The 1,153,433-nt window shown below is 37.0% G+C and overlaps 1 protein-coding gene and 1 pseudogene across 7 annotated transcripts; one reads left to right on the top strand and one right to left on the bottom strand.

Moving 5' to 3' along the window:
- Nucleotides 1-350,990: 350,990 nt before the first annotated feature.
- Nucleotides 350,991-353,105, top strand: LOC102279672 (polyadenylate-binding protein 4 pseudogene; annotated as a pseudogene).
- A 127,320-nt stretch (nucleotides 353,106-480,425) lies between these two features.
- Nucleotides 480,426-953,389, bottom strand: PCDH7 (protocadherin 7). Of its 7 annotated transcripts, none has more exons than XM_070372248.1 (4): nucleotides 947,750-953,381; nucleotides 727,501-727,717; nucleotides 699,053-699,148; nucleotides 484,816-484,952 (listed from the first exon to the last, which is right to left on the bottom strand). In XM_070372248.1, the coding sequence occupies exons 1-3, from the start codon at nucleotides 950,933-950,935 to the stop codon at nucleotides 699,060-699,062; spliced, it is 3,492 nt and encodes a 1,163-aa protein (XP_070228349.1). In that variant the 5' UTR covers nucleotides 950,936-953,381; the 3' UTR covers nucleotides 484,816-484,952; nucleotides 699,053-699,059. The 7 variants fall into 7 exon arrangements, with proteins under 7 accessions (XP_070228346.1, XP_070228345.1, XP_070228349.1 ...); XM_070372249.1 differs by having other exon boundaries at nucleotides 727,525-727,717; nucleotides 947,750-953,380; XM_070372245.1 differs by lacking the exon at nucleotides 699,053-699,148 and having other exon boundaries at nucleotides 480,426-484,952; nucleotides 727,525-727,717; nucleotides 947,750-953,389.
- Nucleotides 953,390-1,153,433: the final 200,044 nt, after the last annotated feature.

Below are 1,153,433 nucleotides of genomic sequence, written 5' to 3'. Positions count from 1 at the left end.
TTAGGAAATTAAAGGATTTATATTTCATATGAAATCCAATAATATTTTAGAAGCATTTTTGTAACTTTCTAAGTGAGAAAAATTATTTTAAATATTCAAGAACAAGCAGCTATGATCATCTTTTAGGGCCATTAACTTTTTCTTCCTATAGTATTAAATGTACTTTATCCTTTTATTAATACATCCTAAATGCTACGACCAAGAAAAGAAATTTGATGATAAATAAGCTCCAGGCTAAGCACTTGACACTATCATTTAATGTTTTGCTTGAATTGAAGCACTCCTAGCTATTCACATAGTAAATCCTTATCCTTTACAGAACAGTTCAAGTTTAATCCTTATTCCATTTCTTCTGGGTTTTAAAACATCCCATGAATGCCTTAGTAGATTTTGCATATTTGTTTTGGGGGTTTTAATAATTTGAAAGAAATCATGTATTTTCTATTTCAGTTTATGTATTTGAATATCTGCCAGTATTAAAAATCTCATGCTGATATACACAAGCAGAAAAAGATGCACTGGGTAGGGATTTGAATGCATTGTATAATATATTATAATTTTGTACTATATATTGTCAAGTTTACATATTTATACACATATATAAGCAGAATAAGACAAACTGGAAATAGCAAATTATCTAATATTGCATATATAGGTTGCTGTGTGTACATGAACATACTAATATGTGCATATTACCACTTTTGTATTTATACATATAGTATATATTTATATGTATTATAATTATATACAGTATTTATATCATGTGTTCAGCTCTTTTTACAAATGTCTTTTACTTTTAATTTTATATTACATTAGAAATGAAATAAACCATTGATTTTATATTTTCCTATTGAGTATCATATTTATACATCCATTCAGTCCATGCATCCATCCATACAATTATACATAAAATATACCATTCAGATAAGAATATATACAAGATTTGATCTATCTTCAATAGAAATAGTGGAACTTAATTTCAATAAAAATGAGAATTAATGCTCTGAATAATTATAATACATATATATGGGTCATAATTTCTTTTAAAATTTGACCTTGTCTTCAGTTTCGTTCTTTCATAAGATGAACTTTCTTTCAAGTCCTTCCTACAGTGTTTTGATATATACTCCATCAAAAATAAAACAATCACAAATATCAAATCACCAGTTGTGCACCCAAATTAATATAGTGCTATGTCAATTATATGTATAAACATGTGTTAGTTTCTCAGTCATGTCCAACTCTTGAGACTCCAGAGACTGTAACCTGCCAGGCTCCTCTGTTCATGGAATTCTCTAGGTAAGAATACTGGAGTGGGATGCAATTCCCTTTTCAAGGGAGATCTTCCCAACTCAAGAATCAAACCTGGGTTCAATCAATTATATCAAAATAAGAAGAGAAATAGAATATCAAATTATTTTTTTTCAAATGACCATGGCAATTATCATTGACAAAGATCAAAAAGATTTTCATGATCCATATAACCACGATGGTGTGATCACTAGACTAGAAGCAGACATCCTGGAATGCAAAGTCAAGTAGGCCTTGGAAGCATCACTACGAACAAAGCTAGTGAAGGTGATAGAATTCCAGTTGAGCCATTTCAAATCCTAAAAGATGATGCTGTGAAAATTCTGCACTCAATATGCCAGCAAATCTGGAAACCTCAGCAGTGGCCACAGAACTGGAAAGGGTCAGTTTTCACTCCAATCCCAAAGAAAGGCAATGCCAAAGAATGCTCAAACTACCACAAAATTGCACTTACCTCACACACTAGCAAAGCAATGCTCAAAACTCTCCAAGCCAGGCTTCAACAGTACATGAACTGAGACCTTCCAGATTTTCAAGCTGGATTTAGAAAAGGCAGAGGAACCAGAGATCAAATTGCCAACACCTGTTGGATCATTGAGAAAGCAAAGGAGTTCGACAAAAACATCTACTTCTGCTTTATTGACTACATCAAATCTTTGACTGTGTGGATCACAACAAACTGTGGAAAATTCTTAAAGACATGGGAATAACCAGACCACCTGACTTGCCTCCTGAGAAATCTGTGTGTAAGTTAAGTAGCAACAATTAGAATCAGATGTGGAACAACAGACAGATTCCAAATTGGGAAAGGAGTACATCAAGGCTGTATGTTGTCACTCTGCTTATTTAACTTATATGCAGAGTACATCATGAGAAATACTGGGCTGGATGAAGCACAAGCTACAATCAAGAATGCCAGGAGTAATATCAATAACCTCAGATACACAGATGACACCAGCCTTATGGCAGAAAGCAAAGACCTAAAGAGCCTCTAGTTGAAAGGGAAAGAGAAGATTGAAAAAAAGTTGGCTCAAAACTCAACATTCAGAAAACTAACATATTGGGCTCCAAAATCACTACAGATGGTGACTGCAGCCATGACATTAAAAGACACTTGCTCTTGGAAAAAAAGTTATGACCAACCTAGACAGCATATTAAAAAGCAGAGACATTACTTGGCTGACAAATGTCCATCTAGTCAAAGCTATGGTTTTTCTGGTAGTCATGTATGCATGTGAGAGTTGGACTATAAAGAAAGCTGAGCATTGAAAAATTGATGCTTTTGAACTGTGGTGTTGGAAAAGACTCTTGAGAGTCCCTTAGACTGCAAAGAGATTCAACCAATCCATCCTAAAGGAAATCAATCCTGAATATTCATTGGAAGAACTGATGCTAAAGCTGAAACTCCAATAGTTTGGCTACCTAATGCAAAGACCTGCCTCATTTGAAAAGACCCTGATGCTGGGAAAGATTGAAGGCAGGAGAAGAAAGGGATGACAGAGCATGAGATGGTTGGATGGCATCACCAACTCAATAGACATGAGTTTGAGTAAACCCTGGGAGCTGGTGATGGACAGGGAGGCCTTGCATGCTGCATTCCATGGGGTTGCAAAGAGTTGGACACAACTGAGCGACTGAACTGAACTGAACTGAACATTATGGCATCTGCTCCCATCATTTCATGGCAAAGAGATGGGGAAATAGTGGAAACAGTGAGAGACTTTATTTTTGGGCCCCTAGATCACTGCAGATGGTGAATGCAGCCGTGAAATAAAAAGATGTTTGCTCCTTGTAAGAAAAGCCATGACCAACCTAGACAACATATTAAAACACAGAGACGTTACTTTGCCGACAAAAGTCCATTAGTCAAAGCTATGGTTTTTCCAGTAGTTATGAATGCACGTGAGAGTTGGACTATAAAGAAAGCTGAGCACCGAAGAATTGATGCTTTGAACTGTGGTGTTAGAGAAGACTCTTGAGAGTCCCTTGGACTGCAAGGAGATCAAAACAGTCCATCCTAAAGGAAATCCTGAATATTCATTGGAAAGACTGTTGCTGAAGCGGAAACTCCAACACTTTAGCGATCTGATGCGAAGAACTGAGTCATTGGAAAAGACTGTGACGCTGGGAAAGATTGAAGGCGGGAGGAGAAGGGCACGGCAGAGAATGAGATGTTTGGATGGCATCACTGTTGCCATGGACGTGAGTTTGAGTAGGCTCCAGGTGTTGGTGATGGACAGGGAAGTCTGGCTTGTTGCAGTTCATGGGGTCACAAAGAGTCGGATAGGACTGAGCGACTGAACTGAACTGAACTGATGGAAATTATGATCATGTCTGAATTTTAGCAACACTGGCGTATGTTTTTTTGTGTGTTTTCTACAATATTGACACATATACATAACAAAAGATAAAGCATCATTGAGTGATTGTATTGACAGATGTGGTAGGTAAAATAATGATTCCCCTTCAATGATTCTTAGATCCTGAAATCTGTGAATACATTTTATTACATGGGAAAGATTTGAATTAATAAATGAAATTAAGGTGTATCCTTAGCTAACTTTGAAATGGAGAGGGAGTCCTGGAATATCCAGATCAGATCAGATCAGATCAGTCACTCAGTTGTGTCCGACTCTTTGCGACCCCATGAATCCCAGCACGCCAGGCCGCCCTGTCCATCACCAACTCCAGCAGTTCACCCAACTCACGTCCATCAAGTCCGTGATGCCATCCAGCCATCTCATCCTCTGTCGTCCCCTTCTCCTCCTGCCCCCAATCCCTCCCAGCATCAGAGTCTTTTCCAATGAGTCAACTCTTCGCATGAGGTGGCCAAAGTACTGGAGTTTCAGCTTTAGCATCATTCCTTCCAAAGAAATCCCAGGGCTGATCTCCTTCAGAATGGACTGGTTGGATCTCCTTGCAGTCCAAGGGACTCTCAAGAGTCTTCTCCCACACCACAGTACAAAAGCATCAATTCTTCAGCGCTCAGTCTTCTTCACAGTCCAACTCTCACATCCATACATGACCACAGGAAAAACCATAGCCTTGACTAGATGGACCTTTGTTGGCAAAGTAATGTCTCTGCTTTTGAATTTGCTATCTAGGTTGGTCATAACTTTCCTTGGAAGGAGTAAGCATCTTTTAATTTCATGGCTGCAGTCACCATCTGCAGTGATTTTGGAGCCCAGAAAAATAACGTCTGACACGGTTTCCACTGTTTCCCCATCTATTTCCCATGAAGTGGTGGGACCGGATGCCATGATCTTCATTTTCTGAATGTTGAGCTTTAAGCCAACTTTTTCACTCTCCACTTTCACTTTCATCCAGAGGCTTTTGAGTTCCTCTTCACTTTCTGCCATAAGAGTAGTGTCATGTGCGTATCTGAGGTTATTGATATTTCTCCCGGCAATCTTGATTCCAGCTTGTGTTTCTTCCAGTCCAGCGTTTCTCATGATGTACTCTGCATATAAGTTAAATAAACAGGGTGACAATATACAGCCTTGACATACTCCTTTTCCTATTTGGAACCAGTCTTTTGTTCCATGTCCAGTTCTAACTGTTGCTTCCTGACCTGCATATAAATTTCTCAAGAGGCAGATCAGGTGTTCTGGTATTCCCATCACTTGAAGAATTTTCCACAGTTTATTGTGATCCACACAGTCAAAGCCTTTGGCATAGTCAATAAAGCAGAAATAGATGTTTTTCTGGAACTCTCTTGCTTTTTCCATGATCCAGCAGATGTTGGCAATTTGATCTCTGGTTCCTTTGCCTTTTCTAAAACCAGCTTGAACATCAGGAAGTTCACAGTTCACATATTGCTGAAGTCTGGCTTGGAGAATTTTGAGCATTACTTTACTAGTGTGTGAGATGAGGGCAATTGTGCAGTAGTTTGAGCATTCTTTGGCATTGCCTTTCTTTGGGATTGGAATGAAAACTGACCTTTTCCAGTCCTGTGGCCATTGCTGAGCTTTCCAAATTTGCTGGCATATTGAGTGCAGCACTTTCACAGCATCATCTTTCAGGATTTGGAATAGCTCAACTGGAATTCCATCACCTCCACTAGCTTTGTTCATAGTGATGCTTTCTAAGGCCCACTTGACTTCACATTCCAGGATGTCTGGCTCTAGGTCAGTGATCACACCATTGTGATTATCTGGGTCATGAAGATCTTTTTTGTACAGTTCTTCTGTGTATTCTTGCCATCTCGTCTTAATATCTTCTGCTTCTGTTAGGTCCACACCATTTCTGTCCTTTATCAAACCCATCTTTGCATGAAATGTTCCTTTGGTATCTCTGATTTTCTTGAAGAGATCCCTAGTCTTTCCCATTCTGTTGTTTTCCTTTCTTTCTTTGCATTGATTGCTGAAGAAGGCTTTCTTATCTCTTCTTGCTATTCTTTGGAACTCTGCATTCAGATATTTATATCTTTCCTTTTCTCCTTTGCTTTTCACTTCTCTTCTTTTCACAGCTATTTGTAAGGCCTCCCCAGAGAGCCATTTTGCTTTTTTGCATTTCTTTTCCATGGGGATGGTCTTGATCCCTGTCTCCTGTACAATGTCATGAACCTCATTCCATGGTTCATCAGGCACTCTATCTATCAGATCTAGTCCTTTAAATCTATTTCTCACTTCCACTGTATAATCATAAGGAATTTGATTTAGATCATACCTGAATGGTCTAGTGGTTTTCCCTACTTTCTTCGATTTAAGTCTGAATTTGGCAATAAGGAGTTCATGGTCTGAGCCACAGTCAGCTCCTGGTCTTTTTTTTGTGACTGTATAGAGCTTCTCCATCTTTGGCTGCAAAAATATAATCAATCTGATTTCGATGTTGACCATCTGGTGATGTCCATGTACAGAGTCTTCTCTTGTGTTGTTGGAAGAGGGTGTTTGTTATGACCAGTGCATTTTCTTGGCAAAACTCTATTAGTCTTTGCCCTGCTTCATTCCGTATTTCAAGGCCAAATTTGCCTGTTACTCCAGGTGTTTCTTGACTTCCTGGAACTTTTGCATTCCAGTCCCCTATAATGAAAATGACATCTTTTTTGGGTGTTAGTTCTAAAAGGTCTGATAGGTCTTCATAGAACCGTTCAACTTCAGCTTCTTGAGTGTTACTGGTTGGGGTATAGACTTGGATTACTGTGATATTGAACGGTTTGCCTTGGAAACGAACAGAGATCATTCTGTTGTTTTTGAGATCGCATCCAAGTACTGCATTTTGGACTCTTTTGTTGACCATGATGGCCACTCCATTTCTTCTGAGGGATTCCTGCCCACAGTAGTAGATACAGTGGTCATCTGAGTTAAATTCACCCATTCCAGTCCATTTCAGTTTGCTGATTCCTAGAATGTCGACATTCACTCTTGCCATCTCTTGTTTGACCACTTCCAATTTGCCTTGATTCATGGACCTGACACTCCAGGTTCCTATGCAATATTGCTCTTTATAGCATCGGACCTTGCTTTTATCACCAGTCACATCCACAGCTGGGTATTGTTTTTGCTTTGGCTCCATCCCTTCATTCTTTCTGGAGTTATTTCTCCACTGATCTCCAGTATCATATTGGGCACCTACTGACCTGGGGAGTTTCTCTTTCAGTATCCTATCATTTTGCTTTTTCATACTGTTCATGGGGTTCTCAAGGCAAGAATACTGAAGTGGTTTGCCATTCCCTTCTCCAGTGGACCACATTCTGTCAGATCTCTCCACCATGACCCGCCCATCTTGGGTTGCCCCACAGGCATGGCTTAGTTTCATTAAGTTAGACAAGGCTGTGGTCCTAGTATGATTAGATTGACTAGTTTTCTGTGAGTATGGTTTCAGTGTGTTTGCCCTCTGATGCCCTCTTGCAACACCTACCATCTTACTTGGGTTTCTCTTACCTTGGGCGTGGGGTATCTCTTCATGGCTGCTCCAGCAAAGTGCAGCCATTGCTCCTTACCTTGGACGAGGGATATCTCCTCATTGCCGCCCTTCCTGACCTTCAACGTGGGATAGCTCCTCCAGGCCCTCCTGCACCCGCCCTGGAATATCCTGGTGGTCCCAATGTAATCATGAGCATCCTCATAAGTAAGAAGAGTGCCAGAAGTCAGAGAATCTGCCTCTAGTGGCTAAAAAAAGGGTGAGGGCAAGAACTCTCTCTTTGAGCACCGAGAAAGGAGGGAAGCTCTGCTGATATCTTAATTTTAGCCCAGCAATACTTAATTTGGACTTCTTACCTCCAGAACTGTAAGATAATACACTTCAATTGTTTAAACTCACTAAATTTGTGGTGATTTGGTACAGAAGCAAAGGGCTACAAATGTAACAGGCATTTTTCTCAGCTGAGTAGCCTTAAAACTTTATTGTGCTTGGGAGAAGTAGACCCAGAAAATCATAAGCCTTGTGCAAAGTTTCATCACTTATGTTTATGTGAAAAATGTCCAGGAAGACTTTAAATGATAAGAAATTGTAACATTAAAATTTTACTCTATTAGAAGTGTGATGCCCCAACTTGCATTAAAAATGATGATTTATCAGTAATTTATTTTACCTAATAGTAAATAATGACTCAACTGGCATTGTGTTCTAAATATATCACAGAGAGAAAGTTGTTTCATGTCCACATTTTCTATTTGAGCTCTTTGTGAAAAGTGAAAATGTTAATCACTCTGTCCTGTCTGACTCTTTTGCAATCCCATGGTCTATAGTCCACTAAGCCCCTCTGTCCATGGGGTTCTCAAGGTAAGAACACTCTAGTGGATAGCCATTCTCTTCTCCAGGGGATTTCCTTAACCTAGAGACTAAACTCAGGTCTCCAGCATTGCAGGCAGATTCTTTACCATCTGAGCCACTAGGGAAGCCCATTTGAGAAATTTGAGCTCTATAATAGTATTTAATTCACAAATTTATATTTCTTTATTGGGTTATATGTTCTCAAGTTGTAAAAAATATTCTCATAGGTTTTTTTTTCTTGACTCCCAGGGGTAATTTCCTTGTGCATCTTCTAATGATGGGAAAGGCAGCAGTTGGGAATAGACAGGATATATTAAATATATAGATTTATTTAGCATTCACTATCACATCATGTAATAGTGCATAAAATAAAGTGCTTAATATATATTTGATTGCAGGATTCAACCTTAATTTTCTAAGAGGAAAATATGGTATGGTTCTGTTTTTTTTTGAGTAGCATTAAACATTTGGTATAATTCACTGGTAAACTGGTGGCAGGTATTACAGGGAGGAGTTTTATAGGAAGCTTTCTATTGAAATGTATGAGTGCAGATAAGTGTATTTACACCTGGCAAGAATACAGTTTGATGAATTGTCAGAAACTAAAACACCCATATAACCTGCTCACTGCTCAACATACAGAAACTAACACCCCCAAAGCCCCCATCTGCTTCTCTTCCTCTGGGCTTTACCCTCAAACAAATATAATCACCTTCCTGCCATCTAATGCCATAGGTTGATGTTGCCAGTTCCAGTTGTTCCTGAAGCTGGCTTGGCCTTTTTTGTGTCTGTTTCTCTCATTTTCATCATTCTGGTAGATGTGAAGTGGTATTACATTGCGTGTTTCACATTTATTTATTTTGTAATGAAGCACACGTTTAAAAACATTTCATATGTTTGAGTATGTATAGTGTTTGAAAGAGCCTTTTGCCTGTTTGTAAATTCTTTTTTCTTAATCAGTTGTAAGATTCTGTTAAATATTCTGAGCCTTTTATTTATTATATATGTTTAGAATTATCCTGTCCCAAACAGTGGCTTTCCTTTTTACTGTCTTCATTTTTTTAATAAATATTTTTTTTCCTTCAGGTTAGTGGGTTTTTTAAAAATATTCAGGTTAAGCAAAGTTTTCTTATAAATGTTTTAAATATTCTTCTGTTTCCTTCTAAACATATAGTTGTTTCATAAGCAACTGACAAAGATTTTCCTATATAAATGTTGTAACTATATTCTTCTGTTTTGTTCTAAATATATAGCTGTTTCATAAGCACTTGACAAAGAATTAATCTCTGAAATATGCATACAGCTCATGCAGCTCAATATAGAAAAACAAATAACCCAATCAGAAATTGGGCAGAAAACCTAAATAGATATTTCTCCAAAGAAGACCTACAGATGGCCAACAAATAAATTAAAAGTTGCTCAACATGATTAGTTATTAGAGAAATGCAAAACAAAACTACAGTAAGATCACAACTACTATGAGGTATCACCCCACACCTGTCAGAATGGCCATCATTAAAAAGATCTACAAACAACAAATGCTCCAGAGGATGTGGAGTAACCTTCTTGCACTGCAGGTGGGAATGTAAATTGATAGAGCCATTATGGAGAACAGTATGGAGTTTCCTTTAAAAACTAAAAATAGAACTACTATATGACCCAGCAATGCTACTACTTAGCATATACCCAGAGAAAACCATAATTCAAAACTACACATGAATCCCAATGCTCAATACAGCACTATTACAGTAGCCAAGCCAGTCAGTTCAATTGCTTAGTTGTGTCCAACTCTTTGTGACCCCATGGACTGCAGCATGCCATGTTTCTCTGTCTATCACCAACTCCCGGAGCTTTCTCAAACTCATGTCCATTGAGTCAGTGATGCCATCCAATCACCTCATCCTCTTTTATCCCCTTCTCCTCCTGCCTTCAATCTTACCCAGCATCAGGGTCTTTTCCAATAAGTCAGTTCTTTGCATCAGGTATCCAAAGTATTGGAGTTTCAGCTTCAGCATCAGTCCTTCCAGTGAACATTCAGGACTGATTCCTTTAAGATTTAGCCAAGATGTAGAAGCAACCTAAATGTCCATCAACACAGGAATGTATAGAGAAGATGTAGTATGCATGTTCAGTGTAATGTTACTCAGCTATAAAAAGAATGAAATTAGATCATTTGTAGAGATGTGGATGGACCTAGAGACTGTCATATGGGGTAAAGTAAGTCAAAGAGAAAAACAAATACTGTATATAAATGCATATATCTGGAAGCTAGAAAATGATATAGATGATTTTATTTAGAAAACAAAAATAGAGACACAGAGATAGAGAAGAAACATACGGATACCAAGGATGGAAAAAAGAGATGGGATGAATTGAGAGATTGACATATATACATTATTGATACTATGTATGATTTCCCAGGTGGCTCAGTGGTAAAGAATTTGCCTGCCAATGCAGGAGACTCAGGCTTTATCTCTGGGTCAGGAAGATCCCCTGGAGTAGGAAATGGCAATCCACTCCAATATTCTTGTCTGGAAAGTTCCATGGGACAAAGGAGCCTGACAGGCTACTGTCCCTGGGGTCTCAGTCAGTCAGGTATGACTCAAAGCTCTGTGGTGACTTAAATGGGAAGAAAATCCAAAAATGAGGGGATATATGTATATGTAAAGGTGCCTGCAGCCATGAAATTAAAAGACGCTTACTCCTTGGAAGGAAAGTTATGACCAACCTAGACAGCATATTCAAAAGCAGAGACATTACTTTACCAACAAAGGTCCATCTAGTCAAGGCTATGGTTTTTCCTGTGGTCATGTATGGATGTGAGAGTTGGACTGTGAAGAAGGCTGAGCGCCGAAGAATCTATGCTTTTGAACTGTGGTGTTGGAGAAGACTCCTGAGAATCCCTTGGACTGCAAGGAGATCCAACCAGTCCATTCTAAAGGAGATCAGCCCTGGGATTTCTTTGGAAGGAATGATGCTAAAGCTGAAACTCCAGTACTTTGGCCACCTCACGCGAAGAGTTGACTCATTGGAAAAGACTCTGATGCTGGGAGGGATTAGAGGCAGGAGGAGAAGGGGACGACAGAGGATGAGATGGCTGGGTGGCATCACCGACTCGATGGATGTGAGTTTGGGTGAACTCCAGGAGTTGGTGATGGACAGGGATGCCTGGTGTGCTGCGATTCATGGGGTTGCAAAGAGTCGGACACGACTGACTGACTGAACTGAACTGACTGAAAGCTGATTCACTTTGTTGTAAAGTAGAAACCAACACAACATTGCAAAGTATTTCTACCCCAATAATAATTAATTAAAAAACAAAAAAAAAAATAGTTGTTTCAAGGACATAGACTATTTGGGGAAGCGGTGGTCATTATGCTACCCCAATGGATATTTATGCATATTTATGAGTATGACTTTCCTAGTGGCTCAGAGGGTAAAGCATCTGCCTGAAATGCTGGAGACCTGGGTTCAATCCCTGGGTGGGGAAGATCTCCTGGAGAAGGCAATGGCAAACCACTCCAGTATTCTTGCCTGGAAAATCCCACAGACGGAGGAGCCTGGTAAGCTACAGTCCATGGGGTCACAAAGAGTCGGACAAGACTGAGAGACTTCACTTTCACTTTCATGAGTATAACAAAATAATGAAATAATTATATATAGAGTGTAAGATATGTATGGACATGAATATCAAAAATAATTACTAAATGAGTTGAAGCAACAGGAAAGAGCACTTTATTTTGCACTTTTGTGGTTAAAATCCTTTGGAAATATTTTCCTTTTATGCACAATAAATTTTTAAGCATTAAATGGGCCCCAGGAACCAGTTTTTATTGTTAAAGTGCAGACCAGTTAAAAATGTCATGGATTTTTATTTATTAAATTGCATACCATTGAGACACATAAAATAAAACTGGTAAAAATATTAAGCAAACTTACATACCCTTCTCAGTCTTTAGCCAATTAAGCTCACATAATCTCCCAAATACAATATTTATGTCACAGCTTCACTTTTTTAAAAAGTGGAACAGTAAAATCTCATAAAGTTTTTTGAATTTATATTAATTAGGTTAAAAACTCAATTACATCTTAAGCAAAGAAATTAAAAATAGTGCCGGTGACTTCAAATTAAGCACAATGGATTGGATGTGATTTTTAATCTATATTTCTTCCAGAAAACAAGAGTTTTACAAAAACTTAAAATTCACAGCAAAAAACAGAAAAAGTCAATCAAGCAACCAGAGATGTTATCTCAAGATAACAAAAGTGAACAGGACAGTAAGTCTTTTATCAAAAGAAAAGAAAAACCAAGATGATATCAAAGTGTCTTTAGGACCAATGGGCATAAAAATTAACTTTTGCTGCTTTTTCCTGGAAAGATGAAGGGAGGGACAAATTTTATTGTCTGATAAGGCAAAAGTGAGAGGTGAAACTGTAAAAGTAAGATTATTGTATTGGACCAGGAAAACTCATAAATCTCCATCTATTCAGTAAGGACAAAATCTACCTCCTACCACACAGCAGGGGGTGCATGTTCCCTATATGAAACTGAACTAGAGTTTATAGCACACAGAGACACAAGACAATAGGCCTAACGGCTGAGAGCACCCATATCAGAATCAGGGTGGGCATTTTTGTGTAAGAATTCAAATAGTTAATCCTTTAGGTTTTGAAGTTCTGTGGTTGGTTGCAATAAATTGTGAAGTTGTAGCATGATGGCTCAGATGGGAAAGAATCTGCCTGCCGTGTGAGAAGACCCAGGTTCAATCCCTAGGTAGGGAAGATCCCATGGGGAAGGGAATTGCAATCCACTCCAGTATTCTTGCCTGGAGAATTCCATAGACAGAGCAGCCTGGTGGGCTACAGTCCATAGGATTGCAAAAGTTGGGCACAACTGAGCAACTAATACAACACAGCATGATGAAAGTTATAGATGTTATGTAAATAAGTAGGCATTGTTGTGTTTTAATAAAGTTCTATAATAACAGGCTAGATTTGGCCCACAGGCAGTAGTTTGCTGACCTTTGAATCAACTTCAAGTCCATACATTTAAGAGTAATATTGCTAGCAATCTTTCCCAATTAGATATTCAAATGTATATTAACCAGACATAGAAATATGTTTACTATCCAAGTTACAACTAGAAAATTCCTCTCTGAAGGTACTAACTATCCAAGAGAGGAGAAGTACTTACAACTGCTGCTTGTGGCATCGCAGACAGACCATTCCATCTCTCCTGATCAATCTGAAGTGAAGTCCTACCATGTAAACATTGCATTTAGAGCCTCTAACAAGCTTTATAGTACCTTGCTCCAGTGTTCTTGCCTGGACAATCCCAGGGATGGGGGAGGCTGGTGGGCTGCCGTCTATGGGGTTGCACAGAGTTGGACATGACTGAAGCGACATAGCAGCAGCAGCAGCTCTTGAGTAATGTTGCTGAGAAAAAACTCATTAGATATTTGAGAAATCTCTAATATGAAAAACAAAAGAAAATAAGAGTAAGGAATTTAGAGGCAAAAATAAATAATAGTTTAAAATTTCGATGCACTTAATTATCAATAAATATCAATATTTATATTCTCTGAAAGAGAAATAAAAATTTATTCAGTAAACAAACAGATATACAACTGGAATCACTGATCCTTTCCAGTGACAAATATTTGACACCTACTATGCTCAAGACTCAGTTTAGGTATTTGAGATACAGCAAAAAACAAAATGTAAAAATTTATCTAATTATGTAATTGATATTTTGATAGGGGAGATAGAAAATAAACATAGTAACAAATGTGACAATAAATGTCAGAAATGATATGAAGAAAATATAAAACAGGATAAGTCAAATCAGTTATGGTCTTAAATAGCTTGGTCAGAGTAGCCTCATTGGTAAGGCAATGTTTGAAAAGTGGTTGAGTCCGGTGTTAGACATTGAGAAGTGAGCCCTTTGGATATCTTGAAAGACTGATTTAGGTAGAGTGAGCACCCAGTGCAACTTCTAAAGGTAAGGCTAGGTCCAAAATATCCTCACAATAACACAATTTTGCCATTTTTAGTTTTGACATTTACACTGATGGTGCAAAGTGATGTCAGAACTGTGGTTACAAGAGGTGGGGCTTAGGGAGAAAGGGAACTGGATGAAAGGTGGACAAAGGTACAAACTTCCAGTTATGACATAAATAAGTACTAGTCATATAATGAACAACATGGTCAATATAGTTAATACCTTTCAATGTCACATATGAAAGTTGAATTCTGATCAGGAGGAAACAATATTTTTTTACCTTGTATACTTTTTTGGATTTGTTTTTTATTTTGTATTTATATGAGATGACAGATGCTCATTTCTTGTGGTAATCATTTCATGATACATGTAAGTTAAGTCTTTATACTGTATAGTTTAAATTTACACAGCACTGTACATCAATTATTTCTCAATGGAGCAAAGAAAAAAAATGGACAATCTTTAACACACATTATCCTAAGAAGTTTACTAGTCAGAGTCCTTCATTTTTGTTTTCAATAGAATTTTTTGCTGACTATACAAGCTAGGTTAGGGGAGATACTTATGAGCTCACATAGCACCCAGCACTTCTCTTATACTTCCACTTCAGATCAGATCAGTTGCTCAGTTGTGTCCGACTCTTTGTGACCCCATGAATTGCAGCACGCCAGGCCTCCCTGTCCATCACCAACTCCCGGAATTCACCGAGACTCACGTCCATCGAGTCCGTGATGCCATCCAGCCATCTCATCCTCTGTCGTCCCCTTCTCCTCCTGCCCCCAATCCCTCCCAGCATCAGAGTCTTTTCCAATGAGTCAACTCTTCTCATTAGGAGGCCAAAGTACTGGAGTTTCAGCTTTAGCATCATCCCTTCCAAAGAAATCCCAGGGCTGATCTCCTTCAAAATGGACTGGTTGGATCTCCTTGCAGTCCAAGGGATTCTCAGGAGTCTTCTCCAACACCACAGTTCAAAAGCATCAATTCTTCAGCACTCAGCCTTCTTCACAGTCCAACTCTCACATCCATACATGACCACAAGAAAAACCATAGCCTTGACTAGACGAACCTTTGTTGGCAAAGTAATGTCTCTGCTTTTGAATATGCTATCTAGGTTGGTCGTAACTTTCCTTCCAAGGAGTAAGCGTCTTTTAATTTCATGGCTGCAGTCACCATCTGCAGTGATTTTTGAGCCCCACCAAAATGAAGTCTGACACTGTTTCCACTGTTTCCCCATCTATTTCCCGTGAAGTGATGGGACCAGATGCCATGATCTTCGATTTTTGAATGTTGAGCTTTAAGCCAACTTTTTCACTCTCCACTTTCACTTTCATCCAGAGGCTTTTGAGTTCCTCATCACTTTCTGCCATAAGGGTGGTGTCATCTGCATATCTGAGGTTATTGATATTTCTCCTGGCAATCTTGATTCCAGCTTGTGCTTCTTCCAGCCTGTGTTTCTCATGTAGTACTCTCATATAAGTTAAATAAGCAGGGTGACAATATACAGCTTTGACTGTATATTGACTGTATATTCACTCCTTTTCCTATTTGGAACCAGTCTGTTGTTCCATGTCCAGTTCTAACTGTTGCTTCCTGACCTGCATACAGATTTCTCAAGAGGCAGATCAGGTGGTCTGGTATTTCCATCTCTTTCAGAATTTTCCACAGTTTATTGTGATCCACACAGTCAAAGGCTTTGGCATAGTCAATAAAGCAGAAACAGATGCTTTCTGGAACTCTCTTGCTTTTTCCATGATCCAGAGGATGTTGGCAATTTGATCTCTGGTTCTTCTGCCTTTTCTAAAACCAGCTTGAACATCAGGAAGTTTACAGTTTGCATATTGCTGAAGCCTGGCTTGGAGAATTTTGAGCATTACTTTACTAGCGTGTGAGATGAGTGCAATTGTGCGGTAGTTTGAGCACTTTTTGGCATTGCCTTTCTTTGGGATTGGAATGAAAACTGATCTTTTCCAGTCCTGTGGCCACTGCTGAGCTTTCCAAATATGCTGGCATATTGAGTGCAGCACTTGCACAGCATCATCTTTCAGGATTTGAAATAGCTCAACTGGAATTCCATCACCCCCACTAGCTTTGTTCATAGTGATGCTTTCTAAGGCCCACTTGACTTCACATTCCAGGATGTCTGGCTCTAGGTCAGTGATCACACCATCCTGATTATCTGGGTCGTGAAGATCTTTTTTGTACAGTTCTTCTGTGTATTCTTGCCATCTCTTCTTAATATCTTCTGATTCTGTTAGGTCCATACCATTTCTGTCCTTTATCGAGCTCATCTTTGCATGAAATGTTCCTTTGGTATCTCTGATTTTCTTGAAGAGATCTCTAGTCTTTCCCATTCTGTTGTTTTCCTCTATTTCTTTGCATTGGTCGCTGAGGAAGGCTTTCTTATCTCTTCTTGCTATTCTTTGGAACTCTGCATTCAGATGTTTATATCTTTCCTTTTCTCCTTTGCTTTTTGCTTGTCTTTTTTTCACAGCTATTTGTAAGGCCTTCCCAGACAGCCATCTTGCTTTTTTTCTTTTCTTTTCCATGGGGATGGTCTTTATCCCTGTCTCCTGTACAATATCACGAACCTCATTCCATAGTTCATCAGGCACTCTATCTATCAGATCTAGGCCCTTAAATCTATTTCTCACTTCCACTGTATAATCATAAGGGATTTGATTTAGGTCATACCTGAATGGTCTAGTGGTTTTCCCTACTTTCTTCAATTTAAGTCTGAATTTGGCAATAAGGAGTTCATGATCTGAGCCACAGTCAGCTCCTGGTCTTGTTTTTGCTGACTGTATAGAGCTTCACCATCTTTGGCTGCAAAGAATATAATCAATCTGATTTCGGTGTTGACCATATTGTGATGTCCATGTATAGAGTCTTCTCTTGTCTTGTTGGAAGAGGATGTTTGTTATGACCAGTGCATTTTCTTGGCAAAACTCTATTAGTCTTTGCCCTGTAAATTTGTTAAGTGGGTCCATATCCTAATTTGACTGTAACTTCTATAAAGACAGCACACCTGCCTTTGTCATCACAGTATCCCCAGTACTTAACTAGCATTGCTAATAACCTATTTTAGCATGATGTATTGGAATTAACCTGCTTTTCTTTTTTAAAATCTCACATTTCAATGATGTAGTAACATGCATTGCCTCAGAAGTGAAAAAAAAAAAAAAAGTAAGGCAAATATATGTATCACTCAGCTCTGATTTACAAATGTTTATATGTTAAATTATCATAAAACATAAACATGATATCCAATGTTCTTTTGGTTCTCAAAATGAGTGAGAGTGTTTGTCATTCAGTCATGTCTGACTCTTTGCAATCCCATGGACTGTAACCTGCCAGGCTCCTCTGTCCATGGGATTTTCCAGGCAAGAATACTGGAATGGGTTGCCATTCCCTTCTTCATGGAATCTTCTTGACCCTGGCTCTCCTGCATTGCAAGAAGATTCTTAATAGTGAGGCAATTGAGAGAGAATATTTTGTCTTAAAATGAAATTCTAGAGATCATAATTTCTTTATCATAAGCTAAACCTGAGAAGCCTAAGAGTTAGAGTTTATACACATGACCTACTAGATTAGAAATAATGTGGCAATTAAATTAGAGCTGTTCTGAAAGTAAGGACAAAACAAATCTCTGCTGGGGCTGGAGGCTTGGAAAGGATTAGTAAAACAGAATACAGTTTAGATTCCAGTGTACACACCGAACTCTTATCTGTCTCTCAAACACCAAACCCAGGCATAGTATGGGGCATGGAATCTCTTGAAGTCAATAGTTAGGTTTGGGATCTGAAAAATTTGGGGACTTTTGGGCTACTGATCATATAGAACTCTTGATGCATACATCCTCAGTCATGTCCCAATCTTTGCAGCCCTAAGGACTGCCAAGCTCTTCTGTCCATGGAGTTTTCCAGGCAAGAATATTGGAGTGGGCTGCCATGCTCTCCTCCAGGGGGTCTTCCAACTCAGGGATCAAACTGGAGTCACTTACAGCTCCTGCACTGGCAGGCAGATTCTTTACCACTGTGCCACCAGGGAAGCCCCATATGGATACATAAATGCAGAAAATGCTAGGCCAGTGTAGCTGAAGTAGAGTAGAAATGGCAATGAGAGTCCGATATAGACACCCTACCCTTCAAATCTTCCTCAGCTTACATGGGCAGAGATAATATCCCCAAATTTCTGGGATCCAAGGCTCCAAGAGAGCTAAATACTCACCTAGATGCCATGAAATTGCTGTGGGAATTTTGGGTTCCATGGTAGTAGCTACAAGGAGATTAGGAACCAAGTCTGGGGCAGAGTCATCTAGAGAGATAATTGTGTTATTTCCAGAAGAGTCACAATGCCTTGCCTGTTCCAGACAATTAGATAAAACACTAGCTTTCATAATGAAGAACAAAAGCCAATTCTCAACATCAAGTAGTGAAAGCTTGACCTTTACGTAGGCCAATGAGGACAGAAGTACTCAACCACAAACGTTCCTCAATTCAGAACTATAAAAAGAGGTATACTGGAGCTGGCACAAACCAGCTTATTAGAGCTCATCATGGGTACCTCTTTCCAACTCTGCATTCAGTAATGGTACATTGGAAGCTCAAAACTGGCCACCAGGAAAGCATTTATACCATGAACTTGGAAACCCAGCCAATCGGGGCCTTTTCCCCACTTTCCTCTCAAGAATCAGGTATTAAATGTTTTCCAGCATGCTGCAAATGACACATAAGCCTATTGTGCATTCAGATTATCCTGGGAAGAAAGAAAATAAATGGAATAGATCATCAGATGCCACTAAGTGGTGCCTGTGTGTGTGCTGTTTCTTCAGTTGTATCTGCCTCTTTGTGAACCCGTGGACTGTGTAAACTGCGAGGCTCCTCTGTTCATGAGAATCTCTAGGCATGAATATTGGAGTGGGTTGCCCTGCACTCCTCCAGGGAATCTTCCAGACCCAAGGATCAAATTCACGTTTCTTATGTCTCCTGCATTGTCACATGGGTTCTTTACTACTAGCATCACTAAGTTGTAGTGAAATTTTAATAAGCAGCTACTCAAAAATTCCCAAATGGAAGGGCTAGAACTTTATGTAAATTTTGTTGTAAGTAATCCATTAATATCAACAAAAATGCCAGGTTTTACCCAACAATTCCATTTTGTTGGGACTGTTTTCAGGAAACATATGAAAACATATATAAGGAGAGTACTCATTAAAACATTACTTAAAATGTTGGAAATGATTTCAACATTCAGAAATATAAGATTAATTCAATAATTTATAGTTATGAAAAAAATACTAGATGTCATTAAATGACATTGGGCATATCCATTGATTTAACTATCTGTTGACAATGTATTTTAGTGAAATTGATGATATGAAACTTCAAATGTTTTACATATCACATTCCAGAAGGATATTCATGAAAGTATTTATAGTGCTTATCTTTGGTATTATTAATCTTGGAGCATTTCGATTTTTTTCTCTTCTTGGGTTTCTACATTTTAGATTGTTATCTACCTCAAGAATGCATTTCTTGAATAAATTATTGAGAGTATTAAAAGAAGTGGTGGTAAAGCACAAAATTTTTTTCATAGATGACTGAAATTGGCTTAAAGATAAAGGTTTAAAGGTTTCAAAAGAGAAGATTTAAGTTTGAATATTGAATCAGGGATTTGAAACTGAAAGTATTAATCTCCTATTTATAAAATAGGAGATTAATACTTCTGCATCAGTTATTTTAAACTTTAATCTTCTGATGTATCAGAAATATTATCTTAGTGTATTCTTAAGAGACAGAGATAGTTGGTCAAAATGCTAAGGTCAAAGTTTAAAGTAAATTTACTTATGCTATTTTTACTCTGGATAACAGAAAGGACAGGATGGTTTTATTCCCCAGGTGGTAAGCAGCAGCAAATGATTTTTGCTTTCTACAGGTCTTTTTCCCTTTTTTTAACTGTCAGGGCACAAACACGTTAACTTCACATAAATGGAGAGTACCTGCTGTGGAAAACATCTCTTTTGACTTAAAAAGGAGCATTAAAGCCTCTGTCACTTCAGTGAAATGATGATTAAAAGAGCAAATGTGAAGTACTTATATATCCAGGTTATAGCAGTTACAAGTTAGAAAAGTTTAAATTTTGTTGTTTTTTTTTTTCTGTGGAGCAATGGTTATTTGTGACCAGTCACATCAGTTCTGGTCAGAATAGTCAGTTCTTCTGGCTAGCCAGCAAATAAAATACATAAAGATTTTTCCTTCATTAGGTCAGCTTCCAGGAAATGCTGATGGAAGAATGAAAGGCCATCTTTTACCCTTTAAGAGCAAACTTCTAGGAATTTCCATTAGCACACTGTCAGAATTTGGCTATCTCTTTTCATGCATAATTTTCTAATTTCAGCATTTAAGAAAACACTAATACAGATGCTCTTTCTTCAATATTTTAATTCATGGTTGTCTGTCAAGATTTGTAAGCTCCATAAAGTTTCCTTCTCTTTAACCAGGTACAGTCAATGAAAGAAGATAGCAAATGTTTGGAATATAACTTTGGTTTTGATCATACAAACACATCTAAAATAAAGTTTCCCAATTTGCAGCCACTGACATTTTTTACAGTCACATGTAGGAAGTTTTCCTGTGTATTGTAGGATGGTTTGCAGTGTCCTGGCTACTGAAGTATACCCGCTAGATTTGTTTGTTTAAAAGGTTATAGTAGCACCCTGTCCCCAGGTGTGACAATCAAAAAATGTTTGCAAATATTGCTGTGTCCTCCAAGAGGCAAAATATCCTCTGATTGTCAGCTATTAATCTAGAAAACTTAGAAAATTTAATTCACAAAAATTAATATACTGTATGTTTTTGAATTATATCATTCAATTTGATTATGTTGATATCATATCAATAAATTTGTCATAACTAAAAATAATTTTTTGTTTAAAGATATCAGTTCATAATCAGGAATTAATCTATTAAATCTGCAGGTGGGTATCAGTTACTAAAGGTTGATTTTCTAACTAAATAGCTGGTAAAGGACAAGAAGAAATCTCATAGCTGTCAGTTTTAAATGAGTCACACCATTGCAAATCTCATTGTTTGTCCTTATGTATGACATATTGCTGTGATGCTGTGTTTTACAAAACCAGTTATAGGCATGTATGCCAGGAGAAAGGTGGCACCAGTGCCCTTGAAACAGGACTGAACTAAAACAGAGGCCTCTATATGCACTGTGTTCTCTAGTTTGCCCTCAACACAACTGAGAAGTCCAAATTTTACTTCCCATATGTAAAGCATCTTACAGAAAGTAAGCATGAAAAGACTTAGAGACTTCACTGGTGGTCCAGTGGTTAAGACCACTTTTTCTACTGCATGGGGCATGGATTCTACCTCTGGTGGAGGAACTAAGATTCCCACATGCCTGGTGGTACATGGTACAACCGAAAAAAAAAAAAAGAATGAAAAGACTTAGTGTGGTAGCTCAGATGGTAAAGAATCTACCTGCAGTGCAGGAGACTTGAATTCAGTCCCTGGGTCAGCAAGATCACCCAGAGAAGGAAATGCAACCCACTTCAGTATTCTTGCCTGGAAATCTCATGGACATAGGAGCCTGGTGGGCTATAGCCGATGGAGTCTCAAAGAGACATAACTGAGTAACTAACACTTTAAAAACACTCAATAATTGTTAAATGTTAAGAATTAGATTTGTGGTGATATAGGAAGACCATGAATTTCAGAGAAAGAAATACTTTGGTTAAATCTTTCTGAACACCTACTAGTTGTGTAGTTTTGGGCAAGTTTTTTGTTTCAGCTTGTATGTTTCCAACTTTTCTTCCACCAGTAAAATGGACTTAATGATAGAGAGCTTATAGGATTATTGTGAGAATAAATTTTAAAATTCAAATCATCCAGCATAATTAAATATAATATATATTCAAAAAATGTCAGATGATGGAGTAAATACATAATAAAATAATTCTCAAGAACATAGAAATTTATAAACAATACATATTTTTCCTTATATTCTATTCCAAAAATTTGTTTCAGAAAGAAAAATAGGATATAAAAAGAAGAAAAAAAAATATTCAGTGACATCCCCCACTCCGCTTGTTTTAAGATGTTGGTAAGCATAGTACTTCAGTGCAGCTGGTATTTTATGTACCAAGGAATTTCAAATATCTTTCAGAAGAAAGCCACCTATATTCATGTCATGTTCAAAATATTAAACCAGTTCCAAGTTGGCAAGGATAAAAAAGAAAACATTCAGTAAATTTCAGTCATTTGCCTCCCAAACACTTCACTGAACTTCTTAAATGCTGTGCATGTAATACATTCTAACTGCTAATAGGGTTCATAGAAGAACTTTAATTTTCCCACTTACTTTGTATTGCAGCTTGCATTTTAAGGTTTTCACATGTGATTGGAAACCGTTTGAATTATCCTGAATGAAAAGTTCTGTACTGGGCGGTCAGAGAGTGATTTTTGCCTTCCTCTAACATAATCCTTCCTGTAACATAATTCCACAATAAACTGTGGAAAATTCTGAAAGAGATGGGAATACCAGACCACCTGACTGGCCTCATGAGAAATCTGTATGCAGGTCAGGAAGCAACAGTTAGAACTGGACATGGAACAACACACTGGCTCCAAATAGGAAAAGGAGTACATCAAGGCTGTATACTGTCACCCTGCTTATTTAATTTATAGGCAGAGTAAGAAATGCTGGGCTGGAGGAAGCACGAGCTGGAATCAAGATTGCCAAGAGAAATATCAATAACCTCAGATATACAGATGACACCACCCTTATGGCAAAAAGTGAAGAAGAACTAAAGAGCCTCTTGATGAAAGTGAAAGAGGAGAGTGAAAAAGTTAGCTTAAAGCTCAACATTCAGAAAACTAAGATCATGGCATCTGGCCCCATCACTTGGAGCAAATAGATGGGGAAAGAATGTCAGACTTTATTTTGGGGGGCTCCAAAACCACTGCAGATGGTGACTGTAGTCATGAAATAAAAACACGCTTACTCCTTGGAAGAAAAGTTATGACCAACTTAGACAGCATATTAAAAAGCAGAGACACTACTTTGCCAACAAAGGTCCGTCTAGTCAAGGCTATGGTTTTTCCTGTGGTCATGTATGGATGTGAGAGTTGGAGTGTGAAGAAAGCTGAGTGCTGAAGAATGCTTTTGATGCTTTTGAACTGTGGTGTTGGAGAAGACTCTTGAGAGTCCCTTGGACTGCAAGGAGATCCAACCAGTCCATCCTAAAGGAAATAAATCCAGAATATTCATTGGAAGGACTGATGTTGAAGCTAAAACTCCAATACTTTGGCCACCTGATGCAAAGAGCTGACTCATTTGAAAAGATCCTGATGCTGAGAAAGATTGAAGGCAGGATAAGTGGACAACAGAGGATGATATGGTTGGATGGCATCACCAACTCAAGAGACATGAGCTTGAGTAAACCCTGGGAGTTGGTGACAGACAGGGAGACCTGGCATGCTGCAGTCCATGGGGTCCCAAAGAGTTGGACATGACTGAGCAACTGAATTGAACTGAACATAATCCTATAGAAGTAATAATTTATTATGATATACACTCAACTATAAGATTACCAACCTCAGCAAGTCTTAACAATTTGTGGATCAAGCATTTGTAAAGTAGCTTCTAAATAACACTGTAATAGAAAACAAAATTATAAAAACACAGGGCAGAACTTCCACATGCTACCAGTTTCCTGCAAGGGAAAAAGAAACAAGAAATTGCTCTCTGGTGTGATAAAAGCTACAGTGCACATAAGCAGCCATGAAACCTGTCAAAGGACGGAACAATGACTTCATCTTCCTTCAGGTAGGCTGTCCTATCTTTTAGCTGATTAGGATAGCCTATCTGAAGATTCCCTGGTGGCTCAGCAGTAAAGAATCCACCTGCCAATGCAGGAGACAAATGCAGGTTCGATACTTGGGTTGGGAAGATCTCCTGGAGCAGGAAATGGCAATCCACTCCAGTATTTTTACCTGAGAAATTCCATGGACAGAGAAGCATGATGCGCTAAAGTCTGGTGTGGTAGCAAAGAGTCAGACATGACTTAGCCACTAAACAACAACAAAACAACAAGGTTATCCAAGTCAACCAAAAGAGTTGCTCTTCTGGAGTAGAATACATCAGTATTTATTAGTTCATTAGGTTTTTGAAAGGATTTGAGAGGGAAACAACAGAACATCAAAGTTCTCAAATTTGTACTTTAAAATTGTGTGTGTGTGTATGCGCTCAGTCATGTCCAACTCTTTGTGACTCTGTGGACTATGGCCCACAAGTCTCCTCTGTCCAAGGAATTCTCCAGGCAAGAATACTGAAGTAGGTTGCCATTTCCTACTCCAGGGGATCTTCCCAACCCAGGGATCAAATCCGCATCTCCAGCATTGATAGGTAGATTCTTTACAACTAGCGCAAACTAGGAAGCCCCTAGAATTACTTGGAGATCTCAAACTCCTGATATGCAGGCCCAAACTCCAGATCCATTAAGTTAAAATCTCTAGATCTGGAACCTAGGAAGCAAAAGTTTAATCATCCTCAGGTAATTTAAATGGGCAGCAAAATTTTGAGCTTCATTGATCTATAAAGACAACCGCTAATCTAAAAGGAGCAGAGGGAATCTGTGTATCTTGGTGTGTCCTGAAGAGAGTCTGTGTTTTCACTTATCACTGAATTCAACTATTAATTAAGTGACTAAGACAAAACTAGGTTAATGCTGACCTTTATTATTGATTTTTACAAAATCAAGCCTATGTATTTGCCAGAGGGAAAAAAATGCATGATTCACATAATGCTGTTAGATTTGTCTCAAGGAATGTTTTTATGCATACTGAGTTCAGTTCAGTTTGGCCTCTCAGTCATGTCTGACTCTTAAGGTTTAATGCACATAGTTGTCAAGAATGTCCTATGAGATTAACGAAATTAGGTCTACAAATTAATAGGTAAAGGTATGAAAATCTATTTTGATAGAAAGTTTCATGATGGTTTTTATTATTTTTCTGATTTTCTACTAAACCAATATAACTTGGAGAAAGTTGTGTTGAGAAAAACCTGAGAATTTCTGATAAAAGCCAGTATGTGACTATTAAGTACACCCTCTCTTTATGATGTCTTAAATCCTTGAGCAAGATTAGCTTAAATGTATTCCTAGGTGCATTTATTGTTTGGGGGCAAAGATACAATATACATTTCATAATAAGAGGAAGTTATCTTTTGTGATGAATTTTTCACAGAAAAGATCTATGCAAGGTGAATTTACAATAAAATAATTTTCTACAATAAAGGAACAGAGCTTTTCATTTACATAAGTAACAAAATTTTTTAAAAAAGAAAAAAACTGTATCCCTCTCACCACTAAGAAGCAGTTTCAGAGCTTCAGTTTCTTCCTCTTCAGTCTACTGAAGTAGACTGTCTACTGGTAGACTACAGTATTCTACCAGTCTAATTTTTGTCCAGTTGAAGGACCATGGACTTTAGTGTCAAGCACCAGTCTTTCATATTCATTTAAATCATCTTAAATTGATTTGGCTTAATCAATAAAAAACTCTTTTTACCCTTTACTCAGTTTTCATAGACTCTTTTTTTTTTTTTTTTTTAAACCAGTCTATGCACTTGATAAAAGCTTCAGGGAATGTAACTCAACCCTTATCTACCTTGTCTCCTGACTCACTCTTCATGTTTTCCTAGGATTGTGACTTTCTCTGTTTTTTTCTGTATTTGTCACACTTTAAATGTAGACAGGTCCAGGGTTTCCACTTAGACTTTTTAATCTTCACACATACCCCTTCCTTTTCCTCTCTCATTTAGATTAGCTCTCAGGAAATCTCTACTCTCACCTACTATGGTTGTGTGTGGCTAGTCTGTTTCCTGGGTTCTAATCTCATTATCCTGCTGCACAGCACTAGGAAGTACTCACAGCATTTCCTGTCAGTGCTTTATTTTGATAGATAATCAGAAATTTTAAACTCAGTTGTAAAACTTCATGGTACTCTGAAATAGTTTCAGTAAAAATTAATTGAGCATAGCCTCACCATATAGGAACTTTAGTATATCACTTTATATTTGCATAGACAGGTAGTGGGTTTGTTCGTTTGTTTGTTTGTTTTTAATTTTCCACTTAAAGCATCTTTGTTTGTCACAACACATGGTGGCTAGAGGAAATATTTTGATTCCTATTTTATGAATGAAGAGACTGTGAAAATCTTTAGAAAATTTCCCCAGTCTTTTGAATTGCATGATGATGAGTTTCTACTATTTTATCTTGCCTTTCCTATCCTAAAATAAACTACTCAAATTAACAAATAATGATTGTATGGTTTTGGTCTTTTAACATTGTTAACAATACTGTATGTTTTAACTACCAAACTAAAAATACAGACCCATATAAGCAAGTACAGACATAATCGTGACTTGTATAAAGGTCATATTTTATTTTAAATAGTTTATTTTCTTAATTTTTAAATGCTTATAATGTAATGATTTTATTCACTTGAACTCATTTTTATTTTCCTTATCAATTACCCCACTAATTCATGTATTCTTTGAAGACAGGGACAAAATTTTGAAAATATTATTCTGATTCCTCACTTGGTCTGTACAATACAATGGTGTGGACTGTATTTTCTACCCCCCAACCCTCACCCGCACCAAAATTCATGCTGAGACCCTAATCCCCAATGTACATATATTTGGAAATAGATTCTATCAGAAGGTAATGCAGGTTAATACAGATCGTGGGGTGGGCCCCTTATCAATAAGACTGGTGTCTTTATAAGTAGAAAAAGAGATACCAGGGCTCACTTCTTCTGGGTTGTAATAAAAAGGCAGATAACCCTCTGCAAACAAGGAAGAGTATTCTCTTCAGGAACCAAATCCACCAGTACCTTCATCTTGGATTTCCCAGCCTCCCTAACTGTGAGAAAATATATTTCTGTTCACACCATCCAGTCTATGGTTTTTGTTATGTCAGCCAAGAAGACTAAGACATTCAACAAACTGACAATGTTCTTTTTTAACTGGAGAATTATTATCAATGTGAAGAAGGAAAGAAAGGAAAAGACTGTAGTCAACAAAATATTCCTGTCTTATGTTTTTAAAATGTGTATTGGAGTTGAACTGATAGCGTAAATGCTATCTGTAGCTAGATTTTCTAAAACTAGTTTTGCCCACTGGATCAATGACATTTAACTTAAATGTAAAGATTATATATAAGCATATGATTTGAATGTGGCATTTGAGAGAAATCTAATGAAAAAAAAGTGGGTTGTTATAAGACTTGCAGTTACCAAAATGATAAGAAAGAAGAAAACTATTATAGCATTTCTCAGAAATATATTTAAAAACTAATATGGATTCCAAGAGGACAAAGCCATCGATAGTATACTATTAACTACATATGTTTCAAAAATTTTAAAGGAAAATAGATCAAAGAGATCAAGATTGTGTATGGTAGTATTCCAAGATTTGTGAAATGGATAACAAGGAGTACTGTGTGTTTTAGAGAGAGAGGGGACACAGAGAAGTTCCTTTTCTCCACCTGATCATGGTTAGACTAGAATACAAAACCATTACTTTAATCTTTACCTAAATCAGACAACCTACTATATCTGTTCTATAACTTCAAATATATTCATTTCCATATATTTCTAAATGGCCTTTAAAATATGTTTATGAAGATTAATTATATATTTAAGAGAATTCATAATGTGTTTTCAAGTGAAAGAAACAAGGATAAAATAAGTATTAGTATATACATCAAGAAAGTAGAATTTTAATAATATAACTTTTTACTTAGTCCCTTTTTTGGGATGCATATCAATCTTCTCCCCTACACAAATGTTTCATAATGAGCATCTCAATTTGCTAGCTAATGAGCCCCTTTGATCTTATTTGGGAAACTGCAAATTCTCTGTCCTTTACTATTTAGGACTTAAGGCAAAAATTGTCTCAAAACTGCTAATGCAAGAAGTATATTTGTAGCCTCAAATGTTTTATATGAAAATTCTGAAAAGAGATAGTCTTGGACTTAGAGAAAAATATTATATCAAAATATTCTGTTTTGACTTTTAAAGATTTCAATTGCCTTTAATATCAAAGGCATTCTTGTAAATTTTTGAAAGCCCCTCATTGCAATTTCACTTACCTAAAACTTCACTTTTTAAGTTTGATCTTTCTGGAAAATCAAACCAAAGATTGCCACTTTACTAGCTAGTGGACTTCCCTGGTATTTCAAATGGTAAAGAACCTGCCTGTAGTACAGGAAATCCATGTTCGATCCCTGGGTTGGGAACATCCCCTGGATTAGGAAATGTCAACTCATGCCAGTATTCTAGCCTGGACAATCCCATGGACAGAAGAGTCTGGCAGGCTACAGTCCATGGGGTCTCAAAGAGTCAGACACAAGTTAGGCAACTTGGCAAGCATGCACATACTAGCTAGTAATAAAAAATTTTAATGAAATTGGATATGACTTAAAATGTTGCCATAGAGAATCAAAAATGAATGTTTATTTTTTAAATTTCATTCTTTATATGAGGAAGGTTTTTTTCTAACAAATTTTTTCCTGACGTAGTGGGTTCAGTGGTGCCCTTCATCCACCCCACAGATAAGCCATATCCTAGAAATTGTGAATGTAAACTTAATTGGAAAAAGAGCCTTTATACTAATAATCTCTGTGACTAATAATCTCTGGCTGATATCATAGTAGGTGATATCATAGTTAATTATCAGAGTTGGCCTTAAATCAAATGACAAATACCCTTATAAGAGATACCCAGGGTAAAGACTCTAGAGAAGTCCATTTGGAGATGGAGACAGACATAGGGGAGGTACAGTTTCAAGCCAAGGAGTGCCTAGGGCCACCAGAAGTTGAAAGAAGTAAAAGATTCTCCTTTAGGTCCTTTGGAGGGAGCATGGTCATTCCAAACCATGATCTTTGGACTTCTGATCTTCAAAACAGTGTGGGAATAAATGTCTGTTTTGTTATTTTTTTAAAGCCACCATATTTGTGATAATATTTACAGAAGCCCAAGGTGGCTCAGATGATAAAGAAACTTCCTGCAATGCAGGAGACTTAGGTTCAATCCCTGGGTCAGGAAAATCCCCTGCAGAAGGGAATGGCTACCCACTCTAGTAAAGAGTTGGACATGACTGAGTGACTAATACAGTAGGAAACAAATATGCTTGATGTGTTCCCTATTTTGATAATTTGATTCTTTATATTACTGGTCTAAAACAAAGCTAGAAAATGTTACAATGAGGATTTCAAGTCCTATTGGTTCCCATTTCATATATTCTTTTGGTCAAAATTCTGTTCAAAGAGTAGAAAAATAAGTTATATCTTTGATTATAGATCCCTAGATATTTGCAAGCAAAAAACCTTGCAAATGATAGAATGTAGTCACTTAATGTTGTGCAGAAAATTAAGTTGAGAAACCCAATGACCTGCTACAGTTCACAGACCTACATTGAATGTCAGCTTTTGTCTGAACCCATTTGCAATGTGAGCAAATCTGATGTGTATGACAAATATGATGATGTGACATCACAGCTGATGTCACAGATTGCTGCTTTCAGTCTTCCAGGGCTGCCATAGCAAAACATCACAGGCTGAGTAGCTTAAACACTAGACATTTATTTTCTCACAGTTTTGGAGACTGGAAGTTCATGATCATGCTGAGAGTTCTCTTCCTGGTTTGTAGATAGTGACTTTCTAACTCTCCTCTGTGTTTGCCCAGAAAAAGAAAATGTGCTCTACTTTCTCTTACAAGGGCATCAATCCTACTGCATTAGGGCCCCCTCTTATGATTTAATTTAACCTTTAATTACCTCCTTTAGATGTTATATCCAAATATAGGACCTACAGGATCACATTGGGGATTAGTGTATCAAGATATTAATTGGGGGGGGGGTGGATTTCAGTTTATAACACCCTTGTTACTGTACTTGGGTAAGAGTATGTCATAGTACTTCTTTAACTTCGAAAGTGGGAGAACTGAAACAATTGGATATCAGTTCTGACTCCTTTATCAAAATCTTTTGGATGGATCTGACATGAAATCTAAGTCATGTTTATAGAAGACCTAATTATTTTTATATCTATTCATAGCAATCATCTTTAAGAAAGATATAAAAACAAAGGAAACTCCAAAATTTTTAGTTGTTGCTATAATTTTCAGTCCAAATGATAACTTTTGTTCTATATAACTGCATCTATAAGATATTCATATAAGAATTTCAGAGTAGATATGAAAGGAAAAGAAACTAAAGGAAATTGAGAAAGTGAGAACATTTTTAGCTCATCTAAGAACTAGTTCCTCTTGATGTTTTTACTGCTGTTCTCACCTTAATTTTTTCTCTTTTTGTCTCTTTTTGAATAGTGCTCAGTCTTCTGAAAACTCTTCCTGATTGAGAATTTTTATATAGGCAGGGAAGGTCAGTAATGGATATTTTCACACTTTAGGCAGAAAAAAACAAAAAAGAATCTTCAAAGTTTGTAATAAACAGAGCAATCTTTAGGGATCAAAACAGTCTCTTAGATTCAATGCCAGGTGTCTTTCCCAATCTTAGCTTCACAACTTCCCCAGTCACATCAGCTACTCCTTTTGAGCAGGGAGTCACTCTTCCTGCTGCCAGAGTGTCTAGGAAAAAAAAAAAAAAGGTACAGCTGCTGCAGGCATATACTGTACCTGGCAATTTCACAAAATGAATATGAGGGTGATGTGTAGTGTCCATAAGGTATTAACTTATTTTTTTTTCCTCTCCACTCCTTTGTCTATTTTTCTGTTTGAATATCTTATATTTCCTTTTCTCCCTCAATATATTTTCTCTGAGCCCTTTTCCTTTCTTGTCACTCAGATAAGTGTGCTAGAATCAGAATTGGAGAGTCCCAAGTCAACACCTTTGGTATTTTGGCAGACAAGGAACCACTGATAATAAAACTCAAATAAAGTACCCTATTCCCTATTGTAAGAAATTTTAACAAGCATCAGTACCTGAGATGAGCTGCTTCAATTGTTGTGATGTGAAGTAGAAGATGATCAGGCCATCTTAGGTAGAATGGAAGCAAGAGGAATCATACTTCTGAACTCACTGAAATTTTTTATTTAATCACTTTACTCAGTGGAAGTTTACACAAGGTACTTGCAGTTTCATATGGAGACAAGGTTTACTGACCTGAAGTTTGAAAACCCAGACTTGATTTGAGTCACCATGAGCTCAATTAAATATCTGTGTATCTTATAAAGATGTAATCACTCTTGTTTTTTAGATACTATCTTAGGCACACATAACTATTAGCTGGTGGCTCAGATGGCAAAGAATCTCCTGCAATGCAGGAGACCTGGATTCCATCCCTGGGTTGGGAAGATCCCCTGGAGAAGGAAAAGGCTATCCACTCCAGTATTCTGGCCTGAAGAATTCCATCAACTGTATAGTCTGTGGGGTTGCAAAGAGTTAGACATGACTGAGTGACTTTCACTCACTTCACAGATGGTAAGGAATCTGCCTGCAATGCAAAAAATCTGGGTTCAATCTCTGTGTCAGAAAGATCCCCCAAGGAAGGGAATGGCTACCCACTCCAGTATTCTTGCCTGGAGAATTCCATGGACAGAGGAGACTGGCGGGCTACAGTTCTTGGGACCACATAGAATTAGACACAACTGAGTGACTCACACACACACACACACACACACACACAAACACAGAAGAATTAGACACTTTTACCACTGATTCTGAACCACATTTGGAAGAACTCAGCTATCACATCTCTTGGAACAATTCACCTTTTGAAGTCTGGGGTGCAAACCAGTGGATCAAATTTAAGTCCATCAGTTAAGGCGAGATACCGTGTTCACTTTCAGTGGATTATTTGGCAGCAATTGTAAGGAATTCTTTGTGTTCTCAACTTTGTCAAGGAGGAAAACCCATAGAGAGAAAGTGTGTAGATTAAGATAGTGTTTGCATGTGGTTTGTACAGTGTTACATTAAAACAGGTGATTGCACACTTACAGTTATTTTAGCTATATAGGCCTAAAATAGGTAATAGTTTGCTTAACCCTCCAAATTATTTCTTTAAAATAGTTCTATTTGATTTAGTTGTATACTAGTTTTAACACTTATTTTAGTTACTAAGGGCTTCCTTTGTGACTCAGCTGGGAAAGAATTCGCCTGCAATGTGGGAGACCTCTGTTTGATCCCTGGGTTGGGAAGATCCCCTGGAGAAGGGAAAGGCTTGCCACTCCAGTAATCTTGCCTGGAGAATTCCATGGACTGTATAGTCCATGGGGTTGCAAAGAGTTGGACACAACTGAGCAACTTTCACTTCACTCACAAATGATGGGAAATTAGAAAGGATTCATAGTCATACTGATAAAAAAAAAAGTTAACTAGAAAAAGTTTAAAAAGTTAAAAAGTTGAGTTCATTTTATTGGATTTTCTTCCAAATATAAATATTCATCCTGAAAAGCAAAATAATACATGCATGGAAAGAAACTAAGTTTTATTTTTCCTAAGTCTCCCCATTGAAGTGACCTTAAAAACATATGTAAGAATATGACCTTAAAAAGTTCATCTATGGAAGATGGCAGAATAGGATGGGGAGACCACTTTATCCCCCACAAGTTCATCAAAAGATCATTTGAATGCTGAGCAAGTTCCACAAAACAACTTCTGAATGCTGGCAGAGGACATCAGGCACCCAGAATGTCAGCCCATTCTCTTCAAAAGGAGGTAGGGAAAAATATAAAAGATAAAAAGAGAGACAGAAGAATTAGGGACAGAGACCCATCCCGGGTAGGGAATCGTGAAAGAGGAGAAGTTTCCAAAGACCAGGAAACCCTCTCACTGGCGGGTCTGTGGAGAGTTTTGGAATCTCAGAAGGCAACATAAATGGGAGGAAAAAAAAAGAACCCACAGATTACACGCCTAGCGGCGACTCCCAGCAGAAAGGTAACCCAGAGGCTTGTATCCACCAGCAGTGAGCAGGGGCTGAACAGGGAGGCCTGGGTTGCATGCATAGGGTGGGGACTGGGCCTGAATGCCCTGAGGATAATCTGAGGGAGCTAACCTGAGATAGCAACCAAAACTGTGAGATAGCCAGAGAGAAAAAAAAGAGAGAACGTTCCTGAGAAAAGCTCTGAGGCACAGCCTGGCCTGTGAGAGGTCACAGAATAAAGGACTGAGCAAATACCAGAGGAGAGCTAGCCAGCTATGGACTGCCCGCCCCCCAGCAACATCCTGCACCAGAGGGAGAGATGCAGGCAGGCTACAGCCAGAGCCAGAAGGCGAGGGGCAATCTCAGCCCCAGGGACAGCATCCTCTACCAAACTGTGAGCAGGCTCCCAGTTACTAGTGAAGTCTTCTTGGGATCCTGGATGGTTGACATCTGCAAGGAGGGTCACAGTCAGAGATCAGCTCCCCAGAGGAGACACACAGCACACCTGAGACTGTGCTCCCAATGTGCACCCAGGAAACCAAGCAGCTGGGACTGGGGAGGTGATAAGGTGCACTCCCCAGCTGGGAGAGTGTTCGCCAAGCACCTGGTCGCCTGAGCTGCTTGGAACTGGGAAGGGCACAAAACAGGCCCAAGTGAGTCTGTGCCTTTGTGGAGTACCCAAGAACCTGAACCTGCGGGGCTTAGACCTAGGAACTGCACGCAACCCAGGGCCTGCTTTAGACAGTTCCCCTGCAGAGCAACCTGGAGCCTGAGCAGTGTAGACCAGGAAAGCACACATGCCATGAACGAGGGCAAACCCAGTAATGCCCAGACACTGGGAACACTCCCCACACATGCCGGTGATATTTGTTTGTAGTTCCTCCCTTCCCACAGCACAAATGAACAAGTGAGCCTAAATAAGTGGCCACCTTTGACCCCTTGTGTCAGAGTGGAAATTAGACACTGAAGAGATTTGCAAACAGAGGAAGCCAAAATAAACAAAGAGGGAACTGCTCTAGAAGTGACAGGTACAACAGATTAAAACCCTGTAGTTAGCATTGACTACATTGGAAGGGGCCTATGGACCTTGAGAAGAAGTACAAGCTAGAACAAAATACTATCTGAAACTGAACTGACCCCACACTGCCCTCAGCAGCTCCTGAGAAATTCCTAGATATATTTTGCTATTATTATTATTTTTAATTTTTAAGTTCTTTATTACTCCTTGAATTTTCATTTTTATAACCTACTATTACTTTGCAAAAAAAAAAAAAAGACCCTATTTTTAAAGCCAATTTCATATATATATATATATATTTTATAATTTTGTGATGTTATTTTGTTTTTTTAATATTGTATTTTTGAGAGTATAACCTCTACTCTAGATTTATAAACTTTGCTTTTTGGTTTTTGTTATCAATTTTGTACCTTTAAGAATCCAATCTTCAGTACCCATTTTTATTTAGAAGTGTGATTACTGGCTTGATTGCTCTCTCCCCCTTTTGAATATCCCTTTTTGGCCCCCACGTCACCTATATCTCCTCCCTCCCCCTTCTCTTCTCTACCCAAATCTGTGAATCTTTATGGGCTTTCTGGGCTGTGGAGAAAACTTAGGGAACTGATTATTGGCTAGATATGTCTCTCTCCTTTTGACTCCCTCTCTTCTCCTCCTGGTCATCTTTATCTCCTTCTTCCCTCTTCTCTTCTCTATGTAACTCTGTGAACTTCTCTGAGTGTTCCAGACTGTGGAGAGCACATAGGGAATTGATTAATGGCCAGACAGCTCTCTCCCCTTTTAATCCCCCCTCTTCTCCTCCCGGTCACCTCTATCTCCTTCCTCCCTCTTCTCTTCTCCATCTAACTCTGTGAACCTCTCTGGGTGTCCCTCAATGTGGATAATCTTTTCACCATTAATGCAGCTGTTTTATCATCAGTGCTGTATGGATGGAGAAGTTTTGAGACTACTCTAAGATTAAGACTGAAAGCCAGATGCAGGAGGCTTAAATACAAAACTTGAGAAATCCAGAAAACTCCTGACTCCAGGGAACATTAATTGACAAAAGCTCATCCAAAACCCTCCATACCTACACTGAAACCAAGCTCGGCCCAAGAGCCGACAAGTTTCAGAGCAAGACATATCAAACTAGTTCTCCAACAATGCAGGAACATAACCCTGAGCATGATAATACAGGTGGGCAAAAGTCACACCAAACCCATAGGCACCTCAAAACTCACTACTGGACACTTCATTGCACTCCAGAGAGAAGAGATCCAGCTCCACCCACCAGAACACCAACATAAGCTTCCCTAACCTGGAAACTCTGACAAGCCACTCATCCAACCCCACCCACAGGGAGGAACCTCCACAATAAAGAGGAATCACAAACCACCAGCATACAGAATGGCCACCTGAAACACAGCAATCTAAACAAGATGAAAAGGCAGATAAGTATTCAGCAGGTAAAAGAACATGATAAATGCCCAACAAACCAAACAAAAGAGCAGGAGATAGGGAGTCTACCTGGAAAAGAGTTCAGAATAATGATAGTAGAAATGATCCAAAATCTTGACAATAAAATGGAGTTACAGATAAATAGCCTGGAGACAAGGATGGTGAAGATGCAAGAAATGTTTAACAAGGACCTAGAAGAAATACAAAAGATTCAATTGATAATGAATAATGCAATAACTGAGATTAAAAAAAACACTCTGGAGGGAATCAACAGTAGAATAACTGAGGCAGAAAACTGGATAAGTGAGGTGGAAGATAGAATGGTAGAAATAAATGAAGCAGAGAGAAAAAAAAATGAATTAAAAGAAATGAGGACAACCTCAGAGACCTCTGGGACAATGTCAAATGCTCCAATGTTCGAATCATAGGAGTTCCAGAAGAAGACAAAAAGAAAGGCCATGAGAAAATACTTAAGGAAATAATAGTTGAAAACTTCCCTAAAATGGGAAAAGAAATAGCCACCCAAGTCCAAGAAACCCAAAGAGTCCCAAACAGGATAAACCCAAGGCAAAATACCCCAAGACACATATTAATCAAATTAACAAAGATCAAACATAAGGAACAAATATTAAAAGCAGCAAGGGAAAAACAGCAAACAACATACAAGAGGATTCCCATAAGGATAACAGCTGATCTTTCAATAGAAGCTCTTCAGGCCAGAGGGAATGGCATGCTTTAAGTACGGTTAAAGTGATGAAAGAGAAAAACTTACAACCCAGATCACTGTACCCAGCGAGGATCTCATTCAAATATGAAGGTGAAATCAAAAGCTTTACAGACAAGCAAAAGCTGAGAGAATCCAGCACCACCAAACCAGCTCTTCAACAAATGCTAAAGGATATTCTCTAGATAGGAAACACAGAAAATGTTTATAAACTAGAATCCAAAACAACAAAGTACCATACTTATCAATCAATAATTACATCAAATGTAAATGGGTTGAATGCCCCAAACAAAAGACAAAGACTGGCTGAATGGATACAAAAACAAGACCCCTATAAATGCTGTCTACAAGAGACCCACATCAAAACTAGGAACACATACAGACTGAAAGTGAAGGGCTGGGAAAAGATATTTCACACAAATGGAGACCAAAAGAAAGCAGGGGTAGCAATACTCACACAGAAAAAATAGACTTTGAAATAAAGGCCGTTAAAAGAGACAAAGAAGGACACTACATAATGATCAAAGGATCAATCCAAGAAGAAGATATGACAATTATAGATATATATGTGCACCCAACATAGAAGCACCACAATATGAAAGGGAAATGCTAACAAGTATGAAAGGAGAAATTAACAGTAACAAAATAATAGTGGGAGACTTTAGTACCCCATGCACACCTATGGATAGATCAACTAAACAGAAAATTAGCAAGGAAACACAAACTTTAAATGATACAATGGACCAGTTAGATATATTTGATATCTATAGGACATTTCACCTCCCAAAAATAAATTTCACCTTTTTCTCAAGTGCACATGGAACATTCTCCAGGATAGATCACATCCTGGGCCATAAATCTAGCACAGGTAAATTAAAAAAAAAGAAAGAAAGAAATCCCAGCAACTTTTCTGATCACAATGTGGTAAGATTAGATATCAACTACAGGAAAAAACTACTAAAAATACAAACATATGGAGGATAAACAACACACTTCTGAATAACCAACAAATCACAGAAGAAATCAAAAAAGAAATCAAAATATGCATAGAAACGAATGAAAATGAAAACACACAACCCAAAACCTATGGGATTCTTAAAAGCAGTGCTAAGGAGAAGGTTCATAGCAATACAAGCTTACTGCAAGAAACAAGAGAAAAATCAAATAAATCACCTAACTCTACACATAAAGCAACTAGAAAAAGAAGAAATGAAGAACCCCAGGGTTAGTAGAAGGAAAGAAATCATAAAAAATAGGGCAGAAATAAATGAAAAAGAAGCAAAGGAGACCATAGCAAAAATCAACAAAGCTAAAAGCTGGTTCTTTGAGAAGATAAATAAAATAGACAAAACATTAGCCAGACCCATCAAGAAAAAAAGGGAGAAGAATCAAATGAACAAAAACAGAAATGAAACTGGAGAAATCACAACAGACAACACAGAAATACAAAGGATCATAAGAGACTACTATTAACAACTATATGCCAATAAAATGACAACTTGGAAGAAATGGACAAATTCTTAGAAAAGTATAACTTTCCAAAACTGAACCAGGAAGAAATAGAAAATCTTAACAGACCCATCACAAGCACAGAAATCAAAACTGTAATCAGAAATCTTCCAACAAACAAAAGCCCAGGACCAGACGGCTTCACAGCTGAATTCTACCAAAAATTTAGAGAAGAGCTAACACCTATCCTACTCAAACTCTTCCAGCAAATTGAAGAGGAAGGTAAACTTCCAAACTCATTCTATGAGGCCACCATCACCCTAATACCAAAACCAGACAAAGATGCCACAAAAAGAGAAAACTACAGGCCAATATCACTGATGAACATAGATGCAAAACTCCTTAACAAAATTCTAGCAAACAGAATCCAACAACATATTTAAAAGATCATGCATCATGAACAAGTGGGCTTTATACCAGGAATGCAAGAATTCTCTAATATCCACAAATCAATCAATGTAATACACCACATTAACAAATTGAAAAATAAAAGTCATATGATTATCTCAATAGATGCAGAGAAAGCCTTTGACAAATTCCACATCCACTTATGATAAAAACCTTCCAGAAAGCAGGCATAGAAGAAACATACCTCAACATAATAAAAGTCATATATGATAAACCCACAGCAAGCATTATCCTCAACGGTGAAAATTGAAAGCATTTCCTCTAAAGTCAGGAATAAGACAAGGCTGCTCACTTTCACCATTACTATTCAACATAGTTTTGGAAGTTTTAGCCACAGCAATCAGAGCAGAAAAATAAAAGGAATCCAGATTGGAAAAGAAGAAATAAAATGCTCACTGTTTGCAGATGACATGATCCTCTAAATAGAAAACCCTAAAGACTCCACTAGAAAAGTACTAAAGCTAATCAATGAATACAGTAAAGGTGCAGTATATAAAATTAACACAGAGAAATCCCTTGCATTCCTATACACTAACAATGAGAGAACAGAAAGAGAAATTAAGGAAACAATTCCATTCACCATTGCAATAAAAAGAATAAAATACTTAGGAATAAATCTACCTAAAGAAACAAAAGACCTATATATAGAAAACTATAAAACACTGATGAAAGAAATCAAAGAAAACACAAATAGATGGAGAAATATACCATGTTCATGGATCAGAAGAATCAGTATAGTGAAAATGAGTATACTACCCAAAACAGTCTATAGATTCAATGCAATCCTTATCAAGGTGCCAACGGTATTTTTCAGAGAACTAGAACAAATAATTTCACAATTTTATGGAAATACATAAAAACCTCGAATAGCCAAAGACGTCTTGAGAAAGAAGAATGGAACTGGAGGAATCAACCTGCCTGACTTCAGACTATACTACAAAGCCACAGTCATCAAGACAGTATGGTACTGGCACAAAGACAGAAATATAGATCAGTGGAGCAAAATAGAAAGCCCAGAGATAAATCCACGCATCTATGGTACCTTATCTTTGACAAAGGAGGCAAGAATATACAATGGAGAAAAGATAATCTCTTTAACAAGTGGTGCTGGGAAAACTGGTCAACCACTTGTAAAAGAATGAAACTAGAACACTATCTAGCACCACACGCAAAAATAAACTCAAAATGAATTAAAGATCTAAACATAAAACCAGAAACTCTAAAACTCCTAGAGGAAAACATAGGCAAAACAATCTCAGACATAAATCACAGCAGGATTCTCTATGACCCACCTCCCAGAGTAATGGAAATAAAAGCAAAAATAAACAAATGAGATCTAATTAAACTTAAAAGCTTCTGCACAACAAATGAAACTATAAGCAAGGTGAAAAGACAGCCTTCAGAAAGGGAAAAATAATAGCAAATGAAGCAACTGACAAAGAATTAATCTCAAAAATATGCAAGCAGCTCCTTCAGCTCAATTCCGGAAAAATAAATGACCCAATCAAAAAATGGGCCAAAGAACTAAATAGACATTTCTCCAAAGAAGACATACAGATGGCTAAAAAACACATGAAAAGATGCTCAACATCACTCATTATCAGAGAAATGCAAATCAAAACCACAATGAGGATCCATCTCATGCCTGTCAGAATGACTGCTATTCAAAAGTCTACAAACAATAAATGCTGGAGAGGGTGTGGAGAAAAGGGAACCCTCTTACACTGTTGGTGAGAATGCAAACTAGTACAGCCAAATGTGGAGAACAGTGTGGAGATTCCTTAAAAAACTGGAAATAGAACTGCCATATGACACATCAATCCCATTCCTGGGCATACACACCAAGGAAACCAGAATTGAAAGAGACACGTGTACCCCAATGTTCATTGCAGCACTATTTACAATAGCCTGGACATGGAAGCAACCTAGATGTCCATCTGCAGATGAATGGATAAGAAAGCAGTGGTACATATACACAATGGAGTATTACTCAGCCATTAAAAAGAATACACTTGAATCAGTTCTAATGAGGTGGATGAAACTGGAGCCTGTTATACAAAGTGAAGTAAGTTAGAAAGAAAAATACCAATACAGTGTACTAATGGCGTGCTGCGATTCATGGGGTCGCAAAGAGTCAGACAGGACTGAGTGACTGAACTGAACTGAACTGAATGCATATATATGGAATTTAGAAAGATGGTAACAATGACCCTATATGCGAGATAGCAAAAGAGACACAGATGTAAAAAATAGACTTTTGGACTCTGTGGGAGAAGGTGAGGGTGGGATGACTTGAGAGAATAGCACTGAAACATGTATATTACCATATGTGAAACAGATCACCAGTCCAAGTTCGATACATGAGACAGGGTGCTCAGGCCTGGTGCACTGGGATGACCCAGAGGGATGGGATGGGGAGGGAAGTGGGAGGGGGGTTCAGGATGGGGAGCACATGTACACCCATTGCTGATTCATGTCAATGTATGGCAAAAACCATTACAATATTGTAAATTAATTAGACTCCAATTAAAATAAATAAATAAAAATAGTATTTTTAAAAAGTTCATCTATGAAAATGGTGAAATTAATTATATATGCTCAATGTCTCTCAGATCTTTAGAAATAATGGATCAACTTTTAGATTTTGAAAGAAAAAAAAAAAAAGCCTAATTCATTAGGATATACTTAATAGGAAATCATACTTTCTTTGTCATGGTAATATAGTCTCTGTTTGATAATTTAATATATTTTAAGTTGTCAATGAAAATAATGAAACACTAACAGAAACTAGGTTATTGAGTTATATTGTATAAATATGATCACTGACAATAATATACACTATTATATATGCTAGATCAGATCAGATCAGATCAGTCGCTCAGTCGTGTCTGACTCTTTGCGACCCCATGAATCTCAGCAAGCCAGACCTCCCTGTCCATCACCAACTCCAGCAGTTCACTCAGACTCACGTCCATCGAGTCAGTGATGCCATCCAACCATCTCATCCTCTGCCATCCCCTTCTCCTTTTGCTCTCAATCCCTCCCAGCATCAGAGTCTTTTCCAATGAGTCAACTCTTCACACGAGGTGGCCAAAGTACTGGAGTTTCAGCTTTAGCATCATTCCTTCCAAAGAAATCCCAGGGCTGATCTCTTTCAGAATGGACTGGTTGGATCTCCTTGCAGTCCAAGGGACTCTCAAGAGTCTTCTCCAACACCACAGTTCAAAAGCATCAATTCTTTGGCGCTCAGCCTTCTTCACAGTCCAATTCTCACATTCATACATAGCCTTGACTAGACGAAACTTTGTTGCCAAAGTAATGTCTCTGCTTTTGAATATGCTATCTAGGTTGGTCATAACTTTCCTTCCAAGGAGTAAGCGTCTTTTAATTTCATGGCTCAGTCACCATCTGTAAGGCAAAAGATAAGAAAAAAACTCCTTCGCTCATTCCATCTTCGAATATCAAGATAGGCCTTTCTGAAAAACAAAGAAGTTCATTTCTTCTTTGATCAAGACATAAGATTCTCAGAGGGGTATATGTGTGAGAGACATTCAATGACTTAAATGCTTTGTTTCTTCTATAAGCTCACTCATTCATAAAATTTATTATTTGCATTACTCTTAATACTTGTTGAGAGGTAATCAACATATATTTGTCTTTGAAAGGATCCTACATATTTATTTAAGCTAAGACAGATTTGAAACTTTTCAGGTGAGTTTTTGTTTGGGGTAGGCTTTCTCCCCTGTCTATATTTTTTTATTTTAAATCTTAAGTGATATACTTCAGGCCTTAGGCATGACAGGCAATGAGATATGAAGGACCAACAGAAAAGTGTTCAAAAGCTCCTGTGTTAGCTAACAGTCTTCCAAATGTATTGCTATGGTCCACAGAGAAGGTTTGTACTTTCTCTGCACAGTTTGTCTGCACAGTTCCCCTCCTCCCTCTCCCTTAAATCTCATTAATTTTCTCCCAGGCCATTCCCACTAGGTCTAGGATCTCATGAATGCCTCTGCCTTAGGATGATTACTCCTGATGTTCTTTCTTCTAAAAGCAATATTTGTTCCAGATATCTGAATGACTAACCTCTTCTTTTCCTTCAAATTAGTGTTTGTATGTGGGCTTCTCCATGGGGGTCTGCATTGACCACCATATTTAATTCCAAACAAAGGTCCTTAAAGAGATGGGAGTAACAGACCACCTTACCTGCGTCCTGAGAAATCTGTATTCAGGTCAAGAAGCAACATTTAGAACCAGACATAGAACAACGGACTGGTTCAAAATTGGGAAAGGAGTATGTCAAGGCTGTATATTGTTACCCTGCTTACTTATATGCAAAGTACATCATGCAAAATGCTAGGCTGGATGAAGCACAAGAAGGAATCAAGATTGCTGGGAGAAATATCAATAAACTCAGATATGAAGATGACATCACCCTTATGGTAGAAAGTGAAGAGGAACTAAAGAGCCTCTTAAAGGTGAAAGAGGAGAGTCAAAAACCTGGCTTAAAGCTCAACATTCACAAAACTAAGATCATGGCATCCGGTCCCATCACTTCATGGCAAATATATGGGGAAACAATGGAAACAGTGTCAGACTTTATATTCTTGGGCTCCAAAATCAGTGCAGATGGTGAATACAGCCATGAAATTAAAAGACACTCACTCCTTGGAAGAAAGTTGACAAATCTAGAAAATGTATTAAAAAGCATAGACATTACTTGTCAACAAAGGTCCATGTAGTCAAAGGTATGGTTTTTCCAGTAGACATGCATGGATGTGAGAGTTGAACTATAAAGAAAGCTGAGCACCGAAGAACTGATGCTTTTGAACTGTGGTGTTGGAGAAAACTCATGAGAGTCCCTTGAACTGCAAGAAGATCAAACCAGTCAATTCTAAAGGAAATCAGTCCTTGAATATTCATTGGAAGGACTGATGATGAAACTGAAGCTCCAATACTTTGGCCACCTATGATGCCAAGATCCAACACATTAGAAAAGACCCTGATGTTGGAAAGATTAAGGGCAGGAGAAGGGAGTGACAGAGGATGAGACAGTTGGATGGCATCACTGATTCATTAAACATGAGTTTGAGCAAACTACAGGAGATTGGGAAGGACAAGGAAACCTGGTGTGCTGCAGTCCATGGGGGTCACAGAGTCAGACACGACTTAGTGACTGAATAACAATAAACCCCATAGGCAATATATACATATATACTCCTGATATACTCCTGTTTCTTTTATTGTCCTATCACTTAACCCCTTATGCTACCTATGAAAGTGAAAGTGAAGTTGCTTCAGTCGTGTCTGACTCTTTGCCACCCAATGGACTGTAGCCTACCAGGCTTCTCTGTCCATGGGATTTTCCAGGCAAGGATACTGGAGTAGGTTGCCATTTCCTTCTCCAGGAGATCTTCCCAAGCCAGGGATCGAACCGGAGTCTCTCACATTGCAGGCAGACTCTTTATCATCTGAGCCATGAGGGAATACTACCTACAAGATAGATATATATCTTCATTGGTTATTAATATCCCCTTGTTTGACTATAAGCTCTAAGGAGGCAGGGGTTTATATCTTTTCCCTCATTGTGTCCCAAGAGCATGATATGTGAACAATAGATTTTAAATACATATTTGTTAATGTGATGGATATACTTTATTAAACACAAATATATTTAATAAATACTTGAATCATTTTAATTCTCAGTGCTTGCATAGCAGTCATATAGTAAGCAATAAAAAGTGGTATATATTATAATTAGCCATTATGCAAATTAACAGTTTAACTTACTACATTAGCATAGGTACCAAAGGAAAAAAAAGCTTTAGAGATTTTATCTCTTTTAAGTGGATGTGAGACTAAACATAGAAAATAATTTGATATGTTCTTGTGCTTCTCAAATCAAACAGGACATCTATATCTTTAGTTTGGAAACACCTTCTGGATTAGCATTTGGTTTTCTCTCTTCTTAATTTCTCTTCAATCCTACATGCTGTTCTCTGCTGCTATCTTACCAAGAATTTTGTTTTTGCAAATCAACATTCTAACAGCTTACCTAAGTTTTGTGCCATTGTACCTGGGTTCTGATAACCATTTATTCTTCTGAGTAAGAGCTGTAAGGATAGGGAAAATATCTTTACCCTGTTATGCAAAATCCATAATTCCACACTAACTGGAAGTTGGCATAAAAAATCACACTTTCCAACCTGTACATCTAAAATTTGCACAAGACTTTGAACAATTGACCTTTCCTGGTTAATTACAATTAAAAAACATTTACCAATCTTCCCAAACAAGTAGGTTTATTTCTCTGACTCTCAATAATTAGGAAACTCTGGAAAATTTAGTATTTATTAGAAAATTTAGCAGCACCAACTCACTAATTTAATGTAACCTTATTCACTTCCAGGTTGTAAAACAGTGTCAGAGAAAGCTATATGAGATTAAGTAATTTGTTTTGCTATCATTTATTCATCTAACAAGTATATTTTTTTAATCCAGATTTACCACTGAGTGCTGGAGTGAACAAATTTCATCTCCTTATGTATTAGAAATAAATTTTCTAATGACTCTACAAAGGGCAAATGAACGCATCATAAAGTAACTCCCTTATGAATGTTTCATTTTGCAGCAAATCCCATAATAGAATCTAAATGATCTCAGGTTGTTTGCCTAATCCTTTAGTCTAGCTCTATTCCCTTGGTACATAGACAAAATGGATAATTTTACTTATAACATTTTCTGCTAATTGTTTGCTTCCCTCTTGCCCTTTTTGGTGCTTGAAAGTATAGTCATGAGAGGAAAAAAAGAAAGAAACTTTATTTGTACATACACATAGTGTGTATTTTTTATTACAAACCCTTGTGCTTTGCAAACTAACATTATTAACACCTTAAAACTATTGATTTGAAATGTCAGGGAATCAAGAAATACCTGCCATGCATACTTGATATGCTGAAGCTATGAAGCTTTCCAAAGTTATACTTGTCTAAATTAGCAATCCCGTCCACAATTCAGATCTAATTTGAATTGTTATGAGCAGCCTTAATTGCACTACTTTCTATATCCAACTATTGAGTGACTCTTGCTTTCATTACCCACCTCTAGCTGCTGAGAGTAAATTAAGTACTCAACCTAGGGTGATTTGCTCTATTAAGACAAAATGGTGACATACTGATTAAATTTAAACTGTCAGATTATATTTCATTTATTTCACTTTCTGGGGAGTATAGCCAGTTCTCTTTTTCCCATATATTTTCATTGAAACTTTTGTCTTTAAAACCTAGAAATCACTATACTAAATATGAATTCTGAGCTATTGAAACAGAATTTAAATAGAAGAATATAATTTTTCTATAGAGGACTTGCCATCATATAAGCCTAGTAATTGGTTAAAAATTCATAAGGATGCAGGAATTGGATGTATGCCCCTACATTTGTGGAATTGAGTATATATTTAAATGTCAACACTTTATTTTTTTCAGCAGCTCTCATGCTTTTTAATCTTCTTTGAGATTCTTACACCATACTACCCCTCGTTGCCTGAATAGCAAAAATAAGAGTTCTTTTCATTTGTTACCTTTGCGGGGAAAATATCCCCACCTTTAAAAGTTAAGGGCTAAATGTGGTATGCAGAAAATCCTAAGATATTAAGAAGTCCAATATAACCCAGGATAGAGATTTATCAATATTAATTTTCTTATGTCTAAAGATAAATTTCAGTTGCACTCTTCATCATTTCATTGTCACTTCTCAAGATTACCCAATAATATTATGAAAAGAAAAATGATTTTATAACCATAAGGAATTAAAACTCTTAAAAGGATGTTAAAATGTATTATGATACTTCCTCCAGGTGGTTTGTACAGGGGAAATATAATTTTTATAAGCTGTTGTAAGTGTAAAAATTATTTGGAAAAAGTATGTACAAATATGAAATATTGAACAAAGTGATTTTCTCCAAAGGATTTCTTTAGTATTGAAGGCAAATTGTGAAGGCTTATAGTACCGTGCGTGCCTTAGCAAGGAGATGACAAATCTAGGTATTTTGGCAGAGAGCAGTAATAGTTTCAGAGATTGTTGATGAGAGTTCAATTCAGTTCAGTTCAGTTCAGTCACTCAGTCGTGTCCGACTCTTTGCAACCCTATGAATCCCAGCAGGCCAGGCCTCCCTGTCCATCGCCAACTCCTGGAGTTCACTAAACCTAATGGCCGTCGACTCAGTGATGCGATCCAGCCATCTCATCTTCTGTCATCCCCTTTCCTCCTGCCCCCAATCCCTTCCAGCATCAGAGTTTTTTCCAATGAGTCAACTCTTTGTGTGAGGTGGCCAAAGTACTGGAGTTTCAGCTTTAGCATCATTCCTTCCAAAGAAATCCCAGGGCTGATCTCCTTCAGAATGGACTGGTTGGATCTCCATGCAGTCCAAAGGACTCTCAAGAGTCTTCTCCAACACCACAGTTCAAAAGCATCAATTATTCGGTGTCGGCTTTCTTCACAGTCCAACTCTCACATCCATACATGACCACAGGAAAAACCATAGCCTTGACTAGATGAACCTTTGTAAGCAAAGTAATGTCTCTGCTTTTGAATATGCTATCTAGGTTGGTCATAACTTTCCTTCCAAGGAGTAAGCGTCTTTTAATTTCATGGCTGCAGTCACCATCTGCAGTGATTTTGAAGCCCCCAAAAAATAAGTTGTAACACTGTTTTCCCATCTCTTTCCCATGAGTGATGGGACCAGACGCCATGATCTTCGTTTTCTGAATGTTGAGTTTTAAGCCAACTTTTTCACTCTCCTCTTTCACTTTCATCCAGAGGCTTTTAGTTCCTCTTCACTTCCTGCCATAAGGGTGGTGTCATCTGCATATCTGAGGTTATTGATATTTCTCCTGGCAATCTTAATTCCAGCTTGTGCTTCTTCCAGCCCAGCATCTGTCATGATGTACTCTGCATAGAAGGTAAATAAGCAGGGTGACAATATACAGCCTTGACGTACTCCTTTTCCTCTTTGGAACTAGTCTGTTGTTCCATGTCCAGTTCTAACTGTTGTTTCCTGACCTGCATACAAATTTCTCAAGAGCCAGGTCAGGTGGTCTGGTATTCCCATCTCTTTCAGAATTTTTCAGTTTATTGTGATCCACACAGTCAAAGGCTTTGGCATAGTCAATAAAGCAGAAATAGATGTTTTTCTGGAACTCTCTTGCTTTTTCCATGATCCAGCAGATGTTGGCAATTTGGTCTCTGGTTCCTCTGCCTTTTCTAAAACCAGCTTGAACATCTGGAAGTTCACGGTTCACATATTGCTGAAGCCTGGCTTGGAGAATTTTGAGCATTACTTTACTAGCGTGTGAGATGAGTGCAATTGTGTGCTAGTTTGAGTATTTTTTGGCATTGCCTTTCTTTGGGATTGGAATGAAAACTGACCTTTTCCAGTCCTGTGGCCACTGCTGAGTTTTCCAAATTTGCTGGCATATTGAGTGCAGCACTTTCACGGCATCATCTTTCAGGATTTGAAATAGCTCCACTGGAATTCCATCACCTCCACTAGCTTTGTTCGTAGTGATGCTTTCCAAGGCCCACTTAACTTCACATTCCAGGATGTCTGGCTCCAGGTCAGTGATCACATCATCGTGATTATCTGGGTCATGAAGATCTTTTTTGTACAGTTCTTCTGTGTATTCTTGCCATCTCTTCTTAATATCTTCTGCTTCTATTAGGTCCATACAATTTCTGTCCTTTATCGAACCCATCTTTGCATGAAATGTTCCCTTGGTATCTCTAATTTTCTTGAAGAGATCCCTAGTCTTTCCCATTCTGTTGTTTTCCTCTATTTATTTGCATTGATCACTGAGGAAGGCTTTCTTATCTCTTCTTGCTATTCTTTGGAACTCTGCATTCAGATGCTTGTAATCTTCCTTTTCTCCTTTGCTTTTTGCTTCTCTTCTTTTCACAGCTATTTGTAAGGCCTCCCCAGACAGCCATTTTGCTTTTTTGCATTTTTTCCCCTCCATGGGTATGCTCTTGATCCCTGTCTCCTGTACAATGTCACGAACCTCATTCCATAGTTCATCAAGCACTCTATCTATCAGATCTAGTCCCTTAAATCTAATTCTCACTTCCACTGTATAATCATAAGGGATTTGATTTTGGTCATACCTGAGTGGTCTAGTTGTTTTCCCTACTTTCTTCAACTTAAGTCTGAATTTGGCAATAAGGAGTTCATGATCTGAGCCACAGTCAACTCCTGGTCTTGTTTTTGTTGACTGTATAGAGCTTCTCCATCTTTGGCTGCAAAGAATAGAATCAATCTGATTTCAGTGTTGACCGTCTGGTGATGTCCATGTGCAGAGTCTTCTCTTGTGTTGTTGGAAGAAGGTGTTTGCTATGACCAGTGTATTTTCTTGGCAAAACTCTATCACTCTTTGCCCGGCTTCATTTCGTATTCCAAGTCCAAATATGCCTGTTTTCCAGGTGTTTCTTGACTTCCTACTTTAGCATTCCAGTCCCCTATAATGAAAAGGCCATCTTTTTTGGGTGTTAGTTCTAAAAGGTCTTGCAGGTCTTCATAGAACCATTCAACTTCAGCTTCTTCAGCGTTACTGGTTGAGGCATAGACTTGGATTACTGTGATATTGAATGGTTTGCCTTGGAAACGAACAGAGATCATTCTGTCGTTTTTGAGATCGCATCCAAGTACTGCATTACAGACTCTTTTGTTGACCATGATGGCTACTCCATTTCTTCTGAGGGATTCCTGCCCGCAGTAGTAGATATAATGGTCATCTGAGTTAAATTCACCCATTCCAGTCCATTTTAGTTCGCTGATTCCTAGAATGTCGGCGTTCACTCTTGCCAGCTCCTGTTTGACTACTTCCAATTTGCCTTGATTCATGGACCTAACATTCCAGGTTCCTACGCAATCTTGCTCTTACAGCATTGGACATTGCTTCTATCATCAGACACATCCACAGCTGGGTATTCTTTTTGCTTTGGCTCCATCCCTTCATTCTTTCTGGAGTTATTTCTCCACTGATCTCCAGTAGCATATTGGGCACCTACTGACCTGAGGAGTTCCTCTTTCAGTATCCTATCATTTTTCCTTTTCATACTGTTCATGGGGTTCTCAAGGCAAGAATACTGAAGTGGTTTGCCATTCCCTTCTCCAGTGGACCACATTCTGTCAGACCTCTCCACCATGACCCGCCCATCTTGGGTGGCCCCACGGGCATGGCTTAGTTTCATTGAGTTACCCAAGCTGTGGTCCTAGTGTGATTAGATTTACTAGTTTTCTGTGAGTATGGTTTCAGTGTGTCTGCCCTCTGATGCCTTCTTGCAACACCTACCGTCTTACTTGGGTTTCTCTTACCTTGGGCGTGGGGTATCTCTTCATGGATGCTCCAGCAAAGCACAGCCACTGCTCCTTACCTTGGATGGGGGGTATCTACTCACCACCACCCATTCTGACCTTGAACGTGGAATAGCTCTACATTCAATAGACTTTACAAAAATAAAGTCTGTCGATGAGAGTTAAGAATAATAAAATAATTCTCCTAATGAAATTTAGACAGCAGAAGTGAAATATTCTGTCTGTTGAGACTTTTCAAATCAGTTCAGTTTAGTCGCTCAGTCATGTCTGACTCTTTGCAACCCCATGGACCACAGCACACCAGGCCTCCCTGTCCATCACCAACTCCTGGGGCTTACTCAAACTCATGTCCAATGAGTCGCTGATGCCATCCAACCATCTCATAATCTGTTGTCCCCTTCTCCTCCTCCCTTCAATCTTTCCAAGCATCAGGGTCTTTTCAAATGACTCAGTTCTTCGCATCAGGTGGCCAAACTATTAGAGTTTCAGTTTCAGCATCAGTCCTTCCAATGAATATTCAGGACTGATTTCATTTAGGATTGACTGGTTGGATCTCTTTGCAGTCCAAGGGACTCTCAAGAGTCTTCTCCAACACCACAGTTCAAAAGGATCAATCCTTCAGTGCTCAGCTTTCTTTATAGTCCAACTCTCACATCCATACATGACTACTGGAAAAACCATAGCTTTGACTAGATGGACCTTTGTCGGCAAAGTAATGTCTTTGTTTTTTAAAATGCTTTCTAGTTTGCTCATAGCTTTTTTTCCAAGGAGCAAGCATCTTTTAATTTCATGGCTGCAGTCACCATCTGCAGTGATTTTGGAGCCCCAAAAAATAAAGTCTGACACTGTTTCCACTGTTTCCCCATCTATTTCCCATGAAGTGATGGGACCAGATGCCATGATCTTTGTTTTCTGAATGTTGAGCTTTAAGCTAACTTTTTCACTCTCCTCTTTCACGTTCATCAAGAGACTTTTGAGTTCCTCTTCACTTTCTGCCATAAGGGTGGTGTCATCTGCATATCTGAGGTTATTGATATTTCTCCCAGCAATCTTGATTCCAGCTTGTGTTTCTTCCAGTCCAGCATTTCTCATGATGTACTCTGCATATAAGTTAAATAAGCAGGATGACAATATACAACCTTGACGTACTCCTTTTCCTCTTTGGAACCAGTCTGTTGTTCCATGTCCAGTTCTAACTGTTGCTTCCTGACCTGCATATAGGTTTCTCAAGAGTCAGGTCAGGTGGTCAGGTATTCCCTTCTCTTGAAGAATTTTCCAAAGTTTATTGGGATCCACACAGTCAAAGGCATTGGCATAGTCAATAAAGCAGAAATAGATGTTTTTCTGGAACTCTCTTGCTTTTTCCATGACCCAGCGGATGTTGGCAATTTGATCTCTGGTTCCTCTGCATGTTCAAAAACCAGCTTGAATATCTGGAAGTTCATGGTTCATGTATTGCTGAAGCGTGGCTTGGAAAATTTTGAGCATTACTTTACTAGCGTGTGAGATGAGTGCAATTGTGTGGTAGTTTGAGCATTCTTTGGCATTGGCTTTCTTTGGGATTGGAATGAAAACTGACCTTTTCCAGTCCTGTGGCCACTGCTGAGTTTTCCAAATTTGCTGGCATATTGAGTGCAGCACTTTTATAGCATCATCTTAAGTATAGGGAATTATTTATTAAAAATTGACAAAATGGTGTCAAAATCAAATGGTCAAGGATCTTAAGGTAACAATGCTATTAATGTATATTTTTATACTTGACAGTAGGTTAATCAGTCTTTGTAAGAGAATTTATCAAATTTTAATCTGTAAATCATAGTATTGAGAACCCTTTAAATTTTTTCAGTGTTCATATGTGCACAACTCAATGCCAAAAATCACATTCACTATGACATAAGGTTTTATTCTGACTTTTTACTTTCAGTTTTGGTTTATTTAAGAGAATAGTTTTTACTATTTTACATTTTTTGCCCATTTAATGATATTTTCTTTTCTTGAAAACATGTCTATTTACATCAGAAAATTCTGTGGACATGAGCAGTTGGTTCTTAGTCATTTAAATAGGGGTATATAGAATTTGTAGGAAAGAGTAACCAAACTTAGACACAATTATATTTAACTCCTAGCCAGTTTACATGGCATATTAGAAATGTTCCATCTGTTATATGACAATGATTTTAAGTTCTAGCTTAAAGATATAATGTTTAAGAGATTTAGTTTTCAATTTAAGTGGCATAGAGGTAAGTGAGATAATCAGAATTCATACTTTTTCAAAAGGATTTGTATATAAGTTGACTATATGTTAATATATGTAGGCATTTGTTTATTCAATGTTTATCCCTGGGTACATCAGGGAATTAGTAGCTAAGGTTTATTGGCATGTGCCAGATTAACTTATGCTTTACTTAGAAAGTAGTCTTTCCCTTAATGTTTAAGACTGTAACACAGACAAGTACAGAATTTTTGTCATTCTAAGACTTTTTATCTGAGATCAACTCTTAATACATTTTTAACACATCTATCACTTGTCATATTTATCTTTTGTTTCTGTTTGTGACACTTCAAGTCTACTCTCTTAGCACAATACAGTGTAGTTAATTAGAGTCACCATGTTACACTTTAGATAATACCGTATTCATTTTATTGATGAAAGAGTTTCTGCTTTCATCAGTCTCTTCATATTTTCTACAGCTCCAGTCATGGACAAACACTTTGTTTACTTTTTGATGCTAGGAATTTGACTTTTTAATTTGGATTTCACGTATAAGAGATATCACTCAGTATTTGATTTTCTATCTTGCTTATTTCACTTAGCATAATGCCCTAAAGATCCATCCATGTTGTTGAAATGGAAAGGATTTCCTTCTTTTCCCTGGCTGAATAATATTCCATAACCACAACTTCTTTATTCATTCATCAGTTGATGAACACTGAGACTGTTTTCATACCCTTGCTATTGTGAATAAGGCTGTAATGAATGTGGGAATGAAGGTACCTCTTCAACATTCTCTTTTCATTTCCTTTGGATATATACTCCAAAGTGGGAATCTTGGATCATGTTGTTCTGATTTTTAATATTTTGAAGAACCTCTATATTGCTTTCCATAGCAACAGTACCAAGTTAAATTTCCAGCAGTAGTGCACAAAAGTTCTCTTTTCTTCACATCCTCATCAACGATTGTCATTCCTTGCCTTTTTTTATAGCCATTCTAAAGGATATGAGGTCACTCATCATTGTTTTGACTTGCATTTACCTGATAACTAATAATGTTGGGTCCCTTTTATGTACCTGAAGGCCATTTATATTTCTTCTTTGGAAAAAATATCTATTCAGACCATCTGCCCATTGTTAAATGGATGGTTTGTTTGGTTTTGTTTTATTCCTATTGAGTTCTGTGAGTTATTTTACTATTTTGGATATTAACTCCTCATCAGATACAATTTGCAAGCACTTATCATCTTTTGTTCAGTAAGTTTACTTTTCATTTTACTGATAGTTTCTTTGTTTTGCAGAACTTTTTAACTTGATGCCATCCCAACTGTTTATATTTTGCCTCTATTTCCTTTCCTTGTGCTGTCAAATCCAAGAAAAAATCATCACCAACAATGATGTCAAGGAGATTACTGCATGTTACTTTTAGGAGTATTATGATTTCAGGTCTTAAATTTAAGGTTTTAATCCATTTTGAGTTGGGTTTTGTGTGTGGTGCAAAATAAGGGTTTGATTTTATTTTTTAAATGTGGCTGTGCATTTTTACAAACATTTGTTGGAGAAACTGTCTTTTCTCCAGTGTATATACTTGACTCTTTGGGCTTCCCTGGTGGCTCAGTTGGTAAAAAAAAAAATCTGCCTGCAATATGGAGGACCTGAATTCAACCCCTGGGTCAAGAAGATCCCCTGGAGAAGGGAATGGCATCCCGCTGTAGTATTCTTGCCTAGAGAATTCCATGGAGAGAAAAGCCTGGCAAGCCACGATTCATGGGGTTGCAAAGGGTTGGACATGACTGAGCGACTAATCCTCTCCCTTGTCTGTAAATTAACTGACCATATATTATATATGAATTTATTTCTGGCATCTCTATTCTGTTTCACTGGTCTATGTCAGTTTTTATGCTAATGTCACACTGTTTTAATAACAATACCTTTGTAATATAGTTTGACATCAAGAAATGTCTTATCTCCAGCTTTGTTCTTTACCAAGATTTTTATTGCTATTTGGGGTCATTTCTGGTTCCACACAAATATCTATTTCTGTAAAAAAAATACTATTGAAATTTTGATAGAGATTGTATTGAATATACAGATTGCTTTGGGTGGTAGGAACATTTCAACAATATTCTTTTAATCTAATATTCCTTTAACATGGAATGTCTTTTAACTTATTTGTAGACACTTCAATTTCTTTCATCAGCATCTTAGTTTTCAGTGTACAGATACTTCAATTTCTCAGTTAAATTTATTCCTAAGTATTCTTTCTTGATGAAACTATATATGGGATATTTCATTAATATCCTTCTTACAGCTTGATTAAAGTGTATAGAAATGCAACTGAAAACATACACATACACACACACACAAGAAATGTGGCTGATTTATTTTTACCTTATATTTTGCAACCTTATTGAATTCATCTACTCTAACAGTTTTGGGGTGGAGAGTTTAAGTGTTTTCTACATATAACAACACCATATTATCTGCAAATAGGAACAATTTATTTTCTTTTTCATATTTTGATGCCTTTTGTTTCTTTTTCTTGCCTAATTTCTCTGTTGATAATTTTAATTACTGTGGTGAATAAAAGTGGTGAATAAAAGTGGTGAGATTGAACATCTTAGTCTTGTTCCTGATTTTTCAATCTTTTACTGTTGATTATGATTCAAGAGTAGGCTATGGGTTTCCTTGGTGGCTTAGTTAGTAAAGAATCTGCCTGCAATGCAGAAGACCCAGGTCTGACCCTGAATAGGGAAAATCACCTGGAGAAGGGAAAGGAAACCCACTTGAATGTTCTTGACTGGAGAATTCCATGGACAGAGGAGCCTGGCGGCCCCCAGTCCATGAGGTTGCAAAGAGTTGGTCATGACTGAGTCACTTTCACTTTTTCACCTGTCATGTAAGACCTTTATTTTAATGAAGTTTGTTTTCTTTATGCCCAGTTTGTTGAGAATTGTATTCTTCATTTTTATCCTTCATTTTTTAATGCATCAGACTTTATTTTTCTGGGCTCCAAAATCACTGCTACTAGATAGAGACTCACACTGAGAAGGAATTACTAGAGAAGTCCAAGACAATTGTGGAGATAAAACAAGAACAGGAGAGGAATTTTTATTCATTGGCATATATACCACTATATATATAAAAAAAAAGTCTCTCATTCAGTCATGCCTGACTCTTTGCAACCCCATGGACTGTAGCCTGCCAAGCTCCTCCTCTGTCTCCTCTTCTTGCTTGATCCTAGGCAAGAATACTTAAAGGACAGGGTTACCATTTCCTTCTCCAATATACAACTATAACAAATATTAAACACAGCACTACTTCAAGGCAAAGTAACAAAAATCTTCACACTAAAGGTGTGTATAATGCAGTTTCTGTTACCTGATACATCATGTTTGGTATCAACAAAAAGTTATCCAAAAAGTTAGTTTAGGCATACCAAAAGGCAAGGAAAAACACATTTTGAAGAGACAAAGGACTAAGTATTCAACACAAGATCCCAATATGATATAGATGTTGGAATTCCAACAGGGAATTGTAAGCAGTTAATATTAATATGTTAAGAGAGCTAGTGGAAAATGATCTGTGTCAATAAATCATATCTACATGAGGAAAGTGTTACTCAGTCTGATCCGACTCTTTGCAACCCCATGGACTATAGCCCACCAGGCTCCTCCCACCAGGCTCCTCTGTCCATGAGATTTTCTAGGCAAGAATACTGGAGTAGGTTGCCATTTCCTTCTCCAAGTGATCTTCCCAACTCAGGGATTGAACCCAGATCTCTCCATTGCAGGCAGATTCTTTACCTTCTGAGCCACCAACCAAGGTTAATGAGGAAAGGAAGATCACCAAAAAAAGAATATGTAAAGTAAATATAATTTGAAATATTCTCATTGTTAACCTGAGAATGGATCACATTAATATAACAACATATTAATGATTGTAGCATACAGATAAATTAAATGAATTATTAGCAACCTCAGAAGGAACAGGAGGAAATTGGGAAAATTATTATAAGATACCTACATTATATACTAAGTGATATGGTCTACTTATTTGAAATTAGACTTAGATTAGTTAAAAACCTATATTGCCAAATCTAGGACAATAGCTAAACATTTATTTTTAAGTAAGTGTAACTGATATGCTAAGGAAAGAGATAAAATGGTATAATTAACATATAACAGCTGTAGATGTACAGCACAATGATTTCATATATGTATATACTGTGAAATAATTACCACAATAAGTCTAGTTAGATCCATCACCATACAAAGTTACAAACTTTTTTCTTGTGTTCAGGATTTTTAAGAATTTCATTTGATACAGCAATTCCACTTCTGTGTATTTATCTGAAGAAAACAGAAACACTAATTAGAAAACATATCCATACCCCCAGGTTCATTTCAGCATTATTTACAATAGCTAAGATATGTAAATAATCTGTCCATTTATGGATGAATGATTAAAGAAAATTATATATATATATATATATACACACACACACATATATATACATACAAAATGGAAAGTTATTCAGCTATAAAGAATAAAATCTTGCACATTTCCAATATACAATGAAATACTAAGTACAGTCATTATATTGTGCGTTGCCTTCCTATGACTTATAACTGAAAATTTGTGTATTTTTGCTCCCTTCATCTATTTTGCCAATTTCCCACCCCTTGTCTCTTGCAACCACTATCTGTTCTGAGTTCAGTTTTTAATTTTTTTTTTTTTAATTTTTACTATTCCACATACAAGTGAGATTATATGATATTGTCTTTCTGTCTGACTTATTTTACTTATCATAATGTCCTAAATGTCCAACTATGTAGTCACAAATGGCAAAATTTCATTTATTCATTCATTCATTACAAAATCAGGTAAGTTTGGTTAGGTCCTATTTGTTTATTTTTTATGTTACTTCTATTGCCTTGGGAGACTGACCTAAGAAAACATTGGTACGATTTATGTCAGAGAATGTTTTGCCTATGCTCTCTTCTAACAGTTTTATGGTATTTTTATTAAATGTAAGTCTTTAAGCCACTTTGAGTTTATTTTGGTGTATGATGTGAAGATGTCTTCTATCTTCATTGATCCACATGAGGCTGTCCAGTTTTCTCAATACAAAGTGTTTTCTTTCGTTCTTTTTTTTTTTTTTTAATCTCACTCATAGCACCAAAAACTCATCCTGGAATAAAGTAGAGAAGAAAATACTATAGAATTTGTCCTCTTAACCCATTCTGCAGTTCTGCATTTCTAAGCTTCTTTTGCCTAGAGCTTATGTCCTGGATAGTCACATTGCTAGTAGTCTTTACTGATTAAAACATTTAGGCATTTTATCCTATCAAAATAAATAATCTGTTTATGCAAATGACTGTGTGGAAGCATGAAAAAGATTCTCACTCATCCTAGGGCCAAAAGAAGTGATGACAGAATATGCATTCAAAAGATCTGACCTATGTTTTTAAATGCTTTCATGTTTCTACATCTTAAGAAACAGACAAACCCAAATGAGGTTAATAGGACCACTAGGATTTGTGATCATGTTTGCAAAATAACCCTGTAAAATTCTTCAGGCCAATATTTAACAAATAATCCTATTGTATTACTAAATTTTCAGAACCATACTGTAACATATCTTTATTATATATTTCCTATATAATTACAAAGTTACATGGCAACCAAGTTGACTTCAACAAAAAAAAAACCTTAGTATTTTAATTATGCATAGCCAATTTTTATATGCAATAGTTTGGATTGGCTGCTGTCAGTACGATTCATTTCTTTAAGTAACCAAATTAGCTTCAGCTTTTTTTATTCTTCATATCAACATATTGTTTAAAAGAAGTAAATAAACTTATATCTTGATCTGAACTTTAATCAAGGCTACAAATTATCAATAAACTAAGCCAACAAACTGTAGTGTTAGTCCTCTTCTCTCTCTTCACTCCTTCCTTTCACTCTAATCTATATTTGCAAATGCCAACAGATAGCACACATCAATTATTTATGAAGGCCATGCTGCTTATATAATCAGTCCAATTAGATCTTTTCCCATGAGTAAATGCCTTCAAATAACAACATCCTGCATTAAAAAAAAAAATCAATGCATGAATCAACAAATAATCATTGAATATCTAATAGAGTTGGTTATAAATATATAAGGTTGTTTTCCTTCTGATCTGAAAAGAACATGTAATTGCTGAGAAGCCAGTCCTACACTTATGGGCTGTAACTTAGGGCTACAGAACTGATCAGTAGGAAATATCACTAGCTATGCTTGTGTTTCAAAGATGAGTGCATATCTCTATCACTGTTTAATAGTGTTCAAATCTGTTAATACATGCAGTCTGGTGAAATGAGGTAGCCAAAAATGCACTGAATAGGAAAATAGTTTCCCTGGATATGTCTGTCCCTGAAACATGATCTATGGAATTCATTTGGTCATACCTTCAGTTAGAATTTTATATATCAAATAGAAAATCCAAAGGAGGCCTGTGTAATTCTTTAAGTTATGCCTCTCATGGAGTTTTTCAGGGCTCATTTACTATGACTCAAGCAACTTTCATTACTCAAGTCTTTACAACTATTTTTTTCTTTCAACTTTCTAGTCATTTCATACTTGCACATATCTATTTTTCCCAGTCTCTAATTTGAAAAATCATTCTTCTCTGTGTATGTGGAGTGCCTGTATTCTGTTGCTGCCTACATCCTACACCTTTAACTGTCCATCTTCAGAGGCAGATGTTTCAGTTGACATCTCCAGCATCCTTTCCTCCTTGAGCATCAGTCCTAATTTTTGTTTGGTTATCCACTTATCTACGAAGTGAAGATACTTAGTTCATGTGGTCAAATTGAGAGTCTTCCTCCCTGAACTATTTTTCATGCATGAGCCCCTGACTCACAGCAAACCTCTATACCCAGCTGCTGGTTCAGGACTGGGCATGCTATACAAGCCTTTCAAATCAGAATTACACTCAGGAATTTTATAGACTTTATTGAAAAATTGCATTTACCTTCATGATAACTTTCTGTTTGGAGAGACAACTGCCAACCCCCTCCTACCATAGGATGTATGTTTAAAGCCAGCTGAGGATACAGCTCCACGTCTTCCCAGATGTGAAACAAAGCATAATAAATGTTGGTATTTCTGAGAAATGAGGTAAAACAATTTTATCCTTAACCTTAAATCCAGTCATTAATGAAAGCCTCCCTAATCTCAGACTGTTACTACATGTGCCAATAAAATATCTTTTAACTCAAGTTATTTTAGGTTTTACTTTACTTCTCTTCAAATTAAAGATCTATAATAGACTATTTAAATTCAGATTTCAAAAATCCTCAACTTTAAAATGATAAATTGAATCCTATGTACTGCATAAGGATTTGAGAAAATATTTGTACATTTATTTTTTATAAAATAGTGAAGCACTATAGAAAAGCATTCCTAGGAGAACCACCAAGAGGAAGTATGGCAAAGTTTTCTCTGCTACAATAGGCTTTAGCTCATAGGCTTCCCAGGTGGTACAGTGGTAAAGAATCCACCCATCCATACAGGAGATGTAGGAGATGCAGTTTGGGACGATCCCCAGGAGAAGGAAATGTCAACCGACTCCAGTATTCTTGCCTGGGAAATCCTATGGGCAGAGGAGCCTGGCAGAATGCATTCCATAGGGTAGCAAAGAGTTGGACACAACTTACTGACTGCACACACATGATTTGGTCATCTCTTTTCCTGGAGCAAACTTGCCGCCTGAGACAAACTTCAATGATAATAATGCAAAGGCAGGTATGATATTAGAGAATCCAGTGAGAGAGACTGAGGAATTCTCTATGAGTCAGTTCTCCAGGGTAGATGAAAACTTGTGATGAATGGAAGGAATATCCCAAAAAACAGGAGGGGGGAAATCCATAACAAGAACAGGTAAAATAAAAAATTGATTTAACACTGGTTAAAGACATTAATACAGGAACGATAGAGAAAATACTCAACTGCATTAAAAGTTATGAGTTTGTTCTCATAGAGTTAATCTCTTATATCTCAGAGACACTCTCATGTGGTCATGGCTGTTAGCCTGTTTGATGATGAATCACAAGGTTTCTATTCATGAGGCATTCACAGTCTTAAGTAGAAACAAGATACATAAATAAACTCTACTAAAATAGAAGTGTGTAGTGTTCACAAGCGTACTTGAGTATCTATATGGACATAAGTCTTCAGGGCTGCAGGCCTCCACATGGCCTGAAGGAGTGTTTTCTTATGTCTTTAAAAAGTTTCACATCCATAAATATGCCCCCATGCTTGCTGAACACACATTTATGACAAGAGTTTTACTTATCTTAATTCATATTAAATTGGAAATTTAAAGGAGGCTTGAAACACCAAAAATCTCCATCTTGCACCCATTTAGGAGAATGGGATATTGCCCTTTCCCAGATGCTGATCATTCAAATACATGTATATACCTTTTTCAGAGATAAGAAATCAAAAAGAGGGGGAGCAACCCTATGGTAATTGAGACAATGTGTAATTCTAGAAAATGGCTGATTATTAATAACTTGACTATATAATTATGGTTATTAGTTTTGTGATATCAGTTTTTTTCTTCTCATCCTGAAGGAGGAAAGGAACAGGCTGAGCTGACTCCATCTTGAAAAAGAAGGAAACTCCATCTTACATTCCCAGTGAACTTTGGACTATGTGCCTGGTAGCCATGGAAATAACATACCTATGGCCGAACAGGCCTCCTGGACTGATAAACACCAGATTCCATATCAAGATTTACCCTTGCCAGAAAGAATGGAATGATCCCCTATGTAGTCAATCACCTTTGTGATCTCTATGGCACCCATTTGTGTAGGCTACAATGTATAACCAGCTGACCCTTCTGATTATGAATCATGGCTGTAACCTGATTGCATCTCCCTTTAACATTTTCCAGGCTATGTTTAAAGAATTTGGGAATGGGAGCTTGAGCACGTACACTTAAGTTATGTAAGGTTTTCACAAAAGTTAGTTGGGGTCCCTGGCTAAAGAGGAAGCTCTGCCTCGGACCCACCAGTGTAATAAACTGCACTCCACTATCCACACTGTCCTTCTGAGTGAGTTTGCTTCCCAGAACATTTGGCTATAACATTTGGTGCATTGGCAGGGGAACTCCTCACTTTGAGGAGACAAGTCCTGCTTGGGGCTACTCTGAGGCCTTTCAGAGCAGGGAAGGCATCTCCCTCTACTGGAAAGGTTCCATTCCTCGATGCCCAGAACTTTCACGTTGATGGATATTGGATGGCAGCAGGTAGGAGGTTTCTACCCAACAGGGTGGAGGAGGGGGCCTGACCAACCCCCTGGAAGGGAATAGGGAGCACTCAGACTGGACTGTCACAAAGAGGTGGTATTCACATTGTTCTGGGATAGATTGCTACTGGACATACGTGAGAAAGTTTTGGGGAAAGCAGGCCTATGAATGTCACAGAGGAGGTGGTGTCCGTGTTGCCTGGGGGTAAACTATTATTGGGCAATCGCAAAGGTGATTCTAGGGGAAGAAACTTGGTCTTTGCATGCCTGTAGTTTGCCCTCACCAAGGAGGTGTCCTATCTGCTGTGAAACTCTTGATCCCCTCAAAACTGCCAGGCTAGAAGGAGGGGGATACATAAATGAGTAAGAATTGGCTTTTCCAGAGACAGCCTGGGACGTGGGATATTTAACCCATCTGTCTTTTCATCCGCACCTGATCAAGCCCACCAAGGCAGAACAGACCTTAAAAGTCAAGGGAGAAGCAATCTTGGACCATGTGGTTTTCTGGTTCAGTCATGCTGACCGGCAGATTAAGACACACCGATCCCCCTTCTCCCTCTGGGATCTGGTAGGTAAGGCTCTTCTCGCTCCAATTAGGAAGGAGATGGAATGGCAATTTAAGTGTTTCATTGAGTGGAAATATCAGAAGTACATAGGGTACCAAGAACTTTGTAGACAGAATGAAAAGGAAAGAAAGAAGAAGGTTCAAGAAGGTAAGCAAGATGGGGGAAAGTGAATCTAAGGCAACTGTACTGGAGTGCATGATTAAAAATCTTAAGAAGGGATTTGGAGGAGACTGTGGAGTGAAGATGATGCCTAACCCCCTCCACATACTCTGTGAGGTCTAATGGCCCTCTGTGGGCATAGGATGGGCACCAGAAAGTACCATGAACTTAAAAATAGTGGAAGCAATCTATACGGTAGTCATAGGAGAGCTGGAACATCCAGATCAATTTCCATATATTGACTCATGGCTAGGGTTAGCTTAAGACCCCCTTCCTTGGGTGAGATTCTATATAAAGAAAGGGAAAAGAACATTATTAATGGCACAAAAGTTGACTAATGATAAAAAAAAAAAAAAGAAATTCTGCAGGATTTGGATGGGGACGACCTGCTCCCTCCCCCATACTGGATGATAATGCACCCACTGTACAATGTTCCACCAGGACCGGAGGCCGCCTTAATGCCAGATCCAGGGCCAGGTGAAGTTCCTGCAGCAGCCACTGCTCCTCCACTGACTCTCCCGGAGATCCTAGAACTGCCGTTTCAGCAGGCTCCAATCCCAGAGATGGAGACCTCTGGTCAATGCTTTCAGGATTCAGCCACAGCTGGATCTCCCAGACTGTACCCGCCCCTTCTGGTGAGTACAGATGAAAAGGGGAAAGGAAGCACAGGAATTAGACAGAAGCTATGTCCTGCTAAGGAATAGGAGGAAAAAACCCCACTGCAGATGCCCCTCAGAGAGGCACAACAGCCCCCAGTTCAGGACGCAGATGGACACTACCACCAGCCTCCTGTAGCCTATTATTACCAACCATTTTCCTCTACGGATATATTAAACTGGCAGAGACACACTCCACCATACTTGGGGAGCCACAAGCCATGATTAGGATAATAGAGACTACTTTTTGAACCCACCGCCCTACATAGGATGACATAATCCAACTACTAGTCTCCCTTTTCAGCACTGAGGAAAGACATAAGATCCTAACTGAGGCCAGGAAATGGTTAAGAGAAATGGAACCTGAGGGTACCGCAAACCGGCAGTGGTGAGCAGAACTAGCCACCCCCAGTGAGAGGCCCAATTGGGACTATTTCACAGAGGAAGGGAGGAGCCACCTGGAGAGATATCAGGCAGCTATTTTACAAGGCCTCAAGCTGCTGCTGCTGCTGCTAAGTCACTTCAGTTGTGTCCGACTCTGTGCGACCCCATAGACGGCAGCCCACCAGGCTCCCCCTTCCCTGGGATTCTCCAGGCAAGAACACTGGAGTGGGTTGCCATTTCCTTCTCCAATACATGAAAGTGAAAAGTGAAAGTGAAGTTGCTCAGTCGTGTCCGACTCTTAGCGACCCCATGGACCTCAGCCCACCAGGCTCCTCCATCCATGGGATTTTCCAGGCAAGAGTACTGGAGTGGGGTGCCATTGCCTTCTCCGACAAGGCCTCAAGAGGGGGGCTTGAAAACCTATGAATGTGACAAAACCCTCTGAAGTGATTCAAAGGGAGACCGAATCACCCTCTGAGTTCTACAAAAGACTGTGCAAGGCCTATAGACTTTGTACACGAATTGATTCAGAGACTGCTGGATCTCAGATGGTGATTAATGCAGATTTTGTGTCTCAAGCCTACCCCGATATCAGACGCAAGCTTCAAAAGGTAGACAGGGTATTGGCCATGACTAGCTCACAAATAATTGAGATCACTGATAAGGTATTCAGGAATAGTGACATGGAGACAAAAAGGGAAGTCTAGAAAAGGCGGAGAGAAGATAAGAGGGCTGACCAGAGGGTCACAGTACTGGCCGTAGCCCTGGGAAGGTCCCTCCCTAGATCTTCCCAGCCCCTCCGAACGGGAGCCTGCCTCACAACAGGCCTTTTCCAAGAAGGACCAGGGCTGCCCTACCACCAAATCAATGCGCCTGATACCAGGGCTTCCACCACTGGAAAAATTAATGCCCTGAAATAGCAGGGCAAAGGATTTCGCATCAGCCGTTATAGGGCTTTTTTGAGATGGGTGCCACCGCTTCAGTCACCACTGACATTTCCGCTCCAGTGTCCACCATAAAGTCCATAATTTCGTCCCCCACTTTTAATTTTACCATGGGCTCTTGGGGACCTTGTGTCTTTGAGCCCCGTCACTGAATAGGGTTAGGGTTAGGGTTAGGGCAACGTGCCTGAGAGGAGGCACGACGCTATTAGACCAGTCTAGAAAAGAGGTCATTTTGAGAATCCTACAACCAAGAACCAGACGACAGGTCCAAGAGTTCTTGGATGCCACTGGGTTTTGTAGGATTTGGATTCTGGGCTATTCCCAGATGGCCCAGCCATTATATGAACTCCTAACTGGACCAGAAGGAGATTCACTAAATTGAACTGAGAGACAGCAACAGGACTTAGAGGAACTAAAGCTGGCAATTATGTCAGCACCTGCCTTGGGCCTGCCAGACCTTGCTAAGACATTTACTCTTTATGTAACTGAAAAGGACACGGTGGCTATGGGAGTGTTGACCCAGACTATGGGCATAAGGGACAGACCCGTGGCTTATTTCTTGAAACGGCTAGACAATATCGCCGCCCGGTGGCCAGGATGCTTATGGGCAGTTGCTGCAGTTCCCTTACTGGTCCAGGAGGCAACCAAGCTGACTTTGGGCCAAGGCTTGATCATAAAAGTCCCTCATGAGGTCAACACTCTCCTGCAAGGGGACCCCCATAAATGGCTGTCAACATCCCAGATTACTCAATACTGAGGACTGTTATGTGAGAACTCCTGTATTACTATCTAACCTTGTCAGGCCCTGAATCTGGTCACTCTTCTTCCTGTGGGAGAAGGTGATCCCTCACATGATTGCAAGGACATCCTAGAAGTTTTTGCCAGCAAACCTGGCTTGAGAGACTAGCCAATCTCAGACCCAGACTGGATCCTGTACACTGATGGCACTAGCCTGCTGAAACAAGGACAACGACTGTCAGGATATGCAGTAGTCATGGAAGAAACCATTGTTAAGGCTAGCTTTCTGCCATCACACTGGTCTACTCACCCGGCTGAACTATATGCTCTAATCCGGGCCCTCCAGCTGTCAAAAGGTAAGAAGACAAACATTTACACAGACTCCAGGTATGCTTTTGATACTTTCATGTACATAGGGCTTTATATAAAGAGAGAGGTCTTCTGACAGCCAAGGGAAAAGACATTGAAAACAAGGAAGAAATCTTGACTCTATTAGATGCTGTATGGGAACCTGAAAAGGTAGCGGTAATGCACTGTTGAAGTCACCAAAAGGAAGATGCCCCACAAGCACTGGGAAACTGATTAGCAGATAAAGCCACAAAATATGTAGCTGAGAAATTTGGGGCTGCTGGTGGGGGATCTATCAGAACCTTTGTACTCTCAAAAATGTCTGAGTTAATTTTGACTCTCCCATGGTATATCCCAGCCCAAGACTAGCTGGCTGAAACAGAAAGGCCCACCAAAAATAAAAAAGGTTGGTGGGAACTGATGGATGACAGGTTACTGGTACCTGAGGCATTAGCCCCCACACTGGTGTCTCAGGTTCACCAGGCAACTCACTTGGGACATGACAAAATGGAAAAATTAATTCAAAAATATTTTTTTTTTTTTACTTGACAATTAATAATTTTATTTATTTATTTATTTTTTACTTTTATTTTTAAACTTTACAATATTGTATTAGTTTTGCCAAATATCAAAATGAATCCGCCACAGGTATACCCGCGTTCCCCATCCTGAACCCTCCTCCCTCCTCCCTCCCCTACCCTCCCTCTGGGTCGTCCCAGTGCACCAGCCCCAAGCATCCAGTACCGTGCATCGAACCTGGACTGGCGACTCGTTTCATACATGATATTATACATGTTTCAATGCTATTCTCCCAAATCTCCCCACCCTCTCCCTCTCCCACAGAGTCCATAAGACTGATCTATACATCGGTGTCTCTTCCACGACTTTATTCTTTATGTAGAATGGAATCCTGGAACTGCTCTTCTTGCTCACAGGTCAGTCCTGCCCCCGGGCATAAAGAAAAACCTCCAGGAATACAGTTAAAAGGCACTCTACCCTTTGAACATTTAGAAGTGGACTTTTCTGAGATGAAACCCTGCCAACACTATCGTTATTTACCGGTCATGGTATGTACCTTCTCAGGATGGGTGGAGGCCTTCCCCACCTGAATGGAAAAAGCAAATGAAGTGGCTCAGTGTCTGCGTTGAGAAATAGTCCCCACATTCGGGTTCCCAACAAGTATAGGATCAGACAACAGCCGTGCATTTGTAGCTGACTTAATTCAACAGGTATGTAAAGCTCTAAAATCAAGTGGATATTACATAAGGCATATCAGTTCAGTTCAGTCGCTCAGTCGTGTCTGACTGTTTGTGACCCCATGAATCGCAGCGCTCCAGGCCTCCCTGTCCATCACCAACTCCCAGAGTCCACCCAAACCCATGTCCATCGTATCGGTGATGCCATCCAACCGTCTGATCCTCTATCGTCCCCTTCTCCTCTTGCCTTCAGTCTTTCCCAGCATCAGGGTCTTTTCAAATGAGTCAACTCTCTGCATCAAGTGGCCAAAGTATTGGAGTTTCAGCTTCAACATCAGTCCTTCCAATGAACACCCAGGACTGATCTCCTTTAGGATGGACTGGTTGGATCTCCTTGCAGTCCAAAATAGGCCCCAAAGTTCCGGAATGGTGGCAAAAACCAACCGAACTCTTAAAAAGACACATTCAAAATGGATTATAGAAACTGACTGTTCATGGATAGACATGCTTCTGGCAGCCTTACTCAAATCAAGGGTAACCCCACATTCCCATGGTTATTCTCCTTATGAAATTGTCTATGGGAGATCCCCTCCCATAGTAAGATAGATGTCAGCAAATATGCCACAGGTAAGGGGGGATGGGATTTCACAGCAGATGGAACAACTGGGTAAGGTAATAAATCAGGTAACTAAGTTCATACAAGAAAGAGTGCCTTTCCCCCTTGGGGGAACAGATTCACAAGTTTATGCCCAATGATCAGGTGTCGGTCAGAGACTGGAAACACAACTCCTTGGCCCCACATTGGAAGGGTCTATATACTATTGTTCTAACCACACCTACAGCAGTTAAAGTTGCAGGTGTCGCTCCCTGGATCCACCACACATGGGTGAAAAGAGCATATACCATGCAGACCCAGAGGACACCAAATGGACTACACAAAAGCACCCCACTGATCCCTGTGAAACCAAGATCATTTTAAAGAAAAAGAATAGATGAAGCTCTACAACCAACTGCTGCTTCAAGAACTTGCCAGTATTCTATTGAGACTAGCTAGAGTTTCAACATAAGACAATGTTTTCATTTCATGGGCACATTCCTATGCTGACTTCCATAAAAAAATCTAACTGCTGGGTGTGTGGACTCATGCTCATGTCTGTCATGGATGGATTCCTGTGGTGGGTATCACCTCTACAGAGCGGTGATATGCCTAGCTTATGTGATTTTTTGCATCAGGCAAAACAACAAAAGTCGAGTATAGAAACTGTAATCACAGCAGCCACCCCTCATTGGTGCGATAAAAAGGCCGACGATCTGACAAATGGCCATGGGACACATTTTAATTATACTGTTAGATCAGAAAATGCATATCAATATTATGTGACTGCCAATAAGTCCAAACAATCAGAAATTGACTGATATTTTGACCTATTTTACCAGATATGGGGTGAATATATGTGGATTACTCCAGAAAAGGGACAACTTGTTAGGATAGCTGTAATTTGCTGGGAACAAGATGTACACACTATTAGATATAATAACTGAATGATAGATAAAAAGAATTTAAAACCAATGGGCTTTCTTCGAACAGAACAGCACTATAAGACATAAAGTTACTTAAGATCCCAGTCAATCCACCAATGACCCAGGACAGACTGGGGATTCAACCCCAGAATCAGGTGGATTGCTCCTCATGGCATGCATTGGTTATGTGGGACTAACTTATGGCCTTGGCGGCCCCCAGGATAGATAGGGAAGTGTATTTCAGGTCTGGCCTTTGCCCATAGAAACATCAGGTCAACAATACAAGAGCCTTTAAATTTACCCTCCCTATGAGCCAGATGGTCACAATCAGTTTTCCATCAGTATGATTATTTGGCTGCTATATTTGTGTTCCCTCATTGGGCAGGCACTATGGACATAATGATTAGAGTTGAAGCTCTAACTAATTTCATCCAAAGAGGCCCTAAATGACAGCCTAAGAGCTATTCAAGCACTAAATACTGAACAAATACAAATGAGAATAGCAGTAATTCAAAGCAGAATGGCTTTAGACATACTTAGCCACTCGAGGAGTGACCTGTGCTATAATCAAAGCTGAATGTTGTGTATATATCCCTGATTATTCTGGCAATATATCAGTGGCTGTAGATGGCATGGTAGATCAAGTAAAATCTATGTATGATGATAATCTTCCTTTTTGGACTTCTGTTCTATCATGGGTAAAGGGTGATTGGTGGAAAACTACATTAACCATTGTTACAGTTCTATTGATTCTGTTATGTGGACCTTGTATTCTCCAATGTGTTGTTAACTTGTATCACAGAGGCTGACTTCATTTACCCAAATACATACCAGGAAACCTAAAATGCAGTACATCCCAATGAGTGATGTTCAGACTGGAAGTTGAGAGCACCAAGAGAGGGGAATGAAGGAGGAAAGGAACAGGCCAAGCTGACTCCATCTTGAAAAAGAAGGAAACTCCATTTTACATTCCCAGTGAACTCTGGACTATACGCCTGCTTGCATTTTCAGTGAACTTTGGACTATGTGCCTGGTAGCCATGGAAATAACATACCTATGGCCGAACAGGCCTCCTGGACTGATAAACACCAGATTCCATACCAAGATTTCCCATCACCAGAAAGAATGGAATAATCCGCTATGTAGTCAATCACCTTTGTAATCTTTATGGCACCCATTGGTGTAGGCTACAATGTATAACCAGCTGACCCTTCTGATTTTGAATCATGGCTGTAACCTGATTATATTTCCCTTTAACATTTTCCAGGCTAGGTTTAAAGAATTTGGGGATGGGGGCTTGAACATGTACAGTTAAGGTATATAAGGGTTTCACAAAAGTTGGTTGGAGTCCCTGGCTAAAGAGGAAGCTCTATCTCGGACCTGCAAGTGTAATAAACTGCACTCCACTATCTGTGCTGTCCTGAGTGAGTTTGCTTCCTGGAGTGTTTGGCTATAAGGATCCCATGTTTTTATTTTTAAATTTTTTAATTAATTTTTATTATAGTTACTTTACAAGGTTGTGTCAGTTTCTACTGTACAGCAAAGTGAATCAGCTATATGTATACATACATCCCCTCCTGCTTTTGGATTTCCTTCCCATTTATGTCACTACAGAGCACTGAGCAGAGTTCCCTGAGCTAAACAGTAGGTTCTTATTAGTTATCTGTTTTACACATAGTATCAATAATGTGTATTTGTTAATCCTTATCTCCCGGTTCATCCCTTCATCCCCTCATATCAGCTATTTTTGCCTTCCCCTGGTAGAATACTGGAAGATATCTTTTTTCTGTTTTATTTACTAATGTCTGCCAAATGCCTAGAATAATGCCTGGATATGCAAGAATTCAGTAGCAGGGGGGCGGAATAGCAAAAAAACACATTATTGAATAAATTAATTCATTGAGGGTAGAACCGTGGCAAACATTAAAGAAGCGTTTGTGTGTATATGTGCATATGTCACACACACACACCCTTAACCAAGGGGAAGTTATGGTTGTTTTGTATTTTTCAAATGAAAAAAACTGTGAAAGAAAAATGTTACTTGCCATATCAGTAAGCAAATGGTGTTGCAAGTATCAAGCCATGGCAGCCATCCCCACTGAGGCACCCTGAGGGAATTCAGGATAAGAAAGAACATGTTACTAGCCCTAGACAGCCAAGTCCATATCAAAGGAATGATTTCAATGAGCCCAGACTCTTGCATCTTCCCATAAGTAGAAAAACACTAAATTCATTAACTTTAGATGTCTGATTTTCTTTAATAGTAATCTTTTGAATTTCAAACTACCTGATATTTGTTGCAAAAGATTTCTGTATATCCTGGCTTCTTCTTTACCTCGTAGAAGCAGTTCCTCCAGAGCTGTCTGAGAGGATGTAGCCTAGGTTTAAGCCCTTATTTTGTCCACCAAATCAAACACAGTTATCAACTTTTAGGTTGTGCTTTTTTTTTTTTTCATTTACAGAAGTAAAGCTGGTTGACAGTTTTGAAGACTAAAGAAAAATTTAAACTTTTTCTTCATATTACTTAAGACTATGTAATTAAACTGTCTTTGGAATGCCTGTTAAATTTTAATGAGTACTTTCTTGTGGGAGTACAATTGCATTTATTTTTAATTAAAATCAAATTGATATACAATGTCATATTAGTTTCAGGTGTACCTCATAGTGATGCCATATTTATATACATTTGAAATGATCTTCATAATATCTAGTACCATCTGTTGTCATACAGAGTAATTACAATATTATTGACTGTACTTCCTATCACTTAGTTATTTTATAACTGGAAGTGGTATTTCTTAATCTCTTAATATTTCACGCATTTTGCATAATCTCCCAATCTCCCCTTCCTTCTGGCAAACACGTTTTTTCTATCTGTAAGTCTGTTTCTGTTTTGTTCTTTTTTTTTTTTTTTTAAGATTTCACAGGTAAATAAGATTGTGTGGTATCTCTTTATTTCACATAGCATAATACCCTCAAGATCTCTGCATGCTGCAAATGGAAAGATCGCCTTCTTTTATTGTTGACTAGTATTCCATTGTATATGTATGTATATATCAGTTCAGTTCAATTGCTCAGTTGTGTCCAACTCTTTGTGACCCCATGGACTGTGGCATGCCAGGCTTCCCTGTCCATCACCATCTCCTAGAGCTTGCTCAAATTCATGTCCATTGTGTTGGTGATACCATCCAACTATCTCATCTTCTGTCATCCCCTTCTCCTCCTGCCTTCAATCTTTCACAGGAACAGGGTCTTTTCCAATGAGTCAGCTCTTCCAATCAGGTGGCCAAAGTTTTGGAGTTTGAGCTTCAGCATCAGTCCTTCCAATGAATATTCAGGACTGATTTCCTTTAAGATGGATTGGTTGGATCTCCTTGCAGTCCAAGGGACCCTCAAGAGTCTTCTCCAACACAAAATTCAAAAGCAGCAATTCTTTGGCTTTCTTTATAGTCCAAGTCTCACATCCATATATGACTACTGGGAAAACCATATCTTTGATTAGAAGGATATTTGTCAGAAAAGTAATCTCTCTACTTTTTAATATGCTGTCTAGGTTGGTCATTTTCTTTATCCATTCCTCAATTCCTCACTGGACACAGGTTGCTTGCATACCTTGGCTATATTTAATAATGTTGTGGTGATCATTGGGGTGTAGATATATTTTCAATTAGTGTTTTCATTTTCTTTAGATGAAAACCCAGAAGGGCAATTGCTAGATTTTATATTAGTTCTATTTTTAATTTTCCAAGGAAAGTTCACAATCTTTCCTATAGTGACTATACCAATTTACATTCCCACCAATAGTATAATGAGTGTTTCCTTTTCTTCACATCACCAGCACATACTATTTTTGCCCTTTTTGATAATCACCTTTCTACAGTTAAGAGATGATGGTTTATTGTGGATTTAATTTGCATTTCCCTGATAATTACTTACTTTTACATTTTGCTTGCCCCCCTTCTCTAATCCCTGCCAACTTGATCTTTGTATAGTTCATGATCACACCATTACAAACTAAGAACCAAGAAAATATGCTTCATTTTGTTCACTTGATGATGGAAAAATTTACACTCTTTAGAATTCCAGACTTTTCCTAATTTAATTCCAACTTTATATTAAAATACATCAATTTTAGCCTTAAAGAAAAGTTCCAAAAATGGACTGCATATTTCCCTGTATATATCTTGTACATTTTGGTCTTTGTCTCTTGATATCACACCATCATCCACTCCAGATCTATTTTCATTGCATTTGACTAAGGAATTGTTATAAATGCCTATTTTAAGGATGTTCGCTTAGAGTTAGAATGTCATACATAAAAATTTAATGCAAAGTTCCTGTTCTCAAATGTTGATTTTTTTGTTGTTGGTCTCTTTGAGAAAAGACTACAAAAAAAAAAAAAAAAATTCTCTCCTTATACTGTTAAGATATGTACAGGCTTGCTAAGTCACTTTAGTTGTGTTGCAACATTATCCATGCTCTTCTGTCCTGGGATTCTCCAGGTAAAATACTGGAGTGGACTGCCATGCTCTCCTCCAGGGGATCTTCCCGACACAGGGATTGAAACTACATCTTTTACATCTCCTGCATTAGCAGGCAAATTCTTTACCAGTAGTGCCACCTGTATAAATAAGCCTTAGCAGCAGAATGCTAGGCAATTCATTAGTCACAGGGCCTCTCTTAGTGTGATTTAAGAAGTAATGAATATCTACAACCAACATGAATTAAGTATTTTATATATATATATATATATTATTTTATATGTTATATATTATATATATATATATATATAATTTTTGCATTTAATAGTAGACTTTCAACAGAACTAGGCTGGACTAATCATATTTCAGAAGACTTGCATGGACTTCTCTGTTTGCCACTGACAACAGGAAAACCAAGAATGAAACTAATCCAGTGTAAAGATTTCCTCTTGCTTAAATGTATCTACAAAAATTTAGCAAGAAGTTTTGCTAAATAAATAAATAAAGTTAATAACATCTATTAATCAATCAATATTTGGAATGATAATGATAATACCTATCATTTATTGAGCACTTATATACCCAGTACCTTTTTATTTGATCTCATTTAATCCTTGCAACATCCATCTGGGTTAAGTTCTAGTTTTACCCATACTTTTAAAATGAGGAATTTTAAGAAGACTAAATAGCAAGAAACATGCACTATGTAAGTATGGTGTGATAGCTATTATACTAGTTGTGTGGCACAATAAATATGCTGTGTGTTAATCACTCAGTCACGTCTGACTCTTTGTGACCCCATGGAATGTAGTCTGCCAGGCTCCTCTGTCTATGGGGATTCTCCAGGCAAGAATACTGGTGTGGGTTGCCATACCCTCCTCAAGGGGTTCTTCCCCAACCAGGGATCAAACTCAGGTCTCCTACATTGCACGCAGATTCTTTATCATCTGAACCACCTGGGAAGCTCCAACAATGAACATGATCTCATCCAAACTTAAGAACAACTCCATGAGGTGAGTTCAACTTTTACTTCCTTTTGTCAGTGAAGAAACACACACACACACACACACACACATAGATACACAACTCAGGAACTTGTCCAAAGTCACATCCTAGTAGTAGAGGAAGACTCAAATCCAGTTGTCTCTCACTCTAGAAACTCAATTATTAACTGCTTTATAATGCCTTTCACTCATTTTTTACTAGGGTGTGCCAAGCAGACTTAGGTGTCAAGTAGAACTGATATTATATCCTATCTCTGACATAAAGCAACTGTCATTTTAACCTTATTGAAATTCAGGTTCTTCTGCAAAATTAAAAGTCTAGTTTATAGGGTTGTTTGATATTTAAATGACATTAATATACAAAACTTTTAGTACAGGGTTTGGTACTTAGCAAATACTTATAAATGGTAGTTTCCATTATTTTTAGGTATTAGACCCACCATTTTCTTAATATATGTAAGGCAAATATTAAAATATGCTTAACACTAGTGCAAAATTTAATATCTATATTATAGAAGACCATAAAATTTTAGAAAGTTAATAAATTATAAATCTTACATCTATATAGTGTTTAAGAATGCACACTGTACAATATAGGTGAGTATCAGACAATGTATTTTTCTACTTGAACATAATTAATTTCTCTTGCATTAGTTAAAGCAGAGAGTTTGCTCTTCCTCTACCAAATGGGAAAAACAGAGGTCATGAATGATTAGTCATTTTGGGCTTTGAGTAGTGATTGAGCTGGAACTCTTCCAATCATTATTCAATACATACCCACAATCATCATTATATCATGTATATATAACAGAATAGATATCAGTCTACTGGTTTTGTATATAATTGAAATTCAAAGTCCAAAATTATTTAACATACTTCTGTATTAATACTGCATTAGGAAAATGTATTAACATATTTAACTTATATGCAGAGTACATCATGTGAGTTAGCTGGTTGGATGAATCACAAGTGGGATCAAGATTGCCAGAAGAAATATCAGTAACCTCAGATATTCAGATAGCACCACTCTAATGGCAGAAAAGGAAGAGTAGCTAAAGAGCCTCTTTTGAAAATGAAAGAGGAGAGTGAAAAACCTGGCTTCAAATTCAACATTCAAAAAACTAAGATCATGGCATCTGGTCCCATCACTTCATGGCAAATAGATGGGGAAACAATGGAAACAATGACAGACTTTATTTATTGGCTCCAAAATCACTGTGGACACTGACTGCAGCCATGAAATTAAAAGAGGCTTGCTTCTTGGAAGAAAAGTTATGACAAACCTAGACAGCATATTAAATAGCAGAGACATTACTTTGCCAACAAAGATCTCGATAATCAAACTATGGTTTTTCCAGTAGTCATGTATGGATGACAGAGTTGGGTCACAAAGAAGGCTGAACAACTAAGAATTGATGGTTTTGAACTGTGGTGTTGGAGAAGACTCTTGAGAGTCTCTCGGGCAGCAAGAAGATCAAACCAATCAATACTAAAGAAAATCAACCCTGAATATTCATTGGAATGACTGATGCTGAGCTCCAATACTTTGGCCACTTGACATGAAGAGCTGACTCATCGGAAAAGATCTTGAAGCAGGGAATGACTGAGGGCAGGAGAAGGGGACATCTGAGGTTGGGTGGAATCATTGATGAAATGCACATGAGTTTGAGCAAAGTACAGAAGATAGTGAAGGACAGTGAAGACTAGTGTGCTTCAGTTCATGAGGTTGCAAAGAGTCGGACACTACTCAGTGACTGAACAACAGCAATGAAAAGTTAACTTGTATACAAATATCAGTTCTCATCAAGAAGCAAACTGTAGAACCAATATAATTTTATGTATGTACATCCTAAAAACCATATTCAGTGCTGCTTATAGTAAATCTGGCATGAAAGAAGCAAAAAACTATAAATGATCTAAAATAGGAGAGGTCTTTGGTAAGTATTACAGAAAGTTGATTATCTTCCACTTATTTAAGTCAGTGTAATTGCAAGGGAATACTTGAATCGGAAAAATACTTCTTAGATAGCATAAGTATGTTTAACTTAAGCTATTAGTTTTTGTATGTGTTGATGGGAATGTAAAATGGTACTACTCCTTTGGGAAACAGTTGGCAATTTCTTACAAAACATACTCTTACTATATGATCCAGCAATCCTGCTTCTTTCTTTTACCCCAAGAAGTGGAAAACATAGATCCACAGAAAAACCTACACATACATGTTGAGAGCAGCTTTATTTAGAATTGTCAAAATTTGGAAACAACTAAGATGTCCTTTGTGTTTCCCTGGTGTTTCAGACGGTATAGAATCTGCCTGCAATGCGGAAAACTTGGGTTCAGTCCTTGGATCAGGAAGATCCCCTGGAGAAGGTAATGGTTACCCTCTCCAGTATTCTTGCCTGGAGAATACCCATAGACAGAGGAGCCTGCTGGATTACAGTCATGGGTTCGCAAAGAGTCAGACAAGACTGAGCAATAAACATACACATACAAGATGTCCTTCCGAGTGTGTGTGGGTGTGTATAAGTCGCTTCAGCCCTGTCCAACTCTTTGCAACCTCATGCACTGTAGCCTGCTAGACTCCTCTATCCATGGCATTCTCCGGGTAAGAATATGGAGTGGGTTGCCATGCCCTTCTCCAGGGGATCTTCCCAACCAAGGGATCTAACCTGTGTCTCTTACCTTCCTGCATTGGTAGGCAAGTTCCTTACCACTAGTGCCACCTGGGAAGCCCTGAACCTGTGGGCCACAGCTATTGAGCCTGGGCTGTAGAGCCTGTGCTCCACAAGAGAAGCCACTGCAATGAAAAGCCCGTGCACCACAACTAAAGAGTAGCCCATGTGTTCTCAAAGAGTCATACAAGACTGAGTGAGTGACATACACACACAAGATGTCCTTCAGTAGGTGAATACATAAATGAACTGTATAAAAACCACACAATGGAATAGTATTCAGCACTAAAAGGCAATGAGTGAACTGTCAAGACATAAAAAAATATGGAAGAATCTTAAATGCATATTGTGAAGTGGAAGAAGCCAATCTGAAAAGACTACATACTGTATGATTTGAAGTATATGACATTTCAGAAAAGATAAATCTAGAGAGACAAATATCAGTGATTGTAAGGGACAAGGCTAGGTAAGGGGGAGAGATGAATAGATGAACCACAGAGGCTTTTTATAACAGTGAAAATTCTATTTGATATCACAATGATGGACATATGTCACTATGTGCTGTGTTAGTCACTCAGTCATGTCCGGCTGTTTGCGACCCATGGACTGTAACCTGCCAGGTCCCTCTGTCCATGGTATTCTCCAGGCAAAAATACTGGAGTGGTTTGCCATGCCCTCCTCCAGGGGATCTTCTCAACCCAGGGATTGAACCCAGGTCTCCTTCATTGTAGGCAGATTCTTTACCATCTGAGACACCAGGGAAGCCCAAGAATATTGCAGTGGATAGCCTATCCCTTTTCCAGGGGAAGATCTCCTGGATCTAACTGGAGTTTCATGCACTGCAGGCAGATTCTTTGTCAGCTGAGCTACCAGGGAAGCCCATATGTCACTATATATCTGTCCAAATCCACAGAATATACAACACCAAAGGTGAACTGCAATGTAAATTATGGACTTTGGATCATAATGGCTTGTCAATGTAGACTCATCCTTGGTTTAAAAAAAAAAAAAAGTACCATTCTGGTGAAAAATGATGATGGGAGAGACTGTGCATTGTGACAACAGATAGCATATGAAAAAGTTGTGTACCTTTCTCTCAGCTTTGTTGTAAACCTTAAACTGCTCTAAAAATTAAGTTTATTTAAAAACTCTGCATTCTTGAAAATACACTGTTATACAAGTTTTAAATGGTACCATCTGCAGCCATAAAATTAAAAGACGCTTACTTACTCTTTGGTAGGAAAGTTATGACCAACCTAGATAGCATATTCAAAAGTAGAGACATTACTTTGCCAACAAAGGTCCATCTAGTCAAGGCTATGGTTTTTCCAGTGGTCATGTATGGATGTGAGAGTTGGACTGTGAAGAAAGCTGAGTGCCGAAGAATTGATGATTTTGAACTGTGGTGCTAGAGAAGACTCTTGAAAATCCCTTGGACTGCAAGGAGATCCAATCAGTCCATCCTAAAGGAGACCAGGCCTGGGTGTTCATTGGAAGGACTGATGCTGAGGCTGAAACTCCAATACTTTGGCCACCTCATGCGAAGAGCTGACTCATTGGAAAAGACTGTGATGCTGGGAGGGATTGGGGGCAGGAGGAGAAGGGGACGACAGAGGATGAGGTGGCTGGATGGCATCACTGACTCAATGCACATGAGTTTGGGTGAACTCTGGGAGATGATGATGGACAGGGAGGCCTGGTGTGCTGCGATTCATGGGGTCACAAAGATCGGACATGACTGAGTGACTGAACTGAACTGAACTGAACTGAAGTAGGATTGCATGTCATAATTTTGTATCATTTTGACTTTATCTAAGTATGAATGAGATGACAAAGTTTGTAAGGTACACATGAAAAAATCAGCAATAAGAAAAATTACAACAGCAATTGACATGGCATGGAATCCTGAATAAGGAAGACAGAAAAGCTATGATATAGTTAATGGATTAGTAGGAAACTAGTTGGTAAAAAAAAAAAAAAAGACGTCTCTGAGGTTAAAATGAAGATATATTTAAAAGACTGAGAACTAGAAAAGTATGAGATCAGACAATTAAATTTTGTAATCTAAAATATTAACAGGATATTTCTGAATTATGACAAGGTTTTAGGTTGTTGCCAAGAGGTATCTGAAGATATGTGTGGCATGAGTCAATGATGCTGAGGAGTAGGAACAATGATAAAATATGTAGATTAAATATCAATCAACAAAGATAGTTATTTCCTAGGATAAAGGTGGGACTTTACTATATCCATAAGCCTAGTCACTTCATCTTCACTGAGTAATGGTGATAATAAAGAATGAAAGACAGTATTATGACCAGATGATGTGAATTCAACAGTTTTACTCAAGAATGAAAGATTAAGTGTTTGGAATAATAACTATCATAAGAAAACCATCTATATTCCTGTTCTTGATAGCCTCATTCCTGTCATCAATGTGTGATGGCTAGAAGGTTATCAACACGAATTTGAAGGGATCACAGGGGATGGCATTGATTTTGCAGAGACTAGTTTGTTTCAGAAAAGGAAAGAATGAACAAAATAATATTCATTATTGTTGATTTATAGTGACATAAGATAAAAAGTTAAAGAAAAAAAAGCACAAATTTGGCAGCAGAGAGGACAGAAGTGGGTGCCTAAGTTAGTAGAATTATAGGTACAATTTCAAAGAGAACAGGTTGCTAAACAGATTTAGCTTCTCAAGGTAGTGAATGATGACAGAGATTAGAAGTGTTGGAATTGGCTGATAGCAAGATATTTGCCAGAATTGTGTGCAAATATCTATCCAAGCTGGCTACAACACAACCAGAAATATTTGGATGTGTTTGAGATTAATGTTTTGTATTTGTTATCCAGTTGCTCACACTTCTATGTAAATGTTTTAGTGGAAAAAAAAAAGATGGAGAATCTCCTATTAACTTCTCTCCCAAGGATAAAGGTGTCTATTTCAAAGAGGAAAAGTGACCATGCAACAAAGATGATTTCCTTTAAATGTATATATGTGTGTGTATATATACATACCTATGTGTATGTATATGTATCATTTGTCTGTAAGAGATTCTTTTTAAAAGTCTAAATATTTTTCAGGAGGAAACATATTTTTCTTATTTTCATACTGTTATATCTGTTTTAAAACTGATTTCCCTACTATTCCTGTAAATCACCCAGAAACAGCTTATATTTGTATGACTCTAAGCTACATATGTTTCTCATTATTGAATAGTACCCCTTATCTGACTTTTTCTGATAAGGGTAAATTGAATTGATGTGAGAGAAACATACTTCTTGCTGGAAATATTCATTATTCATAGACAGCACTCCAGAATCATCCACCAAGCAAATGATGAAAAAAATTCTGAATTCTACACAAGGCAGTTTTGGGGAAAACAGAAGTCACAGTTTCACAGGATCATTGATAAGCAAAGTATTAGCAGTTTTAAAGGATGGATATTTTTCTTAGTTTTCCAATGTTGTTTCATTAGTTCTCATAGTCATCCTTTGATTAGGTCACTGAAAGTTAGAGTGGGACAGACATGTGCTTTTCAGGCATATAGCCTTGACTCTTGGACTCTGTCATTGATTGGCACTTATTGGTGATACAGGGCTACCTTACAACAGAGCCTGGACTGTTAATTCCTGCACAATACTGTCCTTCATAGCACCAAGTCAAATGGCTGGAATGAGGAGTAAATAAAATATTTACCTCTCCTGTCCTCTCCCTTCATTTTACTGTAGAGGACAATAAAGTCATTTTTTCTGGAGTCTTATAACTATCAGATGATAAAACTGATATTAAAAACTTAACAAAAACAAAACCCACTGTGGCAACTTCACACTCAGCATTCTTTCCAATATAACGTAGTTCCTTATCTTTGAAAACATGTTTAAAGTAAAATTATTTTACTTGAGAAAATAAAAAGAAACATGATGAGGGCTATCATCATTCAGGTTTTAGTCCTGAAAAAAAGTTTAAGAGTGGAAGAAATTGGCCACTGAGAATGGTATTGTGCTTACAATTTCATAGCAATCATATGTAGATTGAAAAATACCAGTCAATGTTTTCCCTTGCTTACAATTTCATTATTTTAAAATAGTATCCAGGAGTCAAGACAGCTGGGTTTTTTTAATATAAATTTATTTATTTTAATTAGAGGCTAATTACTTTACAATATTGTACTGGTTTTGCCATACATCAACATGAATCCGCCACAGGTATACACGTGTTCCACATCGTGAACCCCCCTCCCTCCTCCCTCCCCGTACCATCCCTCTGGGTCATTCCAGTGAAACAGCCCCAAGAATTCTGTATCATGCATTGAACCTGGACTGGCAATTCGTTTCAATGCCATTCTCCCAAATCATCCCACCCTCTCCCTCTCCCACAGAGTCCAAAAGACTGTTCTATACATCTGTGTCTTTTTTGCTATCTCACATACAGGGTTATCGTTACCATCTTTCTAAATTCCATATATATGCATTAGTATACTGTATTGGTGTTTTTCTTTCTGGCTTACTTCACTCTGTATAATAGGCTCCAGCTGTTTTTGATGTTGCTAAGATTTAAAAATCATCTGTTGAAATAATTATACATTAATTTATTCATGTACTGATTTACTTAAAGAAAAATACAAAAATATTTTTATTTTTAATAAAGATTAGATATATTTAAAATATATAACATGATTTGATACACAAATTTATACTGATGTGATTACTAGTCAAGCTAATTAACATATAAAATCCTATCATTATATGGCGGTAATCTTTTCAGTGCACTAGGTTACAGGCATATGTTCATGAAGATGAGGATTTATCTTTTTAAGGACTAATCATTTAATGGTTCTGCAATGGTTTATCCCCAATTAGATACAGTCTTTTCTCTCCATAAGAAGGATACAAATACCACCTAGTTCTATTTACTTTAGAGATAACAAAGTATAAAGAATCTTTCTTTTGAAATTTTGAACTGATGGGTTCATTTTCACCTGTATATTTGTCAATTTTGTGTCTTATTAAAAAACGTATACTATAAAGTTATATGACTTTTAACATGTAATTTGTGAAATGCTGCTTGCATGTGCCCACCCAAATTTCATGAAGTCTATCTGAAAATTTAATTTGCTTTGACACCATTTCAAGACTCATTAATAAGGAGCTCTCATGAATATGGAGATGGTACATCAGAGCCTGTAGCAGCTCTGCACTGTTTATGGGAGTTTTACCACACATTCCTTCATCAGCAGTGAATATCTATTAATTTGTTCTTAGTCTCCAACCTGGTCTCTTATGTGCTGAACATTAGCTATTCAAAATGCAGTTCATTAGGTATATTATTTTTGGTTCCTGAAAGTATATATGTGCATTCATATACAAATGCATAAATAGGAAAATAATATGCATCAAAATAGTAATAATGCTTTTCTTTGCAAAAGAAAATTAGAAAAGAAAACTTCTTTATTTCTATATATATATATTTTTTTTTTACAAATTTAAAAGATTTACTTATGTATTGATAGTTAAAAAATGTGACAAGAATTTAGAAATCTGAGACATTATCATTCAAATTTACAAGGATCAATACTTACATAGTTACAGTAATAATGCCATTTCTTTTGCTTTTCAATTGACAGGTACTCATAAAAGTATTTAGAGAGGTAGTATTATCACTGTTTTATAGAAAAGAATCCACCCTTATCTTGATTGCTTTATATAAATAAGTGATAAGATTGTGTCCACACATTCCAACCATAAAACTAGTACATTTCTCATTATAACAAAAAAAAAAGAAACTGAACGCTGACCACTTTAGGATTAAGAATAAATATCTAAGAGCTAAGAGGGAAGAGAAACTTATTAGAGAAGGATAATTTGGCAGAGAAGGATAATTTGGCAGATTGAGACTCAGCCTACTCACTCTTCAACACAGCCAAGATCTGGGTAGTTGGGAATTCAGAAGGACTGTCTTTCTGTACAAGATCAAGGCACCATGAAAAGCAAAACTATGGACAGTATGATCATGAGATAGATGGGGATGTAGGGAAATGTAGAAAATAAAAATTTATTAAATAAATGCCTAAATCATATCCACTATGCTTTTAATACATATATTTGTAAATAAATAGAATATAAAAGTAATTAAAAATGAAGAGACCCACTCTAGATAATTGGAAGGCACGGATTTCCTCAACAATGTATTTATTGCCTAATTTATGAAGAGCCAACTCATTAGAAAATACACTGCTGCTGGGAAAGATTGAGCAGCTGAACAACAACAAAATTTATGATGAAAATAGCTAGATTTTATTGTATTCTTGGTAAAGGCTTGTCAGTATGGTAAGAACTTAGTCACACTGTTATGCTAAGAACTTTGGCCACAGTGTTTAATTTAAATCTAGCAGAGGACCACTGTGCCCATCTGCTTCCTAGAGAGTAAGTCTCTCCTGGTCCTCAGATCTCCCATATTGGTTGAGATCTTGAATTTTTACTTGGTGGGGGTATAGCAGGTACCTGATCCCTCTCAGTAAGGTACTGGGGAGGAGTGGAGTGGGAAGACACTGGGAAATACCCATCCAGGGTCTAGATACTGGTGGGGCTTGGTTGGAATATACCTAAAGAACTGGAATCCATTAAGGACACCCAAGGGCTCCACTGAAACATACTGAGAAAATACTTACCCATGGGAAAGCACCAGTAGGGGCATTCTTGGTTTTACTGAGAAATATCCAGGGTTCAGTTGAAACACATCAAGATGGCTCCATTGTAGAAAGACATAAAGAATGGAGCTCATACTTACAAGTACCTAGTTAACTCAATTCAGTTCAGTTCAGTCGTGTCCAACTCTTTGCAACCCCGTGGACTGCAGCACATCAGGTTTTCAGGTCCATCACCAACTCCTGGAGCTTGCTCAAACTCATGTCCATCGAGTCAGTGATGCCATCCAACCATCTCATCCTCTGTCCTCCCCTTCTCCTCCTGCATTCAATCGTTCCCAGCATCAGGATCTTTTCCAATGAGTCAGTTCTTCACATCAGGTGCCCAAGGTATTGGAGTTTCAGTCCTTCCAATGATATTCAGGACTGATTTCCTTTAGGATTGACTGGTTTGATATAGCTAATTGGAGAAATTAAATCTCACCCTAAATATTAAAGGGGCTCTCTAATGTGTAAGCTTCCCTGTTGGCTCAGACTGTAAAGCGTCTGTCTACAATGTGGGAAACCCGGGTTCGATCCCTGGGTTGGGAAGATCTCCTGGAGAAGGAAATGGCAACCCACTCCAGGACTATTGCCTGGAAAATCCCATGGACAGAGGAGCCTAGTAGGCTACAGTCCATGGGGTCGCAAAGAGTCGGACACGACTGAGCGAGTTCACTTCACTTCACAATGTGTAAGCAGTTAAAAATTAAAGCTGGCTTGGTAAAACCTTAAACAAGGCCTTCTAAGGGGAAGCTCAGATTTCTTTGTGTCTTTGAGATGTAAATTTCCTATCTGATTTTTCTAGGCTGTTCTATTGTGTGTTTATTTGTTTATATGGGGCTTATAAGAAGTCTTTTTTCCTTCTTAATTGGTGGCCAAAGGATGGATCCTTTTAAAATTAGAGAAATTAACAAATTATTAAATCTAGAGTGCTTTCATTGTAAACAAGAGTTTTGTTCTACCTATGAAACAAAAGTCAAATTAACCTAAGAACTTTTTGAATTAAAAAAAAAAAGTTTAGGAAGCTTCATTGAGGCCTTCTCAATGGGTCTTACAGATGCTAATAAGAGCAATTAAGAATAACAACAAAAACTTAACAAAAACAAACAAACGAAAAAAGGTCTAGCTATTATTTCAATGAGGTAATTTTTTTTTCTTTAAAAAAAAGGAGTTACTCCAAATGAATTTACAAAAACTCTTTGGAGGGTTATTTAGAAAGGAATAAATAAAATAGACATTTATGTGGTTAAAAAAAGATTTGATGTTCTCTCTTGAGAGTCCATTGGACTGCAAGGAGATCCAACCAGTCCATTCTGAAGGAGATCAGCCCTGGGATTTCTTTGGAAGGAATGATGCTAAAACTAAAACCCCAGTACTTTGGCCACCTCATGCGAAGAGTTGACTCATTGGAAAAGACTCTGATGCTGGGAGGGATTGGGGGCAGGAGGAGAAGGGGATGACAGAGGATTGGATGGCTGGATGGCATCACTGACTCAATGGATGTGAGTCTGAGTGAACTCTGGGAGTTGGTGATGGACAGGGAGGCCTGGCGTGCTGCGATTCATGGGGTTGCAAAGAGTCGGACACAACTGAGCGACTGAACTGAACTGAACTGAGTGACTAACACTTTAAATACCTCAACAACTCACTGAAGTAGATATTATTGTCCCATTTTTGGATGACAAAACCAAAACTCAGGAAGTTAAGTAACTTGTCCAAAGTAAGTCATTGAGGTAGTGGCAGAGTCAAAACTTGACACTGCATTGACTGCCTTCTAAGTCGAAGGGATTATTTCTTTTAGTAACTTTTAGCATAAGGACCCTAATATTCAGGAAATTTGAATTTCAGTGACTTCATGGTTACAAAGTCTCACTATTCAGTTAGAAGTGTGCTTTAGAAGTGCTTATTCTTATCACTGTATATATAATCTTTGTAAATGTCATCTGTGTATATGCTAATAAAGCAAGTTACATAAAATCATGGTATGACTTTGCAATTCAATCTAGATGAAAACTTTAATTAGAAAGTCATATAAAAGTTTCCTCTTACTAATTATCCAAAATTTGCTCCCTCACAACCATCTGCTATTCATACTTCTGTTACATGGAAGTCAGACATCTTGGTTTGTGAAAATTCAGTCACCGCTATGATAGTATCAGTGTTACCACATCAACAGGTATAGTAGGACCATGATTTTTTTTTTTAATGAGCCATAATACCTTAGTCATAGTTATAATTATAGATACCTAATAACTTCAGCTAATAGTTAAAAGGTCTACAAAATGAATTTTCTATTTTCTTTTCCTTTTTCAAACTCCATAGCCTTCTGACATCATCTTATTTAAAAGAGCTTTTATGTTATGTATAGTATGAAATAAAAGCAGCTTGAAATTAAAATACACATGTATTTTTGAGCATTATGACTTCAAATTTATGAATGTATTATTGTTACTACACTTATAGAAGTTGCTAATCTTTACACTTGAAAATTATACTTAATAATATAAAAAATACTGCTTATCTGTCTGGCTATTTTCTTCTCCGGTGATCAGCCTAGTTGGCAATTTTGAATTTTCAGTTATAGAGAATTTTACAAATTAAAGATACCCTCACTACTTCCTATTGATCCAATTTCTTTATATTAAGCAAGGGAGGAGACAATGTACAATTTCTCATTTGACAAGACTCTACTAAAGAAGAAAATAATAACGTATTTTAGTATACCAAGAAACAGAACAGGGGGCAGGAAGGATAAATGGAGGGATCAGAATTGACATATACCCACTGTATACACTATGTATATATAAAAAAGATAACTAATAAGAACCTTCTGTATAGCACAGGGAATTCTACTCCATGTTCTATAATGACCTATATAGGAAAACAGAATCTGAAAAACAAAAGAAGTAGAACACATTGTAGTTTTAATACTTTTCTCAATTTATTTGACAAATATTTATTGGATAACTACTATGCATAAAGAACTGTTCTGGGCACTAAGATTATAGCAGCGAACACTACCCAAGTGGCTCAGTGGTAAAGAGTCCTCCTGCAATGCAGGAGATGTAGGAGACATCAATTCCATCCCTGGATTGAGAAGATCTCCTGGAGAAGGGCATGGCAACCCACTCCAGTATTCTTGCCTGGAAAATCCCATGGACGAGGAGTCTGGTGGGCTACAGTCCATACTGTTGCAGAGTTGGACACAATTGAAACGATGGAACACACACAGAAAAAAATACCTACCCTGATGATATGTTTATATTTTTGAGGGAGAGATGGAGAAAAAGAAGACAAATGTCAAGGAGCAACAAGTGCTAAGGAGGAAAAGAATAAGGGAAGAGGAGGAAGAAAGGAGAGAGAGGGAGGGATGCATTTGAGATTGCTAGTTAAAGAACAGTGGTAAGGGAAGGCACTATTTATGAAGTGACATTTGAGCACAGATCTGAAGGAGGTGAAAGGATAAGCCAAGAAGCTCTGGGGGAAGATTCCAAGACAAAAACCAGTTAAACTGTCAGTGTGGCTGACAAGGAGTAAGTAAAGGATTTGTGGGAGATGATGTCAAATACCTGAGAAGATCAACAAGGAGGTAAGGGCTGGAAGCACATTCTAGAGACTTTGGTTTTTAATCTGTTTGATATAGTGACATATCAGAGGATTCCAAAGAGGTGACTAGCATGGTGTAACATTTTAAAAGAAACAGCTGGCTCCTGTCTGATGAATTGACGGCAGAGGGCAGATAAAAGGCAGTAGTGCTAAATCAGTTCTGAGCCAACTGCAAAATACCAGGCAACAGATATAAGCTACCCTGGAATGTAATTTGATCATTATACGTGTTAATCTTGACACCTGGAAACAAGTAGTGGACAGACCCTGGATATATTTCCATGACAGAAACAAAAGTCTTGTCTAGCAGGTTAGATGTGGTGAGAGGGACAAAAAGAAACAAAGAGTGCCTCCAAGTATGGTGAAAATACATGTTGAGAAAAATAAGACTGCAGAGAATTAGTTTTGATTCTAGAAATCAAAGTGTGAGCTGCCTATGAGCTATGTAGGTGAAGATGTTGAGTAAGCCATTGGATATAGAAACCTGAATGTTAGTACCATATCCTGGGTTGAAGATACAAATTTGGAAATTAACAGTATATAAATCAAATGTAATGCAGTAAGACTAGATGAAATCACCAAGGGAATCAGTAAAAACTGTGATCAGGAAAAAAAACAGAAGAGTTAGTAAAGGATAATATGAAAAGAAACTTAAAAGAATATATTTTCCTTAAAGCCAAATGAAAATAAGTGATCCAAGACTCTTGGCTGAGTGAAGATGAGAACTGAAAACTGTTCATTGAGCAATGAAAAAGTTATTGATGATTTTGACCTGAGCTATTTTGCTAGAGTTTCAGGGCAGGAAATTTAATTGCAGTGAGTTCAAAACAAAATAAAAGAGAAGGGTAGGAGATAATCTGTATAAACACTCACTTCATATAATGATGTTAGATGGAGAGGGATGTGAATATAGAGGGCATTTTGTTTGTAGAATATGTGTGTGTTAACAAGATTGATCCAATAGATGAGGGAAAAAATAATCATGGAGCTGGCATTTTAGAAGAACTTATCTTTTTTAATAGTAATAGAAGAAAAGATAGAATAATTAAGTCCAGGTATAGCTACACTAGTATATATGATGATGCTGTGGGCTTGTATAAATCTCTCTTGATTGGTTGTATTTTCTGGGGGAAAGAGGAAGATTTTCTGAGCATGATAATGAAAGGAAACATCAGGGAGTTTTAAGTGAGGAAAAGATATAAAAGAATTCTCTCAGAGAGTGGAAGAATAAGTGCTTAAAAAAATTAACCTAATTATTGGGTAGGATTTGAGGCCAACTAAGATCACCCCACTCCAGTACTCTTGCCTGGAAAATCCCATGGACTGAGGAGCCTGGTGGGCTGCAGTCCATGGGGTCGCTAAGAGTCAGACATGACTGAGCAACTTCACTTTCACTTTTCACTTTCATGCAATGGAGAAGGAAATGGCAATCCATTCCAGTGTTCTTGCCTGGAGAATCCCAGGGATGGGGGAGCCTGGTGGGCTGCCGTCTATGGGGTCGTACAGAGTCAGACACGACTGAAGTGACTTAGCAGCAGCAGAACCAAGATCATTAGTACTTATATGCAGAGCACATCATGAGAAACACTGACCTGGAAGAAGCACAAACTGGAATCAAGATTGCCAGGAGAAATATCAATAACCTCAGATATGCAGAGGACACCACCCTTATGGCAGAAAGTGAAGAGGAACTAAAAAGTCTCTTGATGAAAGTGAAAAAAGAGAGTGAAAAAGTTGCCTTAAAGCTCAACATTCAGGAAATGAAGATCATGGCATCTGGTCCCACCACTTCAAGGAAAATAGATGGGGAAACAGTGTCAGACTTTATTTCTTTGGGCTTCAAAATCACTGTAGATGGTGACTGCAGCCATAAAATTAAAAGATGGTTACTCCGGGGAAGGAAGTTATGACCAACCTAGATAGTATATTAAAAAGCAGAGACAGTACTTTGCCAACAAATGTCTGTCTCAGTTCAGTTCAGTTCAGTCACTCAGTCATGTCCGACTCTTTGCGACCCCATGAATCGCAGCCAGGCCTCCCTGTCCATCACCAACTCCCAGAGTTCACTCAAACTCACAGCCACCGAGTCAGTGATGCCATTCAGCCATCTCATCCTCTGTCGTCCCCTTCTCCTCCTGCCCACAATCCCTCCCAGCATCAGAGTCTTTTCCAATGAGTCAAGTCTTCACATGAGGTGGCCAAAGTACTGGAGTTTCAGTTTTAGCATCATTCCTTCCAAAGAAATCCCAGGGCTGATCTCCTTCAGAATGGACTGGTTGGATCTCCTTGCAGTCCAAGGGACTCTCAAGATTCTTCACCAACATCACAGTTCAAAGGCATCAATTCTTTGGCGTTCAGCTTTCTTCACAGTCCAATTCTCACATCCATACATGACCACAGGAAAAACCATAGCCTTGACTAGATGGACCTTAGTTGGCAAAGTAATGTCTCTGCTTTTCAATATGCTATCTAGGTTGGCCATAACTTTTCTTCCAAGGAGTAAGCGTCTTTTAATTTCATGGCTGCAGTCACCATCTACAGTGATTCTGGAGCCCAAAAATTTAAGACTTTTGGTCTGTCTAGTCAAGGCTATTTCAAGTGGTCATGTATGAATGTGAGAGTTGGACTGTGAAGAAAGCTGAGCACCGAAGAATTGATACTTTTGAACTGTGGTGCTGGAGAAGACTCTTGAGAGTCCCTTGCACTGCAAAGAGATCCAACCAGTCTATCCTAAAGGAGACCAGTCCTGGGTGTTCATTGGAAGGACTGATGCTGAGGCTGAAACTCCAGTACTTTGGCCACCTCATGCGAAGAGTTGACTCATTGGAAAAGACTCTGATGCTGGGAGGGATTGGGGGCAAGAGGAGAAGGGGACGACAGAGGATGAGATGGCTGGATAGCATCACTGACTCAATGCACATGAGTTTGTGTGAATTCTGGGAGTTGGTGATGGACAGGGAGGCCTGGTGTGCTGCGATTCATGGGTTCACAAAGAGTCGGTCATGACTAAGTGACTGAACTGAACTGAACTGAAGATCATTAGTTATAATTTTAATATGAAACTATTAACCTTACCTGTATAATTTGTATACACTTGAAAAGTAAAAGTAAAAAAAAATATATATATAAATGAGTTATATCTTGATATTATGACAATTGAATGTCAGGCATTCAAATCAGCTCACTCACTAAAAAGTTCCATGTATGCACCCAAATTTCACATTCATTTAATGTGCTTCAAAACAATCACATGCAACAAGAGGAACCACCACAATAAAACAAAACAAAAAAAAAACAATCACATTTTGAGTTTTACTTGCAAGAAATAAGCACCTCTGTAACAAACTCCAGTTTGGAATTATCTTATGTGTTCTGTGTAATGGAAGCCAAATATTTTTGATACTTTGCCTCTATAATAACATTTTAATAGTAACTTCAATAGATGAATATTTACTTATGTTATCTATGTATTATATATTAAGATATAAATGTGTAATTTATTATACTTTATAACAAAACTATGAATTTAAAGGTAAGATATAGTTAATTTATTTCATACCTATTTTATCGCATATATTAATAACACTGAATTTTTCACTATAAGATACTGTTACTATATTAATGATAAATGTAGTCATTTCATTATTTTTAAAAATTTCCAATATAATCAGTACAAGAAAATATTGCATAGCACAGGGAATATAGCCAATATTTTATTATAAACTTAAGTGTAGCATAAAATATAGAACATATTGAATCATTATGCTGTACAGGAGACAGGGATCAAGACCATCCCCAAGAAAAAAAAATGCAAAAAACAAAGTGGCTGTCTAAGAGGGCTTACAAATAGCTGTGAAAAGAAGAAAAATGAAAAGCAAATGAGAAAAGGAAAGATATACCCACTTGAATGCAAAATTCCAAAGAATAGCAAGAGAGATAAGACAGCCTTGTTCAGTGATCAGTGAAAAGAAATAGAAGATAACAATAGAATGGGAAAGATCTGAGATCTCTTCAAGAAAATTAGAAATACCAAGGGAATATTTCATGCAAATATGGGCTCAATAAAGGACAGAAATGGTATGGACTTAACAGCAGCCGAAGATATTAAGAAGAGGTGGCAAGAATACACAGAAGAACTATACAAAAAGATCTTCATGACCCAGATAATCACAATGTTGTGATCACTCACCTAGAGCCAGACATCATGGAATGTAAAGTCAAGTGGGCCTTAGGAAGCATCACTACAAAGAAAGCTAGGAGGTGCTGAAATTCCAGTTGAGCTATCTCAAATCCTAACAGACGATGCTGTGAAAGTGCTGCATTCAATATGCCAGCAATTTAGAAAATTCAGCAGTGACCATAGGACTGGAAAAGGTCAGTATTCATTCCAATCCCAAAGAGCAGCAATGCAAAAGCAGGCTCAATATACCACACAATTGCACTGATCTCACACCCTAATAGAAGAAGGCAATGGCAACCACTCCAGTACTCTTGCCTGGAAAATCCCATGGATGGAGGAGCCTAGTATGCTGCAATCCATGTGGTTGCGAAGAGTCGGACACTACTGAGCGACTTCACTTTCACTTTTCACTTTCATGTATTGGAGAAGGAAATGGCAACCCACTGCATTGTTCTTGCCTGGAGAGTTCCAGGGATGGTGGAGCCTGGTGGGCTGCCATCTATGTGGTCATACAGAATTGGATGAGACTGAAGTGACTTAGCAGCAGCAGCAGCAGCACATGCTAGTAAACTAATGCTAATTCCCCAAGCCAGGCTTCAGCAATACATGATGTGAACCTTAAAATTCCAAATGTTCAAACTGGTTTTAAAAAGGCAGAGGAACCAGAGGTCAAATTGCCAACATTTGTTGAATCATTGAAAAACCAAGAAAGTTCCAGAAAAACATCTATTTCTGCTTTATTGACTATGCCAAAGCCTTGACTTTGTGGATCACAATAAACTGTGGAAAATTCTGAAAGAGATGGGAATACCAGACCACTTGACCTGCCTCTTGAGAAATCTGTATGCAGGTCAAGAAGCAACGGTTAGAACTGGACATGGAACAACAAACTGATTCCGAATATGAAAATGAGTATGTCAAGGCTGTATATTGTTACCCTGCTTATTAACTTATATGCTAAGTACATCAGGAGAAACGCTGGGCTGGATGAAGCACAAGCTGGAATCAAGATTGCCGGGAGAAATATCAATTACCTCAGATATGCAGATGACACCACCCTTATGGCAGAAAGTGAAGAGGAACTAAAAAGCCTCTTGATGAAAGTGAAAGTGGAGAGTGAAAAAGTTTGCTTAAAGCTCAACGTTCAGAAAACGAAGATCACGGCATCTGGTCCCATGGCAAATAGATGGGGAAACAGTTTAAACAGTGGCAGACTTTATTTTTGGGGGCTTCAAGATCACTGCAGATGGTGACTGCAGCTGTGAAATTAAAAGACACTTACTCCTTGGAAGGAAAGTTATGACCAACCTAAATACCATATTAACAAGCAGACATTACTTTACCAACAAAGGTCTGACTAGTCAAGGCTATGGTTTTTCTGCTTGTTGTCTATGGATGTGAGAATTGGACTATAAAGAAAGCTGAGTGCTGAAGAATTGATGCTTTTGAACTGTGGTGATGGAGGAGACTCTTGAGAGTCCCTTGGACTGCAAGAAGGTCCAGCCAGTCCATCCTAAAAGGGATCAGTCCTGAGTGTTCACTGGAAGGACTGATGTTGAAGCTGAAACTCCAGTACTTTGGCCACCTCATGCGAAGAGCTGACTCATTTGAAAAGACTCTGATGCTCGGAAAGATTGAAACCATGAGGAGAAAGGGATGACAGAGGATAAGATGGTTGGATGGCATCACTGCCTCAATGGACTTGAGTTTGGGTAAACTCCAGGAGTTGGTGATGGACAGGGAGGCCTGGCATGCTGCAGTCCATGGGGTCACAAAGCGTTGGACACAACTGAGTGACTGAACTGTACTGGTGTTGTATACCTGAAATTATAATATTGTAAATCAATTATACTTCAATTAAAAAACATACAATCATAAGACAATTCAGAATTCTAAGTTAATTATGTTTTCTTTTATATTTGATGACACTGGCTCTCAGAGCTGGAAAAGATATCTCAGAACATTAAATATTTATAAATGGTAGAATCTCAAATAATTCTTTTTGATTACATAAATACATCTATTAATATTAGAATATTTAAAATTTAAATATTACAAAATGTAGTCTTTTTAAATTGTGTGAACAGGATATAAAATTGACCACCTTGATCAGTTTTCAGTGTTTAATTCAAAAGTGTAAAGTCCATTCAAATTGCTGTGCAATCAATCTACAGAAATCCTTTATATCTTGCAAAGCTGAAACTTTGTTCCTATTAAGCAATTCCCAATTTTCCCTCCCTCATCCCCTGGCAACGATCATTTTATTTTGTGTCTCTGATTTGACTGATCCAGAACCTCAGATAAATATTTTTCTTTTTGCAACCAGTTTGTTTCACTGAGCATATGTCCTCAAGAATCATCCTTGTTATGGCATGTGTCACAATTCTCATCTTTTTAAGGCTGAATAATATTCCATTGCATGTATTTACCTCACTTTGCTCACCCATCCATTCCTTGATGGACCCTTGGTTTACTTCCAATCTTTTGACTATTGTGCATCTTTTGACATACTGCTGCTCTGACCTTGAGAATACAAATATTTGAGAGCTTGGGTTCAATTCTTTTTGGTATATATCAAAAGTAGAACTACTGGATCATATGGTAATTCTACTTTTAATTTTTTGAGGAACTGCCATACTATTTTCCATAACAGGTGCACCATTTTACATTCCAACCAACAGTGCTCAGGGCACTTAGTTTTCCACATCCTTCTTAACACTGTTTTTTTTTTTTTTTTTAATGATAAATAATCTCTCTAATTGTTGTGTGGTGGCATCTCACTGTGGCTTTTGTTTTCATTTCCTTAATAATCATAGATATTAGCAATTTTTCATGTTCTTATTACTTATTTACATATCTCCTTTGAAGAAACTTCTATTGAAGTCTTTTGCTCATTTTGATCAGTTTTTTAGTTGTTGTTGAGCTGTCAGAGTTCTTTATGTATTCTGAATATTAACCACTTATTAAACATATAGTTTGAAAATTTGTTCTCTCATTCTATAGGTTGACTGTGTCCTTTGATGCATGTGTTTTACTTTTAATGTAGTTTATTTTTACTTTTGTTGACACAAAATTTCTCCATTCTCCATTTCAATTATTTGAAATTTTTACTTAAAATTCAGCTAATACTTTTTAACATTCTTAATATCCATTTGTTAGTTTTTCATGCTATAGTTTACCCTTAAACAACATGAGTTTAAACTGCACTTGTCCACTTATACCCAGATTTTATTCACTGAGTAAGTACTGTGATACTACATAATCTGAGGTTGGTTTAATCTGTCGATATAGAGCCACTGATATGGAGGGCAGACCATTAAGTTACACTGGGGAGTTTCTAATGCACAGAGGGTTGGAGTCCCAACTTCCTCAATCATCAACCAAATTTTGATTCTGCTACATTTTAATATTTTTATCAAGTGCATTCAAACTCAATGACTATCTTAATTGGAAAATTTTTTAAACAGGTTAGAAATCTCTTTTTGTGTTTTACTGGGCAAAGAAGAGTTTTTACAGATGATAATATTTATGGAGCAAAATTATATAATGATAGAAATATTTCTAAATACTTGTTTTCAAAAATATTTTCTCCATGACATTTATCTTATTTTATTTTTTTTTCAAAAACAGACCTTACTTAAAAGCTTACCTTTACTTCAAAGGAATCTAGTGAATTCCTCTAATTTGAGACATGTTCAAAACATCTGTATTTTTATCCAACTGTTAGTTTTTGACATTGCGAAGAAAACAGTTGATTTATCAGTGATATTTGGATTGTTTTTGTTATACCATTAGGCTCGGAATTGACACCACAATTTGGTTCAGCATTTAACAGTCCAGATAATCCAGTCACTACTACACTGGTTTATGCTTTTCTCAAGTTATAAAAATTACCAAAATGCCACCTGAGTAAAATATTTTTAAAAATAATGTGTGTAATTACATATCAAAATATTAATACAATATATTCAATAAGTTTTCTAGTTGGATTTTTAAAAAATAATAGATTAGGTAATTTTGACAGACTTGTCCACCTCTTAGATAATATTAAAATTTGGCTCAGACGGTAAAGCGTCTGTCTACAATGCGGGAGACCCAGGTTCGAGCCCTGGGTTGGGAAGATACCCTAGAGAAGGGAATGGCAACTCACTCCAGTACTATTGCCTGGAAAATCCCATGGACAGAGGAGCCTGGTAGGCTACAGTCTATGGGGTCACAAAGAGTCGGACACGACTGAGCAACTTCACTTTAATCAATTTTGATGTTTGTCAATTTTTTATCACAAATTTGAAAACTTTAAGAAAATTGTAGAAACAGTTTTTCACAGACAAATTCCATGTATATGCAAATAGATTTAATCTTTTAAGTAAATAAAAATCAGTTATATCAGAATATATGTTTGATTTTTAGGATTTAAAGGGACTAGTTTTGCTAAAGCAACTGTTAAATGGATAAAATAGAGGATGATTTTGGTTTTTATCTTTAGACTCTTATTCAGATTGGGTTAAATTGAATTCTGTAGGTTGATGCCTATCTCTGGAAATAGTCTCCCCTTATTGCACTATAATATTTTGTGAAAATATATTATTGATAGTAGGTTCTATGAGCCAAGGGAGTTGAGTCACCGCACAGATTTCTTAGTATAGAAAACCATTCCGAAATCACATGAAAAAGATAAATTACTGGTACAACAATTTAAAAATAAACTTTTATCTTGAAATGTTTTTAGGTTCACAAAAACTTTAAAGATGGCACAAATAGTCTCCATATTCCGGCACTATTTCCTCAAAGGTTATCATCTTATATAACTGTGGTAAACTTGCCCTAGTATTTCCATTAACTAGAATGTAGATTTGATCTAGGCTTCAGTAGTTTTGCTACTAATGTAGTTTCTATTCCACTATTCAATCCAGTACACCACATTGCATTTAGTCATCACATCTCCCTAGACTTTTCCACTCTGTGATAGTATCTTTTTGAGTTTTATGGTTTCTTTGTAAAACATACTTAAAATTAAACTAACTAGAATTCTCTAATCTGGGGATGCCTCTTACTGGTGAATTAATAACTTAAGTTTTATAAAGCAATTGAACCTTGTCAAATCAACATACTCCTTTGCACAAGGCAGAAGTAAAACTAGAATTCAAAAAGCGTGTACAAGTATATAGACTTCAAACCTGATATTCAAAACCACTGATGAGAAATAATTATACTCAGAAACATACATATAGCTAATTCACTTCATTGTACAATAGAAACTAACACAACATTGTGAAGAAAATATATACCAATTAAAAAAAAAAAAAAAGCATGCTAAAGCCAACAAATAAAAAGTCTGAGAGGGGAAGTGAGAGGGGAGATTCTAATTTTAAGATAGATTTCAATAAGGACTTTATTTTCCTCCTCAGAAATTAAACTTAGAAATGCCAAAAAGGATAACTTTGCTTTAACTTTGCTTCAGAAAGAAAAAAGTCCTGCAGATTTTTTTACAAGGAATTGTTATTTAGACCTCAGATAAAAATAAATAATTACAGATAAATAAACTGTGTTTTTCCTTGTCAGTGTATTACTTATTTTGAAAGAAGCAATCAATGACAATAGTTCTCATTTATAAACTTTGTTTTGAAGTGGTATTTGAAGTCAAGCTACAGAAATGTGGAACTGAAAGAATTTTAAGTGCCACCAAATTTGTTTACTATACAGATGAGGAAACTGAGGCACCAGAAGTCTTAGTGACATTGCTAAGACCACAAAAGTGCTTAATGAGGACACATCAGCAAATATCCAGTTTTCCTGACTCATAAGCAAAGAAGTAATGCTGTTTTCCTGTCTATTGAATAGACTAGGCTAATGGCAGGATGTGAGAACACAGAGCTAGTGATAGAAATTGTCCAAGTTGTTACAAATAATATTGCAGAATGTGTGAAGACTAAAGAACCAGCTGAATACAAAATGAAATTACATCTGCAGAGAATAGGTAGCAATTTTTGAGAGTCGAATAATAGATGAAGAAATGAGGCTTATCTTGGGTAAAGCAAACTACAAGATACAAATACTCAGGGTACATTTTTCTTCAGAATTTGAAATTGTTGTTAAATGTGACTTAGGCAGTTATGAAACAATTTTTGCCTGAACTGTGAGAAATATGGTTTACAGCTTCATATGTTAGTAGAATGCTACTGAAAAACTTCTAGTCTATTCATGTTAGTCAGTCTTAGTAAACTTAATAGGTTGATATTTAGATTGAGGGACCCCTTGAGAAAATTAGAGAACTGATAAAATAAGTATTTTTCATGACTGACATCATACAATTGTGACCTGGTCTCATAATGTGAAGCAGAAGATTTTTCTGAAGCTAATTCAGTCATGCTTGCCACCAAATGCCTGGATTGGAAAGATGAAAGTTAAATACTTCCAATTATTTTGAAGTCAGTCTAATGAGGGAGAAATGCTAAGGAGGAAATATACACTCAACCAAACACTACAATTAATTCAGGTGCAAGAGAAGGTAAAGAAAATGGATTCATTTGACTATCCATAAGGGACTGTCCACTATCCAACTTGGAGCTATCCATAAGGAAGTTGGCATCCCAAATCAGTCCAGAAAGAAGTTAAACTTCATATATTCTTCATCTAATTACAAGGGCATTTCAGGCTAAGGACAAAACTCCCAAGAAGATACCAAAAAATACTTGTCCATGCAAATCAGTAGTTTTTTGGGAGGGGAGAAAACATGGTATGATTCAGAAATAACTTAACACTCTTCATTTCTTACCCTAAAAACATGAATATTCTCGGTATTTTTTTAAGAATAACTGTATGAAATTAAACATTGTTATCATAGTTTCTTCATAATGTCTCAGGAAAAAAGATATTTATGAGTATGATTTCAGCTGGACTTGGAGGACTTCTTCAATGTACTTTTCCTTTTCACCAAGGATGATCATTTGTGTGTATATTTTCACCATGTTATGCCCTATTAATGTTCACTAAATAATATATAGTTTTTGCATTATTCAAAAATTATAGGTAAATGGTACTATATTGTAAATATCCTTTTAATAACTTGATGTTTTCACATCACATGCCTACAATTTCATGAGGCTGATACATGTAGCTCTAAATTTGATTTCACAAAATTTTTATCACTTTATTTTATATATTACCTTGTTTAAGGAATTCAGATTATGTTAAATTTTTCTATTAAAAACACTGGATATTTTTCTATGTGTTGCTTCATACTCATAAATACTTAGAGTTTAGTAAATTTCATGGGTAAGAAGTCATACTTCATTCTCTTTATTTTTAACTTCTTTTTAATCATAAATTTAGACATATTTCCATGTTTATCCTCTACTAGGTATCCTCTTATATGAATACTTTGTTCATGTCTCTTATTTATATATTGCCATTAGTGTTTGTATTGATTTACAAGTTTTCCCTAAGTTTTATTCCTGTTCCAATTTCTATTGCTCTATGGTAAACCACTCTAAAACTCAGTAACTGAAAACAACAATTGATTTCTCTGGGTCACATAGGTAACTGGACTAAGCTAGAGAGTCCTTTGTTCCCTAAGCTATAGTTGAAGTTATGCAGCTGCATTCAGCTGAGAGTTTGACTAGATGAAAACTTAGGGAAAAGTTGGGTCCTTCAGAAAAAGATGATGAGATAACATGGATGTCAAGACCTATGAAATTTCTGAGATTTTACCCTACTTGGAAACTAAAAGTTTGCCTATGAGTTTTCAAGTTCTATAATACTGTGTAAGTAGATTTTAATTAATTTCCTTCCATGTAGTTAGAAAAGAAATATCCTAAATTATATCAAACTTTTTCCAAGAAGGTAAATGAATGGAAAGGAAGGAAGGGAAACAGGAAGGAGAGGGAGAAAAGAAAGAAAAGAGAAGAAAAGAAAGGTAGGAGGGGAAAAAAGAAGAGGAAGAGAGGAAGAAAGGAAAGAGAACAAAATTAAAAATAATAATAATAGATTGAAAGTTGTCATAATGAATCAGGATTGATAGTTTATTGATATACAAAAACTCATACCTTATTCAGCTTTCATCAGATTTCCCCTAATGTCTCTCTTCTGTCCTACAGTATAATTAAAACCATTACATTTACTCATATGTCTCTAAGCATTCCTCATGACTGGGACGTTTTCTCAGATTTTCCTTGTTCTTGGTCACATTGATATTTTTGAGTATTATTGGATAGGTTTTTTTTTTTTTTTGTCTTTCATTTGGGATTTGTGTGTCCGGGAGGAGCAACCCCACGCCCGGGGCCAGGGGCGGCGGCCGGGAGGACCAACCCCACGTCCAAGGAGCCGTGCTGTGCAGGCACAGGAGGGACTAGAGGAGCTATGCCACGTTGAAGGTCAGAAAAGGAGGTGGTGAGGAGATACCCCTTGTCCAAGGTAAGGAGCAGCGGCTACACTTTGCTGGAGTAGCCGTGAAGAGATACCCCACACCCAAGGTAAGAGAAACCCAAGTAAGACAGTAGGTGTTGCAAGAGGGCATCAGAGGGCAGACACAATGAAACCATACTCACAGAAAACTAGTCAATCTAATCACACTAGGACCACAGCCTTGTCTAACTCAATGAAACTAAGCCATGCCTGTGGGGCAAACCAAGATGGACGGGTCATGGTGGAGAGATCTGACAGAATGTGGTCCACTGGAGAAGGGAATGGCAAACCACTTCAGTATTCTTGCCTTGAGAACCCCATGAACAGTATGAAAAGGCAAAATGATAGGATACTGAAAGAGGAACTCACCAGGTTAGTAGGTGCCCTATATGCTACTGGAGATCAGTGGAGAAATAACTCCAGAAAGAATGAAGGGATGGAGCCAAGGAAAAAAAACCCAGCTGTGGATGTGACTGGTGATACAAGCAAGGTCTGATGCTGTAAAGAGAAATATTGCATGGGAACCTGAAATGTCAGGTCCATGAATCAAGGAAAATTGGAAGTGGTCAAACAAGAGATGGCAAGAGTGAATATTGACATTCTAGGAATCAGTGAATGGGTGAATTTAACTCAGATGACCATTACATCTACTACTGCGGGGAGGAATCCCTCAGAAGAAATGGAGTAGCCATCATGGTCAACAAAAGAGTCTTAAATGCAGTACTTGGATGCAATCTCAAAAATGACAGAATGATCTCTGTTTGTTTCCAAGGCAAACCATTCAATATCACAGTAATCCAAGTCTATGCCCCAACCGGTAATGCTGAAGAAGCTGAAGTTGAACGGTTCTATGAAGACCTACAAGACCTTTTAGAACTAACAACCAAAAAAGATGTCCTTTTCATTATAGGGGACTGGAATGCAGAAGTAGGAAGTCAAGAAACTCCTGGAGTAACAGGCAAATTTGGCCTTGGAATACGGAATGAAGCAGGGCAAAGACTAATACAGTTTTGCCAAGAAAATACACTGATCATAACAAACACCCTCTTCCAACAACACAAGAGAAGACTCTACACATGGACATCACCAGATGGTCAACACCGAAATCAGATTGATTGTATTCTTTGCAGCCAAAGATGGAGAAGCTCTATAAAGTCAGCAAAAACAAGACCAGGAGCTGACTGTGGCTCAGATAATGAACTCCTTATTGCCAAATTCAGACTTAAATTGAAGAAAGTAGGGAAAACCACTAGACCGTTCAGGTATGACCTAAATCAAATCCCTTATGATTATACTGTGGAAGTGAGAAATAGATTCAAGGGACTAGATCTGATAGATAGAGTGCCTGATGAACTATGGAATGAGGTTCATGACATTGTACAGGAGACAGGGATCAAGACTATCCCCATGGAAAAGAAATGCAAAAAAGCAAAATGGCTGTCTGGGGAGGCCTTACAAATAGCTGTGAAAAGAAGAGAAGCGAAAAGCAAAGGAGAAAAGGAAGATTACAAGCGTCTGAATGCAGAGTTCCAAAGAATAGCAAGAAGAGATGAGAAAGGCTTCTTCAGCGATCAATGCAAAGAATTAGAGGAAAACAACAGAATGGGAAAGACTAGAGATCTCTTCAAGAAAATTAGAGATACAAAGGGAACATTTTATGCAAAGATGAGCTCGATAAAGGACAGAAACTGTATGGACCTAACAGAAGCAGAAGATATTAAGACGAGATGGCAAGAATACACAGAAGAACTGTACAAAAAAGATCTTCACGACCCAGATAATCACAATGGTGTGATCACTGACCTAGAGCCAGACATCCTGGAATGTGAAGTCAAGTAGGCCTCAGAAAGCATCACTATGAACAAAGCTAGTGGAGGTGATGGAATTCCAGTTGAGCTATTTCAAATCCTGAAAGATGATGCTGTGAAAGTGCTGCACTCAGTATGCCAGCAAATGTGGAAAACTCAGCAGTGGCCACAGGACTGGAAAAGGTCAGTTTTCATTCCAATCCCAAAGAAAGGCAATGCCAAAGAATGCTCAAACTACTGCACAATTGCACTCATCTCACACGCTAGTAAAGTAATGCTCCAAATTCTCCAAGCCAGGCTTCAGCAATACGTGAACCGTGAACTTCCTGATGTTCAAGCTGGTTTTAGAAAAGGCAGAAGAACCAGAGATCAAACTGCCAAAATCTGCTGGATCATGGAAAAAGCAAGAGAGTTCCAGAAAAACATCTATTTCTGCTTTATTGACTATGCCAAAGGCTTTGACTCTGTGGATCATAGTGAACTGTGGAAAATTCTGAAAGAGATGGGAATACCAGACCACCTGATCTGGCTCTTGAGAAATTTGTATGCAGGTCAGGAAGTAACAGTTAGAACTGGACATGGAACAACAGACTGGTTCCAAATAGGAAAAGGAGTACGTCAAGGCTGTATATTGTCACCCTGCTCATGTAACTTCTATGCAGAATACATCATGAGAAATGCTGGACTGGAAGAAACACAAGCTGGAATCAAGATTGCCGGGAGAAATATTAATAACCTCAGATATGCACATGATACCACCCTTATGGCAGAAAGTGAAGAGAAACTAAAAAGCCTCTTGATGAAAGTGAAAGTGGAGAGTGAAAAAGTTGGCTTAAAGCTCAACATTCAGAAAACAAAGATCATGGCATCTGGTCCCACCGCTTCATGGGAAATAGATGGGAAAACAGTGGAAACAGCATCAGACTTTATTTTTTTTGGACTCCAAAATCACTGCAGATGGTGACTGCAACCGTGAAATTAAAAGACGCTTACTCCTCGGAAGGAAAGTTATGACCAAACTAGATAGCATATTGAAAAGCAGAGACATTACTTTGACTAGACAAAGGTTTGTCTAGTCAAGGCTATGGTTTTTCCTGTGGTCATGTATGGATGTGAGAGTTGGACTGTGAAGAAGGCTGAGCACCAAAGAATTGATGCTTTTGAACTGTGGTGTTGGAGAAGACTCCTGAGAATCCCTTGGACTGCAAGGAGATCCAACCAGTCCATTCTAAAGGAGATCAGCCCTGGGATTTCTTTGGAAGGAATGATGCTAAAGCTGAAACTCCAGTACTTTGGCCACCTCATGCGAAGAGTTGACTCATTGGAAAAGACTCTGATGCTGGGAGGGATTGGGGGCAGGAGGAGAAGGGGACGACAGAGGATGGGATGGCTGGATGGCATCACTGACTCGATGGCTGTGAGTCTGGGTGAACTCCGGGAGTTTGTGATGGACAGGGAGGCCTGTTGTGATGCGATTATGGGGTTGCAAAGAGTCGGACACGACTGAGCCACTGAACTGAACTGATGTTTTAATTAATCAGGATTATACTGGGATAATGTGTTTTTTGAGAGGAAGATCACAGAAGTCATTCTCATCATATATTAAGGATACATACAATTAACTTGACTCATGGTTGATGCTGGGCTTCCCCTATAGCTCAGCTGATAAAGAATTTGCCTGCAGTAAGAGAGACCTGGGTTCAATCCCTGGGTTGGAAAGATCCCCTGGAGAATGGAAAGGCTACCCACTCCACTCTACTCTACTCTGCTCTCTGGCCTAGAGAATTTCATGGACTGTATAGTCCATTGGGTCACAAAGAGTCAGACATGACTATGCGACTTTCACTTTCCCTTTCCACTGGATGCTGGGAGTTCCCAGGTGGCACTAGTGATGAAAAAACCCTCCTGCCATTGCAGGAGACATGAGAAATGAAGGTTGGATCCCTGAGTTGGGAAGATCCCCTCACAAAGGATACAGGCAACCCCCTCCAGTAATTTTGTCTAGAGAATCCTACAGACAAAGGAGCCTGGCAGGCTACAGTCTATAGGATCCCATAGAGTTGGACACAACTGAAGCAATTTGGCATGCACTTGTTCTTGATGTTAACCTTGATCGACCTGGTTTGAGCTAGCATTTGTCAGATTTTTCCAATGTAAAATTACTCTTTCTTTTTCTCCTTTTCCATACTGTATTCTTTGGAAGAAAACAACTATCTGCAGGTTGTATTTAAGGAGTTGAGAATTATGTTCCAATTCTTTAAGAATAGCATATGTACAGAAATTATTCGGAATTCTTCTATACCAGAGATTTGTCTATTCTCATTTATTTATTCAATAATGTGTTTATGCGGAGAAGGCAATGGAAACCCACTCCAGTACTCTTGCCTGGAAAATCCCATGGACGGAGGAGCCTGGTAGGCTGCAGTCCACGGGGTCGCTAAGAGTTGGACAGGACTGAGGGACTTCACTTTCACTTTTCACTTTCACGCATTGGAGAAGGAAATGGCAACAGTCCACTGTTCTTGCCTGGAGAATCCCAGGGACGGGGGAGCCTGGTGGGCTGCCGTCTATAGGGTCGCACAGAGTCAGACATGACTGAAGCGACTTAGCAGCAGCAGCAGCAGCAGCAGCAATGTGTTTATGTCAGTATAGATTCAAAAATGTTTATTCTTTGGGTTATAATCCAGTACTTCTTTGTTTTCTTGCTCAAATTGTTCCAGTTTTAGCTATTGGGAGCATTCTCGTTTGGCTTTTTATCCCTTTGACATATTGTATCATTGGAGGCTGTGGAAATCTGTGAGGTGGAGGGAGCTTCATTTCTGCTACTACAAGATGTTACAGTCTCCTACTGTATAGTTTTTGATTCATTCCTGGAATCAGCTAATTCTTCAAGGAATCCTGGTTTCTTTTGTTGGATAATAGTATTAAAAACCAAGCTCTGGATGCTAGGTTTACTCATTGTTACTGAGGTATAGTTTAATCACTCACTTGATGTATACATATATATTTCTATATATGAAAATTATATCTATATTAATCTAAACGTAAGTTCTTACTAATGTCTCTAGCTCTAACCCTGATATTACAATATTCTAACCTCCTATTTCTTGTTTTTCTTTTTTTATTTGCTACACAGCTTGTGGGATGTTAGTTCCACATTCAGGGATCAAACCAATATTCCCTGAAGTGGAAGAATAGAGTCTTAACCACTGAACCATGAAGGAAACCCTTTCTTTCCTATCTTTCACCTCCCCCTACAACAGATGAAAATCTGGCTCCCATTATTCACCATCCACTTACACACTTACACGCTTTTTCAGTTTCAATCTACAATTATAAAAGTATCAGAAATGTTAACCTCTGTCTCCTTGGGACACAAATTTATCAAATAGGATATAGTGATTATTTATAATTCTGTTAGTCCTTAGTCTTATACACTCCACTCATTTCCAAAGTTACTTAGCACCTTCCACCAGCCTCATCCCTTTCAGTGAGAAGGTTTCATTACTTTTTAAATATATGTGGTTTCTTTTGTCACATCTGCATTTTAAACTGGGATTCTCTGACTTCTCAAGTTTGCTTTAATTTGCATACATTAAGGTTTACTTTTTGTATGGTGAAGTTCTATGGATTTTGAAAGATATTTAATACTTTGAATATACCATTCTATCATACACAACCACTTCAACATTTTGGAAACAGTCTGTGCTTCATCTATTCAGTCTCCTCCATCCATCTTCTGCTGTAAACTTCCATCATCTCTGATTTGCATACCATTGCTATAATTTGCCTTTTCCACAATATTATATATTTGGAGTTGTAAAGTCCATAGCATTTTCAGACAGTTTCTAGTCTTCTCTTGATAATCCACACTTAAGATTCATCCATGTCTTTTTCTAGATTGATAACTCAATTATATTTGTTGCTGAAGAATATAGCACTGTATTTGTGTACCGTGGTTTATCATTTACCTATTGAAAGATGTCATGGTTTGTTTCAGTTTTTGATGATTTTGAATAACGTTATTTTCAAAATTTATGTGCAGGTTTTTGTGTGGAAATAAGTTTTCAAAAATATGAGTAAAATCTTGGATCACAGCTGCTGGATATTTTGTTTAGTAAGGAACTGCAAAATTGCCTTCCAAAGTGGCTGTATAATTTCATAACTCTACCAGCAATTACTAAATATCTGTTGCTCCTACTCAAGGGTTATTTATATTTCCAGATTTCAGATTATCACCATTCTAATAGTTGTATAGTCATTTTCATTGCCTTATTAATTTGCAATTACCTAATATCAAATGATATTAAGCCTTTTTTCATATGATTATATAACATCTGTATATCTTTGGTAAGGTGTTTGTTCATATTTTTGCCCATTTCTTAATTGACTTGTTTTATTTTTGTTCTGTTGAATTTCTGTTGTATATTTTGAATACATATTTTTATTACATAGGTGTTTTTCAAATAATTTCTCCCAGTCTTTATTTAATTTGTCTTTTGAGCCTCTTAACATCTTTTAAAAAGCAGAAACTTCTAATTTTGATAAACTCAAACTTATCAATTCTGGCAGATCTAGACTATGACTCTCTGGATTTGCTGTTTCTCCAGATTTCTGGCAGCTTTCCTGGTGGCTCAGAAGGCAAAGAATCTGCCTGCAGTGCAAGATGGCAGTTTATTCTGTAAACTCAGTGCTTTAATGGATGCAAGAAATGGTGTTGCTCTTCAGTTTACACAGAATTTTCTTGTTTAAAAAAAACAATTGAAGGAATTCCCCTGTGGTCCAGTGGTTGGGACTTGGCACTTCACTGCACCAGGTTCAACCCCTGGATGGGAAGCTAAGATCGCACAAGCAATGCAGAGCAGCCAAAAAAAAAAAAAAAGAGAGAGAGAGAGAAGAGGATTGCTGACATCCAAGTTCTTCACAAGTTGAAGCTAAAAGTGGAAACAAATTTTATGCATTTGTATTTAAAATTCAAAACAAGGTAATTTTTAAAGCATCTTTTTCTGGTAGGAGATTGTGATGAATTAGGGAGAGGGTAAAATGTTTTAAAATATAAAGTTCTAATAATAACTCTAATATTCTTAGGGAAAAGTGAGATTATCTGATATGATCTGTGTTTTTAAAGTGGTGGTAAAAAACCTAAATTAACGAGAATGCTTGGAAACTGTCTCTGTAGACAGTCTGAACTTCTTTCTGTTAGCCTTAAGAGCATGCCTTTATTTCATACTGTGTGTTTACTTGCCCAAAGATGTATGATGAAAATTCTTATATACTTTTTACTCATATTTTTCTTCTTGTACATGTATTGATGTACACAAATTGTTACTTATTTCCACTCATAGATATTTGTCTTCACAAAGAAACTTAAAACTGAAGCCATTCCATAAAATTAACATTCTTGGTTAATCTCTAAGAATAATCAAGTTTCACCTGAAGAATTACAAGTTAATTTATCTACTCAATATGAACACTTTCTGTATACCAGCAAGCATCTGATAAAACTATAAGGAGGTTCATGGGATTTAATATTACAAATAACATAATTATGCCACTTTTTCCTTCTAAGCAAATGAATATCTAGTGATCAAAAGTAGAACAAATATTTGACTGTCATAAAAGGGGTGTTATTAGTAATAATAGAAAAATCATTCTGCAAATATTTTACAATTATATACAGTTCAAACGATCATAAAACGTTTTAGACAAATGCGGACAATTCTGGATAGTGAAACGTGCTACCTTCTAATAATTATGCTGGTACAACAGGCATAACCTGAAAGTGAGCCATGTACATTGGGATATGTTGTCATTCTATGTAGAGTACCATGATGTTTTCATTTTAACTCTGTAATTAGTCATTTTAAATTTTATTTTTGCAGCACATTTTTTTGTGTATCTTACCTACTGATTGCTATTTACCAGTTTAATTTTCATATTAAGAGAAGAAACAAGCTTCTGTTTTTCAGGTACCAATCGTAGGCACATGACGGGCCACCATTGGATACCTGAATGGCTCTCTGTCTCTCTCTTGCTCTGTGGTTTCCTAACCTGATATAATTTAAAACTTTTTATACACTTTTATTTTTCCTTCTTTTTTTAATCTGCTTAAGAATTAGAATTTTTCTAAGATGGTCTGTGTTATTGATATTAGGGGTAAAGGTAACATTTATTGCAACAATTATTTGATAACATACATTGTAATTGTCAGGATTGGGCCAGACTCTGGGTATGTATCAGAGAAGGCAATGGCACCCCACTCCAGTACTCTTGCCTGGAAAATCCCATGGACGGAGGAGCCTGGTAGGCTGCAGTCCATGGGGTCGCTAAGAGTCGGATACGACTGAATGACTTCACTTCACTTTCTGGGTATGTATCATTGTCCAGCACATGCATGGTGTCCACTCTCACTGAAGAGAATTCACTAATGTACATCTTTGGAGTGGTTTATTAATAATACTATTAAATAAATAGTCTTCTCTCTTGAAATTTTCTTTATCAAAGTCATATTTTTTTCAAATAGTCACATGCTATTCTACAAAATATCATTGTAAAATAGCAGTCTTAAAACAATGTCTGGCACATATTAGGAACTCTGCAAATAATTATTCAGTGATGGAATGAGTGAATAAAATTCAGTAAGTCTTAGATATTTCTGTATGTCTATTTCATATGATAAGTGAACTGTAACTGAACTAAGTAAATAATTCTAGCCACCTGGTTATAATTGGAAAATAGCCTGAGCTTCAACTAAGTTTTATGTCTTTTGTCCTTTTTCACCCTCAGTAAACAAGGTTGTGTGGAGAAAAATAACGTAAAGTTAGAAATTACATGGATATGGTCTGAATATGAATTAATTAGAACATGGTATTCTATTTGTTTGATTCTATTTGTTCAGTGGTCTGAATGAATAGAATACCACTCACAATAGAGATGCCAACAGCACTTGTCTTCTATATTAAAGTGTAAGAAACCCCAGTTAATAAAGTTCCATATTTCATGAACTGCAGATGTCAACTATAAGCTGCATCATATGTTACGAACATTAAGAAAGAAAAAGTGCTGATGTGTAAACCATAAGTTACTTTTCTTTTTCAGTTTTATTCTTATCAAAAGTTATTTTAGAATTACTGAGACAGTTCTTTCAATTGTGCATAATTCTTGTTTTTATACACAATGGAAAATATGAGCAAAGTAAGTTGGTTCATATGTTCATAAATCTTCTGTGTGTCCAAAGGTGATTTTTCTGAATTTATTTTTGATTCCTAATAATCACTGAATCACAACATATAACACTGGTCACTGTGTTGTCAAGATATTGATGAGACAGCATGTCATAAGAAAGTTCCATAATTTACTTCCAAATCACAGGTGCCTATTCTATACATTTTTAATGCTGGTGCATTTTTGCACCAGCTGGTGCATAATGCTGGTCCTACTGAGGAATTTAAGGTTTTCTTACCACAGCCAGGGCTCTCATTCCTTTCTCAAACAATCTTTAAATCTTTCACCAATGTAAAATACATCTCAGTTTCAGAGATATCTAAATGTGTTTATGTAAATGAATGTGTTTCCTTTATATTCATAAATATATATTTATGTAAGTGATATCATATATATACACATATGCATGTATATATTTTATATCTTACTGCGATGAAATGTATACAGTAAAAAAATAAAATAGTATGAATTTCTTCAGTTACTATTAGTGGGAATAATGCAGAAAGTTTTACCGCAGTGTACAGTATTGAATGATTAGTTTCAGAAGGACAAGTTCTATTGTTTAATTGCAAATTCATGTGCTTATTTAATGTAATCTTTAGATGGGAAAATTTTAAATTTTCCTAAAATACACTGAAAAGTATACCATATTTTAGATTATCCAGAGGAAAGCTTAAGTATTGTGTTACTTGTTTAGTTGTGTGCCATAATAAAACTGATTTTAATATAAGCTTATTGCAAAGAGAAGAAAAAGGTCCCATTTTGTAGCATTGGTTTTCTATTTCCTATCTACTTGGCCACATGAAATTTGGGTGCCTGTAAAGGCAGGATAATAACTAATCCTCTTTGCTATTTAGCATCACTTAATCCTTTTTGGTACTTATCCTATTAACATTTTTTCTCTTGTATTTAAATGCCAGTGCAGAGCACTCAAATTACTTGCATTTATTTCCATGCTTCTGAATTTCCCAGTTAGAGAAAGTACCTTCAGAAACGTTTGATTAAATATATGCATTTATCTGAGTCTATATTCATTTTCAAGTGCTTTTTCTAGTTTAATGATTTTGCCTTGGTTATTTTCAGCTACCAGTTTATATTTACCATTATTTTGTAGCTGTAGAATTCACCTGCAATGTAATATAAGCTATTTGACTGAGCTCCCCAAAAAATTTTATAAAACTTTTGCATATTTTTAGATTTTAGTTAAAACCCTACTCTAAGTATGTGAATTCTTAAAGTACATTACTAGGCATTACTTATATTAAAGGATATAAACCATTAAATCTTACCTTTTGAAAAACTGTATTAGTCAGATCAAGCTAAGCTATGCTGCATTAACTAGCATTCACAAAATCACAATGGTTTTGAAAAATATAAGCTTATTTCTCACTCATAATTTATGCTCATTGTGGGTTGGCAGGAGAGTCTGTTTCAGCTGGACTTGCACTTCAACATAGAGGAGTTGGGGTGTAGCAAGTCATATCTGTCTTTTAAGGTTTTAGTCTCAAAATATCACATTTAATTTCCTTCTTGTTTCCTTCTCCTAAGGAAATCATGGGGATAGCAAATCATTTCAAGGTGGTTAAGGAAGTGCAGTTTTGCTATGTGTCAGGAAGAGAAGAGGGGATATTTGTAATTAGCCCTAACAACTTCTAACATTCACTTTAATTCACCTTTCCTTTAAAGGAACACAGAGTAACTTCATAATAAAAATCAAGATGCTGAGGTGCTAGTGTATCTAACTTTCTTTTGAAAAGGAAATGAAGAGTAGAGAATGGTTGGTATTATAATTATTTTAGTTTATATATAAGAAAGAAATGATTATATGTATATGCATTGAATATCTATATATTTACACATATGTGTGTATGTTGTTGTTGTTCAGCTGCTAAGTCGTATCTGACTCTTTGTGACTTCATGGACTGCAGCGTGCCAGTCTTTCCTGTCCTTCACTATCTGCTGGAGTTGCCTCAAACTCATGTCCATTGATTAGGTGATATTATCTAACCACCTCACCCTCTGTCACCTCCTTCTCCTCCTGCCCTCAATCTTTCCCAGTATCAGGGAGAGTCTTTTCCAGTGAGTCAGCTCTTCATATCAGGTGGCCAAAGCTTCAGCCTCAGCATCAGTCTTTTCAATGAATATTCAGGTTTATGAATATATAGAGAGTAGTCCCATAGTGCATTTGTATGTTATGTAATTGAATACTTCAACAAACTTAGTGTATAAGTATCTTTATTCTCCTACTCTATTTTAATTGAGGAAGAAACTTAGAATATTTAAGTAAACTTTTCTAAATTACATGGTTAATATGTAATTATGCTGAAATTTATTTGCATTAATTCCTGGTTTTCTAACATCATGCTGTCTATTAGGAAAAGTATCATTTAGGTAAATGAGGAGACATTTGGTTTTGACTTTTAGAATTATTGTTTTCTCCTATTATCTACCTTTATGTGAGACTCAAACATAAAATTTTACAAGTTGGGTATTTTTCTGGTAGAGTGAAATAAAAAATTTGACAAATAACCTCTATATAAAGTAATCACAAAACTGGATACAATTGTCAAAAATAAACTCAGGGCTCTGGAAATGGACAAAAGGTATACAGCAAACTAATAAGTATTTATTCATGTAAATCTATTGAAGTTGAGGACAAATCTACTGATTACATGGAAAAAAAAGAAAAGTTATGAAAGGGCTTCCTAGGTTGCTCAGTGGTAAAGAATCAGCCTGCCAATGCAGGAGACAACGGTTCCATCCCTGGGTTGGGAAGATCCCCAGGGGGAAGAAATTGGCAACCCACTCCAGTGTTCTTGCCTGGGATACCATGGACAGAGGAGCCTGGCAGGTTACAGTGCATGGGGTTGCAAAAAGCCAAACATGAATTAGCAACTGAACAAAAACAGTACAGAGGAGAAATTTCAGATGGAGTTAGTGATTGGAATAATTACACAAACCAAACAATACCAAAGAATTTGGGACAGCCAAATTCCAAGGTGTCAACACCTTGCTTTCAAAATTCTGGTATCCAGACACTGAGTCAATTAAATTCTGTTGTTCTAAGCCACCATGTTTATAATTATTTATCCCAGGACTCTAAGAAAATTAAGAAAAATATCAATATTTTTTAAAAGTCAATTGTATCTATAATTTAGAAATAAATAATCCAAAACTAAAATTAAGCATCCAATTCCATATATAAAGGACAAAAAAAATTTAAGAAAATATATTAAAAGCAGTACATGACTTATAAAATTAAAACTATAAAACATTTCTGAGAAAAATAAAGATATAGACAAACTGAGAGACATACCATGCTCATTCAGAAAACTAAGATCATGGCATCTGGTCCTATCACTTCATGGCAAATAGATGGGGAAACGGTGGAAACAGTGACAGACCTTATTTTTTGAAATTAAAAGATGCTAGCTCCTTGAAAGAAAAGCTATGACCAACCTAGACAGCTTATTAAAAAGCAGAGACATTACTTTGCCAACAAAGGTCCGTCTAGTCAAAGCTTTGGTTTTTCCAGTAGTCATGTATGGATGTGAGAGTTGGACTATAAAGAAAGCTGAGCACTGGAAAATTGATGCTTTTGAACTGTGATGTTGGAGAAGACTCTTGAGAGTCCCTTGGACTGCAAGGAGATCCAACAAGTCCATCCTAAAGGAAATCAGTCCTGAATATTCATTGGAAGGACTGATGCTGAAGCTGAAACTCCAATACTTTGGCCACCTTACGCAAAGAACTGTCTCATTTGAAAAGACCCTAATGCTGGGAAAGATTGAAGGTGGGAGGAGAAGGGGATGACACAGGATGAGATGGTTGGATGGCATCACTGACTCAATGAACATGAGTTTGAGTAAATTCCATGAGTTGGGATGGACAGGGAGGTGTGGCATGCTGCAGTCCGTGGTGTCACAAAGAGTCAGACGTGACTAAGCGACTGAACTAAATTGGACCATGCTCATGGGACAAGAAGATTCAAAATGGCAGTTCTCTCTAAGTTGATATATCTATCTCTGTCAAAGTTAGTTTTTTTTTTTTTTCCTCCTAAAAATTGACAAGTGAATACTAAAATATATACGAAAGTCAAAGGATCAGACATAACCAAAATAATTTTGGAAAACTAAAATTTATATGACTGTACTATCACTTTAAAAAATATTAGAAGTCTATAACAATAAAAGGAGAAGGCAATGGCCACCCACTCTAGTACTCTTGCCTGGAAAATCCCATGGAATGAAGAGCCTGGTAGGCTGCAGTCCATGGGGTCGCAAAGAGTCAGACACGACTGAAGCAACTTAGCAGCAGTAGCAGCAACATAACAATAAAAACAATATGGTCTTGGTGTAAGAGTTGTCATATAGATTATATAAATCTATGTAATAAAATCCAGAGTCCAGATATGAAGCTTTTTTGTATCTTCAGTTTACTTTTTTAAATCTTTTTATTTTATATTGGATGCATCTTCAATTTATTTCTGACAAAGATGCTGAGGCAATTATTTTTGATAAAGGGCAATTTAATACCTCACATTATATACATAAGTTAAGTTATTTAGTTAACAGACTTGTTTCCAGGTTATGTGAAAAACACTTAAAAACTCAGTAATAAGATGACAACATAATTAAAAAATTAATAACAAATTCAAATAGATATTTTGCCAAGAGAAATCACCAAAGAAATTATACAAATGGCAAATAAGCACATAAAAAATGTTTAAAGTCATTATTCATTAGGAAAATGAAAATTAGATACATGGTAACATACCACCACAAGCCTACTAGAGTAGTTATAGTTTGATAGACAACAAGTGTTGGCAAGGGTGTTGAGAAACGAACCTTCACACATTGCTGGTGGGAATGTAAAATGGTTGTATTGGTTTATTACAAATGTAGCAAATTACCAAAAATAGATTGACAACACATACTTATTATTTTTCAGTTCTTTATGTCAGAAGTTCAATATGGGTTTCACTAGGCTTAGACTAATGTTTTGGCAGGCCTGGGTTTCTTTCATGGACTCTTAGGGAGAATATATTTCCTTGCTCATTCAAGGAAATGTTGGCAAAATTCAGTCCCAAGCCATTGTAGCACTGAGGCCTTTGTTTTCTGTTGGCTGTCGGCTGGGGCAGGGCAGGATTGAGGGTGGGGGATTGGGATGGGGAGGTAGGAATCCTAACCTCTAGAAGTCTCTTCAATTCTTGCACATAGTTCTCCTCAACCCTATATCTCAAAACCAGCAAAAAAGCATTGAAACCTCATGTTGCCATATCTCTACTTCCTGCTTCTGCCTCTTTCCTTCCATTCATGAGGATCCTTGTTAACGCTGGGCACACATGGATAAGCCCAGGTATTTTTCCCTTACTACCTTAATTTCCTTTTCCCAAGTGATACAGCTTAGTCACAGGTTCCAGAGATTAGAACACAGACATCTTTGGGAAGTAGATATTCTTTTGCTTACCACAATGGTACACCCACATAGGAAAGAAGTGTCTTAAAAACAGTTAAACTTCATATGTGACATGGAAATTTTCCAACTAGGATTCTATCTGAAAGATGAACATATAACATCACAGAAAAGCCATTAACTAAATGTTCTTAGCAGTGTTGTCCATAATAACTCAACACTGAAAACAATCAAAAGTTCAACTGGTGAATGAACAAACAAAATGTAGTAAATCCATGCAATGGAATACTGTTCATTAAGGGAAAGAAGCAAACCTGATACATGATGCAACAAGAAATGAAGCTCAAACACATTATCATAGTTAAAACTCCAGACATACAAGGCTATAGATTGTACTATTAACAATAAATTCATAGAAATGTTAAAAACTTTAGAGACTAAAATCATATCAAGGGTTGCCTGATTCTTAGGGCAGAGGGGATTGCCTAAAAGTGAGCATGAAGAAATTTTTTGAATAATAATGTTAAAAAGCTACATTATGATGAATGCCACAAAACTGTGTGGACTTACTAAGAATCATTGAATTCTACACATACAATGGGTAGATTTTGTGGGTGTAAATTATGCTTTAGTATAGGTGCTACCATTCTTCTTTTATAAATTCATATTTCACAAGTAAGCTGCTGCTGCTGCTTCTGCTAAGTCGCTTCAGTCATGTCCGACTCTGTGTGACCCCACAGACGGCAACCCTACAGGGTTCCCCATCTCTGGGATTCTCCAGGCAAGAACATTGGAGTGTGTTGCCATTTCCTTCTCCCACAAGTAAACTAGCATTGTTTAAAGAACACTCCCATTATTAGCTAATTCATTATTTATTTCTAAAATTTTGAAATTTAACATTGCCACCTCCAAAATATCTATCACCTCCCTCAGAGCACTCCCAAGGACAGTGAAATACCATTGCCCACGATAAAAAAATTCTTCATTCATGGCCCAACCCATCCCAAGCATATTTCACTGATAGCATCCAAACCTTGAACCTTAACCACGGAGAACTGAAGTCAAGAGCAAGTTTATCTCTGTTCCACTGAGCATAATTACTGAGCTAGGAATTTTAAAATTGGGTTACTCAATCTTACCCAACATTGTTATCAGAATCAAATGGACCAATGGATGAAAAATGGCCAACACAGTGTCTGGCATATTCTACGTATTTAACAAATTTTAAGCAGTCTTCCCTTTCCTACAAGAGAACTTCACTATTTATGTTTCATTCAGTCATTTCAGTTTTCAGCAAATATGAAAAAGAGTTCTCCATGAATGTGTTGGATCTGTAGTTTATTCCATGGGTGTACAATATTTATCTATCTCAGTCTCTAAGCAAACATCATACAGTCCCAGAACAGTGGAGAACCTGTGTGATAAAAACAGAGATGGTACATCCTCCAAACCAGGGCAAACACAGTTGAATTAACTATTAAGTGACAAATAGATATGGACAAGAAGAAATGAGCAAGAAGAAAATCATGATTATAGCAAGCTACTAGAATTAATGATATAGCAAATCTAATATTCATTTTTATAGAATACTTTACTATTCCAATTTTATAAAATAAATGCAAAGAAATGTAAACCTAAGAGGATTGAGTGAATTGGAGTAGCTCACCAGGTTAGTGGGGCTTCCCTGGTGTCTCAGACCATAAACAATCCACTTACAATGTGGGATACCTGGGTTCAATCCCTGGATTAGGAAGATCTGCTGGAGGAGGGCATGGCAACTCATTCCAGTATTCTTGCCTGGAGAATCCCCATGGACAGAGGAGCCAAGTAGGCTTCAGTCCTTGGGGTCACAAAGAGTCAGACATGGGTCAGCGACTAAGCACAGCACACTAGGTTAGTGATAAGGTAATACATGGGCTTCCTGGGTGGCCCTAGAGATTAAGAACCCACCTGCCAATGCAGGAGACACAAGAGACGAAGGTTTGATCCCTAGGTTGGGAAGATCCCATGGAGGAGGGCACAGCAACCCATTCCAGTATTCTTGTCTGGAAAATCCTATGGACAGAGGAGCCTAGTGGGCTACAGTCCATGGGGTTGCAAAGAACCAAACATGGCTAAAGTGACAGACAGCATGCACAGAGAGCCCAGAGTTAGAAAACTTTTATGTTTTTCCTATGTGCCGTGTTCTGGATGGAGAATATTGTGAAAACTACAAGTGAAGATAACAAAATTTAGCTCTGTTCAGGACTGTAGCCTCTGACTTCATACTTTTCATGTAAAAGCTCAGCAGAGTATCATTGCAGCTCTGGGAAGGCAATCACTAATTAAATAAAGCCCTGCCCATCTGAGATGGATATGGCTGAAATACCAAGCTGTAAACTTTCCCTGTCTGTGCCTTAGCTCTTTAAGTGCCAATGAATCTGAAAATCACAAACTTCAGTTGTTCTTTTTATTTTTTATTTTTCCTTTCCTGAGGCTCGGCTGCACTAAGTGGAAACTGAGGCCAGAAGAGAGAACACAAGTCTCAGAGTCAAAACACATGTCCTGTATTTCTTGTAACATCTGCAAGGGTTTTTCAGAAATAGAAAACTAAAAATATGAATACTATATATAGTACTTTAAAATTGTACATAGTGTTTACTGTATTCTTGGCATTTAAATTTAACATTCACAATCCAAAATGCAGGTATTAACCACCCCCTCCATTTTACAACTAGTGAAATTGATATGATGAAAATTAAGTAATTTGACCAGTATCAAGATCACACAGTAAAGACAGGAGCCTAAATTCATTCCCAGACTGGATTCCCTTCTCTGAACCATTTTACATATTACCTCCATATATATATATGCATACATACACTTGAGTTTCCCCAGGTGGTTCAGTGGTAAAGAATCTGCCTGCCAAGTAGGAGATGCTGGGGATGTGGATTTGATCTCGCATCCCCAGCATCTTATCCAGGATCAGGAAGATCATCTGGAGGAGGAAAAGGCAACCCACTCCATTATTCTTACCTGGGAAATCCCATGGACAGAGGAACCTGAGTGAAAGAATTTATATTTTTCTCAATATTAAAAAGTTATTGCCATACTATTGATTTAAGGTATGCAAATTTTGTTGATTCATAATTTTCAGTGTGCACACATTTTGCTCTTATCTGTGGCTTTATTTTCCAAACCCATAATTAGGAGTTAATAATAGGATCCCCTCTACATAGATTAGTGTCACCCAAATGCTTCTGATGATGAATTGGTTGAATAATCTTTTATAGCTATCTTTCATTTTATTTCACTAAGCAAAAAAAAAAAAAAGTTTCTGCATTATTTCCAGCAACAGAAGGTTTAAAACTCAGATTTTTTTCTAAGGCATCTAGTAACAAACCTGCAGAGCAAGCAAAAACTATTGAACTGCCATTCTTATTCTTGTTTATCTTCATAAACGAGAATAAAATTCTAGGCTGAGTTTTAATTAAGATCTCTTAAGTGGCCCTTGTTCCAGCTCTGTCCTTAATATCTATTGGACCAAAAGTTTTCAAAAAGATATTTTTCACTTTTATGTATCAGTTCAGTTCAGTCTCTCAGTCATGTCCGACTCTGCCACCCCATGAATTGCAGCATGCTAGGCCTTCCTGTCCATCACCAACTCCCGGAGTCCACCCAAACCCACGTCCATTGAGTTGGTGATGCCATCCATCTCATCCTCTGTTGTCCCCTTTTCCTCCTGCCCCCAATCCCTCCCAGCATCAGAGTCTTTTCCAATGAGTCAACTCTTCACATAAGGTGGCCAAAGTACTGGAGTTTCAGCTTTAGCATCATTCCTTCCAAAGAACACCCAGGACTGATCTCCTGGATCTCCTTGCAGTCCATGGGACTCTCAAGAGTCTTCTCCAACACCACAGTTCAAAAGCATCAATTCTTTGGCGCTCAGCTTTCTTCACAGTCCAACTCTCACATCCATACATGACTACTGGAAAAACCATAGCCTTGACTAGACAGACCTTTGTTGGCAAAGTAGTGTCTCTGCTTTTGAATATGCTATCTAGGTTGGTCATAAGTTTCCTTCCAAGGAGTAAGCGTCTTTTGATTTCATGGCTGCAATCATCATCTGCAGTGATTTTGGAGCCCCCAAAAATAGTTTGACACTTTTTCCACTGTTTCCCCATCTATTTGCCATAAAGTGATGGGACCAGATGCCATGATCTTAGTTTTCTGAATGTTGAGCTTTAAGCCAGCTTTTTGTATGTATCAAATGACACAATTTTTTTGATGATCTAACACTATAAATTTTATATTTTCCATTTTTCTAAGAAAAAAGGAGTCTGTCCATATTATGTATTGTGATGAAATGTGAAAATGCTTGTCGTTCAATCATGTTCCACTCTTTGTCACCCCATTGACTGTAGCCCATAAGGCTCATCTGTCCATGGAATTCTCCAGCTAGAACACTGGAATGGGTTGCCATTTCCTTCTCCAGGGTATCTTCCCAACCCAGGAATCAAATCCAGGGATTGAACCCAGGTGTCCTGCATTACAAGCAGGTTATTTACACCAGTCCCACCTGGGAAGCCCTATGTATTGAAAAGCATATTTAATAAAAAAAATATACTTTAAAAAATTGCTCAAGGCTAAGTGTTATGTGGCAGAAGTCTTTCACATAACAATAACATGGTAGAGCTGAATGAGGGTTCCCATTCACTTCTTTTACTCATAAAATAAAAATCTGTCACTAATGACTAATGACATATATACTTTAGACATGAAGTAACTCTTAAATTCATAGATATATTGACAAATTATTCTAGTAGAATATGAAATATGAAAGACATTTTAGCATAATTTTATGTTTTCAGTAAAACTGTTATAACTTGTTTCAAAGTTTTAAGACAACTTGCAACTGAAGTTTTAAGTATAATCATGAGATTGTTTCCAAGTGACAACATTTATATTGTATGTGTGGCAGATAAAAATTATTGCTGAGTATCAAGTACATATGAGCCTAGAGAGAAAAATAAAGCTGGAAGAAAAATTGTAATGTTGGTTTGATAATATAGCCTACTACTATAAAACCATAAATTGGACAAGTATTTTTAGTTCCACCAAAGTTCTTTACATTCTTATGTTTCTTTTGTGGTATTTTCCATCTTTAATCCCTGAACACATAGCTTACTCTTACAGTAATCTATGAGCTCTCCATAAAGGCCTAATTCTCCAGTATAATTTAGAATTGTCTATATCTGTAGAGAAGCCATAACTGTGCAAGTCTAAATTTTAAAATATTCTCTGTAACAAACATCTGCTAATGCAAATATCTGTTATGAAAATGCCTAGCAGTAGACAAAAGCCATTAGAAACACATTTTTTCTAATTTTCCTGCTAACATTTATGACTCCAGTAAAAATGGAAAATTTGATAAATTTTGAAAATTTTGAGCTTACTGAATGAGGTACTGTAGCATGTGATTCTCCAGAACAAACAAGGCAAAGTATGCAGAAGGAAGGAAGACATTAAAGACGGCCACCATTTGGTTAATAAATGTAAAGAACTGTCTTTCATATGCTCCATAGGCCAGGCGAAAATTTTTAAAAATCCAATCTAGGAGAAAAAGTATAATTTCACAGTCGCTTAGTAATTTGATAGCTTTCATCTTCAAGCTTCTTAATCTTAGGAAACTCTTACGGGTCCCTGGTAGCTCAGATGGTAAACAATCTGCCTGCAATGACGATCCCTGGGTTAGGAAGATCCCCTGGAAAAGGGAATGGCAACCCACTCCAATATTTTTCCCTGGAGAATTCCACTGAGCAGAGGAGCCTGGTGGGCTTACAAAAGTCAGACATGACTAAGTGACAAACACTTTCATTTTCATGTAATGGAAATAGTGGCCTCTAATTTTTGTTTAGATTAAGTGCACTAACTTGCATACCCCAGAGGTCAGCACTAGCACAAGGCACACACTGGTTGGCACTGGCTTATCTGATCTTTTTTCTAATGAATCACACCTCTCTATAGTAATGTCCACTCCCTCCTACTAATTCCACAGGATTATCATGGGATCTTCCACTAAGCACAATATTATCTTACCCATTGTCCACAGTTGACTAGTCCTGGAGTAAGTGCCTGAGTCAACCTGACCAAAGAAAGTTTTCCCAGTAATCACTAGACTCCAGAGTCTCAACATTCTTTGCATTGCCACGGATATTGTAAAATGTAATATTTAGGAGCTGTCACCAACTATATTTAATTACATGTGAAAAAAACATAAACTGATCTTCATAGAGAAAAAGATGAAGGAAAAATATTTGCATTCTAAAGTCCAACCTTGACTTCCAGGTGTTTAATTGTTAACTCCTTCTTTTGATTTCAAGAAATACCCTGGTTTTATTCCCATAAAACTCATCTTTTCCTTGAATTATTTCCGTTTGTGTATTTTATCAAATTCAACCTTTCAGTTTCAGTTCAGCCGCTCAGTCACATCTGACTCTTTGTGACCCCATGGACTGTAGCAAGCCAGGCTTCCCTGTCCATCACGAACTCCCAGAGCTTGCTCAAACTCATGTCCATAGAGTCAGTGATGCCATCCAACCATCTCATCATCTGTTGTCCCCTTCTTCTCCTGCCTTCAATCTTTTCCAGCATCAGGGTCTTTTCCAATGAGTCAGTTCTTCAAAACAGGTGGCCAAAGTATTAGAGTTTCAGCTTCAGTATCAGCCCTTCCAATGAATATTCAGAGTTTATTTCCTTTAGGAATGACTGGTTTGATCTCCTTGCAGTCCAAGGGACTCTCAAGAGACTTCTCCAATACCACAGTTCAAAAGCATCAATTCTTTGCAGTCCAACTCTCATATCCATACATGACTCCTGGAAAAACCATAGCTTTGACTAGACAGACTTTTGTTGGCAAAGTGATATCTCTGCTTTTTAATATGCTGTCTAGGTTGGTCATATCTTTTCTCCTAAGGAGCAAGCATCTTTTAATTTCAAGGTTGCAGTGACCATCTGCAGTGATTTTGGAGCCCAAGAAGTTAAATCCTATCACTGTTTCCACTGTTTCCCCATCTGTTTGCCATGAAGTGATGGGACTGGATATCATGATCTTAGTTTTCTGAATGTTGAGTTATAATTCAACTTTTTCACTCTCTTCTTTCACTTTCATCAAGAGGCTCTTTGGTTCCTCTTTGCTTTCTGCCGTAAGAGTGGTATCATCTGCGTATCTGAGGTTATTGATATTTCTCCCATGATGTGCTCTGCATAATTTAAATAAGCAGGGTGACAATGTACATCCTTCAAGTATTCCTTTCCCAATTTGGAACCAGTTCATTGTTCCATATCCTGTTCTAGCTGTTGCTTCTTGATCTGCATACAGATTTCTCAGGGGGCAGGTAAAGTGGTCTGGTATTCCCATCTCTTTAAGAATTTTCCAGTTTCCCCTAGTTTTGTTTGTAGTGATGCTTCCTAAGGCCCACTTGACTTTGAATTCCAGGATGTCTGGCTCTAGGTTAGCAATTATATAATCATGGTTATATGGGTCATTAAGATCTTTTTTGTTCAACCTAAATTTCCCCAATTTGTGATGAGCTATTTAGAATTGGGAGTAAATACAATAGAGGGTTTATTTTTCTAACTGAGAAATAGCAGAATTAAAAATACTTTCTAAATATGTGTTTATCCACAGGGAAATAAAGACAGCAAATGTGAAACAAAAGGAGAGGGTTATTATGCAAAAAGCAAGGGAGTGGTACTGGAAATACTTAAAATCATCCTTCCTGTGATAGTTCTTATCTCATGACTATACATGAGTCTTCCTATCTCTAATTTGAGAGGCTGAGTAAAAGAAAGTTGTGAGAAAGATACATAGGTTATAATAAATAGGATATGAAAACTAAAATACAGGAAAATGCTATCTATGCTTTCTAGCTGTGTATAAGCTAAGGAGGATATCAGTCAAAACTCTAAGACTTGTATTTCACAATATGCATCAATAATTGTTACTTGTGGAATCCAAGAATGTTATCTAAACAGGAATGATTTAACCTTCTCTGAGCTATACTAATGCAGCCAGTTTAGGCTCATCTAGAATTTTCTCAAATAAAATTTGAGTCAATTGTATGTGATTGAAATTACAGATTTTCATTTCCTATGAAATCATAAGTAATGTAGAATAGTATCAGTTCTGAGCTTATTCAGAATTAATCATTTTTAAGATCCCTCAGAGATGTTTCACATATGCTTCTTAATATATGTTAGACTGACTTTAAGACAGTACAGGGCAATAGGATACTGGAAAGCTGGAGAAGACATGCTCTGTTATAGAAAAAGCCACATCCAAATGCATGGGCTTCCCACGGGTTAGACATCACAAAATCAGTCAGGCTCCAATCACATTGCTTATTATCTTAGGTCAGATTTCCCAGTAGCAGAGCCTTGGGCAAGATTCTTGTTTCAGTTCAGTTCAGTCGCTCAGTCGTTTGCAATTCTTTGCGACCCCATGAATCACAGCATGCCAGGCAGCCCTGTCCATCACCAACTCCCGGAGTTTATACAAACTCTTGTCCATCTAGTCAGTGATGCCATCCAGCCATCTCATCCTCTGTTGTCCCCTTCTCCTCCTGCCCCCAATCTCTCCCAGCATCAGGTTCTTTTCTAATAAGTCAACTCTTCGCATGAGGTGGCCAAAGTATTGGAGTTTCAGCTTTAGCATCAGTCCTTCCAATGAACACCCAGGACTGATCTCCTTTAGGATGGACTGGTTGGATCTCCTTGCAGTCCAAGGGACTCTCAAGAGTCTTCTCCAACACCACAGTTCAAAAGCATCAATTCTTTGGCGCTCAGCTTTCTTCACAGTTCAACTCTCATATCCATACATGACCTCTGGAAAAACCATAGTCTTGACTAGACAGACCTTTGTTGGCAAAGTAATGTCTCTGCTTTTTAATATGCTATCTAGGTTGGTCATAACAGAAGCAGAAGATATTAAGAAGAGGTGACAAGAATACACAGAAGAACTGTACAAAAAAGATCTTCATGACCCAGATAATCATGATAGTGTGATCACTCACCTAGAGCCAGACATCCTGGAATGTGAAGTCAAGTGGGCCTTAGAAAGTATCATTAAAACAAAGCTAGTGGAGGTGATGGAATTCCAGTTGAGCTATTTCAAATCCTGAAAGATGATGCTGTGAAAGTGCTGCACTCAATATACCAGCAAATTTGGAAAACTCAGCAGTGACCACAGGACTGGAAAAGGTCACTTTTCATTCCAATCCCAAAGAAAGGCAATGCCAAAGATTCTGGTTTAGTGGATGTATTTCAGGTGGTTTTTTGTTTTTTTTTCAGGAAAAGAAGAGTGGAAGAAACAGGATAGTGTACTGGATTTAAAAATAAGAAGCAACATGATCCTAGTTGAAGACTCAGTTCGATCTGACCCAGGCAAAGCTCTGAAGCACAAAAGGGCCACAGGATTGAGTGGGCTTCCCTTGTAGCTCAGTCAGTAAAGAATCTGCCTGCAATGCAGAAGACCTAGGTTCATTTCCTGGGCCAGGAAGATCCTCTGGAGAGGGAAATAGCAACCCACTCTGATATTCTTGCTTGGAGAATCCCATGGACAGAGGAGCCTGGCAGGTTACAGTCCATGGGGTCACAAGAATCAGATACAACTTAGCAACTAAACCACCACCACTAACAACAGAAGGAGTTGACTCTTTAGACCTCACTGATGTTAGTCATTGGCTGAGATCTGTCCCCACCACTTGGCAGAGAGGAACATGGGAAAAGATGGTTCAGACAGTTCTGATCTGGCCAAGGAAATTTTGACATATGAAGGTATCACTGTGGGTTTTTAATTGTTAACCTTTTCAGGAGCTGAAGGTGAGTGCATCAGCTCTCTGGTAATTGGGTGTGGTTGGAACATCAAACATGTACTATATTTTCTCTGCCTGAAAATGCTGGCAGGTTTCCTCCAGCAATGAGAGATTGGGAGTGGATCTCTGCAAGTGGTTACTTAAGGCAGGGAAGCAAGACTAGCGACTTGGCAAGCAGAGAGTCTCCTTGACTTTAGGGGAGTTAGAGTATGATTGACTGTTATATAATTATAGAGAACACCATTCAGTGTTAGTCAGGAGAAGCAACAATAATTAGTGGAAAGGATTTCAATGGCAACCTACTATCCTGGAGAGCTTTGTCATGTCCCCTCTTCCAGTGCCCTACTTCATCATTGAAGGAGCTAAGATCCACGTGAAAAAATCAAGGAGGCTGACCGGCTACAAAGTCAGGGAAGAGGAAGTCCACAGGTGCTGAATCTCAAGCCTGGTGGAAAAATGGAGAATTCATCAGATGCAGTAAGAGGAATTTTAACTGCACGAACATTTAATAATAGAATTCCACTAAAAAGTTAAAATTTCAACTAACATCAGAGGGTAATCTACTTTCAGAGAGTTAGGATTGCTCATACAAATCCTATGTCTCCCCTCCAAGTGAATTTAGAGCCAGCCATGTCACAATCTGTGTCCATAAATTTGAGGGAAGCAGATTTATCTGTGTATCTATGGTCCCATTAGACCACAAGTAAGCTTGGAGTGAGGGAAATCGATTTTATGAAGACCAGTAAATGTAGTTTAGAAAGACTGGTAAGTGCTTCAAAATGCTGTTAATCTTTCCCACCCCCTCTTGGTAGTGCTCTAAAGAAACATATAGAAAGACACAAGTCATAAAATGAAATACTACTATGCTGCTAAAAATGTTCTTCCAAAACTATTCTTGACAGTATGGAGAAAGTATGTTTATATCTATATATCACCTCTCTAGCAACCAGTCCAGTGCCTGGAACTCAAAGGAAGAAATGCAATTCATTTTTGTAAATAAATATATTAATTTTTTTGTTTGTTTTACTTTTTTTCTTGTTGTCATTTCACTGAGTTTTGCATCTATCATGAAATGTAGATGGAGGGCTGTTTTTAAAGTAAGCAAAGATTGGACAGTAGCTGCAGTAATGTATCTATTAGAAAAACATTCATTCTCTTGTTAAACATACTAGATAGTGAACTGCCTAAGTAAAAAATTTCCATATTTACATTTACTGAGTTACACCTTTCAGTGAAATTTGGAAAGCACTCTATTGTGTCATAACATTAAATTCTTACAAGAATCTCATGAAATTAATTTCTTAGACCCATTTCAGAGTTGAGGAAGCTGAGTTTCAGAGAAGTTATGTATCATGCTTAATGTGATCAACTTGTAAATGATAGAAACAGGATTTAATCTCAGGTCCATCTGTTAAGCAGATAAAATCCTTAGAAATCTCTGCTTTTTGGGTAAGCATAAAAATCACACACTTCCACACATTAACTTCCCTGAAGAAACTTCTTGGTTAGTATGAATTCTTAAAATTTCATCTAAGCATTTAAAACATATTTTTTACATTTCCTTTCTGTATTCTTCATTATAAAAATAATAGTTTTTCAATTATTCAAATATAAATACACCATTTCCTACTTGAGTTTCAGATATATAACTTTTCCACTGGAAAGATGAAAAATACATTAAGCAAATCTTCAAGCTTCTTGGTAATATTAGATGGGTGGATGGATAAAAGGAAATATGTAATTATTCAGAGTGCCTGGAAAAGAATCGTAAGTATGTGCTATTTAATAAAATTTAGGATGAAGTTTATGACACCCACTACAAACAATTAAAGTTTTTTTTTTTTTTGACATAAATTGTCTCTTATGAACATTCCAGACACTCTAGTTATTTGATATACTTTCTACAGCTGTAACTACAAGACTAGAAACATAACTGCCAGTGGGTAATACAACTGGGCTTACTCAGTTTGTTATTCATATAAAGATATTTTCTGAAAACACAGAATGTCTCTTCATATTTCTCTTAATGTCTAGGAAAAAAAAAACCCAGTTATTTCTTTGGGAAGAGAAAAAGACATATATGAACATTGTCCTTTCATTATCTACCCATTAGTCCACTGAATTTGTATATTTTCATCACTAATCACTCCTGAATGATATGGAAAAAAATCAAGTGGGAAATGTATAACATATATCTGATTTTGCTAACTGCTACTGCTAAGTCGCTTCAGTTGTGGCCGACTCTGTGCAATCCCACAGACGGCGGCCCACCAGGCTCCCCCGTCCCTGGGATTCTCCAGGCAAGACCACTGGAGTGGGTTGCCATTTCCTTCTCCAGATTTTGCTAACTAGCTAATGCTATCTCTGTTCCACAGAATAATTGTTTTGGAAATACATCATCATTGTTTAAAAATGTGACAGATATTTGAGCAGAGTGTAAAATCACCAGGAAGTGCCCTCCTACATCAAAGATAATCAGAGCCAGATATCAGTTCAAGTGGTGGAAACAAGATTTATTCAGTTAACTATTAACAATAAATATAGAGCTTAGTAAGAATCATTCCAATTTGTGCAGAGGTGACTGAACGTTTTAAAGGGATGATGAAGGGGTGGAGAGGGAAAATAATGGAGCCTAGGTAGAGTTAGGGAAGTAAAAATGACGAAAAGTGAGAACGGAGGCATGTGGGAAAGACATCTAGCCTTCAGTTCAGTCACTCAGTCTTGTCCGACGCTTTGCAAACCCATGAACCGCAGCATGCCAGGCCTCCCTGTCCATCACCAACTCCCAGGGGTTACCCAAAACCAGGTCCATTGAGTCAGTGATGCCATCCAACCATCTTATCCTCTGTTGTCCCCTTCTTATACTGCCCCCAATCCCTCCCAGCATCAGGGTCTTTTCCAATGAGTCAACTCTTCACATGAGGTGGCCAAAGTATTGGAGTTTCAGCTTTAGCATCAGTCCTTCCAAAGAACACCCAGGACTAATCTCTTTTAGAATGGACTGGTTGGATCTTCTTGCAGTCCAAGGGACTCTCAAGAGTCTTCTCTAACACCACAGTTCAAAAGCATCAATTCTTCAGTGCTCAGCTTTCTTTATAGTCCAACTCTCACATCCGTACATGACCACTGGAAAAACCATAGCCTTGACCAGACACACCTTTGTTGACAAAGTAATGTCTCTGCTTTTTAATATGTTGTCTATGATGGTCATAACTTTCCTTCCAAGGAGTAAGCATCTATTAATTTCATGGCTGCAGTCACCATCTGTAGTGATTTTAGAGCGCAGAAATATAAAGTCTTTCACTGTTTCCACTGTTTCCCCAGCTATTTGCCATGAATTGATGGGACCGGATGCCATGATCTTAGTTTTCCAAATGTTGAGCTTTAAGCCAACTTTTTTACTCTCCTGTTTCACTTTCATCAAGAGGCTCTTTCGTTCTTCAGTTTCTTCCAATATCTGAGGTTATTGATATTTCTCCTGGCAATCTTGATTCCAGCTTATGCTTCCTCCAGCCTAACGTTTCTCATGATGTACTCTGCATAGAAGTTAAATAAGCAGGGTGACAATATACAGCCTTGATGTACTCCTTTTCCTATTTGGAACCAGTCTGTTTTTCCATGTCCAGTTCTAACTGTTGCTTCCTGACCTGCATATAGGTTTCTCAAGAGGCAGGTCAGGTGGTCTGGTATTCCCATCTCTTTCAGAATTTTCCACAGTTTATTGTGATCCACACAGTCAAAGGCTTTGGCATAGGCAATAACATCTAGGCTTACTCACTGGCATTTAACAAAGTTAGGCTCCCACTCCACCACCTATCCTCAGGTGTTGACTAGAAGAAACAGTAAATTCTTTTTTTTTAATTGGTTGGAGTATAATTGCTTTACAATGTTGTGTTAGGTTCTGCTGTACAAAGAAGTGAATCAGCTATATGTATACATATATTTCTTCCCTCTTGAACTTTCCTCCCATCCTCCACTTCATCCCACCCATCTAGGTCATCAGCACCAAACTGAGCTCTCTGTGCTAAACATCACAGTTCCCACCAGCTATACATTTTACATATGGTAGTCTCTGTATGTCAATCCTAATCTCCCAATTCATGCCACCCTCCACTTCCCCACTTTGGTCCATATGTTCCTTCTCTACGTCTGCATTTCTATTCCTGGCCTGCAAACAGGTTCATCTGGATCATTTTTAAAGAAGTTAATTACTTTAGTAATCTTTTCTTGGGGAGTTATCTTGGGGAGGTTCAGGTCTTCCCAGGGATGTGGCTTTGAGCTGTTAAAAACTATGTCAGTATTTTTTTCAGTTCTTTATTGACCCAGGTTGAAGACTGTATGGAAGATGGCTCAGAGGAGCCTGGCTAGAGCTTGGTCAATGAGAGATTCATTGTCATGACACTGTCCTCTCTCACTCACGATGGCCTGCTGCTGTTTCTCAAACATGCCGAGTCCATCAGTTCAGTTCAGTAGTTCAGTCGTGTCCGACTCTTTGTGATCCCATGAATTGCAGCATGCCAGGCCTCCCTGTCCATCATCAACTTCCGGAGTTTACACAAACTCATGTCCATTGAGTCGGTGATGCCATCCAGCCATCTCATCCTGTTGTCCCTTTCTCCGCCTGCCCCCAATCCCTCCCAGCATCAGAGTCTTTTCCAATGAGTCAGTTCTTCACATGAGGTGGCCAAAGTAGTGGAGTTTCAGCTTTAACATGAATCCTTCCAAAGAATACCCAAGACTGATCTCCTTTAGAGTGGACTGGTTGGATCTCCTTGCAGTCCAAAGGACTCTCAAAAGTCTTCTCCAACACCACAGTTCAAAAGCATCAATTCTTCAGTGCTCAGCCTTCTTCACAGTCCAACTCTCACATCCATACATGACCACTGGAAAAACCATAGCCTTGACTAGATGGAACTTTGTTGACAAAGTAATGTCTCTGCCTTTCAATATGCTGTCTAGGTTGGTCATAACTTTCCTTCCAAGGAGTAAGTGACTTTTACTTTCATGGCTGCAATCACCATCTGCAGCGATTTTGGAGCCCCCAAAAATAAAGTCTGACACTGTTTCCACCGTTTCCCCATCTATTTCCCATGAAGTGATAGGACCAGATGCCATGATCTTAGTTTTCCGAATGTTGAGCTTTAAGCCAACTTTTTCACTCTCCTCTTTCACTTTCATCAAGAGGCTTTTTAGTTCCTCTTCACTTTCTGCCATAAGGGTGGTTTCATCTGCATATCTGAGGTTATTGATATTTCTCCCAGCAATGTTGATTTCAGCTTGTGCTTCTTCCAGCCCAGTGTTTCTCATGATGTACTCTGCATAGAAGTTAAATAAGCAGGGTGACTATATACAGCCTTGATGTGCTCCTTTTCCTATTTGGAACCAGTCTGTTGTTCCATGTCCAGTTCTAACCGTTGCTTCCTGACCTGCTTATAGGTTTCTCAAGAGGCAGGTCAGGTGGTCTGGTATTCCCATCTCTTTCAGAATTTTCCACAGTTTATTGTGATCCACACAGTCAAAGGCTTTGGCATAGTCAATAAAGCAGAAATAGATGTGTTTCTGGAACCCTTTTCCTTTTTCCATGATCTAGTGGATGTTGGCAATTTGATCTCTGGTTCCTCTGCCTTTTCGAAAATCAGCTTGAACATCTGGAAGTTCATGGCTCACATATTGCTGAAGCCTGGCTTGGAGAATTTTGAGCATTACTTTACTAATGTGTGAGATGAGTGCAATTGTACAGTAGTTTGAGCATTCTTTGGCATTGCCTTTCTTTGGGATTGGAATGAAAACTGACGTTTTCCAGTCCTGTGGCCACTGCTGAGTTTTCAAAATTTGCTGGCATGTTGAGTGCAGCACTTTCATAGCATCACCTTCGAAGATTTGAAATAGCTCAACTGGAATTCCATCACCTCCAATAACTTTGTTTTAGTGATGCTTTCTAAGGCCCGCTTGACTTCACATTCCAGTATGTCTGGCTCTAGGTGAGCGATCACACCATCAATATCTAGACGAAGAAATGGGGCACTGTATGGAACTAGTAGAAGAAAAATGGGATAATTTTATTTTTCCAAATGAACTGAGTCCTATGAAAATCAATGGATTACATTACAATACTGTAAGTTTACATATGCCTGAAATAAAATCCAAATGAATGTAGAATTGGCAAACTAAGAATGTTTAAAATTGATGGCAAAACAGAGGCAGCCAGATTTTCTCACTTAATATATTTGCTTTAAAGCATCAGCTAAGACAGAGAGCAAGGAAAATATGAAAGAGCCTGACACTATAGCCAGAGCATGGAGATCAGCTTGGATTTCTACTCAGATAGGAAGGAGAGTTCAGAGAAGGCAATGGCACCCCACTCCAGTACTCTTGCCTGGAGAATCCCAGGGATGGCAGGGCCTGGTGGGCTGCCATCTGTGGGGTCACACAGAGTCGGACACGACTGAAGCAACTTAGCAGCAGCAGCAGGAAAGAGAGTTAATTTTCCTGAAGACCCAGAGAAACAAGGAGGAAACATAGCAATGCAATGGCCTCTGTTTTGGTCTCCTTGTCTACATTTTTCCATTGTTACAGTTTATGTGCTTTCATAGTGGGTAAAAGTCTTGTGCATAACCTTAGGTAAAACTTTTAACCTCAGTGTGCTTCTACTTCCTCATTCATGTAATGAGTGTAATGAATTTACCTACTTCATTGGATTGTTGTGAAACTTTTTTTAAAATCATAGGGTTGTTTTTCTGGTCTCATATAGACAAAGCACTTAGAATGGTATCCGGTATCATTTTAAGTTGATTATTGCTATTATTCTCAATTTTTATAACTTAGCAAAGCATTTCAGCCATGCATGATTGTGTGTGTGTGTGTGTGTGTTTGTGTGTGTTCCCAGCTCTTTGCGAGTGCATGTACTCAAACCTGCCAGGCTCCTCAGTCCATGTAATTTTCCATTCAAGAATACTGGAGCTGGTTGCCATTTCCTTCTCCAAGGTATCTTACAGAGTACCTAGTACTAGTTTCCCCTGAATTTTCCTTATTTTATATATCTGAAAATTCAGGGAAAGCAACAATTTATATCACTTCCATATTAAACTTTCTCAATCTCTCCATCTCTAAAATTTAAGGAAATGAGAAAGAAAAAAGAAAATGAAACCAAATGAAGCTGAGGAGACAGTGTTGTTTTTTTCTAAAGTAAAATGTGCTCTATAGAGTATGAAAACAGAAATAAGCAAGTATATAGCACGTGAAAAAGACATACACAGAGAATATTCTTATTTAAAGGTGACCTTCCTGGAAATAACATCATATTTTACAGTTACATTTCAACCTCAAACTCATCAGGAGCATCTAAAAGTAGAATACACAAATATTTAGAGGTTTGCAGAGTTCTAAGTGACATACTCATTGCCAAAAATATGACAACATTTAAGAAAATATTTCCTTTACCCAGTACATTCCAAGTCCACTTTTGAAAGATGAAGGGGCCACAATCAATTCTAAATTGATTACAATTAAAAGAAAACATGCTAAATATATACATGGATGTCTGGAGACATATCTAGGTGCTTTTGTTAAAAATACCTCATGACATGAGGTTGGGGCTTCTCAGGTGGCACTAGCGGCAAAGAACCTGGTTACCAATGCAGGAGACATAAGAGGTGTGGGTTTGACCCCTGGGTTGGAAAGATCTCCTCGAGAAGGGTATGACAACCACTCCAGCATTCTTGCCTGGAGAACGCCATGCACAGAAGAGTCTGGCAGGCTATACAATCCGTATGGTCTCAAAGAGTCCACATGACTGAAGCAAATTTAGCACACATGAGGTAAGCTCTGGTTTTTCCAGTAGTCATGTATGGATGTGAGAGTGGACTATAAAGACAGCTGAGCACCGAAGAATTGATGCTTTTGAACTGTGGTGTTGGAAAAGACTTTTGAGAGTTCTTTGGACTGCAAGGAGATCCAACCAGTCCATCCTAAAGGAATTCAGTCCTGAGTATTCATTTGAAGGACTGATGCTGAAACTGAAACTCCAGTAGTTTGGCCACCTGATTCGAAGAACTGTCTCATTTGAAAAGACCCTGATGCTGGGAAAGATTGAAGGAGGGAAGAGAAGGGCACAACAGAGGATGAGATGGTTGAAAGGCATCACTGACTCAATGGACATGAATTTGAGTAAACTCAGGGAGTTGGTGATGGATAGGGAGGCCTGGCGTGCTGCAGTCCATGGGGTTGCAAAGAGTCGGACACAACTGAATGACTAAACTGAACTGAACTGAAGGGAACTAAAGGATGACTTAGTAAGTGAGTTGTTACTATTACTTCCTGGGAAATATATGCATATGGAATTTCACAATTATATTTACTCTAAGGCAATTTTAGGCTTCCCTGGCAGCTCAGACAGTAAAGAATCTGTTTGTAATGCAGGAGACCTGGGTTTGGTCCTTGGGTGGGGAAAATCCCCTGGAGAAGGAAATGACAACCTACTCCAGTATTCTTGCCTGAAGAATCCCCATGGTAGAGGAGCCCAGAGGGCTATAGTCCATGGGGTCACAAAGAGTCAGACATGACTTGGTGACTAACACTTTCTAAAAGCAGTTTTAGCAACCTGCTATCCTCACAATTACTCCAATTATTTGTAACTGGAGTAATTAAACTAGTTCCAAAGATGAAAGCAAAAATATAAGATAGAAAATAACAGTTTCTCAAAATGCAAGAAGTAAACTTTGGAAGTGGTTCAGAAATTTTTAGGCTAGCAAGTCTAGGAGAGAGATACTGGGTCATTGAGAAAATCATATCTATAGGGACAAACAGGAACCATATTACTGAAAGGGAAGTAACCTTTACGTATCAAATGGCCTTTATTTGATCCTGTAAGTGAAAGCGAAAGTCGCTTAGTCCTGTCTGACTCTTTGAGATCCCAGGACTATACAGTCCTTGGAATTCTCTATGCCAGAATACTGGAGTGGGTAGCCTTTCCCTTCTCCAGGGGATCTTCCCAACCCAGGAATCAAAATCAGGTCTCCCACATTGCAGGCAGATTCTTTACCAGCTGAGTCATCAGGAAAGCCCTTATTTGATCCTGATTATACCTTTCCTTGGGCTTTCCTGGTGGCTCAGTGGTAAGGAATCCATCTGCAATACAGGAGCTGCAGGAGACATGAGTTTGATTCCTAGTAGAGGAGGGCATAGCAACCCACTCTAGTATTCTTGCCTGGAGAAACCCATGGACAGAGGAACTTGGCAGGCTCAGTCCATAGGATCACAAAGACATGACTGAAGTGACTTATTACGCATGCCCGCCTTCTCTTATGGAACTTATTTAATTTTACTGGCTATAGAATTCATGTTTGGTGCTTTTCCCTGCAAATTTAAATACTTCAGTACATACTTGTGCTTATGGCATTTGAAAAGAAACCAGTTATAATTCTTATCGTTTTTCTTCTATAAGTAAGGCCTTTTGTAGTCTGGCTTCTTTCAGAATTTTCTTTGTTTTGGTATCTGTCATTCACTTCGGAAAATTTTCTGCCATTATCACTTCAATTTGTTCTCTCTTCTGCCTTTGCTATTCCAATTTTGTGCATTTTTCGTGTGAAATTTTCTCACCGTTCTTTCTTATTCTGTTTTTTTTTAAATTATTATTCTTTTTTTTCTTTCCATTACAATTAACCTATCATTAAACTTACTGATTCTCTCCTCAGCAACACCATACACACTGACAAGTCCATCAAAGGTATTCTTCATTTTTCTTACGGTATTTTTGATTTCTAGCATTTTCCATACCTCTGCTTATAATACCCGTTTATTCTTGCATGCATGTTACTTTTTGCAATAGTTCCGTTAACACATTCATCATTATTATTTTAAATTCTCTATGTGATAACTCCAACATGTGCTGTATCTGGGTTTGGTTATGATGATTCCTTTTTTCTTTCATACTTTGTTTTTTATGCTTTTTCCATGCCTTGTAATTATTTTGCTAAAAGATAGACATATATTAGGAAATAGGAACTGAGGTATTTAGATCTTTTTTGGTGAGATTTCATGACAGTCTGACTAGGAGTTGAGGAGAATTTGGTATTTGCTATAGCTATAGGTTCAGAGGATTCACATTCCTTTAATGTTCCTGTTTTGTGGATATTGCTTACTTTGGGTTTCCCTAAGTACTCTTCAGAGAAGGCAATGGCACCCCACTCCAGTACTTTGGCCTGGAAAATCCCATGGATGGAGGAGCCTGGTAGGTTGCAGTCCATGGGTTCACTAGAGTCAGACACGACTGAGCGACTTCCCTTTCACTTTTCACTTTCATGCATTGGAGAAGGAAATGGCAACCCACTCCAGTGTTCTTGCCTGGAGAATCCCAGGAATGGGGGACCCTGGTGGGCTGCCATCTATGGGGTCGCACAGAGTCGGACACGACTGAAGCAACTTAGCAGCAGCAGCAGCAGCAAGTACTCTTACTCAGAGGGAGTCTATACTTTGCAGCCTTACCAAATATAACTTGCTGTTATTAAAGTACTGTTGATGTGGCAGTAAGGTATGGGGGGTATGGAGAGAGCTCCGTTCTATCACTGGATAACATCTCAGTCGTTCACTGACCCAGTGTCCTTGGGCTCTGACCTCTACAAGTATTTATAGCTTTTTCCTCCTTTTCCTTATTCTCTTCCCTGGGTGTAGATTCCTAAGCATTCCCAATCGATATCCTTGAAGTTTTTACCTGTTGACTATGTCTTATTGTTGCTGTTTTTTGTTTTTGTTTTGAGGGGTGGTTTCTTTTTAAATGAGACAGGAAATCTGGAGGTGATTGAAGTGAGAGGACTTCACTTCCCACAGTGGGAATAAAGTCTAGGCAAAGTCTATTTCTTTGGAAAGGGTTTCCTGTAATTGAGAAGATTTGGGGCAAAGTTCATGATGATCTAAATCAAATCCCTTACGATTATACAGTGCGAGTGAGAAAGAGATTTAAGGAACTAGATCTAATAGACAGAGTGCCCGATGAATCATGGATGGAGGTTCCTGACATTGACAGGAGACAGGGATCAAGACCATTCCCAAGAAAAAGAAATGCAGAAAAGCAAAATGGTTGTCTGAGGAGGCCTTACAAATAGCTGTGAAAAGAAGAGAAGTGAAAAGCAAAGGAGAAAAAGAAAGATGCAAAGACATACCCATATGAATGCAGAATTCCAAAGATTAGCAAGAAGAAATAAGAAAGACTTCAGTTATCAATGCACAGAAATAGAGAAAACAATAGAATGGGAAAGACTAGAGATCTCTTCAAGAAAATTAGAGATACCAAGGGAACATGTCATGCAAAGATGGGCTCAATAAAGGACAGAAATAAAGGACCTAACAGAAGCAGAAGATATTAAGAAGAGGTGGCAAGAATACAAAGAAGAACTGTACAAAAAAAGATATTCAAAACCCAGATAATTATGACAGTGTGATCACTCACCTAGAGCCAGACATCCTGGAATGTGAAGTCAAGTGGGCCTTAGGAAGCAAGACTACAAAAAAAGCTAGTTGGAGGTGATGGAATTCCAGCTGAGCTATTTCAAATCCTAAAATATGATGTTGTGAAAGTGCTATACTCAATATGCCAGCAAATTTGGAAAACTCAGCAGCGGCCACAGGATGGGAAAAGATCAGTTTTCATTTCAATCCCAAAGAAAGGCAATGCCAAAGAATGCTCAAACTACCATGCAATTGCACTCATTTCACATGCCAATAAAGTAATGCTCAAAATTCTCCTATCCAGGCTTCAACAGTACGTGGACTGTGAACTTCCAGATGTTTAAGCTGGATTTAGAAAAGGAATCAGAGATCAAATTCTAACATCTGTTGGATCATCGAAAAAGCAAGAGAGTTCCAGAAAAATATCTATTTCTGCTTTACTGACTATGCCAAAGCTTTTGACTGTGTGGATCACAACAAACTGCAAAATTCTAAAAGAGATGGGAATACCAGACCACCTGACCTGCCTCTTTAGAAATCTCTAAGCAGGTCATGAAGCAACAGTTAGAACTGGACATGGAATAACAGACTAATTCCAAATAGGAAAAGTACATCAAGCCTGCATATTGTCACCCTGCTTATTTAACTTAAATGCAGAGTACATCATGAGAAATGCTGGGCTGGGTGAAGCACAAGCTGGAATCAAGATTGCCAGAAGAAATATCAATAACCTGAGATATGCAGATGACACCACTCTTATGGCAGAAAGTGAAGAACTAAAGAGCCTCTTGATGAAAGTGAAAGAGGAGAGTGAAAAAGTTGGCTTAAAACTCAACATTCAGAAAACAAAGATCCTGGCATCTGGTCCCATCAGTTCATGGCAAATAGATGGGGAAACAGTAGAAACAGTGAGAAACTTTACTTTGGGGGGTTCAAAAACCACTGCAGATGGTGAGTGCAGCCATGAAATTAAAAGATGCTTGCTCATTGCAGGAAAAGTTATGACCAATCTAAACAGCATATTGGAAAACAGAGATTTTACTTTGCTGACAAAGGTCCGTCTAGTCAAGGCTATGGTTTTCCCCTAGTCATGTATGGATGTGAGAATTGAATTATAAAGAAAGCTGAGAGCCAAAAATTGATGCTTTTGAACTGTGGTGTTGGAGAAGACTCTTGAGAGTCCCTTGGACTTCAAGGAGATCCAATCGGTCAATTCTAAAATAAATCAGTCCTGAATATTCACTGGAAGGACTGATGCTGAAGCTGAAACTCCAATACTTTGTCCACCTGATGCGAAGAACTGACTCATTTGAAAAGACCTTGATGCTGAGAAAGATTGAAGGTGGGAGGAAAAGGGAACGCCAGAGGATGAGTTGGTTGGATGGCATCACCAACTCGATGGACATGAGTTTGAGTAAACTCCAGGAGTTTGTGATGGACAGGGAGGCCTTGCATGCTGCATTCCACGGAGTCACAAAGAGTCAGACAGGACTCAGCAACTGAACTGAGCTGAACACAATAATCACTCTTCTTTTTTCTGCTAGAGGCATAGTGGAATCTTTCTCAGATATTCTTATAAGAATATGATGTGGTTCCTGGAAGTAAAACACATACAAGTAAGACTGCAGCTTCCAACATTTTCTCATTTTCTAGCCCATCCACACTAAGCCTGCAGCAATAAGGCATAATTATCATTTAAGAATTTTGACTAGGATAGGTCTCTTGTAACTTCCGATCCAGGTTAGCTGATTCAGGCTCTCTCAGTGGATGGGTCAGTGGCTCCAGATTCAAGGTGGCAGTTTACCTTGCAACCTTGGTTCTCTAATGGATACAAGAAAAATCAGCGATTTTCTGTCCAACTCTTTTGTTGCTGTTTTAATTAAAGGAATTACAACTTCCAAGCTTTTTATGTGTTGGAGCTTAAAATGGCAAAATAATAATTTTTTTAATGCCAAATATTATTAAACCTACTGTGGGTCATTCACTTGGCATTATTTATGGCAGCAAAAATATCTTCCCCCCACCCCACCACTGAATAAGTTCAAACATAACACAGAGGACTATACATTTAATAACAATACCTCCTATAAACATAAATGATAAGGTGGAGATTTCTCCAGAAAAACAGCAAATGTTTAAATACTTCCTTAAAAAGGATAATACTTTATTTTTAAAGTAATTTAGTTTTCTTCAAAAGTATGGAGATATATTTATTCACATAGCATCAACTTATAGAAGTCCCTGCACCTAAGGAATATTTAGTCTGATCATTTCTACAATAATTATACTTATATTTAAGATAAGGAAAGGACAATTCAATTTTAGCTTTTAGGACATTAACTGATTTATTCAAAGGTCTAAATAGGAATGTTCCCTTGAAAAGTAATGAATCGACTCAGTGCGTTCCATACACCATATTTTACTTTTTATAGCTAAGGAGTCCTTGATATTTTTTTAGGGTTGCCAATAGATTTTTTTATGTGTGTGTGCCTCTACTGCAGAAAGTAGCCAAAAATATATGATACTTGACACTTCAGCCATTTGTTTATTTTATATATGTGTGTGTGTGTATGTCATATTCTTTGTAATTGTCTTTCAAGATTTAAAAGGATTTCTAAAATGTTTCAGTAACATAAATAAAAAAGGTCAGATAATATGTGAGTTCAAATGAAAATAACTTGGGAAAACTGCTCACAGACTTACTTCTCTTTAGCTTTCTAAATGTATCTATCCTGCTGAAGAGAGACTATCAATAGGGGAAGGAAAATGCAGGCTATTGTGTAGGTGTCTGAATTGTGTGCACTGACCTAAACCAAAATTGTTAACATAATTCAGAGCCATAAGTTCTGGTAGATGACTGCATGGCTGAAAAATGCACACTATGTAGAATACAGGGAGACGTATTTATTCTCAACTGACTAGTTAATGCGGCTGTGTCCTGTCTGTCCTCTCTAAGGCCGTGTTGAAATTTTGAAGGGGTCATTCCTTTATAACAACACGATACATCTTTTGGAATATATGACTCGGTATTATACTAGGTTATCCAAGTTTAGCTTATACTTACTGTTACATGAGAGAGAACAAATCAAGATAGAATGCATCATGGGCTAAGTTGACTGATAAAGATATATGCATTTTAAACTTTATGTAACTGAGAAAAATGAAGAGCTAAAAAGGTAAAATGATCTAGTTACAAAACTGAACGTAAAGATTGATTAAATGAAGTGCTCACACAACAAAGCATATTTAAGATTAAAATGTATCATCTTATGATTATATCTAATATCACTCAACACATTTGGAGAGCTGATCATTTATACAGGAATCTGATGAAAAGTGAGATCTAGATCAATCAGCCAGTGAAACATACCTGACTTTATACTCAGTGGCAGGGAAATTTTGTAGGTTACTCAAGTGCTGCAAAAACTCTAATTTTCAATGTCATTTGGTCTCCTTGCTCACATTTAAATTTGATTTACAGTGTGAAAGAAATGGCACATACCCTTGTCGCTGTATAAAGGTCACTTTAAGAAATAAGTATTTTTAAGCCAGATCTTTTCCCCTTCTTTTCCAAATTGCAATTTAAAAGGGGAAGTTTTTTGGTTTTTGGTTTTTGTTTTTTTTTTTTGGTGGGGGGTGGGGGATGCCCTGGCCTACTAACTTGAGGACTAGTTAGGGTTGGGGAGAAGGAAGGCTATAAAAAGAGAAATGGTTTAAAATGCCTACTGACTCCTTTAAACTGTAGCCAGCAGTTAGAAATGGAAACAAAACTGGAAGATAATTGAGATAAATCACATCCTGAAGCCTTTTAATATTTTTGCCCTAGGATTTAGAACTTGTGAATTTAATTTTTTAAAAGCTTTCCTATGATGCCTGACATTTAGACAATTGTTTAAGAGAAGAAAACAACTGTGACAGTAAAAGATTAGCTGAACTGTACTCTAGACATGGAGGAATGCAAATGAGCATATGCAATTGTAAAGCAGTGCACATCAAAAACGCTGTGGAGACAAATAAGCAGACTGAGTGACTTTCAAACTAAGAAACTAGGTCAAAAATCAGATAAAGCGTGTATCTGTAACAGCAGCATTTCTTATCTGAATTGTTTAAGTTTTAATATTGAATTTTAGCGTGTTTACTTTTGCTTAGCCATACGTGGTTCAAAGTTGCTTTACAAGTTAACTTTTTTCCCCTAAAATACTTAAAGCAAAATAATAGCACAAGTAAGCAGCAGTTTCCAAGGTCACAACTCAGTCCGACATTATTCACACTAGATGCTAATTACAGGTCATTTGCTCATTTGAGAGTCTTCGCTTTGGATCTTAAAAGACTGTTTTGAGATGTCAAAAGCAGACTTTCTCCCATCCCCTGGGAGGAAGATCAACAAGAAGCATTGTTCATCATCTCTAACTTTAGCTCATAATAAATTCCTGTCAAAATACTTAGCAAAGAGTTAGGTTGAGGAATCTGAAGTCTTACAAAAATAAATGACTTTATGAAGACACAAAAGTAAGACAGAGTGAGGATAATCTGTGAGGAGTTACTATTTCAAATATGTATCTAAAATTAGATATATATTTACATACGAGCTTATATTTAGATATTATTAAACAAGTTAGAAGTAACCTCAGATGTTCAACACCTATCACAAATGCTGAAGATGTTATACACACCTTTCATAACAGATTTTTCCAGAAAAAAATCTGAATTTAAATAACATCTTTCATTTTCTCATATCATTATGTCCTTGTCCTTTTACATGCAATTGACCTATACAAGCGTTTTTTTTTTTTTTTTTTTTAATACCCAACCATCCCAAGCTCACCAGTGTTGTCTTATTTGCCCAGTGGACACATTGTTCTTGGATCTGAAATCATCTCATTTCAGTCTCTCTGTCTTGCAAACTTGCTGTTGACTCGGGCCTTTTGTGATTAAAAAAAAAAAAAATGTATTTTGGACTCCACTGTATTTTCCTAAACTAAGATCTCCTTTGAAATTACTTCTGCATCTTTATATTTGACCAGAACTAGTACTTACAGATCTGAACATGAGATATTAGCTCTTGCAGACCCTCTTTTGAGATTACCTGCATCAGCATTCCCCTTTTGAACTCCAGTCTTTGCCTCCTGCTCTGTCACCCACACATCTACATGCACCAGTTAAGGAAATGAATAGAACATAATTCACATGTTCATAGATATCACATTATCTTGAATTTTTATATGAAAAATATAATCTTTCATTCTTTGAGGATTTTGTCAGCCATCAAAATACACCCCTTAAATCTCCTTCTGGCATCAGTGTAATTGACATCCCCATCACTTTCAAACTGAGACTTTGTTTCTTCAAGCTCTTCGCAGCCCAGTGGGCCCATTCTTGCAGTGTGAGGCAGCACTGACACAAGTACACACTCATCTCTGCCTCCATGAATCTTGAACCTCTTGGAACTTTACTGTAGTTCAAAATTCTTAATACTCAGTTTACCTTCTTTGCTTTTCTTCTTCAGAGATGTCAGGTTTGTTTCAAACCAGAATGCTCACCTGGCTTCTTCCCCAGTATTTTGCCCAACCAATCTTTTCCATATTTAATCCATACGGTGTTTGCTTCTTAAAAGACCCAAACTGACAAAAGAATATCAAATATGTAGTCTCTTTTCCAAGGATCATGCTCAGAAATGAATTTTAATGTAAAGTAGTGAACAATTTCATGGCTACTTAAGTTGAAAACATTTGGAATAAAATATCAATTCTGTAGAGTACTAGTTGTGTAATTTTAGACTACCATTTCAAGTGTGAATTTTCTATTTTGTAAAATAAAAAATATCAACAGCTATCTCATATGGGGTTACTGTGCAGGGGAGGATTTCATCATATAGCGAATATCTATTAAGTGGTAAAATTATAAGTAATAAGTGAAAAATCAGAAATCTTCAGGAAATTCATTTTGAATACTTAAAGGAATGAGGGCTGAAATGGAATTTTTATATTTCTCTCCAGTACTAGGCAAAAGTCAATTTGAATAGAGAAGATTGACACTTGACAAGATCTCATAGAATTTCCTCTACAAAGCTAACATTTTACAGAAAACTTTGGATGGCTGAAGTTCTAACCTGCTCTCAGGGATTTCATCTCTCACTGTTTAATAGGAAAAAATGATAATCTTAGCGGAATTATCAGTAGGATCCCTAAGAACCATGGAATCTTAAATTTGGAAATTTAAACTTGAATAATGTTTGTGGCTTGCGCTTGAATTATAGAAATGATCTCCCTATTTCTAAATTACCCCATTCAGGGTATTTAAGGAAATTTGTGCTGTGTCCTAAGTTTAGGACAAATAACCCAACTAAAATCAAAGAAAATAAGCATATGGAAATTCAAAATCTTTATAATGTTTAAATATAGTGAAAACAGAATCAAAAGAGAATACAGGTATTTGAGAAAGATGTTGATTTGTAACACTCTCTACTACATGAAAGCAAGTAAAACCTCTAGACCTTTCAGGTATGAAATAAATCAAATCCCTTAGGATCATACACTGGAAGTGACAAATAGATTCAAGGGATTAGATCTAACAGACAGTGCCTGAAAAACTATGGATGGAGGTTCCTGACACTGTACAAGAGGCGGTGATCAAGAATATCCCCAAGAAAAAGAAATGCAAAAAGGCAAAATGGTTGTCTGAAGAGGCCTTACAAATAGATGAGAAAAGAGAAGCAAAAGGCAAAGAGGAAATGAAAGATAAACCCATTTGAATGCAGAGTTCCAAAGATTAGCAAAGAGAGATAAGACAGCCTTCCTCAGTGATCAGTGCAAAGAAATAGAGGAAAACAATAGAATGGGAAAGACTAGAGATCTCTTCAAGAAAATTAGACATACCAAGGAAACATTTCATGCAAACATGAACAAAATAAAGGACAGAAATGGTATGGACTTAACAGCAGCTGAAGATATTAAGAAGAGGTGGCAAAAATACACAGAACTATACAAAAAAGATCTTCATGACCCATATAACCGTAATGCCGTGATCACTCACCTAGAGCCAGACATCCTGGAATGTGAAGTCAGGTGGGCCTTAGGAAGCATCACTATAAACAAAGCTAGTGTAGGTGATGGAATTCCAATTGAGCTATGTCAAATCCTAAAAGATGATGCTGTGAAAGTACTGCATTCAATATACCAGCAAATTTGGAAAACTCAGCAGTGGCCACAGGACTGAAAAAGATCAGTTTTCATTCCAATCCCAAAGAAAGACAATGTCAAAGAATGTTCAAATTACTGCCATGCTAGCAAAAAAGTGAAGTCACTCAGTCATGTCCTACTCTTTGCAAGCCCATGAATTGTAGCCTACCAGGTTCCTCAGTCCTTAGGATTTTCTATGCAAGAGTACTGGAGTGAGTTGTCATTTCTTTCTCCAAAGGATCTTCCCAACCCGAGGATCAAACCCAGGTCTCCCACATTGCAGGCAGATGCTTTACCATCTCAGCCACCAGGAGAGTCCCAAACTAAGGTTCAAAATTCTCCAATAGTACCTGAAGTGTGAACTTCCAGATGTTCAAGCTGTATTTAGAAAAGGCAGAGGAATCAGAGATCAAATTGCCAACACCCACTGGATCATCGAGAAAGCAAGAAAGTTCCAGAAAAACATCTACTTCTGTTTTATTGACTACACCAATGTCTTTTACTGTGTGGATCACAACAAACTGTGGAAAATTCTGAAAGAGATGGAAATATCAGACCACCTGACCTGCCTCCTGAGAAATCTGTATGCAGGTCAGGAAGCAACAGTTAGAACAGGACGTGGAACAACAGACTGGTTTCAAATCAGGAAAGGAGTATGTCAAAGCTGTGTATTGTCTCCCTGCTTAGTTAACTTACATGCAGAGTACATCATGCAAAATGCAGGGCTGGATGAAGCACAATCTGGAATCAAGATTGTCAGGAGAAATATCAGTAACCTCAGATATGCAAAGGACACCACTAGTATAGCAGAAAGCGAAGAACTAAAGAACCTCTTGATGAAAGTGAAAGAGGAGAGTGAAAAAGTTGGCTTAAAGCTTAACATTCAGAAAACTAAGATCATGGCATTTGGTCCCATCACTTCATGGCAAATAGATGGGGAAACAATGGAAACAGTGACAGACTTCATTCTTGGGGGCTCCAAAATCACTGCAGACAGTGATTGCAGCCATGAAATTAAAAGACGCTCACACCTTTGAAGAATAGTTATGACCAACCTAGACAGCATATTTAAGCAGAGACATTACTTTGCTAGACAAAGGTCTGTCTAGTCAATACTGTTTTTTCCAGTAGTCATGTATGAATGTGAGACTTGGACTATAAAGAAAGCTGAGCACTGAAGAATCCTTTTGAACTGTGGTGTTGGAAAAGACTCTTGAGAGTCCCTTGGACTGTAAAGCGATCCAACCAGTCTATCCTAAAATAAATCAGTCCTGAATATTCATTGGAAAGACTGATGTTGAAGCTGAAACTCCAATACTTTGGCCACCTGATGTGAAGAACCCACTCATTGGAAAAGACCCTGATGCTGGGAAAGATTGAAGGCAGGAGGAGAAGGGGACAACAGAGGATGAGGTGGTTGGATGGCATCACCGACTCAATGGACATGAGTTTGAGCATGCTCCAGGAGATTGTGAGGGACAGGGAGGCTTGGCATGCTGCAGTCCGTGGGGTTGCAAAGAGTCGTACGTGACTGAGCTGAACTGCTATGTGAAAGAAATAATAGTGCTGCATTTTATAGTTTATTAAAAGAGAACTTTTGTATATACAGAGTTTTAAAATGTGATGTACAGAAAATGAACGTATTTATTTCAAATTTTTGTCTTATATGTTAAAAATGAAATATATTAAACATGAAATGTCCTTTTGATTTAAGAACACTGTGACATGGACAACGGAAGAGAGGTTTTGAGGTCAAGTCTGTCATTTCATATAATGTAACTTTCTTAAAGATCAGATGGTAATGCAGGTCAGTGATAAGAAAATAATGGATCCTGTACATTCAGACAGTAAGTTAACACTTTAAGAACCAATTTGTCTTAAAAGAATCAGACATTTTCCTTATTTTGATTAAGCAGTTAAAAACCAAGATGTGACCTCCTAGAGGTCACAGATAGACTGGTCCTATCTAAGGTGGTAATTCACAATGCATTAAATACTAAAAGGAAAGTGGCTACATAGAAAAAAAATTTTTAACAGATATATCTGGTAATTGTATTCTGAGGAATTATGTACAAACAGGGATGTCATGTGAGCAAGAGTGTATTATTTTAATAGATTTAATAAGTGTAAATTTTACTGGCATTTTGGCTAAAATCAGTATTAATGGAGCATGAACTTACTGAAAAATTGAGCAATAGCAAAGTAGCTATCTTGTGTATGTACACACAACAAACTGGTGAGTTTTATAAAATAAACAGAGAAAAACATACTAGATTCTTTAAAAATTTATTTATATATTTATTTTTGTCTGTGCTGGGTCTTTGCTGTTGATGCAGGCTTTCTCTAGCTGTGGCAGCAGGGCCTACTTGCTACCAATGGCTTATCTTATTGTGGAGCAGAGCTCTAGAGCAGGGGCTTCAGTGGTTGTAGCTTGCTGGCTTAGCTGCCCCGCAGCATTTGGGATCTCTCTGGACCAAGATCAAACTGTGCCCCGCATATTGGCAGACAGATTCTTAACCAAAGGATCACCAGGAAAAACCCTATCCTATCTTTTTTTCATTTAAAATTTTTAGAAAGTGATGATCAAAAAGTACATTTACAAAAGCGACTCTGCATGAGACACTGTATCTAAGAATAATATTGTCAATTTAGGAAGATTTTTTCCCCCAAAATTGGGGATTGGCACTTTTTTTTTCCTGTAGAGGGCTAGACTGTTAATAATTTAGGCTTTACAGGCCACTTGTCTCTGGCCCATACTATTTTGTTTCCTTTTTTATTTCTTTAAAAAAAACCCTTAATATTTTTAAATTTTCTTAGTTAGAGGTGGATCATAAAGACCAACAACCAGATTTGGCCATAAGGCTGTCATTTGCTTGCCCTTGATGTGTGTTCTTGAAATAAAGATGTCCACATCCTAGACAGAGTACATGTAGTGGGTGAGATGGAAAAAATGAACTCTATTGCTGGGATAATGAGTTCAAAAGAACAGAACTCATTTACCAGGTCTTCTTAAAGAAGAGAATTCACTTTCTTAAAGAGAAATGAAATTCCTGTAAATGAGAATTACCTGATTGGACTATCATATGGAAATGCAGTCATTGCTGTACATTCAATTACACATCCTAGCTGATACATTTGATTCTAGATTTTTGTTCTTTTCTTGGCCTCCTTGCCATTTCTCTTTTATAGATAAAAATAGCTTATGAAGGAAAAAATGTTAAAGAATTGGTAGTTATGATGTGATTTTTATTTTTTATTTTCCATAGAGAATTTGATATGGCTTAAATTGAACATAGAAAAAATGTCTATACTAAAGTGCAATTAAAAGACCACTTTGAGATCTTTTAACGTAGAATTATTTACATTATATCTATAGAAAAGAAGGCAAAAGATTTAATTGCTTTTAGCATTTCTACCCCACAAATCCAATGAAAGATTTCAAAAGAGCACAAAAGAACATATTTTTGTGGCATTCCAAAATATCCTTATTTAGGGTGTTAATTATAATCAGAACACACCTTGCAGCGTTTCATCTGGAGAGTAGTATATTTCACTTCTGACCTTGTAGTCTTCTGTGATGTCCTTATGCAGAATTCACATTTCAACAACAAAGGAGAAGTCCTCTAAGGATGTTAAGAGCTTCCTGTGGATGCATGTCATGTCGTAGTACTTTTTGATCATTCTGGATAAGACATTTTAGTTAAGATGCTCCACTTAAACAGATGTCATTCTAATCCCCAAGTGTCTACAGTTTTCAAACAATTAAGGAAGAAAAAGACAGGAAAAAAAAAAGGAAGATCAATGACACAAAAAAGTAAAAAAGAGGAATTCAATTAAAACTTACAAAAGAGAAGAGAAAGCAAAAAGAACGATGGGTTTTAGAATGCATAAAATTAACATCAACTATGTAGAAATAAAATAAAAATGAAAGACACAAGAAAAAAAGGGAAAAAGCAATTAAAATTTTTCATTTAGTTGAAGACTTTAAGCAAACCATGAATTCTATAGTTTCTTCTAATTTGAGAGTAGCAACACAGTTGAATTAAACCTATATGTTCAACAAATACATTTGAGTTTTTTTGACATTTTAGCTGCTTTTGTGTTGCACTGACATCCTCAAGCTTGTAGGGCTTCCCAGGTGGCTCAGTGGTAAAGAATTTGTTTCCCAATGTAGGAGACACTAGAGATGGATGTTTGATCCTTGGGTTGGGAAGATCCCATGGAGTAGGAAATGGCAACCCACTCCAGTATTCTTACCTGGAAAATTCCACGAACAGAGGAGCCTGCCCTTAGTCCATGGGGTTGCATGGCTGAGAACACACACAAAAACACCAAGTTTGTGAAATAAAATAGGACCATCTAGAATTGACCTAGAAGGTTGACTGCAAATTTCATGATTAGTGGCAACTACAGTTGGCTATGGCAGAATAAAGTGAAAACTTTTCTATCTGCTGGGTAAAATAATATTAAAAATAATAAGGTACACAATAGCAACAATTTTTTTCACCAAAAAGGTAAATTTCTTCACATATTTCCTCTCAGTAGAAAAAAAAAAATTGACAAACAAGATCTTTGTTTAATAATTTCAAAAATTAGTTGATTCAAAATGTTATAAATAGTGATTACTTTTCCTTTGCTTTAGATGAGCTATGTTTTATCTTAAAGGACTTTAAAATTTATGAAGAAATATCAATCAGGCCTATATAAGAAACTCATGGAATAGATATTTTTAATACTTTCATGTCTTCCAAAGAAAGATTTCAGGGAAAAAAACATTTCTGTCATGACAAAAGAAACCCCAAGTATATGAGACTCAAGTTTTCCTTAGTGCTTCCCTCTATTTCTTAATGCATATGGAAAATATTTATATTCACTGAAAAGAAGCAGACTCCATGAAAATCATCACAAGTGTAGTGGTTAAAATTGTTCCATATATATGTGCAAGTATTTTGAACCAACACCAGTTTATGGAACTGTTGAAAGAAATAGAAGATAACGATGGTGTGTATTTTGGCAAGACTTACTGATTGGGGGAAAGTTTCATAAAGATTCACCATATTGTTAACTCCAACTCAAGATTTTCTTGAAAAGAAAAAAAAAGTCTTGTTAAATATTCAACAATGAAAAGCAATTTAAAAATGGCACTGTGCTTTACATTTTCTCATCAGTATCAAATGAATATAAATATGCTGAATGCGAAGGGAGATTACATTTTTTCATGTTGCTGAAGATCTTTGTTACCTAGAGAGACAAGTATGACAATTTATGATGAAATCTCAACTTTTCATACAATAGCAAAGATTTTACATAATTTTCTGACACGAATGAATAAAAAAAAATTTCAATTTTAACCAACAGCATTATATAAGTGGCCTTCAAAACTGTAAGAAAAATTAGTGGAGTATTCTGTTGATATATTCAGAGTTGCTTTTTAATTTAAACAGTATTGCTTTGAATTCAATGTTAATAAAAGAAGTTTCCTAGGGAAAAAAAGTTATTATATAACTACTTAAGTAAAATTTTTGAATGACTGTTTTTGCTTCAAATCAATTATTCATAAAAAAATAAATCAATTTTATGAAATAAATGAAAATATTAAAGGAAAATTATTTTAATCTATTTTTTATTGGATAAGTATCTATTTGGAAGAATTTGGATGTCCAACTTTGTATATTCAACTGAAAATTTCATGGACTCTAAATATTTATATTTTGATATTTTTAAGTATAAAATACACTGGTTTTTAGACAGTCCAAAAATAAGACTACACAATGTCAGTATTTTATAATCGTTTATTTTGAAATAATGTTTAGGATATATCAGATTATATACTGTATCTTAATTAAATTGAATTCATTTGCTTTTTACTTATAAAAATAATTATAAAATATAAAATTATATACATGACCCACCTTTTCTTTCTATCAGCACCAATCTAGAGCAGATGTCTGGCTCTAGGTGAGTGATCATACCATCATGATTATCTTGGTCGTGAAAATCTTTTTTGTACAGTTCTTCTGTGTATTCTTGTCACCTCTTCTTAATATCTTCTGCTTCTGTTAGGTCCATACCATTTCTGTCCTTTATTGAACCCATTTTTGCATGAAATATTCCTTTGGTATCTCTAATTTTTTTGAACAGATCTCCAGTCTTTCCCATTCTATTGTTTTCCTCTATTTCTTTGCACTGATTGCTGAGGAAGGCTTTCTTATCTCTTCTTGCTATTCTTTGGAACTCTGCATTCAGATGCTTATATCTTTCCTTTTCTCCTTTGCTTTTTGCTTCTCTTCTTTTCACAGCTATTTGTAAGGCCTCCCCAGAGAGCCATTTTGCTTTTTTGCATTTTTTTCCATGGGGATGGTCTTGATCCCTATCTCCTATACAGTGTCACGAACCTCATTCCATAGTTCATCAGGCACTATATCTATCAGATCTAGTCCCTTAAATCCATTTCTCACTTCCACTGTATAATCCTGAAAGATGATGCTGTGAAAGTGCTGCACTCAATATGCCAGCAAATTTGGAAAACTCAGCAGTGGCCACAGGACTGGAAAAGGTCAGTTTTCATTCCAATCCCAAAGAAAGGCAATGCCAAAGAATGCTCAAACTACCGCACAATTGCACTCATCTCACAGGCTAGTAAAGTGATGCTCAAAATTCTCCAAGCCAGGCTTCAGCAATATGTGAACCGTGAACTTCCTGATGTTCAAGCTGGTTTTAGAAAAGGCAGAGAAACCAGAGATCAAATTGCCAACATCCACTGGATCATGGAAAAAGCAAGAGAGTTCCAGAAACACATCTATTTCTGCTTTATTGACTATGCCAAAGCCTTTGACTGTGTGGATCACAATAAACTGTGGAAAATTCTGAAAGAGATGGGAATACCAGACCACCTGACCTTCCTCTTGAGAAATCTGTATGCAGATCAGGAAGCAACAGTTAGAACCGGACACGGAACAACAGACTGGTTCCAAATAGGAAAAGGAGCACATCAAGGCTCTATATTGCCACACTGCTTATTTAACTTATATGCAGAGTACATCATGAGAAACGCTGGGCTGGAAGAAGCACAAGCTGGAATCAAGATTGCCGGGAGAAATATCAATAACCTCAGATATGCAGATGATACCACCCCTATGGCAGAAAGTGAAGAGGAACTAAAAAGCCTCTTGATGAAAGTGAAAGAGGAGAGTGAAAAAGTTGGCTTAAAGCTCAACATTCGGAAAACTAAGATCATGGCATCTGGTCCCATCACTTCATGGGAAATAGATGGGGAAACGGTGGAAACAGTGTCAGACTTTATTTTTTGGGGCTCTAAAATCATTGCAGATGATGATTGCAGCCATGCAATTAAAGGACGCTTACTCCTTGGAAGGAAAGTTATGACCAACCTAGATAGCATATTGAAAAGCAGAGACATTACTTTGCCAACAAAGGTTCGTCTAGTCAAGGCTATGTTTTTGTTTTTTTTTTCCCCCAGTTGTCATGTATAGATATGAGAGTTGGACTGTGAAGAAAGTTGAGCACCAAAGAATTGATGCTTTTGAACTGTGGTGTTGGAGAAGACTCCTGAGAGTCCCTTGGACTGCAAGGAGATCCAACCAGTCCATTCTGAAGGAGATCAGCCCTGGGATTTCTTTGGAAGGAATGATGCTAAAGCTGAAACTCCAGTACTTTGGTCACCTCATGTGAAGAGTTGACTCATTGGAAAAGACTCTGATGCTAGGAGGGGTTGGGGGCAGGAGGAGAAGGGGACGACAGAGGATGAGATGGCTGGATGGCATCACTGACTCGATGGATGTGAGCCTGAGTGAACTCCGGGAGTTGGTGATGGACAGAGAGGCCTGGTATGCTGTGATTCATGGGGTTGGAGAGTCGGACACGACTGAGCGACTGAACTGACCTGAACTGAACTGAAATGAGAGCAGATAAGATCAGTACAAAACGTAGGCCACTGTCTTGGCAGCCTACAGTACTACTCAAAGATTAAAAACAGAAACAAAAATGTTCAAATATTTTCTCACTATTTAATGATTTATTTTAGCTTATAGAGTATCAAAGGTGTCTGTTCACAGGTGTGTGAACAGACTTGTTTCATTTGCTTTGTTACTTACTTGTTTGCTTTCTTAGGTAGCGAGCAAAATGCAAGTTTTAAAACGAAGGTTTAAGTCTTGACTTTTTCACCTAAAATTGTTCTATGCTGAAAATATTATTTCTGTGAGTAGCTTTATGCAGTGAATAATATCTACCCTATAGGGTACTTCCAGATCTACCAAAGGGGAAAAGTTAAAAATTTGTAGCTAAATGTTGATTTCCCTATAAGATCCATAATTATTTTAATGTGCAGTGCAATTTTCTTCCTAAATAGATATATAACTCATAAACCATCTGCTAGCCAAGACTACAAAATAAATAGTCATACACTCTCCCCATCTTTACCAGGAAAGGGAAATTAAGTAATGTATTTTTAACAATAAAATTAAACATATATGGAAATAAAATATGATTAATCATAATTTTATCCATGAATTTTTAGAAGAAAAAAAATCAAAATATGCTATTAAAAGAGATATAGTAAAAATCTCTAGTACTTAGAAATTATACAAGAAAATTCTAGATAAAACATGGGTCAAATAAGAAATCTCCAAGGAAATTTAAAAATCTTTTGATCTAAGTGAAAATGAAAGACAACTTGTTAAAGTTCATAGGATATAAGTGAAAACAGTGCCTGTAGGGAAATATACAGCATTAAATATGAGAAAAGAGACTAAAATTACTAAAGTTACTAAATAATCAAAGTAAATCAAAAGTGAAAGTAAAAGTGAAGTCACTCAGTTGTGTCTGACTCTTTGTGACCCCATGGACTGTAGCCTACCACGCTCCTAAGCCCATGGGATTTTCCAGGCGAAGTAATCAAGATAATCTAAATAATTTACATAATAAATCTACTAAATAATCTACAGTAATCTAAGCTTCCTTAAGAAATTTGTAAAAGAAGAACAAATTAAATCCAAAGTAAACGAAAGAAAATAAGTAATAAAAATTTGAGCAGACATTAATGAAATTAAAATTAGGAAATTAATTTTAAAAATGAAATCCTGGCTTTGTGAATAGATTTCTAAAATAAGTGTTTCTAGTCCGGTTAATGAAGGGAAAAAAAAAAAGAGGAGGAGGGGGAAGATGATGCAAGTTAATATAAAAAGAAAATTGAAGACATCATTACAGATCCCATAGACAATGAAAAGCTGAAAAAAAAAAAAAAAATATATATATATATATGTACACTATGAAAAACTTTATGCTCACAAATTTGATAACCTAGATGAAGTGGATTAATTCCTTGAAAGATAGTCTGCTGAAACTCAAACAAGAAAAAATATACAGTTATCATAAGCCTGTGTCTATTAAAGGAATTCAGCCAATCATTAACCTTAATATGTGAGTGAACCCTAATATATGCTATGAACTTTGCATGATACTGCTGTGTCGAGGTAGAATTGTAGATAGTAACAAGTATGCCATTTTAATGTGGGATGTTACTAGTTGGGAAGACTTTATATGTGGCAGACAATAGTATATTGGAACTCTATATGTTTTGCTCAATTTTGCTGTGAATCTAAAACTGCTCTAAAAACTAAAATGTACTTAAAAAGAAAACATAAATGAATTTGTTCTAAAACTGCATCAATCTGTAATTAACCTAGAAATTGTTCTACTATATTTCAGAGTGCCTGTTAACAGGCCTAAAATTATAGACTGAATTGAAGTATATAAGACAGCCTGGTAAAAGGTCAGAGGCAAAATTAAATACTTAGGAACTGGAGTATGAAACAAAAGAAGTGTCATTGTGTAAATGTATTTATCATTTCCAAGGTAAATGTACCTACTATTCACAAGATATTTTAGTGGTTTTCAAGTTCACTTCAGTTCAGTCGCTCATTCATGTCCAACTCTTTGAGACCTCATGAACCGTGGCACACCAGGCCTCCCTTTGCATCACCAACTCCCAGAGTCCACTCAAACCCATGTGCATTGAGTCGGTGATGCCATCCAACTATCTCATCCTCTGTTGTCCCCTTCTCCTCCTGCCCTCAATCTTTCCAAGCATCAGGGTCTTTTCCAATGAGTCAGCTCTTTGCATCAGGTGGCCAAAGTATTGCAGTTTCAGCTTCAACATCAGTCCTTCCAATGAACACCCAGGATTGAGCTCCTTTATAATGGACTGGTTGGATCTCCTTGCAGTCCAAGGGACTCTCAAGAATCTTCTCCAACACCACAGTTCAAAAGCATCAATTCTTCAGTGCTCAGCTTTCTTTATAGTACAACTCTCACGTCCATACATGACCACTGGAAAAACAATAGCCTTGACTAGACGGACCTCTGTTGGCAAAGTAATGTCTCTGCTCTTTAATATGATGTCTAGGTTGGTCATAACTTTCCTTCTAAGGAGTAAGCATCTTTTAATTTCATGGCTGAAATCACCAACTGCAGTGATTTTGGAGCCCAGAAAAATAAAGTCTTACACTGTTTCCACCGTTTCCCCATCTATTTGCCATGAAGTGATGGGACCAGAAGCCATAATCTTAGTTTTCCAAATGTTGAGCTTTAAGCCAACTTTTTCACTCTCCTCTTTCACTTTCATCAAGAGGCTCTTTAGTTCTTCTTCACTTTCTTCCATAAGGGTGGTGTCATCTTTATATCTGAGGTTATTGATATTTCTCCCAGGAATCTGGATTCCAGTTTGTGGTTCATCCAGCCCAGAGTTTCTCATGATGTACTCTACATATAAGTTAAATAAGCAGGGTGGCAATATACAGCCTTGACATACTCCTTTTCCTATTTGGAACCAGTCTGTTTTTCTATGTCCAGTTCTAACTGTTGCTTCCTGACCTGCATACAGATTTCTCAAAAGGCAGATCAGGTGGTCTGGTATTCCCATCTCTTTCAGAATTTTTCAGTTTATTGTGATCCACACAGTCAAAGGCTATGACATAGTCAATCAAGCAGAAATAGATGTTTTTCTGGACTCCCTTGCTTTTTTGATGATCCAGTGGATGTTGGCAATTTGATCTCTGGTTCCTCTGCCTTTTCTAAAACCAGCTTGAACATCTGGAAGTTCACGGTTCACATATTGCTGAAGCCTGGCTTGGAAAGTTTCGAGCATTACTTTACTAGCACGTGAGATGAGTGTAATTGTGAGGTAGTTTGAGCATTCTTTGGCATTGCCTTTCTCTGGGATTGGAATGAAAACTCACTTTTCCAGTCCTATGACCATGCTGAGTTTTTCAAATTTGCTAGCATACTGAGTGTAGCACTTTCATAGCATCACCTTTCAGGATTTGAAATAGCTCAACTGGAATTCCATCACCTCCACTAGCTTTGTTCATAGTGATCTTCCAACAACACAAGAGAAGACTCTACACATGAACTTCACCAGATGGTTGACACCAAAATAAGACTGATTATATTCTTTGCAGCCAAAGATGAAGAAGCTCTATACAGTCAACAAAAACAAGACTGGGAGCTGACTGTGTCTCAGATCATGAACTCCTTATTGCCAAATTCAGACTGAAATTGAAGAAAGTAGGGGAAAACCACTAGACCATTCAGGTATGACCTAAATCAAATCCCTTATGACTATACAGTGGAAATGAGAAATAGATTTAAGGGACTAGATCTGATAGACAGAGTGCCTGGTGAACTATGGATGGAGGTTTGTGACATTGTACAGGAGACAGGAATCAAGATCATCCCCAGGAAAAAGAAATGTGAAAAACACTATGCTGTCCGAGGAGGCCTTACAAATAGCTGTGAAAAGAAGGGAATCAAAAATCTAAGGGGAAAAGGAAAGATATACCCATTTGAATGCCGAGTTCCAAAGAATAGCAAGGAGAGATAAGAAAGCCTTCCTCAGCAATCGATGCAAAGAAATAGAGGAGAACAATAGAATGGGAAAGACTAGAGATCTCTTCAAGAAAATTAGAGATACCAAGGGAACATTTTATGCAAATATGGGCTCAATAAAGGACAGAAATGGTAAGGACCTAACAGAAACAGAAGATATTAAGAAGAGGTGGCAAGAATACACAGAAGAACTGTACAAAAAAGATCTTCATGACCAAGATAATCACAATGGTGTGATCACTGACCTACAGCCAGACATCCTGGAATGTGAAGTCAAGTGGGCCTTAGGAAACATCACTATGAACAAAGCTAATGGTTTCCAAAGAATTATCTAAATCTAGCTCATTATTTTAAAATAACCAAAAGAATGATGCAAAAACCAAACAAATTGCATCTTGCATCCTGCTGTATGTGGAAGTGGAAAATTAAAAACACAACCAAAATGCTCTTAAGGACTTCATTCCCTGAGAGTACCGATGTCCCTGATAAGAAACCATCTAAAATTTTAAAATCCAGAAAGTAATTTTTCTTGACAAAAGATATTTAATAAAAAATAATCTGCTAAATCAATGCAAATCCCTAGGATATGAAATCAAAATTACATTCTATACATTCCAAATTGACAGTCATCTCCCAGTAGACTTGAATCATAAATTTGAACACATCACCTGTGCCACAATTGACCTTGTATTCTGATCTGTCAGCTTTAAGATCAAGGGTTACCAGGGATATTTGCTTTTCTAATAGGTGAGTCAGTTGTTTCTCCATACATATAGGCATATCACAGAGACCGTCATACCACTGTCACTGTCTTTACACAAGACATACTTGTTAGTGAGACTTAGTAATCTGGAGCAGTGAGGATTAATTAGAAGTAAAACAGACACTTAAAACTTGGGTTCCAGTCCTTACTGAGTCAGTTCTGTTTTTGTTGTTATTGAGTCACTGAGTCCTATCTGACTCTTTGCGATCCCATGGATTGCAGCACTCCAGGCCTCCCTGTCCTTCATCATCTCCCAGAGTTTGCTCAAACTCATATCCATGGAGTTGGTGATGCTATCCAACCACCTCTTCCTCTGTTTCCTCCTCCTCATCCTGCTGTCAATCTTTGTCAGCATCAGTCTTTTCCAATGGGTTGGCTCTTCGCATCAGATGGCCAAAGTATTGGAGATTCAACTTCAGCATCAATCAATAAGCAAGGCTGATTTCCTTTAGGATTGACTAGTTTGATCTCCTTCCAGTCCAAGGGACTCTCAAGAGTCTTCTTGAGCACCACAATTCACCAAAATTCAAAAGCATCAATTCTTCCATGCTCAGCCTTCTTTTTGGTCCAGCTCTCACATTTGTACATGATTACTGGAAAAACCATGGCTTTGACTAGAAGGACCTTTGTCAGCAAACTTATGTCTTTGCTGTTTAATACACTGTCCAGGTTTGTCACAGCTTTCCTTCCAAGGAATAAGCATCTTTTAATTTCATGGCTGCAGTCATCATCCACAGTGATTTTGGAGTCCAAGAAAAGAATCTTCCACTGTTTCCACTTTTTTCCCCATCAATTTGCCATGAGGTGATGGGACTGGATGCCGTGATATTAGTTTTTTGGTTTTAACCCAGCTTTTTCACTCTCCTCCTTCATGCTCATCAAAAGGCTCCTTAGTTCTTTTTCACATTCTGCCATAAGGGTGGTATCATCTGTATATCTGAGGTTGTTGATATTTCTCCTGGGAATCTTGATTCCAGCTTGTGAGTCATCCAGCCCAACTTTGCATATAAATTAAACAAGCAGGGTGAAAATATAAAGCCTTGACGTACTCCTTTCCCAATTTAGAACTGGTCCATTGTTCCATGTCCAGTTCTAACTGTTGCTTCTTGGCCTGCATACAGGTTTCTCAGGAGGCAGATGAGGTGGTCTGGTAATCCCATTTCTTTAAAAAATTTCCACAGTGGGATCCACATAGTCAAAGGCTTTAGTATAGTCAGTGAAACAGAAGCATATGTTTTTCTGGAATTCTTTTGTTTTTTCTATGATCCAACACATGTTGGCAATTTGGTCTCTGGTTCCTCTGCTTTTTCTAAATCCAGCTTGTACATCTGGAAGTTCTCAGTTCATGCACTGTTGAAGCCTAGCTTGAAAGATTTTGAGCATTATCTTGCTAGCATGTGAAATGATTGCAATTGTACAACAGTTTGAGTATTTTTTGGCATTGCCCTTCTTTGGGATTGGAATGAAAACTGACCTTTTCCAGTCCTTTGACCACTGTTGAGTTTCCAAATTTGCTGGCATATTGAGTGCAGCACTTCCACAGCATCATCTTTTAGGTTTAAAAATAACTCAGCTGGAATTTCAGTTCTGTTTGAACTTAACCAATTATTTATTGACAGTTGTGAGGAATACACGATGTATTATGTCCTTAGCAATTTTTAGAATACTATTAGTTTCTATTCTAAATATTGAAGTGCATCTTCTTGTGGAATTTAAAGTTGGCTTGCAGTCATCATTGTGATTCTGAACTTGAATGACAGGCTGTATAAAAAGAAAGAACCTCTTTGGTTACAATTGAGTTAAATATTAGCAAATTCTTTACAGGCAGGGACATATTAGACAAGCTTTATTCTCCTCTTGGCCTTTATAAAAACAAAGAACAAAGCTAAACCCTACAGTCATTTTGGTGCTCTCTTAAATAAGATATACTATATATATCTTAAGTATGTGTGTGTGTGTCTGTATGTGTGTGTATGTGTGTGTTAAGTCACTTTGGTCGTGTTCTACTCTTTGCGACCCTATGGACTGTAACCCACCAGGCACCTCTGTCCATGGGATTATCCAGGCAAGAATGCTAGAGTGGATTGCCATGCCCTTCTCCAGGGGATCTTTCTGACTCAGGGATTGAATCCACGTCTTTTACATCTCCTGCTTTGGCAGGTGTGTTCTTTACCACTAGCGCCTCCTGGGATATAGTAATATAAATAAAAATGTATAATAAACAAATATATATATATATATACATATATATGGATGCATATACCCACACAGTAGAGAAAAGCATACTATTTCAGTTCAAATGAAATATCCTAACATCAAATAAAATATAATGTTCATTGAGTATTTACTAAGTTTCAGACACTGAAATAATCTCCTTAGACTGGTTGCCTCATAATTTTTACAAATAACTATCATCAACCCTACTTTCAAAATGAAGGAACTGAAGGCTCAGAATGTTTAAATAACTGGCACAAATCTCTTCAACTCAGATTACTGTTTTGGTACACTCTTCAACTAGATATTTACCTTGTCCTTTATTTTTTAACTTTCTAATGTAGCCTTGGCTTTCATGACATAGTGATAAAGACATAGTTCAAAGAACTTTTGCCAGCTAATTTCCTCCACTCTCTTGTTTGAGAAGAGGCCCAGAAGACTTTCCTCCTTGAGGGAGGAAATGATGTCATCAGTTCAGTTCAGTTCAGTCGCTCAGTCGTGTCTTGACTGTTTGCAACCCCATGAATTGCAGCATGCCAGGCGTCCCTGTCCATCACCAACTCCCAGAGTTTATGTCCACCGAGTCAGTGATGCCATCCAGCCATCTCATCCTCTGTCGTCCCCTTCTCCTCTTGCCCCCAATCCCTCCCAGCATCAGAGTCTTTTCCAGTGAGTCAACTCTTCGCATGAGGTGGCCAAAGTACTGGAGTTTCAGCTTTAGCATCATTCCTTCCAAAGAAATCCCAAGGCTGATCTCTTTTAGAATGGACTGGTTGGATCTCCTTGCAGTCCAAGGGACTCTCAAGAGTCTTCTCCAACACCACAGCTCAAAAGCATCAATTCTTCGCTGCTCAGCTTTCTTTATAGTCCAACTCTCACATTCATACATGACCACTGGAAAAACTATAGCCTTGACTAGATGGACCTTTATTGGCGAAGTATTGTCTCTGCTTTTGAATATGCTCTCTAGGTTGGTCATAACTTTCCTTCCAAGGAGTAAACATCTTTTAATTTCATGGCTGCAGTCACCATCTGCAGTGATTTTGGAGCCCCAAAATATAAAGTCTGACACTATTTCCACTGTTTCCCCATCTATTTCCCATGAAGTGATGGGACCAGATGGCATGATCTTAGTTTTCTGAATGTTGAGCTTTAAGCCAACTTTTTCATTCTTCTCTTTCACTTTCATCAAGAGGCTTTTGAGTTCCTCTTCACTTTCTGCCATAAGAGTGGTGTCATCTGCATATCTGAGGTTATTGATATTTCTCCCAGCAATCTTGATTCCAGCTTGTGCTTCATCCAGCCCAGTGTTTCTCATGATGTGCTCTGCATAGAGGTTAAATAAGCAGTGTGGCAATATAGAGCCTTGATGTACTCCTTTTCCTATTTGGAACCAGTCTGTTATTCCATGTCCAGTTCTAACTGTTGCTTCCTGACCTGCATACAGGTTTCTCAAGAGGCAGATCAGGTGGTCTGGTATTCCCATCTGTTTCAGGATGATGTCATACCACACCTCATTTTATGATGCAAACACTATGTAATGCTATCATATTTTTAGCAGTAAACATAACATACCTGCACAAATAAATACCTCTCTGACAAAGGTGAGATATTCTTAAATCCTTTATTTTGTGGAAGCTATGACACAAGATAAATAATTATAATAGATTTTTATAAATCTATTATAATTATTAAATAACTAATATAGATTATAATAGATTTGAGAAGCAAAGTATTCCTTAGGAGTAATTTTGGTACAAAATAAGCTTAAGCACAGGGAGCAACTCAAATATTTTTGGCATTGAACTACCCATGACTCAAAGAATAAACTAGGTCTAAAGCTTTAATTGCAACATAAATTATTTTTATATTAAAATGCACAGTGATGTTGAAAATTAAATATAATCTTGAATAGTATTTTTATTTAAAAGAAAACTCACATATTTATGTGACCTAAACATTGCATTTTCAAGTATATCTTCTTTCATAACATATATATCTGACAAACTATTTCTTACACTGTAGGGAAGTAACAGAAAATTTGGTAAGGATTTTTATAATAAAATATAGGACTCTTGTCATATCTACATCTGACTTACTGACATTTTTCTCTCACTGCATCACTCAGAACATTTTTTTTAATTGCATGTATCTTCAACTCTTAAAATGTAGAATTCCCTTTCATGTTATTTCTCTGTTAAGGTCATATTTAGAAGAAGAAAAAAAATCACGACTTTCCTCATATTTTTTTTTCCCAGTGCAAATCCTGCTGTCCATGTTGCTTTTAATCCTAAATTCTCCAATGACAATAAACTTGTTGGAAAAAAATCCCCATTCTAAGTTTTGTGGAACATCCTTGTTGGGTTTAATGATTTAATGTCAATTTAATTGTCCTGTGGGACTTCCCTGATGGCTCAGACAGTAAAGAATACATCTGCAAAGCAGGAGCCCTGGGTTTGATCCCTGGGTCAGGAAGATCCCTTGGTGAAGGAAATTGCAACCCTCTCCAGTATCCTTGCCTGGAGAATTCCATAGACAGAAAAGCCTGGTGGGCTACAGCCCACAGAGTTGCAAAGAGTAGGACAGGACTGAGGGACTAACATTTTCACTTTCAATTGCCCTGTAAAATATAGGCAGAGATAAAATGTAAATGTAATGGACCAACTTTAGGTTCCAAGTCAGGAAATTCTAATTCTTTGTCTCCATTTGGCTATAAGAAAGAAAATAATGCAAAGTTGGAAATGAATGTCCAATAGTCAAGTTTCTCTTGTAAACTTGAATGGCTGTTTGCCATGAAGCATGTGGAGACTCTGGGAAGAGTTTGCTGCTCCCTTGGGAGCCCAAGAGTTTTCATTAACATTAGAAATGTTATTACACTTTTAGATAGTAAATTATCAGTTTTATCCATTAATTTTTTTATTGCTTGAAATTTAAATTTTCAATAACAATTTGAATTCCATCTGCTAGATAGTGCAAAAGGGACAAAAAGTTACATACAGATAGATAAGTAATTTGATCTGTTTTGTATGACTTTTTTCCCCAAATGATCAAACAGCCCCTCATATTCAGAATCAGGAGAAATCATTATTAGGTCATCAGTTTTGCATTGTAGAACATTATGTTAATAAATAATACTAATAAAATTAAAATCTATGTGGTCTATCACACACAAAGGACATAATTTCAATGTATCTTATAACACAAAATACAAATTTTCTAACTTTGTTCAACTGAATTTGCAAACCTAATGTTGTATTAACTTTTACTTAAGCTAATTCTTACCTCTTTTCCCATTTGTATTTAAAACAGCTCTTAGTGTTGAAATTCTATCCCTACTTAAGCAAGTCTCTTCCAATAAAATGACTTCCTTGAATTGGATTATTTGCCATACAGTACTCTATTTTCTCTTCCTAAATATTTGATACACATTATCTGGAACCAATTAACACATTGATCATTTCAATGTTTATTAAAATCCTCTTCGTGACTTTTAAAGAAAAAACATGGTTGTATTTACAAACATTATATAGTGCATTAATCTAGGACATCATGCAGAGATAAAAAGACATTGAAGGCATAATTCCTTGGTTGCATAAAACAGAGTTTTGTTAGCAGCTTGGTGAAATATTCTCAGAATGCTGTTATAAATATAATAACAATTTTCTGGTAGAGAAGTCAAGACAGTGTAGGGAACTGGTAAGGAGTTATGGGTGAAATTCTCACAGGGTACTATCAAAACCCTAAAGAAAGGGCTTAAATGCACTGGCCCGCAGCAAGCAGCTGCAATTGATTTAGCAAGTAATAATACAGAACAGAAGGAAGAAAAGAACAGGGGAACACAGAGGACTCCTGTCCTGGCTTCCGAGTTTTTCTCAAGGCCAAGGACCTAATTCTGCCCAACTTTTGAGATTGTTTTTCTTTTTGTTGAGTGCTCAGTTGCCCAGTAGTGTTTGACTTTTATGACCTCATGGACTGTAGCCTGCCAGGCTTCTCAGTCCATGGGAATTTTAGGCAAAACTACTGGAGTGGGTTGCCCTTCCCTCCTCTAGGGGATCTTTCTGACCCAGGGATCAAGCTCGTGTCTCCTGTGTCTCACATTGGCAGGGGTATTATTTTACCACTGAGCCACCTGGGGATCCTGGGAATTTCTTTTTAAAAATTATCATTTTCCTTTTTAACTACTAAAGGTGTGTCAGTTTTATCTGACGGTGGATTGCAGCTCTCTCAAAAGGGCCTGAAATTTGTCTTGTGTAATTGAAAACTCCAAATTTACCTCTCCTTTTCTCATACTTTGAGAAAAGATTTTCATCCTCTGCTTCACCTTCCCAAGGATGAAGGTGCTCAAGTCAACCATTTTATTCAGTAGCTTCTGCATGGATCTAGACAGTGACAGAACTAGAAAGAAGCCATGATATGTGGTGTATTTAACGTTGTTACCTTTGCTCTTGGAGACCGTTAAAACTGGTGTATCTGACAACACACAGCATTATTTTATAGCTCCATATGTTAATTATGATTTCATGCAGTCGTTTAAGCAGAACCTTCCTGGGCTGCCTGAAATGTAGCAGGATTGTTTCAGGATCAGCAGAGTCACAGTTCTTCAGGTTCAGACAGCTCTGGTGACCTCTTCAAACGCCTCAAGAAGATTAGGCTGTCACATCTTGTCAGGTGGTCTACACTTTCAGCGGTTTATCTTTTTAAAAGATTTAAAGTGCTCTCATGGCTGTAGAATTTCTTCATTCATGTCTTTCAGCCATAATGTTCACTTTTCCCCTCTACACAGTTGACCCTTAAACAACGTGGGGGTAGGGCCACTGACCCCACACTGTCAAAAATCCATGTACTGCTATCTCTGCCTCAAAAACAGAGTGATTGATAAATGACTCACCCAGTGGTATGAAAGTAGTTTGGATAGAATTAGGACTTAAACCCTAGTTGTTTTTTATGGGGTTTTGTTATTGCTTTGTTTGTTTACTTGTTTTATTTTTGCTTTTCAATCTCCAGCTCTTTTTTTCTTTTTAAAAATGTATTTATTTTTATTGATGTACAGTTGATTTACAGCATCGCGTTAGTTTCAGGTGTACAAAACAGTGATTCACTTATACATACATTTATATACCCAAGTTCTTTTGATGCCACATATTTTGATTTCTAATAAAACATAAACGTTCCCACATAATTAATTTAAAGATCCATAAAACAAAATGTACATACTATAAATATTGAAAAAAATCAGTGTGTAAATGGACTCATGCTATTCAGACCTGAATTGTTCCAGGGTCAAGTCCATGGCCTTGTCTCTATCCAAATTTCACTGCTTATAGATCTCCCCCTGTGGCATTTTAGATACCACTTGTCAGACTTTTGCTTCAGACAAATTTTTCCATCTGCTAACTGCACCTTCTATCTAATCCAGCAAAATTATGATTAGCATTCAAAGTTCAACCCATATGCCATCTCAGAAAAAAAAAATAAACTATTAGGAACCTACAACTTATTCTAATCGTGTTAGGTATGTCATAGATATTAGATTTCTTTTCTTTTTTTCTTTTTTCTTTTTTCTTTTATCAGTTAAAAGAGGCAATGTATCACAGTGTTGGGATATGGAGTTCAATCACACACATTCAAATATAAGCTGTTAAACTTAGTAGCCACATGATCTTGAATAAAATGACTTCTGCACTTCAGTTTTCTCATCTGTAAAATTAGAGTTATATAATAATTTTTGACATAAGTGTTCTTTAATCTTAGAAATTACTATTAATGTTATTAATATATACTGATTCTCATATTACTTCATATAATAATGACACATTAATCATACAAACTCTAACAAGCATTCTATTATCTTAATTTTCGTATCTCTACAACATTCACTGTATTTCCTTGTATGCACTGGTCCCTCAAGAAACACATTTTAAAGTCAGTCCATTGTGAAACAGACTCAAATAATTTAATTTCAACTCTTTGGGATTCTGTGTATCACCCAATATATTTTTATCATAGTGTTAGTCACTCAGCCATGTCCAGCTCTTTGCAATCATGGACTGTAGCCTTCCAGGCTCTTCTGTCTATGGAATTCTCTAGGCAAGATTACTGGAGGGGTTGCCAGGCCCTTCTCCAGGGGATCTTCCTGACTCAGGGATTGAAGCCAGGTCTCTCACATTGCATGCAAATTCTTTACCATCTGAGCCACCAGGGAAGTCCCCCTCTTTTTTTTTTTTTGTCATTAGTAGCCAATAAGTGGGGCTTCCCAGGTGTCTCGGTGGTAAAGAATCCCCTGCCAATGCAAGGAACGTGGGTCCGATTCCTGGATTGGGAAGATCCCCTGGAGTAGGACATGGCAACCCACACTAGTATTCTCGCCTGGAAAATCCATGGACAGAGGAGCCTGGCGGGTTGTACCCCATGGAGTTGAAAAGAGTTGGACATGACTTAGTGACTGAACAACAACAAGCCAATAAATGTTGTTTAAATGAATGACTAAAAAAAGTCTTAACCAATAAAGAAAACTTGCTATACAATATCTTTTATGTGTTTAAGTTTATGCCTCCCTGATCCCAGCATATCTGTCTTGCAAAAATGTAATACACAGATACAAATATAATGGTATTCAGTGTCAAATTGGACCAGTGTTTGGAAAGGTAAATAAATAGACGTCAGTGATGTCAAGGAAAATTCTTCTTATTGACTCATTAAAATTGGTGGAATTGGACAAAGGAGAAAATTGGGGGGATGTATATGGGTAAACTTTAAATTAAAATGCATCTAAGCAATAAGCATGAAAAGATATATTTTAATAAGTTAACAGTGACAGCTGTTTGCATTTGTGTTTAAATGCATGGTCACTGTATTTTATATATATTATATAGTATATAAATATATCTGTAAATATTATATAATAGGTGATACAATATGTGTAAATAACATATATACAGATGTATGTAATATATTCAATTATTTGAGAGACATTTCAAAATGCCTCACTGTCTCCACCTATAGCCTTGCAAAGTCAGTTTTCTTGTTCCAGTTTTACAAGTGAGGAAATTATAGTCAAGGAGATGAAGTCAAGGTCACAAGATAGTAAGCAGCAACAGCATTGGGTGTTGAAAGAGAGTTTGAGTAGCAATCAAAGCTCACATGGTTTTTAACCACATAATGTTTAGAAATGACTTATAGGAAGTGCTTTGGCTCATCAGAATGATTTAGGCCAAGAAAATTTAGAGAACATATTGCCTGTGATACTCTCATTCATTTGAAGAAACCATTTTATAGCAGAGCTTTCAAATAATAGTGAAATAGAGAAGTAGCTATAGTTGATCCTTCGAGGATAGAAAATACCACCCAAAGGCTCTTTTATCAAAGTGAGGGTTTGGGATTTGAAACCTCATAAATTGTACTAAAAATTTTTTATTGCTCAGATGAGTTAAAGGTTATTCTGTTTTGAGACCCTCTTAATAGCTTTACCTGTTCTTAGCAAGTAGTAATGATTACTGTTTAAGAATGCATTAACTACATGTACTGAATAATTATTGCAACACACCAGGAGCTTCTACAACTAACATTTAAGACACTGGCTCAGGTTATTCTAGTATACACTTTAGCACTGTATTTAAAGAATTTATAAATTCAGAAAGCAGGCGAGGTGAAGGAGAGCAGAGAATGGCAAGGAGACGGACAAGGAGGAAAAGATAAACAGGAAGAACATGAGGATAAGCAGGAAGGGTTGGGAGTTGGATGAGACAGGTGGGCACAGGTAAAATGAAGACAAAGGATGGGAAAAAAAGAGAGATGAGAAAGGTTCTAAACCTCTTAATACATTGAAGAAAACAAAATCACTGTGAGAACTTTTAAAGGAATTTGGGGGTCATGGAGGCACTCCTATTACTGAAGTAATTAAAGCGAAAGCAGCCATTTCACATGTTAGGAATATTGTAATTATCAGACCAAGTGATTTTCTCTCAGAATTCTGTTATACTTGCATATTTTTATTAGTAGAGTCTGATTGTGAGCCGCAGAGACCTTTTTGAGATTACCTTGGAGTGTGTTGTAAGGAAGCATTAGGAAGAAAGTGTCTCAGTTGTAGCATAATATTCTTTCAGGGTATGAAAAGAGAATCTGAGATAAGAGTGATGTGTTATGTTATAATCCCAGAATCAAGAATTTTCCAGTCCCTTCTTTTATCTCTTGCTATATCTGTATCTTCAAGTTTTAATTTTTCTTTCCTTTTTTGTTTCTTTCTATATTTCTCACAATTTATACTGTTCCTACATACTGTCCGTTCTTTTCTTTCTTCAGCATCATTTGAACCTTGTGTCTTGCCTTATTTATCTAATACTCATGTATTCCAAGGAAAATCCTACAGTGCACAATATCCACATAAGGTAGAGTTTCCACACCTGGGTATGAAGTCAAAGAGTTAGCACTAAAATAATACTGAAGATAATTGTATCTTTTTCTGATGGCTGAAAAGACACTTCAAGGTGTTGAAGTATCCCAGAGTTATCTTTAAGTGTATTTTTTTGTTTGTTTGTTTTAATTTTATTTTATTTTTAAACTTTACATAGTTGTATTAGTTTTGCCAAATATCAAAATGAATCCGCCACAGGTATACATGTGTTCCCCATCCCGAACCCTCCTCCCTCCTCCCTCCCCATACCATCCCTCTGGGCCGTCCAGTGCACCAGCCCCAAGCATCCAGCATCGTGCATTGAACCTGGACTGGCAACTCGTTTCCTACATGATATTTTACATGTTTCAATGCCATTCTCCCAAATCTTCCCACCCTCTCCCTCTCCCACAGAGTCCATAAGACTGTTCTATACATCAGTGTCTCTTTTGCTGTCTCGTATACAGAGTTATTGTTACCATCTTTCTAAATTCCATATATATGTGTTAGTATACTGTATTTATGTTTTTCCTTCTGGCTTACTTCACTCTGTATAATAGGCTCCAGTTTCATCCACCTCATTAGAACTGATTCAAATGTATTCTTTTTAATGGCTGAGTAATACTCCATTGTGTATATGTACCACAGCTTTCTTATCCATTCATCTGCTGATGGACATCTAGGTTGCTTCCATGTCCTGGCTATTATAAACAGTGCTGCGATGAACATTGGGGTACACGTGTCTCTTTCCCTTCTGGTTTCCTCAGTGTGTATGCCTAGCAGTGGGATTGCTGGATCATAAGGCAGTTCTATTTCCAGTTTTTTAGGAATCTCCACACTGTTCTCCATAGTGGCTGTACTAGTTTGCATTCCCACCAACAGTGTAAGAGGGTTCCTTTTCTCCACACCCTTTCCAGCATTTATTATTTGTAGACTTTGGATCGCAGACATTCTGACTGGTGTGAAATGGTACCTCATAGTGGTTTTGATTTGCATTTCTCTGATAATGAGTGATGTTGAGCATCTTTTCATGTGTTTGTTAGCCATCTGTATGTCTTCTTTGGAGAAATGTCTATTTAGTTCTTTGGCCCATTTTTTGATTGGGTCGTTTATTTTTCTGGAGTTGAGCTGTAGGAGTTGCTTGTATGTTTTTGAGATTAGTTGTTTGTCGGTTGCTTCATTTGCTATTATTTTCTCCCATTCTGAAGGCTGTCTTTTCACCTTGCTAATAGTTTCCTTTGATGTGCAGAAGCTTTTAAGGTTAATTAAGTCCCATTTGTTTATTTTTGCTTTTATTTCCAATATTCTGGGAGGTGGGTCATAGAGGATCCTGCTCTGATGTATGTCAGAGAGTGTTTTGCCTATGTTCTCCTCTAGGAGTTTTATAGTTTCTGGTCTTACGTTTAGATCTTTAATCCATTTTGAGTTTATTTTTGTGTATGGTGTTAGAAAGTGGTCCAGTTTCATTCTTTTACAAGTGGTTGACCAGATTTCCCAGCACCACTTGTTAAAGAGATTGTCTTTAATCCATTGTATATTCTTGCCTCCTTTGTCAAAGATAAGGTGTCCATATGTGCGTGGATTTATCTCTGGGCTTTCTATTTTATTCCATTGATCAATATTTCTGTCTTTGTGCCAGTACCATACTGTCTTGATAACTGTGGCTTTGTAGTAGAGCCTGAAGTCAGGTAGGTTGATTCCTCCAGTTCCATTCTTCTTTCTCAAGATCGCTTTGGCTATTTGAGGTTTTTTGTATTTCCATACAAATTGTGAAATTATTTGTTCTAGCTCTGTGAAGAATACTGTTGGTAGCTTGATAGGGATTGCATTGAATCTATAAATTGCTTTGGGTAGTATACTCATTTTCACTATATTGATTCTTCCAATCCATGAACATGGTATATTTCTCTATCTATTAGTGTCCTCTTTGATTTCTTTCACCAGTGTTTTATAGTTTTCTATATATAGGTCTTTAGTTTCTTTTAGGTAGATATATTCCTAAGTATTTTATTCTTTCCGTTGCAATGGTGAATGGAATTGTTTCCTTAATTTCTCTTTCTGTTTTCTCATTATTAGTGTATAGGAATGCAAGGGATTTCTGTGTGTTGATTTTATATCCTGCAACTTTACTATAGTCATTGATTATTTCTAGTAATTTTCTGGTGGAATCTTTAGGGTTTTCTATGTAGAGGATCATGTCATCTGCAAATAGTGAGAGTTTTACTTCTTCTTTTCCAATTTGGATTCCTTTTATTTCTTTTTCTGCTCTGATCGCTGTGGCCAAAACTTCCAAAACTATGTTGAATAGTAATGGTGAAAGTGGGCACCCTTGTCTTGTTCCTGACTTTAGAGGAAATGCTTTCAATTTTTCATCAACAAAATTAGAAACGAAAATGGAGAGATCACAACAGACAACACAGAAATACAAAGGATCATAAGAGACTACTATCAACAATTATATGCCAATAAAATGGACAATGTGGAAGAAATGGACAAATTCTTTAAGTGTATTAATTATCTTTCCTATTTATAATTTCTTTCTTTTTCATAAAAGTCAAGTGGGAAAATAGTGAGCTGAGCTTTCGAGTAACTCAGAACTCAGATAAATGAAAATGTACTGTAATTGTGTATATTGTATTTGAAGAAAGAATCATTTCCTCAGACATAAGATTAGAGTAAATGACCTCTAACTTCCTGTTTAACTCCAGTTCTAAGACTTTTATGATCTATACAAATACGATTCAGAGTCTCCCAACACTTTTTGATGATTGTTTCCCTGTAGTCACATTTATGACTTGGATTTTTTTCCTGCATTAAATACTTATTTTAATAAAGAACTTGAAAACATGATTTCAGTATTTTTTATTCATATTATAGTCTGAAGAACTTTAAAAAAAAAAAAAAAAAAAACCTGGTGAGTCCCTGAGGACTCTAAATCCCCAGGAGAATATATTAATTCTGATCTCCTTCCCTATTTTAATAACCAACAGAGTTTCAAGCTATTGTGCATAATATTGGTATTATTTATTTTTTTCTGCTCCGATTTTTAGCTTTTTTGAGGAGTGATTTCAGGCCACTTGCTAATTGTTATTATCAAATACATTTTAAATTCACAATTTCATTTAATTTAAAGAGTTTATTCACATGATTTGGACACTTATCCAGTCTTAAAAAAATATATATATATATATATATTATATATTGCTACCTAAGATGTACCTGGCACTATTCCAGGCCCTCAAGTTAGTAGAAAATACAAAAATTACTGTCTCTTAATGGTTCATGACATCCTGGAGAGTTTAAAAATAAATTAATATTTTTATTTGGAACTATTAGTTTTCAGAGATTATTTTATATTTTGTTTGTTGGTTGGTTTGGTTTGATTTTCACATTTTGAGTAAAGTATTATATAAGCAATATGGATTGTTTACTGGAATAAAGATTGAAATATGTCACCTATTTACCTAAAAACCACTGAATATTAGACTCTTTAAATCTATAAGTAAGCTCAAGGATGGGCAAAATAGGTAATGCACAGAATTTTATGCTGTTTTCAATTTTAATATTTTTGCAAAGTATACAGGGAGTAGTGTAGAAAGAGTTTTTCATAGCAATTTTCAGATTAACTGAAAGATGACAAATAACTGATAAGCAATGAAACCAGTACAAATAAACAATTCTCCCTGGCCATTATGAAGTGGGGGAGAAAAAAAAAAAAAAAATCCCTTTTTGTTGTCTCTCTGGGATAATCTAAATATGCGATGTGAGTTTATAGGTAATTGATTTCATTTGAGAGCTAAGACTTTTATAATTCACTTGTGGCTTTGGTTTTGGCTATATTAGAAGGCTTTCTCATTGCTTACATAAAGAACTTCATACTCCACCAATGGTGGGTCAAACTGCATTTATCCTGGCTGCATATTAAATATTGAAGAATTGTGCCTTTGCCTTAAATAACCCTCAACCTAAAACACATGTAATTAGATTTTTCTAAAGCATATCTTTTCTCACATGGTAATACACCTAATAAACTATGCATAAACTCCACTACGAGGGGCAAAGCTGCTACTTAACTTGAGGAGGGCCAAGACAAAATCCATACTATAGGTATAATATTAAACAACAGAGTTTTTCTGTAAATAATGACATAAAATATTTTTCAAAGACAAAGTTAACAGAGTGTCTCTTGTATCATCTTTGCATATTATTATTAAATTTAGACAACTCAAATAAGACCTAAATATTGGCATGAATTTTTTCCCTGTGGTGATAACAGTGTGAGTTTCCTGGAATAGGGATTATCTTTCTTGTGTTACATCTGCAGATTATCTATTACCTTGAAAATTATATAAAGTGAATTCAGGGAACCAATGCAGGAAATTAAGCATGCTAATCCCCGCTGCAGTTTTAAAGAAATTAAGAAAACAAAGTTTTTTAAAATATATACAATTATGTTTTTATGTCACTATTAATAGATCATGTTTTTTCATGACCTAATATTCTGACAGGCTGATGAATAAGATTAATCAGTATGAGGATAATGACCACAATCCATCAACATTTTGTTCACAGTTGCTTTTCAAACTTATATCAGTTCACCAGTTGGAACAGATGTTTGTGATTCTTGTTAATTACTGTACATTCACACTACTCAGATTCTTACATATGGTTTGGATGCATTCAGAGTTTTATTTTAAATAATGTCAAATCAAAAAATTAACTACTAGCAGTGATTTCAAATCATTACCACATAAAGGCCAAGATTTCTCAGTCAAGTCAACCAAATTTTTTCCTGTCCCATCTGCTAATTGATGGGTGATCATTTGATTGATGGGATAACCTTAACCTAAAGAATATTTCTTTATTAATATTTGCATTTGAATTTTCTCAAGGCTCAAAAAAGAGGATCCTGAAAATTTTAAAGGTAAATATTCCACGAATTGCAAATCAAAACTACCTTTGTTTTATATGGAATTTATTTTCCAATCTGGAATGTTAGGCTTGGAACTTGAGCTTCCAGAGTTAAAATTTTCACATGTACTACCTTATAGGAGTCTTAATCTAAAAAAAAGTCTAAGTAGTCAGTAATCATGCTGGCATTACTGGCTTTACTGATCTGACAAGTGACGATTGATAAGTTGAATAAAGAATGCTGTGTTAAATATGTTACTATTCAGGGGGGCTGTGAAAGATCAAAGTAGAGATGAAGGTAAGTAAGCAAAGGCCAAAATTCATCAATCAGATGATCAATTAGTCAATCTTGTTTGGAAATATAGCTTTGAGAATTATAAACATGTAAAGAACAATTAAAGTATTGGAATGGATAAAATGTTGTTGTTGTTTTGTTGCTAAGTTGTGTCCGACTCTTTTGCAATCCCTTGGACTATAGTCTGCCAGATTCCTCTGTCCATGTGATTTCTCAGGCAAGAATACTAGAGTGGATTGTCATTTCCTTCCCAGTGTTCATCCCATCCCAGGGATTGGACTCACATCTCCTGCATTAGCAGGTGGATTCTTTACCACTGAGTCATCTGGAAAGCCCTATGGATAAGATATTGAAGGTTACATTGAGGGCTACATTTACAGATCGCAGATTTATGCTGCACAAGTCCTGAATATTCATTGGAAGGATTGATGCTGAAGCTGAAACTCCAATAATTTGGCCACCTGATTCGAAAAACTGACTCATTGGAAAAGACCCTGATGTTGGGAAAGATTGAAGACAGGAAGAGAAGGGGATGACAGAGGATGAGATGGTTGGATGTCATCACCAGCTCAATGGACATAAGTTTGAACAAGCTCTGGGAGCTGATGATGGACAGGGAAGCCTGGTGTGTTGCAGTTCATTGGGTCACAAACAGTCAGACACGACTGAGTGACTGAACTGAACTGAACTGAACTGAGTGTTTCTTTGGTAGTTCTCCATTATCTCCAGTCAAAAAACTAAAGAGCTGGATGGAGCCAGAGTAGAATTTTTCCCATGTGATTTCTGCAAAAATAATGCAAGGAATCAATAGTAATGAGGTAATGATCTTTTTAGAAAACATTGTGAAGATGGAACAGTTGTTAAAAGAACAATAGAAGAGTCAAGGGATACGATGTCAATGAATTCATAGACAAAGTATTTCAAGAGTTATTTGGGTAAAAAGGTATAAATTTTTGACATGATGGTGCTATTGTGATCTGTGAAATATAAACTCTAGAAGTGATTCACTAAAGGGTGAAGACAAGGACCAGACAGAATTAGTTGATCATGCTCCTGTGTTCCCATAGTGGTCTGTATTTAAATCTACTAAAAATCCCAATACATTATGTAATAGTTAGTTCTGAGCTTTTCTTTCTGACTCCAGTGGGAGTCACTTCAGGGTAGGGAAAAATAGTCCTATCTATTTCTTGGACCAGGAGAATTTCTGGTATACAATAGATGCCCAAAATGTGTTTGAATGGAATTAGTGAACAAACAACTCATATTTAATGCTGCAGTATGAGTGTGGGTGCATGTATGCATGTGTGAACACACTCCACTTTTAATAGTGTACTATTGAATATAGCTGAATTTACTTTCTGTAAATGTGGACCAGTGTATTCATTCTTTGATGCAGTCAGCATATGCTTTATAAACCTAGATGAAAAGCTAGCTCTTGGAACTTTGGGCTTTTAACAGAAATTTCTGACAAACTTACACACATTCTTCTCTACATAAAATTGGATAGTTATTGTATTAAAGTTTTCCTTCTTTTATTATTCTCATGCATGATAGATAGACAAGTGCTTTTTAACTGTAAATTTTATATGTGATCCTCTGAGCCCATGCACTTTTCTATCAAGAAAAAATAAAAAAGACTCTTATTCTTAGTTCTGATCCTTTCATTGAGATAAAAGTATGTTTTATCCCTTGATTTTAACATATTCCCCTGTCAACAGTATTGGACTTTACTCACATCACCAGTCACATCCACAACTGGGTGTTGTTTTTGCTTTGACTCTGTCTCTTCATTCTTTCTGGAGTTATTTCTCCACTGATCTCCAGTAGCATATTGGGCACCTACTAACCTGGGGAGTTCATCTTTCAGTGTCCTATCTTTTCTTTTTGCCTTTTCATACTGTTCATGAGGTTCTCAAGGCAGGAATACTGAAGTGGTTTGCCATTCCCTTCTCCAGTGGACCACATTTTGTCAGAACTCTCCACCATGACCCATCCATCTTGGGTGGGCCTACACAGCATGACTCATAGTTTCATTGAGTTAGACAAGGCTGTTGTCCATGTGATCATATTGGTTAGTTTTCTGTGACTGTGGTTTTCAGTTTGTCTGCCCTCTGATGGAGAAGGGTAAGAGACTTATGAAAGCTTCATGATGGGACAGACTGAGGGGGAAACTGGGTCTTGTTCTGATGGGCAGAGCCATGTTCAGTGAATCATTAATCCAATTGTCTGTGAATAGGTGGGGCTGTGTTCCTTCCCTGTTATTTACCTGGGGCCGAACTATGGTTGACTCGCTCCATGTCTGTGGCTCCAAATCTTTGTTGTGATGAGACAAAGAACTGAGGAACATACACTCATGTGACATCTATGGTGCCGTGACTTGGATTTAACCTGGCTGAAACAATCTCCGTGCAGAAGAGGCCAAGCACAGCAGGAGCCCAACTTAGCAAAGCTCCCATGCTAGAAGTGGAAGGTGAAGAAACCCAACGCAGGGGAAGACCCATTGTGCTGGAAACCGGGACAGTGAAAAACAAACTCAGCAGAAAGCTCACATGGCCCAGTCTCAGATTCCAGAAGACCTCCGGTTAAGGTAAGAGGTCCTCGCTCTTATGGCTGGAGGGACCTTTACAATCTCTCATTTCTTGTTTCCTCGAACCTCCTGCGAACAGGTGGGCGGCATGGGGCACAACTGAGGGACTCTGGAGAGGCTACTCCTCAGCATGTCCCAAAGGCGCTATCTGCTGAGCCCCAGTAGCTGTTACCGAAGCCGGTGGGGGTTCTTCTGTCCTTTCTCTTCTCTGTGCCAAGGATCAGACTGATGAAACTGTGAGCACCGGTCAGATATTTAGCAAATTTTCCAGCGGGCTATGAAGGGGATTCCTTGGCACATTTTTCCCACTGCTTTTTCCTCCTGTCCTTCAGCTCTCTCCAGAGACTCAAGCCCAGCCAAAACTAATGAAACTCAGGCTCTGATGTCTCATTGCAAAAATTCATTGAGAGACAAAGCGATAAGAGGTGGATTTGTTAAGATCCAGAGAGAAGCCACTCTTCAGGGTGTGAACCATTGCTGAGGGCAAGGGCTGGGGCCATGGTATTAGGCCTGGATAGGTTTTGTGAGGGGGTGGAATTCATATGCTAATGAGTGAGAGGATCATCCCAGCCATTGGGGAACCACCCACTCCTCCCTCTTTTGACCTTGTGCCTTGGAGCTGTCTTGCCACCTCTGGGTGTGTCTGTTGGCTTATAGATTGGGGATTAAGGTTTACTTGACTCATCTTGGACCCAATTGATTTTAATTGGTTTACATTATACCCTTGTCCTCGGAGAAGGCAATGGCAACCCACTCCAGTACTTTTGCCTGGAAAATCCCATGGACGGAGGAGCCTGGTGGGCTGCAGTCCATGGGGCCGCAAAGAGTCGACTTTTCACTTTCATGCATTGGAGAAGGAAACGGCAACCCACTCCAGTGTTCTTGCCTGGAGAATCCCAGGGACGGGGGAGCCTGGTGGGCTGCCGTCCATGGGGTCGCAGAGAGTCAGACATGACTGAAGTGACTTAGCAGCAAACTATGGTGGATGTAATGAAGATAATAGCTACCTCCTTCAAAAGGTCCCATGCATTCACGGCTATACTCAGTGCCCCCAGCCCTGCAGCAGGCCACTGCCAACCCATTCCTCCACTGCAGACTCCTGGACACTTCTGGGCAAGTCTGGATCAGTCTCTTGTGGGGTCATTGCTCCTTTCTTCTGGGTCCTGGTGTGCACAAGGTTCTGTTTGTGCCTGCGAAGAGTGTGTTTCACAGTCCTGTGTAAGTTCTGGTGGTTCTGTGGTGGGGTTAATGGAGACCTCCTCCATGAGGGCTTCTGCCATAACCAGGTCTGCTGCACCCAGAGCCTCTGGCCCTGTGGCAGTCCAATGCTGACCCATACCTCACAGGAGACACTCAAACACAGTTCTTTCTCAGTCTCTATGGGGTCTCTGGGTCCTGCTGTGCACAAGGTTTCTTTGAGCCTTCTGAGCATTTCTGGTGGAAATGGGGTTTGATTCTAAATGCGATTTAGCCCCTCCTACTGTCTTGCTGGAGCTTCTCCTTTGTTCTTAGACATGGGGTATCTCCTCACAGCTCCGCTCCAGTGCCTACCATCCTGCAGGACCTTCTCTGCCCTTGGATGTGGAGCAAGGAGAGATAAGAAAGGCTTCCTCAGAGATCAATGCAAAGAAATAGAGGAAAACAATAGAATGAGAAAGTCCAGAGATCTCTTCAAGAAAATTAGAGATACCAAGGGAATATTTCATGCAAAGATGGGCACAATAAAGGACGAAAATGGTATGGACCTAACAGAAGAAGATATTAAGAAGAGGTGACAAGAATACACAGAAGAACTATACCAAAAAAGATCTTCACAACCCAAATAGTCACAATGGTGTAATTACCAACTTAGAGCCATACATCCTAGAATGCAAAGCCAAGTGGGCTTAGGAAGTATCACTACGAACAAAGCTAGTGGAGGTGATGGATTCCAGTTGAGCTATTTCAAATCCTAACAGATGATGCTGTGAAAGTGCTATACTCAATATACCAGCAAATTTGGAAAACTCAGCAGTGGCCACAGGACTGGAAAAGTTCAGTTCTCATTCCAATCCCAAAGAAGGGCAAAGCCAAGGAATGCTCGAACTACCAAACAATTGCACTCATCTCACACACTACTAAAGTAATGCTCAAAATTCTCCAAGCCAGGCTTCAACAGTACATGAACCGTGAAATTCCAGATATTCAAGCTGGTTTTAGAAAAGGCGAAGAAACAAGAGATCAAATTTCCAACATCTGTTGGATCATCAAAAAAGCAAGAGAGTTTCAGAAAAACATCTACTTCTGCTTTATTGATTATGCCAAAGCTTTAGACTGTGTGGATCACAACAAATTGTGGAAAATTCTGAAAGAGATGGGAATACCAGACCACCTGACCTGCCTCTTGAGAAACCTGTATGCAGGTCAGAAAGCAACAGTTAGAACTGGACATGGAACAACAGACTGGTTCCAAATAGGAAAAAGAGTACGTCAAGGCTGTATATTGTCACCCTGCTTATTTAACTTATATGCAGAGGACATCATGAGAAATGCTGGGCTCCATGAAGCACAAGCTGGAATCAAGATTGCCAAAAGAAATGTCAACAACCTCAGATATGCAGATGACACCACCCTTATGGCAGAAAGTGAAGAGGAACTAAAGAGCCTCTTGATGAAAGTGAAAGTGGAGAGTGAAAAAGTTGGCTTAAAACTCAACATTCAGAAAACTAAGATCATGGCCTCTGGTCCAATCACTTCATGACAAATAGATGTGGAAACAGTGGAAACAGTGACAGACTTCATTTTTTTGAGCTTCTAAATCACTGCAGATCATGATTGCAGCCATGAAATTAAAAGATCCTTACTCCTTGGAAGAAAAGCTATGACCAACCTAGACAGCATATTAAAAAGCAGAGACATTACTTTGCCAACAAAGGTCCATCTAGTCAAAGCTATGGTTTTTCCAGTAGTCATGTATAGATGTGAGTGTTGGAGTATAAAGAAAGCTGAGTGCCAAAAAGTTGATGCTTTTGAACTGTGGTGTTGGAGAAGACTCTTGAGAGTCCCTTGGACTGCAAGGAGATCCAACCAGTCCATCTTAAAGAAAACCAGTCCTGAATATTTGTTGGAAGGACTGTTGCTGAAGCTGAAACTCCAATACTTTGGCCACCTTATGCAAAGAACTGACTCATTTGAAAATACCCTGATGCTGGGAAAGGCTGAAGATGGGATTAGAAGGGGATGACAGAGGATGAGTTGATTGGATGGCATCACTGACTCGATGGACATGAGTTTGAGTAAACTCTGGGAGTTGGTGATGGGAAGGGAAGCCTGGTGTGCTACAGTCTATGGGGTCACAAACAGTCAGACACGACTGAGTGACTGAACTGAACTGACTGTCAATAGCACCCATAAAGTATTTCCAGAATAAGCTTATTATTCATTATAATTTAATAAAAACAGTTTTGAATGTGGCAATTTTTATTTTAGATATATAAGCTGCAATCTATTTTATCTATGGGAAATATCTAAGGGAGTGAAATACAAGCGCAAAATAGGATAAGATTTTATTTCTCTACATTTCTGTTTTAATCAGCCAAGCCCTGCTATTTCTATTTTAAACATTTTATTTTTATTGTAATATAGTTGATTTACAACATTGCGTTACTCTAAGGTACACAGCAGAGTGATTCAATTATATATGTACATATATATGTATATATATATATATATATAATATTATTCTGTTTTAGACTCTTTTTCTCATATAGGTTATCACAGACTATTGGGTAGAAGCACTGCTATTTCCAAAATATATAAAGTGACAATGTTTGAAAATTTTTTTTTTTATATTTCATAAGAGATTTCATTCAGCAGTAAAAGTTTAGTGAAAACTATTTTAATAAGTATCATCCTCAGATATAAGTTAGTTGTCTTATATAATATAACAGATTAAGTATCCAGAAACTTCTTTAAGTTACATTGTTACATAAACTAAAGACTAATTTTAAGATTTCATTACTTTTTCTAAGACACAAACCATCTGATTGAAAATGAAGAATTCGGTCAAATCAACTGTCTGTTGTCTACATGTAAACACAGGTAAATACCTGACTTCACTGTTAGGAGCAAAAACTTTGTTATTTTGTAGATAGCTGATATCTTAGGGTTAAATGATGATCACATATTAGCATGAATTTTTAAAGAATAATTGATAAGAATAGTGTTATTTGAATGCTCCTACATAGAAGAAGGGTTCTAGAATTATTCATTTCACTATGTATATTTTCTATTGATATTATTGAGTGACAGTTGTAACTAACTGTGAATATACAGGTTTTATTTATGATGCTTGTGTTAGAGTGTATGCATGGGTCAACAAATATATTTATTGTATTTATAGAATATATAGTAGTGTGTTAGTCCCTCAGTCATGTCCAACTGTTTGCAATCCCGTGGACTGTAGCCCATAGGCTCCTCTGTCCATAGAATTCTCCAGGCAAGAATACTGAAGAGGATTGCCATTCCTGTCTCAAGGGGATCTCCTGGACCCAGGGATCAAAGCTGGGCCTTTGTATTGCAGATGGATTCTTTACCATCTGAGCCACCAGAGAAGCCTTATAGAATATACAGACAAGCATAATTTGAATTCTAAATAGACTATTTTTTGTATTAAATGCAGGTTAGTAATCAAAAGTTGTCAAAGTAGTACTGAGGGGAATTATTGAGTGGTACTGATTGTAGCTGGTAAATAAGAAACTCGGTGTGTGTTTGTGTGTGTGTATGTGTGTTAGGGGAATCTGTGGCTTACTGGAGTGTTTATATTCATGTTTCTTTCTAAAATCAAAAATACAATATATATAGTCATAATTCATGGAATAATGCAAAATGGATAACCTGGCCTCAGAAGTGCACTATTACACCAATTTGTTAAATGTCTATACATCTGGCAATGAGTATAATTTCAGTATTGTCTGTACATTAAATATGTACCATTATCTGGTTCTCTTTACTTTTATTAATAGACTTCTTATGATACCCTCTCCCAGCTATCAAAATGATCTAGTAGAAAGTGAAAACTTTTGATTGATTCAGGAACTATGTTAAGGTATTACTGAAATACATAACACATTACCTTACTTTTTATGGATTCCGCTTTTCCTTTAACCACCCACCACATACACAAACACAAACCCTTTAAATCATTGCTTATATCTATCTGTCTATGTTCCTTATTCTACCTGTGTCCATCTCTTTTTGTCTCTCTCTTTTTTTTTTGTCTTCTCTCTCTTGCTGTCTCTCTCATGCTTACCACTATTCATTTATCTCTATTCATAATTTAGAAGACTAAAACTGATAATACCAGGAAAAGGAGAATTTATGAGTCTCCTACACAAGAGGGTCTGCCATAGAAGTTCACTCAATAATGTCTAATGCCAAGTAAGTATCCCTCTCTCCAGATCTGTATTATATGTGATACTTTTCATTATCCATATTTTCCAGTTAGGTATTACTGGGAGCGTTCTCATGTGTCCAGAGTTGGAGCAATTGTCATGGACTTTGCCTTTCTCTTGTTTATCACTTTCAATATTGAGATTGTTTCAAGTTTTGTTACACTTGAGAGAGTAGACTTTAGCAGTTGTGGAAAGAAAGAATCAGGTAATACTGCCATGGTTTGATTTGTGATAACCTACAGTATAACTTTTGGATTCTCTGGGGTAATTGAAAGACATTTTCCAAAGAGGCAGCAGAGACTCCAGTGAGAGAATACCACTGCATAGCACTTCCACTGCATCAAAGACAGTTTCTGGAATGCAGGAAATTCTTCTTGTATTCAGCAACCTTCTTTTTATCATCATCAGTGTACAATTTCAAATTGGATAAATCCAAGCCAAAACCTTTGCATCTTTCTTATATTTACCTCTCTAATTCTCATAGAACAAAATGACACAATTTCCCCCCTTAGCTGATACTATTTCTTCCTCAGTTAATACTATATGCCAGCTTTATAGGAAGATAAAAGAAAAAGAAAATTATCACACCCAACTGTGTTCTCTCTTTCAAAATGAGCATGTTCCAACACTTGAATTCTTTCCTTTTTTATTTCAACATTTTTAAAAGCCAAAAAAAAAAAAAGAATCACAATAAAAAGGCTTCCCTAGTGGCTCAGTGGTAAGGAATCAGCTTGGCCAAAGCAGGAGATGCAGGTTTGATCCCTGAGTTGGAAGATTCCCTGGAGAAGGAAATGGCAACCCACTCCAAAAGTCTCACCTGGGAAATACCATGAACAGAGGAGCTTGGTGGGCTACAGTCCATGGGGTTGCAGAGTCGGACACAACCTAGTGGCTAAACAACAACAATGACACACAAACACACACAGAGAGACAGAAAAAAGAAAATAGTGAATATTAAAAAACAATGAAATTTCAAAAAACTGTGAGGGCAATATAATGAGTTTATTTTTACTAGAGATAGAATTGTCTTTATTTTGACACATGCATCTCTCATGTCAAACAAGGCTAAACCAAGTTTTACAAAGTCTTAGATCAAGCTGACAGCTTATTTGCTGAACCTGTGTCTGAAATGGATCACAATGTAAATAGACCATTTGGCCTGGCAGAGAGAAGCAGCGGAGTAGCCAAGATGCTCTGAAGAAATCCTTGCCACTTCAAGTGCTACCCTTGCCACTGAAGTTTTTCATATGAAAATAACATAATCACTGTAACAGTAAAAAAAAAAAAATGAATGCTATTACTAGTAAATCTGGATTGAGTTCTTCTGAAAGCAAGGAAAACATTTATATAGTGTGCCCATATTCCAATAACAATGTATTTGGATTCTGATAAATATGTCAATTTTAGTTTACTTCTCAAAATGATGCATACAATTGGACTTAACAGTATTAATAGTAAGGTTTTTGTTTGGTTATCATTATATTTTATGGGATACAAGCAGTGCTAGATAATTAGTTTAAAATCATTCAACAACACAAATATTCTTCTAAATATGATGCATAATAGACCTCATTCAGCAAAGATTACAGTGCAGCTAGATCATTATTTCTGACATTCAGCAGTCAACCTCCAACATCATTGTAGAAGATGCTTTTCACAGTAGCTAAACACTTAAAAATAACAATTGTGATATCAGAGCTTTCATGAATAACACATGAAGCTGGAATTTACATTTTTTATTAGTAAAACTGCCTGTTTTCTTCTGAACATTGTTTATTTGAGTAAATAATACCAATCCATGGCTTTTATATTATTCCTGTACAATTGGAAAGTTTCAGTAATTTACTATTCAGAGGGTGGATCTGAAATTTTAAAGGTCCAGCTTACCATCAGACAGCAGGCTCCCTTCTCCAAACTAACTGTTAAAAATGGAAAGAACAAAAGGAAAGTTCCTGTATGTCACTATATTTCACAGATACATCTGATAGCATGGACTGTACAAACAACCCATTGAGAAATGCCTGGTCTCTCTACTTTAGCATTGTACAAACTGATCCATCAGCAACCAGTAAAAAGTATTTTCCCATGGCATTGACTAGCTCTGTGTGTAATTGGAGAAATTCATGAATATTTGTAAGCATAAATGAACAACAAAAAGCCACAATACTTCAACAGTAACCTGAAATTTCACAATATTTTCTAGGGTGTTTGCTTGCTTGCTTACATTCTTTCAGAAACATTCACAATGGCTCTGGTTGGTCTTGAAACCAATAGTCATTTCAAGCCTGTTTCTTTTGTAGTTTTTGCCTTTCTTGATGCTTTTTGGTAAAAATTGATTTCCTACTCCAAAGACCACTCCCTAAGTAAAAATAATTAAATGAGGCCTTGTAACTATATTAGATATACATGACTGAAGAAATCCATCTTTCTCTACCACAGTTGCCCTTAAGTTCTGAGCCACCCATTGGTGCTTATCACATCTGTGCTTGGAAGCAGTTAATGGCATACCTCTACTGCAAGATAGGGTTTTAGCTCCTTCATGAGTGTGTGAGCATTCTGAGTTGCTTCAATTGTGTGGGACTTTTTGTGACCCTATGAACTGTACTCTCCAGGCTCTACTGTCCATGGGATTCTCCAGGCAAGAATACTGGAACGGGTTGCCATGCCTTCCTCCAGGGGATCTTCTCAACCCAGGGACAGAAACCGAATCTCCTGCGTCTCCTGCAGGTGGATTCTTTACCTACTGAGCCACCTGGGAAGTTCCCTAGTCTGTCACATAAAACTCTTCCACTTGTTTCCAGATTCCGGGGCTTTAAATACCAGTTCTTCTACGTATTAACTAGATGACTGTGCAAGTAAACTAACTCATTATACTTCTGCTTTATTATCTGTATGGTGGAAGTGAAAATCAAACATAGATCTTAGGGCTGTTATTGGGAATATAACAGAAGTCAGTTCAGTTCAGTTCGGTTGCTCAGTCATGTCTGACTCTTTGTGACCCCATGGACTGCAGCACGCCAGGCCTCCCTATTCATCACCAACTCCTGGAGTTTATATAAACTCATGTCCAGTGAGTCGGTGATGCCATCCAGCCATCTCATCCTCTGTCGTCCCCTTCTCCTCCTGCCTTCAATCTTTCCCAACATCAGGGTTTTTTCCAATGAGTCAGCTCTTCGCATCAGGCAGCCAAAATACTGGAATTTCAGCTTCAACGCCAGTCCTTCCAATGAACACCCAGAACTGATCTCCTTCAGAATGGACTGGTTGGATTTCTTTGCAGTCCAAGGGACTCTCAAGAGTCTTCTCCAATGCCACAGTTCAAAAGCATCAATTCTTCGGCACTCAGCTTTCTTTATAGTCCACATCTCATATCCATACATGACTACTGGAAAAACCATAGCCTTGACTAGACAGACCTTTGCTGACAAAGTAATGTCTCTGCTTTTTAATATGCTATCTAGGTTGTTCATAGCTTTTCTTCAAAGGAGTAAGCATCTTTTAATTTCATGGCTGCAATCACCATCTGCAGTGATTTTGGAGCCCACAAAAATAGTCAACAACTGTTTCCACTGTTTCCCCAACTATTTGCCATGAAGTGATGGGACTGGATGTATTGATATGTAAATATTTGATTTATGTCCTTATATATAGAGTTACATAATGATACTACATTATCTTTTAAGAACATCTACAGCTAAACATTTGTCCTTATCATTTGTATTAAGCACAAACAAAATTATAATTTTATATACATAAGGAGAGGTCGGAATACAAATGCATATATGCATTTAACTATATGTAGTTGGGCTATTTTATCTTTCAGGAACATCATGGCCTAAAATGTGTGTGTCATGTCAACATTTTCCTTTAGTAACAAATATTGCTGAATTTCAATAAGGTCTGAAGCTTTTTTAATCTGCACTATTCCAAAAGGCATCCCCTTATGGAAGCCTGATTTTGTTCCTCTCTCCTAATTATAAGTTATATAAGGGCAAGATCAGATCTCATTTACATTTATGCATTTTTGCCCAGAACAGAAAGTCACACAAAATTTTTAAGTGGTCATTGAATAAATTTTGCATAGGGCCATTATTTCTTTATATTGAAGAGCACTTAGACTATTCCATTGGCTATATATATATATATATATATATATATATATATATATGGTATGTAAAAAGTAAACTTTTATGAATAAATAGATATATATTAATCTTCTGAGAAGTAATGGAAAGGGCATTGTTATAGTACAAAAACCTAGATTTCTTTGAAAATATATCTGATTCATCAGGATAAGACTTGTTTACAAAAAACTTGGATAAAATACGTTAATAGGTAGTTCTTACCAATTGACACTTCTGAAGTTAAGAACTTTATCTCTAAGAGTAAGGGGAAACTGATTGCATCATAGTGAATAACTAAATGCAATATTAAGTGAATTTTCACGGATTTGAATCACAGTCATCACACTCAAGAGGGAAATTATTGACCTAAGAGCTTCTCTATTTCAAATCCTGAAAGATGATGCTGTGAAAGTGCTGCACTCAGTATGCCGGCAAATTTGGAAAACTCAGCCAGTGGCCACAGGACTGGAAAAGGTCAGTTTTCATTCCAATCCCAAAGAAAAGCAATGCCAAAGAATGCTCAAACTACCACACAATTGCACTCATCTCACACGCTAGCAAAGTAATGCTCAAAATTCTCCAAGCCAGGCTTCAGCAATATGTGAACCGTGAACTTCCAGATGTTCAAGCTGGTTTTAGAAAAGGCAGAGGAACCAGAGATCAAATTGCCAACATCCACTGGATCATCAAAAAAGCAAGAGAGTTCCAGAAAAATATCTATTTCTGCTTTATTGACTATGCCAAAGCCATTGACTGTGTGGCTCACAATAAACTGTGGAACATTCTGAAAGAGATGGGAATACCAGGTCACCTGACCTCCCTCTTAAGAAATTTGTATGCAGGTCAGGAAACATCAGTTAGAACTAGACATGGAACAACAGACTGGTTCCAAATACGAAAAGGAGTACATCAAGGCTGTATATTGTCACCCTGCTTATTTAACTTATATGCAGAGTACATCATGAGAAACACTGGGCTGCCAGAAGCACAAGCTAGAATCAAGATTGCCAGGAGAAATATCAATAACCTCAGATATGCAGATAACACTACCCTTATGGCAGAAAGTGAAGAGGAACTAAAAAGCCTCTTGGTGAAAGTGAAAGTGGAGAGTGATCATGGCATCTGATCCCATCACTTCATGGCAAATAGATAAGGAAACAGTGGAAACAGTTGCTGACTTTATTTTTTGGGGGTTCCAAAATCACTGCAGATGGTGATTGCAGCCATGAAATTAAAAGACACTTACTCCTATTAGAAGGAAAGTTGTGACCAACCTAGATAGCATATTCAAAAGCAGAGACATTACTTTGCCAACAAAGGTCTGTCTAGTCAAGGGTATGGTTTTTCCTGTGGTCACGTATGGATGTGAGAGTTGGACTGTGAAGAAAGCTGAGCACAAAAGAAATTGATGCTTTTGAACTGTGGTGTTGGAGAAGACTCTTGAGAGTCCCTTGGACTGCAAGGAGATCCAACCAGTCCACTCTGAAGGAGATCAGCCCTGGGATTTCTTTGGAAGGAATGATACTAAAGCTGAAACTCCAGTACTTTGGCCACCTCATGCTAAGAGTTGACTCATTGGAAAAAACTCTGATGCTGGGAGGGATTGGGGGCAGGAGGAGAAGAGGACAACAGAGGATGAGATGGCTGGATGGCATCACTGACTCGATGGATGTGAGTCTGAGTGAACTCCGGGAGTTGGTGATGAACAGGGAGGCCTGGAGTGCTACGATATATGAGGTCACAAAGAGTTGGACACGACTGAGCGACTGAACTGAACTGAACCGAACTGAACTGAAGAGCTTCTCATTATGCAAGATTATATAAACTAAAAAAGGAAACCAGAGATTACTAGCATGTGTATGAATTCAACATTTTAACATTTTGAGAAGATGCAAAAAACATCATGAAAAAAATCAGAAAGAAAATGAATGTATTCACAACAATCTTGTGCAGATAGAAATTGCATGGGTAATCAATAGCCAAGCTTTGCACTCTCTTCAAACTAACCTTCAGTTAGTCAGTTCAGTCACTCAGTTGGTATTCCACTCTTTGCGACCTCATGGAGAGCAGCACTCCAGGCTTCCCTGTCAATCACCGACGGCCAGAGTTTACTCAAACTCATGTCCATTGAGTCGGTGATGCCATTCAACCATCTCATTCTCTGTCGTCCCCTTCTCCTCCCGCCTTCAATCTCTCCCAGCATGAGAGTCTTTCAAATGAGGTACTTCTTTGTATCAGGTGGCCAAAATATTGGAGTTTCAGCTTCAGCATCAGTCCTGAATACTCAGGACTGATTTCCTTTAGGATGGACTTGTTAGATCACCTTGCAGTCCAAGGGACTCTCAAGAGTCTTCTCCAACACCACAGTCCAAAAGCATGAATTCTTTGGCTCTCAGCTTTCTTTGTAGTCCAACTCTCACATCCATACATGACTGGTAGAAAAACGATAGCCTTGACTAGGCAGACCTTTGCTGACAAAGTAATGTCTCTGCTTTTTAATATGCTGTCTAGGTTGTTCATAACTTTTCTTGCAATGAGCAAGCGTTTTTTTTTTTAATTTCATGGCTGCAGTCACCATCTGCAGTGATTTTGGAGTCCAAATAAAGTCTGTCATTGTTTCTATGTTTTACTATCTATTTGTCATGAAGTGAAGGGACCAAATGCCATGATCTTAGTTTTCTGAATGTTCAGCTTTAAGCCAAGTTTTTCATTCTCCTCTTTCACCTTCATCAAGAGGCTTTTTAGTTCCTCTTCACTTTCTGCCATAAGGGTGGTGTCATCTTCATATCTGAGGTTGTTGACATTTCTTCTGGCAATTTTGCTTCCAGCTTGTGCTTCTTGCAGCCCAGCGTTTCTCATGATGTACTCTGCATATAAGTTAAATAAGCAGGGTGAATATAGACAGCCTTGATGTACTCCTTTCCTGATTATTTGGAAACAGTCTGTTGTTCCATGTCCAGTTCTAACTGTTGCTTCCTGACCTGCATACAGATTTCTCAAGAGGCAGGTTAGGTGGTCTGGTATTCCCATCTCTTGAAGAATTTTCCACAATTTGTTGTGATCCACACAGTCAAACGCATATTCAATAAAGCAGAAATAGATGTTTTCTGGAGCTCTTTTGCTTTTTTGACGACCCAACAGATGTTGGCAATTGGATCTCTGGTTCCTTTGCCTTTTCTAAATCCTTCTTGAACATCTGGAAGTTCACAGTTCACATACTGTTGAAGCCTGACTTGGAGAATTTTGAGCATTACTTTACTAGCATGTGAGATGAGTGCAATTTTGGTAGTTAGCGCATGCTTTGGCATTGCCTTTCTTTGGGATTGGAATGAAAACTGACCTTTTCCAGTCCTATGGCCACTGCTGAGTTTTCCAAATTTGCTGGCATATTGAGTTCAGCACTTTCACAGCATCATCTTTCAGGATTTGAAATAGCTCAACTGGAATTCCATCACCTCCACTAGCTTTGTTTTAGTGATGCTTCCTAAGGCCCATGTGACTTCACATTCCAGGATGTCCGGTTCTAGGTGAGTAGTCACACCATTGTGATTATCTGGGTCATGAAGATCTTTTCTTTATAGTTCTTCTGTGTATTCTTGCCACCTCTTCCTAATATCTTCTGCATCTGTCAGATCCATAAAATTTCTGTCCTTTATTGTGTCCATCTTTGCATGAAATGCTCCCTTGGTATCTCTAATTTTCTTGAAGAGATCTGTAGTCTTTCACATTCTATTGTTTTCCTCTATTTCTTTGCACTGATCACGGAGGAAGCCTTTCTTCTCTCTCCTTATTCTTTGAAATTCTGCATTCAAATGGGTATATCTTTCCTTTTTTCCTTTGCTTTTAGCTTCTTTTCTTTTCTCAGCTATTTGTAAGACCTCCTCAGACAACCATTTTGCCTTTTTGCATTTCTTTTTCTTGAGATGGTCTTGATCCCTGCCTCCTGTACAATGTCAGGAACCTCCATCCATATTCTTTAGGTACTCTATCAGATCTAATCCCTTTAACCTATTTGTCACTTCTACTCTATAGTCATAGGGATTTGATTTAGGTCATACCTGAATGATCTAATGGTTGTCCTTACTTTCTTCAATTTAAGCCTGAATTTGGCAATAAGGAGTTTAGGATCTCAGCCACAGTCAGCTCCCAGTCTTGTTTTTGCTGACTGTATAGAGCTTCTCCATCTTTGGCTGCAAAGAATATAATCAGTCTGATTTTGGTATTGACCACCTGGTGATGTCCATGTGTAGAGTCATCTCTTGTGTTGTTGGAAGAGGGTGTTTGCTATGACCAGTGTGTTCTCTTGGCAAAACTCTGTTATTCTTTGCCCTGTTTCATTCTGTACTCCAAGGTCAAATTTGCCTGTTACTCCACTTATTTCTTGACTTCCTACTTTTTCATTCCAGTCCCCTATAATAAAAAGGATATCTTTTTTGGGTGTTAGTTCTAGAAGGTCTCATACGTCTTCATAGAACCGTTCAACTTCAGCCTCTTCAGCATATTGGTCGGGGCATAGACTTAAATTACTGTGATACTGAATGGTTTGCCATGGAAATGAACAGAGATCATTCTGTTATTTTTGAGATTGCATCCAAGTACTGCATTTCAGACTCTTTTGTTTACTATGATGGCTATTCCGTTTCTTCTAAGGGATTCTTGCCCACAATAGCAGATGTAAGGGTCATCTGAGTTAAATTCACCCATTTCAGTTTGCTGATTCCTAAAACATCAATGTTCACTCTTGCCATCTCCTGTTTAACTACATCCAGTTTGCCTTAATTCATGGACCTAACATTCCAGGTTCCTTTGCAATATTGCTCTTTACAGCATCAGACTTTACTTTCCTCACCAGTCACATCCACAACTAGGTGTTGGTTTTGCTTTGGCTCTGTCTTCATCCTTTCTGGAGTTATTTCTCCACTGATCTCCAGTAGCATATTGGGCACCTACTGGGGAGTTCATCTCTCAGTGTCCTATCTTTTTGCCTTTTCATACTGTTCATGGGGTTCTCAAGGCAAGAATACTGAAATGGTTTGCCATCCCCTTCTCCAGTGGACCACATTTTGTCAGAACTCTCCACCATGAACCATCTTTTGGGGGGCCCTACAAGGCATGGCTCATAGTTTCACTGAGTTAGACAAGGCTGTGGTCTTGTGATCAGACTGATTAGTTTTCTGTGATTGTGGTTTTCAGTCTGTCTGCCCTCTGATGGAGAAGGATAAGAGGCTTAAGAAAGCTTCTTGATGGGACAGACTGACTGAGGGGGAAACTGGGTCTTGTTCTGATGGATGGGGCCATGCTCAGGAAATCTTTAATCCAATTTTCTGTTGATGAGTGGGGCTGTGTTCTCTCCCTGTTATTTCTATAACATTAAATGTATAACAAATAAATTTCAAATGAACTGCTTCTGAACTTTTTTTTAAATTTTATTTTATTTTTAAACTTTACAATATTGTATTAGTTTTGCCAAATATCGAAATGAATCCGCCACAGGTATACCCGCGTTCCCCATGCTAAACCCTCCTCCCTCCTAGTGTCAAATGAATGCTCATGTTTTCTCTTTGGTCTTCAGCAATATTTTCCATTTTCACAAAGGCAAACCAGTTAATGAATGCAGGATCACTTTTATACAAAAAGGAAATATTTAAAATTATTTCCATATTTTATGAAAACATGTTATGTCACCATCAATTAAGTTTTCTGATTAAAATGACAATCTTTGATTATTGAAAATTGCTATTATTAAAATTGAGCAGAAAATTCACTATTCTATATTGTCATTTTAACTTAATCACAGTCACATTTTCATACAAGAGAAATAAAGAAATCTTAAAGATATATTTACTTTCCTTTTCTCTCTTTTTAATTAAACATTCTCAGCTCATTGCATAGAGGGAAAAACGATTAAATAATTAACTTTTTATTCTTTGGAGATCCCTGTGCATTTTAATTTACATGTTGATTATGTAGCCAGGAAAAGTCTCCCATGCTAAATTTGATTAAGCAAGGCAGAAAGTGTCTTAAAATGAATAGATAGTTGAAACAGAATGTGTTTTATCTAATTGCATTAATGAACTACCCTGATGAGGCTTGTTTAAAGCAAAAGGCACCCCTGACCTTTTAATTAACTGTAAAACAGGATACTTCTAATATCGAAGAGTTTTACTCCATTTTTATGGTTTTTTAAACCAAACACTTAAACCACTTAAATTCTTTAGAAAATAATGGAATGGGTGAAAAAGTAGGCATTCCTTGTCTCAGATGTGAGACAATTGCTCCCTGCTCATGGCAAAACTCTCATTTGAAGCCACCAGTGCTTTTGAATTATCTCCTTTGTATCCCAGACAGACAAAAATAGACATTTTGGGAGGGATCCATGAGAAAGTAAATTATATAAACCATAATATTGTCTGTAAGGACTATGACTTATGTACCAAAACAAAAAAAAATCTGATGATAAATTGTAATAGTACAATCCAACATGAGTGGAATTTATGTAACACTGTTTTCAAAGAGGACACTGATTGGCTGTAGAAATAAACCCCTCTCATGTGGGAAGTGTATTCTCTGTCCATACAATGTATAGCATTCCCATGATACTGCAATATTTAAATTTTACTCATGTAACCATCTGGTAGTCTGAAAGAATAGTGTAGCTATTTAACAACTATTTAATTTACTTGGGCCAAAGTCATTGTGGAACTCTTCATTGCTAGGTTGTCTCTCAAATGTATGGGTATTTGTGTTTGTGTGTGTTGAATGATATATATTTAAAGAAAAGTGAGTCTTTCAGATAGAGAAATTTTGGCAAGAATTCAAGCCATGCTACTTCCATTATATTGAGAGGGCTTTACCTGCCGTAAATTACACTGTGTGTAAAAAAATAACTTTGTATAATTTTAACTACAGAAAACAACCCTGGGCACCAGTAAAGCTGACTTCTGTGAAATGAATGATAAAGTAATCATTGTTCTAAAGCCTCAGTGTTCAAAAGAACAATAGCTAAAATATATTTTTATAAACTAATATAAAATTGTCATTAAAGTACAAAACATCAGAAAAGGAAAACAATACTTTAGGCTAATATTTGATATAATTTTGACACTGAGAAAAATATCCCAGTCTCATTATGAGTGTGGAAAACCAAGATATGTTTATACATTTAACTGTTAGAAAACAAAGTCAAAGGTTAGCAATAATAATCTTTGATTTATGGGATTGCAAAATGATTTTTTTTAATTTTATATACATTTTCTGAAATTTCCATTTTAAAATCAATACATCATCTTGATAAAATATTAATCAAACATAAAGTGAATTGCTAAAAGATTACATTTAGTTCTATAAATTATAGTTAGTTATATAATTTTTTTTATAAATTTTAACAATGTATTATTTGGTCCATTTCTTATGTCTATGAATGTTGAATTTTTGTAAATTAAGGATTTTGTAAATTAAGTATTCTATGGTTGCTTCATTTCTTACAGTTCTTTGTCTTCCTACTTCTGATTCTAAATATCTGTAAAATATGTATTTACATATACATAACAAGTAGTTGAGAAACCTATATGCAGGTCAGGAAGCAACAGTTAGAACTGGACATGGAACAACAGACTGGTTCCAAATAGGAAAAGGAGTATGTCAAGGCTGTATATTGTCACCCTGCTTATTTAACTTACGTGCAGAGTACATCATGATAAACGCTGGGCTGGATGAAGCACAAGATGGAATCAAGATTGTCTGGAGAAATATCAATAACCTCAAATATGCAGATGACACCAACCTTATGGCAGAAAGTGAAGAGGAACTAAAAAGCCTCTTAATGAAGGTGAAAGAGGAAAGTGAAAAAGTAGGCTTAAAGCTCAACATTCAGAAAACGAAGATCATGGCATCTTGTCCCATTATTTCATGGCAAATAGATGGGGAAACAGTGTCAGACTTTATTTTTTGGGGCTCCAAAATCGCTGCAGATGGTGATTGCAGCCATGAAATTAAAATACACTTACTCCTTGGAAGGAAAGTTAAGACCAACCTAGATAGCATACTGAAAAGTAGAGACATTACTTTGCCGACAAAGGTCTGTCTAGTCAAGGTTATGGTTTTTCCAGTGGTCTTGTATGGATGTGAGAGTTGGACTGTGAAGAAGGCTGAGCACCAAAAAATTGATGCTTTTGAACTGTGGTGTTGGAGAAGTCTCTTGAAAGTTCCTTGGACTGCAAGGAGATCCAATCAGTCCATTCTGAAGGAGATCAGCCTTGGGATTTCTTTGGAAGGAATGATGCTAAAGCTGAAACTCCAGTACTTTGGCCAGCTCATGTGAAGACTTGACTCATTGGAAAAGACTCTGATGCTGGGAGGGATTGGGGTCAGGAGGAGAAGGGCACGACAGAGGATGAGATGGCTGGATGGCATCACTGACTCGATGGACATGAGTTTGAGTCAACTCCAAGAGTTGGTGATGGACAGGGAGGCCTGGCGTGCTGCAATTCATGGGGCCGCAAAGAGTTGGACATGACTGAGCGACTGAACTGAACTGAACAAGTAGTTGGGAGAGCAATTAAGTTTTTGTCTAAAAAGTATATTTACAAAACGATCACCTGTGTATTCTACCCAGCAACTGAAATTTCTCTTCCATGCTATTTGTGGGGATTTATTCAAAAGTCTTTTTCATTGAATATTTACATTGTTTTTGTTGTTGTTGTTCAGTTGTGTCTGACCTTTCCATCCCCATGGATGTCATGCTAGGATTCCCTGTCCTTCACTATCTCCTGGACTTTGCTTAAACTCATGTTCACTGAGTTGGTGATGTCATCCAACCACCTCATCCTCTGTCATCCCCTTTGCCTCCTGGCTTCAATCTTTCCCAGCATCAGAATCTTTTCCAGTGAGTCAGCTATTCACATAAAGTGGCCAAGTATTGAAGCTTCAGTTTCAGCATTAGCCCTTCCAATGAGTATTCAGGGTTGATTTCCTTTAGGATTGACTGGTTTGATCTCCTTGCAGCCCAAGAGACTCTCAAGAATCTTCTCCAGTACCACAAATTCAAAAGCATCAGTTCTTCAGCACTCAGCCTTCTTAATGTTCCAACTCTCATATTAATACATTACTTCTGGAAAAACCATAGCTTTGATTATATGGATCTTTGTTGGCAAACTGATGTCTTTACTTTTTAATCTGCTGTCTAGACTTGTCATAGCTTATTATCCAAGGAACAAGTGTCTTTTAATTTTATGGCTGCAATCACCATCTGCAGTGATTTTGGAGCCCAAGAAAATAGAATGTGTCACTGCTTCCTCTTTTCCCCATCTATTTGCCTTGAAGTGGTGAGACTGGATGCCGTGATCATGTTGAGTTTTAAGCCAGATTTTTCACTCTCTTCTTTCACCCTCATCAAGAGGCTCTTCATTTCTTTTTCACTTTCTGCCATTAGAGTAACATCATCTGCATATCTGAGGCTGTTGATATTTCTCCCAGAAATCTTGATTCCAGCTTGTGCTTCATCCAGCCCAGCATTTCATGTGATGTACTCTGGATATAAGCTAAATAAGTAGGGTGACAACATGCAGCCTTGTTGTACTCCTTTCCCAATTTTGAACCAGTCCACAGGGCAGACAGTAAAGAATCTGCCTGCATTGTCGGAGACCTGGGTTCGATCCCTGGTTTGGGAAGATACCCTGGAGGAGGGTATAGCAACCCACTCCAGTTTTCTTGCCTGGAGAATCCTCATGCACAGAGGAGCCTGGTGGACTAGAGTCCAAGGGGTCTCAAAGAGTTGGACACACCTGAGCAGCTAAGCACACATTGTTCCATGCCCAGTTCTAGCTATGTCTTCTTAACCTGCACACAGGTTTCTTAGGAGGCAGATAAGGTGATCTAGTATTCCCATTTCTTTAAGAATTTTTCAGTTTGTTGGGATCCACACAGTCAAAGACTTTAGCATAATCAATGAAGCAGAAGTAGATGGGTTTTTTTTTTTTAATTCCCTTTCTTTTTCTATGATCCAACAGATATTGGCAATTTGATCTCTGGTTCCCGTGCCTTTTCTAAATTCAGCTTGTACATCTGGAAATCCTCAGGTCACATAGTATTGAAACCTAGCTTGAAGGATTTTTATCATTAACTTGCTAGCATGTAAAATGAGCACAATTGTACAGTAGTTTGAATATTCTTTAGCATGGCCTTTCTTTGGGATTGAAATGAAAATTGACCTCTTCCAGTCCTATGGCCAATGCTGAGTTTTCCAAATTTGCTGACATAGTTAGTGAGTGCAGCACTTTAACAGAATCATCTTTTAGGATTTGAAATAGATTAGCTGGAATTCCATCATCTCCACTAGCTCTGTTCATAGTAATGCTTCATTATTACATTGCTTTTACTGAATAAATATTGTTACTGCAGGACCAATTACTATATAATTGGGTGCACATCATTTCTCATGGATCTAATTTTATAATTCCTATGCTACTCATGTAAAATTTTATAGTATAAGTTAATTCTTTCATTCCTCAAATAGTTATTGAACACTTACTACATGACAAATTCTGTCTCAATTCCCTAATGTTCTGAAATCAAACAATATTACAATTTGCTTCATATTCAGGTTACACAAATTCTTTCACTTCTGTTTTACCCAGAATTTTAATTGTCTTTTATCAGTGTTAAAATAAATTGTGTATTCTTGCTTCCTCATTTTTAATACTTTATAATTTATTCTCATTATAATTTGATCTTGATACTTTAGTGAGACAAAAATTTATAATACGTGACAGTAATTGTTCTCTTCATTGCCTCAGTCACTACTGCTCGCCTGACATAGAGTCTGCTGTATTTTAGGTCCTCGACAAATATTTTTATAATGGATAAATAGAAAATGTAATGATACGGTTAGTATTTGTCCTTCTTTTTGGCTTTCCATGACCTCAAAATTGGGGCTATGGAGACCGAGTATCTTATAAACTTTTTGGTTTTATAAGTTCAAAAATGATTGTGTCCAGTTACATACCAAATGAATTTATTTCTGAAAGAAGCTGAAGCAGAAATGTATTTATTTTTTCAATTATTTATCAGGTTTTTGTTTATTATAAAAATAAATCTTTGTATTCAATCTTCACCTGGCTTTAATATGAGTGAGATAAATTTAGATACAGATATAAAAAGAAAGAAAGAAAGAAAATATTATGATACTGAGAAATATCATCTTATTCAAAAAATTTAGTTATTTCTCTCAGTTCCATGTTTTACTTGAAGAGTTTATTTTTGTAACTATTAAATGGACTATTTCCATTTAGTTAATACTTAAGTAAACAAGATTTATTCTACAACAAATCTAGACTCCTCGATATTCCTTGAATATATTTCCTGAAAATGAAAAAAACCTTACTCCCTCCCATTCCTTCTCACCTCAAATCAAAAGCCTTAAAGATACTATTTAGATGTAGCCTGAGATGGTGGAGGAATAGGACAGGGAGACCACTTTCTTCCCCACAAATTCATCAAAAGAACATTTGAATGCTGAGTAAATTCCACAAAACAACTTCTGAATGCTGGTAGAGGACATCAGGCACCCAGAAAAGCAGCCCATTGTCTCTGAAAGGAGATAGGAAAAAATATAAAAGATAAAAAGAGAGACAAAAAGAGGTAGGGACAGAGCTCCATCCTGGGAAGGGAGTCTTAAAAAAGAGAGAAGTTTCCAAACACCAAGAAACACTCTCACTGCCGAGTCTGTGGCGAGCCTTGGAACCACAGAGGGCAACATAACCGGGAGGACAAATAAATAAATAATTAAAACCCACAGATTACGGCCCAGTGGTAACTCCCCTAGGGAGAAGCAGCGCAGATGCCTGCATTCACCACTAGCAAGTGGGAGAGGCGCTGGCTGCATTGCTTACAGTTAGGACCTGGCCTGAATGCCCTGAGGGCAATCTGAGAGACCTAACTTGGGATAGCAAACCAGACTGTGGGATAGCTACCACGCGAAAAGCCCTAACCCAAGACACCGCCAGGCCCACTCACAGAACAGAGGACTGAGCAGAGCTAGCCGGCTGCAGACCGGCCCATCCCCCTCCCGTGATGGGCAGATGAGGACAGCCAGAGCTGGAAGGGCAATCGCAGCCACAGAGAATTATCTACCAAACTGCAAAGAGGCTTCATTGCTAACCAAGACTTCTTGGGATTCTGGATGGTCAACATCTGCCTGAGAAGGTGCGCCAGTTGTACACCCAGAAAATCGAGCGGCAGGGATGAGGGAGGTGACAAGTTGCAGCGATTGTGCTCACCAAACACCTGGTCACCTGAGCTACTCGGACCTGGGAAGAGCACAAAATGCAGGCCCAACGGAGTCTTCACCTCTGAGGACTACCTGAGTACCTGAACCTAAATGGCTTAGACCTGGGAAGTGCATACAACCCAGGGCCGGCCACAGACAGTTCCTGGCAGAGCAACCTAGAGCCTAAGCAGTGTAGACAGGGAAAGCACACACGCCGTGAGTGGGGGCAAACCCAGTGTGGCCAAGACACTGTGAGCACATTGCCAGTATTATTTGTTTGCAGCATCCCTCCTTCCCCACAGCACGACTGAACAAGTGAGCCTAAAAAAGTGTACACCACCTCCCCCTTGCGTCAGGGCAGAAATTAGATACTGAAGAGACCAGCAAAGAGAAGAAGCTAAAACAGAGGGAACCTCCTTGGAAGTGACAGGTGCAATAGATTAAAACCCTGTAGTTAGTATCAACTACACAAACACCCTCTTCCAACAACACAAGAGAAGACTCTACACATGGACATCACCAGATGGTCAACACCAAAATCAGATTGATTATATTCTTTGCAGCCAAAGATGGAGAAGCTCTATAAAGTCAACAAAAACAAGACCGGGAGCTGACTGTGGCTCATTCATGAACTCCTTATTGCCAAATTCAGACTTAAATTGAAGAAAGTAAGGGAAACCACTAGACCATTCAGGTATGATCTAAATCAAATCCCTTATGATTACACAGTGGAAGTGAGAAATAGATTTAAGGAAATAGATCTGAGAGACAGAGTGCATGATGAACTATGGAATGAGGTTTGTGACATTGTACAGGAGACAGGGATCAAGACCATCCCCGTGGAAAAGAAATGCAAAAAAGAAAAATGACTGTCTTGGGAGGCCTTACAAATAGCTGTGAAAAGAAGAGAAGCAAAAAGCAAAGGAGAAAAGGAAAGATATAAGCATCTGAATGAAGAGTTCCAAAGAATAACAAGAGATAAGAAAGCCTTCCTCAGCGATCAATGCAAAGAAATAGAGGAAAACAACAGAATGGGAAAGACTAGAGATCTCTTCAAGAAAATTAGAGATACCAAGGGAACATTTCATGCAAAAGATGGGCTCGAAAAGGACAGAAATAGTATGGACCTAACAGAAGCAGAAGATATTAAGAAGAGGTGGCGAGAATACACAGAAGAACTGTACAAAAAAGATCTTCACGACCCAGATAATCACAACGGTGTGATCACTGACCTAGAGCCAGACACCCTGGAATGTGAAGTGGGCCTTAGAAAGCATCACTATGAACAAAGCTAGTGGAGGTGATGGAAATCCAGTTGAGCTACTAACAAAGCTAGTGGAGGTGATGGAATTCCAGTTGAGCTATTTCAAATCCTGAGAGATGATGCTGTAAAAGTGCTGCACTCAATATGCCAGTAAATTTGGAAAACTCAGCAGTGGCCACAGGACTGGAAAAGGTCAGTTTTCATTCCAATCCCAAAGAAAGGCAATGCCAAAGAATGCTCAAACTACCGCACAATTGCACTCATCTCACATGCTAGTAAAGTAATGCTCAAAATTCTCCAAGCCAGGCTTCAGCAATATGTGAACTGTGAACTTCCTGATGTTCAAGCTGGTTTTAGAAAAGGCAGAGGAACCAGAGGTCAAATTGCCAACATCTGCTGGATCATCAAAAAAGAAAGAGAGTTTCAGAAAAACATCTATTTCTGCTTTATTGACTATGCCATAGCCTTTGACTGTGTGGATCACAATAAACTGTGGAAAATTCTGAAAGAGATGGGAATGGCAGACCACCTGATCTGCCTCTTGAGAAATCTGTATGCAGGTCAGGAAGCAACAGTTAGAACTGGACATGGAACAACAGACTGGTTCCAAATAGGAAAAGGAGTATATCAAGGTTGTATATTGTCACCCTGCTTATTTAACTTATATGCAGAGTACATCATGAGAAACCCTGGACTGGAAGAAACACAAGCTGGAATCAAGATTGCCGGGAGAAATATCAATAACCTCAGATATGCAGATGACACCATCCTTATGGCAGAAAGTGAAGAGGAACTAAAAAGCCTCTTGATGAAAGTGAAAGAGGAGAATGAAAAAGTTGGCTTAAAGCTCAACATTCAGAAAACGAACATCATGGCATCTGGTCCTATCACTTCATGGGAAATAGATGGGGAAACAGTGTTAGACTTTATTTTTGGGGAGCTCCAAAATCACTGCAGATGGTGATTGCAGCCATGAAATTAAAAGACGCTTACACCTTGGAAGGGAAGTTATGACCAACCTAGATAGCATATTCAAAAGCAGAGATATCACTTTGCCGACAAAGGTTCGTCTAGTCAAGGCTATGGTTTTTCCAGTGGTCATGTATGGATGTGAGAGTTGGACTGTGAAGAAGGCTGAGCACAGAAGAATTGATGGTTTTGAACTGTGGTGTTGGAGAAGACTCTTGAGAGTCCCTTGGACTGCAAGGAGTTCCAGCCAGTCCATTCTGAAGGAGATCAGCCCTGGGATTTCTTTGGAAGGCATGATACTAAAGCTGAAACTCCAGTACTTTGGCCACCTCATGTGAAGAGTTGACTCATTGGAAAATACTCTGATGCTGGGAGAGATTGGGGGCAGGAGGAGAAGGGGACAACAGAGGATGAGATGGCTGGATGGCATCACTGACTGATGGACATGAGTCTGAGTGAACTCCGGGAGTTGGTGATGGACAGGGAGGCCTGGCGTACTGTGATTCATGGGGTCACAAAGAGTCGGACACGATTGAGTGACTGTTCTGATCTGATCTGATACTTCTTTAATTTTCATTTTTATAACCTACTATTACTTTGCAAAGAAAAAAGAGAGAACCTATTTTTTAACGCAAACTTATATATATATGTTTTATAATTTTTGTGACTTTTTTTTTTTTCCTTTAATGTTGTATTTTTGAAAATCCAACCTCTACTCTAGATTTTTAATCTTTGCTTTTTGGTATTTGTTATCAATTTTGTACATTTAAGAACCCAATCTTCAGTACCCATTATTACTTGTGAGTGAGATTACTGACTTGACTGTTCTCTCTCCCTTTGGACTCTCCTTTTTCTCCACCAGGTCGCCTCTATCTCCTCCCTCCCCCATCTCTTCTGTACCCAACTCTGTGAATCTCTTTGTGTATTTTGGACTGTAGAGAATACTTAGGGAACTGATTACTGGCTGGACCTGACTATCTCCTTTTGATTTGCCCCTTTATCCTTCTGGCCACCTCTGTCTCCTTCCTCCCTCTTCTCTTCTCTGTGTAACTCCGTGAACATCTCTGAGCAGTCCAGACTGTGGAGAGAACATAAGGAAGTGATTACTGGCTAGCTTGCTCTCTCCTTTTTTGGTTCCACCTCATCTCCTCCTGGTCACCTCTATCCCCTTCTTCCCTCTTCTCTTCTCCATGTAACTCTGTGAACCTCTCTGGGTGTCCCTCACTGTGGAGAAAATTTTTATCTTTAGCCTTAATGTTTTATCATTAGTGCTGTATAGATGGAGAAGTCTTGAGGCTACTGTAAAAATGAGACTGAAAACCAGAAGCAGGAGGTTTAAGTCCAAATCCTGAGAATACCAGAGAACTCCTGACTCCAGGAACATTAATCGACAGAAGCTCATCAAATGCCTCCCTACCTACACTGAAACCAAGCACCACCCAAGGGCCAACAAGTTCCAGAGCAAGACATACCACACAAATTCTCCAGCAACACAGGAACATAGCCCTGAGCTTCAATATACAGGCTGCCCAAAGTCACTCCAAACCCACTGACATCTCATAACTCAGTAGTGGACACTTCATTGCACTCCAGAGAGAAGAAATACAGCTCCACCCACCAGAACACGGACACAAGCTTCCCTAACCAGGAAACCTTGACAAGCCACTCGTCCAACCCCACCCACAGCAAGGAAACTCCACAATAAAGAGAACTCCACAAACTGCCAGAATACAGAAAGGCCACCCCAAACACAGCAATATAAACAAGATGAAGAGACAGAGGAATACCCAGCAGGTAAAGGAACAGGATAAATGTCCACCAAACCAAACAAAAGAGGAAGAGATGGGGAATCTACCTGACAAAGAATTCCAAATAATGATAGTGAAAATGATCCAAAATCTTGAAAACAAGATGGAATCACAGATAAATAGCCTGGAGACAAGGATTGAGAAGATGAAAGAAAGGTTTAACAAAGACCTAGAAGAAATAAAAAAAGAGTCAATACATGCAATAATGATAGTAAGTCAATAATGCAATAAATGATATCAAAAACACTCTGGAGGGAACAAATAGTAGAATAAGAGAGGCAGAAGATAGGATTGGTGAGGTAGAAGATAGAATGGTAGAAATAAATGAATCAGAGAGGAAAAAAGAAAAACAAATTTAAAGAAATGAGGACAATCTCAGAGACCTCTGGGACAATGTTAAACGCCCCAACATTCGAATCATAGGAGTCCCAGAAGAAGAAGGCAAAAAGAAAGACCATGAGAAAATACTTGAGGAGATAATAGTTGGAAACTTCCCTAAAATATGGAAGGAAATAATCACCCAAGTCCAAGAAACCCAGAGTTTCAAACAGGATAAACCCAACGCAAAACACCTCAAGACACATATTAATCAAATTAACAAAGATCAAACACAAAGAACAAATATTAAAAGCAGCAAGGGAAAAACAACAAATAACACACAAGAGAATTCCCATAAAGATAACAGCTGATCTTTCAATAGAATCTCTTTAGGCCAGGAGGAAATGACAGAACATACTTAAAGTGATGAAAGAAAATAACCTACAGCCCAGATTACTGTACCCAGCAAGGATCCCATTCAAATATGAAGGAGAAATCAAAAGCTTTACAGACAAGTAAGAGCTGAGAGAATTCAGCACCACCAAACCAGCTCTCCAACAAATGCTAAAGGATCTTCTCTAGATAGGAAACACAAAAAGGGTGTATAAACTCAAACCTAAAACAATAAAGTAAATGGCAACGGGATCATACTTAGCAATAATTACCTTAAACGTAAATGGGTTGAATGCCCCAACCAAAAGACAAAGACTGGCTGAATGGATACAAAAATATGACCCTTATATATGTTGTCTACAAGAGACCCACCTCAAACAAGGCACACATACAGACCGAAAGTGAAGGGCTGGAAAAAGATATTCCACGCAAATAGAGACCAAAAGAAAGCAGTAGTAGCGCCTCAGCCACACTGGGTCTGCCCCCCCTCACTGCGCGTGTAGCCTCCCTGCCCACACTGCTCGGGCTCTAGGTTGTTCCGCCGGGAACAATCCAAGGCTGGCCCTGGGTTGCATGTACCTCCCAGGTCCAAGCCGCTCTCAGGTTCAGGCACTCGGATAGTCCTCAGAGGCGCAGACTCAGTTGGGCCTGAGTACTGTGCTCTTCCCAGGTCCGAGCAGCTCAAGTGATGAGGTGTTTGGCGAGCGCCAATGCTGCGACTTATCGCCTCCCCGCCACTCGGTTATCTGGGCGCAAGACCGGCGCACCTTCTTAGGCAGATGTTAACCGTCCAGACCCCCAAGAAGTTTTAGTTAGCAAAGAAGCCTGCTTACAGTTTTATAGATAATGTCTCTCTGGGGCTGCGATTGCCCCCTTCCGGCTCTGGCTGCCTATCACGGGGAAGGTCTGCAAATCTCTGTTCAATTCTTTGTTCCGTGCACGGGCCTGGCGGTCTTAGGTTGGGGCTGGCTTTTCGCGTAGTAGATATCCCACAGTCTGGTTTGTTAGCCCAACTGCCTTATGATCCAGCAATCCCACTGCTGGGCATACACACTGAGGAAACCAGAAGGGAAAGAGACACGTGTACCCCAATGTTCATCGCAGCACTGTTTATAATAGCCAGGACATGGAAGCAACCTAGATGTCCATCAGCAGATGAATGGATAAGAAAGCTGTGGTACATATACACAATGGAGTATTACTCAGCCATTAAAAAGAATACATTTGAATCAGTTCTAATGAGGTGGATGAAACTGGAGACTATTATACAGAGTGAAGTAAGCCAGAAGGAAAAACATAAATACAGTATACTAACGCATGTATATGGAATTTAGAAAGATGGTAACGATAACCCTGTGTAAGACAGCAAAAGAGACACTGATGTATAGAACAGTCTTATGGACTCTGTGGGAGAGGGTGGGAAGATTTGGGAGAATGTCATTGAAACATGTGAAATGTCATGTATGAAACGAGATGCCAGTCCAGGTTCAGTGCACGATGCTGGATGCTTGGGGCTGGTGCGCTGGGAAGGCCCAGGGGATGGTATGGGAGGTTGGGAGGGAGGAGGGTTCAGGATGGGGAGCATGTGTTTTTTTAAAAAATAAAAAAAAAAAAAAAAAAAAAAAAAAAGAAAGCAGTAGTAGCAATACTCATATCAGATAAAATAGACTTTAAAACAAAGGCTGAGAAAAGAGACAAAGAAGGACACGACATAATCATCAAAGGATCAATCGAAGAAGAAGATATAACACTTATAAATATATATGCACCCTAAATAGGAGCACTGCAATGTGTAATACAAACGCTAACAAGTATGAAAGGGGAAATTAACAATAACACAATAATAGTGGGAGACTTTAAACCCCATTCACACCTATGGATAGATCAACTAAGCAGAAAATTAACAAGGAAACAGAAACTTTAAATGATACAGTAGACCAGTTAGACCTAATTGATATCTATAGAACATTTCACCCCAAAGCAATGAATTTTACCTTTTTCTCAAGTGCCCACGGAACCTTCTCCAGGATAGATCACATCCTGGGCCATAAATCTAGCCTTCGTAAATTCAAAAAAAATGAAATCATACCAAACATCTTTTCTGACCACAATGCAGTAAGATTAGATCTCAATTACAGGAGAAAAACTATTAAAAATTCCAACATATGGAGGCTGAACAACACGCTGCTGAATAACCAACAAATCACAGAATAAATCAAAAAAGAAATCAAAATATGCATAGAAATGAATGAAAATGAAAACACAACAACCCAAAACCTGTGGGACACTGTAAAAGCAGTGCTAAGGGGAAGGTTCATAGCAATACAGGCATACCTCAAGAAACAAGAAAAAAATCAAATAAATAACCTAACTCTACAGCTAAAACAACTAGAAAAGGAAGAAATGAAGAACTCCAGGGGTAGTATAAGGAAAGAAATCTTAAAAATTAGGGCAGAAATAAATGCAAAAGAAACAAAAGAGACCACAGCAAAAATCAACAAAGCCAAAAGCTGGTTCTTTGAGAGGATAAATAAACTGACAAACCATTAGCCAGACTCATCAAGAAACAAAGGGAGAAAACTCAAATCAATAAAATTAGAAATGAAAATGGAGAGATCACAAGAGACAACACAGAAATACAAAGGATCATAAGAGACTCGGAGAAGGCAATGGCACCCCACTCCAGTACTCTTGCTTGGAAAATCCCATGGACGGAGGAGCCTATTAGGTTGCAATCCATGGGGTTGCTAAGAGTGGGACACGACTGAGGGACTTTACTTTTACTTTTCACTTTCGTGCATTGGAGAAGGAAATGGCAACCCACTCCAGTGTTCTTGCCTGGAGAATCTCAGGGACGGGGGAGCCTGGTGGGTTACTGTCTATGGGGTCGCACAGAGTCAGACACGACTGAAGTGACTTAGCATAGCATAGCATAAGAGACTGCTATCAGCAATTATATGCCAATAAAATGGACAACTCGGAAGAAATGGACAAAATCTTCAAAAAGTACAACTTTCCAAAACTGAACCAGGAACAAATAGAAAATCTTAACAGACCCATCACAAGCATGGAAATTGAAACTGTAATCAGAAATCTTCCAGCAAACAAAAGCCCAGGTCCAGATGCTTCACAGCTGAATTCTACCAAAAATTTAGAGAAGAGCTAACACCTATCCTACTCAAACTCTTCCAGAAAATTGCAGAGGAAGGTAAACTTCCAAACTTGTTCTATGAGGCCACCACCACCCTAATACCAAAACCTGACAAAGATGCCACAAAAAAAGAAAACTACAGGCCAATATCACTGATGAACATAGATTCAAAAATCCTTAACAAAATACTAGCAATCAGAATCCAACAACACATTAGAAAGATCATACATCATAACCAAGTGGACTTTATCCCAGGGATGCAAGGATTCTTCAATATCCACAAATCAATCAACGTAATACACCACATTAACAAATTGAAAAATAAAAACCATATGATTATCTCAATAGATGCAGAGAAAGCCTTTGACAACATTCAACATCCATTTATGATAAAAACTCTCCAGAAAGCAGGAATAGAAGGAACATACCTCAACATAATAAAAGCTATATATGACAAACCCACAGCAAACATTATCCTCAATGGTGAAAAATTGAAAGCATTTCCTCTAAAGTCAGGAACAAGACAAAGGTGGTCACTTTCACCACTACTATTCAACATAGTTTTGGAAGTTTTGGCCACAGCAATCAGAGCAGAAAAAGAAATAAAAGGAATCCAAATTGCAAAAGAAGAAGTAAAACTCTCACTGTTTGCAGATGACATGATCCTCTACATAGAAAACCCTAAAGACTCCACCAGAAAATTACTAGAGCTAATCAATTAATATAGTAGAGTGTCAGGATATAAAATCAACACACAGAAATCCCTTGCATTCTTATACACTAATAATGAGAAAATAGAAAGAGGACTTAAGGAGACAATTCCATTCACCATTGCAACGAAAAGAATAAAATACTTAGGAAAGTACCTAAAGAAACAAAAGACCTATATATAGAAAACTATAAAACACTGGTGAAAGAAATCAAAGAGGACACTAATAGATGGAGAAATATACCATGTTCGTGGATCGGAAGAATTGATACAGTGAAAATGAATATACTACCTAGAGGAATCTATAGATTCAATGCAATCCCTATCAAGCTACCAACAGTATTTTTCACACAGCTAGAACAAATAATTTCACAATTTTTATGGAAATACAAAAAACCTCGAATAGCCAAAGCTATCTTGAGAAAGAAGAATGGAACTGGAGGAATCAACCTGCCTGACTTCAGTCTCTACTACAAAGCCACAGTCATCAAGACAGTATGGTACTGGCACAAAGACAGAAATATAGATCAGTGGAACAAAATAGAAAGCCCAGAGATAAATCCATGCACATATGGACACCTTATCTTTGACAAAGGAGGCAAGAGTATACAATGGATTAAAGACAATCTCTTTAACAAGTGGTGCTGGGAAAACTAGTCAACCACTTGTAAAAGAATCAAACTAGAACACTTTCTCAGAGAAGGCAATGGCACCCCACTCCAGTACTCTTGCCTGGCAAATTCCATGGACAGAGGAGCCTGGTAGGCTGCAGTCTATGGGGTCGCTAAGAGTCGGACATGACGGAGCGACTTCTGTTTCACTTTTCACTTTCATGCATTGGAGAAGGAAATGGCAACCCACTCCAGTGTTCTTGCCTGGAGAATCCCAGGGACGGCGGAGCCTGGTGGGCTGCTGTCTATGGGGTCACACAGAGTCGGGCATGACTGAAGTGACTTAGCAACAGTAGCAGCAGAACACTTTCTAACACCATACACAAAAGTAAACTCAAAATGGATTAAAGATCTAAATGTAAGCCCAGAAACTATAAAACTCCTAGAGGAAAACATAGGCAAAACACTCTCCAACATAAATCACAGCAGGATCCTCTATAACCCACCTCCCAGAATATTGGAAATAAAATCAGAAATAAACAAATGGAACCTAATTAAAATTAAAGGCTTCCGCACAATAAAGGAAACTATAGGCAAGGTGAAAAGACAGCCTTCAGAAAGGGAGAAAATAATAGCAAGTGAAAAAACTGACAAAGAATTAATCTCAAAAATAATTAATCTCAAGCAACACCTGAAGCTCAATTCCAGAAAAATAAACGACCCAATAAAAAAAAAGGGCCAAGAACTAAACAGACATTTCTCCAAAGAAGACATACAGATGGCTAACAAACACATGAAAAGATGCTCAACATCACCCATTATCAGAGAAATGCAAATCAAAACCACAATGAGGTACCATTTCACGCCAGTCCAAAAGTCTACAAGCAATAAATGCTGGAGAGGGTGTGGAGAAAAATGAACCCTCTTACACTGCTGGTGGGAATGCAAACTAGTACAGCCACTATGGAGAACAGTGTGGAGATTCCTTAAAAAACTGGAAATAGAACTGCCTTATGACCCAGCAATCCCACTGCTGGGCATACACACTGAGGAAACCAAAATTGAAAGAGACACGTGTACCCCAATGTTCATCACAGCACTGTTTATAATAGCCAGGACATGGAAGCAACCTAGATGTACATCATCAGACGAATGGATAAGAAAGCAGTGGTACATATACACAATGGAGTATTACTCAGCCATTAAAAAGAATACATTTGAATCAGTTCTAATGAGGTGGATGAAACTAGAGCCTATTATACAGAGTGAAGTAAGCCAGAAAGAAAAACACCAAAACAGTATACTAATGCATATATATGGAATTTAGAAAGACGGTAACGATAACCCTGTATACGAGACAGCAAAAGAGACACAGATGTACAGAACAGTCTTTTGGACTCTGTGGGAGAGGGAGAGGGTGGGATGATTTGGGAGAATGGCATTGAAACACGTATAATATCATATGTGAAATGAATTGCCAGTCGAGGTTTGGCGCATGATATAGGATGCTCAGGGCTGGTGCACTGGGACGACCCAGAGGGATGGAATGGGGAGGGAGGTGGAAGAGGGGTTCAGGATGGGGAACACATGTACACCCGAGGCAGATTCATGTTGATGTATGACAAAACCAATACAATATTGTAAAGTAAAAAAAAAAAAAAGATACTATTTAGTCAGTTATACACAAGAATAAGATTCAAATATTGAGATATATGTAGTAAAATCAACAGTTCCTGGTAATCAAATGACTTCTGAGAGCATTAAAAATAATCCTGCTAATACATAATTGGATTTATATTAATTTAGCTTTCACTGAATGGACAGTGAGTCTGTGCATTTGAGTATATTTTCAGACTTCTAGTTATTGCACTCATTTGACTTAGGATTTCATAACAATTCTCTTTGGAGTACACTTTTGATAGTCTACACAATTTTAAATTTCCCAATTCTTAGGTTCTACATCTTTTGGTTTGTTATCCTCCCTACAGGTTGGTTAAAAACTCATAGAATCAGTATTTGTATTAAGACATCTGCCTATTTGGGGCTCCCCTGATAGCTCTGATGGAAAAGAATGTGCCTGCAATGCAGGAGACCTGGGTTGGATTCCTGGGTTGGGAAGATTCCCTGGAGAATGGAATGACTACCCACTCCAGCATTCTTGCCTGGATAATTCCATGGACAGAAGCTACAGTCCATGGGATTACAAAGAGTTGGACATGCCTGAGTAACTAACACTTTCACTTCTTCATTTACCTATTCACCTGAATAATGGTAATACTAAATGGAAACAAAAGGTTAGGGTCCTTAGAACGTGATGTCTTAAATAAGTGAATAGTACTACTGATGGACTGCCACCACTCTTCCTTCTGCTTCCCCAACCAAGGTGAAAATCTAAGATGTTTTCATTCTATTATACAATTTACTTTATTACTTGCTTTTGTAGAAACAATTTACTTAGGATGGACTTTTAGAGAGACAGGTCAAGCAATGAAGTACCCAAGGAAGAGGGAAAGTGTTCCCCATGAACATACTAGCAGCAAAACCCTGTTTCTCTGAAACAAATTAAAGATGTTAAGCAGAGGTTAAACTATTATCATAAAGTGTTAGCTGCTCAGTCGTGTCCGACTCTGCAACCCCAGGGACTGTAGCCCACTAGCTTCCTCTGTACATGGGATTCTCCAGGCAAGAATTTGGAAGTGAGTTGCCATTTCAAAGTGAGTTGCCATTCCCTTATCCTGGTGATCTTCCAGGGATCAAACCAGGGTCTCCTGTATTGCAGCAGATTATCTTACTTTATTATCTTACTTTAGCAGTTAGAATTACATATTTTTCTCCAGAGCCAATAATCACTAAAACTGGGACTTGAAGTCAAGATTGTCTTACTTTAAACTCTGTGTATTTCTCAGTATTTTATGACCTTCCGTTAAACTAAAGAACACCTTAAAGATGACCACTTTTCAGCAGGCTGAAGAACGTTTGCAACTTTCAGGACATCATTTTTAAAAGTGTCCTATTAAGGTGTTCGGGCATTTAATAAGCATCTGCTGCTCATTAATTTTAATAAATTGGGATTCTCTGTACCTAGGTGTCTTTTAACTTGCAGGGAAACTTTACTCCTCAGTGGTTCATTCCTAGCCAACAGTTGATATCAAATTAAACAAGTAACTACTGCCTGCCAGACATTCAGTGTGCCCTAAACTCTTATCTATCCAGATATTCAGAATCATCACATCTAAATATTATTATAATAACTTGGTGTTTTATTAAATATTAACAGAAATGTCAATTTCCATGAAAAATAAAGGAATAAAATTTTATGTAACATTCTGAATAATATGTATAAATTCATGATTCTCAGCATCATTCAACATCAGGGACAAGTATTGTACTCAAGACAGCAATCAGAGTAAAGGAAAGGATATGAGAATCAGAAAAGAGAATGCCAAAAATATGACTAAAAGAAAACTCATTTTGCTTTTTGGAAAAAGGAAAAACACTGAGTCCAAAAGAATCCATGTACATATTGCAAACAGGAAATTTTGTTTGAGTAATATATGTGTGAAGCTGTTTAGTGAAGTGAAGTTGCTCAGTCGTGTCCGACTCTTTGTGACCCTGTGGACTGTAGCCCACCAGGCTCCTCTGTCCATGGGATTCTCCAGGCAAGAATACTGGAGTGGGTTGCCATTTCCTTCTCCAGGGGATCTTCCCAACCCAGGGATTGAACCTAGGTGTCCTGCATGGCAGGCAGATGCTTTCTCCTCTGAGCCACCAGGGAAGCCCCGTGAAGCTGTTTATGTAGGTAAAATTAAAGAGTCATTTGGATATGCAGGCTCCATTTTATGCTAGGTATGCTAGTGCTTACTTCATGGACTTGTAAACTTGAAAGAGAATGCATAGAAAGCACTTATCACACTACCTGGCTTATATTAAACAGCTGATAAATGGTAGCTCTTATGATTTTTTATTGTGATCATTATTTTGGAAGCCCAGGATGAATGCTTTGGATGTATATGCATTAATGAACTAATCCTCTAAATTTATAGTAACAATGCATGGGCAGTTATCTAGACAATTCAGTTCAGAATGTCTACTGGGGGACTAGGGTTATTTGGTTTGGCTGTAACATATTGAGATAATTAGTTGAATAACTGACAAATGCCTCTTTTCTTTTTTACCAGCCAGCAGCCTGGAATAGATTTGTAATAGTTGAATCAGTGGCTACCCTGTCTATCATACTAATTGAAAAAAAAACAGGTATATATGGCTTCCTGAAAATCAATTAGAGACCCCATAATGTGTTTTATTACCTAGAAAGGAAATAGAAATAGTGTAAATGTAATCATGCATTACAAGTGTTAATTCTATAGAATGATATCCGTACAGGAAGGTCAGAAGCTTCAAACTGTGTATATTCTGAAAATCCAAGGACATGGTGAAGAGGTGTCACTTTTTTGGTGATGATTTTTGAACGTGTTGCTGATGAGAACAGCATGGCAGCAAGGTTATTTCGATCACACAGTTACTTTTCTCAGTGAAAATTATACAATTGACATTAAGGCTTGTAAATTAGTCTTTCATGAAATTAATGTGATTATATCAGTTCCTCAGGACCTAGTGATTCTTAGTGAATTGGGTTTTTCTCTCTTGTAGCTAGGAAGCTGAGACAGAGATTCAAAGTCAACTGTCTGGTGATTGCCCATCCCCCACCATCCATTTGGAAAACCATGAGAAATCAAACCTCTTACTGCTTTCTCTGACTGGCTCCCTTCCTGAAGACTGTAGGCCTGCCAATCACCAAGAAAGTAGAAGTGAGTGGGAGCATCGTAGGTCAGCAGGTTTAGAATGTTTCATTTTTGCTGTTATCATGGAGAGAACAAGTTGGGCAATTGACCAACTCCCTGCTGAAAAGATAGCTCTCACCCTATGGAGAGAATCAGGGAGGCAAAAGAGCCTGTAGCCAAGTAAATTGCCTGCAAAGTGGCTCCAGCCGTTTGAGGCTAGAGTGTAACATTCCTGGGTAATAGAACAGGGGCTTTTGGTCTGGTAAATTACTTAAATGTTACAGAAACAGAAACCTGGATTATTTCAAGCTTGTGTAATTTTTAATGAATCTTGTACATTATTCATCCCTTTTTGTTCTTCCTATGTATCAAGCAAAATTTCTTTTGAAAAATGCAAGCTTGCCTTGATGTCTTATGGGTGGGGAAAGAAAAATAACATGTTTTCACAAACAGACTCAAATTCTAACATTTTTAAGGGAAAGTCATGTAACCAACCCAGGGGCCAAAAGAGGATCATGATAGAAGTATTGCATGTGAATGAACCTCAATACGGTATCATTTAAGGGGATAGAGTTAGGAGTTAGTAATTCTTTTTCATTCAGCCAACCCTTCCCACCAAGAAGAATTTAAAGGAACTGACTTTAGTCTAGTCAAAAGAGACTTGTGCAATTATGAGCTGGTCTGCCTCTCTACTAGAGTTTAACTATAGCAGTGTTTGTGCTGTGTGTGTGTAACATGCACCTATGCACCTATGTTTGTATCAATAATTTTCAGAAATTGTGAGTATTCCTCAATATATGACAATTGCCAACCAAAATGTTGTGTTCAAATGCCACTTTTGCTTCTCTGGGTTACAGCTTTCATCAGCAAAATGAGAATAATAACAGAATATAACTAACAAGTTAGCAAAGAATATTCAAGAATTTATTTCTTAAGACCTTAAAACAGGGTTGGCACAAGTAAATGAACAAGAGCTATTAACTATTATTATTATTACTTGTGAATCCATTTAGTTACCTGGGAGTTTTATTTAATTGTTAAATTTAGGCAAATTTATTTATTAATATAAACCTAAAAATACCAGGATGTTGTATAAATCCTTGTCTTAAAGGTGAACATTATTTCATGTAAATATAGAATTATCAGTTTCAGTAACTTCAATCTAATCTTAAAACTGACAACAATTATAAAACCAGGAAAACAAGAGGTGGGGCAGGAGACAAGGAGAAACTGAGAGAGTTTTAAGGTACAGGGGAACTTAGTGAAGAATTGTGGGGCCAGTAACTGAGAAGAAATACTAAAATATTGAGCTTTGCATTTGAAACAACTTAATTTTCCTCCCTCTCCTAATCTAGAAGTAGAGAAGGTAATCATAATTGTTGAAGTTTTTACAGGGTTAGAGTAATAAAACATTAAGCTTAACATCTACCAAGGAGAGGAGGGAGCTGATAAACCCTCCACAGTTTGGAAGAAGATTATAAAGGGATTACCATAGCGATAAGTGTGAACAAGCAGTAGCCAGCTCTTCTAGGGAAAGAAGCCCATCTTCAGGTCATTTCAGGGGTTGAAAATGAACTGAATTTTCCAAAGACACCTACCTCATCTAGAAGATCAAATTGTAAACATCTCTGAAGAATCTACGATTATCTAAGTATTCTTACCTTTCTCTTCAAATATAATCTCCAAAAAACAAAAGAAGCAGGCATGCAATAAGACAAGACACTGTTATTGAAAACTCAGAGTCACAAATGACAACTAGAATAGATACATAAAGGTGTCAGAAATTGGAGTTATCAGAAATATATTTTTAACTAACCATGCTAAATATTTTTAAGGAAATAAAATATATGCTCAAAAATTTAAATAGAAAAGTACTGAAAAAGCGGAAATTGTAGAACTAGAACTTAATGATTGGATTTCAAAATGGATTTTATGGCTTTTGAAGAGAGAATCATTGAATTGAGACATAGGTCAAAAGAAAATACCTACAATGTAGCATAGAATGAAAAATGATACACAGAGAAACAAAAGAGAGTATAACAAATCTAAAGAATAGTGAGAAGTTCTAGTATACTTACAATTGAAATTTCAGAATGAGAGGAGAGAAAGCATCACCCAAAAGCAATATTTAAAGATTTAGTGAATATTCCAAAATTGGCATTTAAGCCATTTATTGAGGAAACAGCGAATATCAATCTGAATAAAACAAATACACAAGAAAACAGTAGAAACACAACTAGACCTATAATATAAAGCTGATTTTAAAACACACAGACACACAAAGGAAGAAATACTTAAAACAGCCAGATGAAAAAGATATTATTTTCAAAGGAAATCAATTAAATGAAAAACAGTATCTTTCCATAGAAATCATGAAAACTAAGAGTTTTTGCCTTCTGGAAAACAATTTTCAACATATAACTCTATACATAAAGTATCCTTCAAAAATGAATATTAAATAAGTACATTTTAAAACAGACAAAATAGGAAACTTGTCACCACAGACAGTGTTAAATGTAAAGATAAATAAAGACAAAAAGTAAAATAAAAAAATCACACCAACTAAAGAAATGACAAAAAATCTGGTGTATATATACTAATGTCAAACAAATTTAAATTTCAGGTACCTCTTCCAGTCCATTGACCACAAGAATACCAGTCACAATCCATAGGAAATTCATTATGTACAATGAATTAAATTATCTCCTATATATTTAGACATTTTGTGTGCTTTTTATGCATTTTATGCTAATATAATCCTAAAAAGACCCAAAAGATACAAAAAAAAACACAAAATTAGATAACTTATGAAAATCTGACCCATAAGTATAGATATATGGAAGAAATTAATAGCATGGTGAACTAAAAAAAAAAAATCTTTAAAAATATGTCTTTTAAACAAGAGCAAGTAGGGCAAAAAGCACACACCCAGACCCACTGGAGCAGCACTACTTAGGGGAAATTCATGGTGAAAGGAGTAATGCCTTGATTAGCCCACCTGATATGACTAGAATACTATAGAATTATGACATGGCAAAGAATCCACCAGCCCAATCCTCTCAGTAGATGAAAGCACTAATCCTTCCTGTGGCAGGATAAATCAATGCCTTGTGTTATAACTGTAGGATGTAGCTTCAAAACAGAAATTAATTGTTGTGAAGCACCGGCCTACAATCCAAAAGTGAGGATTGCCATCTTGCAAATGACTGGGATTGGTTACATTAAACTCTGGACCAAAATGTCCTTTGTTTACTTTTGCAGAAAGCCAATCATTTTGATAAGAATTCTGTTTGCTAATGATAATGATAATATCTGATTAATTTGATAACCATGTAGGAAAAGGGGTAAAGATAATTGGTCAAAGAGAAAATGATTATTAAGAAGTCCTTCTTAGGGAAACCAGAACTATGCTATAAAATTATGTCTTTAAGGCTGATTATTTGGCCTTAGCAAGAGCAATTTACTTGGCTTATACAGTTAATTATTCCATAAACAAATGAAAATAGTAAGAGAAACCTGTTATAAGATAAAGTCTTTCAAGGATACATGATTAACACCTAAGGCACTTTCACAAACAAAAACTCTTCAAGGAATTGCTGTGTTTTGTTGAAAAATGCCATGATACAAGTTTGAATAAATAAATTAATAGATAAAATCCAGGAAACAACCTGTATTTATTTTTTTTAAATTAATACCAAAACATGGGAATATAAACTGAATTGGTCAAAGACAAATAGTAAAATGATTTTTGAAGCCCATGGCTGAATAGCATATATATTGGAATATTATTCAGCCATGCTGCTGCTGCTGCTGCTGCTAAGTCGCTTCAGTCATGTCCGACTCTGTGCAACCCCATAGACATTAGCCTGCCATGAGAAGGAAGGAAATCCTATCTTTTATAACCACATGGATGGAGTTTGAAAGCATTACGTTAAATGAAGTAAGCTAGTTAGAGAAAGACAAATACTGTATGGTATCATTTATAAATGGAATCAAACGTTATAGAAATAGAGAGTAGAAATGTGGTTGCTAGAGGCTGAGGAGTAGGTTGGTAAAAGGGCACAAAATTTCAGCTATAAAATGAATAATGTATAGTGTGCTATCATTGTTTATACTGTATAGTGTTATTAAAATTTGGTAAGAGACTAGAATTTAAATGTTCTTACAAAAATAAAAATAAAAGATAAATATATAAAGTGATGGATGTGTTAATTAACTAGACATGCTCTAACCAACTGAGCTAACCTGTCAATTGGCAAACTCATTTAGGGAAATATAATCCTTTTATAAGGGGTGTGTGTGTAAGTCACTCAGTCATGTCCAATTCTATGCAACCCCATGGACTGTATAGCCTACCAGGCTCTTCTGTCTATGGAATTCTCCAGGAAAGAATATTGCAATGGGTTGTCATTTCATCCTCCAGGGGATCTTCCCAAACCAGGGATCAAACTTGTGTCTCCTGAATTGCAGGAAGATTCTTTACCATCTGACCCACCAGGGAATCCCTTTATAAAGCATATGATATATCAAATCACCATGACATACACTTTAAATATCTTATAATTTTATATGTTCATTAAGGCAGAGGAACCAGAGATCAAATTGCCAACATCCGCTGGATCATCGAAAAAGCAAGAGAGTTCCAGAAAAACATCTATTTCTGCGACTATGCCAAAGCCTTTGAGTGTGTGGATCACAATAAACTGTGGAAAATTCTGAAAGAGATGGGAATACCAGACCACCTGACCTGCCTCTTGAGAAACCTATATGCAGGTCAGGAAGCAACAGTTAGAACTCGACTTGGAACAACAGACTGGTTCCAAAGAGGAAAAGGAGTACGTCAAGGCTATATATTGTCACCCTGCTTATTTAACTTCTATGCAGAGTACATCATGAGAAACGTTGGACTGGAAGAAGCACAAGCTGGAATCAAGATTGCCAGCAGAAATATCAATAACCTCAGATATGCAGATGACACCACCCTTATGGCAGAAAGTGAAGAGGAACTAAAAAGCCTCTTGATGAAAGTGAAAGTGGAGAGTGAAAAAGTTGGCTTAAAGCTCAACATTCAGAAAACAAAGATCATGGCATCTGGTCCCACCACTTCATGGGAAATAGATGGGGAAACAGTGGAAACAGTGTCAGACTTTATTTTTTTGGGCTCCAAAATCACTGCAGATGGTGACTGCAGCCATGAAATTAAAAGACGCTTACTCCTTGGAAGGAAAGTTATGACCAACCTAGATAGCATATTCAAAAGCAGAGACATTACTTTGCCAACAAAGGTCAGTGTAGTCAAGGCTACGGTTTTTCCTGTGGTCATGAATGGATGTGAGAGTTGGACTGTGAAGAAGGCTGAGTGCTGACAAATTGATGCTTTTGAACTGTGGTGTTGGAGAAGACTCTTGAGAGTCCCTTGGACTGCAAGGAGATCCAACCAGTCCATTCTGAAGGAGATCAGCCCTGGGATTTCTTTGGAAGGAATGATGCTAAAGCTGAAACTCCAGTACTTTGGCCACCTCATGTGAAGAGTTGACTCATTGGAAAAGACTCTGATGCTGGGAGGGATTGGGGGCAGGAGGAGAAGGTGACATCAGAGGATGAGATGGCTGGATGGCATCACTGACTTGATGGATGTGAGTCTGAGTGAACTCCGCGAGGTGATGATGGACAGGGAGGCCTGGCGTGCTGTGATTCATGGGGTCGCAAAGAGTCAGACGCAACTGAGCGACTGAACTAAACTGAACTGATACATCAATAAAGCTGAATTTTTTTAAGTATATAGTAACATAATTATGTACAGATTTGAATAACTTGATACTTTCAAAAGAGTCAATATTAAGAACAAGTGGGTCATCTGGCCCTTGCTGATTTCTGCAAAATTTAGTGTTTATTTTGCAAATTTATCTTTATTAGAATTTGTTTTTCTTAGTACTGAGTTATGCATCCATATCAATAAAGAAGGAAGAAAATGTATATTATGTGGTTTATTCAAATATTAATCTATATTCAAGTACTCATTTATTAATATAGAAAGTTTATATGAAGTCCAAGATGTCCCAGTGTTTTCTCTTTCCAGATCCAGAGTAATTACCTGGTGAGCTATGTGTGAATCATATTATTCTATCTTTTTTAATATCTATTTTCATTTATTTGTCTGTGCTAAGTATTAGTTGTGGCATGTGGGATCTCTTCTGCTGCTGCATTGCTCAGTCATGTTCCACTCTGTGCGACCCCATAGACAGCAGCCCACCAGGCTCTCCTGTCCCTGGGATTCTCCAGGCAAGAACTCTGGAGTGGGTTGCCATTTCTTTCTCTGGGATTTCTAGTTGCAGAATATGAACTCAGTTGTGGCATGCGGGATTTAGTTCCTTCACCAGAGATAGAACACAGACCCCCTGCACTGGGAGTGCAGGACCACTAGGAAAGTCCCTATTCTATCTTATTAAAATTATTTTTTAATTCAGTTCAGATACCAAGAACAGCATATGCGTTTCTGAGTCTTAAGGCACTGTCCCCAGTTCAAATAAAACTGTATCTTGTTCTACATTCAGTCTTGAATAACTAAGTTCAAATCCTCTCTTTCTTTCTCATTTCTCTTCTTTTTTTTTCCCTCCTTTCACTGAACCACTGAATATTAAGGTTATTACTCTTTATCTGTGTTCCTTATAAACATCTAGCTTATAATTATTTCAATTTCTGTTTCTCCTCCACTCATTTAATCTAAACCCTAGAGCCATTTTTTATAAATGCAATTTTATTGTTAGCTCAAGTTTGTGGTGGGCATCTCTGGTGACTCAGACTGCAAGGTGTTTCTTGATGGCATGCTGTGATCCTGTAGTAGTTAGTACTCTGCGCTGTGGCCATAGCAACCTCAATTCCAACTCAAGTCAGGGCAAGAGCTGCATTGCTCATAAGCACCTCATCGATTTTGTGCCTCCCTGGTGGCCCATACCCCTGGAGGAGGTCATGGCAACCCACTCCAGTTTTCTTGGCTGGAGAATCTCATGGAGAGAGAAGCCTGGCAGGCTACAGTCTATAGCGCTGCACAGAGTCAAACACAACTGAGTGACTAACACTTTCACTTCACCAAGTTTATAGTGGTGTGAATACTAGTTGCACTGCATAAGAATTGGCAAACACAGCCATATTTTCAAATACTCAAAAACTCTATATTCTAATTTATGTTCTCCAGAGAAACAGAATCAGTAATGTATATATGTGTACACGTATATATAAAGAGAGAGATTTGATTTATTTTACGGAATTGGCTAACATTATTGTGAAAGGAGGTCCAAAATCTGCAGTGTAGGTCCATGGGCTACCTGAAGAGCCAAGGAAGAAATGACATTTGAATCCAAGTGTGGTCTGCTGGCAGAATTCCTGCTTGCTTAGGGGAGGTAAGTCTGCATTTTACTGAGACTTTCAATAAGATTCACCCACATTATGGAAGGTATCTTGCTTTACTCAAAGTCCAACTATATAAATGTTGACCTCATTCAAAACACACTTCCATAGAAATATCCAGAATAATGTTTAGCCATATATCTGGGCACCATAGCCCAGCCAAGTTGACACATAAAATTAACCATCACAAGGATGGACGTTTCATCTGTAAGTAAAATAGTGTACTGTGTGAGAGTTTGTTTCCCTCTTACATAACAGTTGTTACTTATCGTAAAGATAAACTTGTGAAATTATCTTTATATATAATATATTCTTATCTCAAAGACAGAAACTAAATCTTCTTTTGGATTTTGGCATTAGAATAATAACATTAAGTCTGAGAAAATTATGTATATATGTATATATACTGGAGAAGGAAATGGAAACCCACTTCTGTATTCTTACCTGGAGAATCCCATGGACAGTGGAGTCTGGCAGGCTATAGTCCATGGGGTCACACACAGCTGGACACAACTGAGTGACTATGCATGTGTATATATACACACATGCATATATTGGCTTCCCAGGTGGTACTAGCAGTAAAGAACTTGTCTGCCAATGCAGAAGACATAAGAGACATGGGTTTGATCCCTGGGTTGGGAAGATCTCCTGGAGGAGGGGATGGCAACCTACTCCAGTATTCTTGCTTGGAGAATCCCATGCACAGAGGAGTCTGGCAGGCTGCCATCCATAGGGTCACAAAGAGGGACATGACTGAAGTGACTGAGCACATATGCACATACATATATCTGACAGATGCATAAATGAGAGAAAATTGATTGAAAATGAAAATAGTTGAGTGATGCTGCTTAGCACTATATCCCAGTTTCTATTCTTCTTAGTCAGTTGAGATGGAATGACATAGGAACTACGTCAGGTCCTTGACACTTACTGGTTCTGAAGGGACCAGGGATGCTGCTGTTGGAGTGTCTTGTATGCTCTGTTGGAACATACTGTAATCCTCAGTGCACATTAACCGTGACATCTGACTTCAGGTGCAAGCCACGGATTTGGATGCCTATTCATTAACAGTCTGAAAATACCTGAAGTCCTCTGACTGTCAGATGCAGACATTTCATGAATGACAGGATTTTTGCACACATTTTACTACTGCAGCCACAAAAAAAAAAGAAGATACTTTTTTTTTTTTAAAGAAAAATCATTGAAACCTCTCCTTGTCAGAGTCGAACATGGATGAAGGTTCCAAGATACTAATTATAACTGAATAGTTAGCTTAAATTTGCTGAAGGCTCTGGTCTGACTCATCTTTCCACCTTCTACTTCATGCTGCTGGAGTGAATGTCAACCTCTCAATTGGCTAAGATTTGCATTCCCCAAGAAGGCTTACAAGGGCTTCCAGCTCATGTGAGAACACACTGATGATTTTTGTAAGATAATGTCACTGATAAAATAGCCCTCTTGCCTGTGTTGAGCAACTTGGCAGACTCTTTTACAGAACAAAAGTGGACCCTTGCTGTGTTTTGTCTATCATATTGTGGACTGTGCAATCCCCATTGCTTCAAGGAATGATTTGCTTAAGGATTCTTTTGATTCCACTGGATGGCCAATTACACACATGACTTTCTGCTCTCAGGTAGATATTATTTCAGATTTTTAAATTATTGCTTGCCTGGAGAATTCTTCAGGAAAGCTTTTGGTTTTCCCTTAAAAGAAGTGTTTTGTTTTTGTTTTTACAAATTTCTCAACATGCTTACAAATCAATGTTCTAAACACTTTCAGCTCCAAGTACTCAAAGAGTAGGATTTAACAGTCTAAATTTTATCCATCATATAGAATAGTTTTGTTTAGGTTTTGTATATTGTAATTGATCTAGTTGTATTTTTAATATTCTGTAGTTTCCAATTGCTATCTGTGTAGTTTGGGGATTTCTCAATAATAAGCTTAAATTTATGGTCTTCTAATTTAAATTTAGTCCCCATCACCATCGTGAAAATATGGATACATAATTTAGCATCCTCAAAGAGATACCACTTCAAAGAGTTGAGTATCATTGTTAAGTCATTCCCTAAAGATTAACATTTGTAGGCTAGAATCTTCCTTAAACTTTTTCTTATTAGGTCAATTTGTTTATACTATTGGTTTTCAAAACATGTTAAAGGAACCCAAGGTGTTCAAACAAGATTATCCGCACAGCTTCAACCAACACTTTAGACTTTTTCACATATATAGGGGTACATGATAAGAGTATCACTTTACTTAAACAAAGATTATACAGGAAAAAAATAAAGGAAGAAGAAAACCTTGCACACCAAATTGTCTCAGTTTCTGTGCTGCTCAGTCATTCTTTTATCTACTTATTCAGAGTACTGTCAGAACATAATAAAATAAATATTTAGAGAAGAGTTTGAAGCAACAGGGGATTTTGTAGGTGACAGACAATGAAAACCAGAGGACATGTGGGAAGCTTTAGATATCAGGGAGTGTTATGGAATTAAAAAAATTACTAAGGCCTAAGTGTCCAAGTCATGAGAGATAGATAACCTCAGATCCTGGGCTTATAGGAATTACTAAAATACACGGGGATAAATGGCATGTTTGGATTAATCCTAGTGGATTCAACTCAGATTACAGCAAGAGTCAATGAGTCTGAGGAAGAAGGTCTCTAAGTCTTGGCAGAAACATGAAAATCCCTGATTCCCTGCCCTCCTCCTGTTAGTGGCTAATGATGCTTCCAATACCCAGAACTTTGCCTCTCCCCACTTTCTGACTTCTATATCTATATTGGAGGTTTGGAGGATAATTTAGCCTGGAGGCACATAAACCAAGGAGATTTCAGGGTTGCCTTTTTCACTCAGAGAGCTTGTGGAGTTCTGAAGGTATCACCTACCTTCTGGAGTCATTTCCTCTGCAAAGGAAACATGGAAGCAAGGGAAAAGTTTATCTTATCCAGAAATTGGAGTTTTGGGGCTAAACAAAATGAAGAGGAACTGTTTTAATATGCAAGTAATTTAGGAAAGCCCAGAGAAAAAATGTGAAGTAGTATAAAAAAAAAATTGTGTGGTACTCTACAAGAGATATGTTAATCCATGTTGCTAAAACATGATCCAATGGGGGAGGAAATGGCAAACCACTCTGGTATTCTTACTATGAGAACCCCATGAACATGAACAGGATGAAAAGACGAAAAGATATGACACCGGTAGATGAGATCCCCTTAGGTGGGTAGGTGTCCAGCATGCTACTGGGGAAAAGGGAAAACAATTACTAATATCTCCAGAAAGAATGAACTGGTTGGGCCAAAGCAGGAAATGACCCTCAGTTGTGGACGTGTCTAGTGGTGAAAGTAAAGTCTGATGCTAAAGAACAATATTGCTTAGAAACCTGGAATGTTAGGACCACAAATGAAGGACAAAGTGGATGTGGTCAAGCAGGAGATGGCAAGAGTGAACATCGACATTTTTAAGAATCAGTGAATTAAAATGGATGTAAATGAGCAAATTTTATTCAGATGACCAGTATATCTACTACTATACACAAGCATCCCTTAGAAGAAATGGAGTTGTGCTCAGTCAACAAAAGAGTCTGAAACGAAGTACTTGGATGCAGTCTCAAAAACAACAGAATGATCTTGGTTCATTTCCAAGGCAAAATATCCAATATCACAGTAATCCAAGTCTATGCCCCAATCACTGATACAGAAGAAGCTGAAGTTGACCAGTTCAATGAAGAACTACAAGACTTTCTAGAACTAACACCAAAAGATGTCCTTTTCATCATAGAGAAATGGAATGAAAAAATAGGAATTCAAGAGATGCCTGGAATAACAGGCAAGTTTGGCCTAGGAGTATATCATGAGAAATGCTGGGCTGGAAGAAGCACAAGCTGGAATCAAGATTGCTGGGAGAAATATCAATAACCTCAGATATGCAGATGACACCACCCTTATGGCAGAAAGTGAAGAAGAACTAAAAAGTCTCTTGATGAAAGTGAAAGAGGAGAGTGAAAATGTTGGCTTAAAGCTCAACATTCAGAAAACAAAGATCATGGCATCTGGTCCCACCACTTCATGGGAAATAGATGGGGAAACAGTGGATCAGTGTCAGACTTTATTTTTGAGGGGCTCCAAAATCACTGCAGATGGTGATTGCAGCCATGAAATTAAAAGACGCTTATTCCTTGGAAGGAAAGTTATGACCAACCTAGACAGTATATTGAAAAGAAGAGATATTACTTTGCCAACAAAGGTCCATCTAGTCAAGGCCATGGTTTGTCCAGTGGTCATGTGTGGATGTGAGAGTTAGACTGTGAAGAAAGCTGAACACCGAAGAATTGATGCTTTTGAACTGTGGTGTTGGAGAAGACTTTTGAGAGTCCCTTGGACTGCAAGGAGATCCAACCAGTCCATCATAAAGCAGATAAGTCCTGGGTGTTCATTGGAAGGAATGATGCTGAGGCTGAAACTCCAATACTTTGGCCACCTCATGTGAAGAGTTGATTCATTGGAAAAGACCCTGATGCTGGGAGGTATTGGGGGTAGGAGGAGAAGGGGATGACAGAGGATGAGATGGCTGGATGGCATCACCAACTCGATGGACATGAGTGAACTCTGGGTGTTGGTGATGGACAGGGATGCCTGGTGTGCTGTGATTCATGGGGTCACAAAGAGTCGGACACGACTGAGTGACTGAACTGAACTGAACTGAACTTGGCCTAGGAGTATAAAATGAGGATGGGAAAAGGCTCAGTCTTGTCAGGAGAAAAAACTAGTCATAAAAAACACCCTTTTCCACCACCACAAGAGACAACTCTACACATGGGCATCACAAAATCATCAATACTAGAATCAGATTGATTATATTCTTTGTAGCCGAAGATGGAGAAGCTCTATACAGTCAGCAAAAATAAGACCTCAAGCTGACTGTAGCTCAGATCATCAGTACCTTATAGCAAAATGCAGGCTGTAGAATGCAGGGAAAACCAATAGGCCATTCAGATATGACCTAAATCAAATCCCATATGATTATACAATGGAGGTGAACAATAGATTCAAGGGATTAAATCTGGTAGACAGAGTGCCTGAGCAACTATGGACTTCATAACATTGTACAGGAAGCAGTGTCTAAAACCATCCTAAAGGAAAAAAAAAATGCAAGAAGGCAAATTTGTCTGGTTGTCTAAGGACAACTTTCCTCAGCTTCACAAATAGCTGAGGAAAGAAGATAAGGAAAAATAAGGAAGAATGGGAAAGCATACCCAACAGAATTCAGAGTTCCAGAGAATAGCAATGAGAGATAAGAAGGCCTTTTCCAGTGAAAATGCAAAGAAGTAGAGGGAAACAATAGAATGGGAAAGATTAGAGATTTCTTCAAGAAAATTGGAGGTATCAAGGGAATATTAATGCAAGGATGGGCACTATAAAGGACAGAAACAGTAAGTACCTAACAGAGGCAGAAAAGATTAAGAGGTGGCAAGGATAAATGAACTATACAAAAAAGACCTTAATGACCAGGATAACTATGATGGTGTGGTTACTCATCTAGAGCCAGCACCCCGGAGCGTGAAGTCAAGTGGGCCTTAGGAAGCATTATGATGAAAAAAGCTAATCGAGGTGATAGAATTCCAGCTGAGCTACTTAAAATCCTAAAAGATGATCCTATTAAAATATTACATTCAATATGTCCACAAATTTGGAATACTCAACAGTGGTCACAGGATTGGAAAAGGTGAGTTTTCATTCCAATGCCAAAGAAGCACTGTGCCAAAGAATGTTCAAACCACCAAATAATTGCATGCTAATAAGGTTATACTCAAAATCCTTCAATATAAGCTTCAGCAATACATGAACCAAGAATTTTCAGATTTACAACCTAGATTTAGAAAAAGGCAGAGGAACCAGAGATCAAATTGCCAAATCTCACTGGATCATAGATAAAACAAGAAAATTCCAATAAAACATCAACTTTTGTTTCGTTGACTACCCTAAAGCCTTCGACTGTGTGGATCACAACAAGCTGTGGAAAGTTCTTAAAGAGATGGGAATACCAGACCACCTCATCTGTCTCTTGATGAATCTGTACACATGTCAAGAAACAACAGTTAGAATCTTACATGGAACAAATGACTGTTTCAAAATTGGGAAAACAGTATGACAAGGCTGTATATTGTCACTTTGATTATTTAATTTATATGCAGAGCACATCATGCAAAATGCTTGGCTGGATAACTCACTGGAATAAATAAAGCTGGAATAAAGATTGCTGAGAGAAATAGCAACAGTCTCAGATATGCAGATGATACCACTCTAATGGCAGAAAGTGAAAAGGAAGTAAAAAGTGTCTTGATGAGTGTGAAAGAGGAGAGTGAAAAAGATGGCTTACTAAAGGGTCATGGCATCCAGTCCCATCACTTCATGGCAAATAGAAGAGGAAAAAGTCAAAACAGTGACAGATTTTATTTTCTTGGGCTCCAAAATCACTGTGGAACATGACTGTATCCATGAAATTAAAAGATACTTGCTCCTTGGACAAAAAACTATGACAAACCTAGACAGTGTTTTAAAAAGCAAAGATATCACTTTGTCTACAAAAATTCATATAGTTGAGGCTATGGTTTTTCCAGTTGTCATGAAAGGATATGAGAGTTGGCACATAAAAAAGGCTGAGCGCAGAAGAATTGATGCATTCAAATTGTGGTGCTGGAGAAGACTCATGAGAGTCCCTTGGACTACAGGGAGATAAACCAGTCAGTCCTAAAGGAAATCAACCCTAAATATTCATGGGAAGGGCTGATGCTGAAGCTGAAGCTCCCATACAAAGAGCTGACTCATTGGAAAAGACCCTGATGCTGGATATGATTGAAGGCAAAAGGAGAAGAGGATGGCAGAGGATGAGACAGTTAGATAGCATCACTGGCTCAATGACATGAATTTGAGCAGAATTCATAAAGACAGTGAAGACCAGGAAGCCTGGCATGCTGCAGTCCATATGGTAGCAGAGAGTCAGACACGACTTAGCTACTGAACAACTAATTATAATTATTACTATTTGGTTTTATACCATTACTAGGCATCAGAATGACAGAATGCTCCATATAAACTATACTTAAATATGTTGTAGATATAGTAGGCTTAGAGTCCCAGTTAGCCTGACATTAGAGAATGTAAAACTAATATTAGCTGAGCCAGTGAGTAAACAGTTGCCAATGAAAGTACATAATCAATTCATCTATGAATCTATTATCAAGGTGTGTCTCAATTTTATTTTTCAGTTAAGTTCATGTATCAGAAAATATATTATACACATAGTTTCAAATAGTGTCTTGGCTAGATTAGATAAAATACTTAGTATATGAATCACTGTATAAGTTACTTTTGATTATTTTCCCATATTTCTCTAACACATGAGCCCAGCTAAATAAAAGCTAACTGGACAAGATCCAAATATGAGACTATCAATATAAAGCTAAATGTGAGGCAATTCAAATCCCAACATGTGGTATCTTACTCACAGTGCCATGTTGCCATAGTAAGTCCTAAATTAGTCATGGAGTCATATTTCTGAGAGAATCTAAAGTCATCTTGATATATTAATTACTTTCATAGATAAGATTTTCATAAATGAAAGGCATACAATTAAGTCATTTAGAAAGGTCATATGCTGCTGCTGCTAGGTCGCTTCAGTCGTGTCCAACTCTGTGCGACCCCATAGACGGCAGCCCACCAGACCCTGCCGTCCCTGGGATTCTCCAGGCAAGAACACTGGAGTGGGTTGCCATTTCCTTCTCCAATGCATGAAAGTGAAAAGTGAAAGTGAAGTCGCTCAGTCGTGTCCGACTCTTAGCGACCCCATGGACTGCAAACTACCAGGCTCCTCCGTCCTGGGATTTTCCAGGCAGAAAGGTCATATAGCAAGAACTGAAAGAACTTCTAAAGAGAATTTGATATGTTTTCCCATAATTATGCTCATGTGATGTGTTGGATATTAAATCAACAATTGTCTAAATTACCTTAAAATCTCCTTAATGGGAAGGCATTTGAACAGCCACTAGTTGAAACCCAAATATCTGGTTTACAATCATAGAGGTAGCAAGTGTACATCAAAATTTGCAGATAACTTTTCATTTATGTAAGAATCTGGTATGTGCCTTTAAAGAGAGAATGTCTTGATTCAGTGTCTTCTCTGCAACCTTCTTTAGTGGACCTGACAGATGTGTGCTGCCTCAGTTTTCCTTCCCATATCCATTTTCCTGTTTTGGCTACCTACAATCCAGGTTCTTTGATTATTCACATTCTCCCACTACCTTCTTCTTTTGAAACTATTTTTCCTTCCCTATTGCTTTTTATTTTTGTTTTCTCACTAAACATTTGGAAATTCCTTCAGCATTATCTGTACCTTGATTTATGATAGCTTTTAGGTTCTCATAAAATTTCTGGAACTTTGTAATAGATTTCTAATTTGTCATCTCTAAATCTAGACTTAACCTACATGCCACACTCTCCAAACAGACATATTTTTAAAACTCAAGTCAAACTAGTTCAGTTCTCCAGACAGTCTTTAGTGATTCCCATTTTCCAGAGTCCATTTCTCACATTTTATCATAGCACACAAAACCCCCAACCAATAGGCTTACTTCTTCCTGAGCTTTATCCCCAGACAGAGTTCTCCTGGCAATGTGTTATTTATTGTGTTGTGTATAAGCCTTTGGGACTAGTTCAATACAGAATAATTACTCATAGCATTGTCCCCATGAGAAAATTGACCAAATGTTCTAAAAAGGTGATCTGCAAATCACTTCTACTAAAATTTATTTGTAGTAGTATTTTTAAACTCTAATTTATATCACTACATATTTTGTGTTTAAGAATTCTAACATATTTTATAGCCTCTGTGTACATAATCAGAATTTTTTCCCTAATCAAAAAAAAAACCTTTTGAAAATTATATATTAATATTTTGTATTAATGTGAAAATAATTATGAGAATTAAAATTATATCCATCAAAATTTATATTCCAGCAGCAGTTGTGAAATTTAAGAAGTTTACTTTTCTTTATCATGCTTGGTGTACTTGTAAAGTTTTTCAAAGTAGAGATATAGTTGGCCTTCTATATCTGAGGATTCCACATTTGAAGATTCCACCGACCAAGGATCAGAAAAAAAAAATCCAGAAAGTTCCAAAAACAAAACTTGAATTTGCCACACACCAGCAACTATTTACATAGCATTTACATTGTATTTACAACTATTTACATACCCTTTACATTGCATTAAGTATTATAAGTAAGCTAGAGATGACTTAAAGTTTGTAGAGAATGTGTGTAAGTTATATGCAAATATTAATACTACATCAGTTTATAGATGGACTTGAGCAGCAAAGAATTTTGATATCCACAGAGATCCTGGAATCAATTCCCCACAGTTACCAAGGGACAACTGTTAAGTACTTCCACAGCTCTCTTAACAAGTTGACCAGGAAAAAATAAAAGGTAAGTCATTTCAGAATTTTTGAACACTGACACTGATAGGGAAAGCAATTATAACACGTTTGCTGCCCTAGAGTTAAAAAAAAAAAAAAAAAACATATAAAATTAAAAAACACAAAATTGAACACAAATTTAGCTTAGAAGGTAGATTAACATTTAAAGACTTAAATACCACTCTATTTATAATCTTAGTGTTAAAATAGCATTGAAACCTGCTCCAGAATTTAGCCTCCCCATTTGTAAAATGGAATAACATAAATTTGCTATTTAGAATAAGAACTGGAGGAAGTGCTTAAGACAACAAAAGTCCCATATTAAATGAACATATGAAGCCAAGTACAAAGTTATATAAAACTTTTCAAATAAAATGCTAACTTAAATATGTCATTGTATGAGACGCATTTGGGAAGGCTTACCTAGATCATATTCAAAATATGATAAAATGTGGCTTACACAAAGAGGATAAAGAAAATTCTCCCCAAATTCCTGTATTATAGACAACAGCTTGGACTGTTCTTATTTGTTACAGACCCACTCAGACCTCACCAAATAAATCTCACTTAATAGCACAGTTTGATAATAGTTCTGACAAAGAAAACTGCATCAGCAACTTACTGGCTGCCAAAGAAAACTGCACTATTATGAACTATTGGTCAACTTGTTAAGCTCTCAAAAATAAAACAATTAATTGATCTCATATTTCTATTTCTATTTTAATGATAAAATTAACCATTTAATTGACCCTTTTTTTTTTTTTTTTTAATAGAACATTTGTATAACAGCTTCAGCTTAAGCCTTGGAAATTTCTTACATGTGAGTACTGGCTTCCTTTTCAGCAAGCAGGCAGAAGATTATCCCACCATATCTGGATTCATTTAAACATCAGCCAGTCCAGATCCCTGAGTTCCAATTCAGGTTCATTTGTTCAGCAAATATTCACAGATAGCTGCTATGAGCCAGGCAAGATGCTAGGCACTGAGACACAAAAAGGCTATCAGCAGTTCCCTAGAACATTCATTTTATAAACTATCTTACAACAATACATTTTAATGATTAATTTATTTTAAGAAATATATGTTCTACCACACCCCAAATATTCAGAATGTATTTTTAAATTTTTGAAAGCATTTCAAAATATTGTTAAAAAACAAAACCACACCTATTAGAATGATGAACATCTCAAACACTGAATGTATGAACTGATAGTTCAAACTAGATAGTTCAAACTAGATTTGAACTGATAGTTCACCAAATGCTGAACTAGCATTCATTACTGGTGGAAACGCAAAGTGGTACAGTCATTTTGGCAGACTATTGGGCAGTTTCTTATAAAACTAAACAGAGTCTTACCATACAATCCAACTATCCCTTTTCTTGACATTTGTCCAAATGAGTTGAAAACTTATGTCCACACAAAAACCTGCACACGCATATTTATAGCAGCTTTATTCATTAGTGCCAAAACTTGGAAACAACCAAGATATGTTTCAGGAGATGAATAGATAAATGTACCATGGTACATCCAGACAATAAAACATGTTTCAAAGGGCTGAAAAGAAATGAGCTATCAAATTATAAAAAGAAATGGAGTCAAAAGTGCATATTACTAAGTGGAAGAAGCCAATATGAAAAGGCTATATACTGTATGATTTCAACTATATAACATTCTATAAAAGACAAAGTTACTAAGACAGTTAAAAAAAAAATAGTGGTTTCCAGGAGTTAGTGGGGGATGGTGAAATAAAGAGAACACAGAGGACCTTTTAGGGCGGTGACACTACTCTGTATGAACAATAATGGTAGACATATGTCATTATACATTTATCAAAACCTACAGAATATGCAACACCAAGAGTGAACCCTAATGTTACCTAGGGACTTTGGGTGATATGTCAGTGTAGGTTCATCTGTTACAACAAATATACCACCAGGGAATGGGGGAGATGTTGAGAGTGGAAGAGGTGGTGCTATGTGGGGGTAGGAGGTACATGGCAAATCTCTGTACCCTCTACTCAATTTTGCTGTGAACCTAAAGCTGATGTAAAAAAATAAAATAAAATAAAATCTATATTACAAAAAAACCTTTTATCTCACTTTATGTGGTTTGTATGACAAGAAATTATTAATATTTTTTTATGGAACTAATAGCCTTAATAACACATTTCAGTAACACTTAGTTCATATGATACAAAAATGAATCACAATTTGTTAAGGTAATTAAAACTCTCAGAAATTTTGGTTTCCAAAACAACCCACAGATAGACAAAAATATGATAGCCAGTCAATTTGGTAAGCTGATTAAATCCACTAAAGTATTTCATCTTGTATTCTCTGTAGATAAATTACTAATTATCTCTTGACTCATTTAAAAAAAACATGCAATTTTAACTGACAGTATTTTTATTTATAGTCAAGAGTTACATCAATATAATGATAATCTGCATTAATTCACTTATACAACAAATTTTTTAAGAGCTGAATCTAGGTTGGCAAGCTTTCTCTGTAAAGGCAAAAAAGTAAATATATTGAGATTTAAAGGCTACATGGTCTCTGTCACAACTACTCATTTCTGCCATTGCAGTTCAAGAAGAAATCAAAGGCAAACATAAATGAGAGGCTGTGGTTTGTGCCAATAAAACTTTATTAATAAAAACAAGTGGCAGGCCAAATTAGCCACCTAGGATTTTACTCTGGACTCCTGATCTCGATGATAGGAATAAAAATTTTAAAGTTTCTGTGTTTGGGAATTTAGAGTCTCATGAAGAAAAATATATGTGTGTTTCACTGTTTTGGCTACTGTGTTACAGAACTGTAAAAGAGGTAGAGTTAATCAAAGGAAGAAAATGTACAAGCAAAACATTTTTCTCATGCTTCCTGGGTGAAGAGTGGCTTATCATAGTACAGGTTGCGATTTTGTTAAATATTTGGCTGCTCAAAAGATCTGTCTTTTTTTTGCATGTTATTCTGGAACGTATGAGGCTACAGATGATATTCATTAAGAACTCACCCACTCACCTCCTACTTTCTTTAACAATTTATGTTAGAGATATATTAGAAGACATGATGAAAGAATGTGTGGGAGAGTCTGTAATTATACTCAGCTAAGGACACACACCACAGAAAGGCAAAGCCCTTTATTGAAAAGTAGCAAAACTGCAAAACTGAACAACCAACAGCGAAGCCTAGAAATGGGATGACAGTAACAGGGAGGAGCAGCAGACATACTCTGCTGAATGAGTTATAGGATGTCTAACCCGAAGATTCTAAGTTGAGGAGATAATGAGGTCTTCACTTCTGAGATTTGGCCTTGCTAATATTCTTGGAGGCCATTGCCTGTACATTTCCTGGGGACAATAGTTCAAAGACCCTAGAGTCAGATGAACTTTAAAAGTAAATTACATACCTGGCTGAAGATGTGAACTGGGAGTCATGTCTTTCAACAAACATTTATGGAGTGTTACTGTGATGATTTATTTTGTGTATCAACATGACTGGGCTGAACGATACTCAGGTAGCTAGTAAAAATCTTTTATAGGCGTGTCTGTGAGAGCATTTCTAGAAAAGATGAGCATTTGAATAGGCAGATTGAGTAAACAATATTGCCCTTACCAATGTTAGTGAGCAACATAGAGTTTGTTGAGGGCTCAACAGAACAAAAAAGAGTAAATTTGCTCTTTTTTTGCTTGAGTTGGAACATCCATCTTCTCCTGCCCTTGAAGATCAGTCCTCCTGATTCTTGGGGCTTTGGGTTTGGACTGGCACTATACCGCTGGCTTCCTAGGCACCCAGCTTTCAGACAGCTAGGCATGGGACTTCTCAGCCTCCATAATTATGTGGCTCAGTCTCTCATAATAAATCTCTTTGTATTCATCTGTATATATCTTACTGGTTCCATTTCTTTGAAGAATTCTGACTAATATAACTGGCTATGTTTACATTTCAGTGAGCATTCCTGTGGGGGATTTAAGAGAAGGTAAATAATTTAATTTCTGAAATCTTTAATCTTGGGATATAAGATATGAATAGATGAGGTAGATGAGCTAGCTAGCTAGATACATAAACAGGTATTGTTGCTATTTAGTTGTGTATGACTCTTTGTGATCCCAGGCTCCTCTGTCCAAGGGATTTCCCAAGCGAAAGCACTGGAGAGGGTTGTCATTTTCCTCTCCAGGGCATCTTCCTGACTCAAGGACTGAACCCTCAGCTTCTGCTTGACAGGTGGAGTCTTTACCTGAGTCACCTGGGAAGCCCCATGTCACAATGGCTGACATTATACACATGCTGATAAAGTTATGCTTGAAAGTGGAAGTGAAAGTGAAAGTCTTTCAGTCGTGTCCGACTCTTTGTGACCCCATGGACTGTATTGTCCGTGGAATTCTCCAGGCCAGAATACTGGAGTGGGTAGCCTTTCCCTTCTCCAGGGGATCTTCCCATCCCAGGGATGAAACTCAGGTCTCCCACATTGCAGGTGGATATGCTTAAAATCCTTCAAACTAGGCTTTGGTAGTACATGAACTTAGAATTTCCAGATGTACAAGCTGGATTTAGAAAACAAAGAGGAGCTAGACATTGAATTGTCAATGTTTATTGAATCATAGAGAAAGCAAGAGAATTCCAGAAAAAAATCTACATCTACCTCATTAGCTACATGAAAGCCTTTGATTGTGTGAATCACAACAAACTGGAAAATTCTTAAAGAGATGGGAATACCTGACCACCTTACTTGTCTCCTTAGAAACCTGTGTGCAAGTCAAGAAACAACAGTTAGAACTGGACATGGAAAAAATGGCTGGTTCAAAATTGAGAAAGGAGCACAACAGGCTTATATATTGTCACCCTGCTTATTTAATTTACATGCAAAGTACATCATGAGAAATGATGGGCTGGATGAAGTACAAGATAGAATCAAGATTTCTGGGAGAAATATCAACAACCTCAGATATGCAGATGATACCACCATAACGGCAGAAAGTAAGGAGGAACTAAAGAGTCTTTTGCTGAGGGTGAAAGAAGAGACTGAAAAAACTGACTTAAACTTAACATTCAAAAAACTAAGATCATGGCATCTGGTCCCATCACTTCATGGCAAATAGAAGGGGGAAAAGTGGAAGCAGTGACAGATTTTGTTTTCTTGGGCTGCAAAATCACTGCGGACAGTGACTACAGCCATGAAATTAAGACACTTGCTACTTGGAAGGAAAGATATGACAAACCTTTACAGTGTATTAAAAAGCCAAGACATAGCCTTGCAAATAAAGGTCAGTATAGTCAAAGCTATGGATTTTCCAGTAGTCATGTACAGATGAGAGAGTTGCCCTATAAAGAAGGTAGTTTAGTCCCTAAATCAAATCTCACACTTAGTGACCCTGTGGATTGTAGTCTGCCAGGCTCCTCTGTCCATGGGATTTCCCATGCAGGAATACTGGAGAGTGTTGACAGTTCCTTCTCCAGGAGATCTTCTTGACCCAGGGATTGAACCAAGGTATCCTGCACTGCAGGTGGATTCTTTACCAACTGAGCTGTCAGGGAAGCCCAAGAAGACTGAGCACCGAAGAATAATGCTTCCAAATTGTGGTGTTAGAGAAGACTCTTGAGAATCACTTGGACTGCAAGGAGATCAACCTAGTCAATCCTAATGGAAATTAACCCTGAAAATTCATTGGAAGGACTGATGCTGAAGCTGAAGCTTCAATATTTTGGCTAACTGATGCAAAGTACCAACTCATTGAAAAAGACCCTGATGTGTCTCAGACAGTAAAGAATCCACCTGCAGTGCGGGAGACCTGGGTTCAATCCCTGGGTTGGGAAGATCCCCTGGAGGAGGGCATGACAACCTACTCCAGTATTCTTGCCCAGAGAATCACCATAGACTGAAGAGCCTGGCTGGTTATAGTCCATGGAGTTGCAAAGAGCCGGACACAATTGAGCGACTAAGCACAGATGTGGAGAAGGCAATGGCACCCCACTCCAGTACTCTTGCCTGGAAAATCCCATGGACTGAGGAGCCTGGTGGGCTACAGTCCATGGGGTCTCTACAAGTCAGGCACGACTGAGTGACTTCACTTTCACTTTTCACTTTCATGCATTGGAGGAGGAAATGGAAACCCACTCCAGAAATCTTGCCTGGAGAATCCCAGGGACGAGGGAGCCTGGTGGGCTGCCGTCTGTGGGGTCGCACAGAGTCAGACACAACTGAAGTGACTTAGCAGCAGCAGCAGCAGCCGCAGCAGCAAGCACAGATGATGCTTAGAATGATTGAGGGCGTGAGGAGAAGCGGGCAGCAAAGGATGAGATGGTTGGATGGCATGATTGACTCAGTGGATGTGAGTTTGAGCAAACTCCAGTAGATAATGAAGAACAGAAACGCCTGGCATGCTGCAGTTTCAGAGAATTGGACACAACTTAGCAGTTGAACAACAAAAGTAAAAGTAAGCAGTTAAAAAACATAACCCACAAAGCCCATCTTCTAGAAACTGTTTTTCAAAAATAATGGCACAGTTATACAAATTAAAGAGAAGAGAAAAATTAAGTATCACTTTATTCTATTTTCTGAAACCTCAATTGGCAATTAAGTTTGAAAAGGAGAATATTTACCAACTATTGCAGTTCAGTTGAGAATTAAGGAACAGAAATGAGAAAATACATCATCATTCTGAGTTCAGGAATTTCCTGTTCTCATATTTTCCTAACTTATTTATTATGTCAACCCAATAAACCCCCAAATTTCACTTTTTGCTCATTCTAAATCCAAGCACATTGAATGCCTTACCACTTTTACCACCATCTAGTGGTATGTCCAGGTGATTGCAAGTAAACTCTGAATAGAATGTTCATAGTTCCTCTTCCCATTCATGACAGAATGACTGATACAAGATCTTAGTACATTGTTAAAAAAGACATAGTAATAAACCTTATAAGAGATTTTGAAAGTGTTAGGTTGATGCAAATGTAATTGCAATTTCGGACTGTGAGTTTTAATCATTATTACTAGGCTCAAACACATCTTTATTATTCAAAATAAAACCATTGCAATCAACACGTTTTTGCCAATGAGAAATGTTTGTTTATTCCTATAGTGTAAAAATCCATGAGTCGATTCAACAAGCTATTGGAAAGCATTTCTGCCTCCTGCTGGTTGTGAAAGAGTTTTCCCTGCAAAAATTGTTGAGGTGCTTAAAGAAGTGGTAGTCGGTTGGTAAGAGATCGGGTGAACATGGCAGATGAGGCAAAATTTTGTAGCCCAATTCGTTCAACTTTTGAAGCGCTGGTTGTGTGGCGTGTGGTCAGGCACTGTCGTGGAGAATTGGGCCCTTTCTGTTGATCAGTCCTGGCTGCAGGTGTTGCAGTTTTCAGTGCATTTAATTGATGTACTGAGCATACTTCTCAGATGTAATGATTTCACCGGGATTCAGAAAGCTGTAGTGAATCAGACCAGCAGCAGACCACCAAACAGCGACCATTATCTTTTTTGGGTGAAAGTTTGGCTTTGGAGCTTCTTAAGTCCAACCACTAAGCTGGTCATCACTGTTTGTTGTATACAATCCACTTTTCATTGCATGTCATAATCCAGTCAAGAAATGGTTCACTGTTGCTGCATAAAATAAGAGAAGACAGCACTTCAAAATGATAGCATTTTTTTATTTTGGGTCCTCTCATGAGACATCCTCTTATCAAGCTTGTTCACCCTTCCAGTTTGCATCAAATGCCAAATGACCGTAGAATGGTTGATGTTGAGTTCTTTGGCAACTTCTTATGTAATTGTTAGAGGATCAGCTTCTATGATTGTTCTCAGTTGGTCGTTGTCAACTTCCTATGACTGGCCACTATGCTTCTCATCTTCAAGGCTCTCATCCCCTTTGTAAGACTTCTTGAACCACCACTGCATTTTATGTTTATTAGCAGTTCCTGACCCAAATGTGTGGTTGATGTTGCAAGTTGTCTCCACTGCTTTACGACCCATTTTGAACTCGAATAAGAAAATCATTCGAATTTGCTCTTTGTCTAACATCATTTCCGTAGTATAAAGTAAATATAAAATAAATAGCAAGTAATGTCATTAGCAAAAAAAAAAAAAAAAAAGAAATATGCATTCAAATGATATATAACATAATTACATTTATTTAAGAATGTATTCCAATATCAAATGGCAAATTCCAACAATTACTTTTGCACCAAACTTCTAAAAATTTTGGGAGATATTTAATTTCTTTAATGCTGATAATTTATATTCTCAAACACCTTTTGAAATAAGGGTACCTATAAAATTGCTTTTTATTTGTTTAGTCTTAAACACAGAAAAACTCTTTCTCTAGAAGTAGATAAAGAGAGTGTTCTCGCTCTATCTATGGCCAGACTGTGAAGAGACAGAACACAGATGGACTATAAGCAAAACAAACTGATGGCAAAGCTGGAGCTTAGAACTAGATTATAAAACAGTTAATAAAAATCAATGCCTTTTGCTAACTGGACTAAGTCAACAGTGATCTATAGTTTTTATGAGAAATCTATAGTCAACCTGATCAGATAGAATGTCCATAGGATAATCCGTAACTTATATGGCCATTGATACTATAAAGTTTTAAAAGAAAAAAAAATTTTAATGAATACAGTCAGAAAAAAAAGAGAGCACATTTTTTTCTTTTTGAGACAGAAAGCTTTAATCTTCATCTGAAGAAGTAGTGATGATAATAAAGTGCTTCAGGAAACACTACAAGAATGAGACAATATTATGTTACCATCTCTCTTCTAGCAAAACAGAGTTAAGACCACAGTTATTAGGGTTTCTTGTGCACAGTAATACCAAGTATATGTTCATTGATAGAACTATGTTGCCCACGAGAAAGTACTTATTAAGATGGAAAGCAGGATTATAAATTAATTATTTAATGTGTGTGCAAAACACAAATACCTAATATGGAAGCTGTAGAAAACACTTTAGATGTTATTTAATCCAGCTCTCTCATTTTGCAAATTAAAAAAAAAAAATTGAGGGAATTAAATTATATACAACTTCTTCAGTTCTCAACATTTGACCCAGATCAAATGTATGAAGCTTTGCAAACCTAATGTGAATTAACTACTGTTCTGTTCATGTCCCTATTAGTCACTATATAGTCTTTACCAGTGTTTTGTTATAGTTGATTTTCAAAATAATCCAGATGTTGGTCATATCTTCATGTTACTTCATCTGTTCCACCTGTCTTTGTAACCATTTGTACCTAGATATATTTTGGCAATACTTTGTATTGCCAAGTGAATTTATTCACACAAACAAAAATATTAGTGAGAAATAGTCACTTTATCCATTCAATTAACAAATATGTACTACAAACCAAACATTGTGGGCTTCCCTGTTGCCTCAGATGGTAAAGAATCTGCCTGCAATGTGGGAGACCCAGGTTCAATCCCTAGATCTGGAAGATCCCCTGGATATTGGAATGGCTACCTACTCCAATATTTTTGCCTGGAGAATTCCATGGACAGAGGAGCCTGGTAGGCTACAGTACATGGAGTTGCAAAAAGTCAGACATGACTAAATGACTATTCTTTCTTTCTCTGCCAAGCACTATGCTAGGTTCTGGAGATAAATAATCACCAAAAAAAGAAAGTCATAAACTTTCTGCTGATGAAGGTTATAATGGAAGAGAAAGACAGAATAACCAAGAAATAAAATCCATAAATAAAATATTACTTCAATGGAGAATGTGGACAGGAAATGCAAGGAATGATTCCCAACAAATGAAGATTTAGCTAGGATCGAAGGAAAAAGTCTTTTAATTAACTATTAAAAGAGTTAATTTTAAGAAAGAGGTGATATACTTGCAATGCTACGCTAAGTCACTTCAGTCGTATCCAACTCTGTGCGACCCCATAGACGGCAGCCCACCAGGCTTCCCCATCCCTGGGATTCTCCAGGCAAGAACACTGGAGTGGGTTGCCATTTCCTTCTCCAATGCATGAAAGTGAAAAGTGAAAGTGAAGTTGCTCAGTCGTGTCCGACTCTTAGCGACCCCATGGATTGCAGCCTACCAGGCTACTCCATCCATGGGATTTTCCAGGCAAGAGTACTGGAGTGGGGTGCCATTGCCTTCTCTGATACATGCAAAGAAAACAAATAACTCGAATGGAGAACTAAAAGTAGACTTACAGAGACCAAGAATAGATAATTGTGTACTATGCTTATAATGGAATATTATATAGTAACCAACACAAATGATCTACAGCTATATGCAGGAATATGAATGAACTGTAGCAATATATTACTCTGTGGAAAAATTGTTTCCATATATTTTTATTTGTGTCTTTTTACCATTATTTTAAAATGTGAAAATTATAATTAGCTTACTGGCTGCACAAAAACAGGCCTCAGGTGAGTTTTGGACAGCAGGCAAAATCTACACATGCACACAGACACATACACTTAGTTTCACAGTAGTAGTTGCCTCAGGCTGAGAGAGTTGAGAGAACAGTGGAATTGGGAAAGAGCACATAAGTAGAAATAAGATATGTTAGTGTTCTAGGTCTCAAGTTGAATGATGGATTAGAACAAGCTTATCATATTAAAGATTAAAAAGGATAAAAATAGAGAGCCATTTGCAGGCCAAAATTGATAATATATTAAAAAACATATGCTATGAAAAGTTCGATTGTGTTCATTTAAGATCCAACATCCAAAAATAATGGGGGTGGTGAAGAGAGAGGGAAGGAAAGAGAGAGAGAGTGAGAAAGGGAATAATTTAAGATATAGAGAAGCAATATGGTGCTAGTTGAGACTGGCCATTTCCTAGAGGTCAGTTCATGAATCATGAATTGGTTATATGGGTCTTATTAATCTATTATTTATTCATTTATTTAAAAGTAAAGTTTGTTTTAATTTTATTTTTCAGATTTGTTTTAAATTCTATTTGGGGGAGAGGGAGAAAAAGTATGTCATGACCAAGTTTTCTTTTCTTTAAGATCACTTTCACCATGCTTTGGAGAATTCTTTGGAAGGACCCTTCAGAGGATATGTACCCACCTTTTAGGAAAGTAAAAAGAGTCTAAGGTAGAGTTTGTAACATTGGAGATTGTATAATAGTTGTAGAAATGTTGAGAATTAAGCTGATTTTCAAATATGTAAAAAATAATAGATAACATTTAAAATTGAATTGGATGTGGCCTTTGCAGGCTAAGAAGTATTTCAAAGATCTAGTTCATGACACCTGCAAAATTAGATACTTGGTAATGCCATTCTTTGAGACAGAAAATAGTATAAGAAAACTTGGTTTAGGCAGTAGTTCATTTATACACCAATTTATTCAACATTTACTTAATATTGATTTGTGAAACACTGTTGTTCTAGGTAATAAACTGCTAATGTAAACCAAATCTACAAGTTCCCTACTCCCATAGAGCTCCTATTTTAGTGAGAGAAGCCAGATCATAAAGAAGTGTGCAAACAAATAGATAAGGTAGTGTAAGCTATATGTTTTACAGAGTAAATGAAACAACATAATGAAATAGACAGTGATGGGGGAGGCAATGAAGCCATTATAAAAAGGGGATTCACAGATTGCTCTGAGAATGACTCTTAGCAGAGACTATAAGAGTAATGCCATGAGTTTGGTTTTACATAACATTCTGCTTGAGGTACCTTTGAGATTTCCAAGCAGAGATGAGACTGATCCAGTAAAGGAGAAAGAAAAGCAGTCACATAAAAGGAGATCTATAACATCTATAGAGAAGACAGAGGAGGTACTAACCTTTCACGTCTCATAATATCTATGCCTAATTTGTATACATTTTTTTCCTTTATGTCTGCTCTCCCAAGGTAGTGTGGCGGGACTTAGAATTATAGATACAGATCACTCAGCTCAATTTGGATTTCAGCTAAGATTGTATATATACCCTTGCACCATTTGGGACATCATTGTACAAAAAGATTTTATTGGATATCCTATATTTTCTCTAGCTGTATTCCAAGAAGCACTCAGCTTTCTTAGCTTCTTCCTTCCTCCTCTCTTCCCTCCTCCTTTCTCTCTCATCTTTTTCTTCATCTTCCCTTCCCTTCCTCTTTACCCGCCTTTCTCTTTTCCAGATTTTCTACAGGGGGCCTTAAAATCCTCACTCCTTCACTGTACAGAGCAACTCAGTTGTGCCCCTTCTTTCCTTTTCTAGTACATATATACTCCTTATCAGAACGTGGATTCAGACAAGAGCCAGCCAAGGACAGATCCTGCCTGGATGTCAAGTTGGAGTTTAAAACACTTCTTTACATATGTACAGGCACAGATTCCAACAAATCGTCAGTAAACAGAACACAGGAACTCTATCTTTCTCATCAATATTTTCTATATGTGACTGTGTGTGCATGCTAGTCACTCAGTTGTGCCCGACTCTTTGCAACTCCATGAACTGTAGCCTGCCAGGCTTTTCTGTTCATGGAATTCTCAAGGCAAGAATACGTGGGTTACCATTCCCTTCTCCAATATGTGACTACACGAGGCAAATGAAAATATTTTTTAAATAAGAGAATGTTTGCTGAAATTTATGGAACATATTACTAGAAATATTTATGTAGATGCCTCAGTTTTCTCATCTTTAAATTGCAAGGGTTTAATAATAATAGAAATGACAATAATAACACTAACTAATGTGTATGACCTAATTACTCCTTTCAAGGCATCCTATTAAGCATTTAATATACATTAACTTAAAAGTTCCTTTCAGCTTTAACAATGTGAGATCTATTGGTCTCAGCATGACCTCAGATATGACAGAATCTAATGGAAGAGAGTTAGAGATACATTAAGGTTATTGGATGCTAATAATAACATGATGCAATTAAATACTAATATCTAAATAATGCCAGACAAAAAGAGATTTTAAAACATCATGATCATCATAAAGACAAGCATTATGCGAAAAGATTTTAGCAATTTGCAGTTTTATCATTTAATTCCCAAACTGGTTGAGGACAGCTTCTATGATGGCAATTTGTCTCTGTGAGTCATTCACACACCTAACATTTCAGGTGGTCTGACTACAAGATGCATGTTTGGTTGAGTGAAACCCAAGCTACACAGATGTGGGGGAAATCTGTTATTAATGGTGTTAGTGAGAAACATCATTTAGAATTTTAAAGCACATTTCTTCTGTGCAGTTCATTGCCCTTTACAAATATTTCATTAAGCTCTATTACCCTGCTGTCAGAGAGAGGTGACCTAGTTGCAAATAGTCCAATAAACAGCTATTGAGGGGCTATTCAGACTGGAAAAGAATACTGCAATACATAGTATAGGCAGTCAAACAAGAAGGAAGAAATAAAAATATCAATTTATATTAAAAAGACTGTGATAAAATCTCTATCGACATTGGAGTAATTTAAAACCATATGAAGGTAATCTCTTTTTGGCTGCCCCTTAAGATAATCAAGTGCAGAGTGGAACCACAAGCACCTACAGCAGAATGTGATGGGTGTACCTGAAGAGCCAAGCAAATCAATCATTTGATCTAAAAAGTTCATCTTACCCACAACTACCTTCCAAAAGAATTTTAGTATGTGAAGCCCATTCCTCCCAGGAATGCCTTATGGAATGACATTTCTGTAAGTCTATCTGATAAGCTCTTGCTGCATACAATTCACCCCAAGATTTAGTAGCTTACTATGTTAAGCGCTGGAGAAGGAAATGGCAACCCACTCCAGTGTTCTTGCCTGGAGAATCCCAGAGACGGCAGAGCCTGGTGGGCTGCCATCTATGGGGTCACACAGAGTCGGACACGACTGAAGCAACTTAGCAGCAGCAGCAGCATGTCAAGCGCAAACGGGCTGATAGTTTGCAGGTTCACTGGGTGGATCTTCTGACAGAGTTTAGATCATATGTTCAGTGGAGTTCATGCGTGCATCTGTAGTCAACTGATGATTGCCTGGCATTTCTTGTGTGGCTTATTCAGGTGTCTAGGTCAAGGCCGTGATGGTAAAGCCTGCTTCATGCAGTCTCCCTTCTTCAGGATGTTAGCTTGCCATTGTTCACTTGAGGCAGCAGGGTCCATAGAGAGAAGAGTGTAGGAGTCCTTGTGAGGCCCAGGCTTGGAACAGGTGCAGTATCATTTCTCCCTCATTGCATTGTGCAGGCAGGTCCCATATCCTGCCCAGACTCAATTTTGGAGGAAAGACACTCTATTTTTTTGATAGAAGGAACCGCAATACCCATATTGTAAAACCCTATGTAAAGAATTAATTTACCGCCATTTAAAAAATCTACCCAGTTTTATAGTACACATGTGTCACTTTTTTGGCAACCATTTTTAATTACAAGGGGCTTCCCTAGTGGCAGATGGTAAAGAATCTGCCTGCAATACAGGAGACCCGGGATCAATACCTGACTTAGGAAGATCCTCCGGAGAAGAGAATGGCTACTTACTCCAGTATTCTTGCCTGGAGAACTCTATGAGATAGAGGAGGCTGGTGGGCTACAGTCTATGGGGTCACAAAGAGTGGGACCCAATTGAGTGGCTAACAGTTTAATCACAAGTCCTTTGGGGAATTTATCACTTTAAGGGTTCTACTTTTAGGAGAGAAAAAAAAGTCAGAACTTGAGAACTTGCCTTCCCAGCTTTTCAATTCATTCATGGGACTGACTGCTGCTGCTGCTGCTGCTGTTGCTGCTGCTCCTAAGTCGCTTCAGTCATGTCCAACTCTTAGCGACCCCATGGACTGCAGCCCACCAGGCTCCTGTGTCCATGGGATTTTCCAGGCAAGAGTACTGGAGTGGGGTGCCATGGACTGACTGACATGATTTTATTATGTGATGTAGACTTAATGAATCAGAAACAGCTCTGTGAAATTATTTACTCAAAGAAAAGAGTGTGTGTGTTAGTTACTCAGTCAGGTCCAACTCTTTGTGACCCCAGGGACAGTAGCCCTCCAGTCTCCTCCATCCATGGAATTCTCCAGGCAAGAATACTTAAGTGGGTTGCCATTCCTTTCTCCAGGGTATGTTCCTGACCCAGGGATGAAACCTGGGTTTCCTGTATTGCAGGCAGATTCTTTGCCATATGAGCCACAATGGAAGCTCCAAAGAAAACAAAGCACTATGAATAATTCATTTTCTAGTGAAAGCTGGTAGAGCACAGCACAGAGACAGTTGGCAGTGCTCCATCAGTGGTCTCCCATGTTATCTGCATGGTCTCTGCCTGTGTCCCTTACTGTAGGATCTCTGAAGTGTGCCCGAGGTCAGGCATAGGTCCTAGCTATTAGATCTAATCTAAGCTAGATTTCCTGGCCCTCTCTGAGAGTTGGAAAATTACTCATATACTTAAATAAAGTCCTTAAATTAGCCTGAGTGATTTCTGTGAATTAAAGCTAATTGTCCCAATTGATATAGAAGGGACATTTCTTATTACTAAAATGGAAATAATAATATGCCTGGAGAAACAGATTCATAGTTTGCACATAATAAATGATAACATCTATCATATCATGTTTTCTGAATATTTTCACAAAACAAATTCTGTGTCTTTTCTTAATATCTAATATATCACCAAAAAACACTGGTGAATTTTATTTTATACTTAAACATAAGGCTCATAATTAATTTCTCTTAATAGTCAAAATAGTTTAACTTATGTTTTCCTTGACAGAAAACAATAACAAAACTGAACAACATAGCAGAAAGATCTTTGAAAAGGAGAATAGAAGGTGAAGATCTGAGTTCACTCAAATCACATACAAGATATATGTAAGTCTCTCATCTACTAGGCTCCTTTTCTAGTCACACAGTTGGGAAAGTTTGCTTCTAGAATTATTCTGATAACCATATGAAATATTATAAGTATAAAGACTTTGAATCTGTAAAGCACTATGTAAACACAAGGTATTACTACCTTTTTTTTTTCTCTAAAAAAAAAGAATATCTCAGCCTCCCACATGTGGTATAAACAAACACTTAATATATGCTTAATATATTCTCAAAATTTATCTATACTCTGAGCCTCCTCTAACATCTGTTTATATGTGTCCTCAATCCAGATTTAATTTAGATCGGTCTTTTCATATTTTGGATTGAAAACTTTGATGGTAAAACCCTGCAAAGTAAATGTAGTTTACAGCACCAAAGGAAAGTTGTCTTCTAAGCCTTATTTCAGAAGAAATATCGTTTTTGTTTCCAGTGCCCAATACACTGACCAACCCAAAGTAGGTCATAATTTAAAGTGATAATGACTACTACCAATAGCAAGACTGAAAAATATAGTAAGTTTACTCTAGAATACAAAGTCTTATAAACTAATAACTTCATGTTTCTAGTACACTGTATGTTCTTTAAGTATATGCAAGGACTTTTCTCTTTAAAATTTTGACCTAAATCTTTCTTCTATATACAATATGATCCTTTTGTTCCTTCCTCAGAGGATTTGTGCAGACAACTTTATAGTTTACAATTTCTATTTCCAACATTTAAAAATTATTATTTTCTTTTAGATACTACATGGAAAAAAATTCACCTAAGCCATGAACAAAAGCAGTAGTATTTATACAAAATTGACAACCAAAAGAGCAATGAAATTATGTAGTATAGCAAAAATTGAATTAAAAAAAATGATTACAAAAGGAATACAATCAATTATAAAAAAACATGTAAGCATAATATAATGTTAAAAGCCATAAAAAAGAAATATAAATATAATGGTAAGCAATTCATCAAAAGTGACACCTTGAATTAAGTAAAAGACAAGTGAAATTTTAGTTAAACTTCATTTTCTATTTGTTTCATTGAAAGTGTAGTTAAATTCTCAAAAAAATAGTAAACTTCCTATTTATTTCTTGCTTTTTTTAAAGAATATTCATAATTTCTTAATTTTTCCCCTAACATTTTTGTCCATGAAATGTAAAAGTTCTTGTTTCTGTTTCATTTAAAAAATTGTCCTTTCCAAATTTTAAATATATCTTTAATCAGATGATACCCATCTCTGCACCAGTACTTAAAATCCTTCAGTGGCCTCTCATATGTGTTAAAAAGATATCCAACTGTGTGAGGATGTCAGGTGCTTTTCTGAGATCAACTTGCCTACGGTTATCTTCATAATCTGCCGTTCTCTTTGTTCATCAACTTCACTAATAACAATTATCTTACTTCAGCTCCACTGCATTCGCCAGGACCTACCTAACATGACCTGCTTCTTGTGTACATCTCTAATATAATTTCATTCTGTTCTCCACCCTACTCAGTATATTCCAGTCACTCTGACCTCCGTTCTATTTCTTGGCCATATGAAGACTTGCCTCTCAGTGCCTGAGGCTTATTATACTTTCTGCTTGAAATCATCTTTGCCCCTTTCTTTACAAATTCCAAACCACAGCTCAAATGTCACATGTTCAGAGAGCTTTTTCTTTATCATTCTATCTCAATCACATTTCCTGTCAGTTCCTATTGTATAATGATAATTTACCTATAAGTACGACTGATTTGTTTGCTTATTTATTTGTTTTGTTATCTATCTCTCCTGAAGAAGTAAGTTTCTTGAGAGCAGGGAATATGTTGTGATTATGATTGCTATATTCCCCTAGTCTACACCAGTGCCAGCACAATCATTATTTCTTGAAGAAACTAATGAATCTGTGCTATAGTTTTCAGTTTTCTTTGTTCTGAGAACAAGTCAATTCAGTTAAACCATTGTAGCTCATTTCAAGAGGTGGTGATGCAGGTGGGCTCTGGAATCTTGGCCTATGCTGCAAGCAATCAGGTATTTAATAAGATGCATGTGTGCATACTTAGTCGCTCAGTCGTGTCTGACTCTTTGTGACCCTTTGGGCTGTAGCCCACCAGGCTCTTCTGTGCATTGGATTTTTCAGACAAAAATACTGGAGTGGATTGCCATTTCCTCCCCCAAGGGATCTTCCAACCCCAGGCTTGAACCCATATCGCCTACATTGCAAATGGATTCTTGACCAGCTGAGACATCAAGGAAGACCAAGAGGCACTTCTATGGAAACAAAAGAAAAACAAAGGCTACTTAATGTTTGAACTAAATTATAAACTCATTTTTCAGCCCACAGGGCAGTCAGTTAAGAAAATTTCTAGATGTCAGGGTTGAAACATGTTTTGTAGTTTGAACTGTCTCTGATGATGTCTTCAGGAGTTAGTTAATTTTCTGAGTGGCTAATACTAGAAATAGGCCTGAGAATCATCTAAATATGAGCTGATAAGGCATTTTCTTTGAAGTTTATATTAAGTTGTCTACCTTCAGTTTGTGCTTGTGTGTGTAGGTAAGTAGGTAGGTCTTTAGGAAAAAGACAGTTTTAGTTTGAGAATTTCTGAATTCCAGAGGGATCAGCTAGTGAGAAAAAGATAAATGTTTCAGTTCTGCTTACAAAAGTATAACTTAGCAAATTTCTGTAAGTCCTAGAAAAAAAAAATATTTCCTTGTGTTTGCAAAAATACAAGATTAAAAATATTTTAAACAAAGAAGTCATAAAAATATAATCATTTTCATCAATTAATTCAATCCCATGTAATTCTTATTTGCCTGTGTCCAGTTTTTCCATTTGTTCTATTGACCTTGCCTGATGACTGAGGGTGTTAGAGACGGGGAAATTTCAAGAACTTTGCAAGGTTTTTTTAAGACTAGTATGATTTACTGAGTGAAGTGGGGTGTCTTGATCACTGGAGATCATGGAAGTTAAACTCCAAAGTTTTTTGTTTTGTTTTGTTTTGCCATTGTAAGTACATCAACCTGACAGCAAGGAAAGGCTTCAACCCATCAAACAGAAAATGTTTTGCCAGCAGGTGGGAAAAACCAAGTGGCCATGCTGGGTTTCCCAAAGCTCTATTTCTTTAACTTACAGCTAATATTGACCCATCTTAATTTATCTGACTTAAATTAAGCTATTACATTTTATAATAACAGCAGGATGGCAAAAGTATGGAAAAGAGAAGTCAGGGTTTTTTGTTTTTGTTTTGTTTGTCTTTGTTTTTTCAGTAATGGAATGGATTTTATTCTCATGGCATAATCTTTATAGATTCACGCCTTTGCATGAATGTCAGTTAGGCATTTCCCTGATACTTAGGTTCAGGCCTTCTGGTGTGAGATAACATTTATGCCAAGATTTATAAAACTTCCAAGAGATTCATACAATTTCTAGAACACTTATATCTATATAGACACAACATGAAGAAGGTATATTACTTCTTATTTGCTGATGCTTCCTATGTAATTTAACATGTCAAATATGCCTAATTTATTGTTTCTCTTTTTATAAGAAAAGAAAATATCTCAAAATTAGTTCTAGAACAACCAAAAAAAAAAAAAAAACTTTTGAATTTGATTTTGGGTAAGTTTGTAAAAAATATCAGAAAGGTTTTAAAACACTTGATCAAATAGGGCTCTGTAACACAATGCTAAAATTTATCTATTTAACCTAAATAGGACTTCCCTGATAGCTCAGTTGGTAAAAAATGTGCCTGTAATGCAGGAGACCCCAGTTCGATTCCTTGGTCAGGAAGATCAGCTGGAAAAGGGATAGGCTACCCACTCCAGTATTCTTGGGCTTCCCTTGTGGCTCAGCTGGTAAAGAATCCACTGCAATGATGGAGACATGGGTTCAATCCCTGGATTAGGAAGATCCCCTGGAGAAGGGAAATTCTACCCACTCCAGTATTCTGGCCTGAAGAATTCCATGGACTGTATAGTCCACAGGGTCACAAAGAGTCAGAAACGACTGTGACTTTTACTTTAACCTAAATAATTATTAAAGATGTCATAGGCAAATATAGAAAGTTATGTAGTTTTGACGGCTTCCCAGTTAGCTGTTTGATAAAGAATCCTCCTGCCAATGTAGGAGATGCAGATTTGATCCCTGGGTCAGGAATATCCCCAGAGGAGAAAATGGCAACCCACTCCAGTATTCTAGTCTGGAGAATCCCATGGACAGAGGTGTCTGGCAGGCTATAGTCCATGGTGTCGTGAAGAGTTGGACATGACTGAGTGCACACACACACACACACATATACACATAATTTTGAGAAAAAGTTAGCTCTTAATGCTGAGGATTAGGTTCACTGAAGTAATCAAAGACCTGATAGATTATAGGTGATTATTTTGACAAGTCATAAAATTTTTGTTTTTGTTATATTTTTGAGGCAGAATACAAATAAAAATTTTTCATAGCCTTTTATTATCAAAAGCAGACCAATAGAAAAAGAGTTGTTCTTTTAACAGAGGGAAAAGCAAATTTTAATTTTGTACCTGTTATTTTTAATATTAAAATAATATTTTAGTATTAAGAATAATATTTTTAATATTAAACCTCATTTACTTAATCAAATTCATTCTAATATTATCCAGTCCTGACCACAAATAAAATTTATTTCTAAAGATTCCTTCTTTTGCAAACATTTTACAACTTTATATATCCATTTTAGCTTGCCCTTTGTTTTCTTTCTCATTTAGAAACAGCCAACTTTAGAACAAAATTATTTTCTTTTTTTTAACAACAATGTCTCCATAACTTGTACATTTTCTTACCCCCAAACACATCCTATTTCTATTATTATATCTAGTAGCTTTAACCATATATATTAATTAGAATTCTTAATCCTTTGAAACCTTAATTTTTTAGTGAAAATGAAGAAGCAAACAATCATGAACTGTATTAACATTTTGTGGCTTGGTGAAATTATAAATACATTTTACAATTTCTAGAAATATATCTTACTTCATAGTATAATCTTTTAGTAAAGCATAAAATATGTGTATGAACAGACCCCAAACATACTTAGTATCTCTGTATTAAGAGATCAAAAATACATAAACCAGCATTTGTTTAGCAACTAATGTCTAGTATGTTATCTTATTTGGAAATGATTTAGATATTCAATGAATTTCCATCATTCAAATCAACTTAGCAAAATTCTAAGGGTATAAATCATCAAAGAAATTTAGGAAACAATTTAAGTAGACATATCATAAAATAATTATTGTTAAAATGTTAACCTAAAAAAAAACATCTCATTTACATCTATTTAATTCATTTGTTCTTAACAATCATACTTGAATTACTCATGAAAATTTCATGAGATATTAAAGCAGTTAGTTATTATCTTAATTTTTTTCCTTTGCTGACAAATTTGCAATCGAGACATTAGCCTGATTAGCAAACCCAGATAGAAAAACAAGTTATTTATTAATTAAATAAACATGCTTAAAGTTGCTCAGCCGTGTCTGACTCTGTGACCCCATGAATTGTAGACTACCAGGCTCCTCTGTCCATGGGATTCTCCAGGTAAGGATCACATGAATTTGAAAAATATTTGGCTTAGATTTTATTATATTTTTGAGAACCTTTATATAATTTATCATTTGCTTAAGCCAATTAAATAGAGATCTTTTAAAAATTAATATTTTGCTATATTACTTGTGGTTGAAAATAATATATTTATAACTTAGACATGTAAACAAACATAATCAGAGATATCATAGTTTTCATTTCAAAATTTTAGTCATGAATCAGTTACAATACAAAGATCACTAGTTTATGAATAACAATTAAATAAGTAAGATTACTCACTCAGATGACTAAAAATATTTGGTTATTTGTGGAGAAGATTTTTAAGATCTATATTTGCCTTTGACAAGTAATTTTAAGGAGGCTACTTAGACAAGAGAGTCCGTTTAGTAGCAGTTTGTTCTTACCCTCATTTTGCTTGTTTGTTTCAGGTTCTACTAACTGAGTAGATTACTCAATCTGGGCTTTATCTCAGGTGTTTACTTATAGGAAGGCCTGGGGAACTGCTGAGAAGATGGGCCAGTTTTTACCTTCATCTGGTGGGCTTAGTTTATGGGTTTTTTTTGTTTTTTTTTTTAAAGGAGCTGTCAGAACAGGGTGTCAAGAGTTCCTCTGGGCTCTGGGGTGTCAACTGATGGAGGAGGAGGAGAAGTAAGTCAGTTACATAAAAGGGAAGTTCAAATAAGGCAAATAAAGGGATGGAGGAGAAGGTGCAGAATTTGGAAGGGGGATAGAAGAAGGGTAAGAAAGTTCATCTGATTTTTCAAGTTTAGAGACACTCTGAGTCATCTTTTCATTTACAGCATGAAGGGAGGCAATTTTCTCATTGTTATCTTTGGAGGCCTCTAGATGCCAGTTGAAATGTTTCCTACTTATTTTGTCTGGTCAAGATATTTTTCAGTCAAGCACAAAGATAGACTAATTTGGGAATTTGGAAAGTTCCTCAATTTGGCCAGTGTAATTTTAAATCATCCCAGGTAAATAGACTCATTTACATAGGTTGTTACAGGGTAAGGGTCCACAGGTGTTAAGCATAAAACTGACGATGGTTCTTGGAGGGGTTTATCTTTCTTTGAATTGTTTCTATAAGAGCTTCCTATTATTTTGAATACTCATCAGAAAAGTTTTTTTGTTTTGTTTTTTTTTACTGTGAAACCCAAATCTGGAGAAAGATTCCTCCTTACTCCCCCAAAGAGAGGGAAACTAGTGTTGATACTTAGAAATACCCAAATAGAATCCTTAATCAAATGGGATCCAGTAGTCCTCACTTCATAGCCTCCAAGCCGTTGAAGAGACAACTGCATGCAATGGGTTAGTGTGTGCATGTTAAGTCACTTCATTTATGTCTGATTCTTTGACCCCATGGCGTATAGCCTGCCAGGCTTCTCTGTCCATGGGATTCTCCAGGCAAGAATACTGGAATGTGTTGCCATTCCCTCCTCCAGGGTATCTTCCCACCCAGGGATAAAACTTGGTCTCCTGTGTCTCCTCCATTGGTTGATGAGTTCTTTACCACAAGCACCACTTGGAAAGTGGTGTAGGAAAGTACCTGTAGGTACTGTAGACTGAATCTAAAGGAGTTCCAGACTGCTGAGGGTGGCTGGTCCAAATTCTGCTAACTATGACAGTTATGTTAACTAAAATTTCAGAAATGGAGACCTGATTGAAATAAAAAAGTGTTTATCTGGGGTTTGTTAGGACAGTAGCCCAGAAGACACAAATTAAAGAAGCACTTGAATTGTATTCCACTCAACTACAAAATGGGCTTCCCAGGTGGTGCTAGTGGTAAAGAATCTGCCTGTCACTACAGGAGATACAGGAGACATGGTTGGATCTCTGGGTTGGGAAGATCTCCTGGAGAAGGGCATGGCAACTCGCTTGAGTCAGACATGACTGAAGCGAATGAGCAAGCACACAGGCACAGCTACAAAAGAGAAGGAGCTTATAAAGGCAAGAACCTCAAGATCACAGTTAGTTACATGAGTTGTTCATTAATAACTATAATTGGAGCTGGCCAGAAGTGAAGGTGCTTGTTAAGCCAGGATTGGTTGCAATCTAAAATTATTGCATAGTTACAAGGTTACCACCAAGGTCTCAGCTAGCTGATATTTCTTTTTAAATGGCTGATAGTATGCTTGAATTTGGTACAGTTCACAGAAAGTTCAATTTAGTGGTGTAGGGACATGTCTGAGAACATATCCTCAATGGGCACTCAAATCCATTTTGTAGGGTTGAGCAAACAAAATAGGTTACTCCATTATGACTTTCAATATGTTATGAGGCACTATCCTTTTATGACTTAATATTCTCTCTCCCTTCCTAAAAATTTTGTATTTTCTCTAAGACCTTTGACCTATTAAATCACCTCACAAAGATTTTTATAAGATGTTATTTGATTAGTTATTTGATTAAAAAACATTTCATAAAGAATATGTTATTGTTTTTCTATTTTCAAATTTTTACTAAAGAGCATTTATCTTGTCATATATACTATCTTGATGCAATGATTATTACTTTTATTTTCCAATAACTAACCTCATTCCCAAATTCTTCTACACTCTCCATTACAATGTAGAAGCCCAAGAACTACATTTCCCAGAAACACTTGCACGCAGTTATGAATTAAATTCCACTAGTGAGAAGAATTTATATGTGATTTATAAGCAAAAGAGTAGCAAAGGTTAATATTGTTCCTATAGCAACCATAAGCATCTCATGATTTTCAGCAGTAGATTTTTCTGTAGCTCCTGTCTCATCTGAAAAATCACCCACCTGGTTCTGCAGACAACCTATATTAACCATTGTGTGTTTTGACATTTCTTGCTTTTGTAAATTTTAGAAGTAGCTCTGACCTTCATGTGTCCAAATTTTTCAATGTATATGTGTCTGTTAGTTTCTTTATAAATCCTTCTCTTTAAAATATCTATAGGGAATTTTATTCTCCTGACCCAGCCTAAGCTAGTAATTGGTGAAAATTGATCCCTTATAAATAGATTTTAAAATATTCCAATTCTGTATTCAAGCTTGCAAAAATAGTTGACTTGATAATTCTACGTCCTGCCATTTTTGTGTGAGGATACCAAAATATTCCCAACTAGATATAGAAATATAAAATTTGAATCATTGATATAGAAATTGGAGGAAGACTTGTTGTTCACTCACTAAGTTGTGTCCAACATTTTGCAACCTCCTGGGCTGCAGCACTTTAGGCTTCCCTGTCTTTCACTATCTCCCAGAATTTCCTTAAACTCATGCCCACTGAGTCCATGAGGCCATCCAACCATCTCATCCTCTGTCCTTGCCCCCTTTCCTTGCCCTCATCTTTCCCAGCAGGGTCTGTCCCAATTAGTGGACTCTTCATATCAGGTGGCCAAAGTATTGGAGCTTCAGCTTTAGCATCAGTCCATCCAATGAATATTCAGGGTTAATGTCCTTTAGGATTGACAGGATTGTTTCTGTGCAGTCCGAGGGACTCTGAAAAATCTTCTCCAGCACCACAATTTGAAAACATCAGTTCTTCAATGCTCAGTCTTCTTTATGATCCAACTCTCACATCCATACACGACTACTGGAAAAACCATAGTTTTCTAGGGGGACCTTTGTCAGCAAAGTGTGAGGAGTCTCTGCTTTTTAATATGCTGTGTAGGTTTGTCAAAGCTTTCCTTACAAGGAGCAAGCATCTTTTAATTCCATTTCTGCAGTCACTATTCACAGTGATTTTGGAGCCCCAAAAAATAAAATCTGTCACTGTTTCTAATTTTCCCCTATCTATTTGGCATGAAATGATAGGACTGGATGCCATGATCTTCCTTTTTTGAATGTTGAGTTTTTTTTTTTTTGAATGTTGAGTTTTAAGCCAGCTTTTTCATTCTCCTCTTTTACTTTCATCAAGAGGCTCTATAGTTCCTCTTCACTTTCTGCCATAAGGGTGGTGTCATCTGCATTTCTGAGGTTGTTGATATTTCTCTTGGTGATCTGGATTCCACCTTGTGATTCCTCTAGCCTAGCATTTCACATGATTTACTCTCTGTATAAGTTAAGTAAGCAGCAAGACAATATACAGCCTTGTCATATTCTTTTCCCAATTTTGAGTCAATCCATTGTTCCATGTCCAGTTCTAACTGTTGCTTATTAACCTGCATACAGGTTTCTTAGGAGGCGAGTAAGATGGTCTGATATTCCTATCTCTTTAAGAAGTTTCCAGTTTGTTGTGATCCACACAGTCAAAGGCTTTATTGTAGCAATGAAGCAGAAGCAGATTTTTTTTGGGGGGAGAGGAGGGAAACTCCCTTACTTTTTCTATGATCCAATGAATGTTGGCCATTTGATCTTGGGTTCCTATGCCTTTTCTAAATCCAGCTTGTATGTCTGGAAGTTCTTAGTTCATGTACTGCTGAAGACTAACTTGAAGAGTTTTGAACATTACTTGGTCAGCATGTGAAATGAGCACAATTGGATGGTAGTTTGAACATTCTTTGACATTTCCTTTCTTTGGGATTGGCATTAAAACTTACCTTTTCCAGTCTTGCTGAGTTTTCCAAATTTGCTGGCATATTGAGTGCAGCACTTTAACAATATCATCTTTTAGGATTTGAAATAGCTTAGCTGGAATTCCATCATCTCCACTAGATTTATTTGTAGTAATGCTTCCTAAGGCCCACTTGATTTCACACTCCAGGATGTCTAGCTCTAGGTGAGTTACCATATTATCATGGTTATCTGGGTCATTAAGATCTTTTTTGTATAGTTCTGTGAATTCTTGCCACCTTTTCTTAATCCCTACTGCCTCTGTTAGTTTCTTGCCATTTCTGTCCTTTACTGTGCCCATTTTTGCATGAATTAGTCCCTTGGTATCTCCAATTTTCTCAAAGAGCTCTCTAGTCTTTCCCATTCTAGTCTTTCCCTCTACTGTTTTGCCTTGCTCAGTTAAGAAGGATTTCTTTTGTCTCCTTGTTATTCTTTAGAACTCTTCATTCAGTTGAGCATATTTTTGCCTTTCACTTCTCTTCTCTTCTTAGCTATTTTGTAAGGCCTCCTCAGACTACCTCTTTGCCTTCTTGAATTTCTTTTACTTTGGTTTGGTTTTGGTCACTGTCTCCTATACACTGCTATGAATCTCATGGTGCCAAACCAAAAGAGATAGTTGTAGCTCAGAATATAAGTGGGAAAAACACAAAGAAGAAGATAAGATGGTGGAAAACTGGTCCTACTTAGTTCCTAACGTTAGCCAAATTTCATTTTCTTCTATCAGCCTGATAGATATCACAGTTACACTGTGGTCCAAATAGATTATGCAATACATTAACCTGGAAAAGGAAGGCTATGTGAACATGGCCAAGCCTAGAATGCTATGAAATAAAATCAGCTAAGTCAGTAGCCAAATGGGCCATGTGGAGTAGATTTTCAGTTCAGTTCAGTTCAGTTCAGTCGTTCAGTCGTGTCTGACTCTTTGCCACCCCATGAATCACAGCACACCAGGCCTCCCTGTCCATCACCAACTCCCGGAGTTCACCCAGACTGACATCCATCGAGTCAGTGATGCCATCCAGCCATCTCATCCTCTGTCGTCCCCTTTTCCTCCTGCCCCCAATCCCTCCCAGCATCAGAGTCCTTTCCAATGAGTCAACTCTTCGCATGAGGTGGCCAAAGTACTGGAGTTTCAGCCTTAGCATCATTCCTTCCAAAGAAATCCCAGGGCTGATCTCCTTCAGAGTGGACTGGTTGGATCTCCTTGCAGTCCAAGGGACTCTCAAGAGTCTTCTCCAACACCACAGTTCAAAAGCATCAATTCTTCGGCACTCAGCCTTCTTCACAGTCCAACTCTCACATCCATACATGACCACAGGAAAAACCATAGCCTTGACTAGATGAACCTTTGTTGGCAAAGTAATGTCTCTGCTTTTCAATATGCTATCTAGGTTGGTCATAACTTTCCTTCCAAGGAGTAAGCGTCTTTTAATTTCATGGCTGTAGTCACCATCTGCAGTGATTTTGGAGCCCAAAAAAATAAAGTCTAACACTGTTTCCACTGTTTCCCCATCTATTTCCCATGAAGTGATGGAACCAGATGCCATGATCTTCGTTTTCTGAATGTTGAGCTTTAAGCCAACTTTTTTCACTCTCCACTTTCACTTTCATCAAGAGGCTTTTGAGTTCCTCTTCACTTTCTGCCATAAGGGTGGTGTCATCTGCATATCTGAGGTTATTGATATTTCTGCCGGCAATCTTGATTCCAGCTTGTGCTTCTTCCAGTCCTGCGTTTCTCATGATGTACTCTGCATATAAGTTAAATAAGCAGGGTGACAATATACAGCCTTGACATACTCCTTTTCCTCTTTGGAACCAGTCTGTTGTTCCATGTCCAGTTCTAACTGTTGCTTCCTGACCTGCATACAGTTTTCTCAAGAGGCAGATCAGGTGATCCGGTATTCCCATCTCTTTCAGAATTGTCCACAGTTTATTGTGATCCACACAGTCAAAGGCTTTGGCATAGTCAAGAAAGCAGAAATAGATGTTTTTCTGGAACTCTCTTGCTTTTTCCATGATCTAGCGGATGTTGGCAATTTGATCTCTGGTTCCTCTGCCTCTCCTAAAACCAGCTTTTGCATAATTTTGGCTAATTTGCTTTTAAATATTAATATAAAGAGGAGCCAATATAGCTGATTCAAATTAGAAGCTAACCCATGCCAAAGAGTTCATGAAATCTACTCTCATAATTGTTGATTTAAAATTTATGTGGCCTGTGTTATAATTACTCAAATTCAGGATCTTTATGACTGATTAGAAGTATATTCATAATACAGGATATCATATTTTGCAGGTTTTTTATTTATATACTTTTATCTATCCTACTAGTGCATAGTCTCAGTGAAAGCAAAGTATTTCTTAGTTGGTTGTTTATTTGTTTTCATCTCCTATATCTTCTTCTTCTAGAATAGTGCAGTATTTGCTGACTGAATGAAAAAATGAATTAGAGAATATAGCTTCTTATAATCTAAATAAGTTCTAAAGGGAATGTGCTTAGAGCTAATAGAAGTATTGACATTTCGACAGTAAAAGGCTATCAGGTTTTCTTTAAATTATCTCCCCATGGAAATATTAACTTCAACAGCTATCAGACATTTTAGTCTCAAAATTCATTTGCATTCATGAACATTGCTTAAAAAAGGCAAAAAGACTTTAGATTATATAGGTTGTCACTACCAATATCACTATATTAAAAGTTACCAATGAAATATTTTAATATATATTTAGTAATATTAACAATACTGATGGGCTTATTACAGAAACATAACTAGAATATTTAATGAAAAATAACCAATTTTTAAAAATAAATAATAAATTAGCAAGAATAATATTGTTTTTCAGTCTTGCAAATCTCTTTAATATCTAGATTAATAGAAAACAGCTGAATTTTCATATCTACATCTCCATTTGATCTATTGTAATATGTTATTTTGTTTGAAGTCTGTGAAGAAAATTCAAGCTCATACAAATATACACTGGTGTTTAGTTGCCTTTTAGAAAATTGTTGATATTCTTTTTTATACTATACTAAAATTTGTGAAACAGTGGCTATTTTACAGACAGTTGCAGAGTAGAACCTGAAACTAAGTTAATAAATTTCCATGTTACATTATAACCCCATGGACCCACCATAACCTATGAAAATGTATTTTAACCTTGCATGATTTTATGACATTATGCATTGGTCATGTGAAAGGCACTGGTTCACTGAACTATTAAACTACTACAAAGGTTTACATATCTAATTTTATAATATCAAAAAGTCACATTTATAAATAACAACTCCAATCTCATCAGAAATGTTCTTAAGTATTAAGAAGCTGTGAAACTCATGTGGGTATATTCAAGTTTTACAAAAGTCTAATTTTCACTTTGAACACTCAAATAGTAAAATTGGCAAAAACTGCTATAACTCATTTTCCATGAAGTGACAGTTTAACATCCATCATTTAATTTTGAGAAAATACGCATTAAATACTTATTTCTATGAAAATTCTATGTCAATAAATCATTTTTTAAATTACAAATGGTATTTCATTTTAAAAAAGGAACTAATTCAGCTTCCAATTCAGACAATTGCCAGTGATTTTTCTGGGAACAGGTTTATATGTTTCTCCTATGCCATTACCACACTGTCTTGATTACTATAGCTTTGCAGTATGTTTTTGAGATTTGGCACTGTAAGTACTTCAACTTTATTGTTTTTTAAAGATTGTTGTCTCTATTTTAGGTGTATTCAATTTACATATAAAATTTTAGTATCAGCTTCTCAGTTTCTAAAACAGCTTAGCAGAATTTTTTGTAGGAATTGAATTGAATTTGCAGGTCAGTTAGGGAGTATTAGGTCCTTCAATCCAAGAAAGTTGGATATATTTCCATTCATTTATATCTTCTTATCTTTAAATGTTATTTAGTACTTTTCAGTACATGTGTTGCACTCCTTTTGTTAAATTTGTTTCTAAATATTTAGTTATTTTTGACAATATTGTAACTTGAAGTTTTCTTAATTTTCAGATTGTTTATTGGTAGTGTGAAATGCTTAGAGATGAGCACATATCCTTCTATTCTGCCATCTTGAACCAATCTCTGCAATCGCTTTTTATATGTTGATCTTTTTTTTGCAGATGCACATTATCAGGTTAAGGAATTTCCCATTTCTTCTGAGTTTAAGTATTTTTAACATTAAAAGATACAAATTGTCAAATGCTTTTATGCATGTGTTAACATGACGGGTGGTGCTGGTGGTAAAGAATCTGCCTGCCAATGCAAGACAACTAAGAGATGCAGGTTTGATCCCTGGGTTAGGAAGATCCCCTGGAGGCTGTCATTGTTGTTCAGTCATTCAGTCATGTTTGACTCTTTGTGACCCCATGGTGTGCAGCACATCTGGTTTCCCTGTCCTTCACAGTCTCCTGGGGCTTGCTCAAATGTCCATTGAGTTGGTGATGCAATCCCAACCATCTTGTCCTCTGTCATCCTCTTCTCCTCCTGCCTTCAATTTTTCACAGCATCAGGGTCTTTTCTAATAAGTTGGCTCATTGCATCATGGGGCCAAAGTAATGGAGCGTCAGCTTCAGCATCAGTCCTTCCAATGAATATTCAGAGTTGAGTTTCCTTTAGGATTGACTGATTTGATCTCCTTGCAGGCCAAGGCACTCTCAGGAGTCTTCTTCAACACCACAGTTCAAAATCTTGGCAACTCACTCTAGTATTCTTGCCTAGGAAATCCCATGGATAGAGGAATCTGGTGGGCTTCAGCCCATGGGGTTGCAAATGGTCAGACATTGACTGAGCATCTGAACATATATAGTATGACTGAGTGTATTTTGTCCTTTATTGTATTGTTATAGTACATTACAATGATTAGTTTTCATGTGCTCAACCAACATTGAATTAATGTCATTAATCTTATATGGTGTGCAATCCTTTTTATATGTTAGTGTTTTTTTTTTTCTTTTTTGGTAGTATTTTTTTTTTTAAAGAATATTGGAAACTTTTGTATTTGTATTCAAAGGGATATTGGCTTATAGTTTTTTCTTATGAATTTTTAAATATGGTTTTTCTGTGAAGTTAAAACTGACCTCATAGAATGATTGGGGAATTGTTTCCTCAAGTTCTATATTTTGGAGGAGTTTGTGGAAGATAAGTATTAACTCTTCTTTAAATGTTTGGTACAGTTCAACAGTGAGTCCATCTGCTCCTGAACCTTTCTACGTGGCTACTTTTCTGATTAAGTCAATCTCTTTATTTGTTATGGAAATTTTCAGTTTATCCATTTCACATAGAATTAGTTGCAATAGTTTCTATTTTGTAGCAATTTGTCCATTTTTTAAAGTTTATTCAATATGATCATAATCTTCTGGTATATATCTTTATTTCTGTCAGGTCAGTAGTAATGGTTCTTATTTCATTTCTGATTTTCATAATTTAAGTTCTCTTTTTTGTAATTAGTGTAGCTAAATATTAGTCAATTTTGTTGATCTTTTTCAAAACCCAAATTTATTTGTTTTGAATTTCCACTATTGGTTTTCTATTTGCTATTTAATATATTTCTGCTGTATGTTCTTCACTAGCTTTTAGGTTTAGTTTAGTCTGTAGGTTCTAATTTCTTAAGGTGAAATTGATTTGAGAAAAAAAAATGTAGTCATTTGTAGTTATAAATTTCATACTGAGAACTAACTTTCATGCAGCTCATAAATTTCAGTATGTTGTACCTTCATTTTCATACTCTGTCTTTGCTTTCAACAATTTGATTACAAAGTATCAAGGTCTAGATCTTTTGAGTTTAAACTATTTGATGTATGATAAGGTTCTTAGATCTGTTACCTAATTTTTAATTAAATTTAAGAAGATTTTATTTGTTTTTGAAATATTTTTCCACTACTTTCTCTTTCTTCTCTACTTTTAGACTCACATTATGAACATGTTAATATATTTGATGATGTACTCAGATATCTGAGAATCTTTTCACTTTTTGCCTCTTTTTCCTCTGTTCCTCAGACTGAATAATCTAATTGAAATCTCAAATTTACAGATATTTTCTTCTGCCTGCTCAAACCTATTATTGACACACTGTGTTGAATTTTTGATTTTAGTTATTATACTATATTTTCAACTTTAAAATTTATATGTCAATAGTATCTATACCACTTTAATATTCTCTTTTGGTGAGATGGCATTCTTATACTTTTCTTTACATCTTTGGACATGGTTTCCTTTAGTTCTCATAACATATTTTTAAAAGTTAATTGGAAATCTATCTACTAAGTCCAACATGCAGGCTTCTTCAGAGATAATTTCTATCATTAGCTTTGTGTGTGTGTGTGTGTGTGTGTGTGTGTGTGTGTGTGTGTATGGGTCATGCTTTCCTGTTTCTTTGCATGCCTCATCATATTTTTGTTGCAAACTGGACATTTTAGATAATATAATGTGACAACTCTGAAAATTAGTTTTTCTCACTTCTCCAGGGTGGTGGTTATTGTTGTTTGTGGTTGCTTTTGTTCTTTCTTTTTTTCTTAATACTCTGGAACTAATTATTTTATTTAACGTCTATATTCTTTATTGTGTGTGTCTACTGAAGTCTTTGGTTAGCCTAGAGTTCTTCTAATTTTTCATCAAAAGAACATATATTTTCTTAATAAGTCTCCGAGTTTGGCTGATAAAACTTTCTGTACATGTTTGGGCATGCCTTCAAGAGGCAGTTGACACTTAGTCTTTACTTTATGCTTCCTCAGAGCTTCAAGGTCAGCCAGAATTGAAAGCTTAAAACCTTCTTAAAATATTTCTGAGCATGTGTGTCCTGATAGAGTACCAAGGCATCCTATGGACATCTCATTCCCTAGCTTTTCATTTCAAGCATTTTGGCTATCTCATTGTTGGCTCCAACTATTATCCACTGTCTCAGACAACTTTGTAGGGTAAACAATGATCTCTAAATTATCATTTTCAGTATACAACTCTAAAGAAACCATTTCTCATATGGGCTTCAATTCAGTTAACATAAAGACATCCCCAGAAGTAGTATCTTCTAGGGAATCTCTAGACAACAATGATTCTCTGGGAACAACATTTTGAGGAGCTTCAACCCTTTTATCCTTCTGCTGGACACAAGGATACTAGATTTCAAAATAATTGAAAGCTATTTGTTAAGCGTTTACAGGATTAGTGGTTCAAACTACTGAAAAGCTAGAATGGGAGAGAAGTTAAGAACAGTTCAAGTTAAAATGCCAAAACCTCATTATTCATACTGAGACTTAACTTAAAAAAAAATAACTAAACTCTCCTCAATCCTCTTGCAAACCTTTGGTTAATTTCTATTGACCTAGAAAAGTTGATTCAAACAATTTTTTGCCAGTGTCATCCTTGCTTTTATGAGGACAGAAGTTTTAGAGTTCCTTAAATTCTCCAAGCCAGGCTTCAGCAATACATGAACCGTGAACTTCCTAATGTTCAAGCTGGTTTTAGAAAAGGCAGAGAAACCAGAGATCAAATTGCCAACATCCGCTGGATCATGGAAAAAGCAAGAGAGTTCCAGAAAAACATCTATTTCTGCTTTATTGACTATGCCAAAGCCTTTGACTGTGTGGATCACAATAAACTGTGGAAAATTCTGAAAGAGATGGGAATACCAGACCACCTGATCTGCCTCTTGAGAAATCTGTATGCAGGTCAAGAAGCAACTAATACAATTATGTAAAGTTTAAAAATAAAAGAAAAAAAGAAGCAACAGTTAGAACTGGACATGGAACAACAGACTGGTTCCAAAGAGGAAAAGGAGTACGTCAAGGCTGTATATTGTCACCCTGCTTATTTAACCTATATGCAGAGTACATCATGAGAAATACTGGACTGGAAGAAGCACAAGCTGGAATCAAGATTGCCAGCAGAAATATCAATAACCTCAGATATGCAGATGACACCACCTAACGGTGGCAGAAAGTGAAGAGGAACTCAAAAGCCTCTTGATGAAAGTGAAAGTGGAGAGTGAAAAAGTTGGCTTAAAGCTCAACATTCAGAAAACGAAGATCATGGCCTCTGGTTCCATCACTTCATGGGAAATAGATGGGGAAACAGTGTCAGACTTTATTTTTCTGGGCTCCAAAATCACTACAGATGGTGACTGCAACCATGAAATTAAAAGACGCTTACTCCTTGGAAGGAAAGTTATGACCAACCTAGATAGCATATTGAAAAGCAGAGACATTACTTTGCCAACAAAGGTTCATCTAGTCAAGGCTATGGTTTTTCCTGTGGTCATGTATGGATGTGAGAGTTGGACTGTGAAGAAGGCTGAGTGCCAAAGAATTGATGCTTTTGAACTGTGGTGTTGGAGAAGACTCTTGAGAGTCCCTTGGACTGCAAAGAGATTCAACCAGTCCATTCTGAAGAAGATCAGCCCTGGGATTTCTTTGGAAGGAATGATGCTAAGGCTGAAACTCTAGTACTTTGGCCACCTCATGCAAAGTGTTGACTCATTGGAAAAGACTCTGATGCTGGGAGGGATTGGGGGCAGGAGGAGAAGGTGATGACAGAGGATGAGATGGCTGGATGGCATCACTGACTTGATGGACATGAGTCTGAGTGAACTCCGGGAGTTGGTGATGGACAGGGAGGCCTGGCGTTCTGCTATTCATGGGGTGGCAAAGAGTCAGACACGACTGAGCAACTGAACTGAAACTGAACTGAACTGAATCTGTTTATTTTTTTGACATAAGTCCATCTAGCCACTGATTTCTTTAAGGCATTTTCTTAGGTTACCAGCCAGTTGTGCCCACATTATAGTCACTTTCAACAAAAGAAAAGCCCTGGTATATTGCTTCTTTACCCATTCAGCATAGAGATTTTGCTGCCAAAAATTCTTATGATCAATTTTCAACCCCTATCGTGAAAGATCATTAAGAGAGTAAATGTTCATCACAAAATTATGTGTAATTTGATTCTTCTTTATTCCATAAATATATATAAATCTAATTATTTCCATTAAGATAGCTAGAAATTTGTTTGGAGGCATTTGTTTGGACACTGAAGCCTATACTTCTGCTTGAGGGGCAATAACAAATTTCACTTAGTATCTACAATGGTCTCCTCATGTGTGACACAAGACTATTCTATTTCTTTTTTTTTTTTTTATTCTGACTATTTCTTATATTTGCTGTTGGTTTTAAAAGAGTGAAAGTGTTAGTAACTCAGTCAAGGCCAACTCTTTGTGACCGCATGGACCGTAGCAAGGCTCTTCTATCCATGGAATTCTCCAGACAAGAATACTGGAGTAGGTACCTATTCCCTTCTCCAGGGGATCTTCCTGGTTCAGAGATCAAACCTGGGTCTCCTGCATTACAGGTGGATTCTTTATGTTCTGAGCTATTTGTTGTTGCTTTAAATAGGATTAAATCATCCATATAAACCATATAACTCATATATAAATTCCAAACTCAATTAATCTTATAGATTATTGTTATATTTCCTAAATTGTTCCAGTTCTCTTCTGTCTTGTTTCCACACTTAATCTATTTTTTGACTAAGTGTTCTCTTCTGGCCAGTTATTTGAAAAAGAAAACACTTTCAAAAATACATCACATTAATAACTTGGTTTTCCTACTGTCCTGGAGATTAGTAATTTTCCTTCTGCTCTACTCATTTGTGTCATTTATGCCACAAATGGAGAGTAAAATTACTCTGCAAAGTGTAGCTGAATGGTAACCTATTTCCATTATTGTAAATTTCACCTATGTTTGATATGGTATGCACAAAAACAGAGAGAAAATGGGAGTGTTTTTCAATCTAATCTTTTTCACTTAGAACCATTAAGGGAGGTAAAGAGTTATATTCTGTATCAGAACCGATTGCATTTATATTCTTTTATTTCTAAAGTAGATTTCCATCTTTGAAATTGGAAACAGTTTTCTAACTTAAAGTAGGTAATTACACACTCCATTAAACAAGTAATTAACAGATTACAATTTGAAAAAAAGAAAAACTTGAAAATGAGCAATTCTGATTCTGAATGTGAAGAGTTGTGTTATAATTAGCATAATATCTTTAGAAATAGGTTAACAAGTACACAATAAAAGGAAAAAAAGAAGCAATGTTTCCTCCATACAGATCACACACAACAAATAGCCATTCATGAGTTAAACATCAGTATGCTTTTAAGAAATCTTGGTCTTAGAATTGTTATTGTAATTCTCTAAAAATTCAAAATGATACGAATTTGTTGTATGAAATGTTTGTTACCCTAAGAGACTGTGACTCTTCAGCATCAATGTTTTAAATTGTCTTTCAACAATAATTCCCTGAGGCAAGTGGCCAGTGCTAGCAAGCTCAACATGTGTAATTCAAATTGGTAACATGAAAATGCGAAAAAGACAGGCTCGGTGTTGTTTGTGTGCTGTTCATTTTCACTGCAAGGTTAAAAATGTGCATAAGGGGAATTCAAAGAAAACATGCACACTAAGTCTCCATTATCCTCCCTTCCAAGAAAAAGCAAGAAAAAGAATACATTCTAAACTGGAAGACAGGGTCACTCTTCTTGCTAATCAGATCTTTATGAAAAAAAAAAAAGAAGGTAAATAACTGAAAGTTTCCAAAAGTACTGACAAAATAAAAATTTAAGCAATAATTAGCCTTTCAGTAAGATAAGTTTTATTCATGCAAAATTCTGGGTTGTGTCCCATCGAATCAGCTGTGGCAGGGGAAAAAGTGGAGAATTCTTCAACTTTGGGGTCTTTTAATGAAACTACATATAAGCTCTTTCTAATCTTCTTGAAAATCAAGAAAGGGGCAGAAATGTGTCACAAAATATAGAGCCTGTGCTCCTGATTAAGACTGATAATGATTTATTTTCTAAAATTTGAATTGGCCTTGTGAGTAAAAATAATTCATAGAGCATTTTGAAAAAAAAATGTCCATCCTTTGTTTGGTTAAAAACCATATGCTCTTTTCATTCTATATTGAAAATAAACATAAGAAACTTGGTTTCTGCCTGCAATCTTATTAAAACAGACATTTAGTAAGTTCTTATCTGCCAAAATGAAGATAGTACTGAGAATGTCAAAGAGCTATTGACTTTTAAATCATCATTTCTATGTGGCAGTAAAAAGAAATTTTTCATACATATTTCTATTGCTTTTGACTTGGTGCATTAGTTTTCATAGTGAAAAAAAAATACTGGTTTGAATTGAGATAGCAAGTGTTCTCTAAATAAGAATTAATATCAGGTCAGAATTACTTTGTTAAGATGGACAAATTTTCCAGTTGCCTATTTATAACCATACTTCTTCCTGTGCCAATCACTTTGTAAACTTTTTTTGTGTGTGTATGATCCTGTGCTATCCTTAATTCTTACTTATGGTATGTCAAAGTATACGTAGTTTTTCTCTGGAAATTTTCAATGGATACTTCCATAAAAGTCGATAACTTATGCTGGTGCCAAGTTCAGCTTTTACAGCCCATCCATTGTCAGTCTGGGTAATAGACTTGTATGAAACAGGCTTATCAACATGAGTGATTACTCATGATTCACTTTGGCTTGTTTTGAAAGTAGATATGCAGAGGATGGTCAGCAGAAGGGCACATTTAAACCTGAGTTTTCTGCCTGTTAAGAATGACTTCTTTTGTAAATCACATTGAATTTCTTAACAATAGATAATGTATCATCATAAATGTCTTTTGTGTGGAAAATCGAGAATTTATTCACAAGAAATCACTGTTTAAGCACTATGCTTCATGCCCTAAGAAATGTGCTTAAAATTGAAAACAGAATTAGAAATATACCAGACCCTTAGCTCTTGGACATAACTCAACAAAGGCAACTACTTTTATAAAGATCAAGAATACATTGAAAGCTATATTAATTTTACTCAGCAATTCTAAGTGAAAACTTCCTGAATGTAGTTAGATTTCTCAAAGGATTTTTCCTTTCTCATTTCAAACATCAATTTAAGAAAGCACATGAGTTTTGTCTGTTATTTTGACATAGGAAAGTACCCAGTATCTTACCATCACACTTTATATCTTAACCAAATACTTAGGTTCTGATGATGATTTTGACTTCTATGTACCCTCTGAAGCTGATTGTTGCTAGAGATTAGTGGTAAGATTTACCAAGTTTATTATAGCTCAGAGTGTACCCTGTTCACACAAAGATATCTGTTCTGCTGGATTACTAGTGGGTAGGGGTTTTTATACTACCTTAAGACATCTTCAACCATCTGTACTCAGTCAGTGAGGGCTTACACAATGCATAGAAAGATGTTCTGGAAGCCTCGTGTCTGCAAGATCCTTCACATACACATGCTCTTTGGGGCTAGTACTTATAGTGATTGTGAATAATAAGTTTTATGTGTCAACTTGGCTAGGTTATGGGATCCAGTTATTGGTCTAACACTAGTCTAGCTGCTGTTGCAAAGATATTTTGTAGATGTGGTTAACATCTATAATTTGAGTTTAAAAGGGTGACACTCCATAATGTGGGTGAGCCTCATCTAATCAATTGAAGACTTTAAGAGCAAAGTTGCAATTTCCCAGGCTTCCCTGATACCTTAGTTCGTAAAGAATCCACCTGCAATGTGGAAGACCTGGGTTCAATCCCTGGGTTGAGAAGATCCCCTGGAGATGGGAAAGGCTACCCACTCCAGTATCCTGGCCTGGAGAATTCCAAGGACTGTATAGTCCATGGGGTTGAAAAGAGTCAGACATGACTGAGCAACTTTCACTTCACTTCACGTCACTTGAGATTTCCCAAAGGAAACAGAATTTTCCCTCAAGACTGTAAATCTTGTCTGAGTTTTCAGTCTTCTGAATTGCCCTATGGACTTTAAACTTAAGACTGCAGCATCACCTCTTATCTGTTTTCAACAGGCAATCATGTGAGTCAAGTCCTTAAAATACAATTATTAATGTAAAATACACATAATTCATTGGTCCTTTTTTTCTGAGGAAACCTGACTAATACAGAACTTTTCCAAGGTATAATTCTTCTATAAATAAGGTCAAAGCTAACTGGTGTACAAGGTCCAAAATATTGGCTGATTTGGTAATACCAATATTAATTTTCTGTGAAAAAATTCTTCCTGAATAACTAGACCCAGCTGAGTATAAATAGAAGTATCCTAATTGATATTTGTTATTATTCACCAGAGTATTCATCAGCCCCAAAAGTGAAAGAATGTTATTTGTTGTTAGAAAAATGTTGAGAGTACTTCTTCTATGTTTAATACTACGCTAAATTCTGACATGGATGTGAAAGATAATTTCAAATTCATTGTGTGCTTCCTCTAGTGGGAGAAAGAGATGGTGGGAAACTGGGAAAGATGTCGGGAATGACATTTCAGGTAGAGGGAAACTGATGTGCTGAAATATTTTGAAGAGAATAAGAAAATGAGCTTTACAGCCATGAAAATATATGCACATTGAGAGTATATGACACGTGTGTGGGATATTGCTGAGGAACTCAGCGTGGACAGCAGACCAATGTTTTAAACTTCCCAGTCCTATTTTTCAATATATGATGTATTTCTGGGAATGAAACCAGGGAAGTTTATGGAAATCAGATGACCTTATTTTTAAACTGACTAACATTTAGTACAATTCACTCAAAAATATGATAGCTTTTATTTTTAGCAGTGTTGACCTTATAAAATGAGTTCTGGGGATACATAACATCTGGCACATACTGATTATTCATTGCACACTCCTCCCTTTGTGTCACTTCCATCAGCTACTCTTTAAACTGTCATATGTCTATCACTTATCACCATGTTTGATACATAGTAAACACCAGAATGGGCTTCCCAGGTGGCACTAGTGGTAAAGAACCCACTTGCCAATACAGGAGAGAGATTTGGGTTCAGTCCCTGGGTTGGGAAAATCCCCACTCCAGGATTCTTGCCTGGAGAATCCCATGGACCGAGGAACCTGGTGGGCTACAATCCATAGGGTCGCGCAGAGTTGGACACAACTGTAGGGACTTAGCACAGCACAAAGACCAGAATACTGGCAATTAGCTTTCAAAATGCATATGCAGTCTGCACCTTTTCAAACACCAAGCCCTTAAGTGCCTCTTTTGCTAATGTTCAGTCTTTAATAAACATAATGTCATAGCCCTAACTAGTTATGTAATAAAATATATGGCCAGATTTCTGGTATAAATAAAAACTAAATTTATGAATATAGAAAACCCTTTGAGAGTGGGTAAGCATTGGGTAATTAGAAGACCTGGGTTTTAGAGCTACCAATGATACTAAATATCAGAAAAAGTACTTAACATTTTTGAGTTGTAATTTCACTGTCCTAAAATTGAAATAAATAATTCATGAAGTCCTTTTTGGCTTTAATATTCCAGGCTTATGGATATTTATACTCTGTGAGTCGTAGGGAGGTAAATCCCACCAAAAGAAATAATAGCAGATACTGTTAAATCACTGATATCCAAGCAATGAATGTGATGAGACTTAATTATCTTGGGATTGTAGTGTCAGTGAAGAGAAACTAATGTGTGATCAGATTTGGGAGCACTTAGCTGCTTGGGTATCTAAATTTCCTCAGTTAGAAAGCCAGAATCATTTCTTTTTTGTCCTTCTGAATGTCTTACAAATCAGAGTGCCAGTGAAGTCTGCAAAGCCAATCTATCTTTGAGACAAATGCTTGAGATATGAGATACTGCCTGAGAGTTTATTTAGAGGAAAGGAGGTGAAATAATCTTGAATGACTGGGGTCACTATCTTCCCATAACCGATGATCAGATAAATGGTAGATATTGTAGCAAAGAGAGATTGACCACTTGGTTTGTACATATTTCTCTTCTTTCAGATATTGAAATATATTTCTTCATATTCATTTTTAGCTCTAACTCCTTCTCTGGGTAGTATTCTCTTCCCAAGGAAAGTTGAGTAATTTAAGTGTTATCTTTTTATTGAAGCACCAAGATGATGGTTGCAGTGCCAAGAAGTGGCTGCGCTCTGCAGTGTCACTTTTATTGTCACAGTCTGTGCTGACACTGGATGCCAAATGTGGCATGTAGTTTGAGTGTGTAGGTGGACTAATGAAATCTGTCCAGTAACCAAACCAAATGTAACAATAGTCACTTGTTTTTTAGTCTCCAAACCTTGGAACAAGTGTTTCTAAGAACTGGAAATCTTTCTAAGTTTCTAAGGAAATTCTGTTAGGTTCTTGAACAGATATATATATATATATATATTTAAAAACTATATATATACATATAGTCTTTCCAAAGAATACAACACCCCCAAAATGGCATGAGAATTACAAATAAAATTCACTTTTAAAGCTTTGCACATAGTTTTACAACAATAGCTGTGGATTTACTACACTAACCGCAATGCTGATAATTTCTTTGCAGATTAATAAAGTCTCTAACAAATGAGGATCAAAAATTCATGAACCTACAATTTGATCCAGAAAACTGATCTTTCTCACAAAAGATTCTGTGCATCTGATGACAAACTTTAGAGTAAACCTATATAAACTTAATTATCCAGAATTTTTATCTATTTGATAGATGCTATACCAGAGTTTTGGAGAAGGCAATGGCACCCCACTCCAGTACTCTTGCCTGGAAAATCCCATGGATGGAGGAGCCTGGTAGGCTACAGTCCATGGGGTCACTAGGAGTCAGACACGACTGAGCGACTTCACTTTGACTTTTCACTTTCATGCATTGGAGAAGGAAATGGCAACCCACTCCAGTGTTCTTGCCTGGAGAATCCCAGGGATGGGGCAGCCTGGTGGGCTGCCATCTATGGGGTCGCACAGAGTCGGACACAACTAAAGCGGCTTAGCAGCAGCAGCAGCAACAGCATACCAGAGTTTCCTCAAGGACACTCAGCCATATCTTCCAGTGGATTAAAAGTCAAGAAAGATTTACTCTTCTGTATCTCATTCAGACTTTTTTTGTTGAAGTTAGTATTCCTCAAAATTAAGTCATTTACATGAAATCTCTATTTTTCTGCTCTGTTTACCAGTTTACTATTATTACTTAGTATTTGGTATTATTTTTGCCCCAAAATATCTTTCAAAAAGTCTAAGATCATGGCATCTGGCCCCATTGCTTCATGGAAAATAGAAGGGAAAGGGTAGAAGCAGTGATAGATTTCCTCTTCTTGGGCTCTAAAATCATGGCTGATGGTGACTGCAGCTATGAAATCAGAAGATATTGCTTCTCGGCAGGAAAGCTATGACAAACCTAGACAGTGTGTTGAAAAGCAGAGATATTACTCTGCCAACAAAGGTCTGTATAGTCAAGGCTATGGTCTTCCCAGTGGTTATCTACTGTTGTGAGAGTTGGACTATAAAGATGCAGAGTACCAAATAATTGATGCCTTTGAACTGTGGTGCTGGAGAAGAGTCCTGAAAGTCCCTTGGACAGCAAGGAGATTAAATCAGTAAATCTTAAGGGAAATCAAACCTAAATACTCCTTGGAAGGATTGATGCTGAAGCTGAAGCTCTAGTATTTTGGGTTTCTGATGCAAACAGCTGACTCATTATAATGGATATGAATTTGGGCAGACTTCGGGAGATGGTAAAGGACAGGGAGGCCTGGTGAGCTGCAGTCCATGAGGTCACAAAGAGTTGGACACAACTGGGTGACTGAACAACAGCAACAATATTATATATGCTTTATCACTATTGTAATAATTAATACCATTATAGCAAAATATTATTAAATGTTAAAAATTTTAAGTCAACAAAAAATAGCCATCAATGTAATCAATAAAACAGTCACATGATTTTCAAAAATTTCAAATTTTTTTCAAAAAGTTGAATGGAAATACCTATCATTGTTCAGCAATCAAGTTTTGGACCCTTAAACTAAATTAAACATTAAAATGAAGCATAATTTAACAGGACAAACTCATTGGTTTTTATATTGACCAATCTCAAGCACCTAAATTGAAACATACACATTCAGAAACTAGGAAAAATTATTTTGTTACTTTTTGGGATAAATTCTGAAATTTAGAATTCATTGTTAATCAAAATAAGATGAGCATCTTTGAACAACAAATTTTTGTTTCAAGAAAACATCTGAGATGTTCTTCAAATTCTATTCTGAAGGTGTCAGGTAATCTGATAATGTTTGCATTGTGTGTGTGCTAAATTGCTTCAGTCATTTCATAGCAATACAAATGTGATGTTCAATTTAGGCTATCAATGAAGACCATTTACTTTTGTTCTCCATCTACAGCATCATTATAATATTCAAAATGCTTTTCAACAAGTACTTCAAATGAATTTATAACTAATACATACTAACACATCAAATAATCTAACATACCATTATCAAGGCTTGATGGTTGATACTTCACTTTTGCTATCAATGAATTCAATCTTTCTTGCATATATAACACTGACATAAATGGATTTTGTAAGAATAAGACTGTCCTGTTAGGCTGATAGACCTATAAAATATTCTAATAGGAGAAAGCAGTCCCTATTAGTGAATACACTGTCACATATTCAACGTTTTAACCTTAAAGAATACACTAATGTTGTCTTTTTGCCTCAACAGAAAAGGGACAGTTTCAACATAAAAAATAAAACAAATTTTAGTTAAAAAAATCTTTAATTTGTTGTAATTTGTTGATTCTAGACAAATATTAGAAAACATTTCAAGAGTTCAGTGGCCTCTCTTTTCAATGTTTGATATATTTCTTTCTACAACTTTATGTATGCCTCTTAAGTCTTCTACACTTCTGGGGTGGTGTGGGGTGGAGGATAAGAGTGGAAAACATAGGACATTACTTCCTGTGACACAATTTGATTACATGGAACAAGTTCATATTTTGTACCGTGACTCTTATTGCTTATCCCAATAAATTGCTTTCAGACTATGTCATGAACTTACTAATAAGTTTTAAAACCTCTATCCCAGTCGTGTTATTTGGCCAAGACTGGTAGAACTAAAGCTCTCCATGGTCTCAGTGTTTAGCTCCAAATGTTAACTAAAATCACAACACCAGAGGACTTACCCATGTACAATGAAATAAAACAGATTTCATTACAGTCATGATAATATTTGGTGCCTTACATGCTTAGCCAAATCTGTAATTTTGCAATGAACTCTATAATTTGACAGAAGCGTCCAACCAGTTCCTTTGCTTGTCCCTGCTTATTATTTAAGCCATTTTGTCAGTGGATATGACAAATTTATTTAGAGATTATTCCAGCAAATATAAGCTTTACATGTAAATAAAACATGATAAATGAGTATTCTAAAGTATTAGCATTTTTATCCAATTAGAGTGTTAACAAGTCTCTAAAATGCTTGAACATCTTTCTACATTATTTAATTCTTTGAAAGTTTTACAATGCTGCTTGTGGTCAGATAATGTCATAGAATTTGGGGATATCTCCAAACTTAAAGGAATTAATTTGTTGTTTAGATTTCAATAATTTAAATTTCATATATTTTTCATGATATTTTCAATAATTCCACTGGAACTGTTACTTCTACAACACAAACAAAAAATTAAGGTTATAAGTGATTGTGTCTCTTAAGATATATACAGATTTTATCACAGTCAAACCAAATAATATAATAGTAATACCAGAGGTAGAGCAGTAATAGCTATAATTTAATATCAATACTATGTGGTTGATACTATTTAAACACTTTAATCATATCAACTATTTGAATCCCCATATTGCATTCAAAAAGTGAAGATCATGACATCCAGTCCCATCACTTCATTGTGAATAGATGGGGGAAAAGTGGAAACAGTGTCAGATTTCATTTTCTTTGGCTCCAAAATCAATGCAGATGGTGACTACAGCCATGAAATTAAAAGACGCTTGCTCCTTGGAAGAAAAGCTACGACAAACCCGCACAGCATATTTAAAAGCAGAGGTATCATTTTGCCAACAAATATCCACATAGTCAAAGCTATGGTTTTTCCAGTAGTCATGTATGATGTGAAAGTTGGACCATAAAGAAGACTGAGTGCCGAAGAATTAATTCTTTCTAACTGTGGTGCTAAAAGACTCTTAAGAATCCCTTGGACAGCAAGGAGATCAAACCAGTCAATCTAAAAGGAAATCAACCCTGAATATTCACTGGAAGGACTGATACTAAACTTGAAGCTGCAATACTTTGGCCACTTGATGCGAAGAGCCAATTTATTGGAAAAGACCCTGATGCTTGGAAAGACTGAGGGCAAGAAGAGAAGGAGACAGCCGGGAATGAGATGGTTAAATGGCATCACTGACTCAACTCAGGGAGTTTGACCTGTTGGTTGGTCATAACTTTTCTTCCAAGGAATAAGTGTCTTTTAATTTCATGGCTGCAGTCACCATCTACAGTGATTTCGGAGCTCCAAAAAATAAAGTCTTTCACTGTTTCCCCATCTATTTCCCATGAAGTGATGGGACCAGATGCCATGATCTTAGTTTTCTGAATGTTGAGCTTTAAGCCAATTTTTTCACTCTCCTTTTTCACTTTCATCAAGAGGCACTTTAGTTCTTCTTCGCTTTCTGCCATAAATGTGGTGTCATCTGCATATCTGAGGTTATTGATATTTCTCCCGGCAATCTTGATTCCAGCTTGTGCTTCTTCCAGCCCAGCATTTCTCATGATGTACTCTCCATATAAGTTAAATAAGAAGGGTGACAATATACAGCCTTGACATACTCCTTTTTTTATTTGGAACAATCTGTTGTTCCATGTCCAGTTCTAACGGTTGCTTCCTGACATGCATACAGATTTCTCAAGCGGCAGGTCAGGTGGGTTGATATTACTGTCTCTTTAAGAATTTTCCACACAGATCCACACAGTCAAAATTCTCCAAGCCAGGCTTTAGCAATACATGAATCATAAACTTCCAGATGTTCAAGCTGGTTTTAGAAAAGGCAGAACCAGAGATCAAATTGCCAACATCCATTGGATCATGTAAAAAGCAAGAGAGTTCCAGAAAAATATCTATTTCTGCTTTATTAACTATGCCAAAGCCTTTGACTCTATGGGTCACAGTAAACTGTGGAAAATTCTGAAAGAGATGAGAATACCAGACCACCTGACCTGCCTCTTGAGAAAGGTTTCTCAATGCAGGTCAGGAAGCAAGAGTTAGAACTGGATATGGAACAACAGACTGGTTCCATATAGGAAAAGGAGTACATCGAGGCTGTATATTGTCACACTGCTTATTTAACTTCTATGCAGAGTACATCATGAAAAACACTGTACTGAAAGAACACAAGCTGAAATCAAGATTGCTGGGAGAAATATCAATAACCTCAGATATGCAGATGACACCACCCTTATGGCAGAAAGTGAAGAGGAACTCAAAAGCCTCTTGATGAAAGTGAAAGAAGAGAGTGAAAAAAGTTGGCTTAAAGCTCAGCATTCAGAAAACGAAGATCATGGCATCTGGTCCCATTATTTCATTGGAAATAGATTAGGAAACAGTGGAAATAGTGTCAGACTTTCCTTTTGGGGGGCTCCAAAATCGCTGCAGATGGTGATTGCAGCCATGAAATTAAAAGACGCTTAATCCTTGGAAGGAAAGTTATGGCCAACCTGGATAGCATATTCAAAAGCAGAGACATTACTTTGCCAACAAAGTCCCGTCTAGTCAAGGCTGTGGTTTTTCCTGTGGTCATGTATGGATGTGAGAGTTGGACTGTGAAGAAGGCTGAGAGCCAAAGAATTGATGCTTTTGAACTGTGGTGTTGGAGAAGACTCTTGAGAGTCCTTTGGACTGCAAGGAGATCCAACCAGTCCTTCCTAAATGAGATCAGTCCTCGGTGTTCATTGGAAGGACTGATACTGAAGCTGGAAGTCCTATACTTTGCCCACCTCATGTGAAGAATTGACCCATTGGAAAAGCCCCTAATGCTGGGAGGGATTGGGGGCAGGAGGAGAAGAGTATGACAGAGGATGAGATGGCTGGATGGCATCACCAACTCGATGGACATGAGTTTGAGTAAACTCTGGGAGTTGCAGATAGATAGGGAGGCCTGGTGTGCTGTGATTCATGGGATCGCAAAGAGTCGGAAATGACTGAGCAACTGTACTGAACTAAAATGACATAGTCAAAGGCTTTGGCATAGTCAGTAAAGCAGAAGTAGATGTTTTTTCTGAGACTTTCTTGCTTTTTTGGTCCAACAGATGTTGGCAATTTGATCTCTGGTTCCTCTGCCTTTTCTAAAACCAGTTTGAGCATCTGGAAGTTCATGGTTTATATATTGTTGAAGCCTGGCTTGGAGAATTTTGAGCATCATTTTGCTAGTGTGTGAGAAAAGTGCAATTGTGTGGTAGTTGGGGCATTCTTTGGCTTTGCCTTTCTTTGGGATATAATAAAAACTGACATTTTCCAATCCTGTGGCCACTGCTGAGTTTTCCAAATTTGCAGGTATATTGAGTGGACCACTTCCACAAGATCATCTTTTAGGATTTGAAATAGCTCAACTGGAATTCCATCACCTCCAGTAGATTTGTTCATAGTGATGCTTCCTAAGGCCCACTGGACTTTGCATTCCAGGATGTCTGGCTCTAGGTGAGTGGTCACACCATCTGGCTCGTGAAGATTGTTTCCGTATAGTTCTTCTGTGTATCCTTGCCACCTCTTCTTAATATCGGAGAATGCACTGGTGACCCACTCCAGTACTCTTGCCTGGAAAATCCCATGGACAGAGGAGCCTGGTAGGCTGCAATCCATGGGATTGCTAAGAGTTGGACACGACTGAGTGACTTCACTTTGACTTTTCACTTTCATGCATTGGAGAAGGAAATGGCAACCCACTCCAGTGTTCTTGCCTGGAGAATCCCAAGGACAGGGGAGCCTGGTGGACTGCCGTCTATGGGATCACACAGGGTTGGACACAACTGATGTGAATTAGCAGCAGCAGCAGCTTTTTAATATCTTCTGCTTCTGTTAGGTCCGTACCATTTCTGTCCTTTATTTTGCCCATCTTTGCATGAAAAGTTCCCTTGGTATATCTAATTTTCCTGAAGAGATCTCTAGTCTTTCCCATTCTATTGCTTTCCTCTATTTCTTTCTACTGATCACTGAGGAATGTTTTCTTCTCTCTCCTTGCTATTCTTCGGAACTCTGCATTCAAATGGGTATATCTTTCCTTTCCTCCCTTGCGTTTAGCTTCTCTTCCTTTCACAACTATTTGTAAGTCCTTCTCAGACAGCCATTTTGCCTTTGTGCATTTCTTTTTCTTGTTGATGGTCTTAATCCCTGCCTCCTGTACAATGTCACGAACCTCCATCCATTGTTCTTCAGGCATTCTGTCTATCAGATCTAATCCCTTGAATCTATTTCTACTTCCACTATGTAATCACAAGGGATTTGATTTAGGTCATACCTGAATGGTCTAGTGGTTTCTGGTTTCCCTACTTTCTTCAATTTAAATCTGAATTTGGCAATAAGGAGGTAGGATATGAGCCACAGTCAGCTCCCAGTCTTGTTTTTGCTGACTGTATAGAGCTTCTCCATCTTTGGCTGCAAAGAATATAATCAATCTGATTTAGGTATTGACCATCTGGTGATGTTCAGGCATAGAGTCTTTTCTTGTGTTGTTGGAAGAGGGTGTTTGCTATGATTAGTGAATTCTCTTTGCAAAACTCTATTAGCCTTTACCCTGCTTCATTCTGTACTCGAAGGCCTTGCATTAAACCAGGGTGGTTTCTGTTCAGTTTAGTTCATTCACTCAGTTATGTCTGACTCTTTGTGACCCAATGGACTGCAGCACACCAGACCTCTTTGTCCATTACCAACTCCCAAAGTTTACTCAAACTCATGTCCATGGAGTCGGTGATGCCATCCAACCATCTCATCCTCTGTTGTCCCCTTTTCCTCCAGCCTTCAATCTTTCCCAGCATCAGAGTCTTCTCAAATGAGTCAGCACTTTGCATCAGGTGGCCAAAATATTGGAGTTTCAGCTTCAGCATCGGTCCTTCCAATGAACACTGTGGACTGATCTCCTTTAGGATGGATTGGTTGGATCTCCTTGCAGTCCAAGGGACTCTCAAGAGTCTTCTCCAACACCACAGTTCAAAAGCATCAATTCTTCAGTGCTCAGCTTTCTTTATAGTCCAACTCTTACATCCATACATGACAAATGGAAAAACCATAGGCTTGACTAGACTGACCTTTGTTGGCAAAGCAATGTCTCTGCTTTTCCATATACTGTCTATGTGGTCATAACTTTCCTTCCAAGGGGTAAGCTTTTGCATTAAACCAAGGTGGTTAAATATAGAAGAAATCAACACAAGTGGCTGAGTGCAAAGAATTGATGCTTTTGAACTGTGGCGTTGGAGAAGACTCTTGAGAGTCCCTTGGACTGCAAGGAGATCCAAACAGTCCATTATGAAGGAGATCAGCTCTGGGATTTCTTTGGAAGGAATGATGCTAAAGCTGAAACTCCAGTACTTTGGCCACCTCATGCGAAGAGTTGACTCATTGGAAAAGACTCTGATGCTGGGAGGGATTGGAGGCAAGAGAAGAAGGGGACAACAGAGGATGAGATGGCTGGATGGCATCACTGACTCGATGGATGTGGGTCTCAGTGAACTCCAGGAGTTGGTGATGGACAGGGAGGCCTGGCGTGCTGTGATTCATGGAGTCACAAAGAGTCGGACACAACTGAGCAACTGATCTGATCTGATATACTATATAGTTAAACTAAAACAGAAAACAGAACCAAATCCAAATCATACTTATTTTATCTTTATATAACTAGTAGGCTTAATATTAACTTCTTGAAATGGAGTTCCAATACTGTGGTGAAAAAAAAAAGATAACATCCATGTCAATCAGTACATGAAAACCCATCCCACCAAATTATATCATCCTATTATCCATACTTATAAACCATAATGATGAAAAATTCTCTTTTAAAGACTTAAGACTTTCCAGACTTTCTGAGCTCTGCATCTGTAACTTACCTGGTCATGGTAAAGTAGATTGCTTTGCTGTGTCACTACTTTACTTTTGTTAATCCTAAAGCAGCAAAGTGAAAAAAAGTGAATGTGAAAGTCACTCAGTTGTGTCCAACTCTTTGCGACCCCCTGGACTTAGTCCATGGAATTCTCCAGGCCAGCATACTAGAATGAGTAGCCTTTCCCTTGTCCAGGGGATCCTCCCAATGCAGGGATGGAACCCAGGTCTCCCACTTTGCAGGTGGATTCTTTACCAGCTGAGCTACAAGAGAAGCCCATAAAGCAGCAAAACATTCTTCAAATCTTAAATTTGTTTTGTAAACAGAGACAGAGCTTACTCTTGCCAGGGGGGAAAATGGGGGAAAGAGATAGTTAGGGAGTTTGAGATCAGCAGTGCAGCTGGTGGCTCAGACAGCAAAGAATCTGCCTGCAATGCAGAAGACCTGGGTTCAATGCCTGGGTCAGGAAGCTCCCCTGAAGAAGGGAATTCTACACACTCCATTATTCTTGCCTGGAGAATTCCATGAACAGAGAAGCTTGGGGAGCTATAGTCCATGGTTTCACAAAGAGTCGGACATGACTGAGCAACCAACACTTGGGATAGGCAAGTACATTCTGCTATATTAAAATGGATAGGCAACAAGGTCTTAATGTATAGCACAGGGAACTCTGCTTAATGTTGTATGGCCACCTGGATGGGAGGGCAGTTTGGGGGAGAATGGATAAATGTATGTATATGGCTGATCCCCTTCATTATCCATCTAAAACTACCACAACGTTGTGCTCCACAGTAGGCGAAGCCACAACAATGAGAACCCTCCACACGGCAACTAAAGAGTAGCCCCCTCTCGCCACAGCGAGTGAAAAAGCCCAAGCAGCAATGAAGACCTAGCACAGCCAAAAATAAGTTTAAAAGTTCTTTTCCTTTTTAAAATCCACAAATAAAAATATATGACTATTGCAGCTGTTAGCCCTAAGACTGATGACTGCACATAAAAGAATGCAGCAAATGAAGATTTTATTGTCCCCTCTCTGACTTTCTAAAATGACACAGAAGCTTACATGTTCTGGGCACCATTCCCAGAAGTATAGCATTCTCTCCAAAAATCCACAGATGCTCTTCTGGGAACGAGGTGGCGGCATTGGCAACACAAATGAGCTGACAGTGTGCTACCATTCCTGGAAGCACTGCCTTCTGGAGACGCGATTTTCAAGAAAAAACACCAAACTGAATTGTGTTCTGTTCTTCACATATCCTATATATTTTTGAAACTCAGAGATTAATATTATATGGGAGGGAAAAGCCAGTTTGTGGTTGTTTGGAGAAATAAGTAATATATTTTTTAAAGCTGAAGATATGGTGATTTGAGTTATGAAAGACGAGTTTCTAAGGCACTGTATGAAGAAAAATTGGAACTCATCACTTAACAACCACAAACAGACCAATTCATTATGCTTTGTCTGAGAATACCACACTATAAAATGCTTACTTTTAAAATAAGACAGTTGCTGACAATACAGATGTTTTGCATTATCATAATTACTTGAATTTTATAGTGACTTTATCTTAGATTCATAGGCTGATAATTTTTTAAAGTGACCTTAGTAATCATCAACTAAACTCTCCATTTTATAGCTCCTAAGAGATTAAGTGACTTACTCAGGATGAGCCAGCCTTGACACAAATGGAGCTCTTCTGAATTTAAAGGTAATATTTTACCTTTAACAATCTCCAAAGAGTTTCAAATTTATTATCTGATTTGAGAAGTCTAGAAAACCTATGAAGGTATTACTATGCTCATTTGGAAATAAACAAATGGCAGTCCAAGCAATTTAACCAAATTGCCTTAAAAACATAGTTAGCAAGGTTTCAAAGTCTAAAACCATCGACCTTTTTTGCAATATAACATGTTACAATATATAATAAGTATTCACTTTAAAAATGACTAATTGTAGGCATAGGTTGGGGCATTGATTGATTGGCTGTGAGGGACAAAAAGGACGTGCACCTGAGCAGAGTGAGGGAAAATATTGTGGGTGCCTGCTTAGGCAGCTCATTGAAAATAGCTTGGACCTCCATCTGCAGCCAACGTGAACCCAGGTCTCGCATGGGCCCACACCTTGTTTCAGCACTACTCTATTCTAAGCCGATGATCCCAATGCTGGAAGAGGAAAAAGACACACTTAAGTGGAACAGAACCAACTCAGGCTTGACACTCAGAGCTTCTACTCCAGCAACTTAGGATTGGATTTCCCTCTGCCTACATAGTCCAGTTATCGCCACTGAGCAGATGGTAACTCCCACCTCACACTCAGCATCATCTCTGGCCCCACCATCTCCAGCTCCAGCCTATACCAAGGTGATGGCTTGTTGAAGACCAGGATAGACTTTTTCCCCCAAAGATCTATAGATGGCCAGTAGATACATGAGAAGATACTCAACATCTATAATTATTACAGAAATTCAAATCAAAATCACAATGAGATAATCATTTCACACCTGTAAGAATGATATTATTTGAAAAGTCTATAAATAACAAACGTTAGAGAGGATGTGGAGAAAAATGAACCCTTATACACTGCTAGTGGGAGTGCAAGTTCCTGCAGCCACTATGGAAAATAGTATGGAGGTTCCTCAAAAAACTAAAAATAGAACTATCATGCATGTATGTGCTAAGACACTTCAGTCATGTCCAACTTGTGCAACCCTGTGGACTGCAGCTTGCTGGGTTCCTCTGTCCATTAGATTCTCCAGACAAGAATACTGGAGAGGGTTGCCATGCCCTCCTCCAGGGGATCTAACATGTGTCTTTTATGTCTGCCTGCATTGTCAGGCAGGTTTTCTACCACTAGCACCACCTGGAAAGCCCCAGAGCTACTATATGATCTAGTAGTTCCAATCCTGCTTATATATCCAAGAAAAACAAAAACTCTAATTAAAAAAAAAAAATCTCCCCCAGGGTTCATAGGATAACTATCTACAATAGTCAGATATTGATGCAACCCAAGTTTCTATCAGTGGATGATTGGACAAAGAAAAAATGATGTATATACACAATGAAATATTGCTCAGCCATTAAAAAAAAAAGAATGAAATGCTGCCATTTGCAGCAACATGAATGAATATAGAGAATATTATGCTTAGTGAAATAGTAAGACAAATATTGTATGATGTAATTTACATGTGAACTAAAAAATTAAAGCAAATATATATAGCAAAACAGACTCAGGTATAGAGAACACACTAGTGGTTACGAGTAGGGAGACAGAAGTGGGGAGGGATAAAATAAGCTTATGGGATTAAGATACATACTACTATATATAAAATAGATAAGCAATAAGGATATATTGTACAGCATATTAAATTATAGCTGTTATTTTACAACAATTTTAATGGAGTATTATTTGTAAAATACTGGATTACTATGCTAGACATCTGAAGTTAATATAATATTATAAATCAACTCTTCTTCATGTTCGATCCCTGGGTTGGAGATCCCCGGGAGAAGGGAATGGCTACCCACTCCAGTCCCGTATTCTTGCCTGGAGAATTCCATGGACAGGACAGGCTGGCTACAGTCCATGTGGTCACAAAGATTTGTACACAGCTGAGCAACTAATACTTTCACTTTTCACTTCATTCAATCAACTGACATACTTGGCAAAGAATAAAGTTTTTTTGATCCACAAAGTTTTCACTTGTAGATGAATAAGAAATAAATGCATTATTCTGCCATACAAAAGTCAGTTAAGTGTCCTCTGACTTTTCTTATTGGTGGAATCATTCATGATGCAAAGAATACAATATATCACAGTATCACAGATAATTTGGTTCTTGAGGCTTCAGTGTTTTATGTTTATACATCATTCTCCCCTAAATGGGATCAGAGTGATCAGACAAGGATTATAGAACCAGGTATTTCCTAGGGTTGCAGTAAATGCTTTGTGAGAATGAATGGTTCTAGCTGTATAATAATAACAAAGCACCATTGCACTTCAGGAATTAGATCAAAATCAGACACAAGGAGCAAAGAGAAACAGGATTGTAATTTAAACTGTTTATCCCTTTACAGAGCAGTGCTCTGTCTTTAAGTTCATACTTTTTCTGATCATTTTTTCTCTGTTAATAATATTCATTGAATATCACACCATAAGATGATAAAATAATATGGCTACTCAAGTTAATTGTTTTTTCCCTATATTTGGCTCAATATGAGTTACTTGTTGAGAGGGAATACTTTTGGCAATTTTCTAGGATTTGTTCATTTTCTATTTCAGCATTTTATTCTATTTTATTCAATACTTACAACATATTTATTAAAAGATGAAAGAGAAACTAAGACTTTTACAAATCAATCATTTCATTTTGCCAAGATTAAAAAATGTAGAGACACAAAATGGTGCTGGTTACGTCAGTTAAAACCAAGCACAGTGGCTTTTGATTGATGAACAATCTAAAAAGCAAAGCAAACGTATATTAGAAGTATTCCTGCAGGTTCAATTGCCTTGTGTGTGTGCTCCGTCGCTTAGTCACACCCGACTCTTTGAGACCCACCAGGCTACACTGTCTATGGTATTTTTCAGGTAAGAACACTGAAGTGGGTTGTCATGTCCTTCTCTAGGGTATCTTCACAAGCCAGATATCAAACCCTAGTCTCCTGCATATCCTGCATTGTAGGCAGATTCTTTAACCACTGAGTCATCGGTGAAGCCATCAATTGCCTTACTTGGGACACGTAAGTTTGCTTGTTATACATAAGTATACTGTTTGGACAGTATACTCAGGATTGACAGAGCACTTATTCTATCTACTAATCTGTCATGCTACTGAATTTTATCCTGGAATAATGCTGGTAAAAATGTTTCCTTTCTTCTCATGATTATATTTGGCAGATCTATTGCTCTGTGCATTTTCAGGTAGCAGTCACTCAAATAAAATGATCTAAACAATTCCAAATATTGATTTCTTGCAAAAGTCTTCCTGCTGTCTCAGGAAAAAAAAAATACAAGAAAAAAATCTTATACATAACCTAATGTTCTCTCTGTGCTTTTTTGTGTATCCTGGTCCAGCATATTGGTCATTTTCCCCCAGGGAAACAGTGACACAAGTGCTTGAATAAAGAACATTTTCAAAATAACTATAATTTTTAATTAGGTGAAAAGTTAATAAATAATGCAAAGGGAAATAAAATAACATGGAAGAATCAGAGGTGCCAAGCATTTTAATCATGTTCTATTACATGAGTAATAACACTACTAACCCTATGAAAGAAAGTTTAGTCAATCTACGTTAAGCAAGCCAGAAAAAAAAAATCCTTAATGATACTAAAATGCATGGAGGAATGGAAATTGCACACAGTAAAAGTTCTATTCATTAATTTTTCAATTATCCGGTCAACTCACATTATTGAGTACCTGCTTTGTACCAAGTGCTATTATAGAAACTAAAATATGTATCAGTAAATAAAGTTTATAACCTAGTGGTAAAAGACAGAAGTAGTTAAGTTCACAAATAAATACATTCTTTATCAGATAATATAAAACACAATGGAGAAATAAAAGTAGATTAAGTGGAAGGAGGATAATCAGGGGGAGATTCTAGAGAGAGAGAGAGAACAGGAAATTCCCATGTTCTGAGATGGAAAATTATAAGTTTTATCTTATGAAACGTAATCCTTTTATCATGCTGCTAAGTTTGGTTTGATAGTACTTTGGTAATAATTTTTACACTAGTATTTCTAGGAAACATTTGGCCTATGTCTTTATTTTGTCTTGTTTTTCCTGTAGTGCCTTTGTCTGGTTTCAGTATCAGGATAATACTGGTTTCATAGAATGAGCTAGGAGTTTCGTCCTCTTCAATTTTTGGAAGAGTTTGAGAAGTAATTGAAGCCATTTGATTAAAGGCTTTTCTTTGGTGGGAAGATTTCTTGCTGACTCAATGTTCTTACTAATTGTAGATCTATTTATATTTGTTTTAAACTTATATTCATGATTTAATATTTGTAGTTTTGTGCTTCTAGGAATTTGTGCATTTCATCTAGGTCATGATATTCATTAGTGGACAGTCATTCACTTATTATAAGTTCACTCTTATAATCCCCTTTATTCCTATAGAATTGATAATAATGTCCACAATTTCATTTCTTATTTTATTTTTTAAACTTTTTATTGGAGTATAGTAGATTTACAATGTTGTTTTAGTTTCAGGTGTACAACAAAAGGAATCAGTCATACATGTACATATTTTTGTTTTCTTTTTTTAAAATTTATTTATTTATTTTAATTGGAGGCTAAATACTTTACAATATTGTAGTGGTTTTTGCCATATATCGACATGAGTCAGCCACGGGAGCACATGTGTTCCCCATCCTGAACCTCCTCCCACTTCCCTCCCCAGCCCATCCCCCAGGGTCATCCCAGTGAACCAGCCCTGAGCACCCTGTCTTATGCATCAAACCTGGACCAGCAATCCACTTCATATATGAAAATATACACGTTTCAACACTACCCTCTCAAATCATCCCACCCTTGCCTTCTCCCACAGAATCCAAAACTGTTCTTTACATCTGTGTCTCTTTTGCTGACTCACATATAGGGTCATCATTACCATCTTTATAAATTCCATATATATGCATTAGTATACTGTATTGGTGTTTTTCTTTCTGACTTACTTCACTCTGTATAAAAGGCTCAAGTTTCATGCACCTCATTAGAACTGATTCAAGTGCATTCTATTTAATGGCTGAATAATATTCCATTGTATTTATGTACCACAGCTTTCTTACCCATTCATCTGCTGATGGGTATCTAGGTTGCTTCCATGTCCTGGCTATTATAAACAGTGCTGCAATGAACATTGGGGTACACGTGTCTCTTTCAATTCTGGTTTCCTCAGTGTGTATACCGAACAGTAGGATTGCTGGGTCATATGGCAGTTCTATTTGAAGATTTTTAAGGAATCTCCACAGTGTTCTCCATAGTGGCTGCACTAGTTTGCATTCCCACCAAGAGTGTAAGAGGGTTCCTTTTTCTCTGCACCCTCTCCAGCATTTATTGTTTGTAGACTTTGTGATAGCAGCCATTCTGACTGGTACCTCATTGTAGTTTTGATTTGGATTTCTCTGAAAATGAGTGATGTTGATTATTTTTTCATGTGTTTGTTAGCCATCTGTATTTTCTTCTTTGGAGAAATATCTGTTTAGTTCTTTGGCCCATTTTTTTAATTGGGTCATTTATTTTTCCGGAATTCAGCTGCAGGAGCTGCTTGTATATTATTCAGATTAATTCTTTGTTAGTTGCTTCATTTGCTATTATTTTCTCCCATTCTGAAGGCTGTCTTTTCACCTTGCTTATAGGTTCCTTCATTGTGCAAAAACTTTTAAGTTTAATTAGGTCCCATTTGTTTATTTTTGATTTTATTTCCATTACTTTGGGAGGTGGGTCATAGAGGATCCTGCTGTGATGTATGTCATACAGTGTATTGCTTATGTTTTCCACTAGGAGTTTTATAGTTTCTGGTCTTACATTTAGATCTTTAATCCATTTTGAGTTTATTTTTGTGTATAGTGTTAGAAAGTGTTCTAGTTTCATTCTTTTACAAATGGTTGACCAGTTTTCCCAGCACCACTTGTTAAAGAGATTGTCTTTTCTCCATTGTATATTCTTGCCTCCTTGTCAAAGATAAGGTGTCCACAGTTGCATGGGTTTATCTCTGGGCTTTCTATTTTGTTCCATTGATCTATATTTCTGTCCTTGTGCCAGTACCATACTGTCTTGATGACTGTAGATTCGTAGTATAGTCTGAAGTCAGGCAATTTGATTCCTCCAGTTTCATTCTTCTTTCTCAAGATTGCTTTGGCTATTTGAGGTTGGTTTGTTTGTTTGTATTTCCACACAAATAGTCAAATTATTTGTTTTAGTTCTGTGAAAAATACCATTAGTAGCTTCATAGGGATTTCATTGAATCTATAGATTGCTTTGGGTAGTATATGCATTTTCACTATATTGACTTTTCCAATCCGTGAGCATGGTATATTTCTCCATCTATTAGTGTCCTCTTTGATTTCTTTCATCAGTGTTTTATAGTTTTCTATATATAGGTCTTTGTTTATTTAGGTAGATTTATTCCTAAGTATTTTATTCTTTTTTTTTTATTCATTTCATCTTGACTTTGCTCTTCCTTTTGACTTAAATTTTTGTTTTGTTTTGTTTTTAATTTTTTGACTCATGAAAAAAAAAAAAAACCCAAAAAATGGGCCAAAGAAACTCCAAAGAGGCAAATGGGAAGGAAGAGAAAGCAACAGGTCATTTGCTTTCTGCTGAGCTTGCATCTAGTCAAGGCTATGGTTTTTCCAGCAGTCATGTATGGATGTGAGAGTTGGACTATAAAGAAAGCTGAGCACTGAAGAATTGATACTTTTGAATTGTGGTGTTGGAGAAGACTCTTGAGAGTCCCTTGGACTGCAAGGAGATCCAACCAGTCCATCCTAAAGGAGATCAGTCCTGGGTGTTCATTGGAAGGACTGATGCTGAGGCTGAAACTCCAAAACTTCGGCCACCTGATGCAAAGAGCTGACTCATTGAAAAAGACCCTGATGCTGGAAAAGATTGAGGGTGGGAGTAGAAGGGGAAGACAGAGGATGAGATGGTTAGATGGCATCACCGACTCAATGGACATGAGTTTGGGTAAACTCTGGGAGTTGGTGATGAACAGGGAGGCCTGGGGTCACAAAGAGTCAGACACAACTGAGCAACTGAACTGAACTGAGTTTTTTTTCCTTTTGTTGAAATGGTGAATGGAATTGTTTCCTTAATTTCTCTTTCTGTTTTCTCATTAGTGTATAGGAATGCAAGGGATTTCTGTGGGTTAATTTTATATCCTGCAACTTTACTGTATTCATTGATTAGCTCTAGTAATTTTCTGGTGGAGTCTTTAGGGTTTTCTATATAGAGGATCATGTCATCTGCAAACACTGAGAGTTTTACTTCTTATTTTCCAGTCTAGATTCTGTTTATTTCTTTTTCTTCTCTGATTGCTGAGGCTAAAACTTCCAAATCTATGTTGAATAGTAGTGGTGAGAGTGGGCACCCTTGTCTTGTTCCTGACTTTAGGGGAAATGCTTTTAATTTTTCACCATTGAAGATAATATTTGCTGTGAGTTTATCATATATGGCTTTTATTATGTTGAGGTATGTTCCTTCTATGCCTGCTTTCTGGAGGGTTTTTACCATAAATGGATGTTGAATTTTGTCAAAGGCTTTCTCTGTGTCTATTGAGATAATCATGGTTTTTATCTTTCAATTTGTTAATGTGGTGTATCACACTGATTGATTTGTGGATATTGAAGAATACTTGCATCCCTGGGATAAAGCCCACTTGGTCATGATGTATGATCTTTTAAATATGTTGTTGAATTCTCTTTGCTAGTATTTTGTTAAGGATTTTTGCATCTATGTTCATCAGTGATATTGGCCTGTAGTTTTCTTTTTTGTGGCATCTTTATCAGGTTTTGGTATTAGGGTGATGGTGGCCTCATAGAATGAGTTTGGAAGTTTACCTTCCTCTGCAACTATCTGGAAGAGTTTGAGTAGGATAGGTATTAGCTCTTCTCTAAATTTTTGATAGAATTCAGCTGTGAAGCCATCTGGTCCTGGGCTTTTGTTTGCTGGAAGATTTCTGATTACAGTTTCAATTCCCGTGCTTGCGATGAGTCTGTTAAGATTTTCCATTTCTTCCTGGTTCAGTTTTGGAAAGTTATAGTTTTTTAAGAATTTGTCCATTTCTTCCAAGTTGTCCATTTTTTTTTTTTTTGCATATAGTTGCTGATAGTAGTCTCTTATCATCCTTTGTATTTCTGTGTTGTCTGTTGTGATTTCTCCATTTTCATTTCTAATTTTGTTAATTTGACTCTTCTCCATTTTTTTCTTGATGAATCTTGCTAATGCTTTGTCTATTTTATTTATCTTCTCAAAGAACCAGCTTTTAGCTTTGTTGATTTTTGCTATGGTCTCCTTTGCTTCTTTTTAATTTTTTTCTGCCCTAATTTTTATGATTTCTTTCCTTCTACTAACCCTGGGGTTCTTCATTTCTTCCTTTTCTAGTTGCTTTATGTGTAGAGTTAGGTTATTTATTTGACTTTTGTTTCTTAAGGTAAGCTTGTATTGCTATGAACCTTCCCCTTAGCACTGCTTTTACTGAGTCCCATTGGTTTGGGGTTGTTGTGTTTTCATTTACATTCATTTCTATGCATACTTTGATCTCTTTTTTTTTAAATATCTTCTGTGGTTTCTTGGTTATTTAGAAGTGTGTTGTTTATCCTCCATATGCTTGTATTTTTAGTGTGTGCGTGTGTGTGTGTGTGTGTTTCCTGTAGTTGACATCTAATCTTACAGCACTGTGATCAGAAAAGATGCTTGGAATGATTTCAATTTTTTTGAATTTACCAAGGCTAGATTTATTGCCCAAGATGTGATCTATCCTGGAGAAGGTTCCATGTGCACTTGAGAAAAAGGTGAAATTCATTGTTTTGGGGTGAAATGTCCTATAGATATCAATTAAGTCTAGCTGGCCCATTGTATCACTTAAAGTTTGTGTTTCCTTGTTAATTTTCTGTTTAGTTGATCTATCCATAGGTGTGAGTGGGGTATTAAAGTCTCCAAGTATTATTGTATTACTGTTAAATTCCCCTTTCATAATTGTTAGCATTTGCCTTACATATTGTTGTGCTCCTATGTTGGATTCATTTAATTTTTTAATTGTTATATCTTCTTCTTGGATTGATCCTTTGATCATTATGTAGTGTGCTTCTTTGTCACTTTTCATGGCCTTTATTTCAAAGTCTATGTTATGAGTATTGCTACTTCTTCTTTTTTTGGTCTCCATTTGAGCGAAATAACTGTTTCCAGCCTACATTTTCAGTCTTTATGTGTCCCTTGTTGTGAGATGTTTCTCTTGTAAGCAGCATATATAGGAGTCTTGTTTTTGTATCCATTAAGCCAGTCTTTGTCTTTTGGTTGGGGCATTCAACCCATTTACATTTAAGGTAATTATTGATAAGTATGATCCTGTTGCTATTTACTTTGTTGTTTTGGGTTCGAGTTTATAAACCTTTTCTTTGTTTCCTGTCTAGAGAAGATCCTTTAGCATTTGATGAAGAGATGGTTTGGTGGTACTGAATTCTCTAAGCTTTTGCTTGTCTGTAAAGCTTTTGATTTCTCCTTCATATATGTTTTTTATTTTATTTTATTTTATTTTTAAACTTTACAATATTATATTGGTTCTGCCATATATTGAAATGAATCTGCCACAGGCATACATGTGTTCCCCATCCTGAACCCTCCTCCCTCCTCCCTCCCCATACCATCCCTCTGGGTTGTCCCAGTGCACCAGCCCCAAGCATCCTGTATCGTGCATCGAATCTGGACTGGCGACTCGTTTCATATATGATATTATACATATTTCAATGCCATTCTCCCAAATCATCTCACCCTCTCCCTCTCCCACAGAGTCCAAAAGACTATTCTATACATCAGTGTCTCTTTTGCTGTCTCGTATACAGGGTTATTGTTACCATCTTTCTAAATTCCATATATATGTGTTAGTATACTGTATTGGTGTTTTTCTTTCTGGCTTACTTCGTTCTGTATAATAGGTTCCAGTTTCATCCACCTCATTAGAACTGATTCAAATGTATTCTTTTTAATGGCTGAGTAATACTCCATTGTGTATATGTACCACTGCTTTCTTATCCATTCATCTGCTGATGGACATCTAGGTTGCCTCCATGTCCTGGCTATTACAAACAGTGCTGTGATGAACATTGGGGTACACGTGTCTCTTTCAGTTCTGGTTTCCTCAGTGTGTATGCCCAGCAGTGGGATTGCTGGATCATAAGGCAGTTCTATTTCCAGATATTTAAGGAATTTCCACACTGTTCTCCATAGTGGCTGTACTAGTTTGCATTCCCACCAACAGTGTAAGAGGGTTCCCTTTTCTCCACATCCTCTCCAGCATTTATTACTTGTAGACTTTTGGATCGCAGCCATTCTGACTGGTGTGAAATGGTACCTCATAGTGGTTTTGATTTGCATTTCTCTGATAATGAGTGATGTTGAGCATCTTTTCATGTGTTTGTTAGCCATCTGTATGTCTTCTTTGGAGAAATGTCTATTTAGTTCTTTGGCCCATTTTTTGATTGGGTCGTTTATTTTTCTGGAGTTGAGCTGTAGGAGTTGCTTGTATATTTTTGAGATTAGTTGTTTGTCAGTTGCTTCATTTGCTATTCTCTTCTCCCATTCTGAAGGCTGTCTTTTCACTTTGCTTATAGTTTCCTTTGTTGTGCAGAAGCTTTTAAGTTTAATTAGGTCCCATTTGTTTATTTTTGCTTTTATTTCCAATATTCTGGGACGTGGGTCATAGAGGATCCTGCTGTGATGTATATCGGAGAGTGTTTTGCCTATGTTCTCCTCTAGGAGTTTTATAGTTTCTGGTCTTACGTTTAGATCTTTAATCCATTTTGAGTTTATTTTTGTGTATGGTGTTAGAAAGTGTTCTAGTTTCATTCTTTTACAAGTGATTGACCAGTTTTCCCAGCACCACTTGTTAAAGAGATTGTCTTTAATCCATTGTATATTCTTGCCTCCTTTGTCAAAGATAAGGTGTCCATATGTGCGTGGATTTATCTCTGGGCTTTCTATTTTGTTCCATTGATCTACATTTCTGTCTTTGTGCCAGTACCATACTGTCTTGATGACTGTGGCTTTGTAGTAGAGCCTGAAGTCAGGCAGGTTGATTCCTCCAGTTCCATTCTTCTTTCTCAAGATAGCTTTGGCTATTCAAGGTTTTTTGTATTTCCATACAAATTGTGAAATTATTTGTTCTAGCTCTGTGAAGAGTACCGTTTGTAGCTTGATAAGGATTGCATTGAATCTATAAATTGCTTTGGGTAGTATACTCATTTTCACTATATTGATTCTTCCAATCCATGAACATGGTATATTTCTCCATCTATTAGTGTCCTCTTTGATTTCTTTCACCAGTGTTTTATAGTTTTCTATATATAGGTCTTTAGTTTCTTTAGGTAGATATATTCCTAAGTATTTTATTCTTTCCGTTGCAATGGTGAATGGAATTGTTTCCTTAATTTCTCTTTCTGTTTTCTCATTATTAGTGTATAGGAATGCAAGGGATTTCTGTGTGTTGATTTTATATCCTACAAATTTACTATAATCATTGATTAGTTCTAGTAATTTTCTGGTGGAGTCTTTAGGGTTTTCTATGTAGAGGATCATGTCATCTGCAAACAGTGAGAGTTTTACTTCTTCTTTTCCAATTTGGATTCCTTTTATTTCTTTTTCTGTTCTGATTGCTGTGGCAAAAACTTCCACAACTATGTTGAATAGTAATGGTGAAAGTGGGCACCCTTGTCTTGTTCCTGACTTTAGGGAAATGCTTTCAATTTTTCACCATTGAGGATAATGTTTGCTGTGGGTTTGTCATATATAGCTTTTATTATGTTGAGGTATGTTCCTTCTATTCCTGCTTTCTGGAGAGTTTTTATCATAAATGGATGTTGAATGTTGTCAAAGGCTTTCTCTGCATCTATTGAGATAATCATATGGTTTTTATTTTTCAATTTGTTAATGTGGTGTATTACATTGATTGATTTGCGGATATTGAAGAATCCTTGCATCCCTGGGATAAAGCCCACTTGGTCATGGTGTATGATCTTTTTAATGTCTTGTTGGATTCTGATTGCTAGAATTTTGTTAAGGATTTTTGCATCTATGTTCATCAGTGATATTGGCCTATAGTTTTCTTTTTTTGTGGCATCTTTGTCAGGTTTTGGTATTAGGGTGATGATGGCCTCATAGAATGAGTTTGAAAGTTTACCTTCCTCTGCAAATTTCTGGAAGAGTTTGAGCAGGATAGGTGTTAGCTTTTCTCTAAATTTTTTGTAGAATTCAGCTGTGAAGCCGTCTGGACCTGGGCTTTTGTTTGCTGGAAGATTTCTGATTACAGTTTCAATTTCCGTGCTTGTGATGGGTCTGTTAAGATTTTCTATTTCTTCCTGGTTCAGTTTTGGAAAGCTGTACTTTTCTAAGAATTTGTCCATTTCTTCCACGTTGTCCATTTTATTGGCATATAATTGCTGATAGTAGTCTCTTATGATCCTTTGTATTTCTGTGTTGTCTGTTGTGATCTCTCCATTTTCATTTCTAATTTTATTGATTTGAGTGTTCTCCCTTTGTTTCTTGATGAGTCTGGCTAATGTTTTGTCAATTTCATTTATCCTTTTGAAGAACCAGCTTTTGGCTTTGTTGATTTTTGCTGTGGTCTCTTTTGTTTCTTTTGCATTTATTTCTGCCCTAATTTTTAAGATTTCTTTCCTTCTGCTGACCCTGGGGTTCTTCATTTCTTCCTTTTCTAGTTGCTTTAGGTGTAGAGTTAGGTTATTTATTTGACTTTTTTCTTGTTTCTTGAGTTATGCCTGTATTGCTATGAACTTTCCCCTTAGGACTGCTTTTACTGTGTCCCACAGGTTTTGGGTTGTTGTGTTTTCATTTTCATTTGTTTTTATGCAAATTTTGATTTCTTTTTTCATTTCTTCTGTGATTTGTTGGTTATTCAGTAGCGTGTTGTTCAGCCACCATATGTTGGAATTTTTAATAGTTTTTCTCCTGTAATTGAGATCTAATCTTACTGCACTGTGGCCAGAAAAGATGCTTGGAATGATTTCAATTTTTTTGAATTTACCAAGACTAGATTTATGGCCCAGGATGTGATCTATCCTGGAGAAGGTTCCATGTGCACTTGAGAAAAAGGTGAAATTCATTGTTTTGGGATGAAATGTCCTATAGATATCAATTAGGTCTAACTAGTCTATTGTATCATTTAAAGTTTGTGTTTCCTTGTTAATTTTCTGTTTAGTTGATCTATCCATAGGTGTGAGTGGGGTATTAAAGTCTCCCACTATTATTGTGTTATTGTTAATTTCTCCTTTCATACTTGTTAGCATTTGTCTTACATATTGCGGTGCTCCCGTGTTGGGTGCATATATATTTATAATTGTTATATCTTCTTCTTTGATTGATCCTTTGATCATTATGTAGTGACCATCTTTGTCTCTTTTCACAGACTTTGTTTTAAAGTCTATTTTGTCTGATATGAGTATTGCTACTCCTGCTTTCTTTTGGTCCCTATTTGCATGGAAAATCTTTTTCCAGCCCTTCACTTTCAGTCTGTATGTGTCCCCTGTTTTGAGGTGAGTCTCTTGTAAACAGCATATGTAGGGGTCTTGTTTTTGTATCCATTCAGCCAGTCTTTGTCTTTGGTTGGGGAATTCAACTCATTTACATTTAAGGTAATTATTGATAAGTATGATCCCGTTGCCATTTACTTTATTGTTTTAGGTTCGAATTTATACACTGTTTTTGTGTTTCCTGTCTAGAGAATATCCTTTAGTATTTGTTGGAGAGCTGGTTTGGTGGTGCTGAATTCTCTCAGCTTTTGCTTGTCTGTAAAGCTTTTGATTTCTCCTTCATATTTGAATGAGATCCTTGCTGGGTACAATAATCTGGGCTGTAGGTTATTTTCTTTCATCGCTTTAAGTATTTCTTGCCATTCCCTCCTGGCTTGGAGAGTTTCTATTGAAAGATCAGCTGTTATCCTTATGGGAATTCCCTTGTGTGTTATTTGTTGTTTTTCCCTTGCTGCTTTTAATATTTATTCTTTGTGTTTGATCTTTGTTAATTTGATTAATATGTGTCTTGGGGTGTTTCACCTTGGGTTTATCCTGTTCGGGACTCTCTGGGTTTCTTGGACTTGAGTGATTATTTCCTTCCCCATTTTAGGGAAGTTTTCAACTATTATCTCCTCAAGTATTTTCTCATGGTCTTTCTTTTTGTCTTCTTCTTCTGGGACCCCTATGATTTGAATATTGTAGCATTTATATTGTCCTGGAGGTCTCTGAGATTGTCCTCATTTCTTTAAATTCGTTTTTCTTTTTTCCTCTCTGATTCATTTATTTCTACCATTCTATCTTCTAATTCACTAATCCTATCTTCTGCCTCTGTTATTCTATTATTTGTTGCCTCCAGAGTGTTTTTGATTTCGTTTATTGCATTATTCATTAAATATTGACTCTTTTTTATTTCTTCTAGGTCCTTGTTAAACCTTTCTTGCATCTTCTCAGTCCTTGTCTCCAGGCTATTAATCTGTGATTCCATTTTGATTTCAAGATTTTGGATCCATTTCACTCTCATTATTTGGAATTCTTTATCAGGTAGATTCCCTATCTCTTCCTCTTTTGTTTGGTTTGGTGGGCATTTATCCTGTTCCTTTACCTGCTGGGTATTCCTCTGTCTCTTCATCTTGTTTAAATTGCTGAGTTTGGGGTGTCCTTTCTGTATTCTGGCAGTTTGTGGAGTTATCTTTATTGTGGCGTTTCCTTGCTGTGTGTGGGTTTGTACAGGTGGCTTGTCAAGGTCTCTTGGTTAGGGAAGCTTGTGTCGGTGTTCTGCTGGGTGGAGCTGTATTTCTTCTCTCTGGAGTGCAATGAAGTGTCCAGTAATGAGTTATGAGATGTCTATGGTTTTGGGGTGACTTTGGGCAGCATATATCTTGGAGCTCAGGGCTGTGTTCCTGTGTTGCTGGAGAATTTGCTTGGTATGTCTTGCCCTGGAACTTGTTGGCCCTTGTGTGGTGCTTGGTTTCAGTGTAGGTATGGAGGCATTTGATGAGCTTCTGTCAATTAATGTTCCCTGGAGTCAAGAGTTCCCTGGAGTCAGGGTTTGGACTTAAGCCTCCTGCTTCCAGTTATCGGTCTTATTTTTACAGTAGTTTCAAAACTTCTCCTTCTATACAGCACCATTTATAAAACATCTGCATTAAAGATGAAAAGTTTCTCCACCGTGAGGGCCACCCAGAGAGGTTCACAGTGTTACATGGAGATGAGAAGAGGGAAGAGGGAGTTAGAGCTGACCCGAATGAGATGAGGTGGAATCAATAGAGCAGAGAGTGGGCTAGCCAGTAATCACTTCCTTATGTGCACTCCACAATTGGACCACTCAGGATGTTCACGGAATTATACAGAGAAAAGAAGGAGGAGGAAGGAGACAGAGGTGGCCAGGAGGATAAAAGGGGGAATGAAAAGGAGGGAGACAGATCCAGCCAGTAATCAGTTCCCTAAGTGTTCTCCACCGTCTGGAACACACAGAAATTCACAGAATTGCATAGAGTAGAGAGGGGTTAGGGAGGAGACACAAGTGACCTGGTGGAGAAAAAGGAGAGTCCAAAGAGGGAGAGAGCAGTCAAGCCAGTAATCTCGCTCCCTAATGAAAAATGGGTACTGAAGATTGGGTTCTTAAAGGTACAAAATTGGTAACAAATACATAAAAGCAAAAATTAAAAATCTAGAGTAGAGTTTGGAATTTCAAAAATACAATGTTAAAGAAAAGAAGAAGGAAAAGAAAGAGAAAAAAAAAAAAAAACAAAGTCGCAAAAATTATAAAGAAAATATAGGTACAAAATTGATAACAAATACCAAAAAGCAAAAGTTAAAAATCTAGAGTAGAGTCTGGAATTTCAAAAATACAATGTTAAAAAAAAGAAGAAGGAAAAGAAAGAGAGATGAAAAAAAACAAACAAAAACAAAGGAAGTTGCAAAAATTATAAAGAAAATATCGGTAAAAAATTGATAACAAATAACAAAAAGCAAAAGTTAAAAACCTAGAGTCTGGAATTTCAAAAATACAATGTTAAACAAAAAAAGAAGAAAAAGAAAGAGAGAAAAAACAAACAAAAACAAACCAAGTCGCAAAAAATTATAAAGAAAATATAGGTACAAAATTGATAACAAATACCAAAAAGCATAAATTAAAAATCTAGAGTAGAGTTTGGAGTTTCAGATATACAATATCATATAAAAGAAGAAGAGAAAGAGAGAAAAAAAAAAAAAAAAAAAAAGAAAAAAGAAGTCACAGAAATTAAAAATATATATATATATAGGTATAAAATTGATAACAAATACCAAAAAGCTAAAATTAAAAATCTAGAGTAGAGTTTGAAATTTCAGATATACAATGTTATATAAAAGAAGAAGAGAAAGAGAGAGAAAAAAAAAAAAAAAAAAAAAAGTCACAGAAATTAAAAAAAAAAAAATATATATATATATATAGGTATAAAATTGATAACAAATACCAAAAAGCTAAAATTAAAAATATAGAGTAGAGTTTGGAATTTCAAAAATACAATGTTAAAGAAAAGAAGAAGAAAAAAATCAAGGTCACAAAAATTATAAAAAATTTATATATGAAGTTTGTTTTTTAAAAAAAAATAGGGTCTTTTTTTTTTTGCAAAGTAATAGGTTATAAAAGTAAAAATTAAAGGAATAATAGAGGACTTAAAAATTTTTTTTTAGTTAAAAAAAAGAAAGAAAGTATGATCATAAAATTAGTAAAAATATATCTAGGACTTTCTCTGGTTTTGTTTTGGGTATTGTGGGGTCAGTTCATTTTTGGCTAGTTCCTTGGTCCGACTTATATTTCTCAAGATCTATAGGCCCCTTCCTATGTATTCAGTTCTAACCACAGGGTTTTAATCTATTGCCTGTAGCTTCCAAGGCAGTTCCCTCTGTTATAGCTTCTGTTTGCTGATCTCTTCAGTGTCTGGTTTCTGCCCTGACACAAAGGGGACAGTGGTGGACACTTTTTTTTTTTTTTTTTTAGTTTCACTTGTTCAGTCGCGCTGTGGGGAGGGAGGGAGGGATGCTGCAAACAAATAACACTGGCATGTGCTCACAGTGCCTCAGCCACACTGGGCCTGCCTCTGCTCACGGCGCGTGTAGCCTCCCTGCCCATGCTGCTCAGGCTCTAGGTTGCTCTGCCAGGAACCATCCGTGGCCAGCCCTGGGCTGCTTGCACCTCCCAGGTCTAAGCCGCTCAGGTTCAGGCACTCGGGTATTCCTCAGAGGCGCAGACTCGGTTGGGCCAGCATTTTGTGCCCTTCCTAGGTCCGAGCAGCTCAGGTGATGAGGTGTTTGGCGAGCATGATTGCTGCAACTTATCGCCTCCCCGCCACTCGGTTATCTAGGTGTACAACTGGCACACCTTCTCAGGTGGATGTTGACTGGCCAGACCCCCAAGAAGTTTTAGTTAACGAAGAAGCCTGTTTACAGTTTTGTAGATAATGTCTCTCTGGGGCTGTGATTGCCCCCTTCCAGCTCTGGCTGCCTGTCACCAGAGGGGGACGGTCTGCAGCCGGCTATCTCTGTACAGTCCTTTGTTCCGTGCATGGGCCTGGTGGTGTCTTAGGTTAAGGCTGGCTTTTCACGTGGTAGATATCCCACAGTCTGGTTTGCTAGCCGAAATTATTTCGCTCAGATAGCGCTCGGGGTATTCAGGCCAGATCCTTATTCTAAGCGATGCAGCCCACGCCACGCCTCCCTGCCCAGCCCCCGCTTGCTAATGGCGGATGCAGGCTGCTTCTCCACTGGGGGAGTTACCGTAGGGCTCGTAATCTGCGGGTTTTAATTGTTTATTTATTTTCCCTCCCTGTTATGTTGCCCTCTGTGCTTCCAAGGCTTGGCACAGATTTGGCAGTGAGAAGGTTTCCTGGTGTTTGGAAACTTCTCTCTTTTTAAGACTCCCTTCCCAGGACGGAGCTCCATCCCTCCCTCTTTTGTCTCTTTTTTTGTCTTCTATATTTTTTCCTACCTCCTTTTGAAGACATGGGTTGCTTTTCTGGGTGCCTGATGTCCTCTGCCAGCATTCAGAAGTTGTTTTGTGGAATTTACTCAGCGTTTAAATGTTCTTTTGATGAATTTGTGGGGGAGAAAGTGTTCTCCCCGTCCTACTCCTCCACCATCTTAGCTCCTCCCCCCTACTTCATATTTGAATGAGATCCTTGCTGGGTACAGTAATCTGGGTTGCAGGTTTTTCTCTTTCATCACTTTAAGTACGTTCTGCCATTCCCTTCTGGCCTGAGGAGTTTCTATTGAAAGGTCAACTGTTATCCTTATGGGAATCCCCTTGTGTGTTATTTGTTGTTTTTCCCTTGCTGCTTTTAATATTTGTTCTTTGTGTTTGATCTTTGTTAATTTGATTAATATGTGTCTTGGAGTGATTCACCTTGGGTTTATCCTGTTTGGGATTCTCTGGATTTCTTGAACTTGGGTGACTATTTCCTTCCCCATTTTAGGGAAGTTTTCAAATATTATCTCCTCAAATGTTTTCTCATGGCCTGTCTTTTTGTCTTCTTCTTCTGGAACTCCTATGATTCAAATGTTGGGGCATTTGACATTGTCCCAGAGGTCTCTGAGGTTGTCTTCATTTCTTTTGATTCATTTTTTTTTCTATCTGCTTCATTTATTTCCACCATTCTATATTCCACCTCACTTATCCTATCTTCTGCCTCAGTTATTCTACTTTTGCTTCCCTCCAGAGTGTTTTTGATCTGTTATTGCATTATTCATTATTGATTGACTCTCTTTTTTTAATTTCTTCTAGGTCCTTGTTAAACATTTCTTGCATCTTCACCATCCTTGTCTCCAGGCTATTTATCTGTAACTCCATTTTGTTTTCAAGATTTTGAATCATTTTTATTATCATTATTCTGAATTCTTTTTCAGATAGACTCCCTTCTCCTCCTTTTTTGTTTGGTTTAGTAAGCATTTATCATTTTCCTTTACCTGTTGAATATTTCTCTGCCTTTTCCTCTTGTTTAGATTGCTGTGTTTCAGGTGGCCATTCTGTATGCTGGAAGTTTGTGATTCCTCTTTATTGTGGAGGTTCCTCCCTGTGGGTGAGGTTGGACGAGTGGCTTGTCAAGGTTTCCTGGTTAGGGAAGCTTGTGTTGGTGTTCTGGTGGGTGGAGCTGGATCTCTTCTCTCTGGAGTGCAATGAAGTGTCCAGTAGTGAGTTTTGAGGTGTCTGTGGGTTTGGTGTGACTTTGAGAAGCCTGTATAGTAATGCTCAGGGCTATGTCCCTGTGTTGCTGGAGAATTAGCGTGGTATGTCTTGGTCTGGAACTTGTTGGCTCTTGGGTGGAGCTTGGTTTCAGTGTAGGTATGAAGAGTTTTGGATGAGCTCTTGTTGATTAATGTTCCCTGGAGTCAGGAGTTTTCTGGTATTATCAAGTTTTGTATTTAAGCCTCCTGCCTCTGGTTTTCAGTCTTATTCTTACAGTAGCCTCAAGACTTCTCCATCCATACCACACCAATGATAAAACATCTAGGTTAATGGGGCAAAGATTCTCCACAGTGAGGGACACCCGGAGAGGTTTGCAGACTTACATGGAGAAGAGAAGAGGGAAGAGGGAGATAGAGGTGACCAGGAAGAGAAGAGGGGGAATCAAAAGGGAAGAGAGCACTCTAGCCAGTAATCAATTCCCTTTGTGCTCCCCACATCCTGGAACACCCAGAGAGGTCCACAGAGTTTCACAGAGAAGAGGGAGGAAGGAGATAGAGGTGACCAAGAGGAGAAGAGAGGGAGTCAAAAGGAGAGAGACAGTTCTAGCTAGTAATCAGTTCCCTAAGTGTTTTCCACAGCCAAGAACATCCAGAGATTCACAGCATTGGGTAGAGAAGAGAAGGGGGAGGGAGGAGATAGAGGTGACCTGTGGGAGAAAAAGGAGAGTCAAAAGGTGGAGAGAGCAATCAAGCCAGTAATCATGTTCCTAAGTAAAAATGGGTACTGAAGATTGGATTCTTAAAGGTACAAAATTGATAATAAATACCAAAAAGTAAAGATTAAGAATCTAGAATAGAGGTTAGACTCTCAAAAACACAATATTAAAAAAAAATTACAAAAATTATAAAAAAATATATAAAATTTACTTTAAAAATAGGATCTCTTTTGCAATGTAATAATAGGTTATAAAAATGAAAATTAAAGTAGTAATAAAGGCCTTAAAAATTGAAAAAATTTAAATAAAAAAATGATAATAGTAAAATATATGTAGGCATTTTTCTGGAGATGATGAGGGCAGTGTGGGGTCAGTTCAGTTTCAGATAGTTCCTTGTTCCAGCTTATATGTCTTCTCGAGGGTTATAAGCCCCTTCCAATGTAGTCAGTGCTAACTATAGGGTTTTAATTCGTCGACACCTGTCACTTCCAAGCGGTTCCCTCCGTTTATTTTGGCTTCTGTTTGCAAGTCTCTTCAGTGTCTAATTTCTGCCCTGACACAAAGGGGCAGAGGTGGTCACTTATTTAGGCTCACTTGTTCAGTTGTGCTGTGGGGAGGAAGGAACACTGCAAACAAATATCACTGGCATGTGTGGGGAGTGCTCACAGTGTCTGGGCCACACTGGGTTTGCCCCCGCTCAAGGCGTGTGTGCTTTCCAGGTCTACACTGCTCAAGCTCCAGGTTGCTCTGTAAGGGAACTGTCTAAAGTGGGCCCTGGGTTGCGTGCACTTCCCAGGTCTAAGTGGCTCAGATTCAGGTTCTTAGGTACTCCCCAAATGCACAGACTTGGTTGGGCCTGCATGTTGTGCCCTTCCCAGGTCTGAGAATCTCAGGCGACCAGGCGCTTAGCAAGCGCACTATCCCCAGGTGGAGTGGTGCATCTTATCGCCTCCCCAGTCGCAGCCACTTGGTTTCCTGGATGCGCAGCAGGAGTGCCATCTAGGTGTTTTGTGTGTCTGTCTCCTCTGGGGAGTTGATCTCTGGCTGTGACCCTCCTGGTGAATGTCAACTGTTCAGGATCCCAGGAAGACTTGGTTAGTAACTGGGAGCCTGCTCGAAGTTTGGTAGAGGATGCTATCTCTGGGGTAGAGAGTGCTGCTCATTGGCTCTGGCTGTTGCCCGCCTGCCTCTCTGCCTCCAGAGGGGGATCGGCCAGTCTGAAACCGGCTAGCTCTCCTCTAGTATTTGCTCAGCCCTTTGTTCTGTGAGAGGGCCCAGCAGTGCCTTGCTGCTGCTGCTGCTAAGTCACTTCAGTCGTGTCCTACTCTGTGCGACCCCATAGACGGCAGCCCACCAGGCTCCCCCGTCCCTGGGATTCTCCAGGCAAGAACACTGGAGTGGGTTGCCATTTCCTTCTCCAATGCATGAAAGTGAAAAGTGAAAGTGAAGTCACTCAGCTGTGTCCAACTCCCATTGACCCCATGGACTGCAGCCCACCAGGCTCCTCCATCCATGGGATTTTTCCAGGCAAAGATAGAGCTTTTCACAGCAAAGTTCTCTCTCTCTTTTTTCTTTCTGCTATCCCACAGTTTGGGTTGCTATCTCAGGTTAGCTCCCTCAAATTGTCCTCAGGGCATTCAGGCCCTGTCCTTACCCTAAGCAATGCAGCCTGAGCCTCCCAATTCAGCCCATGCTTGCTGGTGGCAGACGTGAGCATCTGGGCTACTTCTCTGCTGGGAGTTCTGGTTAGGCATGTAATCTGTCGGTTTTATTTATTTACTTTTTCCTCCTGGTTATGTTGCCCTCTGAGATTTCAAAACTCCCCACAGACCTGCCAGTGAGAGAGTTTCCTGGTGTTTGGAAACTTCTCCTCCTTCATGACTCCCTCCCCAGGATGAGTCTCAGTCCCTAACTCTTTTGCCTCTCTTTTTATCTTTTATCTTTTGTCCTAACTCCTTTCAAAGACATGTGCTGCCTTTCTGGGTGCCTAGTGTCCTCCACCAGGGTTCAGAAGTTGTTTCGTGGAATTTTCTCAGTGTTCAAATGATCTTTCAATGAATTTTTAAGGGAGAAAGTGGTATCCCCATCCTATTCTTCCACCATTCTTAGGACCACCTCAGTTATACATGTACATATATCCACTCTTTTTATATTATTTTCCCATATAAGCCATTATAGAAAATTAAGTTGAGTTTCCTATGCTATATGGTAGGTCCTTATTACTTATCTATTATGGGATTGCAAAGAGTCAGACACAACTGAGCAACTGAACAGCAACAATATATAGTAGCTTGTATATGTCAATCTCAATTTGTCCCTCCCCCTTTTTATCCTGTGCTAACCATAAGTTTGTTTTCTACATCTGTAAGTTTATTTCTGTTTTGTAGATAAGTTCAGTCTTACAAATTTTAAAGATTCTACATTTAACTGATAGCATATGATACTTATCTTTCTCTGTCTGACTTTACTCAGTAAGACAATCTCTAGGCCCATCCGTGTTGCTGCAAATAGCACTATTTAACTCTTCATGGCTGAGTAATATTCTAATATATATATATATATATATATATATATATATATACACACACATCTTCTTTATGTATTTCTCTGTTGATAGACATTTAGGTTGCTTCCATGTTCTGGGTATTGTAAATAGTGTTGGAATGAACATCAGGATGTATGCATCCTTTCAAATTTGGTTTTCTCTAGATGTATACCTAAGAATGGCATTGCTGGATCATATGGTAGTTTTATTTTTAGTTTTGTAAGGAACTTTTGTACTATTCTCCATAGTAGCTGTACAAATATTACCCTGAGACATGCTAAAATTTAGAACCAGGAAGATCAAAGGAAATCAGCAAAAGGACTGAGATGCAGCTGTCAAATTGCCAATGATATGAAAAAAGAATAAAAGGATAGTGATATCTTAGAAACAATGCCAGGGGGAAGAGTGGTTCAGGAATGGGAGAAAGCTCAATTACATACAATCATATCAAGTATATGAAATCTATATTCATATCTATCATTTATTGCCTAGAAACTGAGTGAGAGCTTAATGTGAAGTCAAAAGAGTGTTTTACTTAAAATGAGTAATTCAGCAAGATTTCTGCCTGATGGAGATGATCAAAGAGAAGGGGAGAATTGACAACAAATATGAAGCAATGACTTTGAGTGGTAACAGTGGCTGGGATTTAGTGTTCAAGGGGAAGAACAATATATAGAAGGACAGAGAGTTCAGTCATAGTAACAGAGTCAGTGAGCTCTGCAGCTTTAAATGTGTAACTATGATTGTAAGAGTGTGTAGAATTTACCTTTTTAGCATTTTTTTCTTAATAATATAAAAAATACTGCGTGGTTGAGCCTGGGGATGAGATAGAAGTTCCTATACATTTGAGAAGACTGTAGAGATGTGAGTTGGTCCTCTGGAATGGTAAGGAAGTGTGGAGACTAAGAAAATGTAGTAGGATGGCTGGACAGATATAGAGATTCCCCAAAACTGACCTTAAAAAACACTAAGACCATAATGCAAGGTAGATACATTTGGTGACTGTATTATGCAGCATGATGCAGACCTGAAGTAGGTGGAGGCTTAAAATAAGCTAGTGAGGATAACAAAGTAAGAGAAAGGAAATGTGACTGTTATAATAATGCATCAAGGTATTCAGATGAATAAGAAAGATCATGTTTACATTAGTTTTCCTTTACTGTTGTATCAAATAACATGAGTTTATTATCTTATAGTTCTGGTAGTCAAAAGTCTGACCCAGGTTTAACTGAGCTCAAATCAGAGTCAGAGTGGCTGAAGTCCTCTCTAAGAGGCTCATAGAAAGAAAACATTTCTTTGTGACTTTTTAGCTTTTAGAGTTTTCTCAGATTCCTTAACTTTTGAACCTTTTTTTTTTTGCCATTTGTGAGTCCAGTGATGGCCAGTCTCTCTCTTGTTTCATAATTGACACTTTATTCTATTTTCCTCTTCCATTTAAAAAACCCTTCTATTTACATTCAGCCCACTTGGATATCCAGAATAATCTCATCATTTTAAGATCTTTAATGTAATTGCAACTGCAAAGTTCTTTTGCCATATAAGATATCATATTCACAGGTTTCAGGAATTAGGATATGGGCTTTATTCTGTCTTTCACAATAAGGAGAGAAAAATATATGAAAGACAAGTAGAAGGAATTAGTTTTAGTTCCCAGCAACTTTTGAAGATGGTTAGAGTATGCTCATTAGAAGGAATGATCTGGTATGACCGAGGCTGCCTTGCTCTACAATATCTTTTTTCTGTTATTCTTTCTGGGCAAAGAGTTGGATACACATTCAAGCCTCCCTTAAAGCTAGATGTAGTCATATAACTGAACTCTGGCCAGTGGAATGTGAGTAAAATTGATATATATCACTTTCAATCCTGGCCTGCAAAGTTATCTCATGTGTGGTCTTCCATTTTTTTCTGTAATGTCTGAAAAATAGAAAAACAAACAAACAAACAAACACAACTAGGGTGGTGCAAACATAATTATGGTTTCAGACTATGAATTTAAATCATTATAACTAGGCTCAAACACATCTTTATTAATTAAAATAGGAACCATTACAATCAACACATTTTTGCCAACCAGAAATGCTTGCTTATTCTTGTAACGTAAAAATCCATACTTCAGGATTCAACAAACTCTTGGAAAGACTTTTCTGCCTCCTGCTGGTTGTAGAAGCATTTTCCCTGTGAAACAACAGAAATATACTTACTCACAGTCTAGTATTCTTGCCTGGAGAATTCCATGGACAGAGGGCCTAGCAGGCTAAAGTCCATGGGACAGCAAAGACTTGGGCATGACTGAGCGATTGTCACTCACAGAGACTATTCACAGTCTATAGACTGAAAATTGGGCATCAGAGTGCCAGTGTGATAGGGTTATGATGAGAGCTCTCTTCCAGGTTTCCTGATGGCCAACTTCTGGCTATATTGTCACATGGCAGAGACAGAGAGAAAGTTCTCTTCCTCCTCCTCTAAGGCCATAGGTTTTTGGTTTTTTTTTAAGGCCATAGGTTTTATCAATTCTTATAACCTCAGTTACAGTAAATACCTTCTAAAAGTCCTATCTCCAAATATAGTCATATTTAGTGTTAGGGCTTCAACGTATGAGTTGTGGTTCAGAACACACTTCAGTCCATTGTACCATGTTACCAAGATTGGGACATACATGCAATTAGTGAATAAATAAATATTCATTGACTTTAGTTTTGATTCATTCAACTGATATCTGGTCAAATCAGACCCAGGGAAAATCAGATAAGATATAATTTACTTCAACTCACTAATTCTGATGATCAATGAAAAAGAATTAGAGATAAAATCAGATCAGATCAGTCACTTAGTCATGTCTGACTCTATGTGACCCCATGAATCACACCACACCAGGCCTCCCTGTCCATCAACTCCCGGAGCTCACTCAGACTCACTCATCGAGTCAGTGATGCCATCCATCCATCTCATCCTCTGTCGTCCCCTTCTCTTCTTGCCCCCAAACCTTCCCAGCACCAGAGTCTTTTCCAGTGAGTCAACTCTTCACATGAGGTGGCCAAAAAACTGGAGTTTCAGCTTTAGCATCATTACTTCCAAAGAAATCCCAGGGCTGATCTCCTTCAGAATGGACTGGTTGGATCTCTTTGCAGTCCAAGGGACTCTCAAGAGTCTTCTCCAACACCACAGTTCAAAAGCATCAATTCTTTGGCACTCAGCCTTCTTCACAGTCCAACTCTCACATCCATACATGACCACAGGAAAAACCATAGCTTTGACTAGATGAACCTTTGTTGGCAAAGTAATGTCTCTGCTTTTGAATATGCTATCTAGGTTGGTCATAACTTTCCTTCCAAGGAGTAAGCGTCTTTTAATTTCATGGCTGCAGTCACCATCTGCAGTGATTTTGGAGCCCAGAAAAATAAAGTCTGACACTGTTTCCACTGTTTCCCCATCTATTTCCCATGAAGTGATGGGACCAGATGCCATGATCTTGGTTTTCTGAATGTTGAGCTTTAAGCCAACTTTTTCACTCTCCACTTTCACTTTCATCAAGAGGCTTTCGAGTTCCTCTTCACTTTCTGCCATAAGGGTGGTGTCATCTGCATATCTGAGGTTATTGATATTTCTTCCGGCAATCTTGATTCCAGCTTGTGTTTCTTCCAGTCCAGGGTTTCTCATGACGTACTCTGCATATAAGTTAAATAAGCAGGGTGACAATATACAGCCTTGACGTACTCCTTTGCCTATTTGGAACCAGTCTGTTGTTCCATGTCCAGTTCTAACTGTTGCTTCCTGACCTGCATACAGATTTCTCAAGAGGCAGATCAGGTGGTCTGGTATTCCCATCTCAGAATTGTCCACAGTTTATTGTGATCCACACAGTCAAAGGCTTTAGCATAGTCAATAAAGCAGAAATAGATGTTTTTCTGGAACTCTCTTGCTTTTCCATGATCCAGCAGACGTTGGCAATTTGATCTCTGGTTCCTCTGCCTTTTCTAAAACCAGCTTGAACATCTGGAAGTTCACGGTTTACATATTGCTGAAGCCTGGCTTGGAGAATTTTGAGCATTACTTTACTAGCGTGTGAGATGAGTGCAATTGTACAGTAGTTAGAGCATTCTTTGGCATTGCCTTTCTTTGGGATTGGAATGAAAACTGACCTTTTCCAGTCCTGTGGCCACTGCTGAGTTTTCCAAATTTGCTGGCATATTGAGTGCAGCACTTTCACAGCATCATCTTTCAGGATTTGGAATAGCTCAACTGGAATTCCATCACCTCCACTAGCTTTGTTCATAGTGATGCTTTCTAAGGCCCACTTGACTTCACATTCCAGGATGTCTGGCTCTAGGTCAGTGATCACACCATCGTGATTATCTTGGTCATGCAGATCTTTTTTGTACAGTTCTTCTGTGTATTCTTGCCATCTCTTCTTAATATCTTCTGCTTCTGTTAGGTCCATACCATTTCTGTCCTTTATCGAGCCCACCTTTGCATGAAATGTTCCCTTGGTAGCTCTGATTTTCTTGAAGAGATCTCTAGTCTTTCCCATTCTGTTGTTTTCCTCTATTTCTTTGCATTGATCTCTGAAGAAGGCTTTCTTATCTCTTCTTGCTATTCTTTGGAACTCTGCATTCAGATATTTATATCCTTCCTTTTCTCCTTTGCTTTTCGCTTCTCTTCTTTTCACAGGTATTTGTAAGGCCTCCCCAGACAGCCATTTTGCTTTTTTGCATTTCTTTTCCATGGGGATGGTCTTGATCCCTGTCTCCTGTACAATGTCACGAATCATATAAATAAAAGCTTTAAAATCAAAAGCCAAATGATTACCAACACTCATTTTGACTGAAAGGCTTTGACTTGACTAAGAACTTGAAAATTTCAATGGCTTCAAAATTTTCATATAAATTATCTTCAGTAAAAAACATTGGTTAGAATGAAAAATCATGATCAAGTTAGCTTTACACATAATGTCTCTAGCATATACTCAATAGCTTAAAACTTCTATATTCTAAGCAATACAAAATTCTTGCCATGACTATGGTGGATAATATATGTTGAAATTAGAGCCTGAGTAATTCTCAAAATTCTTCTTTTAACCTCATTACTAAGTAATGACATAGTTTGATATTACAGTGGAAATCACACTGTATATTCTTCACCCATATCAATATTTTGGCCTATAAAATATATTTATTCCAAAATGACTCCCCAGTAGCTCAGTGGTAAAGAATCTGTTTTCAATGCAGGAGACACAGATTCAATGCCTGGGTCGGGAATATCCCCTGGAGGAGGAAATGGCTACCCATTCCAATATTCTTGCCTGATCAATCCCATGGACAGAGGATCCTGGCAGGCTACAGTCCAAAGTGTTACAAAGAGTTGGACATGACTGAGCATATGCACACATTATGATGAAGCCACAATGAAGGAATTCTAAACTCATTAACTTATGAAGGGATGGCATTAGTTCTCACTTTGCCAAATCAAGAAGAACCAAATAAATTTGAAATGTTACTATTGAGAAAGATTGACCATTGCTTTGACCTACTTTGATAATTCAGATACTCTTATGCAAATGCTCCTGTAAAACTGTGGAAAAGATGATGAATACATTGTAAAAATAAGGGGAAAAAATCTCAAGAAAATTAACATTTTTAGCTATTAGATACAGTCATTAGCAATATTCAAAAATATTCTGACAGCTTTCACTACAATTTCCTTTCCTTTTGTTTAAAACAACTACTCTAAAGAAATGCATTCAGCTAGGTTATAATTAACATGGCTGTCAAAAGATATTATATATCATCCACTGCTTACCATCCTGAGGTAGACAAAGAGTAGCAGTACTATTGTTCTCTGTCTAATCAGGTCAAACCAGTGGCAACTTTAATTAGAGTTATTGTCAAGCCACTGTCTAAATTCTCAACAGTAAACTATGTCATATGTTTGCTCCTGCATCTTTTATTTTAACCTTATTGAAGGAGGGGTAAGTTTTTTATTTATAAATTGGCAGGACCTTTATTATATGTGTCCTGAAAACACCCCTTCTTGTATTTAACAACCAATGACTAGCATCTGACCTACTGGTTCTACCAGGATGTTAAAAGTCTAATGAGTTTATTTTCATAATATATCAAACAATTTGATTTAATAGCAAAAAAGTCAGGAGAAATGGAACTCAATATTTGTGGAGGAAAGTTTTCCTATATAAATTACCATGTTCTAGGGAACATGCAATTTATAAAAATGCCAAATAATTGGTTATAAAAATGATTTGAACTTATTACTGAAAGCTTCAAGTTTGTAGGAATACTTGTCATTTAGCTGTGAAACATAAACTCTGTTCTGATTCCTCTATTTTGGGGGAAAGTATGGTACATGATTTTCAACAAGAAGGATATTTCATGCACAATAAATGTTCTTTTAATTGAGAAAATTACAGATAATTCCGTATTATTTTTAGATAGATTGACCTCTCAAGTTTTATACATTCATTATCCCTGTACAATTTCTGCTTACGAGAAAGATTCAGAGTAAAATAAGAAGCTTATCTTAATACAGATAAATCCAGTTCATGAAAATAAATATAAATTATTTTGTCCTTTGTAGCATATGCATTGTTTAAAAATAAAGAGCATTTGACTTTTTTTTCTTTGACTGCTAATTTATTCATTTTAGTTATGTTAATTTTCTGGGAAATTATGTTCACCTCTTTAAGGAAACATTTCTTGTTGTATTCTGACTTTCAGGTCATGGCATATGCAGCTTAAGATAATAAGACTAGCAATTACTTTTCTATTTTGACACACCATTCTAAGAACATTGTGCTGCATTTAATGAAGTAGGCCATTGCTGCCTTTAGGATGTATTCAGGCAGTCCTTGACTTAGGTGGCTTAGCTGTCCATTACACATAAATAAGCAGCTAAGAATGACCAGTGGCCTCTGGAAAATCTGCTTCCCTTCCCAAAAGCCTCCTTTTCATTATTTCTTCTTATTCTTTCCATTGTCTTTCCACAAGACAATGCCTGGAATGACCTGCCTCTTCTCTTCCAATGTGCACTCTCTCCAGGGGTTTCTATTCTGACCTCTTCACTAGATTTGTAGGGTACATTCATGACCATGGGCCTGGGCTGGCTGTTGGAGGCAAGAAAAAATAAGACAGGAGAGAAGCTGCATCCCCATCAATTTTCTACTGCTGTCCTTCAGTGCCACCTGAGACCTCATGCCTCTTAGGAACACCATTTTAGCTCCTCAGTACATCCTGTTGATAATAAATATTCATCTTCTTAGGCCTGTGACAAATCTTTTATATATATATATATATGATATATATATCATCAGATATATATATATATATGATATATATATATATATCAGATCAGATCAGTCGCTCAGTCATGTCCGACTCTTTGCGACCCCATGAATCGCAGCACGCCAGGCCTCCCTGTCCATCACAAACTCCTGGAGTTCACTGAGACTCACGTCCATTGAATCAGCGATGCCATCCAGCCATCTCATCCTCTGTCGTCCCCTTCTCCTCCTGCCCCCAATCCCTCCCAGCATCAGAGTCTTTTCCAATGAGTCAACTTTTCGCATGAGGTGGCCAAAAAACTGGAGTTTCAGCTTTAGCATCATTCCTTCCAAAGAAATCCCAGGGCTGATCTCCTTCAGAATGGACTGGTTGGATCTCCTTGCAGTCCAAGGGGCTCTCAAGAGTCTTCTCCAACACCACAGTTTAAAAGCATCAATTCCTCAGTGCTCAGCCTTCTTCACAGTCCAACTCTCACATCCATACAGGACCACAGGAAAAACCATAGCCCTGACTAGACGAACCTTTGTTGGCAAAGTAATGTCTCTGCTTTTGAATATGCTATCTAGGTTGGTCATAACTTTCCTTCCAAGGAGTAAGCGTCTTTTAATTTCATGGCTGCAGTCACCATCTGCAGTGATTTTGGAGCCCAGAAAAATAAAGTCTGACACTGTTTCCCCATCTATTTCCCATGAAGTGATGGGACCAGATGCCATGATCTTCGTTTTCTGAATGTTGAGCTTTAAGCCAACTTTTTCACTCTCCACTTTCACTTTCATCAAGAGGCTTTTGAGTTCCTCTTCACTTTCTGCCATAAGGGTGTGTCATCTGCATATCTGAGGTTATTGATATTTCTTCCGGCAATCTTGATTCCAGCTTGTGTTTCTTCCAGTCCAGCGTTTCTCATGATGTACTCTGCATATAAGTTAAATAAGCAGGGTGACAATATACAGCCTTGACGTACTCCTTTTCCTATTTGGAACCAGTCTGTTGTTCCATGTCCAGTTCTAACTGTTGCTTCCTGACCTGCATATAGATTTCTCAAAAGGCAGGTCAGGTGGGCTGGTATTCCATCTCTTTCAGAATTTTCCACAGTTTATTGTGATCCACACAGTCAAAGGTTTTGACATAATCAATAAAGCAGAAATAGATGTGTTTCTGGAACTCTTTTGCTTTTTCTATGATCCAGCGGATATTGGCAATTTGATCTCTGGTTCCTCTGCCTTTTCTAAAACCAGCCTGAACATCTGGAAGTTCATGGTTCACGTATTGCTGAAGCCTGGCTTGGAGAATTTTGACATTACTTTACTAGCATGTGAGATGAGTGCAATTGTGTGGTAGTCTGAGCATTCTTTGGCATTGCCTTTCTTTGGGATTGGAATGAAAACTGACCTTTTCCAGTCCTGTGGCCACTGCTGAGTTTTCCAAATTTGCTGGCATATTGAGTGCAGCACTTTCACAGCATCATCTTTCAGGATTTGGAATAGCTCCACTCGAATTCCATCACCTCCACTAGCTTTGTTCATAGTGATGCTTTCTAAGGCCCACTTGACTTCACATTCCAGGATGTCTGGCTCTAGGTGAGTGATCACACCCCTGTGATTATCTGGGTCGTGAAGATCTTTTTTGTACAGTTCTTCTGTGTATTTTTGCCACCTCTTCTTAATATCTTCTGCTTCCGTTAGGACCATACCATTTCTGTCCTTTATCGAGCCCATCTTTGCATGAAATGTTCCTTTGGTATCTCTAATTTTCTTGAAGAGATCTCTAGTCTTCCCCATTCTGTTGTTTTCCTCTATTTCTTTGCATTGATCTCTGAAGAAGGCTTTCTTATCTCTTCTTGCTATTCTTTGGAACTCTGCATTCAGATGCTTGTATCTTTCCTTTTCTCCTTTGCTTTTTGCTTCTCTTCTTTTCACAGCTATTTGTAAGGCCTCCCCAGACAGCCATTTTGCTTTTTTGCATTTCTTTTCCACGGGGATGGTCTTGATCTCTGTCTCCTGTACAATGTCACGAACTTCATTCCATAGTTCATCAGGCACTCTATCTATCAGATCTAGGCCCTTAAATCTATTTCTCACTTCCACTGTATGATCATAAGGGATTTGATTTAGGTCATACCTGAATGGTCTAGTGGTTTTCCTACTTTCTTCAATTTAAGTCTGAATTTAGCAATAAGGAGTTCATGATCTGAGCCACACCTGGTCTTGTTTTTGCTGACTGTATAGAGCTTCTCCATCTTTGGCTGCAAAGAATATAATCAATCTGAATTTGGTGTTGACCATCTGGTGATGTCCATGTGTAGAGTCTTCTCTCATGTTGTTGGAAGAGGGTGTTTGTTATGGCCATTGGATTTTCTTGGCAAAACTCTATTAATCTTTGCCCTGCTTCATTCCATATTCCAAGGCCAAATTTACCTGTTACTCCAGGTATTTCTTGAGAGGTCTAAACAGAGGGAAGAAAAGGACAGGAAACTGACTGATTTCAGTTTGTGGGAGTTTGGGCAGGATGGAAGAGTAGAGGACTAGGTCCTAGAAATTTTCACAGGAAGAAATCTAAGCAGGTTGTCTGTTTCAGCCAATTCATAACACACCAGGAAAAAAAAAAAAAAAAAAGTAGGCCACTTCACCTGTAATATATATCTCAAAGCCTAATCAATAAATACGACTCTTTCCATTTAAAATTCCATGGCGATATATCTTTTTAATAAGTACTGGAAAAAAATTTTAAAACCTCTGTCATCAGGGAGCTGTCATGTGAAGCATAAGGTACATTCCAGGAAGAGAGGAGAACATCCCATTTAAGTGTGATAGGCTGAAGTCCTTCGATGGCACCTGCTTGCAAGTACAATGGCACAGTTCTGGCTGTGGGGGCTTATTGACTTGTGCTTTTCTGAATGGTTGGTGGCAACAGTTCTTAGAAATGGAAACTTTGAAAGACACTAAAATGATTTATTTCTGCAGTGAGTCCAGTACAAATAGCATCATTTCTCCTGGAAAGGTAAATTAAGCAGAGCAGTTTGGTTCTCAACAGCTCTCATAAACTTTCTTTGGCACAATTTTATTAGTATCAAAAGCCTTCAGCGGCCTCAGGAACTCATCTTCACTGAGCAATTTATGAGTTCTCTCCCTTGTCTTTTCATCCTTCCATAGGAACTCTCAAACATTCAAGTTGCTACCCACAGCTCACCCACCACTCTCTATTTTAATAGAGAGATGAGAGAAAAAAAAAGACAGGAGTATTTTTGACTCTTTCTCCTTTGCATTAAATAAGCAGCAGGGCTCAATTTCACCTGACTCCTTTGTTACAGGAATTGGGCTCCATCACTCTTCTTGTTTCTGTGGCTGAATCTTTGTCCTTCTGAAGCCTCACCACAGTCTCTGCCCACACAAGGGGCTCCTGCTTTATGATACTATTTGTTTGAAACCTTGAATGAAGCCCCAGTATTCATTCACATAATGACTCATTAAACACTTCAACTAAGGCATTGTCCATGGTGCTTGAGATATAACCGTGAACATGACAGGGTTCCTGCCTTCGAGGGGCTTGCAGTCCCATCTAGAAGGACAATAATTGTACAATTATTTGAATTCTTTGAAAAGGGCGACAAGAGAGAATAGAGATGTTGCAAGACTTGTAGATTTCATCCCACATGCTCTTCACTTTTACTCTACGAAATTATATTTCATAATGAAGAAGTCTTTTCTTTATGGGGAATGAACTTCAAAAACAGAGCCTCAGAATGAATTGATTATATCTGAATTATACCATTATTAGTGGGACACTGATAATACTTGGTATATGGTGGCATCAAAACCCTTAAAGTTTTTATCTGTGATTAATTGGAATTAAATTAAGGTAAAAAATTAGGCATCAGGATACATGGAACTGTATCACTTGAAATCATGGGTCATTTTAAGGAGTTTGAAGCAGACTGGCTTATTTTAACTGAAGTGGAAACTTCGTAAAAGAAAAGTTATAAGCTAAGGTCATATCCAGTCCCATCACTTCATGACAAATAGATGGAGAAACAGTGGCTGACTTTATTTTGGGGGGCTCCAAAATCACTGCAGATGGTGATTGCAGCCATGAAATTAAAAAAAAAAAAAAAAAAAAACTTTCCTTGGAAGAAAAGTTATGACCAACCTAGACAGCATATTAAAAAACAGAGACATTACTTTGTCAACAAAGGTCCGTCTAGTCAAGGTTTTTCCAGCAGTTATGTATGGATGTGAGAGTTGGACTATAAAGAAAGCTGAACACTGAAGAATTGATGCTTTTGAACTATAGTGTTGGGGAAGACTCTTGAGAGTCCCTTGGACTGCAAGAAGATCCAACCAGTCCATCCTAATGGAGATCATTCCTGGGTTTTCATTGGAAGGACAGATGTTGAAGCTGAAGCTCCAATACTTTGGCCACCTGATACGAAGAGCTGACTCATTGGAAAAGACCCTGTTGCTGGGAAAGATCGAGGGCAGGAGGAGAAGGGGACGACAGAGGATGAGATGGCTGGATGGCATCACCAACTCTATGGACATGGGTTTGGGTGAACTCTGGGAGTTGGTGAGGGACAGGGAGGCCTGGCATGCTGTGGTTCATGGCATTGCAAAGAATCGGACATGACTGAGCAACTGAACTGATCTGAAGGTCATCATACTGCCAACTTAGACAAAGTATGAAATACTACTCTTGCAGATGTACAAATTTTAAGAATATCATCACTTTCAGATGTTGGCTATAAAGAAAATCATAGCAGGATCTAACTCTAAGGTCTCAGAGCACTAAAGGGGCTGCCTTTAGAATGCCAAGTGACCATGAGATTGAAAGAGTCCATGATGATCTGAGAAGTATGAAATCCACAAAATCTATGGTTAAGTGAGCACAGCGGAGATTCACAGCACTACAATAAAATTATATATTTGGGATTAGGTTGGAACAGGTATAGAAGGGGAAAGTACATTAAATAAACAGTAAAAAAAAGATAATTTGTCAACCATTTCTACTACCCTGAAGACTCCTTCAATGCATACCTACAGCTAGTGTATGTAAAGGATCCTTTCAACCAAATGGCAGAGGAAAGAACTTGGGCCCAGTTTACAGGCTACCCTGGGTTAAAGTTTGGTGCTAGTCAAGAATGGACAACTGATGTATCAGAAGCCCACTTGCTGGTGATTTCAAAGTATTTGGTGATAGATTACAGTGATCACTGCTTCAGTTGTGTACTTATTGTCTAATGTGTAGAGGAGGAGAAGTAACATGAGGTAGTCATTCTGTGCTGGCACACTGGATTCATGAAAATGAACTTTTGCATTCATGTGTATGAAATAAGGAGCTTCCCTCATGGCTCAGCAGTAAAGAATCCACCTGTAATGCAGGAAACACAGATTCAATCCCTGGGTTGGGAAAAATCCCCTGGAGGAGGGCATGGCAACCCACTCCAGTATTCTTGCCTGGAAAATCCCATGGACAGAGGAGCCTGGTGGGCTGCAGTCCATGGGACCACAAAGAGTCAGACACAACTGAAGCGATTTAGCATGCACATGTGCATATGCATAAACCCAACAACAAGGGCTGATTTTTTTTTTAACTCGTGGAAGTTACAGATTTCTGTAACAGAGATTAACACAAAGCCCTCTATCATTTTTTTCTTGAGAAAAATAGGCAGCCATTTGGTGATTATATCAAACACTTTGCACTTTGAAGGAGACAGAGTTTTGTCCTTACTGGAATTAACACTTATTCCATTTGTGTGTTTACCTTTCTTACCCACAATACTCATACCAGGAAAATATCTAGAGTCTCAGAAGTATTTTCCACCAATTGAAAGGAGACCATGAACCAACAAGTTGTAGTTGACTGGAATATAAGTTACGTTGCCTATATACAGTCACTGAGTCTTGATGTCTTAGTAGCTTATTTGCCTCTGCCTATATGATCTTACTTTGTGCTTATAACTTTGAATTGGGCAATCACTCCATCTTGTTCGAGGCCTACATAATGCTGCTGCTGCTCCTGCTAAGTCGCTTCAGTCGTGTCCGACTTTGTGCGACCCCATAGATGGCAGCCCACCAGGCTCCCCTGTCCCTGGGATTCTCCAGGCAAGAACACTGGAGTGGGTTGCCATTTCCTTCTCCAATGCATGAAAGTGAAAAGTAAAAGTGAAGTCACTCAGTCACGTCCGACTCTTAGCTACCCCATGGACTGCAGCCTACCAGGCTCCTCCGTCCATGGGATTTTCCAGGCAAGAGTACTGGAGTGGGGTGCCATTGCCTTCTCCCTACATAATACTAGTATCCAGTATAATTCCATCTTCTTGACTCGCACTTGTGTTTTGAACGTTTGCCATTCTAATATTACTTCATAAGAACTAGCTTGTGAGTTTATTTTAGCCCTGTGATCTTTTACTCTATGTTACTACAAGCTAATAGTTTATATATTTCAAATAATGTTATAAATATACTAAATATTCTGCTTCCATTTTGAAAACAAAATGATCTTTCATCATCTGTGAAATGGAGATAGTGTTTATTGCTCTAGAGATTAAATGAGATAATACATATGATGTTATCAGAAGCATGCTTGGCATATAGTAAGGTCTTGTAAATATTTGTAAAAATTATTCTTCATATATGCATTGTTCATAAGGAACTCAAAAATGAATATATATATATATATATATATATATAACAGAAAAAAAGTAAATGAATAATAACAAAATTCAACTTTGATTTATTCACTGAGAATGAGATACAATAATGACTAGATAGATGATAAATATAGGTAGATGATAGATAGATAGGGTACTTCCCATGTGGCACTAATGTTAAAGAACCTGCCTGCCGATGTAGGAGACTCAGGAGATGTGGGTTCAATCCCTGGGTTGTGAAGATCCCCTGGAAGAGGGCATGGCAACCTTCTCCAGTATTCTTGCCTGGAGATTCCCATGGAGAGGAACCTGGTGGGCTATGGTCCATAGAGTCACCAAGAGTTGGACACAACTGAAGTGATTTAGCATGCACACATGCACAGATAGATAGATGGATAAACAGATAGATAAGTGCATGTCTGGCTTTATATTGAACTATTATGAACTTTTAATTTAGAACTTCTTAACTGCTGCTAATATATATATATATATATATATTTTTTTTTTTTTGATTGAGTACCTCATGGAAATGAATCACAATGCAGCTGAACATGTGGTAAGATGTCAGCAGCAGTATGATTCCTAATCAGATGAAATAACTTCTGGTTTTCCTGCCAAGAAGAGCCCTTACTTTTTTAAGAACACCACTTAATCATCAGGGTACAGGTTATAGATCACTCTTCTTCCATGCAAGTAGTAGACTTACAAGTTGGAAAAGGAACTGCTGTATACATGTTTTATGGCTTAACATTATCATATACCAAAGGACATATTTTGGTTTTAACTCTTTCTAATTGATAGGTTCATGCAGAAAGGTATTAAATCTTTTAATATCCTAGAGTATTCTTAAATTTTTCATACTTTCAAGTTTTTGCATATATTATTCCCTCTTCCTATAATATTTTAAACTGTTTTTTCAAGACTCAGCTCAAATGTCACTTCCCTGTGAATATAAATTCAAATTAAGAAGTAAAATTTAAAGTCTTTGAAAAAATCTTGCACAACCTGCCCTTAACTCCAACTTCTGATCTTTCTGTCCCTCAGCCCTTCATATCATCATATCTTTACCCAAATATCTCCTCAGAGAGTCCTTTCCCAGATGCTATTAGCATTAGTTTCCTGTAACTGCTGTAACAAATTACCGCAAACTAGGTGGATTAAAACAATAAAAATGTGTTGTTCCCTCACAATTCTGGAGGCCCCAAAAATCCATAGTGTCACTGGACCAAAATCAAGGTTTGGCAGGATTACATTCCTGCTGGAGTCTCTAGGGGGAATCCAAGCCTTGCTTTTACAACCTTCTGGTGGCTGCCAGCATTCTTTGGTTTGTAGCCACAAACATCCAATCTTCAAAATTTTATCTCTCTCAACTTCACATTCCCTTCTTCTTGCTTTTACTTGGATATTTTAAACACATTTAGACAATGGCACCCCACTCCAGTACTCTTGCCTGGAAAATCCCATGGATGGAGGAGCCTGGTAGGCTGCAGTCCATGGGGTCGAGAAGAGTCTGACAGGACTGAGCTTTTCACTTTCATGCATTGGAGAAGGCAATGGCAACCCACTCCAGTGTTCTTGCCTGGAGAATCCCAGGGACGAGGGAGCCTGGTGGGCTGATGTCTATGGGGTCACACAGAGTTGGACACGACTGAAGTGACTTAGCAGCAGCAGACCTTATCCAGAATAATCTTGCTATCTCAAGATCTTTGATCATATTTACAAAGTCTAACTTTTATAAGTCCCATTGATTAAGACTTAATATCTAAGTGGATGATAACTCAGACTGCTACACCATTAAAAGAAAAAAAATTAACCTGGATTACCACCAGTGCTTGCTGACAGTCCATATGTCTTTTCATCACTTTATTCTCCTCCAAAGAAATTATAACTAGCCAATATATCTTATATTTTCATTATTTATCTTGTTTTTCTATCTCATTAGAGTGTCAGCTCTGTGAAACAGGAATTTTTGTCTATTTTTAAACCATTATGGAAGAATAATTTTCACTTAATAGCTCCTCAAAAAATATTTTGTTGAAGAATGAAGGACACAAAGAAGGAATAAATACATGAATAATTGTTACAAAGTTTACAGCTTATTTTTAATTACAGAACATTAAATCAGATTCTATAAGTGAATGTTGTAATAGTAAATTTTCACACCTAGAATTGTTCCAAAAAACACCTATACAACTATTTTCTGGGAATATTCTCAGGGAAATTGTATATTCAATAATGGTTTAGATAAGATATATATGCCTTCCGAATCTAACTGAGATTATTTGAAACTTTTGTACAATGTTAAGGCATTTAATATTCTTAAGATCACATAAGACTTCTTTATGCATCTACTTGTTATCACTCTTACTTGAAAAGTGAGTGATATTCTTTGATTCCAGATTCTCTAACTCCTCGTATAAAGTTAGCTATTTTTCTGTCTTCAGTAATATTCAGTGTGGAAAGAAAGAGAGAAAGAGAGAATAAGAGATGATATTCTATGGATTAACATTTATTATTAAATGATACCAACCACATCAGGTGTCTGCACTGGGGTTGATGGTGAAAGAAGAGCCAGGATGGCCCAGTGCTAGGTGTTAGAGCCCAAGCAGAGTGAGGAATGCAACCATTCAAGAGAGATGCCTGGTGTTGGATATCAGAATTGAACAACAGGGACACTGAATACAAGGTACCAGAGTCTGAGAATAAGCAGGATTGTGAGTAAAGTATTTATTTAGAGTGGGAGTGCTCAAGTAAGGGTGGCATAGCTTGAGTTAAATGAAAAGGGCATCTAGGTGGGGAGGAAGCCAGTATGGATATCAGAGTCCAAGTAGGATAAAGAGAGATTCTTTGAAGTATAGTTTCGTGACACAGATTGCTAGAACACAGACGCAGGAAGGAGGATGTCAACACTTGGTCTTGCTGTGGGTTGCCAAAGTCCAAGGATAAAAAGGTTTTTCAAACAACATAGGAACAGCACAGATATATTAGGCACATCTATGTTAATGCTGTTATAGATCAGTTATTAGGGTCATTGTATAAATTACACAGAAATATAAAAATATATATTTTAACGTCACTAGGAAATTTTATAACGCATCTCTTATATGGGATTATAGTAATGCAGGATAATAGTTTTCTCTCCAGTTGATTATGAAACATGAATGATGGAGTTTTAGACTAGTTTTAAGCATTCAATGTTTCTAAAATATGTCTAAGTCACCAGTCAGCTATTTGGTAAGATGATACAAAGATCAGTTTAATTTCATACACTAACAATGAACAATCCCAAGTGAAATAGTTTTAAATTCCATTTACAATAGCATCAAAAAAGGTACAAGACTTGTGAATTAAACACTACAAAAAATTATTGAAAGGAATTACAGAAGATAAATAGATGAAATCACATCCTGTAGTCATCAGCTAGAAGACTTAACCCCTATCAAAATTGCAGGTTGTTGCTTTTTTTTTTTTTGAAATTGAGAAGTTGATATTCTAATTCATGTAGAAACATAAGGAACTCAGAATAATTGAAACAATTTTGAAAAAATTTGCTTAAAAGAACAAAGTTAAAAGTACATTTCCTGAGTTCAAAACTTACTATAGAGCTAACATAATGAAAGCACTGTAGTAGTGTATGAGGATAAAAGTGAAAGTCGCTCAGTTGTGCCCAACTCTTTGCAACCTCATGGACTACACAGTCCATGGAATTCTCCAGGCCAGAATACTTGTGGCTCAGCTGGTAAAGAATCCATCTGCAATGCAGAGAACCTGGGTTGAATTGCTGAGTTGGGAAGATACCCTGGAGAAGTACAGTATTCTGGCCCGGAGAATTCCACAGACTGTGTAGTCCACGCAGTCGCAAAGTCGGAAAGGACTGAGCAACTTTCACTTTCAAGTGGGTAAACTTTCCCTTCTCCAGGAGATCTTCCCAACCCAGAGGATGGAACCCAGGTCTCCCACATTGCAGGTGGATTCTTTACCAGCTGAGCCATCAGGGAAGCCCAGTGAATGAAGATAACATATTTGCAAATCATACATTTGCTTATCTAGTACCAAGATATATAGTGTCTAGTATCCCAAATGTATTACAACTCAATAATAAAAAGACAACTGACCCCATTAAAGAATAGGTTGTTGTTGTTAAGTCTCCAAGTAGCCTCTGACTCTTTTGCAAACCTATGGATTGTAGCCCACCAGGCTCCTAGTCTCCTGTGTCTCCTGCATTACAGGCAGATTCTTTACCATTGAGCCACCTTGGAAACCCATTAAAGAATGGGAAAATGATCTAAATGCATATTTCTCCAAACAAGTTATCCAGACAGCCAATATATACATGAAAATATGCTTAGCATTATTAGTCATTACTGGAATGCAAATCAAAATTAAAAAGTGATACTTTACACCCACTAGGATGACTAAAATAAAAAAAAAAAGATATGAAATCAAATGTGTTTATGAGGAAGTAGAAAATTTGGACATCCTCATACATTTCCTGCTACTTTGTAAAATAACCTGGCAGTTTCTCAAAATGTGAAACATACACCCACTTCATGACCCTACAGTTCTACTGATATACAGTTCAGTTTCACTGTAGAAACAAAATAAATCATCTACCTTCAAAGAGTAACCATAGCAACAAAAGAAAACTCTGAAACAGTCCTATAATATTTCTAAAAGACAAATCTAGATTTTACTTGGATGTGCCACAAAGAAGCATAATAACTTTCCCCTATCAGGTAACTGTCATTGCATTTCATATTTTAATTTTACAAAGGAAAATGGAAATGGTTATTTCCCTGATAAAGACATTGTGGCAGAATTATATTAAAGCAAGATAATTTAAAAAAATATAACAAATCGAGCATGCTTCCTGTAAGAAGAGTCAGTTTTGGTGCCATTACATAAAAAAAGAACACTGTCACAACTTTTTTATTCTCTTGATTACAAGTCAGCCATCCTTATTAGTAATCACCTTTATAGCACAACCGACTGGATTTTAACAAAATTGCAGGAACCAAAAACCATTCCTTGAGTCAGAGGTAATGAGCAGATTTGTGTGCTAATTCCTGAACAATGATTTTGGTTTTCTAGCCTTTCTGCAAGAAACTGCCATCTTTCACCATTTTTTTTTTCCAGCTTTTGTTTCTCTGCAGCCGTCACAGAATACAGAGTTTGACCATCTGGGGTCCCCACATAGAACAGTGTGAAGCATGACATACCTGCTTGAAACATATTTATCTCCTGGTTTAGGAATGATAATAAGAAAAATATGTAACACAGGATGTTATCTTTGTCTCCCCCAAAAAGGTATGTTGATGTCCCAATCGGCAGGACCTCAGAATGTGACCCTATTTGGAGACAATTTTTTTACAGAAGTCAAGTTAAAGTGGGGTCATAGGATGGGCTGTAATCCAGTATAACTGGTGTCCTTCTAAAAGGGAGAACAGAGACAAACATATGAGGGAAGATGATGGGAACAATCAGAGAGAGAATGCCATCTACAAGCCAAGAAATGTCCGAGGCCACCAAAAGCTAGGAGAAAGAGCTAAAATCCATTCTCTCTCACAGCCCTTAGAAGGAGCCAACTCTGCTGACACCTAGATTTCAGACTTCTAGTTTTCAGAATTGTGAGACAATACATTTCTACTGTTTCTGTCACCCAGTTTATGATATTTTATTATGGCAGCCCCAGGAAACTAATAGGCAGGCTAAGTTTAATTCACTGTATGACACATGAGCTTTACTTCAGGATTAGTTCACTTTTGAAAATACTTTACTATAATTCCCATCATCATCTATGGTTTTACATAAGACTGCATTTCTATATTTGCCATGTACATTGACTTCCCCTATACACTGCTAAATTTTCTCATTCTTCATAAAACAATGAAGGAAACTGACTATATACCCCTTTGAAGAGGAATATCTCTTTTTTTCCATTAAAAATAATTAACAAGAGTATTGACTCTAAACAGCTCATGTGGTGGTAGACAGCCTTTAAGACAGCACCCAATGGTCCCTATCTTATAGCATCCATGTTTTTATTTAACCTCCTATTTGAATACAGGCTAGATTAAGTGACTTGCATCAAAAGAAGATAATACAGAAGGAGTGGTGGGACAATGCATTGAAGTTTAGATCACAAAAATCGTGATGTCCATTTTTGACGCTGTCATGCTTTCTCTTTTTGGATTACTCACACTGGGAGAAGCTACCATGTTGTAAAGAACACTATTCAGAGGCTTCTGCATGATGGGGAAGATCTGAGATCTTAGTTTAATAATCCAGGAGGAACTGAACCCTGAAAGCAACATCTGCCTGACAGCAGATGTTTCATCTCATCAAGTTCTGAGATAACACTGCAGCCCTGGGTAACACCCTGCCAACAACCCCATAGGAGACCTTGAACCCCACAGAGATGCCCCACTAAGTGGTACCCATATTTCTGACCCACAGATTAAATAATAAGTGGTTACCATTTCAGTTTCTAAATTTGGGGGTGGATTTTTTACACAGAAATATATAAAAATACAAAGCTATAATTGTTAAACATCTTTCATCTTTGATGAGATCATTATATTTAGATTACTGTATTACTTTTAAGATTTTATGGAAATAAGTGATGATAATTCTGAGAGTAAAAAAAGTATTAAAGACGACTAAGTCTCTAAAACGTTAAAGTTTTAGTCTGTGTTTTCACAATTGCTTCTATTAAATGAGATTTGATTTAGAAACACATTTGCAAAGCTTCACATAAATGTAAAGAATTTAGAATAATCTACAATCATATTTTACTTTCTAACACATACCTTGATTTGATTTCTCTCAGATACTGATATATCAAGTTATTGATTTCTGTTGCTGATATCATTGTGAATGGAATTGTATTACTACCAAATACATGCTATTAAGATGTTGATAATGTTTTATTTGGTCAAAGGACTCTATATTGCTATTAGTAAGAAGATTAGAAAATTCATAAGGAAATTATTGAGGACAAAGAAATGTGGCCCTGGTCAATGAAAGACATGTCCAAAAAAAAGAAGAATTGCTGCTCTTGTATACTTTTCTGGGGGAGGGATAACAGATTTTCATGGATAGCAGATGAAATAAATGTCATATAATTCAATCAAAATACCATAATGAATGTGTTACTTTTCTATTATCGTTGTAACAAATTACCACAAATTTAGTGGCTTAAAACAGCACCAATATACTATCTTAAAGTTCTGTAGTCAGGAATGTAACATGGTCTAACAGGACAAAAATCAAGGTTTAGGTAGAATGTATTTCTTTCTGGAGACTTTAGAAGTGAAGTGAAGTCACTCAGTTGTGTTCGACTCTTTGCTACCCCGTGGAGTATATCCCACCAGGCTCCTCTGTCCATGGGATTTTCCAGGCAAGAATAATGGAGTGGGTTGCCATTTCCTTCTCCAGGGGATCTTCCCAACCCAGGGATAGAACCCAGGTCTCCCGCATTGCAGGCAGATGCTTTAACCTCTGAGTCACCAGGGAAGCTCAAGACTTTAGGGGGACACTCAATTTCTGTGCTCTTTCCAGCCTCTAAAATCTGCCTGCATTTCTTGGTTTTCAGCCTTCTTTCTTCATCTTCAAAGCCGGCAAGAGTATAGGTCCAGTGGTTCCCACATCACCTCTAATCCATTTTCTGTTGTTGCATCTATGTCTGACGACAACAGGCAAAATTTACTGCTTTCTAATTACTCATGTAATGAAAATGGGCTCACAAGGATAATCCAGGGTAATTTTGCCGTTTTAAGATCTGTAACCTTAATCACATCTGTGAAGTCTCTTTGTTGTGTCGGTGACATATCCACATGTTCCAAGACATAGAGTCCTTATTCTGTCTAGTAGGCTATAATAGTAGATTTGGCTAATAAATGATATGTTAAAAAGTATAAAATTGTATTTATTCTGAAATTTCACATCAATGTATATACTCAATAATGTAAAGAAATATGAAAAGATTTAGACATGTTTACATTTCAAAAAATAAAATTTAATGTCATATCAAATTTAATAATGTGTTCTATTTCAAAAATTTTAATATCACATAAAAAGATTTCATTTTAAATGAAAGTACAATACTTTAAGAAGTTCTAATAAAATACAATCTATTTCCCAGCAGTCTTAGTAGATTTAAAAAAAATAAACATTGCTATTATAAACCATTTTAGACATAGCTGATAGCTAAAGTTTCTTTTTCTCTCTTCACTAGAAATCACAAAGATAATCATATTCATCAACATTTTTAAAAATCTGTACTTTTAATAAGAATAACTGATTTCCTTTTCAAGAAAATTTAAAAAAGAATTAGAAACATGTTAAAAAACATATCATTAAATATTATACTGTAGAAATGGATATTAAAATACAAATCATAAAAAATAAGGGTGTATGAAAAGTTAACAGCTTATTGTCCATTTTTCAAGTAATACTTTGCAGCCCATTAATATCATAGCAGTGTAAGTTTAAGACAGATCTGCCAATATCCTCTGTGCAATATTCATACTGTCTTTGGTTTATTGTAGTTCCACATATAAAAAATATAAGTTGAGCCACAAGCAAATATTAGTTTTTCTGTAGAAAATGACTGGTGTCAGAGGTAACACCAAACCCTTAGCTATATCAGCCTTAGAAGGCACAGCTCTAATTACATCAAGGCTGCTTATAAACTATCACTTTTCTCTTTTAGTGATATTTCAGTTCAGTTCAGTTGCTCATTCGTGTCCGACTCTTCGCGACCCCATGAATCGCAGCACACCAGGCCTCCCTGTCCATCACCAACTCCCGGAGTTCACCCAAACTCATGTCCATCAAGTCGATGATGCCATCCAGCCATCTCATCCTCTGTCGTCCCCTTCTCCTCCTGCCCCCAATCCCTCCCAGCATCAGAGTCTTTCCCAATGAGTCAACTCTTCACATGAGGTGGCCAAAGTACTGGAGTTTCAGCTTTAGCATCAGTCCTTCCAATGAACACCCAACTGATCTCCTTTAGGATGGACTAGTTGGATCTCCTTGCAGTCCAAGGGACTCTCAAGAGTCTTCTCCAACACCACAGTTCAAAAGCATCAATTCTTCAGCACTCAGCTTTCTTCACAATTCAACTTTCACATCCATTCATGACCACTGGAAAGCCATAGCCTTGACTAGATGGACCTTTGTTGGCAAAATAATGTCTCTGCTTTTGAATATGCTATCTAGGTTAGTGATATTTAGTAATATATAAACTATCAATGATATTTTTTGTTTTGCTCCAAATAAATGGAAATACTTACGGGATATATTTTGAAAAATGTTTGAATTTAAACTGTATTTTCCCACCAAAAATATTTCACTGTAATTTTAATCAAGACAACATAAACCCCAAACCAATCCATATCATTATGAAAAACATCACAATAAAATTTTAATTTTATTTTTTGTTTGTGAAAATATATATTTGTGTTATTTTAATCAATTTATTACTAATAGTAACTTTTTACTATTATATTTATTATATGCAGAAGGAAAGAAAATAACACTTGGAGAAAATGGTAACTACTATTAAAATAAATTTAATTATATATATATATTGCAGGAAGCAGAAAAGGAACATTAATAAAAGATTTTTAAACACAAAGTTAAGACTAAATATGTGTGGAAAATGGAAGGAAAACCTTTTAATAAAGAAGATAGAGAGGTAACACTTCTAAATTTTAAGGGAGAATTTTTTTATATTTCTGAGAGGAGAGAAAAGGAATCAAATTAGGGTGCCATTTTTAAGAATGATGTAACATTTTACTTGAAATGTCATTATTGACAAATTCTAGAAATTGCATAATTTCAAACTCTTTAAACATGTGATTTAAAAATATGTATGACAAGTTCAAAATGCTCAAGGAAGTTAGACAGTTTTTGAAATTTTTCAAAAAATTCGTACTCATCAGTGTAAGTCAGATTCAGTTTTGAGTCATTAGTTACAGACACCAACTCTAATATTATGTTTTCCAGCAAAGTCTCTATATCTTATTCTGCAGCTGCAAATCAGTTGAAATCATGTCTCTATTAACCATCAATAACATTAAGATTTATTGATCCCAATTTTTATTTTTATTTTTTGATGAGCTCTAACTCTTTGTAAATATAGAAATTACATGAACTTTATTTTTTTCTAGAGGTCTTTGAAAGAATAATGATCACTTATTTTTAATAGAATAAAATTAAATTAAATCTACCTTGCAATTACCATAAGGATTCATTACACCCTGTATAAATCTGATAAATTATGGGATCTTAGTGATATTATTCCTATATGTTGAACCATTTTTGTATTTATTGTCTTATTTGCTATTTAAACTGTTAATCATTATTGTTATTATTTAATCATTCAGTTCAGTTCAGTTCAGTTGCTCAGTCGTGTCCGACTCTTTGCGACCCCATTAATCGAAGAACGCCAGGCCTCCCTGTCCATCACCAACTCCCGGAGTTCACCCAGACTCACGTTCATCGAGTCAGTGATGCCATCCAGCCATTTCATCCTCTGTTGTCCCCTTCTCCTCCTGCCCCCAATCCCTCCCAGCATCAGAGTCTTTTCCAATGAGTCAACTCTTCGCATGAGGTGGCCAAAGTACTGGAGTTTCAGCTTGAGCATCATTCCTTCCAAAGAAATCCCAGGGCTGATCTCCTTCAGAATGAACTGGTTGGATCTCCTTGCAGTCCAAGGGACTCTCAAGAGTCTTCTCCAACACCACAGTTCAAAAGCATCAATTCTTCAGTGCTCAGCCTTCTTCACAGTCCAACTCTCACATCCATACATGACCACAGGAAAAACCATAGCCTTGACTAGACGAACCATTGTTGGCAAAGTAATGTCTCTGCTTTTGAATATGCTATCTAGGTTGGTCATAACTTTCCTTCCAAGGAGTAAGCGTCTTTTAATTTTATGGCTGCAGTCACCATCTGCAGTGATTTTGGAGCCCAACTAAACAAAGTCTGACACTGTTTCCACTGTTTCCCCATCTATTTCCCATGAAGTGACGGGACCGGATGCCATGATCTTCCTTTTCTGAATGTTGAGCTTTAAGCCAACTTTTTCACTCTCCACTTTCACTTATATCAAGAGGCTTTTGAGTTCCTCTTCACTTTCTGCCATAAGAGTGGTGTCATCTGCATATCTGAGGTTATTGATGTTTCTCCCGGTAATCTTGATTCCAGCTTGTATTTCTTCCAGTCCAGTGTTTCTCATGATGTACTCTGCATATAAGTTAAATAAGCAGGGTGACAATATACAGCCTTGACGTACTTCTTTTCCTATTTGGAACCAGTCTGTTGTTCCATGTCCAGTTCTAACTGTAGCTTCCTGACCTGCATACAAATTTCTCAAGAGGCAGGTCAGGTGGTCTGGCATTCCCATCTCTTGAAGAATTTTCCACAGTGTATTGTGATCCACACAGTCAAATCCTTTGACATAGTCAATAAAGCAGAAATAGATGTTTTTCTGGAACTCTTACTTTTTCCATGATCCAGGAGATGTTGGCAATTTGATCTCTGGTTCCTCTGCCTTTTCTAAAACCAGCTTGAACATCAAGAAGTTCATGGTTCACATATTGCTGAAGCCTGGCTTGGAGAATTTTGAGCATTACTTTACTAGTGTGTGAGATGAGTGCAATTATGCAGTAGTTTGAGCATTCTTTGGTATTGCCTTTCTTTGGGATTGGAATGAAAACTGACCTTTTCCAGTCCTGTGGCCACTGCTGAGTTTTCCACATTTGCTGGCATATTGAGTGCAGCACTTTCACAGCATCATCTTTCAGGATTTGGAATAGCTCAATTGGAATTCCATCACCTCCACTAGCTTTGTTTGTAGTGGTGTTTTCTAAGGCCAACCTGGCTTCACATTCCAGAATGTCTGGCTATAGGTGAGTGATCACACCATCATGATTATCTGGGTCATAATGCTCTTTTTTGTACAGTTCTTCTGTGTATTCTCGCCACCTCTTCTTAATATCTTCTGCTTCTGTTAGGTCCATACCATTTCTGTCCTTTATCGAGCTCATCTTTGCATGAAATGTTCCATTGGTGTCTTTAATTTTCTTGAATAGATCTCTAGTTGTTTTCTGTTGTTTTCCTCTATTTCTTTGCATTGATCGCTGAGGAAGGCTTTCTTATGTCTTTTTGCTAGTCTTTGGAACTCTGCATTCAGATGCTTATAGCTTTCCTTTTCTCCTTTGCTTTTTGCTTCTCTTCTTTTCACAGCTATTTGTAAGGCCTCCCCAGACAGCCATTTTGCTTTTTTGCATTTCTTTTCCATGGGAATGGTCGTGATTCCTGTCTCCTGTACAACGTCACGAACCTCATTCCATAGTTCATCAGGCACTCTGTCAGATCTAGGCCCTTAAATCTATTTCTCACTTCCACTGTATAATCATAAGGGATTTGATTTAGGTCATACCTGAACGGTCTAGTGGTTTTCCCTACTTTCTTCAATTTAAGTCTGAATTTGGCAATAAGGAGTTCATGATCTGAGCCGCAGTCAGCTCCTGGTCTTGTTTTTGTTGACTGTATAGAGCTTCTCCATCTTTGGCTGCAAAGGATATAATCAGTCTGATTTCAGTGTTGACCATCTGGTGATGTCCATGTATAGAGTCTTCTCCTGTGTTTTTGGAAGAGGGTGTTTGTTATGACCAGTGCATTTTCTTGGCAAAACTCTATTAGTCTTTGCCCTGCTTCATTCCTTATTCCAAGGCCAAATTTGCCTGTTACTCCAGGTGTTTCTTGACTTCCTACTTTTGCATTCCAGTCCCCTATAGTGAAAAGGACATCTTTTTGGGGTGTTAGTTCTAAAAGGTCTTGTAGGTCTTCATAGAACCGTTCAACTTCAGCTTCTTCAGCATTACTGGTTGGGGCATAGACTTGGATTATTGTGATATTGAATGGTTTGCCTTGGAAACGAACAGAGATCATTCTGTTGTTTTTGAGGTTGCATCCAAGTACTGCATTTCAAACTCTTTGGTTGACAATGATGGCTACTCCATTTCTTCTGAGGGATTCCTGCTCATAAATTAGTCCCACTTGTGTTAACATAGATTTATAATACAGTAAGAAAACAGAATGATTCTGTTTCTTGGAAGAATCACACAATAATGAAATAAATTATCACCAATTCAACATTTTTTAGTGTTGTTGCAGGCTAAAGTATTGCAACTGATTTCAAGAAACCATAAAAATTTACTGGAAGCCTCACATATTTATGGTCTGTTTCTCAATTTTCTTTGAACACAATTAAAATTCACAATTTGATATTTTCTGTTCTTAAAGTCAAAGAAAAGTACAATTATCAGTAGAAGACATTTTACAGTAATTAGCTTAATCTTAAAATGAATACAAAAGGCATTACTATCTGTAGACTCTAAGGATGGTGAAATCGATTATTTAAGTGAAATTTCAGACTAAATCCCTTTCAACAATGATAACCTGTATGATTTTTTCAAACTCAACAATTGACGTGTGAAAACAGATATAAAAACAAACAGAAAATATGTAATTCTTTTTAGGTAGTCATTCAACAAGAAAAACTTCATCATGTGGTATTTTGCCTGGACCATCCCATTTTGTTAAAAGAGGACAACACTCCTTGAACTTCTTGATGAAACTTTAATGAACATTTTATGATGAAAATACGATGTTTTTTTCCCATTCTTTTATGATATTTGTGCCAAAATTTACTTGATAGAGTTTGTAAGTGGGCAGGCACTGAAATTATGTGAATGTACAAACAGAAAATCAGAAAATAATTTTAAAATGAAATAATTAAATGATTATGTCACTTAAGTACTACTTATAAATCTATAAATTAAAATATTTTACAATTATGGAACAAAGATGGCATGCTCTATACAACAAAATTATGAGCTATCCAATGTTTCAAAATATTTCTCAAGTATGAAGGTGTATATGTCAAGGTGTGATATTTATTGTCTTGATTTAATAACTTTTAAAAGTTAAGACATATGCTAGTGTGCTCTCATTTGTACTTTGAGATTCATAAATGTTAGGTGAAAACTTGGTTGAAAGGATTGTAATACATAAATTAAAAATATTTAATTTGTTACCATTAGCTTCTTGATGGTGGCTCAAATGGTAAAGAATCTGCCTGCAATGCAGGAGACCCAGGTTCGATCCCTGAATCAGAAAGATCCCCTGGGGAAGGGCATGGCAACCTACTCCAGTTTTATTGTCTGGAGTGTTCCATGGACAGAGGAGCCTGGCAGGCTACATTCCATGGGATCGCAAAGATTCAAACACGAATGAGCAACTGACACTTCGTTGACCTGTGTTTTAACATATCTATCTCCTTCTCACCAGGGCTTCCCTGGTAGCTCAGATGGTAAAGAATCTGCCTGCAATGTGGGAGACCTGGGTTCAATCCCTGGGTTGGGAAGATCCCCTGGAGAAGGACATGGCAACCCACTCCAGTATCCTTGCCTGGAGAGCCCCATGGACGGAGGAGCCTGGTAGGCTGCAATCCATGGGGTCGAAAAGAGTCTAACAGGACTGATCAACTTCACTTTCACTTTCACCTCCTTCTCAGAGAATATCTCTGAAAAACACTTTGTCAGAGACAACCACAGTCTTCCTCCTTGTCCATTTCTACGGAGCAATGGGTATATACTTACTTAAGTAACTATGAAGAAAGCTGACCACCAAAGAATTGATGCTTTTGAACTGTGGTGTTGGAGAAGACTCCTGAGAGTCCCTTGGACTGCAAGGAGATCCAACCGGTCCATTCTAAAGGAGATCAGCCCTGGGTGTTCTTTGGAAGGAATGATGCTAAAGCTGAAACTCCAGTACTTTGGCCACCTCATGCAGTTGGTGATGGACAGGGAGGCCTGGAGTGCTGCGATTCATGGGGTCGCAAAGAGTCGGACACGACTGAGCAACTGAACTGAACTGAACTGAAGTAACATAGGCTCTTGAAACTATGATTTAGCAAAGAAAAAAGAACTATTCCTTTTCCAAAACGAAGTTGCTAGACATCAGTGAACCAAAAAAATTCACTTTAGAACTTCTCTGATGCATTAAAAAAAATAATGACGATAATATATTTTCAGAGAGTAGAGACCAAGACTAAGAATCAAGATTCTTAAGGATCTTCCTCCCTGCAGTGATATGTCCGACCTTGGAACATGTCATTTCAATTCTGTAAGACTGAATTTATATTCCTGTTTTTTAAAAAAAATAAATGCTGATAAAAGTAATATATGCTTATTCTGGCAAATTTTGAAAATGAATAATGGTATAAAAAGAAAATATAAATCACTTACCCAGAGATAACTGCTATTAATATTTTGATATATTCCTTCCATTCTTTCCTTCTAATGAACGTGCCTGTTTATACCCTTTCCTTCCACTTAAACTTGTGAGCCTTTTCACATCTCTCAAATATTCTTTTAGAGTCCCATTTTTATTATATGAATAAATATGCCAACACATATTCTGTAATGTATTTATCTTTTCTCATATTTTGGGCATTTAGATGGCTTCTAATTTTTTTACTATTATATATAATAGTCAGATGGAAATCTCTATACATAAATCACTGAGTTTATGACTACTTACTTAGGCTATATTCTGTAAAAAAGGCATTAGAGGGTCATAAAATGTGACCTTTCTGACAAGCTTTTGATAGGAATTCCCACATTGCTTAAGCCTCAGTTTATTGGTAAAATGAAAAGCTTGTGTTACATGATTTCAAAGGTGCATCTCTCAGTTGTAAAACTGTATGACTGTGTCTTTTAGCCAGCTTACAATGGACTTCACATTAAGAAGTCTATAATTTATTCATCATGTAATGTTTTCTGGCACTTAATACCTCAAAAACAACATTGCATCACTGTTTTCTATATATTTTTAGGCAGAGGGCTTGGAGTTTGACTTGTTAGTCTCCCAAAATCTTACTTTGAGACAAGGATTCATGTGTAAATGGTTTATTAGGGAGATATTTAGAAGAAAAAGTGGCTTAGTGATAAAGAACCTGCCTATGATTCAGGAAGCCCAGGTTAGATCCCTGGGTTGGGAAGACTCCCTGGAGAAAGAAATGGCAACCCACTCCAGTATTTTTGCCTAGGAAAGCCCTTGAACAGAGGAGCATGAGGGACTGTAGTTCAGACACGAGTAAGTGACTGAACAACAATAACGACAACGGAAGAAGTAAGCTGGGGAATAGGGAGAAGCCAAGCAAAGGTGGCCCTGAAGGAAGTTCCAGGCTCTGTCTACCGCACTGTTTGCCAGACATCTCCATTAATTGTGCTTGATTCATTACTTTCCCTTTTTTCTTCAATTTCAGGTTTGTTCAGGTTCTGGCTACACTAAATCTTGTTCCACTTCTGCTAATATGCTGAACTCTCTCCTGCCCCGGGTTCTTGGCATACACTAGGCTCTCTCTCTGTGACTCCTCCGCCCTTTGCAAGACTAAACTCCTCATATCTCAGAACTCAGCATCATTGCTACTTCTTCCTGTTTTATTTAACATCCCTCTGTAGTAGATACCCAGTGTCATGTGGTCTTTTGTGTGTTTACCTCATGACACTGATCACATTTCAATAACTTATTTGCCTACTTACCTCCTTTTGTTTGGGGTTTTAACTTTTTATTTAGAAATAAAATAAAATCTATTAAAAGGTCATAAGAAACAGCCACGTTGGAGACAGTTTGCCAGTTTTTTATAAAACTAAACATACTCTTATCATATCAAGATCTTTGATATTTACCTCAGGAGTTGAAAATTTGTTTGTACAAAAACAGCATACAAATGTTCATAGTGGCTTTATTCAAGTCACCAAAACTTGGAGGAAATCAAGATGTTTTTCAAAAAGTGAATGATGAGCAAGTTATGGCATATTCAGACAATGGAGTATTATTCTAAAAGGAAATGAGCTATCAAGCCATGAAAAACCTTAAATGCATATAACTAAGGAGCAGTAGTTATATGGAGTAACCTTAAATGCATATAACTAAGTGTAAATTTGAAAAGGCTACAAACTATATGATTCCAATTATATGACATTGTGGGGGGAAAAAAAAAAACTGTGAAGACAGCAAAAATGATTGCCAGAAACTTGGAGGAATGATGGCATATATAGAGAAGAAGAGAAAAATTTTAGATCAATGAATCTATTCTTTATGAGAGTATTATGATAGATACATGTCATGTGTCTTTGTGTGTGTTAGTCACTCAGTCATGTCAAATACATGTCATGTATTGGTCAAAACTCATGGAAAACAACACCAAAATCAAATGTAACATAAAGTAAATTTACCATAAAATCTGGATTTTGAATAATACCAATATGTCTATATAGATTCATCATTGTAAAAAATTCACCCCTCTGATGAGTGATGTTGATATTGAAGGTTCTGCCCCCTGTGTGGCAGGAAGTATATGGAAATTCTCTATACTCTCTGCCCAGTTTTGCTGTGAACCTAAAACTGATCCAGAAAATAAACTCTATTAAAAAAAAAGCATTAGAATAGGAAAAAGAATTTTTACGTATCATTTAATCAGATTTCTCAATTGTAAGATTTTATCACATTTTATCTTATCATTTTCCCATCTATATTTAGGTGCATATGTGCTAGGTTGCTTCAGTCATGTCTGACTCTTTGTGACCCTATGGACCATAGCCTGCCAGGCTCCCCTGTCCATAGCATTCTCCAGGCAAGAATACTGGAGTGGGTTGCCATGCCCTCCTCCGGGGTTTTTCCTGACCCAGGGATCAAACCCACACCTTTAACGTCTCCTGCATTGGCAGGCAGGTTCTTTATGATTAGTGCCACCTGGAAAGCTTCTTATCTGTAATTATACCTAATATTTTCCTGAACCATTTGAGGGTCACTTGCTAAAATGATTCTCCATTATCCCTTCATAACTGAATGATTATTCCATAAAATGACACCTTCCTGATTAACAATGGAAGAATAAAATCAGGAAATTAACAAAGATATATTAACAATCAAATTCAGAGCTTATTCATGCTGCTGCTGCTGCTAATTTGCTTCAGTCGTGTCCAACTCTGTGCGACCCCATAGACGGCAGCCCACCAGGCTCCCCCGTCCCTGGGACTCTCCAGGCAAGAACACTGGAGTGGGTTGCCATTTCCTTCTCCGATGCAGGAAAGTGATAAGTGAAAGTGAAGTCGCTCAGTCGTTTTATTGACCCCGTGGACTACAGCCTACCAGGCTACTCCATCCATGGGATTTTCCAGGCAAGAGTCCTAGAGTGGGGTGCCATTGCCTTCTCCGGAGCTTATTCATACTTATCTGTTTTTTTCCCCTTAGGTCCAAGAGCTAATTCAACATCACATGTTGCACCTGGATGAGATATCTCTTTAGTTTTATTCAATTTTTTCCACTCTTTCCTTCTCATTTGTTATCTTCACATTTTAAAAATGTACAGGTCAACCACTTTGAACAATGTCCCTCAATTCAGGTTGAAGTGATGTTTCCTCAGAGTTATGTTCAGATCATGCCTTTGATCAGGAAAATCACTGAGGTGCTACTGAGTTCTTTTCAGTGTATCACATAGACACATGACACTAATTTGTCCTGTACTTGATGATATTAACTTTTCTTTCCAGAGGCAGATAGTATCTATAAAGTCTCTCCACTATAAAGTTAATAATTGTTTTGTACTTAATAACTAATAAGTAATTGATAACTATTTTGTGAGGAAAAAACATATTTTTCTTCATAAAAATTTTACTCCCTTGGTTTAGCACTCACTTTTACTTGCCTGAAGCAATTATTGCTGTGATCATTTCCAAATAGCAATTCCCTAATTTTGCCATAAGTTGTATTTATTCATTGGTTTTCCACCATTAAGGATAGCTTTCCCTTCTCCTTTTAAACATTTGTTTATACTTTACTCCATTTTAAATATATATTGGTGTGACTTTAGAGATTCTTGTTTTATTCAGAGAGTTATCTTTTGTTACTATTTTACTTTATTTTGATGCTTGCTGCTGCTGCTGTTGCTGCTGCTGCTAAGTCACTTCAGTCGTGTCCGACTGTGTGCGACCCCATAGACGGCAGCCCACCAGGCTCCCTCGTCCCTGAGATTCTCCAGGCAAGAACACTGGAGAGGGTTGCCATTTCCTTCTTCAATGCATGAAAGTGAAAAGTGAAAGTGAAGTCGCTCAGATGCTTAAAGGGTCTCAAATTTGGTCAGCAGCATTCTCCTCAAGCTCATTTTTGTCTTTTCAATGTAATTTTTGTGAGAGCAATTCCTTAGCTTCTGCTACTCTCCCTCTCTAGTTCTGGTACAGCTGGTTCTCCAAAGAGTCTTGGTTTATTTTAGTAGAGTGTGTGTGTGTTTGCTCATTTATGTGCCCAATTCATGTCCAGCTCATTCATGTCCAACCCCATGGACTGTAGTGAACCAGGCTTCTCTGCCTATGGAACTTTCCAAGCAAGAATACTAGACCATATTGCCTTTTCCTACTGCAGGGATCAGACTTGCATCTTTTGTGTCTCCTACAGGCAGATTCTTTATCACTGTGCCAAATGGGAGAACATAATTTAAAAATAAGAGAGCTAGATGCCAACAGTGATCATTGCTATAGAGGGCTTACTTTTTTTTTAATTGACATTTGGTTGATATATAATGTTATGTTAATTTCTGGTGTACAGCATAGTGACTCAGTTACACACACATATATATTTATTACATACATCTATATATTACATACATATATATATTCTTTTCATATCCTTTTCCATTATGTTATTACAGGATATTGACTATAGTCCTTATACTATACATTAGGACTTTGTTACAGAGGTTTCATTGCTTCTAAATTCTTCAAGTTGACAGAGGAAGGAAATATATATCTTAAATGAATACCTCTGCACGCACACACACATATATCTACATATTTACATCTGTATAGCTCTTGATAGATCCGTCTAAAACCATGATTTCTTTTGGATATCTTCAATTCAAATTCAAGAATACATGGTTTATTTTTGCCTCTGTTTTTGTCTCCCACAATTGTGTAACTCCTCTTCCTTTACATAAGAAGCCTGACTTTATCTTCAGTCATTTTACATATTTACTCAAAACTTCCCTACCATATAACAAATTTCCTAATCACATACAGCTCCACCAGCCAAATACTCAGCTCCAACAGGGATGGGAGGGGGAGGAAAAAAAGATTTTCCCACTCCTTAACTTTTTCCACTCCTTAAAATATAACCTTAACCAAGTTCATAGTAATTGATTAAATCAAAGAGTAAACACTTTTACATATGTTAAAAAAAAGTCCATTAATACTTTGATGATTTTATCTAATATAATTATATTTTTATAATAATTTTATGCAATAACCTAGTTTCTAGCTTCATAACAGGAACTTAAGAAATATTTATTAAACAGTTAATAGGATTAAAATTCTGACTTGTATGCCTGTCATATATTTTTGCCACTTGTCTTACTTGTTTTCATCATTTCCTATAAAGAATCAACAATTTGCTTAATATTCCAATAATTTTATTAGAAGCAATGAATGTTTTTAAAGCATTTCATGGGTTATGAAGATGTCCTGACTATTGTGAAATAGAGCATCTCCTGAAACAATGAGGGGAAAAAATCTGGAGAGAATTATGGAATAGTCTAGAAAAAAATAAATAGATAAATAGCCAAGATAAGCAATTGCTACCATATGCTGGGCATTGATTCTATGTTAGTGCTAGTTGCTCAGTAGTATCCGACCCTTTGTGATCCCATGGACTATAGCTCACCAGGCTCTTCTGTCCATGGAATTCTCCAGGCAAGAGTACTAGTGTGGGTAGCCATGCCCTTCTCTGGGGGAACTTCCCAACTCAGAGATAGAACTCGGATCTTCTACATTACAGGCAGATTTTTTACCCTCTGAGCCACCACACTGAAGATTCTATATTGGTTCCATAATAAGTAGGAAACTGAAAGTTTAGTTGTACATCCTCTGTACAGTAACTATTATTATGATTAAAGATGAAAAAACACAGGGAGAGATCTAATAATTTGTGCAAGGTCACCCAGCAACTGAAGGACTGAAGCAGAATTCAAATGCAGGCGCTTCTAACTCCAAAAACTGTCCATTTAGCATTCTCTTTGAAATAATAAGGATCAAATTATCAAACACTATTTTTTAAGGCTGTGACAGGCAATATCTTGTTTGCAACTTCTTTGGGGCTCAGATATTGACCATAATACAAAACTTTTGCTTCTTCAGGCTTGCAATTGGAAAATACCCTGGGCCAGCCTCATAGAGAAAAACATAATTCAGGTTATAAATTTAAACATGGATGGAAGCTCATTTGGAAAGGCAGACATAAAAGAAAGTAAAAAGAAAAGGGGTTATGCATTTGTAACTTAAAGGTGCGAAGAGTTAAATGCTCTTGGCCCAGTCCTAATCATGGCTTACTCTTCTCATTTAAACTTGACACTTCAAGCATACAATTATTATAAAAATTGAAAATCAAATGGGTATGGCTTTCATTTATTTATGTTATGAGAGAGAGAGTCTAAAAAAGTATAAGAACTAGGATCCATCCAAACTGGACTCCTTTATGTTCAGATGGACCAAGCCATTTCCAGCTTCAAGGCCTGAGCATATATCTTACATCAAGTCCTCTGTTTCTGTATGATCATCTTTATATCATTTGGGTTCCAGAAATAAACATTTCCACATCTGGGCCTTCTCTTCAAAACCTATCAAAAGACAATCTCTAACTCCCAGTCCCTGTTAATGAAAGTGTGATATTAGACATTGCATTGGCTTATTTAAAGTGATTTGCTTTTAATTTTTTACTACCTTGTTTATCACCTATAACCATAGGTTCTATTATATGCTTTGAAATTTTATGTTTTGTCTATCAGCACTTAGCATGATATCTGGGATATACAGCTGGGTACATAGCTGAAGATATAAAATAGGTATATAAATATGATAATAATTAATTATTGAGTTAATAAGGTCTGTTTAATAGTCTGTCCTTATAAAGCTTCCAAAAGTTGAAATATTAAATTAAGACTACTAGGTATGTTCTTTGTATAAATGCAAAATAGATTATTTTAGACCTGTTGACTAGGTATCATTTTTGGCATAACTAAAATCATGCCATCCGGTCCTATCACTTCATGGCAAATAGACGGAGAAACAGTGACAGGTTTTGTTTGGGGGGGCTCCAAAATCACTGCAGGTGGTGACTGCAGCCATGAAATTAAAAGACGCTCGCTCCTTGGAAGAAAAACTATGACCAACCTAGAAAGCATATTCAAAAGCAGAGACATTACTTTGCCAAGAAAAGTCCATCTAGTCAAAGCTATGGTTTTTCCAGTAGTCATGTATGGATGTGAGAGTTGGACTATAAAGAAAGCTGAGTGCTGAAGAATTGATGCTTTTGAACTGTGGTGTTGAAGATCCAACCAGTCCATCCTAAAGTAAACCAACCCTGAATATTCATTGGAAGGACTGAATGATGCTTAAGCTGAAACTCCAATACTTTGGCCACCTGATGTGAAGAACTGACTGGAAAAGTCCCTGATGCTTGGAAAAATTGAAGGCAGGAGGAAAAAGGGACAACAAAGAATGAGATGACTGGGTGGCATCACCAATTCTATGGACATGAGTTTGAGCAAGCTCCTGGAGTTGGTGATGGACAGGGAAGCATGGTATGCTGCAATCCATGGGGTTGCAGAGTCGGACATAGCTGAGTGACTGAAGTGAACTGAACAATCAGTGGAAAATACCTAATCAGAATTTTAAATATTAACTTCTGAATTGATGTTATAAAACACTGCATCTGAAGAGTAAGTTGTTTTTGTTTTTTGGCATATATGTCAGTTTTTTTAGTATTTTAACTAAAGATGATTTAAGAAAATTATAGGCTAAAAGAAAATAAACCCATCCTAGGGCATGCCCTATGTAATATCCTGGTTACAAAGGCTATGACTTCAACTGACAACTTTGTGTTATTAGTCTGAGAAATGTCATAACGAGACAATACATGCAGGGGCTTATTGTTATCATGATTCTTAAATATGAACGCCAAAATAACTGTGGTATAATTAGCTGTTGGTAACTTGTTAAAACTGCAAGTCTGTAGCTCTAAAACATAGTCAAGAGTAAATGGTGTACTACTATAAAATCCCATGATTTGGGTAAAAGTTCTATGGATTTGGGTAAAAGTTCTATGGAATCCAGTAATCTATTTATCTAACCCATTTAAAATTTAACATTTAGGGAATAATGACAATCATAATATGTCCTAATATTAAAAAAATTATTTTTCTCAAAATTCTATTTTAAAATATTCTAGTATTTATTTTCTTCTCAAAATTCTATAACACTTTCCTGATTTTTTCACAAATTGAAAAGCTACTAAGAATTATGGAAAATGTGAATAATGTATACTATAAACAAACTTTCTATAGAAAATACTGTGGTATCTATATAATCTAAATTTTTTTGACCATGTAACCCAAATAGACTTTGTTGTAACTGTTCTGTACTTACTTTAGGATATAATTTATCACATATTTCATTAAAAATATTTCAATAATTGTCTTTGACATAAGCATTTTTTATAGATTGTTATTTCCCTCTGAAAATCTGATTGTATCGATCAATCAGGCTGATTTCAGCTACAAGTAATAGGAAAACCATAACTTACCTCCTTTAAATATTAATTGCATTTATTATCTCACATTAGAAGAAGCTCACAGCTAAGTTAATTAAGCAGGTTACTAACATTATAAACTAGGTTCTTTCTATTATGCCAACCTCATATGTTAACTTAATCTAAACATGTGTTCCATTCATGATATCAAAATGGTTGACATGGACCATGAGCCTGCTGTACTCAACATTTCATATCATATTTATACAAGTCATCCAGCAGAGCCCCTAAATGCACATGCAACTAAGTTTGATTCCATATTCACTCATAAACCAGTCACTGGCAAGAGAAATATAATTACTTGATTAGAATAGATTCATCAGAATTGACCCCTTAAAGGACAATGTCATAATCCAGTGAAGGTAGATTATTGAAAAAATTCAGGTTCTATAAACAAAAGCTAATAGAGACTGCTATTGGACTGGCAACAAACTACTTCAGTGACTCTTAAGTGAATACGTACAATAACAAAATGAAATTTGATAAATCCCACTTTCAAAAAATAACTGAGGTAATTTGCTCTAAGTTAGTGACAGGGTTACTACAATAAGATTTCACTGCTTTCCAGCCTTCAGTTTTCTCTCTTTAATTTGTGTCACTAGGTTTCTCCAGCTGGCAACCGTATTTTAAGCTGCACTCCAGAGAAGTCAAGAATTGCCTTCAGTCTTCATTAACATGCAGTATGCATTTGAGTAGTTTTATTATTTGTATATTTTGCTGATATTTATACTCAGTTCATTATGAACTTTTGTAGGTGAGAATTTATGATTTACAATATTTACTCTGGCTCTGTAATGGTTTTATTATGCAGGCACGGTTAAGATAATAAAAATAGAGCACCAACTCACCTTGAGAGCCTCTTGCTGTGGCTAAAGTTTTTATTAAATTTTCTGTGGCCATGGTAGTTAGCGCCAATGACAAAATTCCCCCATGGAACGAGATTCTGGGGGTTTGCTCATGGCAGATGAGATGATACAATTCCCCTTTTCCCATTGTTGGATGTAGTGCTTTCTGAAACCAAGTCTGAAACATGAAAGATAATTTTTGCTGAATGTCATACATTAGCACATTTGTCCAGCTACAATGAGAAACCCTTTAACAATGAAGACATGTTTTATTCCAATGACATTTCAGGAAATGAAATTTAAATTTGCTGACAGTAAGCTGTACTTTTTGGGAGTTGGCTTCTTCCAAATTTTCTTGCCTCATATAAAAAAGGTCAACTGTGGATAAAACTGGAGAGCAGTCATTTATCATATTTCTCACTCTGCAAATCTTCTAAGGGTTAATGGCATTGAAAGCTTTTGACTTAAATCTTTGTCCCCTTTTTCATTCTCAGTGTTTCAGTGCTGTGTTACTGTCTCTAATCACAAAGAGAAATCTCTTTGAAAGAGCATATTTACTGCAATGTCTTTTGTATTCCTTTTCATATATTTGCAGACCAATTTCATACAAGCATACAGAACCTGAAACAAGACTTCATGGAGATATGCTCCTGAAATGCTACATATATTTTTAAGACATTTTGTAGATTACATTTTGAAAGTTGTACATATCCTGAAACTCCCAATAGAGATCTCCCTCCTTATTACTTCATCCATATTGTCTGAATTTTGATCATTCTAACTACTTTAAATGGTATTTCATCTTTTTTTATGAAATATCGAAATATGAAAAAGAGCATATCTTTCCCTCCATTCAGCTTTTTGACAATGGCTAATAGTAGTTTAGTTGATTTTCAGTTTAGTTCTGCAGCCGTTTATTGAGTTTGTACTCAGAGCATGACGTAGTGTTAAATAATGTGAGAAATACTAAAATGAGTGATGATGAGAAGCATATGTTCCAAAAGGGAGATAAAAAACAGACACATGATTTACTTAAGTCTACAAAGGCAGCTGTTAATAAGTGACATACGTGGTCTATGAGTTGAAGATTTTCATCTATACCGCTCACTGTTAGTCACTCAGTCATAGCTGACTCTGCAGCCTGTCAGGGTCCTTGGTCCATGGAATTCTCCAGGAAAGTATACTGGTATGGTAGCCATTCCTTTCTCCAGGAAATCGTCCCAATCCAGGAGTCGAACCTCAGTGTCCTGCATTGTAAGCAGATTCTTTACCATTTGAGCCACCAGGGAAGCCCTACCACTTACTAGATGGAAAATTACATGAAACATTTTGCTACTGTTTAATGGATCAAATCATTGGTTTCATTAGCATTGGAGAAGGAGTCTAGCAAGTTGTCCCTAGAGCCAGGAAAAGAGAAAGGTGATAGTTCCCTTTGGGAATTAAATTTTGGTAGCACTAGTGGTAAAGAGCCTGTCTGCCATTGCAGGGGCATAAGGGATGTTGGAAAGATCCCTTGGAGGAGGAAATGACAGCCTATTCCAGTATTCTTGCCTGGAGAATCCCATGGACAGAGGAGCCTGGTGAGCTACAAACCATAGGGTCACAAAGAGTTGGACATGACTGAAGCGACTTAACACACATAAACCCAAGGGAAGAAATAGATTCCCTGGACAGTATGAGTCTGTTGAAAATGCTAATATGTAAGTGAAGGATTTATTTTATCAAAAAGGGAAACCATAGAAAGAGTCAGAGACACTTAAATTCAGTGGTTAATTCCACCATTGGCTGAGTGGATGTATTAGATGCATTAGCCATGGGAATTTGAATATTTCTCATTCTGATATCCAGTTTATCACAAGGATAGAGCTGAATATAAATCACAGGAGCCCATAAGTATCATTTCCCACTTATTGACAAAATAGCAAATACCATCAGATAGCTATGGCCAGCTAGCTTAACCTGATGCTTTTAAACATTCAACATGACCAATTGCCCTTATTTTGAGGTTTTGTTCAGTGTGTAGTTTTCAATTCCCATAAAATTCACTTTTTCATCCTCTTTTCTTTATGTTTCTTATTTCTATGTTCTTGAATTACACAGAAAATCCAAAATATTTTTTTTTTTACTGATTATGTGGTCGTTTCCCATTCGCATTAGGTAACAAAAATATTCTGATCCATGTGGTAGCATTTTCTTTCTGGTGTCTCTCCCAGTCTCAGTAGGTTTTTAGTTAAGTGTGATTCAACCTCTTGGGGCCAAATTTCCCCTGCTTACTGGCTAAATTCTGTCTGGATTTTTAAGGAGTCCAGCAGTGTTTTCTAGGATCAATGTTGAGGACCAGTGCAGTGATTACCGTTTGCAAATGCACTTTCCTCTCTACTGATATCCCCAATTGTCAAGCTACTAAATTTCTGGTTATTTGATTCCAACAGTTTTTGCTTGCATCAGTTACAAAAGGGCATCCATTCAGTTCAGTCGCTCAGTCATGTCCGACTCTTTGTGACCCCATGAATCGCAGCATGCCAGGCCTCCCTGTCCATCACCAACTCCTGGAGTTCACTCAAACTCATGTCCATCGAGTCAGTGATGCCATCCAGCCATCTCATCCTCTGTCGTCCCCTTCTCCTCCTGCCCCCAATCCCTCCCAGCATCAGAGTCTTTTCCAATGAGTCAATTCTTCTCATGAGGTGGCCAAAGTACTGGAGTTTCAGCCTCAGCATCATTCCTTCCAAAGAACACCCAAGGCTGATCTCCTTTAGAATGGACTAGTTGGATATCCTTGCAGTCCAAGGGACTCTCAGGAGTCTTCTCCAACACCACAGTTCAAAAACATCAATTCTTCAGTGCTCAGCTTTCTTCACAGTCCAACTACAACATCCATACATGACCACAGGAAAAACCATAGCCTTGACTAGATGGACCTTTGTTGGCAAAGTAATGTCTCTGCTTTTGAATATGCTATCTAGGTTGGTCATAACTTTTCTTCCAAGGAGTAAGCGTCTTTTAATTTCCTGGCTGCAATCACCATCTGCAGTGATTTTGGAGCCCAACAAAATAAAATCTGACACTGTTTCCACTGTTTCCGCATCTATTTTCCATGAAGTGATGGGACCGGATGCCATGATCTTGGTTTTCTGAAGGTTGAGCTTTAAGCCAACCTTTTCACTCTCCTCTTTCACTTTCATCAAGAGGCTTTTTTGTTCCTCTTCACTTTCTGTCATAAGGGTGGTGTCATCTGCATATGTGAGGTTATTGATATTTCTCCAGGCAATCTTGATGCCAGCTTGTGCTTCTTCTAGCCCAGTATTTCTCATGATGTACTCTGCATAGAAGTTAAATAAGCAAGGTGACAATATACAGCCTTGATGTACTCCTTTTCCTATTTGGAACCAGTCTGTTGTTCCATGTCCAGTTCTAACTGTTGCTTCCTGACCTGCATATAGGTTTCTCAAGAGGCAGGTCAGGTGGTCTGGTATTCCCATCTTTTTCAGAATTTTCCACAGTTTATTGTGATCCACACAGTCAAAGGCTTTGGTATAGTCAATAAAGCAGAAATAGATGCTTTTCTGGAACTCTCTTGTTTTTTCCACGATCCAGCGGATGTTGGCAATTTGATCTCTGGTTCCTCTGCCTTTTCTAAAACCAGCCTGAACATCTGGAATTTCACAGTTCATGTATCACTGAAGCCTGGCTTGGAGAATTTTGAGCATTACTTTACTCGCATGTGAGATGAGTGCAATTGTGCAGTACTTTGAGCATTCTTCGGCATTACCTTTCTTTGGGATTGGAATGAAAACTGACCTTTTCCAGTTCTGTGGCCACTGCTGAGTTTTCCAAATTTGTTGGCATATTGAGTGCAGCACTTTAACAGCATCATCTTTCAGGATTTTAAATTATTCAACTGAAATTCCATCACCTCCATTAGCTTTGTTCGTAGTGATGCTTGGCATATTTCATTGCTAAACACAGTCTAGCAAGTAAGTGTCCTAGTTACATCAATGAAAACATTAAAGAAAGAAAATGTTTTCAGTGTGCTCCTGGTATAAATATCTATAAGGTCTATCCTATTAGGATATCTGCATACCTTCGTTTGTTGCAACATATTTACGTATCAATCATTGAGCAGGCAATGGCAACCCACTCCAGTACTCTTGCCTGGAAAATCCCATGGACTGAGGAGCCTGGTAGGCTGAAGTCCATGGGGTTGCTAAGAGTCAGACAGGACTGAACAGCGTCACTTTCACTTTTCACTTTCATGCATTGGAGAAGGAAATGGCAACCACTCCAGTGTTCTTGCCTGGAGAATCCCAGGGACGGGGCAGCCTGGTGGGCTGCCATCAATGGGGTCGCACAGAGTCAGACACAACTGAAGCGACTGAGCAGCAGCAGCCCCATTCCAGATGTATACATAATTTTTATATTAAAATTACTGAGAATTTGATTAACTGGAAGCCAAGGGAATTTAAGGGAAATTATTTGTAGGAGACAATCTTAAAGAAATGTAAGGATAAAAACAAGACTTAAGGCTATTTTCCGCAGGGTCAAGGCAATATTCTCAAGTAGTTTGAATTATTCTTTCTATCATTAATGAAGGAGAAAACATTGGATGTTATCATGGACATTAAAAACGGAATGATGTCTCTTAGATTAGTGAAACTGTAATGACAGAAGAGTGAGGTCTTAATGCAATAAGATTAGTGGCCTTATCATGAAAAAGGACACCAAAGATATCTCTCTCTCGACCTTTCTGCATACCCACCCAGAGAAAAGGCCATGTAAGGACACTGAGAGAGCATCTGCAATTCAAGGAGAGAGGTCTCACCAGAAGCTGTTCTGCTAGCATTTGGAGCTTGGGCTTCCAGAAGTGTGAGAAAATAAATTTCTATAAGAAAATAAATAAACCACGCAGTCTGTGCTATTTTGTTATAGGAGCTTAACTTCATTAATAACTTCCAGGGAAACTGATGGGTGAAAAATCTTCTAATGTTTAGTAGAGTCATAATCTTTTAAGTTGAGGTAAATTTATAATATTGTGTTCTTGAACAGGAAATAAGTGGTGGCCATGCTAGGTTTCTGAATGAACACTCTTTATAAATATTATAACTATAAACAATTATGAAGACATTCTCCTAAAATAATTACTCCTCCAATTCATCATAATTTAAAATCAGTAGGAATTTAAATCTCACTATAACCTTCATTATCATTACCTAGAATTTATTATTTAATGGCAACATGATTCTGAAAATCACTGTCTCAGAAATATGTAATTCTCTAGCTAAGTATCTTGGCTAATTTTTATGTTCATTGTCACTATCTGAAATTGTCATGTTTTAATCTCCTTGGTATCTGTTTGCCTTACTAGAATGAAGGAATAAGAGTAAAATATTTTTCTGTCTGCTTCTCTGCTATATACCAGAAAATCAGACTCATTGTAACACACAGCAGGAACTTTATTAAAGAATTGAATTAATTTATATAAAAATGAATCAATATTTGAGTCCATGAAAATATTTTTCAAGTCTCTTTTATATATATATACATTATATATATATATATATATATATATATATATATATATAATGTTTACAATGATGTGTTTCTTTAAAAGATACTTCACTCCTCCTCACTGTTATCAGAAATAAGTTTCAAATGAGACAGGATGACTTCCACATTCTGGAAACCAATTAATGCACAGACCTAACTAGATTGCAACAGGTCACCAGTGAAAGTCCAAATCTTAAGGAGCAGAAATAACAGAATCAAGTGAATCTGGCAGACAGGTGGCAGTCAAAACAAAGGGACGTCAAAACGTAGCAGAAAAAATAGGTAAAAAAATGACTGAACACTAGGTATTTTCCAAATACTTACAAGATCTTTTGCACATGTAAGGAATACTATTTGTACATTTTAAACTATGAACTTTTTTTTCTATGTCTACTGTCCTATGACTACCATCTACTAGAGTATTGTCATTTATTACTCTATATTGAGAACAGATACAGCCTGGAAAAAAATGTTACATTAAATTCTAAGCGAATTTTTGCTCTTAATGTGTTAGATTCTACAGTGTTTCAGATATATGTATATATACATGTATATATGTATACATATATACTCATATATATGTATGTGTGTGTGTGTGTGTCTCTGTGTGTGTGGTTGTGGTTGTTGTTGTTATTGTTCAGTTGTTAAGTCACATCTGACTCTGTGATTCCTTGAACTGCAGCATGCTAACCTTCCCTATCCTTCACTATTTCCTGGAGTTTGTTCAAACTCATATCCATTGAGTTGGTGATACCATCCAACCGTTTCATCCTCTGTCACCCACTTCTCCTCCTGCCTTCAATCTTTCCCAGCATCAGGGTCTCTTTAAATGAGTTAGCTCTTTACATCAGGTAGCCAAAGTATTGGAACTTCAACTTCAGCATCAGTCCTTCCAATGAATATTCAGGATTGATTTCTTTTGGGATTGACTGGTTTGATCTCCTTGCAGTCCAAGGGACTCTCAAGAGTCTTCTTCAGCACCACAATTCAAAAGCATCTATATGTGTTTTTTTTCAGATTCTTTCCCATTAAATATTATTACAAAGTATTCAGTATAGCTTCACTGCATGTTTTTTTTTTTTTTTTTCTTAACTCACAGAAAGTGAAATAGCTTAGAACTAAAGCACCTTTTGCACTCAGTATGCCAGCAAATTTGGAAAACTCAGCAGTGGCCACAGAACTGGAAAAGGTCAGTTTTCATTCCAATCCCAAAGAAAGGCAATGCCAAAGAATGCTCAAACTACTGCACAATTGCACTCATCTCACATGCGAGTAAAGTAATGCTCAAAATTCTCCAAGCCAGGCTGCAGCAATATGTGAACCGTGAACTTCCAGATGTTCAAGCTGGTTTTAGAAAATGCAGAGGAACCAGAGATCAAATTGCCAACATCTGCTGGATCATAGAAAAAGCAAGAGAGTTCCAGAAAAGCATCTATTTCTGCTTTATTGACTATACCAAAGCCTTTGACTGTGTGGATCACAATAAACTGTGGAAAATTCTGAAAGAGATGGGAATACCAGACCACCTGACCTGCCTCTTGAGAAATCTGTATGCAGGTCAGGAAGCAACAGTTAGAACTGGACATGGAACAACAGACTGGTTCCAAATAGGAAAAGGAGTACATCAAGGCTGTATATTGTCACTCTGTTTATTTAACTTATATGCAGAGTACATCATGAGAAACGCAGGACTGGAAGAAGCACAAGCTGGAATCAAGATTGCCGGAAGAAATATCAGTAACCTCAGATATGCAGATGACACCACCCTTATGGCAGAAAGTGAAGAGGAACTCAAAAGCCTCTTGATGAAAGTGAAAGTGGAGAGGGAAAAAGTTGGCTTAAAGCTCAACATTCAGAAAACAAAGATCATGGCATCTGGTCCCATCACTTCATGGGAAATAGATGGGGAAACAGTGGAAACAGTGTCAGACTTTATTTTTCTGGGCTCCAAAATCACTGCAGATGGTGACTGCAGCCATGAAATTAAAAGACGCTTACTCCTTGGAAGAAAAGTTATGACCAACCTAGATAGCATATTCAAAAGCAGAGACATTACTTTGCCAACAAAGGTTCGTCTAGTCAAGGCTATGTTTTTTCCTGTGGTCATGTATGGATGTGAGAGTTGGACTGTGAAAAAGGCTGAGCACTGAAAAATCGATGCTTTTGAACTGTGGTGTTGGAGAAGACTCTTGAGAGTCCCTTGGACTGCAAGGAGATCCAATCAGTCCATTCTGAAGGAGATCAGCCCTGGGATTTCTTTGGAAGGAATGATGCTAAAACTGAAACTCCAGTACTTTGGCCACCTCATGCGAAGAGTTGACTCATTGGAAAAGACTCTGATGCTAGGAGGGATTGGGGGCAAGAGGTGAAGGGGACGACAGAGGATGAGATGGCTGGATGGCATCACTGACTTGATGGCCACGAGTCTGAGTGAACTCCGGGAGTTGGTGATGGAGAGGGAGGCCCAGCGTGCTGGGATTCATGGGGTTGCAAAGAGTCAGACATGACTGAGCGACTGATCTGATCTGATCTAAAGCACCTTTTGATTTATAAGGATTTGATATTTGAAGAAATCTGGATTAGTTTGTGTCTAATAAATCAAGAGTGAAATTAAAGAGAGAGCACTGAGGCTTTGCTGAAAGCCCTGAAGTGGAGAATGCAGCATACAGCAACACTCTCCTATCTAACAAGAAAAAGAACACATATACTTCTAACTTAAGGGGAGAATCACAGAAGAGCTGAAAAGTGAAGAGGAATATGGGGAGGAAGACCATTATGAGAGTTGTTTGGAGCTTCCTTGTTGACCTCACAGGGCCACCATTGTGCAGGGATGACTAGAGAACCCCAGGGAGCTGGCTGAACTCCAGAGCAGAAGAACTTCTTGTGTGAATTCTGCACTTAAAGTTACTCATCAGCAGATTTGTCCATGACACTCTAGACACAAGAAGCTTCCTCGCAATATGCACCACTGAATTGAATTTTCACTCCAAATTTGCTTTGAATGGTGTCCCAAATCTAAGCCTTCAGATATAAGTTAATATCTAACAGGAAAAATTTATGTACACCGTTCTGCATGCAAATACTTTACACTCACACACTAGGGCACACATTAATATGTGTCTTGTGATATCCCCATGGTACTTCAACAAATTGACTAAGAATAGAGCTATGTGACTGAGCTTCCCTGGTGGCTCAATGTTTAAGAATCTGCCTGCCAATGCAAGAGACACAGGAGACATGGGTTCAATCCTGGGTTGGAGGATCCCCTGGAGGTGGAAATGGCAACCAATTCCAGTATTTTTGCCTGGGAAATTTCATGGAAAAATCCAAAATAGGTAAATCCCATAATCAGAGGTCAAGTTAGGAAGCTGAGACATTTATTGCCAACACAATGAGGGAGAGTTGCATGAAAAACAGGTGAACAGGGATTAGAGGTGAATACACAATAGCTGTCATTGTGTATTCAGTCATCCCAGCAGGCTCAAGGAAGAAAGAGGTAACAGGATACAGAATAGCCTCCTATCTCTCAAACTTTTGAAGTTATACCAATTTTTTCCCCAAATCCATAGTCATCCTGAGAGCACGAGCAGTAGAAGAAAGAAAAGAATGAGGAAAAAAATGGAGAGAGTTTAAATGGGAAGACAGTCCTGATATAGAGTTTAAATTTGAATTGATTTCGTTTACATATTGGCTAAGACTAAACATCTAAAAGAAGCTAGATTTTTAACTTGAAAAGCTATATTATATTTTTAGATTGAATATTATTGGACTTCAAGGTGGTTAGCAGTGCAATTAAATGAGGCAGTAGGGACAACCAAATTGGAGAAAAGATACATCTTGATGGACTTTTGATATCCTGATCCTTTTAGGATGTTTATTTTATCTGATAGATATTTTATGTGATGGAATTTGGGATAATAGCTCAGTTCTTATACAACTTAGTTTTATTAATTAAGTTACTTAAATTTATCCATACATTTTTATTTATTTTTCTGTAAAAAAGGGAGATATGATTATAGAAATAGTATCCAAATAATATCAAGGATGAATAAATGAGACTTTGTAAGCAAAGCACTTAGAACCCCAAAGGTGCTCTTTTTTAAAAGCTATTTCCTGGATTTCCCTGGTGGTCCCATGGTTAAGAATCTTCCTGCCAATACAAGAGACACAGGTTTAACTCCTGGTTGAGGAAGATTCCACATGCCACAAAGCAACTAAGCCCAGGAGCAACAACTTCTGAGCCCATGTGCCTTAAGCTCACTGGAGAAACCACCGCAATGAGAAACCTGCACGCTGCAACTAGAGAAAGCATGAGTGCAGCCATGATGACCCAGCACAGACAAAACTAGAATAAAATAAAGAGGTAATAAAATCTTCTTCCTTCCACCCAATTTGCAGTGTATGCTATGTTCTAAATGATAGCTTTCTAATACATCCCTCAGACATGTCCTCAAATATGCTAGGCTAGGTGTTCACATACTTGCCAAATCACATGCAAGTTTTCTGAACAAGTGGGGACCATGGAAATTTCTGGGAGATAAACTCTCCTTTATAGAGAAGCAACATTGAGCTAAAAGCTATAAGAACCACCTCAAAATGGATTTTAGTATAAGATTGATATCACAGCCCATTAACTCACAAGGACAAGTTGATTGAGTTAGGAAGTGGCTTATTTGATTTATAAACAATACAGTAATTTGAAAACAGATGCTTTATGCATTTTGTTCTATTTCAGTTATTTGTAAGATTAGATTTTATTTCAAGTTAAACTTAGCAAATGCCATTGTTTGTGATAGCATCAAGCTCCAGCCTATTAAAATATATCTGTTCTACGCACCACACACTGGGACCTTCTGTCTTCATTCTGGGGGAGATTAATGCTGTGGCAGTGGGATGCAAAGGTTACACACCTTCTTGTTTTACATCCAGAAATAGTGATAAAACATGTATAGAAACCCCACTGGCAAAGAAACATGGTTTTAATCACTGTCTACATTTTTTTGCTTGCATATTCCTCCCTCTTGCTGAACATCAAAGTGCCTCTTTAGTCACAACAAAACAACTCCTGCAGGTGTTCATTTCTTCCCTGATGCTTTTTATCTCTCCTTGCTTCCCTGATTGCTCAGACTGTAAAGAATCTGCCTGCAACACAGGAGACCAGCGTTTCATCCCTGGTTGGGAAGATCCCCTGGAGAATGGCTACCCACGCAGTATTCTTGTCTGATGAATTCCATGGACAGATGAACCTGGCAGGCTACAGTCAAAGGTGTCAGAAAGAGTTGGAAATGACTGAGCAACTAACACTTTCATTTTTCACTTTCAGGGACTGTGGGCACCAATGTTTCTTCACCACAAGCTATGTTGCAAAAGAAAAAGAAAATCCCCCTATGATGACAAAAAAATTATTTAAATGAACCCTCATTGGGGTAAAAACTCACTTCTAGGTTATAATATATGTGAAAGTAAAAGTCATTTAGTCACATCTGACTCTTTGCAATGTCATGACTGTACAGTCATGGAATTCTCCAGGCCAGAATACTGGAATGGGTAGTTTTTCCCTTCTCCAAGGGATCTTCCCAACCCAGGATTCGAACCAAAGTCTCTTGTATTACAGGCAGATTCTTTACCAGCTGTGCCATAAGGGAAGCCTAAGAATGCTGGAGTGGGTAGCCTATCCCCTTCTTGAGGGGATCTTCCCAACCCAGGAATTAAACTAGGGTCTCCTGCATTGCAGGCAGATTCTTTACCAACTGAGCTATCATTTAGTATGTCACATATTTCTTTGGCTAAAATTTTGGCAAATGCATGTGCATGATAATTTGAGAATCTTAGTAGAGATAGTTCCATAAGGAACAACAGGACAGATTTAATACTCTTTTTGTAGTTTGCTAATAATAAGTGTAGGTTTCCCAGGTAGCACTAGTGGTAAAGAATCCACCTGAAATGCAGGAGAGACAGGAGATGTGGGTTCAATCCCTGGGTCCAGGAGATCCCCTGGAGGAAGAAATGGCACCCCACTCCAGTATTCTTACCTGGAAAATTTCATAGGCAAGAGGAACCTGGCAGGCTACTGTTCATGGGGCTGTTGGGGGAATGTGTAAATTCCTCAGTTCTCTCTCACTGCAGCAAAAATTTGAAATGGCAGACCAGTGTTACAGCTATGTTACAGCTCAGTTTTAAACAGCAAACCAGTATTTCAGCTCAGTTTTATTTGGCAAGCAAAGGAAAATACATCCTCGAGGCATGAAGGCAGGCCAACATGAAAGAAGAGATGATAAGAGGGGGTCAATTTTGGCTCCTCTTTTCATATATTGTTTTTCCTCCCCCTGAACTTGCCCTATATAAATTGGGCTAGCCAGGGGGACTGTTTGTTTCACCTGAGATTCCCACTCCGGTCCTCAGACCACCCTTTATTCCATTTTTGCAGGCTTCTCCCTTCTTTGTCTTTTAGCCATTGATGTTTTCAACTTCTTTTTCCTAGTCTAACAGGGCCACACAGTGTTGGATACTTCTGAGCACACAGATGTAGATGTAGAATAATAAATGTACTAGTAGTTATCCAGTGCTTCCTCTATTAAATATGCCTATAATATACTATACTATATAAACTATAGCATCATTTCTAGGGATTTACATTATCTTCTTGACAAAAGCAGTTAAAGAAATAACTGTGCTGTGCTTAGTCATTCAGTTGTGTACAACTCTTTGCCACCCCATGGACTGTATAGCCTTCCAGGCTCCTTTGTCCATTGGAATTCTCCAGGCAAGACTACTGGGATGGTTTGCCATGCCCTCCTCCATGGGATCTTCTCAACCCAGGGATCTAACCCAGGTCTCCCACATTACAGGCAGATTCTTTGCCATCTGAGCTACCAGGAAAATCCATTTAATATGAGCCTAATTTCTTCTAGTTAATAGGAAATTAAGCAAATGGCAATTTTTGATAGTCAAGTGATATGTCATGCTTTCACATAATAAAAATCATAGTTCATCAATTTTTTTCTTGTCCAAACTCTGTTAATATTACTACTATTGTTTGGGTTTTTTATTCTCCTTTAGACCCTTCAGGAAATGTGCTTAAATCTCTTTTTATAAGAAAAATAGTCTCCCAAAGAATATGTAAGATAGATTATACATCTGTAAAACATATGTTGTGATAGTTATTTTTGGTATTATCTTTCTTCTTAATGGAAGAATCATGATGATTCATTCGTTGGTTCATTCACTTTACATTCATTCACTTAGCATAGAAAATGTTTAACTATCAAAAAGACAACAGTATCATTTTCCTTCAATTATTTTTTTGACAGGGAGAAGTAGATAATTGGAAAAATATGAAAAAAAAGAGTTTTATGAAAACTATTATAAACACGTGGTAGTTATAATAATGTTGCTCCCGACAGTTCTTTTCAATTCCCTTTTCTTTGGAAACTTGGAAAATTTCCTCCATGCCATTTTACAGTAAGGGTGGATTTTTCAATCATGGTGCTCCATTCTTCCTGGACAAAAACTGGGCACATTTCTCATTCCAGACCAATCTTAACAGTCCTGAAATATTGATCAATATTGTTTCAGAAGGGATACTTAAGACAAGTGGGATCCAGAAAAGTCTTTTGGAGGGTTAAATAAAATATCAAAACAAAGATTATTTATTTATGTGTATGTATGTGTTCTCCTAAAATATTTATGATTACAAAGAAGGAATATAATTAATGTAAATTTATTAGCAATCATTTTCTACAAGAACTTTTTATTATCACAGAGGCGATATTCACCAGGAAACAGAACCTAGTAAGAATGAAAAAAAGAGCTCTCAGCCCCAGGTAATTGCAGCCTCCACCACTTTCGGGCCTAGTAGCCTGAAGCAAAATAAATAAATAAAAAGGTCATGGGTGACCTGTGCTCAGACGTCACCGAGGCCATGATGTATGAAAAGTTCAGTCCTGCGGGGCCTGTGCTGTCCATCTGGGCCTGCCGCTATACGATCACCCGCCGCTCCCTGGGTTATGCCTACGTCAACTTCCAGCAGCCGGCCGACGCTGAGAGGGCCTTGGACACCATGAACTTTTATGTAATTAAGGGAAAGCCGATCCGAATCATGTGGTCTCAGAGGGATCCGTCTCTGAGAAAATCTGGTGTGGGAAACGTCTTCATCAAGAACCTGGACAACTCTATAGATGACAAGGCACTTTATGATACTTTTTCTGCTTTTGGGAACATTATGTCCTGCAAGGTGGTGTGTGATGAAAACGGTTCTAAGGGTTATGCCTTTATCCACTTTGAGACCCAGGAGGCTGCCGACAAGGCCATTGAGAAGATGAACGGCATGCTCCTCAACGACCGCAAAATTTGTGGGCAGATTCAAGTCTCGAAAAGAGCGGGAAGCTGAACTTGGAGCCAAAGCCAAGGAACTCAGCAATGTTTACATCAAAAACTTCGGGGAAAAGGTTGATGATGAGAATCTGAAAGAGCTATTTAGCCAGTTTAGTAAGACCCTAAGTGTCAAGGTGATGAGAGATCCCAGTGGGAAATCCAAAGGCTTTGGCTTTGTGAGTTATGAAAAACACGAGGATGCCAATAAGGCTGTGGAAGAGATGAATGGAAAAGAAATCACTGGGAAGGTCATTTTCGTTGGCTGTGCACAAAAGAAAGTGGAGTGGCAGGCCGAGTTAAAGCGAAAATTTGAACAGCTGAAGCAGGGGAGGATTAGTCGCTATCAGGGGGTGAATCTCTACATTTAAAACTTGGATGAAACCATCGACGACAAGAAGTTAAGGAAAGAGTTTTCTCCTTTTGGATCAATCGCCAGTGCTAAGGTGATGCTGGAGGATGGGAGAAGCAAAGGATTTGGCTTTGTCTGCTTCTCGTCCCCTGAAGAGGCAACCAAAGCAGTCACAGAGATGAATGGATGCATCGTGGGCTCCAAGCCACTGTATGTCGCTCTGGCCCAGAGAAAGGAGGAGAGAAAGGCTCACCTGACCAACCAGTATATGCAGCAGGTGGCTGGGATGAGGGCACTGCCCACCAATGCCATCTTAAATCAGTTCCTGCCTGCAGCTGGGGGCTACTTTGTGCCAGCAGTTCCACAGACTCAGGGAAGACCTCTGTATTACACACCTAACCAGTTAGCACAGATGAGGTCTAATCCACACTTGCAGCAAGGTGGGAGACCTCAAGGCTTCCAAGGAATGCCAAGTGCTATACACCAGTCTGGGCCTCGTCCAGCTCTTCACCATCTGGCTCCAACTGGTAATGCTCCAGCCTCTGGCGGCCTCCCTACTACCACTCAGAGAGTCAGGTCTGAGTGCCCTGACCGCTTGGCTATGGACTTTGGTGGGGCTGGTGCCGCCCAGCAAGGGCTGACTAAAAGCTGCCAGTCTGGAGGTGTTCCTACAGCTGTGCAGAACTTAGCGCCTCGTGCTGCTGTTGCTGCCACTGCTCCTTGGGCTGTTGCACCTTACAAATATGCCTCCAGCATCCGCAGTCCTCACCCTGCCATCCAGCCCCTGCAGGCACCCCCGCCTGCAGTCCATGTTCAGGGGCAGGAGTCGCTGACTGCCTCCATGCTGGCCACAGCAACCCACCCCCGCTCAGGAACAGAAGCAGATGCTGGGTTAACATCTGTTCCCACTTATCCAGACGATGCACTCGAACCTGGCTGGGAAGATAACTGGGATGCTGCTGGAGATCAACAGCTCGGAGTTGCTGCACATGCTGGAGTCTCCCGAGTCTCTCTGCTCCAAGGTGGAGAAGGCTGTGGCGGTCCTTCAGGCTTATCATGCCAAGAAAGAAGCTGCTCAGAAGGTGGACGCTGTTGCTGCTGCTACCTCTTAGACAAGGATGAACCGATTCAAAAGCCAAATAAACTCTCATGGAATTCAGCTCAAGGTTTGAAGACTTCCTAGCTTGTCCTATGGACCTCAACACCAAGAACCCCATTTGCAAATTTATTAGCTCATTTTGTATCAAAAGGTCAATTATGAAGCACCTAGAATTTTTCAATTTAAAGAATGTATTCTCTGGGTTCTGCTATGGCCCAGACAGTGTTAACTTTCTTTTTTTTTTTTCTATTGTGAGTTTTAATTTTTTTTTCCCCCCAAGAAATTGGTTTTATTTGATGTACCCAAGTCTTAAGTTTCTCAATAAAGAAAAAAATCTCCATTAAAAAAAAAAAAAGAATGAAAAAAAGAGAATGGAAACACTAATGAATGAGAAAGAGAGAGAGAAAGAGAGATAACTATTGGCATAATTTGAGCTCCTGGAATCAAATGTAACTAAAGCCAGATTTCTCCACCTACTTCCTAATTACTGGAATCAGCAAATTCCTTTTAAATAATAATAGTACTGCTGTTGCTAAGTCGCTTCAGTCATGTCCGACTCTGTGCAACCCCATAGACGGCAACCCACCAGGCTCCCCCGTCCCTGGGATTCTCCAGGCAAGAACACTGGAGTGGGTTGCCATTTCCTTCTCCAATGCATGAAAGTGAGAAGTGAAAGTGAAGTCGCTCAGTCGTGTCCGACTCTTAGCGACCCCATGGACTGCAGCCTACCAGACTCCTCCATCCATGAGATTTTCCAGGCAAGAGTACTGGAGTGGGTTGCCATATTGAATATTATTGTAGCCGAATGTGAGCAGTAATCTTTCCCTGCTGTCTCAGATGTTTGTATCCAGCCTAAATGTAGAGGACAATGCTTTCAGTTCCAAATCCTCAGGTGAGGTTCTCATCTATTTTACAGACTCCCTAAAAGATCCTCTAACTAATTCAGCCTGCTATCACCCTTTACCCAGAGGATATTTGAAAGAAGAAAAACAGTAAATCTAATTGTCCCATATTTTCCTGTGGCTGAAATAGCACCAAACTTAACCCTATTGTTCAGACAAAAATCCAAAAGTTTTCCTTAGTTTCTCACTTTCCTTAACCTTTACTTCAAATCCTTTGGATCCAATGGCCATACCTTTAAAATATATCTGTAATCAAACTAGTTGTTACCTTTTTTACTTGACAACCAGTCATTAACACCATTATCTCCTTCTCATAAAGAGGAAAAGTTAAATTTTTACATAGCCTCCTACTCCTTTTGCCTCTGTAACTCAGCTTGCTCCTTGCAAAATCTGGATCACATAGGCCATGAATCACACAGTCTCAGAAAGTGGGGACTCACAATACTAGGAACTGGAACTTATCTCACTAACCCTTGTCCTGCTGTTTGCAATCACCCAGCCCTGCAAACTGATTTAATCATGCCTGTATGTGCATAAAAACTCTCTAACCCCTTTGTTGCAGCTCAGAGCTTGGAGTGTCAACTCCTCTGGCCCTGCTGTAATAAACCTGAGTTCTCCAACTCTCTAAGTGTAGTGCTTGGTTTCTCAAGTACTGGTTTCTGCAACATTTCTGGAGGCTTCAGTGAGATTCCAACCATGCCAGCCCCCTGAGTCAATGGACTGGTGGCTCAGTTGGGCTAGAGTGAAGGAACCCTGAGACAAACAAGGAGGTGTTCCACCTGATAGTATTCTGGGTTCTCTTTCAGACTGGTGTTCTGACTTTCTGGATGGCCGAGCCCTGACCAGATTCATTGGAGGGATGGACCAACTCACGAGGAATGGCCACAGGTAAGGTCCTGGGGCCAGTCCCCAGTCAAGTCCTACCCCAACAGGAAGAAGAGGAGACTGATCACCTCCTTGAAGCTCCTAGGAAGGGGGCAACAGTTAAGGAAACCTGGGGGTTTGGGAGGAGGGATGCATTATGATAGCCTATAAATGATTGTCACTGTGTGATTGATGACTGAACACAGTGAGAGAAATTTTTCTTTTTGGAAACTGCACAAAAAAAAATTCTTTTTGCATATGCAGTTAAAAACAACTAGCTTGTTAAAAGGGCTGCTTAAGGAAAAGCTTGAAGTTAACCCTTTCCATGTCCTTGAAATACACAGCCAACTTTGCCTGAGACTTCAGCCTTGGGCAAATTAGAACTTCAAGCAAGAAAAAGAAAAAGGGTGTTAAAGAGATATTTTAAATCTCAAGCAGAAAACAATAAGATCTCTGTCTGTCTGGATTTATGTATACCTCAATGTTACGTCTTTTGCTTTTTTTCTGATAATATTGTTGAAGTTGTGAATGAGTTCTAATTTAATTGGCCTAAAGAAAAGTAAGTGCTTACAAATCAAACAGTTCTAAATACAAGAAAAATTAACCTAAATAAATTTCAGATTCATGTAAACTGGGAAATATTCTATATTAAATACCTAGTATTAATGTCTGCTAATCTAATAAAGAAGTAGGATGTATATTTTTAATAAAGAAGATATAAAAAATAAAATTACATTTTATAAAGGGAAAAAAAAGTAGGTCTGACTTACAAGTGGCTGTTACAGAAAGTGATTAAAACTTTGTGGAAAGTGGACACCGAAAAAAGTTTTGTTCCTGGTTAGGGCTCGGCGGCTGCGATGGACCACACAGAAGCGTGGCTGAGAGGAGCTACCCCTCGCCTAAGGTCGGAGGCAGTGGCCAAGAGGAGCTACCCCATGCCCGAGGTCAGGGGCTGCGGCTGGGAGGAGCTACCCAATGCCAGAGGTCAGGGGCTTCGGAAAGAGGAGCAACCCCAAGTCCAAGGAGCGGTGGCTGCGCAGGCGCAGAAGGGCCGAGAGGAGCTACTCCACAGTCAAGGTCAGGAGGGACGGCTGTGAGGAGATACCCCTCGTCCAAGGTAAGAAGCAGCGGCTGCACTTTGCTGGAGCAGCCGTGAAGAGATACCCCACGTCCAAGGTAAAAGAAACCCAAGTAAGACAGTAGGTGTTGCAAGAGGCATCAGAGGGCAGACACACAAACCATACTCACAGAAAACTAGTCAATCTAATCACACAGACCACAGCCATGTGTAACTCAATGAAATTCAGCCATGTCGTGTTGGGGCCACCCAAGATGGGTGGGTCAAAGTGGAGAGGTCTGACAGAATGTGGTCCACTGGAGAAGGGAATGGCAAACCACTTCAGTATTCTTGCCTTGAGAACCCCATGAACAGCATGAAAAGGCAAAATGATAGGATACTGAAAGAGGAACTCCCCAGGTCAGTAGGTGCCCAATATGCTACTGGAGATCAGTGGAGAAATAACTCCAGAAAGAATGAAGGGATGGAGCCAAAGCAAAAACAGTACCCAGTTGTGGATGTGACTGGTGATAGAAGCAAGGTCTGATACCGTAAAGACCAATATTGCATAGGAACCTGGAATGTTAGGTCCATGAATCAAGGCAATTTGGAAGTGCTCAGACAGGAGATGGCAAGAATGAACGTCAATATTCTAGGAATCAGTGAACTAAAATGGACTGGAATGGGTGAATTTGAATCAGATGACCATTATATATACTACTGTGGGCAGGAATCCCTCAGAAGAAATGGAGTGGCCATCATGGTCAAAAAAAGATTCCAAAATGTAGTACTTAGATGCAATCTCAAAAACGACAGAATGATCTCTGTTCATTTCCAAGGCAAACCATTCAATATCACAGTAATCCAAGTCTATGCCCCAAACAGAAATGCTGAAGAAACTGAAGTTGAATGGTTCTATGAAGACCTACAAGGCCTTTTAGAACTAACAACCAAAAAAAGATGGCCTTTTCATTATAGGGGACTGGAATGCAAAAGTAGGAAGTCAAGAAACACCTGGGGTAACAAGCAAATTTGGCCTTGGAAGACAGAATGAAGCAGGGCAAAGGCTAATAAAGTTTTGCCAAGAAAATGCACTGGTCATAGCAAACACTCTCTTCCAACAACACGAGAGAAGACTCTACACATGGACATCACCAGTTGGTCAACACTGAAATCAGATTGATTATATTCTTTTTTTTTTTTCTAATTTTATTTTATTTTTAAACTTTACATAATTGTATTAGTTTTGCCAAATATCAAAATGAATCCGCCACAGGTATACATGTGTTCCCCATCCCGAACCCTCCTCCCTCCTCCCTCCCCATACCATCCCTCTGGGCCGTCCCAGTGCACCAGCCCCAAGCATCCAGCATCGTGCATCGAACCTGGACTGGCAGCTCGTTTCCTACATGATATTTTACATGTTTCATTGCCATTATATTCTTTGCAGCCAAAAAAGGAGAAGTTCTATGCAGTCAGCAAAACAAGACCGGGAGCTGACTGTGGCTCAGATCATGAACTCCTTATTGCCAAATTCAGACTTGAAGAATGTAGGGAAAACCACTAGACCATTCAGGTATGACCTAAATGAAATTTCTGATGATTATACAGTGGAAGTGAGAGATAGATTTAAGGGACTATATCTGATAGATAGAGTGCCTGATACTATGGATGGAGGTTTGTGACATTGTACAAGAGAAAGGGAGCAAGACCATCCCCATGGAAAAGAAGTGCAAAAAAGCAAAATGGCTGTCTGGGGAGGCCTTACAAATAGCTGTGAAAAGAAGAGAAGCAAAAAGCAAAGGAGAAAAGGAAAGATATTCCTATCTGAATGCAGAGATCCAAAGAATAGCAAGGAGACATAAGAAAGCCTTCCTCGGTGATCAGTGCAAAGAAACAGAGGAAAACAACAAAATGGGAAAGACTAGAGATCTCGTCAAGAAAATTAGAGATACCAAGGGAACATTTCATGCAAAGATGGGCTCGATAAAGGACAGAAATGGTATGGACCTAACAGAAGCAGAAGACATTAAGAAGAGGTGGCAAAAATACACAGAAGAACTGTACAAAAAAGATCTTCACGACCCAGATAATCACGATGGTGTGATCACTGACCTAGAGCCAGACATCCTGGAATGTGAAGTCAAGTGGGCCTTAGAAAGCATAACTACAAACAAAGCTAGTGGAGGTGATGTAATTCGAGTGGAGCTATTTCAAATCCTGAAAGATGATGCTGTGGAAGTGTTGTACTCAATATGCCAGAAAATTTGGAAAACTCAGCAGTGGCCACAGGACTGAAAAAGGTCAGTTTTCATTCCAATCCCAAAGAAAGGCAATGCCAAAGAATGCTCAGACTACTGCACAATTGCATTCATCTCATATGCTAGTAAAGTAATGCTCAAAATTCTCCAAGCCAGGCTTCAGCAGTATGTGAACCAGGAACTTCCAGATGTTCAAGGTGGTTTTAGAAAAGGCAGAGGAACCAGAGATCAAATTGCCAACATCCACTGGATCATCGAAAAAGCAAGAGAGTTGCAGAAACACATCTATTTCTGCTTTATTGACTATGCCAAAGCCTTTGACTGTGTGGATCACAATAAACTGTGGAAAATTCTGAAAGAAATGGGAATACCAGACCACCTGACCTGCCTCTTGAGAAACCGATATGCAGGTCAGGAAGCAACAGTTAGAACTGAACATGAAACAACAGACTGGTTCCAAATAGGAAAAGGAGTATGTCAAGGCTGTATATTGTCACCCTGCTTATTTAACTTCTATGTAGAGTACATCATGAGAAACACTGGGCTGGAAGAAGCACAAGCTGGAATCAAGATTGCCAGGAGAAATATCAATAACCTCAGATATGCAGGTGATGACACCCTTTTGACAGAAAAAGAAGAGGAAGTAAAAAGCCTCTTGATGAAAGTGAAAGTGGGGAGTGAAAAAGTTGGCTTAAAGCTCAACATTCAGAAAACGAAGATCATGGCATCTGGCCCCATCACTTCATGGGAAATAGATGGGGAAGCAGTGGAAACAGTGTCAGACTTTATTTTTGGGGGCTCAAGATCACTGCAGATGGTGACTGCAGCCATGAAATTAAAGGACGCTTACTCCTTGGAAGGAAAGTTATGACCAACCTAGATAGCATATTGAAAAGCAGAGACATTACTTTGCCAACAAAGGTCCGTCTAGTCAAGGCTATGGTTTTCCCAGTGGTCATGTATGGATGTGAGAGTTGGACTGTGAAGAAAGCTGAGTGCTGAAGAATTGATGCTTTTGAACTGTGGTGTTGAAGAAGACTCTTGAGAGCCCCTTGGACTGCAAGGAGGTCCAACCAGTCCATCCTAAAGGAAATCAGTCCTGGGTGTTCTTTGGAAAGACTGATGCTAAAGCTGAAACTCCAGTACTTTGGCCACCTCATGCAAAGAGTTGACTCATTGGAAATGACTCTGATGCTGGGAGGGATTGGGGGCAGGAGGAGAAGGGGACAACAGAGCATGAGATGGCTGGATGGCATCACCGACTCGATGGACATGAGTTTGGGTTAATCCGGGAGTTGGTGATGGACAGGGAGGCCTGGCATGTTGCAATTCATGGGGTCACAAAGAGTCAGACACGACTGAGCAATTGAAATGAACTGAACTGAATTGAACTGAATTGAGGACTGACTAAGTTTTAAATAAATTTAATTAAGTTTACCTAAATGAGTTCTAAGTAAACTGGTACAAAAACTTAAATTTGGCCTTTCTCTCTGCTAAAAGCATATGATTTTTTCAGATGTTGAACTGTTTTTAACTATTGATTTAAGTTTCTTTACCTCTTAATTGATCTGTTCAATATTTACTTTTGAAATCTTTTGTTACCTTTGGCTAAGTAAATAAGTATTATTTCACAGTGACTTATATGATCCTACCTGACTGAGTGTTATAAACCCTTTTGATATTTATCAACAAAAATTCCTAAATAACTTGACTTCTAACTAACTTTTGGATGCTTCAGAGGCCCCTGAGACATTCCAAAGAGCTATTAAGCTACCTGGGTTCATTGGATGTGTTAAATTACATGGGAAGTACTGTTGAAGGGGTGATAAATCTTTTCAGATTTCACTGTATGGCTGATGTTACTAATATAGATATCCTAAAATTATGTGAAATTCATACTGATATGCCCTGATAAAAGATGGTCAAATATAATTCTAGTTATCATATTAAAGTGTTATGACCAGGTTTCTTTGTCAATTGCAATAGAATTAGATTTTAACATGCCTTCTATGGTTTTACTCTCATGCCTTTAGAAGAATTCTGCTAGTTCTTCAAAATTTATGGAAAAGACTTTCTAAGATTAAGCAGAAAAACAAATTTTGTTTCTAACAGTAAGCTGGTACCAGAGAGGAATTTTGTCTTCTCTCTGTTTAGAGAACAAAGTTTTCTTAGAATGCAGCTTTTGATAACAGATTATGAATTTCTTTGCCTCTAAGTAATTTACATTGGTTTTTAAGATCTTTTTGTTACTTTGGTAAAGTAGATAAACATTATTTAATATTCTGGTACATGTAGACAAAGCTCATTCTGCTTCTACAAAAAAATAACTCTTCACAAAAAAGAGTTATTTTCACAAAAAAATAACTCTTGCTACCCTGATGTTCTTAAAACATGGCAAAAGTCTACTCCTAAATCAAGAAATTAAAATGGATAAACAACAGCTGAAAATCAAAGAGCCAGGGCTATGGGAAACCCAAGACAGCCACTTGGCTTTTCCTGGCTCCCTGATAGATCTCATTTTTATTTGATGGGTTAAAACCTTTTCTGGCTACAGTGTTAATGCCCTGACAATGAGTTCTCAAAAAAAAAAAAAAAAAGAAATACTTATATTTCACTGAATATTAAGTTATAGTTTTGTTAATTAGGGTCTCTGCTTACTAAGACTCACTTCTGAAATAGTTCTTGTTATGTTATATTGCTAAAACGTTTAATTAAATTATTAAAAAGGACACTCTAAGATTGTTTCTAAAGCTTATCTCAGTAACCAGTCTTTGGATAAAGGTCAGATGCTCCATGATGCACAACCAGGAGATTAGCACTTGGCCATAATTATTTAACTGAGTCAGATGACCTGGGGTATATTAGACTATACCCAGTGAAAGTTCTTGACTTAAATTCTTGCTTGTGACCTTAAAAATAACTGCCAGCTATATTATTTTCTCTGTAGCTTGTTTCAGAAGATTATTTCTTACATTACCAAATGTGTGACTGAGCCTGTGATAAAATGCTGATATGCAGTTCCATATGAGATCAATAATTGTAATAATGTAGCTCTAGATATAGGAAGAAGCAACAAAAGGAAGTATTTTCCTAGACCAAGAGGCTAATAAGGTAGGTATGGTCCAGAGACCTTTGCTACTTACAAAGCCTGGTCTAGTGACAACCCATTGAGTGGCTTGTCAATGGAATCTTTCTTAGACCTGGGAATGAGCCTTCCTAGCACCGTGGGACACAATGACCATGAAATGCTCCCAAAACATGGTCAAATATGTGGCTATGAAGGGGCCCTGCAGACTGAATGTTGGCCCTTGCCATCTGCCTCTACAAAGACTAAATCATGACCACTACAAGATGCTGACCTTCAATACCCCCTTGAAAAGAGTTCATGGTGGAGACAAAAAATAAGGTACTCTGTGCTCTGGGAAAAAACAAACAAACAAAAAAAACTCAGGTCTTCAGGTAGTCAGATGTTTTCAGGTGAAGATTTTTATGAGTCCAAATTCTTGCATCTTCTCATACCTAGAAGAACACTAATATAAAGAATCAGTATCTGAACCTGGTTCTCTTGGTTAGCCCCTCAGCAGCTTTCCTACATTTAATCTTTGGGCCATATATCTTTACCTTTCTTGTTAAGTTTGTTTCTTCAAATAGTAGTACGACAAGAATATCCCCTATCCAACACCCAGACAATGCTAAAACAAGCTGCTTTATCATTCTGTGGACTCTCATCTCCCTCTGTAAATACACCCTGAGGTCCTCAAGCTATTCTCCCTTTGAGATTTTATATGGGAGACAACTCCCAGTGGGGGAAAAAAAAAAGGTCAAAGGAGACCACCAACAACTAGCTGGCCTGGAGATGTCCCAGCACCTTCAGGCCCTGGAAAAGTCTTCAACTGTATCACCCGAGAAACCTTAGAAAGGACACCATTCCTTTGGGCAATTGGGTTCATCCCTATCAGCCAGGAGATGAAGTATAGGTTAATGATTGGGAAAAAAAAAAAAAAACTTCAGCTAGTTTGGACAGGCCCTCACATAGTTGTCCTGGCAAACCTTATTGCTGTTAGAGTTATAGCTGTCATCCCTTGGATCCACCACACCAGAGTCAAGAAGGCAGAGACTTTCTGTGTTGAGGACACCTGGAAAGCAGTTTGGACCCCACAAACCTCAAGTTCTGGTTTCAAAGACAACAGCCATCATCCACAAAGGACTCAGCCCTGCTGTAGTCACTCCAGAAGCTACTAGTCAACACATGGCAGAAGCTTGAGGATTCTTAAGCCTTGCTCCAGCTATACTCTGGCAGCTGGTTGGTCAATGCACGTTGGAAGCTTGAGGATCTGGCTATCAAAACATCAATGGATTTCATTTTCAACCCTGGCCTCTATCCCTAATCAGTATTATTGCTGTGCTCTTCATTACAGGACCAACTAGACTCCCTGGCTGAGGTGGTTTTACAGAATAGGACAGGGCTAGACCTACTGACAGCTAAAAAGGTAGGACTCTGCCTCTTCCTAAATGAAGAATGCTGCTTTTATGTAAACCAGTCAGAAATAGGGAAATGGCCCAACAGCTAAGGGAACAAATAATAAAAAGGAGAGAGAAACTAGCTAATTCCTGGGGTAATTGGAACAGTATCTAGAGCTGGGCGTCATGGCTTCTCCCTTTAACAGATCCTCTCTTCATGCTCTTTGTGGCATTCTTGTTTGGCCCTTGTATTCTCAATGTTCATGACCTCTAGAATTGAATCCATAAAGTTACAAATGGTAATAGTTTAATATAGTCCCCTTAACGATGGGGAGCTCTAAATGTCCTACCAGAACATGAGATGATGCTTTCTACAGTGAGTGATAGGAGCATCAAGAGAGGGGAATGAAGAGGAAAAGTTAACATTTTACATAACCTCCTGCTCCTCCTGCCTCTGTAACTCAGTTTGCTCTTTGCAAAGTCTGGATCACATAGGCTATATCGTCTCAGAAAGTGGGGACTCACAATACTGGGAACTGGAACCTATCTCATGAACCCTTGTCCTGCTATTTGCAATCACCCAGAACCCTGAAAACCCATTTAATCATGCCTGTCTGTGCATAAAAACTCTGTAACCCCTTTGTTCAGGGCTCAGAGCTTAGAGTGTTAACTCCTCTGGGCCCACCAACATAATAAACCTGAATTCTCCAGCTCTCCGAGTGTGGTGCTTGGTTTCTCGAGTACTGGTTTTTGCAACACTTAGACAACTGAAAATGGCATCAGTTGTACTGTTTCCATTACTGTCATCATCACCCCTACATCCCACCCCATCAATCTGTTTTGCATACATTAATGAGAGTAATCTTTTAGAGTTATATGGTTTTATTCCTCTGCCTACATCTCCCAAAGGACTTCAACTTACATCACATAAAATCCAGTCTCCTTAGTCTACACATCCTTATAATCTGACTATCTCTAGCATTAACCTCTAAATCTGTCCCCCCTTATTTATTATCCTGGAGCACAGGTCTTCTGGTATGCAAAAAATTTTATGCAGAATTTCATGTCCACCCAGAACTTCAGAATATGGGAATCAGGTCTTTGCAAACACAATTAAGGTAAGGATAAAACAGAAATCATTCTGGATTATGCTGAGCCAGTGGAGTGTCAATATGACAGAGTAAAGGATACACAGAGACATAAAGAAGATGGAAGCAGAGATTGGATTGATGTGTCTCAAAGCCAAGGAATATCAAGACTTACTGAACATCACTCGAAAGTGGGAGAGAGGCTTGGGATGGTTTCTCCCTTAGGGCTTCTAGAAGTAACTAACCCTGCTGATACTATAATCTCAAAATTTTGACTTGCTAAACTGTAAGAGAAAACATTTTTACTGTTTTAAGCAACTCCATTTGTAACACTTTATTACAAAAGCTCTTGAGAACCAGTGCTCATGGGATTGACTGGTTAATAATAGAGGTGTCATTGTTCTAGAATGTCTGTTTGAGAAACTAGTATCCTCAACCTCAGCTTCAAGACGGCAGCAGAGGTAGCAGTATTCCTGGAAGACCAGTAGTCAAGGGGACGTTTTTGGAAATTCAGCCTAGAATTTAATTTACCAGGCCTTTCAATATTTGTTCTAAGCTATCCTTTGTATTAAATTCCCTTGTATTAAATCCCTTTCTTTATACATAAGTCTGACTATTGTTGTTTTTTCTTTTAATTTTCAATTGATACTGAATGATATACTCCTCAACCTCCTGATTCCAATTATGAGAATACATTTCTATGGTGTAAGCCACTTTAAGGCAGATCTTTTGTTTCTCACAAGTCAAAAGCATCCTTGAATTAGACATAATATAACATTATAATAGGATGAAGGTAAGAAGATGAGTTTGCTAAAAGGATAATAAATTGATATTTTCTTCTTTAAAACTGGTAGACAATATTAGTTGAACTTAAGAAATGTTGAGTAGGTGCTTTGTAGTCTGAGAAGGGAGAAATAGAAAATTATTACCTTGGAAAATAAACATGAATTTGTTAAAAATATAGTGGATTGCCTGACAATGTTGAGTGTTCTCTTTCACATTCAAACTGCTTGGAACAATTTACATAACTGTGAGACTTTCTCCAGTAATTACTTATCTACTTGAAAGCAAATATGATACAACACATAATTCTATTTAATCAAGGTATTGGTTTACCTAGAAAGAATTACAGAGGGGAAGAGACGCAGGGAAGCTAGGATGAATGGAAAGGAGGGATTGGATGAGAGGGTAATGGACAGTGAAAAAATAATGGGATATACTGAGGGTGCTGAAAAAGAATTGAAGACTATTGCAAGAAGTGAGATTAGAGGAAATGAGTTAAAAAGAAAGTTAAAAAAGGTGATGGTGAGAAAATGAGATGTTTGAAATAAAGAATATTTGTTAGTAACATTAAGATTGTAAACATAGATGAGAATGGTTGAAAGGAGTTAGTAAAATATAAATTAAAGTGAGGAGGTTAAGTAAATGAAAATCCAGAATGATGGATGCATTATGGAAGTTGTAGACACCAAGAGTGATTACTAATAGGGAGGGCACAGAGAGTGAGCTAACTAATAAAACCTTTGGTAAATTAGGGGTATTGATCACAAGGACATTGGGTGGAAGCATAAAACAGTCTGAAAGTATGCATTTCAGAGGTAGCTGGGTTTTTTGTTTTGATTTGGTGGATGACTACAATGAAGAGCCAGGAGCACAGGACACCATATGGCTGGCAAAACAGAACCAGTGCCGGAAGAAAAGCCCTGCCCTTGGAGATTCTTCATGTTTCTGTGACAACAGCAAGAATCTGAGGAGAATTTTCAGAAAGGAGGGTATTGCCACAAGGACAACAAAACCTTCTCAGATAATGGAATTTGTGAGAGGGGCGTCTGCAGTTATCTCATAGACAGTGTGAGAAAACAGGAGGAAAACTGAACCACCACCCTTCAGATTGGAGGGAGTCAAGGTTTGACTAAGATTCCACCACAGAAACTACCCACTCAGGTCCCACATAGAGTTGTCCCCACTGGATACTCTCCTCCTCTCTGCTGGCCTCTTGACTCCACCAGAGCCATGGTAAACTAACCAACATTGACTTTGAGTCACTCAAATGTCCTGTTGGGAATATCTGAACAGGTGTTTTTGCTGTAATTACCTTGCAGAGACTGTTACATATTCCACATCTTTTATTTTTGTCTTTTTCTCCTGGACACAGTATTTCCCAGACTACCCAAGTAAGGTGCGGCCCTGCTCCTGAATCCAGGGCTAATGGAATAGGGAGGTGATTTGTACCATTTCTGGTTATAGTTCATAAATTTTCTACATGACCTTGCAACATCGTGCTTCTCCCCCCCTATTTATTAAGTGTCAGTGCACTAGACAGACTGAGAAGCCACATGTTAAGAATGACAGAGCTTCTGTCATACTGTCTTTGAAGGATTTTACGTCATGGAGGCCCGAATCAACAAGTAACTTTTCATCCACACTAAGTGGTTTTACAAGTCATGCTGGCATCTCTTCCCTGAAGTGGATACCAGAAATGCTAATACAAGTTCCCACTAATTTGCCTCCTCACAGGACTATGTACTGAGGGCTAACTCCTATAAGGAGGCTTCTCAGGTGGTGCCGTGGTAAAGAATCCACCTGCCAATGCAGGAGACATAAGAGGTTTGATCGCAAGGTCAGGAAGACCCCCTGGAGTAGGAAATGGCAACCCTCTCCAGTAGTCTTACCTGGATAATTCCATGGACAGACGAACCTAGCAGGCTACAGTCCATGGGGTCACAAAGAGTTGGACACGACTGAGTAATTGATCATACACACACACACACACACACAGCTACACACACGCACTACAAGAGTGAATGAGTGAAAGCTGCTCAGTCATGTCCGACTCTTTATGATGCCATGGACTATACATACAGTCCATGGAATTCTCCAGGCCAGAATACTGGAGTGGGTAGCATTTCCCTTCTCGAGGAGATCTTCCCAACCGAGAGACTGAACCCAGGTCTCCCACATAGCAGGTGGATTCTTTACCAGCTGAACCACAAGGGAAGCCTGACTAGCTACACGATATTGACTACCAACAAGACACCCTGTTTATTGTTTTATGTCTTTTTCTCTCATTCATGTTTTCTAAAGCACTATTTTCAGATAAAATGATTTTTAAAATGACGAGGAGTAGGTAGTGATAGCTTACAGGGAATGGTGTCAGATTCATGATTTTCAAAGAAGATTTAGTTTTGGGACCAGGGACCAGGCTTTATCACTCAAGAGCTTTTGTGTAACAGAGTTTTATTAAAGTGAAAAAGGGACAGAGAAAGCTTCTGACATAGACATCAGAAGGGAAACAGAGAATGCCCCCATCACTACTGTTACCAAGAGAGTTATATACTTTTTTAATTAGTTATTACAGTAAATCAAAAGAATATCTCAAGGTTGTAAAAATTTTACCAGACCCACTTCCACAATTTACATTTTAGGATAACAGGATTAGAACTTAACAATAGAAAGATCCTAGCAAATTCACTCCTATAATATACATTCTAAGATATCAAGATAAGTCAGAAGGTTTCCAGGAAGGTTTTCAGGAAGATGTCCTTTCCATTATAGGGGACTGGAATGTAAAAGTAGGAAGTCAAGAAATATCTGGAGTAACAGGTAAATTTGGCCTTGGAATACAGAATGAAGCAGGGCAAAGGCTAATAAGAGTTTTGCCAAAAGAGCAAACTGGTCATAGCAAACACCATCTTCCAACAACACAAGAGAAGACTCTACACATGGACATCAAAATGGTATGTCAATACCATGGTGATCAATAATGAAATCATATTGATTATATTCTTTGTAGCAAAAGATGGAGAAACTCTATACAGTCAGCAAAAACAAGACTGGAAGCAGAGTGTGGCTCAGATCATGAACTCCTTATTGCCAAATTCAGACTTAAATTGAAGAAAGTAGGGAAAGCCACTAGACCATTCAGGTATAACCTGAATCAAATCCCTTACGAGTATAAAGTGGAAGTGAGAAATAGATTCAAGGGATTAGATCTGATAGACAGAGTACCTGAAGAATTATGGACAGAGGTTCATGACATTGTACAGGAGGCAGGGATCAAGACCATCCCCAAGAAAAAGTACCAGAAAAAGGCAAAATGGTTGTCTGAGAAGACCTTACAAATAGCTGTGAAAAGAAGAGAAGCAAAAGGCAAAGGAGAAAGAGAAAGATATCCCCATTTGAATGCAGAGTTCCAAAGAATAGCAAGGAGAGACAGGAAAGCCTTCCTCAGGGATCAATGCAAAGAAATAGAGGAAAACAATAGAATGGGAAAGACTAGAGATCTCTTCAAGAAAATTAGAGATACCAAGAGAACTTTCATGGAAAGATAAGGACAGAATGATATGAACAATAAAGGACAGAAATGATATGAACCTAACAGAAGCAAAAGATATTAAGAAGAGGTGTCAAGAATACACAGAAGAACTATACAAAAAAGATCTTCACGACCCAGATAATCACAATGATATGATCACTCACCCAGAGCCAGACATCCTGGAATGGAAGTCGAGTGGGCTTTAGGAAGCATCACTATAAACAAAGCTAGTGGAGGTGATGGAATTCCAGTGGAGCTGTTTCAAATCCTGAAAGATGATGCTGTGAAAGTGCTGCACTCAATATGCCAGAAAATTTGGAAAACTCAGCAGTGGCCACAGGACTGCAAAAGGTCAGTTTTCATTCCAATCCCAAAAAAAGGCAATGCGAAAGAATGCTCAAACTACCACACAATTGCACTCATCTCACATAGCAGCAAAATGATGCTCAAAATTCTCCAAACCAAGCTTCAACAATACATGAGCTGTGAACTTCCAGATGTTCAATCTGGTTTTAGAAAAGGCAGAGGAACCAGAGATCAAATTGCCAATGTCCACTGGATCATCGAAAAAGCAAGATAATTCCAGAAAAACATCTATTTCTGCTTTATTGACTATGCCAAAGCCTTTGACTGTGTGGATCACAATAAACTGTGGACAATTCTAAAAGACATGGGAATACCGGACCACCTGACCTGCCTCTTGAGAAATCTGTATGCAGGTCAGGAGGCAACAGTTAGAACTGGACATGGAACAACAGACTGGTTCTAAATAGGAAAAGAAGTATGTCAAGGCTATATATTGTCACCTTGCTTATTTAACTTATATGCAGAGTACATCATGAGAACCACTGAGCTAGATGAAGCATAAACTGGAATCAAGATTGCCAGGAGAAATATCAATAACCTCAGATATGCAGATGACATCACCCTTATGGCAGAAAGTGAAGAAGGACTAAAGAGCCTTTTGATGAAAGTTAAAGAGGAGAGTGAAAAAGTTGGCTTAAAATTCAACATTCAGAAAACTAAGGTCATGGCCTCTGGTCCCATCACTACATGGCAAATAGATGGGGAAGCAGTGGAAACAGTGTCAGACTTTATTTTTTTGGACTCCAAAGTCAGTGCAGATGATGATTGTAGCCATGAAATTAAAAGACGCTTACTCCTTGGAAGAAAAGTTATGACCAACCTAGACAGCATATTAAAAAGCAGAGACATTACTTTGCCGACAAAGGTCCATCTAGTCAAAGCTATGGTTTATCCAATAGTCATGTATGGATGTGAGAGTTGGACTATAAAGAAAGCTAAGTGCCAAAGAACTGATGCTTTTGAACTGTGGTGTTGGAGAAGACTCTTGAGAGTCTTTTGGACTGCAGGTAGATCCAAACAGTCCAATCCAAAGGTGATCAGTCCTAAATATTCATTGGAAGGACTAACTGATGCTGAAACTGATACTTCAGTACTTTGGCCACCTGATGCAAAGATCTGACTCATTTGAAAAGACCCTTATGCTGGGAAAGATTGAAGGTAGGAGGAGAAGGGGACAACAGAGGATGACATTGTTGGATAACATCACTGACTCAATGGACATGAGTTTGAGTAGACTCTGTGAGTTGGTGATGGACAGGAAGGCCTGGCTTGCTGTGGTCCATGGAGTCACAAAGAGTTGGACCCAACTGAGTGACTGAACTAAACTGAACTGAACTTTCAGGAAGAGGAAACTGTCCTCAAGCAGGATACATTGTTGTTATATAATCCTTAGTACAGAGTTTGAACTGAGTTGTTGGTTAGGTAATCATCAGTTTAGAAAAAAGTGTTTTATGTGACTAAGGCTAAGGAACAGAGAAGGCAATGGCACCCCACTCCAGTACTCTTGCCTGGAAAATCCCATGGACAGAGGAGCCTGGTAGGCTGCAGTCCATGGGGTCGCTAGGAGTCAGACACGACTGAGCGACTTCACTTTCACTTTTCATGCACTGGAGAAGGAAATGGCAACCCACTCCAGTGTTCTTGCCTGGAGAATCCCAGGGACAGGGGAGCCTGGTGGGCTGCCATCTATGGGGTCGCACAGAGTCGGACACGACTGAAGCGGCTTAGCAGCAGCAGCAGCAGCAGCAGCAGCAGCAGCAGCAGCAGCGAGGCTAAGGAATGTAAAGGAAAAAAGTTTGTACTTTACTCCTCCTTGAGAATTCCAGTCCCGTATCTCCACTTCCAGAGTGCCAGACTCCTTTCTCCTCTCAGAGGCCCCAGACTTCTTATCAACCTGCCTAGGAATTGACTCTCTCAGTGGCAAACTTATGTCTTTTTGTAAGTCTTTGACCTCTGATAGAGGTGTCTGGTGTAGTTTGGCATTTTAATAAATGGAATTTTCTTAAGAGCATCAAGGAAAGCTCAAATTTAGAATTTTCCTTTTAAATGCATTTCTCAAGGAAAAACAACATACAAAAGTAATGATAAATGAAAAATACCACAGCAGCTCTATTAAGTGAATAGTACCTCTTTCCACATACAGGTCTTTTTGATAAAACTTTTAATAGGTCCAAAGTCTCTCATTTCTTTGTCAACAATGTGGAAGGAGAAAGAAGAATAATACTATAACTATGCACTTGAATGTTTAATGCAATATAGCTCCAACCACTGCTAAATGTGGCTTATTTACAGTCCCGAATTCTTTCCAAATATCAATAAATCCCTCTTGGATTGTCACAAGCAAGACAGAAGCGTAGGCAAAAGAAAGTCTTTCTCTCTCTTCTAAAATATAATAAACTTTTTAAAAGAGTTCCATTTTCAATGCTCACTCTTTAAAATTAACCTCTCTTTTAAAACTCCTTCCTTTTAACTTAAGCTCTTTCTAGTTGTCCCGACTTGCTTATTATTACTATGACCTGTAGCCCCTTGACTTACTCCTTAGAAGATACAGCCAATATTTCTCAATGTGTGATTAGAGCACTATTTCTCAATATGTGATTCAGAGCACCTGTGTCAGAATCACCTGGGGGATCCATTACAATGCAGAAACCTGGTTGCACTTCATTCTCACTGAATTAGCAAATCTACCAAGGGGCCAGGGAAATCTTTATCAAACACAACAGGGCTAGATTCATACCTAGTATGAGACATGAGAATGTGAGGTCCCGGCCATTTCAGGCTATAAGCAGCATGGTACCTCGCCCTGCCTCTAGAGTATACAGAAGATTGTGTCCACCATACCTCAAAACCCCACAAATCATGCTAATTGCCAGCTCTGGGAAGTCCTCATTTTCTGTATTCAATATTCTCTCCTAAGTCACCTGGTATTGCTAGAAATTTGCAGAAATTCTGTTAATCTAATAGATGGCAAATACTTGCTTTCTAAACTTGGTTAGTTTGTGTGACCTATTGATTACTTACTAACTGCCTCTCAGAATCCCCCAAAAAGACTCTCCCAAACTTTCACCATCCTCATCTCAAATCTTCATGCCCATCCTTCATGTTCTTATTCTCATCACACAAAATTGGTTACTGATAGAACTGTGTGAGAGCATTGGCCTTCCTCTGCCACTCAGCTATCTCTGCTGTAAGCCCTCTTTCTGTCAACTCACAAATCTGAGAAACAAATTTCAATCTTCTTGCCAAAGCCAGCACTTCTACCTTTATCCTTGGATATCCTTCCCTTTTGATAGATGCCTCAGCTCCTTTTACAGGTCCCTTCCCCATCTTTCATGGCATGTTGTATCCATTCCCTAGAGAAATTGTTGTTGCCATTCCTTATAAGCATGTCTACCTTCCGCTAGCATACTGTGCTCCTTTCATCACCAAATATTGTTGTAGAATATTATGTCCTCACACCTAATTCCTCTTTCCTCACTTACCTTTAGAAATTTGCAGTATTTTTCTCCACACTTCATCTGAGGGAAATTGTTCTCAAGGAACCAGTGGTTTCCTGTGATATTCAGTAGTGGTTCTTTGCTTTCAAACTCTTTGTAGAATTTGATGATGCTACAGCCCCTTCCTTCTTTCAACTTTTTAGTCCTTTGGTTCCATGGCACAGGACACATTTCTAGTCCTTCTCTGTCATCTCTATTTCTTCTTTACTACACTCCTCCTCATCTTAAATGTAAATACTTCTCACAGTTCTGTCCTCAGCTCCCAGGCTGTCACTGAGGGAAGATGTTGACACAAAAAGGGAATCAAAATTCTCATGTGTTAGGCGTTTTGCTGGGAATGAGCCCAGGATGCTGTGTGCTCAGAGCAGAATCGTGTTCCCAAGACTTTGGAGAGTTCTTCTGCTGAACTTGAATGATGAACAGAAACTATGGAAGGATTTCCAGGAGAGCAAACCAAAGGAAAGACAGCAACATATAAGAGGATGGGTTCAATGTCTGTAAAATTTTTTGGTTAACTTTTACTCTTTTAAAGCCCTAGATTACATGTTCTTCAATCTTTTGTAAAAATGAGCTTCTCTTAAAAAAAAAAAAAAAAATGAAGGAGGAGGAGAAACGGGGGAGGAAGAGAGAAAAATTGCAAAACCAATCCTGACGCCTTCTTTGAATGGCGTGGATGTTGTTTGAAGTAAATCAAAGTTCTTACATATATTTTCGTTACTTTTTATTATGCTTAGGAAATTTTTAAAATTAATTTGTATTGGAGTATAGTTACTTTACAATGTTCTGTTAATTTTTATTGTCCAGCAAAGTGAATCAGTTTTCCATATACGGATATTCCCTCTTGGTTGGATTTCCTTCCCATTTAGCTCACCACAGAGCACTGAGTAGTTCTCATTGCTCTACAGAAGGTTCTCATTAGTTCTCTGTTTTGTACATAGTAGTGTATATATGTCAATCTCCATCTTCCAATTCATCCCATTCCCCCTTTCCATTACTTTTTATATGGAATCAAACCTAACAAAATAGCAATTTCTCTCTTCTTTTCTTACATAGAAGAGATATTAAAAGGTTTAAATGCCATTTATCAAGGTAAACCAACATATTTTCCTCCTCATGGCATGAGAACTTATGAAAAATAAATTTCCAACAACATCCTCTGAGGGATTATTAGGTAGGTGTTTATTTGCTGTTGAAATGACAAGCCGCAAATCTCTGATCCCCTTATTCTTTTTCATCTGAGGTGGAATAAACGGAACACATCACCACTGATGGAAAAATGTTTTGGCGGACTCTTCTTTCTCATCTCTCTGTTAGCATTTTAATACCATTCAGACTGAGTTCAAGAGGGTCACTTTTTAATAAATGTAGGAACATGTAAAGGCTTTTATAAATAAAACTAAGCCATTCTGCCTTTTGATAGCTTGCTTATGTGTTACAAATTTTTTTTTCCTTCCTATACCAATCACATCGTTTCCTTTTATTTTTCTCAGTCCCAACCTCACAACATAATAATGGATCAAGCTTATTCCATACCATGTAATACCTTGCACTATTTAAGTATTTGTTTAAAAAAGCATCACCTTAAAATAGAGCAGAGGGAGAGGAAAGTACAAAAGACCAATTCTGTCCCTTAATATCATTAATGGAAAGATTTATGGTCACTAAAAGTGGTGTATTGCCAACAATAGCTCTGGTGAAGCCACATCTGTTTATCCTAATGTGTAAGGAGCAGGATATGTGACAAGGAATGAGAATATGCCATTTGATTTGCAGCTATTACCTGACTACGAAGACAAAGAGTAAGTGCATAAATAAAGACAAATCATTATTATAGTGCAGCAATCAGATCTCACTGCAAACAGCTGAAGCCCGAGTTTTGGCAAACTGATGTGTCCTGCTCCATAGTAAATGATGTTTTAAAACATTCTTTTAATGTCAGGATTTCTCATTCTCAAATAAAATTGCTTTAAAAAAACTTCTGGAGATGGCTTTTAAATGTAATTTTTAGTGTGAATTTCCTTTTATCATTTTATAAAATAGAATCATATAATAATGTCTTCTCTCTCAAGGAATTTTTTACTTTTATGTCCAAATAATTTATTGGTCTTTAATATAGCAGTGTATTTTAAATTCTCTCCATCTTGACAAACAAATAATACATTTCAGGGTGGTGGAAGGCTTCCAAATGTTGATTGAGATGAAAGAGAGTCCCTTTGAAGTTTAAAATTGGTTTTAATAGAAGATCTGATGATTTTAAGAAACAGTATGGAGTTTTAGGAAAATTATAAGATTATAAATACAACACAGGTTTGGAGATAAATTCGAATTCTGAGAATCAACAATTGTCAAAGCCAACATTTGCTATTCTCACTTAATTTCATGAAGGAATTAGCCAAGACATATAAACATGTCTTTCTTAATGGTAGAGTGCTCTAGAAGTGATCCAGATAGAGAAATTGGAAAATAATGCCTTTATATCACTCAGTTTATTCATATGCAATCATTTGCATTCCTCAAATAACTGTTAAATATTTAGACTGGAAAAATAATTCTAGGCATTTTAGTTAGACAGTAAAATTAAAATATAGAGAAAACAAGTCCGTTATGAAATTATTTTCATTAGTCCTTACCCAGAATGACAGTGGATAGCTCATATTCAGACACCAAACTGTCACTTTTTAAATAGTTGCCATGCTCCAGGCACTATGTTAGATGATATATTGGCTACTTGGATGAATGTAGAAGTGTTAGTTGCTCAGTCATGTCCAACTCTTCACTCCATGGACTGTAGCCTGCCAGGCCCCTCTGCCCATGGGATTCTCAAGGCAAGACTACTGGAATGGGTTGCCATTCTCTTCTCTAGGAGATCTTCCTGAACCAGGGACTGAACCCAGGTCTCCTGCACTGAAAGCAGATTCTTTACCATCTGAGCCACCAGGGATACCCAGACATGGCTACTGTGCAAAGAAGATCATTTATCCAGAAAAGAAAAATAAAAATTCAAACAAGTCACTTTAATTAAGCAATGGACATAATGTCAATGGGCCATCCTGCTTGGGAGCAGAATAGACAGCATTTAATTCTGCCCAGAAAAGGTAAAGGAATTCCAGGCCTTACAGGATGAGTAATTGTTAAGCCATTCAAGAGAGGAGAGAGAATTCAAATCAGAGATCATATCCAGAATGAAGGTGCAAGAATGCTGCTGCTGCTAAGTCGCTTCAGTCATATCCGACTCTGTGCAATCCCATAGAAGGCAGCCCACCAGGCTGCCCCATCGCTGGGATTCTCCAGGCAAGAATAGTGGAGTGGGTTGCCATTTCCTTCTCCAGTGGATGAAAATAAAAAGTGAAAGTGAAGTTGCTCAGTCGTTTCCTACTATAGCGACCCCATGGACTGTAGCCTACCAGGCTCCTCCATCCATGGGATTTTCCAGGCAAGAGTACTGGAGTGTGGTGCCTTCTCCGACAAGAATGATACTGAATGGCATTTTCAATACAGTGTAAGAGTATTTGAAAGACAGGGAATGAGGCAGGAGGCAGATGGCCCCTCCTCCTCCACCCCTAGAATAAAGCAACTGGAGATGCATTCCCTGTGGACGGAAACTCCAAGAGGAGAATGCATGTGTGTTAAGTCACTTCAGACATGCACAACTCTTTGTGAGGCTTTCCAGGTGTCTCAGTGGGTAAAGAATCTAACTGTAATGCAGGAGACACAGGATATGCAGGTTTGATTCCTGGATTGGGAAGATCCCCTAGAAGAGGGCATGGCAACCCACTCCAGTATTCTTGCTTATAGAATCTTGCTTGAGAATCCCATGGACAGAGGAGCATGGCAGGCTTCAGTCCATACAGTTGCAAACAGTTGGACATGACTGAAGCAACTGAGTATGTACACACACACACAGAATGTAGTCCACCAGTCTTCATCCAAGGAATTCTCCAGGCAAGAATATTGAAGTGGGTTGCCATGCCATCCTCAAAGAGATCTTCCCAACATAGGGATCGAACTCACATCTCTCACATCTTCTGCATTGGCAGGCAGGTTCTCTACCACTAGCATCAAAGCAGGCCAAAAAAAGGAGGAGGATGGGCAAACCGGCCAGACCGCATATTTCTCATCCTCAAAGTCAGGAGACCTTCCTGACCACATACACAGAAAGGCTCCTTCTAAAAATGATGCTGAACCTGAAGCTCCAATATTTTGGCCACCTGATGTGAAAAGCTGACTCATTGGAAGATACCCTGATGCTGGGAAAGACTGAAGGCGGAAGGAAAAGGGGATGACAGAGGATGAGATGGTTGGATGGCATCAGTGACTCGATGGACATGAGTTTGAGCAAATTCCAGGAGATGGTGAAAGACAGGGAAGACGTGTGCTGCGGTCCATGGGGTCGCAAAGAGTTGGACACAACTGTGTGATTGAACAACAACAAAAAGAAAAAAAATTATAAAGAACCTATTTAAACTGTACACACATCATTCCCATAAATTTTCAAACTCTGTAGCACTATATTTCCTACTCTATGGAGAAATTTGAAATTCAAGGAAACCAAGTAACTTGCTCAAGTTTCATGGTTTTAATGGTACCTGAGTTTGAATCAAATAGTGGCTGCTTCCACTGAACATCTGTGCGGTTGCTATCTTTCTACCTGCCACTGTTTGGTTGAGTCTTATGGCTGCAGAGATCAGGAGCTGGGGTTAGGGGGTACTTCACAGAGGAGGTTCCAAGGAAATGAAGTTTTAAAGTTGAGTAAGAACTGAAAATACAAATATATATATATATATATATATATATATATATATATAATCAAAATGAAGGGGAGTTTGCTAGGGAAAATAAATATCCAGTGCAAAGTTAAGCCAAAAAAAATAAGACACACAGGGAACAGAAAGCCCAGTTTTGAGGGTAATGTTCATAGATGCTTTTGAGGAAATGGAGGGAGAAGGAAAGGAGGTCAGCACATGCCCAACCTAGTAGGGCTTTATGTGTCATCCTGTGGTATGATTTTTCCTTCTCCAAGCCATGGGCCACCATTAAAATTTTTTGAGCTGGAGAATGATACAGCTGATCCTTGTCTAATGCAGGTTTGAACTACATGGATTTTTTACTTTGGCAGGGTTTGTTCCCTGAGCCCCCTCATTCTTCAAGGGTCAACTGTGATCAGAATGAATTTTTTTTTTGGCCACACCAGGCAATATGTGAGATCTTAGTTCCCTGACCAGGGATCAAATTCACGCCCTCTGCATTGAAAGCAGGGAGTCTTAGCCACTGGACCACCAGGGACCTCCCAGATTTGGATTTTTAAGAGCTAACTCTGGTGACAGTATAGAAAGAACAAGGCTGTAGATGGGCAGATCTATTAGGAGCAATGTGATGAGTGAAAGAACCAGCAAGGGATTTTGAAGAAAAGAGTGGTTGTACAGAAATATTTGGATCTAAAGGTTTCTTAATTTTTCCAAAGGTCAACACCATCCCCAGGACCTTCATGATCTCTGGCACCCTCCTGTTACCTTATAAGAGTAGTCATTGTATTTATTCTAGCTAGAACTTTCTTTCTGAACACAGAATAATTTATTTCCTTTAAAAATTTTTTCTTTAATTATATCAACTTACTTATATCACTTTTTACTATTTAACATGATACTGCTTTCAATTTGCATTTTATTAACAGCAAAAACATTTTCTAAGCTATTCCTCAATTGAGAAGTTTCTTCCTAAAGTTATAAGTTAATGGTACTGAATTTTGTATTATGGTAATTAAAGAAAACAAAACAAGTGAAGGGTGCCTTGTATTCTTGAATGATCTCACAGTTGAACTTGGAAATTTTTGCCAAAAATACTGTATTCAGATGTGCATCAAACAGTTTTAATATCATGCTGTGTCTCAATAGTGGATCATAATGTCTGCAGTTGCATTAATGATCTTATAAATCCTCTAATGATATAAATTGCATCATTTTATTTCATTTTAACTTTAGTGTTAAATGTTCAGGAATTCAATGTAAACATTTCAACTTTCTAAAATTTTATGACTTTATTTGACATTTATTTATTTATATTATACCAGAAAACTCAAAATATAGAAGTGTCCAGGCCACTTTTTCAAAATCTAAGAGACTTTCTCAACATGTTCATTCAATATCCAGGTATAAAATACCATATGATATTTCTAAATCTATAGCCATTCATTTTTTTTAAATCATATTTAGTGTGGGCCAATCTGTGTTTCATCACTGAGGATAGGTAGATATGTCTCATGATGAAATCGATTGGGGTGATCTCCAATATATAATGGGGCTTCCCGGGTAGCTTAGCTGGTAAAGAATCTACTGCAATACAGGAGACCCCAGTTAGATTCCTGGGTTGGGAAGATCCCTTGGAAAAGGGATAAGTTACCCACTCCAGTACTCTTGGGCTTCCCTTGTGGCTCAGAGAATACAGAATCCTCTTGCAATATAGGAGACCTGAGTTCAATCCTTGGTTGAAAAGATCCCCTGGAGGAAGGCATGGCAACCCACTCTAGTATTCTTGCCTGGAGAATCCCATGGACAAAAGAGCCTGGCAGGCTATAGTGCATAGGGCAGCAAAGAGTCGTACACAATTGAGCAACTAAGCACAGAACAGCACATGATAAACAATGGATTTCAAAAATCGAAATACAATAAAATGGATTAGAAAATAAAACGGTGTCTGAGTGAGTGAGTGAAAGTTGCTTACTCATGTCCCACTCTTTGCGATCCCATGGACTATATAGTCCATGGAATTCTCCAGGCCAGAATACTGGAGTGGGTAGCCTTTTCCTTCTCCAGGTGATCTTCTCAAACCAGGGATCAAACCCAGGTCTCCCACATTGCAGGAGGATTCTCTACCAGCTAAGCCACAGGGAAGCCCAAAGAGTAAATATAATATTTACCCACAGAGTAAATATAATATTATCTTTGAATAATTTAGTTTCAACTATATATGTGAGGGGAGGAGGGGATATATTCGTTTGAACAGTAAAATATACCCTTTCCTGAACATCAGAATCTTAAGAAGAGTTTGTAGAGCTCTTATCTAAGTTAGTGAATTCATTGATATATCTATACATACATATATGTGTGTATATATATATACATATATATATATAAAACTGGACATGGAAAAACAGAGTGGTTCCAAATAGGGAAAGGAGTATGTCAAGGCTGTATATTGTCACCCTGCTTATTTAACTTATACGCAGAATACATCATGAGAAACTCTGGGCTGGAAAAAGCACAAGCTGCAATCAAGATTGCCAGGAGAAATATCAATAACCTCAGATATGCAGATGACACCACCCTTATGGCAGAAAGTGAAAAGGAACTAAAAAGCCTCTTGATTAAAGTGAAAAAGTTGCCTTAAAGCTCAACATTCAGAAAACTAAGATCATGGCATCTGGTCCCATCACTTCATGGGAAATAGATGGGATAACAGTGGAAACAGTGTCAGACGTTATTTTGTTGGGCTCCAAAATCACTGCAGATGGTGATTGCAGCCATGAAATTAAAAGCCACTTAATCCTTGGAAGGAAAGTTATGACCAACCTAGATAGCATATTGAAAAGCAGAGACATTACTTTGCCAACAAAGGTCTGTCTAGTCAAGGCTATGGTTTTTCTATTGGTCACATATGGATGTGAGAATTGGACTGTGAAGAAAGCTGAGCACCAAAGAATTGATGCTTTTGTGTTTTTTTTTTTTTTTTTTTTTTAATTTTATTTTATTTTTAAACTTTACATAATTGTATTAGTTTTGCCAAATATCAAAATGAATCCACCACAGGTATACATGTGTTCCCCATCCTGAACCCTCCTCCCTCCTCCCTCCCCATACCATCCCTCTGGGTCGTCCCAGTGCACTAGCCCCAAGCATCCAGTATCGTGCATTCAACCTGGACTGGCAACTCGTTTCTTACATGATGTTTTACATGTTTCAATGTCATTCTCCCAAATCTTCCCACCCTCTCCCTCTCCCACAGAGTCCATAAGACTGTTGTATACATCAGTGTCTCTTTTGCTGTCTTGTACACCGGGTTATTGTTACCATCTTTCTAAATTCCATATATATGCGTTAGTATACTGTATTTATGTTTTTCCTTCTGGCTTACTTCACTCTGTATAATAGGCTCCAGTTTCATCCACCTCATTAGAACTGATTCAAATGTATTCTTTTTAATGGCTGAGTAATACTCCATTGTGTATATGTACCACAGCTTTCTTATCCATCCATCTGCTGATGGGCATCTAGGTTGCTTCCATGTCCTGGCTATTATAAACAGTGCTGCGATGAACACTGGGGTACACGTGTCTGTTTCCCTTCTGGTTTCCTCAGTGTGTATGCCCAACAGTGGGATTGCTGGATCATAAGGCAGTTCTATTTCCAGTTTTTTAAGGAATCTCCACACTGTTCTCCTTTTGAACTGTGGTGTTGGAGAAGACTCTTGAGAGTCCCTTGAACTGCAAGGAGATCCAACCAGTCCATTCTAAAGGAGATCAGTCCTGGGTGTTCATTGGAAGGACTGATGCTAAAGCTGAAACTCCAATACTTTGGGCACCTCATGTGAAGAGTTGACTCATTGGAAAGGACTCTGATGCTGGGAGGGATTGGGGGCAGGAGGAGAAGGGGACGACAGAGGATGAGATGGCTGGATGGCATCTCCGACTCGATGAACATGAGTTTGGGTAAACTCTGGGAGTTGGTGATGGACAGAGAGCCTGGCATGCTATGATTCATGGGGTCCCAAAGAGTCGGACACGACTGAGCGACTGAACTGAACTGATATATATATATATATATATATATATATATATATATATATATATACACACACACACATATAAAAGTATATATAATTTTATCCTCAAAAGAGCTTGGAACTTAGTAGAGAAAAGACATGTAAACATAAATTATAGTGTAGTGCAATGTATGAAGATGTGGCACAAAGTGCAGAAGAAGCATAGGATTTGATTCAATCTCTTTGTGCTAGGAAAGAGCCTGGTTTTGTTTTTCCTTTTCTTCCCCCGTCCCTTCCTCCCTCCGCCTCTTCCCTCTCCTTCCCCTTCTTCTATTAAAAAAGAAAGGCCATCTTGCCCTAAATTTTGGAAAAATAAGCTGCCTACCCTTTATTCCTTGAGAGGATCCTCACACATTTCAGCCTGCATTCCACTAAGGGCAATATTTTAAAAGAATTATCTTTCCCAGGAATGCAACCCCGACAGATAAAAGTTCAGAAGGCAGATATCTCATACACACAATGAGAGCCTTCCTCCTCCAAGCTGATAATTGTTTCTGGCCAAATATCTTTAGCTCTACCACATCTAGAGTTTCCACTACTCCCTTTGTTATCTAGATCTTCACAAATTCCAGGGTTTCAAGGTGTTTCTGAATTATTATTTAAATAGTTCATGTACTTCAATTATTTCTTAGTTAATGCAAACATAGACTCCTTTTTCTGTATTCATTACTAGGTTTAGCATTTAATGAAAAATTGATCAAGAAAAGAAACAATTCCTGCCATCAAGGGATTTACTCCCTAGTAGCCAATAATACTGTAAGTACATACTATTATGCATAAATATATAATTATGTAGAAGGCTAAAAGAATATTTCTGGGAAGATCAAACTTAAATTTGGGGTGGAATTCACATAGGCTCTTACCAAAACCATCATCTTTGACTGAAATTGAAGGATGCATAGGAGCAAATAGAAAGGTGGATGATGGAGGGAATAGTGAAGAGGAAGGTATAACTGGTGGATTTTAGGACCTGCAAAACTGGCCATGGTAGGAACCAGGAAGAGACTAAGGAGAAAAACAATGCAATGTATACCTGGAGATGAAGGGACACGGGGGCTAGGCTGGATGGGACCTTTTGTATATATTCAAGATTTGGGAGTTTTGTTCTGAGCAATGGGAAGTCACTGAAGTGTTTTGAATAACCAGATTTGTGGAAACAAATGCAAAATATGAGATGCACTTGACATCTTTTCTTTATAGTGACTCATTGCAGAGACATTATTTGGCTTTTGGCAGCTATGCCTAGTCATATATTTATAGGTTCTTAGTTAAAAAAAAATGCACAAAACTTCATGCACACATAAATTTTCTGAAGACATCATTTAAAGAGATTATTTGATGCCTCCCATAAACAGTAATAGCATACTTTGTAGTAAAGTAAATGGTGTTCAATTGAGAGTACTGTATTTGGTTCATTTCTTTGTACTCATTGGCTCACTGATATTATCACAAGATGATATATTGAACATGTCTTCCTTATCACTCTTACTGTTTGTTTTTTCTTACTCAAGGTGATTTCTAAATACCAAAGTGTACAGCCAAAGAAAACAACTTCATTTCATTACCAACTCACATTTACTTTTTCTCCTTTCCTCAAAAGTGATTTCCCTAAAATTCTCCACAAAATAAATTTTAGTTTTCAACCCTCAACTAATATAAATAAATACTAGTTTTATCAAAACGAATGGAAATATGGAAAGCCCACTGAAATAAGACTATTTTAATTATTCTAATTTTAAAATTAACACCTACCAAGTATACTTATCTCTGAAAGGTAGTTTGAGAAAAAAGGAGAGACAAAGGAGAAAAGAATGAAAGGTTGAATGGTACCCAAACTTGAGAGGAACAAATTTTCACAAAACAAAATTTAAATCATAAATCAGAGTTGTAAAGATAACTGCAGTTATATAGTTTAACTTCCTTCAAAACAATCTCTAATTTTTTGGAGACTGGGTTTGGGAATAGAGACAAAAACAAAAACTCACAGACATGCAGTCATAATTCTGCTGGAAGAAACATGTTTTATTACTTTGTTTTCATTTTAAGACATTTATACAAATTTCACAAGAAAAATATTATCTTTGATTTCAAATTCTCATTTATAAAAGAATAAAAACATTCTTCCACTAAACCACCAGCTCACTGTATTATGTATAGCTGTGTTGTAAAGGAATGTGAAGTGAAAACATGTTTATGCAGGCTAAGTTTAGGTTGCCCTTTATGGATCTAAATTTCAGATATGTGGGTGCTCCATTTGTGAGTCGTAGTGAAAGCTCCAATATTACAATGTCTACAGAAAAGGAATTTGGCTCCTCTAGGGCTCTCCCACAATGGCATCTTTAAACCCAAGTTGACATTTAGCAGAAACAACTAAAAGGCTGGAAAAGACTATCCTCTGAAACTGTTCTCATAAATAAACGTTAAGTATGTGGATATTGTAATGCTGAAATCCATATTAAGCTCTATTATAGAAAAATGACCTGATCTTGATATTTACCAGATTAAAAATGTGCTCTAAAGCTAATGAAAAGCATCATAGCATAGTGACATTTGCTTTCTCTTGCCTTCTCTATTTCTTCTTCTGGCACGGTGAAAAAACCTTGTTTCTTCATGGTCCTCACTTACCTGAAGGAATCTTTTCTCCTCCCTGTAAAGTGAACTGGAGGTAAAGATTTTTTTCCTTAAAAAAAAAAAAACATATATGTGTATATATACAAACATATGTACACACATACATGTGCATATGTACACACATACATGGGATTCCCTGGTGGCTCAGTGGGTAAAGAATCCTTCTGTGATGCCGGAGACCCAGGTTCGATCCCTGGGTTGGGAAGATCCCCTGGATGAGGGCATGGCAACCCAGTCCAGTACTGTTGCCTAGAGAATCCCATGGACAGAGGAGCCTGGCTGGCTGCAGAACATAGGGTTACAAAGTCAGACAGGAATGAAGTGAATAAGTAGCATATATACATGTTGACTTTTTAATTTGTTTCTATTCAAAACCTTTCTAAAGGTACTCATAAAGTTCTAAAAAGAATACTGTAGTGAGAGTCCAGAGATGCCTGACTATGTCATAAGCTGGGTGTCCTCAGTGGGTCAGCCATAAAGAATTTGCCTGCAATGCAGAAGACCCAGGTCCAGTCCTTGGGTTGGGAAGATCTCCTGGAGAAGGAAATGGCAACCCACTCCAGTATTCTTGCCTTGGAAATCCCATAGACAGAGGAGCCTCATGGGCTACTCTCCATGGTGTTTCAAAAGAATCAGGACACCGCTTAAACAAACAACTAAACAAAAACATGTCACAAGCCGAGTCCATGACACTGACTTCACCAAGCCATTTAATTAAAATGCAGCCAGGTAGTGTTAGTCCTGAGTTGGGTCTTGCTTCCCTGAAATTGACTATTGAACTCCACAGTGAAAAATAAAAGACGTTCAGTTTTCCACACACCAACTGCAAACAGAACAACTATTAGAGTTTATACATTCCCTGTAATTGTGTCATTCCTCTTGATATAAGCAAGAGGAACACATGAAGACATAAGGAGATTTGGGGGAGGAGAGAAAGCTGACCAGCCTTCTCTGATGGCTTAAAGAAACCTCCAGCAATACAGGAGACCAGAATTCGATCCCAGGGTCAGGAAGATCCCCTGCAGAAGGGAATGGCTACCCACTCCAGTCTTCTTGCCTGGGAAATCCCTTGGACAGAGCAGCCTGACGGGTAATGGTCCATGGGATCACAAGAAGTTGGACACAACTGAGTGACTAAGCACACACAACATGAAAGCTTACCAAAGTAAGCACAGACAGGTCATCCTGTGTCCTTATATTCCTTTAGAAGAGGCAAGATTCTTTCTTTCTACAAAGTCTTGGATCAAGGACTCAGGGAAAATTAAGTTTACAGAACTGCAAACATTTTTCCCTCTACTAGTGGGGGAGGAGTGATCATATTCCATCCGGTATTGAGCAGTAGAGGAAAGCATCCTAGAATAATGTTAGGGACAGTGAGAGCAGAACAGTCCAGATCATGTCATTGTAAGTGAGCAGTCCCTAAGTGACATACAAACTGAATCCTGCATGAGACCACAGGTCTAGGGATTTATGTGGAGGATAACACAACTGGTGGCCACAACTTTGTCTTGAATGAACACAGCAGGGGAGCAACATGATGGTGACATGGAGGAATGTGATGTAATGCCACTAACCAAAGCAAACTCATGAATTTTAAGACTCCAACATTTATTGAGATTTTGTATTGTGATTCATTCAGTACTTAGTACATTTAATCTTTGTACACATACACACACACACACATAGACAAACCCACCTATTGAAACTGAATTGTTACCAGTTATTTACAGATAGATGGAGTGAGGCAAAGAGAAATGACATAACTTGTCTATGGTCACACTGCCAGTACCTGCTAGAGGTGGGGTCTAACCTAGGCAGCATCTCTCCTGAAACATGGTTAAACTGTGCTAGGTAATGCCAATGTTCTTCTTCACTTGAAACCATCCACACAGCTAGACTGCAGTGAAAGGAACATAGGAGGACCATTTTCAGTTGGTTAATTTTGAATTTTCCCAATGAGCAGAATAAATGCTTAGAAATAAAAGTCTGCTTTAATACCCGATGCTATTTTAAAAGATATAGAATTAGGATAAGATGCTGTCATACTTTGCCAATAACTTGCAGAGAAATATAGATTTAATAGAGCACAAGTATTGGTGTTCGTGGGGAAAAATGAAGCCATTTCATATTTCTACTTTCCTAAATTGATACTCCTCAATAATCTGGTTATAAACAGCTGTCTCACTTATAAAATGAGGCAGCTTTGAACACAAATTTTGCAGTGAGCAAACTGGGTTTGAAATAGGGATGTTTGCACTTCTCTCTTAAATAATTCAGGTTCCTCATGGTAAAATGAATATAATAAAACCTAGTCATCAATATTGTCATAAGAAGTAAATGAGACAGGGAACATAGATTATGCTACTTAAATGATAAGGCCCCATTTCAGTGGCATAACAGACTAGAACATTATTTCCTATTTATACAAAATTCTTAGATATTCAGGTTTAGTGAGTGGCTCTCCATCATCAGAGAACTAGACTGACCATAGCTAAGTCAGTAAGAGAACAAAAAGAGAGAGAAAGGAAAAGAAGAATTGCACATGGCAGGTTTTGTTAGCAAGGCCCACAATGGTGAATTACATCTGTTAAGTTCATAGTCACATGACTGTACTCACCGCCAGGAAATACTAAGAGATATAATCTGTGTGCTTAAGAATGAAAAAAGGAGGCTGTGGATAGATGACAGTTTTTGTCACATGTACATAAAATGCTTAGCAGACTGCCTGACACAAATTGCATTTAATTTAGCTGTTGCTGCTATCTCTCAAAGCCCTAATGGGTTTAAGTTCTAAGAAGTAAAATGGAAAATTATTTTAATTAAGCCACAGATAGCAACATTTCTTGTAAACAGGACACTGTGAGCACTGTGATAAATTTTACTCAAAGATAAGTACACAAACATTGAAGGGAAAGATGATAATTATTTCCAGAAAAATATTAGTTTTAACATTATATAATTCCTTCCTCCAAGAACTGGTGAAAATAGATATTAAAATTTGAAAACAAGAGAGAAACCAGAAAAAAAAAAACTTTCATGAGGAAAACAAAATTGTTAAGTAACAAGGACCTGCAATAACAACAACAAGGACTTGGCATTACAATATTATACTATCTTATAATAACCTATAATCGAAAATAATTTTTAATATATGTAAATATCTGTATCTATATTATATATGTATATATAACTGAATCAGTCTGCTATACACCTGAAACTAACACAACATTGCAAGTTAACTGTACTTAAATTAAAAAATGGTTTAAAACATAACATCCACTCTACAAATCTCTTGTAAATTTCTGCTAAATAGCAGATCTATAATGGCATAATATCAACATACATCTTTTCCTCTTAAGTGGTAACTTTTCCACAGTTCTATTTCTGGTCTCTTCAGGCTGCGATCTCTAAGGTGCTTACACTGACCTACATCCATTAACTCTCCAGTTTTTGATCTTATATGAAAGACCTAACATCATCCAAGTAAATGTTTAAAGGAATCAAGGGAAATTTATTTATAGTATTTGATAGGTAACAGAGTAACGGGATAGACCTCATTATGCTCAAGACTGGGTTACTGGGGAAGAAACAAAGGGAAAAAATCAATACAAAAAAGATAGCTGAGGTAACATAATAGGAGGAAAAGAACATAGTTGCTTGGGAGAGAGAAATTTTCTGTAGTATCTCCTTAGAGATTCCCATGAAGTTAAACAAAACATACACTTTATGAAGCTGGAGATAAAAGGTTGGCTGATGATATACAGACTGCAACGGAAGGTTAGCTGTCAGATTTAGGAAAGAAACTTAAGGAAACAAATGATGCTTTAGCAAAATGTAAATGATAGAAGAAGCAAGATTTGAAAGAAAATATCCAAATGTAGATATGAATTCCTCTGGCTCTAGCTATGCGATGATTTTTCCCCTTTGTGCGACAGGGAAAATGAGTATCATAAATATTTTTCTGTAGCAAGCTAAGCTTAAAGTTTCTATACCATATCTCACAAGGCGGGAGCTTCAACCTTTGATGACCACTATATCTAGAATAAAATGACGTTTTACATCATGATCTTAGGCCTCCACGTGCGCGCAGACAGACAGACACACACAGTGACTGTCATCTGAAGCAATACTATGTGTAATGCTGTCTGGTATTTTCTCTTTTCTTCTAATTCATTTTAAATAATGCTGATTGAGTTTCATCAATTTGATCTGACAACCTAATGAATCCTGACAATTGCTAAAAGTGTCTATGAATTTCCACTGAAAAAGAATGAATACTGATTCCAAGCTTGACGTTTCTTTTTGTTTTATACTTCTATGTGTACCTAATCTACTTAGGAGCAGCCCCATATCTTTCTTTAAGCTCTGAGAGGATTCCCCTGAGCAATGCTTAATGGGAATTTACCTAGAAAATGTTATTAAGGAGACAGGGGGATGTGAGTAGATTCTACATCATCTCAATCTGTATGCTCTTCAAACCCAGGGAACTCAATAACGGGAGAGGACTAATTAAAGTGGGAGACCAAAAGCTCCTCTTGAGATTCAGCTGAAGGCTAGTGGCAGCCCCTTCTCCTTTTGTCCCTAACAAGAGTGAACATCACCAGCTCAGGTCTCAGACATTTTAACAATTACACTTTCTTAGGCAGAGTGCTGAAAACAGTGCACTGTAATCTCATCCAGTACATTTTAAACTGCAGGATACCTCTACATACTGAATCTTGAAATGGATGTATTATGTCATGACAGCATTTTATAAAAAAAGATTAAAGCGAATAGAACAAGAATATCTAATAGCTTTGCAGATTTTATATGCTAATTCAAATTTTTTCCATTTATGTAGAAATATGTCTGTCTAAACATATATATCTGTTTGTACATGATATAAATTATCTTGCTTATAGTAAAAGGCACTGTAAACTGCTTTAAGTTATTTCATCACTGCATTTAGGGGTAGTAAAAGGACATGTGAAAACTGTTTTCTTTGTGTTGGGGCTATAAAATTTCATTTTTTTAGTATCAAGACCAAAAAGAAATAAAAGTAGAATAAGTGAGTCTAACCATTCTGAATCATCTTCTCAAAAATGGCAGCAAAACAAGACTATAGCCATGATAACTATATTGCAAAAAAATTCAATTAGATTTATTAGAAAAATAATATATAGCACTTCCAAAATATATAACAACACTACTATGAATTTTAAAATCAGAGAATTAAAAATACAGAAAACTAATAACATACATAAAATATAAAATATATGAGTAATTATTATTGTTGTGTGAACAAAAATTGGAATAAAAATAATATTTTTAAAGTTATTTTTGAAGTTCAAGTGAAGGAAGACAAGCATTTAGCTGTTTTGAAGGACCTTATTACAAGCCAAAAGAAATCAATACTGACCATCAACTAGACTGCCTTACTACTACTACTAAGTCACTTCAGTCATGTCCGACTCTGTGTGACCCCATAGACGGCAGCCCACCAGGCCCTGCCGTCCCTGGGATTCTCCAGGCAAGAACACTGGAGTGGGTTGCCATTTCCTCCTCCAATGCATGAAAGTGAAAAGTGAAAGTGAAATTACTCAGTCATATCCGACTCTTAGCGACCCCATGGACTGCAGCCTACCAGGTTCCTCCGTCCATGGGATTTTCCAGGCAAGAGTACTTATGACCCAGCAATCCCACTGCTGGGCATACACACTGAGGAAACCAGAATTGAAAGAGACACGTGTACCCCATTGTTCATTGTAGCACTGTTTTATAATAGCCAGGACATGGAAGCAACCTAGATGTCCATCAGCAGATGAATGGATAAGAAAGCTGTGGTACATATACACAATGGAGTATTACTCGGCCATTAAAAAGAATGCATTTGAATCAGCTCTAATGAGGTGGATGAAACTGGAGCCTATTATACAGAGTAAAGTAAGCCAGAAAGAAAAACACCAATACAGTATACTAATGCATATATATGGAATTTAGAAAGATGGTAACAATAACCCTGTATGCGAGACAGCAAAAGAGACACAGATGTATAGAACAGTTTTTTGGACTTAGTGGGAGAGGGCGAGGGTGGGATGATTTGGGAGAATGGCATTGAAACATGCATAATATCATATATGAAATGAGTCGCCAGTCCAGGTTCAATGCACGATACTGGATGCTTGGGGCTGGTGCGCTGGGACAACCCAGAGGGATCATAAGGGGAAGGAGGAGGGAGGGGGGTTCAGGATGGGGAGCACGTGTATACCTGTGGTGGACTCATGTTGATATATGGCAAAACCAATACAATATTGTAAAGTAATTAACCTCCAATTAAAATAAATAAATTTATATTTAAAAAAAACCTTAAAGAATTTTTGAAACTGCTGTTTACATGGGAAAAGAAAATAGGTCAAATGACAAAGAAATGGAATTTTACCAGTATTTCTATTGAAACCAGAATCTAAAATGCAAAATATGCTTTTTAAATAATTAGAAAAAAATAAACTCATTGAAAGAAAAATAATGGTCCTATGCAAAAACATGGGAAACAATGGAAAAATATAGTCATAAATGTGCAATGCTGGCATAAATAAAATAAATCATTTATTATGCTATGTATAGGTACATCGGAGAAGGCAATGGCACCCCACTCCAGTACTTTTGCCTGGAAAATCCCACGGACGGAGGAGCCTGGTAGGCTGCAGTCCATGGGGTCGCTAAGGGTCGAACACGACTGAGCGACTTCACTTTCACTTTTCACTTTCATGCATTGGAGAAGGAAATGGCAACCCACTCCAGTGTTCTTGCCTGGAGAATCCCAGGAATGGGGGAGCCTGGTGGGCTGCTGTCTATGGGATCGCACAGAGTCGGACACGACTGAAGTGACTTAGCAGTAGCATAGGTACATAGGCTATCTGTCAGTCACATCTGACTCCTGTGACCCTATGGACTGTAGCCTACCAGGCTCCTCTGCTCATGGGTTTTCCCAGGCAAGAATACTGGAGTTGATTGTCATTTCCTTCTCCAACACTATGTATAAATGAGTTAAAATTTCCCATTAAAAAAAATCTAAAAGTCATTCACAGAAAAACTTAAAACAAATGAATAAAATGGTTCAAAGTGAAGATTCAGAAGGGTAAAATCAGAGAGTTACAATGCAAAGCAGAAAGCAGAGCTATTGATATTTATTACATAAAAAATTAAGGTGAGAAAACTCATCATTACATAATAAGGGGACAATTTCCAATTCACAGTTTTGGAAACTGGAAGACATAATTTTCAGTTCATACTTAACCTGAAATCTGTGCTCCTGGAAAACAGCAATGATCATTGCTAATTATTAGAGAAATGAAAATCAAAACCACAGTGAGGTATCACCTGTGTCCAAATAGCCATAATCAAAATATCTATGAATAATAAGTGTTGGAGAGCATGTGAAGAAAAAGGAACCCTTCTACACTGTTGTTGGGAATGTAAATTGGTGGGACCACTACAGAGAACAGTATGGAAGTTCCTTTAAAAACTAAAAATAGAGCCAGCATATGATCTGGTGGTCCCACTCCTGGGTATATATCCAGAGAAAACTATAGTTCAAAAAGATCACGAACCCCAGTGTTTACTGTAGCATTATTTACAATGGCTAAGGCACAGGAAAGGCTTCCCTGGTGGCTCAGACAGTAAAGAATCCGCCTGCAATACAAAAGACTGGGGTTTGATCCCTGGGTTGGGAAGATCCCTTGGAGAAGTTAACGGCTACCCACTCCAATATACTTGCCTGGTATATTCCGTTGGCAGAGGAGCGTGGTGGGCTACAGTTCATGGTGTCACAGAGTCAGACACGACTGAGTGACTAACACTTTCACTTTCTTTCAATACATGGAAGCAACCTAGATGTCCATTGATGGATGAATGAATAAATATATGGTAATATATAAACAATGGAATATTACTCAGCCATAAAAAGAATATTATCATTTGCAGCAGTATGGATGAACCTAGAGATTATCATACTAAGTGAAGTAAGCCAAAGACAAATATCATATGATATTTGCTTACATGTTGTCACTTAGTCATATCCAACTCTGCAACCCTTTGGACTGTAGTCTGCCTAAGGGGCTCCCTGTTGATGGGATTCTTCAGGCAAGAATACTGGAGGAAGTTAACATGCCCTGCTTCAGTGATATTGCTTATACATGGAATCTAAAAAAAAAGATATGAATAAACTGATTTATAAAATGAAAACAAACTCACAGATATAGAAAACAAATTTACAGTTGCCAAAGGGAAAAGGTTCGGGGGAGGGATAAATTAGAAATTTGGTATTAACTTATACACACTGCTGTATATAAAATAGGACCTCTTGTATAGCACAGGAAACTGTGTAATACCTATAAAGAAAATAATCTTAAAAAGAATGTATATATATATGTATAAATGAATCACTTTAGTGTACAACTGAAACTAATACAACATTGTAAATCAACTATACTTCAATAAAAAAAAAGAAGATAGAATTTCTCCCAAAATTTATATTTTAGGAAACTGCTTACTGTACAGAACCATCCTTCCCCATGTGACTTACAGATGACCCAATTGTTTGCCTACAATAAGGCCAAATGCAGACCTAAATTCCCATTCTTTGATTCATAAATGATTAGCTGAACTGTTTGTCCCTACTGGCCAATCTGGACAAAATACTCAACAACTTGACTTACTTAGTCTGGTATCTCCCCTCCCCACCAGCCCTAGGAACAGGGCATGTCTTTTAACATTGAAATAATTTCTCTTTAACAGTCCCTCCAGAAATCAGCTGATGTTAGGAAAAACATTTCCCAATCAACTGACTGATGATGTTCACCTGACTTTTTCACTCCTCTTCATTCCATTCTTTCTAGCCTTATTTATTCCGCCTTATAAAATGAGTACTTTCTCCATGTTTCTATGAGTTCAAAGATTTTTTTAAAGATTCCTCATGTAAGGGATATAATGCAGTATTTATCTTTTTCTATCTGGTTTATTTCACTTAACATAATGCATTCAAGTTCCATCCAAGTTGTTGAAAATAGCAGGATTTCCTTCTCATGGCTGAGTAACATTCTACTGTATGCATGTATAGTATATATTGCATTTTCTTTATCCATTCACCCATTAGTAGACACTTAGATTGTTACCATATCTTGACTTTTGTGAATAATGTTGCAATGAACATTGGAATACAAATATTTAAGTTGTTTTCATTTACTTTAGATATACACCTGGAAGTGGAATTGCTGGATCATACAGTAGTTCTCTTTTTAGTTTATTGAGAAACCTCCATACTGTTTTCCATAGTAGCCACCTTTTTCCTGCTTCTTTGATAGTATTTGTCATCTCTTGTTTTTTAACAATAGCAATTCCAAAAAATGCGAGACGATATCCAATTGTGGTTTTGATTTGCATTTTCCTGATAATGTATGATGTTGAGCACATTTTACTATATCTCTTGGCCATTTGTAAATCTTCTTTGGAAAAATGGGTATTCAGTTCCTCTTGCCAATTTTTTTTTTTTTTCACCATTGAGTTGTCTGAATTCTTCATATGTTCAGCTTGTTGTTGTCTAGTCTAGTCGCTAAATCATGTCAGAATCATTTGCAACCCCATGGACTGTAGCCAGCCAGACTCCTCTGTCCATGGGATTTTCTAGGTAAGAATACTGGAGTGGGTTGCCATTTCCTTCTCCAGGGTTCTTCGATCCAACCCAGGGATTAAACCCACATCTTCTGCATTGGCAAGCAGATTCTTAACCACTGAGTCACCTCAAAAGCCTCATGTGTTCAGTTATAACGTGATTACAACTTGAAGATGTGATGTATAACCTGGTGACTATAGTTGATGCTGTTGTATTATATAATTGAAATTTGCTGAGAGTAAAACTAATTTGCATGCTCAGTCACTTCTGACTCTTTGTGACCCTATGGACTGTAGCCCTCCAGGCTCTTGTGTCCATGGGAATCTCCAGGCAAGAATACTACAGTGGGTTGCCATGCCCTCCTCCAGGCAATCTTTCCAACTTGGGGATAGAACTCCTGTCCTGCGACTCCTGTATTGCAGACAAATTCTTTACCACTGAGCCACTGAGGCAATGAGCCACTGAGGCAATATATATATATGTGTGTGTGTGTGTATATATACATATATATACACTCAGAGAGAAAAAGATAAAAATAAACATATTTATAACAACATAGCGAGAGAGACTAGAACTTTCATGTCCATGTGAAAAAGATGAATTTTTCTATAATTCCTTTTAAAACTGCACCTGCAAATAAGGGAGGGGGGGGGAGGTATTTTTAACTTTATTTTCTTTTAAAATAAATTCAATTTTCACTAAAAAAGCCTAAATGACCTAGAAGTAAGTTGCATACACATATTCACGGGTTATATAAAGTTTTTCTTTGTACTACACAAAGATAGGAAATTCAAGAAAAGATGAATATATCTGGTACGTGAAAATATGTAGGTGTATATGCATGCCTATATATACATACCATATATTTTTATATATATATATATATATATAAAAAATATCTAAGTCAATTTGGGCTGCTGTAACAAATCACCATTTACTAGGTGGCTTAAACAACAAGTATTTACTTATTTTTCATATTTCTGGGAGGCTGGAAGTCCATGACCATGGTGTCAGCATGACTGCACAACTGTGTGATTGTGTTCTGGAGAGAGTCCTCTTCAGAGTGGTCCAAAGCTGACTTCTCCCTGTTTTCTCGCATGGTGGAAAAAGAGCGAGCTATCTCTCTGGCCCCTTCTTATGACATTAGTCCCATTCATGAGAGCTCCACCCTCATAACCTAAAGAGTTAGTAGCTCAGTCATATATGACTTTTTGTGACACTATAGCCCACCAGACTTCTCTGTCCATGGAATTCTCCAGGCAAGAATACTGGAGTGGGTTGCCATTTCTTTTCTCTAGGGGATCTTCCCGACCCAGAGAACAAACCCAGGTCTTCCACATTCAGACAGATTCTTTACTGTTTGAGTCACCAGTGACGTGAAGTCACTCAGTTGTGTCTGACTCTTTGCAACCCCGTGGATGATACAGCCCATGGAATTCTCTAGGCCAGAATACTGGAGTGGGTAGCTATTCCCTTCTCCAGGGGATCTTCCCAACCCAGGGATCAAACCCAGGTCTCCCACATTGCAGGCAGATTCTTTACTAGTGGAGCTTCAGAAGCCCAAGAATACTGGAATGGGTAGCCTATTCATTCTCCAGGGGATCTTCCCAACCCAGGAATTGAACCAGAGTCTCCTGCATTACAGGCAGATTATTTACCAGCTGAGCTACCAATAATCCTTCTGAGGAGAGTGTCTTGCAAATTTCAGGGAGTCCAAGAACTCTGTATGTGTGCTAAGTCACTTCAGTCATGTCCGACTCTTTGGCTCCTCTGTCCATGGGGATTCTCTAAGCAAGAACACTGGAGTGGGGTGCCACGCTCTCCTCCAAGGGATCTTTCCAACCCAGGGATCAAACCCACATCACTTATGTCTCCTGCATTGGCATCTTTACCATGAATGCCACCTGGGAAGCCTCATAACCTAATTACCTTTCAAAGACCTCACCTACAAAATATCGTCACATTAGGGATTAGATTTCAATTTAGGAATTTGGCAGGGGCAAGGGGATGAGCAACTCAAATATTCATTCAGTCTGCAACTATATACAAAATATAAATACACAAACATTTACACTGAATGTTTATACATGTGTGTATATATATAATACATATTTATATACACACGTGAAAATAAATTTGATCAAAACTCTCTGAAAATACTTTGAAACCCATGTTTTGGCCAAGTGCTAAAGCTTTAATTGGTCCTTATATGTGTAAATTGTGTATGACACCACTCCAAGGGACAAAATTTGCATTTGTAGTGCTTGTAGATTTGTTGATGTAGATGCTGTAGATTTGTAAATTGGACAGTTTGCTGGCAGATTGCAGACAGTGAGGTGTCCTAAAGAGGGGCTGTTTCTAATTCATACAGTGTGCTATTTGGGGGAATGATTGTTGATCCTGCCAGAGGAGAGAACACACTTCAATTTTTATTATGCACTGCAGTTTTATATTCAGGTTTACATCATTTGTCAGTTGAAATTATGCAAACAATATAATGTGCTTCTGTTCAAGTGAATATTTGCAAACATCAGGCTCGGCTGTTTCCTGAATCAAGTCTCCAGCAATAGCAAGGCTACATCCCAGCCTTTAAGCATCTCAGACAGTTGCCTGCTATTTAACAGTTTAAATTATTTTTCATTTAAAAGGAAATATATATATATATATATATATATGTATATAAATTGAAATAAAAATAAAGCTCCATCTGATGAAATTGAATTCAATACCACTGTTACTAAAGTAATGAAAACAAAAATGAGATGCTATTTTATTACTATCAAAATGAAAAGTTAAAAGTAATGAAAATCCTAGTACTTTCATAAAGATAAGCAATTGCTAATGTTTTCTTCAATAAAAAAAATTTTAAAAAGAAATCTGGCAAAAGTACTTTATGTTATGACATCATTTCAGAAACATTGAAATGTGAAGTTAGTGTAAATCTTAGAATAAAGAGAATATCGCTGACTACTGAAAAATTTCCCTCATAGCTCAGTTGGTAAGGAATCTGCCTGCAATGCAGGAGACACGGGTTCGATTCCTGAGTTGGGAAGATCCGCTGGAGAAGGGATAGGCTACCCACTCCAGCATTCTTGGGCTTCCCTTGTGTCTCAGCTGATAAAGAATCCGCCTTCAGTGCAGGAGACCTGGATTCGATCCCTGGATTGGGAAGATCCCCTGGAGAGGGGAAAGGCTACCCCCTCCAGTATTCTGGCCTGGAGAATTCCATGGACTGTATAGTCCATGGGGTCGCAAAGAGTCAGACACGACTGAGCAACTTTCACTTTCAGTGAAAAAATAAAAGAATGTGTTCAGTACCTTTCAAAAAAAACCTTAACATCATTAATACTTGTATAAATTGATTTTTATCCTGAACCAAATTTTTAAAAATATTATCATTTGCTTCTAGGAATTCATCATAAGGAAATATTCAGGGGTGCAAATAAAGATGTATATACAATTTCAATATACTATTATTTTTAATAGCAAATGGTATATAAATCTCATGGTTAAAAGTGAAAACATTAAAGTGGAATTTTAAAATGCATTTTCAAGCTTAATAGGGAGGTAAGAATATGTAAATATGATCATTATTACAAGTTAATTAATATATATATTTAAATAGAATAGATTGTATAAAATATAGTTTTACTATATTTACTATATATATATATATATATATATATATATATATAATATAACTATATATAATATCTAGGAGCTGGATCAGGAAGATCCAGGTCAGAGAAGGAAATGGCAACCCACCCAGTATTCTTTTTTTTTTTTTTAACAACAGAGAAATCCCACACAGTGAGAATTTTTATTGATGAAAAGTTGATGGGAGAATCACAGAAATCTTCATAAAGTGCAGACCAGCCAAAGACTGTCTCCATTTTCATTTTCTCTTTAGGAGCTTCAGCAGAGAGATCAGGAATTATGGCCCCCTGTTTTCTTGACCATAAGGAAGTTTTTGTTTCATGTTTATTAATACAGATTTTTATATGGAATTATATAATATTTATTACTTTTGTCTGAGATAATATTTCCTAAAATAAATACCATTAGGTCAGTTCAATACATTTGATTTTTCTACACAGCCTATTAAATCTATTTCTAACCTATCCATTTTCATTTAAATTGAGCTACAATTGGCTCTGTGAGAGAAGGTGTGGGTGGGATGATTTGAGAGAATACCACTCCAGTATTCTTGCCTGGAGAATCCCATGGACAGAGGAGCCTGGCAGGCTATAGTCAGTCCACAGGGTCTCAAAGACTTGGACACAACTGATCGACTAGCACACACATATGTAATACCTACATAGTATAACTATATATCATGTAAGTCTCAAAGAGTCAGACATGACCTAGCAACTGAACAACAAATGTAGTATATGGTAGACCTAAAATGTTGTTTATGTTATGATTATACCATGCATATTATATTATCATGTGAAATATATTTCATATTATCTTAATATATTACATAATACATTTTATATCATATATTATATATATAATGCATAGTTTACTATATTTGACTATAAGTTTACCAAATAGAGTATGATTTAATGTTATATATTTTATATAATATATTAAATACATTTGTATATTTAGCTTCTGCTATGGATTGAAGATTTGTGTCTTCCCCAAATTCATAGATTGACACCCTAATCTTCAATGTGACTGTATTTAAAGATAGAGCCTTTAAGGAGATAATTAACATTAAATGAGGTCATAAGAATAGGGCCCTGATCCTATAGGTTTACTGTCCTTATAAAAAGCAATATCAGAAAACTTGCTCTTGCTCCAGGTGTCTGCACACAGAGGTAAGGCCATGTCAGTGCACAATGAGAAGTCTGACATCTGCAAACCAGGAAGTAAGCTCTCACCAGAAACCAAATCTGTCAGCACCTTGATCTTGAATTCCGGAGGCTCTGGAAGTGTAAGAAACAGATTTCTGTTCTTTAAGTCACCTAGTCTGTGGTATTTTATTATGGCAGTGTGAGCTAAGAGCTTCTTTCAGATTTTCAAATTTGCTACATTTCAAATTCTTATAATGCTTTTGGTTGTTTTAAGTAGAACTCCCCAACCCTTGGAGAAGGAAATGGCAACCCACTCCAGTATTCTTGCCTGGAGCATCCCAGGGACGGCAGAACCTGGTGGGCTGCCATCTATGGGGTCGTACAGAGTCAGACACGACTGAAGCGACTTAGCAGCAGCAGCAGCAGCCCCAACCCTTATTGTATGTTGGCAGCAGCTTCAGAATATGAAATAAAAGTAGGTAGAACAATAAAGCCATTGATTCTCTCAAGTCAACCAAGGAGTCAATTTAATGTAGTTCCAGTCTTGGTCCAGTGGCTCAGTGATATCATGAAGGCCCTCATCCCTGCTCATCTTTCCCATTTCAATTTTCAGAAGATTACTCAGCCTTAAAGTAGGAAGATGATCTCTATGATCCAGTCCTTATTAGATATCACTCAAGATAGGAAGAAAAGAGATAGGTGAAATAATTGGGTTTCCATGGCCACAAACTGAGTCTTTTCCTCTCCTACAAGAAGGCAATTATTAGCAACAGGGTATGGGATCAGCAAGCTTCCCAGGTGGCACTATTGGTAAAGAACCCACCTGCCAATGCAAGAGACCTACGAAACCCAGGTTCAATCCCAGGGTTGGGAAGATCCCCTGGAGGAGGGCATGGCACCCCACTCCACTTGCTTGGAGAATCTCTTGGACAGAGAAGCCTGGTCAGCTACAGTCCATAGGGTGGCAAAGAGTTGGACATGACTGAAGCTACTTAACACACATGCATGCATGGGAGAGGCATGACTGTTTGACTAATAAACATTTATACCTTGGGTTTTGGTCCCAATGTATATCTCTAAAAATTATATCCTATTGCTAAAGAATAAAATTACAGTTTAAGGGATATCATTATTTGAGGTGTAATCTAATATTGTATCACATTTAACTCTAGCCCACTTTGGGGGTGGCTGTCAACAAAATAGCATCAGCATTTCAACAACCATGACTTAGACTTATTCTTAAATGAGCGTTAAAACCAAGAGAAGTTTTCTTTGTATTGTTGCAATTTCAAAATTCTATAGAATATTCCATAAAAGGCTAGTTCCTGTTCCCATCCCTGTAACAAGGGACCTGCCAACTTGTCATGGGTGCTGTGGTCCCAATTTTCTCTTCAGGATAGAGGCATATATTCCCCAGCTTCCAGTATTGTTTGTTCAAAATGATAGTCATATGAGACTAAACTTTTTCTCATGATTTGTCTACAAGTTCCCATTACTAAATTATTAAAGAAGTAAGAATATCCTTTTGCTCCCTTATGAGTTTAAAAAAATAATAATATTTCCCAGCTGGCATGATGTTACTTTGCTAAGACAAAGAAATTTGGTATCATATAGTTTGGCTTTATTCATGTAAACTGTCACTCTACACATTCATAACTGTCTTTCATACCTCTACTTGATTTGTGGAAATCAGGGACTGAGGTCCAGATAAGACAAAATCTAGCATAACCAAAAGAAAACAGCCATGGAAAATGTGATGGCAAAATAATAGTCCTTCAAAGATGTGCATAATCCCTGGAACCTGTGAATATGTGACTTCCCATGGCAAAGAGGTGGTAGATAAAATAAAGGTTGCTAAATCATCTGACCTTAAAATAGGGAGAATATCTTGATTATATGGGGCTTCCCAGGTGGCCCAGTGGGTAAAGAATCTGCCTGCAATGCAGGAGACACAGGTTTGATTCCTGACACATGTTTGAATTGGATATGACAGAAGTGACAGAGCACACATACACCTGATTATATGTACAAACTCAATGTAATCAGAATGGCCATTTAAAATAGAAGAGAAAGGCCAATGAAGTCATCAGAGCAATACAGTGTAAAGATTTCAAAGCACTCTTGCTGACTTTAAGATGGAGAAAGGATTCTAGGATGCAAGGAATATGGCCAGTTTCTAGAAACTGGAACGTGCAAGAGGTCTCTCCTCTAGACCCTCCAGAAAGGAACGTGGTCCTGCTGACACCTTGATTTCAGCTCTGTGACACTTCCAACCTCTAGAACTATTAGATAATAAATTTACGTTGTCTGCAATCTCTATGTTTGTGGCAATTTTTTATGAGAGCAATAGCAAACTGATGCAGAAGACTGAAATCAACTGGGTTAGGGATTGAACCCACAAGAACGCAAGGGCACAAGAATACATAGAAGTTTGGGGAGGAGCATGGAGATTGTCCAGAGATTGGAACTGGGAAAACAAAGTCAACTACATACATACCTCAAAAGACAGGCTAACCTTACCTTAACTTTAACTCAAGATTAAGCTCTAAAAGAAGTCCTTGCTTCCCCTTCTGTTATGACTGTTACTATTGTCACCGCTGGCGCACTGGCTGACTTTGGATATTTATATTTGCACTTACCCAATTCTGGGTTTGGATTCGTGATTCTATGTTCACCCTACCCTCTAAAACCAATCATAAGGCTGTAATTTCTCTTTGACCGTGTATTCCACAAAGACCACAGCCCAGCTCATCTTCTAAAGCTGCAGTTCTCAAACCAAAGTTGCTAAAAACAGAGCTATCCAAGGACTGGCCTGGGGATCAGTGAGGCCATATAATCTCTAAAAATAATCTTCAGGAAATACAGTTTTACTCAAAGAACTTACATAATTTTTTATACTAAAACTGGGTGAGCAAAACTACAGACCTAGCTTTCTGGCTTAGCCAGTCTAATCATATTTTTTTTTTTCTTTCATGAATAAAACAATATTTATATGCAATTAGGTATTGGAATATTGGCTATTTTTGTGCTCTCCTGTGATACAGTGGCTTTAATACTATAGCCCTGGTTCAGTCAGTATGAACTTATTAAAATGAATTAGGGAAATTAGAAATCATTTTAAATTATTAAGCTTTAAAATAGACATGTTGTCACCTTTCAAATGGAGGAATCAATGTTTGCAATGAATCTCTTAGCACTACACCAATTGTGGTTGGGCTTCCCAGGTGGCATAGTTGGTAAAGAATTGGACTACTAATGCAGGAGACACAAGAGATGTGGGTACTATACCTGCGTCAGGAAGATCCCCTAGAAGAGAAAATGGCAACCCACTCCAGTATTCTTGCCTGGGAAATCCCATGGACAAAGAAGCCTGGTGGACTACAGTCCATGGTGTCTCAAAGAGTTGGACACAACCATATACTTAACTATGGTTAGTAAATTTGTAGAAGTGGTAGTTTACCTAAATAGCATAATTTAGATGTTTACTTAATATATTTACTTTATTATCAAGAAGATGCATCTTAGTTTATTTCAATAGACATATTTTACAATTTCTTGAGTTTTGTCATCAAGAGATCTTACAATATTTATTCTACTACTCTTAGAAATTTTTCTTGAGATTATCACATATAGAAGCCTTAATTTATCTAACGGTGAAGAAGCCACAGGAAGCAACCATCAGACAGCAAGCAACAACTGCAACATACATGAATAAGGCCATCTTAGATTACTGAGCCCCAGTAAATTTGCCAGATCCACAGTTGCTTGAATGAACCTAAGTAAAACCATGCCTTGCTTTTCTGAGCCCAAGTGAAGGCGACCTTCAGAATCTTGACCAAAAAGTTACTATTTTTGCTTTCAAGTTTGGGGCTTGTTTTATTACACAGCAATTAGCCTCTGGTACAGTATGTTTATTACTAGGCATTCCTTCAAAATCATGGAACATCCAAAGCTTATGAGAATACACTAAAATAAATCAATTGACCTTTTTAGCATTTGGCCTGAAACCTCCTAGAGCCATATGTTCATTAGAATACTTTTTTACCTTCCATATTACTAGGATGATCACATTAACTTTTTTCTCACAACTATGGAATATGGATCACCAGTTTTTCATCCTCAATTAGCATTTTTCTCACTATTTTTCAAGTGTCCAGGAATAATTCATTTGCCGTTTCTCCAGCCTTGCCATTTTTCCAGCCTATCTTCACCATCCTACCTCAAAGCCAATATGTTTGGGACTTTTGTTATGGCACTATCCTACATCTAGGTACTAATATCTGTACTAGTAATTTATCAACACTTAATAAAACTACCCAAACTTGATAGATGAAAACAAACTAATTTTCTCTATATTGTGTTAGCAATGTTGGCTAGACCTAGATAGATGGTTCTTCTGCTTGTCTTGCCTGTATTCCCACATGCAGCTACAGTTATCTGACAATTGTCTGGGCTCAGTGCTCTTGTATCTTCACTTATGACTGGCAGCCTGGGCTGGGCGGAGACCAATGTGCCTCTATAGGAAAAGTCTGGCTCCATTCCACATAACTTTTCGTGACTTAATAGGCTAGACTGGACTTTTTTACATAATACTGTTAGGACTGCCTTCAAGGAAGATAAAGCAGAAGCCGGAAGCCACTCAAACCCGTGTTTATTCTGCCATAAATTAAGAGTCAATCAAAGCTCATCAAAAGACCATCAGATGTGAAGGATGGTATAGTGTGTTGAATGACAGCCTTTCAAAAGATACATCTATGTCTGTATAATCAGATTATGAATGTGATAGTGTTTGGGAAAAGGGTCTTTGCAGATGCAATTAAATTAAAAGATCTTGTGATGAGACCATCTTAGATATCTTCAGGCAAACCCCAAACCCATTGATGAGGATCCATATTTAGGACAGTAGAAGAGAAGACAGACTGAGAAGGGAAGAGACCATATGAGAACAGAGGCACAGATCAGAGTGACGCAGCCACAGATGAATGCTGGTAGCCACCAGAAGCTGGAAGACACAAGGAAAGATTCTCCTCCATAGTCTTCAGAGTATGACCCTGCTGACACCTTAATTTCAGATTTCTGGCAGCTAGAACAATGAGAGAATAAATTTTTATTGTTTTAAGTTTCCAAATTTATGGTAATTTGTTACCATGACCAGAGAATATAGAATATAGCCTGCAATTCCTGATGGGAGCTATGAATAACAAAGTCACTTTGCTAAGGGGTTGATATGGGAATTTGGAGAAGGAAATGAAATTCACTCCAGTATTCTTGCCTGGGAAATCCCATGGTCAGAGGAGCCTGGCAGGCTACAGTCCATGGGGTTTCAAGAGATACCATCAGACGTGGGAATCACAGACACTTGAAAACAATCTACCATATGCATGAAATCATTGCTCTTGCTGCAACATTTGAAAGTTGTTTTCATTAAAAATGAAAAATTGAATGAAAATAAGGATTTTATTCAATTAAAATAAGGGAACCCTTGCCTAGAAACAATATTTACAAGTTCAAATCAACAAGCTAATTTTTTAAAAGCTAAAATTGTCTTATTTATCAGTTTCATGAACTTCTAGGAAGAGCTTATGTAACAGTAGAAAGTTTGGTTAATTTTTTTTACTTTTAATAGAAGAATTAGTTTTGCATCAGAAAAAAAGCATTACTGAAAAAAGATGACTTTATTTTGAAAAGCTAATGATGCATTTAAATAGTATACTTGAGCTGTAGATTGAAAGATAGTTTCTTAGTTCATAGTAGTTATTATATTTACGTTTTGCTTATATTTACAATAGTCTCTACAGAACAATTAATTTGCAAATTTTCTATGAAAAAAAAAGATGTGGAAGATATTTTAACAAGATATGTGAATTTCCTTAGCAGGCAAAATTGACAATTAAAAAATAATAATAAATGCTGGAATCAAAGCCAGATGGAGCTGAAACTGTAGAGCTAAAGAATGTGAGTGGCATCTCCAAAGAAAATTTTTGTAAACCCAGATTATTATCTGCATTAATCACCAGTGATGTCTCAAATGCATCATCTCTTAATTATCACAAAAGAGTCAATGGAATGATAAAATAGGAAGTTTTGTGCAAAGAAAAATTAGCAGTTTTAATTCTTGTGTTTGAAACAAATGTATAATAAAGTAGAAATAATATTTGGAAAGGCACCTTGCTATACCCTGTCAGCACATGGAAAGCGTTGATAGTTTTTGAACCCAGAATTTAATTCTTGTTGCTGATCTTGTTTGTTCCTTATGAAAAGGAAAAATAAATAAATAAATAAGAAGACACAAAGGACTTTAAAGTTCAATTAATGAAATGAGTTCAGTCTTCTTATGAGCAATACCTCACTCCGTTCAGTAGCTTTGTGGGCATGTTTCCAAGGTTAAATACACCTAGGCAGCAACTTCAAGGCAAAAATTAGAAATTTGCCTATGGTTTAAAGCAAAACTAAAGAATAAGGCACCAAAACTACAAAAACAATAAAGTGTAGGAAGTGGATAAGGAGAAATGATTATGGGGATTGTGGTCTGATTGGAATTCAATTCATTTGCATGTGGTTTAAATTGCAATTTCAATGGAAAGATAAAGAATAGTATTGCCAATTATTATTCTTCACTGAAAAACAAAACATTTTGGTAATCATTCACCTGAAGGCCTCAAATACTGAGTGAATTAAAACCTTGTTCAGTTCAGTCCAGAGCAAACAACTTTGTGTTTCCTTCCCCATTCTCCCACCACCCCCTAAAATAAAATTTCCACTAATGTTTTTATTTATCAGTTAGTTTCTTAGACAACACAACTTGGTTATTACCTGATCATAATGATTAAAAAAATTATTGTTATTACTTGTAATTATTTATTCATGTAAATGTATCAAAGCACTATGAAAACATAGCAATGAAAAAACTTGTGAGAATGATGTAACCTATTATAATCCCAGGCCATTTCTTTTAACTAATATATTCAATGTAACAAACAGATGGTTTTCCATTTACTATTAAGATAAGTAGGAAACTAAATCCTATCATTTGTTGATAACTTAAAATATTGTATATAAAACAAATATTATATATTTTTATGGATAACTTCAAACAAAGCCATCTGGCTTGAAATATTCATATAAAATATTATGCCCCTAGATTCCCAATGCTTGAGTCCACCTATTCCCCAGCTATTAGGTTTGAGAAGTTTGAAGCACACTGCTTCAATACATGTTTGTCAACACAGCTATATTGTGTCTTTTTCAGACACTGTTTTGGGGGCACAATTCTGTCCTCAACTATTCTATGGATAATTAACAATGTACTATAAAGTTATTTAGGATGCTGTATTTATCAGCCCCACACATTTGGGAGGAAAAAAGTTATCATTAGTGTAACATGATGCTAGAACGAGTTTCATTATTTCTTAAATTCTTCTAACTTTTCTTTAAACATTTGTTCTGACAACTTACTCATCTGCTTACTCAATGTTGCCACTACACATATGTGCAATGGAGTTAAAAACTCCCCATCTGGGAGCATCAAAAACTGGTATATCTATAAATGAAAACAATCTCACACACTTATTTCTCCATCCATACACATACACACACACACACACACACACACACACACACATACACACTTACCTTTGGAAAGCATTTGCAGATCAAAATTAATTTACAGTTAAAGCTGATGGTGTTATTTAAAGTTCACTGATACACTATGCACAAGCTGGAATCAAGATTGCCGGGAGAAATATCAATAACTTCAGATATGCAGATGACACCACCATTATGGCAGAAAGTGAGAGGAACTAAAAAGCCTCTTGATGAAAGTGAAAGTGGAGAGTGAAAAAGTTGGCTTAAAGCTCAATATTCAGAAAACGAAGATCATGGCATCCGGTCCCATCACTTCATGGGAAATAGATGGGGAAACAGTGGAAACAGTGTGAGACTTAATTTTTTTGGGCTCCAAAATCACTGCAGATGGTGACTGCAGCCATGAAATTAAAAGACTCTTACTACTTGGAAGAAAAGTTATGACCAACCTAGATAACATATTCAAAAGCAGAGACATTACTTTGCCAACAAAGATCCGTCTAGTCAAGGCTATGGTTTTTCCAGTGGTCATGTATGGATGTGAGAGTTGGACTGTGAAGAAAGCTGAGCGCCAAAGAATTGATGCTTTTGAACTGTGATGTTGGAGAAGACTCTTGAGAGTCCCTTGGATTGCAAGGAGATCCAACCAGTCCATTCTGAAGGAGATCAGCCCTGGGATTTCTTTGGAACGAATGATGCTCAAGCTGAAACTCCAGTACTCTGGCCACCTCATGTGAAGAGTTGACTCATTGGAAAAGACTGTGATGCTGGGAGGGATTGGGGACAGGAGGAGAAGGGGACGACAGAGGATGAGATGGCTGGATGGCATCACTGACTCGATGGATGTGAGTCTGAGTGAACTCCGGGAGTTTGTGATGGACAGAGAGGCCTGGCATGCTGCGATTCATGGGGTTGCAAAGAGTCAGACACAACTGAGTGACTGAACTGAATTGAACTGAACTGATGACACTATGAAATTCAATCTTTCTCCAGATTTCACGTGAGAACTTCTTTTACTAGAAGTTCTTTTCCTTTACTTAAAACTCCTTGAATTTGAGGCTTAACATTTATCATTTAACATAATGTCCTTTCTAAATTTTCATTAACTTTGAGAATGCCACTATCATACTTTTTACACAGTTCATAACTTTACCTAGATTATAAGTGTTTTTAGTGTCTTTTATATCTTCAACAGACTCATGCTAAAATAAATGGTAACTTAGTCCTTTGTGTGCTATTAAATTCCCCATATGTACATTGGAAGGATTTTATTTGCTGCATTTTGATAAATAAAGCCACAGTATACACCATACATCAGTTTAGTCTTTAGCATTTTCCATTTAGTATTTCTAGAAATGTCGCAACTTTATAATATAAAGAGGCAAGACTCAGTTGGAAATGTTAAAACTATTTTTATTGAAGAGATGATCAATTTTTGGTGGCATTGTTAGAAATTGCCAAAAAGTTTGTTTTTAAATCAACATATAACAAGTTCAACATATAATAGGCGATTTTCCAAATACATTATCCTGAAGAGCACTACATAATCAGAGGTATGCCTATCCCAGCTTCTGTCTTCTAAAAGTACACCAAAATGAATAGAAAAATTGTTATATGCAGTAAAATTCAATTTATTAGAATTGTTATCTTGTTAACACACTACTTCTGTGGCTTGCTTCTTGCTTCACATTATTCTAGATAAACTATTTCTAGCCTTATCAATTTCTTTATTCTTTTGAAGAAACTGAAGGTAAATGATATAAAATTGAAGTCACCCAACATGATTTTAGCATATCCAGATTGCATAACTAAGGTAAACATGAAATTTAACATAAGTGGATAAAATTAACTTTGTTACTTGCTTATTATTGTCTCCCATAGTTTCCAAACTGGCTGTATGAATAATTAGGATTTATCTATTTTTAGATAATTGACATTATAATGTGAAGGATCCTTTGATTCTTGTAGATATGGTTCCATATTAATGGCATATTTGTTTCATGTTTTGACATGGTGCAAGCACCAAGGCATCTCCTTGCAAGAGATTTTGTTATACTTTTGTAAAAATAAATCATATTAATAAACTGAAAGGAATTTTGGCACTTTGACATGATGTATTCATTGTATAAGTTTTCAGTATTTTCTTGAAAAATAAGTGTAAAGCCTTATTAAGTGAGCTGCTGTAGGATAAAAAGAGTCACAAAGTTTATTTTGCTTATATTTTTTAATTCAAAACAGACAATTCTGTAAGTTTGCTCAGTCATTAAGTAACAGAGACATCAGAAGATGAAGTGGCTGGCTGGCATCACCGATGCAGTGGACATAAACTTGGGCAAACTCCAGGAGAGGTGAGGGACAGGTAGGCCTGGCATGCTGTGGTTCATGGGGTTGCGAAGAGTCGGACATGATTGGGTGACTGAATAGCAAGAACATCAGTAACGTTTGGTGTGTGACTTCCATAGTTCAAGCCCTCTTCAGGAGATTAAGGATCATAGTACAGCAAACCAAAATTACTATTCTAATGGATTTTACACTTGTGTGTGTTGAGGAAAGAGTATTAGACAGAAAAATTAGATATGTGAATAATTTGATAATGTTTCAGTTGTTGATATAAAATACAGTATGGTAAGGGAGATAGTGGTACTTGGGTGAGTGTTTCTAATTGAAAGAGGATGTCAGGGAAGGGAGACCTGTGTGATAAGGTGACATTTCAGTAGAGATAAAAAGCAAGAGAATGAGCCCTGCAGATAATCCTGTCAAAAGAGCATACCAGGCACAGCTGGTACAGTAAGGCAAAGGCAAGAACTAGATCTTGCTTATTCTTGTCAAAGAATAGTAAGAGGACAATGAGCCTAGGTTGTTTTATGTTTTTATCACCAAAGTTTAAATTTAAGGGTAATAATATTGATAAAACACAAGAATATTTTATAATTAATCAAGTATTTTCATACTTCTTAACTTATATTGTATGATTTATAAAATGTAGGTTAAGCATTTATAATGTGTTGATTAGCACTATATGCCTGCAGTATGACTGAGAATTGTTATCTCATTACGAAGGAAGAAATCAAAGTCCAAAGATATTAAGGGCCCTACCTCCATTAACAAATGCTGAGTGAACAAGCTGGAACTGTAATCAAATCTCCTCATTCCTGGCCCATTTTCTCCCTGTTATTTTATATTTTACATCAAAAGTTAGAATAGAGAGAGCCTGATTATTCTCTGAAATACTCAGCCCGACTTAAGAATCTAGAAACAGAACCTCTATGTGAAAGCACATACCTTGAATCAACCATAATGCCCATCTATTTAAGTCTTCTGGGCTTCCCTGATGGCTCAGTGGTAAAGAATCCACCTGCAATGCAGGAGACACATATAGGAGATGCAGTTTCAATCGCTGGTTTAGGAAGATCCCCTGGAGAAGGAAATGGTAACCCACTCCAGTATTCTTGCCAAGGAAATCACATCAACAGATGAGTCTGGCAGGCTACAGTTCTTGCAGTCTTAAAAGAATTGGACATACTTAGTGACTAAACAACAACAATCTCTCTTTGGAAATATGAGAGGGAGGGAGTGGTACAAAATTAAAAGTATAGTGCCTGTTATACCAATGCTTTCATTTTTTTTTTCAAATCAACTTCTTTTGGGTTCTACACTAATACATTAATATATTATATTATTCTTTAGAATTCAGGTATTAGAAATAAATCTGTTCTATTTTCTCACTACTACCACTGCTATTCTACATATCTCCCCATTCCTCTACTTCTAGACCTTCTCCTTGAGATCTCCCTGAGATCTTTCAACATTTACGCACATATCCATCTGCCCACAGAACAATATTCACTATCTTGGTTTGTGACAGATAGATAGATGATAGATACATAGATAGACATTATATATATAATGTTTGTATAATATAAAGGACATCACTTACATATTTTCTTCAACTTCTTGTTTTTACTCTTTATTTTTTGAAAATACTTTATGCTTCTACCCCACATCCAAGTTTGGGGCACTGGCCGAGAGGAGCTACCCTACACTGAAGGTCAGGGATGGCAGCCGAGAAGAGCTATCCCATTTCCAAGGTAACGAGCAGTGGCTGTGCTTTGCTGGAGCAGCCATGAAGAGATACCCCATGTCCAAGGTAAGAGAAACCCAAGTAAGATGGTAGGCACTGAGAGAGGGCATAAGAGGGCAGACAGACTGACCACAGTCACAGACAACTAGCCAATCTGATCACAATGACCACAGCCTTGTCTAACTCAATGAAATTAAGCCATGCCATGTGGGGCCACCCAAGATGGATGGGTCATGGTGGATAGGTCTGACAGAATGTGGTCCACTGGAGAAGGAAATGGCAAATGACTTCAGTATTCTTGCCTTGAGAACCCCATGAACAATATGAAAAGGCAAAAAGATAGGGCACTGAAAGATGAACTACCCAGGTCAGGAGGTACTCAATATGCTACTGGAGATAAGGGGAAAAAAACTCCAGAAAGAATGAAGGCATGGAGCCAAAGCAAAATCAACACCCAGTTGTGGATGGGACTGGTGATAAAAGCAAAGGCTGATGCTGTAAGAGCAATATCGCATGGGAACCTGGAATGTTAGGTCCATGAATCAAGGCAAATTGGAAGTGGTCAAACAGGAGATGGCAAGAGTGAACATCAACATTCTAGGAATCAGTGAACTAAGATGGGCTCGAATGTGTGAATTTAACTCAGATGACCATTATATCTACTACTGTGGGCAAGAATCCATTAGAAGAAATGGAGTAGCCATCATAGTAAACAAAAGAGTGAGAAATGCAGTTGAGTTCAGTTCAAATCAGTCGCTCAGTCATGTCCGACTCTTTGCGACCCCATGAATTGCAGCATGCCAGGCCTCTCTGTCCATCACCAACTCCCGGAGTTCACCCAGATTCACATCCATCGAGTCAGTGATGCCATCCAGCCATCTCATCCTCTGTCGTCCCCATCTCCTCCTGCCCACAATCTCACCCAGCATCAGAGTCTTTTTCAATGAGTCAACCCTTTGCATGAGGTGGTCAAAGTACTGGAGTTTCAGCTTTAGCATCATTCCTTCCAAAGAAATCCCAGGGCTGATCTCCTTCAGAATGGACTGGTTGGATCTCCTTGCAGTCCAAGGGACTCTCAAGAGTCTTCTCCAACACCACAGCTCAAAAGCATCAATTCTTTGGCACTCAGCTTTCTTCACAGTCCAACTCTCACATCCATACATGACCACTGGAAAAACCATAGCCTTGACTAGATGGACCTTTGTTGGCAAAGTAATGTCTCTGCTTTTGAATATGCTATCTAGGTTGGTCATAACTTTCCTTCCAAGGAGTAAGTGTCTTTTGATTTCATGGCTGCAGTCACCATCTGCAGTGATTTTGGAGCCCCCAAAAATAAAGTCTGACATTGTTTCCACTGTTTCCCCATCTATTTCCCATGAAGAGATGGGACAAGATGCCACGATCTTTGTTTTCTGAATGTTGAGTTTTAAGCCAACCTTTTCACTCCCCTCTTTCACCTTCATCAAGAGGCTTTTTAGTTCCTCTTCACTTTCTGTCATAAAGGTGGTGTCATCAGCATATCTGAGGTTACTGATATTTCTCCTGGAAATCTTGATTCCAGCTTGTGCTTCTTCCAGCCCAGCATTTCTCATAATGTACTCTGCATAGAAGTTAAATAAGCAGGGTGACATTATACAGCCTTGACGTACTACTTTTCCTTTTTGGAACCAGTCTGTTGTTCCATGTCCAGTTCTAACTGTTGCCTCCTGACCTGCATACAGATTTCTCAAGAGGCAGGTCAGGTGGTCTGGTATTCCCATCTCTTTCAGAATCTTCCACAGTTTATTGTTATCTACACAGTCAAAGGCTTTGGCATAGTCAATAAAGCAGAAAAAGATGTTTTGCTGGAACTCTCTTGCTTTTTTGATGATCCAGCAGATGTTGGCAATTTAATCTCTGGTTCCTCTGCCTTTTCTAAAACCAGCTTGAACATCTAGAAGTTCACGGTTCACAAATTGCTGAAGCCTGGCTTGGAGAATTTTGAGCATTACTTTATTAGCATGTGAGATGAGTACAATTGTGCGGTAGTTTGAGTATTCTTTGGCATTGCTTTTCTTTGGGATTGGAATGAAAACTGACCTTTTCCAGTCCTGTGGCCACTGCTGAGTTTTCCACATTTGCTGGCATATTGAGTGCAGCACTTTCACAGCATCATCTTTCAGGACTTGAAATAGCTCAACTGGAATTCCATCACCTCCACTAGCTTTGTTCGTAATGATGCTTTCTAAGGCCCACTTGACTTCACATTCCAGGATGTCTGACTCTAGGTTAGTGATCACACCATCGTGATTATCTGGGTCGTGAAGATCTTTTTTGTACAGTTCTTCTGTGTATTCTTGCTATATCTTCTTAATATCTTCTGCTTCTGTTAGGTCCATACCATTTCTGTCCTTTATCAAGCCCATCTTTGCATGAAATGTTCCCTTGGTATCTCTAATTTTCTTGAAGAGATCTCTAGTCTTTCCCATTCTGTTGTTTTCCTCTATTTCTTTGCATTGATCGCTGAGGAAGGCTTTCTTATCTCTTCTCACTATTCTTTGGAACTCTGCATTCAGATAGGAATATCTTTTCTTTTCTCCTTTGCTTTTCACTTCTCTTCTTTTCACAGCTATTTGTAAGGCCTCCCCAGACAGCCATTTTGCTTTTTTGCATTTCTTTTCCACCGGGATGGTCTTGATCCCTGTCTCCTGTACAATGTCATGAACCTCATTCCATAGTTCATCAGGCACTCTATCTATCAAATCTAGGCCCTTAAATCTATTTCTCACTTCCACTGTATAATCATAAGGGATTTGATTTAGGTCATACCTGAACGGTCTAGTGGTTTTCCCTACTTTCTTCAATTTAAGTCTGAATTTGGCAATAAGGAGTTCATGATCTGAGCCACAGTCAGCTCCTGGTCTTGTTTTTGCTGACTGTATAGAGCTTCTCCATCTTTGGCTGCAAAGAATATAATCAATCTGATTTTGGTGTTGACCATCTGGTGATGTCCATGTGTAGAGTCTTCTCTTGTGTTGTTGGAAGAGGGTGATTGTTATGACCAGTGCATTTTCTCTATTAGTCTTTGCCCTGCTTCATTCCATATTCCAAGGCCAAATTTGCCTGTTACTCCAGGTGTTTCTTGACTTCCTACCTTTGCATTCCAGTCCCCTATAATGAAAAAGACATCTTTTTTGGGTGTTAGTTCTAAAAGGTCATGTAGGTCTGCATAGAACCGTTCAACTTCAGCTTCTTCAGCATTACTGGTTGGGGCATAGACTTGGATTACTGTGATATTTAATGGTTTGCCTTGGAAACGAACAGAGATCATTCTGTCATTTTTGAGATTGCATCCAAGTACTGCATTTCAAACTCTATTGTTGACCATGATGGCTACTCCATTTCTTCTGAGGGATTCCTGCCCGCAGTAGTAGATATAATGGTCATCTGAGTTAAATTCACCCAAAAATGCAGTACTTGGATGCAATCTCAAAAACGACAGAATGATCTCTGTTCATTTCCAAGGCAAACCATTCAGTATCATGGTAATCAAAGTCTATTCCCCAACCAGTAACGCTGAAGAAGCTGAAGTTGAACTGTTCTATGAAGACCTACAAGACCTTCTATAACTACACCCCCCAGAGAGATATCCTTTTCATTATAGGGGGCTGGGAGGCAACAGTAGGAAGTCAAGAAACACCTGGAGTAACAGGCAAATTTGGCTTTGGAGTACAGAATGAAGCAGGGCAAAGGCTAATAGAGTTATGCCAAGAGAACGCACTGGTCATAGCAAACACCCTCGTCCAACAACACAAGAGAAGACTCTACACATGGACATCACCAGTAGTCAACACTGAAATAAGATTGATTATATTCTTTGGAGTCAAAGATGGAGAAGCTCTATACAGTCAGCAAAAACAAGACCAGGAGCTGACTTTCGCTCAGACCATGAACTCCTTATTGCCAAATTCAGACTTAAATTGAAGAAAGTAGGGAAAACCACTAGACCATTCAGGTATGACCTGAAACAAATCCCTTATGACTATACAGTGGAAGTGACAAATAGATTTAAAGGACTAGATCTGATACACAGAGTGCTCAATGAACTATGGGCGGAGGTTCATGACATTGTACAGGACACAGGAATCAAGACCATCCCCAAGAAAAGAAATGCAAAAAAACAAAATTGCTGTCGGGGAAGGCCTTACAAATAGGTGTGAAAAGAAGAGAAGCAGAAAGCAAAGGAAAAAAGGAAAGATATACCCAAATGAATGCAGAGTTCCAAAGAATAGCAAGGAGAGATAAGAAAGCCTTCTTCAGCATCAGTTCAAAGAAATAGAGGAACAAAATAGAATGGGAAAGACTAGAGATCTCTTCAAGAAAGTTAGAGATACCGATGGAGCACTTTATGCAAGGTGGGATCAATAAAGGACAGAAATGGTAGGGACCTAGGAGAAGCAGAAGATATTAAGAAGAGGTGGCAAGAATACACAGAAGATCTATACAAAAAAAACTTTTCAACATAGATAATCAACATGGTGTGATTGCTCTTCTAGAGCCAGACATCCGAGAATGTGAAGTGAAGTGGGCCTTAGGAAGCATCACTACGAACAAAGCTAGTGGAGGTGATGGAATTCCAGTTGAGCTATTTCAAATCCTGAAAGATGATACTGTGAAAGTGCTGCACTCAATATGCCAGCAAATTTGGAAAACTCAGCAGTGGCCACAGGACTGGAAAACGTCAGTTTTCATTCCAATCCCAAAGAAAGGCAATGCCAAAGAATGCTCAAACTACCACACAATTGCACTCATCTCACACGCTAGTAAAGTAATGCTCAAAATTCTCCAAGCCAGGCTTCAGCAACACGTGAACTGTGACCTTCCAGATGTTCAAGCTGGTTTTAGAAAAGGCAGAGGAACCAGAACCAAATTGCCAACATCTCCTGGATCATCGCAAAAGTAAGAGTTCCAGAGAAACATCTATTTCTGCTTTATTGACTATGCCAAAGCCTTTGACTGTGGATCAAAATAAACTGCAGAAAATTCTGAAAGAGATGAGAATACCAGACCACCTGATCTGCCTCTTGAGAAACCTGCATGCAGGTCAGGAAGCAACAGTTAGAACTGGACATGAAACAACAGAGTGGTTCCAAATAGGAAAGGAATATGTCAAGGCTGTATATTGCCACCCAGCTTATTTAAATAATGTGCACAGTACATCATGAGAAATGCTGGGCTAGAAGAAGCACAATCTGGAATCAAGATTGCCGGGAGAAATATCAGTAACCTCAGATATGCACATAACACCACTCTTATGGCAGAAAGTGAAGAAGAACTAAAGAGTCTCTTGATGAAAGTGAAAGAGGAGAGTGAAATAGTTGGCTTAAAGCTCAACATTCAGAAAACTAAGATCATGGAATCTGGTCCCCTCACTTCATGACAAATAGATGGGGAAACAGTGTCTGAGTTTATTTTTCTGGGCACCAAAATCACTGCAGATGGTGATTGCAGCCATGAATTTAAAAGATACTTACTCTTTGGAAGAAAAGTTATGACCAACTTAGACAGCATATTAAAAAGCAGAGACATCTCTTTGTCAACAAAGGTCCGTCTAGTCAAGGCTATGGTTTTTCCAATGGTCATGTATGGATGTGAGAGTTTGCCTATAAAGAAAGCTGAGCACTGAAGAATTGATGCTTTTGTGCTGTGGTGTTGGAGAAGACTCTTGAGAGTCCCTTGGACTGCAAGGAGATCCATCCAGTCCATTCTAAAGCAGATCAGTCCTGGGTGTTCATTGGAAGGACTGATGTTGAAGCTGAATTTCCAATACTTTGGCCACCAAATGCGAAGAGCTGACTCCTTTAAAAAGACCCTGATGATGGGAAAGATTGAGGGCAGGAGGATAAGGGGATGACAGAGGGTGAGATGGTTGCATAGTTTGGGTGGACTCCAGGAGTTGGTGATGGACAGAGAAGACTGGAGTTGCAGTTCATGGGGTCGCAAAGAGTCGGAGAAGACTTAGCGATGAATTGAACTATACTTCTACAGCCTGATATACATCATTTTTAAAAAATGCTGCATAGTATTTCCACAATAAGGATGACTACATTAAGTGTATTGAGTCATTCTCTGAAAGAAAAATATTAGGAAATTTCAAGGTCTTCCTTTTAGTAAGAATCAGAGAATTATTCTCCTTGTAACTCTGAAAAATTTCCTTATTAGTGAGCTAAGCATTAGCAGTTCCTTTACCAGCTGGACCCTTAGTCTCCCTAATTATGTCTCAAGGGTTTAATAATCAGGCAGGCAGAGGAAAATAAGTTTCATACTTATTCCAAAAAAAAAAAAAATCAAGAAAGGAATTTTACATTGCTTTATGAATTCAAGGCAAGTGATCTCTTAAACCAAGGTTTTTTTTTGGGGGGGGGGGTCGGGATTGGTAACGAATATAATAATGAAAAACATAGCTTAACCCAAGATGTTTACTAAAGAAAAGAAATTTCTAATAGTATATGAAAGGGTCAAGGTGATAATTTAAAACACAAATGAACTCAGAAGATATAAAAAAAATAAGCAATCAGACAGTTGTGCTTTCCGATAATCAATTAATCACAGAGAAATAATAATTCACCTTTTATTGAAGAACTTCCTATTGATTTAAGTAACTCAATATGTGAGTATTAAACTAGAGACTCAGATATTTAGATAAACAAAATGTTTTGGTTTTAAGTGTGGATACTGAAGACGTATAACCAAGGAGAATAACTAAATTTAATATTGTCCAAGATACTTTATAGAAGGTAGATCTGAATCTGATTGCTGGGACAATTTTTTACAATTTAGAATGGTGACTGACAGAAATCTAAGACCATGGTTATCTCCTGCTAAAGTCATTCATGATCCTGCACCAGAGAGCACCACACACAAAACATGAAATGAAGAAGAAACCAATCAATAAGGTAAAGCATTCATTGAGCTTTTTTATTTCAAGAGAGAGATGAAACCATTGTGACAATAGTCCTATCTTGGAAAAATAGAACAGAAGCCTATAATGGGACGTGAGATTTGCACAGGTTGAGATGTAACAGAATAATCTTAAGAATTTCTAATTCCTAGCTGAATTTATGGCTCCAGAGAGTGGTTTAAAGACATAGAATCTTTCAGCCAGTTGAATGAAATGAAATATAAAGGATGAAATACAATTTTAAAGGAAAGTTAAAAGAGAGACAGAGAAAGAGAACAAAATTATTCAGGGCAGCAAAACAATGCCCTGGAGAAATTATAGACAAAATATTTTAAATAAAATGTAATATCTCCACTTTTGCACCGTAAGTGTGGTGGGCAACCTGTAATTCGAGGAGACTTTAAATCACAGTTCAGTTCAGTTCAGTTCAGTCACTCAGTTGTGTCCGGCTCTTTGCAACCCCATGAATTGCAACACGCCAGGGTTCCCTGTCCATCACCAACTCCCAGAGTTCACTCAAACCCATGCCCATCGAGTCAGTGATGCCATGCAGCCATCTCTCCTCCTGCCCCCAATCCCTCCCAGCATCAGGGTCTTTTCCAATGAGTCAACTCTTTGCACAGATGGCCAAAGTACTGGAGTTTCAGCTTTAGCATCATTCCTTCCAAAGAACACCCAGGACTGACCTCCTTTAGAATGGACTGGTTGGATCTCCTTGCAGTCCAAGGGACTCTCAAGAGTCTTCTCCAACACCACAGCTCAAAAGCATCAATTCTTCAGTGCTCAGCTTTCTTTATAGTCCAACTCTCACATCCATACATGACCATTGGAAAAATCATAGCCTTGACTAGATGAACCTTTGTTGGCAAAGTAATGTCGCTGCTTTTTAATATGCTATCTAGGTTGGTCATAACTTTCCTTCCAAGGAGTAAGCATCTTTTTTAACTTCATGGCTGCAGTCACCATCTGCAGTGATTTTGGAGCCCAGAAAAATAAAGTCTGACACTGTTTCCACTGTTTCCCCATCTATTTCCCATGAAGTGATGGGACCAGATGCCATGATCTTCGTTTTCTGAATATTGAGCTTTAAGCCAACTTTTTCACTCCCCTCTTTCACTTTCATCAAGAGGCGTTTTTGTTCCTCTTCACTTTCTGCCATAAGGGTGGTGTCATCTGCATATCTGAGGTTACTGATATTTCTCCTGGAAATCTTGATTCCAGCTTGTGCTTCCTCCAGCCCAGCGTTTCTCATGATGTACTCTGCATATAAGTTAAACAAACAGGGTGGCAATATACAGCCTTGATGTACTCCTTTTCCTATTTGGAACCAGTCTGTTGTTCCATGTCCAGTTCTAACTGTTGCTTCCTGATCTGCATACAGGTTTCTCAAGAGGCAGGTCAGGTGGTCTGGTATTCCCATCTCTTTCAGAATCTTCCACAGTTTATTGTGATCTACAAGGTCAAAGGCTTTGGCATAATCAATAAAGCAGAAATATATGTTTTTCTGGAACTCTCTTGCTTTTTTGATGATCCAGCAGATGTTGGCAATTAGATCTCTGGTTCCTCTGCCTTTTCTAAAACCAGCTTGAACATCTGGAAGTTCACAGTTCAAGTATTGCTGAATCCCAGCTTGGAGAATTTTGAGCATTACTTTACTGGCATGTGAGATGAGTGCAATTGTGCAGTAGTTTGAGCATTCTTTGGCATTGCTTTTCTTTGGGATTGAAATGAAAACTGACCTTTTCTAGTCCTGTGGCCACTGCTGAGTTTTCCAAATTTGCTGGCATACTGAGTGCAGCACTTTCACAGCATCATCTTTCAGGACTTGAAATAGCTCAATTGGAATTTCATCACCTCCACTAGCTTTGTTCGTAGTGATGCTTTCTAAGGCCCACTTGACTCTCAAATAAGCTTGCCTTCGTGTGTAAATGAAAGTGAAAGTCACTAAGTTGTTTCTGACTCTTTTCATCCCCATGGGCTGTAGCCCAGAGGCTCCTCTGTGCATGGAATTCTCCAGGCAAGAATACTGGAGTAGGTAGAAATTCCCTTCTCCGGCGAATCTCTCTGTACCAGGGATTGAACCCTGGTCACCTGCATTGCCGACAGATTCTTTACTGTCTGAACCCCCAAGGAAGCCCCAAGAGTAATGACTATTCAGAAAATCAGCAAACCCTGAAGATGGTAGACTAGTTTTTCAAAGAACGATCTTCCTGGAGTTAGAATTCGAGGTTTGTTTATAAAAGAGGAGGGAGAGGTCCTGGTTTAGTCAGACTCCAGAGGGGAATGTGTTATTTCCTTCCTGCAGCCATTCACAGATTCACAGGTGGGACTGGTCAGGATGTTTCCTGTGAGCTATACAAAGGTATTTTAGGTTAATGGCCATTACTTCGGAGATAGGATTCCTAGAGATGGGCCATTATGTATACTTTAAGCTTACAGGCAGCATACTTTTGGTGAGTAACTTGTTCTTCCCTATTACATACACATTTTACATGGTATAATATAGTTGACATTACATTATAGGTAATAAACCTGTACTGTGTTAGATTAAAAGAATAATGGCAACATTGTTTGAACACTTACAATGTATTAGGTAATACAATAGGCATCGTGAATAGATTTACTCATTTAATCATCACAACCACCACACGAGGAGATATTGTTATGCCCTTTAATAAATGAGAAAATTGTAGCTTAGAGAAAACAAGAAAGAAAGCCAGAAAAAAATGATATGGACATATGGTCAAAGGTCCAGGAAAACTGAAATAAAAATTTTGGCTATTTCTTCAAGGCTGTACATTCCACCAAGAATTCCAAGGTGATTGTCCCACTACCAAATGGTTCATAAAATCTATCACTAAATAGAAATAAAATGAATTAGTTCTAGAAAGACTTTCATTTAAAGTCATTTACTGAAAAGTAAGCCAACTATTTCTGGAAAGAACTACTAGAAATTAAATATCTAGATTATAAAAGGAGTAACCAATGATTGTTAACAATATTTGTCAAAACATATTGATGAGGATCATTGTGTTTTGTCAAAAGCTTATGTTGCTTTTTCCTGATGAGCACTTAGCTGAGTACTTCATATTTTTCTGGTAATATATTTTATGCTTAATTCAAAGGAAGAAGGATCTAAACCAGAGATTTAAGAGTTTCTTGAAATGGTGGCATGTTGCAATCTGATATTTAGGTTATATGTACAACTAGACTTTTTAAAATTAGGGCTACAAGGTATTGCTTTATATTTAGAAGAAAAAAAAATATTTACTTGAAATATTTCCCATGATTCCTCCCTGATAATCATTTCCCTAGATTTCCTTTTCCTTTAACATTTTTTTGTGAAGAAAAGATATAGTTGCACTTTCCCTAAGAAGGTTAAATTACATCAATGACATATGTTTCACGTTAAACTTTTCTTCCCTTTTGTGAATAATGCAAACGTTAGTTAAAACCATAAATTCTAAATAGATGTTTAGTAATATTTTTGTCAGCAAATTATTCTAAATACACTACTAGTTTCGAGACACATTCCTCTAAGGGTCTGTGCAATTTGAAGAAATCTTGAAGTATTGGAATTCTGCAATCATAAGACATTAAAAAAATAGAACTGGTGATTAGGAAAATTGGCTATTTCATTATGGTGTAAAAATATTTCTATTATTTAGGGTTCACTTTCACAAGGTTCTTTTTTTTTCCTATTATTCCCTTACTTTAACTACCATAACTTTGTCATGTGCTCTGCTCTTTTTAATTCTTAAAATTTGCTGCTAAAGCAAATTGGAATTGTTTGATTAAGGCACCTACCTATATTATTGTCTAATCATTAAGACACAAATTATTTTAATTTTCTGAATATTTTTCTTTGTAACCAAAGTAATTATTGACTAAAAAGAAAATAGCTTAGAAATGCATTCTCACACTTGATTGAACAAACATTGCTAAATTATTTTCTACTTGCCCCATACAACTTTCCTTGTTCTTTGTTTTCTTTTTCCCTTAAAGCAATTCAGTAAAGAAGCATTTTATGAATGAAACAAGAGAGAAAGGAGCTTTTTTCCTCACTATAGATATTATGTTAATTATAACTGAGCCCACCCAAATGTACAATACTTGTACATTGTCCAATTAGTAATCATTAATGTATTATATGTATCTCTTTTTCTGGTTACATATGACCCTTGTCATGAATTAGCCTCTAAATATTTTTCATTATTCTATTCTACAATGTAGAATCAGTTGGGATTCAAGATTTTCCCCCATTCAATGTCTCCCTCTCTTGGCTTTCATGAGCTACATTAATCAAAGAAATAGTTCTCTTATCTTAAGCAACAAATCTCAGGGAATAATTCTGGTATTTTTCTATGATACCTCATAAAGTGTTCCGACAGGCAGTAAATTCTCAAAAAGTTACAAAATAACAGACAGTTTCCCTGATTCATATTCAGTCACAAGGGTGTAATTTTCCATTTACCTGTTTTGTTATATAGTACACATATTGGAAACTCAGTTTTGTTTAATGTGATGTAAACTGGTTTTCTAGGAAGTATCTTCACTCAGATAACTCTACAATCTTATTTGTCTGCCTAGACAAACTAATCTGATTGTAATCATGTTATTTATCTTTTAATTTCTTTTGAAGCTGATGTACATCAGAAGTGGCATTCAGCTGGGACTCACATAGGTAAAATCGACTTTATCAGGTTTAAGTGTTTCAGGGCCTGGGCACATGTTTTTATATATGCAATCTTAAAGCACCCTGGGTGAGAGTCCAGCAGAGAAACTGCAGGCATAAACTCAATGGTAAAATATCACAAGACTCGAATAATGCAAACATGGTCGTAAGTAGGGTCCTGGTGATTCTGATCCCCATTTATCTTTTTCGAGTGAATCAGCCATAAATACTTGTCAGAAATGCACAATATTTTATTAAAGAGCAAGAGAAACTATTGTTATTCAAACAATGCCCAGCTGGCATCTTCCTCCTGAATTGAATCCACCTACAATATCAAAAACAAATATTAGGGAAAACAACAAAAATATCTTTCATTTCTAAACTAGATTCATGAGAAAAATTGATGAGAGTATCAATTAATGGCAAAGTCATTTAAAATGAGGCACATGAACTGAAAATTTTACTTTGATACCCACTACTTGAACAGGAAAAACTAGAAACCGTAAAAAGGTAATAATAATTTTGTTTAATTCATGATCTTGCACAAACTATTTGAGCTGAGAAAGAGCCAAGTAAGCTTCAGCTTCAGGATACTGAATTATATAATTTCCCAAAGTCCCTTCTTCAGAAATTTATTGCTGAGAGCATTTACCATGGTGAGGGGGGTCCAGGTAGGATGGTGGGTGAATGCCCAGCCATGCAATTAGAAAGCAAATCAGAACCATGATGAAAATCATCCAGTGTTTGTAATCACAGCAGATGGCTGAACTTCTGGAGAATGATCAATCACAGCATTGTTTGTAGTCACTGAAAGTTGGAAATAACTAAATGCCCGTCATTAGAGAAACAGATGAATAGAATGTAGAATACTAATGGAACAATTAACAGTAACGTATTAAATATATAATGAGACTGAGAGGTGCACACACATGTGCACATACACGGAGAAAGTGAAAGATACTTAAATAGAATAACTGAAAAATCAAGTCCCGTTATCATCTGTATTTTTTTAGTCTCACACTCCAAAGTAAAATTGTTACAAATAAAAATATATCTGTGTAAAACACACACTAGAACTGTATACACTGCCCTCCTGATGATGTTTTTTTTTTTTCCTCTGGAAACATGGGCAAGGATTGTTTTAAAGGAAATAAGATTATAACTATTATTATTCTTGTGCTTTTCTGTTATTTGTACATGTATTTAAGCAACAAAAAGGAAAGAAAGAAATACATGATACCAAGAGAACCAGATATTTTGTATAAGGACTTCTGGAGCATTACTGTATAGAGCTAACATGCATATGTATTACTGGGGAAATCACTTGCTGTAGATGATTGCATTACTCAGGACTCTTGGTTACAAATAACAAAAACCATGTTTAAGTAATTAAATAAGGACGCCATTAGACTGAGGTGGCTCCAAAGCACTGCTGGTCTCTATAAGCAAAACAAAAACCAAGCCAGGGTCAATGCACTTGAATTTGACAAAGTGAAATTTGAGAAGAGACAATCACAGTTAACTAGCCTTCCTAAATAAAGCAACTACTTAAGTTATAACCAATCTTTTTTTTTTTTTTTTCTTTTGTTTCTGCATATAAGCCTTTCCCCTACCTTCTCCTGTCAGTGGAATCATTCCTAACCACTTGCATTTTGGCACTGCCCTGCTGAAATTGACATATACTTGAATAAACTGAAATTTTGAATGGGTCTCATTGATCTTTAGTATCCATTAATGACAACTTAAATATGTGGAAAATATCTTTAAAATCCAAGCACATCGTACAGGTAGGCTCAGGACAGAGTTGGGTCATTAGAAGTGTCTTAAAATTCAGGTGACCTAAGAACTTGCTTAATTTTGCCTTTTCCTTTTTTCTCCCCTCATTTTTCTCTTTCTCCCTGTAGACTAGGTTCCTTCATCTCTCCACACTAGACATCTCTCAGTCCCAGCTCCAGTTTCTTTGTGAACAAAATTTATGCAAACTGGGTCTTTTATTCACTTCTTGTTCAATTAAATTGCATCTCAAATAAGAAAATAAGGAGATGGAGAACAGGAGTCACCGTTTGAAAAAGAATGAAAGAAAATGTAACTCTCCTGGTAAATATATATTGAAGGACAGAGGAGCAGTTTTAAAGTAGTGGATTCTGAGAGTCCCTTGGACTGCAAAGAGATCAAGCCAATCAATCCTAAAGGAAATCAACCCTGAGTATTCACTGGAAGGACTGATACTGAAGCTGAAGTTCCAATACTTTGGCCACCTGATGTAAAAAGCCGACTCTTTGGAAAAGATCCTGATGCTGGGAAAGATTGAAGGCAGGAGGAGAAGGGGATGACAGAGGATGAGATGGTTGGCATTATGGACTCAATGGACATGCGTTTGAGCACGCTCCAGATGGTGAAGGTCAGGGGATGTGGCATGTCACAGTTCATGGGGTTACAGAGAGTCAGACAGGACTGAGAAACTGAACAACAGTACCACATTTAATGATTTTACACATGCCATTGTTTCAGTTTTAAATAGGCATGTAGGTCTTGACACCTATTCTGTCATTACCCCTTTAAGACTCTATATAAAATTTTAAAATAGAATTTAAAATTAGTTAAATTTTAGTTAGTATCTACTCTAATATTCAATTGTTAATTGACTATTATGTTCACATAATTCATATATTTTATAAATATAAGAATATTGCTCATAAAGTTTAGTTCATTAAAGGATTATATATCTTACCCTTATTAAAACAGACAGAACTGTTTAGTGTAGTGATTTTGAGTATCCCAAATGATATTTTTTTATTTAAAATATGTGCTTGAGTTAATTTAATAATGGAGAATGCCTGTATGCTCAGTTTCTCATAGGTGTCTCTCTTTGAGACCCTGGCAGACTGTAGCCTGCCAGACTTCTCTGTCCATGAGATTTCCCAGGCAAGAATATCGAAGTGGGTTATCATTTCCTATTTCAGGGGATCTTCCCAACCCAGGCATCAAACCTGCATTGACAGGTGGATTGTTCACCACTGAGCCACCTGGAAAGCCCACAGTAGAGGATAATGAATAGCAAACTCAGTCATTTGAGAACTTGTTTTCATTCTATTTAGAGCGATTCCTTCATTGACTAGCCATTTTGTGCTTGACTGAGATGAAGGATCACTTAACCACCCCAGAAAGGCATTACAAAATTTGTGTAACTTATAGAATCATTAAATTCCATGTACATTATCTTTTGTATCAATGCTCAGTTGCTCGGTCATATCTGACTTTTAGTGACCTTATGGACTGCAGCTCACCAGGCTCCTCTGTCCATGGGATTTCCTAGGCAAGAATACTAGAATAGGTTGCTATTTCCTACTCCACATTATCTTTTACTTTGAGGTATTTTGATTAATATAAACTAAAAAGGCCTCAGTGGAAACATACAAAAAAGTTAATAGTTCATCAAAAAACTGAAAACATAACATACTACAATTAATTCACATTAAAGTTTCATTTTTGAATTTTTTGAACATGTATTTATGTTTAAAAATATAGCTACCTCATACTAACATGCGGAGAAGGCAATGGCACCCCACTTCAGTACTCTTGCCTGGAAAATCCCATGGATGGAGAAGTCTGGTGGGCTGCAGTCCATGGGGTCGCTAAGAGTCGGACAAGACTCAGCGACTTCCCTTTCACTTTTCACTTTCATGCATTGGAGAAGGAAATGGCAACCCACTCCAGTGTTCTTGCCTGGAGAATCCCAGGGACGGGGGAGCCTGGTGGGCTGCCGTCTCTGGGGTCGCACAGAGTCGGACACAACTGAGCAACTTAGCAGCAGCAGTAGCAGCATACTAACATGAGTTTGAGCAAGCTCTGCAAGTTTGTGATAGACAGGGAAGTCAGGCACACTGCAGTCCATGGGGTCTCAAAGAGTCAGACACAACTGAGTGCCTGAACTGAATTGAACATATGTCTTCTGCTTCTCTGAGCAGTCTCAAAGGTGCCAGACAAGAATACAAGAACTCATGAAGCTCACTTAGTCATTCCAATTTATTATTTGTTATTATTTTTTCCTTTTTGGGTTTTCACTTTTGGCTACTGAAGGTATAACTCATCTTATTCTTGTAACTGCTTAACCTCAGAAAGCATTTCCAAGACCTAAAATTACAAATATAAGTAAACATTTTCCAAGTAGGAAGGAAGAATAAATGAAAGATAGTGTGTATTGCTGGATTGTTATAGATCTGGGCATATTTAAAGATAGATAGAGAAATGTGGATATAGACAGTGAAATGAAACTCTCAGAAGGAGATAAGAACAGGAACAAGGTGGAGCAATACTTTAAAAGATGAAGGTTAAGAATTTTCTAAATTTAATGAAAATATTTTAACCTATGCATGTTGTAACTAAGATGGTCAGCGAACCTCACAAAGAATACATACAACAAAATCTATACCTAGGCACACATAGTTAAGTGGCTATAAAGTAAAAATGAATCGAAAATTTCATCACTGGTCAAAGGTGAAAAAGCACATAACATTTAGAATAATACTGAGAGTTAAGGCAGACAGTTCATTAGAAACAAGTTAAGATCAGAGGAAAATGATACAGAATTACTGAAATGCTTAAAGAAAATACCAAGCAAGAATTCTATATCCAGTGAAAATATCCTCCAAAAATGAAAATAAAATAAGGACATTTTTCAGACAGAAGCAGAAAATATATGCTTCTAGCAGAAGTTTACTGCAGGAGATGACAAAACTAGTTCTTCATGCTGAAGGAAGGTAGAAAATGACCAAAATAAAAAAACAGAACTCTGGATGTTAGAAAGAAATAACCAAGGGTATTCATATGTATAAATAAGCAGATTTTTGTTGTGCTTATTTTTATAGATATATGTGTATGCATATATTCATAAACATATGTGTTGGTACACACATATGTTTGTGTGTGGCTATAGAAATACAGTATGAACATTACTGTAAAATAATTTTAAAATATAGAAATAATAAAATAACACAACTAAAGAGAGAAAAATATAAAACCACAATCCTGGTTGGATATATAATATTCTTAATGGAAACTGATATTTTTTAATAGAAAAAAATAGTATGGCATGGAAGATTTGAGTAGAATTATCCACTAACTTATTTGTTATGGAAAGGTTGCTATGCTCAACAACAACAAAACTCATATTTTTTTCAAGTGCATATTGAGCATTCACCAAGATTGAGCATACACTAAGCCAAAGAACAAAACTCAGTAAATTTCAAAGGACCAAAATATACAACATGTATATAAATCAATGATGAAATACTATTTCATTTCCATTGGAATATCTAAAATTTAAAAGTCTGACAGTACCAAATAGTGTCAAGAATGTAGAACACCACAAAGTTTCATCCTTGCTGACAGAGGATTGTCAAATGGCAAACTGTGGAGCATTGTTGTGATGTCATCAGTGTCTGCCAAAGTCAAAGAGATATCTCCCTTAAATCAGCACCAGAGAACAAATAAATATTTTGCATTGTAATCATATCATGAGACACCACTAGTAACAAACATTTGGTTGAATGAAAGAAGTCAAAAGTAATTGGCTTCTCAGAGAATAGGAATTGATTGTTAGAAACATAGGAAAACTTTTGGGGATGATGGGAATGTTTTGTATCTCGTTTTGCATAGTGATTATGTTACTGCATAAATTCAAAAACTCATTCAAATGAATGTTTAAAACCTGTGAATTTTATTTTATGTAAATTACACCTCAAAGGAAAACTACAACAGCAAAGAAAAAGTGAAATTACATATAATCCAATCAAGAAGTATTTACTGAGTGAGCAAGAGCAAGGTCTCCTGGTGATGGAGGTGTTGTCTATGGCAGCAACAAAAATTCTTAAGCTCTTCTCAAGTAACTGATATTTTAACTACAGTGAAAGAGAATACACACAAGTTAAATAATACTGTTAAATACCAATATAAGTGATAGTACAATACATTCTATTGTTAACTTTAAGTTGAAGTCTTGCCTTTATCTTCAGGATAGAGAATAAGAGCACTTTGAGAAATTAAAAAGACTTCTTGTTAGTATTATGTTTGAGTCTGGCATTTCCATATTAGTTAAGATTTTGTTGAAGGTAACAAAATAAAGATGGTACAGTTGTGACCTCTTAAATTTTGCTACATTTTTTGGAAACATGGGTGAATTAGTTTCCAATCATTGCTGTAAAAAATTATCACATAGTGTCTTAAAGCAAAACAAGCATATTATAACGATGGAGGTCAGCAGTCCCTAATGGGTTTCACTGGGCTAAAATAAAAATGTAGAAAGTCAGCATTCCTTCTGAGGGTGCTAGATAATAAAGTATCTTTTCTAGTTTCCGGAGCTGTCTGGCATATGACAAAAGTTATGAACATTCCCATTCAAAAAGTAAGAAAATAAGAAGGGAAAAAAGGAAATCACCAGTACAAATTTCGAAATCCAGCCTGGAAAATCCTACTTTGTTTCAGAGGTCTGGAAATAATCCTCTTGTGATTCTGGGTCTATGAATCCACATTTATTTGAGTATCTATAAAACTGGACTTTACTGTAGCTCAAACAATAAAGAATCTGCCTGCAGTTCAGGAGACCCAGGTTCAATCCCCGGGTCAAGAAGAGAAGATCCTCTGGAGAAGGGAATGACAATCCACTCCAGTATTCTTGCCTGGAGAATCCCATAGACAGAGAAGCCTGGCAGGCTACAATTCATGGGGTCACAAAGAATCTTAACTTCTGTAAAATTGTGTGTGGGGGTGGTCTTATATCTGTCAAGTCCCTTTTACCATGAAAGGCATATATTCTCAAATTTCAAGAATTAGGATGTGAGCATCTTTTGGAGACTATTTTTTTCTGTCTACTCTATTGGGTTTAAAAAAAATCCTATGATTTTCATTAGCAGAATTTCTTCACTTGATTATAAATAGTGTAAACATATTGATTGTCCATATTATAAACCTGAGATACACTCTTAAAAAAGAAGAAGAGGAAGTTTTTTTTTTTCCATTACAGCAGGGAAAATCATTTTTCACCCTAGAATGAATTATCCCATTGACCACAGCAGTGACTATTTGAATATTAAGGTTTTCTTGATCCTGAAATGATATTCCACTCCCCACAGAAAATCCTTAAAATATCACTCCTTCAAATCTTTCAGAGAGCAAAGTTTATTGGACAGATGTTTTAGTTACCTATTGCTGTGTAATAACTTACATTAAAATTTAATTACTTTAGACAAAAATAAACATACATTATTTCACGGTTTTCGTGGATTAGGAATTTGGGGATAGTTTTAGCTGGCTGGTTCTAGCATGGAGTGTCTCATGAATTTATGGTTAAGATGTTAAGGGCTGCAGTTATCTGCAAACTTGAGTATGCATGGAGGATCCACCTCCATGATTTCTTACTCATGGCTGGCAAGTGGATTCTTCCTCTTGGTAGGAGGCTAGGGTTTCTTGCCACAGTTCATATCAATAGTGCTGCTTGACATGGTAGCTGGCTTCCTCCTAAGTGAATGATCTAGGAGAATAAGGTAGAAGTATAAATTTATTTAACCATTATAGATTCTACTGGTCACACAGAGCAATCCTGATACAATTTGCTGCAGATGACACAAGGGAATGAATATCAGAAAGCAAGTTTTCTTGGGGACCATTTTGGACATGGCTGGGCTGCCCCATAAGCAGTACAAAATTTACAAGGAAATGTATCAGACAGAATCTCAGCTTTGAATCAAGTCCCCACAGGCAGTGAGGGGAAAACATACATGATCAACAAAGGATTTGAAATCAGTATTAAAAAATAATTTTGTTCTCTCGCCTCACTTATTCTTATATTTGCCTTTGGAGAAGAAGACTAAGATGAAGTATTCAGAAGACTTCATGAACAATAGAATATTGTTGATATGTAAAACATAAACATGGAAATATATCTAAATCACTGAAAATATTTGTTCCATATCTAGTATATGAGAACTTGATACAGCATTTATCAACTGGGTGTTTACAGAATTAATCTTGCAAAAGTAGGCACAGCTTCTAAAGATTCATTTCAACACATTTTCCAAAAATGCATTGTTTGAAGGGGGATTTAGTCAGTATTTCAAATTTTACTTTCACTTTCAAATATCCCCTTGGCTCTAAAATTTTCATTATGAAACAATTGTAATTGAAAGGAAAAGAAGTCATTTAATCTTTTCTCTAAGCAAAACTGTTAAGGTAGTATTCAAACTTAGTGGATAATTATTTGGACTTGTGTTCCACATCTTGTCTTTTGCTGGTGCTAACAGTGACCTGCTGCTGCTGCTACTAAGTCGCTTCAGTCGTGTCCGACTCTGTGCAACCCCATAGACGGCAGCCCACCAAGCTCCCCCATCCCTGGGATTCTCCAGGCAAGAACACTGGAGTGGGTTGCCATTTCCTTCTGACAAATGCATGAAACTGAAAAGTGAAAAGTGAAGTCGCTGAGTCTCGTCCGACTCTTAGCGACCCCATGGACTGTGGCCCACCAGGCTCCTCCGTCCATGGGATTTTCCAGGCAAGAGTGCTGGAGTGGGGTGCCATTGCCTTCTCCAACAGTGACCTAGGCTAAGGCTAAAGTTGCTCCTGTATTGTAACAAATATGTTTATTTAGCATTTTTGGAAAGATCAAGTAAAAGTAGGTTGAGAATGAGGACCAGAATATGGTTGAGTAAATAAAAACTCTATGTTCTGCTTCATCTAAAAGTGTTATGGTCTGATTTTTGCAATATTCCTTTAGAGAAAAAGTCAAAATAACAAGACAATTACTGGCCTTAGTCAGAAGATAAAAACATTATAATCCTTTGTATACTCATTCAAAAAATATATATGCAGGACTTATTTTTTCTAATATGAGGCTGGACATTATAGAGAAAAGATACTAGACAAAACAACATCCTTAACCTCAAGAAACTATGCGAAGTGCCTTGACACTTGTTGTTTTGGAGACATCAGTTAGTGACCTTCTTGCTCTCTAGATTCCCCTTAGGAAAGCCTGAGCAAAAAGGAGACAGAAGAGAATGAAAATATCAACTTTATTTAAGGTTACCCAAAATGTAGATGTGTCAGTAAAGGTGGGAGAGGACAGCACTGGGATGTATCACCAGAGTGTGGTGGACACCATCCTCTACTCTTCCAACTTACTTCTCTCAGCTTCAGCGCCCCTCCAATAATTTACCACTGATTTCCCCCCATTTGCCCATATTTAGGTTAAATCTGACAAAACAGATGCTTATCCAGTACAACAGCAAACACTGTTTATCCTTAGGGATTAATATGCATTTTATCTCCCTGTCTGAATGTCTTAAGATAAACCTAGTACTACAAGCAGTTTCTCCCACAGTGACAGGCTCGTAGTCACCCTAAATACTCCTGGGATGCATCAACCATCTGACACCTAAGGTCTCTATCATTCACATATCTCAGGCCCTGAGTCCTGCCAGTGATGCACGTGGTGTGATTTTGCAGTCACTGAAATTTACAGTCAAACTCAAACAGATGAATAGGAAGATTTTAGGAGGAGCCCAACACCTCATCTGGTATGACTACATCAATATATATCTAGTTAGAAAAAGAAAGAAAATTACAGCACAAAAGCTCCAGAAAATCCTTTGCAGTGTATATTAAAAAGTTGCTTTGAAAGTTAGAAACATGAAATGGGACTGAATTAAACTGATATGATTTCATTTCACTAATGAGCAAATATTTAAACAACTTTATTAGCCATCTAGATAGCTGCCAATATATAAACTCCTTCAATAAAGAATTTCTATCCCCTCATTTTTATTAGAGTCATGTTTTTTACATAGCTGTTCTCTTGCAGGTCTTCAGTTTAAAAATATGAATGCATTAATATAAAAAGTTCAGAGATAAAAACCTTAAAATATTTTAGGTTATGCCATAGTCATATGAATTAATTAGATTAATATACAATTGTTGAAACCCAGATGAATATGTAGGAAGAAAGTGATATAGATAAAGGGAAGCTGAAATATTTTAATGATTTGAAGAATATTATTATGCACTAACTCTGTTTTTAATAATGCAGAGAACTAACAGACTCAGGTAATAATACCCTCACAGCAAGATTCTCTTTGTTTTTATTATTGCCCACTATTAACCAAAACATAGCCTTGATAGTAAGTACATACACCAGAATACTATCAAAGCTATGTTTGGCGCTAGTCGTAAAGAATGCAGGAGACAAAAGAGACTAGGGTTTGTTCCCTGGGTCAAGAAGATCCCCTGGAGGAGAGCGTGGCAACCTACCCCAGTATGCTTGCCTGGAGAATCCCAGGGACAGAGGAACCTGGTAGGCTACAGTCCCTGAGGTTACAAAAAGTCAGACATGACTGAAGCAACTTAGCACACAAGCACAAACACTAGAATGTATTTATTTTTAAAATCAGTTGTCTTTCATTCTGTATTTTGTGATCAATGCCTATGGAAAGAACAGGTGGCATGTATGCTTAACACTTCTGAAAAGTCATAATAAAAGATGTCAAAGATTAAGAAGTAAGTATTAAAATGCAGTCCTGATTTTCAGTCCTAGTGGGTAAACCATTTGGGGTCAAATGTAATAGTCACCATGAAGAGAAGCTACATCGTGGTTTCACTGTTAGCACTGACTAAATATTATTGCTCTGCTATTTCAACGGCAAACTGCAGCCCTTTGGAGCCAGCAGGCTCTCCTCAAGGACTTGCTGATGTGTAGCAAAAATATTTTAGTGTGAAAAAACTACTCCCTAGTGCATTTGTTTGCAAACTGCTGAATTTCTAGATAACTCTATATTCGAGGACTATTTTTGATAGTGCAGATACGGTGCTGAGATGCCTCTAAAAGAATCAACACTTCTTTTTTATTTTCTTTTTTACTCACAGCATGACAAACCCAGTAGAAACACAAATCTGCTTGGGTAGCAATTTTTTATTTCGTACAGTAATTTGTTGCGTTGAACCCAGACCTCCCTGCTTCATGCTTGCAAAACAGTAAAAAGCAGTCAAGTGAAATGCAAATTAATATAAAACTCAAATACTCTGTTTAACAGCTTTCAAGTTAGTAGACTCAATTGCCAAAAGAATGTAAAGCAAAGCTTTAACACTGCTGTTAATTATGCTTTTCTTGCCAGAAACACTTTAGCCATTACCTAGAAACTGTAAAGAATTGTTTTATTTCATCCAGAAATTTCTTTGCAATTTAATTACTGTTTATTTGTTTTATCTTCATCTGCTTTAAGAAAATGAAATCTAGCAACTAAGCAAATACTTTTCTTAATGTTTCTAATTAGATGTACACTAAACTGAAGTCCACTTAATTACCTTGAAAAATTCTAAAGTAAGAGTAAATTTATTTTTCAACTGTTGTAATTTATATAGATTAAGTAAACTTTTAATTTTGTGTTGTCTACCACTGGGAATATGATTTTTCATATCTAATTCTATTTGTTCTAATAAATTTCTAACACACCAAAATTTAAGTATGTTTAGGAAAATGAAATTAATATAGATAATTGAGACCATTATATAATCTTGTGTTTACACTATAGCTATGCATTAGGAAAAAAAATTTATAATTTTTTTGGATGGGTGCTATATTTCATATTATGCTCTACTGCAGAAAAGACAAGCAAGACATTGTGCTCCTTTTTGTGGAATTCAGGATCTGGTGAGGTGATCAGTTCAGTTCAGTTACTCAGTCATGTCCGACTCTTCGCGACCCCATGAATCGCAGCACACCAGGCCTCCCTGTCTATCACCAACTCCCGGAGTTCACCCAGACTCACGTCCATCGAGTCAGTGATGCCATCCAGCCATCTCATCCTCTGTCGTCCCCTTCTCCTCCTGCCCCCAATCCCTCCCAGCATCAGAGTCTTTTCCAATGAGTCAACTCTTTGCATGAGGTGGCCAAAGTACTGGAGTTTCAGCTTTAGCATCATTCCTTCCAAAGAAATCCCAGGGCTGACCTCCTTCAGAATGGACTGGTTGGTGAGGTGATACACACTCTTAAATAAAAAAATAGTAAGTATTTTGAGTGTCTTTTTAAATAAAATCAACATATTTTGTTCTATTATCAGGCACTTACCCATATGCATTGTGACTTTTTTTTTTTAATTCCTCTGGATAACTGGCCCAAATAAGTCAGGTGTCTGGTGAATGAGATTTTCTTCCTTTATTTTTCTATCACATTAGGTGCAGCATTAATTGCCCAATTCATTACCATTTCCACCACCTTCTATGTCGTCTAGAAGGCCAATATATCTCTTTGGTCACCAAAGCCATTTAAGTTTGAGACACTGAAATGGCAGTGCCTTTAGTATATCACATAAACCACCATGTTGACTGTCTAAACTTGACTAGATTTTTAGCCCAAATATTCACCTACAATTGGATAACTGACAAATCTCCACTCTACTTTTCAAAATCAGAACACATGCCATCTTTTATATGCTAAAGTCACATTCCTGACCTACCATCTGGCTTAAGAATTTTTCCTATTGGTAAGAATAGATTTTTCACTGATCCACATACACCATGTCCATTTTGTAATAAAGAGCATGCATTCTGTAGACAGCTGGCCAAAGTTAGTGGCATGCTGTGTGGTTGTGGAACAGGGCACAGTTAACTGGCCCACATGGGGACTGGACTTTGGCCTCATTAGTTATATACAGTAATCAGTTGAACTCAGTAGTCACTAACAGCTCTATTGAAAACCAACAATATGCTCAGCCATCCAGAGTGAATATGCTCTTTCTTTAAATGTGTCAGACCAAAGAATCTCTATTTTAAATTTCCTCTTTCATTTTCTCTTATTTCCATTGAAAGAAGGTCTCACTACTTACATTTTCTTCTATTTTTCTCTAATGTTTTTCTCCTTCAGTTTCCTTTCTGATGGTCATGTTTCTCTGGGTCCTTCCCTATTTCAACCACTCACGTTATACTTAAGCAATTAGTGGTCTATCCTAATATGCACTGATGTTACACAGCTTCCAAGAGTGGGTCTTCAGTAATATCAATCACTTCATGGGGCCTGAGAAGAGAGATAGACATTGAAATCGAACTTTTCTTACCAGACAATATTAATACAATTATCTCCCTAAATTAACTAGATCCTTCAGGCATTGTTAGGATGGGATGGTTATGGTAAGAAATACCAATGATTTCTATATTCACATAAACACTTAGTTTTAGGCTCATGGACATTTCAAGTTGGAAAAATTATTCAGTTCAGTTCAATTCAGTCACTCAGTCGTGTCTGACTGTTTGCAACTCCATGGACTGCAGCATGCCGGGATTTCCTGTCCATCACCAACTCCTGGAGCTTGCTCAAACTCATGTCCATCCAGTCGGCGATGCCATCCAACCACCTCATCCTTTGTTGTCCCCTTCATCTCTTGCCTTCCTTCAATCTTTCCCAGCATCAGGGTCTTTTCCAATTAGTCAGTTCTTCGCATCAGGTGGCCAAAGTATTGGAGTTTCAGCTTTAGCATCAGTCCTTCCCATGAATATTCAGGACTGATTTCCTTTAGGATTGACTGGTTTGACCTCCTTGCAGTTCAAGGGTCTCTCAAGCTTCTTCTCCAACAACAGAGTTTGAAAGCATCAATTCTTCAGCACTCAGCTTTATTTATGGTCCAACTCTCACATCCATACATGACTACTGGAAAAACCATAGCTTTGACTAGACGGACCTTTGTTGGCAAAATAATGTCTCTGCTTTTTAATATGCTGTCTAGGTTGGTTATAGCTTTTCTTCCAAGGAACAAGCGTCTTTTAATTTCATGGCTGCAGTCACCATCTGCAGTAATTTTGGAGCCCAAGAAAATAAAGTCTCTCACTGTTTCCACTGTTACTCCACCTACTTGCCATGAAGTAATGGGACCGGATGCCATGATCTTAGTTTTTTGTATGTTGCATTTTAAGCCAGTGTTTCATTCTCCTCTCTCACTTTCATCAACAAGCCTTTTAGTTCTTCTTCACTTTCTGCCATAAAGGTGGTAACATCTGCGTATCTGGTTGTTGATATTTCTCCAGGTAATCTTGATTCCAGCTTGTGCTTCATCGAGCCCAACAGTTCTCATAATGTACTCTGCATAGTATTAGTTTTATATTCACATAAACACTTAGTTTTAGACTCATGGACATTTCAAGCTGGAAAAATTCTTAGAGCATGTCTAATCCACTGAAATCTAAAAAGACCAAATAATTCTTCAGCAGTAGAAAAGCTGCTAATGATAGAGTTTTTCATTAGTTAAAGTATATAAAGTATAACAAAGAGACCAACGTGGAATTAACTGCATTTCCCTTATCAAAAGGATGAAAAAACCAACAGCTATTACGGTACAAGTAATAGTAGAATTCTACTATTCTGCTACAGTATAATGCTAATGTCTTTATCACAAGTTAGGAGTCTTTATAGAAAAACAGACTTTCAACTTGAATAACATTTTATTATTGAAAACTTATTATGCTATTGGCTTCCCTGGTGGCTCAGATGGTAAAGTGTCTTGTCTACAATGCGGGAGACCGGGTTCGATCCCCTGGAGAAGGAAATGGCAATCCTCTCCAGGACTATTGCCTGGAAAATCCCATGGACAGAGGAGCCTGGTAGGCTACAGGCCATGGGGTCGCAAAGAGTCGGACACGACTGAGCGACTTCACTTTCCTTCTTTCTATTATGCTCTAAAAATTTCATATCAGAAAATTATCTCTGTGGTCACCTTGGATAGTCTTTCCTCCTGTATTTGTAATCTCTTTGTGCTACCATTTATATGGGAAAAAGTTAAAGTTTTAATGTATACATAGTGTAAATAGTATAATAAAGATATAATAAATATACAAAATTCAATGTTTGGACCTAATGAAGAAAATTAGATAGAGGTAAAGACACCATTAACGTATCAAGTTACATTATTATGACATTTGAACTGAGGCAAAGGAATTTCTACATTTTTGCAAAACTAACTTATAGTACCAAGTAGTATATGTAGAGACATGTAAAATCAAAGAAACTTTACATGTCTCACTGGACTAATTCTACTGCCTTTAATATTTGAAGCAATTTAGTTGCTAAAATAAATTTGTAAGTAAGTGGTTGACTGAATCAATGAGTGAATCAACCAAGAGAAACTTTGAGTGTGTCATAATTATAGTGATCTATATGGCACCCCACTCCAGTACTCTTGCCTGGAAAATCCCATGGATGGAGGAGCTTGGTGGGCTGCAGTCCATGGGGTCACTGAGGGTCGGACACGACTGAGCAACTTACTTTCACTTTTCACTTTCATGCATTGGAGAAGGAAATGGCAACCCACTCCAGTGTTCTTGCCTGGAGAATCCCAGGGGTGGGGGAGCCTGGTGGGCTGCCATCTATGGGGTCACACAGAGTCAGACACAACTGAAGTGACTTAGCAGCATACAGATAAAATACTTTAAAACTGCTTGTTGAATTAATAAGTTCCCTTTGAGATAGTTACCTACTGACTTTCTCTCTTAAATTGTTAAAAACAACTTGCATTCTCTCTGGCTTTGCATTAATAATTTGGTAATTAGAATGTGTGAATCTATACTAAACCCAAAGGTTAGCTGATCTTTTTTGCCTATGTATTTAAATGCCCTTATTTTTCATATCAGGTGGCACTAATAGTAAAGAATGCACCTGCCAACACAGGAGATGTAAGAGATGCTGGTTTGGCCCCTAGGTTGGGAAGATCTCCTAGAGTAGGAAATGGAAGCCTGTATTCTTGTCTGGAAAATTCCATGGACAAAGGAGCTAATGGAGCTGAAGAGTTGGACATGACTAAGTGACTGAGCACACATACACACAATTTTTCACATCAGAACCTTAGAGAGGGAGTGGTATAAATGTCCTTCTATACTTATCAACAAAATGTCCTAAGACACTTGCTATCTATACACCCAGAAGTATCAGCTGACTCCAATAACATTTGTCCTCTGGCTACTACTTGTATAACATAATGCAGTGCATTTGCTATATTTTTTTTTCAAATCTCTAAAAGCCATCTCCTTCTAGTTCTTTCTTGTTTTTTTTTTTTTTTTTTTTTTTAATCCATGAACTTCCTATCATCTCTCTCCCTGGCTTATAAAAACTTATCCCAAAGATTTCCCAATGATATGTTGTGGGAGTTCTTTTAAGAGGTTCTCATTTTCTTTCTTGGCTTTAGGGTGGGAATTAAAAAAAGGAAAAAAGACTACTGGAGACAGTGGGATGTATAGTACCACTGGCCTGATTATCAAGTCTAGTACTGTTCTTTGTTTCCTTTTCTCTTTGAAAAGCTCTGGCCTAGAGCCACAACCCATTCTTTTGCTTATGCCTCCAACTCGGCTGCAGATCAGCTGACTAGCTGGCACTGCACCCTCTGGAGCAGGAATTCTTCCCTTTATAGGTTTAACTGTCATTGCCCAGGCATTTCATGCAGTATGGTTGCTTCTCTGCTTCCTACAAATACCATCTACTTTTAGAAGAACTGTATCTATTGTTTTCAAACTGTTGACCACTTTAAAATATTGTACACAAATATTTCAAAATATAAAACACATGCCATGTAATCTAGTAGGAGCACTAAGGATGCATTAAAATATATAACAGATTTTATTGTAAAATTTCCAAATCAAATAACTTACTTCGTGTCTTTTACAAATTCAATTTCAAGAGAATTTCAAGTCTGATTGTAATAAAATGCCTCTTCATTAGTGTTTCATTTCTTTTTAGCTATATCTGGTGACATCAGTACTTTTCTATATCTTGAGTTTATATTTCAAAGCAAATTTAGAACTATGGGGTTATTTTGCTTTCTATTTTGTTAATTCACTGCAAATCTCAAACATGTAAGTAAAGAATAAACTACAAAGTGATACATTTCCATATCTCTGTTCCTGGACATATATTGAAAGCATACAAACAGAAATTGGTTTTATTAGGAGGGCATGCATAATTGCATTAGCATTTTCCATGTAAACCAATTTTTATGATTCTATATAAAATTTCTCTGAAGCCAAATTAGCCAAAATAGAACCAATCAAATTTAATAAACCAAATTTAAGAGCATATACACTCACAAATTTGCAAAATTAATGAAACTGCTTTTTTATGCAATTAAAAACCAAAGAAATAGAAGGAGAAAAATACATAAGATACCAGTTAGAATAAACAAAAGAGTTTATTAGAAAACAGTACAACTTCCTTCTAATATCTGAAGAGCTGTACTGTGGAGATGGCTTACACTTTTAAGGACCAAAGTGTAGACATAATATTATTAGATTTTAAAAAACACAGAAAACTTGACTACATTTTATTATGGGAGTTTTTGATAAGAGTTATTAAGTAGGTAATCAAGTGCCTTATGAGGTTGTGAAGATCCTATCAGGTAAGTTCCATTTTGAGACATACCAACAAAATGTCATCTCATTGAGGGTTGTACTGAACCAAACTTTAGCCACACAGGGTCTCCTTCATGGATCACAGCCGTGTCTGGAAAAGGGGCTTGTGTAACTCAATGAAGCTAGGAGCCATGTGTGCAGGGCCACCAAAGATGGATGAGTCATAGTGAAGAGTTCTGACAAACTGTGGTCCACTGGAGGAGGAAATGACAACCCACTCGAGTATTCTTGCCTGAAGAACCCTATGGACTGTATGAAAAGGCAAACAGATATGACACCAGAAGATGAGCCCCAGGTTAGAAGGTGTCCAATATGCTACTGAGGAAGAGTGGAGGGCAAATACTAGTAGCTCTGGTGAGATTGAAGCAGCTGGGCCAGAGCTGGAATGAGGCTCAGCTGTGGATGTGTTCAGTGGTGAAAGTAATGTCCCACACTATAAAGAACAATGTTGACTAGGAGTTTGGAATGCTAGATCCATGAATCAAGGTAAACTGGATGTAGTCAAGCAAGAGTTGGCCAGAGTGAACACTGATATCTTAGGAATCTGTGAACTAAAGTGGATGGGAATGCATGTGTGCAAGCATGCTAAGCCTCTTCAGTCATGTCCAACTCTTTGCAACCCTATAGACTGTACTCTGTTAGGCTCCTCTCTCCAAGGGATTATCCAGGCAAGAATACTGGAGTGGGTTGCATGCCCTCCTCCAGGGGATCTTCCCAACCCCAGGATCTTCCCAGCCCATGGATTGAACCCAGCATCTCTTATGTCTCCTGCATTGGCAAGTGGGTTCTTTACCACTAGTGCCACCTGGGAAACCTGGATGAGAATGGGGGAATTTAATTCAGATGACCGTTGCAATTACTACTGTCAGCAAGAAACCCTTGAAAGAAATGGAGTAGCTCTCATAGTCAACAACAACAACAAAAAAATCTGAAATGCAGTACTTCAATGCAATCTCGAAAACGACAGAGTGATCTCAGTCTGTTTCCAAAGCAAACCATTCAACATCATAGTAATCGAAGTTCATGCTCCAAACACTGATGCCAAAGAAGCTGAAGTTGACCAGGTCAATGAAGACCTATAGCACCTTCTAGAACTAACACACACACACACACACACATACACAAAGATGATATTTTCACCATAGGAATGAAAGCAAAAGTAGGACATCAAGAGATACCTGGAATAATAGGTAAATTTGGCCTTGGAGTACAAAATGAAGCAGGGCAAAAACTAACAGTGTTTTGTCAAGAGAACATGCTGGTCATAACAAACACCCTTTTCCAATAATCCAAGACACAACTCTACACATGGACATCACTAGATGATCAATCCAAAATTAGATTGATTACTTTCTTTGCAGCCAAAAAGGGAGCTCTATACAGTCAGTTAAAAAACAAAAACAAAAAAAAACCTGGACTGTAGCTCAGATCAGGAGCTCCTTTTTGAAAAATTCAGACTTAAATTGAAGAAAGTAAGGAAAATTACTAGACCATTCATGTATGACTTAAATCTCTTATGATTATACAGTGGAAATGACAAATACATTCAAGGGATTAGATTTGGTAGACAGACTGTTTGAAGAACTATAGGCAGAAGTTTATTATATTACATAGGAGGAAGTGACCAAAACCATTCCAAAGGAAAATAAATCCAAGACAAAGTGGTTGCCTGTGGAGGCTTTACAAATACCTGAGGAGAGAAGAGAAGTGAAAAGCAAGGGAGAAGGGGAAAGGTATATCCAACTGAATGGAAAGATCCAGAGAATAGCAAGGAGAAATAAGAAGTCCTTCTTAAATGAACAATACAAAGAAATAGAGGAAAACAATAGAATGGGAAAGACCAGAGATCTCTTTAATGAAATTGGAGATACTAAGGGAACATTTCATGCAAAGATGGGCACGATGAAGGACAGAAATGGCCAAGAATTAACAGAAGCAGAGATTAAGAAGAGGTAGAAAGAATACAAAGAAGAACTATACAAAAAAGGTCATAATGACCTGGATGACCACAGTGGTATAGTCACTCACCTAGAGCCAGACATCATGTAGTGTGAAATCAACTAGACCTTAGAAAGCATTATTAGGAACAAAGCGAGTAGATGTGACAGAATTCCAATTGAGCTATTTAAAATCCTAAAAGATGATGCTGTTAAAGTGCTGCTCTCAAGACACCAGAGAATTTGGAAAACTCAGCAGTGGCCACAGGACTGGAAAAAGTCAGTTTTCATTCCAGTCTCAAAGGAGGGAAATGCCAAAGAACCTTCAAACTACCCCACAAGTGCACTTATTTAACATGCTGGCAAGTTAGTGCTCAAATCCTTCAACCTAGGCTTCAACAGTAGGTGAACTGAGAACTTCCAGATGTACAAGCTGAATTTATAAAAGGTAGAAGACCCAGAGATCAAATTGCCAATATCAGTTGGATCATAGATAAAGCAAGAGAATTCCAGAAAAAACATCTACTTCTTATTCATTGACTATGCCGAGGCCTTTGACTATGTGGATGACAACAAACTGTGGAAAATTCTTAAAGAGATAGGAATACCCGGCCACCATACCTGTCTCCTGAGTAACCTGTATGTGGATCAAGAAGTAACAACCAGAGACGGAACAACAGACTTTTTCAAAATTGGGAAAGGAGTACATCAAGGCTGTTTATTGTCACCCTGCCTATTTAGCTTATATGCAGTGCAAAATGCCAGGCTGGATGAATCACAAGCTGGGATCAAGATTGCCAGGAGAAACAGCAACAACCTCAGATATGCAGATGATATCACCATAATGGCAGAAATCAAAGGGGAACTGAAGAGACTCTTGATGGGGTGAAAGGAGGGTGAAAAAGCTAGCTTGAAACTCAACATTCAAAAAACTAAAATCATGACATCTGGTCCCATCACTTCATGGCAAATAGAAGGGGAAAAGTAGAAGCAGTGAAAAAATAGAAAAATAGAAGGAGAAAAGTAGAAGCAGTGAAAATTTTCATTTTCTTGGGCTCCAAAATCACAATGGAAGGTGACTGCAGCCATGAATTTAAAAGATGTTTGCTCCATGGAAGGAAAAATATGACAAACATAGACAGCCAGTTAAAAAGCAGAGATATCACTTTGCCAATTAAGGTCTGTCTAGTCAAAGCTGTGGTTTTCCTAGGAGTCATGTATGGATGTGAGAGTTGGATGAACATCAAGGAATTGGTGCTTTCACATTTTGGTTTTGGAGAAGACCTTTGAAATCTCTTGGACTGCAAGGAGATCAAACCAGTCAACCCTAAAGGAAACCAACTGTGTGCTCATTGGAAGGACTGTTGCTGACATTGAAGCTTCACTACTTTGGTCACCTGATTTGAGGAACTGACTCATTAGAAAAGACCATGATGCTGGGAAAGATTGAAGGCAAAAGCAAAAGAGGGTGGTAGAGGATGAGCTGGATTTCTGTCCATGAGGTTTTGCTGACAAGGATACTGGAGTGGATTGGCATTTCCTCTCCCAGGTTATCTTCCCAACTCAGGGATTAAATCCACATCCCCTAGGTCTCCTGTATTTCTGGTGAATTTTTTACCTGCTGAGCCATCCAGCAAGCCCTAATCTTTCTATATTAGTCCATAAAGAGCTTTCCTATTCATTTTAATAGCCACATAGTATTCCATTCTGTGGAACATTACAGTGTATATAGTCATATTTTGATAAACATTTCATCTATTTTTCATTATTTCTTAGGACAAATATTATTGAGTAAATAACACTTTTTCACATATTATTTCCACATTGCAAGGGTACTTGTACAATATAATCCCTGAAACAGAATTATTTAATCAAAGTGGATTTGTGTTTGCAGTTTTGATTAATTTTGCTAAAGTGACCTGTGGGTTTCCCAGGTGGTACTAGTTGTATAGAACTCATCTGCCAGTGCAGGAGATGTAAGAAACTTGGGTTCAGTCCCTGGGTCAGGATGATCCCCTGGAAGCAGGCATGGCAACCCACTCCAGTATTCTTGCCTGAAGAATCCCAGGGACAGAAGAGTCAGGCAGGCTACAGTCCATGAGGTCAAAAAGAGTCAGACACAACTGAAGCAATGTAGCACACACAGCACACAAAGTGACCTGTGCAGAGACTATATCAAATTATTCTCTTACACTGATTGTATAAAAGTTACCTTTTAGTTTATGTGTTATGGTGATGACTTTTTAAAATTTTTGTCAATGTAGAATGTAAAAAAGGTATCTCAGGGTGATTTAGTTTGGATTCTTGCACGGTTAAAATTGTTTTCAGTAGTCTTCATTCTAGAAAGACCGTACGGCTAGATAGATAATCTTGGTTCACATTTTTCCTCTTTAAGTATTACAGATATTGTTTCCCTGTCTTCACTGATTAAATTTAGCTGTAGGGAAATTCAAAGGTTTTAACTTTCCCTTGTAAGAGCTTCTGCCTTTAAATTCCTGTATTTTTTATGTTGCACCTTGGTGTTGACTATGCCAGGTCAACTTTTCCTCACTAATGACAACATTAAATTTTTATCTATATATATTTTAACAATGTAATTTTTGTCTCCTTTTCTTTTTCTTGAAATGTGTCATGAGTTTCATCTCCAGATACACTTTTGTACTTCAAATACAGTTATAATTAAATAATATATTTTCTGATTTTCTTCTTTAGGTACCAAACTCATTCTTATGTTGGACCTCCTTCATGCATCTTCTATAATTACTACTCTCCTTTCCTATATTTATTTATGCTTTTCTCATTTTTATTCCTTTTCCTTACACTGTAATTCTCCCTTATGCTCCTAAACCCTTTTTTATTTCATTTTTATAATGATATTGTTTATTTGTTCTCCTTCATTCTGTTACCATTTTTATTTTTTCTTATTATTCTAGTATCACTTTCTTGAGATTTTGCATCTCTGTTGCTTGTTTTTCCTTCAAATAGGTGATTGCTTCATTTCTTCTTAAAAATTCTTGGTTAAACTTTAGTCTATAATTTTCATACACTTTCTCAAAACAACACATTTGGGTGCAATTGCTTTACCTTTTTAAAAATTCTTCATCCTTTTTCCAACTTCTTATATTTGTTTTAATGTTATCCTTGCTACTTTCCTTACTACCCTTTATTAAGTGACTAACCTTTTTCAGAAGAATCCCATGGAATGTATAGAAAGCAGGACATCAAGATCACCTTTCTGGTGACAAAATAAAGCTTCATTCCTTTGGTTTATAAAGGCACCAACTTTCAAATACAACTTTGTTAAATTCTGAATGGCTCTGACTTTCCCTACTGTTTTCTGCCAAGGAGGGCTTCTCTTGCTATCCCTCTTTACCCCAAAATCACCCATAAGGGGTTTCCCAGGTGGCACTGGTAAAGAATCTGCCTGCTAATGCAGGAGACTCAAGAGATGCAAGTTCAATCCACGGGTTGAGAAGATCCTGGGAGGAGGTAATAGCAACCCTCTATAGTATTCTTGCCTGGAAAATTCCATGGACCAAGGAGCTTGGAGGGCTATAGTCCATGGGGTTGCAAAGAATTGAACACTACTGAGTGACTAAGCACGCATATGCACCCACACACCATTCATAAGAGACTCAGTTTTTACCCTTTATAATCATGCCCTCATCTTCAGGAAACATGTTTTTCTGGTCTTTTTGAGATCTGCTACCACTTGGCCTTTTTTCCACTTTTTTTTTTTTAAGTTTGCTTCCTCCAGTTCAGTTTTCTTTCCCCATTTTATATATTTTTAATGGAACTTATTCTTTTTTTTTAATCCCTGAATTGTCTTTCGTCAACTTTAGTTCAAAATCGAAACTTTTTCTTTTGAATTGTTGGAAGGAAAGGAGCTAGATAAAAGTTTACACAGCTCTGCTCTTTCCAGAAGTCCCTACATTGATGTTTTCATTTAAAAAATAAATAGTAAAGTAGGGAATATTGGAATGGGAGAGAAATGGATTTTATCTTTTGGGTCTCATTTCTTCAAAACGATAGCAATAATCCAGATATCAAACTATTATTGTATTAATTTGTGTTATGATCAGATATAGAAAAACATTATTCTTGAGGAATTAAAACTTATTTGAAAGATAAAGATTATGAAAAGCCTATGGTTTTTATTAACAGCAATAGTTTTCTTTACTACTGCCTGATGGACAGATGCTATGAAAGCCAAATATTAGCAAGTTTAATTTTTGATACTGGAGAAAACTCTTGAGAGTCTCTTAGACAGCAAGGAGATCAAACCAGTCAGTCCTAAAGGAAATCAAATCTGAATATTCATTGGAAGGACTGATGCTGAAGCTGAAGCTCCAACACTTTGGCCAGTTGATGTGAATAGCAAACTCAATGGAAAAGACCCTGATGCTAGGTAAGGTTGAGGGCAGGAGGAGAAAGGGGTAACAGAAGATAAGATAGTTGGATGACATCACTGACTCTTTGGACATGAGTTTGAGCAATCCCTGGAAGACAATGGAAGACAGGAAAGCCTAGTGTGCTGTGGTTCATGGGCTCACAAAGATTCAGACAAAACTTAGAGAATTAGCAACTGAAAAACAACTGATAAAACAAAAAAAATAAAAAACAAATGGAGAGCAATCTTGAAAGTTCCCTGAGCAGACAAAACCAATTTAGTCATAGAAGCAAAACTTAGTTTAGCCTATTTTGCAAGACTAACCTGATTTGGGTCATTTCTCATCTACACCTCTGGAAATTGTGAGCAAAGTTTTACTGTTTCCCAAGGTTACTGCAGCCATGAAATTAAAAGACACTTACTCCTTGGAAAGAAAGTTATGTCCAACCTAGATAGCATATTCAAAAGCAGAGACATCACTTTGCCAACAAAGGTCCATCTAGTCAAGGCTATGGTTTTTCCCGTGGTCATGTATGGATGTGAGAGTTGGACTGTGAAGAAGGCTGAGTGCCAAAGAATTGATGCTTTTGAACTGTGGTGCTGGAGAAGACTCTTGAGAGTCCCTTGGACTGCAAGGAGATCCAACCAGTCCATTCTAAAGGAGATTGGTCCTGGGTGTTCTTTGCAAGGAATGATGCTAAAGCTGAAACTCCAGTACTTTGGCCACCCCATGTGAAGAGTTGACTCATTGGAAAAGACTCTGATGCTGGGAGGGATTGGGGGCAGAAGGAGAAGGGGATGACAGGATGAGATGGCTGGATGGCATCACCGACTCAATGGACATGAGTTTGGGTAAAGTCCGGGAGTTGGTGATGGACAGAGAGACCTGGCGTGCTGCAGTTCATGGGGTCGCAAAGGGTCAGACACGACTAAGCAACTAAACTGAACTGAACTGAAGGTTGATATGAGGTAACCACTGACCAATTTTCTATCATTTAAGTAAGATTTAATATTATGATCAATCTCTGGGAAGAATGAACAGTCACTTCCTTCTCACCATATAAACTGCTTTATAACAAATACATTAATATCTCTGAGCCTCATTTATATTTTGGTTTGAGTGCTCCTAGGTTATAAACTGGTTTTATTTTGATATGTGCATTTTTATTAATTACTTCTTCAGTGTGTAAAACACTACTAAACAGAAACCTCAGTTAAATAATGTCAGGAGAACAGAAGGGGGAACATTTGCACCTGACAATAAGAGCAGAATCCAACAGGAAATATCCCTCTTCTTGGAAAGGAAGCAGCCGATGAAACTGTAGCCCTCCGACTTCATTTTCCTCTCTATAAAAGCATTCTTCACCTGCCATGTAGGTACTTGCATGTGACTCATCAAGGTTGTATAAACTGAAATTCTTTCTGAATCCAAACAAACCCATCTTTGTTGGGGAGATATTTGGCAGTCTATTTCTTTTAGATTAACAATTGATTCAGTGTTTTTGTTCCTATTATTTCTAAACTTTTGACACTAGATTTTTTTTACTTTATTTTTAATCAAAGGATAATTGCTTTACAATATTGGTTTGATTTCTGCCATCCATCAACATGATTAACAATACTTTTTAACTTGATTGCAGTGTAGTTTGAAAACCCATACAATTTGAGATTACATTTTCAACAGAACTCCACCATTCCTTCTTTTTTCTGTTTCAATAATTGCACCTGCAATCAACCAATTTCCTGCTCAAGAGGTTAGTTATTAATACCTGTGTTTTTGCACGTGCAATTATGGTGAACTTTTGCAATTAATATGTATGTCTTTATTCATATCCAACTTGCTAGGCTAGACTTACCAGATAGTTTTGTTTTTGTTTTTTTTCCCACCTAAGGTCTTCAAAAAATTTTTCATGTGCTTCCAAGGTGAATCTGGAGGCAAACAATAATTGAGGTGAAATTGATTTAGTGAAAAAGTTGAGTTCTTTTTATTGTAAAATAATGATGACATTTTCCAAAAGGGCAATCCTTAGAAATACAACAAACTTAGAGATCATTTTAAAAGGGTTACATACAATTATTATCTACTAAAAATACTGTTTTAAGAACAATAAGCTATTTCCTAAATCTTATAAACATCTTATAAATTATGTCTATTTTTGTCTTTATGTGTGTCATAGAAAGCAAAAGTTTACATTGAATACATGTCCTTTATGCAGCCTAAATGTTCACCTCCATAAGAGAGATTAGTAATTGGGGCTCCTGGACCCTTGAGATTTTTATCTTTTGCCAAATGATGTCTAAGTTCAAGTCCTGATAATTTGAAATGAAGTCAAATAGACAAACCACTTAACCTGAGATGAAAATTAATGGTTAGAAATGAATTAACTCCTTAAATATTTAATTATTTACAGATATAAAAGTCTGTGGTCAGGATAGAAGGCAATCTTTTGACACACTATTGCTCAGCAGGGTCTTTTATGACTAAATCTTTAATTTATTTTCAGGAAATATTTGTAAGTAAGTAAATTATTAAAAATAATAAGTCAAATGGTAACTCTAGCTTATTCTTAGAATTACTTGAATCTAATGGTCTCTATTCTACTGCATTTTTTTTAAGTGTTGTTAGTAATTGCTGAAATTCCACTAGCATAAACCTGAGAAGAAGCATTAGCTTTTGAGATCTTGATAACCTAAAGGTAATAAACTAACCAAAACTGACCAAATGTATTGTCAACAGTGAGGCCAGACAGATTTGTTTTTACATTTCCTGTGTCTGTTACTCTTTTATGAAGATAAACTTGCAAAAAGACAGAAGGGTAGATAGATTTATTACATGTTTTTTCTATTATCCTTCCTGTTTTGGGATTTGCCAGGTCTATGGCCCTTGACCAAAAATTGTGCTTTCTGAATCATACTTAGGTAGTTTGCTATTGTTCAAATTGAAGGAGCTCATAAGAAATTTCCCCTGAGAAATGCTGCAATGTGTTTTCTGTAAAGAAGTTAGTGGAACCAGATTCACTGGGTTATACATTGTTCTTTTTATCAGAACCCTGGGGAAAATGCCTCTGGATTCTTCCAGATTAGTTGGGTTTCCTGTGAGTCTGGAGTTCATTTCTGTCTTATAGATACTATGAATATTTTAAGCTGATTGATTTTCCTCTTCTTATTGGCTGCCAAGAAATTTAAAACTAGCATTATGACCAACTTTTAAGAAGACATTAGCATGTTTGACATGCATTTTATGTATTCTCCATCTTGCTTCCTTGCAAGTATTCTCTCTTTAATCCTCATGTTCCAGATTTATGAGATATGGAATGATATACCAGCTACCTCAAAAATCAGTTATATTCTCTAATAGAACTTCAGGTTCAGTTTGATCTGAACATTTGATCAAACATGAATTAACTGATTATTAGCACTGTAAACATTTTTTAACATTTTTAGAGCCAAAAGAAAAAATGGGAAATTAGTGAGAAGAGAGATGACAGCTGCTTTGTGAACTTCATGCTTCCTCCTGTAGAGTACTATTGTGTGTGTGTATGTGTTTATGTATGTGTACTCCTATGTGACAGGAACAAAGGTTGCTCACACACCACTCCACCACCTTGCTAACAGAGCCATGATTTTCTCAAGGCCTCAAGAAGAGATCCCTTGATTTCAGATAAAGTGGGCCTAAAATTCTTGTTTAGAGAATGGTCATTTTCCATTTCTCATGAAAAAGAGAATTCTGCCAAGGGTCTTTGGGCAAAAATAATTTTACAAGCAGGAAAGCAACATGAGAAATTGTCTTAATGCTCTGGTTATATCCCTCTTTTAGAATGAGATCTTGATATCTGGAGTTATAGTAGTCTTATTGTAGCCATTAGTCAGCAAACCTAAAACTAAGGAGCCAAAATTCTGAGGATCATAGAGAAGAAATATGGAAAAATCCTGAGTTCTTTGTGGTACACTGAATAGCTGAACTCACACTACCAACTTTTCATGTCTAAACTGTTATGTAGAGGAAAAAATATTTATGATATTTATAATTTTTTAATGTTACTTGCCAACAAAGGTCCATCTAGTCAAGGCTATGGTTTTTCCAGGAGTCATGTATGTGAGAGTTGGACTGGCAAGAAAGCTGAGCGCCGAAGAATTGATGCTTTTGAACTGTGGTATTGGAGAAAACTCTTGAGAGTCCCTTGGACTGCAAGGAGGTCCAACCAGTCCATTCTGAAGGAGATCAGTCCTGGGTGTTCTTTGGAAGGAATGATGCTAAAGCTGAAACTCCAGTACTTTGGCCATCTCATGCGAAGAGTTGACCTATTGGAAAAGACTCTGATGCTGGGAGGGATTGAGAGCAGGAGGAGAAGGGGACGACAAAAGATGAGATGGCTGGATGGCATCACCGACTCAGTGGACGTGAGTTTGAGTGAATTCCGGGAGATGGTGATGGACAGGGAGGCCTGGTGTGCTGCAATTCATGGGATCACAAAGAGTTGGACAAGACTGAGCGACTGAACTGAACTGAATGTTTCTAGCAATTGGATGTGTTCCTTATGATACAGTCTTACCAAAGTTATAAAGTTTAGAAAATTTTTGATAGTGATTGATAAGAGAAAGAAGAATTCTCTCTCCTATAGTTAGAATATTGAAGTTTATTATCATTTCTTATATGATGACTAGTCTCACAACTTTCTCTGCTTTTATTGGTATCCATTACAAAAAAATATGATTGTCAAGGAAATAAAATCAAAAGATATTTCCAAATTCTTAAATGTTACATATATATATGTGTGTGTGTATATATATATATATATATATGTAAATATGTTTATATTTATAATTTTTAGCAGTTAATAATGAACCTCACTGGTTATCCTTCCAAAATAGATATTATCAACACTGGTTTCTTTTCAGTTTTGAGATAGATTTATCCAGTTTAAATTGATTTGAAATAAACAGTGGGAGGTCATTTTTCATTGAACACATGCTAGATGTGTTTTCCAAGGACAGTTCAGTGTTTTTTCCAAAGGAAAACCTGGTCCTTGTTACAATACTTTTGATTAGAAATGGACAATAAGCATAGACATAGACATAAGTAAAAGAAAACATATAGAAGATTTCAGAACCTCTCCACAGGAATGAAAAGGAAAGTAAATTCAAGGAAGTCAGTAACATTACAAACAGTGAAAGCTATTAGTGAAAAGGGTATGAAATAAAGCGCAGAACTGTGAACAAGAATGTGACATTAAACAATGAAACAGAAGAAAAAAACAAATACATGATGGATCATAGTTAGTATTTAGAAAGTATTTATCATTTGCCTAACATGATGCCAAGAAGCTAGCATACAGAGTTTTATTTAAGACTTGTAACCACCCTACTAAGTTTATTAATTATCCCCATTTTACAAGTAAGAAAACTGAGCTCTGGAGAGATTCACTAACTGACTCACAGTTACACAGCTAACAATTAAAGCAAAGATTGACTCGTGTCTTAGCGTAATTGTAAAGTCTATACCCCTAAACAGCCATATTATGGTGTTTTCCAGTAATAAACTAGGAGAGCAGTGAGTATTCCTATACAGACCACATCTGCATTTTTGTCTAGCATACATTTGTATATTCATCTATGCCCAAAATTCTATTTTCCCACTAATGCTTCAGAGATTTTAGAACTAAAGTCAAATGTTATAATTTGAGTATTCATGTAATACAAATTTTTACCATTGTACATATCAGCCAAACTGTTTTCAGCCACCATTTTCATTTCTGCTCCTCAATTAATGTTAATCACAGTGATTATGCTAATCTAGGTTGATACAGTATACAAGAAATAACAAGGAGAACCATTTTAGACTAAACAGCCAAAACAAGCTCCACAGTAGAAACAAATACTTGAATTGTAAATAATTTGAATCAGGTCATATGCTGAATAAATAGCAAACATTTTAAATATTGAAGAGCAAGCAGAATTTTCTGTTTATAATGTTACATCATAGTATGTATCTTTTGATGTTTATATGTTCACATTATTTCTGCCCTTTGTGTACTTTTTATATTATTGTAAAACAATATATCAATCTAAAATATAACAATAGTTTTCTCTAAATAAATACTTAAGTTGATTTCTAACAACAGTACTTTTTCTCCATTATGTAATGTAACACAGGATGAAGGTGAATTGCATGTACACAACCTTTGGAGAGCTAAAAAAGTGACTATCAGTGCTTGGTCAATGGATATAAACTTGAACAAACTCCAGGAGATAGTGAAGGACTGAGGAGCCTGGCATGCTGCAGTCTATAGGGTTGCAAAGAGTCTGACATGATTTAGTGACCGAACAACATCTGTGCTTGGGAGCAAAAGGCAAAGGCAGTTGTGAAAAAAATGGGAGCCTGTAGAAAATACGCTCGCTTACATACCCTTAGATAATATTCTTATATGATATTATCTAATTTAGAATGAGTTGGAAAAACATAATGGAAGTTCTACAATTAAAAAACATGATGATATATTACAGTCTATATTGTTCAATCTGTTCCCACACTGTTGTCAGGTCTCATAATCAACCCAATGGGAACATGACATCTACCCAGATAGGAATTTCAAACTGATACTGTTGTTGTTTTTTTGCAAAATTATGCAGGGTAGAGAATAAACACATGCCATTTTATTTTTAAAAGTTAATATTATGTACAGCATGAACTTTTGCATTGATTTTGATTTGCTTAATAACTTGCTTTATAATACTATTTATGTGATGATTAAGTATTTTAGACATCTTAGACTTTATGCCTGCAATAAATGCCTTACTCACCTCAACTAATCCCAGGCCTATGCTGTATGAATCTATTCTAATTTTATATGATCAGATTCATAGAAAAGTCCAGGCATGCCCAATGATCATTCTCTGCAAATCTGATTCTCAAGGACACCTTGCCATATGTCTTTTGGAGAGTTGCAGATAAAGAAATAATGACAAGCAATAACCTGAACTGAAGTTTTTCTTTAAAAACAGAATAGGACTAAGAGGAGGAAGATAATTATCCTATCTCCATGCCCTTGGAAACAACATACAAGTAAAGGAGTAAAGCTATTTTTACAGTCGTCTTTTGTCTTTATTTAAAAACAAGGCTTGGCTTCTTACAAAAAAAAATTGCCATTGCCTTCTCCATTTGTAAGAAGCTAAGCCTTGTTTTTAAGTAAAGATTTGGGCACTAGAGGGTAAAAATTTAAGAAAACGTGTTAGAACTATTAGTTCCAAATGTGTGTTGTTTTTGCAAAATGGTCATCATATTTACTTATTAGTTCCAGTGACATTCCCATTAGCAATTTGAAATTCATTCCCATGTCTTGCTCTCAGAGCTAGATTAGGAGCCTCAGGAATGAAACAGTTTTGTAAATCTAGAGGCAGAGCACATTTTGTCTTAAAATAATTTTGCCAATTTAAGTGCCTAACACTTGCATGAGATGAATGTTGACTACTACTAGAAACCAAGTCTACTCGTTAAGAATGGCCATATGCCAAGATTAATTGAATTTAAATGATTTGAACAAGCTTCAAAGGATATTCCAAAAGAAGAAATTAGAAAATATATGAATATAAATGAATTCTGAAATAAGAGAATGGGTGCCAGCTTTTAAGAAACTAGTTCACACTTGTCTATCAATGCCCAAATAGGTTTGCAAAAAATTAAGTTGACTAGCATATCGTCATATCTTAGATGTTATGTTATTGGCATCTGATGTCCTTCAATAGTCTACACATTGTTAGTTATTCTGGTTTTCTACAGTAAACCATAGAGTTAAAAATCATCAACCAAGGAAAAGACATTCATATATTCTTATACAGTCAGTAATGCCCTTGAAGATTCCCAGACATTTTGTTCTCATTAAGTTCAAGTTAGCAGGCAGTTGAAGGTATAACTTTCATCCCTGGAGTAAATTGTGACTTCTTTAAGTTGAGCACTGGGTGAAGTAGTTGGATTGTACTTAGGAGCATGCTGCCAAGAATGCATATCTCTAAATACTAGAAACCCACTCAGTATGGTGATCAGTTCACACTGTGTAACATACATGGGAACCAAGGCCAAGTAATGGAAAAACATCTTTACATTCTAGTTTTTCATGGTAATTCTGGAACATTCGTTTCTTGAGTAGAATATTGGGTAAAATAACTTTACCATTTTAAAGGATATTTTTCTCTATTTTTTACATGATATGTGAATTAATTTTTGCCAGTAAAATGCAGCTGTGATGCATCCTCACTGTATTTAATTGAAGACTTTTTTTTTGAAGTTGTTTTATAATGGATGAGCTAGACCCCATTAAAATTTAAAACGTCTATTCTGGAAAAGACAATGTCAAGAGAATAAGTAGGTGAGCTACAGACTGGGAGAAAATATTTGCAAAAGACACATTTGATAAAGGACTCATTTATATGAAGGACTCAAAATTCAACAGCAAGAAAACAAACAACTTGACTAAAAATAAATGAACTGAAAACCTTAACAGATACCTCACCAAGAAAGACATCCACATGACAAATAAGCATTTGAAAAGATGCTCAACATTTTATAATACCATCAAAGAAATGCAAATTAAAATATCAAGATGTCACTACATACCTATTAGAATGGCTACAAACTGGAACAATAATAACACCAAATGCTGGTGAGGATTTGGGGCAACAGGAATTCTTATTCATTGCTGATGAGAAGGCAAAATGGTACAGCCTTACTGAAAGAAAATTTGGCAGTTTTTTACACAACTAAATATACTCTTACCATACAACCCAGCAATCATACTCCATGGTATTTACCCAAAGGAGTTGAAAACCTATATACAAATAAAACCTGCACCCACATGTTTACAGTTTCTTTATCCATAAATGCCAAAACTTGCAATCAACAAAGCTATCCTTTAGTAGGTGAACAACTAACTGTAGCACAATTAGAGAATGGAATATTCTTCAGTGTTACAAAGAAATGAGCTATCAAACCATGAAAAGACATGGAGGAAATTTATGTGCACATTACTAAGTGAAAGAAGCCAGATTGAAAAAGTTGCACATTGTATGCATGTCCATCTTTTTACTGTATGTGTCCATCTATATGACATTCTGGTCGAAAATTCTTCAAAAGATGGGAATACCAGACCACCTGCTCTGCCTCTTGATAAATTTGTACGCAGGTCAGGAAGCAACAGTTAGAACTGGACATGGAACAACAGACTGGTTCCAAAGAGGAAAAGGAGTTCGTCAAGACTGTAAATTGTCACCCTGTTTATTTAACTTATATGCAGAGTACATCATGAGAAACGCTGGACTGGAAGAAACACAAGCTGGAATCAAGATTGCTGGGAGAAATATCAATAACCTCAGATATGCAGATGACACCACCCTTATGGCAGAAAGTGAAGAGGAACTCAAAAGCCTCTTGATGAAAGTGAAAGTGGAGCATGAAAAAGTTGGCTTAAAGCTCAACATTCAGAAAAAGAAGATCATGGCATCTGGTCCCATCACTTCATGGGAAATAGATGGGGAAACAGTGGAAACAGTGTCAGACTTTATTTTTTTGGGCTCCAAAATCACTGCAGATGGTGACTGCAGCCATGAAATTAAAAGACGCTTACTCCTTGGAAGGAAAGTTATGACCAACCTAGATAGCATATTCAAAAGCAGAGACATTACTTTGCCAACAAAAGTTCGTCTAGTCAAGGCTATGGTTTTTCCTGTGGTCATGTATGGATGTGAGAGTTGGACTGTGAAGAAGGCTGAGCACTGAAGAATGGATGCTTTTGAACTGTGGTGTTGAAGAAGACTCTTGAGAGTCCCTTGGACTGCAAGGAGATCCAAGCAGTCCATCCTAAAGGAGATCAGCCCTGGGATTTCTTTGGAAGGAATGATGCTAAAGCTGAAACTCCAGTACTTTGGCCACCTCATGCGAAGAGTTGACTCATTGGAAAAGACTCTGATGCTGGGAGGGATTGGGGACAGGAGGAGAAGGGGACGACAGAGGATGAGATAGCTGGATGGCATCACTAACTCAATGGACGTGAGTCTGAGTGAACTCAGGGAGATGGTGATGGACAGGGAGGCCTGGCGTGCCGCGATTCACGGGGTCGCAAAGAGTCAGACACGACTGAGTGACCTGATCTGATCTGATACAGAAAAAAAAAAAAAAAAAATCAGTGGTTTCTAAGGATTATGGTGGGTAGAGGGATAAATAGGCAGAGCAAAGAGGATTTTTTAGGACAGTGAAAATATTCTGTATGATACCACATAACATTATACATTTATTCAAACACATGGAATGTGCAACAGGAAGAGTGAAACCCAAGGTAAACCATGAACTTCAGATGATTATCATGTGTCAGTGTAGGTTCATCAATTGTAACAAATGTACCACTCTACAAAATACAAAGATTTTTTAAGCCATGAAGAACTTGGAGATGAGACGGTGTTTGTTATCTTGACGATGGTGATGTCAGTGTCAGTTTGTTAGTCTCTCAGTCATGTCCAACTCTCTGTGACCTCACAGGCTGTAGCTCGCCAGGGTCTTCTGTCCATGGTATTGTCCAGGCAAGAATACTGGAGTGGGTTGTCATTTCCTCCTACAGGGGATCTTCCCAATCCTGGGGTTAAATTCTCATCTCCTGTGTCTCCTGCATTACAGGCAGATTCTTTACCACCAGCCCCTGAAAATCCCTGATTATGGTGATGGGCAAAGCTTATTAAGCTCCACACTTTAAATATATCAAATTAAAGACAACAATATAATTATGATTCGGCATTTCTTGGGCTGTCAATGTTTGGATGAGTGATAAAATAAAGTCATAGATAATTCACTGCAAAAAAAAAAAAAAGTAGACAAAGAACTGTGCCTTCAAAAAGTTCCAGTTCTGACTACTCTGACAATTGTGACATTGTTTGCCAGTTATGTTTAACAATAAAAGATATAGCACAATATTCAAGGTTGAGGGACATTGCCAACTTTTCAGTCAATTAGCACTGGGCTAGGCTCCTCAGTCCCTGGGATTTAATCAGTAAGAATACTGAAGTAGTCGCCATTTCCTTCTGCAAGGGATCCTCCCCACCCAGGGATCAAACCCATGTCTCCTGCATTGGCAGGTGGATTCTTTACCACTCAGCCACCTGGGAAACCCCATCTGTAAATGCTTTTGCTCCTAAATGCCTAGAATGGCTTCTATGAGCAGCCAAACTCTGACTCATCAGTTTCATCAGTACAGGCTAAGTCTGTACCCGAGGCTTTGACCAATGCACCAGGCAGATGATTCAAACTGAGTCAATCAGAATTCCTTTTTTTGGCATTTAGAACTGGTAACAGGAGACACCAGCTGGGGTTTGAGAGAGAAATTTTGAATTCTAGAAAGCTCTTAATTTCCTGTTATGGTACCTGCACTGCTTCCTATGAGCTCCAAAAAACCACACCTATGTCCTTAGAACATATCCTCCCTTGTGACAACTTGGCTCAAATTTGTTTTTACTACTTGGAACAAAACTTTCTAATTTATGTAAACAAGTATATTTATGTATTTGTTTTTATTGGAGTATAGTTGATTTATAAAGTTGTGGTAGTAGCAGTGATTCAGTTATACATACACATATATTCATCTTTTTTACTCTTGTCAAAGTTAAAAGTTTTATTTTTTTATTTTTACAGTAGGTCCTTATTGGTTATCTATTTTAAATATAGGAGTGTGTACATGTGAATCCCAAACTCCCAATTATCATACTAAGTGAAATAAGCCAGAGAAAGATACATGTACGATATCCCTTACATGCAGAGTCTAATAACAATGATAATACAAATGAACTTATCTACAAAACAAAAATAGACTCAGAGACTTAAAGAATGAACTTACGGTCAGGAGGGAAGGGTGGGGGAAGGAACAGATAGGCATTGATTCAGTATTTACTCATTCTTTTTATATTCTTTTCTCATATAGGGTATCACAGAATACTGAGTAGAGTTCCTTGTGCTATACAGTAGGTCCTTGTTGGTTATCTGTCTTATAGACGGTAGTGTGCATCATGAACACCTAATTTTAAATTGATAATACTTATCAAGTAAGTGGATACTTCCAAAATAAGAAAGATACTTAAGTGGTTAAAAACACGTGACTGCCCATATACAAGCTCTCAGCAATACCCAGATATATCCGGGATTAAGAGTACATTCCAGTCCAAAACCCCTTGGAGTGCACAGCTCCTTCTCTGACCCACTCTGAGTTAGAGATAACAAGTCTAGTTTCTTGGGGTAGTAGATTTGCCAGGTGATATTTTATAAAACTCAAGATTATTGGTCAGTTTATATGCATTTCTCGAACTTTTTTTTCCCCTTCATTCTATGTCTAATATAATAAATCAAAAGAATACCTTTCTCCATGAGCAGAGTTGGGAGAATGTCTTTTATTAAATTCCAATCCTGAGTGAACTAAGAAAAAACTTTAGATCAAAATTAAAAGCTGAATAGATTTCATGAGGGAAAATATATACAAGGAAAAGCTTTGTTATTTGCTATTTTATCAACTGGATATCTCAAAAATGCTGCATTCCTGACATGCTCCATGCATGTCTGGTCTCTGAAAAAATCAGAGAGATTGACAGCAGGGTTAAGATATTATGATGGATGCCTGATAAAAAGGAAAAATAAAAATGATGTATGGTTGCTTAATTTAAGTAACTAAAATTAGAGGGGATAATAAAATCCTATTGGAAATGCCACACAGATGAGGCAGAGCACTTCAAAAGTCCAGTGGAAAGGGTTCTTTTTCTTGTTCAGTCCTAAGTTGTGTCTGATTCTTTTTGACCCCGTGAACTGCAGCACATTAGGCTTCCTTGTCCTTGACTGTCTCCTGAAGCTTGCTCAAACTCACGTCCACTGAGTCACTGACATCCAGCCATCTCATTCTGTCATCCCCTTCATTCAGTCTTTCCTGGCATCAGGGTTTTTTCCAATGAGTCGGCTCTTTGCATCAAGTGGCCAAAGTATGTAGCTTCAGTACCAGTACTTCCAATGAATATTCATAGTTGGTTTCCATTAGGATTGACTGGTTTGATCTCCTTGCAGTTCAAGGGACTCTCAAGAGTCCTTTCCAGCACCACAGTTGGAAAACATCAATTCTTGGGTGCTCAGCCTTCTTTATGGTCCAACCATAGCTTTGACTATATGGATGTTTCTGAACAAACTGATGACTCTGTTTTTTAATACACTGCCTAGGTTTGTCATAGCTTTTCTTCCAAGAAGCAAGTGTCTTTTAATTCTGTGACTACAGTCACTGTTTGCAGTGACTTTGGAGCCCAAGAAAATAAAATCTGCCATTGTTTCCACTTTCTTCCTATCTATTTGCCATGGAATGATGGGACCAGATGCTATGATCTTCCTTTTTTGAACGTTGAGTTTTAAGCCAGCTTTCTCACTCTCCTCTTTCATCCTCATCAAGAGGCTCTTTAGCTCCTCTTCAATTTCTGCCATTAGAATAATATCATTTGAATACCTGAGGTGGTTGATATTTCTCCTGGAAATCCTGATTGCAGCTTGTGATTCATCCAGCCTGGCATTTTGCATGATGTACTCAGTATATAAGATAAAATTACAGATTTAAATTGAAGAAAGTAGGTAAAACCACTAGACCATTCAGGTATGAGCTTAATAAAATCCCTTATGATTATACAGTGGAAGTGATAAATAGATTCAAGGTATTAAATCTGGTAGACAGAATGCCTGAAGAACTCTGGATGGAAATTCATAACACTGTACAGGAGCCAGTGACCAAAACCATCCCAAAGGAAAAGAAATGCAAGAAGGCAAAGTGGTTGTCTGATAAAGCCTTACAAATAGCTGAGAAAAGAAGAGAAATGAAAGGCAAGGGGGAAAGAGAAAGATACACAACTGAATGCAGAGTTCCAAAGAATAGCAAGGAGAGATAAGAAAGCCTTCTTAAGAGAATAATGCAAAGAAATAAAGGGAAAAAATAGAATGGAAAAGACTAAAGATCTCATCAAGGAAACTGGAGATATCAAGGGAACATTTCATGCAAAGATGGGCACAATAATGGACAGAAATGGCAAGGACCTAACAGAAGCAGAAAAGATTAAGAAGAGGTGGCAAGAATACAAAGAACTATACAGAAAATGTCTACTGACCTGGATAACCACAATGGTGATTATCACTCACCTAGAGTGATATCACTCACCTTGGTGGTTATCACTCACCTAGAGTAAGACATCCTGTGGTTCATAGTCAAGTGGACCTTAGGAAGCATTACTAGGAACAAAGCTAGTGCAGGTGATGGAATTCCAGCTGAACTATTTCTGTGCCACACTCAATATGCCAACAAATTTGGAAAACTCAGCAGTGGCCACACATCTTGAAAAGGTCAATTTTCAGTCCAATTACAAAGAAGGGCAATGCCAAAGAATGTTCAAACTACCACAAAATTACACTCATTTCACATCCTAGCAAGATAATGCTCAAAATTCTTTAAGCTAGGTTTCAACAGTATGTGAACTAAGAGCTTAATACGTACAAGCTGGACTTGGAAAAGGCAGAAGAGCCAGAGATTGAATTGCCAACATACATTGGATCATAGATAAAGCAAGAGAGTTCCAGGAAAACATCTGCTTCTTTTCCCTGACTACACTAAAGCATTTGACTGTGTGGATCACAACACACTGTGGAAAATTCTGAAAGAGATGGGAATACCAGACCACCTGACCTGCCTCCTGAAAAATCTGTATGCAGGTCAAGAAGCAACAGTTAGAACTGGACATGAAACAACAGACTGGTTCAAAATTGGGAAAGGAGTATTTCAAGGCTGTACATTGTCATCCTGCTTATTTAACTTCTGTGCAGGGAACATCATGTGAAATGGCAGGCTGGATGAAGAAAATGATGGAATGAAGACTATCAGGAGAAATAACAGTAACCTCAGATAGGCAGATGATACCACACTTATGACAGAAAGCAAAGAGGAACTAAAGAGCTTGTTGATGAAATTGAAAGAGGAGAGTGATAAAGCCAGCTTAAAACTCAACATTCAAGAAGTGAAGATTATGGCCTCTGGTCCCATCACTTTGGCGAATAGACGGGGAAAAACTGGAAGCAGTGACAACTTTATTTTCTTGGGTCCAAAATCACTGCAGATGGTGACTGCAGCCATGAAATTAAAAGATGCTTGTGCCTTGGAAGAAAAGCTATGACAAACCTCAGCAGCATATTAAAAAACAGAGATATTACTTTGCCAAAAAAGGTCTGTATAGTCAAAGCTATGGTTTTTCCAGTAGTCATGTATGGATGAGAGAGTTGGACCATAAAGAAAGAAAGCTGAGTGCTGAAGAATTGATGCTTTCAAACTGTGATGTTGGAGAAGACTCTTGAGAGTCCCTTGGACTGCTAGGAGATCAAACCAGTCAACCTTAAAGGAAATCAACCCTGAATATTCATTTGAAGGACTGATGTTGAAGCTGAAATGCCAATACGCTGGCCACCTGTTGCAAAGAGCCAACTCATTGGAAAAGACCCTGATGCTGGGAAAGATTGAAGGCAGGAGGAGGATGACAGAGGACAAGATGGTTGGGTGATATCACTGACTCAAAGGACATGAGTTTGAGCAAGCCCCAGGAGGTGGTGAAGGACAGGGAATCCTGGCATGCTGCAGTCCATCGGGCCACAAGTAGTCAGACATGACTGAGTGACTGGATAGCAACCAGGGCTTCAGCAGTCCATGAACTGCGAACTTCCAGATGTTCAAGTTGGATTTAGAAAAGGTAGAAGAACCAGAGATCAAACTACCAACATACACTGGATTACAGAAAAAAAAGGGGAATTCCAGAAAAATATCTACTTCTCTTTCATTGAATGCATGAAAGCTTTTGACAGTATTGATTACAACAAACTGTGGAAAATTCTTAATTCTTAATCTGGGACTACCAGACCACCTTATCTGTCTTCTGAGAAACCTGTATGCAAGTCAAGGAACAACAGTTAGTAATGACGTGGAACAACTGAGTGGTTCAAAATTGGGAAACGAAAGGGTAAGAATTTTTAATACATAGGATGATTATAAATGTAACAACTCATAAGCCTTTGTCAAAAGGAGAATGATGAGGAAATGTTTAAAGAAATCATTTCTTATCAGGGCAAAGGTCTGGTGAATTAAGTGCTGGCTCACCTGGAATACTCAGAGATTCTAGTCATTGGTTTGAAACACAGGATCAATCAACTGGACTTTGTGGTGACATCATCTCAAGAGTGGCATAATCAAGGGAGGAAAGAACAATGTGATTTCACCAAGTCTTGAAGGGGAAGAGGTTTGGATTTCAAAGTCCAGTTATGTCTTCAGCTTACTTTCTGTGAAGTAACTGGGAGCAGTAGGAAAAGAATTATTATTTTATGAACTTTTAAACCTCTCTGTTAATTTTGTTATTGCCTATATTTTTCTCATGGGAAGAATATCAGACACCTCTTCAAAGAAAAAGGTCTGCATAGCTGTGTGGGTTAATAAAGAATGAGGGAGGCTGTATCCCACAACAAGGGAAGTGAATTGAAAAGTCAAAGAACATAGTGTACATGGAAGCATAGTATACATGGAAGGTGGGAAGAGGGAAGAGCCGAGTGAATCCCTACAAGTTATCTCTGCAACTTGCTGGAAAAAAGAAGCAACAATGATGACCAGAAGGATCCACACATAGTAAAGAATACCAGTGTGTCGTTTGTGTGTGTGTTTGTGTTTGCATGTGTGCACACGTGTGTGACCACACAGACTGTAGCTCACCAGACTCCTCTGTCCAAGGAATTTCCCAGGAAAGAATACTGGAGTGGGGTTGCCATTTTCTTTTCCAGTGGATCTTCCTGATCCAAGGATTGAACCTGTGTCTCCTGCATTGACAGGCAGATTCTTTACCACTGAGCTACCAGGGAAGCCTTAAATTACTTAATATAAGAAAGCTATTATGGGCACACAGGATAATTCTTTATGTGAATTAGATATCCACATTCACAGAAGAATAAAGAAAAAGGACATATTCTCTGCTGACTTTGCAGCCTAGTTAAAATTTGTTTCAATTTAAGGGCCTCCATGAAACACAAAAGCTATGTTTTTCAGCTCCGTATGGACTTACTGCACTTCATGAAATATTTGGCTTGGTTCAGTGTCTGAATCCAAAAATACCTCCTTATGTTATTATGGCTGCTGGTATCTCTAACAAAATTAGCTGAGCTGTGGAGATAAGAATGTTCTCGTGTTTCACACATGGCATGCACACCCATAAATGTGTAGACATGGGGGAATAAAGGGAGGAAGCAGACACATACAGATCTTTCCTAACATGGAGCACAAAAGTAAATTTGATCATAGATATTCTGTAATTGAACAGTGGGGCCCAGGCAGAGGATCATATGGAAATTTACCCAATGCTGGTAGAACTGATTTATCCTTGCAGAGGCTAAAAAATACAAATCAAAAAAATTTTTAAATACTTAGGCTAAGTGTATTAATATACTTAAGATTTTTTTGACCATTAAAAATCAGACATTTTGCTTTGCATAATATCATTAATTCTATGAGAAAATAGGGTTTGGCAACTCAATTTTGAGGGCATTGGCATTGAGAGAGGATGTAGTAAAGACTTTATGTAAAGCAAAATGGTTTAATTTGATCTTATACTGATTTCATGTCGTCAGAGATCCCTCTAATTAAATCCAGTTGCCTCAGTTATTAATGAGGACTTGTGTACTCTTAAAAATAATGCTACAGAACATAAACAGTCCCTAAAAGCACATATGTTTAGTTTATTTACCACTCAAAGGACTACCAGAAAAATGCAGCAAACTGTGGTTTTACCTGAGCAAGGAGCTCAGAAAAGTGTGCAGAGGACATTGGGAAACTTTTATCCCCCTTTTTTTTTCAGTAAATACATATTTTTCAAATACAAGAGAGATGAAAACAACACATTTAATTTAGGAATTTGAACTAAATGCCTCTATTTGCATGTATAATATATTAATATATTGGACCATTTAAGGTGGCAAATTATTTGGGGACATTAAGATATGTATTGATGAATACACTGAATTTATCATTTCATCCTAGCAAAATAATTCTTGTTTTTTATTTTATTTTTAAACTTTACATTATTGTATTGGTTTTGCCAAATATCGAAATGAATCCACCACAGGTATACATGTGTTCCCCATCCTGAACCCTCCTCCCTTCTCCCTCCCCATACCATCCCTCTGGGTCCAAAATAATTCTTAAATCCCTGTGTGCGAGCCTACTAAGTGGCTTCAGTCATGATTACCTCTTTGCAACACTATGTACTGTAGCCCACCAGGCTACTCCGTCCATGGGATTTCCCAGGCAAGAATAGTGGAGCAGGTTGTCATGCCCTCCTCCAGGGAATCTTCCCAACCCAGGGATCAAATCTGTATCTCTTAAGTCACCTGCATTGGCAGGTGGAATTCACTGGTGGCATAGAAAGACAGTAAAGAATCTGCCTGCAATATGGGAGACCTAGGTTTATCCCTGGGTCAGTAAGATACCCCGGAGAAGAAGAGAATGGCACCCCACTTCAGTATGTTTTCCTGGAGAAACCCATTGACAGAGGAGCCTGGTGAGCCACAGTCCATGGAGTTGCAAAGGGTTGGACACGACTGAGCAACTAACACTTTCACTTTCTTTACCACTAGCACCACCTGGTAAGTATGTTAATCTATGAATTTCTGGATCAATTCTTAACTTATTGCATAATTTTCCACAAAGACTACTTTGTAGAATTGCCCTCTAAGGACAGGTTGCATATCAATGTTTAAGAGTAACAAGACATCAGATTCTATAACATCTGTAAGTCTGATAAATATCCAAAGAGGGGCTATTCTGCCCAGGTACATTACTGAAACAAGAAAATAAAAGAACAATCACTTATAGGAGACTAAATTTAGTAAAGCAGATACTTGCATACAATCACCGAAATGGGTTGTGCTATCTATTTTAAACAAAATACGTAGACTGTACTATAGGGACTTGGATGAAAGAGCAATTAATTCTGTACCATCAAGGACAGTCTCAGAGAGCTGTCCCTTGAACCAGGCATAAAGAGAAGAAAGATGCTTTCTAAACCTGGTATAAAAAACATAATGTTTACCCCTAGAGGATACCTAGGGATTTTTTGGCCTCTCCAAATCATACCCTTCTTCATTCCTGATATACATGGAAACTTAAAAAAATAACCATTTTAAAATTGAGATATAATTGCCATATAACATTGTATATGTTTAAAGTGTATAATGTGTTGATGTGACTCATTTATGCATTACAATATGACTGCCACCATGGAAGAGAACTTCAGCCATGCATCAAAGAGGAGATGTCAAGAGTCTGAAATCTATCCTAATTTACTTAGGTTTTACATGGCTTTAGGGCCCCATTTGCTTTTATTTGAACGCACTCAGTCATTCAGAAACACACTTTTCCCAAGAATAGAATTGTCTAAAGACACTAATCACAAAAAGATAAAATAGAATTGTCCAAAGACACAAAGTCACAAAAAGATAATATGAAAAACTGTTGTTGCTAAGCCCTAACAGTTTTGTGACCCCATGGACTGTAGCCTGCCAGGCTCCTCTCTCCATGGAATTTCCCAGGCAAGAATACTGGAGTGGGTTGCCATTTTCTTCTCCAGGGGATATTCTTCCCCAGGGATCGAACCTGTGTCTCCTGCAATGGCAGGTGAATTCTTTACCACTGAGCCACCAGGCAAGCCCAATGTGAAAAATGCTCTCAAAAAAAAAAAAAAGTTGATTTTCAAGATGCATTCAATAACAATTCTTAAAAAATGAATAGAAATATAGATAATTTAAGTGAGTCCTTAAAAAATATATGTAAATATGGAAGTTAAGCATGTCTTTAAATGCATGGTAAAAGTTATTAAAGATAGTACTTTAACCTTAGCTCCATGTTATGCATCTCAGATTAGCCACACAAAAAGGAATGATGGAGACAGTCTCAGATGATTCAAAATGACTCCCCTTGACTACTGTTATAAAGAGCAAAAAGATGCTTTTGTATATTAAGTGTGAGCAATAGTCAATCACTGAGAGAGCTGAGGCTGAGACAATGGAAATGAAAGAAAACAAATAGAAGAGAAAGAGAGAGAAATGGTTGTAGCAAAGATGATAAACTGAGGATAACGTTTAATGAGGACTCATTTGACAACAGGTGCCTTTTTACACTCTGCGTGACTCTTCCAACAACCAAAATGTAGAGTCTCCAAAGTGTGGATGAGAAAAACGAGTTTCCAATAGATTAAATAATGGATCTCGGGGCCCCACAAATGAGTAGAACAGCTGGACTTCACAATCATCACAGCCCCATTTAGAAGCTAGTGTTTGCTGTACCTGCACTATCATTCAGGGTTTAAGTTCTATGTGAGAAACAGAATGGCGAGCAGTGTTAGAGCAAATATTAGTCGGTGGAGTGCAGTGAAAACCATGTGGGAAACCGTTTGATTTGTATATTCACAAACATTCTGAAAAAGGCAAGGTATACAGTGTCCAATTTTTATGGTTAAAGATCCTTTCTCCTACCGTCATGCTCTAATTTTCAAGTTAAATAATACATAGTGATATGAAAAAGAGAGTGACAGATATATTCCAGTGGAATGACAGGATGCTCTCCCTCATTTCATCTCATAGAAAGCATGCAAACACACTTATACTTTTTTTGTACTGAGTTTAAAAAGCAAGTGAACAAAGTAGACTCTAATTCAGGGCACTGGCATTAACCTACTAACTTTTTTTTTTTCTTTTTGTCCTGTTGGAAAACTGCATCACACTTAACAAGTTGTGGTTTAACTTCATTACTTTCATGCACTTCATTAGCTTAGAGACATTTAAGATGAAATAATCTATGCATATATTATAGTCCGATGGAAAAGATCTCAATTTCTTGAGTTGAAAATATATTCAAAAGATTTTACTGCCCTTATATTTAATGAAGAAGAAATTAAATTACTTTTATTTTCTGGGGGAAAAAAATCTCAGATGGTGTATCTGGATATCTAATTAAAACACTTATGTACCTTGCCTAATTAAAACTAGACACTTATTCAGAATAACAGGACATCTAACATATCTATTTAAAAATAACTCAGAAGAAATGCATAGATTCTAGGAGAAGCAGAGTAACTGAACTCTGCTTATGCATTAACTTTCATTTCCCTCTACCCACTTCCTTTTCACAGGAAAACCTCCTGTAAAACAAGCCCTGTTCTGATCAAACTTTTAAAAATCTTCCAATGGTGGCAAACATAAAGGCAAAACATCTAAAGTTAAGAGTTTAATTTTTTTCTTTTTCAGCCTCAAGTGTTATGACCACAACCTAGAAATGCATTAGTCATGCTTGGATTAGAAGATGACTTTTTTTAAAGAACTTGAATGATCTCATGAATGCAAAATGAACCCAAAGAGTGTGTCTATTCTCCATTAGCTTAAATGTCTTTAATCATAGAAAGGGCTTCTATCTTAGAAGACAGAAACTATTTGTAAAAATCCTAGACAAATCTTGGATGAGGATCTGGGGCATGCCGTAATATTCCTAAATGTTTGAATGAATAGAATATGACAATGGAATTTTGGCTGGAATAGGGAAGAATTCAAACTTGGTTTGAAGACTCTACACAAGAACATTCCCAGAACCTGGATGAAAATTCATTATGTTGCAATCGATCTGCTGTTTTTGTTGCCTTTATAAACTCTTAGATATGATCCATGATATACCTTCAAGTTTTAAATATTAAGAGCTACAATTTGAGAGCCAACCAAAAGAGAAAGAGAATGGTGTATTTAATTGTAATAATTTTGTATGTCCTAATTTGAACAAGTTTGGTGCTGGAAAAGACACTTGAGAGTCCCTTGGAAAGCAAGGAGATCAAACCAGTCAATCCTAAAGGAAATCAACCCTGAATATTCATTGGAAGGACTGATGCTGAAGCAGAAGCTTCAATACTTTGGCCACCTGATGAGAAGAGCTGACTCATTGGAACTGATGCCAGGAGCGATTGAAGGGAGGAGAAGAAGGTGGCAACAGAGTATGAGGTGGTTGAATGGCATCACTGACTCAGTGGACATGACTTTGAGCAAGCTCTGGGAGATAGTGTAGGACAGGGAAGCCTGGAATGCTGCATTCCATGGCTTGTAATAGTCAGACATGACTTAGTGACTGAACAACAATAGATTTTTGTGAGATAATTTCTTTTTCTGCAAGATAATTTGAACAACTTTAGAATGGAGAGGTAATTTTGGTGAATTCATCCTTTCTAAAGCAGGCTAAAACATCTGAACATGTTCATAGTGAAAATTAGAAGACTGTTCATCTGAGGAATTTTCCATTAGAGAGCAGGGAAAACTAGTTAAAAGATTGTCTTCTTTCCTCCCATTTTCTCCTTCCCTCCCTCTCTGCTTCCGCCTTTCTTTTCACGCTCTCTTCTTCCTTCCTTTGTCACCTGATATTGGGCATCAACTATGTGCCATGAACTGGGTTAATTAAATGCTGAGTCATGTAGATATGCTACCTGACCTCTGGGAACTTAGAATCTGTTGTAGTTACTTATGTTGAAGTAAGGTCTTTATAAGTCTAAAGTTGACCACCTAAGACATATTTCTAAGATTTGAATAATCATATTGATTGACTTAGATTTATGTCTTGTAAATCCTATACCTTGAATTTTTATTAATCTCACTTTTGAACTTTGAGTTTTATGAATTATAATCAAACATACATAGAAGTTATAATTCACAGAAATTCAGCAGTCTTATGTAGGCCAAAAACTGTGCTCATAACACCTCCAGAATTATTTAAGTTCCCTCGCAAGGATATTGTACCATAAAGCTGTGTACTCTGTCCACTTGGGACCACCTCTGAAGTCAGCTTTTCCCTGGCACCTGAAGCCCACTAGATTATTCAAAAGAGTGAGATGCCTCTGATTTATAGGTAATATTTTTTTAAGGAGATATTCATTCAGAGCACAGGAAGTCTCTCTTGCTGCTGAGAAGCATGTGCAAATTATCGACTATCCTGTGTCTGAAGGGCTGAAGTGAATGGGACTTTACTTGTCAATGAGTTGGTAGCACATAGTGGTGAAGGGCAGACTCTAGATACCAATGGCCTAGGTTTGAATTGGCAATTCACTATTAGGTGACCTTGGTCAACTTTCTGTATCTCAGATTTCTCACCTGACAGTGGCATAATTACAAGCAACTTTCTCATAAGGTTTTTTCAAAGGTTAAATAAGTTAATACTAATAAAGCTCTTGGAATAGTATCAGATATATAGTAAGCCATGTGGATGTGTTTGTGTGTGTATGTACATACATACTAGATTACTTTATGCTAATTTGAAAATGAGCTGTCACTGACATGAACAAAGAAACCCAGAAATAATCAAATAATCACAGGTTTGAAACTTCCTTTTCACTTATTACAGACAGATATACCTCCTGGATGAATGGAAACATCAAGAAAAGCAAGCTGAAAAAAATTTTTTAAAAAGTATGTAGCGCTAGGCCAAATAACCTGGAACAAGTGAAAATGTTAGTTGCTCAGTCGCATTCAACTCTGCAACCCCATGAGCTGCAACCCCATGACAGAGGTAGCCCACCAGGCTCCTCTGTCCATGGAATTCTCCAGGCAAGAATACTAGAGTGGGTAGCCATTGTCTTCTCCAGAGGATCTTCCCGACCCAGAGATCGAACCCAGGTTCCCTGCATTGCAGGCAGATTCTTTACCATCTGAGCAATCAGGGAAGCCCAGAACAAGAAAGAAGCCATACAGAAATTACACTGGAAATGTCCTTTAAAACTCTCTCTCAGATTATTTCTTGTACTAGCTGTGGATGACAGTGCTCACAATGCATATCTCCCTGAAAAACACATCTTGAGGGTAATAATTGCTTCTGTTTTTTTGTTTGTTTGTTTTTTCCCAAATACAGATCAGAGGCATTATTCTGTCACCTAGTAGCCCTAGTTAGCTCTGAAAGTGAAAGTTAGTCTCACAGTTGTCTCCAACTCTTCACAGTCCCATGGACTGTAGCCTGCCCATCTCCTCTGTCCATGGAATTCTCCAGACAAGAGTACTGGAGTGGGTTGCCATTTCCTTCTCCAGGGGAGTTAGCTCAAGATAGGGGAAATCTTTCCAGATGTAATATTCTTACTGACCAGGCTTAAGACATAGAAGCAGTTAAGCAAAATTCACAAAGAATTTCAAGAAGAACTTCGTTGGTTATTTTAGTAGAGAAGATGGCACCATTCTCTACCGAGCTTAGAGATGTGAGTAACATTACTTTTAAACCTAAATTCACTAAAGATGTAAGAAGTGGTCAGACTTCAAGAGAACAGAGAGATATGTTATCTTTTTACATGTCTGTAAGAAGAGTTTTTTCCCCTCAACAACTTGCTAAGATTTCAAATTATTTTCAAAGAGTAGTATATTTTCCTATAAGTTACTTATGGATTTCAATACTAGAGAGTCACATCTGTATTGTCTTTTTTTTTTAAGACAATGGTAAATAGCTAAGGTAATCCAAAGTCAGCAAAATATTCTTCTGACTTTAACTGTCATGTTTGTTGCCTAAACAGTTTAAGGTCTGCTGCCTTTTATTTATTTCAATTTACTACATAAAGAAGGATGACCACCAAAGAACTGATGCTTTCAAATTGTTATGCTGGAGAAGACTCTTGAGAGTCCCTTGGACAGCAAGGACATCAAACCAGTCAATCCTAAAGGAAATCAACTCTGAGTATTCATTGTAAGGACTGATGCTGAAGTTGAAGCTCCAATACTTTTGGCCCTCTGACGGGAAGAACCAATTCATTGGAAAAGACCCTAATGCTGGGAAAGACTGAGGGCAGGAGGAGTAGCAGGTGACAGAGGATGAGATGGTTGGGTGGCATCATTGACAAACGGACATGAGTTTGAGCAAGCTCCAAGAGATGTTGAAGGGAAGCCTGGCATGTTGCCGTCGATGGGGCTGTACAGTCAGACACAACTTAGCATATGGAGTCTTCTTCTCGTTTAAAAACTCTTAGTATCTTCATCAAATAAGAAAAGACAGCAAATATTTAAGAAAGAAACGTTTACTCTCAATATAACTATCTTGTAGCTCCAACTGACTCAAAGGAGTTGCGTACAGAACGAAGAAATGGCTTTTTAAATAGGTACTAAATGACTCTGAATATACTTGGCTTACTGTGTTTAATAAGTACCATTTAAATTACTGGACCCAGAACTCTCTACTGCATTTTATCTTGGTGAAAAAATAAAATAAAATATATCGGGAAACTGTTATCTACAGAAAATTAAGACCAGTACAGATAGATGTTTTAATTCAAGCATCATTTGTAGCAATTGATTTATTTTAATTCCAATGGCAGTATGTAATTTCCCATTAAAATAAAAGCCTTCTTCAAAACTATTTGTAGAAAATGTGATATGAGTCATTCTGGAGTCTAAATTCTCGTGCAAATTCACAATCTCTCAATTATTTAGTATTTTAACTTTTTTTTCTTTCAATTGCTAAAGTGACTAGAACATTCAAGACTAAGATATGCATGTACTGCTGAAATGCATATTGTGTTGTGTTTCTTTTTAACCTGTTTCAGCAATGAAAGGAGAAACGAAGGGAAAAGGAAGAAATAGAAGGGGGAAAGAGAGAAAAAAGAAAGGAAGGGAAGGGGAGAGGAAGATAAAGAGAGGAATCAAGGGAAGGAGGAAAGAAAGAAGGGCAAGAAAAGAAATAGTATAGAGACTTAGGATGAGTAGGGAGATACAGAAAAGGAAACACAGACTGAAATAGAGATACCTTTCTAACAATTTCTTAAATGTATGTATATAAAATTGACTCCAGTTCAGAACATTAATAATCTACTGTATTCACTTTCTCTTAAATGGTTTAGGAAAATATGTATTTTAAAATTCTACATTATGTACACCATGTACGATACTGTAGAGCAGGTATTTCTCAATACTGTCCTGGAATTTGGCCTGATTAAAGAGAAAATGACCTGTAGAAGAGTGGTTTTCAACTAAGGGTAATTCTCTCATTCTGGGAAGAAGACATATTTGGTAATGACTGGAGACATCTTAAAATTGTAATCACCAAGGAGGAGGTACTACTGGCACCTAGCAGCTAGAAGTCGGGGATGTTCCCAAACACCCTAGTGTGTGATTTATCTGAGCTACAATGTTTACAGTGTCACTGCTGAGAAATTCTGCTCTAGAAAGAAACTCTCGTCCTGTCCTCACAGTGTGTGTTGTGCTAATTAGGGGAATTCACTGCACAAAACACAGCTATTAAAGCAGTTTTGAAAGTCTGCATTGGAAGATGATGGGGGATGATATTAAGCACATGGAAGTATGGACCTTGAGGTCATTCTGATAGGGTGTGGGATTCCCAGTTCTTTCAGTTAATAGCCAAGCAGTGTATTTTAAATTGATTGAGATTCAATTTCTCCATCTGAAAATGGAGATAATAAAAACTCACTTATGTACTAAGATATGGTGATGGGATAATATTAAATTCAGAACCTGGAACATGGGTAGTTGACAAATAATGGTGGCTTTTAATATTGTTATTTTTATTGTTATCATTCTGAAAGCATAAAATTAAACTCACATTAAGAAACTTGTAAGCCTTCAGTAACTTTCCTCCTATCTCTATAAATGAACTGAAATTATCCTCAGTTATGATACAGTATGGGCTTCCCAGGTGGTGCTAGTGGTAAAGAACCAGCCTGCCGATGCTGCAGATATGAGACATGTGTTTGATCCCTGAGTCAAGAAGATCTCCTGGAGTAGGAAATGGTAACCCATTCCAGTATTCTTACCTGGAAAATTCCATGGACAGAGGAGCCTGGTGGGCTACAGTCCAGGGATTGCAAACAGTTAGACATGACTGAGCATGTATGGAGGCATAATACAATCTATGAAATGTAACTGTAAATTAAAAATGTATTTTTCATTATAAGTACAGGATCCTTCCATTATCTCACGTCTTTATAGTTCTTTATAAGTTTATTGATTTCTATCCCACTATTTTACCAAGACATGCTTTTCTGTATTATGAACTTCTTAGTCATTCCCTAGGTTTAAAAATACATGTTACAGCTAAGCATGCAGATAGCTATTTGCCTTCAGTTGAAAAATTGACAGTATTAATGTATATGATATGTGTATATTTGTGTGTGTGTATATATATATATATAAATTGAGATGCTGCATAAAAACGTTAAAAAGAGCAGGCAGAGGATGTGTCTGTGTATTGTACTAACAGATTATTACATAAAAAACTCAGAACATATTAATCAGTAATGGGTCTAAGGGGGCTTAAAATGAAGAACATTTAGACATATATTAATATACATTATTCTCAAAGCAACACTAGGGATGAATGCTATTTCTTGTATATTCCAGATTTTAAAACACATATTCAAAGTTTTGCCAAAGTGTGTATCATAAATAGTGAAGCTAATTTCAAAGAAAAGCATTATGACCCACTTTTTTGGCTTTTTGCCTTATTATAAATCACAGTCCTTTTTCATGAACAATGAATAAAGATACCTATAATCAGCAATCAGTCACTCAAAATTAGTGCATTAGTGAATATTGAGACTGTTGAAATATGCTGAATGATTTAGCAGAAAATGTGCTTAATTACTTCCAAGAATATTGTTCCATAACTACATGTAATGTCACTCTTGAAATTCTTTAGAATCAGGACATGATTTTCCCTACTAAAAAGAGACCTCAAAAGCAAAGATGATATTATAGTAAGTATTTTACCAATTTGGGGAGCTTGAAATTTTTAACAGTCTTGGAAGTCTTGGGGAGACACTATTCTCACTAGTATTTATATAACAAGAAATCTCCAGAAGATGCTTAGAAATCTGTAGGTTATCTCTGTGTCCATCTCCAAACCCATTTTTATCTAACAGCCTTAGCTTTACAACAAAATCTATGGGATGGGGATGTAAATAAATGCAAGAAGCAAACGTTCTACCAGGGAAAGAAAAGAAAAAAATAATCCCCTGTGATCAATAATCCCCTGTGAGTTATTTTAATTAAAAAAGAAAAGCAAACTTCTTTGGATTCAAGAAAGAAAATGAGCAAATGCCTGTGTCTTATCCACAAATCAATTTACTTTTCTGCTGTGAGAAGGAGCGAGATGTGTAGCAAGAAGTCGAGGATTCTGTGAAGTTCTCTCCTATAGGAAATGAGAAATGAAGAAATTATATTTATCTCCCAAATTAGTTTCAAGGAATTGGATGATTTTTGAGCTGAAACAATCAGAGAAAGTGCTGGAGAATCTAAGGCTGTGCCAGGCTTTCTACAGTGGGCAGGATTTGGGGGTACACATTTGGGGATGGGTGAGAATGACCTAGAGCCTGAAATCTCCCAGGCAAATTCAGAAACAGTGAAGATGCTTACTAGGGCACTGAGTGGTCACGAAGAGATTAAGGAAGATTCAACTGAAAAGGTATAAAGATAAAACTGAATGAATAAAACACTGATAATATACATCCATTTTCCTGTATTGATTTTTTCCTCAATGAATACTGTTAAGCACATATTGCAGGTATTAAGACTAAAATATTTGATAAAATGTAAGTAGTAGGTAAACTGTGGAAAATTCTGAAAGAAATGGGAATACCAGACCACCTGACCTGCCTCTTGAAAAATCTGTATGCAGGTCAGGAAGCAACAGTTAGAAGTGGACATGGAAAAACAGACTGGTTCCAAATTGAGAAAGGAGTGTGTCAAGGCTGTATATTGTCCTCCTGCTCTTATTTAACTTATATGTAGAGTATATAATCAGAAATGCTGGGCTGGATGAAGCACAAGCTGGGATCAAGATTGCCAGAAGAAATGTCAATAATCTCAGATATGCAGATGACACCACACTTACAGCAGAAAGCCAATAAGAGCTAAAGAGCCTCTTGATGAAAAGTGAAAGAGGAGAGTGAAAAAGTTGGCTTAAAGCTCAACATTCAGAAAACTAAGATCATGGCGTCTGGTCCCATCACTTCATGGCAAATAGATGGGGAAACAATGGAAAGAGTTAGAGACTTTATTTCTGAAGGGCTCCAAAATCACTGCAGATGGTGATTGCAGCCATGAAATTAAAAGATGCTTATTCCTTGGAAGGAAAGTTATGACCAACCTAGACAGCATATTCAAAAGCAGAGACATTACTTTGCCAACAAAGGTCTGTCTAGTCAAGTCTAGCTATGGTTTTCCCAGTGGTCATGCATGGATGTGAGAGTTGGACTGTGAAGAAAGCTGAATGCCAAAGAATTGATGCTTTTGAACTGTGGTGTTGGAGAAGACTCTTGAGAGTCCCTTGGACTGCAAGGAGATCCAACCAGTCCATTCTGAAGGAGATCAGCCCTGGGATTTCTTTGGAGGGAATGATGCTGAAGCTGAAACTCCAGTACTTTGGCCACCTCATGCAAAGAGTTGACTCATTGGAAAAGACTCTGATGCTGAGAGGGATTGGGGGCAGGAGGAGAAGGGGATGACAGAGGATGAGATGGCTGGATGGCATCACTGACTGGATGGACGTGAGTTTGAGTGAACTCCGGGAGTTGGTGATGGACAGGCAGGCCTGGCATGCTGCGATTCATGGGGTTGCAAAGAGTTAGACATGACTGAGCGACTGAACTGAACTGAATGAAAGCAAGAAATCAAATGATATTTCTGAGTTAATTTCTGGTAAACAGCTCTAATCCACTACCCTGAAAAATTATTTTTTATTTGTAATTCAGGTTGAAATTCTATTTACATATCTTTCTACCCTTCATGAAGAGTTAAAGTATAAATTGGTGCCTTCATCTCCACTGAAGCACTAGAGCAATGCATGATTCTTCTCAGTGTTGGGTCTGATTACAATAGGGTGAAGATTATTTTTCCACCTGTGACACTGTCATTATAATCGTCTGACTTCTATTTCTAGTCAAATGGGAGTGTTTTTCTGATGACTTAGAGGCTTTAAACCTGAGGATAACAAAACACTGGCTGTGAAACACATATAAATCCTAAACAGAGAAAAATCAAATCACCAGTTATACTGTTTGTTTTCATCTAATAAAAAAATGAGCCTGGAGTATTCCAAGCAATTTACGGAGAGAAGTCGATAGGCGGTACACTAAACATCTCACTATGCGTCCTAGTATTTGACATAGCAGGAGCAAAGCGCAAGTATTACAAAAAAGACAGTTCACTGAAGGATGAATTTCTTTGGATTAGGGCTATATTGCTTGTCCTGTTCACCTTCTCTTTGTCAATAACACCTATAGCTTTGAAGCATTTCCCAGTATGCTAGCATTCTCATTTGCTGTTTTTATTTCTTAAACCATCTGTAGACTGGCACTACTCATTGCTATGACTGAAATTTATCTTTTATTTTCTTCAGTTACATTCACAGATTACTTGAATCAGTGAGAATATCTATTGTTTCTAGGCCAGGCATAGGTTTTTATAGTAGTTAGTTCAATAGCTTCGTTTCGGGAGGTTTAACAAAATCAGCTAGTGCTGACGATTGCACAGTAAAAGTTTTTCTACAATAATTCCCAGATTGAAGCTTCAGGGATAGTCATATTAGAAAATATACATTGATATAATACAGTTTACAAGTTGAAGCACTCTGTACTCTCTTTGTTGATCTAACCTTAGACAATAGGTTCATTGTAGTACTGAGTTTTTCTTTGCGGTTATACATTCATTTCCTCAAAATGTAAACTTCATGTTTAATTTACAGGTTTTGCAGTAAATTAGTTCATATTTAGGATTTATATAAGATTATTTCCTTTGCACTATCTCAGTAACAACAATTGCTGAAGTTATTTATCATATTTATCATATTTACTTTGCCGAGAGAGGAAATAGCTAATGTCAAATGTCTCACAAGAATGATAATCTAAGATTTTTTTTAAAAGCAGTTTTCTTGGAGGTAGTAACAGATGAAAAGTATTTAATGTTTTAAAATTAAATTGCTTCTCTTATTATTCTTTTCATTCAACTGGACATAACTTTAAGATACTTTGAAATGTTCACTTGTTTATATTGTTCATATAAAATATATTCATGTATATAATTTGGAAAACATAAAAAAGAACTAAAAAAAGCACCTCACTCCAAAAATGCCTGTACATTCATTACATTATTCCTTATTTTTATATTATATCTATCATGTTCTAAATATAAAACTTCAAAAAAAAATAAAACTTCATATTATTTGTTACTCAACACAAATAAACTGCACAAACAAAATAATCAGCCCTGTCCAAGGCATTTAAAAGGAAATATGTTTAAAGCTTTTGATCTGATGAAATCCAAAGCAAATCTCCCACCTTTAAACCAAACTGATAACTTCCAGGACTCTTTGTTTTTTTTTTTTTTTCTGAAGTGGACAATGATGATCCCCTCATTGAGAAGGTTAATGAGATATTTTCCTGATGCCTGAGGATGTCTTGCACATCAACCTGTGTCTCTTAAGGAGTCTACCTATTGTGATCTAAGGATGAGACTTTTATGTAGCTGGTCAATGAGAAGAAATGATCCTGAAAACCAGGGTAATCACATAGTCTAATACCTGAGAGTGATTATTAGTGAGTTTGCAGGATAAAGCCATATACTAGCACAGTCCAGGTCAAACAGAGGAATTCTGAAGTAAGGTGAAGAAGAGGAATTTTAGTAATGAATTCTAAAATTAACCTCAATTGCAGCATTTTGGAGTATATCAGGGTGTGTGTGTGTGTATTCAGTCTGGTGCGACTCTTTGAAACCCCATGGGCCCACCTTGAATTTTCCAGGCAAGAATACTGAAGAGGGTTACCATTTCCTTTTCCAGGATGAACAAAGTAATTCATTGATCAAATCCAGCCCCCTTCTTTTGTATGTCTCCTCACCTAAGAATGGTATTTATGCATTTAAATGGCTGAAAAAAATCTAGGCTTTTTTTCTCTCCTCTCCTATAAATACCCACACAATATCCTTGATTTTTATTCTTGAATTGCAAAGTCTAAAATATTTGCTATCTTGCCCTTTATAGAAATTTGTGTATGCTGGTCTTCTAGTCCAATCATTCATATTGTTTAAGATTTTGCTTCTTATCCAAATCTCCGATTTTGTTTTTTTTCACAACTGAACTAAAATATGGACCTCTGTAAAGAGGAAAAAATTCCCTTTGGACTCTAGAGAATATAATTGGTCAATGGCTAAATACTGATTTGCAAAGTAAATATTTTATTTCATTAAATTTAGGTTCAACTGAAAATTATCACTGAAAACTGCTGAAAGATTACTTTGATCATCATATTAATAAAACTTTAAAATTTAAAAATTCTCATGGAATACCTGCATCTCTAAAACTCAGGGAGCCAAAAATTTCAGTTTAAGAAATATCATTTTAGTATATTCCAGCTGTACTGCAGGGTCTGGAAAAGCATTCAAGTAAGTGTTTCTCTCTTAAAGGCAGGTTTTAAAACTGTAAGTAAATTTCTTAGTCATCTACTAACTTCATTTCTAGTATTTTTCTAGTATTTTTTGCCATTACTTCCTTTTCATAAATGTATTATAAAATGGTTTAAATACATGGTCAATTTTTTATAACAAGCCATAAAACTAATAAAAATATTCCATGTACTACTGCATAAAACACACTTAAAAAAAACTTCATTGTCCTATCAATTTAATAGTTATTTTACTAAGTCTGGGAAGTTGTAATGTACTTTCAATTAAATTGCCAAAATAAAACATCTTGCTTTTCTTTAGATTGATCATTCAGACATTCATTTCAATGGATTATTTTTTTTTAATTAAGCACTTTGATTAGCATTTTTATTTTTCAAAGCCCATTCTAACTTCCAAGATTATATCTGCATTTCTCTGTCAACCTCATGCATCTATCATATGGCTCTTTGGGTAAGACATTATTTGAATCATAACTTTCAATAGAAAAAATAAAACTGAATATCACAGGTGAGCTATAATTCTTGTCTAGCATCATCTGAGGATGTTTGAGGGTAAATTTTACATTTATGACCAGTTGAGCATCTTCTACATCTTCCCACAGGAGGTCAGTAAAAAAGACAAAATTATTTCTTTGTTACACATTAAATTCAACCAATGAATAAAATTTATATTTAACAGTAGCAAGACAGGAAAAAATGAAGTTAGGGCTAAAGGAGAGCATAAATTTTTAACTTTTCACATTTACATTCATATCCTTTCCTCACTCCCTGCAGCTTAGGAAATTTATATATCTTGGTTAATCACTTTTTTCCACACAGTTTATAAACAAGTATTAAAGTAGAGATAAAGATGAAAGAAAATAAACAAATGTAAGTTCAGTCCCTATTCACTCTGCCTCCTAAGAACTCAAATAGTGACCCTGTAAATTTCCATTAGAATAAAGCTGATTGTGTTGCAAATGTTCTTGGCTAGTTACCTAACGTTCCTCCACCTCCAGGGAAAACTAGGTTTGTTTTTGAAAGAGGAAAACCACAGAATAAATAAACTTCTGAGACTATGACAAAGGGCTTTGAGATGAGGACACAAAAAGGTGAAATGTAGAAAAGAAAGGTACAAAACAAAAATTCAATGAACAGATTTCTTTGTGAAATCAGCTAATTGAAGCAAAAGTAAATTTGGGAATTCTATGATTATCTGATTGATTTTGACAGTGCTGATTATTGGTTGTGATCATTCATTTCTCAGACCTAGAATGACTATCCATCGAAGGTCCACTGAAACTTCATTGCCTCATAGATTAGGCCAGGGGTATTCAGCATAAAAGTTAGGCTATGATATTTTCAAGATTTATAGTTTGCTGCCAGAAATTCCATACAAGTTACATTACTGCCAGGGTAGGTTGTCTGATGTCAAGTGATGAAAACTACTTACCAATCAGAGTAATTGGTGCCCCGCCCCCATCCCAGATGGTAAAGAATCTGCCTACAATGCAGAATATCCAGATTTGATCCCCGGGTCAGTTGTGAAGATTCTCTTGAGAAGGGAATGGCAGCCCACTCTAGTATTCTTGCCTGCTAATTCCCTGGACAGAGGAGCCTGACAAGTTACAGTCTATGGGTCTCAAAGAGTCAAACACAACTGAGTGACTATCACTTTCACTTTTTCACCCCATTCTCACTTTACCAAATGCCTATTTTTTCAGGTAAACTGGGAGAGTTCCTTTTCTTTGTCATTTGCTAAATTATGGAATATGTTTTCATTAGTACATAATCTAGTGGAGGGAAAACGTTAACTCTGGCAGAATTTTGTGTTCAATTTGCTTTTAATCTAAAAATAATTTAATACAAGTAAAATCTTTCATACATGACTGTTCTAATAGATCATTTGGGTTATGTCGCAGGTATTATGCAAATAAACTTATTAAAATGTTTATAAACCATAATATGTGTTATGTATGTGACATATTGTTGCACTGTCAAGCATCTAAGTAACCAGATGGAACTCTTTAAGGAATCAGAGGTGATGGAATAATCACACTTAAGTCAGAAGCAATACACACAACTTTTGTTGGCCTGCTTTATGTCTATCTTCTTTCTAAAATGTATCACTGTATTTTTACATGTTCATGATAAAAAAAAAATTAACCCAATAATGCAATCTTGGGGTAAAGAGTAATATATATTTGTCAAATCTAAATTAAGAATTTTAAAGAAAAATAGTGGTTTTATGTTCTATTGATTTATGTACTGATGTTTGGGTCTCACCATTAGGTGATCACAAAACAAATTAACACATTTATCATTTGCTCACCTTATTACAACCTGCATCAGACTTGCTAACCATAGTTCATCCTTAATTCCTTCTTTAGAGAAGGAAGGCTGCCAGGCAAAATCAGTGTACTAAGATATCTTTGGTTTAAGAATGAATGTGTCATTCCACATAAAGTACTTGGAATTTTCAACCAAAAGAGAGGAAAAAACTGGTAGAGAAACTTGAAGGCAAACATCTTCAGAATTTTTATTTTTTTCACATCTGTAAGTTTTAGGAGTTGGGAGATGTGGCAAACATTCCTTTCAATCTATTAGTTTATTTAGAAAGTATTTTCTTTTTCTTTTAAAAAATATGTACTTATTTAGCTGCATCCTGTCTTGGTTTTAGCACATGGTCTTAGTTTCCCCATGGAACATGGGATCTTAAGTTTCCTGACCAGGAATCAAACCTGTGTCCCCTGCATTGTAAGGCAGATTCTTAACCACTGGACCACCAGGGAAGTCATTTTTTTCCCCTTTTTAAGTCTTTGAGTTAGACTGGAAAAAGCTGCTTATTTGAATATATACCAATTTAATGAAGAAGATAAACACTATAGTTAGAGTTATAATCTGACAACAGAGAGTAAGTGCAACAGTTTAAAATAAGATAGTAAATGATCGAAAAAATATAAAAAGTAAAGAAAATTCACCTACAGAAAAATAAGTAAGGTAAAAATTCTATTGTTTGCTTCATGTTTCTCTATATCTCACATGATTAAAGGGTTTTTTTTTAGTCTTTTTTTGTATACATCTTTACTGTAGATTAAAAAAAAAATTCCTTACCATAGATATATTTTGACATAGAATTAAGTTTATCTGAAATGTGAAATTTCTCTAGATAGCACCTGAAAAAAGTCAATTTTTACATTAACGATGAGAAATTCTTCCACTGTAGACATAAGGTTTCAAAGACATCAAGGTAACTGTCTCAGGAATTACTTTGATGAAACTTAAAAATCCAAGTTCTATTTTATTACAAGGCAAAATAATAAACAGTTATGCCCAGTGCCCTCCAGATCAACAATTAGTGCAGCATTATCTTCCTCACTTAATCTTAATTTAGCAGAAATCAAACCATTTAAAATCCAACTGGTATATGCATCCATTCACTTCTCCTCCAATCAAAACTGAATGGACCTGTCAACAGAGAAGCACACTTACAAGTGTGAAACCATTTGACCATGTTATATTTTAATTTGCAGAGACAAAAAAGACAAGCAATTTATTTACATAAAACTGTACAAAAGCAAATTAAATTATGTAAAGTATTTCATAAATAGTTGGACGAGTGTTTAATACATTTCGCCATGTTTAGCATAGTTGCGTGCATAGTGATTCATAAGAAACGATGATAAATTGTCCTCTGCTTCACTATCAACATCCAAGTAGCAGAACAATAGTCAATGATCAACATTACAAACAGATCGTACCACACTGAATGCAAGTGCTTTAAAATGTAGGAAAATTGTCTGAAAGTAAACCCTAGGTAGCTGAAAAAATGATGCCTTCCTCCAGATGTTATATCTACCTCTGCCAGGTCACAACTAACAACTTTACAATATTTATGATTATCTTCACTGTTTTGTTTTGCTTTTCCCCCTTAAGAACTCGTCTTATATTTACTGCTGATACAATATACCTAAAACTGTTGAGGTCTTCGTGTTTCTCATGTCTGTTTTAGGATAGCTGTTTGATTCTTGGCAGTTTCTTCTGGTGTCTCTGTTTTATTTTCCTATAAGACAGCTTCCTAGGGTAACCTTTCAGCCAGACATCTTCAGTACCATCTTAGTTTTTCTTCCCATAAAAATAGTGCCTCTCTTGTTTTCTGAAACACAGGCAGCAGGCCAGTCAGAAACCATAATGATATCTGGAGGTTCAGAATGAACCTCAGAGGTTCAGATTTTAGACTGAAGCTAAAGATGTTTTAATACACATAAATTGATATAGTTACTCAATTTATAAATGTGTCCTAATGTATAATGCATGCAAAGTTCACTTGACCTTCTTGGGTACAGAAAAGAAATATGGTTTATATAGTGCACAACCAAAATGAAACAGCAGCTAAAAGAAAAATAACAACAAAAGAAGAAAGAATATAAATGGTAAATCAGTATTTTACTTGCAAAATGGACTGATTTCATCCCTGATAATCTCTTTCTGTATTACTATTACAATAAACGCATTAGCCTTCTAGACCAAATTAAGCAGCCCATATAAATTTTGTTTTATGAATGAATGATATTTAAGACTGGTCCACTATCTGAGTTTGTCAGAAGGCAAATTTTTAATATATTATTTATTATTTTCAGAAAATAAGCATGGATAAATATATAGGATCAAAAAAGTTGGGAATAGCCCATTTCCCCTCATTGTCCAAACCCAACAACCGTTTTTTTACCATAACAACAGGTATAAAAGGCACAGTTGCTTATTTTGCATTCACTCATTTATTATTTTTTTGTTTCTTTTTATAGATTTTTTTCAAAAGCACTCTATATATGGAGTGGCACCAGATTTAACCTATTCAAAATAAAAGTCATACAAACACAAAATAGATTTCTGTGTCATGCCAGCTCATTATAATAATAAACATGTTATGATAGCTAATTCTACTAGAATTACTGTGAATACTTACAGTACACTGAATTTTATTCTTTCACACCCATTTTAGTTCTAAAGAGGCTCACGAGTTAAATGATGATGACATGGCTATCTTGTATGTGGTGCAAATGTCATTGGGGAATGTGGATCCAATTAATCCAAAGGTCCCATATGACCCGTATTAGCTTTATAGACAACAGAAGGGTTTTAAGATAGAGTGAAATGAGCTATCTAATGTTTCAAGTGTATCATGAAAGGGAAAAAATGCATTAAAAAAAGTCTGTTGCACACCTGTGTTATGCAATTGAATATTTCCTTTGTAACGTGCAAGAAAAAATATGTATACATTTCATAAGTATCTTTAGAAGTATTTTGTCTTAATAGGTACTTACAGATTATACAAGGCAGAACTGCTTTAATGCAGTTTCCTAACAAAGTACTAGAATTGCATCTTTCCATAATGTAAATAATAATCAACCATAAACATTTTCAGTTATTGATATTTTAGTCCAATGATTTTTTCTTCAATTACATATCTTCTTTCATCCTATTATACATAAACTAACATCAAAATGAAAACTCCATTTAAGAAAGAGCATAAGGAAATGACCCCAAAGAGTACCCCACCAAACAGAGAAGTGATTTTCAAAGATAAACATTTTGATGATCTATAGTGAATTAACAACCTGTATACCAGGTTGCTTTACTTTGTAGTCTAAGAAATACTGCAAAGCATGAAACTACCCAGAGCTACATTGTTTCTAGTTTGCTAAAGAGCCATCAAGGCTATACCTTAACTAGGTTACAAACATTCAGTAACCGGAATGTTTGCTCTCTTCACCTGTTATCCCCTAGCCTGTCCCTGGATTGTCACTTTTTCTGAATGCCCCAGCTTAGTTTCCCATTGTATTAAATTCTCTGGAGAGGAAGTGACCTTAGAATCTGCATATTCTGTTTCTTTATATTACATTGAAGGAAAAAAAAAAGACTGCATATTTTTGAACTTTGAGATGTATATACCATGAGACATGTCACTGCCCAGAACTCATTTCTTTCATGTTCAGTCTGGATTAGTTAAAGAGATATGTTAAACAATGCTCAAAATCACATTAGTGACAAAGTCAACTAGGGGTGTCACCTTGTTTCAAACTTGTGAGTCTCGAGATAGTGCTATATTGCACAGAATGCAAAATTAATGCACTTTTTTTACTCGAAAGTGGACACTGAACATGTGAAAAAATGCAGTTGGTTATTTCAAATGTGGATGAGACCAGTAAGTACAACCTGATTCTCAAATGATGATAGGAAACTTAACTAAGACTGTTATGCCAATGTATCTTTCTCTTCCTACCTACCCATAAATATGATATTAAAAAGTAGAATCTTCCCTGATAATATTTTCAAAACTAAACTTTAACCTCAACTAATTGCCTATTATAGTATCAAACATATGTCTCATTGGCTTTTCCGTTTCTGAACTTTCAAAGAAAATTCATGCTTTCTGGGTACAGAGAAAATGTAAGATAAACTGGCTTTTGAGGGTTTCCTCTGTGTGCCTGGGTTCAGTGACTTCTGTTGCTTAATGGATTTCCACATCAAGACCAAATCTACTCCATAATTTCCCTGATCTGCCTTATGATCTTTGGCCTTTTAATGATACAATTGTTCCTGTTAGTTGATAATAGTGGTGCCGTTCCAAAAACATATATAGTTTTTAAAAGTTATAACTAGTGTAATTCATGTGATCAAAGTAGCATGTATACTAAGAATATTCAGTAAATGTATGGAACTGACGTTGATGCTCCCAACTTGAGAAAAACAACCTATGCCAATTTGGGACTGCTGTCTCTGACTGGGTATTGTTTATTTTTTCAGGCTTTGTTAGAATGTTAAAGCTGTGATCGTCTCCTAAACGCTTCTTCTGGAGTTCTCCTCTATAAGAACTGTACCATTAGAGGGACTCTATCATGTTTGAAGGATTGCCTTCCATGGTTACTCATCATATTCGGATCATATGTCTGAAATACATTTCACCTGATCTGCTTTTTCTGATCAACCGGATGACATTCAAACTGAATCAAAGTGACTAAAATCATGTTTCAGCTTAGGGATAATGAGAGTGTGTGTGTTCTGCTAATCAGGCTTGTTACCATGAAAGAAACTTGCAACCATCTTTTTTTGTTTGCTTGTTTTTCTGGTTTTTGGAGTGGGGTGGGGAAGAGAGAAAGAGGCTTTGGGGAATCAGTGAGGGGGTTAGACATGCAAGTAACAAGGATGGTTTCTACATTGTACATTTCAATCAGGCTGAACAGTGTCACTCACTAAAGGCCTGATCTGGAGGCAGAAGTGGCAGGCAAAGCTTTGTCTCTTTGGTAGCCCCCTCTTTTTGATTACAAGGTTTCATTTTGTAAGGTTTTCACCCCTTATTCTCCTTCTCATACATGAAAAGAACTTTGCTGTTGCTTCTGTATAGCCTACAGGTAAACTTCTCTTCTAGTGAGAGTATTGACAGGAGATGGCTTGTATTCCCCCGTTTTTGTAAGGGGAATATCCTCAGTGTTGGCATCCTCATTTTTGCTGAAACTAGCCGCACTGAAGGTCTCATAGGATGAGGTCAACTTTTTGTTCAGGAGGTTTCTGTTGCGGTCGCCCATGATGGCGGCCTCACCATTAGCCAGCTTTTCCTGGCTTCCTCGTTCATCAACAGGCATGAAAGTGGAGAGTTTGGGCTGGCTCTTCTTCCTCTCTGGAGAAGTGCGGACAGGCATCCAGCACGAGTCGGAATGGCCGTACTCATCACACTCACGGGTACACTTCCCAGTCAGGGCTACATCTGGAAGAGGTCTTGAATCTGAAATTTAAGGAGAAGGAGCCTTTAAATCAGGTCATTTCTCAACAGCCTTTTCCGACCTATATGAAACTGGATGGGGGGGAGGGGTAGTTATGTATAATATTATATTACATATAAATTTCCCTTACCACATTCCCTTTTTCAACACTCTGCAGTTCATTATTCCAAAGAACTGTTTTTATTTCATATCCATTAAAAATAAGGTTTTGCAAAAACTTCAAATATTATAGAAAGAGAGTAGAGGACAAACGGATAAATTTAAGCGTGTGTTGAACAGACAACAGGTATATGAATTTGTTACAGGACAGGTACGTGTGCATATTCTCATACAGAAATAAAGTATGCAAGTATATTTGTATGGGAGTAAATTTTTCCATAGTCATAACTTATTAAATCCAAAAATATAATTTTCTGTATTTATAAATTATCCCAGAAAGCATGTACTTTTGCCAATTGAATTGCTTTGCTTCCTGTTTATACATTATTCATAGAATGCAAATATGCAAAACCTTATATTTAAAATATATTATAAAACATCAGGGTGACTCAGAAGTAGAACCTAAATTGACAGTACCTTGTGTGGTTAAAAAGTAAAAAAAAAAACCAAGTACCAGTGGGTTCAAGTGTGAGCATACTAGTAGAATCAGCACTTACCCAACCCGAGCCCACACCCCACCTCTCCTCCCACCTTGTTAATGACCTTGTTAATGTGCTGTAGGATAGTCCCTTGAGTGTTCACATAGGAATATACCTGTCAGTGTGTTTGCTGAATGGAAATACTACGTGAAATGCAATGTACTGGGTAAATTGAATCAAACTCCTACTAAAGTTTTGATGAAATGACACATATTCCTAATTAAAGATTGTTGCCTAATGCCATGGGAAATATCTTCTATTTCTATAAAGCTGTTATATCATTGCATATGTCTGTCTTTGGAGAATTGTTATATATTTTCTTACTATTACAAATACTTTTTAACAGATTTGTTTTTGTTTGAGAAAGAGAGTGAGAGAGAGAAAAACCTGCTTCACCTCAACAGATTCTAAGAAAACAACCTCTAGGGTTTTATTTAATATATTTGATAGTTTCTTTTACTGCCAAACAAAAGAACATAATATGACTGTGCTCCAATGTATGTTGTTCAGTATCATTTTATTACAAGGCTTGGGACTTAAAAGACTGACAAATTTTAACCTCTGAAAATATATTCACAACAAAGGAAATCCGTGACATTTGTATATGCATCCTGGGTAGACTGGTTTAAAATAAAAGAGGGGGTTATTTAACTTATTCCCAATATATTTAAACCTACTGCTTTTGTCTCCACACATCAATTCCTGTAGTATAAAATGATATTCTCATTTGGTTATCATTGGTATTAGGTTATTTTACAAGTTTCACATCATTGAAACTCCTAAATCAAGTCAGTCCAATATTGCATGCCATTTTTTTCACTTTAGTAATGGGTGACTAACTGAAATATTGATATTTGTCAGCTTAATGATTTTTGAACCACTGTGACCTGAGATTTTTATGCTATGGGCTCAGAGTTCAGCAAGAAAATGCCATTGTTCTTCACAGGAAATCCAGAATTGCTTTTTTCTTTTCCAAAGGCAAAATGCAAAGATAATTATTTATTGCAGTTGCAAATGCTGCTCTTTGATTTTAAGTGGACAGTTCCTATTAATTTTATCATCAAAAGAAAAAGCACAGTCCTATTTTTGTGTATGTGCTAAACTCCCTCTGTGTCTCTCAAACACAAATTTCATATGCAGTTAAAAAAAATCAACATTTTGACAAATTTTTTGAATGGTTTTTGTAATCCGGTTAGTTTAAATGAGCAAACTGAGTTATTTGGAATATTTCCTGTCTTGGGATACTTTATTTGAAGCTGACCTAAATGCTTTGAATAGGGAAAAAATCTTATAAAAATGCAAAGTGTGAGATCAGATTTACTTTTTACTCTAAACATTCCTTTTCTTCTTCACTGCCTTAATGAGTTCAAGTTTTTCTTTTTCTCCTATGAGAGTGCCTACCAAGGACACAAGACAGTAATCAGAAATTTAGCTGTTGAAGTAGGAAAAGGTCTTCATAAATGTGTTTGTCATTCCCTGCAGAGATGATACAGAACTGTCTCTAAACATCTCTGCGTTTACTTAAGTATGACAATTTACTTGGACAATGACTTGCACAGGTCGCTGCTTTTGGGGATTAATTTGTGTTTCCAGTCTGAAATTCATAGCACCTTGTGTATCCTTTGTTGGAGATGCACTTAGAGATAGCTCACAAAAATATCTTAACACTCTAACACGTCTTCCTACCTGTTATACTTAATTTGTGTACGTTGAATTCCCTGTAGCTCATAAAAATTATATTCATTTAAATTAACTCAATTTCTAGTCAACTAGAAATTAGATGCTCTTCAGTTCATTCCCATCAGTCTTTACTTCATAGTCTGGTTTATTTACTGCTAAAACTGATTTCCTCTTTTTGCTTTTAAGGAAGGGTAGCTTATCTCCTGTGCCATAAGCCACATGTGGGCTGCCACATCTTTATCCCAGAAGGATGACTTTTAATAAGGATCTCCTGTCATTTCCAAAGTCAAACACTTGATTGGGGACCACAGTGGAAGTTTGACAAGCCTAATTGGCTGAGACATGTTGCAGTGTTTGTCATCAAATTTAGAAAATAATCAAGAAAGGCTATAAGAGATTCATCACAAGCAATCAAAACTTCTAATCTTGATGACTCAAATCCTCAAAAGAAATGCCAATGATTAACAAATGCAATTTATATTATGATGTAATTTATTAAGGGAAGGCATGAGTAGAATAGTATTTTTTCTGTATTTCCTTATTTTATTTATGCAAGTAGATATTATATATATTTTTAAAAGACAAGAGTTACATCGGGTCTTACAGAATTACTAAAACACACTTTTTTCCCTTTTCTTAAAAGATATACTCCTAAAATGTCCTCTTTTTGTGGGATTGTAGAGGCAGATCTTCCATAAATAGCAATCCTCCTTAGTGTTTCACTGAAGGAGGTGTTTTCTTATATCTAAGAACATTATTGCACACTTCAGTTTAGCGCTCTTCCCTTTCATTTTGACCTGAGTGAAGATGGAAAATAGTTAACCATGACTCTTTTTACATGGTACTGATTACATTAATTAAAAAAAGCAAAATATTCTATATCGAAATATGGTATCCTCTATCAGCATTTTCCATAAGTGAGTTCCTTAGAGGTCCCCCCTTTACGTGCCCTTAATCATATTAAATCCTGACATGACTGAAAGTCGAACTGGTATTCATTAGGTCGTGTTGCTTTAGCATCATTTGCAGAGCTTTCCACTTTCAGCTAGCTATGTTGTTTACTAGAAACATTACATATAATAACTTTGGAAAGTTAAAATCTGTTCTTAGACATAAAGTTAATTATCCCCTCAAAAGTACAGAGTTTTCAGCTATCATAATATCAAACAATGTATAACACAAAAAAATTCCCTGAACTTCTTCCCTCTTACTTATCACCTCAACCCAACAGCAAGGAGGACGGAAGTAGTGAAGGGATCAGACTATGGGAGAGCTGAAGCCAAAGAGCAAGTGTTTTGACCTCCACTTTAGTGTTTCTCATAACACCATACTGCTCCTTCTTAAAATGTAACAGCAGAGTTATTTAGAGGTCAATTACTGCTACCCATAGCCATAAGAAAAAGTTACAGTCTCCTAAGAAAGAGGAAAAAAAAAATCTGAGCAGCACAAGAAAGAGATGTCATGAAGACAAAAATTTTATAAATACTTTAAAAATAATTCAACTTTTTTAAAGACTATACATTTCCTAATGTGAAGGAAATTATAACTAATTTAAGAAATCAAGTTTTTTCACTACAAAGAAATGTACTTCATCTTACTAGGCAGGGCAGATGAATAGGTGGTGAGAAGATATTGCTATACAATGACCTCAGCAAGAAGTGACAGATAATATGTAGCATCATTAGAAATACAAAGGAAAGTCCAGATTTAAGGAGGCATTTAATGTTTCCAGAAGCTGTCCTATGCAATTCAGGAACTTTTAGAGGAATCAATATTACAGGAGAGCAGTGGAATTGTTAAGGCTTTTAGAGACAACTTTGTACCAGTAAAGATTTGGATAGACTCAGTTATCCATTTTGCCAGAATCCTAATCACCCACTCCTATTCCAGGCCCTTGTCTTGGGCTGAACACATAAAGATATTTCCATTTCCTAAAAGACAGACAGGCACATTTTCCTTTTTCCTTTTTTAAGGATTTATTTTTCTGTTCCATGTCTTGACTTCCTGTTATCTAAAGACTTCCTTTTCTAGAGACATACCTGATTCTGGTGGAATTTGGTGGACCATGCACAGGTTTTACAAAAAGATGAACAGCAGCAAAAAAGGCAGATCAATTTTGTTATTTTCCAACTAATATTTTAATATTAACTTTATTTTATTTAATTCAAATGAAAGTATCATTTCATTTTTTATTCCAATGATTCAATTAAGTACTTTATTTTAAAATAGCTGTCAGAAAATGATTTATTCTTGCATTATATAATAGATCTGGGAACAAATAACTACATAAACCTTTTATTGGAACATTATTATTATAGTCAGTGAAGTTTAGGAATGAGGTTATGAGATCAAAAGAGTGCATACTGAGTTAGACTTGGCTTTCTATATAAATGATCTGAAGATCAGGGCTTCCCAAGTGGCGTTAGTGGTAAAGAACTCATCGGCCAGTGCAGGGGACATAAGAGATGAGGATTCTATCCTTGGATCAGGAAGATTGCCCTGGAGGAGGGCATGGCAACCCACTCCAGTATTCTTGCCTGGAGAATCCCATGGACATAAAAGTCTGGGGGGCTACAGTCCATAAGGTAACAAATAGCCATGATGAAGCAACTTAGAATGTACACTCAACTAAAGATCTTTGCCTTTTCTCTGTTTGGGGCATTTAGGAAGGTTAGAAAGGTGAGCACATTAAGAGATTATGGAGAAGGCAGAAATCATTGCCTTGGACAAGCAGTAGATGATCTTCTGAATATTCCAGAAGTTTCTGGAAGAAGGGGAAATGTATAGTTACGCAAGTGTCACCCAGATCTACTACTCAGTTCAGTTCAGTTCAGTCCCTCAGTCATGTCCGACTCTTTGAGACCCCATGAATTGCAGCACACCATGCCTCCCTATCAGGCCTCCCTGTCCATCACCAACTCCCAGAGTTCACTCAAACTCACGTCCATCGAGTCAGTGATGCCATCCAGCCATCTCATCCTCTGTCGTCCCCTTCTCCTCCTGCCCCCAATCCCTCCAAGCATCGGAGTCTTTTCCAGTGAGTCAACTCTTTGCATGAGGTGGCCAAAGTACTGGAGTTTCAGGTTTAGCATCATTCCTTCCAAAGAAATCCCAGGACTGACCTCCTTTAGAATGGACTGGTTGGATCTTCTTGCAGTCCAAGGGACTCTCAAGAGTCTTCTCCAGCACCACAGTTCAAAGGCATCAATTCTTTGGCACTGAGCTTTCTTCACAGTCCAACTCTCACATCCATACATGACCACTGGAAAAACCATAGCCTTGACTGGATGGACCTTTGTTGGCAAAGTAATGTCTCTGCTTTTCAATATGCTATCTAGGTTGGTCATAACCTTTCTTCCAAGGAGTAAGTGTCTTTTAATTTCATGGCTGCAGTCACCATCTTCAGTGGTTTTGGAGCCCCAAAAAATAAAGTCTGACACTGTTTCCACTGTTTCCCCATCTATTTCCCATGAAGTGATGGGACCGGATGCCATGATCTTCGTTTTCTGAATGTTGAGCTTTAAGCCAACTTTTTCATTCTCCACTTTCACTTTCATCAAGAGGCTTTTGAGTTCCTCTTCACTTTCTGCCATAAGGATGGTGTCATCTGCATATCTGAGGTTATTGATATTTCTCCCGGCAATCTTGATTCCAGCTTGTGCTTCTTCCAGCCCAGCGTTTCTCATGCTGTACTCTGCATAGAAGTTAAATAAGCAGGGTGACAATATACAGCCTTGACGAACTCCTTTTCCTATTAGGAACCAGTCTGTTGTTCCATGTCCAGTTCTAACTGGTGCTTCCTGACCTGCATACAGATTTCTCAAGAGGCAGGTCAGGTGGTCTGGTATTCCCATCTCTTGAAGAGTTTATTGTGATTAACACAGTCAAAGGCTTTGGCATAATCAATAAAGAAGAAATAGATGTTTTTCTGGAATTCTCTTGCTTTTTTGATGATCCAGCAGATGTTGGCAATTTGATCTCTGGTTCCTCTGCCTCTTCTAAAACCAGCTTGAACATCAGGAAGTTCACGGTTCACATATTGCTGAAGCCTGGCTTGGAGAATTTTGAGCATTACTTTACTAGCATGTGAGATGAGTGCAACTGTGTGGTAGTTTGAGCATTCTTTGGCATTGCCTTTCTTTGGGATTGGAATGAAAACTGACCTTTTCCAGTCCTGTGGCCACTGCTGAGTTTTCCAAATTTGCTAGCATATTGCGTGCAGCACTTTCACAGCATCATCTTTCAGGATTTGAAATAGCTCAACTGGAATTCTATCATCTCCACTAGCTTTGTTCATAGTGATGCTTTCTAAGGCCCACTTGACTTCACATTCCAGGATGTCTGGCTCTAGGTCAGTGATCACACCATTGTGATTATCTGGGTCGTGAAGATCTTTTTTGTACAGTCCTGTGTATTCTTGCTACCTCTTTTTAATATCTTCTGCTTCTGTTAGGTCCATACCATTTCTGTCCCTTATCGAGCCCATCTTTGCATGAAATGTTCCCTTGGTATCTCTAATTTTCTTGAAGCGATCTCTAGTCTTTCCCATTCTGTTGTTTTCCTCTATTTTTTGCCTTGGTCGCTGAGGAAGGCTTTCTTATCTCTTCTTGCTGTTCTTTGGAACTCTGCATTCAGATGCTTGCTGTTGCTGCTGCTAAGTCGCTTCAGTCGTGTCCGACTCTGTGCAACCCCATAGATGGCAGCCCACCAGGCTCCCCCGTCCCTGGGATTCTCCAGGCAAGAACACTGGAGTGGGTTGCCATTTCCTTCTCCAATGCATGAAAGGGAAAAGTGAAAGTGAAGTCGCTCAGTCAAGTCCGACTCTTCTCGACTCCATGGTCTGCAGCCTACCAGGCTCCTCCGTCCATGGGATTTTTTAGGCAAGAGTACTGGAGTGGGGTGCCATTGCCTTTTTCCTTTTATCCCTTGTTTTTTGCTTCTCTTCTTTTCACAGCTATTTGTAAAGCCTCCTCAGACAGCCCTTTTGCTTTTTTGCATTTCTCTTCCATGGGGATGGTCTTGATCCCTGTCTCCTGTACAATGTCATGAACCTCCATCCATACTTATTCAGGCACTCTATCTACCAGATATAGTCCCTTAAATCTATCTCTCACTTCCACTGTATAATCATCAGGAATTTGATTTAGGTCATACCTTAATGGTCTAGTGGTTTTCCCTACTTTCTTCAATTTAAGTCTGAATTTGGCAATAAGGAGTTCATGGTCTGAGCCACAGTCAGCTCCTGGTCTTGTTTTTGTTGACTGTACAGAGCTTCTCCATCTGTGGCTGCAAAGGATATAATCAATCTGATTTCGGTGTTGACCATCTGGTGATGTCCATGTGTAGAGTCTTGTCTTGTGTTGTTGGAAGAGGGTGCTTGCTATGACCAGTGCATTTTCTTGGCAAAACTCTATTTGTCTTTGCCCCCTGCTTCATTCCATATTCCAAGGCCAAATTTGCCTGTTACTCCAGGTGTTTCTTGACTTCCTATTTTTGCATTCCAGTCCCCTATAATGAAAAGGACATCTCTTTTGGGTGTTAGTTCTAAAAGGTCTTGTACATCTTCATAGAACCGTTCAACTTCAGCTTCTTCAGCGTTACTGGTTGGGGCATAGACTTGGATTATTGTGATATTGAATGGTTTGTCTTGGACCGAACAGAGACCATTCTGTCATTTTTGAGATTGCATCCAAGTACTGAATTTCGGACTCTTTTGTTAACCATGATTGCTACTCCATTTCTTCTAAGGGATTCCTGTCTGCAGTAGTAGATATAATAGTCATCTGAGTTAAATTCACCCATTGCAGTCCATTTTAGTTTGCTGATTCCGAGAATGTTGATGTTCACTCTTGCCATCTCTTGTTTGACCACTTCCAATTTGCCTTGATTCGTGGACCTGACATTCCAGGTTCGTATGCAATATTGCTCTTTATAGCATCGGACCTTGCTTCTATCACCAGTCACATCCACAACTGGGTATTGTTTTTGCTTTGGCTCCATCTCTTCATTTTTTCTGGAGTTATTTCTCCTCTGATCTCCAGTAGCATATTGGGCACCTACTGACCTGGGGAGTTCCTCTTCAGTATCCTATCATTGCCTTTTCATAGTGTTCATGAACTCTATGAACAGTATGATCTACTACTAGGTGGTTAAAATTTCTACACTGTGTTATAATTTATCATGAAATCACTTGATTCTATTGAATTATAAGAAGAGATAAGTGTCATCTATCCAACCAGCCCTTACTTCAGTCTCATCTATATCTTTCTTGAGTGCTTCTTTCAAGGGACAATGGAACTTGTGAAAAAACAGGAGGCTGTTTTGAGTGTCATTCTGGGTCTATCATGTGTAAGCTGTGTGACTTTGGATATAATTTCTCTGAGGCTCAAGTTCCTCATTTGTGAAGTAATAATATCTACTCCACCATTTTTATGGGGATAAATGAATGAATGTATATTAAGTTTATAATATGGTGTCTGATGCTGTATATATTTTAGGTAAATAGTAGGTCACAGCCCCTGGAGAGATGTAAAAACATAGTTTTTTTTTTTTTTTTTTTCTTCTTCTTCTCTCTCTCTGCAGTCTTCCCTGAATGAAATGGGTATTAAGGAAATAGGCACCACAACGAGGATCCCTGAATTCAAATCCTAACTTTATCACTTAGTACATATGTAACTTTAAACAAGTTACTTGGTTCATGTAAATTTCCTAATCTTTATAAAATACATAAGAATGAATTAACAGGATAATTATGAAGATTAAATGTATTAACACAGGTAAACTTAATAGTAAGAATTCGTGACATACAATGGGCCCTCAAAAAAATTACATATTTCAAGTGCACAATTCCTTACCCACAATTCAGTTCTCAAAATAGCTTTGAAAACCAAAGCTTTTATTCCCCATATATTTACAATAAACCTGACTTTCAATACCATGTTATTTTTCATCTTTATTTATCTCACATAGTGTGAATATGTGTTTTGAAGGAGAAATAGTGTTTAATTAAAGGCACTATCTCAGACTCTTAGATCTTCAAAATAATAGGAAAGTGAAAGTTTGTTCAGTTATGTCCAACATTTTGTGACCCCATGGATTGTAGCCTTCCAGGCTCCTCTGTCCATGGAATTCTCCAGGCAAGAATATTTGAGTGGGTTGCCATGCCCTCCTCCAGGGGATCTTCCCAACCTAGGGATTGAACCAAGGTCTCCTGCATTGCAGATGGATTCTTTACCAGCTACATTACCAGGGAAGCCCCCCAAATAATATAGATGCATAATATTACCTTTTCTAGTATATAAATGATTCTTATTTTTAAGATATATTTGTTCTCAAGGGTTTCAGATAACTTACTGTGGATCTAGTAGCAATCATCAGTCAAAAGGACATGTATTTGGAGTTATTTTTTCAGTAGGACTCATGGATTTATGCCAATAGAGTCTGCAGTATACCGGAACTACCACCCACTGAGGAAAGTACACTGGTGACAGGTTACTCCATATCAGATACTCCCCTTAACACTTCTTTATTAAGACTTGGCTGGAGATTTATTCAGGGTATGTCATAGTTGCTCAAAACTGAACAGCAAATTCTCTGTTAGTTGCAGTTATCTTTACAACATAAACAGATCAACCCCACAATTGCTCATTTTCATTTGAAAGAGACTTGCCTTTGAGATATTGGGTTGCTATTTTGCTTTGCCTGCGTGGACCACAACATAAAAAAGAGAGAGTGAGTTCCATGATAACATTTTAACATGTTAAAAATTAGTAATAAGCTAACCTCAGACTAAGAGTTTGAAAATCTAGAAAAGACAACAAAAAGCAGGGAAAATACTTCACCTTCAATGCACCTTTCAGAGATCAAAATTTATGAAACGAAAGCATTCAAGTTTTGTGGATTTTATGATGTATGTATATGCTTGTTTTAAGTCACAAAATAAGGCCAGACATTCCTCTCATCTTCCTATGCACAGCCCTTTGGAGTGTGATATCACTACTACTGTCAGGATGCTGTTTCTGCAGCCCTTGAAGCTGAGCTAGCTTTGACGACTAGAGAGACACTGCACAATTTCCAGGACAGGTCTCAAGAGTCCTTACAGCTTCTGCTTTTGACCTTGGAAGACTGTCATCTCCATCCTGACAGAAAGCATGATCTAGCCTTTTTGAAGATGAAAGACTTTTTGAGAGAGAGAGAGAGAGAGAAACAGCTATTTCAGTTGGTCCAGCAGAGCCTACCCCCAGCCAACCCCCTAGACGATGGTAGCCTCATGAGTGATCCAGACAAAACTTGCAGAAGAATCAATAGTCAAACCACAGAAACATGGAATGCAATCACTGTTGTTTGAAGCTCCTAATTTATGTTTGTTTTTGTTTGTTTAGAGGGTGAGGAGAATTCCTTGATGCGACAACAGATCTCTGAGGTCATGATCATGGATATACTGTATTATCTGTGATTAAAAAAAAAGAAAAACAGCCTGAGATATAGAAACAATATGTTCTACTTTTGTGTTTTCTGATCATGGGCAAAAAACTGACCAATATTATAGAAAGAATAAACATTTTCAAGGATGTAAGTACATTTAATTTGAAGTTCAAACAAAGGGCTCCCATAAAAATCTGGAAATTTTGTTCCTGTGATTATAGGATTTTACTGGATTTTTCACCTAAGATTGCTCTAGTTCAGGCTGGCATGCCAAGACAATATTAAAATGTTTAAACAAGTTTGAAAGCATCAGCAACTTTTCTCTGGACCTTAGGCTAAACTCAGTTAAATGGCAATTGCATGTATCTCAAGAAGCATTTACTGCCCTAAGGCTTAGACCAATGTCATTCTGAATGTGGTATTATCATATACAGTGGAGACTGCAGGCCAGATTTCAAGCAGTCCTGCTGAATCAACTCAAACATGATTCTGCTGGTTGGCACATGAAAACTGCACTACAGCAGAAAAATTTATGGTGACTGCTGGAGAGTGATCTATTTACGCACTTCAAAGATGGGGCTTCACTTCGATTTCACTCTTCACAAATGCAAAATTTGAGGTGAGGTAGTGGAGGTTAAGGGAATATTGAGGGAAGAGAGTGAAAGGAAAAGAAGGAAGTGCTGGAAAATGCGGAGATGCTCTAATATTAATTAGAAGAGTTTATAAAACCCAAAAAAGATTGAGGATATTTATTACACAAGTTAACAATTGATTATCCCACTGAAAAAAGATGGAATTCTGGTTGTTCAGGCCATTCATGTTTGCTTTTCCACTGCATCAATCAAAGTTTTCATGATTTTTTTTTCTAGTCTCTTGGGTTTCTTTAAGTTAGAAATTATTTGCTTTGGGTGTCACAGTCTAGTAATCTAATGAAAAGTAGAAGCATTGCCTCCCTCCATAAACTCAGATATGTGCCCCTAAGATTTGCATAAAAATTTGAGTGGAGTTCAAGATACCAGTTAGGGCTGCAGCATCTTTATGGATGAAATTTTTACATTTATACTTTTTTCCTTTGAGTTTAAATCAATGATTAAGAAATATTTAACAAATAATAATCTATCCTTGAAATTTAGATATTTTACATGTGGTAAATAAATTGGCCTTCAGTGACAGGAAGATTTAAAACAAACAAATAAAAAAAACAAATTCTGCAACACATGTATAGAAGTGAGGAAAACAATTTAGGTTTGGTTATGTTAATATTGCAGGTAAGTCATTTAAATGCCTCTATCTAAAACCCCCCAATAATTTATAAAGCTTTGTGTTGACAGCAGATTAATACTTGTGGGTAGATTCTACTGGTTGCTGATCAAGTTGCCAATCAACTTGAAATGTATTTTCTTTGCTAGACCCTACATCCAATATTTGTACCAGTGTCTTGAATTGTGAGCATCTGGATCTTCACTCACCATGAGAAGGGAGATGAATTAATGAATTCTTGTCATGCAGGAATTATATACAAAACAATAATGATCCAGATGAGTTTTTTAATTAATAAAATGTGTTAGCCACTGCACAGTAGTTTTATGGTAAAGTGAAAAGTGGGTACTTCTAAAAGAATTGAAAGTATCTATTTAGAATCACTTTCCAGTAATGACCTTAAATCTTTAATGTCTTCAATATTGATTATAAAATTGTAAAATATATATCCTACAATAAATGTTAACTTTTGGAATGGATATTTAATCTAAAAATAATATATAAAGTTTCTATTAACTATAAGAATATTATACTTAGATGGTAGTCTTAAAGGCAGTGCCCATTTTATCTTTACTTCTCCATTTAACATATGATATCAATATTTCATTTTTTATAGCTGAGTAATATTCCATTGTATATATGTGACAGAAGTCACAATATCTGTTCATTTTCTCCTTCAGTGTAGTGATCCTGTGAAACTATATAATTATTGTAATAATATGACCATTTAAAAATACATTCTCAAGTTATTTGCATGGAATTACCTATCAAAAGGTATCATAATCATACAGTGGCTTATCTATTGAAAACACTCCTGCAATAAGAAGTTGAGAAGTAACAGAATTCCATTAGTTATTGTGATTGAGGAGAAAGACAAAGAGTTCCTCCTTTGTGTTCTTTGCTGAGGAAGGTTTCACAAAAGTCTTGAGTTCAGAAGTACTTTAGAGAGGTGAGGTTCTGAAAGCTTTTAATAGGAGCTGAAACACCATTTATGAGGAGAGTTTTAAAACTATTAGAATGCTGGCTCCTTACTCTCATCAATAAGTTTATCAATTAAAACTAAAATTGGCCATCCCATTTAGGACCAAAAGAGTGTTGAAGAGCTTGAGAGCTTAGAGCAGGTAAATCAAAGGGAAAAAAAAGGAAATGATTTCTGATGACTGGCAAACAGGACTCAGTGAGCAGCTCAAGTGGGGGAAATCAATGAAGCAACACTGGATCAGTTTGCTTCATTGATTTTTGCTGCTCATTGAAATGTTTTTCTTTATTTACTTCCGATTTCTTCAGAGAGTGGCGAAGCCTCACTGCTGATCCTCCCTTGGAGCCTGTGATGGGAGGATGAGCAAGCTTTGGAGATCCTCTCATGCTTGCATTATACCTTTTCATACCACATGAATTCAGAATCACTTCTAACGCCCCCTGTGATGCTGCAAATGCCATCCTGCGCCCACAACCTTACTATGGTAGGCAGAAAGATGCTTCCCTCCCAAAACATCTACATCTTAGTCCCCAGAATCTGTGAGCCTGTTAGATGACAGGACAGAGGAGAATTAAGGTGGCAGGAGGTATTAAGTTTCCTAATAAACTCTCCTTAAAATAGGGATATTATAAGGAGGCAGGTTATAAAACAAATGATGTGAGCACATACTAATAACTGAAAAGGTAAGGAAACAGACTGTCTCCTCGGGCTTCCAGAAAGGGAGGCAGCACTGCAGAGACTTTGATTTTAGCCCCCAGAGACCCAGGTCAGACTTTTCAGGTACAGAACTGTAAGAGGATATACTTTTGTTGTTTCAAGGCACTATGCTTTTAGTAACTTGTTACAGTTGCAATAGGCAACAGAAACATACTCCCACCACTTGTCCCAGGAAGGTCAGGGGAAGGTCAGGGGAAGATCAGGGTAGATTGAAGCATTTGGTCCTTTCTACACATACTTATCCATTGGAGAGAATGGAGTAGAAAAACTTTGATTTTTGAGTCATATTTACTCTGTTCAGGAATTTTTTTATACTTTTAAAAATTTGGCTATACCTTCGTATCTAATTGTCTAAATTATTTGTATCTGACCAATCAGCAAAGTCCAACAAAGTACTAACAGCTCATCTTTCTGAATGATACCATTTTCTTCCTAGTTCCTCAGCAAGAGCTGTCTCTGGGATTATTAAGGCTTTCTCTCTTCGGGTAGTGGGATTCCCAAGAAGAGAAAAGAAAAAGAATTTGGCATAACATAAAGGAAGTTGAACCAGGTACCAGGGTACAATCTTAATGAGGTCTCTGTCAAATTATTATGATGCTTTTGTGATTTCCTGATATTTATTACTTGTGTCATGTTTGTCTCTTTGTTAAGTCTGTTCCCTCTTAGTAATTAGTAGGAGAGCTTCTAATAAAGAAGCACCTTTATGATTATTTTAAGAACAATAAGTAGAATAAATCTCTCCTTAGTTTAAAACTCTCTTCTAAAAATTTCGTATAAGTTTCAAACTTTGTATTTCTACATAGAAATTCCTTCAAGATCTGAACCCTGCCTACTCTTAACCCTGATCTCTTTCTAGTCTTACATGTTCCCTTTTACCACTTCAACAGACCTACTGTAGTTGTCATTTCTAGAAAGTCCCTTGCTGGTTCCATGTCTTCATGGCACTAATGTGCTGCCTCTTCTGCTATTCCTTGGCTTGTTATCTGTCTCCCACAAATCCTTCAAAATCTAGTTTAAACATGTCAACTTTGAGATTTCACCTAACCAGGCTGTCTAATTCTGACTTCTCTTGACCTCTCTAGTCTTCATTATATGTCTCTCCCTTGTAGTTGTTTAGTTGCTAAGTTGTGTCCGACTCTTTTGTGACCTCATGGCCTGTAGCCTGTCAAGTTTCTCTCTCTCTGTCCATGGGATTTCCCAGGCAAAAATACTGGAGTGGGTTGTTGTTTCCTTTTCCAGATCCCCTTTTCCAGGGGATCTTCTCAACCCAGAAATCAAAACCAAGACTTCTGCATTGGCAGACAGATTCTTTACCACTGAGCCACCAGGGAATCCCATGTCTCTCTCTACCATAGCATTTAATATATGGCACTGAAATCTGCTACCCATTCATGTGACTTTTTCTGTAAAAGGTTACTCCCTGTGGCTAGAATTCACTTCACAAGTTACTAAACGGTGTACTTGGGATGCTAGCACCAAGCTGGTAATATAATCAAGATGTGCTTTTTGAATGATGGATGAAAAACATTGTGGGGAAACAGATTGCATGTCGTCTCTGATGATTCTGTCTAACTCCACAATGGCCACAGGTAAAAGGAGGTAAAAAGAGGATAAGGACATATGCCAATCACAAACACTATGCAACTGGCCAAGCATAGAAGGTGAAGTAGATTCTATTTGTTTGCTATGTACAGATCTGAATAAACTTCTCCACCTGCTCACTGTCCTTACCCCCTTTCACAGCCTGTCCTATAATTTCTCTGGCTGAGATTTATTTTCCAGTAGAACAATGCAATTGATTGAAATAGCCCATGGATATATTTTACAGAACAAAATGCAGTCCTCAGCCTGGGGCAGGCTAGTGGGGTCACTAGAAGCTGTAGTGGGTGCAAAGTAAAGTCTAACGAGAAAAGCTTATACTTAGTAGTCACAAGACTACACATATGAACTAATTTGTTAAGCTTCTTTGCTCACAAGTGGTAGCTATTTTATAGTTACTATAATGTTTTCAGGACCTCTGGTTGGCAGTTATACGAATCTTTCAATAATAAACTTGGGAAATGAAATTTATTTTTGGCTTATACACAGCTTGTATCATAGAAGAGAAATTTCAAAGCATGAAGGAGAGGTATTTTATGTGATGGAAAATGAAAAGAAGAAAGCTCTCTTCTCATTCTTGTAATGTGGGTGTATTTTAATAGCAACTATTGTAGGCAATGTGCCAACCTATTTCAGTTCAACAAATTTTATTTGCCTTTTCATAGCGACCTTATGGGTACATGTTAAGCGAGTAGGATCATGGGCAGTTTGCTGCTGCTGCTGCTGCTAAGTCGCTTCAGTCGTGTCCGACTCTGTGCGACCCCATAGACGGCAGCCCACCAGGCTCCCCCGTCCCTGGGATTCTCCAGGCAAGAACACTGGAGTGGGTTGCCATTTCCTTCTCCAATGCAGGAAAGTGAAGAGTGAAAGTGAAGTCACTCAGTCGTGTCTGACTCTTAGTGACCCCATGGACTGCAGCCCACCAGGCTCCTCCGTCCATGGGATTTTCCAGGCAAAAGTACTGGAGTGGGTGCCATTGCCTTCTCCGCATGGGCAGTTTAGATCAGTGCTTTTCGAACAGAGAATCAAGATCACCTGGTTGGTGGCTGAAGCTACTTATGAGATTATAACTTGCTTATACTATGTTCACATTATTTTGCAAATATTTAATTGTATATTTTTCAATAAGGGTATGTATATTTATATATATGTACTTGGTCCTCATATAAAGTAGACATTTTTTTCTGGCCCACATTGAATCTATAATTTAAATAATACCACATGGAAATCAGTATATTTCTGGCTATTTCTGAGGAAGTTATATATTCTGTGATATCTAACACAAAACATAACTTTAATATGCACACAATGTCAAGTTAATTTTAAGTTGTACTTTTAGCTGTCATTTCAAATTGTACTTTAGAGACTACAGTGCTATCCTTATTAAAAAGGAATTCAGATAACTTAAAGAATGAGTTAGTCACATCCTCAAGAATCACTTCAGGAAGTCTACTGTAAATACAGTCTCTTATTTTGAGACATTCTGAATTTACAGTTAATTCCCTAGATTCCAATTTCCTAGGATTATATGTAATTGTGATGAGCCTTCTCATAATCCAGTTAAATCCTCTGATAGACTTTATTTCAATCAGCAAAATGGCAACAGACCCTTTAAAAAAAGGAGGACTTAATGTGACTTCTTAAAAGTCATGTAGACATTAAGATGTAGGACACATTTAAGCTGTCTAATTGTGCCACTGGTCTAATGCCTAAGTATTAATCTGTCACAATGTCAAATTACATACATTAAGGTTTCTTTTTTTTTTTTTTAAGTAAAATGTGTCTGCGCTTAACAAACTCAGAGTGAAAAAAAAATTCAGGACTGCAATTAGAATGTCATCTCTTCTGCAGATGACATGAGAAATGCATGAATCAGAGCTTAACAGTCAACATAATTTCACAGATAATCATTGCAAAATTATGGTAATGCAACAATGCAGAGTACAGTGAGATTAGCAGACAGTGATGATCAACTATTTATCTCTACCACCTGCCAAGCATGCTTTTTATTTAAGTTTTTTTTTTTTTTTTTTTTCTGCCAATGTTTTCAGTTTGGTATTTGCCAGTAGTGGGCATTGCATAGGAAAAGAGGTTTCATGGTGTAAACAAATTTTTCCAGGTGTTCAATGAATTAGCTTCACTGGCTCTTAGACAAAGAAGACTGGTTGGATGGAATTAACTTTAGCAAGCTTTTTGTTTTGCCCTGAGTCTTGTACAATTCAAATGTGTCAATCCTGTAACAACAACAAAAAAAAATTAAGAAAAAAAAGGATAAAACTACAAATATTGCAATGAAAATCATCACTAAGACATATGCTTTGGGAATTTCCTTTAAATGACATACTTAAAATTTACTTGTACTATATTAATCATTGGATTGTACCCCGTGAGTACTTCAGTGAATCATTTGGTGAGAATGTTGCTAATTTGTCAATATTCTCTCTCTGCAAATCAGCCAAGGACTAGTGGAATCAGGACTTGTTATGGCAGGACAGGGGAACTCAGAGGAATTTCCACTATGCAGAGAAAATAACAGATGAACTTTCCTTCACAAAGCTGGCATGAAGGTTTCAGGTTCAGGGCAGGTAGATACCACTATTATGGTAACATAACCTGAAAAAGTATATTCATTCACTCAGGAAACGTTGATATATCAGGCACTATTCTAAAACATATATTAGCTCATTCAATTCTCACAGAAATCTTGTGAGACAAGTTGTATACTGACCCTATTTTACAGATGAGGAAAGTAAGGCATAAAGAAGTTAAATGAGTTTTTCACAAATTTGCATCTAGAGAATGAAAGAATGAAGTTGCAAACTCAGACATTCTGACTTTAATGTTGTGCTCTTAACTGCTATACATACTCCCTTTCAATTAATAACACGTTAACATACTGTAAACCCGTGTCATAAGCTTGAAAAGAATTATCTATCTCTAAGTAGAATGAAAGCAGAAAGCATTTTCCTATCCATAGGAGAAGAAAGCTGGAGAAACAATATCTTCAGGTATACTAAGAATCTCAATAGACTTAGCTTGAAATAAGGGGAACATTTTTAGTTTGGACAGACAGAAAGGTGAAAACTCAAGAAGCATGTGCGTAGAGATTCCAGGACCAAAATGATATTGGGAAATGACTGTTTTTCTTGGCTCTTTCTCTCACAGCTATACCTCAGTTGGTCTCTGAATGGATGAAGAATTTTGTATTTAAGTCAAAATAGGGAGTCTAAATTACTATGTTGGTAAAAAGCCTCAAACTTATCCTATTATTAAAGCCATATTCAGCTAAGAAAAGGTTGCATCTTCACAATATTGGTCTATTTGTAGTTCTACATGGTAAAAAGACACCTCAATTATGAGGTTTGGGATCACCGTCATCCCAGAGACAGAAAAGCCGAGTTTGGAAACCACAGCATGCTGGGCTGAACTTCTGAGAATGGGAGATGCCAAGCCACTCCTTGGTGAGGTGAATGTGAGAAATGGAAATAAATGCTTTAAGAATAGAAGAAAGAAGTATGATGGTTATTTCTAGCAAACAAAGCATCAAAGAGATTATGTAAGACATATTAATCACAATTGGGTTGGTTAAATTGGGAAAGAAAACCTGACTGTACTGATTTCTTAAGAGAAAATGAACACAAAGAGATATTTGAGGCATACTTATTTAACCCTATATTAATCAGGTAATTGACATACATATTTTTAGATGACTTGAGAATATATAGGTGCAATCCATGAGGCTGAGATTTAACCTGTAGGGATGAGGAAAATGTATGTATATTAAAAGAGAATGAGGTAAAAGTGGTGCCTTCAAGTATACTTAATACACGTCACTTTTTCATAACAGTTTCTTGGAGCCCAAACCAAGGAACCATGCACAGTGCAAACTTTTACTTTCACTGTGTGAAAATCTTTACTTTCATTCCTACACTAGTGGGAATCAATGAATCAGTGTGATTAACACCCTGGGATCTAAGCAAAGGAAGTCTGGTTGAGTTCACATTCTGCCACCTATCAGCAAAGTAACCCCGGGCAAGTTACTTAATGGCATCTATCTCATGGGTTGTTCTGAGGATTAAATGAGACAAGCATGTTGAGTGCTTTGCATAAGGATCTACATATAGAAACACTTTGTATATTTTTCTACTGCTATCATTACTGTTGTTCTAACTTCTATTCTATGTGTCTTTTCCACACATATATTTAGATGGGAAAATACTGACTCCAAATTATCAAAAAATATATATTTTTATAAATGTCCTCTTTCCTTGGTATAATTAAAGATGTCAAAAGTTTACATTTTTAGAATATTTGCCAATTATACAGAAATATATAAAATATTTCACATATGTGCACTAAGTCACTTCAGCCATGTCCAGCTCTGTATAACCCTATAGACTGGAGCCTGCCAGGATCCTCTGTCCATGGGATTCTCCAGGCAAGAATACTGGAGTGGTTTGCAGTGCCCAACTCCAGAGGATCTTCCTGACCCAGGGACCAAACCCTAATCTCTTGTGTCTTCTGCACTGGCAAGCAGGTTCTTTACCAATAGCACTGCCTAGGAAGCCCTCTTTCACATATGAAAGATTAAAATTCATGTTTTTGCATTATCAGTTAGAGTGCCAAAAAATATCTTTTAAATAAAAGCCCCAAAATAGTTTGTGAAAAAAGACATCGTTTAAGTTTCTTTTTAAATTATTTAAATCAATAAATGTCAAGAATGCATATTACTGGAAACTGAGAAGAAGAAATACAGAGTAATTTTAAAGAGTACGTGTACATAAGTTAGTGATTTTTCTGACAAGTAGCATTATATTTTATAATTACCAGCTTTTAAATGTTAATTGAAACAATCTATTGTTACTTTCAAGAATACAATATTAAAGGCTGTAAATAATAATTAGTACTCTGTCATCTACTTAACTAGGTATAGTCTCTCATTTCTCCCAAAGAAACAATTTTTACATAATTATTATTTTTCTCACTTTAAAGTCACATTTTTATTGCTTAAATTCTAATTTGCTGCTTTAAAAAAATATGAGGCCATGAAAAGATGGTAAAATTGGGAAAGTTAAAGAGATTATGTGCCTTTAACACAGTATAATCTTTAAATTATTACTTGGGTGGACTTTACAAGTGTATCAGCATTTAAAAGAAAAAAAGAAGAGTTTAAAGAATCTTTAAACAGATCAGAAAGTATAAAAGGTGCAGAATCTCAGTTAATGTGAATTAAATTATCTTCAAAAGAGGGGGAAAAAGTTAAGAAACAGCTTTCTGTTCTGCATGTTAACTAGCCTAAATAATGCAGAGCTTAAGTGCAAAAGCAAGAGAATTTAAAAGGGAAAACAAATATCTTGAGACGACTTGTCTTTTAAAGTAACTGTCAAGGAGAACTTGCCTCTCTGAATAAAAGCTAGCAGTGACTTAAGGGATTCATTTCTCCTTTAGGCTGTATTAAGAAATGTCATTTAACTATTTAAAATGTTGTCCAGTCAAAATAAGGACTAATTATCTGCTCATGATATGCCTATATGGCTTCCAAAGAACACACAGGGATTTGGCATGATTAAATGCATTTAAAAATTGCAGTCAGGTTGAGGATTCAGAACGAAGATGATCTGAGAAGTATGACTAGTTATACATTATTCATGAATATGGGAAACTAGTAAAATAAAACATGCTTGTGCTTATGGTGTGTCCAGATAGTTAGGGCTAAATATTCCAAAATAGTCAGCATCAGACCTGACTCCTTCTTTGCATTAAAAAACTTCTGGGTAAATAGTGATTCAGATGTAATAATGATGATGTTGAATATTTAACCCTGTGTGTGTTAGTCGCTCAGTCATGTCCGACTCTTTGTGACCCCATGGACTGTAGCCTGCCAGGTTCCTCTATCCATGGAATTCTCCAGGCAAGAATATTGGAGTGGGTTGCCATTGAATCTGTCTGCCAATGCAAGAGACACCGGTTCGATCACCTGAAAGAGGAAATGGCAACCGCTCCAGTATTCTTGCCTGGAAAATTCTATGGACAGAAATTTCCTGGAGGGCTATATAGTTCCTGGTGTTGCAAAGAGTCGGACATGACTCAGCAGCTGAGTGCACACATACATACACACTACCAACCAAGAAGAAGCATTTTAAAATTTTTCCTGCTGGGAAAGACAATTAAACCAGCTATCTTGTGGATAAGTGAAGAGATCCACATTTCTTTAGCTACAAATTAGACCTATAAAGGATCACCAAGCCACTATCATCGCGCTAGATTTGACTGTTTCAAACAATAAAAAGTTTTAAGTAACTGAAAATAAATAATTTTTGGTGCGTGATATGTCTTACCTCCTCCCTGTTAATTGTTCTAAAATGTTCAGTGTGATTCCTATTTGGAGTTTGGGAATGTTTTTCTCAATATGGAAAACTAACAACTACAATTTCTCAACTAGTAATCATGTTTTCCTGACTGTACTTCAAGAAATATAGGGACATAAGAAGTCTGTAGAAATGAAATATCTTAAATAGCTAAGCATCCATAGAATACTACAATGCTGTTTAGTGCAAACCTAGCATATCAGCACTAAATAAATAAGTTGCTCTTTAATTAACTATTCTTGAATTTTTAAGTTATCATTTACATGATAGTCCTTCTGGTTTGTTCCTCTACACTGAAGAAAACTGTCCATAGCAATTGGTATGTTCACTTTTCCTTCCTTTCTTGTGCTTTTCTGTTATATTAAAAATAAATAGCCTGCTAATTCATATCTATTGCTTCCTCTTCTCAAATTTGTCTTAAATCAACATTCTATTCAACTTAAATTGAGTTTGGTTGAAAATGTACTTTTTTTTTTTTTTTCCTTGCAGCACTCGGACATGGAACTAAGGACGGAATTTGCACAAGTTGTAATAGCCCAGAGACATCTTTTTGTCTAAATATGGAATAATGGACATGCTCAGTCACTCAGGTGTGTCTGACTCTTTGCAACCCCATGTATTGTAGCCTGATAGGCTCCTCTGTCCACGGGATTTTCCAGGCAAGAATATTGGAGTGGGTTGCCATTTCCTCCTCCAGAGGATCTTCCTAAACCAGGCATGGAACCTGCATCTCCTGCATTGCAAGGGGATTCTTTACCACTGTGCCACCTGGGAAGCCCTGGGAATAGTGACCATGTGCAATTACACTCAGCACAGCATGTTCATTAAGATTAATAGCTAAGCTGTCACTCTGAATGGATTGAATCTATCAATATAAAGTGATAAGGACAGCTTTGGGTACACACAAAGCTATATAAGGGCAAGAATAATCACCATCTAGAGACTAGGTCATCTTTTCTACTGAGAAGATAAAGAGGCAAGTGTTGTGCCCATTCCCAGAGGGCTAAAATTATGAAACAGTTGTCAAGTGATTTGCCTAAAAAAAGAAATTTAGAAAGTGAAAATGGTATAAAGAATTTGGCTAAGCTGGGGATTCTGTAGTAGATGGTCACGTTCTAATCCAACCACTCATTGTATAAACTTGTTGCAAGCTAATTAACTTTGTTTAAGCACTGCTTCCCTAAACATTTCTAGGAATGTTGTGAAGAACAACACAACTCTGTACCACTTCACATTACTAGACATGTACACACAACATGTTTTTAATAAACATGTTTAAGAAAGAACAGAATGAAGGGAATAAGGAAGCAGGCCAGGATCTTCATTTTATCATCTATTTTTTTCCATTATGCCTACCTAGTCTTCAGTGAACATGTGGTAAATGTAACATAGAGATGGGAAAATATACAAAGAAAGAAAAGGAATAGAAGAAAACTTTAACTAAGAAAAATAGTGGGAAAGTCAGGGAAAACAAATGAATTAAAAGAAAAAGAATGAAAGAATACATAGGGGGAAGGAGAGAAGTAGGGAGCAAAGAACAGTGAAAGGCAGGGGAAAGGGGATGGCAACAAGGAAAAAGGGAAAGGAGAAAATATTAGGAGGAAATTAAGGAAGAAAGAAATGAAAATAAAGAAAAAAAAAGGAAAACAAAATAGAGAAAGATAGTCTCTCAGCTTGATGTGTGACCTATGGAATAATTTATATTTATCACTAACTTTATATAGATTCTCAGCTTTGCTTTAAGATATAGTGTGTAGATTAATTACAAACATTGACTCTCAAGGGTTACGGATTTATGACAGATTGATCTAGGTTAAATCCATTAGAAGCTGTGTTGTAGCCGGTAGTCCCCTTCTTTGTTATGTGTATGGGAAGGCAGTAATGTAAGCCTAAAACATAATTTAAAAAATGATTCTACAGGATATTAGCCCATCAGCATGAAAAATAACAGAGAATGAGTGAATTGATCAATCATTTCCTATCATAAAGAAAGAAAATATATAAAAGTCTTTGAAATGAATCTAAAATCAGCACATAGTAGACAAGTTAATGAAAAACCATGGGCGAAGTAAGAAACAAAAAACTGCATTAGGACAAAAAAAAGTGCAGATCCATGATACAGAAAGCTTACACATTTTACAGCATCTGCCTTTCATTTCAAAAAGTTTTTAGCTGTAGGCTCTAGTGATTAAAAAAGGGGTAAGACAAGAGGAGCTGTTAAATACATAATGAAATTTACAATTTTTCCTTTTATTTCTTTCAGTTAGATTTTGAAGTATCAAATCTCATCTAGTGTTTGCCGGATGTCTTAACTAGTCTCTTTATTGTGTTAGAACATAAGCACTTTAAGCTTCTTCTAACTTTAGTGTTTTAAGTGTTTTAAATAAAAAATATCACTAGTGGTCAGAAGGTCTTCCTGTGGTCCCTTTTTAGCTTTTGTTCATTTGCACCGTCAGTACCCAAATTACAGCTTTCCGTTGAGGGCAGGACATCCAAAAACAGGTTTTAAATTAGATATTAGTCAGGTTGACATTCTCTTTTTTTTTTTTTTTTTTAGGAGTTTCTAAACACTAAGCATGTTTTGGACTAAAATTTTTTTTAACTGAAAATATGATGAATTAGCTTCTCAGAAAGGAAGAACTTCCAAATAACTTGGCTAGGCAGAGGCATATATTTTAGAACAACAGTAAAAAAGTGTTATTTGAGAATGGTTTAACATTCCTAAAGAAGAACAGCTAATGACCTAAAATTAGTAGAGGTTTTAGAGTGTTCCCAGTGGCTGATTTCAGTTCCCTTTCAAAGTAAATCTGAGCATTATAATGACGGCAGAACTTTCATCAATTTCCACAAGCTTTGGTACTATCTTACCATGGTGGATGTGGATTTAAAAGGGAATGGTGAGTTTTTATAAGACTTTGGAGAGGGTAGTCTCATTTACAGAACATTTACAAAACACTCAGTGATTTACTCAAGAAATAGTTACTTGCCTCCTCCTATCAAGTCATTGTGGGAATTACACTACTAATTTAAACATGGATTCTGTCTTAAGATCCAGAGAATCTAGGAAAAGAAGACAGTGTATAAAGAAAGTTAATCCAGTTAGAAAGCAATGACTTTCATATGAGAAGTAAAATAAATTATGTGAACTGTTGATTTTTTTGTATTTAGAAACTATCTATTGGGAATTTTTGAATCATCGTAGATCAAAATTTGTTAAAATTATGACTGTCTGTTTGGGGTCTAGTATTTCACTAACATGTCTGGCATTGTCTAAAACATTTAGGAAATAAATAAACTCTATATATTCCATTTTATACAGAATGCTTGGTAATCACTGGGTATGTAGATATCAATTTCTTCTTCAGAGTGAATCAATTGCATATCAGAAAAGTCAAATGGCTAGTTGAAGGAATCCTCCTTTTAATAAATAAATTTTAGTTTTTTCACTGACCTTGTCATAAAAAATGTCTATGTTGGTCCACAATAGTCCCCACCCACATTCAAAACACACATTATTAATAATATCTCCACTCAGCCTACCCAACAGTAAGGCTGACCTCTACTTCCAAGTCCTTCCAAATATCATTACTCAGTATTGGATGAAAGACAAAACTATTTTTTCACCCTTGAATATGGTGAAAGAGATATTTTTTCTTGTAAATTTCAGCCAATTATCTCCATCTGTCATTTTATTCTATGGGGAAACAGAGCCTCATCCAAGTTGGAAATCTTGCATTTTTAGCAGTATCATAATGATGCTAATATACTAGTAAGAAAAAAATTTTGATTTGAGAAATATCCTTCCTAGAATATAACTTGGCACATTTAGATACATGATGAATAATTGTGGAATAAATGAATTAATGAATAATAAAATATTAACTACATCTCAGCATTATGATACTTAATGCTCAGTTGAATGCATCAAATATATACAGGAGTTTTGAATATTACCTGTTGAAAAGCTCAGTGCCTTTAACAGAACTAAAGGAAATAAACAGCTCTAACATACATCACTCACCACTGGTCTGAGCTGGAATCTACGGTAGTAGGAAGAAGAGGATAGCCTAGGTAAATCGGTTAACTAACCTTTTACTCAAGACAGATTCCAAAGTGCCTTAACTCTCCCTTTGTTGCTTAAAATTGCAAAACACAATCCAGCAAACATGATAATAAAATTCACAGAATTTCAGTCAGAATGTTCTAATTCAGTTAGCGTTGGGGTTCACCCTTTGCTTGATTTACATATTTTACAATTGTAGTAAGGCTCACTGTTTTTTGTTTTGTTTTGCTTTTATTTTTTTTTATCCTATTCAGCCTCCTTTATTCATTTAGCATTTTAAACTATATGGACAGAAAAGAGTAAGGGGCAAGAATTTTCTACAGATGACAAAGTCATCATGACCTGAAAGGAATTTTTCAAGTAGCCCCATAAACCACTTGTGCAAATCATAGTGTCAATACTGCTGAAAATGCCACATAAGAGGTCAAGACACAAATTCTATCCACCTCAGTTCTCCCAGATGAGAAGTGATAGTATCAGTGCTTGTGTGCTAAGTCACTTCAGTCGTGTCCGCCTCTTTGTGACCCTATGGACTGTAGCCCTCCAGGCTCTTCTGGCCATGGGCTTCTCCAGGCAAGAATACTGCAGTGGGTTGCCATGCTCTTCTCCAGGGGATTTTCCTGACCAGATATCGAACCCATGTCTCTTGCATCTCCTGCATTGGCAGGCAGGTTCTTTATCACTAGCACTACCTGACAAGCCTGACGTCAGTACGGGGGAGTAAAGCCTTGGACAAATGCTGGTGGGCTTTCATGAGGTTACAAGTTTGTATTAAACTCAAAATGCTCATAAAAATAGCATTTGTTTACAGACTATAACAGAAAAGTGTGTAAACAGTGTTTATGGACCTTTTCATAATCAAATTCACTTTAAACCAAAGATATCTCATGCTTTTCCAGAGAATTACTATTCTAAGGGTATCAGATATGATGATGCTTATAGAGACTCAACAAAAATGAACAAACATTTCAAGATATTTTGAGTACAAGACAGACTTTTCCAGGGTCAGGGGTGCTTTCTTAGGGAGGAAGGCTCAGTCCTCTTAAGATAATTGTTTTCCCTTCCTCTGACCAGGCCTGATCTTGTAGATATGATTTAAAACTACACAGATAGGATTTTTTTTATATATATATTCTATAGCTCCCAGGAATAAGAGAATGAAGAATTGTCACAACATTATCTTTTATTCTAGGTTCTTTGTAAATAATATTATTTGGGGAAGAGAGAAAAAGAGAGAAGCATTAAACCATACCTAAGGCATCTGGATACAATGGAGATTTTTCTTATCCATTTTGCAAGAAAAGAGTATACGTGAATTCAATAGCGATAACAGACTGAATTCTCTGAGCTGGCAAAATGTATATTTTAAAGTGATTTTCTGTTGTGTGAGATCCAATTACTTTTGTTAAACTGCTTTAAAATTCAATATCACTTTCTCCTGTCCATGATTATTAGAAGGAAGGAAAGTGCAGAATATGCATTTTTAAAGAATACTTCTCCTAGTTTTGTGAGTTATCATAAAGAATTCATTACATTGTATTGATAGTATTACAGTAAAATTTAAGGAAAACAAAGAGTCCTACAGTTTTCTGTATAATGAATGAATATAACTTATACAATATACACATATGATAAGCTTTTAAAAATAAAATTTGTTAGATGATCAAGCTAGTCACAGAAAATTAACAAATGAGCTGAAAATAAAGAATTCATACTAAATAGCTGCAAATAATTCACATGGAAACTGTGAAGTTATCATATCAATCATCTTACCAAACTGCTTTTTTTCTTTCCCAATTGAATATATTAAGTGGAATAAAAAATATCCACAGCAATAACACAACAAAAATTCAGAGGAATGATAATACTGAGCACCCTTTAAAAAATTATTACATACAAAAAATCATCAAATTATCCTGTTTGTTCATAAGCTTCTCTGTGTTCTTTGTTCAACAGATGCAATTCTGTTAAGTTCGAGCCAAACATGACAACTTAATTTGTGATGTGCTATTTACTTTGTTCTATATTATGCTGTGTATGTTGTTTCTTTTATTTGTAGATTTTCAGTAAGTGAAAGTGGGGGAGGGAAAGAAAGAGGTCAGAACTGACAGCAAAACTGAATCAGTGCATCCCATGCCAATGAAGTAATGAAAACCCGCACTGTTCCTACAGCGGCAATAATGAATATAAATAGAGAAAGGACGTTGAATAGCTACTGGGAGAAAAAGACTGAAGCATCCATTTTAAGAAAGAACCTTTTTCTGCCATCACAGATAGCTTTGTGGACTGGCTAAATTAGGATGCCATATAACAATTTCATGCTTTAAGAGAAGTCTTTGAAAGACAGCTCTCACATATTTTATTTAAGGGATCTGATTTAATAATAGGAGTTGTGCTTGTTGTAACAGTTGTAATGCCCAAGTCTCTCTCTCCCCACTCCCTCCCTCCTTTTTATCCCTCTCTCTCTCCCTCTCTCACAAAAGGAAAGTATTTTGAATACAGATTTGAAAGACTAATAGGATTATGATCATTTTACCTGGAAGGCAGTATCTCAAGGATTCTGGATGTTTTGAATAATATCAATACATCCATTTATTATGTAGCCACAGATGCCACACAAATATATAATAACCCATCAATTAAATGTCAGAAGTAGTAGTATAGCTGTAATTACATAAGGTGATTTCTTTGATTAGACAAGTTTCTAACTTAAAAATAAAGACAGAATGATATGAAAACCGTTTAAAGATAGGCTTATGTACTTACGATGCTTAACTTTTAAATTTATGAAAGTCTATAAATTGACAATGCTTTAAGGGTATGGCAGATTATCACTGAGTTATTTTGTGATTTGCAAAATTTCTCATAACCACATGGTCAAAATTCAATTTGCAAAATATCCTGTTTTATTTCTGGGAATATGTTAAACATAATTCTTGAAACTACACAGAATAAAGTAAATGTATGATTGTATTTAAGTAAAGTCTTGTGTTGGCTTATGCAGTATGATACTATAAATGGATAATTTACAGAACAAGCCATAAAATTGCTTAATTTTAGCTCTCCTATGTCACAAAAGTCAGAGTTAATTTACCAGTGTAGAGAGGAGGAAATAATATGCAATATGTTCTTCTAGATAAGGATTTATTCTGGTTAAGTTTTTAAGACATAAAACATAAATAGTTTATTATGTTAAAACACACAAAAAAATATTTAATAATATAATTATTCCACGGTTGTCTCTCAATAGAAAGTCAAATGAATGAGTTCTTCAACTTGTCATTTGACCTTGCTGATATACATTTCATTCCTTTTGAAGAAGGAATTTGCATACATATATATACACACACATACATGCATAGGGAGTTACCACGTGCTGTGCTGTGCTAAGCTACTTCAGTCATGTCTGATTCTTTGCGACCCCATGGACTGTAGCTCACCAGGCTTCTCTGTCCATGAGATTCTCCAGGCAAGAATACTGGAGTGGGTTGCCCTGTCCTCCTCTAGGGGGTCTTCCGTACCCGGGGTTGAACCTCTGTCTTGCATTAGCAGGTGGGTTCTTTACCACTAGCGCCACCTGGGAAGCCCTTAGGAAGTTCATAAATGCTAGGCAAGAGATATTCTAGCAAAATACTAGACGAAAAAAGCAGTCATAATTTGTACAGATTTGATCTATGACAATTCAAAATTTTCAATAGATGAATTCTAGGTACAGACAAAAGAAGGTCAATTTTAATATTAAATAGTACTTTTGCTTGCAATGCTAGACTTGTTTGCTTAAAAAATAACAATAAGGATAAAAAGGGAGCGTAAAGGAAAACCTGAAAAAATGAATCAGCTTTCATCTAAACAGGATCTGAATAATTATCTTGAAATTCATGTAGTGTAAAGAATAGCAGTCCTAGACAGTAAATCTATTATCCCAAATAGCATAATTATCTCCTCTATACTAAATACTCTGTGCTCTTTTCAAAAGGATGGGCAGAGGGACTAATTCTCTGTAGTTATGCAAATCCCGCCTAGAAAGAACACTATCAATAATAACCATAGGTCAGTTTATTTCAAGACAATATACCAGGTGCCTTCATTGTCAAAATACCTGCATTATAATTCCATTCCAGTTGCTGTTTTTAATTATGAGGTTCTTCTCAACAGGAAACAACCCCACAGAGAACTGAAACAATTTATTTTAAATACTGTAAACAACAAAGAGGCTTTGCTTCATGGATTTGCGATTTCTCTTCATCCTGAGAACTCACAGCATGTTACGCCAACTGAACATACACTATTGATAAAGATAGATTCTCATTCTAAAATGTTTTGCCTCATGAAAGGCTTTAAGTAGAGATTCAAGTGGCTTTGATACTTTATAGTAATTCTAAATATTGTATTTTCTTTGCTCTCCTAGTAATAACACTTATGGAAATGCAACTCATTGTACAAATCAAATACACCAGTTCTACATAAAGTCCAAGAAAAACATTTAAATAAGACAGCTCTGGACACTAGACTTCAAAACTATATATATATAATTTTTAGAATAATGACATGTCTATAGGGTTCTGGTATCACATTCTAGCAATTAAACCTTGTCTATTTAACGACACACAAAATCACTGAACCTGATCAGTTTAGTCAAGTGAGGGAATGTTTCCGTTGCTCAAGCATGTTAGTAAATAAAAAGGCAGACAAATGGGATTCAAAGAAACTTCAAGAAAAATAGACATCTCAGTTACCTAACGTCTGTCCCCACACTAAACTCCCAGAATTTATAACATTTATAGAATGCTTATAAAATGCTTATATACCTGGAGAATCCCATGGACAGAGGAGCTTGGCAGGCTACAGTCCTTGGGGACTCAAAGAGTCTGACATGGCTGAATGACTTTCACTTTCACTATTATATGCCAGCCATGGCTCTAAATGCTTATTTATTAACCCATTTAATTTGTTTCCCTCACTTTTTGATATACTAATTTTGATGAGCCCCATAAAGGTTAAGTCACTTATCCACATCTCTGTGCATGTCAATGCCCTCATTTGAATTTGAACTCAGTCTATCTCCTGAGTTCCATGGCATCCTAAGAGTAAAGTTGAAGCCAAAAGCTAGAGTATAAAATAAAAATATATAAAAACTATAACCCTTTATGAGAATGATTCAACACAGGGGAAACTCTGAACTAATTACTATAAGGCACATTAGGGTTGGGAGATACCTCATTTTCCACTACTTGTTCTTAGGATGTCCACAATACAGAATCACTTATTGTCATCAGAATATATGATGCTTGAACTTCTGTGCCTCTGAGTGGAGTTGCTGCTATTCTTGTTTATTTTATCATGAATGGAGATGTCCACATATGAAACTTGGGAATAAATATACATATTATTTATATTTAAGGTAGCAAATTACTAAAAATATTGAACTTCTTCTTAAATATTATTCTCTATTGCAAATCACAAAATGTGCTTTAGGCCACATATAAGGAACATATAAGAAGGGGACAACAGAGGATGAGATGCTTGGATGGCATCACTGATGCTATGGACATGAGTTTGAGCAAACTCCAGGAGATGCTGAAGGACACGGAAGCCTGGCATGCTGCAGTCCATGGGTTCGCAAAGAGTCAGACATGACTTAACGACTGAACAACAAGGGACATGGAGAAATTTTTAACTTGTGAGAATAATTCAGTTTTCAAGAATAAGTATGAACCATATATTTTAGAATTAAACCTTTATGAAATCACAAATATCCTGATCTCAACCAGAGTAGACCTCAAGGAGATTCTATTGTATCGGTAATGTGAATCTCAATATGAATTTCTATTGATAAAAACAGACTTAAATAATTCTAAACAGGTCATGACAACATTTCCTACGTGAATATTAACTTGACCCTTAGATGATATAGATTGCTTTTGGTGTTCTGAGTCTTAAGATTTGTTCTCTGATATCCAAAGTCATGAACTGCTTGGTAAAAACAAAAGATTTCACTCAGCAATATCTTTTGTGGTATACATGAGATGACAGACTCATTTTCAATCTTTCAGCTTAATCAGCACAACTCATTTTATGTCTAATGGAACTTCACATCTTTTAGTTTCCATAATGAACAAATAAAATATTTGCAGATGCTTTTCAGGAAAAAAGGACAAAACGTAAGGGTTGCCTGCAAGTCATTAACATAATTCAAAATTGTAAGAAAGATCAGACATTTGATTAGTCTTTTTTCTCTTTCTATTAAACAGCTTAGTCAAATAAACATATTCCATAGCTCATTGGAAAAGACCCTGAAGCTGGGAAAGATTGAAGGCAAAAGGAGAAGGGGGTGGTAGAGGGTGAGATGGTTAGTTAGTATCACCAACTCAGTGGACAAAATTGGAGCAAACTCCATGGGAGATAGTGGAGGACAGAGGAGTCTGGTGTGCTACAGTGCGTGAGGTTGCAAAGAGCTGGACTCGACTTAGTGACTGAACAACAACAACATAGTCTATATCTCTTATTCAATTCTCAGGCATAGTAAACTTTAATGCCAGTAGAGAGTCACTAATTGAACTTAGTCTTGGCCACACGTTAAGTATGTGGCATCAGTTTTCTTGGCAGGAAAATACTATATAATCAATAACAAATCATTGGTTTCATGGTGGTTATTTGCATGAGGAGGCACATCCATTATCAAGGATGGTGAGTGTTTTAACTTTGCAGCGAGTGTCTGTACTGGAATCATAGCTCCAGCAATAAGATATATGAACTCAGGAAAATTTTAATACTCTTTGCCTGAGTTTCCTTAGCTGCAAACTAGGCTAAAAGTAGTTTAGCCCATATCTTGCATTGTTGCTGTGAATATTTAATGCAATGAATAATACATAAAATAAACTTAGAGGGGACTCATGCAACAAAGCATGTTTTGAGTATTCAGTAAATGCTCTGATGGTGATTATACTATCTATATTTTCTGGTGAACAACATTGAGCCTTCAGCTACACCACACATTCCCTTTGGCACCAGTCAGTTCACACTAAAGCTAAAAATATCAGAAAGCTGTCATCAGTCTAAGGTAAGATTATTATGAAATCTGCCTAATTTATAGAAAAATAAAAGAATAATTTATGAATCTATCACTTATATTATCAGTATCAAATGAAACACTGCCTGTATTAATGGTAAACCGGGGCAGAGTGCTCATATTGGGTATTCAGTAACACAATTTTGGGATAGCAAACCATGCCTTTTGTAGTTTCAAACAGGAGACTATCTGTGTGGTTAAAATTTCAAATAAGTCCTTCAAATTGTTATACTTGTGAGAAGCCCATGGCAAGGAACATATTTTTGTCCTATTCTTTGTATATTAAAATTTAAATAAATATGAAGATGAACAGTATGTGAACCATGAACTTCCAGATGTTCAAGCTGGTTTTAAAAAAGGCAGAGGAACCAGAGATCAAATTGCCAACATCCACTGGATCACCAAAAAAGCAAGAGAGTTCCAGAAAAACATATATTTCTGCTTTATTGACTATGTCAAAGCCTTTGTGTGGATCACCACAAACTGTGGAAAATTCTTAAGGAGATGGGAATACCACACCACCTGACCTGTCTCTTGAGAAATCTGTATGCAGGTCAGGCAGCAACAGTCATAAATGGACATGGAACAAAAGACTGGTTCCAAATAGGGAAAGGAGTACGTCAAGGCTGTATATTGTCACCCTGCTTACTTAATTTATATGCAGAGTACATTAGGAGAAATGGTGGGCTGGATGAAGCACAAACTGGAATCAAGATTGCCGGGAGAAATATCAATAACCTCAGATATGCAGATGATACCACCCTTATGGCAGAAAGCGAAGAAGAACTAAAGAGACTATGATGAAAGAGAAAGAGGAGAGTGAAAAATTTGGCTTAAAACTCAACATTCAGAAAACTAAGATTATGGCATCTGGTCCCATCACTTCATGGCAAATAGATAGGGAAACAGTAGAAACAGTGACAGACTTTATTTTTTAGGCCCCAAAATCACTGCAGATGGTGACCTCAGCCATGAAATTAATAGACACTTGCTCCTTGGAAGAAAAGTTATGACCAGCTTAGACAGCATATTAAAAAGCAGAGATATTGCTTTGCCAACAAAGGTCCGTCTAGTCAAAGCTATGGTTTTTCCAGGAGTCGTGTATGGATGTGAGAGTTGGACTATAAAGAAAGCTGAGCACTGAAGAATTGATGCTTTTGAACTGTGGTGTTGTAGAAGACTCTTGAAAGTCCCTTGGACTGCAAGGATATCCAACCAGGCCATCCTAAAGGAAATCAGTCCTGAATATTCATTGGAAGGACTGATGCTGAAGCTGAAACTCCAATATTTTGGCCACCTAATGTGAAGAACTGACTCATTAGAAAAGACCCTGATGATGGGGAAGATTGAAGGTGGGAGCAGAAGGTGATGACAGAGGATGAGATCGTTGGATGGCATCACCAACTCAATGGACATGAGTTTGAGTAAACTCCAGGAGTTGGTGATGGACAGGGAGGCATGGCGCACTGCAGTCTATGGGGTCGCAAAGAGTTGGACGGGACTGAGCGATTGAACTGAACTGAATTGAACTGAAATGTGCAGATAAGAGTTAGCCTAAGTTCATTATGGTATTTGAACTTCTGAATAAATTAATCTCCCTCATGGAGCAACTTAACAAATTTGATCCTATTATATCTATCAGTTTGTTTTATGGCTCAATTGTTTTGGTTTCTTCTTTTTCTTTGTTTGTGCTGTTCTGTTTTATATGGGAAAAGACTGAGGATGACAGTTTCACAGCAGTAAAAACTGTTACAGATATTCCAAAATTAGAGTTATCAGTGATTCTTTAGTGTGACTTTCATAGAAATTTCCTAAAATGCTCACAATTTTCTCCCCTTTCCTGTACCATTTCCTGCCTATTTTGCCATTTAACTTCACAGCTTCTCCCATCATGTGAAAGAGTGTACCTTCTCAGCCTAAATCAGGCCTGGCCTTGGGACTTGTTTTGGACAGTGGAATGAGGTGGAAGCAACACTGCAACACTTCCAGTGTTTGGGTACTCCTAGCTTTTGTTTTGTTTTGGCCTAGCCATGAGAAAAAATATAACCTTTTGGGGTAGAGTCACCCTGTTGCTCCAGCATAGGACTAGTGAGAGAGTCTAGCCAAGCAAAGCAACCCCCAGACAACCCACAGTAGACCAGAGGGGCAGAGAGAGCCCCACCAGGAAGAGTTCACCATGGTCCACATAGAAGAAGCACCCAATCACGAATAAATGCATATTGTCTTAAGTCACTAAGTTTTGGAGTCTCCTCTGAACAGCTTCTTTTTTTTCATTATATGACTAATGCATTTAATTCTCATTGGGAGAAAAGTGAATGAATCAATCAATATTTGCTAATACATTATATCTATAATTTATCTCCAAGTTAATTTGTGCCAGGAATATTCCAAATATTTTACATAAATTGTCTCCATTCTTTTCCTCACCAATAAAAATAGCAATGGTGAGCCTTACTTTCTGGTGTGAGCTAGGTGTCTATGGAATCACAAAAACAGAGTTTGTCTCTTCTTGTGGAATTCTCGTTGAGAATGAATGTCCATGTTTCCATGTGTCACAAATACTGAATCACTGAATTAGTGGCTAACTTAATTACAAGGATAATTAGATTGCTTTGAGTCCTTTCCCCCTCTCTTTCTCATATAATTAGACAGTGTATTTTTTGCTGGATGCCTTATGTTACAGTTTACAATAATCTTAGATCTATTTTTAGACTGTTGGTATATAGTGGCTGAATTCTGCAAATTTCTCATTAGTAACTTTTTCAGATGTCTCTGTGCTGTGTTTTGCTCAGTCTCACAGTCATGTCTTGACTCTTTGTGACTCCATGGACTATAGCCCTCCAGGCTTCTCTGTCAATGCGGATTCTCCAGGCAAGAATACTGGAGTGGCTTGCCATGCCCTCTTCCAGGGAATCTTCCCAACCCAGGGATCGAACCCATGTCTCCCACATTGCAGGCAGATTCTTTACTGCCTGAGCCACCAGGGAAGCCCAGGTGTCTCTACTGTCATAAATTTCATATTTAAAAAAGAAGAGTTCAGGTTTTAATAGTGCGATGTATACAAACAGAGTGAACATTTACCAATTCCATACTATAAACATGGCCTGGGTCTATTTCAGCCTTGGAGATTAAGTCGTTTCAAGATAAGCTTTTCTTCAGGCTGTCATTGGTGATACACATTTCCTATTCTGCAATTTTTTATAAATATAACAAGCTAAATAGAAGCAAGTATATTAAGGTTTTAATTTAAGGTGGTTCATTTTGCTGGCATAAAATTATTCACTTTTTGCTCATTGCATAAGGGAATTTAATCACAGCTACAAACAAAAAATATCTGCTAATCATATTCTTTCATGCAAAGGTATTTTACATATATTTAATTATCAATGTCTATAAAATTACAGTGAGAAAGGTCATTTTGGACCCATTATAAGGATTGTAAATTCCTTATTCAAGTTAACATAGGAAAAAAATTAGAAGTCCTTACTTTCATTGACTTCAAACAGTATTATTTCCCCACTAAATTATAAACTCCTTTTATTTCTCCCAACTAAGAACTGCTAACACTTTTAGATATATATTGATATGGAATCTATTCCCCAAAAGCCCAAAATAAAACTGAAGTAAAGAAAAAGATTAGAAACTCTAGTCTCAGATGCCTAGCTCAGTGGTACCTGACTCAAAGGAATATTATACTGACATCTCTTATCATTTTGACTGATGTCCTGCTTCTATCTCAGAAGAAAAGAACATTTTCCTTCCCCGTCATCTGTACAAACTAAAGCAGGCAGGAGATTGCTTTTGACTCATTCTAATTATCAAAACTACTTTCTCACTCTCATTACACATCTCTGGTCTCTCCACTGAACTATGGTGCTTCAGCGATTTTGTATGCCAGTTAATGGGCCTTCTATCACACACATTTGTATCACCCTTCCCCTTTTCATTGTGAAAATAAAAAAAATGCAAATGTGAAATGCATTTCTATTGCCATTTAGCCTTCAATTTACATTCTATCACCCATGTATTCACATCATTACTTGTATACTTTAGTGCTCAGTTATAACAAAAATTGTCTGGGTAATTTTATCAGATATATGCACACTGCTTTGGGAATGTGTGAACATTGCAGATAAGGTTAAGTTTTACAACAAGGGGTATTATGGAAAAACAATTTGAAAACTAAAAATGACAAAAGAAAATGTAGAAAATAAGTAAAGGATATTAGGTTTTCATACTATGATTAATTATATTAATAAAATAATTACCCCAAAGTTAGTAGAGATTACAAATATCAATTGGATGAAGAAGTTAAAAGGTTAGTGTTTAGAAAACCATACTGGATTAATAAGAGAAGCTAGAATGGCATCCTTATTAAACTTTTTAATGTACTGACTAAAATCATGAGTGAAACCCATGCTTTTTAATAAATCACACTAGATGCCACTTCCAGAAAGTGAACACTATTCTAAATGACTCATATTTCTGACCTGAAAGGACAAGTCTACATAAGATCCTTTTAAAATAAGTGTGGCCATTTTACCCACTATCTTTTTTCTATTGCAAATAATTTTATGCTAACTGATGTGAAATAAATAGTCAAATACTGGCTTTCTGGGGCCAGGAAGTATGGTTAATAATGTTAAATAGAAACTATCATGGCATTTATGTTTCAGCCCAAAGGCAGATCCACTTTTAGCACAGAATCCAATCAGGAAGTGGTTCATCCATCTAAAAGAGCAGAGTATTAAACCTCCTTTTCATCTCCAGAGGACACAGGGAAATCTCACTTCATCAGACTGAGAGAGAGCCATGTACATAGCAAGAGAAGCTTTGTTCTATGCGTGACATGTATCTGGTGGCCAGCACACTGCAGAGACCAAGGGAAGAAAAGCAAATTCTTCATAGAAGCACATATAAAGATTCTGTATATTCAGAGGGTTGTTTTTTTTTTTTAACAAATGCCAGTATAAAGTTTGAACATTTCTGCAAATAACATTAAGGATTCAACTCAAGAAAGCCATTTCCCAGCATAGACACAAGGTCAGGGAAGGTGGAAAAAGAGAAGAAATGGGAAAAACCTCAGGAAGAAAAGGAATAAAAATTGGACTGAAACATACATGATTACCTTAAACATACCCTGCTAAGTATTTGTTTTAACTAGTTTCAGTCTTAAAGAACATACAATTAAAATAATGCTCCTACTACATAACATTTAAAATTTTAAAAATTATGCATCCCATGTTTGCACTCAAATCCATAGAATGAGCTCTATTAATTTTTTGTAATATGACAGCTCCAAGTTTAACACACACACACACACACACACACACCCTACAGGCAGTGTTATCAAAAATATTCTGGACTATTGAATATTACTTCTTCATTGCAGTAAAGTTCTATTCCTCAGAGTAACCAGCACAAGTTTCTAGAACAGGCATTACCAGAGAATATAGCCTTAGTAGGAATATTCCAGTCAGGGGTTTTCTCACATTTTACTTAAATTCTAATACACAGTTGATGGGTTTCTAAATGTTATTTTGATGTTTCCCTGATTTATATCCAGGCAGAATTTAAGTCATGTCTGATTCTTTGCGACCCCATGGAGTATACAGTCCTTGGAATTTTCCAGGCCAGAATACTAGAGTGATTAGTCAGTTTCCCTCTCCAGGGGTTTTTCCCAACCTAGGGATCAAACCCAAATCTCCTGCATTGCAGGCAGATTCTTTACCAGCTGAGCCACCAGGGAAGCCCAAGAATACTGGAGTGGGTAGCTTATCCCTTCTCCAGTAGATTTTCCCGACCCCAGGAATTGAACCAGGGTCTCCCATATTACAGGTGGATTCTTTACCAGTTGAGCTGCCAGGGAAGCCCTAACACAGACAAGAAACCCTTTTTTTATGTGGACCATTTCTAAAGTCTTTTTGTTAGAACATTGCTTGTGTTGTCTGTTTTTTTGGCCATGAGGCATGTGGGACCTTACCTCCCTGACCAGGGATCGAACCCTCATCCCCTGCATTGGAAGGTGAAGTCTTAACGACTGGACTGCCAGGGGAGTCTCTAAGAGACAACCTTGATTTTGTGAATCCTCTACATACATTATTTTTAAAATAATACTATTATTATAGTTGTTCATGAGCCAGATTTAACATATAACTTCTTTGTTGTAAAGCTCATAAAATAATTGTAATGAAACTGGGTTAATAGCTTTATATTTAAAACATCTTCTGTTTATGAAAAGTGAAAGAAAGTGAGTGTCACTCAGTCACGCCTGATTCTTTGCAAACTCATGGACTATACAGTTCATGGAATTCTCCAGGCCAGAATAGTGGTGTGGGTAGCCTTTCCCTCCTCCAGGGGATCTTCCCAACCCAGGGATTGAACCCAGTTCTCCTACATTGCAGGCAGATTCTTTACCAGCTGAGCCACAAAGAAATAAGTGAATTATGGCAATTAGAGCAAAAATAGTTCCATTCAAAACTAAGTTTTAGACTGGACTCTTTTCACAAGAAACTTCATTCCCATCCTATATTACATATGAAAGCAAGTACCATGCTCTGGGTCAAAATGAATCTCTTTTCCACTTACTGCAAATGAAATGCTATCTTTGAAATATCATATACAAATTGTCATGCATTTCTTAAGGTATACTCGTGCTTTCACATTAAATAGTTTGTCCCAACCTCTCACCATCTGTCCCAGCCAAATTTCACCAACATAGCTTCGCACACAACTCTGACTTTCCTTTAGGTTGGCATACTCCTTGTTTGAGCTGGCACTAATCGATCAATACGCTCATACTTCAGCTGTTCAAGCAGCAGCTAACCAGGCAGCCACAACAAACACAATCCTGGCAGCTCCTAATGTGTGTCTCTGCCTGCAATTCAGATGCTGTTTGCAAAGAGTTTACATGTAGACCACGTAGCTCAAAACGCTCAGTGCTAGGATTTTAAACAGAAAGCTTATTAGGCACGCAGTCCTGCAAATTAAATCATTACAAGTTGTTGCTCAAAATAGTTTAGGAAGACAGAGAGCATGGTTATGTATTTTTATACACAAAACATAACATTTTCTCGGACAAGGCCACTGCTAGAGCAAATGATAACATTCTGGCAAGAAGCACTGAGCACTGATTCAATAAAGTACCATTTTATTTACCTATAAAAACAAACTGATTTCTTCCCAATTTAAATCACAGAGGTAGAGAGCACAGAAGGGGTATGTATGAGACAAGTAATTTTTTTTTAATTGTTATAGATGTATTTGGTGGGAAGTATAACTTGGTAATATTAGAGATGAATGAATCTACTTAAGATCTCACACAAATTTGTTTTGTAGAAACTCTTTGAACAGATTCAACATTAAAATCACTGTTCTGGGTGCTATAATGGTAGAAAAATAAATAGAATTTGGTGTCTGCACTGTAAGAACTTACAGTATATGAGATAACACAAATACTGAGAAACTGTAAATGCACAAAGTCTTGTACTATAGAAGCCTATATCTGAGGGAAGATCATTTAATCTAGATTGGGAAATGATTGCGTTTTGCCTACCAAGGAATAGTGTAGGGGTTAGTAGAGCACTCCATTGACAGGACAGCAAAAGTGAATGTCATGCTTGGAGGCATGACATGATATCAGGTAATGCAGGTTCCTAAACTGATTCAGAATGGATAGTCCAGATTATATGAGGGGATAGGTTAGAAAAGGAGGTAGGAAAGGTTCTTTAGTGCTATGTCAATCCTATCTCAAATACTTATTTGTTTCTAAATAATATGTGGTATGATGAGATATGGGCTTCCCTGGTGGCTCACGGGTAAAGAATCCACCTGCCAATGCAGGAGACGTGGGTTTGATCCCTGGGTTGGGGAGATCCCCTGGAAAAGAATATGGCAATCCACTCCAGTAATCTTGCATGGGAAATCCTATGTACAATCCTGGCAGGAGACAGGCCATGGGGTGGCAATGAGCCAGACATGATTTAGCAATAGAACAATAACAACAATAATGAGATATATTTTGAGAGAAGCATTATTACTTTGTAGAGATTGGACTGGAACAGATTAAATATTCTGGTAATCCCAGTAAACTAGCACTGGCAACATCGTTGGACAAAAGCAGAGAAACTGGAGAAACATTTTAAAGACAGCAATTTGAAATATAGGGAGAAACGTAGAATAAAGAATCAAAGACGACTAAATCAAACATACTTTTAAAAGTAAGTGAATAGTAAAATATTATTGCTGCTTATTTGATACAGAGCTGAAAGGACTATACAAAGTTATCTCCAAATTAAATAAATAAGTAAAATATCCTTCAACATCATCTAAACTTTCTAATTATAGAAACATTGCCAGGAAATACAAGAAAACAGATGTATAAAATAATTTGATATCTCTCAAGCAATATAATTCTCAAGTGATTAAGGATTCTGGTCTGAAAATTAACAATATGGTTTCTAAAGAGAACTTTATTATAGCTAATATTAAATATTCAACCATGAAGATAGTATTATGGACATTATTGCTTTCTCTCTGCCACATGGGAATAGTAATGAAAGCATTAATTTAAAAAAACTTATTCCCAAACATTTATAACCCTTCAGTGATTATGCATTATACCAACTAAATCATATTTCTTTACATAGTTCTATGAAATATACAATGGAAAAGGTAGTTATTACCCAATGTGAATAATCTAGATCTTATGGTGACTCTAAATTATGGTCTCCAAAAGTAGATTATTATTATCACTTATAATATATACAATTCAGTGAAGGCACAGGAAAGGTGAAAATCACCTGTTTTTATTACCTATCAGATACACTTACAGGGATCCCCTAGCATGATCCTTGACTGTCATCTTGACATCCCTTTCATGATCTTTTTCACTTTTGTTTTCAAATACTTTTCCTTATTGTCCCACTTTCAGAGGAAATCTTCAACATTATAAACACTGATGCCCCCAGAAACGCTGCCTCTTTCTGTTAATCTCAATAGCCCTAGAGAGGATAGCAAAATAAGACATTTCATTTCTACGTTTTCACTTGACTTGGCTTAGACTGATACCAGGTGACATTATACTTTGGGTTGTGGATGTTGTTTGGGGAAGAAGAGAGTAAAATAAAAGATAAAATTATCATTTCAAAAGTGGCTACATTTTGGGGCTACCTTATCTACCAGCTTTCATTTAAAGTAACAACTCTAAGAATGATTGCCTACTGCTGGAATTCTCAATATCTTATTTCATTTTAAATAATTCTCTGCTACTGGCAGATATGAAAACATTAATAGGGCTTGAAAAATGCTCCACAGGGGTAATATTTAAGTCATTAGGGTCAGAGCCATGTGAAGTTTTTCATGCATAAAGAGATGAGTTCGTTATGGCAAAGTATTCCTACCATGTCTTTTCATTTGTAATATAGAATTATGCTTGGTTCGTCCATATTTTACTGTGAGACTGTACAGATTGCAACATACACACACAGGGACCATCTCATATATCTTTGAATCATTCAATATGCTTGGTGGTGCCTTGCATTTATAAAAAGTATGCTCAATGCATTTATGTAATATGCTCAGTTTTTTAACATTTCAGTTGAAGGGGAGATTTAAAGGTCAATGCTTACTCTAAGATAAGACATTTCATACTTAGAAATAACACCCCACCATGCAGGACTTTCAACACACATATTGTTAGGAACGTAAAGGATAACAAAGAATAGATTTTTCAGGACACTTGAATATATATAAGGTTTAAGGCACTTGAATTTGACAGACTTGACAATTGTTAATTGCTTTTTCCCAAAGTATGATTACTGTAAAGAAGAAAAAAAAACCTGTGTTTAGTTACATCACACATACACACCTATACACACAGTCTCCCCCACCTCCAAATCTTCTCACCTAAATGCATGAATATCTGAATTATTTACACATGTAATTTCAAGTGATGCCTAGAAAAAGTTCCCTAAAAACATCTTTTTTAAAAAAGAAATAAAAATTCCACTTTAGATATAGCAGTTCAAAACCCAGTACATAATTAAATACATATGATGGATCTTACTGAGTACTTAATGCATGGAAAATTTCCTTCGACAATTCAAATTTAAACTCACTTTAGTTCTTATAAATCTTGCAAGAGTATAATCGACCTAACTTTTTTTTTCAAAACAGCTAATACATTACTTTCATTTCTATTTGGATTTTCATATAAATGAGAATACAGAATGAGAAAAAAAATGCTACCTAGTAATAATCAACAGAGAAGCAGCTTGGGAAAACCAAGTGCATTTTTTTTTTCTCCTGTGCAGTCTTTTGTATAAGTTTTTGGTGATTTTGAATATGATTCATTACAACCAACATAGTAAATAGGGTAAAATTAATTTTTGAGTCACAAATGTTCTGATAGAAATCAGCAGAGAGAAAGCTCCAGGCAGAAATTAACAATTTTTCTCTGGAGATTATGAAACCAATTTTCCACATGCCAAAGATATTAGTAAATGCATGTGCAGAGCTATCTAGATAAAAGAACATTTTTCTATAACTTTAAGGACAATTTCTATCAGACCACAGTTCTATTTTCCTGACTCATCCACAGATAACCGGCCCAGAAAATTGGACTGGAGTCAAAGAAGCACTGAAGAGGGAACCAGGTGTTCTGGAATCCAGTTCTGTTTCTGCTCCATAAGATTGAATTAGCTCTGGTTAATTTTTCTATGAATCAATCTTCTCTAAAAGAGAGGATAAAACTAGATGATCCCTAAAATAGCAAGAAACTCAAAAATTCTGCTTCTGGCTTCCAATGCTAGCCATTTGAGAAAGGACAAGTATCTTGCCTAACCTGTTTTCTATCAAAATTTCTCCAGTTGTCATACTTCAGACACCAAGAGCAAGCATACCATACACTCATGTAATAAAAACCACGTGATAGCACATTTCTTCTGGGACCGATTTTCTCAACTCAGTCTTACTAAAGGTCTTTGCCTACAGAAATATTTAGCCTTTTATTTACATTTTTGTTTGACACTGATTTAAATCACCCCCATTACTTTTCTTCAAGCCCCTTTCAGCCCCATTGATCTCCTTACAACATTTCTATATATCAGCTAATCTACTCCTCTCTAACTAATCTATTTATCAATATCTACCACTCTTTGAACCCTCAGTTGCAATTTTTATCTTCTTGGATCTTTCCTGAACTAATGAAACTGGAACTATTAATCGAATAAGTGTCAAGCTACAATTTGTAAGAATTTGTATGCATTTGTGTATGATGCTTGTTGGAGTTTTATGGCACAAGTGCAGAAGAATGGACACTTTTGAACTGTGCTGTTGGGAAAGACTCTTGAGAGTCCCTTGGACTGCAAGGAAATCCAACCAGTCCATCCTAAAGGAGATCAGTCCTGGGTGTTCATTGGAAGGACTGATGTTGAAGCTGAAACTCCCAATACTTTGGCCACCTGATGCGAAGAGCTGACTCATCGGAAAAGACCCTGATGCTGGGAAAGATTGAAGAGAAGGGGACAACAGAGGATGAGATGGTTGGATGGCATCACCGACTTCATGGACATGGGTTTGGGTGGATTCCAGTAGTCGGTGATGGACAGGGAGATCTGGCGTGCTGTGGTTCACGGGGTCACAAAGAGTCGGACACGACTGAGCAACTGAACTGAACTGAAGACAGAGAAGCAAGAATGAGAACCATACTCAGGCATGTGTTCAGACCTCCCTTCCATCCTTCACCCCTTCCTTCCTGGTCCACTCTTTACCGTGGCTTTACCATGGCATAGGCATGGTGCTAAACACTGGTAATGTAAGGAAGATCAATCATATTCCCTTCTTGCAAGAAGGAACAGGAACATATAGATATGAAAGACAAGGCATTACTACAAAAGCTAATAGAAACACATGTCAAGTAATCTTTTCATATTTTGGTTTGTTGGTCAGTCTGGTTTAGAGGCAAGGACTGAGAAATGTAAGGGATGTACCTACTCCACCTGCCAACTGTTTGGTCTTCAAGAAGTTTCTTTTCTTCTCAGAGGCTTAACTTTCCCACATGTGAAATGAGGAAAATAATATTTTCTTCTTCCTCTTGTAATAAGAATTAAGCAGATACATAACCCAGTCCCTGACACAGCAAGCAATAAGCAACTGCACATGATATATTTTTAAAGATATCAGTATGTGTACCACACAATTGTGTGTATCTTGAGACAAAGCCTCTCATCCATTATCAAAAGCATTCCCTACTGTGTATCTTGCATGTAGCAGATAATATTTGTAAATTCAAATACACTATAATAAATATACGTCTGCCCAGGTTTCCATAACATTTTTCTGAGTGTATGATTTGTCCATCAGAGCAAAACAGTTTTAGGCACATTCCTTCTGCAGATACATGCTGCTTGTTTAAAGGAAATCCACATTACTTAGACAACAGATTAAACCACACTCAGACCAACAACATAGGGTAATCGTGACTCCACCTTTGCTCCCTTTTGGGCTGTAGAACCAACGCAACATCCACAGTTTGTAAAGTACACCAGTGTTTCCCAGGCTCTGTCAATAACAGATAAAATTATATTCTCTCCCCTTGTGTTATGGACCAAGTTGTAGTACCCTCTAATTCCGATGTTAAAGCCCTAAGCCCCACTATTTGGAAATGTGGCCTTTAAAGAGGTAATTAAAGTTAGATGAGTCAACAGGGCTGTTGTCCGTATAAGAAGAGAGAGATGAGGAATGTGCATGCAAAGAGAAATGGCCATACAAGAGCACAGTCAGAAGGAGGATATCCACAAGCCAGAGAAGAAGGTATCATGGAAAACCAAACATTTCAACCTCTTGGTCTTGGACCTCTAGTCTCCTGAACTGTGAGAAACCAATGCCTATTGTTGAAGACCCAAAGGTTTTTGTTATGGCAGTCCCAGCAAACAAATACACCCCGCGTTACAATACTGGTCAAGTGTAAATCCAGGGAGTACATTCTATTTTAGAGGCAGCAGGAACTAGTAGAAACAAAGTTAACTTTCTGATAAATGAAGCAAGGGAGACAATCAAAATTCATATTTACTCTTTGCTATTACTATCTCCTGGCTTCCCAGGTGGTACTAGTGGTAAAGAACCTACCTGCCAATGTAGGGGACATAAGAGACATGGGTTCTATCCCTGGATCAGGATGATCCCCTGGAGGAGGGCATGGTAGCCCACTCTAGTATTCTTGCCTGGGCATTCCCGTGGACAGAGGAGATTGGCAGGCTACAGTCCATAGGGTTGCAAGGAGGCGTACATGACTGAAGCAACTTAACATGCATGCACACACTATTTATCAGTTAAATGACTTTGAAATGATCTTAAAGTGACCAAACTGTTATGAACCCACATGGTCTGGTAGCCAACCCTGTGCTATAATCTCAATACTGTTCTTCCTATGTTTCTAGCAGTGGTTAATTTTGGGACTCTGCAACAATTAGCCAGCCTCTTGGAGTCCTTGCAAAAGAAGTGTAATAATATTTACATTGCAAAGTTATAAGGAAGACCAGAAGTACTGTGTATAAACTGGTAAACACCAGGTGCTCAATATATGATAATTATTATCACATAGTATTTTCTAAACACTAATTCAAATTGTACTAGAAATAACTTTCCTAAAAATAGCCTTGATTAAGCCTGTGTTATTCCAGTGGTCAGCTGTAAGAACTAGAAACCAAAATACCCTCAGAGATGATAATACAGTTTAAATATGGGAAAAGAAAAGCTAACTGGTGTCCCTGGCGTGCCTTTGTGGGCAGTGACATCACTTTGTAGGGGAATTGGCAGCTGTGGGACATAAATCCAAGATTCTGATCCATTTTTCCTCTTTCTGGGTGAAAAAACAAGCCTACATTTGTCTAAATAGAAGTACATGAAGAATTTTGGATTCCCTGATACTCCCAAATATATTGTTTTAGGATAATCCATGGCTTGAAAGATCTTTCCTAGAAAATTACATATTTAGGTTAAGAATCATCTTAAAACATATAATTTTCCTCATGAGGATAAAATAGCAGCAGCTTACATTCAGCATGTCAGATCTTTGATAACTTTGCTTTCATTTAAAAGAAGTATTTTTAAGACAAGAGCAAGTACTTAATGGGACTTCCCTAGTGGCTACTCAGTGAAGAATCCACCTGCAATGCAGGAGACACGGGTTCAAACTGTGAGTCAGGAAGATCCCCTGGAGAAGGAAATGGCAACCTACTTCAGTATTCTTGCCTGGAAAATCCCACGGACAGAGGAGCCTGGCGGGTTACAGTCCATGGTGTTGCAAAAGAGTCAGACAGGACTTAGTGACTAAACAAGTGCTTAATAATTAACATCTGAATAGGGAAAAATGTACATATACATATAAAGGCCTAGCCTGCCTTTAAAGTAGGCCAGCTCTTTTTGCATTGTACTTTCACAATACTTATTGGATTTATCAGGTATATAACAAATTGAATATAAAATCATTAAGCCTCACTAGAGAAATTAAAGAAAAAAAATCCATGACACATTTTGGGGGAAAACTATAGCCCCATGTAAATAGTCAGTTCGTGTGTGTTTCTTGAGAAAACAAGTTTTTTTTAAGATAGAAATATATCATCATGTCATATTCTAAATAAATAACAGACACATGACATCCATTTGTCATAGTTTAGTGGATGTCTAGATGAGACAACCTCGGGAAAATTTATTTCATCTGAAAGAGAAGTTACATAATAGTGGTGAACCATTCTTTCTTTCTCCACACACAGAGCCTAATGGAAAAGCACATATATACACATAGAAAGAAAAACCCATTGACAGTAAACACATAAAAACTCAAAAGAATATTTTTTATCATCACTCTCAAGGTGATCATTATGGATTTTAGAGAAAATATACTTATGGGATTTTTATTTTTTGTTTATTGATCTCTCCTAGGACATAAACTCAATAACAAATTTTGTGACCGAGAGAGCAAGGATGACAGAATCTACTACCCATCTGGATTGCTCTTTACCTCATACTGATAAATGTCTAAGGTTTGAACGTGTCCTCAGTTATATTTTACTTTGGGAAAAGGTTTTCCTTGTCCATATATCACTTTATGCCTGGGGGTGTGAGATTTGATTATTCTTATACCATCACTTTTATAGCCATGAAATTATCTATTTGTTTTTAAACTCTAGACATCAATTTAACATAACATCTTGAGGCTATATATCCCACAGGTTGATTATATGCTACAAAAGGAAATTCTAAATTTGCTACCCTTTAATTTAATTGAGAATGTCTACTTTTACCCAGCATTTTGGAGCAAGGTGAAAAGGAGGTTCTTTTCTAGGTCCTTTATATCAGTTCAGTTCAGTCACTCAGTCATGTCTGACTCTTTGCAACTCTATGGACTGCAGCACACCAGGCTTTCCTGTCCATCATCAACTCCCAGAGCTAACTAAAACTCATGTACATCGAGTCCTTTCTAAATCCTTCAAATACTTCCCAATTTTTCCCCTTCCAGATCCAGTGATCCAAATTTCTATTTTCATGTAAGCTTAATTGTATCCTTTTTTATATTGGAAAGGTGACTCAAATTTTGGAAAAAATATAAAATATATTTTCTTAAGTATTTAAGCAAAATACATTATAAAGACTAGAAATAATTCTGCCAAATTTCTCACAACAAGCAAATAATTTTAAATAATGAAATATTGAGAATATTTGGGGGCCTAGAGGATATCTTTTGCACACATAGTTTGGTATGTTTTAATATGTATGTTTTAGAATATTCTATGGAGGAGAAGGGGACAACAGAGGATGAGATGGCTGGATGGCATCACTGACTCGATGGACGTTGAGTCTGGGTGAACTCCGGGAGTTGGTGATGGACAGGGAGGCCTGGCGTGCTGTGATTCATGGGGTCGCAAAGAGTCGAAAAAGACTGAGTGACTGAACTGAACTGAACTGATGCATTGCTTGTGATGTTATATAATATTTTAGTACTTATTAAATGCCTGAAATGTTAGGCAGTTTATTTCAAGCAACAATTTTCTATTTACCCCAGATCACAGAGTGCTCAGTTGCTCAGTAGTGACTGACTCTTCTGAGACCCCATGGACTGTAGCCTGCCTGGCTCCTCTGTCCATGGGATTTCCCAGGCAAGAATACTGGAGTAGGTTGCCATTTCCTTCTCCAGGGACTCTTCCAGACCCAGGGATTGAACCTGTGTTTCTTGCATCTCCTGTGTTGGCAGGCAGATTCTTTAAGGCTGAGCTATCTGGGAAACCCACCCTAGGTCAGTAGCACTAAGGAAAATGAATGATCTGATGATCCGAGCACTAAGGCAAGACTACCTCAGGCTTAATTAGGTAAGAATTTATACTGTCCTGCTTAATGTTAACAAAAGAACGATACATTGATAAAAGATCTATATGTTATAGAATGAAACAACTATTCTGTAATAATTATCAGAAGAAGCAGAGCTAAGTTACAATTTTAGTATATGTGCTGCTGAATCGAGCACTGGAGCTAGGTTACAAATGACCAGAAAATTTCCTAAATTAATAGTGTATAGGGATTCTTAAATCTTTTTTCAAAAACATATTATCTCCCATGCAGAAAACTTCAGTTGATTGCTTTACTTCCAAGCCTCAGTCTACCAGTACTTGGTGCTCTGTTGGGACCAGGAGCTTTTCTTTTATTAAAAAAGAAATATACTGAAATCATTTTTTGAAAAATAAATGTGAATAATTTCTCAAAATGCTTCATTGCAAACAGAGACCCAGACAAAAGATACCAACAGAAATTATTTTAGAAGACAGAACAAGTACAGGTGTCTGGTAAGAAACAAGGCTTCCTTGTAGGGCACACAAAGAACTGCTCTAGGTTCAGTTAGTCGATTCTCAGTAGGAATAGAAAAGTTATAAAATCCCCTGCATGTACCCCTGTTGAATGGCTCCACTGCCTTTGGCTCCCTATCCTTAATCATCCTCAGGTTCAATACACAAGGGTAAAGGTGAGGATAGCAGAGAGGGACTCACTAGACCAAAGAAATGTAATTTAAACTAGGTACAAAATCTACCAGGGGACCAGTCCTTACAACCACAATTAATAGCCTGAAATAAAAAGAAAGAAAATGGCACCAGCAATATTCAAAGCTAAGGTATCAACCATAAAAATACCCTGCCTAGTAGATCTATAATTCAGCTCTCTATTACATCCTTGGCTCTTATACAGGTAAAGATTTCTGTTTGTTTGTTTTCTGAAAATATACACTCCACTACGATATTTTATTTTTCACCTATAGCTACACCTTTACTAGTTTGATGATTTGTTTGGCTATCAATATTTAAGCCCAAGGATCTTGTCTTTTCATATAACAAAAGAATCATATGGCAAGTTGACATTTGATGCTAACTCTGAAGAACTGCCCCCAAGGCACAACACTTTTTGGTAATATTGATCATAAAAAAATGAACTTGAAAGTATTAAGGATTTAAAGGAAAATGTGCATTTGCTGCAGGCAATGTTTGGAGAAGCAGCCCTTGGCTGAACCATCCAGGTTTCATTGTTGCTGTTGATGTGTTCCCTATCAGTGGTGTTTGGACCCAGGGCAGGATTTTCTCTAATGCTCTCCCCAGTTCCATTTGCCTCTAACAGATGCTATGAAACTGCTCCCAGTACCTCTGCTGGATGTGCCTTGCTGCTTTACTTCTGTTTACCAGAAATACTTTCTCTTATCTCAGTATGACCCATGTGCGATTCTGCAGTATAAACTAAAACATTTCTTAACAAGAAAATACATGTTTCTCCTTACAATCCATTGTGAAGGTTTTTAAGTCTTGAAGACACGTTTTGCCCATTTTGTAGCTTTTCATTGATTTGTTTTAATATGTATTTATATAATAGCGGATGAAGCAATGGTCCTACAGCTATCTCTATTTTTAACACAAAATCTAAATGGATTGGTTTAGCTTTATATCAGGAACCCAGGGATATTTCTGTTCTAGAGATTATTGCATGGATTCAAATGTTGGGTTCTGCAGATTGAATTAGTTTTGATGATTTTACTGAAAGATTTCCTAGACGGTGGAACTGTCACCTCATTTTCTCTTTAGCAATGGTAACTGGCAAATGGTTTTAACCTATATTATTTTACTCAGTTCTTCTTAGGACTCTCAACAGGCAGGTATTATAATCACGATTTGGAGAATGTGAAAATTGTTCAAAAGGAAGTTACAGAATATCCCCAAAGACAGTGACCAGTACCTTGAATTCACATCTTTTCAACAAAGTGCCCAGGGTAAACTGGAAAGGAAGAATTGGAATCTGAAGATCATTTTAGCTTCTAGCTATTCATTGATGATAGACTCAAATGACGCATAAAGATTTCTAAATAGTTTCTGTACAATCTTGTAGCATTTTGTTTATAATAGGATTTTCCATATATTATGTCATTTAATATTCACAATAACCATAAAGGAAAGAAGGAACTCTGGCTCATGTTGCTGCCTTTCAGTGTCTCAGAAGATCACAGTTATAGGAGGACCTTGGTTACAGGAGTAAACAAACATGAGTCACAATGTACTGGATACATCTGCAGTGATGCTTTAAGGAAAAAAAACTTATGTTTGAGTTTTAAGTTTACCAATTTGTCTTCCAACTGATGTATAGGCAGAAATGTATCTCTACTTTGTGATTTCATTTCTATAACTTCCAAAGGGAGTGGTAGAAGAAAAATACACTTCCCACGTTGCTCAGGAGAATCTCAGCTCCACACAATATTCCACTATCTCAAGAGATAAGCTCAGAGATACCTCTTTTTAAGGAGTGGAAAGAAACCTGGAAGTCATTTTCTTACCAAATTTCATAGAACATCTTTTTTAACAAGAGTGGTACAAAAAATAGAACTTACCTTTTGACTATTACTCAAAGCAAGTGATGATGACATTGACATTCCCTTAAATTATAATTAAATGAAAATGGTAAAAGTAACTCCTGCTATTTTTTTAGTTGTCGCAAAGCTCTTACTGTAAGAGGTTTAAGATAAGTCCTTATTGTTTATAACAAAAGAACATCCTATCTTGTTTGAAAATCAGGTAATATCTGTGAAAAATAAGAATACCGCATCCAAGTGCCTGCCACTGAATGACAGATTCCCTTTCCTACATTATTCTTTGGAGGACAGATGCAGAAGCTAACACTTGAAAGAAAGATGGGACAACCTAGTTTAGGCATTGAAATGGTGATGGACATGCATAAACACACACACACACACACACACACACACACTTGTACAAAGAAAAACCTATAAAGAAAAAATTAGGTGGTGAAGCAGGATTAGTCTCTAATGGAAAGTGGAAGTTGCTTCCATATATTTTCATTTATTTTGATCACAGAAATAGAAAAAAATGAGCATTAAGTGGGAGTCTGTTTGGAACATTATCACTGCAGATGGCTAGACAACTTGAGAGGCATTAAAAGGTCAGTAGAACTGGAATTAAGGAGTGTTTTTTGTTGTTGTTGTTGGTTCCGCACCCCCCCCCCCCGCCCCCCGCTCCGGATCTGTAGTGAACTTTGAATAATCAGAGGCTCTTAAATCTTGTCTAAGGGTTGCCTGGATTAATTAGAATTCCTGGAAATGTACACAGAATTCCTTGCAAAACTGTTTTTGGCAAGTGTGTAATCTTCCATTGAAAGGGTCTTAAACCATCACTGTATTTACAAAGCACCTTAAAACTCAAGTTATTTAAGAACCACTGGGCTAGTTGGCATGCAAAAGCCCTATCAATAGTAATGTTTTATGATTTTAATACAACAAATAGCTTCAGTGGAATGCAATCAACCTCTTTTGTGAACAGAAATGTTTCCACTGATGATAGATTCAGTTCAGTTCAGTCGCTCAGTCCTGTCGGACTCTTTCCGACCCCATGAATCGCAGCAGCCAGGCCTCCCTGTCCATCACCAACTCCTGGAGTTCACTCAGACTCATGTCCATCGAGTCAGTGATGCCGTCCAGCCATCTCATCCTCTGCTGTCCCCTTCTCCTCCTGCCCCCAACCCCTCTCAGCATCAGAGTCTTTTCCAATGAGTCAACTCTGCATGAGGTGGCCAAAGTATTGGAGTTTCAGCTTTAGCATCAGCCCTTCCAAGCTTTGACTTCCCTGGTGCCTCAGACGGTAAAGCGTCTGTCTACAATGAGGGAGACCGGAGTTCGATCCCTGGGTTGGGAAGATTCCCTGGAGAAGGAAATGGCAATCCACTCCAGTACTATTGCCTGGAAAATTCCATGGACAGAGAAGCCTGGTAGGCACAGTTCATGGGGTCTCAAAGAGTCGGACACGACTGAGCGAATTCACTTTCACTTTCCAATGAACACCCAGGACTGATCTCCTTTAGAATGGACTGGTTGGATCTCCTTGCAGTCCAAGGGACTCTTCAAGAGTCTTCTCCAACACCACAGTTCAAAAGCATCAATTCTTTGGCGCTCAGCTTTCTTCACAGTCCAACTCTCACATCCATACATGACCACTGGAAAAACTATATCCTTGACTAGATGGACCTTTGTTGCCAAAGTAATGTCTCTGCTTTTAAATATGCTGATAGTTTGCTGCTGCTGCCGTTAAGTCATGTCCGACTCTGTGCGACCTCATAGACGGCAGCCCACCAGGCTCCCCCGTCCCTGGGATTCTCCAGGCAAGAACACTGGAGTGGGTTGCCATTTCCTTCTCCAATGCATAAAAGTGAAAAGTTAAAGTGAAGTCACTCAGTCGTGTCTGACTCCTAGCGACCCCATGGACTGCAGCCTACCAGGCTCCTCTGTCCATGGGATTTTCCAGGCAAGGGTACTGGAGTGGGGTGCCATTGCCTTCTCCAGCTGATAGTTTAGAACCTATCTGTTAGGTTGGATCCTATTTGGATCACTAGGTATGATCTGAAACATACCATTTTTGTAGCTTTTTCTAATTCATCTTTTTCTTTCTTTAATGTCTATCCTTACAAAACTCTTTGAATTTCATTTATTATATAATCCTTATATCTAACACAGATAAAGATTTGGCATTTTCCTTTTTATATTTATTTGGAAAAGGATAATCTCATTTCTTAGAGATAAAGAAATATGTATATTTTAGAGTATGTATCTATGAAAAATATTTGTACATTACTTTCCTTATTTAAAGAGAAACCTTATTTCATAACAACATTGTACCAAACACTTCTCAGAACATGAAATTAGGCAGTTTCTTATAGTGTTAAGTATGCAGAAATTTAAACACGTGCACGGGGAAAGAATAGTAACTCCATCAGGCGAGAGATTACTAAGCGACCACCGGAATGGAAATCATAGTACTTCAAATTGAGCCTGATTATAATTTCACAATTCAACCATTATAAATACTTGTAATTTTTCATTTCCTTTAATCACACAAGCATTTAGCTCCACTCTTTAATTATATATATCCAGAAACTCACTTTCTGTGTTTCTAAGTTATGAAATTCTTCATGAGTTGAGTGAAAACTTTATACACAAATTTGTAAGTGGAATGAGAATCATATTTTACATATAATTATATTCTGGTTGAGCAAACCTTCCTTACAATAATTGTGAAAACCAATGAGCGTTAAACTTGGATATGAAGTTATCTTTTTTATCCAACTCATTTTTACTTTATCTTTTTCACTTTAATATTTACTACTATGATTTCATTCAAAATATAGAACATAAATTAATTACTGACTAATAAAATTTGAAAAATCAGTGTGAATCCACATGTTAAATAGGATAACAAAAAGTGAATAACTTTTTATTTATTTTATTTTTAAACTTTACATAATTGTATTAGTTTTGCCAAATATCAAAATGAATCCACCACAGGTATACATGTGTTCCCCATCCTGAAAGTGATTAACTGTTTAAAAATCATCTATTTTAATATCCTTAATCTCATAATTGAAGTCCCTTTCTAAATTTAAAAATATCTTCCTTAATCATTTTTACATTTTGTTGTAGCAATCCACAAATAATTGAAATCCATAAACATCTATAAAGCAGATTTTAAAATATCAGCAAGCTCAGCAGACTACCTTCAGATTTTGGTAACAAAATGTAATAACATAGCCTGTCTAGAAATTTTTTTTCTGGAGAATAAGAATTTAAAAAAATGAACTAAAACTAGAAATGAAAGTTGAAAATTACTAATCAGAATATCACTGAAAATATTCTTTATATTAAGAGATAATCTGTAATAATGCTACATGTCAGGTTTGTTTTATAAAAGTTTTTTGACTGAACAAGTTTTGTATTCATAAACATTCTGATATCTATTTAAAGGAATATTTTGGGGAAGCAAAAAAAAAAAAAAAAAGGATCTAGATAGATCCTTCCATAGATATTCTGTAAGGAGAAAAGGGGTTATATTTTATTTAAACATTGATCAGTGAATTCAAAACAGAAAATAGTAAAGAATGAGTATAAAAATAGCATGCTGCTGCTGCTAAGTCGCTTCAGTCGTGTCCGACTCTGTGCGACCCCAGAGACAGCAGCCCACCAGGCTTCCCCGTCCCTGGGATTCTCCAGGCAAGAACACTGGAGTGGGTTGCCATTTCCTTCTCCAGTGCATGAAAGTGAAAAGTGAAAGTGAAGTCGCTCAGTCGTGTCCGACTCTAGCGACCCCATGGACTGTAGCCCACCAGGCTCCTCCATCCATGGGATTTTCCAGGCAAAAGTACTGGAGTGGGATGCCATTGCCTTCTCCGTAAAAATAGTATACTTCTCATCAATTTGTTGATCTCAAAGATTGAAAAACAATCTTCTCATGTGTAAAGTAGGTGTTCAGTTCTAGAGGGAAAAAAAAATCTTTTTTGGCACCCTTAGAGTAATATACATCTACTTTACTGTAACTGCAAATAGTCTTATTGTTTGAATTACAGTTTTAGTAATTGTTAGCATTTATATGAAATACAGATTTCAGGAATTCCTTTTCTCCCCCATGAAGTCTTTCAGAACAATGCATACATTTCACGTTTGCACACATCGAGGTCTCTTCTCGTTAGGTATGTCTGGCATAAGTGCAATGACCTGAATAAACTCTAAACTGGCAGGTTACTCCTGAGGCCACTTCTCAGCCTGCTGACTTGGCTATTAGCCACTGAAATCAAAGGAGAGGAAGGGGTGATGACTCGTGGTTTGCATATGTACTGGACATCTGAGTCAGGTGTTTCTTAATCACATCTTGAGGGGTAATTATTAGGTCAAATTACGGTTTGACAAGCAGCTCTAAAATCCTACTAAGTTATCTGAGGCCTGAAAAGGAAAATTAGCTCACTTTACTCAACAGAAATGTATGAAAGCTAAAATGTGGAGCTCATTAACATGGCCATTTTTTAGGATCTTTATTTATTGTAAGACTCTGATAGTTGATGGTTCTCTGAGTATAATGTTACTTCTCCATTAGCTAAAATTGCTATTCAGAGAGCATCATTAAGTAGAATTATGGGGGAAAATGAAAACTTTTATAGGAAGCTTTTATAAATTGCTTTAAAGAGATCCTCAAGTCAGAAAACATCTCTAAATATGTCACTATTCTAAATTGAATCTTAATATTTCTAAACTGGGAGTTGAAAAGTATAAAAACACAATTATGATTCAAGCCATTCTTGATATTTTACACACTGCATTTAATACAGCACCTATCAGCCTAGAGCTTTATTTACAATCTTACTCAACTTCATACATAAGGGATGCCAAGAACATGAAAAAAATAAGAAAGATTTTTCTTGGCATTTTATGTTTTGGTGAAGTAGCCAAAAAATCCTTAAGTTGTTAAAATAGCAGGGTAGCCTTTAAGAGGCATTTTTTTTTCTGTATTTATTACAAATTCTTTTTCTGTTCCTGAGATACATCATGTTATATGCCGTAGAAACCATAACATTTTACAGTTTAAACTACAGAAACGATGTTTTGAAGACATTGGCCAGTTATTCTTACAGGTATAACTTTGCCAACGTTGCCAACAACACAATGTCACTGCAGTGTGGCCATTTTCAGCATGAGAGGTGATGAATGACTAGGAACTCATTTATCTAAAGCAAACAAGTAGTGCTCTTGGCTGTTTTCTGACTGAGTCAGAACTACAAGATAACGTGTCTGAAATAGTTCAAAAATGTAGTGCAAGTGCACCATATTAGGAAGTAAAAATGGGATACCTAAAAGTGTAAAATATTTTGGGTGTTACACATGCTATATCATGTAACTAAAATAAGTCTTGGCGCATAAACCAGACTTTAGTAATACCATTGTTCCCTCTACTAGGCAGGTGTAAAGAATTATGAAAGCCTATTTCTAAAAGTTGACTCTTTTGTAATAAGTTGTCACACTGAAAAAATTGCAGACCTGGTACAAAGATTCTAAGAGAGCAGATGCACTTTTACCATCTCTATCTTTTATGCACTTTAAAGGATTCAGCAGTAATGTTTTAAGTCAAATTACAATGTAAGATGTTCTTTACATTGCCAACTTGGGGAATTATCACAGATATCATGTATCTGTGACTCATGTATCATGACTCATGTATTTTTTCACTAGCAATATTTGGAGTAATAAACACCATTAAATAATGACTCTTGCTTTCAAGAAGACTAGAAAGACTAGAAAGAGACATATACATCTATAACACAAAAGACATAATATATCTATAACACACATACATCTATAACACATGTATAAGATATAAAGACAGGCTCAGGGAATCAAGAGAAAGTCACTAAACTTTCTTTAGGTGTTTATTTTACAAGTCTGAATTCACCTAAATAACCATGCTGCTGTTTGCCTTACTTGCAATCTGTTTATAGAAGTATTAATAGAAATTCCCTAAGTCACATGCACTTCTCAAAATTATCAGAAGAAAACGAGCCTTTCTATTATATCCCTTTGCATGGATAATGTCAGGGCACTGTCCCAGTGGATGATCTACTGAAGTATAAGAGACAAAAATCTTCATTTTGAATACATAGCAGTAGTACACTCTGGGCCTAAAGACATCTATATCCAAATGGTACCTTGGCTTTTTTCATGTATAATATTTCAAGGTGGTTAGAAGCACAGCATGTGGAAAAAAAGAGGGTTAGATTTAAATCAGTTTACTGAGTGACATTTGGCCTTTCATTTCAGATCTCTGCCTCAAGTGTTCTTACAGAAACAACTGGGGATCGTAATTGCATCTCCTCCTTAGAATTGTTTTAAGAATTAAATAAATTAATACATATAAACTGCTTAAAAGAATATTATTATGTCATCACTCTAATCCCTTCATTAACTAATTATTGAACAACTGCTGCTACTGCTAAGTCGCTTCAGCCGTGTCCGACTCTGTGAGACCCCATAGACGGCAGCCCAGCAGGCTCCCCCGTTCCTGGGATTCTCCAGGCAAGAATAGTGGAGTGGGTTGCCATTTCCTTCTCCAACTGAACAACTACTATATGTTAAAATAATAGTCGTGTCCTAATAACAAAGTATGATGTTCCAGAAAATTGAATAAAAATACAGATTTCCAAATTTCCAAGGTAAATTCAAATAAAACATTTGCATATAATTAGTTTGAATGAATAAAAAGATCACCAGATGTTGAATCAATCAACATTTTAGTCCCTTTCACATTGGTTCCAACTCTTTTCAATGAGTTCAGTTAAGGGAATCAGAATAGTTTATTAAAATTTGTACATCTATTATTACTTCTCTTACCATACTCATTGCTCTTCCTACTTTCTGTTCTATGCCTTTCTCATTAGCAGAGGTCATTTCTACCTCTGTAGAAATGTAGATATCTGTCTATCTAGATATCAGACTGCTTCCCTAAGAAGGATACGGAGTCAAAGTTAGGCACATTCTAGTAAAGGCAATTATTTTTATTATATAGAAAAATACGCCTTTTCTAAGAACATCAGATCCAAGTATAAAGTGTAGAATTGCATCTAAGTTTTACTTTAGGGACAATTATCATTCATTAATTTTTTATTTTAAATCTCCCATTGAATATCACACAGCCATCATTTTATTATCTTTATAAAACATAGTGAGTGACAGAGAGCACAATGAATTCCGAGAGTGAATAAACAGACACCACACATGATAAAATGATTTTGATCTACCTACAGCTGGTAGTTGACATACTGATTTAGAAATTATTCAAAGAGGGTGACTCCGTTTATTTACTACTGGCATCATGAACCATGCCATGTAATTAATCACACCCTGCACTAGCAGTGAAGTCTGCTCCCCATAACGCAATGAAGAGTTATTTGCCACTATCTCACTTGGCGTCTCTGCAACCCTATTGTGATTTTGTTTCCAGAAAGACTCTGTCCCTGCTGTTTGGGGAAATGTATCTATAATGTCTTGATCCAAGATTTTCATATTCAACAGATGGTATTCTTGGCTATGTATTCACTGTGGTTTCTCTGAGAAGAGCTAGGTGCTTAATATTGCTTGTTCTCTGCCAATCATCTCCCAGCCTACAAGTGAATTTTGATCAAATATGTATTATTCCTTTTGCTTTGGTTCTGACCTTTTTGGAATTCTGACCTCTATCTAGCATGAGTTACGAAGATACCGTGCTTGTTATTGTATGGTTCTGTCTTAAAAGAGATGCCCAAGACTGTATGTTTATATGCACAGGTAAATATAAAATAACCCTCTACTAATAGAGAAACATATACATATACATATGATTATTCCTACAAGGTCTGATTGTTTTCAGAAAGTGTAATTTTCTCTATATTTCTCAGTGTGTATCGTATACATATACACCTGTCTTCAAATTTTGTAAACCAAAAGATGTTTATTATTCAAGGCAAGGTATATAGGATTAAGACTCTTTTTTAGCATATAAATACTCATGTATTTAGATAATATATCTGTATAAGAATGAGATGGGATCATGATGCAAACGTTCAAATTGCATGCAAAAACAGATTTCTTAAAATACATGTAGGAGACCATCATCTGAAAAGTCTTTTGAACACTGTAGATCAAGGATTAAGCTTTTTATAGCAATTTTAATTTATTTACTTAATAAAAGCAACTCTCTTCTACTTTCTTTTTACATAGGTTGGGACATCAAAAAGACAAATGGCAGGAAAGAGTAATAGCGATTGCACAGGCTTCACAGAGAACAGGAACACAAATCTCATTCATTTTTCTGCCTCATCTAACAAGCCTTTGTAAGGCTACAAGAAAAAGATTCTATGTTTCCAAACAAAGCAAACCAAGAGTGAACTAGATTAAATGATTCAAAGTCTTCAGTTTCCTGATGCTTACCTAGCTGGCAAAAATCGACTCTTTGTCTTTTTCAACTTACTTTTTTGCTTTCTGGTATTCTTTAAAGAGAGTCTTCTTGAGGCATTAAATCTACCATCAACAGATTTGACAACGTCATTTGTAGAAAAATAAGTCTGTGATATCGGAGTAAAGAGGAAAAGATGAACAAAAGAATAGATGAGGATGTCACAAAATGTTTTGGACTTTATGATCAATTTTAGAAGTTTCCAAGTCAAAATACTTGTTTAACACTTCTAGCCATCAATTGCTGAATTAGTAAAGTTGACAAAAACACCCTACACTTGTTTAGATGAAAGAAGTGAATGAATTCAACCACAATGCTAACTTCTCTATAACAGTACTCAACGGGCATACATTTAACTGAGTTCACATCTCATGTTATTGATGCAGGGAAATTAAATTTTCATCCTTATAAATGAACTTGTCAAATATTTCTCAACCTTTAAATATTTCCCTGCAATCTGTCTATATAATACATCCTCCCCACCCGACCCCATTTATCCACTCATGCTCAGTCGTGTCCATTCTTTTTGACGTTATGGACTGTAGCTTGTCAGGATCCCCTACCCACGGGATTTTCCAGGCAAGAATACTGGAGTGGGTTGCCATTTCCTCCTCCAGGGGATCTTCCCAACCCAGGGATCAAACTCTTGTTTCCTGTGACTCCTGAACTGGCAGGCAGATTTTTTCAACCACTTGAGCCACCTTACTGGAAAGCAAATGCAGTCTTACTTTTCAGTTAGCATTTAAATACCAATAACTTATGCAGCTTAATTTCAGTCTTAATATACTTTTGTCAGACATTTCTTAATCACCTGAATCAAAATTGTATATCAAATCTCTGCATGGAATTCCTGGGTAATATTTATTCTTTGAATATAATAAGTATAATGAATAGAGTAAATGTCAAAAGTATTGGCCAGGGGTATCCCCGGTGGTCCAAGGCAGATTAGAATCTGCCTGGTAATGCAGGGGACATGGGTTAGATCCCTGCTCTAGGATAATCCCACATATTACAGAGCAACTAATCCCATGTGCCACAACAACGGAGCCAGTGCTCCAGAGCCCACATGCTGAACTACTGAAGCCTCATGCCTCAAGCCTGTGTTCCACCCCAAGAGAAGTCACGGCAACAAGAAGGTGATGGGCACTGCAATGAAAAGGAACCCCTGTTCACCACAGCTAGAGAAAGAGCAAGCACAGCAATGAGGGTCCAGCACAGCCAAAAATAAAATCAAATATACAAATAAATAAATCTTCAGGAAAAAAGTATTGACCAGAGTACCTTATCCATAATATATGATTATGGATTTTTAAATTTAATTTTCATTTACACTTAAAAATATTTATGATGCTAAGCATTTTCTATTTATTATTTCAACATCATTGAATAGGGCTGGAGAGGAAAGTGCTACAAGCAAAAATTAATTACTGCATTAATTCTTTTGGCATTACATAATAAATTAAAGGTAGTCACACTTTGACACAGCTGACTTCTTTGAGGAGGTCAAGGACTTAGAAGTTCTGTTCCACCCTGCCCCACCACTGAGAAATGAGCATATTGAAGATACGTTGGAGTGCTCTCAGAGACACTGCAGTCTCTCTCCTTAATCCTGCTGGAACATTTACAACATCACGGGATGTCTCCTTTGAATGTCAAGAATAAGAACGTAATCCTTTAAAATTTGGCTCACACATACACAAAAGTGAAGTTAGGTTTTTCACTTTTAAAAAGGATGGCAGAAAGATGTTCTATAGGTAAGTTTCAAGGAAAAAATGATTTTGAAAACAAAACAACTCAGCAAGTGCATCATAAAGATAAAAAGGGACATGATTTTTAAAATCCTTCCTTAAAACTACCTGTGACAAGCTATAGCTCATATCTATATTGTGCAAAAGATATCACAAGATTGAGAATAATTTCAAAACACCAATAACATATTCTGATTACTACTGAAAATTAAAATAAACCCAAATTCTGATTTCAAGATTCATTTTAAATTTGCTGCTTTCTATTTGCCCACTCCAGTACTCTTGCCTGGAAAATCCCATGGACGGAGGAGCCTGGAAGGCTGCAGTCCATGGGGTTGCTAAGAGTCGGACACGACTGAGCAACTTCCCTTTCACTTTCACTTTCATGCATTAGAGAAGGAAATGGCAACCCACTCCAGTGTTCTTGCCTGGAGAATGCCAGGGACAGGGGAGCCTGGTGGGCTTCCGTCTATGGGGTCGCACAGAGTCGGACACGACTGAGCAACTTCCCTTTCACTTTCACTTTCATGCATTAGAGAAGGAAATGGCAACCCACTCCAGTGTTCTTGCCTGGAGAATGCCAGGGACAGGGGAGCCTGGTGGGCTTCCGTCTATGGGGTCGCACAGAGTCGGACGCGACTGAAGCAACTTAGCAGCAGCAGCAGCTTTCTATTTGTTTTGCCTTGTGATTGAGTGCTTAGCTTTATTTTTATTTATTTTATTTTTCACTCCACCACCTGGCTTGCTGGATCTTAATTCCCCAACTAGAGATGAAACCCATGCCCTCTTCCATACTTCAAGAAGCATGGAGTCTTAACCACTGGACTGCCAGGGAATTTCCCCTTCATTCTTTTTAAAAAGGTCTTTCTCATCAATATCTACTAACCGTTCAGACAGTCAAATTTTCAGTTCAATTCAGTTACATTTAAAAACTTGAAAATATCTGAATTGTGTTAAGTGTGGATGGATAAATCCTTATTTTACCATACTTTATTTTATGCATTTCAGAATAAAAATGGGTTTCATGTTAGTTGCTCAGGCAGGTCCGACTCTTTGTGACCCCATGGATTGTAGCCCACCAGGCTTCTCTGGCCATGAAATTCTCATGGCAAGATCACTCACCTAAAGCAAGACATTCTGGAATGTGAAGTCAAGTGGGGCTTAGAAAGCATTACTATGAACAAAACTAGTGCAGGTGATGGAATTCCAGTTGAGCTATTTCAAATCCTAAAAGATGATGCTGTGAAAGTGCTGCACTCAGTATGCCAGCAAATTTGGAAAACTCAGCAGTGGCCACAAGAATGGAAAAGGTCAGTTTTCATTCCAGTCCCAAAGGAAGGCAATGCCAAAGATTATTCAAACTACTGCACAATTGCACTCATCTCACATGCTAGTAAAGTAATACTCAAAATTCTCCAAGCCAGGCTTCAACAGTACGTGAACTATGAACTTCCAGATGTTCAAGCTGATTTTAGAAAAGGCAGAGAAACCAGAGATCAAATTGCCAACATCCACTGGATCATCAAAAAAGCAAGAGAGTTCCAGAAAAACATCTACTTCTGCTTTATTGCCTATGCCAAAGCCTTCACTGTGTGGATCACAACAAACTGTGGAAAATTCTTAAAGAGATGGGAATACCAGACCACCTGACCTGCCTCTTGAGAAATCTGTATGCAGGCCAGGAAGCAACAGTTAGAACTGGACATGGAACAAGACTGGCTCCAAATAGAAAAAGGAGTACGTCAAGGCTGTATGTTGTCACCCTGCTTATTTAACTTACATGCAGAGTACATCATGAGAAATGCTGGACTGAATGACACAAGCTGGTATCAAGACTGCCGAGAGAAATATCAATAACCTCAGATATGCAGATGATACCACCCTATGACAGAAAGTGAAGAACTAGAGAGCCTCTTGATGAAAGTGAAAGAGGAGAGTTGAAAAAATTGGATTAAAACTCAACATTCAGAAAACGAAGATCATGGCATCTGGTCCCATCCCTTCATGGCAAATAGAAGGGGAAACAGTGGAAACAGTGAGAGACTCTATTTTTTTGTCTCCAAAATCACCGCAGGTGGTGACCTCAGCCATGAAATTAAAAGACACTTACTCCTTGGAAGAAAAGTTATGACCAGCTGAGAGAACATATTAAAAAGCAGAGACATTGCTTTGCCAACAAAGGTCCATCTAGTCAAGGTTATGGTTTTTCCAGTAGTCATGTATGGATGTGAGATTTGGACTATGACGAAAGCTGAGCACAGAATTGATGCTTTTGAACCACGGTGTTGGAGAAGACTCTTCGAGTCCCTTGGACTGCAAGGAGATCCAACCAGTTCATCCTAAAGGAAATCAGTCCTGAATATTCATTGGAAGGACTGATGCTGAAGCTGAAACTCCAACACTTTGGCCACCTGATGCCAGGAACTGACTCAGTTGAAAAGACCCTGATGCTGGGAAAGATTAAAGGCAGGAGGAGAAGGGGATGGCAGAGGATGAGATGTTTGGATGGCATCACTGACTCAATGGACGTGAATTTGAGTAAGCTCTGGGAACTGGTGATGAACAGGGAAGCCTGGGATGCTGCAGTCCATGAGGTTGCAAAGAGTAGGGCACAACTGAGGGACTGAACTGAACTATAGAAAACTGGGATGGGTTGCCATTCCCTTCTCCAGAGGATCTTCCTGACCTGGGGATCTCGGGTCTCCAACATTGCGGGCAGATTCTTTACCATCTGAGGCACCAAGAAAGTCCTTATGTTTCATAGTTGGTGGAAAATAAATATAAAGCGTTGTATGCTTATTTAATGTATGGTTCTCCATTTACACTAGTTTTATAGTTGTTGCAATTTTGTCTGTGTTTGTTAGCTCAGGGATTCTGCTGTGAAATTGGAGAGTTTAGCCTAGAAGCTATATGGAGTCATTTAAGATTTCTATCGATAGTCTTAAGACTTTCAAAGGTAGTTAATTTTAGGTACTATTCTGTGTCTGTTTCCTCAAGTTCTCATAAATTAATTTTCAATTAGAAATAAGAATAAAGTAAAAGAAAAGTTCTTAAACAAGTTTGCTTTATATTTAAGAGGTTTAAAAGGCTATCTGATAGTTTTGACATTTTTATTTTTAAATAAGAAGTTGTGGAATGACGTAAATGAACTTTGGTAATGTTCCTGAGATAAACTCATGTAATCTCAGCTATCTTGGTCAAAAATTATACAAGGGAACCCAAAATAATAATGTTTTAAAATATCAAAAGAGATAGAAATATGAGTTATTGTAGGGGTATATCACTGGGACTTTTGGTGAAGTTCTAAGGAAAAGAAACCAAAGTACCATAAAGAGAAAATATTATACAATGCTTCTAAATCAATCATATTTCCACTATAAAATTACATATAGCATACCAAAATATACATATGATTATTCATAATTAACTGGGTAAATAATCTAAGAAATATACAATGTGGTCAGTTTTAGAAATACATGCTTAATATGAGAGGTAGCTTGATATCTCCTTGATTAGAGTTTAATAATCTTATTCCATATCTTAAATATAAGAAAGGTTGCTTACTATTTAGTAATAGAATTTGAAAGCAGCCCTTTACTCTGGAAATCTATAGTATGAATAACTATTTTAACACCAGGAATCTTTTTAAGGTTTTTCTTTATTATTCCAAAATACTACAAGTTATGTATGTATTACAGTTCAGCTTGGAACTATTACTAAGGCCTGGGGTAAGTTTACACAACACATAGCTTTTTGTGGCTTTGCCTCTTCAAAGAAAATTTGCTATACATGACTTTTAAAAACAGGGATAAGTGCAAAGAAGAAGAATTTTACTTTTCTTCTTGAGAACAATCTTATGCCAATTATCATTAACTATTTACTTAATAGTGAGTCCCAGTGGTTTATAATAAATCAAATGATTAAATATTACAGTTTTAATAATATTTTAACTCACTAATACTTTTTCACATAAATTTCTATACATGACAGCCAAAAATATAATTGAGGTCATTTTTAAGTAATTCAGAAGTTTTGACATTTTTATAATATTCATTGCACGTATTTTAAAAAGTTAAATGATTCAATCAAGTCTGAGTCAAAGAATGTGTATCCTATTTAAACAGACCTTTCAAAGCAAGGATAATAATATCTATAGACTTTTGGGAAAAATCAGTCAGGTGACATTTTATAACTCAAATATTTTATTAGTGCTTTTCAAGTAGTAGAGGAGCCTTTACCATTGATATTTAAATGTTTCTAATTATGGGATTTATGAAGGGCACTCTGAAGGATTTAGTAGCTAAATTAAAATATACTTTCTAGGACCTTACTTTTATGCTGTCTGAAGCAAGGACTCAGGTGGTAACAGATGGAGGGGAAATGATGTGAAGCTTAAGAAAGGACATGGCACTTCTTACTGAGTGTTCACTCCTATTACTGACATTTTCTTTGTATTATGTCCTTTTGCCCTCATCACTTTATCCTCCTTTATAAATATCCCTTTTTCTTCCAATGTACACCATACTGTCTTCTAGGTTCACTCATTTTAACTGCAGTAGAATATTACATTGTATGAATCCACCAGACTGTGTCGATCTGGAAGTCTGTTAATGGACACTTGTGCTCTTTCCAAAGCTGAGCTTCACGTTCCTGGGCACGTCACAATGCGTTCCTATACCAGGGCTTTTCCAAGGTCTCTAGGAGAAGAATTAATGTGCTGTAGGGTGTGTAAATCTTGAGCTTTACTAGTTATTGTTAAATTTAGCCCTAAAGTGATTCAACAAAACTTTACTCCAAACTTTTGTTTGTCAAACAGTATATGAGAATTTCTATTTCTCCACCTTCTCACAATGCTCTTGGTGTTGCCAGATACTAGCCTTACTTAGAATCTGATAGTTGTGAAATTGTATTTAAGTGTAATTTCAATCAACTTTTACTCGATTACTAGTGGGACTGAGCATCTTTTCATATTTACTGGTCATTTGGATATCTTCTCACATCAACTGCTATTTTGTCTATTTTTAAAAATTAATTTAAATGTCTTTTTGCACTATGTGGCATTCTTTTACTTACTTTCATTTACGGAGTCTTCTGTTGTACTGAACTTTCAAATGTTAATAAAGTCAACTTTATTAAATATTTTATTTGGAGTTTGTACTTTTAGTTTCTTGTTTGGGGGAAAAAAAAAAAAAAACAAAGCTGTCCTCACTAAGAAATCACTAAGTTTTCATATTTGATCTATAAGTTTTCCATTTCTATCCTTAAATTTGAGGTCTGCAATGTACACATAATTAATATTTGCAGATAATTTATTTTTTGAATTCTGTAATGTAGAATTCTATCCATTCCAAACCTCAAATTATCCCAAGATCATTTGTTTGTAAAACATTGTTTTCCCCTGTTCCCAATAGAGCTTTTGTAAATTAATTACCTGCATATATGTGGATCTATTTTATGATTTCTAATTCTGTTCCATTTGTTTATTTTGTTTAACGCTGTGCTAAGACCATAGTCTTAAGTACTCTGGCTTTAAAATAAGGTTTAATGTCAGGTACAGAAAGTTTCGATCATCCGTTGTGTTCTTAAAACTTATCTTGCTAACTTTTGCACCTTTTAATCCCAAAGAAATTTGGTAATCAAATTTTTTTACAAGATCAGCTTGTAAAATTGTCTGAAAAATACATTTAAGTCTGGTAGATGTTCAAAGTTGACTCCACTGTGGGATCTTTCATAAGTTCCACAAAAGCTCCTTTGCTGGCTTCTGTTCTTCTACAACTTCCATGAAATGGGTGGCACACCATTTTTTCCAGCTTCTACATCTGGCCTAGTCCCCCCAGTTTTCCAGGATGGTACAGATTCTTACTGTTAAATTCCACAAATGACTCTTAGTAGACCGAAGTAAAAATTCTTGGGAAGTATTTATGCTCTTACCTAATATATTTGGGGATAAGGCTGATCCTAAATCAGTCACGTCACTTTAATTCTTTCATCAAAGTAGTTTATCCCCTCTCTTCTGTCATTCTCTAGATTTCTGTTTAGGATTCAGTCAGTGGACCATGCGCTTTCTACATATCAAGGTCATATATCAAATTTTCCAGGTGAGGTCCTTGAAGGCTTTCTTTTGGGGCATATTAATATATAGAAGGTGCTGTCTTTATCAATTCCACTTTAGAGGATAGGTTAGAAGTACATATATTTTCAGGTCTAACAAAAACAAGCTCTTATGTGGCATATGAATAATTTTTGAAATTATTTGAAATTAAATTATTCAAAATGAAAGAATAATAATTCTTTCCTTTGGCATATGAATAATTTGAGAAAATAAGAGTAAAATGTAGCTAAGGCTTCCCAGGTGGCTCAGATGGTAAAGTGTCTGCCTGCAATGTGGAAGACCTAGGTTTGATCCCTGGGTTGGGAAGATCCCCTGGAGAAGGAAATGGCAACCCACTCCAGTACTCTTGCCTGGAAAATTCTATGGACAGAGGACCCAAGTAGGCTAGAGTCCATAGGGCCTCAAAGAGTCAGACACAACTGAGCAACTTCACTTTCTTCTTTTCTTTCCATATTTGTTTGAATACAGTGTAGAGAATTTTATAAATATAAAGATTTAAAAGCAATTTAAACGAGAAAACATCAACATTGGCAGTATATTTTAGTACTGCTACTTTAAATCAAAGTCTTATTTATGTTTTAGGAAAGTAGAAAGAAATAAGTTTCTATCTTTAAGATTTTCCTTTGGAACATTTGTACATGAAAGAAATGCATTTTTAAATGTTTTTTTTTTTTTAATACTAACAGACTTCAAAAGATAGCTAAAGTATGAATTAAAATGATTCTTTTTAATAAAATACACTACCACAAAAGGTGAACATGTTATATTCTGGATGTAGGTTTAATTGACATAATTTAACACACACTAAGAGTGTTGGTAACATAAACCTGATGATGAATAAGCCAGAGCTGGTCCCTTGGACATACTGTGTCATAACAGTCAACATTCATTCTATTCTAAGAGCTTTAACAACAGCATGCTTTCAGGCTTCACACAACACAGGGAGAGCTAAATAACTGCCTCACTAGAATAAAATATATGTGCCAAATAGTATTTGCATGCTACTTAACCTTAAGAAGATTAAAGAGATACAAGTATCCCAAGATCAAAATGCACATTGGAACACACATGCCCGTTTATGCTTACATGAGCTATGCCAGGGCTTGCTTGTGTAGTGTGCACACCTTTGAATTTAAAGCTGTTTGAACTTTGTTTCTGAGACATATGGAGGTAAAATGAAAATTCTAGTAGAGAAAGTGAAATCGTGAAGCTGATTCAAAGAATAATGGAAGGAAGGAAAGAAGGAAATTTTGGTTTTAAAATCTATGAACAATTCATATTTCTCATTGAATTTAATGTAGTCACAGATGTCACCACCCATGAGACATAATAAGGCCCATATCCAGATAGACATTGACCTTTGCTTTCCATTGTGACAAAGCTAGTATTACTAGCCAGGAAGAAAGTTAGCCAGGTGCCTTGAGGTTCTCAAATCATAATCCAGACATCTGGTTCTCAACCCTGTGTACTCAGTTGCTTAGTTGTGTCTGATTCTTTGCGACCCCATAGACTATAGTCCCATAGGCTCCACTGTCCATGAGATTCTCCAGGCAAGAATACTGGAGTGGGTTTCCATTTCTCAAACCTGATTCATAGGTAAATTGTCTGTGAGTCTTCAGAAAAGCATACACATATCAGGCATAAAGAATCAGCATTTTCATTTAGGTTACAGATCTTTTTCTTGTGAGGGAAGATACCTATGGGCAGAAACGTAGACTCTGGAGACTAAGAGACATACATGCCAGAGGTCTGAGCTGGGCAGGTAGCAGAACCAGCCCTGTGATCTGTTATTTTCCCTTTTGATTTAGTCTCTGGCTGTTTCTATCCTGAGTACATTGCTAATCTACAAACAGCACTCTATCATCACTATGATTAGTATCATATCATGTAAAAGAAACACTTTCAGGCAAATGCAAAGGTTGTATGCATGATTACAGAACAGAGCTGAATAAATCAAAATAAGACAACAGGAACAACATATTAAAAAAAAAAACATTGAGGATAAGGTAACATATTGTTACAAAGGATGCACATAATAAATGTGATACCCTCACTTTTATCCACATCTGTCTCCATTTGTAAAAAAGGGTGAGGTCCAGACAGTCATGTAATTTCATTTATCCAGGCTCCTTTTCAAAGCCTTTCTCAGTAAAGCCTTAATAAGTACTCTGCAGATGAGAAGGACATGGTTGATTATATGCTAGAGTAGGAGGAGAAGAAGAAAGGCCACTAACATTTCCTCCTAATTCCTATTAATTTTCCTGGTACAAATGATGAGCAATGTATCAGCAGGAATGAATCTTATATGTAAAGTGGCAGGCTAGGCTGCTCAAATAGATGAAACTTTCAACTGCAACAAGAACCTTTTTGCCTAGTGTACAAAGGACTAAGTGTTTTACATTGTTCTTTTCAGCACACCCAGAAATAATTTGTACTCATTGTTAATAACTATCTTTGGAAATAATGATATAAGTATATGAGAGCACCATTTTTTCATTCATTCAACTGAACACCTACTGTCCTAGCCCCACATAAAAACAGTCATGACCTTAATGGACAATTAATTATATTTTGCAATCATGTGTATGAGTGTGAGTGTGAGTGTGTGTGTGTGTGTGTGTGTGTGTGTGTGTGTGTGTTAGGGAGCAATAGTGGGAGAATCAGAATAAATATGTAAGCCAAGAAATAAATTGAATGATTTCAGATAAGAGGGGTATTACGCTTGAGTGGAACTGGGGTGTTGGGATTGAAGAATGTGTCTATCTAATTTAGAACAGATAGGGTGGTGACATTTGAGCTAATATCTGAAAGACAAAATAGCTGTTTGCATCTTGGGGGAAAAGAATGTGTGGAGTAGGAAGAGCAAGTGCAAAGCCCCCTGGAGTATTAAGCTTGGTGTGTTGGAAGAATAGACAGAAAAGCAGCTTGTTGGACTATGAGCCCAGAACAGGATGATAAGAGATGAGGTCAGGATTATGCAGGATTCAGAGCACTGGAATATTTATAAGGCATGCCAAGGAATTTAGATTTTTCTCAGATGCGTTGGAGGATTTTTAAACAAAAAAGTGAATATCTATGTTGAAAGGGATTATGATTTACCTACATAAATAAGATATTTTGTTCTATAATTATATATGAACATAGTGAGACACTCCTTCCATATAACCATTACATATCACCAAGACGTAGTGAGTCTTCATATGAAGTAGGGCAGAGATCAGAGAAACTAATTTACTAATATGACATACAGCAGATGTGTTTATTTTCAGACTTATTCTATTTGTTGGTCTTATGTATAAACAGCCATAACCTTGTTCTAAAATCTTTCATTTGGCCATTGAGTTTCCTATGACACTTAATGAGTTATTTTCCCTTCATTTGCTCTGCTCTTCTTGAAACATAGAAATTAATATTAATAAACTGGGATGAAGCAATTGAGCTAATCGTTTATCAAATTGATTTTTTCTTTTCATTCTTAATGATTGACGAAGTATAAACTCTACTTGGTCCAAGATATGAGTATAATTTATAAGGTACTAGATATTAGTGAGCTGAATGTGTTGCAACCCGTTTTGTTTATCTATGTAAGATATAAATTAAGGCCCAAAGAGTTGTGTTAACATTCAGCTCTTTCACTTCTTTATTCACATAATTGCAAAGTCCATAGGATTAAAGAATAAAGCCCTATCTCCTAAGCAGAGCACTCAATCAACTGCTCCTGAAAAATTATGCCTTCCTATACCTGCTTTTGGGCTTCCCAGGTGTTCAGTGGAAACGAATCTGCCTGAAAATTTAGGAGATGCGGGTTCGATCGCTGGGTCAGCAAGATACCCTGGAGAAGGAAATGGCAATTCACTCCAGTATTCTTGCCTGGGAAATCCCATGGACAGAGGAGCCTGGAGGGCTACAGTCCATGGAGTAGTAAAAGAGCCAGACATGACTTTGTAACTAAACAACAGAAACAAATACCTGTCTTCATTCACAAGTATTTATTTCATCTGTTTTGACAATTCATCTTCAGTTCAATTCAGTTCAGTCACTCAGTCATGTCCTACTCTTTGTGACCCCATGAATTGCAACATGTCAGGCTTCCCTGCCCATCACCAATTCCCAGAGCTTACTCACACTCATGTCCACTGAGTCAGTGATGCCATCCAATCACCTCATCCTCTGTCATCCCCTTCTCCTCCTGCCCTCAATCTTTCCCATCATCAGGGTCTTTTCAAATAAGTCAGTTCTTGGTGGCCAAACTATTGGAGTTTCAGCTTCAGCATCAATCCCTCTAATGAATATTCAGGACTGATTTCCTTTAGGATTGACTGGTTGGATCTCCTTGCAGTCCAAGGGACTCTAAGAGTTTTCTCCAACACCACAGTTCAAAAGCATTAGTTCTTCAGTGCTCAGCTTTCTTTATAGTCCAATTCTCACATCCATACATGACTACTGGAAAAATCATAGCTTTGACTAGATGGACCTCTGTTGGCAAAGCAAGGTCTCTGCTTTTTAATATGCTAAGTCGGTCATAACTTTCCTTCCAAGGAGCAAGCGTCTTTTAATTTCATGGCTGAGGTCACCATCTGCAGTTATTTTGGAGCCCAAGATAATAGAGTCTCTCACTGTTTCCACTGTTTCCCCATCTATTTGCCATGAAGGGATGGGACAGGATGCCGTGATCTTAGTTTTCTGAATGTTGAGTCTTAATCCAATTTTTTCACTCTCCTCTTTCACTTTCATCAAGAGGCTCTTTAGTTCTCCTTTGCTTTCTGCCATAAGTGTGGTGTTATCTGCATGTTTGAGGTTAGTGATATTTCTCCTGGAAATCTTGATTCCAGTTTGTACTTCATCCAGTCCAGCATTTTTCCTGATGTACTCTGCTTATAAGTTAAATAAGCAGGGTGACAATATACAGCCTTGATGTACTTCTTTCCCAATTTGGAACTAGTCTGTTGTTCCATGTCCAGTTCTAACTGTTGCTTCCTGATCTGCATACACGTTTCTCAGGAGGCAGGTCAGGTGGTCTGGTATTCCCATCTCTAAGAAATTTCCACAGTTTGTTGTGATCCACACAGTGAAGGCTTTGGCATAGTCAATAAAGCAGAAATAGATGCTTTTTTGGAACTTTCTTGCTTTTTCAGTGATCCAGTGGATGTTGGCAATTTGATCTCTGCTTCCTCTGCCTTTTCTAAATCCAGCTCGAACATCTGAAAGTTCACAGTTCATGTACTGTTGAAGCCTGACTTGGAGAATTTTGAGCATTACTTTGGGGCTCCTCTGGTGGCTCAGATGGTAAAGCGTCTGCCTGCAATGTCGGAGACCTGGGTTCAATCCCTGGATAAGGAAGATACCCTAGAGAGGGAAATGGGGACCCTTTCCAGTACTCTTGCCTAGAAGATTCCATGGATGGAGGAGCCTGGTAGGCTACAGTCCATGGGGTTACAAAGAGTCGGACATGACTGAGGGACTTCATTTTTTCTAGTGTGTGAGATGAGTGCAACTGTGAAGTAGTTTGAACATTCTCTGAAATTGCCTTTCTTTGGGATTGGAATGAAAACTGACTTTTTCCAGTCCTGTGGCCACTGCAGAGATTTCCAAATTTGCTGGCATATTGAGTGCAGCATGTTAACAGCATCACCTTTTATGATTTGAAATAGCTCAACTGGAATTCCATCACCTCCACCAGCTTTGTTCATAGTATTCACAGTTCATCTTACACTTTTCCTATCCACTCTCATATTTGCACACATTTCAGGATCCAGCTCAAATGTCAATTTCTCCATTAAGTTTTTCCTGATTTCCCAAGTAGATTTAACTTATGCCTGTGTTTTATTTCCAGAAAAGCAGTTTATTGAACTCTGACCCAGAACAGGATGACAGGAGATGAGGTCAAGATTATGCAGAGTTCAGAGTACTGGAATATATTTATAAGGCACAGCAAGGAATTTAGATTTTTCTCAGAGAGATGGGTTGGAGGATTTTTAAACAAAAAATTGAATATCTATGTTTAAAGGAATTATGATTTACCTCTTTTTTCTTTCATAAGACCTCTTTTTACTTCCATACTCCACAATAAAGATTTATTTCCTCCTGGACACATGTTACATTTTATTCATTTTTTTCTGAATTTATCACTAGTTTATATCAGGGACTAACATTTCAGGAATTCAAGGACTGCATGAATGAATGAATAAACAAGTTATTGTGCACAGCAATCATTCTCGCCTTATGTTTGATTCAGCCCCCTGATATGCTCTGTGCAATATGATTGAGATAACATGATTCTTGGAAATGCCTTCAGATTTTCTGGACTTTGTGTCTCCACTCATGCTGCTCCCTGGTCTTACAACTGCCTCCATCCACTAATGACAACTGTGAGACCCTATACAGCTTCCAAAACCCATCTAAAATAGTCACTCCTCCACAAAGTTTTCCTTACTCCTAATCCAATAGCCTAGGATGATAGAGGATGAGATGGTTGGATGGCATCACCGACTCAATCGACATGAGTCTGAGCAAGCTCCAGGAGTTGGTGATGGACAGGGAAGCCTGGCGTGCTGCAGTCTATGAGGTAGCAAACAGTAGGACATGACTGAGCAACTGAACTGAACTGAGTCCGATAGCCAACCCTCTTGCCTCCATACTCTTTCACACATTGTCAATGTTTCCCTTTTTCTCATTTCTTTCTACACTGTGTCTGTTTATATTAAATCACAATTATTGATGCTCAAGCCTTTATGCTTACATGCAAAGTACAAGCTCTCCACATTTGATCATATATGGTTTTCTTGGTACTACTCTCTTATAGCTGTATATAGGAGCACATATTTTAGTGCGAGGTAACTGCTGCCATGCTCAAGAGAATAACTGAGGTAGTTATAAGTGCTATCCTGCATGCATTTTTAAAAATAGATATCTATATTATTTCTGCCAAACATGACAAGAGCCAACAAAACCTTTCATTGAATTGGGCATTGTTATTTGTCCAAAGGATTTCTTTAGAGTTTTATACCAGTTTTGTTTTTATTTAGAAATGTGCTAATGTGCTTCTGTTGTGTTTTAGGGTGCTCCAATACTGTCTTCCAAAGAAAATTAGCTTTGTTACATTTCCATACTTAGAAAAACAAAGATAGTAAAAATGAGTCATAGCTCTGACAACAGTTTAGTACTAAAAGTAGTTATTTATATGAGCTAATCTAAAAGTAATAACAACTAAGAAAAATGTTCTCACTCTTCAGAATACACAGGAATGCAGATATTCTATTGTTGGTATCTACTATTAATTACAGAACCCACTTAACACTGCAGGAAAGGTTCTCTCTAAATGCTGAACCTAAATGCTATATTTCTGTATTGCTGAAAGAGCAAAAGAAAAAGGGAATGGCTTACTTAATATTACAAATCTAAGGGAAAGGTGAAGGTTTATACCAGGGAGGATGATGGGAATATTGTCTCACAAAACCAGAGTACCAACTCTGCAGATGAGCTAAGGTGGGTGGCATAAATGCAATGAATTGAGCTCTCTCTGCAGACATACCCCATTATTTCATCTCTAATGAATTCATTTGTCAAACATCAAAAGCAGAGAGAATAGAACAAAAATTTACCTACATTGCTAAACCTTTAACTTTTTCTGTAATTCTAAAATACCCTTCTGTTAGAGTGATCTAGTGAAAGATGTATTTAACAGTACTCAGCTTATAAAAGATCACCTTCCAAAACATTCATTTTCTACCAATTTTTTACCTTGGTGAATAACATTTTCTTTCATATTGATAACAAATAAACAGCCTTTGTTTATAAGTAAATAGGCACACATGTACACGTAAGTGTGTTAAGATGAATTTAAGCCAAACAGCTTCAGAGAGATGATGTGCTTTTGGTGTTTGGAAAAATAACAGCCTCACAGTGAACTAATACTATGCATTTTCTATGTATATTTTTTCTCTTCCAGATACTTAAAAAAATCTATTGACGACTATTCTACCTGTGAATGAGCCTTGAATTACCCTCGCTTCTGTCAGAGTCTATTTATCATTCTGACAGTGTGAGTCTCTAAAAGCAAATAAGAGCAGGAAGGGGCTCTGCACTCTTGCCTTGGCAGAATCAAGCTTCTTTCCCACAAGGGAAAGACATCCTAGAGACAGGTGCAATATTTTACACAAACTCAGTGAGATACTACATAATGTCTTTTTTTGGAGGACCCTATATAAGCTGTGTCTGATATAAGTCTAAATGTCCCTACCTTGCAACAGTGCATTAATAAACAGTTGTATTTGTTTACCTCTAGGAGTCTAATGTACTTAGTTTTAAAGTGCAGATGTTCAAGAGGAGAAAAAAATAAAAATCTCCTCTGTAAAAGTAACTTCTGATTATGTATTTTGATATTTTTACATATGTTCTTATAGTCTTTGTATAGAAACCTAAAGATAAAATGATTTGATATTCCTTGAGAAATATTTTCTATAGCCTTTAAAAATATTTTAAAAATTTAAAAAATAAGATTACATCTACACAAGCTTAATACAATGGTCATTCAGTTAACACAACAAAGTGATTTGTTTAAGCAAATGTCTACCTGTAAACATTCAACATTACAGGCACAGATGTCTGTATTTTATTAATCTTGAGAACACATCTATGGAACTTGAACAATTCTCTTTTTACTAATGGAGTGGAACATTAGAGAGAGAAAGAATTCTATTAAAAAGTCAGTCTTATTACTGTATCTTGATGGATAAATGATGCTAAAAACATTACACAACCAGTCTGAAAAGTATTCATTGTTAGATGTCCATCTAAATAATTATGGTCATTTTGTTTAAATGAAATATGTTAAAAATTAAAACACTGAATGAGCATGTGTGTTGGTCAATCAATATATCATACTACAGGTGAAGTGAATTCTTTAGAACACCCCAAATACTATATTATGTCTGATGGACAGGTGATCTAATAAGAAAAATTCCTCACATTTTATTTGTAGAAAGATTTCAATTTTTAAGAAAACTTTGGTATACTTACATCCAACTTGTATTATCATTTGCTCTGCAAACTTTAAACAAAAACTAATGGTTATTCTAAAGGAATCCAAGTCATTAAAGTATCATTTTGAAGAAAATGTATTGCAATCTCAGTTTTGCTTTCTTTAGCATTATTTTTAATATGTAAAGTGATATGCATTTCTTCTCCATGGGATTTATCTGATATATTTTTGTTGTTGTTATAAAATTCTTCAAATGATCACAGAGAATGCCCTAAATTCCTTGAGAAGGAAAGAAATTTTCTAAGGAAACTTGAGGCATGAGGGACCATGAAGACTTCCTTATTTCAGCAAAGTGAATGAATTGGATGAGGTTTTTGATGTTCTGATTGAACAGAATAAAGCAAGTCCTCCATGGATTAATGTTTCTGAAAGTCGAAAGGCCTCTTTTGCAACAGTTGGCAGAGGGCTGCCTTAAGGTGGAAGTAAACTCCCTTTTAAAAACTTCCTTTTATCCCTAAAAATAAAGACACAGAGGAGGAAATCATGGAGTTTTTTTTAAAGCATTTATATTGTCTAGAAGTTTAGTACTGAGTTCAGACATAACATCTATTTCAATGTGTAAATATACACATATTAAGAAATTACATGTACCAACAAAGAGGTCATCTTTTCTGTTACCCCAGCATTTCTAGGACAAAGTCAAGGGGAGTATTTGGAATCATATTTTAAAACAAATGTTATTCTCTGAATTATAGGTCTTATGTCTGTTCTGGAAATAGTTGCCTGGCCAGTGTAATTACGGCTTATATGAGTCACAGAAGCTGCTTCTAGGCACTGTTCATCCTATTTATACTCTAGCCCTGGAACAAATATTCAGAAGTTAAGGATACAATGACAAAGAATGATGTCAGGAGAAGTTCAGTGGCCACAGCTTCCTTTCTTATAACTTGAATTAAACTTAAGGACCCCAGCAGACAGGTTAGGGAGACCTCCTACCTCCCTGGAAGTCCTCCGTAGTTATGAGGGGACATGCAAGGAAGGTCACAGCTTTGTTTGAGGTCTGACCTTGCTGGGCTATTACAAAGAATTGAATCCTACTGACAAATTTGGCCATAGCAATTTTCTCTACAGCAGAATAATGCACTTCACAAGAGAAGTGTCAGATTATTAAATTCTTTGTGCTGAAATGCTCTTTGTGCCAGGGTGTATATGCTGGACCCTACAAGCCAAATGCAGTTTCTATACATTCTGTCCAGCTTCAGCTTACAAGTCATCTTGCTGTGTGGAAATTTTTATAGAGCAACAATGTGTTAGTTAAAGGCCACTGATTTTTTTTTCTACTTTTTTCTTGAGTTAACAAAATCAAACGAAAAAAAAATAAGACCAAAATTATGAGAATTGTAATTTCAAAAATAGAAAAAAATGATATGGATTGACTTATTTGCAAAGCAGAAATAGCGACAAAGATGTAGAGAACAAGCATATAAATACCAAGAGGGGAGGGGGAGGGTGGGATGAATTGGGAAATTGAGACTGACATATATACACTGCTGCTGCTGCTGCTAAGTCGCTTCAGTCGTGTCCAACTCTGTGCAACCCCATAGACGGCAGCCCACCAGGCTCCTCCGTCCCTGGGATTCTCCAGGCAAGAACACTGGAGTGGGGTGCCGTTTCCTTCTCCTATGCATGAAAGTGAAAAGTGAAAGTGAAGTCGCTCAGTCGTGCCCAACTCTTAGCGACCCCGTGGACTACAGCCCACCAGGCTCCTCCGTCCATGGGATTTTCCAGGCAAGAGTACTGGAGTGGGGTGCCATTGCCTTCTCCATATATACACTACTATGTATAAAATAGATAACTAATGAGAACATATTGCATAGCACAGAGACCTCTACTCAGTACAGTACGGTGACCTAAATGGGGAAGAAATCCAATAAAAGAGAAGTGTACGTATACATATTGCTGATTAACTTTGCTGTACAGTAGAAACTAACACAACATTGTAAAGCAACTACACTCCAATAAAGGAAACTAAAGGCAGACTACATTAATAAAATATACTGGAATGTTTTTAAAAAGTAGAAAAACATATTAAACTCCTGTTTTCCCACAAGACAAAACTATCAGTACATTTGAATGGTCTTGTCTCCATGTACAATCTTCTCTAAAAGTAAGTGTGTGTGTATAGTATCAAACCATGCACTAAGCCTATGGGTGAAAGTAAGTATATATTTAAAAACAGTTATGAAGTGAATGAAACGAGAGCCTATTTTACATAGTGAAGTAAGTCAGAAAGAGAAACACCAATACAGTATATTAACATATATACATATGGAATTTAGAAAGGCGGTAATGACGACCGTATACGCAAGGGAGCAAAAAAGACACAGATGTAAAGAACGGACTTTTGGACTATGTGGGAGAAGGTGAGGGTGGGGTGATTTGAGATAATAGCACTGAAACATGTATATTACCATATGTAAAATAGATGACCAATGGCAGTTCAATACATGAAGCAGGGCATTCAAAGCCGGTGCTCTGGGACAACCCAGAGGGATGGGGTGGGGATGGGGTTGGGAGGGGGTTTCAGTATGAGGGGGCACATGTACACCTGTGGCTGATTCATGTCAATGTACGGCAAAAAACCATCACAATATTGTAAAGTAAGCATCCTCCAATGAAAATAAATTAATTAATTTTAAAACTAAATAAAAGCACACACACAAAAATAAAAAGTCAAGAACAATTTGATCCTTAAGGAATAGGTAGAGTGAAAATGTATCTTTCTCTATGAGAGAGATTGTGAGGGTTAAAATATACTTTTTTCAAGAATGGGGTAGAAAGAATTTTTGCTGTTCACAATATTTCATTGTATGTATAATATTTCTTTCCCTGGACAATCTTCTACGATATCTTAGAATGAACTTATCAATATTCCCCACAGAACTTAAAATAAAGATGCCTATTTGATTCATTGAAAAAATTTAAAAATGTGTTGTCAACTCATTAATAAACGTATTTAGTTGGTGACATAACAGAAGCTTATCAACACTATTTTACTTCACTCTCATTTCATAGATACTTATATTTCTTTCTGGTGCTGGATAATGTTTCATTTTGTGACCTGGTCACTTTTCTCTCTCACTCCTTCTAACCTTTCAGCCAAGATTTACTGACGCTATACTAAGTACTGTAATGCATGCAATAGTCCAGGGCAATGTAGCTAATACTATTCTCATTTTTTGGAGAAAGAAATTGAGTCTTAACAATTTAAAGTCTTGCCTTATGAGGCAAATAAACAGCAGAGCTCAGAGTCTAATCCTAGCCTTTCTAATCCCAATTAAGCATTTTATAGCTCTTGGATGAAATTTTTCTGAATTAGTCTTCAAGGGTCATATGCAAGATGAATGGAAATAGATCTTAGGAATTACAGGAATAGTGGTTCCCAAACCTCATTGTGCATCAGAATAACTGTGGAACAAAGAACACAGTTTCCTGGGCACTGGTCCTAAATTCAGATTCTTCTGGACCAGGGTGGAGCTAAGGTATTTGTATTTTGAACATGCTTCACAGCTGAATGTTGTGCAGTGGGTTTGGAAATCATGGAACATTTCCAGATCTCTTATTTTAGAAACGAAGACAGCTGAGACGGGTTTGTGATGAGAGAAACAAAGCCCAGGCTTCTCCTCCTTTCATCAATCCTTTTTTGTGCCCTATAACGATCAACAACTAGTTCTTATGAGGACTGCATAATTATTGTTTTATGTCTCTATTTTCTCTGTAACTAAGCAGGACCCATGGTGCCTCCCAGGGACAGACTCCCTGTAACTCCTCTCTGAAGTACCCGGATAATAGTATCTTATGCCTGTTTTCTGAGTTTTTCATATGCTAAAACCACCACCAAATGGAAGAAATAAACTACTTGATGATCATGAGCAAATAGCCCCCAGAATTACTGGTACCTATAAAGAAAGCTGGGAGAAGGCAATGGCAACCCACTCCAGTGGCTTGCCTGGAAAAATCCCATGGGCGGAGGAGCCTGGTGGGCTGCAGTCCATGGGGTCGCTAAGAGTCGGACATGAGTGAGCGACTTCACTTTCAATTTTCACTTTCCTGCATTGGAGAAGGAAATGGCAACCCACTCCAGTATTCTTGCCTGGAGAATCCCAAGGATGGGGGAGCCTGGTGAGCTGCCATCTATGGGGTCGCACAGAGTCAGACACGACTGAAGCAAATTAGCAGCAGCAGCAGCATAAAGAAAGCTGAGCGCCGAAGAATGGATGCTTTTGAACTGTGGTGTTTGAGAAGACTCTTGGGAGTCCCTTGGACTGCAAGGAGATCCAACCAGTGCATCCCAAAGGAGATCAGTCCTGAATATTCATTGGAAGGACTGATGTTGAAGCTGAAACTCCAATACTTTGGCCACCTGATGTGAAGAACTGACTCATTTGAAAAGACCCTGATCCTGGGAAATATTGAAGGCGGGAGGAGAAAGGGACGACAGAGGATGAGATGGTTGGATGGCATCACCAACTCAGTGGACATGAATTTGAGTAGGTTCCAGGAGTTGGTGATGGACATGGAAGCCTGGCGTGCTGCAGTCCATGGGGTCTCAAAGAGTCAGACATGACTGAGCAACTGAACTGAATTGAAGAAATGATAATGTCAGCTGCCTGTTACCTCACCATCAAAATTAGAGAATTGCACATTAGCCGATCACACACCCTGGGACATCCTTCCCTCATCTGGTCTTTATAAATAGTTTTCTGAAATCCATGGGGAAGTTCAGGGGCTTTTTGAGCACAAGTCAGCCATTCCTGTTGCATGAAAAGTGAAGTCACTCAGTGGTGTCTGACTCGTTGCAACCCCATAGACTGTAGCCTCCCAGGCTCCTCTGTCCATGGGAATTTCCAGGCAATGGTACTGGAGTGGGTTGCCATTTCCTTCTCCAGGAGATCTTCCCAACCCAGGGCTCGAACCCTGATCTCCCGCATTGTAGACAGACACTTTACCGTCTGAGCCAGCAGGGAAGTCCTGCTGCATGGCCCTGCATAAAACTTTCTCTACCCAAACATTGGTGTTTCAGTATTGTTTGGCCTCACTGTGCATCCGGCACAAAAATTTGCATTCTGTAACATCTCTAGTTATTTTTCTTTATGAAACTTTGATGTAATGATTGCATTTATTGAGAGAAATTTGCTTAAAATGCTCATGAAACACTATGCTTAGTCTATTATCATTTTGGTTAAAGGAAACAGAGGGAGCAATGGAATCTTCATGAAAAAAATATTTAATACCACAGATGGTACCCTCCATATGGGAAAGCATATTTGGGTTGTTAAGTATTGTGTCTCTGGCCTGACCAGAGCACATTAAACCCCAGTTAAAATCAAATTTCATGTCAAAGCACCTTTGAAAGAGAAATAGTGAAATTCCAAAGGGGGAAGGTGCATAGAACAGATTAATAAAACCCATTAGAAGGTGTTTGAAACACTGTTACACGTTGAGGATGTGACTTTGGTGAGTGAGAATGGCTAAAAATGCCACTTGAACTAACTTGCCACTTGAATTATCACTTTTTAAAATCTTATATTAAATATGAAGAGAAAAATTAAAGGTATATAATTTTTCTGAAAGCTTCTCAGTGTTTGGGCAGAGAAAACCAGACTATGTCTTTTTAAGGGATATTGGTTTATAGTACATTTATTCTTATGTTATAGACCATTAGTATTATAGAACATCATATTAAAACAATATTCAAATTGAACTAACTCTAAGCCCTCCATTTAACATGGGAGAAATGGAGCATTTCCTTTTAATTATTTGCAGGTATTATCTCCTAAATTAGATAGTGACTCTTAAAAAAAAAAAAAAAGTCTTATTTTGCACTGCATTGTAGTGTCAGATAAACTCAAAAGAAGCTTTACTTGAGTTAGATGTGAATATCTGTTGAATGAAGGATGTGGCTGATGTGGAACTGGAGGGTAATCCTAGTCACATGATGCTTCTAGGATACTATAAGGAATACTCACCTACGAGATTCGAGCTTTGACGAACACTTAAGGGAAAATATGGTAGTACTAACTAGGTCTATGACTTAATCACACTATAGCATGTATCTTCCAGTTTCACCTCTATTACAAGTGGAACTCAATTTTTAACCCTGAAATTCTATTATCCAATGAAAAGTGTTCTGATATAAAGTAATTTTTTGCTGATTCTGACAGATTCTAGAGCCATAGGCAATTCTGTTAATATTACAATGAACTCTAATGGATAATAACAGCTGTCAACTCTACTTTGATAGAACTCTTTTCAATTTTTTTAAGAGTTAAAAAGCTGAAGAAAGAAAATATCAGAGAAGATAAGGCAAAAACCATCCAGTCACAATGACAGGTCCTTAATACTTGCAATTCAATGTCTGCTGATTCATTTAATAATCATTTGTTAAATGTCTACTGTACACATGACTCTTTCTCTAAGGCCACGTATTTTTCTAAAGTCCTAACCCATACACGAACCACGTTATCTTTCCTCCTCCACTACTGACTACATGCTCTGTAATTGGAGAAGCATTAATTTTATCTTGAATGTGATCTCTTAGCAACAGGTAAGTGAGGGAAAAGAAAGTTGAAAATTGCAACTCTGACTCCAAACTGCAAAGTGAAGACAATTTTCTGTAAAGTCCATTTAATTTAAAATCTCTTTTCTGCCTCTCAGACAGCCTTCCAACTAAGCACTGCTATTAAAGCACTGCTCATTCCACCTCACCAAGAATTGCTCTCCTGGTTGTTAAGATGACTCACCGCCAAGTACACTAGACTGAAGCTGCCACATGGATATTATATTTATTGCCAATATGCAGGGAAAAGGATAAGAACAAGTAAAATGTCTAGTGTCCCTGCATTGCCAGAGGAAAATAATAACGTGCCAGGTTTACACAGCATCCCTCAAAGGAGTGTCTTAATTCCTCATAAAAGCCACAAGGGGTGATAAAATACATTACTATACTATCTGAGAAACGGAATTCTAAATTAAAGATCTTTAACCACATCCAAAATCAAAGAAAGTCAACTTGAGAATTATAATCAAAAGGTAACTATCTTCACTAATGACCATGTGAGTTAAAAGGCTCTGAAATAATATGTAAACAAAATTCTAATTTTATAAGTATTGTGTTTCTTATGGAATTAATTGTATCTCCAAAAGATATGCTGAAGTCCAAACTACCCCCTCCCATTATAGGATGTGAACTTATTCAGAAATCCAGTCTTTGCAGATGTAATTATGTTAAGATGTTCTCACACTGGACCCTTAATTCAATAGGCCTGGTATCCTTATAAGAACAGGGAAGACAATGTGAAGACAGACACGCATGATGAACGTCACGTGGTGACAGAGGTAGAGCCGGAGCACTGCAGCGGGAAACCAAGGAGAGTCAAGGAATGCTACCACCACCAGAAGTTACAAAGACGCCAGGAACAAGTCTGTAGAGAGACGATGGAGGAACAGTGGCTTGCTAACCCTTGATTCTGGGCTTTTATCCTCCAGAACTGCAAAAGAATAAACTTCTGCTGTTTTAAGCCACCACCCCCCAACCCTACCCACAACATCCTCCACCCACACATATGCCAAAATAAGAATACTACATGGATATGTGTCAGTGTTTAAAGTTGTTATCTCTGGATGAAAGGAGAGAATGTGACTCTACGCGCATGTTGTTTCCAAACTTTCTAGATTAAATATGTCATTCTGTTGTATGTAATAAATAATCACACAAGGGCTTGTCTCTAAAATGGCTAAGTGGACAGAAGCAGAAATTTTATCTGATTTTCTTCTTTTCATAATCTAAATTTCTTTGTACCTAACAGTCTAAGTTTTTATTTTGAAAGCAGTACTGATAGTTAAATATGGGCCAAAACAAAATGCTGGGTCCCTTTACCTGTTTTTTGAAATGTAAAAAACCTGATTTTACATTGTAAAAGACATGTACAAAAGTCTTGAACATTCAAATCATCCTAAGCATTCAACACATTTTTATAGACTTTGCATCAGTACAACATCAAACTTAAAAATAATACATACTTTTCAGTTGGAACTGGATTAAATCTCTTCTCCAAGGATTACTGGCTATATGATTTGGGGAGGATTGCTAAATCTCTCTTAATCTCAGATTCTTCATCTACAAAATGGCAATATTTATGAAAAATTTACATTCCCTGAGATGTCATAATATATTGAAGAACTAACATATGAGAATTGCTTAGCTCAAAGTCTAGCACATGCATGCTCATTAAATATTAGATAGTATTAATAATACTATGGGCTTCCCTGATAGCTCAGTTTGTAAAGAATCTGCCTGCAATGCAGGAGACCTGGATTTGATCCATTGGGTTGGGACGATCCCCTGGAGAAGGGAAAGGCTACCCACTCCAGTATTCTGGCCTAGAGAATTCTGTATAATCCTTGGAGTTGCAAAGAGTTGGACACAACTGAGCAAATTTCACTTTTAATAACATTATACCCTACATTCTGTGACAATTTAAAGAATGAACTACTCTGAGTATCTATCCCCTTGTTATAAAGGAGATAACATTCTTTAAAATCAATATCTATTGCTTTGAATGTAAGCACAACCATTTTTTGTGTGTTTGTTTGTGGTTTAGTTGCTAAGTCATGTCTGTCTTTTGCAACCCATGGACTGCAGCCCACCAGGATCCTCTGCCATGGGATTTTGCAAACAAGAATACTGGAGTGGTTTGACATTTCCTTCTCCAGGGGATCTTCCTGACACTGGGATTGAACCCAGGTCTCCAGCACTGCAGGCAGGTTCTTAACCAACTGAGATACCAGGGAAGCCCTTTATTTGTGCAGTCTCTTTTAAAAGTTACTTAACCTAAAAATCAGTTTGTTCAACTTTGAAATGGAAAAAATAATACATATCTCATTTGGATAGTTTTAGAAAAATAATAATAATGATAATTACTATCATTTATTGAATCTGATGATGTTCAGACCCTGGATTAAACACCGTGTGCATAGTAGTATATGCAATCCTTGCAAAATCTTCATGAATTATTTTGAGGAATCAATCCATAAGAATTAAATGTAGGTGTACCACATACATCTAATAGAATAATTAGAAATGATGTATTGGTTACTTTGTATTAAAATTATAGTATCATCTGGTTATTTAAATAAGTTTTTGAAGGAAAAGATACACGTACATTCTCCCTGCAATTATGGCAATCCACTTGGCCCACAGCTTTGATAAATGCTTTGAATAAATGAAAACATGAATGAGTGAAGGAATTAATGAATCAATAGTAACCTGTCTGGAGGTATTTGAGTTTTCAGCTATGCTAAAGATTTGTGGGTTTAGCACAATCCTTTTAAAATTGCATTTTAATCTTAGTTCTCTCAGTATCTTTTCAGACATCCAATAAGGATTAACTCAGGATATATTACATTATACGTACATATAATTGCATAAACACATATGGTTTCTATATGAATATACTACATATAGTATATATTAATAAATTGTATGCAGCATCAAATTGTATGCCAAAAATAACAACAAAACAGTGTTTCCTTCAATATTTTTAAAACTATGAAAACATGAAACAACTTTACTTTGCCTAAAGTCCCTGTTGCGCTTCATACCAATCAAAAGCACACGTGAAAAATCAGGTTTCATGGGACATACACAAAGAAACACAAAATTACATTTTGTATGGCCCTGTGGCATTTTGACAAAATGGCCCTGAAAAGAATATGAAGAAAGAGTATGAGGAGTGGATCATGAATGTAGAAGGAAATTGTTTTTATTGATTTTCATTGGCACTACAGTTCATAACACAGGAACTAAATTTATGAAATCAGTTGTAATTTTGGCTCTGAGAGGCAGGCTACCTTTAGCGTCCAGAAGGCTGCCTCTCATATCCTTCTGATTATTAATTTCTGAGTTTCATACCTTTTTCTGATGTTCAAATGATAAAAACCAGGACAAAATAAAGGAAATTAGATATTTTAAAAGAACAAGAAAACTATTATTTTTAGAAACATCCTCTAACAAGATCTTAGGATCTATATTGGTGCTTCTATGTATTATTTAATTTCTTTTGCACACAAGGCTAACCTGTTACAACAGTAAAAATTTAACTTGGAAACACAGAGACAGAATGCAATAACCTTACTGCATTCAGATTTATCCTATTGTTCTAGGAGGCTCTCTGAATTTTTTTAAATGTTGGAAATTATACATTTATAATAGATGGTTATCATACTGTCAATGGCTTTTGGTTTTCTCATACCTTTATAGAAGCCAAATTTCATATACTATCTTTAATATAGCAAATATGTGTAATATACAAACTATGTGAATCTGAAAGAATCTGTAAGGATCCTTTCTTTGGATGTTAAACAGTTACTGAATCCACTGTTCCTCTCCCTTGTGTACGGTTCTATTTCCATTTGCTTTCTGACACATTATTAAATGCAATCAAAAAGCAGAGTGTTTCCTGGAGCAGAAGAGAAGCAGAGGGAAATTATGTTACTCAGAATATCCTAAATTCAATAAACAAAGTCTCTGTGTATATGCACAACCAATTTAACCATGTTGACTCAATTGGTCAATCAATTCTGATTTAAAACAAAGGTCAGCTCAGCCAAACTAGCAATCAATTAAAAAAAAAAGCACACAATAAACCATTCACTTTCAGTGTGCATGTTTTGAATATTATAGGTGATGCAATTATTCCAGAAAAAAAAAAAAAAAACCTCTAATTATATAACACTGAGTTTAAAATTATTGAAATGTAGACTTCTTTTTTAAAAAATATTCTTTTTACTCTTTCTTGCCTCAGGATATTTTTTTAAGTACAAAAGAAAGAAATTAAGTTCAAGTAGACATGTTTTTCTTTGAGAAAATATAGATACATTTTATAATGAAGGAAAACAAATATGATTTTATATTTTCTGATCATTGTAATCTCAGAGACTACACAAATTAGGATCTGCTAGAGAAAATAGGGCTTCTTAGGTGATGCTAGTGGTAAAGAATCCACCTGCCAATGCAGAAGAGACAAGAGACATGGGTTTGATCCCTGGGTTGGGACAATCCATTTGAGTAGGAAATGGCAACCCACTCCAGTATTCTTGCCTAGAAAATTCCATGGACAGAGGAACCTGGTGGGCTACAGTCCAAGGGGTCCCAAAGAGTTGGATACAGCTAGAAAAAAAAAGATTCACTCTCTAGAAAACAATTAAAATTATAATCTTTAGATTTTGCATCATCATCATATCACTATCTGAACACCTTATACATTACATGACCAAAAAAAAAAAAAAAAAAGGCAAATTAAACAAACAAAAGTTTTATGAACCATGCAGTGTTTGGAGAAAACCTAGCATACCAATTATCACCTGATAACTTCTGCTAAAATAGACTTTACAGTAAAATTACAAATATTCAGTCCATGGGACACCAAAAATGTGCAAAACACCAAGTGGTAAAAAAAAAAAAAAATACAGACTGTAATTCAAAGCTTTCTTAAAACCTACGCATGGTCTAGTATTTTATAGTCCATAGAAACCAACATGACAATAAAGAGAAGTCAGTGAAGAGCCCAGGCATGTTCTTTCAAAGAGAAGACTGTACTATGAAATGGTTATAACTTGGATTCAGAGAGGTCTGGATAGAAACCAAGATTCCTTCTTACAAGTGAAATAAACTTGCACAAGTTACTTAACAGCCTGAGTCTTGTTTTATTGAGAATAATGAAAAAATTTCCCTAAATTTGTAATGATATTTAACCCAAATAATGTGTGCCATGTGCTTAGTACAGAGAATATTCAAAATTAGTATTTGATAAACAACAGCTATTATCAGTATATCAGTATTGCCTATTAAGTAAGTGAGCTAAATCAACAATTTCATCCATAGGCTGGGGGTTTCCTGTTCTTCTAAGGAAAATATAATGAAGAATCACCAATTTATATATTTATAATCAGATTACAAGAAGAAATTGCACACTATCATTCAAATACACTGAAGTTGAATATTTTTAGACTTTGGAGGTGGTAGGAAATTATTGTTCTTGGGGAGTATTTAAAACTTAAGGCATATGGGCAGTATTAAAAATATACTCAGAAGTAGCCCAAGAAGACAGCAAAGGCTTGATAAAATGAGCTTTGGCGGATGTCCAATAACAAATAATAAAATCTATCCCCTTAAGGGGCTTTAATGAAATGTTTGGCCACTATGGGCCATCCAAACAATATGGCAATACACAAGACAAAAGCATTTAAGAATCTAATGGTACTGGGAGCTCTTTGGAGATATAAGAATTAGAAGTGTCTCTCTCTCTTTTAAATTAAATGCTAGAAAATTACAATTAAGTAACCTTAAATAAATTAACTCTTAGTGGGTGGGCTCTTAGCTATTTAAACATTAAGGGAAGTAATTTCTACCATAGATAGGTATTTAGCCCCATAACCAAGATTGGGTACCATGCATCCACAAACCATCTGTATTTTATCTGTATATATAAGCAAAGGAAAATGAACCAACTACCAGGTGCAACTGATTTATTCTTCACAGAATTTAGCCAGGCTAGTATAAAATTGTATGTAAAGATAAAGGTAACTTTTAATAGAAAACAACACAATCTCTACATTTTTTGGTCTGATATGCCTGACCAAGCATATGTGCTGTTACAACCACAAAAAGGCAGGCTGATTCCAGCTTTCATTACGCCTGAATAATTGTGGAGTTTTCCAAGCCATTTTGCCTCTCTGTAGCTTAATCTCTTCAACCTGTAGAAAGAATCTAGAGTAAATTATTTCTAAGGTTACTTTCAACTCAATTATTTTGTACATGTAAGAAAAGAATACTTCATATAGTAAACATATACAGAATATTTCAGCTATATAAATCATTGGAGATTAGACAATATAAGATTAATAAGAAAATACTATTTTTGATTATAATTCCTTTGGGTTATAAGAGCATAAATTTGAATTTAGATATTTAATTCAATTTCCTTGTCCTAAGTATAAATTACTATTTACCTTAGTTAGTAGCTCAATCCTGTCCAACTCTTTGCAACCCCATGGACTATAACCCACCAGGTTCCTCTGTTCGTGGGATTCTCCAGGCAAGAATACTGAAGTGGGTTGCCATTCCCTTCTCCAGAGGATCTTCCTGATCCAGGGATTGAACCTGGGTCTCCTGCATTGCAGGCAGATTCTTTATTGAGTGAGCTATAGGAAGACCCTTAGAATATTGTAAAAATGACAATGTATGGCTCCCTAATTCAATTTAAGGAGCATATTGTTTTGCTATATAGTCAAAACTAATTTGGATGATTTGGGGGGGGGCAAATAAAATAACACTGAAATGACATATAGAGCTTAATAATTAGAAAAAACACTTATGTAAATTATAATAAATATTATGAATAAGTATAGCAATTTATACAATTGTACTGTCATGTTCTTCAAGAATGTCAAAATAAAGCTGAAGGACCACACCTGAAATGATTTTAAAAATTAATAATTGCACAATGTAGTTAGAAATGCTATTAAGTAAAAAATACTTTGATTTGACTACTTAAAATACATGTTTAAGAAGTTATGTAAGTCATATAGATACTAGTTGTATGAAAGACTTATGGAATGTTTCTTCTCAGACAGATTTGCTTCATAATTGGTTATTTCAAGTTAATTCAAATATAAATAGCCATAACTTCTAAAACAAAATTTAAAGCAAGCAAATATGAACATGATCTAAAGGAATAATGATGATATATAAAATCAAGATAACTATCATATCAAATGTAAATTCTAAGAAACATGGTGGAAATGTTTATGAATCATTGAGTTTCTCTGAATAAAGGGGAAAGTTGCTGCAATTTCTATTGAGTCTTGTACTAGGGCCTGTGTTTTTGCCACATAAGAATGAAACAATAGGTTTTAGATCTACAGTCAGTTACATGTGGCAATGAGTGTCAGCTGTAAATAGCCTCACAATTCTGTGCATCACTGCCTCTGTTGATTCTTCAACTTGGCTCTGCTTATTCTATTGTTCCCCTTTTGAATGAGTATCTAGAATCCCCTACTCAAAGACTCTATTATTATCTGAAGCATATTTGTCTATATGAGAGACTATTTATTAGGTTTGCCACTAGATTGCCAGCACAGTTGGTGTGAAAAACTGCCAGGCAATTAACTTTTTCATTCAGTAATTTCCAAAATATTACCTAGATTGTAAGAAGGTCTTTTACCTTTTTAATAAATCACTTGTCAAATTATATTTATTGTCCTCAGGAAGCTCATTAAAATAAAAGCAATAAAAATTTAGAAAACTATCTTTATAACTAAAGGTCATATATATCATTTACATTTCAGCTGAATGCACTCTGAATAAAGAGGTGATTACTATTTGTTAGGTTTATAGGTTTTTGATTAAAATTAACTTTAACAGACTGCCATAAGTAAATGAATATTTAAGAAATCAGTTAATATTGCTTATACACCATCAACAATATTTACACAGATTCCAAAGGAATTGACCATTGAGAATACCCAATCAAACAGAATGAATTGAAAGAAAGAATACAGTAGTAACTCTTTAAGTGAAAATGTGGGACACTTGATTCTTTGCACAGATATATATCTGGTTGGGATTAACTAGTGGAAGGTTCCTACTTATGTTCTTATTTTCTGTGTGTGTGTATTGACTGTGTTATAGCAAGCCAAAATTTTCCCCAGGGCTTCTAATAAAAATATTTCAGTGTGCAAATTGTTATTTCATAGCAGGTTCTTGTTCAGAATGTCACTGCTTTCAGTTGTCAAAGTTCATTTCTACCTAATTAGATATTTAAATCCTAAGAATCTTCTGTGAATACCTAGTAAAAGTTTTTTTTTCAACTCCTATTATGCTTTCTTAAGGCATTTAGAGTTACAAGTGTGACTTTTCCAATAAGAATATTTTTAACCAAAAAAGAAAAAAAATTTTTTTAATCAAGTAAGATTTTTAAATGATGTATTTTTTAAACGATTGACCTTGTCCTCTTTCATAGCACGTATACTGCTACTTTGGCAGTTGAGTTCAGTAACAGCATCAGATTCCTATGTGCCAATTAGCATGTGATCTTCATTATCGGGTGTATCATTAGAATCCAACTCACTCACAGGCACAAACAGCAACATTTTATTTACTCTCTAATCATTGGAACAGGCAAGCAAATATATGTTTATATGTAGAAATTCACACAATTAACTATTGAATGCCTGGGTTTTCTACCTGAATCATGACTGTGAAAAGTGACAATGTTTATCTAACAGATTGTACTTTAGGAACAAGTTCTCATTTTTTCTATTTTCCATAATGATTTTACTTTGAAGAAAATCAGAGACAAGATGACTATTTAAGTAGAATCAGAAAAATAATACCAATTTTTTCTGGTAGGTGCAGGAGAACAAGATAATATGACTAAGCTCTTCTACTTATGAAAAGCAAAATGGTTTTGCTGGCAAAACCAGAGAGTAAGACGGAAAAAGTCTCACATGTTTATTTTAAATAAAGCACATCTAGGTGTGCTTTTATGAATGGAGTTAAACAAATACCAAATTTGTTAATAAATAAAAATATTTTTTCAAAATATTGACATTTTCTAAAAATAAACATGGAGAAGGAAATTGCAACCCACTCCAGTGTTCTTGACTGGAGAATCCCAGAGATGGGAGAGCCTGGTGGGCTGCCGTCTGTGGGGTCACACAGAGTCGGACACGACTGAAGCGACTTAGCAGCAGCAGCAAAAATAAACAAATTATTAATAGGTACATGATGTAATTGAAATATTCATCAACAACCATACATATGTATAAAACTTGACTTATTTGTATGTTTGATTAATGGATGAAAACTTAAGACAATGTCATAGATAGAAAATACAAATATCCAGTGTTTATAAAGATGAAAGTGACATCTAGAATCTGTCCATAAAAATGATGTCTCCTTTTCACACTAGAACATGGTTGTGTTCCAGGGGGGTGAGTATCTCCAACTACAGTCCTAGTGTTTAATGACATTAACAATTAGGTGAACATCTAACATTCCTTTATAAACAAGATTCAAAGCAAGAATTTGACGTTCTCTTTATCTTGGATTCAGATACCTTCAGTATAATGCGAAATTTGTAATTAACTGATTAAACACATGCTTTTGACTCTCCCATTATTTTTTAGTCCACTGCTAGGATACATTCTTAGCCTCAAGGAAAAACATTATTAACTACAAATAATTTAGTTATAAAATTTAAAAATTAATTATAATGCTGTGCCAATCATTGATCTAGTGCTTCTTCTTTGACAAAGATGAGGGGGCATCTCCTGTGAAAGCACTTTAAGAAGATTACATTTATATTATGTTATATTATAAGGCTCAACTCAATAACTTAATATGATGCCAGATGTTTACTGACATGAATAAAATAGTTGTCATTTGAAGTTTTCAAAGTCTGCTACTACCCAAAGTCATTAAAGCCTAGTATTAGAATTTTAAAGGCCTATTCTCACCCAAAGCTTTTGTAGACCCCAATATATTTACCTACTACATGAGAAATCTTGAAAACTAGCATTCATAAATCTTAAAGTATTATGCAAGGTAGGATCTACTAAATTTCTTTGAAATTTAAAAACTTTAACAAAGAAAATGCTTTATAAACTTAAAATATAATCTCAAAACATAACTAAACCTTTTTTTATTCTGGTGGGAGGAAAATATTAAAACATAATATTTCACTTGAAGATGAATCATATAAAAGAAATTAAAATATCAGTTAAGGAGAAAAGGAGCAAAGGTAATCAATTAAAATGAGTGACTTTCCATGTCAAATCTATACTTGCTATCATGAAACATAAATGCTTTGTTTTTCATATGTTCCCATAATGTCTACAGACAAAAGACATAGTGATAATGTCATATAATAATATTAAAAAAGAAAGCAAAAACAAGACATTGACAGCAGTTAGAAAATAACATGAAATGGGATGAAACTAAAATTATGGCAGGTTGATCAAAACATTTAATGAATATCCTACACTTCATCTTATAAAACAGTAAAACATTAATTAACAAATCATTATCGGGAAAAATTCAAATAATCAACAGTTCTAAAGAGAAATCTGTGATTATATTAGCCTAACTAGAATGAACAAAAAGGCACTAAGGACGTATCAGACCAGATGCACCCATCTGATACTTTTAACCATTTTGCCTTTCCCACATAATAGCACCATGTGGAGGAACCAAAATCTTTATTCTCCCTGATCTAATGGCATTCAGATTACCATGGTTCAGCAGGTAAAAAAATCTGCCTGTGATGCAAGAAACACAGGAGACGAGGTTTCCATCCCTGGGTCAGGAAGATCCCCTGGAGAAGGAAATGGCAACCTACTGTGATTTTCTTGCCTGTATAATCCTATGAACAGAGGAGCCTCGCGGGTCACAGTTCAGTCTTTTACTGAGTCAGACACAACTGAACGACTAATCTCACATACACACATACACACACACACACCACCATGAGGAGCAACCAGAATCTTTAGTCTTGCTAATCTAATGGCAATCAGATTACTTCCATTAAGTGAGTCAAGCTAAACTATTCAATTCCTTATCTCCTTATAGAGAATGTAGGTTTTGAAAGAATTTTAAAATATGTTAGGTCCTACATAACTCAAAAGACAGCTCCTTACACAGTTGGTGTGGTTTAAAATCAAGACATCGCTCACTCAAATTCCTAACCATTGTAAAGCTCAGTCTGTATCTCCTTGCTTGTTGTAACTCCATCTGTAAGATTAATAATCAACTCTTTATGGACACTTTCACTTGGACATGTTATTAATCTTCAATATTTCTTACTGATGTGAAATATGCTATAGCTATTATGATTTTCCATGTTCTCAGGAAATTCTACTTTGATGGTTGGATCAAAAGTTGTGCGAGAGTCCAAGCTTTGCCCTGTTTCATGTGAATATTTTATTCTCATTACTGCTGAAAATAATTTTTAAAAAACAGGAAGTTTTAATTGAGTAACCTATTAATTTTTTAAATCACTTCAGTTCAGTTGCTCAATCATGTCCAAATCTGCTATTCCATGGGATGTAGCATGCAAGGATTCCCTGTCCATCACCAACTCCTGGAGTTTACTCAAACTCATGTCCATCCAGTCGGTGATGCCATACAACATCACATCCTCGGTCATTCCATTTTCCTCCTGCCTTTAATCTTTCCCAGCATCAGGGATTTTCAAATGAGTCAGTTCTTCACATCAGGTGGCCAAAGTTCTGGAGTTTCAGCTTCAGCATCAGTCCTTCCCATGAATATTCAGGACTGATTTACTTTAGGATGGACTGGTTGGATCTCCTTGCAGTCCAAGGGACTCTCAAGAGTCTTCTCCAACACCACAGTTAAAAAGCATCAATTTTTCATTGCTCAGCTTTCTTTATGGTCCAATTCTCACATCCATACATAACCACTGGAAAAACCATAGCCTTGACTAGACGGACCTTTGTTGGTAAAGTAATGTCTTTGTTTTCTAATATGCTGTCTAGGCACGTCATAACTTTTCTGCCAAGGAATAAGAGTCTTTTAATTTCATGGCTGAAGTCACCATCTGCAGTGATTTTGGAGCCTAAAAAAGTAAAGTCTCTCACTGTTTTCATTGTTTCCCCCATCTACTTGCCATGAAGTGATGGGACTAGATGCCATGATCTTACTTTTCTAAATGTTGAGTTTTAAGCCAACTTTTCACTCTTCTCTTTCACTTTCATGAAGAGGTTCTTTAGTTCTTCACTTTCGCCATAACGATGGTGTCATCTGCATATCTGAGGTTATTGATGTCTCTCCCGGCAATTTTCATTCCAGCTTGTGCTTCATCCAGCCAGGCATTTCTCATGATGTGCACTGCATATATGTTAAATAAGCAGGGTGACAATATACAGCCTTGACGTACTCTTTTCCCTATTTGGAACCAGTCTGTTGTTCCATGTTCTAAATGTTGCTTCTTGACCTGAATACAGATTTCTCAGGAGGCAGGTCAGTTGGTCTGGTATTCCCATCTCTTAAAGAATTTTCCAGTTTGTTGTGATCCACACAGTCGAAGGCTTTTGCATAGTCAATAAATCAGAAGTACATGTTTTTCTGAAGCTCTCACGTTTTTTCGATGATCCAACAGATGTTGGCAATTTGATTTCTGGTTCCTCTGCATTTCCTAAATCTAGCTTGAACATCTAGAAGTTCACACTTCACGTACTGTTGAAGCCTGGCTTGGAGAATTTTGAGCATTACTTTACTACCGTGTGAGATGAGTGCAACTGTGCAGTAGTTTGAGCATTCCTTGGCGTTGCCTTTATTTGGGATGAATGAAAACATACCCTTTCCAGTCCTGAGGGCACAGCTGTTTTCAAAATTTGCTGACATATTGAATGCAGCACTTTCACAGCATCATCTTTTAGGATTTGAAATAGCTCAACTGGAATTCCATCACCTCCATTAGCTTTGTTTGTAGGGCTGCTTCCTGAGGCCCACTTGACTTCACATCCCAGGATGTCTGGCTCTAGGTGAGTGAGCATACCATAGTGGTTATCTGGGTCATGAGGATCTTTTTTGTATAGTTCTTCTGTGTATTCTTACCATCTCTTCTTAATATCTTCTGCTTCTGTTAGGTCCATACCATTTCTGTTCTTTATTGTACCCATTTTTGCATGAAATATGCCTTTGGTATCTCTAATTTTCTTGAAGAAATCTCTAGTCTTTCCCATTTTATATCTTTTTAATTATAGGGGACTGGAATGCAAATGATGGAAATCAAGAGATACCTGGAATAATAGGCAAATTTGGCACTGGAGTACAAAATAAAGCAAGTCAAATATTAACAGAGTTTTGCCAAGAGAACACACTGGTCATAGCAAATACCCTCTTCCAACAACACAAGAGAAGACTCTACACATGGACATCACCATGGAATATCAGTATCATGGTGGCCAATACTGAAATCAGATTCATTATATTCTTTGCAGCCAAAGATGGAGAAGCTCTATACAGTCAGCATAAACAAGACTAGGAGCTGACTGTGGCTCAGATCATGAACTCCTTATTGCCAAATTCAAACCATATTGGAGAAAGTAGGGAAAACCACTAGACCATTCAGGTATGAACTAAAGGAAAACCCTTACTATTATAAAGTGGAAGGGACAAATAGATCCAAGGGATAAGATCTGACAGACAGAGTGCCTGAAGAACTATGGGTGGAGGTACTTGACATTGTACAAGAGGCAGGGATCAAGACCATCCCCAAGAAATATAGAGGCAAAAAGGCAAAATGATTGTCTGAGGAGGCCTTACAAATAGCTGAGAAAAGAAAAGATGCAAAAAGCAAAGAAGAAAAGGAAAGATATACCCATTTGAACACAGAGTTCCAAAGAATAGCAAGGAGAGATAAGAAAGCCTTCCTCAGTGATCAGTTTTTTAAATGTATTTTGTTTAATGGCATGGGAAAATCAAAAGAATTATAAAATATATCTCTAACTCCTACACAGTAAAATGTAGCTGTCCAGAGTGTGTATCCTTGACAGGAACACTTTTAGGTGACAAACAGCAATTGAGTGTTAAGTACCAAGTGTCATAAAGTTACAACAAAAAAGAGAATAAAGAGAATACAGTAACATGATAAGAGCTGGGAAGACTCACCAAATGATTAAGAAATCAAACTGAGTTGTGACATGTGAAAAGGAAGCAAGTTAGTGGCCTTGTGAGAAGGCTGATGTAGGCGGAGGAAATTGCAAGGACAAATGCGTGGAAGCAAGAGTAATTTGTTCTGTTTGGGGGACACGATGTAAAGTTTGGAAAGATAGGTTGAAGAAAGTCTGAATGAGATTAGAATTTTGGGTAGGGCTGGGGGTGAAGAACTTTGAATGAGAGCAGTGGCATTATGGAAATGGTCTTTTCACAGGCTTAGTCTGGTGCTAGGTATGCTGAATTGTGCAAATGAGAAGACAGGGAAGCAGAGAGAACAGCTGGGGAGACTGACAGAGTTCATGTCAACAACGAGGGGAGTGAAAATGAAGGGGAGTACGTAGCTTCACTTTTTGCTTTTATAAGTCATATCTGCTTTTTAACATCTATAAGAAACACATAAACTGCCAACAGAAAAGGTATCCTAAGTGTTGTAAAGAGAGCAATCTGGAAAATGGTTTCTCAAAAAAAGCCATCAAAGCTCTGCTAAAAAAGTAATTCAGTTCCTGAAGGAGAGATAGCAGTCACAACATAACATTTAACTACTTAAAAGCAAAAAAGTTGAGGGGGAAGAGGAGAAAAATCACTAAGTGAAAAAAATTATGAAATCTGTCTTTATTCTGAAGGGATATGATTTGATACTATTTTCATTTGTTCTTTTCCTTAGATGAATCTGAAATTCAATCTAACAGAAGCGATTACTAAGATAAGCCATGTGATTAGATGCTGGCAGCATCAGCGTCATATTCAACAACATTTACAGTGTGTCAGAAACAAAGGCCCTTTCATAGTTGCACATGCAGATAAACTTTATAGGATCACTCGTGCTTGTTAGAATTTGCTGATTCCTGGTCACTTATTACATTTTTACTTACTAAAGAGTGACCTGAGGGCAAAGTCTAGATAACTGGAACTCTAATGTCCCTTGAGAAAAGATATATTTTTAAATCTTTTCTTCACAAAATGATCTTTGGATTGAAATCATTGCATTATTGCTTACTACCTCTCAATAAAATTGAATAAAAAATCTTCAAGCACATTGTAAACTCCAAGAGTCTATAAGTTCTTGAAGTTCAGTATAACAATGATAAAATCCTTTCTGTGGTTTTAAAATGCTTAATGGTGAGGATATTACCACTTAGACAGTACTTATAAAATTCCATGTTAGGTCAATAAAATCTCAAAACATTGGTCCTGAGATCATTATATAGAGAGGACATTCTAGGCTAAACCAAGGTTGATAGGCAGTTGGCATACGAGCCCATTTCTACATCACTTGAACCCATCCCTACACCTATCTCATACACAAAGCCAGCCGCTATATTCAGTACCAAGACACAAAAAATTCCAATAGGCTTCTATTAGTATATAAAGAAATAATCTTAATACTTAGCTCAGATAATTGCCAAATTATTTTTTTCTTCTGAAACAATAGACAAAATAATTTATTAGAATGCCACTGATAAGCAAATTAATGCCATAAAATTCAAATATCAACATCACAGAACTAACGGTCATCTATTTCTTGATGAAGCTATATGAAATGATTGAGATATCATGAACCACTTTCCCCCTCTACACACACACACACACAAATATGCTAAATTAAAAAAGATCAAGTCTGTTCCTGTTTAAGACAAAGTGTAAGATTTTTCTTCAGAAGATTGCATACCTGTGAAGTGTCAACTCAAGATTGCTATTTTTATTCTGGGAAGGTTTAAGTTCTGCTGCAACCCATGAGAAGCATGTGAGCTAGTGCTGTTTTATTGTACTTGTTAAGAACTACTATTAAAACAAAGGGTGTTACTGAAGTATTGTAATATATAGATATAGAAGTTGAATCAAACTCTATTGTAATTCTAAGATGGCAACTTAACTATATGATAAAAAAAGAAAAAAAAAAAAACCCTACATAAAATTTAGACATATTACACAATGGCAGTAAATTACTTTTCTCTAACTTCAGCATGTTCTAGCAAGGCATTCTATCCATACAGCTCTGCAGCTGCTATGTTTAAAGTATGTATGGTTCATTCATTCATTCACCAAACATTGATAGCTTAACTCAGATGCTAAGCTTTTAGAGCACTAGTGACTAGGGACACACAGATCCATGAGACATAATCTCCATCTTCAAAAAACTCACTGTTCAGTTGGAGAGAGAGTTGTGTAAACAGATCATTATAATAGAGTGAGATGTGCTAACAGATGCCTATACAATGGGGCTGTGATGATAGACAAGGCATATTTGCTTGGGGATTCAAGGTCTTAAACAGAAAGTGGCTTGTGAACAATATTTTAAAGAAAGAATTGGAGTTTCCAAGGCAGGTTTGGTAGAAATCAATGAAAGAAAAGGATAAAGAGTTATATGAGCTAAGTGACAAGACTCAGATACTACTCAAAAATAACCCTCAGCTGGAAAGACATCAGTGGAACAGAGAACAGATGATGTGAGGTAGAGGGCCTGGTCATAAATGCAAGACAGTGAAGTGACCCTGGGAAATTTATGTAGCCCCAATTTCAATCTGCAAAGTATAGATTTTAAAAATAGATTCAAAGGATTGTTAAGGAAATTATATAAATCTGTTCTGTATGTTCTAAAGCATCTTAAAAATGTTATTTACCTGATTACACTTATTTTTGTCCAGTGACTGTAGAAGTAGAGGTCACTTAATTATAAAAACATACTTAGAAATGGCAAGGCCAAGAAGCAAACTTCACATTTCTCTTTAATATAAACTGCATTTCAGTAAAATATGAGGAACATATAGTAAGGTCTCTTCATAATACATATTGTCTTTAATTCCTATGAAGTGTATTAACTCTTGAACAAGGGCATCCATGATGAAGCATGGATCATATTTAAGAGATGTCATTTACAACCAAATAGTAACTGAACAATTGTCCCTCCAATTTCAGAGTATATGTATTTTAATTTCCCCCAATTTTATTTTATTTCTGAGCTCATGCAATTTCAAGTACAATTATTATGTGATGTGGAAATATTTTTCATATTTACCTACAGCCACATACAATCAGCATAACAAATAATAGTGTCATAGTTTATCCAGCAGAGTGCACTTCCAATCAAAAATAAGAATACACTCATAAGCTATTTCGGAGAAGGCAATGGCACCCCACTCCAGTACTCTTGCCTGGGAAATCTCATGGACGACGGAGCCTAGTAGGCTGCAGTCCATGGGGTCGCTAAGAGTTGGACATGGCTGAGCGACTTCACTTTCACTTTTCACTTTCATGCATTGGCGAAGGAAATGGCAACCCACTCCAGTGTTCTTGCCGAGGACCTGGTGGGCTGCACAGAGTTGGACACGACTGAAGCGACTTAGCAGCAGCAGCAGCTGCTTGAGGGCATTCTTCTCAGCCTACATCTTCCTGAGGCATATTTGAAGTCAAATTCTACACTGAAGACAGAAAACTTCATAAGGAAGTGTTGAGCACCTTCTGTCACAGTCAGAGATGGATCCCTCTTAAACTACTGATTTACTGGCCAATGTAGTAGACATTTGTGTTTTTGACACCAGCATCCGACTTCCCTATTGTTAGTGCAAATGCACTATTTCCTTCTGAAAGACTATCCCCTTTCAGCTTTTGGCTCATGCTGTTTCCTTAAAGCTAGTTCTATCTTTAGTATTAAGGTAGACACATGATACAGACCTAAACCAATCAGAATACCAGTTTGTCCTATCCACATGGTTGGTTTTGATATGTCCATGTGATGCCCTTGGAGACCTGAGACTGCGTTGAAATGGCAAACAGACTGTATTCTAGTCAAAGAGGGAATGATTATCTGGGGATGCAAAAGGGGGTCAAGAAGTGGAGAGAGTCAAACAGGGCCTTAGTGACTATGTTTGACCTTGTATACAGTCATGTCAGGTCAGAGTCCACAATTTTCAGATCCCTAAGCTGATGAACTTCTCTGTGATTAAGGCTAATTTGGGTCAAGTTTCCTGTCACTTGCAATGTAATTAACAAATACAATCAATATTAACGATTTATGCCCTCTCCCTGTTACTAGCAAGGAAAAAAGTGTATCTTATTTTTTGCTTACTGCTTTCCGGGCTACCCTTCCTGGTCTGAATTTCTCTGACATGTCTATACTTGGCTCATACCAACCTATACACCCTTCATCTCTAAGTCACACACTGTCAGAGACTTACTTTGTAAGGGATGGGTTATGCTTATCCATACTAAGTAGTCTCTTATGTGACCTGATGTTCTTAGTTACTCTATTCTCATTTTAGCTTTCATCTACTGTTAAGCCCCTTTCAAGTGGGAAATAAAAATACACTTTTTAAAAATTATACCCACAGCATGCTTTCCTGTTTCTGGGTTATAGTTCAATTATACCATATCATCATAGCTGTCTTTTTCCTCACTTGTACTTTTATTCTCCAAGGGTATTTTGTCCTTTTACTTTGTGGAGCCCTGTTAGGATAACATTCTGATGTGATGTTCTTACTGGATCCTTTGGAAGAAAGAATTTACACTGCACTGGGTTAAGTGCATTTTCTTTGTTGAGTCGAAACAGCAACCTCACTTAAGGAATTAAGCTTTCCCTTTCTTCTCTTTTTAATAGCACCATTTGGCTGCTTTCTTCTGAAAAACTGAGTATCTGGCATATGGAAAAATCAACTATTTGTAGTAAAAGCTTGAGGCTTCTGAGGACTTCTGTGGATATCCCATATAAATTCACTGGGATGGAATTAACAGGACTGTCCTTGCATAAATGAACAGAAAGTCTGCAAAGTAATTCTCTGCTAATCAGAGCAAATTAGTCTTGGATTCTACTGACATGGAAAGATTCTAACTGGCATTGAGCCTAAGGACTAGCAATAACTATATTACCATGGATCAGAAAGGGTCAACATTTATATTCCTTTGTAAAATGTAATCTTTATTCAAAATCAAATATCTATGTCTTACCTAATAGTTTGATACTCTGACTATTAACATGATTTTGGACTTGATATATATATATATATATATATATATATATATATATATATATACACGTTCTTGTCTGGAGACACTATAGTCATAGTCATAAGAAATATCTCACATTAATCACTCAGTTTTCAAAACTTCTGAGATGTTCTTATCCTGTACCTGTCATTTAATAGTTTTAGTATTAGTGATAGCTTTATGTTATAGATTTATTCAAGAAAGTGTTTCTTGAGTATCCATCACTGCATTAAACCTGAACTGAATAGTAAAAACATAATTAAGTGAAAGAAGAAGAACAGATCCCTCTCCTTATGGAATTCATGTTCTACTAATACTTGAACAATAATTGCTTAAAGTTTAGAACAGTGCAAATACTATGCAACTATAATATATATTAATTGTTATTAAAATATATTCCAAGGCACAAGTTATATATGCCTGTGGACCTTTAAAAATGATAACTGAAAAATAAAAATGATAGCTTAAAAATCATGCAACTTTGTCAATTTTACCCCAATAGACCTGGGAGGAGAGTGGAGGTCATCTGAATGCTTTTTAATGAGATTAAAAAAAGTGGTATTTCCTATCACATCAGGTATGATGGAATAGTTTTAATCAGATAAGCAATAAGAAACTCAAATAGGCAAAGGAGAATGTCTAGAAGCAGAAAAAGACAAAGTCTTATTTTCCTTTCCTTCAAGGTGTTGTGTGGCCCTAAGATTTTAGAATACCTGGAAGAAAATGCAAAATAAACATGCAATTGTAATGTCACTCCTTCTTTACAATATTCTTCTAAAATGTAACTGATTGTTGAAATGTAAAATATGGACCAGATTAAAACTGTGAAGTATTTTAAAACAATTAGAGTTTTAAAAAAGTGTTAATTGAGACAGTCACTACACAGATTAAATCAAACAGATTTGCCATCAGATAGGAACTTAACCACTTTTCTATGTTTCAAGTTAGCTCTCAGAACAGAAATGAAAACTAGCCTCAAGGAAGGAAATGATCAAAATGAATGAAGTATATGTAAAGACATCTGACATATTTGCCTTTGCAATTATGAGAGACATCTAATTAAGTAAGGTCATTAGAACTTGATAGAGCATCATTGGTTTTGAAATGTAGAAATGATGAACTCATAAAAGAAGGTCTGAAATCAATCAGCCATCCAATCAATCAATAAATTAACTGAACAGTCTCTTTCTTCACCCCTACTGTATTTCTCTTTCAATACAGATGTCTTTCTCAATACAATACATTTTGAGGAGTACTTTTTGAGAAGGGAGAAATGACAATTGTTTGACTTTTATGGAGCAATAGTAATTAGATAATCAGGGAAAAGCAGAGACAGTGACTTCTATTACAGTGAGCATTTGTCAAAAAGATGCAGCTGTACATGCTCCACTGCTTACAATCTTATAATTAAAAAAAGTGTACACATAGTTATATTAAAATAGATAATTAACAAGGACCTATTGTATAGCACTAGAAACTCCTCTCAGTATTCTGTAATAATTTACAGGGGAAAATAAATTGAAAAATAATAGATACATGTATATGTATAATGGAATCACTTTGCTGTATACCTGAAACTAACACAATATTGTTAATAAAATATATTCTGATATAAAATTAAAAAATTTAAATGAAAAGGATGACAAAGTTTGAGAGCATTGGTTTGCACTTTGAAGCTTATGAATGGACAATCATGTTATAGGATGGTGTATGAATGGAGGGGGATTTATTCTTGAATATTTGCCCTCAAGAATAGAGAAGAAATCCACATGAAGTTACTCATTAGTTTAATCTTCAAGAACATTTTGAGTCCATCTTATCTGTTTTTTAAACTGCTATTATAAGGTATTTGTATATCCAGAGGATAAAGAAAGTTTCAAAATTAAGTCTATTTTTTAAAAAAATTATATTTTATTTAACTCCAAACAAAATATAACTATCCACATACTGTCAAACTCAATATAAATAAGCACCATTGTGTATAGAAAGTTATAGTAGCACTGTGGTCTTTTCATTCTCTTTCATCCCTTTAAAAAAATTATGAAATAAACGATTCATATCTAGCTTACAAATTCTTACGTTGGATTTATAACATAAATTTACAACTATTTCTGTGCAAAATTAAAAATAATGTCAGATTTTTTTCCTTTTATACAACACTTGAAAAGGACATACTTTAATATGATAGACACAAGTACCATTCAAACAAAAATAATGTATTTCAAATGATTAATTCATTTTTGGAATACTTAATTCAAAATTCTTGAATTTGAATTAAGGTATGAATACTTAATTCATACCTCTTTGAATAATTCAATCTAAGTTACTTTAGAATAGAATTTCCACAAAACTATGTGTGTATGTATAAAATGTCCTTAAAACTTGACTCTTTTAACTCTTTGCTTTAACTCTTTGCTTAAGTAATTATAAGCATTATATATACTTTCAAATAATTAATTATACATTTTGAAACATCAGAGACCAGCTACATATTACACAAACTACAGATTAGATTATTTGAGTCATGACAAGTGCAATGAAGAACTTTGGAAATATGCAATATTAATAAAATTAACTTAATATTATCTATTTACCAATATAGATATATTACCTTCATAACAACCCAAGGAGAAGTCATTAGTCCAGATTCACATTCTCTAAATAATAGAGCTGCTATTTAAACTCAAGAAGTCCAATTCCAGTGTCAAGCTTGGAGTGTGTATACATATTATGGAAAGTAAAATCATTTATAAGCTATTACTTAATAGAAAAGTGGAGAGACTCAATGTTAAATGGAGATGTTCCAAAGTCCTTTATTAAGCAGGTCTAGACTGGATTATTATCTCAGCCAAGCCTCACATTTCATTTCAGCCAAAATTTACCAACACACATCAACTGCACATATAACAAGCACAAGGACGTACTCAAAAAACACTTTTTATTAATTGATAGCTAAGATTTAAATAGCCTTAATTATCTTGGTAAGCGGAACAATCTATAAAATGTTACTGATGTATGCATGGTATGGTAAACACACTTAGTGGTGTAAAGCCAGTCAAAAGTTGCTGACTTATTGACACATGAGTTAACCCAAGCTATGTAACAATAGACAGCTGGAGGTTGCTATAAACAGCAGGATTGTGTATGATATAAAGGATGCAACATTGCATTTCAGATAAATATAGATCAAAATCACCTTTCAAGTATTGCAAGGAGTCTTATCAGTAAAAGACACAAATTATAAACTATATAAAACAGGTGACAGTGCCCTCTTGAGGATGCTATTAAAATCTGACACCAGTTACCTAAGAATTTTGTAGGTAAATTGATCTTTTCCATATCCTGGGGTCAATGCCTTTTATTTTTACAATTTTAAGAAAATGCAATGCAATGAAAGAACTATTCACATTGATTCCTCAAACTTTTCCTCAAAAGGTCTTTATAATACTATCAAAATGAATGCAACAATACAGAACTAGCAGAGTTTAGGTTTCCATAACTATAGGAAAGAGCAGTGTCAATAATTGAATACAGAGAGAGCTTTATGGCTTGGTACTGAGGATTTAAACTAAAAAATGTTTTATGAATATGTATCCATACTAAACTATAATAAATCCAGAATTGTATTCAACAGAAGATTCTAAGTATGCTAAATTTGTGTTAGCTTACCATTCTGCTTATAATGCCGTGACTTTGCTCAGGGCTGGTGCACCGGGATGACCCTGAGGGATGGGAAGGGTAGGGAGGTGGGAGGGGGGTTCAGGATGGGGAACACATGTACACCCGTGGATGATTCATGTGAATGTACGGCAAAAACCACCACAATATTGTAATTAGCCTCCAATTAAAATAGATAAATAATGCCATGACTTCTAACAGAAAGAATATAATAGTCCGAATGTTTCATGGTAATCTTGGTTTAGTTCTCTGATCTAGAACCTTTATGCTCCTGGAAAGGAGAGTGCCCTCTGGCTCTACATGTTGTCCCCTGTACACGCATACACACAGATACACACACACACATGCAACATACATTCCTTCCTTAAGTTTAACATCGTAGAGGGTTTGCCATCAAAATACAAATACTCATGAAACAACTTCATCGTAATCTTAAAAAACCTGCCAAACAAAGAGAAGACCAAAAGAAAAGTAGCCTGAGTTTAATCACAAAGACAGCAATTCAGGGATTCCATTTGAAAATCTTCTTAATCAAAAAATAAGAAAACAAGAAGAGAGTCAAATGAGTTAATGGATTTTCTTTCTTAAAAGCACAGTAATTCTTATGTGTCACCTGTGTTAGGACAAATTCATAAAATACTTGGAAATTACAAGTAATTCATTTACAGACTACCTTACTTTCTGAAAAATATAGCTGGTTATTCAGATTTGACGTAGGCCATAAGAGAGATAAGAAGTAAAATAAAAAATAAAATTATATGTATAGGGGTGATACACTTCCAAACCTGGATATTAACACTGAGGCAAGGAAGTGAGGGTTAAAAATGCCATTGTAATTACTCTCTTCATTTGTGTTTCAGCTCTGGAAAATTGACAAATATATATAAGAAGTTAATCTTACAAAAAGAAAGGAAACTACAATGGATCTTATATTTATTTTCCCAAGAAACTACTCTAAGCTTATTGAAAATAACCAATTAACTTGGAGATTCTTTTGTAATTGTTTGTTAAAACCTAATTCTCTTACTAAGATAGCTAACATATTTTTGTTGTTTCACCCTTTAGTATTAATAGTAGTAATTAGTAGTTTACAAATATGGTAGCAACTTATTATACTGTAGTAATTGATCATTATCTTTAAAAATTCATATAAATATATAAGATTCAGAATCTTTGGCCCTTAAGCATGAAGAAACAGAAATATCAATTAACAAAATATAAAGACATGTCTTGCTGGTCTGTTTTATGTGTACATACTGTTGATAATTAAGAAAGAAAAGAAGAAGAGCAAAGGAAGCCTAATATATTTTTTGTCAGAATCACTATTATCATAGAAATATGGGATGTTAAATTACAATATATTGATGCAAAAAAAAGGTATGGCTTTAAAATGTGTTCCAATAGTATTATACTGTCTGGCTCTTCTCTGTACAACCTTGAACCAAAATTCTGGAATCCACTTGGTTAATGCTGAGAACATTTGGCCTTCTGTACAAACTGCAAATTTCTTCCCACCTGCTTTTAATTAACTTATTTATCTAATTATTTCTTTAAACTGACAGAAATTCTGTTAAGAAGGTTGCTACTTTCAGCAAAGTAGCATTTGAAGCTTCCATTCCATTTGAAGCTTTCATCTTCTCTCTTTTCTCTTATGATTAGATATCCTTAGAGAAAGCTAAACTACATCCAACTATCTCCATTTTCTCATCTCCCATTCAATTTTAAGCTTCTCATACTTTGACCTATGCCTTTACCCCATCAAAGCTGTTCTCTTAAAGGTTTACAAGGATCTACTTTACAAACTCAATAGCCTGCACAGGCCTCTTAATCATCTGAAAATACTGAGCCAGGTGAACACTCCTTGGCCTTTGTAACTTCATACTTCTTTGATTTCCCTTCTATGAATCCTCCTGTTGTGTCAGACCTTAACCTCCGCCCACCCCCACGTATCCCTTAAGTTTAATTGTTCTCCTTAACATTGTTCTGTTCCTCTCTATAAAAGCTGTTTAAGCAATGCTTTAGATTTAAAACATCACCACCATAAAGATGGTTTGCATATCACTAAATTTATCTTTGTCTTAGATTCTAATTCTTTATTCTCTCCATCCCACTATTTTCCTGGTCATCTCTCTCTGTTTAAAATATTTTAAGTACCTCGAATATTATTATAACAATTCAATACACTGATGCTTCATAAAACATTCCCCTATTTTATACTCCTTAAATGTTTCAGATGGTCTTCAAATCTCCAAGAATTTTCTTGTAAACCTCCCTTTCTTTTGTCTTCTCATCAAATTTGTTATCATGTTTTATACATTTTCTTTATTATGTTTCTGATATATAACTTCTGCTGCTACCACCTTGTTTCATACTCTCTGTGCATTTCTAATGGAAATATTGTAACAGTCCTCTAAATAGCCTTCCTCTTCCTGTCTTTCTTGACAATAGACAGCATGTCTGTTGCTGTCAGATTAGTCTTTCTAAAGCTGAAAAATGTACAATAACCTGCCATGGCGCATAAGTTAAAGTCTGTTTTTTTTTTTTTTTTTTTGTAGACTGGCATATAAATCCTTATATAATCTGGCCCCATCTTGCTTTTCTAATATTTCGTGTGCCCTATGATCATGCAAGTGTAATATTAGTTGACACAAGTTTAGTGTTTTCACCTTTGTTCATCTTTTGAAGCTATTCTTGCTTATTGGGATGCCTTTTCTCAATGTTCATATACCCAAATTCTCTTTTTCTCCCTTTGAATGTCACTTACTCTCCAAATGTCTGCTCAATCCTCTGCCATAAAGACAATACAAGGAACTAACACTGCTTTAAGTCAAACATTTACACTAAGTTCTTTGTGTGTATTATTTTGCTGAAAGCAATCTCTTTTTTCTGTTATCAATCACTGAATATTAACTGTATTTTTCTTATGGCAGTTATTACATTTTTGTTGAACATTATATGTATTCTTGTGTAGTTTTCTCCCCCAAAAGAGTACAATCTTTAAAATCAACATCCATACACACTCCTTTCTCAGGGCTTGTCACAATGCTTCAAAGAAACTAATCTAGGAGTCAATTTACAAATCTGTTTACTTAAAACAACCTGCATAAACTATTCATAAAATGATACACACATATGTATGCACTTTCGTACACACATACATAAGGTGGTTTTAGTGAATTACTACAATGAAAACAAAGTGGAAAGGGTTAGTTGCTCAGTCGTGTCTGACTCTTTGTGACCCCATGGACTGTAGCCCACAAAGCTCCTCTGTCCAAAGAATTCTCCAGGAAAGAAAATTGAAATGGATTGTCATCCCCTTCTCCAGGGGATCAAACCCGGTTTTCCTGCATTGTAGGCAGATTCTGAGCCTACTACTCATCAAAAAATTCAAATATTTTCCATGTCATTGTAATTAACAATCATCAATGCAACATACAAAGATCAGAAAGAGATGAGACACTCCTGTAGAGAAGAGTCTTTGTGAAGAAAACATCTGACTCATTGCTATTAGTGATTTGATTACCAAGGAAAGCACTGCTAGGCTTTGCTATTCTCTGTTCTTACCTATGTGGCTTCCTTGATAGCTCAGTTGGTAAAGAATTTGCCTGCAATGCAGGAGACCCCGGTTTGATTCCTGGATCAGGAAGATCCCCTGCAGAAGGGCTAGGCTACCCACTCCAATATTCCTGTGCTTTCCTTGTGGCTCAGCTGGTAAAGAATCTGCCCGCAATGTGGGAGACCTGGGTTTGATTCCTGGGTTGGGATCCCCTGGGGAAGGGAAAGGCTACCCACTCAGTATTCTGGCCAGGAGAATTCTATAGACTATATAGTCCACGGGGTCTCGCAGAGTCAGAAACAACTGAGAGGCTTTCACTTTCATTTATATTCTTACCTATAAAATTAAATTTATAAAATTAAATTCTTACCTATTTAAAAAAAGGTAGAAAGAAAATGACAATCATTCAAACAAACATATGAATAGAAATTAAGCCTGAAACACTTGTGCATATTCAAATGATATGAATGACTGAGTGTTCTGCATTTCCCATCACTGAGAGAGGCTGCACACTCAGTTGATAGAAACCTTAGTGCCCTGAGTCACTGAGCACTCTGTCAGTCAGGAACACTGGTGTCTAGTCTCAGAGGGAATGCTGCCTCGATTCACATGATTACCTTTTTGATTAACTTTCCTACTCCCATTTCTATTACTTGTCCCCCGTTGCACACAACTCTTTTGAAAGAAAAGATACTCAGTTCCATAAACAGAAATCGTTTTTAAAATTCTTGGTTTATTTTATGTCCCTTAGCATTTATTTCTTCCTTGAAATATGAAAATGTGCTTTTTAAAGCAAAATCACCTTTTGAAAAAATAAATCAGTGGCATTTCTACATCTTCTTCAATAGGAAGAAGCACATTGATTGGGCTAAAAAAGCACATAAGCAAATGGGAAAAGTTTGTTTGAGGGGAAATTGCCCTGCCCTAATGAAAATGCAAATAACTAGCAGAGCAATGCCAACTGAAGCTTGCTCTGCTGGGGGGAAATTCCCATCTCTAGAACCGCTCAATGCCAGTGCTGGCTGGACTTTAACTTTCATGCTATGCTGTGCTCCTTCAGGGATTTTCCCAGAATTGCATAGCTTCTAGCGTGCAAGGGTCCATGATTTGATTTTCACTCGTGAAGTTAGAAACTGCAGGCATAATAATTAGCAGTGACCAGATTTCAGCATGTTAAACAAGGAGCTTGCTCTTTAAAATGTACTGAGTGGAAGAGAGGTAGAAAATAAAGTACCAGCATCTGAACAGTAAGTCAGGGCTCCACTAAACCATTTCCGTATCTCATAAAGCATGCCTGGAAGTATAAGCAAGCAAACAATTCTAATAGTAGGTAGAAACCAAACACTAGGTAATTCCCTTGTGAAGAAACATTTTCCAGAAGAAAATGCATATTGCTCTCTTTTTTTCTTACTCAGTTGTAGAATTTCATCCTAGGTGTGAATCTCTGAAGAGTCGTTGTTCAAAATTTGTTTAGCATTATAGAATTTTCTAAGATTAATAATGAGTATTACAATGCAAACCTTGTCAAATGGAAGTCAGTACTATCAAAAAGCACTTGAACATGTTCTTTCTCAGAAAGTTGAGAAAATCGTTTCAATCTCTCTTCCCAACGCTATACCGCCACATGCTTTTCCAGTCCATGTATTTTCTCATCATTCATGTCAGGTAAATAGACACTCGGGAAGAAAACACTTCATTACCAAGTGGCATATGACTTAGTTTTTCTTAGTCTGCCTTTCAATTTCCAAACCAAAAAATAATAATAATACAAGAGGCCATTTATCTGGTCAATTTGAATCTTTAATGACAGTAAAGAATGTCATCAGTTTTAGCTCAAATGATCTAAATTATGAGAATATTACTAAATTTTGAGGACAGTTGAGCATACAATGAGTAAAAACCTACCTAACAGATTGCTCAAAGACTAAAATTTCCCCCATCTTGGTTTGGCTAACCTAACCTAAAAGCAAGAAATGTTTCTAGTTTCTGATTCATGATAGATATGCTCTATGCACTCAAACGAATGCCTTCATCATTTATTGCAACTAATTCAATATACTAGAGTGATCTGAACTAAAGTGATTTAAATCACAATACATGTACACATTTTAAGTGAATATAATTTTATAGCAAAAACCAAATTAAAAGCATTCTTTCCTCTTATGAATGTCATACTTAAATTGTTGAGGAAAAAAATAATCAGATACAAAAGTTTACATCAGCATGTGCCCATTTACATGGAGTTCTAGAACAGGTACAACAAATAGACAGTAATACAAATCACAACAATGATTGTTAAGATGGGTCAAGAGGCTGTGGGAGGAGTAGAGGGGAGACTGGAAAGAGGCACAAGGAAATTTCTGGAGGTGATAAGAATATTTCATATCTTTGTGGGGGTGGAGTGATGGATTTACCCATGTACATAAGTGTCAAAACTCACTGAAATATACACTGAAAAAAATCTGACATTTCATTGTATGCTAATTATTCAAAGTATGTCTCAGTAAAGCTAATTTATTTAAAAAATGAACATTCAGCCCTGGTCATTTACTCCTCTGATATAAAGAAGGCAACACTAAATTATCTAGAATCCCTTTCAGAAGCTCTGCTTATATCTAAGCTTATGATTTTTTTGAACTGAGTGCAGACTCTAGGTTAGGGAAGCATGACCTTATTGTGCAGTCCCTAGCAGTTCTGTCTGTTGGCTTGGCTTTAATGAAATCTATCTATCTTGCTTTGAGTATATAATCATCAGGCTGTTGATTCTAATTTATTCTCTTTGCTTACAAGGAACTGTGGCTGAATTTTTTCAATTATGAAGGGTGCTTACACAAACACACACCAAAAAATACGTTTGGACAAAATAAACCTTTCAATTGCTCTTCTAACAAAGTTAAAATGTACAGAGTCAAGGGATGCTTTTATGTTAGTCCAGAGATAAGAATAAAAGGCAAGAAACAGAGAACATTAGGAGGAAAATTTTGGTCTACAAAAAAGAGACTCCAAAACCATAAACTGTAGACAGCAGACTATCCTACTTCAAAACATGTTCCCTCCTCTTGAGGGGAAGTGCCTTCAGTTGGCTTTCAGCCTTAGTGGCTCTAATGTTCACAAATGATGGTGGAGCAAGTTGTGATGAACATTATTACTGGAAATTTATATATAATATATGACTCTAATGTAAATATTCTCATACCTTCACAAAAGTATAGTGACTTCTAAAATACTACAGATAAATATCAAATTGAATCTATGATTTTGATGTTCCAAACCACACTTTGGAAGAAAGTGTGGATCTTCTTACTTTATGGAGTAAGAAAGCTCAGATCTTCTGATCTTTAGGGTCAACAATCAACATGGAAATGATTTCATTGCTTTGGGATGATACCAATAATGATAGTTCATATTTGTTTTGCACTTATGGGCAGGTGCTTTTCTAAACACAGGGTATGTATCATCTAATATTTTCTCTTTACAAACACTCTATATAGTAAGTTAGTATGATCATTCCTACATTGCTTATAAGGAATATCTAACTCAATAAATTAGGTAACTCTTTCCAGTTTAACAGAAGATTTGTAGTGGCACTTGGATTTTAAAATACATATGCCATAGAATGGGCTTCCCAGGTAGCACTAGTGGTAAAGAACTGGCTGGCCAATGCAGGAAACATGAGGCGTGGTTTTGATCCCAGAGTCAAGAAGATCCCCTGGAGGAAGGCATGGCAACCCATTCCAGTGTTCTTGCCTGGAGAATCCCCATGGACAGAGGATCCTGGCAGGTACAGTTAATTGGGTGGCAAAGAGTCACACATGACTGAGGCGACTGAGCACACATGCCATAGAATACTGCATATGTTGCATACATAGAATTATTGGTATTTACAGCAAAGAACTTGAAATAATTCTAAAGTCTATCAATAGAAGAAGTGATAGCTAAACTCTGTTACAGGACTTTAATAATATACTATATACAACTATGAAAATCAGTGAACCACAGCTTCCCACATCAACATGGATTTATCTCACAAACAAAATTTCTGATGCATAAGTCACAGAAGAATATACAAATTACAGTAACATTTATATGTTGGCTCAGTGGTAAAGAATCCACCTGCCAATGCAGAAGCCACAGGAGATGAGGTTTCCATTCATGAGTCAGGAAGATCCCCTGGAGGAGGGCATGGCAACCCATTCCAGTATTCTTGCCTGGAAAATCCTATGGAAGGAGCTTAGCAGGCTACAGTCCATGGGGGTCACAAAGAGTCAAACATGACTGAATGATTGAGTGCACACACACATGCACACACACACAATATTTATATACAACTCACAAATGGAAAACATAAAGCAATATGTTTTGGGAGGGCATACATATCTATTTGTCAAAATCATAAAGAAAATAAATATTAATAAAACATTCCTTTTCTATAATTTCTTATTCTCTCTGAAATTGTTCTCCAGTTACTTTTGTATTTAACTTGCTTATATTGAAGTTTTTTGCCACTAAGGAAGAAATTACATTTGTTTTCATTTCCTAACTTATGATTCTAACAGTATATTTTAATAAATGTTTAGACCTAAGCATATAGAACAATGTTTTAAAGTATGTGTGCTAAGTTCCTTTGCTACTGATAAATGTCATTCAAAGCCTGATTTGGACTGACTTACTAGACATCAGTTTACTCTAAACTTTTCCCCAGGGTCTAGTAGATTGGGAATATCATTGAGAATACTCTTCCATATCTTGTAATTTATTTTCTACTTGTGGATCTCTGCTATGACCATACTTCTAGAATTGCAGGTCAGCCTTGCTCTCAGAAGTCTTGGCCTCGGCCCCAACCATCTGCTGCCAGACATTACTGAATCCATTTACTTGCCTGCCTAAATTCTGAAAATTGCTTCTTGCCGTCTTCCTTTGTCGATGAATTCTAACCAGCTGCCAGGAAATACACACATCACCTGTCATCTACCTGTTGTCTGATTGAGCTATTGTCTCCTTCTATCAACATACTTTCATGATATTATAATTTGGTTTTCACCATTTAAAGCAAAATCCATACTGCAAATGCTGGCCCCATAGTAGGAAAGGGTTGGATGAAATAAGAGTCACTTAAATACTCTCTGAAGTGCACCCTTCAGTCTTCTAGAAAAGAAGCAATAGGTAGGAAAGGTGATTGCACTCATCATGAGAAGGTGAAATATTCACCACTACTGTCGGCTATTCAGAACATTTCTTGAATCATTTAGTTGACCAATGTTTTGAGACACTTGAGTGTTTTAACCATTAAAAATATAGAAATTAAGAACACATGGCCAATATCCTCAATGTGCTCACTAATTATTGTATGAAAAAAAGTATAGAACTTGCCTGAAATAGCAATAGAAGTATAAGCACAGCACAGCAGGACTAGAAGAACTCCGTTCTAGGAGAGCTTGTGATAGCTAAGCTAAATCTTGAATAAAATCAATCATTAACAATAAAGTTAACACATCATTACTGTTTAACTCGTATTTGCCAATAATTAAATGAAATGGTTTCCAAGTACAATTTAATTCTCAAACAATTGCTAGGTTACATTGTTAGTCCCATACCCAGTTGAAGAAACTGAAATTCAGATTAGGTAAGAGTCTTCAATGATGGAGAATAGGTCTTGGAATGAGGCAGAGATGGAGTTGTGATGATGAAGAAAATTAAGTTATAAAATTAAGGATTACATGAAGTTAATTTAAAAATGAAGGGCATGATGGAGAGGTAAATGTGGTAATGAGGTATGGAAATTTTAGTTTTACTAATTTAGAGTTAGTAGTGCAGTAGAGTGCCTTGCATGTAATGAAATATTTTCTATGAGAGAACAATTACCACATGGTTTACTCTCTAACTTAATTTGTCCACAATTTCACAATGTTGACCTCATATATATGTTAAAATGTTGGTTTCAGAGTTTTTTGGAGATGGACTCTATTATTGCTACATATCCAAAACTATAAATTCTTAGCTTCTATCTTCAGTGAAAAAGATCAAATAATACTGAGTTAAATACTGAGTAAGCAGTTATATTAATAAAAGTAATAAAAACACACAGGACATATTTATCCAAAGGCATCTGTAATACATTATCAAGTGTCTATCTCACTATTTCCTAATTTTATCAAGGAATAAAAAGCATATAAATGCAGACAGCATACTTGCTGACAGTGAGAAATCAAAGATGAAAGTCAACTTACAACTCTTCTGAACATTGAATGATACATATCAAGAAAACATTTATCACTATCATAAATATTTTACTGAATGTGCCAAAAATTATACACAAACATTTTAAGATCACTTGAATGCCATGAAAATCCTTCCACATCCTTAAGGAACTTTAAAGAAAGCACATTTTAAAATAATGAACTGCCTCCCATTTCCCGCTATTAAATGATTATCTGATGTCAGATACTCCTCACTTAGCTATAGTTTAATTATATGTTGGCACCACCACTTGGGGAATTATATTTTAATGCCATGTTCACCTAAAAGTAATTTACATGCCACCTGCTTGGTTGGTTCCATGGATGACATCAGCCACTGCAAATGCAGAGAGGGAATGTGCTATTAAGAAGCACAGATCTTCTCTGAGGTCATTCTGAATTGATGCTGCACAATAAGCTAAGAACAACTACATCCCTTACTGGAAGGGATGCCATCGCCATGTTATATGCCACAAAAGACACAGATTCCTAAAGAATTTCAACTGTCACTCAGTGAAAAGTGACCTGAATTCTAATTTGCTTCTCCAAAATCTACTTTGAAATTTCAGAAAAGCTGTTGATTCCCTATGCCCCAGTCCCCCTGTCTCAGAGTTGAGGATACAATCTCCCACATGGCAAGGGTGTAATTAATTAAGGTGTAAGCATTTTCCAACCTGTGGATGAAGGTAACAGGTGCAAATTACCATTTGAAAGAGTGATTCATGTCACCAAAACTAACTGCTGACTAGGGAGGCTTAAATCAACCCTATTTGAAGTTCTATTATTTCTTAAATGCTGACAGAGAATCCACACTTACATACAGCATTGCACAGATAAGATATGCTCCCTGCCCTCTGGGTCTGCCATTTCAGTGAAGCAGATGGCAAGATTATAGAATGAATGTGGAAGCAGTGGGTAGGGAAATGATGATAGATTTTTACAACTCTAAAAGTTCTGAAATTGCATTACCTGTAGGTAAATGACACTTAGATAATGGCAATTTCTAAATTTAGATGTTTATACAAATTTTTGAAAAGGCACTGAGCAGCTAGGCTTCAGTTGGTTTCATTCTAACATGTATTTTTAAAATAGGCAGCATCACTCACGCTAATATGTACAGTGAAATGTGAAAACCAAATACCTAAATATTTTAATGTGTACAATGCTGTTTACATGATAATGATGGTTAAAATGTACTCTGAATAATGATCAATTATTTTCTTTTTTAATTAAATGAGGCAAGGCGATTTTATGTGAACAGAAGTGTTCTAACGTAGTGCCTTTGGAGCCCAGGTTCAAGTTGGTGTGTCGTAGGGGAAGAGATAGGAGAAAAGGAAGGTGACAGACCGTCGCGGTAAACGAGCAACTGATGAAAAAGAAAGAAGTATTTCCTTAAACTGTGAAGGTGTCACTTACCAAAAAGGAAAGAACATTCAAAAAGTTCTAGGCAGGAGCCTTGAAAACCCAACTGAAATGTAGAACAGATTTAATAGTCAGTGTCTGGAGAATGAGAAATTGATCAGGGTGAGGACAATGAGGGCAAGATAGTGTTCAGTTGGGTTTTTACCTAACTGGATTAATCTAGAAAGGTTTCAACATAAAAAGCTACAGAAAAGCTAGCAACCGAAGATTGAATATTAAAAAGTGGGCACGATCTTTGGGAAGCAGAAGAAGTGGGAACTAATTGGATAGAAAACATATAAAACTAGTGAAAATTATTTCCTGTGAGTATTAAATTGGCAATGTAAGTAAGGGATTACGTCTAAATTTTTTAAAATGTAGAAAATTTATTTGAATTCTTGAATTGAGTTTTTAAAGCCAATGTAGAATCTAGCTGTATAACATTATGGTACTGGAGAATCTAGAGGCAAATTCTACAATAAAAATTATCCTCTCTGATGCCTCTCCTCATTCCATATTCATTTTTGATACGTTTCCATTTTTTTCCCCCACAAAATACGCTGAAACAGTAGTTTTATTAAATGAGTAAAGAATTCTCAATCTTAGTATCTTTTTCTCAGCAACACTGGAAAGGACATAATTCTAAATAATATTTTCTAGTTTTCTTAACTCCTGCAGGTAGTCTGATGGATTCAACTGGTGTATGTTGTTGCAAGTTATCATCAGTGATGCCCACCACTAATGAACCCATAGAAACACATTTCTATTGGCTTTACACAGTATTAAAAAAATAACAGAGTGGACTAATGAAACTTAAATATCATTCTTATTTTGCATTTTATGTTTATGCTTTGTATTTTGGGGAAGTTGTCTTTTGAAAACAACATATAAGATTACTTTAAAATTACTCATTCTATAAACATCTTCTGAATGTCTCACTGGGCATTGAGTTAACCAGGCTACCTATTCCTAAGAAACCTTCAATGGAAGACAGAAGAGAGGAATTACAAAAGAAAACAATAAGCACTATTATGCTACTAAAAAAAAAAAAAAAAAAACAGACACAGTCTTGAAGATAGGAAACAGCTATCTCATAAAATCTATTAGAGATTTGTTCAGTTCAGTTCAGTTCACTCAGTCGTGTCCGACTCTTTGCGACCCCATGAATCGCAGCACGCCAGGCCTCCCTGTCCCTCACCAGCTCCCGGAGTTCACTGAGACTCACGTCCATCGAGTCAGTGATGCCATCCAGCCATCTCATCCTCTGTCGTCCCCTTCTCCTCCTGCCCCCAATCCCTCCCAGCATCAGAGTCTTTTCCAATGAGTCAACTCTTCACATGAAGTGGCTAAAGTACTGGACCTTCAGCTTCAGCATCATTCCTTCCAAAGAAATCCCAGGGCTGATCTCCTTCAGAATGGACTGGTTGGATCTCCTTGCAGTCCAAGGGACTCTCAAGAGTCTTCTCCAACACCACAGTTCAAAAGCATCATTCTTCAGTGCTCAGCCTTCTTCACAGTCCAACTCTCACATCCATACATGACCACAGGAAAAACCATAGCCTTGACTAGACAGACCTTTGTTGGCAAAGTAATGTCTCTGCTTTTCAATATGCTACCTAGGTTGCTCATAACTTTCCTTCCAAGGAGTAAGCGTCTTTTAATTGCATGGCTGTAGTCACCATCTGAAGTGATTTTGGAGCCCCCCAAAATAAAATCTGACACTGTTTCCACTGTTTCCCCATCTATTTCCCATGAAGTGATGGGACCGGATGCCATGATCTTCGTTTTCTGAATGTTGAGCTTTAAGCCAACTGTTTTCACTCTCCACTTTCACTTTCATCAAGAGGCTTTTGAGTTCCTCTTCACTTTCTGCCATAAGGGTGGTGTCATCTGCGTATCTGAGGTTATTGATATTTCTCCCAGCAATCTTGATTCCAGCTTGTGTTTCTTCCAGCCCAGCGTTTCTCATGATGTACTCTGCATATAAGTTAAATAAACAGGGTGACAATATACAGCCTTGACGTACTCCTTTTCCTATTTGGAACCAGTCTGTTGTTCCATGTCCAGTTCTAACTGTTGCTTCCTGACCTGCATACAAATTTCTCAAGAGGCAGGTCAGGTGGTCTGGTATTCCCATCTCCTGAAGAATTTTCCACAGTTGATGTGATCCACACAGTCAAAGGCTTTGGCATAGTCAATAAAGCAGAAATAGATGTTTTTTTCTGGAACTCTCTTGCTTTTTCCATGATCCAGCGGATGTTGGCAATTTGATCTCTGGTTCCTCTGCCTTTTCTAAAACCAGCTTGAACATCAGGAAGTTCACAGTTCACATATTGCTGAAGCCTGGCTTGGAGAATTTTGAGCATTACTTTACTAGCGTGTGAGATGAGTGCAATTGTGCGGTAGTTTGAGCATTCTTTGGCATTGCCTTTCTTTGGGATTGGAATGAAAACTGATCTTTTCCAGTCCTGTGCCCACTGCTGAGTTTTCCAAATTTGCTGGCACATTGAGTGCAGCACTTTCACAGCATCATCTTTCAGGATTTGAAATAGCTCCACTGGAATTCCATCACCTCCACTAGCTAACTAGATATTATGGTAAAACATCATTTTATGGCAAAATTCAGATCTTTTAACCTCTTATGAAAAGTGGATTATTTTAGTATTTGAAATTCAGTTTTAAAATAATTCATTTTGAATTTACATTATGTATAAAAATCAAATGTTCAAAATTATATGTATTTTTCCTAAACCAAATCATATTTGTATTTTGAGAAAAGTTATCTTGTTTTTTGAAAAGGAATAAGTTATATGAGAATTCTTTATATATATATATATGATATTACATATAATATATGTGTATGTAATTCTGTAATTACAGGCTAAACCTTTTAAGAAGGGTGTATCATTTGATTAAAAACTTCTCTAATCTTAAGAAGTATTTTATCATAACTTGACATATACAGGTAATTATAAACAAGTAATTTTACTGAAGCAGATATAGTAAAGCTTTTTAAAAAGTTAATTGAAAATGAAATAAGTAACTACACATTTTATCTTGATTCTTGAGATTGAGCAACAAAACTAGTTAGCCCTGTATAGATATTATACTCTACTTATGTGTAATTAAAATAATCATGAAAATGCCATGAAAATAATTTAATATGTAATGGATGAAAGCCATGCCAGAATCATGAGGCTTAAATTAGAATTCTAGAACTTATCTGAGGAAACTATCCTTTATTCTTTGTAAATAAGTTTGAAGGAACCTGGCACATAATAAGAACATTTTTCCAAGGAATTATTTGACTACTTCCAAATGCCCTGCTAATCCCTTACACTAAGAAAAGGAGAAATATTTTGAGAAGAATGAAGCCTATTGAATATTTGAAATAATATTATTTAAATAATCAAAGATATTCTTACATTCTATGATATCAGATGTGAAATATTTTATTAGGAGATATCAGGAAAGTCAATTAAGAAACTGAAATGCTTTAACCAGCATTGAGTTTGTCATAAACTTTCTCCAGCTTTCACTTGTTTTACACTCCTTCATGCAATCTATATGATACCTCAAGCACTCGAATCCAATAGAATTTATCAAAGGTCCCAAGACTTGCTTTTATGAGCATTCATCCTTCTACTTAGAATATTCTTTATTCCAAGGTTTTTCAACTTGGGCACTATTGACAGTTTGAGCTGGATCATTCTTGTGGCTGGTTGTCTTTTTTTTTTTTTCCTCTTTATTCCTACAACAATTTCTATTTTCATAATTGTACTGATAATAGATTTCTTTGATAATAATTTTAAACCCACTTCAGCTATATTTTTAGTTTGAAATCTATAAAACTATAAAGTATAAATTGCAGAATGTCAGCTATAAACACATATTTTCTAAGAGAGAAAAACACATAAAGAATTAAGCAGGCAATGAGGGGCCGCATCTGGGATAACACAACAATTTTGCTCTGTGGCAGCCACTCTAATATTTGGAAAAGCAGGAAGATGAGAAAATGATCCTCCCAGAAGAAACTGAATTCCATATGGCCATCACTTTCTAAGGATTGCGGCCAGTCCTCAGACACTTATTAGATTATGCTCATCCCATTTGACTGAACAGACATGAGTTGCCACCAGTGATTCTGGGAACAGCTTCAGGAGGTGTAATCAGGTTTCTGACACAAAGCCTGTATGGATTCAACATTACACAACAGTGTATTTGTGTGTGTGTGTGTGTGTATACAACATTTATTCATAAAAGCATACAAGAAACCAATTTATTACAAATAAAATAATACACCTAATAAATTCTCCATGTTCTAAGGTCCTAAAATGGCTGTAATTTGTCCATCTTCTCTCAGTTCTCTAGAGTGTTATCCAAGAACGGTGCTAACTGTTCAGAAAGGCTGGGTGACTCAGAATTGTATCCATTTAGACAAGGCAGCAAAAACCACCTTATCACTCCCAACCTCATAACCTTTGGGTTTCTTGTGTCTGCCCTCTTAACTCTTCCAGATTTCTTATCTCTTAACTCTTTATCCCTTAGTTTTTGGGATCATGGTGAGCTTTTTGTTTTTTATTTTCTGTTAGCAAAGTTTATTATTGAGAGTTTTAATTTAAAAGAGATATCTTTAGTTTTTCTTATTTATACTTAGATTGCGCTTCCCTGGTTGCTCAGATGGTAAAGATCCTGCCTGCAGTGCGGGAGACCTGGGTTCAGTCCCTGGGTTGGGAAGAGTCCCTGCTGCAGGGCATGGCAACTCACTCCAGTAGTCTTGTTTGGAGAATCCCCATGGACAAAGGAGCCCGGCGGGCTATAGGCCATGGGGTCACAAAGAGTTAGACATGACTGAGTGACTAAGCACACACAGCACACACTGCTTAGATTGGGGTAACATCTTCCTACAAAAACTTAACTTTAGAAAACAGCGTCGACTTATCAAAAACAAAATTTTATTTATCCAGAGAAAATAGCTGATGAATAAATTGTGAAATGAATATGTTTTTCCTACTACACACTTCCAGCAGCCTTTTATTATACTTCTTTTATGGGTTTTATGGATTATAGGATGTTTAGCAGCATCCTTGACCTCTGCTCACCAAGTGCCAGTTTCATTCTCCAAATTGTGACAAACAAAAATGTCTCCAGACATTGCTGCATATCTCCAAGGGGTGGGGAGAAGGGGATGTAAGTTAAAACTGCCTCCTGTTAAAAATCACTGTTTAATCTATTCATACACACTTGATTAAATCTTAACTATCATTCACCTTTCAGATGTAGATCAAATATAATCTTTGTAGCCTCCTAATACTACTACTATAACTACTAGTTGTTTGTATTATATTCAAACAACCCATTCTTTCTTATTATAAGTATTTGTGCTCAATGCTTGCCTGCATCATTATGAAACCTAGTTTAATACTGGGATCATGCATTTTCTTCCCTGATGTCTCCAAGAGAGCTTTATCCCAAGATATACCTCTTATTTGCTCAGATAGTGTCTAGTATTTGTAATACAACAGTCACTATTACCGTCATGACCATGTTCTTAGCCTCCACATCACTGTTCTATGTACTATGTATTTTGAAAAAGCAAAACATGATTAATATTAATCAGTCTGAAGGATGATACAGGCACGTTCCCTTCCCTTTTATTGCTTAAAATTTGAGAGTAAGTCTTTGCTGTTGGATTCAGTAACGGTCTTGTTTTTTCTTTCTGCAGATAAAGTTCATTACTAAACAAATTAGCTTTTCAATTACTGCTGCTAAGCCCTAAGTAATTGGAATTCACTGAAACTTTCACAGTCACTTTTTCCTAGCTGTTCTTTTCTAAGCATCAACAATTTAAAATAAGATGAAATTACGCTGCTTATGATTTTTTAAATATATGAATTAAAAATGTAACTTGCCTCTCAGCCTGAAGACAGATAATTAAAATAACAAACTTCTAATGTTTTTCTTTTTTTCTGTCTTTCTCTCTTTTTTCCTTCCAAGGCTGTGTCAAGCCTGGTTAGTGTTTGGATAGGATTCCTAACTATAAAACTTCGTGTTATTATAGATAGGAGAGCAAATAACTACACATCTTGTTCTATTATTTGTGAGGAAACATAACATCCTAGAACTAGATTGCTAATTGAAGTCTAAAAGGGAAGACAAACAGAATGAAGGAAATTTTGAATCAAGTGGAAAATCAATGGTCAGGAAAGTCTTTGAAACAAATGAAGTGGACTGGAAAAGAGATACTTTTAGCCCCCTTCCTCTTAAAATTGACACAAGTGAAGGATGAGTGCTCACAGGTTCTCTAGCTCCAGGGTGAGGCCCTAAGGAAGGCAAAGCAATTTGAGGATACATGAAGGATGGCTGAGATGATGTGACAAGGCTGGGACCTACAGGACAATCAAATAATACCAGCAACATTGAACACCCATCACACACACACACACACACACACACACACCCCAGACAGCTTATCCTCTCAATCATAGTCAGAGGTGCTGACTTCACAGATGGCAGCTCAGCATTGGGTTCTTCAGGGAGCTGATTGATTCATCATTAGACAACTGGACATTCTTTCAAGACTTAGTAGAACCTAGCCCCCTATGTAATGAGTTTTTAATCTGTTTCATTTTAAAACTACTTTTGCATTAGCGTTTATTTGTCTTCCTTTATTCTCATAAACTGGAGAAGGCAATGGCACCCCACTCCAGTACTCTTGCCTGGAAAACCCCATGGATGGAGGAGCCTGGTGGGCTGCAGTCCATGGGATCGCGAAGAGTCGGAGATGACTGAGCGACTTCCCTTTCACTTTTCACTTTCATGAATTGGAGAAGGAACTGGCAACCCACTCCAGTGTTCTTGCCTGGAGACTCCCAGGGACCGGGGAGCCTGGTGGGCTGCCATCTATGGGGTCACACAGAGTCGGACATGACTGAAGCCACTTAGCAGCAGCATTCTCATAAACTACCTGGACACCAAGGCCTGCCTCTACTAATACATGACATTTAAGGACTAAGTTCTTAGACTTGAATGCCACCCTAGTGCTTAGGAGTCTATTATTTGATATCTGACCTTCATGACAAGGCCTATCTGCCTGCTTGGAGTTTCCACATTTTACTCAGGTTCCTCATCCCAGCATTCTAGTCACTTGTTAGATTTCTGAACCATATCATCTGGGTTATAATATAAATTAAGAGTGGCAGATCTACCTTGCAAACTCAAATATGTCTGAATTCAAACTTCTCTATAAATTTCCTTTCTAGAACCAGGAGACCAGGCTTGCTACACCCAGGTACTGTTATGTTTCCCCAGTAATGCTGGAGAACATTCCCATAGGGCTCTCAGCAATGCTTGCAGATATCATGTCTTCATGCTTTACTCAGTTCAGTTCAGTTCAGTCGCTCAGTCGTGTCCGACTCTTTGCGACCCCATGAATCCCAGCACGCCAGGCCTCCCTGTCCATCATCAACTCCCGGAGCTCACCCAGACTAACGTCCTTCGAGTCAGTGATGCCATCCAGCCGTCTCATCCTCTGTCGTCCCCTTTTCCTCCTGCCCCCAATCCCTCCCAGCATCAGAGTCTTTTCCAATGAGTCAACTCTTCGCATGAGGTGGCCAAAGTACTGCAGTTTCAGCTTTAGCATCATTCCTTCCAAAGAAATCCCAGGGCTGATCTCCTTCAGAATGGACTGGTTGGATCTCCTTGCAGTCCAAGGGACTCTCAGGAGTCTTCTCCAACACCACAGTTCAAAAGCATCATTCTTTGGTGTTCAGCTTTCTTCACAGTCCAACTCTCACATCCATCCATGACTACTGGAAAAACCATAGCCTTGACTAAACGAACCTTTGTTGGCAAAGTAATGTCCCTGCTTTTGAATATGTTATCTAGGTTGGTCATAACGTTCCTTCCAAGGAGTAAGCATCTTTTAATTTCATGGCTGCAGTCACCATCTACAGTGATTTTGGAGCCCCCCCAAAATAAAGTCTGACACTGTTTCCACTGTTTCCCCATCTATTTCCCATGAAGTGATGGGACCGGATGCCATGATCTTCGTTTTCTGAATGTTGAGCTTTAAGACAACTTTTTCACTCTCCACTTTCACTTTTATCAAGAGGCTTTTGAGTTCCTCTTCACTTTCTGCCATAAGGGTGGTGTCATCTGCATATCTGAGGTTATTGATATTTCTCCCAGCAATCTTGATTCCAGCTTGTGTTTCTTCCAGTCCAGTGTTTCTCATGATGTACTCTGCATATAAGTTAAATAAGCAGGGTGACAATATACAGCCTTAACGTACTCCTTTTCCTATTTGGAACCAGTCTGTTGTTCCATGTCCAGTTCTAACTGTTGCTTCCTGACCTGCATACAAATTTCTCAAGAGACAGGTTAGGTGGTCAGGTATTCCCATCTCTTTCAGAATTTTCCACAGTTGATGTGATCCACACAGTCAAAGGCTTTGGCATAGTCAATAAAGCAGAAATAGATGTTTTTGTGGAACTCTCTTGCTTTTTCCATGATCCAGCGGATGTTGGCAATTTGATCTCTGGTTCCTCTGCCTTTTCTAAAACCAGCTTGAACATCAGGAAGTTCACGGTTCACATATTGCTGAAGCCTGGCTTGGAGAATTTTGAGCATTACTTTACCAGCATGTGAGATGAGTGCAATTGTGCGGTAGTTTGAGCATTCTTTGGCATTGCCTTTCTTTCGGATTGGAATGAAAACTGACCTTTTCCAGCCCTGTGGTTTTACTCAGGATCTACCCCAAAAAACATTGTTTTAGATTCTATTGTCACCATCTGCGGAGACCTACTCAAGATGTCTGGATGTTTAGGACATTTCTGATTTTGCTTTCATATTCAAGACACACAAACTTCAGAAGACAGCTACCATTTTCACATTATGATTAGTTAATCTTGCATTAATTAAAATAGGCATAACATCTCTACACACAAAAAAATAGATTTATATGGTTTAAATGTGGATAAATTTGCTCATAATGCATTAATATGCTCTAGTATTTTTTTTTTTCCTTTCTGGTCACATAACCACATCAGTGATTACAGCAAGATGAATTAAACAGCCCTCCAAAGTCAAAGATATGCTTAATATTTACTATCCTCCAGGGGACAGAAATGGAGAAGGCAATGGCACCCCACTCCAGTACTCTTGCCTGGAAAATCCCATAGACGGAGGAGCCTGTTAGGCTGCAGTCCATGGGGTCGCTAAGAGTCAGACACGACTGAGCGACTTCATTTTGACTTTTCACTTTCATGCATTGGAGGAGGAAATGGCAACCCACTCCAGTGTTCTTGCCTGGAGAATCCCATGGACAGAGGAGCCTGGTGGGCTGCCGTCTATGGGGTTGCACAGAGTCGGACACGACTGAAGCGACACAGCAGCAGCAGCAGCAGCAGCAGGGGATACAAAATAAATTTTGTAATCATCCATAGAAAATACTGCTGCTTGCACCAATTGACAACATTTCTAGACCTGCTTTATTAGCTGTTCTGGGCATAGTCACCTATCAATATAAATCAAAACCACATAGTCAGTTGGGGTTGCTTCTGACTACTGGGGTACATATGTTTGTAATATAAGAATTTGTTTAACTTTTTCCATACCTGTTACACTTCCCAAATCTTCAGATTATTCTACAATATGTTTACTTTCTTTTTACAAGATTAGTACATTGTTCAATGCTTTTAATCTCCTATATTATCCATCATAACTGTAGTTTAAGTAAAGCTAAAATTAAAACACCTAGTTAAATAACTGTAATATTAATCTTGATTTTTGGATAATTTTAAAGTGACATGTTTATCTTGTTCTCTTCTGTTTTAAAGATTATCAGATTTAAATAATCAAATTTGAGTTAGGTATATTGCATGAGCATCAAAACAGGAAACAAATGAAGTTATTAAAGATCAAATTTAAATAGTTTTATTCTAAGAATATCCCTATGTTTATAAAACTAATATCATATCAATTTTTAATATATCCTAATGTACTACAACCTTGTTAGTGGGTATAATATTTTGCTGCTCAAAGTCAGTATCATATTAAATAAATAATTTCGCTCTACTAAGAAAACTTCCTAGATAACTTCTCATATTTTAAAAGAAAAAAATTTAAATTACAGCTAAAAGTCATAAAAAGCATTAAATGATCATAGCTATTAATATATAAAAAGTTGCTAAATCTAAAATTCAATTGGCTAATTGAATTTCCACAGGAAATCCAAGCATTTCTGCAGTTAAATTGAATCAAGTTGATAAAATACTAGTAAAAAATAAGCAGGAATGATACAAAGCAGGTTTGCTCACATTGTAAAAGATTACATACTACAATTTCAATGAGCTCACAGAGCCATATTTCCCTTAGTAACACAATTCAATAAATATATACTTACATACATACATATATGTGAGTATTGTTCATATATAAATGAATACATACACATACAAATATACAAATGTAAATCTAGGGTTTTTTCCAGAATTTTGAAAAGAAGAGCATACTAACAGAATACAGTAAATAGTGTAGGATACTATATTAACACTCAAACAGCTAAGGTGTTTGATCAAATGCAAAACAGAATTTTCTTCACACAGAACATAATGCCTGTTTGTGAGAAGGTTCCAAGGAAGCTCAGCTGGCAATTTAAAGAGTCCTTGGGGGGATTAATTTAGCTTCTTCATCAAGACTTAGCAGAGAGCACTGAGTGGAGTATGGTAAAGATAAATTTATCTTAACAGTCAGCAAAGCTTGGGCTGGGTTTCCTTATGGCAAATCATGAACATTCTGTGGGACTTGGGCAGAAGATTCTCGTGCAATGATTGCATGAGATTAGCTTTGTAAGAAAGCTTAGCAATAGTCATTAGCTGCTTACTCTACCATTTATTTAAAACACAGTCATCGGAAACCCTTTTGAGAAGACTATCAAACAAATTACTTTTATTAGTTAATCAAATTACAAACCAACTAAGACATTTGGCTCTGTGGTATCACTGAATATATTTATTTTAATGTTGTAGACATTCAACATTAGGCCAAGATCTAAAAACACAGGTGTGTGTGCATGTTTGTGTGTGTTTTACATTTTTCCTCCAAAGGAAAGCCAAACAATGCAACGTATTTTTTCTATGGTGGAAATAAGAGGTGTTACAAATATCAGTGATGTGTAGAAACTTTTAATTCTGTGGGATGCCAAGGTGGCAGAATGTTGTATCCCAAAGAAAGTAAACGAGGCAGGCAGAACGGCATGTATGCTAATACATATTTGCTCACAGACACACACAATTACAGCTTTAAAGGGAATACATAAAAATTATGCTGCAGACAATGTCTTTATACAAATTTATCATAGCATCTGTGAGCTCCATAATATGTTCATAAAACTAGGAACACGTGTCTTCACAGCATGCTCATTTTGGTATGCCCACTGTTGTTATCTCACCTTCTTTTGCTGCTAGCCTGGCTGTTGTCTTTCAGATCATAGCCTCAGGAATTCTTGTTCCTTCACTTCCACATCAAAATGAGAAGTTTAAATGTAAATACATCAAAGGTACAACGTGTGGTACAAAAGGAGAAGGAAATAAAACCGTACTTAGACAATTCAAATAACATTTCTAGAATTGGAGGGAACTCAGGAAAAATCCCACAGATGACTGGGCACAAAAGGGGAAAGTCCCAGGGGATTAATGAGTCATTAATTCAAGTCTAATCCTAAAAAGCATTGTGGTTACTCCAAAGTCAATGAATTTTCAGTGCTGCTTGTAATTTCAGTTAATGGCAATGAAGACATGCCACAAAACAGTTCTTGATAAATCACTTGATATGTAATAGGAATGATCATTGTATGAAATTCCAAGCATGTTTACCTCATAAGTGATTCCTACAAATATTAGTATCTCACCGGCTAAACATCATTACTTTTTCATTCTGTATGTCCAGAAAACTTCCAATATTTTCCACAAAGATTTTAGTACAGATGTTTGTAATACTGATATTTTCAATGGGTGCAATAAAGCATATTCTGTTAAGCTTTACAAAACTTCACAAAGACTGAACTTCCAAAATACAACTTTAATTAAAATTCACTAGACTTAGAATCTATGAAATAATGGAGAAACTGGACCTTGACACATTCGAGAAAGAACAACTTAAAACATAGTTGGACTGTAGATTGTACAAATAGGCATTTTAGAGAAATTTTCTATTAAATAATAGGCAAATGGAAACATTTCTACTTTCATTCATCTGCAACTACCTACAATAATTAGGGAAATAAATTATCCACTTCAAAACAAATCTCAGAGATTTGCTTGGTACTTAAAGAACAATACAACACTGTGAATCCTAGCTAAGTGGGTTCAAAACATTTCAGTCAAATGACAAGCAAACAAAAATTCTTCCAAATCCTTATACTCTATGCCAGAGTTGGGATTTCTTCCAACTCTTATTAGAACTGCATTAAGAAACAAGTCACTCTCCTAATGCTGTTTGTACACTAATAGCCATTTCATTTAGCTTTTCATAGCTGAAAATTAAGGGCAGATGCTATGCAAGATGTTAAATGCAATGTGTCCTATATGTGAGACAATTTCTCTGAAAATCTGTGAAATTTTTGTTAACCTTTTCCTTTCTTGGCTATCTCTTGGGAGAAAAATGACACAAAATTGTGCATTTCAATAAACTGCCCCCAAAAGAACAAGCTATTACCAGTCATGAATAGGATTAACATTTCTTAGTAAAATTATTTATTATGTAACTTGAGTTATAAAATCACAGAAAGTTAATGCACTCTTAGATTTAAAAAAAAATAACTATGAATTAAGTAAAAATTCTTTTTCTGAGTATTATTGCTATAGTGTATGAGCAAAGTGAAGTTGCTCAGTCATGTGTGACTCTTTGCGGTCCCATTGACTGTAGCCTACCAGGCTCCTCCGTCCATGGAATTTTCAAGGCAAGTGTACTGGAGTGGGTTGCCATTTCCTTCACCAGGGGATCTTCCCGACCCGTGGAACAAACCCAGGTCTCCCACATTGCAGGCAGACACTTTACTCTCTGAGCCACCAGGGAAGCTATAATAGTGTATAGTTTCAAGGAATAAATGCTTTGAGAAAAGTGAAAAATAAATGGCAAGTGTACAGATATACTCAAACAGATTTAAATTCTGGTACTGATTGATATTTATTTATGACATGATCTTTGATTAAGAAATCCTCCTGATCCTCAGATTCTGTATTTCTTAAATAGCAATAACAAGAATAATGATAAGAGCTACCTTTGTGGAAGAGAGCCTAACATATTTCAGGCACTGAATAAGGTGCTCTGTGTCATCAACTCCCTTTTTTTTCCTCTAATAATCCTGTTACATAGGTATCATTATCCTAGTTTTTAACAGATGTAGAAACTGAGGCTCAGGGGGAAAAAAAGGAAATGAAAACATAAATAATATCTACCTTCAAGTGTTTTCAAATATTAAAGAAATATTTTAATGTTTAATTCAATGCCAGGTACAGTAGTGTTCTGGGGAAAAAAAAAGGGGGGGGCATACCCTTCAAATATCATTTTCCATAGTTCTCTACCTCACCTCACTTTTCTAGAGAATATCTTTCCTGAAACACAGAACTCTTCAATCAAATGGCCATCAATCTACACTGCAGAAATTAACATTTCAAAGTATTAATGCCCTTTTTCCTGACAAGCATCAATTCATGCTTCCACCCAAATGGATATCAAAGTCACAAAGCTTCTATCCATGGTTCTCCTAAGCCATGCCTCACTGAATTCCCAGACCTTAATTTCTATGACACTGTCCTTCTTGGGTTAAGAAATTTCTCTCTTTGTTATCTCTGAGCATTCTTTTGTACCCAACTCCTCCTAAATCTTAAATACTATTCCTGGGAGCTTTGTTACAGATTCACAGTCTTTCTTGCTATACTAAGACAGTAATGTAAGGCAGAAAAATTCTGTGGCATGTATTTTATACATAACTCTTTGTCTGTAATTTCAAATAAAAGGAAGGAAGAAAGAAAAGAAGGAAAAAACTGATCTTTACATGAAAGAACAAGGGAATGAGTCATTATGCCAGACCGTCTTTGTGCTTATATTGTTTTTGGTTCTTAGCAGCACACACATATATTATTTCACTTACTCCTAACAATAGGCTTGCAAATTAGGAATCCTTAGTTTTATTTAAGAGTAATTTCAGGTTGAGAACAAAGAAATGTTGAAATTATACTGCTAATTTGTGATGGAGCTGGAATTTGATCCTGGTCTGACTCTAAAACTCTTATTTCTCCTGCCAATTCTCCTACAAGAGGGAGGCTTAGATGTCAGGATAAGAATAGGGAAAACGAAACAGAAAATATGTGCAGAGCCTCATCGGAGTTCCAGGGTCTGCTTTTACAGCCTCCAGCACATTTCAGGCTGTGGTCTGCTTCCAGGCAAATAGCAGCTCTGGCCTTGCCAACAATCAAGTCTGAATGTGGGAGTCAAAGACTCTACTATTTCCAACTATATCATCCTTGTGAATTCATTCTCTGCTGTTGGACCTTGATCTCACCTGCCAGCCCATCACCTCCTTAAAGTCAGAACTGACATGTTAACATTTCCCTAAGTCTCATTCCAATGTCTTTGAAAATGTTTTCCAGTTTCCTTTTCTCACTTGCTTTACCTTACTAACTCAAGCCTCTTGTTCTAAGCAAAGATAATTGACATCATTTTCCTGATGACTGAATGTTTTTCCTTTATCTTCCCCATTCTTTTCCTTAATCTTAAAACCTGAACTTTTAGCATTTTCCTTATGATCATATCTACATTGAACTGTACCATGATATACATGGTACTGATTTATTACTATTATGTCAATAGCTACATGTAAGAGTTTTGAAAAGCAAGGTCCAATTTTGATTTAACACATTATCTCAGGGCCTAAAGTGATGGCTTACACATAAGAGTTTATAATCAATACTCATCAAAATAGAGATACATCAAGTATTTACATGTTACATTCCACGGAAAAACTAATCCCAGGAATGAGAGGGAACTTTAATTTACACTTATCACTAAACATGATAAATACAATTTACAGTTTAAATATCTAGGTTGAAATCACTTTAAACATCTAGGTAGTATATCTTTGATCCAAGAGTATATTTTTTATTAAATAGATAAATAAGAAACATACAGAATATTCAATCATGCATTATTCTTAATATATTCTTCTACTTCCCCACCATGCTTCAGAAAATGTTTTGCCTCATTACCTAAATAGGTTTAATGATACAGTAAGCAAAATTACGTACAATAAAACTAAACACTAGGAATTTCAGAGCTTATAGTGTGAATTTTTAAAGTCATTAGCTACTCTGCCATTAGAAATAATCAGACATCAACTATACAAAATCACAAAAATCTCTGTAGTGCCAAGAATACCTTTATCAGTAAACCTAGGAATTGTTTTCCGTGTGGAACACATGAGATTTTTAAAAATTATTATTAATACACAAAGGGCACCTGCACACAATCAGCTGAAAGCAGAGTCTGTTGCTACAGAAAATCAAAAGGCTCATTTCTATTAACTAATAAGGAGTCTTTGCAGTCTAAACACTCACTTCAAAAGAGGTCATTTATATCTTTATATGAAAATAAGTCTCCCCTAAACATCAATTATGCAAAATAAGATGTGTAAGTTTTCTAATCCAAGGCACGTACATTTTTATCATTTCAAAACAACTGAGGATATATTTGACAAAGATGAAAGGTGCTGTTTTGTTTTTGTTTTGTGCTTGTTAAGAAAATGGATAACTTTCTCAATGAAGCTTCTTAGTGATAGAAGCTGATTATGTTCATCCAACCATTTTTTTCCTCTTCCAGGGCTCCAACTAGACCATACTTCCCCACCTCCCTTGAAATTAAACATAGGCATGTGACCATCTGGCTAATGTGATGTAAGGCCTAGAGATACCTGCCATTTCCAGGACTAATTCATATTTTTCTATAGTGCTGTTTATTTTCCTTTCCTTATCTCCTTGAGGAATTGAAAGCATGCCAAGATCTTAGGGGAAACTGGAACTGCAAGATGGAAAGAAACTGCATCTCTGAATCCAATGGGAAGTCACCGCCAGAACATTGCCAATCAATTATTATATAAGCAAAACATCAAGGTCTATTGAGTTAAATCACTAAAATTCTGGGATTGTTTATTACAACAGTTAGCCTATGCCAACCAATAAAACTTCAGAAATACCTTTTCAAAAGTATATGTGTGTGCTCAGTCATGTCCAACTCTTCATGATCTTATGGACTATAGCTCACCAGGCTCCTCTGTCTATGGAATTTTCTAGGCAAAACTACTGGAGTAGGTAGTCATTCCCTTCTCCAGGAGATCTTCCCAACCCAGGGATTGAACCCGTGTCTCTTGCATCTCCTGCACTGGCAGGTGGATTCTTTACCACTGCCCCACATGGAAAGCCCTTTTACAAGGATACAGTTCTTTTAATTTGATTAAGGTTTTTCTTACAGCCATTTTGATGAGATCCCTTAAAGACCATCTGAAAGGAGAAGGAAATTAAGTCTTTGTTTGAGCTGTGATGGGTCTAGGGTATATTAGTTAGGCTAACCCCTAGGGGCTGCATGAGCTCACTTAGGAAAACAATTGAAAGTGTCTTAATGAATTAGAGGTCATACATCTAATTCCCTAGGCTTTTGCCACTGAAGGTCCTTTAGTCATACCCATTACTTGCCAAACAAAACTAGCCAATTTACATAGAAATTTTTTTTCTTTTATCACGCATGATTTTATCATATAGCCTGATTAAATATGCATGAAATATCTGTTGTTCCCAACAGTCCTCACAATACTTTCTGAATAGGTCTTTTACTTTGAAATATGGTCTAGAAAAATAATGTTTTCCAAAGAATGCAAATATCTTCTTTTGAGTTCTACCATTCAGAAAGCAAAATAAAAAAGAGAGGAGGGGGAAAAAACAGTCAATTTGGATGAGAATCTGCACACAATCAATGTGTAGAAATCAATGTGAATCCTAGTCAAACCTAGATTTCACAGTGGGAATACATACAGCTTTACACTACTCAAACAAAAGGTTAGTATTATTGTGAACAATTGTAATGAGGCCTGGATTGAGTTTATATTGAAGCAGACAGGATCCTACTGATAATTTACTAAACCAAAACTGCTGGGTGTTACAATTTATGCCACTTTAGAGCCAGTAATTTAGCTTCTGAATCCACAACTTTTATGTCAACCTATGGTGGAGTATTTTCCTGTCCTTTCATTGTTTTCCTTGTTCTGAAAGACAGCACTGGATGCTGGAAAGAGCTTAAGAGGTCTTATTAAAAAACTGCAGTGATTCCCAGGTTTACTGCTAAAGTGGACCTTGATTTGCCCATTATATGTTAAAAGCTGCTTCAATATCTATTGTCTCTAAACTATTCATATCAGACAAACACACAGAATCACACATTTTGAACCAGAATTCAAATAATAAAAATGTCCTATTTTAGGAAGATTTGCTGGAATTAACCTTCTACATTTTCCCAAAGATTACATTTATTAGTCTGACATTCTATCAAAAATCATCTTGCAATGCAAAAAAAAAATGCCCTATTTTTAAAAAATTTTAAAAATGATAGAATCCTCAGTAAGAGATTCCATTCATTTTAATGTGTGTTTGGATCTTCTGAGGATTATACGTTGTTGACAATGATCTCTGGTCAGTTTTTACAACATTGAAATGGAAATGTAGATTAGAAATTAGGTTATTTTTGTTTATATCAATGGGGCTTGGGCAATCTATATAGTTTTACATGTAAAAAAGGTTCTTTCTTTAAAAATATTAACACACAGCTGCAGCTATTTCTGACTTATTAATAAGTGACTTCATTTTGTTTGCCAAAGTGTCTATAAGATGAAAAACTAAATATGATATGTCCTCATGATAGAAATTCCTAAAACTACTGAACAGATTTTCAAGAGAGATAATTACCAGAAATCCTACTGCCCAGAGAGAGTTACTATTAAAATCTAGATGAATATCCTTCCAAAATTCCTCCTGCTGTTCACATCTTCTTTCCTTCTCTCATAGGGACCTCCAGCTCCTGGCGCCCAGCAGAGCACACCACACACTATGTACTATTCTTTCAGGGTCTCCCCAGAGTTTTGCTCTTATGTAAGTGTGTATGTGTGTGTGTGCTTAATAAATGTTTCCTCCATTTACTGTGCACTCCATGAAGGCAGGAATTCTCTATTTATCCTCTAGCTTGGAACATACGGCTTCATACAAAGTATAATTCAATAAATATTTTTTATGGATTACATAAATAAAATGTGATCATGTTTTTTTTTTTTAATTGTTTAAAACTTCTGTCAATAAACACAACTCTAGAAAAATTTAAGATTATGTATTTAATGTTATGGGTACAATTCCTTTAACAATGCTCCCATGCAGGCATTTTTCTCTCTCTTTTTTTCAGCTGCTCATAGAAGTGTAATGGATACCAGTGTAGTACATATATTTGGGGCTTTGCTGGTGCCTCAGTGGTAAAAAATCAGCCTGCAATGCAGGAGATGAAGGAGAGGTGGGTTTGGTGGCTGGGTCGGGAAGATCCCCTGGAAGAGGGCATGGAAACCCACACCAGTATTCTTGCCTGGATAATCCCATGGACAGAGAAGCATGGTGGGCTAGAGTCCATAGGGTCCCAAGGAGTTGGCTATGACTGAAGTGACTAAGCACCTATTCATTTGAGCACTTATCTCCTTCTTTGGATAAATAACCCAAGTTGTAATATTGGGGCGTCAGTCATAAATATCTGTGTTACATATTTCTGAACTACCACTTTAAAGGTTGTATATAATCAGTTCAGTCGCTCAGTCGTGTAAGAATCTTTGCAACCTCATGGACTGCAGCACGCCACCTTCTCTGTCCATCACCAATTCCCAGAACTTACTCAAACTCATGTCCACAGAGTCGGTGATGTCATCCAACCATCCCTTCTCCTCCCACCTTCAATCTTTTCTAGCATCAGGGTCTTTTCCAATGAGTCAGTTCTTCACATCAGGTGGCCAAAGTATTGGAGTAAAGCTTCAACATCAGTCTTTCCAATGAACACGCAGGACTGATCTCCTTTTAATGGACTGGTTGAATCTCCTTGCAGTCCAAGGGACTCTCAAGCATCTTATCCAACACCATAATTCAAAAGCATCAATTCTTTGGTGCTCAGCTTTCTTTATGGTCCAACTCTCACATCCATTCATGACTACTTGAAAACATAGCCTTGACTAGACGGACCTTTGTTGGCAAATAATGTCTCTGCTTTTTAATATGCTGTCTAGGTTGGTCATAACTTTCCTTCTAAGTAAATCTCATAGGAATGAAGAATACAATGTATCACAACCTCAAGGCTTTGCTTGTATTTGTGAAACTGTACATGACTAAAACAAGGAAAGAAAAGGCTAGATATCATATTTAGGTTTTAAATTTAAAATTGCAAGGATGGTGTCATTATATGGAGAAAGGTGAATGACAGTGAAGATGCAGTTGATGGATAGTGAAGAAAACATTGGTATAAGGGAGAAAAAATTGTTGAACAGAATCATGAGTTTGTCAAAGTTTTCTTTGATAAACATAGTTTGCTTTAACACTTGTAATTCTTTCTAGGTTCAGTGACCTTTGTTTTCTTACCAAACTATTTTTTTAATTAAATTGATGAATATTTTACTTTTATTCATTCAGCTAAACTAAAAATAAAACTGAGATAACTGATGATATAAGAAGAAACTCAAGTCAGGCTAAATATATCAGAATTTTGCAGAAGAAAATTTTCATTATCCTGTCAGTCATCACATGCTGATAATCTTCTTATCCAACCTTTTCACCAAGTTAATTAAGATTTCCAAATATTCATAAATGCCAAAGGTTTAAAAAAATAAAGTTCCATGCTTTGATGTTATAAGTCAGGGAATTATTAAAACTGTCTAATTTCTAATTACAACAAGGTTGGAATTGACTTTAAGTTACCAAGTTAAATGGAAAGTTGTATTGCTGTAATATTATTGGGTAAAAGGGTTATTGTTTTTATTTGAGGTAAGAAATAAAAAGTGTCTTGTGTTAGTAATTACACTTTGTACTGCCATCACTGCAAGTCATATATTCTTCAAAACTCTACCTTATACTCAAGGATGAAATCAAAGTATTCTCAACTCTGTAAGAGTTCCTTACTTGTTCCTAGTTTCAACTAAGCACTATTTTATTTTTCTCCTCTCTATATTGCTTTCACTACAGCAACTAATCAAAAAGACCACACTGCTTTAACTGACTGTGTGTGTTTGCTCAATTGCTTAGTCGTATCCGACTCTTTGCCATCCCATAGTTTGTAGCTGGCCATACTCCTCTATCCATGGAATTTTCTAGGCAAGAATACTGGAGTGGGGTGCCATTTCCTACTCCAGGGGATCTACCCGACTCGGAGATTGTACCCACATCTCCTGCATTGACAGGTCGATTCTTTTCCAGTGAGCTGCCTGGGAAGCCTTGTTTTAACTGTATAGCTATTGTTGTTTGGTGGTGCTGATGGTGATGGTGTGTGTGTGTGTATCATATTGAATTTTAATGAATACATTTATATAAATTTTATGTGTGTGTATGTATGCATGAGTTCACACTAGGGTATCTGCTGAGATGCATTTACATAGACATCCCTCACCACGGCTAACTGAGTCTATCCATCTATCTACCTACTTGTCTGTCTATTCATTTATCTATCTTTATGGACATGCGTATACATATATAGTCAGGTACACATATGTCCATGTGTGTATATTATAAATATATATATATATATGTGCTAAATGAATCTTTTTACCATAGGTTTCAGGAAAGTAAAGATTACCCATTTATTCTCTTGTATCTTCATTCAGTTAATAATTGAAAGTGAGTGCCCATTATGTAGTATGTGCTTGGAACATTTTATATGTTTTCATATATATATGTTACCTGCTATATAGGAATGAACACAGCTAACAAAGTCCTTGCCACCACTGAGCTTAAATTTTAGCCATTACAAGTCTATGATCAGAATGTATTTAAATCATTTTAAAATAATAACTATCAGTTAATTCAATTTTTCATTAGTCATATAAATTATCTCTCATGTCAAATTTAATCCAAAAGATAGAATTAAAAGTAGAATTTTGGAAGATAGCAGGATCCAGACTATCCCTAGAAGGAGTAGGTACATGAGAACTCCTACTTAGATAGCTTTTATAGTCTGTTCAGCAACTAGGCCTGCTCTTTCACACCACATGTCCACATTTCTCTAAATGAACTCTCACATTAACTAAGTAAAATTATTAGGCATACATGGTCCATAAGACCACAAGATTGTAAACAAAAGGAATACAAAACTTAAACACAGACAAATACACACACACACCTCTCCCCATACACTAAAAAACAACAATTATATTCAACTATTCACCACGAGACATTGTATTAAGATAGTTCATGTGAGAGTTGCATCAACTAAATTATCCTATGTAAACTTCAATTTTTAAAAATTTAATTTTATACAAACAGACCAAAAAATATTAATTTCCTCAACAAATCCTTCACATCTTACAATGACAGTGTTCATGATAGCTGCCCTCTACCAAAGCCTTCACATCGCATGGATCCAATGGCACTATGTCCATTGTAGTTCATGTGAATGGCGCACTTGGGGTTATTCAATGCACAAGCCATAGCAGAGCCATAGGTTTAAATGATTACTTTTTCTCCTCTCCTGACTAATAAAACCAATAGTGCTTTTTTGTCAGCAAAATCTGTCTTTCCAGTTACTTGCTTTGCAAGCTTCTATAGTAAATCATGTGTTTGTGAAAATACCAAGAGTCAACTTTCAGAAAAAAATATTAAAAAAAAAACTCAAAGAATGTTTCAAACCTGTTTCTTACTCAAAGCATTCTCTCTTTAAAGTGGTTTTAAATACTCATATTACCATGTAATCTAATATCAGTGAATGTGTAGTATTGCATTGCCAATTACAGATGCACAAAGCATATATTTTCACTGGGTCATTTGAGAATTTAAACATGTTTTGCACATTAAATAGAAACTATAAAAAAAAAACAAAACCTGAATATCAGCCTTTAATAGATGATACTTTAATATTCTTGGACATTTAGAAACCAATTCATTACATTTGGCAGGTGGAATGCTGGTCTTGAGTAGTTTAATTGCATAAAATATAATGGATTATATTACATCCACCATTCCAGGCCCATCCGTTTTGTTGCCAGAAGCTATGTATCTTGGTAACTGTAACCACATCACAAAATTAATCTGTGAAAATTAATGAATGCATGTATGAGTATAATTAATAGATTTGATTCTAAAATACATTTAAGTTAGATTTTGACATTTTATGTATTAACTAAAGTCTGTTCTCCCACATGTAATCTATAATTCAATTATTTCTAAAGATCTTCCTATGGATGAGGCATTATACTGGGCAGTTTGAGAAAGGTAAAGATAAAACAAATGCTGTCATTACCTTTAAATCTTTGTAATATAGGAGAGGGGACTAGCTTTATTGAATATTCACACAGTAATAGTTTTACTCTATTAAAAAAGAATGTGTTAAGTGAAGAATGCAGACATGAATAAAGACTTTTGTGTGAGCTGAGAGTTAGATTCTGAGTAGTGCAAGATTTCAGAAGAATTAATAGCAGATGTAGAATTAATGAATGCACAAGGATTTTCCATGTTATGTTTGAAAAATATGTTATTGAATACATATTGGGAAGGCAATTCTTGATTGATAGTGAGAAAGTATTATATGGTTTGTGTTACTTTATTCCATTTGATAGACATATCACTTAGTCAACAATCTGTAAAATACGACCTGAGTATTCACAGTACACCTTTGTAAAAGTGCATTATACAATTGTCATGGACTTGGCATTTCATCATAAAGTGCTGATTTGAAACAATAATATCCAATTGTAACCATGTGCTCTAAAGAAACTGGTGGTTTGTTGAATTTATGCATTCTGATTTTCTGATAGAAAAAGGGCATGAAATGGAGCTAGTGCCATTATGAGAAAGAATAATGAAATCTAAAAGAACTTTCTTATTGCACATCTGGAGAGTTCAGCCATCAATGCATATTCAAGTACAGATATGGTGCCATGGCAAATTACACCTTCACTGACAAAGGACTTGGTCAAATTTTAAAATATACATTGATTCATTCATTCAATAAATGTTGATTGTCTTCCATAGTCCAGGCAAGACAATCCCCCTTCTCATTAGTTTACATGCAGTAGTAGGACACTCATAAGAAACAAATAAACAAACAAGTACTTTTCAGGTACTGATAAATCCAGTGAGGGAAATTAAACTAGTGTGACAAGACACAAAATGAACAGGGGGCCAAAGAGACTTCTTTGAAGTGACATTTATCTGAAAACTAAATGATATTCCAGTCCAGTCTAACAGGTAATTTTTCTGTGATATCATTTAAGGAAAGTATATTACTAGCTTTTAAAGAAATCCATTGAGTTAGACACGGACTTAGTCCTGTGTGATCAGATTGGCTAGTTGGTTGTGATTATAGTTTTCAGTCTGTTTGCCCTCTGACCCCCTCTCTCAGTGCCTACCGTCTTACTTGGGTTTCTCTTACCTTGGACATGGGGTCTCCCTTGAGGGCTGCTCCAGCAAAGTGCAGCCCCTGCTTCTTACCTCGGGCGCAGGATAGCTCCTCTCTACTGCCGTCCCTGCCCTCGGGCCAGGGGTAGCTCCTCTCTGTCGCGCTCTTGTGCCATCTCAGCTGCCACAATAGGCAACAAATTTGGAAAACTCAGCAGTGGGCACAGGACTGGAAAAGGTCAGTTTTCATTCCAATCCCAAAGAAAGGCAATGCCAAAAAATGCTCAAACTACCGCACAATTGCACTCATCTCACACACTAGTAAAGTAATGCTCAAAATTCTCCAAGCCAGGCTTCAGCAATACGTGAACCGCGAACTTCCAGATGTTCAGGCTGGTTTTAGAAAAGTCAGAGAAACCAGAGATCAAATTGCCTACATACCCTGGATCATCGAGAAAGCAAGAGAGTTCCAGAAAAACATCTATTTCTGCTTTATTGACTAAGCCACAGCCTTTGACTATGTGAATCACAATAAACTGTGGAAAATTCTGAAAGAGATGGGGATACCAGACCACCCGACCTGCCTCTTGAGAAACTTGTATGCAGGTCAGGAAGCAACAGTTAGAACTGGACATGGAACAACAGACTGGTTCCAAATAGGAAAAGGAGTACGTTAAGGCTGTATATTGTCACCCTGCTTATTTAACTTATATGCAGAGTACATCATGAGAAACGCTGGGCTGGAAGAAGCACAAGCTGGAATCAAGATTGCCGGGAGAAATATCAATAACCTCAGATATGCAGATGATACCACCCTTATGGCAGAAAGTGAAGAGGAACTCAAAATCCTCTTGATGAAAGTGAAAGTGGAGAATGAAAAAGTTGTCTTAAAGCTCAACATTCAGAAAACTAATATGGCATCTGGTCTCATCACTTCATGGGAAATAGATGGGGAAACAGTGGAAACAGTGTCAGACTTTATTTTTCTGGGCTCCAAAATTTACTGCAGATGGTGATTGCAGCCATGTAATTAAAAGATGCTTACTCATTGGAAGGAAAGTTATGACCAACCTAGACACCATATTAAAAAGCAGAGACATTACTTTGCCAGCAAAGGTCCGTCTAGTCAAGGCCTTGGTTTTTCCAGTGGTCATGTATGGATGTGAGAGTTGGACTGTGAAGAAAGCTGAGCACTGAAGAATTGATGCTTTTGAACTGTGGTGTTGGAGAAGACTCTTGAGAGTCCCTTGGACTGCAAGGAGATCCAGCCAGTCCATCCTAAAGGAGATCAGTCCTGGGTGTTCATTGGAAGGACTGATGTTGAAGCTGAAACTCCAATGCTTTGGCCACCTGATGAGAAGAGCTGACTCATTGGAAAAGACCCTGATGCTGGGAAAGATTGAGGGCAGGAGGAGAAGGGGATGACAGAGGATGAGATGGTTGGATGGCATCACTGACTAGATGGACATGGGTTTGGGTGGACTCCGGGAGTTGGTTTTGGACAGGGAGGCCTGGCATGCTGCGATTCATGGGTTGGCAAAGAGTCGTAACGACTGAGCGACTGAACTGAACTGAAAGAAATTCATTTTATACCTCAAGTTTTATGTTCTGTGCATCTTTGGGAAGTGTAAATAAGTGCATTCTTATTTAATATTTTGGCTATAACAATTCTTGTTAAGATAAAATTAATGTAGAATTGCAAAAGAATTGTGTGATTTTTCAACTAGCTTATTTGCTGTTACGTTTCCCTTTCTGATCCCTTCTTTTCCTGTCAGTCATTTCAACTCCTCCTTTCCCTCTTTCTCTTTATTTCTCTTCTTTTTATTGTGTATTTTTCTATTTCTTTTATTTTTCTATCTGAAATCTCACTATGTGTAATACAAGCTACTTGTAATATGTTAGCTATAAAAACAAATAATTCCAAAATGCACTAATATAAGCCTTTTTTGGGAAGTGGTACAGGTATGATTTTAGGTAACTTTCTGAATAAGAATCCAGCAGATAACACTATGAAATGTCTCAATTGTTATGATTCTAAAGTTAGGTATATCTACACATATTTTACACTATAATGGCACCACTTGAAACTTTTTATAATTATGTTTTGTTTTCCTCTTTTTTCACCTCTGGCTAGATTTTTGCTGTAAAAGTTAAATAGGCCACTTCCTCTCTTGTATAGCAATGCACACTTCTTGTAAATCAAGATTTTAAATGCGTTTACACTACATTATGTGCTTTAACACTAAAAACAAACTTACCATTACCCAAATCATAATTAAAAATATTTTTCAAAAGTCTTTTTAAGTTTTTATTTGCCATGTTACCCCTTTATGAATATTAGCCCAAACTCCTGAGATAATTACTTGCAAATTTCAGCCTAACTGGATATTGCCAGAAAAAAAAAATTTCACTTACAAGGGGTGATAAACAACATGAATGTTAATGTATAGGATGGAATTCTATGTGACAGGAATATTACAAGATATCTTACTTATTGTCCATGTAAATCATTAAATTCCAGAATTATTTAATCATTTTCTCCAAGACAGGGCCTTTGTATTTAAGGGCCTTTCCCATCTCCAGGGATCTTCCCAACCCAGGTCTCCCACATTGTAGGTGGATTCTTTACCAGCTGAGCCAAAAGGGAAGCCCATCATATACCACTGGTGAATGTAAATATGAACTAAGGAGTGCTGTGTGCTTAGTCGCTCAGTTGTGTTTGACTCTTTGTGATCTCATGGACTATAGCCCACCAGGCTCCTCTGTCCAAGTGATTCTCCATGCAAGAATCCTTGAGTGGGTTGCCATGCCCTCCTCTAGGGGATCTTCCCACCCCAGGGTCAAACCCAGGTCTCCTGCATTGCAGGCAGATTCTTTACCATCTGAGACACCAAGGAAGCCCAGTAAACATATAGTATTTATGTCACAAATAACAAATAAATCATAATAGCTCTCTATGTATATTAGAGCCAGTCTCTTCTTCCAGAGAAAGAGCATGACATGACTGTATACATACACACATATGTATATACTTGGGACCACTTGGGACTTCCCAAGTGGCTCAGTGATAAATAATTTGCCTGTCAATGTAGCAGATGTGGGTTTGATCCCTGTGTCAGGAAGATCCCCTAGAGAAGGAAATGGCAACCCACTCCACTATGCTTGCCTGGGAAATGTGAAGGACAGAGGAGCCTGGAAAGTTACAGTCCATAGGATTGCAAGAGTTGGCACAAGTTAACAACTAAACAGCAAGAACAATATACATATATCACAAAGAAAAAGTCTCTCTGACCTGAGGCTGTTTTTCAGCTTTTAATCCACTTATCAGAACATTAAATGAAAACTTTGAGATTTAAACTCTATCTATTTGTTTCTAAGAAGATGGTCTGGTGATAACTGAAATTTTGCTTATTCACTTGATGCATGAATGAATAAATAACAGATTATTTTTAATAAATTTGTATATAATTAACATACTTGACTGAAAAGCAAGAATGTTAAAATAAAAATAATATTTGCTTTGCATTAATTTAAATGACATTGTCTGGAGGAAAAGAATTTAAGAAATCATTATATACTAAGGTTACTATTTTCAAAATCTTTTTTATTCCATTTTGCACATGGATTTGTAAATTTTTTGACTACTGTACTCTCAAAAATTATAAGTAAATAAATTATGTTTAAAATTTTGAAACATGGTAGTTATTTGATAACTAGCTATTATAAAGCTGGGTGTTGACTAAATCGTACCTAATTATTCTTTTTTTAAAAAAATCAAATAATCCATTTATACCCCTGGTCTTTGTGGTTATCACATCATAATTCCCACCTCAGTTAGTTTCTGATATAAAATGAGTACTGATTTTAGTTATATGTGGAATCTAAAATACAAAACCAACAATCCAAAACAGAATCAAATTTATAGATTCAAAGAGTTGAGTGAAATGGAGGAAGGGAAATAAGAGGTACAAAGTACCGGTTATACAATAATGCATAAATGTAATATACAGCATAAGGAAAATGGTCAATAATAATGTAATAATTTTGTATGGTGACAGATGTTTACTGGACATGTGACCTTTTCATAATGTATTTGATTGGGGAATCATTAAGTTGCACACTTGAAACTAACATGATATTGTATGTCAACTATATTTCAATAACAAAATAAAATATATACAATATTATAAAGTGTATTAAATGTGTGGTAGGGAGAAAAGAAGGAAAGAATAGAAGGAGGAAAAGAGATGGTCCCAAAGCCTAGAATTGTATTAAAAGTATCATTTATTAGCTTGTAATTTAAGATACTTCACCCGGCACTTAACAGGCTTGGAAAGGAGCCAAATATCAAGAATAAAGATCCCTGTTGAATTTTGCAAACAGACCAAGTTCCAAGAATAGCGTCCATATTTCAATTGGCATACTGAATAAAAAGCAATTTGATCCACTTTCTTACAGCAGCATAGTTCTTTAATACCTTCTTATAAAATGGCTTAATGCATTTTTATCTTCCTATTTGATTCCTTTGATGAATAATCTATCAATACATTTCACATCTTGTACAAAACTGTGACCTTATGGTTGCCCTTGTCAATGAAACCTATTGTCTGCTATTTACCTTGACTTATTTTGACCACATTTATTATTATTAATTGACCACAATTATTAAAAGAGAGATATAAGAATCTAAAGTGATAATGGGCTTGATTTTCTGTGTAGATCCAGAAGTAGAGGCGAGCTATTTGGATGAGAAAAATATATATATTTTAGCATATTTATCAGGAGAAGAGAAAGAGATTGGCATTTATTATCTATCATATCCATACTGTAATATATTTGTTTCCAAACTGCTCTAAAGGTTGGAATTATCATCCTAATTGTTTTACTTATTTAAATACAGGTGAGAAAAATAAGGCTCAAAATTATCAAATTTCTTTTGCCACAGTTTTCCTTTTTTCTTCCTATATTTGTGTGTATGTGTCCTAAGTTGCAGAAAAGGCAATGGCACCCCACTCTAGTACTCTTGCCTGGAAAATCCCATGGACGGAGGAGCCTGGTAGGCTGCAGTCCACGGGGTCCCTAAGAGTTGGACAGGACTGAGCGACTTTACTTTCACTTTTCACTTTCCTACATTGGAGAAGGAAATGGCAACTCACTCCTGTGTTCTTGCCTGGAGAATCCCAGGGACGGGGGAGACTGGTGGGCTGTACTCTATGGGGTCGCACAGAGTCAGACACGACTGAAGCAACTTAGCAGCAGCAGCAGCAGCAGTCCTAAATTGCTTCAGTCATGTCCGACTCTTTGCAACCCCATGGACTGTAACCCACCAGGCTCCTCTGTCCATGGTGTTCTACAGGCAGGAATACTGGAGGGGGTTCCACGCCCCCCAGGGTTCGAACTCAAGTCTCTTACATCTTCTACATTGGTAGGCACATTTTTTACCACTAGCACCACCTGAAAAGCCTATACATGCATGACTCATTAAACATTCATCTAGATGCCTTTTTTCTGAAACTACTATATCTATTTAAATTATGTAACAAGAATTAAACATCAAAAGTTATTAATTGGCCAAATGTTCTTGCTTTTACGTTAGGTGAAACGCAAATATGTTTTTAATATAAAAGCACAATCTCTGAGTTAGAGCACTTCTAAAAATGTAATTTTGACTTCTAATTCACAGTGTCCAGCAGTAGAGAATCAGATCAAGATAAGTTGATTCTTATTAATGTTCCTCAAATAATCTCACATTTTCCATTTTATTTAGGCCTGATCTAATTATTAAGTAAAATGTTGCTTTAAATGACCTATTTTAACTTTAATAAATAAAGAAGAAAAGGGTAAAGATTTACAAAAAGCACAAAACAAACAAACAAATTAAAAACTCTGCTAAGCCTAAACAAAAGAGGGTTTGCACAAATATGTTCTTTACATTTAAGCCTATGATTTCCCTTAAGTTTTTAATTTTTAATACAGTCTAACAGTAGAAAGGAAAGGTCAGTTTGGGAAGCCAGAAAAATGCTTATATGATGCTTATCCAGGCATGGATTTCAAAACTCTCTCAGCTTTATAAATGTGAATGTGGATTGCTTTTGCTCTCAATGCATTTTTCTCAATACAATGAGGAGGACAATATTCTGAGTTTGAAGTTTATACCACAAGGCATTTTTGAATTTTGTAGGCAAAAGAAACCGTTGGAGTCTTATGGTCCGGTAGGGAACACATTTTTCCCCTCCTTTCTAGCATATAATTCAAAAGTGGCAAAGCTCGTTTTATCTAAACTCCCCCAAACATTCGCCTTTGGCCCTATGTCAATTAAAAAAAAAAAAAAGTTTTAACTCCAAAGAATTGCTCTCTGGAGTTTTTACCAGAAAATTCATCTTTACCTCAGCAGTCAATGAATATCAACATTCAATTCCGTCTCTATCACCTGCAGCAATATCAGTTCAGGCAAAACTAAAGACGGAGTTTGTTTAGGCACAGGGAAAATCTTTATGAATAGTTAATAGGGAAATCAGCCCAAATTAATTTTCTGAAAATATCCCAGTACAAAACTCCTGTTCAGAGTAGGGGTATGGATAGTGAATATATGCAGACATAGGAATATACTTTCTGATAACCATAAAATTAAATGAAAATTAATGACAAATCCCTAATTCTCAGAATATATCCAATTCAGTGATTGCAATTTTGCTCAATTAAAAGGGGCCAGAACTTTCTCCCACATTGAAAGTGGTTTCAGCTGTGACTCCTTAGCAGGTTTTATGCAGAAATTATGGGGTTTTGATACCAACAAAAGTATACAGTGTCTGTGTGTGTATGCACGTGTGTGCACTTTCAATTTGCATATGAGTCAGTTAGTTGCTTTCAACAAAAAATAAAAATATTTCTCTATTGACAGTGCAAACAGCTTCTTCACTATTTCCATTAAATTGAGAGGTTTTCCAGTGCCAAAACATGAAGTAGGTTGACAAATGTATTAAAAGAAACATTATCCTGTTAAAGTGAAGTTTCACAATTGATTACTTGAGTCAAGCTGATCTGTCATTTTAAATTTATAAGCTTTTAGAAATGACACACTATTTCAATGTTAATATTATTTTCTATTTTAATTACACAGAGTATTATAAAAATTGGATTTGTTTTCAATGCCTCTCACTTATATGTCACTGATTTTCCAAAATATCTCTTTATTTTGATTATCAAAGCACCCAGATTGAACTGTGTCATAAGTGCAAAGTGATTTGGTACATTATTTGATGGAATGTAAAGTGTGGCAACAGTAGGTAATGGGCATAGAACTTATCTAAAATTATATAACTCTGCAAATTTGAGAATACCATGGAAAGGAGTTAACAGATGAAGCTGGAAATAGAAGAAATAAGAACTATGTTAGCTTAAGGGGAACTTTTTCCTCAAAATTACTTTTTCAAAGGATTTCTCTTAATACAAACTTTACTGAACTGTAAAAAATAAAGATGCATAAAATAGCACGGCGATCTGTGAGGGCAGGAGTTAGAATCATAAAACATTCACGTGGGTTCAGGAAATAGGACAAAGAGGTTAAATTGGAGTTTCAAAGGATATTTTACACCTGTTATTCCTTTAACAGGAAATCCTATAAATTAGCAAGAGAAAATCAGGAAGAGGAACACTAACATGCATTTTAAAATTTTGTAGTACTTTTATTTTCACCATATTGCCCAGGAAATCTAGTTTAAGAAGTAAGAAAATGCATTCTGAATGTTTTAATTCACAGATTTATAAAACAAATTAGGAAATTATCTATGAAAATGTGATTTTTAAAAGTAAATCAATCAAGTTCACCAAGTTCAAATCATTTATGTTTCATGAAACATGGCATTTCCTAAGTTGATGATTTAAGTTCTATATTCTCCAAATGCTAAAATTCAAAAATTTCTCCCTACGCAATACATAAGTGAAAAGGAGAGGGACAACTAAAGAATATATCTCAAAGTCTGAAAAAAACCTAACGATACTAAGAAAATGGCAGCACCTCTCTGGAATTTGATTTCATTTTTTTCCTAATCCATTTGACTAATGCACCTTTTCTCCTCTCCAGCTGCTGTGCAGAGTGCTTGCCTTCTGTCTCAGTATCTCTGATCATCTGCCATCTCCCACAGGTAATTTTCTAACTGTTTCTGTTGATTGTCAACTTTTCATTACATTCTGCTCCTCTCCCCCTGCAACTCCCACCACATATTGTCCTGCAGTGATGAAGCCCTGTACAAAAGTTGTGAGTAACCAGAAGTTTTTTACAATGAGATTTCAAGGTAAAGCATGTTCAGGCAGCAAAAGAAAAGAAAACTGATTCTGTAATTCACTTTTCAGTGAAGCTTCAAGGGTAATCACTCTGTGGTTGCCTTTGAGACCTGAGGTCATTTACTAAAGCTATTACAAATGATTTAATAAATACATATTTAATTATTGAATCATGTTAAGTGCACTATTTAATTTCCTTACCACAGATGGCACACAATTACTAGATTTACTCAGGTTTCTCTAAGTAATTTCCATTAGCATATATTCTTGCTTTTATTTTTCCCCTAAAGTTGAAAATCTCTTTAGACAATTACCCCAGAGAGTGCCCAAATATTTTTTAAGAAGAAACAAGATGATAACAACAGCAAAAAAGAAGCATCAGAAATACATGAAAATACTGAATAGCATTTTTTAGGAAAATATGGAAATTAAATTTAAGTTATTATATTTTATACTAAAATTTTACAATGTATTTTTTATACTGAGATCATCTTTGCAATACAATTGACATGCCTGGTTCTGTACCAGATTTTCAGAAGGCAAATGAAGGAAGAGGGAAATTAGGAGAATTCTCCAAAATCAGTTAGCCATTCCATGTTGCTAACATCCAATTCTGCTTGTATTGTATATGCACTGTGTCAGGCAGTCTACCTGATAAGCACCAGCAATTTTACTGTCTTAAAAAAACCCGTGAGAGTGTTACAATTATCATCTCCATTTTACAGATGAGAAAATGAGACACAGGAGGATTAAGTAGTTTTCCAAGTTATTCAGCTTGTAATGTAGGAGAGAGATTAGGTCCAAGCAGTCAGACTTTACTTTCTTTGCTGTAACCACTGTGCTACACCAGTATTCTACTTCTACGCTGGTATTTCACTTATGCTTAGCTAATTCCTGGTAGTTTTATCCTAGATCATTAGCAGGGCCTATTGATTATATCTTTTAAAAAAGTCTACAAACAATAGTTGGTTATTAAAATAAATATATGTAACAGGACATTTTCTACTAATCCTATGAGGTTGAGTTAGAGTCACATTGTATCTGAATACAACTTTGAAACATTTCTTATATCTATTTGGATTTAATCTAAATTAAGAAAAAAATTCTAAGCCTGTGCCTCAGCTAATATTTGTTATTGTTCAATTGCAATAGCTTCCTTTAACCATGGCCTTCTATAAATTCCCACCCTCATCATCAATTTTGGATTTGTCTTTCTAAAATTAGGTTAATAATATTCAGTTCTGTTGCATTTGTCCTTTAAAAATTTAGTTAATAGGCTCAAATCCATTCTGAAAATATATGAATATATGGAAGTGAAATGTTACTTTTAAACTTTATAGGAGCCTATTAGCATATTGATTTTGATCTTGAAATGTGTAATCAATTGTTTTCTAACCAATGAATGATACTCAATTTAATTGCTGCTGCTGCTGCTGCTGCTGCTAAGTCGCTTCAGTCGTTTCCGACTCTGTGTGACCCCATAGATGGCAGCCCACCAGGCTCCTCCATCCCTGGGATTCTCCAGGCAAGAATACTGGAGTGGGTTGCCATTTCCTTCTCCAATGCATGAAAGTGGAAAGTGAAAGTGAAGTTGTTCAGTCGTGTCCGACTCCTAGCAACCCCTAATAATAATAGCCAGCATTTATTAAGTCCTCTGTTTACACAAGATACTGATCTAAATATTTTACATATATTATCTCACTTAGTACTCATGACAACTATATGAGATAGGTATCGGTACCATCCTCATTTTGCAGATGAAGAATGATGGTCAACATAAACTTGACCAAGCTCATGCTTCTAGCAAATGAAGCTGGACTGAAACACAGGAATTTACAGTCCAGCTTGATCTATTAGCCGCAACTGCACACTAGCATTATCAATAGAACATTCTGCAGTAATAAAGTATGTTATAAAATAGTGGCTAGTGTGACTGAGGAAGTGAATTTTTAATTTTAATTAATTTAAAATAATAGCCATATATAAGCTAGTGGTTACCATGTTGGACAGGACAGCTATACTGCCTGATACTTGGCCTGTATGTGTATGTATATGTATGGCTGAGTCCCTTCACTGTTTACCTGAAACTATGACAACATGATTAGTCAGCTATATCCCAATACAAAATAAAAGTTCAATATAATATATATTTATAGAAATAATATATATAGAAATTATATATATTTATATATATAATATATGTATATATATGTTGGGCTTGTTTCTGCTTCTACATGTAAAATGGTTAGAGTCTTTCATCAGATTTTCAACAAAATTATGTTAATAAGCACAGTAAGGAAAATCTTATATCTTCTTTAAAAATCTTATATCTTTGAAATCGTATTATGCTGATAACCTAACAGAATATGTTACTAGGAAGAAAGTCTTTGTAAATCATAGCTTCCCTAATTTAACTTACTATGGAACCTATTTTGAACTTGTTTTTTCCCTTTCAAAGTTGATGCCTTTGTGAAGAAAGGCCAGTGATACTGAATTTGTATTCAATTCAATTCAGTCATGAAGGAAGCTTCTTCATAAGGGCAGGGCAGACAGCTATGACTTCCTGACAGAAATGGCCCTGATCATAGCACCTCCATTCATGTGCATTTCCTTCTTTCATATCACTTCCAGTATTAAACCCTGTGATTAGAAGAGACTCAGAAAATAAATGCAAAGAAGTGTGCCTCCCAGCTTCCCCAAACTTCCTGTTAGAAATATTTCAAGCAGCACTTAGTTCCTCATTGGGAAAAAGAAAAAAAAGGAAAAGGGAACTTCAATAACAGATAAAAACACTAACATCTGCAGAGCAATTTTACCAAGTACTTTTACAAGATAAACCATTTGAAATTCAAGAAACCCTGCAAGCTTTGGCCAAATGCAATTAATCACACACTTTTGAAAGAAAAGGCTAAACTCAGAAATTTGACTTGCCCAGTTTTCATAGAATTATTTCATAAAGTGAAATTCACCAATGAAGATTTTTAGGGATGTTTGTTTTATTTTGCTTTTAGGAATCTTATTTTGCCCTCTCCTTACAATAAGTCATGCTATGTGCTCTGAAAACATGTATCTGTTTTTAGTATTGTTCTGGCCACTTAACTGGGTGATGTTAGCAAAATTAATTAATCACTTTTTTTTCATCTTTAAAACGGGAATGATATAGATCTGACTTCTTGAAATTACTTAAAATATTTAGATAACAGTATATCAAACAGTGTCTGGTATATAGTAAATGTTCAATAAATATTGTATACTATCATTACTTTATTATTCTTATGAATTAGTCTTACTCCTTTTTTTAGTATTGCCTATACTTCATAGTCTAGTAAACAAAGGATATTCTCTTTTGCATTGGGAATTAGTTATAGAATGCATGTATGGCTTCTTCCTTCAATCCTTTTTTCAGGCCAGGTCTCTATTCCATATTTATCTCTCTCCCCCTCCCCTATATAACTTAGTGTAATGTGGCATATAGGCTTGGAGAAGGCAATGGCACTCCACTCCAGTATTCTTGCCTGGAAAATCCCATGGACAGAGGAGCCTGGTGGGCTGCAGTCCATGGGGTCGCTGAGAGTTGGACTCGACTGGGCGACTTCACTTTCACTTTTCACTTTCAAGCATTGGAGAAGGAAATGGCAACCCACTCAAGTTCTCTTGCCTGGAAAATCCCATGGACAGAGGAGCCTGGTGGGCTTCCATCTATGGGGTCGAACAGAAGCGGACACAACTGAAGCGACTTAGCAGCAGTAGCATATAGGCTATAAACATCGATTGTATATGGAATGAAATTAAATCTCTCTCTCCAATGTGCCAGTTTTTTATAGACAGGAAAGATTTTCCCTAAGCACTATGGGAAATGCGGCCCCAGTAGCTGTGAAGTAAATCTCTAAGGCCAAAGAAGAAGTTCATCTTCTTCGAAACCTTAGTGGGATTGTCTTCAGCCTTCTGGGATTCAAATGAGTTTCAGGAAAATGGCTTTATTTTACCTATACAACGTGATTTACCTATACAACGTGATAGGCTAGTGCTGATCTATGTAAAAGGAAAGAAAACCTATTTCATTTAATGTTAAACTGAAGAAACCTGTTCAATATATTTCATGAGCAATGGAAAAATAAAAGGGGGGTGGGGAGATTGGAACCCATTGAGGACAGCTGCAATTTCTAAAGAAAATTCTCTTTAACATTTTTTTTTTCCCTGTAAAATGTTTATAATATGGAAGCTTCTGACAGAAAAAAAAAAATTATTGGTGAGTAAGTTACCACTACCACTACTTAAGATTCATTTTTTTATATTCATTGTCCTTTATGTAAAATCTTTCGGTTGAAAAGTCAGCAAAGAAGTACTGAGAATAAACACGTTTAAATGAAAGTTTGCTTCTGGCAGGAAGGTTGTGAGGTGATCAGGAGGCTTAAACACATAAACACTTGGTAAGTATTTTAAAAGAAATTTTAAACAAGCATGATTTATTTTTTTCCAAACCAACTGTGCCTTTTCAAAGAGCTGCATGTGAATGAATAATAACGTGGAAGCAGCATTTTTTCTCAAAGGGATGCACTTACCTATGGATATGTTATGATTTAAGATAAAGTCATCGACTCAGAGCTAAAGTTTAGACTAATTAAAATATATAAATTACTTTTCTTCTGACCTCAAGGAGAGAGGCACAGGCTGGCATCAGCACAAGCCATGCTCTCAGCAGGAGAATTATTATTATAAATGGAACAGAGCTTCAGATATTACAGGAATGCACATGTCAAAATATTTGGGGCTATAACTATAGACAGAATCAATATAACAGACACAAGCATCATTCTCCCCTTTGATTTTTCTATTAAGTTGAGCTGAGAATACCTCAAAGAATAATTATTTCATGTCAAAATTGCAGTAAAATTTGCATTAATCAGTAAAGCAGTTTTATTTAAAGAAACATTCTACTTTAGTGACATTTTGTTATTGACTTCTAGTGCATTTTTTAGTTTTCTCAGATTATATCTCTATTCCTACTTAAATCATGGATCAGAAACTAATTGTATTAGCATCATTGCAAAAATCCTAGCCTCTATTCTCTAGACCCATCTAAGTAGAGCCTAAAATTCTAGCAAGTTTTTTTTGTTTGTTTTTATGCCCATTTACTTTAAACAAGACAGTGTACATTAAATATCGGAGCACTTTCAATGGTGTGGTGAAACTGCTGGGCTAGTAACAGTATTAAATAGTGCATGTTGCTTCAAAGAGCAATAGTCTGATTTGGAACTGTGTGAACATGTACTGGGGTAAAACGTGCATGGTGCCAGAATGCTTATCATTTTATTCCCCTGAGACACTAATATATCCCCTAGAGTTAAATTCTGCTCTAATCATGCCTGTCCTCTTTGCCCCTATAAGTGAAATAAAGATTCTCTATTTTTCAGGTATGTGCTTTTATAAGCATGCTGGTAATTCTCCATTAAAGTGAAAAAAGCTATATGAACAGAATATGTAAAGGTGGAGAAGGTATTACTTGCTACGGTTGTTTATAAAAGCAAAGCAGCTTTCTCTTATATTGGAAGAAGCTATGTTCTATCGTATTGGCTCAGCAGCCCTGATTTTTTTTCTCGAGAGTTTATAATTAAGGTAGTACCGTCCAAATGATGCTTTTGTTGGGTGGTTGTTGTATACAATTCTTTAATTGGACTTCAATATTATACTTGTTAAGAAAATATTGTGTTAACTGTAGAAGAAAGGGCAAATAGTTTTGTTCCCAACATCAAATATGAATCAAAAAGGATTTTTCCTTTCATTTATGTAACTACTCCCAACAATAAAAAATAACACTGAAAGGTACTGATCCAAACAGCTTCTCTATAATCAGATTTTGGCTCACCCTTCTTCACCTCAGGATTTAATGGCCGTGTTAGGAAACGTCCTATTTAACTTCTTTTTAAAATGTAAATCCATGCTGGTAAATGTGTGTGCGAACTGTGTTTCATTGAATAAAAGTTTGTGTATCCATACAGATTTGAAATATATATATATATAAATATATATATATGATCATCAAACACATCAGATATATAACTGTATACATAAAAACAATTACATTATTAACAAAATTTTACGTCTAAGTGAAAGAACGCCTCATATGGCTGTAATTTGTACATTGATTATAAATAATACACTGTGCTGTTCTTAGTCATTCTGTGACTCCATGGACTGTAGCCCTCCATGCTCTTCTGTCCATGGGATTCTCCAGGCAAGAATAGTGGAGTGCGTTGCAGTGCCCTCTTCCTATACCGTCAAACATAAAATATTTTCTGTTAATCTTCCAGAAAAACATCTATTTCTGCTTTGTTGACTATGCCAAAGCCTAGCAGTATGTGAACCGTGAACTTCCAGATGTTCAAGCTGGTTTTAGAAAAGGCAGAGGAACCAGAGATCAAATTGCCAACATCCGCTGGATCATCGAAAAAGCAAGAGAGTTCCAGAAAAACATCTATTTCTGCTTTATTGACTATGCCAAAGCCTTTGACTGTGTGGATCACAATAAACTGTGGAAAATTCTGAAAGAGATGGGAATGCCAGACCACCTGACCTGCCTCTTGAGAAACCTATATGCAGGTCAGGAAGCAACAGTTAGAACTGGACATGGAACAACAGACTGGTTCCAAATAGGAAAAGGAGTATGTCAAGGCTGTATATTGTCACCCTGCTTATTTAACTTATATGCAGAGTACATCATGAGAAACGCTGGGCTGGAAGAAGAACAAGCTGGAATCAAGATTTCCAGGAGAAACATCAATAACCTCAGATATGCAGATGACACCAGCCTTATGGTGGAAAGTGAAGAGGAACTCAAAAGCCTCTTGATGAAAGTGAAAGAGGAGAGTGAAAAAGTTGTCTTAAAGCTCAACATTCAGAAAACGAAGATCATGGCATCTGGTCCTAGCACTTCATTGGAAATAGATGCGGAAACAGTGGAAACAGTGTCAGACTTTATTTTATCAGGCTCGAAAATCACTGCAGATAGTGACTGCAGCCATGAAATTAAAAGATGCTTACTCCTTGGAAGAAAAGTTATGACCCACCTAGATAGCATATTGAAAAGCAGAGACATTACTTTGCCAACAAAGGTCCATCTAGTTAAGTCTATGGCTTTTCCTGTGGTCATGTATAGATGTGAGAGTTGGACTGTGAAGAAAGCTGAACGCCGAAGAATTGATGCTTTTGAACTGTGTTGTTGGAGAAGACTCTTGAGAGTCCCTTGGATTGCAAGGAGATCCAACCAGTCCATTCTGAAGGAGATCAGCCCTGGGATTTCTTTGGAAGGAATGATGTTAAAGCTGAAACTCCAGTACTTTGGCCACCTCATGCGAAGAGTTGACTCATTGGAAATGACTCTGATGCTGGGAGGGATTGGGGGCAGGAGGAGAAGGGGACGACAGAGGATGGATGGATGGATGGATGGCATCACTGACTCAATGGACGTGAGTCTGAGTGAACTCCAGGAGTTGGTGATGGACAGGGAGGCCTGGCGTGCTGCGATTCATGGGGTCGCAAATAGTCGGACATAACTGAGCGACTGAACAAAACTGAACTGAATCTTATTCACTACATATGTAAAAGCATATGATTAATATTGTATAATGAAACAAACATTTCAATGAATTTTAAAATATATTCTAAAGAAAATTTTGAACTCATATGTACAAATAGGCAATATTTGTCTTTTTTTTTCTGTTTTTAGAAACACAATATATTATCTGGTTTTGCCTAGTTTTAATGAGAACATAGGAGACAGTCTGTGTGATATTTCATGGACTTTTTACTTACCCACATTCTTTTGTTAAGGGTGGTTTAGTAGCCAGTCCTCTTGTCTTTTCTATAATTTTTGAAAGTAATAACTTATGTTGGGTTTAACTTATATTGGGCATTTTTATCAACTTGTTTTCATCTACAATACTTCCACTCACAGTCCTAGTTTCACCATCTAATTAATGCATTTCCTGAAGTTTCCCCATCTTTATAAAAGTGTGTATATGGTGCATACACAGACTCAAAAATACATAAGATATACCATCATTAGTTAACACTGAAGACAATGATAATAGCACCTCCATTTGTTACCATTTGGTTACCATTTTATTAGATATAAGAGCTAATTTCTTGGACTACACCAATTTTTTGTTCCAAACTCAATTTTACTAGATTTTATATAGATGAACCTTGTGCTGCTACTTCTTCTTTTCTTTTATTTCTCTTTTATTCTTTTTGTCATGTTTTTTGTTTGCAATGAAGGAAGGAAGACAGGCAAGGAGAAGGACAGGGAAAGAAAGATGGAAGATATTCATAAAAGTAAATGAATGCTGTGTTCTACCATTTAATCTACCTCAGACTTAATTTAGCCCTTTCCCCCCAAAAGAGATTGGGTAGCTAAGTTTTAAATAATGTGAGCCAAATTTAAGACCTCAGAAAATACTTTTCCAGGATCATAGCTATTTTAACTGCCTATCTTGATGAAATATAAGATTCAACAGGTTTGTTACATTTAAGGTATAAGACTTTAAGAATACTGTAAGTGAAGGCCAATACATTTAGGTATGAGCCAGATGTCTATCTTTATAAAAGGGCCTTCAGATAGTGCAAGTGCCTTTGTTCCAAATTGAAAACCCTTTTTGAGTCTGAAAAAAATACCCTCCTAGTTTGAACACCTACTGACATTATTTTCTAAATGTTAAAATTGACAGCAGAAAGCTACTGCTGTTTTCTGTAATTCTGTAAAAATCTTTGCCCACTTCAGCCTACTCAGTTGCAAAGCTAGTCCAGATGGGACCATGAAATTTTTGCAGCAAGTTCTACAGCACATAATTTTGTTCAATAAAGTTATTATGCCACACACAGCTGTATACTGCCATATAAATGAGCACATGTGCAACAGAATTCTTGTACTATAAGTTTTATAAGACTAAAATTGAGATTATACGGCCATACACAATAATTTATTTGAAACATCAACATGTGCCTTGCTCTAGGGTTACACAAATGGTGCCATTTCTTTTCCAAGGGAAAGAGTTTGTCATTTAATATTCGGTATTAACACAAATGTTTTCCTCAGAATTATAATCTAAATTAGGTGATTTAAAATACATCAATACATCATTAACTTTTTACTTTAACATATTAGATCTATAGAAGAATCAATTCTCCCTAACAATGGTAAAAGAACCTAATCACTCTCTAAATTTGCTTTTAATTAGCATCATCTGCATTAATTGGTGTAGCTGATAGCAAAATATTACAATGCACTGCTATTTTATATTTAAAATGTAATATGTCTTTTAGTTCCATGTCTCTCTAAAGGAAACTTAGCCATTTTTCTGCAATGCCTTAGTAAATATTTTCAGATGTATTGCTCAAGAATTTTCTCTAGGAAACTATACAAGACTATATATGGGATGCAGTAAATTTCCAGGTGACTATTTGGTCTTCTTTATGTTCCAGACTACTCTGAGAAATATTTTTCTCTCTCTTCCATCTTCATCCTCATAATTCACTAATTCTCAGTCACATTTTTGAGTATTGTAAAGGAAAAAAGTATGTAATCAGTAAGAAGCTGAGAAGGAAATAAGGAATCCACCATTTATTCTATGTTATATCTTGCCAAAAAAAGTCTGTAGAGTCAAAGCTATGAGTTTTTAGTAGTCATGTATGGATATGGCAGTTGGACCATAAAGAAGGCTGAGTGCCAAGGAACTGATGTTTTCAAACTGTGGTGCTGGAGAAGACTCTTGAGATTCCCTTGGACAGCAAGAGGTCAAACCTGTCAATCCTAAAAGAAATCAACCCTGAAATTCATTAGAAGGACTGATGCTGAAGCTGAAGCTCCAATACTTTGGCCACCTGATGTGAAGAGCCGACTCATTGGAAAAGACCCTGGTTCTGGGAAAAAGTGAGTATGGGAGGAGAATGGGGCAACCAAGGATGAGATGATTGGATGGCATCATCAACTCAATGGACATGAGTTTGAGCTCTGGAAGATGGTGAAGGACAGGGAAGCCTGGTGTGCTGCAGTTCATGGGGACACAAAGTGGAACACAACAGCGACTGAACAAAGAACAGCACTTTCTTGCACACATTATTTTTCACAATAATTATGAAATACACTCAATATTTCCTGGTGGGAAAAAAATGAAAAAATAGAAGCAAACAAACAAACAAAACCTACAGCTCTGAGAAGTTAAGTGACTTTCACAGAACTAGTGTTCACACAGGTAGTGTGGCAGATGTTCCAGGTCATGGCCATATTTCAGGTGCTCTGCTTCCAAGTCCAAAATGTTTTCCTCTATACCACAGATTCTAATGGTGTTCTTGCCCCTAGCCAGGCTTTTTCTCTCTAAAGCGAAACTGTAAACAAATTAATAACATTCTCTGGTTCAATGAAGACCAAGATGGGTCTAATCAAAATCAATTCCTTATATTTGACCATAGACCTATGCTTTTTTGTAATGACAGCTTCCTGGACAATTAAATATTTTTGAAAATGCCTTTTGAACTAACCTAACTCTCCTCTCATATATCCTATCTCAGGTAATGACATCACTCATTCAGTTCAGTTGAGTCACTCAGTCGTGTCCAACTCTTTGTGACCCCATGAATTGCAGCACGCCAGGCCTCCCTGTCCACACCAACACCCGGAGTTCACTCAAACTCATGTCCATCAAGTCAGTGATGCCATCCATCCATCTCACTCTCGTCATCCCCTTCTCCTCCTGCCCCCAATCCCTCCCAGCATCAGGGTCTTTTCCAATGAGTCAACTCTTCGCATGAGGTGGCCAAAATATTAGAGTTTCAGCTTAACATCAGTCCTTCCAATGAACACCCAGGACTGATCTCCTTTAGGATGGACTGGTTGGATCTCCTTGCAGTCCAAGGGACTCTCAAGTCTTCTCCAACACCACAGTTCAAAAGCATCAATTCTTCAGCACTCAGCTTCCTTCACAGCCCAACTCTCACATCCATACATGACTGCTGGAAAAGCCATAGCCTTAACTAGACGGACCTTTGTTGGCAAAGTAATGTCTCTGCTTTTCAATATGCTATCTAGGTTGGTCATAACTTTCCTTCCAAGGAGTAAGAGTCTTTTAATTTCATGGCTGCAATCACCATCTGCAGTGATTTTGGAGCCCAAAACAATAAAGTCTGACACTGTTTCCCCATCTATTTCCCATGAAGTGATGGGACTAGATGCCATGATCTTCGTTTTCTGAATGTTGAGCTTTAAGACAACTTTTTCACTCTCCTCTTTCACTTTCATCAAGAGGCTCTTTAGTTCCTCTTCACTTTCTGCCATAAGGTGGTGTCATCTGCATATCTGAGGTTACTGATATTTCTCCCGGCAATCTTGATTCCCGCTTGTTCTTCTTCCAGCCCAGTGTTTCTCATGATGTACTCTGCATAGAAGTTAAATAAGCAGGGTGAAAATATACAGCCTTGACATACTCTTTTTCCTATTTGGAACCAGTCTGTTGTTCCACGTCCAGTTCTAACTGTTGCCTCCTGATCTGCATATAGGTTTCTCAAGAGGCTGGTCAGGTGGTCTGGTATTCCCATCTCTTTCAGAATTTTCCACAGTTTATTGTGATCCACACAGTCAAAGGCTTTGGCATAGTCAATAAAACAAAAATAGATGTTTTTCTGGAACTCTCTTGCTTTTTCCATGATCCAGCGGATGTTGGCAATTTGGTCTCTGGTTCCTCTGCCTTTTCTAAAGCCAGCTTGAACATCTGGAAGTTCACAGTTCATGTATTGCTGAGGCCGGCTTGGAGAATTTTGAGTGTTATTTCACTAGCGTGTGAGATGAGTGCAATTGTGTGGTAGTCTTTGGCATTGCCTTTCTTTGGGATTGGAATGAAAACTGACCTTTTCCAGTCCTGTGGCCACTGCTGAGTTTTCCAAATTGGCTGGCATATTGAGTGCAGCACTTTCACACCATCATCTTTCAGGATTTGAAGTAGCTCAACTGGAATTCCATCACCTCCACTAGCTTTGTTCCTAGTGATGCTTTCTAAGGCCCACTTGACTTCACATTCCAGGATGTCTGGCTCTAGGTGAATGATCACACCATTGTGATTATCTGGGTCATGAAGCTCTTTTTTGTACAGTTCCTCCGTGTATTCTTGCCACCTCTTCTTAATATCTTCTGTTTCTGTTAGGTCCATACCATTTCTGTCCTTTATCAAGCCCATCTTTGTCCTTTATCAAGCCCATCTTTGCATGAAATGTTCCCTTGGTATTTCTAATTGTCTTGAAGAGATCTCTAGTCTTTCCCATTCTGTTGTTTTCCTCTATTTCTTTGCACTGATCGCTAAGGAAGGCTTTCTTATCTCTCCTTGCAATTCTTTGGAACTCTGCATTCAGATGCTTATATCTTTCCTTTTCTCCTTTGCTTTTCTTCTACTTAGTTCATACAATTGAAATTTTAACTCTTCCTGATTATTCCATCTTCCTTTTCCCCAAATCTAAAGAATTCCTCAATTCTATTTCAACTCTATAAATCTATCTTTAGGGAAGTTTTCTTCAAATACTAGTGTGCTTCAGATTCTCCGATGAACATTTTAAAACATAGGTAGCTGGAGTTCATAAATGCTTACCACCTTGGTTGTGGTGATGCTGTATGTCCAAACTTAGCGAGATCTATACATTAAACATGTGCAGTTTTTGATATATGAATTATATCTTAATTTAAGCAAAAATGGTTGCTGGACCCTGCATCAGAGGTTTTCATCCAGTAGGTCTCAGATCGAGCCCCAGACAATTGGCATTCTTTGCAAATTTCCAGGTGATGTCAATGCATCTGATCAGAGGACCACATTTTGAAAGGCATTAGTCTAGTGCATCTTTTCATTCTTGTCAACTCCTTGTGCCAGGCTCTCCTCAGATCTTGACCAGACAACCACAAAAAAATTATCAACCATTGCCTTTCTCATCCCTGTCCTCTGTCCTTCCTGGACAATTTTAATAAGTGAAAACACAAATCTGATAAAATTACCCAACTAATATTTTTTTAATCTCTCCAATGGTATTCCACTGACCAGAAAGCAAGGTAATCACTTTCACCTTACAGTTTTCACCTACCACACTCTTCTGTTTTTCCAGGATGTCTCCCTTGAAGAAAATGCTCATCTTAATCTCAATCTGTCCAACTTCTATTGAACTTTCAAAGTTTATTTCAAATATCATATTTTTGTATGTGAGATATAGCTAAATGCCTCCTAGCAAAGTTCATAAAGTCCTATGGTGACTTCACAATGTGCCTAGTACTAACTGAATTGAATTTTTCACTATATTGTATTTAATTATCACTTTTGATCCCTTTTGGGGGTTTATTTTTATAAGCCAAATCCTCCACTAAAAAAAAAAAACAAAAAAAAAATTAAATATCTTCAACATTTCCCATCCCCCATTACAAATTAGGAGAAACATACAACTTGTTTGGCCTGCTGACTTTCCTTCATTAAGTATTATTTTAAAATGACTTGATTAAAAATATATCATTCAGCATATATTATCACCTCCAACATGCTATGTTAATGCAGAGACGTACTGAAGAAAGAGTTCAACATTATCCACATGAATTTAGAAAAACAACTTGTGTAGGCATGTATCTCGAGATATAAATGTCTAAATCAATAGTTATTTTTGTGTGATTTAAGTCTTTGTCTTCAAATATACACAGACTTTATCTTAATAAATGCCTGAGGATTTGGCCTGTCTTCATCATCAGTTTTAAGGATCTTACCTGTCATGAATATTTGAAATTTACTACCTGCCATACTAATGCTTTCTAAATATAGACATAGTCTAAATTCTAAATCTATCAAAGCATTGTATCTTATACTAAATGCAGTTTAAAACCCAACAAAAGCTCCATCTAAAATGATACTTAAATTATTAAGGACTAAATGTACAGCCAAAATCCTTTCCTTCCATGACCCAACTTATTACTAATATTATTATATAATTAAAAATAACTTGTTATATAATGGAAAAGACAATGCTATGAATTTCAGAATTTCAAAATAAGTGTATTTTGTTCTCCTCAAGCACTTAATTTTACCATGTTTATCTTTAGCTGGTACTTTTCCCCATAAAATTACCTACATGGAAATAATGTAAAACTTTCAGATTGATTGATAGATTTTAATTGCTCTGGTATGAACAACAACAATAAAAATGTCCAGCATGTGCTTAAATCATGTTTAGAATTCACTGATTTTACTGTTATATTTCTGTGGCAATTAGTGGCCAATTTAGTTTTGTGGAATAGACAGGATAAATTGAGAGTTTTCTAAGTCTAGTTAAATCATTTTCATTACTGATAAGAAAGTGATTTGAATACTACAATAGGGAGTATAATATCTTGAAAGATGGGTTTCATTTAAAACCATGGATTATCACCTTTGGAAAAGCCTTTGAATCGTTTTGTTAAAAAAAAAAAAAAAGGCAGGTGCCAAATTCAGACTTTTAAGGACTACTCTATTCTCATCAATTATAAGTTTTGTTATCCCCCAATATTATACAAGCCATGATGAAACTGTTTATAATCAACTATACTTTAAAAATAAGATTGAATTTTTCCAGTTATCTGACTAGGTGAAGAGATGTTACCAAGTGGCTGCCACGTTTCTACAATTTTTTTGAGGAACCCACTTGTCAATTCACAGAAGCATGTCCCAAGATAAGCTCAAAATGTCTGAGCAGGTGTGATAAACTAACAAAGTCTCTCAGAGAGACAGAGAAGTGCTTTGTCTCTTTACTTTATTTGGCTTTGTTTCAAAGCCTTTTCTTTTTCATGAAAGTTCTACTCAGTCTCTCCATGATAGGCTTGTCCACTGGAATTCACATTCCCTTCCTTCTCATAGGGCTGCTGTGTCAATTACTACTCTACCTGAGGAGCGTAACAAACAGTTCCACGTTCTGACAGCGTCCTCCCTAATTAGAACCACCAAAAGGAACAACACAGTTGTTCCGTATGTCTTGGTCTTTATCTGTGAGTTTTTGGGTGACACGAAAATTATCCTAAGCTTTTCCGAGACTTAAAATGATAAGAAGAAGTAGTGCCAAAAGGAAAACATTGGAAAAAATCTGAGGAAAATACGGACTTTTTTTGTGTGAAATGGAGAGGAGAGGGAGAGGGAAGAAGGAAAGAAGGAAGATTTTATATATTTACCTATTGTGCTCAGTCATGTCTGATTATTTGCAACACCATGAACTGTAGCTGGCCAGGGTCCTCTGTCCATGGGATTTCCCATCCAACAATATTGGAGTGGGTTGCCATTTCCTCCTCCAGGGGGTCTTCCCAACCCAGGGAACAAACCCGCCTCTTTTGCATTTCCTGCATTGGCAGGTTGATCCTTACCACTAGCACCACCTGGGAAACCCCATATTTATCTGCTGGGTTAAATATAAATATATATATACACATTGTGGTAGGCAGAATGGCAGCCCAAAGATGTCTATGTCCAAATCCAAGGAACCTGTGATCCTTTTAGGTTAATGGCAAAGGGAGGCTTAAAGTCACAGATCGCTTGACTTTGAGATAGGGAGACTATCCTGAATTATCCAGATGGACCTAGTCATAGGGTCCTTACAAGGAGAAGAATGAGGGAGGCAGAGAGAGAATTGGAGGGATGACAGCCTTAGAAGGGAGAAGGCAATGGCACCCTATTCCAGTACTCTTGCCTGGAAAATCCCATGGATGGAGGAGCCTGGTAGGCTGCAGTCCATGGGGTCACGAAGAGTCCGACACGACTGAGCGACTTCACTTTCACTTTTCACTTTCATGCATTGGAGAAGGAAATGGCAACCCACTCCAGTGTTCTTGCCTGGAGAATCCCAAGGACGGCGGAGCATGGTGGGCTGCCGTCTATGGGGTCGCACAGAGTCAGACACGACTGAAATGACTTAGCAGCAGCAGCAGCCTTAGAAGTACTTTCCCTGTGATGCTTTAAAGATGGAAGAATGGGGCCACTAGCAAATGTGAAATGGTGGCCTCTAGAAGCTGAAAAAGGTATGGAAAAGGATTCTACCCTAGACCTATAAAAGGAATGCAGTCTTCCTAATATTAATACTTTGATTTTAGTCCAGTGAGATTCGCTATTGACTTCTGACCTCTAGAACTGTAAGATACTAAATTTGTGTTGTTTTACACCACTAAGTTTGTGGTAAAATTAGTTCAAGCAACAATAGAAAATATACATGTATATACACTTGCCTCATTGTTTATCTTTAAATTAGAGAATTTCTCTGTCGTGTTTAAAGATAAACACCATTCACGTCAATGCCAATGCACAAATATAATTCAAATCACACATAAGAGTCATAAACATGATGTAAAGATTCCTTGTGTCTCTGTTTTAAAAAAAAAGAAACAAATGGCATTAATTCTAATAACATGTTTTATTCAACCTCAAATATACAAGAATGTATCATATCTATATGTCATCAACACACAGTTATTGAGGTATTTTGCTTTCCTTTTATTGGCATCAAGTCTTCTAAATCTGATGTGTTTGTTATAGCACATCTCACTTTGGACTAATCACATAACAATTGCTCAATTATCACAACTGGCTCGTAGCTACTGTATTGGGCAATATAAATCTAAATATTAAGATGTTTTAGTATTCTGAAGTCAATTTTGGTGATAGCTTTGAATATATTTATATGGTTAAAAAGCTATAATATGAATTTTTATCTGTTTTTAATAAAGAATAGTGATTTCTCTATACATTTTACAGGGCAAAAAATTTGCCTTGATCGAGACACTAAACATAAACACAGAAATGTAAATGCTGACAAGACCATCTCAATCTATGAATTCTTTTCAAATAAGTAAGTAGAATATTTAAATGCCATTCAAAAATTTAGGTGGGTATGTTGGAAAGCTGATCTTTGAGTCACATATATATTTGGGTTTTGTCATCTATTTTTCCAATTTGAATTTCTTTCTCCCTATTCTATTTTTATTCTTACAAGCAAGGCATCAAATGTTTACTGCAAAACAAACTAAAATAAAATGAGTTTGCTTCTTTACATCTACTCTGAATAGCTGCTTATTCATATCACAGCACAGCTGCCACAAAGCTATCATGGGTCATGGTGTCTGCTCAGAAATAGGAAGCTGAAATAGCCAAAGTACTGCAGGTATATCAGAAAACACAGGTATATCAGAAGATCTTTTTCCAGTGCTGGTCAAATTCTACAGGATTCCAATTGCTTATAATTTGGGATAATCTATATAAAGATAAACTGCATAGTTTATTCTTAATATGATTTAAAGAGACATTTTAAATAGACATTTCACAGAAAGATAAGCAATTGTAGATTATAGGAATCAATAATCCTGAAGGTTTTTATTTCAACTTAAGCAGGTAGCAGGATTTTTTCCCCATTATTCTTGTTTTCTTAGATAGAGCTGACACTTCAACCAGCATTTTAAGTAACTATACTGGTATTTGAAAATCTCAACAAGGCAATGCAGTCCTTCTCACTGTCTACGTATACATTCTATCTAAATAGCTATCAGCCTAGCATATATTTTTTCCCTTTCTAGTTTCCTAACTTACATCTTTAGGGGATGTTATAAACTGAACATATGCCCATGCAGAAACACCCTCTTCTGAATATTTGGTGGGAATTGTAGCTGTGTAGTTTTGGGTTTTGTTGTTGTTGTTGCTGTTTAACTTTATCCCAATCTTCTGTTTAATTTATAATGAGCTAAATCTTCCAACTTGAGACTTTTTCTTAAAGGATCGTCACTATTTGGCAAAAACAAAACAAAACTTAAATTGATAGTGTTCTTCAAAGCTCTTAAAATATTTTCTTTATTGTACATTATACAAATAAAACTCCCACTTGTTTCCTCCACCTTCCCTGGCTTTAATTTACCTTTTCTCTAAGGCTGTAACAAAACCTAATACAATCTAGCTGATGCCCAGATATGGGTATGCTATTTTTGACAATTGTCTAATATTTATATTAGGAATCAGCAAAGCCTTACACTTTATAAATGAAGTTATTCATCATTATCAGTCTCCATAGTATCTTGCCACTCCGATGGTCCCTTCACTCTCTATTTTAATTCAGTCTAGGCTGTAGATGCATTAGCCCCACAGGCATCATGACTCACTTTGGAAAAGGAAAACACAACAACCTGATTTCAAAGTATATGAATACCCTGCTTCTTAGATTTACTCCAAAAAACTTGTCAACCGCAGTATCTACCCATGGAGGACTCCTAATGGAAAACGTAGAAACTAGACTCAGAAGAAACATAGGGTGGCACACATTTCAGCTCCTCCATCTTTACATACTGCGGAAGTGACAAGAAGTGAACATCTTAGGAAGGTCTGAGTGGCAGACGATTTCTGGAAATTGTTTGCCAAAAAGAGTAGGAGACAGCCTTCATTGCAGATTGACATTAATGATGCAGTTGAGGGACTGAAAGAACTTACTATTGATATGTGTATATTAGTGCTAGTCAATTTTTTCCACTCCAGTTTGTAATGTTAGCTCTTTCTCTTTCAGCTGATGTTGTTATTTATAAGATCACAGATTGAAAGCTTCTCAAATGACAAAGACTATTCCCTAAGTTTTGCTGAAATAAGGAAATTAGCCCCAGTTGAATTGGCCCTCAGCCACCAGGTACATAGTTCCATAGTTTTACTACTAAAGCAAAAATTAGAAGTTTAAGAATAAAATGTATTCCTCCTTCTTTGGGACAATTCTTTAAGCACTTGAAGACAGTATCATTTTCTCCAAATGGTGTAAGATTGTTGCTATGATGAGGCATTCTGTAAGATCACCATATACCCTTATGTGGCTGCTGCTGCTGCTGCTAAGTCACTTCAGTTGTGTCCGACTCTGTGCAACCCCATAGACGGCAGCCCACCAGGCTCCCCCGTCCCTGGGATTTTCTAGGCAAGAACACTGGAGTGGGTTGCCATTTCCTTCTCTAACGCAAGACAGTGAAAAGTGAAGGTGAAGTAGCTCAGTCGTGCCCGACCCTCAGCGACCCCATGGACTGCAGCCTTCCAGGCTTCTCCATCCATGGGATTTTCCAGGCAAGATTACTGGAGTGGGGTGCCATTGTTTTCACCGGCTAGTGGAGGAGAAAATGCTAAAACCTATGGACCCTGTTTACATTCATGTGGGTTGGGAATTATCCATTGTTAGCCATGCAGCAGAAAAGGAAAAAATAAATCCTTTGAGGATACAAATCTTTCTAAGGATACACTGTACTCAAACGATCCCTTACACAGCATTCATAATGAGACTAGCTTACGTGCTAACATTTACAGAACATTAGAGAGATGTACAATGCTATATGCTTTGTAGTACTGGCTTATTTAATCTTCACCACAATTCTACAATGTACAATGTAGAAGTTGTACATATTCATATATTGTACAATGTACAATATGAAGTTTTATTATTTCTTCCCACAGAAGCAAATAAGGACTTAAGAAGACCAAGGTCACTCAGGTAGTCACAGAACTAGAATTTGATCCCATGTCTATTTGACTCCAAAGCCATGACCTTAACAATTACAGTAGAGAAGTTTTAAGGACAACTCTATGGCTAATATCCATAAAATTTTATATGTGTTTATTGAAATTCCACTAATGAAATTTTATATAATATATATATACACACACATGCTTATGCATATGTATATATGTGTGTAATCCTAATTTGCAAAATACATTTTAATTATATTCAATGAAGAAGAAGATTAAAAACACAGAAACTAAGATAAGTCATCTGATATTAACAAAAGGAGCAATGAATCTTCAAAAGAATGATGACTAGTTTTATTCTTTGGAGTCTATTTCAAAGGCTAAATTGAAAACATTTAGTCTTTGTCTTTTAAAATGAAATAAGAACATGCGTATCTAAATCTGCACTGTGCAATATGGTAACCACTAGCCAAATGCATCTATTGAAATTTAAATAAAGATTGAATAAAATTTAAAAAAATTAGTTCCTGTCACATGAGTACCAATCTAAATGGAACTAAGGATGAACTAAGCGATACTTTTATCAAGGATGATCTACACTAATTCTTTCCCCTTTTGTAGTCACTGTTCTCTTTCCCCCTCTCACAACACTGCACTCTGAATAAGACAAACTGTTTGTGATTTTCACATTATCTTTAACAGGATCTACTGGACAAGTTGTCTCCTTACATGAAAATGAAGACAGCCAAAATAAGAACTGACATTGAGACTTAAGGGTGAGGAGTATAACTCAGTTTTCTTTTAGCATGAGCCAATGGTATATTTCAGGAGATACAATTTAAGACACATTTCATTGATGACTTGATGGCTACCAGGAAGAGGAAGTATTCTAAAACGGTTGTTTTTATTTTTTTTTGAAAAGCATGACATTTGAACAGAAAGAAATAGTGTGAGTGAGAAAGAGATAAAGTGATGAACAAGCAATGAACATTTATATCAATAAAATCTCATTTTAAAGGAAAATAAATTGTCGTCTGTCCTTACTATAGTCGACCCTGATTATTTTCATTATATATATAAAGAATTTTAGATAGTTTTCTATAATCATTATGCAAACAAGGAGATGGGCTATTATGTTTAACAGTTTCCATAAGTGACTTATAAACGAGTTTACATTTTCAAAATGGGAGGTTGAACAAGACGGTAATTTCAATTGTGAACTTATTAAGAAGTGAGCTCAATTTATGCTTTCCCCCATTTTTAGCCTTTGAAAATAGTTTCAATGATAAAGACTAGTATCAATGGCATCACCATTTTTAATAGCATTAATGATCTTCACAATCACAGTAGCATTCACCAACTTTTATAAGGCTATTGGAATTTATTAGTGGTTTGCTTGTCTATTTAATGTCTATTTGATAAGGCTTTGCCCATGGTAGATTGATTTAAATTCTTTTGAAACTTCGCATTGCGTATAAAGAACACATTCACAGAAGAAATTTCACAAAAGAAATTTGTGACTAATTTGAAAAAAAAAAGATTCTGATTGGAAAGAATCAGAATCTTTTTCTTTCATACATGGAGGTTAAAAATATTTATGCAAAACCATAATTGTTCCTCCCTAAGTATACAAGTTGTGAATGTTCACAGGTATGGAACAGCAGAATGCTTGATCTTATTTAAAACTACATTACACAAAAAATTCTAGGTTTAAAAAGAATCAACCAACTAGTGTTTAGTATTTATCCTCAGTATAATTAATTTTATAATCATCAGCCTAGTGATCTCTATTTATCCACATTCTAACCTAGTTAATCACTGTATTATATGTTCACATACCACATACACTGTTGAGAAACTTTTAAGAAAACTGACAGGATGTGCATACATTCTAAAATTTTTTTTCTAGTCACATCCTGAAGAAAACTCTTGATAATTTGATATGGTAATGGTTGTTCCATCTCTCTCGATCTCTCTCCATCTTTTTTATATCAAACCTTTCTTTTTATAGTCGGATGATGGATAATATGTGGAAAATATACAGTGCCCTCATTCAGTCACTAGCTACTCCTTTTTTACTTCCTTAGCTTGGCCACAAATCTCTAACTCATTGAATGGCCTCCAAAACATTGCCTGAGGGTAGGCAGGAGGAGGAGGTGGAGCTCAAAGTGTGCTGTGCCTTCAAGAATACTGCCCATTGTTTTAGTACCTGCAGTTCCTTGGAACGGTGCGGCACCTGTAAAAGGTTAATGAGCACAGAGACTTTCAGGCATAATGCAAATTACAGACAGACAAACACAGACATTTCATTGATAAACAGACAAGCAACATGCACGCTGCAGGCACACTACAGGTGGCAGATATTACTGCAGCTCCACCTTTGGAAGATCTTGCAGATCACTTGTATAAATGAGTTTTTGTCTTTTCGTGTGAGATACTATTTTCAAGGACAATTTTACAAAAAGGAAAAATCGTTTTTCAACAGTTGTCAGGTATTCTTGTCTTATCTTGCATTGTAATCAGATGTTTATGTCATCCTTTTTGTTGCAGGTCATTAGAAATCTCCTCAACTTTATCAAATAAATCAATTAAATAGATCTTTTTGAAAAGGTTCATTCTTTCTTTTTTAAAAAAGCCTGATTCACTTCCATCCAAAAAGTACTGATTTCATAATTTAGGCACCTTGTCTTCACTATATTTGATAAACATCTTTACTGCTAAAAAGAAATCATGGTCTAAATCGTCTGCAATAAATATCTTAAATGGATTCAAACTCTCTGAGCTATTAAAAAGTTCGGTCAGGACTTTGTGATGAACTCAATTTTTTAAAAAATCAAGCTGTCAGGTTTTTTTAAAAATCCTAAATTGTTTGTCTTTAAAATTAATATTCATGGCTGTATGAGAATCATCAAGCATTAATGTACATGCATTAATACTACCATCATTGCAGAGGGCCTGCAGAGAAAGAGTTCTTCCATTCCCAGTTTCATTTTTCAAACAATCTCTTGCTATTTTAGCAGCACTCAACACTAATACAGAAGTAATCAAATTAGCATTAGCGGTTCACGTTGCAAAATTCAATTTGTACTGCTACAACATCAAAGTAAAAATATTTGCATATCAAAAGTAAAAGAGGTGGGATTTAAATTAATTTAGTGTCTTAAACAAAATTAAGTAGGCCTTGATGGTAAATTAAATGATAAATAGTTCACAAATACCAAACTAGAATATATTTATATTTCTTTTCAAAAAATCCCAAGGCCTGTGTACTAAATGCTAATGAAATATGAATATTAGAAAAAGAATGGAATATGACAGTGCATATGGAAAATGTTGGGTTTCTCATATTCTGAGAATTCTGTTTAAATTTCATTCAGACTGTAGTGTTTACAACTGTTTATAACTCAGAGTATATAGGTGAAAATTCTATCTATTATCTATCCATTTAGCATAATACAATATTCTAAATCTAATTATCACCAATATTTTACCATGTAAGAAAATGTAGTGGCTTTTATACACTTGTGGGCATAAACATGACAAAATACTGTGACTTCTAAGAAATACATTCCTTTTTTTAATCACCTGCTATTATCATGAAGTTTCCATCTGCTTATCACAATGATTAATGTTTTAATAGTCCTTCCTCATGTGGTGATTCCTATGGCCAAGTTGGGAGAAACACACTTTTTTTATCAGTGGATGTTTTCATGTAACCACAACTATGTGCTTCTCAGGGAAGGGTGGGGGTGGATAACGTTTTCAAAGGAGTAAATCAAGCCTTTAAAATAATTTACATTTCTGCTTTAGCTCAGTCTTCTCCTAACAGAGACCTAGTGAATGACCACTGTTTGCAGTATAATGGAGTCCCTGAATATTAAATATTCCCTAATGTACCCGGGGCATTATGTTCCTTCCTCCCTGGCAACAAACTCCCAACCTGCCTGTTATGAGAACTGCTTCCTAGGTCATTAGATGTAACTCTGCACTGATATTTTATTTTTTGTTTCCTATTCCAACTAATGTTTAAACTAAAACATGTTTCTATTGTACTACCATGCTTTCAGATATTTCCAAAATATAGAAAAATTTAATGTATTCAGACTATTTTATCTTATATGCTTACTGGAAAAGAAAGAAAATGCTGTTTTATGAGCCATTTTCATGATTTTAAACAATGTGATATAATTTGAGAAATACTAGTGACAAAATTTCCCAGAGATATTGTAAGTAGTGTCCACAACATTTTATAAGTACTAAATGGGCTTCATGGAGCTAATCTGATAGGTAGCTATACTTATAAACTTTTAAGTTATTAGCCAGGTGCCCTTACAGAAAAGACATATCAGGAACAGGTAAACAAGAAAAAGAAAGCATTTTAAAGTGAAAACTTAGGATGAAATAGATATAGTTTATTAGCTTCATCTAACTTCTAAATTTCAAGTTGTTAATTACATGATATTTGGGTAAAGGTGAGCAGGCAAAATAACAAATTTTACATTTATTTATTAATTAAAGAATTATTGTCCTTGGATTAAGTTTTGTTGCTGCTGTTTTTTGTTTGCTTTACCCTGTGAGTTGGAAAAGCAGATTTTCGAGTATGGTACGAGAGTAACATTGGTTAGCTTCCCCATCATAAAGGAATAGACTGATGAAAAAGTCATTCTTTGTAATGTATAACCTATGAAATTGTAATTTCCATGTATGTGTGACATATCACAATATGCTATGGGATATTATGCCCAAAGATATTTTCAAATACATTCTGAATATATTAGAGTACTTTTAGGTAAAAAAAAAAATTGAGTTGTACAAAGATCACGTTTGTCATTGTTCAACCATTTCTTCATAATGATACTATAGTCATTTTGTGGGGGAGGGGCAGGGATCATGTGAAATAGGGATTGTCTGTGCATTTCTCACAGATTTTGCTTTGCAGATTTGATATAACATCTACATAAAAGTGAATCATTTGATAATCTAATGTGGATACAGTATTTTGTTCATTTGCATGCTTTTAGAAAGGCCCTTCTAACTAAAATCTATTTTCATGGGAAATAATAATTCTCTTTTCAGGAATACAAGAGCTTAATTTTTTAAAAAGAGAAAAAAGTGACCTTTTGGGAAGAGAGGACAGAGATCTGAATATTAATGCAATCAGTAGCTGTCATTTAGAAGACAAGGCAAAATCATCTGCAGACCAAAAGAAACCTAAACCTAGGTATCTATGACTCAATAGAAATTATTAATAGGAGGAAAATTTCAACTTAAGAAACATGTGGATTAAATTTTCCTTGTTTTTAAGAAAGATTAAAAATACCTGTTTCAAGTCAGTTAGCTATTTCTGGTAGGAATAATTTAAGAAAGTTACAGTAATTAGTATAATATATAATTGGATTATGACATGTCGCATAGGAAACTCTTATACTTTATTGTATAATCAGGAAATGGTATTTCATCTATTTTTTGTTGTCATTCATTTAAAACTACAAAGACCAAAAGAAATAAAATTAAATGAAAGGGTAGTGAAGTATTTAAAACGACATAGTTCAGATCTTCTTTTACAGATAAGAACACTAGAGTGCAAAAGGACAGTGGTTTGCGCAAGGTCCCACAACTGGCAGCAAAGCCAGGGGCAAATCACTGATTAACAAATTTCAAAAATTAAGAAATGTGCTTATTTCAATATGAGAATAATTTGAAGGAAGATCAACTGAGAATTGATGAAGACCTGCTCTATTATAGGCACTATGATACATGCTTTATATACATTTTTTTCATCTCACTCTAATTCAGGAGGTTATGGATTTTATTAATTTTTTTAATGAGAATACTGAATATCCGAGAGACTAAGTAAATTGTTCAAGGTTACAGAGCTTGTAAATTGATTGCATAGTTACCACTAAAATCCAAAGTGTTCCTCTTTCTTATCTCAGTTTACACATTAAAATAACTAAAACTGAAGGCCAGTTCTATAACCAAACTAATATAGAATAATATTTGTTGAAATAATGAGGGTGATGATTTATAAGCTTCCTAAAGAGGAATCAAATGCAAATTCAATAAATACTTAGCTGTACTTGAGGCTCAAAACAAAGACAAATGAAACTTTTTAGCAAAAGGACATAAAAAACAATGTAGAAATGTGGCCTTACTTTCCTTGAACGATGTTACTAAACCAAGCCTTTGCCCCAAATGACTAATGTAGTTCAAGTTTGAGTGGAATTTCTTTTCATACATATTTAGCTTCCTAATGGCTGTTTTTTTTTTTTTTTTTCCTTTTCCGATATGAGAGTTTTGTTTGGATTTAACATGCCTTTGCCACATTTTGCTTGGATTATTCTATTGCCCATGGAGATCTCTGTACTTAACTTGTAAATTTCATTGCCATAGAAAGGAGCAAACTGGTTGCTTTCAGATGCCTTTAGATGACTATAAAGGACCCAAAAATAATTTTTAGAATTACACATTGGCAGGTATTTTTCTCTTGGATATAATTCTATTAACTTTGCTCTCACTGTATTCTTTATTTGGGAAGCCTATATTAATGATTCCGAAATCACAGTCTTTTAGAATTTGTTGAAAAGGCCCTAAACATTTGAGACTTCAACTTCTTATGTTTATGTATGAAGAAAATGAAGACCTGAGAAATAAAGTTGGATGAAAAAAAATTTCCAAGTAAGAGAAGATCCAAGGCCACATCTAGTACTGATGAACCTATTTGCAAGACAGGAATAGTGACACAGACGTAGAGAAAGGATTTATGGACACAGTGGCATAAGGAGAAGGTGGGACAAATTAAGAGAGTACTGTTGACATATATACACTACCATGTAAAAAACACAGAGATAGTGGGAAGCTGCTGTATAAGGTAAGAAGCTCAGCATGGTGCTCTATGATGACCTAGAGGGGTGGGATGCGAGGAGTTGGAAGGGAGGCTCAAGAGGGAGGAGATATATGTACAGTTACAATTGATTAACATTGTTGTACAGCAGAAACTAACACATTTTGAAACAATAATCTTCCAACTTAAAAAAAAAAAACAAAAAGCAAATCTAGAATTCCTAATCTGATACTCTTTTCATTCAAACACAACAGCAGTGATAGACAAACACCCCCCTAACAAAGATTCCTAGATATTTAATGATGAGAAATGAGGCTGACCGTTATCCAAGAGTGCCATTTTAAACAGACTTTTCTGTTTCAGTGTAGTGCTATTTATGAAGCAAAACCTTATATTAAAACTAACACCTCCATATTGATCCCTCCCCTCAGCTCACCTTTACTTCCTGCACAGATGAGCCGTGTGATTGTTTTTTTGTATTTCATATATTTTTAAAAAGTAACGTATCTGAATGTAGAATGTATTTTACTGATTCGTTTATTTCTCCAGCTCTGTAAACAATGAAATAGTTGTTTTTTCAACCATCAATCTCAGTACTATAGACACTAGCGTAAGATCACTACCTGGTGTAAGAAGTCTTAGAATTTACTACAAAACAATGTGGAATGTTTTTTGTTAAATCCACACAAAGACTTTCTTCGACTCAATGGTGTGGGGCACTATGACAGCACAGAGTGTCAACAGATAAACGGAAATACACTGTTACAATGCTATTATTAGTATTTATAAGAGCTCTAGTGCTCTTGATAAATGAAGCCACATTAATTAGTTTCAGGATTGTATTTTCACTTTGGCATATCCACTAGCACTTCTGAACATGCAATTAAAATATTTCAAAATGTCACTTATGTTTCCATTCTACAAGAAATGCATACTGATTATGGCCACTTGATTTATACTTGGACACATACATTTAGAAACAAAATGTGTTAACATTTTAGGGTTAAGAAATCTCTCCTACACTGCTTGCAATAAAAACTGATGAAAAACAAAACTATCAATGCTGATGCAAATATATAATGATAGCATTTTTCTGAGTATGAAATATGTCCAGTTGTATATAAATGATTCAATCCTAGTAAGTTTGCTTTGCTTTTATTTTGGAAAATGTAAATTCAATGAGAATTTTGGGATAATCAGAGAAAGCAGACAGCTTTTTGGACTTCTCAAGTTAGCTCTCTGTTAAACAAACAGCATCACTGATTTGAAAGTTAGTAACCCATGTATTGACATTAAAACAAATTACCATTCTCTCTTAAATTATGGGAGATTGATTTTCATCTTTGTCCAATAAATACCAGAAATCCTTTGATTCATACTAAGAGTGGTTTAAAACAAAGTTGATATATTTTCTGTTTTCTATTAAAAAGAAAATTACAGTATAGATTAGATAGATGAAGATACATGTATACATATAAATATAGATGTATGTGTATATAATAATAACAATATTTTCCAAATTGTTTGGCCAATGTAATACCAGCTTGATTTCTTGTACAGATGTAGTCAGAGAGCAAAGTAAAGCTACACAAGGGACCCCCTGCACTACTTCCTTGATCTCAGGAAGAGGGAAGAGATGTCTGGACAAATGTAGAGGCATGTTGCTAATTGCTTTCCTATAAATGATAAATTGAGTTTTGTGAGAAGAACAGGTTGTATATCTGGCAGATCCCAACTGCAATTAATGTTTAATGTTTAAACCACTGAAATATTTTTCTTCCTATCTTTAACTCCTCAAAAATCAATAATTCAGAAAATCTCTAAATTCCTCTTTAATTCTGCAGGAATGTTCTAGGTACTATCAGACCTAGACTCAAGTGCCCCTCCTATCTTATAGATACAAAGGACAGTACAAGAAATGATACTCAAAAACAGGGTGGACAGAGAAGTTACTGTTAAATGTGAAGGAGATCAGTAAAGTAGCTGAAAAATAAAAGAACCCTCGATGGCATTTAACACATAACATAGCAGTCCATACATAATATGAAAAGGGTTAAGGGTTATTTTATTAATTAATTTAAAAAGGAGGAAATTTGAAAAGGGATTCTAAAATTTGGAATTTGGGTAGAGATGCTAGCTTTGTTCTGAAGATCAAATCAAACATGGATGTCAGGCTTGAGAGGCACCATGATTTTATCTCCTATGGGTGAGAAAATAGTGGAGGTTATCTTGAAAGAAAAAGCCAGAGCACAGATAGATCCACCAGGAAAAGTGGGTGGAGGAGAAAGAAAGTGAAAGTATTAATCGCTCACTAGTGTCTGACTCTTTGGGATCCCATGGACTATAGCCTGCCAGGCTCCTCTGTCCATGGAATTCTCCAGGCAAGAACACTGGACTGAGTAACCATTCTCTTCTCCAGGGGATCTTCCTAACCCAGGGTTCAAACCCAGATCTCCCACATTGCAGGCAGATTCTTTACCATCTGAGCCACTAGGGAAGCCCAGGGATGGAGAAAAGAAGTAGTAAAAACTGGGAAACAAATCGGAGATGGGAGAGTTTACTGGAAAGATTGGTGAACACTCCTAAGGAGAGTGGCGCGTGAAAAGGGAAAAAGAACTAGAGAATGACAGGTGTATCCAATGTTATCTCTTCCTTCCTGCCTTCCCCTGCTCTGCCACTGCAGTTCTCCATTCTAATAGAGTCCATGCACCAGCAATAGAAACAGAACAGAACCTGGCCGCAAAGCGGAGTGACTAGTACTCTAAACCATAAAACATGAATTCTGACTATCTCTATACTGGGCCAAAATTAAAAAAAGAAAGAATAGAGGCAACATTAAAAAAAAAACTCAGTGATATAGAGCACAAAGCATTTTCATATCAGTCAACACTGGCATCAGAAGACTCAACATAAAAGAGCAAGGTTAAGAAGAAGGGTGAAAACTTAATCCTTTACTATTCCTGGATGCTATATACTAATACATGAACTGATACACTCTATTAATTTAAAAGGACAACTTTGAAGAGCTTGTACTTTACTCAGTGATGGAATATGGGCTTTTTATTGTCTGAAATTGATTTGATTTCTAATAAAATATTTGCTTCAACCTTGGGCAGCAAGGCAGCAGATAGCTCAATGTAAGACATTAATATAATGAAAGATTGTGATATTTTCCCATGCAGTTCAAAGACTCTAGTGTTATACATCAAATTCATGTCCCTTGTAACTAAATCTGTCATAAATCTAGGCATCCAAAAATGAAATGTGTTTCTCAACAATAATCTACTGTCAATATTAACTTAATAAGACTTCAAATGCTACAACACTTTCTGGTGGTTTTTAAATTCTTCACAAATAAATTATTGATCTTGGTTTTTGATAATGATATTAATAGAATATACAAATAGGAAAATGAGGCATGTGAGAGATTATCGTATCCCAATCATTGAAACTATACTTTTCTTTTAATCTTTCATGATCATAAGTAAATATGCAAACAGAAACAAAGGTAAATAAATATTCTGATAAATTTTATATTTTGTTACACAAAATTAATAAAATTTAATCTTAAATTTTAAGAATTTAAAAATTATTGAAAAATTTGAAACTTCTAAGAATTAAAACATAAGCCATTTAAATATAATTACTATAAGTGTTTTTCTCCCTTTGTTCAATAATGAATGAATCACCTGTTTCTGAGTGATCAAGAAATCCCATTCATTTATTTCTTTACAAGCCCTGTGTTTTCTTCTCTTCAGAATCCATTAGAGAAAAAAATATGAATTGTGAAGTTAGGAGTAGTTCTTAATGTTCATGTTTGGTTTCATTTTGTCTGTTAGTACTTTGTGGGCAAGATTAAATTCTGTTAGATATAAAAGGAAATCCTATGCTTGTGCTAGTAGTTAAATATGCTCTTCAGAGGAAAAAAATAGTGGTAACATCTTAGTGTTAGATAATGATCTTGTGAGTTGCAGATTATTATGACTCTGAATTACTAATCTGATACTTGTGGAAAGTATGTTTTTGTTACCAGAAAGCTATAACATAAACAGTTCTCTTGAGTTCTTCTATGCCTAATGTTATTTTATGTGAGACTGGTAAGATGTAGAGTGAATATTGATACCCCACAGGCTTCCCAAGTGGCTTAGTGGTAAAGAATCTGCCTGCCAATGCAGAAGACTCAAGAGGTGAAGATTTGATCCTAGGGTTAGGAAGATCCCATGGAGTAGGAAATGGCAACTCACTCCAGTACTACTGCTTGGAGAATTCCATGGAAAAAAGAGCCTGGTGGGTTACAGTCCATGGGGTCACCAAGAGTCAGACACAACTGAGCATGCACACGCCTTTACCTTTACCTTTTTTCTTTTTAATCATCTTAAAGCAGAAGCATCTTAAGCATCTATGCAGTGGAAAAAAAAGAAAGCAAAAGGCCCTTTATTTCCCAAAACTATCAACACTGTTGTTCTAATAGTTCAAAGAATGGAAAAGAAACAAGTACAGTTCTTGAGACTTTAATATAACTATGACAAAAACTCTCTTTAATAGCAATGTTCTAAGGTATTCTCAGGGTGGAGGCCACGATGCCATATCAGCATATAGGAAAATAAATACCATCAAACTGACCTCTGTGAATAAAAACTTGCTAGAATGTAACATAGGAAGTAATTTATGAGGACTGTATATTCACTACTGAAAAATCTAGTTCAGTGGTGAGACTCAGAAATAATTCCTACCATTAAATGCAATTCTTACCATGGAAAAAGTACTTGAAAAATAATTAGTGACATATAATCATTCTATTTTACAGATAAGAAAATCAAGGATCAGAAAGGTACAAGGCTTTGTACCTTAGGAATAGAAGGTACTCAAGGTCACACATAATGCTGGAGGCAGAGTCAGGATTGAAAACCAATTATTTTGGATATTGATAGGTCCTGATTAATGTATAAGATATTTTCTTATGCATCAATAACCATAGGATAAGAGAGTCAGGCCCCTATGAACTTAGATTGGGCCACATATATGTATAATATCTAGTTCACTGCAACATTATAATGACCTTTTGAACTATATTTATGAAATATGGCCGAACAACAAAGAAAATTCAGAGTATGCAAGAAAAAATAATCAGCTGCAAAGTTTTAGATTTACTTGAAGACAGGGCATATACATCTTTACATCAGCATATATGCATCAACAAAAGTGCAACAGTCTCCACATGTTATTTAAGTATCAAACAATTTTTATTTCAAAATGGTATTTGAGAGGGAAAAGATAATTGTCAGAGTCCTTAACACATTTAAAAGCACCAGATCAGAGATTACTGGGCTTTCCTCATAGCTCAGACGGCATGACTGGCCAGAGGAGAAGAAAGCTGGGGAGAGAAGAAGCCTGAGATTTAGGCTTCGTAATATGTGGATCAGAATGGCAAAGAATCTGCCAGCATGGCAGGAGACCTGGGTTGGGAAGATCCCCTGGAGGAGAGCATGGCAACTCACTCCAGTATTCTTGCCTGGAGAATCTCCATGGACAGAGGAGCCTGGCAGGCTACAGTCTATGGGGTTGCAAAGAATTGGACACAAGTGAGACGACTAACACTTCCACAATTTCACTCACAATAATGAGCCACGTGAAATTTCCATGCCTCTGACTGTAATGAGGGAAAGGTGGGAAGAGTAATATGAATACTGAAATGCAATTCAGATAATTTCTGAGAACAAAATCATGCTTGCAGATTTGCATTTGGTGATATCTCTTAACATTCTGCTGCTGCTGCTGCTAAGTCACTTCAGTCGTGTCCGACTCTGTGCGACCCCATAGACGGCAGCCCACCAAGCCCCCCCATTCCTGGGATTCTCCAGTCAAGAACACTGGAGTGGGCTGCCATTTCCTTCTCCAATGCATGAAAGTGAAAAGGGAAAGTGAAGTCGCTCAGTCGTGTCTGACTCTTAGCGACCCCATGGACTGCAGCCTTCCAGGCTCCTCCGTCCGTGGGATTAACATTCTACCACATTGCAAACTTTGCTTCCATACAAGTCCTCCAGAAATAGAAAGCAAAGAGAAGAGGGAGCAGAAGAAAAATTGTATATTGGCTCCAAGAGAAAGTATTGGAAAAAGCAGGTCTTGCTTTGACTACAAAACACCTTACTGAGCCCTCATAGACAGAAATGGGGTGAATTATCTGGGAAACAACGTTAGGGACAGAAAAACATGAGAAGGGCTGAGAAAATTGAGGACAAATAGGAAGGTGCCACAGAGAAAAGAACCCAGTGCTACCTACCTAGATAATAGTTCTAACTCTTCCAAATAAGAAAACTGATCTAAATATTACTATTTTTTTCATATCTGTTGTACATAGAAAGCTTTTGAAGGATTACACTCTAAATGCTTATTTATCAGTATTACATGTTTAAAATTAAAAGTTATTCAGATTTTTAAAATAACCACATATTTTCATTGGCGGCAACTATTCACAAATAATGAAAGCCATGAAATGAAAAGACACTTGCTCTTGGAACAAAAGCTATGACCAACCTAGAAAGCATATTAAAAAGCAGAGACATTACTTTGCTGACAAAGGTCCATCTAGTCAAAGCTGTGGTTTTCCCAGTAGTCTATGTACTGATATGAGAGTTGGACCATAAATAAAGCTGAGTGCTGAAGAATTGATGCTTTTGAACTGTGGTGTTGAAGAAGACTCTTGAGAGTCCCTTGGACTGCAAGGAGATCCAATCAGTCAATCCTAAAGGAAATCAGTCCTGAATATTCATTAGAAGGACTGATGCTGAAGTTGAAGCTCCAATACTTTGACCACCTGATTCAAAGAACTGACTCATTGGAAATGCCCTGATGCTGGGAAAGATTGAAGGCAGGAGGAGAAGGGGACAACAGAGGATATGATGGTTGGATGGCATCACCGGCTCAATGGACATGAGTTTGAGCAAGCTCCCAGACTGGGTGATGGACTGCCTTGGGAGCACTCAAGATCCTGTTTGGTTTAAATACTTACAAAGTTTTGTGAGAGGGAGGCCAGCTTCAACATTCAGAGATAATAGGCATTGATAAATTTTAAAGTAATTGTAATTTCAGGTCAAAGAGCATTTTTCACTAGTGTAACATGAAAAGTGAATCAATTCTAAGAAGCTTTCAGAGTATGAAAAGTGTTCAGGAGATAAAAATGAACAGACAAATAAATAAATAAATGTGACAAGTAAAGCTGGGTAAACTGACATCACTTTGCTTTGTAAAGTAGAAGTACTTTAAAAATATAAAACAAATGGGCGCAGGTAATATCTCTGGAAAATGCCCGTTGCTTGAGCATTTAGTAGTCTTCCTCATATATTAAAAAATCACTAAGAATGTCAGGATTTTTATGTAAGTAAAACTATTCTTATATAATGATTTTCCTTGTGTGAGTGAGGGACATACTGTATTATATAAATAATGAGGGAGAAAAAAAGAATGGTAATGATTTTGGAGATATGATATCATACATTTTTAGAACATGCCAGAGTGATATGTCTTCTTTGGAAATCTGTTTCATGGCTGTTTTATAAGCCAACATATGAGCGTTTTGAGTCAATCAAAGTTCAGTGAAACTTCAACTTTCCTCAGTTCCTGGTAGGAGAACACAACACGCGCGTGCATGCACGTGTGCACACAGACACAGACACACACACACATAAGAAATGAAAGGGAAACAGAGTAGATTTGTAAAGTACTGCTTTGGCTCTATTTTTCTAAGGGGGTATCTGCTCCCTGGATTCTCTCTGCTGGCAATCAGCCTGCTTCCAGCTCCAAAATCAGTCAGTCACCAGCCAGAGAACTACATACTCCAAAGAGTAGCTCCAAAGAGATATAACCTGTGTGCTTAACTTAGGCTAATAAGAGTGAGAAAGAATAAGAGAAATACAAGCCAACTAAATAAAGGGTGTCTTTCTTCTATAGCTGTTACTAATTCCCATCCCCCATCTGACTCTCTTTTCTTCAAAATAGACCTCATAAAATATACTTTAAATAGAGTGAACAGAAGGCAAAAGAAGACGAGAGTGGCTGAGGATGTGATGGTTACATAGCATCACTGACTTAATGGACCTGAGTTTGAGGAAACTCCCGGAAATAGTGGAGGACAGGGAAGCCTGGTGAGCTACAGTCCACGAGGTCACAAAAAGTCAGACATGACAGCGAGTGAACAACAAAAACAACACAGTGATATGCCAGCATTTTTTAAATGGTTACCATGGCCATTAAATAGGGCCACACAATAGGGACTCCTGAGCTGGGCTATCCTTTCCAAAGGAGGTTATAAAATACTACCTTACGTGCTTAATATGTCTTGGCACTCCTGGATATTTTGGTTAATTATCAGAAATTAGCTTGAGGGAAAGATTAATCTTTTTAAGTAGCCAACACACAACTGGTAATTTCCAGTTAGTCAACTCTCAAGACAGCTTCCTCTATTTCTTATCATTATCATTATCAAGAAAAATGGGAGGCTTACACGGAGAAAAGTCTCTATTAGCCAATTTAGTTCATTAAGTATCTGACTTTTGGTTATGAAATGAAGGATGCTTGAATTAAAAAGAAAAAGAACTTTTATATTTAGTAGGAAATCATTAAGTGTTTGTGAAGAATTTCTGTTTTGTTTTCCTCTTTAGGTCACCCAAAGCATTATAATTAGTAATCAAAGAGAGAAATATACATTTAAGAATGAAAGGAAGGAAGGAATAAAGGGAGGAAGGAAGGAAGGGAGAAAAAAATTGCTCTGATTGGAATTAATCTACTGACACCAAAACTTAGGACTTGTCTTGAGAAACAAGAAGGCTTCTAGCAGTATTTGTTCTTTGGTGGAATTCTAGAAGACACTTGGGCTAGATGTAGGGGTATCTGCCCCAAATCTACGTTCCTACTCCTGACGATCTTCCTTCTTGCCTTTGCTGTTTTGCTAGCAATTAAACAAGACTTGCTTTTTCTCAGTGACAGAAAATAAATTTGCATGAATTCAACAAACAACATTTTCCAGCAAATTTCAGGTTATACTTTTTTAAGAAGTAAAATAACTCAATCCATTTGAGTAATTCGTTAAGGGAAATTTGAGAGCTATTACAACAGAGAGTAATAAAATTTCCTCCCATAACGACAAATTGGATACAATGGAATCGGAACTAAACAATAAAAAAATTTGGTGATTTTAACCTTAGTAGCACAGCAATCCTGGCATATCCCGTCCAGTGCAGTTTTACCCCCATATTCATCTCATTTCACCCACTATCCTCTGCTATTACCACCAATATTTAATGGATTCAGTCATGCAGAAATTCTTGACTTTAGTCCCCATTCTCAGGAAGACCTCAGTTATCACTTTTTCTTTTGGTACTAGAACATCTTTCCTAAATTCCAGTAATGTGGTTTGTTGTTCAAGACCTGTAGGTAATCCCTTATCACACTCAAGGGCTTCCCTGGTGGCTCAGATGGTAAAGAATCTGCCTATATTCTGAGAGACCTGGTTCAATCCCTGGGTGGAGAAGATTCCCCTCGAGAAGAAAATGGACACTCACTCCAGTATTCTTGCCTGGAAAATTCCATGGACAGATGAGCCTGGTGGGCTACTGTCCATGGGGTCACAATGGCTCGAATATGACTGAAGCGACTAACACTATCACTCTCAAAGTTAAACCACTTGATCCAGTAAACATGATTTCATAATTTAAGTCTAACTGGTCTACCCAAATTCATCTTCCCAAATAATACTTTCTCCAAACCAATCTCCCCTCTTGACCCCAAACATGTCATGACATTTCTCAATCCCTGCTCATGCTGCATCCTCACTCTTTCTGGGTACCTTTACCTAAGAGCAAATTTATCATGAGTTTAATCTGTGCCAAATACCACACTCCCATATATTTTAGGGAATTTGTTTCTGGTTGTTTTAATTTCACAATCATGTCATCTTTTCAGAGGTCAGCAAAGTAATCTATCATTTCTTCATATCCCTTCAGTTCAGTTCAGTTCAGTCGATCAGTTGTGTCCGACTCTTTGCGACCCCATGAATTGCAGCACGCTAGGCCTCCCTGTCCATCACCAACTCCCGGAGTTCACCCAAACTCATGTCCATCGAATCGGTGATGCCACCCAGCCATCTCATCCTCTGTCTTCCCCTTCTCCTCCTGCCCCCAATCCCTCCCAGCATCAGAGTCATATCCCTTAATAATACTTATTTCTCATTTAGCAAGTTTTCTAGAAATATTTGTAAGAATTAAACTGTCTAAATTAGAAGAAAACAAACATGATAACACAAAAGATGGTGAGTAATATCTTTTAGAATTTTTTCATTTGAGGATGAATGTGAGTTTATGTTGCCGAGTCTATCTCGATGGGGTGAGGTCGGGTGAACCAGGCCTGATTTTACATAAGCAATTTTATGTCATCTTAGGTGGAATGATCTTAGCCTAGAATGTGGGATGATGTGGGTGAGGCCAGTGATTTCAAGAGCAAAATAAGATCTGTGAAGTGTAATTGAGTTTTGGAGATAATTTGTTTGTGCTGTAGAGGACAATTACATAAAAAATAGGTTGGGCATTTTAATGGTCCTGATTACCTCACTCTGTGAGAGTGGTGCGCTCGTTGTGAGACCTGTTGAATGCATGTACATCAGAAAATGACTGAATTTTCAAGTTGGAAGAGACTTTGGTGGGTCATGTTACTAAAGTTCTTTATGTCCTATATGGTAGTAGCCTCCTCTATTTACCTTTCATAATCTCCATTTTACTGTAGGGCCACTTGGAATTGAAATAACCTCTGAAAAAAAAAAATCTACACACACACACACACACACAAAGTAATGTAACAAGTCAGTTGTCTGACTCATATCAAAAGAAACATTGTGCTAAATAACCATAATAGCCTACAAATTTTAGCAACTGCAAATGAAATATTGGTGTTCAGATTAAAGAAAATTGGAACACTTTTCATTTCCATAATAATAATTCTGACAATTAAAGAGAGAATAATTTTAGTTATAAAAAGATTTTCCTTTTCATCTTAAAAAAGTGATATGACTAAATTATCACAAAGACTGGAACTTCTTATATTTTCTATAAATGTTAAGCAAATTATAAATAGAGTCATCTTAATTTTTTTGTTGTTGTTCATATGATCTTTGTAGCTTTTGCTTTAGTCACATATGACCTTTTATGGTTAGTGTAGCTACTAACACAAGCACTTTGTTAAAAGGAAACACTGACTTAAAATATATCATTCATTATGCACTTTGGTTAAAAATGTTTGAAAGTCACTGACAAGAAAGCTTGTTTACCAACAGAGACAGATTCTAATCCTGATTCAAAATTTTGGGAGGGCTGGGGATCTGCAGTTTTAATAGGGTGATTCTTATACAGATGGGTTGAGAACTACATTTTAAGAAATGCTGATCAAATTTACAGTAGTTACCAATAAAGCTGGAATTACTGAGCCACAATTACCTGGGACATTTTAGAGAAATAATCCTGCCTAAACTTGATTTACATAAACACACAGCAGGTGTTTGGGTTTATTTTCTTATTGCTTTGCTGCCAGAATTCAGAGAGTAATTGGAGCCCTGGTTTCAGTCTACTTAGAGATGTTGTTTTGTTTGTTTTATTCCATTTTTCCTGGAGATTAAAAAACCTGATTATAAACTCTGTTAGCCCTTTGTTAAGGTTTCTCTAACTACATATACGTTTAGTTTATACAATCAAGTTAAGAAACTTAGGATCAGAAACAAATTCTAAGAACCAACATAGTTTAGTTTTCAACCCAACAGTTTGTAACTTCTAAATCACCTCTGGAAGGGAATTCTTTTGCATATTTCTAATGATGTGGACCTGATTACTTTAAAAGGTAAATGATTCCATATTTGGATAACCTGAATTATCCTATTGAAGTGTATGTAATATTCCTTCCTAGAACTTTAGCTACCAAATTACAGTATCATTGATCTTAGAGGTATGTGTCATTTGTATCTGAACTTACACTATACTTTACTTATGAGGATCCTGAAGCTTAGGCAGATGAAGAGACTTTCATCAAGTCAGAGAACAGATTTTGAAAACCTGAGCTCTTAAATACTTTATACTACAGTAACATCATTTTACATATTGCTCTGCAGCTGCAGAAAATATAAGAAATCCCTCTTCCATCTGACAAAGCTAGTTAATAGTTAGCAATATCTTCTGTAAACCAGTATTGATTGACTGAGTTACATAGATGAAGTAAAGAAAACAATGTTTTCCTTTTCTGTCTTCCAGAAAGGAATGGGAGGGAAAAAAAGAAGTCTGATATTTAAAAGGTATCATTCAACTCATATGAAATATTATTTGTGCCAGAAATAAAGAAACTACCACTTTGTCACACTTCTATGCTGCAGTAATTTACAATAAAATACTGGGAGCATAATAGGTTTATTTCAAAATTGTTATTAATAAAACACTATTTATATAGCACTTACTACATGCCAGGCATGGCATTCAGGAAGCAGGCGAGACACAGCGGTATGCACAGTTCATGGTGTTCAGACTCTGTGGTCTGATCACTGGGGTGAACGTATCTGCTGGGTGAATGAGGCAAAATGAGTAACTAACTCTATGCCTCAGTTTCCTCATATGTAAAATGAGGACAATAGAATTGTTGTTATTTTTTAATTAATTAACCATTCAGAGAGAAAAGTCTAGTGCACAGGAAATGATTGATAATCAAAATGGTTATCTCTTTAATTCATGCAAAAATGATGTGCAGAAGGAGATCTTCAGTAAAGTCATGAAAGTGTCTGCAATACTCAACTTCTAAACAAAGATGAGTTCTGAACATGAGTCCATTTTGACATTGAGATTCATAATTTTAATCACTATTGTTACTGAAAACCAGAGAGTAAAGCTTCAAACATTGTTCTACACATTTTGCTGAGAGATAAGATACCTTAAAATCATGTATTTCAATCTGAGTTTTCAGAGTTTCTGAGATTTCAGAGTTTTCTTTTTATTTCTTCTCCTCTCTGAGTCTAATTTCTTTTCTTTCCTCCCAAGCAGTCTTGGATCTATGAGACTCAAAAATTACATGTGTCTAGATGTTTAAAGATGAGGCTTAAGAAAGAGCTTGCAAATGTGCACAACCTCCTCCATCATTTCTTTTCTTTTCTTTTCTTTTTTTTTTTTTTACTTTCTTGGTCTTGTAGGTATGAGAACAAAACTCTCTGCTTCATTTGGGTTTGTCAACATGTTTCCTGAATTGTTTTTCTGATGTTGTCCTTCGGTTCCTGAAGGATTCATAGAAAAGGAATTAACGCTCCCCTGGGGAACCTCTGAGGAAAATGTGAAACAAAACCAAACTTCTTTCTTATTGAGGAATTTGCCACATAGGTACAACAGTAGAGCTTCAAGGAAAGAAACACAAATGGCACATCTTAAGTGCCCAGGGGTTCTTTATGTGTTGCATAGGAGCAACATTCAAAATATTTAACCACTGGTAAAGCAAGGGCATGAGTCTTACAGAATGGACAGTGGCCGTAAATAACCAGTCAGTCTATGCTCTGCATTCTGGCCTAAAACAGCTCTGTCTGTGAAGCTGAAATGGCTCTTTGTTCTCGGCACAGTGCTTTAAACAAAACAGGCTCTCAGTAAATATTCTCTGACCGAGATACATACCAAATGTTATAAAGGGAAGGAGAGATGATCATTTCATGCAGGATCCTAAAGCTGTGACATAAATTCATGGAAAGAAGTAATATGTGTGAACATTAATGCATGGATCAGGGTTGTCCAGGAAGAAAAGAGAGAAAAACTGTAATAAGGCAACAGAAACCCAGTATACAGGCACATGCATGCTTGAGAAACTTGGAGTTGTCTGGTGTCACTATAAACTATTAAGAGCCATTTTCAGTTTTACAACATTTAATAAGAATTATTTTAATGTTCAGGTAACATACATGTTCACAATGAGGCATGAAAACTAATCACTGTTAGGCAGTTCTTTATTAAAGCTGGTTTCAAAATAACTGTCATGTAAAATCAACTATCTTTTCAAAATCTCTCATTTAAAAAAAAAATTGTTGTGAAAAAAACACCTGCACAATTATGTGAGCAGAAGGTAAAGTGTGAGCAGCATGGGTTTATGGGTTATTTTAGGAGACTGAAGCAGAAAAGAAGCAACAAAATCCTGCTTATGTGTTTCCTCCATCAAAGTCTCTAACCCTGACCTGAAAATGGGTTGCTCTATCATTTCTTCACTCTGCCATAGTTCTTCCTCCACATTCTTGATCACATTTTTTCTGTTATCAATGTTTATGTTCTTTCCACTGAATCCTGAATTTGTACAGGACAAGGATTCCAAATGGCTAATCTTTTTTCCTTCCTGAAAGCTAAATGATACTTGGAATACAGAGTCCACTCAACAAATACTTGCAAAATAAACAAAGAGAAACAATGGAGATTTAGAGAGAATAGAGTACTTGTGTCTGTTATTTTGCTTCTAAGGGCAAATTTTGATAAAATCAAGGAACTATTTCTATTCTACGAATATATATTTGGACCTTCTAAATATGAGACATCAAGTTGTGAGTGAAGCAGACACAGTGCCTGTCCTTTACTCACAGGACTGTCATAGGGTTCAGTCTAGTGCAAGAGTCAGATGCCCAGCCGAAGGCTCCTCTGTGCTGTGATATGGGCTCTGCCAGGAGTTGTGTAGAACGCAGCTGTGCCAGTTCCCTTTACTGGATTCCAGGACAAAAGTCTCAATTGCGGGCTTTCACTGGGGAAAGGACTATAGATGGAAACTAAAGTTCTGGATTCAGAGGCCATGGATGCTTCATTTCTAAAATTCTTTGATTCTTGTGCTTTGGGAAATGCTATTCAAAGCACTTGGTTCTGAAGACTAATATTTATTAATATATTTATTTTTAGTGTCATTGTAAAATGGCTCAGTTTGAACAAGTATAATCAATCAGTGCTTATGTTATATAAATACATACTTATATTTATATATTTTCTTCTCTCTCACATATATATTTGCATATATATGTATATACATAAGAGAAAATACGTATATATATAAGAATACCTCTCGGATCTTAGGAGTTTCTATACGACTTGGTATTTCTGCTGTTTATAAAGTGTTGCTGTTGTTCAGTTGCTCAGTCATGTCCAACTCCTTGCAACCCCATGAACTGCAGCACACCAGGCTTCCCTGTCCTTCACTATCTCCCAGAATTTGCTCAAACATTCAACTCCATTGAGTCAGTGATCCCATTAGTGTACTTTGGTTTGTATGATTGTCTATATTTTCTGTCAATCAAATACTGTGTAGTCTTCTTGAAAAATCATAAACTGTAATCATAAAAGTCAGAAAAACATCATATTGCAGACTGTCCACTGAAGATAACAATGTGACCTATAAGAACTGCTTGATTATAAATGTGCAGGAAATTATATTTGGCCTAATTTTAGAAAATATCTATTGCTAATGTTTAGGCTCTTTTATGATGCATTTTAAAAGTACAATTCAAATAAAAACCAGACAAGCAACAGAATAAAAATGAATTGTCCTTATGACTTAGATTTTATTTTTATAATGTCAGTCATAGCTTTCCCATCTTGAATTCAACATTCTTCTTTAGCCACAATCTTTATATGATTTTAAAACAGTTTGAAAATTATTATAATTTTAATGATAAACTGTTTTTACTTGAAATATGTTATTTATATTGATATTGATATTTTATTAATTTTGTACTGGTATTTTATTAATTTTAAAATATCCATCACATAGAAAAAATTAAAATCAAAACTAGATGGAATTTTAAAAATCTTTAGCCCAATTCCATAATTTCACAATATGGAAATTAAGGGATAAAGAGGCTAACAGATTGTCTGGTTTATTTCCCAGTTCAGTTCATTTCAGTTCAGTCGCTCAATCCTGTCCGACTCTTTGAGACCCCATGAATTGCAGCACACCAGGCCTCCCTGTCCATCACCAATTCCTGGAGTTCATGCAAACTCATGTGCATCGAGTCAGTGATGCCATCCAGCTATCTCATCCTCTGTTGTCCCATACTCCTCCTGCACAGTCCCTCCCAGCATCAGGGTCTTTTCCAATGAGTCAACTCTTCGCATGAGGTAGCCAAAGTATTGGAGTTTCAGCCTCAGCATCAGTCCTTCCAATGAACACCCAGGACTGGTCTCCTTTAGGATGGACTGGTTGGATGTCCTTGCAGTCCAAGGGACTCTCAAGAGTCTTCTCCAACACCACAGTTCAAAAGCATCAATTCTTCGGCACTCAGCCTTCTTCACAGTCCAACTCTCACATCCATACATGACCACAGGAAAAACCATAGCCTTGACTAGACGGACCTTTGCCGGCAAAGTAATGTCTCTGCTTTTGAATATGCCATCTAGCTTGGTCATAACTTTCCTTCCAAGGAGTAAGTGTCTTTTAATTTCATGGTTGCAATCACCATCTGCAGTGATTTTGGAAGTAGTGTTTAAATGAAAGTTCTTGGTCTTCATGCTTTTCAAACTGAAATATGTTCCCTCACAAGAATAATAGAATTTTGTCCTTAAAAGCAATTTTGATAACCTCAACTTCCATTTCATCCTAACAGTAATATGATGCATAGTCTTGGAGGACCTTTTACTCCCTATTTGTAATATAGCCAAATCTCAAGACAGGTGCCTTTTCTTCTTTTTTAGCTACAAATCCTACATAAACTTTATATAAAAGTTGAAGATTTTAAAAGTGATTTCCTACATCTACTCTTAAACGTTGGAGCCAAAAATGTATATGTATTAATATCAGTTCAGTTCAGTTCAGTCGCTTAGTCATGTCTGACTCTTTGGGACCCCATGAATTGCAGCATGCCAGGCCTCCCTGTCCATCACCAACTCCTGGAATTCACTCAAACTCATGTCCATCGAGCTGGTGATGTGATCCAGCCATCTCATCCTCTGTATACCCCTTCTCCTCCTGCCCCCAATCCCTCCCAGCATCAGGGTCTTTTCCAATGAGTCAACTCTTCGCATGAGGTGGCCAAAGTATTGGAGTTTCAGCTTCAGCATCAGTCCTTCCAATGAATACCTAGGACTGATCTCCTTTAGGACGGACTGGTTGGATCTCCTTGCAGTTCAAGGGACTCTCAAGAGTCTTCTCCAGCACCACGTTCAAAAGCATCAATTCTTCAGTGCTCAGCTTTCTTCACAGTCCAACTCTCACATCCATACATGACAACTGGAAAAACCATACTCTTGACTAGACGGACCTTTGTTGGCAAAGTAATGTCTCTGCTTTTCAATATGCTATCTAGGTTGGTCATAACTTTCCTTCCAATGAGTAAGCGTCTTTTAATTTCATGGCTGCAGTCACTATCTAAAGTGATTTTGGAGCCCAAAACAATAAAGTCTGACATTGTTTCACTGTTTCCCCATCTATTTCCCATGAAGTGATGGGACTAGATGCCATGATCTTCGTTTTCTGAATGTTGAGCTTTAAGACAACTTTTTCACTCTCCTCTTTCACTTTCATCAAGAGGCTCTTTAGTTCCTCTTCACTTTCTTCCATAAGGGTGGTGTCATCTGCATATCTGAGGTTATTAATATTTCTCCCGGCAATCTTGATTCCAGCTCGTGCTTCTTCCAGCCCAGCGTTTCTCATGATGTACTCTGCATATAAGTTAAATAAGCAGGGTGACAATATACAGCCTTGACATACTCCTTTCCCTATTTGGAACCAGTCTGTTGTTCCATGTCCAGTTCTAACTGTTGCTTCCTGACCTACATACAGATTTCTCAAGAGGCAGGTCAGGAGGTCTGGTATTCCCATCTCTTTCACAATTTTCCACAGTTTACTGTGATCCACACAGTCAAAGGCTTTGGCATAGTCAATAAAGCAGAAATAGATGTTTTTCTGGAACTCTCTTGCTTTTTCGATGATCCAGAGGATGTTGGCAATTTGATCTCTGGTTCCTCTGCCTTTCCTAAAATCAGCTTGAACATCTGAAAGTTCACGGTTCACATATTGCTAAAGCCTGGCTTGGAGAATTTTGAGTATCACTTTACTAGCATGTTAGATGAGTGCAATTCTGCAGTAGTCTGAGCATTCTTTGGCATTGCCTTTCTTTGGGATTGGAATGAAAACCGACCTTTTCCAGTCCTGTGGCCACTGCTGAGCTTTCCAAATTTGCTGGCATATTGAGTGCAGCACTTTCACAGCATCATCTTTCAGGATTTGAAATAGCTCAACTGGAATTCCATCACCTCCACGAGCTTTGTTCATAGTGATGCTTCCTAAGGCCCACTTGACTTCACATTCCAGGATGTCTGGCTCGAGGTCAGTGATCACATCATTGTGATTATCTGGGTCGTGAAGATATTTTTTGTACAGGTCTTCTTTGTATTCTTGCCACCTCTTAATAGCTTCTGCTTCTGTTAGGTCCATACCATTTCTGTCCTTTATCGAGCCCATCTTTGCATGAAATGTTCCCTTGGTAGCTCTAATTTTCTTGAAAAGATCTCTAGTCTTTCCCATTCTGTTATTTTCCTCTCTTTCTTTGCATTGATCACTGAGGAAGGCTTTCTTATCTCTCCTTGCTATTCTTTGGAACTCTGCACTCAGATCTTTCCTTTTCTCCTTTGCTTTTCACTTCTCTTCTTTTCACAGCTATTTGTAAGGCCTCCCCAGTGCCATTTTGCTTTTTTGCATTTCTTTTCCATGGGGATGGTCTTGATCCCTCTCTCCTGTACAATGTCACGAACCTCTGTCCATAGTTCATCAGGCTTAAATTGAAGAAATTAGGGAAAACCACTAGACCATTTGGGTATGACCTAAATCAAATCCCTTATATTATACAGTAGAAGTGAGAAATAGATTTAAGGGACTAGATGTGATAGATAGAGTGCCTGATGTATTAATATATACCTCCCTTAATTCATCTCCTACTCTTCTAAAAAATAATAATAAACAGAAGACTAAACCAAACCAAACTATGAAATGTATTTCTCCTCCTTTATGCTCAGAACCAAAGGTTCGCAATTTCCAGTGTCCTTTGAGTTATTTACTGAGCTAACATGAAACATTTTATGGATATTAAATCCTGTTGCAAAAACAATGACAGTATACTCAGTGTAAAATTCAAGAACTCAAAATACTGTATTTTTGTCCTGAACATCATTATGTAAAGGGAAGAAGGTAACATGCCTTTAATCCAGTAGAGACATTTAAGTACATATGATGCAAAGTTCAAATGACTGAGTTAAAACTTCAGTAGAAATTCTGACGATGTAGTTCTTGCTCTGCAATAATGTATGCTGATTGGAGAACAGTACTTTACAATTACTTAGAGCATATCTTCCAAGCTCTGACATCTAGCCAGCAGCAGTCAGGGATCTGCAATGAAAATCCTTTGATTTAAACAGCTCTTGCTTTGGAAAGTCGATGAGTTATAATGTTGATGGTCAGAAACAGCATACATGTTTAACAAGGCCAGGTTATCCACCTAAATCATCTGTGTGAACTGAAAATTAATTACTGTGAAAGATTCCAAGCGAAAAATGTTCTTTCACTGCACAGAAATACTTTTGGATGAAAATGGTCATCCTGTCTAGATAGTATATGGAAATTATTCATAATAACCTGGCTGTAGCTGCTTCTAAATTTAGGGAAACATTGCTTTCTTTTTTCTTCTTCTTCTTCTTCTTTAAAATGTTTTCTTCTTGAAGTTTCACAAAAAGATTATTTTGTTTTTGATGGAAGGATACAGATGCAAGAACACAAAAGGGCAAAACATTTAACACAACTATTTCCAGCTAGCAAGATTTTTACTTTCTCTTCTTTAATTTCTTTCAATGCTGATGTATAACTAGGAATAAACCTAATTTGTATGGAAAGATTCAATAGCATGATGTAGCATCACTCATGAGGGATAAATGCTTAGAATTTTGAAGATTTGCTTTGCATGATTGGTGAAAGGTGATTTGATATATTGTCATGTGATCTATAAAGGGAATAGTTTCAGGAAAAAGCAGAAGTTTGATAAAATATTTTAGTCAAATGTATTTAAAGCAAAATTATTTTGATAACAGTGATTCAATGCACACTAAAAGGCTGAAAAATTTAATGTTTTCCAAAAAAAATTAGCCAATAATTTTAAAGATGTTATCCTATAAACTAGAATTATTGAAATATGGACTATTTAACAATTTATGTATCTTAATGCATTGGCTGATCCAAATTGCTTCATTTCCCAGTTGTGAGTCAGGATCATGAAACATAAGTTTACATTGCAGAAAATACCTATCATATTTTATTATTCTACATAGACTCACATATAATTAAAATTTATAAATGACTGCATCTTAAAGACCATCTACCATGTATACCACACAAATATTGCAAATCACATTACAATACAAACCTTTAGAAACTAAGAGTTATTGAATTTAAAATAACTGGATGTAAGCTAATAAACATATGTGTGTATGCTAAGTCACTTCGATTCTGACCAACTCTTTGCAACTCTATGGACTGTACCCAACCAGGCTCCTTAGTTCTTGGGATTCTCCAGACAAGAATAGTGGAGTAGGTTGCCATGCCCTCCTCCAGGGGATCTTCCTGACCCAGGGATTTGAACCTGCATCTCTTATGTCTCCTGCATTGGCATGTGGGTTCTTTACCACTAGCACCACCTGGGAAGCTCAGGAAACAGATATTATTTCTTATGGACTCCAAGGAATGTCTGGAGTCCTTTGTGTGAAAGCATATAATTATGAATTAAAAAATAAGCACTCAAGCAAAATGTATAGCAATAACTCTAAATATCTCTCATGTTCCTTGAAAGGGAATTTTAGGCAAAGGATGAAAAGTATCTCTTTACTCTCCACAGTTGGGAATAGCATTAAAAAACAAATAAAAACTAAGCAGTTCATCCAAAAATGTGGGGAAGTGGAAAGACTTTCTAGTCTGTGTGTGAATTGCCTGAGTGAGGGTAAATGCGTGTAGAACAATTTCACTTTAGTCTCCTACGTGCTGGGGTCTCTCAGTACTGCCCCTGCACTGCCCAAAGCTCTGAAAGTCCACGTGTTCTGCTGCTGTTTCTGCCTACCCAGGGAGTTAGGGAAAGAAGTATATTTGAGATTCTCCCATGCAAAGATATAAAAAGTGAAATGCAGTAAGTTCTCAAATAAATATAACTGTTGCCACCAAAGGAGCTTAATACAGCCTATCATTTCCCCTATGGCAAACTAAAGCTGTGAATGAGATGTTCTCCAAAGAAAGTGACCTCCGAGGCACAATGTAGACTCTGTTTTATAACATTATTGGGATAAGATAATGTGCAGTTAATTTAACGTTAGTTTAAAATAGAGTATTTCTTATATAGCCAAAATGCATGCATTTATTGAAGATACATCAAGGGAGCAAGATAAAACATAAGTGTTTGAAATTGAAAGATAATATGTTTGCACCTAATATGCTATAGAATTTATCTCGGAATGATTTATCCATGTAAATATATGGCTCCTCTGATACTCTCATGATCCATAAGATTCAGGGTGATCTGGATGAAGCCTGGTTCACAAAGCTGAGAAACATTGTAACTCATGTCAAAATTCCCTGAGATCTGAAAAAATTATTTTGGAGATGAGATGATGGAGTGGCCTGTTTGGTTGTGCTGGGTTTTTTTCTCCTTTCTGATATTCTATTCAGATTTGCCAGGTATCATAAATTCTAAAAAGCACTGCATATTTATATATCACTTTACTGTCTGTGAAGTGTGAAAAATGCAGAAATACCCAAGTACTCGATTTAAAATGAAACAGAAAAAAGATAGAAAAACAATATAAGTAACAGATTAAATTCTATAAATTCAATACAGCACCTAGCACAGGATTGGGCACAGAGAAGGTATTCTATATTATTCTTATTAGATGAAAATAATTGCCACTATTTTTGTAAAGGCACATATTGTTATACTGTAACAGTGCAAATGTATTATTTGGCTTTAAACAATCACCAAGAATTGGGGAAATTTTATTATTTAGAGATCTCCAATATCGAGGAAGCACATATACAAAAACTGAGAAAATAATATTATCCAGAAAAAAGCAACTTACCAAAGCTAGAAAGGAATATGAAATCTCCCATGACTTTTAAACTTCAAAACATATGCTTAGTCAACATACGGCATGCTATTTTATACTTCGAAACCTTATTCTTGATTGACTAGATTTAGGCCAAAAGCCAAAAGAATCAGTGAGTCAGTCCTTATCAGATCTTCCTGATTATAGCTACCATTAGCCAAGGTTTGTTTTTCATATGACAGTTTCAACAGTGGAGCAAAGCATATCTCTTCTGTGTTTCTCACCCTGACAATAGCTGTAATACTTCTTATAATAGGAAACACATGAAACGTTAGTGGCACGAGTACCTTGGCTGATTAGAACACAGATGATAATACAGCTTGGTCTGCAGGCTTATTACTTTCATGGTGGAAGCCCAGCTGAGCTGTTAGCACTTCAGCAGAAAAAATGAACAAGTCAGTTACAGAGATAGATACTAATAATAAGCTAAGATTCTTACAGCAATCTCACAGCTCTTCAATGAATGATTTATATATAATGACTACACTTAACTGACCGCTTTTCTAACTAAATTGGAAACATACATGTATAAGTACACAAACACATGCACACACACAAACACACACACACATACACACATCTTACAGCTTTTTAACATTTGGGGGGTTAATATTTAAGAACATAATGACTTAGGCTATCCAACCTGAACAAGAGTAGCTGATATCTTTGGTGCTGTATAACTCTGTTATTACAATGTCAGAAAATGTCCCCAACATTTTTTCATACATCCTAAATTTCAGTCAATTACAGACATATCTACTTATTAAATGTTTTTAAATCTGCAAATATTTTAGGATCTTGATAATCTTTCATATATAAGAATGAATTTACCTCAAATAGCCTGTTTCCTCCAAGACCAACTCCATTTGTTCATAAACAATGTGCATTTGTTCAATGGTATTTTGTTGTTCTTAATATAAAGCTCAAATCAGTTAATGCTAAAGGAAATTAGTTATGAATATTCATTGGAGGGACTGATGCTGAAGCTGAAACTCCAATACTTTGGCCACCTAATGTGAAGAACTGACTCATTGGAAAATACCCTGATGCTTGGAAAGATTGAAGACAGGAGGAGAAGGGGACAACAGAGGATGAGATGGTTGGATGGCACCACTGACTCAATGGACATGAGTTTGAGTAAGCTCCAGGAGTTGATGATGGACAGGTAGGCCTGGCGTGCTACAGTCCATGGGGTTACAGAGTCGGACATGATTGAGCAAATGAACTGAGCTGAACTGATCATTTACTAAATTACTTGTAAAACTTTTCCTGAAAAAGGTCTGTATAGTCCAAACTATGGTTTTTTCAGGAGTCATGTATGATGTGAGAGCTGGACCATAAAGAAGGCTGAATGACAAAGAATTGATGGTTTTGAACTATGGTATTGGAGAAAACTCTTGAGACTCCCTTGGACTGCAAGGAGATCTAACCAGTCAATCCCAAAACAAATCAATCCTGAATATTCATTGGAAGGACTGATACTGAAACTCCAATACTTTGGCCACCTGATGGGAAGAACTGACTCATTAGAAAAGACCCTGATGCTGGGAAAGATTGAAGGTGGGAGGAGAACAGGATGACAGAGGATGAGATGGTTGGATGGCATCACGACTCAAAGGCTATGATTTTGAGTAAACTCTGGGAATTGGTGATGGACAGGGAAGCCTGGTATGTATGACTGAGCGACTGAACTGAATATTAAGCTCAGAATAGGAGTGGCTCAGATGGTAAAGAATCTGCCTGTAATGTGGGAGAACCAGGTTTGATCCATGGATCAGGAAGATCCCCTGGAGAAGGGAATGGCAACCCACTCCAAAATTTTTGCCTGGAAAATCACATGGATAGAGGAGCTTGGCAGGCTATAGTCCATGAGGTCACAGAGTCAGACATGATAGAGCAACTGACACTTTCATTTTCAATATAAAGTTCAGAAGAGGTGCACTGAATAAATGTGGAGTATTGATTAAGAAAAGGGAAACGTAGATTGCCAACATTACTCTGTGGGTAGAGAGGTGAGTGAGAGAGATTAGTTAGGTCACAGGAAATGCTCTGAAGTTATTAAAATGAAATGTAAAATAACAACACTCTATGGGCATGTTCTGTTTGAACAAAGCAGCAGCAGACAGCTTCTTCATATCTGCATGACAGATGAGTTGGTTTGGTTCTCTTTGTGACAGGAGGATGGCAGTAAAAACAATGAGATGGTACTAGGTCAAGAGATGGACAGATAAGTTTTATGCCAGCATGGTTCATGCCAGTTGACAACACTCATGTGAAATGAGCAGTCACCAAGATGACATTTTCAAATAACAAGAACAATAAGTGGAGGAGGTGGAGGGAGCTGTGGTTTTGGTAGACTTAGATATGTTTCAATCATAATAAGATCATAATAAAACTATGACAAGTTGTCAAGGCTTTATAATGCATTTTACAGGCCACTTTAAATCATTTTTGAAGGATAAAATATGAATGCAAATATATTAATTTAAAAGTGTTATTAAGAATATAGTAAATATTTTATAAATGTTCCCAAGAAATGATAAATGACTGTATTCATATGGCAAGCAAAGACCTTTGAGAGACAGTAGTCCGCCTACAACATCTATAAACCTATATATTTTCATTCCAATGTAAAAGAACAACTCTGGCTTATTCTTTTCTTAATTTTTATATTTTAGTCATCTAGACTCCTTAACAGAATCAACTCTAATTAAATTTTTCCATATTCAAAATGAGATCTAACTCAGTTTACTTAGATTAAAACATTTAAAAATAAATTTTCTTTCCGTTCAAATCAGTAGAGATACTTTGGGTCTCATATATAGTCCTACTTATTATTTTCTCATTTTACATTGTGTAAAAATCATGTGACTATAACTAAAATTCACATGAAAAATGAAGGAGGCCCCGTTAGCATCCAAAATTGATTTTCAACAATAACAACCAGAAAATTCTGGGACAGAAAATAAAATGTACAGAAATATAAATGATACTTTAATTAACTCTTCTTCCAGAATGAAGAGTTCTCACCTAATTTTCAGTCTCATATTTATATTTTCTCTATTCATCTCTATTTGAAAATTTTTTGTAGCCCAACCTTTTCTACACCTGATTCATCTTCTTTTATCCTTCAATAAACAATCATACGTGCAAGGATTGTTCCTCTAACATTTGGCATTAAACTTAAAATTTCTTTACCATATTTTACTGTGACCACCCATGTAAGAATTTTCTAGAAGATTATGGCCCAAAGTGCCATAAATGCCATATATTTTAGTCTAGATGACTAAAATATAAAGGAGATCCACCTACAGTTAGCAGTAGGAAGTAGTGCTACAGGGAGCATTCTGCTCATTAATAAACTGCCTGGCTTCCTAGTGTCTGCATAGTTCCCTGTTTCATCTCTTAGCTGCAGCCAATTCTCATTTTCCAATTCATTCCTAAGAGCATTTCTTTAAGTCTACCGACATTTAATTTCATTGTTTACCATGAAGTGCTGTATTATGCTGTATCATATCCATACTCTATGCTCTCTATGGGGTATTCCAGATGACTCAGTGGTAAGGAGTCTACTGGCAAGCAAGAGACGAGGGTTCAGTCCCAGGTTTGGGAAGATCCCTGGAGAAGGAAATGGCAACCCACTCCACTATCCTTGCCTGGAAAATTCCATGAACCGAAGAACCTGGTGGGCTAGAGTCCACGGGATTGCAAAGAATCAGACAAGACTTAATAACTAAAAAACAACAACAATGCTAATGCTCTCTCTGCTTGGATGCAGCATCTCCACATGCAGTAGGGTACTGACCCTTTTGTAAGACAATAGAAACTGTTTCTTTCCTTCCTCCTTTACCCTTTCCTTTCTGTTTGAAACCAACAGAAAGATATATACTTTATATATAGATAAAGATATATACTTTATATAAAGTAGGATATAATGCCTACATGAGCTACTGTGGAAACAGTGGCTGACTTTATTTTTCTGGGCTCCAAAATCACTGCAGATGGTGACTGCAGCCATGAAATTAAAAGACGCTTACTCCTTGGAAGGAAAGTAATGATCAACTTAGCATATTAAAAAGCAGAGACATTTCTTTGCCAACAAAGGTCCATCTAGTCAAGGGCTATGGTTTCTCCAGTGGTCATGTATGGATGTGAGAGCTGGACTGTAAAGAAAGCTGAGTGCCGAAGAATTGATGCTTTTGAACTGTGGTATTGGAGAAAACTCTTGAGAGTCCCTTGGACTGCAAGAGATCCAACCAGTCCATTCTGAAGGAGATCAGCCCTAGATGTTCATTGGAAGAACTGATGCTAAAGCTGAAACTCCAATACTTTGGCCACCTGATGCAAAGAGCTGACTCACTGGAAAAGACCCTGATGCTGGGAAGATTGAGGGCAGGAGGAGAAGGGGATGACAGAGGATGAGATGGCTGGATGGCATCACCGACTCAATGGACATGGGTTTGGGTGGACTCCGGGAGTTTGGGATGGAGAGGGAGGCCTGGCGTGCTGCGGTTCATGGGATTGCAAAGAGTTGGACATGACTGAGCAGCTTAACTGAATTGAACTCAACTGAGCTATTGGGAGCTTGATGTATGTTACTATGTTATTATCTTACAAGTGAGAAAACAGAAGAAAGACTGGTTAGACTGAATATCAAAATTTAACAGATGACAATTCAGTGTAAGTACTTCGCTTTGCCAGTCAATCACTCATTAAGTCTCTGTTCCCTGTCAATTAGGACTGTGCTAAATAAAATGGAAGTTCTCAATTCTTGATTCAAAGTAAAAGGGAGAAATAAGTAAATAACAACTCACTAAAATAGATTCAAAGTAAAAGGGAGAAATATTAACAACTCACTAAAATAGTTGAAGACATACATTTTTGCACTGTAAGATGGACTCAATAAAGGACAGAAATGGTATAGACCTAACAGAAGCAGAAGATATTAAGAAGAGGTGGCAAGAATACACAGAAGAACTGTACAAAAAAGAGCTTCACGACCCAGATAATCATGATGGTGTGCTCACTGACCTAGAGCCAGACATCCTGGAATGCAAAGTCAAGTGGGCCTTAGAAAGGATCACTATGAACAAAGCTAGTGGAGGTGATGGAATTCCAGTGGAGCTATTACAAATCCTGAAAGATGATGCTCTGAAAGGCTGCACTCAATATACCAGCAAATTTGGAAAACTCAGCAGTGGCCACAGGACTGGAAAAGGTCAGTTTTATTGCAATCCCAAAGAAAGGCAATGCCAAAGAATGCTCAAACTACTGCATAATTGCATTCATCTCACACGCTAGTAAACTAAGGCTCAAAATTCTCCAAGCCAGGCTTCAGCAATATGTGAACTGTGAACTTCCTGATGTTCAAGTTGGTTTTAGAAAAGGCAGAGGAACCAGAGACCAAATTGCCAACATCCTCTGGATCATCGAAAAAGCAAGAGAGTTCCAGAAAAACATCTATTTCTGCTTTATTGACTATGCCAAAGCCTTTGACTGTGTGGATCACAATAACTGTGGAAAATTCTGAAAGAGATGGGAATACCAGACCACCTGACCTGCCTCTTGAGAAACCTATATGCAGGTCAGGAAGCAACAGTTAGAACTGGACATGGAACAACAGACTGGTTCCAAATAGGGAAAGGAGTACGTCAAGGCTGTATATTGTCACCCTGCTTATTTAACTTATATGCAGAGTACATCATGAGAAACGCTGGGCTGGAAGAAGCACGAGCTGGAATCAAGATTGCCAGGAGATATATCAATAACCTCAGATATGCAGATGACACCACCCTTATGGCAGAAAGTGAAGAGGAATTAAAAAGCCTTTTGATGAAAGTGAAAGAGAAGAGTGAAAAAGTTGTCTTAAAGCCCAACATTCAGAAAACTAAGATCATGGCATCTGGTCCCATCACTTCATGGGAAATAGATGGGGAAACAGTAGAAACAGTGTCAGACTTTATTTTTCTGGGCTCCAAAATCACTGTAGATGGTGACTTCAGCCATGAAATTAAAAGATGCTTACTCCTTGGAAGGAAAGTTATGAGCAACCTAGATAGCATATTGAAAAGCAGAGACATTACTTTGCCAACAAAGGTCCGTCTAGTCAAGGCTATGGTTTTTTCTTTGGTCATCTACGGATGCGAGAGTTGGACTGTGAAGAAAGCTGAGTGCTGAAGAATTAATGCTTTTGAACTGTGGTGTTGGAGAAGACTTTTGAGAGTCCCTTGGACTGCAAGGAGATCCAACCAGTCTATCCTAAAGGAGATCAGTCCTGGGTGTTCATTGGAAGGACTGATGTTGAGGTTGAAACTCCAACACTTTGGCCACCTCATGAGAAGAGTTGACTCATTGGAAAAGACTCTGATACTGGGAGGGATTGGGGGCAGGAGGAGTAGGTGATGACAGAGGATGAGATGGCTGGATGGCATCACCGACTCGATGCACATGAGTTTGGGTGAACTCCGGGAATTGGTGATGGACAGGGAAGCCTGGAGTGCTCGATTCATGGGGTTGCAAAGAGCCGGACAAGACTGAGCGACTGAACTGACTGACCACTTCTAAAGTAGATGAATGCATACATTCTTTTGCACTGTAATCTATCTCAGAAAAAAAGATCTTTCATTTGCAGTTTAAGAATCTAAAAGTTTCATTGTCAACAAATTCCTTATGTGCCAGGGTACTAGGCCTGGCAAGTAACCCACGATCACTTGAAAACAGATTTAATGCCTTAAGACTTCTGGAAGAATATGTAATATATGCATTTTACTTATAAATTTAATTTTCATGCAAGCACAAAAAACGTTCTTTCATATAAACTATAGCCAGGCCAAAGTATACTCCACAACACTTAATAAATATCATTTATGCTTTTCTTTCCCCCCCAAATCCTCAGCAAGGAGCAATTTGATGTTTAATACTATTTTTTCCTGAAAATATATAACTTGTCTAATAAGATCAATTATTTATATCTTTGACATTTGGACTTTATGAGAGTCCTGAAAAAAGTTAATCATTTTAATTAGTAATGGTGCTTTTATACAACAAATTTCCTTAGAATAAACTACTCTGAAATCTCATAGTTATTTATAATAAATCCTTGGCTTAAAAAACCTTTATATTGCTAAAATGCTGCTTTTAGTGTCTCTCAATTTATGAGCAAAATTTTAGAACACTGTCATTCTCATTGTTGAATCTCATAAATAAACTACAATTGGAGGTAAAAGCTAAACATATATTATAGCATCACTGCAATGTCTAATAAATGACAGTTTTGGAAAGTGATAGTGTTGCTTATATAGTCATAGATGATTCATTACTTTCTTAAATTTTCTCAACCATCTAATTTTGCTAATCTAGTGCCTGAGTCTCACACTATTGAGACAATAAGCAGCATGATCCCATTATACAGTATAGCAAACATTTAAACAATTGATATATTCTTTACTGTTAGATTTATTTATTGGTTACATTAAAATAAAATAGCTAACAAATACATACACACTTGGAAAAATATATTATTACATACATAGTAAAATACTTTTATGTTTATCTGTTCAATGTACTTTTTCTTTCCTTAAAAGAATTATTCTTAAAATTGGTAAGGAGATGATCTGAATTTTGGCTTTTGCCAGTCACTATTTTAATAATACCAATGCTTTATTATATGAAATTATTGGTCTACTTTTATTGATTAAATTAGATAAATATTAAAATTACAGGAGTAAATACAAAGAAAAATATAGGAGTAGGAGAATAATAAAGTGTTATTATGGGATTATATGAAATCATGTGTGTGGAACTTGAAACTTGCAAAACACTAAGGAATTTAAAGAACCTCTAATTAAAATTATAAATATTTATAATTTTGACTTAAAGTGTTTGGACAAAAATACATAAAGATTTTTCTCCTCATGACTTACACAAAACTCCTTAAAACTAAGAAAGGCTTGTCAAAAGGAGAATCTTATACATAAAATATATTGCATTTTCTAAAGTTATTCTTTAAATCCCAAAGTAATGAATTGCAAATTTACTCATTCAAGGATGTATTTCTTCTGTGATATATAATAGCCTGATAACACTATTAAGGCAACCTGATTAGTCATAAACAGATTGTGTATTCTTTGATATTTTTTTTTGATATGTGGCTTTATTTACATAACACTCATATATCCCTGAAATATATTCTGGAAATACAAGAAGATTATAGACCCAGTTAACCATATGAGACACCTAAGAAAGGAACCTCTAGAGCAGTCCTGGCAGGATATGACGAATTTCCTTCCTCCTTCACTTACTTTCCCGCATTCCCAGTTTACCTGCTTGTCTTGTCACACAACAAACTAACTAAAAGATGAACATATTTAAAAAACTGTAACCCCCTACTTCACTTACTCCTTCCTTGCACATGTACTTTGCTCTGCCTAGTTTTATCTTCCCTGTCTTTACTTTCTCATAGAACAACCGTCTACTCATCACAGTTCAGCATACATTCTCAGTCTCTGAGTCAAAACCACACTTAATTCTTGAGTTCAAGCATGACTAAACATCTCCAAATGATTTGATTCCTCATTCCTATTGAAGTGTACACTATTTGGATATTTTCCTGTAACCTAATGTAATCCAGCAGAGTTTTCAGTAAAGCACATTAATGGATAAACTGAAAGTTACCTTTCCATTGATTTTCATGATAAGATTAGAAATTTAGCTCCCTGGAAGAAAAGGTGTTATGGATATATACTAAAAGATACTTACTATGTAAAACCTATTTAATTCACATATTTAAAGACATACAATGTAAAATGTCTTATTGAAAAGCAGTTCAGAAATAACAAAAATGTCATTGATAGTATGGTGCTTATCAGAAAAAAAAAATTTTTTTAATAGGTGATTCAAAACACCTTTGGAAAACCACCAGTCTTCCAATCTCACTTTTTAATTCTGAATTATAAATTCAGAAATCATTAAACCTTTAGCATTATGGCCAAGTTTTCCATTCGCCTCACAAAAGTGGCACAACTTCTAAATTAAATCTACATTTCTTTGTTTTAAAAATATTTTCCTGCATTTTCTTCATTACTTAAACACATTGGCTTAACATGGTATCATACTCAAGAAAGATCACAAAGAATTAAAATCCTGAGCAATAGGCACTATGGTATCTAAGGACATCCCCCACACCCCGCCTTGTCAATTAGCTAATATTCTATTACAAGCAGTTAATGTGCCTGTGTTAACAATTCTCTTTATAATAGGATATTCTATTTATTTAATTGATGCCTGTTGTCCTGATTAGAGTGGACAGGCAAGCTTAAATAATGATGGCTGAGTCTGGTTAAGGCTTATGATTGGAATCTGTAATAAATCTACAGTTTTATTTGCTGTAAACTCTAGGGCTGTTGCACAGTGCGGTGTCCCCAGCCACAAATGATGGTGAATGGTTCCTATTAGGCAGCTCCTGGCTTTAAGTTGGAGTTATCTTTGACTGGTTTCACTTCTGGCAAAAACTATTAGTTGAATACAAAGAATGTTTGTAGTGTCAAGCTTTGCAAAAGGATGCCAACTTCCGTGCCTCTCCAAGAGCACAGCAGGCTACATTACCAAGTGTTTTTCTGTTTCTTATGAATAAAATTGTTTGCTTTCCTATTTCATCCTGCTGATTCCAGATAAACAGTGCATCCAAGGACATAAAAGAAAGTGTCACCTTCAACTCACCCAGATCTCTACTTTTAAGCAAGATATTTCAATAAATTTGGTAACCCCCAACTGGGATTCAAAAAATCTGGATCACAGTTATCTCACTAACTTAACGACCTTGAAAAATTACTTTTTTTTTCATTAACTAGATTTCAAAATGAGGAATTTTCAGATAAAATAATTTTTTCCATAGAAAATAATTTATGATTCTATGTGAATGCTTTATATTCCACACCTTAATAAGTTGAAGACCATCAAACATTAAATTACTTTTGCAAGTTATTACAACTCCGTTATAGTAAGTTTCACTATAATAAACAGCATTCAAAATGAGGACAGACTTATGTCTCCAGAAGCAAAGGAAGTGATGCTTCCAAAATGAAAATTAGTAACTTTGTCTTCAAAAGCGTAGCTTTAACAAGATAAAAGAGTGTCACTAGAACACTGTAGCACTGGTTAAAAATTAGATGACTTATATTAAAAATTCTTAATCCAATGAAATCTTTGAGAATTATGTTATCAGATTCTAGCACAGAATTATCCTTATTACATCTCATGATTATCATAGAATCATACAGCATGAGTGTTGGAATCTGTGTTGTCTAATTTGTAATCTTATGAATGAAATCCTTTAATAATGATTTTGGGAAATTATCATGGAACCTTAGCTCTAATACATTCAATGATAGAGGTTTCAGAATACTGACTATGCTATGGAACAGAGTTTGTTGAACATTTCTTAAGATAATACATTTCTCCTTAGAAGGAAGCAATTTTCTACCGTTTATACCTACTAGCATTTGTTCTTGCCTTCAGGAATCACCAAGAATAAGTTATCCTTTGTCTCTTTTCTGCATTAAAGTGCTTCAGATATCTTTTAAATGACTGTCCTCTCCTCAACCTGTCTTCCTCAGCACATCAAACATTTCCTTGGATTCACATATTTTTAAAAGCACAAAAACTACCTGTATATACATGCAAAAAGGAAAAAGTATAAAAACTTAAATGATAACAATCATCAAACTTTTTTTTTTAATTAGAAGCCTTCTTAGAAATTAAGAAGCTTGTAACATGAATTTTAATTGATCACATGATCATAGTAACCATGCCACAGAGTCAATGCAAATTCTCAGAATCCTTTTCAAGAGAAAGCTCCAGAAAGAAAAACAGGTCAACATATGCTAACACTAAAGATTACATCCTTCAACTACTGTGGTTTTCATATTTTACAGAGGAGGAAACCGTGCTTCCCGGGAAGTTAAATATTATTGACTGGCAAACCAATACCAAAATCCTAATTTCTAACATTCCTAGTCTTCCATATTCTATAAAAATTTGGAAGATACTTTAAAGATCAGTTAGCTAAATTCCTTATTTTGGTGAAATAAGTAAGGTCTTAAAAGGTTAAATGATTAACATGTATTTCCCATGTTTCACTACTCTCTTTCTAAAATATTAAAAGAAATTTTAAAATATTAAATTACATATATACACGTAGCATACATCTTCAATAACAGTGACAGACAGAGCAACCTTAAAAGAAAAGTTGTTTTAAGAATTTTGCCTAAGACTCATGTATAACCAAATACCAAAAGGGTATTATTTCAGGAATTGAATCTAAGAAAAGCAGAACTTTTCTGAGAACTTCCTTTGGTCATACAAAGCAATGCTGAGTATGATAGAGTAAGAATTTTTGTAGGCACTAGAGCTTTTGAAAATATAAAGTCAAGCACTACAATTACCATATGGAAGACATTCATTAAGAATATATAGGTTTATAATATATGAAGCACATTGAAAATAGAAATCTTGGGCAGGGTCAGGGAAAAGTCATGTAGCATAAAAAGTATTATCTGCCAGCAAATTAATTAAATCTCCCAGTTCTAGGAAAGGCCATATATTCTGTGTAGACACTCATAGAAAGGCAGATGTGCAGTGCTTCTGAGATAGTGCTGTAATCTGCTCATAAATAGGACTCACCAAAGGACACTGACAGCAATTTGGCATTAAAAAAGAGTTCACATGCATGGAGAATTAGTTTACATTAGCTTTTACTGAGCAAACTCCATATCTGACAGGGCAACCTTTACACATCTTTCAAACTTCTTTTGCTCTAGTTTGACGTCCATGTGTGAGCACATATTTAGTCATTAAAGTCAATAATTTGCATTGAGAAAATAGTTTTTGCTGTCTTCTGCTTTTCTGTTTGTCTTTTATTTCCACTGATATTATCTATTTAAAGCTATGTATTTTTTAGTGTCAAAAATGTTAGAATGATGAATGAGCATCTTAAGGGAAAACTCATCTCAGGCACCAACTCAAACCAAAATATTTAATCAATTAAGAAATAAAAAGTAGAGACTTCTGCATGTGTGCTTAGTTGCTTCAGTCATGTCTGACTCTTTGAGACCTCAGGGACTGCAGTCTGCCAGGTTCCTCTGTCCATGGGATTTTCCAGACAAGAATGCTGCCATGCCCTCTCCAGGGGATTGTCACAGCTCAGGGATTGAACACACATCTCTTAAATCTCCTGAATTGGCAGGTGGGTTCTTTAACACTGAGACACTTAAATTCTTTTACTTTTATCAAATATTATTTTTTATTTCATTTTTTCTAAATTTTTTCATTGATTTTTATGCATGCTTGTATTAATTTTATCTATATATTATACTATATACTAGCCAAATCATACATTTATTCTATATAATTCAGATAAAAGGTATTAATATATGCAGCTTTAAACTGTAACTCCTTTTGTTTCCTGAAATTATTTAAACAGATTTTTTGGGTTCTTCATACTGCACAAGTATAGACATGTAAACTGAAGGAGCCAATCCTGAATTCCATCTTTTTTTTGACAAAGTATTTTGCACTAAATGAAAATAACCAGAATGCTAAAACGATTTGCAACCAACTAACAGAACAATTTGAAAGACTGGGGCTATAAACTAGAAAAAAGAGAAATAGAGACATTATATAGCTAGCCATTATGATGGAGTATCTACCTGAATTTCAGTTGCTGGAGGTACTTTTGGAGTACATTTGGAGAAGGAATAGTACTTAAATTTTGTGTTGTCCCAAAGGAAAAATTCAGGATAAATGGATTCAAGTTCTGGGAAGGCAAATTTTGGCTCAATATAAGAAAAAGCTGAAAAGTTAAGTTAAAGATGTCCCCAAATCAGTGAGCCACCCCTAGATTTTTTGTCACCAGAATCATTCAAGCAGAGATTAGTGATTTGGCCACCTCATGCGAAGAGTTGACTCATTGGAAAAGACTCTGATGCTGGGAGGGATTGGGGGCAGGAGGAGAAGGGGACGACACAGGATGAGATGGCTGGATGGCATCACTGACTTGATGGACGGGAGTCTGGGTGAACTCCGGGAGCTGGTGATGGACAGGGAGGCCTGGCGTACTGCGATTCATGGGGTCGCAAAGAGTCGGACACGACTGAGCAGCTGAACTGAACTGATGATGGGTTTGAGGGATGCATGAATAATCTAAAACCAGATTGGCTGATGCTAATCTCTTTACCAACTCTGAAAATTCCATGATTCATTCAGCAAACATTCATTCCATGCTCCAGGCACTCCATATAAAAATAGAAATAAACTGATCCTTATATTCACAGAGCTAATGAATTGGTTAATTCTAAGATCTTATTGGTTGAAAGTCTAGGAAAGAGGGTATTTTGACTTGTACCCTAATTTTCCATTAATCTCTGCCTCAATTGTGCCCTCTAGGCACAACCTTTTTAGTTCTAAGTACATAGCTCCAAGTTAATGCTTAAGCCCTTAACTTGCTATCAAAAGCACAGTTCTCACAGAAAAAATCCTAGAAAAATACAGTGTACACAAAGCAATGTATCTTAATTCCCCTTTCTCTTTTCAGCATTTTACCTCAAAGGCTTTTCTAAGAATAAAGGAAACATGAACTCATAAATAAAGTCCTTTTTCTCTACTTGCACTGATTTTTTCCCCTACAAGTTTTCTTTCATATTTTTTTAAAGTCCTCTCAGTGTCTGTGGTTTTCAGTGATCTGTTTCCTTCAATTTTTTATTGCTTTTCAATGTATTCACTTTCCCCATATCTTTTTGTTTCTATATTCTCAAAGATTTTTTCTTTTCTTTTTCAGTTTACCTTCTTTTTCTCATCTAATTTTACTCCCCCATTTCTTTCTTTTCTTGTATATAACCTGTTAAGACTCTAGCTGTATGGTGCATATTTCTTTTATTCATCTATAAAATAACAACAACAAAAAAGTTTCTCTGACAACCTTTCCTCAAAACTTCAAAATATTTTGGTTGAATTGTTTCCTTTCCATGTGAGATATAAGTATGTCTATGCTTCTTTTCTTACTACTAGATTTGATAAATTTTATAAAATTTAAATGATCTTTTTTTCTATGTTTTCAATTATACTTACTTGGTTTTTAACTGCAGGTCCTAAATTTAGGGAGAAAAATAAATGACTTATTTTTTATAATGAAATATATTAAGTCATCTCTGCAGCTAATAACAGTCAAGAGCTACAAATGAAAGGAAATAAAAAGGGTAGAGGTAAGTGTGGATGAGAAGGGTCCCTACAAGAGTGAAAAGAAGAATGACTGTGTTCTAAAAATTCATTCATCTGTTCAACATTTAGTGAGTAGCAAACACTGTGGACATAGAAGAGTTCATAAAGGATAAGATGGAATCATAGAAACTTAAGAGTTGAACATGAACGAGAATCCCAGCTTCACTGGGGAGCAAACAGGAGACTCTGCAAAAGACACAGTGCACTTTAGTCAATTCTGAGTAATCCTGACCACTTTAGGTTTCTCCAAGCTTCACTGTTTATCATTTAAATATGAATATTAACAATTTTGAACTGTGTTCCTTTGTGTGGAATGAATTAAGAAAATAGGGATTATTAAGCTTACTTACACTGTGCTGGACACACAGAAAACCCTCTGCACATTTCCTGTTACTGCTTTTGGTATGAATTTTCCAAGCAGACCTGGGGAAACGGCTCTCCAGATGGAAGGACCCAACAATGCAAAGGTCTGTGGGCAAGGAAGATTATAGCCATCGGGAAAGATGGGGTAGGCCAGAACAGTGTACATCCAGGGTAAGTGCATAAAGTAAGGGCTAGAAATGCAGGTAGAAATGAGATCACGAAGGCCAACCAATAATTTCAGAGCTTTTAGGGATAAGAGACTCTGCATTTGTGAATGAAGATTTATGGTCCAGTCTTTAACGGTCAATGGTCACATCAGTGAAAATTCCTGTAAAGAATCTGCTTCATTTATATACACAAACAAGTCTTTGGTATTATTCTAAGGAATACCATAGTGTTGCCACACACAGGCACACCTATAGACACACTCACTGCTTTTCTTTAAAGACATTTACTAAAAGTCTTCCCAGCCCAAAGGCAGTAATCTAGTTCCGTGCCTCAAAGATCCTAATAGAGTCACAAAGGCGTCTTGCAAAGCCCAACATGCCCTCAAAACAAGCCCCTGCAGGAGCAAGGAGGACCAGTTCTCCTGGTGAAAAAGGAAATCAAGAAGGTGGGCGTTTCCCATAATGACTTACAGCTTGTGTTTTTATAGGTTAGGACTCTGCTGGAGTTCGAGCCCTGAGGGCTTAGCTCCTTTCAAAATTATCAACCTGAAAGAGGTAGACTTGAGCTGCAGGGAGGACCAAGGCCCTCCCCCACCTTCCTCAAACGCCACCAGCTGAGCTGACAGGCTTTGCAAAAAAGCCATTAGCCTACACTCAGCTCCCACATCTGGACGACCTTGATTTGTGGAGTATTTAGGTTTAATTGAAATGGCTCATACTTAATTTTCTATAACCAGAGGAATAAGCATTATAATTAAAGTACATACAGTTTTGTGTGATGCTTTTGAAAGTTCAAATGCTCAAATAATTGAATTTTGAGTTAAAGCTCACAAAATATTCTCATTTTAAAATTTGCAAAGATATGTCATATAAAAAGTCTTTGTAAAACATTGAAAGTGGCATATATATATATATATATATATACAAGGTCCGTTTTTTTTTTTTCTATACAATCAGTTGAGGAAACTGCATAGCACCTTTCTTTGAAAATGATACAGGTTGTTCTTATGTAATCCTTTACATTCAAAAATCATCTACAACTGTGCAGGGAATTCTGAAATAGCATGCTGAAATCGATAAAGATTTACTCAAGTTGTGTAATTTCCTTGTATCAGTAGGCTCTATGTAGTGGATGCATGAGTTTTCTCTGTATAAGAGAGATAGACTATTAGTGGAGAATGCAGAAGAGGGGCAGCTATACTGCTTCATGAGGACCACCATACCTGTTGGTTAATGGAGAGGCCTTAACAGCACTCTTCTTCCATGCGTCTTGCCATGAGGAAAGGGGAGGAAGGGAAAGGTAGTGATGGCAGCAACACCTGGGGAAGGGAGATGGGGAAATATGTAAAGGGAAAATCAGCAGCCCCTACACCACGGTGTCCATCCATAGATTTGCCAATGAAACAATTTCCGAAAACCCTAAACTTGTTTTCTTTCTTTTTTAAAAAATCTAGATAAATTTTAAAGATAATTTAAACAAATTAGGTATTTTGAATGGCGTTAATCTCATCCCGCTCCAACTATCAACTATCCTCTTCTGAGTCTGGGACATGGGGGCTGCTACATGTAATGAACTACCATCTTATTCTCACTTTTTGACTAGACAGGGTAGCTTAAGGCAGGACTAGGCAGGACTTTGATATGTAGGTAGAGTGTTTTGTTTTTTGTTTTTATTTTTTACAACAGATTTATGAAAAAAAACTGCAGGATAAATAGTACCAAATGGGTATGTATATTTTTCCCCAACACACAGTAGGATTATTACCATTTACTTGTTCTGCTTCCATCTAATTGCCATACATCTAAATGCTCACAAACATCTTCCTCATTACCTTCTCCTACGGGTGTGTAGTTTTGATATCAAAACAACTTCAACTTGTTATTTTAACAAAAAAGAATTAAATTTAGTAGAATGCCTATACACTGCAAGAGACCAAACTAATAAAAGTTGTAAAAAGGTTCATGTTTTAATTATATTTTTTTAGACATGGTTTAATTTGAACTATATGTAATTTTTTAAAGTAAATAGAGTTATATGAAAAGAAGTACAATGAAAAAATTTCATAAAACATTGATGATAATACTGAACTCTTTGAATTTTAGTAGTGATCAACTGGTTCAGTGAATCAATTTAAAAGGCAATACCACCTGAAAAAGACATACTGCTACATATTTTGCTCTTGATATTTGTTTTCAGAGAAATTTTTGCCTTTGTATGTTTATATTGAAATACAAACTTCATATGAAAAATGACATTTTACATGATTTAGGGAAGCTTTTATACACCCTGGAGATAAGCTTATTAAAAAAATATGTATATTTTTTAAGAAAATAAGAAGTCATCCACTTGGGGTTTTTAGTAATGGAGATGTTTATGCATGTATAGAGGCAGGGAGTATATGGGAAATTTCTGTACCATCCGCTCAGTGTTTTTGTGAACCTAAACTGTTTTTTAAAAAGCCTTAAGCATTGTAACTTAAAAGATAGGAGAGAATTAATTTTTGGGGTGAAAAAAAATGGTTTTGACCCCTCCCACCCATACATTTCTTAGTGTAATACCTACAGAAGGGCTGGGACATTCTTGAGTTTTTCTCTAAAGACAAGGATTTATGTAAATACCTGTTTGCATTTTTGCTTCTGAATGTGATTCTGACCATTAATCTAAATGTTTAGGAAAGCAGCTACCACAAAGATATTTGAGGTTTGGAGTATGATAATGCTTTTTGGTCTTGCCTTAATCCTATTTAAACATGATGTCTCAAAACTTTCCAGTTTCTCAACTCTTTTGGTCTTTGACACACTAATTACTATTAGGCATCATCTCTGCTTAAAATAACATATCCATCTAATACTTAGGTAATAGTATTAGTCAGCTCTTGAATTGAGAAATTTGGAAACTAATTGGTTAACAGATAGATTAGCATCAAAGAATTCTGAAGGAACATGCACTAAGCCTGTTGAATTAAAATAAATAAACTCAAAGTAGTAAACTTAAATTTTATTTGATATGGTTGAACATAATTTTTATAGCTTTGCTTTTTTTTCTTATACATTTTAATTTTGTGTTTAATTTTAAAAATATTAATTGCCATCACACATATTTTAAAATTTAAGCTCCCCTTCAAAATTAAAAGCCACATATTCTAGTAATATCAAAGTAACAAAGTTATAATTAATTATTCCTACATTTAAATGTTCCTGATTGATTATCTGGGGATCAGCATTTTATCTTTGGAAGAATCAAGTGTGTGAATCTTCCAAGCCAGAAAACAAAAGGGGCCCACATGTTCTTAATTTATGGCAAAAAACTTGAGTCTAGCATGAAACACAGCAGTTTTTGTACATGAGTCCCTAATACCACAAGGATTTTATATACAGTAAGTTCTTCCTTTGATCTTAGGAAGGGTAGGTTATCATGAGGTAATATATTTGGAAATTTGCACCACACTGTGAAAGATACAAAAATAACCAAAGGTGTACGTATGAGAAACTTTGGAAAATAAATACAAAACACAGATGAATGCTCACAGTAGAACTTATCAAGATGTAACAAGTAATATAAAATGATTTTATAAATATCTGAGTTTATAAATAACTAAAACAACTTAGAATGGTAGTCAAAAAGATTAAACAGAAATTTTTGAGTCATAAATTCATAGAGTGGAGAAGAGAGCTTCATGGATTAAGGGAAATAAAAATGAAAGCTATTTTTTTCCTATTTAAGAGGTAGGAGCCAGGCTAATAAAATCACCCCTGGTACTAACGGGGTATTTGTTAGGAATATGCTTATAGGCAATCTTATGAGCTAGATTTTTACCTGGCTAGAAAAGGGAAAATGTACAATATGATGCGTGAAAATAAAAAGTAGATAATAAAAAGTAGATAGAAAAATGATCTGTGATTTTACTGAGTAGAATTGGCAATCAAGAATTTGTAAAGAGATTGATTTTCCAAAAGGACAAGAATTTGGTCATGTAGATAAAATGAGAATATCATAGAGAACGCTATGGTTCAGCCCTCTGTGGTTCTGTTCTTAGAAAAATGTATGATAAAAGTAGAAATATGTATACTAACATATTGACACAGAGAACACAATGTCAAGCTGTAGGGCCCAAGAATAAGGCACAAGACTTGCTTCACATCCTCAAAAAAATATAATAATTACATGGGGAACAAAAATAAGGTCAAATTTCTTAGTGTTTGGAAGCTCAAAGCAAAGAAACAAAGGGATGAACTTTGGGAAACGAGACACAGAGCTACTTCTTCAAGACTGTGTCAGATACGGAAAAAGGATAAAGAAACAGTTTGTAGAAAAGGAAACTGATACAGCCTAATGCAACGTGATGAGAAGAAAGTTATTTAGTGTTGGCAAGTCAGAAGTCAGTCAAACCAGACAGATTATATGGTGGGACCATATAATATGGTTGGGAACCAACACACCTTGATAAGTAGAAGAGACACATCAAACAACATATAAAATGAGAGCTTAATTAGGCAATGAGACTGCTATTCTCTGCTTGATGACCTTAAACCTTCATCAAAACATCACTTGTCTGATACAAGGATATATGAGAAAAGGCCATTACCATACGGTATAAACATTCCTGGTAACAGTACTGTTGCTGTTGCTAAGTCACTTCAGTCGTGTCCGACTCTGTGTGACCCCATAGACTGCAGCCCATCAGGCTCCCCCGTCCCTGGGATTCTCCAGGCAAGAACACTGGATTGGTTGCCATTTCCTTCTCCAATGCATGAAAGTGAAAAGTGAAAATGAAGTCACTCGGTCCTGTCGATTCTTAGCGACCCCATGGACTGCAGCCTTCCAGGCTCCTCCACCCATGGGATTTTCCAGGCAAGAGTACTGGAGTGGGGTGCCATTGCCTTCTCCAAACAGTATTGTTATCCTTATCCTATTTGTGAGGTCTATCTTAAAAATACATTTTCTCTAAGAGTTAGCAAATTGATATTTTAGCTCTGATTCTGACCCTAAAATTTTCCCTGAGTCACATATTCATGTGTGCTAAGTCACTTCATCCTTTCTGATTCTTTGAGACCCCATGAACTGCAGCCTGAATAGGAACAGTCTACCATATTCCAATGAACAGTTCAGTTTTCTCTCATTCTCTTTCTTGCTAAGAGTGGCTGGATAGTTATCAAAAGGAAATTTTATTCATCTTAATGCTGGGTGTGTCTTGTTTTCCCCCCCGAGGCTCAGTGGTAAATAATCTGTCAGTAATGCAGATGTGGGTTTGATCGTTAGGTCCAGAAGATCCCCTGAAGAAGCAAATGGCAACCCACTCCAGTATACTTTTCTGGGGAATCCCATGGACAGAGGAGCCTGGCAGGCTACAATCCATGGAGTTGTAAAAGAGTAGGACATGTCTTAGCAACTAACAACAATGGTATTTCTAGGCAGGGCTGGAGCTTGAAGAGGTCAGCTTGGTTGTTGCCGCTAGCTCCTGCAGGGTGGAGTAAGCTGGTACCCTGGTGTATTTTTAAATTTTCTTAACTCCATAAAAACATAATTTTTTTTTGTCTTTTTTTCTCTTTAACTGAAAATGTTCATTATTTTTATTTAATGAAATAAATTAATCACTACACACTACGTCCTAACAATAAATTTTCATGATGACAATTAGAGTATTGCCATACAAATCTTTACCTGTAATCTATTTTTCTGACAACCTCACTAAAAGTTCAAGATTTTGTTGCACTGAAAACATTTTATTTTATTTTTTTTGAAAACATTTTATAAATCTTCTAGCAAATCTATAATATTCCACTTTATTATTTTCAAATTCCTAATGTTTTACCAATCTGCTAAGAAGTTCTGAGTTTATAGCTACAATAGAGAAGGAAATGGCACCCCACTCCAGTACGCTTGCCTGGAAAATCCTATGGAAGGAGGAGCCTGGTGGGCTACCGGCTATGGGGTCCCACAGAGTTGGACATGACTGAAGCGACTTAGCAGCAGCATAATCCACTGTGTCCTTCATACAAACTAACAAATCAGCTACCCTAGTATCTAAGATATCAGTAATGTTCACTTAGAATTTTAATTAATGTATGATTCACTCAATATAATTAATATTCTAAATTTAGTTTTCCCTACAAAATATATTTTAATGAGGATTTGCTCTTTTTTTTTCTTGACATAGAATTGAGTAAATTTCTAAAACTATGGAAATCTTAAATTCTCACATACAACATTTTTAGTCTCTGCAACTAAAAGTTGTCATATCAATTTGATTATTTAGGTTTGTTCATCAAATATTTAAAGAGTGTTCAATCTTGGCTAGACACGACTTTAATCAGTAGTACTTAAATTTGGATTTCAGGACTCCTCTAGCCTCTTAAAAACTGTTAATGACCCAAAAGTGCTTTTGTTTTTATGTGAGTTTTTTTTTTTATGTGACAGGTAAAGATTTGTATGGCAATACTCTAATTGTCATCATGAAAATTTATTGTTAGGATGTAGTGTGTAGTGATTAATTTATTTCATTAAATAAAAATAATGAACATTTTCAGTTAAAGAGGAAAAAAGACAAAAAAATTATGTCTTTATTGAGTTAAGAAATGTGACTACATCATTGCTGCTGCTGCTGCTGCTGCTAAGTCGCTTCAGTCGTGTCCGACTCTGTGCGACCCTATAGACCGCATCCCACCAGGCTTCCTGTCCCTGGGATTCTCCAGGCAAGAATACTGGAGTGGGTTGCCATTTCCTTCTCCAGTGCATGAAAGTGAAAAGTGAAAGTGAAGTCACTCAGTCGTGTCCGACTGTTAGCTACCCCATGGACTGCAGCCCACCAGGCTCGTCCGTCCATGGGATTTTCCAGGCAAGAGTACTGGAGTGGGGTGCCATACGTCATTGGTAGTCAGTACATTAAAAAATAAAATTGACATTTTAAAAATTAATTGTAAATGCATTTGAAAATAGCCATAATAAAGTCATTTCTTTTCAAAATAAAATATTTTTTTATGAAAAACGATTACCATACTTTATAAAACCAAAAATAAGCTAGAAGAGTGACATTATGATATGTTCTAATATAGATTGTGATAGGAAAAGAGCAAAGCTGGATAGGGTCAGTATGGGCTCCACAGAAGAGGTGATACTTGAAGTAAACTTTAAAGAAAGACTTGACTGGATGGATGGAAACATTGGTGCAAGAGGTTAAGACCATTCAAGTGAAAGAAGGGCATGGCTAAACAGAGCATGTTGTAATAGAAAGAATATGGATTTTTTTGTTTATTTGTTTGACAAAGTTTCCTCAGACTCCATCTCAGCTATTTTGGCTGTATGGCTTTGGGTAAATCACCTAAGGTCTGTGAGCCTCTCTTTGCTCTCTTGTGAATCTACAGATTAAGAAGGTCATGAGAATTGAGATGAAAAATGTAAAATATTTTCACGTGTGGCAGTTAAATGGAACTCAGTAATATAATGTGTTTTGTTGCATATTTAAGGACAGCGAATTGGTTATCATGCTGAGAGCATAAAATACTATGATATGTAGTAGGGAGAATGGAAGTTATAAACAAGAGTGAAAAGGACAGCAGAAAAGAAGAGCTGGTGTGGAGGTTAAAGGCGGGTATGAGTGACTTAAAAAAAGAAACACAGTAATATGAAATGAACTACCTTGGAAACTCCAATGAGAATCACTTCTCATACAGGCCTTAGCAAACCCATAGAAAATCTCGATTTCCACTTGGTGCTCTCCTATCCTTTCCCAGGATTACATACAAATGAACAAACTCAGGTTTTAGAAAAATGAATTACTCCAGTATCATCATAAATATAGAATGAATATGTAAAAAATAAAATGGATGATAAACTTAAGACAAATTTAACCAACCACTTTGCCGCTTACAGAGATTTAGTTGACCTGAATCTTCCATGTCTCTAAGAAATTAGATTTCAATTAATCTCAGCAATGAATGAATGGTGAATATATAAATAAAAGTATATTTTAAGCCATATGAATAATATATTAAGAATCTGAACTCACAAATGTGATGTTCTCAACTTGGAACTGAAAATTAGGAGACTCATAAAGTCTGCAAATTGATTTCAACTTATTTAGAAAACACTTTTATTAAGAGTGTGGTACATAGATAATGTTATGACTTTTCCCCATACCGGTTTATACCATCCAGATGCTATCTTTGATCTTCAAGACTTGATAGAATGTTAAAAAGTATTTCCCAACAAAAAAATATTTTCTGCCGATGCACCTTAGGTCTGACAATTATGGCACAAAATAAAAAAATATGCTTAGTAGAGAAGCACAGCTTTAAAAGGTAAAATAAAGTCTTCATCAAGGTCCAGGTTTAAAATTCTATAAAACACAATAAATATCCTGCCTCATTGTACAGGCACTGGCTGTAGCAATACACCAATGACAGGTAAGAACAATGTGAGTTTTAGATGAGAATGTCTGCAATAATCTATAAAGAATTTAGGACTAGACTATTCTTTTTTTTCACAAAGTATGTTTTACATCCACCCATCATTTTGTCTGATTTCTTCACTACCACAATTCAACCCAGCCTAACTTATCAGAAGAGAAAGCAAAGAAAATAAAGCATTAAACCAAGGTAATAATGGTAATTATGGTTGGACCTTGGACCCAGAGAATATTAATTTATTCTTTAATTAATTCAGCAAATATTTACTGAGCATCTAGTCTATGTCAGGCACTTCCTTAGTAGCTTGAGATAAAAAGAACATAAAAACATGATCTCAATACTCTGGAAGCACAAGCAGGTAGGATATTTTATAAATAAGTAAATACAACATTTTATTCCACTCAATACACATACAAATAATTCTAAAAATTGTTTTCAGGAGAATTTTGTTGTAAAAAACATATACTGTAAAAATGAGACCAAGCGCTTCACTTTATAACTTTTCACATTCTGACTTTGTAAATATGGGTAGTAAAGCTCTATGTCCAAAAAGATAGGTGTCTAACTCCATGTAGCACTCGTCACCCAGGACTTACAAATGACTGTACTAATGGCTGAAATTAAATATACATGATAAATTTTGACCTTCGTTTTCAGGTCTCATGTGCATGTATGTGAAGGCAGGATGTAAGCATAATCAACTTATGGTGGTAACTTTGGAATAAACTATCCCTGTAAAATATCCCTATTCAACCATTCTCCCCTATAGCACTATTTGCATACAGTTTCTTCATTGAAATTTCTCTTTTCTGTACATTTTTTTTCACTACCTCCCCTCTCTTGGTATCAACTACTATATTCTAACTTTGTCAAGTCAAACAACAGTTGTCAATTCTGTGTGAATTTAGCCATATAAATGTAGTTGCTGCTGCTGCTGCTGCTAAGTCGCTTCAGTCATGTGTTACCTACTCACAATTGAGAAACTTTTTTTTTCTTGATCAAGAATGCTTCAGTCTTGAATCAGTTTAGCAGAAGCTACGCTAAGTCATTTTGAGTTTACCTAAATGAAAATGAAAACAAAATGGATGATTTCCTTTGTAAAGTTGAAATAACTCCATTCTGCACAGTTATTTATAATTTTAAACCTCAAGGAATGATTATTCATAGATCTGTGGATTGCAAGGAAGGGAAAACAGTCTGTTCACCCTATCCTTCATTTGGAATACTTTTCCCACTCTGCAGTTAATGTATTTTAATTTATTTTTAAAAAACAAGTTGTTCTTTGACTATAAAACATCTCAGATGCTTAGTAAAACTTTTTTTGTGTATTATTTTCTTCTCAGCATACTTGTGTACAACCAGAGAGGTAGGCAGCATGTTCTAAGCTGGAATTCAGTGAATACATGAGAACACCTTTTTTCAATGCTGTCATTTAGATTACATGAACTTAAATGCCAACTTTGGGCAATGCTATTCCCTCGAAGCATATATATTGTTTCATTATGGATGTATTAATTCACAGTGTTTTATTTCAAGCCTATAAAATATGGTATCTCTTGAGAAATCTGACAGCTGATAAAACTGCATTAGAATGGTGCATGTGCACATGTTTTCACATTTCCACAAAGTTGCTGATTTCTTCTTATTTGAGTCAGCTGTCTGAATTAGTTGCACAGCATTAAATTTAATAAACAGCATATGGATCTGATAATGTATGAGGAGAACCTGTTCTTTCTCTTCCCTGCCACATATATGCTCTTTTATCTTTCAATTAAGTGATACATTTCCTGGCTAAGTTTATTTTAAGAGTGTTGTGTAAAAAGAAACCAAATCTTTGAAATCTTTGTCTTAGTATAACTGCTGTAGATGTACATATGCACAAAATATGTCACATGCTTTTCCATTTATAGAAATAAAATCTTTAAAATTTTTATATTGTGCACTTAAATTTCTCAAGTCTTTAAAATATTCAGTTAATTAATAGAAGTTCATTATAAGAAGAAAGTGAAATCACCATTTTTTAAGTTAAAATTTTACTGACAAAATACACTGAATTTCTCAATAGAGTTCCTTCAAAAACGGTTCAGAAAGTACGATGATAAAAGGTTCCTGAAAGTTCAAGACAAAAGAAATATCTACTTTTTAAAATATGGACCAAAACTACTAAGTTTAATTCCTGGGAGATGAAGAAAGAGTTTGAACATATTTTAATACCCTAAATGCAGATTCAGAGAACTGGTTATAATCCTGAGTCCCTCTTGCCTGCACACCAGAATTCTTCATTCTGAGGTAAACACTGGCCTCAAACTCTAGGCATGTGCTTATCAACCCTGACCTGATTTTCCTCTAACATGAACTCAATTAAACTTCCTACTCTTAAAGGACCTTTCCATTTCTTGTCAGTAAAAGAAACAGGTAAGGAAATACATCAAGAGTAGATAGGTACATGGAAAGTTATATTCTGTGTAAGAGCAATAAGATACTATGTATTCTAAATTTTCCTACATCAAATTTAGATTTGCAAAGCCAGGCTATGTATGATTACAAATGCTGAAGGCAAACCTTTATAGTGGTTCATTCTTTTGAGACTTCAAATTTTAACACCATCCCTTTTTTACAAGGCATTACTAGAATATTCCCCAATGTGTATATTAGATTCCTTTATAGAGACAGTCATGTTCCTACAAGCCATAAATTTAATAAATCACCAGATATATAACTTTCATTCTCACATTTACATTACCAAGTACTTTATGGAGCAATTTTCTTAGTCATAGCAGTGAGACTGTTCAGTGATATAAATAAATAAATAATATTCCAGCAAAACCCCTTAACTCTAAAGGAATGGAATCTCACAAGAATACAATTCACTATTAAAGAGAATTCAGCTATCAGTAGGGTCTATCTTGCATTGCCTCTATGAAAGTTTATTACGAGTAGTATCAGAAGGATTTTATTATAGCAAGCATTGCAGAAGCCAAGGACAGAGTTATGGCTGGGTTCCAGTGAAGAGAGAAAGAGCTTGAAAAGCCTAATATACCACAATACTGAAATTGTTATTATAAATAACTGGTACATTTACATCAGATTATCATATATTTTCAACAGAAACGGCAAATGCCAACCCTGTCAGTATCTGTCTCTGGGCGCGGAGCTTCCTGTTGAGACCTGTTGTGCACTAGCAGAGCCAGGCTTAAGTGCTCCCAAAGGATTTTTATGTTCATATTATTAAAAAAAAATTCCTTGCAAGGAAAATTAGACTTTAAGGTGTAAAGAATATTTTGAAATGATGAAATATCTGACTGGTCCAATGAAATTACTTTAAAGCGATATTTTAAAATTCTCCAACTCTAAAATACTCTAACTTTAAAATACTTTAATACAGTTCTTTTAACTTAATCAGCACAATTCCCTAAGCGTATATTATAAAAACGCAAGTACACATCTTATTCTTGGTGGGTAGAAGGGGGTAATGGGGCAGGAGGAAGCAGTAGAAGGCATTAGAAAATCATAGCCTTGAGTTAACTTTATAGTCTTTTGTGGGTTTTTACCTAAAGAGTTATATTGAATTCCAAATTCTCATATTTAAATAATGAGAGAAAATGTTCCAAATTGTAAAGGAACTTGCTCTACATGTTTTCTATTTGCAATTTAATAAACTTACTTCAATACAGGAGTATTGCTTATTTTTATAATAAAAGTCTTATATGGTAGGAGGCTGTCAAATTTGCAAATGATGAAACTATTGACTTTAATAGAACAGTTCCAAAATAGAGTCTGGAGGCATAGTTTATTATTCAAATTATTTCCAAGAAGTGCTTTAGGCTTCTTAGCCCAACCCATCACGGATGGTGTGTCATGCATGTGTGTGTGCACGCGTCTGTTTCCTTGGTGAGCAATGCTGAGTCTTCTTAAAATTTGCTCATAAATTTCAGAATGAGTTTCCAAAAATTAAAGTAACTAGGTCAAATTCTCCACATGTTGTACCACCAAATAAAATATCTGTCCTCAAAATTGTTTAGGAAGGCATATCAGGTACACAAGTAGATAGTTCATAAAGTCCAATCAATAGGGACACTAGCTAAATGAAGTGCAAAAAATATTATAATGGATCCTTTTGCTCTTTGGAATCAATGGCAGTAATCTTTGTTTAAAAAGAATGTGTGTCTGAGCAATAACATGTACCAATATTTAAGCTGCTAAAATGAAAAGAGCTCAGAAGCAGGCATCTCTCCATTTAGCTATATTACATTTTCTGTTCTTTTCTTCTCTATTTAGGCAGGAGAACTGCCTTAACCACTTCAGAAATGCCCTACCTTCATCCCAGGAAAGGAAATGAAGGCCTTAGCACTGATGCTAAAATATATATAATAGACACAAATGAGCAGCAGGGGCAGATGGGGACTTTCAGTTACTTTATGACTAGGTCAATTATTAGCAAACTCTACATGCCAGCTTCTCAGTGAAAACAGATGATTTTCACTTAATCCCAAAGGGAAATATGCATTATCTTTTCTGTTATTCCTAAATACATGAACTGATTCTATATATCAAATAAAAAAGCAATATCCTTTTTCAATATGAAAATCAAATTACAACAGCTTAAATGCCAGCACCAACTGAGTTATCAGTCTATGTTTGTAAGGCATGTCTTCTCCTGACTACTAAAAAAAATTAATAAACTATACTACTGGAGAATAAAGGACTTGAAAACTCTTTTGTACAGATGATATATATGTCCTTTTACTTATTTATGACAGTGGTTTTGAAATTATTTTTCAATTTATTTTAATTTGCTACTGTATCTAAGGAAGCTTCTTATTCTTAAGTACCTTTGAGCAAATTCAATCATATAGATCAGCTGATAGCCATAATCAAAATAAATATCCCTAGAGAGGCAGGGGTTTAAGTTGCAGTTAAAAATATGTGTGTCCCAGTCCTGAAATAGCTATTTTCTAATTCAATTATGCACTATAAAAATTATATTATTTAACAGAGTCTGCTGCTGCTGCTGCTGCTGCTGCTAAGTCACTTCAGTCATGTCTGACTCTGTGCGACCCCATAGATGGCAGCCCACAGGCTCCTCTGTCCCTGGGATTCTCCAGGCAAGAATACTGGAGTGGGTTGCATTCTTTCTCCAATGCATGAAAGTGAAAAGTGAAAGTGAAGTCGCTCAGTCATGTCCAACTCTTAGCGATCCCATGGACTGTAGCCTACCAGGCTCCTCCGTCCATGGGATTTTCCAAGCAACAGTACTGGAGTGGGTTGCCACTGCCTTCTCCATTAACACAGTCTAGTAGTTCTGAAAGTAGTGGTATAAGTATATAAATGTTTATCCTATATTTACCCTACAAAGAAGAATATTTGAAAGAAAATTTCTCTAAGAGTTTACAAATTTAGCTTCCTTTTTGCTTATTTTGAAAATTCCAACATTACTGAGACAACATTAAAGTATTAAATAAACTTTAAGTATCTTTTTAATGCTTGCTTTATTGAATGGTGTGCATAATTAAAAAGTTAATTGCTGTGTTCCCACAATCTTTGGGAGTCAAGGGACCGACTCCAGAAGCATGCTTTTAGTGCTGTACTTTCTTATACACACGCATTATTCTACTCAGTGAATTACCTTCCCTACCTAGGCAGAAGGATCCAATGAAGACAAGTGTGTGTGTGTGTGTGTGTGTGTGTAGAATGAACTACCAACAAAATATAGGCATAAAGAATATAACTGTCTAGTTTACTCAGTGAGTAAAGCACCTGGTATTAATTCTCACCCTATTTTGGGCAGACTGTATTTCTTTAAGTAACTCATTATATTGAATCTATTTATTATCTTAGTATTTTGAAGGGAAAAATGCATTAACATCTTAGTTTTTGTGATATGAACACGACTATTTCACTTATGATCCTAGGTATCAACATTTATGTCAAGCCACAATGTGCAGTAGTTCTTGAAGATGGCACATAATACTACTTTTATGCACTGTGTTTACATAATCACAAAAGTATAGTTTTTTATAATGCATATAAATACAAAGGGGAATCCCCTTAATGTCCTTGAAAAGTAGGTAGTGCATGAAATATTGTTTGCTTCAGATGAGATAAGATCAGTGATTTGGTCAAAACTGCATAATACAGTAATGCTTATATCATATATGTATAAAATGAAAACTAAATTTTTCCTTCTTAAATATGTTTTAAAATAGAAATGACTATAATGGGTACAAAAGGTTTTCCTGAGCTTTGAATGTAGTAATACAAGTATAGTCTTTAGGGCTTAATAGTAACAAAGCAAGAATAATAAATGATAACAGTTACTATATACTGAACACCTAGTATTATCAGGTATTAATTGTAATTTTACACCTCAGTTACATCATTTATAAAATGCATATATTTCCTTCCTCAGGATAATTCTATGAAGCAAATGAATATAGAGAACCCTCAGGTTATCACTAATATAGTGCAAAAGCATTCATTTATTATTTCAATTTTTCTCACCCTTATTATCATTTATTTTTAGATACTTAATAAAGATACGATTTCATCATTCTTTTTGATGGATAGATTGTCCTCTTTACGTTATATTTGCTCTTTTCTGGTGCTTCTCTCTTTGTGTGTGTAAGTGTGACAGGGAGTGAATTAATCTATAATTCATTTGTCTCTGACATTAGACATACTTTGTGATGACTTGGCCCCTTTAAAATCCCTTCAGCCCTTTATGTTTGAGTTGTATTGTAACTGAGGTGTTTCATACTGTGATCTGAACATTATCTCCAAAAACCCATAAAAGTTGATTTCTACATTTATAAATGTATTTGGTTTAATTAGAAGCTTAAAATAATATGTGAATGAGTGTTATGAATTACTACCTAATTGGCAGAGTCTATCTACATTCTGTGACTGGCAATCATTTTTACAAGGCTTTTCTCACTGCCATGAATTTTTGAGAATTGACTGCAATCTCAGTCTTTTAGGAACCACTTTGCTATGGGCACTGAATGATCTTTAATAATTATTTGATGACTTCTCTGTGAGTTACTGGTTTCTGTTATTTACTTCTCCTTAACAGTAAATCCAGGAAAATATATGCAGGTCTCTTAAAGACAGAAGCCATGTAGCCACAGAAAATAAATGTGCAACTATTAATATGCTTTCTTTGTCTATGACTTTTACAGAATTTTATTTGTTATAAACACTGGTATTTGTTCACAGTGGATAGAGAAACGTGTTCCTAGCCTTGAAATGAATAAGGAATTCAAAAGGGGCCAGGAAACCACTTGCCTTAATGGCAAAATACCGGTGAGGCCAGTGAACACTTTCGTAAGCAAGAAAACAATCATGTATTTAATAAATATAAACACTGTGGATCTGATTTAATTTGGGAAAAAAAAGAACTATAGGACTAGAAATAAATGTAAGGTATTTTTTAAAAAATCAACATAGTGCAGCAGTAATCTGATAGAATTTTATTAAATGCTAACTACCTAAACATATGTTTTATGTATATCTGCACAATAACTCTTTAAGATACGGCCATAATTATTATAATTGTTGTTTCCATTTTAAAAGGAAGTGAGATATTATGTAAATTTATCTCTATTCCCTTCTTGAAAATGTGATGGAGGTTGAACTAGGACCTATAGACTTCTGGCAACAATTCCTTGCAAATGTACCTATTGTACTGCATACCATAACACATCAGAATTAAGTTTAAAAAGGACATTTTAAAACTGAAAATTTATAGAACAGATGTTTCCAAAAAGCATATCCCAAAGAATACAGAAACTTGAAAGTCTGAAATGACTCAAATGGTGCCATTTAGTAGAGAAAATGAATTACCTGATCCTCAAAAATGTCACAGGTAAGGCATTAGAAGGGAGAATGTGTGCATGGGATGATGTGGTTGGGAGAGGCAAAGGAGTAAGGTTATTAGAAGGATAAAATAAAGAAAGTATTAAAATCTCAGGGTCAGTCTGTGGAACAGTCCTCTAATCCTCCTTCAGAAATGAAATGACTGTCAGAGGAGCTCAGAACTTTTCATTAGAGAAAAGAAGAGTAATGTATTTTCCCTGCTATTTTCAAAAACTTAAAACATAAAGACCAGAGGCTAAGTAATCAAGTCAGAAGTCTTGTACTTTGTGCCCTGAAATAAAATGTGGTTTCTTGAGAAAAACTCACATGGGAACCTCTAAACCCACAGACAATTGATAGAACTAATTTAATAGCTATTTGATTCTGGGGACATAGATAATACTCAGACATGGACCATGAAGGAAAAACATATGAGTTTGATTTCACAAAAGAGGATAGAAACAGACTGGGGCTGAGATAGGCAAGAATTAGATTTTAGATCTTCATTATTCTAGGAAAAAGAGATGAACCAATGTTGTCCAGGAAACTAGAAGTGCCTCTTAAAATTGAATTCTTAAAGGCTGAGTACAACTGATCACACTGAATAAAGGGTAGTAAGCTTAAGAGGAAAAGAAAAAAAAAAAAAAACTCTGATAACACATGGTTCTATGTGAACATGTTGCTTTCTAATCACTTGCTCAAAGATATTGTATGATTAACATTGCCTGGACTAAAGTGCAGGGAAAGAATAAGGATTGAGTCCTAAATTCAATTTTCTCAAATACTCATATAATTGAAAATTGAGTTTATTTTAGGCGAGAATTATCTGAGAAATTGTGACTATATAAGTAATGATTTCAAAAATTACATATCAGTCTGTGAGATGTTTCTGACACAGATTGTTGAGAGGTATTACTTAAAGAGAACATCAGGTAACTCTGCCCAGTATCCATCAATAAAATTGATGGATAGTTAATGGAATGCTTAGATAATGCAAAGATATCTTACAGAATGGACCAGCAGCAAGGAGGGAAGCAAAATCTGGCCATTTAATCATGCCTATAGTGAGTTCCAGAAAAACATCTATTTCTGTTTTATTGACTATGCCAAAGCCTTGACTGTGTGGATCACAATACACTGTGGAAAATTCTGAAAGAGATGGGAATACCAGACCACCTGACCTGCCTCTTAAGAAATTTGTATGCAGGTCAGGAAGCAACAGTTAGAACTGGACATGGAACAACAGACTGGTTCCAAATAGGAAAAGGAGTACGTCAGGGCGTATATTGTCACCCTGCTTATTTAACTTCTATGTAGAGTACATCATGAGAAACGCTGGGCTGGAAGAAGCACAAGCTGGAATCAAGATTGCTGGGAGAAATATCAATAACCTCAGATATGCAGATGACACCACCCTTATGGCAGAAAGTGAAGAGGAACTCAAAAGCCTCTTGATGAAAGTGAAAGTGAAGAGTGAAAAAGTTAGCTTAAAGCTCAACATTCAGAAAACGAAGATCATGGCATCCGGTCCCATCACTTCATGGGAAATAGATGGGGAAACAGTGGAAACAGTGTCAGACTTTATTGTTTTGGGCTCCAAAATCACTGCAGATGGTGACTGCAGCTATGAAATTAAAAGACGCTTACTCCTTGGAAGAAAAGTTATGACCAACCTAGATAGCATATTGAAAAGCAGAGACATTACTTTGCCAACAAAGTTCCGTCTAGTCAAGGCTATGGTTTTTCCAGTTGTCATGTATGGATGTGAGAGTTGGACTGTGAAGAAAGCTGAGTGCCAAAGAATTGATGCTTTTGAACTGTGGTGTTGGAGAAGACTCTTGAGAGTCCCTTGGACTGCAAGGAGATCCAACCAGTCCATTTTGAAGGAGATCAGCTCTGGGATTTCTTTGGAAGGAATGATGCTAAAGCTGAAACTCCAGTACTTTGGCCACCTCATGTGAAGAATTGACTCATTGGAAAAGACTCTGATGCTTTTCCAATGGGGAGGGATTGGGGGCAGGAGGAGAAGGGGTATACAGAGGATGAGATGGCTGGATGGCATCACCAACTCGATGGACGGGAGTATGAGTGAACTCCGGAAGTTGGTGATGGACAGGGAGGCCTGGCATGCTGCGATTCATGAGGTCACAAAGAGTCGGACACGACTGAGCGACTGAACTGAACTGAACTGATAGATGATATTGAGAAAATCATTTGCATATTTTAAATAGAATTTTTCCCTAAGAAATAATCCTAAAGAGAAGAGAAAACAAACAAACAAAAAAAACAACAACAGAAACAACTACAAGTTAGAGACATGGAATTACAATTAGTACCTTGTATTCTAAAAGAGCCCCTGAATCTAGGGCACCAAAGCAATTTTTTTTCTTAGGAGAAGATCTCAGTCAACTGCAGACATGTTACAACACACCTTATCTGCCTCATTGGGTCTGGATGAAAAAGTTCCTCTTCTGATTTCATCCTCAGCAGGCAATCTTTTAAGAGGTACACTGATTTTCCTTCAGAGAAGGCAATGGCACCCCACTCCAGTACTCTTGCCTGGAAAATCCCATGGACAGAGGAGTCTGGTGGGCTGCAGTCCATGGGGTCGCTAGGAGTTGCACACGACTGAACGACTTCACTTTGACTTTTCAGTTTCATGCACTGGATAAGGAAATGGCAACCCACTCCAGTGTTCTTGCCTGGAGAATCCTAGGGACTGGGGAGCCTGGTAGGCTGCCGTCTATGGGGTCGCACAGAGTTGGACAGGACTGAAGTGACTTAGCAGCAGCAGCAGCAGTGATTTTCCTTGGGTCACCTTAGAAATAAAGAATATTGTCTTTGAGACAAAGTGGGGCCTTTCCAATTTCTTCAATGGGATATTTTCCTGTTCAAAATTTAATGAACTAATACACCAGTTTGACATTAAAATCTTGTAATAATGTTTAGAATTTGCTTTGGCTCTGTTCAATTCTGCACACTGATAAAACTGAAACTTGGATCTAGAAAAAATCTTCCAGGTGCCACGTAGAGACCTCTCAGTCACCAGACAGGTAGTCTTCTCTTGACACACACTACACTTTCATACCTTCTATTCAATGCTCCAGGACAATGGGAAGCACATATCCCAGGCCTCTAAATACACACGTCTAGAGGTTTTTGATGAGCAAAATAAATGTATGCATGATTAAATAGATGCTGACTTTTTATTGGGAAATTATTATGCAGCAGTTACTTAGATAATCTTGGGATGGAAGACTAGTTTTATTAATGTAGTCCCTATGTATAATTCCTACTAAGCAATGATGAACACAAAGAAGGGAGAATACATTTATGTGACATTGATAGTTGTCCTTTCTTAGACAAAAAACAACATCAAAAGTGACATCTGCCTAGCAAATCATTGTTAGTAAGTCTTCACACGTAATACACTGGGAGGCAGTTCTTCCCTTGCATGGTGTACTAGCTGTGGTAAGCATCTTTGACATGGGATTTCTGTGACTGGAACTGAACAGTCATTTACTGTACAATTTGAATTTATTTCTTGTGCAAATTCTATTTCATTATTGTCTGTTTCGAAGCTTATCTATTTGTGTAAGGCCACTAACAATTGATAGCACTATTATAGTGTCAGGAATTCTATAATCACAAAATAAAAATGTTTGACGATGACTAAAAATGTTTGATATCAATTATTGGATCTCACCAAAAATGCAGTTAGATATTATTTTAATTTCAAGTCAGTGAGATGGACAAATGGTGACCTAGTATAAAATAAAGCATAGAAGTTATATGTGAGGCCAAAATTCACTTAAAAGAGTAATTATTATATCTCAAGGAAAGATAACAAAAGCTATTATTACAGAAATTTCAGACACTGTTGTACTTTTGGAAAATTTTGTAGAAACAGCAACAAAAATTATGAACACAGCATAAATTATAAGTTGGTTAGAAATTTATTAAGATTGATATAGAGGGATGCAACCATGCCCCTGTCTCTGACAAAGACTTTATAATGGACTTGCTGACCTGGGGGAAATAATTGTTGAATATGCTCTTACATGGCATCTCCTGGTCTTTGGCTTTCTCAGTTGTCTCACTTCTGTTGAATCTCTATCAGCAACACTGGGCTCCAAGTCCATATAACAAAATTCAACAAAGTTTTTAAACATCTATGTGTAGGATTCTAGATGCACAACCCTAATTCTAAATTTCTCCTTAGCTTGCCGTGCTTTGTTTGGTTTTACTTTTTTTATTTTAAAATATCCTCAGTCACCTTTACTGAAACTTATTTCTCTATTATTCTCTTATATTTCAGTATTTTTTCAGATTCTGTGTTGGGTATGATCTCTTTTATCTGGTGTCAATTACTTGATGGTCACATCTATTCCCCACGTTTCATAATCATCAGAGTGCCAATAACTCTTAAAGCTGTATTTCTGCTATTGATTTCTACTCCCAAGTTTCTGGTGTACATTTTCAATAGGCTGCTAGATGTCATTTGAATTTTTCAAAGGTACCTTAAACCCAACATGTCTTAATCAAGCTTGTCCTCCTGGAAAGGTGCTATTCCTTCCACTTTTCCCACTTTTCCCAACTTGGAAATAGCACCCCTGTTTTCCCTATAACCTTACTCACTCACATTTCCATTTATCAAATTCCTACTCACCCATCCTTTAAAGCTTGGCTAAAGTTTTTCATATCCCCAATTCATATCCTCCTCTAATTCTGGTAACATTTAGTCCTTTCACCTAGAGCTTCTCATGACTTTACTTTTAAAAATCTAATTCTGCACATACCTTTATCCATCACAATATTTGACACGTAGAAGGCAAAGAGAATGTCGCATTCACCTTAGGATCCTTCATGGGAATTTGAGTAGAGTAAATGTTCAAGAAATAATTATTGAACTTAAATTCTCATAATACTCTAAATTCACTGTTCATTGTATAAAATTTCAGCTATGGCTGTGATGACCTTTTACTGCAAAAGCTGGGTTGGTGAAATGCAACTTCATACTGAATAGAAACAATGTGCATAATTCAGTATAGAGCACTATGGCTCTCAGGAAGCACACCAGTCAGATTATAGGTGGGTCCTCCAAAGACCTCATCAATGGAAATGCTGAGCATTTCAGAGCAGAAATAAAGTCATAGAAGATGTATTTCTCAAAGAAAATGAATGAGTAGATGATTTTCAAACATAGGATACTGTTCTATTTTTTATTACCAAACATATTTTTGCACTCCTTGGAGATTTGTTTTAAATTACTATATCAAATCTTAGTTTCTGTTGTGATTATCACATTTTAGCAGCTATCTTTTTTAAAGGATTTTAATTTAAATGTGCATGTATTTCATTTTTTTTCACTTTGTAATGAATTTATTCTTTCTGGATCAGTGATCAGAAGGCATACAAAATAATGAGACTGATGTCAAAAAATATATATCTGCATAAATTAAGTAAAACTTAATCAGAAACAAGATTTTAAAACAAGGCAGCCTATTATCTATATTTCAGATAGAAAGTGAATGTGACATAAAGACAAATATCCAAAAACTTAACTGGAACCTTGAGACATCAATTACACAAAAAATAACAACCACAACTCAAGGAATGAATTGGGTTTTCAAAAAAATAAGCCTAATCAGTCTACTCTAATCTAATCATCTGATTTGAGTAATACAAATTGTTTTCTGAAAAAAAAATCACAAGAACTTCAAAAGATTATTTACAGGATCTTATTAAGCTTGAAAAGCCTTATTTAAAGTACACATATTTTTAGCAACTGTCCACATTTATGAGCAGGGAAAGAAAAGAGACATAAAAGTAATTTGTTCTGTAGATGAGATCTAGATTTACCATATGCTGATAATTTCTATCAATGATAAATTCTGGAGTTTTGGAACTAATTATGAAGAATTTAATTTCTTGTAGTTTGACATGAAGCTTCCAGGCCAATAAAGTATTTATTTTTAAATTATGTAGAAGACAGGTAGGTAAAAAGAGAAGATAGAATGCAAATAACTTTTGGCCTTCTTCCAGTCCAAGATATTATTTATAAAATGTAAAAATTTCAATAAGTGCATTTATAATTGTTTCATCTGAATACTTTTCTACTCCATTCTCTGTACATCATACCATTCTGAGCTTCTCTGAGCTTTCTCCTTTTCACATCATAGTGAAGCTACTGAAATCAGGGTTGTATATCCCCAACCTGAAGATGCCTGCCACAAAAAGCAGAGATTCTTTCTCATTCTCTTCTACTTCCTCAGAAAGTCTTGGCCATGTTTTACTTTTTATACATGCTTGTTGGGTCAAAATGAGTAACCACAGCTTTGTCATTATGTAATTAACCCTTATTAAACGAGAGACAAGGAGGATATTACTCTGTTTTGCTTTACTTAAGAAGAGAATGCTTTTCTTAAAAAACAAAACAAAACAAAAAAACCTGCAATAGAAGTAACAATAGTGACTTCCTTAACCTAAAAGAGGAATGAGATGAAACAAAGTCTCTATAAGTGGACTGACCTCAGAGATTGAGAGCTAGCTACACTTTAAGAGTCAGGTTCCAGAGTACCTTTAATCACCCAGAGGAAGCTTAAAGTGTCATCACATTTCAGCAACATCAAGTATTTTATACATAACTCAAGGGGAAAAAATCATAGGAAAAACAGAAATATATACAATGTATAAGCAAAGACGAATACAATATGGGGTTATAGCTTAACTTAATAAGGACCTAAACACAGAATTCATTATCTAACAAGCGTGCTGAAATTCAGATAAGCAAATGCTTTGAGAGTCTGGAGGCAACAAGCCCACTAACTGACCTCCAAAGTCACTTTGAGATTTGATGAGAGCTCATTCCCTCCTCAAATGTCATAAAGGTTCAGCAGAGTGATCCAGTTTTAAAAGACAAAATTAGAATAAAAAGGGTAATATAGTCACACATTTTATCAGTGTTAATTATTAATACTGAGATTAAAAAGAAAGGGCTGAAGTTCGGTAAGCATACTAATTGGATACTTTTCAGTTCGTTTTCTCTGTCGATTTGAATATTTTGAAGCAGTTAAAAAGGAAGTATATACCTGCAGAATAATGCATTCAACTGGAAAACTGGTTGTTTTACATTTCAAAATGTAAAAACACTTAAAAAAGAGATTAGAGAATACAGGGAGATAATGACTTCTCACTTTGATTGACAGAGAGCACAAAAAATTGGATTCATTTGATACCAAAGGATAGATTTTACTTTCCCCTCTTTTAAGATCCTTGAGATGTTTAAATGTTACTGCTCCTTGGTATCCCACAAAAATTAGAAATTAACTGGGAAGTATTAAAGGTGAGAATATCATTCTTACCAGTCATTTCAGAATGCTATATTTGTGAGACTAAGTATTTTTGATGCTTTCATGATTAAGCCTTTGTATCATGTCAAATCTACCTAAAGTTAATAATAATCATAATTATTTTATTATTACTATTTAAATAATAGTACTAAATAGTCCTATCACTAATATAGTAAAATTATTGGTACTCATTATTTATTTATACTTTATTCAGTGCTACTATCTCATTTAGTGTCCTCCACTACTCTATGATTTATTATTGGAGAAAGTGGGACTATGAGATGTCAGAAAATTACACTGTTAGTAAAAGGGGAAATCAGAATTTAACCAATGTTAATTAGACTAATACTTTGGCCATCTGAGGTGAAGATCTGACTCACTGGAAAAGACCTTGATGCTAGGAAAGACTGAGGTCAGGAGGAAAAGGAGGTGACAGAGGATGAGATGGTTAGATGGCATCATCAACTCAATGAACATGAGTGTGAGCAAACCCCCAGAGACAGTGAAGGACAGGGATGTCTGGCAGGCTGCAGTCCACGGGGCTGCAAAGAGTCAGGCACAACTGAATGATTGAACAACAACAAATAGATCAATGTCATTTAATTAACACTGTTAATGTTAATTGTCCCTAGATTTCAAGACTGTTTTTTAAGCCAGTACATTCTACTACATTACATATGTAATATAGGACATTGTCTATAGGACAATGTCTTCTTTAGATTCTTTTAGATTATGTTGTTCATTACTGGAAAGCTAGAAAGCTGCTGCAGCATACATCTTGATTGGCTGAGACTGCATAGAGATAATCTCTATTATCACTTTCCCTCTGATGCTGGGAGGGATTGGGGACAGGAGGAGAAGGGGACGACAGAGGCTGGATGGCATCACTGACTCGATGGACGTCAGTCTGGGTGAACTCCGGGAGTTGGTGATGGACAGGAGGCTTGGCGTGCTGCGATTCATGGGGTTGCAAACAGTCGGACACGACTGAGCGACTGAATTGAACTGAACTGAATCACTATGAAAAAGGAGGAGTAAATAGAACCCTCCAGAAGTGAAAGGTGTGTGGACTTGGGGATACTTGGGAGGTACAGAATTTTACTGATGGCTAGGAATGTAAAAAATACAGTCAGACACTGGTAACTAGACAGAGTGAAATGCTAAACCAAGAAAATGAATCCTTTTCAAGGTATATTAGTCTTTTCCCCCACCCTCCCCACACACACAAAAGTTGCAGGGCATTTGTTTTGTGGTATTATGAATATGTTATTAACAAGAATGTGTACTTCTTTGGGAGACTGGAAGAGACAACGTCAATTCAATCTAAATGAAAACAGCAAAAATCAACAATTTCTAGAGGACAGTATCTTACAGATGAGTGCTGAAAATTGGGTAGGTACATGTATACCTGTGGCGGATTCATTTTGATATTTGGCAAAACTAATACAATTATGTAAAGTTTAAAAATAAAATAAAATTGAAAAAAAAAAAAGAAAAGTAGAAAGTAAAGGGTCCTTTATCTTACACAAGGGTATGAGTTTAGTGTCTATTCTCGTTGCCCTTGGTCATAAAAAAAACGGTGCTTCATTCCCAAATGACATTTCAAATATACTGTTATTTAGTTCTGAAATCAATGTGAAAAGTCCATGGCAGATACAGAAAGGGTTCACAGTCAAATGCACCATGCTTCAACCCTCAAGAACAATGTGCTCTAAACACTAAAGCATGTGGAGTGAGGAGAATGAATAAAACAATTATGCCTAGCTTATACATAGATTATAAAAATTATGGAAGTGGGAAATTTAAAAAATTAATATATTAAAAACCAAAATTATCTTTAAATATTTGAGAAAATCAAGAGGCATAAAATTAATTAGGCAGTTAGAATGGGCAAATTTCTGACCATTTAACTTTTAAAAATCTGCCTTATGGATCAACAGCTATTTTCTTACTTTGATTTATTTCTATGTTATACTATCTCAAAGTTTAACTAGAGGAAAACACATACTGTTTTGTACCTTTTGTTCACTCTTACTCTGACCGAAGTTTACACTGTCAGGTAAGAAAGTAAATGTGTTTATTCTATTATGAGATCACTTAGTCATAATTAATGGCTTTGAAGGCACTGTATCCAGAGCCAGATCAGACCTATAAATGCCTCTTGGACAGTGCAATTTGGGGAGATTCCAAAATTGTCTCCCATATTGACATACTGTTGGACCAACTTTTTCATCTACGTAGCCAGAAATCATGCATTTGACCCTTTTCATTTATTTGATTTATGTAATACATTCATTATCTACTACTACAATGCACATGTGTTATATGGGTTGTGAGGAAGGCCCTAGAATTACTTCTGATTGGCCCATATTACACTACATATTATCAAATTCACTCACCATCCCACTAAGAGATCCAAAGTTCTCTTTCTGTTCAGAAGAATAAAATACATAAGAAAAATTGGATGTAAGAAAATAACTGCAGTTTATTGGATCTGTGTATGGTTTTACAGTTAATTTACCTATTTGCCGTATAGATGATAGAAACAGACCCTAAAGAAGTAAATGACCTACCCAATCCTAAACGGAAGTTATGATTAGAGGTTAAGTTGGGTATTTTCCATATTTGAGTTGTTAAACTCATCATGTGATAATGAGATACATAGTTAAAACAAACTAGCCTTGAAAATATGATTCAGGAGGGCTTTTGAAAGAATAAGTTGAGCATGGTACAAAGGCAGGGTAGGCTTAAACTCATAAGCCCCATTCTAAGAGAAAGTCTGAAGACTACTACTAATAAAGAGAAGAGCAAACCTTTGTATAATCAATGGTTGCCTTGAATGTGATCGTGCTTTTAGCCCTAATATCTGGTTTTCACTTGACTTATTAAATTATTTTATCAATAAAGTTGTTTATCGCTACTTAACTTCCTACCATGGATTCCATATTTTAAAATATGTAATTCCACTAAGCATATTTTAATGAAATAGCAACCAATTTCTCCAATCTTATCAAAGGATCAGCATGAAATAATCCTAATAATATTAAGTTAAAGAAAAATATGTTAGTGGTATTTTTCATTAATGAATGCATAATTCATGATGGTTTTCTTAAAAATATTTTTATGTATAACTTTCAATATTCCTTTCCAGAAACTCATGAGATACAAGTACCCCAGGTTTGAAATCATGAAAATGGTGGGTTTCATTTTAATGAATAAATTCTGGTTTCAAAAAATTATGTTTATTTTTACACTGTATTATTTTACCTAAGCTAATAAGAAAATAAAGCTTCGTCATCATTTGGCACTAATGTGGTTTGGAATATAGTGTAAAGCTTGTTAAAAAGAGAACTAACCCATAAGCCCTTAATAAAATTTTGTTATGCTAAAGTATAGAAGGCAGAGATAAAAGCTTTTGTAAAACATGAGTGCATTTCACTATCCATGTACTGAAATTTTCCTGTATTTTGGTTATTTCCTTACTACAGCATCTATGACTATTTTTATCATTAGCTGTACCAACTTATACCCAGTTTCCATCATCACACTGGAATATTATAAAGTTATTGCACTGGAAATTATCTCCTAAACTTTACAATGAAAGTTAATCCAAGGAATTAGTTATAATAGCATTGTTTCTAATAGGTTAAAATTCTTATAGGTTAAAATTAAAAATTCAAAATGTTTGAGGTAATAATAGTTAGGAACTAGGACAGCTTCCAAAATGGTATTTTCATGTAAAATCCAATACAAATCCTGATTAAAACCTAACCAAGCAAAACACTGCAGATTACCTGGATTCCAATTAAATGTGACAAATGAATATTTGACAGGTTTCAATTCCAATTCTATTTATGTCAGGATGATCCATTAATATTGAAGATGAAACTACCAGAACTCAAGCAATACAACTACACTTTATGACTAGATAATAGTCTGAAAATGAACACAACGGAACTCTTAAATGTCAACCGCTACATTTGGATCACCCAAAGTGAATCACATCTCTTCTGTCATTACCTATAGATCAGGGCTAACATGAATCACACTGAGCAGATGACAAATGGTTATATAAACTCCAAATTTCAAGTGTCAGTCACATAAAATCAGGAAAAATCAGTTACATGATTATGTTCCTTGGCTGTTGACAAGACTGAAAACATAGTTATAAATAATAACTAAAAGTCTTTGAGAAATGTTTCTCAGTCAACTTGCTAGCCTTTAACAAGCTCATCTTTTAAGTTTTCCAAGATACGTATGTTTCCTAAAAAGTAACCACTGTGTATTTGTCATATATAATATGTTTATTATTCATTATTTCTTTCTTATTTTAGTGGCACTGAATTCCTTAAACTCAGAAAAGATAAAATGACATTAAAATATGACTGTAATGCCAATGATAATTGATACCCCCAAAATAAAGACTTAATTATACTGTACATTGTGAGAAAAGTACTTTTAAAAATACATATAAAATTATACGATATCATCAAAAGGTAATAAAGATATAGTAAAGCCCTTAAAGTAAATGAATCCTGCCTTCATAGAGAGTGTGTATGTGTAGGTGTGTGTATATATAAAACATTTTGTGGCATTTTTACTTTAATTTTTACTTTTGTACAAAGATTTGAAACATATTTGCCTTAAATATACATTCATCAGCATTGCAGTTCATATATATCAAAGTTGTATTTAAAATTGCATTTAAAAAAATCTAAAAAAAAAGGTGAATTCTTAAAAACCATATCAAACTCCCATCCACATAAGCACACACTGCCATACACACAGATAAGCATACCTTTATAGCCATAAGGCAAAATGCCATTTAATATCTGGATAATTAATCAAGAAGGATTTCAATCAGCAGACCCTGAATCATATCTACTTAGCCAGATAACAGTGTGGAAAAATAACTATTTTACATGACTTAGTTTAGCAACAATTTGATTTGGAGTTATGTATGATACATTACTCTCTAATGCTAGATTTTAATATTCATACGTAAGCTTCCAGAAGAAAAGACTTTTTCCCGCAGTAATAGGTTCTATTTACATATTGTCACTCAAGAAACTGGTATATGACAAAAAGTTAAAATTTCTTATTTCACTTGGGGGATGGAATGGTGAAAGACATAAATTTACTTCAAGGTTTCACTAGAGATAAAAATGTGTGTGATTCCTCTTCCTCTCTCTGCATATAACCAAATTTCTTCTTATATATTAGCAAGAACGTCACCACTCCATTATTTGACATAAATCTATTCTTCAGGCATTTACTTACAACCTTTGGGAACAGAAACAAATGTGAAAAGTGTCATAAGCACTACTTGCAATCTAACACTGTAGCTTAAAGGTAAGTGTACACAGGCTGATTGTGGTAATTATGAGAATCATCTCACAACAGAATAAGAATATAGGGTGCTATAATCTTCCTTCCTCCCTTTCCCTTGCAAAAAAAAAGAAAAAAAAAAAAGAGAGAGAGAGAGAAACCTTATAATTAAATGAGAGGGGAGTTCTAATAGCATTTACAGTCTATTTTGGAGAATAGTATGATACTGTTCTCCTCCTTTGACTCCATTTCTGTTATCACTTGAAAAGGAGAGGTCTGAAAATGCTTTTCTAAATACCTAGGAGACGAAAGAACAGAGCCAGGTGTGTTTATTGTCATTTCCTTTTACCAAGACTGGACAATTACAATTGAAGAAATAGTTGCATGACGAAAATGAATAGAAGAAAACAGTGACACGAGACCTTTCTCAGTGGCTATAGTTTAGGTATTATACTAGTTTAGTTTTTCCCATAACAGGTACTACTCTGATTTATTTGTAAAGGTGTTTATTTCTGACAGGCTGGTTTAAAATGATGGAGCAAGGTCAGTGAATTTAATCTAGAGAATTATGTTCCTTTATTTGGCATTTCTATACTTTAGCAAATATTGATTATTTCAAAGAAAACAGGTTTGGTGTCGGCTATTTTATTTTGATTTTAGACTGACCTTCAAGAGCCTACTTATTACGGCTCCCTAGCGTGAGTGTGTGTGGGTGTTGTGTTGGCCCCTACCATTTTCCATATGCTCTGCCTCACCAACACTGCCATCCGGCGTGGTCCTTTCATAGTTGTCCTCTGGGAGTGGAAGGGCACCCAGTCTTGGCCCTGATGAACTCTTACTGCTTGGTGTTTCTGACTCCTCCAGCCCGCTGTCATAGCAACTCTGCAGTGACCCCTGATGTGGGTCCTGAGGCTGACTCACAACAGAAAACGTCACTCTACGAAATGGCTGTAAGAGAAAAGATTCTGAATGTCACTAAGGTATAAGATTGTAAATGATCTTATTTAAAAAATACATAAATTACATACATTAAGGTTGACGGACAACTAATTCAATACAGAATAAGTTAATATGATAATGCTGAAATTTATTTGCTTAACTCTGTTTTCTGAGGCAATACATTGAGCTTAGATTTTATTATGGAAAAACTGAATATTCCTTTCTGTAACAGAGATAAGAAAACAGCAATGTTACTGAAACACACATTTAAATTTGATATGGTACTTCCACACAGTCATCACTTTTCTATTCTGAAGTCTTCACTTCAAATATGTTTTTCACAAACAGACTCCTTATAAAAACAAAGGTCAGTGATTTTGGAAAGCAATAACTATAGAACTAATCCATCGTAAGAAGACTATTTTTAAATACTTTGTCCTTAGAGCAGATGGTTTAAAATCAAGTGTTCTGGGAATTGACTTCAACTATTAAAGGTACACCTGATAAATAAGAATTCGGATGAAGTGCTAACATATTGGAATACATTTCTTACTTCATTCATATTAAAAATATTACCTACTGACCCTAAAAGTGTAAGGGTAGTATTGAAATAACAGACAAGACTTTCATTAACCAGAGAATTTAAAATAAACTAAAAAAGTTGAATTCTATGTATTTTTACTACAACTAATTCACAATTTGCTCAAAAAAGTAACATCATATACCATTTTTAAGTAGTATTTAAAGTACTGAAAATATTACCCATTGGACATCACAATATAATATGTTACTAATGTTGGCTGAATAGAATACTTACTATATATGGATTTTAAAGGTTATCATAACTACATAATAAAACAGAAACATTTTAGGCTCATTAAGGGAACAAATTAATGCCATACATTGTCAGGGATATATGTACACATAATATTTTGGGGTAGAACCAATATAAAAGGTTCTATAATATCTCTCGTATTATTCTCGGCAAATTGTATTCATTACCTTCTTATATGACTTGAAAGTGGTATAAATGTACAGATTTTTGAACCTATACCTCAGACTGTTTTTTTCTAATATAAAGATAAAACTAATATTGCCAGAATAATGAGAAAGATAACAAACCTTTTCTGCACTTTTACTAGTGGTACAAATCACCCAACACAATTAGAACCAGTAGAATTTTTAAAACGTTAAGTCTAATCTACATACCATAGACTATCAATGGGAAAGCTAAGAAGATCTGTGACAGTTCCCCCAAAATTTATAAAATGGTCTTACTAGAGACAAACACATGCTTCCAAAAAACTTCCCTTTATTTTGTCTCAGATAGAAGACTGGCCAGGAATGTTGTCTATTGTTCATATTTCTAACCAAGTACCTCTCCTTCAATGTACTTATTAGGGTGTATAGTCTATATAAAATCTACTTTTCCATTTAATTCAAAATCAAACTTTAAGAAATTCTGAATTCTGTTGGAAACATTTAAAGCATGTTCTCTTCTTTATAATGTTTCCCTGAATTGGAACTGCAGTATTTTAAAACAATTACAAAATATTACTAGGATAAGCATCATACACACCATGGGCCCAAATTTTCTAGCAACAAAATCTCTAGAAACATTTTCCTTTTTTCACTATAATCTCACATTGCTTTAGAGTAGTATAATTGTGATAGTTTGCCTTATTTCTTAATAAATATGAAATCAATTTGTATTTACCATGCTTTATCTTATGTGTGCATATTTTTCTTTCTTTTTTTCCCATTTATACTCCCAATTGACTGCAAACCGTCTGTGAATTATGTTCAGTATCACCCCAGAAATGGAATTAATGACAGTCCCCTAAAACCAAATTGCTTTGCACATAGAAGCCACTTAGCAAATAATACTGAACAATAAAATTTTAATGACAATGCTGAATTTAGGAAATAATGCTGTGGGTCATGAAAACATATTATCAGTTCAAGACATAGCAATGGATTAAGAAAATCACATTAAAAATAAAAGAGGGTCAAAGGCTTTTTAATTCTATTTTAATGATTCTCAAATCTTTTAGAATCAGTCCACTCATGCAAGGAGAAAGTTCAAAATGAACACAGAAATAGGTAAATTATGCTAATGGATTGACAAAGAGAAATAAGAAATTATGAGAGAAAATATTTCATTTTGATATAAAAAAGAAAGTGATGTTTGAATGAAGGTGTTAATCTCATAATCCGTGCTTAAATGCTGGTTCTACTAAAAGTAATACTAGAATATCACAGACAGGAGATAGACTATGTTTATAAAACACTGTTTTCTATCATGGATTATATAATAATTGCTATGAATCTGTGCATTTTACTTTCTAGATTCTGTACTCTATTTTAATTGTGAATATTTTAATCCCCATGAATTACTGTAGGTTACATATTAAGTTTAATGATAGAATGAAAATGTTGTAATTTTAAAATACTAAGATGAATATATATACTAGAAAATGCTCAGATCCATCAATACTTCCTTTTTGCATAAAAAAGCTTTTTCATTTAAAATCATATCTAAAATAATGAAAAAATGACATAATAAAATCTGAAATAAAAAATATTACCCAATGGATCGTAAAATGCCCTATCATTTTTATCTGCATTTAAAAAAATTCCAATAGAATTCTACATACAACATAAACACTACATTGCTATCTCTTAAATTCTACTTTGATAATTTTAAATAAATAAAAATCTGTGGCAAACTGTTTAAGTTGGTAATGTGAACCAAATTAGTACAGATACCTGAATTCTGAAAGAGAACCCATTAATGCAAGAACTAAGTTTTAATTCCAGTAATAAATCAGACATGTATTACAGGTTTAGATAACAGAGTAGACAGATAGGCAGACAGTTAGGGAGACAGACAAGTATTTACGGGTTGGGTCTATTGAGAAGATAGGCTTTATGGCAGAAGTTATGACACAGAATACATATTATTTACATACCAGAGATATATTGACTAAACCAGAAGTGTAAGCATTGTGTTAACTGTGACAGAGATAATGAATTTGGTAATGACTAATACTCTGAAGTACAGTGGCTTAAGTAGTGACTCCTAAAACTTAGATGTGTCTTAGAAACATCCAGAATACTTGTGAGAAAACATAGTGCCAATATCTGGCCTCAACTTAAACCCAATGAATCAACATTCAGGGTGGAAGTGGGTACCAGGAACTTCTAATATTTCTCAGGGTGATGAGAGGCACAGAGAGGATGGGGAAATCCTACAATTGAATATTTAGTCAGAAAGTCAAACTGCTTCAGGAAGCCAGATGGTCCTTTAAGTATTCATAGAATTTCCCTGTAAAGTCACAGAAGCATGGTTTCATCTTGAGATGCAAAAGTATGGTATGAAGATATCTAGTGACCTGAGGTGTTTGAGCTTTCGACTTTTCTGTCTAGGGTGACAAATGACTTGTCTTGCAAAGGCAAACTCACTTTCTATGCAAAACAGGAAAAAGCAGAAGAGCTTGAGGAAGCCTGTCAGTTTCCCAGCTTTTTGAAACAATGAAGATGTGCTTGAAAACTAAGTAAGTAATGCAAGAAAGAAGTCTCCAAGAGACTTCCCTGGCAGTCCAGGGGTTAAGACTTTGCCTTCCAACTCAGGGGCTGCGGGTTTGATCCCTGGTCCTGGTGCTAAGATCCCACATGCCTCCTGGCCAAAAAAACAGAATATAAAACAAAAGCAACACTGTAACAAATTCAATAAAGACTTTAAAAATGGTCCACATTAAAAAAAAAAAAAATGGTCCACATTAAAAAAAAAATCTTAAAAGATGAAGTCTCCAAGAAAGTTTTTACAAAAATTGTGAGTGGTATGTGTGTGAGAATTATAAACAAGAGGGGGTGGAAATCAAAGATTTTTATTAGGCAAATAAATGACCTAATTAAAGGGGTGAGATTAAAGACATGGTCTCACCATTCCCTACAAAAGAGTAGGAGGAAGAAATGTTGAAGGCAGAGGATTATGCTAAAAAAGAGAGGGGATTGTCTTTTTGTCTTGGTTATGGTTTCTTTTGCTGTGCGAAAGCTTTTAAGTTTAATTAGGTCCCTCTGTGGTGACCTAATTGGAAAGGAAGTCCAAAATAAAGCGGGTATATGTATATGCATAGCTGATTCACTTTGATGTACAGCAGAAACTAACAAAACATTGTAAAGCAACTATACTCCAATAAAAATTTTTTAAAAGAAGGAAAGAAAGAATGGGGAAACAGCAATAAGAATGCTCAGCAAGGCCATTACAGAGCAAACTGTGTGGCTGACTGGCTGTCATTATACCTACATTTGTGATGTCCCATTGTATCTCAGGGTTTCAAGGATGTTCCAACAATAATTCTATATATTTAAGAAACTCAAAATCTTATAGGTATATAAAAACAGCCAAAAATATAACATTATTAAATTTCCAACAATGTAAAGGCATCCCCCCCCAAAAAAAAATTCCATGAAACTTGTTTATGAATTCAGGCAGGCATTGCAAAGAAGGGGTTTCTTGGATTGAGATCTCTAAAATAATTTTGATAGATAATATATATTTGAGGGCTGATTACAGACTTCATATTTGAAAACAGGGGCAAAGAATAAAATATAGGACTAATAAGAACACCAAGTCACTTTTGAGACTCAGAAAACAAGGAAGCTGGTAATTTCTGGAAAGCAAATAAAATCTTCTGTTATCAAAGGCATCAGAGATAGTGAAAAGAATATTGATTACTGTAAGTCCATTGGATTCATCCATTAGGAGGTCATTTTTGTTATAAAACCTCTAAACTCTGGGGAACAGTTCTAGGAGATTAAGTCAGAGGAAGTAAAAGACCTCTTGTAAACATAAGGAGACATGGAGAAAGTGGGTGTAGGCTTCTAATTTTTAAAATGGTATGGTATAAGAGAGATGTCGGGTGGCAGTTAAAAGGAATAAGATGTATGTAAAACCTTTATCTGTTTTTTTGTCTTTCTTATTATTGAAAAAAAAATGCTTCAGGGAAAGTAGTTGAAGATGCCAGCAAAAATGGCAAGCAAAAAATATGCCTAATAATATAAAGTTTCCCAAAACGAAATAAATCAGAGACTAGAAGTAAACTAACAAGAATTAATAGAGAAATAAAATTGAAATCACAAAGGCAAGGCAAACAGTAAAACTTGTTGGGGAATTACATGCAGGGTCCATTGGTCCATGTGTGTATGTTTAATGAGAAATATATATATGCTGCTGCTGCTAAGTCGCTTCAGTCGTGTCCAACTCTGTGCGACCCCATAGATGGCAGCCCACCAGGCTCTGCCGTCCCTGGGATTCTCCAGGCAAGAACACTGGAGTGGGTTGCCATTTCCTTCTCCATTGCGTGAAAGTGAAAGTGAAGTTGCTCAGTCACGACCGACTCGTAGCGACCCCATGGAATGCAGCCCACCAGGCTCCTCCAAACATGGGATTTTCTAGGCAAGAGTACTGGAGTGGCTTTCCATTGCCTTCTCCTATAATATATATATATATATATATATATATATATATATTAGAAACTACAGAAAAATTAAAAAAGATTCTATTCCAAGCAACCTTATGGATTCCCTATTGACCTCAGAAAAGTTAGCTGACCTCTGGCTCTTGTGCCTTAGGCTCAGGGTCTATAAAATGCAGAAAATAATACCTATCCCTTACTAACTTAAATTCTCTGAGAAATAATGAGATAGCTTCTACAAAGAGCCTTAAGCTCCCTCAAAGACATATACTATAAAAGGTATTATACCTCAGGCCACAGCTATATAATGAGAACTATCTCCCGTTATGTTTTAAGTTTGTTTTTTGCAAGAAAATAAAGGTCTAGTCCAATAATTTACAAAGTTTCTAAATATAATTTTAAAAATCCATGTAAAATCTCAAACCTAAGTCTCCTATTCATGCACTGATTTTTGTTTTTCTAAAGGCAGGTTATTTGTGAAACAAATAGGTACACAAATAACACCCACATTTTTCAAAAAATATTTGCATCCAATCATTTACTGAGCATGAACATCTATAAGTTTAATTATTTAAGAGTGACATTCACGAATTAATTTTTGTTTCCATTATGACACACTGGAAACTTTCACTTGACGACACATATATATTCAAAGGTAACTCTGGGGCTTCCCTGATGGCTTTGTAGTAAAGAATCTGCCTGCCAATGCAGAAACATGGGTTCATCCCCTGATGCAGGAAGATGCCACATGCTGCAAAGCAGCTAAGCCTGGGCATCACAGCTATAGAGCCACACTCTAGAGGACCGAGCCACAACTCCTGAAGCCTGCATGCCCCAGGACCCATGCTCTGCAACAAGAGAAGCCACCCCAGTGAGAAGCCCACCCATGGCCACTAGAGAGTAGTACCTGCTTGTCACAACTAAAGAAAAAGCTTGCGCTGCAGTAAAGACCAAGCCCAGCCAAAAATAAATAAATAAACAATGTTTTTTAAAAGTTACTTTGAATAATATCCAATCCCTGGGGCAGGGGATGTACTTTGATACTCATGCCAGGCCCCAGCTGATGGAAATGGATTATAATTGACTTTGCTTTAAACTACTATAGACTTGGAATCAGTCTATTTTTCATATTATCCTTATCCATTCTTTATATAATTTTATTCACTTGCTATTTCAAAATCTAGAGGTCACATGGGAAGTGGACATGAATGGAGAGGTCCTCTCCCTTCTGTCCTTGCCCTCATGCTGTGGAGTATGTAAGTATGGCTGTCTCTTCTTACCCTCGTCTCCTGAGCGGGAATTCTGATACACCCAAGATGAGGAACATGTGATTGCCAAGACCATTTCCACAAATAAAATTAACATAGCTGAAGCTCCAATACATTGGTCATCTGATGTGAAGAGCCAACTCACTAGAAAAGACCCTGATGCTAGGAAAGATAGAAGGCAGGAGAAGGGGGCAACAGAGATAAAGATGGTTGGATGGCATCACTGACTCAATGGGCATGAGTTTGAGCAACCTCTTGGTGTTGGTAAAGGACAGGGAAGCCTGGCTTGCTGCAGTCCACGGGATTGCAAAGAGTCAAACACAACTGAGTGACTGAACAACAAGAAATAAACTTGAAAGGACAAAAATAGCAAATAAGGATAAAGTTGGGTGCTGGGGGGATACACATTGTAACATATTTAGTACATACATTTGCCTATTAATATTTTGGATTTAAAAAAAATTTGGATTTTTTTAAACTTGGAAAACATGAACAGTAGTTAAAATGGTATATAGGTAAACTTGGTATCAAGAAAAAGACACCTTGCTTAGATGAGGAGAGGATTTACGATATGTGTGGATGACAGAAATAAGGCTTGCATTCTAATGACAGTATTGCAAGGTGTGAGGCATTCATGACAGGAAAAGGTGATGAACATTTGATTCATTCTTCTTTTTGTGAAATTTCATCTCCACAATTGCAAACGTGAATTACCAAACAGTAAATGTAAAGCTAGGCAATCCAGCAGGTTTCTGGAGGTCACATAAGAAGTTATCACAATCCCCACTTTACTTCACATATGGAGTAGAAGCCAGATCTCATCCTGCTTTATTCAGAGAGTTCACAGAAAGTTAAGTTCATACATTTTAAATCCATTAGAGGACTGGGACAATTTTCTAAAAAGCTTTTTTTTTAAAAATATCTAGAAAGTGAAAGTGTTAGTCGCTCAGTCGTGCACAACTCTTTGTGACCCCACAGACTGTAGCCCACAAGACTCCTCTGTCCATGGCATTCTCTAGGCAAGAATACTGGAGAGGGTAGCCATTCCCTTCTCTAGGAGATCTTCCAGACCCAGAGACTGAACCAGGGTCTCATGTACTGCAGGTGGATTTTCTACTATCTGAGTCACCAGGGAAGCCTAGAAAGTTTATGTCAAATTGTCCAACTGTCTTATTTTTCTATCTTGCAGATTCATTTTTTTTTAATTTTAGAGAGCCATATAACTGCCCTCCTTTTTTGAAAGTACTGACATAATAGCATACACTATAAATAATATGTACTTTTGAGGAAATTTCATTCTGAAATTAACAGTAATATGTTATTCTGTTTCCAGAATTCAGTCATTGGCATTACATCTCCAGGGCCTAATTATTTTAAAAAATTCTTTATCACAAAGTTCATTTATAGTTTCTAAGAAAGCCAATAAAGACCAGATGCATATTCACAAAAATAAAATAATAAAAATTTATTTTATCCATTCTTAATTATTGTTTAAAACATAACCATCACACCATAAATAAATATTAAATCTCATAATCAGCACAGTTAAAAATACTGACCTTCCACTTGCATTAACAAAATCCTCTAAGTTACAATCTGCACAATAATAATGGATTGTGTTCTCTAAATAGGGCAGTGGCTAATTTTTGAAAAGGGAAAGAAAATAGTTGAACTTTGGGAATATCCTATTATACGTAATATTTACAGTAAAAGAGAAAACACAGCATCAGGTTAACAAGGGAGTAACTTTCCCCTTGGAGTCCATCAACCTAGTGACACGACCTTTTTGAGGATTTCATTTGCAAGAGGATACAACCCTAAAAATGACGCTAGAAAGAACTACAGGTTAACTCTCTTTCCCTGTTGGATGCTGTTCTGTGTCTTACAGACAACTTTATTGGGAACTTTAAATCTGTACCTTCCTTTTTAGTTTCAATAGTTTCTCCATAAATCGTCTTCTTATCTGGAACTCACATACAACTGTCTCAGTCACATCAATTATTTCTGTATGGGCTGAAAAGGCTTTTCTATTTTTTCCAATTCACTTAGTTATGTCCATCAAACAAACTTCTAATGACTCTCTTTGTCAGTCATTAAGCACTGAAACAGTCATGGAGCAGAACATTGCTAAATTAAAAGGAGTGCTGCTTTTGCTTTTTATTTTAAAAAGAACTAAAACTGGGAGATCTTTCCTTGCAAATGAACAGGTACTTGATTAATCTGCAAACATTTTGAACCAGTGTCAGTGGCTACTGAACAAACATATCTAAGATTCCATAGTGCATTAGTTGAAATATGTCTGGCAGAATCTTCAAACAAACTTTAATGAGGTCTTTTAACTTTTTAGGGGCATCTTCCTTTGCTAACATCTTAAAGTTCTTCTGTACTTCAAATCGCCTTTCTTTCTTTCAAGTCAATAGCAGATGAAAGAGTAGTAAAAAGAAACATGTTGAGACATTTGGATTGGTTAATTAAAACACTTATTTGGGGGAGGAGAAGTTAAATAATTGTATTTTTTCTGACTTGCATGCAGTTACATATTTGACATTGTTGTATATATTTGTTCTGCAGAAACTAAGAATGTAGGTTATACTTAATAATTCTTAGTCCACTAGATCACAAGTGTGAAGTGTTTTCTTCTCAGTCATGTCCAACTCTGCGAAATCATGGACCAGGGTTTGCCAGGCTCTTCTGTCCATGTAATTCTCCAGGGAAGAATACTGGAGTGGGTTGCCATTTCCTTCTCCACAGTGATGCAAAAGAACGATAATGATAATATTAAAATAGTAGCTATTCATTTCACTTGTGTTGTCACTTTTCCTCATGTGTGGTTCATAAGGATATTTTGATTTTGAAAATGAGAAAAAAATAATGAACTTAATATTCAAACTACTGCAAGAACTGCTGCTGCTGCTAAGTCACTTCAGTCGTGTCCGACTCTGTGCGACCCCAGAGACGGCCACCCACCAGGCTCCCCTGTCCCTGGGATTCTCCAGGCAAGAACACTCTGGAGTGGGTTGCCATTTCCTTTTCCAGTGCATGAAAGTGAAAAGTGAAAGAGAAGTCGCTCAGTCGTGTCCGACTCTTTGTGACCCCATGGACTGCAGCCTACTAGGCTCCTCCATCCATGGGATTTTCCAGGCAAGAGTACTGGAGTGGGGTGCCATCGCCTTCTCCGACTGCAAGAACTACTCTAATCTAAAAATAAAAGTTTGTCTCATATTTTTTTAGTGAAAATATCAGAAAACAGAAGAGACAAAAGCCCAAAAGTTTTAGTAATGTAGGCAAATATTATTGTCTGAAAACTTCTAAATAAGACACTGTGCTCTGAAACACAAATTGTGGGTCTTTTGTATTGTGGACACATTGTTGCAACTTTTTTTATGAAGGGACAGAAAATAAATATTTTAGGCTTTGTAGGTCACGGGTCTTTGTCACAACTTCTCATTTTGACATCGTCCTGAAAAAACAACCGTTAAAGATACAGAAATGAATAAGAATGGCTAGGTTCCAATAAAACTTTATTAATTAAAATAGGAAATTGAATTCCATATGCTTTTCTTGATTTATAAAATGCTGTTGTTAAATTTTTAATCATATTGAAATGTACAAAAATATAACTTTTCTGTTGTATTAACATTTTAAAAGTTACTGCATATTTTTCAACCAGTGTGTAAAGTCCTCATAAACAGTATGTATCAATTATATCTGTTTCAATGATAGTGCCTTGAAAATAGTTTATATTAAATTGTCATTTGTTAGCTTGTTTTAATATTTATTGTCTTTTTCGCATATAACTCTGAAGTAGAGAATCAGCAGACATGAGTCCAGTACTTCCTCTGATACTAAGTGTAAAATCTGGTGGAAAGATTAATCTTTCAATTTTAGCATCTTCAACTTTAAAAGGAAAGAGTTTTAGCAAATGATACTTAACATCCTTTTTAGTTCCTTAATTCTTTGAAACTATAAGAAGATAGGTTTGTTCAATAAGTCAATAAATGGCTGAAATGTGTGATTTTAAACTACTCTTTTTCACCATTTAAGAAATTCCTTAGTACGCTGCATGGTCTTCAAAACATTAAAGCAACTAGGAATGTGTTTACTCATGAAGCGAGAATCATGAACAAACATATGTATAATAACAAAACATTTTAGTCAATTAGCTTAATGAAAAGCTACAAAAATGACTTAACATCTTTGTGAAAAGTGTTTTCAAAAAGTAAAGACTTTCTCTGGAATGTCAACGCCATGAAATAAGCTTGTCTAAATGTTCCGTATCCTCTGAAACCACTTCTTCTGTGAGTTCTTCTTTGATTCACCCCCCGAAAAATGTTCAAGTGAAAAAAAAAAAAAAATACTCGAGTTCCTACTGTGTGCTAGAGACTGTGAGATCTCATTCGTCTCTTAACGGTATGCTTTGAATAGCAGAGGTTAGCAAGGTTGGTATGCAATTGAGTGGTGAAAACATGCTGGGCCGTTGATTGGATTTCACCTCCCAATTCCTTTGAGACCCTACACAGTCCCTTGTAAGTTTCTATGTTTACATGCACAGAGAAACAGGAAGGCAGAGGGAGTCCTATTTAGGAAAAGAGAATATTGACAGGCAGCTAATGAGAAAAAGACTATCTTTGCAATGATACTCAATTCAACAAAAGCTTATTAAGCACTTGCTTTGTGCCTGCCACTGCGCCGAAAAATCTACATGCTGCAAATTTAGGCATTAAGCTCAGCTGGGCAAGTGCAGAATAATCATACAAAAGCACTCACAGAATACAAGCAAAGGTTTCTTTTTTCCTTTTTGGTATTGTGATAATCATCAAAAGCTCAGTTCACAAACCTCTCAGTTGCTTTGCATGACTATTCTACATATCCATGGAGTTCCACAAGTGCTGAATGCGGTTGATAAAAACCTGTGTCTTAAACTACACAGTTGGAGTTAGACTGCAGCAGTTCAAGGGAGTAATGCTGAAGAGCCAACTGGAGCTCCTAAAGAATTGTCCAGGTTTCCGACTACTAAACTACTAACACTGAACAAATAAACAACAGCAACAAGGAAAAAAAATATAATAATAACCTTTTAAAAGCTACCTCCTAAAATACATAGGGGCTTTCCAGGTGGCGCTAGTGGTAAAGAATCCACCTGAAACTCAGGATATGCAGGAGATGTAGGTTTGATCCCTGGGTGGAGAAGATCCCCTGGAGGATGGCATGGCGACCCAATCCAGTATTTTTGCCAGGAGAATTCCATGGACAGAGAAGACTGGCAGGCTACAGAGTTGGACACAACTGAAGTGACTTAATAGTCACGCACACAAAATACATAGAAGTTTAGAAGCACAGACAGGAGTCTGCCTCATAAACACCTGAATCAATTCTCTCATCCTGAAATGAATGAAAATGAAACTTGCATTTTAGGATCCACTCAAACAGATGCTCCAGATTTTTTTTCTCTTTTTTTTTCCTTTTCTATCTTAGACATTACATCGAAACTGCACCTGGTAAAACTTGTTTGGAAAGCTACATAGATTTTAAAAACATTATGTTTTCATATTCTACAGAATGAAGGTCTGTGTCCTTAAGTAGCTTTTCCTGGTCTGAATGGATTAAAGTGTCTGACAGAAATCAAGATAGACAAATGGAATAAGGCTCTGAAGTTTTACTTAAGCATTTAATTAGTGGACTGAGTTGAAACCTAACTCAAGCCGAATCTTCTGCTATCCACATGAAACTCCTGCTACCCACATGAAACCATACCTCTGCCATCTCTGCTGGTTTACTTGTTTTATTTTCTCTGTACTTTGTTTAAAAGAAAAGTTACAAGGGCCCCTAAGGAAAAATGTATTCAATGCCGAGATATGCTTGTTTTCATTCCTTAATAGAAGTCAAATAACTCCAGAAAAATGAGTGAAAGTGGACTTAGAAGGCAGAAAAGTGGACTCTGAAGATACATACATCCTAATCCTTAGAACCTGTGAATTGGTGAACTTACATGCAAAAGGGGAATTTTAGATTGCAGATAGATTAAGTTTACTAATCAACCAATATTAAAATAGGGATATTATTTTGGATTATCTAGGTGGGCACAATGTAATCACAGGTTTCTTTTTTTTTTCTTTGTTAAAAATTTATTTAGTTTTAATTGAGGGCCTTCCTTGTAGCTTATCTGGTAAAGAATCTGCCTTCAATGCAAGAGACCTGGGTTCAATCCCTGAGTTGGGAAGATCCCCTGGAGAAAAGAAAGGCTACCCACTCCAGTATTCTGGCCTGGAGAACTCCATGGACTGTGTAGTTCATGAGATTGAAAAGCGTCAGACACAACTGAGCAACTTTCACTTTCACATTTTTAATTGAAAGATAATTATTTTACAATGTTGTATTGGTTTCTACCATACATCAACATAAATCAGCCACAGGTATACATATGCCCCCTTCCTCTTGAACCTCCTTCCCACCTCCCACCCCATCGTACCCCACCCTTCTGGGTGGCCACAGAGTACTGGTTTGCGCTCCCTGAGTCATATAGCAAATTCCCTTTGGCTATCTATGTACATATGGTAGTATAAATGTTTCCATGCTACTCTCTCCATTTGTCCCACCCTCTCCTTCCCTCACTGTGTCCATAAGTCTGTTCTGTATGTTTGTGTCTCCATTGCTGCCCTACACATTTACAAACAATAAATGCTGAAGAGGGTGTGGAAAAAAGGGAGGCTTCTTGCAATGTTGTTGGGAATATAAATTGATAATAGCCACTATGGATGACAGTATAGAGATTCCTTGAAAAACTAGGAATAAAACTACAATATGACCCAATAATCCCAGTCCTGGGCATATATCCTAAGAGAACCATAGTTGAAAAATACACATGTACTCCAGTGTTCACTGCAGCATGGTTTACAATAATAGCTAGAACATGGAAGCGACCTAGATGTCCACTGACAGATGAATAGATAAAGAAGTTGTACTGTGTATACATATATATATATATATACATACATATATATACATACATACATACAGTGGAACATTACTCAGCCCTAGAAAGGAAAGCATTTCAGTCAGTTCTAATGAGGTGGATGAACCTGGGGCCTATTATAGAGTGAAGTAAGTCAGAGAAAAAATAAATATCATATATTAATATATATATATATATACATTTATGTATATATATATGGAATCTAGAAAGATGGTACTAATGAATCTAATCTTCCTTAAAAGGAGAAAGGGAAGGTGGAAAAGGAAGTCAGAGTTTTGCAATGTAATATCTATACTCACCTTCCCAAACTATGAAGACAGAGGAAGGGGCCATGAGTTAAGAATCCTGGTGGCCTCTAGAAGATATTAAAGGTAAGGAAGGGAGCATATTTTCCCCCAAAACTCTAGCATAAACACTGTCTCACTTTGATTTTAGCCCAGAAAGACCTATTTTGAATTTCTGTCATCAACAATTGCTATAGCTTTAAGCCATTAAATTTTAGTAATTTGTTATAGGAGCAATAAGAAACATGTAATGGGCCATGGAGCCTGAGGTATGATGGGAAAAAAAGAGAAGTAAAGCAGTTGGGCCTACATTTCATATTTATAAAAGAAGTTAGTCATCATTCAAATTTAATTTGGTATTCCATTCCTATATTACTCCACCTATAGAGCATAGAGAACGGGCATGTGATTCTAATATCTGTACTTATTTTATAAAGCATTCAAATGTATTATTACGTATTTTATGTTGAAAGGTCTAAAAACTGTAAAAATATTGAAAATAATCTTTATAGCCTTATTTTCACATTTATTATTCTTTTAATAGTGAAAGTGCTAATACCAAATAAAACTAAATTGAAAGGATTAGGTCTCTGTTCACCATTCATATGGGGAAAACTACTTCAAATTTGCATTTCAGTCTTCTCTTATCAGATTACTAATACTGTATTTGAAGAAAACCACAGACTTCCAAATCAGGAAATCAGAATTTATTTTCCTGATGTCAACTATAATTTGAACAGGTTTGGGCTACTGACTTAATTCTTCTGAGCTGGGATTCAACTTCTGTAAATATAAATTATAATATCTCCATTTAAAGGATACAATGGAAATCCAATCTTGGAGTACATTGTAGAGTGTCCTATACATTATAATGGTAAATTGAGTTCAAAATTTTGTCCATAGGCCAAAAATTTATGGAGCTGATAAAAGATATTTTTTTTTTAATTCTATAAACTTGGAAGAAACAAATTCTTCCCACTATGCTAGCATAAAGAAAGATAGTGAATGTCTTGATTTTTGAGAATAGCTTCATCTACACTGGAGAGAGTTAATAAATAAATACTGATGGTGCCTAACTGGAGTTACCATATTTGTAGATATTGTCTATTGTCTACTACTTTTACTTCTTTGTTTTACACTTGTGTATTGAAAAAATTTTCTAGGAAGATGAATTCTTTCTACTAAAACTTTAACTTTTCAGAAGGAAAGCAGAAAATAAATTCAACAAATAAAGAATAAGTAAGCATGTTGGTATTTCATGGTTCTTTAGAGAAAAGAGGATACTTGTAACTTGACTGTTACATGGGGACTCAAAGGACACAGTGGGGGAAGGAGAGAGTGGGATGAATGGAGGAAGTAGCACAGACATATACGCACTACCATGTGTAAAATAGATAGCTGGTGAGAAGTTGCTGTATAATACAGGGGCCCCAGCTTGGCACTCTGTTATGATCTAGAGGTGCAGGATGGGGGAGAGCAGGGAGACTCAAGAGGGACGTGATAGATGTACGATTATGGCTGATTTGCATTGTTGCATGGCAGAAACCAGCACAACATTGTAAAGCAATTTTTCTCTAATTAAAAAAATAAATTTTAAAAATGTGATAATTATACAGAAGGACAGATAGTCTGAAATACTGTCCGGAGTTTAGTTTTCAGTCATAATTTGAAAATATAATCAATAGTATCCAATATTTGCCATATATTATTTCAATATTAAATGCCACAAGAACAACTTATTTCAATTGCCATCTTCTTGAGAAAAATGGTCAAATTCTTAAGCTTCTAGAAAATGCACATTTTTAAGCATGAGGGAAAAACGAGTCCACAAGGCCATAACATCATAAGACCATCATATTTTATTACTAGTATTCTTATTTGACTAAGTCTGTTTACATTTCATATTTAGGAGATACATGGGGTACCATATCTAAAGACAAATATTTTATTCCTCTCTTTTTTTACCTTATGACCTTTTCCAAGTCTCTGATCTTTTTATTTTTTCACACTTCATATACATTGACATTTTGGAGATGTTGCTTCCCTGATATCTTAATTTTCACTTCAAAGGTGCTAAAATTATAACCCTCTGGTACCCATAGTTTGGGAAGTTCATTACATTCTGTGTATTAAGAAATAAAACTAATAATAAACCACATAATTAAGTTACCTCTTGTATTCTAGGGGAAACTTTTTTTTAAATATTTAAGCTCAGTTTTTGTAACAACTGCTCATACCGGTAGATTGTGAATTAACTAGAGATAACATGTATTATCTTCACCTAGTTTGACAGAGAGCCCCGAAGTAAGTCAGAGATACTTTACTGAGCAAGAAACTTACATATTGCAACTGTACAATGCAAAGAGAAATCTTTCTAGGGGGCAATCAGTAATTAGTAGCAGACATTTCCCAGAACACATGGGAGGAAGGCAAAGCCTTCTTAATGATATAGCTGATAACATGTCTGCATTTAAAATGCATAGTGATTATTCCCTAACACTCATTTATTGCTTACCATGTGTCCATTCAAAGCTTATTTAATTTTCACAATAGTACTATGAGGCAAATGTAGAAGCCAGTACCTATGAAAGTAACTTGCCGGTAGTCACACAGTGGCTAAATGATCATAGCTCCGCTCTTGCTCACCAAGCAATAGCTTTGCCTTGATTAAACCCTAAGAAATTGATAAACAGACACAGGCGTGCTCATATAGTCACAAGAGTACTGGCTTAGGGAAATCATATTCTAGCACAGATCAGCTACTTAAAAGCCTACAAGTGCTCAGGAGAAAAAAGTTGATTATCTCAGCCACTTCTGATAAGGGTTCCTCAGGCTGAAAATCAGACATTCAGATTTGAATTCTACTGGAGATTATGTGTAGTTTGTTATACTTTAGCCAAGTATAAAAGAAAAGGGACATACTTCACTTTCTATCATGTGGGATTTAATTTTCTTAGTCTAATAAACCTTTCGGCTTTGTTTTACACAAGTCAGCTGTTCTCTGCTCTGCTTACATATTTAAATTACCCCCACCTAAAGAGTATTGATACTTGGACCATATCCTAAAATTATTTTGGGATAGAGCTCAGCATCTATGTCAGCAGGGGTGAAAATCCACTCTAATCCTGAAATAAAATGGAAAAATCATTCTAAATTTCTATGTGCTTTGGCTGCCAGGAATCTCAGCACTCAATCATCATCTATTTATAAGCCCAAGCAAGATAGGTGCATTTCCTTATTCTTGTATGTGGTTTTTGAGGTATTATTTCCATTTTAATATCTCATTATAAATTTGTTTTATCATAAAATATCCCAAATCCTTTTGGGAGCAGATGGCCTACATTTTGAAGATGATTACAGAAAAACTTAAAATGAGCATTTCTTATCATTCACTTTACTTTGGGAAAACAAATGACTTGCATGTTATTTTTCTAAAAGCTGTAATACATTCTAGAGAAAGTAATTTGTAATTAAAATCAGCCATACTTGGGGTTTTGTTCAAAAACAAGAAGACTAAGAGAGTTTTATTTATTAAATAGTATAGGAATGATCAATTCTCTGGGGTAGGATATGGCTACTCACTCCAGTATTCTTGCCCAGAAAATTCCATGGATAGAGGAGCCTGGCAGGCTACAGTCCATGGGGTCACAAAGAGATGAACGTGACTGAACACAGCCCTAGCCCACATAGGCATGGGAATGATCAACATGTCATTAAAATATGTTTTAAACACTAGAACATTCATCTCCATGAAGTTATCTAATACCCATCATAAGACATGTATGATCTATTTTGCTCCTCAATTAATGATTAGTTTTATATAACTAGTGATTACTCTATTTTTTATTGTTATAGATGCGTATTGCTATTCATGACTTTATTTCTATACAATAGTTTGCTAGTTTTTCAAGACTAGGAAATTCTCAGATATAATGCCATTAATGACAGCATTATCGAGCACCTTTAAAATCATCTTTAGTATCACTTCCTCCATTTAACATTTGTTGCACCATATTTTTTTACTTTCTTTTTCTTCTAAATATGTCATTCTCCTAACAATATTGCATCAACCATCCATGACAAATTATCTTGCTCTGTCCTGTGACTTCTGTGCATTGATTTATGGATATTCATGGTAATGATAGCCAGAGTTTTTATGTTTTGCCTTCTAGAGAATGTGTTGCTCCCTCAGATAACATAGTAACACTGATTAAAATACTTGGTGTCTTAAGAAAATCTTCCATGAGTCATAAAAATTTTAAGAATTTCATATCAAAAGGATTAAGAGAAATTTGAGGAAGTAGATTAAACTCCTAAAGTCATAAGTATTTTACCCATTCTTCCTTCAACTAGAAAAAACACTGGGCTTGAAGTTGATACCTAAGATTTCTCATATCAGAGCATTTCAAAAACATTTCTTGGATCCTTAACTTTGCTCACGTGAGCTTTACTACTCACGAACTCTATGAGCTAAGGCAAAACACTTAATTTCCATAATCTTCAATTTCCTAATTTCTAATATGGGGGAAACTGTTGAGTGCTTTACAATATAGTATAACTAGTATTTAGGTTACACAATCCATGGATCCTAATCTGCAGAGTGCATGGAAATTATCTGAAAAATTGCTCAGTACTCAAAAGCCCTCTAGCCCCACATTCAGAAAATGTTTGCTGAGCCAAAAAAAAAAAAAAAATATATATATATATATGTATATATAGTGATGCACACTAAATTTTGAGAATTGCTGGTATAAACCATGTAAAACCCTGAGCACATTATTTCCTTTATTAATATTACAACTGTTGCCACTCTCATCATTGTAACAGCTAACATGGTGATGTTCCTTATAGCAGGCAATAAAGTGGCAGTCAGACCCATCAGTTATCAGATTTAGAAATCAACCTTGAATATTCATCAGAAGAACTGATGCTGAAGCTGAAACTCCAATACTTTGGCCACCTGATGTGAAAAGCCAACTCATTGAAAAAGATCCTGATGCTGAGAAAGATTGAAGGCAAAAGGAGAAGCAGGGTGGCAGAGGATGAGATGGTTAAAGAGCATCACCAACTCAATGGATGTGAATTTGAGCAAACTCCAGGAGATAGTGGAGGACAGAGGGGCCTGGCTAGCTGTAGTCCATGGGGTTGCAAAGAGTCAGAAACAGCTTAGCAACTGAACAACCACAAAAATCAATGCCAAGAATTTCAGTCATTCATTACTTTTCCCAACCTCATATACAAACCAATGCATGTGGTGAAGAACTGTTGAAAGATGGCAGGGTAGAGTCATAATCAATTAGGTTCTATTCTAGAAAGATTCCAGGGAGGGTTAAGGACACATTTGGCAAGATGCAAGCAATAGAAGAGGGAAATCCAAAAAAAGGACATCTTGGAAATTCCCAGATGACAGTTTTGTCCTGGCAGTTATGCTACTACTTCCTCCATTGGCTGGAAGGCCTAACTGAGAGCAGCAGCAGATGAGACAGATCCTAAGGGACTGGAGATAAGAAAGGCATGGAAAATTAGGCAAGGGGAGATTGTTTAAACAGAAGCAACAAAATTTGACACTAAGACATTCAAAGTAAGGGCAATTTTTATCCTTTAGAATCTGAAATACTACTATACTACGACGACTTCTCCTTAGCAAAGTGAGTTTATCTATGCTCAGATTGGATGGGATAGGAACATCTTAGAATTTGCATTGCTGTAGGTAGTCATTTTCCAAATCTATCAAGTAAGATAGGGTTAGGGTTATTGGTCATTTCCAATCTATCAACTAATATCTATTAAGTAAGATATTTCCAGGGTAGTCACCTTCAAAGTTGTTTTTCTTAAGTCACTAGCAATAGTAAGAAATAAATTTTGCATCCCTGTTCTGTATGTATGTGTAAACATACACACACATACACACACACAAAGGGAAACGTGATTAAAAAAATACTTTTCTTCACTGTGTGCAACATATTTTGATATATATTATACATATTTTTATATATTTTAAATATTTATTTATATATATATATATGCCATCTCATTTCATTCTCTTCTTTAATTTAAAATTGTTCATTAAGATCCACTCAGTTAATTTTATGCCTCACTACTGGGTTTTAATTACAGTATGAGAGAAAAAAAAAAGGCATTTGTTAAAAATGAAGATTTTAGTTCTACCTTCACCCCAAAATGTGCATTTAATAGTTCTAGGGATGGGCATCAGGACTTTGGGTGATTCTGATCTCTCGAAATAGTGATCTATAGAGTTAAAACTGCCTTCAGATATAGCTGATCTCACCTTCCCTGATGCCTTCTACCTTCCTGCTCCTGTCTGCTTCTCCTCTACTAAACTCCAGAACTGAAGCTGACATTGAACCTGACTCAACTGCATGCCTAGAACCAAACTGAAAAGATGAATAAACTGAGGCCCTAGAAGGTAAATGCCAGACACAAATTCACAACCATCTTCAGATTTCCCTGGCTTTTAAATCCTTTCATCTTTTGTATAGTTCTCACAGTTCAACTCAAGAAGAACCAAAAACCAAAAACAAAACAACAAAAAACTTAACTGCAATTTACAGTTTATGTCATGCAGAGTTTTTCCCCCTTGAGGCTACTTTTATGGTTAGAAAATAGGAACACATTAAACCAATTTGACTGAACTCTACTTTTAATGTATAAATATCTTACTGCAAATTGGAAAACTTAGTTTTTCAATTTTCTTATTAGTGTTAAACTACTTATGTACCTTTGGGAGGAAAGAGAGAGCATTTATAATATACTCCAGAATTACATGAGTAAAGAAGACTATTACAGGGTTGAGAGCTGATTGTACCAAGTTGTACAAATATTTCCTATTATTACCTAAGAATGTGATGCACGTGTGCTAAGTCACTTCAGTCACGTTCGACTCTGTGCGACCCTATGTATGGACTGTAGTCCGCCAGGCTCTTCTGTCCATGGGTTTCTCCAGGCAAGAATACTGAAAGGGGTTGTCATGCCCTCTTCCAGGGGATCTTGCTGACACAGGGATGGAACCTGCAACTCTTAGATCTCCTGCAATGGCAGACAAGTTCCTTATCACTAGCGCCACCTGGGAAGAAGCTTATATATTGTAGTAATCAGCTAAAATTTGAAACGATTTCTCAATAAAATGAAAAGGAATTTTGCTATCAGTCACATGTATCATCACAGAAATGTAAATACAACACATTTTATTTGTGTACAGTATTGATGTATATGATTTATTTCAGGAAGATAAACAACTGTATGTGTTTTAACTAGCTTAGTCAGCCTGATTATGGGCTTCCCTGGTGACTCAGATGGTAAAGAATCTGCCTACAATGTCTCATTATATTTATTCTCTATCATCAAGAACAAAATGAATAATTCACATAGCTTCTGTCATGGAATTTAAGAATCACAGAAGTCTACCCCTCTTGTAGATATATTGAAATATATCCACCTAATATCCATATGTATGATCTTACTAAAGCATGTATATAATCACTTATTTTATATTAATAATTAAAGGAGATAACCATGTGCTTAAGAAATATTTTACATTGCAAATTCCCTTCAAATAACCTTAAAAAACTTTCACAAATACTTTGGCTGGAATACAGAAAATATCTCAAGTTATTGAACTGCTGTTATGATTTAGCGGACTATAACATTTATGAAATATTGTTATGAATGGAAGAAATTATTTTAAAATTGTGTATTTTCAAATCCTCTAGATATTTGCATTATCTCTTAAGAAGGAATTCCTGGAGAAGGAAATGGCAACCCAGTCCGGTCTTGCTTGGAAAAATCCCATGGACAGAGGACCTAATGGGCCACCATCCATAGGGTTGCAAAGAGTTGGACATGACTGAAACGACTTAGCACAAGGCAATTTAGAGTTAAAAACAAAAAGACTGACAGAGGGCAGAGGAAAATGGGGAAGTGCTTGGCTAATGTTTCCAAAGCATGCTGATATGTGTGCAAAGATAAGGATAAACTGCAAATAGTTTACATGTTTCTACTTCAAAAAGTGGTATATGAAGTTACTATCATGGCACAATTAGTTATTAGCATAAGATATAGTAAATATTTTGAAGAAATAAACCTGTATTTAAAACTTCTTTATCAAATGTTTCACTTCTTCATTAAATTTTCCACACAGTTAGTCTGAATTAGTACAGTTTTACTGTACCTAATTCATTAAATTACTGTCTAAATCGCTGATCATCTGTAAGACCATAAAGGAAAAAAAGTAATTCCTTGCTCCAGTGATGAGGTTTGTGCTATATATTCAAAGTATTAGATAGTTCATAACATTTATAACAATAGAGCTTTATTGCTTTTAATCATCATGGTGGGTTAGAGTCCGGGGCAGAGGCAACATTTCTAGAAACAAACAATTAAGAATCAGTTCAGAATCAGAATAGCTTTCCAAATCCATAAAAGCAATTAAGCTGCATTGGAATAAATACAAATTTCAACACATAACATTTTATATTTTGTTTAGTTGCCAACTTCACAGCAAGAATTTAGTGCCTGTTCAAATCCATATAACTAAATTGCAAATTAAATGCACTTTAGACAGATCAAATTTGCAGTCCAAAATGCAAATATAACTGGACTGAGCCAGAAGTTGTTTATGACACAAAGAAAAGTAAGGGAGAAAAATGTCAGTGTAATATTTAGTTGTGTTGCAAAGTTCAGAAAGAAACAAAAACCTCTGCAACACATCATCACTTAGGTAATGAAAAGCGTTCTTGTTTGTAAGAGTGCATGGAACTCTTTGAATATCCTTGACATTGAACCAGAGTTCTCTGTCTGGTGTACTAGATGAAATGGAAAAAATCAGGCATTGATAAAGAGTTTTGAATTATTGATACGTTGATTGCACCAGGCAGATATCTCCATGGCCCATCGCTTCATGTGCTGAGCTTCACTTTGTATGGGCTTACTGTCATTCGGATTTATTTGTCATATAAATTCAGGCTGAGTAAGGTGACATTAAATGAGAAGTCTGTCAGGCACTAGATTAGGACAAAGTCAAGTCCTCCAGGGCAACTGGCATCAGTGTTCTTACATTTTTTTTTTTGAAAGCGAGATGCATTTTCCATAACCGTGGAGAGTCTGCTAGGAGCAAAGTAGGAAATGACTTCCTCTAACTTTTACCACTGGTTATCTGAAAAGAGAAGTGTTGTTCTGTTTCCTTTTGGGAGTAAGATTAATAGAGGAAAATAACTTTCATAGTAGGAGAGCAGGGGAAAAGAGATAGATACTATTGTAAGACAGCTATATGCTACTTCACATTAGAAATATATCATATGTTCCTGTTCTCAAAATGTTTGTAACGTGTTCATTTTTTTAAACATCACTTGCATTTTCTGGTTATTTTACATAGACGCTTTACCATCTGAGCTACCAGGGAAGTCCATAAGATACATAAGTTTTCCTATTGCTCAACATATCTGATGTCATGAACACTGTAGATGAATACTGCAGAATACTATATGCATGAAAAGGTATGGTAAAACCCACTAAAACCTGTATGGATTATGCAGTGCACATGCTCACATGTTCAGTTGCTCAGTGGTGTCCAACTCTTTGCAATCCCATGGACTGTAGCCAGCTAGTCTCCTCTGTTCATGGGATTTTCCAGGCAAGAATACTGGAATGGGTTGCCCTTTCCTATTCCAATTATGCACTTCATATCTTTCTAAATAGACTGAAAGATTCTCCAGGACACTAGATTTTATCTTTGTTTGCCATTTCCGCAGCTATGGTATAAAGTGGGTACTTGTTATTTTTGCTGAAATTGTCATGTTCATATTGAAAATGTAACTGTTTAAAAATAAAAATATATATTGATTTAACATTCTCTGTAAAGAGGAAGGCTATATATATCCTTGGTATAAAAAGACGAAACTGATGCATGACATAATACTGTAATAAAAATAAAATAACAATGTAATAAAAATAAGCATAATTTATTTAGCACCTACCAACTTGCTAAGTATAATGCTAGAGGTTTTACATATGTTGCTTCATTTATTTCTCACAAAAACCATATGGCATATGCATTATTACCTCCATTTTACAGAGAATGAAGCTGAGTTTCAGTGAGGTTGAGTAACCTTCCAGCACTCAAACATAAAGTGGTAGAGCCAAAATGCAATGCCAGGGTCTGGATAACTCTGCCTGTAAAGTTGCTTTTTAATAGCTGTGCAGGATGCATATTACAACATCTGTATTTTTTCATTACATATTGCTTGTGACCAATGCTTATACTGTCAAGATCATATACTGGATAAAATAATAAATTCATGACCTCAAAACACAGAATCTTCACACCATATACAAAAATAGATTCAAAACGGATCAAAGACCTAAATATAAGATGAAAAACCACACAACTTCTAGAAGAAAGCATTGGCAAAACACTTTTTGACATAAATCCGAGCAATATTTTTTTGGATCTACCTCCTAAAGCAAAGGAAACAGAAGCAAAAATAAACAAATGGGACCCAATTAAGCTTAAAGGCTTTTGCACAACAAAGGAAACCATCAATAAAATGAAAAAGACAGCCTATAGAATGGGAGAAAATATTTACTAATTCTATTACTGATAAGGGGTTAATATCCAAAATACATATATGAACAGCTCATACAACTCAATATAGAAAAATGCATAACCCAGTTTAAAAATGAGTAGAAGACCTGAATAGACATTTTTCAAAAAAATATACAGATGGCTGACTGCACAAGAAAAGTTGCTCAATATAGCTAATCAGCAGATCAGTGTAAATCAACACCACAGTGAGATATCACCTCACACCTGTCAGAAAGGTTGCAATCAAATGTGTACAAATATCAAATGTTGGCAGGAATGTGGAGAAAAAGGGCCCTGGTACACTATTGATGGGAATGCAAACTGCATATAGTAGACACTATGGAAAACAGTATTGAAGTTCCCTGAAATACTAAAATAGAAGTACCATATGACCTAGCAGTTTCACTCCTGTATATGTCTAAAGAAAACCCAAAACAATAATTTGAAAAGATACATGCACCCAACATTCATAGCAGCATTATTTACAATAGACGAGATACAGAAACAATGTAAGTATCCATCAACAGGTGAATAGATAAAGATGTGGTATATATACACAATGGAATATTATTCAGCTGTAAGAAGAATGAAATTTTGCCATCTGAACAATATGAATGGACCTGGAGGATATTATGCTTAGTGAAATAAGTCAGAGAAAGATAAATACTGTGTGTTATGACTGTATGTGGAATCTAAAAATAATAAAACAAAGAAGGAATAAAACTAAACAGAAGACTTAAGATACAGAAAACAACTTGGGGGAGGAAGGGCATTGATAGAGGTAGGGGGTTAAGATGCACAGGCACAAACTACTATGTATAAAATAAATAAGCTGTAGGGATAATATTGCAAGTCAACTGTGCTTCCATAATACCTGTCCGTGTGTGTGTATACCATGAGTGAAAGTGAAAGTGAAGTCGCTCAGTCGTGTCTGACTCTTTGCGACCCCATGGACGGTAGCCTATCAGGCTCCTCCATCCATGGGATTTTCCAGGCAAGAGTGCTGGAGTGGATTGCCATTTCCTTCTCCAGGGGATCTTCCCGACCCAAGAATCGAACCCAGGTCTCCCACATTGCAGGCAGACATTTTACCATCTGAGCCACCAGGGAAGCCCGTGTATACCATAGATCCTTCTTTTCCCAAGGGGAACTGGTCTCCAGATCATGGCTTTGGCCTCATCCATAACACATGTTCATCAACTGGGCTTGTCAGGGAAGCTAAATTTCCAGTGAGACTGAAAAACGTCATTCACTAGTGCGTACTTTGCACAGACACTAAAAACTTGTTCTCCTTACAACTCACCTGACAGGACATTAATCCAGCACACTTGCTCTTGGGGAAAAGTTCAAGGGTTCACTTTAGGGTGCTGTTTGGTTTGATGGCAATGAAAGCCTGGGTGTAAGGCAAATCTTAAACATCTACGAGCCCATAATTTTCTCTGAAGCTGATTCTCTAGAATGTTAGGCTCATTTCCCCATAGGGATAATTTCTCAAAAGCAAAATAAAATAGCCCAGGCAGTGAATAGGTCATTATCAAGATTGAAACATTCTATATCCAATTTTCCCAGAAAGCATACAGGTGTCTGTCTGGTACCCTGCACTGTCATCTGGAGGAGTATGACTGACTTCAATCTTTAGTGGCCTCCTCCTACCATATTTGTTACATAGCTGCTTAGTGGCAATGACCTGAAATGTACCACCCTAGACACTTAATCTGGTATACTCAACCATGGTGATACATGCAGGCATGTGTATGTAAGCAGTGGAGACCATTTTTCATATGAAAAGCATTTGGTCTTTCAGTGAGAAATAATGTATTAAGGAGCAATTAGTGGAATAAACAGTACATTTTGTTGCAAATGAAATTCACCTCTGGTTTAACTCACAAGTAGGATGGTAGTTTCTGAAAACATGATAATGTTTTTGGCCAGATACTCATATTCAACTAAGTGAACCTTATCACCAGGAGATGAACCTTCTAGATTAATATATCACAGTCACACTTCTGCATGGTCATTAGCTCACCTCTCTGCAAACCTGAATATGTGCTAAATTGCTGACTTTAAATCCAAAAGTGGAAATAGCCATAAGTATGTCCAGAAATAGGAAGACAGACTTGCTACTTTCATTGCAGTCCACTGAATACTTACATTTATGGTATTTTGAAATGTAATAGTAATTCAAGAGGAATGTTAATTCAAAGATATTCAATTTAGGCTAGATATGTTTCAGAAAGTAAAATTAAACCTACTCTTATTAAGTTACCACTGACTATGAAAAATAACCACAATGGTATTTTAATTTTAATTATTTAAAATAGTTTCATGTTAATACTTAGACCACTTATTCTCTGTTTCTTTTGTCATGGAAAACAATCTATTTGAAATTTCCATTTTTAAGATTATATAGTCTGTGACACAAAATATGCAGAGTATGACAGTAATGTCTTATGAAGAATGGAAAAATTTATTGAGAAAATTGAGAAAAAAAATCTATTTAGAAAAAAATGAGAAAATTGAGAAAAAATCTGCAATACTCATATAAATTTTTGAAAAATAGTAATCACACTTCAATATACTTGTCAGACATGATAAGGATGCAGCTACCATATGGCTTAGAGGGATTAGTTGTAGAAAGAATTATGGCCTTTTTAATTGTGACAAGAAAAAATTATCTAAGTAAACAGGAATATTAATTGGTGGGAGAAGTCAGTAATACTACTTATTTGACAATTGTCCAAGATTCTATTCCATGAAAAGGCTCATCAGATATATTTTCATTTGGGAAAATAGAATACAATAATGCATACATACATACACACACTTTGTTCTTTTATTTTCTACATACATTATATTCAATATAGAAAGAGAAAAGTCATTAAAGTGAAGTGAAGTCGCTCAGTCGTGTCCGACTCTTTGTGACCCCATGGACTGTAGGCCTATCAGGCTCCTCCGTCCATGGGTTTTTCAGGCAAGAATACTGGAATGGGTTGCCATTTACTTCTCCAGGAGATCTTTCCGACCCTGGGATTGAACCCTGGTCTCCTGCATTGTAGGCAGACGCTTTATCATCTTAGCCACCATACATTATATTCAATATAGAAAGAGAAAAGTCATATGAATAACGTATTAGGATGTGATTATTCATCTCACAAAAAAGAATCTTCATTTACCAATGATTCACTATTTACATCCACAAGAGAAAAAGCACCTGGTATACTTAACATACATGATTCTCACATATCTATGCAGCACAATATATTATATAAAAGGCTCCAATTTAGAATTCTGTTTAGAATAACTATTTTTCTCTGCCAATATTATTTGATTCAGTTTTTAATTCACTGTGAACTATTCCAGTGAGCTTTAATACCTTCTCAAAATAATTTGGGAATAGCTGAATATGGAATCATTCTTGTTAATTTTCTTCCCTTTTCATATATATATATGGTATATGCTGTTTAGAAAGTCTATCTCTCCACATAGTATGCTTTATGACTAACAGATAATAATATCTACCAATTTTCTTCCATATCTTACCTAATAAAGATTTAGAGTGATACCATTAAAAAAACCTATTCACTTACTTTCATTCAGTCATACATTTTTAACAGAATATCCCTCTTTTCCTAACTATCCTATGTTAAATTAATATAAGTTCATGTAAATTCTTGGGAAAATGTTCCCCTTTAAAATCAGTGAATGTCTGATGGGTCACATAAGAGAAAAATGACGTCACTGTAGTGCTTTCTGAAGTAATTTGTATACTGCAAACTCTGGGAAGTGCAATTTAACTCTGAATAGAATAAAATAGCCAACTGAAAACTGAAGAAAACCAAACAAACAAAAATACACATACACAATCAACTAGCTGGTTGCAACATGCCATTAAATGCTTTATATTAGTCAATAAGTGATTTTTGGTCATCTTTCCCCCTTCTCTATGGGAGTTTGTTGCTGCTGCTATTGTATTTAGTTAAAGTTTTAAAAGAATGGATTTGAATCAGACACAATAATACAGTCACTCACAGAGACTAATCATTTCCTCAGCAAGAAAAGGAATTCTTTACGTGTGTGTGTGTAAGACAGATATAATTGTTCGCTGTATCATGAGATTAAATGAACTTGGAAACCCAATTAACTATTTTAATGACTGGAGAGGGGTTAACAGATGATTCAAAATGACAGCTGGTAATTGTAGACCTCTTCTCTCATTTAAACTGAGTTAAAGATGATTTTTTTTTGTCCATGCCTGGACATTAACTCTTTGTCCAGGGATCTCAGATCCCTGACCAGGGATGGAACTTGTGTCCCCTGCATTGACAGGGTGGAGTCTTAACCACTGGACCACCAGGGAAGTCCCAAGAGAATGTGATTTTTTTTTAATGCAGGTAGAGAATGTATGAAACAAAACCTTGCAGGACCATAATGAGAGCTTTGCGTTTTCATCAAGCATTTATGGATCGCCTACTGTGAGCCTGTGCCTAATCTTGGGGAACTTTGTGAACACGCAGCTTCCCTATGACTAATAACAGAGTCCACTTAATTGAGTTGCTACACTACTTGTAAAGAAAGCATTGCCTTTTTGAGTACTGTTAGTTCACTTTGGATATTATTAAAACATCACTGGTATCATTTATTACACTAGGTACATATAAGATACTATTAGAAATTACATGCTTTCTTTTCAAAAGAATATTGGTACACTACACCTCTACATAAGTATACCATGCATGCCTTTATCCCAAGAAATCTATCAGATTATTGATTTTTCCCTCTGACCTTGAAAACTATTAAGATAAACTAGTGGCTTGAACTCCCATTAATAATGCATCAAAATAGATTAACTCTTTGGAAAAATTCTCAAACTGCATAAAAAAGAAGTTGAACATACATTTAGATATGCTAGTTTTCAAAAAAATTAATACTCAACAGTTGATACTGACTACACAATGATCAAAAAACAATAAATGAAATCTAATGCAATTCCATCTTTTAGCAGACACATCAAACAAGGTGAACTATAAATAAAATAATGTATTAGTCTAAGGTATTTATGTTAAACATGCAATTAAAATGAAAGTATACTAAGTGTGTAAGACATTTTTTTCTTATCATCATAATCCTTTAATTTAAATAAATATGAATTGCATTAAATGAAAATCAGCCACATTGGCATATAAATCATAATCCTCTGACCGTGATTTTCATTTTCTCTATTTTAAAAGAGATCCCTAAATACACTGGTCAATGGTAAATTTTACTCCAAAGGTTTTATTCCTGAAAGTCTGAAAACAATATCTTCTTGGTCTGTAATTTAAATCACCACAAGAGAACGCAGCACATATCACATAACAAAAACCTATAACTACATTTTCTTTGACGTCAGTACTGATGCCCAACACAACTGAAGTGACTTAGCACGCATGATCAGATCAGGGCAGATCAGTCGCTCAGTCGTGTCCGACTCTTTGCGACCCCATGAATCGCAGAACGCCAGGCCTCCCTGTCCATCACAAACTCCTGGAGTTCACCCAGACTCTTGTCCATCAAGTCAGTGATGCCATCCAGCCATCTCATCCTCTGTCGTGCCCTTCTCCTCCTGTCCCCAATCCCTCCCAGCATGAGTGCACATGCTAATGCTCAAGTTGAACAGATCACTATCTCCATGTTCAATACACACCTTTAGTACCATATTTATTCTGTTGTTTTGCAACTCTATATATGTATTTATCTGCCTACTAAGAATTTTCATTTAGTGAGGGCTAAATGTTTCTGTTTTTGAGCACAGAACATTTCTTTTGTAGTATTGTGAAATTTATTTTAATAGTATCTTCAAGTCTCATGCTATGCAACATCACTACGAAAGCACTCAGTGTTTTAGACTCTAAATATTACGCTATATAGCCTAAGGTCAATTTGTTGTAGCTTTGCAAAGAAGCCAGTAGTGAAATATATTGCCTTTATATGTGGCAAATCATTTCTAATATTATCAAACACTTGGTTACTTTTAAAATACCACATAAATGTTTGATTAAGTAGCTCCTCTTTTTTAATTCAATCCAATTTCATGGATAGAACTAAGGCAAATTTATAATAGTCTCAAACTTGTTTTACTATGGATACTTTCAAACATACACAAAATTCAACAAAATAATATGTTGCCATATATAATCAACCAGTCCTTATAACTGTCATTCCAAGAGCACAACTGCCCAAACCACTATCTTCTTTCCTCCCTCTCCAAATGCTAGTAAGAAAATTTCAGACACAATTCCTCATCCATATTTTAGTACTTATATCTATAAAATGTGTGCTATCTTAACCAAGTTACTACCCCATTATCACCTTTAAATAATGAATATTAATACCTTAATACTATGAAATATCCAGTGGGAGTTTACATGCCTAATTGCATTTTTTATGTTTTTAAAGTAGGATCTAAATAATTTCTATATATGATAGCATGGTAATTAAATTGCTGTCTCCCGTGTGTGTGTGTGTGTGTGTGTGTGTGCGTGCAGCTGAGTGTGTGCTCAGCCATGTCCAACACTTTGCAACTCCATGGACTGTAGTCCACCAGGTTCCTCTGTCTGTGGAATTTTCCTGGCAAGAATATTGGAGCTAGTTGCCATTTCCTACTCTAGAGGATCTTCCTGACCCATGGACTGAATCTGGGTCTCTTGCATCTCCTGCATTGGCAGGTGGATTCTTTACCACTGCACCAGATAGAAAGTCATGCCTCTCTTAATCTATAGGTGTTCTATATCACTGTTTTTGTCTTACCACCTACTGGTTGACAAGGAGAATATTTATTTTTTGGCTACTGCATTATCTCAGTTTGGATTTTACTGACTCCATTCCCATGGTCAAGTTCAACATGTCACTTCTACCCTATGGTTATATATAGGCTTATCAAACCATGTAATATTCCTCATATTAGTGTAATAGCCAAATAAATACTGGGTTGGCCAAAAAGTTCCTTTGTATTTTCTTTCCATAAGATGTTATGGAAAAACCCAAATGAACTTTTTGGCCAACCCAGTATTTATTGATACTTAAACTACTAGAGTCATAATCCAATAACTGCTTGGACATATGCATAGAGTACCTCAAGAAAAAGAAAAAAAATCAAAATATGTAAACACACCACACACACACACACATAGATGCATATAGATAGAGTAGTGTACAGTTTCTGCTCTGTCTCACATTTCCAGACAGTACTAGGAGAATTTGGCTTGATGGTTATATCATTACTAACAAGTGAGTGGGTTGATACATCAATTAAATTTTATGTTCCTTGGGTTTTAGCTCTATAAAAAAGAAGATAACAATTCCTTCTCTCGAATTACCTCTCTGGGACTCTGAGCTACTTAGGCAGAATTCAGTGTAGTGATTTAGAGACATAGTTGAGGGAAAGGTATGCTTGTGTGTGACAGTGTGTGTGTGTGCATGTGTGTGTTTGCTTAATAGGAAGAAACCCATGCTAACGAAAAGAATGGCAAAGTGTGAGGTAACAAGGCCACGTATGGGACACAACAAAAAAGAAATCATGGCTTCTGAGATCACAGGCTCTTCCTGTCACCTGCTGGGTTTGTGGACAATAAAATGGGTGACAACATGGAAAATATGAAGTGTTTGAGCAATGAGGTAGTTTCTGCAGATACAGAGAGATATTTGGTGTGCCAGCTAAGAAGCATTGCCTACTAACCTCTGGCGTGGGTTCAATCCTCAGTAATTGCAGCTATTGCTAAGGCAGTGACTTCCATAAGCAAAAGTTTTACTTTGTTTTTATCTTCTTTCAGCTCTTCAAAGAGCAAGACACGCAATGAAAGATTTATTTCCCCGCATGACCAAAGCTCAGAGATGGTAGATTCACTGACTGTATATTTTATTTATTTTACCAACTGTTACAAAGAAAAAAAAAAGGTTTCTAGCAAACATCCTCTGAAGCAGTAGAAAATAAGCATTCTCAGAGTTGCTGGCCTCAAAATGTGCCATCCAGAATAAGATGTGTGTCCCCATGTGGTGGCCTCTGCTTGCTGGCAGTTATATTACTAACATTTAAAAAGTTTTGCATTTGTTACTTTACGTATAACCCATATTTATACCAAAATATAATAGATAAATAGGCAAAATAATGCACAAAACCCTAATACCATTCAAGTAAGTACTATTTTGAAGGGTTAGTTTCAAGTAACACTGCTTAAAAAAAAAAGTGAGCGTGAAACCTACAAGTCACATTAATGAAGATTCAATTTTGGCCAGTTTTAATATGACAGCAGCAGATGGTATGACTTATTGAAAGCACTTTTCAATTTTCTAGGCAAAGTAATTTCTTAAATGAAAGGACTCCTTTAGGCACACAAAACTCTCCTTCCAGAGCTGTTCAGAGACCTACTTTAGTCACCAAGCTAGAAATGGTGGTGGGAGACACTAGAACTCAGCAAAATTGTTTCCTAAGTTGTATGAAAGCTAAGTCCTTCAGTGATCTCTGGATGTGGAAAACACATATGCTTATTTTTGAGCATGTGTGGATAGTTGGGTAGTTGTTCCTTTGACTTGCATACATCAATCTTTCTTCTTCTGGGATAAGAACTATCGTTTCTGAGGGCACTCACTCTTTCCTTACTCCCCGGACTTGTGGTCATGTTTTATTGATCCCACCAAATACTCCAGGATGGGTAGTAGAACCTGGTTTAGCCTTTTCTCCCATCTATCTTACCACAGTGTTTGGTCCACTTTGAAAGAACATCTGGTTAATCTATACTGATCCTGCTCAAAGAAACTGATTCAGAAAAGTTATGGGATCTGAACTGGTTCACAGAGAGCTAATCTGATGGTCTTGAGGTTGTGCGTGCCTATTAAGTTGCTTCGGTGATGTCCAACTCTTTGTGACCCTAGGGACTGTGGCCCACCAGGCTTCTCTGTCCATGGGATTCTCCAGGCAAGAGTACTGCAGTGGGGTGCCAAGCCCTCCTCCAAGGGATCTTCTCAATCCAGGGATGGAACCCGTATCTCTATGTCTGCTGCATTGGTGGGTGGGTTTTTTTTTTACCACTAGTGTTGCCTAGTAAGCTCAGTCTTGCAGTTGAGGTGTAAATCTGAGTTTATGGAGACCTCCATGGAAGAGGGACAGTGATGTCAGCACAGAGGAGAGCAAAGATATAAAGAAGCAACCAAATCTTGATGTTATTTTTTGCATCCCCAGACCCAGTCATAACTGTTGGTAAGACAATGCCTCTGGACTTTCAGCTGAGTTTGCCAATCAGTTCAATTTTGCACCCTCTGTTTTACACAAATTCACTTTTCCCTCTTCTGATCATTGGTATTTCGTACAATCTTTTTGTTATTCAGAGAGGAAACCATCTGCTTGCATCTTTGCTTAAAAAAAAAATAAAAAAGGAGAGAGAGAGAGGTAGGCCTATGAGGCTTTAGGTAATTTAAATTAATGGGAAGTATTTATTTTTCCTAAAAATATTTAAAAATATATATTAAACAAATATTGAAATAAATAAGAAAAAATAAACTTTTAAGGAGATAAAACTCCTGTTCCTGTGTATTTTTTTGTATGACACAAAGCAGATGCTACTTCAGTGGATAAAGAACTTTGTTAGAAATTCTATGCAGAGATTTTCTATTGAGCTGTTCTAATAGTGATTTCACTGTTTTTCAATGAATCACAACTATGATACCTCTGTGTCCTGTAACATTTACGTATATTCTACATATTGCTTTAAAACTGCATGAAGATCTGGTTATTGAGACTATTTTAATTAAGCTCTTTATATATACAGTCCTTTGCAATGTAAACATTTTATAGAAAACTTAAAAGTTTATTTTCTTTCTCTTTCTTGTGTTGTTGTTTTTCTGTACGACTGTGGTTGATGATAACTTCCACAGTACAGACCATTCTAGGAAACAACACATACTATCTCTTTTTTACTGGCTATTTTGCTGAAGTTAGTTAAAATTCTTAGATTTCTTCAACTATTCCTAGGTATTACATCTTGCTAAGAAGTTAAAAGTTATCCTAAACTGTAATATGCTTAAGGACATTCCATTCAATATTTTATGAGTCAATCTAATATATTAAGAGTATGGGTTCCAAACATTAGGTTCTGAAATAGAATCTATGAACAGGCTTTTGGAAAACTGTTGACCACTGAAGTTGTATGAAAAATATTTCAGAAATACACATCTGAGTATATTTTTCCTCAGGTAAAAGATCCCAGCCTTTTTCAAATTCTCGAAAAGATAAATGATGCAAAAAAAAAATGTTATTAAGCAGGAGTAAGCAGAGGGATTTTGATCTTTTAAAGGCAAAATTGAGGGTAAATGTTCACAGAATTTCCATTTTCTATGTAAACCAGCTTTAGTACAATGTTAGCATCTGAAGGTGGTAGAGTTATGACCTTCAGGGTCCTGGCCAGGAAGCGTAACCCAAATAAGAATTAAATGCAAGAAGCGTATGTCCACGATATCACAATTAAGCTCAGTATAGACAGACCTGAACATTAAAGGCAAATTAATAAACTTTCAAGAATACCATCAAATAAATGGTAAGAATTCAGTGCTCAAGTATAAAATGTTGCAAAAATACACTAGAATGACTTATGTGATCACAGTTCTGAAATTTATTTCATATAAAGATTTTCCTCTTAATGGACATTCAGTTATGTTAATCCTTAGAAATAACCGCTCTTGGTGTTTTATATCTAGAAATTAGGGTCAGATCACAGTTTCAAGTCATTTACTGAAGGAGAAAGGAACTAAGACAGAAGGAAGGAGGGAAGAAGGGAGAAGAGTGGGAATAATGATGAAAGAGTATTTTTTACATTAACTGCATATTTGCAGAGAAATTCGCATCTCCCTTTAAGTTCAGTTTCTTTAATTGTACTCCATTTCTTTATTATCTTATAATATTCAAATATATTTTACCAATTATTGTTAAAGGATCTACTTTTGATATTTGCCCTCAACTAGCTACATTAGTTAGGAGACTGGTAGATAGGCAGCTGAAACAAAGAGATCAAAAGCAAAATAAAAAAGCAGGGCACATTAAAATGTCAGAAATCTGTTTCTTTTAAATCAAGGTCTAAAGGTAAGGGATCCAAGATGGCAGTGTACCTTTTCTTCAGATGGTTACTGGGATGCCCAGTTTCTTCCTATCTTGTTTTGTCACACTATCCAAAGGCTCAGTTTTGCTCAGGGCCTCTGGATACCCTTCAATATCCATTCTAGCCTTCTATTTCCCAGTACATGAACCTCATGGAATGTCAGAAAGACCACATTTCCCAAGCTATCTTGAAGGTAGGTAAGATTATTTGATTAATTTATGGGCAACGGCATGTGCACAAAAGTGATATACAAAACTTGGGTTATGCTTTTAAAGGACCAGAGGTGACTTCCCTTGCCTTTTACTTTTTTCTAGACATCTTGAGAGCCATAGCAATCCAATGAGGGTGGTGAAGGATGAAAACACAGAAGCCTATACCTAACACCAGGCTTCCCAGGAGGCACACTGGTAAAGAATCCACCTGCCAATGTAGCAGACAAAAGAGATGTGGGTTCGATCTCTGGGTTGAGAAGATCCCCTGGAACAGGAAATGGTAACCCACTCCATTATTCTTGTCTGGAAAATTCCATGGCCAGAGGAGCCTGGCAGGCTACAGTCTATTGGGTCCCAAAGAGTTGGACACGACTGAGCACATGAGCAAATACCTAACATGAGAGCCATTGCACCAGTAAATGGGTTTATGTGAGAAATAGCTTTCTACTTTTGTTTAAGTAAATGTTATGTAAACAAATTTATGTCATGGCAATTGAGCCTATATCCTAATCTTTGCATCAATACAATACCTGCTGCTCTTCTTCCCACTTTTCTTCCAATAAAACATAAGTTCCTCTCATCCACATTTTTTTCATATTGGGTTATTTGTTACAGCAAAATAAATGAAGGGACCATAGACATTTAGAGTTCCTATTACAAAAAAAAAAAAAATCACAAATAATTGTCTCCAAAACTTTGATTTATCTAACTAACCAAATTTCCATAACCAGGAAAGAATAGACTGTGACACCTTTCCATTTCTATTGATTCCAATGTAAATTGTCTGAGAACAGAAATGTGCTTAAAACCGAATATACTAAAATTTCCACTGAATACCATGTAGCAAGCAGCATAAAAATAAGAATGAAATATTAGTAAAAATAGATTATGTAAAAGATAATAGTGTAGAGTTGAAAGCAACATGTTGGAGATGTACTTTGTATGTGGGAGCTAGAATGGGGGGAGAGACGAATCTCCGAAGAAGGCAGAGGGATGGCTGATTTGCCTTTATCATTGGCTTGCTGCCTAGTTGCTTTCAGGTCAATCTTTTTTATTTTATTTTATTTTTATTAAGCACAAGCATTCTTGCCTTAGGCATGTTTTTCTTTGATAGCTACAACTTCCTCTTCCTACCACTCATCTCTCACTAATCAATACACAATGAGGTGCCAGAGTAATTTCCTTTTTATAAGACTCTTACCACTTCCTGACACTTTTCACATTTCTTCCCTAATTATTTTCTGATTTTGACACCAGAGAGAGAGTTCTCGTTCTCACTAACAGGCATTTGCTCTCCACACTTTGGTCCGACTTCTTTTGCTCAGTCCTGGCCTGTCAAGCTTTTGTGGCGGGCTTTATTCCTATCCCCCTCCCCAAAAAACAACATGCCCTAGTCTAACTTTGTGCTTTCATCCTACGTAGTCTTTTTATTAAAATCTAATATTCATTATTACCTTCACAAAACATTTCTTAAAACTTTAATAATGCCTGTCAATTGTTACTTAGGAAACTTGATGGAGGAAAAAAAAAAGATGAAAACAAGGACATGCTAATATCTGCCAGGGCAGGGGTACAATGTATTATAAAATATATGTAGCAGGTAAAAGACTTACAACCTGTTTTTCAAGCAAATATACACTTTTATGGGGCCTAAACTAAAATTTAATTTTAAACTAAAGCTCTTAACAAATGTACCTCAAAATTTGATTGGAATATTACAATACAAATGTCCAGTATTATAATAAAGTATCCCAGAATGTGTTAAGCATAATGGGTGTATATACAATTTGATCTACACAAGCTTTACTTTAGAACAATTTGGATCTTAAATACAAAAAAGTAATAATAGGGACAGTTTTTTAACTTCTCAGATGCTACGCACAATAAGCTCAAAATACATATAAATTTAATATATCACATACGTGGTATATATTTACTGCAACTTTGCTTATAAATGTTTCACTCTGATGTACTTGGAGAAGGCAATGGCACCCCACTCCAGTACTCTTGCCTGGAAAATCCCATGGACGGAGGAGCCTGGTAGGCGGCAGTCCATGGGGTCGCACAGAGTTGGACACGAATGAGCGACTTCACTTTCACTTTTCACTTTCATGCATTGGAGAAGGAAATGGCAACCCACTCCAGTGTTCTTGCCTGGAGAATCCCAGGGATGGGGGAGCCTCATGGGCTGCTGTCTATGGGGTCGCACAGAGTCGGAAATGACTGAAGTGACTTAGCAGCAGCAGCTAATGTACTTCCTATTCCATGGGTGAAAAAAAGATAAGACTCTTAACACTATAGGATGATGTTAATGCATACTGCAATCTATTACATTCAATGGCTGATACATGTGTGAGTGGCCCAAGGTGAAGTGGAAGGAAGGTAACTGAAATTTCCTATGACTGATACTGTTCACTGGCATCATGGGAACACCATCAGTACTCATGAATGTTATAGACATACTTGGTTAGAAGTCACAAATGCTCCTGGGAGAACAATAAACCTCAGAAACTACTTACATAACTGTTAGACAGCATACTTCTAAAAACCAGGGAAACTAATTTTCACCCTCCCTCACAGGACAGAAGAGAACACTTGCAGGTCCTGTTGAAATTAACAGTCTCAGGTATAGCCAGCTGCAAGACTGTAAGGCTCCTTAATAAATATTTGCTGAATGAATAAATGAGAACTATGTGTACCAGATATGTAGAAAATTAAGTGAACAAATTAATCTTTAAGTAAAAACCTTAATAAAACAACCAACAAAACACATAAAGATTCAGGGGAACCTCCATCACTTCCACAAAAACTCAAAGAAAACCTGAGTGAGTCAGTGCTGAAAAGCTTTCAGTCTATTTGCATAGAACAGACTTATGCATAAATGTAGACAGAAGGGCAACTGATCACTCTGGAAAGTAGAAGAGAAATTAGAATCATTACTGAGATTCTGCCACAAAGGATTGGATAAGCTCAGGCTAGTCACTTAGCCTCTCCAGTCTCTCTCTTAAAAGCCTGTGTTGTGAATTGAATTATCTCCCTCAAAACCATATGCTGAAGTCCTAACCCCTCATGACCGTATTTGGAGATAAGATCTTTACAGGGGTAATCAAGTTAGAGGAAGAACATAATCAGTTCAGTTCAGTTCAGTCGCTCAGTCATGTCCGACTCTTTGCGACCCCATGAATCACAGCACGCCAGTCCTCCCTGTCCATCACCAACTCCCGGAGTTCACTCAGACCCACATCCATCGAGTCAGTGATGCCATCCAGCCATCTCATCCTCTATCGTCCCCTTCTCCTCTTGCCCCCAATCCCTCCCAGCATCAGAGTCTTTTCCAATGAGTCAACTCTTCGCATGAGGTGGCCAAAGTACTGGAGTTTCAGCTTTAGCATCATTCCTTCCAAAGAAATCCCAGGGCTGATCTCCTTCAAAATGACTGGTTGGATCACCTTGCAGTCCAAGGGACTCTCAAGAGTCTTCTCCAACACCACAGTTCAAAAGCATCAATTCTTCGGCCCTCAGCCTTCTTCACAGTCCAACTCTCACATCCATACATGACAACTGGAAAAACGACAGCCTTGACTAGATGGACCTTTGTTGGCAAAGTAATGTCTCTGCTTTTGAATATGCTATGTAGGTTAGACATAACTTTCCTTCCAAGGAGTAAGCATCTTTTAATTTCATGGCTTCAGTCACTATCTGCAGTGATTTTGGAGCCCCAAAAAATAAAGTCTGACACTGTTTCCACTGTTTCCCCATCTATTTGCCATGAAGTGATGGGACCAGATGCCATGATCTTCGTTCTCTGAATGTTGAGCTTTAAGCCAACTTTTTCACGCTCCATTTTCACTTTCGTCAAGAGGCTTTTGAGTTCCTCTTCACTTTCTGCCATAAGGGTGGTGTCATCTGCATATCTGAGGTTATTGATATTTCTCGTGGCAATCTTGATTCCAGCTTGAGTTTCTTCCAACCCAGCATTTCTCATGATGTACTCTGCATATAAGTTAAATAAGCAGGGTGACAATATACAGCCTTGATGTACTCCTTTTACTATTTGGAACCAGTCTGTTGTTCCATGTCCAGTTCTAACTGGTGCTTCCTGACCTGCATACAAATTTCTCAAGAGGCAGGTCAGGAGGTCTGGTATTCCCATCTCTTTCAGAATTTTTCACAGTTTACTGTGATCTACACAAAGGCTTTGGCATAGTCAATAAAGCAGAAATAGATGTTTTTCTGGAACTCTCTTGCTTTGTCCATGATCCAGCAGATGTTGGCAATTTGATCTCTGGTTCCTCTGCCTTTTCTAAAACCAGCTTGAACATCAGGAAGTTCACGGTTCACATACTGCTGAAGCCTGGCTTGGAGAATTTTGAGCATTACTTTACTAGCATGTGAGATGAGTGCAATTGTGCAGTAGTCTGAGCATTCTTTGGCATTGCCTTTCTTTGGGATTGGAATGAAAACTGACCTTTTCTAGTCCTGTGGCCACTGCTGAGTTTTCCAAATTGGCTGGCATATTGAGTACAGCACTTTCACAGCATCATCTTTCAGGACTTGAAATAGCTCAACTGGATTTCCATCACCTCCACTAGCTTTGTTCGTAGTGATGCTTTCTAAGGCCCACTTGACTTCACATTCCAGGATGTCTGGCTCTAGGTCAGTGATCACACCATCGTGATTATCTGGGACATGAAGATCTTTGTTGTACAGTTTTTCTATGTATTCTTGCCACCTCTTCTTAATATCTTCTGCTTCTGTTAGGTCCATACCATTTCTGTCCTTTATCGAGCCCATCTTTGCATGAAATGTTCCCTTGATATCTCTAATTTTCTTGAAGAGATCTCTAGTCTTTCCCATTCTGTTGTTTTCCTCTATCTTTGCATTGATTGCTGAAGGCTTTCTTATCTCTTCTTGCTATTCTTTGGAACTCTGCATTCAGATGCTTATATCTTTCCTTTTCTCCTTTGCTTTTCACTTCTCTTCTTTTCACAGCTATTTGTAAGGCCTCCCCAGACAGCCATTTTGCTGTTTTGTATTTCTTTTCCATGGGGATGGTCTTGATCCCTGTTTCCTGTACAATGTCACGAGCCTCATTCCATAGTTCATCAGGCACTCTATCTATCAGATCTAGGCCCTTAAATCTATTTCTCACTTCCACTGTATAATCAGAAGGGATTTGATTTAGGTCATACCTGAATGGTCTAGTGGTTTTCCCTACTTTCTTCAATTTAAGTCTGAATTTGGTAATAAGGAGTTCATGATCTGAGACACAGTCAGCTCCTGGTCTTGTTTTTGTTGACTGTATAGAGCTTCTCCATTTTTGGCTGCAAGAACATAATCAATCTGATTTCGGTGTTGACCATCTGGTGATGTCCATGTGTAGAGTCTTCTCTTGTGTTGTTGGAAGAGGGTGTTTGCTATGACTAGTGCATTTTTTGGCAAACTCTATTAGTCTTTGCCCTGCTTCATTCCATATTCCAAGGCCAAATTTGCCTGTTACTGCAGATGTTTTTTGACTTCCTACTTTTGCATTCCAGTCCCCTATAATGAAAAGGACATCTTTTTTGGGTTCGAAAAGGTCTTGTAGGTCTTCATAGAACCGTTCAACTTCAGCTTCTTCAGCGTTACTGGTTGGGGCATAGACTTGGATTACTGTGATATTGAATGGTTTGCCTTGGAAACGAACAGAGATCATTCTGTCATTTTTGAGATTGCATCCAAGTACTGCATTTCAGACTCTTTTGTTGACCATGATGGCCACTCCATTTCTTCTGAGGGATTCCTGCCTGCAGTAGTAGATATAATGGTCATCTGAGTTAAATTCACCCTTTCCAATCCTTTTTAGTTCACTGATTCCTAGAATGTTGACATTCACTCTTGCCATCTCTTGTTTGACCACTTCCAATTTGCCTTGATTCATGGACCTGACATTCCAGGTTCCTATGCAATATTACACTTTATAGCATCAGACCTTGCTTCTATCACCAGTCATATCCACAGCTGGGTATTCTTTTTGCTTTGGCTCCATCCCTTCATTCTTTCTAGAGTTATTTCTCCACTGATGTCCAGTAGCATATTGGGCACCTACTCACCTGGGGAGTTCCTCTTTCAGTATCCTATCATTTTGTCTTTTCATACTTTTCATACTGTTAAATTTCTCTACTACAAGACTCTAACTGGTTGGCCCCAATAAAATTTACTTAAAAAAAGTTATAGTCATATTCAGGTTACTGTGATATTACTAGATGGGATCCCCTCACTGGGCCAATTAATTATGCCTGCCCTGACTCTGGCCATAAATTTGAGCTTTTTTCTATTACTCAAGCTCAATCAGAGCAACAAGAAAAGTTTCAGCTAAGGAGGAAAAAATCTCCCACAGTTATGGGATGGATTTATATAGATAACACCAGGCTATGGTAATTTAGGTTTAAAGTCTCCTCTGTGTTGGAAACAATTAGATCATACTAAGGGCAGACACACTGAAACCATACTCACAGAAAACTAGTCAATCTAATCACACTAGGACCACAGCCTTGTCTAACTCAATGAAACTAAGCCATGCCCGTGCGGCAACCCAAGACGGGCGGGTCATGGTGGAGAGATCTGACAGAATGTGGTCCACTGGAGAAGGGAATGGCAAACCACTTCAGTATTCTTGCCTTGAGAACCCCATGAACAGTATGAACAGTATGAAGCACATAATGGTAGATGCTAATTCAGTATGACTAGTGTCCTTATATATAAAAGGGAAATTTGAACACAGAGAGATATACATGCAGGGAAACTACCACGTGAACAGGAAATGACCATACAAGTAAAGGAGAAAGACCTGGAACAGGTCCTCCCCTCGTGGCCCTCAGAAAGAACTAACTCTTGAATGTGGACTTCTAGCCTCCTAAACTTTGACAGAATACATTTCTGAAGTTTAGGTCATATAGTGATCCAACCCGGGTCTTCTGCACTGTGGGCAGATTCCACATCTAAGCCACCAGGGAAGCCCATACTGTCTATGAATAAGCAAATACAGTAGTATATATTCAAGAGACATGGTTAGAAAAGAAGAAAAAGGAAGAATAATTTATGTATAAAAATCTTTGAAGGCTATAGCTGATGAGGAAATGCTAAATGCTTTTAATAAAGTCATAGTAGCCAAGGAATGGGCTCTGCTATGGTAGAAAATGGGGCTTCCCTGGTGGCTCAGATGGTAAAGGATCCGCCTGCACTGGAGACCCAGGCTGGATCCCTGGGTTGAGAAAACTCCCTGGAGAAGGGAATGGCTACCCACTCCAGTATTCTTGCCTACAGTATTCCATGGACAAAGGAGCCTGGTGGGCTATGGTTCATGAGGCCGACAACTGAACAACTTGCACACGGTAGAAAATGGAAAGGGAGCCACAAAAGAATCAGTATGAGAATATGGCTAAAGATTCACAATGTCTTAACATGACATAAACAATAATGGCATCTTTTTTCCGAGTTCACTATTTAATACAGTCCAACTGAAACAAACAGGAATTTTCTGAACCATTAAATTAAATAGCTTCAAAATACTAGTAAATGATTCCCACTTGTATTCTTAAAAATTTTAAAGTCTCCAAATACAAATATCAAAAACACAAAACTATATTTCCATAGATTTGAAATTATCCAAACCAATGTAATATGGTATTTACAGTATGAACATAGAAGCATATCACATGTCATATTCAACATACAGAAATTAGTTCAGTTCAGTCCCTCAGTAGTGTCTGACTCTGTGTGACCCCATGGACTACAGCATGCCAGGCTTCCCTGTCCATCACCAATTCTCGGAGCTTGCTCAAACTCTTGTCCATTGAGTCAGTGATGCCATCCAACCATCTCATCCTCTGTCATCTCCTTCTCCTCTTGCCTTCAATCTTTCCCAGCATCAGGGTCTTTTCCAATGAGTCAGCTCTTTGCATCAGGTGGCCAAAGTATTGGAGTTTCAGCATCAGCATCAGTCCTTCCAATGAATATTCAGGACTAATTTCCTTTAGGATTGACTGGTTTGATCTTGCAGTCCAAAGGACTCTCAAGAATCTTCTCTAACACCATAGTTCAAAAGCATCAATTCTTCAGCCTTCAGGTTTCTTTATAGTTCAACTCTCACATCCATACATGACTACTGAAAAAACGATAGCCTTGACTAGACAGACTTTTGTTGGCAAAGTAACGTCCTTGCTTTTTAGCATGCTGTCTAGGTTGATCTACGGCTTTTCTTCCAAGGAGCAACTGTCTTTTAATTTCATGACTGCAGTCACCATCTGCAGTGATTTTGGAGTCCAAAAAAATAAAGTCTGTCACTGTTTCCATTGTTTCCTCATCTATTTGCCATGAAGTGATGGGACTGGATGCCATGATCTTAGTTTTCTGAATGTTGAGTTTTAAGCCAACTTTTTCACTCTTCTCTTTCACTTTGATCAAGAGGCTCTTTAGTTCTTCTTTGCTTTCTTTTAAGGGTGGTGTCATCTGCATATCTGAGATTATTGATATTTTCCCTGCAATCTTGATTCCAGCCTGTGCTTCATCCAGCCTAGCATTTCACATGATGTACTCTGCATATAAGTTAAATAAGGAGGGTGACAATATATAGCCTTGACATACTCTTTTCCCGTTTTGGAACCAGTCTGTTTTTCCATGTCCAATTCTAACTGTTGCTTCTTGACCTGCATACAGATTTTTCAGGAGGCAGGTAAGGTGGTCTGGGATTCCCATCTCTTGAAGAATTTTCCACAGTTTATTGTGGTCCACACAGTCAAAGGCTTTGGAGTAGTTATCAAAGAAGAAGAAGATTTTTTCTGGAACCCTCTTTCTTTTTTGATGATCCAATGGATGTTGGTGATTTGATCTCTGGTTTCTCTGCCTTTTCTAAATCCAGCTTGAACATCTGGAAGTTCACGGTTCATGTACTTTTGAAGCCTGGTTTGGAGAATTTTGAGTATTGCAAAATTCAAACTTAAATTGAAGAAAGTAGGGAAACCCACTAGACCACTCAGATATGACTTAAATCAAGTTCCTTAGAATTATACAGTGGAGGTGAGAAGTGAGAAATAGATTAAATGGCTTGGATCTGATAGACAGAGTGCCTGAAGAACTATGGACGGAGGTTCGTGACACTGTACAGGAGGCAATGATCAAGACCATCCCCAAGAGGAAGAGAGGCAAAAAGGCAAAATGGTTGAGGAGGCCTTACAAATAACTGAGAAAAGAAGACAAGCAAAAAGCAAAGGAGAAAAGGGCAGACATACCCATTTGAATACAGAGTTCCGAAGATTAGCAAGGACAGATAAGGAAGCTTTTTTCAGTGATCAATCAAAAGAAATAGAGGAAAACAATAGAATAGGAAAGACTAGAGATCTCTTCAAGATATCTTGGTATCTCTAGATACCAAGGGAACATTTCATGCAAAGCTGGGCACAATAAAAGACAGAAATTGTATGGGCTGCCGTCTATGGGGTCCCACAGAGTTGGACACGACTGAAGTGACTTAGCAGCATCAGAAAGATACTAAGATATCTAACAGATATCTTACCCAACAGAAGATACTAAGAAGACATGACAAGAATACACAGAAGAGCTATACAAAAAAGATCTTTATGACCCAGATAACCACTATGGTGTGATCACTCACCTAGAGCCAGACATCCTGGAACGTGAAGTCAAGTGGGCCATAGGAAGCATCACTACAGACAAAGCTAGTGGAGGTGAGCGAATTCCAGCTCAGTTATTTCTAAAATCCTAAAAGATGATGCTGTGAAAGTGCTGCAATCAATATGCCAGCAAATTTGGAAAACTCAGCAGTGGCCATGGGACTGGAAAAGGTCAGTTTTCATTCCAATCCCAAAGAAAGGTAACGCCAAAGATTGTTCAAACTACTGCACAATTGCACTCATCTCACATGCTAGCAAAGTAATGCTCAAAATTCTCCAAGCCAGGCTTCAACAGTATGTGAACATATAGAAATAGAAATAGCAATTTTAACTGAAGCACATGACCCCATGAATATACTGCTAAGCAACGAATTGAACAATATGACCCATATTTCTTAAGGAAAGTGAGAAACCAGCTAAATGATCATCATTATAGGTTCTCTGCAAGGAGTTCTCATTATTTTGAAATATACATTTCTGAATTAAATTTACATGTTTAAGTTACTAACAACAAAAGTTTAAGTATTTTAATTTGTGGGCCTTCCCTGGTGGTCCAGTGGTTAAGAACCTGTGTTTTCACTACAGGGGACATTGGTTCAATCCCTCATCAGGGAATCAAGTTCCCACAAGCCATGAGGCATGGCAATAAAAGTATTTTAGTTTGTAATTTTCTGTGTCACTACTCTAATTGTATATTGATACACTATTTCTTCTGAAAAATCATTATCCTTGTTCTATTTGTTTTCAATAGAACAATGCAAGTTTCTGAAAAATTATTAAGTTAATATAACCAAGAAAAAATATATCAGCCATGTAGTTTTCCTCTGCTGTGGATCTAAGAAAACTCGACTATACATTAGCAAAACATCCAATTTTATATACTCCTTAGTTGAAAGAATTTTTAAATAGGATTCGAATCCTCAGATGTAATAAGTAAGTATTTTATACCAAAGGTGGCTCTAAAGAAATATTCCAATTATTATATTTCAATTTCCTTTAAATTCATATTGCAACATATATGAAAAACTTCAGGAGTAGCTTGACTGGAGGACAGAGCAGTTGTCTGAATACTCTGATAGTTTTGTCATCCCTTCTTGAGCAGAAATAATATAGAGAATAAAAGAATAATCATCCTTCATCCTAATATCATATAACCAATAAATCCAAAATAGAAATTACTTAGACCTGAAAATCACCCAGTATTTATTTAGTTCTCTCTTTGACATAAGTTCAGCAAAAATAAAAATAAGGCATGCTATTGTGTTGAGTAACAAGGAAAGCCAATTATAACAATGATGACCAATACAAGTAAGGATACACTTACTGGGTGCTTAATAAGTGCCAGGCACTGTCTAATTCTTTTACACATATTAACTCGTTGAATCTAGACTATCATTGTATCTATTTTAATGACGAGAAACGTGAAGCACACTGATCAACAAAAGAACCTACCCAATATCAAACACTAGCAAGGGGTATTCTGGCTTCATAGTTTTTGCTTAGACCCGTTTTGCTACACTGCCTCTGCAAAAGAGACATATATAGGAAGCCTCATTTGAATGCCTCCAATGAGCTAAGCACTATGTGGATGATTTACGTGAAATGTAAATCATTCTGTTGATGAGGGACTAGCACTTAGCAAGGTTAAGCTGTTCAAGGTCACTGCTACTCATCCATGGCTGGAATTTGAATTTATGTGTGTCTGAATCCACAGCTGGGGTCCATTTTCCAGTGCTCACATCCAAGTTATAATGGGCCATAGTTTTGCACAGCCATTTAAAAACTACTGCCTGCAGGCCAAATCCAGCCTGCTACCAATTTTTGTAAATAAAGTTTTATTGGAGCTTATATGAGCCTTGTTCATTCATTTGCTGTTGACTGTGGCTGCTTTTCTGCTATAGGGCAGAGTAGAGAAATCGTGACAGAGACCATACGGCCCACAAAGCAGAAATGGTTCATTGTCTGGGCCTTTACAAAAAATGTTTACTGACCTCTGGTCTAGGATGTCCCTAGCTGAGATTCCTAGCAGAATTAAAAGAACTTTGTTATGGTTATAGTTGCCACCTTACTAATAAGCAAAAATTGCTAAAGACATTTAAGAAAACAAAGGAACCCCAAATTCCTGTTATGGGCTGAACTGTTTCTCCCAAGAAGATGTATGGAAGTCTTGATCTCTGGTACCATGAATGTGACACTGGAGGATAAGGTCTGTGCAGATGAAATCAAGTTGAAATGAGGTTGTTAGTACGTACCACAATTCAATATGACAGCTGTCCTCATAGGAAGAGGAAAACACCAGGAAGACTGAGATGTAGAAAGAGAACATCATGTGACAATGAAGGGAGAGATTACAGAAATGCAGCTACAAGCCAAAGGATGGCCACCACGAGAACCCAGGAGAAGGCAGGGCAAGATTGCAAGCAGAGTCTCAGAGAGGGATCATGGTTCTGCTGACACCTTGATTCCAGACTTTCAGCCTCCTGAACTGTAAGGGAATAAATTTCTGTTGCTTTGTACAGCCATTTTTGTGGCAATTCCTTATGGCAGCCGTGTGAAGTGACTGTAGTGCCCTTCAGGCTAGGCAGAGACACAGGGTAGCAGGAAATTACTGACTTTGAATAGTGTGTCACAGGTTACCAGCTGACCAATTAACAATTTGCTTTTCTTTAGTAGACTTATAACTGGGAGGTATTCATTCAGTCAGGGAAACATTTCCCTGCCCCCACTGACTTTAGTCAGGGTCATGAGACTTGTACTCATCAATAGAATGTCACCATAAGTATAATAACCAAAGTGACTAAGGAAGCAGTCTGCGTTCTTAAAGCTGGATGCATAGACTCAAAAGCTTGAGTGGAACCCCAAGATGGAAGGGGCCCAGGCCCTGGAAATATGCATGGAATAAAACCCTCCCAACTGATCCCTATGTCAGCAAAAAGTAAATCTGTATTAGGTGAAGCCCTTGGAATGTTTTTATATGTTATATCAGCTAATATTACATCAGTTTCGTGAACTATTAAACACAAAATCAAGTTTCTCATTTCTCTAGAATTTGAACTCCTCAGAGGTGTTATATTTGAGGGCCTTATAAATATTTTGAAAACCAAATGGAGAAGGACATCACCGATGTAAAGTTCAAAGACGTATCAGCCCAAATTCAAGCAACACTTGCCATCAACATAAAGCCCACAGAGAGCCATATAAAATATTCAGCAAAAGAACATCCAGACTACAGCTCCATGGTGAACAAAGGAGGAATAAACTCTCAAAATTTTGGCTGCAGAAGATGTTTGTGGGTACCATGAAGTATCCAATCTAGCAATAAGACCTACTTGGGGATATCCAGGAAAGAAACACAGCCCAAAAATCAGTGTGATACATACCAAAACTAAGCTTGAAGCAAAACAAGAGACAAGAGGTGAGAATACATAGTCACAAACTCTCCTTTCTGTTAACCATGGCTTCCAAGTGATGCCACAATGTGATCTTTCTGCGGGTGCAGTGGCAAATCAATTTATGCTATTTTTGCACTTTCTGAATGGGATAACACATGTACCAAACAGTGTTTGTCAGAGATGGGTCTTGAAACCTGCACTCCATGGAGGCTGTCTATGACTCAAAAGAACATTTATCTGCTGAGTAAAGGATGATGAAACATTAAATGCAAAAGTTTCCAAATGATGCACTATATGATCTTCCTTTCTTTTTTTAAATTTCTCCTTTCTTTTTTTTTTGTTTACTTGATTATTTTTCTGAATTTGCATAAACTAAACTTTGATTTACTAATTGATTTTGATTAATATCTCCCTTGCATGTGATTGCAAACCTCTTTTTGACAATAAGTCCTAAAGAGACTGCAGGTTTATCCTCCTGGAGCAGCACACTGCGGTACCATCGGTGGCTACGCCACCATCTTGGAAGTGGTACTCCCCTGTGTAATATTTCCGTGCCATCTGACAGAAGGAGTTCAAGATTATCTTCTTGTTCTCTATCACTAGCTGGGGTAAAAATAAAGGTTGGTAACATCTTTGGCTTCCTTTTGATTTTATATATTTTAATTCACTCTTTTTCATTTTACTAATTCTTTTTCATGGAGTGAACTACTTCTGCAGATGAAAATTCATGAAGTAAAGTAAAAAATCTTTGAGTGCAAGTCACACTGTACATCAGAAAGCTAGAGTTACAGACAGAAACATCTGTCAACATATGGTGATGCAGATGCATCGTAATACTTTCGGGTTTGACAGCTTTGCACTGGATGTGCTCTTGAGTAAGAGAACAAATTGTTTTTGTTTCCTTGGGTTCTCAAACAATAGGCCTATGCTAGGGATCAAGAATTTTCGATACTAGATTCTGGCTTTCATCAGTCACACTTACATAAACATAGATCTTTCTTTGCTCCATCAGGGCTTTATCATTTAGTTATATGGTATAAAATATAACAAAAAATAGAAAAAAAAATTCAAGCACTTGGAATTGCTGTTACACAAACAGAAGTCTTTAGATAAGCATCATAAAATGGAAAGCACTGAAGATTCCTTGACAAAGTAGCTATATCAGAAAATACATAATGCCTGTTCCCAAGTGCTCAGAAAAAGGCAGAGACAATTCAGCAAGGAACTGAAGTCAACAGTGCAATACTTAAAATTGAAGTTCTGCAAGCTGTACCATTTTGTATGATCCTAGCATGCAAATGAACCTAAATCACCATTTCTTCCTCTTTAAAATAGCATTATAATAGGGATTAAACGAGGTGATGTATGTAAAACACTTAGCACCATGCCTGGCATATAGGAATTTCGCCAGAAATGGTATCTTGAAAAAGTGAGTATTCATAACAGTTGGTATCATTAACTGAAGTCCTAGTTTGTCATGCATGAATTTTTATTTCTGTCAGAATACATTTCTGACAGCACTACTGTAAAGTAGTGAAAATGATGGATTATACAAGACATGTAATGATGGATAATAACTATTAATAATAACTAATGTGGCTTCAAATGTAGGCCTTTTTTAGGGAAAGGTTTTGTGGCATTCTCTTATAGAAATACCAACATGATTGACAGACCTAAGTGTTAACATATATTAAAAATACCATGAGATTTTTAGAGGGCATCTTAATCTGACACTATATGTTAGTTTCGCAAAATAAGAATTTCATCATTGATAATATTTAAACAGTTCTTTTGAATAGCTCTACCATCAGACTGAATAATGAATGCTATTTTCCCCTCAGTTGATCCATACGGGCGACAGGGCAAAACAGGCATATTCCACATCACCCCGTGCAGTCTGTCTCCCCCTTTCTCACAAGGAAAATGGCAAAACCAGTGAATTACCAAAACTTCTGTGGGCTGCTACCAAGTAAAAGGCACTGTGCCAGGCTCTCAGATGGATCCTCGGCTGTATAAAACCTTGTTTTTCTTTTCTCCAAGAAGCTGACGACTTTGATGACGAGACACAGGAGAAAAACATGAAAATATGAATGTAAAAGTTATTGGGTATGTCATGTCCCATCTCAAAAGAGGTTATTTTCATTGTCTTTTTGCTCATCAATTATTTCATTATTAAGTGCCCTGAAGTGTATGACAAATGTTCTAGCTTATCACAATGCACATCACAAACCATATGCATTTTCTCCCTGCTTGGAGTACATCCTTTAAAAATCAAACAATTTCCTGGAGGGAGGGCCTTTGGGAAATTACTAAATTAGCCCCTCACCTCCAGCCCCACCTTTCTCTTACCTTCACACACAGAGGCTAATTCTACATGGAATAACCAAATCAAATCAGAACTGAAAGTTCAAACAAGCAATAATTCTCAATCTGTGGTTCGTGTTTCTGAAAAGCCACAGAGAGCTCTGATCTGTGGACCCTTACAGAAAACCTGGGCTGACATATTTATTTGATCTCATCACCCTAAGCAAACAGAATCTCTAACTCTAGATAGCAGCAAGTGAGGATGTTAGAAAGACATTTGCCCTTTCTAGCCCATGAATCTTAGTTTTAACACTTAAAGATAGTGCTATATTTCCTGGTCCCCTTTCTGTCTTACTCTATGTTCTGGAAGGAAAAAAATAAAAAACAATACTGCAGGTTTGCTGCCCTATCAAATGAGAGCCACATACAGAAACTTCTTTATTAGCTGTTGGAGGGTTTCCTCTTTCCTTTTAAAGCCCTATTTCTCTATAAACTATTGTCTTATTCCAGTTTACCATGTAAGGATTTCAGAGGAGTTAAAAACTCATCAAAAAGAACAATACTTTTTTTTTTTTTTGGCTCAAGATACTATTTGTGGAAAGCATTTTCCATTTATGGTCATAGCTAGAAAGCAAATGATTACTCAGCAAAGTTGTCTAAGCAAAATATTCATTCACTTCATTTCACAGAAATGCAACCTGAAAAATTGAACAGAAAAGTTAGAAATTGGAGTAAATCTGATCTAACATTATAGCCTGCTGGCCTAAAAATGCCTCTATTAAAAATGTCTGAGTCAAATAAGTGAGGCAGCAATGTATGACAGAAAAGCAAGTGGATTTTGGGGTCAACCTGACCTCAAGTTTTTTTCTCAGTTTTAGTCTATAACCTTTACATTTACAATGTTAATAATAACAGTAATAGTATAATGACAATAACAACAATAATACTTTTTTGAAGAAGTTTAGAGAATTTAATGAAATTGTGTAGATTTGTTGTACAAAAGTGAACTCGTTAGGTAATAAGCGAAGGTTATCTTCTCTAGCCACCTCTAATTACTTGTGTATAGCTAAGTTAAATGTCCTGATACAGTACTTTAGTGTGAAAATATCAACTTCATTTATGTTACCAAGTAAAACAATGAGGGTAAAAAAGGAACTGGAAGGAGCAGTGTGACACTGAGCAGAAATAGCTCAAGATTATCAGTGAATAACAGAGCTTTAAAAAAGCAAGAGTGGACTCATATCATGTTCACTTAACAAATGAGAATTTAACTATGAAGCTTCAGGGGAAAAAAAAAAAAACAGAGGGAGACCAGACTGTGTACAAAATTGTGTCCAATTTTCCACTCCATGAATATATGCCCCCAGATGTGAGATGATAGGAATGGATCTCAGCATGTAAGGATCTTTCTCTGCCAAGTGTGAGTCAAGGGTCAAATAACACATAGTTTTCCTACAACATATTCTACTAGTATGCCAATTACATTGGCTGGTACCTAACTGAAGAGTCAATTAGTCATCACCAGAGAAAATAGCGGCTGTGCTGGAAAGATACAAGGTATGTACATCTTTTATCTGTTCTTTTGTATGAGGTTTTCTAAGGTCATTCAACTCAAAACATGCCACTATGAATCACTAAGAATATGTATAAATGATCATTTACTTTCAATGATTGCCTTATGACCTAACTGTCACAGCTACAAGATGACAAGCTGATGTTTAGCGTGGTTAAGGTAAGCATTGCTCAGATCCCCTCTGTGAGACATGCTTTGGTAGAAGCACCTACCAAATGGCCCTGTTTAGGGTCCTAGAAGGCTGGGCACTCACTGCTTTCCAGGTTTTTATTTTATTTCTGCACACGTCCACTTGAATGTTCTAATACTGTTCAGAAGCTACTATGTCTGTAACTCTTCTTTCCTGTCCTTTTCTTTACTTTTCTTTACTACATCTTAATTATTCCTGAACATGACAAATCTGCAAATATTTTAAGTTTTAAAATGAAGCCTTATAAACATCCAAGTCAAATGTTACTAATATTGTCAACCTTTCTTTGCATGACCTTCTCACCATCCTGACTTCCTACCACTTAAAAATGATTCTAGGTTTTTTTAGTGCTTTTTGTCCCTACCTGAGATGCCTAAAAGAAGCACAATTGTTGGTCTGAAATTTTCAGAGCTTTCCAGGTAAAATCTGAAACTGGACTCTGTACACAGAGGGCAAGGAGAGGCTGAAGAAAGAGGCAAATCATTTCACCTTAGATTAGAAGGAGATAAGTTTAAGAAGCAAGGGAACTTACCTATGAGGTTTCTACCTATGAGTAGATTTCCACGGCCACTTGCCAGAATCTTAGAAGTCTGTATAGAGACCTTTACTGGGTTCAGGCACATATGCTATCCAGATGGTCTCAACACCACCTTGCTCTCTCAAGACTGCATTCTTGAAAATAAAGCCTGCTGTGGAAATGGTGGATAGAAAGTAGATTTCAAGGATGAAGGTGGGGCTGAGTAGCCTGTGATTGGCTGGGTCCAGCTTTCGGGTCAATCAGAAGTCTTATCCTCTCGGTGACCTTCTCCAACCACAATAAAACTAGCAGGGTCTGATCAGTGTGGGACCCTCTCCACTACTATTTCTCATATGCTCTAATCTTAATCAAGCACTCTAAAATCACATGGGCTCATTTTGTTACAAGAGCTATACTCAGTGCTAACTTATGTTAAACTTATAATTACATGCAATTCCTGAAGATTTTTTCACACATGTTGCTCTCAAAGTGCATCCCCCTCTTTCTTTATTTGACATTACCTTTTTTAAAGGTTTGTATTATCTGAATGAAATAGAATCTTGTAAGACCCCATCCTTTATCCAGCCTGTAGGAACCTTTTGCATTTGTTCACTTTGAGATGTTTACACATTGGACCACGCCTCGGTATCCTGGTAACCAGGAATGTGAGACAGCATCAGGAGTTTCCTCAGCTGAACTTTGAACATATACACGTTTTCATTCACCGTATAAGATGACTGGTATGAAGAGAGTACAAAAGAACCTAATTTTTATGGGCTTACTTTATTGTGCAATAAACAGTCTGTCATCCATTTAAGTATAACATAGAATCTATAGCCTGCAGATTTAGGAATGAAAAAAACATTTTTTTTCCTTAGTAAACTAAACTGGCTCCCTTGAAAATAACATGATGTATGCTTATGTATGTGTATGTTTTCCAATAACTTATCTTTATAATATAAAAGTTAAAGGACTTTCTCATAGTAATTGCTTGCTAATTTTGAGTCTACAATTTCCTATTTTTATAAGGAAGGAAAAGAGTTAATATTGCACTTATGAGTTTATTTGCATGTCTGTCTCTCACGGTAAGTCTGGATGTCCTGTGAAGTGAGGGGCATGTTTTTATTGGTTTTTGTTTCGAATGTAATTAATATGCTCCTGCTGTAATTAACACATTCGACTGAATGAATAAATATATTAATGAATGAATGAAAAGGTCATACAATTCAAAATCAATATGGTAACAAAGAGATGGTCTTGAAATAATTAACCAAACTTTCTCCCTGGTTGCAGAATTTGTCTGCCAGTCTTTTGTGCACTGTGCTGAGCCGATTACAGATTAAAGTAATTACAGTGAATTCTTGATTACTGGCATGAAGTCTAGCTATTTTGTGGATTACCTATCACAACTAATTCCGAACTTATCTGCTGCCACCCAGCATATGTCTGAGTAACAGTCAGCTTCAGTGATAGCAGCTGAATGCTTCAGGAAAGAACATTTATGTTGATATTTCTGTACAGAATACATAATTATGAAATTCATTCTGGTGAGGGCTGGAGAAAACCAACAAGCATTCCAAAACAAAATGTTAAGTTTGTTTTCTAAGTCCCAAAGTAGATGACATGATTTGGATAAAGAGGTTCAAACAGTTGACCTGTATCTTTCCACAATAGCTTGATGAACCATAATTAGTATGCAGTCTATTCCCCTCCCTGAGACTAGCTACCTGTCTCTATTACCATTGATAACTGATAATAATTGTGCTTTATGAGTTCATTCTTTCATCTAACAAATATTTATGACATGCTACAGTGAACTGGGCAATGTAGCTGGCCTTGGAGATCAAGCACCAGGCAAGCATAAATATGGTTCCTGCCCTTAAGGAACTTAAAATTCATTTATTGAGAGAGAACTTGTATTAAGCAAGAATGTCCCACAAAGATGTCCACACCCTAATCACACCTGTAACTATGTTATGTCACATGTCAAAAAAGATCTGAGGTTTCATATGGAAGTAACATTGCTAATCAGCTGACTTCAATAGAGGTGGATGATCCTGGATTATCTAGGTGAGTCCAATGTAATCACATGGTTCGTTATGTGGGAAAGAAGATGGCAGAGGAATCAGAACCAGAGAGATGGCATCACGAGGAAGAATTGATTGGCCATCGCTGGTTCTGAAGATGAAAGAGGGCGTCACAACAAGAAATGGAGGCAGCCTCTAGAAGCAGGAAAAGCAAAAAATGGATTATCTCCCAGAGTCTCCAGAAAGAAATGTAGACCTTCCTGGCACCTTGATTTCAACCCCATGAGACACGTTTAGAACATCTGATCTAGAGAGTTGTAAAATATAAAAGTGTGTTGCTCGGAGCCATTATGTTTGCAGTAGTTTTTTTTTACAGCAGCAATAGGAGACTAAGACAGACCTTCAAAAATTAACCAATCAGATTAGATTTTAATTGCAATTGTATAACATAGAATAAAAATTTTTAGAAAATGTTATGCATATGTACTTGTGAAAACTTAAATAAATTGAGGTGTCAGGAACAGCTTCCTTGAAATTTAAGCTGAGATTTCGGAGAAGGAAGAGATTTCAAATGAAGTGAAATGAAAATGGAAGAGATTTGTAGGAACAGAGACTAGCACGTATGATCTGAGGAGAGAAGAAAGCTGGTATTGCTTAATCCCTGAACAGCCACTGTAGATGATGCAAAGCAATTTTGTGAAGAAGAGGCCTAACTCAATGCTAGGAAAATAGCTGGAGATCAGGCTACCCACAGTTTTATAGACCATAATACAGATTTTCACCTTTATCCTATGGGCAATGAAACTTCCTGAGGGCTTTACACAGGAGACATATCCTGTGTAAAATAACGATCTTAAAATACAAATCTGATAATCAGATTTGTATTTTAAGATCGTTTAGGCTTATTTTTTGGATTAAGAATTGAATTGGGAAAGAAAATGTAACTATAGAAAAATGTGCTGGACACTATAGCGGTGCAGCTTGAAGGTAATGGAGGCTGGTGCTGCAAAACATGTAGAGAAAGAGATGATTTCAGGATCCTTTTGAGAGGTAGGCTCTATAGGAATTGATTATTTAGAGGTGAGATGAGAAAAGAAGAGCTGGCAGCGATGATTCCCAGTCACTGGTATTAACAATGGTTCCATATACTGAAATGAAAAATATGTTGGCAAAGCAACCTAGGAAAAAAGATCAGGGGTTCCTTTATGAATCTGGTCAGTTTGAGATGCCTATGAGAAATCCACACAGAGATGGTAAGAACGAAACTGGAACACTAGCTTTTTAGTCTCCAGCAAGATGGCACATACTTGGCATGTTTGCTGTCACTCCTTAATAAATCTGCAGTTGGCCTCAGAAATCTTCCCAAAATAGTGTTCCCTGTAACAACCATGAAGTGAAGGAAGCTGGCATTGGTGAATAAACTTATTTTCTAACTCTGTTCTAGACTATAAGAAGCAGCAAACATTAAATTGTTAGCGGAACTGCTATTTCAAAAAAAAAAAAAATGCTAGTACTCACAGTACAGGAAATTTGTAAATGCTTTTTCTACTTCTCTCTTTTTTGTGCTTCCTCCCACTTTTCTATTTGAATTTCATTTTAATGGTTTCCATTAGAGACTTCATCACAATGGGGTTCTAATTTGTTTGAATAGATATGTGTCAACATCACTCATTAAAAAAAAAAAAAACTCTCATTATATCATCCTAGAGCACTTTATCATCTCCACTACCATTCCCCTACACACACACACACACACACACACACACACACACACTTTCCAAAATAGAAAAATCACTTCTATTTCTCTGTTAGAATTTCTTTCTTTGGTACCAATAAATTGTGCATGTGTTCTTTAAACCTGAATATATTTTGCACCAATAGTTGGTCAAAGTGGTTAAGAATGTTTATTTATATGTTTCTGTATGAAAAAGGCAAATTTTCCTATGACAAGTTTTTTCTGCCTACTACAGATTGTAGTCATCCATTGTGTCCTCTAAAAGAATTGCGCAATTCCCTTATGCCATTTCCATCTCTTTTTGCTGAGCACATAATTCTTTACTGGACGGAGCCTATGACAGTGAGTCTAAATCCCAGAGTCCCAGAGCAGCCCCAGCCCTACTACCAAGTAGCCATTTTCTTTTCAACAAGTCACTTTAAATTTTCCCATGAGTTTCAAAAGTAAAATTAGAGTCTTGTAGTAAATGATTAATAAGTTTTTTAAAGGCTTAAAATACTATAAGCTTAACACATTATATAATTTTAATGTTTTAAGTAATCACTATGAAATTACACATGCATGTTAAATATGATTCCTCTCAAAGTGCCCAAATAGATATCACATGTGATTAATATATGGCTGTAGAAGCATGGAGTTCAACTGGAGGAAAATTTATCATGATGAAATGGAATAAAGATGATATGAATAAGGAAAATAAAAGGGGGAAAATGCAGCAGATACACATATGGACAAAAGGTTCAAAATAAAGGGTCAGTAGGTAAGTGGAACATAGTGGAGATGTGTGTATTGTGGGTACAGTGGTTGACATAAGTCCAGTCATAAATATACCTTATTTAACACTAGCTGTGGAAAATCAAGTCATAGTGACTAAGCCTATATTATAGCAGAATCAGAAAGGCTTAAAATGATAGGAGACAATGAAGATAATAAAACAAAAACTCAAGGCTCTCATGCAATTAAATTTCTGTCTCAGCCACTGATGTTAAAGGTTATTTTTAATAAAACTAGCAACAAATTCCTTGTAAACTGTACCTATGCAGCAGTAGGAAAAATAATTATTTTGCCTATCTTTCCTATAATTATGTCTTTTATATTTCAAGTTGAACATATACACTCCCCTATGATCCATTAATTTCCTTTTTAGTACATACTAAACAAAAATGTGTGTATACACACACCAACATACATGCATAAGAATATTTATAGTCATATTAACAATGATGGCTTGACACTGGAAATGACCAAAATATCCATCAATAATAAATGAATAAAAAATATACTATATTAGCCCAATGAAATACTATTCAACAATAAAAATGGACAACTTAAAGCTATACACAACTTGGATGAATCTCTTAAATATTCTGTGATTTTGAACCAGAAAACAATTTTAAAACAAGAAAATGTTGGAAGTCAAGATGGTAGTTATTATTGAAATGGTGCTAGGAAATGATGTTTTGAAAACACACAATTTATTGCAGGCTGGCCAAATTTATTTGTTAATCTATGAGGTAGTTATATTAATGTGCTCATTTTCTGATGCCTTACTGACCAATGCATTTAAAGTTTGTACAATTTTTTTTGGTACCAAATGTCAATACAAAATAAAAGCAATGATTTTTGAACCTCATCAATTGCATATATGGGGAAAAGTATAATTATGAATAGATAGAAATCACCATTAGATTGTAAACAAATGATGATGGTACAATGTGACAAACATTAAGCAGGGGTTCTCTGCTTGGGCCCGTCCGACATTTGGAGCTGGGACATTCTTTACTGCAATAAACTGGCTTGTGCACTACAGACCATTTAGCAGTGTCCATGCCTTCTACTTACTTGATAGTAAGAGTACCACCTGGGCTGTGACAACCAAAAATGTCTCCAGACAATGTCAAATGTTCTTCTGCGGGTAAAATAACCCCTGGTTGAGAACCACCATATTAAAGACATATCTGGAAGTTCAGGTTTACCAAAAATGGAGAAGAGCTAACTGCTTAATCACAGAATGAAGAATCATTTTCTGGGAAAAAGACCAATGTATTATCTTCTTCATCCCATTAAATTTTGGTGGAAGGGAAAGTTATTCCATAATCATGGGGCAAAAGTCCAATTTCCCTTTGTTGCACTTGAATGCCAGAACACAAATGAACCTGAAGAAAGCTTTAAAAATTGCAAAAGGGAGACATTTATTGGTAATGTTAAAGCTTTCAAGTTAAAATATCTCCCTTAACTGGTCTTAATAAACATGAAAGAATTTCTTTTTCTTTAGTGTATCTCTCTTGTATATGACCAGAAAATCATTTATTTACTTACTTTTTTATTTCTTTAACTCACTTTGAGCAATAATTTTTTATGATCAGAATTTTTCTTCCAAAACCATGGGCTTTGGAACTATACTAAATTGACCTCATGATACTTTAAAAATATAGTGGTGCAGACATCAGAATGTACAAGAACAAATATTTTCATTTCAAGTAGAAAGACTAAAATCAAGTGATCACCACCTGATCTGACTTCTGACCCTTTTGCTGTTTAGGTGAGAAAAACTACTGAGAAAAGAATAAAAAGCAAGATTTTTCTCGGTATATTTATTTTACACCTGCAGTAACTAAAGACTCAGCAGAGACATCAAACACTGAAAGGATATTTATAATTGGCATATGATATTATCTTGGTAAAAACACTGTGCAAAATACACTATCAATTCTGAAACATAATTCTGTGACATCTCACCATATGTATCCTTCAAAGGGGACTATTTCATTGACTAATTTCTATGTTTCACAATGGCCAAGGCATTAGGATGCAAACCTCTTCTCTTCTCATATGAATAAGGGTTACCCAATTCCTCAGCATTTTATACATTGTGAGGTACAGACTACCAATGACAAGAGAGTTTACTGTGAAGGGAATAACATGAGTCTGACAATTCTGGGTCCTATAAAGGAAATATGCCAAGCTACAGAGAATTTCACACCGTTGGCACTTCTTGCTGAAATTCCTGGAGAACACAGACCAATTTTTGGTCTGAATCACCTCTAGGAATTTCCACTGCGTTTATAAACTAATCATCATCACGTTATTCCTAAATATTTTCCAGTTTAAAGAATGTATCATGGATAAGCTGGAAAGCTAAGGATTAGAAACTCAGGGAACCCTGGAAGCTAAATAGAGGCACAACATTGTTTTGACCTGTTTCTTCAACCATAAAGTAAGGTCTTAACCAGCTGTCATTTCAATGGACCTTTTCAGTTTTCCTACAAGATACACCAGTCTCCTTTATGTGCCCTTAATAGGATTATATTTTTCCATGCTTAGAATTTATACATAGCTTATAATTTGAAACTAATAAGGACCAAAGAGAATCAGAAGTTTAACTATGAAAAAAAAGTCAAATGCAAAAAGCCAAAATACTCTTCTTCTATGTTACCTAGACATAACACATAGTAGACTAAAAAATGATTATTATCTTGAAACAGTGAAGATATACCAACTATAAATAATCTGCATAATGTTATTTTGATGTACATTATCTGAAGATAATAATAACATTTTGCTAATTTTCTAAATATAAACAATGAAAACATGTTCCTAAAATTATTAAATAATATAGCACCATGTGAGGAATTAATTCATGGAGATGTTTTGTTTAACTATATTGAATTTATGAACCATAAGTTTTCAGAACTGGAAAATAGCCAAAAAATAATCTAACCTAAATCCTTCCAATGGACAGGAAATTAAATAAGGGCTACACAGCAGAAAATAGAAATATTTTTCATTGTCTACTTTGTCATTTTGTTGCTTTATCAAAATAACATGTATATATAGCTATTTTGCTCCAGTGGTTATTATAACATCATGTGGAGACAAAAAAATACATGCACAATTGCTCAGACCATTGTTAGGATAATTTAACAATCACCTAGCCAGTGATGTTATAGGTACAAGCAGTCTATCACTAGGGAATCAGAATCAAGAGAGTGGGGGTGAATCAGAGAACAGTAATTACCTCTACCAGAAAAACACCTCAAGATCGTGTAATGCTGATGTTGACTCATTAGAGGTGTCATCCTCAAATTCAAAGAACAGAGCTTTAAATGGATAAGATGGGGCTGTAATGCAACTGATTCTGTAGAAAACTCATGAATCTCTCTCTGTCTCTCTTTTGCTGCTCTGCAACCACATTTACGTGATAATCAGGAAATAAGTTCTAGCCACAAACTCCAAGGGTCTATCCAAAGCCAATATGTTTAATATAGTCAAGAGAATGCATTGGTAATAGCAAACACCCTCCTCCAACAACACAAGAGAAGACTCTACACATGGACATCACCAGACGGTCAATATCAAAATCACATTGATTATATTCATTGCAGCCAAAGATGGAGAACCTCTATACAGTCAGCAAAAATAAGACCAGAAGCTGACTGTGGCTCAGATCATGAACTCCTTATTGCCAAATTCAGACTTACATTGAAGAAAATGAGGAAAATCACTAGACCATTCAGGTATGACCTAAATCAAATACCTTACAATTATACAATGGAAGTGATAAATAGATTCAAGGAACTAGATTTGATAGATTGAGTGGCTGAAGAACTATGGACGGAGGTTCATGACATTGTACAGGAGGCAGTGATCAAGATGATCCCCAAGAAAAAGAGAGGCAAAAAGGCAAAATGGTTGTCTGAGGAGGCCTTACAAATAGCTGAGAAAAGAAGACAAGCAAAAGGAAAAAATATACCCATCTGAATGCAGAGTTCCAAAGAATAGCAGGGAGAGATAGGAAAGGCTTCCTCAGTGATCAATGCAAAGAAATAGAGGAAAATATAGAATAGGAAAGACTAGGGATCTCTTCAAGAAAATTAGAGATACCAAGGGAACATTTCATGCAAAGAGGAACACAATAAAGGACAGACATGGACCTAACAGGAACAGAAGATATCAAGAAGACATGACAAGAATATACAGAAGAATTATACAAAAAAGATCTTCATGACCCAGATAACCATGATGGTGTGATCACTCACCTAGAGACAGACATGCTGGTATGCGAAGTCAAGTGGGCCTTTGGAAATATCACTATGACCAAAGCTAGTGGAGTTAATGCAAGTCCAGTTAGCTATTTCAAATCCTAAAAGATGATGCTGCGAAAGTGCCACACTCACTTTCTGCACTCAGTATGCCAGAAAACCTGGAAAACTCAGCAGTGGCCACAGAACTGGAAAAGGTCTGTTTTCACTCCAATCGCAAAGAAAGGTAATGCCAAAGAATGTTCAAACTACCGCACAACTGCATTCATCTCACACACTTACAAAGTAAGGCTCAGAATTCTCCAAACCAGGCTTCAACAGTACTTGAACCATGAACTTCTAGATGTTCAAGCTGGATTTAGAAAAGGCAGAGGAACCAGAGATCAAATTGCCAACATCCACTGGATCATCAGAAAAACAAGAGAGTTCCAGAAAAACATCTACTTGTGCTTTGACTACGCCAAAGCCTTTGACTGTGTGGATCACAATAAACTGTGGAAAATTCTTGAAGAGAAGGGACTACCAGACCACCTTACTTGCCTCCTGAGAAATCTGCATGCAGGTCAAGAAGCAACAGTTAGAACTGGACATGGAACAACAGACTGGTTCCAAATAAAAGGAGTATGTCAAGGCTGTATATTTTCACCCTGTTTATTTAACTTATATGTAGAGAATATCATGCAAAATGCCAGGCTTCTTGAAGCACAAGCTGGAATCAAGACTGCCGGGAGAAATATAAATAACCTCAGAAATGCAGACGACACCACCCTTATGGCAGAAAGCAAAGAATTAAGAGCCTCTTGATGAAAGTGAAAGAGGAGAGTGAAAAAGTTGGCTTAAAACTCAACATTCGGAAAACTAAGATCATGGCATCTGGTCCCATTACTTCATGGGAAATAGATGGAGAAACAGTGGAAACAGTAACAGACTTTATTTTGGGGGGCTCCAAATCACTGCAGATGGTGACTGCAGCCATGAAATTAAAAGATGCTTGCTCTTTGGAAGAAAAGCTATGACCAACCTAGACAGCATATTAAAAAGCAGAGACATTACTTTACCAACAAATGTCCATCTAATCAAAGCTATGGTTTTTCCAATAGTCATGTATGGATGTGAGAGTTGGACCATAAAGAAAGCTGAGCACCAAAGAATTGATGCTTTTGAACTGTGCTGTTGGAGAAGACTCTTGAGAGTCCCTTGGATAGCAAGGAGATCCAACCAGTCAATCCTAAAGAAAATCAGTCCTGAATATTCATTGCAAGGAGTGATGCTGAAGCTGAAACTCCAAATCTTTGGCCACCTGATTCAAAGAACTGACTCACTGGAAAAGCCCCTGATGCTGGGAAAGATTGAAGGCGGGAAGAGAAGGGGATGACAGAGGATGAGATCATTGGATGGCTATTTGACACAATGGACATGAGTTTGAGCAGGCTCCAGGAGTTGGTGATGGACAGGGCAGCCTGGCGTGCTACAGTCCATGGGGTCACAAAGAGTCAGACACAACTGAGAGATTGAACTGAAATGAACTGAAAATATGTAGATCACAATGTTTCCTTTTAATGATTTTGATACAGAAAAATTTTCTATCTAAACAGCATTAAAACAATTGAATTCAAAAGCAGGCACATGCATACTAGATGCTAGATTCAGACAAGTGAAGAAATGTTTTATTTCCTCCATGAGCCTAGATTCTAATGAGCAAAACTGAAATTAGCCTGCATTTGTATAGTGAAAGAGTCACATGTTATATTTTGAAAGATTAAAAAAGAATCCTCATATATTCATATTTACTTTTGCATAAAATTTTAAATAGATTTAATAACTTCAAATTTGAACAATAAAAAAGAACAAACAATACTAGTTGAGGCCTGCAGCAGATTCAGTAGGAAGGTAATCACTTGAGAAGAGAAGATTCTGAGCAGATAAACAGAACAGCTGAGAACAGTAGATGCTTGTTTACATAGACTCCCAACATGTATAAGGAATGATGCATGACCTGAAAATTATAATAAATAGACAAGCCATGGAATCCCTGATAGCTCAGTTGGTAAGGATTCTGCCTGCAATGCAGCAGACTCCAGTTCGATTCCTGGGTTGGGAAGATCTGCAGGAGAAGGAATAGACTACCCACTCCAGTATTCTTGGGCTTCCCTTGTGGCTCAGCTGGTAATCTGCCTGCAATGTGCGATACCTGGGTTCAAACCCTGGGTTTGGAAGATTCCCTTGGAGTGGGAAAAGGCTACCCACTCCAGTATTCTGGCCTGGAGAATTCAATGGACTCTATAGTTCATGGGGTCACAAAGAGTCAGACACAACTGAGTGACTTTCATATTGAGACAAGCCATAAATGGAGAATATAACCTGAACTCTTCCAACTTGAAAATATAGATGATACTAAAACAAAGACATGAACAAGAAAATACTAGGTAGCCATTCATTTATACCTCCAATACCGACCAATATGCTTTTTCAGGGTAGCACAAAGATATTATTTTTTTTTCCTGCTCAATAGTGTGTTTTTTGACAATATGAGAGTTCACCAAACTCCCACCAAACCAGAGTTGGTTTCCATCGAGATTTCTCTTCTAAGACCCTCAGTGGAGACAGAAATATCATGCCCTTGAAACCAAAGAGATTTGGGGCTCAACTATTAACTAAAAACACTGCACATTGTTTGACCTATTTGACCTGGGTTTTGACTTCAGCTTTCCCACCTGTAAAATGGGGTTAGTGAGAGCCATCTTTTATAGCTCTAAGAATTCAACGCCTTATTTATGTCTGTTAGTAGGTGACCTACAAATGCTAACTCTCATTTTGTTCACTAATTTTAGTATTTCAGTTCAGTTCAGTCGCTCAGTTGTGTCCGACACTTTGCGATCGCATGAACTACAGCACACCAGGTCTCCCCGTCCTTCACCAACACCTGGAGTTTACCCAAACTCATGTCCATTAAGTCAGTGATGCCATCCAACCATCACACCCTCTGTCATCCCCTTCTCCACCTGCCCTCAATCTTACCCAGCATTAGAGTCTTTTCAAATGAGTCAGCTCATCGTATCAGGTGGCCAAAGTATTGGAGTTTCAGCTTCAATATCGGTCCATCCAGTGAACACCCAGGACTGAACTTCTTTAGAATGGACTGGTTGGATCTCTTTGCAGTCAAGGGACTCTCAAGTGTCTTCTCCAACACCACAGTTCAAAAGCATCAATTCTTCTGCGCTCAGCTTTCTTTACAGTCCAACTCTCACATCCATACATGAGCACTGGAAAAACCATAGCCTTGACTAGACGGACCTTTGTTGGCAAAGCATTGTCTCTGCTTTTTACTATGCAGTCTAGGTTGGTCATAACTTTCCTTCCAAGGAGTAAGCATCTTTTAATTTCATGGCTTCAATTACCATCTGCAGTGATTTTGGAGCCCAAAAAAATAAACTCAGCCATTGTTTCCACAGTTTCCCCATCTATTTGCCATGAAGTGATCGGACCGGATGCCATGATCTTAGTTTTCTGAATGTTGAGCTTTAAGACAACTTTTTCATCTCCTCTTTCACTTTCATCAAGAGGCTCTTTAGTTCTTCTTCACTTTCTGCCATAAGGGTGGTGTTATATGCATATCTGAGGTTACTGACATTTCTCCTGGCAATCTTGATTCCAGCTTGTGCTTCGTCCAGCCCAGCTTTGATCATGATGTACTCTGCATGTAAGTTAAATAACCAGAGTTTTGTTGACTACAATGGCTACTCCACTTCTTCTAAGGGATTCCTGCCCACAGTAGTAGATATAATCGTCATCTGAGTTAAATTCACCCATTCCAGTCCATCTTAGTTCTCTGATTCCTAGAATGTCTGTGTTCACTCTTGCCATCTGTTTGACCACTTCCAATTTGCCTTGAATTTTAGTATTTACCCTCCCCCAAAATGTAAGAGACTCCCAGCTTCAGTCACATTTTACTTAAAAAGTTTACTTTTTACTGTTTTCCCTCTGAACTAGTTGTTCCAAGTATCAACTCATTAACACACTTCTTTCTTGTACTTCTCAGTGAGATTTACCTAGTCTATACTTTCCTATAACTGCTAGAAGCAAAATCTTCGTGGTTATTAATATCCTTCAGTCATCTCAATTCTCTCCTTTTCTAACCTGGGATGATTTTGCTCTGCAAAAATAATAGAGTCCTCACCACTGCATATACAAGGGAACAAAATTAATAGTTTTTGTTTTAAAAAACATGGCATGAAAAGAGGGCAGAATACAAGCATTAGGGGAGACTGATAGGCTTTATTTGATGTCAATGTGATCTCCTAACTGTAACTCAAAAGTTGATAAATCCTTAAATGCTTGTCCTTACACATTGACCATGTCTTTGTTACCTAGCATTCAACTTGACATCATTGGTGTCTGAAAGTGCCCAGGAAGAAAACAACAGAGCTTTGAAGAGGCAAATGGAAAATCCTAAAAAAGAGAAGGCACTATATTAAAAACAAAATGAGCAACTTTACTACAGCAAAAGCAGTGACAGGAAAGAACAAAAATAAAATAAAAGGATAAAAGCAAGATAAGTATCTGTAGAAAGCAAGTTTCAGATCATAAACTGTGGGCCCATATGAGAGACAGAGATCATTAACTCTGTTGACCAAATAGATCTGTGGCAACAAGTCTTCAGACAATGCAGAATTCCTCCAAGTAAATGATCTTATTTCCTATATTCAACAGGAAAATAGCATATGGAAAAATTCAAGGCAGAAAGTTAATATATTCAGCTATAAACTACTCTCACACAAGATACACAAGGTAAATATATATACATATATCATGCTTCATGTGGAGTGTCAAGACAATAACAAGATGAAGAACTAAAGGCCCAGGGGATGCAAACCCAATGGTAGGAAATCAGTAAACAGCTAATTATCTTTGTTACATATACTTGGGCATTTGTTACTCTTGCCTAATAAAAGACCCTCTCCTTTCCACAGAGATGTTATCAACATTACTTACTTACACATAAGATATTATAAAACAATTTATGGTGTTAGTAACTATTGACATGCTTATATATAGTCCTATTCTTGTAATTAATTGCTTGCATGGTTTAGAATAATAAATGTATCCTTACTATGAAGGAAAACTTATGGTAGCAAACATCAGAAAACAACAAACAAACAAAAACAACAAAAAAGACATAACAAGTTCGAACATTTTTTTAAACTGAGAAACTATTTGCAAAATATCACATATAAAAAGTAAATGGCCAAATAGAGAAATTTAACAAATCAGTTAAACTAAAACAATGTCGTTGTATGCATACAAATAAGAACAAAATACATGAAAAGGTGATTTAAAGGCTTTATCTGAGCTAGAAAAATAAAATAGTTTTTTTTCATGTGTTCAGAATGGTAAACATTTTAAAAATTGACAAGGATCTGTGTTAGCCATGTTAAAGGAAATGGCAGCCTCAGGCATTATTGGTGCTGAATTATGGTATGAATCAATGCAGGCAAAATTTCATACATATATGAATAATAAATATTTGCACAGATATATGATTGTCAGTATGTTTGCCAAAATATTAAACATGGGTTTGAGTGGCTGGTGTAACTTCTGTTTATTTTTAGTATGTTATTTATACCAGTATTATTTTAAATTGCCCAAGTATGTATTATTTTTATAAAAGCAATGATATTCCTTTTATAACAAACTGTATTTCAGTTCATGTTAGAGTTTGGCCCAAATAAATTATGGCATAAAGCAAAAGGCTCGAATCTGTACTGTGGTTTAACAAAAATGAAGGAGAAATGATCCAGAACAAAAAGGCTAATATAAATTACTTGGTTTTCAGGGTCTCAAAATATTCTAACAAAGGTAAGACTGGTGCAAAAGGGCAGGATGTAGAAGAGGGAAAACACATTTGATGAAGTGTCAGGATATCATAATAGAGCTCGTCACGTTGATGCTGCTCGGCAGGACAACCTGAGTTTTCAGCTCCTTCATCTTGAAAATGAGGAGTCTGGGCTCAACTCTAATGTGCTAAGAAACTAAGATCCTGAGAACACCTATACATAACCCAGCCACGCTTTACTGACATGAAAAAGCCTTGTACGTTTTGCAGGAAGCACTGCAGACAGATATAAACTGAAATTAAAATGGAAAACAGCTCTACATAAAAAGTTAGCTTGGTGAAACCACATCCTTTAAAAAGGTTAAGGGGCTGTGTTCTTTAACAAATAAGATGCTCTGAGTGAGGGGAGATAACTTCCTTGTCACCCTCAATAATAATGTTAATGACTTGATGAAAACAGCATCCAGACAGTCTAAAATGGTTAGGTTTCTACAGCATCGCAGATCTGAAGCAGACAGTGAAATTAGATTTCTAAAATATGTCTATTAAATGAAAGGCATTCAGAAAACACACCCCAGAAGGGAAGTCGCTGTAAAAGGTAGCAAGGTTGCCATGAGAGTCAAACAAGAGGGAAAAGAAGTTGTGTTTTGACAGTGGGTTTGAAAAGGTTTCATTCAAACATCACCATTAACCTTGTTTTCTAATTTCAGATATTTTATTACCTCTCCATTTCAACCTTCACGTTGACTCACCACCACCACCGCTGTTCCTTAACTGAAATATCTGACAAGTGCAGTCATTTGAAGATTAAAAAAGAAAAAAAAAAAAAAAGGCTTCCCAAATTATTCTAAGAGTTAGATGCACAATTTCACAGTCAAATTTTATAGAATTTGGTCTTCAGAAAGTAAATTATTTACTCTACCTTTTTGCAGTAAAATGTGGATTTTGAAAGTCATTGAACTCACATTTTCAGTAAGTTACATATATACATCTCTTTTTAATCTTATATGTGAAAAAATTATAAATCAATGTAAATCCCATGGACAGAAGAGCTTGGCGGGCCTCAGTCCATTGGGTGGCAAAGAATCAGACACGACTGAAGCCACTTATGCACGCATACTCACCTAAGCATTAATAGGATGTATACACACATGTGTGTAAAATTGTTCTTTCTTATTTTATAAATATAAAACTCTGTGATCAAGCTTATATTGGTATATGACAACTGCAGAATATGGATTTATTTTTGCTATCTGACTTCTAAGCTTTAGTAACATCTTATAATCTTGAATTATTTAAGAAGCTCTAAGGTTAATCTATATTTCCTCTTTTGTCTGCCTAAATTATAAGTGTAAAAGAGAAAGAGAACATATTCTAATATGAAAAGTAGGTTCAAGCAATATTAAGCATTAATACAATTCCTGTACATCCACAGAGGGGGAAGAAACCTTGTCCATTAAAAAATGAAAAGTAAATACTCCAAAAGATCACTATAAAATAGTTACAGCACAAGCTAGAAAAAGAGTGCTTTAATTCATATAAAATTACATTTTTTCTTTATTTTTTGGTAATGTGTTAATTCCTTTTGGCATAACCTCTCAGATAAACTAAATTTAGATGTAAGGGGATAAACTAAATTTAGATGTAAGGGTGAGAAACATTTTGTGTAAAACCAATGCAGAAGTCACTGTATTTTCTAAAAATGTCCTCATTCCATCAAAAAGTAAGAAAATGGGTTCAAGGGAAAAAAATCAAGAGGGTTAAGTTCTCACTTGATCCTTCAATAAAATTACTTGTCACCACATTCAGCTGATGATCACCCAGACAGTGCCCCTTACATTAACAATGTAGACAGATCCGACATTTTACAGATGGCAGTGGCCATCCTGCAGATTAAAGCACAATGTAGATGTAATCTCCCCAATGACTTGATAGCCTCAAATGAAGGATTCTCAAATTTCACAGTTCTGACCTATTCAGGGTGAATAAGAGTATAATAAATTGCCTGTCCCCTGGCTCTGCAACAAGAAAAAGCAGAACTGTACAATTTCTGGGTTAACTCCCATGTATTACCAAGTTTACCAACATAATCTGCATGCTGCAGAGCAAAAGATCACCCTATCTAACAGATTTTAAGAAATTAACCTGCATTGATATATGACTCTGTTTGATGCCAATATGGTAAGGTGGTAGCAGCAGGTTAACGTGAAGCCAGATTTCAAGAGAGGCTCATTTGACTGGTGATTAAGGATAATTTCCAGTAAAAGTGATTTCTCATTTGGGAGGGCAGGGAGAGGGAGAAAATACGTTTGATGCAAAGAGAAACAGTACCTACTGGCCAGCCAAAGAGTCACACACCAACTGTGCACGATGCAGTTATGGTGGCGAGGTTGGCCCACTAATGTCTTAGGAAAGGACAAGAGCTAAGAAATATTACAAAGCACAACCATAAGTGAGGAAGAAGCAGGTGTGCCTAGATGTTTTGTTCTAAGCATGACAAATCAAACATCTTTAGAAAGATTTAATTTATGTTGCTCTCCTTAACTCAGGCTGATTAAATTAGAATCTCCATTATCCATCGGTAGTGCTGCCCGTACATAGGCACTTCACCAATGTGGAGCTTCCTGTCCTTGTCAGCAGACCCAGAAATACCACAGCAGCAGATTTTGTGGACATTAAAAATTAGCAATGAACTCCTGGCTTCAGAAGGCGAATGCTTGACCTCCACTCCTTGAGCAAAAAAAAAAAAAAAAATTCTTGAACCAGGGTAATGACTAGTTCATGATTTTAGTTGAGTAACTTAGAACCACAGAGATATTAATCAGAGGTGCACTGGGACGACCCAGAGGGATGGTATGGGGAGGAGGGAGGAGGGTTCAGGATGGAGAACATCTGTATACCTGTGGCGGATTCATTTCGATATTTGGCAAAACCAATACAATATTGTAAAGTTTAAAAATAAAATTAAATTTAAAAAAATATATAAATAATAATATATTTTATCAGAAAATAGTTTTTAAAGTTATAAACATTACATCAAAGATAATCCTTTACTTCTTGAATGCTTCTAAAATTTATGGCCCCTCACCTATCCCCAACAGCCTTCCAACCTTCCCTTCCACTGCTCCCAATTCCTTCACATAGATTTCCATGGTAACCAAGAACAACTACGAAAATTCAGACTCCTGGGTGACATTCATAAAGCATATGCATGACTCCAGTAATTTTGCTTTTGCTGTGCCAAATTTAACCCATGCTTAACAATCCTTTCAGCTTAATTCTCAAGGATCATCCTCAAGGACATTCTGTCTCTGGAACATTGTTTTTTTTTCCTTGAAGAAAGTAATAGAAAGAACAAACTAGAGTCTTTTAGAACTGAATAAGACTATGCAAAAACCTCACTTATTTAAATGAAATCTGGTCTAGGGAGAATAGGGAACCACACAAAGTTACACTGTTAGTAAGTATGAGAGCTAGTCAGTTCTCTTCATTTCCCAATCTATGCTGAGCATCTCGAGACATTTTTTGTATCACAACTGCTAAGGATGGGAGGGGGCAAGTTGCCACTGGCATATAGTATGCAGAAGCTAGGGGTTCTGCTAATGTCCCACAACACAAAGCACAGTCCCTAAAGAAAGAATCCTACAGTCCAGAATGTCTACAACGCCAAGACTGAGAAACATATCTAGAACTATGAGGTAGGAAAATTGAAAAAAAATTAATAGAAATTGTAATCAAGTTTAAATTATATCTTGAAATGTCAAATCTAGGGTATTAATAATGGCTTTCCTTTCAAATTTCCATTCTCTGCCCAAATACACCATGAAACAGAATATGCTTCCAATTCTGCATACAACTGGTATTTACTATCATCACATTTCATTTTACCTTGAAATGTTAATTGCTGTACAGCAGGGTTCCATGGTTGATTTAAATTTACATTTGCTTTTGAATTTGATTAATCTAGTCTCTCAGGAGCCTTCTTCCATAGTTATTCAGACAAAAAAACGGGCATTTGAGTACACAATGGTATAAAAAATTCCTGGCTGATGTGGTGGTCATACCGTTATATTAAAGTCACATTTAACTTTAAATATAAAAAATAAGGGGTGCTAAGAGAAGAGTAAAATATATCCTCATTTACTCTGGTTGTTTTCTTGAATGTCTTAGGCATATTGTAAAATGGTGATAAACAGAGGAGAAAATATAGCTTCAGCTTATTTCCCCTACTCAGAAAATATGCTACCTACCTTTTATGAATATTCTAATGTATTTAATTAAAATACATATAAATATATAAAACTTGAATGATTCCTCTTAGGATCCAACATGGTGCCTTACATAGTATCACTTCCTGTACCCAACTCATCTTGCCACCCTGCCTTCTAGGACTCTCCAGATGGGCATTACTAAGCCCATTGCAAAGTTCTTTCTGGCTATACCTAGAAGAAGTTAATAATAAATGAAAGATAAATAACATTGCTTAAATACTTAATTCTCACCAAGCACTCTCCTAGATATTTTATTTCAACCTAGAAATGGTACGTATTGGCAAGAATCCTCTCCATCCCATTCCAAGGCAAATCTCTCTAATCAATAATGTCACCTTCCCTGGTGGCTCAGATGGTAAAGAATCTGCCTGTAGTGCAGGAGACCCAGGTTCGATCCCTGGGTTAGGAAGATCCCCTGAGAAGAGAATGGCAAACCACTCCAGTATTCTTGCCTGGAGAATTCTATGGACAGAGGAGCCTGGCAGGCTATAGTCCATGGGATAGCAAAAAGTCGGACACATCTGAGCAACTAACACTTTTCACAAAGTCCTTCTAAATGTAGCACTCCAGCAAGCCATTACCAATTAATCTTTATAAAGCAACAGGTTGAATGAAACCCATTTGCCATCCCTGATAAACACTAAAAGCATAAGTAAGGAATGCTGCTGTTCAGTGAGGTTGGTCAACATTGTTGAACAGAAATTTTTCCCTTGAGATTGGTTGTGCATGCATGTGTGCATGCTCAGACTCTCAGTCCTGTTCTACTCTTTGCGACCCCCATGGACTGTAGCCTGCCAGGCTCCTCTGTCCAAGGGGTTTTTGAGGCAAGAATGCTGGAATAAGTTGTCATTTCCTCCAGGGGATCTTTCTGATCCAGGGATAAAACCCACCTCTCCTGTGTCTCCAGCATTGGCAGGCAGATTCTTTACTCTGAGCCACCTGGGAAGACACGATATTGGTGCACCCGAGTCTAAATTCGGATTCTGATAGTTTCAAATCAATTTCTATTAATTTCTCCACCTTACCCCCACTACCTTAGGCCAGAGCACCTGAATTCTGGGATGAAAGTATTGAAATTCGGAGGGCTCAATATTATTAACTTTCATGTGCAAAGTTTTAAAGTCTTTCCTCCTTCAAGGATTTTTCAGAAGGACTATTATGATTCAATAAAAATCGTCAAGTAGTGCTATTTGATTTGATCAGCAAGAGGTTTTCTACTCTACCATCATTTTGGTTAACATATTAATAACTTGAGATTACTTCAAGGAGTCTCAAGAGATAGTTTAAGATTCTGGCTGATTAGATGAAGTAATAGTGCTGAAGGACAAATTCTTCCCTGACACATCTGAAACCCTCAGTAGCTTGGGCTACTGCCTAGGTCTAGAATAATTATTTCCCCTATTCTCTATTCTCCTTCACCCCTGTATCCATGCCTTCTGCTTACCTGACTCTGATGCAATTATTAAATTGTATGCTACCTGAATCTGCATCTGACTCTTTATGACCCTATGAACTATAGACCACCAGGCTCCTATGTCCTTGGGATTTTCCAAGCAAGAACACAGGAGTAGGTTGCCATTTCCTCCTGCAGGGGATCATCCCAACTCAGGGAATGAACATGCGTCTCCTCCATCTCTTGCATTGGCAGGTGGATTCTTTACCACTGAGCCACCTGGGAAGACAAACAAATGGCCTTTATTGAATCTGATGTGACTTTGTAACTTGGTAACCAGTGCCTTAACATGGTATTATATATTTTGACATAGCCTCTCAAATATAAAATATTAAAATGGCACAAAGAGACTCAACTCCCTAGCCAGAAACAGAAATGCTTACATCAAAACTTTTTTTAAATAGGAAAACACTATTCTTAGGTGCTTTGTTGAAGTAAACACCATAAAATAGCAAAGTATTAAATGACAACTTCTGTATATTTTTTTCTATTACTTTCCTTCAACAAATCTCTTTTTCCTAGGTTATATTTTAGGTTTTCTTTTAGAGAAAAACACTAAATTTCACCACTTTCATGTAGCCATTACATATAAGCTGATTTTCTTATGGATGTGTGTGTTAGTTTTCAGGAGTAAATTATCAGAAATTATCATTCCTATTTATCTCAGTAGTGAAGTATTTGACAACAATGGCTATCAAATTTACTGTCTAAACAATACACTTGAAAGTCAAATTAATGATTGTTTGCTATGGCTTGAATATTTGTGTCCCATCCCCCCAAATTCACCTGTTCGAATGCTAATATGCAAGATGATGGTGTTAGGAGACAGGGCCTTTGGAAAGTGATTAAGTCAAGGGGTAGCACCATCATAAATGGGATTAGTGCTCTTGAAACGCCACAGAGCTTCCTTCCCCTTGTGTCATGTGAGGATCAATGAGAAGTCTGTGACCCAGAAGAGGGCCTTCATGGAACTATGCTCGCACCATGTTCTCAGACTTTCAGCTTCCAGAACAGTAATCAGTAAATTTCTGCTGTTTATAAGTTATCTAGTCTGTGGTATTTTGTTATAGTAGCCCAAATAGACTAAGTCATAATCATTACTTAAAAGAAAAGCTGTACCCTACTCAATTTCTTAGAATGGAGAGAAGGTAGAATAATAATTGAATAAACTGAAGCAACTGAGGCTCAGAGCTGTTCAATAATTTGGCCAATAGTTCAGTTGGTGCTAGTGGCAAAGAACCCACCTGCCAATGCAGGAGATGCAAGAGATGCCAGTTTAATCCCTGGATATGGCAGATCCCCTGGGAAAGGAAATGACAATGCACTCCAGTATTCTTATCTGGAGAATCCCATGGACAGAGGAGTCTAGCAGGCTACAGTCCACAGGATTGCAGACAATTGGACACAACTGAAGCAACTTAGCATGTCAAAGTCCATTTGCCCTTCATGCTAAAGGCAAAAAATCATGAGTAATCTTTTCTTCAATTATGTTAAATGAATATTCCCAAGCAGAGTATATCCTATATCATGGTGTGTGAAATACGTAGGTATTTAGAGCTTGGTAAAGCTGTGTTTGAATTCCAATGCTGGCACTTAACATATAGTTGTTTTCCAAGTAATTGGAAGAACTGGGTTGAAATGAGGTGAATCTGATTCCCAGGACCAAACTTAACCCATTGTAACAATCTCTTCAAAGGAATCCCTCCAGTAACATCATGTTTTTTTTTTATCACTTGTGTGGTACTTCAATAGAAATACATATACATTTATTTTCTGTTTCATAACAACTGAAGGAAAGCTGCAATGTCATGGAGAATATGTTCCTCACCCTAAACAAGGCTTCACACTTCGAAAAGTAATCTTTGGGTCACTTTATAAAAATTTCCAGGGAAACTGGCCTCCTTCAATAACTCCATCAGTCAGAACTAATGATAAGTCAAAAACAGCAACCAAACATAATGCTGCTCTTAGGCAGACAAGTGAAGAAAATGCAGAAAATTAAGGAAAAGAAGCACTGCATGTTGGCAGGTGATACTAGAAGAAAACCAAGATGGCCTCATGGAACCCAAACAGAATTATCAAGCGATGAGTCAATCAGGAGGCAAAGGCTGGGTACTAGGAGGTAAGAAGACAGTAAGCATGAAGCTAGTCTGGTGTCCAGTGGTTGGGTAGGGCCCTAGCCATGGGGTAGGGCCATGACATGGGTTCTTAGTCCCTCAGAAGCTTAGAAAGAGAAAAGTCATGCCTCAAGCATAGATACCAAAGGCAGCAACCTACTTAAACAGCTAGTTACAAGGCAAGGATGCAGAGCTACATATTCTGGCAACAAAACCACAGAAACCTGTTTCTAGACCTGACTCTGAGTGGATTCAGCACAAATCATTCAGGTCTCTGAATCTCAGTTTTCTCACATATAATATGGGATGAGACTAAATTACCTCAAAGCTATTTCCAGTATAAATAGTCTATGGTTTGGTCAAAGGAATGAAAAGAGTAGTTCTTAAAATTGACATTAGAGTGAAGGGAAAATCAATAGCAAAGTAGACTCAATGTTTAGCCATCAGATTGTAGTTTAAAAGACCTTCCCATTTCTTCAATGAAGGCTGAGCACAAACATGGAGATCCGGAAAAATCGGGCCCTCCAACCACAGATAATATGTGTATGTATCAAGAATAACTTCTCAGTTGAAGTCTTCACAAAAAAATTATAATTTAATTGCATTTGTAATAGCATAGGATGACATTAGAAGAGAAAATGGTTTGTGTCTGTGGAGAAAGACACTGTGGAGTTGTATGAAGACAAAGGTAAGAAAAGTATAAAGGATCTAGGAAGGAAGACGAAGCCCAAAGGAAGCAGAGGAGACTTTTTTTTTTTTTTTTTTTTGCAGAATAAAAGAGCTTATGCTACAGAGTATTGTTACAAAGTCTAGGCACCTCGTAGAATTTTAACTTTCCATAGAACAAATTTAACCTGAAACCACAAAGTACAGACCTAGGTTTCAGACTAACACAGACACATGAGCGTTCACAGAAGAAGGAGAAATGTTTCTGCTTGGGATTCAAGGAACAGAGGTGAAAGAAGAAATAGAAAGGGAGAACAGGGACCCCAAGAATGTGGAGCTTGAAGAAGAGGAGGCCAATGTGGAGGAGGGTGGTGAGTGAAAGAAAAAGAATAAGTGCTTTGAATTTAGTGAATTAGCTCTCTCGAAACAACCAGCAGGGGTATATTAGTATTTTACAGACAAAGAAAATAAAACCCTAAAAGGCAAAATACGTTAAGAAAATGACATAGCTAGTTCATTTGAATGAGCAGAAGTTGAATATTATCTGTAACTAGCCTTATCCAGAAACACATATGGACACACACACACACACACATATTATAGTATAAATGTGTCATTACCATTAGTAAAACAGAGTCCTCTAAACTGCTAAGAATCTGGCCTATGATACCTTGAGTCATCAGAGAAAAGAAATCTGGAAGTAACATGAAATGGACAAAAGCCCTAAATTATTGGCATCTACCTATACTGAGAGTCAGGAAACGCATTTTGTGACTAGTATGTCATTATCCAGGTGATTTGAAGAAAATTGTCTCATCTTTAAAATAAGGAAGTTGAACTACAATGAGTTTTCATTATAATAGCCTATGATTTTCCCTTGGTTGGGGAGAGAGGGGCACACACACACATGACTGCCAAAAGGCCAAGTTGCATGTAACACTATGTTCTTTTGGGTGGCAGTTTTCCATGTGACCACTTAATTATAAAAACATAGGAATCCTCATGCTATTTTTCTGCATTCACAAACTATAAATAAATGAATGGTTTCAGTTGGAATTGAATGTTAAAGCCCAGTAAGTATTATTGACAAGGCAAAATTATGTTTAAACAGCTTCATTTTTGAATCTATGTAGAACCTAACATGATTTCTCCAAAGGGTTTGATTTCAGCAGTGTGCTTTTCCATTTTATAACTAGTAATAAGAAGAAATCTTGAGGAAAGAAAATAGTATTCCCAAAGCAACATAGTGATGGCCAGTTTATCACCTAGCTAAAATAGGACAATTTTAATTGCATGTTTAGGTCATTGGGTATAACCACTTATAAGCTGTTACTGTGAAATATCCTAAAATCAATAAAGAAAATGTTAGAAGGGAGAGAAGTTGTAAATGGAAATGTTAAGAGATTCTTAACTATGCTGTCTTAAATGCTACTATCGGAACACAAACTGAACTTTAAGCATGATTTAGCAGAACTCTGAAAAGAAAGACCTCTGAACCACAGCTCTTATTTTCAATTGTACTGAGAGCTAGCAGTGCTGTGTTTATGCCAAACTAATTTAGTCAAGAGTACAAGTATTCATTTAGGCACACAGTTCTCATTGCATCCGTCCTCATCTGAAAAGAAGAAAAACAAAATGAAAAAAGAAAGAATGAACTTTGCTACAGAAATCTTACAAAATGCCTAAAAATCACCATTAAATATGCCAGAACTATGATAAATGCACATTAAAAACATAATTATGCAGAGAATTACTGATGATATAGTATCTGTACTGTACTGTATTTTTTGGATCACATGGCTGTTTATACAGAACACTTCAAATTTTAAAGTATATTAAGAGCTGCTACCTGCAAAGTTTTATGTTTAAGTAAAATTTCAGATTGCCACCGCTACTCTCACTAAAACTATTTTAGAAAGCAGTTGATGTGAGAAGGTAATATGATGGCACGATTGCACAAGTTCGTGTTTACAGTGTATGTATATAATCCATTTATATACAATTAACTAGATGCACATTTTATGGGAGTGAAGATAATATTGCTCATTAAAGACAGAGCAGGCATATGGCAAGGTACTTTATTAAATACATATTAACGGTAGCAAAATGGAATGAGGGTTGCATTTTTCTCTTGAAAATTGTTTTAAAGTAATGTGGTAGTTTCATTGGTGTCAACTCTGAATCTCATGCTCCCATTGATATATAACTCAGTTTAGAGATGCAATAGTAGTAGAAAATATGAACAAAGTAATACAGGAAAGGTGGAAGAGAAATTTGAGTAAGGAGACAGGGTTAAAATGGAAAAACTGTAAAATGTATAATGTCATTCTCAAAAATGAAATAAAAATTGTAATATAATTAATTGCAAAACTCCTTTGTAGCATTAAAATCTACTATAAGAGCAACTTAGAATCATGATTTGCAGCAATAATTATTTCCATCTAGTAATTTCTAATATTATTATGTATTATATAATTGTTATAATTTCTTATATTGCTATATGACATAATAAATATAATAAATGTGTGTGAGTATGTGTGTCCAGTTGCTCAGTCATGTCTGACTCTTTGTGACCCCATGGACTGTAGCCCACTAGGGTCCTCTGTCCATGAGATTTTCCAGGAAAGAAAACTGGAGCAGGTTGCCATTTCTTTCTCTGGGAGACCTTATCGACCCAGGGATCGAACCCACGTCTCTTATGTCTCCTGCATTGGCAAGTGGATTCTTTATCCCTGCACCACTTCGGAACTCCAATATAATGAATATATTATAATATGTAATAAAATATATTAATTATTATGATTAGAAATAATAATTCTAAATTATTTTCATCTAAAATTTCAGCTAATAATTTCCATCATGCCTTAGAAAAAGGTTCACTAAACCATCTATGATATATATGGACACATTCTAAGTTCACTGGGTTGGCTAAAAGAATGATCATTTAACAGCATACTGTTCACATTATCTGTGCCTTTGTCTATGTGCAGACAAACATTCTGGAAAGTCATACATTAATGCATGTGGGTGTGGGCAATAGTTCCTTCACAGGACAGCTGGATGCATCCCATAAAGACGTTCAGCCAAATGTTTATTCTAAAGCCTTCTGGTGTGAAGCACAGGGAGGCCTGCAGCACAGCTAGTTGGAAGCAGCCCCTAATGCAGAAAGGAGAGCTCAGCGTACTGATAACAGGTTCTCACTCCTGCTCGTTCTTTGAGCAAGAGGGTAAAAGGCTACATACGTCATGTCATTTGCCAATCTACCAATTATCCCTTGGAAAAGGGAGGCAAAAGCACAATCTGATAGTAGCAGTGTAAATTATCGACAAGCCTAAATAATTTTCATTTTGCCTCTGCATTCTTGTCTTTTTAAAACCTGATCTCTACACATAGAACTGGGAGGTTAAACACACACACACTCATCCCACGTATTTTGAATAATAAAATAGAGTTGTGCATATTTTCTTACAACAATAATAGTTCTTGACGAAAGGCAATTTCCCCTCAGGTGACGTTTGGCAAAATCTGGAAGTATTTTTAATTTTCACAACTTGAGTGGTAATATTGGCATCTAATGGATGTGTACCAAGGATGCTACTAAACATCCTAAAATACACAAGACAGTCACCCACAGACAAAAGAATTATCTGGTCCAAAATACCAATAGTGCTGAGGCTGAAAAATCCTCTTCTAGATATAGTCAGACATGTTGAGTTCAGTTCAGGTCAGTTGCTCGGTCGTGTCCGACTCTTTGCGACCCCATGGACTGCACCACGCCAGGCCTCCCTGTCCATCACCAACTCCTGGAGCCTACTCAAACTCATGTCCATCATGTCGGTGATGCCATCAACTATCTCATTCTCTGTCATCCCCTTCTCCTCCCACTTTCCATCTTTCCCAGCATCAGGGTTTTTCCAACGAGTCAGCTCTTCACATCAGGTGGTCAAAATAATGGAGTGTCAGCTTCAGCATCAGTCCTTCCAATGAATATTCAGTACTGATTTCCTCTAGGATTGATTGGTTGGATCTCCTTTCAGTCCAAGAGACTCTCAAGAGTCTTCTCCATCACCAAAGTTCAAAATCATCAATTCTTTGGCACTCAGCTTCCTTTATGGTCCAACTCTCACATCCATACATGACTATGTAGCTATACATACAGCTATACATATAGCTATACATACAGACATGTAGCTATCACTATTTAAGTCAAAGTTTAGTGTGTTGATAAATGTTATACCTGCTAATTAAAGATAATTCTAAGATGAAAATTCATTTTAAAAATACAGCATTTCTAAAGCACTTTTTATAGCATGGAGTCAATTGCCCATTTATGGTATTCAAATAAGAATAGATGGTAAATCATCCCAGTCCACTTTAACTTTATGCAGAACTGGGTTTTCCCTTTAAAAAATAGATTTTTAGAGAGGCATTGGGTTCACTGAACAGAAAAATTGAAAAAAAAAAACTGAACATAAATTACAGAGATTTTCCATGTACCTCAAGTCCTACACACAAACACACGCGTTGTGCGTACATGCATGTGTGCACTCACACACACCTCCCCCACTATCAACATCCCCTTTGTTACAATCAATGACCGTACATTAACACATCATTATTACCTAGAATCAATAGGTCACCTTAGTGTTTACTCTTGATGTTATATATTCCATGGGTTTGGACAAATATATAATAGCATATTCATCATTAAAATATCACAAAGACTAGTTTCATTGCATTAAAAATCCTCTCTGCTCTACCTATTTGTAATTACTTCCTGTGTTTTTAACTTTTAAACACATCACAAAGTAAGTGGTATAGTTTCATAATGAATTTGTATATTGATTCAACACATTGTGAGACTAGAATAGGGTTTGCTGAAAGAACTGTAACTTCAACTCCACAAATGATAACAAATTAATAAACATTAAACAAGTATCCTACAAATTTCTGAAGTTACATTACTGCATCAAAATAAACATCTTACACTAACATTCAAAGTAAATGTAAGACACAATATTTCCATCCATCTGAAAAGGCTTAACCTCCTGTTAAAAGAACCAATATGCTTTTAATGTGTTTCACCTTTTGAGACCAATGTGTAATAAAACCCTCAAATTAAGTAGATTGCATTTTAGCTTCGATAAACTAATAGCACAATTAGAGCACCACATAATTTACTATTACTGCTCCAAGGGAAATCACTTAAGTATTTAAGCTCTTTAGAAGGACTTCACTGATAAAGTAATGTCTATCTACAAAACTCCCCTGAAGATTAGTCGTACTGAGGCCCATGGTAGGTAAAAAGATGGTTGGGGGTTTGGCATGGATATTACACATCCTAAGATGTACTTTAGGATATCTGCTGTTTTTCCCCTCAATTCCCCTTAAAGTGTAGAAAAAGGATGCCTCGACTAGTCCCACCTGACTTTAATTATATGCAACACAATTTGAATGACTATATCTTAGTCATTAGATATATTAATTTGCACTTTTTTTTTCAATATTCCCCACCACCATCCCAGAACTAGTTTATTTTGTTAATATGTAAATTGACATGTCCTCAAATTCTTTTTGAAACAATATTTACACACATATTATAGATTATATGATTTCTGTGAATACTTGATTTTCTTTCCAAATACTTCAATTCAACATCTACCTTAGAACAGCTATGAAAGGCTCTAAAAATATTAGGAAAGGCCAAGTATGAAATAGAAAAGAGGCAATAAAAGTCCACATTTACATATCTGAACCTTAAGAGTTCATAGCTTGATTAGAATGTAACTATTTGAAAAGCTTATTATTCTGATATTTATAGCTAAGTATATATGAAAAAAATTAAATTGCTGATCATATTTTTATTTAGTCCCATAGCAACAATTTAGCAATGATAAGGTGAGTTTTTCAGTTTTGAGTAATACTATAAGACTTTGGAAAACTCTATACAAATCATTAATTTTTCAGAACATATTGTTCATGCTTAATTGATATGTGTTTATTTAGTAAAAGTGAATAAACATGCTCACATCCTACCTATAAAACTCCAGTGCTTGAGAACCATCCAAAATGTAGACTCAAAATGAGCCATATATGTAAATAAACTGATTTTCCCAACTTTCCAGCTGAGAAAATTCCTGGACATTGAAGACAAGAGAACCATATTTTAGTGGAAAATAGAATTTGGTTGTCAAGGTTATTTATTTGCTTCTGGACACTATGATTTCTTTTATAACAGACACCTGCAAGAAAATTATCACTGTGAAATTCTGCCTGAGGTTTTGAAAGAATTTTAAATGCTTACGCACAGAGAAGTTGTTTTTTTTTTTTTTTTTCCCACTAAGAGAAAGTGCAGTGGTAAACTTATTTAAATTCTTGTGCTGATAAGAGGCTATTCTAATCTTGATGAAAAGGTAAATTGCAATCTCAGCCCAAATAAACCACAAATCTCTAAAGAAGAAAATCTAAGGTGCTCTTTAGATTATGTGATAAAATTAGCTTGAGTAGGTTTTCCTTTGTTTGTTTGCCTCATGTCTAACAGAACACAGGATGAAAAAAGTGAAGATACAAATCAGAAAACCTGACAGTCTTTGAAAATAATTGCTACATCCTCAATTGCAAGAATTATGTCTAGTTTACTGAAAGTCTCTAGTCCTCTCATAATGGATGGTGGGTTTGGGTTCGCTCGTGCCTCCGTTGGTAAAGAATCCGCCTGCAATTTGGGAGACCTGGATTCAATCCCTGGGTTGGGAAGATCCCCTGGAGAAGGGAATGGCTACCCGCTCCAGTATCCTGGCCTGGAGACTTGCAAAGAGTTGAAAACAACTGAGCGACTTTCACTTTCACTTGTAAAAGTGTAGGTAGAAATAAGATACAGTATATAGCTAAGCAGACATTTACAAACTGTTTGCTAACTATGTTCAAGTTCTTAAAAAAAACAAACAAAAAAACTATTTATATACAATATTTATAGTTAAATAAGTTGTCACTTATTCAGTAAACATTAATTGAATCCCTAACTTATGCCAGTATTTAACACAGCCAGGCCTATAGCACTGAATGAGACAGACATCTCTTCTCTCACAAAAGGATAAGCAGGATGTGGCAGATAATAAATGTATAAGTAAGCAAATTATCAGAGAGAAGTGAATATTGTGAAAATAAAAAAATGAAGTACTATGGTAATTTCTACAGGTACACTTCCAGTGTCTCCATGCTGACCTCTCTCTCATGATTCATCCTCCACATAACCTTCACAATCATCTGCTAAATCATCAATTTTATTGTGTCACATTCCTGCTAAAATTCTTTAATTGCATCCTATGGGACATAGTCTAATATCTATGGTATTTCAGATCCTCAAAACCTGTCTTCCTCACCTGTCCCCCTTCCAGCCTCACATTCCATGCAAAGTGTACCATGTCACATGGTACATCACTTTGATTTATCCATTCATACATCCACCCATTCAAGAAGATAATCACTGGGATGCCTGTACGTGCTGTTGATACAAATAAATATTCATGGCCCCTTCCTTATAAGCTCTAAACTCTGGTATGGAAAACAGATCCCACAAAGAAACTACCAATTGCAAATGTGAAAAGTGTTTCAAAAGAAAAGAACATGATATCATCAGGATTAATATAAAGGGATATGATCCTCAGCAGAAATGACAATCGGGCATCTATTGGCATGTATCTTTATATGTTTTAATTAGGTGTTTTTATGTGTTCAGTAAATTTCTACACTCCTCAAGGGCAGGTTATTTCTGGGTTTCCACTTTATATTGGCTTTCCAGGTGAAGTTAGTGGTAAGGCACCTGCATGCCAATGCAGGAGACAGAATAAACATGGGTTCGATTTCTGGGTCAGGAAAATCCCCTGGAGTGGGGCACGGCAACTCACTCTGGGATTCTTGCCTGGAGAATCCCATGGATAGAGAAGCCTGGAGGGCTACAGCCCACAGGGTTGCAGAGTTGGATATGATTGAAGGGACTTAGCATAAATGCATACAAAATTACAAATGATACCAGAATTATTTTCAATGGGTCTATATCTCCTCCTAACCTATTTTAGATAGCTGAGATTATTGCAAAAGCAGAGGCAAAAAAAAAAAAACCCTCAGTTTTTATTGTTGTCAAGTTTATTTTTCACATCAAACTCTCCTCTCATCCTCACTCCAATTCAGATGACCAATGGAGTTTGTCTTTTTGCTTCCAAGCTTATGAAATTCTGCTGTCAGGCTTTGCATACTTAAAAACAAAAACAAAACAAAAAAAACAGACGTTTACTTGCTGACACCTCCCCTATGGTAAAGGTCTTAAATGTACAGATAGGAAGATTTTCTTTCTGGCAATAGAAAACTAGAGAATTTTACACTTGTTGCATCCGTTTTTGTGGGTAGTAACATCTCCTTTGTATGTGCTCTATTTATCCCCAGATGTTAGGCAAGATCCACTAAAATTATAAGGAGACAAAGACAAGTCAGAATTAGATAACTCTGACCTGGCCTAGTGTGGAATTTGTTTATATTGTTATATTTCTGGGTATATGTAACATTTTACATTTTCACCTATTCAGGAGGAAACTCCAAACACACATTTAGAGGTCAAATACTCAAGCTCTCACCCATTTCCATTTATTTGTGTTTAATGCTTAAGGCTGAAAATGTTTCAATAAGATCATAAAATCACATCATGTCAGAAAAGCAACTTTCTTAGAATGGCTGGAGGGTAATGTTTTGGATAGATTAAACTAAAACATCATATCAAGAAAGTTGCTGGCCTGCAAAACATAATGTTCTTTTTAACTAGGAAGATAGAGCCCAGAGCTGCAGAACAAGAATGGCAGAGACATTTAATTTTTTCATGTATAAACAATTTAGTTCTCTGAACTCATTATATCATGATGAAATTTGAGAAATAATTTTTCCTACATAAGCCTCTGGAACAAAAAAATCTTGCTATGAGGAAAGTTGTGAAGTCTTAAGGTAAAATATATGATTTCTTTCTTTTGTGCCTATCAATAGAAGATTATTATCTTGAAAAGAACCAAATTTTATCCAGAAAAATTAATGTTTCTGTCTCCAACTTAATTTTATCCTTTTTGGAGTATATTAGAGGTATTCTAAAGTATTCTTGACAGGTACAGAACTTCAGTGTATACATATCAAGATCAGTTGCATTTATTTAAATACTATACACTTATGTTTTAAATATACTTTTTAGCTGTCATTTTAAATGCTTTAGCAAAGGAATTTGAATTTCCAAAAACTGGATCCTTATGCATGGCAGTGTTTCTCTGTATATGAGAGAGCAAACTCTTGATTTTGCAGAAAAAAAGGCCCAAAGAAATTATATGAGAGCAACTGTATGTCCTTTTACAGCTAGAAGTTGGCTTTACACATTCCACGACTCATAAATAAACAGAAGAGTTCTGTGAACTATATGCAGATGGCTGGGTCTACACTGGGAGCCTTTTGTGATGACTTTGGTTTGATTCCCTGTTTTGCCATCTCTTAAAATATCTGCAAAAAAAATTTTTGCTCCACTCCTTAGAAATAGGACAAGTAAAATCCTGTAACTTGAGAATTTGCTCTCTGCCTTGTTGGGGCTTTATAAAGCTTGGAGAAATCCATTTTTCCTCCTCATTATTGTTCACATAAAAATATTTGCCTCCATAACTGGCATTAAAAAGGCTTTATGTTTTAAATATTCATTGTTTTATTTGTAAAAGATAACACAATAGCAGAAGTACAATGAGAGAGACAAATCTACAAGGTGGTAGAAGGAAGTAATAAGCCAAAGAGTGGGAAAAAATCCCACAAACCACATAAAGGAAGATATGAGATCAGCCACTTAAGTAAGCAAGTTTAAGGTTACCACACTGGCACTGAGCGAAAGTGTGCCTGCCAAGCCTAAATGAAAAAAGGAGTGAGAAGAATAAAGGCATTTGACAGAGCAAGGCAGGGAGACAAGGTACCAAAGTCAAGTGGAAACACTAAGACAGCAGTTATGGATCTTTTTTTTTTCACCTGATTATGGCACAGAAATTCTAGTAGGCTGGTGAGAATATTGGATATTAAAAAAAGAACTAAAAAAATATGCATACAGTGCATTGTGCATGCTCAGTCACTTCAGTCGTGTCCAACTCTTTGTGACCCTATGGACTGTAGCCCACCAGGTTCCTCTGTCCATGAGACACATGGATTGAACCCATGTCTCCTACATTGCAGGTGGATTCCTTACCCACTGAGCCACCTGGGAAGCTCATGCATTCTAGTATTTATCATTTAAATGTTGCAACTATCTCCATTCTCCAAACACACTTATAATATATACACAAATACACATACACACACACACATAAATTCGTCTCACCATTACTGCTATAGCAAGAATCATTTGCTTAGCTAATCACAAATCTTTCTCAACAGCAAAGCCTAAGGGCTTTGGCAATGCAAAAAGTATTGGCATTTCTCTGATGTATATTCAAAAATCTATATTACAACTCAATTCAGCATGCATGAGTCAGCAATAGATATACTGTATCTTTAAAAAGACATGAAGGCTTCCAGTCAAGCCTTTTAAATCTTTACAAATAACATTTCAAGAGGGTTGAGAATGTGGACTTAGATAGCAGATGGCTTTTAGTACAATACTCCTCCAGGATCCTTTGATTTTATTACTTTTGCTTTTTGATGGTGCTCTTTTCTGGTTTGTTTTGATGACTTTGTGGCCTAATGGACTGAAATCAGACAGCGAAGCTGAAAACCCTTAAGTCCTAATGACAGAGAGTGACTTATTGGGTAACCTTGAGTAAGTGTTACATTTCCCTTATTGTAGTTTCTATGGCAGAAAATAAAAATTACTCTGACTGCCTCTCCACCCTCCAAGGATGGTCCAAGGAGACTAGAAATTATTAACCTGCATAATATGAAATAATATATTACCTGCTGTTTATTAAGCAAGTGTATGTGCCAAACACTATTTTAGGTACATAGCATATTTTATGGCTTTTAATATATACAATAGCCATATAAACTATGAATAGTTAATTTCATTTTACCGAAGAAGAAATGAGGCCCCAGAAGTGAGAGGACTTGAACTTACATCAACTTAACCAAAATTTCCCTTTTCTTTCCTTTACATGACCTGATCTCTGCTAATGAACAATTATAATTAAAATTAAAATATTTAGTAATTAATTTGTCATATTATATATATAGCAATTATAACACTATATAATTTTGGTGGTGGTGTTGTTCAGTCACTGAGTTGTGTCTGACTCTTTTGCGACCTTATGGACTATAGCCTGCCAGTCTCCTCTGTCCGTTGAATTTCCCAGGCAAGAATACTGGAGTGGGTTGCCATTTCCTTCCCTAGGGAATCTTCCTAACCCAGGGATCGAACCTGCATCTCCTGCAATGGCAGGTGGGTTCTTTACCACTGATCTACCAGGGAAGCCCATACTATAAATACACAGCAGTTATTACACACATACATAGCATGTACATAAAAGATATTAACTGGTTATATATTATTGTGAATTAAATGCCATTCAGCACTAGCATTCCATTGTTACTTGATTTTATTCAATCTATGGCTATCAATGTGGCTCAAACCCAGGTCTTCTGCATTGCAAGCGGACTCTTTACCATCTGAACCACCAGGGAAGCCATCAGTCTATTAATCGAAAATAAACACCCTAAAGAAAGGAAGGATGGAAAAATGGAATGAAAGAGAAAAGGCAGTGATGCTCTGTTCCCACAGTCCATAAATTGCCACCAGATTTCTGAATGTGTGAGTGGAGAATTGATTGGCAAGAAGTTTGGTCCCTGCTTCGAGAGGAAAATCCCGAGTGCTACACTTTGTTTATTTGGTGGTCCTTGGTGGAATTATTTTTCCCGTAAATCACTGTTCTGCAACAGAAAATAAGGTCCGCAGTGCTTTACAGTTCCAGGAAGCACAAAGAGAGAAGGAATTTGAATTTTCATTAAAAGAAAAAAGGAAGGAAGGTGGGAAGACAGAAATGCAGGAAGGAAGGAAAAAGAGAGAATGTGTGCACTGCTTTACCAAAGCCAGGGACTCATTTATTAAATGAGGGCTTTTTTCCAAATGAACCTGCTGATTGATCACTTCCATGTGGCTAAATGTATTTTCTGTTTTTATTTAAAACTGCAAAGAAAAGGAGACCTTTAAAATATGTTTTTAAAATGGCAATAAGCTAAGATGATGTAAGAAGTTTGCCTGATGATTATAGCCATCTCTGAAAGCTGAAGTATCAAAAAAACTGCCTCATTTCCGTATCTCTTCCAGGAGTTAATTCAAGAAAAGGAAGGATCAGATCCTTGCCTCTCTTCAAACTCCTAATTCCAGTGCCTGGGGAGAACCACACACCTATGTTTTTTTTCAAAAAATATGTTTTTCTTTGTATTCAGCCTGTCATTCATTCAGCAAGGGCCTCAAAGCACATTAGAACATTAATTTATAATACTTATGCATATGTTGTGGAATCCCTGAAGATTTTAAGGACTAACTTGCCAATGGAAAATAGGCCATATGGCGCGCACTGGCGTTCTGAACACAACTGAAGTCCATTATCTCCCCTAGCCCCCAGCCCCAGCATGATGAAGAGGATATTTGGCTAAAATATTTTGGAACCGAAGATGCTCTTGTGGATTGTGGATGCCAAATTGGAACAGAATTGATCTCATATAAGACAGTAATGGTTTCAAACATAATAATGTTATACATATTTCTAATCAATTATTTTTAAAGTATGTACTTTTTCGTTTCATTTATAGAGTCATTAACAATAGAGAATTAATTTATAGAAATTGGAGAAAGTAAGTTTTCAATTGGCAAGTATATTTGATTCTACTTCTAAAAACAGTACCTTTTCAGGAAAGTCATGAAGCTTATCAGACTGTAAAGGAGAAATTGTGTAAAACCTCTTGAGTTTATCAATGTAAAGAACTGATATACTTTGGTAAAATGAACCCTACCCTCCCTTAAAGACTCTACACACTCACATCTTTCTTTTTTAGCCTCAATTTTCCATTTTGCTGTTTATTTCATTCTTTGAGTAACACCGCCCCCTTGCATGTCACAGTATGCCATATTTTTTTAATGACTTAACACTCTCCGAGATAAAATGGTGGGCAATTATCTCTGGAATGTTGCAGAAAAGAATTCCTTAGGCCTCTGGCTAGTTGCAGAAGGGCTTACATTAATCACTCTCTCTGCATGCTTGTCTCCTCTTAGTAGTGTCCAATGTCAAGTCAGACAGTCCAGGCAGGGACCTTGATAGAACGTTAAAAGGGCATTACTACACACTGCAGGTATCCAGCAGGAACAAAGTCTTTTACCCTGAGTAATCTTAATAATTTTTGCTCAGGTCTAATCCAGTGCTTTGGGGCATGTTTGTTCCTGAAATTCCTGTTGACCACTTACCATACAATAGCTGATCTAGCATTAAAAAAAAAAAAAAGTTCTTATATTCCAAGCCACTCTAGACTTGGTGCGTCTGTCACTTGCTACTTTATTTTTGAAAATTGTGACAGCCAAAAGCTAGCTTCCTGTTGTAAAATGTTTTATTTGTGTTTCAAGGAGGGGCCCGGAATGCCCAACCGCGCTAGCCTGTTTGGCTTAAAGTGAGTCAGCTGTAATGAACTCTGTGACACTCATCTCACTTAGTGAAGTTCAACAGTGAGTGAATGTGACAACCATTCAAAGTCACAATAATGGAAATTATTATACACACAAAATGGGTGTATTCTTCAGGCGATTTTACCTCTAGCATTTGAAACCTGAAAATACTGTAGTAACATCGTTGAAAATGATCTGAACCAGTTAGAGCCAGACATTTTTTCTCCCCATTATCATAACGGCCAAGCTACAGGTTTTATCATATTAATTTATTCCTTGATCTATTATTGATCATGTTTGCAAAACTATTACTCCTCACAATACACCTTTCAGGAGAGAAATTTAAATTTTCATAAACCACAATAAAAGTTGCTATGAAAAACTTCACCAACATATACAGTCTCCCAGGCAGCTTTGGTTCGTCCTTATAAAATAACAGGGGTATTCAAATAATACCACCTTCCCCTACACTTCCTACTTCTCCCACACTGCTTGATTTTAACTGTTTTTTTTCTTAGATACACACACACAAAATATATATACATATAAATCCAGGTGGTTAGTTATATAGTTTTCTATTTCATATGCTCATTTCCTTCTGAGAATCTTCAAAGCCATTCCACAGCACTTGTGCATCTGGCCCTGTGTACACGCATTTTATCCCTATTATCACTAGTAAACCATGCTTTCCATGAAAGTACAGATTATATCTTATTTATCTCCTTTATCTCTATATTATGTGCTGCTGCTAAGTCACTTCAGTCGTGTCCGACTCTATGTGACCCTACAAACGGCAGCCAACCAGGCTCCTCTGTCGCTGGGACTCTCCAGGCAAGAATACTGGAGTAGGTTGCCATTTCCTTCTCCACTATATTATGTGCAATACCCTGTAAATTATAAAGGCCCAATAACATGATTAAATGAATAAAACAAGTTAGTTTCATGTTTTGGCTTCTCTATTAACTGAGTCAACCAAATATGAATTATAAATATAGGATTGTGAATTAAGGATTAGAGTAAATTAGCACTGCTAACATCTTCAGTCTTTTTGTTTTGGTCCAATAACCTTTTAAGTCAACTGAACACAGATAATGTAAGGTAGTAAAACAGAGATTAAAGTAATGTAGCTATACTTAATATGAAATAAGGCTTTTTTTTATACTTTGTGATTTATGGTCTATGTCTTGTTTGAAACTACTTAGTGCAAGAAAAACACCTAGTTTAATACCTCCCTCCTCTTCCTCCCTTTAAAAAAAAACATTAAGATGTATTCACATTCATGGATCCATTTAGTACTTACATCACATCATGAAGTAGGTAGAAAAGATAATATTAGTGCCAATTCTCAGAGGGTGAAGTGGAAATACTGAATGTATTTGGGCTGTGAGCTGCCCAAAGTTACACATGATATCTGTTGGTAAAATAAACATTAAAATGTCCAAATGCTGGCTTCAAGGTCTTACTATGCATCGTTTCCAGTCCTTGCCATAGATTTTTTCTGATGAGACTCTCAAATAATTGGATCTCTCAGCCCGTGGGACTCTGGGCTCCCTGAGGATGAGTTTTTATTGTTAATTAATATAATTATTACTAAAATTTCCCTCATACAGCCTAGCATTAGCACATAGCAAACCCAAGAAAATGCATATTAAATTAATCTGAAGCCTAACAACTGACAAGCCCTCTCAACTGCTCTTCCCATCCTAATAGTTTATTATTATATACGGCTTTTCTATTCTCATTCTACATGAAATTATACTTCTTAGAGTAATTTTATCAATGGAAATATATAAAACCACTTTTTCTAAAATTTAAGGTTTTTAAGGATAAATTAGGATGAAGGTATAAGATTGCTTTGTGTAGTTTTATCAGATCTCTCCAGAATATTTTGCTAATATGAACCTAACTAGTTATTAACTAAACAGTACTTTGGCCACCTCATGCGAAGAGTTGACTCATTGGAAAAGACTGATGCTGGGAGGGATTGGGGGCAAGAGGAGAAGGGGACGACAGAGGATGAGATGGCTGGATGGCATCACCGACTCGATGGATGTAAGTTTGAGTGAACTCAGGGAGTTGGTGATGGACAGAGAGGCCTGGCGTGCTGCGATTCATGGGGTTGCAAAGAGTCGGACATGACTGAGCGACTGAACTGAACTGAATATCAATCTAACTAATAAATACTAAATAATGGACTTTTGAACAAGGTAATCTCCCTAGGTTTAAGCTGAAGCTCCAATACTTTGGCCACCTGATGTGAAGAACTGACTCACTGGAAAAGACCCTGATGCTGAGAAGAACTGAAGGCAAAAGAAGAGGGCAGCAGAGGATGAGATGATTACATAGCACCACCAACTCAATGGATATGAATCTAAGCAAACTCCGGGAGAGAGTGAAGGACAGGGAAGCCTGGTGTGCTGCAGTCCATAGGGTCACAAAGAGTTGGACACGACTGAGCAACTGAACTGAATATCTTTAGGCATGTGACTTAGTGAAAGGAAAAAAGCCAATTCTGGTCTGTTTGACCAAATGTCTTAGAAAAGATTCAGAATTTTTTTTTTTTTTTTTACTTTCATCTCTCTTAGTTGAAAAATGAAGTGAATATTTATACCTAAGACCATCAAATATGATTTAGTTCACCAAGAACTTAGAAAAGTTAACCATGTATCAGAGAGTGGAGCATAGTTGGGAAGAAGACATTATCTCTGCCTTCCAAGAAGCTGGAGGCAGGTACGGCTCAGGGCTCATTCCCCTCAGGGTCAAGTCCTGGCTCTCCTCCAGGCCATCAGGGTGATCTTGGCAAGTTAACCCTTCTCTATCTTAGTTTCTCTTCTACAAAATTCTGGTAATAATATTATTTAGTGTATAACTTTGGTGTGATGAGTACAATCAACTACAGGTTTACAGGGCCTACGATCAAATGTAGGCTCCACTCATTTTAAAATAGTCAAAAACTTCAAGAGACTGACCACACAGCATTAAACCAGGTGTGGGGGTGAGGATGCAGGAGGAGCTTCTTAGAGTGGGGACTGTGTAAGTAGATCAACTGATGCTCAAGAAAACAATCCTGGTGATAAATAAATGATTAATATATATAAAGCAATTTGAAGAGTGCTTGGCACATAGTAAGTGGTGTCATGTACTAACAATGTTAGTTTATTATTATTATTATTATTATTATAGCCCGAGCTGGAATCAAGATTGCCAGGAGAAATATCAATAACCTCAGATATGCAGATGACACCTCCCTTATGGCAGAAAGCAAAGAAGAACTAAAGAGCGCTTTGATGAAAATGAAAGAGGAGAGTGAAAAAGCTGGCTTAAAATTCAACATTCAAGAAATGAAGATCATGGCATCCGGTCCCATCACCTCATGGTAAATAGACGGGGAAACAATGGAAACCATGACAGACTTTATTTTCTTGGGCTCCAGAATCATTGCAGATGGTGACTGCAGCCATGAAATTAAGACACTTATTCCTTGAAACAAAAGCTATGACCAGCCTAGATAGCATATTAAAAAGCAGAGACATTATTTTGCCAACAAAAGCCCATCTAATCAAAGCTATGGTTTTTCCAGTAGTCATGTATGCATGTGAGAGTTGGACTATAAAGGATGCTGAGCACTGAAGAATCGATGCTTTTGACCTGTGGTGTTGGAGAAGACTCTTGAGAGTCCCTTGGATTGCAAGGAGATCCAACCAGTCCATCCTGAAGGAAATCAGTCCTGAATATTCACTGGAAAGGAGTGATGCTGAAGCTGAAACTCCAATACTTTGGCCACCTGATGTGAAGAACTGACTCATTGGAAAAGACCCTGATGCTGGGAAAGATTGAAGGAGGGAGGAGAAGGGGACAACAGAGGATGAGATGGTTGGACGGCATCACTGACTCAATGGACATGAGTTTGAGCAAGCTCCGGGAGTTGGTGATGGACAGGGAAGGCTGGCTTGCTGCAGTCCATGAGGTTGCAAAGAGTTGGACATGACTGAGCAACTGAACTGAACTGATTATTATAGAATTTACAATTTCACTTAACGTGGAAGAAATATAAAGGAAAATGGCAGTTTTTTTAGATGCTGTCTAGATCTCAATTTTGAATGAAGTCTCAAGTTTGTAACAATGCTCTTTTCATCTGCCCTGGATTTGGGGTCCCATTACCTAAATGCAGGCTTCCCTGGTGGCTCAGTGGGGAGAATCTGTCTGCAATGCAGGTAGATTGCAAGAGATACAGGTTTGGTCCCTGGGTTGGGAAGATCCCCTGGAGGAGGTCATGACAACCCTCTCCCGTATTCTTGCCTGGAGAATTCCATGGACAGAGAAGCCTGGTGGGCTACAGTCTTTGGGGTTGCAAAGAATCAGACATGACTTCGTAATTAAACAACAACAACAACATCAAAATGCACCACCTCTTCTTCATTTCACAGAGATCATATTCTTCCACCTTCCCTTCACAGAAAATATGCAAAATGTGAGTTCTATCCTTTACATATATATATATATATATATATATATAGCATTCATATGGTGCTTTCCATTTGTTTACCTCTATAGTTTTTGTCTCAATATGGTACACAGTATATGAAACAGGAAAGTTCTTTAACAAAAGATTTAAGTCCTGGTCTTCTCTTCAATGTGCAAATGGGACAAGACTTTTAGTTTACTGATTATTTCTTTTTACATTTTCTCTCTAATATCCAATTCTTAACTGAAAAAAATATACACTTCTTTGGTACCAAAACAAAGGCTCCCCTCAAAGATGTTCCCATCCTAATCCCTGGAATCCATGAATGTGTCATGTCACTTGGCAATGGTAGGGGGTGACACTAAGGTTGGAGATAGAATTACGTTTGTCAATCAGCTGATGATAAGATAGACTATCCTAGATGAACCAAGTAGGTCTATGTAACCACATTTACAAATTCCTCTACTGGTCACTGCTGACTTTGAACATGGAAGATGGCACTATGAGCCAAGAAATCTAGCCAGGCTGTTACTGCTGGGAAAGGCAAAAGCAGATCTTCCCCGAGAGCCCTCAGAACAGTGTGTTACCCTGTTGGTACCTTGATTTAGCCCACTGAGACTCATTGCAGACTTCTGAGCTCCAGAATTGTAAGATAACAAATTTGTGATGATTTAAGACATTCAATTTGGGTAATTGTTATAGCAGCAATAGGAGAGTAAACATTTATATATAGATGTGTGGTGTGTGTGTACCAGTGTGTGTGTGCACACACACATTCAAACACACTCACTCCAGATATACTTCTGAACATTTGAACATTGCTGTTCTTAATGTCGAGTAAATAACCCTCACAAGGGCAGGCTATTCTTGTTTGAAGTCACTCCACAATGGAGCTCCCACCTTTGGCTAAAAAGATATTTCAGTAGAAATGCAAAGAGCCTGCCCTCTTTGACTTAGACTGAAAATTTCAACCCTTCACAGTGTTTCATTGCACTGAATCTTCTCCTCTGTTACTGTGTTGATTACATTAGCTGATAGTTAATATACTTATCTGTCTTATTCACTAGACAGGGACAGCCTGCAGGACAGGGACTGTGTCTTTATTCATATCTCCATATACATGACATGGCAGATCCATCAATATTTCTTGATTTTTCTTGATTTAAATTAATGAATGAGAAAATTCTTTAAGCATGCACATGTGCACACACACAAACACACACACACACTGGGGTAAATGTGTACTTCTATTTTATTCACTCTAGCAACAATGTTATGAGATAAGGACTATATTATTTAGTGATACTAGTTGGGAATGGATGGTAAGGTCTGATTCAGAAATCCAGGCTTGTGACTATGAATCCTTAGAGCTTTCTAATCCTAGTTTAAACGATGACCAATGAAAGAGCAACAAGTTTCATTGCTATCAGTTACTGTAATACCACATTAACCAAGAATTACTAACAAGTAATTTCAGGGTTCACAGAATATATCCAGTAGCATAAAAGATAGTTAAAAAACTCTTCAAGAGCGTAAAAGACACCATTCCTGTGCATGTGATGGATAGGTGAGATAAAATTCTTCAATAGTGGAGTCACAGAATCTATTTTTACATTATCATAGGTTGTATCTTTTCTAGCTGAAACCCCAGATTTATTCACTCACAGCAAGAAAAAGCTCACTATTCTGTTTCGGCTTGTGATGTGGAGTTCACGTCTAGATGTGAATAAATCTGTAGTTTTTTCAAAAGAAATTTAACAAGTCCCATTTAGTCATGTGTGAGTTACTGTGCTATTTTAAATTGCCACTTTTAGGGGTTTACTAAAATGATAAATAACTGAAGGACAGATTCATATGTGGCTAGATCTCAATGAAGGGGCATGCACTAAAAAATATAGATTCATGAAAATTATAAGACATCTGAAATATGAACCATCTACAATAATTTTAATTTCAGGAACAGAATTTATTAGCAGAAAGAACACTTGCCTAGCAGAGCATAACAAGGAAGTTCTATTGATGATTGTATCCACAGAAATAATAACCCTGTGAGAAGGTAGTTGTGTCCATTTTACAGGTGTAACTTTGTTTCCATAGCTAAGAAGAAAAACAAGCCTTCCACAACTGTGTTGAACTATAGCTAAGTTCACCTCCAATGTATCTCTTCTTGGTTTGGAACCAGTAGCTGATGGGGGAGGGGAGAGCATGCAAAATGAGTAGGGATTCCTTCTTCCTTTGATATTTGTTTTTAGTTCTGTTTCTGTTTTAGTCAACCAATTAAGAAAAGTTTCATCAAATATTTAAATAATAGAAGAAAAAACGTTTTTATTTAATCTGTTAGCATACTCATATCCATGACCTCATCATTGGTACTAGCAAATTGTGCCAAGAACTTTACAAATGTTACCTCATTCAGGTTAAAACTTGTATTAATCTATGGACAGTTCTTATACTCATTTTACAAATGAGATTTCTGTTCCATTCCTACTCAAAGCCAGTATCAAGGTGTGAGCCCAGTTCCATAGTTAATCAAATCCATACTTTTTGTCTTTTCTAGAGTAATTATCAAGACGGTAGCAAACAACAGAAATATCTCATATGAATAAAATTCAGTTATGATTGTCTTTGTCTTTTTAACTGCCCAGGCATAAATGAATGAAGATTATGAGGGATACAATCTGGTCAGTTGGAGAGGAAACTGAAACATCACAAATAACAGGACGAATTCAGGAGAGAGCGAGCTCAAGTGCACAGGAGAATGTAGAAAAGTTTAAACACTAACATAAAGCCACTGGTGGGAAATGTCTAAATAGTGAGATGCCTGAGTATACATACTCTTAGAAAAATATTTTGATAAAGTACTCTCACTCTACTAAAAGAGATTAAACTTTTGATATATCTAACAGAGATCAGTCGAACAGGTTAGTAAAGAGAAAAAAAAAAGAGTGAAATATGTTGAGGTAGATGGTAAGGAGTCTGCTTGCAATGTGGGAGACCCAGGTTCAATCCCTGGGTGGAGAAGATCCCCTGGAGAAGGAAATGGCAACCCACTTCAGTATTCTTGCCTGGAAAATCCCACGGACAGAGGAGGCTGGCAGGCTACAGTCCACAGAGTAACAAAGACTCCAACACGACTGAGCGACTTCACAGAAGAAAGTAGTGAAAATGTGTAGTCCTTGTGGGGGAAAAAGGAGAGGTAATATTTTAACTATAACTGTCAATGTTAGGATACATAAAACTTTTAGAAAAATAATGTCAAAGGTAATTTGAGAAATGCAAGAAATCTATTATGGTGATACCGAGAACAGCACAGATAATTTTTATTCTGGAATGGCTAGAAAGCTAACTAAAAGCAGAGAAGTAACCTCAATGACCTCTAAAATCCCCCAGATTTAGATGCAAGATTTCTATTGTTATTATTAGTGTTAGCACTACAGAGCAGGAAAGAGTAAAGATAAATGAAGAAAAACAAGTCCTATCTAAACTGGGGAAGTGAGGGCCAGACACGGAAGGAAAGCAAAAGAAGCGTGAAGGATGATTTAAAAAGGTTAGACTAAAATAAAGAAAACATATTATTTTATTTTTATCTTTTTTTAGTCAAAAATAATGAAATAGAAAATGTGCAAAATGTGGTACCTTAAATCCATCAACAGCAGGATGTACAAAATTATAATGTTTCTATTACATCACTCTATGTAGCACTTTTGATTGCTAATTACACTGTCAGATGTATGTGATGTGAATAATTTATTTTTTGTTTCTTTTTAACCTAACTTTGGTTCTTGCATACATTGAAAAGATTCAAATCTATAACATACATAATGTGGAAGTGCAGTTTTAAGCAATTATGATACAAGTATACATTTTTGAAAGCATTCATATTTAATTTAAATAGTAAGCCTTTAAGTATCTTAGTTGAACTGAATTTGACATGTGGCACATTTTAAAATGTCTCCAGATTAAAGTCTATTAAAGAAAAGATTGCTATAAAATAGAAACTGATAAAGAGAAAAATGAAAGCAAGCAGAATAAATAAGCTTAAAAAATTAGCACTCCACAAAACCAGGGCTGATTCTGATTGGCTAGAAGTGAAACCATGATTTACTGGTCTATTTGCCCTACCATTCAATAAATAACTTGGTGTCAATGGAGCAACTGTTGTATCATAAAGAATGCAGGCCATAAAGTGGTCCACATGACAATATATCATCAGTGTGTTTCCATTCCCCTTCTATTTTAGAGAAAACTGTGTGCAATAAGATGATAAAGCTTCCTACATTTTAGTAGCCATATTTCTAAAAATTACGCACCATGCAAATTATTTGGTTCTCCCCACTGGACCAGTTTATTGAAAGCCAGAATAGGTTGCATTGCAAAATTCTTATGTATTTAAAACAGTAACATGTGATAAGGTTTCTATCTAGACACCTGGTGGGAGAAGAATTTCCTTTTATTGCTGTTAAGAGAGTTCTGAGCATATTTTTTAACAGTTGGCATTTGCAGAAGTACTTTATGGACATCAATTAGTTACTGCTGACAATTGCTTCAAGAAATAGAACTGTAGCTGTGGACTTCGGCTGTTGCTTCTAAATACTGATATATTGATATCCTATCCACCAACCATTTTGCTTCTGAAGCACAAAATCTGATTTATTAATAGAGATTTTACTTTCCAGGTTTGATTATAATTTGGGAAATTTCTAAAACTGCCCCTCAACTTCGTCTCTGTTAATCCATATCATTTGCTTTCTCAATTTATTATTGTACACATATGGATTTTACTGTTAGGTAACTAGAAAAATAAAGGGACAATTATCTATCTTTCTGTATTTGTATGTATGTAATTTATATATAACATTTATGTGTGTGGAATGAAGTGCTGGATAATATAACTAGAACCATTCATTCTTCCTGCTTATCATGTGATTCCTGTGTAGAGCCCCCTCTCTGTTTTATCACACACAAACCCCCATATCAGTTCCTCAATATCTCCTTCCCCTCTGGGACCAAACACAGAACACAATGGCATCTGGATGGACCGCTCCAGCTCAAAAAGATTAAAGTAACAAAGTGCAGACACATGGGAAGCTGCACATGAGCTAGAATCCAGATTAAATTCAAGCATCTACCTTCATGTCCAGGTTAATTTACTTAAAGAAAAACACGTCACAGCAGCAACATTCAGAAAGTGCTCTCCAGGGCTTAGAGACCATCAGAAGCACTTATAAAACAGTCAAATGACTATTATGAATGAGTAAGAAATGTACTGATTAAATATTAGTAATGTCTACGGTTAAAAAACAGCAACAACAACTCACTGTCAAGGAAAATGTACACTGCTCACAGAGTCCACAGACGGGGACTGTGGAAACCAGAAAACATCTGGGCAGCCACAGTGTTACACACATACCATAATGAATGTGCATATTGAGTAGATAAAAGCAAGCCACTACTTTTTTTTTTTTTTTAACACTAAAGACCACTCAGTTTTATTAATTAACATATATTAATAGCACATACAGTTGACATAAAACCTTTTACAATTCACTGTGGGATCCTTGATCAAAATAACTGATTACAGGCACAGAGAAAGATATTCATGCCTTTGATATAATGATCTGAGAAAAGTATTTCTATGGTGTACAGAATGGAAGCTAATTGTTTCATAAACAGGAACCTGTGTTAATCATATGACCTTTCCAGGAAAGGTGCCCAATACTTTTCTAGGATATTAGAGAAGATGGCATTATTTCAGCCATGTCAACTAATATTCTGTTGATATTATAAAGATATTACAAAGATATATCAAGATTTCAGTGAACTGTTATTATTGATATATTTCTGTTAATATTATCAAGATACATCAAGATTTCAGTGAACTGTTGATATTATCAAGATACATCAAGATTTCAGTCAACTATTGATATTATAGATACATCAAGATTTCAGTGATATTATAAAGATATACCAAGATTTCAGTGAACTGTCATTGTTTCATCCTTAAAATAAAAAAAAATAAAAATAAAAAGCAGAGACATTAAAAAAACAAAAACAAAAACAAGTGACATAACTAGTGAAAACTTAGAACAAACCTGCCTTACTTTAATACACAGAATGATTCCCTGATCACTGACATCATGGTGACCTCCAGGGATGTTTGACTTCAATGACAGAACGCCTCCATTTAGATGTTCACTGTACATTTTACATTACTGTGTCCTTAATCTTCTAATGAAGAACAAATATAAATTATGCCCACCCAATATACAAGGGCTTCTCTTATCTTTGGGGCATCTACCATCAAAAACATAAGTTCATATACAGTAATTCTCCTTTAGAGTGAATTCAGAGAAGAGCAACTGATGAAATGCTTTCTAGTACACATTCTCTGATACTTATTTAGATTTGATTATTGAATAAATACTTTCCTACATCTGTTTTTACATCATTCACATATCTTTCTTGTATAAACACAGGCTCATGTTTTCTAAAGTGTGTATTTAGGACAAATCTCTTTCATGACTTATTATATTACTAGGGTTTCTCTCCAATATGTGTTCTCTGATGTTGAGTGAGGTGAGAGTGATTAAAGCCTTTACCACTTTCCTTATATTTAGCTTTTAAGTTTCTCTGAAGGATGAATTCTCTGATGCTGACCAAGACTTGAGCTTTGGGTAAAGGCTTTGCCATGTTTCTTTAAAGCCACTACTTTAAAGGACAATCACTGTAACCAGAGAACCATGTCTTGGACTGTGGTCACCAGCCTTGTGTTTTTTGTTTTATTTTTCCTCACAAGAGGCAATTCCAAAACAAAAAACAAAAAAGATATGTTTATTTATGAACCACACTTTTTTCATTACATTTTATCATATCACTGTAATAAAACTGTGATAAATATATGTATTCTCACTATGCAGACTGCCTACTCAACTAAAGAGAAAAATATTAATAAAATAATTGGCACTACTTTTAAGCCACTAAAATGTGAATAACTGGGCATACTCATAAGTTGACAATGGAAATTAAGAAGTTCATAGAGCTACCTTCCACTGGAGAATGTCTCTTTATTGATCACTAGAACCAAATTTAGGATTGTGACTTCAGCAAGCATGTGTTATGTATTTGCTCTTACCTCTAAAGATTATGCAAATATTTTCCTGCTTCCAATATATTTCCCTGCTTCTTTGCTCCAGATGATATGTATTAAGCTACATTTACTGCATACATATTTACTATGTGCCAGCCATTGCTCTAAATATTTTGTATGTACCAAATGTTTTTATTCTCTCAATACCAGCAATAATAGTACCTCGTGCTGCGATTCATGGGGTCGCAAAAAGTTGGACACAACTGAGTGACTAAACTGAACTGAACTGAATTCTGTCCAGAATTCAATCATATACTACTTCCAAAATGTTTAGGTCCTTGCCCAGCACATAGAAAGTGCTACATTAGTGTTTTACCAAATAGTCCCATGAAATAGGTTGTATTTGTTATTCTCATTTTACATATGATGCAATAGAAGCAGAGGCTGATTAAGGAGCTCCCAGGGATCAAGAGCTAATAAGTGATGGACTTTAAATACCAGCAGTTTAACATCAAAGCCTGCATTCTTTATTCCCTTGTATTTATTTATTTATGCTTTTCAAAAATTTTTTATTTTGTATTAGGGTATAGCTGACTAATAACATTGTGACAGTTTCAGGTGAACAGTCAAGAGGCTCAGCCAAGTTCATGTGGCCATTCTCCTTCAAACTTCCCACCTATCCCAAAGCTTGCATTCTTAACAATGGGGCTCTGCCACTTCACAAAAAATGTGCATAGACTGTTCCTTCAACAACTTGATCCTTAACACTCCTCCAAGAACTTCCCAGAATTTATATCTCTACACACACCAGACTGCAGGCTTCTTGAAAATACACACTACATGCTGTCTCACAGTCTTCTCTTGCAGGCCACTTCTGCACTGATGTGCACACAGCAAATGTGCAGAAGCTGCATGGATGCCTGTATAGATTAATGGCCTAGTGAGGATAATGTAAGTGATAACGTTTTAACTTTAAAAATTTAACAGATATGCATTGAATATTTTATGCTTCAAGACACAAATACCCATCTAGTTTAATTATCCTTTCATTTTTTATTTCTGAGTAGATGACACCCAGATACACATGCAATGACCTCTCTTTCTGTACTTACCATTCCCAAAACTACTCTTTAAAAAATGCCCTGACTGTCCTGGAGACATAATTTTTTACTTCTTGAAAAAAATGAGAAATTTAGTCTTTACAGATTTGGGTTTGTACCCCAGTTCCACAACTGTGGGTAGTACTATCTATGAGATCTAGAAAAAGTTAGTTAACCTCGACGTGCCTCAGTTGCCTTAGCTTTCAAATGGGACTACATAAAAAAAATAATAGTGGGCACAAAGTAAGCACAGTATAGCGAGTGTAAAAATTGTTTTTCAGACTTTCTCCAAGGAAGTGAGGTAAAAATAAGACCAATAAGCATATAAATGAAGTTTAGCCCTGACTCTATTTGGGTTCCATACATGGATATTCTTTGGCATTTTTACCTTTCTAATCCTGAAGTAGAAGTGTATTTACATAATTTGTATACAAATTGACAATCAGAAGTAGGGCACTTAATAGTAAAATCTAGAGTAGCACTGGGAAGTTAAGTTGAAAATTAAAGTTTCCTGAAAATAATCAATAGCCAAATAATAGTGTCTTTAAGAATTCTCAGATGATAGCCTCTTCTAAGCATCATGGTCTGCAATATTTGGTGATTTAGAAATCTCCAGATGTTCTTAGGTGAGGTGTATCCTTTTCTGGGTACAGGTCCAAAAAACAAAACTTCCTGGTTCATATTTCTTAGTGTGACACTATAAGTCAACATTCGCTAAAGTAGAGCAGGTTGGGAAAAAGCCCCAGAATGGCTTTTAATATACCAGATACCCTAGAGGCTCAATTGCACTCATGATGGATTATTGACAAACTGTATTTCTGTTATTCGTTTTTCAAAAGCATATGTTTGTTTTTACAAGGGTCTGTTCTAAGTTTGTCTCAATGTTAAGTGCATTTGTTTTATTTACGTATATTATCCTTGTCCCGGAGAAACCTAACCACAATAAGTCACAATACACTGACTCTTTCAGTCGCTCTTGCCTTCCACAAAATCCGCAATGAATATTGATGATTCTAAACTCAGTACAGGTCCTTGAAATAAACAAAGAAATACATTATAGTGCTTCCCTGGCTTTAATGAGGTTATCAAATGGAGAAGAGCTTAAAATTCGCCATTAGGTTTTAAAGAATGGTCAGCTAAGAGAAAAGCCTTCTTTGAGGCATGAATAATAAGAAAGACACTAATACTTGAAGGAAAAGAAGGAAAGAAGGGAGAAGGGAGGGAGAGAGGGTATAAAGAAGAAAGGATGGAAGAGGAAAGGAAAAAAAACCACAAAACTTTTCTAGCCAGATACAAACCAAAAGCCAAATTTGCAAGAAAATTCTACATCTATCCAAGTCATGTTCCTGACTCTTTTAAGGTACTGGCAGCCACTCACTCCATCTTTTTAAACATTAATCTAAAAAGCCAGTCAATGCTTGGCCTAGTCTGACCTTCCATTTTAGAATTTTTAAAAAGGAAAAAATAGCCATACAAAAGCATATTAATATCTTCTGATATATTCAAAACGATCTAAAGGATTAAGCACCTAAACCACGGCAGCTCTTTCTCAAAACTCCCTGATGAAATTTAGACTTTCCTTGTCTTGGCCGCATGCGTTCTTCGTGCCTTTACAGAGAAGCAGCTACTAAGGACCACTATAATGGCAAAGCAGCAGTTAAGCAAGAAGCACCAATAGCAATACAGAGCTGACATGTTTTCTTTCCCTTGGCTTGCTAACAATCCTCAGGAAATGAAGCATGTGGTCTTCATGAAGTAGTTCCTTAAATTTTAATGTGACATTGATCTATCTCAGGATTCCTAAAGGTTCATGGGCAGTACACTAAGGAAAGACAGCTAACAACTGAAAAGCAAATGAAAGTTTAGTTACATAAACACATTCTGTAAAGTGCAAATTAGAAATGATACTACGTTACACCCAAACAATACCAGCGACAATCTTTTGGTTCCTGTTTCCACCAGATTCTCAAGGTCGACACTGAAAAATACTAACATGACATTCTTTGTCCATAAACCAAGACATGGATCAACAAGGCTGAAGCTGTAGAGGGGGAAAGTAATATTTGGTGTCACCAGTAACACTGATGACATTACCTAGTGTTCTATGCGGTCCCTCATTTATTGGCATCACCATCTGCTCCATTGTATAAGACAGGAACCACAAAATAATCTTTATGCCTCGTCTTCATGAACACAGCCTATCCACACCGAGTCAGCAAGCTGTATCCATTCAGCTTTACATATGCCTTGTGTGCCTATCCCTGGCCTTCCTTTACCACTGTCACTTGATTTGCTCGGTTATTAATCATCTGTCTCCTAGACTCTTCTTTAGTCACTCTGCCACAGACTCTTGTCTTCCCAATCTATCTGCTCCCAGAATTGTTTTCCTATAATACAAATATCAAATAATTACCCTTTATAAACTACTGATGACTTCCTATTTCCTAAAGGATAAATTTGGAACACCTTTTCATGGTATTCAGCTAGCTCCAGGGTACCTGTCACATCCTGGTTATCTTTCCCTGTGTAGTAATATTCAGTTCTCTGCTTCTGCTTCCTCAACCACAGCAGAATATTCACAGTTGAAAACCATTTCCATGCTCTTAAACTCTGCTTGTGTTGTTTCCTCCTTCTCTGCCTAATACAATTTTACTCGTAGTCATGGTCAAATACCCACTCTTCTCTGAAGCAGACCCTTCATGCAAGGCAAGGCAGTATCTCACTTCTCTGTCCTTCAGTAATTTCTGGCATATATCTCTATTAACTGGCTGTGACAGATTGTGGGAGCTTCATCTTTGAATTGCAAAGTCAAGGTATACCATCCATATGTGGAAGGTGTTCAATATTAGTTTATTCATTTTTTAAGGAAAAAATGTCTTTAAATTGTCTTTACTGTCCTCTCAGAAAAATATCACAATCACAAATCTGAAGTTTGCCAAATCAGATTTCAGAGCATGGAGTGTCATCTTTTCTGCTGTTTAGGATGGGGATACAGTACATAAGGGTCATACCTGATGGTCAATGACTTAAAGAGAAGATAATGAAAACTTCTAAAGCTATCATGAAGAACAGCTAAATGACAAATATTTTCAGATGGTGGAGGAGGAAGCATGTATAAAAAGGAAGAAATAAAGGAGAAATCTTATTTTAATTACACACTATCAGACAGATAGCCATCAGGAGAGGTGCTGCCTTTGCTATGACTGATAGTTCTCTAAATCCTCCTGACTTACTAGCCTCTTTTGAGATTCTGGATTCCTTACTTCAAATTTGCTGAAGAATAAAAGGAAACTGCTTTTGCTGAGCAGAATGAGAAAAATGCACTTTTAGAATGAGATGTAAATTGTAACCCTAAAATTAGAGAAACTGGAAATTCTCATTTTGGGTTGGGTGTTTTTCATTTTGCAGAAGCAGCACTCCCAGACCTGCTCTGAGTTAACCTGTCCCATTCTGAGATCATTTAAGGATGGTAGATTTTCAACTACTCTAAACACCAAGATGCTAGCTCCTGATGTTATCAGTCTAATAAGAACCAGGAGTTTCCATAATACGATTTCAAGGAGCCTCTATCACATTCTGTTCTCTGGAAGGCATTTCGTCAAATGGTTCTTGTTATCAAAGCCCCGTACACCCAGGAAGCATCCTATTTTAAATTTGCAGGGACTTCATTGTAATCTCAGCAGTATCTGGTTGTCAGCAAGAAGGTGGCATAACGGACTATAATCATTCTGCACAGAGTAAGGACAGGTCTAGCATAAAATGTTTAATTCTAGGTGATGGCTCCTGCAGAGTCAGTAAAGGGCACATACTAATAAGGAACTGCAAAAAAGTGCCGGTGACGACATGCTCGCTTCAAAAAGCAAGCTCAGCACATCTGTGGCAGCTAATAGAACCATTACAGCTGCATGTCAGGCTATGAAATATACCAAAGGACAGGAGCACTGGAGTGGAAGGGATAAGAAGAGAGCAACAACAACACAAAGAGATAAATCAGAATATCCGATCATGCCTCCATATTTTTATCAGCTGAGAGTTAGGTGAACCATGTTATCAAATCTAGGAAATAAAAGTGTGCCAAAAAGCTTGCCTTGGACAATCTCCATGTTTTAATTTATGATAATATCACACACTGTAACCAAACTCATCACTATATTAATATCAGCCCAAAACTCATTTTATCTTTAGTAATGCCTGTATTGTCATCTGCTACAACATCCAAGCTCTAAGGCTTCTATCTTTGCTATTTAATGCTCACTGTTCTCTTTTCTTCTTACTCAAATATAAAATGGGAAACTCTGCAAATGAAGGGAAAGATAATGCATGGAAAGAATCCTGTTGCTTTTTAAAGGGGATGAATTCTTCACATGATTTTTTTTTTTTTTTTTGAAATTTAAAAAAAGATGACTTTTATTTTCTTTTTTTTCTTATCTTACTATGTTGGTGTGTTAAGGCTTCTGTTGCCTCCGCAAGATTGAAGGTCAAATGGATTCTCTTGAAAACTGGGAGCTAGACCAGGAATTCTAAGTCTAGACCAGGGTCCTAAACCTGATGCAGCTTGTTCTGGTCAAGCTGGTCCTTTGCTCACCAATATTCCCCATAGTTGCATTCTGTAATGAAGGTCATTCCTTATACAATGAACACAAGAAGTACTGATGCTTAAAAGCCACATACTTGAAACATCTAACAAAAAATATAAATTTTTAATATAAAGAGGTGGAATCACAATATAAGTAAACCAAAATGGATGCATAAAGATGCACACAATATCCCCATAGGAATGCAAAGTAGCTATTTAAGGCTTACAGCACCATTTATCAGCCAGGAAAATAACACAAACAAAAGATGAAAACAAAACACCTAACCATTTACACAGCCCACTCTTAGTCTGGGCCACGTCGTGGCTGTTTAATGCAACGCGACAATGAGAGAACATTTTTGGATGTGGCATGTGACATTCCAAACCTAGCTTGCACTGGCCTGCACTGTGAAACATTTACAGCATCCAGCCCTCCATTAGGTGTGGCTTCAAGTTTATTCATTATTTTGAGTAAAAATGAAATGAAATAATAGAAGATTCTTGAAAATAAATTAAAAATAGGTGCACTTTGAAACTATTTTTTTAGGTTGGAGGTGGGCAGGGGTGCTTCCATGACCTCACTACCAAGGAGTTTAATTAATCAGGGCTGGGAGATGGAAGGAATGTTAGGGTTTCCCGCCTGTCCTTTAAGAACTTTATCTATGTTATCCAGTATCTGAGATACTGATCCTTTGCTCTCACTGGTTACTGTGCTGCTCTGTGATGGGGCTTAACTCAATTTATCTACCTCTTAATTTAACCGTTAATAAAAACTGAACATCAGGGAACATAGCTCAGAAGGTTCTGAATAGTGCCTCTGGGATACACATTTTATCCTTCCCACTGTTTCTATTCTGGTTACATCAGTATGCAGAAGCCATTTCAGCTGAATATTCCTAGACACAATACAATTGTATGCAGAAGGATGGGTCTGGGTTTAAATTAAAGTTTCAAATGCTGGCAATTCCTACATACGGACAGAACCCATGCAGGGAGATCCTGGGCCTCTGTGAACCCGGGCCATTTGTCACTGGAGATTATGAAGGAAATCCAGGAAGGAACAAAGGTATCGCTGTTTCAGTTTAAGAAGACAAGAGCATTTGCAGCAGAGGAACATCCCTTATGTCTATTTCAGGTTGGCCTGAGTCGTGGGAAAACTTGAGTGGACAGGGCGATCTCGGCCCAGCATCTGAGACCTTGAGAAGGCCAGAGTCCCTTGTTTTATCCCAGAACTGGTTTAGCCAGAAAATGTTTATTTTCTGGATATGGTGCCAAGCTAGAGACACACCACATATACTTAAGTCAACACTGGAACTTCATATACCCTTTTCCTCCATATCTGAAAGAGGCTGACCTCTTTCCTCTGCTTGATATCAGTTCTTCTAGAAGCCCTCAAATGCAAGAAATGGATGGAACTCAGTTTTTGCACCAGTGGCAAAGAATACATCTGCAGAGGTGATGCAGACAGGGTAGTAAAAACTGACCTAACTTTGAATCCATCACTACCATTTACTAGCTACACAGCGGGTCCTTTAATCTTTGTAAGCCTCAGTTTCTCTATTTGTGTGTGTATGTATGCTAAGTCGGAGAAGGCAATGGCACGCCACTCCAGTACTCTTGCCTAGGAAATCCCATGGATGGAGGAGCCTGGAAGGCTGCAGTCCATGGGGTCGCTGAGGGTCGGACACGACTGAGAGACTTCACTTTCACTTTTCACTTTCATGCACTAGAGAAGGAAATGGCAATCCACTCCAGTGTTGTTGCCTGGAGAATCCCAGGGACGGGGGAGCCTGGTGGGCTGCTGTCTATGGGGTCGCACACAGTTGGACACGACTGAAGCAACTTAGCAGCAGCAGTATGCTAAGTCGCTTCAGGTGTATCTGACTCTTCATGACCCCATGCTGTATTCCTCCAGGCTCCTCTGTTCATGGGCTTCTCCAGGTAAGAATACTGGAGTGGGTTGCCATGCCCTCCTCCAGGGATCTTCCAGGTCCAGGGATTGAACCGGCATCTCTGATGTCTCCTGCACTGGCAGGAGGGTTCTTTACCACTAGCGCCATCTGGGAAGCCCTCTTCATCTGTAAAATGGGCTAAACAACAGCATTTATCTCACAAAGTCATTGTGGTAATTCAAAGTCCTTAGACCAATGTCTTGGCTTATGGTAAGTGCTTAAAAATGAGGTACGTTCATGTTAAAATCTGTCACTACCCTCAACCCCATTCACTCCTACACGAACTGTGCATTTTATATTCTGAAAGTCATTTTTATATAAGATGTTTTGGTGCATTGGCTGTAACCTACATGTTCTACATAACTTCCTTATTCCTTAAAAAACAGCTAGTGTTGTTCAATTAATGTACGTTTTTTTCCTCCATACAATAATATGCTCAGTTTCTTAGCAGAATAATATAGTACTATTTTGAAATCCATTTGAATATTATCTATCATCTTTTACACGTTGCTGCCCATATGGTTCTTCACAGGCAAATACTGATTAAATTTACTACCCCTTTAGATTAATATGCCACTTTTTACATATTCCTAGGGAGTGCAAAAAGTACTATTTTCATTTTTTTAAATGCCTGTATCAAATGTGTGAAAACAAAGATAAACTAGGGATTCACAACTCTCTGGGGCTTTTTGTACATAGAGACATCTTCACAAACAAACAAAATTATTTTAATTTATAATTTCTTTTGTAACTTTGGACCTGTTATAAAAATGTTCATATTAGTTTCTCCCTTTGTCTGCATCATGTGATTTTTTTTAAAATAGCACAACTATTTTACTATCATCCAGCTGTCTAAAATGTTTAACTGAAGAAAGTCCAAGGGTATTACCTGAAATGTTAAATCTTGATCTATATTAGAACTCTTTTACTCTCTTAATCATTCTGATCATTGGTTTTGAGAATTAAAGATGCTATTAACATTTCTGGAGCACATTTAGAAGACAGAGCATGTTTCATATTTACTCTATGTGACTTCATCCAGGCTTTATTCAGAACTTCTTGATGAGGAGCTATCACCACTAGGCTCTCTTCAAGACAGAAGACACCCCTCTACTTATAATTTACCCCAACTCCTTCCAGAAACTTTTAAAATAAGTTTCTAGGGAATTTAATTTCCAAAAAACAGATGAGCTCTTTGGTCAAGTCTGATTACAGGAATTTATTCATCATAGCTTGCTGGAGAAAATTTCTACATATTAAAAATTATCAGAGCAAAATGTTCCAAACAAATGATTTCATAACCAACTATAACTTAATTATTCAAGAAACTATTATAATATAACACCCTCAACAAATTAATGGCAGGGATAGACAATCTGAAGATGAATCATTTAACTTGTCCTTAGCAAAACGGCAACAGAGTCTATTTTTACTTTATCTATTCAATTTCCCCCTAACAAGGTAAATTCCAGTACAAGCATACAGCCATTTGCAGTTAATTAATCACACAATCCACCCAAACATTATCAAATCCCAAGAGTGTATGCTGCTGCTGCTGCTAAGTCGCTTCAGTCATGTCCGAATCTGTGCGACTCCATAGACGGCAGCCCACCAGGCTCCCCCGTCCCTGAGATTCTCCAGGCAAGAACACTGGAAAGGGTTACCATTTCCTTCTCCAATGCATGAAAGTGAAAAGTGAAGGTGAGGTCGCTCAGTCATGTCCGACTCTTCGCCACTCCATGGACTGCAGCCTACCAGGCTCCTCTGTCCATGGGATTTTCCAGGCAAGAGTACTGGAGTGGGGTGCCATTGCCATCTTCGCAAAACTATATATACACACATACATACACATATTATTTGTATATATACTTTTAAATATGTAGAATTAAATAGAGTTTTCATGTAATACATTTAAATCAGAGCACATCTAAATGCTCTAGATAAAGTAGCATTGTTCTGCCCAACTAGTGAAATCTCTTATTTCAAGAGTAGGGCACAGCCAGGCATAAGCTCCCATCAAAACGTTTTATCCTGTTGATACTGATTTTCTTCCCTAGAAGACACAGTTTACATTGCTGGTCTTAGTACAGAGATGGGAAATTTCTAAATGAGCTCATATAGGCATGGCTCATATAGGCATGGCTCCTATAGCCTCAATAGAGGACAAGGAACAATATTACCTTAAGAAAAAAACACTCATCAGTGTTCTGTTCTATAGACCATAGTTCAAGACACTTCTGTCTCATCCTGTGAAAGAGGAAGGCTTACTCTACCTTCCCAATCAGGAGATGGAAACCAGAAATGGTTAGAAATAGGAATGCTGCTAAGTCACTTCAGTCGTGTCTGACTCTGTGCGACCCCATAGACAGCAGCCCACCAGGCTCCCCCATCCCTGGGATACTCCAGGCAAGAACACTGGAGTGGGTTGCCATTTCCTTCTCCAATGCATGAAAGTGAAAAGTGAAAGTGAAGTCGTTCAGTTGTGTCCGACTCTTTGCCACCCCATGGACTGCAGCCTACCAGGCTCCTCCGTCCATGGGATTTTCCAGGCAAGGGTAACGGAGTGGGGTGCCATTGCCTTCTCCTAGAAATAGCATTAATTACAGTGAAATCAGTAAAATTAAGTTTTAGAACTGCAGGTATAGGGGAAAGAAAAAAGATTATGAATCTTAATGTTGGGCTTTATTTTGAAATCTTTTCTTCAAATAATCCTTTATTTTCCAGGTCTTGTCATGATTGTTTGTTACGCATATTATTCCTTCAGGATTGGTTTCCTAGGATCATTACACTGAATATTTTGAAAAGAAAATTGCCCTGGGAACCTGGTGTTAAAGATTCTAATTCAAACTCTCCCAGGAAGAGTGGTGTGTCTGAAACAGGGGCATTAGAGAGATGCTTCCTCAAGTCTATATCAATAAAGAAGTACTGATTTTCCAATTCTGTGGAGCAAGTCTTAGTTACTATGGTTATCTGGTTACATTAACATACATATGGATATTATTACAATGATTAGAATCCTTGGGCTCTAAGCAAAGGGAAAGGACTGCTCTTCCAATGCAAAAAGAAATAACCTAGTATTTAGGTGTTAACAACAGCTAGTGGATCCCAAAGCTTCCTTTGAGCTGATATGGAAAGTGAAGATAATGGAAACTCAGTTCAGTCCAGTTCAGTTCAGTCACTCAGCTGTGTCCAGCTCTTTGCGACCCAATGGACTGCAGCACGCCAGGCCTCACTGTCTATCACCAACTCCCGGAGCTTGCTCAAACTCATGTCCATCGAGTCGGTGATGCCATCCAGCCATTTAATCCTCTGTCATCCCCTTCTCCTACTGTCTTCAATCTTTTCCAACATCAGTTCCTTTTCAAATGAGGCAGTTCTTCGCATCAGGTGACCAAATTATTGGAGTTTCAGCTTCAGGATCAGTCCCTCCAAAGAATACTCAGGACTGATTTCCTTTAGGATGGACTGGTTGGATCTCCTTGCAGTCCAAGGGAATTTCAAGAGTCTTCTCCAACACCACAGGTCAAAAGCATCAATTCTTCTGCACTTAGCTTTCTTTATAGTCCAACTCTCACATCCATACATGACTACTGGAAAAACCATAGCCTTGACTAGATGGACCTTTGCTGACAAAGTAATGTCTCTGCTTTTCAACATGCTATCTAGGTTGGTCATAACTTTTCTTCCAAGGAGTAAGTGTCTTTTCATTTCATGGCTGCAGTCACCATCTGCAGTGATTTTGAAGCCCAAAAAAATAAAGTCTGATTCTGTTTCCACTGTTTCCCCATCTATTTCCCATGACCGGATGTCATGATCTTCGTTTTCTGAATTTTGAGCTTCAAGCCAACATTTTCACTCTCCTCTTTCACTTTCGTCAAGAGGCTTTTTAGTTCCTCTTCACTTTCTGCCATAGGGGTGGTGTCATCTGCATATCTGAGGTTACTGATACTTCTCCCGGCAATCTTGATTCCAGCTTGTGCTTCCTCCAGCCCAGCATTTCTCATGATGTACTCTGCATAGAAGTTAAATAAGAAGGGTGACAATATACAGCCTTGACGTACTCCTTTCCCTATTTGGAACCAGTCTGTTGTTCCATGTCCAGTTCTAACTGTTACTTCATGACCTGCATACAGATTACTCAAGAGGCAGGTCAGGTGGTCTGGTACCCCCATCTCTTGAAGAATTTTCCACAGTTTGTTGTGGTCCACACAGTCAAATAGATGTTTTTCTGGAACTCTCTTGCTTTTTTGATGATTCAATGGATGTTGGCAATTTGATCTCTGGTTCCTCTGCCTTTTCTAAAACCAACTTGAACATCTGGAAGTTCATGGTTCACATACTGTTGGAGCCTGGCTTTTAAAATTTTGGGCATTATTTTGCTAGCGTGTGAGATAAGTGCAATTGTACAGTAGTTTGACCATTCTTTGTCATTGCCTGACTTTGGGATTTGAATAAAAGCAGACCCTTTCCAGTCCTGTGGCCACTGCTGAGTTTTCCAAATTTGCTGGCATATTGAGTGCAGCACTTTCACAGCATCATCTTTCAGGATTTGAAATAGCTCAACTGGAATTCCATTATCTCCACTAGCTTTGTTCATAGTGATGCTTTCTAATGCCCACTTGACTTCACATTCCAGGATGTCTGGCTCTAGGTGAGTGATCACACCATCATAATTATCTGGGTCTTGAAGATAATTTTTGTACAGTTCTGTGTTTCTTGCCACTTCTTCTTAATATCTTCTGCTTCTGTTAAGTCCATACCATTTCTGTCCTTTATTGTGCCCATCTTTGTATGAAATGTTTCCTTGGTATCTCTAATTTTCTTGAAGAGATGTCTAGTCTTTCCCATTATATTCTTTTCCTCTATTTCTTTGCATTGATCACTGAGGAAGGCTTTCTTATCTCTCCTTGATATTCTTTGGAACTCTGCATTCAAATGGGTATATCTTTCCTTTTCTCCTTTGCCTTTCACTTGTCTTCTTTTCACAGCTATTTGTAAGGCCTCCTCACACAACCATTTTGCCTTTTTGCATTTCTTTTTCTTGGGAATGATCTTGATATCTGCTTCCTGTCAGTTCAGTTCAGTCGCTCAGTTGTGTCCAATTCTTTGCGACCCCATGAATCTCAGCATGCCAGGCCTCCCTGTCCATCCTCAACTCCCAGAGTTCACCCAGACTCATGTCCATCGAGTCAGTGATGCCATCCAGCCATCTCATTCTCTGTCGTCCCCTTCCCCTCCTGTCCCCAATCCCTCCCAGCATCAGAGTCTTTTCTAATGAGTTAACTCTTCGCATGAGGTGGCCAAAGTACTGGAGTTTCAGCTTTAGCATCATTCCTTCCAAAGAAGTCCCAGGGCTGATCTCTTTCAGAATGGACTGGTTGGATCTCCTTGCAGTCCAAGGGACTCTCAAGAGTCTTCTCCAACACCACAGTTCAAAAGCATCAATTCTTTGGCACTCAGCCTTCTTCACAGTTCAACTCTCACATCCATACGTGACCACAGGAAAAACCATAGCCTTGACTAGATGGACTTTTGTTGGCAAGGTAATGTCTCTGCTTTTCAATATGCTATCTAGGTTGGTCATAACTTTCCTTCCAAGGAGTAAGCGTCTTTTCATTATATGGCTGCAGTCACCATCTGCAGTGATTTTGGAGCCCCAAAAAATAAAGTCTGACACTGTTTCCACTGTTTCCCCATCTATTTCCCATGAAGTGATGGGACCGGATGCCATGATCTTCATTTTCTGAATGTTGAGCTTTAAGCCAACTTTTTCACTCTCCACTTTCACTTTCATCAAGAGGCTTTTGAGTTCCTCTTCACTTTCTGCCATAAGGGTGGTGTCATCTGCATATCTGAGGTTATTGATATTTCTCCCGGCAGTCTTGATTCCAGCTTGTGTTTCTTCCAGTCCAGCGTTTCTCATGATGTACTCTGCATAGAAGTTAAATAAACAGGGTGACAATATACAGTCTTGACGTACTCCTTTTCCTACTTGGAACCAGTCTGTTGTTCCATGTCCAGTTCTAACTGTTGCTTCCTGACCTGAATACAAATTTCTCAAGAGGCAGATCAGGTGGTCTGGTATTCCCATCTCTTTCAGAATTTTCCACAGTATACTGTGATCCACACAGTTAAAGGCTTTGGCATAGTCAATAAAACAGAAATAGATGTTTTTCTGGAACTCTCTTGCTTTTTCCATGATCCAGCAGATGTTGGCAATTTGATCTCTGGTCCCTCTGCCTTTTCTAAAACCAGCTTGAACATCAGGAAGTTCATGGTTCACATATTGCTGAAGCCTGGCTTGGAGAATTTTGAGCATTACTTTACTAGCGTGTGAGATGAGTGCAACTGTGCAGTAGTTTGAGCATTCTTTGGAATTGCCTTTCTTTGGGGTTGGAATGAAAACTGACCTTTTCAGTCCTATAGCCACTGCTGAGTTTTCCAAATTTGCTGGCATATTGAGTGCAGCACTTTCACAGCATCATCTTTCAGGATTTGAAATAACTCAACTGGAATTCCATCACCTCCACTAGCTTTGTTCGTAGTGATGCTTTCTAAGGCCCACTTGACTTCACATTCCAGGATGTCTGGCTCGAGGTCAGTGATCACACCATCGTGATTATCTGGGTCATGAAGATCTTTTTTGTACAGTTCTTCTGTGTATTCTTGCCATCTCTTCTTAATATCTTCTGCTTCTGTTAGGTCCATATCATTTCTGTCCTTTATCGAGCCCATCTTTGCATGAAATGTTTCCTTGGTATCTCTAATTTTCTTGAAGAGATCTCTAGTCTTTCCCATTCTGTTGTTTTCCTCTATTTCTTTGCATTGATCGCTGAACAAGGCTTTCTTATCTCTTCTTGCTATTCTTTGGAACTCTGCATTCAGATGCTTATATCTTTCCTTTTCTCCTTTGCTTTTCACTTCTCTTCTTTTCACAGCTATTTGTAAGGCCTCCCCAGACAGCCATTTTGCTTTTTTGCAGTTCTTTGCCATGGGGATGGTCTTGATCCCTGTTTCCTGTACAATGTCATGAACCTCATTCCATAGTTCATAAGGCACCCTATCTATCAGATCTAGGCCCTTAAATCTATTTCTCACTTCCACTGTATAATCAGAAGGGATTTGATTTAGGTCATACCTGAATGGTTTAGTGGTTTTCCCTACTTTCTTCAACTTAAGTCTGAATTTGGTAATAAGATGTTCATGATCTGAGCCACAGTCAGCTCCTGGTCTTGTTTTTGCTGACTGTATAGAGCTTCTCCATCTTTGGCTGCAAAGAATATAATCAATCTGATTTCGGTGTTGACCATCTGGTGATGTCAATGTATAGAGTCTTCTCTTGTGTTATTGGAAGAGGGTGTTTGTTATGACCAGTGCATTTTCTTGGCAAAACTCTATTAGTCTTTGCCTGTTTCATTCCGTATTCCAAGGCCAAATTTGCCTGTTACTCCAGGTGTTTCTTGACTTCCTACTTTTGCATTCCAGTCCCCTATAATGAAAAGGACATCATTTTGGGGTGTTAGTTCTAAAAGGTCTTGTAGGTCTTCATAGAAGCATTCAACTTCAGCTTCTTCAGCATTACTGGTTGGGGCATAGACTTGCATTACTGTGATATTGAATGGTTTGCCTTGGAAATGAATAGAGATCATTCTGTCGTTTTTGAGATTGCATCCAAGTACTGCATTTCAGACTCTTTTGTTGACCATGATGGCCACTCCATTTCTTCTGAGGGATTCCTGCCCACAGTAGTAGATATAATGGTCATCTGAGTTAAATTCACTCGTTCCAGTCCATTTTAGTTCGCTGATTCCTAGAATGTCGACATTCACTCTTGCCATCTCTTGTTTGACCACTTCCAATTTGCCTTGCTTCCTGTACAATGTCACAAATCTGTGTCCACAGTTCTTTAGGCACTCTGTCTATCAGATTTAATTCTTTGAATCTATTTGTCACTTCCACTGTATTATTGTAAGGGATTTGATTTAGGCCATACCTGAATGGTCTGGTGTTTTTCCCTACTTTCTTCAATTTAAGTCTGAATTTGGCAATAAGGAGTTCATGGTCTGTGCCACAGTCAGCTCTCGGTCTTAATTTTGCTGAATGTATATATGTGGAGACTCAGAAACACTAAATACAATCATTTACCCATTCAACACAATGCATATTAATGAATATCTTCTCTTGGTTAGGCACTCTAATACATATAGTGGATATAGCCGTAGAAAAACATACAGACCCAAATTCCCCAAATCACCGAAACTACATTCTAACTGGTGAAAAAGAAATAAGCCAAATAAATCTGTAAATGTTATACACACACAATACATACATACTTACATACATATCTCAAAGGGATTGAGGCCAAGGGCAAAAAAGTGTGGAGTGTTTGGTATCTAAGAGCAAGATGCTATTTGAAATAGAATGGTCAGGAAGTTCTCATTGCTAAGATGACCAGAAGGAGGAAAAATGTGAGCTATGTGGAGACTGAAAGAAATGCTCCAGAAGGCAGGGCAGATTTAAAGATTTTGAGTTGGAAGTGGACCTGGGTTTGAATAAAAGAGATGAGTGTGGCTGGAGTGAGGGGATTATGGTTAGAAAGGTCTTCGGGAATCTGAGGAAATCAGACTGTGCAGAGTCTTGAAGATTTTGGCTTTAATTTTCTGTGAGATGGGAAGCCTCTGGAGGCTTCTGAACAGAGGAGTAATTTGAATTATATTTTACAAGACTTACTCTGATTATAGTTTTAAAAATAGACTGCTGCAGGGGCCAGGGTTAGAAGCAGAGAGACTAATTAAGAGTCTTTTAGACACTCTTTGCCATGCAGAACAGATAGCAGAAAATTAAACAAAACAATACTGAGGCATGCATGCCCCTGTATAAAAGCAAAACAAAACAAAACAATAAAAGAAAAGCCCTTAAACAGAAGTCCACAATGTCCTGAAAAAATGCATTTGTTGACCAGTTAATTTTTCTAAGATATGAATATAAATATTGGACAGGAAAAGCCAAGAAGAATGAAAAAAATGCATGTTCTTCAACAATTTACATAAATCCCTAATATTTCATTTGCTTTGTATCATCCCTACAGACATTTTTCTACACCTACTTACTTAATGAAATTTATGGAACAGATATATGCAAACAAAAGGAAAAACTGAAATCCAAATACTTAATATATAATGCAGCCTCCTTTATGTTACAACACACTAGTAATTAAACTAGGCCTAAAAACTAAATTTTAAAATATTAAGATAATATAACAAGCCAATACACTGAAACCAAGAAAAAGAAATGTAGATTTTTTGAGCACTATGAGGAGAGTGAAAAAGTTGTCTTAAAACTCAACATTCATAAAACTAAGATCTTGGCATCTGGTACAATCACTTCATGGCAAATAGATGGGGGAAGAATGAAAACAGTGAGAGATGTTATTTTGGGGGGCTCCAAAATCACTGCAGATGGTGATTGCAGCCATGAAATTAAAAGACGCTTGCTCCTTGGAAGGAAAGCTGTGATCACCTTAGACAGCATACTAAAAAGCAGAGACATTACTTTCCCAACAAAGGTCCATTTAGTCAAAGCTATGGTTTTTCCAGTAGTCATGTATGGATGTGAGAGTTGGACTATAAAGAAAGCTGAGTGCCGAAGAATTGATGCCTTTTAACTGTGGTGTTGGAGAAGACTCTCGAGAGTCCCTTGGATAGCAAGGAGATCCCACCAGTCTATCCTAAAATAAATCAGTCCTGAATTTTCATTGGAAGGACTGATGCTGAAGCTGAAGCTCCAATACTTTGGTCACCCTAGGCGAAGAACTGACTCACTAGAAAAGACCCTGATGGTGGGAAAGATTGAAGGAGGGAGGAGAAGGGGACAACAGAGGATGAGAAGGTTGGATGGCATCACTGACTCTATGGACAGGAGTTTGAGTAAACTCCGGGAGTTGGTGATGGACAGGGAGGCCTGGCGTGCCACAGTCCTTGGGGTCACAAAGAGGTGGACACGACTGAGTGACTGAACTGAATTGAACTGATGAGTAAAAGCCTCAGAAACCATATTTCATTGAGTTCTGAAAACATCCTATAAAACAGAGGAAGATGAAAAAACTGAGGCTTCAGGATATTAGATGACCTATCCCAGGTCCATAGCAAATAAATATCAGGCATCAATTTGGATCCAGGTGTCTAATTCCAGACACTATTTTCTTTTTATCTCAATTCCTCCAAATAGAGATTGAACACAAATAGTCCAATACTGATCAGTATCAAAGAACAGTCAGTATTGTCAATAACTTGCCTTGATATGACTCATCTGTGTTTTATTCGTTTGTTCACTGAATTTCTGCAAAGTGATGTAGGAATAGAATGCAATGCTAACTCGTGATAAATCCTTCTGCTGTTCTTCTTCATTTGAATGAAAGCAAAATGTCTTTAATAAAAAGATTCCTAAAATGTCCCTTTTCCCTAGTTCTTCCTGATAACTGCCCCACCCATCAGTATCGTTTTTCTCCACTAACTCTACAGTGAAACCTTGATTGAAATCTACTTAACAAAACTTATTTTGAAATGCCAGTATGTTTTTGTATAATATGCAATCATTTTGTGGAGAACAAGTTTTGCCTTTCAATGCCTAAATGAAGAGATAGAAAACTGTTTCAAAAATCATTCTGAATCCCTATGGTAAAAAAAAAAAAAAATGTACTTTCAACTTCTAAAATCTAGGAGAAGTAAAATAAATCTCATTCCAAAATTTTACCTTATTTTGTAAAGAATTACAATACAGATTTAATTTAAAAGAAGCAACATAATTAAAGAGGAAAGTCCCTGCTTACATGTTTTAAAAGGTCAGTGTCAAAACTTGACACCAGAAAATGTGTTTCAAATTGCACCTTTTAAATTTAAATTCCTCTTTAAACATTTCTCTACAAAGTCAATCACTGTAGGAGAGAAGTACTTCAGGGATTTTAGAACTGAAAATACATCTTAAATCAAAATATGCTACTAGCAGCTATATACAAAAACTCGAGAAAACCTGACATCATTTGAATTTCTTTAAATGTGTGCAATATATTTTTAAAATACATTTAAAGCCAATTTGTTCAAATTTAACTAGATGTATTTTTCCGAATTTACCAAAAAGAAAGATAAAATTATATTTTAATATGATAAATAAAATCACTGATTCATCTACAAAATATTTCAAATTAATAATTGATCAAGTCTCACAAGATAAGTATCCCTATATAATTTATAGATCCATACAGCAATTTATTGAATGAATCCACTTGCACTGTTTTAAATACCTTTCCTCAAAGTTCTATCTGCAGTGAGATACTGGGTATACTTCCTTTTGATTTTTTAATCATATTTTATATATACATGGCTTCCCAAGTGTTACAGTGGTAAAGAATTTGCCTGCCAATGCAGGAGACACAAGAGACTCAGGTTCAATATCTGGGTGGGGGAAGATCCCCTGGAATAAGAAATGGCAACCCACTCCAGTACTCTTGCCTGGAGAATCCCATGGACAGAGGAGTCTAGTGGGCTACAGTCCATGGGGTTACAGAATCAGACACAACTGAGCCACTGAGCACACACACACACCCACACTTATATATAATCCATACTCACAAATAAAAATGAACATATACATTTATGGTCTTCATCATACAACTTACATTTTAATTTTATTTTCTTTTTTATTAATACAATGCTATTTAACTTTGTCTATTAATCTGTCTCAAAGCTTGTGCAGTTAATCTGTCTTTACTCTCTAAACCCACCCAGCACAGGAATAGAGTCTTATAATACTTTTTACGTTCCCATCACATCAAACATAATATAGAGAAGCAGATGCTCAATTCATGACTCTTAATTAAGACATTTACTTTAATAAAAATTTATAGGAAAAATGGACTCTAATCCACTCTTACATCCTTTTATTATGAATTAAATGTAAAGAGCTACTAACTTATTCCCAAAGCTAAAGAATATATTTATTTAACAAATTATGTAAAGTATATATCAATATTTCAACCCTTAGCCATCTTCCACAAGGGGAAAGAAACTGTGTGATTTGTTTCCATATATCTTTGAACCATGTCTTAAGCAGCAGTAAAATGAATGGTGAACAGAAGTTAACAGAGATTGCTAATACAAAGGGGCTTCCTCAGATAAAAAGAAAATTAGGTAGTTAAAGGAAATATGTTTTTAGGCCAGGACAAGAAGAAAAATATAAACAACAATAATGTTTAGAGGGGAAAGAATAAATAAAATAGAGTTGATGCAGCATTTCACATAGTTCAGATAACTCGCTAAAAAGTAAAATAAAGAAAATCACATGTAAGGTAACCAACAATAGATATTCATATGATGAATGAAATTTTTACTCTGCCTCTGTAAAGCCACATTAAAGCTACAGAAGTATTCAGAAAGGCATGATAAAAAACTTCCAAAATATGTGTACAATGATATTCACTTTTTTCATATATATATGGATTTTCTAAAAATATACATATTCTCATATCCATATATAAATTATTTTATGTAATATAAATATGTAGAAATGGGTGATATGAAATTGGGACATAAAAATATATTTGTTTATACAAAATTTAAAAAATATATAGAAGAGGTTAAAATTTTGTGATAATTTCACATAGAGATAAATCTATGTATATCCCTTTGAATTACTTCATGACGCCACCTTCCCAGGTCCCTGAGCTGAGCACCCCGCCCTTCCTCTACACTTCAGGGTACAGTATTAGCAATACTGGACTGTGCTTCCATCGTGCTTCTGTTGCATCCACTTCTATAAACTTCTTGAATGCAGGGACTGTGTCTTATTCAGTCCTACAGTCCTGTTATTATCATGATGTTTTGCTAGGTCAATGGTTTCTTGAATGAATAAATGACATTTATTTGAAGGGATCCAAACATTGATGGTGGAGAAGGAAATGGCAACCCACTCCAGTATTCCTGCCTGGAGAATCCCCATGGACGGAGGAGCCTGGTGGGCTACAGTCCATGGGGTCGCAAAGAGTCGGACACGACTGAATGACTTCATTCACTCACTCACTCAAACACTGATGGAATCCTTGCAAAAATCATCTAGTGTATCACACTCCAAAGTGAACAGTTCAGTTTTTACTAATGCCTTTGTCTACTTCCCCTTTAATATTTTCAGAGATGCAAATATATAGGCAACAATGAAAACATGTCTTTTAAAGGCCACGTTTTCCTCTATATTGAAAATATAGATTATGATATCCAACAGTGCAAGACTTATTTATAGGAGGTGCTGGTATCCTTATGTTTGAAGATGATGCTGTGACCTACCTTAAAAAGGCACACCCTTTTATTTCCAGTGGCTCTCCTGTATGCTCAGTATAATAGATTTTCCAAAAGCTCTCAAGGATAGAGCCAGAGTGCGACATGCTGATTGAGTTACCTAGTCTCCCTAAATGCGTTAACCACCAGAAGCTCAATATATCTTCATAATGCTTAGAATTATGTTTCCTTCATTTTCTAATTAAAGGCCTGATTATATTTATGACAGTTAGAGAATTTAATATGTGCATGTTTAGTTAGTTGAAAAATTAAATTCATCAGCTCACCTACTTTTCACTACAGCTATTATACTAACAAGAAAAATGTAAGTAGCCTTAATGTTATTCTCTCAAAATAAATTAGATAAATAATGTTTTCCCTTCATTACGTGAGGGAGGATGAAAAGAGGATAGTACTGAGAATAGGGTTTAGAAAATAGGGAGAGAACATATACTTTAAGAAATTGATTGAAGGTAGAGTGGAATGAAAGAAATAGTATACACTAGAATGAAGCTTTACTTTACCCTCTAAAATTTTAAAAGTAGTTTAACAGAATTCATCAATATGGATTATAATATGACTCACTTCTCAAATCTGGATTTTGAATTTGTCCTAGAAAGAAAGTTTACTGCTTTGTCAGTGAACATTTGTACAAAATGTACTTAAGGATTCATATTTGACAAGTGTACTCAACCCTAACTGAATTTCTGAGGGAGAAAATGACTGTCCATTTTAATGTAATTTGGAGATGTTATCTCGCTAGCAATATTTTCAAAATGTACATGGAGAATAATAAAACAAACAGTGACAAATTCATAATTATTGATATGTCAAGATCTTAGGGCTTAATGATAGTCTCAAAACCAGAGTACCACCTACCCTACACCCAAATACATTACACATCTCAGAAAATTGAGAATGTTACAATGGTAGGCTTATTTAATCAACTTTATTTATTTAAGCTGTCTGGTTGTAAATCTTTACTTCTTAGGAATTTTAAAGATTTAGAAGCAGGTATCTTATTCCTCAATCTTGGAATAGGCACATATTTTCTGTTATGGAATTGTACTCTGCATACATTTATCTCTGTTCACTGAATTTTAATTTAGAGACCACGTTTTGTGCACTTCTGAATCATTCTGCCCTATACTTTTACAAGTCCGGGCCTTGCTTTTGACTAACCTTTCTCCCTACAAGGCCTTCCTGTTCTCTATCTAGTAAACTGGTACTGGTATAACAAAAGGCTTCCCTGTGGCTCAGCAGTAAAAGAATCTGAGACACAATTTGATCCCTGGGTAGGGAAGATTCCTTGGAGGAGAAAATGGCAACCCACTCCAGTATTCTTTCTGGGACAATCCCATGGACAGAGGAACTTGGCGGGCTACAGTCCATACAGGAATCAGACGTGACTGAACACAGCACAGCATAGTATTTCCGAGCCCAAATCCAGTGCTCTGAATCTTTTCCTGACGCTTTCTAGCTTCCACCTGCCCTCAGTCAGGGTCACCTTACACCTTCCATGGACCCGTCTCTTCTGCCATAACAGACACGTCCATCATGAAAAAAAAAAAAACTTACCCATTATATGTAAAGACTGTGTTGGTATAAAGATGGATGTAGTAATATTATACATTAAAACATTTTATTTGACTGAAAAGGCCCTTGTTCTTCTTCTGATTTTAAAGGAAACTGAAACACTCTCATGGGCCCCACATTAAAACGTACTGTGGATCCAAAGCATTGTAACTATCGTGCCCAATGAACAGTCAGTTCTATTCCAGGATCCTTCTCCAATGCTAGAGTTAAAGATTCTACATGACCTTGTTCCCATAGTGTTTATTAACACCCAGCACAGTGCCAAGCAAAGAGTAGCCACTAAGAAATTTTGTTTCATGCTGCTAGTTAACATTTCACCATTTCTTTATCAGTTATTGATTACATTTTACCTTCCTAAAACTTATTGTGAGTTCCTCGAAGAAAGGGCCAAAGCCTTATGCACTTTTATATATCAGAGACTCATAAATTATTTGGTATATAGTAAATATCTATTGAATTGAATGAAATTGTGCTTATCTTTGCCAACTCACATCAGATGCCACTGACTGCCACTTGGGAAAAAATATTCTTCCGATAGAGAGGACTAACTTTCCGCATGAGAGGAATGTTTGAAGCTTGGATTGTCATTGAGAAGTATCTGGTTGTCTAATCCTCAGTTCTGAACTGAAACACACAAATAGCTAGAAATAATTTGTAATAGTAATGAGCTGTGTTCTCATATTGGCATAATGCCTCTCTTTGACTGTTAAAGTTTAGCCATAGACCTCAAGATGAAAATACTTTATTACAGTACAAAAAAGAAATGAAAGAATGAGAAGTAACCTTAAAAATGATAGTTTAAAAGAGTGTACCTCATTTACTTATTATGATTTATTTGTTATTGTAACAAAATTTATCTTTCAACACTGATTTCCAATGAGTATAAAGCACAAAATAAAACTAAGAACTTGGAGCATATTAACTGCAAATCTAATTATTAGCTGTTTAAGATCATCCAATATCTATTTACTAAATTAAAATGAACTACATACATAAACTATTTGTTCATCCATTCAACTGATACGTGAATAAATGCCTATTATAGATATTGTAGTAGATATAAATATGTTGACAGAAGATCTCAGTCTAGTAAGATAGATAAGCAGTCCATTATAAATATTATCCACTCATATAATTATCAGGAGAGGTGAACATTTGTACTAGCGAAAGGTAAGCAGAGCGACTGACCCTGATTCAGTTTGCAATGGAGGTGCTTCAGGTTTTTGTTCATGAAATCTTCAAATGGCATTTTAAATTGCAAAAGTCATGAAAGAGAACTAAGAACATAAATTATAAAGAACAAAATGTTTTTGCAGGCAGATTCTTTTCCAGCTGAGCCACCAGGGAAACCCAAGAATACTGGAGTGGGTAGCCTAACCCTTCTCCAGGGGGATCTTCCAGACCCAGGAATTGAATCAGGGTCTTCTGCCTTGCAGGTAGATTCTTTACCAGCGGGGCTACCAGGAAGCCCATCTATAATCATACCACACAGAATTAAGCTACACATTGAAGAACAAGGAAAAGGTAACTAGAAGGAAAAGAGAATTGGCATTTCAGGCATGAACAAATGCAAACAGGAGTGAGATGGCAGCACAAAATCAGAAAAGGTGCTAGAGCACTGGGATCTGGGACACAGCCTGTGTTATATACATAATATAAACCAGACTAGAGAGGGACACTGCGGTCATCAAAGGCAGAAAACAAGCAGGAAAATGGTTGTTTCCCTGTAGGTCTGTATAGCAGCCCCATACAGCAGGAGATACAAGGTGAGTGAATATTCACGACACTCTTAGAGGTTGAAGATCAGAATGGAGCAGGGTTGGAGCAATTCTATGCACCATTTTTCCTCAGAGATAAACAAAGATTGCCCTATTTCAGGAGCTTAGATGATGATAGCTCTGTCTCCTGACAGGGACTTACTTTTACAAAATATTTGCACCTTCTTTACTTCATTAATTCTCCATAACAATAATAAAGACTATCAGAGACATTTCTCACATTTAACCACCATAGAAATGGAGTCTCAGAGACATTCAAAGTTTTGTTCCAGGTCAAAGGTTTTCAAAACAAGACAAGGACTAGTGTTTCTCTTTCTCTCTTTTGAACAGAGAGACCAAGTTATTCAAATCCTATAAATTCTCCAGTTGACAACATAGAGGGTTGGGGGGCAAGGGAGAGTTGATACTGCTATCTAAATTATTAATTATGAATGCTTCTTTTTTGCCTCTATTTATTTAGATAATCACTTAATTTCCCATTTTGTTGAGTATATGCTGCTACATCATTAGTCCAATTTGATTTTTTAAGAGGTTATAGGCTTAAAAGAAAACAAGAAAAAGAATGATAAACTATTTTTTTCCAGATACATTTGTAAGCTTTTCAATAGTGACACCAATATGAATATTTCATAATTACATATTTTATTTTGGAGGACCAATAGCTGTTTTAATATAGAAACCATTAATAGAATTACCAGATGGGTGCTTTATTTGCTTTTAAAGTGGCTTATGAATAGTAGCAATTAGTCATTGATGAAGACCTCTAAGTTGAGAGGTTTTTCATAATTCAGCACCATGATAATTTTTTATTTCATCTGCAAAACAATAAATACAAAATCGTTTGTAAAAGGCAACATATGTCTTGACAATTTTCTAATTATCTGAGTGTAAAATACTCAGTTCTCCTGCAGAGATGGAACTTTTCACATGACACATTTGTACTCTAAAGCCTACAGAAGATTACTAGAAATTGGTGAATCCATATTTCTACGATTTGTTTTTATCTGATTCTATCCAGTCAGAGCCCAGAGTTATATTTATTTTTCCCACAAAACGAGGTAACTGCTTATATAAAAAATAAGTAGGGAGAATGGGTGTTGAGTTGAAAGCTGAATTTATTCAGATAGCATTAAAAACTAGACTCCACACTTTTCAGTGAAAATAAGAAGGGAAGCACGCCAGATGGAAATTGGCCAAATGGTGTTCTTTTAGGAATTGCACTGAAGTTATTCTGAAGGGGGAATAAGAAAAGAGAGAGAATTTTCAACAAGATGCCCTGAAAAAGTCTTCTGGCTTTACTTGCCAATAAAGAAGCAGAAAACTATTATTATTATTCAAACATCTTAATCAATCTATAAGAAAGACTACCAAGTATTTTATCATAGGAAATGCATTTTTTAGTAGCTTTTCTATGATATTTGAAGTTTATCAGTTGTATTCTCTCTCTAAAATAAATGATTGGTAATGGCATTTAATCCCTTTTCAGTATGTTTATTCATTTAATCAGTCCTGGCATTTCTTCCAACCATCCCACGGTCTTTGTACATGTCTGAATCTCTCATCTTCTGCAAACACCAACCAGAGATATGCCTACATGCCCACCTCTATCTCCTACACCAGCTAAGAAAAGAAGCCGCCTTTGTGACTGTAGGCATCCCCAGAGAACCCACGGTGGCTGCACATGCTTTGGCTCTTCCAGGAAAAAGGAACCTGGGTTGAAACTTCTCTTTCTTGAGAGCCTACAAAAATATATGCTTTAATTAAACATTTGCTTTGAGATTTACAAAATATTTAACATCAGAAAGCCTCTCTCATCATCCATCAATTGGAATTTTCAAAGTGTGCCAGTAACCACCAAATTTTCTTTGTTACAAATAAATGATGACTGTTACCATACGTGCTGGGTTAGGCCTAGGAATGTAATAATATTTAGTTACTAACTCAGAACATTTGCTCCATCCTATCTTTAAAAATGCAACCAGAATCCAGAAATGTAATATTTGTGGTTTCAGACTACTTGTAGAAAGTCTAATTTTATATTCAAATCTTAAGTGATTATAAAGAGTTAGTTGGGACTGCAAAACATAGCATTATGTTTGATGAATAAGAATCTGTTCTATTTTTGTAGTGGAAAGCCCATGATTGCAGCTCATGCATGTCTGACATCCTCATAGATCTACCTTAAAACAGTAATCCGTGAACATGCCTTCGTGGTCATGTCTCGGTCCCAAGTGATATTTATAATCACAACACATGGATACCCGAGTAAATATGTATTCTTGCTTCGAAATGATAAGAAGCATGTTTTGCATTGCTTTCCTCAAAAGGAAACTGAATGTGTAAGGAAGACAATATCTTGCTTCTGTTTGTATTTCATTGTTTACACTTTGGAGAACAACTGATAAACCAATTAGAAACTTCTGGTCTGTTAACTCTATTAATAAAATAATGATTCAAGCAAAGTATTTAAATTTCAAGCAAAGGCTTAAAACTCGAGTGGGTTGCCATGCTCTCCTCCAGGGGACCTTCTGACTCAAGGATCGAATCTTCATTTCTTAACTCTCCTGCATTGGCAGGCAGGCAGGTTCTTTACCATTAGTGCCACCTGGGAACCCATATATATATATATATATATATATAGCATAAAAATCATAAGGATAACAGCATATTTTCCAAAAATAGTCACTCTCCAAGAGAACTCCAGATCCAAAACAAATAATATTCTATTCATGTCAACTTTTACAAATGTGATGAGAAAAACTAGAGATGCTTACAATATTCCAAATGCCTAAGGCACAGCAGACACCAGTGTACCATCTAAAAATCACTTTACTTAAATAACCAAGTATATAAAAAATAAAACAATAATTCTGGTGATCAAAATGTAAACAATCAAGTAAATCAAATAAAGCTCTATGATAGATTCTTTTATTTTTTCAGATTAAGTATGATCAATTTGGGCAAACTAAGATTTGGGCAGAAATTGCAGTTCCAATGAGTGCTACAAAAAATTATAAAACAGAGAAGTATGATGAAGACAGTCAAGTCAACCACTGTGGGGATTTGATATCCGGAGTGAGATTTAAATGATGAAGAGGAGGCATGGATACAAAGACTGGAGGGGACAAAGAGTGTTCCAAAAAGCAAGCATAACAAGTTCAAAGGCTCTGAAGGAGGAAATCTTTTGGCATGTTTCAGTGACAGAAAAAAAGAATCAGAGTGGCTTTGGTTTAGTGAATCATGCTGAGCTTGAAAGGAATTGAGGTCCCAGAGGCAAGCTGGTACCCAACCAGGTCATGCTTGTAGTCCATTTCGGAAGATTGGATATTATTCTCATTGTAATAGAAGGACACTGGAAGACTTTAAACATGGGAAAGACATGTTTGCACTTGCACTTTAGAAACATCACTACATGGATATTGTAGGGAGCACACGAGAATCAGAGACACAGCAGATGTTGGTGACTTGGATTAAGACTTAGAAGAGAAGGTGATAAAAAATGGTCAGATTTGGTATACATTTGTGATGCACAGATAATCGAAACTGCTAATTGATTATGGTGGCTTATAAAGGAAAAGAGTAAAAGATGATCTCAGGGGTTTTCCTCTGAAAAGAAGTGGGTAGACCTCTGTACTATTCAGTCACATGAGCAAGGTTTACAAAGAGGGAAAACTGAGTTATATGAGGGGAAAAAAATCAATGGTTCTACTTTTACTCTGCTATGTTTGTGATAATATTAATAAGGAGCAATTACTGAGCACTTATTCTGTGTCAAGTATACTTCTAAACACTTATATATTTTTATTTATTTATATCTTTTACTTAATCCTCCCAAGAAGCCCATGAAGTGGTTCTTATTATCATCCTCCTTTTAGAAATAAGAAAACTAAAGCACAGAGAGATTAACCCTAGTCTGCCAGCTAATAGAGTCAAGGAGAATCTGGTATCAGAATCTACTGCATGACCACTGTGTAATACTGCCTTTACCTGTGGAAAAGCTGAACGGGTCATTGTATTGAGCATGGAGCCCACGTGAGAAGCCTGGGATGGTGATATATAAAAACAAAATCCTGGTGCGCCACATGCCTTAGACATCTAGTATAAGCAGCATTGGTGACTGAGAAGATGTAGTGATTAGTGGAGGAGGAAAACCAAGTAAATATAGTGATCAGAAGTGCTCCAGGGAGAGGGAGTGAACAACCAGCCAAGATTCAGGCCAGGAGACAGAACTGATCACTGAATTCAGCAAAAGGAATTCTAGTGAGTTTGATAGAGACATATTGCCAGGACCATCTCCTGGCATATTGCATATTGAGTGCAGCACTTTCATAGCATAATCTTTCAGGATCTGGAATAGCTCAACTGGAAGTCTATCACTGCCAGGAGCCAGCGTGAGGAACTCCGCCCGTGGCAAAGGTCATGAGGAAGGAGGCTTGGCATACGCAAAGGCGGGATCGAGCCTCAGGAGTTCCCCTGGAAATTCTCGAGCATCTACCCCCAAAACCAGAGTCTGCCTACTTTCTGCTTTGTGCTCTCACCTACACCTCTGACTTTACAGGGGGCTGTCCCCGACTACCTCTCTTTGAAAAAAAAGAGTTAACTTATAGCTCCAGTTAATAAAGTTCCTGGGTGTGATAGTGTTTCAACCTACAAACTCCTTTGGAAGTCCTCTAGCCTGCCTGAATAGGTTTTTCCGGCCACATGTGATTGCTCAGAGCCTCCCAACTGTGAGAGGCATGAGATGTTCTAAACTGTCTAAATATAGATTCCTTTGAGCAGTTAAAAGATTGATTAGAAATTGTATTGGTGAAGGGATTTTCACTTGTTGGGCCAATGTTTGCTGCTAAGTTTCCATATCCCTTACCTGCTGTGTCCCTGGCAGTGTATTGATTAATATAATTGGTGTAAGTAGTAGCTTTAATGTTTGTAACCTGGGACCCTTGAGTTAATTCTTTCTCTTGTTATAGCCTACCACACCTTTGCTCTGTAGGAATGCAACTTTATCTAATGCTTTTGGAGGGTGGCTCCTGATCAATCACCTTTAGAGAAAAATAAGTTTTCCTAAGAAAGGGTCTTAAAATGTTAACAGGCCTCCGGGCCAGAAGATGATGCAAATCACCTAAGGTTTGCATATGATAAATTTTCAGGAAGAAAGCCTGGCTTGCTGCATGACTCTACTCCTTCCCTCATTATCCTCTATGCATAACTTAAAGTATAAAAACTACTTTGGAAAATAAAGTGCAGGCCTTGTTCACCAAAACTTGGTCTCCGCATGTCGTTCTTTCTCTCACCTTCTGGCTGAACTGTTCAGCCTCTTTTCTCCACTGAATTTCCTCACTGAGCTATCCTTATTCTATTACTCTTTATATCCTTAATTAACGTTTAATTAAGCAGTTGTTTCCTGATCCTCGCCGACGCCGTCCCTGCTTCGAATTCCCTGGATCCACCGGGGCTGGGCCCTGGCAACATATCAGTGGAATGGAAAGGACAAAAGACCCATCAGTTCAGTTCAGTTCAGTTCAGTCGCACAGTCATGTCGGACTCTTTGCGACCCCATGAATCGCAGCACGCCAGGCCTCCCTGTTCTTCACCAGCTCCCGTAGTTCACTGAAACTCACGTCCATCAAGTCGGTTTTGCCATCCAGCCATCTCATCCTCTGTCGTCCCCTTCTCCTCCTGCCCCCAATCCCTCCCAGCATCAGAGTCTTTTCCAATGAGTCAACTCTTCGCATGAGGTGGCCAAAGTATTGGAGTTTCAGCTTTAGCATCATTCCTTCCAAAGAACACCCTGGCCTGATCTCCTTTAGAATGGACTGGTTGTATCCCCTTGCAGTCCAGGGGACTCTCAAGAGTCTTCTCCAACACCACAGTTCAAAAGCATCAATTCTTCGGCGTTCAGCTTTCTTCACAGTCCAACTCTCACATCCATACATGACTTACTGGAAAAACCATAGCCTTGACTAGATGGACCTTTGTTGGCAAAGTAATGTCTCTGCTTTTGAATATGCTATCTAGGTTGGTCATAACTTTCCTTCCAAGGAGTAAGCGTCTTTTAATTTCATGGCTGCAGTCACCATCTGCAGTGATTTTGGAGCCCCCAAAAATAAAGTCTGACACTGAAATAAAGACCCATAGGAGTGGATTAAAAAGGCTTAAGGTGTAAGCAAGTGGTGAATGACAATATGGACATTGACAGGTTTTGGTAAAGATCAGAAACTTGGTGCTATCACTGGAGGTGGTAGCTAAGACAGAACTTTCTCTTTTTTCTTTTTTAGTAGTTAGGAACTTTGTTTAAGTTAGGTTATTTTACCACATGTTTAAATGAAAATTAGCATGACCTAGTACAGAAAAAGAAATTCACTCACTAGAACATATCTGAGACTAAAAACAAAGTAAGTAAGTTACCATGCATGGGATCTGGGGGCTTCCCTGATGGCTTAGTGGGTAAAGAATCTGCCTGCCAATGCAGAAGACACAGCAGACTTGGGTTTAATCCCAGGGTCAGGAAGATCTCCTGGAGGAGGAAATGGCAACCCATTCAGTATTCTTACCTGAAAAATCCCACGGACAGAGGAGCCTGGCAGGCTATAGTCCATGGGGTCACAAAGAGTCAGACATGTCTGAGCACAGATGTATGCACAGGAACTATTTGCAATGAGTTTTAAGTTTTATTCACATAGATTCACTACATGCTAGAACACTGTAAAAAAAATAGTAATCATCTTCCTATCTTAAGGCAAAGAGGACAAGGGACATTCTCTTGAACTTCCCCTCCCAATTCTGGGACATTGTTCTATCATCTTGGTTCAATAAGCCCTATGTCTACAAAACCCAATCAATGAAACTGTTTTCTAAACCTTATCATCTACAAGTACTTCATCAATTCACTCGACCAATTTGGCAGTTAGCTTATTTTATCCTGTTTGTTTTTTTCTCCCGTTGCTTGTTGCTATCCTAGATGGTTTGGATGACTCATTCATCTGTTTAGCTTCAAAATTCTTTTGCCCCTATATTCAGTGACCTATACTCCCACACAGCTTTGGCAATCCACACCCATAGACACAAAATGGATTGTTTCTAAACAAAAGCACTCTACCATACTATCTAGAATTGTGAAATTCTCTTCTCTCATCCTCTATCCCACTCATGCCCACAAAATTCCTCTTCAGCGTGAAAGGCTAATGCTTTCCACTGCTTTGCCCTTCACATTTTAGCAGTCTCCAATCCTTCCTGGCTTCACTGTCATCTCTGCTTAATTTTGATCCCCCTGATAACACATTTTCATGGGTGCAATGGATTCTTCCATTCTTTGACCTTCTCTCACAGCTGCCTTGCCAATCCCACCACCAAATCAATCCTACCATCTGCTCACTTTCCTCCTCATCCCGGGCTGCCAAGAGTTACTGAGAAAATTGAATAACCACGCTGATTGACTTTGCTACAAATTTATGATTTCCGATGTCAGCTGAACTCTCAGAGCTGCTTAGCAGCCCTATTACTCATTCCTACTTGGCTGGTCTTCCCATTCCACACAGCAGCTGTTCCCACCACACCCTCCTCAGATCTCCCTCTCCCACCCCCACCCACCTAAACCCCAAAACATGATCTCACCTCCTACTGCTGAGAACACTGAGGCTATCAGGCGTGACTCCCCTCTACTTCCCTCCTCTGTCTCCAAATTTATCAGTATCTTTACTCATAAGGACTTTATTTTGCATCTGAGAAGAAGAATCCTTATTCTTTTGTTCATCTGACCTTTTCATTCCATTTCTAGTTGACTCTGCCAAGACCTTGTTTCATCAATGGGGTTTCTATTTTCTATTCAGTCCCTAAGCTTCTTTCAACCCACAAACCTACCTGAAGTTCCCTATTTTGTTAAAAAAAAAAAAAGACCTTTTTTTCCTCTTTTCCACCATCAAATTACTGTTTTCTCTTCCTCCGTGCAAAAATTCTTGGCAAAGGACCTTGGTTTCAATAGGTCTTTTTACTTAAAACTGATTCCATACAACCTGATGAAATCTTACTTGGTCATCATGCTTATTAAAATATTAGAAATGCTATAGAAAAGAGGCTTTTCTCGCTCTTCAGTTTTCTTGATCTGAATGCTGGAAGTTTGGCTTTAATACAAGTTCATTTATTTACTGTTTTGCCCCATTTTTGAAAGGCATTTAAATTACCTAGGATTTAGTTCCCTCATATTTCAGTTGCAGATGCATAGGTCAATTTTAAGAATACTCTGGGTTCTTTTGGGCTTCCCTGGTGGTTCAGATGGTAAAGATTCTGCCTGCAATGCAGGAGACCTGGGTTTTATCCTTGCGTCAAGAAAATCCCCTAGAGGTGGGAATGGCAACCTACTCCAACATTCTTGCCTGGAGAATTCTGACAGAGGAGCCTGGTGGGCTATAGTCCACCAGGGGTGAAATTAGTCAGACATGACTGAAGCAACTTACACTACCACTACTGCTACAGGTTTCTTTGAGCAAATTACCTTCATCCACTGAATTTAGTGTGGCAAAACTGTTATTCAAAGTGTGGTCCCCTTCTTGTCAACCAGAAAGTTGACAAGCAACGCCAAAAGGATATTCCAACATTCCCTCTCTGGAGTCTGAACAGTGAATTTGAAAGGAAGAGTTTACCAGTCTCTACTGACCTCTGAATTGACTTCTACCCTCTGGAGCTGGAATGGATCTTTCTCCTTCCTGAGCATGTTCACCTTCCACAAGAGCTGATCTCCACCTATTGGTTCCCAAAGCCATCTTCAGTTTAAAATACTAAATTGCAAACTTGGTTTTTACTGCTTGAAAATAAATTTTATGATTAGGATTAAATGAGCTCTTCTGCATAATATTTTTATTGCAAAGTCTAGTTCCTAGTAAAAGTTAAGTCAATTTTTGCTATTATTATTTTTTGATATTGTTATTATTAGTATGTCTATGGACAGAAATGCTTTCCATTTTTTTCCAGCTTTTCACCACATAATTTTACTTTAAATTCTACATTTCTTCAAATTCTATCTGGTCATTCTTCCCATGTTCCCTCTACTCTAACCACACTGGATGATGTGCTTTTTATCAAATAAATGATGAACTTTGATGCTTTCAATATTTTGCTTATGATTTCTTCTCCAGTTAAAATGCCTTTTTCTTTCCTCCTTAGTGTAAGTACATTTAATATAAGGCTCAATGCAAAAGCTGTTTGTATTATTCCCAAAAGTCTTTACTTTCTCTGTTTATCTCTGTTGTCCTTTAGAACTTGTAACACATCTGACACTCTTGGTAATGAGTTCCTTGAAAGCACAGATAGTATCTTTCCAATATTTATATTCCCAGACTCAAGCACAGTTTCTGGGATAAAGCAGGTATTCAATAATTATTTTTGAGTAGTTATTTCCCTCTAGTGATCTTCAGAATAGAAATATACACTCTGAAATTTATATATATATATATATATATATATATACACATATATGAATATATATTAATAATATATATGGATACATATGAATATGTGAAACATACATACATGAGGAGAAAATATATATTTAAAGTATTTATTATATATCAAAACAAGTATGTGCATCCAAAATAATTCAGAATTTCTATACTTTTATGCTCCATTGGTTAATGCTTCAGCAGTCAGTGTATGATTCAACACTGACATTAGTATTCCTGACACACTTTACTTATGATATCAAGGAAAGTTATATTCAGAATTGGCAAATCAAGCATTGAGAAAATTCTAAATTATATGAAATGGTAAGATATTCTGAAAATATAATACATCAGAGATTGTACCTTTTCATAATAATATTAGTAAGGCAATTTTGATTTCTAAATAATTTTTTAAAGTAAAAATTTAATTCTTTCAATTAGAGAATGTATGGTAAATTGTCACTTCATGGATAACTAACATTAAAGACAAGATGGTATTCCTTCTGAAACCTATCAAACCCATTATAAATTTCAAACAATACAACCATTTGATTTAAAATTATATTAAAAAGCATACAAAATATGATTTATACAAGATTGTACATAAATATTATGCTAAAACATAAAACAGGCATTTTGAAAATTGTCCATTGAGAACGTGGATATTTGTCTATCAGTTCAGTTCAGTTCAGTCACTCAATAGTGTCCGATTCTTTGTGACACCATGAATCGCAGCATGCCAGGCCTCCCTGTCCATCACCAACTCCCGGAGTTCACACAAACTCATGTCCTTCAAGTCAGTGATGCCATCCAGCCATCTCATCCTCTGTCGTCCCCTTCTCCTCCTGCCTCTAATCCCTCCCAGCATCAGAGTCTTTTCCAATGAGTCAACTCTTCGCATGAGGCGCCCAAAGTATTGGAGTTTCAGCTTCAGCATCAGTCCTTCCAAAGAACACCCAGGACTGATCTCCTTTAGGATGGACTAGTTGGATCTCCTTGCAGTCCAAGGGACTCTCAAGAGTCTTCTCCAACACCACAGTTCAAAAGCATCAATTCTTTGGCACTCAGTTTTCTTCACAGACCAACTCTCACATCCATACATGACCACTAGAAAAACCATGGCCTTGACTAGACGGACCTTTGTTGGTAAATTGTCTTTGCTTTTGAATATGCTATCTAGGTTGGTCTTAACTTTCCTTCCATGGAGTAAATGTCTTTTAATTTCATGGCAGCAGTCACCATCTGCAGTGATTTTGGAGCCCAAAAAAATAAAGTCTGACACTGTTTCCACTGTTTCCCCATCTATTTCCCTATAGAACGAGTTAAATATTTTGCATACATAGGATATGTGCAATCTCTGCATTATATGGAATATTAAGAACAATCAGCAAAGCAGAATATAGGCCATCTTTGTTGGAAAATTTAACAATATGAGTAACACATATTAATCATTATTCACAAACCAGGGATTCTAAATTCTTGAAACACTGGATAGCCCATGGCATGCTGTGGGCCCTTTCAGCTCTAACAGATTGAAGCTGAATTTCCTTGGTTGTAAGTCAAAGATCACACAGAAAACATCCAGGCAGAAGGCATCTAGTCTAATAGAATATGTATCTTTTAATTGGAATTAAAGATGAAAAAAGAAAGAGAAAAAAACAGTAACTTTGCAGGCCGTGCCTTCAATATTGATGATCCTTAAAAATTCCACTGTTACAGAACTGTCAGAACAGTCTCACTACAAATGAAATCCTATGCATTGTTTTTTTTTTTTTTTTTCCCAAAAGAAAACAGTAAGTTTTAAAAGGGTCAGGACTGTGAAAATCATATCATCTGTGGCATAAATTCTTTTTTTCTAAACCATGAAACACAGAAAGTAAGCAAAAATCACTGAAAATACTTTAATGATATGCTACAAGGTCAAAATAAAATACTTTTGGGTAAGTGTGAAATGCTAATCAGCTTATAGCTTGAACAGTGAGCTCAGACAATGATAGGGGTAGAAATGAGATGGCATCGATTTGATGAGTGACAATTCTTCAGCCTTCAGCCTCAAGATAGCCTCTGAGGGGTGACTTACCTGAGATCATAGCTCAACATCAAGGGAAGTCTTTTGTGACAGTCATTATTTCAGCAAGAAAATTTGTATATTTAAATGAGGCTTTCTATCTATATGCAAACATAATATAGATTTGCTATAGCACCACACATAAACATTTAAGTTGAACTGAAGTCCATGTTCAAAGAATAGTTTCAAGTCTATTGATTTTAGAAACATTTCTTTTGTTATTGTACTAAATCCTCTACTAAGGAAATAAGTCTCTAGAGAGGAGCAGTGTATTGGTACCAAGAAATGACCAGAGAGCGACTCTCTCTACTACTTATTCCACATAAAGTGTGGCCACTAATAGCACAGCATTCCAAGTCTAAAAGAAATATCTCTGTTAAAGAACAATCCAGATCCCTTTCAGGATATTTGTTTCTTTCTTTTCTTCATAAAGCTCTGAAAATTGTTCCCCTAAGAAATTAAGGCCTCCACTCTGCTATACTTAAAGACCTCTGCCATCTAACTCCCATTTCTCTTAGAATCATGTTGAATCTCCTTAACATGAACTCTAATGCTGTTTATATCTTGATCTATTTCCTGGTTTCCTTTCAGACCATTCTGCCTTAGCATCTACTTGTACTCCCCCAGACCCCTTACTTTTGGCACCATCTAGTTATCACATCTGGTTAACATAGTTATCTTTGTAATAATAGGATTTCTGCACTAGAGTAGATCCTGAGTAATACACAACACAAGCTCTAACAAAGCTTATATGATTTATGATATATATGTATCTAAATAGGTGCATATTACCTTAACTGTTACCCAAGATTTAATTCCTTATAGGAATTGACATCCTCCGCACCTAATCTATTGTAGAAATGCAATAAATATTTATTGAGGAACTACTTAAACATTTCAATGAATGACCTAGAATCACATAAAATTCCCATCTATATCATCAAATGAATTCAATCACTGTTTAATAAGCATTTACTAACTTAGAATTTATTAACCTACTATAGGCAGGCTTCCCAGGTGGCACAATGGTTAAGAATCTGCCTGCCAATTCAGGAGACATAAAAGACAGAGGTTTGATCCCCAGGTTGGGAAAATCCCCTGGAGAAGGAAATGGCAACCCACTCCAGTATTTTCACCTGGAGGATTCCATGGACAGAGGAGCCTGGGGGAATACAGTCGGCTGCTGTTACTGCTAAGTCGCTTCAGTCATGTCCGACTCTGTGCGACCCCATAGATGGCAGCCCACCAGCACCACCGTCCCTGGGATTCTCCAGGCAAGAACACTGGAGTGGGTTGCCATTTCCTTCTCCAATGCATAAAAGTGAAAAGTGAAAGTGAAGTTGCTCAGTCATGTCCGACTCTTAGTGACCCCATGGACTGCAGCCCACCAGGCTCCTCCGTCCATGGGATTTTCCAGGCAAGAGTACTGGAGTGGGGTGCCATTGCCTTCTCCAGGAATACAGTCTATGGGGTCTTAAATAGTAGGACGTGACTGAGCACACACACTTCAACCTACTATAAGCAAGGCACTTTGCTCACAACTGAGGTGAGATGGCAAATATGTATCAGACTTAGGCCATTCTTGTGAAGAGATTATGATGTAACAATAAAATAAAATGTAATAGATATATTCACCTACGTGCACAAAAACTTTTCCATCATTAAAGGTAGGAAGCCCCAGCTAACATAAAATCATGCAGATAAAGTGACTTAAAATTAGCACTCATGACCTGGTAATCAGAAACAGCTTAACAAAAGAAGAATCAAGGAAGGAAGGATTCACTCATGTAAAATTAGAAGACAGAGATTTGCTGGAGGAGATGAAAGTAAAGGTTAAGGTAAACTGGTAAGAAAGTGTGAAGCCGGCAAAGTCACTCAAAAGTTACCGGGCTTAACTGGAACATAGAGTTCATTAAAAGAAGAATGAAAAGTAAAAATGTGAGAGGGAGATTAGTGAGAGAAATAAGATTCTAAATTAAGAAACTGGAAATTGATTAGAAATGAGCAGGCGCTAAATGTTCCTGAGCGTGGCCTAAGAAGCAAGTCATTCTGTCCTTGCAATGTATGGGATACTTCAGCCTTCAGTGTAATATCTGAGTACATCATACATATTTTGTACACAGCTTTAATAGCAGTTCAAGCATGCTTTCCATGCCTAGCCATGCTCTATTTTATCTTACAGTCTTGATCAGCTGCCAGTAGCAAACAGAGAAAGCATTTCTTATTTAACACATATTTTTATGATCCTGTATTGCTAGATGGCACAGTAAGTGAAGTAACTTCCAATAACAGTTATCAGGGCATATCAATTTCTAATTCAACTAAACACAAAGTAATGGTGACTACTGAAATATGATGCTAGAGACATCTACGTGAAAAGCAATCAATCTAAAGATCTAACTGTAACATATATTTTAGAACAAATTAACTGGAAAAATTACAGCAAACTATTTCAAGAAAACTGAATAAAGCATTCCTCACAGTTAAACAAAACTGAATGGCAACAGAAATGATGTAGCAATAACCAAAAAGAAAATACCACAGTGTAAAACGTGCCTTCCACAATCATGACAGTGATTAACATAATTAATCACTTTATTTTGATTAATATAATTCTAAATATTCAAAGAAGGTGGAGGTAAGAATATGAGCTCACCAAATTACCCTCCTGAAGTATACTTGAAATAAATAAATAAATCTGTTAGATATTTCACCAGTGTTTGTTTTAATCAGTAGTTTCTAAATGCTAAGAGATATTCCTGGAAACAGTTCAAACTATGTGTTAATAATTGATCATGATTTACTATAATCTCCTTTATAAATAGAACTATGTTTTATAAGCATGTTTATATGCTAAACATAGAAATAACCTAAACAATCCCCCAAATGCCTTTCTGAGACATACTGAACAGTAAGCTTATTTATAAACTTTATGAAGTCTACACCAAAAAATAATTTCAAAATCAAATTTAAATTCATGTAAGGGTTTAAGGAAATCACGATCTAAAGTCAGGCACATCTGAAGTTTGAATCTCAAACTAACTCATGACCAGTGTTTTGGTGTAAAACAAATGTTAGTTTTTAATAGTACTCAGACACACATATAATTATGGTGGACAGTATTGTGAATTGCATTCAGACTGCTTCTGGAATCTTAGCTCAACTAGTGAATGGCTACATGACTGGTGTCACATTTCTGAGCCTTTCTTTAATAATAGCTGTTATTTATACATTCTCACTTTATGCCAGGCATGGCCATAAGTGTCATATATCAAGTTATACTTACTCATTATAGGACATACAACTTATATAGCATATTAATGCATGCACATTTGCTAATGCTACCATAAGACTACTAGTATCTTCATTTAAATACATGACAGGTTAAGTAACTTGCCCAAAGTCTTAGACTGGTCCATAATCAATGCTCTAAACACTACATTTTTAATTCATGGATTATATATGCTTTTAAGTCATATTTTCACAGGAACTCCAAGAGAGGACAAAATACAATTCAAATGTTCAGTAAATGTATTTAAATTGAAAGATCACTCACAGATCAGATCATTATCAGGTAACAGATTAAAAATTAAATTGCAACTTTCTGATTATCTAAAGATATAATAACACCATTAAAAAGAAAGAAGCTTAAGAATAACTTATCTTTATGTTCATCCTAGCAAAAATGTTTACTGAATAATTTTTTTTACCACAAGGTCAAATTAATCCTTATTTTAGAAAACTGCTGTTTTTGTTCAGTCACTAAGTTGTGTCTGACGTTTTGTGACTCCATGGGCTGCAGCATGCTAGGCTTCCCTGTCCTTCATTATCTCCTGGAATTTGCTCAGATTCACGTCCACTGGGTAAGTGAGGCTATCTAACCATCTCATCCTCTGCTGCCTACTTAGAAACTAAAACTTCCAATTGATTATGCACTATAATTAAATTCATAATTTTTACATATTTCTATTCCATTTGCCAAAAATTTATGCTAAATGATAAGGGAGCAATTTGAATTGATGTGTTAGACAAAAGTCAAAGAGAAAAAAATTTAAGTATTTTTTTTCTCTTTATAACGTTTTGCTTAACAATATCTTTGCTGCTGCTGCTGCTGCTAAGTCGCTTCAGTCATGTCTGACCCTGTGCGACCCCATAGAGGGCAGCCCACCAGGCTCCTCTGTCCCTGGGATTCTCCAGGCAAGAACACTGGAGTGGGCTGCCATTTCCTCCTCCAATGCATGAAAGTGAAAAGTGAAAGTGAAGACGCTCAGTCGTGTCTGACTCTTAGCGACCCCATGGACTGCAGCCTACCAGGCTCCTCTGTCCATGGGATTTTCCAGGCAAGAGTACAGTGTCTTTAGATTTCCATAAATACTCAGTTCTGTGTACAATAAAGTATCTGTGAGCAGCATGATAAAAGTTATGTTCCAAATTGCATCCATACATTAACTGCCAAAAGAGGCTACATAATAATTTTTGAAAGTGAAAAAAAAGTCCTCTGGACCTTCTATAATATGCAAAGTCAAAGGAAATGGATAGCCTAATGATACAGCCACGAGGAGGTGGCCAGCAGAGTTCAGTGATTGGGAAAGAAAGCTTGACAAAATCTAGGTATATTAGTCAGTTCCTTAAAATATTTTATCTCTCTGCAAGTTCTGAATTGTCAGCAGTGTAAAAAGTACCTCCAGAAGGAGTCTATATTTTATACCTCTATATTCATAACTACTGTAGCCATTTTTCATACTGTTGTAAAAAGGCAGAACCAATCAGCTGGCAGATGACTGTCTTTGGCTCAGCAGAAACTTCCATTTCGTGTAATAAAGACAAACACACACAATCTGAATACATTCTCACTGGGGAAGCATGGAGGGGTGGAAGACTCTTTTCATGTCATTTACTTTATAAATTATTTCTAAGATGCATATTTTTTTCCCTCAGGCTGTCCAAAGGCAGAGTTCCATTGTGCATTTCCAAAATGCAGTCCTTTGTAAGTAATTTCAATGGCCCTTAATAAAATCCTATGAATCACATTATACATTCAAAAATATGATCATTCTAATACATATCTTTCATGTTTTTCTCTCAAAATCGTAAGCAGAACTTCTCTTTTACTGAAGTGTATCCTTTAGGCATTTACTTGTGGTCATTTGGAATTTAAAATGTACTTCATTTAACACTATTGCACATATAGTAATTTGATAGGCTTTTAATTCGTGGAAGGATTCATACCATAAAAACGCTTTAAAAATCTGTTCTAGATTCAGATAAAAAAGTATATGTATGTTCTCTTCTTTTAAAATGAAGAATTATTTTTAATTCTGGTAGAATATGATACTAAAAGTGAAAAAAAAGTGAAAGTGTGAGTCACTCAGTCGTGTCCGATTCTTTGTAACCCATGCATGTGATAAAACCATCAACAATTCTAAAGCTCTCTTTCTTTTTTTTCCTTGTCTCCACTAGACCCATTGGGAGTACAATGGCTTAGGTCACAACATGAAACATCATGCTAATTAATCTGCTAATTAACTGGTATAAGAAATATATTGCATGAAGCAGATTGCTGTATTACTTTGTTTCAACTTTTGTGTAACCACTAATTTAGAATCATCTAATCATGCTCTTTAATCCAAATGTTAATCTCAGATGGCAGTAACACATGACTGCTGAGGAGCTCCCTTGTAAGACACGTACTGCATTTCTTCCCAGTACTAAAAATGGTTTACTGAAAGATGAAAAGATGCTTTGTTTACAGATCCTTGGTATTCATTTGAATATAATCTCTCCTAATGCAGTACTAATAACAAGATATCCTCAAAAACATTTGCTCAAACATCTTCATCCAAATAGTGAGACATCTGTTTGATAAGTTATCACAGGATTTTTATTAAAAAGGCTCATATAACCAATTGCTTCGTTAATATCATTAATATTTTCCTTAACACATTTTTTGTTTGATTACGTGACTTATCAACCAAGGTTCAATTTGGGGTTCAAATAAATGACAGATTTGTAACTAATAAATATTAAGGGGTTTTAAAAAGTCAACCAGCAGAATAGTTAGATTACGCGATACCCACTTGAAATCTACTATCAAGAGGCAGCCGGTTTCTGATCTTTCTGAAATGCATATACCAAATGTCTGCTGCTTTCATAAGCCTGACACATAGGGAAGAAAAAGTCCTTGCTGACCTGCCTTTTAACTGCTAGACACAGAGAGAAGAAGAAAGATTAGAGACCTAGGTCCCCCTCAGTTGCTACTGAGACAGATTTTCACTGACACAACTGGGCAATAGCAATTAAAAAACAAGGTTGAGCTATACCTGATCTCAGAACACCAATCTCTTAAAACAGGAAATGTTCACTTTCCCTCCAACATCTAAGGATTGAGTCTAGAAAGATATTCATTTTTAATCATATTAATCTTAACTCCTCATTAGAAATTCACAAAAAGCAGCACAAGATAGGTTATTATAGGGGAATTAACATCCACGAAAATATACAGTAGCCAGCTTTTTCATAAAAAACTGTAGAAATTATTACAATGTATAGTCTAATAAAAATCTGTAGTTGGCTTTTTTCTTTTCGGTTGCTAAACTATGATATAAACTTAAAATATAACTTTCTCTTGTTTTCACTAGCAATTCTATGAGTTTACAAGAACACAGAGCCACTTCTGAGGCCTACATTTTCCAAAGTCACATTTATTCAATATATTTCATCTAGAAAGTAGTTTAAAATAGGCCAAACTGAGCATTTTCAATGCTTATTTTTCTTCTCTCCAATATGCTTACTTAACCAACTACTATATTTAAAATGAAAGCCACTGACTTCGCCGATACTAAATATGATCCAATTCAATTCAGCACGTATTTAGTTTATATTTCATTCATTCAAATCTTATCAGCCAATAAATGCAGCACTGTTTTCTGCTTAATGAACTACTTTGAAAATAAAGCCCTCATCATATTTAACAGATATTAAATATTTTCAAAGAATAACAACTGCCTGTTTATGGATTGGCTGTCATAATCAGCATTACCCTTAGTTTTTATGATAAGCTGATATATTTTCCATTCTTAAGTTTCACAATTTTTAAGCTATTAATAATGTGAAAGAATCGCATTCCCTTATGATTGTGGATAAAGTGATCTCCAAAAATTGTTTCTTAACCTTTTGGAAACTTTCATCATGTAACACAGGCTTGATTTCAGCTTTCACAGTTTCCTTTCACTTGTCTATGACTGAAGAAATTACAGCTCACAGAACTCCCAGATTTGAACTGTAGTGGATCAGAAACTTATTCCCCTGGAGAACCTGGGCCTGCACAATTTTTCTAAGTTTCACACCATAGCATACAGAAAAGAGTGAGGGTTTGGCATTACACTTTTCTGTGAGGTGCCTTTTACTTCACTTTTGCCAGTGATACTGAGTTTATTTTGGCCCATGAACATCTCAGCCAACAATCACCTCATTCTATTCATGTCAATTATAAAAACAATAAGAAAATTAATAATACCATTGTTTATTGAGTTCTTGTTATGTCATACTCACTTTACCTGGATGAATCTCATTTAATCATCACAACTAATTTATGAAGTAGATACTGTTTTAACTCCATATTATATACAAAGCAATGGAGGCAGAGAGATGTTATTTGTTCAAAAGTCACTCAAGTTACGTGCATGAACCATGTTTCAAACTCAGGCAGCCTGGATTCCAGACCCTGAAATCTTAACCACTGTGATATCCCATCATTTAGCACATGGCATTGTAACATTCAGCCTGCACGGCTGGAATTCCCATTAGACTGGGAGCTCTCCCTATTCAAAGAATGCAGCTGACATATTCCTCAGTCCACTCAGATTCCAGCAGCAAAGTCTTTATTTAAAAAGAAGTTGCAGCAAATAGTACATATTTATATTAATACACTTTAAGCATGCAAAACAAGTAAGAGAAAAACTTTTCTCTTCTTCCCTTTATACAGTATTTAGAGCAGACCTTTCACCACAGATTCCGTCTTTATCCAATATTTCAGTGAGCTAGAACATCTGAATACCTTTCACATCTAAGTCATGCATTCTGAATCTGCCTCGCACAGGTTAATAGATGTGTGATCTAGGGAACCACAAAATTTATCTCTGCACCCCCAAATAGTTTCAGAACCTATCTTGAACTCCTAACTATAATTGTGTTTGCCATGAAAGCTGTGACCCACCTATTGAATGTGGCCTCTGAAACCAGACTGCCAGGGCTCAATGCTCAGCAGTACCTCCTGCTAATTCTGTAGCTTTGCAAATTTACCAAAACTCTCTGTTCCTCATTTCCTCATCTGTAAAATGGGTCTCATGCAATAATAGTATCTAACCTCATGAGGTTGTTATAAATATTAAACAGAGCAATTACTATATCATCTGTACAGAGTAGGGTCTTGGGAACTTAAGTTTAAAATATTATCAGAGAAATATGAAAATCTGTTTGACTATATATACCAAAACAGTGAAGTAGAATAATAGTAGCCCCCCAAAATAGCAATAACTAAAAACAAATTTTCATCCCCAATGATATTTTTTTAATCCATGTGTATTCAATCTGATGGATTCTGGACATAATTTTTCAAATGGAATTCCCATTCACAATTATACTGCTCTGTGTAGCTATTTCCCTCAAGCCAAGTCTAGTCTCCTCTCCCTCCTCTCTTTTTTTCCAAATGGATAGAGGCAAAGGACAAGTGTAGAAGTTTTAAGTAGAGATACCAGGACTTGGGAGAGGTTTGATAGGTCCCATTTAAATTTTTAATCTTGTAAAATAAAGACTAAATTGACAAAATTAAATTTTATTATCAATATCAGTTCCATAAATGGCCAGAAGTTCACCTAAATGTAAAAAGAAAAACAATTCAGAGTGACCAATTTCTGCATAAGGAACTTTGAAGATTATCCATGCCATCTTTGTGATATTGAAAGTGACACTATTTTGCAAGTCAGTATGCTGCAATGAAAAAAAATCCACAAGATATATGTGCTTTCATTTTGCTTCCCACTGTTTCTCTGACCTTTCTCAGTTGGAGTAGTAGCAGGAAACTAAAATAAAAGTACTGTTTTTCTGTGAGGCACTTTGTGAATAAACAGTCGGGAAATCAGAACAGTTGTAAGACTTCTCTGCCTGTTGCTTCTCCTAAGCAGAGAATTACTATTAGTCAAAAGAGCCTACGGCAATCAACATCAGGGGCTAGTGTTTCTTTCTTTTCTGAAACCAATAAGGCTGATCCAAGTCCAAAAACGCTTTTGAAGTTATAGAGACCTTCATGTGTTGATCAATCCTTGAGTGGTAAAGAGCAAGAAAAACTGGTTCTAGATCTTTAATACATTCTGCCAGGGAATTCATTCAACTCAGTGAAGTACAAAAAGGTTTCCTCTATTACAAATTGAGTGTTTTGTACTTGGGTGCTGCTTGGTTCAGTTAACTTAGAGGGAGCTATTGATTCCAGACTTGATTATTTGTATGTCAGTGCATATCTCTATTAAGTCAAGCTAAGGCTGGAACAGCAACAACTGTAAATTCATAATTTTTCTTGGTCCTAAGGCATAGGTTGAGATTTGGGTCAATTTAAGTGAAAAACAGCATGTGATTCTCTTAATAAGGATTATCACTATTGATTATTGATATAATCACTATTCTATAGCATGGTGTTAATATTTCTAAGACATCAAAACCTAAGAATTAAGTTAATTTATTAGGAGTTAAGAATGCAAATGATTTTTAAATTGATAGTTCAGTCCAAACCCATCCTTTATGGGTGAGAGAGCTTAGCACCGGGTAATGCAAAAAAAGCACCCTCAAGTCTGGCTATTTTGCACCAGAGTAAAATTTGGCATCAAGCAAGACTCCTGACCCTGTTCAGGGTGCTATTCTCTAAACATTCTCAAATATATCTCTGTCAAACCTTTCTCTTTATCTTAAGTGGCTAAGCTCTTCACTTTCAAATTGTAAAGATGCAGAAAATACAGTTTAAAACCAGCAACACGAATATACTTTACATCTGATTTTAAGAGACTATTAAAAATACAGACATTTTATAAAGTAGACTTCTTTATTATTTTGGCCACAGAAAAATATTCAATACAATAGAATTATACAGCTTGTAGACTTATAATTTATTATAATAGCATAAGAAACAAAATCCCTGTAATAGTATAGATAGGGTACCAGCTTCAGTTGATTGTCACATAGAAAAAAGAGGTAAAAAATTTCAACTCTAAAGTTAATCAGTAATATAAAGAGAAATAAACATAAATACCAGCGTACAATAGTTTCAAAATTATTATGGCACATAGTGACCTCAAAAAATACATCAATCTGTTTGAAACACTATCTTATCTACGTTAATGCATGGTCACTTGTATAATTCAGATTGAAAAAAAGTGGGGAAAAAATACATGTAACTTATTGGCATATTTAAAAATTAGAACACAAATATTTCCCCAGTCTCATCTGTAAGAGCAGCCGTGATTCACATTCTCTGTCGCTGAATAAAGAAATCTTAAGGAATATAGTAGGACTTTCCAACTGTCTTCAAACTGATTTCACAGGAGCCTACTCTCATTATTTTCAGGCATCAGTACTATCTTAATTTAAATGGCTCAATTGCATTAAATATTATACTTAATTGGAGAGCCTTTGCAGTAGTCATTCTATCTTCAGAACTGCTTCTTTTGTGAATAATAATCTTTAATATGATCATGACATATAGGAAATGGCTTAAGACGGTTTACTCTACCTCTTTACATTCTAGGTAACAAACCAAAGTGCAAATGTCAATCGTTAAGTTTTACCTTCTCCCACTGATACATACAGGCACACACACAAATGCATACATATACACTCACGCCCATACACAAATTAGACTTTATACAGTATCTTCAATTGAGTAAGTAACTATAATGTAAAGAGTTACTTCCCACATGCTATTCACCTTTAATAAAATCTAAAAAGTCCTCCTCTGCATACCTAAATGCATAGGACCACAAATGTAAAAGGCCAGTTTCCTATTAAATAATGGCCGTACATTCCTATAACACTTAAGAAGGTTTACCCTAAATTCAATCAGAAATTGTATCAAATGTCTGTGAGATATATCCTGATCTTCTGCTTTTACACCATAATAAACTCTGTTTCAACAAGTATCAGATTGACCTAAATTTTATTTTCTCTTATGTCCATTAGTTTCTCATTTTCCCTGATTGGCAGTAGTATTTCTTCTTAGCCTTGTGAAATAGTATGGAACAAGCTAATTGTCTCAGAATTCAGTCCTGAGGTATACGTTTCCATTTTCTTTGTTGATCTAGCACAGGCTCAGGTGATTTCTACATAATGCATCCAATTAGTTCAAGCAAGGCAAATGAAATCACATCTATAATAATTTCCATCTTATTAACTATAAAGAGTAAGTAAGAGGATGTTTCTCCACTCTTTGCTTGAGTCCTTTCAAGTGCAAACCAAAGGAAAAGGATTTCCTGTTCTTTTCATACTCTTGAATGTGATGATACTTGATTCAGTGTCTCCATTGTAATTGATAAGATTGTAAAACCTCTCTCACATCCCTTCTTTATTCTATACTGAGAGTTTAATTTTCTTTTTCAGCTGTTTGCAGATTATAGTTTGATTCCTTTTTTGCCGAGAATTTATTTTAAAGCCATTTTGTTTTCTTCCAAATCAGAGCTTCATTTTACTCAGCTAGTGGTCCTGCCCCTTGGGAATCGATTTCTTTTTACACAGGACTAATCCAGGTTTATTAGGATCCAACACCTTTAGTTGGAACAGTCCATGTATTTCACTTACGAGCACATACATTCATTTTACACGATTCCTCAATGTGGCCAGGGGGTTTCGTGGTCTGCACTGTATCCACCTATAAAAAATACAAAAATATATGTCTGCTTTACAGGGATGTGAGTAGGGTTTTGTTAGCCTAGATCCAAAACTTGGATGCATATTTTGGCTGATAGTATTCTTTCCTTCTTTAAGATGTTTTTGTAGTGGCCATAACCTCTTTTTTAGAATTCATAGAGACATAACTGTTCCAGCTACAATGAACAATCTTAGGGCATCTACATCAATGCTATTGGCTAATCTCCTGGATTCCATCTTCGACAAGAGATATTTGCATGGTAAAAGAAACATTGAATTATTGTTTTTCAGGCTTTGAGTACTTAAAGGAGAGGGGCTGTCAGGGAAGGAAGTGTTGTTGGCTTTATTTATATTATAAATACAAATAAGAATGAAATGGTAATTTTGTTATCAGTTCTTTTACAATTTACTGTCCCTAAAATCTCTGGGAGGTGAGCTTGATCTGAATGTTCACATCCTTCAAAGTAGCTCTCTAGTCTCTAAATGCAATCATGGAAATCTGAGCATTTTACACATCATCAACAAATGGTTCACTGATTTATGGTCAAGGATGAACTATTAAAACTATCCCCTTCAAAAATATGACCATAAAAAGGTATTGTTTTTTACAAGTGAAAGTAATGATAATACTCCTTTAAAATGTTTTGGTGCCAATATGAGTTTTAAATAGTATTGAATATTTATTGCTTTGAATTTGAGCCTGACCAATAGTCTGATTTCTGCTTTCTGACAAAAAATGCACAGAATATTGTTTCCAGTTTAATGATGCAATTGATGTCAGTAAAAGCTTTAATGAGTTTGAACATTGTCAAAAAGGATAATAAATCACTTCCATAAAATAAAAATGCTACAGTTCACTACCAAAAGAATTAGAATGTTTTAAGAATTAAAAAAAAAAAATTAGTACTGTACCTAATTTCCAATGTCACAATGCATCAGCACATGAGAATCAAGGTTAGAAAAGAAGTAAATGAATTCTTTCACTGAATAATCAACTAACTCACATTTGAAAGTAAATGGAACAAAAAAGTAATGTCTAATTTAAAAATTGCTTATATTCAAGAGCATTTAAGATGCTTAAAAATTGTTCTGACTGCAGATTATCCATATTAGCTGTATAAATTTAAGCAGCTTTAAAATGCCTTTAATTTATTAAGTTAAATTTTATCTTTTCTAGAAATAGCATATATTTTCTTTCTCTAGCAAGTTTTAAAACTTAGCATAATTTAAGATATTCTGGCCAATAACACACGGAAGACAAGTTTACCATGGAATCTATGCTAAGTGAGTTTTCATGATTTAGATTGTAAGTTTAAGATGAACATGTGCTAAGTCGCTTCAGTTGTGTCCAACTCTTTGCAACCCATGGACTGTAACTCACCAGGCTCCTCTGTCCATGGGATTTTCCAGGCAAGAATACTGGAGTGGGTTGCTATTTCCTTCTCCAGAAGTTCTTCCCCACCGAGGGATGGAACCTGCATCTCTTATGTCTCCTTTACCACTAGTGCCATCTAGGAAGCTCTAAGATGAACATAGATTATCTAATCAGAACACCAATCGTACATGACACTTGTCATTTAAAAACTGCTTTATACAAAAATGAAAACTATATATTTAAAAGTTTCAGATACTGTTTTTTATTTTCAAACCAATGAGAATGATGTAGCCATAATGCACAACTAGACTACATTAGATCATCCCGTTAGGTACTACCTATCATGGTTGTGCTAAGTTGCTCAGTCGTGTCTGACTCTTTGCAATCCTATGGACTGTAGCCCACCAGGCTCCTCTGTTCATGGGATTCTTTAGGCAAGAATCCTGGAGTGGGTTGCCATTTCCTCCTCCAGGGGATCTTCCAGACCCAGGAATCAAACCCACATCCTCTAAGACTCCTATATTGGCAGGCAGCTTCTTTACCACTGAGCAACCTGGGAAGTCCATATCTTTGCCTGGAGAATCCCATGGACAGAGGAGCCTGGCAGGCTATAGTCTATGGGGTCACAAAGAGACGAACACAACCTAGCGACTGAGCAGGAGCACTATATATATAGTGCTATATATATATATATATATACACACACACAGTGCTATATATATACACACATACATATATATATATACACAGTGCTATATATATATATATATATAGTGCTCCTGCTCAGTCGCTAAGTTGTGTTCGTCTCTTTGTGACCCCATAGACTATAGCCTGCCAGGCTCCTCTGTCCATGGGATTCTCCAGGCAAAGATATGTATATATATACACATACTGGAGAAGGCAATGGCACCCCACTCCAGTACTCTTGCCTGGAAAATCCCATGGACGGAGGAGCCTGGTAGGCTGCAGTCTATGGGGTCGCTAAGAGTCGGACACGACTGAACAACTTCACTTTCACTTTTCACTTTCATGCATTGGAGAAGGAAATGGCAACCCACTTCAGTGTTCTTGCCTAGAGAATCCCAGGGATGGGGGAGCCTGGTGGGCTGCCGTCTATGCAGTCACACAGAGTTGGACACGACTGAAGCAACTTAGCATATACACATACGTACATACATACATATATAATTATCTTTGTAAAGTTATTCACTTAACTGTTTCATCCTGTCAAGGCTACAGTGTAGTTTAGAAGAACAAACCTCATTTCCATGGTTTACTACTTTATTCTCAGTGTTGGGACATGGTTGTCTCTCAATAAAACTGCTCTAATGAATGAATACCTGTTGGAAATAGCTAGCTAAACAAATCACAATACTGGTCACATCACTGTACCACTTTTGTCTAATTTTAATATTTTGAAATCATGTTTTTGACTTTCTATTATTTGTCATATGATAGGTTATGAAACAGACATTTTTGAGCTGTATTGACATTCTTCATTTTATTATCATTTTATTTTACCCACTTTTTCTATATTTTTCAACTTGGCCTGTCCATTTAAAATTTCATTAATTTTCTCTTTTTAACCTTTTCCATATAACTGTCATTCTTTTCTTTCCTTAAAGGGAATATTCTATTTAAAATGTTCTGTAAGGTTTTCAATAAGTGAATAAGTAAAACAATAAAAACATAGGAAATCAGAGGCATCAAAGTGTTTCATCTTCTAAAGACTTGACATTCTTTTAAAAGCATACCCAAGAAACAGAATGCATTTACCACATTGCCATGAAACATAATGAAATCCTCTTATTAAAATATTACTGAGGAATAGAGCTCTCTCATGTCATAAATTAACTATGGAAGGGCAGGTTTCACGTTTGTGGTTTCAAGCTTTGATGCACTGAACAAATGCAGCTGTGCACTAATATTCACCTGTCACTAAAGCCAAGAAAGTGGATTCTTTCCTCACCATTAAAGATTCATGTTTAAAAACAAAAATGAGTACCTCAAATCACTTATTGAGCTCATGGAGAACTACTTAGGAATCACCATTCTGCAAACAGTCATTGATGAGGGTCAGGGTAGAAATGGATGTTACCAGGATTGGTTTGTTTTGATTTGAATCAGCTAATTAAAACGGCCCTGGAAGCAATTTTCACATCACTGCCCACTGAGGAGATAGGCTCCAGTAAATCAGACCAAACCAATCTTTCAGTCAGGTCCAATTCTGCTGAAGTTGTATAGACGCAGCTTTTGTCTTCCCCTTCCAGCCATTCTCTTCAATTTTTTTCTATCACCCAGGCAACAAGCCACACACACACACACACACACACACACACACACAAAGATGAAACCAAGCCATTCCTGGAGCACGTTTTACCAGGCCATCTCTATAACTCACTCAGTTTTCATTTCTTAATCAGACTGAAATAAGCTTGGAATTAATTATCAAAAACCATCACAAAATTGTAAAGCAATTATCCTCCAATTAAAATAAATAAATTAATTAAAAAAATATTAGTAAAAAGTTAAATGATAAAAGCTTTGTTCTTTTCCAGATTTCTCTGGCCTTATCCCTGACTAGTGCTTGGAAAAGAAAGCTGAATTATGCAGAGAACAGGAATAAGATTCAGATTTAAGTACAAGAATACAATGAACACTCATACAAAGGAATAAACACTTTCTTAATAATTCTGAAAAAATTCCAATCATAAACAAGCAAATGTATATATTTTGAAAGGAACATGTATCTATTTTGTACTTATTTTTATTAGGCATGCTTCAAAACTAAGTCACACACCTACGTAATTGGTGTAGATTAAGTACAAGTGTCTGTTGAATGTGTTTGCATATAATTGGCAATATGTAAAAGATTCTATGAATATTCATTATTTTTTTCTCTGACTGATGTTAAGATCTAGGTGAAAGTAAAAGGCATCATGTAAAAAGTAAAGTCTATTCCATGACACAGAAAATGCAATTGATGGTAGTTTCTGCAATCTAGGAACAGAAAGTGGATTTTCATATTTTACAGCAAATGCATAATATCAGAGCTAAGTCAAGGGACAGCCATCATCAAGACTGAAAGTTTATTATTTAAAAAAATAATGGAAAATCATTTGAAATAGAAAGTGAGACAGAAGGTTAACATGAGATTTGGTGAATGGAGGACTATGAAGATAATTCTGAATGAATTATATGATCATGTTTTACTCCATTTTGACATATAAATGAGGTACCAAAACTCAAATTATAATTATTCGTTACTATATCATCTGCATAGATGTTTATTACAAGATTGCACTTAATTATTTAACTTTCCCTCACAAAGTCCTTGTGAAGTCGCAATTATAAGTTTGCTCGTTTTACATATGAGGGAATTAAAGATCAGAGAGCTTAATCTTCTTATATAAAAATCACATAGATAATGGGAGAATCAGGGCCCCAAACCAAGACTTTGGTTATTAATCAAAGATTGTTCTTCCTCAGCATTATGTTTCTGGATAATTGTTTTTTAAATTTGACTTTGAATCTTTTAAAAATATACATATAAGTTATAACTGAAAATGTCTCTATTTTTGCCATTGTTTCAGGAATAAGCAAAACTATGCAAGCTTTCTATACTATTATAAATGAGTGTGTTTGAAATTCAGTTCTAGAAGCCTGTGTGTTAGAGTCAGGATTCTATCATAATTACTTAAATTTGTGAATACATAAGAAGCAACTTCAACATATCTGAAGGTTGTCTAAACTTACAAAAAAAAGAAAAACACAGAAAGAAAAGGAATAAATAAGACAAATTCCACCTAATCAAAGAAAGGGGTGTTTATAACCATTTACCTGTGTAATTGGAGAAGGAAATGGCAACCCACTCCAGTACTCTTGCCTGGAAATTCCCATGGACGGAGGAGCCTGGTAGGCTACAGTCCATGGGGTCGCAAAGAGTCGGACACGACTGAGCGACTTCACTTTCTTTTCATCCTGCATATATGGAGAAGGGAATGGCAATCCACTCCAGTATTCTTGCCTGGAGAATTCCATGGATGGTGAAGTCTGGTGGGTTAGTCTGTGGGGTCGCAAAGAGTCAGACATGACTGAGCGACTAACACACACACCTGTGTAATAGTGCACACACACACACACAAAGGCCATTCACTAGCACTGTTTAATTTACATTCTTTGGAAAAGAGGGCTTTTAAATGGTGAGTCAACGTCTGAATTGGCCATGGAAGGCAAGGGATTGGATAATATCATACCACTTCCACATCATAGGTAATTTGCTCTCACTACAGAATACGAATGATGTGGGCCCTAACAAAAAAGTGCCGTGGGTTGGATAGCCAAGCAATCAATATTTATTGACTGGCTGGCTGTTAGAATCATGGAATCTCAGTGTTAGAAAGAATGCCAAAGGTTACAGAGTCGAATCATGTGAAAGATATCGTGGGAGGCATGGGGGAAATACAAAGAAACAAAAGTCACAGTCTTGCCTCTGAAGACATTTTTATGTGTACAAATATATACGTATAAACAGATGATTAATCTTGAGGAGGAAAAGACAAGAACCCAGGAGGTAAAACTATGAGAGCTCTGAAGAGTGAGAAGAGACTATGATGGGGGAGGAGGAAGAGGGCTCCTGGACTAACTGAACCTGAGATTGGGTCTTAAAAACCAGATAAGCTTGACATCTATGGAAATGAGGGAAAACTACATTCCAAAAAGGAAAGCTGTGAGGAAGATGGGTGGTGAAGTCAGGAGGCAGTGAGTGGATTTCCCTGCCGAAATCAGAGATTTCTGTAATTCCATTCAACTTCACTGCAAGCTGTTTTCTCTACTTAGATCAAGTCTACATATAAAAGGATGCGATGTAATAATTAAAAGCAGCAACAACAAAGTGTCCTGAATATCCTAAATTAGAAATACAGACAAATTAAAGTAACTGTCAAAAGTCAGAGAGAGCAAAAATCGACTGTTTTTGTTAAAACTAACATAATCAAGTTTTTGAGGATTCTTGCTCTAGAACTGCCTATTTCTAAAGGTTAAATTGTGTACATCTTAATTCACAATTTTATTTTTTATTGTTTTACTTCTAAATGACATTTTAAAGGAACACTCTTTCTAAACAAGTGAGGGACGGGGATCAATTCAAACAGACTGAAAGTGAAAGTAGCTAAGTCTTGTTCAACACTTTGGGACTCCAAGGACTGTACAGTCCATGGGATTCTCCAGGCCAGAATACTGGAATAGGTAGCCTTTCCCTTCTTAAGGGGATCTTCTCAACACAGGGATCAAACCCAGGTCTCCCACATTGCAGGCATATTCTTTACAGCTGAGCCACAAGAGAAGCCAAAGAATACTGGAGTGGGTAGCCTATCCATTCTCCAGCTGCTCTTCCTGACCCAGGAATTGAACCAGGATCTCCTGCACTGCAGGCAGATTCTTTACCAACTGAGCTACCAGGGAAGCCCTCAAACAGACTGCTAGGCATCAAGGAAACAAAAACACAAGACTGAACCTCAGCTTCAGTCTACTGACAAAACATGCTCCACCAAAGAAGGGAATGGCAAGCCACTTCAGTATTCTTGCCTTGAGAACCCCATAAACAGTAAGAAAAGGCAAAAGGATAGAACACTGAAAGATGAACTCCATGGGTTGGTAGGTGCCCAATATACTACTGGAGATCAGTGGAGAAATAACTCCAGAAAGAATAAAGAGACGGGGCCAAACAAAAGCAACACCCAATTGTGGCTGTGACTGGTGAGGGAAGTAAAGTCTGATGCTGTAAAGAGCAATATTGCATAGGAATCGGGAATGTTAGGTCCATGAATCAAGGCAAATTGGAAGTGGTCAAACAGGAGATGGCAAGAGTGAACACGGACATTAATCAGTGAATTAAAATGGACTGAAATGAGTGAATTTAACTCAGATGATCATTAAATCTACTACTAAGGGCAGGAATCCCTTAGAAGAAATGGAGTAGCCATCATGGTCAACAAAAGAATCCAAAATGCAGTACTTGGATATAATCTCAAAAATGACAGAATGATCTCTGTTTCCAAGGCAAACAATTCAATACCAAGATAATCCAAGTCTATGCCCTGACCAGTAATGCTGAAGTTGAGTGGTTATATGAAGACCTACAAGACCTTCTAGAACTAACACCCCAAAAGATGTCCTTTTCATTATAGGGGACTGGAACACAAAAGTAGGAAGTCAAGAAATACATGGAGTAACAGACAAATTTGGCCTCGGAGTACAGAAAGAAGCAGGACAAAGGCTAATAGAGTTTTGCCAATAGAATGCACTGGTTATAGCAAACACCCTCTTCCAACAACACAAGAGAATACTACATATTACATCACCAGATGGTCAACACTAAAATCAGATTGATTATATTCTTTGTAGCCAAAGATGGAGAAGCTCTATACAGTCAGCAAAAATAAGACTGGAGGCTGACTGTAGCTCAGATCATGAGCTCCTTATTGCCAAATTCATACTTAAATTGAAGAAAGTAGGGAAAACCACTAGACCATTCAGGTATGACCTAAATCAAATCCCTTACAATTATAGAGTGGAAGTGAGAAATAGATTTAAGGGAATAGATCTGATATACAGAGTGCCTGAAGAACTATGGATGGAGGTTTATGACATTGTACAGGGACAGGGTTTATCATTCCCAAGAAATTTTTTCATTCCCAAGAAAAAGAAATGCAAAAAGGCAAAATAGTTGTCTGAGGAGGCCTTACAAATAGCTATGAAAAGAAGAGAAGAGAAACGCAAAAGAGAAAAGGAAAGATATACCAATTTGAATGCAGAGTTCCAAAGAATAGTAAGGAGAGATGAGACAGCCTTCCTCAGTGATCAATGCAAAGAAACAGAGGAAAGGAATAGAATGGGAAAGACTAGAGATCTCTTCAAGAAAAATTAGAGATACTAAGGGAGTATTTCATACAGAGATGGGCAAAATAAAGGACAGAATATTATGGACCTAACAAAAGCAGAAGATATTAAGAAGAGGTAGCAAGAATACACAGAAGAACTGTACAAAAAAGATCTTCACGACCCAGTTAATCACGATGGTGTGATCACTGACCTAGAGTCAGACATCCTGGAATGTGAAGTCAAGTGGGCCTTAGAAAGCATCGCTATGAACAAAGCTGGTGGAGGTGATGGAATTTCAGGTGAGCTATTTCAAATCCTAAGAGATGATGCTGTGAAACTGCTGCATTCAATATGCCAGCAAATTTGGAAAACTCAGCAGTGGCCACAGGAGTGGAAAAGGTCAGTTTTCATTCCAATCCCAAAGAAAGGCAATGCCAAAGAATGTTCAAAGTACTGCACAACTGCACTCATCTCACATGCTAGGAAAGTAATGCTCAAAATTCTCCAAGCAAGGCTTCAACAGTGCATAAACTGTTGATGTTCAAGCTGTATTTAGAGATGGTAGAGGAACCAGAGACCAAATTGCCAACATCCGCTGGATCACTGAAGAAGCAAGAGAGTTCCAGAAAAACATCTACTTCTGCTTTATTGACCACGCCAAAGCCTTTGACTGTGTGGATCACAACAAACTATAGAAAATTCTTCAAGAGATGGGAATACCAGACCACCTGACCTACCTCCTGAGAAATCTGTATGCAGGTCAGGAAGCAACAGTTAGAACTGGACATGGAACAACAGACTGGTTCCAAATTGGGAAAGGAGTACATCAAGGCTGTGTACATCAACCCTGCTTATTTAACTTATATGCAGAGTACGTCATGTGAAATGCTGGGATGGATGAAGCACAGGCTAGACTCAAGATTGCAGGAGAAATATCAATAACCTCAGATAAGCAGATGACACCACCCTTATGGCAGAAAGTGAAGAAGAACTAAAGAGCCTCTTGATGAAAGTCAAAGAGGAGAGTGAAAAAGCTGGCTTAAAATTCAACATTCAGAAAACTAAGACCATGGCATACAGTCCCATCACTTCATGGCAAATAGAAGGGTAAACAATGGGAATAGTGAGAGACTTTATTTTTTGAGGCTCCAAAATCACTGCAGATGGTGACTGCAGCCATGAAATTAAAAGATGCTTTCTCCTTGGAATAAAAGTTATGACCAATCTAGACACTTTATTAAAAAGAAGAGACACTGCTTTGCCAACAAAAGTCCATCTAGTCAAAGCTCTGGTTTTCCTGTGGTCATGTATGGATGTGAGAGTTGGACTATAAAGAAAGCTGAGGACTGAAGAATTAATGCTTTTGAACTGCGGTATTGGAGAAGACTCTTGAGAGTCCCCTGGACTGCAAGGAGATCCAACCAGTCCATCCTGAAGGAAACGAGTCCTGAATATTCATTGGAAGGACTGATGCTGAAGCTGAAACTCAATATTTTGGCCACCTGATGCGAAGAACTGACTCATTGGAAAATATCCTGATGCTGGGAAAGACTGAAGGCTGGAGGAAAAGGGGAACAGAGGATGAAATGGTTGGATGGCATCACCAACTCAATGAACATGAGTTTGAATAAACTCCAGGAGTTGGTGATGGACAGGGAGGCCTGGTGTGCTACAGGCCATGGGGTGCAAATACTCAGACACGACTGAGCAACTGAACTGAACTGACTGAACCTCAGGTTTACAGTGCCAATTACATGTGGTCAAAGTTGACCATTCATGCATCTCCATTCTTAAAGCTGAGAATAACATGTAAAATGATGTTAACTTAAGGTGTCATCATTATCCTCCTCAGACCATGGTATTGGCCACCTTTGGAAACAAAAACAGAACTGGCTAGTATTCATGTGCCAAAGCAATAAGTCTCTGGAGAAAGAGAGACTAGATGTAACGAGAAGGTGAAATGAATAGCAATCTTGGCTGTTCTTAAATGCCACTTAAATGCAATTATGTGCCCCAAATACTGAGTCTACTTTGCGATCCTTAAACACTCACAGAGGGGAGTAGAAAGCAGCCATCAAACACTAGAAAGTGTTTCTAGATGATGGATAAAGTTACTAAGAGTCATATACACTACCAGGGAAGTGAAGGTAATGTCCAATGAGTTTTAACTGTCTTGAAAATGTTAATGTGCAATAGGACAATATTACAAAATCCAACCAACCAGTTTCTTGCTCATGAAAGATAATATTAAAAGTGTATGGTATGGGGAGGGAGGAGGGAGGAGGGTTCAGGATGGGGAGCACATGTATACCTGTGATGGATTCATTTTGATATTTGGCAAAACTAATACAATTATGTAAAGTTTAAAAATAAAATAAAATTTAAAAAAAAAGTAAAAAAAAAAAGTGTAGAACTGGCACCATGTTTGTAGTTCAGTTGAGTTCAGTTGCTCAGTTGTGTCTGACTCTTTGAGACCCGGTGGACTGTAGCATGCTAGACTTTCCTGTCCATCATCAACTCTCGGAGCTTTCTAAGTTGAATATACTTCTCTTTTAATGTGATTTGTGGTCGATCGGCTTTAAAAAATCTATGCTTTCTGATCATTAGAAATGTCTAGGAATGTTTTTTATAAATACTTTCAGAAATACTAAGTGGTGATGATTTAAGGACTGACATGAGTATATTAGCATAATGACTTTTAGGACATAAAAAGATATTATATCAGCAACTAATACAGAAATACAATTTCAGAGATAAGGAACTCACCTGAAACCACCCTCTACCAAATTATTCATTTTACCAGTGATAACACTGAGGCCCAGGGGGATGACAAGACATTTAGTATAACACTGCAACTTTAGGATTAAAACTAAATGCTCTTGCTCCCAAATCAGTAGTTTATTTCCACTTAATTTATGAGAATTACATCTCAAAGAAATATAAAACTGGGAGATGAGATTATTTAAAAACCAAGCAGCTCTAATTTCAGGACAGTTCAGTTGTGAAATGCAGGGAAGACATACAAGTTAGATAGACTTATTTTTAATTTACAATGGACTTTGCACCCATAATGTCAGTGGGTTCATCAAAAACAACCAATGGCAATTATATGATAAATACGAAAATGAGATTCTTTGTAACAAAAATGTTTCTGTGTGGGCTAAGTTACAGAATCTCTTTTTATTTTGAAACACTTGAAAAATCTTAAGAAATTAATAAAAATTACTTTAAGTCAAGCTTCTTTATAGCTTCATTTCAAAATTTTGGGGGATGGTTCCAATCAATATTGCACAGAATTTTTTAATATGCTTTGTATGAAAAGGACCACAAATCTTACACTTTAAAATAGGTCACAAGTCTTAAGGAACTTAATAAAAATGCAATATGGTGTTTTTAACATAGAAAAGATTATTTGCTTCTTTTTTGCTCCTTTGTCTTATACGTTCAGTGTGATATATTAGTTTAATTAAAGTCTACCAAATTATCATAAGGATTTTATGTGCTGCAAATAATTGGCTTTGTTCTCGTCTCACTTTTTCTTAATGGGAGCAGAACATTCTTTCTTTCTTCTTTTTTTTTTTTTTTAAATGATACTTAGTAAAAGATACCAGAAAATTACAGGGAAGAAAAGTTAAATGAGGTGCCTAATGAAGTGACCTTTGTCATCTTGGACATGAAATAAAATTAAGCCTGCACTAATGCAATGAACATAAGTCAATGTTTTCAAAGAGTTAAGAGGATAGGTAATATTATGGCTCAGGGCCAAATCGTACCAAGAATCCTTCCATACATAAAAATGACAATCCTATTAATATGAAAAGCTGATAGGCCCTAAAATGAAGTAAAATATATAAATAGATCATGTAATAAGATTTTTTTATGGAAGCTATAATGAATCAATCTTTTTCATGGGACAGATTTAGGTGATAATCCAGATAAAGCATATTATCAGATACCTATTTGATAAGAGACAATTTAAGCATGTAAGTGAACAGAGAATTAACAAATGTGGCATATTAAATCAAAGTTGTTTCAGAGAGTAACAATACTAACATAACCACTCTTGCCATAGTTGAGTGGGAACAAATTATAGTTAAAATATACAGTCATTGACAAGACTACTATCTCTAACAGTAGCAAAACAAAAAACAGAATAACCTATGAACAGGAAATCAATTAACTGACTACTGTATGAAATCTGAAAGATGGAAATTATGAGTGACTTTCTTATAGCATAATTTTTAAAGTGTGTTAAAGAATATGTGTAAGATATGAAAGATAATCAGCAGTGCTTATTTTGTTAGAAGAAAAAATGTGATCACTATTCATCTACCATTGTCTTTAAAGAAACATAATCTATATATTATGGACTTCCTGAAAAACTCTGAGCTTTTAATTTGTCCTCTGAATTACTTTTTGTTTAAAATATGCTTCTATCCCTGGCTTCATAATATGATAAGTGTTTTCAATTGCTAATAATAACTAACACTCTATTGAGTGTTTACGAGATCTCAGGCTAATGCATGCAGTCCCTAGGAAGTAGATAATATTATTAACCCCACTTGACAAAGAAGGGACTTGAACAGAGAAATTAACTTGCTTAAAACACAGCTCTAAAAATGGCAGTGCTGGAATTTTAAACCAAAGAAGTCTCATCGTTGTGTCTGCTTTTAACTGACTACTCTCTACTGCCTCTCTAGTGAAACAATTGTTCTGAAAAGTAGGTTTTTATCAAATTTGCTATACCTTTTCAAATATACTCAACAACATTTTTTCAGGTAGAGTGTTATTGCATTTTTAATAGAACCAGAAAATGTTTAGCATATCATTTTAGGTTTATTAAAACTCTTTCGCTCTCTTTCTCTCTCTCTCTCTCTCACACACACAGACATGCAAACAAACACACAATAATAATTACTTTATTACATTTCTGAAGAACACACAACAGGTGTACATAATGTTATACTCAGATGGTGTTAAGCAAGGAGATTTCTTTTTTCCTTTCTTCATAAAGCCAGACTATGTATTTTTAAAATCCCATGACCTCAGAATGTGCCTAAAAGAATGAAGCAAAGAAAATGATAGTCTACCCACCCTGTGATACATGTTTTTATTTTGATTTTTTTAATATAAATTTATTTATTTTAATTGCAGGCTAATTACTTTACAATATTGTATTGGTTTTGCCATACATTGACATGAATCTGCCACGGGTGTACATGTGTTCCCCATCCTGAACACCCCCCACCTCCCTCCCCTGTGATGCATGTTTTTAAAGTAATTCTCTAATTGGTTGTCTCAGAAGGAACATTGCTAGGAAGGAGTGCTTCTTCAGAGAGTGCACATGCATATTTTGAATAGATATACCTGATTTACTCCATTTGTTTTAAGCCAAAGAGTGAAAGGGAATCTTTGACAAAACTGTCATCTTTAAAACACAGTGATATTTCATTTTCCCCTTCTGCACTATTTAGATTGTCTGGAACTGAAATGCTTCCAGCGGCTCCTGTGTCCAATTTTTCAAAGCTGTCACTTTCTAGAAATCTGCTTAAGCAAAATACTTATGCTGTTAAAAAACAGAACAAACATACATTATAAAATACATTCTATTCTTCTTTGCAGGTCAAAGTCTTCTTCAAGAATGCAAACTTGGGAGAAAATGTGAAAAGAAATTCAAAGATGACTATGATAGATTAGTGAAAGTCAATGAATCTGGTGTACCTCTGATTAGTTTCTAGAGATACACCTGGACTTAGCTCAGTAGAGTTTTTCCACACAATAATCATATAATCAAAATGTTATTCTCAATGCATACATGAAAGGTCATTAAAGTGAAAAAGAACAAATACAGAGGAAAATGGGACATTGAAAGATGACCATGGTTACTCTTCCTCAGATCATGTCTATATCAAGCTATTATAATGTTCTTGTCAACCTTCCACGTCCCAGAAGTTAACAAAAAATTGTCAAGCATTATACTTGTTAGACCTCTGGCCTCTCTGAATTGTGCGCATCATAACTCACATCCTCTAGTACCTGACTATGTGACAGCACAGTGTAACAATATGCAAAATAATGATGATAAGAATGGTGTGAAAGGCAATCAAACTTTTGTTATCAGCACGGGACTTCCAAAATGTGAGATGAAACATATTTTGAAAAGGTTCAGTCATCCTCACTTGAATATTACTCAGTATTCTTAGCACAGAGTATACTTCCTTTATTCACACATATATACATACTTTAAATTGTCTATATATAGATATGCAGAGGATATGTTTATCACATGTGGACCTTTGTCTCCTGGATGCATGATCACACACTTCTGGCTTAATTCATCTTTCCAAGTTTATGCAGTAAAATTACATAAGACTTACAATTCTTTCCATTGCTTTAAAAAGCTAGTCCTCAGCAAAAGCCAGGACTGCTTATGGTGTACAATCTGAAACCCAATTCTCTCTCGGCACTTTAACACTAGATCTGTCACCCTTTAACACCACAAAATCAATACCCTGGAATGTCGTGGTTCTCTGACGGCCCACAAAGTCAAGGCGTGATCAATTTCAACTTCCTTACTAGACAGAAATAGACTTAGACAAATAAAAAAGATTTCATTCAAGTTAAATTCAATAAAACAAAGGAATAAAGGTAGAGAGAGTGCTGTTAGAATTCAGTCGAATAAATTTTCACTTAAATTTAGATCCATTTTAAATCCAACTAAATTGCATACTCAGCCAAAAGATATGTATCAGAAATTAAAAGAAGCTTAGAATTTACTGCATTCCCTAGATTAAGAAATGCTATCAATTAAATGTGTGTGTATATACATGTGTTTCTTTCACTGCATTAGTTAATAAACAGGAGGGAAAGGATGGGGTCTGAGTTTACCTAGAAAACAGGGTAATTTTTGGCTTCAGTGGCTCAGTAAGAATAAGAATCTTGTCTTTCTTGTTATAAACTGTATACCCCATATTGAGAACAGTCCAAGACACAGAGTAAACCCTTAGTAAATATTTGATTAGAATATGAAAATCTATGCATACATTAAATATAATCTGATACATAAACTTAACTGAGGGCAAAACCTCTTTCTTGTTCACTGCCATATCCCTGGCCTCCGTAGTGCTTAGGGTGTAACAGGCACTAAATAAAGATCTGCTGATTTGAAAGTCTAGAGAACACCTCCTGTTTTACTGGTCAATTTCTAGCACTTTAACTGAAATTTTAGAGTCGTCATTTCAGGATCATTTTCATTTTTCTGTAACAAACACTTTATATGTCAGCAGTTTTATTTTTCTCCTAAATTTGAACATATAAAACACAAAGATATTATTTAAAAATGCTTAGAAAAAGCCAGGCCTGAGAGTCAGGGACATGGAGTGCATTTTAGGTTCACTCACTTGCCAGGCAACTTTGCCTTCCCAGGCTTCTGTCTCATCTATAAAATGTAAAAGAGGGACAGAGGGAGAACAGGATGATTCTCAGGTGACCTCCTGGGAATATGTAGGAATGTAAACTCGTGGGTATTTGTAGAGCTATGGATTAAAAAAAAAAAAATCAATGAAAGGGGCTCTACAGGTCAGAGCAAAACAGGACAGTGATCCTATTAAGAAAGTTAAAAGAAACTGGAGTCATTCAGTTGTTCAAAGAAAATGCTGAAAATGCCCAAGTGAAGTAGACCAATACGAGAGGACTCACAGGCATGTGGCACCCAGAGCTGAGTTACTGCTTTCTGGTCCCTTAAAGCATAGGGTGTAGTTTGGCTCAATCTCTTGTCTTCCTGCATCATCAAAACTAGAAAGAAAAATATTCACTCCCATCTAGCTTTCTTCTAGGGGAAGCCATGTGACAAAATGTTGGCCAACAAAATACAGAACAGACAGCAAAAGAGACACTGATGTATAGATCAGTCTTACGGACTCTGTGGGAGAGGGGGAGGGTGGGAAGATTTGGGAGAATGGCATTGAAACACGTATAATATCATGTATGAAACGAGTCGCCAGTCCAGGTTCAATGCACGATACTGGATGCTTGGGGCTGGTGCACTGGGACGACCCAGAGGGATGGTATGGGGAGGAAGGAGGGAGGAGGGTTCAGGATGGGTAACACATGTATACCTGTGGTGGATTCATTTCAATATTTGGCAAAACTAATACAATATTGTAAAGTTTAAAAATAAAATAAAATTAAAACTGAGCTGAAACAAAAAAAAATAAAATACGGAACAAAGTCCTTGGGGAGGGACTCATTCTTAGGAGAGAAAGGAAATGGAATCAAGGGAAGTTGTTCCTTTTCCTTTTTGTCCCTCTTTCTTCTCCTAATCTGAAACAGGGACAGAGTGCCAGGAAAAGCAGCCATCAACTTGGGAATATGAAAAGGAAAATAAAAACTAAGAGATGATGGTGCAAGAGAATAGCCGTACCATGATTCCTCAGTAAAACTTGCTGACCCACAGCTTCCTGAAACTTATTATAGGGGAAAATAAGCCCTTCACTTAACCATGATTAATTTATTACTTGCAGCTAAATGCATTCTTAAGTGATGTATCTGCTAAGGGGAAAATCATAGAGAAGGATTATCCAAAAAAAAAAGAGGGGGATGGATAAGAAAAAAAAAGAAAAAGAAGCTATGACTATAAGGGCTCCCATGATTACACACCAAATACAGGTTATGAGTCTGCAACTCCATCTGATCAACTGCCATGTTTCACAAAATTTTATATCACTGATACCCTGTAAAAAGGAGGCAACTTTTATGTTTAAAAGGCTCTAGAGCAGGAATCAGAAGATGGGCTTGAACTCTGACTCTGTCACATAATAACTCAGTTTTAGCAAAAGTGTTTTAGAATAAAAATGGAAATCACAACATTTCATTGATGAAGTGATTGTTAGGATTAATATGATGCATGCAAAGACACTTTAAATGCACAGTGTTTTACTAGTAACTATTTTCATGGGATGATGCAAGTGAAACGCTTAGACACAGGTTCTGGCATAGACTAAGTGCTTATTTATTATGATCATTGTTATTATTTAATATAATCTACTCATATCTTCTCTAGAATATCTTGCTCATGACCTTGTTCCTGAGGCATGGCTGACTGAAAAAGTCAGATCTTAAGCGAGGCACAGCCAGAGTTTCTCTGGCAGGCATTTGAAATTGGTACCGAGAAAAGTTACTAGTCTTGCTGCAGGTGGGCATGTGGCAGGCAAATTAAAGAACTATGGAACTGTCAGCCATGGTTTATCATCTAGAGTAGAAAAAGATAAAAGGATCATCTCCAACATAAGAAGAAACATGTGGATGCACAGAAAACACAGATGGAGAAAGAGAGAAAAGGAGAGAGGGAAGAAAGAAAACAGGGAGGGAGGAAGAGAGGGGAAGCGAGGAAGAGGGTGAGAGAGAGCATGAGCACAGATGCTGGTGGTATTGAACTTAGAATACATTTATGAAGATTGAGATACACATACTTCTATTTTACATAATATATTTTAAGCTGGTTTCTCTTACTGACAATCAAAGAAAGTGAAAGTTCCAGTTGCTCAGTTCTGTTCAGGGACTGTAGCCCACCAGGCACTTCTGTCCATGGAATTCTCCAGGCAAGAATACTGGAGTGGGTAGTCATCTTTCTCCGGGGGATCGTCTAGACCCAGGGATTGAACCCAGGTCTCCTGCATTGCAGACAGACTCTTTACTATCTGAGCCACAAGGGAAGCCCCAGCAACCAAAGAATGCTAACTAAATAAATATATTTGTTTTAGTTTTAGCATTGAAACATATTATCAAGTTAGTTGTAGAAAATCTGAATCTATAAAAGCTGTATAAGAAAAGGTCACACATAATCCCCTTCTGTTTCTATGATTTGTTAGCTCTATGATTCTATGATAAAATTTCATGAAGAATTTTATAAAATGAAATTTTATACAATTCAAAACAGAAAATAGTTTCTATTTATTTATGATTCCTGATAGTTGCAATCATTAAAGAAAATAGGAAACTAGTTAAAGTCTTAAGGCTATATAATATTTTCTTGAAATTTTTAATCTGGTGTCTTCTTGCAAAATAATGTCAAATGAAAAATCACATTTATGTATACAAGAAGCTTTCCACTTCCCTCTCCTGTGAACAGCAAACAGCCAGAATAAGAAAATGCAGATTTTAGGTGCCAGGAAAACAGAACTGACAACTTCTAAACCCTCCCCGACAATTTAGAGAATGCTGGGATCCTCTGAGTATATCAGGGATCCAGACCCTAGAATGGGTTTTCTGAAGGTGTGTACAACCAAATTGCTAAATGCTTTTGGATGGAGTCCCAGAATGCAAGAGCTCATGTGTACAGTTTGTTTTGTTTTGTTGACAATAAAGAAAAACTCTTGGGTTTCACTATAATCCTGGTTTAACAACAGTCGTTTTTCAGATGTAGGGCTGTTCAAATATGGTCAGCTCCATGTAGTTAGGACAACATTTTGAATTTGTTCAAAGTAAGAAGAGATTAGGTATGAGAAATACAGCAAAATATTTCCATCTGGTAGTAATAAATAGATCAAATGTGTCCTGTTTAAGACATTCAGGTACCTGGTTTTGTCAGTGAAATCTTAGCCTTCAATGGAGAGAAGTTTAATGACATACCTTTCCAGAACAGAGAAGACCCATATTTAGAGTGCTGATACTTTAAATTGTCACAGCTCAGATCTAAGCCACCTGCTCACTAGTGGGATTCAGTGGCAAAAATAATAGTGATATAGAGTAAGCCTATATAAGCTTTTAGCATACATAGTTTCTTTAATAATAAACATTGAAGTGTATGCTGATTTTTTAAAGACACATTAAAGACAATTTATATTTCCCCCTTACAATGTTGTTCATTGTATAATTTCAACAATAAACAATGAGATTTTTTGATAATTATTAAATGAAGCTTTCATTCAGTTTTCCAGTTTTTCAGTGAGGAAGCTGCATTTCATTCCTACTTTTTTAAATAGGAATTTTGACAGGCTTCTAATTAATAATCATCTGGAGCACAGTTTATAACTTTAATTATAACTTCTACACTATAAGAGAAGTTAGCGTGACGTAGACACTCAATTAGTATTTACAGGGTGAATGAATCTATAAAAAAAGAAGAATATATGCTATAACTAAGCACTCTATTCCCACCTGAGTTTCATATTTCTCTTTCCATTTGCTTTACCTGAAACAGTTTCCATAACAAACGCATTGCGTAACAGGGCTAAGACACTCAACACTGTTTTTTTTTTTTTTTTTTGTTAAGAAGCAGGAAGTCATAAACCAATTTCAAACCACAGTCCCATAAGGAAGGAAATCTGCCAAAAGACATGAAAGCCATAATGATTTATTTCTTGAAAGGAAAGAAAACCTGATGGGCTATTTCAAGCAAGGGCAACTGGAACTTGGTGCATTAGCAGTTATCTGTGGGATCTACTTTTAGAACAGATATTCCTTGTTTGAAAACAGAGCATAAAATGATGTTAATCTGTACGTGGAGGAAGCTGTTCATGGCTCTTTAATCAGAGCATGGTGTACTCGAATTATCTGTCCTTCCATTTTCAACTCAGAATACCCACAAAGTCTGCACCAGCAGCTATTAGGAGTACTCCACTCTCAATAAATTCACTGGAGTTTTGCAAGTACAAAGCCTTCAGGAATGAACACTTCAGAGTAAATTTTAGCTGCATAATCAAGAATATGGCCGAAATTGCCAATCAATGGTGCAAAGCACAAATAATCAAACTTTAGATATAGAAAAGCCCTTTATGGACTAAATATATCCACTATGCAATCTATCCCTGACTTTGCAGGGAGGCTCACCTGAATACTAACAATCAAAGCTATCCAAATAAATTCCTGCTGAAAAGCGACCTCTCAGCTAAAGAGAATTATGTAAGATAAAAATGAAGAGGGAAAAAATGCCATTATATATTTAAATAATCTCATTTTGCTGTTATTTAAACTTGAAAGCAAATAAAACTCACACTATGGGAGATCTTCACATACTAAGACATTCAAAACGGGATGAGCAACATGTAAAAGGACCCTAATAAGCTTAACAGAGTGTACCTTAAAACAGAAACATCTCAAAGTTAAGAATTATGTAACAGTAAGAAGTGCAACTAAAGGGAAAACATAGCCAGGGAAAAACTTCATTTTGAGCCACGACCTGAGAAGGCAACTATTAAAGCCAAATTGAGGCTTATCAGACAAATATATGCATGCCAGGCAAGCAGTGAAAAAAACCCAGGAAAGAATATCAACACAGATGGGAACGAGATAGCTGACTTGCAGGAAACCATGCGGAGTGACAGCTCGGCAGTATCTCCACACCTGAGCTGGCAGCAGGGCCTGTGGGGGCTGTGCCTCAGCCAAGTCCGCGGGGGCCTTAGGCAGATGTGGCTTGGCACTGGGAGCAGTATGCACAAAGTCCTGACCCTACAAGCCTGCAACTCCGCGAATGGGGTCTCAAAAAATATGTAAAAATCAAAACTCACTAGGGGACTCATCAATACTTAACTAGATGCAAATTATACTTCTATTCAGGGGAAACATTAGAAGGGAAAAGTCTGCCAATAATTGCTATGAAAACATTTATCTGACCCTGATCCATGTTGCTCACCAGATTCAATTATTTTAAATAATGTATGAACGTGGAAACAAAATCATTGCTAATCAATATTAGATTGATTTTGTTGTAAAAAATTTACATTTTTGAAAGTTACCTGAAACTATCATTATCTCCTAAATCTGACTTAAGAATCTGATTTAAATAAACTTAAGAAATTTATTTTAAAATAATGTATTATTTCTATTTGTTTTTACAGCAAATATCATCACCTGTTTGCCTGTAGTTGTATTGCTAAACACAAGTCCTTCTAGGAGAGGTTTCTAGTTAATTTTAAAAACACAGGAGGAAAAAAAAAAAAACACAGGGGAAAGAGCAGAATAAGAGAAATTGGAAATCAAGTCAGAAGTAAGATGGAAAATGTATGATATACCCATCAGCATCTGGTTAAATAAATTTACTGACATCATAAACAGCAAAATTGTTTGCACAAAGAACTTTTCTCTTACGTGAAAACTTCCTACTCTAAAACTTTCACTCCATTATGATATTTATTGAGTGCAATTTCCTGCTTTAGGATGACTGAATTGCAGGGAGTTAATCTCGATTCAGGCTGAGGTCTTCCTGTTCACATCTTTGCAAGTGGAGCTTCCTGGGGAAGCTGAAAAGGAACCAAATGTTTCACAGCTGAAGCTCTTCACCTGACTTTCTCTTTATGACATAATTTATTTATTTTTTACAGTTCTGAGATTTCTGGTTTTAAGCTAATGAAAGATGAAGATGTAAACATACTACTTAGAATATCTTGTATCTAGTAAAAATATATTCAACTGTGGAATTAATAAATTCAGAGACTGAATAAGTTAAAATTGCTAGACCTTTAAAACTTCCATTAGAGTTATTGCAATGGCAGCCACATATTTATATCTACTAAGAATCTTTTATCCAAAATTAGCACAAAAACTATTTAAAAAAATTATTCTCAGTATCATATTGTTAAGGTACAATGATGATTAAAAGCTTGTTAAACAATCTTCTCCAATGAAGTGGATATCATTTTCAACTGATAAAATTATAGCAACATAGGATGGAAGGTAAGTTACCTAGATTATAATTTTGCCAGCTACTTTAATGGTTTTAGTGTACCAGGGCTTGAATTTTCCCTTCTGCTGTTATATATTTCAATGCAATAAGAAATAAGGATTAATGGGCAATACAAAGGTTTTTCTGAGAACTTTAATTCTCTCAAGGTTCCAGTTCAAAGTTGAAAGATAAATACCAAATTCTACCTTACCAGTAAGATTTGACATAAATTCTAAAACCGTTTTTTACTCAGTACCTCTTGGAGACTAAGGGTTTCCTGATTGTTAGCTGAGCTACTAATATTCATGTGTGTGTGTGTGTGTGTGCGTGTGTGTGTGTGTGTGCGTGTGTGTGTGTGTGTGTGTGCAGTTGTGTCCAACTCTTTGCAGCCCCATGGACTACATAGCCTGCCAGGCTCCCCTGTCCATGGAATTTTCCAGGCAAGAATACTGGAGTGGGTTCCCATTTCCTACTCCAGGGGATCTTCCTTACCCAGGGATCAAAACTGTGTCTCTTGTGCCTACTGCATTGGTGGGTTGATTCCTTACCATTAGCACCACCTGGGAAGTTCTGAAGATTCATAGCCCCAAAGAAAGGAAGATTTTCACGAGTCCAAGATTTTTTTACTAACAAACTTTAACAGTTCTTACTGTGATCTCTTTCTCTTTTAAAAATGTACCTTAGACTTCTGCTAGCAAAAGGTCTCCAAATGGCTGGAATATCCAACAGATACTACCCTGTTCTGTGAAGTTAACTGTTCAGTATTTTCTCGGAGGCAAGATTACCACTTGAAAAATCATCAGCAATCACTTCCTGTCTTTTTCCCTAGGGGTTCCTACTAACTAAAGGTTAATCATCCATGTTCTTATTTAGCTCTTGAGTTCCGATTAGATCATAGTTTATAAAGTGGATGACTGCAGACTGCTAATTCTTACCTGACAACACAGTGAACAAATACAACATATTCAGGAAATATGTCTTATTTTTCATTTTAACAAATCCATACCTGACTATTGCATCATTAAATGTAAAATCATGCTAAGTTTGGCTGCTCAGGAAAGAGATACTGATAAGATTTCAGTAGCCACATGTTATTCCCAATACTGTGGGGATTTGTACTGGCCAAGTTATTTACAACCAATTATGTTTTGGCTTCCTAGTAGCTCAGTTGGTAAAGAACCTGCCTGCAATGCAGAAGACCCCCGTTCAGTTCCTAGGTTGGGAAAATCTGCTGGAGAAGGGACAGGCTACTCTCTCCAGTATTCTTGGGCTTCTCTGGTGGCTCAGATGGTAAAGAATCCACCCGCAACTCAGGAGACCTGGGTTCGATCCCTGGGTTGGGAAGATCCCCTGGAGAAGGGAAAGGCTACCCACGCCAGTATTCTGGCCTAAAGAATTCCATGGACTGTACAGTCCATGGGGTCACAAACAGTCAGACCGGACTGAGTGACTTTCACTGTCACTAATATAAAACTTGATACGACATTATGAAAATGTATCAGATGCAGGCTAATGTCAATAACAATGTATTATAGGTCAAACTTACCCAACAAACACTGAAAAATAATTTAATGAAATATTTGAAATTATTAAATATTTTTATACATATTTCTTTTCCTTGGTGCACCTTCTCTTCTTAATATATATTTATGCATCTGTTTAAAACTGAAATAAAATAGGATTGAATAGTTTCAAACTACTGCAATTTAAAGAGAATGTAATGAAAATGGCAATAATATAATAAAAATGAATCAGATATAATATTCTAGAAAATCATTTTTTGGTAATTTTACCACAAATATTAATAAAATACAAAAGAGAGGTTTTTTTCCCTAAATGAGCCATTGTTTTACTATTTTATATATAATTGGTCCTCTGCATTTGAGATTTTATATAATAAATATTTCAACAAATAACATTATTATATAATATTTGTAAAAAACAGCCATGTCTCAGTTAAGTAAACTTAAAAACATGTATTTTCCCTTGATACAATGAAGCAGTTATTATAAAACTTATATTTCAAATCACGTAATGTTATCACTTAGCACATCACAGTCTTGTCAGGTCAAATCAGTTTGCAAGTGAAATATTACAAAAGAATAAAATAGCACCAAAATTTGAATTTTAGTTGCCCTTTTAAAAAGTGTATATAAAATTCTCTAATATTTCTGATTGTTGCAAAACTTACAATACACATAGCATTTAATAATTAAGGAGGGGCTTTTCAGATTCATTTCTTTTTTTTCCTGCATGTAAAGGAAAAGATCCCACTGGTATGGAGTCCCCTGTCACTCTTTTCTGTGACGTCTTTTCTAAGCCCACTAGTGTCTCTAAACAGGCGTCACTGGGTTCCCTTCCGGCCTCAAGGGAGTTTGGCTCCTCCCAGCTCCCTCCCAATTATAAATATGTAGGCTAGATAATTGACCCACCCTTTTGACTGCTGCATTGTCTAAATGGAGCTGACTGCCTCCTACTAAACCACTAACAACAGGTAGGAGAGGAAGTACTAATTAATCAGCTTGAATATCTGAAGTCATTATTGACTCAAATCCTTTGATACCTTCTTTAACTCTCCCAACTTTTAAACTCCCACCCTCTATGGTACCTGCACACCTCACATTCTGCTTAAACAGCAAAGCATTTAAAAAATAAATAGAATTTGCCAAATATATATATATATATATGTGCACATATGCACATATAAGTTCCTTTTTTTCGCATCCTAGTTTTACCGATCAGATCCTAAAATTTAAATACTTGTAAAGTCTAGAAAACACAATAGTGAAAATAAAGAAAACCTTATCCCCTTGGTCCACAGAGCATCTGTTCATGCCAATGTTTCCATCAGAAGTATAAGAGAAGCTCATGAAAGTGCACAATCAGAAAAAGCTGAACCTTAGACAAGAAATTCTAAAGTTACTTAAAGTTGCTGCTGCTGCTGCTAAGTCGCTTCAGTCGTGTCCGACTCTGTGCGACCCCATAGACGGCAGCCCACCAGGCTCCCCCAGCCTTGGGATTCTCCAGGCAGGAACATTGGAGTGGGTTGCCATTTCCTTCTCCAATGCATGAAAGTGAAAAGTGAAAGTGAAGTCACTCAGTCGTGTCTGACTCTTCGCGACCCCATGGACTGCAGCCCACCAGGCTCCTCTATAAATGGGATTTTCCAGGCAAGAGTACTGGAATGGGGTGCCATCGCCTTCTATGTTACCTAAAGTTTCCAAGTCCTAAAGATACATTCCAGAATGTAAAAACATAGAAAAAAATTAGTGTGTTAAAAATGATAAAGAAAAATCTCTGTGAGGATAATTTACAGCTTCTATTCCAGGCTACAAGGTTATGATCATTGGATATAAAGCCACCAGATACCATGGAAAAGAGGCCTTTCTTGCTCTTAAATTTAAGGTTGCAAAATGGGATTTGTATATCAAAGGAGGAGGGTTTTCAAGTTGGCTATCTAATATCATGGCTTTATCATTCCAGGTAGGTTTCAGGAACAATGTGCAGGAAACGAGACACCTGAATACATAATTGTCACTTAACTTTCCATCTTACTTAGACTCAGTTACCTGAATCCATTCTAAGTGTCTGCAGACCTACTCCCCTTTCCCTTAACTGGCCTCTTAGTTACAAAGAAATTCCCCAAGCAGATCATGTATGTAAGTATACAGATAAGAGACCAAACAGTTAATCAGGTCAATTGTGTGCATTTTAGTAGAATTAGGACTGCAATCTTCATCTCACAAAACAACAAAGATTTGGTGAAATTTAAGGCCAGTATTTTAACACATTTCATTGGCATACTTGATTTCTTTCAATGTCATATAAAAATTTTTAAAGTAATATTTACTTTGATGTCTTTAAAAAAATCTGCAGTTATAAATTGTTTGGGCATTGTTGCATAGATAAACATGTTCAGTTCAGTTCAGTTCAGTCGCTCAGTCATGTCTGACTCTTTGCGACCCCATGAATTATAGCACGCCAGGCCTCCCTGTCCATCACCAACTCCCGGAGTTCACTCAGACTCACGTTCATCAAGTCAGTGATGCCATCCAGCCATCTCATCCTCTGTCGTCCCCTTCTCCTCCTGCCCCCAATCCCTCCCAGCATCAGAGTCTTTTCCAATGAGTCAACTCTTCACATGAGGTGGCCAAAGTACTAGAATTTCAGCTTTAGCATCATTCCTTCCAAAGAACTCCCAGGGCTGATCTCCTTCAGAATGGACTGGTTGGATCTCCTTGCAGTCCAAGGGACTCTCAAGAGTCTTCTCCAACACCACAGTTCAAAAACATCAATTCTTCGGTGCTCAGCCTTCTTCACAGTCCAACTCTCACATCCATACATGACCACTGGAAAAACCACAGCCTTGACTAGACGGACCTTTGTTGGCAAAGTAATGTTTCTGCTTTTGAATGTGCTATCTAGGTCAGTCATAACTTTTCTTCCAAGGAGTAAGCGTCTTTTAATTTTAGGGTCAATTATAAACTATAAACACTTTATGATATGAAATTCTTGAGTCATTACTTAAAATTAGATACAAAGATGGTTTACTTATGTTCATGAAAATTAAATCTATATATAGTAATGTATCCATTAAATACACATTCAATCATTTGGGATGAAAAACTTCCAAAATGTGTTCCATAGTGACCTGAGTTCTTAAATAAAGGATACATGAAGACACTGAGATCATTATAAATACTAATCAGGCTGCCTAAGGAAGTGTCATCTGAAGTCAGTGAAGTATGTGTAACTTTATGAATCCAGAAAAAGATTTTCTCTTAGATACGTATGTTTCCCTCACATTTGAGAAATATTTCTTGATACCTCTGATATCAGAATAAATATGTAGTGTTAATAACTTTTCATTTAGATTCTATTCAGCTGTTTTAACTAAACTAGAAGTGGCAAATAAGCACATTGGTACAATCATGGATAAATGAGAAGCAGCAGGTTCTGAGTAGGGACTTAGAAGTGACTTATGTGAGGTTTCCCAAGTACATTTGGTAGCATCTTTTTTTAGTTACTTGGTGCTCTTTTTCACTGTTTCTAAGTTCCATTTTTATTCCAAATAGAAAAGGTTATTCAGAGAATTATGCTTAAAATGTGTAAATTTATCAAAATGCAAGTAAGTATTTATAGTAAAGCAAAAAAGAAACTTAGATACCAAATGACTAGGATGTGAGCAGCATAATCTTCCTTTTTTTCTTTCCAAGTGGCAGCTGAGGATATTGAGACCCTATTTCATCATTAATGAAAAGGGATTTGAGAAATAGTGGGATCAAAAACAAAACTGATCCTGAAATCCCAGGCTAACAGAGCACCCTGGGATTATATCTCCTACTTGTGACTAGACAGCTATACCCATGAGGTAACAGCTGTACTTGATGTAACACTGTGATTTACACACTTGGTAATGAATGTAGCCTCTACATCAAGAGAAGTTTCTAAGCTTCCATGTTTATCTTATACATGGGTAGATAATTTTACATAAACAAGACAGCCATTGATATTCAAATAATTTACACTGAATTGTCTACACAAGAGAGATGTCCATGGTGACCCATCTACACAAAACTTTTAACTCTAACTTTATATCAGGATGTTTCTAAAAAATCTTACTCATTGACATATTACTTTACACATAGGATCAGAAAAATAAAGATTTAAAAATTATATACCCATTTTAGGCCAAACATAACATATTTAACTTGCTATTTGCCATTCATCTATGCCCTTCTCATTCGAGTGAGTAATCAAGTTGAGAACATTATGACTGTGTGTAGATTCATTCTATTGATAGATAAAAACAAATCCAACAAGTTGATTCTGCTTACAAAGACCAAGATAAATAACATGTTTGTTTGATTTTATGCTTCATTCTACAAGTACCACTGGCTTTACATCTTTAAAACACTTGGTACATTAATGTGAAGATCTAATGCAATCTAGTCCAAGATAGTAACAATAGAAGACTAATGTTTTCCATTTAAAATAATATTTTCCTTGGTCTTTGAAAGTCCTTGAGGGGTAAACTATTTTAATTTAAGAGCTGCAATTGATCTTCAAATATTCAGCAATATTAAAAGCAAAGGGAGTCCTTTTTTCTTTAATCACTCAACTTAAAACTAAAATAAATGAAGATGTTCATAGCATGTGCTCAGGCTGCTAAGTCGCTTCAGTCATGTCCGACTCTGTGCAATCCCATAGACGGCAGCCCACCAGGCTCCGCCATCCCTGGGATTCTCCAGGCAAGAACACTGGAGTGGGTTGCCATTGCCTTCTCCAGTGCATGAAAGTGAAAAGTGAAAGTGAAGTCGCTCAGTCGTGCCCGACTCCTAGCAACCCCATGGACTGCAGCCTACCAGGCTCCTCTGTCCATGGGATTTTCCAGACAAGAGTACTGGAGTCGGGTGCCATTGCCTTCTCCAAGGAAGCAAGGGGAAAGAAGAGTAAATAACTTTTGACAAATAACCTTCTTTGAACAAATGATATGGTGAGAGTCTCGCCCTTGAAAAACTGTAGCTTTTATAGTTTTATTATACATTGGCTCACTTTATTTCTTTATTTGTTGTTCAGTCACTAAGTCATGTCCAACTCTTTGTGATCCCATGGACAGCAGCCAGGCTTTCCTGTCCTTCATTATCTGCTGGAGTTTATTCAAACTCACATCCATTGACTGGTGATGCTATCTAACCATTTGACCCTCTGTTGCTCCCTTATCCCCCTGCCCTCAATCTTTCCCAGCATCAGAGTTTTTTCAAATGAGTCAGCTCTTTGCATGAGGTGGCCAAAGTATTGAAGCTTCAGCTTCAGCATCAGCATTTCTTTGTTTATTCATTCATATTTAAGATAATTAATAGTCATAAGTAAATGGCATTTTTATGTTATTGTTTATAATGTTTCCTATTGCCTCAGAAGAAAAAACTAATCTTAAGAAAATATGAAAGTGAAATTGAAGTCGCTCAGTCGTGTCCGACTCTTTGCGACACTATGGATGGTAGCCTACCAGGCTTCTCCTTCCATGGGATTTCCAGGCAAGAGTACTGGAGTGGGTTGCCATTTCCTTCTCCAGGGAATCTTCCCGACCCAGGGATTGAACCCAGGTCTCCTACATTGCAGCAGACACTTTACCCTCTGAGTCACAAGGGAAGCATAAAATTGTTTTAAAAAAGTGACCCATAATATTTTGGCATTTTTATAATAAAGATTTTATGTCCAGTCCTCCCAAGCATCTCATGCCAAGGATGCTTATTCCAGTTCTGGAAGGTTAAATGGTATGAGGATTGATATATAAATATAATAAGTTACCTCTGCATTCTATTTTATGATATATTAATATGACACAATTCCTTAACATGTATAAGACTTTAAACTAGAAAAAAGGCCATGCCTCATTTAATTGTTTGAGAAATAAGCATGGTATTTTTCTTACCAAGTAGGTAAAATAGCATACCTGCTTCCTATTATTATTGCTTGGGTTTAATATGATGCATTTTAAGAACTTAGCTTGGTGTGAACCACATGATAAGCACACAATAAAGTATGTTTTTACTTAGCATCAAGAGCTTATATACCAATTTGAAAGCAATTCTCTAAAGCTGTGTTGTCCAATACGGTAGTCACTAGCTCCATATGGTTACCGGTACTTGCAGTGAGGTTAGTCCAAAATGAGTTGATGTGCTGTCATTGTAAAACACACACCACATTCTGCAGATAATTTTTATGAAAGGAATGGCAAATATCTCATTAATAATTATACATTGATTAAATCCCCGAGAGGAGGAAATGGCGACCCACTCCAGTATTCTTGCCTGGAATATCCCACGGGAAGAGGAGCCTAGCAGGCTGCAGTCCATGGAGTCGCAAAGAGTTGGACACAACTGAGCAACTGATGTGACTGAACACACATAGTGATTAAATATTGAATTAAAATGTTTTGGATATAGGCAGTTAAGTAAAATATATAATTAAAATTAATTGTATAGGATTCTTTTTTATTGTATTATTGTGCCTACTAGAAAATGTAAAATTACATGCATGGCTTCTATTGATATTTTATTAGATACTGTTGCTCTAGAGTATTTTACACAAGAATAACCCAGGGTGCTTTTTAAAAATGTAGATATCTTGCCCATGCCTGAGGTGAAGAGAAGCAGAACTGTACTTCCTAAAAGCTCCTCTGGTGAAACTTTTGTAGGCAAAAATTTTAAAACCATTTCCCTAGGTTACATACATTAGATGCTGCCAAGCATCCAGGCTCATCCTGTCCTATCTAAAAGTCCTGAAAGATTTGACTATTGCTACTTAGTGTCTGGTGAGAATATAGTTTGACATAAGTAAGAGATGCCAATTAAAAAGCCAGCGGTTACTTTAGGAGGGCTTCCCTGGTGGCTCAGATGCTAAAGAATCTGCCTGCAATGCAGGAGACGCGGGTTTGATCCCTGGATCAGGAAGATACTCTGGAGAAGGAATGGCTACCCACTCCAGTATCGTTGTCTGGACAATTCCAAGGACAGAGGAGCCTGGCGGGCTATAGTCCATGGGGCTGTAAAGAGACGGACATGACTAGCAACTAACAGTTTCCCTTAGGAAGGCTGACTCAACCAAATGGTCAACCTCAGGATTAAGGGGAATTCGCAGACACCTGATTTTAGAAGTAGAAGTGGAGTTGAAGCAAGTGGGTTTTTCTTAACATAGGGTGCAGACAGAACTATATAGATGATGAAGAGGAAGAGGAACTCTTCTGTGATTCATTTTTGGACACCTCTCCCTAAGACACACAGTTGAGGTGCTTCAGAAGGAGGGGGAAAGAGTCAAAAAGAAGGGATGCCTTACTGAGTTTCTCACTTGTACTTTAAGGAGGGCTCATCAGTGTCATTTGTACTTTGAGGAATATCATGGTAAAGTGAAGTATTTAATAAATTCAACAAATTTAGAATAAAGACAGTTTACATTGAGAAAAATTAATACATGAAATTTGTTTAATGTAAAATCATATAACAAGCATAACTGTACCCACACATTTTTTTCTGATAATGTTATACTAAAAGTTTTCCGGTTGTTTATTCAATTTGAACATTTTTATTCTGTCATGTGACAGAACTATCAAAGAAGTGATAACAGGCAGCAGAAGTAGAAGCAAAATGTAAACAAGAAAATCCAAGCAGGAAAAAATACATGATTATTTTTCCTGTAACTAAAAAAAATAATAATTCACTTTAGAAATAGAACATTTCAGTCTAATTTCCAAATAATATCACAGAACTATCAGCCATCAACAAGAAGAGACAATCATTGATCAGGAAAAGAAACCAGCAGATTCTCTGTGATATAGCTTAATGGTAGCCAACACTTCTCAGAGCCCTGGAAAGGCAGAGAAGAATTGGGACATGAAAATAAGAATTTGGGGAAAAAAAGCAAGTTCATAACTCCAAGGAGGCTGTGAGGATAAAGGAGGGAGGAGGAGAGCTGGCAGGAAGCCAACATTGAGGAGTGTCTGGAGCAATAGAAGACCCTCTTCTCCCATTTCTCTCTTCTTCCCTTTTAACATCTTCAGTAACAGGAAACAGATATCATGGCAGGAATTTTGGCAAGGGAATACCCACAAACATGCAGAAACACTGGGAATACTGTCTTTGAGAAAAAATAATGGAACTTGAAGCTTAACTCTCATACTTCTTCTGGAAACTTTAAAATCTGATTTTTCTTTTCAGTAATAAAAATTGTATGCATGTGTACATGAACACTCTATTTCCAATCTACAGAGGTAATGCCAATATTTTAAAGGAAGAGTCTGATGAAAAGATAGGCCTAAGTTTCATTACTGGGGATGAAGGTGGCTGAAGTGTAGAAATCAAATGAAAAGAAATAAAGACAGAAATATAACCCTAGCTTTTTGAGCCACATTTGTTTTTAACTAAAAAAATAATATGTAGGATAGATCTGTACTTAGAATGCAGATTAGTGTGTGAAACTTCAACGATGGTATTTTCTGATGTAAAGTAGCATTTATTTCTTAATTTATTTTAAAATATTTCAATTAAATTAGGTCATATTGTAGAAAAGTCTTTTGATTCTATTATATATATCTATATATTTATTTATAAATTTATATTTATAGCGAGCGCTTAGTTGCTCAGTTGTGTCCGACTCTTTGTGACCCCATGGACTGTAGCCTATCAGGCTATTCTGTCCATGGGGATTCTCCATGCAGGAATACTGCAGTGGGTTGCCATGACCTCCTCCAGAGGACCTTCCTACTCAGGGATCAAACCCAGGTCTCTCGCATTGCAGGCAGATGCTTTACTGTCTGAGCCACGAGGGAAGCCACATATACATAGATATACACAGTATATATTGTAATGTATTTATTTGTATTTCAATGAAATTATAGTTAAGATAAAGAAATATTTCTATAATTTATTTTATTTTTGTATGAAGATAAACCTGTGGCATCCAATAATTTAGTATTCAGTCTCCACTTTTTCACTCTTCCTAGAAAATAGGAGTTTTTTCTTTCTTTATACAACACAGCTCAACATAAACTTGGCTGTTTGATAGGATTTCTTTTGCCTATCAAAGAACCTTTACTTTCAGAATTTCCTAAAAGCTGATCAACCAATTCTAGGAAACTGAATATCCTCTGTTTTACCATAAAAAGTATAAAAACAACAAGGAATCAGGATAGAAAATAAACAGAGTGATTGCTATATCTGTCCAAGAAGAAGGATGGCATCCTTGACACCTCTTGTCCCAGCATAATTTTCGTAGCACTTGCCACCATCTAATCATAATACTTTACATATTTATATCATTAATTACCATTTGATCCCTCCACCAGATACGACAGCAGATATAGCAGTGATTTTTGTCAATGCTATTCTTTGCCATATCCCAATGCCTGGAGCACTCCCTGGCATACAACATACTGAATATGTACTAAATAAAATTTGGTTGCTTACATTCATTAATTTGACCACTGAAACTGGTCTATAAGCTTTTATTCAGAGCCCACAATGTATAGGACACCGTGAATTCAGTGATTAATCAGATGTAATCTTATTTCCTGAGCAAGTCCTATCATTGTGGGAATCAGTTCAGTTCAGGAATACAGTCGTGTTCAGCACTTTACAATCTAATGGACTGCAGCATACCAGGCCTCCCTGTCCATCACCAAATCCTGGAGCTTACTCAAACTCATATCCATTGAGTCAGTGATGCCATAAAACCATCTCATCCTCTGTTGTCCCCTTCTCCTCCTGCCTTCAATCTTTCCCAGCATCATGGTCTGTTCCTGTGGCCACTGCTGAGTTTTCCAAATTTGCTGGCATATTGAGTGCAACACTTTCACAGCATCATCTTTCAGGATTTGAAATAGCTCAACTGGATTTCCATCATCTCCAGCAGCTTTGTTCATAGTAGTGCTTCCTAAGGCCCACTTGACTTCACATTCCAGGTTCTCTGGCTCCAGGTGAGTGATCACACCATCGTGATTATCTGGGTCATGAAGGTCTTTTTGTATAGTTCTTCTGTGTATTCTTGCCAACTCTTCTCAATATCTTCTTCTTCTACTGAAGTGAAAGTGAAAGACCTAGGACTTCCCTGGTGGCTCAGACGGTAAAGCATTTGCCTATAGTGTGGGAGACCCGGGTTCAATCCCTGGGTTGGGAAGATCTCCTGGAGAAGGAAATGGCAACCCACTCCAGTATACTTGCCTGGAAAATCCCATGGACAGAGGACCCTGGTAGGCTACAGTCCATGGGGTTGCACAGAGTTGGAGTTCTTCTGTGTTTTCTTGCCACCTCTCCTTAATATCTTCTGCTTCTATTAGGTTCATACAATTTCTGTCCTTCACTGTGCTCATCTTTGCATGAAAATTTCCCTTGGTATCTCTGATTTTCTTGAAGAAATCTCTAGTCTTTCCCATCCTATTATTTTCCTCTATTTCTTTGCATTGATAACTGAAGAAGGCTTTCTTATCTCTCCTTGCTATTCTTTAGAACTCTGCGTTCAAATGGATTTACCTTTCCTTTTCTCCTTTGCCTTTTGCTTCTCTTCTTTTCATAGGTACTTGTAAGGCCTCCTCAGACAGCCATTTTATTTTTTTGCATTTCTTTTTCTTGGGGATGGTCTTGATCCCTGCCTCCTGTACAATGTCACGAACCTCTGTCCATAGTTCTTCAGGCCCTCTATCAGATCTGATCCCTTGAATCTATTTGTCACTTCCACTGTATAATCATAAGGGATTTGAATTAGGTCATACTGAATGATCTAGTGGTTTTATATAGAATTCCCTGGAATTCAAGTCTGAATTTGGCAATAAGGAGTTCATGATCTGAGCCACAGTCAGCTCCTGGTCTTATTTTTGCTGACTGTATACAGCTTCTCCATCTTGGCTGCAAAGAATATAATCAATTTGATTTAGGTGTTAACCATCTGGTGTTGTTCATGTGTAGAGTCTTTTCTTGTGTTGTTGGAATTCAGTTCAGTTGAGTTCAGTTCAGTCGCTCAGTCATGTCCGACTCTTTGTGACCCCATGAACCACTGCACTCCAGGCCTCCCTGTCCATCACCAATTCCCGGAGTCCACCCAAACTCATGTCCATTGAGTTGGTGATGCCATCCAACCATCTCATCCTCTGTCATCCCCTTCTCCTCCTGCCCTCAATCTTTCCCAGCATCAGGGTCTTTTCCAATGAGTCAGTTTTTCACATCAGGTGGCCAAATTATTGGAGTTTCAGCTTCAACATCAGTCCTTCCAGTGAACACCCAGGACTGATCTCCTTTAGGATGGACTGGTTGGATCTCCTTGCAGTCCAAGGGACTCTCAAGAGTCTTCTCCAACACCACAGTTCAAAAGCATCAATTCTTCGGCACTCAGCTTTCTTCACAGTCCAACTCTCACATCCATCCATGACTACTGGAAAAACCATAGCCTTGACTAGATGGACTTTTGTTGACAAAGTAATGTCTCTGCTTTTCAATATGCTGTCTAGTTTGGTCATAACTTTCCTTCCAAGGAGTAAGCATCTTTTAATTTCATGGCTGCAATCACCATCTGCAGTGATTTTGGAACTCAGAAATATAAAGTCAGACACTGTTTCCCCTGTTTCCCCATCTATTTGCCATGAAATGATGGGACCAGATGCCATGATCTTGTTGGAATAGACATATAAAAATTAATTAGAACACAGCATGATTACTCTATGTTGAATAAAGACCAAAAGCAGGAGAATAACTCATTTACATGGGAGCTAGGGAAAACACTGCATAGGAAGTGACACTGAACTGAGACACTTAAGTCTTGGAATATATGTCTGTTGCTGAGTAATGGAGAAGGATCAAAGGACATTTCAGACAGAAGAAAAAGAATGTACAAAAAGCATGGAGCTGATGAAGCAAATGTTCTACAGAGCAAAGAGCAAATAGTTTAGTGTGGCTAGAGTAGAGCATACTTGAGAAGTAAATCAAGAAGTACAGATTAATTAATTCACTTGCTAAGACTCTTTTCCTTTGCTCATCAGTCTTCTTTTTATCCTATAGGAAGCTACTGAAGACTTCACTTGCTGAGAAAATAACTTAGGAGGACAAAGATATTTTGTGGGTTCAGGCCTAGAGGCCTCTCTTTTTATTGTGAGCAGCAGTGAGGAAGGAGGACATGGAGGTCGAGGGAGTTTTCAGGGCCCATCAAGAAACTCGTTTGTACACTTCCCTGGTGGCTCAGGCGGTAAGGAACCTGCCTGCAGTGCGGGAGACCTAGGTTCGATCTCTGGGTTGGGAAGATCCCCAGGAGAAGGAAATGGCAACCCATTCCAGTATTCTTGCCTGGAAAATCCCATGGACGGAGGAACCTGGCAAGCTACAATCCACAGGTTTGCAAAGAGTCAGACATGACTGAGAGACTTCACTTTCTTTCATGTAAACTTCTCAAGATATAAACAATTACTAGAACCAGAACTGTGCATCACTTACAACTACCACCAAGAGATGAAGAAAGCAGTAGCTTTAAAATTTTAGAAAATGAATTTTTACATGCAGTTTATTTATTTGAAAACAGAGATGCACATACAATTTTGAACAATAAAGCTGTACAACTTTCTAAGGTAAAGCACATTTGAGTTTTTGACCCAGTTAGTATTACAGAAATGCACAAATATTATGAGATATTAAGTGAGCCTGGTGTTATTATATCAACCTCTTAGAGAGTTGAATTCATGAAGTCACAGAGCCTCGGGTTCCAGTCTAGCTCTATCCCTTATTAACTATACAATCTTGGGCAAGTTGTTCAAGCTTGAGCCTCAGTTTCTTTACCTGAGAAAACCAACACAAAAACAATATCCTTCAGCACTGAAGGAATGAAATGACCTAATCAGCCTAAACACACCTTGCACAGTGTCTAATATATAACAGATCCTCTGTCAATGTGGATATCCTTAAGCTTCCTTATAAACATAATTGTTGAAGCCACCTGAACACCACCAAATGAGTTACAGAAACTCATCAGAAGTTTTGACCACCCATTCGCTTGTTAAACTATTCAATTAGATAATGTCAAAAAAAAATACATATGGTTTTCTCAAGGGTTCACTTAAAATATTTAAATACCAAATCAAATTGAAGATAAAATACTGAAATCTTTTAAAAGGGTATCTGTATGTCATATGATAAATGATGAATCTCTTTAAATGTCTTACATACTTCCTTGAATAGTATTATCTTGTGACCTTCACTTTTGTACAGCAATAAAAGTACCTTGAGCCTGACAAGATTTATTGTTTTCAACTTATATCTCCTGCATTGGGTGTGAATTTCATTCCCATTAACACTGTACAATTTAAGACCTTTAATTCATAACCTTTGCAAACCTGAAACACCTCAGACCCCAAACAATCTAAAATAAATCAATATATAATGTTTTCTAAAGAAGAAAGGAAAAATAATAAAGTGATACATTTTTGCTCGTATCACTAGGTCTGCTTGAATATGACAACCTCCTTCCTTTTCACTTGATAAATGTCTTGGGAATGCTTTGCTGCTTGCCTGATATGGAACTGAACTTATTTCAGGACATGTTCTAATGAGTCATGGGAGAGGCTAAGAGTAAACCATTCTACTACTGCCCGGTCCTTCTAGAAAAACCTAGAGAGTGTTTGCAGCAAATCTTTTTGTTGTTGTTGTTAAATTAATTTCTTTATTTTAATTGGAGGTTAATTACTTTACAATATCGTGGTGGTTTTTGCCATACGTTGACATGAATCAACCACAGGTGTACATGTGTCCCCACATCCTGAACCACCATCGCCCCAACTCCGTCCCCACCCCATCCCTCTGGGTTTGCAGCATATCTTGATGGCTGAGTAGATAAGACAATGGCAGTGCTAACTGATAAAGGAGGCTTAAGTTATTACTGACGGTCCAACCTGACTCCAATTTGACAAGTGGAGTGAAAGTCGCTCAGTTGTATCCAACTCTTTGCGACTCCATGGACTATACAGTCCATGAAATTCTCCAGGCCAGAATACTGGAATGGGTAGCTTTTCCCTTCTTCAGGGGATCTTCCCAACCCAGGAATTGAACCCCGGTCTCCTGCATGCAAGTGGATTCTTTACCAACTGAGCTACAAGGGAAGCCCAATTTGACAAGGGGGTGTATAGAGATTCAGTGTATCTTATGAAAATGTATTTCAGAAGCACATGCGTGCATGCTAAGTCGCTTCAGTCATGTCCAACTCTTTGTGACCCTATGGATGTCTCCTCTGTCCATAAGGATTCACCAGGCAAGAATACAGGAGTGGGTTGCCATTCCCTTATCCAAGGGATCTTTCTGACCCAGAGGTTGGACCTGCTTCAGAAACACACTCAAATATATTTTGTTGTTCAGTTGCTAAGTCATGCCTGAGTCTTTACAACCCCATGAACTGAATCATGCTAGACTTCCCTGTCCTTCACTATCTCCTAGAGTATGCTCAAATGCATGTCCATTGAGTCAGTGAGGTAATCCAATCATCTCATCCTCTTCCACCCTCTTCTCCTCCTGCCCTCTATCTTTCCCAGCATCAGGGTCTTTTTCAGTCAGTCAGCTCTTCACATCAGGTAGCCAAAGTATTGGAGCTTCAGCTTCAGCATCAGTCCTTCCAATGAATATTCAGGGTTGATTTCCTTTAGGATTGACTGCTATCCAAAAGACTCTCAAGAGTCTTCTCCAGCACCACAATTTGAAAGCATCAATTCTTCAGCACTCAGCCTTCTCTTATGGTCCAACTCCCACATCTGTATACATGACTACTGGAAAAACCTTAGCTTTGACTAGACAGATCTTTGTCCACAAAGTGATGTCTCTGCTTTTTAATATGCTGTCTAGTTTTGTCATAGCTTTTCTTCCAAGGAGTGTCTTTTAACGTTCTGCCATTATGTTTAGTGGTTTCTACTGTCAGTAACACTTTGAATAAAATGAAGATTTTATCAGTAAATTTCCTAGTAGTCAAATATAATTCAAACCTTATTTTAAATTATATTTATAATTATTTATTTTCCTTATTTATGTGTGCAATGAAGTTGCACAAGGTACTGGTAACTACTCCTTTGAGAAGAATACTTGGAAGAGGCTAGTTTGCAATTTTTAAAAATTCATCACATATATAACAATTTTTATATCTTTATTTTAAATGAGAATGTAAGCAACATGAGAACAACAGAGCCCAACAGAATGTAGGTGTTTAATAAATATTTGCTGAATGATAACAGAATCAATCCATTCTCTAACAGAGCCTAAAAATGGTTCTTGCCATGGAAACCAGGCTCAAACTCAGTCTGAGCCCTGTGCCAAAAATCCATAGATTACATGGCACATGGAATGCCACCTTACATGGTGAGTTCTTGGTAGTCTTCCTAAGGCTTAGGGCCTACTTCAAGAATGTGTCAAGTTTGTTGACAGTATATCTTCATACATCAACTGAGAAAAATTGGTAATTTATATGAAAATATACTTCTTAGGAGATTTCTGCTAACTTAACAACATTACCACTCAGAAAATATGCTCTTCACAGATTACAGCAACTGCATATAAACTGAGAGACTTTCATTCTGTTTCTTATCAATAAAAGAGTTGTAAAGGTTATCTCTCTCTTTGCAGTTAAAGATACATAAAGGGAAATAAGATATGTACCAGAAACAAAAAGATTTAGAATGAAAAAGTTAAGAGAAAGGCTTTGACCTGTCTTTTATAGTGCCCATGGTTGTTTATAGTGACTTAAAGAGTTGCCCAGGCATGATGCTGACATTTATGGTATTTTATCATCCATACCAATCCACTAAGAACTCTTCCGCTTTCATTAATATAATTTCATCAGAGATTCCTGGAATCTAAGCACTTATTCCTTTCAGAACTTCCCAAAATTCATGACACCAAGTTCAAATGCTCCCATTTTGAAGCCTAATATTTTTAACTGGTTTACAGTAACATATCCTTTACCAACACCATTGCAAATTGAATTACCATTTATTTAATTAGTAACTGTATGTGGGGTCAAACACCTTTACTCACAAATTTTGTCCCATTTATTTTCAGGCATTTTCACCCCAAAACAAGAATGCTAAAGGGAAGAGAAAAATAAGAGACTGTGTGTAGAAGAATCTGGGTCAAAGTTCCATCACCAGCTTCTGTGGCCACCAGTAATCACCAAGATTCACTGAAAGACAAGGACTTAGGAGGGTTTGAAAAAGTGTCAGCAGAAGAAGAGCCCGCATCTTCTAATATTTACTTGCATTGTTAACATTGCTCACATTCAGACCAAAACATAGCTTTGGACATTCATTATTTTAAGAAGTGGAAATATTGAGGCTAATTACTCAACTATAGTGGAATTTTCCTTCAAACTTCAGGTTCAAAACTAAAGAGAAGAGACAGCAGGTAGCTGCTGATACCCCCCCTACTCCTGGAATTATTCTCTTGCTTTAGAAATGTGTTGTGAGAACAAAAAGAGTAAAAAATTTTATAGAGGCTAATAAAAAATATATATATTTATATTTGTGCTCTGCTGTGCTTAGTCATCTTTGCAACCCCATTTAAAGAGTATCAAAGAGTATCAAATGTAAGTGCATCCACATAATGTAAGGGCTGACTTCCGTGGTGGCTCAGATGGTAAAGAATCCACCTGCAATGCAGGAGACCCAGATTCGATCCCTGAGTTTGGAAGACTCTCTGGAGAAGGAAATGGCAACCCACTTTAGTATTCTCGCCTGAGAATTCCATGGATAGAGGAGCCTCGCAGGCTACACTCTACGGGATCACAGAAAGTTGGACGCAACTGAGCAACTGACACTCTCACTTTTACATAATAAAAAACTTGAGTTCCAATTATGTAGCTGACAAACTTTCAAAAAAACTATTTCCCAACTATGATTATTTCACAACTTTCTAAAAGATAATGATGTAAGAAATATTTCATAGTGTGCACATGAAGATTTAAGAAACATTTTTTAGTTGAGAAGCAGAAGAGGGACTCTTATTCTCAAAATGTTTCTGAGATCTTTGATCCTCTAACACTTTAATCAGAATAACCCAGCAAAGGACATTTATTAAGTACTATCACGTTTGAACATCCAAATGCCTCTGTAAAATCTTCACTATATTAAGCTCACTCAGAAATAATTGAATTGGTACAGCATCACGTTTAAGATATCTTAAAAGATTTTAAAGACAAAATTCTGATTGGCTTATACTATACAAGGGTATAGAGGTTAGAAATTTAAAAAAAATTAAGTCACTTTGCACTAAGCATTAGCCATACAGCTAATGATTCTAAACTACTTTGTAGTTCCAGTTCCCATATCTTAGTATGGCGCACAAAATCCTTACACACAGGAACTCCACTTATTTTATCACTCACTGTTTCCACTCTGTGACAAAGGACACCTCTAAGTCTTGCCCTAAGTATTTCTATTTCCCTTTCCAGAAAACACCTACTTGACCTTGAAAGTTCTGTGAAGGTCACTATCTACATTCTAGAAAAAGTTAGTATCTTTTTTCTCTCCCATACTACTTCATACATATGCAGTCCAAGTGCTTTCAGTTCAGTTCAGTCGCTCTGTCGTGTCCAACTCTGCGACCCTATGGACTGCAGCATGCCAGGCTGCCCTGTCCATCACCAACTCCTGGTGCTTGCTCAAACTCATGTCCATTGCATTGGTGATGACATCCAGCCATCTCATTCTCTGTCATCCCCTTCTCCTCCCGCCTTCAATCTTTCCCAGCATCAGGGTCTTTTCCAAAGAGTCAGTTCTTAACATCAGGTGGCCGAAGTACTGGAGTTTCAGTTTCAGCATAAGACTTTCCAATGAATATCCAGAGTTGACTTTCTTTAGGATTGACTGGTTGGATGTTCTTGCAGTCAAGGGAATCTCAAGAGTTTTCTCCAACACCACAGTTCAAAAGCATCAATTCTTTGGTGCTCAGCTTTCTTTATAGTCCAACTCTCACGTCCATACGTGACTACTGGAAAAACCATGGCTTTGACTAGATGGACCTTTGTGGCAAAGTAATGTGTCTGCTTTTTAATATGCTGCCTAGGTTGGGCATGGCTTTTTTTCCAAGGAGCAAGTGTCTTAATTTCATAGCTGCAGTCACCATCTGCAGTGATTAAGGAGTCCCCCAAAATAAACTCTGTCACTGTTTCCATTGTTTCCCCATCTATTTGCCATAAGGTGATGGGACCAGATGTCATGATCTTTGTTTTTTGAATGTTGAGTTTTAAGCCAACTTTTTCATTCTCCTCTTTCACTTTCATCAAGAGGCTCTTTAGTTCTTCTTCACTTTTGCCATAAGTGTGGCATCATCTGCACATTTGAGGTTATTGATATTTCTCCAGGCAATTTTGATTTCAGCTTGTGCTTCATTCAGCCCAGCATTTCGTATGATGTACTCTGGATATAAGTTAAATAAGCAAGGTGACAATATATAGCCTTGATGTTCTCTTTTCCCAATTTAGAACCAGTCTGTTGTTCTATGTCCGGTTCTAACTGTTGCTTCTTGACCTCCATACAGATTTCTGAGGAGGGAGGTCAGGTGGTCTGGTATTCCCATCTCTTGAAGAATTTTTCAGTTTGTTATGATGTACATAGTCAAAGACTTTGGTGTAATCAATAAAACAGAAGTAGATGCCTTTTTTGGTATTCTTTTCCTTTTTCCATGATCCAGTGGATGTTGGCAATTTGATCTCTGGTTCCTCTGCCTTTTCTAAAGCCAGCTTGAACATCTGGAATTTCACGGTTCATGTACTTTTGAAGCCTGGGCTGGAGAATTTTGAGCATTACTTTGCTACCATGTGAGCTGAGTACAATTGTGCTGTAGTTTGAACATTCTTTGGCATTGCCTTTCTTTGGAATTGGAATGAAAGCTGACCTTTTTCAGTCCTGTGGCCACTGCTTCCTTTTCCTGATTTTCTGGCATATTGAGTGCAGCACTTTCACAGCATCATCTTTAAGGATTTGAAATAGCTCAACTGGAATTCCATCACTTCCACTAGCTTTCTTCATAGTGATGCTTCCTAAGGCCAAGTGCTTTAGTACTTTGTTTATATAGCTGTCTCTCCTGTTACATCCAAAGATGCTTTCAGAGTGGGCACCATTTTATGTTCATTTTTTGTGTCTTCTGCACTTGGATCAGTACCTAGCACTCAACATAATTTCAATAACTTGGTAAATTAAATCACTGAGTGAGCACAAACAGACAACATCATACCATTGAACAAAGCACGTGAAAATGTTTTAATATGATGAACAAACACAAATTATCTGGGGAAGAATTAATTTACAGATGCACTTCTGAATTTTCCTTATCCATATGATCAGGCTCTACACCCAAGATGTTGACCAGTGTAGATGTGTGTTAGTCATTCAGTCGTGTCCGACTCTTTGTGACCCCATGGACTGTAGTCTTCCAGGCTCCTGTGTCCATGGAATTTTCAGGCAAGAATACTACAGTGGGCTGCCATTCCCTTCTCCATAGGATCTTCCCAGCCCAGGGATTGAACCCCCAATATAGATTACATGCCCAGAATCCCTTTCTTTCTGGCTTACAGCCAGGTTTAGTCAGTGGAAACTCTTGACTCAGACTAAAAAGAGAGAGAAGATAAAGGTCAGAGTATTTATTCCCTGACTCCTCGTCTCCAAGGCCACTTTGGGCAGCCCTGTCTAAATATTTACTTTATTCTATTAACTTCTCTCTCTCCTTTTCCCCTGCAGAGTAGAGGTGGGACTCAGTGGGCAGGGTCTCTCTTCCTTGTCACTGTTGACATTTTAAGCACCATATTTCCATGTCATGAGTAGCTTCCCTGTGCTCTATACTATGTTTAGCAACATTTCTGGCCTCTATCCAGTAGATATAAATAATCTTTTTAGAGCAGTCTACAATTTATAGATTACTTTCACCTATTTAATCTCACTTGAGCTGCATAAGTCTATAAATAGACATTATTAGAACACCTACCTTTACAGATGAGGAAATGAAACTCACAGTAACTAAAAAACATGTACTGGGAAAAATCCTATGGAGTGTAATAATAGGTACAAAGTGTTTTTATATCAAAGTCATAATTCCATTTCATACTGTAAACATATATTGACTAGATTTCCTTATATTATCATTTGCCTAAATTACAGCGTTTCATCACCAGGGCCATTGAGTTTCCTATGAAATGCCAAAGTCATGATGGAATTCTCTGGATGTTATATTAAATGTGAGTGATATAGTTAGTCATCTATTATATATATTTCTAACCCTTAGAAGAAAAATGTTGCAAGTATGTTGTATTGAGAATTGAAATCCTCTTCGAAGATAATATATACTGAACTCCTTCTACAAAAATGCCCACCAGAATTACAATAGAAAAATAGAGTAATTCCAGGCATGCTTATGTATTTGATCATTTTACATTAAAGCAAGAAAGATGTTTAAGGCATTTCAGATTTCTAGGGACTGCTTCTACCATTCCACTTCTCTTATAGAAAACCCAGTCCTATTGAAACTTGCTCACTCAGCCAAAGAGATACAAAGTCTGACAGTCTGCTATCAGACTTTAAGGAACTAAGAGATGTCAGCATATATGTGTCCTGCAAAGTTCAGAAATCAAAGAGGCTGCAGGTAATGTCTCCCCTAGGATCTCAGGGAACATTAATTGATGAGAATTGATGAAACTGCATCTTTTCTCCAGGGTCTACATTTATTTTTTCTTTCCCAGGGGGACATTATTTTGGTTCCATAGTCTCCAATGGAAATACATGTGAGACTAAACTGAATGCATATCAGTAAGCTATGAATGAATGGCCTTTTCTAAATTAAAGCATAACTTTTCCTCTTTTGATAACTACTAGTCCAATCATAGTATGGGCTTCTGCAATCAAACAAATCATAAGCCACAGCAGTTAGAAAGAGAAGAATTATGTCTAGTGCCAGATATAATTACCTTTTACTGCCCTCAAGATAGCCCTGATATCATGTTATTCCTCTAGGTGCATCACTGTTAGGCCAAGTCCTAGAGAGTAAAGACACTATCCTTTATTGAGTTTCTGTTATATCCCAGGATCTGTGCTCCATTATCCCATTAACCCTCATAATACCCCTACTTGGTACACAATGTTATTCTCAAATTACAGATGAGGATATTGAAGACTCAATGAGAAATCAAATTTACCCTGTTTCAAAGCTAATCTCACCTCTTTACTGCCTCTTGTTGATCAAGTCAGTCAGACCCTATCTAACAACAATCATAGTATTTAACTTAATTAGTACTTAATTAGTAAGTTCAATTAATAAACAGTGTGCAAAGTTGCTGCAGTCAGAAATAGTCATTAAAGTGAAGAGTGAATCACTAAATCATATTACCTCTCAAAACATTTGACAGATTTATACATAAAATTTATCTTACAGAAAAAATCATTGCAGCTTTTTCTATCCTTAAGCTTTTTCAAATACAAAAAAAATTCTTTTGAGGGAAAAGTAAGATACAGAAATAATAATGAAATAATTATTTGGTGATTTCATGGGGAAAAGGCAGACTGGAGACTGCCCAAATAATATTTTGTGGTTTATAAACTGTGTTTGTCATGTTTTTAGAATGTTTGCCTATCAGACCTACAGTGAACAGAATGATTCCCCTCCAAGATGTCCACATCCTAATCCCAGAAATTTATGAATATGTTACCCTACATAGCACAAGGAATTAAAAATGCAGATGGAATTAGCTTCTAATCAATTGATCATAAAATAAGAATATTTTTCTGTATCATCCAAGTGGATCTAATGTATCCACAATGTCCTTAAATGATTAAGAGAGAAACAGAAGACAGCCAGGGTGATATTTCAAAAAGACTCTTTACCAGCCATTGCTGGCTTTGAAGATGGACGAGAGTCAAGAGACAAAGATGCAGGCAGCTTTCAGAAACTGGAAAAGGCAAGAAAATAGATTCCCCTCTTGATCTTTCAAAAAGAAACACACAGCAGACAATACATTGATAATAGCCTAGGGAGACCCATTTTTGACTTCTGACCATCAGATATATAAGACATAAATAATTGTTATTTAAGTTATTATGTTATTAAAAATTGGTTACAAAGGCAATAGAAAACTAATTCAAGACTGAAGTAAGGCCTGGAAGATACCTGGAAAATGGTGATTAGTTGCATTAGCCAACATCCCATAGGACATAAATTAAAGTCTCCTGGTTGTATAGTAGGAGATGTCTCCATTTTCTTAAATATGATTCAGCATTAACTATATAAAGTGTATTAAAACATTTTATCATTACACAAATGGTTTTAGCCAACACCTTTTTAAAAACCATGATATAAACTGCCATGATGGAGAATAATTTAAAAATGCGTTAAAAATACTTAAAGTGTTAAGACACATCATGCATCTTGTTCAAATGATTAATTATACTGCTCTATTCTGATTCATGAAATAATTCAACATGATACCAATGATATAAAAGACCTAGTGATAAAAGCAAACTTTATTACTAAATGCTCAAAAGCCCACTGTAACAAAAATCTATCTCTGGTTTACTAGACTCTACTCAATTAAAAAAATTGAAAAACAAAATGAAAAGAAAAAAGAATGAAGGAAAAATGAAGAAAATTCTCTTACATTAGCCAGACTTAGATAGTTAAAATAACTATTGCTAGCTGGAATGTTTTAGCATTAAATTAATTTCTAATTCCTACATACAGGTGCTAGTGATACTAACATATCAAACCACTAGCATTCACCAGTGTAAATATACTTTCAATAGAATATCTCAAGCTAAGGATAGGGTTAAACTGTTGTCCTGAGAGAATTATACAGAGATTCTGCAAATTCTGTAGAAAGAGAATGGGGTGGATTTCAGGAATAGTTATTGAAAATAAGGCCTCAGGAGACTGGAAAAGCTGGCAACACAAAAACAAGGAAACAGAGATGCCAAAATATGAAGGGGAAGATTGCAGCCAAGGCTAATTACACAGTGAAGCCCATTCCAGAACACCTAGCCCTCTGCTCTCCTTTCAAGGCGCAGGCTTATACCTGGCATGGTGAGGTCCACGAGGTCTCAAAGAATCAGAAACAACTGAGTGACTGAACAACAAGAACAATTTCCAGAAAATCAATTCAGTTGTTCTTCCAAAAAGTAACATTTTCCAAGTCTTTTTTTTTTTTTTTTTTTACCATAAGCCTCAACAAGAGCATTTAAAATATGTGACCTTTCTTCATGCTGCTTCTTTTAATATTTTTCAAAAATAATACAAATAAAATTTCTAATTTAAAAATATCATTGTCTAAATTCGAGTTATTAGCTTCTGTATTTCTGGGGGATGAGAGACTTCCAGACCAAAATTTACCCCAGAACCAATACAACATTGTAAAGTAATTAGCCTCCAATTAAAATAAATAAATTTAAATTAAAAAAAAATTTACCCCAGAATTTAAAATATAATGTTATCTTATATCTACATTACTTTGCTAGCATGTGAGATGAGTGCAATTGGGCTATAATTTGAACATTCTTTGTCATTGCCTTTCTTTGGGATTGGAATGAAAACTGACCTTTTCCAGTTCTGTAGCCACTGCTGAGTTTTTCAGATTTGCTGGCGTATCGAGTGCAGCACTTTCACAGCATCATCTTTTAGGATTTGAAATACCTCATCTAGAATTCCATCACCTTTGGAACTAGCTTTGCTCGTAGTGATATTTCCTAAGGCCCACTGGACTTTGCATTCCTAAGGCCCACTGGACTTCGCATTCCAGTATGTCTGGTTCTAAGTGAGTGATCACACCATTGTGGTTATCTGGGTCATGAAGATCTTTTTGTATAGTTTTTCTGTGTATTCTCGCCACCTCTTCTTAATATCTTCTGTTTCTGTCAGGTCCATACCATTTATGTCCTTTACTGTGCTCATCTTCGCATGAAATGTTCCTTTGGTATCTCTAATTTTCTTGAAGAGATCTCTAGTCTTTTCCATTCTATTGTTTTCCTCTATTTCATTGCACTGATCGCTGAGGAAGGCTTTCTTATCTCTCCTTGCTATTCTTTGGAACTCTACATTCAAATGGGTATACTTTTCCTCTTCTCCTTTGCCTTTCACTTGTCTTTTTTTCTCAGCTATTTGTAAGGCCTCCTCAGACAACCATTTTGCCTTTTTGCACTTCTTTTTCTTGGGGATGGTCTTGATTCCTGCCTCTGTCAAATGTTCTTGTACAATGTCACAAACCTCCGTCCATAGTTCTTCAGGCACTCTGTCTATCAGATCTAGTCCCTTGAATCTATTTGTCACTTTCACTGTATAATTGTAAGGGATTTGATTTAGGTTATAACTGAATGGTCTACTGGTTTTCCCTACTTTCTTCAATTTAAGTCTGAATTTGGCAATAAGGAGTTCATGATCTGTAGAAAATTCTTAAAGAGATGGGAATACCAAACCACCTGACCTGCCTCCTCAGAAATCTGTATGCAGGTCAAAAAGCAACAATTAGAACAGGACATGGAACAACCGTCTGGTTTCAAATCAGGAAAGGAGTATGTCAAGGCTGTATATTGTCACCCTGCTTATTTAACTTATATGCAGAGCACATCATGCGAAATGCCAGGCTGGATGAAGCACAAGATTCTCCTGGAATCAAGACTGCCAGGAGAAATATCAATAACCTCAGATACACACATGACACCACCCTTGTGGCAGAAAGTGAAGAACTAAAGAGCCTCTTGATAAAAGTGAAAAAAGAGAGTGAAAGCACTGGCTTAAAACTCAACACTCAGAAAACTAAGATCATGGCATGTGGTCCCATCACTTCATGGCAAATAGATGGGGAAACAATGGAAACAGTGAGAGATTTTATTTTGGGGGGCTCCAAAATCACTGCAGATGGTGACTGCAGCCATGAAATGAAAAGTGGCTTGTTCCTTGGAAGAAAAGCTATGACAAACCTAAATAGCATATTAAAAACCAGAGACATTACTTTGCCAACAAAGGCCCATCTAGTCAAATCTATGGTTTTTCCAGTAGTCATGTCTGGATGTGAGAATCGGACTATAAAGAAACCCGAGCACTGAAGAATTGATGCTTTTGAACTGTGTTGTTGGAGAAGACTCTTGAGAGTCCCTTGGACTGCAAGGAGATCCAACCTGTCTATCCTAAAGGAAATCAGTCCTGAATATTCAGTACTGATGCTGAAGCTGAAACTCCAATACTTTGGCCTCCTGGTACGAATAACTGACTCATTGGAAAAGACCCTGATGCTGGGAAAGATTGAAGGTGGGAGGAAAAGGGGACGACAGAGTGTGAGATGGTTGGATGGCATCATTCATGTGATGGACATAAATTTGAGTAGGCTCCAGGAATTGGTGATGGACTGGGAGGCCTGGTGTGCTACAGTCCATGGGGTTGCAAAGAGTTGGACACGAATGGGCAACTGAACTGACTGAATATATATACATATGCTTAGTCGCTAAGTCGTGTTCAACTCTTTGCGACCGTTTGGTCTGTAGCCTGCCAGGCTCCTCTGTCTATGGGATTTCCCAGGCAAGAACACTGGAGTGGGTTGCCATTTCCTTCTTCAGGGGATCTTCCAGACCCAGGGATCAAACCCGTGTCTCCTATGTATACATACATATATAGGTCTTCTCTCATTGCTCAGTCAGTAAATCAACTGCCTGCAATGCAAGAGACCTGGGTTTGATTCCTGGGTCAGGAAGATCCCCTGGAGAAGGAAATGGCAATCCAATCCAGTATTCTTGCCTGGAGAATCCAATGGACAGAGGAGCCTGGTGGGCTACAGTCCACGGGGTCACAAAGAGTCGGACCTGTCTTAGCGACTAAAACCACCATATAATGAACTAAGAAATTAGACCCTGAGTGGCACTGGCACTAAATAAGGAATATCTTACTCCTTTCTGCCACCTGGACAAAAAACTAAAGATCTATTGTGAAGTGACCCCATTAAGAGATCAAGGGACCAAGTATGACAGGAGAAAGATCAACTAGGATTGTTTTATCTCCAAATGTTTTCTGTGTATTCTGGATAATGTCTTATATAAATCCCTTTGTTAGAAAGCTTCACATCAGGGCTTTTTGCTCTTCCAGAATCCTCCATGAATAGAAATATAACTTGGAGAGGCGATATTTTAAAAGCTCTCATCAACCAGTCACTTAAGTAGGATTATCTGGAAGCCAGTTGATAACAAGTACCAGTGTTAATAGAACAAATGAAAGGTGCTCAGCTAAAAAAGAGAACACTAGAAGAAATGAAAAGCATCTAAAATAATTAGAAATTTAAGAAAAAAAATTATTAAGGTTTTTCTTAAGATCTCCCAGGCTATAACACTTTTGATAATCAAGGCATAAATAAATACAAGGTATGAAAATACAAGATTACACGGCTGTTTTTAGAAAAATACAATTTATGATTCAGATGAATTGTTCTATTTTTCAAGGAAGTTGCCTCAAGAGGGTGTAAACATTCCAGTAATGTTGATTAAAAGCATCTATAGGACTCCTCTCTTGGAAATCGCTTTTCAGCATGTGTCTTTTTTTTCAGTCTCTTCAATGAGAGTAATAGTTCCCATTTAAAGGCAGTTTGATATGAGAATTCAGAGCCAACAGTTACAGTGAGCAAGTTTAGTTTTTGGTCAGCGTGACAGATAACAAAGCAATGAGGCTAACTGAATTGCTCATGAACTTGTTCTAATTTTAACAATCAAAGGAAAAAGCCATTAGAAATGCATAAATAGCAAACACCTGTTGAAATGTAAAGGAGGATGAGGTTCCAATTCAGCTCTCATGAGAACAGTTAATGCCTATGTACAACAATACCAGATTGATGCAGGGCTGATGCAGAAGAAAGAAATTAAAGCCATATTATAACTTGTGTGAAGTCATTAACTAGTCCAACCTTCCTAAGAATTGGTTAAGTCCTTCCCCAAATACCTATAACTCCCATGATAGCCATTACTATACTATATTAAAATTACAAGACTATCTTTCATGAGACTGACTTCCTGTTTTATACACCTACTACCATGAGACATCAATAATTGGGGGTTAGATAGATGAATAAACAACACTCATTTGGACAGGTAACTTCCGGCAATCCTACTTAACATCCCTCCTCAATTAGGTTGATGGAGACACATCTTAGGCAAACTTCGAGATCTACATTTATTCTTATACTATTTTTAGTTATGCGATCGAGGAATACTTGAAATTTGCTGTTAAAAGAGAAAACCCCAAATTTGACAGTCCTTCATAGCTTTCTTAAGGCAGCTAGGATCTGGAAAACTTCAAAAACTTTCGATGTTTAAAATATTCTTATCACTTGGTTGCTTGGTACCTACTGACACCTGACTTCCTCTGAGACAATGAGAAAACTCAGCCTGCATGGTGGGAAAAATGAAGCTAGAGCAAGTATAAAAGCCTACAGAATGCCACAGGGGAAGAAAAAGAGCAGCACCTCAGACTATCACAAACTGTCTCTGCTGCAGAGGATGCTGAGGGGCTGAGAAACACAGATTGCCTAGTCTGATGTCTTGCAGAAGACTGCCAAGTGCATAATGTCCACTTTGCTGAAGCCATTATTCCAGCAATCTTCCTCCACAACTTGAAATCTACTGAGAGGATTAATGATCATTTTTCTGAAAGCAGCTTTCAAAAATGCCAGCATGCCCCCAAATTTCAATGCTTCCTAAACTGATTTGTTTGGGAGGGGGGTTGCAAAGATAAATGTATGACTGTGTTAAAACTTAATGTCATTTGAGTTTGTGGGAGTATGGACATGTGTGTGTGTGTGTGAGAGAGAGAGAGTGTGTGTAGAAATAAGCACAAACATGGGAAGTAGAAGGTGCATAGGATTTTATGTTTTATTCTCCAGCACTTTGCTCGGGGCTTGATAATTTTTTCAGATCTTTTTAACTATAAATTTGAGGGGGGCGGCAATGTAGGTAATCATGAAAGTACAGAAAAATACAACTTCCTATGTGTATTCCCTTAGTTCTTTTATTTTTTACTATCTTTTGCCTTTGCTGAAAAAGTTCCTCCCCCATCCTTTTTTTTTTTCTTCTTTTTCAATTATTCAGTAAAAAGGCCTAGCAAGAAACCAGCTTAAATGATAAAAAAAAAAAAAAAAGAAAGAAACAAGCCAAACATATTTGGGGCCTCTGAACAAAATCCTGCTTTTTTTTTTTTTTTTTTTTAAATTGAGACTTTCCTCTCTGGTTCTGAAACATGTTTTTTTGCTCCTTTCTTCAATAAGACATTTCTGTTCTTACTCAGAGTGACAAAATAATACATCTTCAATTCTCCTCCACAGATGAGTGCTAGGAATAAAATGACAATACCTATTTTTGGTAACAAGTAATTCTTTATTTTTAAAAACTGACTCTTCTAGGAAAATATTTAGCTTCAGCTTTGGCATCATGACTTCATTTTTGCCAAATCTCCCGCCATCCTCCTTGAAGATAGCTTGTTTACTATCATAGAAATGACATTCATCAATATCCAATGTTTCACTGTTTGATTTTTACAGTTTCTTATTTCCCATGGAGTTTTGAATACCTTGGGAAAATGAGATAAAGAAAAACCGAGTGATCTGTTCAACTTCAGAGATCAAGACCAAAATAAACCTTATAAAAGCTGCATCTGCCTCTCAGCCAGGATTGTACTAATGCGGAGGCATATTATATGGGAAAGTCATGCTTTTAGATGTGAGCATCTGTCTGCATTTCAACATCTTTTTATATGAAATAGATTGTGATGAATAATTTCTTTCTGATACTATTAAATATCAAAACAAAATTCACAGCTCAAGTGGCAGTCCTCTTTTAGTCCTTACTGATGCTAGAGATCAAAAGAGCAGCATGCAGGTCATCTCTGAACACGAGATAAGTTGCACAAGAGTTTATGACATAGTTAATTAAAGGCTAGAAGCGTGGCTGGATTTCCTTTGTTTAGGCTTCATGCAAATTGCTCTCATTTACTTCGCCTGGCACCTCTGTAGCCTGAAATGTAGAACTGAGCATTTCTGATGTAGAGAAATGTATACAGACATACAAAGATTACAGAAGTACTGTGTATGGATTGATTTTATATTCACAAGCCATGTCTGTCCTTCCTTCACAATAGGCATATGCTATCCCATTAACTATAATGTGACATAGTGGGGACATCAAGCACTTTAAGTCCCTCAAGGTTTACATTATCTAATGATGGATAAACAATATGATAGATATTTGAAAGAATAAACATACAGTAAAGTAAATTCTTCACTGAAGCTCTTCTTGGGTGAAACAGCAGTTACACAATTGTAACTTACTTGCCATTAGGAGTTTCTGCCCCGTGCTCTGAAAAAAATTGTTCTTGTTTCACAAAAGAACAATCAAAAAGTTCAAAAATAATAGAGATGAATTCTCAAGAACACATAAGCATGCATTTTTATTGCTTTCTTACTGTCAAAGGTAGGTATTCATACTATTATTTCTGGGGACTGAAAACAATTCCCTTCCCTAAGTGGATTAAAACATAAAAGACACAAACTACAAGGTGTATCCAGGAAATATTTTGCTAGATTGACAACTATACATACAATACAAACTGAATTGTGGATTTCATCAGGTCCTTACAATTTGGTTATGCCGAACACATGGCATTCTTTGTCTTTTCTTCTCTTTTCCTTTTCTGAAAGTACACCAATATCTACATTGAAGTTTACAGATTCATCACTAATTATCCACCTTCAAACACTAAATTTGAATGATCTTTCCAACTCAAACCAAATTGTTCCATCTTCTATTTTGCTTATACTCCTACGATACACTAATGTTAAAATGTATGTATGATGCTCACACTTATAAGGCCAATGACTGTGCTGTGCTTGGTTGCTCAGTTGTGTCTGAATCTTTTTGACCCCATGGACTCCTCTGTCCTGCCATGCTCCTCTGTCCAGGCAAGAATTCTCCAGGCAAGAATACTGGAGTGGGTTGCATGCACTCTTCCTGGGTATCTTCACAACCCAGGGATTGAACCCAAGTCTCCTGCATTGCAGCCGAATTCTTTACCAGCTGAGCTACCAGGGAAGCCCAGGCCAATGACTAACACTGATTAATTTCCAGAGTTCTTTGGCTTTAAATCAGTTGTTTCCAAGTGGGAGTTCAACTTTTAACCACATGGTAAAGAACTGATCTGCTAGGCTCTGTAAGAATTCACGTGAGGTCTGGCTGGGATTATTAACTGGGTTCTTTACCAGTTAATCATATTTTCTTCTTATTAGTAGGACATAACAGCAAGGATGGCAATACTTGTAATACTTATTGTTAAACAAACAAAATTCTATGAATTATTAGGTAGAGTATGAAAATAACAGCCTCAAAAATTTGATTCACTAATTCTGAAACTTAAAAACTTTAAATCTTATAAAACATACACTAAGATCAATCCAGATCACAAGTGTATGGAGACATATAGCTGAATCCAGAGTTATATTACAAAGATTTATACTTTGAGACATCCACCTGTTGAATAAGCAACCTATAATAAAGTATCATCAATACATTAGGAAGACAGTGTCATAGCAGAAATGGGTATATCATTATTGTCATAAAGAAGCAATTTCAGATGGGCTTCAATGATACCCCTCTGAATTTAGGTGATTAAAAATGTCTCCAATTCTGTAAAGAAATTATCCTTCAATTAAAAAATAAATTTAAAATAAAAAAGAAAAAATGTGTATCATAAAGAAACATATATGAAGTTTAAATAAGGAAAAAGACTGATAAAATGTTTTAAGAGAAAAAAACTGAAAATGACATAGGTCATATTTTAATCAAATGCTTAATAATCAGCACTAGTTTAAAGAAAGGGCTTCCCCTGGTGGCTCAGGGGTAAAGAATCTGACAGCCAAGCAGGAGACTTAAGTTCCATCCCTGGATGAGGAAGATTCCTTGGAGAAGGAAATGGCAATCCACTCCAGGATTCTTGCCTGGAAAATCCCATGTACAGAGGAGCCTGGCGGGTACAGCCAATGGGGATCAAAAAGAGGCAGACATGACTAAGGGTCTAAATGACAATAACAAACACAAAGTAGGTTTTTAATTTTTTTTAAATAAAATTTTATTCTCATATAAAGGCATTTCCCATCCTAATCAAATGGAAATTTACAAAAATTAATAAATTTGTTTTTTCCTAGTTGTATTAATAACTTACAGAACAGACTATGTGTGAATACTTAATGAAATGAATAACATTAAAACAAAATAACAAAAAAGGGAAAATATATTTATGAGGTGTTCCCCAAAGAACAGAATGGGTAGAGAGAAAATGGGAAGTGTGGACTAGTCTAATATCTATCTTCCCATTTTTTGATTTGAAGTTTAAGTTTTAAGGTAGTACTATTAAAAAAAAATTGGACTGAGTGACCCAATTTCAAGAACATAGTAAAAGATATTGAAATAGGAAAGTTGAAATATTATTGAAGGCTTTAAGAGAACTCGGTGAATTCAATTTCATTCTCACAGAACTAGTTGGCTATAGAATAGAGGTGTTCCCTGTACTTGGCATATGGACAGTGGTGGACAGGGTGGCCTCTGCAGCCAGACTGCCTGCACTTGAACCTCAGCTCGGACACTTTGCAAACTGTGGGATGGTGAGCAAGTTACTCAGCTCCCTCTGTGGATCACTTTCCTCATCTACAGAATGAAGACAATTACAGGGGTTCTTGGTAGGGCTGTTGCACCTATTTAATGAGATAATCTATGTAAAATATGTTGATCAGTGTGTAGAACACAGCATGTTGAATATGTTTAGCTATTATTTTTTTATTTTCCCACTGTAATTGAATCTCTGTGGGGGAAGGGATGTTTGTCTATGTTTGTTAGTGCCATTTCTCCAGTGCCTAAAATAGTACCTGCATATAATCACCTAATTGGCATAAAATAAGTATTTTCTCCCGGCAGTGTTAACTGTATTACTTTTCTATGTGTAGGATATATTTTTATATATATATATATATATATATATATGCATATACATGGGCTTCCCAGGTGGCACTAGGGATAAAGAACCCACCTGCCAATGCAGGTAGATGTAAGAGACATAGGTTCGATCCCTGGGTCAGGAACATGCCCTGGAGGAGGGCAGGGCAACCCACTCCAGTATTCTTGCCAGGAGAATCCCATGGACAGAGGAGCCTGGCAGGCTGCAGTCCATGGTGTCACAAAGAGTAGGACACGACTGAAGTGACTTAGCACGCACATATTCATGCATATACATATCATACATATATATACATACATACATACACACAGTAGTTTCTTATGAAAGGTAAAATACTAAAAATAAGACTTTTTTGTAATGAAGTAAATTTTAATACTCCTGACTTAATAGCATTTGCACTGGTTTGGAAAAAATAGGCATTACCATCTTTTGTCCCTAATGCCATCTCTGTATATAAAATTGGTCCTTGTGTTCAACGAAAAGCAGATTTAGATATGATTAAAATAAATTCAGATTTAGGTTATACTTATTGCCATTTCCTTGAACAAAACAACTGTTTAACTTGCCGTTTTTAATATTGGGGGTCAAATGTAAAGTTAGCTCAGAAAGTTTGTACTTCTTAGGAAAGATCTATTTGGTTGTTATGCTCCATCGCCTAGAAATTCTGATAAAGGACAGAGAAAAGAGCTTCCTTTTTCTGGCATTGATGGGTTTATCCTGTGTTATACCTAAAATATCACCATTTCCTACAGCCCAATGGATATATATATAAATATAGTTCCCAGGCTGCTGCTGCTGCTGCTAAGTCATTTCAGTCGTGTCTGACCCTGTGCGACCCCATAGACGGCAGCCCACCAGGCTCCCCGGTCCCTGGGATTCTCCAGGCAAGAACACTGGAGTGGGTTGCCATTGCCTTCTCCAATGCATGAAGGTGAAAAGTGAAAGTGAAGTCGCTCAGTCGTGTTCAACTCTTTGTGACCCCACGGACTGCAGCCTACTAGGCTTCTCCACCTATGGGATTTTCCAGGCAAGAGTACTGGAGTGGGGTGCCACTGCCTTCTCCAGTTCCCAGGCTACTCATTATCTCATTATGTATTTTATCACATGAATTCTTAATTTTATTATGAAAATGAAAAGACACAGTGAGGGGGGAAAAAAAAAAAACAACTTGATGTGTCCATGGATTTGTATTGATGTACCGTGTTGCATGCATACATAATAATAGTTTGTGAAGAGTCACTCAGAGCATGGGATCAGCCTCGGTTAAATGTTTGGCAATTTCTAACTGCTAGGGGGAATCAGACTCACTGGATCTTTGTCAGATCAATCATACCACTATGCATGATAATCCACTGACACTGTCCTTGAAAAGGATTAGTAAGCCTATATTATTGCTGTTTCAACCGACTCCCTCCACCCTTTAACTCCTATTATTTTTTATTTGAACTTTAATGCTAATAATATACTAGATATTTTAGACTAAATATTAAACATCATCATTTTAAAAAATGCTGTTACATTTGTGGAACAATTTTGGGACTATTCTATACAAATATTGATTTTACATAATTACTATACCTGCATGAACTTATATCAGTTGGCAAAATTAAAATAACTAAGATGGTATTTAATATCACCATCTGAGTCACCAGGAAAGCCCCATTTAATATCACAAATCCCTGTAAAACTTAAAAGTGCAAAAAGCATTCAATGATGTGCATAAAAAGTTAGACAGACATAATGAGCTAAAAAATGAACTTCAAATTTTATGCACATGCATACCCATTACACGTTCATATTTTTTCACAAAAGCTATAGTAATTTTTCATCATTGCCAAGAACATATCTATAGGGCTGCTTTAGGAAATTGATAGAAAAAAAGGTTCTTGTAAAATGGAAAGGTTTAAAATGGAAGGTTCTTTTAACTTCTTTACTATGAAAGTACAGACTGTATGTGCTGAATGACAAGCTCAAGAAGAAACAATGGTCCAGCCCAACGTGTTCTGCTCCAGTCAAGAATACATTCTAGTGTTCTGGCAGGACAAGATGAGCGCACGGCCTTTAAGAATACATTCTATTTTGGAGTGAATTGTGTGCCCTAGAACTTCATATGTTGAAGACCTGACAAAAATTAGAATCTTTCTGAGGCTAATTTATGGTTAAATGATATCAGAAGGGTTAAGGCCCTAATCTGATAGAACTGGTTTCCTTAGAAGAAGAGAAAGGAACACTAGAGCTCTCTGTGAATCTGCTGGCACCTTGATCTGGGACTTCTAGCCTCTGGAACTGTGAAAAAACAAATTACTGTGGTTTAAGGCACATAGTCTCAGTATTTTGTTATGGCAGACCTTGTGGACTAACACAGACTCTGTCTTGACTGCTGGGGATACACAGCAGGTATTGTGGACTAGAACAAAACGCACACAAAAGCCTAAATACAAAAGCACATAAATTAAAATCTATCAGGATTTTACTGTGATTTTACTGTGCTAATGATAACTTTCAGGTTTGGAGAATTATTTTGGAGGAGAGTTGACTGCAAGTAGCTGAATGCACCTGCTTTATATAGAGAGGATGGGACCTATGAGGTTGTTTTTTCCCCAGTTACATGTGTCACAAGGAGCAAATAACGGAACCTGTCTCCTGGAGCTGTTAGGAGAAGTCAATGTTATAATGTGGTATAGACACCGTTGCAGAGTGATTGACACAGAACTAGAGCTCAATAAATGATCATTCAATGTTAGAGACTGGATATGAGGGATGGAAGAAAAACTTCCAGGAAATACAGAATGGAAGAGGAAAGGACTGTTAAAAAGTAGTAAATTTATTTAAAAAGTATCAAAATGGATACAAACTATTGTGAGTCTTTCCTAAGCTACTTGCTTTGCAGCAATAAACTATTTCTTTTCCCTTTTCCCATTTAGATGTCATAGGCTCTGCAATGACTTTGGACAAAACCCAGTGTCTCCTGGTCTATGGACAGGTACACACCCTAGTTGCACCTTGATCAACATTACTTCAAAGAAATCGACCAGGATAAGAGGACATCAGAGGCTTCGAATAAGTGATTATGACAAAACAAACAAAAAGCACCAAGAAACTGAAACAAAACAAAAAAAACTTTTCATATAATATTGCAGATAGTGAAAATATTCCAAAAGTGCAAATGCACTTTAAGTAGGGCTTAGAGAAATTCATAGATATGGAGAAATACTATCTCAAGTTACAGTAGTGTTTTATAAGTCCCAAACAGTTTATGTGACCCTCATAAACCCTGTCATATAATCAGAGCAAGGGTTATTATGTAAAATGACAGAAGATGAGTTTGAGAGGCTTCAGGACTTGAAAGGACTTACTTATACAAGGGCGCACTGGCCAGTGAGTGACACAGTTGGGGCAAAAGGCAGATTTTCCTATCACCTTATCAGGCTTTAGTTTTCTACTTTGTCAGAGGCTGTCAAAAACCAAACCAGTAAGCAGAAGTTAGGAATTTCAGGGGCTCTAAACTTCAAGTCTTTTGTAGCCTGACCTACCCTCTGCAGTCAGAATTGAGAAGGGGGAAGTGTTAAAAATTCAGCTTTCTGGGATATCTATAGGAAAGACCTTTGATCCTGTTGCTTAGTTTCTAAGTCCTGTCTGACTCTTTGCGACCCCATGCACTGTACCCCACCAGACTCCTCCTCTGTCCATGGGATTCTCCAGACAAGAATACTGGAATGGGTTGCCATTTCCTTCTCCAGGGGATCTTCCCCAGGGATCAAACCTGTGTCTCCTGCTTGGCTGGCAGATTCTCTGTCACCAAGGGACCTGAGAAGCCCTTAGTAAAGACCCGAAGTGAAAGTCAAAGTGTTAGTTGATCAGTTGTGTCCGACTCCTTGCGACCCCAAGGACTGTAGCCCGCCAGGCTCCTCTGTCCATGGGATTCTCCAGGCAAAAACCCCAGTAAAGACCTAATAGCACTCAATTTCTGAGAATTTAATTAAATTAAGATAAGAAACAGCTACATGGCAATAATATGGCAACTATTTTGATTACAGTAGTCTAATAATAATAATAGGGAGAAGGTGAGTGTATGGCCACGCAGTGGTTGCATTTTCCCCCCTTCTTTTCTCTTTCTTTGTTCCTCTTTTTCTCAAGAACGTACAGGGGTAGAAAATGAATGAAGATAGAGAGCACTGATACTGCAGGCTGAAAACCAAAACCAAAACCAAACAAAACAACTAGTTAGAAATGGGAGAAAGTAAACATTGACTACTTTTTAACACCAGTCTTACAGTCATATAAAGCCGAGACATCTAGTGTCATCCCTCTGGTCACAAAATCAAGGACACAAACATTTGCTTTTATCAGGACTGAATACCCTTTGCTGCTATAATCTTACCTTACCTCCTGACTCCCAGCTGGAGTCCGAGACACATGGTGCCTTAAAAGAGTTCTCAGTCTTCTAAACTAGGGAAGGCTGTTCACCCTTCTTCAGGGTCCTCATCAAAATCCCCATTTCTTAAGAACTATTGATCTTTGGGAGGTGCTGACCTCATTATCTGCTTAGAGCAATTTACACCCAGGTGTGCTAAAGACAGAATCAACTCCTTCAGAGGTTATTTGCAATTAAAAAAAGGCACTTCTTAGAATCTCAGGACTTCTAAGGAGTGCTTTTGAGTTGTAAGGCATTTCTCAGCTTCACTGCCCATCAGTCCACAAGAAGGACATATCCCCTCTCCTAGACTTCTTTCCTGAGTACATCAAGTACATGTTTCTCTTTACAGATATGCTAGACTCTCTTTAAAAACAACTGCTCCCCAGGGAGAATCAGAATGAAAATGGAAAAAAAATAATACATTATCAGTGAGCATAGGTTGGCACAGTGAATGAATAATGCTTGCAGGGATATATAAATTGACGAATACAGAGACCCATGCATGTGCATGGGCGTGCATGTATCCATATTTCCTCACAGATGAGGATCTCCCAAAAAATCCTGAAAACCCATATGTCTACACACCTCTTCACAGCCCCTCAAAATATACCAGAAGTCTACCGTGTGACCAGTGCCTCCCTCCCACATTTGCTTTAGTTTAATCTTTTTGAAGGGTTTGGTGTTTATAACACCACTAAGAAGAAGCCAGGAGGGGGAATCAGAGAATTGCTCATTTGGTACAGAAACAAGAGACACACATCCTGCAGAGAAAGCAGGGACTCTAGCCAACCCGGCAGGTAGCCCTTTATCCTGGAGACATCACCCAGCAGGGAAAGAAAATAACAACTAGGATGTTCTCAGAGTTTGAAATAAAAGAGGTCATGCCACAGTTCAGTGATCTGATGTGGATGGATTTTCAGGCTACTTAGCACTAAAGCCCAGGCCCTTTGATCATTGTTTGTTTCACAAATATTTAGGGGTATCTCCTGTATGCTGAGCACTCTAGCAGGCACTGGGAATATCTTGATGAACAAGACAAACTTGGGGGCAGTCTCTCTGAGCTTCACCTATCCCTTGCCTTAAGTGGTAGTATATTATTTTTGCACTAAAGAGTTTTGTTTTACCCATCATTTTAATTACAAAGCCTTGCGTAGTATATAAAAGAGAAAGCAAATCAACCTATTCTCTATAAAATAGGTGGATTACAAAAGTTATACACAACCAAGAAAAGTGTTTTTCAAAATTACAGATAGAAATTATTCCCGGAGACATTTCAAACTGTGGAATTAATTACTTCTGGAGGATATCAGTAGTTTTTCTAGAGATAGCCTCAAAAATAAATGATAATCTTGGTTGCTTACCTAATTCTTGAAATTTGTCTGTTTTTAATCTCATATGGGGCTGTTGTTTACAAAATAGGGTAATTGATGAGATCTTCAAGTTATACCCACAACACTTTTTTTGATAGTATAAAGTGTAGGTTGTGACTAGAACAAGTTTGAAAAGCTGGGTCTGTTCTAATTCTTTTGGGAAGAGTTTACCCAGGTAAGTCTAAAATATACTATATTCGAAAGCACAAATTTCACCATTTCCACCAAATGTGTTCAGTACTTTTGAATTCTCACTGGCTATTTCTTCCAAGACTTGATAAAGTTCTTTGCTAGTTCCATCAGGGTCCTGAAAAAGCTATTTGTTACTCCAGTTTCCTTACCTCAGCAATAATAATGGTGCTTTTCCTCAAAGATTGCTCTGAGGAGCAAACATGAGTTCAATGATTTGAAACTTTAGAAGCATAAGGCAAACACAATCTATCATTTTTCTGCTCTGTAATCTTCTTTATAATACATCAATTCCATGAAGACAAAGACTTATCTTATTTTTCTTTGCATACTCAGTATCAGCTGATATTGGATGTGTTAAAGTAAATAAACTTTACTTAAATCAGCCTCTAACATCCTCATATTCCTCTTTAGTTTTTATAATGGAGAATGAAGTATTGCACTGTCATTTAAAATAAAATATCCAAATGTTAAAAGATATAAGGTGGTGGACTGCTCTGAGTCCATTTCGATTTGTCCATAGGCACCTCCCTAAAAGGTAAATTCCAGTAACTGAAAAGGAGAGTGGTCAGGAGATCTGAGGTGGAGAACATTTGGGAGCAGGGGGTTAGTTAGGGCAGAGAGGAAGTCTGTGCAGGGACAGGAACCAATGGCAAAATGTTCAAAGATGGAAAAAAAAAATAAGAAAACATTAGAGGGATGATAATAGACATCTCATAGCTTGCTGCTGTTGATTATTCTGATTCAGCTTTTAAGCACACTAAAATCCTTGGGATTGTTAGTACTTTTTTGTTTTGATTTATTATGTTTTCTAATCATAACAGTAAATAGCCATTGTTTCCCATGTGGAACAATCTAAAGGGGTGGTTCTCATTCCTTTTGGGCTACTTCCACAATAAGACAAATTTTTTACATAGCAACCAAAAGCAGGGAGTAATGGAGGCATACAAACACAACTGAAATAAGGATTGCACAAGAAAATATTTAGCCTCACTGTATGAATGGCCTACTTGAATTTTTTCTGCTTTATTTTGCATCTTTCAGATTGTAGTAGAAATTCACAAATTGATTCATATACCCAAGTTTGCAAAATTGTGCCTTAGAATGCTCTTTGTGAAGGTATTCATAAACATCCACTCCATGTGGCTACACATTAGTTTATCCCAAAATTCTGGACATTTTTTTCTGTTTGTTTTTTTTTTTTTTTTGTCTGTAACTTGTCTTTGAGTTGATGTGATTCAGTACAGGATTTTGTTTAAGTATACATATAAGGAAGCTTACTACTTTAGATTGAGAAAACGTAATATTTCCAAGAAGCCAAAAGTGGTAAGAAGTTTTTGTTTTTTACCAGTTTCTTACACTGGTCCTGTGCTCAAAACAAAATGAGAGATTGATGATAATTAGGTTTTATTGAAGAATTTCACTATAGTCTCAGTGATATTTCTGAAAATTTCCTTTTTGCAAAATTAAATAAATAGCTAATAAAATAAACAACTTGAAATACATGCTTTAGTATTTAGAAGTGTTAGTGAGCATTTCTTATCACTCTGTATATTTATGTTGTTCCAATATTTTTTTTTCTTAAAAGGCTTTTATATTGACAATAATTCACCAAAAAATTCTCAAGAATCTAGAATTCTTGGTCAGTATCTCAAAACTTGGGGAAAACTTTAATAGGGCAGATGGTATGATAAATATACTACAAAATTATCAAAGTTTATATATGGAACACTTATTTTAGGCACACAAACACATACAACATAACAAACAGAGACATAAATATACAAAGAGAGTTAGAGGAAACATACAGAGAATTCTTGACTTACCTAGAAAATTACTATTTGTATAACTAAAATTCAGCTACTTGCTTTCTCAAAAATATATAACATGCTGAATTCTCAGAAGTTGCTTGAACTTATGTTACCTGACATCAAATAGAATAGTCTTCTGATAAACGAAAACTAAAAAAAATAGGTAGCTACATCTTCCTTCTGAATGTGACCACGATGACTTCTGTGAATCTAACTCAAAGGTTCTAAATTTTCTTAGGAAATTTAACAACAACAACAAAGTCATGAAAATTCTACAGATATTTTGGTCAATATTTCAAGATTAGGGGAAAAAACAATCCACTGGCAGTGCCTGTGGTAAGCACAAAATAAATCTCTTGAATTTGTCTTAGAGAAAATACTTTTTATAAATGTTGCTCAAGGTCTTTGCATATAAACTGTGGGAGCACACACAAACACACACAGTGGCATTTAGAAATACACACACAGAATGCGCAAGAGACACTACCCTTCACTCTAACAGAACTCTCTCCCTGGTCTGGAAAAGGCTTTGAATATGTAACGCTTTAAAACTATTGAGTAATTTAGGATTTTATTCATAGTCATTATTTAATGTATTATAGACAGAGACTTCATAGACTTACTTTTCCTTGGTTTACACAAAGCCAGAGTCTTAAAATCATTGTTGAAATACATTTTTAGATTTTTTTTTAAAGACTTCATTATTAAATTCTGATAACTACCTCTCTGAGAATGTAGCTCCTGGTAAATGACACCCACTAATAGCACATTTCTTTATTAATACTGTTTCTTTTATAAGTTTATTTATTTCAATACTGTTTTTCCTTAAATGAAAAAAAAAAAAAAGAAAATCAAATGCACAACAAATGGAACAAGCAGTGATTGGCTGACACCCCACGGCCAAGGGCAGGCTCCAGCAGGTTTCGAAGTAGCAAGGTCATCAGAGTATGGTGCATAATGGAGCATCATATTTGAGTGGAATTCAGCCAAACACAGTAATGTATGGATGTAGACGCATCTGAAAGAAGGAAAATAAAGATTTATGCAGGTAAAAAAAAAAAAAAAAAACCTCTATGAAGAAATTTCCCCAATGGCTTATGCCCAAAATTGGAATGTTGTGGTGGAGGTTTTGGAGAAGAGAATTTTTATTTGCAAATTATGTGTTTGTAAATAATAAATACATCCAGGGGGGAAAAAGTCAACTTGGATGAATCCTACTTGGAAGCTGTAATAGTTTTAAGTTGTTGTTTATAAACAGCATTGTATTGTAGAGTTCAATACAAACATCACTAAATTCCTGAAAATAACCCTTTATCTGCCTTTAGAACATTAATTCACCAGAAGTGATAATTAAGATTAGTTTTAGTGGTTTCAGCTCAATTCTTCTTGGAATGTGATTTCTCCCACAACACTAATGCTAAATAAAGCACTGTGTAATGTTCTGAAACAGAGTCACTGCTTTAGAAAAGATTCTAAGGGCTTTTAAAATAAATAAAATAGAAAAGCAAAGCTGACTCTCTCTTTATGTATATGTGTATATATATATACACATACACACACATATATACGTGTGTATATATATATATATATGCACAAAGATTCTACTATTTCTATAGTCATAAATGTAAACAAATGGATGACGAGCTTTGCTATAACCTAGAATTTGGTTATATACAGGTTAAACATAAAACTCTAAACAATTATCATAGTAAATTTTCTATATATAACCTCTACTACCATCCTCTTCTAGGAAAAGGAATGTTAAAATATCTGAGGGCATTAGTGGCTATGATAAAGCAATGGTTTTGTTACATTTTATTTAGCTTTAAAAACAGTATGGGTTTTACATTTGAAATTAATAAATTCACCAATTTGTATTTTACCAATAGGTTAAATTTAGAATGAAAAAGCTAGATTGGTAAACTGCCTACCAAGGAAACAATTCAATTGAAAAATAATAAAATGGCACTTTCTTTAAAAAATAGAGGAAAGAAATAGTCTACAATTGTGTGTTAAGGACGCTATTCAAGTAAAGTGCATCTGCAAAGTTGGCAAAATGAAAAACAGTGTAGAAGCCAAAGGGATCATCACTATTGATGGAAAAAGTAAAAGATCATCCCAGTTAGAATGCATAGAAAGTTTTTTTTTCATAAACAACATATAGAAAGCTTTATTCATTTCCATTACAAATACGTTTTTATTGAGGATATACTAAATGCTATATAGGAGCTTATGTCTACTGTCATTGTTCTGCTAAAATGAAAAATCCTCTTAACTTGTTGAATATATGTTCTAAACCATGTTAAGTTATTTTAATGAATGCCATCAATTGCTATCTTATATAAGGGGGAAAAACTATGAATTTCTGTTAAAAATCTATAAAATTTGGAATACAATTTCCCCAATAATTTTACAGATAAAAACTAGAACCCACAGCAGACTTACATATTACTGCTAAAAAAAATCAGTTTTGATAGCCAAATATATAGTTATACCTACATAAGAAAACCTCAAGAGATTTCTGTCACTATTGAAATACATACAGAAAAAGTTACAGAAATTTAATTTTTTTTTCCTACTGGTAGAATGATTAAAAAAAGAATACTGGACTCTGCATTCCATGAGTTGGACTCTAGTCCACATTATATCCCTGATAATCTTACTATCTCAGTCAAATAACTTGCAAACTAAGCCTCAGTTTCTTCTACAAAGTGAGGAGATCGGTTTGGTTAATATCTTTTAATTGTAAAATGTGATATCTCTAGAAATTTTGACATTAAACATTTGATTATGATATATTTTATGTCAGTTTTGTTTGTGTTTAAAGTTTAAGTCTCTTCTACATATCAATGTATGAATATCACAGTAAATAAGAGCTTAATGGCACCATAGTTAGTTTACATGAATACGTCTGTTTGTGTGTCTGTATGGGTGTATGTGAGAGAGCAAGAGAGAGAGAGGGATTATGATACGTATTTATCACAGGAGTATGCTTTTCCACATGAGATATGTACTTACTCAAAAATAAAAGATAACAAGAAAGAATGTTTTTGTTACAGTTGTCCAGCTGCATGATTTACTTACAATTATTAAATTGATTTTGTGGTCTTAGGTCAAATTCATTAACTGACTTAGGAGAAGTTTGAGATAAGGTTCAAATGGTCATACCTGGACTTCAAAAAACCCGTATATTCATTGCAGATCAAATCAGTGAATGACCCTTTCCTTGATTCACAGACATCCAGAAAGCCAAGAACTGTTTGGTAGATAGCTCCTGACTAAAGACACTGTCTAACTTTCATCAGTCACTAGCCTCTTGTCTATGATTTCTGGCCATATGTAACAGAAATCCCACCATATGCAGATTCATTCTGCCTCTTCAAAGTGTCCTTGGTCATAGATAGCAGAACCATATTGTAGAAGTAATGCTTATGGAGTTAAAGCAGAAAGCTGTGGTTGGCATCACCATGCAAATGCATTTCCACTATAATACATATGGTATAACATACATTCACAAATAAATCGATACTCAGTTTTCTTAGTGCTTAGAACTGTAAGAGATGATGGCAAGTCATTTCTTGCTTCCAAAATCTAAGTAATTAAAAAAATAATTTCTGCCATATTTTTACAAAGTATATAATGGATATATTGACCACAAATTGATCAATTAAAAGGAACATTATTCTGACGACATTCAGCAGTTCTTTTAGGCAAAGGAAACTGTCACTGCAGTTAATATGAATTTTTCTTGAGTATTTCAGGATCAGCTACAAATAGAGTTTTAAGTTCATGTTTATTCAAGCTGTATCCTCTATCTGCTTGCCAAAAGTAAAGTACATTACCTTCCATTTACTAAATAAAATAAAATTTTTACTTGCCAGTATGTTATCTAAATAACATCATGGCAAAGACAAGCTTGACAGGAGTTGAAAATAATCTGCAAAGTAGGAACTATAGTTTTATATTGTCTATTAATCTTTTGAAATTATATTATTTTTAAGACAATTGAAAAATACTTAACACGTAGTAAAATGAATAGAAAACAGAATGCTTCTGCTTTCATTACAAATCAAAAGCACAGTTGAACTTCCAGGTCACAAAACTTTAACAACCACCAAGGCCAGATTTACCAAGTAAAGGAAGAATGAAATGAAAAGGTGGATAGGATACTTAATGCTATCAACGATCCCTATTTTTCTCAATTAGACACATTATTTAGTTGAGAACAAGGGCTCTTGTTTGAATTGCAAAGGCCTAAAGTATGAAAACCTGGGCTACGTCATCAAATGTGCGGATTTCTGAAATAATTCCAGTATCTCTGCAACACATTATCTCCCAGATTCTGCCCAGGAATAACTATAGAAGATTGATTTGACTGTCTCTAGAACCCATGAAAACAAACAAAAAAGAGGAGGGGGCATTTTTTTACAAACTTTCATTTCTACAAAGCTGTTTAACTCATTAGAGCCTAACCATTAACAGAACTTAGGAGCAACACTTATTCTCAAGAAGATAAAAACACTGGAATAGACATCATTTTCATTGTATCACAAATAAGGAACTATAATAAGGTAATTCGGGAAAATTATAAATTAATAAAGGCTTTATGTCAGACAAAATCTTCTATTTTTTAATTAATCCCTACCATATGAAATTTAAAAATGGCAACTCTCAAGATTTTCTTTACATAAATTCAGCATTAAATGGGAGAAATTATAAGAAAACTCTGAATTAAAAAAAAGTTCAGGTTTAATCAAAGAAAATACATTTTGGTTATGTTTAAAAAGGCAATATCTTTTAAAAATAAATATAGAAAATCATCTATCTACAGCACAAACAAAAATGAGAACAAAAAAGATCTCATTATGCCAGATGTCAACACAGAATGTAAATTTGTAAATGGATCCCTTGTCTCTCCTGACAGCAACACTGAGTAGATGAAGCATATCAATTACTATCACTAATTACATTAAGGGGAATGTATTTCATTTGCCTTTATTTCATTTTAGATCAGCTGTTTATCGTGGTTAAAACTTTATACATCTTTCAAGTGCTTAACAACATACACGTTTTCCAAAGTTACTTTTGGCAAACTGCATGGTTTATTTGAGTGGCTTTGTAGGTTTTCTCTTCTGATATATGGACTTCCTTGTTCAGTTAAGAGACTAACACCATACATTAGTTTATTTATAAGCATATCACTTTGCCTTTTAGACAGGATGCCACCACACTCTTGATATTGGCTGTTTTAAATATTCAAGAATATAGAGCTAACCCTATTTGATGAGTCAAATAAAACTTAAGTGACAGAACAGAACATAGGAGGTAGTTGTATAAAATATCTATAAATCTGCCACTTGATATGTCCACTCAAAAGTTTAAGATTACATAATTTAGAATGCAAATGTTAGTCAACCACAGGATACAAAGTTCTTTTAAGATGACAGTGAAGTAAGTATTCTGCATAAAGATCTTTTCACATGCTTTCTCTTAACAAATTATCATTTTCTAAAGAAATCTCTACAAATCTCTATTTGTGGGTTCTATAACTAATGTTATAAAAGTGCTGTTACTTTTAACTGGAATCTTCCTTGTTTATAAAACAGATAAAAGCACCAAAAACAAAATAGAAATCTGCCTCTAAGCCTAGGTAAAGCAATAACAAACATACTTTCCACTTGGCATATTTCAGTTTAAAGGAAATAAGACTCACGTACTTGAAAAGACATCTTTATAAAAGTCATTTAATTCAATGTAGTTCAAACCTGTGTTTTCTTAGATTGCTTTGGTAACTGGATATAAAAGCATACTGTCTATTTCTCCTTATCCAAATAGCTACAATAAAGGAATACATCAAAAACATTTCTTTATAATGCTTATTTTTAAAATTATAGAAAACAACAAGAAATTAATATTTATCTCTTTTCTATACATTTAATGAGCCCATCAGTAACATCTTCAATGTGAGCCTAACAATGTGAGGCTATAAAATAAACTTTTTACATTGCCTTAATTAAGATCACACATTCCACATGCAAAACATATTTAATAGAACACTGTTTATTGGGTATTGCTTGACAGACATAAATATGTTTCCTGAAATGTTCTGGCGGTAAGAAATATGTGATGTTTTATTAGCAGAGTTGCTACAGCTTTAGATACAGAAGTTTCCAAACGGTTTTCATTTGTTGTGTGTCAAATGTTGATGGGTGAGAAAAGTAAACTTTGTGAGTTATACACTCACACACATATTACACAAAACAAAACTTGCAAAAATAAATTATATATTTTCTGAAGTTCACCTCAGAATATACTTTGCTTTTTTTTTTTAGTTTCCACATTTCACTGAGAAACAACTGTGTCAAATATTCCATAAAACCTTTATAGTCTCTATATTTCACAATGCATACCAAAATATTCTCACACACACTACACCAAACATGAACATTTTTGTTACTTGGTTTAAATAATACATGATTCATGCAATTTACTTTTGCTTATGAACTTTTCATACCAAATACATATACTACAAATGCCAACTGCATATCCTCATAAAAGCCTAATTGTATAGATACTGCAATATTAAAATGTAGTTTTTTATGGCATTTACATATCATTAAATATTTTTAAGTCAGCATTTTTGTCAGTCAGCATTTCAATATCTCAGACTTCATACTTCATTTGCATGAATCAGCATCTGCTTATCTGTAAAGTTCTGCATAATGTATAATGTAGCTAAAACTATTTAGTGTCCAATTTGCATAGACAGCAGTAGTAACTTTAGAAATTTTGTCTTTGGATAAAATTATCCACTTAGTAGCACAAAAGAAAAGAATTTTAGGTTAAAACTGGCCATCCAAACAATTCACACATATTTATCTGGAAACAAAAAATGTAGCATGAATTAGAATTGTCAAACACTAAGAGAAGCATAAAATACCACTTACAGTGTTTCCCTCTGTAACTTAGTACACTCTGGTATAAGGTGCAAACTATAGTGGTGTACCTTTTGTAAATGTCCTCTACTAAATAAATGGTATAAGAATTACACCAACATTAATTTCCTGCTATTAAAAATTTAACTAATAGCTTTAAGAGTGAAGACAAGACTTTGCAGAAGATGTCCTGTCTTAGATATTTAAATATATGTGGGATGCATCTTACCTGTTTGCTGTATTTGTTATTGGTTTGACAGCTGTACTCAGAGCAGTGATCTGATCCAATTGAAATGTTGTCTCCTGCTCCCACAAATGTATTAGCTGGTGGTAGATCTTGTACGGCCTGGTGTTTTTTTCCTGCAGTTGGTGACTGGGGGTGAAGCTGGACAGTAGGCAAGGGGGAACTAGATTTGTAATGCCTGGCCAGGTCAGGACTGCCAGGCCCACCATTAACTGATCGGTATCGGCCCATGCTTGGGCTGTCTGACAGCTTCTCATTGACACTATCATACCTCTGTCCATTTGGTTTAGAAGCTTCTACAGTGACAATGCTGCTGTAGAGTGGCTGCTTAGATTTTTTGTTTTTCTTGTCCTTTTTAGGTTTTTTAGATTTGTCATGCTGTTGGGGTGTAAAAAAGTCTTCATGATCTTTTTTGCCAGCTTCATAGCCATTTTTATTTTTGGACCGGCAATATCTTGCCATCACTACAATTAAGATGATTAGAATCACAGTCATAATTCCAGCAACCACCCCAATGACAATACTGAGTCTCTGTTTGCTAATTTCATAGCTTGGGTCACCAGCTATATCCTGGGTGAGTGGGGTGTGCAAGCTTCTGGCTATCTGGGAGTCAATCACAGTTGCATTAGAAACACTTTCATTGACAAACACATGCACCAGAGTCGTGGTAGACTGGGAAGGCTGCCCACTGTCATTCACTTGCACCACCAACCTGTGCAAGCCATAATGCTTTTGGGTGAGTTTTCCCACTAAGGAAACCACACCACTGGTGGAATCAATCTCAAACAGCTTGAAGGGATTCCCTCCCACAATGCTGTAGTTAAGGTCTGCATTGATGCCATCATCACTGTCTGTTGCCAACACCGTAGCTACTACTGTCCTGACGTTACTCGAAGGTGGCAGTAAAGTGTAGGAAATATTTCTGGGAAGGGTGACAGTGGGAGCATTGTCATTCTCATCCATCACAAAGAGAGAGACCGTGGCTGTTGCAGATCTGGGGGGATCTCCTCCATCCACAGCTTTGACTCTGAAAGTGTATGTGGTCTGATGTTCTCTGTCAAAAGACATCGTGGAGTAAATAGTCCCCGTATCATTTTCAATGGAAAAAATGTTACTGTTCTCCTCTATGTATAGGCTCATCTCTGCATTGCGCCCCTTGTCAGCATCCATCACTGTGACCATTCCCACGGGGCTGTTGGGCTGTAAATTTTCTTTCACATAAAAAGTAAAGACGTCCTGCATGAACTTAGGGTCATTGTCATTCTTGTCAGCCACCTGAACAATCACTGTGGTGCTGCCCTGTAGCACGGGGACGCCTTTGTCTCTGGCGTTAACTTTAAACTCGTACCTGTCAGTCTGCTCGCGGTCCAGCATGGTATTGACGAGGATGTCCCCAGAATCGGGATCGATGGCAAAGATCCCCATCACGGAAGAGTCCAGCGAGTAGGCGATTTCAGCGTTTTTCCCACTGTCCGCGTCTGTAGCCAGCACCGTGGCTACCCTCTCTCCGGGGATGTTGTTCTCAGGAAAGTACACCTCCACCACTGACTGGCCAAAGACAGGCGGGTTGTCGTTGGTATCTCCCACCTTGACAATCAGGGAGTTGTTGCTGGAGAGACTGGGGCTGCCCGAGTCCACCGCTACTATGACCACGTTGAACTCCCTGGTGGTCTCATAGTCCAAAGGGGCCGAGGTGTGCAGGAAGTACTTTTTCTTGTTCTGGTCGCCCTCTGTGTCACTGGCCGGCTTGAGCTGGAAGGGCACGTCGCCCACCACGGTGCAGGTGACCACTCCATTCTCGCCTTGGTCTCGGTCAGACACCTGTACCAGGGCGATGGGGGTGTCCACCAGAACGTCCTCGGCCACGTTGGCCACCCCGTCCTTGAGTGGGATACGCCCGATCTTGCGGATTTCAATGGACGGCACATTGTCGTTCTCGTCCTTGATATTAAGGACCACCGTGGCTTTGTCTGTCTTGGGAGGCTGCCCGCGATCGCGGGCCATGACCGTGAAGCGCAGCTGGTTCACTTCCTCGCGGTCTATACGGTGCAGGACACTGAGCCAGCCGGACGTCTCGTCTAGGCGCAGCAGCCGCCGCACGGACTCTGTAGCCGCCCCGAACACATACTCAATCTGCCCGTTGACCCCCACGTCCAGGTCGGCGGCACGCAGCTGCAGGATGGGGGTCCCCGGGGCGCTGTTCTCGGCCAGGTCAGCCTCATACACGCTCTTCTCGAAGCGGGGGCTGTTGTCGTTCACGTCGGTGATGAGCACCCGCAGGATGGCCTGAGAGGAGCGAGGCGGGTCGCCACCGTCGCGCACCCTCAGGGTCAGCTCGTAGGAGTCGCGCTGTTCGCGGTCCAGCGCCCCCTTCACGATCAATTGCGGCTGCTTTTCGCCATCCGGGGTGTCGGCCACCTGCAGTTCGAATACGCTGCTGCGTCCGCCGGGGCTGGTCCCGCCGCCGGCTTCTGGCGCGTCCAGCCTCCTCTTAGAGCCCCCGGGGCCGCCGCCGCTCCCGCCGTTCCCGCCGCCCCCGGGGTAGGGGGCGCTGTCGGCAGGCCCGGCGCGCCGGCCCTCGCCGCCGCCGCCGCCGCCGCCGCCGCCGCCCCCGGGCTCCTGTAGCAGCTCGTAGCGCTCAATGCCGTTGCGGCCGAAGTCGCGGTCGGTGGCGGTGGGCAGCAGGTATAGAGTGCCCACCGGCCGGTTCTCCTCCACCGTGAGCGTGAGCACGGGTGACGGGAAGGTGGGCGTGTTGTCGTTGATGTCGAGCACGATGACCCGACCCTCGAACAGGTCCACCCAGCTCTGCGAGGGCCCGATCACCGAGACCTCGAAGTCCAAGAAGCACTCGTTTTCGTCGAAGATCATCTGACACTGGGGCAGTTTCTCGCGGTCAATGCGCCGCTCGCTCGTACTCAGCTCGCCGGTGAGATTGTCGATCTTCAGGTACTCTGAGCCCGACTCGAGGCTGAAAGTCACCTCACCGGAGCCGGTCACGATGCCCAAGTCCGAGGCGACGTTGCCGATGCGGACGTCTGCTGGGCCCTCCTCGGCCAGTCGGTACCGGAGGAGTTGCTTGGCGGCCGCTAGGCTGAGCGAGAGCGGCAAGAGGAGACAGCAGCCCAGACACCAGGCGCGCGCCCATCCCATGGTCCGCATCCTCAGCATCTTCTCCTGCTGCTGCTGCTACTGCTCCTTCTAATTACGGCCCCTTGGCGCCCCCCTCCTCTGGGGCCCGTGGCCTGCCCTCCTCCCAGTCCTCTCCCCTCTCCGGGAAGGAAAGAAGCAAGAGGGAACGTAGGGAGGGGGCAAGAGCAGCGTCCAGAGTCGGCCAGGGGGGACCAGCGATAGATCCTTCTTTTTTTTTTTTCTCTCTTCCTCTTGCTTCTTCCGAAAGTTATTGTTTCATAATTTATGCAATGGGTGCTAATCGCCCGCTAGCCAGCCGCCGTTCAGTCGCAGTACTCACAGTTCACGGGACACTGCGCGCCGCGGGCTCGGCGCCCCCCCAGAGTCATACCCGCAACCGGCAGAGGAACCCGGGCTCCCGTCACTGCTCAGTCGGATGGGGCTGGAACCGCTCCGGCAGGCGGGCGGTGGAGCCGGGAAGCGGCCGGGAGCGAGCCTGCAGCCTCCCCCGCCTGCCAATCCCGCTCGTCTTTGCTGCTACTCGAGTTGAGTCCAATTCACGTTCCAGCCACTCACTCCAGACCCAGCTTCTGCTCCGACTGCCCAGGCAAACGTGAGTCGCTTCCTGCAAGAGGTGCTAGGGCCAGCAACAAGCCAGTCTCAACTCCGACTCCGATCAGGCAGCGGGGGAGCCAGTCAACAGATCGAGAATGAAAAATCCCGGCAGGTCGCTTCGGGCACCGTACAGTGGAGACGACTCGAGTCACACAGCGGTCCGCGTCCGGGTTCCCCCCGTGCGCGGAAAAGCAGCCCGAGCCATCTTCAGAGACGCCCTGAGTGTCGGTCCGGTCTCACCCAGAGAGCTCGGGTTTCTCTTTTTTCTTAACAACTCTGCGCAAGGTCATTAGTCTCGAAGCCGCCGCCTGAAACCGCAGCAGCCGTTCGCCCGCGGGGGTGAAGGCTGAGCCGTGCGCACCGCGCGGTGCCCAAGTTTGGGTTCGCAGCCGCAGAGTCCGTGCCTTTCCTCACCTGCATTCGGCCCGCATGTCAGAGCACAGGGATCTGCAGCGCTGTGCGCGATTCAGGGAGGAGATTGCAGCCTCTCTCTCTCCCCGCTCTCTCTCTCTCGATCCCTCCCCTCCCTCTCTCCTCCTCCTCTCTCCTCCCTCCTCCCGTTTCCCCTTTCCCCTTCTCCCACTCCTCTCTCCCTCGAGCTCCCTCTCCTTTCTCCCAGTCCCAATACAGGCAACTCGAGCTGAACTTGATCCCTTTGCAGTTCAAAGGTGAGCAAACCAGGCTTGGTGGGCAGGCGACGCTGGCCTGGCGAAAGACCCCAGCCGGGCTCCCCCAACGGCAATTAACAAAGATGCCCAATTCTGTCCGGATTTCCGAAGAAAAGCACAAGGCATGGGGTGGGGGGAGGTGGAGTCAGAGACAGCTGCCAAGAAGCTTTAAAAAAAAAAAAAAACACACACACACAGTTTGCCAAGGGGAGAAAAAGTGCCAGTCGGTTGTTGCCTCGGAAGTGCCCTGGCACGGCGGGTGAATTCCGCAGTTGTCTCGTCCCCTCTGGTGTCTGGGAGAGTCTAGTGCTTGCGCTCCCGCCGCCTCTTTGGCTGCCACGGCTCTAAGACACTGAATGGCAAGTGGGAAGCTCCAGCTCGCCAGCCGCGAGCCGGAAACCCGCAAGTTTGCCCAAAGTGATGGTTGCTGCTGGGAGCTCTCTGCCTTGCTTGAGGCTCAAGCTTGTCCCTGACGCTACTGCGGCGGCGGTAGCAGTGGAGCCGTGGAAACTACACACTCAGAGGAGGGAGGAGGACCGAGGGGGAGGGAGACAGGAGGGAGCACTAGCCAGCCGCCCCGCTCCGGAAAGCCCAGCTTCAGCTCCGGGGGCCACTCCAAGTGTGCGCAATCCTAACAAGTCACCCTTAAGCCAAAGCTTGTCCCTCTCCCTCCCCAGCAAGGGCAGCCGCTGCCTTCTGGGGGAACTTGCTTTCCCTCCCTGGGGCTGGTAAATTTCCTTCTCTCTCTAGCTAATGCCCAGAGCGTGTTTGAGAGCGCCGAACCTGTGTCAGCAAACGTTTCTCCTTCCCCTTCTCAGAGTATGTTCTTCATCCCTGCCCCCTACTGTCTCTGGTTCGCGAAGTAGCTTCTTGGTTAAGGCTTGGTCAGCTGTGGCTTCGGGGACCCAGCGTGTGGCCAGGGAGCTTACGCTGGTGTTCTGAGAAACCATGATGGGCTGCAGTCGTTAAGAGAGAACTGCGAACTCCTGAGAGAGTGGGACAGCGATCCTTTTTTGGGAGCGCAGAGTTAGGAGCGTTGGGGTTTGGGGAGGGGGAGGGTGCTCTGTCTTTGTTTAAATGCTTGGCATTCCTGTCGCCGTGCTTGCTTACGGGGTAGACCGTGTGTGCGCGCGCCTGGGGAATAAACACATGTTGGAAGCCTCGATATTATTTTCTAAGCAGAAACCTGCAGCTTTTAGTAACTGGCAAAGTGTAGCGTCACCTATCTGGATAAAAGGGAAATAAACTTTAATGTCAACTTTGTGTACCAAACTGTCCCTCGCTCCTTTTCTCTCCTTCTTTTGACTTTGTGCCACTAGAACGTAGATGGTGTTCCCCCACGCGAGGCTTTCCCAGCTTTTCAGACACTGCCACCGCAGCTCGCCTCATCGGATTTCAAGTCTGGTCGCGTTTCCCGAACTATAGACATTTACTCTTCATTTATTTCAGCGGCAGTTAAACAAGGGGGCCTAGCCAGGACTGGGGCGGTTGAAGTGGGTAGGAAATCCTTGGAGGGAATTCTTACCATCTCACAAAAAGAATGGGGGCTGCTACTAGGTTTTGGTTAGTCCTCAGCCGGTTTGCTCAATTTAAAGGCATTAAAGGTCCTCCACTTAAAGGAAAATTTAAAGCGAAAAGAAGAAAAGAGAAAGAAATACGGCCAGAGTGAGTACTCTGCCTTTACGGTACCTATGTGAGGCGGCGGAATGATTTAAAGACAAACACCAATAAAGTCTTTGAGCAGACGTAGCGCGCGGTTGTTTAGCCGGGCGCAGCCAGCAAGAATGGGGGGCGAGGCGGCAGAGATTTCCAAGCATTCCCTATGGGGGATCGTAGAGGTGCGGAGGATGGAGCAATCGTGGTCTGTGCCAGGGAGCTGGCGAGTATTTTCCAGTCTGCTAAAACAGCAGCACTCTGGGGGTAGTGGCTCCTCCTCTGAGGCCTGGCCGGGAATCCAGCCTTTCCATCCGCCTCCCCACCCCCTGTCCCTCCACCTCCTACCCCTCGCAGGCACCGGAGCCTCTTCGCTCTATATCTGCAGCATCAGCGAGAACTGCTCGGCGCGCAGACTCAGTGCTCACCGCCGCAGTCTAGAGCCGGGGGGCGGGGGCGGGCGCCGCAGCGCAGAAGCGGCAGGCTAAGTGTCAATAAAGCCAAATTCCCCTTATATTGAGCAAACTCTGGTTTATCAGAACGCTGCCTCCCTGAGACACCCAGTCCCGTTTTTTCCAGGGTCCAAGACGGAAGCCCGCGCATTCCAATACGCGGCAATATGGTGCAGTAAACTCAGTCCTTTCGCCGCCTTTCCTAAGATTTTGCAAACTTCGGGCAGCCGCGTAGGCAGAGACACTGTACACTCCCTCTTGCCTCGCCAGACTGTAAACTTGAACAAGCCTGTGCGCCCACCGCTCCGACGCGCAGTCTTTAGGCGCACACCAGCGGCGGGGGGGGGGTGGGGGGGGGTGGGGGGAAGAGTAGGCGGCTTTTCCCTAGAGCGTTGAAATTTCCTTCCAGATGACCGGGAGGTGGGGTGGAGTGGGGAGGGGGGGGGCGGGCCGCGTCCTTCACAGTGGAGTGGTTTCCTCATTGCGAGTCACCAGCCCGCCCTCCCCACTCTCATCCCTACCAACTCCGCGGCGCAGCCAAACCGGCGTGGGAAATGGGTCCGACGTGCCGGGCATGGAGAATAGCGCGACCAGACTGTCGAGGCCTTGAAGCCTTCTGGCTTCTCCCTTCCCCCACGTTCCCCGGCTCCGACCTTTCCAGAGCAGCCCAGGAGTGTTGGCAGATTTGCCTGGTCGTTCGTTGGGTTCCTGGGAAAAGGAACGGAATGGGCGGGGTAGGGTTGTGGGCGAGGTGAGGAGAGCTTTCCAAGCGCCCTTGCCGCGGTCGGAGCTCCCGTCCTCTTCCGCCCCCTGTCTAGGGACTGACACTCCAACTCCTGCCTCCAGCCGGCGCGAAGGATGAATGGAGGCGAGAAGCCGATTCCCCCACCCCCGCCCCATTTCCGCAGTCTCAGAGCCAGTGTCACAAGTGCTCAGCAATTTCATTAAATGCAACCGGGGGGCTATATCCCCCGCAGTACGAGACCTCACCAAGGGAATATGATATCCGGGTTCGCTCCCACCCACAAACCCCGCCCGGCCCTTCAAACCCGAGGCTGCATTTATCTTCTCAACCTGAGAGGAAAGGGTTCAGAAGGAAATGGAATCGAAAGTGTAACCGGCTGCAATAAATTAAAGAGCACGCTGCCGCTGCTGTTGCTTTGGCGTCCAGAATTAGAGAAAACGAGTTCAGTGTCCTAAAACCCGCCTTGATCAGATACAACGTCATCCCTTGTATGAACTAAAGTATCTGAGAGAATGTTAAAAAAATTTTTTTAAGGACAATAAAAAGAAATGTCCCTTTGAAACGAAGGTTAAAAAGGAAAATTTATTATAGAAATATCACTGCATTCTAATAGACAATAAAAGCTCGGCCAACGATTTCTTTTCTATGCCAATATCTTACAATACTCGGTAGTTTTTGGTTTTTCTTTTTAAATTTATCGACTAACCTTGCTTACTTAAAACTGCTTTGCAGTAAAAAAAAAAATTCAATGACTGAGCTGAAAAATAGCATCCAGGGTCCGTGTTGTAGTTTAAGCCTTAAGAAAAGGCAGGAAGAGGAAAAACAACAACAAAAGTTTATGGGTTAGAATGAATACAAAGAAGTACGTGCCAGAGATGTGATCTCTGGGGGGCTTTCATTCATTATAGACGCTGTATTTACGATAATACAAGAAAAAAGGTTAAATACAGTAAACATGATAGCCAGTTCTGGAAAGAAATATAAAGCAGTTTGACGGGAAGGGAGAAAGTGACTCAAGAACGCCACCAAGGGACAAACTAAGGAAATGACACTCCTACATCCCCAAATCCGTTGACCTTTTATCTTTTTCGATGTTCGGTCATCTGTATCCACTTACATATGTGTAAACACGTTTTTGAGGTCTTTACGATCAATCATTTCTCCAACTACTTCTGGTAAACTTGATACTTTAGTTTTCTTTCTCTAAATAATCAAAAATGACTGTCCCTTAAATCTGTCATTTTAATAGTAAGTATAACTCGACTTACAGCAAATATGATTCTGATTCCTGGGACTGCGAGAAACTACAGGAATCTTTTGCAGTCTTAAATTCATGTTTGTAGTATTAAAATGTGTAGTATACGTAAATGGGTAAATTATTCATTGAAATAACAGACTTTTTGATGGACATTAAAACTCAGCAGTTTAAATAAGGAAACCACAGATTTCCTTTTAAGCAGGTAATAACTGCTTGCATCAGTGGTTATTTAATTGGTCTCCAGTCAAGAAATAGAACAAGTTGTACGGTTTAAATCATGAGATCATGTAATGCAAAGCCATATAATGCAATATATCAGTAGTAGAAGAACACAAGCTAAGAACTAAACTGATTCATACTGCCTATTTGAATAACTATTAAACATTTCCGTAAGTCTAGTACAAAAACTTAAGAGAAAAAGAAATTCATGAAAATAATTTTAAGAGTTTACTTAAATATTAGTTTATAGTCTGTGTGATATGCTGATTTAAATGTAGTGTTTTTGTTTAAAAATGACACCTGATAGAAATATTTCACTTTAAGCACAGAACAAATTGAGGGAATGTTTTTCTAGAGTTTTAAATGTCAAAATATATTCAATATAACATAGATTTAAAATTTATGTGAAATATATCTAATCAGATACTGTAACTGACAAACAGGTTTTTTATTTACAAGATGATTTATGGATTTTTCCAACTTTATGGTAATTTTTATACATTTGCAAATATCTAAGTTTGAGAGGAAAACAGTATTTTGCAAAATCTGGGTGAGTTTTTGGGAGAAAGACCCTTGATAGGTCAAAACAGTATATCCTATTATTTTTGACCATCTGAGGCTGTCCCCTGTCTTTATCTATAGTAAAAACTGAACATTCCAATGCCCTTTCCAGGAATCTGAGACATTTGGCATTTCTTTACTGCCGTGGCAGGATATGCCAAATGCTACTGTGACTAATGACCTCTAAGCCTAGATAATATATTAAGGGTTTGGGGAAAAAATATCTCATTATAATGGATTGTATTAATATAATACTCAAATAAATGACCTTGCTTGTACTAAGTATGGTTGAAAATTATGAATTAGCTTTATAAATTTTATTCCCTATGTTGACCTATGCTAACTAGATCACTTATGTTAATTACCAATACCAGGTAATATAAAACATTACTCAATCAAATTTAACCCATTAAAATTTAGAAAATACAAAATGTAGAATGTTTCTAGGATGGATAATATAGTAAGTTTGATTAACTACTTTACCAGCAATGAGTTTTTCAGTGATATATGCTCATCCTTATATGGTAATCCTTGGGACCTTTCCCCAAATACAATATTTGCTTGCTAACTTCTGGACCTAGGATAGGATTATTCTTCTCAGCCCCCTTGTGGCTAGATGATGCCATTGACTAGGTCTGGGTAACTGTTAACAGAAGTGGAAGTTCACCTCCAGAAGGAACAGGGATGGCTAAAATGAAATCACTATTCAGCTCTGTCAGTTACACTGATTATTAACCTGACCTAGGACCAATACCTGGAAACTGTCAATACATTTCAGACCTACATTGACTTTGAAAGCAGTAATATGTTCTAAGTGGCTCTTTTTTAATGAATTATAGAAGTGAAGCTGGGTTAAAAGCCCTACCAAATAGATGATATGGGTTTCAACTATAATCCCTATAAAACAGCAGTTATTCTATTTAGTCACAGGTGGAAATACAAGTTCCAATGGCAAGGCAAGTACTTGCTATATACATAAAGCAATATAAATTTGTACCTGGTGATTTTCAACATTAGCAGACACATTTCACTGTAGTTTATTTTTTCCTAATGACTGGTATGGCATTTTAACACTTTAAATAGGACTGTGATAAAGTATTGTTGATGTACCATAAGATGGAAAGATAATATTGATTTTTGTATTTATGGTTATTCTTTTTAATTCTTGTTTTGACTGTGTAACTGATTTTCAATTGTGTCTCCAAAACACTAGATTAAAAAAAAACTATATGGATGTAATTAGAAGCTTTTGATTTGGCTAATCTATGAATAAAATATCAAGTGTTTTGATGAATTATTAAACTAACAGTTGGGGTTAGTAAGAGTATATATCATCAACAGTATATATCTGAATTTAGCACTGAGAGGTTTACTACATCTTTCTGTTTCTGATCATGTCTGTCTATTTGGAGGAAAGAAATTGTACCTGTCCTTGTCTTTTCAATGACATTTGATATAAAGCTTCTCTTTTTCATCTAACAAATTGGAAGGTTTGCTTCTTTCTTATAAAACAGAATTAAAACATATGAGAGAGGATGAGAGAAAAATACAATTAAAAAAAGGTGTAACTGAAACAAAGGTAGTATCTCAGTTTCTGTTTTATCTTGCCTTACAGAATCATGCTTTGCAACGGTCTATAAACCAATGACTGTGATGGCTACTCCATTTCTTCTAAGGGATTCTTGCCCATAGTAGTAGATATAATGGTCATCTGAGTTAAATTCACCCATTCCAGTCCATTTTAGTTCACTGATTCCTAAAATGTCGATGTTCACTCTTGCCATCTCCTGTTTGACCACTTCAAATTTGTCTTGATTGATGGACTTAATATTCCAGTTTCCTATGCAATATTGTTCTTTACACCATCAGATTTTACTTCCATCAGCAGTCACATCCACAACTGGGTGTTATTTTTTCTTTGGCTCAGTATCTTCATTCTTTCTGGAGTTATTTCTCTGCTGATCTCCAGTAGCATATTGGGGACCTACCGACCTGCGGAGTTCATCTTTCAGTGTCTTATCTTTTTGCCTTTTCATACTGTTCATGGGGTTGTCAAGGCAGGAATACTGAAGTGGTTTGCCATTCCCTTCTCCAGTGGACTATGTTTTGTCAGAACTCTCCACCATGATCCATCCATCTTGGGTGGGCCTACATGGCATGGCTCATAGTTTCATTGAGTTAGACAGGCTATGGTCCATGTGATCAGATTGGTTAGTTTCCTGTGATTGTAGTGTTCAGTCTGTCTGCCCTCTGATGGAGAAGGATAAGAGGCTTATGGAAGCTTCCTATTGGGAGACACTGACTGAGGAAACTAATCCAAGTCTATGCCCTGACCAGTAATGCTAAAGAAGCTGAAGTTGAACAGTTCTATGAAGACCTACAAGAGCTTTTGAACTAATGCCGCCCAAAAGATGTCCTCTTCATTACAGGAGATTGGACTACAAAAGTAGGAAATCAAGAAATACCTGGAGTAACAGGCAAATTTGGTCTTGGAGTACAGAATGAAGCAGGGCAAAGGCTAACAGAGTTTTGCCAAGAGAACACACTGGTCATAGCAAACACCCTCTTCCAAAACACAAGAGAAGACTCTACACAACAGATCAGATCAGATCAGTCGCTCATTCGTGTCCAACTCTTTGCGACCCCATGAATCGCAGCACGCCAGGCCTCCCTGTCCATCACCAACTCCTGGAGTTCACCCAGACTCACATCCATTGAGTCAGTGATGCCATCCGCCATCTCATTCTCTGTCATCCCCTTCTCCTCCTGCCCCCAATCCCTCCCAGCATCAGAGTCTTTTCCAATGAGTCAACTCTTCGCATAAGGTGGCCAAAGTACTGGAGTTTCAGCTTCAGCATCATTCCTTCCAAAGAAATCCCAGGGCTGATCTCCTTCAGAATGGACTGGTTGGATCTCTTTGCAGTCCAAGGGACTCTCAAGAGTCTTCTCCAACACCACAGTTCAAAAGCATCAATTCTTCGGTGCTCAGCCTTCTTCACAGTCCAACTCTCACATCCATACATGATCACAGGAAAAACCATAGCCTTGACTAGAAGAAACTTTGTTGGCAAAGTAATGTCTCTGTTTTGAATATGCTATCTAGGTTGGTCATAACTTTCCTTCCAAGGAGTAAGCGTCTTTTAATTTCATGGCTGCAGTCACTATCTGTAGTGATTTTGGAGCCCAGAAAAATAAAGTCTGACACTGTTTCCACTGTTTCCCCATCTATTTCCCATGAAGTGGTGGGACCGGATGCCATGATCTTCATTTTCTGAATGTTGAGCTTTAAGCCAACTTTTTCACTCTCCACTTTCACTTTCATCAAGAGGCTTTTGAGTTCCTCTTCACTTTCTGCCATAAGGGTGGTGTCATCTGCATATCTGAGGTTACTGATATTTCTTCCGGCAATCTTGATTCCAGTTTGTGTTTCTTCCAGTCCAGCGCTTCTCATGATGTACTCTGCATATAAGTTAAATAAACAGGGTGACAATATACAGCCTTGATGAACTCCTTTGCCTATTTGGAACCAGTATGTTGTTCCATCTCCAGTTCTAACCGTTGCTTCCTGACCTGCATACAAATTTCTCAAGAGGCAGATCAGGTGTTCTGGTATTCCCATCTCTTTCAGAATTTTCCACAGTTTATTGTGATCCACACAGTCAAAGGCTTTGGCATAGTCAGTAAAGCAGAAATAGATGGTTTTCTGGAACTCTCTTGCTTTTTCTTTGATCCAGCGGATGTTGGCAATTTGATCTCTGCACATGGACATCACCATATGGTCAACAACAAATCAGATTGATTATATTCTTCGCAGAAAAGATGGAGAAGCTCTATACAGTCAGCAAAAACAAGACCGGGAGCTGCCTGTGGCTCAGATCATGAACTCCTTAGTGCCAAATTCAGACAAATTGAAGAAAGTAGGAAAAACCACTAGACCATTCAGTTTTGATATAAATCAAATCCCTTACAATTATACAGTGGAAGTGACAAATAATTTCAAGGGATTAGATCTGATACACAAAGAATGACTGAAGAACTATTGACAGAGGTTCATGACATTTTACAGGAGCCAAGGGTCAAGAGCATCCCCAAGAAAAAGAAATGTGAAAAGGCAAAAGAGATGTCTGAGGAGGCCTTACAAATAGCTGTGAAAAGAAGAGAGGCAAAAGGCAAAGGAGAAAAGGAAAGATATACCTATTTGAATGCAGATTTCCAAAGAATAGCAAGGAGAGATGAGAATGCCTTCCTCCGTGATAAATGCAAAGAAATAGAGGAAAACAACAGAATGGGAAAGACTAGAGATCTCTTCAAGAAAATTAAAGATACCGAGGGAAAATTTCATGCAAAGGGAACACAATAAAGGACAGAAATGTTATGGACCTAACAGAAACAAAATATATTAAGAAGAGGTGGCAAGAATACACAGATCTATACAAAAAAGACCTTCACAACTCAGATAATCCTGATGGTATCATTACTTACTTAGAGCCAGACATCCTAAAATGTGAAGTCAAGTGGGCTTGAGGAAGAATCACTATGAACAAAGCTAGTGCAGGTGATGGAATTCCAGTTGAGCTACTTCAAATTCTAAAAGCTCATGCTGTAAAGTGCTGCACTCAGTATGCCAGCAAATTTGGAAAGTCAGTAGTGGCCACAGAACTCGAAAAGGTCAGTTTTCATTCCAATCCCAAAGAAAGGCAATGTCAAAGAATGCTCAAACTACTGCACAACTGCATTCACCTCACACGCTAGTAAAGTAATGCTCAAAATTCTCCAAGCCAGGCTTCAACAGTACATGAACTGTGAACTTTCAGATGTTCAAATTGGATTTAGAAAAGGCAGAGGAACCAGAGATCAAATTGCCAACATCTGTTGGATCATTGAAAAAGCAAGAGAGTTCCAGAAAAACATCTACTTCTGCTTTATTGACTATGCCAAAGCCTTTGACTGTGTGAATCACAACAAACTGTGGAAAATTCTGGAAGAGATAAGAATACCAGACCACCTGACCTGCCTCTTGAGAAATCTGTATGCAGGTTAAGAAGCAACAGTTAGAACTGGACATGGAACAACAGACTGGTTCCAAATTGGAAAAGGAGTGCATCAAGGCTATGTATTGTCACCCTGCTTATTTAACTTATATGCAGAATATATCACGAGAAATGCTGGACTGGATGAAGCACAAGCTAGAATCAAGATTACCTGGAAAAATATCAGTAACTTCAGATATACAGATGACACCACCTTTATGGCAGAAAGCAAAGAACTAAAGAGCCTCTTGATGAAAATGAAAGAGGAGAGTGAAAAAGTTGGCTTAAAGCTCAACATTCAGAAAACTAAGATCATGACATCTGGTCCCATCACTTCACGGCAGATAGATGGGAAAACAGTGGAAACAGTGACAGACTTCATTTTTGGGGGCTCCAAAATCACTGCAGGTGGTGACTTCAGCCATGAAATGAAAAGATGCTCGCTCCTTGTAAGAAAAGTTATTACCAACCTAGAAAGCATATTAAAAAGCAGACATATTACTTTGCCAACAAAGGCCCATCTAGTCAAAGTTATGGCTTTACCAGTAGTCATGTACGGGTGTGAGAGTTGAACTATTAAGAATGTTGAGTGTTGAAGAATCGATGCTTTTGAACTGTGGCATTGGAGAAGACTCTTGAGAGTCCCTTGGACTGCAAGGAGATTCCATCAGTCTATTTTAAAGGAAATCAGTCTTGAATATTCATTGGAAGCATTGATGCTGAAGCTGAAACTCCAATACTTTAGCCTCCTGATGCGAAGAACTGACTCATTTAAAAAGACCCTGATGCTGGGCAATATTAAAGGCAGGAGGAGAAGGGGTCAACAGAGAATGAGATGGTTGGATGGCATCACCAACTCAATGGACATGAGTTTGAGTAAATCTCGGGAGTTGGTGATGGACATGCATGCCTGTCTTGCTGCAGTCCATGGGGTCTCAAAGAGTTAGACAGGACTCAGCGACTGGACTGAACTGAACTGAACTGCTAAAACAATATTGTATTCAACTGTCAAAAGTTACTCTTTAGGCATCCCCATCTGTCTTTCTTTGTTTCTGAATTACTCCCCTGGGCAGAATTAATGTGATGCTAATGAACCTCATGCATTCAGGGTCTTTCACGTGCGTCAACCTCTTCCAGTACCTTAGGGTGAGGGGGTGGGGTGCAACAATGTCTTTACATAGTCACATGTTTTTGAAATTTGCAAGAAAAGAATTTTTAGCACAATAGGTTACTAACACTGCTTCCTTCTTCTTCAATTTCCTCTATCATACTTCCTGTTTAAATGGTGTTAGAGAGCCTTAGGCATTTTTGGGAATCTAGTTAAGGGAAAAGTTGAGATGAGGATACATCTAATTTGGGTGTGTCAAGAATGTTTTTATGGATTTAAGTCTTTTTCATTCACAGTTATTTCTATTAATAACAACCATGGCACAGAATGGCTCCCAAGAATTTGACATCCATTGTGCCAGCTTGCCCTGTGTGGTGGCACAATGGTACAGTGCCATGGCTTCTGTACAGTGATAGAATATCGCTTAGTGTGCTGCTGCTGCTGCTAAGTCGCTTCAGTCGTGTCTGACTCTGTGCGACCCCATAGAGGGCAGCCCACCAGGCTCCGCTGTCCATGGGATTCTCCAGGCAAGAATACTGGAGGGGGTTGCCATTTCCTTCTCCAATGCATGAAAGTGAAAAGTGAAAGGGAAGTTGCTCAGTCATGTCCGACTCTGAGCAACCCCATGGACTGCAGCTTATCAGGCTCTGCCATCCATGGGATTCTCCAGGCGAGAGAACTGGAGTGGGGTGCCATCGCCTTCTGCATCCCCTAGTGTGGGTTCCTAGAAATACATGGGTGATGAAGTGGAATCAAGGCTTAAGTGTGTGGGGCCAGAAACAAGTCTGCTGAAACTTCTAATTATTAGGTAAAAAATTCTAAATGCAAAATGGGCTTCTCTTTGACATCTAATTAAAACAAATATTCTCTCGTGTAGGAATTACTCAGTAAGGCAGAAGACACTCGCTATTCTTTTGAGTGAGTGTGTTTGTATGTGTGTGTGATTTCTAAGCATAGATTTTACAAATACAGAAGATTTTCAGAATCCCTGTGTTTGAGGGCGCAAATGTATAGCAATATTGCAAATAGAGTCAGTATGTGTGTAGCTGGGTGACTTTTACATGCCAGTGTGTTGGAGTTACCATATCTGACATATCAAGCGACAAAGTCTGGCACTTGAACATGAAATGACACTCCATATATTCACCAGTGCAATAAAGATAGCCTAAAGTAACAAATACTTCTGTGACAAACTCATACTGTAAGCTATTCATCAATATGTCAAACTATGTTGTATTTATTCAATTATTAAGTTTAAGACAGTGCAAAAACACTTAAAAATCTATTTCCATTGCTCTTCTATATGCCTTAATTTCAAATTGAGTCTATGTAGCATTTTTTCAAAAGTTTTGGTCACACCAAATTTAGGGGAAACATTGTGATACATTTTTTATTTGTCAGATCTATAAAATGTGAAATTTCTTATAATTTATGTTTTTTAAATAGACATTTATTTTGTAACTATTTTTGTATCTTATTCTATATTCTTTTTCTTAAGGAAGGTCACCCAAAATATGTAAAGTTTATACAACTTGATTCTGTCCTGTCCTTGCTTGTAATAATTAAGAGCATAGACAGAGAGTGGTTGAAATAAATAAACCATGGACATCAAAGATTCCCCCAAATCATAAATTCAATTCTGCAAAAATAAAACAAATGTTAAGACTTTATATTACCTAATTTATAGATAAATACTGCTTAATACTGCTTAATTTCCTAAGGACAGTAATCATATTGCTATAGTAAGTTATTTTTAAATCAGATTGTTGGCGCTAGAAGTTGTTAAAGTGGCAACACAGTGAGAAAGAGTTGGGTGAAGTATTGAAAATAAAGAAATCACTTTTGAATTCCAGGGCCTCCACTCTGGACCTCTGTGATTTTTAATGAATAATTCTGAACCCAAGTATTTCATCATTTAATTCAATTCATCCAACATATATTTAAATTCTATATCAGTCTATGTGTTAGATTTTGAACATAAGTAAATTCTAATACTTGCCTTTAAATAGCTCATATTTTAATTGTATTTATATAATGGGTACAACAAGTCACCTTTAAGGTTGTTGTAGGTAGTAAATGTGATAATTTCATAACAGAACTTAATACTGCTTGGAACAAATTAAATTCTTAATACAAGTTTTTTTAACTCTATTTTTCCTAATGCTCCTAAGGACATTGAGCATCCTACATTTTTCAGGATCTTCATTACTGTTTTGTACACATTTTCATAGTTTAGAATTGGAGTCATTTATACTTATATTGCTCTTCATTTGTTCAGGGGTCAGCAGACTATTGCCTTCAGACCAAATCTGGCCCTTGGCTTGTTTTTGTATGGCCTTCTGTGCCATGGATATTTTATTTTGTTCTTTTACACCTTTTAAAGAGTTGTTAACAACAAAAGAAAAAGAAGAAGGACACAGCATATGGCCCGGAAAGCCTAAACTATTTACTCTCTGACCCTTAACAGAAAACACTTTCTGATGTCTTTTTTTGAATATCAATTTCATGAGTATAGTGATGATACTGAAAAATATAGTATTTCACATTCCATGTGAGAAAGGAGCTACTGCAATATGTAAGTGCCCAAATGGAACATTAGTTGCTAAGCTCCATATGTAAAGCTCCATATCCATAAAGCTCTAGCTCCAGTGCATCCATGTCACATTACATAATCCATATGCATAGTGATATGCTGCTTCATTACAACACAAAGAACTCGTAGTGAACCTTGTAATGATGGTTATTACAGTGATCTTATAAAGATGGTCACTCCTCTTCCTGAGAGGTTCTTTGTTCCCTCTTCTTGAATGTGGACAGACTCTGTGACTGATTTTATCAGTAGGACAGAGTGGGAGTAACATCATGCTGGTTCCTGTCCCTTGCAGTATTTTCATGGAAACTGTAAACTGCCACTTAAGAAGTCCCATTACCCTGTGACTACCATGCTAGAGAGTCCTCATGGCACATAGGCATGGTAGGTGACAGTCTCAGCCAGGCCCTGACGTTTAGTCATGTCCTTTGAGACACAAGAGTCAAGCCATCTGGGACCCTTTTGAACAGTTCATCTGACAACTGAATACCACTGAGTGGTTGACAACACAGTTGATACCATATGGAGCCAATGAATCACCCACCTGAGCCGGGCACACATTCTTGACCTACAAAATTTGGGTGAGATATTAATAAAAGTTTATTACTTTAAACCACTTTATTTCAGGATGTTTGTTACCCAGCAATAGATGGTTGGAGCATGAGTATTCTGTTCGCAAATTTAACAGATGCTGAATGTCAGTACTAGATTTAATAATGATAATTGTTATCATACTGTGCTCATCTGTTTGCCAGACACCATTCTCAACACATTTAATAAGGTTATCATTTAATCTCTGAAGATTATTGCTTAATATAATATTCCTATAAAGCTATTAAATTACAGAGATTATTTTCTATGTAGCACAGAAGAGGATACTGAGACTTAAGGAAGTTAAGTTTCCTAATAACCTTATGAAGTTATCAGATTATGGGGATTATTTTATCCATAGTAAGATGAGGACACTGAAACTTAAGAAGGTTAAGGAGGTTAAGTAATGAAGAGATATCACAGCTATTAAGTGACTGAGGCTGGGGGATCCAATTTGGTTCATTCATATTTGAAAACCTTTGCTCTGATATACTATAAATAATACTTTACATTACAACAGAGAGCTGATCTAATTAGTTTATGCAGCCCATAAGCAGAGGCTCCAAACATCTTTCTTGTTTGTATACTCCATTTATTTAATCTTACGTGGTTCTCTCTTGTAAAAATCTGTCTTCAGTGTAGCTGATTTTAACTGACAGTTTGCTCAGAGTTTCCTGGACTGAAACTTAGAATAGGGCTGCATTTAAATGTACCTATCTCCTTTATGTCAGATCAAAGCAAGTATGCCATTTGTTCCTAGCTTTCAAGGGCCTTCATTTAATTCAGAATATTTTAAAGGAAATAGTCAGTCCAGGGGGTTTTATTTCCAAAGATGACACACAATCAATATTTGTGGGAAAAAATCCCATGATTTCATTTCTGCTTCACTGTAATGTTTTTGTTACCTTTGTGATCCATGCCACAAAAGAGTATTATAGGGCAATAAATCACAGTATGGTAGGAATGATCATTATCTTGATATTTGCAAAAACAGGCTCTCTTTAAGAGGGTTACTGATAATCTAACTTTGTCAGTAGAGTACTATTTTGTAACAATAATAAGAGTGCTTGGTAATATTAATTGAGAACTTACAGTATACCAGGGGCAATTCTAGGCTCTTCACATATATTAAATTATTTAATAAATAGTCCAATGAACTAATATTCATAAATCCCTCAAATTTGTATGTGTGTTTCTGCTTTTTGTAACTTATTTTAATTCTCCATCTTCTATTATGGCTTTGACCTTCATTACATGCCTGAAGGATAGACAAGTAATGTGACAAGAACTTTACTACAAATAAAGAGTATCTTCATAAATGGATTGAATTACTGTGCAAATCATTATTCATTAATCACCAAAGTGCATTCCTGACTACATTCAAGTATAGGAAGGGCTGTCAGTTCAGTTCAGTTCAGTTCAATTGCTCAGTTCAGTCGTGTCCGACTCTTTGTGACCCCATGGACTGCAGCATGCCAGGCTTCCCTGTCCATCACCAACTCCCGAAGCTTGCTTAAACTCATGTCCATCAAGTCAGTGATGCCATCCAACCATCTCATCCAATCCCATGAACAGTGTGAAAAGTAAGGGCTGTACTTCCAGAAGTATCTAGGAGTCAAGAAGTCTAGAAGTCAAGGTGGCCACAGGAATTGCTTTGGTCAATGACATATAAACAGAAATGATATGTGTCTTCCTGGTGGATGCATTTAGGAGCCAGCACACACTGTGTCATCTTTTCTTCTTTAACATTATATTAGGGTTCTCCAGAGAAACAGAATATATATGACTGATATCTGTTCTCTCTTGCGTGCACGTACGTGTGAGAGAGAACCAGGAGAGTCCATGGCATAAATTCTAGTCTAAAAATAGCATACTCTACCCAAGAAGAGCTGATATTTCAATCTGAGTCCCAAGGCTGGAGAAAAAAAAAAAAAAAATGTCCCAGATCAAGCAGTCAGGAGTTTTCTCATACTCAGTCTTTTTGTTCTATTCAGTCCATCAACTGATTGGATGAGAATCACCCTCATTAAGGAGGCCAATCTGTTTTACTCAGTCGACTGATTAAAATATTAATCCCAACCAAAAACATCCTCATAGACAAACCCAGAATAATGGTTATGGGAACAAGAAGCAAACATGTTTTTATGCGTCAGCAGGAGCAATAGCAGTGCCAGTTGAATTTTCATTCCTTGATTCTTGATGTCTCGATTTCTGTGAATTCTGGCTATCATGGAAACAGCACCATATGTTGAATATTGATTCAGAGCAAATACTGTCTTCCAATGAACCTTTCCCCAACCCTTCAAGACACAGCCACCTAACTGGCACTGTGTCAAATTGCTATTTCACACTTTTATCAAGTCAGCTGCTTCAGGATGGTGAAACAAAGCATCTTGTACACTTAATGCCAAAGGAGGCCTCAAACTATGTGGGGGAATAACAAAGATCATCACATTGCCAAAAGACCAAATACCTGTATCTTGATATCAAATAGTGAAAGTAAACAAAATACAGTCAAGCCATGGATGGGATGGGGCTTTACTTACATAGAGAAGAGATGGAGCAAAATCAGCTTCAGGAGTGTGCATTGGTCTATCCATTATGATTAGCAAGCTCCATCTTATCCCCTCATCCTGCTTTTACAAGCAGCTGAAGAAGGGTCATTTGTCTGGGTGCACATCTCTCATGCCACATTAGAAGGACTTTGACCTCTCCTCCATGGAATCTGGAAAACTAAAAGATGGGGCTCTTCCTGAGGGCCATTGATGTACATGCCCAAGTGGAACAAAGCTACTCTTACTGAGATAGAAACAGAGAAAAATATTCCCACACAAGTTGATAAGTCTGGTACAGGCTGTGTGGGCTCTTTATTGCTTGGTATGGAAGTGTTCTAGGCCCAAGGCCCATTCTCAGATGACAGAGTAGGGATGGAAAGACTGCACACATAAGCCTGCCTTTCCAAAAGGGAACACAATAAGAACAATGAATTCTATGACCATGAACCCATTGCTACATTTCTGTCATGAACTAAATCCCTTGATCAGAAGCAATGCTGAATGGAATACCATGATGATGGATAAAGTATTGTGTAAATTGATGGATGAGAGTTTTGGTAGAAGCACTTCATTCAGGAAAGGTAAATCTCCATCCAGACTAAGTATCTATTAAGGCAAGAACAAGAGACTGTCCCTTCCATGATGGAAGTAGTCCAATGTAATCAACCTGCCACCAGGTAGCTTGTTGATCGCTTTCAGGAATGGTGTTGGGTCTTGCTGATGGCATACTGGGCATTCAGCTATGACTAAAGCCAAGCTGGCCCTGGTGAGTGGAAATCCACATTGCTGAGCCCCTGCATAAGCTTCATCCCTCTTACCATAGACACTTTGTTCTTGAGTCCACTGAGCAATAACAGGAGTGGCTGAAGAAATACACCGACTGGCGTTACAGAATGGGTAATATTAACAACTTGATTATTAAAATTCTCTGTTGAGAATTCAGGCTCTGTTGAGTTCAGGCTTTCCTGGTGGCTCAAATGGTAAAGTATCTACCTGCAATGCAGGAGACCCAGGTTCAATCTTTGGGTGGGGAAGATCTCCTGGAGAAGGGAATGGCAACCCACTCTAGTCCTCTTGCCTGGAGAATCCCATGGAAAGAGGAGCTTCTCATGCTGTAGCCCATGGGGTCACAAAGAGTTGGACCTGACTAAGCAACTAACATTTCATTTCATTTCATTTCTGCTAAGGTCACCCTTTGGTGAAAATTCACACAGGACACTCAGGCTTCCTGGATGGCTCATCAGTAAAGAATCCACCTGCAAAACAGGAGATGTGGGTTTGATCCCTGGATCAGGAAGATCTCCTGGAGAAGGAACTGGCAACACACTCCAGTGTTCTTGCCTGGGAAATCTCATGATCAAAGGAGTCTGTGGGCTACAGTCCATGGGGTTGCAAAAGTGTTGGCCAAGACTTAGTGACTAAACAACAAGGACACACATAATTCCATATTTTTTTGCCTTTTCAGAGAGGCCTATCTCTTTCCCAAATTTTCTTATCACCAATTTTCAAGTCATTTTCCTTCTAGGTCTGTATCCATCCAGCCAACCAATTGACCATAGCTCATTAATCATTATAACCAAGCCTCTGGCAATTTCTCCTTCTATGCCAAGTGAATGACAGCTGTACTGCTTGAAGTTCTGATCACTAGTAAGATTTCTTGTCACTATTACCATAAGAGGAATGTAAGGTAATGCCTGCATATTGTGCAGAATCATTTGTAAACCAAACAGTTTTCTTCCTCTGTCAACTGCTTGCAGGAAACTCCCTATGAGGTCAGAGATGCAGATGGATGGAGAAGGCAGTGTAGGAGGACTGGGGACCGTGAACATTTGGACCACTTCTTAATGTAACTTACTTGTGCCTTCTGGGCCTGCTTGGGTTTAATCATATGCATAAACCACATCCATTTGATAATGGAGTACTGCTGTGCACATCCAACTTCACGAGACCCAGCTCATGATGAGCAGCTCAGGTCACATTAGCATATCATTTCTTCCCAGTTAATGCCTTTACTTTAACAGTAGATACCGCGAAAAGATGGGAATTCAACTTTAATTGTAATTTAACCAAACTACAGGATATTTTTTGGTTCAATTTCCAGTGATCTCAGCACTGTAACTACAGGAGATAAGGATCTGCTTGAGGTCACGTATAGAAACTTTCAGGTCATGAATATGATACTTGAGTTGGGAATTGAAATCTCTGAGCTCATCCTTATTTCCCCCACTTTATCCAACTAAAATAAGAGTGTTAGGGAAATTAAAATGGAGGAAGTCTTGTTCAGGATTCAGAAGCAGGAGAGCAGGTCTCAGATCTTACTTCTGACCTGCCTGGACACTGCCTGGATTCCATGCCTACCCACAAGCACAACTAGTCAGGCAGCACTTCAGATAAGGAGAGTGCATCTTTGAATTCTTGAGCCCCTGGAAGCCTGGCCAACAGGGCTAGGGTTTAATGAAATCCTATGACTCTCAAGATAAAACAAGCAACATTGTAAATAATGTTAAAGGAAAATAAGACCTGCATTTTTGCATGCAAATTGATAATGATATCAGTCTGTGGCCTGGGATTATAAGCAAGAACCCCTGAAACTGCAACTTGAAGTCTCATCCATGGAGCAGACGCATTTCCCGGGACCTTTTCCCAACTGGGACTCCAGGTTGCTGTCACTGGGTACTTTCAGCCCACTGTTTAAGTCTGGGTGTTGGTCAGCCCAATTTGGTGATGTATGTGCTGTTACTTTCTCTATTGTTTCTATTTCTCTTTTCTTTTTAAAAATTGTATATTGAAATTAAGTTAAATAATCCTCTATTAAATATTGACATTATTTGTTTGTGTGTAATGAGTGGTTTCTTTTCTTAACTAATCCTTCAAACCTGAAACAAAAGTTAAACCTTCAGCAAAACAAGGAGTAACTAGTCAATCTCATAATATAGCTTAGTTAAAGTATCTAATAGAGAATCATCAAGATCCTTGCTTCTCCTTTGTGGCTGATTAGGAGTATCCAGTGGTAATATTTGGCAAACCTCTGGAGCCAGATCACTCCATGGACTATCAGTACTTTCTCTTTACATCTAATCAGGTTAGAGAGCCAATTCCAGAGACCTCAGAAGCAATTCATAAAACTCATCCTTAAATTTCTGTTCCTCTAGTAGCACTCTTGGTACCAAAATCTGTATTACATTAGTCTCCAGAAACTATGAGATATAGGATACATGCATATACATGTGTACATACATCTCACATATTAGTGAAAGAGAGAGAAAGAATGAAAGGTTATAAAGAACTGCCTCATGTAATTTTGGAAGCCAAAGAGGCCCAAGATCTGTGGTTGACAGGTTCAGGACTCAAGAAAAGCCACCATTCCAGCCTGAGTCCAAAGACTAGGGGAAAAAATCAATGTTCTAACTCAAGTGGTAAGACAGGAGAACCCTGTTACTCAGTCTCTTTGTTCTATGCAGGTATTTTGGTCTTCAACTCTTTAGATGAGGGCCACCCACATTAAGAGGGGCAATCTTCACTCAGTTTATTGATTCAAATGTTAACCTCATCTAAAAACATCCTGATGAACCCACCAGTAGGTTTGACTAAATATCTGGACACTGTATGGCCTGATTAAATTGACACATACAATTAGCCAATACATCATGTTAATATATATGCATCATAAGATTAAAGCTGCCTGGAGTGTTTAGCCAACATGCAGACTATACAAACATCCTCTAGTCATCCTTGGTTAGGTCTACTGTAATAAATGTTCAAGCTAATAACTGGTTATGGGAGTGAGGGATTTTAGTAGTATCTGATTAATTGTAGCCTTATTAAATTAGTTAATTCAGTTGCCCAGGATGGTCACTCAAACCTTGAGTAATCTTTGCAAGAGTGAGACAGAAACTCTTGCTATTTTATGTTCCTGAGATTTAGGGAATATTTGTTTCAGTGGCAAAATGTAGCCCATTTTGACGGATGTAGTCTCAATCTGTAAAATGTGGGGTTTTAACTAGATATCTTTAAAGTCACTTACAGAACTTACATTCTATGATTTTAGGTTTCCTGATTTCAAATAGGAGAACTCAATCATTTGAAAGCAAAACAACTCTACCAAAGCACTCAGTGTATTAAATGAAATTCTGTGGCCAGAATTGTGGTTTTCAAATTATCTACCCAGTAATCTGTTTCCATTACATTGCCTCATGCTCTCTTAAACTCAGCAATTGTTTAAAGGAAGCATTAAAATATATACCTTATTTAGGAATGATTTTTATCTAGGAATTAACTGATTATTATGGCACCTTTTGGAATGTACCATTTGAAAATGCCAGAGTAGCTCATCAGTAGTCAGTTTCACGCAAAAAATTCAACCTAAACTCATGTTATTTACTGACTTTGTACCTAGCCATTAGCAAGGGAGTATGGGAAATGCAGAAGTATATGATGTGATCCAAGTAATTTCATTAATTTTATCTTAACCAGCATGGAATATAATCACACATAAATGACACATTTAATTTGTTTAGTATGAAATTATTTATGCCTTGATTTCTTGTGGAGAACAACAGTCCTCTAGGGTAGGACTAACTATGATGTAATGTGAAATTATGAAAGGCATTTCTGAAAGCTAGCAAATCAGAGTCTAGCATCTAATGAGTGCTACTGCTGCTAAGTCACTTCAGTTGTGTCCGACTCTGTGTGGCCCCATAGACGACAGCCCACCAGGCTCCCCCATCCCTGGGATTCTCCAGGCAAGAACACTGGAGTGGGTTGCCATTTCCTTCTCCAATGCAGGAAAGTGAAAAGTGAAAGTGAAATCGCTCAGCCGCGTCTGACTCCTAGTGACCCCATGGACTTCAGCCTACCAGGCTCCTCCGTCTATGGGATTTTCCAGGCAAGAGTACTGGAGTGGGGTGCCATTGCCCTCTCCGTCTAATGAGTGAAACTACCTTCAAATCTGTCACATTGAGAAATTGTGTGACTACACCTTGAGATACAGCAAGTGCCCCGAACATTCTTGGATTTCCTCTTCAGGGTACTTGAGGCATTTTTGTGACCATTTTGTCCATTGAATGTGCTATTGATTATTAAAAATGGTCATTCAAAGCCTTTGCATGTGAACTACATATATGATAGATCTGGACAATATTATATTTATTCAAACAGCAAGTTGAATTTCTTATTTTATTTCTTTTGTGGTGTGTAAAAGTAGCCTTGAAGGCAATTATCAAAAAGGGGTACCTTAGAAACATCAAAATCAAAGTTAGATTTCACTGATACATGTAGTTTTCAAATAGACAATACTGAGGCCAATCATCCAATGATTGATTTGTTTGTGAACGCATATGAGTATACACATTACTATGTTGTGTGCAAGTATGTGTGTATTTCTGAGAATGAGAGGTTCATTATTTTATGCCTTATAACAAGTGTTATATCTATTTTTAAAGAATTCTGATGTAACTTGAGGATACACACACACACACACACACATATATGTTTATATGTATATATGTGAAGCAACATACAAGGGAACTTGAGCCACTGTACTGCAGGCACTGAACCGATATGATGTGACATGTTAAACAAGGAGATTTCTTCCTCTGGAGACTTTAAAGAAAATGATAGATGGATGTCCATGGAATTTTGGGGGCTGTGGTATCACCTGGAAGTAAAAAAAAATTATCAATATTAATAAAGCTATTTCTACATCTCTAAAACTCTCTGAAAGGGGCAAAATGAAAGATATTATTATGGACTTGCCTTTGAGGACAAGTGAAAGGAAAAACAGAGCCACTCTGTCTGATAATTAGCTATATTTCTTCAAGAGTCAGTATCCTGTAGAAGGAATAAATGGGCTACCCCCTAAGAAAGTGATTGTGAGGATTTAAATGAGATCATGCATATTAAGTGCCCAGCACAGAAATTAACATATAAGTCATATTTCACAAATATTAGTTTGCTTTCTGTTGGTCATTTCACAACTTTTGCTGATTACTTGCTTATCTGTGGATATAAGAAAATGAAATTTAGCGCTGATGTGCAGTGTAATGAGAAAATAAATGGAGAAGAGATATGATCTAATCAAAATGAGACAGTGATAATCCCTTGTCTTTGAAAAATAATATAGTATAGTCATATTTATATCAATCTCTTAATTTTTCATATCTATAATTTTTCTTTTATTCCTTGAATAGCCCCACAACTTGGTCAGACTGGTTATTAACATCAGGAGCTTGAAGAGAAAATTAGTGGCTGTGACTTTCTGAAAGTGTAACTGTTTTGTACCAGATTCAAAATAGAGGTCTCATGATTGGAAGACTACATCTAAGATGGCACCCAATTATCCTTGCTTTTTGGTATTCATATAATCCTCTCCTCTTGGGTGAGCTGGATCTAGTGACTCACTCCTAATAAACAGATTATGGTGAAAGTGAAAGCTTCATTTCTAACATTAGGTTAAAGAGAGACTGTATCTTCCACCTGGACTGTCTCTTGTTCTCTTCTTTGCTGTCTCTGAGGAAACCTACAGCTAGTTGTGAGTAACTATAGAGAGACCCAAATGGGTCTCTGGCCAACATTCATCAAGAACTTTAAGCCCACCAATAGTCACTTGGATGGGCTTGAAACTTCTGAGACCTGCCAACCACAATGTGAGAGAGCTTAGAGGAGGATTCTTCCCAGTCATATTCTCAATTGAGACCAAGTAGACAACTTGATGGCACTGTTGTGTTAGATCCAAACCAGAGGGACTGGCTTGGAGTAAGAAATGGCAACCCACTTGAGTATTCTTGCCTGAAAAATTCGATGGACAGAGGAGCCTGGCAGGCTACAGTCCATGGCATCTCAGAAGAGTTGGACAGGATGGAGCATGTGCTGGCTAAAGGAGCTATGTGGATTCTAAGTTAATGATCAGATTTCTCAGATGTAAGTGGCAATGTTTTAATTGATAATAATATCAAGCAAATTCCAATCACAGAAGCAGAACTAATGAAAACATGTTTTACTTGAATATATTTCTTAGGTTTCTCCGGCTGGTCCTGTGATTGTTTCATGATTCACTTGAAGATATGGAGGGAAATATACACAATAACAGAGACACTGCCTAGGATTGTGTTCTATTTTGTCAACTCTGTCTATACTCTGTACTGAAGCAATTTGGATGGAAGTGGTGTTGATTTGTGTATCTGCTTGGCAGTCATGAACTCCTCAAACTTTATCATTAGATTTACAACTTGGTATTAAGGCTTCCCAGGTGGCTCAGATAGTAAAGTCATCTGCCTGCAATGCAGGAGACCTGGGTTTGATCCCTGGGTTGGGAAGATCCCCTGGAGAAGGAAATGGCTACTCACTCCAGTATTCTTGCCTGTAGAATCCCATGGACAGAGGAGCCTGGAAGGCTACAGTCCATGGGGTCACAAAAAGTCAGACATGACTGAACAACTAGCACTTTAACTTTCAGAGGAACCAACTAAGCCACTCCAGATTTCCTGACTCAGAGAAACCGTGACATAAAATACATTTCATTGATTTAGGCCACTAGGTTTTTGGGTGTCGTGTTATGCAGAAATAGGTATCTAATATGCATGATTTTCAACTCTCACATTTCAAACTCTATATAGTAGATTTACTCTATATAGTAGATCTCAGTTACTAATTAGCCATTGACACTTTGGAGTTAAAGTCTGCTACTTTGTGACTTTGGTCAAGCTGTACAAACTATGTAACTCAGATTTCTTTTCTATAAAATGAAAACATAAAAGTAGAAGCTACTTATAGAAAGAAGAAAAAGTAAAATCTATGTAGTGCTTAGAAGTTTGCTGGCCCAGGGATAGTCCCCAACACATGTTATTATTATCATTCCTTTATTAAAGTGCGTGTGGTGTGTGTTAGTCGCCCATGTCATGTCTGACTCTTTGAAACCCAAGGGACTGTAGCCCACCAGGCTCCTCTGTCCATGGAATTATCCAGGCAAGAATACTGGAGTGGGTGCCTTTGCCTTCTCCAGGGGATCCTTCTGACCCAGGGATTGAACCTGGGTCTCCTGCATTGAAGGTGTATTTTTTATCATCTGAGGCACCAGGGCTCTTTTCATTAAAGTAAGCAGCACAACTAATATCACAAATAATAAAAGACAGAGAACTAAACAAGCATTCAAGTGTTTAGTTGAAAATATGAAACAAATATGAACCAGTGGTATTAACTATGTACACCAACATACACCAGCAGAAGATAAATGCACAGGATAATGGGGCAAAGAAAAGGACCAATCATGAACTAGAAGTTATAAGCCAGGGAGGTTCTGACATATTTCGATTTGTGCTGATTTCTCTTTGAGAAGATCATATTTTTCTATGTAATTGTACTACTTGCTAGCTGTCTTAATTTAGAAATCTTGCATGGGAGTTTACAGGTAATCTGTCACCTAATTATGTTGTTGTGTATTAGTCTCTCAGTTGTGTCCGACTCTTTGTGACCCTGTGGACTGTAGCCTGCTCCTCTGTCCATGGGATTCTTCAGGCAAGAATACTGGAGTGGGTTGCCATTCCTTTCTCCAGGGGATCTTCCTGACCCAGGTGTCGAACTCAGGTTTCTTGCACTGGAGGCAGATACTTTACTGTCTGAACCACTAGGGAAGTCCATCATCAAATTATATAAATATCAATATTTTAATAAAGCTCTTTTATTAAATTTGTTATACTTAGAGACACACATACATGTTTACTTGTGACTATATTTAAGTAAGTCTGAATTTGGCAATAAGGAGTTCATGGTCTGAGCCACAGTCAGCTCCTGGTCTTGTTTTTGCTGACTGTATAGAGCTTCTCCATCTTTGGCTGCAAAGAATATAATCAATCTGATTTCGGTGTTGACCATCTGGTGATGTCCATGTATAGAGTCTTCTCTTGTGTTGTTGGAAGAGGGTGTTTGTTATGACCAGTGCATTTTCTTGGCAAAACTCTATCAGTCTTTGCCCTGCTTCATTCCGTATTCCAAGGCCAAATTTGCCTGTTACTCCAGGTGTTTCTTGACTTTCTACTTTTGCATTCCAGTCCCCTATAATGAAAAGGACATCTTTTTTGGGTGTTAGTCCTAAAAGGTCTTGTAGGTCTTCATAGAACCATTCAACTTCAGCTTCTTCAGCATTACTGGTTGGGGCATAGACTTGGATTATTGTGATATTGAATGGTTTGCCTTGAAACCGAACAGAGATCATTCTGTTGTTTTTGAGATTGCATCCAAGTACTGCATTTTGGACTCTTTTGTTGACCATGATGGCCACTCCATTTCTTCTGAAGGATTGCTGCCCGCAGTAGTAGATATAATGGTCATCTGAGTTAAATTCACCCATTCCAGTCCATTTCAGTTCACTGATTCCTAGAATGTCGACATTCACTCTTGCCATCTCTTGTTTGACCACTTTCAATTTCCTTGAATCATGGACCTGACATTCCAGGTGCCTATGCAATATTGCTCTTTACAGCATTGGACCTTGCTTCTATCACCAGTCACATACACAGCTGGGTATTCTTTTTGCTTTGGCTCCATCCCCTCATTCTTTCTAGAGTTATTTCTCCACTGATCTCCAGTAGCATATTGGGCACCTACTGACCTGGGGAGTTTCTCTTTCAGTATCCTATCATTTTGCCTTTTCATACTGTTCATGGGGTTCTCAAGGCAAGAATACTGAAGTGGTTTGCCATTCCCTTCTCCAGTGGACCACATTCTGCCAAATCTCTCCACCATGACCTGCACATCTTGGGTTGCCCCACGAGCATGGCTTAGTTTCACTGAGTTAGACAAGGCTGTGGTCCTGGTGTGGTTATATTGACTAGTTTTCTGTGAGTATGGTTTCAGTGTGTTTGCCCTCTGATGCCCTCTTGCAACACCTACCGTCTTACTTGGGTTTCTCTTACCTTGGGCATGGGGTATCTCTTCAGGCTAAGGGCCTAGATCTGATAGATAGAGTGCCTGATGAACTATGGAATGAGGTTCGTGACATTGTACAGGAGACAGGGATCAAGATCATTCCCAAAGAAAAGAAATGCAAAAAAGCAAAATGGCTGTCTGAGGAGGCCTTACAAATAGCTGTGAAAAGAAGAGAAGCGAAAAGCAAAGGAGAAAAGGAAAGATATAAGCATCTGAATGCAGAGTTGCAAAGAATAGCAAGAAGAGATAAGAAAGCCTTCTTCAGCTATCAATGCAAAGAAATAGAGGAAAACAACAGAATGGGAAAGACTAGGGATCTCTTCAAGAAAATCAGAGATACCAAAGGAATATTTCATGCAAAGATGAGCTCGATAAAGGACAGAAATAGTATGGACCTAACAGAAGCAGAAGATATTAAGAAGAGATGACAAGAATACACAGAAGAACTGTACAAAAAAGATCTTCACGACCCAGATAATCACGATGGTGTGATCACTGACCTAGAGCCAGACATCCTGGAATGTGAAGTCACGTGGGCCTTAGAAAGCATCACTATGAACAAAGCTAGTGGAGGTGATGGAATTCCAGTTGAGCTATTTCAAATCCTGAAAGATGATGCTGTGAAAGTGCTGCACTCAATATGCCAGCAAATTAGGAAAACTCAGCAGTGGCCACAGGACTGGAAAAGGTCAGTTTTCATTCCAATCCCAAAGAAAGGCAATGCCAAAGAATGCTCACACTACTGCACAATTGCACTCATCTCACACGCTAGTAAACTAATGCTCAAAATTCTCCAAGCCAGGCTTCAGCAATATGTGAACCGTGAACTTCTTGATGTTCAAGCTGGTTTTAGAAAAGGCAGAGGAACCAGAGATCAAATTGCCAACATCTGCTGGATCATGGAAAAAGCAAGAGAGTTCCAGAAAAACATCTATTTCTGCTTTATTGACTATGCCAAAGCCTTTGACTGTGTGAATCACAATAAACTGTGGAAAATTCTGAAAGAGATGGGAATACCAGAACACCTGATCTGCCTCTTGAGAAATTTGTATGCAGGTCAGGAAGCAACAGTTAGAACTGGACATGAAACGACAGACTGGTTCCAAATAGGCAAAGGAGTTCGTCAAGGCTGTATATTGTCACCCTGTTTATTTAACTTATATGCAGAGTACATCATGAGAAACACTGGGCTGGAAGAAACACAAGCTGGAATCAAGATTGCCAGGAGAAATATCGATAACCTCAGATATACAGATGACACACCCTTATGGCAGAAAGTGAAGAGGAGCTAAAAAGCCTCTTGATGAAAGTGAAAGTGGAGAGTGAAAAAGTTGGCTTAAAGCTCAACACTCAGAAAATGAAGATCATGGCATCCGGTCCCACCACTTCATGGGAAATAGATGGGGAAACAGTGGAAACAGTGTCAGACTTTATTTTTCTGGGCTCCAAAATCACTACAGATAGTGACTGCAGCCATGAAATTAAAAGACGCTTACTCCTTGGAAGGAACGTTATGACCAACCTAGATAGCATATTCAAAAGCAGGGACATTACTTTGCCAACAAAGTTTCGTCTAGTCAAGGCTATGGTTTTTCCTGTGATCATGTATGGATGTGAGAGTTGGACTGTGAAGAAGGCTGAGTGCTGAAGAATTGATGCTTTTGAACTGTGATGTTGGAGAAGACTCTTGAGAGTCCCTTGGACTGCAAGGAGATCCAACCAGTCCATTCTGAAGGAGATCAGCCCTGGGATTTCTTTGGAAGGAATGATGCTAAAGCTGAAACTCCAGTACTTTGGCCACCTCATGTGAAGAGTTGACTCATTGGAAAAAAACTCTGATGCTGGGAGGGATTGGGGGCAGGCAGAGAAGGGGACAACAGAGGATGAAATGGCTGGATGGCATAACTGACTCGATGGATGTGAGTCTGAGTGAACTCCGGGAGTTCGTGGTGGACAGGGAGGCCTGGCATGCTGCGATTCATGGCATCGCAAAGAGTTGGACACAACTGAGCGACTGATCTGATCTGATATTTAAGTAAAAATGGAGACATGTCAAAAGTATTAAATAGCATATATTTAGAGGAAATTACATCCAGATTTATGCTATCTTGAATAAGGAATGGAGTGGAAACAGTCAATGTTGCTCTTGGGCATCATCTGAGAGATACCACCAAGAACAGAAATGGCCCTTAATCACAGTACCAATAATCTGAAGACAGACAAGGAGTGCTTGGAGTAAAAGACAGACACAAGATAGACCTTAAAATATATAATGATGACTGGATTCAGAAACTAAAACACATATAAAAAAATTAGAGGAACACTAAATACTACCATTGCTGCTTTCATTTTTAGAGCATTTGAATTTAATAAAGACTCTTTGGTAAATATGTAAATTAAAATACAGAGAATTGTAATATAATAAACAAATAGAATTTGCTAGAATTGCTTTTCAGCATCTTCTAGCCTGCATTAGACCTCTTGAGTCCAAATCAATCTGTGCATTTTAAAATCTGTAAGAACAACATTTTTTTTTATATATTAAGGGAAAAACTCCTGGGGACTTTTCTTGGAAAACCAGAATATAAAAATTATCTTCAACAAATTTACTAACACTGTATGTTGATATTTGTAAAGATGGCATTTATATTTATAAGAAAGAAAAGGTCTTCTTTGCTGTGCATAGTATCTAAATTCACTTTCCAGATAAAGATGGTTCTAAATCTTAACATTATAATTACACAGTATGGTTTATACTCCAAATCTGCAAAAGCATGTTTTCTAGCTTGTTCCTTGTGGACATTATGTGTGTCTGTTGCTTTCATGAATAATAAGCCAACTGGTGGGTGGTATAGGGATGTTTAACAGACAATGACATTCTAAGCCTATCCCTTGTTTCTTTCCTTTACTGCCACGGCCATTTTTATGTAAAAAGACAGAATATTGCACGATTATTAAATACTACCTATAGTGATAAACTTATCTAATGGGATTGGGTTTTATGACCAGCTATCAAATTAGCTTCAGTGATGGTCCACTCTGATGGAATCCTCCAGACTGATTTTAAAACCAAATGCTCATGTTTCCTTTCCAGAAGGAAGCTTGATTGGAATTTGATGTCTCTGACACTACGAATGTCTCTCTTCAAGGGCAATGAAAATGCAGAATGGCACTTGCCACAGAAAGCAGAAGTATTATTTGACAAGTATGAGCAGAGTAAAAATGAAAGATTTCCAATATGGTCAGGAAATCTTCCCACAGTGGAGAAATGAGACTGCCAAATGTTCACTTTTCCTCTTCCAAGGGTCCTCATGGACCCAAAGTTCTGATTTTACTTCTATTTCAGACTTACTTGTGATACTTCTATCATCTTCTTTCGCTGTTCTCTTTTCTTTTGTGCTCATATTCTGTTTCTCTTGGACATCTCTGAAATATATACTGGATTTTAAAAATCAGAAATGTAATACTTGCTTCTTGCAACAAGTCAAACAACACAAATGTACAAAGTGAAAAGTAATGATATTCCCTTCCTGAAAGGTGTCACCTTGAGGTTACAGATTCTAACACATTGGTGATATAGCTTTCTTCATTTTACTTAATTTCATACAAACATACAACTTGCGTTTGTATACACACACACACATATTTGTTGCTGTTGTTCAGTTGTTAAGTCATGTCCGACTCTTAGTGATCCCATGGACAGCAGCATGCCAGGCTCCCCTATCCTTCACTATCTCCTAGAGTTAGATCAGATTTATGTCCATGGAGTCGATGATTCTATCTAACCATCTCAGTCTTTGCCACCCCCTTTCTCCTTTTGCTTTCAATCTTTCCCCGTATCAGGGTCTTTTCCAATGAGTCAGCACTTTGCATCAGGTGGTCAAAGTATTGGAGCTTCAGCTTCAGAAGGACTTCAGCTTCAGTCCTTCCAATGAATATTCAGGGTTGATTTCCTTTAGGACTAACTGGTTTGATCTCCTTGTTGTCCAAAGGACTCTCAAGAGTCTTCTCCAGCACCACAATTTGAAAGCATCGATTCTTTGGTGCTTAGCTTTCTTCACGGTCCAACTTTCACATCCATACATGACTACTGGAAAAACCATAGCTTTGACTAGATGGACCCTTGGTAGCAAAGTAATGGCTCTGTATTTTAATATGCTGTCTAGATTTGTCACAGCTTTTCTTCCAAGAAGCAAGCATCTTTTGATTTCAAGGCTGAAGTCACCATCTGCAGTTATTTTGGAGACCTCCAAAATAAAGTCTGTCAGTGATTCCATTGTTTCCCCATCTATTTGCATGAAGTGATGCAACGCATCACTATACAGACAGCACAGACTATACAGACCTTTGTGGGCAAAGTGACCCAGGGATCGAACCCAGGTATCTGACATTGCAGGCAGATTCTTTACCATCTGAGCCACAAGGGAAGCCCAAGAATACTAGAGTGGATAGCCTACCCCTTCTCCAGGGGATCTTCACAACCCAGGAATCGAAAAAGGGTCTCTTGCAGTGGAGGCAGATTCCTTACTAGCTGAGCTACCAGGGAAGCCCCAAGAGGCATCTATAGAATATCTATAAAATGCTACTTCCCTAGAAACAGCAGAATATTATCTTTCAAAGGCACTATGCAGAAAAAGAAAAAAAAAAACAGCCAACATAAATTTAAAAGGAATAAAATCAGATAAGTATGTTAGAAATCAGTAAGAAAAAAAAAAAGGGAAATTACAAATGTGTAAAAATTATACAATTCTAAATGACCAATACATTGTGACCCAGGGATCTGGGTCAATACATTGTGATCTCAGCGATCAGTGCAAAGAAATAGAGGAAACAACAGAATGGGAAAGACTAGGGATTTCTTCAAGAAAATCAGAGATACCAAGGGAACATTTCATGCAAAGATGGGCTCGATAAAGGACAGAAATAGTATGGACCTAACAGAAGCAGAAGATATTAAGAAGAGGTGGCAAGAATACACAGAAGAACTGTACAAAAAAGATCTTCACGACCCAGATAATCACGATGGTGTGATCACTGACCTAGAGCCAGACATCCTGGAATGTGAAGTCACATGGGCCTTAGAAAGCATCACTATGAACAAAGCTAGTGGAGATGATGGAATTCCAGTTGAGCTATTTCAAATCTTGAAAGATGATGCTGTGAAAGTGCTGCACTCAATATGCCAGCAATTTTGCACAACTCAGCAGTGGCCACAGGACTGGAAAAGGTCAGTTTTTATTCTAATCCCAAAGAAAGGCAATGCCAAAGAATGCTCAAACTACTGCACAATTGCACTCATCTCACACTCTAGTAAACTAATGCTCAAAATTCTCCAAGCCAAGCTTCAGCAATATGTGAAGCATGAACTTCCATTCAAGCTGGTTTTATAAAAGGCAGAGGAACCAAAGACCAAATTGCCAACGTCTGCTGGATCATAGAAAAAGGAAGAGAGTTCCAGAAAAACATCTATTTTGCTTTATTGACTATGTCAAAGCCTTTGACTGTGTGGGTCACAATAAACTGTGGAAAATTCTGAAAGACATGGGAATAAAAGACCACTTGACCTGCCTCTTAAGAAACCTATATGCAGGTCAGGAAGCAATAGTTAGAACCGGACATGGAACAACAAACTGGTTCCAAATAGGAAAAGGAGTACGTCAAGGCTGTATATTGTTACTCTGCTTATTTAACTTATATGCAGAGTACATCATGAGAAACGCTGGACTGGAAGAAGCACAAGCTGGAATCAAGTTTGCCGGGGGAAATATCAATAACCTCAGATATGCAGATGACACCACCCTTCTGCCAGAAAGTGAAGAGGAACTAAAAAGCCTCTTGATGAAAGTGAAAAAGGAGAGTGAAAAAGTTGGCTTAAAGCTCAACATTCAGAAAACTAAGATCATAACATCTGGTCCCATCACTTCATGGGAAATAAATGGGGAAACAGTGGAAACAGTGTCAGACTTTATTTTTGGGGGGCTTCAAAATCACTGCAGATGGTGATTGCAGCCATGAAATTAAAAGACACTTACTCCTTGGAAGGAAAGTTATGACCAACCTAGATAGCATATTCAAAAGCAGAGACATTACTTTGCCAACAAAGGTCTGTCTAGTCAAAGCTATGGTTTTTCCAGTAGTCATGTATGGATGTGAGAGTTGGACCATAAGGAAGGCTGAGCACCAAAGAATTGATGCTTTTGAGCTGTGGTATTGGAGAAGATACTTGAGAGTCCACTGGACAACAAGGAGATCAAACCAGTCAATCTTAAAGGAAATCAGTCCTGAATATTCATTGGAAGGACTGATGCTGAACTTTGCTCAAGTTCTGGGAGTTGGTGAAGGACAGGGAAGCCTGGTGTGCTGCAGTCCCTGGGGTTGCAAAGAGTCAGACAGGGCTGAGCAACTGAAGAACAACAAAATCTCATTCATTAGGGCCCCATTTTCATGATGTAATCACCTTCCAAAGCTTCTGCCTCCTATTGTAATCATATTGAACATTAGGATTCAATATATGAATTCTGGGTTATTGATATCTCTCCTGGCAATCTTGATGTCAGCTTGGTCTTCATAGAACCATTCAACTTCAGCTTCTTCAGCGTTAGTGGTTGAGCATACACTTGGATTATTGTAATATTGAATGGTTTGCCTTGGAAACGAACAGATATGATTCTGTGAATAATCAGACCATAGTAGAAATGTTGTCTTAGAACCAGCTGTTATATTCAAGCTGATGGAGGAAGAAAACACATACTAGGCAGGCTCCTCCATCATGGGATTTTCCAGGCAAGAGTACTGGAGTGGGGTGCCATTGCCTTCTCCGCAAAAACATGAAAGAAGGCAACTAAACCTCCCTTAGCACATAACATCTTCCTGCCAGCAATGGATCCAGACTGTAGGAGGCGAGAAGCCTCAATTTTAAATCAGCTTCACAATTTTAATAATTACATGGGATCAGGAAGTCTAATTATTAAATTGATACTATGTTTTGTGACTAAAGGTTATAGAAGAAATTTCTTGGAGTAAAGAAAAGTCTCACATTCTCTAAATTTTCACAGGAGAGTCAGAAGAAAACTTGCCCCTTTGGGTGTATTTGAAAGATAGTGGGAGGCACAATTTAAATTGTTTGTAATTATATCCCACCAGTCATGCCTCTTCAAACTCTAAAATAAGAATAATAATAGTATCCAATCCCTTCTTGACTGCTTAGCAAATAATGAGTATTTTTAATTAATTTATTACCATCACTTTGCTTTATTGTTAACATAATTGTTAACACCTCTTTTAGAACAGTGGCAAACAGAATTTCTCCTGCAGATAGGAATGCTCTCTATATTGTCCAATTAAGTTAACCACTAGCTGTTGTGCACGTGAATGTGGCCAGCACAACTAAGGTATTTAATTTTTAATTAAAGTAAATGTAAATAGCTACATGTGACTATAATATTGGACAGCTCACATTCTAAAATATAACAAAGAAAAATGACATGGGTCAAAAAAGTTGATTGTAAATTCAGTCCTAAATTCAGCCTTTGGAAGACCTTTCCAAACCAAATTATTATTTCATTAGTGTAAGTGATGATGCCAGAAAAATCTCAGAATGAATCACAAGCAAGTAGAATTGTAATTTATGCACAAGTTAGAGTTGTGGGCAACAAGAATAACAAACATATACACAATGAACTTTGCCAATACTAAAATATATTCAAACTAACTTTTAGACATCTAGTTCAGTTCATTAGCATTGCTAATAAATTGCCTGTGGGATTTATACTAGCCACTTGCTAGTGATACAAATTGTTAAGCATAGTATCTTATTAAGAGAAGCTGCATCATCTTATTCTCTATGAATGTTAGACAGAAAAAGATACTGTCCATCTAATTTGAATAGTCCAGCATAAACCTGTGAAAGGTTTGGTGCAATTCCTCTAATAATAGGGGAGGTTACAAACAGGTAAATGGAAGAACATTGGCCTGCCTTTGGTAAATTTGCTAACCTACTCTTTTCTATGTCTTTAGTCAGCAAGGTATAAAGCAAGCACTGGAATAAGAAGGCAGAGTCAACAGGGCTTCATGTTGAAGTCTATAGACTGGGAGAAAATGCTAGAGAACATTTAAGATTATATGGAGTCAAACCAGTCAATCCTAAAGGAAATCAGCCCTGAATATTCACTGGAAGGACCGAAGCTGAAGCTGAAGCTCCGACACTTTGGCCAGCTGATGCAAAGAGCCGACTCATTGGAAAAGTCCCTAATGCTGGAAAAGACTGAGGGAGGTAGAGAAGGGGGCGAGAGAGGATGAGATGGTTGGACTGGCATCATTGACTCAATGGACTTGAGTTTGAGCAAACTCCAGGAGACAGTGAAGGACAGGGAAGCCTGGCATGCTGCAGTCCATGGGGTCACAAAGAGTTGGACATGACTGAGCAACTGAACAACAGTGTGTGATATGCAGGGAAACCGTATCAAAAGTTAGATAATTCTGGCTGTGTAGAGCCAAACAGCTGTGTATTGTGATACTTACTCTTGTTGCCACATTAAAGATTTATTTCCAATGTGGCATCTTCCATATAATGGGTCTAAGTGCTTTGACTTCTTTAATTTTTATGAGTAGTATTTTAAAATCGCCATTGCTTTTCCCTCCATAAACACCCCTTCCATCCTCACCCCTAAATATGCAGTTTCTTATACAGAGTTTGCAGTTCAACCTCTGCTTGGGAATACGGCAGCTGAAGACATAATATTCTGGATATATTCTAAGATAGAGACTGCCTTTTCACTGTATCTAGCTTGAACTGGACTGGATGCTGTGGCAGCAGGTCACGGAAACCAGAAATTCTGAAAGAAATGTGAGATCAGAACTGCTTAAGAAGGTAAATGATTGCTATGAATGTATTTATATTTTTCATAGCATATCTGGCATTTGTAAAGTGCTTATTGCATATGTGGCACTTTATACATGAATTGCTACTTATAAATATCCTTAAAAGTGATATTTTAGTCCCAAAATACAAGGAAAGAAACCAAGTCTTGCAAGAGACTAAGTAATAGCATGCTCAAGGGGACATAATTAATTATTGATAGAGGTCCTGAGCCATTTGTTAAGCACAATGCAATGTGGTCTCTTTGATACAGAATAGAATTCTCCCTATCAATCAAGGTAAGAGGTGGATGTCATCATCTCCCTGGGGTTGTAATGACCTACTGATACATGAAAACAGTGAGCAGCTTTCTATAAATAGAACTTGTATCTAACCTAAATGTTCTCATCTCTTTTTTATAATGAACATAGAAACAACTGAAAGAGAAGGGATGAGCTTGCTAATGTTGCAACTCTGTAAGGTTCTTACTGGAATATGACCCAGCAAACTAGGACCATCATTTGAATCCACTGAAACTCGAACTTTCTGAGTTTAAGCTCTTGAGATCAAACTTTCCTTCAATATGTATATATCCAGAAAATATTTTATATTTTCACTAAACCTATACCCTTTAATACTGCAGTGCTTCAAAAGCTAGTTCTATAGTATCTCTTTAATGATGAGGAGGTGTTAGCTTTTGGTTGTCGTCCGGGTATTTTGTTATTGTTTTTGTTTTCTGTAAACCACAGACTCTACTCTGGCTAGATCAAGCACACAAGAATATTTGTTGTTGTTTGTTTGTTAAAGATGAATGGCTGATTTTTATTATTATTATTGTCAGTTACACTTCAATAAGGCTCTCTCTCTCTCTCTTCTGGGTAATAACCACAGAGTTACTGATTAAGTAGGTCTGGGTTGGGACCTGAAAACTTGCATTTGTTTATAAGTATAGGTTAGAGGCAGGTTAGAGGCTTCCCTGGGAACTCAGCTGGTAAAGAATCCACCTGTAATGCAGGAGACCCCGGTTCAGTTCAGGGGTTGGGAAGTTCTCCTGGAGAAGGGATAGGCTACCCACTCCAGTTATTCTTGAGCTTCTTCTGGTGGCTCAGATGGCAAAGAATCTGCCTGCCATGAGGGACACCTGGGTTTGATCCCTGGGTTGGGAAGATCCCCTGGAGGAGGGCATGGCAACCTACTCCAGTATTTTTGCCTGGAGAATCCCCATGGACAGTAGAGCCTGGTGGGCTGCAGTCCATGGGGTTGCAAAGAGTTGGACACAACTGAACACACAGCACTAAACACACAGCACATATCAGGTTATAGGGCTTCCCCAGGTAAAGAATCTGCCTGCAGTATAAGAGACAGAGGAGATGCAGGTTCAATCTCTGGACTGGGAAGATGCCCTGGAGAAGGAAATGTTAACCCACTCCAGTATTCTTGCCTGCAGAATCCCATGGACAGAGGAGACTGGTGGGCCACAGTCCATGGGGTTGCAAAGAGCTGGACATGACTGATGTGACTGAGCATGAGATTATCAGGTTAGAAATTTCCTGGAGGACTGGAGCCAAGCTAGGAAGTTACTCTTCCATGACTTATGCCAAACCGCAGAAGGAAAAGGGGTTGGAGAAGTAAGACAAGTAGAGGTGGGGGGATTCATTAGGCAAAAATCTGCTGCTACTGCTGCTATATATCTCCAATAAAGTACTGATCATACAGGGCACTGCCTTTGTGGGAGATGGAGTCTGTGGGGCTTATGTGGCACCTTTCTTTCAAGTATTGTTCACTTGAAAATCCACATCACTATGGGTCCTTCTAATTGTCAGAAGTAGGTCATGTGTGTGCACCCAGCTGCAGAAGAGGCTGAAATGTGAATTTTCTGATTTGTACTCTGGAAAGATTTGGAGGATTTGTAATGTGAGAAAATGGACCAAGAGTAAAGAGGTAGGTTGTGAGTGATGTTGTTCAGCCACAATTAAGGGCATCCTCTACAGGTGAGATTAAAAATGTTGATATTGAATTCATCCTCTAGACTGAAGATTATTCTTAGAAGTGTCAATATTAAGTAAACAATAATGAAAATGGAAAACCTTCACAGACACAGTAAATGAACCTCTGGCTTTTCAAAGAGAAGATGGCTAAACAAAGTGTAAACTTTTCTTGATGACACAAAATTTTAAATACAGACCCCAATATTGTGAACATGATTACATAGGATGAGGGAACTGACTATTTGTTATCTGAATCCTTGATGTTACCAGTCATAAAAGAACTGATCACTTATACATCTGATTTCATTTAGGGGACATTCTTCCATTTCTAGTTCTCAAGGGGGGATGAAATATCCTGGAATCAGATATATCTAGGTTCAACTTTTATCAGGAGAACTTTGGGTGTTTTAATAACCCTGGTGGCTCAATTGGTAAAGAATCTGCCTGCAATGGGGGAGACCTGGGTTCGATCCCTGGGTTGGGAAGATCTTTTGGAAAAGGGACCGGCTACCCACTCCAGTATTCTGGCCTGGAGAATCCCATGGACTGTATAGTCCATGGGGTTGCAAAGAGACACAGCTGAGCGACTCTCGCTCACTCACTGATAGTTATGTGAAATGATGAATGTGAAACATGGTTCATAGAGCTTGATACATTGTAAGGAGTCAGTAAATGAGAGCTGGTGTTATGCTTGCTTTCTTTCCCCTGATTTTTCTTCTAAATCTATTTAATGATACTTTCTCTGAGCATGCTTGCCTCTCACTCTGCTAGTTAGAGCTCTTCCACTAAGCTGTTTCTATTCTATTATGAGATTTTTTATTAAGACCATTTGGATAATAGCTTTTTAGGTTATTGATTATTCAATTCCATGGTCTGCATCTGCCCTGTGTCTCTTTATGGGAGTTTCCATAAAGGAACCCCACCCCCACCCAATCAGTTTGTATTGTTCCTGACATCTTTATTTCAAATCGTCTCAATTTGGTGTTTCCAGAAAGACTAGCATGCCTTGCAGTGCTTTAGAGGTGGATTCTAATGTATAATTAAACATCTTTTTGGGCAAAGGTTAAAGAGAAAAGAAAAACAACAGCAAAAGGAATTTTTCTCTCCTCATTAGTGTGTAAGAAGGGATTTGGAGCCAGAGAAATCTTTGATTCCAAGCCAATTCATTTATTACTCAAGATATTTCAGCCAGACAGTTAACTTTTCTGAAAGATTTTCCCAATGTGTAAAGCAGGAGTTCAACAGCTAACTTGCAGGGTTTCTATGTAGATCAGTGATGCACCAATGTCCCAGGGCAGGAACTAGCATGCAGTTTGTGTTCCTTTTCCTTGCAGGTGGGAGCAAGCTAACAGATAGCAGTAGACACCTGAGAGGTGGACTCCTGTCTAGCATGAGGTGGGAAAGATGCCCCAGAGGAAGTATTATCTGCTTCTGCTCAAGGTCAGATCTGTCAGCCTGCCAGGAGGCAAAGACCTTTAATTTCATGGTGTCATTTTCTCTTCCTAAAAGTACAGTCTGACATATATTTGCTTTTTAAATTGAACTGAACTAAAATTAATCTCATTATGAGGATCTGATAGTCCTTAAGGTACTTGGAGACACTGAGTTTCACAAAACTAGAATCAAAAACCCTGGCAATATGCCAGTGGGAAAAGCAAAGGTGGTTAAGTGGATGCCTATGGGGCCAAGGGTGAGGGGGCAGGGGATACTTAAGTATAATTTGACGTTTTTTTTACATTTTGCCAAAATATTGTGGCTCAAATGGACACACTGATTACTTCTGAGAAATCCTTAAAGATCTTCCTCTTTCTTAGCCAATAGTTTATATTTTTGAAAGTCATTTACATATTATTCAAATTTTATTTAAATATTCAGTAGAGGACCATTATTAAGCATTAATTTACATGCATACTTTGGAGAACCATGGATTCTAGAACTGTTTCTGGAGCTTCATGCATGCCTGTTCTACGTCAGAGGACAGGGCATACAAATATATATAACCTGGGGCTGCTGGGCTCTCCAGGTCGAAAAGTCTGTGCTTTTCCATAAGAGGAGGAATTAAGGAGCAGCTCCTGGGGATAAATTGGGGCTGAATCTTAGAATTCTTTTTATTTTGGATGAACTCTTCCAGTCCCAACATGATAGTTTCTCCTGGTCAGGCTCTCTATTGTCCCCTTGATTTCCTGGCTCTTTAATTCTCAACTGATGGTCTGCTGTCCACTCTCACATCCTGAATCTCTGTACCTTAAATCTATGAGTGCAAGACACTCTCTTCCTCCATACCTTGAGGGTTCTAGAGCTTCTTGACTCTTCAGGCAAGCTTTTAAGATTGCCTCTTGTCACTTGCTTTGAAATATTTATGAAGCAATTTTGTTTAAATTTAAGCCTCTGTCTTAAGTTTAATCATTCCTATTTTCCAGATTTTAAGAGCCATTATACATCTATATGTGTCTCTGTCCAAAGATAGAAACCATATCCTTCTTTTCTGGGATGGTTATGAACGTTCCCTGTCAGTGTTGCCTCTTTTGTCCAGGTTATTTTGTACTTCAGATTTGCCCCATGTCATTTTCTTAATAGAAATAGCACAATTCCCTATACATATCCATCTGTTCTTCTATCATATGTCAAACAGCATAATCATTAAAAGCATGGTTCCTGGGGTCAGATTTCCTAGATTTGTTCACTTTTTTTTAGTGGTATAATCTGTAACAAGTCATCCTTTGCCTTAACTTCCTCATCTGTAAACTTACTACCTCAAGAACATGCCTCCAAGACATTGTGACAATTAAATGCCATTTACAATAAAGATGGAACCTGACTTGGCCAGAGTAGAAGGAGAATGAGGTGGAAGGATCAGGAGATAATGATCTGTGCTGATTCCTTCCTATTTGAGAATATCTCCCTTCACAGTTAGAGATGGAGCTATATGAGGACTTAGAGAGGACTTGATATACGCCAGGCACCAAGGAGAGTGCACTGGAATAAAAACCTGCATCTATTACTAGTTTGATGATCACAGATACTAACTTCTAGGTTAATTACCTAAGTACAAAGGTAGATATATAAATAGGGGTTTAGTAGTAGGCTTATTAATGTCTATATATTGTATTTACTATTGGTTGCTCTGGCAGACTAAGTCCCGACCCCATCTCCTAGAGCTGTTACATTGGGCCTTGCAATGGTCAGTGAGCTTTCTTTGGCTTAATATTGTTCTGTTTGCCCAGGGCAGGCTAGAAGTGATGAGGAATTAAAAAACCACCTGCCACCTCCTATAAGTCTTTATTCCATGACTGGCTCATGCTGGTCTATGAACATCCTAGGTCTATTGTGTGGGTTGTGTGGGTTAACTCCGAGACACACCATCCTTATTGAGTCTCAGAATTCCTCAGTGGAATTGAGTTCCAGTTACCCACTGGGCTAACTGAATTGATAATACACACTTACACACTTTTCTCCTCATGTTCCCTTGTCTATCTTACCAACCCACTCTACGTTTGGTTTTTCCTTAGGACCACCTTCCAAATAAACTACTTGTATCCAAATCCGGCTGGCTGCAAGGTCTGCTTTGGGGGTAAAACCAGACTAAGATTAATGCCATGAGAATGTAACATTGTGAAAATGTCATAGAATGTCAGGTCCTGGCATGTGGCATATTTGTACATTTCTTTGTTATTTCATTCATTGATTCATTAGATGGTCAGTGTATTATTACTTCAGAGATCTTCAGGGTCTCCAGCAACAGCCCACCAGGCTGGCTGAGAGGAGAGGAGCCCTGAATGTTATTAATACAAAGGTTGGCAAGAAAGGAAGCTTTCTGGTGGCCTCACTGGCTCTGGCTACCTGTTGCTATAGGTGCAGGAAGTACAAAGATTTTATAAAAAGTTATTTTTTAAAATAAAGGTCTTCTTCTCAGACTTCACTGCACTTGCTTCCTTCCTCACATATTATTAAGAGTGACATCATGAAGTGGAGTAATTCTGTTCCCCAGAGGACATCTGGCAATGTCTACATTTGACTGTCACAAGTGGGAGAGGATGCTGTTAGCATCCAGTGAGTAGGGGCCACCAGTGTGGCTACTAAATGCCTTAAGATGCACAAGACAGCCCCCTCATAACATTCAAGCCAAAATGTCAATAGTGCTGAAGCAGAGAAGCCTTGCACAGGCAAAGAGGATTTGTCAACCTGAACTCTGATCTCTTTGAAAAAGACTGGTAATTATTTGGTTTTGAAATAAGCCCTGTTCCATCAGGTAAGGGAATAATAATTTCTGATGGAATAGTGCAGTCTATTGCAACACTGTCTCAGGGGACTTTCTGCAGTAACAGAAATCTATATCTGTCTTGGCCAATGTGGTTGTCTCTAAATCCATGTCGCTACTGAGCATTTGAAATGTAACTAGTGAGGCTGAAGAACTGAATTTTAATTTTTACTGACTTTTAATTAATCTAAACTTAAATAGCCACAGGTGACTACTGAGGACCATATTTGACAGTAGAAGTCTAGTGGTTGAGACATCAAAGGCTAGAGTTAGAGAGGCCTGAGTTCAAATCCTGACTTTGTCATTGACTTTGTAGCTATAAACCTTGAGCAAGATATTTTTTCTTCCCCAAGTTGGGTTACATCATCTGCACAATCAGGATAAAAGTTGTACATCCCTCACTATAATATTGCAAGGATTAAAGAAAAAATATAAATAGCACAGCATTTGCAAATATATATGCTCAATGAATTATTATTAGTTGTATGTGAACCATTAGTCACTTAGTGAGGCTTCTTCTACATCTCAACCAGACTTAGGAACAGGAACTGGAAACAAGTTAAAATAGCATACTGCCTTCCCTGAACCCTGAACACTTAATCCAATTTACATATCTATCTATGGGTATAATTCTGAGTTTGTTTATGTAAATGTATATGTGTATGTGTGTGTGCACGTGTGTGTGTATATACAATCTACCATCACACGTTAAAGACAAATTGTCTATCCCAAATCCATCCATATGCAACCCTCCCTTCTTGTTAATTTTGACTTTCTGTTTGAATCACACTGCCAGCTTGCACTTAGTTATGATTCTGCCTGAACTTGGCATGCATTTTGAGAACTTGGGTAAAGGTCTTACCTTTTCTTCCTCCTGACTCCTTTCCCCATGAAACAAAGCCATTTGTAAATATTTTCACCCAACTGACCCTGACATTTACAGATAGTGCTTTAGAAGGACTGTTGAAGTGTTTCATTTAAAGAGAGAACTTAAAACTTTGTCTAGAGTTTTTCAGCAATGCCTAATGTTACTTGAAAAAAAGGGGTCACCATAGTCGGTTTGAAATATACCTACTTTGCGTGGGTTTCATGTAGCTCATATAATGCTCCCATTATTCAGAAAGCAAAGGGAACAAATGATCATTCAGAAGACACCTTAAAAAAAGTATTTTATAGTATGGCATGGTTTAGCTTTATGTGTACATTTACTAGTTTGTCTGAGAATGAATATGCGAGACAGAAAGGAATAGATAGGAAAGGAATGTTTTCTTTTGCCTTCGTGTGTGTGTGTGTGTGTGTGTGTGAAGGAGCATAAACCAATATATTGAATAAGTATATCGGTTCATTTATTTCAACATCAATATCATCATGCCTTTGGCAGAATAGCGCATCTGTAAGAATGGTGTCTTGAATACGTAGAGTCATTATAAAACAGCATGTCTTTGTGATACACACATATACACATTGTAACACATGAACACAGACACCCTGAGACTCATATACACATGTACATGTATATTTGAATAAACAATGAGAGAGAAGAAAGAATACAGGATTTAAAGAGGCACAGACACTTTTATGTCAGCCCTAGATAGATTTCCACCATCATTTTAATATTTAAGACAAGTTATATATATTATTTTTAAAGTGTGAACACAAAAATTATGTTTTTCTTACTAATGACATCCTAAGGGATGCCTGGCCATGCTGGGACATTGTGGATGTCAACATGCTTAATAGTTGTTATAGGAAGAATAAAACATTTAGCATGTAATGCACAAAATCAAAGGTATTGAGTAAAATGCAACATTTGCTATTCTTTAGGAAAAATGGCAACATCAAAAATACATACTGTGCATAATTAAAACAAAGGAAATATGTTATTAGGCCCATCAAATTTGTTCAAGGAGCAAAGGAATAAGAATAGAATTAACTGCATTTATAAACTCTTTATTTCAAAATGAATACTGCAATTTAAAAAGACAGCCCTTTAGCCATTTTTTGCTTTTGAATCATTGCTGCTAATCAATTACCCAAACTGTGATCAAAACAAAACATTTTTATTACACTTATATAATAATGTGAGTATACCACTGTATATATATTTTGTAAGTTTGCATATTTCTATTTTTACTTTCTATCTTCTCTTTCTTGTAGCAGTAATTTACTGAGAAGTATTTAGTGTGCACTTTTACCAGTATGCACTAAAGAAGAAAAGGATAAGGAAATGGTGACCCACTCCAGTATTCTTGCCTGGAGAATCCCATGGACGGAGAAGCTTGGTAGGCTACAGTCCATGGGGTCGCAAAGAGTCAGACATGACTGAGCGACTTCACTTTCACTTTACCAGTACACCTAAACATAGGAAGGTGTATACCAAATGTATATGTGTTTTGAGTAGATTCTGAGGGAATTGAATTGAATGTGTTTGTATTTAAACATCGCAAGTCATTGGGTGGGATATGGTTTCTTTGCCAACAAAGGTCTGTCTAATCAAAGCTATGGTTTTTCCAGAAGTCATGTATGGATGTGAGAGTTGGACCATAAAGAAAGCTGAGCATCAAAGAATTGATGCTTTTGAACTGTAGTGTTGCACAAAACTCTTGAGAGTCCCTTGGACTGCAAGGAGATCAAACCAGTCAATCCTAAAGGAAATCAGTAGTGAATGTTCATTGGAAGGACTGATGCTGAAGCTGAAACTGCAATATTTTGGCCACCTGATGTGAAGAGCAGACTCACTGGAAAAGATGCTGGTGCTGGAAAAGATAGAGGGCAGGAGGGGAAGGGGATGATAGAGGATGAGGTGGTTGGATGGTATCACCGACTCATTTCGCATGATGTACTCTGCCTATAAGATAAATAAGCAGGGTAACAATATACAACCTTGACATACTCCTTTCCCAATTTGGAACCAGTCTGTTGTTCCATGTCAGTTCTAACTGTTGCTTCTTGACCTGCATACAGATTTCTCAGGCGGCAGGTAAGGTAGCCTGGTATTCCCATCACTTGAAGAATTGTCCACAGTTTGTTGTGATCTATAGTCAGAGACTTTGGCGTAGTCAATAAAGCAGAAGAAGATCCAACAATCTCCTGTCAATGGTTGTTCAGCAGTAAGATGTAATTTTGGAGCTCTCGTAGGAGAAGATAAGCGCACATCCTTCTACTCCGTCATCTTGTGCTTCCCATGAGCCCAGAATTCAACCACTGCCCCCCACTTCTCTGACCCAGTCATTCTCCTCTGTGTCTCCTCACTGGCCAACCCACCCTCCCCGCCAAGCCCCTCCAACCCCCTTACCACCACCACCCCGACCCTCACCTAGCCCTGCCCAGTCCTCAGCCCAGAGTAATGCCCCGTGCTACAAAAAAAGTCTACACCCTCCCCCTGAACCCAGTGATGACATAATATGTTCATTAAGGGAAATGACTGGGGAACAGAATATTTTAATTCATTCAGTTTTCATGGAGAATGAGTATTTTTACATTACTAAGGAAACTGTTTCCAGAATGAGGTGTGACATGGTTTGGTTGTTTAGAGATGTGCCTTTGAATTTTCTTGTACTTGTGGATGTACCTCAGTATTTTAGTTTTGTAAGCACATCATAAACTACAATGCAAATTCTTCTAAAATAAGTATTATATACCTCTATTTACAGCCATGGTGGTTTAAAGGAGTAAACTTAACCTCTTGATCATAACTAGAGAAACAGGACAAAATCCATGTAACTGCTATTTTCAGGGTTGTTCTTAAAAGAAGGGAAAAAAAATGAGGTGTTCTGTTATATGCTGATTTCTGCTTAATTGCACTTTTTCAAATACAATATGAGGGGGAGGAATCCCAAACTTCAGTGGATTCATGGAATTGAGTAGATGGTGATCAAAGTACAGGGAAGCTAAGGCCATTGCAAGTTGCAGGGCAGATTTCTAGAAAGAAGGGAGCCACATAACACATTGGTTGTTGCTGGGGCCAGGCATGGGGTGTTGATTGTTTGCTAAGGAGCACAAGAGAATGATTCCTGAACAATGGGATCTTTCAATATATTGATGGTGATTGCTGTTGTTGATGTTCAGTTGCTAAGTCATGTCCAACTCTTTGTGACCCTACTGACTGCAACATGACAATTTTCCCTGTCCTTTCCTATCTCCTGGAGTTTGCTCAAACTCATGTCCATTGAGTTGGTGATGCCATCCAACCATCTCATCCTGTCACCCCCTTCTCTTCCTGCCTTCAATCTTTCCTGGTATCAGGGTCTTTTCCAATGAGTTACCTCTTTGCATTGGGTGGCCAAAGTATTTAGAGCTTCAGCATTAGTCCTTCCAGTGAATATTCAGGGTTGATTTCCTTCAGGATTGACTGGTTTAATCTCCTTGCAGTCTAAGGGACTCTCAAGAGTTTTCTTCAACACCACAGTTCAAAAGCATCAATTCTTTCATGCTCAGCCTTCTTTATAGTCCAACTCTCACCTCTGTACGTGACTACTGGAAACACCATAGCTTTGACTATATGAGCTTTATAGGCAAAGTGATATCTCTGCTTTTTGATATGCTGTCTAGATTTGCCATAGTTTTCTTTCCAGGGATCTTTTAATTTCATGGCTACAGTCACCATCTGCAGTGATTTTGGAGCCCAAGAAAACAAAATCTGTCACTGTTTCCACTTTCTCTCCATCTATTTGCCACAGACAGATGGGACCAGATGTCATGATCTTAGTTTTGAATGTTGAGTTTTAAGCCAGATTTTTCACTCTCCTCTTTCACCCTCATCAAGAGGCTCTTTAGTTCCTCTCCGCTCTCTGCTATTGGAGTGGTACTGCATGTCTGAGATGTTGATATTTCTCCTGGCAATCTTGATTCTAGCTTGATGGTGATTACATGGGTATATGGGCTTCCGCAGTGGCTAAGAATTTACCTACAATGCAGGAGACACAGGAGATGCGGGTTTGATCCCTGGTTCAGGAATGTACCCTAGAAAAGGAAATGGCAACCCACTTCAGCATTCTTGCTTGTAAAATCCTATGGACAGAGGAGCCTGGTGGGTTACAGTCCATGGGGTTGCTAAGGGTCATTCACAACTGAGCAACTGAGCATACATGGGTATATACAATTTCAAAACCCATCAAAATATACAATTAAAATTGATGCAGTTTTTTTGTCTATATATCATACCATGATAAATTTGATTTTTAAAAGAACTCAGAAGTGGCAAGCAACAATTGGAAAAGGAAAGTATTTAATTTTAGACTCTGAAAAGATGTAAAGCAAATATAGAAAAGCCCACAAATATCTAAATTGTAAAGAATGACGAGAGTTTTAATAAAAATCTACATTTACTGAGTGCTTACTGTCTTATAAGCTTTGCTTTAAATACTGGATATGCACAAACTTAATCTTTAAAGGAAACCAATGAGGTATGGAATATTATGATTCCTATTCTGTAAATGAGGAAACTAAGCATAGGAAGGAAGCATAGAAAACTATTCAGATTTCACTGACATTAAGTGGTAGAGTCAGCATTCATTCCTACATAATGTGTCTGTTCTCCTAACCACTGTATGAGTGCCTACATTGTCTATCTTAATAGGGACTGGGCATAAAATATTGAGCAGAACAGTATGGTGGAGTCAGAAATTAATTGAAGAGTGAATATATATATATATATATATACACACACACACACACACACATACGTAGGGAAATGTCATCTAGGTAAGTAATAAAATCCATTCAAAAGCAAATTTAAGATATTATTTTGTAAATATGGAATTACAGTTAATGATGGCAATAAAATTTTGGCCACAATTACCGTGTTAATCACTGCCAATGACATTCTTAATCAGCAGATTTTTTTTTTCTCCAGTGAGTATTTTGGAATGTGTATTACAATTTGAATTGATAAATCCATGTATAACCAGTTATTCCATTGTAGGAACATTATCCTAACAAAATATCAACTGGGAGAAAAAAAACTCTAAGAATAAAGTGTTAATTATGGTTTTCCTGTGACAGAAGAGTGATAACTATTATTTCACCCTGCCTAGAAAGGTAAATATCCATTAAATCATTTCCATTACCATCATAGTTATAAAGGTTATATGGACATGAGAACAGGCATGAATTAGTCACTGATGCAATGAAGATATTATCACATGTCAGTGATATTGTTATATGTTGTTATGGATTGAACTGTGTCCCTCCTCAATTCATATGTTAAAGTCTAATCCTTTAGTACATCAGAATGTGATGGTATTTGCAGATTTATAGAGGTAACCAAGTTAAAATAAGTTCATAATTAGTGTAGGTCCTAATTCAATATGGCTGGTATCCTTATAGCATATAATCCAGTATGATATGAAGAGAAGATTATGTAAAGAGACACAGGGAGATGATGATCATCCTTAAGTCAGGGAAAGAGAGCTGGAAAGATTCTCCCCTAATATCCCTCAGAAGGGAACCAACCCTAATGACACCTTTATTTTGGGCTTTTAGGCTACAGAGTTGTGAGACAGTAAATTTCTGTTTAAGCCACTCAATCTGTGGTAGTTTGCTATGACCGTGCTAGGAATCTAGTCCACATAATTACAGAGACTGATTGTGGCTATTGACTGCTATTAGTGTTATTCACCAGAGAAGGCAATGGCAACCCACTCCAGTACTCTTGCCTGGAAAATCCCATGGATGGAGGAGCCCGGTAGGCTGCAGTCCATGGGGTCTCAAAGAGTCGGACACGACCAAGTGACTTCACTTTCACTTTTCATTTTCACGCATTGGAGAAGGAAATGGCAACCCAGTCCAGTGTTCTTGCCTGGAGAATCCCAGGGACGGCAGAGCCTGGTGGGATGCTGTCTATGGGGTCGCACAGATTCGGACACGACTGAAGCAACTTAGCAGCAGCAGCAGCAGTGCTATTCACCAAATATTCTCTCTCTACTTCTGGCATTTACAAGAGTCAGCTTCTTTCCTCTCGATGATAGGGATGGTCATGTGCTTTCTTTGGCAATGAAAGGTGAGCAGACATAACATGTCATTTTAGGGAGATGTTTTAGGAGGCATCCTATACTTCATCATGCTTTTTCTTTTCCTCTGCCTAGGCAGCTGGTCATTCTAGAGATGATGGCTGCTTTGTTAGTCAAAAGTGCATGGAGAAGAGCCTCCAGCTGCTCCATTGAGTATGTGTGGTGTGAAGATGATATAAACCTGTTGGTGTTGAATGGCAGAAACCAACACAATTTTAAAACACAATTTCAATTCTAAAAATTAAAAACAAATAAACAAAAACCCAAAAACCTGTGTTGACTTAATCCACTGATATTTGAGAGGTTGAGAGGTGTTTGTTAACTTAAGCCAAACCTAACTCATTCCAAGTAAAAAGACTGGTAGTGCATGGGCTTTGCTTACAAGGACTTTAAAGTCCTTGTGAGAGCCGTAGAAATAATTAAATGATTATAATTGAATATGGAAAATTATCTGACAAAAATATGCAAAGAATTTTGTGAGTACACATAAAAGAGTCACTTAAACTGGATGAGGAAAATTTCCTGAAGGGAAATGTCACATCAGTTTAGTCTTGAAAGGCAAATAGGAGTTAGCAGAAGAAAATGAAGTCAGATAGACGACATGTGGGCAAAGGTGAGAAATGCAAATTTTACATTATGCTGAAATGTAATATATGAGGGTCAAATGAGTAGAAGTGATGTTTGGGGAGGATAAGTTGACAGGATCCAGGTCTCGGTAACTTTTTAAACTACACTTTGAAGGTTGTATATTACTTTCTCATGTACCTTCCCTAGGCAATGAAAAGTTCACAGAAGAATGAAATAATCAGTTATAGTTACAGTTTCAAAACTGGAAAAAAGAGAAAGCATTATATACTTGTGACTGCAGTCATGTAATAGATAAACATGGAGGATTGCAAAGTAATATGCAAAATGGTTATGTGAGAACAGTATGAATATAAGTAAATAGTGTTGCCTATTTAAAATGTTATTATACAGTGTGTTCAATTAAAAGGAAAGTTAATATAATGGTCTGACCAAGTAAGCAGAATAAAACTAAAAATATATTTCCCCCAATTTTAAAAACCTATGGGAAATGAAAATACATGCTTTCAAAATGCAGTTAAAGATCTGATGGGAAAGAACTTATTAAGATAAGCAACACAAATGAGATGAAGTGAGTTTTCTGTTACCCTCTTGCTAGGAAAATTACTTAATATCAAAGGCAAAATAAATAATTTAAAAGACTGTATTTCCAAATTGGAAATTCAGAGAGGGAAAGTAAAGAAAAATGAAAAAGAAAGTCTAGTAAACAGAAATCAAAGATATGTCCTTTCTGTTCTCTGGTTATCTAATCAAACACTAATCCAGGTACTGCTGTGAAGGGAGTTTTCAGACTGAACTAAGGTCACTAATCAACTAACCTTAAAATAGGAAGATTACTCTAAATTATCAAGGTGGATCCAAGGTAATCACTTGAGCCCTTAAAACCTAAAGAGAAGGCCAGAAAAGAGAGGTGTGGAGATTTCAGAAAAGGAAGTAGAGGAGCGATCTTAAGCATGAAAAAGACTCAATTCTTGATTACTTGATTACTTTGAAGATGGAGGGGATAGGAGGCATGACCAGGGAACATAGGCACCCTCCAGAAGCTAAGCACAACTACTGGCCAGAAGGTTAAGAAAAACCTTAGTCCTATAACTACATGAAACAATTCTGACAACAATCTGAGTAAATGTGGAAATGAGTTTATCCCTAGAGCCTTCAGAAAGACATGCAGCCCTGTCTTGACGTCAGTCTTGTAAAACCTGAAGAAGATGGTACAACTGTATCCACTGGATTTCTGAACTAAGCAACTATGAGATAAATTTTGTGTTGTTTTAAGCCACTAAGTTTGTGGCAGTTGGTTATAGCAGCAATATAGAACTGTGCTGTCCTTAGTCGCTCAGTCATGTCTGATTCTTCGACCCTATGGACTATAGCCCCGCAGGCTCCTCTGTCCATGGGGACTCTCCAAGCAAAAATACTGAAGTGGGTTGCCATGCCCTCCTCCAGGGGATCTTCTCAACCCAAAAATCTAATCCAGGTCTCCCTCACTGCAGGTGGATCTCTACCATCTGAACCACCAGGGTAGCCCAATGTATTACTGTAGTGGGTAGTCTATTCCTTCTCCAGGGGATCTTCCTGACCCAGGAATGGAACCAGGGTCTCGTGCATTGCAGACGGATTCTTTACCAGCTGAACTACCAGGGAAGCCCAATGTTTCTCTAACCCCTGTCTAAGCTTTAGTACATTCGACAAATATTTATTGCTCTCAATATTCTAGAAAGTATCACTTACTGAAAGTAAACAAATGTTTTCTTCTTAAAATATTCTTTTCTTTTCCAAATCATAAGGGTAAACTGAACATATCATTTTAAAAAGGAACTTTTTAAGGAAAAAGAACACAGTAATTCAGTGGAAATGAGGAAAATAAATAAGCTTATGTTGGCAATTGATTTTATAGCACAAACTCCCTGAAACAGAGCTGAAACTGCGGCTTTAATAAAAGGTTCCTACAATTCTTTTGACCAAGATATTTTCATTAATTGCCTTCAAGTGGGCACTTGAAGAAGAGCTGACTCATTGGGAAAAAACCCTGGTACTGGGAAAAATTGAAGGTAAAAGGAGAAGGGGGCGGCAGAGGATGAGATGCTTAGATAGCATCACTGACTCAATGAACATGAGTTGGAGTGAATTCTGGGAGATAGTGGAGGACAGAGGAACCTGGTGTACTGCAGTCCATGGGGTGACAGAGAGTTGGACAAGACTAAGAGACTGAACAACAACAAGTGCCCCAAAGTGCCCTGATTTGAGGAAAGCCAAACCACTTATTTGGGTATAATTGTATCAAGCCACAAAAGTGATATGATGAAGAGTTCTCATCCAGGTACGTAACATAAACTTCTCAGATCTTCAGGAAGCTGACACTGTCAAGTCATATAATTGATACGACACTGCACTTTCTTGATACAGAACTAATCAGTTGTAAAAGAAAATGTGAAATAAGATAGTAGGGAGATGGTAAAATACATGCTTCATTCTTTAATCTATAAGTTGAAATATTATACTGTGGTGATCAAGGCTATAGATTCTGGAGTCAGATGGCCTGGGATCAAATTCTAATTTCATCACTACTTGGACAAGTCTCTGTCTCTCACTTTCCTCATCTGTATAATGGGGATAATAGTTCTTAGGAGGGATTATTAAATTATTATATGTAAGGTTTTTAGGATAGTGTCTAGCATGTGGAAACTTCTGTGTAAATGTTAACTAGAGTTACTTAATTTGAAAGGGTTAAACTTTGACCCATGTGTTGGCAAGTTCATAGCCTGTTTTGTATGGGCAGAGAGCTAACAGGTTTTTTGTTTGTTTGTTTGTTTGTTTTTAAAAAATGTTTTCAGAACCATAGGTTAAGTTTACCTATTGAAAGACATTTCAGGTTGGATAAATAAAAATTTAACTGCTTACAAAAAACACATCTAAAACAAAATGATACAGAATTGTTGAAAATAAAGAATGGGAAAAAATAACCAGAGATATCTAAAAAAGAAAGTAACTGAAGCAATGACATTAGATATAAAAGATAACTAATAGTAACATTATTAAAATGGATAAAGAAGTATTTAAAATATAAACTTTTTAAAACACAATTTTGGTTGTTGAATAAAACTCTACCTAGTAGACTACCAGATTTTTTTTTTCTATTGTTGAACAAATTGGTTCTAATTTTTTTTGCTATTTTAGATAAGGCTACAGTGGACATCTTTGTATATAAAGCTTTTACCATTTCATTGGATTCTTTCACTAGGATACATTTCCATTTGTATATTATTAGATCTGACAGTATATTCATTCTAAGATTTCTGATACTATTTCCAAATTGTCAAAACAATTGTACTAATTAGTACTCCAATCACATAAGTTTATCCTAAACTTTGATTTTTTTTTGAAATGATTCTGTTAATGGCAAAAACAGAAAAGTTGTTATGAGATTAGTATGTATTTTCACTTCCTCTTCATGTTTCAGAGAAGTGCTTCTCAAACTTCAGTATGCATACAAATTATCCCTGGAGCATGTTACAGCATAGAACCTAGTGCAGTTCATTTAGAGGGGAACCTAAGTTTTCTGAGAAGCTATCAAATTGTTCTGAGGCCTTTGGTCTGATTATCCTGTGAGTACAAAGGTTTGAGACTTAAGCTGACATGGAGAAGGAAGTAGGAAAGCTTTTTCTGAGTTTTAAAAATGAAGCAAGTTTGAAAAATCCCACTTTAAAAAGCATGTTCCAAGCACAGTAATCTCCCCAAATTATCTAAATTAGATCAAAGATACAGAAAATAATACAATAATCAGGAAGGGTTTGTTAGTAAATCCCTCCCACCATGGAGTACATATAAACATCTATTTACATATATAAGATATATTTTACGTATTTATCATTTTCTTAATAGTCTCATAGTAATCCTATTATAGCATACTTTTTAAGTTTAAAAATTCATTGTTAGCATGACATTCCTTGAATCAAGTATTTTTATAAAACATTCTTTCCAATATTAGCAGAGTATTCTAGTTCATGAATATGTGAAGATTTATTTAATTAGTTGCATTTTTTATATATTGACTTTGTTTCCAATTTTACCCATATCATTCCCCAGTAGCCACTTTTGTGTATACATATTATGTGTATATTTATTTTATTTTTATCTTGGACTAAGCTTCCACTCCAGTACTCTTGCCTAGAAAATCCCATGGATGGAGGAGCCTGGTAGGCTGCAGTCCATGGGGTCGCTAGGAGTCGGTCGCGACTGAGCGACTTCACTTTCACTTTTCACTTTCACACAATGGAGAAGGAAATGGCAACCCACTCCAGTGTTCTTGCCTGGAGAATCCCAGGGACGGCAGAGCCTGGTGGGCTGCCGTCTATGGGGTCGCACAGAGTCAGACACAGCTGAAGCGACTTAGCAGCAGCAGCAGCAGCAAGCTTCTAACTTAAAGTTTCCATTGTAGCATTCATTTCTGAATCATTAATATTCTGATATGTGTTACAAACCTGGTGTTACACATTCATTTCACTGACACTGGGTATAGGATTACGTCCAAAAGGATATCAATTTGAATATAATTACCTCATCATTGCAATTTTACTTTTTTTAATGAATCAAACAAGATATTAAATAAGTCAAGAAATATATGTGAAGGGTCATCAAACTATTTTAGCCAAATGGCTTATTTGTTAAGTTTTGGAATTGCTAAAATACGAGAGGGCTTCCCTGGTGACTCAGTGGTAAAGAATTACGTTCAGTATATAGGAAATGAGGATTCTTCCCTGGGTTGAGAAGACCCCCTGTAGAAGGGAATGGCAACAGACTCCAGTGTTCTTGCCTGGGAAATCCCATGGACAGAGGAGCCTGGCGGGCTACAGTCATGGGTTCACAAAGACTGAGACATGACTTAGTGACTAAACAGCAGCAAAATACCAGAGGTGCTGATGATCTAGGTACAGGAGATATTTGTTATGGTACAAACTCCTCTTTTAGGGAGATCTTCAACTAAGATGGAAATCGAAAGATCCCTATGTTTTAGATTTAGAGCTGCATGTCTTTGCAATGTTTTAGTAAATCTTTCTACAGTGGCTTCAGAATATATTCCTTTCCTTTTGGGTGCATAGTTTCACTTAAGCTTATTGGAGTGAGTCAGGTTCTGAGTATCAGCTTCTAATTTGGCCAACTTCTGATCATAGAGATACTTAAAAAAAAAAAAAATCCTTTTGAGTTACCTTGTCAAGTTTCAGTCAGGACAAACAACAAATATTCTTGGTAGTACTGAACAACCCCATGCACACAAGAAAGGTTCCCAACAGGGTGCAAAAGATATTATTCTCCCAGGATTCAGAGCCACTCCCAAAGACAACCAAGAGAGGAAAAAAAAAAAAGACTTAAGATACTACTCCTGAAGCTTACAGCAGTCAATAGGCCCCTACCTGCAAAATGGTGGACAACCCACATTTTTGTCCAGCCATAGTTTTGAGGGCCCTTCACACTAACAGTGGCCAAGCCAAATTGTCAGACAAACAAGATTGGTAACCATGTTTGCTTCCTGCCAATTTGAACTTGGAAAGAAAGAGCCAGTGTGAAATTCTACCTTTCTCTCTTGATCAGACACTACAGATAGAGGTTTGGGAGCACTAACTTTGGTAAGAATTCTTACCCTCTGCCAGTTTTGACAGGATGCCATCTGCAGGCTTCAGAGTCAGTGGGATGTCTCAGTGTGTCTCATTCTGGCCACCAGAGACTGCAGAGAAAGAAAAATAATTTTCCTTTTACCTTCTAGAGTAAGTGCCTGGCTGAGCCCTCTTTCTCCCTAGGGCATCTCATAAATGGATAAACTTATCTTGTTACTGGATAGAAGAGTAGCAGAGGACCCTTCCTCTTGAGCCTTGGTTCTTGGTAAGGACACAAAGAAGAATCTGAGGTCTTACCCCTGGCAAAAAGAAGTTTATTGAAGAAAGAACAGAAAGAACACCTCAAGGGAGTGCTGGGCCAAGCCAAGAGAGGCACTGGCACCAGAACGATGAGATATGAGGTTTTTAAGACAAGGCTTTTACATATTCATCTAGGTGGGCATGGACTGATAGTTTCGATTAACAGTTGCAAGTTACATAACAGCCTCTACTGCACATGTCTTTCCGATAATTCAGACTGTTTGATTCATACATAATCAAATGTATGTACCTATGTACAGAATGTTTATGAACCCTTAAGGGACTCCCTCCTGGCTGTCTAAGGTCACTGGAGGACACAGCTGTGCATCAAGAGTGCATATGCCACAGGTGGAAAAGTCTCTGTGATTAATTTTGTATTAATAGCATATCTATGAGCTCTCCTGGGCTGCACTGGGATGTACCTGAGGTGGGATTTAGAGAAGCTGATATCTTTTTCACTAGGCCATCCCTCAGTTGCTCATGCCTAACTTCCTATTCAACAATTTCAGAGGTTAAAAGTTCTCTACTGTGTCCACTGTAATTTACTTTTATCTTTGGTAAGGTTAACCTCTGTAGAACCAAAACTAAAATGGAATCACTTACACTGGGGACAAAGTGGAGGTGGCCAACACAGGAGCAGTTAAGAAAATAAAACTTCACCTACCAGAAGTTGCAGAAATTTGCAGTTCTTAGAAATCAGCAGAGGACGCCAGCAAATCTCCAAACGCCAATTCAGTTTAAGCCGTCTCTGGACTGTTTTGAACCTTGACTCAGCTATCCTTAAAATAGGGAAAAAGACCACCAGGCCTCCTATCCACTGAAAAAAGCAGATAACCTTCATAGTTAACCAATAAAAAGCCACGGGTCTATGAGCAACCAAGAACACGTTGCTTTCCTAGCCGTAAATTTGACGGCTTGAAGCTCAGAACCTTTGCAATAAACTCATCGTTTTTGCATGCCTTACTCAGTGCAGAGTTTGGCTTCTGACGCCTATTCAGGCTTAAAACAAAATTTTGTTCACCTGGGCTTCACAGTGGATCTAGTATGGTTCCTCAGTCGGATCGGGTCAGATCGTGGACCCCCTCCGATTCTGGCTGGTTTCCGGACCGAACCCGGAAAAAGAAATGAGTCGAAAGAATTCTGAAATCTCCGAACTAAAAGGATCCAGGATCCTATAGGGATTTACCCACCGCTCCAGAGAGGCTCCAGGCTCAAAGGTACCTACACCTGCTCAATCATTGTTCCTGGGGGACTGTCAGGGCTCCCCCTAGTTTCCCTCTTTTTATACAAGAACTGTTCAAGGAAAACATGTTAAAGAGTTTGAGCAAAAACCATTTCTGGTAGAGCAGCGCTAAGCCACAAGTCATCAGGCAGGCCCCCGATTATGATTTTCTTTGGTCCTGTATTTACTATTGGTAAGGTTATGTGTTTTCCCTACTACTGCTACTACTCAGCCCCTTATACCACTAATTAAATCATGTGTTATATTTTGTGTGAGGATATTTTCCTCTTTATGTTATTTGCTTTTTCTTGTTGATTTGTGAGACTTTACTTTATAGTAATGATATTAGGTTTCTGTCGTACAAGTGCAAGGGTTTTTTCACGAGTGATGATTTTTTTTTTCTTTGTTTCTGAGAATGTTTGACTTGAAATATTTCACATTTCCCAGATATTAAAATCCATCTTACATTATAGCTTCTCCCTTTGCGTTTATGGTTAGGTACACTTTTCCTCTTCTTCAAAGCAAACAAATATAAAATCTATTCTTTCAGTGATGAAGTAATTTTACTGTTTACCATTTCACATTGTATACAAAGACTGATACTATTACTCTTCAAAACCAGTTATCTTGGCATCTTTTCTGTTTGAAAGTGCATCCTTTCCCTATTGATTTAAAAATTCTCTATCTTAACTGAAATAAAACACTGGATTTGAAATATTTTCTCTAATTCAACCAAAAATATGTGAAATACTTTGTTTTTAATTAAAGGGCAGACATTGAAATTTCTTAATTTCTGCAAAGTATTATGAAATATCTCTGACATATTAGTAACAGTTTCTCCATCATTTTGAAAATTCAACAGGATCTTGAATACACGATCATTTTGCCATTGGTTATAAAAATCTAACTTCCTGAGTTATATTTTATATCCTAACTCCTGTCCTTACTTGAATTTTTGTTGTCTTAAAACAAAAATATAATCTTCTCAGTTTCCAGATAAAGTTCATGTGCAATGTCAATAATTTTTTTGTTTCCTATAATATTCACTTTTAAAATATCTACTTAATTTTTACAGCAAAATATATTTCAATTAAAATGTAATAAAATAATATATAGCAAATATTGCAATACAGAGGACAATAGTATTTTTAGTTATGGAAAATATGATTTGTCTTTAAAAATCAGGTTTCAGAGATGAATGTAGATATATATACATATATAGAGATATCCATATAATCCATTTTCTAATAAAAACAAAGTTTCCTTTTTTACTATTCCCTCATCATCCCAGAGTAATACATCTGAATTTGATACATTGATTGGTTCATTGAAATTGAGCTCTTCAGTAGATGATATTTAAATATCAATCACCTTATGAATATTTAAATTCAAGAAATGTCAAATTAAAGGTTTGCTCATCTTATTTACTTTTAAGAGTTCTTCAGAAATATCAGATAAAATGAGATCATACTTGGTGGCAGTTTAAAACTCTTAAAAGGCTGATCTTTGCATAGTAATACTCCAAAATATTCAAGGGGAACCTATTCAAATATAATGTAACCTTTGGGTTTATTAAAAGAAAGTTGCTTCAATCTCAGAAAAAACTGTTATATTTACCTTTAACAACATTTTCCAATTAACTCTTGATTTAATATACTGGATTTAATTCTAAGCTGATGCATTGGAATGAAAAATCAATTGTATTAAGCAGTTTTATTTGTGTGATTTAAGTATCTATCAATATAGTGGTAATTTTTGTTACATTCTGTTCCTGACTGATTACATTTAACTTTTAGAGAATCCCAAAGGTACTTTTTCATATATTTTCCACTTCTTTTCAGACAAATATTTAATAATTTGAATTTTGAAACACTAAATGAAATCTGTAATCTAAATAATGTCCATATACAATTTAGCTTAACAGATAAAATTTTATTTCGTAAATATATTCTTCTTAAAAAGAAATCTAGCATGTTCTTTGGAAAAGCAATTTATTTGTCTTTAAATGTTATTTAGTTCACTAACATGTCATATATATATGTGTGTGTGTATATATATGTGTATATATACATATATCTATATATATGAAGTTATTTACAGAGTTTATCCATTGACTATAAGAATATCAATGTTCACTGAATAGTGTATATGTATCCTTTCTACTTTCTGAGCATAGATTGAGGGATGGATACATATAAGAGAACAAAATAATTGCCATAAAGGATCTTATTGTAAGTTCATATCTGTAGCATATTTATATATATATCAGACACACATTTATTTGTAGTATATCAGGTATGATACATACATACCTGATAAATGCCATGTATATATACATATGTATCGCTTCCCAAGTGGCTCAATGGCTAAAGGATCTGCCTGCAGTGCAGAAGAGGCGGGCTCAATCCCTGAGTTGGGAACATCCCCTGGAGGAGGGCATGGCAACTCATCCCAGTATTCTTGCCTGGAGAATCCCATGGACTGAGGAGCCTGGCAAGGATACATACCACAGGGTTGCAGAGTCAGATGCGACTGAAGCCACTGAGCACCCTTGAACATCTCTCTCTCTCTTTTTCTATCTCTGCATTTGAAAGGGGTCAGAAGCAGTCTGACCAAACTCAGAGAAAAATTTAGGGTCACAGTGTTTTCAAGAGGCAGTTTGATTTTCTTTATGAAGTATGGGTGGAGAGTTAACTTCTTTAGGGGCAGTTTAGCAGTCTAGGACAGTTCATCTATCCAAATTCACATCTATATGTTCTCTACCTACTATTCCCCTTTCCTTCTCCCACAGTCTGGAATTAGCTTCAGCTTTTGACTCTGTTTCTCTGTTTGACTCTGGTTTCTAATCTTGCATATCATCTCCTTGACATTCACAGATAATTTGACTTATTTTGCCATAGGTCTTTGATCCTAGACTTCATAAAGGATATTCATGTCATCCGTCTTGCTTGATTTTTTCTGCCTCTCACCTTTACAAATCAAAATCCATCTTTCAAGTTAACCCAGCACTTTAATTTTCACCATAACTATAATTAGCCCCTATGGATTTTTTGACAATAAAAGAGATAGTCATAATAAATTAATCTTCACTAAATTAGGCTGTATTTCCTCTCTTCATGTGATTTTCTCAGCAATTGTCAGATTCCTAAAGTTTGAATTTCTTAAATCTCTTCTTAAAGGACTCATTTTTGTTCTACCTTTTTTCCCCCTCTTTTAAATAAAAAGTACAAAGCATGCTGGAAAATACCTGTGTATCATTTTCGTAGAAATTAACATGTTAGAATATTGTTACTGTCAATTTTTGTACAAGAATAAGCCATTTTATATGAAGTTGAAATCCACTATGAAAGTTATTCCTGGCCCATTCCATTCTCTCCTAGGTATATTATCTATACTCAGTGTTCCCATTCATGTCTTTTGTTCACTCTTAAAATTACTCTTGTTAGATTTTTGCCCCCATCACTTCACATAACTGTTCTTTTCAAGGTCACAATAACTTCTACATTGCTAAGCCAGTGGGCAAGTTTCAGTTTCTTTTTAAGTAATCTGGCAGCATCATTTGATCCATTGATCATATCTGCCTCCTTGAACACATCAATTTCTTAGCTTTCAGCATATCACACACTATTAGTTTTCTTCCTATAAACTAGATCTTGCTTCCTTCATTTACTTCTCCTGGATCTCTTAAAATTGGAGTTAACCTTGTCATTTTTTATAATTAAACTCACACCTTTGGTGATTCATTCAGTCTAATGGTTTTAAATAAAATTATAGACTCAAACTATTATTTTTTTAAATTCCTCCTTCTTTCCCCCAAACTGGACATCTACACATGGATATCTAATTGCCATCTCAAACTTGTGTACTAAGTGGACTCCTAATCTTCTCCCTAAGCCTGTTGTATCCACAAGCTTCCCCATTTCAGTTGATGACAACTTCCAGTTGCAAATTAGAAGTCAGATCTTAAATCTCTCTTTGACTTTTGTTTCTCTCACAACGCATATCAAACCCTCTCAAACAACTTGTTGCTCATCTCCAATATCCTTCTGACCGTGTCTTGGTACCTCCATCTCTGTTACTCTAGTCTAAAGAATCACTTTCTCATTTTGATAGCAATATCCGAACTTATCTCCCTACTAACACCATTTGTTTATTTCATCTAGTCACAGCAACTACTGTGATTCTTTTAAAATAAAAGTTAGGTCGCATTACTTTGTGCTCAAAATTCTCCCTTTACTCTAAAAGCCAAAGTCATTACAATAGCCTACAAAGCCCTATAAAATTGGGTTCCTTCTCCATCTCTGCACTTGACAACTTTCCAGCTTGCACGCTTCTCTCTATTCACCCTGGCCTCCATGCAATTTCGTGGACATGCCAGACATATTTCCACTTTTTGTACAGGCTGTTCATTATGCCTGGAATTTCTCTGCAGATGTTTGCATTGCTCTCTCCCTATGGCAGATCGTTATGGTTGCCAAACATTCCCTGCTTTAAAAAGATGGTTTTTGTTATCCCATTGGGATGTATGACTGATCTAGCTAATGAAATGATCAGAGTGATATATGCCTCTCCCAAAAAATAGAAGCTGTAAGAGCTGTTGTAGGCTCTCTCCTCTCTGCTATGAGATCTGCATGATCCAGATAGGGGCTGCTGCTCCTTTAGCATAGACCCTGCTATGAATCAATGGAGAGCAGAAACATAGCTGACTCATGAGATGCTTGTAACACAAGAAAGAAATAAATATTTGTTTTTGGAAATTGCTGAAAATTGGGATTTTTGTTACTGTATCAAACTTAATGAAAGCGAACATAAAAATCATTACCAAAAATTGGAGTTTTGATTAAACAAACACAGTAACCCTTCACATTAACTTTCCTTTTGATGGCACCCAGGGAACTGCTATTGGAGTCTCAACAAATGATTACAGTGCTATACAGGGGTGAATAAGAAGGAGAATATTGCTAGTCTGCCTTGGTCGGTATTGACTGCTTTGGTCAGGCACTACAAGAAAGACATAAAATTAGAAAATATTTGGCTACCATGTAAGCAAAAATAAATGGGAATATAGACAGCTCAGAAATTCCCAAAACCTCCAGGTATGGAAACTGGCACTGCTTCTCATTTCCAACAGATAAAATGTAAAACTGAGGTAGTCTTTGAAAACAAACGCCAATTTAAGCTCAATCGCTTATGAAAGTATTAAACTAGAATCACGGTCATGAAACCCTTTGTTAAAATCTCCAAATTGATTAAGGTGGTGCCTGATGAAACCTTGTCTTTGTGCTCAGTCACGTCCAACTCTTTGTGGCTATAGTCCACCAGGCTCCTTTCTCCATGGAGTTTTCCAGGCAAACTAGAGTAGATTGCCATTTCCTCCTCCAGGAGATCTTCCGCACCCAGGGATCAAACCCCCGTCTCCTGTGGCTCCTGCATTGGCAGGCAGATTCTTTACCACTACCGCCACCTGGGAAGCCTGGTGAAAACCTTGTTAGACAAATTGCTCAAGGCAAAAAGAATAAAGGCTTGTCTTTCCCAGTATCTGCAATTAAGTATGCAATAAAAGATAATCTATGGGTAAGCTACTAATGTATGATTTGGGTAACAGAAGAAAAGCAAACTGTTTTTGAAAGAGTTGTACTGCCAAAGGAATCATTAGTCTAGATTTAAAATACACTGTGAATCCCTGAGACTTGGAGCCCCCACCTTCCACAGACAGAAAGATAAGTAAGCTGTGTAGAGCTCAAAATATTCTCTTCGGTATTCTTTTCAGATGAGAATTTAGGAGACGTAATGGAAAAGGAAAGATCTCTCAGAGAGGGAAACCCTTACCAAAAGAACAATGGACTAGGATTTACTTCAGGGGAAGGGAAAGAGGGCCTAAGGAACATTTTCTTCCTTCAGGGTGGGGGCCCTTTGCAATTTCTCCCTGGGGAGGTTTCAGTGTTGCTACATATTAGTAACGATGTTTGTTTTCCATTCTCATTCTGTTTTAAGGGAAATATTCCTTGTGGTCAGTCTGTATCCCACCACTGTGTGTGGTGTGTTGTTGGACAGATAACTTGACTTTTCACTTCTTGGATCTTTGGATCAATAAAAAGCCATATTTGGCCCTGACCTAAAGACTACCATATCATGGACTTTGAATACGATGGCATGTTTGGGTTGTTCCCTTTTGTGTGGGTGAGGAAAGTATATTTTATGTGAGGAGAGGGAAATAAGATGGTATTATTGCTTCTAATTATTCCTGACACTCCTGTGAGATGAGTACTCCTAATCCATAGCTATCAGGTTTGACCAAGTGATGCAATTTGGACAATTACAAAAGAAGTGGTTGAAATGTCCTCAAGAAGAGTGGGGATAACTCAGTCAAGGCCGATGGTGAATGGATTATCTTGATTTTGTTATTCTTTTTCCTTTCGTTAAAAATTGTGTTCATTTTTACACTTTATAATAAGGATATACCTTTTGAAAAAACAAATAAAAGTGACTAGGAGTGACAGGTCATTCCAAAAAGAATGACATTTAAGGGCATTTTGTTGTTCCTCGTTTGTTTTCTGTTTCTCTGACATGGGAATGGCATGCTCCAGATGGAGGCTGCTTCTCTGTTTCCTGGATTTGAAACAACTTGAAGCAGTACCACAGCTAATCCATAAAGGTCATCACATGAACCTGGGGAATACACACTAGTTTCCTAAACTGTGATAACTTGGGGGTGGATACCATAGCTAAGGGCTTCCCAAGAGACGCACAGGTAAAGAATCCAAGAGCATGTGTGTATCTGAAAAAAAAAAAAAAAAAAGAATCCATCTGCTAATGCTGGAGTTGCAAGAGATGTGGGTTTGATCCTTGGGTTGGGAAGATCCCCTGGAGAACAGAATGGCTACCCACTCCAGTATTCTTGCCTGGAGAATTCCATGAATAGAGGAACCTAGATAGATGTTTTTGGTTATACACACACACACACACACGTGTGCGCACATGTGTGTGTGTGTGTGTGTGTGTGTAGCATATTTCAATTGATAGAAATATTTCCCATGTAATGAACTTTTCTAAATCTAATCTCTTGTTTTCTAATTTTTCTATGAATTGGATGAACTAAACTTTAATTTCTCTATATGTATTTAACTTTTATTTTTTTTGCAGTTTCACTAAGCCTCTGCATAAAATGCTTTTTCCATATTTAGGTTTATTTCTTTGGTCTAAATGTATGACCATCTTACAGTCACTTTGAATGCAGTTTGTCTGATTACTTTCCAAAGGTATTGTGAAAATTCACCATGTCACAAACAATATATATCAATCAAACAATTGGAATTTCATAATTCTCTTTAAATTTCCTTTGGCCTGAGTAGATAATTTTTATATTAAGTGTCATGGATTAATTATATCCCCCCAAGAATGCTATCTTGAAGTCCTAATTTCCAGGACCTCAGAATGGGACATTATTTGGAAATAGAATTGTTGCAAAATATTGAATAATTGGTCAAAATGAGATCATACGAAGTAGAATGAATCCTAATCCAATGGGATTGATGTTCTTATAAGAAGACAGCCATGTGCAGATATACAAACACACACACAGGCGTGGAGAATATCATGTGATGACAAAGGCAGAGATCAGAATTATGAAACTGTAAACCAAGATAAGCCAAAGATTGCTGGCAAACTGGCAGAAGCTAAGAAGATGCAAGGGAGGATTTTCCCCTATCAATTTCAGAGGTTCTGTGCTTTGTCTTTTTCTGCATTTTCTCCCCTTTCTGTTTCTACTCAACTGAGGGAAATTGTTTTGATAACTCACACAGATGTGATCTCCCCCACTCTTTCCCTCATTCAGAATTTAATTGGTTATTTGTCTCTTTGTTTACTATATAATCTCTTGATATTGTCAGGATTTTTTTATTTCAATGTTGTATTTGTTTTTTTGGCTTGTTTTATTTTGTATCACAGTGCCATTATTTTTGCTGGTTTGCAAGACTTAGGAAGGCTGAGACTCTTTCACTTACCTTTATTTTCCTGAAGTGCTGGTGGAATATATAACAACTCACTATATGTTGATTGAATTAAATAGGTTCAGTTCAGTTCAGTCGTTTAGTTGTGTCCGACTCTGTGATCCAATGAATTGCACCACACCAGGCCTCCCTGTCCATCACCAACTCCCGGAGTTCACCCAAACTCATGTCCATCAAGTCGGTGATGCCATCCAGCCATCTCATCCTCTGTTGTCCCCTTCTCCTCCTGCCCCCAATCCCTCCCAGCATCAGGGTCTTTTCCAATGAGTCAACTCTTTGCATGAGGTGGCCAAAGTATGGGAGTTTCAGCTTCAGCATCAGTCCTTCCAATGAACACCCAGGACTGATATCCTTTAGGATGGACTGGTTGGATCTCCTTGCAGTCCAAGGGACTCTCAAGAGTCTTCTCCAACACCACAGTTCAAAAGCATCAATTCTTCGGCGTTCAGCTTTCTTCACAGTCCAACTCTCACATCCATACATGACCACTGGAAAAACCATAACCTTGAATAGACGGACCTTTGTTGGCAAAGCAATGTCTCTGTTTTTCAATATACTATCTAGGTTGGTCATAACTTTCCTTCCAAGGAGTAAGCGTCTTTTAATTTCATGGCTGCAGTCACCATCTGCAGTGATTTTGGAGCTCCCAAAACTAAAGTCTGACACTGTTTCCACTGTTTCCCCATCTATTTGCCATGAAATGATGGGACCGGATGCCATGATCTTCGTTTTCTGACTGTTGAGCTTTAAGCCAACTTTTTCACTCTCCTCTTTCACTTTCATCAAGAGGCTCTTTGGTTCGTCTTCACTTTCTGCCATAAGGGTGATGTCATCTGCATATCTGAGGTTATTGATATTTCTCCCAGCAATCTTGATTCTATCTTGTGCTTCTTTCAGCCCAGCGTTTCTCATGATGTACTCTGCATAGAAGTTAAATAAGCAGGGTGACAATATATAGCCTTGACGTACTTCTTTCCTATTTGGAACCAGTCTGTTGTTCCATGTCCAGTTCTAACTGTTGCTTCCTGACCTGCATACAGGTTTCTCAAGAGGCAGGTCAGGTGGTCTGGTATTCCCATCTTTTTCAGAATTTTCCACAGTTTATTGTGATCCACACAGTCAAATGTGGTTAAATATTATTAAATGAGTAAAAGCAATATATTTATGCCAACAACTATTTGTTATTAATAAGGAAAGAAATCTGACATTCCTTGTGTGACTCTTGTATGGAGTTGCATGATAATGTAATAGAAGTTATTAACTAAAATTGCCTATTTAAGTAAATTGACAGGACAGAATTTGCATTTTTTTAGTTTTTCTTGGGGGAGCAGAATATATCATACTCTCCTTGTCATAACCAAACCTCATTAATGCAGATTGCATCACCATGGTGTCTGTAATAATTTTACAAGTTGTAACTTAGTTTGCTGTTGCATATATAAGTCTTTCATTTTTCTATAGATTTGTATAATATTAATAGCCCCCTATTTTCGATAGAATCCCTATTTATAGAGAATCTTTAACACACACAAAAAATTGTTGAACATTCCTTAATGATGATGATGATGACAATAAGAATTCATCTACCCATAGTGTGAACAAAAAAATAATTTCTTGCTTGATAGTGGTGTCTATGCTGAAGATTTAATGTTTGTAAACATTAAAGTAGTTAATATTTAATTTATAATTACTGAATGATACATAGGTAGCTTGCTTTTAATTTTAATAAAGGTAGCAAAGTTATATTTTTAAAAGGAGTATTATAATTCAGATTTTGTTAATTTGGGTTAATCAGCATCAGTCAAAATTAGTGAGATAATGTAAGTATAATGCATTTCTTTGAATGAAATCTTAGAATGAGGCAGATATTGGATGCTCTTCTTATGAATTTCTCTCCTCCTCTCTCTCCCTCTATATATGCACGCATGTACATATTACACAAAGCACACACACATATATATGCTGTGCTTAGTCACTCAGTTACGTCCGACTCTTTGCAACCCCATGGACTGTAGCCCAGCGCACCAGACTCCTCTGTCCATGAGGATTCTCCACACAAGAATACTGGAGTGGGTTGCCATGCCCTCCTCCAGAGGATCTTCCCAAGCCAGGGATCGGGCAGATTCTTTACCATCTGAGCCACTAGGGAAGCCCAAGAATACTGGAGTTGATAGCCTATCCTATCCCTTCTTCAGAGGAACTTCTCAACCCAGGAATCGAACTGGGGTCTCCTTCATTGCACGCAGATTCTCTACCAGCTGAGCTACCAGGAACGCCCATATATGTGTATGCACATATATGCATATGTGTGTGTATGTAGAAATTTATTTGGGAGGTTATAATCCAACAGAAGTAATTAAAAGAATTCACAAAATATTTTTCACATAAGCTATTTATGTATAATAAATATATATCTGTGAACTATACACAGAGTATGTTAAAATGCAATAGCCAAAGTACAAATTCTACTGCTGTTGCTTTTGAATACTACTGCAAATTCTATCAGAACTAACCAATGTTTATTGGACACTTTTCTATGTATCTGGGACTGTTCTAAACTTGTTACCTCTATCATATGTTTAACCCTCACAACATGATGGGGAAGGTATCATCATAGTCTTCATTGCACAGATGAAAAAAACTGAGTTAGGATATTCAAATGACCAAGTTCATACAACCACTAAGTGACTGTGGTAGAATTTGAACTCATGCTATAAGATGCTGTTATGATTTGTCCTTGTCTTTCCTACGAGATATAAGATATTAAAATATTGTCTTAGAAGCTCATTTGACCTCCAGATTTACTAGCATCTCTAATGCCTCCCATAAGAGATTGAAACAAATGCCCTTGAAAATCCAAGAAGAGCCTAGCATGTGCTAGCCACTTAATTATTATTTAGTAAAGTGAAAGTGAAAGTGAAGTCGTGTCTGACTCTTTGCACCCCCACGGACTGTAGTCTGCCAGGCTCCTCTGTCTGTGGGATTTTCCAAGCAAGAGTACTGGAGTGAGTTGCCATTTAGTAAACAAAGAAGTAAATGAATGGGGTTCTGAACCAGTTGTATTAGTCTGAGAACCACAGGATTTAATATTTTTAATACCTTAATAAGTATCTTAAGAAATAATTGAATTCAAAATATTTATTACATATGCCCTTCAACTTGTTGTCAGTTAATATGTTCCACTGCTAGGTATTTTATAAGTCTGTAGATTTTGCTTGCAATAGCTTCCTTGTAGAAATTGGGCTATATTAGAAATAAACCTTTGCAAAGAGCAACATAGTACAGAAAAATGTTCATTTTATGGAGAACAACCTGACAAGTTAGAGGTCTTTCTCTAGACATTGGGGTTCATTAAATCAAGAGTAATCATACAATCTAATGCTTGACAATTTGCATCTTTCATATTTAATTTGAAATTTTCTGCACCATCTATTCCTACTTGTATATAGTTATCTGATTTTCTATTAAATGAAAAGTGCGAGCTTTTAGTCCCAAGTTCCAACGATCAGGCATTATGTTTTTTTCTAACACCAGTCTTGAGGTGTCAACATTTTTCAGGCTGATTAAGTCTCTTGTCACACAACTAAGTAGTAAAACATAGCCTGGTTGTATGACTTGAGTTACTTACAGCATGTTTGCAGTGAAATACCTCTAAGGGAGGGGAAAAAAATGTACATTTTTACAGAAAACAGGCTTAATTTGTATTCCTCCAGACTACATTTAAAGTTAAAAGTTTATAAAAATTTAAAGTTTTACAAGCATTGCTTCCTCCAGGCTTAAAAGCCTAGCTGACATTTATGAACAAATAAATTTATCATAGAGTGAATATATTTTTTAAACACTTAACCTGTGTTCTCCAACCTAACAACATCTCCTGAGCATGAATGACAAGAATGTTTTAGTTTTAAAGAAAATCTATAATTTAATACTGTAAAAAAGTGAACAAACTGGTATGTAGGGTTTACATTTATTTCATCAGTAAGTGTAGCTTTTACTTTTTAGACTGTTAATGAAAGAACAGGAGCATATCTTAGCTTTCTAGAATAAAAAAATAAGAAAAACTATTCAAATATATAAGTAGGGCCAAATCTACTCCATGAAAATATTTTTCTAAATTTGATAATTTTCTGGACAATCATTCATATAACCAGATGACCAAGCTGACAATTCATTTGCCTTTGAGTTCTATGAACAAAAGACCAGCTTTTCCAAAAAGGAAATTCTAAAGCCCAAATATTTGGGAATCGCAAGGCTCGTATACCTAGACAAAAAGGTCGATCAGTTTGTCAACAAACCCATGACTCAAGCTTTGCCTTTTCTCTCACTCTGCCTTGTCTTATTTTCTAATGTTTACTTTTGTCATTTCTTCAAATTTGCAAACTCATAAAAATCTCAGCCTTGGACGGTGATTTTATTTTTCATTCTGAGTCTCCCTGGAATGCTAAGAAATGGCCATTTTGTAAGTACATACAGAGGAAGGTAATAAATTTGTTCAGGAAATAATAAATTTTTTTCTGGAGTGAGAGAGATGTTGAGAGAGTTTTTGGAAGCATAAGGACATAGGGGCATTAGATGGGACTCCAGTGGCCTGAATGAGTTGACCCTTCTCACCACACTACACAGATTTACTACTGCAGAGAGAACAAGAAATGAGGAAGGGATGGCGATTAAAATTTATGAGGAAAAACACTTCTCTTTTTCCCTTACCTGACACATCGTGTGCTTAACATGTGTTTCTCCAATAACAGTTGGTGGTATTTACATACATTGTAGAGAATGCAGATGGTTTTCTGCTGAGAATCAAGTAAGCCCAGGAGGTCACACTGGGAATAACTAAAGTCTTAAACTACATCCTTGTGAATGCTATACTTTTTAAATCAAGGCCTTATTATTTAGTACTGTAATATATTTTTTTCTGTGCTTAAAACATATGTGCTCTTGACCCAGTTAAGGAAAACAAAAACAAAACAACACCCCCCGGTAAAGCAAAGGCTAGTCACATAAATGATTGAAGTGTCTGTAAAAACACCTTCCCAGGAGAACAGCCTGCTATTGAAGTCCGTATCAGCAGATATATATACGCCTCATTATTTTTGCATGCCTCACGTACCTGCTGCTATTCCAAACTTCTGCATGTTACTTTCTGTCTTTATAAGTACTGTGCTCTCATCTATTATTTTAAGAAATGAAGGAATTCAAACCTCTTGAAGAGATATACTAGCACATTAAAGTAAAACATTTATCTTGTTTCTAAAAGTGGTGCTAACTAATAAGAGCAGATATACTAGTGCAGTGGCAGTTTTGTTAGTAGTCCCATGGCTGGATTTGAATTGGAGGCAAGAGAAGTTAAGGACACAGAATTAGGGATATTTATATTAATTCTTATTTTTCCTGAAATAATTTATTGCTTTCAATCATAGGTGGGTAATTTAAATTTGTCAGAGAACATTTATCCCAAATGAGAATCATTATTTAGGTTAATGATATTTTGAAATGTATTTTTAAATGTTCATGTGTTCACTTTCTAAGTATATCTTTTTCAAATATCTATAATAGGAATGACACTGTGTGGGCACTTTGCACGGATAAATACATTTTTTCTTGTAGGCTGACCTCTTCCAAGATTGTATTAGTAAATATAAACACATTTTAATGTGTAAAGTTATTTCAAAACATAGATCTCAAAATTGTAAAGAAAACAATATTATGCTAAACGTATCACTATCATGCAGTTAAACACGAAGCAAATATATTTAAATAATTCCAGGCAGTGAGGAGGGTAATGCAGCCATCTAAAGGGATGGAGAGTGAAGTGTGGGGAGAGAGAAAACCCTTGGAGAGAAGGTTGTTTCAGATAGGTTTCCTGGGGACTGTTGATACTTAAATAATTGAGAGAGTGAGTCATCCAAAGATCTGGGAGAAGAGTAGGAGGAAACCACAGTGTCACAAGCTGCAGAAGCTCTGAGATCGGTACAGCTTGATGCTATGAGAGGAACAATAAAGATTGAGGGGAAATGGTTGCAGTGAGTTGGAGATGTAGGCAGGGGCAAACACATGAAAACTAATGTAGACCTAAGTCATGGTAAGAAGGGTACATTTTGTTTGATTATCAAAAAATCAGATGTAGCAAAATAAAAACTACCAGATCAGTAAAATAGTATTTAGTAAGAGTTTATTATGCGTATAAGAGCAGTTCATGAACTGTGAGCTTTCAAATTCAAGACTCATATGCAGCCTGATATTATAGGATGTCTTACAGAGTGAAAATGAGGAAATTGTTTAATCTTTACAATGATTGATTATTACAGTGGAATTTCCCACAGGGGACAGGGATTGATTAAAAGTGGTCATCTTAAATCATTTTTTAGGAAGAGGACTTAAGTTTCTTTTGATTATCAGAGGCATTTATAAGAAATAGCTTAAGTTTCACTTAGGTTCATGAGAGAGTTATATTTAGTTTTGCTCACTGGCTTAATTGGTTTTGTCTGCTCAAGGAATTTTCAAGTCTGGTCTCTATTTTGTATTTTCCTTTAACACGATGGATGGTGAAAGACCATTGAATGGTTTTAAGCACAGGTGTGAGTGTATAACAGTGTGAGTTTAAGAAAGCAGGCTGCCTCAGTTTCAACTCCAGTCTGTCATTATTAGCTATGACCTTGGGCAAGTTACTTGTTTTTCTTATCTGTGAAATGGAAAAATAAATATCAACCATTTTTAATAAGGGGGTATTGTGAAAATAAATGGCCTAATATATGTAATGTGTTAATTATTCATATTTAATAGTGCTCACTCTTTGTTACTTGTAGAAAACAGACCATAGGAAACCAGATAGGAAACAGGCATTTAGGAGGCTACAGAGCATGGAAGTCCATTCTAAAGTCAGAGGAGCCATTGATGTTTAATATTTGAAGTGATTAAAAGTGATCCAATTTAACATAGATTATGACAGAAAACCTGAGAGGACTGAGTGAATTAAATGTAAATTATAAGATAAGAAGCAGAGGTGATAGCTAAACAAGTAGCACAAAAGTTGTAGCAATTTCTGAGATAGGAAATATTATTTGTGGGGATGAGTTGGGGTGGGAGAGAGTCTAGGCCTCATTGGATGTATTAGGGTTATTCTCTTTATTGGTAATTTGGAGATATTGGGTAAAAAGTTAGATATACAAATTTAGTGAGGCTTGTTGATGACTATAGGTGTACATTTCAGAGTCACAGATCAGAGTACATGTATAAAGCCTTGGCAATGGACAAGTGTATCCAGGCAAATAAGAGAATAATGGTGAGGACTGAAGACTGGGATACTATAACATTTAAGAGGAACAAAAAAAAGAAGGAGTTGCCAGAGAATTAGGAAGAGCTCAGGAGACTGTAGGAGACTTGCAAATTTTACATGCAACAGTCCTATTTCCAAATAAGGTCATGTTCTGAGGCCTTGGGGCTTAGGACATAAGGCATGTCTTTATTTTGCAGGGAGAGAGAAAAATTCAACTATAACAGTGTGTTAGGATGAGACCTACATGGACAGATTGTGAGAAGTCTTGTATAGAATGCTAAGTAATTTGGGTTTTATTCTAAAATTTTATGGAAAGACAATGAAAATATTTTAAGGGACATGAGTGGAATTAATATTTTTATAAAAATAACCCTAGTTGCTATATGGTAAATGAATTTTAGAAGGGCAGATAAAGAGGGTGAGAGTAAGGGAGTAAACTCAAAGACAGGAAAGTTAGTGAGGACTACTACAGTAATTCGGGAAAGAAAGGATGAGCACATGAATTTGAATAATGACATTGAAGTTGGAAATAGAATCCCATTACCTTTCCCACTACCACTGACACCTTCTCTAGAGGCCTGTCATGTTCTTAGGCTTAAACCTGTAACTTATCACTAGGATATTTAGCCTCTTACCTGGGTCTTCACACTTCATGACTTTCTTCACTCTAATCCCATCTATATTACTTCTAAGTATGGTTACTATATAGTTACTATCTTTATTACTACTAAATACAGTTCTTTAGTGACAACCTTTGAATATAGGGCATATTACTCCACTCAGCCTAGTATCTGTTTAAGTTGCCTTTGGCTACAAGGAACATTATACTTAACTCAGTTTGTACAAATCAATGAAAAACTTGCTATCTTAATTAATAGGGAGTCAGAGGTGGAACAGACACAGAGTAGGTTGATGCAGTAGGTCAGTGACATCATCATCATCTTGCTCTTCTGTGTTAGGAATCTCTTCATCCTCAGGCTATGGTCTAATACTTAGAGACAGGAAGGAAGAATCTGCCTTTGTTCTCTTATTGGTAATAAAACAGTCCCCCAAAGCATCCCCAGTATCTCATGTCTCCTTGGCAAAAAATGACTTAAGACAACCTGTCTATGAGTTGATCATTGGCAAGCAAGGGGCATCAAATTACCATGATTGGTTAAGATAGACCATCTGAAGTAGAATGTGGGTTGAGTAGTCAAGATACTGTCCTAAGTGGTTTTTATGTACTATATGTATCAGTTCACTTAACTAATTTATATTGTTAATACCCACATGCTGCTGCTGCTGCTGCTGCTGAGTTACTTCAGTCGTGTCCAACTCTGTGCGATCCCATAGATGGCAGCCCACCAGGCTCCCCCGTCCCTGGGATTCTCCAGGCAAGAACACTGGAGTGGTTTACCATTTCCTTCTCCAATGCATGAAAGTGAAAAGTGAAAGTGAAGTTGCTCAGTCGTGTCCAACTCTTAGCGACCCCATGGACTGCAGCCCACCAGGCTCCTCCATCCATGGGATTTTCCAGGCAAGAGTACTGGAGTGGGATGCCATTGCCTTCTCCATAACACCCACATACATAGCTTTATCTCCATTATTTGATATTTATGTTGCAAAATTGAATGAGGTATCTGTATTAGTTGGCTAGGGCTGCTATAAATATGTACTAGGTGGCTTAAACAACAGAAATTTATTTTTTCACAGTTTCGGAGGCAAGCTGTCAGCATGGTTGGTTTCCCTCCCTGGCTTGCAGACACCCCGCTTCTTGCTGTGCCCTTTCATCACCTTTTCTCTACGTGCATGCATTGCTGGTGTCTCTCTGTGTGTCCAGACTTCCTCTTCTTGTAAAGACACCAGTCAGATTGAGTTAGGACCACCCTATCAGCTTCATTTTAATTTAACCACCTCTTTTAAAGGCCCTATCGAAATATAGTTATATTTTGAGATACTGAAGGTTAGGTCTTCAACACATAAATTTTGAAGGAAAGGAGTTTAGCCTGTAACACTATCCGTGAGCATGCTCTGAATACTTTTATCTTCATACCTTGATTCATATTTCACTGGGAATATTCTGCACCTTATCTCTGATTTCCAAAATTATTGTGTTTTGTTCAAGATGTATCTCAGCTGTCATCACAAATGAAATTTTCCTCAATGGTAGATTTCAATATCCTCCCAGAATTTTTATGTACTTTTCTTAGGAAAAGGTCCTCACTTTTTTTTTGATTGGCAATCATTTGTATACTCGTCTAGTATCTCTACTCTATTACAGTATTATTCTTTACTGTAGTATCCCTTGTACTAACTGTCTTCGTGTGTTAAAATACAAATGTCCACAGGAACGTAATTCATATACAGCCTTGTAATAGGAATTGAGTTGAACAAAAAATTACTTCTTAGGTGATATGGGAAAGATTCATGGATGAGTTGAAATTTGAAATAGGTCTTGAAGGATGGGTAAGATTTTAAATAGGGAGATCTGACAAAAAGGGAGTGAGAGATTAAGTTAAATGCTTATTCAGTAAAGAAACAGCACAGGCTGAACTCAGAATTTAAAAGAAGAAGCATACATTTGTGCAATAACATCTGATTAACTCCAGGGTTTTGTTATATAGTATTGAGAGCTGAATGCAGAATGACAGTTTGAGACTAAGTCATAAATGATGCAAACAGCATTCTAAGGAAATCAGGATTCCTTTGGTAGACAATGGTCAGTCACTGAAGGATGTCATATACGGAAATAACATTAACCAAGCATTGGCTAAGGAACAATATGTAGACTCTAGAAGCATCAAATTTCATTTATAAAAGTAATGAGGAATGTAAGAGAGATTTGAGGGTAGAAAGGTGATGATGAATTTGAAAATATGGAAGGATATAAAAAATATCAAGAAGCCAGTGTGAAAATAAGAAAATTACAAAAGTAAATATTCTTGCTTTCTGACCTGAGATTAAATATTAGAAAACAGAAGGCTATTTGATTATTTGAATATATCTACTCACTTATGTGAACTGTGAACTTCCAGATGTTCAAGTTGGTTTTAGAAAAGGCAGAGGAACCAGAGATTAAATTGCCAACATCCGCTGGATCATGGAAAAAGCAAGAGAGTTCCAGAAAAACATCTATTACTGCTTTATTGACTATGCCAAAGCTTTTGACTGTGTGGATCACAATAAACTGTGGACAATTCTTCAAGAGATGGGAATACCAGACCACCTGACCTGCCTCTTGAGAAACCTATATGCAGGCCAGGAAGCAACAGTTAGAACTGGACATGGAACAACAGACTGGTTCCAAATACAAAAAAGATTATGTCAAGGCTATATATTGTCACCCTGCTTATTTAACTTCTATGCAGAGTACATCATGAGAAACGCTGGGCTGAAAGAAGCACAAGCTGGAATCAAGATTGCTGGGAGAAATATCAATAACCTCAGATATGCAGATGACACTATCCTTATGGCAGAAAGTGAAGAGGAACTAAAGAGCCTCTTGATGAAAGTGAAAGAGGAGAGTGAAAAAGTTGGCTTAAAGCTCAACAGTCAGAAAACTAAGATCATAGCATCTGGTCCCATCATTTCATGGCAAATAGATGGGGAAACAGTGGAAACAGTGTCAGACTTTATTTTTTTTTTTTTTTGGCTCCAAAATCACTGCAGATGGTGACTGCAGCCATGAAATTAAAAGATGCTTACTCCTTGGAAGGAAAGTTATGACCAACCTAGATAGCATATTCAAAAGCAGAGACATTACTTTGCCAACAAAGGTCCATCTAGTTAAGGCTCTGGTTTTTCCAGTGGTCATATATGGATGTGAGAGCTGCACTGTGAAGAAAGCTAAGCACCGAAGAATTGATGCTTTTGAACTGTGGTGTTGGAGAAGACTCTTGAGAGTCCCTTGGACTGCAAGGAGATCCAACCAGTCCATCCTAAAGGAGACCAGTCCTGGGTGTTCATTGGGAGGACTGATGCTGAAACTGAAACTCCAATACTTTGGCCACCTCATGCAAAGAGCTGACTCATTGGAAAACCCTGATGTTGGGAGGGATTTGGGGCAGGAGGAGAAGGGGATGACAGAGGATGAGATGGCTGGATGGCATCACCGACTCGATGGATATGGGTTTGGGTAAACTTTGGGAGTTGGTGATGGACAGGGAGGCCTGGCATGCTGCGATTCATGGAGTTGCAAAGAGTCGGATACAACTGAGTGACTGAACTTACTGAACTGGCTCACTTATGTATTAAACTAGTCCATGGCTAAACATTAGTCTGTGGCTAAGCATTAATGTTCATTTTAGAATTTGTGCTTATTGTATATTCTGTATCAGGGTAGTGCAGACTATTAAAAGTCAACATTTAAATGCCATATTAGTTTGTTTTGTCAGATATTTAAGAAAATATTAATGTGAGCATAATTACATGGTACATGATATGTACATTGCTTTTCAAATATCCATCTTCTTAGTTACCTCAATTGTAATTAATTTGCAAAATGTAGATCAAACATAATGTTCCAGATATCTCTTCATTAATAAATATAAATATTAAATCAGTTTATATTGTGCTTTATTTTTCTAGCTGATAAAATTAGGTAACAGTTATACTGAATTTTCAATTTTTAATTAAAACCTAGACTAATTCATTGGTCCAATTACTTTTAACTTGAAAGAAACTATCTGTTTTTGATAAGGCACTTTTAATGAGATACTGTATATTAGTTCACATTTACCTTTTGGCTGTTTCTTTTCTATTACTAATTTTAATAACCAGCAATGAACTAAAATTTCTGTTGATTTACATAAATAACTTACTGGAAGTTTCTGCTCTATGTTTATTGAGCTTATATATAGTTTACAATATTTTTAAAAATAAAGGTTTATGTTTATCAAAATTATTGTTATAACTCAAGGTATATTTTTCATACATATTAAAATATTTATTTAGTATTTATAAAAATAATGCATGTATGTACAAATAAATATATATATATATATATATATATATATACTTTTAAGCAGGTGATAAATATGTAAATATATGAAGTGGAAAAAGATGCAATAAATCAGACAACCTAAGTTAAAAATAATATAAACAGAACATTGCTTTAAAATTGTGGTGAGAAGACGCACTTAAATAATCTGGAGAAAAAAATGCAAATTGCAGTGATCTTGGCCACCCACTTTTATAGTCCAGTTTTCTTGTGATGTAGGGACTATGATTAGTAAAGATATGATGTGTTTTTCTCCATACCTTTTTTCCCCTGCCCATTCCCCATTTTCCAGAGAGTTTGTTTCTCTCTATTAAAAATCGCACATATTTTTTGCACTCTTTGGATTTAGGGACTGCAGTGGTATGACCTCCCCTGCAATCTCATCCTAACCCAGCAATTTGGAAATGGTTTAAAGACTGATTTTTCAGTCTTTAGACAGATTAGACTCAGAATATTTAACTACAATACATAGAAAGGATAACTAGATATAGAAGATATTTTAAATCAACTATCCTGGATTATATAGGTTTCCCAAGTAGCACTAGTGGTAAAGAACCCACTTGCCAATGCAGGAGACATAAGAGACGTGAGTTTGATCCCTGGGCTGGAAGGATCCCCTAGAGGAGGGCATGGCAACCCACTCTAGTATTCTTGCCTGAAGAATCCCATGGACAGAGGAGCCTGGAGGTTTATAGTCCACAGGGTTGCACAGTCAGACATGACTGAAGTAATTTAGCACTGCATTGTATCCTGAATTATAGAGAAAAAAATAGTGTATCTAAAGCTTGCATCTATATGAAAAGAAGTGGATGTTGGATGACCATGAAATTATAGAAATATAGTCACAGGGCAAATAAAGCAATGCCCATTTCAATGAATGTGTTGGGAATATAATGTGAGCAAGATATGATCCCTGTCTTATTGTCTGTCTCCTAGTGAAAGACAGAAAAATAAGCTGAAAATAATAATCTGCAGCCCTAACTGCATAGTTAGGAATATACAGGGTATACAGGACTAGAAAGTCCAAACATCGTACCAGTCTAGTTTATGTCTAATAATACTTAAATGAGTATGAATTTTTCAGTGATGAGGAAATGAAATTGCTGGCGGAAAGGCTGTCATAAAGAAAGACATAGGAATAGTAAACAGTATAGTGTATTCTAGAAAAAAAAGCAGGTAGTTTGGTGTAAAACTTTAAAACTGGTGGGGAGGTGAAGTTAAAATGGCAGGGAGGCAGGGAGGAGTCAGCCTATGGGGCATTTTGTGAGCAATGCTCTACCTCACCATTTGTTTCTAATCCTCAATTTCTTTTACTATTATACTATTATATTTTATATAGTATATTTTACTATGATACTATTTATTCCTCACCTTTTAGCATATTTACTTATTGTGTTTATTGTCTACCTCTTCCTCTAGTCCGTAAATTTCAAGAAGACAAATTTGAAGAGCTCAAACCTAGAAACAAATCAGGAGACTCTATCCTTTGAGAGAAGCAAGAATCAAGTATAGAGATGGCTGTGACTGGGAAAGAAAAGAGTGGGGAACAGGCAGAGAGGAGGGTAAGGGCAGGCCACTTTTTAAAGTAATAAAACCAGTAGAACTTACTTGGTGATGGGTGAGGTCTGAGGATGAGAGAAGGATGGTTAACGGTTGACAACATTACTCAGTTTAATAGACTGTTGGATATATGACTTTTAGAACCATAACAAATTTTGTGCTGGAGGTATAGATTCAGAAACGATTAGCATTGTGTTTCATGCTGAAAACCTGAGCATATAAGAATAGAAAGAGAACAGTTCTGAGAACAAAATCATGGAATGGATGGAGTGTGAGGAGGCTATCTAGGAATGAGGAAATGAAAGGTGTAAGATCCATCAAGAGATAGTGTGGACAAAGAAAAAAGGAAAGCAGATTTCAAGAACAGTGAAATGACTCACAAATTTAAAAAGTGGCTGTGAGTTTTTAACAAGGTAAGCAATATAATGTGCTTGTTTAATTTGGCATTTAGGAAGCAAATGGTGATCATAAAAGTATCTCTGCTGGTGTGGTAGGAACCAAAGCCAAATTCCAGAAGGCTCAGGAGAATGAATGGGAGTGAGGAGGTTGAGGATAAGCATATGCATTGTTCAAAGGAAAAGAGCTCATCTTGTCTGTTTCCTGGCTTGTTTGTTACTGACAAATTCTTTTGCTAACATATCACCTTTCTCTGATATACTTTGATTTTAAAAAGGACATTTTTGGAAGGACGACAACTTAGCTTGAAAGGCAAGGCATCTCATAATAGAAAATAGAGGTCACATGAAGTATGTATGCTAAGTCACTTCAGTCATGTCTGACCCTTTGCAAATCCATGGACTGTAGCCCCCAGGCTTCTCTGTGCATGGAATTTTCCAGGCAAGAATACTAGAGTGGGTTGTCATTTCCTCCTCCAGGGGATCTTCCCATCTTCCCAGGGACTGAACCTACATCTCTTAAGTCTCCTGCATTGGCAGGCGAGTTCTTTACCTCTAGTGCCACCTGGGAACATGTAGTATAAAACCTACAAATAATACAGCAGGTACCGTTAATACATATCAACTCTTTGCCCTTTCTGGTCCTCCCTCTCCTCCCCCAAACCAGCCTAATTCATGAAGACAGTAGTGATTTAGTAGGCAGTCAATAGGTATTCAGCCAAGCTTTGCAAAGGATTTTGGTTTTTGGCTTTTAGACCATGTCTCTGTAGCATGACTGAGTTGATCCTGGATTGCTTGATTTATTCTTCAATTTTTGCCTTGGTTGTATTAATAGAACAATCAATCAGACCTTGGCAGGGATCAGAATTGGGCATTAAAGAGCCCAATACAATGAATCATGCATAGATTTGCCTTTTTTTGGGGGGGAGGGGTAAACAAATAGACCTGACCTTGATTGTACAAATGTTATATGTGAATGCCCTGTACAGCTTTTTACTATACTTAAAATATCTAACTTTCAAAAGCATTAAATGATCTTTCTGCTTTATAATCCTTCTGAAAAATGATACAAAACATATTAAATATACAGTGTAAAATACACTTAAGCAGGTGGCTCTAAATTCCAGGTGCTTTAGACATTTATTTAGGTTGACAATTATTTAGGCAGCAGCTGGAAAAGAGATGATCGGGAATGTTATGTGTTTTGCTATTTTGTAATATTATCTTTGTTTTTAAACATACATTTCTACCATTAAAAAAATAAAATTGTATTATTTTATAATTGGAGGAGATGAGGCATACATTAAGAAGAGCAATATGATTGAATAGTTTGCAAGGAAAAAAACTGTTTTAAGTAAGATTTATTATTTTATTTGGGAGCTTAAACAAGAGAATGTTTTATATATGGACATAAGGTAACTGAGCATCTACAAAAAGACTTGAGGTAATTTAAGGCCATCCTGAAGATAAATAAAATAACTTTTCATTTCCCCAAAATATATGTTTTCAAAGTACATTTGGATCACAGTTTTTTTTTTTTTTTTTTTAATCTTTATAACACTAATATTCATTGGAAGGACTGTTCTGAAACTGAAGCTCCATTACTTTGGCTACCTGATGGGAAGAACCTTCTCAATGGAAAAGACCCTGATGCTGGGAAAGACTGAAGGCAAAAGGAGATGAGGGTGGCAGAGAATGAGATAGTTAGATAGCCTCACCGACTCAGTGGATATGAATTTGAGCAAACTCTAGGAGACAGTGGATGACAGAGGAACCTGGTGTATTGCAGTCCATGGGGTCACAAAGAATCAGACATGATTTAGCAACTGAACAACAAAAACAAATATGCTTGTTGTATCAAACAGGGCAGGGCGGGAGGGGTAAGGGGGCTTCTCTGGTGGATCAGTGGTAAGGAACTCACCTTCCAGTGCAGGAGACCTGGGTTTGATCCTGGGTTGGGACCATCTCCTGGAGTAGGGCATGGCAACCCACTCCAATACTCTTGCCTGGAGAATTCCATGGAGAGAGGAGCCTGGTGGGCTATAGTTCATGGGGATGCACAGAGTCAGACATGACTGAAGTGACTAAGCAGCAGCAGCACGATGGTGAGAACTGGAAATTCCCATCCAGAGCTATGTTTGTTGCCGTGAAATCATTTCATACTGTGGATAAAGACATCCCTAAGGAATCAAATCTGATTGATTGTCTTGGTCCATTCACTTTGTCACTACTTTGTCCACTGAATAGTTGGTTTGAAAAGCATGGAGTTCTGAGGGGTTTTGTCAAAAGGGAGAAGTTCTCCAGATGATGATAATATGTATCTGGAATATTTAGGGTTTTTTGTTTTTTTTTTGCTTTCTTTTCAGTGATAAGCTTGATGATCATGTTTAACCAAATCCTCCTATATTTAACCAGTCCTTCCCAATATAAAAATATTTGAGTGGGAATGAGATTTGCCCTACATGTTTTTCCTACTCCTTGTATACCTTATATACCAAGATACTACTGCCTGTTGGGTTTCCCAAGGACTCTAATCTAGTCAAAAAAAATAATGTCTGCCTCTTCTTCCCACCACCCTTACAAGCAGTACATACTTAGTTGCTCAGTTGTGTCCAACTCTTTGAGACCCCATGGACTATAGCCTGCAAGGTCCTCTGTCCATGGAATTTTCCAGGCAAGAATACTGGAGTGGTTGCCATTTCCTTATCCAACCCTTATAGCCAGAACTCTGCTAAAGTCTTTGGATTTTACTCAACACTCATGTTACCCCAATTTCTCTGAGCTGTAACTGAATATAACTAGAAAAATATGGTCAAGATTGGTCTGGAGAGAAATTTGTTGATGGGTATAGGAAGTATTGTTAGAAATGTTCTTTGTCCAAGGTATTTGTAAAATGTTGGCAACGTTCCTAATTCCTCAAAATTATTATGAGTTTTGTTTTTATATAATTGTAAATGAAAGACCCAGAAGAGTGACTTGGAAGTGAAGATTCATTATTAAAGGGTTTTATAATATGTTGGCCAGACACAAAAAAGATTGCTACAGTTTTTAGTATCATCTTACTTGCCCCTAGGCCTTCCCTGGTAGCTCAGGTAAAGAATCTGCCTGCAATGCAGGAGACCCTGGTTTGATCCCTGGCTCAGAAAGATCCACTGGAGAAGGGATTGGCTACCCACTCCAGTATTCTTGGGCTTCCCTGGTGGCTCAGCTGGTAAACAATCTGCCTTCAATGTGGGAGACCTGGGTTCAATCCCTGGGTTGGGAAGATCCCCAGAGAAGGGAAAGGCTATCCACTTTAGTATTCTAGCTGGGAGAATTCCTTGAACTGTATAGTCCATGGGGGCTCAAACAGCTGGACACACTGAGCGACTTTCACTTACTTGCCCCTATTTTCCCTTTCCAATCCTTTTGCTTGGTTTGTATTTGCCAAACATTTTCTTCTTTTTACCACTCTGTTTCTTATGCAAATCTATTGAGAGATTTCATACTATAAATGTTAAAAAGAAACTCTGGTGAGTTTAGTACTTGTGACCCCAGGATGCTAAGAGCGTTAAACACTAGACAAGATCAACCCTAATATCAGAATGAGTAAACGGCTGAGTCTCTGGGACCTTTTTGTTTGTCTGTTTTCATGAAAAAGGTGTGTAAATAATACATTCTTCAACATTACCCTGAGGTGTAAAGCTTCCGAAGTGGCACAGTGGTAAAGAATCTGCCTGGCAGTTCAGAAGATGCAAGAGATGCAGTTTGATCCCTGGGTCAGGAAGATCCCCTTGAGTAGGAAATGGCAACCCATTCCAGTATTCTTGCCTGGAAAATTCCATGGTCAGAGGAGCCTGGTAATCTACAGTTCGTGAGGTTGCAAAGAGTCAGACATGACTGGGCACACGCACACACATAAAACGTCACATATATAACTGCTTTAAAAATATTAATTAACATTAATAACAGCATTATGGCAAAGCTAATTTATATTTGATTCAGCCTTGCAAAGATTACCAATGGTTATTTATGAAGTATGAGCATCTAATTTTATAGTCTGATCTGGCACACATAGATCAGAGGACACAGGCAGAGCCAGGGTGTGTAAAGCTAATATAGCAGTAGCGCCTGGACTTAGTAACTGTATGAAATTAGACAAGTTACTTGACTTCTCTGTACCATCATTTATTTGCTTGTTTGTTTTATTTTTCATTTGGAAAATGTATCTACTTCATAGAGTTTCTATAAGGATTAAATGCATTTCTGTATTTAAGCCCTACAGTGCCAGGGACATAGTAAATGCTCACTGACTTAATAGTCAATGTCTCATTAAATTCAAACTGCACTTATTAGGTACTTCATACATTTAAGGGCCTGTAGCAATATCATAGGAATCTTTTAATTAAGAATTTCTACTTAATACCTGGATAGTACAATTCAGTCATTGTTTAAAGCACGTAATTGTAGTTTTGTCTTCTGGCAATAGCATTTTATTCTCATTCAATTAAATCTCAAGTTCAAGATTTTCCATTGTTGGGTCATCTGATTTAATTTTAAAATTTAATACCAAGACAGTTACTCCTTTTTGTCTTTCTGACTAGCTGTAGTTTAAATCCATTTATTTTGAAATGTAATAACAATTATTTTTAGAAAAAAGTGACATGAAGCCCCTATCAGAGAAAGAGGAGCTGCTTTTTAGCAGCGGAATGAAAAAAATAACCTGTTGACATAGCATATTCCAACATTCAAATTGATCCAAACATTCTAAAAATCATACTTGGGGTACACAGATTTCTACTTAGTTTCAGAGTTTCAGAGAGTTTGTACCGAATGAGCCTTGTATAGTGGCTAGCCTAACTGCCCTCACTTGGGGGGAAGTTTCTGACCTACCTAAGGTTATAGTCGGTAGTGGAAGTGACATCAGAAAGCCGCTGTCTTGATTGTCTGGACAAAAGGATTTCCTGCCTTGAGCATCACCTATTCTTTGAACAAGATGCAGAGGGATGTTTAAGAACTTTTGGAAAGGTGAATACTGATGTCAATTCACAACTCTGTCTCATGTTTCTCAGTATCTATAAATGCTTTAATATTACTCCAGGGTTTGATACTAATGCTATACCCAGGCCTATACCTATACTGCCCTTGGTTAGTGATTCCTAGAGGAGAACTGAGTGCCATTCTCCCGATTGCTTGGTGATTTGGGTCCTTTTCCATATGATACGTCTTTCTGTGGGATAATTCAGTTGATTAGCTATGGGTAACCTTTGGATCCATCTCTCCTAGTGTCTGTAATCCTTTCTTGTTTTCTTTGCCCTTCCTGTGACCTGACTCCCTATGAAGTCTCTTCAGTAATAGAATTCTTCTGGCCACTTTAATTCCAGTGACTGGGGTTTGCTATCAATAGCTTCTGCTGGGTGAAGCTTCTTGCCTGTTCTGGTCCTTTTTTAATATCCTATTACTTGAATCTCTCTGATCACCTCCTTCACTTTTGCTACAAAAGATAATCGAGGGATTTGACTCAGCTGGGAACATTTGCTGACAGTCCTCTGCCTGACTTTTCACCAGATTCTTTAGATGTCCTTTAAGTCTTAACTAGGATAGAACTTTGAAGTCTAAGACCTGTTTTCACAGATTCAACTTTTAAATGATTATCCATGAAATGAGAAAAAAAAAATGAGGCTGAAGAATCACCTAAAGTAATGGAAATTGGGTTTGAGTCAACCTGTGAAAGAATAGGTTACACTGTAAGGGGAAAACTGTTCTTTCTTGAGTTGAGGAACGATGACTACATGTGGGTGAGGAATTGTGTTGTGGTGGTGGCCGGACTCATCCTAGTGGCTATGGGTGGTATTGTCAATATTGTGTCTGCTGTATCTCCAGCTCTGAAAAACATAAATGTCTACTTAGAGAAGTGACTACATCAGTCAGTGAGCTTATCTCTAAATATTACTGTGGCTGAGAATCATTTCCTATACACTTGGTTTGGGGATTAAGCTGTCAATCACAACACTGACTTTATATACTATGTGACTTGGAACAGTTGTCTGTTCTACAAAATGGGACTGTTATACTCTCTGATTTGTAAGGTTATTGTGATGATTTATTGAATTAACATATCTAAAGCCTTTAGATCTATGCCTGATTCATGATGTCTTTAATAAATATTAATTATAATAAATGATAATTTATGGGAAAAATACCTAGTGTAAGTTATTGGTTTGAAAACCCAAGTTTTTCTTCACTGAATCAATTTAACAGTCAATAGAAAATATTCATAAACTACAACTTTCTTTTTTGTACAATATCAAAGGGTTTTTCCAGTTTTATTTCATAATCGGAATAAAGTAACCATGTTCCTGAGAGTTTGTGAAGAGACAGGACTTGGTGTAATATAACTTTAGATGTTTCAGATTCAAGTGGTAATGTTGAGAGCAGAAGTCACCGGTGCTAAGGTGAATTATTCCTAGATAGTCTTATCAGATATTTTGTCAAACAGCCATTGAAATAAGAAAATTATAGATAAAGAGAAGATGGTGAGTGCTAAGTATGGGTGAATAGCCAGGGAGAAACAAAACAGAAAAGGCCAGGGATATAAAAACTTGGCAGATAAAAGAAGAATAAACAATAATATAATGAGGGAAATGATCGATAATTGGAGGAGTCAAAGGAAAATTTTTAGTTCACACATCAGTGAAACCTCTTAGATATCTCTAGGAGAGGTAAGTTATCATGGCACTAACTGCTCCTCCCTTTTGGGAGGTAGTCTAGGTACCATCAGCCATAAGTGGATCTTCCTTCTTGTATCTACATGGCCTGCCAGATTCTCCTTTAAGACTATAATGATCGATTTTATGTGTAAGCTTGACTGGGTTAAGGGATGCTCGGCTGGGAAGATATTATTTCTGGGTGGGCCTGTGACCTGTACTGGTGTCTCTGAAAGAGATTAGTATTTGATTTTGTAGACCAGGTAAAGATCACCCTCACAAATGTGGGTGCGCATCATCCAATCTGTTGAGAGCTTACATAAAACAAAAAGTCAAAGAAAGGCAAATTAAAAAAAAATAAAAATAAAAATAGAAAGGCAAATTAACTCTCTCTGCTTAAGCTGAAGCATCCATCATGATGCCCATGAACATCAGGCTTTTGGATTCAGACTGAGACCTATTTTGTCAGAGCCAAGATTTTCAGTCCTTTAGACTCATACTGAATTACACTACCAGCTTTCCTGCTTCTTCAGCTTGCAAAGGCTTGCAAGAACTTGGAGCAGCTTGTGGGATTTCTTGGTGGCTTAACTGTGTGAACCAACTCCTGTAGTGAATCTCCTCTTCTATCTTACATTAATTCTCTTTCTCAGGAGAACCCTAACTAATTCAGAGGTACTGGCATAAAAGTTGTATATGAGATAGATTGCAACTGGAGAAATATTCAAAGTAACTTTTACAGCTATACAGTGGTAATTATAGAGAGGATAAAGAGAGAAAGACAAGTACTTAGATTTTTTGAAGAATCAGTAGACTTTCAAATTGTGAATGAAGGAGAGGAATTGATGAGTGAATTATTACGTGAATGGTGGTATTAATGCAAATGGTAAGTGATATGAAAGAACTGAATGGATTTACAAGTCTGCAGAAATGCAATCTGATTCACAAAGATTCCTCCTTCAAGACAGTTGCAACTTTTTTCACCACTAGAGTAACATGGAGGTGGATAAGTCAAAATCATGCAAAATTTATAACATATTGCATATGTGCAAGGGAGATGTTGCTGAACAGAAAGCTCTCTTTTAAGTGCATTTTGTTGCAGAAAATTTTCTCATTGCAATGAGTTCATTTTTTCTATATTTAGTTCCTAGCATATAAAAGCAAATACGGGTCTTTGAACAAGACTTTTTGAAATATTCATGTCTTCTCCCATCACAACTTGTATTATAAGCAAAATGTTATTTAGTTGCATAAAGCTTATATAAATGTGTTGTGAATAACTTTGAGAGGTTTCAGGAAGTTAGTGAACAGTATTGGAAGCATATTTGAAGTAACTAAAATTTCAGTACAAAAATATTAACCCACCTTTGCCATATTATGCTGCTGCTGCTGCTAAGTCGCGTCAGTCGTGTCTGACTCTCTGCGACCCCATAGACAGCAGGAGCCACCAGGCTCCCCCGTCCCTGGGATTCTCCAGGCAAGAACACTGGAGTGGGTTGCCATTTTCTTCTCCAATGCATGAAAGTGAAAAGTGAAAGTGAAGTTGCTCAGTCCTGTCCTACTCTCTGCGACCCTATGGACTGCAGCCTACCAGGCTTCTCCATCCACGGGATTTTTCAGGCAAGAGTACTGGAGTGTATTGCCATTGCCTTCTCCACATAAGAAGCTTTAAAATAATACTTCACATATATTTAGTTGAACATTTTGATTAGAGATTGCTTTATAATTGAAAAAAAGAACACATTTGCATGGAAAAATGACAGCAACTACACACTCAATAAGAATTTACTGAGTATCCATAATATGCTCCCAATAGGTACTAGATGTGACAAAAATTATTGCTTACTCTATATCCCTTTCTCCCTATTCTTCTTATGAACAGAGCTTTGTTGTCAACCAGAGTAACTGTTTTAAGGCGTCTCTCAAAACTGTAATGTCCCAACCTCTTTACTCAGGGGAAAAGGCAAAGTTCTTACATAGGCATCCAAAATGTCCTACGGGAAGCATACCGTATTTACTTCTCTGACTCCATCTCCTAGAATTTTCTCACCTCAGTGTGTCCTGTTACCCACACCAGCTTCCTTGCTTTTTCTCACGTGCTTTGTGTTATTGTAATGCAGGACTTTTGCACTGGCCATTTCCTCTCTCTGAAATGCTTTACCTGCAGATATTGATAAGACTGTTTTCTTCCTCTTTGATAACTCTTTGCTTAAATGTCATCTTTGTAAGGAAGGCACTCTAACCATCTTTTCTTTCTCCCTCTTTTATTTAAACTATTATATTGATGTATGATCATCACACCAAAAGGTATACATATTTAATATATACAGTTTGATGAGTTTGGAGATATGTATACAACTGTGAATTCTTCATGCCATCAACACAATCTATGCCATCAACATATCCATCACCTCCAGAAGTTTCTTCCTGCCCTCTTATCTTTTTCTCCTTGTATTCTTCTTTTTATTATTGGAACATTTAATATAAGGTCTATCCTCATAACAAATTTTAAAATATATGATACAGTGTTATTAATCATAAGCCATATGTAGTATGGTAGATCTCTAGGCTTTACTCAGTTTGCATAGTCAACTTCTGTACCATTTCTTCCTCCTTCTAGGCCCTGCCAACCGTAATTCTACTCTATATGTTTCTTTGAGTTGGACTGTTTTTGAATCTTCATGTAAGTGGTAGCATGTAATGCTTATCTGTGACTGTTTTACATAGCATAATGTCCTTCAGGTTCATCTATGTTGTCACAAATGGAGGATTTTCTTTTTTTTTTTTTAAGGCTGAATAATATCCCATCATATCTATATCGTGGACATGTCTTTGTCCATTCATCTGTTGATGGACATTTAGGTTATTTCAATATCATGGCTATTGTGTGTAGTGCTTCAGTAAACAATGGAATGCAGATATCTCTTTGAAATTCTGTTTTATTTCTTTTGGATATATTCCCAGGAAGAGGAGAATTGCTGGATTTAATAGTTAGCTCTATTTTTTAATATTTTGAGGGACCTCCATGCTGTTTTCCATAGTGACTAAAGCGGTTTGCATTCCCACAGAGAGTTCCCCACCCCACTCCAGTACTCTTGCCTGGAAAATCCCATGGACGGAGGAGCCTGGTGGGCTTCAGTCCATGGGGTCGCTAAGAGTCAGACATGACTAAGTGACTTCACTTTCACTTTTCACTTGCATGCATTGGAGAAGGAAATGGCAACCCCCTCTGGTGTTCTTGCCTGGAGAATCCCAGGGATGGGGGAGCCTGGTGGGCTGCCATCTATGGGGTCGCACAGAGTCGGACATGACTGAAGTGACTTAGCAGCAGCAGCAGCAGAGAGTTTTCTAATATTTCTGTTCTTTACATCTTTGCCATTGTTTATCTTTTGTTTTTGTGATAATAGCCATTCTAACAGGTGATAAGTGATATCTCTTTGTGATTTTGCTTTGCATTTCCCTCATTTTCATTTCCTTTGAGTGTGGATAAATAGTTTTCACACTATTGAAGAAACTGTCCTTTTCTTTCTATATTATTGGCAATCTTGTCAAAAATTAGTTTATCATACTTGTGTTGTTTTATTTCTGAGTTCTCTATTTTGTTCAGTTGGTTTATTTATCTGTTTTTCTGCAAGTACATACTTGTTTGATTACTATAGCTTTGTGATGTAGTTTGAAATTAGGAAATGTGATGACTTGAGCTTTGTTCATCTTGCTCAAAATTGCTTTTTCTATTTAGGATCTTTTGTGGCTTTATAATAAATTTTAGGATTATGTTTACCATGTATGTAAAAAAGTTCCATTTGGATTTTAATAGGGATTATATTATGATGGTTTTGAGTTGTAGGGACATTTTAAAAATATTATTTCTTCAATCCATGAACAGCATGTATTTTCACTTATTTGTGTTGGGTTTGATTCTTTCAAAATTGATTTATAATTTTCAGTTTTTCAAGTCATTTATCTACTTGGCTAAGTTTATTCCTAAATATTTTATTATTTTTATGACATTGTGAAGGGAATTGTTTTCTTAATTTCCTCTTTGGATAGTTTGTTGTTGGTGTATAAAAATACAATAGGTTTTTGTATGTTGATTTTTGTATCCTGTTACTTTGCTAAATTTATTTTTGGTTCTTTGTGTGTGCATGTGTGTGTGGTCTTTACAATTTTCTGTCATGTCTTCTGTAGAGATAGTTTTGGTTCTTCCTTTTAAATTTGGATGTCAAATCTTTTTTTTTTTTTTTTTTCTTGCCTAATTGATCTGGATAGTTATTCCAGTAAGTACTATGTTGAATAAAAGTGGTGAGACTATGTATCTTTGTCTCCTGCATGATCCTAGAGGAAGAATTTTCAGTTTTTCACCACTGAATATAATGTTAGTTATGGACTGTTCAAATATGGTCCTTATTATATTAAGGTACATTCCTTCTATGCCTAATTTGTTGAGAACTTTTATCATGAAAGGATGTTAAACTTTGTCAAATATTTTTTCTACAATTACTGAGACAATCATAAAATTTTATGCTTTAGTCTGTTAATGTGGTTTATCACATTTATTGCTTTGCTTTTGATAATTTATCTCACTAGGGATAAATCTCATTTGGTAATGGTGTATGATCTTTTTAATGTTGTGTTGAATTTTGTTTGCTAATATTTTGTTCAGGATTTTTGCATCCATGTTCATCAAGGATATTTTCCTGTAGTTTTCCTGTGTTGTCTTTGTCTAGTTTTGGTATCAGGGTTATGATGGCCTCATGTAATCGGTTTGGCAATGTTCTCTCTTCAAGTTTTTTGAAGGGTTTAAGAAAAGTTGCTATTAATTCTTCTTTAAATATTTGGTAGAATTCACCTATGAGTCACATGGTCCTGGACTTTTCTTTGTTGAGAAATTTTTAACTACTGATTCAATCTCCTTATTTATTTTTGGCCTGTTCAGGCTTTCTTTTTCTTCTTGATTCAGTCTTGGCATGCTGTATGTTTATAGGAATTTATCCATGTCTTAGGTTGTTCAATTTGTTGGTATATAACTGTTTGTAACTTTTTAAATGATCTCTTAAATTTCTGTGACATCCATTGTAATATATCTTCTTTCATTTCTACATTTGTTTTTAGTCTTCTCTCTCTCTCTCTCTCTCTCTTTCTTGGTTAGTCTAGTTAAAGTTTATTTTGTTTTTTATGTTTTTTAAATCTCATAGTCAATTTTTCCAAATGTCTTTCTAGTCTCAATTTCACTTATTTCTGCTATAATCTTATTTCCTTCCTTCTGCTAAATTTGGGCTTAGTTTGTTCTCTTTTATAGTTATTTGATTTATAAAGTTATATTGTATATTTGATATTTCTTCTTTTTAAATGTAGATGTTTGTAGTTATAAACTTCTCTCTTAGTACTAATAGGTTTTGGTGTGTTATATTTTTGTTTTCACTTGCTTTAAGATATTTTCTAATTTTACTTTGGATTTTTTTGACCCAACTGTTGTCCAAAAGTGTGTTGTTTAATTTCCACATATATGTGAAGTTTCCTATGCTTCTTTATTACTGATTTCTACCTTTAATCCATGTGGTTAGAAAGGATATTTGGAATGATTTCAATCTTCTTAATTTTTAAGACATTTTTGTAAACTAGCATATGAGCTACCCTGGAGAATATTCCATGTGTACTTGAGAACAGTGTGTATTCTGCTGCTTTGGGTGGAACATTCTATATATTTTAAGTTAACTTGTTCTATATTAGTGTTCAAGTTTCTTGTTTCTCTATTGAATTTCTTTCTGGATGATCTATACATTATTGAAAGTAGGGTATTGAAATCTATTAGTATTGTATTGCTGTCTATTTCTCCCTTCATATCTGTCAATGATTTGTTTTATTTATTTAGGTGCTCTAGTGTTGGGTAGAAATATTTCTTGAACTGTGCCTTTGCAAATGCTTCCTTTTAACTAAAACTACTTCTCTTGTTGTCTGTAAAATTCCTATGTATTTATATTGATAAAATACGTAGATTATGCTGCAATAGCATGCAAGTCCTAAATTCATAGTTTAACACAATTAAACTAGTGATGCTCAAAGTATGATCCATGGATATATAGGAATACCTAAGATCTCTTTCAGAGTATTGGTGAGGGCAAATTTACTTTCAAAATAATATTGAAATGGTATTGCCCTTTAACCTTGTTGACATTTGCATTGATGATGCAATGTTATGGATAAGACTGTGGTTTCAAATTGACCTACTATTAGATATCCTATTTTTCATTATACTTTTTGGCCAGAATGGGAAAAAAAAGGATAATTTCACTTAAAAGTATCCTTGAAGAAGTATAAAAATTATCAATTTTATTAAATTTGATCCTTGAGTGCACATCTTTTCAATATTCTATGTGACCCAATGGGAAGTATGCACTTCCACTACACATAAAAGCATGATGATTGTCATACAGGAAAAGTACTTGTGCAATAGAGCTGCAGGCTGAATTAGCACTTTTTAAAGAAATATCATTTTTACTTTAATGAATTACTGAAAATCTATGTTTATTTAAAATTGAGTATTTAGCATACCTTTTCTAAAATTAATGAATATAGAAAGTCTGTTGCTTCATGGAAAATAATTGAAAACTTTTATGACCAATGATTTGTATTAAGATTTCAAGTAAAAATCATTTAGAAAATCATAAATATCTTCCATAGTGAACTTGACAGCTCCCCATACCTAGAGATTTTGCAAATGAGATTTGTGATGTCAACAAATGTTATTTTAAAATATTGAATAAAAAAAATATCAAAAGCTGGAAGATCTGAATAACTCAGTAACCAGTTTTCCAGATGACCAATGCATGATATTATGTAATTATGCCTCTGTAAATATATCTATTTAAAATGAAGGATAGATGAAATGTTTTAATAATAACAAAGTATAAAAAGTTAATTGCTGTGACTTTAGATTCCTTATTAAAATTAACTCTTAAGAAACTGTGGTTTGTTGAGTATTTTTGTCTTATACCGAAGAGTAAGATCCATAATTATCTGAAAAACATTCAAACACTCCTCTTACTTTCAACTACATATGTGTGCAAGGCCAGATTTCCTTCATTTGCTTCTATTAAAATGTTTCAAGTTATTAAATCTAGAACCAGATAAGAAAATTCAATTTTAACCTACTAAGGTGAAAGTAAAGAAACAATGTTACTGGATGCAACTTTTCTCACTAAATTAATTTTTTGGAATATATGTTTTATATAAAATATGCTATATTAAATATCAACATTCAGAAAACTAAGAACATGGTATCCGGTCCCATCACTTCATGGCAAATAGATGGGGAGACAGTGGCTGACTTTATTTTTCTGGGCTCCAAAATCACTGCAGATGGTGACTGCAGCCATGAAATCAAAAGACACTTGCTCCTTGGAAGGAAAGTTATGACCAACCTAGACAGCACATTAAAAAGCAGAGACATTACTTTGTCAACAAAGGTCCATCTAGTCAAGGCTATGGTTTTTCCAGTAGTCATATATGGATGTGAGAGTTGGACTATAAAGAAAGCTGAGTGCAGAAGAATTGATGCTTTTGAACTGTGGTGTTGGAGAAGACTCTTGAGAGTCCCTTGGACTGCAAGGAGATCCAACCAGTCCATCCTAAAGGAGATCAGTCCTGGGTGTTCATTGAAAAGACTGACGTTGAAGCTGAAACTCCAATACTTTGGCCACCGGATGCGAAGAGCTGACTCATTTGAAAAGACCCTGGTGCTAGGAACGATTGAGGGCAGGAGGAGAAGGGGACAACACAGGATGAGATGGTTGGATGGCATCACCTACTCAATGGATACGGGTTTGGGTAGACTCTGGGAGTTGGTTATTGACAGGAAGGCCTGGCGTGCTGCGGATCATTGGGTCGCAAAGAGTAGGACATGACTGAGCAACTGAACTGAACAGATAAAAAGTTTAAAATTTAATACATTTCTGTTTTAATTTGAAACAGGAATTATTGATAGGTAAATTAATATAAACAAATATTTTTCAATTTCAGTTATTAAGAAAGCAAAGGCGTTCTGAGACCAACATGTTTGAGAACCACTACAAAAATATATTTTTCATTTATGCTGCATCTTTGACATGAGATGATAGGAAACTGTATTCCAATTTGGTATTCATAGACCTGGGATAACAGAGAATATGCTGTCTTGTATTTGTACCATCTGTTTATTGTGAATCCTATCAAAAAAAAAAAACAGCAGGGAAGCAGACACATAGAAACATGCTAAATTCTGTGCAGTGGCTTAAAAATATTTAGATAGGGAAAACAAGTGAAGGAAAATGTAATTAAGAAGTTTTAAGCAGAAATTGACACTTAAGTTGGATTTCCAATTGAGTGACTGCATATAGACGAGAAGTGGTACAAGAGGATTATTCATAGAAAAACAACAGTAGGAAGATTCTTCCAGATTTGTCAAAAGTTGCCTTCATGATCATGAGGAACTTTGATTCCAGCTTTAATGGAGGGTCTACATTGGCCAGTAAGGGAGCATTATATATTCAAAAGCCAAGTAGCATTAGATTGTAATTGATTTTTTTAAAATGAAGCTGAAAAGTTGAGATTTGATTTACTTAACAAAAGGGTTTTGGCTTTGAGGAGGGAGGTGATATGTGCAGCATTTGAAGTTTAGATTGATGTTAATGGTTTATAGGATGATTAATTTGACAGTTCAGTTCAGTCACTCAGTTGTGTCCAACTCTTTGCGACCCCATGAATCACAGCACGCCAGGCCTCCCTGTCCATCACCAACTCCCAGAGTTCACCCAAACTCATGTGCATCGAGTCGATGATGCCATCCAGCCATCTCATCCTCTGTTGTCCCCTTCTCCTCCTGCCCCCAATCCCTCCCAGCATCAGAGTCTTTTTCAATGAGTCAGCTCTTCGCATGAGGTGGCCAAAATATTGGAGTTTCAGCCTTAGCATCAGTCCTTCCAAAGAACACCCAGCTTTAGGTGGAACTCTGTTAGAATTGGACATGGTTGGGACAAAAATTGGAAAGACCAGCTAAGGATTTTTGAACTAATTGTAAGTGTTAGTATGAATTTGTAAATAGTGCTGGGGTAGAGTTGGGTGGGGGATAGAAAAGATTAAGCGAGTAAAAATTTAAGACATAATTGGAAGAATAGCTAAATCAGTTTTGTTGACTTTCAGTATTGGGAATGAGATATTTGTCTGTTACTAACGTGCACTGTGAAGTTCCAGATGTTCAAGCTGGTTTTAGAAAAGGCAGAGGAACCAGAGATCAAATTGCCAACATCCACCGGATGATTGAAAAAGCAAGAGAGTTCCAGAAAAACATCTATTTCTGTTTTATTGACTATGCCAAAGCCTTTGACTGTGTGGATCACAATAAACTGTGGAAAATTCTGAAAGAGATGGGAATACCAGACCACCTGACCCGCCTCTTGAGAAACCTATATGCAGGTCAGGAAGCAACAGTTAGAACCGGACATGGAACAACAGACTGGTTCCAAATAGGAAAAGGAGTACATCAAGGCTGTACATTGTCACCCTGCTTATTTAACTTCTATGCAGAGTACATCATGAGAAATGCTGGGCTGGAAGAAGCACTAGCTGGAATCAAGATTGCCAGGAGAAATATCAATAACCTCAGATATGCAGATGACACCACCCTTATGGCAGAAAGTGAAGAGGAACTCAAAAGCCTCTTGATGAAAGTGAAAGTAGAGAGTGAAAAAGTGGGCTTAAAGCTCAACATTCAGAAAACTAAGATCATGGCATCTGGTCCCATCACTTCATGGCAAATAGATGGGGAAACAGTGGAAACAGTGTCAGACTTTAGTTTTCTGGGCTCCAAAATCACTACAGATGGTGACTGCAGCCATGAAATTAAAAGATGCTGGCTCCTTGGAAGGAAAGTTATGACCAACCTAGATAGCATATTCAAAAGCAGAGACATTACTTTGCCAACAAAGGTCTGTCTAGTCAAGGCTATGGTTTTTCCAGTGGTCATGTATGGATGTGAGAGCTGGACTGTGAAGAAGGCTGAGGGCTGAAGAATTGATGCTTTTGAACTGTGGTGTTGGAGAAGACTCTTGAGAGTCCCTTGGACTGCAAGAAGATCCAACCAGTCCATTCTGAAGGAGATCAGCCCTGGGATTTCTTTGGAAGGAATGATGCTAAAGCTGAAACTCCAGTACTTTGGCCACCTCATGCGAAGAGTTGACTCATTGGAAAAGACCCTGATGTTGGGAGGGATTGGGGGCAGGAGGAGAAGGGGACGATAGAGGATGAGATGGCTGGATGGCATCAGTGACTCGATGGATGTGATTCTGAGTGAACTCCAGGAGTTGGTGATGGACAGGGAGGCCTGGCATGCTGCGATTCATGGTGTCGCAAGAGTCGGACATGACTGAGCGACTGAACTGAACTGAACTATCCTTTAATATATATCCTTCTGTGAAGCTTTCTTTCTACTCCCCTACTCAAAACCATTCTTCCCAGCACTTAGTGTCCACAGAGAGTATCTGTCCTAATTTGTATTATGATTTGTTTCCTTGCATGTATATTTAGATGGGTAGATATCTTTTAGATAATTTCCATGTACTACTTGAGCCTAACACAATGCTTGACACAACCAATGTTTAGTACTGTTGGTTGAGTACATGATGTTAATGTATGAATATAATTAATGTATCAATTGAAGAAGAATGGTTTTTATTCATTTATCTAAACTTCAGAACATGTGGATAAGTAACATTAAATAAATAGTAAAAATAAGTACATTGGCTGAATTTTTCAGGTTCAACTTGGTCTTATTAAATTTTAAAGGCAAAACTGGAATATATATGTGTGTGTGTGTGTGTATGTGTGTGTATACATATATATACATATATAATATAAAATACATAGTATGACATTCTTCTTCCTTCTCTGTTACTTAATAGTGTGGCATATGTTCCTAACAAATATTCATGTGAGTCAATGTGAGAAATGTTCAGACAAAATGATGGTGAAATGTAATATAAACTAAGACATAAGCCTACAGTTACATATCACTGGACATTTGCCAGATACTTTTCTAACAGCTTTCCACATACTGATTAATTTTATTTTCAAAATAACCCTATTATCTCTGCTTTATACATGAAGAAAATGAAATGCAGGATAGCTAGGTAACCTGCTCGATGTCAGACATGTGTATAAAATGTGTATGCAGCAGAAGCAGTATTTGTTTGAGGCAGTCTGTACTCCTGACATCTGTCTTTGAAACTGAGATTTTCCTACTATGACTTTACAGAGTTTAAAAAAAACTCATTGTAATGTTGTTAAATTCTATATGATGGTATTTTATATTTGTAAAGAGTGATGTTTTTTCTTTCAAAAATAAGCAACTGGCTTTTGCCTAATGAAGAGTACAAAAATAATTCATAGTTGCTTAGAAGAATCCCATGCATTTGTAGATCCAAAATAGTCAAATACTTCTTATTTTACAATGAAAATTGAAAGATAAAGTTTTAAAATCAGAAGATAATAATGCATAACTCTCCTGTGTACATTTAGAAACCAAATTCTAGAGTACAAATACAGAGTTGGATATGTAAATGATTCATAGCCTATGTGAATCTTGGAAATAGCAAAAGGCTCTTACTAAAAGAAAAAGGAACATATACATTAAGAATTTCTCAAAAAAAATGTGAACATGAGAGCTACTAAAATCATGAACACATCATCATTAGCATCATTAGCATCATCATTTTCATCAGTTGCTTTTTTATATATAGATACTGGGTTCATGATTCTGAATTAAATGCTCTAAATCCATAAAAATATTTTTTAAATTGCAAAAGAGCTAAAAAGAGAGCCTCTATATTTCTAGAGACATTAGAACAGCTGCTTATTTATTGACCAATGCTTAATAGTTTCTAATAATCAGAAGTATAATGTTTAAAATTTTTATTTTTAAATTTTCAAAATAGTTTATATATATATAAATCCTATATGAAAGAATTAACATAGATTTTAAATTATCTACTGAATGTTGGAGACTCTGACTCAATATTTCAAACCAATTAAGTCTCCCTATATATAGAGTTGACATTCGTACTTTAAAAGATCAAAGTGCCTTTTCTTTATTGTTTTGCTGTGGATATATTTATGATTTTTAGACAGAAAGTATTTTTTCCCACAAAAGTGTAGAGATTTGAAATAAAGAAGTAAAAATGATAATCTTTATATACTTAAGTGTATGATTAAATTCAGTGACATATTTGTTCTTTTGAAAAGAGAAAGTTTGCTTTAAAAAAAAAAAAAGCATTCAGTTTACATTCTATGAAACTAAGAACAACAACAAAAAACAGTTGTTCTAATTTTAATTGGTATGTTGAGCAATAGGTTAGAATTCAAATAATCACTCTGATTGTTTTGAAAGTAAGTAAAATATAGTGGATCAGTTCCCAATTAACTTGAGAAATATATGATGCACAGGTATACTTTTTTATGTAGAATGGATATGCTTGAAAATTTGTCAGATATTTGAGTTTTTTTTTAATTGAATTAGATTTTAGTGGCTAGATGAGGTTAAAATTAAAATAGTTCTGATCTAAAAAATTTTTCTAGTACTTTCAGAATAATAACTATATAAATGTACATGTTTAACATAGTATAGATTTATGTATGTCTGTGTGTGTGTTTTGAGTACAAAATAGATGAGTATATACTAGTCACTTAATTTCAGTTTCCATTTGAATTATCCTTTTTTTCTGAAGACCTAAACAAAATCACATAAATATTTGTAAAGACATTAGATGTCTTACATGAAGATGTTCTTCTCTTTAAAAAATAGAACTAATATATTTTCCCTTCAAACGAGTACCTTAAGAGATAACGAATTACATCTCAAGACCACCTTGAGTATTTTTAAAATTGTGATTTCCCCTCCCTGGAGTGTCAGAATCATCTAGTTCAGTTATATGGGATTTAACCAAAATCCATAGATGATGCTGATACATGTAGAAACCAAAAATGTGTTGCTTTATTTCATTTCAAGTAACCCTAATTTACAGATAGCTTATAGTACATTCTGTACACTGTCTTGGATTCCAATGGCATTTGCCTCTAGCACCTTCAAACTCTGGCTTGCTGAGTAAGCAGCTCAGCTCTAGTCTGTGGGGCTCCTCCACCTGGAATAGGCAGTCGCACACCCAGAGGTTTTGTGTCCTCCTCCAATACTTGAATGACATGCCATAATCAGCAGGAACATGCAGCCAGATTTTGAGAGATTACTTAGCCAGAAGCAATCAGAAATGCAATGGAATTAGTCTACTGTCAGGAGTAATTTGATTAATGGAAATAAGCACCAGGGTAAATGTAGCCTCTCTCCTGTCCCTCTCAAAGACTACGCATCTGAGACATGGCCTCTCCATTTAGGATACCTGGATATGTACCATTTGGCTGAATTGTATTGTTTTGGCTGAACTGATTGTATTGTTTCATGGCTCATCAAGAGACCAATAAAGTGCTTCTCATCCTTCCCTGTTTCACTAATTTTTATGGTCACTTTTTTTTTTAAAGGAACTCAGTCTAGAACATTCTATACCCCATTTAGAAGAAAACCATTTATTGTATTATGTCATATATGCTTATATTGAGAAGACATCTTTAACTTATGTCTACCATAATGGAATGAGTCACAGGTAAAAACAAACAAACAAAAAACAAATCTTGTATTATAAGAGGTAAGAATGCAGAAACCAAAAGTTGTATACAGAACAAAACTTAGCTGCTCATGGTGTGTGATCCTCTAATGTGCTGTTGAGTTTGCTTTACCAGTATTTCCTAAGAATTTTTGCACCTCTATTCATTATGGATATTGGCCTGTAGTTTTGTAGTTGTATTTTCTTGTAGTTTCCTTATCTGACCTTGGTGTGAGGGTATTACTGGCCTCCTAAAATGAGTTTGAGTGTATTCTTTCCTCATCAATATTTTTGAAGAGTTTGATAAGGATTTCCATTCATTCCTCTTTAAATATTTGATAAAACTCAGTGAAACAATCTGGCCTATGCTTTTCTATGTTGGAAAATCTTTGATTACTGAGTCAATCTTATTATTAATCTGTTCTAATTTTCTATTTCTTCATGATTCAGTCATGGTAGTGAAGTGAAGTGAAAGTTGCTCAGTCATATTCAACTCTTTGAGACTCCATGGACTATACAGTCCATGGAATTCTCCATGCCAGAATACTGGAGTGGGTAGCCTATCTCTTCTCCAGCAGATCTTCCTGACAAAGGAATTGAACCGGGGTCTCTCCTGCATTGCAAGCAGATTCTTTACCAACTGAGCTATCAGGGAAGTCCTTTCAGTCATGGTGGGTTGCATATAAACAGAAATGCATCCATTTTTTCTAGGCTGTACAATATGTTGGCATATAGTTGTTCACTGTAGTCTGAGATCATTTGTATTTCTGTGGTATCAGGTGTGAGGTCTCTCCCTTCATTTATAATTTTATTTGGCTCTTCACATACCATGATCAAGTGAAATTCATCCCTGAGATGGAAAGCAGTGGTTTACCATCTGCATTTCAATAAATGTGAGACACCACATTAATAGAATGAAAGATGAAAATCATGTGATCATCTCAATAGATGCAGAACAAGTATTTGATAAATTTCAACATCCATTTATAATAAAAGGTCTCAACAACTTGAATTTGGAATGATTATATCTCAACATAATGAAGGCCATTTATGACAAGCACACAACTAATATTATATTCAGTGGTGAAAGATTGGAAGCTTTTCCTCTAAGATCAGAAACAAGACAAGGATGCCTACTATGATGGTTTAGTCACTAAGTCATGTCCTACTCTTGCGACCCCATGGACTATAGCCCACCAAGTTCCTCTGTCTATGGGATTTTCCAGGTGAGAATACTAGAGTGGGTTGCCATTTCCTTCACCAGGGGATATTCCCAACCTAGGGATTGAACCTGGGTCTCCTGCACTGCAGGCATATTCTTTGCTGATTGAACTACCATCTTATTCAGCACATTACTGGAAGTAATTGCCTATGAATCAGGCAAGGATGATGAATGAATGAATGAATGAATAAATAAATAAATAAATAAAAGTCACCTGATTTGGAAAGTAAGAAAGAAAATTGTATCTACTTGAAGATAACATGGTTTTATGTATAGAAAATCCTAAATATCACTGAAAATCTGTTAGCTCTAATCAACAAATTCAGTAAAGTTTCAGGGTAAAAATCAAAGTACAAGTATCAGTTGTGTTTCTATTCACTGAAAATAAGTTATCTGAAAAGTAAATAATCTCATTTACAATAACCTCAAAACCAATAAAATACTTAGAAATAAATTTATCCAAGGAAGTGAAATATTTGTACACTAAAACTATGACATTTGTGAAATGGAAGAAGATGCAAATAAATGAAAAGCTATCCCATATTCATGAATTGAAAAAAAATAATATTGACAAAATGTCCCACTACCCAAAGCCATCTATTGATTCGGTGTAATCTCTGTCAAGTTTCCAATGACTTTTTTTTGCAGAAGCAAAAAATATAATCTTAAATTATTTTGGAGCCACAAAGGTCCCCAAATAGCCCAAACAATTTTGAGCAAGAAAAAGAAAGATGGAGGCATCACACTTCCTAATTTCAAACTATTTTACTAAGCCTTGGTAATCAAAATAGTATGATATTGGTATAAAAATAGACACAGAAGCATCTAGAACAGAGTTGAAAGCCTAGAAATAAATCCATGCCTATACTGTCAACTAATGTTTGACAGGGGAGCCAAGAATACTCAGTGGAGTCTCTTTAATAAGCAGTGCTGAGAAAATTTGATATCACATATTAAAAAATGAAACTAGACACCTGTCTTACACAATTCACAAAAATTATCTTGAAGTGGATTAAAGACTCAAATGTCAGAACTGAAACTATAAAAATCCTAGAAGAAACAGAAATCTTCTTGACGTTGGTCTTCAGTCAGTCAATTCAGTAGCTCAGTAATATCCAACTCTTTGCAACCGCATGGACTGCAGCAGGCCTGGCTTCCCTGTCCATCATCAACTCCCAGAGCTTACTCAAACTCATTTCCATAGAGTCGGTGATGCCATCCAACCATCTCATCCACTGTTATCCCATTCTTCTCCCTCCTTCAATCTTTCCCAGCATCAGGGTTTTTCCAAGAAGTCAGATCTTTGCATCAGGTGGCCGAAGTATTGGAGTTTCAGATTCAGCATCAGTCTTTCCAATGAATAGTCAGGACTGATTTCCTTTAGGATAGACTAGTTGGATCTCCATGCAGTCCAAGGGACTTTCTTTCTTTTTTTAAAAAAATTTTTTTAAAAAATCTTACAGTATAGTAAGTACCTTGAAAAGTACATTAGCACAGTAGAATCACAACTGAAGCAACTAGCACTCACAGTAGAACAGCTGGCATACAGGGGCTGGCATCAAGTGAACAGGCAAGGAGAGTTATTGACTGGAGGAGAGAGGATATGGGAACTAAAATGCTTTGAAGAATCTTCTCCAACACCACAGTTCAAAAGCATCAATTCTTTGGTGCTCAGCTTTCTTTATAGTCCAACTCTCACATCCTTACATAACTACTGGAAAAAACATAGCTTTGACTAGATGGACCTTGGTTGGCAAAGTAATTTCTCTGCTTTTTAATATGTTGTCTAGCTTGGTTATAACTTTTCTTCCAAGGAACAAGTGCCTTTTAATTTCATGGCTGCATCACCATCTGCAGTGATTTTGCTGCTGCTGCTGCTAAGTCGCTTCAGTCGTGTCCGACTCTGTGCGACCCCATAGATGTCAGCCCACCAGGCTTCCCGTCCCTGGGATTCTCCAGGCAAGAACACTGGAGTGGGTTGCCATTTCCTTCTCCAATGCATGAAAGTGAAAAGTGGAAGTGAAGTCGTTCAGTCGTGTCCGACTCTAGCGACCCCATGGACTGCAGCCTACCAGGCTCCTCGGTCCACGGGATTTTCTAGGCAAAAGTACTGGAGTGGAATAAACTCAAAATGGATTAAAGATCTAAACATAAGACCAGAAACTATAAAACTCCTAGAGGAGAACATAGGCAAAACACTCTCCGACATACATCGCAGCAGGATCCTCTATGACCCACCTCCCAGAATATTGGAAATAAAAGCAAAAATAAACAAATGGGACCTAATTAACCTTAAAAGCTTCTGCACATCAAAGGAAACTATTAGCAAGGTGAAAAGACCCTTCAAATGGGAGAAAATCTGATCACAAAAATATATTTCAACTTAAACGACCCAATCAAAAATGGGCCAAAGTACTAATACTAAATTTTCTCCAAAGAAGACATCAGATGGCTCACAAACACATGAAAAGATGAACATCACTCATTATCAGGAAATGCAAATCAAAACCAGAGGTACCATTTCACACCAGTCAGAATGATCCAAAAGTCTACAAATAATAAATGCTGGAGAGGGTTTCTTACACTGTTGGTGGGGAATGCAAACTAGTACAGCCACTATGGAGAACAGTGTGGAGATTCCTTAAAAACTGGAAATAGAACTGCCTTATGATCCAGTAATCCCACTGCTGGGCATACACACTGAGGAAACCAGAAAGGAAAGAGAAACGACACGTGTACCCCAATGTTCATCGCAGCACTGTTTATAATAGACATGGAAGCAACCTAGATGTCCATCAGCAGATGAATGGATAAGAAAGCAGTGGTACATATACACAATGGAGTTTCTACCATTTGAATCAGTTCTAATGAGGTGGATGAAACTGGAGCCTATTATACAGAGTGAAGTAAGCTGAAGGAAAAACATAAATCTGTATACTAACGCATATATATGGAATTTAGAAAGATGGTAAAATAATAACCTGGTGTGATTCAGCAGCACTGATGTGTAGATCAGTCTTATGGACTCAGAGGGAGAGGGTGGAAGATTTGGGAGAATGGCATTGAAACATGTAAAATATCATGTCACCAGGTTCGATGTATGCTTGGGGCTAGTGCACTGGGATGACCCAGAGGGATGGTATGGGGAGGGAGGAGGGAGGAGGGTTCAGGATGGGGAACACATGTATACCTGTGGCGGATTCATTTTGATATTTGGCAAAGCTAATACAATTATGTAAAGTTTAAATAAAATAAAATTAGAAAAAAAAAGTACTGGAAATACACGGCCTTGATGTACTCTCCGCAGTGATTTTGGAACCAGTCTGTTATTTCCATTGTTTCCATCTATTTGTCATGAACTGATCTGATCTTCGTTTTCTGAATGTTGAGCTTGCTTTTTCACTCTTTTTTTTCATCAAGAGGCTTTTTATTTTTCAACCATAAGGGTGGTGTCTTGCATATCTGAGGTTATTAATATTTCCCCGCAATCTTGATTCCAGCTATTTCCAGCCTGGTACTTCAGATGTATTCTGCATAAAAGTTAAATAAGCAGGGTGACAATACACGGTCTTGATGTACTCCCTTCCCGATTTGGAACCAGTCTGTTGTTCCATGTCCAGGTCTAACTGTTGCTTCTTGACCTGCATACATATTTCTCAGGAGGCAGGTAAGGTGGTCTGGTGTTCCCATCTCTTGAAGAATTTCCCACAGTTTGTTGTCCACACGGTCAAAGGCTTTGGCATATTCAATAAAGCAAAAATATATGTTTTTTGGAACTCTCTTGCTTTTTCGATGATCCAACAGATGTTGGCAATTTAATCTCTTGTTCCTCTGCCTTTTCTAAATCCAACTTGAACATATGGATATTGGTCTTGGCAATGTCCTTTTGGATATGACACCAACAGCACATGCAACAAAACCAAAAACAAACAAGTGAGACAACATCAAACTGAAAAGCGTCTGCAGAGCAAAAGAAATGTTCAACAAAATGGCAACTTGCAGAATGGAGGAAAATATTTCAAAAACATATGTGATAAGGGTTAATATCCACAATATTTAAGGAGTTCATAACTTAATACCAAAACAATTGAACAAAGACAAATCATTTAATTAAAAATAGACCAAGGACTTGAATAGAACTTCTTCCAAAGAAGACATTCAAGTGGTCAATAAGTACATGATAAGGTGCTCAACATCACTAATTATTTAATCATCAGTAAGTGCAAATCAAAATAAGATATCATCTTATGCTTGCTAGTATGGTCATCATCAAAAAGACAAGAGATCGCAATTTTTGATGACAATGTGGTGAAAGTGAATCCTTAGTTAGTAGAAGTGTAAATTGGCACAGCCACTGTAGGAAACAGTATGAAGGCTCAGCCCCAAATTTAAAATATTACTCAGCCATTAAAAAGAATACATTTGAATCAGTTCTAATGAGGTGGATGAAACTGGAGCCTATTTATTTTTTTAAATACAGTATACTAACGCATTTATGGAATTTATTTTTAACAATAACCTTGTACATAAAAGAAACACTGATGTATAGAACAGTTTATGGACTCTGTGGGAGATAGAGGGTCAAAGATTTGGGAGAGTGACATTGAAACATCCAGAATATCATGTAAGAAACATGTTGCCAGTCCAGGTCCTGAACTGGATGCTTCCCCTCCTGGGACTCCCAGAGGGATGGTATGGGGAGGGAGGAGGAGGAGGGTTCAGGATGGGGAACACGTGTCGTGCCTGTGTGCATTCATTTTGATATTTGGCAAAACCCAATTATGTAAAGTTTTAAAATAAAATAAAATTTAAAAAAAATAGAACTTGATCCAGTGATTCAACTTCTGTCTATATATTTTAAAAAATTTAAAAAAAAGAAATCATGATGAAATATCTGCACATTCATGTTAATAGCCATATTATTTACAATAGCCAAGACATGGAAACAAGCAGTGTCCATTCATTAATGAATGATAACATATATATATATATATATTTTTTTTTTTAATGAAATGCTATTCAGCAATAAAAAGAAGGGAATCCACCATTGATGAAACATGGGTGGATCTTGAAGACATTATGCTAAATGAGGTAAATCACACAGAGAAAGCCAAATGATTTCACCTATAGTTTGAAATTCTCCACCCCCACCAAATAATAAATCATAGGAACAAAGAACAGATAAATGGTTAGTGATTGTCAGAGTTGGGAGTAGACATGGGGGAAATGAGTGATGGTGGTGAAAGGATGTGAAACTTTCAGGTATAAGATAGATAAGTTTTGGGGATGTAATGTACAACATTGTGACTTTAACTTATAAGTATGTATTCTATATTTGAAAGTTGCCAAAAGAATAGATATTTAAATTTCTCTCACAAGAGGAAAATAACTATGTGAGGTGATAGAAATTAACTAAAATTATTATGATAAATCACTTTGCAATATATACAGGTATCAAGTCATCATGTACACCTTAACTAATACAATGTTATATGTCAACACTATCTCAATAAAACTAGAAAAAATAACTCATCGTATTTTTTGAGCAGTACTTCCTAAAATTTTTAGTTCACAGTCTACTTTATGTGAGTATCTGAACTTCTTTTAGCTCTTTCTTTTATCCCATATGCCCACAAGATCTTACCAATCATTCAAAGGAAACTTTGTTTTTAGTTGCTAAGTCAAATCCTACTCTTTGCAAATTCCTTAGTAATAATTGTTTTCTGGGGGATGGAGGCTGTCAGATTTGTTTAGCTGCTATTATGAAGTACAAGAAGTCATGACATGTACAAGAAGTGGGAGTAAGACTGTCTATTTTGACCAGTGGAAGACATGGGGGACAAAGATAAGACAAGTTTAAGTTTGATTAGTACATTTCTAGCGTGAATCCCTCAATATAAGCATTCATCTTCTCTTATTTTCCCTTTTCTGAGTGGACATTTAACTCAAAGAAAATTCATCTTAGAAATCTGAAGCATCTTTTTCATGAGGCTTAAGCTGAGCCTTGAAAATGGGGAGTGTACTTGTTCTTTTCCCTACAAATATGTAACCCTTCTGCTTAATATTTAGGGAATTCTCAATTGTGTGTTTTTTGGCAAGAAGAAATGTCCTACTTCCCAAGGTATATGTTTCCATGCCAACTGGCCTGATGTGCGCTAGTGAATGATTTTGTCTATCAAAAGTTTCTACCTAGAATTTTTCATATGGAGAAGATTGGGCAAAGATGATGTATTTCTCTGTACTGATGGTATATGGCAATGTATTCTCTGCGGTTGGGCCCTCCAGATCTGCTTTGCTTTTCTCAGTTTTCTAGTTTTCCAGTCTCCTAGTAACTCTGTGGGCTACTAATACATTTATTTTTTTCTTAAGATAGCATCTGTTTATCGTTTAGCTTCCATTCAACAACTTGGTTAACACAGCCAAATATCATGTAGACACAGAACCACTTGAAGTTTATCTCAGGTTAAGGAGTCAGCATGAACAGAGGGCTATATCCTTATACGGTATTATGGTACTTTAAAATGATTTTGTATTTTTCAGCGTAATTAATAACATGAACAGATGTGTATGTCTGATCTAGTAAGCATATCTGTGACAAGAACCATGAAGTAAACAGAGGATGCTAATTAGACAACACCTGTCTCTGATGAAGATGAATGTGCGTATTTTCAGTCTTACAATTTGAAAAAGCTTTGTACATCTTCATGGAATTAGGAACTGGAAGAAAGTGGTATTGTCAGGGCTTGCAATGATACTGGAAGAAGGCCCACCTGTTACACCGCCTGTCCTCCATGCCATAGCTTCTCTACTGGAAAGTGGAACTTGTTGTAATAGAGGAAAGATCAGCAAGAATAACCAGTTTTTCATGACTTTGGAGTATAGGTTAAGGGAGCAAAGGTGGGTTCAATCAATTTTAATTCAAGACTCCACTTCTCTCCTTGTCCTGTTTATTTTCCCTGTGAGAAGAATGAGTCTGCACAATACCTGGGGATGAAAGAGAATAATCATTTGACTTTGAGAAAGTTGTCTTCTGCCTATGTGTACTTGCCTCTTTGCAGATGGAATGATTTCTGAACTCTGCTAAAGGCCAGATAGTTTACTTCAGAAAGATACTTTGCTTGTTGCTGCTTTATTGCAGCAACAATAAAGATCTTATATATAAAAAATATTTTTCAGCTATTAACCCAGCCTTTAAAAATTATATCTTATTACTACAGCCTGAAACTAGATGGCTTTAGGAGGGACTATAAGACCAATAAAGCATTCCACATAGCATAATATGAAAGTCAAAGTAATGCTATTTTAATAAAAATTTAACTCCAGCTAAAGTCATCTGTATTTTAAACTATTTTACCTCTTTGCTGACCTGAAAGGGAAACTGCTATAGAGTGACACTTGTTTTTAATGCATATTATTGAGTAGTTGGCTTCTGAAGTTTGTAGAATCCATTTCAAAAATGAAGGCTGAAGTTTTAATGTGATTCCCTCGTATTCTGTTTCTGCTAGACCTGTAAGTACTAGAAGTGCAGAGTTAATTGTGCATTTCACTCTGACTTCATCATTTAATAGTAAACCTAAATAGCATTTTGAGAAGAGTACATAATAAATGCATTCAGACACTGCAGCTGTTTTTTGTCTGTTTTCCAAACACATAATGTGCTAATTTGGAAAAAAATCAACAACAGCTGCAAATACATGTCAACAGCAAGGTCTTCAAGGGAAGGCCTTAATAGGTTTTGTTAATCAGTGGTGAACCAGGCGTGAATAAATAATTAACACACTAGATAACAGAGCCCTGTTGCCCCTACTGCTATAACTAAAGTTCTGATAGCCTTTCCTCTAAGTTCGGGATTTACCTGCAGTATTTTAAAGGAAAAAAAAAAATCAATAAAACTAAAAATTCAATAAAACTAAAGTAAGTTTAAAAGTAAAACAGAATATTGGGTATGGATAACAGGAAAGTTATCTTACATAATTTAAATGCATTTTAATCTTATAAATAAAAGTAGATGTCAATCTATTTCATTGGTATACCTAACAGCAAGTGATTGTGAAATGCACACCAGAACTCTGTGGTTATTACACTTAAATCTAGTGCTGTGTCAATAAATCTACATGTATTTTAAAAAATACTTCATAGAAGAATAGAAAAAAGTGTAAAACATTAATTAAAATTCAAGTGTAAAATAGACTTGAAATCTTAACTTTTGTGAAGATTTAATATTTAGTTGGATATTAACAAACCAACATGATGGAAAATTTATCATCTTATGGGAGAATGTATGAGGCACTGGCTTTAGAATATGCTGGTGGTTCTCAAAGAGTGGTCCCAGCTGCAACAGCACTACCTAGGAATCGGTTTAAAAGGCAAATTCGCAGGCCCTATTCAAACTTACTAAATCAGAAACGTGGGGGCAGGACCCAGAGATCTATAGAATAAAAAGCCCTTCCAGGTGGTTTTGATGCTTTCTAAGGGCATTGTTCTATTCTTGTCAATAATTCATATTACAGAGTAGTGTTCATTGTCCAGTGTATGGTTTGGTGACTAAAGCCCACATCTGGGAACAAAATCTGTTTAGTATCCCACACATTGTCAGATAAAACACCAGCTGTTGGTGTCATGTCACTGTTAAGCTTGGTGAGAGGCACCAAACAGGAGAAATGCTATGCTACCAAATTATTTTTCTGTTACTGTAGGTAGTGGCCTGTGTGGAAGGAAGTCAGCTATTGCAGAAGTACAGTGTTCCCAAGGGAAGATTTTGCCGCACTTCTTCACCTCATGGGTGTTGAGATTAACTTCAAAGCTAAAGGTGGAAACTTCAAGGGATTGACTAATAGTTACCATTTTCAAAACTTTCACTCCTCCACCAGTAGTAGGATTGATGTTGACCTGTCAACTGATAATTGCAATCAGCAGAATGTTAGAGGAGCCCATGGCAAATGCTACTGCTTTACCAAGCTTTGAAGAAAAGTTCCAGGGTCTTCCATAGATGATATGAACATCTTAGAAAATGATTAGACTTGAACCATCCTGTCCCTTTCACTCACACCTCAGTGGCACTTGTCTAGAACATGCTTTCACAAGAGGATCATTCATTAATATGGTGGACAACTGGCATTGGAAGATAAGGAGGAGAAGAAAGGGCCAAAGTCATCAGGGGAAATTCAATCCTTGCCCACTGAAGGCTCCCACTCTGCAAAACTAATTCTTAGGAACTGAATGTTTGTGTCCCTGCAAAATTCATATGTTGAAGTTCTAGCCCCCAAGGTGTTGTATTGGAGACGGAGACTTTGGGAAGATTTACATGAGATAATGAGGGTGTGGTTCTCATGGTGGGAATAATGCCCTCATAAAAAGAGACACCAGAGAGCTTGCTCTTTCACTCTCTCCAGTGCAGGCACTGAGGGCACTCAGGAAAGGCCACATGAACACACAGTGAGAAGGCAGTCCTCTAAAAATCAGCAAGAGTGCCTTTGCTGGAACCCAGCCATAATGGCATTCTGATCTCAGATTTCTCACCTCCAGAACTGTGAGAAAATAAATTGCACTTATTCAAACAACTTACATTTAAAACTGAAGAACTACAACAATACTTTGCTTGAATTAAAGTCAAAAACTAAAGTCATAATTTAACTTGTATTCTATTAACTTAAACTTCCCAGAGTAAAATTCTTAGTTCAGTTCAGTTCAGTTGCTCAGTCGTGTCCAACTCCCTGCGACCCCATTTAACACAGCATGCCAGGCCTCCCTGTCCATCACCAACTCCCAAAGTTTACCCAAACCCATGTCCATTGAGTCGGTGATGCCATCCAACCATCTCATCCTCTGTCATCCCCTTCTCCTCCTGCCCTCAATCTTTCCCAGCATCAGGGTCTTTTCCAATGAGGCAGTTCTCATCAGGTGGCCAAAGTACTGGAGTTTCAGCTCCAACGTCAGTTCCTCCAATGAACACCCAGGACTGATCTCCTTTAGGATGGACTTGTTGGATCTCCTTGAAGTCCAAAGGACTCTCAAGAGTCTTCTCCAACACCACAGTTCAAAACATCAATTCTTCTGTGTGCAGCTTTCTTTATAGTCCAACTCTAAAATCCATACATGACTACTGGAAAAACCATAGCCTTGACTAGACGGAACTTTGTTGGCAAAATAATGTCTCTGCTACTTAATATGCTGTCTAGGTTGGTCATAACTTTCCTTCCAAGGGGTAAGCATCTTTTAATTTCATGGCTGCAATCACCATCTGCAGTGATTTTGGAGCCCCCCCAAAATAAAGTCAGCCACTGTTTCCCCATCTATTTCCCATGAAGTGATGGGACCAGATGCCATGATATTCGTTTTCTGAATGTTGAACTTTAAGCCAACTTTTTTACTCTCCTCTTCCACTTTCATCAAGAGGCTTTTTAGTTCCTCTTCACTTTCTGCCATAAGGGTGGTGTCATCTGCATATCTGAGGTTATTGATATTTCTCCCAGCAATCTTGATTCCAGCTTGTGCTTCTTCCAGTCCAGTGTTTGTCATGATGTACTCTGCATATAAGTTAAATAAGCAGGGTGACAATATACAGCCTTGACGTACTCCTTTTCCTATTTGGAACCAGTTTGTTGTTCCATGTCCAGTTCTAACTGTTGCTTCCTGACCTGCATACAGGTTTCTCAAGAGGCAGGTCAGGTGGTCTGGTATTCCCATCTCTTGAAGAATTGTCCACAGTTTTTTGTGATCCACACAGTCAAAGGCTTGGCATAGTCAATAAAACAGAAATAGATGTTTTTCTGGAACTCTCTTGCTTTTTCCATGATCCAGCGGATGTTGGCAATTTGACCTCTCGTTCCTCTGCCTTTTCTTAAACCAGCTTGACAATCTGGAAGTTCACGGTTCACATATTGCTGAAGCCTGTCTTGGAGAATTTTGAGCATTACTTTACTAGTGTGTGAGATGAGTGACATTGTGCAGTAGTTTGAGCATTCTTTGATATTACCTTTCTTTGTGATTGGAATGAAAACTGACCTTTTCCAGTCCTGTGGCCACTGCTGAGTTTTCCAAATTTGCTGGCATATTGAGTGCAGCACTTTCACAGCATCATCTTTTAGAATTTGAAATAGCTCAACTGGAATTCCATCGTCTCCACTAGCTTTGTTTTTGGTGATGCTTCTTAAGGCCCACCTGACTTCACATTCCAGGATGTCCAGCTCTTCCAACATCACAGAAGACTCTATACATCGACATCACCAGATGTTCAACACTGAAATCAGATTGATTATATCCTTTGCAGCCAAAGATGGAGAAGCTCTATACAGTCAGCAAAATTCTGTTAAGCTACCCTAAATTACCTATGTAATTTTCTTTTGGTAGCTTGAGCAGGTTAAGACATTAAATGATCTTTATTCCTTATTCATAAAGATGCTTTTGGCTTTGGGGAAAAAAGACATCCCTCTCCAAAATTCAGGAACACTAAATTCTTTCAAAGGCAAACTCTTTTACCCTCTGGATCCTAGTGGGGCTTCTCTTGGTCAGAGGATGGTGAGGATGTGTTTTTAGGAAGGGCAGTTCTCCGCTAGCCTTGTAGGGAGGTGACTGGAAGCTTTTTCTGTTTATTGAGGGATATAATGACCTTTTATTCTCAGCTCAGCAGCTTTGGCCCATGATTAGAAGTTGATATAAGGTGTCTTTACAAGATATCTTATATCTCTTTGAAAAATGAGTCTTAAAATATGAGACCCCAAATTAATTATAATCATAACCCCATATTTACTAAGAAGTTATCATGTGAAACACAATGTACTAAGACTTATAATAAATCACTAATCTTCCAAACCAGCCTGATGATGGGTATCAGTAATACTAGATGAATTGTGTCTTCCTAAAATTCATATGCTTAAGTCCTAACCCATAACAATATCTCAGAATGTGACTTATTTGACAATAGTACATTTACTTAGGAAATCAAATTAAAATAAGATTATTAAGGTGGGTCCTAATCCAGTGATTTAGGCTTTAGCAGTATGTGAAACTAGAACTTCCAGATGTACAAACTGGGTTTTGAAGAGGCAGAGGAACCAGAGATCAAATCGCCAACATTTGTTGGATCATGAAGAAAGCAAAGGAATTCCAGGAAAACATCTATTTCTGCTTCATTGACTATGCTAAATCTTTGACTATGTGGATCACAGCTGTAGAAAATTATTGAAGAGACGGGAGTACCAGACCACCTTACCTGTCTCCTGAGAAACCTGTATGGGGGTCAAGGAGCAACAGTTACAATCAGATATGGAACAACTGACTGGTTCAAAATTGGGAAAAGAGTACGACAAGTCTGTATATTTTCACCCTGCTTTTTTAACGTCTATGCAGTGTACATCATAGGAAATACCAGGCTGGATGAATCACAAGCTAGAAATAAGATTGCTGGGAGAAATAGCAACAACCTCAGATATGCAGATGATACCACTCTAATGTAGACAGTGCCAAGGAACTAAAGAGCCTCTTGATGAGGGTGAAAGAGGAGAGTGAAAAACCTGACTGGAAACTCAACATTCAAAAAACTAAGATAATGGTCTCCAGTTCCATCACTTCATGGCAAATAGAAGGGGAAAAAGTGGAAACAATGAAAGATTTTATTTTCTTGGGCTCCAAAATCACTACAAATGGTGATTGTAGCCATGAAATTAAGACACTTGCTCCTTGGAAGAAAAGCTATTGCAAACCTAGATAGCATGAAAAGAACAGAGACATCACTTTGCCAACAAAGGTTCATGTAGTCAGAGCTACGGTTTTTCCAGTAGTCATGTATAGATGTGAAAGTTGGTCCATAAAGAAGGCTGAGCCCTGAAGAATTGATGCTTTTTTATTGTGGTGCTGGGGAAGACTCTTGAGAGTCCCTTGGACAAAAAGCTAGTAGAAGACAAACCAGTTAACAAACCATTTAATTCTAAAGGAAATCAACCCTGAATATTCATTGGAAGGACTGATGCTGCAGCTGAAGCTCCAGTACTTTGGCCACCTGATATGAAGAGCAAACTCATTGGAAAAGACCCTGATGCTGGGAAAGATTGAGGGCAAGAAGAGAAGGGGGTGACAGAGGATGAGATGGTTCGATGGCATCCCCAACTCAATGGACATGAGTTTCAGCACACTCCGGGAGATAGAAGAGGACAGAGGAGCCTGGCATGCTACAGTCCATGGGGTCACAAAGAATCAGACAGGACTTACAGCGTGAACAACAATAACAACCCCAGCATAATCAGGGTCTTTATGCAAAGGTGGAATTTGAACAGACAGGAACACCAGGAGAAGGTATGTAAATATGAAGGCAGCAATTAGGGTGATGCTTCTACAAGCCAAAAGACACCAAAGATGCCAGCAACCCACCTGCAGCAAGGGGAGATTCATGGAACAGAATCTTCTTCCCCGTCCCCAGAAAAAATAGCTCGGTTCACTTTGATCTTGGTCTTTTAGCCTCCAGGACTGAGTAAAGTCAATTTCTATTATTTAAGCCACTCTATTTGTGGTACGTAATACAGCTCGGGGAACTATTACAGTTAATATTCCTGTTTTATAAATGAGAAAATTGTATTAAACTCATTTATAACTCATTATTAAACTCATTTAAAAACTCATTAACAGGTGGTATAGTGGATGGTCTCTGGGGTAGCCCCATGATCCCCATCTCCCCATGTTCATTCTCCTGTGATCCCTACCCCTTGAATGTGTGTAGAACCTATGATTTGCTCCTAACCAATCCATTATGAGAAAAATGATGGGACATACATGATTGATGATCTGCACTGAATTCTGTTACATAAGATGGTAACATCTGTCTTATTAGGGGACTCTCTTCTACTGGCTTTAAAGAAGTGAATTATCATGTCTTGAGCACCCATATTGGGGGTGGGGGTGACAAGAAGCTTAATGTAGCTTCAGCCTGGCAGCAAGCGAGAAACTGAGGCGTCTCATTTTGGCAACCTTGAGGAACCAAAAGCTGCCAACATCTACAGTGTGAGAGCAGACCCTTCCTTGGGGGACACCCAGATGAAAACCCAGCCCTGGCCAACACACTGATTGCAACCTTGAGGAGAATCCAAGTAGGCCATGAGCAGATCCCTGAATACAGAAACTGACATAACAAATGTGCTCAAGGCACTTTTAAAGTTTATCGCTTTTAAATTTGTAATTTTTTTTTTTTCAGCACTAGATAGCTAATGCAGGTGGTACCTCCTTAAAACTCCATTGTTGGCAGATAAAGACAACTCCCATCCCTCCCATCCATGTTTTGTTGAATAAAAAACTTGGAGATTCCAGAGACTTTTTTTTTTTTTTAATCACTGCTCTGTTGTACGGAGCAAAAGGCACCACACTTCAAGACCATGGTGAATTTAGGATTCTGAATTTAGTGTTAGAAGACTTGCTTTTAATCCTTATCACTGCTGCTTATATGACAGGAGGACCTGAGGCAAATTTATTAACATGTTTTCTTCTCTATTGTAAAACAGGATTAATACTGTATGTGAAAGAACCTAGTACAAGGTGTGACATATACTTAGTTCAGTTCAGTCTCTCAGTTGTGTCCAACTCTTTGCAACCCCATGAATCTCAGCACGCCAGGGCTCCCTGTCCATCACCAACTCCCGGAGTTCACTCAAACTCATGTCCATAGAGTCAGTGATGCCGTCCAGTCATCTCATCCTCTGTCATCCCCTTCTCCTCCTGCCCTCAATCCCTCCCAGCATCAGAGTCTTTTCCAATGAGTCAACTCTTCGCATGAGGTGGCCAAAGTATTGGAGTTTCAGCTTCAGCATCAGTCCTTCCAATGAACACCCAGGACTGATCTCCTTTAGGATGGACTTGTTGGATCTCCTTGCAGTCCAAGGGACTCTCAAGAGTCTTCTCCAACACCATAGTTCAAAAGCATCAATTCTTCGGTGCTCAGCCTTCTTCACAGTCCAACTCTCACATCCATACATGGCCACTGGAAAAACCATAGCCTTGACTAGATAGACCTTTGTTGGTAAAATAATGTCTCTGCTATTTAATATGCTATCTAGGTTGGTCATAACTTTCCTTCCAAGGAGTAAGCGTCTTTTAATCTCATGGCTGCAGTCACCATCTGCAGTGATTTTGGAGTCCCCCCAAATAAAGTCAGCCACTGTTTCCACTGTTTCCCCATCTATTTCCCATGAAGTGATGGGACCAGATGTCATGATCTTTGTTTTCTGAGTGTTGAGCTTTAAGCCAACTTTTTACTCTCCTCTTTCACTTTCATCAAGAGGCTTTTTAGTTCCTCTTCACTTTCTGCCATAAGGGTGGTGTCATCTGCATATCTGAGGTTATTGATATTTCCCCCGGCAATCTTGATTCCAGCTTGTGCTTCTTCCAGCCCAGCGTTTCTCATGATGTACTCTGCACATAATTTAAATAAGCAGGGTGACATATACTAGGAATTAATAAATGCTTCTTTTTTCCTACTTCTCCATCTTTTAAAATTCTTGAACAGAGCCATATGTATATTATACACACACACACACACACACACACACACACACACACACACCAAGAACCTAGAAGTGGATAAAGTTAGGACCTTTGAATGAGCTGGGATATAACTGGGTTAAATTAACAAGTGACACAAGGAGACTGGCCCCATTTTAGTGACATTACAGATTATAAAATATTATCATAACATACATAATTTCATGGCAATATTTCATGGTCTTCTACAAATCCTGGTCCACAAGAGGTCCATAAGAAGCATGTGCACAGCTTACTCCCAGCAGCCACTTTGTTATTAATTATTTTTATCAATTATTTTTGCAAATAATACCTTTGCTCAACTGCCCTGCTTGCTTAAGGGTTATATATTCTGTGATGACTTTGGCATCATTTTAACTGTATAGCAACAGTGAATAATTTTGGACTCAAGGTAGGTAGAAAGTAAAGACACTCTTGCACTGGATACTCAAAACTTAGGGAATTATTGTCCCAGGAGGGGTGGGGTTATGAGGAAGTCCTTACAAAGCATACATCTGATACTTGACATGATACATGGTATATAGTAATTACTCAATGAATTGTGTTTCTTAAAAATCTATTATCAAGAAGCTAAAAAGTAAGAGTTTATCAAATCAGCTATCACTATAGATACACAGAACTGAAAGTAATTCTGGGGAACGTACTTTCTTTCTGAAGAGCTTTATGTTTTCTTCTGGATAAAGTTGGCCATATATACCCAGTTTTGTTTAAGAAATAATTGCTACTGTCTGGCAATGTTCAGGGAAGCTTCCTTTCAACAGGAAGCATATGTTCTGAAAGGTGACAAGGATGTTTATATTTATTTTAGCCAGCCAGAGGTATTTTCTCTCTGGTTTTGTTCATAGAATCCAAGTGCTTTATTTTCCATCAAACTGAGGAAGATTTCAAGTTCCTACTTATTTTTAAAGGCCCATATATATATTTTGTCTTTTTTTATACTCTTACAAAATGTAATTTCTGGAAAAGTGCACACGTGTATTACATTGAGCTAGAGCCATCTATCACGCAAGTGATACTTAGAAGATAAACAAAACACATTAACATTTAAACAAAAATGAGTTTTGCCCCATCATGTTTTCTACTTCTGGTAAAACAACAGTGAGAAAGAGCAACAGAACAAAAATACCTAAGGGGAAACGTGATTCAACCTGCAGTAAAGCTGGATTCTTGTGATGGGGAAACATTTTATAATGAGGTATGACTGAATTAAACACCTGGTTGTTGCAATATCAAACTAAATCACCTCTTTTGAACTCAATTTCACTCATGAAATAACTGTAGTTGTATTTTTTTTTAAACACATAGAGAAAATAAACTCATCAACAATAATTGTACCTAATTCGTCCTAAGGTAATAGGAAGCTGGCTTCAAAAAGGCCACATTATCATCTCTTCCTAATTAATAAGGCCACACCAACTTTGTATTTGTTCATCTCCATAAGTTAATTTTGATAAATGATTGCATAATGCCTGTCTTACTAACATATCTCCAAGTGTAGGTTACCAATTTATCTCATCCCTCTTCTATTCAGTTTCTTTTAATAGGTAGATGACTAAGTATGTCTGAGCTGCTATGACAAAATATCATACACAAGGTAGCTGGTATTTCTCATAGTTCTGCAGGCTGAGAAGTCCAAAATTAAGGTGTCAGCAGATTTAGTGTCTGGTGTGGGCCTGTGTCCTGGCTCATAGACAGTCATCTTCACTCTGTGTCCTCACATGGCAGAAGGGATTAGGGAGCTCTTGGGGTTTCTTTTATAAGGGCACTAATTCATCTCATGGAAAATAGATGGGGAAACAGTGGCAGACTTTATTTTTGGGGGCTCCAAAATCACTCCAGATGGTGACTGCAGCCATGAAATGAAAAGATGCTTACTCCTTGGAAGAAAAGTTATGACCAACTGAGACAGCATATTAAAAAGCAGAGACATGACTTTGTTAAAATAGGTCCATCTAGTCAAGGCTATGGTTTTTCCAGTAGTCATGTATGGATGTGAGAGTTGGACTATAAAGAAAGCTGAGTGCTGAAGAATTGATGCTTTTGAACTGTGGTGTTGGAGAAGACTCTTGAGAGTCCCTTGGACAGCAAGGAGATCCAACCAGTCCATCATAAAGGAAATCAGTCCTGAATATTCATTGGAAGGACTGATGTTGAAGGTGAAACTCCAATACTTTGGCTACCTGATGTGAAGAGCTGACTCATTTGAAAAGACCCTGGTGCTGGGAAAGATTAAAGGTGGGAGGAGAAGGGGACGACAGAAGATGAGATGGTTGGATGGCATCACCTACTCAATGGACATGAGTTTGAGTAAACTCTGGGAGTTGGTCACGGACAGGAAAGCCTGGCATGCTACAGTCCGTGGTTCACAAAGAGTCAGACATGACTGAGCAACTGAACTGAATTCAATTCATGACTTAATCACTTCCAAAGGCCCTACCTCTTAATACTATCACATGGGGGTGGAGGGTTTATGATTTCAATATATGAATTCAGGGAGTGGAAGACATAACCATGTAGCCCATAACAGTAGGTGATCAAAATGATAATTTTGTAAAGCAGTACTACTATGCATAATGATGTGTGCTGTGCTTAGTTGTTCAGTTGTGTACGATTCTGTGAAACTTCATGGAATATAGCCTGCCAGTCTCCTCTGTCCTTGGGGATTCTCTAGGCAGGAAATCTAGAGTGGGTTGCCATGCCCTCTTCCAGGGGATCTTCTCATACATAACGATAGCCAATATCTAGTAAATATTTTCTTTAAATCAGATTTATTATCCTAGGAGTTTTATATACATTAATTCATTTAATAAGATCCTTCCTAAGGAAAAAAGCTAGAATCAAGATTGCCAGGAGAAATATCAATAACCTCAGATATGTAGATGACACCACCATTATGGCAGAAAGTGAAGAAGAACTAAAAAGCCTCTTGATGAAAGTGAAAGAGAGTGTAAAAGTTGGCTTAAAACTCAACATTCAGAAAACTAAGATCATGGCATCTGGTCCCATCACCTCATCGCAGATAGTTGGGGAAACAGTGGAAACAGTGGCTGACTTTATTTTGGGGGCTCCAAAATCACTGCAGATGGTGATTGCCGCCATGAAATTAAAAGACGCTTACTCCTTGGAAGGAAAGTTGTGACCAACCTAGACAGCATATTAAAAAGCAGAGACATTACTTTGCCAACAAAGGTCCATCTTGTCAAGGCAATGGTTTTTCCAGTAGTCGTGTATGGATGTGAGAGTTGGACTATAAAGAAAGCTGAGCCGAAGAATTGAGCTCTTAAGCTGTGGTGTTGGAGAAGACTCTTGAGAGTCCCTAGGACTGCATGGAGATCCAACCATTTTATCCTAAAGATCAGTCCTGGGTGTTCGTTGGAAGGATGTTGAAGCTGAGGCTCCAATACTTTGGACACCTGATGCAAAGATCTGACTCATTTGAGAAGACCCTGATGCTGGGAAAGATTGAAGGCAGGAGGAGAAGGGGATGACAGAGGATGAGATGGTTGGAAGGCATCACCAACTCTATGGACAGGAGTTTGTGTAAACTCTGGGAGTTGGTGATGAACAGGGAGGCCTGGCATGCTGCAGTCCATGGAGTTGCAAAGAGTTGGACACAACTGAGCAACTGAAGTGAATAGAACTGAATCCTTCCCCTGGAGAAGGGAATGGCTACCCACTCCAGTATTCTTGCCTGAAGAATTCCATGTACAGAGGAGCCTGGCAGGCTATAGTCCCTGGGGTTTCAAAGAGTTGGACATGACTGAGAGACTTTCACTTCATTTCCTAATGCTTACCTCTCCAAGATTATAGGAATTCTCATTCTCTAAACTTATCCTTAAATCTTCAGCTTAATATAAGAAAGATCACCTGGCTGTCAAGAATGACTCAGCATTCCCTGAGACTACTATGTTCTTTTCCACCTCTGAATCTTGGCTTCCATGTTACTTTTTGCCTAGAACGCTTTTTTTTTTTTAATTCTTCCACTTTGGTTCCAACCATCTTTAAGAACTGGTTTTGCATATCACTTTTTTTTTAGAGAGACTTCCTTAACCCACAGTAATTAGAAAGGGAAACCCATCTTTGGACTTGAGAGAGTTAATTCTTAGGTAGTTTGATAAGGAGTCAAGGGCCCTTGAGGGGGAAAAAGAGGTCCAGGGCTCTCAAGGTGGAGAAAAGGGACAAAGGTTTTTTTTTCCTACATTGCTTTGTCTTAGTTACATAAGAGGTTTTTTTTTTTTTTCTTGAACTCTGAGTTGTTATGATCAGTTCAGTTCAGTCACTCAGTCGTGTCCGACTCTGCAACCCCATGAATCACAGCATGCCAGGCCTCCCTGTCCATCACCAACTCCCAGAGTTCACTCAGACTCACGTCCATCGAGTCACTGATGCCATCCAGCTATCTCATCCTCTGTCATCCCCTTCTCCTCCTGCCCCCAATCCCTCCCAGCATCAGGGTCTTTTCCAATGAGTCAGCTCTTCGCATGAGGTGGCCAAAGTACTGGAGTTTCAGCTTTAGCATCATTCCTTCCAAAGAAATCCCAGGGCTGATCTCCTTCAGAATGGACTGGATGGATCTCCTTGCAGTCCAAGGGACTCTCAAGAGTCTTCTGCAACACCACAGTTCAAAAGCATCAATTCTTCAGTGCTCAGCCTTCTTCACAGTCCAACTCTCACATCCATACATGACCACAGGAAAGACCATAGCCTTGACTAGACAAACCTTTGCTGGCAAAGTAATGTCTCTGCTTTTCAATATGCTATCTAGCTTGGTCATAACTTTCCTTCCAAGGAGTAAGCATCTTTTCATTTCATGGCTGCAGTCACCATCTGCTGTGATTTTGGAGCCTCAAAAAATAAAGTCTGACACTGTTTCCACTGTTTCCCCATCTATTTCCCATGAAGTGATGGGACCGGGTGCCATGATCTTTGTTTTCTAAATGTTGAGCTTTAAGCCAACTTTTTCACTCTCCGCTTTCACTTTCATCAAGAGGCTTTTGAGTTCCTCTTCACTTTCTGCCATAAGGGTTGTGTTATCTGCATATCTGAGGTTATTGATATTTCTCCCAGCAATCTTGATTCCAGCTTGTGCTTCTTCCAGCGAAGCGTTTCTCATGATGTACTCTGCATAGAAGTTAAATAAGCAGAGTGACAATATACAGCCTTGACATACTCCTTTTCCTATTTGGAACCAGTCTGTTGTTCCATGTCCAGTTCTAACTGTTGCTTCCTGACCTGTATACAGGTTTCTCAAGAGGCAGGTCAGGTGGTCTGGTATTCCCATCTCTTGAAGAATTTTCCACAGTTTATTGTGATCCACACAGTCAAAGGCTTTGGCATAGTCAAGAAAGCAGAAATAGATGTTTTGCTGGAACTCTCTTGCTTTTTCCATGATGCAGCAGATGTTGACAATTTGATTTCTGGTTCCTCTGCCTTTTCTAAAGCCAGCTTGAACATCAGGAAGTTCACGGTTCATGTATTGCTGAAGCCTGGCTTGGAGAATTTTGAGCATTACGTTATTAGCATGTGAGATGAGTGCAATTGTGCGGTAGTCTGAGCATTCTTTGGCATTGCCTTTATTTGGGATTGGAATGAAAACTGACCTTTTCCACTCCTGTGGCCACTGCTGAGTTTTCCAAATTTGCTGGCATATTGAGTACAGCACTTTCACAGCATCATCTTTCAGGATTTGGAATAGCTCAACTGGAATTCCATCACCTCCACTAGCTTTGTTCGTAGTGATGCTTTCTAAGGCCCACTTGACTTCACATTCCAGGATGTCTGGCTCTAGGTCAGTGATCACACCATCGTCATTATCTGGGTTGTGAAGATCTTTTTTGCACAGTTCTGTGTATTCTTGCCACCTCTTCTTAATATCTTCTGCTTCTGTTAGGCCCATACCATTTCTGTCCTTTATCAAGCCCATACTAGTAAGAGTGATTTAAAGCTAATGGTAAGGAAATTGAGTAAACAGAAAGAAACAAAAGACAACTCCAAAATAAAATAAAAATGCAAAATGAGAATTTACATTATGTGGTCCTTTAGAATGAGCAAACTGCTTACATTTTTGCAAGATAGATTCATCTGCTTCTTAAGAGTGAAATAATGTTAAAAACAAGGAGGCTTAGTTAAAGTTAGTTTTAATGTATTTTTGATGATTAATGATAACTCTAGTTTGACTACTTTGAGGACTGATATTTAAATAGGAATCAAGTAGTGTTTAAATAGCAAACAAATTCTTTGAATATTTAATCTATGGCTTTCAGAAGTCAGATACAGAAATAAAAACTATATATATTAAGATAAATATTGAAAACAAATCAAAATGATATGTACTGTAAATGGCATGCATTATTTATAGAATCGATTACAATCAGAAGTATTACATATGCACGTATATCAATTATGTTAAAGAAAATTTCAGATATTTAATGACTAAAGACTTTCATAGCAGCCTCAGAACTAATTATAAAATGAACAAGCTATTATCCATCTTTCTAGATGTTTCTGAAATAACTTTGAATATTTACCATTGCTTTGAGCTAGGTATTATATATTAGTTTTATACATTTGACAGGAATTAAATCTATTAGTCAAATATATTTGCATTCATTTTATTCACTAAATCCAAAGGAATTTTCTCAGGATGACAGACATTTTGAGACTCTGAAATACAATGTCTTGAAAGTCTTAGGGTTAGATATAATACCATTATCATAGCTAGTGCCCAAGAAATAGATGTAATAATTAATTACTTAACATTGATAAGACAACAGCTATGGTTAAGAGTTTAATCTGATGGTGTAAACAGAATTTGTTTTGATAAGTAGTTGATCAATGTGGAGATAAACATTAAAATTCTTGAATGAAAGAACCCCTCTGATTTTCTTGGCATTGCATGGATTTTGTGTGGTTGTGGAGGTCACTCTGAATTTTCTGATTTTATTTTATCTTTCCAAGTCATGGAGAAACTGACTTATTGGGATGAAAGTATTCACATAAAATTGAAGACCTTAGTCAAAAATGTGGCTTTCCTTCAAGGTAAAAACATGTCTTTCCTGTGTATAAAGATAAGCTCAGCAATTGCTAGCAGATATGAAAAACAAAATTGCTGTCATTTATTATGGCAGCAACTTTACATACCCGATATTATCTAATTTACAATCTGTTTTGAAACAAATACCTGCTTTTTTTCCATGAGGGTCACAAGTCTTAGAAAGTAAATAGTTTTCCCAGAGTCACACTGATGATGGGAGCTAAATTGAACACTGGAGCAAGGACTGCATAGACCAAGACTGTGCTCATTAACCATGGTACTATACTTGTCTAACAGATGGATGCTTCTTAGACTACATCCTCAGATTCCCTTTTGCTGACTCATTGGGAGATACCTCTGGTTGACAAAATTCTTAATAACACAACCACAAGAGAGGGTTAAAATGTCTTGGGTTAGATACCTCTTATTTCAACTTAAAGCTAATATCTTGAAAAATCAGAGGAAAAAGAACCAAGCATTTATTGTTAGATTTTTTTTTCCCCATATCTGTGCTTCAGTTTTCAGGCTTGTTTGCTTTGTTTTGTTCAGTTTTGCTGTAAAGTCCTCAAGGTTTTCTAGCACCTTGTTACTCTAAGGTAGGTCAAGCACTAGCACCAAGGGAAATTTATGGGAGCATCTTAGAAATAGAGACCTTAGATTACATCCAAACCTACTGAATCAGCACCTGGCTTTTACCAAGATTCTCAGGTGATTCATAGGCACATTAAAGTTTGAGGCTCACTGCCCTTGCAGGCCATCAGAATGCTTTTAAATAGCCCCGAGAACAAGAGAGTAGATGCAAGTCTTACAGTCTTTCAAGGATCAACAACTCTATTTTGATATTGCCTATGTGTTCAAATGAGGACAAGTGATTTCATAAATAATCAATCAGCTATCAGTCCCATTGTGATTCTCAGCTACGGCAGATTTTCTCTAACAGTTGACATCACTTGATTTCCATCTGTAGGACTTCCTGTGTTGCCTCCTGTTTCTGGAGTCACCCCTTTCTATGTAAAGGATGGTTTAACAACTCCAAATTTCTAATCTGTGGTTGGATTTCAAGTCATTCCCAAGTGCTGTCCTGGTTTCTTTCCTCTGTGTAACTTGGCTTCTCTCTTGTTCACTGCTCCTCTTATCTTCAGGCCAATAATGTCTCATGTTATTAGTCTTTGCCTCTGAAGATTTGTACTTCCTTTTCTTCTTTTTGGTGCCCAGTACCTGTTGAGCTATGCCCTACTTATTGTTTGTCTCTGAGATTTTCTGGTGGCTTCTGCCTGCTCAGACATTTTATGATTTGGCTTCATTGTCCAATTCTGGTAAGCCATGCAGGCACTATTTCCATATTTTACTTTGTCTAGGACAGAATAATATAGATCAACTCATAATAAAACAATCAGTTATTATGGGTATAATTTTTAATGTGCAGATTAATTATGAACTTGCAAGGCTTGTGTGTCTTACTCTCCTACAACTATATTTGTTTAGTTTTTGATGATCAAGAGTTTGATTTTCAAAATTACTGAACTTAAAAAGATGTCCATCAGCAGATGAATGGATAAGAAAGCTGTGGTACATATACACAATGGAGTATTACTCAGCCATTAAAAAGAATACATTTGAATCAGTTCTAATGAGGTGGATGAAACTGGAGCCTATTATACAGAGTGAAGTAAGCCAGAAGGAAAAACACCAATACAGTATACTAACGCATATATATGGAATTTAGAAAGATGGTAACAATAACCCTATGTATGAGACAGCAAAAGAGACACTGATGTATAGAACAGTCTTATGGACTCTGTGGGAGAGGGAGAGGGTGGGAAGATTTGGGATAATAGCATTGAAACATGTAAAATATCATGTATGAAACGAGATGCCAGTCCAGGTTCGATGCACGATACTGGATGCTTGGGGCTGGTGCACTGGGACGACCCAGAGGGATGGTATGGGGAGGGAAGAGGGAGGAGGGTTCAGGATGGGGAACACATGTATACCTGTGGTGGATTCATTTTGATATTTGGCAAAACTAATACAATTATGTAAAGTTTAAAAATAAAATTAAATAAAAAAAAAAAAAAAAACCAAAAAAAAACAACAACAAAAAAAGAAGAGCATGTTTCTCAAAAAGACTTGAAAAACAACAACAACAAAAAAATGTGGTAACTTTAGGTCATTTAGACATTTTATTCAGAATCCACTAAGAGCAGCAGATATTATTAATTCATTATATGAAATGGAAGTTTTGGCAAAAGCAAAATCTATAAAACTTTAGAAAACATATCATTAAGGTTATTCAGAAAACTGCACTTAAAGAGTAAAGACTTGGTGTTAGGTTTATTATTTGAAAATGAAAAAAATAAAATGAACCTTAAGTCTATGCCACCTGGTCCTTTTCCTGGCCCAGGATTATGCCTATCTTCAGGATTCTGGTTTTGGATGTATGTGCATAGCCCAACTGTCTGCAATAAAGAGAGAGCACTATTTGTAGAAATCTACTCTGTGACTCACTTTTCCTTCACTGTGTGCTTCAGGACTATCTAAATGCTGCTTAAGGTCTAACATCTTGAAACAAAATGCATTCATTCCTCTCTGTTGCTGCTGCTGCTGCTGCTAAGTCGCTTCAGTCATGTCCGACTCTGCAATCCCATAGACGGCAGCCCACCAGGCCTCCCTGTCCCTGGGATTCTCCAGGCAAGAACACTGGAGTGGGTTGCCATTCCCTTCTCCAATGCATGAAAGTGGAAAGTGAAAGTGAAGTTGCTCAGTCGTGTCCGACTCTTATCGACCCCATGGACTGCAGCCTACCAGGCTCCTCCATCCATGTGATTTTCCAGGCAAGAGTACTGGAGTGCGGTGCCATTGCCTTCTCCTATTCCTCTCTGTTATGTTACATTTAACGGCTTCTGTTGTCAGTATGCTCTCTAGGATTCACAAAATCCTCTCCTTTTCCACCAAAAGAGTCTCCCTTTTGATTAGAACAAAACCATTTGCCATAATCCCATTCTCACTAGCTTCTCAGTGTCCGTTTGTTCTGTCTCCATATAGTTTTGTCTTTCACATAGTAGAATGCCTTCTACTCCCATCAGGACTGTTTCTTTAGTGAACTTATCCAACTTCCACAAAATTATAAATGAGTTCAAACTGTTCTACCTACCACTAAATAACAACAACAAAACAAAAAACTTTTAGAATTGTAAATTTTATGTATATGTATGTATCTGTACATAGATATATTAAATTATAAGTATAGAGATCAGTACATTTCAAAAAATGAACAGACTCATGTAACAAGGTCTCAGATCAAAGAGAACACTTTCCTCACTCCCTTTAGCCACTTTGTACTAAGGCTAAGACTTCATTCAGAGTTGTCTTTTTTTCTTTGTTCCTCACCACCATCAGTCAGGATGAGCTAGATTATGCTGTAGTAACAAACAGCCAGATTCTCAGTGGATTAAAAGATTAGAGACTTTTTTTTCCAACTTTACGTATCTGTTGAGACCATTGCAGCTCTGCAGAACCTTATCTGTTATTTGAAATGTTTGTTTTTTGTTTCCTCATAGTAATTGAAAATTGAATTATGGAGAATTACACTCAAGTACTTGAAGGCTTACATATTCTCTTTTAATCATGTTTTTTGTTTTTGTATTCTACACAAATCATATATTTCCTTGAAGAGTTAGTCCAGTTTTCTAGTTTAAAGCTGTATAAATGATCATTCACAACACAATCAGAACATACTTGATTCCATATCTACTATTCCATATCTGCTGCTGCTAAGTTGCTTCAGTCGTGTCCAACTCTGGGTTTAGTCCTATAAATCAATCAGTATAAATAGGAGGTATAGATTTGAGACAAAGGGCATAAAATCACATTGGACAACAGTGTAGGGGTTTTACTTATAAGAAGCTACTTTTCCCGTTTGTTTTGAAAATACTACCAAATTGCACTCTTGGCTTGTACTGAGGTTTTTGGCCCACCCTTGAAGTTTCTCCTGATGTTTACAGAATTGTAAGGTAGTAGGTAAATATTTTTATTGTCCTCAATAATTTTATGCATCGTGTCTAAACATTTCTGCCTAATTCCAGTTCACAAAGATTTTCTTATATGTTTTGTAGAAACTTTGTTGTTTGAGGTTTTACATTTAGGTCTATGATCCATTTGATCCATTGTGAGTTAAGTTCTATATGTGGTATGAGATATGAATCAAAGCTCTGATTTGATTTGATTTGTATGTGGATATCCAATTTAAAATTGTTCCAGCACCAATATGTAGAAAAACTATTCTTTTCCACTAAATTATCTTTTGTAGCTTTGCCAAAAATCAGTTGTCCATATAAATATGGGTCTATTTTTGAGCTCTATTTTTTTTTTAATCTATCTTAATACTCAGACTCAGCTTCTTAAATACTGTAGTTAAATTAAGTATTGAAAGCACATAAAGTTCTTCACATTTTTCTCTTAGTTCTTTTAGCTATTCTTGGCTCTTTCTATTTTGATGTGAATATTAGAATTAGTTTGGCAGTTTTTATTAAAACAAAACTAGCAGTGGTTTTGATTGGATTATATCAGATCTGTAGATCATTGGGGAAAATTGATATCTGAACAATAGTAACTCTTCTGAACTAAATTTCACCTTTCATTTGAGTCTTTATCTCTATAGCACTTTCTCATTTTCATTTTATCAGTTTTGCACATCTTTAGTCAGTTTTAGACCCACATATTTCATTGTTTTTTGATACTAGTGAAAATGTTATTTTTTAAAAAAATCAAATGTTAGCATAACTTTGTTGTACTTATTTAAGTGATTGTTTCAGGATTTCTAGTATATATTTTTAGCATCATAGTCTGCCGTTAAGTGATATACTACTTCTCAACCAGCACGTAAGTCTGAAGACAGTATAGTTCTATATCTATCTCTTTCCAACTCACCCTCCCCATAAAACAAACAAAAATCCACAGCAAGATAAAACCCTGACTTCTGAGTCTGTTTTGTAATTCTAGCTCCTTGGTCTTTATGAACTCAGAGCTCTATCCTTTAATTCAAGAGGACTGTAAGCCTACCTCTTGTCCTCCTCCTTTTAGACTTTAAATAAATGCTTTGGACAATCATAGAGCTTACCTTATTAGTTTCCTGTGGTAGGCTGAATTAAAGCCCTTTCCCTCCCCACCCCAAGATGTCTACCTCCTGCCCTCCAGAATTTTTGAATGTTACCTTATATAGAAAAAGAAACTTTGCAGGTGTAATTAATTTAAGAGTTAGTCTTGTGGTGGGGCGCTTGACCTGCTATCCAGGTGGGCCCAATGTAATCACTATGCTCTTTAGAGGAGGAATGAAAGAACCTTCAGAGCCAGAGGAGGAGGTGATGCGATGCTGGAAGTAGAGAAGGGAGTGTTGTACTTTGAAGGTGCAGTTGAGGGCACAGGCAGATGAGCTCAGAGGAACCTAGAAGCTAAAAACGGTGAGAAAATCAATTCTCTACTCAGAACTTCCAGGGAGAATTAGCCCTGCTGGTATCTTTACTTCAGTTCAGTGAAACTGACCTCCAGAATTTCAAGAGAGCTTTTAAGTCTTTTAAGCCATTAAAATTTCAGTAATTTATTACAAAAGGAAGCTAACACATCTTACATCTTTTGAGGATCATTGTCTTTTGATTACTTATGTTCACTCCTTAAATACTACTATTTTATATATTGTGTTTGTTTCCTTTTGACTGTTCCAGCTTGTAGGGTAAATTGGTTCCCTGCTACTTTATTTGAAAGTGGAAATCCAAAAATGTTTTGTAATTTTCAGGGATTATAAAAAGCAATTCCTTGAAGATCCGTGTGTGGAGTTACTTGTTTGAGGGATAAAATTTAGTATTCTGAAGTGTAAAATGCTATGTGGGTAATGGATTGATGGTAAGGAAAGTGACTGGCATAAGATGGTGTCTTCCTCTAACAGAAAAAGAGAGAATTTCATATGGTTGTATGGAAGTAGCATAGTATGGAGCTTTGGAGTCAGACTTCAGTTTATTTCTTGATTTTACTCCTTTCTTCTTTGAAGTGAGGTAAGACATTAACCTTACTTATGCCTGCAATGCAGGAGACCCAGATTTGATTCCTTTGTTGGGAAGAGCCCCTGGAGAAGGAAATGGCAACCCACTCCAGTATTCTTGCCTAGAGAATCCCATAGACAGAGGAGACTGGCAGGCTACAGTCCGGGGGTCGCAAGAGTCTGACTAAACAACTAAATCACCATCACCAAGACATTACTCTAAGAGTTGATTTAGCCATCTGTAAGACCGGGATAATGTTCAATGATTGCTGCAAATCGTGAATGTAAAGGACTTAATCTGGCACTGGGCATATATTAATAGTGAGGATTTAATAAATGTTAATTTCTTGATTCTTAATGTTTTCTAATAAAGTGAAGTATTAGGCAATGGAAGAATTCTGGAAGCTGGCTATCAACTCCTCTTAAAAAATGGTCAGGAAGAGGGAAGGAATGTTTAGACTCACTGGTTAGTAGTGAGTAGCTCTTGGATGAGAACTGGAGTGTGAAGGAAGCAACTGTAAATTTTTGTAGAATTTTACATAGAAAGTGATATTCTGTAAAGTTGAGACTTGATCTAAGAACTTTTCATATTGCTACTGTCCTTTAGTTTCAAGACTGAGCTAAAATTGAGCCACCACTGACAGCCAAATATCTTTTATTCCAAAGAAAATACTTAGAATGATTAAGTTAATTAACTTTAAATCTCAGGGTGCCTCCCCTCCCTCCACTATGGAGCCACTGTTTCCCTACTGAGCTCTGGGGCTTACAAAAAAAGGAAAACAGTAAATACTAAATGTCTGAAATTCATAACTTGAGCTCTTGAGCCACAAGACTTCACAAACCCTACACCTTTCATCCTGGGTTTCCTTCTCCCATCCTCTGACCTCAACTCCATCCAGTTGTGACTGAGCTAATGTTTTTTATCTTCAGTTTACCTGTATCATTCCACACAAGTTGATCTTGGTAGCTTCTTTTTTTTTTTAATTTTATTTTATTTTTAAACTTTACATAATTGTATTAGTTTTGCCAAATATCAAAATGAATCCGCCACAGGTATACACGTGCTCCCCATCCTGAACCCTCCTCCCTCCTAGCTTCCTTCTATGTCTGGACCAAGGACTTCTCCTGTCCTTTAAAACCTTCCTGAGAGGTGGGTCATAGAGGTTCCTGCTGTGATGTATGTCGGAGAGTGTTTTGCCTATGTTCTCCTCTAGGAATTTTATAGTTTCTGGTCTTATGTTTAGGTCTTTAATCCATTTTGAGTTTATAACAATAACCCTGTATATGAGACAGCAAAAGAGACACTGATGTACAGAACAGTCTTTTGGACTCTGTGGGAGAGGGAGAGGGTGGGATGATTTGGGAGAATGGCATTGAAACACGTATAATATCATATATGAAACGAGTCGCCAGTCCAGGTTCGATGCACGATACTGGATGCTTGGGGCTGGTGCACTGGGACAACCCAGAGGGATGGTATGGGGAGGGAAGAGGGAGGAGGGTTCAGGATGGGGAACACATGTATACCTGTGGTGGATTCATTTTGATATATGGCAAAACCAATACAATATTGTAAAGTGAAAAAAAACAAACAAAGAAAACCTTCCTGAATACAAATGAGCAACTCACACAAAAGTTAATTTACAGAATGAGGTAAAATTGAAATTTCATGTTACATGACTTTTCTAAAATTTTAAAATTATTTAAATTTCACATTGTGCTGACTTAGAGGTAAGTTACTGGTTTGAATCCTTATCCATTACTTTCTACTTGTGTCACTTTGGAAAAGCCACTTAATTTTTCTTAGCTTTCATTCTTTTATTATAAAAAAAAATTATGATATCTGTACCATCAGATACCTGTATGAATTAATTGACTAATATATGTAAAAGTGCTTACAACTGTCTGTGCATGATAAGTATTAGATAAATTTATAATTATCAATATTTCAAAATTATGCAAATATATTAGTATTAACTATGCTTTTATTATAGCACAAGTTTATATTTAATGTAGTTACTTTAAAAAAGCTTAAATAATCCAATATATTTACCAAATTTTGGGTTATTTTCTCTTCAGAATGCCTAGATGTCTTACCCATATAATTCTATCTGTTGATGCCATCATCATAGGCATCAGAATGCTGTCAGAGGCAACAGACCTAGTGGCTGTTACAGAAATACTTTTGCAAACTCAGTGCCCTAAAGTACTGGTAGCTAAGAGAGTCAGACAACTTATAGACTTTGCAACATTTGTTTCTGTTATTTGACCCATTTAATATAGAGAAAGTGATCATGGGAATAGGCTCTGTAAGCAATATATGTTGCTTATTTCTAATAAAGATTCTAAGAAAGTCTAGTGCTTTTCAAAATTTAATATATCTGAAAATCACCTCGAGATCTGTGAATATGTGGATTCCAAATCAAAGTCTTGAGTGGGAACTGAGCTTCTTCAAGTGGAGCCAGTTCCCAGGTAATGTGTCTTTCTTTGCTGCTGGTTCTTGAACTACACTGTGAATAGCAAGGTTGTAAGATGTGGAAGATTAGAACAATGGCAGGCTAATTTTGAAGAACTTCAGTCATTTTGACATCTACAGTTGTACATCAGGTACATCCCTTACATATGTGAGAGGAACATACTTTGTGGTTTTGAAGTTGGTTATAAATTGCATTCGTAAACTATGCCTCTTAGATGTCATGTTTCTCTTAATGTCCATTTCATCCCATTAGTCATTTCACTTGTGTGACAAATTCTGGTTTAAAACTAGGCTACCTAATATCCATTAGGAAGTAAAGATAAAATTGGCAATCTTCTGATTTTCTTAAGGTCATAACATAAACATGAGGTGAAAACTGGATCATTCTAAAATTATTAAACTAATTACAAAACTTTAACTTTCTTGATTGACAGAAAGATATTAACATTGGAAACCTTTGATACTGGTGATTTAATTCAAAACAATTATGCTAAACTTTTGAATTCACAAGCCTGGAAACCTCTAAAAAAAAAAAATAAACTAATTACATTACCTATAAAATACCCAAAAGTTATGTCTTACTCCCACCCTCCACAAAACAGTTGTAATTGACAGAACTATTGCCATAGATAGTAATAGGTTCATATAAATGTCATCTAAAAAAATAAAGACAAAATGTTGGCTGAGAAATATCTGGACCCAAGAAAAATCTCTGAAACTTAAAATCAATAGCAATAATTAGGAAAGAGCAAATTGGTAACATACTTTAAGGCAAATATTTTGTGAAATAATGAATTTTCCAATCAAGGTTTACATTTAATTGAAAAATATAAAAGTATCAAAATATTCCATAGAATAGAATTAAATGTTCCTTAGCAGTAGATTCCCAAGTATAATTAACTTTGAATTATTCAATTTTCTTATCTCTTTAAAGAATAATTTACTTATCTCTGGTGGTCAAGCATTCTACTTCTAAGTGATCTTGTTTTATCCAGTTCCCATTGGTGTCGTCTGTTTATTCACTGTTCTTCAGACTCCCTATTCTTAAAATTAAGATAGTGTGTATTAAAGAAACATGGCCTAAGGTTTGTGATGCCATGAACTAGTACAAATTTATTTTCTATAAAGTATTTAAACCAGAATAAAGCCAAAATAAAATTATACAAGATAGGTTTGCTTCTACAGAAGGCTTTTTGCTTTTTCCACAGTTTGCTTTAGTTTTCTTGATTGTTGTTTCTAATTACTGAAGAATTTTACATTTGGGTCCAATTGTCTTTTAATACCATTATTTCTTGCAGTGTTTATGACAAATTTCAATGTAACCATGGAAATCATTGTGCTACCACAAATTTTGCATTCTGATTTTGAAATAATATTAAGGTGCTTGTGGATTACAGTTGTTCAAAATTTAAACCATTTAGTAATAAGATAACAAGGAATAAAATGTTAAACATCAAAGGTTAACAGATTTATGTTGCAATAAACATTTCCAGGGTTCTCTTTTTCTGTTATGAATATATTCATTAGAAAGAATAATTTAATTTAATAACCTTTAAATGTATGAAGTTGTCATTTTATTACCAATTAAGCTAAAGAAGTATTCCTTCATTGAGAAGAGGTTTGGTTTACTATCATTATAAATGGAATCAATTAGGTTCAATAAGTATAAAGCCACTTGCTACCCTATAAAATCCATATTCTTGATTGTAACAAACCAGTGACTTTTCAGATACCTCTAATTCATTTAATGTGGATTCATTTAGCTTCTAACAAGTGCCTGAAGGATGTAAGTGACTGTGATGAGTGTGATTTGTCTGTATTTTAATTATTTGGAAGATATTGAGCTGGTTCCAGTGATAAAGAGTGGGAACTGCCCATTGTTCCGCTTAATTTCAGGAATTTTTAAAAATGATATATTTTGGCTTCAGAAAAAAAAGACCCACTCTCAGCATCAGAATAGTACAAATCCTAGTGAGCTAATCAAATGCTAGCTGTTGGATAGTAGACCACTTTCCCATATGTTATTTTTGGAGTAATGAAGAGATCTTTAAATAACTCTTTATGGATCTGTCATTTTGACTTGCTTCATCATTTCATTTAGCTATCTGCTAAAACTACATCCGAAGAGAGCCTCTCCTGAAGACTCTAAGTAAAACAGCAATTCCTAACCCTTGGTTCTTACACCACTTCATCTTCATAGCACGAGTTACTCCTTAGGATTGTATATCCTTTGTTTTTAAAAAGTCTAAAATGTAGTTTCAGTATTTTAATATACCCACTAGCATAAAATTTCCATGAGGGCAGAGGCCTTGTCTAATTTACTCATTGCTGACCTAACATCTGAAAGCAATAACTGATAAATAGTAAATGCTCAATAAATATGTTGTCTTGAATATATAAATGCATATATTAATTACTGTGGGCATTGCCCTTCAGCAATGTAATGCAGCTTAATATTTTATACCACACTTAGACATAGGCAGAGTGATCACAGTTGGTTTTTTTTTAATTTATTTATTTTTAATTCAAGGATAATTGCGTTACAGAATTTTGTTGTTTTATCAAACATAAACATGAATCAACTATCAGTTCAGTTTAGTTCACTTCAGTCACTCAGTCGTGTCCGACTCTTTACAACCCATGAATCACAGCACGCCAGGCCTCCCTGTCTATCACCAACTCCCGGAGTTGACTCAAACTCATGTCCATCAAGTTGGTGATGCCATCTAGCCATCTCATCCTCTGTCATCCCCTTCTCCTCCTGCCTCCAATCCCTCCCAGCATCAGAGTCTTTTCCAATGAGTCAGCTCTTCGCATGAGGTGGCCAAAGTATTGGAGTTTCAGCTTCAGCATCAGTCCTTCCAATGAACACCCAGGACTGATCTCCTTTAGGATGGACTTGTTGGATCTCCTTGCAGTCCAAGGGAAAATCAAGAGTCTTCAACACCACAATTCAAAAGCATCAATTCTTTGGTGCTCAGCCTTCTTCACAGTCCAACTCTCACATCCATACATGACCACTGGAAAAACCATAGCCTTGACTAGATGGACCTTTGTTGGCAAAGTACTGTCTCTGCTTTTGACTATGCTGTCTAGGTTGGTCATAGCTTTCCTTCCAAGGAGTAAGCATCTTTTAATTTCATGGCTTCAATCACCATCTGCAGTGATTTTAGGGCCTGCAAAAATAAAGTCAGACACTGTTTCCACTGTTTCCCCATCTATTTGCCATGAAGTAATGGGACCAGATGCCATGATCTTAGTTTTCTGAATGTTGAACTTTAAGCCAACTTTTTCACTCTCCTCTTTCACTTCATCAAGAGACTTTTTAGTTCCTCTTCACTTTCTGCCATAAGGGTGGTGTCATCTGCATATCTGAGGTTATTGATATATCTCCTGGCAATCTTGATTCAAGCTTGTGCTTCTTCCAGCCCACCGTTTCTCATGATATACTCTGCATATAAGTTAGATAAGCAGGGTGACAATATACAGCCTTGACGTACTCTTTTTCCTATTTGGAACCAGTCTGTTGTTCCATGTCCAGTTCTAACTGTTGCTTCCTGACCTGCATATAGGTTTCTCAAGAGGCAGATCAGGTGGTCAGGTCAGGTATTTCCATCTTTTGAAGAATTTTCCACAGTTTATTGTGATCCATACAAAGGCTTTGACATAGTCAATAAAGCAGAAATAGATGATTTTCTGGAACTCTCTTGCTTTTTCCATGAACCAGCACATGTTAGCGATTTGATTTCTGGTTCCTCTGCCTTTCCTAAAACCAGTTTGAACATCTGGAAGTTCACGGTTCACGTATTGCTGAAGCCTGCCTGGCTTGAACAACTTTGAGCATTACCTTACTAGCGTGTGAGAAGCGTGCAATTGTGTGATAGTTTAAGCATTCTTTGGCATTGCCTTTCTTTGGGATTGGAATGAAAACTGACCTTTTCCAGTCCTTTGGCCACTGCTGAGTTTTCCAAATTTGCTGGCATATTGAGTGCAGCACTTTCACAGCATCATCTTTCAGGATTTGGAATAGCTCAACTGGAATTCCATCACCTCCACTAGCTTTGTTCGTAGTGATGCTTTCTAAGGCCCACTTGACTTCACATTCCAGGATGACTGGCTCTAGGTGAGTGATCACACCACCATGATTATCTGGGTCGTGAAGATCTTTTTTGTACAGTTCTTCTGTGCATTCTTGCCACCTCTTCTTAATATCTTCTGCTTCTGTTAGGTCCATATCATTTCTGTCCTTTATCGAGCCCATCTTTGCATGAAATATTACCCTGGTATCTCTAATTTTCTTGAAGAGATCTCTAGTCTTTCCCATTCTGTTGTTTTCCTCTATTTCCTTGCACTGATCGCTGAGTGAGGCTTTCTTATCTCTCCTTTCTTTTCTTTGGAACTCTGCATTCAGATGCTTATATCTTTCCTTTTCTCCTTTGCTTTTTGCTTCTCTTCTTTTCACAGCTATTTGTACGGCCTCCTCACACAGCCATTTTGCTTTTTTGCATTTCTTTCCCAAGGGGATGGTCTTGATCCCTTTCTCCTATGCAATGTCATGAACCTCCATCCATAATTCATCAGGCACTCTGTCTATCAGATCTAGTCCCTTAAATCTATTTCTCATTTCCACTGTATAATCATAAGGAATTTGATTTAGATCATACCTGAATGGTCTAGTGCTTTTCCCTACTTTCTTCAATTTAAGTCTGAATTTGGCAATAAGGAGTTCATGACCTGATCCACAGTAAGCTCCCAGTCTTGTTTTTGCTGACTGTATGGAGTTTCTCCATCTTTGGCTGCAAAGAATATAATCAGTCTGATTTCAGTGTTGACCATCTGGTGATGTCCATGTGTAGAGTCTTCTCTTGTATTGTTGGAAGAGAGTGTTTGCTATGACCAGTGCGTTCTTTTGGGAAAACTCTATTAGCCTTTGCCCTGCTTCATTCCGTACTCCAAGGCCAAATTTGCCTGTTACTCCAGGTGTTTCTTGACTTCCTACTTTTGCATTCCAGTCCCCTATAATGAAAAGGACATCTTTTTTGGGTGTTAGTTCTAAAGGGTCTCGTCGGTTCACAGAACCATTCAACGTCAGGTTCTTCAGTGTTACTGGTTGGGGCATAGGCTTGGATTACCGTGATATTGAATGGTTTGCCTTGTAAACGAACAGAGGTCATTCTGTCATTTTTGAGACTGCATCCAAGAACTGCATTTCAGCCTCTTTTGTTGACCATGATGGCTCCTCCATTTCTTCTAAGGGATTCCTGCCCGCAGTAGTAGATATAATGGTAATCTAGTTAAATTCACCCATTGCAGTCCATTTTAGTTTGCTGATTCCTATAATGTCTATGTTCACTCTTCCCATCTCCTGTTTGACCACTTCCATTTTGCCTTGATTCATGAACCTGACATTCCAGGTTCAATATTCCTATTGAAAAGCAGAGACATTACGTTGCCAACAAAGGTCTGCCTAGTCAAGGCTATGGTTTTTCCATTGGTCTTGTATGGATGTGAGAGTTGGACTGTGAAGAAAGCTGAGCACCAAAGAATTGTTGCTTTTGAACTGTGTTGTTGGGGAAGACTCTTGAGAGTCCCTTAGACTGCACGGAGATCCAACCAGTCCATTCTGAAGGAGATCAGCCCTGGGATTTCTTTGGATGGAATAATGGATGCTAAAGCTGAAACTCCAGTACTTCGGCCACCTCATGCGAAGAGTTGACTCATTGGAAAAGACCCTGATGTTTGGAGGGATTGGGGGCAGGAGGAGAAGGGGATGACAGAGGATGAGATGGCTGGATGGTATCACTGACTCGATGGGCGTGAGTCTGAGTGAATTCTGGGAGTTGGTGATGGACAGGGAGGCCTGGCGTGCTACAATTCATTTGGCCTCAAAGAGTCAGATGTGACTGAGCGACTGAACTGAACTGAACTGATGCAATATTGCTCTTTACAGCATTGGACCTTGCTTCTATCACCAGTCACATCCACAACTGGGTATTGTTTTTGCTTTGCCTTCATCTCTTCATTCCTTCTTGAGTTATTTCTCCACTGATCTCCAGTAGCATATTGGGCACCTACCGACCCGGGGAGTTCCTCTTTCAGATCCTATCATTTTGCCTTTTCATACTGTTCATGGGGTTCTCAAGGCAAGAATACTGAAGTGGTTTGCCATTCCCTTCTCCAGTGGACCACATTCTGTCAGACCTCTCCACCATGACCCTCCCGTCCTGGGTGGCCCCACATGGCATGGCTTAGTTTCATTGTGTTAGACAAGGCTGTGGTCCGTGTGATCAGATTGGCTAGTTTTCTGTGATTATGGTTTCAGTGTGTCTGCCCTCTGATGCCCTCTTGCAACACCTACCATCTTACTTGGGTTTCTCTTACCTTGAACATAGGGTATCTCTTACCTTGGACATAGGGTATCTCTTCACGGCTGCTCCAGTGAAGCACAGCTGCTGCTCCTTACCTTGGATGAGGGGTATCTCCTCACGGCCACCCCTCCTGACTGTGAATTGTGAGTAGCTCCTCTCAGCCCTCCTGCGCCCCAGCCACTGCTTCTTGGATGGTAGTTATATATATGTTGCCTCCCTCTTGAACCTCCCTCCCATCTTTTGCCCCATCCTACCCCTCTAGATTGATATGGAGTCCCTTTTTGAGTTCCCTGAGTCATACAGCAGGTTCCCATTGGCTATCTATTTTACAAATGGTAATGTAAGTTTCCGTATTATTCTCTCCATACATCTCACACTCTCATCCCCCTGCCCTATGTCCGTAAGTCTGTTCTCTATGTCTGTTTCTCCCCTGCTGCCCTGCAAATAAAAGAAACTATAAGTAAAGTGAGAAGACAAACCTAAGAATGGGTGAAAATAATAGCAAATGAAACAACTGACAAAGGATTAATTTCAAAATATACAAGCAATTCATACAAGTCAATGCCAGAAAAGCAAACAATCCAATCAAAAAGTGGGAAAAAGACCTAAACAGACGTTTCTCCAAAGAAGACATACAGACGGCTTACAAACACATGAAAGATATCAACATTGCTCATTATTAGAGAAATGCAAATCAGAACTACAATGAGATACCATCTCACACCAGTCAGTTTAGCCATCAAAAAGTCTCCAGTTGATTTTTAAAAGATACCAAAGTAGGAAATGGGCAAGTCAACTGCATGAATAGAATATGTAATATTCTAGAATATTCTATTCTAGAATAGAATAACAGACCCCCCCCCCCGACCATCTTCTCAGGGTTCTGGTTTTATATTTGTTTTGTGATCTCTAACTTTTCCTTTTTTTCTCACACTAGTCTATTTGCAATTCAAAATGGATTGATAAATAGTGAAATGGATAAAACCAAAATAAATGAATCTTTACTATACACCCACTAAGGTTTTCACAAGTAGTTAACTACAAGAAATGAGAGGAACAGATAAAGGAGCATGAGTGAGGTGGTTGTGGGTACATTTAATTCTAATTTCTGTATTCAATATATAGCATTTGGGAAACTCTTTTAGTAGGCTATCTTGTTGTTTTTATTTAAATCACGGTGTAGGAAAAGATGACTTTTCAGACTGTTGTATTTTTAAAAAAACAGTTTTAAAATTCTTAGTATTTCTTGAAAGAGAGCTCTCATTTAGCACAATGTCTTCGCTGTTAAAATGAAAGTCCATAGCACTTCCATGAGGACAAAGGGTGAATTCTAAAGAAAAAATAAATTTAGGAAGAGAAGCATCTTCCTGTATTTGTTTTCCATTATTTATGTTTCTGTCTATACACCATGTCGTTGCTCATGTGCCTCTGGGCACCGTTAGAAATGATCAAGACAATATTAACAATTGATCTTCCACATCTAACTCAGGATAAAAGCTAAAGTAAATCAATAATTTTACCATTGTATAACACTTTGCTGTAATTTACTTCTAGGGTGATTTACTGTGTATGTGCATGAATGAGTGAGAACTTTATCCCCAAGTGGGTCTTCAATTCAGCCTTAAGGCACTGTTGCAAAAATATCATTTTACCCCTCTCATATTTTACCTGCTCTGAACAGTTATAATTTTGGATTTACTAACAACAGTTAATTTCTACACATTTCAAGAAGGGAATGTGGTTCTACAGGTGGTGTTTGTATTCTTACACTAACATAAACTTAGGGATTTGTATTGGATTTACAGACAACTCAGTGTGAGAAAAATCACTTTACAAGCAGCTGGAGCCTTTTAGGGGGTAGATTATTCCCTGGGAATAAATGTGTGACTGTGTAAGAGAGACACAATCAGGGCTGAAAATTCGGTTGTCCATTTTACTACAGCACAGCTAAATGACTAAGGATTGTGGTAAGAATATGAAAACGGTTCCATTAAGAGAGTCCCCAGAGGATTTAGAAAATGAATCATGTGGTTATGTGATAGGATCATCTGCCTGTATTTCAGATCTGAGTTGGTCATTTGGGGACAGGTCTTAATTCTTCTCGGTCATTTAAGTAGTTGTAATAGATCATGATCTCCACCAAACAAAAATCATAACATAATACCAAAACAAAAATTGAAACTCCACAAACCCTAACTTACTATCAAGAAATAAAATATACTGGGTGAACCCAAATTCTAAGACTGCATGAGACACATGAGTGTTATTTGTGGCTGAACCCTAAGTGGGTGGGGCAGGAGACTATGAGCAATGAATAGCTCTGTTTCTGCCTTAAGCTAATTAAGTTACATTAAGAAAGACCTTTGACCTTCCAGTGCTTCCCTGATTTCCTCATGTGTAAAATAGAGAAAATGATTCCTCTCTCAAAGCATATCTAAAATGATAAAATTATATTGCAGATACAAAAATGTTTAGAAAGGCTACGACAACCTTTGCAAAAACACTTATGAATAAAATTTTCTGTTTATGAAGATACAGGTTGTATATAGATAAATATATGTAGAAAAATTGACCTATATATCCATATATATATCAGATAAATTTATGGTATATATGCATTATATATTATTTGATTTATTTATTAAGCAATTATGAAAAAATAAGATAGGTAAATGTCTGTGAATGAATATAGAATAAAAGTACTGTAGTTAGATAACAAGTGAATCATGATAATTGCTGTAAGCTTAACCAGGTCAGTTTGATCATTTGTAATTATTGGATGATTTTTGATAGATATAAATAAATCTTCCATAGTTACATATTGTAGGAATTTTAGATTATTCTTCAACAAACTTACTACAAAATAAAGATGAAGGCAAGTCTCAAATTCATTCTACCTCATACAACAAACAAATAGCTAGAAAACACACAGTTATATGATGCCTCAGGTTTCTACTATTTAAGTCCTTTTTGACAGTTTCTTTAAAGCCTCATCACGACACGTGCAACAGTATTCTAGCTAAATTTTGTGTATGAGAAAGGTGATAAAATCTGCCTATAAATTTCTGGACACAGAATCTATCAGACTACTAAACTTAGCGAACTGTCTTGCAGTCTAGCCTACTTAACATGTTTGATTCTTCTACCTTATTTATGCACTAAGGAAATATCTATATATTTCTTGCAATTTCACACATTCTACCAAAGAACACTATCTCTAATACCTATTATATCAATCAACAAAATTTCTATAGGGAGCTTGTTCAGTGAAAAAGGTATTGTTCATCTCCAAATATAGGTTTAGGGTGTAAGTATTTCCAATGAAAACCAGTTGTTCCTGAACAGCTCTTTCTGAATGAAAGTCTTTAGTAACTATCAATTGGGTGTAGATGAAAATGAATTTACACATACTTGTCACTTTACCTATACTGAAGAATTTAATGTGAATTACTGGTAGTATAAAAGTTCTCTCTGCAGATTTATGCTTATTTTTTTATTTCCCAATCCCAATCAGAGTATGAGTCAGTTAACCAATCTCAATACAGTCAGGTCTTCTTTAACCCTTGTTTTGAAAATGTAAATTTATTCCAACATGGTGGTTGATATATTAGGAACAATTTAGTTGAAACATTAATTTCACATTTACTTATGGAAACTTTGTCCTTGATAAACACTAAGTCATATAGGAAACTGTCCCTGCATGAAGCGAGCCTGTTAGGATATACAAATCACGTCCATGCACACACCTCAAAGATCTATCAGATACTGCCCTCAGTGTGTGTTCCATGAATCACACCCAACCACATCTGCTTTACAACTCCATCTGATCTCAGATAACCTTTCTTCCACCTTCTTCTACCATGATTCATGTTATGCAGACTTTTCTTTATAAAGAAAATGGCATATCAATTGTATTGTGGTATTTATGTACTTCTTAATCATTTAACATGTACAATTTTCACCATTGCTTTTTCATTTCTATTTTCTTTAATATATAACTGATAAAGTTTATGAATGCTATGGCATAATCAAACTTTCCTCATAAGCTCCATGATTGACTTTTATGGCTTTATTTTTGCACAGCCCAGTGATTTCTGTAAACATATATATGAGGCTTTATTAGAGTACTCACTATGTTTACAATAAAATTTCCCTTCCTTCTTTCCCTCCCTCCCTCCTTTTCTCTCTTTCTCTTTCTCCTGCCCTCCCTCCCTCCCTCTCTCCTTCCTTCCTTCCCTATTTCTTTCCTTTGTAAAATGTGTTCAGTGGTCTAAGCATATCTGACTAAACTTGTGTTAGGGTAAAGGGATATGAGTGTGCTTCTAAGCACATGGGATAAACCATGGAACTAACTGAAGTTTTAAAAGGCAGGGTGAATTTTCTTCTGTCATGTAGCTTGGAATTTGTCCTGATTGTTAATTTTATTTTCCTCTAGTTCTCACATCACAGAATGTTATATAATGAACTCTTAGTATTGAATGAGTAGATATAAATACCCATAGAAGAAAAGCTGGAAGTTTCCCCTTAAATATATATCAGTGACAGAGCCAGTGTTGTAAGAGGTGATGACAATATGAGTTAGGCAAAGGTTGATATAAATGGGCCAAAGGCATGGTCAATCCATAGAGATACTAGTATTCCTCTATTGTAAACAGAATATAGGATCTGCTTTTCAGGCTCACTAAAAGACCACTGCTTTTTAATATGTTTTCCTTCCAAGGAGTCAGTGTCTTTTAATTTCATGGTTGTGATAACCATCTGCAGTGATTTTGGAGCCCCCCAAAATAAAGTCTGCCAGTGTTTCCACTGTTTCCTCATCTATTTCCCATGAAGTGAGAGCACTGAATGCCATGATCTTAGTTTTCTGAATTTTAAGCCAACTTTTTCACTCTCCTCTTTCACTTTCATCAAGAGGCTTTTTGGTTCCTCTTCACTTTCTGCCATTAGGGTGGTGTCATCTGCATGTCTGAGGTTACTGATATTTCTCCCAGCATAATTGATTCCAGCTTGTGCTTCCTCCAGCCAAGCATTTCTCATGATGTACTCTGCATAGAAGTTAAATAAGCAGGGTGACAATATACAGCCTTGACATACTCCTTTTCCTATTTGGAACCAGTCTGTGTTCCATGTCCAGTTCTAACTGTTGCTTCCTGACCTGCATATAGGTTTCTCAAGAGGTGGGTCAGGTAGTCTGGTATTCCCATCTCTTTCAGAATTTTCCACAGTTTATTGTGATCCACACAGTCAAAGGCTTTGCCATAGTCAATAAAGCAGAAATAGGTGTCTTTCTGGAACTCTCTTGCTTTTTCAATTATCCAGTGGATGTTGGCAATTTGATCTCTGGTTCCTCTGCCTTTTCTAAAACCAGCTTGAACATCTGGAAGTTCATGGTTCACGTATTGCTGAAATCTGGCTTGGAGAATTTTGAGCATTACTTTACTAGCGTGTGAGATGAGTGAAATTGTGCAGTAGTTTGAGCATTCTTTGGCATTGCCTTTCTTTGGGATTGGAATGAAAACTGACCTTTTCTAGTCCTGTGGCCACTGCTGAGTTTTCCAAATTTGCTGGCATATTGAGTGCAGCACTTTCACAGCATTATCTTTCAGGATTTAAAATAGCTCAACTGGAATTCCATCACCTCCACTAGCTTTGTTCGTAGTGATGTTCTCTAAGGCCCACTTGACTTCACATTCCAGGATGTCTGGCTCTAGGTGAGTGGGAGTGATCACACCTTCATGATTATCTGGGTCATGAAGATCTTTTTTGTACAGTTCTTCTGTGTATTCTTGCCATCTCTTCTTAATATCTTCTTCTTCTGTTAGGTCCATACCATTTCTGTCCTTTATCGAGCCCATCTTTGCATGAAATATTCCGTTGGTATCTCTAATTTTCTTGAAGAGATCTCTAGTCTTTCCCATTCTGTTGTTTTCCTCCATTTTTTTGCATTGATCATTGAGGAAGGTTTTCTTATCTCTCCTTGCTGTTCTTTGGAACTCTGCTTTCACATGGAAATATCTTTCCTTTTCTCCTTTACTTTTCACTTGTCTTCTTTTCACAGCTATTTGTAAGGCCTCCTAAGACAGCCATTTTGCTTTTTTGCATTTCTTCTCCATGGGGATGGTCTTGATCCCTGTCTCCTATACAATGTCACGAACCTCTGTCCATAGTTCATCAGGCACTCTATCAGATCTAGTCCCTTAAATCTTCTTCTCATTTTCACTGTATAATAATAAGGGATTAGATTTAGGTCATATTTGAATGGTCTAGTGGTTGTCCCTACTTTCTTCAATTTGAGTCTGAATTTGGCAATGAGGAGTTCATGATTTGAGCCACAGTCAGCTCCTGGTCTTGTTTTTGCTGACTGTATGGAGTTTCTCCATCTTTGGCTGCAAAGAATACAATCAATCTGATTTCAGTGTTGACCATCTGGTGATGTCCACGTGTAGAGTCTTCTCTTGTGTTGTTGGAAGAGGGTGTTTGCTATGACCAGTGCGTTCTTTTGGCAAAACTTATTAGCCTTTGCCCTGCTTCATTCCATACTCTAAGGCCAAATTTGCCTGTTACTCCAGGTGTTTCTTGACTTCCTACTTTTGTATTCCAGTCCCCAGATGGACAAAGGTCCATCTAGTCAAGGCTGTGGTTTTTCCAGTGGTCATGTATGGATGTGAGAGTTGGACTGTGAAGAAAGCTGAGCGCCAAAAAACTGATGCTTTTAAACTGCGTTGTTGGAGAAGACTCTTGAGAGTCCCTTGGACTGCAAGGAGATCCAACCAGTCCATCCTAAAGGACACCAGTCCTGGGTGTTCATCGGAAGGACTGATGCTGAAGCTGAAACTCCAATACTTTGGCCACCTCATGCAACAGTTGACTCACTGGAAAAGACCCTGATGCTTTAGGGATGGGGCAGGAGGTGAAGGGGACAACAGAGGTTGAGATGGCTGGATGGCATCACTGACTGGATGCACATGAGTTTGGGCGGACTCCAGGAATTGGTAATGGACAGGGAGGCCTGGCATGCTGGAATTCATGGGGTCACAAAGAGTCAGACACGACTGAGCGACTGAACTGAACTGAAAAGACCACTTACGAGTTTGTCAAGTTACTTAAAGGAAAATATTTTAAAATCTTTATTTCTTTCTCATTCATATATATAATGAATGTCATATTATTACAGACTAGGAAAATTAACAATTAAAATTGAACAAAATGTGTAGATTCAGTGCTGATTTATAGTGAGTTTTAATAATAACCACGTGTGTGACTGTAATTCCCATGTTCAAGGCTGTAAGCCCAGAGAGTTTTCCACATCCACTGGTTCTCAGTGTGATTGGGCCCTTGTGGAAATAACAGGTAATTTTAAATACTTTCTGGTCAATCAGTTGTATTGTTTCAATGGCATTTCTTCTTCAGGCTACAGGTCACTGTCTCAAAGCTTTGCACAAATAACCATGGAGCTTTTGTAATGTTCAAAATTAGGGTTGTAGTGATATTTATTTCTAGATAAAGCAGAATCCTATTAAATAGAATTTGCCCAATTACAATGCTTTGTCAGAATTGTCCTACATGTATGTATAAGCCTTAATTACTTCTGTTTAAAAAGATGAACCTGAGGTCCTTTAAAACCCTAAATTGTCTATTGAGTTATCAGTATGCATTTGGAGTAATCAGTATATTCATAATCTACTGAATGCTAATAATTTGAAAATGTGTGATACATGGATTATTTATATCAGTGCTGAAACAGATCATTCAGTGAAAGAGCTCTTTGAAACAGAAACCTTCACAGATTTGAGTCATTCAAACCTGAGTTAAAATATTGGGTTTGCCAGTAATTACCTGTAATTTCTGTAATGTCATTTAACTCTTGTAAGCCTCAGGATATTCATATATAAAATGGATATTATGTCTACTTTACATAGTTGTTATAAGAATTCATTAAGGTAATATCATATTAAATGCCTGATATATCCATTCTCTGTGCAAACATATTGGTTCCTGTCTCTTTACTTTAATTCTCTGATCCTAGTGAAAAACTTGGCTTAAAACTCAACGTTCAGAAAACTAAGATCATGGCATCTGGTACCATCACTTCATGGAAAATAGATAGTGAAACAATGGAAACAGTGAGAGACTATTTTTTGGGCTCCAAAATCACTGCAGATGGGGACTGCAGCCATGAAATTAAAAGATGCCTGCTCCTTGGAAGGAAAGCTATGAGCAACCTAAACAGCTTATTAAAAAGCAGAGACATACTTGACCAACAAAAGCTGAGCTCCGAAGAATTTATGCTTTTGAACTGTGGTGTTGGAGGAGACTCTTGAGAGTCTGTTGGACTGCGAGGGGATCCAACCTGTCAATCCTAAAGGAAATCAGTCCTGAATATTCATTGGAAGGACTGATTCTGAAGCTGAAACTCCAATACTTTGGCCACCTGATGTGCAAAAACTGACTCATTGGAAAAGACCCTGATGCTGGGAAAGACTGAAGGCTGGAGGAGAAGGGGATGGCAGAGGATGAAATTGTTGGATGGCATCACTGACTCAATGGACATGAGTTTGAGTAAACTCTGGGAGTTGGTGATGGACAGGGAAGCCTGGCATGCTGCAGTCCATGGGGGCGCAAAGAGTTGGACATGACTGAGCAACTGCTGAACTGAACTGAACATCTATAATTCAATAGTTGGTGTCATATCTAGACTATGCTTGATTTATAAAAATACTATTTTGTTAGGCTTGAAAGATCAACACCGTCATCTAAGTTATAGTGTAGAAGATAATGACTTTCTCCACTACTACTTGATAATATTAATGGCAAAAAATATAGGCTTTGGTAAATCTTGTAGTAATTCATATATAGCCATAAAAGTCCCACTGAAGCTTGTTCTGCTTGTGATATCTGAGTGGCTAGCAGCAGCACATTTCCCACAATATTAGCAGAATTGTAAAGTTTCCTCTGATTGAAAGAAGCTTCCATGGTTGGTCAAGGGTGGCAATTGCCCAGTGAAATGTGTAAATAATGAAATGCACTAGAGGAGTTGAGGTGTCTTCTTCATTTGGCCTGACAACTGGTTTTGCTTTTCCCTAGCTACACATTGACAACAGTGTACTGGGAAATCAGAATCAGTTTTATGTGATTATTATGTATATATCACCCAAGGAATGCCTGAATATCTTATTGGTGAACATAGATCTACTTTCAAATTTGATAGGGTTGCTTATAGAACACATGAGAATATGTAATATTTTTATAGGTCACACAGAATATGTAAATGATGTGAAAAGAGATTGTGTGGGTAATATTAAATTAATCAAGTCTACAAAAGTCTTAAATCAATGAATATTTATGCTTCTTAAGATAGTATTTTTGCCCTTGAGGTTTTATTTTTAAGAAACCACAATAAATAAGAGTCCCTGTTTGGGGTTTTTATGTTTGTGTGCTTATTTTTATTTTGTAGAAGTTATTACATACTTAAAGTTATTTTGTTGCTGGCAGTCTTATGAAGGACATGATAGAAATAAATTCTAAATGTACATCTAGGTTGTAGACCTCTACAACTAGACCTAATTAACCATTTTAGTGCCTTTGGTCAACTATACAGAATAGGTAAATTTACCTTTTAAAATGATATGTGCAAACTAATGTCATTAATATTCACTTCATATCCAAACCTGTATTTCTAATCTACTTTACATGTAGAAATAAACGAATATGAAAATAGGTGTATTGTAGAGAATTTAGGACTTTTCATGAAAGAAAAAGAAAATTCCTCTTAAACTGTTTCATGTTAAATTTTCAAGCTTGAGACATCCCCCTCCCCCAATTTTTTTCCTCAATTAACTAGGCAAATTCAAGGATCTTCATGAAATACAAATTTGGTATTGAGAGTTTTCCAAGGAGAGGATAGCTTTGGTAAACAGTCTTTGGTTAAAAATACTAAAAAACTAAACCTTTTGAAGTGAGAATAAATAGAAATAGATGGGCTTCAAAGAGACTGACTCAGATGTAAATCGTCTTAGGCTGATGGAATTAAGGTGTTTGGAGAGTGCTGGTTTCCCTAGCATAGTCATTTATCAGAGGCAGATATAAGTTCTCTCTGAAAGAAATCAGTTGATATTAATTTAGCTTTGTAATATTTTATGCACATTTTCTAGTGTGCAATTAAAAATAATTATTAAAAATAATTTCAGGAGGCAGTGATGTATCACTGAAAAGCAAGGTTACAACAGACAACAGAAGGGACCTATAGAGAATCCAAGAAATGTAGATATTCAGAGTAAATAATAAGAAAGGTTATTGAGATTAATAAGATGTATAAAATATTTTAAGAAATAAATATAAATTGTTAATGAATATGTAATAAAAAATACTGTAACTGAATTTAAGAACTAAATCATTGAGTTAAACCACAGTTTCCACACAAGTAAAGAGAGAAAGTCTGTGAACTGGGACATGGGTCAAAAGAAAATATCGACTGAGATTTGAAGAAACACAAAGATAAAAAACATAAAAGGTCAAGTGGATATATGGAATGATGGTAATATGATTTACTTTTATACTGGAAGTAAAAGTAGTCACTAGGTTAATAAATAGTAATTGATGTTTATAGGTATAAATTCTGACAAATTGGTCAGACCAGGACACACACATGGTCACTCAACAGAGAGGCTATCATTAAAAGGTCAAATATTCTTGAAAGTATGATATTTCTCAACTGTTTATGAAATCAGCATTGCTTTGATGTCAAAACTTGACAAGTCCATGATAATAAAAATATAGTCTCATTAACAAACTTAGAAACAAAAATCCTAATCAAATATCAGCCAATTAAACAATGATTTAAAGAGGCTGTTACATCAAGAATCAAGGAAGCAGTATTTTAGGAATTGCTGATGGCTTACTATATGAAAATCTATCAATGCAGTACAATATATTAATATAATAATATGATATAATTCTTTCAAAATATTCAGAGAAATAATTTGATATAATTCAATACTCATTCATAAGCAACCGTTGGCAACAGAGTAGAGGATAACTTTATTAAGATGATAATTATATTTATAAAAGTCTTCAGATTATATCACATATATCTGTGAATTAAAAAAAGAACTGCTTTATTCACATAGTACACATATATCTTTTGTGTGCTTATGATTATACAGTGGAAGTGAGAAATAGATTTAAGGGCCTAGATCTGATAGATAGAGTGCCTAATGAACTATGGAATGAGGTTCGTGACATTGTACAGAAGACAGGGATCAAGACCATCTCCATGGAAAAGAAATGCAAAAAAGCAAAATGGCTGTCTGGGGAAGCCTTACAAATAGCTGTGAAAAGAAGAGAAGCGAAAAGTAAAGGAGCAAAGGAAAGATATAAGCATCTGAATGCAGAGTTCCAAAGAAGAGCAAGAAGAGATAAGAAAGCCTTCTTCAGCGATCAATGCAAAGAAATAGAGGAAAACAACAGAATGGGAAAGACTAGAGATCTCTTCAAGAAAATTAGAGATACCAAGGGAACGTTTCTTGCAAAGATGGGCTCGATAAAGGACAGAAATGGTATGGACCTAACAGAAGCAGAAGATATTAAGAGCAGGTGGCAAGAATACACAGGAGAACTGTACAAAAAAGATCTTCACGACCAAGATAATCACAATGGTGTGATCACTGACCTAGAGCTAGACATCTGGAATGTGAAGTCAAGTGGGCCTTAGAGAACATCACTACGAACAAAGCTAGTGGAGGTGATGGAATTCCAGTTGAGCTATTTCAAATCCTGAAAGATGATGCTGTGAAAGTGCTGCACTCAATATGCCAGCAAATTTGGAAAACTCAGCAGTGGCCACAGGACTGGAAAAGGTCAGTTTTCATTCCAATCCCAAAGAAAGGCAATGCCAAAGAATGCTCACACTACTGCACAATTTCACTCATCTCACACGCTAGTAAAGTAATGCTCAAAATTCTCCAAGCCAGGCTTCAGCAATATGTGAACCATGAACTTCCTGATGTTCAAGCTGGTTTTAGAAAAGGAAGAGGAACAAGAGATCAAATTGCCAACATCCGCTGGATCATGGAAAAAGCAAGAGAGTTCCAGAAAGACATCTATTTCTGCTTTATTGACTATGCCAAAGCCTTTGACTGTGTGGATCACAATAAACTATGGAAAATTCTGAAAGATATGGGAATACCAGAACACCTGATCTGCCTCTTGAGAAACCTATATGCAGGTCAGGAAGCAATAGTTAGAACTGGACATGGAACAACAGACTGGTTCCAAATAGGAAAAGGAGTACGTCAAGGCTGTATATTGTCACCCTGCTTATTTAACTTATATGCAGAGTACATCATGAGAAATGCTGGGCTGGAAGAAGCACAAGCTGGAATCAAGATTGCCGGGGGAAATATCAATGACCTCAGATATGCAGATGACACCACCCTTATGGCACAAAGTGAAGAGGAACTAAAAAGCCTTTTGATGAAAGTGAAAGTGGAGAGTGAAAAAGTTGGCTTAAAGCTCAACATTCAGAAAACTAAGATCATGGCATCTGGTCCCATTACTTCATGGCAAATAGATGGGGAAACAGTGGAAACAGTGTCAAACTTTATTTTTTTGGGTTCCAAAATCACTGCAGATGGTGACTGCACCATGAAATTAAAAGACGGTTACTCCTTTGAAGGAAAGTTATGACCAACCTAGATAGCATATTCAGAAGCAGAGACATTACTTTGCCAACAAAGGTTCGTTTAGTCAAGGCTATGTTTTTTCCTGTGGTCATGTATAGGTGTGAGAGTTGGACTGTGAAGAAGGCTAAGTGCCGAAGAATTAATGCTTTTGAACTATGGCGTTGGAGAAGACTCTTGAGAGTCCCTTGGATTGCAAGGAGATCCAATCAGTCCATTCTGAAGGAAATCAGCCCTGGGACTTCTTTGGAAGGAATGATACTAAAGCTGAAACTCCAGTACTTTGGCCACCTCATGCAAAGAGTTGACTCATTGGAAAAGACTCTGATGCTGGGAGGGATTGGGGGCAGGAGGAGAAGGGGACGACAGAGGATGAGCTGGCTGGATGGAATCACTGACTCGATGGACGTGAGTCTGGGTGAACTCCGGGTGTTTGTGATGGACAGGGAGGCCTGGCGTGCTGCTATTCAGGGGGTCGCAAAGAGTCGGACATGACTGAGTGACTGAACTGAACTGAACTGAACACATATATCTGTGAATTAAAAAAAAAAAAAAACTGCTTTATTCACATAGTACTCCATATCTTAATAAAGCTGTATGTAGTTTCCTTTTTCTTGGGAACCATGTTATACAATTAAGTTTGTATTTGTCTTTGGAAAATACAAATACTGGGAAAATAGTACATATCGAGGTAATTACAAAGTTAGTGCTTTTTCTTTTTTTTTTTGCTTGGAATTCTGTTAATTCATATCTTTGTATTGCTAGCTCCTCTTTTTTCTGATATACTCACTTTTGGCTTAAAAGTATGTGCTTCCAAAAAAGCAATGAAAGGAGATTATATACATATTTTATGGTAATCTTTACAACTAAATTAAAAATCAAGTCTATATATTTTTCATTCATCAATATTTTAAAATAATAGTACCACATATTTTAGGACTTTAAAGTGTATTTGAAACAATTTTAATGGATTATTTAGTAGAAGTTCTTTATTAATATTACCACTTTTCCCTTCCTTTAACCTCCAGAGTTTATCCTACAAATTGTGAAGCACATACTTTTTTATCAACCCTTGTCATTTTGTAGTAGTGCATTACTAATTGGATAATTATTTCCATACTGATAAAATATTACTTGAAGTATTTATTATAGCTGTTAGACTATTAAAGAGTTACCCAGTTCCTAATTGCTTATGTTATATCAGGTATCATTTGCCACACAGTTCAAAACTGCTTGTCCTTTCTCAAAGCAAGTGATGCATAATTATAGTAAGTGACTGCAATTATAAATACATAATTTTCAAGAATGACATTTATTAACTCAATCGTAGTAAATTTTTAATGAAAATTTTTTCTTCAAGCATAAAATTAATAAATACTGCCCTTTGGAGAAAACCTCAATCATGTACATTTTTTAATCTCTACCTCCTGTGTTCCTTTACATATTCTTCTGTTCAGTGAATACTTTTAGCTTATCTAGTATATGTTAAGGGTATGTGCACAAGAAAGTCAACAGAACCAGCACTTTAAGGTAATGGGTCTTCATGAACTTGTCAAGCAAATGGCATTTGTGGCTTATTGGAAAAAAGTCTAAACACTTCTGTCCACTGCATTTGATATTGAAGGTGCCAGAGACAATACAAGGCAGTTAAGCACTGGATGGAACAATGATTTACTGACACAGACAAGAGACAGAGCAAGATTAGCTTCATTAGTGGGTATTGGTCCACCATGGCCAGCAGGTCCCTCCCAGCAGTGGACACAGGGCAGTTAACTTGTAGGAATCCCTCTTGTCCTGCAGCAAAAGGATCCTGTCTCCCCCTGGCATGGAATGGATATAGTAGTGGGGTTGGGTAGGTGCCATATAAGGCACATGCTTAAACAACAAAGAAGTACACATTGAGTCTGAACTGCGAAAGCTATTCCCACATAATGTGATAAATTTAGCACATGCTATGAGATCTCTTTATCTCTTGGTATTTCTACTTGGCCACATAAGAATGGGCCTTGGGACAGGAACACTTCTTTCAGTTCAGTTCAGTTCAGTTCAGTCACTCAGTTTTGTCCGACTATTTGTGACCCCATGAATCGCAGCACGCCAGGCCTCCTTGTCCATCACCAACTCCCGGAGTTCACTCAAACTCATGTCCATAAAGTCGGTAATGGCATCCAGCCAGCTCATCCTCTGTCGTCCCCTTTTCCTCCTGCCCCCAATCCCTCCCAGCATCAGAGTCACGGTTGACTCATTGGAAAAGACTCAGAGTCACGGTTGACTCATTGGAAAAGACTCTGATGCTGAGTGACTGAACTGAACTGAACTGAACTGAAAGAAGTGTTCCTGTCCCAAGGCCCATTCTTATGTGGCCAAGTAGAAATCCAAAAACTACATATAGGACATTGCCTTTCCTGACAGAATTCCTGTTGAATTCATGTTCTGTGGGAAACACCTAGGAGATTGGGCTGCTTATCTACAACCTTAGCCGGACTTGGTAAAAGCATGGTGACGGAAAGAGAGACATTCTATGATAACCCACAGTGGTCAGATAATATGAAATTCTACCTTATTTTTCAACGTTATATTTTAAAAGAGCATTTCCCTAAGATTGAACACAGAAAAAAAATATTCAGAACAATAAGACTGTAAACTAAGGAAATGGGGATGTCCAGTACTAGCCAAAGAAAAATAAAATGAATATGAAGGAAAGATAAAGAAAGTATCATTAGTGTTAAGTTTCTCATAAAAAGGGTGTAATTCTTAATAAGGTTCTATTTTCATGGTAATTTACATGGTAATTTTTTATTATGATAATGAAAATGTTTTATAGAGACAGAAACAGAATTAGACAAAAGGACTATAAAACTTATAAATAATAGAATATTTCCAAAAGACGTAAATTGAATTCGTATCCTGAAAACAGAAGTGAACTTTCTTTTCAAGGGCTAACGAAACTTTATAAAACTTTAATGGTGGCTAAATGGTAAACAAATCTGCCTGCAATGCAGGAGACCCAGGTTTCATCCCTGGTTTGGGAACATCCTCTGGAGAAGGGAATGACAATCCACTCCAGTATTCTTACCTGGAAAATTCTATGGACAGAGGAGCCTGGTGGGTTACAGTCCATGAGATTGCAAAGAGTTGAACATGACTGAGTGACCAACATGTAATGGATTAGAAAAGTTAATAACTGAATCTTTAATAGAAACCTAGGAAATAAGAATATCAGAAAAATAAATATTAAAAAATACAAACTGCACTTAATGATTATTTTGTGGTAAGAAAGAAAAATCAATCCTAAATTGCATATACTTTGTAAATAATAATAGACATGTCATAATTAACACTTTGTAAATTGAGTAAAACAGGCTTCAGAGGGATATTTTTATAGCTGAAATATTTATATTAGTAAAAAACATTTTAATTAAGTTATCTAATTATGTTAAATGGTTAGAAAAATGATCAACAAAACAAACCAAAGGACCCTGAAGAAAGAGCACAGTGAAGATAAAAAGAAATGTTAGTGAATTGAAAAACAGCAATCACATTTTAAATATCATTGTTTCTTTGAAAATGAAAGACATTTAAGTCTATCAAGAAAAAAATAATAGAGAAAGTGGTATTAAGTTATATATGAAAAAACAAACCAAGCTCTAAACTCTGAAAAACTAGAGAAAATGAAATATTTTGTAACAAATATAATTGCAAGAATGAACTCCAAAAATACTGGGATAGTAAACTGACCAAGTGTTCTGGAGGAAAATTAGAGCTCTGTACCTCCATGTCAACCCCTTCAAATCTTTCAGAAATACAAAATCCCGTTTGCACTTAAACAAGCCTGGTGTGCTGCAGTCCAGGGGGGTCACAAAGAGTTGGATGCAACTGAGTGACTGAACAACAACTTAAACAGTTTCAGAGTTGATAAGAGGAAAAATAAATAATTTTTAGAAAGCAAGTATTGTATCATAGTATTTAATTCCACAGTAACATGTAAATGAAAAATATTATATACTAACCTTACTTATGGCAGAAAGTGAAGAGGAACTAAAAAGCCTCTTGATGAAAGTGAAAGTGGAGAGTAAAAAAGTTGGCTTAAAGCTCAACATTCAGAAAACGAAGATCATGGCCTCTGGTCCCATCATTTCATGGCAAATAGATGGGGAAACAGTGGAAACGGTGTCAGACTTTATTTTTTTGGGCTCCAAAATCACTGCAGATGGTGACTGCAGCCATGAAATTAAAAGACGCTTACTCCTTGGAAGGAAAGTTATGACCAACCTAGACAGCATATTCAAAAGCAGAGACATCACTGCCAACAAAGGTCCCTCTAGTCAAGGCTATGTTTTTTCCTGTGGTCATGAGAGTTGGACTGTGAAGAAGGCTGAGCGCCGAAGAATTGATGCTTTTGAACTGTGGTGTTGGAAAAGACTCTTGAGAGTCCCTTGGACTGCAAGGAGATCCAACCAGTCCATTCTGAAGGAGATCAGCCCTGGGATTTCTTTGGAAGGAATGATGCTAAAGCTGAAACTCCAATACTTTGGCCACCTCATGCAAAGAGTTGACTCATTGGAAAAGACTCTGATGTTGGGAGGGATTGGGGGCAGGAGGAGAAGGGGACGACAGAGGATGAGATGGCTGGATGGCATCACCAACTTGATGGACGTGAGTGTGGGTGAACTCCAGGAGTTGGTGATGGACAGGGAGGCCTGGCGTGCTGCGATTCATGGAGTCGCAAAGAGTCGGACACGACTGAGTGACTGAACTGAACTGAACCTTACTTAAAGGTTTTAAGTAAAGCTTAAAGCTTACTAAAGTTTTAAGTAAAGTTTACTAAAGCTTTTATTTGTGTGTGTATATTTGCATTTTCTGGAGAACTTGTTCATAAATTTCACCACAATACACTCTCCTTTTCCTATCCTTTGCTGATCCCACACCAATCCCTTCCAGTACTAAAACTCACACTGGAAACTGACAATGCTGGTACTGTGTTTTGTGATAATATATGTAGCTTGATGTCAGTTATTTTTGAATTGTCATCAAATTTAATCCTCTAGTCAGCTACACATTTGTTACCCTAGTGGTTACCTCAGCTGCTTTTGGCAAAATTTTAATTTCATAAAGAGTGAGAATGATTGCATAGGTTTGGGAATTTTAGCTCTGGTTGTTTACTGCATAGTAGTTTATAGGAATTAGAATTGGAAACATGGTGCTAATCTCTGAAACTGGTCCTTGATGCCCCATATTAGCAAAGTTTCCAATATGCTTTACATCCTATCATTTTTTCAGAATGCATTAATGCACTTTTTTATTTCCTTAACTTTAGCTTTAGCAAATAAAAGATTTTAAGTAACAGATTGTGTTTGGAGAGTTTTGGAAAATTAAAGCATTAAACATTATTCCAGGTTAGTCTTTCCAGAAATGAGGCCAGTAAATAGGATAATAGGATTACCTTTTATGGAACAGTGAGGTGGGGTAGTGTGTAAAATAAACACTTTTTAAAATGTAGAATAAAACCCAGGCCTGGCCTGCCAAATTTATAGAATTACCAAATGAATTTATTTGCATCTGTAAACCAAGTATATCAATGAGGAAGGTAGAGGAAAAAGCAGGTGGGGAGGCGGGGTGGGGAGGGAGGAGAGAAAGCCCAGCCTTATTTTCTTTATTTATATTTTACTCAGATTGACAGTGTAAATTGTCCTGAAATCACTGGGTAATTAGGCAACCTTTTGCATGGCCCTGAAGTGGCAGTCTTGATACTACATAATTAACAATGTTCTCTTCAAAGTAGGAGCAATAATCCCTTGATTGAATGCTCCATTTTCATTACATTATGATATAAAATGAAACAATAATTAGAATAATGTGCAAGGAAAGAGAGGTCCATATCATTACGTGTTTGTATGTAGAGAAGCAGAAGAATTAATCAGATGAAATGTGAAATTATTATGGATAATTACAGGCATATGGAGATGATCAGCTTGCCTGCAATGGGAATTATGTAAAGAGACAATATATGTGCTCATCTTTCCTTGATAATGCCATGTACATTTTGGGTTGTAATTGAGTTTTGGTATCTAGGATTACTGTAAAGTCTTTATTCTTTTTGGAGATTTCTGTAAGATGTCTATTGAAAAGCTGAACATTTCCTATTAGTTAAATTCTATTCCCAGTTCTCTACACTTCCCAAATACCTTCATCATATAATTCCAAGCATTATCAATTTAATATGACCTTCTTTACCCTTACGTCATACCTTTTAATCCTCTTGGATGGAAAACCTATAGCTGCTTCATATCTTACATTTTGTGGTCTCTCCCCACACTTGATACTATGAACACAGAAATGATGAATTCAACCAAATGGATGACATCATTGAAATAAATAATAAAAATAAACCTATGGCAAGCATTATCCTAGTTCCTGAGGGTAATGATTCAAAATGCAACAAACCTTTACCTAATGAAAATATTGAAAATTACTTTTCCGGATTCACTTGGTAAGTAGTTTGTAATTATGGGTTCTGGTTAGCATAATGCCAGAAAATTCAATACATAGTGAAATAAGAGCTAATATTTGTGACATCACAATAGAAATTCTTAGTACCAATCACCTGTCAAACTCAGGTTCCAATGTCTTAACTGCTGATGGGATATCTTAGCCACTCAAGAAAAGAAAACAAACAAACAAAGGTTTGTTAAACACCTACTATTTGTGTGGGCCTACGCTGTATATTTCCACAATTCAAGGGATAAGAGAGTCATTGCAAATGGCCATGTGGTTGTACTGGAGGAAGGAGGAGAGGGATTTATACATATCACTGATTTTATTTCATCTTTAAGAGTTTGGTAGAATTCATCAGTGAACTCACCAAGGTTTTGGCTTTCTCTTTTAGAAAGTTCAGTTCAGTTTAGTTCAGCTCAGTCACTCAGTCTTGTCCGACTATTTGCAACCCCATGGACTGCAGCACGCCAGGCTTCCCTGTCCATCACCAACTCCCAGAGTTTACTCAAACTCATGTCCATTGAGTCGGTGATGCCATCCAACCATCTCATCCTCTGTCGTCCCCTTCTCCTCCTGACTTCAATCTTTCCCAGCATCAGGGTCTTTTCCAATGAGTCAGTTTTTCGCATCAGGTGGCCAAAGTATTGGAGTTTCAGCTTCAGCATCAGTCCTTCCAATGAATATTCAGGACTGATTTCCTTTAGGATAGACTGGTTGGATCTCCATGCAGTCCAAGAGACTCTCAAGAGTCTTCTCCAACACCACAGTTCAAAAGCATCAATTCTTCGGTGCTCAGCTTTCTTTATAGTCCAACTCTCACATCCATATGTGACTGGAAAAGCCATAATTTTGACTAGATGGACCTTTGTTGGCAAAGTAATGTCTCTGCTTTTTAACATGCTGTCTAGGTTGGTCATAACTTTCTTTCCAAGGAGCAAGAGTCTTTTAATTTCATGGCTGCAGTCCCCATCTGCAGCCCCCCAAAATAAACTCAGCCACTGTTTTTATTGTTTCCCCATCTGTTTTCCATGAATTGATGGGGTCAGATGTCATGATCTTAGTTTTCTGAATGTTCAGTTTTAAGCCAACATTTTCACTCTCCTCTTTTACTTTCATCAAGAGGCTCTTTAGTTCTTCTTTGCTTTCTGCCATAAGAGTGTTATCATCTACATATGTGAGGTTATTGATATTTCTCCCAGCAATCTTGATTCCAGCTGTGCTTCATCCAGCCCAGCATTTCTCATGATGTACTCTGCATACAAGTTAAATGAGCAGAGTGATACTATACAGCCTTGACGTACTCCTTTCCCAATTTGGATCCAGTCTGTTGTTCCATGTCCAGTTCTAACTGTTGCTTCCTGACCTGCATACAGATTTCTCAATAGGCAGGTCAGGTTATTTATTTATTTAGTTTCTTAAATATATTGTACTCCTTTTTAGGGACACAGCCTATTGAAAATTCCAATCTAAAATGTCAGAGTGAAAGTTATGTAGCACTGAATTTTATCTCTTAAATAACTCCACCCTCTTGTGACACACATTTTATTGTCCAAATCAAACTATGTGGCCATAACTAACTTCAGGGAGAAGTGAATATGTGTTCCTTTTATATGCCTGCTATTTGCCTGGTAGGAATCTGAATTGGTAGATGTTCGGTGAATAGGACTAATATCATGATATCATTGACTTGAATGATCATGAAAGATTTTACACAGTCCTTCAATGTAAAAATAGGAGAATTTGGGCAAGAAAAGAGATATAGAGATGGAAGAAAAAAATATGAAGAACCAAGAAACCTATGGTAATAAATAAGCACAAGGTGAGTTAGGACTACCTGTGTGAATTCCTGTTACAACATACTAGATGTCTTTTGGTATCTTCCTTGCCATTTCAATCAAGATAACCAGGCCTGAAAACTTGGAGCTATTTAAGAAGCACTACTAACAAAATACATGATTTGGCCTACATATATTACTTTGGTATTGCTTGGTGAAAGTCGCTCAGTCGTGTCCAAGTCTTGGCAACCCCATGGACTGTATAGTCCATGGAATTCTCCAGGCCAGAATAATGGAGTGTGTAGCTTTTCCCTTCTTCAGGTGATCTTCCCAAGCCAGGGATTGAACCTAGGTCTCCTGCATTGCAGGTAGATTCTTTACCAGCTAGCCATAAGGGAAGACAAAGAATACTGGAGTGATTAGCCTATCCCTTCTCCAGCAGATCTTCCTGACCCAGGAATCAAACTGGGGTCTCCTGCATTGCAGGTGGATTCTTTACCAACTGAGCTACTAGGGAAGCCCCTTCAGTGACCTCCTTAAATCTAATAATACCTTTCTGTAATACATTCACTAGTAATTTTATTTTTCTTAAATTGTCTTTGGTCACTTTTATGCTTAAGAGAAATAATTATTCTATGTTGTCTCTTGGGTCAATTGCTTAGCTTGTGTCCAAGAATCTAAATATACTGATATTTAATAGAGTACATTTAAACTATTTACATTTTTCATGCATCGTTTTTTATACCCAAGGTGTTGGTTTCCTCATTTTAATAACAAAACAAAACATGTTCATGAATAATTCTTTCATATTGTTCTACACCTGAAATACTCATTTTGCTCTTTACTAGTATATGCTGGTCAGGAAGCAATAGTTAGAACTGGACATGGAACAACAGACTGGTTCCAAATAGGAAAAGGAGTACGTCAAGGCTGTATATTGTCACCGTGCTTATTTAACTTATATGCAGAGTACATCATGAGAAATGCTGGGCTGGAAGAAGCATAAGCTGGAATCAAGATTGCCAGGAGAAATATCAATAACCTCAGATATGCAGATGACACCACCCTTATGGCAGAAAGTGAAGAGGAACTAAAAAGCCTCTTGATGAAAGTGAAGGAGGAAAGTGAAAAAGTTGGCTTAAACCTCAACATTCAGAAAATGAAGATCATGGCATCTGGTCCCCTCTCTTCATGGGAAATAGATGGGGAAACAGTTTCAGACTTTATTTTTCTGGGCTCCAAAATCACTGCAGATGGTGACTGCAGCCATGAAATTAAAAGACACTTACTCCTTGGAAGGAAAGTTATGACCAACCTAGACAGCATATTCAAAAGCAAAGACATTACTTTGCCAACAAAGGTCCATCTGGTCAAGGCTATGGTTTTTCAAGTGGTCATGTATGAATGTGAGAGTTGGACTGTGAAGAAAGCTGAGCACTGAAGAATTGATGCTTTTGAACTGTGGTGTTGGAGAAGACTCTTGAGAGTCCCTTGGACTTCAAGCAGATCCAACCAGTCCATTCTAAAGATCAGTCCTGGGTGTTCATTGGAAGGAATGATATTAAAGCTGAAAAAACAGTACTTTAGCTAGCTCATGCGAAGAGTTGACTTATTGGAAAAGACCCTGATGCTGGGAGGGATTGAGGGCAGGAGGAGAAGAGGACGACAGGATGAGATTCCTGGATGGCATCACCGACTTTATGGACATGAGTTTGAGTGAACTCCAGGAGTTGGTGATGGACAGGGAGGCCTGGTGTGCTGTAATTCATGGGGTCGCAAAGAGTTGGACACGACTGAGCGACTGAACTGAACTGAACTGAGTCCAAAAAGTGATCTCATTCATACTGCAATTAATCCATGAAATAATTTCTATATTACCTTAGTATATTTCCTCTCAAAATCTATATTCTCAATCTTGCTCAGTCATGTCCTACTATTTGCGATCCCATGGAATGTAGCCATGCTAGGCTCCTCTCTCTGTGGGGACTTTTCAAGCGATAATACTGGAGTGGGTTGCTATTTTTATCCTGCAGGGGATCTTCCCAACCCAGGGATCAAACCCATGTCTCCTGGGTTTCTGGCATTGCAGGTGGATTCTTTATCTGCTAAGCCATCAGTTCAGTTAAGTTCAGTCGCTCAGTCATGTGCGACTCTTTGAGACCCCATGAACTGTAGCATGCCAGGCTTCTCTGTCCATCACCAACTCCCAGAGTTCACCCAAACCCATGTCCATCGAGTTGGTGATGCCATCCAACCATCTCATCCTCTGTTGTCCCCTTCTCCTCCTGTGCTCAATCTTTCCCAGCATCAGGGTCTTTTCCAATGAGTCAGCTCTTCTCATCAGGTGGCCAAAGTATTGGAGTTTCAGCTTCAATATCAGTCCTTCCAATGAACACCCAGGACTGATCTCCTTTAGGATGGACTGGTTGGATCTCCATGCAGTCCAAGGGACTCTCAAGAGTCTTCAACACCACAGTTCAAAAGCATCAATTCTTCAGCGCTCAGCTTTCTTTATAGTCCAGCTCTCACATCCATACATGACCACTGGAAAAACCAGAGCTTTGAGTAGACGAACCTTTGTTGGCAAAGTAATGTCTCTGCTTTTTAATATACTGTCTAGGTTGGTGATAACTGTCCTTCCAAGGAGTAAGCGTCTTTTAATTTCATGGCTGCGATCACCATCTGCAGTGATTTTGGAGCCCAGAAAAATAAAGTCAGCCATTGTTTCCACTGTTTCCCCATTTATTTGCCATGAAGTGTTGAGACCGGATGCCATGATCTTCGTTTTCTGAATGTTGAGCTTTAAGCCCACACTTTCACTTTCCTCTTTCACTTTCATGCCGGGGTCCAGCCCCGGCTGATCCAGGGTATTCGAAGGAGAGACGGCATAGGCAACCTATTTATTTAAATATTTTATCAAAGATATAAAGAGAATTGGATGAGGATAGCTCAGTAGGAAAATTCAGTGGAGAAAAGAGGCTGAGTAGCTTGGTTTATGTGGGAGACCAATAAAACTTCAAGACAAGAAGTTTGCACCACTTATGTAGGCCGCAGGCGTCCTTCTGTTCTCCCGAAGGAGAGGAGACACTGAGGCCTCCCTGGTCGGATCTTAGAAGCCCAGGCATAATTAGCAAGCATGGCGGGTTCCGTGCTCCAGATGGAGACTCAGCCAGAATTTGGGAGAGAGAGCAACATGGGGAGACCAAGTTTCGGTGAACAAGGCCTGCACTTTATGTTCCAAAGTAGTTTTTATACCTTGAGTTGTGCATAGATGATAATGGGGGAAGGGGTGGAGTCATGCAAGGACAGCAATTCCTGGTCCTAATCGAAGCCAGGCTTTCAAACTTATCATATGCAAAAGTTCAGGTGAATTACATCATCTTCTGGCCAGGAGGCCTGTTAACATTTTAAGAAACTTATCTTTCTCTAAAGGTGATTATTCCAAAGTCAGGCACCAGCCTCCAAAAAAGCATTGGACAAAGCTGTATTCATATAGGGCAAAGGTGAGGTGGGCTCAATCAAGAAAAGACTTAACTCAAGGGTCCAAGTTTACAAACATTGAGGCTACTACTTACATTTCTATACACCCATTATATCAATCAATACACTGCCAAGGACACAGCAGGTAAGGGATATGGAGACTTAGCAGCAAACATTGGCCCAATAAGTGAAAAACCCTTCACCAATACAATTTCTAATCAATCTTTTAACTACTCAAAGGAGTCTGTGTTTAGACAGTTTAGAACATCTCCTGCCTCTCACAGTTGGAAGGCTCTGAACAATCACATGTGGCCGGAAAAACCTATTCAGGCAGGCTAGAGGATTTCCAAAGGAGTTTGTAGGTTAAACACTGTCACACCCAGGAATTATTAACTGGAGCTGTAAGCTAACTCTTTTTTCAGAGAGAGGTAGTGGGGGACAGCCCCCCGTAAAGTCAGAGGTGTAGGTGAAAGCACAAAGCAGAAAGTAGGCAGACTCTGGTTTTGGGGGTAGAATTTCCAGGGGGACCCTGAGGCTCGATCCCGCCTTTGCGTATGCCAAGCCTCCTTCCTCATGACCTTTGTCATGGGTGGAGTTCCTCACGCTGGCTCCGGGCAGTGATAGAATTCCAGTTGAGCTATTCCAGATCCTGAAAGATGATGCTGTGGAAAGTGCTGCACTCAATATGCAATATGCCAGCTCCTGGCACTTTCAAGAGGCTCTCTAGTTCTTCTTCACTTTCTGCCATAAGGGTGGTGTCATTTGCATATCTGAGGTTATTGATATTTCTCCCGGCAATCTTGATTCCAGCTTGTGCTTCCTCTAGCCCAGCGTTTCTCATGATGTACTCTGCATATAAGTTAAATAAGCAGGGTGACAGTATACAGTCTTGACATACTCCTTTTCCTATTTGGAACCAGTCTGTTGTTCCATGTCCAGTTCTAACTGTTGCTTACTGACATGAATACAGGTTTCTCAAGAGGCAGGTCAGGTGGTCTGGTATTCCCATCTCTTGAAGAATTTTCCACAGTTTATTGTGATCCACACAGTCAAAGGCTTTGGCATAGTCAATAAAGCAGAAACACATGTTTTTCTGGAATTCTCTTGCTTTTTCGACAATCCAGTGGATGTTGGCAATTTGATCTCTGGTTCTTCTGCCTTTTCTAAAACCAGCCTGAACATCTGGAATTTCACAGTTCACGTATTGCTGAAGCCTGGCTTGGAGAATTTTGAGCATTACTTTACTAGCGTGTGAGATGAATGCAATTGTGCGGTAGTTTGAGCATTCCTTGGCATTACCTTTCTTTGTGATTGGAATGAAAACTGACCTTTTCCAGTCCTGTAGCCACAGCTGAGTTTTCCAAATTTGCTGGCATATTGACTGCAGCACTTTCATAGTGTCATCTTTCAGGATTTGAAATAGCTCAACTGGAATTCCATCACCTCCACCAGCTTTGTTCATAGTGATGCTTCCTAAGTCCCATTTGACTTCATATTCCAGGATGTCTGGCTCTAGGTGAGTGATCACACGGTCGTGATTTTCTGGGTTGTGATGATCTTTTTTGTACTGTTCTTCTGTGTATTCTTGCCACCTCTTAATATCTTCTGTTAAGTCCCTACCATTTCTGTCCTTTATTGTGCCCATCTTTGCGTGAAATGTTACCTTGGTTTGTCCAACCGATAATAAAAAAAGAAAGAGGACATGTCTTTATTCTTTTTTTTTTATTTCTTTAAAGATTAAAGAAAAATTATTTCCCTTTGTGATGAGAACTCTTAGGATTTACCCTCAATGACTTTCCTACACATTGTACATAAGTTCTATTTATAGGTATTATGTGTTACATTGAATTCCAAGTATTTATTTATCTTATGACTGGGGGTTTGTACCTTTGACCACCTTCCTCCAGTTTCTCCTACTTCTACTCTTAATCTCAAGTAAGCACACAGTGTAATCTCTCTTTCTGTGTTTGTTTTTGGTTTATTTTTATTTTATTTTATTTTTTTATTTGGCTCTTCAGCCAGTGCATTTTATTTATTTTTTAAAATTTTTATTTTATTTTTAAACTTTACAATATTGTATTGGTTCTGCCATATATCGAAATGAATCCGCCACAGGCATACACGTGTTCCCAATCCTGCACCCCCTCCCTCCTCCCTCCCCATACCATCCCTCTGGGTTGTCCCAGTGCACCAGCCCCAAGCATCCAGTATCGTGAATCGAACCTGGACTGGCGACTCGTTTCATATATGATATTATACATATTTCAATGCCATTCTCCCAAATCATCTCACCCTCTCCCTCTCCCACAGAGTCCAAAAGACTGTTCTATACATCAGTGTCTCTTTTGCTGTCTCGTATACAGGGTTATTGTTACCATCTTTCTAAATTCCATATATATGCGTTAGTATACTGTATTGGTGTTTTTCTTTCTGGCTTACTTCACTCTGTATAATAGGCTCCAGTAGATTCCGCGTTAGTCTGTCTGACTTACTTCACTTAGCATAGGCATTATACCTTCAAGGTTTATCCTTGTTGTCATATATGGTAGGATTTCCTTGTTTTTTCTACAGCTTGATGTTTTCGTCATCCATCAATGGATTCTTGTTTCTGTATCTTAGCTATTGTTAGTTAATGATGCTTTGAACATGCGGTTTCAGATTTTCTTTTTTTTAAGTTGAATGGTTTTATTTCCTTTGGATAAATATCCAGTAGTAAAATTCCTGGATCATATGATAGTTCTGTTTTTATTATTCGAGAATACCCCTTCCTATTTCCCCTGGTTGCCATACCAGTTTACCCTGCCACCAACTGTGCACAAGGGTTCCCTTTTCTCCACATCCATGCCACTATTTGTTAATTCTTGTCTTTTTGGTGACGGTCATTCCGACAGGCATGGGATAATATCATATTGTCATTTTAATTTGCATTTTCCTAAGGAGCATCTTTTCGTGGACCTGTTGACCTTTTGTAAATCTTCTCTGGAGAAATTTCTATTGTCTATTCAGGTCCTTTGCCCATTTTTAAAATTAAGTTACTTGGCTTTTTTTTTTTTTTTTGGTATTGAGTTGTTTCAAATATTGATATATTTTGAATTTTAACCCTTTATCAGATGTATGGTTTGCAATTTTTAAAATATTCCATAGATTGTCTCTTTGTTGCTGGTTTCTATCGCTGTTCAGAAGGTTTTTATTTGATGTAGTTTCATTTGTTTATTTTTTATTTTGTTACTTGTTTTTTAGGCATTACATACAAAAGGTCCTTACTAAGACCTATCTCAAGGAGCTTTATTTCTATGTTTTCTTCTAGGAGGTTTATGGTTTCCTTCTTCTAAGAGGTCTTACATTTAAGCATTTATTTATAGTTAAATTTTTTTGAGTAATGTAAAATATAAGTCCATTCTTTTATATGTGAACATCCACTTATCCCAGACTATTCGTTGAAATGACTATTTTTTTCCTCCACTAGTATTCTTGGTTCCTTTGTCAAATATTAGTTGATTGTGTGTGTTTGAGTTTTTTCTGGGCTGTTAATTCTGTACCATTGGTGTATTTGTCTGTTTTTATGTACCATCCTCATTTGATGACCGTAGCTTCATAGTTCAGTATGAAATCAGGAAGTATGATGCCTCCTGCTTTGTTCTTCTTTCTCAGGGTATCTTTGGCTATTCAAGGTCTTCTGTGGTTACATGTAAACTTTAAGAGTATTTTTTTCTACTGATGTAAAAAGTGGCATTGGAATCTTGATAGGAATTATGTTGAATTTATAAATGGCTTTTGGTAGTATAAATCTCCATTTATCAGTACTTTGTAGACTATTAATTATCTCACAGGACTGTTGTAAGAAATAGAGGCAAATTGAGAAGTTTAGAGGCCTCAAACACTGACTTGTTTATTAAGTTTCCTAATATGCAATTCAAAAATGAAAATATTTCTAAACCATTAATTATGATTCATGAAAAGAGTTCAACAAAGTTTTTATTTTCCCTGTGGTAAAATTGTATGCCATTTTATTTTATATTTTTTGTATTTTTTTAATTTTATTTTTAAACTTTACAATATTGTATTGGTTCTGCCATATATCAAAATGAATCCGCCACAGGCATACATGTGTTCCCCATCCTGAACCCTCCTCCCTCCTCCCTCCCCATACCATCCCCCTGGGTCGTTCCAGTGCACCAGCCCCAAGCACCCAGTATCGTGAATTGAACCTGGACTGGCGACTCGTTTCATATATGATATTATACATATTTCAATGCCATTTTCCCAAATCATCCCACCCTCTCCCTCTCCCACAGAGTCCAAAAGACTGTTCTATACATCAGTGTCTCTTTTGCTGTCTCGTATACAGGGTTATTGTTACCATCTTTATAAATTCCATATATATGCGTTAGTTCTTTTTTTTTTTTCTTCTTTTCTTTAACATTGTATTTTTGTATGCCATTTTAACAATATGACATATTAAATACTTTCCCTATCCTCTTTCTGGAGGAGGTTATTCAGGAATTGCTGGTGCCCTAAGTAAGCACATGTTTGCTTCCCTGTAGTTCAGATGGTAAAGAATCCGCCTGCAATGTGGGAGACGGGGGTTCGATCCCTGGGTTGGGAAGATCCCCAGGAGATGGAAAGGACAACCCACTCCAGTATTCTGGCCTGGAGAATTCCATGGACAGAAGAAGAAGAACCTGATGAGTTACAATCCATGGGGTCGCAAATAGTGGACATGACTGAGCGGTTTTCACATTCACATTCAAGCACACTTATATTTCTTATAATATTCATTGCTGGTGGTGATTAAAATAAGCCTTGCATATAAAACACTTAGCAATAAATAACTGAATTTTACATTAATGATTATAATATTATTATTGTAGTGTTATTAGTCTTTCAGTTACGTTCAACTCTTTGCAACCACATGGCCTGTAGCCCGCCAGGTTCCTCTGTCAATGGAAATATCAAGGCAAGAATATTGACATGGGTAGCTATTTGCTTCTCCAGGAGATCTTCCTGACTCAGAGATTGAACCTGGGTCTCCTGCATTGCAGGCAGATTCTTTACTGTCTGAGCCACCAGGGAAGCCCTACATCAATGACTAATTTCTTTATATTGTAAAGTTTCATGTGATCTTATAATAATAAGTAATAAATGCATAGGCATATAAATAAATATTATGTGTGGAAGTGTTTTAATGGAGTTCTGTTTTTTAAAATTTTCAGAAAAACTTCTCATGTTAACAGGTAGAATAGAGTTTCTGTTAAAACTGTTAATTTGGTAGAAAAATATCTGTTTTAAAATCAAAAGAATTTTTAAAGGTATTGAGAAATGCAAAAGGACTCATGACATTCTAAAGGGTCAAATCTGTCTTGAACCTCTTTTTAAAAATGCAAATTTATTTTTTTTTTCTTTTTAACCTGATGACTTGAACAGCTTGGTTGAAGATAGAAGGGTTATTTTATAAATGTAGAATAAGTTATAACAGTGATGTACAGAGTGACCAAAACACACATTACTCTGCATAAAAAGGAATTAAATGCAGAAAAAATGGGAAAGTTATAATTTTGGAATGGCCAAATTCATGTACCTTTAAAGTAATTTACTTCAAGAAAAAATTATTTTATTGTAATATTTTTTCAGAAACAGGAGAAAATAGTCTTAATTCAAGCTTTCAGGACAAATATCTTTTTTGGCTGTGTGTTCTTCTTTCTTTTCAGCAAGACCTTTTAGTTTTAGCACCCTTATTTAAATAAATGTAGTTTTTAAATTATTGATGCTGTGTATTTTCATTAATTCTTACACTAACTTCAATAATTCATCAATCTATATGTAATAGTATTGAGTATCTATTATATACTCATCACTAGGCTAAGCACTAGAGATTAAAATGTTGAATGTAACAGCCATGGTGCCTACCCTCCAAGATAATAGTTCAAACAGGAAACCAAAGTATAATGTGATTAGGGTTGTGATGGAGGAAGTCCCATGTGCTGTGACTTCACATGAGAGGACTCCAGTAAAAACAGTCTATGTGTGTGGAGATCAGGGGATAGAATGGGATTGCAGGTAGAATGCTTCATGGAGTTATGCCTCAAATTAGATGTAAAGCATGATATATGAAATTTTTGGGGAAAAGTGTTCCAGATTTAGGGGAACAAACTGTGAAAAGGCCCAAAGGCAAATGAGAGCAAAGAAGTAAATGTGAAGAATGAAATTTAAAAGTTTATTAAGAATCAATTTTCACAGAGCCCTGTATGACATTTAATCGGCTTGGGATTCGATTCTGTGATTAAAGGGCAGCTGTTAAGACTTTTCATTAAAGTACTTCAATTAAATGTTTAACTGATTTTTTAAAAATTTATATATTTATATATATATAATTATATTTAATTTAATTTATATATAATTTATATATATAAATCTGCCTGTGATGCAGGAGACCTGAGTTTGCTCCCTGGGTCAAGAAGATTCAAGAAGATCCCTGGAGTAGGGAATGGCTTTGTGGCTACCCACTTCAGTATTCTTGCCTGGAGAATCCTCATGGACAGAGGAGCTTGGTAGGCTACAGTCCTTGGGGTCACAAAGAGTAGGACAGGACTGAGATTCTGATTGAATTAAGTTCAATTAATATTTCAAATAGTTTGTTGCATTACTGATCAGTCTAGAAGTTAGGGCTCACCTTAGGCAGAGATGGAGTAGTCTATTACTTATCTAGTTTGATTCAAGGGCTAGAAAACTTACAAAGCTTAAAATATCCTTTATTGGAGTGCTGTGGAAACCCAAATACTTACTCTGGGTATTACCCAAATTCTTAGTCCTTTTGAAGATTTAATCAAAGTATTTTACACGTGTAGAAAAGTCTATTACATTAGGATCATCATTACTATAGGACACCATTGGCTTATAACATATAATGTGTTGTGCTGTGTTTAGTCACTCAGTGGTGTCTGACTCTTTGCAACCCCATGGGCTGTAGCCCGCCAGGCTCGGCTGTCCATGATGATTCTCCAGGTACGAATACTGGAGTGGGTTGCCATGTCTTCCTCCAAGGGATCTTCCCAACCCAGGGATTGAACCCAGGTCTCTCACATTGCAAGCAGATTCTTTACCATCTGAACCACCAGGAAAGCTCATAACATGTAATGGGTGGTGTCAATTGAAAGCAAAACACCAGAAATAATCTCTGTCTCTCTTTAGTCGCTAAGTCATGTCCGACTCTTGTGACCCCATGGACTGTAGCCTGCCAGGCTCTTCTGTCTATGTGATTCTCCAGGCAAGAATAATGGAGTGGGTTTCCTTTTCCTACCAGAAGTAATAGGGAAACTTAAAAGCTCACAAAGGAGTTATGGAGTCAAATTTCAAATATAGCATACCAAAATTATATTTGTTTCAAGGATACATATGTTATGTGTATTTTCAGATTCAAAGTCAATTTAAATACTATATATATAGAGAGATATATATATGTGTGTGTATATATATATATATATATATATATATATACCATTTATAAATAGCACTAGATGGTGATTACAGCCATGAAATTAAAAGACGCTTACTCCTTGGAAGGAAAGTTATGACCAACTTAGCATATTAAAAGGCAGAGACATTACTTTGCCAACAAAGGTCTGTCTAGTCAAGGCTATGGTTTTTCCAGTGGTCATGTATGGATATGAGAGTTGGACTATAAAGAAAGCTGAGCACTGAAGAATTGATGCTTTTGAACTGTGGTGTTGGAGAGGATTCTTGAGAGTCCCTGGACTGCAGGGAGATCCAACCAGTCCATTCTAAAGGAGATCGGTCCTGGGTGTTCATTGAAAGGACTGGTGTTGAAGCTGAAACTCCAATACTTTGGCCGCCTAATGCAAAGAGCTGACTCATTGGAAAAGACTCTGATGCTGGGAGGGATTGGAGGCAGGAGGAGAAGGGGATGACAGAGGACGAGATGGCTGGATGGCATCACTGCCTCGATGGACATGAGTCTGAGTGAACTCCGGGAGTTGATGATGGACAGGGAGGTCTGACATGCTGCGATTCATGGAGTCGCAAAGAGTTGGACATGACCGAGTGATTGAACTGAAAAAAAAAATATATATATATATATATATATATATATATGCAGTTTTAAAATCCTGTGCTGCTGCTGCTGCTGCTGTGTCGCTTCAGTCATGTCTGACTTTGTGCGACCCCATAGACAGCCTACGAGGCTCCCCCGTCCCTGGGATTCTCCAGGCAAGAACACTGGAGTGGGTTGCCATTTCCTTCTCCAATGCAAGAAAGTGAAAAGTGAAAGTGAAGTTGCACAAGAAAAATGCACTTATGTAAAGAATTGTTAAATGTAGAAGACTACTTTTGTAGCTGTGCTGTCAAGAGTAGCTCTTCAGAATGTTATGTTTGAAAGTTAAAAGCCCTGGAAAAGTTAGCATAAGGCACTACTGTGAAGGGCTATTTAGGAGGAAAGAAGAATATCATCCCTGAGGATTTTTATGTTCTTTAATAGAATAGTCACCAAAAAAAAAAAAAAAAATGGATCGAGAGAGACAGAGAGAGACAAAGATAATTTTTCCTTATTTCCCCCTACCTTTTTTTATTTTTTTTCCTTAAAGGTCTGAACCAAAGTATGTTAGTGGGAATTAGCAGAATATATCTTACTGAATCTGAATATTCTGTATATGTCCCGTAATTATATGGTGACTTTTACTTTTCAAATGAAGTAGGACTTATGTCACCAATGAGTTCATGTTTTATAGTGTCTTATTTATTTGAGGACAGTGTATGTGTGTGCATATGTCTGTGTGTATATATGTCAACTTTTACAGCAGTATGAACAATTATCCTGAGTAGCAGTATGATTGCATTGGAAGTATAGTTCTTTAAAAGCTGATGGACAACTGTTTTCCTCTTTAGCCTTGTTTTGAATCAATGGAACACTGTGGTGAAATCAAATTATAAAGAACTCGCTTTTGATTAGTATTTTAAAAAGTAGAATATTTCTGCTTGGCACAAGTTTAACAATACAATCAATCTCCATGATTAAAGTGTAAGGGGAAACTGAAAACATCTGCAAATGTTCTATTAATTGCCTATTAAGTACATGTATATTCTGAGGGGAGCTGGGATATTTTCCCCATAGTTCTAAGTAGTTCTGAGTATCTGGCCTGCTAGACAAGAACAAGGGACAGATTCCCTTGGACTGGTAGGAGATAGAAAATGGTACTGATTTATGGGTACAGTTATAGAGTAAATTTCAGAACTATGAAAGTAACAGATATTTGTTAGTGAAAATTTGTTAGCAAGGAAGGGTGCTGAAAGCAGAGGAAGAGCAAATAAAACAAACATCACATATAGAAGATAACTGCATGTTATAGTTTTTCTGTGTTTCGTGAAAGTTTGTTTCTTCATGGATCATGGTCTAAAATTTCCTTTTGGAATAATCTGGGTTAATCCCATTAGCCTAGCACAGTCTGTTTCCCATTACACATATGTACTTTTTCTCATTCACCCACATATTCATTCATTCATTTCATGATTTTTCCGTGGGCAGTCATCCATGGGAAACAGTTTTTTCTAGGATGAATCTCAACTCTGTATGCTGCCAAAAAATTCTCCTAGGTATAAAATTATTCTTTATTCAGAATGTTAAGCCATACTCAGTTTTCTGGTATAATTACAAAATAAATTAATGTGAATTATTTAGAATCAGGTCCCTGGATATAATCTAAGGGTGGATATTCAGTTATATATAGAAAATTAATTAAGAGACAATTTACAGCATTATAGAAATGCCCCTTTCAATTGTTCACAGGGTTTCTGGATTCATATCCAATGTACAGATTTTATGTACAGAATTCTAATTGGTTATGATAATGAAGGATTAACTGATCAATCAGCTACTGTTTATTAGTACTTACTAATATTATAAGTGACCTTATGTCCTTAACTAAAACATTTTTACATTAAACTGTGAACCAGCTCAGAGATTCAGTCACTCTTTAGACCAGTAATTGCACTAGACAATTCTCTCTTTGTGGCCAAATCATAATTTTCAGTCTTCATCTACCATAATCCTCTGAATATTTGAAACTGGTGACCTCATTCTATTTGGAACACTCCATGAGTTTCCACACACCAGAACACATTTTTGGCCTACACCTAAACTCCTTTCACGGTCTCCTCTTTTCTATCTGTGCCATACAATTTAGTTGTTCTTGGAGGTGCTGTTATAAGCCCTATTCTATGATTTTTCTATGTATTTTCTCTGTGGATCTCTGCTACTCTCACTGCTTTTCTTTGGCTAACAGGTATGTGCGGATGATGACACAAATTTTCATGCTCAATCTTGCTCTTGAGCTTTTATATATTAGTACAATGTAACACAATTACAATTAATAAAATGTATTGTTAAATATTTCTACCAAAAATGCACCTTGAGGACATCAAACCTAACATCGAAAACCAAACCTAACTACTCCTTATACTTCACCTCATTTTCCTCCCTTATTCTCTATCTTGTCTTCTCAAACCCTGAGAGTCTTTCTTGATTTCTTTATTTTCTGCCTCTAGATGCAATCAGTAATATGTATTAATTGTTATTTCTTGCATTTATCCACTTCTTTCCATCTAAATTCGTGCTTCAGGCTTCATATTTAATCCTGGATTTTATATTGACTTCAATAGATTCCAGCCTTGCCTTCCATCCTATTTTTCCCTATTACTAAAAATAGTAATATTTTTACTATTATATATTAGTAATCATTCTAGTATTTAATCTGATTAATTTACTTGCTTGTAATTGTGTGCTTGGCTCTATTTATTTCCTCTAACATGCATTCAAGAGCTTTCATGATTTCGTCTCTGCTTATACCTGTTTTATCCTCTGCCCTCTCTACTTACCCTATGGTCTTGTTAAACCAAGTATTTTGCAGTCTCATGAACAAGCATACCCTCTCTGGCTACTTGGATTTTGCATAGGATTTTTGCTGTAAGTGATATTTCTTTTATTCCTTCATGTGACTAATTCTTACTCAGTTTTGAGCTTTGATTTAAGGAGTAACTCCTCTGGGAACCTAGACTATCTCTCTTGGTACCTCCTAAGAAGAGTTCTAGAACCTTGTTCTTATCTCTGTATTAGCAATTGCAGGCATTAAACCCAGCGATTCCCAATGACCTAGGGGTATAGACTGGTGAGCAAAGGATGAGGTAAATTTCAGTCCCTATTCCCTAGCTCCTCTGGGAGACTGCACAGAGTATTGTAGGACACAGTTGGTACAACCAACAACACACTTTGGTCCTAGTATTGCCCAGTAGAGCTGGCACAAAGTAGGTATCTAACTTATGATAGAGCAATTAAAGTAGTTGAAGGATCAGCCTGAGTTTTTTTTTTTTTTTCTTTTAATTAATTAATTAATTTTAACTGGAAGACAATCATTTCATAACACTTTGGTGGCCCCTGCCACATATAAACATGAGTCAGCCACAGGCACACATGTGCCTCCCCTCATTCTGAATCCTTCCCCACATCCCTCCCCCATCATCCCAACCCCATCCCTTTGGGTTGTCCAAGAGCACTGGCTTTGAGTGTCCTACTTCATGCATTCAACTTGCATGGGGTTATTATGAATTATACTGATTTATTTTTAGTGACTTCAGAGTTATTTTCATTACCATTTCAGGTTACTTTTGGTGTTTGTTCCATCAGATCCTACTAAGAAGAAATAACCTGAAATGCAGCTCTACTAAGGTAAATGTAATCAATAATCTTGAATTTATTTGAAAATGCTAATTATCTGTCAGTCCTCTTATTGATTGAACACATCTTCTGGATTATTAAACTTAGAAATCCTGTGAAGCAGAAGTTAGCAATACAAACAAAAAAATTAGAGCCTTCTTTGGATAATTCCACCATATAAAATTCTCAGTGCTGTTATAACAATGTACCACAAACTGACTAAAAAAAAAAAAATATTCTCTCAGTTTGAAAGCCAGAATTCCAAAATCAAGGGACTCACAAGTCCATTTTCTAAGGGAGCAAACTTCCTCGTCCTGTCCTAGCTTCTGATGATTGCTGGCAATCCTTGGCATTCTCTGGCTTGCAACTGTGGAACTTTATTTTCTACCTGTCATCACATAGCCTTCTCTTCTCTGTCTGAACTTAAAACGTCTTTATGTGACTTTTTTTTTTTTTTTGGTAAGGATCCCAGTTATTGGATTTAGAGTCACCCTAATCCAATATGACTTTATGTTAACTTGATTACATCTGCAGTGACCCTATTTCCAAATAAGTTCACATTCACAGACAACAAGAGGGGTTAGCACTTGAACTTTTTTTTTTGAGGATGCAATTCAAATCACACCCACCATATATACTACTGCTTACTCTGTCAGTCTATAAGATTCACTTTGAAAATGGAATGAATACTTATCTTGGAGGACAGTGGGTCTGAGCCAATATGGTTCTTTTACTCTGCAACGTTCTTTGATTCATTTCTCATCTAACTTCTCCACTTATCCACTCATGATATTACCTAGCTAAAAGAAAGAGGCCCCTTTATCTTTGAACAATCCCTTCTTATCCTCTTACACTTTGGCCAGCTTCCAAACCCAGCTCTTACTCTTTTATAATTCTCAGTATCCTTTCATGCCAAAACTTGAAAATTGAGCTCTCAAAATATGTATTGGTTTGTACTCACTGTTCTCATCCTCTCTAAAACCACTTAAGTCAGATGTCTTCTCCCTCCTGCTATGATGTTCAGTTCAGTCACTCAGTCGTGTTCAACTCTTTGTGACCTCAAAAACTGCAGCACGCAGGGCCTCTCTGTCCATCACTAACTATCAGAGTTCATCCAAATCCATGTCCATTGAGTCAGCGATGCTATCCAACTATCTCATCCTCTGTCGTCCCCTTCTCCTCCTGCGCTCAATCTTTCCCAGCATCAGGGTCTTTTCAAATGAGTCAACTCTTTGAATCAGGTGGTCAAAGTATTGGAGTTTCAGCTTCAGCATCAGTCCTTCTAATGAACACCCAGGACTGATCTCCTTTAGGATGGACTGGTTGGACCTCCTTGCAGTCCAAGGGACTCTCCAGAGTCTTCTCCAACACCACAGTTCAAAAGCATCAATTCTTCTGTGCTCAGCTTTCTTTATAGTCCACCTCTCACATCCATACATGACTACTGGAAAAACCAGAGCCTTGAGTAGATGGACCTTTGTTGGCAAAGTAATGTCTCTGCTATTTAATATGCTATCTAGGTTGGTCATAACTTTCCTTCCAAGGAGTAAGCATCTTTTAATTTCATGGCTGCAATCACTGTCTGCAGTGATTTTGGAGCCCAGAAAAATAAAGTCAGCCACTGTTTCCACTGTTTCCCCATCTATTTGCCATGAAGTGATGGGATCGGATGCCATGATCTTAGTTTTTCTGATTGTTGAGCTTTAAGCCAACTTTTTCATTCTCCTCTTTTACTTTCATCAAAAGACTCTTTGGTTCTTCTTCACTTTTTGCCATAAGAGTGGTGTCATCTCATATCTGAGGTTATTGATTTCCCCCGGCAATCTTGATTCCAGCTTGTGCTTTTTCTGGCCTAGTGTTTCTCATGATGTACTCTGCATATAAGTTAAATAAGCAGGGTGACAATATACAGCCTTGACATACTCCTTTCCCTATTTGGAACTAGTCTGTTGTTCCATGTCCAGTTCTAACTGTTGCTTCCTGACCTGCATATAGGTTTCTCAAGAGGCAGGTCAGGTGGTCTGGTATTCCCATCTATTTCAGAATTTTCCACAGTTTATTGTGATCCACACAGTCAAAGGCTTTGGCATAGTCAATAAAGCAGATGTTTTTCTGGAACTCTCTTGCTTTTTCCATGATCCAGCGGATGTTGGCAATTTGATCTCTGGTTCCTCTGCCTTTTCTAAAATCAGCTTGAACATCCGGAAGTTCATGGTTCATGTATTGCTGAAGCCTGACTTGGAGAATTTTGAGCATTACTTTACTAGCATGTGAGAAGAGTGCAATTGTGTGGTAGTTTGAGCATTCTTTGGCATTGCCTTTCTTTGGGACTGGAATGAAAACTGACCTTTTCCAGTCCTGTGGCCACTGCTGAGTTTTCCAAATTTACTGATGTATTGAGTGCAGCACTTTCACAGCATTATCTTTCAGGATTTAAAATAGCTCAACTGGAATTCCATCACCTCCACTAGCTTTGTTCTTGGTGATGCTTTCTAAGGCCCATTTGACTTCACATTCCAGGATGTCTGGCTCTAGACAGACACTCACAGACATCTCTAGATGGTGTGAGTGATCACACATCTGGGTCGTGAAGATCTTTTTTGTACAGTTCTTAATGGCAACCCACTCCAGTATTCTTGCCTGGAAAATCCCATGGATGGTGGAACCTGGTAGGCTACAGTCATGGGCTTGCAAAGAGTCGGACACGACTGAGCGACTTCATTTTCACTTTCACCTTCTGTGTATTCTTGCCATCTCTTCTTAACATCTTCTCCTTCTGTTAGGTCCATAAAATTTCTATCCTTTATTGAGCCCATCTTTGCATGAAATATTCCCTTGACATCTCTAACTTTCTTGAAGAGATCTCTAGTCCTTCCTATAATATAATAGGATCCCCGAGGAAGGCTTTCTTATCTCTCCTTGCTATTCTTTCGAACTCTGCATTTAAATGGTATATCTTTCCTTTTCTCCTGCTTTTCACTTCTCTTCTTTTCATAGCCATTTGTAAGGCCTCCTCAGACAGCCATTTTGCTTTTTTGCATTTCTTTTCCATGGGGATGGTCTTGATTCCTGTCTCCTATACAATGTCATGAACCTCTGTCCATAGTTCATCAGGCACTCTGTCTATCAGATCTAGTTCCTTAAATCTATTTCTCACTTTCACTGTATAGTCATAAGGGATTTGAGTTAGGTCATACCTGAATGGTCTAGCGGTTTTCCCCACTTTCTTCAATTTAAGTCTGAATTTGTCAATAAGAAGTTCCTGATCTAAGCCACAGTCAGCTCCCAGTCTTGTTTTTGCTGACTGTATAGAGCTTCTCCATCTTTGGCTGCAGAGAATATAATCAATCTGATTTCAGGGTTGACCATCTGGTATGGTGAAACTGCCTTTAAGGTCACTGATGGCCTTTATGTTATTATTTCTGGTAGTTATTTCTCTATTTTCAATATCTGTATATCTTAAGAGCATTTACCATAATTGTATGCTCTTGTTTTCTCTACTAACTCAGTGGTCACTCTTTAAAATCTCTCTTGATTATTACTCTCCTGCCTCATAATGTAACAGGGCTTAAGCCTTGGTCTTTTTTCTTCTCACTAATTCACTCATATGGTGAGTTTTTATATCTCATTTCTTGAAAATACCAGTTATATGTGGATGACTCTCATATGTATACATCCAATCCAGGCTTCTCTCTTGAATCCCATACATGTTTATCAACTGTCTATTTGATATTTTCACTTGAATATCTCATAAATATCTCAAAAATATCTCAAAAACAGTATTTCTGCACTCTCAGATTGACATCTTTCTCCTCTTTTATTCCTGAGTCTCCCCCCTCCCCCCACAACCCCTAAAAGAAAACCAAAAATTATCCTGCTCTTGATACATTCATCCCAGATCTAATTTTGGACAACTCTTTATAGCTGCTCAATTCTAAGAATTTTGAATCAGTGTAGATCTTCTGTTTTTCTCACAACCTGCATGCTGTCCGACAGGCATCAACCTCCAACGTATATCTTATATCTAACCCTGTCTCTCTCTTTCCTGCTGTCACCCTCCTTGGGGTCATCAACATTCTTCTCATAGATTACTTGAATAGACTCCTAAGTAGCCTCTCTACCCTCCGACCCCTTGCTCTATTCTCAACAAAGCATCTAGAATGATCATTTACAAAAAAATATAGTCATTACTCCTCTGAACAAACCCTAAAATTGTTCTACATTTTTCTGCGAGGAAAATTCAGAGCCTTTCCAATGCCTGAGAATGTAGTAGCTGATTTGGGCATCTTTTCATGTTATCCTTCTCTCTACTTTGCTGATTCTGCTCCAGTTACTCTTGTCTCTCTGCTGTCATAGGGTCTTTGTACCAGCTATTCCTGATGTGTAGCTCAAACCTCCTCCAAGCCTTTATTCAGAATTCACCTTCTCAATGCGTTGTAATTAAAATTGCACCATTCTCAATTCCCAGTTCTCTTTAATCTGATCTTTTTATTTTTTTCCATGTCCTCTTTGTCCTTTCAATATGTTATAGTATGTGTGGTATTTATGTACTATTGTCTGCTAGAATGCTAAATCTATAAGACTAGAGAATTCTGTCTATTTTATTTGACTGTTCCAAGTAGCTAGATTAATGTCCTGCACATGAAAGATGTTCAAGTTTGTACTCTTTGAGTAAATGAATGAATAAACTAGCAGCAATATAGTTAGTAGTGTCACAGTGGATGCCTGAAATCATGATATTTGTTCATTTTATATTCATTTAGGAATAAGATTACAAAGAAAAATAATGTTGTTACAATAGTCACCCTCATTGTTGATAGTGAGTCTTTAGATTCCTAGGGATTTTTTTACATTGTTGAATTTGATACATATCTATGTTATGTAAGTATCTATAAAAAAGACCACTGGAATTTACAAGATTAAGTAACTGGATCAGGCTTAAATAGCTTGTACAGTGGTAGACTCAGAGTCAACACCAGGTCTGTATGAGTTGAGATTCCACTTTAACCATTCTACCATATTACCACTTCTACAACCACTTAAAGAGAAGGTGGAAAGTATTTTTTATTTCCTCAAACACATATGTGCTCTTACATGTAGCTGAGTGCCATTTATTTATGTGAGACAGCTGCTCATCATCCAGCCCTGAATTTCTTAGTCTGGATTTGTTAAAACTATCACTGATATTGTTATTGTGTATTTTTTCTTTTTCCTGTTGTCATCAACTTCTTTTTAAAGCAATCTGTGACACGTTGAGAAATGCTTCTAGGAAATAGCTTTGCAACTCAACAATAGCACTTCAGAACTAAGTAATTTAATATTTCAGAGAGGAATGTACTGGATGCACCAATTTCCTCAGGGCTTTGTTTGGACTCACAGAAATGACAATGTGCTGCTCTGTAATAGGTCTTGAGCTTTCTTCACAATAGTCTTTTTATATCGGTGGCCCAGAAATCACTGTGACATTTGCCTTAAAGAGGATTCATTAACTCTGCCTTACTTATTTGGTCACTTTTCTGAAATAAATAATTTTCTTTCCTGTACATGGTTTTAGTCATATTTCTTATGAATTTGAGCTCCAATTCAGTTCCCATTTAAAAAAAAAAAAAAACTTTTTTAGTTTATGTCTAGTGAGACTTCAAATTCCTGGATAGAGAAGAAAAACCTAGGCTTTAATCTGATAGAATATCATATATCTAAATTCAATGAAAGCCATGTGGAGCTTCCCGGCAGAGAGACCAGAAGCAATAGAAAAGACTGAGGAAACTGTATTGTCACCTCAATTCAATTTCAAATGTTCACATTCTGAAGCACTCAGATTTTTTTAAAAAATCACTTTTTATAAGATAACACTTGCTAATTATAGCTTTCAAAACTAAAAAGGAAATGTTAGCTCAGGAAGAGTACTGACTGTTTAACAGTTGTAAATTTGGAGAATATTTGCTTAAGAAATGCAGGTCAGATAAATATACAACTTCTGTAGTAGAATTATTTACTAGTGATACCTTATGACAAGATGATTGAGAAATTCTTACATTTCTCAATTACAGCTTAATTATACAACTCAGTGTAAACCTATATGCCTTTGTGGGATGAAAGGGGAGAACTGAGGTTGGGAATGCAGATAAATGACTTTTTTCTCAAGAGAGCCAAAACTTTAGAATAGTTGTTAAACTGTTTTGATTAACTTGAGTCTTATATATCAAGAGCTGTGACTCTTTATGAATGCAATATTATTACTTAAAAACAGTAAAAGTTTGCAAACTTCCTGGGGAATTTTGATTCCATGTATCTTTAGTGTTTGGGCTCTGGAACTTGGGACCATTGGACATGTAAATATTTTATCTATACAGTTTGTGTTCTTTAGTTAAAGATTCTGTTTTTTTATAATAAACTTGTGTGGTGGTGGGTAGTCATGTGTTGAATACCCTGCACAATAAATTTGTGTGGTAGGTAAGTCATGTGTTGAATATCTATTAACCTTTATCCTGGAAACATATAGTCATAACACAAAAATCAGACATTAATATTATGCATATTTGAAGAACAATTTCATAAATGTAAATTCCTATGTATTTGTTGCTTTACTCAGAAAAATTTGCCCATATAAATGGGCAGCCTTCAGTTAATTTTGTATTTTATTATCTAGGGTTTCCAATCATATCTCATACCAATAAACAGGTGTTACTGAGTTTAGAAATATTTGATTGCTATATGTAACCTTCACGGGCTTCCCTAATGGCTCAGACAGTAAAAATCTTCTTGCAATGGCAGGAGACTCAGGTTCAATCCCTGGCTTATGAAGATGCCGGCTACCCGCTCCAGTATGCTTGCCTGGTGAATTCCATGGACAAAGGAGCTTGGCAGACTACAGTTCATGGGGTCACAGAGTTGGACATGACTGAACAGCTAACACTTTGACTTTTTCAAGCTTCACACACCTATATTCCAAAAAGTCTCCAGTGGATTCTTACCTCTGACATTTAGTTTTTCTGAAGTCAAAAAGAATTAAGGGGATATTTCTGAAATATTTAAATTCAGAAGTGAAGTGAAGTGAAGTCACTCAGTCGTGTCTGACTCTTGGCGACCCCATGGACTGCAGCCCAACAGGCTTCTCCAACCAGCACTCCGGCATGAGTGCTGGAGTGGGTTGCCATAAATTCAGAAGTCAATGTCAAAACTAATAGTGATTTTCAATAGGCATTTTATTAGGTACACACAAAGTTATTATTTGAAAGAAAAGCAGTTTAAAAAGTTGGCTTGTGATTACCGCTAGGGAAAGAAAGAAGGCAGGTAACTTGGTATAATCTTCTTGTAAACATCTTGGTAAGTGGACCTCCTAGAAAAGACACAAACGGTGCTTGCCAGGAGGCTAGTACTTACCTATGAAATGCTTTTAGCAAGATGTTTCTGCTTTAGGGTTGTTTACAATAAGCAAAAGTATTGTAGGAACTAATGAGACATGGCTTCCAGAAAATGTCATGTAAGCCATGTAACTGAGGGTATAAAATGGGTATGTTTCATAATAAACTCTGCTTACTCTTTAAGGTATCCCATAAACTTCATGGGACATTTCTTATATTACTCTGAGCCTGGGAGTGAATGCCTAGTGTTTACAGAAAGGACATGGTCATACAAAATTTTCACTGTCTCTAATTTACTTATACTCCTTGATTGCTTTATCTTTGAAGTTACTAGTAATGCTACTTTAGTAAGGTTTCTGATTTGTGTGAATTTGACTTTATTCAGTGTGACCCATTAATGTTAGCTAAGGAATCCTCAGCATTCACTTCTCCATTGATTACTAGTTCATATCTTCTATAGCAGATATGTGGTATTTTTTAAATAAAAAATTAACTTTGTATAATGCCAGTAGATAATAATTTAGTGAATCATTTAATAGCTCTTTAACAGACCTAGGACTCTGTTTCTACCAAATATGTAGATAGCCAGTGCTTCAGAAATTAATCCCCTGCCCAAATGTTGCTTGAGTAGGAATTAGATACTTTAGAATGGGTTTTAACCCACACACAATTAGATCATTATTCTATCGATCATAAAATATTAATAACATTATAGTTATTTGAATACATTAAAGATCTGAAATACTTGTTTCTTTTTAATAGAAAATTTTAGCTTATTATTGGTAACTTTCAACTGCATTTTTAATCTGCATAATCTTCTCAAAGCATGTAAAAGATTGAAACTCCCAAGCTTTCACTTCAAAAGCATAAAAATATTTTGGTATATTCTCTTTCAGATATCTGCTTATTTCTATTTATTTGTTGTAGCCTAATCTAACTGGAAGTATATGAGATATCTACATGAGAAATAAAGAGAATCTTTCAGTTGTCTTTCAAAATCCCAGAGAAGTATACAACCCAATGATCAGAGAGAAAACCCCAGACTGTGAATTCATTTCTCACCCAAACATAGAACAGACATTTAACTAAAAGCTGTATATATGAACAGTGAATTTAATGGGGAGGAAATTTCATGTAGAGTAGAAAATGAGAAATAGAAGTTGGAAAGGGCATTAAGGAAGATTGCTCTTATGTCTGGTTCTGATGAGTCAAATTCCTGTCATACTAAATTTATCTACTGAATTCTGTTGATGAGAGAAGTTTAATGAAATCCAATGTCTAGGGCTTGAGAATTTAGACCCAAAAGTATAATTCTTCCATGAGAATAAGACATTATTTTGGAACAACTCAAGAGATATGTAATTGCTAGAGAGCTTACCGGATAGCTTTTAATATAAATTCTGTGATATGATGACTGACACATATCAGCTTGTAGTTATACTAACAGATATTGCTGTTAGATATATATTAGCTCCTGGCCACCTCATGCAAAGAGTTGACTCATTGGAAAAGACTCTAATGCTGGGAGGGATTGTGGGCAGGAGGAGAAGGGGACGACAGAGGATGAGATGGCTGGATGGCATCATTGACTTGATGGACGTGAGTCTGAGTGAACTCCGGGAGTTGATGATGGACAGGGAGGCCTGGTGTGCTGCGATTCATGGGGTCACAAAGAGTCGGACATGACTGAGCGACTGAACTGAACTGAACTGAATGTAACAAAGATATATAACTCACTTTACTTGTATTATAGTTAGTAAAAGAATTTCTAGAAAGAATATTTAATATAAGAATTTAAATGAAATCTTAGACTTGTGTAGGGGACTAAAATCAGAAGAAACATAAATTAATTTTACTTAAGGAACCTAGGAGAATAAATAGAAATGTTTAATAAATATCAACAGGATGATCAGCTACTAAGCAAATAGATAAACATTCATAGGTTTATTAAGAAACTGCATGAACAGATATAGAGTGAAAATATAATTATCAACTGCTCCAAAATATAAAATTATATGTAATCATTTAGCAATAATACATATTATGAGATTTATAAGAAGAAAAAATATTTTTTTTCAAAGATATATCTACTTATTAAGGAACTAGAAATTCCTAGATGGAAATATTGTTGCTATAAAGATTTCTAATCTTTTTGAATTCATTTATAAATCTAATAATTTTCCAGTCCCAGGCCCCTTATGATTTTGTGGTGACTTGATTAAGTCATACTAAGGTTATTCTGGAAGTGTAACTAGTTTAGACACATGTTGGCACTCCACTCCAGTACTCTGGCCTGTAAAATCCCATGGATGGAGGAGCCTGGTAGGCTGCAGTCCATGGGGTTGCTAAGAGTTGGACACGACTGAGTGACTTCACTTTCACTTTTCACTTTCATGCATTGGAGAAGGAAATGGCAACTCACTCCAGTGTTCTTGCCTGGAGAATCCCAGGGACAGGGGAGCCTGGTTGGCTGCCATCTATGGGGTCGCACAGAGTCAGACGCAACTGAAGCAACTTAGCAGCAGTAACATTAAAATATATTCAGAAAGTTACAATAATTTTAAAGAAAAAGAACTAATGAAATCCCTCTCACACACACAAAATTTGTAAGCATAGCCTCATATATATATATTTCATTGATTATATAATGAAAGTAGTCAAAAAATCACTGGAGAAAAAGGGGTTAGTAATTGATACTGGGAATTATAATAAACACTTGAAAAAAATTAAGTCATTTCTATATGTCCTTTACATGTAGATTTAATTCCAGAGGCATTAACATTTAAATGTAAAATTTGGATATATAGAAATTCTAAGTTAAAAACTGGTGACTTGTCATCTTGGAATATGAGAGTCCTTTCCATACATAACAGCAATGAAGGAAAACATCCAAAACAACAAACAACCCCAAGAAAAGAAGTGAATCTGACTTAAAATTTTAAAAAATATTTTATTAATATACATAATAAATAAAATGCAAAAACTAAAGTCAGAAAAAAGATCTACCTAAATAAATCATATAAAGAATTAATATTTTCATAAATGTGTTTGTGATTCAGTGAGAAATGCATCATAACTCCAATAGAATAATGATTCAAGCACATGCAAAGTATTCATAGGAAGAAATGCTATTTTCTGTTTATTAAAAAAATGCCCCACAATATGAACTTGTCAGTATAATTTTGTGTATTTTCATTAAATTTCTGTAATAAGACTCAAAATTATCAATGTAAGGCATATTAAATATACTATAAAATATATGTTAATTTTGAATTATTTGTTTAACTCAGCAAAATATATTTCTTTCTTTACCCTTATATAAGATATTCACAGTGTTTTCTCCTCAAAACTAGTGAACCAAGAAGATGCACTTGGCATATTTTTTCATCCAGCAATATTTTCACCTGAAAACAAACACATCTTTTGAGGCTATAATAAATTGTAAAAATTTTCAGAAGGTACTAGTAAGGCCTTTGACAGAAATATCTGTCTCAGTCAACACAACCTTACTTTATCCTTAATTGACTTGATTAAAGCAGTATATCTGAATCATTTTTGCATATATATTATTATGCTTGAGAACTTTAAATATATGTAAAATTGATACTGCTAGTTATTATAAACACATCAGAGAAACAGGTATAAATCTGGCTCTTGCCTCTTTTCAGACATGATATTACTGTTTTAATTCCTTTGCAGTTTGTGAACAAGTATATGAGTTTACATTAAGCATAAGTATAAAAATTGCTACTATATTGTAATAATCTATAGTATTTATATACTGCATGTAACATATATGTTTCTGTGTACCTATCAAACTACAAAAGGTCAGAAGTACATATATCTTTCTTCTAATTATATATTTATTAGCATTAAACCAGACATAATAATAGTTCTTCACATTTGTAGTATGTTTTACATTAGTGACCTTCACAGTGATTAACCTCTAGAGTTAACTGTGATTGTATTAATTGAGGATTTCTCTAATTATCAGAGGAAAATGTTAAGGTTAGCAGAAGCTCTAAATCATAAAAATCCTGGGCAAAAGAGCTAAAATTCAAGTCTCCTTATTCTTAGTTTAGTGTTTGAAACTAATTTGTTGGTCAATTTCAAATAAAAGGTTTTATTTAATAATATTTTCATTTATTGCTATCTTTGATAGCAAGAAACTTAGCAGACTTACTTATTGAACTGCAAAGTGGTCTAATTTCTTTCCCATTGTTCCCATTGTTGCTTGAATGTGGTAACTGGAGATCTAGAGATACATACAGACTGAAAGTGAGGGATGAGTAAAGGTATTTCATGCAAACAAAAGCAGAGTAGCAATATTTATATCAGACAAAAATAGCCTATAAAATAAAGACTGTCACAAGAGACAAAAAAAGACACTACACAGTGATCAAAGGTTCAATCCCCAAAAAAGATGTAACAATTATAAATATATACTGCTGCTGCTGCTGCTAAGTCGCTTCAGTCGTGTCTAACTCTGTGCGATCCCATAGACGGCAGCCCACCAGGCTCCCCATCCCTGGGATTCTCCAGGCAAGAACACTGGAGTGGGTTACCATTTCCTTCTCCAATGCATGAAAGTGAAAAGTGAAAGTGAAGTCACTCAGTCATGTCTGACTCTTAGCAACCCCATGGACTGCAGCCTACTAGGCTCCTCCATCCATGGGATTTTCCAGGCAAGAGTACCGGAGTGGGGTGCCATTGCCTTCTCCTCAATATAAAAGGTAAATGTTAACAATCATAAAAGGAGAATTTGACAGTAACATAATAATTGTGGGGGACTTTAACAACCCCCACTTTCATCAATAGGCAGGTCATCCAGGCAAAAAAATCATTAAGCCTTAAATGACACATTAGACTGGATGAACTCAATTGACATTTATAGAGCATTTCATCCCAAAGCAGTGAAATACACGTACATGGAACATTTTTCAGGATAGATCACATGCTGGGTCATAAATTAAGCCTTGGTAAATTTAAGAAAACTGAAATCATAGCAAGCATCTTTTGCAACCACAGTGATATGAGAATATATAAATGATACTAAGAGAATACTATAGGCACCTAGAGGTAAATAAAATGGACAACCTGGAAGAAATGGACAAATTCTTAGAAAGCTATAATCTCCCAAGACTAAACCAGGAAGAAATAGGAAAAGTGAGCAGACCAATCACAGGTATTGAAACTGAATAAGTAGTTAAAAAACTCCCAAGAAACAAAAATCTGGGGCTAGAGGTGTCACAAGTCAATTTTGCCAAAAATGTAGTGAAGAGTTAACACTTATCCTTATGCAACTATTCCAAAAATTTGCAGAGGAAGGAATGCTTCTTAACTCATTCTATAAAGCTAGCATGACCCTGATACAAAAATCAGATGAATACATCACAAAAAAGAAAATTACAAGCCAATATCATGATAAACATAGATACAAATATCATCAGTAAAATGTTAGCAAATCAACTCCAATAATACATTCAAGGGGTGGTCCATTGTGATCAGTGGGATTTATTCCAGGAATGCAAGTGTTTTTTAAATATCTGCAAATCAATCAATGTGATATATCACATTAGCAAAGTTAAGAATAAAAACCATATGATCATCTCAGTAAATGCAGAAAAAACTCTTAATAAAATTCAACATCTGTTTATGATAAAAACACTTTCCAGAAAGTGGACACAGCGGGGTATACCTCAACAAAATGAAGACCAAATATTTAGCCTTGTGAGAAAGCATTTCTTATATCATTTATCCTCTTAAGGAGATTTTGTTGCATTCCAAGTATAAGTCTGGTACACTTTAGGTACAGAAGATAATGATAAACAACTGTCTATATTCAGAGATATTAACTGTTACTGAAGTCACTCTTTAAACAAAAATATTCTGTATTTTTGCTACTAGCTATAATAATCACAAGTGATTCGGAGGAGAAATACAGGATGTTATGAGAAATTGTGATAAAGAGACTAGGCTAATTTTATGTCAGAATGTTAATGTTGATTAGATATCAACCATGTGAATGAGATTTGGGGCTCATGAGATTTGGGGGATGGTGGGTAAGAGAAGGGAAGACTATTTTAGGCCATGGAAACATTGAAGCCCTAAAATGTGATGGGAAGCAGAGATTTCAAGAAACAACCAAAATGTCTTAGGTGTAACAAACAAAGGAAAATTTATGACAAAATAATAGAACATAACATAGTTAAGGGCAATGTCTTTTCACAAATTTTATGTTTGGACATGGGTAGAAAAAAAGATATGAATAAAATTCACCCACTTGTACTATACAAGGATTAGATTGAGTTATTCCGTAATCTGTTAGAGCACAAAGTTGAAGTTCCAAGTATGTACCAAGTGTTTCAGGGGCCATCTAGTTCTAGATCAGACACTGATCATAGGACCCTTTAGAAATGAGGTCTCTGCCACAGTCAACAGATGAGAAAGAAATATATTGAATATCCCACTCTTGCTTTAGCATAGATGAAAATAACCTTGAACTTTGGCAATGTCCCAAGACATTGGCTATAATGAAAGGTTAGTGTCAATCTCAAGTTGCTTGGAGATTGTCAAATCTAGGCCTGTTTTATGTGCCTATCATTGATTTTCAGTATTAGCTCAGTCTTCCATTCTTCCTCCTGACAGCCTGGCTGTTACTTCCCTTGTTAGATTATGAATTACTCTCCCCTATACCCTCATTTGAAATTGAAAAGAAAATCAAAATCCTACAGCAAGGCTTAATTTGAAGGGTTCAGTTCAATAACCCTGAAATGGCCACTCACGAAAATGTCACTTTGTCATATTGATGTTTTTTTTTCTGGACATCTGATTCCCCAAACCCTCATCTTGGTTCACGGGTGAAACATTGATTATTTGAAAGGAGAATGACAGTGAGAAGTATTTGTCAGCTGTTCTAAAGCTGTGAGAAATGGTGGCCCCTACTTACCCAACTTGAGTATTTAAGTCACATGGGGAGGGTGAGGGGACAAACCTTAGATAGATGTTATCTTGTGCTTTTTATCTTCACTTCATTCCTCAGCTCCCTTGGCTCTTCCTCTTCTAACACACAAAGCCTGTAGTTCTGAGTCATTTAATATTTCAAAGGAATTAATATTTTAGTTAGTGATGGACCAACCTACTAAATTGAATCTTGGCTGTAGACTGATGGATTGAATTCAGTCCAGATGAACAGTGACCAGACTTATTGTTCTCTTGGGGGGAAAAAAAACCATGCAGACAAAAGCTGCTACATAAATTGAGTCCTGGTTATGCTCTCACCCTCAGGAAAGCATGCAGTCATCATTTCATTGGCACTTTTGGATAATAATTTTGTTTGTTTGTTTTTCAAGGGCATCATTTACAATCATTCCTTTCCAAGATCATGTGTTTATTTAGAAGAGAAATCCATTTTTCCTCGGTTAGCCTCTAGTGAAAATGAGGGCATGTGTGAGATGGTGTTAACTTTCCACTCAAAACCAGTATTACTTGTAGAAAATTTTTCTCAACCTAACTTATGTTTAATTTCTTCTTTATTCCTCAAACTTCAGGCTAGAGGGGAGTCTGTAAACCTAGAGTTAACAATGAAAAGACTGATATTAATAATCACATTCCTTTTATTCTTAGTTACTGGTGATTTTTCTTAATTTTTAAAGCTACCCCTAATTTTTAATTACATTACTATAACAACCCTCTAATATCTCTCTGTTTTGATCTTTCTTCTCTACTTCACTCTATTTATGACTGCTTTCTGCATAGGGTGACCACATGTCAATTTGCCTGGGATAAGACCTGTATTTGCCTGTTTCACTAAAAAAAAAAAAAAAAAAAAAAAAACCAAAAACAAAAATCACCCTGATCTGGATGATTAGGAAACTTATAAATATTTGAAAGGTCAAAATGCTCAGACTTGACTGCTGGCACTAGAGCTTACATTACCAACTAGGACATAGGGCAGTGCTCTGAAAATCACACTGCCCCTACCACTGGGAAAAAGTTTCTGACTTGCTGGAGCTGAAAATTAGATGTTTTTGCTAGAGCCTCTTCTGCTGTAGCCACTGAAAGATGAATCTTGCTAAGTACCCTTTCCAGAATGGATTTCTTGCAACACCTGTTTCATCATGCTTTCCGAGTCTAACAGGATTGCTTCTGACTACAGAACCAGGAGACAAGGAAGACTGTGTGAGTGAGTTTAAACTTGTACATTTGTATAAGTCATGCACATATAACATGATACTCCACAAGCGTGAAAGTTGTTTCAAACCTGGGGATTGAATAATAACAACAGTTCACTGTTAGAATTGTTCCAAATTTGTGTTTGTGTCTATTATAGATAGGAAAAGAGAAATCAGAAAAGAGTACAAAGAATGCAATATATTAGCTGTAATGTTTTATTTTTTTTTTTAAGAAATGTCTAAAAGCAACAGAACAAACAGAAAGTCATGTGTAAACAGTAAATCCCTGCCTGTTAACAAAGAATCAAGATCTAATGTAAAGCTATGAGTTTGAATTTTATATTTCAATGGCTTAATAATAAAACTAGTTTCTATTTTTTTTTTGTAAAAATTCAGAGAAAACCACAAACTATTTCACAGAGTTCTTCAAGTAATTGACATGTCATGTACATATAAATTATAAAACTACTCTTGCCAATTGTTTGGATCCATGAAAAGCATTTGGGACTGATGCTCTTGAGAATTTTAAGTTAAATTCTTCCCTTCCTCTGGCTGACAACTCTCTTTGGCTTTTCAAAAAAAATTTTTTTTCAGGTTTTGAAGAGTAGATGGCTTTGGGGGAAGTTTTATTATGAAACATGAAGATAACAAATCAAATATTAATAGTGTTAGATAATGATTTTAATAAAAAAATTTATTGAAGCATAGTTGATTTACAATATTGTGTTAGTTTCTACTGTACATCAGTGTGAATCAGTTATACAGGTATCTACTCTTTTTTATTCTTTTCCCATACAGATCATTACAAAGTATTGAGGAGAGTTCCTGTTCTTATTAGTTATTATATATATATATATATATATATGTATAGTAGTGTGTTTCTGTCAATCCAATGTCCCGATTCATCCCTCCCTATGTTCCCCTTGGTAACCATATCTGTTTTCTGGATCTGTGACTCTACTTCTGTTTTGTAAACAAGTTCACTTGTACTGTTGTTAGATTCCACATATAAACAGCATCATGTTATTTGTCTTTCTCTTTCTGATCAACTTCACTCAGCATGACAATCTCTAGGTCCATTCATGTTGCTGAAAATGGCATTGTTCTTTTTTATGGCTGAGTACTATTCCTTTGTTTATATGTATCATAGATATACATTCATTCACTGATGGGCATTAAGGTTGCTCCCCATGTCTTGGTGGTTGTAAACAGTGCTGCAGGAAAGATTGAGGTGCATGTAACTTTTTGAATTATGGTTTTCTTCAAATATATGCCTAGGAGATAATGATTATTAAGGCAGACACTGCTAGATACCTAAATAATATCCATTTGCTCTTTTTTTTTTTTATTGACAGAAATTGTTTGGGATGGCTATGTGCACAGCTTAAAAAAGAAAAAAAAAAAAAGGAACATTTCCCTACCTTTCTTCCCATTAGAGCCAGTTATGTGACATAGTCTTTCCCAATCAGAAATAAATGGAAAAGAGAGTTTATCCTTCAGGCCCTGGAGGAAGTAAAGTAGAGGCAGTGTGTAAAGCAGTGCCAGCTTTTTGTTTTAAAGTTTAATCATTTTCCCACTACAAAGCTTGGAAATCTGAATGAACCTGATGGGTAAGGAAAATAGTAAATCACAGACATAAACTCTATGGATTCTATACTACCTATACGAATGGGAACTAGTGTTAATGCGTAATGTTTAGAAATTATGAGGGCTTTGTTAATATGATTTTTTTTAATGAAATCTGACTTGAATCTCAAGCTCTAAGCTAATGTACTTTCTTAGTTAAGAACATCAATCGCATATTCCAAACATTTGTTCAATGAACAGACATAAAAAAAATGAAGCTAATACTGCTGTATATATTTTTGCATCTCCTTTACAATAAATATTGGCAACAACAATTCAATATCTGCAAACAGTAATGGATTGGGAAATTTGCCAGAAGTTCTCAATATCAATTGTTGCTTTAATCTGGCTTAAACCATGAGTTATTTTTCAGGTTTCAGCAGCCTCTAAATTATTGCTCCATTAAGGTCATAAAGCTAATACCATGAACATACTTTTACAACCAATAAATATGACGTCTTGTGCATCATTTAGGACATTGCTGGAAGCATTTTCTATTTATAAAATAGCAAGATATTTCATCAGTATAAAGCAGTATCTCTCTAACATTTTTGCATATTGTTTAAAAAAAAGAATACACTATCTTGTGCTAGAATGTACTTCCTTATGGTGTTTTTAAAATTGTTTTCTCTCCAAACAAAGTCAGTATTATCACAGAATAAAAAATCGTTTTTTTCTTAAGTAAATCTGAATAACTCTAGTGCTATGACATATACTCTAGTCGTTTCAGCTGATGTTAAGCTGCATTAGAGTTTGATTTGGTTTTTAGGAAGATATATTTTGCTGATAACAACTTCATCAAAATCTAGATGAAATATGAAAATTTAATGTCTGAGGACTGTCTATACTAATGTTCCATTTATAAATATGCTGTTAAATTTACATACAGTTCTCAACAATGGTGTTTTTATTGCTTTATAAGAAGTAGAAAACAAAATGCTGCTGCTGCTGCTAAGTCGCTTCAGTCGTGTCTGACTCTGTGCGACCCCATAGACGGCAGCCCCCAGGCTCCCCCATCCCTGGGATTCTCCAGGCAAGAACACTGGAGTGGGTTGCCATTTCCTTCTCCAATGCATCAAAGTGAAAAGTGAAAGTGAAGTCGCTCAGTCATGTCTGACTCTTAGCGACCCCATGGACTGCAGCCCACCAGGCTCCTCTGTCCATGGGATTTTCCAGGCAAGAGTACTGGAGTGGGGTGCCATTGCCTTTTCCAAGAAAACAAAATAGTGACTACTGAAAAGTTGCATCTTATGGAGAAGGTACAGTAGAACCGTATTTCATTATTTAGGATCTGCGTATGGCAAGACGACAGAGGATGAGATGGCTGGATGGCATCACTGACTCAATGGACTTGAGTCTGAGTGAACTCTGGGAGTTGGTGATGGGCAGGGAGGCCTGGCATGCTGTGATTCATGGGGTCGCAGAGTTGGACACGACTGAGCAACTGAACTGAACTGAACTGATGGCAAGACTAGGGAATATATGATGAAACTCATTTTCTACTGTAACGTATCTAGAAACAAATTCCATATGGGTTTATTAGGTTAAGCTTGTTTGCTCTTCACCTTCTTTCTACTTGCTTGTTTATTTAATTGATAAATCAACTTCTGAGATGTACCAAAAATCTACTGATGATAAACGTGCCAGTTTCTCTGTGCAAGTTCTATTAATATTTATTTGCTTTATAAATTTTAATGACTTACTAGGTTCATAAAATTATAAATTTATTATATTTTCTAATTAATTTAAAACCTTCAGTTTTATTAATTTGTTTAAATTCTAACTTATTACCTGGTACAAATATAGTTACACTAGTTCTTTTATATTAACCTTTGCCTAGAATATGGTTTTATTCATTTTTAATGTTTCTGTGAGTGTACTTTTTCTGAGGTTTTTATTAGCAGTGTCTTTCTCTATTAAAGCTGATTCAAAAAGAAATTGAAAATATGAATATACCTAGTATCCAAATCTGAAGCCCCATATCTAATTGAAATTGTTAACAAAACTTTCTTATAAAGAAAACTCCAGGCCATGATAATTTCATAGATAAATTCTATCAAAAGTTTAGAATAAGTAATATCAATCTTATAAAAAGTCTTTCAGAAAGTTTAGAAGGAGAAAAATTTTTCTAATTTATATTATAAAGCCCAGTGAAGATATCCATTTCTAATATTATACAACAGCAAGATTTTTCTGGACATGACAATAAAATTACAAACCAATGTTGCTCAGTCACATAGTTACAAAAATACTCAGTTATATATATGTATTATATATATATATATATATATAAAATATATCATGACCAAGTGGGATTTATTACAGAAATGCAAAGTTCTTTATATATTAATAAATCAAACAATGTAATTTACTATCCCAACTTAATTTGTATCTCAATATATGCAGACATATTACTTGATAAAATTCCATACCCTTTCATGATCAAATAAATTAGCTAACCAGAAACTGATGACATGTTTCTGAATGTATTAAAGACATTTTGGATTGAATTATATTTCCTTCCAAATTCATATATTGAGGCCCTCATCCCAAATGTGGCTATATTTCAAGATAGTCTTGTAGATTATAATTTAAGTTAAATGAGATCTTGAGGTGGGGCCCTGATCAGATAGGATTGATGTCCTTATTAGAACATAGAGGGACCTGTGTGTGTGTGTGTGTGTGTGTGTGTGTGTGTGTGTGTGTACACAGAGGAAAGACAATATGAGGACACAGAATGTACCAGCTGTAAGCCAAGAAAAAGTCTTCATCAGGAACAAACCCTGCTGCATCTTGACTGCCTGCCTCTACAACTGTGAGCAAATAAGTATCTGCTGTTTAAGCCACCCAGTCTGTGGTACTTTGTAATGGCAGCCCAAATCAACTAATACAGCATCTAATAAGAGTCTACAATAACCTCATACTAAATGGTGATATAATGATTATTTTCCCTCTAAAATTAAAAACAGAGGCAAGGATGTTAATTCTTATCATTTTGATTCAACATGAGATTGAAAGACCTAGCCAGTAAAATAGGGAAAGGAAAAAAAAGAACAGAATTAAGGATTGTTTTTATTTGTAGATAGTAGATGCATTAATATTTTAAGTAATCATCTACAGTACTAGGACTAAAATGCTAGGACTAAGTATTAAGTAAATTTAGTAAGACTGTAAGAAACAAAGTCAGTATACAAAATTCAGTTGTATTTTTTATGATAGCAACAGTTGGAAGAAATATAAATAAACTAAATGATTTATAATAGCATAAAAATTTTCCTCACTACAAAAATAAAAGCTATTGTTGAAGTTAAGGACCTAAGTAGACACATATGTACATCTCATGGATTGGAAGTCTCAATATTGTTATCAGTTCTCCTCAAATTGCTCTATAAATTCTAAAATGCAATAAAAATCCCAGAAACATTTTAAATAAAATGAATAATTCTGAAATATATATGGAAATGCAAAATCTAGAACAGCCTAAACATTTTTGATGAAAGGTGTAAAATTTGAGGATTTATACTACCTGATTTTAAGACTTACAAAGCCACTTTAATCAAGACATTGTGGGATTTATGTAATGATAGACAAGTCATAAAAGTGGAGAGTCCAGAAATAGAGCTGCATATATGCAATTCAGTTGATTTTTGACAAAGCTTCTCAAGAAATTACACTACAAAAACTGGATAAACACATGAAACAAGATTAACTTCATGCCTTAACTCACACCAAACACAAAAATTAATTCCCATAGGATCCTAGACTTGCATATGAAAACTAAAACCTTAAAATTTATGGATAAACATAAAAGAAAATCCTTATAATCATGGGATAAAGTAAGATTCCTTAGTACAAAAAACCAAACCAAAATTACTAACCTAACAGTAAAAATGAAAATGTATGGATGAATTTCCTGTTTGTAGAGGCCTAATCCATGTCAGCCATTTTTATGAAATGTGCACAGTTGAACTATTTACCTCAAATGGGGAAACCTGAAGGAAATAAACTCTCATCTGTCTCTGCCTGAATCTGGACCCAGATCCAGTAGTCAAACAACCTTCATTCTGGCTTGCTCCCCTGAGTGTCTATGCATCTTCATATGTATACCCCTAGAGACACTATTTTGATTTATACAGTGCTGAATTTTCCTATTTTCAGGTACCTTAGTGTTTGAAGTAGAAGGGGAATAACAAAGTATGAGCTCAGAAAACCTTCTTGACTAGAAGTTTCAGCAATATTTTTAGACAAATTACATGACAAAATCCAAAGTAGAAAATGAATAAGGCACATTCTCTTCTGTGGATAAAAGCACAAAAACCACTTGTAGCCCAAGAGTGTGGTTCCTGGGAGAGTCACAGAGGCAGCGTGAGGGCTATGGTTGCTAGGTTCCTTGGAGGTAGCCAGATCAAGGGGTGGGGGCATAAGAGGAAAACAAAACACATTTGTCAATTTCATAATTTAGTCCAAGGCTGCCTTTTGGTCATTCAAGGCACTTTGCATTACTCAGATATTTGGACCACATCCCCATCAGCTGCCACGACTTTGAATCCAGAATGACAGCACAGATTATAAAATAAAAGCAAGCAATAACAGCCACCAAAGACAAGCTAATTAGTAAAGAGCGCTTTATACAGAAGCTTTTTAGTGACTCAAAAATTAATACTGTTAAATTTAAAATGTTTGACTTCAGCCCCAAAGTAGAATTTCTTTTATGCTATCAGAGTAATCAATTGAATGATTTTAAAAAATATGTACTTTCTTCTACTTCAACAAGTTGGCATGCTGTTTCTGCATGCTGGCAGTAGAAAGAAAAAAAAATCTCTAAGCTTTCCATGATCATAGGTTTTGGGGAAGAATGCTTCAAAACAACCATTTCTGAAGTAGGCTAAAAATATTTCCACTTACTTACTGTTGAATTTACATATCTTGGTAGAGACAAATATTACCAAATCACAAACTCCTGCCTTTGTGTTTTTTAAAAAGCAGGTAATGGCTGCATTTTCTACTTGGTAGGTCTGGGAGTAAATTATACTCATTTGTTCCCCTTATCATTTTTATTCAAACTAAAAATAATGATTAAAATGAGCTAGTAAAGTGAACTTAAAGGAAAAGATTGGAAAGGGACGACTTTGCTGATGTGATGGAGCATGTTCTGGAGTGTCCATATGTATGAGTGGTATAAATTTTTTTGTTACTGTCATTGGGTGCTGTAATACTACTTCCAGAATATCTTTGTATAAATTTTGGTATGCTTATCAAATGCCTGAACAAACAGGCTCAAAAATTTGTATGTGAACATCTCAAACTCTTTCCTCTCAACTGGATCTGGCTTTCCCTGGAGGCTGCCCCTGTGAGAAGATGGCATGTTGGAGGGGCCAGCTGTTCTCGGTCTGTCTCAATATTGATATCAGGGCCCCTCTGCTTCTGGCAGCCTTGATTTGACATTTGCTAAGACCTCATGCTCCCAGAGGCCACAGTGCGGACCAGGGAAGCAGTAACCTGAAAACTCCCTCCTCCACCAGCCATGCTCCCCGCCCACACCCCCATCCTCTCTCTGCTATGTGGATGCTGTTGTGATCACAGTTTATATATTAAAGGATTTTATATTAGATAGGTTCAGTTGGTCCAAAATTAAAAAAAAAATCACTTCATCTAAGAAAAATGTGATTTTAATACCCTTGTCCATGTAGGTCACTCTGAATATTGTTATTCTGTAAATGTCCTCTTGTGTGTGCATGCTAAGTAGCTTCGGTCATGTCTGAAGAGTTTTGAGATCCTGTGGACTATAGCCCACAGGGCTTCTCTGTCCATTGGATTCTCCAGGCAAGAATATTGGAGTGGGTTGCCATGCCTTCCTCCAGGGAATCTTTTCAATCCAGGGATCAAACCAACATCTCCTGCTGTTTCTGTATTGCAGACTGTTTTTTTTTTTTAACCACTGAGCCACTGAGAAAGCCCCAAATATCCTCTTACTTTGTCTTAATTTTTATATGGCGGTGTGGGAGGGGGTGGTGGGGGTGGGGGTGGTATTAGTTTCCTACTGGTGTACTAATAAATAACCACAAGCTTAGTGACTTAAAAAATCTCACTCCTTTATTATTCTACATTTCTGGAGGTCGGAAGTCTGGATGTATTGTCAGGGCTCTATATTCTGTCTGGCAGCTCTAGGGGAGAATCAGTTTTCTTGTCTTTTCCAGCTTCTCAGAACTGCCCCCATTTCTTAGCTTGTATCCCAAACTCTGCTTTTTTTTTTTTTTTTATGACCCATATTGCTTCCCTCTTATAAGGACCCTTGTTAATAATAATTACATTGGCCCCAATAAGATAATCCAGAATAATCTTCTCATCTGAAAGTTTTTAACTTAATCACATCTACAGTGTCCTCTTGGCCTTGTAATGTAACATCTTTACAGGTTCTAGAGATCAGGATATGAACATATTTGAAGGGGAGGCATTATTTTGTCTAGAGTAGTCCCAGGTGGCTCAATGGTAGAGAATCTGCCTGCTAATGCAGGACACATGGGTTCCATCCCTGGGTTGGGAAGATACCCTGGAGAAGGAAATGGCAACCCACTCCAGTGTTCTTCCCTGCATAATTCCGTGGACAGAGGAGCCTGATGGGTTGCAGCCCATGGGGTCACAAAGAGTCAGACACAACTGAGTATACATGCATGCATTATTCTGTCTGCATGCAGAGGGTTCAATATTAGAGTATCTGTGACTACATTTTTAAAAATACAAAATATTTATTTTTAAATAAAACCAGTGAAGTATCAGAGAAGGCAATGGCAACCCACTCCAGTACTCTTGCCTGGAGAATCCCATGGACGGAGGAGCCTGGTAGGCTGCAGTCCATGGGGTCGAGAAGAGTCGGACACAACTGAGCAACTTCACTTTTACTTTTCACTTTCATGTATTGGAGAAGGAAATGGCAACCCACTCTAGTGTTCTTGCCTGGAGAATGTCAGGGACAGGGGAGCCTGGTGGGCTGTCATCTATGGGGTCGTACAGAGTCGGACACAACTGAAGTGACTTAGCAGCAGCAGCAGCAGTGAAGTATAGATGTAAATCAATAATGAGGGAAATTAAAAAATAGCCTCTAATTTGACCACTTAGAGATAATCACCACTGATGAATCTGATATATCTTTTCAGATTATTTGTTGGGTACATACCTGCCCACACATATATCTTATATAGATGGAAAGAATTATTACATACTTACTATAATACTATTTTTGATTAACAATACTATTTGGAGTATCTTTCATTTTAATAAGTATTTGCTTTCAATATATTTACTGGACAAGTATTGCCATATTGTCCCTTTGTACATTTCTATACTTCTTACCTCAATGGTTTAATGTGGAAATTTGTATTGGCAAATATTTACATCATTTTCTTAGACTAAATATCTGAATATAGAATTGCTATGCCATTTTATTTTTGAAAATTATTTTAAAATGCATAATCAAATTATTACTCACTAGTTGTATTTAAAGCACTTATTTTCTTGAACCATCCTGCATCTTAGTAATGTGAGTTTATCTTTGCCAATTAATTGGAAGAAAATTATATCTGAACATGATTTTAGCCTGATCAAATCATGACACAAACTGCTTGTAAGTCAAAATGTCAGAAAGTCCATAACAGGAACTTGGATGTAGATTGTGCAATTCGCACTAACAGAAGAGAAGAGATGAAAAATTCCATCCACTGATTTTTTCATTTGTGCCTTCATTCATTCATTTAATTTTTAGTCTTTACAGATTCTTTGTTACTGTCAAGAGGCGGGAGATGTAGCAGTGAACAAGACTATCAAGGTCACTGTTTTTATGCTTATAATCCTGTGTCTGTGTGTTTGTGTATGCATGTGTGTGTATAGGAGGGTCTCAGACAATAAGCAAACAGACATCTAATTGAATGAAATAATTTCATATAGTGAAATGTACTGAAAGATGATAAAACAGGGTGGTGTGGTGTACACTGTATTTAAAATGAGAGTAGAATGAATATGAAGTAGCCTGGTAGATAGGGAGCTGGTGACTGAACACTAGGCAGAGAGTCTCTCTGGGTTACAAATGAGGGGACTGAAATGAGGTCTGTGTGGCTGGAGTATTACTCCTTGAGCTGGTTAGCACTGAAGGGCAGAGGACTTGGCATGGAGCCTTGCAGACCATTGTTTAAAAAAATGGACTTTCTCTTATTGCAATAAAAAGTGGGATTATAAGCAGCAAAGTACATGATGTAATTTATGACTGAAACATACCTTGACTGATATATAGAAAATGGTGTACTGTATTTCCAGAGAGAAAGCAGGAAGATCAGTTAGGAGCCTGTTTCAAATTGCTGCTGTATTGCTTTGGGGGAGTGGGGGTAGCAGTAGAGGTGGAAAAATCTGGTTGTTTGGAGATGTATCTTTGATCTATAGTGATATTCTTCTCTAGGCTAGGTACTATACTAAGGAACTGAAATAGGATTCTCTTGTTTTTTTTTTCCATACTCTTCATACTTCCGTCTCCAAGCTGCAGAGGGTCTTCAGAATTCAGCTGACATTGATTTTAATGAAACAGAAACAGCAATGCTCTGAACCAGTAGCAGTCAGAGGGCTCTTAATGTGAATTAAAACCAAATAATTAGAAGAATAACGACAGCTCTGACCTGTAAAACAGTTTTAAGAAACCAATCTTCATGATTTTTTTCTTTTTCCTATTTCTGCTTGCTTCTTATGCTAAGTCACTTCAGTTGTGTCTGACTCTGTGGGACTCCATAGACGGCAGCCCCCAGGCTCCCCCGTCCCTGGGATTCTCCAGGCAAGAACACTGGAGTGGGTTGCTATCTCCTTCTCCAATGCATGAAAGTGAAAAGTGAAAGCGAAGTCACTCAGTCGTGTACGACTCTTAGCGACCCCATGGATTGCAGCCTACCAGGCTCCTCCATCCATGGGATTTTCCAGGCAAAAGTACTGGAGTGGGGTGCCATTGCCTTCTCTGTGCTTCTTATGGGTCCCTGAAATAATCACCAGTTTATTTCATAGTGAGGCTTTGCTTCCAGAATGCCACTGCTGCTGCTGCTGCTAAGTCCCTTCCGTCGTGTCCGACTCTCTGCGACCCCATAGACGGCAGCCCACCAGGCTCCCCCGTCCCTGGGATTCTCCAGGCAAGAACACTGGAGTGGGTTGCCATTTCCTTCTCCAGTGCATGAAGGTGAAAAGTGAAAGGGAAGTCGCTCAGTCGTGTCTGACTCTGAGTGACCCCATGGACTGGAGCCTACTAGGCTCCTTCATCCATGGGATTTTCCAGGCAAGAGTACTGGAGTGGGGTGCCATTGCCTTCTCTGTGAACTTATCTAGATGTAATAACTTATTACAGTCTCTAACACTTCAGTATAAATTGATTACAGTAGGTCCCATACATATGAATCAGTTCCATTCATAGAGTGTGTTCATAAGTCCAGTTTGTTTATAAGCCCAACAAAGTTAGCCTAGGTTAGTTAACCCAACTAACACAACCAGCTATATAGTACTGTACTTTAATAGGTTTATAATACTTTTCATACAAATAATACATAAAAAATAAATATAAAAAATAAAACATTTAAAAATCTTACAGTACAGTACCTTGAAAAGTACAGTAGTTCAGTCTACAGCAGGCATAGAAGGGGAGGCATCTACTGGACTGGCAAGAAGAGTCAATGACTGGAAAAGGGAGAGGAGGTGGGAGATGTAGAGCTGAAGGATCAGCACCAGGACGGAGGGCAAGCTTTGCAGTTTCATTTACTCCTGATGTTGATGGACTACAGATTCACATCTTTGAAAGTCTATAATGTGAAGGTTTTTGTATGTAGGGAACTTAGTGTATAAAGATGACTAATTTTAAAGTTAAATATGTCTTTAATATATTTCATATATCATGCTAGTAAAGTGATGCTTAAAATTCTCCAAGCCAGGCTTCAGCAATACATGAACTGTGACCTTCCAGATGTTCAAGCTGGTTTTAGAAAAGGCAGAGGAACCAGAGATCAAATTGCTAACATCTGCTGGATCATGGAAAAAGCAAGAGAGTTCCAGAAAAACATCTATTTCTGCTTTATTGACTATGCCAAAGCCTTTGACTGTGTGGATCACAATAAACTGTGGAAAATTCTTCAAGAGATGGGAATACCAGAACACCTGACCTGCCTCTTGAGA

Source organism: Bos mutus, chromosome 6, assembly GCF_027580195.1.
Source record: "Bos mutus isolate GX-2022 chromosome 6, NWIPB_WYAK_1.1, whole genome shotgun sequence".
Lineage (NCBI taxonomy): Eukaryota > Metazoa > Chordata > Mammalia > Artiodactyla > Bovidae > Bos > Bos mutus.
Note: the sequence above shows the minus strand (reverse complement) of the source record. Positions and strands in the feature narration are given on the sequence as shown.

What these genes read in the sequence shown, in the direction of transcription:
- PCDH7 (XM_070372244.1), bottom strand. Translation starts at nt 950,935, where the DNA reads ATGCTGAGGATGCGGACCATGGGATGGGCGCGCGCCTGGTGTCTGGGC. An exon ending in ATAACAAATACAGCAAACAG is followed by an intron (nt 727,718 to 947,749) that starts GTAAGATGCATC and finishes TTTCTCTTACAG; the next exon opens with CCATTTCGTAGAGTGACGTT. An exon ending in GGCAGAGCATATGGAAAATG is followed by an intron (nt 484,953 to 727,500) that starts GTAGGGGCCAAC and finishes CTTAAATTTCAG; the next exon opens with ATTCAAGACCTCTTCCAGAT.